General features: G+C 37.8%; 9 protein-coding genes and 5 pseudogenes across 24 annotated transcripts; 7 read left to right on the top strand and 7 right to left on the bottom strand.

Annotated features, from left to right (window-relative positions):
• Nucleotides 1–60,505: 60,505 nt before the first annotated feature.
• On the bottom strand, nt 60,506–62,408 carry LOC104656912 (annotated as a pseudogene).
• A 158,327-nt stretch (nt 62,409–220,735) lies between these two features.
• DTWD1 (DTW domain containing 1) lies at nt 220,736–382,508 on the bottom strand. 4 transcript variants are annotated; one of them, XM_030931655.1, is made up of 7 exons: nt 382,456–382,508; nt 330,243–330,418; nt 255,644–255,839; nt 240,867–241,185; nt 234,124–234,267; nt 231,339–231,597; nt 220,739–222,566 (listed from the first exon to the last, which is right to left on the bottom strand). In XM_030931655.1, the coding sequence occupies exons 4-7, from the start codon at nt 241,128–241,130 to the stop codon at nt 222,319–222,321; spliced, it is 915 nt and encodes a 304-aa protein (XP_030787515.1). In that variant the 5' UTR covers nt 241,131–241,185; nt 255,644–255,839; nt 330,243–330,418; nt 382,456–382,508; the 3' UTR covers nt 220,739–222,318. The 4 variants fall into 4 exon arrangements, with proteins under 4 accessions (XP_010354920.1, XP_030787515.1, XP_010354918.1 ...); XM_010356616.2 differs by lacking the exons at nt 255,644–255,839; nt 330,243–330,418; nt 382,456–382,508 and adding an exon at nt 245,146–245,287; XM_010356617.2 differs by lacking the exons at nt 255,644–255,839; nt 330,243–330,418; nt 382,456–382,508 and adding an exon at nt 245,075–245,191.
• FAM227B (family with sequence similarity 227 member B) lies at nt 245,337–553,025 on the top strand. 4 transcript variants are annotated; one of them, XM_010356628.2, is made up of 16 exons: nt 245,337–245,560; nt 251,025–251,147; nt 254,852–254,905; nt 283,438–283,669; nt 285,274–285,341; nt 294,681–294,716; nt 295,502–295,606; nt 296,904–297,002; nt 303,738–303,839; nt 326,580–326,706; nt 360,573–360,710; nt 503,527–503,624; nt 507,310–507,470; nt 545,999–546,076; nt 549,593–549,662; nt 552,762–552,877. In XM_010356628.2, the coding sequence occupies exons 2-16, from the start codon at nt 251,097–251,099 to the stop codon at nt 552,858–552,860; spliced, it is 1,518 nt and encodes a 505-aa protein (XP_010354930.1). In that variant the 5' UTR covers nt 245,337–245,560; nt 251,025–251,096; the 3' UTR covers nt 552,861–552,877. The 4 variants fall into 4 exon arrangements, with proteins under 4 accessions (XP_010354930.1, XP_030787512.1, XP_030787514.1 ...); XM_030931652.1 differs by lacking the exons at nt 507,310–507,470; nt 545,999–546,076 and having other exon boundaries at nt 552,762–553,025; XM_030931653.1 differs by lacking the exons at nt 245,337–245,560; nt 507,310–507,470; nt 545,999–546,076 and adding an exon at nt 245,953–246,290 and having other exon boundaries at nt 552,762–553,025.
• Nucleotides 384,713–451,258, bottom strand: FGF7 (fibroblast growth factor 7). The gene is made up of 4 exons (XM_010356627.2): nt 450,908–451,258; nt 449,762–450,314; nt 389,761–389,864; nt 384,713–388,670 (listed from the first exon to the last, which is right to left on the bottom strand). Exons 2-4 carry the CDS (start codon nt 450,045–450,047, stop codon nt 388,476–388,478), a joined length of 585 nt encoding a protein of 194 aa, XP_010354929.1. The 5' UTR covers nt 450,048–450,314; nt 450,908–451,258; the 3' UTR covers nt 384,713–388,475.
• Nucleotides 506,723–731,141, bottom strand: GALK2 (galactokinase 2). 7 transcript variants are annotated; one of them, XM_030931651.1, is made up of 12 exons: nt 716,766–716,926; nt 680,613–680,701; nt 659,006–659,129; nt 640,437–640,527; nt 637,021–637,167; nt 599,367–599,465; nt 597,721–597,873; nt 587,784–587,994; nt 561,090–561,291; nt 538,557–538,704; nt 508,443–508,563; nt 506,723–507,427 (listed from the first exon to the last, which is right to left on the bottom strand). In XM_030931651.1, the coding sequence occupies exons 2-11, from the start codon at nt 680,680–680,682 to the stop codon at nt 508,444–508,446; spliced, it is 1,365 nt and encodes a 454-aa protein (XP_030787511.1). In that variant the 5' UTR covers nt 680,683–680,701; nt 716,766–716,926; the 3' UTR covers nt 506,723–507,427; nt 508,443. The 7 variants fall into 7 exon arrangements, with proteins under 7 accessions (XP_030787511.1, XP_030787508.1, XP_030787510.1 ...); XM_030931648.1 differs by having other exon boundaries at nt 716,749–716,915; XM_030931650.1 differs by lacking the exons at nt 538,557–538,704; nt 716,766–716,926 and adding an exon at nt 684,144–684,166.
• Nucleotides 508,570–509,828, top strand: LOC115897728 (annotated as a pseudogene).
• Nucleotides 707,633–709,877, top strand: LOC115897433 (annotated as a pseudogene).
• On the bottom strand, nt 730,037–730,590 carry LOC104656915 (annotated as a pseudogene).
• Nucleotides 731,142–731,264: 123 nt separating the features above from the next.
• COPS2 (COP9 signalosome subunit 2) lies at nt 731,265–780,545 on the top strand. 3 transcript variants are annotated; one of them, XM_030931647.1, is made up of 13 exons: nt 731,265–731,395; nt 742,958–743,071; nt 743,730–743,807; nt 748,247–748,372; nt 750,442–750,552; nt 750,674–750,751; nt 753,388–753,562; nt 753,793–753,971; nt 754,094–754,146; nt 756,847–756,944; nt 758,092–758,174; nt 758,894–758,952; nt 780,299–780,545. In XM_030931647.1, exons 1-13 carry the CDS (start codon nt 731,342–731,344, stop codon nt 780,348–780,350), a joined length of 1,260 nt encoding a protein of 419 aa, XP_030787507.1. In that variant the 5' UTR covers nt 731,265–731,341; the 3' UTR covers nt 780,351–780,545. The 3 variants fall into 3 exon arrangements, with proteins under 3 accessions (XP_030787507.1, XP_030787505.1, XP_030787506.1); XM_030931645.1 differs by lacking the exon at nt 780,299–780,545 and adding an exon at nt 759,573–762,386; XM_030931646.1 differs by lacking the exon at nt 780,299–780,545 and adding an exon at nt 759,573–762,386 and having other exon boundaries at nt 731,274–731,395; nt 750,463–750,552.
• Nucleotides 780,546–839,129: 58,584 nt separating this feature from the next.
• SECISBP2L (SECIS binding protein 2 like) lies at nt 839,130–897,513 on the top strand. Of its 2 annotated transcripts, XM_010357802.2 has the most exons (18): nt 839,130–839,417; nt 847,574–847,752; nt 849,689–850,013; nt 852,213–852,348; nt 856,641–856,870; nt 857,150–857,174; nt 857,835–857,950; nt 866,039–866,173; nt 867,944–868,024; nt 868,588–868,755; nt 868,902–869,043; nt 873,211–873,380; nt 874,160–874,292; nt 876,966–877,128; nt 885,220–885,440; nt 886,322–886,476; nt 889,715–889,934; nt 893,363–897,513. In XM_010357802.2, exons 1-18 carry the CDS (start codon nt 839,394–839,396, stop codon nt 894,043–894,045), a joined length of 3,306 nt encoding a protein of 1,101 aa, XP_010356104.1. In that variant the 5' UTR covers nt 839,130–839,393; the 3' UTR covers nt 894,046–897,513. The 2 variants fall into 2 exon arrangements, with proteins under 2 accessions (XP_010356104.1, XP_010356105.1); XM_010357803.2 differs by lacking the exon at nt 866,039–866,173.
• A 15,446-nt stretch (nt 897,514–912,959) lies between these two features.
• Nucleotides 912,960–914,513, bottom strand: LOC104657954 (annotated as a pseudogene).
• An 8,335-nt stretch (nt 914,514–922,848) lies between these two features.
• Nucleotides 922,849–1,070,358, top strand: SHC4 (SHC adaptor protein 4). The gene is made up of 12 exons (XM_010357805.2): nt 922,849–923,862; nt 962,303–962,373; nt 996,108–996,171; nt 1,009,256–1,009,375; nt 1,020,617–1,020,670; nt 1,024,899–1,024,950; nt 1,035,657–1,035,780; nt 1,037,353–1,037,524; nt 1,042,169–1,042,229; nt 1,049,799–1,049,978; nt 1,060,391–1,060,644; nt 1,069,635–1,070,358. Exons 1-12 carry the CDS (start codon nt 923,278–923,280, stop codon nt 1,069,788–1,069,790), a joined length of 1,893 nt encoding a protein of 630 aa, XP_010356107.2. The 5' UTR covers nt 922,849–923,277; the 3' UTR covers nt 1,069,791–1,070,358.
• Nucleotides 1,013,803–1,015,545, bottom strand: EID1 (EP300 interacting inhibitor of differentiation 1). Its single transcript, XM_010357804.1, has one exon. It carries the CDS (start codon nt 1,015,452–1,015,454, stop codon nt 1,014,888–1,014,890), a length of 567 nt encoding a protein of 188 aa, XP_010356106.1. The 5' UTR covers nt 1,015,455–1,015,545; the 3' UTR covers nt 1,013,803–1,014,887.
• Nucleotides 1,070,359–1,078,642: 8,284 nt separating the features above from the next.
• Nucleotides 1,078,643–1,153,182, top strand: CEP152 (centrosomal protein 152). The gene is made up of 28 exons (XM_030931683.1): nt 1,078,643–1,078,724; nt 1,084,520–1,084,613; nt 1,092,670–1,092,773; nt 1,092,991–1,093,060; nt 1,093,142–1,093,420; nt 1,094,557–1,094,725; nt 1,097,306–1,097,446; nt 1,099,384–1,099,523; nt 1,101,768–1,101,968; nt 1,106,728–1,106,875; nt 1,108,557–1,108,648; nt 1,109,438–1,109,601; nt 1,118,578–1,118,782; nt 1,122,127–1,122,252; nt 1,122,878–1,122,987; nt 1,123,730–1,123,858; nt 1,124,001–1,124,133; nt 1,126,493–1,126,678; nt 1,128,203–1,128,484; nt 1,130,948–1,131,079; nt 1,134,855–1,135,505; nt 1,138,904–1,139,024; nt 1,142,774–1,142,941; nt 1,146,129–1,146,225; nt 1,146,780–1,146,883; nt 1,149,032–1,149,185; nt 1,149,427–1,149,530; nt 1,151,847–1,153,182. The coding sequence occupies exons 2-28, from the start codon at nt 1,084,521–1,084,523 to the stop codon at nt 1,152,866–1,152,868; spliced, it is 5,325 nt and encodes a 1,774-aa protein (XP_030787543.1). The 5' UTR covers nt 1,078,643–1,078,724; nt 1,084,520; the 3' UTR covers nt 1,152,869–1,153,182.
• The last annotated feature ends 251 nt before the right edge of the window (nt 1,153,183–1,153,433 follow it).

The following is a 1,153,433-nucleotide window of genomic DNA, read 5'->3' as shown; positions in this document are numbered from 1 at the left end:
GGTAAATGGCCTGGGACCTTCTCTAAAATAGCATCATATATCAGCCAGAGCTGGGGAGATATCACCGTAAAATGAAGAAGAGGAGGAGTCGAGTAGCTTCTCCACATCCGCACCCTCGGTAGCTCAAAGAGGAACTATGCTTGTCTGAGTATCATTGATGACTGAGATAGGATTGTAAAGCGGGTGATCTGCCTTGTGTAGCTTCCTTCATTCCAGTCCAATCTTACCACTGAACACGCCCTTCCCCATCTAGGTTACTCTTCTAAGTCTGCCTCAGTTACCTGCTGTAACCCCTTTAAAAGTGTTCCAAGTGATTCTCCTGCATTTGCACAGGAGACTATATACATACTTTCAAGTTGATGCAGGAACTTCCTTCAGAATAAGCCTGCAGATGGCATTCAGTCTCTGCTCAGATGTTCCCAATGATGCAATGCTCATGAGCTCAAGGAAGCCATCTCCCTTCGAATAGCCCCACTGGTGAGGAATCTCCTCCTCCTTTTAACCTGAGGTCTGTTTCCCCATCATCACACTGCATTGTTTGCCTCTGCCCTTGCAAATGAGACTGAATACATGTCTCTCATGTGACAGCTCCTCAAATATTTGAAAATAGTTGTTCTGTCCTTTCTTTGAGTTAAATAGCAGCTTCTGTAGTCTTTAGTCTGTAGTCTAGCTAGTGTGAATTGGAATAATTCCTGACCTCAAAAATGTTTTGATCTTCCTTGGGGACCTTGTATAGATCTGGGAAGGGGTACCTTGAGGTCGAAAAAATATGAAAAAATAAAAACTGAGGAAAAGGTGGTGGTGGGAGAATAGTTTCCAAAGAATGGCAAACTGATACCCAAATAGTCAAGGGGATTTCTCTAACACCACTTGTTAGTGTGGGATAGTCCTGAATGTCCTTGGCATAAAAGAATTGATGAGCACAAAATCCAGCAACAAAACAAAACATGTTTTCATAGAAAAAGAAGGACTTGAGCATCATGGGGAGCTAGGAAAGGGGAACATTTGAGAGAAAGTCATGGGACAGATTGAGTTGTAGGAAAAAAGTGAAAGAGCATTTATACTCTGTATAGCTTGACCTCCTAGGAGAAGGAGGGGAAGGAGAAACCAGGGACTGTTAGCAAAGATGCCTTTCTGAGTGCATTTCCCCACCTGGAAAATGGGGATCATGAGATGTTCCTTGAAGGATTGTGAGGATTACTAAGTGGTGGGTATTGTGCTAAGCCTCATAAAAATTAGCTCATTCAATGCAATCTTCACAGCAACCCAGTGAGGTAGACAACATTATTTTCCCCATTTTAAAGTGAAAGAATCAAACCCCAGAGAGGTTAAGTAACTGTCTCAGAGACGTATAATGGAAGAGCTGAGATTCAAACCCCAGGAGTGGCCTGTGTTCTTAACCCAATGCTATCTCTAGTTGACACTTAGGTCATAGATTTCGGTCTTTTTTTTTTTTTTTTTTTTTTTCTTTTTTTAAATTTCAACTTTTATTTTAGATTCTGGGGGTAGATGTGCAGGTGAGTTACATGGGTATACTGCACAATGCTGAGGTTTGGGATATGAATGATCCTGTCACCCAGGAAGTGAGCATAGTACCCAATAGTTAGTTTTTCAACACTTGTTCCCTTCCCCTAGTAATCCTCAGTGTCTATTTTTGGTCATTTTTATGTCCATGAGTACCCAGTGTCTAGCTCCCACATATAAAGGAGAACATGAGGAATTTGATTTTCTGTTCCTGCATTAATTTGCTTAGGATAATGGCCTCCACTTATATCCATGTTGCTGCAAAGGACATGATTTTCTTCTTTTTTATGGCTATGTAGTATTCCATGGTATATATATATACCACATTTTCTTCATCTAATCCACCCTTGATTGGCATGTAGGTTGATTCCATGTCTTTACTATTGTGAATAGTGCTGTGATAAACATACAAGTATCTTTTTTGTAGAATGATTTTATTTTGTGTATATATCCAATAATGGGGTTGCTGAGTTGAAAGATAGTTCTGTTTTAAGCTACTTGAGAAACTTCCAAAGTGCGTCCACAGTGGCTGAACTAATTTACGTTCCCACCAACAGTGTACAAGTCTTCCCTTTTCTCCATAGCCCTGCCAGCATTTGTTGTTTTTTGACTTTTTAGTAATAGCTGTTCTGACTGGTGTATGATGGTATCTCATTGTGGTTTTGATTTGCATTTCTCTTATAATTACTGATGAGAATCTTTTTATGTTTGTTGGTCACTTGTCTGTCTTCTTTTGAGAAGTGTCTGTTCATGTCTTTTGCCTACTTTTTTTTTTTTGGAGACAGAGTCTCGCTCCGTCGCCCAGGCTGGAGTGCAGTGGCCGGATCTCAGCTCACTGCAAGCTCCGCCTCCTGGGTTTACGCCATTCTCCTGCCTCAGTCTCCCAAGTAGCTGGGACTACAGGCACCCGCCACCTTGCCCGGCTAGTTTTTTGTATTTTTTAGTAGAGACAGGGTTTCACCGTGTTAGCCAGGATGGTCTCGATCTCCTGACCTTGTGATCCGCCCATCTTGGCCTCCCAAAGTGCTGGGATTACAGGCTTGAGCCACCACGCCCGGCCTTTTGCCTACTTTTTAATGAAGTTATTTGTTTTTTGCTTGTTCTGTTGGTTAAGCTCCTTATAGATTCTGAATATTAGACCTTTGTCAGGTGCATAGTTGGCAAATATTTTCTCCCATTCTGTAGGCTGTTTACTCTGTTGATAGTTTCTTTTGCTCTGCAGAAGCTCTTTAGTTCAATTAGGTCACACTTGTCAATTTTGGTTTTATTGCAATTGCTTTTGAGGACCTAGTTGTGAATTCTTTCCCAAGGCCAATGTCCAGAATGGTGTTTTCTAGGTTTTCTTCTAGGATTCTTATAGTTTGAGGTTTTACTTTTAAATCCTTAATCAATCTGGAGTTAATTTTTGTTTATGGTGAAAGGTAGGGGTCCAGTTTTATTCTTCTGCATATGGCTAGCCATATAAACAAAAAATTAAATCCACCATAAACAAAAATTAAAAATAAAAATTGACAAGTGGACCTAATTAAACTAGAGAGCTTCTGCACAGCAAAAGCTTCTATCTCAGCACTGTTGATTGATTAGGGGGCCCTTTTCCCATTGCATATTTTTGTTGACTTTGTCAAATATCGTATGGCTACAAGTGTGTAGCTTTATTTCTGGGTTCTCTATTCTCTTCCATTGGTCTATGTGTCTGTTTCTGTAGCAGAACCATGCTGTTTTGATTACTGTAGCTGTATAGTATAAAGTAATATAACATGATACCTCTGGCTTTGTTCATGTTGCTTAGGATTGCTTTGGCTATCTAGGTTGTTCTTTGGTTCCATATGAATTTTAGAATATTTTTTTTCCAGTTCTGTGAAAAATGACATTGGTACCTTGATAGAAATAGTATTGAATCCGTAGATTGCTTTGGGCAGTATGGCCTTTTTAATGAAATTGATTCTTCTAATCCGTGAGCATGGACTGTTTTTCCATTTGTTTGTGTTATCTATGATTTCTCTCAGCAGTATTTGCAGTTTTCCTTGTAGAGATCTTTCACCTCCTTGGTTAGATGTATTCCTAGATATTTTATTTTTGGGGGCTATTGTAAATGGGATTATGTTCTAGATTTGATTCTTAAGGCTTGAACATTTTTGGTGTATAGAAATGCTCCTGATTTTTGTGTGTTGATTTGTATCCTAAAAGTATACTGAAGTTGTTTATCAGTTCCAGGAGCCTTTTAGCTGAGCCTTTAGGATATTCTGTGTATGGAATCATATCAACAGCAAAGAGAGATCATTTTACTTCTTCTTTTCCTATTCGGATGTCTTTTATCTCTTTCTCTTGCATGATTACTCTAACTAAGACTTTTGGATTCATTCTTCATAGTTTCTGGTAGCTTAGTTTTTGGTCACAAATGTGCACACTTCCTATTAAGGCTCTTCCTTTTTATCTGATTCACTTAGACATTCAACACCCTTCACTATTTCTTAGCTGTTTCTTTATTTTCTCAACTTCTAAGCTGTGAGTCAGTTTAAGGCAAAAAGGAATTTTCTTTGAAAGTTACCTTATCTGCTTTTGTTTCCACAGGAGAAAGTCAGAACCTGACTTGAGCTAACACTAGGCAAGTGTCCATTTTCCATGGACCTCTGCTTTGGAGCTTCTTCAGATACATATGCTGGAATCAATCACTGTAAATTCTACTAAGCAAGTTACCTTTTGCCTATAATAATTTTATAAATTATTCAGCATTCATACTATACTATATAAATATAAATATATATTTATACACATAAATATATAATCTGAATGTATTATATATAATATATAACTATAGTATGAATATAGTATATTAATACTATATTTTTGTGTGATCACCAAAGTATTCTTTAGCTGGCCAGCAAGAAGGGGGATGCTTCAGATTTTTGAGTCAGGCATCAGAGGCCTGAAAGTTTGAAACACTTGTTCACCTTTGATTGCTGGCTTCCAGTTTTTGGTGCAGATCACTGGCAAACAAACCTTCCATTTTAGATCTCTCTTGAGATGCTAGATTTTTGTTTTAAATGTGATCATAGGTGGTTTGAATGGATGCACAGTCAGCCAGAAAGTTGATTTGGATCCTGAAGTTCCCTTTACCATATAGAGAATTGCCAAGAACAATATGCCTATACTGCCAAGAAATTCGTCTCACTAACCTGGATATGACAAAATGCTTGCTACAGCATTTCTTCATACTCCTCTGTCCTATTCCTGCTGGCCGCCACTTTTTGAGACGGCGCTGCTGCCTTTGTCTGCTTTACTTCTCCACAATATCAAATCAGAAATACAGAGATGTTTAGCAAGTCACAAAAGGAAGTTCTTTCTTCTATGATTTAATCAGTTCCACTCAATTAAGAATGCCCACCCCCACCCCTGCCAACCCAGAAGCTCTGCATCCTTATAACTAGATGTGTTACAAGTTAAGATGTTAGATTAGAAGCTAAGATGTGCTTGCTAACCTCAGTGATGTGATTGTCGCTATCCCTGCTTTTACAACTCCTTATGCATTCCTCTCCAATCATACTTGTTATGTTTTTACATATTGTATATTTACAAGCCTCTCTGCTCCTCCGGAGAGAGAAGTCCTATAAGAGAGGGTCTGTGTCTTGTCTTTGAATTAGCAATGCATTGCACAGTTCCTGGCAGGTAATTTATTGTCACAGTATTTGTTGAATAAATAAATGGTCATGATTCAGACTTATTGTTGAAATATGAGTTCCATTCCGCAGAAAGCACTGACGTGGTCTTTTTGGCAACATTAGACTTGGAAAACACATCTCCTATTTAACTAAGGAGGCATGAATATTGTGTGCTGACCACATCCTGGAGATAAATTCTATAGTTTCATTGCTTTAATTATTCTTCTGGGTCAATATCTGGCATGGAGTAAAACCCACAGTAGCGACTGAGCCCCTAAAAATACCTCATCAACTAAACCTCATGCATGGAAGATCTATTTTAAATGCAGTGCAGTCTTTTGTGCTTTAGACAGTTTCCTCTCTAATAAGGCATTGTTCCTTGGACTTCACTTTTTATATTTACGTTTTCCTCAGCCTTGGTAGTCTTTACTTGTTTATATTTTGTCATTACTTGTTTTATCTTTTCATGTTGCAAGCTACTTTGAATCCTTTATGAAATGAGATGGGATATGACTAAAGGGACATTGCTGTGTCATAGACAGATAACTGGGATTGAGATTGGAGATTTTGTGGATTTAAATTGGAAACTTTTGGGGGAGAAGGAGAAAGGAAGTTGACATTCTCTCTTCCACCAATCCATCCTTTGGTCGTGGGCAGGTCACTTCTTTCACTTTTGCTGTTTGCTTCTGTTAGTTGATATAGATAGTTGAGAATCATTCCTTCAAAAATGGTGACTGAAAGGTTGGATTTTTGTTTGTTTGTTTTTTTCTAGAATATAACTTAGTCATGGCACTAAAAAGAACCAACAGTTATGTCTTCTCAGCAGTTATTTTCAGCCCCCAAAGAATTGCTACGGTTTCGTTCTTCAAGTCCTTAGGTTCTGGCCGTGTCATGGGGACATTCTTGCTACTTCTTGGCAAATCAATTAATGAAGCAACAGGCTGCATATCTGGCATCAGTGGAAAATACAAAAGCAGCATCAAACACAGGCTTTCTCTTGGGGGACTTTACGTTAGCATGGAACAGACCCCGGCACGTGGCATATGAGGGCAGTGACATGGCCCTGCACTTGGAATAGAACACCTGGGTTTCTGGCCAGGCTATGGAATCTTCAGCATTTTATCTAATTTTTCTAGACTTAATTCCCTCACAAATAGAATTGATAGTGGGGTTGTAGTAAGAATTAAGTGAATGAACAGCAAAGAAGTTAATAGTTTTCAAAATAATATGTCAGGAGTACATGCTATAATAAAGAAGTATTATTTGTACTTGATACAAAATGACATGTTGAAAAGAACTCTAGAGACATGCAAACCTGAATTCATGTCTTTACCAGCTGTCTGGTTAGGGGCAAGGCACTTGACATCTCTGAGTTTCAGTTTCCTAATCTGTATAATGGGTATATTAATACCAGCATCATAGAGCTCCTGGGAGCATTGGTGGTGCTGTGTAGAAAACGTAAAGTGTGGCTGGCACACGGTATGCACTGAACAAGTAGAAGCTTTCATTTCACTATTACTGTAGTGTAACATGAAAATAATATGTAAATTGGTGCTAAATTGTTTGCCTATGGCCTGTGGGTAGTGTACGAGTTTAGAGAAGAGGCATGCCAGCTGTTTTTGGAGTCTTGTTAAAAAGGCCCATAGAAGAGGTGTGATTTGAGATAGGCCTGGAAGGTAAGTAAGCTTTCCTCGATGGAACAAAGAGTAGAGTTTACCCAAATTAGTCCTCTGGCCATAGACAGCATAGTTCAGTCAGGATCACACATTCTTCTTGGACCTTCTATGGCACCTAGCTTGGAAGTTATTTATGTATTCGTTTGCCTCCTGATGAGATCCTAGAAACATATCATTTTCATTTTCATCTTTATATTCCTATTTTATTTCTTTTTTTTTTTTTTTTTTTTTTTTTTTTTTTTTTTTTTTTTTTGAGACGGAGTCTCGCTCTGTCGCCCGGGCTGGAGTGCAGTGGCCGGATCTCAGCTCACTGCAAGCTCCGCCTCCCAGGTTTACGCCATTCTCCTGCCTCAGCCTCCGAAGTAGCTGGGACTACAGACGCCCGCCACCTCGCCCGGCTAGTTTTTTTTGTATTTTTAGTATTTTCTTAAGACTTTATCCCTTTTTTTTTTTTTTTTAATGAAGTCTCACACTGTCCCCCGGGCTGGAGTGCAGTGGTGCAATCGGCTCACTGCAACCTGCCTCCCGGGATCAAGTGATTCTTCTGCCTCAGCCTCCTGAGTAGCTGGGATTACAGGTACCCACTACCACGCCCAGCTAATTTTTTGTATTTTTAGTAGAGACAGGGTTTCACTATGTTGGCCAGGCTGGTCTTGAACTTGTGACCTCGTGATCCACCCACCTCGGCCTCCCAAAGTGCTGGGATTACAGGCATGAGCCACCACACCCAGACAAGACATTATCTCTTTAGAGCAGTGCGAAGTTCACAGCAAAATGGAGAGGAAAGTGCCAGTATTTCCCATATATATTCCTAAAAGTAATGGCTCTCAACTCTGTGACTATCAAGTGGAGAGTTCTTAAGAATGTCTAAGCTGGGCCTCACACTAAACCTATGAAATTGAAATCTCAGGGTATGAGGCCCAAGTGTTGGTAATTTTTCAAATATCCCAGAGGTTCACAACATGATTGTAGGTTGAAAACCATTGCCTTATAGCACCAACCACACATGAACAGATTTGTTCAGTTGTTGAGATGGTGTGGTGGGATGAAATGGAGTACTTCAGAAAATACACTGGACTGAAATTAGGAGTTGCAGGTTCTAGCTTCAGCTCTGCCCTGACTGCTGTGTGAACTGGTCAGATTCTTCAGCCTCCCTGGGCTCTGTGTCCTCATCGGCATTATAGGGAGGTTGCAGCCTATGTCTCTTCAAGCCTTGATGGCCTATGATGTAGCTAAGCAGATGTTATCCTACCCTCTTTAGTTTGGGAAGTCAAGTCCAGTGATGGAATGATGTGGGTGCTTTTCTTGCTTTCCTCATAATACACTTGTCTCCTCCCCATGCCAGGCCCACCTAGATGCACATCAGAGGAGCTTAGAGAGGACATTTGAAGACTGTTTTCTTCCTTTACCAAGAAATGCTATGATATTATCAATCTGTGTTTATTTCTCATGAAGGAAATATGCCCCCTTTATTGGAAACACCTTGTGGAAGAAGGCAAGGGCCTCTCTCTACAGTCTGGCAATTGAGAGCAGAGATGCCAGCCTAGCCCCACCTGTTCCCACAGCCAAGGCAGACATGGCCCTAAATGCTTTCCGTATGTAAACCTTTGTGAAGTTTCCTGTGGGCACAGTGCAGATTGGGCCTCAGTTGCTACTTCTGGCCAAAGTAACTCAAACCACATGCCTGGAGAGGAATCAAGGTGAATGTACTTGCACTAGAGGCAAAAAATGTAAGCAAGTAGTACCTTCTCACATTGGTCATGAATGCCTCTCTCATACATCAGGCATTGGCCAGACCTGTAAAGTAACAGCAAATGCCAGTCCTGAAAATCACTGTGGACTTGAAGCAGGCTATCTGATGTTCCTTATAAGCCAGCCGTCCTTTTTCACTCAATAAACAACAGAGGGGACAGAAAATTAGAAGGAAGGTAGCAAATATGTGAGGAATTTCTTTTGGCACCCCAGCTTCTCTGTCTGAGCCTAGAGCCAGGAGGTGGAGCAGACAGAGCTCTTGTGCCTGGTTCTCAAGCTCTTTCTTCATTTCTTCAACCTAGGCTGGGTTGTCCCATATTTGTCAGAGTTTTGAGGAAGGGCCCTTGGCCTGTGAATGTGTGGTGGCAATAGCCATTCTCAGAAAAATGCATCTTGCCAGAAGAAAATCAGCATCCTTAGAATCCTGTAGAAAACAGGCCTCTACGATGCTGCCCTTCTGGTGATTTGTAAACAGTATTTCCTATTAGACCTCAACTGAGTTGAAGCTTAGGTCTGTCCTGCAGACCCTGGCTGAGCAACAGATGAAAGGAGTACTCAGACACAGGTATCCCATGAAGGAGCAGCTAGAGGACTGCCTGGTACTAGGTGGCTGAAGAGTCAGCAGCCCCGATAAGCCAGAACTGCTTGTATTTATTCAGTACTGGTATAATGTCAAAAGCCTGGAGCCAGCACAATCTGTGGGTAATTAACATTGTCATCCCCCCTTGCAGGGAGCAGTCTTGCACATGGATGATCAAAGGTTAGAATCTTGTGATCTAAGGTCAGTCTCTGGATGACATAAGTAAATAAGCTTATCTAAATAGATTTCTTTACACTCTCTTGTTACCTAGTCCTCACCCTTAGCCTCAGGGTAAAAGAAGTAGCTGCCTTCAACTTTATTCTCTCCCAAAGCTTTTGCAAGGCCTTCCGACCTTTCAAGAAGATTTGTGTCTTTCCTTATAGCTTCTCCCACCACCGTGACCGATCTCCTACATCTCCCCTTTTCCTGTATTTTTGCATCAGGTTTTGTTGGTTGAAGAGTACAGATGTGTGCAGCAACAGGTTTGTCAGGTGTAGTGGTCACAACTTGTTTTCCAGCTTTACATCCTATAATTAGTAAATAACATGAGATAAACATGAGCATAATCAGAAATATCCCTTTCCAATCAAGGAGTGACTGCCAGGAGTGGGGGTCTATCCAGGAGAGATGTTCTTGTACATCCTTCCATATGGCTGTTTGTTGGGCATGTAGATCTATGGCGTTTAGGGATTCTTGAATTTTAGTTTTAAGTTACTTTACATCTGCTGTTAAATTATCATGTAAGGGTCCCCAGAGGTCTTGTTTCACTTCATCCCAACTACGTATTGATTGATTCCAAGGTAGAGAGGTGACACAGATATGCTTATGCTCCCAGTCACAGTTCAATTGCTGTTGGAATGCCAGTGCATCTTGTCGTTCCACTATATATTCCAAGGTAGCCTCAAGGGCTTGCAGACATGCAAGAATCTTGTGATCTATACCCTGCTGTAAGAGAAGTTCATTAGTCATATTTCTGGCCAAGTTGTCCACAAAGGTAGCTGTTTGTACTGATTCAGTAATAGATGCAACAGCAACACTAGCAGTGGCTAGGATGACTATGGCTGAGACTATAAAAGCTATAAGTGTACCTATGAATTTTTTGTGTCTGACCTGGGACAGGGCACGTTCTAAGGTGACAAGAGCAGAGGAACCTTGCCAATCGTGTGTCAAATTGACTGGTAGGAATGCCTCAGATTGTCTCCTTAATACCATTACACTAGTAATATTTAAGTTAGATATATTGTAATTAGTGATATATGATGCAAACCAAGCCTGTCCCTGCACTTGGGTCCCAAACTTGGAGTTTTGGGGTATAATGGAAATATTGGTTCCCATAAGGAAAACATATGGATGGGTAGTGCAAATTAGGCACTGATCTGTGTGATTATGAATAAAGGTCATAGTATAATTGTTACTGTAATTATGATATATCCCATGCCATGTGTTAAGGGGGTGCTAAGATGTCTCAGGTGCCATAAAGTGTCTTGGGGTGGCATGGAGTCTACTTGGGGTCTGGGATATCCCATCCCCCCATCAGCCCAAATCATAGAGGAATGGGATGTGCCTATGAAACTGTGATTGATGCCATGATTGATGCAGAAAAATGGCTGTGGGGGCTCCAGGCTAACATGTTATAATTGCCTAACTAGAGGCTACAGGCTTGTCCCCCATGACAGACCTCCCAGCCAAAGTGGAATCCATTACTTTCCCAGCTTTGTTCTTTAGCACAGGGAGGAATGTTGGGGAAAGTGGCATTGGTTGCATTGCCTGGTTTGAGACTACTTGCAACCAAGAATGTTAAGGCATTTCCTTTGCCATAATGTAGCCATAATTGTGTTTGGGCAGGTACACAGTAAGGGTTAGAACTTTTATAACTTACATGCAGTGGGAGGATTGTGGAGTGATATGTAGTGTTACCTGGCACCTTAGTCCAATGTGTGCCATTAATGAGGGACACTACCAGGGGCAACTCAGTCCCTCCCAGCCAAACAATTATGTTATTAGAGGCTGGGAAGGGAGTGTCTGCCTAGGTAACAGGGTAGAAGAAAGATGGATCTGGCCGGGTGCGGTGGCTCAAGCCTGTAATCCCAGCACTTTGGGAGGCCGAGATGGGCGGATCACGAGGTCAGGAGATCGAGACCATCCTGGCTAACAGTGAAACCCCATCTGTACTAAAAAATACAAAAAAACAAGCCGGGCAAGGTGGCGGGTGCCTGTAGTCCCAGCTACTCGGGAGGCTGAGGCAGGAGAATGGCGTGAACCCGGGAGGCGGAGCTTGCAGTGAGCTGAGATCCCGGCCACTGCACTCCAGCCTGGGCGACAGAGCGAGACTCCGTCTCAAAAAAAAAAAAAAAGAAAGACGGATCTAAGAGATGAGCCCAATAGAGTGCAGTGGGTGTGGGTTGCAGGCAGAGTGAGAGAATAAGAAAGGTTATTACCCTATGAGACTTGCAACATACAACAGAAAGCATAGCAAGGAACACATTATCTGGAGTGAATGGTGTCTGTGTCTGGAGCAGGATTTGCTCAGCCTCCCGAGTTGTCTTCTTCAGCATTCCCCAGGTAATGTCTGGGGTCTGTCATCCAAGGAAGCTGCATTGACTGGGGCTGTGGGTCCGGCAGGGTAATTTCCTTCATTTCTGGTACTGGATTGGGTCCTAGTCATGCCATGGTATGTTTTGATGCATCATTTTGGAATCCAAAGAGGGCTTGAGGGGGTGTGAACACAAGCATATCATCTTCCCCATGTTAGCAAATCATTTGGACCACACCATACATTACTATTTACATCTTTCCATAAAACTGCAGGTTTTATGTTTTGAGGGCATTTTGCAAAATGCTTTTCTATGGCTGATTGAAATTTATCATCTACATTAAAAAATTTAAGGGTAAATAAGGCTTTTGCCAATAGTGTTGCAGGGTCCTTACTCATATTCCCCCTTTTCTGTTTTTTGAGCATATTTTTAAGGGTGGAGTGGACACATTCTACTATGGCCTGTCCTAGGGGTTGTAAAGGATGCCTGTGGAATGTTGGATGTTCCACGTGTGACAAAATTGTTGAAATTGTGAGCTGATATAAGCTGGACCGTTATCAGTTTTAATTTTTGTGAGCCACTCCATAAATGCAAAAATTAAGAGAAGATGTTTAATGATATATCAGGCAGACTTTCCAGGAAGAGCATGAGTCCTTATTAAGTGGGAATTGGTATCAACAGATACATGTATATATCTTAGTTTTCCAAATTCAGGGATGTGTGTAATATCTGTTTGCCATAACTGATTAGATTCTAGTCCTCTAGGGTTAACACCTGTTGAAGGAGGGGATGTGACTGTAAGCTGGCAATCTGGGCATTGTAAAATAATTTGTTTAGCTAGTTTTTGGGAAACTTGAAATTGTTTAGATAAATTTCTCCAATTTCGGTCTAAAAATTGATGTGATTGGGTGGCGTGGTCAAGCAATGATGTCATAATCTGCAGGTCTGCTTGATTATTGTCATAAGCCGGTGGCCTGGGCAGTGAGGTGTGGGTCCGAATGTGTTAATAAAAATAGGATGTGTACATTGATCTAGCAATTGCTGAAGTAAAAGAAAATGTGCACACAGGGTGGGTTCAAGAGTGGACTTAATGAGGGCTGTCTCAAGGTTCTGCAATAAATAAATGGAGTAAGCAGAGTCACTAACAATATTGATAGGCTGAGCAGAAAAGGTTTCTAGGGCCAATATTAGGGCTCCAACCTCAGCTCTCTGAGTGCTAGTAAATCCAGATCGAGTGAGGGAGTTATGTGGTTCCCATCAGATAGCCGCTTTTCCATTTTTCCCAGAGCCATCAGTAAAAAGTGTTAAAGCATTAGGTATGGGGGAGTGAACTACTTTTGTAGGTATAACTACAGTAGTACAAGAACTGAAGTAGTTTGTCAGCAGGAAGGGCATCTTCTATATGGCCTGCATAATCAGAGAGTGCTATCTGCAGGTCTAGAGATAAGGGCAAAACTGCTTTGAATTGTTTTTTACTCAAGGGAATTTTTATGACATCAGGGTCATAACCTAGCAATTGATTGCATCATCTGCAGCTTGTATAGATAAGTTTACTAACTAGCTGGATAGAGGGAGATAGTGTTTTAGTCCCAATAGGTGAGCAAAAACCCATTCTAGAAAGGGCAGCCCTGGGGCCATCTGTTCCATTAATCCTGTTGAGGAATGTTTGGTAGGAAAAACAAATAATTGGACTGAATATCGTGGGTCTATGCTATCTAGTTGCCTCTGACAAATAGCTTGCTCTATTTCCTCAATTTCCCTTTGTGCTGCGGGGGTTAAATACCTGGGGGAGTCTAGGGCTGCATTACCTTTTAGGATAGAAATCAGGTTTGTAACTTATCAATAGTTATGTCTAAGGTGGGGCAAAGCCAGTTAATATTACCTAGTCATTTTTGATATTCATTTAAGGTGTGTAAGTTGTTAGGATTTAATTTAACCTTCTGGGGTCTTACTGACCGGGAAGTTAGTATCTATCCAGGATATTTTTAAGGAGAGGACATCTGTACTTTTTCAGTTGCTATGATTAAACCTCTTAATTGTGTATTCTTTTTGACAGAGGCATATAAACTTACAAGTATTGGCTCTGTTGGAGATGCCAGTAACATATCATCCTTAGAATGAATAATCTTGCAATTATGAAATTATTTTCTACTGGGGAACAAAGCCTGATTTACATGATACTGACACATGGTAGGACTGTTCAGCATTCCTTGAGGAAGTAGTTTCCAGTGAAATTGGCAAACTGACCTTTCATTATTGATAGCTGGTATTGTAAACAGAAATTTTTCTCTGTCCTGTTTTGCAAGGGGAATAGTATAAAGACAGTCTTTTAAGTCAATAGTGACTATAGGCTAATCTCAAGGAATCACCATGGGGAAAGGGAGCCCCTGTTGAAGAGGCCCCATAGGTTGCAAATTAGCATTGATAGCACATAAGTCATGCAAAATTCTCCATTTACCAGACTTTTGGGGAATGACAAAAATGGACTAATTCCAAGGGCTGTTTGATGGCTGTATATGGCCAGCTTTTAAATGTTCCTCAACTAATTCATGGACGCTTTGTAATTTCTCTCCCTTTCAAGGTCACTGTTCCACCCAAATTGGATCTTGAGAGAGCCACATCAGGGGTAGGGGAGGAATTACAACAGTGGCCATTATTAAAAAGGGTTCTGCGAGTGACCCCCCATTGGGCTAATAGGTCTTGTCCCCAAAGTTTAACAGGGATGGGCATGATTAGAGGTTGTATAACTGCATTTCTTTCTTCCAAATCGCAACATGTCAGGGGATGTTTGCTCTGCTTGGCTGTGTGCATGTCCCTGATGCTGACAATTTTTTGTTTCTGAGTGACCCAAGGCCAAGTTTCCGGCCAGTTTTGATCACTAATGATCAAAATGTCTGCCCCTGTGTACAATAAGCCAGTAAAATTTTTATTTCCAATTTTTAAGGTAATCATGGGTCTCTGATCAGTGATTAATTGGTTCCAATATACTCCTGTGGCTCCCATGCTTCCAAAACTTCCCTTTCCCCTTTCCTTTCCCTGAGTGTTGGGGACCCAATATGGTAAGAGTAGTAACTGAGCTACCCTTGATCCAGGGGAAGGATATGCAGATCTTTACATTCCATCATAATATCTCACCTTGGTAATCACTATCAATTACCCCAGTGAGCACATTGATTCCTCTACTGGATAGGCTCGACCACCCTAGGACTAATCTCACTGTTCCTTGAGGCAGTGGGCCCCAGATCCCTGTTTCAACCCTTTTAGGATCTTCTCCTTCTTTTAGCACTAATTTGTTGGGTCAGAGTAAGTCCAGGCCTGTGCTCCTAGAGGTGGCTGCTCTGAGAGAGAGGACTGTGGGCTTTCCATCTGACCGAGGAAAGCTGTTGGCATTGCCCCAGTTAGGAGCGGGGTCTGGGGCTGACCCCTTATGAAGTTTCTCACCTAGGGGATTGCTGTTTTTATCAAATTTGTACTTGCATTGATTTGCCCAATGTTTCCCCTTTTTACATTGGGGATATACAGAAGGGGGTTCTTTTCCTGAGTTAACTTGGTCTCTACTATTGGGGCATTCCCGCTTCATATGACCTGGCTCTCTGCTTAGAAAACAATTTGGGTTTTTCTTCCTTTTCTCTTTAGGAGGCTTTAATGCCATAGCCAATATTTTGGCTTTGTGTGTTTCAGTCCCTACCGGTTGACACACTCATATAAATTCCCCAAATGTAGCTGCTTTTCCTCTGATTGCCTGCATTGCCTGTTGGCAATCCACATTAGCGTATTCATAAGCCAGTTGCAACAATAAGATATCAGCGGCCTGGGCATGACTAATTTGTCTTTTAATTGCCAGGGTTAACAGATTGACAAATTCGACAAATGGCTCCTGAGGCCCTTGTCAAACATTGGTAAAAGATCCCTGTTGAACTCCGCTTTTAGGAATTCGGTCCCAAGCCCTAAGAGCAAACAAAAACACTTGGGTATAGGCTTGGGAAGCAAAACTTAATTGTTGTTGTACATTGGCATAGGGATCCCTCCCCTGGAGAATAGCAGCTGTTACGTCTTGCCCAGCCAATTGATTCTGGTTGGCTTGTTCGCACAACTCATCATATTCTGCCTTCCAGAAGAGGTATTGACTGGGCTCTAAAGTTGTTTTAGCTAGCACTGACCAGTCCCATGGGGTCATACGGAAGTTGTCTGTGATGGCTTCAGTTAATCCTTTTGTAAATGGGCTAGTGGCTCCGTTTCCTTTAATGCTTTTTCTTATCTCTTTATAAGCATCAAAAGAAATGGGTTCATATACCTGATTGACTTGTCAATCTCGCATTACCAGGCAGGCCAAGAGCTCCCCTTCTAATGCTGCCTGCCTAAGACAGGTCCCATAGCTGCAGTGTGGGACCTTGTCTTTTTTCCAGTTAATATATTCAAGGAAGGGGCTCAGGAAAAATCTCCGTTTTCTCTTTTGTACCTTTATCTGGTAACAGTGGGGCTGAGGGAGGAGGAGGTGGTGGTAAGGTAAGGGATAGTTCCTCCTCCCTTCCCTTTTTAGGCTCTTCCATGTAGAGTGGGGCCAAATCTGCCCTGACTAAGGCCCATAACATTAAAGATGTTACCGGGACCTGTTGCCCTTGCGCAAAATTGCGTTTAAGATTTCTCCCCGCTTGTTCCCAGACCTTTAGGTCTAGCGTGCCTTCTTCCAGAACCATGGGTTATGGGAAACAACAGTTTGCATTAGGTCCCTTAATTGAGCCTGCGAAACTGAGGCTCTGCTAGCTTTAAGCAGCTATTTCAATACTTTTATACACTGTTTCTGTTGAGCTGATAACTGTTGTCTCATGATGAAACCCTCAAAGTTGGAAATCCTGAGTGGGCACCAATGACTTACTGACTGCACAGTCTCTTCACTTTCATTTTTGAAGGTTCCATTGTGATCTGTTGCAGCATTCCTCACATGGGGCACGAGCTGCTGGGTTTGTCCCACAGACCCTGGCCAAGCAACAGACGGAAGGAGTACTCAGACACAGGTATCCGATGAGAGCAGCTAGGGGACTGCCTGGCACTAGGTGGCCAAAGAGCCAGCAGCCCTGATAAGCCAGAGCTGCTTGCATTTATTCAGTACTGGTATAGTGTCAAAGGCCTGGAACCAACACAATCTGTGAGTAATTAACATTGTTGTCCCCTCTTGCAGGGAGCAGTCTTGTGCACAGATGATCAAAGGTTGGTCTCTGGATGACATAAGTAAATAAACTTATCTAGATAGATTTCCTTACACTCCCTTGTTACCTCGTCCTTGCCCTTAGCCTCAAGGTAAGAGAATTAGCTGCCTTCAGCTTTATTCTCTCCCAAAGCTTTTGCAAGACCTTCCAACTGTTCAAGAATGTTTGCATCTTTCCTTATAGCTTCTCCCACCACCCTGACCGATCTCCTACACAACATGATGCTATGGAGGGAGCTCAGGACCTGGGACAAGAATGAAATCACATTCTTCCTACCCCAGTTAATTGCTTCCTCATTTCACTGCAGTCATTTAACATCAGCAGAACCTCAGCTTCCTCATCTGCAAAATGGGAAGGTGGCAATCACCACAGAGGACTTGTAACAATTTGTTCATATATTTTAATAGGTAAATGAATGGGTTCTCAAGCCAGGCTGTCTGAGTTCAAACCTCCTTCTATCACATTTCAGCTCTGTGGCCCTGGGAAAGTTAATTCTTCTCTCCCTACTTCAGTTTTCATATCTGTAAAATGGTGATAATAACAGGATTCACCTCATGGGGTTGTCATAAGAATTAAATGAAATAATACTTGTAAAGCTCCTGGAATAGTGGCTGGTACAGTGTAAGCACTCAGTAAATGGAAGAGTTAACATTTACTGTGCATTATAGTCCTTAGCACAGTGGCTGGCATACCACACATGTTCAGTGACTGCTAGTTATTATGACTACTAGGACTTCCACTCAGCCGAGGGAAGGAATGTCTGTCCTCACTTTTCATTTCCTTTCTCTCAACGTCTGGTATGAATCAGATGTGAGTCCCCTGAGGTGTCATTCTGTCCCTGGGGGAGGAGAAGGAGAGGATGTGAAGCCAAGTGAACAGATTAGTGACATCAGGCGAGCATCCCAGGCTGCATGGGAGAGCTCAGGCCCAGGATCAACTGACCTTTCCACAGGAAGAGGAGAAACCACAGCAGCCCTCACTTTCCCTGGGTTTTCCCTGATTCATGATAAGTCATGCTTCCTAGGTCCTGCCCTGTGAAGAAAGATGTTTCTTCAGAAGACAAGAGTGTGTGACTAGGGTCCCAGGCTCTGTGCTCAGACAAGATGTTTTGATGAGGTTGCCTGGGCCATGGTGAGGGGTTTTAGCTTTGAAGGGGCCTCCAAGTCCCTGTGGTAATCACTGAAGAGGATAAGTACCTGTCTCAAAGATAAATGTCCTCTTCAGGGGTCAGCAGCAGAGGCGACTAAGTAGTCTCTGGTTGGCTCTTTAGCATAACTGCTATTAATTTCTCTAAAATTAGTCCATGCCTTATTCCTGGAATGCACAAATTACCTGTGCATCAAGGTAATTTCCAGAGAAGGTAATTTCTCTGGAAATTACCTTGATGCACATTCGTTTTTTCCATAAATATTGGAGGGCTCACCATATGCCAGGCATAGTGCTAGGGAATACCCTCAAAGAAGATTTCACAAAATCCTAAATAATAATTAGTATTATATAATGTTTTTTGTGTTAATATAAATGGGTTCAGGGTCCAATGTGGGCATAGAGAATGGGTATATCACGCAAGGCTTTACAGATAAAATAACATTAGGGTTAAGCTGTTGGTTCCCAGAAATAGACTCACCTGAGTTAAAATTCTATCTCTGCTACTTACTCTATATCTTGGAGAAGGTTTCTTAAACTTTCTGAGCTTCTGCTTCTCCATCTGTAAAATAAAGATAATGGTACCTTTTTAAAGGGCTCTGTATGTGGATTGAGTGAGATAATACATATAGAATGGTGTACCAGGAACACAATTAACAAATAAATGGTGGCTATTTTTATTGGTGAAAATATGTACATGCCTCAAAATTCCATGTGGACAGTTTCCCAATATTGTGGCATATTTGGAATTTAATATTCAAGTTTTCATTCCATGGATGGTTGTGTTTGAGCCTACAATCCTGCAGAGAGAGCTGCTGAAGACTGTCATGGTTGCTTAAGATCTATTGAAATTCTGAGTATTAAAGACTGAGTTCAAGAGGGGGATGTCTGCATAGGTAGGGCCAAATAGAATCAAAGAGTAGAGAGCTTTCCCTGGGGGGCTCACAAACTGCCTCTTCTGCTCATACCTCCTAGCCTTACAGGAAGTCTTGTGAGGGCATTTGCACTGGCTGGCTGCATTCTAAAGTTAGGGGGAAGAGGAGAGAGAAACAGAGCTCTAAGTCACCTTGAGTTCACAAGCTATTCAATTCCTTCTGTGAAAACCTCTATCACCCCAGTAGATGAAGGCATCCTGTATAATAAATGACCCTTCCCCAAATTGTTCAAAATATGTCTATTATGAGCATCAATTTGCGCTGGGCACAGAAGTCATATGTGCTTGCCATTCTCTATCATTTCCACATAACATGAGCAAAATGACTGCAGCATCCCAAAGAGAACAGTAACTTTGAGCTATTCAGTACAGAGTTCTATAGAAGTAGCCTTGGTTCCTTCTACCCTTTCTGTCTTCCATCAGTTTCATGGGTCTTTGTTTCCATTTCTTTTTTTTTTTTTTTTAATTATACTTTAAGTTCTAGGGTACATGTGCACAACGTGCAGGTTTGTTACATATGTATACATGTGCCATGTTGGTGTGCTGCACCCATTAACTCGTCATTTTCATTAGGTATATCTCCTAATGCTATCCCTCTGCCCTCCACCCTCCCCACAATAGGCCCTGGTCTGTTATGTTCCCCTTCCTGTGTCCAAGTGATCTCATTGTTCAATTCCCACCTATGAGTGAGAACATGTGGTGTTTGGTTTTCTGTTCTTGTGATAGTTTGCTGAGAATGATGGTTTCCAGCTGCATCCATGTCCCTACAAAGGACACGAACTCATCCTTTTTTATGACTGCATAGTATTCCATGGTGTATATGTGCCACATTTTCTTAATCCAGTCTGTCACTGATGGACATTTGGGTTGATTCCAAGTCTTTGCTATTGTGAATAGTGCCGCAATAAACATATGTGTGCATATGTCTTTATAGCAGCATGATTTGTAATCCTTTGGGTATTTATCCAGTAATGGGATGGCTGGGTCAAATGGTATTTCTAGTCCTAGATCCTTGAGGGATCGCCACACTGTTTTCCACAATGGTTGAACTATTTTACAGTTTCACCAACAGTGTAAAAGTGTTCCTATTTCTCCACATCTTCTCCAGCACCTGTTGTTTCTTGACTTTTTAATGATTGCCATTCTAATTGGTGTGAGATGGTATCTCATTGTGGTTTTGATTTGTATTTCTCTGATGGAGAGTGATGATGAGCATTTTCTCATGTGTCTGTTGGCTGTATGAATGTCTTCTTTTGAGAAGTGTCTGTTCATATACTTTGCCCACTTTTTGATGGGGTTGTTTGTTTTTTTCTTGTAAATTTGTTTGAGTTCTTTGTAGGTTCTCGATATTAGCCCTTTGTCAGATGGGTAGATTGCAAAAATTTTCTCCCATTCTGTAGGTTGCCTGTTCACTCTGATGTCAATTTTGGCTTTTGTTGCTGTTGCTTTTGGTGTTTTAGACATGAAGTCCTTGCCCATTCCTGTGTCCTGAATGGTATTACCTAGGTTTTCTTCTAGGGTTTTCATGGTTTTAGGTCTAACATTTAAGTCTCTAATCCATCTAGAATTAATTTTTGTATAAGGAGTAAGGAAAGGATCCCGTTTCAGCTTTCTACTTATGGCTAGCCAATTTTCCCAGCACCATTTATTAAATAGGGAATCCTTTCCCCATTTCTTGTTTCTCTCAGGTTTGTCAAAGATCAGATGGCTGTAGATGTGTGGTATTATTTCTGAGGACTCTGTTCAGTTCCATTGGTCTATATCTCTGTTTTGGTACCAGTACCATGCTGTTTTGGTTACTGTAGCCTTGTAATATAGTTTGAAGTCAGATAGTGTGATGCCTCCAGCTTTGTTCTTTTGGCTTAGGACTCTCTTGGCAATGGGGGTCTTTTTTGGTTCCATGTGAACTTTAAAGCAGTTTTTTCCAATTCTGTGAAGAAAGTCATTGATAGCTTAATGGGGATGGCAATGAATCTATAAATTACCTTGGGAAGTATGGCCATTTTCACAATATTGATTCTTCCTATCCATGAGCATGGTATGTTCTTCCATTTGTTTGTGTCCTCTTTGATTTCACTGAGCAGTGGTTTGTAGTTCTCCTTCAAGAGGTCCTTTACATCCCTTGTAAGTTGGATTCCTGGGTATTTTATTCTCTTTGGAGCTATTGTGAATGGGAGTTCATTCATGATTTGGCTCTCTGTTTGTTACTGGTGTATAAGAATGCTTGTAATTTTTGCACATTGATTTTGTATCCTGAGACTTTGCTGAAGTTGCTTATCAGCTTAAGGAGATTTTGGGCTGAGACAATGGGGTTTTCTACATATACAATCATGTTATCTGCAAACAGGGACAATTTGACTTCTTCTTTTCTTAACTGAATACCCTTTATTTCTTTCTCTTGCCTGTTTGCCCTAGCCAGAACTTCCAACACTATGTTGAATAGGAGTGGTGAGAGAGGGCATCCCTGTCTTGTGCCACTTTTCAAAGGGAATGCTTCCAGTTTTTGCCCATTCAGTATGATATTAGCTGTGGGTTTGTCATAAATAGCTCTTATTATTTTGAGATACGTTCCATCAATACCGAATTTATTGAGAGTTTTTAGCATCAAGTGCTGTTGAATTTTGTCAAAGGCCTTTTCTGCATCTATTGAGATAATCATGTGGTTTTTGTCTTTGGTTCTGTTTATATGCTGGATTATGTTTATTGATTTGCATATGTTGAACCAGCCTTGCATCCCAGGGATGAAGCCCACTTGATCATGGTGGATAAGCTTTTTGATGTGCTGCTGGATTCAGTTTGCCAGTATTTTATTGAGGATTTTTGCATCAATGTTCATCAGGGATATTGGTCTAAAATTCTCTTTTTTTGTTGTGTCTCTGCCAGGCTTTGGTATCAGGATGATGTTGGCCTCATAAAATGAGTTAGGGAGGATTCCCTCTTTTTCTATTGATTGTAATAGTTTCAGAAGGAATGGTACCAGCTCCTCCTTGTACCTCTAGTAGAACTCGACTGTGAATCCATCTGGTCCTGGACTTTTTTTGGTTGATTGGCTATTAATTATTGCCTCAATTTCAGAGCCTGCTATTGGTCTATTCAGGGATTCAACTTCTTCTGGTTTAGTCTTGGGAGAGTGTAAGGGTCCAGGTAATTATCCATTTCTTCTAGTTTTTCTAGTTTATTTGTGTAGAGGTGTTTATAGTATTCTCTGAAGGTAGTTTGTATTTCTGTGGGGTGGGTGGTGATATCCCCTTTATCATTTTTTATTGCGTCTATTTGATTCTTCTCTCTTTTCTTCTTTATTAGTCTTGCTAGTGGTCTATCAATTTTGTTGATCTTTTCAAAACACCAGCTCCTGGATTCATTGATTTTTTAGAGGGTTTTTTGTGTCTCTATTTCCTTCAGTTCTGCTCTGATCTTAGTTATTTCTTGCCTTCTGCTAGCTTTTGAATGTGTTTGCTCTTGCTTCTCTAGTTTTTTTAAATTGTGATGTTAAGGTGTCAATTTTAGATCTTTCCAGCTTTCTCTTGTGGGCATTTAGTGCTGTAAATTTCCCTGTGCACATGGCTTTAAATGTGTCCCAGAGATTCTGGTATGTTGTATCTTTGTTCTCATTGGTTTCAAAGAACATCTTTATTTCTGCCTTCATTTCATTATGTACACAGTAGTCATTCAGGAGCAGGTTGTTCAGTTTTCATGTAGTTGAGCAGTTTTGATTAAGTTTCTTAGCCCTGAGTTCTAGTTTGATTGCACTGTGGTCTGAGAGACAGTTTGTTATAATTTCTGTTCTTTTACATTTGCTGAGGAGTGCTTTACTTCCAAATGTGTAGTCAAATTTGGAATAAGTGCAATATGGTGCTGAGAAGAATGTATGTTCTGTTGATTTGTGATGGAGAGTTCTGTAGATGTCTATTAGGTCTGCTTGGTGCAGAGTTGAGTTCAATTCCTGGATATTGTTGTTAACTTTCTGTCTTGTTGATCTGTCTAATGTTGACAATGGAGTGTTAAAGTCTCCCATTATTATTGTATGGGAGTCTAAGTCTCTTTGTAAGTCTCTAAGGACTTGCTTTATGAAACTGGGTGCTCCTGTATTGGCTGCATACATATTTAGGATAGTTAGCTCTTCCTGAGGGATTGATCCCTTTATCATTATGTAATGGCCTTCTTTGTCTCTTTTCATCTTTGACGGTTTAAAGTCTGTTTTATCACAGACAAGGATTGCAAACCCTGCCTTTTTTTTGTTGTTTTCCATTTGCTTGGTAGATCTTCCTCCATCCCTTTATTTTGAGCCTATGTGGGTCTCTGCATGTGAGATGGGTCTCTTGAATACAGCAAACTGATGGATCTTGACTCTTTATCCAATTTGCCAGTCTGTGTCTTTTAATTGGAGCATTTAGCCCATTTACATTTAAGGTTAATATTGTTACGTGTGAACTTGATCCTGTCATTATGATATTAGCTGGTTATTTTGCTCATTAGTTGATGCAGTTTCTTCCTACCATCGATGGTCTTTACATTTTGGCATGTTTTGCAATGGCTGGTACCTGTTGTTCCTATCCACATTTAGTGCTTCCTTCAGGATCTCTTGTAGGGCAGGTCTGGTGGTGACAAAATCTCTCAGCATTTGCCTGTCTGTAAAGGATTTTATTTCTCCTTCACTTATGAAACTTAGTTTGGCTGGATATGAAATTCTGGGTTGAAAATTCTTTTCTTTAAGAATGTTGAATATTTGTCCCCACTCTCTTCTGGCTTGTAGAGTTTCTGCTGAGAGGTCTGCTGTTAGTCTGATGGGCTTCCCTTTGTGGGTAACCCGACCTTTCTCTCTGGCTGCCCTTAAGATTTTTTCCTTCATTTCAACTTTGGTGAATCTGACAATTATGTGTCTTGGAGTTGCTCTTCTCGAGGAGTTTCTTTGTGGCGTCCTCTGTATTTCCTGAATTTGAATGTTGGCCTGCCTTACTAGGTTGGGGAAGCTCTTCTGGATGATATGCTGCAGCGTGTTTTCCAACTTGCTTCCATTTTCCCCGTCACTTTCAGGCACGCCAATCAGACGTAGATTTGGTCTTTTCACATAATCCCATATTTCTTGGAGGCCTTGTTCATTTCTTTTTACTCTTTCTTCTCTACACTTCTCTTCTCTCTTCATTTCATTCATTTGATCTTCAGTCACTGATACTCTTTCTTCCAGTTGATCGAGTTGGTTACTGAAGCTTGTGCATTTGTCACGTAGTTCTCATGTCATGGTTTTCATCTCTATCAGTTCATTTATGGTCTTCTCTGCAATCATTATTCTAGTTATCCATTCTTCCATTCTTTTTTCAAGGTTCCTAGTTTCTTTGCACTAGGTACATAGTTCCTCCTTTACCTCTGAGAAGTTTGATCGACTGAAGCCTTCTTTTCTCAACTCGTCAAAGTCATTCTCCATCCAGCTTTGCTCTGTTGCTGGCGATGAGCTGCGTTCCTTTGGACGGGGAGATGCGCTCTGATTTTTTGAATTTCCAGCTTTTCTGCCCTGCTTTTTCCCATCTTTGTGGTTTTATCTGCCTCTGGTCGTTGATGATGGTGACGTACTGATCCAGGGTTTTGGTGTGGGTGTCCTTTCTGTTTGTTAGTTTTCCTTCTAACAGTCAGGACCCTCAGCTGCAGGTCTGTTGGAATTTGCTTGAGGTCCACTCCAGACCCTGTTTGCCTGGGTCTCCACAGCAGATGCTGCAGAAGATAGAATATTGCTGAACAGTGAGTGTTGCTATCTGATTCTTGCTCTGGAAGCTTCGTCTCAGAGGTGTACCCACCTGTGTGAGGTGTGAGGTGTCGGTCTGCACCTAGTGGGGGATGTCTCCCAGTTAGGCTACTCGGGGTCAGGGACCCAGTTGAACAGGCAGTCTGTCCATTCTCAGATCTCAACCTCTGTGCTGGGAGAACCACTGCTGTCTTCAAAACTGTTAGACAGGACCTTTACATCTGCAGAGGTTTCTGCTGCTTTTTGTTTAGCTATGCCCTGACCCCAGAGGTGGAGTCTACAGAGGCAGGCAAGCCTCCTTGAGCTGTGGTGGGCTCCACCCACTTCGAACTTCCTGGTGGCTTTGTTTACCTACTTAAGCCTCAGCAATGGCAGGCGCCCCTCCTCCAGCCTCGCTGCCACCTTGCAGTTAGATCTCAGACTGCTGTGTGAGCAATGAGGGAGGCTCCTTGGGTGTGGGACCCTCTGGGCCAGGTGTGGGATATAATCTCCTGGTGTGTCATTTGCTAAGACATTTGGTAAAGCACAGTATTAGGGTGGGAGTTACTCAATTTTCCAGGTGTTGTGTGTCTCAGTTTTTCTTGGCTAGGAAAAGGAATTCCCTTCCCCCTTGCACTTCCCAGGTGAGGCAATGCCTCACCCTGCTTCAGCTCTCGCTGGTCGGGCTGCACCCTCTGACCAGCACCAACTGTCTGACATGCCCCAGTGAGATGAACCTGGTACCTTAGTTGAAAATGCAGAAATCACCCATCTTCTGTGTCGCTCACGCTGGGAGCTGGAGGCTGGAGCTGTTCCTATTCGGCCATCTTGGGCGCCCCTCCTCCATTTCTATTTTTTGAGATCTCTTTCTCTCTTCTCATGATCCAGACTGTGCCACAAGACATCTTTGAGAGGCCTGAGACTGGCAAACCCAGGAGAGGCTTGAAAATGGCTTGGATGAAGCCAAGACCAAGTGGGATATACCCCTTACTCAGCTCCTTTTTCCCCCTAGGGTTATTTAAATTGGAGTTCTCTTATGGCATTTAGTTTATGACTTTGTGTGCAGCCATGTTGTGATCCAGAGACTTAAGTTTTTTCCAAGGTTAGTCCCCTACTAGAATGCACACCCTTTGTGGTCAGAGTTGAGTCTTTTCATATTTTCATTGTCACGATTTCTTTTAATGGTGTCATTAAAAGAAGTTTCAAAAAGCAACTTCCTAACAGGGAGCCAATGAATATTTGAGACCTGAGTGGCTGAAGTGCTACAAAGAGGATATAGTTGGAGTAGAGAAATTTCTGGATAGTCTTGAATTTTCATTATTCAAAGTTGGCCTAGAATAAGATAGGCTCATGTCTAGCCCTCACCCACCTATCCACTCATCTCACATCATATGTCCCTAGCCCTTTATCATCAAGACTCACTGGCTCTCTTTTAGAGCTGCAAACATTCCATGTTGCACATGATGGTCCCTCTGTTTTGGGTGGTTCCATCCTCATCAACCGCCCAGCTCACTTTTACCAAATTAACTCCCTTTATGCACCTTTGAGAGCTTACTTCAGTTACCACTTTCTCAGGGAGTCTCCTCTAATCTTCTTCACATGATAAAATTCCTTTGTTTCTAGTATTCTTATAGCATGTTTAGCTCCCGTTCAGGAAACTTAACACATTTGCTTGTGTAATTCACTGGTATCACTATCAGCCTCCCTCTAGATGAAAAACTCCATAAAGGCAGGGCTTGTGTCTATTTTTATTCACCACTGCATCCTTTGTGCCTACTATATAATAGGTACTCAGTAAATATTTTGAATGAATAATTTCAAATTAATGTTGACATTTAAATACATTCACCATAATTTACTGAGCATCTACTATGGGGAAAATGTGTGAGGCTTATTGAGAACAAGAAGAAAGGAAAAATACTATGAGTCATAAAGGTGCCAATAACATAAATGAGGTTGTGGGGTGAGAATTGCAGAGTAGACTAAGGGGCAGGCCAAGAGAATATGGAAATTGATTGATGTCATAAAGCAATGCACACAGGATAGAACTGGCCTCACTAATGAGGGTGAAGGAATGCATGTGGGGCTGATAAGATGAATTGATCTGTTGCAGTGTCAAATTTGCTGCATAGTTTAGTAAGAGTCCATTAATTATGTATTGATGTATAACAAATTACTTTCAAACATAGTTTCTTAAAATAGTTATTACCTTATAATTTCAGTGAGCATGGCTTCATTTGGTTCTTTGCTCTGGGTCTCTCACAAAGTTGAGTGCAATTTACTGAATACTTATGCCTCACCAAAATTCATATGTTGAAATTCTACCAAGGTAATGGTATTTGGAGATGGAGACTTTGGGAGGTGATTAGGCAATGAGTGCAAAGCCCTCATGAATGGGATTTGTGCCCTTACAAGAGATAACCTAGAGAACTAGCAGTGCCTTTCACCATGTAAGGACACAGCAAGAAGGCTCTGTCTATGAACCAGAAAGCAGGTCCTTATCAGACACTGAATCTGCCATCACCTTGCTCTTGAACTTCTCAGCCTCTAGAACTACGAGAAATAAATTTCTGTTGTTTGCAGGCTACCCAATTTATGATATTTGTTAGAGTAGTCTGAATGGACTAAGCTGCTGGGCTTATAGTCTCATCTGAAGACTTGAATGGAGAATTATCTATTTCTAAGATCACATGGTTGGCTGGATTTAGTTCTCATGAGCTTTGGATGCGGGCTTTCGTTGCCTACTGGCTGATGGCCAGATGCTTCTTTCAGTTCCTTGCTGTGTGGGCCTCTTCATAGGGTAGTTCACAACATGGTAGCTGACTTCAACAGAATGAGCAAGTGATAGGGCAAAGGAGAGTGCAAGTGAGGGAGAGAGAGCAAGACAGAAGTCACAGCTTTTTTTTAACCTTAATCTTGGAAATGACATCCTGTCATTTTTTGCCATATTCTGTTAATTAGAAGTAACTCACTAGATCCAAACCACCCTCAAGGTTAGGAGATTATACAGAAGACAGAGATCACTGGGGGTAATTTAAGATGCTGCCCACCTCAGTCTATGATTGCTATTGCCAGTTACAATTGGAAAGAAGAGCAACATTTGTATATTTCAAGGGTTATGAATTGTGTTATTTTTAAGTAGCAGGCATAAGGGACAAGGTAAACTGAGAGAGTATGACTCACACTCTTATATATTGTGGAAAGAAAACTGCTGTGATAAAACACTACTTTCTGCTTGAATCTTGGCTTAGGAAGTCTCTCCCAGACAGGAGAGTAAATCATGATAAAGATGGAAATTTAGAAAAGAAAGGCAGGATTTTACATATAACTCATGTTCTGAGACCAGGGATAAGATGTTAGAACAAAGTTAAAAAGTTCCTTGTTCCCAGCCCTCACAAGATTCCTCCCACACTCCAACACTCACCAACTCCTTGACCCTTTTCCAGCCTCACCCAGAAGTCAAGAACTGTGTCACGTTAATGTTCATTTGGGTATTTGTTGTTTCACAAAGACAGCAAGACATACCTCCTTTTATTATGCTGTGCTTCAATGCACTTCTCAGATAATGGGTTTTTTTTCTTCACAAATTAAAGATTTGTGATAATCCTGTGTTGAGCAAGTCTATTGGAGCCATTTTTCCAACAGCATGGGCTCATTTTGTGTCTATGTATCACATTTTTATAATTATTGTAAGATTTCAAGCTTTTTCATTACTATTATATCTGTTATGGTGAATGTTATTGCTCATTGATAATGCACCTAGTCATCAAGGGCTCTTATGGGGACGAACAAGACAATGAATGTTGTTTTCATGCCTGCTAACACAACGTGCACTCCTCAGCCCACGGATCAAGAAGCAATTTTGACTTTCAAGTCTTCTTATTTAAGAGATACATTTCAAAGTTATAGCTGCCACAGATAGTGATTCTTCTGATGGAGCTGAGCAAAGTAAATTTAAAACCTTCTGGGAAGGATTCAACATTCTCAGTGATATTAAGAACATTCATGATTCATGGGAGGAGGTCAAAATACTAATGTTAACAGGAGTTTGGAAGAAGTGGATTCCAACACTCATGATGAGTTTAAGTGGTTCAAGATTTCAGTGGAGGAAGTAATTACTGATGTAGTAGAAATAGCAAAAGAACTAGTGGAGCCTGAAGATGTGACTGAATTGCTGCAATCTCACCATAAAACTTGAACAGGGGAAGAGCTGCTTCTTATAAATGAGCAAAGAAAGTGGTTTCTTGAGATGGGATCTGTTCCTGGTTAAGAGGCTGTGAACATAGTTGATATAGCAACAAAAGATTTAGAATATTCCATAAACTTAGTTGATAAAGCAATTGCAGAATTTGAGAGGATTGCCTCCAATTTGGAAAGACGTTCTACTGTGGGTAAAATGTTATCCAACAGCATTTCATGCTACAGATAAATCTTTCTGAAAGGAAGAGTCAATCAATATGGCAAACTTAATTGCTGTTTTATTTTAAGAAATGGACATGGATGAAGCTGGAAACCATCATTCTCAGCAAACTATCACAAAGACAGAAAACCAAAGACAGCATATTCTCACTCACAGCTGGGGACTGAACAATGAGAACACTTGGACACAGGGCGGGGAACATCACACACTGGGGCCTGTCCAGGGGTGGGGGACTGGGGGAGGGATAGCATTAGGAGAAATACCTAATGTAAAAGGACGAGTTGATGGGTGCAGCAACCCAACATGGCACATGTATACCTAGGTACATGTGTACCTGCACGTTGCACACATGTACCGTAGAACTTAAAGTATAATAATAATAATAAAAAAAGAAATTGCCACAGCCACCCCAACCTTCAGCGACCACCACCCTGATCCATCGGCAGCCATCAACATCAAGGTAAGACTCTGTATCAGCAAAAAAGATGACAGCTCTCTGAAGGGTCAGATAATTGTTAGCATTTTTAAGCAACAAAGTATTTTAAAATTAAAGTATGTGTATTTTTTAGACACACGACTATTGCACATTTAATAGACTACAATATAGTGTAAATGTAACTTATATAAGCACTGGGAAACCAAAAAGTTCATGTGATTTTACTTTGTTGAGAAATTTACTTTATTGTGGTGGTTTGAAACTGAACCTGCAATATTTCTGAGGTATATCTGTATTCCTATTATCATCAAGGACAGTCTTAGTCCATTTGATCTGCCATAACAAAATACCACAAATTGGATAGCTTGTAAACAACAGAAATTTATTTCTCAGTTTGGAAGCTTGGAAGTTCAAGATCAAGACATTGGCAGAATTGGTGTCTGGTGATGGCCCACGCTGGTTCATAGAGCCTTCTCACTGTGTTCTTACATGGTGGAAGGGACTAGCTAGCTCTTGGGGGTCTTTTTTATGAGGGGGACCACTAATCCCATTCATGAGGGTTTTGCCCACCATGCTGCCCACCCCGTGACCACCCAAAGGTCCCACCTCACCACCTTAACATAATCTCCTTGGGAGTTAGGATTTCAACATACAAGTTTTGGGGGCACACAAACTCTCTGCTAAACATGTGATTAGGAACACAATATCGTGGCTGAGACTAAATAGAACCACCTCAAAAAGACATCAGAAAACTCTTGGAAGAAAGCACTGTTGATTTGGTGGTGATTTTTTTCTACCTTGATTTCTTCTTGCTGTGGAAAGGAATTGTGTGTATAAATCTTTCTCCTCTAGCAGTGTTGTGGCTTCCCAGGGTTATCAGAGCTTAATCTGATTCAGATGAAATTGTATGCACTGCAGCTGTAAATGAACATCAAAGAAGGAATTCACAATGATTATAGGAAAATTGGGTTTCCTCCATTTGTCTGCCAACTAATACATTGGCCTTATCCAAAGGACATGGATTCCACTCTGGAAGATGAGCCTGGGGATGAGAGACTGCACTCTGGCTTCCGTGATGAGTCAGTAGCCTGCAGGTTTTGAGAAGTGAACTAAGACCAAATTTATGGTTCATGTCACAAACTGTGGAGGCTCAGCCAGATCAAAGAAAAATCAACAGTCTGGAAGACCATGCCTCCTAGTTTTATAGCTTGAAGGAATTCAATTTTTTTTTTTTTTAAACAAGGAATTGGAACAATTCATATCCAGAATTCTGGTCCTCACCACAGAGTGGGGCTTGTATGTCTCTCTCAGTATAGAACATACCAAACACCTGGATTTTTTAGAAGCCCTGGCTTTATCTAGATAGATCCTTACCCTTCGTTCTTCTTACCACAGTCCCTGAGACTCTTAAGGACAAGAGTGTAGTATGGCGGGGAGCGGCTAGGAGCTTTAGCTCTACACCTATTTACTCTGCAATCCTAGGCAAATGATTTATCCGCTTTGATTTAAGTAATTCCTCATTCTGGAAAATGGGAAAAATAATATCTACCTGCTCACCTCACAGAATTACTATAAAGATTAAATGTCAATGTTATAGGTAAAAACTACTTCATAAATTATAGTATGTAAGCAATACTTCCCCTCATCCCCATAGTCATCTTCACTTCTCTGGTTTCTTATTCATTCACTTATTTGTCCAACCATTTATTTATATTATCTCACTTGCTCTGCTATTCCTCTAACTGGCATTTAAAAAAGCATTTTACTACTTCCTTCTCTCACATTCATATTTGCTTTTGTGTTTTCACTTTTCCTTATGTATTTTCTTTATTAATTAACTCTTCGTTGTCTTTATCACTCAACCTCTCCCATCGTCTGTTCTGATGTCTTGCTTAATTCCTGCCCTCAATTTCCTTACTCTGTCCTGTGTCCATCTCACTCCTTCCCAATGCCATAGACCATCCCAAGTTGGCCAGAGGCTGATTCTTGTACTAGGAAGCATCACTGAAGAGCCCTGTCCCAATGTCATGATGATGAATTGTGAATCCGTTTCCTTGTCTGAGAAATGAGTGTACTCATTAACGGATTATGATGCTATGACTTTATACCCACTTTTTGCTGATGAAAAGACCTACCTTAACTATATTTGCTGAAAATGTGAGTTTAGTAAGTAATCATAGATAAATAATTATGGAACATTTATAATATGTAAACACAATTTAATGCACTTAATTATGTAAATCCTGCACAGTAGGTATTATTTGAAGTTTAAGTACAATAAATAAACTTCCCAAGATTATGCAGCCAGAATTAAAAGCCAGGTGCTTCAGATTCTAAAGTTGGCTCTGTGCACTACATTCTGTCTATATTCTTACCTCTAAAATTGTTATTTTTGTGATGGACAAGTAATCATATGACAGGTGTGGGAACAGCGGCTACACAGATGAATCAATGACCCTGAGACAACTTGGGTTGCAAGGATTCTATAGGTGAAGAGGACTGATCTGTTTTTAGGAAGGTAAATGGACAACAGAGGATAAGCCCAAACTGGGATTTGTGTATCTTTCCCTGGGACTAAGGTCGTTAGATTCATAAAAATACAAGTTATCCAGTTAAATTTGAATTAGAGATAAAACAACAAATAATAGTTAATACGAGTATAATCTATACAATATTTGGGATATAATCTATTAAAAAATTATTCAATACTTATTTGAAACTCAACTTTTAACTAGGCAGTCTGTGTTTAATCTGGCAACACTACATAGTTCTCCAAAGCATTTTGCCTTTTCTGCTATTGCAGTGCTTGTTGTTCTTGGCACTATTGCTAGTTTTTGGCATATTTCCAAAGCCCTTAAAAATCACATAGTAAGACTTAGGCTTTCTAACTATGACTTAAAAAACTTGATGCAATATAACAAAATATTGATAAATTTGACTACATAAAAGTAAAAGCCTTTTAAGTGGCAAAAAAAAAAAAAAAAACACCATAAACCAAGTCAAAAGACAAATGACAAACTGGGAGAAAATACTGTAAAACATATCACAGATGATAGATCTAGTTCATAAAGAACTTTTAAAAATTGAGGAAAAACAGAAAATACTATAGTAAAAAGGGCAAAATATATAGATGGTTCATAAGAGAAATTAAAAAATGGCTCTTACACATTTAAGAAAATGTTTAATTTCACTTATAATAAGTAAAATGCAAATTAAAACTACACTGACATTTTTACCTATCAGATTGGCAAATATTTAAAAGCTCGACAATTCACTGTTGGCAAGGCTGCCTGGAAATAGGCTGTCTCATACATTGCTGGTGGAATATAAAATGGCATATGTTCCTATGGAGGAGAATTTCAAAACACATACTAAAATTACATTGTGCATTCACCCTTCAACATAATGATGCTAATTCTAGGAATTTACTCTGAATACTTACTTCCAGCAATACAAAAAAAAAAAAAAAATATGCATAAGGTTATTCCATGCAGCACTGCTTATAATTGCAAAGTATAGGAGATACTTAAATATCTAAGCATAGGGTCCTAGTTAAAAGCTCCATTCACACAATGGAGTAATACACAACTATAAAAAAGAATGAGGAGATCTCTGTTAACTGGATAAGGAGTAATTTCCAGGAGATAACATTAAGTGAATAAAGCAAAGAGCATATAGTATGTTACTTTTTGTGTGCTAAAGCAGGAAAAATATTTTTTACTTAGGAAAGCATGTGAATATTCTACATATTCAACAATTAAAATTAAATCGATAGGAAAAGGAAGGAGGAAAAACATAAAAGCAGAAAGAAAAGAATAAACCTAATCATATTTCAGTAAATATGGTAACCATAGTGAAGGAAAATGAAGGAAGGAGGGAGGGAGGGGGAAAGAATAAATCAATCTAAGTAACTTACAAACATAATTTTTGACAATATACCCTCAATTTTGGCCAAGGTTGGGCATGAGGGGTGAGGGGAGAAGGATAGCAAACAAATCCTGAACTCTTAGTACTTTTTTTTCAGTTATAGAAATATGGGCAAAGCACTTCTGAAACTATTTTAGATAAATTATAGCTTTGAGTAAGTGAGTAAATGATGTGGAAGGGAGTCAAAGTTCTCTCTGTGGAAGAAGGAACATACAAATACAGCGTGTGAAATCCCACTACTGGGATTCATACCCATTATACAAAAAAGATACTTGCACACACGTTTGTAGTAGCACAATTCACAATTGCAAAAATGTGGAACCAACCCAAATGCCAATCAATCAACGAGTGAATAAAGAAACTGTGGTATATATATATGTGATGGAATACTACTCAGCCATAAAAAAGAATGAATTAATGGCATTCACAGCAACCTGGCTGAGATTGGAGACTATTAAGTGAAGTAACTCAGGAATGGAAAACCAAACATTGTATGTTTCATTCATAAAATGGAGCTAAGCTATGAGCATACAAAGGCATAAGAATGACACAGTGGACTTTGGGGACTCAGGGGGAAAGAGTGAGAAGTGGGTGAGGGATAAAAGACTATAAACTAGTTGCAGTGTATCCTGCTCGAATGATGGGTGCACTGAAATCTCACAAATCACCACTAAAGAACTTACTCGTGTAACCAAACACCAACTGTGCCCCAATAACCTATGGGAATAAAAATTTTTTTAAAGAAAGAAATTCTCAATTATTATTGATGGTAGTCACACTGTTGTGCTATCAAATACTAAACAACAACAACAAAACCACACACACACACACAAAACATACATAGCATGAGAGAAGGCAAGAAAGAACCCCATGGGCATGCACTGGAATTGTAGGTATCAGTATGAACTGATGATTTCTAAATTATGTAAATGCATGTGATGTACACATGTAATCAAACATGTATATGTATATTTGTGTTTGCATTCATGTTCAATGTATGTTTGTATATATATGTATATGTATAGGTATACATGTATGTATTTCCTAGGCCTGTTGTAAGGGTCAAGAATCAAAGACACTCCAGTAGCAATGATCCCACCTAAAACCTAAATTTTGGTCTCTAATACCATTCTCCACTAAAAGGAATCAAGGGTCTTTGATATGGCTGATTCCAGGGATGAGATAGGGTAGGTAAAAGATAAACCTGAAACATCTTGTTATGCTGGAAAGTAAGAAAGCACTTTTAAAAAACGATAGAGTCATGTCACAATTACCAAAGTGCTAGCTGGAAAGGGTTCTCATTGGCCAAATCTGGGACAATTTGAGGGCCAAAATTCTTAAATACAGTGATAAACTATAAACAATTGAAAAAATAACAAATCATGAGTCCATACTGATAATAAAAAGATAAATAAATGAATGAATGAGGGAGGATGGAGGGCTTTTACATACAGTATAATGCTGATAGCCAACTTGTAAACACTGAGGAATAATGGAAGTTGAAAAATTATTATTTGGCAACTATTACAGTAAAGATTGCATCAGGCAAGAATCATCAATAATTGCTAAATCTGAAAGTTCTGATGAAGAGAAAAATATCCACATTGTCTTACAGTATCTTCTGTGAAGAAGGAAAAATAGTAATTCCATCATGGAGAAATTGAACAATAACTTGACAGGGTAACCAAAATTCATTGAAGTAGATGGACATGGTGTTCCTCCACATTATGTCCTGAGGAGAACACACCATCATCTATGCAGTATTCGGGCTGAGAATACAGGACCTGAATCTAGTCATAAACATGCATCAGAAAACCCAGAATAAGAAACATTCTATTAGCAAAAAGGAGAGAGAGTGTATTAGCACACCAACATGGCACAAATATACATATGTAACAAACCTGCACGTTATGCACATGTACCCTAGAACTTAAAGTATAATAAAAAAATAAAATAAAATAAAATAAAAATAAAAATAAAAAAAACACAAAGAAAGGCTGTGGAAATATTTTAGGTTTAAGGAGATTACAGAGACACACCAATAAATGCAATACCTGTCCCTAAACTGGATCCTATACTAGAGGGGAAAATGCCATAAGGACATTAATGAGTCACCTGAGAAAATGGAAATACAAATGATAGATTAGATAAAATATTGTATCAAATTTAAATTCATTGGTACTGATGACTATACTGTGATTATGGACTATATATACACTATATATACTTGAGAAATACACACTGAAGTATTTAAAGCTCCATGATTTATGAAGCTTACCGTAAAAGTTAAGAAAAATATTATATAGATAGAACAAGCGATAAAGCAAATGGGATAAAATGTTAACTGCAGGTGACCTTGGGTCAAAGGCATATGGGTATTTGTTGTACTGTTTCATAATTGCAACATTTCCATAAATTTGCAAGTATTTTCAATTACCAGGTGATCAAAGTTAACATTGCCGGTAAGGGAAAGATGAACATCATGCCTCCAGAGCTGATATCTTGAGGATACATCACCCATCCAGTATCGCAGCTAAGAATACATAACCTGAGTCTAATCTCAAGGAAACACAAAATACACTCCAAATGAGGAATGTTCTACTTTAAAAAGAAAGTTATTTTTTGTTTAGCACAGTGATATTTGCATTTTACATGGAGAGCTTCAGTGGCTGCATGGAGGAATGGGAGAAGTTTCACCCAGAAAAGATCAGCTTTGTAACTACTTTGACAGCACATGAGAGAAATTATCAGGAACACATTAGACAGGAATGTAGGTGTGAAAATTAATCTTCAGATTTAGGAGGAGTTTCAAAGGTACAGCCAGCTCAGCTCGAACACCGATTCAATTAGGTGGCAAAGGATGGGGAAAAGTCAAAATAAGCACAAGGTGATTAGTTTGGCTTATTGTAGATAGATAGTGAGGCCACTTATTGAGATAAAGAATCTTTTAAAACAATAGTTTCAACTTTTATTTTAGATTCAGGGGGGTAGATGTATGAGTTTGTTACCTGGGTATGTTGTGTGATGCTGAGGTTTGGGGTACAACTGAATCCTGTCACCCAGATACTGAGCACAGTTCCCAATAGTAAGTTGTTCTACACTTGCCCCTCTTCCTACCTCCCCACTCTAGTAGTCCCCAGAGTCTACTGTTGCCATCTTTATGTCCATGAATACCCACTGTTTGGCCCCCACTTATAAGTGAGAACATGCAGTCTTTGGTTTTGTGGTCCTCTGTTAATTCTCTTAGGATAATGGCCTTTTTGCTGTATCTATGTTGCTGCAAAGGACATGATTTTGTTCTTTTTAATGGCTTCATAGTATTCCATGGTGTCTGTGTACTATATTTTCTTTATCCAATCTACCATTGAGGGGCATGTAGATTAATTCCATGTCTTTGCTATTGTGAATAGTGCTGTGATAAACATACAACTGCATGTGTCTATATATACCCAGTAATGGGGTTGCTGAATTGAATGATAGTTCTGTTTTAAGTTCTTTAAGGAATCTCTAAATTGCTTTCCACAGTGGCTGAACTAATTTACATTCCCACCAACCATGTATAAGTGTTCTCTTTTTTCCACAGCCTTGCCAGCATTTGTTCTTTTCTGACTTCAATAATAGCCATTCTGACTGGTGTGAAATGGTATCTCATTATGGTTTTGATTTGCCTTTCTCTTATAATTACTGATGTTGAGAATTTTTTCATGTTTATTGGCCACTCGTCTGTCTCTTTTGAGAAGTGTCTGTTCATGTCTTTTGTCTACTTTTTTTTTGTTTTGTTTTTTGTTTTTTTTTTTTTTTTTTTGAGGCAGAGTCTCGCTCTGTCGCCCAGACTGGAGTGCAGTGGCGCAATCTCGGCTCACTGCAAGCTCCGCCTCCTGGGTTCACGCCATTCTCCTGCCTCAGCCTCCCGAGTAGCTGGGACTACAGGCGCCCGCCACCTCGCCCGGCTAGTTTTTTTTTTTTTTTGTATTTTTAGTAGAGACGGGGTTTCACCGTGTTAGCCAGGATGGTCTCGATCTCCTGACCTCGTGATCCGCCCATCTCGGCCTCCCAAAGTGCTGGGATTACAGGCTTGAGCCACCGTGCCCGGCCTTTTTGTCTACTTTTTAATGGAGTTGTTTGATTTTTGCTTATTCAATTCTGATTTTAGCTATTTTTTTTTTTTTCTGCTGGCTTTGGGTTTAGTTTGTTCTTGTTTTCTAGTTCCTTGAGATAGAGAATTTTGAAGAGTAGAGCTAAAGAAAGAAAACTTTCACTCTTACTATCTGGGGTCAAAAATACTGACCAAAATAAATGTGTTCCTCACACTATTTCAACCATGATTTGTAGGCATTGAATACTTACTAGGTCCCAAGCATTGTGACAAACTATATACTGACATTATCTCTGTGATTCTCATCATGACACATTTTATAGATGAGAAAAACACTGCTCAGAGTTGTTGGAAAATTTTACCAGTTTCATACAGCTAGTAAATGGAGGAGGCATTATTTGAACCACAAATTATGCTTTTCCCACTATGTCATTCCACCTTCCAAAAGAAAAGTATAATTCCTGAATAAAAGCACCCCACAGATGTTTTTTGTTTTCCTTGCTCCACTTTCTTCCTAAGGGATATAGAAAAGGGCTGGAGATGATATTGGATTTCCATAGTCAAGATGATAAAATTAAATCTATGATCTAATCATGATTTTAATTGGTTCTTTTGGGTTTACAAACCATGGTCCACCAACTGCTTACAGTCTCAAGGTGGAATTTCTAACTTTCCCCAGAAAGTGGTAATCATGCAACAGAGAGATCCCTGAAGCCAGAAGACTGTATTCCATCCCTGACTCTGGAGTTTACTAGCTGTAAAATGGCATCTCACAGGACTATTTTAGGATTAAATGAGATAGTGTACATGTAAGCACGTATAGATGTAGGTGTAAGTATTATTTCACCTGTGTCTCTATGCTCCTCAACTCTCCTCTGCCAAATAAATCCCTTGGCTTATTAAAAACAAAACAAACTTTAAAAACCAGGTCTATGAAAAAAAGACCAGTGAGATCCATTGACTCCCACTCCTTCCTCCATCGCCATGTCCAGAGTATTCCTTTCTCATTAGGAGTACCTGAACTGCAATTGGATCAATGATTCTAAAGTAGCACAAAGAATAAGTGTGGTAGAGACTTGGTAGTCATTTTCTGTAAGGCCTACAATGCCAAACCTAGTATGTTTAGTTTGCTTCAAGGACACAGTCTTCATCTTGGTCCTGTCACTAACCACCTCATTGACCTAAGTCATCCCTCTCCCCTCCTTGACCTCAGATTCATCAAAATGAGTGGTAGGTGCTGAAATTCCTAAGTCAATGTTCATCACAGTCTTGTTTTTAAGTCGCCCATAGCTGAATCAACTGGGCTGCTTCTTAAAAGGTGCAGATTGCCCAGATCCCACTCATAGCTCCCAAATTAAAAACCCTTGGGCAAAGAACCTGGGAATCTGCATTTTAACTCTCTTCCCCCAAGTAATTCTAATGCACACAAATTTGAGAAACACTAACCTAAATTCCCTTTCAGATAAAAAATTCTATGGTGTAGGCCAGTGCTTTTTAAACTTCAATGAATTCCTTGGAAATGTCGTTAAAATGTAGTTTCTGATTCAGTTGGCTTGCAATGGGGTTTGATAATCTGCATTACTACTAAGCTCCTAGGTGCTGCTGCTGCTTTATGTGATACTACATGGTCACACAGTAGGTTGACTTACTTTTGGGATGAAAATAATCTAGGCAATGGCTCAAGGATCCATACACATGGATAAGGGAGAAGGGCATACACATGGATAGTGACCCAAAATATTTGCTTGGCTTGAGTGAAGACTTAGCTGATTGATTACCTTTGAGTGATTTAGACCATTATTATAGAGAAGACACATCTTCAGAGATAGCAGACTTCATGAAGTCCCCCAGTCTGCCACTTCCTAGCCCTGTGATCTGCAGGGTGTGAGTTAAACTTTTAGAGCCTTCAGTTCTGAATTGACAAAACAGAGACAATAAAATATCCACCTCATAGAGTTGCTGTGAGCATTAAACGTAATCTCATACATAAAATTCCCAGCCCAGTGCAACAATATCAGTCCCCCTAGCTTTTCTGGGGACCCTTCCAAAGCTACTACTTAATTCCCTGAGGAGGACTACTTATTGGGACCTATCCCTCTCCCACAGACATCACCACCTGGAGGGCAACAGACTCTCCACCATAAAAAAATAAAACTCTTGATTTTCCCAGGCTACAGAGTGATTTACCACACAGTTGCTCTCCCAGACTTGGAAGGCTGGCAGCAACCCTGCCAGAGACAGATGGGAGAGCTGGAGTCCAGTCGCTTGTCAACGATGTTCACTGAACACATTTATAAGACTTTTCACACACTTTTCTGGCATCCTCCTGGATTAACCATACACCAAAGGCAACCACATGCCAGGAAGGAAAACTGCATGCACACATGCTGGCCGGGGCCCCCCAGTGCAGCTTCATTTTTCTTTCCTGTTTGCTTTCATTACTCATTTATATGTGGTTGTGGTCAACATACCATCCGAATTTTCATGCCAAGTTCTTTTAGTTTTTTTGTTTTTGTTTTTTTTGACAGTCATTACTGTCTTTCCTTGCCCCCTAAATAGTTCGCTAAATAAGAAATGAGTTGCAATAGTATGAACTTAATGTGAAGAATTTTCAACTCTTTTCATAGTCATTTGTAAAGGTTGTCTACAAATATTTGGTTAGCAATTTTAGTGTGCTCAGCACCATCCCAGGTGCTTGAGGGATATATAATCAAATTATTTGTTAAGTCATTTGGTCAAGTTATAGGAAGCAAACAATGAAAGTGGTTTTCTTTTTCCTCTAGGACAGCTTCCTTTATGCAGCTCTGGCTGCATATTGTCATCACCTTAGGGAGCTTTCAAAGCATACTGATGCCTGCACCTAAACCCCAGAAATTCGGAGTTAATTGATCTGGGATGCAGCTTGGAGACTGAAAGTTTTAAAAGCAACCAAGATTGAGGAACATTGCCTTAGAAATTAATAATGTCTACACATAATTTTTGCATATTGACTTAATTTTTAATCACTATTTATTTTCAAGACTACCCATTACAAAACTTTTTCACAGAAACGATCTATTTTAGCCTCAAAAACAACCCCATGAAGCAGTTAGTCAGAGTTTGTATGTTTGTGTGTTAGCCTCAATTTGTATACAGAAAAGTGAATCTCTCAGAGGTTAAGTAACTTGCTCTGCAACAGACTGCTGGTAAAGGCAGAAATAATCTTTGAACTCATGGATCCTGGTTCCACTCTTTCTTCCACTACTTTGTAACTGCCTGCGTCAATTCAGTCTATCATTGAAAAACCATTCATTGGACCATAATACATCCTACTCTAGATTGTGTGAACTTTAAAAAAATTCTCTGATTTCTGTATTGGCAGATTTAAGTAATATTCATAAGAAAAGAAGGGCAGTGATAATGAGAAGATGGGTCCCTCCTGGTTTGGTGACACTTGACAAATACAGTGTTATGTGTCAACAGACATTCAGTGCATGATGATACTTAATAAAGAAGTTGATGTATCCTGGCCAAAGGCTGGATACTCAAAACTCATCTCTAAGAGCCATAAATCATCTCAGAAAACAGACCACATCCTTCTGTGATGACAGACATTCTGAGTTCTCTGAAAGGCTGAACAGATCCTTGCTTGAAGACAGAATCCTCTGTTGATTCTCATAAACAGAGAGATTAGATAGAAGGATGACATATTTCTCAAGCTGGTGTGATAGTACACTGATGTGACGCCTCTATCCCTGAGGTATTTTTCATGTGACAGGAAAAATACAAATATTTTTTTAAAAAATTACATTAACTCTTGAGGATATGAAGTTACCATATTATCTACAACTTCTTTCATATATTTTTTATTTTTTATTATTATACTTTAAGTTCTAGGGTACATGTGCATAACATGCAGGTTTCTTACATATGTATACTTGTGCCATGTTGGTGTGCTGCACCCATCAACTCGTCAGCACCCATCAACTCGTCATTTACATCAGGTATTAACCTCACTAGGATGGAATGGGGAAAGATTGGCTGATAAGATGGATTCTCAGCAATCTCTTTGAACCTTATGAAGGAGCCTAGAGTTCAGGTGTCATGGGTCTGACTCAAGGCTGATGCCACAGCAAATGGGAAGGTGATGGTCAAAGGGTTCCTACTGATCCATAAGTGACCATGGGACAGTACATTAATTAGCATAGTGTTGCTCATGGGGTTGGTCCAGTTAGGCTTCCACAATCATTTGTACTGCATAAAGACACCATCCAATCAAACTGCTGATCATTCTGAAAACGCTTGTTTGAATGAATTCCAACATAGAGTTTGCAATCATTCTCATATTGTAGCATTTTTATATGTGTGGGCACCATCATAAATGAAGAAGAGAGTGTGCATATTAACTTCACAAATGGGATTATAAGAATTACTAATATCATCCTGAAAGCCCAAGAGTTTTGAACTTGAAAAAAAAAAAAAAAAAGACCCTAAAGGGTATCCCTTAACCAGTCCTACCAAAATTATCCATTAATGGTATCCTTAAATGCAATTGAAATATTATTTATCTTTACAGTTTCTCAGTCTCAGAAACTCTGGAGATGGGTCTTCAAGTACAGAGTTTTCAAATCTTTTGAAATGATGACCTTTAGGCAGGAAGGACCAGCTAGATAATTTATGAGACCCAATGCAACATGAAGGCAAAGGGCCCTTTGTTTAAAAAGGCTATTAAAAATTCCAGTATGGTGACAACAGAGCATTAAATCAAGCTCATGGCCCTGTGTGACTGCATAGATTGCACACTCATGAAGCTAGACAGCCCTGTTCTCAGGGCAGGAAGACCCCAATAGTGCTATCTATTCCAGCTACCCATCTGTTGAGTCATTGGAAGCAACTGACACTTTGTTGTTTGCTGCCAATTGTTATGTAGGCAGATGGCCCCAGCTGTCAATGGGAGATTTGCAGGGATAGCAACAGAAGGAAAATATGATGAAGAGTGAGGCAAGTATGTCTGTCAGAAGTAACAGTGGAAAGACAAAGTTTTTGTACAGCTGTCAAGGAACTCAGAAAAAGAACAGTTGGCTATAGATGATCCACCTGGATGCCAACAGTGTCCAAGGGAGAGAGTACTTTGGGTATTCTCATACCTAGATGAGATTATGTGGCAGTGTATCATGAGATGTTTCTCATGTATCTCTATCAATCAATCAATCTATCTGGATCTGCAAAAATCTATTAATTTTTTGTATTTCTAGCTTTCCACCCTACCCCTAATCTAATGGTTGGCTCTGTACACATTATCTCAAGGGAGAGACCTGCCAGCATAAAAAGGAAGAAAGTATCCTAATAGTCATCTTGGATTTAGGTACACAAGCCTAGGTCAAAGAGATAAGAGTGAATTTGGGGCATAGAACTTGTCCTGACCAAAACTATAAAATTAGAAATTTCCCCTGTCTAGAAGAACAATTTTCCTGGTCTTGGAAGGGAGAGTAAGAAGGCCAATGTGTCTCTAAGCAAGAGGATGTATACCCCACATCCCAGACAGAGCCATCTGGGAGGTAGTCCTAGCCCTACAGAGAGAATAGCTGTATAGGCACCTAGGCAGGTAGAATAATAGGCACCCTTGGCCCTAGGTGGGAACCGGGAGCACAGAAGCGGCAGGCAGCAAACTGGAAAGGGATAGAGGATATCCCATTGGCAAATTAGATAGCCTGGTAACGGAGGATCAAAGACCACATGATATGCAATGTGCTCTCCCCACCCCCACTCTGACATGCATAGCTTTGCATAGGATGGAGGAGAGGGAAGCAAGAAAATGACTGAAGCTATATTTCCTAATAGACTGGCAGGAAAAATATTAGAAATAAAACTTAAATCACAGTGAATAATTTTTCTTGTATACCTGTTTGTGCACTGGGATTCATCCTAACTATTCTGTGATGATATTTTAGATAGAATATTCATTCTAACTATTCTGCTATGATATTTTCTAAGCTCTTCCAATTCCCATTGGTCTTAACTCAGCATTCACTGAGCAACTTAAGAAAGAAAATACTTAATTAAAAAAAAAGCCTTTTAGGTTCACAGCGAAATTAAGAGGAGGAGGAGGAGGAGGAGGAAGGAGAAGAAAAGAAGAAGGAGAAAAAGAAGAAGGAGGAGGGGGAGGAGAGGGAGGAGGAGGAGGAGAAGCAATAGCAGCAGCAGCTATATTAGTATAATGTAATAGTGAAGACTGTAAAGGCTATGGAATCAGATTGCCCAGGCTGATCAGAATCTGGCTTTGCCATTTATACAATGATTTTTAGCAAGTTCAAAAAAATGTCATAGTATTGGTATGAAGAATAAAGATATTAACAAATGTAAAACATTTTGATTAGTGGTAAGTATATATAAAGTGCTTTGTAAATATTAGCTACCATTTCTAGTTTTATTGTTCTTATTTAAAGTATTCATTTCTAGCCTATGTTCGATTGTATGAATATCTTCTCATGTTGCACATAATAATTTATTCTCATTTTAATCTAACTGCATTATGTCATACATATTTTATGTTTTTATGATCATTTTTAAATGTATAATTTAACTCACTAAATATTTCAGCACTTAACCACTTAACTCAAAACTGATAATGCTATATGACAGAGATACTGAAATGATAATAAATTGGAAACATTGGCAAAGGTGACAAATAGTTAAAACACGGAAAAGAAATATGTATGGCCAAAGGAGAGGCTTACTCTAACAAGAGGTTGGTAAATGCAAATTAAAGTAATAGTTACTATTTTTACCTAGCAGATTGGAAACATTAAAGTTTGATAATATCCACTTTAGATGAGCGCCTCGGACATTGGGTACTCCCCTCTTCTGCTGGCAAAACGTAAGCTGGTGCAGCCATTTAACTATTAACATTTAAACTCATAGACCAGACCCTCTATATCCAACCATTTCACTCTTCTTTACATGCCCTCAAGTAACAGTTGTTAAAGCGTGTCAGGAGAGAGAAGCAAGAAGCAAGAGTGTTCATCTAAACAACGTCTGTCATTATGCAAATTGAAAGCTACATCAATACCTACCAATACTTGGAATGGTTAAATAAGCTGTGATATATTCATCCTTAAATTAAAAACAGTGAGATATATCTATCAGTACTGACATGAAAATCTTCCAAGGCACATTGCTAAGTTAAAAAAAAAAACAAATTGCAGAAAAACAAGTACAGCCAAGATAGCATTTTTGTAACATACAGTAAACAAAATAGATAGCTCTATAGATATGTGTATGTAAGTGTACTTATATGTATATGTAAATGTATCTGTGGGTGTTTGTACAAGTGTCTTGAAAAATGTCTCAGAGTGTACACTGAACTGTTAACAGTGGCAATTTTTAGATGGAAAACTAAAATTGGTTAAGGAGAGTTTTAGCTTTTTATTGCATTAATTTTTTTATAATGACAACTTTTAAAAGTGTTCCTTGTATAATTAAGGTTGAACTTTAAAAAATTAAAAGACGAATAAGACAAGGTTCCTGAATTCCAAAGTTAATATTCTATATGGTGGATATATAACAATTTACTTAGCCATTGACCTATATTTGACAGTTCTAGTTGTTTCCATTTTTTAATAATATAGATATTTATACCCTGAAGTTTCTTTTTCTTCTGTTGATTTATTTTTCTAGGATAAATTCCAAGAGTAGGATTACTGGATAAAATGGTACAAACATCTTTCTGGCTCTTGTTATATTTTTCCACACTGCTTTCCAAAAATGTTGTGCTTTTCCTTCCCTATCATTACTACAAAGTTTTTGTTTTTGTTTTTTAAATACTGAGCTCTCCTACTACCTGGCACCAACCTGCTTTCTATTGCCATCTCCTGGTTCTCAGGAATGTGTACTTTTCACTTCAGTTTTCACCCTGTTTTAGAACTGGAATCTCCTAGAGGACGTTCACTTCATAGTCTTTCTCTTATGCCCAGTGTATGTATATCCCTGGAAGATAGATACGATTAACATTCCCATTTTTACAGAGGAAAGCACTGAGGCTCACAGAGGTCAAGTAACTTGCCCAGGGTGCTATAGCGAAGGAATAGCAGAGCCTATACTTTTGATTATGTCTATACTCTCTCCATATCTGGTATGGTTCTCCATCAATTTGGTATGAACAGAGTTGATGTGAACCCAAAAACCTCTTGATTACTTACAGAGTCTCTCTCTGTCATGGCTTTCCTACCCCACCTGGTAGCTTGGTACGAGCCCATGTCTGTGTCCTTACTGCCTTTCTGCCTGTGCTCCTCTTCTTGGCCTAGTTCTCAGCTGTCAAGCTTGTTTCACATACTCAGACTTCTTCCCTATCTGCTTCATCTACCTTAGCCAAGATGTTAGACCAGTAATCTTTAATCCTGTATATATGCTAGAATCACTGGGGAGCTTAAAACAAAGGAACCAAACACACTGGAGCCTGGATTTCATTCCCAGAAATGTGAATTTAACTGATATGGGATATAGTGTGTATGAGATTACTTCTGGGATTTTTTTCGAAGTTCTGTAGAACTTTGGGATGCGAATCTCTACCTTAGATGCTATTCTTATCTTCCTCCTGGGTTTAGTGAGCAACATGCCTTTGTTTGTTTTTGTTTGTTTGTTTGTTTTGTTAGTCATAGCTGCCCTGCCTCCCTTGGCTGCCACCTCCACTTGCAGTGGTTTACTTATCTGCCCTGCTATCATTCTGCCTCATCTGTTCAATTCTGTTCTGTTCTGTTCCTCTGTGTCCTCTTTTAGCAAAAGCACATTGCTGATCTTACCTTCAAATTTTTGTCCTTGCTATTGCGGCTGCTTGTAATCACTCCTTTTTTCTCTATTGGAATCTTGTTGAACCAAAGTTTTGCTTTCTCCATGCAACTCTCTCTCATCACTACCCACACAGCTGGCTGCTTCTTCTAAACATCTGTTTGAATTCCCACCTGCATCATTCTAGTGGCTTTTCATTTAGCAATGAAAGGCGGTATGTGATTTTCATGTGTGGACAGGAAGATGGGATCTTAACAGTGGTTAAGAGCACAGGATTCAGAGTTGGGAAGATTGATGTTTCAAATTCCAAGCTGCCACTACTTACCTACTCTAAGCCTCAGTTTTCTCATTTATAAATTAAAGATAAAGTGTTACATATTTCATAGAGCTGATCTGAAGCATGGAGAGCATTCAACACAGTACCTGCTACATGGTAAAATTTGATACATGTGAACTACTGGAAACAGGATATATATGGTAATGAGACTGATTTCTTTTCATTAAAGTGGTAGGAATTAAGAATTTATGCATCCAAATTTCCCCTTATCATTTGCCCCATAAATATTGGGCAGAGAAATGGAAGATACCCACTTATTGTGATGATGTTGTATGGCCCAGATCTTTTCCAGAAATCCTCTTTTGGAATTGCCTACAGAGCCAGTTTATGTGTCAGAAAGAAAAAGGGCCCTATTATTACTCTACTCCCTATTTGTTTTTACCAAAAAAGGTAATACTCAGTTTCATTGCACACTGTATTCATCAGTTTTGGTGCCAAATGACCTTTGGCTCCTTTTTTTCCCTTTTAAGTTCAATCTACCCCAGGAGGATAAAGATGCCACTACTAAAAAAAGTGTAATGGATTCTTAAGGGAATTTCAGAACAGAAGTTCCCAAAAAGTTCTACCCAGGAGACTGCAAATGCCTTGAGAATGGGGACCTTATCTACAAGCAGGGGTTCTTAACCTGGAGTTAACTGGACTTTTGCCTTACAAGTTTTCTGGTTTAGAGGGTCTGTAGCTTTCTTAATATTTTCAAAGGGATAAAAAAATGGCAAAAAGAGGGTAAGAACACTGCTTTAAAATATTTTATCAGTGCCAAGGCTCCTAGGAGAGGGCTATTTTGTTAACAATAAATTTAAACGTTTAAGGAATAAAAATATATTATCTTTCAAATATTACAATAACAATATTCATCTATTATTATAGCACACATTGTTATTTTAACAGTGGGGGATGAATTTGAATAAAACAATAAACATTCCCTCAGCTACTCCCTGACTTCACTTGTGCATGTGTTCAAGAAACAGCAGGCCTCTCTCTATGTTAGACCTAATACCATAAAAACCCTAGAAGAAAATCTAGGTAGTACCATTCAGGACATAGGCATGGGCAAGGACTTCATGTCTAAAACACCAAAAGCAACGGCAGCAAAAGCCAAAATTGACAAATGGGATCTAATTAAACTAAAGAGCTTCTGCACAGCAAAAGAAACTACCATCAGAGTGAACAGGCAACCTACAGAATGGGAGAAAATTTTTGCAATCTACTCATCTGACAAAGGGCTAATATCCAGAATCTACAAAGAACTCAAACAAATATACAAGAAAAAACAAACAACCCCATGAAAAAGTGGGCAAAGGATATGAACAGACATTTCTCAAAAGAAGACATTCATGCAGCCAACAGACACATGAAAAAATGCTCATCATCACTGGCCATCAGAGAAATGCAAATCAAAACCACAATGAGATACCATCTCACACCAGTTAGAATGGCAATCATTAAAAAATCAGGAAACAACAGTTGTTGGAGAGGATGTGGAGAAATAGGAACACTTTTACACTGTTGGTGGGATTGTAAACTAGTTCAACCATTATGGAAAACAGTATGGCAATTCCTCAAGGATCTAGAACTAGATGTACCATATGACCCAGCAATCCCACTACTGGGTATATACCCAAAGGATTATAAATTATTCTACTACAAAGACACATGCACACGTATGTTTATTGCGGCACTATTCACAATAGCAAAGACTTGGAATCAACCCAAATGTCCATGTGTGACAGACTGGATTAAGAAAATGTGGCACATATACACCATGGAATACTATGCAGCCATAAAAAAGGATGAGTTTGCGTCCTTTGTAGGGACATGGATGCAGCTGGAAACCATCATTCTTAGCAAACTATCACAAGAAGAGAAAACCAAACACCGCATGTTCTCACTCATAGGTGGGAACTGAACAATGAGATCACTTGGACTCGGGAAGGGGAACATCACACACTGGGGCCTATCATGGGGAGGGGGGAGGGGGGAGGGGGGAGGGATTGCATTGGGGAGTTATACATGATATAAATGATGAATTGATGGGTGCTGACGAGTTGATGGGTGCAGCACACCAACATGGCACAAATATACATATGTAACAAACCTGCACGTTATGCACATGTACCCTAGAACTCAAAGTATAATAAAAAAATTAAAAAAAAAAAAAAGAAACAGCAGGCAAGATTCTAGTGTGTGGAGTGTGACTTTGGAACTTTTTAGAAGTATTTTATAAAACAGAGAGAGTCTAAAGGAAAACCCAGCTATCATGTTTCAAAAACAACAATATCAGAATATGAAAACTGGGAGGAGGATTATTTTACCATTGTGCTTTTTTGTCCAGTGGTGTGCTGGTAAACCAGCTCTCTGAGAGTGGGGGGAAAAGCAAGCCCTGATTTGTAATGTTTGCCAATTTCTATGGTGTAAATACTCCCACCACGGCCAATTTCAAGCTACCAGTATGAGATCACTGAATAGTATTGGGAAGAGACGCACAGCATTTGTTCTCTAAGCCAGTACAAGCTGTCTCTAGTACACCACTGCTTGTAACCCCTATAACCTAGATGCCCAGGAGAAGAGTTTCAAGGGGAGGTTCATTTTATGGCAGTGTATTTTGTAAGAAGCATAATTTAAGAGCAAAAAAGGAATTGGAAAGGAATTCTGTTGGAGGGTATTGAAGGAGATTGAAACACATAGTTTAAAACACATTTCCCAAACATTCTGATAATATTCATCCTCCTCCACCCAACCCACTAAGGTTTTCTCTCCCATTTCTTCTTCCTCCTCTAATTATCCCAGTGTTTTTTGTTTGTTTGTTGTATTAGATTGACTAAATCTCCTAGTAGGAAAGAGTCCTATTTATGATCTGACTGCAGGCTTGGTGGGGAGAGATGGGCTACCCTTTGATGGACAGGGAAGGGGGAACTGAGGTCTGGGAACAGGAAGATATTACTAATTTTTATTCTATCACATTATTTGCCCACATTCAAATAAAAAAATCTAAGGAGGAAAAAGTATACAAGTGAAACTACCTTCTCTTGAAGTTTGTGGCTTGTGAGTCAACAAATCTTTATCAACAGTATCCTTTAAAGAAGAAAAAGCTGTGTAAATATAAATCAAATCTTTTAATTTTTTTTCCATTTACATGTGGGCATTTCCTAACCTGTATCTACATTTATAAACCAATTTGACTGATGAGCTTTGGGTTAGTAAGTTAAAAGCCAAGCCAATTGTTTGTCTACCCCAGCTGATTTTTATATTTGCTATCTGGTCAAACTTGCAAAGTTACCATGAGCAAGTCATTTGGCCCTTCTGAACTTGAGTTACATCACTTGACATTGGGATTGAACTGAATGGTCTTTAAATTGCTTTCTAGACTTTAGAGCTTGTGGTACTTATATTGCACTTAATAACAAGCTTCACAGTTTTTCTTTTATGAAATAGACTAATAATCTCTACTTTTAAAATGTCATAAACCTGCTAGTTTGAATAAGTGGATTTATATCTAACTTGACAAGTTAACCAGAACTCTTCTGCCAATAGGAAGAAGAATTTGTTCTTGAGACTCCAGTTTTCTCTGCTGACATCCTCTCTAGACTTTGAGGTTCACCAAACTAATCTGGAGGGAGAAACCCTCCTAAAGTTGGAAGGAATACTAACGATAGATCAAGGATCCTCCTCTAATGGTCATCAGCAATTCCAACTCTGTCCCTAGATCATTCTGGATCTTCAGGATTCATATATTTTTTAATACACTTGATCTTCTATGTATTTCCTTCTCTTTCTATTTCCTGTTCCTTCACACCCATCTCAGGACTTCTGGCAGAGGGAAAAGATACAGTGAGTGGGCAATAAGCATGTCTTTCTATCCTCTCTGGTGTTATATCACTTGGTTCTTATCTATCAAATACCTGATGATTCACTTTGTTTAGAAGACTCCAGAAAGATAATTATGGCACTCACAATAGCTAATATTTATTGAAAGATTATATTTGCTAAGGACTTTACAGACATCTCATTTAGTTTCTAACAACATTAATTCTAGCCCCATTCTACACACAGGGAAACTAAAGCTAAAAATGGTTAACCCAAGGTGAGAATGAGTGCGAGAAGCAAGACATGATGTGCAGTCCCAGAACTGCCTGGCCTAATTTCTGTGCTCTTGTGCTCCTAACCACTGACTCTTCTGTGGTTGTATCTGAAGCTGCTAAAACAAAGCTTGGAGTGAAAAGCAGAAGGCCAAGTAAAAGCTTTAAGATGGGGAGGATTAGATGGAAATTTGATTTCATGTTTTTCAAGCTAAAGACAGGACTTGGGCTGCTCAGGTGAACACACACACAGCTCTCAGCATATGCTCCCTTTACTTGACTCTCTATCCCACCCCCAGACTATCTGATATAGGAAGCTACAGGCTCAGCCCTGAGCTCAGGTCATTCTGATTATCAAACCTAAGATGTGAAGTTAGTGGTGGGGGTCAGGACTCTCAGCTCTATTATTTTAGTTTCCTGCCCCTGTATCACTCATTCAGGTGCATGAAAACTCACCTTTTAATTAAACACTGGTGGAAGTCATCACAAAACTAGGCTGGGCATGATGGCTCATGCCTGTAATCCCAGCACTTTGGGAGGCCAAGGTGGGCAGATCACTTGAGGCCAGCAGTTCGAGACCAGCCTGGCCAACATGGTGAAACCCAGTCTCTACCAGAAATACAAAAATTAGCTGGGCATGATGGTGTGCACCTGTAGTTTCTGCTAGTGAGGAGGCTGAGGCATGGAAATCACTTGAACCTGAGAGGTGGAGGTTGCAGTGAGCAGAGATCATGCCACTGCACTCCAACCTGGGCAATAGAGTGAGACTGTCTCAAAAAAATCATAACAAAACTAGTCATATAGTGCCTTCTCTACTGAGCTGAAAGACTAATAAGATGATTGCTTTATGTTCATTACCAATGACTTTGGAAACTTAGCCCTAAGAAAATAAAGAAGACATGAGACATCACAGAAAGTTTCCAGCTATTTTGGGGCTGCAAAAGCATTTATCTTAAATTCAGCCTCCCTGCATTTTTAGTCTTCCATTTGGAGACTGAAGGTCTTTTGCTTCATGGAGGAAGGCTAACAACTGTTCACTGGCATGACTTAACTCTCTACATTGAAGGTGATGAAGTGACAGGGAGAAGCAAAAGGGATTAATTTTTTTCAGTTGATAAAACATGATGGCACACATAAATATGAAAGAAGAACTCAAGAAGAAAGAAAATATGCTGATATGGTTTGGCTGCATTCCCACTCATCTTGAATTATAACTCTCATAATTCCCATGTGTTGTGGGAGGAACCTGCTGGGAGGTGATTGAATTATGGGAGCAGATCTTTCCTCATCTGTTCTTCTGATGGTGAATGAGTCTCATGAGATCTGAATGGTTTTAAAACAGGAGTTTCCCTGCACAAGCTCTCTCTTCTCTTGTCTGCTGCCATGTGAGATGCGCCTTTCACCTTTTGCCATGATTGTGAGACCTCCCCAGCCATGTGGAACTGTAAGTCCAGTAAACCTCTTTCTTTGGTAAATTGCCCAGTCTCAGGTATGTCTTTATTAACAGTGTGAAAATGGACTAATATAGTAAATTGGTACCAGTAGAGTGGGGTGCTGCTGAAAAGATATCCAAAAATGTGGAAGCGACTTTGGAACTGGGTAACAGGCAGAGGTTGGAACAGTTTGGAGGGCTCAGAAGAAGACAGGAAAATGTGGGAAAGTTTGGAATTGCCCAGAGACTTGTTGAATGGCTTTGACCAAAATGCTGATAATGATATGGACAATGAAATCCAGGCTGAAGTGGTCTCAGATGGAGATGAGGAACTTGTTGGGAACTGGAGCAATGGTGACTCTTGTGTTTTAGCAAAGAGACTAGCAGCATTTTGCCCCTACCCTAGAGATTTGTGGAACTTTGAACTTGAGAGAGATAACTTAGGGTATCTGGTGGAAGAAATTTCTAAGCAGCAAAGCATCCAAGAAATGACTTGGGTGCTGTTAAAGGCATTCAGTTTTGTAAGAGAAACAGAGAATAAAAGTTTGGAAATTTTGCAGCCTGACAACGCAATAGAAAAGAAAATCCCATTTTCTGAGGAGAAAATCAAGATGGCTGCAAAAATTTACATAAATAACAAAGAGCCAAATGTTAATCCCCATGACAATGAGGAAAATGTCACCGGGTGATGTCAGAGGTCTTCACAGCAGCCCCTCCCATCACAGGCCTGGAGACCTAGGAGGAAAAAGTGGTTTTGTGGGTCAGGCCCATGGCCTTGTTGCTTTGTGCAGTCTTGGGACTTGGTGCCTTGCATCCCAGCTGCTCCAGCCATGGCTGAAAGGGGCCAACATAGAGCTTGGGCCATAGCTTCAGAGGGTGGAAGCCTCAAGCCTTGGTAGCTTGGTGTTGAGATGTGGTGTTGAGCCTGCAGGTGCACAGAAGTCAAGAATTGAGGTTTGGGAACCTCTGCTTAGATTTCAGAGGATATATGAAAATGCCTAGATGGCCAGGCAGAAATTTGCTGCAGGGGTGGGACCCTCATGGAGAACCTCTGCTAGGGCAGTGCAGAAGGGGAATGTGGGGTCAAAACCCCTACACAGAGTCTCTACTGGGGCACCACCTAGTGGAGCTGTGAGAAGAGGACCCCAGACCCCAGAATGGTAGATCCACTGACCGCTTGCACCATGCACCTGGAAAATCACAGACACTCAATGCCAGCCCATTAAAGTAGCAGGAAGGGGGCTATACCCTGCAAAGCCATGGGGGTGGAGTTACTCCAAGACCCTGGGAACCCACCTCTTGCATCAGCATGAGACATGGAGTTAAGAGATCATTTTGGAACTTTCAGATTTTACTGCCCTGCTGGATTTCGGACTTGCATAGGGGCTGTAGCCCCTTGTTTTGACCAATTTATCCCATTTGGAACAGCTGTATTTACCCAATGCCTGTACCTACATTGTATCTAGGAAGTAACTACCTTGCTTTTGATTTTACAGGCTCATAGGTGGAAGACTTGCCTAGTCTCAGATGAGACTTTGCACTGTGGACATTTGAGTTAATGCTGAAATGAGTTAAGATTTTTGGGGACTGATGGGAAGGCATGATTGGTTTTGAAATGTGAGGACATGAGATTTGGGAGGGGCCAGTGGTGGAATGGTATGGTTTGGCTGTGTCCCCACCCAAATTTCATCTTGAATTGTAACTCCCACAATTCCCACATGTCATGATAGGAATTGGGTGAAAGGTGGTTGAATTACTGGGGTGGGTCTTTCCTGTACTGTTCTTGTGATAGCAAATGAGTCTCACAGGATCTGATGGTTTTACAAACGGAGTTTCCTTGCACAAGCTCTCTTTTCTCTTGTCTGCTGCCATGTGAGATGTGCTTTTCACCTTCTGCCATGATTGTGAGGCCTTCCTAGCCACGTGGAACTGTTAAGTCCAATAAACTTCTTCCTTTTGTAAATTGCCCAGTCTTGGGTATGTGTTTATCAGCAGCATGAAAACAGAAAAATACAGATGCCTTTAAAAACTGTTTTGATGAATTGTCCATTTGATAGAGAGACTCAAAGACAAGAAAGTTTGGTGTTTCTTTAATCATATTTTGATTTTTAATGGAGTATTGGGTAAGAAAGGGTCCAGGGGTGAGTGGAGACCAGGGATATATGTGGGCTTTGTGAGATCTGGATCTTGTACAATTTAGGGGAGGAATTTCAACAAAAATAATATAAATACAAATTTAGAAATAGAGCCTTGGAACAAGCTCATGCAAGTGAAAAATCTTGAGATGATGCTTTATTCACTTTGTTTAAAAATCCTTGTATGGTTGAGATAAATTTTCTCCATTCAGCTGGGAACACTGACACACCATGCTGAGATATTCTGAACAAATAGACTACTGAAGGGTCAGGGAGAGAAATGGAAAGAGGAGGATACAAAGAGGTCAATAAAATGCCGAGGAATTACAGGGAGTTTACCAGGTGGTGTTGTGCAATATTCAGAGAGAAGGTCATATGTGTACACAATTTTTACACATCAGGGCTGTCTTTAAGAAAACACAGAGGTGCCCAGGGCTACATGGACTATCTGTGTGGTTTTCTTGCCCAGAATTTGACAGGAGAGATAAGGATCAACAGCTTCACAGCTGAAGTTACCGTTTGTTCTCTCTTCTGGTTTCTACTAATTTTGTTTTGTTTAATATGCATCTTCAGCATGGGCAACTCAAACAACCAGCACAGTTCATTTGCTATCCACCTCCTTTCTTCTTTTTTTCCCTAACAATATGGATTGATTTTTTTGCTGTCAAAAAAATAAGTTGTCTCAACACAGGAATCAAAATACATAAGACATGTAAAACATTTTAAACTTTGAAAACATTTTAATTATCATCAGATTTTTACAACTATTTTTAGACATCTCAGAATGTAGGGTTAAACTAAACTGATGATGTCTCTTTTAAATTCTGGGGCAATAGAGAAAAAGAAGGCCTGAGATAGTGCCAATTCTCCAGACTGACCAGGGCTGTGGAGAATTCTGATTTTACGGAGTGCAGATGATTTGGATGGTCTTGTTACTAGTCATAAGAATCTTAAACCATTCAGCAGCTGACAGACTGCATTTACATTGGAAAAGAAAAGTTGTCAGAAGCTTTTATGGTGACCACACAATCCAGGAACAAATTTCTCAGTATAGAAAATATGATATCTTTACAGGAAGAATTAATGAAACTCACAAAGGAGTACCTAAACAACAAATATCTAAGCTTTAAAATATTTTACCAGAAAATGAACAACAAAATACACTGCAGATCGAATACAGATGGGCAAGAGAGGAGATTCTTTTTTTTTTTTTTTTTTTTTTTCCCTGAGACGGAGTCTTGCTCTGCCACCCAGGCTGGAGTGCAGTGGCCGGTTCTTAGCTCACTGCTCAGCTCACTCCGCCTCCTGGGTTTACGCCATTCTCCTGCCTCAGCCTCCCGAGTAGCTGGGACTACAGGCGCCCGCCTCATCGCCCGGCTAGTTTTTTTTTTTTTTGTATTTTTTAGTAGAGACGGGGTTTCACCGTATTAGCCAGGATGGTCTCGATCTCCTGACCTCGTGATCTGCCCGTCTCGGCCTCCCAAAGTGCTGGGATTATAGGCTTGAGCCACCGCGCCCGGCCGAGAGGAGATTTTAAAAGCACATTGGCAGGGGTGTTTGGGAGACATGGTAATAGGTTCTCTCTTTCCTAAAGGGAAGCCAGTGGAGGGTGAGAGGGCCAATTTCTCTGAATACTGGCACTCAGCTCCTCATAATAATCAATAAAAGGAATGTTGGATGCCTAATATCTGGCTCCTGTGAGATTGTCCAATGTGCCTTAGGCCAAGATACTCATGCAGCAGGAAAGGAATATAAGAGGGGCGGGAATGCCTTTTGTCATCTCTGCCCTAATGCTGGGGAGAAGCAGTGTCTCCCAGCACACCTTCCAGTAAGCCCTCTTTCCATGTAGCCCAAACAGAGGTGAGTCCAACCAGGGCAAGGACATTTTCCAACATCATAGACACAGGTTGGACAATTTCAGCAGAAGAGGATTGAGCAGCATCCATAATTTTAGTTCACAAGGAGATTCAGTGACTCTGTATGTAGTGATTTGTACTTTTTGATGCTAAAATAGGAAGTAGCTTGCTTCCTTTCTTCTTTCTGTCTTCTGTTTACTTATTTATTTTTTGGATTCCAGGAAAATTGCTCAATTTATTCACACTGGAGTCATGATTTTATAGAGTTAAGAGGCTTTTTTTTCATCATCATAGAGTAAAAGTTACTTTTCTTTTTCTTTTGGTATACAGTTCTATGAATCTTAACATGTAGATTTGTGTTACCATGACCATAATCAGGATACAGATCAGTTTCATCTCCCCCAAAACTCCCTTACATTATCTCTTTATAGCCTCCAATTCTCTGCTCTTCCAGTTTTATATAGGCAGACAGTTTGTCCCAAATTAGAGGAGGTAGTCTGTTTGTCCATTCATTCATTCCTTCTTTATGGACAGTCTTATGGGCATATGGTAGTATTTTTCAAAACATCATAAGACAAAATTCCTGTCATTAAGGAAGGTATGGCCTAGTTCAAGGCTAAGATATCTCCACGGTAGCAATAAATTATCAAATGGCAAGTGAATGATACTGACAATAGAGGAGATCACAAAAGGCTTAGAAAGGCCAGGAAAGGCTTAAAAGGAGAAAAGAAACTTGACTTATAGTCTGAATGGATGGAAGGAGTTTTGAATGGCATGTAGAAGGTAGGAAAAGCCTTTTGGTTAAAGCAAGGACATACAGGCATGTATGTATATGAACTTGGGAAAACCCATGGAGGAAGGGAAGTGGGACTTTCTTTGAGTGGTAAAGGAGACTAAGTGCAAAAATGGTCTTTACCATACTCTGTCCTTTCCCATATCCATACCCATTTCAACATGACTACAGCTCCTCTCATGAACAGATGGAATCTGTTCCCTTACTCCTCGAATCTGGGTTTGCCTACTAATTGCACCGACTGACAGAATGAGACAGAAGTAATGAACTGCCAGTCTTGAGCCTAGACTTGAGAGTCTTTGAACCCTTTTTCACCATATGGAAAGCTGCCAGGTGAACAAGTCCAGCTAACATGTTGGAGGATAAGAGACCATATGGCAGAGAGCCACATGGTTGTTCTAGCCAATTCCATCCAAGAGCACCGAAGAACCAGCAATCTCCAAACATGTGAGAGAACTCTGCCTACAACAGCAGAGATGCCTCACTGACCCACAACTGATATCAGATAGATGAGTGAGCCCTAAGGAAATGAAAAGTATCCAGCCGACCCATCAACTTGTGAGCAATAATAGATGCTCATTGCTTTATGCCACTAAATTTTGAGGGAAGTTTGTTACCTAGTAATAGCTAACTGATACAAGTGTCTAAGACACTAGGGATCTCTATCTTATAAGTAATGAAAGAATTATTAGTAGGTATTGTGACCCAACAAAGAAGGTACATTAGGAAGTTTCCTATCGACATTACAGTAGTGGAGATTAGTGATAATTTTAGTCTATCTAAAGTTCATTTTTATTTTTATAAAAACAATAAATGCATAGTTTAAAAGGTTAAGTAGTACTATGAGGCTTATCAAGGAAAAATGTAGTCCCAAGCTATACCCTTACTCATGTCCCAGTACTGTTTCTTAGCTTTCTCTTCTTAAATCTATCTTCATATTTGTAACTACTATGTCTATACTCATCTTTATATTTACCTATTTTAGATATAATGTCTTGCCTTCATGTTATTGCAGATGAGAATTTTTCTGTTCTCCCTACTTCTCTTCCATACCTTTATTACAATTTATCCATGTAATAATTGATATTATCAATTTAATAGCACTATGCTTGTTAAATAAATATTTTACATTTGTATTATAATGTCTATGTAAACGTTCCTCACTGTTAGGCAGGTAGAGTACTAAAATAGTTTCTTTTTATACAAATTTTGTTTTTCTTTATTATTACTTCATTCTTTTATCTGCTTAGCTTACTATGTACCAGTGTAAAATAGATGCACAATTTTCTCCAAATATAATGATAGATATGAAAAAAAAACACTTCATTTTCATTCCATTTTTCACATAGCCAGATGCATCAGTTTGTTTGTTTGTTTACGCAGGTCTCCATCCAGAAGTTCTTTTGTTCTAATCTTGACTGGTTTTCTTTAAAAAAAAAAAAAAAAAAACAAAAACAAAAGATAAATGTGTCACATAAGCGCCATAACAGTGAAATCTGCTTATATTTGAAAAAAAAAAATAAGTGAAGCTTTGTTTGGACATTATTTCCTTGCAAGAGCAATACATGTCCTTAGTAAACAACTACCATATTTACAAGTTAATTTCTTTGATACTTAGGCAGGATTGAAAGCCAGGAGAAATCATGAAAGAGTGAGCTTTGAAATAATCTTTACAGCTAAGCTGATAACAGTGAAGGTGGCCAGACAATTCCTGAAGCAGACTTGTTTATTTTGTAGAGTATTTGACTATGTCTGGGTAGCTAGCTTGCTTGTATAAAGACCAGGGACAAGTCCAATCCCTATTTTGGCCTGTTAAAGCTTTTCCCAGAAGAACAAATATCTGCTCCATAGTCATTCTAATCCTAACCCCAACTAGCCTCAGAAAAGAAATTAGGCAAGAGGACTGAGGTTATCATGAAGTTACTCTTACTACTACGAAACTAATATAAAGTGCATGTCCATAGATAGCGAGGCAGCAGTCTCATTTTCACATATGGGCAGCACAATTAAAATGTGAATTTCAAATAACCCAACATGACTCACTTTCAACAAAAGATAAAAATCCCTTAATCTTCAACTGGTCTTTAAATTTGAGATGTTAGGTCTGTGTTAGAGATAGTAACGAAATATTATGAAGTGTGCACTGGTACCTTAAATGCCAAATCTCAAAAACAACACAAATTCGAGACTTTCCTATTAACACACACATGTGTACCAACTGCATTTCATATGATAAAAGTGGTTTTATAGTCTATTTCCTCCATCTTTTCATTTTTGAGAAGCACACTTGTAAAAACACCAATTTAACTTGTGCTAAGTGGTAGGGGTTTGTTTTTCTTAAACCAAAACTCTGCCAAACTTGTCGATCTTCTGCTTCATCTACTCAGGTAGAATACCAGATCAAGCTGCTGCTGTGGCTGCTCTCACCATATGAAACCAGTTTGTGTCTGCATTATTACTGTCTTTAGGATAACTTTAAATTCTTCAGAGCAGTTTTCTTTACTCCTCCCATTTTTCACTTCCTGCCTAAATCCAAGTTAAATTATACAGTTTCCACTGGTCTTCAACGCAGTTTGATTCTGCACTGTCCTTTCCTTTGCATGTCACAGTAGTTGTTCACATATATTAAATATTATAGATATGTTCTGCTCTTGACATCTATACACTTACAAAAGCAGCTCTGTACTTTGTTTGGTGTGTTTGTTACTATGGTAGCTCACAAAAAGCAGTTTTCTCAGTTCTAAGCATGGTACTTTACAATTTTTAATGCATTCGTACAACAGTACATTGGAAAAGTACTGAGCCTTTACAAAATAGCTTTACATTTTTAAACAAATGAATGTGATTTTTTTTTCACTTACACAAGCATAGGCTTTTTAATATTTCCACAAGATAAATATCTCAAACTATAAGCTCACTCTACAGTGTACCACAGTGATGGACTTAGGAGACAGTTATACACTTAGAAGATACACTAAGTGTTATTTACACTGACATGTCCAGTATCACCAACTCTGAAAGGTAAACAAACAATATTCAGAATGTGGCTTCATTTGTGTCAGCTAATAACTGGGAATGGTATAGCTTTAATCACTTAAGAAACACATACTGTAACTTAGTCTAAACTTAATTTCCTTCGCCCCTCTCTGTTACGGCATGGGAAAATTTAAAGATCAACATGAAATGGAGCCATTGCTGAGGCAGATCTTTTAAGATAACAAAGGAAAAATTGACAAGTGTATATGATAAATTATCAGTAACAGTGATGCTACCAGTTTAACTGTTAGAGAAATCAGATTTTTATGTCATAAAATGTGGCTTTTAAAATATTTCCTTTTATTCTGGAACAAAAACTGGAGAAAGGACGATGATTCCTTCAGAAAGCAATGACTCAATTCAGGTTGTTACTTTACATTTAAGTACCACTCAAAAAGTGGACATAAAAGCAAGTGATTCCTGTTTGCCCATCACTATATCAGCTACATAGCTGAGAGTTCAGATCTTAATTACACAACACTTCCTCTGTTACCAGAAGCTAAGACTGCTCTGCGACAATAGGACAGGTAGAATTCTCAGATAACCAGCGATTGATGCAGTGGACATGGTACTCATGGGAACAAAGTAGTTTATGAAGTTTGTTGCCTTCTCTATATTCTGTAATGCAAACACTACAGGTTTTTAATGCATCACTTTCACCAAAACTTGTCATTGCCACATTGTCAATCTGTTCTTTGATGAGTCCTCTAGGTTGGTCATCATCATCCTCATTTAAGAGGAAAAACTGAGCCAGGCTAAGGAAGTGCAAAGCGCCACTTTTATCAAATATGACTGAGGTCCTATGTCAACCCTCCCTCCTGGCACCTGATGAGCCTGATGATGAGCTTCCTTCATTACTGCCTTCAAATAAATCTGAGCTAGTTTCTGAACTTTCACCACCAGAACTGGAACTAGGGCAAACTAGAACTTGAACTGGAACTTAAGCTGGAATTCGAACTGGAACCAGAACTACTACCACCACCAGAATCCCTCTTCCACTCCGTGATTCTGCCCTTTCCATATTTTGATTTGGGACTGAGCCAGTAGGCTCTGAGTCGCTATCACTGTACATAAAATAGCTTAACCAAAACCTGTTATTATCTGCCTTAACATGGTCTGAATTACAACAGATGTAGTCTCACTTAGACCAGTATTTAAGATTCTACGAAAGGGAATTCTGATGGTACTGACATAGGTCCTCACACCTCCCTGCTCAGAACGTGAAAATGTACACCTAAAATCTCCTCGTTCACTTTCGTAGGTGACAGTATCATTTGGCATCTGAGACCTAGACCAAGTTTCATTGACTATGCTATCTCTCTGCTGATATTCTCCAGGACGAACTCTTCTTACTTGAAGATCAAGGACTATGGTTGGTTTGTATCCTGATCCTGTAGATTCACCATTGGCAGCTGTGTCTGAAGAACCTGCTCCTTGAGAGGCATTTCTTGTTCCAGAAGCTGCAAAAATACCTCTACTTAGCAACTCAGGCCCAGATATTTGCTCTCTCAATGTCACATGGGGCCGGGTTCTAGAACTTCCCTCCATCTCATTTACCAAAGGATGTTCAAAAATCTGAGATGAGATATGATGATGAGATCTTCGTGGAATTTCACTCATTGGATGCAGAGGTGACCTCCTTCTCTCAGCTCGTGCTCTGGTTCTCCGATGGTCTAGGCTCCTGCTTCCTGTCCTCCTCTGACCTCTGGTAAGTGGAACTTCTGTTACTGCTTCAGTTGAATTTCGTTCTGATCTAGATGGCCTTGCAGATGTTGATTCAGGTCGTGGGTTTTCCACTTGCCTTTGGCTGTTGTTTTCCACATTTTCTCCACTAGAATGTCTTGCAGATGGCTCATTTTCATTCTCTGAATTTTGGCTCCCATTATTACTGTTAACATTTATCTCTAAACTGAATCTGAAATCACCACTGTTTGGATTAGTCCGGCTCACTGCTCTCCAAGATTGGTTTCCTCTTTGTCCACTTCTTGTTGTATTTCCAGTTTGTCTGACAGAGTTAAGCCAGTCTATTGCAGAGTCACCATTAGATACATCATCTGAAGAGTCTCCTCCTCTATTTTCGCCTGAGTTTTGCTGTGGTGGGCTTTCTTTAATTTGCTGTAGTCTTCTCAGCAACTCTTCCTCAGTACTTTCACCTGGGGTGCCTAGCAAACTGTTCTCTCTCCTAAGCCTATAATCCTCTTCACTCAGGTTATTTACAAATTGATAGAAAGCTTCTTCCCGATCCAGTCGGTCCATCTGAATTCTGTGCTGTGCTGCAGACTGATCACCACTTCCTTTGTCGTTAGAATCTGAGTTTTCCATATTGATTAACAAGTGGAAAATTACTAGGTTTTAGGATCAGCATCCAACTCTGTTGGTTCGGCTGCTGCCGCCGAGGCTGCTCCGCAGCCGCCTGGCCACAGCTCTCAAGCGGCCTCCAATGGGCTGATTGAGACCCTCCTCTAAGCCCAGCGCCTGCCAGACGTTGCTCTGGCAGCCATTATCTTCCCCATTGTTACCAAGCAGCCACAGGAAAACTCTTGACTGGTTTTCTTTAGGCATTTCCCATAAATAGGCATTTTCTATGTCTCTGAGTATTTTCTCTAGGATTTCCTATGCTGGGGCCATTCTCACATCTTCCTCTCTCTTGGTATAACCCCTTATTGTGATGAAGAATATCCTCCAGTATTACGTGGCTAAAATACGTTTATTCTATAGTATCTACTTCAAGCTTAATAGCATAGTCATGAATAGAAGATAACCTTCCCTCAGAATTTCTAATGCATTGCTTCATTGTTTTCTGGCTTTTAAAGTTTCGTGCCTTTCTTATTCACAATCTTTGGCTGTTGCCTGTTTCGGTTGTTGCTATTGTCCATTTGTTTTATTTTTGAAATGTAAGCATTGAAAATTTCACTATGCTCCTTCATGGATTGTTTTACCCATTTTCATTCGAAATTGTAGGTAACACAATAGACTCTTTCATTCTGAAAATTTGTGTCTATGGATTAAAAATAAAAATTTGACCTGGTGTAGTGGCTCACATCTGTAATCCCGGCACTTCAAGAGGCTGAGGCAGGAGGATCGCTTGAGCCCAGGAGTTCAAGACCAGCCTGGGCAACATAATGAGACTCTGTCTCTATGAAAAATAAAAAGAAACATAGCTGGGTATGAGCTGGGAACTTGGAGGCTGAGACAGGAACATCACTTGAGCCCAGAAGTTCGAGGCTGCAGTGAGTTGTGACTGTACCACTGCACTCTAGCTTGGGTGACAGAATGAGGCCATGTGTCTAAAAAAATAAAATAAAATATAAAAATTCTACATTGTCATTTTCTCTTTCTGAAATTCCTATTAGTCTTATGTTGGACCTCCCAGGTGATTCTTTAATTTTTTAAAAACTTTTTCTTTTCTCTTTACTATCTCAGCTTTTAAAAATCCTGCTTTCTGGAAAATATTCTCAACTTCACATTCCAATACTTTATTGTTTTTTTTCTTTTTGCTCAAACTTTATTTTTCCTAAAAATTCTTTTACATACCCTGATTTATCCTTGTTTTCTTTTTTTATTTAACAAGTGATTTTTTGTTCTTTAGCCACAGTTCTCCCACATTTTTGCATTATCACATTTTTTTCATATTTTTAAACATTAGACACATAATTTGTTTGAAATTAAAAAGTAAAGCACATTCTTTTTGCTAAATAATATCACATATTTAACTTAAAGATTATTAACTTTTTGAATATCAAAAACTGAAGCTGCTGGGAATCACATTAATTTGTAGGTCCCAAAATAGCCCTGAGGTCTGAATAGGAAAATATCTTTTATAATCTGTAACAAAACTCTTACCTCAACATTAAACACTATAAAATTTACACAATTGTATCTGTACTCAGTATCTTTACAATATCCAGAAACCTACTGGAGTTTTAGAAATAACAATGCAAATACGTTTACATTCAGAAAAGAGAGCTTATACTAAGAGAATATAAGTTGAAACCAGGCACCCTGTGAAGGAATCTGTTCACTCCTTAGGCAGTCACAAAGTCATCTTTGTTAAAAGCACAGGTCCTTGGATATCCTCAAATGCCAGGCAGAACAAAGATAATTCCAGTACATTGGTTTTTACTGTTCATCTGAGTGGAGTATAATTTTCAAATTATTCCATGGATATAATATCTTCACTTCTCTCTCTCTGAAGATATTAATTATACTTTCTTTACTCTGCATCTATTTTTTCAAGTTTTTTCCTTGTTTTGATTTTGATCTTTATTTTTCATGTTGAGGCTCATCTCATGACTTTTGATTGTCCATTCATATTTCAGAATGAGATCTAGAAAGCCGGTTACATATTCTTTGTGTCTGTGCAGGGCTTGTTAACTTGTGGGCCTTATAGTAGGGTAATCAGAAAGTGACTAACTTTTTGTTCAGGAACCCTAAAACATTGGTATCTGCAGGACTTTTCTCTGGGATTTCCAGTGTTTTCAGGGAGGAATCCTTAAATCTGCTGCAAAAAGCAGATACAATTGTCTAGAGTGTTCTGGGAGCAGAGTAGAGGAAAGTGCTACAGAGTTCCATTTATTGAATAGTCAGACTTTTGCTTAATTACTCATTTTACATTCTAACACTGCCCTTGTTGTCTCAGTACCCAGAACACCCCTACTCAATTTCTGTAGAGAATAAGTCTTCATTTTCTGCAGTTTAGAAGAGAGAGAATCAGTCATTTGACTGCACATAATAATTATTTTATTTTATTTTAGAGATGGGGGGTCTCACTATGTTGCCTCGGCTGGACTTCAACTCATGGGCTCAAGCAATCCTCCTGCCTCAGCCTCCACATAATCATTATTTTAAGTAAGTATGCAACCATAATATTAATAAGTATATGAATAGCTATCTTTGGCCTAGGGATCCTGTTTTCAACCTGTGTCATCAATAGCCCAGTTTAATTATTATGTCATGTTGTTGAAACAAAGATTAATTTCCAAAATGGAAATTTGGTGAGTAAGAGTTTAAACTGAAAGTTTTGAGGCTTGACAAGTAGATGATTCACGTCAGAGATACCTCACACATTTTGCCATTACACATATCAGTCTCTTCAAATTTCCTCCTGTACAGACAGCTCTCTCATCTCTATTCTTTTTCTCAATTTACAGTTCCTTTCCAAAGCCTATTGTATGAGCACTTCAGATCCAAGTCTTAACCCCAGCTTGCAGACCACACTCACTAGCCAAGCAACAGGATTTTACTTGAGATGCAGAGCAAAAAACAAACAAACAAACAAAAACAAAAAACAGAATGGAATAACTTTTTCCCTAGCAAAAATAATTCAACTATTATTAAAAGTCATACTGATGAAACCTATCAGAAAATTGAGAATCACAGTAACGTACTTAATCACAGTGATATTGTGCCTGATTTGTGATTTTATTTTCAGAAAACAAGAGAAGTTTAGTGTGAAGCCAGTGTGTGGTGATGGCTATGGTTATCTTCTATGTACTCATCAGCACATGCATGTGAGAAAACTACCTAAGGCTAGGAATGTAACCACCAAAAGAATTAAAGGAAAGAATACTCAGTGCTGCTCATGCAGGTATAGGACTAGTTCCTGGTTCCATAAACCAGATTAGTAGTGGGGAATAATTAGTCCTATGATATGCACAGCTCTGGTCCCACCTTGTGAATCATAAAAGCAAGATCCAAAAGGATTAAATAGTTTCCAAGTAACTTAAATGCATCCTAGAATAAAACTCAATCATTATAGGAATACAAAAATATCCAGAATTCAAGAAAGAAAATTTCTCCATGTCTAGAATACAATAAAAAACTACTAGGCATGAAAAGAAGCAGAAAACTATAACCTTTGATGAGGAGAAAAAAAATCAATTTCAACAATCAAGAACTGACAAAAATATTAAAATTAAAAGACAAGGTCATAAAAACAGTTTTTATAACTGCATGTCATATATTCAAAAAGTGAAGTAAAGATATGAAAGATATAAAAAGACTCAAAATTTCCAGAAATAAAAAGTACAATATCTGAGATAAAAAGTACACTGAATGGAATTCACTACAGATTGGAAATTTGAAAGGAAAAAGTAATGGACTCAAAGACAGTTTAATAGAAACTATCCAAAATAAAACACTAAAATAAAACATAAAATAAAATGAACAGAGAATAACTGAGCTGTGGGATAATTCAAATGGTCTAATGTATTTGCAATGGGAGTAGTTTCATAAAGGGGGGCAAAATATTTGCAGAAATAATGACCAAAATTTTCCAAATTTGATAAAACTAAAATCTATGGACCTAAGAAGCTAAATTAACCCCGAGTACATAAACATGAAGAAAACAATGCCAAGGAGCATCATAATCAAATTGCTCAAAACAACTGATAAAGGTAAAATCTTAAAAACAGCCACAGAAAAAGTAGAGGGATAATTATAAAGAATGACAGCAGATTTCTCATGAGAAACAATGCAGGTAAGAAGACAATAGAACAATATCACAAAGTAAAAAGTACTAAAGAGAAAGAAAAAAAAAAAAAACTCTGTAAATGTAAAAGTAGAACTCTGTATACCCAGCAACAATATCTGAAAATTAAAAGTAAAATAAAGATTATTGCAAACATACAAAAGCTGAAAGAATTAATCATTAGCAGACCCACACTATGGTAAGTATTCGAAGAATTACTTCAGTCAGACGGAAAATGCTACCTGATGGAAATATGAATCTATACAAAGGCATGAAAAGCACAGGAAAAGATACTACATGAGTAAATAATAATCTTCTTATTTAAATATTTTAAAAATATACTTGACAGTTTAAATAAAAACATTGACAATGTAGTATGGTATTAATAACATATATAAAAGTAAAATATGGGCAACAATAGGATAAAGGCCAGGAAGGGCAAAATGGAATATATTGCTGCAAAGTCCTTATACTATACATCTATACCTAAAGTGGTTTAATATCATTTGGAGATAGACTGTGATAGCTTAAAGATATATACTATAAACCCTAAAGCAACCAGTAAAAAAACAAGAAAATAAGCATGCCAACAAAGGAGATAAATGGAATAACAAAAAAAGATTTTATAATGAAGAAAAAGAAAAAAGGTGAAAGAATGATGGAGCAAATAGAAAACAAATGGCAAGATAATAGTTGTAAACTTAACCATATTGATAATCATAAAAAATGTAAATTGTCTAAACACCATAAAAGGCAGAGATTGTCAGAGTGGTTACAAAGGAAGACCCAACTCTATGCTGCCTACAAGAATGCCCTCTAAATATAAAGGCACAAAAAGGTTAAAAGTAAAAAAATGTAAAAATATACACCATTCTAACATGAGTCAAAAGACAGCTAGGATGGCCATATTAATATCAGATTAAGTAGACTGCAAAGCAAAAAATGTAACCAGGATAAATAAGGTCATTTCATAAAAATAAAGAGGTTAATTCCTCAAAGCAATCCTAAAAGTTTATATATATATATATATATATCCCTTTAAAACCCAAAGCAAAAACAGAACTGTAAAAATAAGTAGACAAATCCCCAATTAATGTAGGAGACTTTAGTACTTTTCTCTCAATAATTGATAGGACAAGTAGATAGAAGAATATCTATAAAGATATAGAACACTTAAATAGTATCATCAATCAACTCAACCTAATTGACATTTATAGAACAATCCACTTAAAAGTCTCAAAATGTGTATTCTTTTTAAGTGCACATAAAACATTTATCAAGATAAATCATATGACAGACCATATTTAGATCATAAAACAAGTCTCAATAGATTTACAAGGATTCAAGCCATTTGAAGTATGTTCTCTGACAACCATATAATTAAATTATAAATCAATAACAATGATTTCTGAAAAATCCCCAAATATTGAGAAATTATTAAACAAATTTGATTAGCTTAATACTCTTCTAAGTAGTCCAAGGGTTAAAGAATAAATCAAAAGGGCACTAAGAAAGTATTTTGAATAAAATTAAAATACAAATTCAATATATCAAATTTGATGCTACTAAAATGTGCTACAAAAAAGTAATTATGGAGACATTTATAGCACTAAACACATATATCAGAAAAGAAGAATAATTTTATCAAAGATCTGTTTCCACATTAAGAAACTAAAAAAAGAAGAGCAAATCTCACCTAAAGTAAATAGAAAAAGAATTAAATAGAAAGAAAATATAGTAAGCAGAAGAAATGAAATAATAGAATAGAAAGGTAAATAGAAAAAAGAAAATAGTAAACACTGGTTCTTTGAGAAGATCAAAAAATTATAAAACATGTAGCCAAACTAATCAGGAAAATAAAAGAGATAATATATACAAATTATCAATACCAAGAACAATAGAGGTGACATCACTGCAGATTCTATAGGGATTAAGAATATAGATGAATCTAAAATTAATTATGCTTAGTGAAAGATGCCAGACAAAAGAAAGAATATACATTTTCATTCCCACTGCATAAAATTCTAGAAAATGCAAACTTAACTGATAGAAAGCAGTTTGGCTACTGCCTGGGGATTAAAAAAAGAGAAACAAGGAAAGATGGGAAGGAGAAATTTCAAAAGGGCTCAAGGAAAATTTGGAGTAATAGATGTGTGCATCATCTCAATTGTGGTGATGATTTTACAGGTGTAAACAAACTGTACACTTAAATATATACACTCAATTGTATGTCAATCTTATCTCACTAAAACTGTTAAATAGGTGGGTCACTACAGATTAATATCTGTTTCTCAAAAAGTCTCAACAAATTACCAGTTAAACCTAACAGTATATTAAAGGAGTTGTACACCATGACCAAGTGGGATTTGACCCAGTTGCTCAAGACTGGTTCAACATTTGAACATAAATTAATGTAATTCATTATATCAACAGGCTGAAAAAGAAAAATCACATGATCATATTATTAGAAAAGGAAAAACATTTGACAAAATCCAATACCCATTTGTGATAAAAAAAAAAAAAAAAAAAAAAACCCTCCATAAACTAGGAACAGAGGGGGACTTCCTTAATGTGATAAAGAATATCTGCAAAAGCATTTATAGTTAACATCATATTTAATGGTGAAAAACTAGTAGCTTTCTCACTAAGATCAGAAACAAGGTAAGGATGTTTCCTGTCACCACTCCTTTACAACACAGTACTGGAAGTCTTAACTAATAAAATAAGATTGAAAAGAAAAAGGAAATAAGAAATATACAGACTGGGAAGGAAGAAATAAAACTTTGTTTGCAGATGACATGATCCTCTGTGTAGAAAACCTGAAAACATAAACAACAAAAATCCAGGAAGTAATCAAGGTTGCAGGATATAAAGTTAATATACAAAAGTTCATTGTTTTCCTGTGTACCAGCAATAAACAAGTGGAATTCAAAATTAAAAATACACTATTTACAATAGTACCCACAAAATGCAATATGCGAGTATGAATTTAACAAAATATGTACAAGATCTACATGAGGAAAAGCACAAAATTCTCATGAACAAAATTTTTAAAAATTACATAAATGAAGAGGCTGTCCATCTTCATGGATAGGAAGACAATATTGTTAAGATGTCAGTTCTTCCCAACTTTATCTACAGATTAAATGCAATGACAAAATCCCAGCAAGTTACTTTTTTAGATATCAACAAATTAAATTTAAAATTTATATGGAAAGGCAAAAAGTCCCAGAATAGCCAACACAATGTTGAAAGAGAAGAACAAAGTTGGAGGACGGACACTACCCACCTTCAATACTTACTACACTAATCAAGGCAGTGTGATATTGATAAAAGACTAAACAAATAGATCAATAGAACTAAATAGAAAGCCTAGAGATATAGTCAGCTAGCCTAGAGATAAAACCTAGAGATAAAGCCACATATAGTCAACTGATCTTTGACAAAGCACAAAAGGCAAACAATGAAGTAAAGATAGTCATTCAACAAATGGGTTTGAAACAACTGGACATCCACATGCAAAAAATTTTATCTAGACACAGATCTTACACCCTTCATAAAATTTAACTCAAAATGAATCATAGATCTAATGTAAAACACAAAACTAAAAAAGTCCTGGAAGATAACATAGGAGAAAACCTAGATGACCTTGGATATGGTGATGACTTTTATATACAACACTAAAGTCATGATCCATAAAAGAAATAATTGATAAGCTGGGCTTCATTAAAATTTAAAACTTCTGCTTTGCAAAAGATAATGTCAAAAGAATAAAAATGCAAGCCACATATTTGCAAAAGACACATCTGATAAAGGATTGTTATTCAAAATATACAAGGAACTCTTAAAACTAAACAATAATAAAAAAAAAAAACCAATTAAATGGGCCAAAGCCCTTAATGAACATCTCACTGAAGAAGATATACAGATGGGAAATAAGCATATAAAAAGATGCCCACAGGGAAATGCAAATTCAAACCAAAACAAGATACCACTATACACTTATTAGAATCACTAAAATCTGGAACCCTGACAACACCAAATGTCGGTGAGGATGTGGAACAACAAGAACTCTCACTTACTGCTAATGGGAATGCCACTTTGGAAGACAGTTTGACAGTTTCTTACAAAACTAAACATACTCTTATCATATGATCCAGCAATTGCATTCCTTGACACCCACTCAAAGGAGTTGAAAACTTGATATCCACACAAAATTCTGCATAGATGTTTATAGCAGCTTTATTGATAATTGTTAAAACTTGGAAGCAACTAAGATATCTTTCAGCAGCTGAGTGGATAACTAAACTGGTACAACCAGACAAGGGAATATTATTCAGTGATAAAAAGAAATAAGCTATCAAACCTTCATTCCTCCATGAACAAACATGGAGATCTTAAACACATATTATTAAGCGAAAGAAGGCAATCTGAAAAAGCCACATACTGTAAAATTTTAACTGTGATATTCTGGAAAAAGCAAAATTAAAAAGACAATAAAAGATCACTAGTTCCCAGGGGTTTGGGGTGGGGGATACAGAGATGAATAGGCAGAGCAGAGAGGATGTTTAAGGTAGTGAAAATACTCTGTATTATACTATAGTGGTAGATACTTGCTATTATACATTTGTCCAACCCCATAGAATGTACAACACTTAGAGCTGACTGTAATAAACTATGGACTTCCAGTGATTATGATGTGCTAAAGGAGGTTCCTCAATTGTAACAAATGTACCACTTTGTTGGGGAGATGTTGGTAATGGGGGAAACTATGCATGTGTAGGGGCATGTCCTGCTAGCAGTGGCTCTAGCAGAGATTTTGATTTAGTAAGTCTAAAGTGGAATTCAGGGATCTGTATATAAACCATAATTAGAAACAAATGCATTGGGCAAAATTAGCATGCAAGCAAGTGTTTTACACTTGACTCCAACAGAGCCCTCCATCGTCAGGCTGCTGTCCTCTCTTCCTCTCATGCCACGTTAACTCCTCTCTCACTTGCCTAATTTCCACCTAAGCAAATAATGGTGATATTGTAGAACCCATTTATCCCAAATTCCATCTCTTCTTTTATGATTAACCATTTCTTCCTACTTCATTTCTTCTCATCTCTCTTCAACCACTGTAGCCTTTCCAATCCCTGAGTCAAAATAACTTGAAGATCCCAGGCTAATACATAATACTCTTCTCTTGGCTCCAGGTTAAGGATACAGAAGGAAACCCCTTCACTACATAGAATGAAAAGGGTTTCAAAATAAAGATTTATTTACAGCAAATGAGCTATTCTGGATTGCACAAGTCACTGTATCAGGTTCTCTTACATGCCAACAGTTTTTCTTTACTTACTCACTGTGTTTGACTCTGTCTATGGACAACTAGTGCTATCCTATTTTGGTTTTAAGAAAAATTATTAAGGCTAAGAACAAAGTTGTTTTATTTTTTGTCATCCAAGTTTCTGAGGAGATGTTTTAGATAAGCAATTCACCACTGTCTTTGATCTCAAACTATCAGCTTCAAAGTATAACATTTAAAAATAATTTTATGTGGTTTCTATTATTTTGCCTGTCTTGCATGCACTGAGGCTTATTTTAAGATGTCTTTTCTGGTTTTTAGCATTTTTGTAAGATGGTTAAGTTAGATGTTTGTCCTTTGTGATAAAACTCAATTCCTTTATATAAATATCCCAGACTTTATTGATTATTGTTATCAGACAGAGGTAACATGAATGCACAACTCTTCTATGCATGACATTTAATGAAAGTTTAGTTAGCCTGGCGCGGTAGCTCACGCCTGTAATCCCAGCACTTTGGGAGGCCGAGGTGGGTGGATCACAAGGTCAGGAGTTCAAAACCAGCCTGGCCAACATGGTGAAACCCTGTCTCTACTAAAAATACAAAAATCAGCTGGGCGTGGTGGCGGGTGCCTGTAATCCCAGTTACTTGGGAGGCTGAGGCAGGAGAATCACTTGAAACTGGAAGGCGGAGGTTGCAGTGAGCCAAGATTGCACCACTGCACTCCAGTCTAGGCGAAAGAGCTAAACTCAGTCTCAGAAAAATAAAAAAAGTTCAGTTAATGCTCATTCCCAATCCTTCCGGAAGGGCATGGGCTTTTGTTTTTCCTCTCTCCTTTGTAACCGCGCTTAAAGAAAACATGTTATACTTTGTGTATCTAATATATTCGGCTGGATGGGAGCTGGTTAGCGCTATTTCTTTTGCATGATGGTGGGTAAGCCTTTCTGTTCTTTTTGACCAAATACAAGAAATAAATCTGTGTTATAGACAATATGTTGCAGAAGGGACATAAATATACCTGAAAGGTTTAATCAAGGGTACTTTTCTTGTTTTGTTTTCCCTGGTTTACGATGTAAGTAGTAGTATAATATAGTGAGTATAGCCGAGAAGCAGCAAGATCACTAACTGTCTAAAATTAGAGAGGTTGTTTTCTAAATTCTGCTCTTCCACCTATGTGATCTTGGGCAACATTCTTCATTCTTGTGTTAATTCATTCATAAATCCTACAAATATGTCTCGAATATTTTCTCTATGTCAGATACTGTGGAAATCGCTGACAATGGATGAGTAACACAGCCCTTGTTCTTATAAAGTGTGGCAGCCATGACAGTGTACCTCAGAGATCTCCAACTACAGGAGCAGAATTGATTGAGGGCCTCAGATTCTGTGCTCTGAAATCCAGTGTAACATTTGCACCAGGCTATTCTTTCCATGGGCTGCTCCCCAAGAGTGACTGACTACAGTAGGGATGCTAAGGCATATTCATTCCTGGGTGACACAGCCAGAAAACTCGGTGATGGTCTTGTTGAGCATTCTTTAGACTGCACAGCAGTGTAGTTCACTTCAACCTAATTTTCCTCTCCTCTGTCCTTCACTCAGGATCCAGCTTCCAGTATGTTTTCAGGGCTCTCTCAAACTTATGCTCCCTCCCCATTTTCTCTCTCAGGCATTTCACCCGATAAAAATCCTGGCACGTTTAATCCCATTTTAGTGTTTGCTTCTTAGAGAACCTAAGACTAACATATGGAGTACATTCTAGTGGAGGAGAGAAAACATAAACAAGTAAATAATAAGGTAATTTCAGAAGTGATAATTAGTTAAGGTAAAAAAAAAAAGTAGTATAGTGGAATAGAGCGATGGCCATGGGTGGTGAGTGGGGATAAGGCATATTGTTCTTAGCTTGAATGGGCAGGGAAGATTTCTCTGAGAAGGTGACATTCTAGTTGAAAGCTGAATGATGAGATTTAAAGATGCTGGGAAAGAGCAGTCTGTGCAATGTGAAGGGCTGGAGCCCAGCAGAAGCTGCCTGTTTGAAGAATGTGAAGACAGGGATTTTAATAACAACCCGCCAGAAGACTATGGCAGCAGGTGAGGTCAGAAAGACAGATAAAGGCCTGGTCATGGAAAGGAGTCTATATTTTATTCTAAGTGCAATGAGAAACTATTAGAGAGTGTAAGCAGAAGTGTAACATAATTTGATTTACATTTTTGAAAGATGACGTTGGCTTCTGAGAGATGATGGACTGGGAGGGGGCAAGAGTGGAAAATGGTAGAGCAGTTAGAATATAGGTATCTAGGAGAGAGATGGCATAGGCTTGGGCTATGGTAGTGATGATGCTGGTGAGAAAAATTAATGATGGATTCAAGATATGCTTCGTGTGTGTGTGTGTGTGTGTGTGTGTGTGTGTGTGTCTGTGAGATAGTGTCTCTCTCTGTTGCCCCGGATAGAGTGCAGTGGCATGATCTCGGCTCACTGTAACCTCTGCCTCCCAGGTTCAAGCAATTCTCCTGCCTCACCCACCTGAGTAACTGGGACTACAGTCGTGCACCACCATGCCCAGCAAATTTTTGTAGTTTTAGTAGAGATGGGTAGTACTCCTAATGGTATGAGTCATTGAATGTACAGATGTGGAGAAGCAGGAAAGATAATTAAATGTTGATTTGACATGTTCTCTGCCCTGCTCCTGAGAAATCTGTGAACTCGGAAGATCAGAAAAGGAATATGATAACTTAAGTATGAGGAGAAGGTATGACAGAGGTCTAAAAGAGCCCTTATAAAAGAATGTTCAGTAACATAATGGAATACTGAGAATAACTGAAGTTTCTCACAGCCTCATAATGCCACAAAGTTCAACGCTATGGTTTTACCTTCCTGGGCTGCCTATTCTTCCCTCACTGATAGGATGACATCAATAATCTCAAAGGTCAGCCGTGCAATATCCCATACCTCTAATCCTAACACTTTGGGAAGCTAATCTTAAGCTCAGAAGTTTGAGACCAGCCTGGGCAACATGGCAAAACCCTGTCTCTACAAAAACTGCAAAAATTAGCCAGTTGTGGTGGCATGTGCCTATAGTCCCAGGTAGTCATAAGGCTGAGGTGGGAGGATCACTTAAGCCCAGGAGGCAGAGGTTGCAGTGAGCCCAGATCATGCCAATGCACCCCAGCCTAGACAGCAGAGTGAGACCCTGTCCAAAAAAAAAAAAAAAAAAAAAAAAAGAAAGAAAGGAAAGAAAAATCCCAAAGGCCCCATACAGCTCTACTATTCCATGACTTTATAATCACCACCCCATCCCAACATTATACTGGTAAGAAACTGAGGCCATATCTTGAGCTTATCGTAGAACTGAAATACAGCACAGATCTACTCTCTTCTACCCAGTACTCTTTTCACAATAAGAGGAGCTAATATTTATTGAATGTGCTGAGAATTTTACATATCATCATATCATATTTAATCCTTACTATAACCTACTATAAGGTAGGTATAATTATTATTTCCATTTTACAAATGATAAAATTAAGGCACAGAAAATTAAGCAGTTTATCAGATCTTCCTTCAAAGCATATCTTGAGGCCAGGTGCAGTGACTCACACCTGTAATTCCAGCACTTTGAGAGGTCAAGGTGGGTGGATCACTTGAGGTCAGGAGTTTGAGACCAGCCTGGCCAACGTGATGAAACCTGTCTCTACTACAAATACAAAAATTAGCTGGGCTGGTGGCACACACCTGTATTTCCAGCTACTCAGGAGGCTGAGGCAGGAGAATTGCTTGAACCTGGGAGGCGGAGGTTGCAGTGAGCTGAGATTGCGCCATTGCGCTCCTGTCTGGGCAACAGAGCAAGATTCTGTCTCTAAATAAATAAATAAATAAATAAATAAATAAATAAATAAATTACTCTTCAAAAGAACATGGTAGAATCCAGAGACTCTGCAATGTATAATTTATAATGTCCAGTTGTCGTCAAAGATCACCAGACACACAAAGACAAAAACAAATAATCTAGAGAAAAAAGGCATTCAATAGAAACTGACCCTGAGGAGGATCCAGGTAATGGAAATTCCAGACAAGGACTTTAAAACAGCCATAATAAATATGCCCAAAGACTCAAAGAGAAATATACACACAATGATTGAAAAGAAGGGGAGAATTTCAGCAGAATTTAAGTCCTATAATTCTTACCTGCTTTGGCCTTGATATCTCTTCTAAGCCAAGCATTGGGTTCTAATTTACTCTCACTCAGTATTATGGAGCCATAATCAATACTGAGAAGCACCACATATTCCAGTTTAAGTAGGTATAATTGCAACCGGGAAGAGTGTGCATGGTAGTACTGGTGGTGTGGTGGTATTAATGATGTTGGTGTAGTGGTGATAGACAGAACTGAAATTCTAACCAAATATCAAAATGCAGGAGGAAAGTATTCTAGATTTTTGTTTTAATTAAATGAAATTATACATCTGTGGTATTTCCCATGAACTTTGTCATTTGATCATGGCTGAAATTATGTTTCTTCCAATGTTTCTTGAGGAAGAGATGGATTTCCCCAACTAGTAATATCTAAGAGTAAGAAAACTTACATCTAGATTCTGATACTTACCAAATTTGGAGAAGTTAATATCCCAGGAAACCCCAATTTTTTTCTTCTTTAAAGCAAGAGGAAGATGGGGTAAAATAATCTTATTGTAGCTGTAACATTACATCATTTAATGAATCCTAGACTTGGATTGAGTCTTATTCAATCCCTTTATCTTGGTAATAATAACACCTGTTCAGCTTACTACACAAAGCAGCTATGAAGAACAAATAAGATGATAATAACAACAATAACAATTGGTTACATTTATTGAGGGATTACTATTTTACAGGATGGATCTAAATGTTTTCTTTACATGTATTAGCTCATCTAATACAACGAGATGGGTACATTTTTTATTATTCCAACTCCACATAAAAGTAAACAGAGGTTGTTTTGCCTAGTTCTCTCAATTAATAAGAAGTAGAAGTGGGATTTCATCCTGGCAGTCTGTAGTAAAGATGTTTGGAATCAAACTCTCTTGACCCCTACTGTAGATAATGTAAATTAATACAATCACTAATTTACTAATGGATAACAATTTAGATAACAGTTTTACCAAATTGATATCACTAATGGTTAACAATGTGGTAACAGTTGTACAACTAGATGCTCACTCCTATGAACCTGGCACTCCACTCACAGTCATCAAAAGAAATTCTTGTTTATGCACAGCAGAAGACAAGACAGAAAACTCCAACAAAACATTATTTGCAACAGGGAAAAATCTAACTTTGCATTATTATGTGAATGGTCCATCAATAACTGAATGGGTACATCTGTTATGGTAAATTATATATATGTATTTATTTATTCTAAATATATATAATTATATATAAATATATGATAGATATTATAGTATATGTATTTAACAAGTGAATGTATATCAATATGAATAGAACTAGAATTATACTATCCAATATGGTAGCCACTAGCCACATAAAGCTATTCAGCACTTGAAATGTGGCTAAGGCCATACATTAAAATAATATTTTCAGCCGCAAGATGGCTGAATAGGAACAGCTCCAGTCTCCAACTCCCAGCGCGAGCGACACAGAAGACTGGTGATTTCTGCATTTTCAACTGAGGTACTGGGGTCATCTCACTGGGGAGTGCCAGACAATCGGTGCTGGTCAGCTGCTGCAGCCCGACCAGCGAGAGCTGAAGCAGGGTGAGGCATTGCCTCACCTGGGAAGCGCAAGGGGGAAGGGAATCCCTTTTCCTAGCCAGGGGAACTGAGACACACAACTCCTGGAAAATCAGGTAACTCCCACCCCAATACTGCGCTTTAAGCAAACGGGCACACCAGGAGATTATACCCACACCTGGCCGGGAGGGTCCCACTGCCACAGAGCCTCCCTCATTGCTAGCACAGCAGTCTGCGATCTAACCGCAAGGCAGCAGCGAGGCTGGGGGAGGGGCGCCCACCATTGCTGAGGCTTAAGTAGGTAAACAAAGCCTCTGGGAAGCTCAAACTGGGTGGAGCTCACAGCAGCTCAAGGAAACCTGCCTCTCTCTGTAGACTCCACCTCTGGGGACAGGGCACAGCTAAACAACAACAGGGGAAGCAGGAGAGGCCTGTGCAGACGCGAACGACTCTGTCTCCTGACAGCTTTGAAGAGAGCAGTGGATCTCCCAACACGGAGGTTGAGATCTGAGAAGGGACAGACTGCCTGCTCAAGTGGATCCCTGACCCCTGAGTAGCCTAACTGGGAGACATCCCCCACTAGGGGCAGTCTGACACCCCACACCTCACAGGGTGGAGTACACCCCTGAGAGGAAGCTTCCAAAGTAAGAATCAGACAGGTACACTCGCTGTTCAGCAATATTCTATCTTCGGCAACCTCTGCTGCTAATACCCAGGCAAGCAGGGTCTGGAGTGGACCTCAAGCAATCTCCAACAGACCTGCAGCTGAGGGTTCTGACTATTAGAAGGAAAACTATCAAACAGGAAGAACACCTATACCAAAACCCCATCAGTACATCACCATCATCAAAGACCAGAGGCAGATAAAACCACAAAGATGGGGAAGAAGCAGGGCAGAAAAGCTGGAAACTAAAAAAATAACAGTGCATCTCCCCCTGCAAAGGAGCGCAGCTCATTGCCAGCAACGGATCAAAGCTGGTCAGAGAATGACTTTGACGAGATGTGAGAAGAAGGCTTCAGTCCATCAAACTTCTCAGAGCTAAAGGAGGAATTACGTACCCAGCGCAAAGAAACTAAAAATCTTGAAAAAAGTGGAAGAATTGATAGCTAGAATAATTAATGCAGAGAAGGTCATAAATGAAATGACAGAGATGAAAACCATGACACGAGAAATACGTGACAAATGCACAAGCTTCAGTAACCGACTCGATCAACCGGAAGAAAGAGTATCAGCGATTGAGGATCAAATGAATGAAATGAAGCGAGAAGAGAAACCAAAAGAAAAAAGAAGAAAAAGAAATGAACAAAGCCTGCAAGAAGTATGGGATTATGTAAAAAGACCAAATCTACGTCTGATTGGGGTGCCTGAAAGTGAGGGGGAAAATGGAACCAAGTTGGAAAACACTCTTCAGGATATCATCCAGGAGAACTTCCCCAACCTAGTAGGGCAGGCCAACATTCAAATTCAGGAAATACAGAGAACACCACAAAGATACTCCTCGAGAAGAGCAACTCCAAGACACATAATTGCCAGATTCACCAAAGTTGAAATGAAGGAAAAAATGTTAAGGGCAGCCAGAGAGAAAGGTCGGGTTACCCACAAAGGGAAGCCCATCAGACTAACAGCAGACCTCTCCGCAGAAACTCTACAAGCCAGAAGAGAATGGGGGCCAATATTCAACATTCTTAAAGAAAAGAATTTTAAACCCAGAATTTCATATCCAGCCAAACTAAGTTTCATAAGTGAAGGAGAAATAAAATCCTTTACAGATAAGCAAATGCTTAGAGATTTTGTCACCACCAGGCCTGCCTTACAAGAGACCCTGAAGGAAGCCCTAAACATGGAAAGGAACAACTGGTACCAGGCATTGCAAAAACATGCCAAAATGTAAAGACCATCGAGGCTAGGAAGAAACTGCATCGACTAACGAGCAAAATAACCAGTTAATATTATAATGGCAGGATCAAGTTCACACATAACAATATTAACCTTAAGTGTTAATGGAGTAAATGCTCTAATTAAAAGACACAGACTGGCAAACTGGATAAAGAGTCAAGACCCATCAGTCTGCTGTATTCAGGAGACCCATCTCACATGCAGAGACATACATAGGCTCAAAATAAAGGGATGGAGGAAGATCGACCAAGCAAATGGAGAACAAAAAAAAGCAGGGGTTGCAATCCTAGTCTCTGATAAAATAGACTTTAAACCATCAAAGATCAAAAGAGACAAAGAAGGCCATTACATAATGGTAAAGGGATCAATTCAACAGGCAGAGCTAACTATCCTAAATATATATGCACCCAATACAGGAGCACCCAGATTCATAAAGCAAGTCCTTAGAGACTTACAAAGAGACTTAGACTCCCATACAATAATAATGGGAGACTTCAACACTCCACTGTCAACATTAGACAGATCAACGAGACAGAAAGTTAAGAAGGATATCCAGGAATTGAACTCATCTCTGCACCAAGCGGACCTAACAGACATCTATAGAACTCTCCACCCCAGATCAACAGAATATACATTCTTCTCAGCACCACATCGCACTTATTCCAAAATTGACCACATAATTGGAAGTAAAGCACTCCTCAGCAAATGTAAAAGAACAAATTATAACAAACTGTCTCTCAGACCACAGTGCAATCAAACTAGAACTCAGGACTAAGAAACTCAATCAAGACCTCTCAACTACATGGAAACTGAACAACCTGCTCCTGAATGACTACTGGGTACATAACGAAATGAAGGCAGAAATAAAGATGTTCTTTGAAACCAATGAGAACAAAGATACAACATACCAGAATCTCTGGGACACATTTAAAGCAGTGTGTAGAGGGAAATTTATAGCACTAAATGCCCACAAGAGAAAGCAGGAAAGATCTAAAATTGACACTCTAACATCACAATTAAAAGAACTGGAGAAGCAAGAGCAAACACGTTCAAAAGCTAGCAGAAGGCAAGAAATAACTAAGATCAGAGCAGAACTGAAGGAGATAGAGACACAAAAAACCCTCCAAAAAATCAATGAATCCAGGAGTTGGTTTTTTGAAAAGATCAACAAAATTGATAGACCACTAGCAAGACTAATAAAGAAGAAAAGAGAGAGGAATCAAATAGACGCAATAAAAAATGATAAAGGGGATATCACCACTGACCCCACAGAAATACAAACTACCATCAGAGAATACTATAAACACCTCTATGCAAATCAACTAGAAAATCTAGAAGAAATGGATAATTTCCTGGACACTTACACTCTTCCAAGACTAAACGAGGAAGAAGTTGAATCCCTCAATAGACCAATAGCAGGCTCTGAAATTGAGGCAATAATTAATAGCCTACCAACCAAAAAAAGTCCAGGACCAGATGGATTCACAGCTGAATTCTACCAGAGGTACAAGGAGGAGCTGGTACCATTCCTTCTGAAACTATTCCAATCAATTGAAAAAGAGGGAATCCTCCCTAACTCATTTTATGAGGCCAACATCATCCTGATACCAAAGCCTGGCAGAGACACAACAAAAAAAGAAAATTTTAGACCAATATCCCTGATGAACATTGATGCAAAAATCCTCAATAAAATACTGGCAAACCGGATTCAGCAGCACATCAAAAAGCTTATCCACCATGATCAAGTGGGCTTCATCCCTGGGATGCAAGTCTGGTTCAACATATGCAAATCAATAAACGTAATCCAGCATATAAACAGAACCAAAGACAAGAACCACATGATTATCTCAATAGATGCAGAAAAGGCTTTTGACAAAATTCAACAGCCCTTCATGCTAAAAACGCTCAATAAATTCGGTATTGATGGAACGTACCTCAAAATAATAAGAGCTATTTATGACAAACCCACAGCCAATATCATACTGAATGGGCAAAAACTGGAAAAATTCCCTTTGAAAACTGGCACAAGACAGGGATGACCTCTCTCACCACTCCTATTCAACATAGTGTTGGAAGTTCTGGCTAGGGCAATCAGGCAAGAGAAATAAATAAAGGGTATTCAGTTAGGAAAAGAAGAAGTCAAATTGTCCCTGTTTGCAGATGACATGATTGTATATTTAGAAAACTCCATTGTCTCAGCCCAAAATCTCCTTAAGCTGATAAGCAACTTCAGCAAAGTCTCAGGATACAAAATTAATATGCAAAAATCACAAGCATTCTTATACACCAGTAACAGACAAACAGAGAGCCAAATCATGAATGAACTTCCATTCACAATTGCTTCAAAGAGAATAAAATACCTAGGAATCCAACTTACAAGGGATGTCAAGGACCTCTTCAAGGAGAACTACAAACCACTGCTCAGTGAAATCAAAGAGGACACAAACAAATGGAAGAACATACCATGCTCATGGATAGGAAGAATCAATATCGTGAAAATGGCCATACTGCCCAAGGTTATTTATAGATTCAATGCCATCCCCATCAAGCTACCAATGAGTTTCTTCACAGAATTGGAAAAAACGGCTTTAAAGTTCATATGGAACCAAAAAAGAGCCCGCATTGCCAAGACAATCCTATGTCATAAGAACAAAGCTGGAGGCATCATGCTACCTGACTTCAAACTATACTACAAGGCTACAGTAACCAAAACAGCATGGTACTGGTACCAAAACAGAGATATAGACCAGTGGAACAGAACAGAGTCCTCAGAAATAATACCACACATCTACAGCCATCTGATCTTTGACAAACCTGAGAGAAACAAGAAATGGGGAAAGGATTCCCTATTTAATAAATGGTGCTGGGAAAATTGGCTGGCCATAAGTAGAAAGCTGAAACTGGATCCTTTCCTTACTCCTTATACGAAAATTAATTCAAGATGGATTAGAGACTTAAATGTTAGAGCTAAAACCATAAAAACCCTAGAAGAAAACCTAGGTAGTACCATTCAGGACATAGGCATGGGCAAGGACTTCATGTCTAAAACACCAAAAGCAATGGCAGCAAAAGCCAAAATTGACAAATGGGATCTAATTAAACTAAAGAGCTTCTGCACAGCAAAAGAAACTACCATCAGAGTGAACAGGCAACCTACAGAATGGGAGAAAATTTTTGCAATCTACTCATCTGACAAAGGGCTAATATCCAGAATCTACAAAGAACTCAAATTTACAAGAAAAAAACAACCCCATCAAAAAGTGGGCAAAGGATATGAACAGACATTTCTCAAAAGAAGACATTCAGACAGCCAACAGACACATGAAAAAATGCTCATCATCACTGGCCATCAGAGAGATGCAAATCAAAACCACAATGAGATACCATCTCACACCAGTTAGAATGGCAATCATTAAAAAGTCAGGAAACAACAGGTGCTGGGGAGGATGTGGAGAAATAGGAACACTTTTACACTGTTGGTGGGATTGTAAACTAGTTCAACCATTATGGAAAACAGCATGGCGATTCCTCAAGGATCTAGAACTAGATGTACCATATGACCCAGCCATCCCACTACTGGGTATATACCCAAAGGATTTTAAATCATGCTGCTATAAAGACACATGCACACGTATGTTTATTGCGGCACTATTCACAATAGCAAAGACTTGGAATCAACCCAAATGTCCATCTGTGACAGACTGGATTAAGAAAATGTGGCACATATACACCATGGAATATTATGCAGCCATAAAAAAGGATGAGTTTGCGTCCTTTGTAGGGACATGGATGCAGCTGGAAACCATCATTCTTAGCAAACTATCACAAGAACAGAAAACCAAACACCGCATGTTCTCACTCATAGGTGTGAACTGAACAATGACATCACTTGGACTCGGGAAGGGGAACATCACACATCGGGGCCTATCATGGGGAGGGGGGAGGGGGGAGGGATTGCAATGGGAGTTATACCTGATATAAATGACGAATTGATGGGTGCTGACGAGTTGATGGGTGCAGCACACCAACATGGCACAAGTATACATATGTAACAAACCTGCACGTTATGCACATGTACCCTAGAACTTAAAGTATAATAATAATAAATAAATAAATAAATAAATAAATAAATAATATTTTCAATATATTTGGTTACATAAAATATACAATAAATTTGATTTTACCTCCTTCTTTTTACTTTTTATGATGCAGCCACTAAACAATTTAAAATTACATGTATAGCTCATATTATATTTTTATCAGATCACACTGATCTATAAAACATAATTTGAGTGAAAATAAGCAAGCTTAAAATGATACAGCACGAAAGAATCTGTAAACACTTCAAGGCATGCAAAGCATGTTTATGAAGACACACACATGCAATTCAAATACAAAAATGCGGACTGAAATGGTACCCTTCAAATTTATAATAATAGCTTCTCATAAAGAAAGAGATAAGGGGTTGGAACTTGAAGTAACAAAATAAACTTGATTTCATTTATAGTATTATGTTTTATACATTTAAAGCAAAATATCTGGAGCAAAATGACTAAATAGTAATGTGTGATCATCCTTGAGAGTGGGTTCTTGGTAGATTTTGGTATTTTATTTGAAAATTTCAAAAATGAAACAGAGCAAAAAAGTTTAAATTAGACTAATAACTTTACACACACACACACACACACACACACACATAGCCACAGAGAGAGTGAGAAAGAAAGAGAGCGAGCGAGCAGGAGAGAGAGAGAGAGAAAGAGAGAGAGATTTATAATCTCCCAGTCATTAGGCACCATCATCGACCAGAGAATTCAGCAAAGACCACCTTGGAGATATGCAGGTAAGTATGAGGAACTGAGTAGAGAGGCTAAGGTACATGCACTGTCATAAGACAATTATGTGTGTGAATATTTGTAAAAATAATGACTTTTTGTGACTATATAAGTAATTTGTGCCCATTATAGAGTCTTAGAATTTTTGAAAAATATAAAGCAAAAAATAATTTTCTATAAGCCCATCACTACGAGAAAGTCACTGGATGTTTTGGGTTATTTTCTTTCAGTCTCTGAGTCTTTGTATTTTTCCTTTTGCTAATATCTGACAGATATTTTGAAAGAAACCTCTGAATGAAATATAATTGTTTTGTCTTTGGTGAAAAGAAGCTTTGCCTTGGGGCTCCAGATTGGGCTTATGATATGTCTTTTTTTAAAAATTAAAACAAAAATAAAGTCAATAGCTGATATTTACTAAAAGATGTATCATGCCAGGAGGCTGAGGCAGGAGAATGGCGTGAACCTGGGAGGCGGAGCTTGCAGTGAGCCGAGATCCGGCCACTGCACTCCAGCCTGGTCGACAGAGCGAGACTCCGTCTCAAAAAAATAAATAAATAAATAAAATAAAAAGATGTACCGTGCATGCCAGGCATGTTACATGCATCATGTAATTTAAACGAATAGTAAGAACTGTTGTAAATTCCCATTTTACAAAGAGAAAAATGAAGCATAGAGAGGTTTAGTAAGTTGCTGAGGAGTTAGGAAGAGGTAAGACTGTTAATCAAACTCAAAGAATTTGATAAATACAGAGCCAATATCCAACCAAGTCTCCATGGAAGACTCCCTAAGAGTGACTCTTTGGATTTATGTTAACTTTGGATATGTGTGTGTGCACACATGCATATGTGTGTAGGTGTGTGTGCGTGTGCGCGTGTGTGTGTGTTGGCTCATATATCAGAGGCTCATATACCTCCATTACTCTGACCTCAGAATAAAAGGTATACCTGGCCCCTTCTAGGTAAATTGAAAGCTTGGATGGGACTAGTCCCAAGGCTAATGTGAATGTGCAATGGGGCTTAGGCTGTAAAAATACCGTATCTTCTTATCTTTGAGGGGAGGCAGTCGATTCATCTACTCAGACATGCCTTGTGTTTTTATAGATTCAGAGATTCTCTCTGCAGCCATTGTCTAACCTACCCAAGCTTCAACAGGTTGCAATTGGAACAAAGAACCCCCAAGTCCCAGAGTCATCAGTGTCTGAGTACATGTACTTCTTTCTGTATCTGAGCACATGAACAGGTTTGGGTAAGCCAGGTGAACTTTGTTAATACAAATATAATTTTATCTTACATTCACCATTTGCTGAGCCCCCATTATGTATTTTTCACTAGACTAAGTACTTTATATATTTTACAATGCATTATTTCCTATGAGGAAGGTTGTATTGAGATTCCCATTTCAGTGATAATAAAACTGAGGCAGAAAGAGGTTCAGGAACTTGCTTGGGTCAGAGATGGAGATAAGAATGATGGAGTTGCACACGCTTTCAAACTGAGGACTACAAAGTACATCATCCATACTTTTTCTCTCTCCTTTAGCACTCCCCAACATTTAAAGGCTTTCTTATTTTCCTTTGCTAACTCATGTAATGCGACAATATTTAGGGCCAGTGGAGGAAATATATTTGATATAGAATCCACCAGATAATGATACAACCAATCAGATGACTCTTATCTTTTGTAAGGACATTGTTTCCTTCAGTTTCTCCCACCAGTCATGCCAAATTTGGATTGGATCTCTTTTGCCAACTCCTGGTTCCACCCAGTTGGTGTTCAGGAATGGTTTATGACCTGAAGAAGCAAAGCTTTAGCTGGCTTGTTCTGGCACTGCATGTTGCAGTCCTAGGAGGAAACTTAGATGGTTACCAGTTTATAAAAACAAGGAAATCAAAACCATGTTTAATAGCAAAGAGGACTGCCAGTGATTGGAGCCAGCCATTAACCTTTCAAAATACAATGGGAGATGGGTGTGGGGCAAGGAATGGGTCAGGGGAAGGATGAATCAGAGTGTGAAGGCAGCTTAAGCCAAAGGATTGTCCAACAAATAGACTCTAGACACTTAATAAACTCTAGTAACTCCGTAACAGACAGAGAGGAAGATATCTTTGAGTTAATTTTTCTTTAATTCCTGTTCATTGGAAGCTGAGGTACAGTCATCATTGGTGGCCTTGACAATTGAAATGACATGCTAATTAGGACAGACCAAAGTGGATGTGGAAGTGAATGCGCCTGTTGCTGGGGGGACCCACTCACTCCCTTGGCCTTAAACCAGCACTTCACTGTAATACCCTCCCCATTGTATTGTTAGTATGGCTTTCAAGCAATGTCTTTGGGTTTTTTTCACTATTCCAGGTTCTACTAAAGGCCTGGATCTGCATAATATCGCAGACACATGATGAGTAGGAGTTAGCAAGAGAATAATGTTGTCTATGATGAGATTGTAGAACACAGTCCTTAAGAAAAGGGAGCTAGTGAATTAATGGCAGGGGCGGGAGGGAGGGATAACCTTCTAAGCACATTTCTGAGTCCTTGATTATTGATGCAGGGATAAAATGTGCACATAAGAAAGAGAGTAAAGTAACAATGGAAGGGAATAAGTTCATAATTTTTCCACTCTTAAGTTCTTTAAGCTAGATTAAGAAATGGGTTTTAAGTGTGGTTAAAATTTTTTGCTTTACCTTGATGTGTCTGTGATAGTTCTCTCTTTCACCAAGGGATGGGTATTGCAGAGAGAAGAATCATGTACTTTCTGGGAAATGATGCCAATGCACCATTTTTTCTTAAATTAAAAGAAAAAATTATAACAAGGCAAGAAAAAATTATTTTACAGTAGTGCCTTTGAAATTCCTCTGCATGTATTTTGTCAGGCTCTAAGGGCAACACTTGTCTGGGGAAGACGGCCCTGTCCTTGTACTCCATGTGTAGGCCTAAAATTAGTCTCCATAGTCACCCAAATATCACAAAATGCTGTTCTTGTTATTCCCACCCTTCACAAATGGGCCGTGTAACAGTGAAACTAAGTAGTCAATCTGAGACAGCTTTACCAGTCATGATGCTGACCTCCTTCTTGACAGGATCTGTTGGAACTTGCTGTTATTCTTTTTTATACAGACAGAAAAGTGGCACTGTACCTGTATCTCAGGCAAATTATTGTCATTGGCCAGGCTTCTATGACTATAAAACAAAACAACTAATGACCCAAAAGGAGTATAAATTCTCAAAAAATAGGACTATTGGCCAAATCCAGAACTGACTGTAGAGTACTAGCAGTTCCTCTCAGTGACAACATGAATCTTCCAGAGATTTGGTGGTGATTAGCTTAATGGGGAACATGTGTTTCTGGGCTGCTGGGGCACCCCTGGATTTACATTTCTAAAGAATTCATAGAGTCATTTTATATATCAGAGTAAATGGCACTGGGGATAAGAAGAATGGTGAGTTTTTGTAGCAGTCTAAGGCTGGGCTTTACTCAAAATGTTTTCTTATGGGGGAATGTAGTCTGCACTATTAAAACAACCAGACTTTCCACTCATGGTTTGCTGTTCAGTGCTGAAGTTTCATGGCCATTCCTTCTGCCTTTGTGTTTGGCATTGTCATTCCTCCTGAACATCTCTGTAAGCAAACACAGGTTTCAATGACTTTGTCTCTCTGCTTTTATTAGTAAGATTATACATTTGCAATTCAGAGGATTTAAGTGTTTACTTATTGTCTTAAAAATCAAGAGAGGAGGAGTAACGTCAACAAGGTGGTGGAGTAGGAATTCGTAGTTCTTGTTCTTCCACAGAAACACCAATTCAATGATACATGGACCAAAATACCTTCATAAGAATGTTGCAATCTAGTTAAGACATTTCAGTACCTAAGACAAGCACAAAGAATAGCCACATTGAAATAGGTTAATAGGGCAATTTCACTTCACCTACCCCCTTTCCCATGGAGAGAAAGTCCTGGCTCACAACTTCTTTCTTGAAGTAGGGGATACCTGGGGGATTTTCTGTCTCCCCTCATTCAAAGTGCTAATGAAACAGGCATAGTTTGAATGCCTGGAAGCAGCTATGAGACACATGAAGAAACAGGGAAATATGGTCCAAAGAAGGAAACAAAATACATACATAACTGATAGTAAAGAAACTGAGGCACATGAATTACCCAAAAATAATTAAAAATAACTGTTATAAAAATGCTTTATGAGCTAAAAAAAAAAAAATACATGAACAAAATAAGAATATCAATAGAGTTGGAAATATAAAAAAAGAACAAACCAAACAGAAACTGTGAACATGAAGAATACAATAACTGAACAGAAAAATTCACTGGAGGGATCAATAGTAGACTTGATCAAGCAAAATACTCAGTAAGCTTAAAGAGAAGTCATTTGAAATTATGCAGTCAGAAATCAAACTTTTTTTTAAAACTGGAAAAGAGTAAAGAAAGCCTAAGGGACTTATGAGATATCATCAAGCAGATCAATATACACATTTATACATTACAGGAATTTCAGAGGAGGGAAAAAAATGAGAAGAAAGTTTATTTAAATAAATAATGGCTGAAAACTTCCCAAATGGGAAGAAAATGGATGTTCAGATTCAGAATCATTTTATTAAGAAAATTGGTCAATTGATTGAGAGGATATAACAGTTGAAAATATATATGCACCCATCATTTGAGCATCTGGATATATAAAGCAAATATTAAGAGAAATAAAAGGAGAAATAGATAGCGATACAGTAATAGTAGAGCACATCAATACCCCACTTTTGACAATGAGTAGACCATCCAGACCAAACATCAATAAAGAAATAGTGAACTTGAACAATACCTGAACAATATGACATAACAGACATAAGCAGAATATTTCATGTAACAATAGCAAAAAACATATTTTTCTCAAATGCACATGGAACATTGTCTGGGATAGATCATATGTTAGGCCACAAAACAAGTACTAACAAATTTTAAGAGATTGTAATCATGTCAAGTATCTTTTCAAACCACAGTAGTTTAAAACTAAAAGTCAATAACAAAATAATTGGAAAATTCATAAATATGTGAAAATTAACTAACAGGCTCCTGAAATTAGAAAAGAAAATCTTGGGACAAGTGGAAATGGAAGCATAACATACCAATATTTTGGGTTGCAGCAAAAGCAAATCTAACAAGGCAGTCTGTAGTGATAAATGCCTACATTAAGAAAAAAGAAAGACAATGTAACTTTATACCTCAAGGAACTACAAAAAGAGTGAACTAAGTTTAAATTTAGTAGAAGAACATAATAAATACCAGAGCATAAATAAATAAGACAGATTAGAAAAATTAAAACTAAAACAATACAACTAAAGGCTGATTTTTGGTTTTTTGAAAGATAAACAAAATTGACAAGTCTTTAGCTAGACCAACTAAGAAAAAAGATGAAAGACTGAAATAAATAAAATCAGAAATGAAATAGGGCCCATTACAACTGATGCTACAGAAACTAAAGGATTATAAGAGAGTACTAAGAACAATTATATTGCCAACAAATTGTATAACCAACAGAAATGAATAAATTCCTAGGAATTTATTCACCTACCTTATTACCTTACCAAGACAGGATTATGAATAAATAGAAAATACGAACAGACCTATAACTAGCAAAAAGATTAAATCCATAATCAAAGAACCTCACAACAACAACAACAAAAGCCCAAGACCAGATGGTTTCACTGGTGATTTACTGCAAATATTTAAAGAAGAATTGCAGTTTTTCTCAAATTTCTTCCAAAAAATTTAAGGGGAAAGAATACTTCCAAACTAATTTTGAGGCCAGAATTATCCTGATGACAAATAAAAGAAAACTAAAGGCCAATATTCTTGATGAATATAGATGCAAATATCTTCAACAAAATACAAGAAAACTAAATTCAATAGCACATTAAAAGTATCATACACTATGTCAATTGGGATTTATTTGTGGAATTCAACGATGGTTCAGCAAATGAAAATCAATCTGTAATATACCATGTTAACAGAATGAAATATAAAAACCACATGACCATCTCAATAGATGTGTAAAAGGCACTTGACAAAATTAAACACTCATTAATGATTTAAAACCCACTTAAGTAACTATCTGTAGAATGAAATTATATTGACCTCATAAAGTTTATATATGAAAAACTCATTGTTAGCTTCATATTCCATGCTGAAAAATGGAGAACTTTTCCTCTAAGATCAGGAATAAGACAAGGATACTTACCCTCACCACTTCTAATCACCATAGTATTGGAAGTACTAGCTAGAGCAATTAGGCAATAAGAAGGAATAAAATGCACCCAAGTTGGAAGCGAAGTAAAATTGTCTCTGTTCACAAATGACATGATCTTATATGTAGAAAATCATAAGGATTTCACAAAAACAAAAAGCAAAAACAAGAATAAAATTGTTAGAACTAATAGCAAATTTATGAATAACAGGATGCAAAAATCAACATGCAAAGATCAGTTGTATTTTTATATACCAACAATGAACAATCAAAGGGAAATTCAGAAAACAATCCCATTTAAAATAGCATCAATAAGAACAAAATATTTAGGAAAAATCTTAACCAAGGAGACAAAAGGCTTATACATTGAAAATTGCAAAACATTTCTGAAATAAATTAGAGAAGATACAAATAAATGGAAGACATCTAGTGCTCATGGATTTGACAAAAATAAAATAAATAAAATAAATGCAAAGATATCCTACGCTCTTGGATTGGAAAGATTAATATTATTAAAATGCCCATACTATCCAAAGTAATCTAAAGATTCAATACAATCTGTATCAAAATCCTGGTGGCATTTTTCACAGAAATACAAAAAACATAAAGACATATGCATTTGTATGTTTATTGTAGCACTTCACAATAGCAAAGACATGGAAGCAATCTAAATGCCCATCAACAGTAGACTGGACAAAGAAAATGTGGTACATATACACCATGGAATTCCACATAGCCATAAAAAAGGACAAGATCATGTCCTTTGTTGAAACATGGATGAAACCAAAGGCCATTATTTTCAGCAAACTAATGAAGGATCAGGAAACCAACTACTACATGTTCTCACTTAAAAGTGGGACCTAAATAATGAGAACACATGGACAGAAAGAAGGGAACAACAGATGCTGTGGCCTGTTTGAGACTAGAGGTGGGAAGTGGGAAAGGTTTGCGGAAAAAAAACCTATCAGTTACTATGCTTAGGCCCCGGGTGACAAAATAATCTGTACAGAAAACACCCGAGTTATGAGTTTACCTATATAACCAACTTGCACATGTACCCATGACCCTAAAATAAAAGGTAAAAAATTTTTTTAAATACAAAAACAATTCTAAAGTTTATAGAACCACAAGCATTCCAAATAGCCAAAACAACCTTGAGAAAGAAGAACAAAGATGGAAGCCCCACACTTCCTAATTTCAAAATATATTGCAAACCTGCAGTAATCAAAATGATACAATACTGTCTTTAGTGACAGACCAGTTATAGATCAGAATATGGTGATCAGAAATAACACATATATGGCTTTATAAGTCATGGTTCTCCAGAAAAATAGTACCAGACAGATATTTATTATGAGGGATGGGCTCACTTGATTTATGGGGGCTGAGAAATTCCATAATCTGCTATCTGCAAGCTGAGGTCCATGAAAGCCAGTGGTATAGTGCCAGTTCAAACTCAAAGGGCTGAGAACCAGGAGAGCCACTGTTATAATTTCTAGCCCAAGTCCTAAGGCTCAAGAACCAGCAGTGCTGGCATCCCAGGGCAGGAGAAGATGGATGTTCCAGCTCAAATAGCGAATTTGCCCTTCCTTCATCTTTCTGTTCTATTCAGGAACTCAAAGGATTAGATGATACCCATGTTGGAAGGGTGATTTTTACTTAGTTTCCTAAGGTAAGTGCCAATCTATCCTGGGAATACACACACACACACACACACACACACACACACACACACACACACACACTCAGAAACTATGTTTTACCAGTTTTGTGGGCATCCCTTAACCCAGTCAAGTTGACACATTAAAAGTAACCATCACAATGGTCAAAGAATCTTCAATAATGGTGTTAAGATTACAAAATGGGGAAAGGATAGTCTCTTCAACAAACGACATTGAGAAAACTAGATATCCCCGTGCAAAAGAATGAAATTGAACACAGACCTTATGCCATATACAAAAATCAACTGAAAATGAATGAAAGAATTAAATGCAAGACCAGAAATAATAAAACTCCTAGAAGAACTTACAGGAGAAAATCCTCATAACATTGGTCTTGGCAATAATTTCTTGGATTTGACATCAAAAGCCCAGGGAACAAAAGCAAAAGTAGACAACTGAAACTACATCAAACTAAAAACCTTCTACACAGAAAAGGAAACCATCCGGAGAGTGAAAAGACAACCTACAAAATGAAAGAAAATATTTGAAAGCCATATATTTGATGAGAGGTTAATATATAAGAAACTCCTATAGCTCAAAAGTTTAACAACAGTAACTTGATTTTAAAATGAGCAAAGGACTTGAATAGACGTTTCTCAAAAGAAAACATACAAAAAATCAACAGGTATATAAAAAGATGCTCAACATCATTAATCAGGGAAATGCAAATAAAAACCACAATGAGGTATCACCTGACACCTATTAGGATTTTCTTTAAAAAAAAAAAAACAAAAAAGAAAACCAGAAAATAGCAAGTATTGTGAATATGTGGACAAATTGGAACCCTTGTGGACCACTGATGACAAAGTAAAATTGTTAATTGTCTATGTAAAACAGTATGGGGTTCCTCCCAAAATGAAAAATAGTACAGCAATATGATCCAGCAATTCCACTTCTGGATGTTTATCTAAAAGAAATCAGGATCTGGAAGAGCTGGTTGTACTCTCATACTCATTACAGCATTATTTGCAACAGCCAAGAGTTGAAAACAATGTAAAAACACATCAATGGATAAATGCACAAAGAAAATTTGATTGTGGTGCATATATATACATATATATATACACACACACATACACACACACACACACACACAATGGATGTGCTTATCCAGCCATCAAAAAGAAATTCTGTCATTTGTTACAACACAGATGAACCTGGGGGACATTGTGCTGAAGGGGAGAGGACAAATACTGCATGATTTTATTTACATGAGGTATCTAAAGTAGTCAAATTGATAAGTAAAGAACATTGAATGGTGTTTCCTTGGGGCTAGAGGAAAGGGTGAAATAAGGAGCTGCTGTTCGATGGGACTAGAGTTCTGGTCATGCAAAATGGATATAGAAATATTTCAAAGTATTGGCCGGGCACAGTGGCTCACGCCTGTAATCCCAGCACTTTGGGAGATCGAGGCGGGCGGATCACAAGGTCAGGAGATCGAGACCATCCTGGCTAACTCGGTGAAACTCCATCTCTACTAAAAATACAAAAAACTAGCCGGGTGTGGTGGCGGGCACCTGTTGTCCCAGCTACTCGGGAGGCTGAGGCAGGAGAATGGCATGAACCCGGGAGGCGGAGCTTGCCGTGAGCCGAGATCATGCCAGTGCACTCCAGCCTGGGCAACAGAGCGAGACTCCATCTCAAAAAAAAAAAAAAAAAAAAAAAAAAAGAAATATTTCATAGTATTTAAACCTTCCTTTTGAATTTTCCAAAATGATTTTTTTCTTTATCTCTAAATTGTGACACACAAAAATATACTTTGTATCTAGTAATACTACATACTAAATAATTTTTAATTATTGCATTTCTCCCTCTATTAGTTTGTTTTTAATTTTTAAAACTTTCCTTTTGTTGTATACCCCTATTATTGCAACAGGCATCTTTGACTTATTACAATTTAATGTCAATTAATAATTTTACAAACTTTCCATATCATGCAAAGACCTTGTAATACTTTAACTTCATTTAACTCTCTACTCGTTGTGATTCGGCTATTATGTATTTCAATTCTACATATACTTTAAAAGCAACAGACATTTGTATTGCTTTTAAATAATATTTATTTCTGTTTTCCACTATAGTCACTCTTTCTTTTGTTTTTGTTCCTTCTTGCCTTATTACATTTGTGTCTAGAATCATTTTTCTTCTGCCAAAACAATCCCCTTTTGTATTCCTTTAATGTAAATCTGATAGTGGTAAATTATCAGGAGTTTGTTTTTGTCTTTGAAAAGTATATATTTTGTCTGCGTTTTTCACTGATATTTTAATTGAGTATAGAATTCTCAATTAACACTTATCTTTCACTATTTCAAAGATGTGATTCCATTTTTTAATGACTTCTGTTGGTTCTATTGAAAAGATGGCTGTCATTACTGCTTATTTGAAGGTAATGTGTGTTTTTCCTTGCTGCTTTAACAGTGTTTCTTGTCTTCCTTGGTTTTCAGCAGTTTTACTATGATATGCCTGTGTTTGGCTTTCTTTGAGTTTATTTGATTTGAATCTATGACTCAATGTGTGGGTTTTTTTCGGGCAGTTTTGGAAAATTCTCAGGTAGTAGCTCTTCAAAATTGCTTCTTTTTCAATCTCACCTCGAATTACATTTATGTTAGACTTTTAAATGGGTTCTCATATGTCTCTTATGATTTCTTTAAAAAATATTCTTTGTGTTTTTTCCCTCTCTGGACTGTATTCTGGACACTTTCTACTGACCTATCTTCCAGTTCACTAATCCTCTCTTCTATTGGGCCCAATATTGTTAAGTCCATTCTTTACATTCTTTTTTTTTTTTTTTTTTTTTTTGAGACGGAGTCTCACTCTGTCACCCAAGCTGGAGTGCACTGGCCAGATCTCAGCTCACTGCAAGCTCCGCCTCCCGGGTTCACGCCATTCTCCTGCCTCAGCCTCCCCGAGTAGCTGGGACTACAGGGGCCCGCCACCACGCCCGGCTAGTTTTTTGTATTTTTTAGTAGAGACGGGGTTTCACCGTGTTAGCCAGGATGGTCTCGATCTCCTGACCTTGTGATCCGCCCGCCTCGGCCTCCCAAAGTGCTGGGATTACAGGCTTGAGCCACCGCGCCCGGCTCTTTACATTCTTAATTCAAATTTTTTCTAAAATTTCCCTTGGATTCTTTTTCACATATTCTATTTTAGAAAATTCCCCATATTTTTATGCACTTGTCAAACATATTAATTATAATGATTTTAAGGTCTATATTTGATAATACCCATGTCTAAACCACCTGTTGGTCTGTTTCTATTATCTATCTCTTCTCTTATTGTTCAGTCACTTGGGCTTTTGCTGTGTTGTGTTGTTTTTGTTTGTTTTATGCTATGCTGAATAAAGTTTAATTGAATGTTGGACCTAATATCTGAAATGTTATAAGGGTTCTCTGAATAATATCATTATCTTAAATAAGATGATTTAATTTTCTTCTGGCAGGCAGTTAACATATGCACAGATCACCTTGATCTAGTCAAGGTTGGTGTAATTTGATCTGCTCTTATTATTATGTTACAGTCCTTTTAGAGATCTCTATTAAAAACCGAGGTGATCCATCTACCTTTTCTACTTGAAGGGTCTTGAACTCCAACTTTTATATCCCTACCTAGCACCATGGATTACCAAAATATCTGCTCAGCATTTTAGCCTGTTGGTAGCTGCTTTTTGCTTTGATTCTTGGTTTCTTATCTTGCAAATGCACAGTGTAGGAGTTAAAAACACATCAAAACAAAAATTGCCTGCAGAAAATCAGCCACACTTTTATTTGGTTCATCTTTTATCCAGGAACTTGGCCCCTCAGTCAAGTTCTGTAGCTTTTGTCTTTCCATGTCAGTGAGGCTACTACAAGCACGAGGCCCCCATTTTCTTCATTATTTCCCTGCCCCATGATTTGATTTGAAAATGCCCTGTGGTGGGGAAAAACAGTGGCAAATATGGGACCCTCTCAAGCATGCCCCTGCTCTCTGGGATCTTGGCCCCTCAAATTCTGGTTGCCCTGCTTGCCCTCTTATCTGTACAGACTACTGTCTTACGATATTTTGCCTGACTTTTATAATTGTTCTCAATTATTCTATGATAGTCAGAAGTGGAAATGCATATTCTGCCTGGAAGTACTGATTTAGAATTTTAGGATTTTGTTTAGAGAAAATGTCAAATTATTTCTATACAAAACCTGGCCCTGATGTCTGGTTTCAACTTTCCCTGAATGGCAACATAAACAAATTCTAGAATTATTCTTTATCTAAAGCTCTAAATAGACTCTTTCTTTTATCTTTTCATCTTTGAAGCTTTGAGAAGGGTTTTTGTACTAACTGTATCTGAGAAATATATACTTAATCCTTTGAATTACAACCCTATAGTTTCTTTAAAGGTGCTTATGATTCCATCCTTCTATATATAAATAATATATTAATAAGTGTATTACTTATTAATATAAGTGTATTATATTATTATAAGTGTATTATTAAATAGTAATATAAATAAATAAGTGTATTGCTGCCACTCTTCCCTTAATCCTTACTCCTTTTCTAGCTTGAGACAACTGAAAAACAATTAGTCCCATATTTGGCACAAAATTGACACAAAATAAATGTTGATGAATGGCTGAATAAATGAATAAGCATATGAAATTTCTTCATTCTGTAAAAATTGGTTGAGAAAGTTTTTTGATTCTTCACTTTTATTGCTATTCCACCCCTTATTTTAATGAAAATTTAACTAAAGTTTATAATAACTTGAGGCTACTTCTGAGGGTCAAAATTTTGTGAGATACAAGGGACTGAACTTTACAGATTTTAATTCATACAAAGGTATGTCAATAAGTTCATCCATTTGTTCTGAATCATTTATTTGCTTGTCATGTAGGTGGTCACCCAGAAATGATTTAACAAAAATCTTGGCTGCATGTACTTGACTAATCTTGACTGGTATAAACAGTTCTTGCCATGTGATTGCTATTTGGAGATACATCTGGTGAGACATAGCTAGACTGATTGTTCATTGCCTTGTCTCATTTTTAAAAGGGTTTCTCTTAGAGTAAACTTAGAGGTGGGAAGCCACTATGTTATGTACTGAATTTCTGTCAGGGCCTGCTCTGTCTGATTTCTCAGTCTTTGAACTTTTTTTTTTCTGATGCTTTCAATGTCCTCCTTTTTTCTTGTCTAGTGAACTATATGCTACAGTGCTCAAAATGGTCCCCTTTGTAAAGTTTTACCTAATATCTCAACAACATCACATGCTTTCTCTTCTGGCTTCTCTTTGTTTTCTGATATTCTCCTATAGTGCTTGTCATGGCAGTGAATTATTTGTGTCTTTCTTCCTTACCAGAATCTCACAAGGGCACAAGCATAACCTCACTCTTCTCACGATCTTCAGTGCCCAATATAGCAACCAACAGTTGTTAGATCCTCAGCACATTTTTTCACATATAAAATTCAAACATCAAAATTCACCGATTTAAAATGTACAATTCAGTGGTTTTAGTTTATTAATAAAGTTGTGCAACAATTACCACTACATAATCCCCTGATAGTTTCATTGCCCTAAACAGAAACCCCATACCTACTGTCAGACTCTCCTCATTTTCCACCCTCCTTAGTCCCTGGAAACCATTAATCTGTTTTCCATATTTATGGGCTTACCTATTCTGGAAATTTCAAATAAACAAAATCACACAATATGTGGCTTTTTGTGTCTGACTTCTTTTACTTAGCATAAAAATTTCAAGGCTCTTCCATGTTGTAGCATAAATGAGTATTCTATTGCTTTTCATGGGTGAATAATATTCCATTCTACAGATATACCATATTTTGTTTATTCAAACAGATGCTGATGAGCACTTTGACTGTTTCCACTTTTTGGCTATCAGTAATAATACTGCTATGAACATTTGTATACAAGTTTTTGCATGAATATATGTTCTCAGTTCCCTTGGATTATATGTGTAGAAGTGGAATTTCTTGTAACTCTGTATTTAACTTTTTGTGAAACTGGCAAACTGTTTTTCAAGGGTTCTGCATCATTTTATACTACTACCTGCAGTCTATGAGGGTTCCAGTTTCTCAGAATCCTTGCCAACACTTGTTCTTGTCTGTTTTATTGATGATAGCCATCTATGTGGATATGAGTGGAATCTCATTATGGTTTTGATTTGCATTTCTCTAATGAGTAATGATATTGCTCACCTTTTCATATGATTATTAGTTGCCCATTTTTAAATTGGTTAATTTTTCCTTTTATTATTGAGTGTGAAAGTTCTTGATATACTGTGGATACTAGACTCTTATCAGATATGTTATTTTTTCAATATGTTCTCCATTATGTGGGTTGTCTCTTCACTTTCTTGATGGTTTGATGCACATAAGTTTTTAATTTTGATGAAATTGAATTTATCTATTTTTTCTTTTGTTTTCTTGTGTTTTTGATGTCATACTTGAGAAATCCTTGCCTAATCCAAGGTCATGAAGATTTACACCTATATTTTCTTCCAAGAATTGTATAATTTTAGCTTTTACACTTTGGTCTTTGATTAATTTTGAGTTAATTTCTGTATATGATGTGTGATAAGAGTATAACTTCATGTTTTATATGTGGCTATGAAGATGTCTCTGCACTATTTATTGAAGACTATTCTCTCCCCTAATGAATTGTCTTGACATCCCTTTCCAAAATCAATTAATCATAAATATATGGATTCATTTTGGACTTTCAATTTCATTATATTGATTTATGTGTCTATTCTAATGACAGTTCCACACAATCTTGTTTACTACAGTTTTGCAGAAAGTTTTGAAATTTCATTTCCTGCTTTTACAGAACCTCAAGTTTAGCCAGATGTGAGTGCATTGGACCTTTACAGGTCTTTCTTGAGTATGTGCACAGCCCTGGTCATGCTCACTGTCCTACATATGCACATGGCTTTCTACAGTTCCAGGAATGTGTCAGAGCTTTTCAAAGCCCCCTATGGATATCTCATTCTCCAGATTTTCCTTTCAAGCTGGTGGTTAGCCTGTTATTTGTCCCAAATGCTATACACCACCCCAGTCAGCCATGCTTGCCTGTAATTGTTTTTGACAAATGTCCTCAGAAAATATAGTTTTCATTGGATAAGCTCTGTGTTGGATCTGTGCCAGGTCAGACACCCTTGAAGTAGGGCTTCCATGGAATCACCAGACAGGACAAATAATGACGCTTATCTGGGAAGATGGCTTTATAGAAACTCCAGTCCCATTCTGTTTCCTCCAGTGGCTGCTGGACTTCTGGCTTTCACCATACTTATAGGCTGTTGGTTTTTAAGGTCACCACAGAGCTGAAGTATTGGGGGCTGGGAATAGTGTAAGTTAAATCACAAGGCTCACTTTTCTTATTGGGATTTGTCCATTTTTCTTGAATAAATTATCCTCAGGTTGCTGTAAGCTTTTGATTCATTTTTTGGAATTCTAAAAATGTTGATTCTGACAATATTTTTTTTGCTGCTGTTCTCATTGCTTTTAGGAAAGAGAGGATTTTTGGAAGTGCTACTTCACCATGTTTCCTTTCATCCTCAGTACATGTTTTTGAAGGAGCAAATTAATAAATGAATTAATTGGAACTATGTATGGTCACTGAAGTGCCCTCATACTCCCCAGTTAAGTCAGGATATTCATTTTTTGAGTTGATTTATCTGCTACAACCTGCAAACTCTGAGTTAACAGTCCTAGAATGGACTGTTATAGCAGGAAGTGAAATGAGATGAAAATTGCTCTCAGTATTGAGGTGCTGCATATTGGCTGTCTAGACTTTTTGCCCAAGTATGGATGGCACCACCTATTGTGTTCTTTGTAGTGTAATTACTTCCTGTCTTCCTACCAGCTTTCAATTATCGTCTTTGGTCTTGTGTTTGGAATCATATACTTTGGTTCTTATTTTTTTGCTTAATTTTAGCAACAGTATTGCCTTGAATTTAGAGGCTCTGAACCCCTTTGTTTGTTAATTATTTTACTTTTTGTACTCACTGAGTTTTTCTGATGCAAATATCTTAATCAATTTCGAGGTTGAAATCACCTTGTTAAAGTCTTTCTGATCCTTGGGTACATTTATCTCTTCTTTGGCTTGACCACTACCCTGTATTTTTGCCCTGGATATGAAGCTGAGCTTCACACCTTATTCTTAGTGATCTGTTCACCAGTGCACTCTGCAATGATAGCCCCTTAGCAAGATATAAAATCTCTAAATTTTATATCTTTAATTAGATGTGATTTTATATCTTAAATAGATCAAATTAAGTCCTTTCAGTTAATCCATAAAAGATTATGTGACTAACCCTTTGGAGATATGCTATCTCTTCCTAGCCACACTGGATGAGTACATTTTAAGATGATGCTTATAAAGCAAGTATTTGTATATCATACTATATTTGCCCACTAAAATATATTCTAATTCTGGAGATACGTTCCCATAGAGAAAGAAAAGATATGCATATATTTAAAAATCATAAAAGAATTCCACTTGAAGATCCTTGAAAATACTTTCTGTCCTTGCTTTTTTTGTGTGTGTTAACTAAGACTATGTACTTTCTTCTTTTTTCTCCAACCTTCTCTTAGCTTCACTGTCCAACCAAAAAAAGTATTCAATTTAGTTAAATAAAACTGTTTATTTGAAAGTTTTTCTTTTAATTGAATAATTACTTTGCTTTTCAATAGCTATTAAAGCATGAATAAACATAGTCTATGACATTTAATTCACCTATGCAATCAAATGCCTAATGGAAAACTATCTGCATCATCTTCATGGTCACATTAAGAATTCACATAGATTATCTACTTGTTTCTTTATCACATATTTAATTCTTACCTTACATTCCCTTCATTTTTTTCTTTACGGGATTTGATATTGAAAAAGCTAGATAGGCAATATTATTTTCAGTTTTTAACTCCATTATGAATTTTAGGTGAAAGGGTTGATAGCTATATAGAAATGCCTTATCAAATTTGACTCAAACATTCATTACTGAGTGTCTAATAGTTAAAAACACTGCTACCTTTTTCTAAGGAATCTATTCTTGCTTTTGTTTTAAAAGTCATTACCTGAATTCACTTCAATTTAGTACAGATTATTAATTGTTCTGGAAATTGTTTATAAATACTGCAAAAATGGCTTTAAAAGAGATACTGTGACCCCAGTTCTGTTTCTCTAAGGATTTATTTTGATTTCAGCCAAAAAGATAAGACTACAAGACCTAGACAAAATCTAATAAGAAATTATTGCCTTTATATATTACATTTGTATAAAGTCCAAACTATGTTAAATAAATGCAGTGTACAGGAGATTGCCCTGTAGTGAAGATTCCCCATGCTGTGCATAAATGAGTGATTCCTTCTTTTTTTAAATCCTTTGTAATCAGCCTCAGTAACTTTAGAGATAAATAACCCATGCTTTCCAGATGTCGATACTGGGGCATAGAGAAATTGGGACCAGTCTCATTCTTTACAAGATAAATTCAGCAGGAAAAATGGAAAAGATGAGACAAACATCTTGCCTATATATCTTCCCCGAAGTTCTCACACAAATTCAACTTAAGATTTGCTACAGTTCATACAATTGGTAGGAATTCAAGTTTTAGTTTTCCTCCAAACAAATAAACTTGATGCCATGGGTGGTGGGCAGAAAAGTGACTTTTGGAATATTAGTGCATTTTATCCATTGTGGTTCTTATTTGTTGAGTATTGTTGGCCAAATTAAATAAATGTTAAGTCTCTCTCAGGTCTCTAGTGGTTATAAAAAGGATTTAAAAGCCCAAGGTGCTACCAAAGGTATTGAAACCTGTTTAGTTTGGACAATTCTAATTGCAATAAGAACATGAAAACTCTTCCAGCAAAGTCATTCTCTAAGGCTCTCAAAATGAATTGGAACATGATGTACAGATATCAGAAATTACATCTCTTGCTTTTTATATGTTTTATAAAGGCAGACCTATATACTGGGTAGTACCTCCTTGACATCTGAGATTTGTATTTGCATTTTTCCAGGATATGAAGAAAATATGCCAGCAATTGGCCTTCAATTTTTGTGAAGATGTACACACCAGCAATAATACCTACCATATTTGAGACATACTATCTAAAGAACATAAACAAATCATAATAGCTTCTTCCTTGGGTCAGATAGTTTATCAAAAAAAAATTATGAGTTTGTAATGTAATGTGACCAGTACTCCCAGAAGTTTTCAAATAATGCCAGCAAAAGTCTATAGAATTTAATTGTGTAAACAAAATAAGATAGTCATTAGGGGAAATGTACTTATACAGATTATTAAATCTATATACCTCTGTCTTTTTTTATTGGAAATGAACTCAACAAGGAGAAGTAAATATGGTTATATGTTGGCTATGTATTTTAAGAGAGCATTGGTGTTTCACCTTTGACCTTCACCTAGAGCCACAGGTTGATAAAAAGCAAGATTATTTGATTACGATCTTATGGCTTTAATTAGAATCCTATCAAATATGTGATATAAATCTCTTTTCAGCCATGTTTGCAACATATAGAAGTACAGAGTAAGGCATGATGTCCATTTGATTGTCTTGGCTTACATAGCTCATACAACTCACTTTGATATTTATAGAAACTAAAAATAGCAATTATTCTTTCTACATTTTAATGGCTTATTGAGACATTAAATGGTTCATACCCTAGACATAAAATAGAGGCTTCTTCTAATGTAGAAACTACTCTTCAGACCAAGTACTAAATATCTGGTATATGTCTAACTTGCCTATAATCTCAGGAATCCAACTAATCATGTATCTCCTCCAAAGCTGTTTTCATGTAATTAAGAGTTTGTTATTGCTATAGAAGACAACCTGTTTTACACAGGACCAAATTTGTTGCTTCAATTTTTTATGATAGCACTGATTATCACAAGACTGTGGTACCCTACTTGTACTGAGCCCTGCTGAATGTAGAACCCAGCTATTTTATAATTCTGTCTCATACAAATACAAACCCAGGCCTGGACTTGCTTTCCCTCTATGAATGAAAAGTGTTAAGGGGAGCTGGAGACAAACCCATCTCACTTTCTCCATTGGAGAGTCAGGATTAAATTTTACTGTGAGTCACAAGCAGGGACAGGCTCCACTCAGGGGATGAGTGACAGCTCTGTGCTTGCTGGCCTGGGACCATTAGATTGTCCAGTTACCAAAGCCTTCATCTGCTGAGTGCTGGATGTGCAAGGATCCTACTGCTGCTCCTCTCCTGGCCCTCCTACATATATCTACAGGGCTCCATGAAACATCCACCTAACCCATCATCATTCATAAATAGTCACAGTTTGAATCCATTCAAATTTGGAAATGATTCTAGAGTCATTTGGACAAGGAACTCATTAAATGAAAATCATCTACGCTGGTTCATATTGCACCAATTATAGTCTGATACAAGCTACATGCTAATATGGTTTCAGGTTTGAATCACTTCAGACAATGAACAGATTCAACTCATTTAAAATATAAAATATCACCAAAGTATTTGGGGAATAACAAGAGGTATCCTTTACCAATCTTCTCCTTGATCCTACTCCCATGCCTATCTCTCACAGGCTTTCAACACACGACTATGTTATCTCAAGGACACTCTGAAGCTGGTTTTTTTGGCCAATCTGACCTATCCCCCTGAATACCAGCCCCACCCAACCACTGACAAGGCATAAAGAACCCCCATTAGTTACTGGCTTTCACAAGCATCTCTTACTGGAAGGCACCAGATTTCAATTGGTCTTTCCTTGGATGTTGTTTGTGCATTTTCAGAGGCTGAAAGAATTCCAAGGCTTAAAGGACTCGAGACGTGAAGAAAAGTCATGGTCTCAGCCAGTGGAAACTAAGCCACTCCAAAAAGCTCTGCTCTTCCCCAAGGTATATGCTTGGGAGAGGAATTGTCTCATTTATCCCACATTTGGAAGGCCTTTTTCATTTTAATCTGCTTTTTCTGCTGTATTCCATTCTTGACTTAGAAGACCAATAAGGCAGACCAAGTTAGCCCTCCAAGTGAAAATTGTTTGTAAGGATAAGCCCTTCTGATCACTGACCCTGTGATAAAATTGTGAGGAAGATGAAAGGTGCTTAAGCGCAGTGGTCCTCAACCTTGTTTGGCACATTGGCTCACTGAACTGTAGGTAGTATCCTTGGAAGAGGTTCTAGCATTGCCTTTTTATTGTTGGCAAGGACAGCTTTCTTTAAGACCTATTCACACTGAAGAGAATGCTTACTCCCTATCTGTTTGCAGCACCGACTCTCACCTTCCAAACAGACAAGATGGGCTCCATTCACATCCAGAAAAGCCAGAACTAGCTCTCTACAGCAACACGGAAAGTGCAGAGACAGCTGTGCTACTGCTTCTAGTTTGTTCCAGACAGCACTGGGAGAGAACTCTGTCTGCTAAGGCTGCTTCATGGTTCCCTGACCAGTGGCTGTGGCATACCGAGCTGGGATGATGCCACTGCTGGGATGGTATCCCAAAGGACAGACTTATCTTTCTTGCTTTGCTAGCTGTCCCTGACTGCACTCCAACTTCATAGTTTAGGATCTCACTGGTTTGTGCAAGTTTCAAGTCTCCATTATGCCAGCACAAAAAGGTTATGCACCCAAGCTTTTTTTTTTTTTTTCCTTGGTCACTATGTAAGGAGCTGGTTGCGGGGGGACCCAATAATTTATTCAAATGAAAGGAAAATGATGTGTTCCTTGAAATCCTGAAAACAGAGTGTATTTCTATTATTAGCCATGCTAAATCCTTTCTTGCTTTTTGTAACATAATAGGGGGAAAAAAAACCAGTTGCATAGTCTTAGAAAGTGAAAGGCAAAGCAGAGACCCTGGTTGAGGTATCTCTGATCTTAGGTGCTTCCAGAGATACTTGTCTTTTAAATCAGGAATAAGAAGAAGTCCAGTCCTGTTCTCTCTTGACTTGCCCTTTCAGCTAAGTCTTCCAAGGTACTCAGTGCTAGTTGAGATACTGTTCTCCCAGGAACTGGAGAGAGTCCAGGGCTGAGCTCACCATGACTACAGGAAGTTCAACTCATGCTAATGACTTGTGGTGCTTGTCAATCTGAAATAGATGCAAGTCAGACTCAAGAAGCCAAGGATTCAATATTCCTTCCACTGTCCTCTGGAGTCATCTTCTTTCTGCTTTGCAGTTTCACTTGATGGTTTCCAGACAGAGATAGCACATAGAACCTGAAGTCTTCAGCTAGACTTTAAGGTGAGACTGAGTTGGAAAATGTTGACTTAAATCTGGTATTCTCATCCCCCTGCACATTGTCCCTTCATATCTCTCAATCTCTATTTGCATTCATTTTGCTTTCAGGTTATGGTGATTTCTTCTAAGAAAAGTCATCTTCAGGCTTCAAAGCTCCTAGGACTGACCACAGCTTGTTGCTTTATGTCTAAGGCTCCTGAACCTGGCTGGGCATCAGAAATGTTTTATAATTCCTAGGACTCACTTTGTACTAGTATAGCAGAATCTTTGTGGTGGACCAGGTATCAGGGTTGCTTTCAGTGTCCTAGGAGATTATGACATGATACTCCTAGTGCAATCCCACTAGACTGGTCATGACACAATTCATCTTTCTTGTTTGTGACTGAGAATTGGGTCTCCTGGCTTCTAATCCTTGATTGGCTTCTAAATTTGCTGCATGACCTTGCCCTAAGTCACTGGATTCTCATGGGCTTCAAGTTTTTATCTGTAAGGAGGTGGAAGTGGGTGGGTGTTGGGCAGAAACCACATCGCTGTTTATCAAATCCAATTCCCCAATATATTCACTTTTGGAAATTTTGTATAATTTGGATGTAGTGGTCCAGATTCGTTTCACTTCATTGCATCCTCCTCCAGCCTCTATCATCCCACAGATCCTTTCTGAGGTTTTACACATTCTGAAGCTAGGTTGACAGAAGGAGATAGATGCCTTTTAGCATAATAATATATGGAAACCTTTCTTGCAGACATTAATTTTGATAGTGTAAAAGGTCTACTAGCCTTTTAAATAATCGCCCTGATGCTAGAGAGTGAATGCTTCTTCAGAGCTTCTTATCTGTCTCCCCTCCTCTCGCAGTATCCAGAGCTCTCCCAGCTCAACCAGACAGAGATAAATGATTGAATTTGGATAGGAAGTAAAGGGAGGGTTGGCAAACATATAAACTGAAGGGTCTTGGGAGAGGGGACATGAAAGAAGAGTGCCCAAAGAAAAGAGATTTCTTTGCTGATCACAAGGGGGATGGCTATGTGGGGGAGTAAGGGGTTGGGGTGGGGGGACACCAGAATTAAGCCCCTGTATCTATTATTGAAGAAGATCAGAGTAGCGATATCCAGAATAGAGTGAGAAAAACCATTGCAGACTCTCCATGGCTCTCTGTTGTTTCACGTGTTAGAATGTCCCACTCAAATTCAAAGAGCTTTTTGTATAATCTTCTGGATACTATGTAAGTGTGGTAAGATCTTAAGGTTTTTTGATGATGGAGTGTACAATCCACCTATAAGCGCTAGGGTACACATGTGGTCACTCTTGGAGGGTCTGATTTAATAGATCTGGAGTGGTGCCCAGACATGCATATTTTAAAATATCTATAGGTGATTTGATACACAGCTAATGATCAGATTTACTTTATTAAGTTAATTTTTATGTTTTATTTTAACTTGTCCAATTTCTTACCGCTCTCTCTCCCACCACTCAAGTTCTCCCCTGCCTTTGTGGGAAAAGGCACCCTTTACCCAAGTCTGAATCCTCCTTGCCTCAGGGCACATGGTTTGACAAGCAGAGCACAGGCTAGAATTAATTTCCTAATTGTTCTGTTGCTTGGGTGCTTTGTGGATGGCACAGCTTGCACCCTGTAACCAAAGAAGGAAAAAGAATATGGGCTTTGGAGACAGCAGATCTGTGTTTCAGTCTCAACTCCACTTTCTAGCTGTCTCTACTTGGGTAAATTACTTAATCCATTTGAACCTCAATTTGATTGTATGTCAAAGAGGGATAAAGATGCTTACTCAAATGACCAAACCCAATGGCACTAATCAATCTACCAAAACAATTATCAGGCCTCATTTGACCTATGTGCAGCATTTGCCATGTTTGATCATTTCCGTCTTCTTGAGCCACTGCCTCTGGTTATCTTCTGGGACATTATTTTAGATTTATTTTTCCTTGCCCCTGTGGCTATATTTTACCAGCCACTTTTGCTGAATTCTTTGTGCCTTCTCAATTTCTAATCATTGGAGCACCCAAGACTCAGTCAGCAGACCTTCTGTCACCTGTTTACAATGATTTCCTAGGGAACCTCATCCAATCCTATAACTTGATTTATTTGTTTGTTTCAGGTGAAGTAAATTTTATTGGTACAGTTTTGAAACAAACAAAAGCAATTTAATATATAAAGTAATAATGACCAGACTGGGAATGGTGGCTCAGGCTTGTAATCCCAGCTCTTTGGGAGGCTGAGGCAGGAGGACTGCTTGAAGACAGGAGTTTGAGACCAGCCTGGCCAAAACAGTGAGACCCCTTTCTAATTAAATAAAAACATACATGTTATCAGAGGGACTGGTATTTCTGGAGCCTCATTAAGTTTTCAGGATAAAAGACTTTAAGGTAAAACTAAAATAATAATAACCCATCCAGTTCTATAACTTTAAATACCATTTTTATGCTGATGACCTTCAAATGTGTATCTCTAGCCCTAAACTTTCCCTGAATTCTAACTCATATTGAATTGCCTACTCAATAACTCTACTTGCATATATAATAGGCATTTCAAACTTACTATATCCAAAGCAATCTCCTCATTTTCCTCCCCAAATTTGTCCTTTCAACAATCCTCCCTACCTAAATGAGTAACATCTCCATTTGTCTCATTTCTTATGACTAAACCCTCATTATCTCATGACTAAACCCTCATTACCTTACTTCACACTTCCAATCGATTAGGAAATCTATTGGTTCTACCTTAAACTATATCCAAATGTGGCCTCCACTGTTACTCTGTTCCAATCCTCTGTCTCTCTGAGCTATTGCAATAAAGGAGTAACTGGTCCCCTCAATACATCTCGCTCCATCATAGTCTGTATTCCACATGCTATCCAAAGAGGTCACTTCTCTGATCAAAATCCTCGCATGCCTTTGCCTCTCACAGAGAATTAAATCACAAGGTCTTTCCAAAGCCTTCCCATGAGGGTTTATATGACATGCTTCTCCTTTACTCTCCCTCTAATTCTCATAAATCATTCAGCATCTTGATCACTAATTTACAGACACAGCGGTCTCCATGTTGGGCCTCAAACATTCACACGAACTTCTGCCTCAGAGCCTTTGTACTGCCTAGCCCTCTTCCAGGAATTCTCTCCTTCCACATATCTACCGTTCACCATGTTACTCTGTTTACTTTTTTTTGTTCAAAAAACTACCTTATCACAAAGTGCCTCCTTGTTCCTTTATCTAAAATAGAACCTACCCAACTTCCATAACTCTTTATTTTCTTACCCACTTTTATTTTTCTTCATAAAATATATTACCACATGACATAATGATATACCTATTTGTTATATTTTGTTTGTTGTCTGTCTTCTCTCACTTGAAATTAAGCATGTAAGAGTAGCTGTATCCTTAACATATAGAACAGTGGCTGACAGGTAGTATAGGGCTAATATTTATTAAATAAATAGACACAGGAATAGATATGAGTGATACAATAAACGAAATAATGCATGTGAAGGGTTTGGTATATGGCTGACACTTATTAGATATTTAGTAACTGGTCATTTCCTGTCCACTTCTAGCTTTCCTCTCTCCTTTCTCAAGGACTCTGTTGAACTCCTACTACAAGCAACTCAGTCTGCTGGATGATGGCGATACAAAGTGTCTCAGCTACAAGGAGCTCATATGCTAGTAGGTGAAATAGAGATATAAAGAACTAACCACCAAACAATGTGGTTAAGAGCTCCAAAAGAGACAGCATACTATGAGAACACAGACATGATGACAGAGGAGTCAACTCTGTCCTCATAAGTTCAATTGTTTTAAATTTTAGCTCCCACAAATAAGTGAGAACATGTGAAGTTTGTCATTCTATTCCTGGCTTGTTTCACGTAAAGTAATGACCTCCAGTTCCATTCATATTTTTGCAAATGACTGGCTCTCATTCTTTTTTATGGCCAAATAGTACTCCATTTCATGTATATACCACATTTTCTTTATCCATTCATTTGTTGATGACGTAGGTTGCTTTCAAATCTTAGCTATTGTAAACAATACTGCAGCAAACATGGGAGTGCAGATATCTCTTAGATATATTGATTTCATTTCTTTTGGGTATATGCCCAGCAGTGAGATTGCTGGATCATATGGTAGCTCATTTTTAGTTTTTTTGAAGAATCTCCAAACAGTTCTCCATAGTGGTCGTACTAATGAACATCTCCACCAACAGTATACGAGGGTTCCCCTTTCTCCATCTCCTTGCCAGCATTTCTTATCGCCTGTACTGGGGTGAGATGATACGTCATTGTAGCTTTGATTTGCATTTATCTGATGATCAATGATGTTGGACACCTATTCATATGCCTGTTTGCCATTTGTATATCTTCTTTTGAGAAATGTCTATTCAGATCTTTTGCCCATTTAAAAATTGGATTAGACCAAACTTCACATGTTCTCACTTATTACAGGCATGGAGGCTCAATAACATGAATGGAACTGGAGGTCATTCTTTAAGTGAAACAAGCCAGGCATAGAACGACAAACTTCACATGTTCTCACTTATTACAGGCATGGTGGCTCACGCCTGTAATCTCAGCCCTTTGGGAGGCTGAGACAGGTGGGTCACTGGAGGTCAGGAGTTCAAAACCAGCCTGGCCAACATGGTGAAACCCCGTCTCTACTAAAAATACAAAAATTAGCTGGGTGTGATGGCAGGTGCCTGTAATCCCAGCTACTTGGGAGGCTGAGGCAGAATAACTGCTTGAACCCGGGAGGTGGAGGTTGCAGTGAACGGAGATCATGTCACTGCACTCCAATCTGGATGACAAGAGCAAGACTGTCTCAAAAAAAAAAAAAAAAGGATTATTAGATTTTTTTTATACAGTCATTTGAGCTTTTTATACATTCTGGTTATTAATCCTTTGTGAGATGGGTAGTTTGCAAATATTTTCTCCCATTCTGTGGGTTGTTGCCTCACTTTCTTGACAGTTTTCTTTGTTGGTAAAAAGCTTTTTAATTTTATGTGATCCCATTTGTCCATGTTTGCTTTGGTTACCTGTGCTTGTGAGGTATTACTGAAGACATCTTTGCCCAATACAATATCCTGGAAAGTTTCCCCAATTTTTTCTTGTAGTAGTTTCATGGTTTGAGGTCTTAGATTTAAATCTTTAATCCATTTTCATTTGATTTTTGTATGTGGTGAGAGATAGAAGTCTAGTTTCATTCTTCTGCATATGGATATCCAGTTTTCCCTGCACCATTTGTTGTAGACGGTCCTTTTTTCAATGTATGTTCTTGTCACCTTTGTCAAAAATTAGTTCACTGCAGATGTCCATACTTATTTCTGCATTCTCTATTCTGTTCAAATGGTCTAGGTATCTGTTTTTATGTCAGTACCATACTGTTTTGGTTACTACGGATCTGTAGTATAATCTGAAGTCAGGTAATGTGATTCCTCCATTTTTTTCCTTTTTGCTTAGGATAGCCTTGGTTATTCTGGGTCTTTTGTGGTTTCATATAAATTTTAGGATTTTTTTTCTATTTGTGTAAAAAAGTTATTGGTATTTTGATATGGATTTCATTAAATCTGTAGATTGCTTTGGGTAGAGTTGACATTTTAACAATATTGATTCTTCCAATCTATGACCGTGGAATACCATTACATATTTTGTGTCCTCTTCAATTTCTTCGATCAGTGTTTTATAATTTTCATTGTAGGGATCTTTCGCTTCTTGGGTTAATTCCTAGGTATTTAATTTTATTTGTAGCTATGGTAAAGGAGATTCCTTTCTTGATTTCTTTTTCAGATTGTTTCCTGTTGGCTTATAAGAAATGCTACTGATTTTAGTATGTGATTTTGTGTCCTGCAACTTTACTGAATTTGTTTATCAGTTCTGATAGTTTTTTTTTTTGTGGCATCTTTAGGTTTTCCCAAATATAAGATCATGTCATCTGCAATAAGGATAATTTGACTTACTTCTTTCCAATTTAGATGCCGTTTATTTCTTTCTCTTGCCTAATTGCTCTAGCTAGGACTTCCAGTACTATGTTGAGTAACATTTATAAAATTGGGCATCCTTGTCATAGTCCAGATCTTAGAGGAAAGACATTTGGTTTTTCCCCATTCAGTATGATACTAGCTATGGGTCTATCATATATAGCTTTTATTATGTTCAGATATATTCCTTCTAGACCCAGACTTTAAATTTTTTTTTTTTTTGGTCACAAAGGGATGTTAAATTCTATCAAATTATTTTTCAGCATCAATTGAAATAGTCATATGGTTTCTGTCCTTCATTCTGTTGATACGATGTATTGCAGTGATTCATTTACATATGTTAAACAATGCTTGCATCCTTGGGATAAATCCCCCTTGGTCATGATGAATGATCTTTTCAATGTGTTGTTGAATTTGGTTTGCTGGCATTTTGTTGAGGATTTTTACGTCAGTGTTCATCAGGGATATTGACCTGCAGTTTTCTTTTTTGATGTGTCTTTGTCTGTTTTTGGCCTCATAGAATGAGTTTGGAAGTAGTCCCTCCTCCTCTATTTTTTGGAATAGCTTGAGTAGGATTGGTAGTTCTTCTTTCAGTGTTTGGTAGAATTCAGCTGTGAAGTCATCGAGTTCCAGGCTTGTCTTTGCTAGAAGACTATTTATTACAGTTTCATTATTGTTACTTGTTATTGGACTGTTCAGGATTTGGATTTCTTCATGGTTCACTGTTGGTAGGTTGTATATGTCTAGGAATTTATCCATTTCTTCTGGATTCTCCAATTCACTGGCATATAATTGCTCACAGAAGCAGTAATGATCCTTTGAATTCCTGTGGTATCAATTATAAAGTCTTCTTTTTCACCTCTGATTTTATTTAATCATGCCTTCTCTCTTTTTTTTTCTTAGTCAATTTTGTTTACATTTTCAAAAAACTCACTTTTTGTTTCATTAATCTTTTGTATTGTCTTCTTCATTTCAATTTCATTCATTTCTGCTATCATTTTTATTATTTATTTTATTCTACTAATTTGGGGTTTGGTTTGCTCTTGCTTTTTTAATTCCTTAAAAAGCACCATTAGATTGTTTATTTGAATTTTTTTCTTCTTTTTGATGTATATGGCTATAAACTTTCCTCTTAGTATTGCTTTTCCTGTATCCCATAGGTTTTGGTATGTTGTGTTTCTATTGTCATTTGTTTCAAGAAATTTTTCAGTTTCCTTTTAAATTTCTTCATTGACCCACTGGTCACTTAGGAGCACATTGTTTAATTTCCAGATGCATGTATAGTTTTCAAAATTCCCCTTGTTAATAATTTTAGTTTTATTCTATTGTGGTCAGAGAAATGCTTGATATTTCAATTTTTTGAATGTTTTAAGACTTGTTTTATGACCTAACATATGTTCCATCCTTAAGAATGATCCCTGTGCTGAGGAAAAGAATGTATACTCTGTAACTTTGGATGAAATGCTCTGTAAATGTCTATTAGGACCATTTGTTCCATAGTGCAGATTAATTCTGGTAACATTCAATGTTATTATTGATAATTAAGGACTCACTCCTGCCATTTTAAAATTTGTTTTCTGGTTATTATATGGTCTTCTCTTCATTTCTTTCCTTCCTTCCTATTTTTTAGTGAAGGTGATTTTCTCTGCTCGTATGATTTAATTTCTTGGTATATTTTATTTTGTTCTTTTTTGTGTGTGTGTCTATCTGTTGTATGATTTTTGGTTTGAGTTTACCATGACACAAGCCCCTCTGTGGCCACCACCACCGGGACTGAATTAGGTTAGACCTAAAGCCAAGATAGCACTGGGGCTCATTCAAGGCCCACTGTAACTACTACTTGACTACTGCCTATGTTGGCTCAAGGCTCTAGTGCTCTACAATCAGCAGGTGGTGAAGCCAGCTAGGCTTATGACCTTCTTTTTATGGCAGCAAGCTTCCCCAGGCTCTGAGTGGATCCACTGATGCCATCTGGGAGCCAGGGACTGGAGTCATAAACCATAGAAAACTACCTGGTATTCTATTAAAGTTCAGCTGGGCTGGCACTTAAACCATGAGATACAGCCCTTTCCACTCTTCCCTCCCCTTTCCACAGGCAGAGGAGCCTCACCCTTTGGCCATCACCACAGGCCCATAGGGATCATTGCCAGGCTACAGTCAATTTTCACTCGTGGCCCAAGTGCATCTTGTGGTGAAGTCTGCCAGGCCTGGGAATCACCCTTCTGGACAGTGGACTTCCCTCTGGCCCAGGACAGATCCAGAAATGCCAACTGAGTCAGCATTTGGGATCAGTAACTCTAAGAGCCTGCTTGGTGCTCTACTTCCCTGTGGCTGAGCTGGAACCTAAGGTGCAAGTCAAAGTCCCCTTTCACTTTTCCCTTTTCCTTTCTCAGGCAAAAACAGTTTCTCACTGTAGCCACCACAGCTGGGAATGTGCTGGGTCTCACCTGAAGCCAGCATGTCTCCGTCTCACCCAAGGCCCACAGTGCAGTACCTGAGTATCACTGCTAGATATTCAAGGACCAAGGCCCCTTTAGTCAGCAGGTGTTGGGTACTTCCTGGACTGGGTCTATCCCTGAAAGGCAGTGGGTTCTATTCTAGTCCTGTTTATGTCTAGAAATGTCATCCAGAAGCTAGAGCCTGCAATGGGGGTCTCATGACTCTGACTTACTCTTCTGTGGCTGAGCTGGTATGCAAGATGCAAGACAAAGTCCTGTTTACTCTTCCCCTTCCTCTCCTCAAGCAGAAGGAAGAGATCTCTTTTACAGCTATAAGCTACACTGCCTGGGGATGGGGGAGAAGTGGCACAAGAACACCCTTAGCTGTCCCAGCTGGTGTCTCAGTAGGTCACATATCCCCCACATCCACTGGCTCTGAGCCCAGTTCAGCATTAGGATACACCTAGGAGTTGCAATTCTTGTGGCCTAGACTGCCTTGCAAGGTATTTAGTGCCCCAGAGCACTTTTCCCCACAGTGGTGATGTTTGCTGGAACTCAAGTTCTGTCCAATGGGATGGACAATTCCCCTCTGACTAGGCCTGGACTAAATACTCTTTCTATAGGTGGGTGTCCACTGAGTTCAGCCCGGATTTGCTTTCCACTATGACAGGGCATAACTGAGTTCAATGCAAAGTCTCCCAATTGCTACACCCTCTCTCTCCCAAGAACACAGATTTTCTCTCTGTGCCAGATGGCCACGGTTGGGGCATGAGAGAAGGGTGGCATCAGCAATTCAAGACTGTCTTTCTTATTCTCTTCAATGGCTCTTTCAGTGATATGAAGACTGCTCTACTAATTTTTGGTTCGTATGAGGGTGCTTTTTTGTGTAGATAGGTAATTTGGTGTTCCAGGTGGGAGGGGAGAGTGAATGGTATAATCTTTTATTCAGCCATTTACTCCATCCCTCTCCTGCCTTCTGTATCTCAGGATGTTTGCTTTTTGTATTTTTTAAATTCTATATTATTTTTGATACATAATAGTTGTATATATTTGTGGGTTACTGTGTGATGTTTCAAATCATGTATACACTGTGTAATGATAAACTCATGGTATTTACCATATCCATCATCTCAAACATTTGACATTTTCTTTTATCAAGTACATTGGAAACCCTCTTCTTCAGTTATTTTGAAATATATGATATTAACTATAACCACCTTACTGTGCAACATAACACCATAACTTATTCCTCCTAACTAACTGTAATTTTCTATCCATTTACCAACTTCTCCATTGGCCCTTCCTCCTACCTTCCCCAGCTTCTGGTAACCACTATTGTACTCTGTACTTCTGTGAGATCACCTTTTGTTTGGTTTTACAAATAGCTGAGATCATGCAGTATTTGCATTTCTGTGCTGGGCTTATGTCACTTAACATAATGTCCTTTAGGTGCATCCATGTTACTTCAAATAACAAGATTTCATTCTGTTTTATGATTGAATAGTATTCCACTTTGTTTACATACCACATTTTCTTTTTTAAAATAATTTAAACTTTTATTTTAGGTTCAGGCGGTATACATGCAGGTTTGTTACATGAGTATACTGCATGATGTGGAGGTTTGGGATACAAATAATCCCATCACCCAGGTAGGGAGCATACTACCCAACAGTTAGTTTTTCAACCTTTGTCCCCTTTCCCCATTTCCATCTCTTGTAGTCCCCAGTGTCTATTGTTGCCATCTCTATGTGCATCAGTACCCAATCTTCAGCTCCCACTTACAAGTGAGAACATGCAACATTTGGTTGTCTGTTACTGAATTAATACATTTAGGATAATGACCTCCAGCTGCATCCATGTTGCTGCAAAGACAGTGATTTCATTTTTTATGGCTCCATGCATATATTTACTACATTTTCTTTATTCAATCCACCAGTGATGGGCACCTAGGTTGATTCCATATCTTTACTATTGTGAATAGTGCTGTGATAAACATAGAAATGCATATACCTTTGTGGCAGGACAACTTATTTTATATTGGACATATACCCAGTAATGGGATTGCTAGGTTAAATGGTAACTGTTTTAAGTTCTTTGAGACATCTCAAAACTGCTTTATACAGTGGCCAAGCTAATTTACATTCTCACCAACAGTGTATAAGCATTCCCTTTTCTTTGAAGCCTCACCATCATCTGTTGTTTTTTGACATTTTTTTGTAATAGCCATTCTAACTGGTGTGAGATGGTATCTCATTGTGGTTTTGATTTGCATTTCTCTGATAATTACTGATGTAAAGCATTTTTTCATGTTATTGGCTGTTTGTATTCTATTGAGAAGTGTCTGTTAAGGTCTTTTGTGCACTTTTTAATGGGGTTATTTGTATTTTACTTGTTCAATTGTTTGAGTTCCTTATGGATTCTGGATATTAGACCTTTGTCAGATGCACAGAGACTATTTTCTATCATTTTGTAGGTTGTCTGTTTACTCTTTTGATAGCTTTCTTTCCTGTACAGAACCTCTTCAGTTTAATTAGATCCCACTTTTCAATTTTTGTTTTTGTTGTAATTGCTTTTATGAACTTAGTCATAAATTCTTTCCCAAGGCTGATGTCCAGAGTGGTGTTTCCTAGGTTTTCTTCCAGGATTCTTATAGTTTAAGGTCTTACATTTAAATCTTTAATCCATCTTGAGCTAATTTTGTATATGGTGGAAGATAAGAGTCCAGTTTCATTCTTCCGCAATGGCCAGCCAGCTGTCTCAGCACCATCCTTTACCCATTGCTTATTTGTGTCAATCTTGTTAAAGATCACATGGCTATAGGTATCTGGCTTTACCTCTGGGTTCTCTATTCTGTTTCATTGGTCTATATGTCTGTTTTTGTTCCAGGATCATACTGTTTGGGTTACTGTAACCTTACAGTGGTTTAAAGTCAGGTTATGTGATACCTCTAGCTTTGTTCATTTTCTTACTATTGCTTTGGCTATTCAGGCTCCCTTTTTGTTCCATATGAATTTTAGAATAGTTTTTTTCCACTTCTGTGATAAATAAGGTTGGTAGTTTGATTGGAATAGCATTGAATCTGCACATTGCTTTGGGAGGTTTGGCCATCTTAATGATATTGACTCTTCCAATCCATGAGCAGGAAATGTTCCTCCATTTGTTATGCCATCTCCGATTTCTATCAGCAGTGTTTGTAGTTTTCTTTGTAGAGATATTTCATCTCCTTGGTTAGGTTTGTTCTTAGGGTTTTTTTGTGTGTGGCTATTGCCAGTGGGGTTGCATTCTTGGTTTGGCACTCAGCTTGAAATTTGTTGGTGTATAGAAATGCTACTGATTTTTGTATATGATTTTGTATCCTGAAAATTTGTTGATGTTGTTTATTAGAGCTAGGAGCTCTGGGGTACAAACTATGGGGTTTTCTAGGCATATAATCATATTGTCTGCAAACAGAGATAGTTTGCCTTCCTCTCTCTCTATTTGCATGTTTTTTATTTCTTTCTCTTAACTAATTGCTCTGGCTAAAACTTCTACTACTATGTTGACTAAGAATGGTGATAGTGGGCATTCTTGTCTTATTCTGGTTCCCAATGGGAATGTTTCCAGCTTTTGTTTATGCATTATGATATTGGCTGTGTTTGTCACAGATCTCTCTTGTTAATTTGAGGTATGTTCCTTTGATGCTTAATTTGGTGAAGGCTTTTAATATGAACGAATGTTGAATTTTATTGAATGCTTTTTCTGCATCTACTGAGATGATCATGTGGTTTTTTTTTTATTTTGATTAATATCATTTATTTTTTTTATTTTTTTTATTTTATTTATTTATTTTTTTTTTTTTTTTACTTTTTTTTTTTATTTTTATTATACTTTAAGTTCTAGGGTACATGTGCATAACGTGCAGGTTTGTTACATATGTATACTTATGCCATGTTGGTGTGCTGCACCCATCAACTCGTCAGCACCCATCAATTCATCATTTATATCATGTATAACTCCCCAATGCAATCCCTCCCTCCTCCCCCCTCCCCCCTCCCCATGATAGGCCCCAGTGCGTGATGTTCCCCTTCCCGAGTCCAAGTGATCTCATTGTTCAGTTCCCACCTATGAGTGAGAACATGTGGTGTTTGGTTTTCTCTTCTTGTGATAGTTTGCTAAGAATGATGGTTTCCAGCTGCATCCATGTCCCTACAAAGGACGCAAACTCATCCTTTTTTATGGCTGCATAGTATTCCATGGTGTATATGTGCCACATTTTCTTAATCCAGTCTGTCACAGATGGACATTTGGGTTGATTCCAAGTCTTTGCTATTGTGAATAGTGCCGCAATAAACATACGTGTACATGTGTCTTTGTAGTAGAATAATTTATAATCCTTTGGGTATATACCCAGTAGTGGGATGGCTGGGTCATATGGTACATCTAGTTCTAGATCCTTGAGGAATTGCCATACTGTTTTCCATAATGGTTGAACTAGTTTACAATCCCACCAACAGTGTAAAAGTGTTCCTATTTCTCCACATCCTCTCCAACACCTGTTGTTTCCTGACTTCTTAATGATTGCCATTCTAACTGGTGTGAGATGGTATCTCATTGTGGTTTTGATTTGCATTTCTCTGATGGCGAGTGATGATGAGCATTTTTTCATGTGTCTGTTGGCTGTATGAATATCTTCTTTTGAGAAATGTCTGTTCATATCCTTTGCCCACTTTTTGATGGGGTTGTTTGTTTTTTTCTTGTATATTTGTTTGAGTTCTTTGTAGATTCTGGATATTAGCCCTTTGTCAGATGAGTAGGTTGCAAAAATTTTCTCCCATTCTGTAGGTTGCCTGTTCACTCTGATGGTAGTTTCTTTTGCTGTGCAAAAGCTCTTTAGTTTAATTAGATCCCATTTGTCAATTTTTGCTTTTGCTGCCGTTGCTTTTGGTGTTTTAGACATGAAGTCCTTGCCCATGCCTATGTCCTGAATGGTACTACCTAGATTTTCTTCTAGGGTTTTTATGGTATTAGGTCTAACATTTAAGTCTCTAATCCATCTTGAATTAATCTTCGTATAAGGGGTAAGGAAAGGATCCAGTTTCAGCTTTCTACTTATGGCTAGCCAATTTTCCCAGCACCATTTATTAAATAGGGAGTCCTTTCCCCATTTCCTGTTTCTCTCAGGTTTGTCAAAGATCAGATGGCTGTAGATGTGCGGTATTATTTCTGAGGACTCTGTTCTGTTCCATTGGTCTACATCTCTGTTTTGGTACCAGTACCATGCTGTTTTGGTTACTGTAGCCTTGTAGTATAGTTTGAAGTCAGGTAGCGTGACGCCTCCAGCTTTGTCCTTTTGACTTAGGATTGTCTTGGCAATGCGGGCTCTTTTTTGGTTCCATATGAACTTTAAAGCAGTTTTTTCCAATTCTGTGAAGAAACTCATTGGTAGCTTGATGGGGATGGCATTGAATCTATAAATAACCTTGGGGAGTATGGCCATTTTCACGATATTGATTCTTCCTATCCATGAGCATGGTATGTTCTTCCATTTGTTTGTGTTCTCTTTTATTTCACTGAGCAGTGGTTTGTAGTTCTCCTTGAAGAGGTCCTTTACATCCCTTGTAAGTTGGATTCCTAGGTATTTTATTCTCTTTGAAGCAATTGTGAATGGAAGTTCATTCCTGATTTGGCTCTCTGCTTGTCTGTTACTGGTGTATAAGAATGCTTGTGATTTTTGCACATTAATTTTGTATCCTGAGACTTTGCTGAAGTTGCTTATCAGCTTAAGGAGATTTTGGGCTGAGACGATGGGGTTTTCTAAATATACAATCATGTCATCTGCAAACAGGGACAATTTGACTTCTTCTTTTCCTAACTGGATACCCTTGATTTCTTTCTCTTGCCTGATTGCCCTAGCCAGAACTTCCAACACTATGTTGAATAGGAGTGGTGAGAGAGGGCATCCCTGTCTTGTGCCAGTTTTCAAAGGGAATTTTTCCAGTTTTTGCCCATTCAGTATGATATTAGCTGTGGGTTTGTCATAAATAGCTCTTATTATTTTGAGGTACGTTCCATCAATACCGAATTTATTGAGCGTTTTTAGCATGAAGGGCTGTTGAATTTTGTCAAAAGCCTTTTCTGCATCTATTGAGACAATCATGTGGTTCTTGTCCTTGGTTCTGTTTATATGCTGGATTACGTTTATTGATTTGCGAATGTTGAACCAGCCTTGCATCCCAGGGATGAAGCCCACTTGATCATGGTGGATAAGCTTTTTGATGTGCTGCTGAATCCGGTTTGCCAGTATTTTATTGAGAATTTTTGCATCAATGTTCATCAGGGATATTGGTCTAAAATTCTCTTTTTTTGTTGTGTCTCTGCCAGGCTTTGGTATCAGGATGATGTTGGCCTCATAAAATGAGTTAGGGAGGATTCCCTCTTTTTCTATGGATTGGAATAGTTTCAGAAGGAATGGTACCAGCTCCTCCTTGTACCTCTGGTAGAATTCAGCTGTGAATCCATCTGGTCCTGGACTTTTTTTGGTGGGTAGGCTATTAATTGTTGCCTCAATTTCAGAGCCTGCTATTGGTCTATTCAGGGATTCAACTTCTTCCTGGTTTAGCCTTGGGAGAGTGTAAGTGTCCAGGAAATTATCCATTTCTTCTAGATTTTCTAGTTGATTTGCGTAGAGGCGTTTATAGTATTCTCTGATGGTAGTTTGTATTTCTGTGGGGTCAGTGGTGATATCCTCTTTATCATTTTTTATTGCATCTATTTGATTCCTCTCACTTTTCTTCTTTATTAGCCTTGCTAGCGGTCTGTCAATTTTGTTGATCTTTTCAAAAAACCAACTCCTGGATTCATTGATTTTTTGGAGGGTTTTTTGTGTCTCTATCTCCTTCAGTTCTGCTCTGATCTTAGTTATTTCTTGCCTTCTGCTAGCTTTTGAATGTGTTTGCTCTTGCCTCTCTAGTTCTTTTAATTGTGATGTTAGAGTGTCAATTTTAGATCTTTCCTGCTTTCTCTTGTGGGCATTTAGTGCTATAAATTTCCCTCTACACACTGCTTTAAATGTGTCCCAGAGATTCTGGTATGTTGTATCTTTGTTCTCATTGGTTTCAAAGAACATCTTTATTTCCGCTTTCATTTCGTTATGTACCCAGTAGTCATTCAGGAGCAGGTTGTTCAGTTTCCATGTAGTTGAGCGGTTTTGATTGAGTTTCTTAGTCCTGAGTTCTAGTTTGATTGCACTGTGGTCTGAGAGACAGTTTGTTATAATTTCTGTTCTTTTACATTTGCTGAGGAGTGCTTTACTTCCAATTATGTGGTCAATTTTGGAATAAGTGCGATGTGGTGCTGAGAAGAATGTATATTCTGTTGATTTGGGGTGGAGAGTTCTATAGATGTCTGTTAGGTCCGCTTGGTGCAGAGATGAGTTCAATTCCTGGATATCCTTCTTAACTTTCTGTCTCGTTGATCTGTCTAATGTTGACAGCGGAGTGTTGAAGTCTCCCATTATTACTGTATGGGAGTCTAAGTCTCTTTGTAAGTCTCTAAGGACTTGCTTTATGAATCTGGGTGCTCCTGTATTGGGTGCATATATATTTAGGAGAGTTAGCTCTTCCTGTTGAATTGATCCCTTTACCATTATGTAATGGCCTTCTTTGTCTCTTTTGATCTTTGATGGTTTAAAGTCTGTTTTATCAGAGACAAGGATTGCAACCCCTGCTTTTTTTTGTTCTCCATTTGCTTGGTAGATCTTCCTCCATCCCTTTATTTTGAGCCTATGTATGTCTCTGCATGTGAGATGGGTCTCCTGAATACAGCAGACTGATGGGTCTTGACTCTTTATCCAGTTTGCCAGTCTGTGTCTTTTAATTGGAGCATTTAGTCCATTACCATTTAAGGTTAATATTGTTATGTGTGAACTTGATCCTGCCATTATGATATTAACTGGTTATTTTGCTCGTTAGTTGATGCAGTTTCTTCCTAGCCTCGATGGTCTTTACATTTTGGCATGTTTTTGCGATGGCTGGTACCGGTTGTTCCTTTCCATGTTTAGGGCTTCCTTCAGGGTCTCTTGTAAGGCAGGCCTGGTGGTGACAAAATCTCTAAGCATTTGCTTATCTGTAAAGGATTTTATTTCTCCTTCACTTATGAAACTTAGTTTGGCTGGATATGAAATTCTGGGTTTAAAATTCTTTTCTTTAAGAACATTGAATATTGGCGCCCACTCTCTTCTGGCTTGTAGAGTTTCTGCCGAGAGATCTGCTATTAGTCTGATGGGCTTCCCTTTGTGGGTAACCCGACCTTTCTCTCTGGCTGCCCTTAAGATTTTTTCCTTCATTTCAACTTTGGTGAATCTGGCAATTATGTGTCTTGGAGTTGCTCTTCTGGAGGAGTATCTTTGTGGCGTTCTCTGTATTTCCTGAATTTGAATGTTGGCCTGCCCTACTAGGTTGGGGAAGTTCTCCTGGATGATATCCTGAAGAGTGTTTTCCAACTTGGTTCCATTTTCCCCCTCACTTTCAGGCACCCCAATCAGACGTAGATTTGGTCTTTTTACGTAATCCCATACTTCTTGCAGGCTTTGCTCATTTCTTTTTCTTCTTTTTTCTTTTGGTTTCTCTTCTCGCTTCATTTCATTCATTTGATCCTCAATCGCTGATACTCTTTCTTCCAGTTGATCGAGTCGGTTACTGAAGCTTGTGCATTTGTCACGTATTTCTCGTGTCATGGTTTTCATCTCTGTCATTTCGTTTATGATCTTCTCTGCATTAATTAGTCTAGCTGTCAATTCTTCCACTCTTTTTTCAAGATTTTTAGTTTCTTTGCGCTGGGTACGTAATACCTCCTTTAGCTCTGATAAGTTTGATGGACTGCAGCCTTCTTCTCTCCTCTCGTCCAAGTCATTCTCTGACCAGCTTTGATCCGTTGCTGGTGATGGGCTGCGCTCCTTTGCAGGGGGAGATGCACTCTTATTTTTTGAATTTCCAGCTTTTCTGCCCTGCTTCTTCCCCATCTTTGTAGTTTTATCTGTCTCTGTTCTTTGATGGTGGTGACGTACTGATGGGGTTTTGGTATAGGTGTCCTTCCTGTTTGATAGTTTTCCTTCTGACAGTCAGAAGGACTGTCTGTTGGTCTGTTGGAGATTGCTTGAGCTCCACTCCAGACCCTGTTTGCCTGGGTATCAGCAGCAGAGGTTGCCGAAGATAGAATATTGCTGAACAGCGAGTGTACCTGTCTGATTCTTCCTTTGGAAGTTTCCTCTCAGGGGTGTACTCCACCCTGTGAGGTGTGGGGTGTCAGACTGCCCCTAGTGGGGGATTTCTCCCAGCTAGGCTACTCAGGGGTCAGGGACACACCTGAGCAGGCAGTCTGTCCGTTCTCAGATCTCAACCTCCGCGTTGGGAGATCCACGGCTCTCCCCAAAGCTGTCAGACAGAGTCGTTCGCGTCTGCACTGGCTCCCGCTACTTCCCCTGTTGGTCTTCAGCTGTGCGCTGTCCCCAGAGGTGGAGACTACAGAGACAGGCAGGCTTCCTTGAGCTGCTGTGAGCTCCACCCAGTTCGAGCTTCCCAGCGGCTTTGTTTACCTACTTAAGCCTCAGCAATGGCGGGCGCCCCTCCCCCAGCCTCGCTGCTGCCTTGCGGATAGATCGCGGCAGACTGCTGTGTTAGCAGTGAGGGAGGCTTCGTGGGCGTGGGATCCTCCCGGCCAGGTGTGGGATATGTTCTCCTGGTGTGCCTGTATGCTTACAGCGCAGTATTGGGGTGGGAGTTACCCGATTTTCCAGGTGTTGTGTGTCTCAGTTCCCCTGACTAGGAAAACGGATCCCCTTCCCCCTTGCGCTTCCAGGTGAGGCGATGCCTCGCCCTGCTTCAGCACTCGCTGGTCAGGCTGCAGCAGCTGACCAGCACCGATTGTCCGGCACTCCCTAGTGAGATGACCCCAGTACCTCAGTTGAAAATGCAGAAATCACCGGTCTTCTGTGTCGCTCGCGCTGGATGTTGGAGACTGATCATGTGGTTTTTATTTTTAGTTCTGTCCATGTGGTGACTCACATTTGTTGATCTGCATATGTTGAACCAACCTTACATCTCAGGGTTAAAGCCTGCTGATCATGGTGGATTAGCACTTTGATGTGCTGCTCGATTTGGTTTGCTATTATTTTGTTGAGGATTTTGTGTCGGTATTTATCAAAGATACTTGCCTGTAGTTTTCTTTGTTCATTGTGTTTTGCCAGGGTTTAGTATCAGGATGATGCTGGCCTCGTGGAATGTGTTAGGGAGGAGTCCCTCCTTCTCCATTTTTTGGACTAGTTTCAGTAGGAATGGTACCAGCTATTCTTTATATATGTCTGGTAGAATCTGGCTGTGAATCTCTCTGGTCCTGGGCTTTTTCTGGTTAGTAAGCTTTTTATTACTGATTCAGTTTCGGAATTCATTATTAGTCATTCAGGAATTCGATTTCTTCCTGGTTCAATCTTGAGAGGTTGTATGTTTCCAAGAATGTATCTATTTCTTCTGGTTTTTCTAGTTTTTGTGCACAGAGGTGTTCATAGCAGTCTCCGAGGGTCCGTCCTTTCTTTCTTTCTCTTTCTTTCTTTCTTTCTTTCTTTCTTTCTTTCTTTCTTTCTTTCTTTCTTTCTTTCTTTCTTTCTTTCTTTCTTTCTCTCTCTCTCTCTCTTTCTTTCTTATTTCTCTCTCTCTCTCTCTTTCTTTTCCTTCCTTCCTTCCTTCCTTCCTTCCTTCCTTCCTTCCTTCCTTCCTTCCTTCCTTCCTTCCTTCCTTCCTTCTTTCTTTCTTTCTTTCTTTCTTTCTTTCTTTCTTTCTTTCTTTCTTTCTTTCTTTCCTTTTTATTTCAGTGAGGTCTATGGTAATGTCCCAATTTGTCATTTCTACTTGTTTATTTGGATCTTCTCTTTTTTTTTCTTTATTAGTCTAGCTAGTAGTCTATCAATCTTATTACATTCTTTCAAAGAACCAACCTGTATATTTGCTGATCTTTTGTATGGTTTTTCATGTCTCAATTTCCTCCAGTTTAGCTCTGATTTTGGTTATTTCTTCTCTTCTGCTAGCTTTGGGGTTGGTTTGCTGTTGTTTCTGTACTTCCTCTAGGTGTGATGTTAGGTTGTTAATTTGAGATCTTTCTAACTTTTTGATGCAGGCATTAGCGCTATAAACTTCCATCCAAAACTGCTTTAACTGTGTCCCAGAGATTTTGGTATGTTGTATCTTTGTTGCCATCAGCTTCAAATAAATTCTCAACTTCTGCCTTAATTTTATTATTTACCCAAAAGTCATTCAGGAGCAGGTGGTTTAATTTCCATGCAATAGTATGGTTTTGAGCAATGTTCTTAGTATTGATTTCTATTTTTATTTTGCTGTGGTCTGAGAATGTGTTTTGTATAATTTTGGTTTATTCAAATGCGTTGAGGGTTCTTTTATGAATGGTTGCGTGGTCAATTTTAGAGTATGTGAGATGTGCAGCTGAGAAGAATGTACATTCTGTTAGTGTAGGGTGGAGATTTCTGTAGATATCTGTTAGGACCATTTAGTCCAATGTCAAATTCATGTTCTGAATATCTTTGTTAGTTTTCTGCTGCAGTGGTCTGTTTAATACTGTCAGTGAGGATGTTGTAGTCTCCCACTATTATTTTGTGGTTATCTAAGTCTCTTCAGAGGTCTAATAACTTGCTTTATGAATCTGGGTGCTCCTGTATAGGGTACAGGTAAATTTAGGACTATAAGGTCTAACGGAACTCAACCTATTACCATTATGTAATGCCCTTTATTGTCTCTTTTGATTGTTGTTGGTTTAAAGTCTGCTTTGACTGAAATGAGATTAGCAACCCCTGCTTTTTGCTGTTTTCCACTTGCTTGGTACATTTTTTCTCCATTATTTTCCTTTGAGCTTACACATGTCATTGCATGTGAGATGGTTCTCTTGTGGATAGCATACAGTTGGGTGTTGCTTCTTTATTCATCTTGCCACTCTGGCCCTTTTAATTTGGGGCATTTAACTCTCTTATATTCAAGGTTAATATTGATATGTGCAGGTTTGATCCTGTCATCATGTTTCTTGCTGGTTACTATGTAGACTTGATCATGTGATTGTTTTATAGTGTGAATAGTCTATGTAGGTAAGTGTGTTATTGTGGTGACCCCAATAATGGTCTTTCCTGTCCATATTGAGCATTCCTTTAAGGATCTCTTTTAAGGTAGATGTAGTGGTAATGAATTTCCTTAGCATTTGCTTATCTGAAAAAGATCTTATTTCTTCTTCCCTTATGAAGCTTCATTTGGCTGGATATAAAATTCTCTGTTGGGATTTCTTTTCTCTAAGAATGCTGGATATAGGCCCTCAATTTCTCCTGGATTGTAAGGTTTCTACTGCAGTGTCTGCTGTAAGCTTAATGGGCTTATACCCCTTATAGGTGATATGCCCCTTCTTTCTAGCTGCCTTTATCATTTTTTCTTTCATTTCAGCCTCGGAAAATTTGGTAACTATGTGCCTTGGTTGTGGTTGTCTTGTATAGTATGTCACAGACATTCTCTGCGTTTACTTGATTTGAATGTCGGACTCTTTAGCTTGGTTGAAGAAATTTTCATGGATGATATTCTCAAATGTGTTTTTCCATGTTGCTTGCTTTCTCTCCCTCTCTTTCAGGGACACCAATGAGTCATAGATTTGGTCTCTTTACATTATCACATATTTCTTGGAGATTTTGTTCATTCTTCTTTATTGTTATTTATTATTGCTGTGTTATTTTGCAGAACTGGTCTTTGACTTCTGAGATTTTTTTCATTAGCTTGGTCAATTCTACTATTAACACTTTCAATTGTATTATGAAATTCTTGAAGCAAGTTTTCAGCTCTGTCACTTTAGTTTGGTTCTTTCTTAAAATGACCATTTTGTCTTTTATCTCCTGTATCATTTTATTGTATTCTTTAGATTCCTTGGATTGAGTTTAAACTTTCTTCTCCATGTCAATGATCTTCATTCTATCCATAATCTGTATTTTATTTCTGCCATTTCAGCCTGGTTAAGATGCATTGACAGGGAGCTAGTGCAGTCGTTTGGAGGTAAAAAGTCACTCTAGCTTTTTGAGTTGCCAGAATTCTTGTGTGGGTTCTTTCTCATCTGTGTTGGCTGATGTTCCTTCAATCTTTGAAGCTGCTGTTTTTTGGAAAGCTATTTTTGCTTTTATCTTCTTTGATGCCCTTTGAGGGTTGATTGTGGTGTGAGGTGGGGTGAGTTCACAGGCTTCAATTCTAGTTTGCTCCTGGGTCTTGAAGGAGCCCCTCCGATTACTGTTTCTGTGCCCACATTACTTTTATGCATGGGGTTCTGGTCCATGGGACTCCCTCAAACAGGGGCTGAAGGTGGCAGACAGGCCATATCTTTGCCAGGTCTGCCCTAATCTGTTGTCTGTGTGCTGTCCACAGTAACATATGGTTGCACTTGCTTGCAGACTTCGGGCAGGAGCAGGACTGCTGGGTAGAAGTTCTAGCCAGTGTGGCCTGTCTGGATTTGAGAAGCAGGGGTTGGTGGAGTTTCCCATCCTGTCTTCCAGGTGTTCCCTGGGCAACAAGAGGCTATGCCCCTCAGCAAATTTAGGCAGAAGGAGGACTGCTGGTTTGGAAGTTCTAACAAGTATTGTTCACCTGCTTGTGACAGTTGGGGGTGGGTGGAGTCACCCACTCTGCCATCTGGGTATTTCTCAGAACAACAGGAGACTGTACCCACTGGCTGAGTTCACAAAGAAGCAGGAACACTGGGCTAGAAGCTCTAGCTGCCATTTTTTGCCTGGTGACCAGCAATGAGGGTGAGTGGGTAATGTGGTTTGGCTCTGTGTTGCCACCCAAATCTCACCTCAAATTGTAATCTGCATAATCCCCATGTGTCAAGTGTGGGACAAGGTGGTGGCTCTCATGCTGTTCTCATGATAGTGAGTGAGTCTCATGAGATCTGATGGTTTTATAAGTGTCTGGCATTTCTCCTGCTTGCACTCACTCCTTCCTGCCACCCTGTAAAGAAGGCACCCACTTCTCCCTTGCCTTCCACAACGACTGTAAGTTTCCTGAGGCCTCCCCAGCAATGTGGAAATGTGAGTCAATTAAACCTCTTTCCTTTATAAATTACCTAGCCTCAGGTATTTCTTCATAGCAGGGTGCGAATGTACTAATACAGTAAATTGATACCAAAGTAGTAGGGTGCTGATATAAAGATACCTGAAAATGTGGAAATGACTTTGGAACTGAGTAACAGACAGAGGTTATACCCTGCAAAGCCATAGGGGCAGAGCTGCCCAAGGCCATGGGAACACCCCTCTTACATCAGAATGATCTGGATTTGAAACATGGAGTCAAAGGAAATCATTTTGGAACTTTAAGGTTTAATGACTGCCCTGTTAGGTTTTGGACTTGCATGGGGCCTGTAGTCCCTTGGTTTTGGCCAGTTTCTCCCATTTGAACAGCTGTATTTACCCAGTACCTGTACCCTCATTGTATCTACAAAGTAACTAACTTGCTTTTGATTTTACAGGCTCATAGGCTGAAGGGACTTGCCTTGTCTCAGATGAGACTTTGGACTGTGGACTTTTTATTAATGCTGAAATGGTTAAGACTTTGGGGGACTTTGGGGAAGGCATGATGGGTTTTGAAATGTGAAAAGACATGAGAGTTAAGAGAGTCCAGGACAGAATGATATGGTTTGGCTCTGTGTCCCCAACCAAATCTCACCTTGAATTGTAATCCCCATTAAGGGAGGAAACCACCCCTCATATTGTCTTATGCCCAATTTCTGCCTCCAAAGAAAGAAGAAGTAAAAACTAAAAGGCAGAAATGAAATCCACAGGCAGACAGCTTGGCACCGCGCCCTGGGTCTGGTAGTTAAAGATCAACCCCTGATCTAATTGGTTATGTTATCTGAATATTCCAGACATTGTATGGAAAAGCACTGTGAAAATCCCTGTCCTGTTCTGTTTGGTTCTGATTACCGCTGCATGCAGCCCCCAGTCATGTACCCCCTGCTTGCTCAATCGATCATGAGCCTCTAACGCAGACCCCTTTAGAGTTGTGAGCCCTTAAAAGGGACAGGAATTGCTCACTCGGGGAGCTCAGCTCTTGAGACAGGAGGCTTGCCAATGCTCCCAGCTGAATAAACCCCTTCCTTCTTTAACTCGGTGTCTGAGGAGTTTTGTCTGCGGCTCATCCTGCTACACCATAATCCCCACATGTCAAGGGTGGGACCAGGTGGAGGTAATTGGATCATGGGGTGGTTTCCCCGATGCTGTTCCTGTGACAGTGAATGAGTCTCATGAGATCTGATGGTTTTATAAGTGTCTGGCATTTCCTCTGCTTGTACTCATTTCATCCTGCCACCCTGTAAAGTAGGTGCCTGCTTCTCCTTTGCCTTCTGCCATGATTGTAAATTTCCTGAGGCCTCCCCAGCAATGCAAAACTGTGAGCCAATTAAACCTCTTTCCTTCATACATTACTCAGTCTTGGGTATTTCTTCACACCACTGTGGGAACAGACTAATACAGTGGGGTTACCTGCCCTGCTGGGTATTTCCCAGGACAACAGTAGGCTGCTCCTGCTGGCTGAGTTCAGGCAGAAGTGGGACTGCTGGGCTGGAAGCTTAAGTAGGAGTTGCCTGCCTGACTACCAATGTGTGGTTGGGGCAGTGAGGTAGCCTGCCCTGCAATCTAGATGCTTACTGGGAAAACAGGAGGCTGTACACATAAGCTGAGGCCCCAGAGAAGCAAGACTGCTGGGCTGGAAACTCTAGCAGGCATTGCCTGCCTGGCTACCAGTGGTGGGAATGGGTTGAAACACTTGCCCTTCCATCTGGATGCTTCCTAGGACAACAAGAGGTTGCACCCTCTGGCTGAGTTCACACAGAAGCAGGACCACTGGGCCAGAAGCTCTAGCACATGTTGCCTGCCTGGCTACCAGTGGTGGGTGAGGGTGGGTGAGGGTGGGATCACCCACCCTGCTATCTAGGTGTTTCCTGGGACAAGAGGCTGCACCTTCTGGCTGAGTTTACACAGAAGTGGGACTGCTGGGCCACAACATGGTACTGAGCACCACCTGGTGAGGGGTTGTGGAGCAATCTTACTGCTCCCAGGCACTGCAACTGTGGCCTCTACTGGGGCTATGGTATCTGTGCTGGTCTACTCCAGGGCCCAAGGCTTGTAGAGGTCCCCTTGGATTCAAGAGTTGCCCTTGGAAAATGTCTGGGAGGCTCTCTGCCTCAATCTAGAAGTGTGGTGAAGGTATACAGTGAGGCCAGGGGCATTTTCCTGTTCCCGGTGTGCATAGGTTCCTGTGGAGAGTGCAAATTCCTCAACTGGGCTCTCACTCACCCTCCCTTTTGCTTTTGGAGATGTTCTCCTGGCTCCATGCTGGGCCAAAACAGGCCAGTGCCAGCTTTGGTCCTCTCTGTTCTGTGTCCTTCTGCTGCCTTGATGGATCCTGATATGGTTTCTCAAATGATTGGCATATAGGGTCAATGACTACTAGCCCTTTTGTTTTCTCTCCGCGAGAACCGTACACATGAGCTGCTTCTAGTCTGCTATCTTGACCTCCCCTCCCCAAATAATTTTTAAAATGAGCTGTTAAATTCAGCTTGCTAGTATTTTGTTGATTTTTACATCTATGTTCATCAGGGCCATTAGCCTATAGTTTTCTCTTTTTTTGTTGTAGAGCCTTATAGAATCAATTTGGAAGAGTTCCCTCTTTAATTTTGGGGAGTTTTAGAATGATTGTTATTAGTTCTTTAAATGTTTGTTAGAATTCATCAGTGACTCCTTCCAGTCCTAGGCTTTTCTTTTTTGGGAGACATTTTATTATTGATTTAATCTCACTATTCAGTATTGGTCTGTTCAGATTTTCTATTTCTTATAACTCAATTTGTAAGACTGTATGTGTCCAGGAATTTAACCATTTTTTCTAGTTTTTTTGATTCATTGGCCTATAGTTATTTATAATAGTCTGTTATTTTAAATATTTCTGTGGTATCAGTTGTAATGTCTCCTTTTTCATCTCTGATTTTATGTATTTAAATTTTGTCTGTTTTTGCTTAGTCTGGCTTAAAGATTTGTCAATTTTGTTTATATTTTAGAAAAACCAACCCTTGTTTGGCTGATCTTTGCATTTTTTATGTCTATATTTGTATTTCTGTTCTGATCTTCATTATTTCTTTGTTTCTACTTTTTTTTTTTTAATTTTGAAACATAGTTTTGCTCTGTCACACAGGCTGGAGTGCAGTGTGGCAATAATAGCCTCAAACTCCTGGGTTCAAGTGATCCTCCTACCTCAGTCTCCTGAGTAGCTAAGACTATAGGTGCATACCCCCACACCTGTTTAATTTTTTTTGTTTTTTTGTAGAGACACAGTCTCACCTTTTGCCTAAGCTGGTTTGAAACTTCTGGCTTCGAGTGATCCTTCTGCCTTGGCCTTTTACAGCACTGGAATTACAGGCATAAAGCATTGTGCCTGGCCTGTTCATGTTTATCTAATTTCTTGAGGTGCAATATTAGGTTATGTACTTAGGATCTTTCTAATTTTTTAATGTAAGTTTTTCTTGCTATAAACTTCACTTTTAGAATTGCTTTTTCTGTATCTCATTGATTTTGGTATGTTTGCATTCCCATTTTCATTTATCTCAAGAATATTTAAAATTTACTTTAAAATTACTTTATTTATTGACCCATTTGTTATTGAGGAGCATGTTGTTTAATTTCTATGTCTTTGTATAGTTTCCAGAGTTCCTCCCGTTATTGTTTTCTAGTTTTATTTCATTGTGGTAAAAAAAATACTTGATATAATTTCAATTTTAAAAAATTTGTTGAGACTTGTTTTGTGAGCTAAAATATGATCTATCCTGGAGAAAGTTACATGTGCTGATGAAAAGGATGTGTATACTGCAGCTGTTGGGTGGAAATGTTCTGCAAATCTCTGTTAGATTCATTTGATCTAGAGTGCATTTTATATCTCATGTTTCTTTGATGGATCTGTCCGGATGATCTGTCCATTGCTGAAAGTGGAATTCGAAGTACCCTACAATTCTTGTGTTGCAGTCTATCACTCCCTTTAGATAGAATATTATTTGATTTATATATTTAGGTGCTCTGGTGTTGAGTGCATATGTATTTACAATTATTATACCCTCTTGCTGAAATGACACCTTTATCATTATATAATGACCATCTTTGATTCTTTTTACAGTTTTTTACTTAATGCCTATATTTATCTGACATAGGTATAGCTAATCCTGCTTTTTTAAATTTCCATTTACATGGGAAATCATTTTCCATCTTTTTATTTTCAGTCTATGTATGTCCTTACAGATAGAATGAATGTCTTGATGTCTTCTTTGCAGCACATAGTAGGATCTTATTTTTTAATTGAATAACTTAATAAAAAATATTCAAAGTTATTTTTCATAGGTAAGAATTTATTCCCACCATTCTGCTAATTGCTTTCTGGTTATTTTGTAGATCTCTTGTTGATTTTTTTCCTCTCTTGTTTACCTTTGTGGCTTGGTGGTTTTCTGTAATGATAAGTTTTGATTCCCTTTCCTTTCTAATTTGTGTCTCTGTTCTATTTTTTTTCTTTGTTGGTACCTTGGGGATTTAAAAAAAAAACCTTATAGTTATGAAAGACTATTTTAAGGTGATAACTTTACATTGGCTGCATACAAATATTCTAGACTTTTACACTCCCCCCTGCAATTTGTAGTTTTCTGCCTTTATGTGTATCTTTTTATATTGTATATTTCTTAACAACTTATTGTTGAATTGTTTTTGTTCCCATTAATAGTGTTTTCCTTTTAAAGAACTCAGCCCACCTGAGAAGAGAACAGTAAGATGGGAGCACAGAAATGTAGGCAAAAATTCAAAGATAAGATTTATTCCTGGACAATTTGACCTGGAGACAGCCTGCAGATGACAGCCTTACTTCCCCTGTTTTCTTGGCTCCCTGAAGCTTATCTGCCCACTTACAAATCCCTCCCCCTGCAACTCATTCCCAGTCTGTACTTCAGTTAATGCTAACTTGTAGACCCAGTTCCTAAACCCTGAATCATTCTGAGGGCTTCAGTAACAAGTCATCATTAATTTATTAAATCAACATTGAACATTGGCCTTGCCATTAAAGAGCTCACAATTTCTTGGAAGAGACATTAAGAAAATAGAATAATTACTTTGAAACTATGTATTTTGTCCTACTAGAGAATTATTTTCAAAGGGCTGATGGAACTAAGAGAAAATATCCAACAATAATTAGTGGGCACTGTGAAATTAGAGGAGCCTGGCTTCAAATACAGATTCTGATGTTCTCTAGTGGTGAGTCCTTTTCTTCCCCCTTCAACTTTTAAGTTCCAGGGTACATGTGCAGAATGTGCAGGTTTGTTACATAGGTAAAAGTGTGCCATGGTGGTTGCAGTAGTCCATTTTCATGCTGTTGACAAAGACATACCCAAGACTGGGTAATTTATAAAGAAAAAGAAGTTTCATGGACTCACAGTTTCATGTGGCTGGGGAGGCCTCACAATCATGGCAGAAGGCGATTAGCGCGTCTTACGTGGTGGCAGATGAGAGAATGAGAGCCAAGCGAAAGGGGAAACCTCTTATAAAACCACCAGATCTCATGAGACTTATTCACTACCATGAGAACAGTATCGGGGAAACCACCACCATGATTCAATTAACTCCCACGGGGTCCCTCCCACAACATGTGGGAATTATGAGAGCTACAATTCAAGATGAGATTTGGGTGAGGACACAGCCAAACCTAAAGTGGTTTTCTGCACAGATCAACCCATCACCTAGGTATGAACTCCAGCATCCATTAGCTATTTTTTTCTGTTGCTCTTCCCCCACACCCCCACAGGCCCCAGTGTGTGTATTTCCACACTATGTGTCCATGTGTTCTCATTGTTCAGCTCCCACTTATAAGTGAGAGCATGTGGTGTTTGGTTTTCTGTTCCTGTGTGAGTTTGCTGAGGATAACAGCTGCCACCTCCATCTATGTCCCTATAAAGGACATGATCTCGTTCCTTTTATGGCTGTATAGTATTCCATGGTGTCTGTGTACCACATTATCTGTATCTACTCTATCACTGATGAGCATTTGGGTTGATTCCATGTCTTTGCTATTGTAAAAAGTGCTGCAATTAACATACAAACATTTAAAATTTTAGCTTTCATACTAAAGGTTTGAAAAACTATACACCACTTAAATTATAGTAAGGGAGTATTCCGAATTTTATTATGAGTTTACCTCTACCAATGAGTTATACTTTTATACAATTTCATGGTAGTAATTAATGTCCTTTCACCTCTGGTTGAGTCACTCCCTGAAGCATTTCTTATAAGGCTGGTCTAGTGCTGAAGTTCCTCAGGTTTTGCTTCTCTGGAAAATACTTTATTTTTTCTTCATTTCTGAAGCATAGATTTGCTGGGTATAGTATTCTTGGCTAAAAGCTTTACCCCCAAACCCCCCACCCCCGTTTCAGCACTTTGAATATCTGAACCCAATCTCTCCTGGCTTGAAAAGTTTCTGCTGAGAAATATGTGACTTGACACTTTTCTGTTGCTGCTTTTAGAATTATCTCTTTGTCTTTGATTTTTGACAGTCTGATTGCCATGTTACTTAGAGAGGACCTCTTTCGTTTCAATCTAGTTGAGGTTCCTGAGCTTCATGGATCTGGATGTGTGTATCTCTATCAAGTCTTGGGAAGTTTTCAGCTATGATTTTGTTAAATAAGTTTTCTGTGCCCTTTTAACCTCTTCTCCATGTGTAATTACCATTATGTGAATTTTTTTTTTATTAATGGTATCTCATAGGCCTTGTAGGTTTTCCTTGCTCTTTTTCATTCATTTTTTTTTTCTTTTCCCCTGGCTGGGTTATTTCAAAAGACCTGTCTTCAAGTTTAGATTTTTTTTTTCTTCTGCTTCATCTAATCTGCTATTGAAGTTCTCAACTGTATTTTTTAATTTGTCTTTGATGTGTTCGGTCCCAAGATTTCTGTTTTTTTGATGATATCTATCTCTTGAATTTTTCATTCAGATCATGAATTGTTTTCCTAATTTCATTGAGTTTTTTATCTATATTCTCTTGTATCTCATTAAGTTTCTTAAGGTAATTATTTTGAATAATTTTCTAGGCAATCTGTAAATTTCTGTGTCTTTGGGGTCAATTACTGGAGAGTTATTGTGTTTCTTTCACAGTGTCATGTATCTTTGCTTTTTCATATTTCTTGTGTACCTGCATTGACATCTGTGCATTTGGTGAAATAATCACCTCTTCCAATTTCACAGAATAGCTATTGTAGAGAAAGATATTTTGCTTGAAACTAGATGTAACTTAGTTTCAGTTGGCTAGGGTGTGTAGGCTTTGGTTCCGGCTGGGTTCAGTAGTATAGTCTCTGTGCTGTTTCTTCAGCTACAGTCAATGTCAGCAATGCCTATGAATACTTCAGTGGCTGAGGCTCCAGGAGTTTGTGCAACTGCTCTGCGGAGTTGGGTGCATCCTCCTCACTAGGGTCAGGGGTACCAGGCTGGTCCACATGTTATGGGTGCATGGGGGATGTTCTGCGAGGGTTGGCTGCAAGCTCTCAGCTGCAGGCAGGGTCACTGAGCCGCTCCATGCACTGTAGGTACATAGGGGCTGCTTTACCATGGTTGGATGTGGCTTCTCTGCTGGGGGAAGGGGATGCTGAGCTGTTTTGTGCACCATCAGTGCCTGTTCCTTGGGAGGCAGGGTGCCATGTGGGCTCAAGCACTGGAGTTATGGGTGTTTTATTGGGCCTAGGTTACAAGTAGCCAAGGTTGGGGTGCTGCAGCCACTGGGAAGAAGAAGATGGAGTGCTTCTTAGGCAGTCTATTCCCAGGGTGTAGGGATGTATAGCTACTCCGTTGTGGAGTGGTACACTACCTTGTGTTGGTGCAATGTAGTGGTGGCAGAACTTCAGAGATGAGCAGACACAGTGGCTACTAGCCCCCAGAGCAGGACACACTTTAGTAGTCCTTGAGACTCTAGTCTCAAGATGGTGCTGTATAGTAGCAGCTTAGGTTGTGGTGAGGGAAGGGGCACAACATGTGCTCCTTCTTTGGAGTCATGCAGCTATGTGAACTCCAGGAAGCTCCCTAGACTGGTCTTAGGTACCAGGAGGACTCCAGAGTTCTCCAACAAAAAGATTAGGTGTCCATAGTTTTAGCGGGGGCTGCTGGGGACCTCCTGCTTACCTTTTCTCTGCAGAGAGAATCCCTCCTGTTCCAAGCTGATCCTGACTGGGGAGATAGGGTGGTAAAGTCAGGGCATTTCATTTTCATTTTTATGTGGCCATCCTGAGTCTCTATGCTCCACAGGTCCTCTGCCTCTCCTCTGTTGTACTTGATTGCCCACCTTCAGATACTCTAATTGAAATGTAGTTGTTTATTTGTTGTTGTGTTCCTTTGTGTGTGTGTGTGTGTGTGTGTGTGTGTGTGCAGGGGCGGAGGGGAGTGTTAGGTTAGTCAGTCATCTTGCTTACACTGATTTTGTCTTAATTGGCCATATCTAACTGCCATTTATTGAGAACTTATCCTACTATGCATCGTGCTAGGTTTGTCATATACGTTATTACATCGGTTTTCATAGCAATCATATAGTAGGTGACATTGTTAATTTTTTTTGTTATAAATGAGAAAAACTATCACTTTAGTAGATTTTAAGTACCTAATTTGTTAAAACTTAATAAAACAAAGAGGCAGTGTTAGGTTTTAGAATTCGGTTTTTTTGATACCAATGCCTATGTTCTTTCAGATCTGTTACATATCTGAAATGAGACCTAACCAAGTGTCCAAGTCCATTTGTCTATTTCTGCTTCCCCTAAGGTATCTATGTAGCAGGGTATGGCATTCTTGGCCTTGTACATATTATGCAGAATTGTTTACTCACTGGAAATTTCATCTCCCATTGTAATTTTATATCCATATTTATACACTTCTCTAGCCAAGTTATACCACATGTACTCATGTACTATTTTTCTGCTTTTGCTGTCATATAAGCAGGATCATATGAATCACTCTCATGTATTCAATTATAACACTGCTAGATAGGAAAAAAAAAACCACCAATGGTAAAGTTAGCCTAGTCAATATGATTAGTCTTTGTAAAACTATAAACAAAATCAGGAAGGACATTTTTTCAAGCATTTTGCTGACAGCTCTTATATAATCCAATAATCATTAAAAAATTAAACATTTTCTTAATCTACATATATCCTTTCTTAGAGGAAGAAAATGTTAAAACCCTATTAACCACCATGAATTTTCTTTCGAATAGGTCCTTCTTCTGTGGTGAAGCTCAGCTATGCCCTCTATTCATCAGGACTTGTGTGTGTGTGTGTGTGTGTGTGTGTGTGTGTGTGTGTGTGTGTGTTTAACTTTAGAGATGTGGTGGTGACTTATCTCCTGCCTCTAAAGACACTATTGGTCAATAGATTTGTTGATAGTGTCCACAAGAAAGCAATTAGATATACTGTCCTTCATTGAAGGAATATACCAAATAGATGGAGACTTTATTAATTAAATGGAAGGACTAAGCCTTTTTCATAGTGGTGACTATGCCACGATCACTCTCCTCCTCAAGAACATCATTCTACACAGAGTTGACATCAAATGATGGATTCGTGGCCATCTCCAGTAATCCTAATGAAAACCACATGAAATCCTAGATTCATCATGGATAAATTGCTACACTCTAAATAGTCCAGTGCTACATAGGATCAGATCAATTTGGCTACAAATGAACTTCCTCCTCCCTTTCCTCTTTCTATTTTCTTCCTAATGATAGTAAGAATAACAATTTTTATTGAGTCCTTACTACAAACCAAACATTATGCTAAGCTCCTAATACATATCAAATCATTTAATTCTCAAAAAAATCCTGTAACGTAGCTATTACTGTGCCCCTTTTCTAAATCATAATTATGTTATCATTTTTATAAAACATACACACTATAAAATTCTCTTCTTCCTTTGCCTGCCCTCACTTCCTAATATCCATCACTTAGGAAGTGAGAGAGAGAAAAAGTTTCAAGGTCAGTGTGATTTCGTCCTCTGCTGTGCCTCACTGCTATTTTGTGCCAAGCAGGGTCTCTAAGGCAATGTCATCCACTTCTGGGGCTGTTGCATGCATGTGGATGTAATTTCTCTAATCCAAAGAATGTTGGACAGTCCCTTTGGAACTTTGATGTTCACTTTAATGGAAATCTATGTCCTGCTGGAAGTCAAAAGTGAAGACATCATATGTCAATTCCTTTCCTCAGAGCGATTTGAGTTGCAAGTTGAACTAGCCACTTTTTTTCATAAAATAATGACTGACACACTGAGTCAGTTTGGGTGTTCAGGCTTGCGTTTTTGATAGCATCTTTGAAAAATGAATGAAATGAGCCTGCCACATAAAAATAAAATATGACTGACAATATTTGTTGACAGCAATCAAATTTAAGCTTTCAAGAGAAAACTAGAACTTTTGAAATCTTACATTCACCACTGTGACTTGACGCCCTCTCAACATGGAAATACTTATCTGATAATGTTGGTGTTGATTTTAACAAGTCTGATTAGTTTTTCATATGGCCTAATAAATTGTGTCAATACTTATAAGATTTATATAACTCAATAAACCAATATTTTCCAAATAAACAATCAGGCATACTACAAAATCATGCATGGGTTAAAATTTTCCTTCAAAGTGCAGAGGAAGTGATGGATTTTAAGGTAACAGAGTATTACCTTTAATAAACTAGCACTTATTGATCAAAAAATATATAGAGTTATCTGAAAAGCTTTTAAAATAATTTACCTGTTACAACCCAAACTGTTTGAGGCCAGATTTTCTTCAAATACTTTAATCAAGACAATATATAACAACAGATGGAAAATAGGCTGAAATTCCAGCTGTCTTCTATTAAGCCAGACATAAAAGAGATTTGCGAAAATATAACACAACACAACACTTCTCATTATCTTTTCTTGTTTTGGAAAATACAGCTATCTTTATTAAAATGTTTTTATGTTAACATGACATGGGGTTATTTTTAAATAAATTAATAAATTATTATTAAAAATATTTTTGTTTTTAATTTCTACTACAGTAAGCAGTATAGCTATAACTTATACTAGCAAAAGATCTTTGGAGTCCTCAATAATTTGTAAGAGTATAAACAAATCCTTAGAACAATAAATTTGAAAATCTCTGTGCTATGAGTGCAATATAGTAAAGTAAGTGGTACAGGGATGCAAAAGTAGAAGAAACAGTATGGGTTGGAATTGGCTTTGTTCCAGGGTGGGATGTAGACCACAGACCGCTAAGATTTAGATGAAAGAACCAGAGAAGGAACAGTATGAGAAAAGGCATAATAGTAAGAACAGTCATGGTAGATTTGGAGTTCTCTGAGCCAATCAGTAGTGAATCAAGCAGTGAAGCAGTGAGAGTGTCTCTCATGCTTGAAATCTCTTCTTCCACTTCACCTCTCTGACCTTTCTTCCATTATCATATTTTCTCTCCCTCCTCGCACTCTCTTTCTATCTCCATGTCTAGAAAAGGCTCTGTGCTTTTGAGAACATGTGATTATATTGGGTCCACCTGGGTAATAGGCCCTAATCTTCCCAACTCAAGGTCATTTACCTTAATCACATCAACAAAGGCCCTTTTCCATGTAGGGTATCATAGTCACAGCTTCTGGGTATTAGAACATGGACATCTTTTAAGGTCCATTATTCTGTTTACCACACCACGGGACAGTTTTTAGCAAGAAAGTGGCATAATAACAGTGGTATTGAGAAAACATTCTCCAATAATTACCCAGTATGAACTGATCTGGCGCCAAGCTTAGAGCAGAGCTCTGCCTCTGTGGAAAACAGCTTCCATGTGTTTTTAGTACAATGCAGATGATGCATCCAGAAGGACATCTGCTGATATTCTGGCAGGCTTATCACTTTCTCATTGCCATCCTGCCCACATTTGTCATTCAGGTCACCAAGGGGACAAACATTCATAGCTTCTGGAAGCAGCTTCTTCGCTTCATTTCCTATCTCTAAAATGTTACATGAATAGAAAGGGTGCAGACTTGCCATAGTAGATCCTAGAAACTAACATTTCAGCATGGTAAGAAAGTTTCCCCTCTCAGGCACTGAGATTCCAAGGGTGACCTTTCACATGGAACGTTTCATTAAATAGTATGGTTGGGTTACCAAATATTGAAGTGAGAGGCCACATTTAAATAACAATTTGTTGGGTTACCACCAGTACTCTGGAGAACAATAAGCTTAAGTGATTTTAAGTATTAATTTATCAGGATGGCTAAATTATAAAAGAATGCTTGAATTCAATTTTTTTAAAAACCCAAAAGATGGATGTAGCTCAAATATTTTCCAACATAAGCTTCCTTTTGAAAGTAATTTAAATGTTGGTCGGCCCTCCCATCACATTTATGTGTGATGTGTTTGGTAATTAAGTAAGGAGGACAGAAAGGGAATCCCTGTGGTATAAATTCCAGGAACAACTATAGATTCATCCAAAGGTCACTTATAAATCAGAACAAACCCAAATTCATAAGCTAGCCTCAAACAGAATCAACTATCTTATAAAAATGAGACAAAATGACAAAAGCAATTATTTTCACCGCCCTAAACACATTTATAAAAAACAGGATGCTGTTTTTTCAGTCAGGCAAATAACTTACCCAGGGCATTCTTAACTATTGATGAATATTACAGCAGATGAATGACCTTCAGCATTTGCAACTTGCATTTTGCAAAGCATGTCATCTGTTCAATTCTCTTGGGTGTGTGTCGCTCACTAGTTTTGCCTACGCATGTTTTCTCAGGAAAAAAAAATGTTATAAAGTCAGAACCATTCTTAAACAGAACAGACAGCATTTTCCCTAACACCTTCTCACTTTTATTTTGCAAGATTTTCTGTATTCCCTTTTGGACCCAAGGTATTATCCAGCTAATTATAGACAGATGTAACCTAATGGACTGTTTCGTGAGAATGCTAGGTTCTCTTTCAGCAACATTGTAGCCTACACACCCACAACCCATCATGGTATTTTAGTTCGAAATTTGAGCAGGTTTAGTGATTAAGATGTGAAGTGGATAATGACATCTGAAAATTGGAAGACCAGAGAAAAGTGCTAAATTTGGGAGCTCCTGGGCATCTAACTGGGAGAATGCATGTACTATGGCTCCAGAAAATAGGTGTAAGGAGAGTAGAGAGTTTTTAGGGGAAATTTAAACACATGAAAGGAAAATTACATCTACTTCACAAGTTTGCCTTTGCTTCTCGTCCGTCATTTGTGTGGGCTTTTTAGTCTCCAGTAATTGCACTGAGGAGACAGTCAGGGTCAGCCATGTGTCTAAATAATTTCTGCCCTACTGTAAGAATCATGAGTACTTGGGCAATTTCCTTTGAACTCCCAGTTTTGTTTGAGAGTTCAAGAGGGAGAAACAATGAGCCTAGAGAGCTGTCAGCTTGTGTCATGTCACATCCATATAAGGCAAGGGAAATCTTAAAATCCTTGGAATGCCCAACCTTGGAAATTCAGAAGTGTTAGAGTACTGCCTTGCTGACTCTAGACAGACTCCCCTTCCCAGGGTTAATCAGTTCCTAAAGACAGTGAAGAAACTGCCCAGGAGCACACTGGCAACCAAACGAATCAATTCAAATGCAAACCAACCAATCAAGAGCCCACACCCCAAGCACTTCCTTTATTATTAGAGCTCTCATATTCTGAGCCTCTATCCACTTGCTCTAAGCACCCCAAGGCCAGGTACCAAACAACCAGGGACAGCACTTATGCCCCAGAATCTGCTGAAATTATTCAAACTAGCTAACCCTAATTCTGTTTCCACGACATCACTTATTCCTTCCCACAGAAACAAAAATAATAATGTTATTTCCTGCAGTTCTCCCCTCTCCCTCTGTCTCCTAACTGGCCCTGGTGCTTCCCCATGTGTGCTTGTGGCATGCCCCCTTCTCTTGGGATCTGTGAATATAACTGTCTTTCCAATGGAAGTCATCTCCTTATCTGTTGGCCTTACCATAACTAATAATAATAAAACCTGTATTAAACAATATGAAATAAAACCTATCTGGCTCCCTGAAGTAGATGATCTCTAGAGTCTCTTCTAGCTCTAATACTCTTTTATGCTTTTACTTTAAATAGGAAAGCATTTTACCATCTTTACAATAGACATTTCAGTTATAATAAGGTCTTGAGCTTCTGAAGTTGCTCAGTTTTTTAATGCCAAGAGTTTTGTGAATCAGGACTTACATAAAGAGAAATTACACAGAAAGTCTTATGTAAGAGTCATTGCTTAATCGGAAGCAAGGGAAAATGTTAGTTCTGTTTTGGGAAACCTTTCATTTTCCTCTATTACAGCTGAAGGGTAAAAATCATTCTAGTATGCTTTTTCTAGACTCCTGTTAGCTTTTCTACTTTCCTTTGCTTTTCTTTCTTCTTTTCTTTTGGATACAAAGTAGTGTAAGGTTCCCTCCTAATGGTGTGATTGTATGAGTTTGGGATGCATGTTGGGAGAATCAGGAAAATATTGGGATAAAATTGTCCCTTTAAAAGGCACAAGGAGCATAAGGCAAAACACAAGAACTATATTCCAGTATATAAAGAATTAGATTAGTAATGGGAACATTACTGAATGAATGAACTAAATTCTCATCTAGCATAAACAGGGATTCCCTGTATAGTCTTAATCCATCACCTCACCTTTCTTTGCCTTTACTTTCTGTTAAAAAAACAATTATTCCAAATCGTCCACAAATATAATTCGTAGGACTGTTATGAGGAATCATTTGATTTTCAAAATAAATCTGAAAATTGCTTTCAGTTACTAAGATAAATTACAGAGGAGGATTATGTTTGAGACAAAATTATGTCTTGTGTAAGGGAATAAACAAGGAAGTGCATTTCGGTGAGTGAATGAACATTTTGGTTCACGTTTTGTGATAAAAGGGTACCATAATTATTTGAAATCAAGAAAACAATTTATGGTATTTTTTCCAAAAAATTTTGTGTGAATTTAAAAATTTTTGTTATTATGTTTGTTTCTGAAAATGCACCCATTCATTTAACCTCTGGGAAGTCAGACAAAACAGATGTATAGCTCTCTGAAATGGGCAGGACTCAAACTGAAGTACAGTTGGCTGGATATTTAAGAGCACAGTGAGGAAAAGTCTCACCTTTCTACTTTACCTGAAGTTGTCAAATGAAACTTTTAGAGAAACAAATATTTTAGAGAAACAAAATGCCTCTGGCTCACATTCTGTTTGCTTTTGAGTGTTGCTTAAAATATATTTTTTCAAATGAAAAAAGGAAAGATGAAATAAACAGACTAAAAGTCAAGGAATTAATTTTGTGCAGAAGGAAAATAAAACTGTGGAATCTCTGGGTTCAAAAGTTTGAAAAAAAAATCAACTTATTTAATGCTTTCTAATTTGAAGATGAAAGAATGGTTGGACTGAGTCGTTCCTTCAGAAAGAGCTGTTTCTCTGTGCCTCAAAGACATTTGAAAGATCACAAAACCTTCCTCCTGAACAATTTCTAAGGTCAGAGAAACTGCCGTTTTCTGCTTACTTCAGATCTCTCTGTCATTCCAAATTTAATATTCTCCCCACAAAAATACTAGCTTCCTATATACAGAGACAAAAATATTCACAGAACTTTTCAGAGTTACGAATTTGGCTGGCTTTGTCTTGCTTTAAAGTGAACCCAATACTGAAAATCTTGAAGACCTTTCCCTCAAATAATAAATACAGTGAGTAGTTCTCTCCCTTGCCTCCAGAGCTAAACTGATATCATCTGTAGGGTTAGGAATTGTGGGACACGAATGAACAGGTAAAAATAAAAATATTGGGTATACCATTAACTCTTCCATTTTGAAAATAAGGTAGCTGAGGCTCAGAGATAGAGATGCACACTGGAACTTATACTGAGACCACTGCTAAAAGTCATGTGGATCAGGCCTCAGACACAGGCCTCACCCAAGGCCTTATCCTTCTTCTTGCTACAGTGATCAGGGAACTGTGAAGTAGTCTCGCTCTGTCGCCCAGGCTGGAGTGCAGTGGCGCGATCTCAGCTCACTCCAAGCTCCGCCTCCCGGGTTCACGCCATTCTCCTGCCTCAGCCTCCCGAGTAGCTGGGACTACAGGTGCCGCCACCACGCCCAGCTAATTTTTTGTATTTTTAGTAGAGATGGGGTTTCACCGTGTTAGCCAGGGTGGTCTCGATCTCCTGACCTCGTGATCTGCCCGCCTGGCCCTCCCAAAGTGCTGGGATTACAGGCGTGAGCCACCGCGCCCGGCCTGCACTGGTCTTGAGTGACTGAGTCTGACAGAGTTAGGGGGTCCCTATGGACACCCCCTTACATCCACACCTCTGCCCTGTAGATTCTAAACCGCCAGAGGATTCTGGGTACAGGCCTTTGAGCAAGCTATGAAGCTGGTAACTGAAAATGCAAGGTGAGCAGTCAGGGCCTGGAATTCTCAAGGGCAAAACCAAATAATACGGTCTTTTCCTCCCCCATCTCCTATCCTTCATTTTTCTTTCCTTTTAAAAATGTTTTATTATGAGCAATACTCAATAGCAAACAAAATATGAATCAGAGGCATCTTCTTTCTCTTGAGAATTTAGAAGGTATCACTGGCATCTTCAGGTATGGGAGAAAAGTGAACCTTACCCTCACTGAGTTCCTATATGTCCAGCCAATTGTACTTCAGCTTGAATAATGGTCCATTGTGGAAGACCCTGTGTATATATTCATTTTACCTAACTGCCCAGGGATTTTGTGTGTGGATCTATTTTCAGAACCAAAATGAATTCTCTACAGCAATGTTCAAATTTTATTCTGAATGAAAATCACCAGGAAAACTCGTTAAAATGTAGACTGCTGAGCCCCATCCCTACCTTCTAATTCAGTAGATCTAGGATGAAACAAACGCTAACAAGTTCGCAAGTGATACTTACGGCTAGTCCCAGGGTTCAGGGCTATAAGCAATGGCTGCTTAGGACCCAGTCATAGATATGATGCTAATCGCCTTACAGTGCTACCACACACTCTGATAAGCCCTCTCTTTTCCCTCACTCAGCAAAAGGCTATATCCCATGTAAGGGGGAGATGGTGAAAATGATGCATTTCATCTTCTTTAGGAATCTTGCTGGTTTTATTCCAACCTCTTTTATGTTTATTTTACACCTCTTTTTAGGCTCATTTATTTTACCCCTCACACATACATGACCACAAAATTCTATAGGTTCTGTATCCTAAATATCTGCAGAGGCTCTTCCTCTCCAGTCCCCTTCTCACCTCTTGATTCAGGTAACAATTATCTCTCACTCACAATTCTGCAAGAGCTTTCTATATTTGATATTCTTTTCTTACCATCCTTCAACTCATTTTCATTCCACCATCACAGAAAGTTTCCTGAAACAGAAATGTGATCCTAAAACTGTGCTGCTCAGAATTTCTCCAGTGTACCCCCTTGGCCTTCAGCAGAGAGGAAGGAAGGTGAGGTCTCAGAGACATTAATTTTCACTTTCAGTCATCCTCTTCCTTCCTCCAATCACACCAATACTCATAGCATTCTAGACCAACTTTGGCAGAAGGAGGAAGAAGTTAAATTGGACAACTTCCTCTACTGAAAACTGCTACTTTTCATTTCAGTTTAATAGCATTTATAGGTATCTGCTATTTGCAATGCTTTGTGCTTTTTCAACAATCCTCACAAAAATCAGGTGCTTTTACAGGGGGAAGGAATGAGACACAGCGTGAAGGAGCTACCTAAGGTTATACCAAGCTAGTTAGATAAATGTGCCTGTACAGGTTGCTTGCCATTAAACATCACAAGAGTCGGTTCATTTTTCAAATGTATGATTTAGGCAGTAGAGGTTAAGAATAGAAGCCCTAACTTCAGACACTCTTGATTGGAAACCTGATTCTGCCATGAGGTAACCATGAGTAAGTTACTTATCCTTCTAATAATCCCGTTGTGATAATAGCAACCTAAAATAACCCCTGCAACCTCTGACTCCATGTATTCATGCCTTTGTGAAACAATCTCCTCTTGAGTATGAGCAGGACCTGTGACTTGCTAATAGGATGTGACCAAGGTGATGGGATATCACTCCCATGATTATACTGTGTTATGAGTGAAGGGATTTTGCAAGTGAAATTAAGTTAAAGTTCTAATCTGCAGAACCTCAGAACCTCTGTAGAACCTCTGTTCTAATCTCCCCTAATCAAGTAGTCCTTTTAAAGGGGGCTTATTCCTTTCCTAAGCTTAGAGATTCCAGATAGCAGACTCCCTCTTCTGCCACCCCTAAAGAAGTAAGCCATTATTAATTTTACAGATGTACAGAAATAAATTTTGCCAGAATCCACATGGACTTGCAAGAGGACCCCAAGTCTCAGATAACACTGCAGCCTCTTGCACATAGTCTTGTGAGATCCTAAGCAGAGGAGTCAGGTAAGTTTTGCCCAGACTCCTGATCCATGGAAACTGTGAAATAATAAATGCATGTTGTTTTAAGCTGCTAAGTTTGCATTATTTATTTATTTATTATTACACTTTAAGTTCTAGGACACATATGCAGAATGTGCAGGTTTGTTACATAGGTATACATGTGCCATGGTGGTTTGCTGCACCCATTAACCCGTCATCTATATTAGGTATTTCTCCTAATGCTATCCCTCCCATTGCCCCCACCCCTCAACAGACCCCAGTGTGTGATGTTCCCCTCCCAGTGTCCATGTGTTCTCATTGTTCAACTCCCACTTATGAGTGAGAACATGCGGTGTTTGGTTTTCTGTTCCTGTGTGAACTAATTTACACTCCCACAGTGTGAAAGCATTCCTATTTCTCCAAATCCTCTCCAGCATCTGTTGTTTCCTGACTTTTTTAATGATCGCCATTCTAACTGGCGTGAGATGGTACCTCACTGTGGTTTTGATTTGCATGTCTCTAATGCCCAGTGATGATGACCAGTGATGATGACTAGGCATGGGCAAAGACTTCATGTCTAAAACATCCAAAGCAATTGCAACAAAAGCCAAAATTGACAAATGGGATCAAATTAATTTAAAGAGCTTCTGCACAGCAAAGGAAACTATCAGAGTGAACAGGCAACCTACAGAATGGGAAAACATTTTTGCAATCTATCCATCTGACAAAGGGCTAATATCCAGATTCTACAAGGAGCTTAAACAAATTTACAAGAAAAAAACAAACAACCCCATCAAAAAGTGGGTGAAGGATATGAACAGACACTTTTCAAAAGAAGATATTTATGCGGCCAACAAACATATGAAAAAAAGCATTCGTTTTTTAATGCAGCAATGGTTAACTAACACATCCCTTCTTCCTGTATTTCACCACTAACAATCCTCCTCACACCTGCCAAAAAAGGGAAGGTGGTAGAGGGAAGGTAGGGACGAAACAGCACATGTGTACTGGGCCGAGCTGGTTTGGGAGCAATCACATCTTTACTTATCCCCAACCCTGGACAGTCAGAATGGCTTCAGTAGTGCTGCTCTGAGGAACCAGATAAAATACCCTAGAGGAGTGTGGCCTACCAGAGGGCAGAGGAGTGATGGGATTAGACAAAAAGACACTCTTCTTCTTCCACTTTCCTCAGAGTTCTGCTTATTTCTGGAACTCAAGGAGGTGAGAGCTTTGTCAAGCAAAGAGGGTGGAGCTGGCTGTGCTTCTCAAGTTGTAGTCAGCCAGGAGCAGTCAGCTGTGACCATTCAAGCACTAAAGCACCTGAGTACCTAGGAGGTGTAAATCCCTAGGCTGTGGCTCTGTGGGGTTGGGGTTTGTGTACAGACAGGTGTGACATGCTCTGCTCTTTAAGGCCTGTAAAAACTGGTGGGTAGAATAATATTAACATATGGAGAAAGTTAAGTAATAAAGATGGCCACATCAAATGATTGGCACAGGTGGTAATGCATGGAGTGGAGAAACAGAGCTAGGTTTGATGACACAATACCCATAGTCATAGTTTGATTCTGCCACTAACTGCCTTGGGACTTAAGTCTGTCTCAACACATCTTTGGACTTGGGTTTCCAAGACTGTAATATAAAGAGCTTGTATATTTGCTGGTTTGTAATTTATTCAGAAATAGACTGCCATTCTCAAGTGAAATGAAGAAAACAGATGAAAAGCAGAGCTGTTCTGGCTAAAGCAAGGGAACTAGCATAAACACAACTGCAGGGGATGAGCCCTAAAGTCCCTTCTGACTTTAACATCTTCTGATGATGTGGTGGTTCTCCAGCGGAGACTGCCTGGGATATGAACTGGGAGGATGCATGCAGGTTCAAGCACCCTGTAACTATCATAAGGTCCTGCAAGTGTGGTAGTACTGATGAGAAGAGGAGCCAATACAAGAGCATACACCCTCTACTCCTGCAGGACTTCCAATGTATGCATCGAGAACAGACACAGCCATCTTGCTTTTAGCCATTCTTCTATTAGACTGGCAGCAGTCAATATCAGTCAGAACTTTCTGTAGTGCTCCAAAAATTGCTCTACTCTAAGTCCCAGTTAGAAAGGCTAAGCTATGTAAGTTCCATTCTCCTTACGTGAACTGTACCAGGGAAGTCAGTTTTACTGCTTCAAGGAGACCCTGCATTTCAACTGTGTGTGGCATCAAATAGAAACTCCCACCCCACCCATGCTATTTTCTATTCACAAATTATACACCCCACAATCTCTACCAACCCTCACAACCAGCATAAACACAAACAATAGAAAAAAGCCTTTCCCCAGATCTTGTAGTTTGGGCCCTGGCCAGTTCCTTGAAGAAGAGCTTTTGTACTTGTGCATCAATAGCTGTCTCATATAGCTTCTGGTATTGTGTAGAGAAGACTAATAAATGAACAGGATATTCATTTTTCATCCAGTGCATTTATTGAACACCTACCATATGTCTAGTACTGTCCCAGCCACTGTGGATACAGCAGTGAACTACATAGACATCCCCTAACACTGGAGGAATGAGTGCATCTATTCTTCAGGGGAAATAAGGGTAGCATACTGCAGAATTCATTATGCTTATAGATGTTCTGGCTGACTCAATGGCAACCAGCCATCATTGAGACTCACTTGTCATCGGGATTTCTCTGCAGCTGATACCACAGCTATAAGGAGAAAATCATCTTGCTATTTTCCATGGGGAAATTTGGCTCAGTAAGATAAATGTATTTTAATTTTTTTTCTGAGATTGTTTAACAGTATACTAAAGTAAGTATTTTCAAGGTGTTCTCTGTTAGGCCTCCTGGCAAATAGTTTCTGTGAGGGTGAAATAGACAAATTGCAAAAGATATGTGTCCTTGGTCACTTGTGTACTATCCAGGCTCTCACAACTGGCCATGCCCCTGGCATCCTGCTTTGCTGGATAGATTTCAGAGAAGGGTCATCTGAAGGCCATGAAACCCGGTTTCTGGCTCTGAGGGTAGATTAGGGTAAGGCTCAAAGAAAGGGCTTCAGATTCCATGCACAGAAGCTTATGTTTCTATGAGGTTGTTTTATGACTGTGCAAATCCAGAATCCTGTCATTGGACAGAGTGGTCAAATACAGGATCAGTATCAGAGGATAGAGGATGATGGGGTACACAGTCCTATTTTAGACAGGGAAGTTCAGAAAGGCCTCCATGAGAAGGTGATATTTGCATTCAAACTAGAATAAAGTAAGGGAATGAATTATAGACTTCTGGAAGTAGAAAATTCCAGAGAAAAAGAAGAAACTGTACAAACATACCGAGGGTGGTGAATGTTCAAGTTATAGGAAGAAGATAAGTGCAACTGGACACAGTGAACAAAGGAAAGGTCAAAGGGCTAGATCCTGTGGGCCAGGTAAGCAGACTGAGGGAAGGACTTGGGATTGTTGTGTGTGTGTGTGCATGTGTGTGTGTGTGTGTGTGTGTGAGAAAAAGAGAGAGAGACAGACAGAGAGACAGAGAAAGGGAGAGATGGGGAATTTTTAGAGAGTTGTAAGCAAGGGGTGATATAATCTAACATTGTGTGTTAAAAGGCTCACTCTGACCAAGGCTAGCCCCCATGGACCCAGCTTCCAAGCCCACTACAGTGCCAGGCCAGTCATCATGGTCTCAGGTTCCAGGTCCACCCCAACATCAGGTTGGCTCCTGTAGCCCTAGGCTCTAGACTAGTCCCTGAAGATCTAGCTTCTAGGCCCACCTCAGCACTAGGACAGCTCTTATGACCACAGGCTCCAGGTCCCCCTAGTACCAGTCTGGCCCACTGTGGACACCAGCATCAGTCCCACCCAAGTGAACTCAGGCTCTGGGTTTCCTCCAGAGACAGTCTACCCCCTGAAGACCCAGGCTTTAGGCCAGCCCTCACAGTTCAAGGATCCAGGATGTCACCTGTGAACCTAGCCTCCAGGCCTGCCCCATCACCAGGCTGACCTCACAGACAGCTTCCAGGCTGGCCCCTAGGGTCCTAAGCTCTATGGATCCAGGTACCAGGCCAGTCCCTGTGGACCCAGGTATTGGGATCACCTACCCACTAACCCAGGCACTATGCTAGTTGACCTGGAGACTTTCACAGCAAGCCTGCCTGCATACCCTGCTGGCTACTCTGCTCAGTCTCTGGACAAGCTGACTGGTAAAGGACTTTCACTGGAGATGTCAGTCTATAAAGACTGGAAAAGATGCCCACTTGTTCAAATGCAGACACTACTACAAATCCACAAGGATCACAAATAATCAGGGAAATATGACACCACCAAAGGAACAAAATAAAGTACCAATAACTGACCCTCAGAAATGGAGACCTATAAACTTCCTGACAAAGACTTCAAAATAATTATCTTAAAGAAGTTTAGTAAGCTACAAGAGAACATAGACAACTAAACGGTATCAGAAAAACAATACATAAACACAATGACAAGTTCAATAAAGAGAAACAAAACCAAACAAAAACCAAATAGAAATTTGGAGCTGAAGAACACAATGACTGTACTGAAAAATTCCATAGAAACCTTCAGCAGCAGACTTCATCAGACAGAAGAATCAAGGCACACAAAGATGTGTTTAAAAATTAGCCAGGCAGAAGAATAAAAAGATAAAAAGTGAAGAAAGCCTATGGAACTTGGGACACCATCAAACAAATGAATATATGCCTTTTTTGCATTACCAAAAGGAAAAGAGAAAGAGAAAGAAGCAGAAAGCTTATGTGAAGAAACAATGACAGAAGCATTTTCAAATCTAGAAAAGGAAATGAACATCTGTATCCAAGAAGCTCAATGAATCCCAATAGATTAAACATAATGAGATCTTGATTGAAACACATTGTTATAAAATTCTTTTAAAAAAAGAATTTTGAAAGCAGTAAGAGAAAAGCAACTCATCGCTTACAACAGAACCACTACAAAACTATAGGCAGATATCTCAGAAGAAAACTTGCATGCCAGGAGACAGTAGGATAATCAAGTGCTGAAAGAAAATATCTTGGCAACCAACAATACTATACTCAGCAAAACTGTCCTTCAGAAATGAAGTAGCGATAGAGACTGTCCAAGACAAACAGAAAATGAGGGAAGTTATCACCACTAGATCTGCCTTACAAGAAATGCTTTGTAAATCCTTCAAGTTGTAATGAAAAATGCTAACAACATGTAACAGTATAAAACTCACTGGAAAGTTGAGAGATAGTCAAATTCACAATACTCTAATACTGTAACAATTGTGTGAAAATCACTTTTAACTCTAGCATAAAGTTAAAAGACAAAATTATTTAAAATAACTATAGCTACAATAATGTGTCAAGGAATACACAATATAGAAAGATGTAATTTGTAATATTAGTAATATGTAAGGGAAGGAGAACTTAAAATACAGTTTTTGTATGTTGAGTTGCTTACAATCTAAAATAGTCTGTTATAACTATAAGATAATTTATGTAAGTCTCATTATAATCACAAAGAAAAAAATCCTGTAGCAGATACCCAAAAGGAAATGATAAAGAAGTCAAAGCACACCACTGCCACAAAAAAAAAAAAAAAAAAAAAAAAAATCCAATCACAAAAGAGGAGAGGAAGAGAGGAATAAAGAAAAGAGCCCAACTAGCCAAGGCAATCCTAAGCAAAAATAACAAAGCTGGAGGCATCATGTTATCTGATTTCAAACTATACTACAGGGCTGCAGTCACCAAAACAGCATGGTACTAGTATAAAAACAGGCACATAGATTAATGGAACATAAGAGAATGCCCAGAAATAAGGCTGCACACCTACAACCACCTGATCTTTGACAAAGTTGACAAAAACAAGCAATGGGAAAAGACTCACTATTCAATAAATGGTGCTGAGATAACCGGCTAGCCATATGCAGAAGAAGCTGGACCCCTTCCTTACACCATACACAAAAATCAACTCAAGATGAATTAAAGACTTAAATGTAAATCCCCAAACTATAAAAGCTCTGGAAGACAACTTCAGCAATACTATCCTGGACATAGGAACAGGCAAAGATTTCATGACAAAGACACCAAAAGCAATCACAACAAAGCAAAAATTGACACGTGGAATCTTATTAAACTTAAGAGCTTCTGCGCAGCAAAAGAAACTGTGAACACAGTAAACAGACAACCTACAGAATGAAAGAAAATATTTGCAAACTATGCATCTAATATTCAGATCTATAAGGTCTAATATCAACATCTATAAGGAACTTAAATGAATTTACAAGAGAAAATAACCAATCCCATTAAAGGGGGCAGAGGAAATGAACAGATACTTTTCAAAAGAAGGCATACATGTGGCCAAGAAGCATATGGAAAAAAAAGCTCAATATCAGTGATTATTAGAGCAATGCAAATCAAAACCACAGTGAGATATCGTCTCACACCAGTCAGAATGACTATTATTAAAAAGTCAAAAATAACAGATGCTAGTGAGGTTGCAGAGAAAAGGGAGCTCTTATACACTGCTGTTGGGAGTGTAAATTAGTTCAACCGTTGTGGAAAGCAGTATGATGATTACTCAATGAGCTAAAAGCAGAACTACCATTCAACCCAGCAATCCCATTACTGGATGTATGCCCAGAGTAATATAAACCATTCTACCATAAAGACACATGCATGTGAATATTCACTGTAGCACTATCCACAATAGCAAAGACATGGAATCAACCTAAATGCCTATTAATGACAGACTGGATAAAGAAATTTTGGTACACAGACACCATGGAATACTATGCAGCCATGAAAAAATGAGATTATGTCTTTTGTGGGAACATGGATGGAGTTAGAGGCTATTATCCTCAGCAAACTAACACAGGAATAGAAAACCAAATACCACATGTTCTCACTTACAAATGGGAGCTAAAAGATGAGAATTTATGAACACAAAGAAGAAAACAACAGACAATAGGGTCTAATTGAGGGTGAAGGGTGGGAGAAGGGAGAGGAGCAGAAAAGATAACTATTGGGTACTGTGCTTAATTCTTGGGTGATGAAATAATATGTACAACAAATTCTTGTGACATGAGCTTACCTGTGTAACCAACCTTCACACGTACTCCCAAACCTAAAACAAAAGTTAAAGAAAGAACTACAAAAGAGTCAGAAAACATCTTTTAAAATTACAATAGTAAATACTTGCATATCAATAATTAGTTTAAATGTAAACTGATTAAATTCTCTGATCAAAAGGTAGAGTGGCTGAATGGATTATAAAACCAACATCCAACTATATACTTTCTACAAGAGACTCACTTTAGCATTAAGGACATAGATAGTATGAAAGTGAAGATATGGAAAAAGATATTCCATGCAAATGATATCTAAAAGATAGCAGGGGTAGCTATATTTAAATCAGAAAAGATAGACTTTAAGGAAAACACTGTCATAAGACAAGAAAGTTATTATACAATTTAAAAATGTCAGTTCATCAAGAGAATATGATGGTTATAAGTATATATGCACCCAACATTTTAGCATCGGAAGATATAAAGCAAATATTAACAAAGCTAAGTGGAGACATAAACAGCAATACAATCATGGTAGGGTATATCAATACCCTGCTTCACAAAGGATAGATCATCCAGACAGAAAATTAATAAAGAAATGGTAGACTTGAACAATACTATAGATCCAATGGATCTAACAGACATATATAGAACATTTCATCCAACAGCAAAATAATACACTTTCTTCTGAAGTGCACATGTAACATTTTCTAGGATAGATCATATGTTAGGTCACCAAACAAGTATTAACAAATATAAGAAGATTGAGATCATATCAAGTATCTTTTCCAACTATAATAGTATGAAACTAGAAGTCAATAACAAGAGTAAAATTGGAAAATTCATAAACATGTGAAAATTAACCAACATGCTCCTGAAATCAAAAGAGAAAGAAAAACATCTTGAGACAAATGAAAATGGAAACAAAACATACCAAAATTATGGGTATAGCAAAAACAAATTTAAAAAGGAATTTTATAGTGATAAATGCCTACATTAAGAAAAAAGAAAGAGCTCAAATAAACAATCTAAGTTTATCTCTCAAGGAACTAGAAAAAGAAGAACAACTTAGCAGAAGAAAGGAAATAGTAAAGATTAGAGCAGAATTAAGTGAAAGAGAGCCTAGAAAAAAAATCAATGAAACTAAAAATTGGTTTTTGAAAAAGATCAGCAAAATTGATAAATCTTAGGCAGATCATCCAGAAAAAAAAGAGAGAAAAGACCCAACTAAATAAAATTATGAATGAAAGAGAAGACAGTATGATACCACAGAAATACAACAATCACAAGAGAATACTATGAACATGCCAACATATTGGATAACTTTGAAGAAATAGATAAATTCCTAGAAACATACAACCTACCAAGACTGAATCATGAAGAAATCGAGAATCTGAGCAGACTAATAATGAGTAAGGAAATTGAATCAGTGATTAAAAGCCTCCCAATAAAGAAAAGCCCAGGATCTGATGGCTTCTCTCTTGAGCTCCACCAAACATTTAAAGAGGAATTACTGTCTGTTTTTCTCAAACGATTCTAAAAATTTGAAGAGGAGGCAATGCTTCCAAACTCACTTTATGAGTCCAGCATTACCTCAATATCAAAGCCAGACAAGGACACTTTAAGATAAGCCAGGCACAGAAAGATAAATATTACATGATCTCACTGAAATGTGGAATCTAAAAGAATCAAACTCATGGAAGCATCGAGTAGAATGGTGGTAGCCAGCAGCTGGTGGTGGGTGGGGGAAGTGGGGAAGAGAAATGAAAAGATGTTGGTCAAATGGCACAAATTTCAGTTATGCAGCATGAATAATTTCTAGATATCTGGTCTACAACATAGTAACTATAGTTAATAATACTGTATTGCATTACTTGACATTTGCTAAGATAGTAAATCTTGAATGTTCTCATCACAAAAAAGGTAACTATGCAAGTCAATTGATATGTTAATTAGCTTGATAGTAGTAATGATTTTACAATATATTTGTATACCAAAACATGACATTGTATATCTTATGTATATCCAACTTTTGCCAATTATATCTTAATAAACTGGGAAAAATAAAACAAAAGGCTGACTCTGGCTACTCTGCAGAGAACAGGCAGTAGGAGGGAAGGGTAAGCAGAGCATGAGGAGGAGGCCATTGTGATAATAAGGACATGAGAATAAGACTAGAGTATCTTTGGAGGTGATTGAATTTATTGGATCCTGGATAAAGTTTGGAAGTAGAATTTGCTAATGATTTAGCTATAGTTGTGTGAGAGAGGGGAAGGAAGGATGACTCCAAATTTGGCCAAGTTGGCAGGGTGGCCCGTTGCCTTCCTAGCACCATTTCTGTGCAGTCACTCCCCAACCCCCACCCCCACTCCTACTTTGTTTTATTACCCTCTTCTAATCCTGAGGACTCTCACATTTAATTACCAAAGTACTATCTCAGTGTGACCTTTCTGTACTACCCCAGCCTTCCCGCTTCAGTGGTTCCTCATATTCTACTTCTAAATGTATTTTTACATTCCAAACTTTTTAATACTGTGTTCTAGCCTACAAATTCCGTGCATAGTAACTGACTAGCGATTTTGCAAAAGAAAATGAGGACAAAGTTACTAATTTGAAAGTGTCATACGCTCCAACAACCACCACCCCATACATTTTCATTTTTAATGTATCACCTCTGCCTTATCCCATAATCATGAGCCTTGTAGGAATTTTAGGCAATTTGAGAGTCAATAGTGATAAATCTGGGGAATGGGGACCTTTTTTAGCTGGAGCTACTTCATTTATTTTATTTTTATATCAACCTGATTGGTAAGTATTATTATTAGAGAGAGGAACTGAGTTTATGTGGACTTGTCATGGCTTGTTACTTACTAGTTTGAGGATATGGCTAGTAAGTAACAGAGAACTGGTATCCACCCAAACCTGCCTGACTCCAGGGTTCACACTCCTCCCTTCACTCTGGTGGAGCAGAAGGGTGTGCAATTAATTTCTGGGCTATAAAGACACCAAGAATGAGCTTGCTCCCTAGGTTTGGCAATTTTCTGTTATTTCTAAGCTGAAGCCCGGCAGGAGAGAACTCAAATTATTAATTACATTTGTTTCCAGTGTTCAAGACAGTTTCATGAGTGATATTCACTTCAGAGCTATATTCTGCCAGTTTATTACAACACCAAACTGCTTGCTTCAGAGTGTAGGAGCTCTACATGTCCTTTGGGTACAAGATCTGGGGCAGTTTCAGTCAATGGAAGTAAAATAAGGTTAGAAGTTGAAGTGAGGGTTGTTTCTCCCCCACCAACCCCTTCACTAGATTTACCATCTCCTGGCAAGAGTTTGGGGTTGACTTACATCTGTCTCATCACTTGTAATGTGACTGTATCACATTGAACTATCTGAATCCCTTTACCTTTCACTTCTGTCTACAGGTTCAGGGAAAGAGTGGGGTATTTATGAGCCCATCAATTTAATAGACCATGTCAATTTCTCCATCTCAGTTTGTAAAGCATACCCATGTGGATTTGAAAACTGCCTTTCAGACATGAACTTTATTTTTCATAATGAGGAACAGAGACATTATTGGGGAAGTGAAATGGGGAGAGAGGAAGGAAATAGTAATAAATCTTACCAAGGCAACTTCCAACCCTGGATTATGTCATTCAATTAGGATATGCTTATGTAGGTAAAGATACTAGTCAGTATTTGCTTCCTTGCCTTAGAAAATCCTTCGTGTCACATTGGCTCACACTGGTAGTCCATTTATCTCTTAGAAAAAGCACAGAAGCAGAAATCTGTATTTTTATTAGGTATTTAAAAGATTATCTTAAGTTTCATAAAAGTAACTTTTAGATTTATGTCTGCTACTGCTACTGTTAAACTTCAGCAAGCAAATAGCCATACATGACTAGTAGTTATAGTTTGATGAGAGGCTACTAGCATTTCAAATCAATGGATTAAAAAGGTAGTAAGTAATACATTTTTTGAAAAATGTATAGTATTTTTAAAGCAATAAAAAGTTATATTTGTTTCCCTAGCCTATTAAAAAATCACACATAGGCATTTAATGATCTTGGCTATTAAAATAGAACAATGGCATATCAAAAGGGAATTAGGGTGTAGTCAACTATGCCATGAATAGTTACCATGTATAACAATAATAACAGATGTGCTAGGGACTTTACATATGTTATATGTTACATATGTTATATTTAAATATATGAATAAGTTCAATACCCTTAGAAAAAATTAAGATCTTCTGATTTCATTACATGATGAACAGTTAATTTTTAAATTTTATTTTGCGTAATTTAAAAATTAGTTTGCAATTCTAAGCATAGTTAAAGCTTATGGTGGGCACACTGTCCTGAAACTTAGAATTGTTATCCTTCTTTCATTTAGTTAATGAGTATTTACTGAGCGACTACTTTGTAATAAAGTCTGAGATGAATCAAAGAGAAATTTAATTCTAATAAAATAATAAACAAATGCGATTCATATAAAAACTTTTCATGGAAAAAAGTTTTTTTCATGGAACTTTTATAAGTTTACTTAAAATTCTGATGAAAAAGCAAAAGGCCAAAAACTTCCAGGATTATTTTGCAAAAAGAGAACAAAGTAAGACATTTCTATCTACGAGATACCAGACTTATAATACAGACAGTTTGTATTATTACAGGGAAAAATAAGTAGTCCAATGGATCACAACAGGAAAACCAGAAACAGACTTAGATGTGTGTGTATATATATATATGTGTATATATATATGGAACATATGTGAAAGCAAAGACAGTATACAGGTCAGCAAGGAAAAAACAGGCTATTCAATACATGGTACTAGGGCAATTATTTATCTATATGAAAATAATCCAATAAAATTCCTATTTCACACCCTCCACAAAAACCAATTTCAGGTGAATTAAAGGCCTAAACATGAAAAGAAAATCTGTAAAATATGTAGAAAATAGTTAATATAGGACACTGTCTTTGTATTGTTAGAATTTTTTAAGCAATACAATAGTAAAATTCATTAAATATATTCATCAATTGCTTACAATAAAATCTGGCTAAATTAGAAATTTTCTGAATGAAAAGACACCATAAACAGATGGAAACTACAAGCCTCAAACTGGGACTAACAGGCATGTGGAACACAGAAAGAACTCCTGTCAATCAATAAGAAAGCAATCCAATTGAAAATGGATGAAGGAAGAGGAAATCCAAATAGCAGTAAACTCTTGAAACGATATTGAACTTCAACAATGGCAGATTAAACAAAGGTGACACATTATATCATGACTATCAGAATGATGAATGCTTAAACCTGACAATATGAAATGTTAGCAAGGATACAATGAGAACGTTCATGTATTGCAGGTGGGCATTATACAGACTGCAGAGCAATGCAGCAATACCTAATAAAGTTGAATATGCATGTGCCCTGTGGCCTAGCAATTCCATGAGAAATTCTGTCACATTTGCACAAGAAAACATGTGTAAGAGTATTCTTTACAGCATTACTTATAGGAGCAGCAGATTGGAAACAATTCAAAAGTACATCAACAAGAAAACAGATAAATTATGAAATACACTACAGGAGTGAAAATGGACTAGAATGGTATCTTTCAATATGAGTAATTTTCATGAATATAACATTAGATTTTAAATGCAAGTTTGATAAAGACATATAGATTATACTTATGTTTTAAATGTATATAAATTTTGAGAGCATGTAAGAATATTATATGTTGTTATGGATTTATGCATATACATATAAAAGCATACAAAATTAAATGAAATATTATACCTAAAATTTATGATAATTATTACCTCTGGGTGGTGGGGAGCACCTTAGGTCAGGCCCCAAAACAGAGCCTAATATAGGGATAAATATTGGGAGATGTGATCTGAAGGCAGCAAGAGTGAAGGAAAGGCAAAATGAGACAGGAAAGGATAAGGAAGAGAAGCACAGCAATGTGTTAACTGCACAGGCAGCACAAAGAACTATCCTCAGAACAGTCCATTAGAGAAAGGAAGGGAGAGGAAATGATTGTTTTGTATTCTTCCAGTCTTTTTGCTCTCATCGGTCATAATTTACTGTCAGGAAACTAATTTTCCCATGCTTCTAGGTTCTCTCACCTGGCCTTTGCACAACTGCCATGGAAGGCATCTCCAGTGCTTTGTAGCATGATGCTTCATTCAAATCTGGAAGTAGTAAGAAGATCCAGAGATTTCTAGTGCTTGCCTGCTGGAACTCAGGCAGTGAAACCTCTGCCCTGAGTATACTGCAGTGGCACTGGCAGCTCACATGGAAAGGCCAAGGGTCCAGGAGACGTGTGAGGGAGAGAGAATCTGAAAGGTTATGTATGAAATACTCAATATAAAGGGAGATGTGACTGGGAGGTATAAGAGGATTCAGCTGCACTAATAATGTTTTATTGCTTAAGCTGAGTACTAGGTTCATAGCTGTTTGTTCTATTTATACCTTTCAGATAGAGAAGATAGATAAAAATATAGAAACAGGTATACAATCATGTGTCACATCACAATGGGAATACATTCTGAGAAATGCATCATTAGGCAATTTTGTTGTTGTTTGAACATCATAGAGCACACTTAACACAAGCCTGCTGTCCTCTCCTATGATAACAATGCCTTCTTCTGGAATACCTCCCAAAGGACGAGTCTGAGGCTGTTTTACAGTTGACTTTTTTCTTTTCTAAATAGAAGGCACATACTCTAAAATAATGATATTTATAGTATAATAATAAAAAAAAAAAAACACTGACACAAACCTAGATGCTATAATTTACTACATGCCCAAGCTATATGATACAGCCTGTTGCTCCTAGGCTACAAATGTGTATAGCAGGTTACTGTACTACATGCTGTAGGTGATTATAACACAGTGGTAAGTATTTGTGTATCTAAACAGAGAAAAGGCACAGTAAAAATATAGTATATAGGATAAAAAATGGTATACCTCCATAGGGCACTTAACATGAATGGAGCTTGCAGGACTGGAAGTTGTTCTGGGTGAGTCAGTGAGTAAGTGGTGAGTGAATGTGAAGGCCTGTGACTGTACACTATTGTAGTTTTTATATACATTGTACACTTAGGCCACATTACATTTATAAAAAATATGTTTCTTCAACAGTAAATTAACTTTAGCTTACTGTAACTTTTTCACTTTATAAATTTTTTAATTTTTAAAACTTTTTGAATCTTCTAATGACACAACTTTGAACACAAAAATGTACAACTCTACTAAAATATATTTTCTTTGTATCTGTATTCTATAACTTTTTTCTGTTTTTAAGATTTTCTTTACTTTATGAACTTTTTTTTGTTAAAAATGAAGACAAACACACATTAGCCTAGGCCTACACAGGGTCAGGATCATCAATATCACTATCTTATACCTCCACATCTTGTCCCAGTGGAATGTCTTCAGGGGCAATGCATGATGCTGTCCTCTCCTATGACAACAACGCCTTCTTCTGGAATACCTCCTGAAGGACTAGTCTAAGGCTGTTTTACAGTTAACTTTTTTCTTTTCTAAATAGAAGGCAAATAATAATATTTATAGTATAGTGAATAATAAATCAGTAACAGTTGTTTCTTATTATCAAGTATTATGTACTGTACAAAACTGTATGTGCTAGACTTTTATACAAATGGCAGTGCAATAGGTTTGTTCACACCAACATCACCACAAACATGTAAGTAATGCATTGTGCAATGACTTATAATGGCTACACCACCACTCAGTGATAGGAATTTTCCAGCTCATTGTAATCCTATGGGACAACCATCATATATACCATCAGTCATTGACTGAAATGTTAAATACATGACTGTGTATTACACATTAAACAACACCTCTAAAGATGTTTTGATCCAGTTCAAAGGGCTTTAAGGATGTTTAATGTATTAAATTGAGCTGCATTTTGAAACTCATAGGAACTAGTTTTTTTTCCTACTCTTATGTTGGAAGTTGTGCTTAGTTTTATTTTTTTTCTTTTTACTCTTATGTTGGGAAGCACAGAACTTGTGAGGAAGTATTGATCAATTACAAAAAAAAAAACATTTTATTTTCATGTTTGAGTGATGACTAAGTTAATTTGTACTATTCCTATAATGGAGGTTTCATAGAAGAGGTGGAGCCTTTCATAAAAACAAACTAAGCATGGGGATGTAGAAAACTAGCTCAGGGAACAAGGAATAATTATTTGACCAGATCATGTGAAGGAAGAAATGGGATATATAGTTGGAAAGATACAATGAAGCTAGAATGCAGAGGAACTTGAAATGCCTAGTAGTCTATATTTCACTGGCAAAAGATAAATTGAAAATTCTAAACTATATTTTCCAGCCTGTCAGAAGTTTGATATAGTCATACGTCTGAATTTTGACCAACAGGACATGTAAAAATGGTTCTTGCAGGCCTGGACCATGAAACCTCCCTTGCCTGCTGAACAGATAAAGAAAATCTGGTGGAGCTCTCTGAGGCCCCAAAAGATGGCAGAATCACTCTGGAAGAAGCCTTGGTCCCTAGTTGACTATGTGAAGCAGAAACCCCACCATATCCTCTCTGTGTATCCCCAGTCGTTGGTGATGTAACCAAATAATAAATCTTTGTTGTGTTAAAACACTGAAAATAACTCTGTTTGTTATAGCATTTAACCTATTCTGACTAATATACTACATAATTGCATTTATATGCCTATTTCTTACTGCTAAATAGTGAGCTTTTGTGGGGGCAAAAACATATAGTTCTTAATTCACATTGCCTAGCACAAAGATGATCAATAAGTATTTATTTAATTAATACATACTCAACTAAGGCAGGAGAAAGGACTAATATATTTTATAATGTTCTCCTTGTACCCACCTTTTCTCCTAAAGTGATTGCTGAAACAAACATGCAAAGAAAAACTAGTTCAACCATTATGGAAAACAGTATGGCAATTCCTCAAGGATCTAGAACTAGATGTACCATATGACCCAGCCATCCCACTACTGGGTATATACCCAAAGGATTATAAATTATTCTACTACAAAGACACATGCACACGTATGTTTATTGCGGCACTATTCACAATAGCAAAGACTTGGAATCAACCCAAATGTCCATCTGTGACAGACTGGATTAAGAAAATGTGGCACATATACACCATGGAATACTATGCAGCCATAAAAAAGGATGAGTTTGTGTCCTTTGTAGGGACATGGATGCAGCTGGAAACCATCATTCTTAGCAAACTATCACAAGAAGAGAAAACCAAACACCGCATGTTCTCACTCATAGGTGGGAACTGAACAATGAGATCACTTGGACTCGGGAAGGGGAACATCACACACCGGGGACTATCATGGGGAGGGGGGAGGGGGGAGGGATTGCATTGGGGAGTTATACATGATATAAATGATGAATTGATGGGTGCTGACGAGTTGATGGGTGCAGCACACCAACATGGCACAAATATACATATGTAACAAACCTGCACGTTATGCACATGTACCCTAGAACTTAAAGTATAATAAAAAAAATTAAAAAAAAAAAGAAATCTAAAATAAATAAATAAATAAATAAATAAACTTGTTATAAATATAAAAAAAAACACTTAAAATAACTCTGTTTGTTATAGCATTTAACCTATTCTGACTAATATACTACATAATTGCATTTACATGCCTATCTCTTACTGCTAAATAGTGAGCTTTTGTGGGGGGCAAAAACATATAGTTCTTAATTCACATTGACTGGCACAAAGATGATCAATAAGTATTTATTGAATTAATACATACTCAACTAAGGCAGGAGAAAGGACTAATATATTTTATAATGTTCTCCTTGTACCCACCTTTTCTCCTAAAGTGATTGCTGAAACAAACATGCAAAGAAAAAAACATTCTTAAACATCAAAATCAAAATAGCAAGCCAATCAGATCTCACCATTTCTCAAATATTCTATCTGACATTTGTTGCAGTAGAAAATAAAGATTGGTTCTGAAGTTTCCAAAAGGCACAATCATATATCCTTCAAAGCAGTAAGGGAAAGAATGCTTTCCATCCATCATTCTCATCATGAAAAGAGCAAAATTCTCTACATTCTATAAGTCTAAAGTAATTTCTACCCCTAAGTTGTTACCTGTAACAAGGAAACCTGAAGTCAATTTTGCAAGGCTGTTTACTAGAAAGTCATTCTGATGCATTTACTTGGGGCAGCTATTTGTCATAGCTGAGTCAAAATGCATTAAAGTGACTTGAAATGTGCAAGTTTCCCCCCTTTTTTATTACCAAGAAATATCTGCAACACATTAACCCCACACAATCTTAGGAGACTTTTGTTTTAAGGATATTGGCATATGTTTTTTGAGTGCTGAGAGAATCATTAAATATATAATTAAGAATTCCCCATGGAGACTGATGCTAAATTAGTAGATCAAATTACTACTACTCAAATGTCCCCCCTTTCCCAAATTCCATATATACATATATATGTTTGTGTGTTTGTGTGTGTATGTGTGTGTGGAAACATATTAGGAACTCCAAAATTTTCAAATTAAAAAAACAGCTATCATTATTAAGCAGAAATTCTATGTATTCATTTAAAGTAAATGAGTATGGCCATTATAACTTTAAAAGAGAAATCATGACAGTCGGAGCATTCATTCATGTAAATTTCTAGAGAATGGTCGGATGCTTATGTTAAGAATGATTGATGGCCTTCTGTGAAATGAGCGAGCTTGGTAAATACAGACCTCTGGGTTATCTGTAGTTTGTCTTTCAGATTGTGTCTAGGTGTCTCCTTATTCTTACTCTTCCGTGATCCTCAGCTCATGCCTTGCTCAGCCCTATGCCAACAGCAATAAGGTGAAGATGATTATATCACACGTCTTAATACTAAAAACAGTTGATGAGGCTGGAGGATCACTTGAGACGAGGAGTTAAAGTCCAGCCTGTGCAACATAGTGAGACCTCATCTTTAAAAATAAAAAAAATTAAAATTAAAAAGTTGAAATTGTAATATGGTGTGTTTGGGAGTTGTGTGAAAAAGTCCATACATAAAATTGACTGCCTTAAAAAGCAACCTCAGAGTGCCTTTATCCCCCACATCCTTATTCTGCCTAACTCTCACCATCCTGTCAACCTCTATTTTGCCTCAATGCTTCATGCCAAGGCAACTTCTGGTACTCAGTTTGGTAATTTGGGTTCCTAGTTGTTGAACACCTTCTATCTCTGCATATGAATACAAGCACACACATCTTTTAAATATTCTCCCATATACATTATTCATGTTGTGAACTTTGTTCATGATTTTTTTTCTGGGGCAAAAACCAACCCCTGCTTCAATTATAATGAAAGTTTCAAGTTAAATTTCTCAGGGAAAATAACAGGAAAATATTTTGAATTGAAGTGCTAAGAGGAAACTTAATGGCAAAGTACATCTCCAGTTCTGTTAAATGACAAGTTTAAACTCATGCTAAAGTCTTCAAAGTATTAAAATAGCCATACAATTTTAAATGTTTCTAGTAATTCAAGACTAAGACATGGATTTGTAACACTTTTTCTACGTCAGTGAGTTATGCAAATGTATGTGGTTTCCAAGATGCTGGGTTATGGATGTCACAAGAAAAAAAGTCAACAGTCCTAATCACAAAAAGGTAATGAGAGCAAGGAAAGAAGGTCTGTAATTAGAAACTTGAATTAGATGCTAGTGCAAGATGTAGTGTGTTGAATTTAAAATGCCTATAGAATCAAATCTGACTTTTTAAAGAAATAGTTTTATCAGAGAAAGTCCTAATAATGCCATTACTGTTTTTATCAAGAGGAAAGTAATAAACATCACAGAAGAGAAGCAGCAGTGTTTTTTTTTTCAGAGCCATTTCATGTCTGTTCACACAGTGCTTACACACAAGAATGAAGCACATTATGGTTCAGAAGAAATGAAACGGCAAACAAAATACTATCATGACACATTCCATCTCAGAAGGCTTAATGCTCTGTTGTTTTTATGAAGATTATTCTGTTCTGAATATCCCCATTCAGAAATGTCCCCAAGAAAATACCATAGCCTTGAACAAAATAGAGGAACAACTGCAGTCCTAAAATAGCAGGGCAGGAGACAGTGGAAAGTAGAAAAGACCTCTCAGTGTGTTCCTTGATGAGATATGAAGACTGATGATGGATTGCTTTTACTATTTTTTCCCATGGTTTATTTTTATAATCATTTGATGAGAAATAGCATTTTAAAAGAAAAACACTGCTGTAATGTTGATAATGCATTGTTCTGAAAGAGAGGGAGGCCCCCTGAAAAATTTAACAGGGTAGTCATTCAGCTCTTTCAATTCTCAACAATCTCTCTGTGTGACTCCATGTATACCAACGCTTTCACACCATACAATAGCTCAAATTGTTAACTTCATAAATCCAGAATAGAGTTCGCTCTTGTTCTACAAACCCATACATCTATATATCCCTTCCTATCTGATATTTACTCCTGAACATCCTTCAGGAACTTCAAATCCACTGAACATATCTTCATCATCTTCACTGTAATTTGTGGTCCTTTTGAGAAGCGTTGTCATTACTGCTGCATTTGGAAACAGCTCATCCTTGACCTTCCCCTTAAAGATTCAAAATCTCCTTGCACTAAGAGACATAAATTACCAATGATACTTTTAGTCTGTGTTTCTCACAGTGGGTTTTGTTCTTGCAGCAAATAATAGTATCTTCTATAATGACTATAGATATTAATGAAAAAAATGTTACCAACTCTTCCAATCTTGTTGGCAAAAATTCTACCAGCCTGTTAGGACTATCTTCTTTTAGAAGCAGCATTTCTTTTGTGAATAGGTAGGTAGAGAATGGTTAGATAGGTGGATAAAGGGACAGAGAGCTATACACATCAATGATTTATAACATAAAGGAGTAAATGGAGGAATGAGTCACTGATTCTCAGTGGGGTGAAAAGTGACCCAGAATGAAATGAGTGAATCTCTCTTTTGAGGGTTTTTTTCTTGATCTGCTGTAAATATGGCTCGAGTTTGAGAGATCAATCCTACTTTCAAATATATTGCTCCATTTTGACACTACTTGCATTAATTTTGGTATTTGGGAAATATGGTCACCAAACTTATGGTGAAAATGATAAATGTTTGCATCTCACATGTTTTCATTTGGGTCTTTCAAAATATTATGTAAGAGAAAATGCATTAAATGTTCAGCTGTAAGTATACTTCTATTTTTTTAACTTTTGACTTTACTTTGGTCATTTCTCAGTCCTCATCTTTCTTGATCTAACCGCAGCTTTCAATAAAATTGACCACTTCCTTTCTTGAATATTTTCTTTACTTGGCCTTTGTGTACCACTCTCTCTTAGTGTTCGCTTTACATCACTGGCTGTTCTCTCTCATCTCGTTTGGTGGCTCCTCCAAATATACTTGACCTCTAGACCTTGTCCCACCTCAGGGGGCAATCTTTGAACATTTTTATATATCTATAATTTCCTGTGGTCTCATGGCTTTTAAAAACTATCCTATCTTTTTTTTTTTTTTAAATTATACTTTAAGTTCTAGGGTACATGTGCATAACGTGCAGGTTTGTTACATATGTATACTTGTGCCATGTTGGTGTGTTGCACCCATCAACTTGTCAGCACCCATCAATTCATCATTTATATGAGGTATAACTCCCAATGCAATCCCTCTGCCCTCCACCCTCCCCACAATAGGCCCTGGTCTGTGATGTTCCCCTTCCCGAGTCCAAGTGATGTCACTGTTCAGTTCCCACCTATGAGTGAGAACATGCGGTGTTCGGTTTTCTGTTCTTGTGATAGTTTGCTAAGAATGATGGTTTCCAGCTGCATCCATGTCCCTACAAAGGACGCAAACTCATCCTTTTTTATGGCTGCAGAGTATTCCATGGTGTATATGTGCCACATTTTCTTAATCCAGTCTGTCACAGATGGACATTTGGGTTGATTCCAAGTCTTTGCTATTGTGAATAGTGCCGCAATAAACATACGTGTGCATGTATCATTCTTAAAGTACTATCCTATCTTTTAAAAGCATCTGCCACTGATGCTCAAAGCCTGGACCTGTCACCTGAAGTCCTTTCTGTCTATTCAAAAATCTCCACAAACATTTTTAATATTAATTTAAAGTCAACATGTTTAAAACAGAACTCCAAAGTTTTCCCCTCAACTCTAATTCTCCTGCCTTCAGCTTCATCTCTACTAACAGCAATTCATCTATCCAGTTGCTTGGGCCAAAACCCCTGTACTTTCCTTTGATTACTCTCTTTTTCTCACACCCCTGCACCAATCTTTCAGGAAATCTTGTTGGCTCCACCTTAAAAATACATCCATAATACTACTAATTATAATCATCTCTTTCTGTTCCAATTTTCTTACCCACATCCACTGCTATGACTTTTGTCGAGATATCATCTCTCAGGCTGGGCACAGTGGCTCATGCCTGTAATCCTAACTTTGGCAGGCTGAGGTGGGTGGATCACCTGAGGTCAGGAGTTTGAGACCAGCCTGGCCAACATGGTAAAACCCCATCTCTACTAAAAACTAAAAATCAAAAATTAGCCGGGCATAGTGGCATGTGCCTGTGGTTCCAGCTACTTGGGAAGGTGAGACAGGAGAATTGCTTGAACCTGGGAGGTGGAGGCTGCAGTGAGCTGAGATTGTACCACTGCACTCCAGCCTGGGTGACAGAGCAAGACTCTGTCTCAAAAAAAAAAAAAAAAAAAAAAAAAAAAAAAGATATTATCTCTTACCTTGATTATTGCAATAACTTTGTCTTTTTTTTTCTCCCTTTCTTTTCGACTTCCCTATAGTCTATTCTCAATAGCCAGAGTGAGCCTTTTAAAACTTGAGTCAGGTCATGTCCTCCTTTGCTCAAAATCTCCAAAGGTTTCCTATCTTTTTCAGAGTAAAGCCTATAAAGCCTTAAATGACTTGGCCCCCCAATAGCTCTTGTCCTCTCTTCTGTCACTCTTTTCTTTATTCATTGTGCTCTAGTCTTACTGGCTTTTTTGCTTTTCTTTGAATTCCTAGCACTCTGCCATCTCGGGGCCTTTGCACTGGCTGTTCCCTTGATTAGAATAATTTTTCTTTAATATTTCCAAGTTTCACCCCTTATTTTATTCAATTATATGCTCAATTGTCACTTTATTAGAGATAATTTCTCTGACCACATTAACATAAAGTAGCAACTTTCTGTCTCCCTAATCCTGGTTCATTTTCCTCCAATGCATGTTAAAACTACCTCACATGCTATATTTTTTGTTAGAAGGGAATGCCTATCCTGTGTTAGTGGGTATGGAGAGAATCTCCCAGGATATTATGACAGTCAGGAGGTAGCAGACTAAAAGAAGTAAGAAGGACTGGGCAGAGACACTGAGGAAAGAGACTGTGGTTTGTAAAAAAGAGCTTTCTTTCTGTAGGCAGGGCTGATGTTGCTGGGCAATCAGCTCTCATGGCTTCCATATTGTCCTAATGATCCTGGGAGATATTAGTGGAAAGACAGAGAGATTGCAGGCATACATTATTTGTACATGAGATACCGGAGGTGGAAATGTCACCATTGTTAGCATCAGTTTCCTCCAGTCTTTGCCATATTGAAGTATATCAATGCTCCAACCACAAGGTTTCCCATAATACAGCAGGTATCCCAATTATCTTGGTCAGTTCCCTGATAAGGATGACTCTTCACATGGTCATATTTCTTATTCCTTTCTTTTAAGGCAATGGTATCAATAGACAATGGTGAGTTGTTAATGCCATAAGACATCATTCCAAGAGCTGGTGCCAGGCCCACCACAGCTCACCTCCAAATCCCTGGCTTCCCTAAAACTACATGTCTGTACATGTCTGGTTCTAGGGTTATAAAAGCAACACTCTGGCAAAGACCACCCTGAAAATTTGCACCCAGACTGCAAGTTCAGGGATTTGAGAAATCACAGAAATAGCTTTTTCTTTCCATTTTTAAAAGTGGAAAAATAGATGGCATTTTTAAGGATAAAGAGATTTCTGATTGATTCCTTAATCAGAAATCAGAAATTAAGTGACTAAGCCCTACTAACTGCCACCCAGGCCAATATTAACTGTCAAAATCCCCAGACAGGATCACAAAGTAAGAGAAGTAAGTGTGTTTTGTGTATCCCTCCCTTCTGGGAGCCCTCTTTCCCTGCCCTTCCATTTCCAACCAAAGGACAGTCATCTTGTGGTCTATTCATTTCACTTGTCATTCTCCTCCCTAGTCAAAAGCTTCTTTCAGAAAATAATCTGATATAAATCATTTATTCCTCAAATATAAGGCTACTTGTTTTGTTTTGTCTCTGTGAAATACGTTTCAGCTCTGCAGCAGGGTGAAGGTCGCTGTGAGCTGTCAGGAAGATTGAAGTAAAAAATTAGGAGAAACTTATTCAGGCACTGGGGAAATCAAAACCCACCAGACGAAACTTTGTCAGTGAAACAAAACCAGGTCAGGGATTGTGCTGGAGTCAGAGCAAGAGGTAGTAATTTGAGGAAATGGCATATACAAAAATTATTCTAAGATCAAATAATGAATCCAGTCCCAATGTGGGTAAAGGGTTCAACGTATTATGTTTTTTAGTAAGGCTTAAGAAATAGGGCATACATGCAGTTGGTCTGGATAAATTCCCAGCTTTGTCAGGATAGGGAATGGGCAAGTGGGGAGCGTTGTTGGGGATGATTCTCTTTGGGAAAGTAAAGACTCTTGGGGGCATAGCTGCACTTTCATTGTTCTTGAAGAGAGAGCTAACATTTACTAAGCACTTTTTTGGTGATAGGCACTGTGCTAAGAGCTTTGCTTGCATTATCTTATTGAATTATTGCAACAATGTTATAATGCAAGTACTGTGTTTATCTCCATCACTTGTTAAAGCTCTCAGAGTAATAAATGTTGAATTCAGGCTGTGAATGCAGCTCTGGCTGTTTCTAGAGACAACACCCACTTGGAACAGCCATATGGCCTCCATGTGGTAGAATGTTGGACTAACACAGCCTGCATTTGATATACAGCAACACTCCCCGTGTCTAAGTGAATGGAATGGGACCTCCTCAAAACTTTCCCTCATATAATGCTGTTTCCCTGAGATTTCCAAAGATCCTTATGATTGTCTGGGTTCAATGATGATAATGTACGTGTTTTCACATCTCAAAATTTAATGAATTAGCAATGGCCTGCAGGATCTGGTCTCTGAATTAGTAGCTTGAGATGGATCTCATATTCTTCTTGATCCAATCCAGATGTGCCTGATGGAGGTAGCCTTAAATAGGTATTATGATAAAGAAAATTCTTACAAAGGTGTGAGTGGTGAAAATTATATTTTAAATTTTATCACACCTGGCAACATGTCAGGCTGATCCAATTCTTCACTAGGATTTCTGATTCTCCCATAACCGCGGGCCAGGGGACACACTGCCCAAATCCTCGAAGGGAGTTCTCCTAATAATTGGAATATGCTGCCTAACTCCATTTCTAATTCCCTAAACTCTATTCTGGAATACATAGATATTGAATCAATACTTGCTTTGTGTCTGTCATTACAGGGACTCATGTACTATCACACCATTTGCTGGCATTCATTCATTCTACACAGAATCACTAAGCATCTACTCTGGGCCATACTTTGAGATTCGACAGTGAACAGGACAGGCATCGTCCTTTGGGAAGTTTATAGGTCAAAAGTAGGAACCACATTTTAGTGTAATCAGATATTATCCATGAAAGAGTCCCACACCACTTCCCAACAAGCTTCACTTTCGAGATCTATTTTTCAATCTTAATAAAAATGCTATAGAGTTTTTGACTCAAGTTGAAACCGTTCTTGGGTCTCACTTAGGTGAAGACAGTTCTTGAAAGACTTGAGCTTCCTGACCATAATATATTCCACTTCAAATATGGAGTAAATTTATTCCTGCTTCTGTATATTCTTGCTATGTATACAATTTGCCCTTCCTAGAAAACTTTTTCTTTCTACTTTGTTTATCTAATTCTTGCCTTCCTTCAAATCCCAGCTCAGGTTCCCATATTCTTTGAAACTTTCTCCGGCACAAGAGAGTTCTTTGCCTCAAAATTCCCAGGACATTCATTCTCTTGTTGTCATGACTCCTTGGATTATTTGTTTCTTCTCATATCTACCCTCCAGGAGTTTTTGACTTTTTCATCTTTGCATCCTGTTGTTTAGAAAAGTGCCTAGCACATCATGGCTACCTTGAAAATGTTTCTTAATGATAACACATATTTCTCTATTAATTTGACAATTATCAGGCCTAAAGAATAAACTTTTCACAGGTAAACACTTTGTGACAATTAGTTTTTGGTCACAGAAATTTACCCTTAGACTTAGGGCCTGCATTTTTCTTTTAGGTATCTGCATGGATCACAAGGCAAACTTTCTTTGTAAGTAGTCCCAAACATGGTGGCGTACTATGGAAAGCAAGCAGAGAGCCAGAAAGAAGGCTCGTGGTTTCCAAGGCTGCTATAGTAGCTGATACTTTTAGGGAAGGAGCACCATGTTTGGCACCATTAATTATATAGGTACTATAAATAACATAGAATGAGAAATTGGGTGAAAATCCCAAACAGACTACTAGGAATTAGGAAAACAAGATAAGACAATGGATTCAAATACTGAGAAATGTCAAAACATAACAAAGAACAGGGTGATTCATTTGATTAATGTCCAGGGAAGTTGTTAAGTGTCCAGATCACAGTCTAGGCAGTGAGGGAATCTGGAAACAAATCAAGCAATCTCAACTTTAAGGGTCAGGAACTCCAGGCAATTCAGGGCAATAACTCTACAGGGCACCTAGAGTAAATGTCCTCCTATATTTGTCTCTCTAGCCCAGCACTGTCTAATAGAAACACAATACGAGTCACTTATATCAGTTTTAATTTACTATGGTCACATTAAAAAGTCAAAATTAGGCCGGGCGCTATGGCTCTTGCCTGTAATCCTAGCACTTTGGGAGGCTGAGGCAGGAAGATCACTTGAGGTCAGGAGTTCAAGACCAGCCTGGCAAAACCTCATCTCTACAAAAAATACAAAAATTAGCTGGACATGATGGCACTTGCCTGTAATCCCATCTACTCAGGAAGCTAAGGCACGAGAGTCACCTGAACCCAGGTGGCAGAAGTTGCAGTGAGTTGAGATTGCGCCACTGCACTCCAGCCTGGGCAACAGAGCAAGACTCTGTCTCAAAAAAAAAAAAAAAGAAAAGAAAAAAGTCAAAATTAAAAAGTGAAATTAATTAAACTACTATATTTTAACCCAATAAATTCAACATATCACTTATCTGTATATTCAATACAAAAGTCATATTGAATATAATTGATGTATAAATGAGCTAGTTTATATTCTTCTTTTCATGGTAAGTCTTCAACATTGGTGTGCATTTTACATCAAGAATACAACTCAGTTCAGGCTAGCCACATTTCAAGTGCTGACAGCCAGGTATGGCTGGTTGCTACCATACTGGGCAGCATAGTTCTAGCTTACTGGTGAGAGCTGTTTCCTACTACAGGTAATCTTTGGGTTGCTTCACCATCATCCCTTGTTTTGCTTTTTATATACTAAATCACTTGTGTAACCAATTCTCCAAGTAAAAACTTCACTGTTGTAAATACTTGAGGCAGTTTCTGTTTGTTTGTTCATTTTTTTGATCAGAATGTGGCAAAACAAAAGTATTAACCAAAGAAAGAATACATACAGAAGGAATATCAGAGGGTCTGCCCTAGGAGATAGAAAAGGAAGGTCACAAAAGCAAACTTCAGCAGCAAACACCAAAGCACTGTTAGAAGGGAGCAATTGTTGGCAATCAGACTTTTACAATTACAAGAATAACATTACTGGTTGTGCTGAAAAAGGGGTCTTAAACTCTATTAGTAAACAAACACTTGACATTCAACTCTTCCTCCTTTTATTCCCTTGCTCCATTGCTGTAATTCTATGCACACTATGCAATCCTCATTACAATCTGGCTTCTCATGCAGGTCTGTCTACCATATAAAAAAGCATTAGCTATACAGATTTAAAAAATCAGGTCTCTTTGGGACTTTATCCAACCTTTGCATAAAGGTGTCTCCACTCTTTAGCATCTTGCTGCACATGGCAGATCCTGGCAGAAGTTTCCCATATTGCTTTCAGTCAGAGACCTGATCGGGTAGGCCTTAACTCTGTTTTTGGGCCTCCATCAGCTCTCCCTCTGTGAAAGAACTGAATTCTATTCACCGTTGCATGATTATAGAATGCTGGAAGGACTTCTTGTCAACTGGTCCAAACTCATAATTTTTACAAATAGGGAAAGCGAGACCCATGGGGATTAAAAAATTGCCCAAGGTCATGCAGCAAGTTAGCAGATTATCTCCAGATTATGACCCATGTTTTCTGCCTCTTGGAAAAGTGCTCTTTATACTGTGTCATATATTAGATTATTACCTTAGATTACCCAATATTGATTTTGTGGTTACAAATAAATTTTAGTAAGTAGGCAAAGTTACAAATACAGAATCCATGAAAGAAGATTGTGTGTGTGTGTGTGCATGCACGCGCATGTGCGTGTATGTGTGTGTGTATAATGTGACATTCAGCCTCTGTGCCAAGCACTTTATGTGTATTACCCTATTTAATCCTTGGAGTAACTCCATGAGGTAGGTACTAGTTTTATGACAGTGTGCAAATTGAGATTGAGTAACTTTCCCCAGATTTGAAAAGAGTAGAGCCAAAACTTCTGTCTTGGGGTCCCTGAATCCAAAGCCTATGTTCTTAGCTATTATGCTGAATTGCCTCCCTAAATATGGTGCATCCCATGAGCTTTTCTTGACTTCAAAATTGCTTCCCTTTCTGGGTAGAGGTCAAGGGATGGTCTGTATTTCCAAAGCATCACTTTTTTGAGAGTATAATCTAGAGCTGACTTATACTGTCAATCATAGCAGTCTCTCTTTTCACTTAACCTGTATGGCATAAAACATTGACTACCCATGAAATGAATTGGCAAGATATTCAGCCCAGATATTTAGGTCTGAATTCTTTAATAGGAAGGGTGATCAATGCTATAAGGAATTCTTCTCAATTTAAGGTATGGGCTCCAAAGTTCAAATCCATGAAGTGTTTGGAGTTGTGGAATTGGACTTCCCACCCTCATTGAACCACAAATATCAATTTTAACATGATAGAGAATGTTTTAGGAATTCTGTTTCAAGAATATCAAAAATACATAATTATAAAAGCTATCACTTATTAAAATATTATTTAATGATTGAATGAGAACACAATTGACAAGGTACTCACTGCTAATATGTAAATGGTATTGGAAAAGCAATGAATGTTTTCAAAGCTTCAAATATTTTGTTCCTTTCTCTCTACCAAGTGGATCTACAGCTTAGTCCTTGAACAACTTCCAAAATCATCTGCTATTGGCTTATTGATAGTGGTTTTTAATAGATTCCGCAACAAGCACTAGTTTCATGACTGAATGCAAAGCTTATAAAACTAAGCAATTGGAATAGTTGTCTGCAGCAGCTCAGCGTTGTTTCTTTGCTGATTGTTCTGTATTCATCAAATATATTACACGTCAGTTCCAACTGCATGTAAATGGACCATAATAGAATTTAGGAGTATGACATGAAACAATGGCTGACCTCATCCCTCTCCTACTTTCTCAAAAGGGTGTGGTGTCCACTATTTATTGCGTAGAGGGATTTGCCAAGAACAATGGCTACTCAGGCCGGTAGCATTTATTACGGCTACATCTTGAATTGATTAAAAACTCTTTCTCCATGCAATGACTATTTTTACCTCAAGCCAAAGGATGAGTTTTAATAAGGGATTTGATGGAATCATCAGAGAAACAATGATATGGAAAGTGAGAATGAAATGATAGTTGTGCTTATCTTGTCAGTTACAACATGAATACTGAATAGAATTATTCAGGTTTGACTGAACCAAATAGCCAATTTATGACTTAAAGATGGAGATGTCACTTTTTTATCCATTGGAATTTAATATTCAAGAAAAATCTGAATAAATTAATTGACAATAAAAATTGGGAGATTCATTTATTAAGACTGGGCACTCTATGCTTTATTTTCAGTTTGTGGTTGACACAAAATAAGAAATGTTCCATTTAGGTACAACTATCAATATTCTGGGACAATTTAAGAAAGTATCAACAGATTAAAAAAGTACTGGTTTTGTGGAGTTGGGGAGGAGAAAGAGTATGTTGGCTCTTTTGAAACAGTGTATTCATTCCAGGGAATGGGTAACTGTTGGAGCTGAAATAAATTCCAAAGAAAGAAAAACATCCCAGCTTAATCGACTGAGGAATAGGTATGCTTCAATAATACTAACATGCAGGAAAAGAGATACTTTGGTTACAGATTTCCTAACTACTCAGAATGGTTCCTAACCAGTGACTGGAAGACATATGAATTTAGATGCCAACGAATGGGTGAATGATCAAAACACTGGGAAAAAAAAAAAAAAAACTTGAAGAAGCCATATTAAAAATTGTATGTTTTCACCTGTAAAAGAAAACTAGAAATTTTCCAATTCCTCGTGAATATCTTTCATAAAGAACAGTCTTTCTTGAAAAGCCTAATTATCTAAGGGACTTTGTAAGGAAGGCAGGAAGATTTTGTCCAAAGACCAGTGGGTTAGGGAAAATATGAAGTTGCAATTGATTACTGAATACCAGAGAGCTGGAGTTGCAACAGAGGGACAGGGGACTTTTTAATGAAACATTAAAAATTTAGCTTATACAGTACTCAATGAATGTCCTATGTTTCTAAGTATACATGATCACTTCATACATATGCACTAGTGTTACAGTTATGGCTTTTTGCTTAGCAATGTCACACGGTAGGATTGATAGGTTACTTATGAATTATCCATCCTAATTCTCTCCTTGAAAATAGAGGGACATGCCATTTTGAGTCCTTGGAAAGGAATGCCTTTAACCAAGGAATAACAAATCTAGTTTTAAAAATATTTGGCACCCTTATTTCTATTTTTAAAAATTTTAAATTGATACATAATACTTGTATGTTTTTATGGGGCACGTGTGAATTTTGATAAATGCATTGAATGTGTAATGATCAAGTCAGAGTATTTAGGATATCCATCACCTTGAGCATTTATCATTTATTTGTGTTGGGAACACTTTAAATCCTCTCTTCTAGTTATTGTGAAATATGCAATACGTTGTTGTTAACTATAGTTACCTTACTGTGCGATCAAACATTAGAACTTATTTCTTCTACATGACTGCATGGTTGTACCCATTAACCTACCTCTCTTTATTCCCCTCACCCCACAGGCACCCTTCCAAGCCTATGGTATGTATCATTCTACTCTCCAGCCCCATGAGATCCACTTTTTAAGCTCCCATATGAGTGAGAACACGTGATATTTGTTTCTGTGTCTGGCTTATTATACTTAACATAATGACTTCCAGTTCCATCCATGTTGCTGCAAATGACAGGATTTAATTCATTATTATGGCTGAATAGTATTCTCTTATGTATATTATATATACCACATTTTTCTTTATTCATTCATCTGTTGATGGACATTAAATTTGATTCCATATATTTGGAATTGTGAACAGTGATATAATAAACATGTTGTGCAGGTATGTCTTTGATATATTGATTTTCTTTCTCTTGGATAAATATCCAGTAGTGGGGATTGCTGGATCACATGGCAGTTCCATGGTTAGTTTTTTGAGTAATTGCTATACTATTTTTCCTAATGCTTGAACTAATTTGCATTCCACTAAAAGCATAGAGAAGTTCTCTTTTCTTCATCTCCTTACCAACATCTGTTATTTTTTGTCTTTTTAATAACAGCCATTCTAACTGCAGTAAAATGGTAACTCATTGTGGTTTTGATTTGCATTACCCTGATGGTTAGTGATGTTGAGCATTTTGTCATATACCTGTTGGCCATTTATGTGTCTTCTTTTGAGAAATGTCTATTCATGTTCTTTGCCCACTTTTTAATGGGATTATTTGTTTTTTGCTGTTGAGTTGTTTGTGTACCTTGTAGATTCTGGATATTAGTCCCTTGTTGGATAGTTTGCAAATATTTTCTCTCATTTTACAGATTATCTGTTCACTCTGTTCGTTGCTTTCTTTGCTGTTCAGAGCTTTTCAATTTAATATAGTCCCATTTGTCTATTTTGTTGTTGTTGTTGCTTGTGCTTCTGCAGTCTTGTCCATAAAATCTTTGCCTAGATCAATGTCCTGGAGTGTTTCCCTTATGTTTTCTTCTAGCAGTTTTATGGCTTCAGGTTTATACATTTAAGTCTTTAATCCATTTTGAGTTTTTTTTTTTAATGGTGGGAGACAGGGAATTAGTTTCATTCTTCTGAATACAGACATTTTATTTTCCCAGAACCATTTAATGAAGAAGGCGTCCTGTCCCCATTGTATGTTCTTGGTACCTTTGTAAAAAAATCAGTTGACTGTACATATGTGGAGTTATTTCTGAGTTATCTATTCTGTTCCATTTTAATACTTTCACTGCTCTTTCATAATAGTGAGAGCATTCCTTTGAGGAGCTTTAGGCTTGAATTAACTCTTTATAACTAATATTGTTATAATTATTATATTCAATAGAAACTTCTCTATGACTCTATGTAGAATCAAGTGAAGTACATGCCAGGTACAGTGTAAGAATAAGCATTGGCAAGCTACAGTTCAAATATTTCATAAAAATAAGTGTTAAGGTCTTTATCTGCTACTCAGAAGGGAAAATACTATTTCTAAACAAACTATTAGTTGATCATTAGTTAAATCTTATTTAACCAGCTCATTTTAACCTCATAAAGAGTTTTGATTATAAATTTCTGCATGTGTTAACCATACATTTCTGAAACACATAATGGTACATTCTTACTCTTTAGAGAGACAAAGGTAAATTTTTTGTGCTTTATTTATGTTTTATCTCCAATTACATGACATGCCCTGAATTGGGTACTGGGGTTATGATGGAAACTCTAGCCTGGTAGAGGAGACAAGGACAGACAGATATTTATAATACAACGTGCTGACAGATGATGTGCTAAGTGCTATGAGAGCACAGAGAAGGGAATATCTGACTGTGCCTATGTTAGATAAGGAGAATGGTCCAGTGGATCAATGAATGCTTGAACTTGGTATTGGAAATTGAATAGGTTGGGCAGCTTCAAATAGGAACCATTTGGAAGTCTGTTATACAAAGAGTCCAGGTGATTGGTAAGGATCTGAGGATGACACATAATTGAATTTATTTCATGAGAATTCCATAGTGCTAATGTGTCAAGCCATGATCTAAGCACTTTATAAATATTAACTCATCCTGTATAGCTTATAACATCACTATGAGGGTTAGTAGTATTATAATCATCCTCACTTTATGGATGAGGAGACCAAGTAACAAACACTAAGACTTTTGCTTAAGTTAACAAAGCTCATGAATGATGAGGCTAAAATTTGAACCTAGGCAGTTTGGCTCTAGCCTCCTTCCTCTTAACCACTAGACCACACTGCCTTTTTGTAACTATGACTTGGGTAAATAGGTGAATAGCATTCCATTTATGGAGACTGGGACCATAGAAGGAGCAACAGATGTCTTTCAGACATATGTGGAGCTAATGAGTTCAGTTTTAGGTATGTTGAGTTTCAGATCCTTCTGCTCATTATTTTGCCTAGACCTGTATCACAACAGATAATTGTTGACTGTAGCTGATTATTTCTAGAGCTCTAGAAAGTGGGCTAAGTGTCAGTGCTGGTCTAAAGCTTCTGGGGAACCTGGCAGTGTAAGCTGAAAGCAGAGGCACACCACAGGAGGCAGGACATGTGTATTCATAGTCCTTCTGCCTACTACCCAAATTCCCTTAAGTCAGACCCCAATATGGGGCAAATCACTGAGACCTGTACTACCCTGAGTTTTTTACATAAGTTCGGAAATCTGCAGTTCTTTTCTCCTTTTTGTCTCTCAAATCCACTGCAAAGGTAAAAGACCTTTTACATTTTATTGAGCATGTTTTGAACAACGGTCATAATCCAGAGGTTACTGAGTTAGGATCATTGTGACAAAAATGTCAAATAAGTAAGCATCTAGAAGATTTCACTTTAATTCATTAAGAGAAAGCAATGAAAGTGATATCTACTTAAGAGGACTAAACTCAGCCAAACTTCTGCCCAAACCCTCAGATTCAACTTTCATTGCTGTCAGCTGGAATTATTCAGAAATATTTAAAAGAGGCAACTCAGTCTATGATGTATCATTTTGCAAGTGCCTTTTATCTATTGCTTATTGTTAGTTTTATTTTTTCTCACTTGCCAGGGTTTGGAATAGGGTAAAAGATAAAACAAATTTTTGAAGCAGGTTTCAAAACTTTGGTGGTTGTTGAATTCCATTCCTTAATATTCTTGTCTTGGGAGAGGAAAGAAATAAAACAATTTCTCAACAAATAGGTAAAGGAAGTCTTGACATTTTGTCCTGTCATGAAACTAGGGGATGGGACAGGGAAAGGCAAATTGTTTTATATTCGAAGAAGTGTTGTTTGATGTGCAATGGTTCCTCTGGGAATGTCTCTGAATTCATTCTCTGACTCTTTATATGGGCATACAGTTTTCTAAGTTTCCATGATATAACACTCATTCAATAGTTTTCCCATTGTCCTAGAGCATAGTGAATTCTTCCTTAATTTCTCCCAGAAGTTCACAAGTCAGGAAGTCAGAAAACCACAGCAGACAAACACTTCTAAGTGTCTGGCAGAGTTTGTAGATTATATTAGGGGCATCTCTCTCCAAGTACGAGCTGTACCCATACAGAATGATAAGCATGTGAAACTACTCAAAACAGTGCTTCTAATACCAACACATGGGTTTGTATTAAGATACTATATTACTATACTTGGAGAGAGTTAGTGACTTTTTCTCTTAGGGACTCAGGATTTATATATCAGACTGCACATAAGTCATCTTTACTAGGTTGTCATAGATACTTCAACCTCAACATACCTAATATCTTCTCTTCAAGACAAATTCTTCCTTGTGGAGTTTCTACTTTAGTTAGTGGCATCATCACGTACCTAAACTAGGAAGCCAAGAGGACCTTCCAACTCCTACATTTCCCTGATTCTCCATACCGATCAACCAGGCTTGGCTTTAGGTATGATCTTCTAAACATCTCTCAAATACAATCTCTCTTCTCTATCACCATTGCCACAACCATTGCCTTATTTCAGGCCCATATTACCTATCCTCTGGGCAATTGCAATTACCTTAAAAGTAGTCTCAACCACTTCTAGTCTCTTTACCCATCCTACCTATTTTTCCTTCACTAAGCCATAAAAGCGAAATTTCTAAGTCACAATCTTATAATTCCCTTTCTTAACCCCAACTCCCAGTGGCATCTAAATTCTTACATATGAAAGTTCAAGCTCCTCAGTATGGCGCCTAAGGCCCTTTATGATCTAGCCCTTTGAAACTGTGCTCTAGTTTTTCTTTATCCTCCAATAGTGAGGTGTCCTGAACCTTCCAAGGTGTTTCATGCCTCTGTCCCTATTCAGACTGAGTCAGTGCCTTCGTAGTTACTATTTGAGTAACACCCAAAGCATCTATAAAGACCCCATGCAGCACATCCTAAATAGCTGTATGGGGTCTTTATGGATGCTTTGGGTGTTATTCAGGGAATTATCCAGGAGTGCCTCTTATCTAGGTTCCATACCTGTCATGTTATATCTATATTTTCCTTCTCTGCCAAGTTCCTTTGGTTCTCAGTAGAGTTCCATGACCTACTTAGTTTTTTACCTAGTTTCTCTTTAAAGCTTTCCTCTTGTTTTCTCACATCTGGTTCCAAGCAGGCAAGCCCTCAGGCAAGTGATACTCCATCCCTACATCCTATACCAAGTTCCTCATGTTAGATCCCAAAAAGAGTCCATCTTGGTGGTGGAATGAGTTTCTGCCTTTGTACAACAACGCCGTCTCCACCCTCTATTAATTACAGATGCCCTTCATTGTCCTTCAAAACCCAGATCAAGCCAGGCATGGTGGGTCATGCCTGTAATTGCAACACTTTGAGAGGCCAAGCTGGGAGACTGCTTGGGCCCAGGAGTTCAAGACCAGCTTGGGCAACACAGTGAGACCTTATCTCTACAAAAATTAAAATAAAAATAAATTATCTAGGCATAGTGGCATATGCCTGTAGTTCCAGCTACTTGGGAGGCTGAGATGGGAGGATCACTTGAGTCTGGGAGGTCAAGGCTACAGTGACCTGTGATCACACCACTGAACTCCAAGAAAGGGCTAGATCCTATCTCAAACAAACAAACAAACAAACATCAGCTCAAATGTCGCCAACTCTGAGAAGCTGTTCTTGTCTGGATTAAGATAGTCATTCCCATTTATCTGCAGCTGTATTCCTTGTACACATTTGTATTTCATTTATTCCTCTTTATTGGGTGATCTTGGGCGATACTTTTAAGTTTGCTGTACCTGGTCTGTAAAAATAGGATAAACCCTCACCATTGCTATCATATTGTAGATAGTGTGTACTAAGAGCTGGTGGAAAAAAAATGCTTCTAACTAGGAATAGAAAACCATGTACACTCCATGGCTATTTTAGAGATCAGAAATAGCATTTCTATAATTGTAAGTTTCAGTTATCCATGTGTAAATAATTGTGGCCCTGAAAAATTGTGGCCCATTGGCATAAATGGGTCCTCAATTTCACAAAATGACTTACCGAACTTAAATAAAATTAGACAAAGAATGTTACTATTTGTCGATACAGATTATCTTTATGTATCACAAGCAGTAAATGAAGTATTTATTCACACACTGGTCTCCTAAAACGAACTTATGAGTTGCCCTCGTTTGGTGAAGTGGTCTCTCATCTCTCCTCCCATGGTAAACTGAAGAGCTTATATTCATGATTTATAGATAGCATGCCTTTGCACAACTACATCCTCATATAAGGTCCTCCTATGTAATTCAAATATCAGGGAATCACATGAGGACAGCCCTAAGAATAATTCTATTCTCTAAATGAAACAGATTCAAACATAAGTTTTCAACCCTTATTAGATCATTCAGCATCTATTGAATGGTCACCAATGACAATCTCCTCATCTTTTTCTCAGTCTTTGTTCTTCTTGCCCTCTTTACACTATTTGTCATTCTTGAAACCCACTTTATTATTTAAAATATTTTCCTCTTGGCTTCTACAATTCTCAGTTCTTTGTTTCAAATCATGCATCTTCTGTTTTTTCATTTCTTCTGCCTATAACTGTGGGTGCTTTACTTGCTTTATATCTTGAACTTCTCCTTTTCCTTCTCTCTATCCTCTCCTCTACACTTGTAAGGGTGGATGACACCAAATCAGTATCTTCAGTCATGAATATCCCAAGACCCAGTTTGGAATTTCTTTCTCTCTGCTGGATATTTCCACAAAGATATACCAACATCATTACTTTAAAGTCAATACTCTGTATCCAAAGCCAATAATTGCAACCGTCTCAAGAATAGATTCTCCTACCTCTGCTAGTGATGCCCCATGTTTCAGTCATAAAGATATTTGATTAATGAACAAAAGTTAAAGAAACATTGGAAGTACATTTTTTCCCTCTGGTCACATAGAAGGCGGACAGGATTAGAAGATGTATTTTTCATAACTTTTACTTTACTTTTTGAAATTTCTATCAGCAACAGGGTTAAGCTTATGTAGAAGAATATTCAACCTAATAAATAGTTATAAAAACATGTTTAAAGAAAACATGTCTTGGCTTTTTCCTCTTTAAGGGGAAAATGAAAATTAGGAGAAATAAGGCACAAAGTTTTGTGCTCTTAGGTTTAGAATAGTATGTTTACACATTCCTTTTCTTTCTCTCTTTTGCTGTCAATTTATTTATCAGTTAGGAATTCTTGGTTTACTAGGTCTCATTCTTAAGGAATAGCCTTTTGGGTTCCAAGATCTTTAACTAATGCCAATTTATAGATCAAGGTTTTCTAATACAAAGATCTCAAAGTTTCAGTTTTACAAAAATTTAAAATAATAATTTCCCTCGAATCCATACTTGCTAAAACAGTCAAACTCTCTCATCATTTTCTGAATGATGCCTAACAACATCCTACAAAGCTACTGTAAGAAGAGAAACTCCTTTGTTGCCCCTGCTGGTAGAGGTGAGTGTTCAGTTCTGCTGCTGCTACTTAGGCCCATGAATATCAGATGTGTAAATAAAACTCACAATTGGCTGAACCTTCTCATCCCATTGTTTAAACCTCACCCATGAGATGATTCAGATTGTGTTTACTCAACTGCAAACTATTTTCTGATCTCAACATAGAAAATTAGTCAAGCCAGTTGTTGGGGTTACAAGAAGATAGGAAGCTCAGAGAAAGTCTACAGAAAGGAGGTTTAAACAAGCAAGTTCTTTCCAGAATCTCAAAGTTCCACGAAATAAGGCTTTAAATTATGCAAATTAATAGTTTTAGCACTACAAATGTACATGGTCTTAAAATGTTAGCAAAGATGCCAGGGTAACTGTAGAAGGTGATTATAGGTCTGATACAGAAAACTTTATTTTTCCTCCTTTAAAAAAAAAAGTTTTTCCTCCTGTTTTTCTCCTAACAATAAAAACAAAGGGGTCAAAAACATGCCAAAGAATGATGAATTGAAGTAGACAATGCCATTTAGGGATCATTTAAATGTTTGTGTGGTCTTTCTGTTTTAATAATATTCAGATGCTCAACAATTTTCTTTTTCTTTCCTTGTAATTTTAAAAATACAGCAGTAAAAGATGTAAGAAGCCATTGGGAAATCTGTCTGATGGTCAGAACTTAAGCCATCTACATTTGTTTTCTTCTTCTCTCTACTCCCCCTCCCTTTGTTTTGGTCTCAGGATTCTTTCAACATTTGCATAAAACAAATATTTTACAGTTCAGAGAAATTTTTAGTATAGTTTTCCTGTGCAAATTGCCAGAAAGTCTTGTCTGAGCAAACTGCTCAAACAAAAGTAGCACTATAGAGTGCTCCAGAATGTCAGTTACTATGAGACAAGGTCATCTATATTAAGTCTGTGGTTTCTAATTCCACCTGAAATGGAGTTTGGGGTTGTTTGTTGATTTATTTGTTTTTGCGATTCTGGATCTATATTTTATTTTTAGCCACGAAGGAATTCAGGGTTGGAAATTTTCTTGTTTCTATCCAAATAACACGTGTGGCTATTTTTCTAAGAACCACTGATGCCGGATCAACTGAAGCAAGTCCATCAGTAGTCAATCTCCATTTCAAGTATCAACATAGCTTCTGATAAAGATTATCTGTACATTACTAAACTTCTGCTTCTTATTAAAACTAGGAGTACCACTGAATTACAGATTCAAAAAGCTCCATGGGAGTTTATTTCTTCCATTAACTGTTTGGACACAAGATTAGTCACAGAAGTTTGAGTCACTAGATTATTTGATTTGAATACCTAATGCTATTTATTCATTTTGATTATTTTGTGGATCACCCCACTATGTCTTCATCAGGCATTTGAAACTCCTTAAAGCCTCAGGTATTTGGGTTTTCTAAAGTAAAAATAGCTAAAAGAGGCAATGTGTAGAATCTACTATTTTAAAAAGGAAAATGTTAAAGTTAAGCAAATGTATGTGCTACTGCTCCCAACTTACTCTTACTAAAGCCATCAGGCCAACTCAGAGACAGGAAGCATGCAAAGCCTGACACATAGCAGTTTTCAGTACCCATCCGCCAAGTGAGTAGAGGTTGGAATCTCAAATCCTAGAAACGAGGCTCATTTTTCTCCTCCTTAGCTTTTTGAAGTTTAAGAGTTGAAGCAGCCCTGAAAAGTACTGCTTAAGCAAGATAAAGCTATCAGAATTGAACTTTTGATTTCTTCTGGGAAACTATACCTAGTTCATCTGAAGTGTTGTGTGAACTGCAGAAAGCTTCCACTGCTTGAAACTTCTCCCATACTGTTGTGCCTTACTACTTAGAAGTGCCCGTGCCCTCTTCAGCTGTGACTCTTCTGACCTCAGGACCTCACTGAACAAGGCATGTGGGGACCCTTGCAGGAGCCCTGGTAATGGTGAAATGATCCTATTGTTACACTATTTATGGAGCAACAACGTTGTACAGAGAATGACCTGCTTGGCCTCCAGTGCTGAGAATGCTGCTGATGCCACTGTGTAATGGCATCATTTTAGGTGTCCTCAAGGACAGAACTTCCCCTTTGGATAATGGAAATTAGAACGAAGAACTTCACAGGGGAATAAATATTAATGACTGATGTGACTTTCTTTAAGGAAGAAGAAAATATGCCAGTGTTTATTCCCTCCCGCATCATTTCTATAATTTGCTTTTTTACTGTGAATTTAGAGGAAATGTGTGATGCTGGTATTTTGTCTTCCTTGTTTGTTTGATGCTGGGGATTTTATGTGTTGTACACTTTACCCCTCACATTGTGTAATTTGCCTCAAACCTGCAGTGAAAGTCCTTTATTGGCATCTTAGAAAAAAAAAAAAGAAACGTGCTCTATCCAGATAAATATCAGTTGATGAAACTGACTTAACAAACCATGTCCAGAACCAAACAATATTTGTTAAATCCTTCAAATTTTTTATTCTAATATAATTAGTTTGAGAACAAAATACCATACTAAACTGTTTATCCCATGCAATATTTAGGATACACTTAAATACTTAAAAAATGTTATTTATCTGAAATTCAAATTTAACAAGGCAGCCTGTATTTTATCTGGCAATCTTAGCAAGTGGCAAGCAGAACATGTTGCAAGTGGCAAAGAGGGGACTGTGTCAGGGGTGACTGCTGAAAATCAGCCCATGTACCATCTTCAATACTCAAATCTTGGTGACTGATTTCCTATCCATATTGAGATAGATGTATAAGACCTATTATTTATCAGTGTATAGACAATCTCATTTCTACAAATGTAAAGAACAACAAAAATACAAGCACCACTCTGAAAAAAAAGTGAATCATTTTGTCTCAGGAGAAATAGTTGAAATTATGGTACCTTTCCCTCTGAACATATACGAGACAACTCTTTTAAAAACATGTTAATTTTTATAAAGTGTTTGTTTTACATATTTTGAGAAATCAAATAGCAGTAGAGTAATACAGGGGATTACTCTACTGTAGAAATAGTTGAAATTATGGTGCCTTTCCCTCTGAACATATACGGGACAACTCTTTAAAAAACATGTTAATTTTTATTGAAGTGTTTGTTTTACATATTTTGAGAAATCAAATAGCAGTAGAGTAATACAGGGGATTACCTTACCGTCCCTACTCTGCCTACAGTAATACAGGGGATTACCACCTCTACTCAGAGTAGGGACACTGTCCCTACTCTGCCCTCCCCTACTGTGGAGCCCCACTTCCCAGAGGCAACCCACTTTTAATTTGTTTTGTTTTTCCTGGAGTTTACTTCCATATTTCTAGGTTGCATGCATAAAATGTTATTACTATTTTGGACAATATCTGTTGATTTTTATCTACAAAAATTAGGATCTAGCTCCTTACACAGACCAATGCCTTCCCCCAGCATACACACATTCTAAACTCCTTCTCTGAACTCCTACCCAATCTCTTAATATAACAATCTTTGATTGAATAAAAAGGAACATCATTATTAAGATATAAATATGGTTTATAGCAGAATCACGTAGTATATATTATCTTCCATGTACAACTTATGTTTTCCCTGGAGTTAATAACACCAGGGAAAACAAAGCTTATTCTTCTAACTCTAATTCACCCCTAAATTCTTCTAAAGAATTCTAAAACTCTTTCCAATATGTCAAAGTCAACAGAAAAGTTAGAAGCTCCATTTATCTTTTCATTAAGAGTAGCCTTTCTGAAGGCCTCTGTCCTCTTATTTTGATCTGGACTAGCTACTCTGCAGTCCTGCTACACAGACATTGTTCTATGATTTTTGTTCAATGTTCTCTTTTGGATTTCCCTAATGTTTCCTGTATTGACTTATCAATATCCTAGATCCTCTGTATTCCTCTTTCTTTAATTAATTCCTTATATTGGTGAAGCATATTTTTTAGAATTTTGGGAGGAAGGATGCATGGGTGGTGAACATAGACTCCTGAGTATCATGGAATCACATCATTCATCCAAAAAATCTGCACTGATCATAAGATGTTTAGAGTTGGAAGAAATTTTTTAAACTACCTGTCATTTCACCAATGAGGAAATCAAGACTGATATAGGTGACACATTTATGAAACATATATAAGACTATTCAGAAAAATAATTTAACAAATTCTTTTTAACTTTGAGAGGAAGCTTGTGACACCCTAAGCTACCAGGTTAAGCATGGGCAGAGGTGAGAAAGAAAGAGGTAAGCGTAATTATATCCCTATTAAAGCAATTCTTCCTAACCACTACTAGTACAGGGCACTGGCTTATTAATAATGATCCTGAGATAAATGTATTTACTACATATTGCTGTAACTCACTGACCTCCATTGATTAATAACTAAAGATAGCTTAAGACTTCTGGTGGTTCCAGCAAGCCCTTTCAATCTCTTTGAAATCACTTAGAAAAGATATAAAATAAAAATTAAAAATAAAAATATTGTATTTTGAGGATTCACATGGCAAGGTTAAAGGGATCTCAAAGTTTCTCTCCTTTAAGCAATAAAATACCTTCTTTTTTAACCTCTGACCTCCCTTTTCTAAGTACAGCTTTGATATCCTAGAGCTTCTCCCAACATAAGAAACTTTTCAGGAAAATTGGGGACCAGTCATTTCTTTTTTTTTTTTTTGAGATGGAGTCTCGCTCTGTCGCCCAGGCTAGAGTGCAGTGGCCCCGGATCTCAGCTCACTGCAAGCTCCTCCTCCCAGGTTTACGCCATTCTCCCGCCTCAGCCTCCCGAGTAGCTGGGACTACAGGTGCCTGCCACCTTGCCCGGCTAGATTTTTGTATTTTTTTTAGTAGAGACGGGGTTTCACCATGTTAGTGTTAGCCAGGATGGTCTTGATCTCCTGACCTCGTGATCTGCCCGTCTCGGCCTCCCAAAGTGCTAAGATTACAGGCTTGAGCCACCGTGCCCGGCCAAGACCAGTCATTTCTAAGGATCACTCCATCTTTATGAAGGAAAGTCCTGACATTCACAGCAACAAAAATGGTCTCTATGACAGGTAGGGAGCATAGAATGGGAATATTGTTTCGGTTGAGTCTAATGAAAATAATGTTGGGCAGTCTCCAACTCCCAGCGCGAGCGACACAGAAGACCGGTGATTTCTGCATTTTCAACTGAGGTACTGGGGTCATCTCACTAGGGAGTGCCGGACAATCGGTGCTGGTCAGCTGCTGCAGCCTGACCAGCGAGAGCTGAAGCAGGGCGAGGCATCGCCTCACCTGGAAGCGCAAGGGGGAAGGGGATCCGTTTTCCTAGCCAGGGGAACTGAGACACACAACACCTGGAAAATCGGGTAACTCCCACCCCAATACTGCGCTGTAAGCATACAGGCATTCCAGGAGAATATATCCCACACCTGGCCGGGAGGGTCCCACGCCCACGAAGCCTCCCTCACTGCTAACACAGCAGTCTGCCGCGATCTATCGGCAAGGCAGCAGCGAGGCTGGGGGAGGGGCGCCCGCCATTGCTGAGGCTTAAGTAGGTAAACAAAGCCGCTGGGAAGCTCGAACTGGGTGGAGCTCACAGCAGCTCAAGGAAGCCTGCCTGTCTCTGTAGTCTCCACCTCTGGGGACAGCGCACAGCTGAAGACCAACAGGGGAAGTAGCGGGAGCCGGTGCAGACGCGAACGACTCTGTCTGACAGCTTTGGGGAGAGCCGCGGATCTCCCAACGCGGAGGTTGAGATCTGAGAACGGACAGACTGCCTGCTCAGGTGTGTCCCTGACCCCTGAGTAGCCTAGCTGGGAGAAATCCCCCACTAGGGGCAGTCTGACACCCCACACCTCCCAGGGTGGAGTACACCCCTGAGAGGAAACTTCCAAAGGAAGAATCAGACAGGTACACTCGCTGTTCAGCAATATTCTATCTTCGGCAACCTCTGCTGCTGATACCCAGGCAAACAGGGTCTGGAGTGGACCTCAAGCAATCTCCAACAGACCAACAGAGAGTCCTTCTGACTGTCAGAAGGAAAACTATCAAACAGGAAGGACACCTATACCAAAACCCCATCAGTTCGTCACCACCATCAAAGACCAGAGACAGATAAAACCACAAAGATGGGGAAGAAGCAGGGCAGAAAAGCTGGAAATTCAAAAAATAAGAGCGCATCTCCCCCTGCAAAGGAGCGCAGCCCATCACCAGCAACGGATCAAAGCTGGTCAGAGAATGACTTGGACGAGAGGAGAGAAGAAGGCTTCAGTCCATCAAACTTATCAGAGCTAAAGGAGGAATTACATACCCAGCGCAAAGAAACTAAAAATCTTGAAAAAAGAGTGGAAGAATTGACAGCTAGACTCATTAATGCAGAGAAGATCATAAACGAAATGACAGAGATGAAAACCATGACACGAGAAATACGTGACAAATGCACAAGCTTCAGTAACCGACTCGATCAACTGGAAGAAAGAGTATCAGCGATTGAAGATCAAATGAATGAAATGAAGCGAGAAGAGAAACCAAAAGAAAAAAGAAGAAAAAGAAATGAGCAAAGCCTGCAAGAAGTATGGGATTACGTAAAAAGACCAAATCTACGTCTGATTGGGGTGCCTGAAAGTGAGGGGGAAAATGGAACCAAGTTGGAAAACACTCTTCAGGATATCATCCAGGAGAACTTCCCCAACCTAGTAGGGCAGGCCAACATTCAAATTCAGGAAATACAGAGAACGCCACAAAGATACTCCTCCAGAAGAGCAACTCCAAGACACATAATTGCCAGATTCACCAAAGTTGAAATGAAGGAAAAAATCTTAAGGGCAGCCAGAGAGAAAGGTCGGGTCACCCACTAAGGGAAGCCCATCAGACTAACAGCAGATCTCTCGGCAGAAACTCTACAAGCCAGAAGAGAGTGGGGGCCAATATTCAACGTTCTTAAAGAAAAGAATTTTCAACCCAGAATTTCATATCCAGCCAAACTAAGTTTCATAAGTGAAGGAGAAATAAAATCCTTTACAGATAAGCAAATGCTTAGAGATTTTGTCACCACCAGGCCTGCCTTACAACAGACCCTGAAGGAAGCCCTAAACATGGAAAGGAACAACCGGTACCAGCCATCGCAAAAACATGGCAAAATGTAAAGACCATCGAGGCTAGGAAGAAACTGCATCAACTAACGAGCAAAATAACCAGTTAATATCATAATGGCAGGATCAAGTTCACACATAACAATATTAACCTTAAATGTTAATGGACTAAATGCTCCAATTAAAAGACACAGACTGGCAAACTGGATAAAGAGTCAAGACCCATCAGTCTGCTGTATTCAGGAGACCCATCTCACATGCAGAGACATACATAGGCTCAAAATAAAGGGATGGAGGAAGATCTACCAAGCAAATGGAGAACAAAAAAAAGCAGGGGTTGCAATCCTAGTCTCTGATAAAACAGACTTTAAACCATCAAAGATCAAAAGAGACAAAGAAGGCCATTACATAATGGTAAAGGGATCAATTCAACAGGAAGAGCTAACTCTCCTAAATATATATGCACCCAATAAAGGAGCACCCAGATTCATAAAGCAAGTCCTTAGAGACTTACAAAGAGACTTAGACTCCCATACAATAATAATGGGAGACTTCAACACTCCGCTGTCAACATTAGACAGATCAACGAGACAGAAAGTTAACAAGGATATCCAGGAATTGAACTCATCTCTGCACCAAGCGGACCTAATAGACATCTATAGAACTCTCCACCCCAAATCAACAGAATATACATTCTTCTCAGCACCACATCGCACTTATTCCAAAATTGACCACATAATTGGAAGTAAAGTACTCCTCAGCAAATGTAAAAGAACAGAAATTATAACAAACTGTCTCTCAGACCACAGTGCAATCAAACTAGAACTCAGGACTAAGAAACTCAATCAAAACCGCTCAACTACATGGAAACTGAACAACCTGCTCCTGAATGACTACTGGGTACATAACGAAATGAAAGCGGAAATAAAGATGTTCTTTGAAACCAATGAGAACAAAGATACAACATACCAGAATCTCTGGGACACATTTAAAGCAGTGTGTAGAGGGAAATTTATAGCACTAAATGCCCACAAGAGAAAACAGGAAAGATCTAAAATTGACACTCTAACATCACAATTAAAAGAACTAGAGAGGCAAGAGCAATCACATTCAAAAGCTAGCAGAAGGCAAGAAATAACTAAGATCAGAGCAGAACTGAAGGAGATAGAAACACAAAAAACCCTCCAAAAAATCAATGAATCCAGGAGTTGGTTTTTTGAAAAGATCAACAAAATTGACAGACCGCTAGCAAGGCTAATAAAGAAAAAAAGAGAGAGGAATCAAATCGATGCAATAAAAAATGATAAAGGGGATATCACCACTGACCCCACAGAAATACAAACTACCATCAGAGAATACTATAAACGCCTCTACGCAAATCAACTAGAAAATCTAGAAGAAATGGATAATTTCCTGGACACTTACACTCTCCCAAGGCTAAACCAGGAAGAAGTTGAATCCCTGAATAGACCAATAGCAGGCTCTGAAATTGAGGCAACAATTAATAGCCTACCCACCAAAAAAAGTCCAGGACCAGATGGATTCACAGCTGAATTCTACCAGAGGTACAAGGAGGAGCTGGTACCATTCCTTCTGAAACTATTCCAATCAATAGAAAAAGAGGGAATCCTCCCTAACTCATTTTATGAGACCAACATCATCCTGATACCAAAGCCTGGCAGAGACACAACAAAAAAAGAGAATTTTAGACCAATATCCCTGATGAACATTGATGCAAAAATCCTCAATAAAATACTGGCAAACCGGATTCAGCAGCACATCAAAAAGCTTATCCACCATGATCAAGTGGGCTTCATCCCTGGGATGCAAGGCTGGTTCAACATTCGCAAATCAATAAACGTAATCCAGCATATAAACAGAACCAAAGACAAGAACCACATGATCATCTCAATAGATGCAGAAAAGGCTTTTGACAAAATTCAACAGCCCTTCATGCTAAAAACGCTCAATAAATTCGGTATTGATGGAACGTACCTCAAAATAATAAGAGCTATTTATGACAAACCCACAGCTAATATCATACTGAATGGGCAAAAACTGGAAAAATTCCCTTTGAAAACTGGCACAAGACAGGGATGCCCTCTCTCACCACTCCTATTCAACATAGTGTTGGAAGTTCTGGCTAGGGCAATCAGGCAAGAGAAAGAAATCAAGGGTATCCAGTTAGGAAAAGAAGAAGTCAAATTGTCCCTGTTTGCAGATGACATGATTGTATATTTAGAAAACCCCATCGTCTCAGCCCAAAATCTCCTTAAGCTGATAAGCAACTTCAGCAAAGTCTCAGGATACAAAATTAATGTGCAAAAATCACAAGCATTCTTATACACCAGCAACAGACAAGCAGAGAGCCAAATCAGGAATGAACTTCCATTCACAATTGCTTCAAAGAGAATAAAATACCTAGGAATCCAGCTTACAAGGGATGTAAAGGACCTCTTCAAGGAGAACTACAAACCACTGCTCAGTGAAATAAAAGAGGACACAAACAAATGGAAGAACATACCATGCTCATGGATAGGAAGAATCAATATCGTGAAAATGGCCATACTGCCCAAGGTTATTTATAGATTCAATGCCATCCCCATCAAGCTACCAATGAGTTTCTTCACAGAATTGGAAAAAACTGCTTTAAAGTTCATATGGAACCAAAAAAGAGCCCGCATTGCCAAGACAATCCTAAGTCAAAAGGACAAAGCTGGAGGCGTCACGCTACCTGACTTCAAACTATACTACAAGGCTACAGTAACCAAAACAGCATGGTACTGGTACCAAAACAGAGATATAGACCAATGGAACAGAACAGAGTCCTCAGAAATAATACCGCACATCTACAGCCATCTGATCTTTGACAAACTTGAGAGAAACAAGAAATGGGGAAAGGATTCCCTATTTAATAAATGGTGCTGGGAAAATTGGCTAGCCATAAGTAGAAAGCTGAAACTGGATCCTTTCCTTACCCCTTATACGAAGATTAATTCAAGATGGATTAGAGACTTAAATGTTAGACCTAATACCATAAAAACCCTAGAAGAAAATCTAGGTAGTACCATTCAGGACATAGGCATGGGCAAGGACTTCATGTCTAAAACACCAAAAGCAACGGCAGCAAAAGCCAAAATTGACAAATGGGATCTAATTAAACTTAAGAGCTTTTGCACAGCAAAAGAAACTACCATCAGAGTGAACAGGCAACCTACAGAATGGGAGAAAATTTTTGCAACCTACTCATCTGACAAAGGGCTAATATCCAGAATCTACAAAGAACTCAAACAAATATACGAGAAAAAAACAAACAACCCCATCAAAAAGTGGGGAAAGGATATGAACAGACATTTCTCAAAAGAAGATATTCATACAGCCAACAGACACATGAAAAAATGCTCATCATCACTGGCCATCAGAGAAATGCAAATCAAAACCACAATGAGATACCATCTCACACCAGTTAGAATGGCAATCATTAAGAAGTCAGGAAACAACAGGTGTTGGAGAGGATGTGGAGAAATAGGAACACTTTTACACTGTTGGTGGGATTGTAAACTGGTTCAACCATTATGGAAAACAGTATGGCAATTCCTCAAGGATCTAGAACTAGATGTACCATATGACCCAGCCATCCCACTACTGGGTATATACCCAAAGGATTATAAATTAGTCTACTACAAAGACACATGTACACGTATGTTTATTGCGGCACTATTCACAATAGCAAAGACTTGGAATCAACCCAAATGTCCATCTGTGACAGACTGGATTAAGAAAATGTGGCACATATACACCATGGAATACTATGCAGCCATAAAAAAGGATGAGTTTGCGTCCTTTGTAGGGACATGGATGCAGCTGGAAACCATCATTCTTAGCAAACTATCACAAGAACAGAAAACCAAACACCGCATGTTCTCACTCATAGGTGGGAACTGAACAATGAGATCACTTGGACTCGGGAAGGGAACATCACACACTGGGGTCTATCATGGGGAGGGGGGAGGGGGGAGGAGGGAGGGATTGCATTGGGGAGTTATACATGATATAAATGATGAATTGATGGGTGCTGACGAGTTGATGGGTGCAGCACACCAACATGGCATAAGTATACATATGTAACAAACCTGCACGTTATGCACATGTACCCTAGAACTTAAAGTATAATAAAAAAAAAAAAAAAAAAAAAAAAAGAAAATAATGTTGGACAGGCAAATGCCTTTGTAATTACACCACAGACTGGGCCTGGGTATGAAAGTAGAGGTTTTACCTTAAGGTAACAAAAGACCTTTCACTATTAAGCAATAACATCAAATTTAAATATTAAAGAATTTTCAAAATTGTGTAATACAACAGTCACAATTGATTCAGAGGACTATGAGATGGTTTGCACCTAGTTAATTAAAATGGAACCACTTTAGCAGTGTTAATTTTGGCCTGTGCTGTTATGAAATCTTTTTCCATCAATTCTTGAAGTGTTTCTGCCTCCATAGAATTTTCCCCACTTTTGAAATCATGTGTCAAATCATTTGTAATCTGTTAAAAGCTATTGGTGACCTTTCTTTAAGCTTAAAAAGAAATAATTCCATCTGTTGATTTCATCACCAGGGAATTCTGGAAAAAGAGAAATCTCAGAAGTAAAAAGAGAAGAAAGGCATTTTTACCTCTTGACCTTTGAAACTGTAATGCCATTTAATTGAATCTGATTTTTTTGTTAACAGCTATTTCATTGTAACATTTCTGGGAATTATATTAAGTCAAATGTTCATAGACAAGCAGGTGTTTTCTCTCATGTTTGTGTGTGTTCATACTTTCCCTTTTTCTCTCTGAGTAATTCACTCTTACAATGTTCTCCTCATTTTTTACCTTGTGAATCTTCTTTAGTGAGAAGTTCCTTGTTTAACAAATATTTGTTGACTAAGTGGTAAACAGTTGAAGATCACTGTTTTCCCCCTAGTAAACGCTATTTGTAGCTTTATTAGTAGTCATTTGAGCCACAAGACAAATAATGCTTATTTGTGAGATCCCCATATAAATATGGCCTTTGCATTTGCACTTTATTTTAAAATCTACAAAGTAAAAATTAGTCTGTCTGTATTTTTTTAAAAACTAAGAAAAATGCCTTTTAATCTTTATATCTTTATATGCCTTTTTATCTTTATTTTAACCATTTCTTGGTATCTTTATTTCTTTGTGCAGACTAAAAGGAAAGGTGAGAGAAATGTCTTATGGCATTTAACATTCTAGGATTTTTTTCTCAGTTGCCTTCGACAGTCTACTAGTAAATATTTTAAACTCCCTGTAAGATTTCAAGTCCTTTTCCCCCTGTGAAGAAGCATTGACAATTATAGACCAATTAGTGAGTAAATAGACCAGCTATGCTTACTAGAGGTAGAATGAGGTAGAGTGGGGCTGGGGAAGAGAAGCACCATACTGTGAAGCTTCTCAGAAACATTAAGCTCCCCCTGGTTCCATCAGATAATTCAACCATGTACAAGAGCTAGCTAGAGACCTTCAACAGTAACCCAACCAACCTTTCTTAATAAGGTTAGATGCCCATTTTCAGAAGTTAGCTCCTAGCAGGCACTTACCCTATGCAGTTTTGGTCCTAAGGGGCATCTGCCTACAGCCTACATTCCTGTCCTAGGTTGTCTTTTTAGTATGACTGACACTGCCTCATGTCATACTCAGTCTCAGCCTAGCCTCCACTTCTTGTCTTGTTCTTTACCGGGATTCACATTCTCTGTCTGGATACGGAGAAACCTTGCTGGCTTTAGAGCATCACCCCCAGGGGTTGAGAGGAATGGCCAAAGAAGTTTAGGAAGGTCTACACTTTTCCATTAGTTCTGAGCACAGTCATATTTAGCTCACATTTTCGGATAAAATTTACATATAATGTAATACACAAATGTCACGTAAACAGTTAAATGTTTTGACAGTGTATGCCTGTGTAACCAGCTCCTCCAATGAAGATATAAAACAAAAGTACCCTTATGCCCCTTGGTAATCAACCCTGACCTCTACTTTCTGAGGCAACCACGGTTTAAATTTTTCCTATATTTTTGCCTGTTCGTGACCTCCTTAGAATAAAATCACATGGTATGTCAAAAAGAAACAACAAAAACCATCAAAATGGTAAGCTGGGTGTGGTTTTTTTGAACCACAGAGATTGAATGAAACCAATCTTCAGGGTCACTGACGACTTAGTAGCCACAGTAAATCCTGTTCATTATCTTAGGGGAAGTGTTGCAAGATTCCAGAAATGAAATGCTTCCCTGGAACATATTTCTTCTAATTAATTGGGGTACTACAGGATTATCCAAGTGCAAATTTTTCTATAGGTTTTCTTTTAAATACTAAGCCTCTCTTAGGGTTTGTATGTCTCAAGAAGTTCAAGTAGAATCCCTTTATTTTTTCATAAATCATTCCTTAAGAATTCAACCTCTAACGTAAATGGGTATAGCAGTGAGTAGCCAGTAAAGTCCCCCAAACATTTATTTTATCCCCATTATCAATAGTTCAGTGATTATCAGTGTCCACAATAACTTTCTCACTTACCTCCATTTTTATTTCCATGGCCTCAACTGAGGAATTAAAAGTAAATATGTATATTTTGGGAGATTGTTGATGCATTGTTTGTGGAATCTTCTTGTGGACTAAATTGTTTTAGCTGTTGTGTCATCCTGAAAAATAAATTACATGTGTTTACAGTCTGGCAGTTTTACAAAGCTGAGTGCTGGACATACTATTGTTTCATTTTGTTTGATTTTAGTCTGAGCTTCTAATATCAGAATATTCTGTCACAGATATAAAACATGCTCTCACTGACTATATGCTATTTTATATCTCCATTCCGGCATTTTTGATACTATAGGATACATTTTTTTTTCTTCCCTTTTGGATGGTACTCAGGCATTTCAGCTTGGTGTAGGTAAATCCAGATGAGGCTCCCTGCAGAAAATATCTTTGTAATCACCTATCGTGTTCTGGGCTGGGATCAAGGAGGTATGAAGCCATTAGGAAAGAAAAGTTAAGAATAACAAAATTCTCTTCCTTTTAAAAGAAAGCACTTCTGAAACTAAAGTTTAGTTAAAGTCACAGAGGATCAATATCAGAGAAGAAAAGGTGAAGTTATTCAACTAACCAAGGTAGGTGGGCACCACCTTGGAAAGACTGTAGTCTTGAAAGATGAGCCAAGTGAAAGTGCCACCTCCACGAAGCCCTCTGAGCCAAACTCTGCATCTGAAGTCTGTGTGTTCTCAATTATCTGCTCAAGGTCTGTGGGCTCCAGTTCTATGTATAGATGCTGGAAATGTGTTCATGAGAAAGATGCTGACCTAGAACCAACTGGAATATCTACTTATAACACCTTCCTCAAACAAATGCCTTATCCCTCTGGCCCTAGAGACAAACAGTTCACGCCTCTCAGTGTGCTGGCAATGTCATGTCCTACAATTACAAGAGTTTTAATGTCAAAATGCAGCAAAAGGGTGGAGGAAGGGAAATGGTCAGTTGTACTACTCACCACTACTCTCAGGTCCAGTCTGTAGGAATATCTACAGGAAGGGCTGCTCAGGATTTTTAGGCACATGGTGATAATAAAAAGCTGACCAACGACTTTTAGTTGGCTTTATTACTGTTTTCAAATTCCCTACAGAAAATACACCCTCTAATTGCCTGTACCCATAGCAGACTGCTCCCACAGATCCTCACACCCTATAGCCTCCCTTTGGGAAGCCACAGCTGGACTCTCATAGTGGGGGTACCCCAGAAAATTCCACCATCCTCTTTCACCAAAAATTCCTCTCACAGACCTGCTAATTTTGTCTGCTACTTGAGGAAAGCTGAGAAATATAATGGTTTTCTCCCTGCAGGAGAACACAGGAGAGGGATGGATATTGTTTCCTTGGTAGGAGGTTAGGTAGGATTAGTCAGGAAAAAGAGTGTAAGCATGAAGGCTTTGATCAAGGTCAATAAAGTCCAAATGCTATGTCAATAATCATAGTATTTTCTTGATTTAATGTCAAAAAGAGGGAACTGGACACAGTGATTGTTGACTTGGATGCATTGCACTGACTTATATAAAGTAGAAATTCTACATCAGGAACCAGCAGATCTGGGTCCTAATCCTAGCATCACCACCGACTTTATTAGTTTAAACAGATTATTAATAATTACATGCCTCAAGCTTGCGGGGAAAGAGGAACACTTATACACTGTTGGTGGGAGTACAAATTACTTCAGCCATTGTGGAAGACAGTGTGGCAATTCCTCAAAGACCTAAAGCAGAACTACCATTTGACCCAGCAATCCTATTACTGGGTGTATACCCAAAGGAATATAAATCATTCTACCATAAAGACACATGCATATATATGCTCATTGCAGCACCATTTACAATAGCAACCTAAATGCCCATCAATGATAGATTGGATAAAGAAAATATGGTATGTATACAGCATGGAATATTACACAGCCATAAAAAAGAATGAGATCATGTCCTTTGCAGGGACATGGAAGGAGCTGGGGAGGCTATTATCCTTCACAAACTAATGTAGGAACAGAAAACCAAATACTGTCTGTTCTCACTTACAAGTGGGAGCTAAATGATGAGAACACATAGACACATAAGGGGAACAACATACACTGGAGCCTATCAGTGGGGGAGGGTAGGAGGAGGGAAAGGATCAGAAAAAATAACTAATTGGATCTAGGCTTAATACCTGGGTGATGAAATAATCTGTACAACACACCCCCATAGCCTATGTTAACACATAGGTAAACACAAGTTTACCTATGTAACAAACCTGCACTTGTACCCCTGAACTTAAAATAAAAGTTAAACTACGTGCCTCAGTCTCCTCTTTTTAAAAGTTAGGTTGATTATATCTGCTCTGTCTTTCCCAAAGGGTTGTTCAGTAACAACATGAAGATGACTGAAGAAGAACTGGGCAGTGGGCAACAAGAGCTGGAAAGAACCTTTCAAGCCTTTCTACTCACCGAGAAACAGGCCTCTTCAGCTGGTTTCTGGGCCTCCTGTTCCCAAAGTAAACAAATGACCTCTCACTAAAAGGTACATTCCACATACCTGTATTGACTTTATAGTCTAGACATAGACTTACTGGTCTTTATAGTCTGTGAAGACTATAAACTGATATCTAGCTGAAGACATAAACTCATATTTTGAACCAAACAAGGCTGATACTCTCATTATCATAATCATTATAATTATTATTTTATTGAATATATTATTTTTGTATGTATGAGTCATACATATAGAAAAGTGTATAAATAATAAGGTTATAGCTCAATTTTTTTTCACAACTTGAACACATACATGTAACCAGCACCCAGATCAAGAAAGAGAGCATAAGCAGCACCCCAGAAACCCCCCTTGTGCCTCCTTCCAATCCTTCCACTTAAAGGTTACCACTATCCTGACTTCCACAGCCATAATTAGTTTTCCTAGTAGTCCTTTAACAGGATAAATATGCTACATCCATGGAAACGCTAATAGCTCTTAAAGATCAGACACTCATTTTTTGTCAAATGTGCTTCCCGATGAGTTAATAAAGAATGGGGGTAAAGTGGGTAGAGTACAGGGGCAGACACAGAAGAAAGGACTGGAAATTATCTTCTCCATAATTTGCTGGTTAAGACTAGTGTGTCATTTCCAGCAGGCATATGATTTTACACTTGGAAAAGGAAAGGCTTCATTACATTGGAACTATTATGTTTCTTTTGCCTCAGATAAATTGCAAAATAAAATTTATAGAAATTTTTAAAGCATTTTCTGTGGCTTAACTCGATATTTGTCCACACTTGGTGAGAGTTTGAGACATACAATATAATATTGTCATCTTGGATTTTATTTTGAGGCCCTTTACCATGATATTCCCAACAGTACAGAATCCAAGTGCCAGATCTTGGCAAGATTACCAATATATTTCCTGGGTAGTGATGGGGTTCTGGGAACAGAAGGCAGGGGCAGGGAAGGGCAGGGTCTATGCACCAACTGCCTTTGGGCAGAAAACCTTTCCTTTCCCCCATATCAAACCCTCAACTGCATTCCATCATCTGCTGGGCTGGCCACAGCTGTGGCTGTTTCCAAAATAAAGATGGAATCTAGCCACATTTGGATTTAGTATTTAGTCTAGAATTGCTGTTCCTTTGGATATTATTTTCAGAAGTACAACATTGCACAGGGGCTTAGTTTTTCTAACTAGCTCATGAAAAAAAATTACAAATCCTCTTCTCCCCTAAATATAAAAGATTGATGTAAAAGTATTCTGTTTATTACATTTTCCTTTGGGGTATCCTTATTCAAATGAAAAAAAGAGATGATTGCTTGATCTAGCTTGATCTGCCTAAAAATCTTTTATCTCCCCTAGCGCAGATACATTATATGCCATAATAGTGACAACACAGCAGTGTATTTGACATAAGAATCTACAAAGTGAAAGACTGTTTGGTGACTTCTTGTTATATAAGCTGTTTGATTTAGATCAAACAATATTCTCTAAGATCCTACACTGTACCAGGCACAGTGTTAGATATATATGACAGAATGACAAAAAGACATTGACCCAGCCCACAAGGAGTTCACAGACCAGTGAGAAAACAAAGCAAACCCATAATAACCATATAACAATTGCTTATTATAATGAAAATACTATATACAATGTTTTGTGGGAGAACAAGTTATTAACTCTCACTGAATGCATGATCAGGGAAGAGATCACAGAGCAGGTGTTGCAGAATAATTGCCCAGCACAGAAGAGAATCACACGTGGCAGGCAGAAGGAATAAAAACCACAGAGGCATAGATGAATGACATAGCCTAGTGTTCTTCAGAAACTCAAAAGAAATCAAAATTGTCTAAACAAAACGTTAAGGGTGGCAGCTGGTGAGGCTAAAGCAGAAGTTTGGAATCAGATCATGGAGAGACTTCATTCCCTAAAATGTTTTAAGCAAAGGACCAATACGGTTACATTTGCAGTTTAAGGACTGACACTGGCATAGGAGCAGAAGCTCAATTAAAGGAGGGTAGTAAAGAAGGCAAGAGGATGGATTTAAAAACAATGTTGTTTTCAGGTTTAAAATATACCAAGTCTTTAGTCTCATGCACACTCATTCTCACCCTCACCGGTTCTCTTGCTCACCTCTCTCTCTTCTATTTTAATTACCACCTTTCTTCCATACTTCTCTAACCCTTTCTTATATTTTATGTAATACTATAGAAATTTTAGGACAAATCCTTAAAAATATCCTGCATCATCCCATAGCAAATATGCCCAAGCTCCAAAACCAACTTACGAAAAAGTAAGAGATTAATATGACCCATAGAAATATTATTGCATTTTCCATTATTATTAAGTATTTTGGAGAAGGCACCTGTTAAAGAATAGATGTGTCTGGTAGCCTCTTTGCTGGCTCTGATTAAATAATGGCAGAATTGGTAGCAGAGCCAAATATGGTTTCACTGCCATATTAAACAGCAAAGAAAGTTTTTCATTACTAGTGACCTGCTGGTGATGCCTAACCTTCCTTGGAGAACTTACTTGGCCTTAGCCCTTGACCAATCAACCCTGACCTGTCACTAGTGTCCTCATAAGTTGTGACATAGAAGATTCTTTTGCACACTTCTGCATGGGTTAGCAAGCTTTGTGGCCTGCTGCATTATGGAAGGCATGGGTTTACAGGAGAAAGGATAAGGTCATCTATGATGATGGATCCATTTCGGAGCATACATATAAGCCACGGTGTGACAAGGTGAAAAAGACTTTGAGGAGAACAAGAAGACTGCCAAAGGATCCCCAGATGGGCAGCTCTAGACGAATCTGGAAGGAGAAATTATTTGCACTTCCAACATGGAATGTCATCCTTAGGGAGTATATATGAAATTCAGGAGAGAGGGACATGAAAAATTTGAAAAAAATTAAAATGACTATTTAAAACTTTTAAGTAAAAAATGTTTCATTTACTTGTAAAATTTAAATGTAACAGAAGGAGAGTGTGGGATACTGATATTTGTGAACAGAGAATGGGGGTGTTTTTTTTTTTCCTTTTTCTTAAGACTAGAAAATACTTCTCTAATCTACCCCTCTAACTCATATGGAATAGAAGGAAGCAGGGAGGAGTGTGAGTGAAAAGTGAAGAAAAGCTCAAATTTGATACCTAATGCAGTGGTTTAAGATATTTCTTTCGCCATTATGCCTCAGTCTTTCCCTCTATAGTAAAAGGGAAGTAGCCCTTTGACTCCAAAGTTATTAACTTTTAAAAGAGATTGAAGGACATGCCTTTGAAAATTGGGCATACTAGAAAACATATTTAAAGCCTGTTTCCAATGAGAAATGAAACAAAATATTTAATGTCTGTTTGCAAAGAACAAGAAAACTTGTACATTTCCTAAGTATGTTTTGACTTTTCCTCTTTAAGCAAAAAATAGAATTTTCTTGCAGCATAAAAGTAAATTTAGGATCAAGAATTATGTTTGCTACATAATACCTAGCAGATTTTAGACCTTTTAGGAGCTTTTCATGTTTCGTTGTGGCGTAATGGAAAGAATATCAACTGTAGAGCCAGAAAAATCTGAGTTCAAAATCCAATTTAAACTTCTACTGCTGGCCAAGAGTAATCCCACTTAAACCTATCTTTCCCATTGATTCTAGAACACTTGACTAACCCTATCAACCAACCTGACCTAACTGATACTTAAAGCAGACTCCAAACATTTTTTTTAATTGAAAATGGATATTCATGAATGCAGATAATATCCTGGACTGTAACACAAATCCTAAAAAATTAAAAATAATTTAAATCATACAAAGTATATTCTCTAATCAAATAGGTATTAAATTAGGAATCAATAACAAAAATTCTGGAAAATCTCCAAATACTTGGAAGTTAAATGGCACACTTCTAAATAACCCAAGGGTCAAAGGGGAAGTTTCAAATGAAATTGGAAATTATTTTGAACTGATTGAAAATGAAGATACAACATGTCAAAATTTGTGGGATGCAGCTACAGCTATGTCCTTCTCAGCAGTGCTTAGAAGGAAGTTTATAGTATTAAATGTTTATATTAAAAAAGCAGAAAAAGCTCAAATCAATAATCTAAGTTTCAATCTTAAAACAGTAGGAAAAAAAGCTAATTAAACCCAAATCAAGCAAAAAAGGAAAGGACAAATAGCATAAATCAATAAAATTGATAAAAAGTAAAGGAAACAAAAGAGAACAAAAAGCTTGTTCTTTGAAATGATCAATAAAATTGATAAATCTCTACTTAGATTTATCAAGAAAATAGAAAACTATAGACCTTATAGGCATTAAATGTAGAAGGGAATCCTACAATCACTGCTTATAGATTCCACAGGTTAGATGAACTGAACCAATTCTTGAAAGAGACAAACTGCTAAACTCACTCAAGAAAAAAGTTAACCTAAATGTTTCTATATCTGTTTTAAAAATGAATTTTAAGTATAAAGCTTCCAAAAATAAAAAAGTCCAGGCTGTGATGGTTTCCCTGACTAATTCTACCAAAGATTTAGGAAAGAAAGAGTAAAAATCTATAAATACAAAAATTGCAAGTCTTCAAGAAAAAAGGAGATAACACTACCCATCTCATTTTAGGAGGGTAGCATTACCCTGATACTACAACTACAGAAACACAGCACAAGAAAACTATGGCCCGATATACCTCACAAACAGAAATGCAAAAATTCTCAATAAAGTATTAGCAAATCAAATGCAAAAACATAAAAATGATAATAAATAACCAAGCAAAGTCTATCCCAGGAATGCAAGATTGGTCCCAAATTAGAAAATACAATTAGAGAAATGTATTTTACCATATAAACATACTAAAGAAGAAAAACGACATATATGCAGGAAAAAAATGATAAAGTTCAAATTCCATTCATTGTATATTTTTCAACAGCCTAATCTTAGCAAACTAGGAACATAAAGGAACTTTCTTAATCCCATAATGGGTAGCATGTGCACACATGCACATGAACATGCACACACAACTTAAACCTAGCATACTTAATGGTGAAGGTTTAAACTCCCTTCCTCCAAGATTGAGAACAAGGAAAGGATGTCTGTTCTTATACATCTATCCAATATTCAAGTCCCTGCCAATTCAATTGGTCAAGAAAAAGAAACAAAAAGCATACTTACTGAAAAGGAAGAAATAAAACGTTGTCTACTCAGGGATGATGTGATTGTCTATATAGAAAATCCCAAGGAATCTAGTGAAATGTTCACAGAACTAATAAGTGAGTTCAGCAAATTCACAGGATACAAGGTCACTACATAAAATAAATCACATTTTATAAAGAGATGGTCCCCAGCTTCCAATAGTTTGACTTGTAATTTTTCTGCTTTACAATATTGCAAAAGTGATGTGCATTCAGTAGGAACTGTACTTTGAACTTTGAGTTTTTATCTTTTTCCAGGCTAGATATGCTACAAGATGCTCACTCATGATGCTACACAGTGGCAGCAAGCTGCAGCTCCCAGTTAGCCAGGAGATCAGAGGGGTAAACATCTGATACTCTACAGTGTATTGTGTTGCCAGATGATTTTGTCCAACTACAGGCTAATGCAAGTGTTCTGAGCACATTTAAGGTAGGCTACTAAGCTATGATGTTTGGTAGGTTATGTGTATTATGTGCACTTTCGACTTAAAATTCTTTCAATTTACAGTGCATTCATCAGGAAGTAACTATAGTTAAGTGGAGGAGCATATGTACTAGCAATGAATATTTGAAAATAAAAAAGTTTTAAAAATAGTCACAAGCATGGTAGATATATCTGACATGTAGTGGATACTCAGTAAATATTTACTGAATGAGTAATGCAATTGGACTTTCAACTGTATTCTATTTTTGTTTTTCAATACATTTACATTTCAAGATATGTTCTAGGTATTATTAACATGGTCTGATATCCTTGACAGTATAACAATTGTTCATGGACAATAGCACTGTAGAATAAGCTATATAGCTAGAAGCAGCCAAACAGGCTTAAAACATTATATTGAATAATCTACCTTAATTTTTATTGAATTCCCTTTACCTGTGGTATTGAAATCGGTATTGTATCCTTCTTGTAAGATAAACTTCTACAAAAACGTTAGCCTCATGTACCTCTGTCATATGTTATATGCTGTGTACACTTGGGTTAATTAACATTTATCATTAAAAATTAAAAATTATATTATATCTGCATAATCTTAGTGGCCTTAATTACACTGAACTTATTCACCTTTCAGTGCAAATGAAGACGGACAAATCTCAAGACCAATATTTCTGAAAATGGCAGTCTCCAAATTAGTAACAAGGTCCCCCCAAATTAGTATTATACACCTATTTCCAACCCTAATTTTAGAGTGAAAATCACAGACAGGTGGTAACTAGTCAGACAAGAGGTGTCTAGTCAGACAAGATACCTCTTTGGTGAAGTCAATACATACTGGTTATTTGTGATTAATTTTAGTTTGTTGCATTATTATATTCATAAACTGTAGTTTTTTAAATAGTTGGAGCACATGTTCTGTATTAGTGGGCGAAGTGGGAAAGTTTCTTTGAGACACCAAAAGGGAAACACAGCCTTCATTTTAAAGCATTCAGTAATAAAACTATTTTTATCTAACTATTCAAACAGACAAATGGGATCTAAATATATAAATTTGTTGTCTTTGCTTGCTTTTCTCATTTCTTTCTCCCATCCCCTCCCCTCCCCTCCCTTCCCCTCCCCTTCTCTCTTCTCTTCTCCTCTCCTCTCCTCTCCTCTCCTCTCCTCTCCTCTCCTCTCCTCTCCTCTCCTCTCCTCTCCTCTCCTCTCCTCTCCTCTCCTCTTCTCTTCTCTCCTCTCCTCTCCTCTTCTTCTCTTCTCTTCTTTCTTTTCGTTTTAGACAGAGTCTCGCTCTGTTGCCCAGGCTGGAGTATAGTGGTGCCATCTTGGCTCACTGAAACCTCCACCTCCCAAGTTCAAGTGATTCTCATGCCGAGTAGCTGGGATTACAGGCATGCATCACCACGCCTAGCTAAATTTTTGTAATTTTAGTAGAGAGTTTCTCTATGTTGGCCAGGCTGGTCTCGAACTCCAGGCCTCAAGTGATCTGCCCACTTCGGCCTCCCACAGTGCTGGAATTACAGGTGTGAACCACTGTGCCTAACCCTAAATATATAAATTTTTTAAAAATAAGCTAAGACCTTTAAAAAACTTCTAAATTATAACTGGCTCATCTATTGACATACAAAGAACCATTACTTTATTTATTAAAATTGTAGTCAAAGCAAAAATATTTATAACTACCAAAATACTCATTTGGCCAATGACCTATAATCAGAAGACTGATAGAAGTACAAAAGGCTTATCGAAAAAATAAAAGATTGATTGCATTATGTTCCTAGATCGAAATAAAATGGAGTTTGTCATTATTCTAGCATGGATTGGAAAATTAGACTACAAACAAGGATGCAGCAGAAGCATTTCTAAGATGGAAGTTTAAATCAACAAACACATCAACAAGAAGCTAGATCTGAAATAAACAACCTAAAGTTACACCTCAAGTACTAGAGAAATAAGAACAAAGCCCAAAGTTAGCAGAAAGCGGGAAATAATAAAAATCAGAGCAGAAATAAATGAAATATAGATTATAAAAAAAGGATGACCAATGAAACCAAAAGTTGGTTTTTATAAAGATAAACAAAATAGACAAATCTTTAGCTCGACTAAGAACAAAAGAGAGAAGACTCAAATAAAAAAATCAGAAACGAAAGAAGAGACATTACAACTGATTCTACAGAAACAAAATATCATACAAGATTACCATGAACAATTATATGCCAATGATTTGAATTATCTACAAGAAATGGATAAATTCCTGGACACATACAACCTTCCAAGACTGAATCATGAAGAAACAGAAAATCCGAACAGACCAGTAACACATTAGGAGATTGAGTCAATAATAAACAAGTCACCCATCAAGGAAAAGCCTGAATTCTACCAAATATTAAATGAATAACTAATACCAGTCCTTCTCAAACGCTTCAAAAATTTGAAGAAGAGTGAATACTTCCAAAGCCAGACAAGAGCAGTACAAGAAAAAAGAAACTACAGGCTGATATCCCTGATGAACACAGATGCAAAAATCCTCAATGAAATACTAGCAAACCAAATTCAGCTAAAAGGGTCATTCACCATGACCAAGTGGGGTTTATCCCAGGGATACAAGAATCATTCAACAAACGCAAATCTATAAATGTGATACACCACATTAGCAGAATGAAAGACAAAAAACATGATCATCTCAACAGATGCAGAAAATGCATTTGACAAAATTCAACATCCTTTCATGACAAAACTCTCAACAAATTAAGGTATAGAAGAAGTGAACCTCAATACAATAAAGGCCATATGCAACAAACTGTCAGCATATAACAGAATTAATGACTAGATAATGAAAAAAATTAGTCAACTACCTGGTTTCTTGATATGGTGCTTATGTGTTATTCAGCTTAACTATTGTCAATAGCTGCTTCAAGTGATGTTAGTTGGGGTTGCTCTTCAAGTGATGTTAGTTAGGTGATGGCTGAGTTCACCTGTTGGGTAAGCTGAATGAGCAAGTTCATGAAGGCTTCTCTTACCTGGCTGGGGCCTTGGTGTTGACTGGGGTACTTCAGTTATTCCCCTTCTTTCCTTGGTGTTAATGACTGGAGTACTTCAATTATTCCTTTTCTTTTCTATGTGGCCTTTCTTTCCTTGTAGTGTTTCCAGGGACTTGCCACATGGTCCTTCTCTCCAGCAGGATAGCCTAGATTTCTGAAGATGCCATCTTCCAGCTTTAAATATCTCTGTGCATTGATTTTATCTTAATTTACTTTTGGAATAGCTTCTTAATTCCCATTGTTCAAATAAACTGAGGTGCCTAAGCTTAAATTTGGAAAACATTTTTAACTTTCAAAAATAGTTTCCAAAAATAACAAAGACTTCTATTTTTTAAATTCAAACAACATGTTTTCAGGGAAATGTGTCTTGGAAGAAAAAAAGAAATTATTTTCCCTAAGATTACAAAACATTAGGCCACTTGGTTCAGCCAGTGTATTTGCTTCCTCTCTCCTTCCTTCCTTCCCTCCCTCCTTTCCCACCCTTCCTTCATCCATTCTTTCCTCCTTTCCTCCATTTCTCACTCCCTCCCTCCCTTCTTTCATTCCCTTTTATCTCTCTCCCTGCTTCCTTCCTTCTTGCCTTCTCCCTCCCTTCCATTTCCCTCCCTTCCTTCCTCTCTCCCTCCCTTCTTTTTTTCTTCCCTTCTTCCTTTCCTTCCTCACTTCCTTCCTTCTTCCCTTCCCTCTGGACAAAGTGCATGAAAATCAGAATGTATTGTGCATTGAAGACTTAAAAATTTATCTAGAGTTGCCTAAAACATTTGTGAAATATTTGCTTGAGAAACTGGAAGGGAAAAAAATGTTACAATAGCAAATATTTAATAATACAAAAAGAGACAGAAATATACATCACTGTGACTGTGAAAAAATCCTCTATAATAAATGATAAGACTAGGTAATCTCAGAATATAATCAATCCAGATTTCCTTTAATTTTAGTTTTAGAATCCATTTTACTTAGACCTAAGAATCCTTGAAGGCAACAAAATAATTTATTTTTCAGAATCAAATCAAAAGTAAAAACTTCAAAATATATGATCAATTAAAAAATAACAATCAACAATTAGAAAAATTGATTCAATAATTTAGATTCTATTTGCAGCATTGCCAAATATGTATGTTTGTTTTTAAAAGTTGACATTGATAATACAATTATAAACATTAAGGTCTTAGTGTTCAAGGTTAAATAAATATTCTTTTACAAATATTTGAATTTTTATTTAATTTACAGCAGAGAACCAGGTGCAATCAATACTTTCACATAGGACAAACACAAAGTATTTCTTGAGCTAATAATTAGCCTTCACTTTTAAAAGCAAAACCAGAATTTTTATTCATCTTTCTTTCTGCTTCAGATATTAAAAGCTGCTCATTAAATATTCATTGACGCTTGTTATAATTGTACTGTATTTCACTAAATAAATGTTTATAATACATTTAACCACAAAATAGATATCACCTCTAAGTTTAACTTATATTCATACTAAAATGTAATATTAATTTTTCAAAGATTTTTATGATAGGCCTAGAGAGGAAAGTAAAATATGTAGACAGCATATCTTACTATAGTGCATATCTAGAATACCCTTTGAAGTATTCTCTACTGTTTTCTATTCCCAGCTTCAGCCAGCAAAGTATTTTAAGCATCATAAATGATCTCAGGGAAAAGATGAGAAAAGCCGAACATGCCAACAGTAAAATATGGTCCCAGAGTGATAATAAAATCAAAGGCTGTAAGATCTTTGTGAAGACTTTAGAATGACTTCAAGCAATACCTCATCGGCCCTGTAGGCTAGATAATCTCATGGAAATTTTCTATAGCACCCTGATCTTAGCCAAAGGTAGAAAGGGAATGTCTCAATATTTATAGAAGTGGCTTTTTTTTCTAATGGGGTGGACTAATCTGATATAAAGGCTCACAGAGTTTTAAAGAAAATTGCATTGATGAAGAAGATATCACCAGCACGGATTAAAAGAAACATAGCAGTATGAAAAAAAATAGAGGTACATAGGCCCCCGATTTTCTACAGGTCTTTTCTTCATGTCTTTTTTTCTTACCCCTTCTTCTACAAACAAAAAGACTGTTGTATCAGTTATCAATTGCTATGTAATAAACCACCCTAAAACTTAATTACCTAAATCAATGATTTTAAAATTTCTCATTTCTGTGTACTGGCTGGTGGTTCTTCAGCTCCAAATGGTGTTACCTGGGGTCACTTATGTGGTTGCATGCAGACAGTGGCTAAGTTGAGTTAGAAGGTTCAAGATCTCTCTAACTTGTCTGGGGCCTTGGTGCTTTCTATGCAATGAAGTTCATATGTTAAAGCCCTAAACCTCAATGTGCTAGATTTGGAGGTGAGAACTTTGGAAAGTAATTTGGTTCCAAGAAGTCATGAGGTTGAAGACCCTTCATGATTGGATTGGTGCCCTTATAAGGGGACAAAGATACCAGAGTGCTCTCTCTCTCCATCATGTGAGGATATAGCAGGAAGATGGCTGTCTGCAAACCAAGAAGGGAGCACCCACTAAACACCCAACCATGCTGACACCCTGATCTTGGATTTCCAGATTTTCAGTCTCCAGAAATGTAAGATATAAATTTGTTGTTTAAGTCACTCAATCTATGATATTTCTGTTATAGTAGCTCCAATTGACTAAGGCAGTGCTATTGACTGGGGCGTCTCAGTTCCTCCCTAGGTGGCCTTTCTCTCCACTCTTACTACACTGTATTTTCAGGTTCCACAATCTCATTTTTTTTAAAGAAAAAAAAAGTCACTCAATCTATGATATTCCTGTTATAGTAGCCCAAAGTGACTAAGGCAGTGCTATTGACTGGGGCATCTCTGTTCTTCCCTAGGTGGCCTTTCCATGTGGTGTCTCTAGGGACTCACTGTGTCCCTAGAGATATGGATATCTCTAGAAGGATATCCTGGGATTCTAACATGAAGGCTCAGGAGAGTGAAAGTGAAAACTGTCAGACCTTCCTTTTACCACATTTTATTGGTCAAAGTGAGTTAGAAGGCCAATACAGATTAAAAGGCAAAGGAAATGGACTCTACCCTCTGAAGACAGGAGTCCAAGGAAGGGAAGGAATTGTTTGAGGGACATCTGAAAATGATCACAGTCTGCCCCCTGACCACAGTTTTTGTCTCACTAACATGCAGAAATATACTCACTCTGTACCCTAAGAGTCTCATTCCATTATGGCATAAGTTTAAGTTCAGAATCTTATCATCTAAACCATGTCCAGATATAACAAACTTCCTCAGTTACTGTTTCTCAAGTGAAGATGCTTGAGAGTAGCTTGTCCCAGGTAAGGTTTTCTAGGATAGGAATATCACACAGAGACTATCATTCAAAAAAGGAGACAAGGAAACAGGAAGCATACAACTAAAATTGTTTTCAGGGCTCCCCTACACCAAAGGAAGAGGCTACTCCTTGATTGTGGTTCAGTTCATCCCTCTGGTAGTGGTTTCCTAATCCATTGCTCTCCTTGCTTCTTGGCTCCTCCCTCTGGGGTTTTGGCTCCATGTTCCATTCTTTTTTCCTTTTCTATAAAAAAATGACAAGTACTCGGTTGGAAAATTTCCTCTAAATTCGGCTTTCAAATTGAACAGTTCCTTCTTTAGTTCACTCAGTAAATGTCTTCCTGTACACTATGAGAAGCAGCTATAATAAGTTAATCAGTATTTTCAACATTCACCTGGAAATCTCCTTAAGACATCTACAAGCAATTAAGTTTCATTTTCTACTCCATATTAAGACAGGCAAAATTATTGCCAAGCATTCTGTCAATGCATAACTCAATCTTCCATTTCCTTCAATAATTCAATAATTTATTTACTGCCTTGCCCATCCTCCAGTAAGAGTTTGTTCACTATTCTTCAAAACTTAGCTGGTAGCTTCTTGTCACATGTATTATAGTGTGCTTAAGCAACACAATTTATTCTTACAAAGTTCTATAGAAGTCCAACACAAAAATCTCACTGATCTAAAATCAAGATGTTAGCTGAACAGCATTCCTTTCTGGACACTCTGGAGAGAATCTGTTTCTTTGCTTTTTCCAGCTTCCAGAAGCTGCTTGGGGCTTGTGGTTCCTATCACTCTTCTGTAAAGCCATCAATAGCAGGTTGAGTCCTTCTCATTTCACATCATTCTGACGTCCTCTTATGTATCCGTCTTCCACTTTTAAGGTCTCATGCTTATATTGAGCCTACCTAGATAATTCAGGATAATCTCTACATTTCAAAGTGCTTAACTTAATGACAGAGGCAAAGTCCTTTTTACCATGTAAGGTTTAATCTTTTCTTATGGTAACACCCCACTCCTGATACCAATTTCTGTTATCTATTGCTGAATAACAAACTACTCCAAAATATCATATGCTGAAAAAAACTGATTTGCGATTTCTCAAAATCCTCTGTTTAAACTTTTTGATTTTTTGCTTCCCATGTGCATTAAGGTAACTTTGGCAGCTACATTCAGCTGGACTTCAGTCACCAGACATGGGAAGGGTATGACCTCAAGCACAGTGTCCTTCTGCAGTTGAAGCAGACTCTGAAGGAGCTGACAGTTGGAAGCTGCTGACCTCATTCCTTGCAACTCTTGCAACTGGGAGGTCAGTCCTTTCTTGAAAGTGAATCAGGCAGTGTATCTCTTTGCTTATTACAATCCACCCTTTGTTCCACATAGATCTATGTCTCCCTGTATGTTTAGGGAGCAGTTCCTAAAGGAGTCAAGAGACATCTTTTCCTGACGCCTCAGAAATTTAGAAGATAGAGAATAGTGGGACAAATCACAGTGCTTGCTGCTGCAGTGGGGCTTGGGAATCCAATAGAAGATGGAAGTAAACAGACCAAACTACAGTGCCTGCTGCTTCAGTCAGGTTCAGGAATGCCATCAATAATTGTCACATCCCCTCAACCTCCACTATCAATTCTAGATTTCCCTCAGCCTCTGCTACCACCTCTGCTGCTCCTGGTGGTTTAGCTGGTATAACTCAGACCCACATTCCTTGAGAGGCCTGAGTTCCAGGCCATCATGCCCTTTTAAGGATGGGTTGCCACACCTACACATTACAGTCTTAAATTGGTAGGTTTATCACTTGGGCACCACACTTATTACTTCTGCCCAGATTGTGTAACCAGGATTCCAATCTCCTCTTGATCAGGGTCAACTGATCTGGACTCCTTTTATTGGCTGCTGCTCCCTGGACACAAGGAACCCAAAATGTCCAGGTAGCTGCTGCAGCTTATGTTTTTCAGTGAGATTTTTGATATGTCTCCCGGCAAAAGTGTGTCCCCTTGTGGGCCCAAGACCTCCCACTGCAGAGTTCAGAGTTACGAAGAGATGCAAAGTACCATATGGGTCATTAAAAGTGATGGCAATGAGGGGAGGCACCTCTTTTTCCACCCTCTTTGCATCTACTCCTTGGAATAAATGGGTTCCAGGACCCATCTATTCTTCATATTGGGGCACAGGCTATATAAGGATAATTGATCCAATATATATTCTGTATCTTGGAGTATGGCATCCTATCCTTGTAGAATATTGCCTGTGAACTGGTGTTCAGCTGTACCTTCAGCAGGTTATTCCAATGTTCTATCAAGCTGACAGATTCCAAGTGATGAAAAAAGTGATATTAGTAGTGGATCCTGTGGATATGGGTCCATTCCTGCACTTGCTTTTCCATAAAATAGGTTTCCCGATCTCATATGATATAATGTGAGATCCCATGCTGGTGAATATAATACTAAGTAAACTCAAATGGTGATATTTACTGAGGCTCTGGAAACAGGAAAAGCAAACTCCTATCTGGAAATTGCGTCTATTTCTATGACAAGGAAATGCTGGTCCTTCCAGGATGGAAGGGGCCCAATGTAACCAACTTGATCTTGAAGAATGGTGTTATATCAGGGGTGCAGTATTGTCTCTGTCGCTCTCACGTTGGACATTCAACAGCAGCAGCAGCTAAGGCAGCCTCGGTAAGTTGAATCTCAAGCTACTGAACTTATGCTTAGTCTTCATCCCTTCCACAGTGGATACTCCGTTCATGTGCCCACTGTGCTAGCACTGGGTGGTGAATAACTGAAGCAGGATGGACGATGTCAACTGGGCAATGTGTTTAGTTTGCTTTATTGTTTGGTGACTCTTCAGTACTGAATGCTCTCCGGTGAGCAATGCACGCAATACAGAGACCTTTACAGTTCATGTACATATCTGACACAAGTATGTCTATTCACATGCCTCTACTCTGGACTTTCTGTGCTTGATCTTCCAGTATTTATTCTTAAGGACAAATACCAGCTTGGCTACTTGGACTATTAAATTCTAGATGAGCTTTATATGCAACCAAAGAAGCCCTCTTTCTATAGAGCATTAGTGGCACTTGGCCATTCAATTCTGTTGTTCTTAAATCTACTATTTCCTTCATAAGTCTCAAATACCTGATATACTGCACTTGCTGGCACATTCTCTTCCATGGGTAAATCTTCTCATTTTACCTCTAATAAAACTTACCACCTTGAGCCATGGGCTTTTTTTGTTCCATGTGCCACATGTGATGGGATCCTCACTGCAGCTCAGATCACTCCTGCTAACTATTACCACAGGTTGAATCCTCTAAAGAGAAATGTTCAGATGGAGTTTGGGGTGTAAGACACCAGTCAGGTGAAGGGGAGGAAGCAGGATTGGGCAGAAGAAGAAATTAAGTTGTAACAGAAGGAGCTCTGGGGAAGGTTTTGCCTGACAGTGTAATAAATGAGGCTGAAGTAGCAAGGCCTTACATCTCCACTGAGCGCAGCCCTGAGATCTAAGGTGAGGGTAACCTCAGGTGAAGCTTTTTCTATAGCTGTTGCAGATGAAGTGCTGATACTGGTGGATTTCTGTCCTCCACACTCCCTGCAGCTAATTAGCAAGTGCTTTCTAGAATGGGGAATCTAGGCAGCACATTTTCACATCTACCACAATGTCTAACCTATCTGCAAATACTGGCTCTACCTTCAAAATATATGTAGGATCTTGTCATTCTGTACCACTCGCCCATGATCACAACCCTTGTCCAGGCAAATATCATCTCTCAAATGGACTACTGAAATAGCATTCTAATTGATCTTCCTATTTTACTTCTCTCCTGCAGTCTATTTTTCATATAGAAGCCAAATAATCCTTTAAAAATATAAGTCACATCTTGTCACTCCTCTGCTTAAATTCTCTGATGGCTTCCTATCTCATCACTCAGAGTAAAACCTTAACATCTCACCGTGGCTCCACACCACTATTACTCCCTATGATCTCATCTTCTATCATTTTTTCCCTCCCACACACTGTTACAAACTGCTGTTCTTGTTATTCCTCAAACATGCCAAGTATACTGCTGCCTCAGTACCTTTGTGTGTATATATATATATATATATATACATACACATACTGTTCCCTATAATTAAAACATTATTCACTTAATTATTTGCATGGCTCACTCTCTCTCCATTTAGGTCTTTGCTCAATTTTACCTTATCACAGGGTTTCCCATCTGACCATGCTATTTAAATTGGCACCCTATTTCCTGCACCAGTCACTTCAGTTCCTTACTCTGCTTTACTTTCTTCTCAGCACTTACTAACTTGGCATGCTAGAGCCATCACCTAGACAATTTGACACATAGTATGCACCCCAAATTTTTTAGAATGGATGAATGAATGAATCCTGAAACCCTGAAACTTCCCTTTGCTGACTTTTTTTTTTTTTTGAGACTGAGTCTCGCTCTGTTGCCCAGACTGGAATGCAATGGCACCGTCTCGGCTCATTGCAACCTCTGTCTCCCAAGTTCTAAGCGATTCTCCTGCTTCAGCCTCCTGAGTAGCTGGGATTACAGGCACATGCCATCACGCCCAGCTAATTTTTGTATTTTTAGTAGAGACAGAGTTTCACCATGTTGGCCAGGCTGGTCTCATACTCCTGACCTCAGGCGATCCACCTGCCTTGGCCTCCTAAAGTGCTGGGATTACAGGTGTGAACCATCGCACCTGGCCTGCTGATTTCTGCTTAATGCTCTCTTTTTTGGTTTTTGGTTTCCTTCTCCATTTTACTGGAAAACATTCTTCAGTATTCTCCTAAGCATCTTTAGCTCAAGAATATATGGGAGGTAATACTTTTGAGACCTTGTATGTCTTTATACTATATTCATACTTGATTGATTATACAACTAAAAATATAATCCAAATAGAAAATTATTTTCACTTAAAGTTCTAAAGGCATCACCCCATGTCTTCTAGTTTCCAATGCTGTTTTTAAGAAGTCCTTTAATATCCTGATTATTGGTCGATGTACGACCTATTTCTTCTGTTTGAAATCTTTTAGTATTTTCTACCTATAGTGTTTTGAAATTCCTTGACGATAAGCCTTAATGTACATCTTTTTTTTACTCTAATGACTAAATGTCAATTTTAGAAATCTCAAATGTTTTTTTCATGCCTTTCCCATTCTCTCTGTTACACCTATTATTCAAATGAGGGACCTCTTAGATTGGCCCTTAATCTTATTTTTTTTCCTCCTATTTTCTTTGACTTTCTGAGAGATCTCTTCAAGTGAAAATAAACTTCAAGCTAGGGTCAGAAATGACCTTTCGAAAGAAAGCCAAAATAAGGCCTTGTTGTTGGACTAGCTAGTTAGTTTACACTAGTAATAGTGGCAGAATTGCTGAATAAAGAGTGAGGTCATAGTAAATTAATCAGCTAAGTGCTGGTATAAACATTACAGCACAAGTCAGTGAATTTTCTCCATCAAACAAAATATTCTATAATATATAATGAGATAAATATGATTCACTATAACATATAAAATAAGATTATAATTGCCAGTGCCTCAAGGGAATACAAAAAATGTCATAATTAAAAATAATTCAGGCTGGGCGTGGTGTCTCAGGCCTGTTAATCCCAGCATTTTGGGAAGCCAACCAGGATCACTTGAGGTCAGGAGTTCGAGACGAGCCTGGCCAACATGGCGAAACCCCATCTTCACTAAAAATACAAAAACTAGCTGGGTGTGGTGGCACAAGCCTGTGATCCCAGCTACTCGGGGGGCTGAGGCATGAGAATTGCTTGAACCTGGGAGGTGGAGGTTGCAGTGAGCCTAGATCACACCACTGCACTCCAGCCTGGGAGACAAGAGCGAGACTCTGTCTCAAAAATAAATAAATAATAATTTGGGGAGAAGCCCTTTGGCTCATCTCTGCAATCCAGATAGAAACTCAATTTCATGATGATGATATGCAGTGTATATAGAGCTTAATATATAGTGTATGAATAGAGTTTCATTCCATCTACCTAATACTCATTATTTTTTGTAAACTTATGTAGTTGGTATACAAATAATCTCCAACCTTCTCCTTTACAACCAAGGGTAATAGCTATTACAAGCTCTACTGCCTTTCTCCTTAAGGTTTTTAATTAAATACAATGTAATATGTAGCCTATGGTTGCAATTACAACTTTTAACTAAGATTGGCCTTAGGTATTTGGAATTCAGAATTTTCTATTCTTATGCTATATTTTATCTTCAACTCTTATATTTAAATTTTATTTCAGCAATCACTTTTTAAATTTCTGAGATCTTTTTGCTTGTTCTTATTCACACTCTCCTATTCTTGTTTTGTGAATACAATATACTCTCTCTTATTTTGAAGATAGTTTTTTTTTGTTGCCATTATTCTCTTTTTATCTATATCCTTTGGATGTTCTCCCCTCCTTTTCCCCTTTTTTATTTGAAGCATTTCAGCAAGTGTCTAGTGATGCTTGGCTCTTATGTATGGGTGGTGATTTTTGGCTGGTGGCCTTCAATGTACGGTCAGTGTTTATGGCTAAAGTTTTCACTAGGGTCTTTCAATTGGCTTTACAAACCAACTAAACATAACAGTTTAGAGGGAAAAGAAAAAAAAGCAAGAGACAGAGACAGTATTTGGAGATAAAAAGTTGCTATAATTAATGCTTCCAGTAACATGGAAGACAAAAAATGTACCTAATGCATTCATGGTATTTGGTGATATTTTGAGGCTCTTAAGTACCTTATCTATTGTACTTAATAATAATCAACTTATTCTTTCAAAATAAGAAATGTTAAGAAACAGACAAGCTCAAAATTAAGGCAATGGGTATGCAAATGGAACTGAAATGAAATACATAACCTAGGATATGCAGAACTGGAAAATAAAATGGTTTCTCATCAAATAAAATGTGATCATTAAAAACAGCCTAGTACAAAGACCAAATCAAGGGGACTGCCATTAACATGGCCTCAAAGAAAAGAATAAATAAAAAGCGTGGCCATTTACTCCTTTATAAGACTTCTGAAGGGATTTAGGGGGACCTTCAGGATGAACCAAAGGGCTCCTAGAAAGATTAGAGAATGAGACGCTTGATATGCTTAAGATATACATGTTTCTACAAATGAAGTCATGAGTACTTTGAGAATCTCCAGCTGACCTAGTTAGTCACTGCTTCTCTAACTCTCTCCTGCTGCGGCCTTCCAGACCTTTATTACCCCAGTAATTCTCACTTTGGGGTGGGTAAACCTTAATTTATTTACTAAACTTCTTTATTCATGTAATACTTGTAATGATGCTGCTTTTCTAACTAAATCCAGACTAAAACATCTGACTTCCCTAGAAAAGAGACCCTAAAGGAAATATATCCACTACTTTATTAAAGGTACAATCCAGGCTGGTAAGAGCGAGGAAGAAAGGAAGTGAGGATAGCAATAATGGGAGGCAAATGCAAATTGACAAATTACTGTGTAGCACTTGCTGCTGTTTCATGAAAAGCCATGAAGAGACGCTGCCAATCATGTGGCAAGTACACTTGCTGGGCCACACAGTACACTTCTGGACAGGCAAGATGAAAAACAGTATCTCTATACAGTCCATCAGAAGAAGAGCAATTTACCCAGCAGCTTTTTCTAGTCCATTGATCCAAGTTTTTCAGACAGTTAACTTCACGAACCCACCAGACCGCATCACCTAGCCCTTTTAACAGTCACTGTGGCATGGGGTTTTTAAAGTCCAGAAGTGTTGGTATAGGTCAGGAATTCTGAACATATGGCTAACCAATGTCAAGCAGAGGAATCATACAAGCCTGCTGGTAATCTGTTACTATGTGAGGTAGTAGCTAAGGCAAAGCAAGTGGTCAAGAGCACAAGAAACACGAGACTGAGAATCTTCTAAGGTACTTGAAGATGATGATCTGATAATGCATCCAAAGATGAGATATCTACAGCCACAATAATGCCACAAGAAATAGCTATAAAACATTGGTGGCATAATAGACATTCTTTGCTCACATATTTGGAATCAGGTAGGTGTCAGTCAGATGACTCTGCTAATCTTGGCTGGAATCATCCATATATCTTGGGTTTGGATGGCCATCAGCCAATCTAGACAGGATTCAGTGAGGGTGAGTAGGGCAACCTGGCTCTGCTCCATGGATGTCTCATCCTCCAGCAGGCTAACTCAGCCATGCATATTCTTATGTCAACAGCAGAAGCACAAGTGTAAGTAAAAATGCACTAAATCTCTGGATGCAGATGACCCAGAATCACAGTGGGGGGAGTACTTCAAAGGAACCTGAAAAATGACCATGAATACAGGGAAGAGTAAAGAATTAGGGCCATTGTTACATCTATCACACCAAAAAAAAAAAAAAAAAAAAAAAAAAAAAAACAAGACAAGTATAGCCAATTCATTGTTCTAACAGGTATTACTAACTTCTTTTGAAAAGAATGTAAGATTTTATCTGGCCTTAGCTGTAAATTAGCCTCTTATGAAGTACGTGGGTCATCTTTCTTATGCCAGCTGAGAGATGGAGGCAAATGAGTGATAGAATTGTTCTCCGTCTCTCGCTTTTTTTCTTTTCCCTCTGAACTGTTATGTTTAGTTGGTTTGTAAAGCCAGTTAAATGCAATAGATTTTGGCTCAGGGAAGTCCAAATTTAGCCTAGAGAAATCCAACTTTGGCCCTGCTTAAATCAATTCAAGCCTTCCTCTATGCCCAGGGCCAAGTTCTAAACACGAAAAAAAATCTATTTTAATTCCATTCTTGTAAAATAACTGCTAAAATAAGCAAGCCAGTTAGTTTATTTGGCTAAGACTACAAGACTAATAATGTTCAAACCTTATATAATCCACATTCCTCTTTATGAATAGCATAATATAATGGTGCCCTTACTGAACCAAACCAAATCAGAAGTTCCAGATTCTAGAACAGGCTCTGCTACTAACTAGGTGTATGATCTATCAACAATTTACTTACCTCTTTAATTCTCAGTTGCCCCATGTACATTAGTAGGAATTGATCTTAATTACAATATTCCAGATGTCCTATTTCCATGGGATGTTAATAGGTGCTACATATTCAAGTAAGTTTAAGATATATCAGCTTAAATAAAGTTCAAAATGTTTATTTCAGGACTTTTCAGAACCTTTAATATGTTTTGCCTTCTGAATCTCTGGGAGGGAAACAAAGTAATGTACAGCAAACTAATTTCACCAAGAACTCTTTCCCCCATAACACATGATGTGTGCCACTGTATAGACTTCAGGAAATGTGCTATTATTTCACCCAAACAAGTGAATTTATCAGAGTCCCCAAAAGAAATAGAAGACTGTAACAAAACAACTTCAGTATTACAAATGTATTAGCAGGGTTTAGGGAAAGCAACAAGTGGTAGTGAACTACCCTGGGGCTAGTAATAACTGTAAGCTATTACCAGCCCTAAGTGAAAAGGGGTAAAGGAGGGAGCAGGAACTAAACCTAGTGAGGTAACTGGGATAACTGCTTGGGAACAGAGGGGATAGGATTCCTGATAGGGTACTATTTAGCAGAGGAACACAGCCAACTGATGATGACATGGCAGGAATGGAGCCAGGGAAATAAATAACATCATTTCATTTTCCTCTCAACTTCTAATCTCCCACTGGTGCTTCCCATTTGTTGAACCCAACCAAAAGCAAGAGAGCAAGGGAATCTACCTCACAGAGTAGGGAGCAGAATAGAAAAGAGCAGACAAAAGCTATTCAGTACAGTAGGGCTCTATTCAAAAACAGCTAGGTCTAGGTAAATAAATGATGTCATCAGGACTCAGTCTTTCTCTCTCCACTCTGCTTTCGTTTGCTGACTTCAATCTAAATCAGGCTCTTTTCATCTAGTAGCAGAGATGGCCACTAGCAGCTGGGCTTCAACTATTCTTAGTTCATAATTCCAAATAAAATAGAAAGAGTAAACATATATATATAATATATATAAACATATACATATACATATATAATTATATATATATAACACTTACTATATTTCAGGTACTGCTGAAAGTCACTTAGATATTAACTCAGTTAATTCCCAGTTAATCCTATAAGGTAGTTGCTCAGTATCGCCTGCTTTGTACAAATGGAAGAAAATGACATGGCTGATAAGCAGAAAGGCTGAGATTTAGATTCAGGTAGTCTAGCTCCAGAATCTCTGCTTTTAACAACCTTAGGGCTTAAAGAAACAGCCCTAGACACTGGAACTCTAATTCTAGTTCTGCCTATGTTTGCTACTAACCTCAAGAAAAATCACTTATGACCTATTTTTCAGCCAGTAGATTGTAACCCCATTTACTTCTAAAGGTGGTCATGAGTACAGGTGAAAAGATATAAAGATTTTGAAATAAATAGCTAATTAGATCTAATTGAATATATCTAATCACAGAGACATAACACACTATATTAAAATGTAGTAATGAAACTGCGGTTTCACTGAGCAAATAACTTCTGAAGTAAGTTTTTCTATCAACAGTATCTCTGAAAAATTCCCCTAGATACAATTTCCTTCCCTTTAAGAAATATGAAGTAATATATATAAAACTGGAATTTTTTCAAATGGTCTTACAGGCATTATATATGATTATTTCTTAAGAAAAAAACAAAGCACAAATATAAGTTTATTAATGTTAGCAAAATAAAAAGACATAAGTGGCTTGTTAAAAACTAATGTGTAAGTTTTGCTGTTTCCTTATCTCCAGAGCATTTGGCATTCTTTATCAACTGGTACATAAAAGAATAGAAAAATAAAAGATTGTCATATTGCCCTCTGTATTTCTCTTTTAATATATCAGTATGGTAGTCTACCAGAAAGTAGTAAATGGCTTCAATTGTAGAAAGGAAAGTATCTGGCTTTCCTTTTTGATGGCGCCAAAAGCAAGTTTTTCTTGTTTTCAACTCAACTTGTAACAACCCTGTCAAAAAAAAAAAAAAGAAAGAAAGAAAGAAAAATATATAAATATGTCTTCTTAACCACAGGCTTGGTATAATAATAATAATTTCTCTTAATTATTCTAAGGATTTTTTTTTTTTAAGACTATAGTTAACTTCCTTTAATCCCAGTTTGAAACAAGACATTTTCTTAAACACCTTAAGGTATATACAGAAGCAACATAAAACAAATAATAAAATCTTACACATGACAGTTATACTGAGTCTTAGACCAATGAATTAAAAGTAGTTAACATTTAAGATATTCATGTCTTCCAATCTTCTATGTATCAGCATCTTCAAAAATCTGAATCCCTGATAGGACTACATTCACTAATTTTCAGAAGGGTTTCATTTCCTTGACAAACTGACTTTTTTGTTTGTTTAGAGATGAAGTCTCGCTCTGTCACCCAGGCTAGACTGCAGCAGCGTGTTCATAGCTCACAGTTACCTCAAACTCTGGACTCAGTGATCCTCCCGTCTCAGCCTCCCAAGTAGCTGGGACTACATGTGCACACCACCATATCCAGCTAAGATTTTTTATTTTTATTTTTTTTAGAGATAGTGTCTTGCTATGTTGCCCAGACTGGTCTCAAAATCCTGGGCTCAAGTGATCCTCCTGCCTTGCCCTCTCAAAGTGCTGGGATTATAGGTATGAGCTACAGTGCCCAGCCTAAACTAATTTTTTGTTTGTTTGTTTGAGACGGAGTCTTGCTCTGTCACGCAGGCAGGAGTGCAGTGGCATGATGTTGGCTCACTGCAAGCTTTGCCTCTTGCGTTCACACGCCATTCTCCTGCCTCAGCCTCCCAAGTAGCTGGGACTACAGGGGACCGCCACCATGCCGAGCTAATTTTTTGTATTTTTAGTAGAGATGGGTTTTCACTGTGTTAGCCAGGATGGTCTTGATCTCTTGACCTCATGATCCACCCGCCTCGGCCTCCCCAAGTGCTGGGATTACAGCCTAAACTGACTTTTAAAATATCATTCTGAAATTCACTGAGAGATAGGCAGCTTAATGTTCCTTAATAGTGGTAAAAGTTTACTTCTTGATTATCACTTTCAGGCTATATTCACGAACAGAGTATCCTAAAGCTATGGTTTCTTTTGTTTGTTTGTTTGTTTGAGCTCTGTCACATGTATGCTGTAGAGCTCAATAACAGAGTCAGGTAGAATGTCTTGTTCTTGTACATTTAAAGAGGGAATAATTAATGCAATAACAGAATAGAACTCTCATCTGTTATAACTCAGCTGTCATCATACAAACCCAGAATGCTTTTAGCTCCTTAGGCCAGTAATTGGACTCATACTATATTTATTTTCTTGTTTTTGCAAATTTTATTTGAAAGTGAGAAATAAAAGAGAGAAGGTGGCATCAAAATTGGCCCAATGACCAACTGGAACTTTTAAGTCATTAATGATTTCCCACTGTCACATCCCACTTTTACTCAATGTAAAATGTAGCACAGACAAGAAATAATAAAAGAAACACAAAAATATTCAGAGATATGGAGATCAAATGACTGATAAGAGTTCGAGGAAGAGAGAACAAAGAGAATGGAAGAGAGGGAGTGGTTAAAGAGATAATGCCAATGACTTTTCCAGAAATTATTTTAAACTATAAAAAGCCACAGATACATGAAACATCATGTGTCTCAAGCAAGATAAACACAAACAAATCAGTGCCTAGATCTATTACATATTTATGTAACTGCAAAACACCAAAGATAAAGAGAAGATTTTAAAAGAAGTCATGGAGAAGGGACAGATCATATACAATGAAAAGGTAATTAGAATGACCAAAGACTTCCCATTGGCAACAACAGAATATTGAAGACACTAGAATAGTATCTTCCAAGTCTCAAACAAACAAACAAACAAACAAAAAACAGACTGGCAACCTAAAATTGTGAACCCTGCAGAACAACATATCAAGAAAAAAGAGACAAACATTAATAGACAAATGAAAACTGAACATACGGCAACAAGAGACCAAATTAAAGGAATTCCTAAAGGATGTATTTGATAAAACACTGAGTAAAGAAAATGGTAAACATCTGTGCAAATCCAGATAAATGTTGCCTGTATAAAACAAAAACAGTAATAGTAACTAATTTGTAGACCGACAATAAAGGACAGAACAAAAATAATGATATTAACAATAACATTGTGAACCAGGAGGAGTCTGAATGAAGCTTCAGCATATGAAGTCCATACAATGTAAAAAAGGAGAGGTTAAACATTGTTTGGCTTTGAACTTTTTAAGTGATATGGGCAATTCTCTAAAATAGCTGAAATAGGAATAAAAATGCCATAAGAAAAAACCTCATTCAATCAAAAAAAGAAACAAAAATTATAAAAAAGCACAAATAGAAATAAAAAGATGGTAGAAAGTAGATCCAATTACTTCGATACTCACAGCAATTGTAAATAAACTAAACTTACTATTTAAAAGACATAGATTATCAGATTGAAACATGAGAAGGATGACCTCTACAATTAAATAATTGGGCTTCAATTAAATACTGCATTAGAGGTCTTCTTTAACATAGTAATAAAGAACGATAAATTAATTAGATGGATAAGAACTGGAAAGAAATGCAATTGGTACTACTTACACAGAAAATACAATAAAATCTCAGGCAAATCATTAGCCATATAGTATCTTGCAGAAGAGAAGGATTCAAACAAGACACAAACATATTGATAAATTCCACACTAAGAGTTTTTTTCTCAAAACAAAGAAATTAAAAAGATGAACCACAAATTGCAATAAGATATTTTACAACATTATCTATATTCTAGAATATATAAAGAATTTCTACAAATCAATTAAAACACTAGAGAAATGGGCATAGATATTTCACAGAATAGGACATGTATATGGCCAAATAAACAATGTAATTCTCAATCCAATTAGTAATTAGAGAACAGTAAATGAAGATGACAATGAGACACCATTTTAAAATACCAGATTGGCAAAAATCAGACATTTGATAATACCAAGGTAGGAGAGATTATGGATCAATGGAGAGCTTATACATTAATAACAGAAATATTCCTTTGTATGTCCACTTTGAAAAACAATTTGGCATTATCTGGTAAAGGTGAATATTCTCATACTCAACAACTCAGCAATGTGACTCCTAGCTATGTTTCCTAGAGGAGCTTGTATATGCACAAGAATGTGTGTAGTAGCATTATTTGTAATAGCAAAAACTAGAAATAACCAAAGTGTTTCATTAGCAGGAAACCAGATAAACTGTAGTATATTCACAGATATTATTCAGCAGTGAAATCGAATAAACTACAGCTACAGTGATATGACAATATAAACCCTAGAAACAAAATGTGACTTTAGAAAGCAAACCGCAAGAAAACAACACACAGGTTAAAATAAAGCAAAACTAAATTATATATAGTTTATGAAAACAGATACATATAACACCATAATCTAAAAAAGCATAATTCAGGAAAATAACTGTCAGGGGAGAAGGGGAATGGCACAAGGGAGAATATGGGTAAATGGAAGTTAGAAATACTGGTGCTTGCCTTCTTAATTATTCATTATATCATTATGCTTTATAACTTAACGTTACATATATATGTGTGAGTGTGTGTGTATATATTTCATATGTATCACAATTTATTTAAAAATATAAAACAGTTAAAAACAAACAAACAAAACCTCTTTGCTTATTTAGTGAAGGAACCGGAGCTTAAAGTCATGTTCCAGCCCAATTCTTTCCATTAGACTTAAAATACAATCTAATCATGTCAATGACAAGCTTAAAATTTTTTAATGATGCCACAGCACTATGGATAAAAGAACAAATGCCCAGGCATGCTGAATAAAATAAGATATTTATAATTTGAATTTCTCCAGTCTCTTTTACCATTCTCATATATGTATACATTCTAGACCACATTAAATATTTCAGTTTCTTGAATGCAAAATATTTTTATACCCTAGTATTTCTAACAATCAGTAACTTTATAATAAAATTATAGTAAAAATCATAAACATTTTTTCTTGAGGGATTTTGCTCTGTTGCCCAGGCTGGAGTTCAGTGGCATGATCATAGCTCACCGCATCCTTGAACTCCTGGGCTCAAGCAATCCTCCTGCCTCAGTCTCCCAAGTACTTGAGACTACAGGTGCACACTACCACACCTTGCTAATTACTTTATTTTTTGTTGAGATGTAGGCCTTGCTATGTTGCCTAGGCTAGTCTAGAACTCCTGTGTTCAAATGATACTTCCACCTTCATCTCCCAAAGTGCTGGGATGACAGGAATGAGCCACTACATCTGGCTCAAAACTAGTAAAATATTTTAGCAGTAGAAACTTAAAGTAGATAATTACAAATGGCTTTTCCTTCCAAAAGTGCTGCCTCAGTTTCTTCAATTGCAAAGTGAGGATGACATCCTTTACCTCATATATTCAATGTGAGGATTGAATAAATTAGTATAGGACACAGCACTCACTGACACAAGGAGTGTAGTTTAGGCAATGCTTACAATGCGAACAAAGTTATCACTTTAAAAGTTGTATCAATACAGTCAAACTGAAGGGAAAGAGCTGGCTAATTTTATAACAAATTTCAGTATAATGCTGTTTAAATATAATCTGGACTCCCACCCAACAAAAAGAAACGATGTCTCCCCCTACATTCTGCCAAGGCTTCCTATGACAAATCTTCAAGAATGTTATATCATTCTTCACTTGCAGGTTTAGGTTTACCTTTTGTGATTAAATTAGGCACTCTACCTTCAAATGTTTTGACATTGGTAGAACACACAGAGCTACTTTTCTGTAAAAATTTGGCAAAACAGTATGGTTTTACATTGTTAAGGGGATTCCTAACCTCAGCATTCATAATAAGATAATGGAAACATAATTTCCGATACACCTGAGGGTTTAATTGAGGTTTAGACTTAGTTTGTTCAGATTAATCCCATGAAATGACAAAAAGTTTTAAAGCCTAAAGCCAACAATTTATAAAAACCATGGATTGTTTCTTATGGAAGTAACTTGGTTTATTCAGAAATTAGTATTTCACATATACAGAGGTTATAAATATGTGTAGAGCCCTAATTGTTTCCTGTGGTGCAATGAGGAGCCACAAAGGATAGGGGTTGAAGTAGGTCACGCAGAAAATTTGCCTCTAGAAATCTGTTCCTTTCATGATTTTAAAGAGATTAAGAAGCCCCTTCAAAAATTTTTGATCTAGCACAGAACTGAAATATATGATACTTTCCATGTGAATTTGGAAGGAATAACAAAAATCTTTTGTACAAATCTGATTTTAGGCAAGCCAAATGCGGACACTCTGAAAAGAGATTTCGAATAATACCACAATAATTCCTTTTATAGTTTTGTCAAGGGTTCTTACGTATGTATTTTCATTTGATCTTTTCAATTACCATATAAGGTAACTATAAAGAAAAATGGCTCAGAAAAATCTTCGAACTGGCAAATAAACTGCTGCTGTAAACATCCACAGGAATGTGGCAGGCAGCTTTCCCTTTCTCTTTTTTAAAGAGCACAGCCTTAGGGCTTAGGCATTTGTCTTTCTATCAAACATCGGCAACAAAATTTCTTAAAGATCCTATGCTCCCTAGTACCTGCCCTTTACTCTCTCCCACACACATAAGACACAAAGCACACACAATTAGACTTTCAAAGCAACTTTACTAACGTATATGAAGATCTCAGATGCATAAACTACATAAATTAAGCTCGTTAAATCTAGTGTTGTCACTCGCTTCAGCTTGGAATTAATGAACACCAGTCAGACTCCAAAAGTGTCAAAATGTTCTTTTCCAGATAATGCACATTTTTAACAATAGCCTGAGAGAAGCTCTCCCAGTTTGAAACAAACTGTTTTAGCAACTGCCTAATATAAACTGAATAGCTTTCTTGCCTTCTAATCACACATGGACAAATAAAGTAACTTTTAAATCACTATTATTAGGAATGAAGTTTTTCACTCTAAAAGAAATAAAAATCCCTATAATGTTAAATATGAATTGGAACTATCTGTGTGAACTCATGACACATAACTGTGCATTTTTCCTGGTTCTATCCAATGAAGCAATGACATCCCAAAAGTAATGAATTTACCAGATCTTAGTTTCTAATACTATTTCCTATTAAAAGAAACTATAGCTTCTTAGAAAAACAACTGATTATAGGTCTGAGGCAGAAAGAAATACAAGTGAACTTGTCTGTTGTACCAAAAAGACAAATGAGGCCATGCCATGAAGTACTTGAAGGGTTTCCACTGGCAAAATTTGAGAGAACTACAACATCAAAAAGATTATTATCAAACAGATTAGCATGAATATGCTATAATAAATTATAGTATATTGAATTAAAAAGAAAATCCATAAGATCATAGTGATCTCAAAAAGGGGTGGAAAGAGAGAGAAATAAAGAACAGGGGAAAAAGGAAAAGGTTTTCTTTACATAAGAATATTGGCTAACTAATGTAGGAAGAAACCATGTAATTAAAATTTCACCATTTTTCAATTCTCAATGTAATTATTCGATTTATGCAGGGATCATCAATGAATACTAAAATCACTGGTGAAAAGTTTTTGGGAAACAGTCCATAGTCTGAAAACATCACCCCATAGATTACTACTACTTACAAAGAGAAAAAATAAACCTTTATAATGGAGAGATTGGGCAATCACCACTTTAATCAAGTAATGAAAGTTATCACAAATAATAGAACAATTTGCATTATGTGCATCCTAATTTGATGCAAAATAAAGTATGAATTCATCTATGAATTGGTTAACCATACAATTTATCAGCTAAAAGGTTCATTTCTGAGAGTGAAATTACATGTTATTAATAATTATACCCAAACGATAGATATAAACTAGACAGACAACGCTGGATTTATCCTTACCTGTAAGTATCCTAGCCAACATATTTAGACTGAAACTAATCACAATGAAACAGACAATTGACCTGTCCTCTTCACAAAGGTCTAAGTCATGAAAAACAAAAACAGGACTACTCTAGATTAAAAGAGACTAAAGATACGTAATAACCAAATAAACTGTGATGAGTTTAAATGCTATATGGGGGGAAGGTACAAAAGGTACTTCTGGGTCAACTAGGGAAATTTGAATATGGACAGTATATTAGATGATATTATGCAATTTTCATTAATTTTCTTAGGAGTGATAGTGGTACTGTATTTATTATACAGGAGAACATCCTTTTTCTTTTTTTAACACAAGTGTCATAGCAACTTTATTTGAAATAGTAGAAAATGGGAAACAACCAGTGTAAATGTCCATCAACAGATAAATAGATAATACTAATCGTAGCATATCCATACAACGAAATACTACTTGGCAATAAATGTATGACCTATTGATACATGCTACAACAAAAATGAGTGTCAAGTTATTTATTTTGTGTGAGAAAGCCAAACCAAAAAAAGGAAAAGAGTACATACTATATGATTCAATTTATATAATATTCCAGAAAATGCATCTAATCTATAACGATTAGATACAGATCATTGATTAGAGATGGGGTTGGAGAGTGTGGAAGTGTGCTGTGGGGAAAGCTGGATGAGAAAGATCACAAAAGGTCAGGCAGAAACTTTGGCAGGGGGTGGATAGGTTCATTTTCTAACTTGTAATGATGGTCTCACAGCTGTACACATATGAGAAAACTTTAATACTGCTGAAACATATGTAGTTTATTATATGTTAATTATTCCTCAATAAAGTTATTTTTAAAAACTGTAAGGCAGGCTGGGCATGGGGGCTCACGCCTGCAATCCCAGCACTTTGGGAAGCTGGGGCCGGTGGATCACCCAAGGTCAGGAGTTTGAGACCAGCCTAGTCAACATGGTGAAACCGTCTCTATGAAAATAAAAAAAAGTTTGCCAGGAGTGGTGGTGTGTGCCTGTAATCCCAGCTACTAGCGAGGCTGAGGGAGGAGAATCGCCTGATCCCAGGAGGCAGAGGTTGCAGCGAGCCAAGATTGTGTCACTGCCAGCCTAGGCAACAGAGCAAGACTCCCTCTCAGAAAACAACAACAACAAACTTATAAGGCAAAAAACAAAAAACAAAAGAGAAGATCTAACTTCTTAGTAAATGTGTTCACCATTAGGGTGTTTATAAAAGAGATGTCATTCTTTATTAATATAGGAGAATATTCTTATTCTTAGAAAATGTACACTTAGGCTGGACATGGTAGCTCATGCCTGTAATCCCAGCACTTTGGGAGGCCGTGGCAGGAGGATCACCTGAGGTCAGTAGTTTGAGACAAGCCTGGCCAACATGGCGAATCCCTGTCTCTACTAAAAACACAAAATTTAGCCAGGTGTGGTGGTGGGCACCTGTAATCCCAGCTACTTGGGAGGCTGAGGTGGGAGGATCACTTGAACCCAGGAGGAGGAGGGTTGCAGTGAGCCAAGATTGCACCATTGCACTCCAGCCTGGGCAACAGACTGGGACTGTGTCAAACAAAAAAAGGAAAATGTATACTTAATATTTAAGGGTAAAGTGTTACAAAGCCTGAAACTTAATTGATCAATCAAAAATATATATAATATATAAATACACACTCACATATATAATAAAAAGAAATAGAGAAATAAAGTAAATGCGGCAAAATGTATAGGTATTCAATGCAACTCTTCTTTCAAATTATCTATAAGTTTGAAGCTTTTTCAAAATAAGTCTGAGGGAGGAACAGTCCAAAATAACATTTTTTTTTTTTACCTTGAAGTCGCTCATCAGTGAATATTTTGTTTGTTTGGTTCCAGGTACTATCTATAAATATAATTTTTTTCAGTGGTGTGCCTTTGCACTTGCTGTCATTCAAATCACAGAACTGTTGTTCTTCAGTTCTTTTGCGTTTAAAAGGTGGCTTGTCAGGGTCATCATTTTTGCCTCTAACATTATTTTGAATCCTTTTTTGCAGATGAAAAGAAATATCTTTTATTGAGATAGACTGAGGTCCAGGAAAAATGAGTGCAACCTAAAACAAAGAAAATTGGGTTAGCAGTGTGCTACTATGGTCTTCAAAATATATAAATTTTGATTGACTTAAAATTTTCAGAAAGACATGTTGCATATCTGAGAAACAAGCATTAGGTTGGTTCTATTGTATATGGTTCTTTAACATGTATGGTAAAGTTTTTGGCTCTCCCCTAGTAATTTATAATCATAATATACTAATTAAAACTATTATTTCAAAATAAGTTATTCACTGACTGATAGATGTCAAGTTAATCATACTTGAAATAAAAAGATTAAATTATATAATTTTTCATAAGATAAAAAGCAAAGTACATGATACTTTGTAAAAGAACCACTGAAAACTGTTCAATGATTAAATGCCATTTGCATCTATATCATAAGCCAAAGATAAAACAAATGAAACAGTGAATGCTGGTGAGGACATGGTGGTTTGAGGGCAGGATTAAATAGCATAACTCTTCATGGAAGCAATTTGACAATTTAAATCAAGAGTCTTAAAATTATTCATACCCTTTGGTTCAACCATTTCATTATGGGAACGTAATAAAATAAACCTAAACACAGACACTTACAATATCTAAGTTTATTTATTTATTTATTTATTTATTTATTTATTTATTTATTTATTTTTGAGACGGAGTCTAGCTCTGTCGCCCGGGCTGGAGTGCAGTGCCGGATCTCAGCTCACTGCAAGCTCCACCTCCCGAGTTTACGCCATTCTCCTGCCTCAGCCTCCCGAGTAGCTGGGACTACAGGCGCCCGCCACCTCGCCTGGCTAGTTTTTTGTATTTTTTAGTAGAGACGGGGTTTCACCTTGTTAGCCAGGATGGTCTCGATCTCCTGACCTCGTGATCCGCCCGTGTCGGCCTCCCAAAGTGCTGGGATTACAGGCTTGAGCCACCGTGCCCGGCCAATATCGAAGTATATTTATTACAGTGAAAAATTAAAATGAAAAAATCTAACTTTCCAGGAAAAATTACCTAAGATAACTCTTTTCTTTCAGCACATTTTTACTGAGATTTATATTGTTAGAGCTTCCAATTTCTGAACAACTCCTGGCACAAAGCAGGCACCAAGTAAATATTTGTTAAATGAATAAATGTTGGAGAATCAAGGGAATTTTATCCCCATATGTTTCTTTATTTCCCAAATTTTCTTCAATGAGCATACAAATTTTTAAAATAAAAAGATAAAAACAAAATCATAATAAAATAAAATTAGGAACAAAAAATCTTGGTCGGGCACAGTGCCTGTAATCCCAGCACTTTGGGAGGCCAAGGTGAGAGGATCACTTGAGCCCTAGCAGTTTGAGCCCAGCCTGGGCAACATAGTGAGACTTGTCTCTACAAAGAATAAAAACATTAGCTGGGAGTAGTGGTGCAATGCCCATGGCCTCAGCTACTCGGGAGCCTGAGGTATGGGGATTGCTTGGGCCCAGAAGTTTAAAGCTACAGCAAGCTGGGATCATGCCACTGCATTCCAACCTGGGCAACAGAGCAAAACTCTGTTAAAAAGCAAAAACCTTGAATTTTATAAATTTCAAAGTTGTCAAAGTTTTTAAATATTCATAATACATGTCTATATTTCTCCCTATATCCAGTCAGCAAAGTCCAGGGCTTCTGAATTTTCTTAGATTATAAACATATCACATCTCCTTACAGAACATAGCACTACATTCTATTTAATCAACTTAAATGGAGTCTAGCTGACCAGAGAAGGAAACATTTTCCTAGATCCAAAACTCAAATATTATTTACAAACATAATTTTTTATATAAACTCAACCAAAAAAAGATATATAAACAGAAAAGTAAAAATGTACCAAGTTCTCCCTGGAACAAATAAATGCACTAATTTCTAATTTTGTTTCTATATTAGCCACACCAACACATGGCTTCCAAGAGACCAAAAGGCTTTTACATGCCTCTTTCAGTACCGAAGGCGTAATTTTTTGAGACACATTGTAAAATTATTTTTCTCCAAGAAGACCCATAATATCTCACCAATGTGACAATTGCAACTGGGTGAAAACCAATTAAGAATCTAAAAATGAGCAAGGAAGGCCTCTGAGCAGCTGAAAGAAATGTTATAAAGGCTATGCACTAAAGCTCTTAATTTAGGAGGATTCCTGAATATCCTAACTCAGTCTTTCTTCTTTTAGAGAAATTCCAACAATATTTGTAATCTGGTTTCCCAGTTTGCATCAAATTAGATCATCTATATGTAGCACAAACAGAAGAAGAGAAAAAGTAAAAGCAGGCATAATAATATTGGCAAGGAGTAAAAACCTGAAGAAATAAGGCAGAAGAGCTATAAAATGCAGACTCAAAAACGCATAGCAGTCTAGAATCATCTGATCTTTGAAGATATCAATGAAATAAACTGTATATTGTCTAATACTACCTAAGCATAATTCTTTATTAAGAAAAATATTAAATTATGTTTGAGTAAGATCAGAAAGGCAATGGAGGTTAAAATTCATTTGTATATCCAATGTGAAGAGTTATAAAAACTAAGTTGCCTACTTCATGGTCCTTTTCTTCATATTCTGGAATACAAGGATACGTGTAAATGTTTACAAATTCAGGTGCTAAGAGTTTTGCATGTATAGCAGTACTTTTGCCATCTGTTTCATTTGGATGTTTAATGATGTCAATCTTCAATGGAAGCTAAAGGTAAAAAAAAAAAAGGACAAATAAAAAAATATAAACATTCTAATTTTTATGTTAATAAAAAGGGTCTTTAAAGCTAAATAGGAAGCTTACAATAAATTCCTATAAATACACATATGGTTTAAAAGATATGCCAGAATATTAATAATGGTGATCGTTACAAAACCAACCCAAATTTCTTCCTTGGCATTGTTAATCATGTATTAGGACAACTATTTTCAACTCATTTAACAGAATCTTCTCTTAAAGCAAAGCTCCAATGTCATTTTCATTTAAGTTATATTAACTCCAATTCTTTGCATTTCACTATATGTGCCAAGGACATTTTTATAAATCCTATAAACTCTAGGTTTGCCTATTTTATGCTATTTTATTTTATTTTTATTTATTTATCTTGAGATGGACTCTCACTCTGCTGCCCAGGCTAGAGTGCAGTGGTGTGATCTCGGCTCACTACAACCTCCGTCTCCTGGGTTAAGCAATTCTGCCTCAGCCTCCCAAGTAGCTGGCATTACAGGCACCTGCCACCATGCCCAGCTAATTGTTGTATTTTTTTAGTAGAGATAGGTTTTCACCATGTTGGCCAGGTTGGTCTTGAACTCCTGACCGCAAGTGATCCGCCTGTCTCAGCCTCCCAAGTGTTCAGATTAGGAATGAGCCACCATACCTGGCCTCTTATGCTATTTTAAAAGGAAATGTAAGTTTGGGCAAAAAGTTTCAGATATAAACTTCAAGTTGAAATTCTGTTCCTTATACATACTTTCAAGTCAAAACTGTTATCCTTTGCAGGAAACATCGTGATTTTCGGCATCACATTTTCAACAGCACAAATTAAATAATTATCAATTAAAAAACAGTAACAATAGGTCTAAGAGGTGTAATCTTTATATCACAAAACTGTCTTCAAAATCATGTTGCCTAAATAGTCCCCATTCTTTCTGGCACCAAGAAGGACTGGTTTCGTGAAAGACAATTTTTCCACAGACCAGGGTTAGGGGAGAGGGTTTGGGGATGATTCGAGCGCATTACACTTATTGTGTACTTTATTTCTATTATTATTACATGATAATATATAATGAAATAACTATACAACTCACCGTAATGTAGAATCAGTGGGAGCCTGAGCTTGTTTTCCTGCAACTTGATGGTTCCATCTGGGGGTAATGGGAGACAGTGACAGATCTTCAGGCATTAGATTCTCATAAGGAGCGTGCAATCTAGGTCCTTTGTATGCACAGTTCACAACAAGGTTCATGCTCCTATGAGAATCTAACACTGCCACTGATCTGACAGGAGGCAGAGCTCAGGTGGTAATGTGAGTGATGGGGAGTGACTGTAAATACAGACAGAGACTTCGCTTGCTCTCCAGCAGCTCACCTCTTCGTGTGTGGCCTGGTTCCTTAGGACCGGTACTGGTCTGTGGTCTGGGGATTGGGGATTGGGGACCCCTGTTGCCTAAGTATTTCCCTTAAAGTTTCACTATTTGTTATAGATGTTGTCTGTAACATGTCTCTATGTAAAAATAATATTCTCTTGGATTTCTTAAATTATATTTTTCTTATTTCACTTTGGCTTTTTGGTTTAGCTCTCTTTGTAATGCTTATACAAGTACTGCATTCAGCCATGACTATGAAAAAAATGCTAGGTCATATCTCCCTTACTATATATAAGAAACCCTCTGGAGATGTGTTCTTGACTTCAGCTTTTAAATGACTTTTTGTTTTATTTAGTAGTTCCCACCATCTTCAAGTTCCCATCCCATACTAAATAAGTAGGATTCTAGGAATTTACCCTGGGCACACTATTTTACCCTGGAGGACAAAACTATTTTTCTTATGTCTTAAACTGTACATATTTAAAGTGTACAATCTAATAAGTTTTAACATATGTTAAAACCTTGAATCCATTGCTACAGTCAAAATAATGATTTGCCACTATCAAGTCTTCTCATGCTCTTCCTTCTCCTCTCACCATTGACCACTGCCCTCCTCAGGCAATCAGTAATCCACTGCCACCATAGTTTGTACTTTCTAGAATTTTATATAAATAAAATCATACAATGTACACTCTTCATTTGACTTTAGCTAAGAATAAGTTATTTTGAGGTTCTTCCATGTTGTGTGTGTGTCATTAGTTCCAAAACTATTTTTGAATGGAGCAGCTACTAAATAATTCCAATTTCAAATTTTCTTCTTCCTGGACAATTATGTTGGGGACAGAACAGTATAAATAACACACCCTAGGAGGACCTTGGCCTACAAATAAATTCCCCAAATAGTTTTCAATTAGGGTTTCAAACACTGTGTCTCCTACCCTCCCCGCTTAGGCCTAGCAATCATTTATAAGTTAGGCCCAATGATCATTTATAAGTTAGGTCCAATTGCTTCTAATCATCAAACCAACTTCTAATTACGGAAAATTTACCATTTAAGTAGGCAGTTCACAAATGATTTTACATAAGTCTATTTCTGGCTGAACACTACATCAGAATTTCCTCATGACGCTCGGTCTCAGCTGACACTACTCTCCCTCTCCCTAAGGTCTCTGAGCACCATGTCAGTATTATCTTAATCCAGGGAAGGTAGGAAATAAGAAAAGAAAAAAAAGCAGATCATGATAAGAAAAGAAAAAGAAAGCAGATCATAAAAGTGACCTTCTTATATGACTGATGAGTAAAGTTGAAAATTCCAAAAGTTATCAATATTTCTGACCAGCTAGCTATCTTGGAGGGTATCATTTATATCAAGAACACAGGAGTGTTATTGACAAATTTTATAAATCATGTGCCTAGCCTATTTTTTAATTATATGATAAAATAAAAAGCTTTAGGAACTAAAGTCTGCAAGCATAATATAATTATGCAAAACCTGTACACAATCCAGGTATTGTTAGTTCTCCATGAGCATGAGATCTCTCGCATCATAAAATCAAAGCACAGAAACAGATCAAATCATGGAAATCCATATTTGTGTTCTAGTTCACACATGTTAAAAGAAGATTATTTCTTAAATAATGACAAGAGTACAGAGTAACAATAATAGTGTTGACCACACAGGAACAGAAAACCAAACCAAACAACGCATGTTCTCACTCATAAGTGGGAGTTGAACAATGAGAACACATGGACACAGGCAGGGGAACATCACACACTGGAGCCTGTCTGGGGGTGGGGGGCTAGGGGAGGGATAGTATTAGGAGAAATACCTAATGTAGATGATGGGTGCAGCAAACCACCATGGCACGTGCATATCTATATAACAAACCTGCAAGTTCTGCACATATATCTGAGAACTTAAAGCATAAAAATAAAAAAAAAAGAAAGAAAGAAAGAAAATTTTTGCTTTTTTACAAGCCACAAAAACATTGCTCTGAGGCTTCGTATGAACATTAAAGCTTAACTGTGTTTAAAAAAAAAATAGTGTTGACCAGAGGGCAGTCTTAGTAGAGGCATTCTGTTTTCAAACAAGTAAAGAATACCAATCAGCTCTCTAACACCTATGTTTTATAAAAGAGACTTACCACAAATCTTTCCACCCAAGTTTATCAAAATGCTACTGACAAGGAGACCTCAGCATTTTCCCATGGGATTATCAACTTTCCCCAAGAGAGCCTTTTAAATTCTAGGCTCTAAATTCCTATGGCCTAGTGAAGTGTAACCATTGTAACATTGTACCATAGTGCAGTACTCATATGCTTGTGATGATCCTGATGTAAACAAACCTACTGCACTGCCAGTCATAAAAAAGCATGCTATACAATAATGCTTAATAATGATAATATAAATCTGTTACTGGTTTATGTATTTACTATACTACACTTAATTTTTTTAGTTTTAGAGTTACTCATCCTAATTAGAAAAAAGAAATGTTAACTGTAAAACAGCCTCAGGCAGGTCCTTAAGGAGGTATTCCAGAAGAAGGCATTGCTATCACAGGAGATGACAGCTCCATACATTGCCCCTGAAGAGTTTCCAGTGGGACAAATGTGGAGGTGGAAGAAGACAGTGATATTGATGATCTTGACACTGTGTAAGCCTAGGGTAATGTGTTTGTGTCTTAGTTTTCAACAAAAAAGTTTAAAAAGTAAAAATAAGTAATAAAAATAGGAAAAAGGTTATAGAATAAGAATGTAAAGAAATAAAATATTTTTGTTCAGCTGTACAATGTGTTTGTGTTTAAAGTTAAGTGTTATCACAAGTTTTTAAAAAAGTTTATAAAGTAAAAAAGTCACAGTAAGCTTATTATTGAAGAAAAATATTTTTCATAAATGTAGTGTACCCTAAATATACAGTGTTTATAAAAACTACAATAGTGTACAGTAACATCACAGGCCTTCACACTCACTCACAACTCACCATTGACTCACCAAGAACAACTTCCAGTCCTGCAAACTCCATTCATGCTAAGCGCCCATAAAGGATTACTATTTTTATACTGTACTTCTACTGTACTTTTCTATGCTTATATTTTAGATACAGTAATACCATTGTGTGTACAACTACATACAGTATGCAGTACAGTAACATGCTGTACAGATTTTGTAGGCTAGGAGCAATAGGTATAGCCCAGGTGTATAGTAGGCTATACTATGAAGGTTGTGTAAGTACATTCTAAGATGTTCGCACAACAGTGAATTTGCCTAACGACTCATTTCTGAGGACACATTTCTCAGGATGTATCCCTGTCATTAGGAGACATATGACTATATTTATGAATGCATTCCCTAGACTAAAATTGGGAGGGAATTACTCATTGTATTGTCATCCTCCCTTTCCAAGTAGGCTATCTAAAAGCAAATGCTGAATGATTTGTTAAAATAAAAATAAAAATTAGAAAGAACATTTTGCAGAGTTGTTATTACCATTAATGTATATTAAAGTATCAACTTTCATACAAGGCCATTAAAATATAAACACTTTAGAAAACTCTGCACAGTCCAGACCATCTAGAGATGATCAAACACTAACGTCTCGAGTCATTTCTATTAAATGGTGTATATTAGACCAATGATTTGGAAAATACCCTCTATTATTAAATATCTATGAAAATATCAGCCCTGTAACTACATTACTGATTTTTATTATTATAATATACAATCCATTTTTAAATATAATACACCTTAGGATAAAACGTTTAATGGAATCCCTTCTTTATGTGGCTATGAGAGAAATGTAAGATATAATAGTTCTACATATACTTCAAAAATCATACTTCAAAATGTAACATTCCTGTAAGATAATGGGAAACTTGAAAATAATTATTACCCTCAAGTTCTTGCTTTTTCTGAGCAAACTGTGAAGCTTAAATTCCACACTTACTTATTCTTGGCCAGTAAACTTTCCATTAGCCTATATATGTGATTTTAGACGCGGAGGAGACCATGGACTGGCTAAGATGATATAGGTTAAATTGGAATTCAAATAAAATATGAGTGTCAAAGTACTTTTCTTACTTCAAATTTAAATGAAATTTAAAATCATCAAAACAAATATTTTAAAATATAGCTACAACTCATTTTTTTTTACTGGAAAGTTCTAATGAGTCCATGTGTAGAGTTTAGTCTCTCTAAAGTGTTAATAAACAGTAGTCAAATTTTATACATTAATTGATTTATTCCTAAAGTTTGGGATTCTGTTAGACAAGTTAACATATATATAATAAATTCTTCTTTGATTATGTAGACATGATGTTCTACAGACCTTTTACCTATACAAAAGTAGTCTTGGTAAACACCAAAAAGTACAAAGGTAAGCAATCAATTCAAATGACCTTTTAAATCAGGCTTAAAATCACTCTAAAATCACACAGCCCAGGGAGTTGGTCTTAGTTTTCAAATTTTACTTTATTTTCATTTTGGTCAATGAAATCTACTCCATCCCCATGTATAGGATAAGTAACAAAATCCTAGGTAAAAATCAACTCTAATTCTACTAGAATAGTGTTTTCTCAAGGAGCAGTCCAAAGACATGAGTTTTTGGAGCTCCTTCAGGGTGTCTATAAACTTATTTTTTAGTATTCATACGTTTATATCACACATTTTTTCCTATGCCGTAAATAAATTAAAATCATTAATGAAAAATTAATGGGTCTCATTAAAAACACCATTTCAGACCCAGAGACAAGAAAAACAAAGAGGTTTAGTAGTCTGCAGGACTAAATTTTCCATAAATACACTTCGTTTTCATAATGTTAACAATTATAAATTCCTCTTCAGAAGATTTACTTGTGTGATGTTGTTTTTTGTTCAGAAGCCCAAGCTCCTTGTACTCTCGTTTCCAGCCTGCAAACAACCCTTCCACTCTTGTTGTGCCCTGACATACCCAAACATGTCCAGACATGCCTTATACTATAACAGACAGACCACTCCTAACCCCTCCTTTTACAAATCGTGCATTTACCCTATTTGGAAAAGTTTAAGTCTTAGCCAACTGGAATCAGTTTAGATTGTGCAGTCCAACTCTAGCCAATAAGGGACAGGGAGAGGAACTTAATAAATACTAACATTATTTATTAAGTTTATCAATTAGAGTAGGTATACATGAGATGTTTTTTAAAAATCTATTTTCATACTTTCAAACAATTAAATTTCTTACTAACCTTCACAAGTGGAATCTGTTCAATAGGTACATTTTCAACTGGAACATAACATGTATAGCAGTAGAACATTCTGGAACCACCACATTTGAGACATTTTGATCTCCCACTTTGCTGAGCTTTTTGAAGAACTTCTTGAGATGCTAAACATAAGTTTTGAAGGGGATCTTCTGAAGCTATGGAAGTAGTTTGTGACTGTTTTGTTTCCACAAATTTTGAATTATTTTCTTCACTTCGTTTCAGAAATATAGGTGAATTGAGAGACATTCTTCATTCAAACCAAAGTTTAACAGCTATTTCTAAAACACACATCATAGGTGCACTATAAAAAAAAAAAAAAGTGTCAAGAGAAGGCAAAATAAAAACAGAAAACATTTTACTCAGTCTACAAAGAAAATTACTCAACTTAAGTCACAATTGTGTGCTGTTTTAGTACTTACTAAACATGTTTTAAACCACCAAATTGACATACTTTAAAACGTAAGATTAAAAGCAATAAACTCAAAGGTATTTCAAATATAAAGTTCAGGTACTGAGAATCCATTTTTCAAGAACCCTTTTTTGTTCCAGAGATGGCAATTTTGTTTTCTAGATATTAGGAATGCAATGGTTTCATGTTAGTATCAAACAGGAATGTATTTAACCTGTTGGCTCTGACTTTGAACTGACATTAATGAAAAATAGAAGATTCTAGTGGAATCGGCAAAATTTAGTTGGTTATGTTCTGAAAGATACAGCCCTCTCCAACTTAAAACACACACTACGTGTGTGTGTGTGTACAAGTGTACATATACATATACAACTAAATATCCAATAAAAAATAAGAGGCATCTACTACTCATTATAATTTATAAAATAGCCCATAAGGTAAAATATATTATCTTATAAATCTTAAAAATTTACAGAGTAACATTAATGTTCACTTACTCTAAGAATTTATGCTTTTTAAAAACATACATCATTCTGATTCTTTAGAACTAGAGAAAAACGGTAAAATAACTTTCCCACTCAATATTTTCTTCAAAGAAGGGTGATGGCTGACAAAATTGTTATCTGCATACCATGTAAGGAAGATATCTTTCAAGGGAGAAACAACACTGGTACCCTATTGATTTGATATGCATTCCACAGCTATAAAATAATATTCTTATTATAAAGCCTTCTGGCATTGTGGTTTAACTACGAAGCTCCAGACACTTTAAGTGGAAACAGTGACAACAGGAATGCTGTGACTCGAGCAGGACACGTTTTGTGGTCTCCCATATAGAAAGTGAACAAAAAGTCCAGAGAAACATAAAATACAACATAATTTGCTGAGAAGAAGTTAGTGGCACTAATTTAATTACTCATCAAATGAATTTTTTTTTTTTTTAATTGTAAATCCCAGTGAGCTTGAGACCCAAATAAGGAGATGCAAAGACGTCGGTTATAGTAGAAAAAGGTACTAGCCAAATGTACCCAAGGGGAAAACCAAAATACAGTAAATATTTTTGCTGTGTACTGATTAGGTACAGGTTTACATTTTGGGTAAGAAAGCAGTATTTAAGAACAATGGTCCAAAACTTTCTTCCTAACACACAAATAGAAAATCTTACCTATTTCTGTCTCTCCAAATCACCTGCCTAAAAATGGCTTTGATCTTTGTGACCATGCCCTAAATGACTAAAAGTGCAGGATATTAAGATGCCCTCTTTTCTTGAACCTCAGATTCTTTTAGGAATCACATGAAAATCGTAAACCTCATCCCTAGATGAATATATGGACACAATATTTTGCACACAATTTCAGGAGGTTTGGAGCTCTCCTAGAGTCCATCTACGACCCAGGTAAAGAAGTTCCAAGCTTGGGAAGGGCCGGGCTTGGTGGCTCATGCCTTTAATACTAGCATTTGGGAGGTTAAGGTGGGAGGATTACTTGAGCACAGGAGTTTGAGAACAGTCTGGACAACAAAGTGAGATCCCATCTCTAAAACAGAGAAAAAAAAAGTTTGGGAAGAGATCCTAATAGTCCCCAGAAATGAGAGTTGCAAATGCTCTGTTGGCATCTCTTTGCTGCACATAAGAAGCTAAGTTTCACCCAAACTCTCTTTGGGTTTGTCCTGGTGTTGCCTGAGTTCTTACAGAGAAACATTTTGAGGCTTTAATAGTCCTGAGTTATTCAGATGATGTGATTCATCCTAAAAAATGAAATTTGATTGGACTAGCTTAACCTGACTTCATTTTCCTGGGTATTCCAGTAGCTATTTAGTGGGACTGCATGTGCCACTCAAAGGACCAGGCATAGTGGGATTGAAAAATGCAATCCCTGTGGATGTCATGAAAATTACTGTGGTTGCCTGACATTTAACAGAAAACTACTGGTGAGTTTTTGGAGTTATCCTAGGACCCTCGACATGCATTCCTCCTAGAGATACCTCAGAAATATCACTTTGCAGTTCACAGACCTGCTATCCACATAACTAAATGGATATTAGTGAAACCTTATATAAATAACCTTCCTCTACAAAAAATCAACCACCACAAATACCTATAAGACAATAAAAGATAAATGTTTATGGCTCCACCTCCTAGTTCACCTACATACTCTCACTTACGGCTGAGGTGGCCATGCAGAAGAGGCCAGCAATCGTAAATCATGGGCAGCTTCCTACATGATCAGGGTATCTGTCCTAACCTAGCCAACAACCTGTCTCGACTGTGAGTAAATCATTTGTTGCAAATGGGGTTATTTAAAATCTTTAAAACATACTTGTTAACATCAAATATGTGCAAGGAAATACAATTTGAGTCATGGGGGCTAGAAAGACTTAGAAAACATAAAGACTATTCCTAAGGAACTAACAATTTTAACATCTTGATGGTGCATTCATCATTCTGGAACTTAAGGCTAAAAATACATTAATTTTTTATTCCTCCTTCTACTCAATTTCCACCCCAAATTAATTATACTCACCAAGTTGCATCAATTCTACCTTGTACGTAATCCTCTATCTTCACCCTCAAAGTCAGGACTCTAATTCAGTTCCTTATTAACTCATAGATGGGTCACAGCAATGTCTTAAATCTCTTTATCTTTGAGTACTTATTATTGGTTCCACATATTTGACATGGAAAAATGCATTTATTGTGGAGGTACTTTAGCGAATCTATCCCCTCTACCATTCAACTCTGTAAGAGCAGACTCCTTCCCCGATCTTACCTATCTCACCTATTCCTGATTCTTATGCAACAGGAGGCACTCAACAAACACTAGTTAACTAAATCAAAACCATTCTGCAAAACACATCCAGGAAGCATCTCACTACTGAAGTATCTGACAAACTATCTATATGGGCCATCTGCAGCCTAGCACAAGTGGCAGGCTGGCATTTTTTTTTCCCCCAAAATAATAACAGAAAAAGTTTCTACCTCTTCCATTATTGTAAGCTGACTCACCTCCCAATGGAACATTATATAGACTCCCTGTCCTATATTGTGGACCAATTCAGTATTAGAAAAAAAACAATTTTTCTTTAGAGTATTTTTAAGAACCTGGTCACATAGGACCTACAGGTCCAACATTCATTTTTCACAATCCAAGCTAGTACCCTTTTTTATACAGGATCAATGGCCCCTCCCACACCACCCGCCATATGGTAGCAGACTGTCTTGCATTCGTTTTCATGGTGCATTGGGTTAGTCCTTAAACGCTGCGATCTAAAGTATTGATTTTACCATCCAACTTTGTGGACCTGGCGACCGAAAAATGTTAACATACTTCCTTATTTGTCCTACATTCCCAATAAATAATTTAGACGTAAGAAAAGGCTCTTTTGCTTATTATGTAACCACAACCTCAATATTTTAACTACACTGCATGGCATCGCTAATTCTACGTCTGTACTACGCTTCCCCTTCCGTAATAACCAAACCCCCACAAACCATTCCAAATACTAAAAAAAAAATAATAATAATAAACTATGGGGTTCCTAGGGAACTGACTTTGCCAGAACATATTTTTCGTTGGGGCGGAATGCACCGAAAATCATTGGTAGGAAAAACAATTTTTTTTTTTTTTTGAGGAAAAATTTGGAAACCTTTTCCCCAAAGGGCCCGCAAGATCCTAAAAAAAGCAAGAGACCGCGCAGGGACCGAGGATCCCCCTCACAGGCGACACCCAGCGCGACCTCCGCTAGGGTCCTGACAAAGAATGTCCACTTCCCGCGGCCGCACCTCTGGGGCCAGACCACTGGTCTCCAGAGAGGCGCGGAGACCTCCACCAGGGATCAGAGTGGTACTCAGACCTGCACACCCGCGAGTCCTCGAACAGCTCCACGCGTCTCCAGCTCCCCACGAGCCCGAGCCACGCACCGGGCCGTGATAGCGCACGGACCAGACGGAGCGCTTTCCCGGCGACACCAGAGGGAGGAGCCAGGCAGTTACTAGAGTCGTTGCTAGGGCCGGGGCCGCGCACAACGCAGACCGCGCGGCCTAAGCAACGGGCTGGGACGACAGCGGGGCGGGGTTAGACTGGAAGTTCCGCCTCAGCCTCTCAGCGACGGTGTCGCACTTCTGAGAGGCTCTGGCGTGGGGCAGGGCCGCGTTCGTCTGGGACCCGCCTCAAGCCTCGCAGCCTTTCACCCGGTTTCCTCCCGATGCTTGCTGGGACAGCATAATTGGGAAGCGGTTCTCGAAGCATACTCTCAAGGCGTAGTTGCAGTGAGTTGTGAAGAAATGTTGATCCCAGAGAAAAGTTTGCATTTTGCCCACCTCAAAGATATTTTAGTTATGAGAACTTGGTTATATTACTCTTTCGTGGCTATATCAATATCATTATTTCGTGCGCTGTATGGTAATGAAAGCTATTAGAAAAATCATTTGTATCTTTATGATTTAGTTTGCATAAAAACACGCATATAGCGTGAAGACTATTTTGTGTGTTTTTCCAGTTTGAAGTATAATATGTGGATGAATTATTAGAACATTTGTCCGTGCCCCTCCCCAAAGAATGCCCAAACTGAAGTGCACTCTAACAACTAAGATTTTAAAACACAATGGTCAAATGCTGAGCAATGTTTTATTGAGTACTCTGAATTTATCGAGTGGTAGATAAAGGACATTACAATGCCCTAGAAGTACTCACGATATCAAGTAAAGCATGTTAAATTTAAGTACAGAAAATGCAATATTCTCACTACTGAGATAAAAAATGCAGCTGAATAAATTACAGGAATTTCAAGAAAGCTGAGAATGGAGTGGTCAATAAAGGCTTCTTTTTCGGACTTGGGTAAGGCCTTGAAGAATGATTTAGGTTTAGGATAGTGTTTTCAACTGGAAAGGGGATTGTGTGGGACCCCATTAGTGGAGGTCTTGACCCATTTGTAAGCAAGGAAATCTCTTTTACACTTAAAAAAAATTGAAACAATATCGATTGGAAATATCAGCGCATGTAAGTAAATTTAGTGTTACTTAGTAAAGTACTACTGTATGGAGCTTTTAATTATATATATGCATGTGTGTGTGCACTACGGCTTGTTTGTAAAATGTATTTTTTAGTGTATTTCAAACTCTAAAAAGTTTGAAAGCCAGTGATTTAGGGAGAAAGGTGAACTTTCTGGGTAGGGAAAGTAGAATAGCGAAGTCTATAAGCCAGGAATAAGTAATTCACACCCATTTTCCTTTTTAGCTTAACTCTTTAAGTTTTATCAAAATAGTTAAATTGCACAGATTAAAAAGTAAATGATACTATTTGTTAGATTGAGCATTGGGTTGCTATTGTATGTAATAAATTACTCCAAAATATGGTGGCTTAAAACAACCATTTTGTTATGTTCACAGGTGATGTTGTCAGTAGGGCACAGTCATCAGCTTTTCTTTGGTAACTCAGAAAGACTAGAGTAGGCATGCTAGCAGAGCTTCTGTAACTATATGGCCGGGGCTTCCTCACAGTATGGCAGCAAGGTAGTCAGACTTCTTAGCTTAAACTCAGAGCTCCAAAGGGAGTGTTGCAATGAACAAGGCAAAAATTGCCTGACCTTTTCTGACCTTGCCTCAAAAAGTAACACGGTGCTACTTCCCTCACTTTCTTTTGCTTACAAGTGTGGCAAAGTCCTGTTCCATTTTAGGAAAGGAGACATAGATCCCTCTTCTCAAAGGATTGGCAAATAATTCTTGTCGATGTTTTAAAATCAGCATAGTGAATTTACTTCTGTAACAGAAAACCCCAAAATATCAACAGTTTAATACATGTTTTTTATTTTATTTTTTCTCACAAAAGATCCATTTTGGCTATTTCTAGTCGGATGAAATGTTAAATTCAAGGCCAAATGTTTTTATTTTTAATGGTTCTGCTGCCTTCTAGGACTAGCTTATCTGACAAGAAAGAAAGTATGGTGAATCACCCAAGGTCAACCCTAAAAATGACATATATCAATTTGGCCACATTCTATTGGCCAGAATTTAGTCCCAAGGCCCCCACTTTAACTGCAGGGGATCCTGGGAAATGTAGAGAAACACACACATCTTGGTGAGCACTAACAGTCTGCCACATTCTGAGGTTAAAGAAAACCCTGTAGTCCCCAACCCTTCTACTCTATTCTCAATTCTGCTCACCAAAGGAAAATTCAAGTCTTTTAAATATTTCGTCTGTTACCCCTATGTCTAAATATACTTACATTGTAATTTCTTGGTTTTCCAATTTCAGACATTACCCATTGACTTTCTCCTATGGAAGGCAGTGATATAGGTCTTTTATAACAGCACCACCTCCAAGTGTGTGAACATTCCCTCTCTACCTCATACACTCTTCTTGTCCCTTTACCTGTCAATATAGTGATATCATAGGCTTTGGCTAAATCAACATTTAGTGTTATCACTACTGCCTAGGTAAATGTCATTCAACCCCAAGGCACATAGTATACTAAGATCACATTCACTTTTAATACAGCCTTTTACTTTCCTTTTTCTTAATAACTGCCATTTTTAACGTATTATTAATCTGTCCTCAAACACTTTGGCAAACTGCTAAAGCATCACAGTGAAATACATCAGTTAATCCAGTAGATTTTTTTTTTCCTTACAGATACAGCGTTACAACCTTTAGTTTATTCAGGATTGCTGGTTTCTGCAATGTAATACTGTTCTCCTGTGTGTTAGATCACTTGTTTCCTTTTTTTTTGTTTAATCCCTTTTTAAAAATGAACTACATTCTCTAATGCCTTTCTGAAAAAAGGTAAATAGGAGTGTAGTAGACAGAATAATAGCCCCCAAAGATGTCTATATCCTAATCTTAAGAACCTATTGATATTTTATCTTATATGGCAAAAGGAACTGCATATATGATTAAGGAGATGGGGAAAATTACCCTGGATTGTCTGGATGGCTGTACATAATCAAAGAGTCCTTATAAGAGGGAGACAAGATGTCAAGAGAGGGGAGAAGATTCTACACTGCTGGCTTTGAAGATAGAGGGAGGAGTTCTGAGCAAAGGATAGCAGGTGACTGCTAGAAGCCCCCTTTCTCACAAAAAGATCTTCTGGGAGAAAAAACATTATGTGTATTAAACCATCGATATTTTGCATTTTTTTGTTATGCAAGTAAATTTACTATGCTGGGCGACAAGAGTGAAACTCCGTCACATACACACACACAAAACATGAAAAGAGCATAGGCCTGCAGACCTATTTCAGATTCCTGACCTCTAGACCTGTGAAATAATAAACTGTGATTTTTTAAGGCACTTTGTTGACTGTTTGTTATAGCAGCAATAAGAAACTAATATGAGGATAATTTTTTTTTTAGTATCTTGCAAATCTGAAAAATGCCACACACTTAATTGATGCTCTGTCTATATTTAAATTTACAGATTGAAAGTCATTTTCCTGGCATAATCCTCTAACTTATTGTTCTTTTATCCTCTGATTCTTGCTTACTTTAACATGTTTGTTCTAGTTTCTAGAAGATTTCTTCAGCTGTTTTTCACTAGACTGTTGTTGGATAATTTATATCATTATATTTGTACTTTGCGTTTTCTCTTATTCTGTATTCATTTATAACATGAAGTTTTGGTTTCAGGGATGCATTATCTTATTATAGCTCTGTAAGAATCTTAAAGACTTTTTTGAAGTTTCCTTCTGTTCCCCACATTGTCTGTACATGCCTAGATTTTATTTTTAGCCATTTGTTTGGATTTCTATTTTCTTGTTTTTATGTTTTTTATTTCACAATTATTCTGTAAATATCTAATAATCTTTAACTTTCTATCCATTTTGAAATACAGGGATTAAAATGGTGATAGAAAGCCTCATGGTGTCTGAACAGGAATTGTCAAGCCTTCAGCTTCATAGTAGAGCAGGGTTTATCATTGGAAGTTTCTCAAACATTTAAAGAAGGAAAGGGACAATAAAGATAAGAATAAATCAATGAAATTAAAAACAAATGTGCACTAAAGAAAAGCAACAAGGCCAAAACTAGTTCTTTGCAAAGAGTAATAAAATTGATAAGCCTTTAGATAGACTGACCAAGATAAAGAAAAGTACAAATTTCAGAAATGAAAAATGAAACATCACCACAGACACTACAGATTGTAAAGATAGTAAGAGGATATTAAGAATAAATATATCAAAATACCTGACATTTTAATTTTTCTTGAAAGATAATTTGCCAAAATTAAGAAGCAATAGAATAGCTGAATGATCCTATATTAATTTTGATAGCTTATGTCTGTATTAGTCTACCTAGGATGCTATAATACAGTACCACAGAGTGGATGACTTAAACAACTGTAGTTTATTTTCCTCACAGTTTTAAAGGCCAAAAGTCCAAGACCAAGGTGCTATCAGTGTTAGTTTCTAGTGAGGCCTCTCTTCATGGCTCGTAGACCACTGCCTTCTCACCACGTCCTTACAAAGCGTCTTCTCTTATATAGACAGAGCATCAGTTAAGTGTGTGACATTTTTCACATCTGCAAAATACTAAAAAAAAAATGCACTCTCATATTTTTATTGCTGCTATAACAGCAAACAAGCAAAGTGACTTAAAACAACATAAAGTTTATTATTTCACAGTTCTAGATATTTTCACAGATAAAGTATTCGTGTATATATGGAGAGAGAGCATGAGCAAGCAAGCTCTCTGGTGTCTGTTCTTATAATGACACCAATCATATTAGAGCCCCACTCTTTTAGCCTCTTTTAACCTTAATTGTCTCCTCAAAGACTCCATCTCCAAATAAAGTCACATATTGTTATAAGTGTTAGGGCTTCAACATATGAATTTGGGGTGGGGGCATGATTAGGTCCATTACAGTATCCTTAATTTAAAACTCCCCCATAATTTCAGGTTCGGGTTCAGGGAACATAACTAGCAGTGTCCACCAAACATTTAAGGAAGAAAAGAAGGAATAGTACTGATCTTTCAGATTTTTAAATTCTTTCAGATAATAGAAAAAACAGAGGCATTTACCAACTCTTTTTTTTGAGACCATAATAGCCTTAATTCCAAATCTTCACATTATAAGATAGAAAAATTCAGACCAATCTTTCTTATAAACAGTATAATAGCTTGTATTATTAGCCTTCCCTTGTCCATTTCTTGTTATATGCATGCCCTTTTTCATATGACATAGTAGAACCTCCAGCTTCATGAGCAGAATATATTTTCCAGCCCCTCGTCCCCTGCTGCTTTCTTGGTGCATTAGTCCATTCTCACATTGCTATAAAGAACTACCAGAGACTGGGTAATTTTAAAGAAAAGAAGTTTAATTGACGCACAGTCCCACTGGCTGTACAGGAAGCATGGCTGGTGAGGCCTCAGGAAACTTACAATCATGGCAGAAGGTGAAGGGGAAGCAGACGCGTCCTACATGGCTGGAGCAGGAGGAAAAGGGTGAAGGGGGAGGTGCTACACACTTTTAAACAACCAGATCTCGTGAGAAGTCTATCACAAAACAGCACTAGGGGGATGTTGCAAAATCTTTAGAAACCACCCCCACGATCCAGTCACCTCCCACCAGGCCCCACCTCCAACACTGGGGATTCCAACAGTTCAACGTGAGATTTGAGTGGAGATACAGAGTTAAACTATATGACTTGGTAAAAGTCAAAAGTGAGGTTTGGAGGTGAGGGGAAAGGGATTGTTTGGCTGAGTCATTTATTTTTGCATTTGGGTGTCTTTCATACCCCAGTTTGGTCGCCCAACTCACTTTGATGCCTAAGACCCAGCTGATTTCTCTTCATTTCTGCAAAGTTACTGTACCATGGCAGGCCAACGAACATGTCAAAGGAAGAGCAGCAGAGCTGGCCCCAAGGTAAGGAAGCTTCCACAGCTTTATGTTCACTTACAAAGTTTATATTTCTCTTGGAGTTTTAGGTAATCAGGGCTCCCAGGTAGAGCTGGCTTTGTTAGTGAAACACCAAGGGTTTGGTCTAGGTCTTGATGCTTGCTGCACAGATAGCCAATCACTGAGATGAGTATTGCCAAGGAAGAAAGCTTTAATAGGGTGCTGAAGCCGAGGAGATGGGAAATCAGTCTCAAATCCATCTCCCTGACTAACTAAACTTAGAGTTTTTTAGAGCAGGGAAGAAATGTAACCATGTGTGGGAAAACAGAAATTAGGGAGTGGTGGTAAGGAGGAGGAGTTGGTTAACAGGAAACAGGTGGTCAGTTAGGCAATCATGATGGGTGATGGTAAGGAGTCTAGAGGCTAATTGTCAAGATACAGTGATGTGGTATGTTTTAGTTCCTTGACACTATCTGGGAGGCTTGATGGTTAGTTTTCTGGGAAAGGAACTCAGATAAGACCAATGTAACTTTCTGAAATTTTAAGACTAGGAGGATTAATTTCTATATTTATTTAAAGAAACCATAAACATTAGTTCTATGGAACAATTATGCTTGTTTTCAGCTTCATGGGTTTACAATTTCTGCAGTTGCACAGGGCCTTATGCTGAGAAGTACCATGCATTTGGTCTAATGCTCTGATGTTATTATCTTCAAACTCTTAATAATTTTGAACAAGGAACTCTGAATGTTTACAGGTTATTTAACTGGTCCTGCCTCCTGGCATTCACCACTTTTCACTAACCCCATAGAAAAGTATGATTTTTTTTTTGTCCAAGTTTGTCTTACTCTTATCATGGAAGTATAGGTGTTTTATATCCTTCTACATCCTACCAAAAGTAGAAATCTGTTTAATTTATACTTTACCTTATTTTAATTTTACCCCAAGAGAAACATGGAATTTTTGAAATTAGTTAGAACTTCACTATGCAAGTTTGACTTTCTTAATCCACTTTTCTAATTCCCTTTAATTAAATGTGCATATTACTTGTGCTTTGTACTTGGAGTGGTTTGACAGCCATTACAAGAAAAAAAGTCAATACTTAAATTGTTTTCATTAAGTTTAATTCTGTACATTTTAAATGTATTTCAAATTCCTTTTAGCCAAACTGCTGTACCCACTATCCCTGAAGATATTATATCATGAGTATTTTTCTGTCTGAAAGCCTTTTGTGCATACCATCTCTCATATCTCTCACTCTTTTCAATCTGACTAGCTCTAGAGTTCCCTGTTTCCCATAACATTTTCTTCACATCTCTATGCATCTTTGCTTCTGTCTAAACGCTTGTTTTCCTTTTTTAAATTTTTATTTTTAATTTTTTTTTTATTTTTTATTTTTTTTTTTGAGACGGAGTCTTGCTCTGCCGCCCAGGCTGGAGTGCAGTGGCCGGGTCTCAGCTCACTGCAAGCTCCGCCTCCCGGGTTCACGCCATTCTCCTGTCTCAGCCTCCTGAGTAGCTGGGACTACAGGCGCCCGCCTCGTCGCCCGGCTAGTTTTTTGTATTTTTTAGTAGAGACGGGGTTTCACCGTATTAGCCAGGATGGTCTCGATCTCCTGACCTCATGATCCGCCCGTCTCGGCCTCCCAAAGTGCTGGGATTACAGGCTTGAGCCACCGCGCCCGGCTTTTATTTTTAATTTTTAAGGGTATATTGTAAGTATATATATATTTATGGCATATATGAGATAACTTTTGGTACATGCAGTATATAATAATTATATCAGAGTAAGTGGGGTATCCATCATTTCAAACATTTATCATTTATTTGTGTTGTAGACTTTCCAATTATACTCTTTTATTTATTTCAACAGGTACAGTAAATTATTGTTGACTATAGTTAGCCAGTTGTTCTATCAAATATTAGATCATATTCATTCTCTCTAGCTGTTTTTATTTGTCTGTTTTTTAGAGAGAGTCTCGCTCTGTCACCCAGGCTGGAGTATAGTGGCACAATCTTGGCTCACTGCAACCTCCGCCTCTGGGGTTCAAGTGATTCTCCCACCTCAGCCTCTCGAGTAGCTAGGACACCTGGCTACTTTTTTTGCATTTTTAGTAGAGACGGGGGTTTTACCACGTTGGCCAGGCTGGTCTCTCGCATTGTTGACCTCAAGCAATCCACCTGCCTTGGCCTTCCAAAGTGCTGGGATTATAGACGTGAGCCACCATGCCTGGACACTCTGTTTTGTTTTGTTTTGTTTTACTTTTTTTTTCTTTTTTATGGAGATGGGCTCTTGCTGTGTTGCCCAAGCTGGTCTCAAACTCCTGGGCTCAAGCAATCCTCCTGTCTTGGCTTCCCAAAGTGTGCTGGTATTAGAGGCATGAGCTACTGTGCTTGACCCTATATTTTTGTACCCATTGACCATACCCACTTTCCCCTCACTTCCCATTCCCTTCCCGGCTTCTGGCAACTATCATTCTACCTCTATCTCCATGAGTTCAATTGTTTAATTTTTTAACCCTCACTGAATACTCATTTTCTATAATGGTTGTCACATACACTGTTTATCTTCTTCGTGTATTATCAGTTATATATTTTCTTATACTCATCATACATTTAGATGAATGAAATATCCCCCAACTCAAATATGTAATTATTTTTTAGAAATTTTTTTCTAAAACATGGACTTGTGATTCTGTAATCTTGACCGCTTTATATATTGATATGAAATATGTGTTTTAATAAATAAAAATGTAATACAATCTTTTCAGTGATCTCACCATGGATATTAGGGCATTAGACTTCTGAATTCTTCTTATTTTTGCCTTCTCACTGGATTTTCATTCTCTAGAAGTATTTTTATTATTTTTCAAGTACCTATACATTTCTGACATTCATCTACTCATTTATGCTTTCATTTATGCACACTGCAAGTACTTATTATGCATTGACTATGAACCAGCCAGTGTGTGAAACTGTGATTGCACCATAGTTTCTGTCCTCATAGAGATAATCTGCTGTATTTTACCATGGAGAAAACTTTGGGGGATAAGAAAGGCTTGATGGACAAAGTGACTTTTAATTTGTTATTTGAAGTAAGAGTTAAATAGGCCAAGAAAGAATTGGAAGAAGAGGGTTTGGGAAAGGGAGACTTCTAGGCAGAAGAAAGAATGTAGGCAAAGTCTCTAAGGCACAAAGGAGAAAGTTGTGGTCTGGATTAAAATTAGTTTGTCTAATGTTGAATACATTTGAAATCACAAAGAAACTACTAAAAATGTGATTTTTTTCTATTAGACTGGAACATCCAAACATTTAAATTTATTTTAACTATGTAAGTAGTTAACCTTTTAAAATACTTTCTCAGCAAGAACATATTATATTTTTGGCTCTGGATTTATTATAGAGACTATCCATGATAGCCCAAAATATCTTGGAACTCTTTTAGGAATCTGAAATGAGGACCTTAAGCAAGATTCATGTGGAGTTTTTCTCTAGGGCTAGTGTATAAGAGGGAAGCCTATTATAAAATTTGGTTTGGAGGCTAAGAATTTAAACATTTATATGTGTCCCTTTTCAAAGTGGAGGGATGGTACAAAGTGAACATTTTATGATATCTTCCTGCTCTAAAAATGAGAACTTAGAGTATTTTTTCATTTGAGTAAATTCTTTGTAAATATTATGAATAGTCTAGTGAGTTTATGCCAATGAACAATATTGATATTACTTTATTAGAAAATGCAAGAACCTCCAAGGAGCATTGAAGAATTCTTGAAGTTTCAAAATTGGGTGAGTAGAGCATCTTATTTTCTGTGCCAATACATCATTTTAAAATATCAGTTATGGAGATGTAGAAGGCTTAGAACAAACTTTAAGACTAGAAATTTCTGAAATATGTTTCAGTGTGGAAAGTGTGTATATAAATACTTATGTCCTTTGAGTAGGCTCTATGTTGTAGTCTTTCCCTCTTGTCAACATTCTATTCTCTTTTTCACATTAAAAAAATTCTAGCCCTGGATTAAGAAAATGTGGCACATATACACCATGGAATACTATGCAGCCATAAAAAAGGATGAGTTTGCGTCCTTTGTAGGGACATGGATGCAGCTGGAAACCATCATTCTTAGCAAACTATCACAAGAACAGAAAACCAAACACCGCATGTTCTCACTCATAGGTGGGAACTGAACAATGAGATCACTTGGACTCGGGAAGGGGAACATCACACACTGGGGCCTATCATGGGGAGCGGGGAGGGGGGAGGGATTGCATTGGGGAGTTATACATGATATAAATGATGAATTGATGGGTGCTGACGAGTTGATGGGTGCAGCACACCAACATGGCACAAGTATACATATGTAACAAACCTGCACGTTATGCACATGTACCCTAGAACTTAAAGTATAATAATAAAAAAAAAAGATTCTAGCCCTATACAGACATTTCTATATACTTTTGTTAATGTAAGATTTTTGTCTTACGTATTTACACCTTAAAGAATATCCAACAATTATGCTTACTTACCTCATGTATTTATGCACCACACCTGAGACAGGTAATTTGTAGAGGTGTTACATCAATATTCCCTGATTATTGAATCAGAGTGAAAAATTCAAAATGTGTTTTCCTGTTGAAAGTTCAGTTTCCATTGTTATGTTTAATTATTGACTTCGCGTGGAGTTTTTGGACTTGCTATAAGTCTTCCCTTGGATCCATGCACCTGCAAGTGTGAAGGTCATATTTGTTTTGCATTGAGGAATGTCAAGTAAGGGTCAGAATAAACATGTCAGTATAGAAAACAGAGAAAAGGTGGCTTTTTAATGAGGTATGTTTGTATTTTGAGTGGATTGAAATATAAATAATCTACATTTATTTATGCTTAAATATAAATAGTGCTTGCTGTGATTAAACTGCTAACAATGTAGTTTCAGAAATATCTACTTTTAAATATATATTTTCTGTTTTTATATTTGTTTAGATAAGTTTTTTATTTGTTTGTTTGTTTGTTTTGTTTTACTTTCAATGTTTTGGGAAAGGATTGCGCTTGGATGAAAACATTCCTAGTTACAAAAGTTTACTTCAGTCACATGGTGTAGCTAAGTATGTTGAAATACTTTTAGGACAAACTTTTTGTAACTATTTTTGATTTAAATAATGATGCAAATGTGCTGCAGCCTAATGACAATGTTTCAGGACTTTTTAATGTTTTAAGTTTTAAGTTAAAATTAAGCTAAATTCAGCAAATAATGGAGACTGTATTATTATACATGTTTGAGGACCTATGATTTTAAATACAATATTCTAATTATTTGAAGTAGTAAATATGTAATCCCTGTGTTTAAATTGAGAATGATACCAATCAAATCAAGATAATAGGTTTATGCCAGCTCTTCACTAAATATAGGATAAAACCAAATCAAACCATGTATTATTAATAGTATGTCAGTAGTATCATCTTTGTATGCAAAGGACATATTTATATTTGTATTCAAAGGCTATATTTATAGCCTTCAATTTTTATCAGATAGCATTTGATAAAAAAACATATCCATTTGTATCATTTTGTCATTTATAGGTTTATCTGTAAATCTTTTCTTATTGTCTGAATTTCACAACCAAATACTCATATTCTGTAGTTATTTTTTATGGTTTGAGTATGTTTATACATTGCCAAACTATTGGATATTTGAAAATATTCAGGAATAAAATGACTAGATGTTTAATTTTTTGTTTGCTATACAAAGTCTTTGTCTAATAGACGATGGTAAAAAAGTAATGACTGCTGGCCGGGCGCGGTGGCTCACGCCTGTAATCCCACCACTTTGGGAGGCCGAGGCGGGGTGGATCACGAGGTCAGGAGATAAAGACCATCCTGGCTAACATGGTGAAACCCCGTCTCTACTAAAAAACACAAAAAAATTAGCCGGGCGTGGTGGTGGGCGCCTGTAGTCCCAGCTACTCCGGAGGCTGAGGCGGGAGAATGACGTGAACCTGGGAGGCGGAGCTTCCTGTGAGCCGAGATTGCGCTGCTGCACTCCAGCCTGGGTGACAGAGCAAGACTCAGTCTCAAAAAAAAAAAAAAAAAAAAAAAAAAAAAAGTAGTGACTGCCATGAATTCATTTAAGAAATATTTTTTCTTTTTTAAAAGAAACAAAACAAACAAAACAAAACAAAAAAGGAAAAGACCAAACAAACAAACAAAAAAACAAAAAAATTAAAAAAAAAGAAATATTTTTGAACACCTGCTATGTGCCAGGCACATAGATGCTTAAGATACATCAGTGAATAAAAACAAGGAAAGATGCCTGCCCTCGTGGAGCTGTTATTCTTTTAGAATTGAAGCATATTATTAATCCAAGCTCTGCTATTAACTAGCATTATAACAGTACTTGCAACCTACATGTTAGCTACTGGTTTCTCTCGTCTTCTACTTAATCTTTTATCATATCATCTAAAGTCTTCTCTTTTTTTGCCAGTTCCTACCATTTCTATCTTTTTTGGTAATTTTAATATTTTATATCATCTACTCTCTTTCACCTCTTCCTATCTCCTGTTATACTTCCGTGTATCTTTTTATCTTCAATTGTTTTTATCCTCTCATTTCTCTGTTGATCATTTCCCACATTCCCTTCACTCCATCACAATTCTGTTCCTAGTTTTATTTTTATAAAAATATTTTTATATTTTATTTTTATAACTTCTTCTTTTTCCACTATTGTTGTATCAGTGTCAGCTCTCTTGCTTATTCTATTCATTCACTCGTTTAGTTATTTCTGTTCACTACCCACTATTTGCCCAATATTTTTCTGAACACTGGAGTTACAGCAATGAACAAAGACAAAAATTTCTACTCTTATGGAATCTATATTATCTTCCTCCTTTTTGTCTCATTTCTTTTTACTATCACACTTAAAAAGAACTCTTTTTGGTTCTTCAAGTACTAAAATGTTGATTCCAATTTCTTCCATATTTATTTATTATACTTTTTATTTTTCATGTTATTTATTTCTGACTACCTTTTTTCTGTGTCCATGCAACTTTTATCTGGTAGAACTTTAATTCATCTTCTCTTAGTTCATCAGTGTTAATTTTTGTTAACAGGGCTGTTAGATTTGTAATCTATATCTGGAGAGTACTCAGATCCATGCTATGATTTTTCTTAGAGGATCAAAATTATTTTATGATAGAGAAAATAATTATTTCAATCCTGTTCTCTTTATTGAGGGAATAGCCTGATTTATTTGCTTATTTGTTTATTCATTTATTTATTCATTAATCCATTTAAATCCTTAAAGCTTAATATAAGGGAAGAAGAGCTAAATAATAGTCACTTTTCCTACTAATTCTAGTCATGCTTCTTATTTCTTACCTTTTGTTTGATACTTCAGCATTGTCTCTTGGGCTTTGGGACATGGGTGAAGACTTAACTATATATTCAATAAAAAAAATTCGTCTCTAAACTCCACGAGAGCCCTTTTGTCTGTCTACTCTCCCTTCTCCATCTCTAGTTTTGTATTAGCGTATAATAATTTGTGCTTCTGCCACTGCCATAGTTAATTGCAGTAATTAAAATAAACATAACAAATACATAGCCAGTTCTTGCTTCACTGACCCTGTTTTAAATAAGATAAATGTTCTTCTTACTTATCACTAAGGACCACAGTGCTATAATGTAGAATTTAACTCCATAGGGAACAATAACTTCTAGTCCAATTCTTTTGTTCCTTTGGGATTTGAATACATTTATTTACTTTTAATTAATATAATCACCATAGACTCTGGATGTTCATACTCTAGTAGTAGTGTTGATTTCCTTTCTGGCAGTATGAGCTGCCTGACATCTCATCTGCCTGTTAGCTGCTAGTTGACTCAGTTTGCCTTTTTAGGTCTGGCCACAAAATTTATTTTTAAGATAACACTCTATTCAAGATATATCTTACTGAAGGCAAAATATAAAGGAATAAGGAAGGAAAGTAATAGAGAAATGAAATGGGGAAAATATATTATGATCTGCTATAAGATATGATCTACTCCAATATAATAATCTGGTATCCATTTAATAATACAGCCACAAAGAATTCATTAAAAGAATTTAAAAATCACCTTCTTTGTATTAATGGCTTCAGGATACCTGTCAATCCCTTGATTACGTTGGTAATGTAAAGAAGACAGGGTCTCATCAGCCTTGTAGAATTTCTGGAAACTTTATTCAGCTCATAATATTTCAATATCTTGGGAAAAAGGATTGTGATATCTCAAGCCTGACATAAAGAATACATATTCATAAAGATTTGTACATATTATAACATCTTTTCAAGTTCCTTTTAGCCTCTTCCTACTCCCTCAACTCCCCTAACAACAGCAACACATGACTCATAAGGACTATGTTTTCAAAGTGTCTGCCATTCTAAATTGACAGTGTTTGTCTTCATGGATTTTACCCTGTGACCTTTTCTTATTCTTCAAAGTCTTTTACATTTTTGACACAGTTTTCCAGATTTCAATGTTGGAAAACTTTCCCAAGTGGCTATGCGTCTTATTTAAGATACACATTTGCAGGATTTGAAAGAGGGCACTTTGTATTTATATAACACTCTTTTTTTCAAAATGACAGAGGGACCTTTTTGGAAAAGTTTTCCAGTGTTAAACACTGGGTATTATTTTCATATCTTACTGTTAGCACAGTTAATAAATGAACACGTGTATGATGAGTTTAGGATTGCTTTTAAAGGAAGAGAAAAGGAGATGGCACAGTCCTAGGTGGGTTTGAAATTTCTGATCTGCAGACTTCAGATTTCTTCCTCTTAAGCTAAGTCTCCGGTGTATTTTACCCAAACTCCATTGCAGAGTTTCATCCTACGAAAGTCTCCCACCATTCCAAAACGTATTCTCTTATTTATAAGCTTTTAATTATGTTGACTAACTTTCTTTGTTTTGCTATTATTTGATTATATTAAAAGATCTTATACTTAGATTTGCAAATATTAATGTTGTGGTTCCACTTCCCTTCTTCTCTTCATTTCCCTTGTTTCTCTTTGATTCCATCTCCTTCCTTTCCTAAACAATTTAGTATTAAAGCCATTTGGCGGCCAAAACAAGGCAGACTTCCACATTGAGAAAGAAGGGTTTGCTGTGGTGGTCCTGAGCAAGATTTCTGAGTCCAATAATGGTTAGGAGGATGTCCATGTGACACCACAGGTATCAGAATCCAAGGGAATGATGATGATATTCATACATAAAGGGAGAAGAGGAAGGTAGCCTTCACTCTGATGTGGGAGGTCAGAGATCAAGTAGGGGTAAGGAGGATGTCCTCGCAGAATTGGCAACCTAACATGGAGTATTAGAGCCCAAGTAGTATGAAAAGGGTATCCACATAGGGAAGAGTCTGGGAGCAAATATGAGAGATTGGTTACATAAAAGGATTGATCAAATGAGTAAATATATTAAAGATAATGGCAGCTAGGTTTTTAATTGTTAGGGATGGCAATTATAATATGGAAAGAGAGAAAAGTAGAATGGTTAGAATTGGAATCAGAGGCATCAGTGTGAACTCATGGCTTTGAATATATAAAAGTAAAAAAAAAAAAAAAAAAAAAAAAGACTGAGGAGGAATTACTCCAGGAAGATGGCAAAATAGCCTTTATCCCTTTGCAGAAATATCAATTTGAACAACTATCCTTGCAAGAAAAAGACCTTTACAAGGGCTAAGGAATCCAGGTGAGATATTACTAGCCTTCACTATATGGGAGTCCTAGACTTAGCACAGAAATAAGAAAAGATACCTTGAAGAGGTTAGGAAGGACATTTTCAAGTTACCAAGCAAGGGCAAAACAGTGTAGAGAGAGATACCTTTCATGTGGGAAAGGGAAAGGAGAGTGAACTGAGCACATAACTTTGCCATGGATCCCAGCAAGAGGACTGTGCAAGCCCACCCTCCACAGCCCCACGCTCCAGGCCAGCACCTGTAGACTCAGTCTCCAGGCCCACTCCAGTGGCAGGATAGCTCCCACAGCCCCAGGCTATCCTTCTCAGACTCAAACTCCAGCTCCCTCCCCACACCATGCCAGCCCCTTGGATTTTTGACTTTAGGCTAGCACATGAGGCCCCAGGCTCCAGGCCCACTCTAGCACCAGGCTGCTGCAGGCTCCAGGCCATTTCCAGGGGTGGCAGTCTCCTGGGCACTCAGACTTCAGGTCCACTCTGGTGTACTCAGGACCAGGTCTGCACTGGTAGACCCCAGCACCAGGCCAGCCCATGGACCCAGGCTCCAGGACTGCTCCTGAGACCTAGGCTCAAGGCCAAACCCCACAAGTCCAGGAACCAGGACATCCCCCAAAACAGACTCCAGGCCCACCCCAGCAGCAGGCCAGCCCCCACTTCGGTGTCAGGTTGGTCCCTGTGGACCCAGGCTTCAGTCCTGCCTCCACAGATTAAGTGTACAGACTCCACCCATTGGACTGCTGTGCCATGTCAACACCCCTTGAGCCTAGGACTCAGGACCACTCCAGTGGACCCAAGAGGTAATACCACCTAAGGGAACCCAGAGGCTCAACCCCATAAACCAAAGTACAAGGCTAGCCACTGTGGGCTCAGGTATCAGGCCTGCCCACATACTGAACCAGATACCAAGTTAGCTTACTTGACAATTCCAGCAGGAGATCCATGGACCCCACCAGCTGGCCTGCCTACATTTTCTGTGTGGGCTGACAGGTGAAGGGCTTTTGTGCTGAAGCCAGCCTGTAAAGACCAGAAGAAGCGCCTGTTCTTCAAATGTGCAGACATCAAAACAAGGCCACAGAGGTCACAAATAGTCAGGGAAACATAGTATCACCAAAGTAACAAAATGAAGCATCAGTTGCCTAAAAAAATAGAGATCTACAAACTGCCTGATGAAGACTTAAAAATGTCATCTTCAAGAAGCTTAGTAAACAAGAGAACACAGACAAAGAAAATCAAGAAAAGAATAAAGGAACAAAAGTAGAGGTTTAAAAAAGAGATAAAAATCATGAAAAAGATCCATACGCAGAAATTCTGGGAGCTGAAGAACATAATGATTAAACCAAACTAATCCATAGAAACCTTTAACAGCAGATGTGATCAAGCAGAATAAAGAATAGGGGTACTCAAAAACAGATCATTTGAAATTGCTGTCAGAGGAACAAAAATATAGAGTGAAAAATAGTGAATAAAGCCTATAAGACATGGGACATTGTCAAGTGAAACATACATACATAACAGGAATTCCAGAAGGAGAAGAGAAAGGGGTAGAAAACTTATTTAAAGAAAGAATGATAGAAATATTCCTAAATTGAGAGAGCAAAATAAACAGCAGGATCCGTGAAGCCCAAAAATCTCCAGATAGATTAAGACAAAGAAGAAATCTTCCCCAAGATAACACTATAATGAAATTCTCAAAAGTCAAAGATGAGGTAATTTTGAAAGCAGCAAGAAGAAAGTTATTTATTATATACAGATAAAAGATTTTAAGCAGATTTATCAGCAGATACCTTGAAATCCAGGAGTGAGTGGGATGATACGAAGTGCTGAAAAAAAAAAACAAAGAATTTGATAACCTGGCAATGTTCTCCTTCAAAAATGGAAGTCAAGATAACAACTTTCACACACATGGAAAAAATGTTGGGAGTTTATCACCACTAGATGTGACTTGCATTAGATGCTAAAGGGAGTTCTTCAAGTTCAAGTGAAGAACACAAACGATATAAAAACATTAAACTATAAAACTCACTATAAATGTAAGAATATAGTCAAAATCAGAATACTGTAATAGTGTGTTGGTAGTATGTAAATTACTTTTAGCTCTATTATAAGAGTTAAAAGGCAAAAATATAAAAAATAACTATACATCAAACTGAATTCAGCAAAACATTAAAAGTATCATTCGTCATGGCCAAGTGGGATTTATTCCAGGGATACAGGGATGGTTCAGCATACACAAATCAGTCAGCGTGATATGTCATATCAACAGAATGAAGGACAAAACCCTTATGATTTCCGTTGATGCTGAAAAACCGTTTGATAAAATCCAACATTCCTTCAAGATAAAAATCCTCAAAAAACTGGATAGAGAAGGAATACACTTTAACATAATAAAAGCTATATATGACAGACCCACAGCTAGTAACATACTGAATGGAGAAAAGCTGAATCCCTTTCCTCTAAGGTCAGGAACACAACAAGGATGCCCATTTTTGCCACTGTTATTCTAACTTTCACCACTATTATTCAACCATAGTACTTGAAGTCCTATGTAGAGCAATCAAACAAAAGAAAGAAATAGATGGCATCTAAATTGCAAAGGAAGAAGTCAAATTATCCTTGTTTGCAGATGGTATGATCTTATATTTGGAAAAACCTAAAGACTTCATCAAAAAACCCTCTAGAACTGGTAAACATATTCAGTAAGCCTTCAGGATACAAAACAACATACAAAAATCAGCATTTCTACATACCAAGAGAGAAAAATCTGAAAAAGAAAGTAAAAGGTAATCCCATATATAGTAGCTAAAAATAAGTGAAATACCTAGGAATTAAATTAACCAAAGAAGTGAAAGATCTCTACAATGAAAACTATCAAACACTAATGAAAGAAATTTAAAAGGACACCAAAACATGGAAAGATAGTCCATGTTTATGGATTGGAATAATCAATATTGTTAAAATGTCCAAACTGCCCAAAGCAATTTACAGATGTAATGCAATCCCTATCAAAATACCAATGACATTCTTCACACAAATAGAAAAAAAAATCCTAAAATTTATATGAAATGGCAAAAGACCCAGAATAGCCAAAGCTATTCTAAGCAAAAAGAGTAAAACCAGAGGAATCACATTACCTGACTTCAAATTATACTACAAGCTGTATTAACCAAAACAGCATGGTACTGGCATAAAAACATATATACACCAATGGAACAAAATAAGAGAACCCAGAAACAAATCCACACATCTGCAGTGAACTCATTTTCAACAAAGGTGCTAAGTATGTACATTGAATAAAGGACAGTTTCTTCAATACATGGTGCTGGGAAAACTGGATATCCATATGCAGAAGAATGAAACTAGACCCCTATCTTCTTGCCATATACAAAAATCAAATCAAAATGGATTAAAGACTTAAATTTAGGATCTCAAACTATGAAACTACCACAAGAAAACATTGAGAAAACTCTCTAGCACATTGGTCTGGGCAAAGATTTCTTGAGCAATATGCCACAAATACAGGCAACCAAAGCAAACATGGACAAATGGGATCACATCAAGCTAAAAAGCTTCTGACCAGCAAAGGAGACTACCAGTAAAGTGAAGAGACAGCCCATAGAATGGGAGAAAATATTTGCAAATTACTCATCTGATAAGGGATGATTAATAACCAGAATATATAAGGAGCTTAAGCAACTCTATAGGAAGACTAATAATCTGATTAACAAATGAGCGATATATTTGAATAGACATTTCTCAAAAGGAGACGTACAAACGGCAAACAGTCATATGAAAAGTTGCTCAACATCATTGATCATCAGAGAAATGCAAATCAAAACTATAATGACATATTGTCTCACCCCAGTTAAAATGGCTTATATCCAAAAGACAGGCAATAACAAATGCTGGTGAGGATGTGGAAAAAGAGAACCCTCGTACACTGTTGGTGGGGATGTAAGTTAGTACAAGCACTATGGTGAACAATCTGAAGGTTCCTTAAAAATCTAAAGATAGAGCTACCATAGCCTAACAGTCCCACTGCTGAGTATATACCCCAGAGGAAAAAAAAAATCAGTATGTCATAGAGGTATCTGCACTCCCGGGTTTGTTGCAGCACTGTTCACAATAGCTAAGATTAGGAAGCAATCTTAAGTGTCCATGAGCTGATGAATGTATAAAGAGAATGTGATACCTTTACACATGGAGTACTGTTCAGCCATTAAAAAGTATAAGATCCTGTTATCCACACAGCATAGATGGAACTGAGAATTATTATGTTGAGTGAAATACGCCAGGCACAGAAAGACAAACATTGCATTTCTCACTTATTTGTGGGTTCTAAAAATCAAAACAATTGAACTCATGGAAATAGAGAGTAGGAGGAGGGTTACCAGAAACTGGGAAAAGGAGTTGGAGGATTGGGAGGAGATGGGTATGGTTAATAGGTATAAAAATATTAGTTAGAAAAAATGAATAAGACCTAGTATTAATAGCACAATAAGGTGAGTATAGTCAATAATGATTTAATTGTACATTTAAAATAACTAAAAGAGTATAATTGGATTATTTGTGACACATAGGATAAATGCTTGAGGGGATGGATACCCCATTTTTCATGATGTGATTATTATGCATTGCATGCCTGTATCAAAACCTCTCATATACACCAGAAATATATGTACCTACTATGCACCCACAAAAGTTAAAATTAAAAATAATTATTACAATAATTTCATAATGGATATACAATATATAAAAAATGTAAATAGTGAAATAAAATGTAAATAGTGAAATTGTCTTTCTGTGCCTGGCTTCACTCAATGTAACAATTTTCAATTCCATCTATGTTGCATAAAATGTGAGGGTGAGAGTTAAAGTGTAGAGTTTTTGTATGTGGTACATGTTAAGTTGTTATCATCCCAAAATATAATGTAATAACTGTAAGATGTTTTATGTACGCCTTATATAACCACAAGGAAAAACCTTGTGTACATACACAAGCGATAAAGAGAAAGGAATCAAAGTGTACCATTATTTAAAAAATCATCAAATCACAAAGGAAGAGAGGAATAGAGGAAGAAGAGAATGAAGTTACTATTAGGTTGGAGCAAAAGTAATTGTGGTTTTTTGTCAATAACCTGTAAATAAGTGAGAAATGCAATGTTTGTCTTTCTGTGCCTGGCTTATTTCACTCAGCATTACTTTTGCGGCAAAAACCACAATTACTTTTGCTGCAACCTAATACAAAACAATCAGAAAACAGTGAACAAAGTGGCGGTATTAAATTCTTTTTTTTTTTTTTTGAGACAGAGTCTTGCTCTGTCACCCAGGCTGGAGTGCAGTGGCACAATCTCTGCTCACTGCAACCTCCGCCTCCTGGATTCAAGAGATTCTCCTGTCTCAGCCTCCTGTGTAGCTGGGATTACAGGCACACACCACCACACTTGGCTAGTTTTTGGTATTTTTAGTAGAGATGGGGTTTCACCATGTTGGCCAAGCTCGTCTTGAACTCCTGACCTCATGATCCACCTGCCTCAGCCTCCCAAAGTGCTGGGATTACAAGTGTGAGCCACCACACCCGAACTGGCAGTAGTAAATTATTCCTTGTCAATAATTGCTTTAAATGTAAATGAGTTAAAGTCTTCAATCAACAGATGAAAGTGGCTAGATGGATTTTTTTTTTTTTTTTTTTGAGATGGAGTCTTGCTCTGTCACCCAGGCTGGAGTGCAGTGGTGTGATCTCAGCTCACTGCAGCCTCTCCCTCCCGGGTTCAAGTGATTCTCCCTGCCTCAGCCTCCTGAGTAGCTGGAACTACAGGCACACACCACCACACCTGGGTAATTTTTGTATTTTTAGTAGAGATGGGGTTTCACCATATTGGTCAGGCTGGTCTCGAACTCCTAACCTCAGGTGACCCACCCACCTTGGCCTCCCAAAGTGCTGAGATTACAGGCATGAGCCACCATGCCTGGCCGGATTAAAAAAACAAACAAACAAGAAGCAGCTATATGCTGCATACAAAAGACTCACTTTAGCTTTAAGGACACACATGGACTGAAGGTGAAGAGATGAGAAAAGGAAATTTATGCAATGGCAATAAAAGAGAACTAGGATAGCTCTACTTCTATCAGATTAAGTAAACTTTAAGTCAAAATCTTTTAAGAGAGACAAAGAGGGTATTCATATAATAATAAAGGGGTCAATTTGCAAATAGTGTCTAACAATTGTAAATATATATGTACCCAGTGTCAGAACACCTAAATATATGAAGCAAATATTAACAAAATTGAAGGGAGAAATAGCAATACATTAACAGTAGGAGACTATAAGGCCGTATTTTCAAAAATAGATAGATCATCTGGAGAGAAAATTAATAGGGATCTGGAGGACTTGAACAACTCTCTAGACAAAATGGTCCTAACAGACGTGTACAGATCATTCTATCCAAAAGCAACAGAATGCACATTTTTCTCAAGTGCACAAAGAAAACTCTCCAGGATGGATTATATGTTGGGCCACAAACAAGACTTAACGAATTTTATAAGATTCAAGTCTTATCAAGTATCTCTTCTGACCACAATAATATTAAACTAGAAATCAGTAATAGAAGGAGAACTGGAAATTGAACCAAATGCTCTTGAATAGTCAGTGGGTCAAGGAGGACATCAAAAGGGAAATCAAATTATCTTGAAACACATGAAAATGGAAATAATGTACCAAAATTTATGGAATACAACAAAGGATTTCTAAGAGGGAATTTTATAGCAATGAATGCCTACATTAAGAAAAAAATCTCAAATAAACAATCTAACTTATATCTCAAGTAACTAGAACAAGCAGAACTAACTAAGCCCAAAGTCAGTAGAAGGAAGGAAATAACAAAGATCAGAGCAGAAATAAATGGAGAGGCTGGAAAAACAATAGAGATGATCAACAAAACTGGCGTTTTTTTGCAAATCTCTAGCTAAACTAAGGGAAAAAAACTGGAAGATTCAAATAAATAAACTGTCAAATCTCTAGCTAAACTAAGGGGGAAAAAAAGGAAGATTCAAATAAATAGAATCAGAAATGAAAGAGGAGACATTGAAATTGATACCATAGAAATATAAATAATTATAATAGGCTACCATGAGAAATTATATACAAATAAATTGAATAACCTAGAATAAATGAATAAATTCCTTGAAATATACAACCTACCATGTCTAGATCATGAAAAAATAGAAAATTTGAACAGACCAATAGTAAGTAAAGAGATTGAATCAGTAATTGAAAACCTCCCAATAAACGAAAGCCCAGGATGCTTTAACTTTACTGGTGAATCCTACCGAACATTGAAAGAAGAATTAATATCAGTCTTTCTCAGGCTCTTCTGAAAAATAGAAGAGGAAAGAATACTTTCAAATTCATTTTATGAGGCTAGGGTTACCCTGATACTACAAGGACACTACAAGAGAAGGAAACTGTGGACCGTTTCTCTTATGATGAATAGTAATGGCAAAATCCTCAACAAAAACAAGTGAACCCAATTCAACAGTACATTTAAAGGATCATATACCATGATCAAGTAGGACTTATTCATGGGTTGCAAGGATGATTCAACATATACAAATCAATAAATGTGATAAACCACATTAGCAGAATAAAGAATAAAATCATCATCTCAACAGATGAAGAAAAAGCACGTAACAAAATTTAGTATTGCTTCATGATTTTTTTTTTTTTTTTTTTTTTTGAGACAGAGTCTGGCTCTGTCTCCCAGGCTGGAGTGCAGTGGCCAGATCTCAGCTCACTGCAAGCTCCGCCTCCCAGGTTTACGCCATTCTCCTGCCTCCGCCTCCCAAGTAGCTGGGACTACAGGCGCCCGCCTCGTCGCCCAGCTAGTTTTTTGTATTCTTTAGTAGAGACGGGGTTTCACCGTGTTAGCCAGGATGGTCTCGATCTCCTGACCTCGTGATCCGCCCGTCTCGGCCTCCCAAAGTGCTGGGATTACAGGCTTGAGCCACCGTGCCCAGCCGCTTCATGATTTTAAAAACTCTCAGCAAATTAGGTACAGAAGGAATGTACTTTGAGATTATAAGGACCATATATGAAAGCCCACATCTAACATCATAAGCAATAGTGAAAAATGGAAAGGTTTTCCCCTAAGAACAGAAACAGCACAAGGATTCCCACTCAGCACTCCTATTCATTCTAGTATTGAAAGTTCTACTAGAGCAGTTAGAAAAAAAGAAACAAACCATCCAAATAGGAAAGGAAGAAGTGAAATTGTCTCTGCAGATAACATAATCTTGTGTATACAAAACTCTAAAGACTCCAAAAACTGTTAGAGATATTGAATGAATTCAGTAAATTTGCACAATATAGAATCAACATTCAAAAATGAGTAATATTTCTAGGTACTAGCAATGAACTATTTAAAAAAGAAATCAAGAAAACAATCTCTTTTACAATAACGTGAAAAACGGATAAATTTAAAGGAGTATTGGCATGTAGCTTTTTTTTTGTTATGTCTTTTCCTAGTTTTGGTATTAAGGTGATACTGGCTTCATAGAATGATTTAGAGAGGATTCCTTCCTTCTCTGTCTTTTGGAATACTTTCAGTAGGATTGGTACCAATTCTTTGAATGTCTAATATAATTCAGCTGTGAATCCATCTTGTCCTGGACTTTTTTTTTGTTGGTAATTATTTATTGCCATTTCAATATTGCTGCTCATTATTTGTCTGTTCAGAGTTTCTGTGTTTTCCTGGTGTAATCTATGAGTGTTGTATATTTCCAGGTATTTATCCATCTCCTCTAGGTTTTCTAGTTTGTGTGTGAAAAGGTGTTCACAGTAGCCTTGAACAAACTTGTGTATCTCTGTGTTATCAGTTGTAATATCTCCCCTTTCTTTCCTAGTTGGGCTTATTTGGATCTTCTCTCTTCTTTTCTTGCTTAATCTCGCTAATGGTCTGTCAATTTTGTTAATCTTTTCAAAGAAAAGAACCAGCTTTTTGTTTCATTTATCTTTGTCTTGTTTTTGTTGTTTCAATTTCATTTAGTTCTGCTGTGTTCTTATTTATTTTCTTCAGCTGGGTTTGGGTTTGGTTTGGTTCCTGTTTCTCTAGTTCCTTGAGGTGTCACCTTAGATTGTCTTCTTTTGCTCTTTCAGGCTTTTTGATGTAGGTATTTAATGCTGTGAACATTCCTCTTAGCACTGGTTTTGCTGTACCTCAGAGGTTTTGATAGGTTGTATCAGTATTATTGTTCAGTTCAATTTTTAAATTTCCATCTTGATTTCATTGTTGATCCACCGACCATTCAGGAGCAGGTTATTTTATTTCCAGGTATTTGCGTGGTTTTGAGGGTTCCTTTTGGAGTTGATTTCCAGTTTTATTCCATTGTGGTCTGAAAGAGTACTTCATATAACTTTGATTTTCTTGAATTTATTGAGACTTGTTTTGTGGCCTGTCATACGGTCTATCTTGGAGAACGTTCCATGAGGTGATAAATAGAATGTATATTCTGCATTTGTTGGCCAGTATGTTCTGTAAATATGTGTTAAGTCCATTTGTTGTACGGTATAGTTTAAGTCCATCATTTCTTTGTTGACTTTCTGTCTTGATGACTTGTTTGGTGCTTTCAGTGGAGTACTGAAGTCCCCCACTATTATTGTGTTCCCATCTATCTCATTTCTTGGGTCTAGTAGTAATTGTTTTATAAATTTGGGAGCTCCAGTGTTAGGTGCATATATATTTAGGATTGTGATATATTCCTGTTGGACTAGTCCTTTCATCATTATGTAATGTCCCTCTTTGTCTTAAAGTTGTTGCTTTAAAGTTTATTTTGTCTGATATAAGAATAGCTACTCCTGCACTTTTGGTGTCAATTTGCATGGAATATCATTTTCCACCCCTTTACCTTAAGTTTATGTGAGTCTTTATGTGTTAGGTGAGTCTCTTGAAGATAACAGATACCGGGTTGATGAATTCTTATCCATTCTGCCATTCTGTATCTTCTAAGTTGGAGCATTTATGCCATTTACATCCAATGTATTGAGATGTGAGGTACTATTCTATTCATCATGCCAGTTATTACTTGAATACCATGGTTTTTTTTTTTTTCATTGTGTTATTGTTTTATAGGCCCTGTGAGATTTATGCCTTGTGCTTGTTGTATTTTGTTTTGTTTTCAAGATTGGTTTCAAGATTTAGAACTTCTTTTAGCAGTTCTTTTAGTGCTGGCTTGGTAGTGGCAAATTCTCTCATCTTTTGTTTGTCTAAAGAAGACTTTATCTTGTCTTCATTTATGAATCTTAGTTTTGCTGGATACAAAATTCTTGACTGATAATAATTTTGTTTAAGGAGGCTAAAGATAGGACCCCAGTCTCTTCTGGCTTATGATGTTTCTACTGAAAAATCTGTTGTTAATCTGATAGGTTTTCCTCTATAGGTTACCTGATGCTTTTGCCTCACAGCTCTTAAAATTCTTTACTTCGTTTTGACTTTAGATGACCTAATGACTGTGTGCCTAGGTGATGATTATATTGCAGTGATTTTCCTGGATGTCCATTGAGCTTCCTGTGTTTGCATGTCTAGATTTCTAGCAAGGCAGGGAAGTCTTTCTTGATTATTCCCTCAAATAAGTTTTTGAAACCTTTAGATTTCTTTCTAAGGAATACCAGTTTATTTTGGTTTCGTCATGTAACATAATCTCAAACTCCTTGGAGGCTTTGTTCATTTTTTAAAAAATTATTTTTCCTTTGTCTTTGTTGGACTGGGTCAATTCAAAAGCCTCTTGACTTTGAGCTCTGAAGTTCTTTCTTCTACTTGTTTAATTCTATTGTTGAAACTTTTCAGTGTGTTTTGTGTTTCTCTAAGTGTGTCTTTCATTCCAGAATTTGTGATTTTTATTTATGATATATATTTCTCTGGAGTTTTTTTGGTCCATATTCTGTATTTATTTTTAATTCCTTCATGTTTGTTTTTGCCTTTCTCTGGTGCTTCCTTGAGTACAAAATTCAGCATCCCTCTATGATTAAAACCCTCAGCAAAATCGACACAGAAGGGACATACATTAAGGTAATAAAAGCTATGTCAAACCCACAGGCAACATTATACTGAACAGGGAAATGTTTAAAACATTCCTTCTGAGAACTTGAACAAGACAAATATGCCCACTTTCACCACTTCTATTCAACACAGTACTGAAGTCCTAGCTAGAACAATCAGGTAAGAGAAAGAAATAAAGGGCATCCAAATAGGTAAAGAGTACGTCAAGCTGTCACTGTTCACTGTTGATATGATTATATACCTAGAAGATGATAAAGACTCACTTGAAAAGCTCCTAGATCTGATAAATGAATTCTGTAAAGTCTCAGGATACAATATGAATGTTTACAAATAGTAGCACTGCTATATGCAAATAACAACCAAGCTAAGAATCAAATCAGGAACTCCATCTCTTTTATAATTAATTGAATTAAATTAATAAAATATAAAATAAAATTAAAAATACTTAGGAGTATGTCTAACCAAGGAGATGAAAGACCTCTACAAGATAAACTACAAAACACTACTGAAAGAAATCATAGATGACGCAAACAAATGGAAACACATCTCATGCTCATGGATGGGTAGAATCAATATCGTGAAAATGACCATACTGCCAAAAGCAATCTACAAATTTCAGTGCAATTCCCGTCAAAATAACAACCATTCTTCACAGAAGTAGAAAAAACAATCCTAAAATTTATGTGTAACCAAAAAAATGCCTTCATGCCCAAAGCAAGACTAAGCAAAAAGAACAAATCTGGAGGCATTATAATACCCAACTTCAAACTATAGTATAAGACTGTAGTCACCAAAACAACATGGTACTGGTGTAAAAATAGGCACATAGACCAATGGACAGAACAGAGAACCTTTTAATAAAGTCAAATATTGACAGCCAACTGATCTTCAACAAAGCCAACAAAAACATAAAGCGAGGAAGGAAACCCTGTTCAACAAATGTTGCTGGGATAATTGGCAAGCCACATGTAGAAGAATGAAACTGGATCCTCATGACTCACGATATACAATAACCAAATCAAGATGGATCAAAGACTTAAATCTAAGACCTGAAACCATAAAGATCTGAAGATAATATTGGAAAAACCCTTCTAGACATTGGCAGAGGCAAAGACTTCATGACCAAGAACCCAAAAACAAATGCAACAAAGACAAAGATAAATAGATGGAACTTAATTAAACTGAAAAGCTTCTCCCTAGCAAAATAAATAATCAGCAGAGTAAACAGACAACCCATAGAGTGGGAGAAAAGTCTTGTAAGCTGTGCATTGGACAAAGGGCTAGTATCCTGAATCTACAAGGATCTCAAATCAGCAAGAAAAAAAAAATAATTCCATCAAAAAGTGTGCTAAGGATATGAGTAGACAATTCTCAAAAGACGATATGCAAATGGCCAAGAAACCTATGAAAAGATGCTCAGCATCACAAATTATCAGGAAAATAGCAATCAAAACCACAATGCAATACCACCTTACTCCTGCAAGAATTGCTATAATTAAAAAATCTAAAAATTATATATATATATTTATTTATTTATTTTTGTGGATGTGGTGGAAAGGGAACACTTTTACTCCGCTGGTGTGAATGTAAACTAGTACAATCACTATGGAAAACAATATGGAGATTCCTTAAAGAACTAAAAGTAGATCTACCATTTGATCCAGTAATCCCACTATTAGATATGTACCCAGAGGAAAAGAAGTCATTATATAAAAAAGACACTTGCGCTCGCATGTTTATAGCTGCACAATTTGCATTTGCAAAAACATGGAACCAGCCCAAATGCCCAATCAACAAGTTGATAAAGAAAATGTGGTGTACATATTCCATAGAATACTACTCAGTCATAAAAAGGAACCAAATAATGGCATTTGAAGCAACCTGGATGGAGTTGGAGCCATATTGTAAGTGAAGTAACGTAAGAATGGAAAATCAAACATTGTATGTTCTCACAAGTGGCAGCTAAGCTATGAGGACACAAAAACATCAGAATAATACAGTGGACTTTGGGGACTTGGGGGAAGGATTCAGGGGGTGAGGTACAAAAGACTACACATTGGGTACAGTGTAGACTGCTCAGGTGATAGGTGTACCAAAATCTCAGAAATACCACTGAAGAACCTATTCATGTGACAAAAACCACCTGTTCCCCCAAAACTATTGAAATAAAAAATAACAAAAATAAAAAACAAAATGCGGATTCTGACAGCAAAAAAATTTTTTTAAATAAGGAGGTAAATGATCTATACACTGAAAACTATAAAATATTGATGAAAGAAGTTGAAGATGATAGCAGCTCCAAAATGGCCAAATAGGAACACCTCCAGTCTGCAACTCCCAGCATGATTGATGCAGAAGACAGGTGATTTCTGCATTTCCAACTGAGGTACCAGGTTCCACTCATTGGGACTGGTTGGACAGAGGGTGCAGCCCACAGAGGGTTAGCCAAAGCAGGGTGTCATCTCACCCAGGAAGTGCGAGGGGTTGGGGAATTTCCCTTTCCTAGTCAAGGGAAGCTGTGACAGACTGTACCTGGAAAATCGGTACACTCCTGCCCAAGTACCGCACCTTTCCCATGGTGTTAGCAACTGGCAGACCAGGAGACTCTCTCCCGTGCCTGGCTCAGTGGGTCCCACGCCCACAGAACTTTGTTCACTGCTGGTGCAGCAGTCTGAGATCGATCTGCAGGGCCGAAGTCTGGCAGGGGGAGGGGCATCCACCATTGCTGAGGCTTGAGTAGGTAAACAAAGTGGGTGGGAAGCTCGAACTGGGTGGAGCCTACTGCAGCTCAGCAAGGCCTACTGCCTCTATAGACTCCACCTCTGTGGACAAGGCATAGCTGAATAAAAGGCAGCAGACAACGTCTGCAGACTTAAACGTCCCTATCTGACAGCTCTGAAGAGAGCAGTGGTTCTCCCAGCATGGCATTCGATCTCTGAGAATGAACAGACTGCCTTCTCAAGTGGATCCCTGACCGCCATGTAGCCTAACTGGGAGACACTTCCCAGTAGGGGCCAACAGACACCTCATACAGGCAGGTGCAGCTCTGGGATGAAGCTTCCAGAGTAAGGATCGGGCAACAATATTTGCTCTTCTTTAATATTTGCTGTTCTGCAGCCTCTCCTGGTGATACCCAGGCAAACAGGGTCTGGAGTGGACCACCAGCAAACTCCAACAGACCTAAACCTGAGGGACCTGAATGTTAGAATAAAAACTGACAAACAGAAAGGAATAGCATCAACATCAACAAAAAGGACATCCATACCAAAACCTCTTCTGTAGGTCACCAACATCAAAGACCAAAGTTAAGTAAAACCACAATGGGGAGAAACCAGAGCAGAAAACCTGAAAATTCTAAAAACCAGAGTGCCTTTTCTCTCCAAAGGATCACAGCCCCTCACCAGCAATGGAACAAAGCTGGATGAAGAATGACTTTGATGAGTTGACAGAAGTAGGCTTTAGAAGATCGGTAGTAACAAACTTCTCTGAGCTAAAGAAACATATTCTAACCCATCTCAAGGAAGCTAAAAACCTTGAAAAAAGATGAATAGCTAACTATAATAAACAGTGTAGAGAAGGCCTTAAATGACCTGATGGAGCGAAAAAAATTGGCACAAGAACTTCATGACACATGCGCAAGCTTCAATAGCCAATTCGATCAAGTGGAAGAAAGGATATCAGTGATTGAAGATCAAATTAATGAAATAAAGAGAAGACAAGATCAGAGAAAAAAGAGTAAAAAGAAATGAACAAAACCTTCAAGAAATATGGGACTATGTGAAGAGACCAAATCTGCGTTTGATTGGTGTACCTGAAGGTGACAGGGAGAATGGAACCAAGTTGGAAAACATTCTTCAGCATATTACCCAGGAGAACTTCCCCAACCTAGCAAAGCAGACCAACATTCAAATTCAGCAAATAAAGAGAACACCACAAAGATACTCCTCGAGAAGAGCAACCCCAAGAAACGTAATCATCAGATTCACCAAGGTTGAAATGAAGGAAAAATTGTTAAGAGCAGCCAGTAAGAAAGGTTGGGTTACCCACAAAGAAAAACCCATCAGACTAACAGTGGATCTCTCATCAGAAACCCTACAAGCCAGAAGAGAGAGGGGGCCAATATTCAATATTCTTAAAGAAAAGAATTTTCAACCCAGAATTTCATATCCAGCCAAACTAAGCTTCATAAGTGAGGGAGAAATAAAATCCTTTACAGACAAGTAAATGCTGAGATATTTTGTCACTCCCAGGCCTGCCTTACAAGAGCTCCTGAAGGAAGCACTAAACATGGAAAGGAACAAACAGTACCAGCCACTGCAAAAGCATGCCAAATTGTAAAGACCATCGATGCTATGAAGAAACTGCATCAATTAATGAGCAAAATAACCAGCTAACATCATAATGACAGTATCAAATTCACACATAATGTTAACCTTAAATGTAAATGCGCTAAATGCCCCAATTAAAAGACACAGACTGGTAAATTGGGTAAAGAGTCAAGACCCATCAGTGTGCTATATTCAGGAGACCCATCTCATGTGCAGAGACACATGTAGCCTCAAAATAAAGGGATGGAGGAAGATCTACCAAGCAAATGGAAAGCAAAAAAAAATCAGGGGTTGTAATTCTAGTCTCTGATAAAACAGATTTTAAACCATCAAAGATCAAAAGACACAAAGAAGGCCATTACATAATGGCAAAGGGATCAATTCAACAAGAGGAGCTAACTATCCTAAATATATATATGCACCCAATACAGGAGCACCCAGATTCATAAAGCAAGTCCTTAGAGACCTACAAGGAGACTTAGACTCCCACACAATAATAATAGGAGACTTTAACATCTCACTGTCAATATTAGACACATCAACAAGAGAGAAGGTTAAAAAGGATATCCAGGACTTGAACTCATCTCTACACCAAGCAGACCTAATAGACATCTACGGAACTCTTCACCTCAAATCAACAAAATACACATTCTTCTCAGTACCACGTCGCATTGATTCTAAAATTGACCACATAATTGGAAGTAAAGCACTCCGCAGCAAATGTAAAAGAATAGAAATCACAACAAACTCTCAGACCACAGTGCAATCAAATTAGAACTCAGGATTAAGAAACTCACTCAAAACCACACGACTACATGGAAACTGAACAACCTACTCCCGAATAACTACTGGGTAAGTGACGAAATAAAGGCAGAAAAAAAGATGTTCTTTGAAACCAATGAGAAAGACACAATGTACCAGAATCTCTGGAACACATTTAAAGCAGTGCGTAGAGGGAAATTTATAGCACTAAATGCCCACAAGAGAGAGCAGGAAAGATATAAAATCAACAGCCTAACATCACGATTAAAAGAACTAGAGAAGCAAGAACAAACAAATTCAAAAGCTAGCAGGAGGCAAGAAATAACTAAGATCAGAGCAGAAATGAAGGAGACAGAGACACAAAACACCCTTCAAAAAAATCAATGAATCCAGGAGCTGGTTCTTTGAAAAGATAAACAAAATTGATAGACTGCTAGCAAGACTAATAAAGAAGTAAAGAGAGAAGAATCAAATAGACACAATAAAAAATGATAAAGGGGATAACACCATCAATCCCACAGAAATGAAAAATGCCATGAGAGAATGCTGTAAACACCTCTATGCAAATAAACTAGAAAATCCAGAAGAAATGGATACATTCCCGGACACATACACCCTCCCAAGACTAAACCAGGAAGAAGTTGAATGTCTGAACAGACCAATAACAGGCTCTGAAATTGAGGCAATAATTAATAGCCTACCAACCAAAAAAAGTCCAGGACCAGAGGGATTCACAGCCGAATTCACCAGAGGTACAAAAAGGAACTGGTACCATTCCTTCTGAAACTATTCCAATCAATAGAAAAAGAGGGAATCCTCCCTAACTCATTTTATGAGACCAGCATCATCCTGATACCAAAGCCTGGCAGACACACACACACAAAAAGAGAATTTTAGGCCAATATCCCTGATGAACATCAATGCAAAAATCCTCAATAAAATACTGGCAGACTGAATCCAGCAGTACATCAAAAAGCGTATCCACCACAATCAAGTTGGCTTCATCCCTAGGATGCAAGGCTGGTTAATAAATGTAATCCATCACGTAAGCAGAACCAATGACAAAAACCACATGATTATCTCAACAGATGCAGAAAAGGCCTTCGACAAATTTCAACAGCCCTTCATGCTAAAAACTCTCAACAAACTAGGTATTGATGGGACGTATCTCAAAATAATAAGAGCTATTTATGACAAACCCACAACCAGTATCATACTGAACGGGCAAAAACTGGAAGCATTCCCTTTGAAAACCGGCAGAAGACAAGGATGCCCTCTCTCACCACTCCTATTCAACATAGTGTTGAAAGTTCTGGCCAGGGCAATCAGGCAAGAGAAAGAAATAAAGGGTGTTCAAATAGGAAGAGAGGAAGTCAAATTGTCTCTGTTTGCAGATGACATGATTGTATATTTAGACAACCCCATTGTCTCAGCACCAAATCGCCTTAAGCTGATAAGCAACTTCAGCAAAGTCTCATGATACAAAATCAATGTGCAGAAATCACAAGCATTCCTACACACCAATAACAGACAAACAGAGAATCAAATCATGGGTGAACTCTCATTCACAATTGCTACAAAGAGAATAAAATACCTAGGAATCCAACTTACAAGGGATGTGAAGGAACTCTTCAAGGAGAACCACAAACCACTGCTCAATGCAATAAAAGAGGATGCAAACAAATGGAAGCATATTCCATGTTCATTGATAGGAAGAGTCAATATTGTGAAATGGCCATACTGCCCAAGGTAATTTATAGATTCACTGCCTTCCCCATCAAGCTACCACTGATTTTCTTCAAAGAATTGGAAAAAAACTACCTTAAAGTTCATGTGGAACCAAAAAAAAGCCCACATAGCCAAGACAATCCTAAGCAAAAAGAACAAAGCTGGAGGCATCCCTCTCCCTGACTTCAAACTATACTGCAAGGCTACAGTAACCAAAACAGCATGGTACTGGTACCAAAACAGATATATAGACCAATGAAACCGAACAGAGGCCTCAGAAATAACACCACCCACCTACAACCATCTGATCTTTGACAAACCCAACAAAAACAAGAAATGGGGAAAGGATTTCTTATTCAATAAGTGGTGCTGGGAAAACTGGCTAGCTATGTGTAGAAAGCTGAAATGGGATCCCTTCCTTACACTTTATACAAAAATTAACTTAATTTTTATTAAAGACTTAAATGTAAGGCCTAAAATCATAAAAACCCTAGAAGAAAACCTAGGCAATACCATTCAGGACATAGGCATGGGCAAAGACTTAATGGCTAAAACACCAAAAGCAATGGCAACAAAAGCCAAAATAGACAAATAGGATCTACTTTAAAACTAAAAAGCTTCTGCACAGCAAAAGAAACTATCATTACAGTGAACAGGCAACCTACAGATGGAAGAAAATTTTTACAATCTACCCATCTGACAAAGGGCTAATATCCAGAATCTACAAATAACTTAAACAAATTTACAAGAAAAAAACAACCCCATCAAAAAGTGGGCAAAGGATATGAGCAGGCACTTCTCAAAAGAAGACATTTATGCAGGCAACAGACAGGTGAAAAAATGCTCATCATCACTGGTCGTCAGAGAAATGCAAATCAAAACCACAATGAGATACCATCTCATTCCTGTTAGAATGGCAATCATTAAAAAGTCAGAAAACAACAGATGCTGGAGAGTATGTGGAGAAATAGGAACACTTTTACACTGTTGGTGGGAGTGTAAATTAGTTCAACCATTGTGGAAGACAGGGTGGTGATTCCTCAGTGGTCTAGAACTAGAAATACCATTTGACCCAGCCATCCCATTACTGGGTATATACCCAAAGGATTATAAATCATGCTACTGTAAAGACACATGCACACGTGTGTTTATTGCAGCACTATTCCCAATAGCAAAGACTTGGAAGCAACCCAAATGTCCATCAATGATAGATTGGATTAAGAAAATGTGGCACGTATATACCATGAAATACTGTGCAGCCATAAAAAAGGATGAGTTCATGTCCTTTGCAGGGACATGGGTGAAGCTGGAAACCATTATTCTCAGCAAACTATCACAAGGACAGAAAACCAGGCACCACATGTTCTCACTCATAGGTGGGAATTAAACAATGAGAAAACTTGGACACAGGGCAGGGAACATCACACACTGGGGCCTATCAGTGGGTAGGAGCCTGGGGGAGGGATAGCATTATGAGAAATAACTAAGGTAAATGACTAGTTGATGGGTGCAGCAAACCAACATAGCACATGTACACCTATGTTACAAACCTGCACATTATGCATGTGTACCCTATAACTTTAAAGTATTAAAAAAAAGAAATTGAAGATAAGACAAGTAAATGGAAAAGTATCTTGTGTTTATGGATTAGATGAATTAATGTTGTTAAAATGTCTACTACCCAATGTGACCTACATATTTAGTGCAATTTTTATCAAAATTTTAATGGCCTTTTTCACAAACATAGAAAAAAATTCTAAAATTTGTGTGGAACCCAAAGATTTGTAATTGCCAAATCAATCTTGAATAAAAAGGAACAAAGCTGGTACTTGGGAGGCTGAGGCAGAAGAATGGCATGAACCTGGGAGATGGGGCTTGCGGTGAACTGAGATTGCTCTGCTGTACTCCAGTCTGGGCGACAGAGCAACACTTCGTCTCACAAAACAAAACAAAAAAAAAAAGAAAAGAAAAGAAAAGAAAAAAAAGAACAAAGCTGGGGATATCACTACCTGACTTTTTTTTTTTAATTCTGTCACCCAGGCTGGGGTGTAGTGGTGTGATCATGGTTCACTGCAGCCTCAAATTCCTGGATTCAAACAATCCTCCCACCTCATCCTCCCTAGTAGCTGGGACTACAGGCATGTGCCACCATGCCTGGCCAAGTTTTGTATATTTTAGAGACAGGGTTTCTCTGTGTTGCCCAGGCTGGTCTTGAATTCCTGTACTCAAGTGATTTACCCACCTCAGCCTCCCAAAGTGCTGAAATTACAGACACGAGCCACCTCACTCGACCCTCACTTATAAAATATACTACAAAGTTATAGTAATCAAGGCAACATGGTAATGACATAAAAACAGACATGTATAATAATAAAACTGAATACAGAACTCAGAAATAAGTCCACACATTTGCAGTCAATTGATTTTTTACAGCAGTGTCAAGAATGCACAATGGAGACATGATAGTCTCTTCAGTAAATTTTGTTGGGACAACTGAGTATCCACACGCAGAAGAATCAGATTGAACCTTTATCTCACATAATATACAAAAATCAGTGCAACATGGATTAAAGATTTAAATGTAAAACCAAAACTGTACAACTACTGGAAGATAACATAGGGGAAAAACTCCATAACATTGGTCTGTACAGTGAATTTTTGGATGTGAAACCAAAAGCACAGGCAAAAATAAATAAATGGGATAATATCAAACTAAAAATTTCTGCCCAGCAAGGGAAACAATCAAGAGTGAAAGAGACAACCTGTAAAATGGGTGAAAATATTTGAAAACCATAGATCTAATAAGGACTTAATGCCCAAAATATGTAATGGGACTCAACTCTGTAGCAACAAAACTAATAACCTGATTTGAAAATGGGCAAAGGACTGGAATAGACATTTCTTAAAAGAAGACATCAAAACAGCCAACAGCAATGTGAAAAGATGATCAACATCATTAGTTATCTGGAAAATGCAAATTAAAAGCACAGTGAGACATCACCTCGCCTGTTAGAATGGCTGTTATGAAAAAAACAAAAATAACTAGATTTGACAAAAATGTAGAGAATGGAACATTTGAAAACTGCTGATGGGAATGTAAATTAATACAGCCGTTATGAAAAACCATAAGGATATTCCTCAAAAAATTATAATAGAGCTACCACGTGATCTAGCAATCTCATTTCTAAGGTAACATTCAAAGGGGATGATATGAATATGTCAAAGAGATGTCTGCACCCTGATGGTCATTACAGCATTATTCACAATATCCCAGATACGGAATCAACCTAAGTGCTTTTCAACATAAGAATGGAAAAAGAAAATGTGTTGTATGTGTGGCTATATATACGTAAAACACATTTTCTTTGTGGTTGTGTGTGTGTGTATACATGCACACATATTATACACACAGTAGAATATTAGAATATTATTCAGCCTTAAGAAAGAGGCTGGGCACAGTGGCTTATGCCTCTAATCCCAGCACTTTGGAGGCCGAGGTGAGTGGATCATGAGGTCCGGAGTTTGAGACCAGCCTGGCCAACATAGCGAAACCGCATCTCTTTTAAAAAAATATAAAAATTAGTTGGGCATGGTGGTGCATGCCTGTAATCCCAGCTACTTGGGAGGCTGAGACAGGAGAATCGCTTGAACCTGGGAGGTGGAGGTTGTGGTGAGCCGAGATCATGCCGCTGCACTGCAACTTGGGCAACAGAACAAGACTCCGTCAGGAAGGAAGGGAGGGAGTCTGTCTCTATTTTTGACAATGTGGATGAGCTTGGAGGACAGGATGCTTTGTAAAAAATAAGCCAGGCACCAAAAGGAAACTGTGGCATGATCTCACTTATAAGTGGAATGTATAAAAATGGAACTCATAGGAGCAGAAAGTAGAATGGAGTCTTACTGGGGCTTGTGAAAGAAAAGGAGAAATGGATTAAAGGGTGCAAAGTTTCAGACAGAATAGATAAATTCTGGGAATCAATTGGTCAGCATCATGATCATAATTAGTAATAGTGTATTGTGTACTTGAAAATTGCTAAAAGAGTGGATCTTAAATGTTCTCAACGCACACGTTAACTGTGCGAGGTGATGGATATGTTAATTACCTTTTTGGCAATCATTGCACAGTGTATACATCTATCGAAGCTTCACATTGTGCACTATAAATATTTAAAATTTTATGCTTTAATAAAAATAGAAAAAAATGAAAATAAATTAAAATGATCTCTTCTAATCTTCCCCCTTCGCATCCCCACAGATACTATGGAACAGGTGTAGACTGAAAGGGACCAAAGAGACATGAAGTCAAAACCTAACATTTTTATTCTGAACTAGATTCTTTTGCTATAAAGGGCATAATTGGTTCCACTGAAACTTGAATAGAGTCTTTGTATTAAATATAAATAATGTATCAGTGCCAATTTCCTGATTTTAATGGTTGCATTTATTATGTAGGAGAATGTTTTTGGTTTTCGGAACTGTACATTGAAGTTTTAAAGGATGATGGGCTATCATATACGCAAATTATTCTGAAATGATTCAGGAAAATAGTTTTAGTAAAGCACTTGTAACTTTTATGATGTTTGTGATTGTTTCAAATTTTTAAAAAGTAATTTAAAAACAATTCTGTGGAATAAAATCTCAATTATGGCTCATTGGTTTTGAACTCTATTATTTAAATTCATTAAAAATGACTTAAGCTGTATTCTCTCTTTCACATTTTTTGCAGGATTATTGGCCAAGGGAAATCCATTTTAGAGATGATGATGAATGGTCATGCACTCTGAAAAAAATAAAAGAAGATAGTTCATTTGTTTCAATTTATACACACCTATGGGAAAATGTTCCTCGAATATTTGAAGCACTTTTGATCATGGAATCAAAATTAAAGGAATATTCACTTATTTTGCAAAACCACACCTCTAAAATATTTAAGTGGAAAAGCATGATTTCTGAGACAAGTGAGCCTTATTTATTTTTATCTTTTATAGAAATGGAGTCTCACTATGTTTCCCAGGCTGGTCTCCGAATCTTGGCCTAAAGTGATCCTCCTAAGTCACCCTCCAAAAGTGTTGGAATTACAAGCATAAGCCAGTGCACCTGGCCAGTCCTTATTTTTTGTATTAGTAAAGTAATGGTTGGTCAGCTGTCTGTGTGTGTATGTTTGTGTGTAATCTCATAAATAATGAAATTCTAAGGTATAAAATAAATTTTAAAAATATTTTATTTTAAAACCTCTTCATTTCAAAATGGTTCAACACAGATTTTTTTAGTTGAACATAAATGTGTGGTTTCAAAGGAAGTATTACTAAAAGCCTTAAAACAGTTGTTAAACTGTTAAGCTTTTGTTAAATTGGAGTAGAGGTACAGAGTATTAAAAAAACAGGAGAGCAAGATTGCATCAACTAATATTCTTACTGGAAACAAACATATCAGCAAGGGTCAGGATAGAACAGAAATATCTAAAACTGAAAGTAAAAGGAGTGATAGTTAGCCTATATGGGCTCGCAGGCTAGTTTGTAGGAGTCGCTGGTATTCACTATGGAATAACTGAATGAATGACAAAGCATACAGCAAGTAATGATAATTTTTACTTTTCGATATTTGTACATTTTTCTTATCTAATTGTATGAACATTTCCAGAATAGTTTTAAATACTTATTCTTGTCTTATTCTTGATTTAATGGGCAAATTTGTCATATAGATGTCTTGAAAATGATATCAATTGTACTTATAAGGTATTTTTAGATATCAAATTAGATTCATTATGTTATTTTGGTATTTAATATTCTTTTTTGGACTTAGATTTATGTAATTCTGAAGATGTGTTTAAATACACTTCAAAATTAACTTTTTAAATTTTCGTATTTAAATTGTACATTTTAAAAATTTTATATTTTTTAACGTATAAAAGTTATATATAGCTTCTGTGTATGTATATATAAATACACACACATGTATATATCTTGTATACACACATACACACAGACACCCGTGTGTGCATATAAATTCATCTCATAATGAAATAAAATATCCACAAGTAAAGTATGAACATATCCTTTTATATCTTCCTCCTGTTTTTTAAAAAAGGTAATGTTTTATATACATATTGTCCTCAATATGTAGATATCAGAACTTGGATTCAAGTCTATCTAGGTTATCTGACTTCAGAGCCCCCCATATTGTCTCACTGGGCCATGCTCTACAGTACTACACTTTATTGAAATTAAGGTGACCATGAAACAACCAAGTGTAAGTGGCTGAGCTATTTGAAAAATGTGGACTTTTTAGGAGAGAGGGATTGACGTAAAACTTTAGACATAGGAGTAAGTGCCACAGACATGTTAGTTGGAACATGATATTTCAGAAAAAGGAAACAAGATATACTTTATATAATAGTTCCAATTATTAATTCAACTAATAGTGTGTATTAACATATGCTTATCAAAATTGCTAGTTGATTTCATTGAATAATTTTGTATATAATTTATTTAAAGAATTTAAAATTTTATTTTTAGAGGAGGTACATATATATAATATACTGTGAATTCTTATTTTCTTAAAGGTTCTTATAGAAAATTGAAAAGATATGGGGAATTTCTAAAGAAGTACCATAAGAAAAAAAAGATAATGGTATAGTATCTATGTTTTTATCATCTTTGAAAATTGGATTTTCACAGAAAATATAAACACTACATTTCCACAGATGAGCACTGATAACATTTTTGTAAATGTCCTTTTAGTCTACTGTTACCAATCTATCATCTATCTCTATATTTTAAAGATAGCTGTGCTTACCTTCTTTTCATACTCAGTATTATTGAGTATTGGCATCTCCACATAACTACAAGTTATTTGAAGACTTATTTCAAGGTATACTGTTCCATTTTTTGGTTATTTAATAATTTATAACATACTTAGTAGTGCAGGTCCCCTATCAGCCGTCTTCTTTTAGAAAATTAATTCTTTTTGATGACCTTTAGATTACTTTGCCAATTTTAAAAATCTTCGAGATTTTGATAAAAATGGCAAGTCTTTTGAATTACTTTCAGATACTTAGTCTTTTTAAAAATATGTTCTAAAATTATATAATGTTAGAGCTAGAAAAACTGTGTGTCACCATTGGTCTAGCCATCTCATATAATGCTTTATTTTTAAAATTTTAACTTTTATTTTCAGTTCAGGGGTACATGTGCAGGTTTGTTATATAAATAAACTTGTGACATGTGAGTTTGTTGTACAGATTATTTTGTCACCCAGGTGTTAAACTTAGTGTCCATTAGTTATTTTTCCTGATTTTCTGCCTCCTCCTGCCATCCACCCTTCGATAGGCCCCAGTGTCTGTTGTTCCCCTCTATGAGTTCATGTGTTCTCATAATTTAGCTCCCACTTATAAGTGAGAGCATGCAGTATTTGTTTTTCTGTTCCTGCATTAGTTTGCTAAGGATAATGGCCTCCAGCTGGATCCATATACCTGCAAAGGACATGATCTTCTTGTTTCTTACGGCTGCATAGTATTCCATGGTGTCTATATACCACATTTTCTTTATGCTGTCAACCACTGATAGACATTTGGGTTGATTCCATGCTTTTGCTATTGTGAATAGTGCTGCAGTGAATATATATTTGCATGTGTCTTTATGGTAGAATGATATATATTCCTTTTGAGTTCTTTTAGAAATCATCAAACTGCTTCCCACAGTGGCTGAACTAATTTATATTCCCACGAGCTGTGTATTATAAGCATTCCCTTTTCTCTACAACCTCGTCAGCTTCTGTTATTTTTTGACTTTTTAATAATAGTTATTCTGACGGGTGCGAGATGGTATCTCATTGTGGTTTTGACTTGCACTTCTCTAATGATCAGTGATGTCGAGCTTTTTTCATGTTTGTTCGCTGCATATATGTTTTCTTTTGAAAGTTGTTAGTTCATGCCTTTTGCCCACTTTTTAATGGGGTTATGTGCTTTTTTCTTGTTAAGTTCCATATGAGTTTTGGATATTAGATCTTTGTAAGATGCGTAGTTTGAAAATATTTTCTCCCATTCTGTAGGTTGGTTGTTTACTCTGTTGGTAATTTATTTTGCTATGCAGAAGCTTTTTAGTTCAATTGGATCCTATTTGCCAATTTTTGCTTTTGTTGCAATTGCATTTGGATTTGTCATGAAATCTTTGCCCTTACCTATGTCCAGAATGGTATGACCTAGGTTGTCTTCCAGGGTTTTCATAGTTTTGGGTTTTACATTTTGATCTTTAATGTATCTTGAGTTAACTTTTGTATAAGGTGCAAGGAAAGGGTTCCGTTTCAATCTTCTGCATATGTCTAGCCAGTTATGCCAGCACTATTTATTGAATAGAGAGTCCTTTTCCCATTGCTGGTTTTTGTCGGCTTTGTCAAAGATCAGATAGTTGTAGATATGTGGCCTTATTTATGGGTTCTTTATTCTGTTCCATTGGTCTATGTGTCTGTTTTTGTACCAGTTCCATGCTGTTTGGGTGGCTGTAGCCCAGTAGTTTATAATAGTTTGAAGTTAAGTAGCATGAACAGCTTTGTTGTTTTTGCTTAGGATTGTCTTGGGTATTTGAGCTCTTTTTTTGGTTCCATATGAATTTAAAAATAGCCTTTTCTAGTTCTGTGATGAATGTGATTGGTAGTTTAATAGGAATGGCATTGAATCTACAAATTGCTTTCGGCAGTGTGGTCATTTTAACGATACTGATTCTTCCTGTTTGCGAGCATGGAATGTTTTTCCATTTGTTTGTGTCATCTCTGATTTCTTTGAGAAGTGTTTTGTAGTTCTTGTAGAGATCTTTCACCTCCCTGGTAAGCAGTATTCCTAGATATTTTTGTGTGTCTGTGGCAATCGTGAATGGGATTGTGTTTCTGATTTGGCTCTTGGCTTGACTGTTGTTGTTATATAGGAGTACTAGTGATTTTTATACATTAATTTTGTATCCTGGGACTTCACTGAAGTTGTTTATCAGCTTAAGGAGGCTTTGAGACTATGGGGTTTTCTAGGTATAGGATCATGTCATCTGAAAACAGGGTGGTATGACTTCCTTTCTATTTCTATTTGGACTTCTAAAAGGAAGTCTATTGGACTTCCTTTCTTTCTTTCTTTCTTTCTTTCTGTTGCCTGATAGCTCTGACTAGGGCTTCCAATGCCATGTTCAATAGAAGTGGTGAGAGAGGGCATCCTTGTCTTGTGCCGGTTTTCAAGGGGAATGCTTCCAGCTTTTGCCCATTTATTATGACATTGGCTGTAAGTTTGTCATAGATGGCTATTATTATTTTGAGGTATGTACCTTCAATATGTAGTTTAATGAGAGTTTTTCACATGAAAGGGTGTTGAATTTTATTGAAAGCCTTTTCTGCATCTATTGAGGTAATCATGTAGTTTTTTATTTTAGTTTTATTTACGTAATGAATCACATTTATTGATTTGCATATGTTGATCCAACTTTGCATCCCAAGGATAAAGCCTACTTGATTGTGGTGGATAGGCTTTTTGATGTACTGCTGGATTCAATTTGCCAGTATTTTGCTGACGATTTTCACATCAATGTTCATCAAGAATATTGGCCTGTAGTTCTCTTTTTTTGTTGTATCTCTGCCCGGTTTTAGTAATAGGATGATGCTGGCCTCATAGAATGAGTTAGGGAAGAGTCCTTCTTCCTTAATTTTTTGGAATAGTTTCAGCAGGTATGGTATCAGCTCTTCTTTGTGTATCTGGTAGAATTCAGTTGTGAATCTTTCTGGTCCTGGGCTTTAATAGGTTGATAGGCTATTTATTACTGATTCAATTTCAGATCTCATTATTGGTCTGTTCAAGGATTCAGTTTCTTTTTGGCTCAGTCTTGGGAGGGTTATCAGTTTCTTCCAGATTTTCTAGTTTATGTGCACGGAGGCGTTTATAGTAGTCTCTGATGGTTGTATTTCTGTGGGGTCAGTGGTGATATCCCCCTTATCATTTCTTTTTTATTTTTTTGCAAAATGAAAGCAAGTTTATTTTAAAATTAAGGGATGAAAAAATGACTACTCCATAGGCAGAGCAGCCCAAAGGACTGCTGGTTGCCCATTTTTATGGTTATTTTTGATGATATGCTAAACAAGGGGTGGATTATTCAAGCCTCCCCTTTTTAGACCAAAAAGGGTAACTTCCTGACATTGCCATGTCATTTGTAAACTGTGATGGCACTGGTGGGAGCGTAGCAGTGAGGATGACTTGAGGTTGGTCACTCTCATCGCCATTTTGGTTTTGGTGGGTTTTGGCTGCCTCCTTTACTGCACCCTGTTTTATCAGCAAGGTCTTTATGATCTGTAAACTTTTGTTCTGACCTCCTATTCCCTTATCATTTCTGATTGTGTTTATTTGATTCTTCTCTCTTTTCCTCTTTATTAGTCTAGCTAGCAGTCTATTTTGTTAATTAAAAACAAACAAACAAACAAAAAACAGCAGTTGTCCTGGATTCGTTGATCTTTTTAATGTTTTTTTGTGCCTCAGTCTCCTTCAGTTCAGCTCTGATTTTGGTTATTTTTTGTCTTCTACTAGCTTTGGGGTTGGTTTTCTTTTGGTTCCCTGGTTCTTTTAGTTGTGATGTTAGGTTGTTAACTTCAGATCTTTTTTGACTTTTCGATGTCAACATTTAGTGATATAAATTTCCCTCTTAACACTGCCTTAGCTGTGTCCCAGAGATTCTGGTATGTTATATCTTTGTTCTCATTAGTTTCAAAGGACTTCTTGATTTCTGCCTTAATTCCATTTTTTTTTCCTAAAAGTCCTTCAGTAGCAGGTTATTCAATTTCCATGTAATTGTATGGTTTTGAGTGAATTTCTTAGTCTTGATTTCTAATTTGATTGCTATATAGTCCAAGAGACTGTCATGAATTCAGTTCTTTTGCATTTGCTGAGGAGTGTTCTACTTCCAATTATGTGATCGATTTTAGAGTATTTCCCATGTGGGCAATGAGAATGTGTATTCTATTATTTTGGAGTGGTGAGTTCTGTAGATGTCTACCAGGTCCATTTGACCCAGTGCTGGGTTTAGGTCCTAAATACCTTTGTTAATTTTCTGCCTCAGTGGTCTGTCCTAATACTGTCAGTGGGCTGTTAAAAGTCTTCCAGTATTACTGTATGGGAGTCTAAGTCTCTTTGAAGGTCTCTGAGAGCTTGCTTTATGAATCTGGTTGCTCCTGTTTTGGGTGCATACATATTTAGGATAGTTAGGTCTTCTTGTTGAATTGAGACTTTTAGGGTTATGTAATTCCCTTGTCTTTTTTGATTTTTTTGGTTTGAAGTCTGTTTTGTCTGAAATTAGGATTGCAAGTCCTGCTTTTTTCTGTTTCAGTTTCTTGGTAAATTTTTCTCCATTTCTTTACTTTGAGCCTATGTGTGTCATTGCATGCAAGATGGGTCTCTTGAAGATAGCATACTAATGCATCTTGGTTCTTTATCCAGCTTTCCACTCTGTGCCTTTTAATGGGGGCATTTAGCCCCCATTTACATTCAAGGTTAGTATTGATATGTGTTGATTTGATCCTGTCATCATGATGTTAGCTGGTTATTATGCAGATTTGTTTATGTGTTTGCTTTATAGTGTCACTGGTGTATGTACTGCAAGCAGGTGCAGCCAGGCTGGGGCCCTGGGAGAGGCCAGCAGACCATGGGGTGCCCAAGATGGATTGGCCCCATCTTTTGGGCAAGGTGACCTTGTATAGTTCAGGTCTGACAGTTCCTCTAGGGCTGTCGTCTTGTTGTTAGTTGGTTATTATGCAGACTTGATTGTTTGGGTGCTTTTTAGTGTCATTGGTGTATGTACTTAAATAATGTTTTTCTGGTGGCTAGTAACAGTCTTTGATTTCCGTATTTAGCACTCCCTGAAGGACCTCTTGCAAGGCAGGTGTGTTGGTAACGAATTCCTTTAACATTTGCTTATCTGAAAAAGATCTTATTTCTCCTTCACTTATGAAGCTTAGTTTGGCTAGATAGGAAATTCTCAGTTGGAATTTCTTTTCTTTAAGAATACTGAATACAGCTGGGTACAGTGGCTCAGCCTGTAATCCAGCACTTTGGGAGGCCGAGGCAGGTGGATCACGTGAGGTCAAGAATTTGAGACCATCCTGACCAACATGGTGAAACCCCATTTCTACTAAAAATACAAAATTAGCTAGGTGCGGTGGTGCATAATCCCAGCTACTTGGGAGGCTGAGGTAGGAGAATCACTTGAATCCAAGAGGGGGAGGTTGCAGTGAGCCAAGATTGTGCCACTGCACTCCAGCCTGGGCAACAAGAGCAAAACTCTGTCTCAAAAAAAAAAAAAAAAAGAATACGAATATAGGCCCCCAATCTCTTCTGGCTTGTAGGATTTTTGCTGAAAAGTCTGCTGTTAGCCTGGTGAGATTCCCTTTGTAGGTTTACCTGCCCTTCTTTCTAGCTGCATTTAATATTTTTTCTTTCGTGTCAGCCTTGGAGAATCTGATAACTATGTGTCTTGTGGATGGTCATCTTGTATAGTATCTCACAAGGGTTCTCTCTGTGTTTCCTGAATTTAAATGTTGGCCTCTCTGACGAGGTTTGGGAAATTATCATGGATGATGTCCTGAAATATGTTTTACAAGTTCCTTTTCTCTCCCTCTTTTTCAGGAACACTAGTGAGTATAGATTTGATCTCTTCACATAATCTCTTATTTCTCAGAGGTTTTGTTCATTATTTTTTATTTATTTTTGTGTGACTGAGTTATTTCTGAGAAGCAATCTTTGAGGTCTGAGATTCATTCCTCAGCTTGGTCTATTCTGCTGTTAATACTTGTGATTGTATTATTAAATACTTGTAGTGTGTTTTTCAGCTCTGTCAGTTCAGTTTGGTTCTTTCTTAAAATTATCGTTTCAACCTTCAGCTCCTGTATTGTTTTATTGCAATCCTTAGATTCTTTGGAGTCGGTTTCAGTTTCTCCTGAATTTTCATGATCTTTATTTCTAGCCGTGTTCTGAATTCTTTGCCTGTTATTTCAACCATTTCAACCTGGTTAAGCACCATTAGTGGAACTAGTGCAGACATTTGGAGGAAAAAGACACTTTGGCTTTTTGAATTGCCAGAGTTCTTGTGCTGATTCTTTCTCATCTGTGTGGGCTGATGTTCCTTTAACTGTGGTGTAGTTTGAGTGTAGTCAGTTGACTTTGTTTCTGGATATTTTCCGAGGGCTGAGACTTTGTCTTGGGTGTTTTTTTGTAGCTGAATTATTGTCGTTAGTGTTATCGGGAAATGTATTTGCACAATATTTTTAGTGTTGAAGTTTGGGATGTGATTCAGTAGATGGTGCTTAAACATACTGGTTAGTAGCTAGGCACTTGCTCAGCCAAATGGTTCTTCTGTATTTCCTCACATTTACAAGGCATGCTCCTTTCAAAGAAGTTTTAAAATTCTGACTACTTAATTTTATCAAATGACTTTTCAAAATCTATTGAAATGGCCTTTAGGTAAATTGTACTAACAAAAGTTTTAATAGTTATTCTTTTTGTTAAATATAAAAGTTTTATTGGATTTATCAATCAGAATTTTAACATGTATTTATATTTTTGTGGTCTCATTTTTCAGGTTATATGACCAAAAACTATGGTTTTTGTTACTGCAACTCTGTTGCTTGAAAACTTCCACTGTTTTTTTTTCCTCCTGCAGAATAAACCTTGGAGATTAACCTTAACATTTAATTAAATCTGACTTCATCTTTTTTATTGATACATAATCATTGTACCCATTTACAGGGTACATGTGATATTTTGATGCATGCATGCAATGTGTAATGATCAAATCAGGTTATTTAAAATAGCTATCGTTTTTGTGTCAGGAATATTTCAAATCTTCTTTTATAGCTATTTTGAAATGTATAAGACATTGTTGCTAACTATAGTTGCCCTACTATGCTATCAAACAGTAGAACTTAACTATTCTAAATAACTATATGTTTTTACACATTAACCAACCTCTCTTAATCCCCTCCACTCCCCCAACACCCTTCTCACAGCCTCTGGTAACCACCATTCTACTCTATACCTCCACAAGATAAACTTTTTAGTGCCCACAAATGAGTAAGAACACATAATACTTGTCTTTCTGTGCCTGTCTTATTTCACTTAACAGACAACCTCCAGTTTTATCCATATTGCTGCAAATGACAGAATTTCATTCATTTAATGGCTACATAATATTCCATTGTGTATATATGCCACATTTTATCTATTTATCCTTTGATGGAAACTTAGGTTGGTTCTATACCTTAGCTGTAGTGAATAGTGTTCCAGTAAACCTGAGAGTGCAGGTATCCCTTTGATTTCCTCTCTTTTGGAGAGACACTGAGTAGCGGGATTGCTGGACTAATTGTATGATAGTTCTATTTTTAGTTTTTTGAGAAACCTCTGTGCTGTTTTCCATGATAGCTGTACTAATTTACATTCCCACCAACAGTATTATAAGAATTCTCTTTTCTCTTCATCCTTACTAGCATTTGTTGTTTTTTGGTAATAGCCATTCCAACTTGGATAAGATGATATTTCATTGTGGTTTGACTTGCATTTCTCTGATGATTTGTGATGTTGAACGTTTTTCATAGGCCATTTGTATGTCTTCTTTTGAGAAATGTATATTCAGATCCTTTACCCACTTTTTGATGGTATTATTTGTTGTTTATTTTTGCTGTTGAGTTGTTCTAGTTCCTTGAATACTAATATATTCTGGATATTAGTCTCTTATTAAATAAATGGTTTGCAAATATTTTCTCCCATTACACAGGTTGTCTCATCACTCTAATTGTCCTTTGTTGTACAGAAGCCTCCTATTTTAATATAGTCCCATTTCTGACCCCATCTTTATTGATCTATAACTTTCAAGCACATAGCCTTCTTTCCAATCATATTTGATCTCATTTTTCCTAAAAAGTCTCTCTTTCTTATTCTTGTGTACACTTTAAAAAATGAGAATAATATGATCCTCTTTCTGGAAGCATTACATCATTCTTTCCAATTTGTTTTGTATGTCATATGTCATCTCCTTTCTAAAATATGTGTATGTGTAATATGTGTGTATGTGTGGTATTGTGTGTGTTAAACTTACTTGTAAGCTTAGTTATTATTGGAGTGAGTAAGAATGTGGAAATTAACCTGCTATCTATCTATGTCTGTCTATAGTATATATATCTTATATATGTTTTATATATATGTAAACATGACTAGATGATCAAAACCTAATCTATGTGTATAAAGCAGTGTAGTAGACATTAAAATTTGCCACCCAGATTCCCTCTCAAAGAAGGATCTGTGCTCTACGGGCTAAGAGTGCTGTTAAGGGACACCCTTCAACTGTCAGTCCCTTCATTGGTTTCCTGACCTCCAGAGAACTTCCTCTTCTGAGGAAGCTTCTTTCCAGGAACCATCCAGTGACTGCTCAAGTTGGAGCAGAAAGGCTTGGCTATTTCAGTCCAATGAAAGACAACTATGATCGGTACTTTCAGCTCTAGAACTCTTCTTCGAGCCAGTTGTGGCTATTAGGCCTCCATCATAGCTAATTTCTCCATCTGCCCAATCCTGCCTCTTCCCTTGACTGCCAAAGGCATTGATTCCAAAGGCATTCGCAATAAACATTCTGAACACTAAACTTCCCCAGAGAGTCTATTTCCCAGGAACCTAACTGTAATAAGTAGTTTGTTTATTACAGCCCTTATCTCTATTTGTTTTGTTTGTGTATGTATCTGATTCCATTTTTGAACCATAACTAGTTTGAGGGCAAGGGTCATCTTTGAATTTCTGGTATTAAACACAGCAATAGTATTTTAGGCCTCTGTAGAATATATATATATATATATACATACACACACATGTATCTATATTTATCTATGCATACTAGTTAACTAAACAAATTTACTAAATGTAAAATTTCTTTAATTTAGAGTTTTAAAGATTTTATTTAAAATGTTTTCCAGCTTTCAGATGAAATGGAGACAGAGAAGAATATAGAGGTACTTAAAATTTCTGTTCTGCCAGATTGTATATCAAGTATATTATGTAGGACTAAAACAATGTTTACAACAATATAAATATAGCTCTAAATATAGAGAGAGGTACCAGAGGAGAGGGTTGGAAACAGGTATAGAAGCTTTCTCTTTCTGCCTAGTCTTTATTTACTTGTGTGTAGTCTAGCTAAAATTCTTGATCACTTGAGTTTATGTCAAAATTAGTTCTGAAATATGATTTTGTTTTTATTTTAGGTATGGCATATGAATGTACCAGGGTTTTTAATTTCAGAGAAGCGGAACATATGAAGGTTTTTCTTTTTTTTTGCAGGGGGTGTGGGGAATGGAGCCTCACTCTGTGGTCCAGGCTGGAGTGCAGTGGCACAATGTTGGCTCACTGCAACCTCTGCCTTCCAGGTTCAAGTGATTCTCCTGCCTCAACCTCCCAAGTAGCTGTGATTACAGGTGCATGCCACCATGCACAGCTAATTTTTGTATTTTTAATAGAGATGGAGTTTCACCATGTTGTCCAGGCTGGTCCTGAACTCCTGACCTCAAGTGATCCACCCACTTCGGCCTCCCAGTGTGCTGGGATTACAGGCGTGAGCCACTGTACCTGGCCGAAGGTGTTTCTTAGATGGGATATATAATTTTTAGTTAATTTAGTAAAAAGAAGTAAAATAATTATGTTAATGAATCATAGTTAAATGTTGGTCTTCTGTAGTTATACGAGTCTACTATATTGAGAAGAATGAAATATTTACTCTCCTGTTATATTTTCCTCTTTCTAGGGTTGCAGCTTCACAGGATTCAAAGCAAATGAACTTACTAAGCTACCCAGACATTTGGATGCCGAGCGAATTTATCTTTTTATTTTAAAAGCCCATAATTTTGATGTATGTAAATATTTCTTTTTATCATAGGATAAATTTTGACAGTATGATTTAATGAATCAGACCTATATTTAAAGCTATGAGAAATTAGGTGTTTAGCAAGATTTGATCCTTTGGGCATTAAATTTGGCAGGAAAGACAAGTGATGTTTCTAACCCACTGATTACCAGAAAAGAGTGTTTTAAACTCTGTGTTACTGCTTTGGGACCCTGAGGTTGCTAGTGTACACTGGCTTGGCATGTAACCGTAACAGGTGTGTTTTCCTTCTTGTCTGTTCCTGCTCTGTCAGCTCAGGATGTTTTAGCCTGATCATTTTTGATCCTGAAATAAGTTGTGAGTGCCCTTCTTCACAACCCTTCTGGGTGTTTCTTTTGAGTCTCCAAGTGTCTGTGGGAATTTTTGGGTAGTATCCCTATAGGGTAACCAAACGATGAAAAACTGCAGGTGTTGGGAGGTCATTAGATCAATAACCAGTGAATACCAGGGCTAAAATGAGGATAAGATGGTTACCTGGTAAAACTGCTCATTTTGCCCTTCGTGACTAAATTATCCATGATTAAATGGATACATTGCCATTTAATCCAATTTTGATTAATTGTTTGCTTAGAAAGAACACTAGACAGGCTTAGGATAGGGGCTTATTGGAATAGAAGTCCATGATTGTTTATATTTGTCCTCAGTGGAAAAGGTGCAAATAATGGCATGAATCTTACATGTTTGCTGTTCTTGGTTGTCCTTTCGATATCTACTAGCCAAATATGGTTATTGAGCATGTGAAATGTGGCTAGTATGACTGAGGAGCCGAATTTTTTATTGTATTTCTTTTAACTACTTTATATATAAATCTAAAAACTAAATTTCATTTAGTTATTAAAATGCTTTTAATTATGCTTGGAACAAAATTACAAACATGTATTCTATGAAGTCTAAATATTAATCTAGTACTTCTGATGAAAATGTAGCGTTCAAGTTAAGATATGCTATCAAAAATATATACCATATTTCAAATGCCTAGTACTAAAAATGGAATGCAAAATATTTTAATAATTTTTATAAAAATTATGTGTTGAAATATTTTAAATATATTTGGTTAAATAAAATGTCACTAAAATTAATTTCGCTCTTTTTTAATGTGGCTACAAGAAAATTTAACATTATGTATGTGGCTCATGTTAAATTTCTGTTGGACAGTGCTGATCTGTAAGCATTGAAAGCATACTCTTTATAAAGCCTATTTACATTAACATGTTTTGTAATATATTTTAATCTCCATGCATCTCTTTTTTGTTTTTTTCCATAGGGAAGAGTTTTTAAAATCTGGAAGACTCATTTTCTCTCAGAAGCCTCCATTGCTCTTTTGCATGACTCCTTTTGGTGGTGGTTCCTCCATAAATTCAGGGTATAGTGATTTTTAAAAATTTCTTTTTAAGTTGATTTTTTGGCTTAATTAATTTTTTAGTAGAGATTAGTCTAGTACAAAAATGCTTTTCTGGATGCAACTACAGAGATGAGTTTTTGAGCATTCCACACATTAGAAATCCTATTTGAAGTCTGGAGTTCTTTCAGAGGAGTTAAAATTTTAATATAGATTTCAAAAGATTCTGGATCTTTGAAATTAGACTTCATATATTATATATATCATAATATATATCACATATAATTAGAGTCTAAGTCAGATTTTTAATCAGAAGATGCAGAATTAGAAAGGTGAGAATTCTGATTAGGATTGGACAGATAAAGAAGATGTATTAGTCTGTTTTCACACTCTTATAAAGAACCACCTAAGACTGGGCAATTTTTGAAGGAAAGAGATTTAATTGACTCACATTTCCACATGGCTGTGGAGGCCTCATGAAACTTACAATCCTGGTGGAAGGCAAAAGGGAAGCAGGCACCTTCTTCACGGGGAGGCAGGAAAGAGAGAAAGGGAAGGGAAAGTGCCACACTTTTTAAACCACAGATCTCGTGAAAACTCACTGACTATTACGAGAACATCATGGGGGCAACCATTCCTATGATCCAGTCACCTCCCATCAGGTCCCTCCCTCAACATGTGGGGATTATCATTCAAGATGAGATTTGGTTGGGGAGACAGAGCCAAACCATATCAGATGTGGTATCTGGGAATCAATAAGAGAAGAAATAAGCAGCACATGAAACTGTGTTTTACTAGAAGAATTTCAGTAATAATATTATAATACCCTTAATGTTCTAAAAAATAGCTCTTGGGACCTTGACTACAAAAAAGACAAGTACCTGGAAAGTGCATCATTCCCCTCCAAACAACAACAAAATAAAGACATTTAACTTACAAAGTCAGTTTTTTTTAACCCATCATATAAATTAGATTTCAAAGCAAAGAATGTTACCAGGGATAAAGAAAGTAATTTTATAATGCTGAAGTGGTCAACTCATCAACCTGACTTAACAATTCCAAATATTTATGCACCTAATAAAAATGCTTCAAAACACATTTAATAAAAACTTGTAATACTTTAAAAAAAATACACAAATCAATACGTATAGAGACTTCAGTCCCTTCTTTGAATAGTTGGTAGAATATACAGAAAATTAGTAAGGATACAGAATGATATAGAAGGCTTAAACAACACTCTCAAGCAACTTGACGTAATTGACATTTATTAAACATCTCCTGTATTCATTGGTTTTGTGCTACAATAAGAGAATATAACAGAATGGTGATTTATAGTGAACAGAATGAATTGACTCACAGTAGGCTAGGAAGTCCAAGATAGAGGGGCCAGCATGTGGTGAGGGCCTTTTTGCTGCATCATCCCTTGGCAGCAGGTAGAAGATGAGAGAGGGAACAAGCAAGAGGGCCCCTCCTATGATAACAAACCCCCTTCTGTGATAATGGCATAATCTGTTCATGAGGGTAATGTCCCCAAGACCCAAACACCTCCCATTAGGCCTCATCTCCCAACACCACTGCATTGGGGATCAAGTTTTCAATACATGAACTTTGGGGGACACATTCAAATCATAGCATCTCCCAATAACAGCAGAATACACATTTTTTTCAAGTCCACATTAAACATTTAATTTAAGATTAACTATATTCTGAGCTAGGAAAATATCCTAATAAGTTTATAAGAATTCAAGTCAAACACAGTATTTTCAGATCAACATGGAATTATATTATAAAATAATAACAGATATCTAAAAAATCCCCAAATATTTGGAAATGAACACAATTCTCAGTAACCATGGATCAAATCAGGAATCAATAAGGAAATCAGAAATTCTTTTGAACTAAATGAAAATGAAAACACAGATTAAAATGTGTGAGATATAACTAAAGCAGTATTTAGAGAGAAAATCATAGAATTAAAATGCCTACATTAGAAAAAAGAGGAAGTTCTCCAAAGAAAGGAAGTTTAGCTTCTACCTTAAGAAAGTGGAAAAAGAAAAAAAAAACAAACCTATGGAAAGCAGAAGAAAATAAAATAATAAAGACCAGAGAGAAAATTAATAACATTAAAAAGAGAAAACAAAGAAACTCAAATAACCAAAAGTTGGTTATTCCAGAATTCTAAAAATGAGGTAGGACAAGAGCAAACTGAAGCCTCTGTTTCACTGAGAGTGACCATAGAAGAAACAAAACCCAAATACAGCTCATTACTTAATTGAGTCAAGCTCCTAAAGGCTTAGCAAAAGAAGAGGAATGCCTATTCCCAAGCATAAATATTATGTACCTCAGTTTCTACAGGCCTATGAAAGATGCCCGGCTCTCAAACAGAAGGTATAAGACATATAAAGAAGGAAAGGAATTGTGGGGTTGTTTGGTATGAAAATGATCAGCTTAATGAGAAAATGTCACATTGTTTTTCCAGGTGAATATACAATTTTATACTCCTGTTAATATATTGAGTTCCCATTGTTCCTGAACAACCAGTGGGTCAAAGAAGAAATCAAAAAGGAAGTCAGAAAATATCTTGAGACAAATGAAAACAAAAACACAACATACCAAAACTTACGAGATGTAGCACAAGCAATGCAAAGAGGGAAATTTATAGCTGTAAATTCTTACATTAAAAAATAAGAAACCCATAGCAATTAGGCCAGAGAAAGAAATAAAAGTATCCTAATAGAAAAGGAAGAAGTGAAATATCTGTTGGTAACAACATCTTATATACAGAAAATCCTAAAAATTCCCGCAAAAAACTGTCTGATATATTATATGAATTAAGTTGCAGGATACAAAATCAGCATTCAAAAATTAGTAGTATTTCTGCACAGTTACAATGAATTATACAAAAAAGAAATCAAGAAAACAATTCTGTTTACAATAGTAATAACAAAAAGTAAAATAGTTAGATTTAAACTTAACCAGGGAGGTGAGAAATCTGTATACTAGAAATATAAAACACTGATGAAAGAAATTGAAGAGGACACAAATAAATGGAAAGATATCCTGTGTTTATAGATGGAAATAATTAGTTTAATTAAAATGTCTTTACTACCCAAAGCAACCTACAGAATCAATGCAATCACTAACAAAATTCCAGTGGTGTTTTCACAGAGATAGAAAAAAACAGTCCTACATTTTTTATGGTACTACAGAAAATCCTGAATAGTCTGAGCAATCTTGAGCAAAAAGAACAAAGCTTGAAGTATCAGACTACCTAACTTCAAAAATATACTATAATGCTGTAGTATTGTAGTAAAAACAAACAAACAAACAAACAAACAAAAAACAGAGAATTGGCATAAAAACAGACACATATACCAATAGAACAGAGAGCCCCCAAATAAATCTACACATTTACAATTAATTGGTTTTCAACAAAGGTGCCAAGAACACATGACGGAGAATGGCCAGTCTTCAGTAACTGTTGTTGGGATAACTGAGTATCCACATGCAGAAGAAGGAAATTGAGCCCTTATTTCACATCATTTACAAAAATCAAGTCAGCATGAATTAAAGACTTAAATATAAGATCTGAAACTGTAAAACTACTAGAAGAAAACAGGAAAAGCTCCATGACATTGGTTTGTACAATGATTTTTTGAATATGAAGCCAAACATACAGGCAACAAAAGCAAAAAATAGACAAATGGAATTGCATAAAACTAAAAAGCTTCAGCACAGCAAAGCAAACAGTCAATAGACTGAGGAGAGAAAATGTAGAATGGGAGAAAACATTTGAAAACCATACATCTGATAAGGGGTTAATGTCTGAAATATATAAGCAATTTAAACAACTTAATAGCAGGAAAGCAACCTGATTTTAAAAGGAACAAAGTAAATTAGTAAATAGTACAGTCATTTTAGAAAATAGTATGAAGTTTCCACAAAAAAACTGAAAATAGAATCACCGTAAGATCCAGCAATCTCATTTCTGTTTATATCCAAAGAAGTTAAAATTCCTGTGTTGAAAAGATTTGCACTTTCATGTTCATTTTACCATTAATCACGATAACCAAGACATGAAAGCAACCTGAATGTCCATCAATGGATGAATGGATACAAAAGATTTGGTATATAAATATATATATACTATATATATTTGGTATATATAATATATAACATATATGTATTAAAATATATAATATAGTTATCCATCACAAATATATTTCACAAATATATATATATTATATATATAGTTTATATGGTTTATAGTTTATATGGATTACTATATGACCTTTAAAAACAAGGATATTCTGTAATTTACAACAACATAGATGAAACTGGAGGATATTTTGCTAACTGAAATAAGCCAGGTACAGAAAGACAAATACTGTATGATCTCACATGTGGAATCTAAAAAAGTCAATTTCATAGAAACAAAGAGCAGAAAGGTAGTTACCAGAGGCCGAGGGTGGGAGAAATGGGGAAAGGTGCAATTATCAAATGTTACAAAGTTTCAGTTACACCAGAGAAATAAGTTTTAATGATCTGTTATAGTGCATGGTGACCACAGTAAATAATGTTTCAAATTTGATAAAATAATTTGATAAAATTTTTAAAATGGGCAAAGGCTCTAATCAAATGCTTCTCAAAGGAAGACATAAAAATAGCTATGTGAACAGTATGTGAAAAAATGCTCAACATCACTCATCATTAGGGAAATACAAACCAAAACCACAATGAGATGTCATCTCACACACCTATTTGATGTATGAGATGTTATCTCACATGGCTATTATCAAAAAGATGCAAGATAACAAGTTTTGGTGAGGATATGGAGAAAAAGAAACACTTGTATACAGTTGGAAATGTGAATTACTACAGCTAATATGGAAAACAGTATGGATTTCTCAAAAACTAAAAATGGAACTACCACATGCTCCAGTAATCCCACTTCTGGGTATACATCCAAAGGAATTGAAATCAATATGTCAAATAGATATCTCTCTGTCCACGTTCATTGCAGCACAATAGCTAAGACAGGAGATCAACCTAAGTGTCCATCATGGAAATCAGCCTAATTGTCTGTCAATGAATGAATGGATAATGTGGTGTAAATGCACAATAGAATATTCTTGGGCCTTAGAAAAGGAAATCCTAACATTTGTGACAGCCTGAATGAACCTGGAGGACATATTACCAAGTGGAATAAGCCAGGCTTATAAAGACAAACATCACATGATCTCACTTATATGTGGAATCTGAAAAAGTTGAACTCACAGAAGTAGAGAGCAGAGCAGTAACAGAGGCTGAGCTGAAGGCTGGGAATGGGCACATGTTCAAAGGGTAAAGAGTTTCAGTGAGACAGGAGGAATAACTTTGAGACCCGTTGCACAACGTGGTCACTACAGTTAATAGTACTATATTATATACTTCAAAATTGCTAAGAAAGTAAATTTTAAATGTCTCACCTCAACAAATTGTAAGTAACTGAGATAATGGATACATTAAGTAGCTTGATTTAATCATTTCACATTGTATTCATACATCAAAATGATACATTGTACCCTATACGTACAATTATGATTTATAAATTAAAAATAATAAAACATTAAAAATCAAAGAAGAAAGATCTGAAATCAACCACACCATCTCACATATTAAGTAACCGGAAACAGAACAAATTAAATCCTAAGTTAACAGAAGGAAGGAAATAATAAATATTGCAGCAGAGATAAATGAAGTAAAGAACAGAAAAACAGAAAAAAATTAACAAAACTAGGAGTTCTGTCTCTGAGAAGAACAAAATGGACAAACCTTTAGCTGGAATGACTATTAAAAAATAGGGAAGACTAATTACTAAAATTATAAATGAAAGTGGGGACAATATTTTCAGTTTAATGGAGTTAAAAGGGATTATAAGTGCTGTGAACGAATATATGCCAACAAATTGGAATAATGTAGTTGAAGTGGACAAATTCTTTGAAACATACAATTTAACAAGATGGAATCACAAAGAAATAGACAATCTAAACAGATTGTAACTATTAAGGAGATTGAATCAGTAATCAAAAACCTCCCATCAAAGAAAAGCCCTGTACCAGATGGCATCACTGGGGAATTCTACCAACATTTAAAGAATAGACACCAGTCCTTCTGAAACTCTTTCAAAAAGTTGAAGAGGAAACACTTTCTAACTCAACCTGTGAGTTAGAAGGTGTTACTCTGATACTAAAGCCCAAAAAAGACACTACAATAAAAAGAACAGAAACTACCAATATCTTTTATGATGAATTTTGACCCAAAAATCCTCAACAAAATACCAGCAAATCAAAAGCAACAGCATATTAAAAGGATTATACACCATAACCAATGGGATTTATTCCTGGAATGCAAGGATAATTAACTCATCAAATGTTTGCATGCTTTTTGTTGTCAGGTACTGTGCTAAGGCCTTGAAATACAAAGTTGCAAAAATATGATCCCTGTTCTTATTTAATCTTACTATACTCTTTTAAGATAAGTATATATTACCTACATTTGACAGATGAGAAACCTGGGACTTAATTAACTTGCCCAGGGTAATGCAGCTAATGCAAAACAGCCAGTGTTAAAATTTGGGTCTGCATTATGCCAAAACCCATGCTGATTCTCCTATACCAATTGATCTGCTCATAAAAATAAATAAAATTGCTGTCATCATGTAAACAAATTCCAGTTTTAAATTGTAATATTGACTTTAATTTCACACATTTTTTTAAGCCTGACAGAGAAAACCAAGATTGCTTATTCGATAGAATTTCAGAAAGTTATGTGAAGCTTTTCATGAGCATACCTCTAAGTCGAAAGGATGCATTCTTTCAGGTAAACATTGAAATTAACAGTTATGCTAATTATTTTTAAAGTGAATGAAATAGAAAAAATAGTTATTTTATTTAAAACTGTATGAGAATATATTTTGTTACTTTTGAAAGCAAAGTTGTCTGGTGTAGAGTATTAGTAATATTTTAAAAGTTATGTTCTTATTAACCCCTCAAAATATTGTATTCCCTGGCATCAAGGTCTTATTTGATCTCCTTAGTGACTACAGGTACTTTGTTTGCATGTTAATAATTTTAAAACTATTGACTCATTCTATGTATGTTCCTGTCTTTTTTCTGTTTACCTACAAAATTATTTATGACTTTTACTTTATAATGAATCTTGATCCATTTAGGAGGACTTTGCAAGTTTATTTTATGCCCAAGGACTAAGCACCTGTTACACTAAAGTACAGTGCATAAAATTATGAATCAAATGCTTGCCGAGCTTTTCTGTTATTGTACTAACTGATGGATAGGATTGACTCAAATAAGTAATGTCCCTGGGTAGTGTGAAATGAAGATGGTAGGAATCTCACTGAGTATTTTTAAGTTTACTTCTTAGCATTTCAAAACACAAGCCATATTCAGATACGTTGTTACATTAGCAGTTTATAAATCAGAAATCATAGTAAATACTTTGGAGTTTGTAAATGTTTTCATGAGAAAGCCATACCCAAAATAAAAAGGTAAGTGTCTTTCATGATGAAAATATAAACAAGCCTAAATTCACAAATTTGCCAAATATTTATATTTAATCTTGACCTATCTTACTCACAAACACATTTTTAAAGTATGATAGAAAGAAACTACCATTAGTAGACTGGAAATAAGGAGACTTGGCTTCATGTCCAGAATTTGCTACTGATTACCTGGGTGATTTCAGCAAGCCACTCAGTCTCTCAGGTTGACAGCTGGGTTGTGTATCAAATGAAGAGGTTGATTAGATCTTGATTCTTTTAAGACAGTGATTCTTAAATTGTTATCAAACAGTGATGTTCTGACAGGTTTTTACTTACTTGCAGCAAAAAGTTAATGATTAGGCATGTTGCAATTAAATTGTCTAAACATCACAAAAACACCTGTTTCTGCTACCCATATTCTTTCAGTTAGTCTATTCTTCTATGGTTTTTATATTTTAACTATTTACTGAGAGTGCCTAGTCCACCTACATGATTTTATTAAATCAAGCATGCTTTAATACAGGGTCCTTAAGAAAGGGATAAGAGGCTTTTAAATATGGACAAAGAATAAAATGGTGGTAACATTGTGTATCCCCCATTCTTTAGTTTCTGTTTCTGCTTTTATGATCCAAATATTCTTGCTTGTGATGGATATGTCTTTTGATAGATCTTATACTTACAACCTCTCTCAAACCATGATTTGACTTTTTCTGGGTTCTGATTTTCAGTAACTTTTTCTAAGAAGAAATTAGAAGTTGTTTGATTAAGTCACGAAGCCTCATTTGAGAACGGAAAAGATGTACTTAATGATTAGACTCCTTGACTTGCACTGTCTTCCTTTAAAACTCCCTGTCCATGCATTTATATGTGAGAGCCACCTCCCTTCAGGATCTCATCTCTTATGGACCATAATTTCAATTATTTTTAACTAATTCAAATAAGTGAGGGTTTTGCTACTATCAATGCATCTGATTTATATTTCCTAAGGAAGATAAATGTATTAATATTTAAGAAAGAAAACAAAAACTATCTTCTGGTCCACTATTTAGCACAAATTAATCTGAACCTAAATATATTTTGTATGGCTTTTACTTTCCTTTCTTCCATTGTCACACAATGATATTCTCTTAGAAATTTTCCAAATAGTTTGACACTTAATCTCCATCTCCTGAAGGCAGGATATTCATAGAAAGTGTTTAGAAGTTCCCTTTATTCACCTTATTCAGCATTTTAATTTTAACCATTGGTATAATTTGTGTATCACAAATAGAATATGCGATCATTTCTGGTAGAAAAAAATGCTCATGACTCATTTAATAAAATTAAATATGTCAACATATTATAGAGTTTTTCCTTTCTCCCTTCACTTCCCGAGAAAAATGATGGAGATCTTACAAGAATACTGTCACTTACCAGCAAATTTGAGCACTAATAGATTAAGTGACTGTATTAGTCTCCTACTAATGTTGTAAAAATTATATATTTAGTGGCTTAAAGTAATAGAAATTAATTTTCTTGGCTATGGAGGCCAGAAGCCCCAAATGAGTCTTACAGGGCTAAAATCAAGGCATCAGCAGGACCAATGTCTTTAAGAGGGCCCAGAGGAGAATCTATTCCTTGCCTCTTCTGTCTTCTGGTGGTTGCCAGTATTCCTTAGCTTATGGTTGTATCACTCCAATCTCTGCTTCTGTTTTTGAATTGCGTTCTCATTTTCTATAGTCAAATTTCCCTCAGCTGCTCTCTTACAAGGACACTTGTGATTACATTTAGAGCCCATGGGATAATCTCCTTTTTTTAAGTGGGGATTAAGTTAAGATCTTTAATCTTAACCCCCACTGAAGATCTTTACCACATTTGCAATATACTTTTGCCTTATAAGGTTAACATTTACAGGTTCCAGGGATTAGAACATGTATATATTTTGCACCAATATTCAGTCTGTCACAATGACTTGTAAGAGACCTTCTAATTCTAAAATTTTACAAAGTGATGACCTTAATGTGTGATTATAAATACTTATCTGAATGCAGAGTATGCAAGTAGTTGGATCAATTTGTCTTTAAAAATATTGTGTTTTTCTATGTTGAGTCACTCCCTGAGAGGAATTTAATAGTTTAGGGATTTGAAAGCTAACAGGACACTGGTAGTCCCTTTTATTTGTTGGTTTCTGATTTTTTTTTTCTTTTTTTTTTTTTTTTTGAGATGGAGTCTCACTCTGTCACCCAGGCTGGAGTTCAGTGGTGCAATCTCAGCTCACTGAAACTTCTGCCTCAGCCTCCCGAGTAGCTGGAACTACAGGTGCCCACTACCACCCCCAGCTAATTTTTGTATTTTTAGTAGAGACGGGGTTTCACCATATGGGCCACACTGTTCTCGAACTCCTGACCTCGTGATCCACCTGCCTCAGCCTCCCAAAGTGCTGGGATTACAGGTGTGAACTACTGCACCCATGGCCTCTGATTATGGTTTTAATATTGAAATAATACTGATTGCACTATGTAAACTCATGCAAACAACCTCCAGTTACTTTAAAATATACTTTTTATTGTTATGGCTCATACGCATCATTTACAAAAATTACTTTTAGGTTCAGGGAGTGCACATGCAGTTCATTACATGGGTATATTGTATGAAAGATCCTGTCATTCAGGTAGTAAGCATAGCATAGTGAGTTTTTCACCCCTAACTCCCCACATCTCCCTCCCCTATCTAGTAGTCCCCAGTGTCTGTTGTTCTCATCTTTATGTCCATATGTATTCAATGTTTAGCTCCCACTTAGAGAACATGTGGTATTTGGTTTTCTGTTTCTGTGTTAATTAGCTTAGATTAATGGAGCTGCAACTATGTTGCTGCAAAGGACATGATTTTGTTCCCTTTTATAGCTATATGGTATTCAATGTTGTTTATGTACCACATTTTCTTCATCCAGTCCACCACTGATGGATAGTTAGGGTGATTCCATGTCTTTGCTATTGTGCATAGTGCCAGGATGAACATACAAGTGCATGTGTCTTTTTGATAGAATGACTTATTTTCCTTTGAGTAAACATGCCGTTATGGGATTCCTGGGTCTAATAGTAGTTCTGTTTTTTAAGTTATTTGAGAAATCTCTAAATTGTTTTCCACAGTGGCTGAACGAATAAACATTTACACCAACAGTGCATGAGCATTCCTTTTTCTCTGCAGCCTTGCCAGCATCCATTGTTTTTAAATCTTTAATAATGCATGCTCAGACTGATGTCAGGTAGTATATCACTGTGGTTTTGATTTGCATTTCTCTAATGATTGGTGATGTTAAGCATTTTTTCATATGTTTGTTTGCTGTGTGTATGTCTTCCTTTGAGAATTGGCTGTTTCCTTTATCCACTTTTTAATGGGATTATTTCTTCTTTGTTGAATTGCTTAAGTTCCTTTATAGATTTTGGATATTGAGCCTTTGTTGGATAATTAGTTTGTGAATATTTTCTCCTATTCTCTAGGTTGCCTGTTTATGCTGTTGATAGTTTCCTACGTTGTGCAGAAGCTTTTAAGTTTAATTAGATCCTGCTTGTCAATTTCTGTTTTTGTTGTAGTTGCTTTTGCAGACTTAGTCATGTCTGCCAAGGCCAATGTCCAGAAAGGTACTTCCTAGGTTTTCTTCTAGGATTTTTATAGTATTACATCTTATATTTGTCTTTAATCCGTCTTGAGTCAATCTTTGTATATGGTGATAGGTAGGAGTCCAGTTTTATTCTTCAGCATATGGCTAGCCAGTTACCCCAGCACCATTTATTGACTAAAGAGTCCTTTCCTGATTGCTTGTTTTGTCTGCTTGTTGAAGATCAGATGTTTATAAGTGTGCAGCTTTATTTCTGGCTTCTCTGTCCTGTTCTGTTTGAATATGTGTCTGCTGTTGAACCAGTACCATGCTATTTTGGTTACTGTAACCTTACAATATAGTCAGAACTCAGGTAATGTGATGTCTCTGAATTTATTCTTTTTGCTTGGGATTGCTTTGGCTGTTTGGGCTCTTTTGTGGTTTAGTATGAATTATAGAATAGATTTTTCTACTTCTGTGAAAAATAGCATTAGTAGTTTGATAGGAATAGCATTAAATTTGTGGATTGCTTTGGGCAGTATGGCCATTTTTAACAATGTTGATTCTTCCATTCCACAAGTATGGAATGTTTTTCCATTTGTTCGTGTCATCTGTGATTTCTTTGAGCAGTGTTTTGTAGTTTTCCTTGTAGAGGTCTTTCACCTCCCTGGTTAGCTGCATTCCTGGGTATTTTATTTTTGGCTTTTGTAAATACAATTGCATTCTTGATTTGGCTTTCAACTTTAACATTATGGGTGTATAGAAATGCTACTGAGTTTTGTACATTGGTTTTGTATTCTGAAACTACTGGAGTTGTTGATCAGTCTTAGGGACCTTTTGGCAGAGTCTTTAGGATGTTCTAGGTATGCAATTATATCATTAGTGAAGAGAGATAATTTGACTTCTTTTACTATTTGTATACCTTTTATTTCTTTTTCTTGCCTGATTGCTCTGGCTAGGACTTTCAGTACTAGTTAATTAGGAATGGCAAGAGTGGGCATCCTTGCTATTTTTCAGTTCTTGTGGGGAATGCTCCCAGCCTTTGCCCTTTTAGTATCATATTGGCTATGGATTTGTCATGTATGGCTCTTATTATTTTGAGGTATGTTCCTTCAGTGCCTACTTTTGTGAGGATTTTTATCATGAAGCAATGTTGAGTTTTATCAGATGCTTTTTCTGTATCTGTTAAGATGATCATTTTTTTAAAAAAAATTCTATTTATGTGGTGAACCACATTTGTTGATTTGTGTACACTGAGCCAATGTTGCATCACAGGAATAAAGCTTATTTGATCATGGTGAATTCACATTTTGATATACTGCTGTATTTGTTGGCTAGAATTTTGTTGAGAATTTTTGCCTCTGTGTTCGTCAGGGATATTGGCCTATAGTTTTTTTTTTTTTCCTTTTGTCTTTTCCAGATTTTGGTATCAGAGTTTTTGAATTGAACTCTTTATCATTATGTAGGGCCTTCTTTGTCCTTTTTTACTGTTATCAGTTAAATGTCTGTTTTATCTTATAAGAATAGCTACTCTTGCTCTTTTTTTGTTTTCCCTTTGCATGGTAGATCTTTCTCCAACCCTGATGCTGGTTTGGTAGAATATGTGAGGAGAAGCCCTACTAAGATTCCTCAGTTTCTTTGAATAGTTTAAGTAGGATTGGTGCCAGCTCTTCTTTGTTCAACTGGTAGATTGTACTATGAGTCTATCTGGTCCAGGGTTCCTTTTGGTACATAGGTTTATTATTATTATTATTATTATTATTACTGATTCAACTTCAGAATTTGATATTGGTCTGTTCAGGGTTTCAGTTTCTTCCTGGTTCAGTCATGGGAAGTTTTATATTTCTAGGAATTTATGATTTATTCTAGATTTTCTAATTTGTGTGTGTAGAGTTCATAATAGTCTCTGAGAATCTATTGTATTTTTGTGGGATTGTTTGTAATATCTCCTTTGTCATTTCTGACCATGTTTATTTGTATCTTCTCTCTTTTTCTCTTTATTAATCTAGACAGTAGTCTATTGACATTGTTTATCCTCTCAAAGAATCAGCTTTTGACTTGGATGATCTTTTGTCTGGATTTCTGGGTCTCAACTTCATTAAGACCTGCTCTGATTTTAGTTACTTCTTGTCTTCTACTAGCTTTGGGGTTGTATTGTTCTAATTTTTCTGGTTCCTTTAGGTGTAATGTTATACTGTTAATTTGAGATCCTTGTAACTTCTCTATGTAGGTGTTTAGTGCCATAAACTTTGCTCTTAACATTGCTTTGGCTGCCTTACCAGAAATTTGGGCATGTTGTATCTCTGTTTTCATTCATTCCAAATATTTTATTTCTGCCTAACTTAGTTGTTTACCCAAAAATCATTTAGGAGCAAGTTGTGTAATTTTCATGTAATTTTGTGGTTTTGAAAGATCTTCTTGATATTGATTTGTGTTTTTATTCCACTGTGGTATTATTTAACTTTTTTTGAATTTATTGAGACCTGCTTTATGGCTGAGCATGTGGTTGATCTTAGAGTAGGTTCTATGTGAAGATGAGAATAATGCACATTTGTAGTTGATAGGTGGAGTGCTCTGTAGATATTTATTAGGTCCAACTGATCAAGTGTTGAATTTAGTTCAGAACTTCTGTGTCAGTTTTTTGCCTTGATGATCTGTCTAATGCTGTCAGTGGGGTGTTGAAGTTTCCCACTAATATTGTGTGGCTAAGTCTTTTCATAGGTCCATAAGTACTTGTTTTATGAATCTGGGTGCTTCAATATTGGATGTGTATATATTTAGGAAAGTTAAGGCTTCTTGTTGAATTGAACCCTTTATCATTATGTAGGGCCTTCTTTGTCCTTTTTTACTGTTATCAGTTAAATGTCTGTTTTATCTTATAAGAATAGCTACTCTTGCTCTTTTTTTGTTTTCCCTTTGCATGGTAGATCTTTCTCCAACCCTGAGGCTGTGGGTATCATTATATGTGAGTTGGGTCTCTTGAGGAAAGTAGATAGATGGGTCTTTTAAGTCAACTTGCCACTCTGTTCCTTTTAAGTGGGGCATTAAGACTGTATACATTTAAAGTAAGTATTGATATGTGAGATTTTGATTCTATTGTGAAGTTCTTAGCTTATTGTTTTGTATCTTCTATTATGTAGTTGCTTTATTGAGTATGTGGGTTATATACTTAAGTTTAATTTTGTGTTAGTAGGCGTCATTTTTTTGTTTCTACATTTAGAACTATCTTAATGATATCTTATAAGGCTGGTATAGTGGTACTGAATTACCTTAGTGATTGCTTGTCTGAAAAATATTCTGTTCCTCCTTTACTTATGAAGCTTAGTTTAGTGGGATATGAAATTCTTGGTGGGAATTCATTTTCTTTGACAGTGCTGAAAATAGACCTCTAATCTATTCTGGCTTGAAAGGTTTCTGCTGAGAAGTCTGCTGTAAGCCTGATGGGATTCCCTTCATACATAATCTGACCATTTTCTCTAGGTGACTGTAAGATATTTTTATTAGCATTGGCCTTAGACACTCTGGTGACTGTATGCCTTCATGATATTCATTTTGTATGGTATCTGGCGGGTGTTCTCTTGATTTCTTAAATCTGAATGTCTATATCTCTAGCAAAATTAGGAAATTTTTCTTGAATTATTTTTTCAAATATGTTTTCCAGGTTGTGAACTTGTTCTCCTTCTCTTTCAGGAATACCAGTAATTCATACGTTTGGTTGCTTTACATAATCCCATTTTTGATACTTTGTTCATTTTTTAAATTATTTTTTCTTTATTTTTGTCTGACTGGGTTAGTTCAAAATACTGGTCTTCAAGCTCTGAAAGTTTTTCTTCTGCTTCGTCTAGACTGTTGATAAAGCTTTCAGTAGTATTTTGAAATTTCTTCAGTGAGATTTTTATTTCCAGTGCTCTAATTGATTTCTTTTCATGATGTTTAGCTCTTCCTTCATTTCCTGGATTGCTTTAGAAGTTTCTTTGTGTTGATTTTTAATCTTTTCTTGAATCTCATTGAGCTTCCTTGCAATCCATGCTTTAAATTCTTACTTGTCATTTCTGAGTTTCTTTTTTGGTCAGGAACCATTGCAGAGGAACTAGAGTGATCCTTTGGTGGTGTTGCAACATTCAGATATTTTTGGTGTCAGAATTTTTTTTTGGAGACAGTCTTGGAGTCTCATTCTGTCACCCAGGCTGGAATGCAGTGGCACAATCTCAGCTCACTGCAACCTCCACCTTTCAGGTTCAAGTGATTCTCCTGCCTCAGCCTCCTGAGTATCAGGGATTACAGGCATGTGCCACCATGCCCTGCCAATTTTTGTATTTTTAGTAGAGACGGGGTTTCACCATGTTGGTCAGGCTAGTCTCGAACTCCTGACCTTGTGATCTGCCCACCTCAGCCTCCCAAAGTGCAGGGATTACAGGCGTGAGCCACCGCACCCGGCCCATGGTGTCAGAATTCTTATGCTAGTTCCTGCTCATCTGGAGAGGAGTGGGTGGGTCTTTTGGCTTTGCCTCTATTGCCTTACGGTGTTTTGGCTTTGCTTCTATTTCTTTATGCACTTCTGTGGGCTGGTTTTATATTGAGCTGTGCAGTTTGACCTACAAGTTGGTTAATAATGCTTTCAGGTGAGAGCCAGTTGCAACATAAGCAGGTAGGTATGTACCTGATCTTTGTTTATTGAGGTGCTCTCTGTTGTTTCAAGTGAAGGACTGGACATTGGAGTACCTGGTGCTGTAAGCTAAGCTTTCCGTTCTGTGGGGTTGGAGAGACACAGCTGCATCAAGCTGGAGCCCCTTGCTTTCCCACAGATACACAAATAGCAAGCACAGGCACCTGCCCTGATGAGGGTTAATGGGAGGAGTTCCTTATGAAGTGCACTAAAGACTTTGCAGGGAGTTGAGATGGCTGCACCAGCTTCTTGTCCTACATAGGCAGGAACTTGATCTGTTTTCCTATTACACAACTGTTCCAGGGCTCATGACTCCTAGTTTAGATTCATATTCTAATCTATCTCTGGACTACAGTGAGGTTGAGAGCCACAATAAATACCTGCTTTGTGGCTATCTGTGGGAGTTGTTTCAGGGCATAATTTAATCTCTGAACCTGTTCAGACAGTTTTATGGCTTACCTATTTGCCAGTGTAACAGTACTGCTGCTGCTTGTAAATGGTGGGTGGGTGGGGGGCAGTCTTCACCTTTGGGCCCACATGAGTGAGTTTTTGTTCTGGTGGTGGTGGCTGGTTAGGTCAACCTGACTTCAGGCCCTGGGGAAGTGGTCCAGTGCCTGTAGAGTTGGAACAGGGTAGATAGGGTATAGGTAGGTAGTTCCCAGGCTCCTAGATGGCTTGCAGAACAGTGGGTATGAGTCCTGAAAGGGCTGTGCCAGAATCAGGGGAACCCAAAGTTCAAATGTTGGTTGTGGTGAAGAGTGGCGGGTTGGTCCCTGGATCACTGGCCAAACTCTTAGGTGGCGGCAGGTAGAATGCTTAGATGATGGAAACCAGGGGCAGGCAGAACACTTAGGTGGGGGGGAACCAAAAGGAATATCACAAACTTGTGGGAGTTGGGTTTTCAGAATGGCTCTGGACTGCAGATGAAATGTTCAAGTAGGGTAAGGTTGGCTGTGCAGTGGGCCTTTCACTGAGGAGGGGAAGATCCCTCAGCTGGGGCAGTGGAGACTGGCAGCTGTGGGGCACATGGCACACTTGTACTTCACTCTTACCCAAGCAGTGCTGGACTTCACTGTCAGAACAATGCAAAGGTGCCAAGCCTTGTTTGTTACCTTTTGGAGTTTTGTCACAGAGAAATGCAGACCTGTGATGGACAACAGGTGTTTAGGTGGATCCAGGGCTGCTGCACTGGGAACCCAAGTTGACAAGCCCTGCCTTGCAAGGAGCAGTGTGGGTAGGGGTCACACGGTCTTCAGTCTTGGTACTTCCTGGAGAAATGCAGTTGTGACCACCCACAGTATTCAGGCAAAGTTGGGGCTGCCACATTAGGAGCCCAAGTCAGCAAGCCCTGCCTGGTGAGGAGCAGTGGGGATAGGTGGTCACATAGTCTGTAGCCTGTGTACTTCCTGGAGAAGCTCAGAGCCGTGACCACCCAGGTTCAGGTAGGGGTGGGACCACTCTGCTGGAACCCCATGCTGGCAAGCATTGCCTACTGAGGAGCAGTGGGGCAGTCTGGCTGCTTCTTTGCACCATGACTGTAGCCTCTGTTGGGGCTACAGCAGATGGCACTGCACTACTCAGGGATTCAAGGCCTGTAGGGCTCCAGGTGGGCTTGAATGGTTCTTCTGCAAAGACTCTAGGTGGCTCTTTGTCTCAATCTGGAGGCTCCTGGGGGTCAGGAATATCTCTCATGTCTGGGATTGCAAAGGTCTATCACAGAAGTATAGATCCCCTCAGGACTCTCACTCACTCACCTTTCCCTGCATTAGGGAGCTTCCCCCAACTCTACATCAGTTCTGGGTGGGCAGCTCCCTGGCTTCAATCCTCTTTGTACTTTGTTGGTCCTGTTGCTTCCTTGGTGAGTCTTCATGGGATCTCGTTGACAATCCACTTGAGGTACTAGTATTTACTCACCAGTTTGTTTGATCTCCATGAGAGCAGCGTATACTAGCTGCTTCCCATCTGCCATCTTAAACTCCTTTATACATGACTTTCTAAAAGAGGATAGCAACAGCAAAGTTAAGTGAAATGAATAATTATGAAGCCTTAATTGTTAGTTTTATTCTCTATCTGAATTAAGTTTTTTTCACAAAACATTGTCAGATTGACTGGATTTTTAACTCTTACTTGTTTATGGCCCTCTATTAAAGGTACAAAGAAGTAATAAAATGGCCAAAAGCAAGTTATAAGAAAAAAAGACATGTGTATTTCATAAAGTAAATAATAATTTCTAAGGTGGCTGACTAGATGCAATCAGGAGGAATATCTGCTACCAAGGGACTGGGATATTGGGAAGACTGGTGCACTCTGAGCATGTCATCAGAGGGAAGGCATTGAGAGTGGCTGTAGAGAGAACACACATGCTGGGCTGGAGGGAGAGGAATATGGGAACTCTGCATGGGGCTGTCATGCATGGGGACTTCTTCCTGGCCCCAGTGACTCCTGGGGAAGAGGTGAAGTGAGCAGGCAAGGGGCAACCCACTCTCACCAGGGACCTCTGGAATCCTGGCAACAAAGGACCAGTGACCCCTATGGACACTTGAGCTAGCAGGGAGAGCTGGTTGGATATATGGTGGGGCAGAACTCTAGCCTGTGCAGAGGCCAGAGGGATTAGTGGGGGAATGTCTGTGATGGAGCACAACAGGAGTGCCCATACCTGAAGGCTTACCATGCTGCCCTAGGATACTTTCATTTTAGGGGAACTGTCAGACCTGAACAGAGCAGGATATCCTTGCCTGGGAGATGGGCCAGTCTGACCTGAGTGACCCCGTCTACCAGCCTCTCCTTTGGTCCAGCCTGTCCATGGTTGCTTGCGGTATGTCATTGGATGACCAAATGGGCTGCCTCCTGGGGGCCTACATTAAAGCTCTTGCAGTGACAAACAGTGCCTGACCATCAAGAGTTCCAGCAGAATGGCCCCTGTCTGTTGAAGTGCTTTCGCTGGCACCACACATCAGAGTGTTGTGGCCTGTGGCCCAAGAACACTTTGGCCCACCAGCACAGCAGGTTTCTAACCTCAAGGGGCCAGGGAACAAAGCTGGGGCAGGATACCAGCTCTCCAGAGTTGGAGCATCCTGCCCAGGAGTGCTGGGCTGAGCTGTACAGCTTTCTAATTTCTTTCAGAAACAAAGTCAATAAACTGAACCCACCTTATACCACAATTAAACCCGTGACAAAATCAAATAAAAGAAAAAAAAAATCCAAAGAAAGCAACTTTAAAGATTGAAGAAACATCAGCTCACAAAGATGAGAAGGAGTAAGTGCAAGAACTCTGGGATCTCAAAAAGATAGACTGCTTACCTCCAAATAACTATACTAGTTCCCCAGCAATGGTTCTCAGTCAGGATGAAATGGTTCCTGGGTCACTTGCCAAACTCAATGAGCCAGTCAAATCTGCGTATATCAATAATAACCTAATTCTAGATATAGAATTTAGAATACAGATTAAAAAGAATTCATTGAAACTCAATCCAAGGATTCTAAGGAATGCAATAAAATTATACAGGTGGTAAAAGACAAAATGGCCATTTTAAAAAAGAAGAAGCACTGATACAGCTGAAAAACTCACTTCAAGAATTTCAGAATATAGTTGCAAGTATTAACACAGAATAGACCAAGCTGAGGAAAGACTCTTCACAGCTCAAAGACTGATTCTCCAAAATCAACCAGTCGGACAAATATAGAGAAAAAACAATAAATATGAATGAACAAAACCTTCTAGAAATACGGGATTATGTAAAGATACCAAATCTATGACTCATTGACATCCCTGAAAAAGGGAGAGAAAGCAAGCAGCATGGAAAACATTTCAGAATATTGTTTATGAAAAATTACCCAACTTCGCTAGAGAGGCCAACATTCAAATTCAGGAAATGTGAAGAACTACAAAATACTATACAAGAAGACCATCTCCAAGACACATAGTCATCAGATTCTCCAAGGTTGACATGAAAGAAAAACATTAATGGCAGCTAGAGAGAAGAGGCAATCACCTACAAAGGAAACCTCACCAATTTACCAGCAGACCTTCCAGCAAGAGCCCTACAACCCAGAAGAGATTGGCGGCCTATATTCAGCATTCTTAAAAGAATTTCCAAACAAGAATTAATATCCAGCAAAACTAAACTTCGTAAGTGAAGGAGAAATAAGATCCTTTTCAGATAAGCAAATGTTAAGGGAATTCACTACCAACAAATCGGCTTTATAAGAGGTCCTGAAGAGAGTGCTAAATATGGAAAGGAAAGATTTTTATTGACCACTAAACGAACGACATTATAAAGCAATCACATAAAGAAGTCTGCATATAACCAGCTAAAAACACAATGACTGGATTAAATCTGCATATATCAATAATAATCTTGAATGTAAATGGGCTAAATGCCTCAATTAAAAGGGACAGAGTGGCAAGTTGAATAAAGAATACCCAACTGCATGCTGTCTTCAAGAGACCAATCTCACATACAATGATACCCATAGGCTCAAAGTAAAGGAATGTAGAAAAATCTCTTAGCAAATGGGAAAAAAGCAGAAGTTGCTATTCTACTTGAAGATAAAACAGGCAGAGGCAGAGCACAATGGCAGAATAGAAGCCTCACTGATTGTCCCCCCACAAGGACACCAAGTTAACAACTGTCTACCCAGAAAAAAACACCTTCATAAAAAACAAAAATCAGGCAAGTACTTATAGTGCCTGGTTTATAGCTTAATATCACTGAAAGAGGCACTGAAGAGATAGGAAAAGCAGTCCGAAATCACCAACACCACCCCTCCCCAACCCCCAGCAGTGGCAGTGTAGTGCAGAGAGCATTTCTGGGTGCTGGGGAAAGGAGAACACAACATTGTGAGGCAGTTAATCAGTGCTGTCCTGTTAGAGCAGAAAGAAAACCAAACCAAACTCAGCTGATACCGGCCCACAGAGGGAGCATTTAAACCAGCCCTAGACAGAGGGGAATTGTGGATCCCAGTGGTCAGAACTTGAGAACCTGTAAACCTTGCCACAGAGGGCTACACATTCTGTGTCTCCAAGTAAATCTGAAAGTCTGGGCCATAAGGACTGCGACTCTTAAGCAAGACCTATTACTAAACTAGGTCCAGAGACAATGGACTGGAGTGTGCAAGCAACATGTTGACACATCAGTAGGGGCAGCCAAGGGAGTACTGGCATCACCTCTCTCATAACCCCAGGCTGCACAGCTTGCAGCTCCAAAAGAGACTCCTTCCTTCTGCTAGAGGAAAGGAGAGGGAAGAGTGGGGAGGACTTTGACTTGCATCTTGGATACCAGCTCAGCTCCAGCAGGATAGGGCATCAGACAGAGATGTGAGGCCCTTATTCCAGGCCCTAGCTTCCAGATGACATTTCTAGACACACCATGGGCAAAAATGGAACACACTGCCTTGAAGGAAAGGGCCCAGTCCTGGCAGCATTATCACCTGCTAACTGAAGAGCCCTTGAGCCCTGAATAACTAGCAGCAATACCCAAGTACTACAGTGAGGGCCCTGGGTGATACTCTGAGACTTGCTGGCTTCAGGTTGCAACATGGCCACAGGCAGGAAGAGCACCAGGTGGGCTCTTGGGGTCCCTGATTCCAGGACTTGACTCTTGGGCAGCATTTCTCAACCTGCCCTGGGCCAGAGAGGAGCCCACTTCCCTGAAGGTTGTGTCCCAGGCCAGGCGGCATTCAGTAAGAGCTGATTTAAGAGCCTGTGGCCCTTAAGGAAAGATTGGCTGATAGTCTGGCAATATTACTCATGGCATGGTGTGGCAGTGGCTACAGGGTGAGATGACTGTGCCTTTTGAAAGGGGAGGGAAGAGTGGGAAGGACTGCATCTTGTGGTTTGAGTGCCAGCACTAAGGTTTTTTTCTGTAGTCTCTGGCTCCCAGGCAGCACACCTGGACCTACCAGGGGCCTGGGGAACCTCGCCACCCTGAAGGGAAGGACATAGGCCTGGCTGGCTTAGCCACTTGCTGATTGTAGAGCCCCAGGGCCTTGAGCAAACATATACAGTAGTCAGGGAGTGATTGCTGCAGGCCTTCAGTGAGACCCAGCACTGTTCTGGCTTCAGGTCTTACCCAATGCAGTCATAATGGTGATAGCCACAGGAGTGTTTATGTCACTCCACCTACATCTTTAGGTATCAGAACAGAAAGAGAGATTCTGTATGTTTGGGAGAAAGTAAGAGAGGAGAACAAAAGCCTCTGCCTGGTAATTCAGAGAATTGCCTCCACAAGTCTGCAAGAACCACAGTGTTACTGGGCTTGGGGTGTCCCTTAAAGTAGATACAGCTTATATCACAACACCCAAGTTATTTCAAGTATCTGGAAAGCCTTCCCAAGTAGGACAGCTACAAATAAGCGCAGACAGTGAATATTATAATGAATACCTAACTCTTTAATGCCCAGACACGAAAGAACATCAACTGGCATCAACACATCCATGAAAAGACTTCAGCAATTAACTAAATGAGGCACCAGGGACCAGTCTTGGAAAAACAGAGATATGTGACCTTTCAGACGAGATTTAAAAATAGCTGCATTGAAGAAACTCAGATCAATTCAGAGTAACACAGAGAAGGAATCAGAATTATATCAGATAAATTTAACAAAGAAATAGAAATAAAAAGAAGCAGAAATTCTGGAGCTGAAAATGCAATGGGCACACTGCAGAATGCATCAGAGTTCTTAAATAGCAGAATGGATCAAGCAGAAAAAAGAATTAGCTTGAAGATAGGCTATTTGAAAACACACGAAGGAATCAAAAGAAAAAAGAATAAAAAACAATGAAACATGCCTATAGGATCTGGAAAATAGCCTCAAAAGGGCAAATCTGGGTTATTGGCTTTAAAAAGGAGGTAGAGAGATGGGGTAGAAAGATCATTGAAAGAGATAATAGACAATTTCCTAAACCTAAAGAAAAATATCAGTATCCAAGTACAAGGAGGTTATAGAACACTAAGCAGGTTTAACCTGAAAATTACTTAAGATGTTTAATAATCAGACTCCCAAAGGTCAAGGATAAAGAAAGGATCCTGAGAGTAGCAATATAAAAGAAACAAACAACATACAATAATGCTCCAATACATCTGGCAGCAGGCTTTTCAGTGGAGACCTTACTGGCCAGAAGAGAATGGAATGATATATTTAAAGTGCTGAAGGAACAAAAACATTTACCCTAAAGTAGTATATCTGGTAAAAATATCCTTCAAACATAAAGGAGAGATAAAGATATTCCCACACAAAAGCTGAGGATTTCATTAATACCAGACCTATCCTACAAGAAATGCTAAAGAGAGGACTCAAATCAAAAAGAAAAAACATTAATAAGCAATAAATAATCACTTACATTTACAAAACTCACTGGTAGTAGTACACAGAAAAAACACAGAATATTAAAACACTGCAGCTGTTGTATAAACTACCCTTATCCTAAGTAGAAAGACTAAATAAAGGAGGAACCATTAAAAAATTATAATTTCAACAACTTTTTAAGACATAATAAAGTAAGATATAAATAGAAACAACAAAAAGTTAAAAAGTGGGGGGCCAAATTTAAAACGTTGAGTTTTTATTAGTTTGTCTATGGAAATAGTGTTATGTTGTTACCAGGTTAAAATATGGGTCTTAAAATAGTATTTGCAAGCCTCATGGTAACCTCAAACCAAAAAACACACAGTACATACACAAAAAATACAAAGCAAGAAACTAAAGCATGTCACCAGAGAAAAATCATGTTCACTATAGGAAGACAGGAGCAAAGAAAGAAGGAAGAGAAGATCACAGAACAACAAGAAAACAAATAACAAAATCACAGAAGTAAGCCCTTATCAATAATAATATTGAGTGTAAGTGGACTAAACTCTAATTAAAAGACTGGCTGAATGGATGAAAAAACAAGACTCATTGTTCTATTGCTGACAAAAAACACACTTCACCTATAAAGATACACGTAGACTGAAAATAAAGGTATGAAGAAAGATACTCTATGCCAATGGAAACCAAAAAGGAGGAGTTGCTATACTTAGACAAAATAGACTTAAATACAGAAACTGTAAGAAGAAACAAAGAAGGTTATTATATAATAATAAAGGGGTCAATTCAGCAAGAGGATATAACAATGTAAAAATATATGTGAAAATGAATAACGAAAAGAAATTTGGAAAGCAAACACGTGGAAATTAAACAATATGCTCCTAATGACGAGTGGGTCAATGAAGAAATTAAGAAAGAATTTGAAAAATCTCTTTAAACAAATGATTATGGAAACACAACATGCCAAAATCTATGGAATAGAGTGAAAGCAGTATTAAAAGGCATATTTATAGCTGTAAGTGCCTACATCAATAAAGAACAACTTAAAAGAAACAGTCTCACCATGTGTCTTAAATAATTAGAAAAGCAAGAGCAAACCAAACCCAAATTAGTAGAAGAAAAAATTGAAATGGAAACAACTGACAAGAAAGATCAATAAAACAAGTTTGTTTTCTGAAAAGTTAGAAAAAGTTGACAAACCATTAGTCAGACTAAGTAAAAAAGACAAGACACAAATAAAATCAGAAATGAAAAAGGAGACATTGCAACTGATACTGCAGAAAGTCAAGGGATTATTAGTTGCTACCATGAGCAACTGTATGCCAATAAATTAGAAAATCTAGAAGAAATTGACAGATTTCTAAATATTACCACCTCCCAAGATTGAACCTGGAACAAATTCAAATTCTGAACAAAGTAATGAGATCAAAGCCATATTAAAAAGTATCCCAGTAAGGAAAAGCCCAGGACTTGCTGGCTTCACTGCTGAATTCTATCAAACATTCCAAGAAGAACTAATATGAATTCTACTCAAACTATTTCAAAGAAAAAGAGGAGGAGGGAATACTCCCAAGCTCATTCTACAAGGCAGTATTATTTGGATACCAAAACTAGACAAAGGCACATCAAGAAAAGAAAACCACAGATCAGTATCAGTGATGGATATTGATGCAGAAATCCTCAACGAGATACTGCAAACCAAATTCAACAATACATTAGAAGGATCATTCATCAATACCAACTGGCATTTATTCCTAAAGTGGAAGGATGGTTCAACATATGCAAATCAATCGGTGTGATACATCATATTAACAGAATGAAGGATAAAAACCATATGATCATTTCAATTGATGCTGAAAAAAAGTGCTTGATAAAATTCCATATCCCTTCATGATAAAAATTATCAAAAAATTGGTGATATAAGGAATATACCTCAGCATAATAAAAACCATATATGACAGACTCAGAGCTAGTATCATGTTGAATGGGGAAAAACTGAAAGTTTTTCCTCTAAGATCTGGAACATGACAAGGATATGCACTGTCACCAGTTGTTCAACGTAGTACTGGAATTCCATGTGAAGAAAATGTATATACTGAAGTTGTTGGTAGACCATTCTGTAAATATCTGTTAAGTCCATTTGTTCTAGGGCATAATTTGTGTGCATTATTTCTTTGTTGACTTTCCATCTTGATGACCTGTTTGGTGTTGTCAGTGGAGTATTGAAGTCCTCCGCTATTATTGTGTTGCTATCTATCTAATTTCTTGTGCCTAGTAACAATTGTTTTACAAATTTGTGAGTTCCCATGTTAAATGCATATAAATTTATGGTTGTGACATTTTCCTGTTGGACTGATTGCTTTATCATTATATAAATGTCCCTCTTTGTCTTTTTAAACTGCTGTTGCTTTAAAGTTTATTTTGTCTGATATAAGGGTATCTACTCCTGCTCCCTTCTGGTGAGATCATATGGTAGGCCACAAAACAAGTCTCAATAAATTTAAGAAAATCAAAATTGTATGAAGTACTCTTTCAGACCACAGTAGAATAAAATTAGAAATTACTCCAAAAGGAACCCTCAAAATGATACCAATACATGGAAGTTAAATAATCTGCTCCTGAATGATCTTTGAACAATGAAATCAAGATAAAAATTGTAAAATTCTTTGAACTGAATAATAATACTGACATGACCTATCTAAACCTCTGGGACACAGCAAAAGCAGTGCTAAGAGGAAGGTTCATAGCATTACATGTCTATATCGAAAAGCCTAAAAAAGCACAAAGAGACAATCTAAGGTCACATCTCAAGGAACTAGAGGAACAAGAACGAACCAATCCCAAACCCAGCTGAAGAAAATCAACAACAAAGATCAGAGCAGAACTAAATGAAATTGAAACCAAAAAATATAAAAGATATAAAATATAAAAAATATATAAAAAAAAACAAAAAATATAAAATCAACAAAACAAAAAGTTGATTGTTTGAAAAGATTAACAAATTTGACCATTAGCACGATTAAGCAAGAAGATAGAAGATCCAAGTAAGCTCAATTAGAAACAAAATGGGAGATATTACAACCGATACCACAGAAATACAAAAGATCTTTTAAGGCTACTGTGAACACCTTTATGCTCACAAATTACAAAATCTAAAGGAGATGGATAAATTCCAGGAAATATACAACTCTCCTAGATTATATCAGGAAGAAATAGAAACTCTGAATGGAGCAATAACAAGTAATGAGATTGAAACAGTAATTTAAAAATTGCCAAAAAATTATTTCAGGATCAGATGGATTCACAGCTGAATTCCATCAGACATTTAAAGAAGAATTGATACCAATTTTACTGAAACTATTCCAAAAGATAGTGAAAGGGGGATTCCTCCATGATTCATTCTATGAAACCAGTATCACCGTAATACCAAAACCAGGAAAGAACATAACAAAAAAAGAAAACTGCAGACCAATATTCTTGATGAACATAGATGCAAAAATCCTAAACAAAATACTAGCTAACCGATTCCAACAGTATATCAAAAATATATAATTTTATAAAAATAAAATAATATATAATATCAAAAATATAAATATATAATAAAAATATAAAAATATAATAACCTACTTAACATGATCAAGTAGGTTTCATAACAGGGATGCAGGGATGGTTTAACATACCCAAGTCAATAAATGTGATACGTCACAAAAACAAAATTAAAAACCATATGATTATCTCAATAGATGCAGAAAAAGTATTTGACAAAATCCAGCATCACTTTATGATTAAAACCCTCAGCAAAATTGGCATAGAGGAGACATATCTCAGGGTAATAAAGTCACCTATGACACATACACAGCCAACATTATACTGAATGGGGAGAAGTTGAAAGCATTCCCTCTGAGAACTGGAACAAGACAAGGATGCCCACTTTCACCACTTCTATTTAACATACTGGAAGTTCTAGCCAGAGCAATCAAACAAGAGAATGAAATAAAGGGCATCCAAATGAGCAAAAAGGAAGTCAAACTGTCACTCTTTTCTGATGATATGATTGTATACTAGAAAACCCTAAAGACTCATCCAAGAAGCTCCTATATCTGACAAATTAATTCACTAAAGTTTCAGGATACAAAATCAATATACACAAATAAGTAGCACTGCTATATACCAACAACAACCAAGCTGAGAATCAAATGAAGAACTCAGTCCCTTTTACAACAGCTGCAAATATAAAATAAATAAATACATAAATAACTTGGGAATATACCTTACCAAGGAGATGAAAGACCCCTACAAGGAAAACTATAAAACACTGCTGAAACAAATCATAGATGAGACAAACAAACAAAAACATATCCCATGCTCACAGATGGGTAGAACCAATTTGTGAAAATGATCATACTGCCAAAAGCAACCTACAAATTCAATGCAATTCCCATAAAAATAACATCGTCTTTCTTCACAGAACTAGAAAAAATCCTAAAATTCATATGGAACCAAAAAGCCCACACAGCCAAAGTAAGACTAAGCAAAAAGAATAAATTTGGAAGCATCATATTACCCAACTTCAAATTATACTACAAGGCTATGTTACCAAAACACCATGGTACTAGTTTAAAAATAGGTATGTAGACAAATGGAACAGCATATTAAACACTTAAATAAAGCCAAATACTTGGAGCCAACTGATCTTTGACAAAGCAAACAAAAACGTAAGGTGGGGAAAGGACACCCTATTTAACAAATGGTTCTGGGATAATTGGTAAGCCACATGTAGAAGAATAAAGCTGGATACTTGTCTCTTAACTTATACAAAAGTCAACTCAAGATGACTCAAAGACTTAAATCTAAGACCTGAAACCATAAAAACTCTAGACGATAACATTGGAAAAACTCTTCTAGACATTGGCTTAGGCAAAGAGTTCATGACCAAGAAACCAAAAGCAAATTCAACAAAAACAATTAGGTGAGACTTAATTAAACTAAAAAGCTTCTGCACAACAAAAGAAATAATCAGCAAAGTAAACAGACTCCTGAGTGGGTGCAAATGTTTGCAGACTATGCATCCGACAAAGGACTAATATCCAGAATCTACAAGAAACTCAAATGAATCAGCAAGAAAAAACAAATAATTCCATTAAGAAGTGGACAGTGGACATGAGTAGACATTTCTTAAAAGAAGATATACACATGGCCAACAAACATATGAAAAAAACGCTCTACATCACTGATTATCAGGGAAATACAAATCAAAACCATAATATGATACCATTTTACTCCTGCAAGAATTGCCATAATTAAAAAATCCAAAAAAATATATGTTGGCATGGGTGTGGTGAAAAGGGAACACTTTTACACTGCTGGTGGTAATGTAAACTAATAAAACAACTATGGAAAACAGTATGGGATTCCTTAAAGAACTAAAAGTAGAACTACTGTTTGATCCAGCAATCCCACTACTGGGTATCTACCTAGAGAAAAAGAAGACATTATATGAAAAAGTCACTTGCACACGCATATTTATAGCAGCACAATTTGCAATCGCAAATATATGAAACCAGCCTAAATGCCTATCAACCAACAAATGGATAAAGAAAATGTGGTGTGTATATATATATGAATACTACTCAGCCATTAAAAGGAATGAAATAATGGCATTCACAGCAACCTGGATTGAGCTGGGGACAATTATTGTAAGTGGAGTAACTCAAGAATGGAAATCCAAACATCACATGGTCTCACTTATACGCGGGAGCTAAGCTATAAGAATGCAGAGGCATGCATATAATGGACTTTGGGGACTCAGGGGGAAGGATGGGGGGGATGGGAATGGGAGGGACACGAGGGATAAAAGCCTACAAATTGGGTACAGTGTGCATTGCTCAGGTGATGAGTGCATCAAAATCTCAGAAATCACCACTGAAGAACTTTTCCATGCAATCAGACACCACCTGTTCCCCAAAAACTATTGAAATCAAAATAAATTTTTAAAACAACAACAACAATCCAACCCAATAATTTCATCTTCTTCTCCCTCCACTGGCTGTGACTCAGACTTACTTTCTCAATAAATTGTACTAGTGTTTATAAAAAGAAATAATCTGTTCACAAAGCCTCCTTAACGTGCAATTTGCCTATATAAGAAACCTGCACATGTACCCTTGAAGATAAAATAAAAGTTAAAAATATTAAATAAATACGTAACTAGTTTTAAAAACTAAAATTAAAAATCATAAGGAAACCAAAGAAATTTAATTTCCAGGTGGTTGGAGGGAGTGGAGAGGGTGGCATTGCTCCTTACTGAAACATATTCCAGTTCAAATTTGGCTTTCAGGCATAGTGATGTACATTAATTTATATAAATGTGATTTTAGAATTTAAAAAATGGCGAATTTTTATTTGGTTAATAAATTGTAAGGCAAATTTAAAAATAATAATTTCTTTCGCAGCTGACATATATTAAAATTTAAAAATATAAAATTAATCTGATATGATTTTATTTTGGTAGATATATCCTGATTGTTTGGCACAAGCCATATATGCAACATTCCATGAAGCATTTCCAGAATCTAGTTACCTCTTTAATGATGAATTTAAAGAAGATCTAGGGAATACCATTTTTCTTTGGTGTTCAGGTATGAATTTATCATTTAAATATTGATCACTGTTTTGGTTTCTAAAATTTTGGGGTTGCAGTATTTTATTTATTCCATCCAAAAATATTGGTGGTTCTTTTTCTCACAAAGCATGCCATGGCAATACCCATGTGTTAAAATAAATGTTATTTACTTTCTTCTGAAAATTTCATTTTACCATAATTAATTACTTATTAAATTTAGAAGCCAATATCTTATAAGCAATGGAATTGTTATGGAAATATTATGGAAAATTATTATGGAAATGTCACAGAAATAAAGTCATACCATGTATGTACTATATTTGGACCATACATGTTTTAAACTGCTTTTAGAATACTACTTATATTTAATTAGCAAATAATATTATTTAGGAAAAATCTAGAAATAATTTAATTTCTCAGAGAACATTAATCAAGGAAAACCTGTTTTTTAATCACTGTGTAGGTGAAAATGGTAGGATTGAAAAGCTAAAGGAAAGTAAAACTCAATCCTAGAACATTTATCAAGAGATGTAAGTACTAGGGTTTAAAACTAAGGTTGAGAAAGAGTTGAAAGAGTTAAACCATTGAAAGAGTTAAGTTTCATGTTCCTGGACTGACCTCCTGGCGTTTTTTAATAAGGTCATTATTACTAACCACCAGAAGCTATTAACTGTTTTCACATAGTTCTTGTAAATATGTCTATCTAAATGTTACCTGATTTTTTTTTTTTTTTTTTTTTTTTTTTTTTTTTTTTTTTTTTTTTTTTGAGATGGAGTCTCGCTCTGTCACCCAGGCTGGAGTGCAGTGGCCGGACCTCAGCTCACTGCAAGCTCCGCCTCCCGGGTTCACGCCATTCTCCTACCTCAGCCTCCCGAGTAGCTGGGACTACAGGCGCCCGCCACCTCGCCCGCTAATTTTTTTTTTTTATTTTTTAGTAGAGACGGGGTTTCACCGGGTTAGCCAGGATGGTCTCGATCTCCTGACCTCGTGATCCGCCCGTCTCGGCCTCCCAAAAACTGCTTAATGTCAGTTTTTACTAACCAAATCACTTTTATAAGAAAATGTTTTATACCTTATGGAGGGAGGCTTTGAGAGGTAAAGACTTGAAAATAACCCTGAGAAACCACCTATGGATATACACACAGGTAAGAATCTCCTACTAGTTATATAAAAAATCAAATTAATTCAAACATAAGAAACAAAAACGAAATGACCGCAGCATTCATACAAAGATACAATAAGAAAAGAACATGATGAAGGGTAGAATAATGTTCTACAGACCTGTTATGAACTGAATTGTATCTTCCCCAAAATTCATATGTTGAAGTAAATTCCTAATCTCTACTACACCTCACAATGTGACTGTATTTGGAGGTGTGATCTTTAAAGAGGTAATTAAGGTTAAATGGCATGACATGGGTGGGCTCTAATCCAATATGATTGGTGTCCTTATAAGAAGTGGGAGAGATAAATGATATGAGCAACATGGTGGATTAGGTTATATCAGCTTTTATCTCTCTCACACACACACACAAAATAGTTAGACTGCTACCCATGAACAAAAATAGTCCTAGAAGGGCTTAAATGTCATGTTTAAAACCTACAGCAATACAGTACAGCAAAACCCAATAATTGCACAGAAAGGATTTCTGGGGAGATTGACATATGTGAGACGTCTGTATACACCTAGGAACAAAGAAAGGTGGAGAATATCAGAATCAGTCATGAGGCAGGTACCACTCTGGTCTCCAGTGGCCTGCTCTGCAAAGGATCCTAGCAGCCTTTTCTACTAAGGACTTCAACAGTTCCTGAGGCAGCCACACACTCCCTGCAGCTTTCACATCAGATGTCCCCTTAGTGTTCATCCTTTTTGTCTTGAGGACACTGCTGGCTCTTGCCACTGAGATGGTTAACCAACAGCCATTGCTGTTTTGACCTCCTGGAGAGAGAGAGAGAGACACTGCTGTGCTCCAACCTCAGTAAGAAGCCACTGTTGTGCTATCCAGGGCTACTCGCATCCAAAACCATGCATGCCACAGACTCCAGAGCCACACACACCATTTGCATACCCACATTCTAGGCCTCAGCTTTGTTGCAGGAGCATGCATGTTCGTGTTTCATATTCCAAAGTCATTTCCACAGCAAGCTAGCCTGCACCTGGGACCATGGAACCACTTTCACTCCACACATGTCTGCACTTTAAACTCTAGCTCTACAGCTGCTCTATAAACACCTCATATGGACACCAGAGCCACTGCTGCAGCAGCTGCATCAGCATTGTGGACTCGAGAGCAACAGTGAATTTGCACATGTCCATGCTCTGGACCCCAGATCCCAGGGCAAACACCTGCACCCATGACACTGGACCCACTGCAACACCACCTCAGATTCCTGAGCTCTGCATGAATTTATTCTCTAGACCTCATTTTCTCGTTTCTCCAAAAGTTCACATGCCTCACACACCATTATTAATGCTGCTACAAAGGAACCTGCACCACAGGCACCAATGTCCCTGCTGCCCCAGACCCTGGAGCCACTGACTCTTCATGTGTATTCATACTCCTGGCACCATGGCCACTTTGTGGGCACCAGACATCAGACACTGATGCCACCATCACCACCACGAGGATGCCCACAAACTGAACCTGGCATTTTTAGGAATATCTGTGGGCATGAATTCCACTATGGGAGAAAAAGAGATTAGTAGGATCCCAGCAGCCTTTCTAACTGAAGACCCTAACAACCCTCACAGCCATCGCAGACACCGCTAGCCTTGGTGACTGAGGATGCTGCAATTTTCACTGATGCTGACTTCATCTGACAGAGCTGCATGGGAAATGTAAGCTGTTGCATGCTCACCAAGCCAGAAACACGACACCTCACCTAGCCAATGCCTTCACATCCACCCATAGTTGAAGCTCTTTCCCCACCAAAACCAACATGTAAATTCTGGAAGAGGTGACTACATCAAATGTGCAGACATTAATGCAAGGCAAAAAGAAACAAGGAAAACAAAGAAACATGATACCAACAGAATGCAATAATTTTCTAGTAACCCAAAATAAATGGATACTCAATAATTTCCTGATAAAGAATTCAAAATAGTTGCTTTAAGGAAACTAAGTGAACTAAAAGAGAATACAGATAGACAACTAAACAATAGAAAAAGATACTTGAATAAAATGAGATCAATAAAGAAATAGGAATTTAAAAAACCAGAACTCTGGAACTTAAGAATACAGTGAATGAAATAAAAAATGCAATAGACAGTGTCAACAGCAGACTTGATCAAGCAGAAGAAGGAATCTGTGAACTCTAAGACAGGTCAGTTGAAAGTATCCAGTCAGAGGAGCAAAAGGAAAAAAGAATGAAGAAAGGCTGCAGGGTTTATAGGAAACCATTGAAAGAGTTAAATTTTACATTGCAACCTTTTCAGATGAAGAGAGAGAAAGGGGCAGGACCTGAAGCCTTGACCCACTGGAGCATTTGCGCCCCCTGTTACCCAAAGTGAAGTAGCACCCAACCCCTTGGGGACCCAAAGTCTCAGCCTACCAGAGCATCCTCTTTCTCCAGTGCCAAAGCTGAGGCAATGCTCCACCTTCCAGGGACCCTAAGCTTAGGTCCCCCAGAGCAGTTGTGCCTTCTGAGGCCAAACTGATGAAGTGCTCCATGTTCCACGGAATCAGAAGCTTGGCTGAGCTGTTCTTGTCATCTTCATGTTGAGTAGGCTGAGGAAAAGGAGGAAAAAGTGGGATTGGTCTTGGCAGTGGTAGAGGCAGATGAAAATCCATATGTAAGTGAACCCAAGTACTTCAATTTATATTCTTCAAGTGGCAACTGCATGATTAGACTCTCTCCTGACTTGCAAAGTTTTTGTTGAAAAGTCCACTGAAAGCCACCACTTTCCCTTGTATGTGAGGAACTTTCTTTCCCTTATTGCTTTCAAAATTTTCTGTCCCTGATTCTTTTATTAACAGTACAATTTTATTGACTAGTACCTTCATGTTGTACATTAGATCTTTAGACTAGATCATCCTATGTATCTGCTCCTTCATAACCTCTAACCTATATCTTCCCATTCATGCTCTACTCCACCCACCTTGCCTGGTCCCAGTAATCAATGTTTTATTGTTCATTTCTGTATCTTTGATTTTTCTTATTTTCCAAATATCAGTGAGATCATGAAATATTTTTATTTCTGTGTCTGGCTTATTTCACTGGATTATTCCTTCCAGGTTCTACATTGTGGGGCAAATGGCAGGATCTCCTTTTTTAAAATATTAGCTAAATAATATTCTGTTTTACATAAACACCAAAATATTTTTATCCATTCATTAATCAGTAAGCACTTAGGCTGTTTCTATACCTTGGCTATTGTGAAGAATACTGCAATGAACATGGGAGTGCAGATACCCTTGTGATGTGGTGATTTCATTTCCTTTGGGTAATATACCCAAAAGTGAGATTGCTGGGTCACATGGTAGTTCTGTTTTAAATTTCTTTAGGAACTCTCATACTGTTTTCCTCAATAGCTGCATCAGTCTACATTCTTACCAATAGTGTATAAGGGTTCCCATTTATGCACACGCTTAGCAAATTTGTTTGTCTCTTGACTTTTTTTTTTTTTTTTGAGACAGAGTCTCACTCTGTCGCCCAGGCTGGAGTGCAGTGGCAGGTTCTTGATTCACTGCAAGCTCCGCCTCCCTGGTTTATGCCATTCTCCTGCCTTAGCCTCCTGAGTAGCTGGGACTACAGGCGCCTGCCACTACACCCGGCTAGGTTTTTTTTTTTTTTTTTTTTTTTTTTTGTATTTTTTTAGTAGAGACGGGGTTTCACCGTGTTAGCCAGGATGGTCTCGATCTCCTGACCTCGTCATCTGCCCGTCTCAGCCTCCTAAAGTGCTGGGATTACAGGCTTCGGCCACCGCGCCCAGCCTCTTGACTTTTTAATAGCCATTCTATGTGAGGTGATATTCATAGTGGTTTTAATTTGCATTTCCCTAAAAATTAATGATGTTGAGCACCTTTTCAAATACCTGCATGTCTTTTCATATATTTCTATGTCTTCTTTGAAGGAATATCTATTCAAGTCACTGGCTTGTTAATTGGATTGTTTTCTACTTTGAGTTGTATGAATTCTTTATAAATTGTAGATACTACAGTTAGTAGATGGTAGTAGTTATATTATCTGTCAATATATTTTCCTAATTCATAGGTTGCTATTTCATTTCATTGATTATTTTCTTTGATGTGCAGAAGACATTTAGTTAGATATTGTCCCATTTGTTTATTTTTGCTGTTGTAGCCCAGGCTATTGGTATGATATCCAAATATTCATCACATATGTCAGTGTCAAGAAGCTATTGCTCTATGTTCTCATTTAGAAGTTTTATAGCTTTATGTCTTACATTTAGGTAGCCTATCCATTTTTTGTGGAGTTTTTGAGTGGCATAAAATAAGGGTCCATTTCATCCTTTTGCATGTGGAAATTCAGTTTTCCCAGCACCATTTATTGAAGAAACTGTCTTTTCCTCATTGTATTCTTTTGGTGCCCTTGTCAAAAATTAGTTCACCACATTGTTTGTCATTTATTTTTGGGCACTGTATTCTGTACCACTGATCTCTGTGTCAGTGTTCGTGCCAATACCATAGTTTTTTAAAATTATTATTTCTATAGCTTTTTAATACAATTTTAAATCAAGAGGTTTATTGCCTACAACTTTTTTTTTCTCATAATTGCTTTGCTCTCTCAGGATATTTTGTGGCTCTATACAAATTTTAGAATTGTTTATTCTATTTCTGTGAAGAATGTCATTAAGATTTTGTTAGAGATTGTGTTGACATTGTATATAGGTTTGGGTAGTATGGACATGTTAACCATATTGATTTTTCTGATACATAGCATGGGATATCTTTATTGTTGTCTTCTTCAATTTCTTTCTTCAGTGTCTTACAATATTCAGTCTGCAGATTTTTCACCTCCGTAGTTAAATTTATTCTTAAATAGTTATTCTTGACACTCTTATTAAATGGAATTTTAAAATATCTTTTTTGGATAGTTTGTTGTTAATATATAGAAATGCAATTGATTCTTGTATATTGATTTAGTATTCTGTAACTTTGCAGAAATCAGTCAGTTCTAACTTTTTTGTGAACACTTTAGGATTTTCTGCAGATACAATCATGTAATCTGTAAATACAGACAATTTTATGTGTTCCTTTCCTATTTTCATGTTTTTTCTTTTTCTGTTTCTTTTTTTGTCTGATAGTCCTTGCTAGTACTTCCAGCACTGTGTTAAAGAGAAATGCCAAGAGAGAGTATCCTTGTCTTGTACTGGATCTTAGTGGAAAAATGTTCTGGTTTTTCCAATTGATTATAATGTTAGCCATGGGTTTTTCATAAATGGCCTTCATTACATTTAGGAACTTTATTTCTACATCTAAACTGGTGAGAGTTTTTATCCAAAAAAAGAATATTGAACTTTATCAAATGGTTTTTTTTTGCATCAATTAATATGATCATGAGGCTATCATAATTGATTCTATTGGTATGACGTGTCACATTGATTGAATTGCATTTATTAAACCAGCCTTGCGTGCTAGGGATAAAGCCCACTTAATGATGATGTATAATCTTTTTCATGTGTTTTTAAATTTGGTTTGCTAATACCTTATTAAGGATTTTTACATCATTGTTCATCAGAGAAATTGACCTGTCGTTTTCTTGTGATATCTCTGTCTGGTTTCAGTACCAAGGTGACGCTGACCTCACTAAGTGTGTTTGGGAGTATTCTCTCTAGTTTTATTTCCAGAGTTTAAAGAGTATTGATACTAATTCTTCTTTATATGTTTGTTTAGTAGAATTCACCCATAAAGCCATCTGGTGTTGGGCTCTTCATTGTTAGCAGGTTTTTGATTACCTCTTCAATGTCTTTATTTGTTATTGGTATGTTCCAGCTTCCTCTTTCTTCCTGATTAATATTAATAGGTTGCAATTTTCTAGGTATTTGACCATTCCATTTAGGTTTTTTCAATTTGCTGGCATATGATTATTTATAATAGTCTCATAATTCTTTTTATTTCAGAGGTATCTATAGTAATGTCTCCACTTTCCTTTTTGTTTTATTTGAATATTCTCTTTTTTTAGTCTCGCTAAAGGTTTGTCCATTTTATTTCCTCAAAAAATGAACTCTTAGTTTTATTGATTTTTTTAGATGATTTTTCTATTCTCTATTTGCTTTGTTTCTGTTCTGATTTTGGTATTTCCTTCCTTCTGCTAACTTTGATTTTAATTTGCTCTTGTTATTTTAGTTCCTTAAGGAATAATGTTAGGTTATTTATTTGGGATTTTTTTTTCATATAGGCATTTGCAGCTGTACATTTCCAACTCAGAACTCCATTTGCTGCATCCCACAGGTTTTACTATGTCATGTTTCCATTTTCCTTTGTTCCAAGGTTTTCTTTAACTTCCCTTTTGATTTCTTCTTTGACCCATTGGCCAAGATTACATTGATTTCCAGATATTTTTTAATTTTCCCACATTCCTCATTATTAACTTGTAGTTTCCAGCCATTGTGATTGAAAACAATACTAGATATGATTTCAAACTTCTTAAATTTATTAAAATTTATTTGTGGCCTAACATATGGTCTATCCTAGAGAATGTCCCATTTGCATAAGACAGAAATGTATAATCTACTGCTGTTGGATGGAATGGTCTGTATATGTCTGTTATCACAGTGCAATCCAGTAATTTCATGATTAATCTTCTGTCTTCTTAATTTATCCAATGTTGAAAGCAGAGTATTAAAATCTCTTGTTATTATTGTATTGCTATGGATTTCTCATCTCATGTGAAATAATCTTTGGTTTATTTAGGCATTCTGATGTTGGGTGCATATATACTTTTAATTGTTACATCCTCTTGATAAATTGATCCCTTTATCATTAAAAAATAATGTTATTTGTCCCTTGTGACAGTTTTTGGCTTAAAGTCTACTTTGTTTTGCTATGGTATGAGTGTTCTTGCCAAACTCATGTGGAACCTTATTTCTCAGCATGGTAATATTGAGAGGTGAAAGTTTAAGTAGAGTTTATTAGGAGGTGTCTGAATCATTTGGGCTCTACCTGCAGAGGTGACTTGCTGTTGGTCTTAAGGTAGTGAGTTCTTGCTCCCATGAACCTGAAATGGTTCTTCCTGTGAGTGTGTTATGATATCAAAATAGACTGTTGTAATTATAATAGGATTTATGTAAGTCACATGGTAACTACAAAGTAAAAACCTACAGTAGACACGCAAAAGACAGACAGAAAAGAATCAAATTATACAGCCAGACAAAATAATAAAATCACAAAGGAAGATAGCAAGAAAGTAATAAATGAGCAAAGGATCTACAAAATAACCAGAAAATGAAAAACAAAATGGTAGGAGTAAGTCTTTATATGTCAATTACATTGAATTTAAATGGATTACAATCTCCAGTCAAAAGATGGAGGGGCTGAATGGATTAAAAAACAATACCCAACTATATGCTGCCTACAAGAGACTTATTTCAGCTTTGAGGATGCGCTTAGACAGAAAGTTACAAGAGGAAAACAGATAATCCATGCAAATGGTAATAAAAGAGAGTGAGAAAAGCTCTGCTTCTATCAGATAAAATGGACATTAAAACAAAAAAAAAGAGACAAAGAGGTTATTCATATAATAATAAAGTGGTCAATTCTTAAAGAGGATATAACAATTGTAAATATATACACACTAGATATTGGAGCACCTAAATATATAAAGCAAATATTAACAGAACTGAAGGAAGAAGTAGACTACAATGCAATAATAATAGGAGACTGTAAGACCCTATTTTCAAATAATTGATAGATCATCTACACGAAAAACTAATAGGGAAGCAAAGGACTTGACAACACTCTAGACAAAATGGACCTAACAGACATATACAGAACATTCCATCCAAAGCAGCAGAATGCACATTTTTCTCATGTGCACACAAAACATTTTCCAGTATAGATCATATTGTGGGCCACAAAACAAGTCTTTACCACTTTAAGGAGACTGAAATCACATCAAGCATCTCTTCTGACCACAATGGCATGAAATTAGAAATCAGTAATAGGAAGAGAACTGGAAAATTTATAAATATATGGAAACTGAATACCCATTGGGTCAAGTCAAAAGGAAAATCAAAATATCTTGAGGCAAAAATGAAAATGGAAGCAATATATCAAAACTTACGGAATACAACAAAAGCAATTTGAGGATACACCATTGATGGAGCAGTGGGGGGGTCACATACAAATGTGCACCACAAACTGTTTTAAACATAAAACATTTAGGGAGTTTTATTCACATGAGCCTTTCTTAAGCAATTACAAGTGACCATATACTAGCCAAATAAAATATGAAAAAGATTATATGGTTTGTACATACAAAGATTTGTAAAGATAAATAAATATTTTGGTGAATGAGCATAAATTGTTTTTTCTTCTTATTTAACTTTGCAGTTAGAGCTGTGTGACTCTATGATCTTAGAAAAATCATATCTTTTTTTGATCTGTTTACTTTGTAAAGTTGTTCTGGCTAAACAATAAAATGGTTTTTTGAGAATTCTAGTATTTTTAATATTGTTGAATATTAATTACTATTATAATTGGAAAAATTCTGTAAATGCTTTTTTTTTAAGAAGATATGGGATACTTGATGCTTTTTGCATTATTCTGGAACAATTTTCATTCCTGTTTTCTCCAGACTATTTGTCTAATTTTCCACCAAAGAAGCAAAGATTTTATTTGCAATTTTTACTTGACAAAAATATTCCTGCATTAATTTTGCTTTTATTGTCATTACTTTCTCTCAGCCTTTTTAAATGATTGTTTTCTGTTCTTTTTTAACTTACAGAGATGAAAGTTTTGTACATTATTTTCATATTTATTGCTTAGTATAAAAGATTCAAGTCTATGAGTTTACCCCTCAGTAAACCTTTATTTATATCTCATGATGTTTAACTACAATTTTTTCACCACAGGCTTTCTTCACTATATGACTCTAATCCCTAAAAATGTGTCAAATAGCAAATTTTCAAATAGTTGCAACTAACATTTCATAATTTAATTGAGAGGAATATCAATGTGCTCCCAAGCCATTCAAAAACCCCACCCTGCTTCCCTTAATATCTGTTATCATTTATCTATTATATATAGATAATCCCTTAAATATCTATATAATATTATATATATTATATATAGATATTCCCTTAAATATCTATATAATAACCCACCAAGAATTTCTTCATAAGTCATTTAATAGACAAAGTAACTACCTGTTTATCCAGTAACAAACTTATTAATGGATATGTTTTTTGGCAATATTCAACAACAATGTACAATAATGGCCACAAATTATATTTCCCTTCTTAAGGCAATGAATAAGTCCTAAAATGTAAATGAACAATGAAATATATAGTAAACATATTGAGTATATTATCTAAATTGTGCCAGGGTTGCACATTCTCTAGGGCATTTGGCAGAGAGAAACATTGGGACTCTTGGAGGACTAAACCCACAGTCTAAAGACGGGCAAGATGATGGGAGTAATGAACAATGCTTTTAAACAGCAAAAGCATGAGACATGATCCTTTCTGGAAAATAGCTGATGTACAAGTGCAGCATTGGCTATATCTTCTCACCTAGGCTCCCAAGAAATCTAAACATTTTCACAATGAATGAGATATTTTGTGTTTTTATATTCAGAAATGGAATTTTGATTTTAAATATTTGCAAGTTGTTATAAAGAATTCAAATCTTGAAGAGTTCTGATAGTGAGAGATATCATATTTCCCTACACTTTAAACATTTTATTACTGATTTTTAAATTTTTGTATGATTATTTTTTAACATTATTTTACTGAAATCTAATATACATCCAGTACATTACACAAATCTGTAGGGTGCGCCTTGATACATAGTATATAGCAAATATAAACATACACAATACATAATATATATACACAGACATATATACATGAAATCAACATACACATCAAGGTACAGAACATTTCCAGCATGTAGTTGCAATTTTGTTTGTATTTTTACCTAAGAATCTTTCAAAATAGTGCTTTTAGTGGCAAATAATTTCATGTTTATAATTTAATTATTAGTTTACACTTATTAATATTATCTTAAACACTGTGGCCTGTGTATTATCGTTGTATTTTAGAATGTATTGAGTTGTTCTTGTCATGTAATAATGCATAGTAAAACATTATAAATGGAATCTAATGACTGGAAAACAAAAGAATATTCTCTGTTGGAAATAGAATTCTATATATTATATTTGTGATTCTATAGAATGCTGTACACTTGTGCTTCTGTAGGGTTTTCTTTATATTTACATTTCTTTATATTTATAGTAGTTTTAATGTGTGTTGCACTTTTAATTAATACAAATATATTTTCTTCTATTAAAACTCAAATGAGTTTACAAATAAGAAAAATATTCTCTTTTTTGTCTAACATATATCTTTACTTGAACAGTTTAGATACATTTCTTACTCTTCTTTTTACAATAAATATGCTTTTGGTATTTTAGCTACTAATAATTTAACATTGGAGCAATTTTATAGATACATACAATTCAATTTTTTCTAGCCTTTCATTTTAGTTCTATTACAACAGAGGCAAACAAATTGATTTCACTTTTACCCAATGGTATCTCAAAAAAAGTTAACTTTTTTTTCTTGCAGAAAGAAGCTCTTAGTCACTTGCCATAATTATTTTGATATCTTCAGATTAATTCTACTGGTCATAACCTTATAAAACTTCCTGAAACAAGATCAGTTTTTGTTTACTTTAGTTAGAACTACCTTTCTGCTATTTAAGTAGTATAGATCATTTATATTAGTGTTCTTGCTAGGCAGTTTGTATGTGGACTGATTTTATTGATGCTTTGAAGTATGCTTTGAAGACCCATAGGAGTGGCCTAAAGTAAACATTCCAAACTGAATTTACCGCAGGATTTCAAAACCATTCTGTGTAAATCTCCTAGATAATTGATATTGCCTCATCTCCATCTGTTACATATATTATTTTCTAAATACATAATAGAAATCAATTAAAAGCATAATAATTGCAAAAAAGTATTAAAATTGTATTTGTAGATAATATGATATATCCATGGAAAACTCTAGACAGTCAATAGTAAAATTAATTTGAACAAAAGGGTTTCATAAGATAGCCACATATAAAAACTTAAGGGTGAATGATTAAACAAACTATGGTGCTTCTGTGCCATGAAAAACTACTCAGCAATGAAAAGGGAATGGATTATGGATATATGAAATAACTTGGATAAGTCTCTAAAGAATTATGCTGAGTGAATAAAGTCAATGCCAAAAGTTCACATACTACTTGATTTCATTTATATAACAATCTTCAAATTACAGAAATTGGGAAAAGATTAGTACTAGCCAAGATTTAGAGATGAGAGAAGAAACTGGGAAGGAAAAAGAGTAAGTGTGGATATAAGCAAGCAATTTGAGAGATACTTGTGATGGATCTGTTCTGTATCTTGATTCTATCAATGTCTGTATTCTAGTGTGATATTGCACTATAGTTTTACAAGGTGTTACCATTGTGGGAAACTGAGTAAAAAGGACGGAGTATTTCCTTGTATTATTTCTTGCAACTGTATGTACATCTACAATTATCTCAAACAAGTTTAATTTAAAAAATCAAACCTGCATTTTCTTTTGTGTGTATGTTGTCTTTATGATTATTTTAGATTATTTTTGATGCAGGTACATGTGCAGGTTTGTCACAGATATATTGTGTAATGGTGATATTTGGGCTTCTAGTAAACCCATCACCCAAATAGTAAACACTGTACCCAATAGTTCATTTTTCAACTCTGACCCTCCTCTCAACCTCCCCTCTTTTAGAGTCCCCAGTGTCATTTTTTATCTTTATATCCATGTGTACCCATTGTTTGGTTCCCACTTACAAATGAGAATATATGGTATTTGGTTTACAGTTTCTGAGTTATTTCACATAGAATAATGACATCCAGCTCCATCTATATTGCTGCAAAAACATGATTGTATTCCCTTTTATGGCTGCATAGTATTCCATGGTGTATATATTCCATATTTTCTTTATCTGATCATCCATTGATAGACACTTAGGTTTATTCCAAGACTTTGCTATTGTGAATAGTGTTGTGATAAACATGAGTGCAGGTGTCTTTTTTGTATAGTGATTTGCTTTCCTTTAGGTTTATACCCAGTAGTAGGACTGCTGGGCTCAATGGTAGTTTTATTTTTAATTCTTTGAGAAATCTCCATGCCTTTTCCCATAGGGGTTACTGTATTATACATTCCCATCAATGGTGTGTGTTACCTTTTCTCCACATCCTTACCAATATCTGTTATTTTTTGATTTTTTGATAATAGCCATTCGGATTGGTTTGAGATGGTATCTCATTGTGGTTTTAATGTGCTCCTCTGATAATCAGTGATGTTAAGCATTTTTCCTTATGTTTGTTGGTTGCTTTTATGTTTTCTTTTGAGAAATGTCTGTTCATGTCCTTTGTCCACTTTCTAATGGAGTGTTTTTCTCTTGTTGAGTTGTTTGTAGATTGTGAAAATTAGTCCTTTGTCAGAGGCGCAATTTGCAAATACTTTTACTCATTCTGTAGATTGTCTGTTTACTCTGTTTATTATTTCTTTTGCTGTGCAGAAGGTTTTTAGTTTACATCTCATGGGTCTGTTTTGTTTTCATTGCCTTTGCCTTTGAAGTCTTAGTCATGAATTCTTTGCCCAGGACAATGTCAAGAAGAGTTCTTCCTAGTTTTTTTTTTTTTTTTTCCTGGAATTATTTTGTAGTTTCAGTTCTTATATTTTAGTCTTTCATCTATCTTAGGTTAATTCTTGCATATGATGAGAGACAGGGGTCCAGTTTCATTTGCTGCATGTGGCTATCCAGTTTTCCCAGAACCATTTATTGAATAGGTGTTCTTTCTCTATTGCTTATTTTCGTTGACTTAGTCAAAGATCAATTGGTTGTAGATATGTGGGTTTATTTATAGGTTCTCTATTTTGTTTCATTGATCTATGTTTCTATTGTACCAGCACTATGTTATTTGGGTTACTGTAGCTTTGTAGTTTAACTTGAAGTCATGTGATGTGATGTGATACCTCCAACTTTGTTGTTTTTGCTAAATTGCTTTGGCTTTACAGGCATTTTTTCATTCCACATTAATTTTAGGATTGCTTTTTCTAATCCTGTCAAAAAAAGACATTAGTAATTTGATAGGAATTGCACTGAATCAGTAGATTGCTTTGGGCATCATGGTTATTTTAATGATATTGATTCTTACAACCCATGAACATGTGATTTTTTAAATTCATTTGTGTCTTCTGTGATTTGTTTCATCAGTGTTACGTATTTCTCTTTGTAGGGATCTTCCACTTTCTTAGTTAAGTGTATTCCTGGGTATTTAATTTTTGTGTATATGTCTGTTGTAAATGGGACTGAGTTTTGATTTGGTTTTAGCTTGAACATTATCAGTGTATAGAAATGCTACTGATTTCTGTACATTGTTTTATTTCCTGAAACATTACTGAAATCATTTATTGAATCTATGAGTCTTTTGGAGGAATATTTAAGGTTTTCTAGGTAAAAGATCATGTCATAGCAAATAAATAATTTGACTTTTTTTCCAGTTTGGGTGTCTTCTATTATTTCTCTCTTGCCTGAGTTTTCTGGACAAACTTCCAGTACAGTGCTGAATAGGAGTGGTGAGAGCATGCATCCTTGTCTTATTTTGGTTCTCATGAGGAATGTTTCCAGCTTTTTCCCATTTAGTATGATGTTGGCTGTGTGTTTGATGGTTCTTACTATTTTGAGGCATGGTTCCTTGGATGACTGAAGGGATGTTGGATTTTGCTGAATGCTTATTCTGCATATATTGAGAAGATTGAGTGGTTTTTGTTTTTAATTCTGTTGTTATAGCATATCACAGTATTGATTTTCATATTTTGAGCCGTGCTTACATCACTGGAATAAAACCCACTTGACGGTGATGCATTATCTTTTTGGATGTGCTATTGGAATCAGTTTGCTGGTTGTTTTTTTGAAAATTTTTACATCCATGTTCATCAGAGATATTGGACTGTAGTTTTCTTTTTTACAGTGTCCTTACCTGATTTTGGTACTGGGTGATACTAGTTTTGTAGAATCGGTTTGATGAGATTCCCTCCTCCTTGATGTTTTGGAATAGTTTCAGTAAGATTGAAACTAGCTGTTAGAACATCTGGTGACATTTGGCTATGAATTTGTCTGGTCCTAGGCTTTTTTTTTTTTATTATTTTATTCAATTTTATTACTCCTTCTTGATCTGTTCAGAATTTTTATTTCTTCCTGGTTCGATCATGATAAGTTGTATATTCCCCAAAATTTGTCCATTTATCCTAGGCTTTCTAGTTTGTACACATAGAGATGTTCAAAATAATCTCTGATGATCCTTTGTATTTCTCTGATATCAGTGGTAAGTCAGTTTTATCATTTCTGACTGTGCTTATTTGAATCTTCTCTCTTTTTTGCTTGATAAATCTACCTAGTGGTCTATCAATCTTGTTTCTCCTTCCAAATAACCAACTTCTCATTTCATTAATACTTTGTATCACTTTCTTATTCTCAATTACATTTACTTCTGTTCTGATCTTTGTGATTTATTTTCTTCTTGTAGCTTTGGGTTTAGTTTCTTCTTGTTTTTTTAGTTCCTTGAGGTACAATGTTAGGTTGTTAATTTGAGATCTTGATATTTTTGATGTTGGCATTTAACACTGTAAACATTACTCTCAGCACAGATTTTACCATATCTTAGATGTTTTGGTATATTGTGTGTGTGCTTCATTGATTTCAAAATTTTTCTATTGCTTTCCAAATTTCATATTTTACCGAAAAGTCCTTTAGGAGCAAGTTGTTTCATTTCCCTGTAACTTTGAGAGTTCATCTTGTGATTGATTTTTAATTTTATTCCACTGTGGTCTGATAAGATACTTCATACAATTTCAGATTTTAAAATTTATTGAGACTTACTTTATTGTTAAGCATCTGGTTAGTTTTGGAAAATGTTCCATATGCTGATGAGAAAAATATATCTTTTACAATTGTTGGGTAGAATCTTCTTTAAATGTCTATTAGGTTCATTTGGTCTAGAGTCAAGTTTAAGTCCAGAGTTCCTTTCTTGATTTTCTACCTTGGTGGTATCTAGGCCTGTCAGTGGGGTGTCGAAGTCCTCCACTATTATTGTATTGCTGTCCATCTCTTTTCTAAGGTTTAGTGTTCTTTGTTTTATGAATCTTTGTGCTCCAGGGTTGGCTTCATATATATGTAAGATTGTTAAATCTTGTTGAATTGAACCCTTTAATATTATATAATGTCCTTCTTTGTCTCTTTTTACCATTGTTGTTTTAAAGTCTGCTTTATTTGATTTAAGAGTAACTACTCCTGTTCATTTTTGTATTCTGTTATGTGTGTGTGTGTGTATGTATGTGTATGTGTGTGTATATATATATATATATATATATATATATATATATATATATTTCTCTACCCTTTAACTTTGAGTCTCTAGGTATCTGTACACATTTGATGGGTCTGTCATAGGCAGGTCCTGTAGAACTGGTCTAATGGTGACAAATTACCTTAGTGTTTCATTTCTCCTTCATTTAGGAAGCTCAATTTGGCAGCATATAAAATGATTGGCTGGTTTATTAGTCTGTTTTCATGCTGCTAATAAAGACATATTCGAGATTGGGTAATTCATACAGGAAAAAGTTTTAATGGACTTACAGTTCCACATGGCTTTGGAGGCCTCACAATCATGGCAGAAGGCAAGGAGGAACAAGTCATGTCTTACATGGATGGCAGCAGGCAAAGAGAGAGCTTTGCAGGGAAACTCCCATTTTTAAAACCATCAGATCTCATGAGACTTATTCACTATCCCAAGAACAGCAGAGAAAAACCTGCCCGCATGATTCAGTTACCTCCCACTGGGTCCTTCCCACGCCATGTGGAAATTCAAGATGAGATTTGGGTGGGGACACAGCCAAACCGTATCATTTTACCCCGATTCCCTCCCAAATCTCATGTCCTCACATTTCAAAACCAATAATGCCTTCCCAACAGTCCCTCAAAGTCTTAACTCATTTCAGCATTAACTAAAAGTCCACAATCCAAAGTCTCATCCAAGACAAGGCAAGTCCCTTCTGCCTGTGAGCCTGTGAAATCAAAAGCAAGTTAGTTACTTCCTAGATACAATGGAAGTACAGGCATTGGGTAAATACAGCCATTCCAAATGGGAGAAATTGGTCAAAACAGAGGGGCTACGGGCCCCATGCAAGTCTGAAATCCAGTGGCGGAGTCAAATCTTAAAGCTCCAAACTGATGTCCTTTGACTCCGTGTCTCACATCCAGGTCACACTGATGCAAGAGGTAGACTTCCATGGCCTTGGGCAGCTCCACACCTGTGGCTTTGCAGGGTATATCCCTCCTCCAGGCTGCTTTCACCAGCTGATGTTGAGTGTCTGTGGCTTTTCCAGGTGCACAGTGAAGGCTGTCAGTGGATCTACCATTCCAGAGACTGGAGGACAGTGGCCCTCTTCTCACAGTTCCACTAGGCAGTGCCCCAGTAGGGACTCTGTGGGGGCTCTAACCCCACATTTTCCTTCTGCACTGCCCTAGCAGAGGTTCCCCATGAAGGCCCCTCCCATACAGCAAACTTCTGCCTGGGCATCCAGGCATTTCCATACATCCTATGAAATCTAGGCAGAGGTTCCCAAACCTCAATTCTTGACTTCTGTGCACCTGCAGGCTCAACACTACATGGAGGCTGCCAAGGCTTGGGACTTCTACCCCCTGAACAAACCACCTGAGCCCCTTTATGCTATGACTGGAGTGGCTGGAACACAGGGAATCAAGTCCCTAGGCTGCACAGAGCAGAGAGTACTGGGCCCAGCTGACAAAACCATCTTTCCCTTCTAGGCCTCCAAGCCTGTGATAGGAGGGGCTGCCATGAAGACCTCTGACGTGCCCTGGAGACATTTTCCCCATTGTCTTGGGGATTAACATTTAGCTCTCCGTTACTTATGCAAATTTTGTGACTGCCTTGAATTTCTCTTTAGAAAATGGGATTTTCATTTGTATTTCATCATCAGGCTGCAAATTTTTTGATCTTTTGTGCTCTATTTCCCTTTGAAACTGAATGCTTTTAACAGCATCCAAGTCACATCTTGAATGCTTTGCTGCGTAGAAATTTCTTCTGCCAAATAACCTAATTCATGTCTCTCAAGTTCAAAGTTCCACAGATCTCTAGGGCAGGGCCAAAATGCCACCAGTCCCTTTGCTAAAATATAACAAGAGTCACCTTTCCTCCAGTTCCCAACAAGTTCCTCATCTCCATCTGAGACCACTTCAGACTGGATTTCATTTTCCATATCACTATCAGCATGAAAATGCTGATAGTGAAAACCATTCAACAAATTTCTAGGAAGTTCCAAACTTCCTCACATCTTCCTGTCTTCTGGGCCCTCCAAATTGTTCCAACCTCTGCCTGTTGCCCAATTCCAAAGTCTCCTCCACATTTTTTGTTATTTTTTTTAGCAGTGCCCCACTATACTGGTACAATTTACTGAATTAGTTTGTTTTTGTGCTGCTAATAAAGATATATGCGAGATTGGGTAATTTATACAGGAAAAAGATTTAATGGACTTAGAGTTCTACATTGCTGGGGAGACCTCACAATCATGGTGGAAGGCAGGGAGGAGCAAGTCATGTCTTACATGGATGGTAGCAGGCAAAGAGAGAGCTTATTCAGGAAAACTCCCATTTTTAAAACTATCAGATCTTGTGAGACTTATTCAGCATCCCAAGAACAGCAGGGAAAAACCTGCCCTGATGATTCAGTTACTTCCCACTGCAACCCTCCCACAACATGTGGGCATTGAAGATGAGATTTGGATGGGCCAAGCCAAACCATATCATCTGGCTTTTTGTTTTCTTTAAGAAGTGTCTGTGTTTAAAGACACTTCTTTAAACACTGTAAGTGTCTTGAAGACACTTCTTTAAGAAGACTAACCCTAGGCCCACTCTTCTAGCTTCTCTTCTGGCTTCAAGGTTTCTGCTTAGAAGTCTGCTGTTAGTCTGATGAGATTTTCTTTATAGTTGATTTGCTGCTTCTCTACATCTGCTCTTAAGATTTTTTCTTTCACATTGAAGAGAGTGAAAGAGAGTCTGAGTACTGTATGGAGGGTAGAGATGGAGAGTCTGATTACTGTTTGCTTTAGTGAAGATTGTTTTGTATAGTATCTCCCAGGTGTCCTTGAATTTCTTGTATTTGGATGTGTTCATCTGTAGCAAGATCAGGGAAATTTTCCTGAATTATTCCCTCAAATATGTTTTCAAATTGCTTTTTCTTCTTCTCCCTCAGAAATGTTTATGTCATAGGTTTGGTTGCTTTACATAATCCCGTATCTCTTAAAGACTTCAATAATTTTAGAAAATTATTTCTTTTTTATTTTTTGTATGATTGGGTTAATTTGAAAGACTAGTTTTTAAGCTCTGAAATTTTTTTCTTCTACTTGGTCTAGTCTATTGTTAAAGCTTTAAACTGTATTTTGAAATGGTTTCAGAGAGTTTATTTTTAGAAGTTCTGTTGGTTCCTTAAAATATATCTATTTCATCTTTCATATGCTGAATTTTTTATCTGTGTTGTTTTTCAACTTTGTCTTGGATCTTATTGAGCTTCCATACAATCCATATTTTGAATTCTTTATGTGTCATTTTAGAGTTTTCATTTGGTTCATATACATTACTAGAGAAATTAGTGTGATTCCTTTGGGGATGTCAAAACGCTCTTGTCTTATTTGCTTCCAGAGTTTTTGCACAGAATCCTTCTCAACTGAAGAAGCTATCACTTCTTATTTTTAAATTTGCTCTCATTTAGATGGTACTTTTAAGTTTTTTATTCTTTTCTCCTTTGTGAGTCTGACTGTAGTGTATGTTGTGTATGATCATTTTGATTTGTTCCTGGGTGATCTCCAGGGACTAAGACACTGTTATGGGTTCCTTGCTTATAGATAGTTTTTGGACATGATTTTCTCAAATGACTCTTGTTGTAGCTGTGTATTGGGTGTGTGAGCTGACTCACTGTCTTCTGTGGGGCTGAGAGTGTGGACGTCTTAGGAAGCTTATCTCCTGCCCTAGCATGGTGTGCTTCAGCAGGTTATTTGGTGGTGCAGTTCAGTCCTAAGTACAGTAGGTGGTGCTTAAGAGTGGAAGCCAGATCACCCTCCAGTATCTTGATAATGAGTGGAAATGCGGCCGTGATAGGGGTGGTGGAGGGAGTTCATGGTTGAATGTGCTGAGGTCTGGGGTGGAGAAATTGGGTGGGGGCTGCACCATCTCCTCATCTTTGGCAGGTAGAAATATAATTTGCTTTCCTATCAGGCCCCTGTCATAGGGCTTGCAAGCTTCAGTTAAAATAGATTCTGTTCTTTATCTCAAGACCACAGTGTGACTAGGTCCACAGAAAATGCCCGTCTGGTAGCTCCCAAAATGGCTTGGGGAGGAACCTCTCTCCTCAGCTCCGAACAGCTCTGCAACTGGTCTGCACTCTGTTGCAGGAAGGGGAGATGAGCCCTCCCTTTGTGCACTTTCAGGGAGGTGTAACTGACACAAATAGCATAGGAAGGGCTGTCTCCAAGTTCCTTTGCTTTAGTTCCCAGTGGGGAAATCCTTGGCTATATCCATAGCTGTAGACAAGGGGAGTAAGAGATGAACCCCTCTCCATGTCCATTCTCAGCCACTGGTGCTGTCCTTTTGCTAGGCGGAACAACATTGCCCCTTTCAGAGATCACCACACACCCATGTTTCCTTTGTTTCAAATGGCACTTTAATGGGCTGTACTCCCCCTTTTCCTTGGGGTAGCCCATGCTGAGGGCTAGGTCTCCAGGAATCCCGCAGCTCCCTAGGGTCTTGCTGGTCCCCTGTGATTGCCAAAGTCAGAGTGTGTTCCAGAGCATGTTTCCAGGTGATCTGGTGATGCAACAACACAGGGCTAAGATTCCCTGGGTGAGAGAGTGTCCCACAACAAGTGTACAAGCAATATGGCACCCACCACCTCAATTCAGGTTTGAGGGGAGTGTGAACACACATGCACAATCTGGCCGCCCTGTGCTCCACCCCCAGGAAGTTCCCATGTCACCTCCAACAGCATTGCTTGGGCTCACAAGGGAAGAGGGACTCTGACAATTCAGTGCTCAGCAGTCTGTCTTGGGGTGAGGGGAGAAAAGTAATATTTCCACCTATCTTTTCAGTGGGACTTCAAGTTCTCCAGGCATCAATCTTCACCAGACTCTTGCTGTCTTCCTTTTCCTGCAGCCCAGCTTCTTCCTGGGGGTTTGATACAGTTTGGCTGTGTCCCCACCCAAATCTCATCTTGAATTGTAGCTCCCACATGTCATGGAAGGGACTTGGTGGGAGGTAATTGAATCATGGGGATGAGTTTTTCCCATGCTGTTCTCATGATAGTAAATAAGTCTCTCAAGATCTGATGGTTTAAAAAAGGGCAAATCCCCTTGCCCATGCTGTCTCTTGCCAGCCACCATGTAAGATGTGCCTTTGCTCCTCCTTTGCCTTCCACCATGATTATGAGGTCTCCCCAGCTGTGTAAAACTATGAATTTATTAAACCTTTTTCTTTATAATTTACCCAGTCTCAGGTATTTCTTCACAGCAGTATGACAACAGACTAATACAGTAAATTGGCACCAGGAGAGCAGGGTACTACTATTAAGATACCCAAAAATGTGGAAGCGACTTTGGAACTGGATAACAGGCAGAGAGGTTAGAACAGTTTGGAGGGCTCAGAAGAAAACATAAACATATGGAAAAGTTTGGAACTTCCTAGAGACTTGGAGGGCTCAGAAGACAGGAAGATGTGGGAAAGTTTGGAATTCCCAGAGATTTGTTGAATGGCTTTGACTATCAGCATTTTGATGCTGATAGTGATATGGACAATAAAGTCCAGAATGAGGTGGTCTCAGACGGAGATGAGGAATTTATTGGGAACTGGAGCAAAAGTGTTTCTTGCTATGCTTTAGCAAAGAGACTGATGGTATTTTCCCCCTACCTTAGATACCTGTGGAACTTTTAACTTGAGAGAGATGATTTAGAGTATCTGGCAGAAGAAATTTCTAAGCAGCAAAGCATTCAAGATGTGACTTGGGTGCTCTTAAAAACATTCGGCTTTATGTAGTCACAAATATATGGCTTGGAATTGGAACTTATGTTCAGAAAATTTGCAGCTCAATAATGCAACAGAAAAAAAAAAAACCCATTTTCTGAGGAGAAATTGAAGCCAGCTGCAGGAATTGCATAAATAATGAGGAGCCAAGTGTTAATTGCCAAGACAATGGGGAAAACATCTCCAGGGCGTGTCAGAGGTCTTCATAGCACCCCTCTCATCACAAGCTGGGAGGCCTAGGAAGAAAAAGTGGTTTCGTGGACTGGGTCCAGTGCCTTGCTGCTTTGTGCAGTCTTGGAACTTGGTGCCCTGTGTCCCAGCCATGGCTAAAAGGGGGCCAACATGCAATGTACAGCTTAGGTTGTTGCTTCAGAGGGTGCAATCCTTGGTGGCTTACACACGGTGTTGGGCCTGCGGGTGCACAGAAGTTAAGCATTGGGGTTTGGTACCCTCTGCCTAGATTTTAGAGGATGTATGGAAATGCCTGGATATCCAGGCAGAGGTGTGCTGCAGGGGTGGAACCCTCATGGAGAACCTCTGCAAGGGCAGTGTGAAAGGGAAATGTGCGGTGAGAGTCCCCACACAGAGTCCCCACTGGGGTACTGCCTAGTGGAGCTGTGAGAAGAGGGTCACTGTCCTCCAGACCCCAGAATGGTAGCTCCACTGACAGCTTGCCCCATGTGCCTATAAAAGCCACAGACACTCAATGCCAGCCCATGAAAGCAGCCAAGAGGGAAGCTGTACCCTGCAAAGCCACAGGGGTGGAGCTGCCCAAGGCCATGGGAGCCCATCTCTTGCACCAGCATGACCTAGATGTGAGACATGGAGCCGTAGGAGATCATTTTGAAGCTTTAAGATTTGACGGTTCTGCTGGATTTCAGAGTTGCATGGGGCCTGTAGCCCCTTCATTTTGCCCAATTTCTCCCATTTGGAACAGATGTATTTACCCAATATCTGTACCCCCATTTTATCTAGGAAGTAATTAACTTGCTTGTGATATTACAGGCTCATAGTCAGAAGGGACTTGCTTTGTCTCAGATGAGATTTTGGACTGTAGACTTTTGAATTAATGGCAGAATGAGTTGAGACTTGGGGGAACTGTTGCAAGGGCATGATTGTATTTTGAAATGTCAGGACATGAGTTTTGGGAGGGGCCAGGTGTGGAATGATATGGTTTGGCTGTGTCCCCACCCAAATCTCATCTTGAATTGTAGCCCATAATCCCCATGTGTCGTGGGAGGGACCTGGTGGAAAATAATTGAATCATGGGGGTGGTTTTTTTCCGTGCTGTTCTCATGATAGTGAATAAGTCTCCCGAGATCTGAAGGTTTTATAAAGGGCCGTTCCCCTAAACATGATAATTCTTGCCTGCTGCCATGTAAGACCTACTTTTGCTCCTCCTTTGCCTTCTGCCATGATTGTGAGGCCTCCCAGCCATGTGAAACTGTGAGTCCATTAAACCTCTTTTTTCTTTATAAATTACCCAATCTTGGGTATTTTCTTCATAGCCGTATCAAATGAACTAATACAGTGTTCTCCAGCAGTTTTGAGCATAATTCCCTTAGCTTTTCACTCAGGTCATGATCATCAACCTGTAACTTTAATTTTTCTGAGGAATACTGGCATTCAACATCCATAGGCAGCCATCCTAAAAACCTATGAAAACACAAACCTATATTTTTTGAGATAAAAGATAACCATGCTGGTGAGAGTGTAAGTTAATACAATAATTTTGGACAATTGCCAATATCTACTAAAGCCAAGCATATGCATACTTTTGGCACAGAATATGTGACTCCCAGGTACATGCCCTACAGAAATGTGCACATTTCTGTACACTAAAAAAATTGCAAAATGTTCCTATCAGGCCTATCTATAATCATCAAGACAGAAACTTTAAAAATGTCCATCAGTAATATGAAGTTTACATAAATTGCAGAATATTCATACAATGAAATATCAGAAATAAGAGTGAACAAATTATATCTATATACAACAATATGGATAAGTCACACAAACTTAGTTAAACAAAAAGAAAGAGCCAGACACAAGTGAGTAGATGCTGTATGAGTCTATTTGTATGAAGGTCAACATCTATAAAACTAATGTATTGTGTTAGTAGTGAGACTAATAGTTACCCTTGGAATGGGTAGTAACTAGAACAGAGGACTCTTAGGTGTGCTGGTTATGTGAGCACTATATTTTAAATTTGTAAAAAATTAATTGAACTATACATTTATGATTTGTTCATTTTTGAATATTTATATGAATTAATGAAAAGTTAAATTGAAAACAAAGGCAATAGTAGCTGCAGTAAAGCCTCTATGATTTATTTAATCATTAATGTGTTTGTATAGATTTCTCTTACACTGCTTTCTCTAACAGTTTATATCCATCAAGAATCACATGTTTTCTGTGTCTAATTCTCATAAATGATTTTCTCAACTTATATTTGTGACTCTAATAGATTTTTATCTTCATTTGTGACTATTTTGCACTGGCAAAAGCATTTGTTGAAAGAATTTTGTAAAACATATTTTTCTTATTTCTTTGTTGCCGAAATGTTTGTATTATAGATCTAAAATACTATATTCAGTGTTCTCTTTAATGTATCATATAGTCTTCTTCAGGATGAAGTAATCATTATCTTAGACTCTTTACAGTATACTGAGTTCCATTAATTTCATTAACAACTGGCTTTAGTTTTTGTTCATTTTTTCACAACTAAAATTTTCGTTGCCTAAGTGACTTATACACAATAAGAAAAAAAAAAGGATCATGAGAGGCTGTATTAGTTTTCTATTTCTGCTGTAACAAGTTGCCATTTAGTGATTTATAACAACACAAATGTACATCTTACAGTTATGGAAGTTAGAAGTCCAACTGGAGTAAAATCAAGATATTGACAGAGATGTGTTCCTTTAGAGGCTTTAGGGGAGAATCTGTTTCTTTGTAGCTTCTAAAAACTCCCTGTATTTGCCTCATAGCCCTTTTCCATTTTCGAAGCCGTAAGTGTCTGATCTCATATCACATCACTTTGACACTGACTGCCTTGCCTCTGTCTTCCATATTTAAGGATTCTTGTGAATTCATTGAGCCTGCCTGAACAAGATAATCACCCTATTTTATGGTCAGCCAATTAGCAAACTTAATTCTGTCTTCTCCCTTAAGTCCCCTTCACCATATAACAAGACATATTCATATTTTTGGGGGATTAGAACATGGGTGACTTTGAAGGCTACCTCTGCCCACCACAGAGACACCTTAAGGTTTTGTATAACTGGCTAGACTATGTCACAAGCTTTATGACTGAATTCCACATCCTAGCCTTACAAAAAGCAAGATTAAAACCTGTGCCGTTACTTATGGCTTCTGCCTAGGATTTAGAAATCTAAAAATATATTGCTCCCTCACTTCTACCAAAAAACACTGAACTATCTGCAATTTCAAAACCTTTCCTGAACCCATCAGATTGTAGGCACCAATCCAAAATCTATTTTAAAAAAGTAGCCTCCAAGCAGAGAGGGGATGCAAGCCTTGTTTACCTGGAGGAGATGCAGTACTTTGCCATAAAATCAAGTAAGAACAATTTAGCAGAAATTTTTAGTGAATTGCTAGAAGCTGAGCATAGGTTAGTGTGCGGATAAAAGAGAAATTGCCCTACATTTATGTTTTTACAGCATGGACCTCATAAGAAAGCTTAGGAATAGTGTGACAATCCCGAGAATGTCTGGGAGAATGGAAGAGCAGTCACTGAAGAAAAGGGATACAGCCCCTACTCTATGTAAAAAATAACAATAAAAAATTTTTTTAAGTCGTGGCATGGGGACAGCAAACCCTGTTGTCCTTAAAGAACTGGTGAAGACCTGATTTACCTACAAGAAAGAAGCAGAGAAAAAAACCCTTTACTTGTGAGGCCAGGACTACATACTAGGTCCAAAATATTAGAGGTGTGCTACAGCTGGGACAAGTCTGGATCATTGAGAAGACCCCATTCCAAGACACAGGAACGTAGCCCATCACTGAGCTGATTCAGGGCAACGGAGGATATCCCACTGCCACCCATCTAACAAACATCAACTAACAAATATCAGCAGTTTATTTCTGAGAGAGGGGAAAGTAGTGTACAAAAATACTGTTTTTGAGAAGAAGGCACAAAGAGAGGATCTAAAGTTGATAGACAAACAGACAAACACAACAAAACACTTCTGGAAAAATAGTTCTCATTCTAAGAGGAATTTGAAGCATATGCAGTACTAAAAGTAATAATAGCAACAAGAAAACATAAACACAGTTCATTCTAGACTAGATTTGGTCAATTTCTCACACTAAATTTGAGCAAAAGAAGAAGCCCATTTTGAGGCATGAAAACTACTTACCTCATCTTTACTACACTACCTAGTATATTTGGTCTTCAACAAAAATTATAAGGTATGCAAAAAAGCCATAGAAAAAGAAAACACTGTCAAGCAAAAAAGCTATCAACAGAATCAGTTTCAGGTAAGGCTCAGATATTGGAATATCAGACAGGAAATTTGAAATAACGATAATTAATATGTGAAAGGTTTTAGTGGAAAAGGTACGTAACATTCATGATTGGATGTGTAATTTCAGCGGAGACATTGAAAACTCTAAGAAAGGATCAAATGAAAACCACATGAACAGAGATGAAGAATGTCACTGACAAACTTATCAAATAAACTTTTCACACCCAAGGAAAGTAACTTGAACATAGATCAGAGAAATTACCCAAACTGAAACACAAAGAGAAAAAAGAGCGAAAAACACAAAACAGAGCATTCAAGGGCTGTAAGACAACCTCAAACTGTCAGGCATATATGTAATTGGAATCCCTAAAGGAGAAAAGAGAGAATATATTATAAAGGAAATATTTGAGAAGGTAATGGCTGAGATCTTCCTAAATGGAAAAGAGTAGTCTTTTCAAAACATTGTCCTAGAGCTCCTGGATATCCATAAGTTGAAAAATAAACTTTGATTCAATTCTTCTAACCTATGAAAAAATGAACTGAAATGGATTGTAACCCTAAGTGTAAAACTTAAAACTATAAAACTTTTAGAAGAAAGCATGAAAGAAATTTTTGTGACATTAGGTTAGGCACAATTTCTTAGCTAAGACACCAAAAGCATAATGCATAAAATAAAAATCTTGACAAACTGGATTTAATGAAAATTAAGAACTTCTGTTACTCAGAAGACACTAGTAATAGAAATGAAAAGAAAATTCACAGCCTGGAAGAAAACACTGGCATGTCATATTTATAATAAAAGATTTTTATCGAGACATATGAAGAACTCAAAATTCACTGAAAAGAAATCAAACATCTCAATTTAAAAATGGGTGAAATATTTAAATGGAACAGGAAGAGAGGAAGTCATATTATGTCTGTTTGCAGATGACATGACCCTATATTTAGAAAACACCATCATCTCAGCCCCAAAACTCCTTAAGCTGATAAGTAACTTCAGCAAAGTCTTAGAACACAAAATCAATGTACAAACGTCACAAGCATTCCTGTACGCTAACAATAGACAAGCAAAGAGCCAAATCATGAATAAGCTCCCATTCACAATTGCTACAAAGAGAGTAAAATACTTAGGAATACAGCTAACAAGGGACATGAAAGACCTCTTCAAGGAGAACTACAAACCACTGCTCAAGGAAATAAGAGAGGACACAAACAAATGGGAAAACATTCCATCCTCATGGATAGGAAGAAACAATATCATGAAAATGGCCATACTGCCCAAAGTAATTTGTAAATTCAATTCTATTTCCATCAAACTACCATTGACATTCTTCACAGAATTAGCAAAAACTACTTTAAAATTCAGATGGAACCAAAAAAAGAGCCCACATAACCAAGACCATCCTAAGCAAAAAGAACAAAGCTGGAGGCATCACACTACATGACTTCAAACTATCCTACAAGGTTACAGTAACTAAAACAGCAAGGTACTGATACCAAAAGAGACATACAGACCAATGGAACAGAATAGAAACCTCAGAAATAAGACCACACATCTACAACTATTTGATCTTTGGCAAACCTGACAAAAACAAGCAATGGGGAAAGGATTACCTATTTAATAAGGTGCTAGGGAAACTGGCTAGCCATATGCAGAAAACTAAAACTGGACCCCTTCCTTATACCTTATATAAAAATTAACTCAAGATGGATTAAAGACTTAAATGTAAAACCAAAAAACCATGAAAAACCCTAGAAGAAAACCTAGGTAATACCATACAGGACACAGGCATGGGTGAAGATTTAATGATGAAATTGCCAAAAGCAATTGCAACAAAAGCTGAAATTGACAAATGGGATCTAATTAAACTAAAGAACTTCTGCACAGCAAGAGATCATCGGAGCAAACAGGCAACCTACAGAATGGGAGAAAAGTTTTGCAAGCTACCCATCTGACAAAGGTTTAATATCCAGAATATACAAGGAACTTAAACAAATTTACAAGAAAAAACAACCCCATCAAAAAGTGGGCAAATATATATGAACAGACACTTCTCAAAAGAAGATATTTATGTGGCCAACAAATAATCAAAAAAAGCTCAATATCACTGATCATTAGAGAAATGCAAATCAAAGCCACAGTAAGATACCATCTCACACCAGTCAGAATGGTGGTTATTAAAAAGTCAAGAAACAACAGATGTTGGTGAGGCTGTGGAGAAGTAGGTACACTTTAACCTTGTTGGTGGGAATGTAAATTAATTCAACCACCGTGGAAGACAGCGTGGCAATTCCTCAAGGATCTGGAACCAGAAATACCATTTGATCCAGCAATTCCATTGCTAGGTATATACCCAAAGGAATATAAATCATTATATTATAAAGATACATGCACATGTATGTTTATTGTAGCACTATTCACAGTATCAAAGACGTGAAACCAGCCCAAATTCCCATCAATGATAGACTGGATAAAGAAAATGTGTTACCTATACACAGTGGAATACTATGCAGCCACAAAAAAGAATCAGATCATGTCCTCCGCGGGGACATGGATGAAGCTAGAAGCCATCATCCTCAACAAACTAACACAGGAACAGAAAACCAAACACCTCATGTTCTCACTCCTAAGTGGGAGTTGAACAATGAGAACACATGAACACAGGGATGAGAAACACACACACCAGGGCCTGTTGAGGGAGTAAGGGGTGAGGTGAGAGAGGGGAGAGCATCAGGACAAATTGCTAATGCATGCAGGGCTTAAAACCTAGGTGACAGGTTCATAGGTGCAGCAAACGACCATGGCACATGGATACCTATGTAACAAACCTGTACATTCTGCACATGTATCCCAGAATGTAAAGTTAAATAAATAATTTTAAAAATAAATATTTGAATAGGCACCTCATCAAAGAATTTGTATGAACCTAAGAACATCATCTCAATTATTGGAATAGCCATAATAATTCTGGAAGATTGTGGGTAATGATAAGACAAAAAATAGTTCAGAAAGAAATGTAGAACTCTTAGTAATTAATAGAAGAAGCAAGCCAAAAAATGAAACCTAGGACAGGTATAAACGATTTAAATAACATGATTAACAAGCATGAAGTAATGTATACACGTCAAACACTACAATTGAAAAATATACATTACTTTCAAACACAAATTATTTATAAAAATTATTTTTACATTCAGTCAAAAATCAAATACTTCCAGCTTTCAAGAGATTTAAATCATATGGAGTTGTTCATTGAATGCAATGCAGTACATTAGAAACTATGACCCAAAAATAGGAAATGTCTTTATGTAAGTTGAAAATTAAAAATATGTGTGTAACTATGTAACAAACACGCACGTTCTGCACATGTACCCCAGAACTGAAAGTATAATAATAATAAAAAGAAATATGTGCCTAATAACATGCTCATCTATCTCAGCCTCCACCCAGTTCTGTTCCCTTGCTGGAGAGGCATTGCGATCAATGGGTATATACCCAAAGAAATATAAATCATTCTGTTATAAAGACATGTACGTGTATGTTCATTACAGTACTATTCACAATAGCAAAGACATAGAATCAACCCAAATGCCCATCAATGATAGGCCAGATAAAGAATATGCGGTACATATACATCATGGAATACTATGCAACCACAAAAAGGAATGAGATCATGTCCTTTGCAAGGATATGGATGGACCTGGAAGATATTTTCCTCAGCAAACTAACCCAGGAACAGAAAACCAAACACTGCGTGTTCTCACTTATAAGTGGGAGCTGAACAATGAGAACACACGGACATATGCAGGGGAACAACACACACTAGGGCCTTTGGGGGATGCAGAGGGAGGGAGAGCATCAGGAAGAATAGCTAATGGATGCTGGGCTTAGTACCTAGGTGACGGGGATCTGTGCAGCAAATCACCATAGTACATGTTTACCTATGTAACAAACCTGCACATCCACACATGTTCCCTGGAACTTAAAAGTTAATGAAAAAATAAAATAAGAAATATGTGCCTACTAACTCAATCTTCAAAGAAGAAATCATAATGGAAATTAGAGAAATGGAAACTAGTTTTGAACAAGTTGACAAGAATAAATACTATGTCTCAAAATATATAAGATGACAGCTAAGGTTCTTGGAAGGTAATTTATGGGCTTTAATGTGTATTTTCAAAAAAGTATAAAGACTGAAGACCAGTGATCTATTTAAGCATCCATCTCAAATGGGAAGAAACTAACCCTTTAGAAGCCTTTTTGTTTTTGACATCTCAATTCTCTATATTATATTCAAATAGAGAAAACAGAGAGAAAGCAAAGTAAGAAATAATCAAATAATTATTTCAAGAAGTTTTCCATGCTTGGAAATCTTGAGTTTCCAGTTTGAAAGAGATTATCTAGTGCTTAGGACAATGGATAAAAATTGCTGTATGCCACAGTAAATTGTTGTGAGTCCTCAGAACCCAGAGAACAAAAAGAAAATGCTGAAAAAAACTTTCAGAGAACAGAAGGATTAAGAAACAGAATTGTATCGTCCCTCTTATCAGCAACTTTGAAAGAAGGAAGAGAATGGAACAATGTCTTGCAAATTCTAAGGGAGAACTATTTATAACCTAGGACCCTAGACCCAACCAATTTGTCAGGTAAGTGTAAGGATGAACTAAAGACATTGTTAACTTATATACATCTTTTCTCATCAAGTTATTGGAGAAAAAAACCACCAAAATAAGGCACAAATTAATGAAGAGGTTAAGATGAGAGTCAAGGAATGGAGGCTTAAACACATGGGACATGTAAATTGAATCCCCAAAATAATGGTGAAGGGAGCTCCCTAGATGATAACTGCACAAGCCTAATGAAAAAATTTGTTCAGATTTGAGCACATTGTCAGGCTTTGGGAGACATGTCTCCAAGAATATTAAACTGAAAGAATCTCTGATGCATCTGAATATATTCAAAAGCAATTTAGACAATAATGGGGGGGAGTAGTTTGGAGTTAATTACAAGTACATAGAACATAAGAAAACAAAAACATCCAACAATTATTAACTTCAGATAAAGAAATTTTCTTAAGAAAATAAGTATAGCAGATTCATTTTTAAACTCTCAATTCTCCACATTATTCTGTATATTCAAAAAGAACTAGTTTAGCTGTCAACAATATTTTATGTAATTATAATAATATAAATGCTGATATTCACACAATGAAAATTATAACATTTGATATTATGTAAAGAATAGGAAGTTAGTTTGTATGTGGTGATAATGAGATAGGATAGTGAAAGATCGTTAAATCTTTTATCTTCCCTAGTTGGACGTCAATAGATAATGCCTAAAATTAACACATCAAAATCTAACAATACAGCCCTTTTTTTGTCTGCTGTGGTTATGGGTCCCAAATAAAGATAGTTGATTCTGGAAAGCAAGATGCAGTCTTGGGGATATGTGAGGAACAATGAGACTTTGGAAATTAAACAAATAGTTTGACATATAGTTTCACTCTTTAAATTATATGTCTGTATAAATTTTATAAAATGAAAAATGAAAATTAGAATATATGTAAGTTACCAAATAATTGCAAAGACATTTTAGGTTTTTAGCTCCCTTATTTTATATGCCATTTGTTTCTAAATCCTGTAGGATAACGATTTCCTAGGAAATACTTGAATAGATCCTACTAGAGTTTAGTTTTTAAAAATTGGCAATGTGAAAATATAAATTTCAAGTGTTGAGGCTCTATATTAATGTCATTCTTTGGAGCAATTCATGTTTTGTGACCAGTATGAATTAAAACTTGTAAATAATGTTGGAATGTAGTCAGATATCAACCAGTGGCTAATTTGCAAGAACAGCAACAAAAAAAGTAACAGTAAAAGTAACTTATATTAAGTGCTTACTGTGGATCAGGCACTATGCTAAATAATTTCACATCTGCCTTGATGGCAGACAGGGACTAGATTTAAATGAATTTTGTGCCCCTTGTGTCCAGCAGATAGTTTGGTACATAGTACGCCCTCTCTCTCTTTATATATCAGGACCAAGTAGGGTTTATTCAATACTGGACAGTATTAACCATGTATTTTATTTTCTATATTCTGATACTTGGACATCTGGGACCTTGTTGACCCTAGAAGGACCGCACTTCTTTGGGTTAGTTAATTCCTAGAGGCAACTTGCCCATGAGCATGTTTTTTAAATGCTTTTTGATTTTTAAACCAACCAGTTCAGAGGTCACACACAACCATTTCCTTTATTTGGCTCTTACTTTATTTGGCTCTGGGACTAGGTACCAGACTAGGCATAGCTCCTATGCATTTAAGCCTGCTGAAATTATTAAAACTAGTCAACCATAGGCCTTCTTGCCTTGCCTCTTCCTTCCTAAGGAAAGCACAATAAAGACTCTTACCCACAGGTATCCCCTCTTTCTCTGTCTCCTGACTGGCCCCAGGGCTTGCCCATGCGGCCCCCTGTGGCATGACATCCCCCTACTCTTGAGAACTGTGAGTAATAAACCATCTTTACAAACTCAATCTGCTGATCTGTTGGCCTTGCTATACTTCAATTTTTCTCTTAATGCACAATATTTTAAAACATAGGCAATCTATCTAGAAGCACTCAAGTGAATCAAACTGAAGTCTTCTGCTAAATAAGTGATAACTGTATCTAAAAACATTTAGAAAATTATAATTTGATGGCCCAGTCTAGTGAATAATCCTCATTGAACACTCACCACTGAGAAAATATTGGCTACATTTATGAGCATGGTAGTTTATAGTCATAGTTATTAACATAATAATAATAATAATAATATTAGTTCATATTTGTGTAGTGCTTTCCCATTTATCATACTTTAACATATATTTAAAAATAATTTATATTATTATTTGTATTGCTGAGGATACAGATGTTTAGAGTGGTTAAATGACTTATCTAATCCTACACAGCTTAAAAGGAACAAAAAAGGAACTTTTTTGTTGTGAGGATGAAATGTATAATTATCATAAAAATGCTTTGACAAAGTAAAAGGTATTTTCAAAATCCGAATTTATTTGGCTAAATATGTATTTTATATTAACAGGTTTAAAACCTCAAAAAGGCTTTTGGACCCACTGGAAACTGAAAGAACTCTCCACAACCACCATTCATGGTAGCAAAAAAGCACATGCAAAATCAGTAAAGGAAAGAATTGCAGACAGTCAAGAACGTATAACAACTAGTAAGTAAAGTTTTTGTATACTGCAAAATGGAATAGGTAGCAAAAATCAATTAAGTTATTTATTAGGCAGAATTTTCTAATGATTTACTTATTTATTTTTAAATGTTATTTTAATAACATTTGATTTATAGATGTTATAGTGGTACACACTTAAGTCCTTTTTCCATTTGCCTGTTATAAAATAATGATTTTTTAAAATTTTTATCCTTTTTGTCTTTATGTATACTACAGATATTCTCACTTTTACTTGTATTGCTATTAATCATGTGTTGTCTCAATAGATAAATTTACATTTTTTATTTTGTTCATTTAAATTATGTTTTCTTTAGGGTTTCAGTTTTGTGGTGTATTTGTCAAGACTTAACTAAGATTATAAAAGTACCTACATTTTTTCTAGTATTTTAAAATTTCCACATTTAATTTAACTTTGTTATAAGCAGCATAGTTGTATTCCAATATGATGGGGTTTTTTTTTTTTTTTTCCAAATGATCCGTTTATTAAATAGTCCACTTATAGCCTACTTGAAATACCAGTTCATTTACATTTTAATATTCTTTTCTGTTCCTTTGAGCCACATGCCAAATTCTTGTGCCAGGACCAAAGTCCTCAGTTACTCTACATTAATAAGCTTTATAAGGCGAGTTTATTTCCCTCCTGTTTATGCTATTTCTTTAATACCAAACATAAGTCTAATGCTCAGGTTTCATGTCTGACCAGTTAAATTAGAATCTAGGCTGAATAATGTTTAAAACTCCTCAGTGCCTCAGATGATTTCATGTGCAGGCAATGTTAACAAACCACTAATGCAGAGGGAAATAGCTTTCTAACCTATACCTTGATATAGGCCAAGGAAGAGGAGGAATTAACCTACCCAGCCTACTCTTTGGGAAGTTATTCTTTAGTTAATCTCTGATTCTGGAATTATTTAATTAGTTAATTATTCTTCTTCAGATCTGAGAATTTTGTATTTAGAGCATCACTGTTTTAACTGTGGTTTTCTGTATTCTTATCCCAGTATATATCATCCAATATGATTTCTATCTTTTATTAGTTACAAGAAATTTTCTTGTTTGCTGTCATCCTCAGTGGTTTAACAAAACTTTGTACGTATTTGTTATGGGGGGTGGGGGGCTCATTTCTAGGGATTTCTAATAGAAAGAGGAATAGTCTGCTACCTTGAGCCAATTTTGTTTATCTGTTTTTGCTTCTCACCCTCACATGTGACTAACTAAATTAAGAGATTTTTTGTGAACTTTCCATTTTCTTTTTAATTTTAAGTAACAGAAAAGTGATAAGAATAGCATAAAGAACTCCATATATCCTTTACCTACCCATTATTTATATTTTCCTTGTTCTTTAAATCATTTTCTTTCTTCTTTTTTCACGTAAGCAATTAAAGATTAAATTTCCCTAAGCACTGCTTTAAGTGTGTTGTATTTAGATATGTTGTATTTTATCCCTTAATTTAAAATGTTCTAATATTTACTATAATTCCTACTTTGAGCCATCAGTAGGTCAAAGTAGGGTTATTTAGAAAAGTATTGTTTAATTTCCAAATGTTTGGGACTTTTCTAGGTATCTTAAAATTACTGATTTCTAATTTAAAAAACTATGGTCTGAGGACATACTCTGTATGATCTTTTGCAATGTATTGAGACTTGTTTTATGGTCCAGAATGTGGTCTATCTTGGTGAACATTCCATGTATACTTGAGAAGAATGTATATCTGCAGTTAAAAAAAAATCTCAGATCAAGGTGGCTAATAGTATTATTCAGATCTTCTGTATCGAGTCAGCTAACTGTAGCCTGTGGATTAAATCTGGTGTGTAGCATGTTTTTATACATTCTATGAACTTAGAATGGTTTCTACATTTTTAAGGGTTGTAAAAAAACAAAAACATAAAACAAAATAAAGAATACGCGACAGACTACATTGGTCTGAAAATCCTACAATACTGACTTGCCTTTTATAGAAAAATTTTGCTCACCCTAATTTTATGTCTTTATTGATATTTTATTTAGTTCTGTTAATTACTGGAGAGGATATTAAAATACAATTTTAGGATTATCTATTTCTCCCTTTAATGTTACTGATTTTTGCAGTATCCATTTTTAAATTGTTGAGCAAATATACTTTTATTAAGTTTTTCCTTTAATATAAAATGTTCCCTTGTAACTATGATAATTCTCCTTTTTTTGAGTTCTATTTTGTCCGATCTTAATATAGACACTTCAGATTTCCTATGCTTATGGTTCACATGGTATTTTTTCTCATCATTTTACATATAACTAGTTCATGTTCTTATAAAGCATACTTTTTGTAAACAACCTGTAGTTGAGTCTTGTTTTTTTTATTCAGGATGACAATCTCTTCACTTTAATTGGGAGTGTTACTTCATTTACGTTTAAAGTAATTACTGATATGGTTAATCTTATTTCTACTAGTTTCTATTTGTTTAGAGATTTATCCCATCTGTTCTTTGTTTTTCAGTTATACTTTCCTGTCTTCTTTTGGTTAATTGAATATTTTTGTCATTCTATTTTAATTCCTCTATTGGCTGTTTACCTATACCACTTTTGTATTTTTTGAGGCCGCTTTAATGCTTACAAAATGCATTCTTAAATTATCAAAATACTATCTAAAGTTAATATTGTCCTACTTCACTTAAAATGTAGGACCTTGGAGCAGTATAGTTACATATACACCCCCTTGGCTTTTGTGCTATTGTCAAATATATCTACATAAATAATAGCCTCATGTTATATAGTGTCATGACTTTTGTTTCAAATAATTACATGTTTTTTCAGCTTTTTTGAGATCTAATTGGTGTACAATAAACTGCATATATTTAAAGTGTAAAATTTGATGAGTTTTGACATATGCATAAGTTTTTAAAACCATTACAATTCGAACTAAAAAACATATCTATCTCTCTCAAAAGTTCGTCATGCTTTTTTTGTAATTCCTTCTTGCCACCAATTCCCAGGCAATCATTTACGTGATTTTTGTCACTATAGGTTAGATTGCAATTTTCTAGAATTTTACATAAATGAAATTATATAGAGTGCATGCTATTTTTCAACTAACATTTTTTATTCCACATAATTATTCTGAGATTCATTGATGTTGTTAGATGTATTAATAATCTGTTCCTTTGTGTTGTTGAATAGTAGTCCTCCATAGTAGGACTATAATATGATTTGTTCATTCATCTCTTGGTGGGTATTTGTATTGTTTTCAGTATTTAGCTATTATAAATATAGCTGCTATGAACATTTATATACAAGTATTTGTTTGGATATAGAATTTTATTTCTCTTTGATAAACATCTAGTAGTAGGATGGCAGAGCAGCATGGTTATGTAGTATATGAGGTCATTCTTGCATTACTATAAATAAATATCTGAACCTGGGTAATTTAGGAAAAAAGAGGTTTAATTGGCTAATGGTTCTGCAGGCTTTACAGAGAGCATGGTGTTGGTATTTGCTCAGCTTCTAGGAAGGCCTCAGGAAGCTTGCAATCATGGCAGGAGGCAAAGGGGGAGCAGGCACATCACATGGTGAAAGAAGAAGCAAGTGACAGAAAGTGGAAGGGAGGTGCCACACCCTTTTAAACAACCAAATTTTATGTTAACCCAGAGTGAGAGCTTACTTATCACCAAGGGATGGCCCAAGTCATTAATGAGGGCTCTGCCTTCATGATCCAACCACTTCCCCCCAGGCCCCACCTCCAACACTGGAAGATTACATTTCAACATGAGATTTGGACAGGGACAAATATCCAAACTATATCATTTCACCCCTGACCCCTCCCAAATCTTCTTCTTCTCACATTGCAAAATACAATCATGCTTTCCCAACAGTACCCAAAAATCTTAACTCATTCCAGCATTAACTCAAAAGTCCAAAGTCTCATCTAAAACAAGGCAAGTCTCTTCAGCCTATGAGCCTGTAAGGTCAAAAACAAGTTACTTACTTCCAAAATACAATGGGAGTATAGGCATTGGGTTAACATTGCCACTCCAAAAGGGAGAAATCAGCCAAAAGAAAAGAACTGAAGGCCCAATGCAAGTTCAAACCTGGCAGAGCAGTCACTAAATCTTAAAGCTCCAAAATAACCTCCTTTGACTTTATGTCCCACATCTAGGGTACACTGATGCAAAGGATGGGCACCAAACGCCTTGGGTAGCTTCACTCCTGTGGCTTTGTGGGGTTCTGCCCCCACAGCTGCTCTCACGGGTTATTGAATGCCTGTGGCTTTTTCAGGTTCAGGGTGCAGACTGCCAGTAGATCTACCATTCTCGGGTCTGGAGGGCAGTGGTCCCTTCTCACAGCTCGACTAGGCAGTGCCCCAGTGGGTACTCTGTGTGGGGGCTCTTACCCTACATTTTCCCTCTTTACTACCCTAATAAAGGTTATCTATGAGGGCTCTGCCCCTGCAGCAGGCGTCTGCTTGGGCAGCCTGGCTTTTTCATACATCCTCAAATCTAAGCAGAGGCTGCAAAACATTCTTTACTCTTGCATTCTGTGCACCTACAGGCTTAACACCATGAGGAAGCTGCCAAATTTTATAGCTTGCATTCTCCAAAGTGGCAGCTCAAGCTGTACCTGGGCCTTTTAAAGCCCCGGCTAGAACTGAAGCAGCTGGGATGCAGAGAGCAGTGGCCCAAGACTGTGCAGGGCAGCAGGTCCCTGGGCCTGACCCATAAAATCTTTTAGTCTTCCTAGGCCTCAGGGCCTGTAACTAGAGGGCCTGTGTCTTAGATTTCTGGAATGCCTTCAAGGTCTTTTTCCCATTGTCTTGGCTATTAGCACTTGGCTCCCTTTTTGTTATGCAAATTTCACTAGCAAGCGATTGCTATAAAGCCTACTTGAATTATTCTCCCAAAAAAGCCTTATCTTTCTCTGTTACATGGCTAGGCTGCCAATTTTCTAAACTTTCATATTATGCTTCCTGTTCAAATATAAGTTCCACATTGATCATTTCTTTGCTACTGCATCTGAGTGTCAGCTTTTACAAGCAGCCAGGGTTACATCTTGAATACTGTTGCCTAGAAATGTCTTCCACCAGGTACCTTAAATTATCACTCTGAAGTTCAAGCTTTCACAGATCCCTAGGGTAGGGAAACAATGCAGCCAAGTTCTTTGATAAGGCACAACACAGGTGACCTTTGCGCCAGTTCCCAATAAGTTTCCATCTGAGACCTCATCAGCCTGGGCTTCACTGTCAGCATTTTGACCACAACCATTTAACTAGTTTCCAAGAAGTTCTGAACTTTCCCTCATCTTCCTGTCCTCTTCTGTGCCTCTGTCCCTTATGCAGTTCCAAATCTGCTTCTGCATTTTCAGGTATCTTTACAGCAATGCCCTACTCCTGGTACCTACGTTCTGTATTAGTTCATTCTTGTATTGCTATAAAAGAATACCTGTGACTAGGTAATTTACAACAAAAAGAGGTTTAATTGGCTCATGGTTCTAGAAGCTTTACAGGAAGCATGGCGGTGGCATCTATTCAGCTTCTAGAGAGGCCTCAGGAAGCTTACAATCATGGCAGAAGGTGAAGGGAGAGCAGGCGTGTCACATGGCAAAAGCAGGATCAAGCAAGAGGGGGGCAGAGGTGCCACACAATTTTAAACAACCAGACCTCACCTGAACTCAGAGCAAGAACTCACTTATCACCAAGGGAATGGCCCAAGCCATTCTTGAGGGATCTGCCCCCATGATCCAGCCACCTCCTACCAGGCCCCACATCCAACATTGGGGATTACATTTCAACATGAGATTTGATTGGGGGTAGATATCCAAACTATATCACGTATGTATAACATTTTAAGAAATTGTCAATATCTTATCCAAAATTTTACATTTCTAGCACTATACAAGTTATAGTTACTCTACTTCCTTACTAACAATTGGTATGGTCTTTTTAATTTTAGCTATTCTTGTGAGTTATATACTGGTATTTAGTTAGGTTTTATTTTAATTTCTCTAATGACCAATCATGATGAGCTTCTTTTCATGTCTTATTTGCTAACCATGTATCTTAAAGCTCCAAAATAACCTCCTTTGACTTTATGTCCCACATCTAGGGCACACTGGTGCAAAGGATGGGCATCAAAGGCCTTGAGCAGTTTCACCCCTGTGGCTTTCTGGGGTTCTGCCCCCACAGCTGCTCTCACAGGTTATTGAGTGCCTGCTGAAGTGTCGGTTCAAATATCTTGGCCATTTTTTTTTTTTTTTTTATACTTTAAGTTCTAGGGTACATGTGCATAACGTGCAGGTTTGTTACATATGTATGCTTATGCCATGTTGGTGTGCTGTACCCATCAACTCGTCAGCACCCATCAATTCATCATTTATATCATGTATAACTCCCCAGTGCAATCCCTCCCTCCTCCCCCCTCCCCATGATAAGCCCCAGTGTGTGATGTTCCCCTTCCCGAGTCCAAGTGATCTCATTGTTCAGTTCCCACCTATGAGTGAGAACATGCGGTGTTTGGTTTTATCTTCTTGTGATAGTTTGCTAAGAATGATGGTTTCCAGCTGCATCCATGTCCCTACAAAGGACTTGGAAACTCATCCTTTTTTATGGCTGCATAGTATTCCATGGTGTATGTGTGCCACATTTTCTTAATCCAGTCTGTCACAGATGGACATTTGGGTTGATTCCAAGTCTTTGCTATTGTGAATAGTGCCGCAATAAACATACGTGTGCATGTGTCTTTGTAGTAGAATAATTTATAATCCTTTGGGTATATACCCAGTAGTGGGATGGCTGGGTCATATGGTACATCTAGTTCTAGATCCTTGAGGAATTGCCATACTGTTTTCCATAATGGTTGAACTAGTTTACAATCCCACCAACAGTGTAAAAGTGTTCCTATTTCTCCACATCCTCTCCAACACCTGTTGTTTCCTGACTTCTTAATGACTGCCATTCTAACTGGTGTGAGATGGTATCTCATTGTGGTTTTGATTTGCATTTCTCTGATGGCGAGTGATGATGAGCATTTTTTCATGTGTCTGTTGGCTGTATGAATGTCTTCTTTTGAGAAATGTCTGTTCATATCCTTTGCCCACTTTTTGATGGGGTTGTTTGTTTTTTTCTTGTATATTTGTTTGAGTTCTTTGTAGATTCTGGATATTAGCCCTTCGTCAGATGAGTAGGTTGCAAAAATTTTCTCCCATTCTGTAGGTTGCCTGTTCACTCTGATGGTAGTTTCTTTTGCTGTGCAAAAGCTCTTGAGTTTAATTAGATCCCATTTGTCAATCTTTGCTTTTGCTGCCGTTGCTTTTGGTGTTTTAGACATGAAGTCCTTGCCCATGCCTATGTCCTGAATGGTACTACCTAGATTTTCTTCTAGGGTTTTTATGGTATTAGGTCTAACATTTAAGTCTCTAATCCATCTTGAATTAATCTTCGTATAAGGGGTAAGGAAAAGATCCAGTTTCAGCTTTCTACTTATGGCTAGCCAATTTTCCCAGCACCATTTATTAAATAGGGAGTCCTTTCCCCATTTCTTGTTTCTCTCAGGTTTGTCAAAGATCAGATGGCTGTAGATGTGTGGTATTATTTTTGAGGACTCTGTTCTGTTCCATTGGTCTATATCTCTGTTTTGGTACCAGTACCATGCTGTTTTGGTTACTGTAGCCTTGTAGTATAGTTTGAAGTCAGGTAGCGTGATGCCTACAGCTTTGTCCTTTTGACTTAGGATTGACTTGGCAATGCGGGCTCTTTTTTGGTTCCATATGAACTTTAAAGCAGTTTTTTCCAATTCTGTGAAGAAACTCATTGGTAGCTTGATGGGGATGGCATTGAATCTATAAATAACCTTGGGCAGTATGGCCATTTTCACGATATTGATTCTTCCTATCCATGAGCATGGTATGTTCTTCCATTTGTTTGTGTCCTCTTTGATTTCACTGAGCAGTGGTTTGTAGTTCTCCTTGAAGAGGTCCTTTACATCCCTTGAAAGCTGGATTCCTAGGTATTTTATTCTCTTTGAAGCAATTGTGAATGGAAGTTCCTTCCTGATTTGGCTCTCTGCTTGTCTGTTACTGGTGTATAAGAATGCTTGTGATTTTTGCACATGAATTTTGTATCCTGAGACTTTGCTGAAGTTGCTTATCAGCTTAAGGAGATTTTGGGCTGAGACGATGGGGTTTTCTAAATATACAATCATGTCATCTGCAAACAGGGACAATTTGACTTCTTCTTTTCCTAACTGAATACCCTTGATTTCTTTCTCTTGCCTGATTGCCCTAGCCAGAACTTCCAACACTATGTTGAATAGGAGTGGTGAGAGAGGGCATCCCTGTCTTGTGCCAGTTTTCAAAGGGAATTTTTCCAGTTTTTGCCCATTCAGAATGATATTAGCTGTGGGTTTGTCATAAATAGCTCTTATTATTTTGAGGTACGTTCCATCAATACCGAATTTATTGAGCGTTTTTAGCATGAAGGGCTGTTGAATTTTGTCAAAAGCCTTTTCTGCATCTATTGAGATAATCATGTGTTTCTTGTCTTTGGTTCTGTTTATATGCTGGATTACGTTTATTGATTTGCGAATGTTGAACCAGCCTTGCATCCCAGGGATGAAGCCCACTTGATCATGGTGGATAAGCTTTTTGATGTGCTGCTGAATCCGGTTTGCCAGTATTTTATTGAGAATTTTTGCATCGATGTTCATCAGGGATATTGATCTAAAATTTTCTTTTTTTGTTGTGTCTCTGCCAGGCTTTGGTATCAGGATGATGTTGGCCTCATAAAATGAGTTAGGGAGGATTCCCTCTTTTTCTATTCATTGGAATAGTTTCAGAAGGAATGGTACCAGCTCCTCCTTGTACCTCTGGTAGAATTCAGCTGTGAATCCATCTGGTCCTGGACTTTTTTTGGTGGGTAGGCTATTAATTGTTGCCTCAATTTCAGAGCCTGCTATTGGTCTATTCAGGGATTCAACTTCTTCCTGGTTTAGTCTTGGGAGAGTGTATGTGTCCAGGAAATTATCCATTTCTTCTGGATTTTCTAGTTGATTTGCGTAGAGGCGTTTATAGTATTCTCTGATGGTAGTTTGTATTTCTGTGGGGTCCGTGGTGATATCCCCTTTATCATTTTTTATTGCGTCTATTTGATTCCTCTCTCTTTTCTTCTTTATTAGTCTTGCTAGCGGTCTGTCAATTTTGTTGATCTTTTCAAAAAACCAACTCCTGGATTCATTGATTTTTTGGAGGGTTTTTTGTGTCTCTATCTCCTTCAGTTCTGCTCTGATCTTAGTTATTTCTTGCCTTCTGCTAGCTTTTGAATGTGTTTGCTCTTGCCTCTCTAGTTCTTTTAATTGTGATGTTAGAGTGTCAATATTAGATCTTTCCTGCTTTCTCTTGTGGGCATTTAGTGCTATAAATTTCCCTCTACACACTGCTTTAAATGTGTCCCAGAGATTCTGGTATGTTGTATCTTTGTTCTCATTGGTTTCAAAGAACATCTTTATTTATGCTTTCATTTCGTTATGTACCCAGTAGTCATTCAGGAGCAGGTTGTTCAGTTTCCATGTAGTTGAGCGGTTTTGATGGAGTTTCTTAGTCCTGAGTACTAGTTTGATTGCACTGTGGTCTGAGAGACAGTTTGTTATAATTTCTGTTCTTGTACATTTGCTGAGGAGTGCTTTACTTCCAATTATGTGGTCAATTTTGGAATAAGTGCGATGTGGTGCTGAGAAGAATGTATATTCTGTTGATTTGGGGTGGAGGGTCTATTAGGTCTGCTTGGTGCAGAGATGAGTTCAATTCCTGGATATCCTTGTTAACTTTCTGTCTCGTTGATCTGTCTAATGTTGACAGTGGAGTGTTGAAGTCTCCCATTATTATTGTATGGGAGTCTAAGTCTCTTTGTAAGTCTCTAAGCACTTGCTTTATGAATCTGGGTGCTCCTGTATTGGGTGCATATATATTTAGGATAGTTAGCTCTTCCTGTTGAATTGATCCCTTTACCATTATGTAATGGCCTTCTTTGTCTCTTTTGATCTTTGATGGTTTAAAGTCTGTTTTATCAGAGACTAGTATTGCAACCCCTGCTTTTTTTTGTTCTCCATTTGCTTGGTAGATCTTCCTCCATCCCTTTATTTTGAGCCTATGTATGTCTCTGCATGTGAGATGGGTCTCCTGAATAGAGCAGACTGATGGGTCTTGACTCTTTATCCAGTTTGCCAGTCTGTGTCTTTTAATTGGAGCATTTAGTCCATTTACATTTAAGGTTAATATTGTTATGTGTGAACTTGATCCTGTCATTATGATATTAACTGGTTATTTTGCTCGTTAGTTGATGCAGTTTCTTCCTAGCCTCGATGGTCTTTACATTTTGGCATGTTTTTGCAATGGCTGGTACCGGTTGTTCCTTTCCATGTTTAGGGCTTCCTTCAGGGTCTCTTGTAAGGCAGGCCTGGTAGTGACAAAATCTCTAAGCATTTGCTTATCTGTAAAGGATTTTATTTCTCCTTCACTTATGAAACTTAGTTTGGCTGGATATGAAATTCTGGGTTTAAAATTCTTTTCTTTAAGAACGTTGAATATTGGCCCCCACTCTCTTCTGGCTTGTAGAGTTTCTGCCGAGAGATCTGCTGTTAGTCTGATGGGCTTCCCTTTGTGGGTAACCCGACCTTTCTCTCTGGCTGCCCTTAAGATTTTTTCCTTCATTTCAACTTTGGTGAATCTGGCAATTATGTGTCTTGGAGTTGCTCTTCTCGAGGAGTATCTTTGTGGCGTTCTCTGTATTTCCTGAATTTGAATGTTGGCCTGCCCTACTAGGTTGGGGAAGTTCTCCTGGATGATATCCTGAAGAGTGTTTTCCAACTTGGTTCCATTTTCCCCTTCACTTTCAGGCACCCCAATCAGACGTAGATTTGGTCTTTTTACATAGTCCCATACTTCTTGCAGGCTTTGTTCATTTCTTTTTCTTCTTTTTTATTTTGGTTTCTCTTCTCGCTTCATTTCATTCATTTGATCCTCAATCGCTGATACTCTTTCTTCCTGTTGATCGAGTCGGTTACTGAAGCTTGTGCATTTGTCGCGTATTTCTCGTGTCATGGTTTTCATCTCTGTCATTTCGTTTATGATCTTCTCTGCATTAATTAGTCTAGCTGTCAGTTCTTCCACTCTTTTTTCAAGATTTTTAGTTTCTTTGCGCTGGGTACGTAATTCCTCCTTTAGCTCTGAGAAGTTTGATGGACTGAAGCCTTCTTCTCTCATCTCGTCAAAGTCATTCTCTGACCAGCTTTGATCCGTTGCTGGCGATGGGCTGCGCTCCTTTGCAGGGGGAGATGCACTCTTATTTTTTGAATTTCCAGCTTTTCTGCCCTGCTTCTTCCCCATCTTTGTGGTTTTATCTGTCTCTGGTCTTTGATGAGGGTGACGTACTGATGGGGTTTTGGTATAGGTGTCCTTCCTGTTTGATAGTTTTCCTTCTGACAGTCAGAAGGACTGTCTGTTGGTCTGTTGGAGATTGCTTGAGCTCCACTCCAGACCCTGTTTGCCTGGGTATCAGCAGCAGAGGTTGCCGAAGATAGAATATTGCTGAACAGCGAGTGTACCTGTCTGATTCTTCCTTTGGAAGTTTCCTCTCAGGGGTGTACTCCACCCTGTGAGGTGTGGGGTGTCAGACTGCCCCTAGTGGGGGATGTCTCCCAGCTAGGCTACTCAGGGGTCAGGGACCCACCTGAGCAGGCAGTCTGTCCGTTCTCAGATCTCAGCCTCCGCGTTGGGAGATCCACGGCTCTCCCCAAAGCTGTCAGACAGAGTTGTTCGTGTCTGCACCGGCCCCCGCTGCTTCCCCTGTTGGTCTTCAGCTGTGCGCTGTCCCCAGAGGTGGAGACTACAGAGACAGGCAGGCTTCCTTGAGCTGCTGTGAGCTCCACCCAGTTCGAGCTTCCCAGCAGCTTTGTTTACCTACTTAAGCCTCAGCAATGGCGGGTGCCCCTCCCCCAGCCTTGCGGCTGCCCTGCAGATAGATCGCCACAGACTGCTGTGTTAGCAGTGAGGGAGGCTCCGTGGGCGTGGGACCCTCCCAGCCAGGTGTGGGATACGCTCTCCTGGTGTGCCTGTTTGCTTAAAGCGCAGTATTGGGGTGGGAGTTACCCGATTTCCAGGTGTTGTGTGTCTCAGTTCCCCTGGCTAGGAAAACGGATTCTCTTCCCCCTTGCGCTTCCAGGTGAGGCGATGCCTCGCCCTGCTTCAGCTCTCGCTGGTCGGGCTGCAGCAGCTGACCAGCACCGATTGTCCGGCCACTCCCTAGTGAGATGACCCTAGTACCTCAGTTGAAAATGCAGAAATCACCGGTCTTCTGTGTCGCTCGCACTGGGAGTTGGAGACTGGAGCTGTTCCTATTCGGCCATCTTGCTCCGCCCCCCATCTTGGCCATTTTTATTTGAGTTGTTTGTCTTCTTATTGAGTTATAAGAGTTCTTTATATATTTTATGCTTATTTATTTAGTTAGTTCGTTTTTTGTTTGTTTGTTTGTTTTTTAGTTTTTTTTTTTAGTTAGTTCGTTTTTAAAGACAGGATCTTGCTCTGTCGCCCAGGCTGGAGTACAGTGGCATGATCATAACTCACTGCAGCCTAGAAAGAAGTTATTCATATGTTTAGAAACAGTTCCTTTTTCAGATATATATTTTGCAAATATTTTTTCCCAGTATGTGGCTTGCCCTTTCATTTCTTAATAACATCTTTTAAAGAGCAAAAGTTTATAATCAGAAGAAACCCATTTATCAATTTTTTAATGTAGTTTGTGCTTTTTGCATTCTATTTAATAGTATTTGTTAACCAAATTTCACTAAGATTATATTTTATATTTTCTTCTAGAAATTTTATAGTATATAGCTTTATAGTTTACAGTTGTAGCTCTTACTTTTAGGTCTCTAATTCATTTTGAGTAATTTTTCTTAATTATATGTATAAACATTAAGAATCACTTCTTTGCATATTGCTTCAGCACCATTTGTTGAAAAGATTTTACTCTCCTCATCGAATTATCTTGGAAATCAATTGACCATACATATTGGTTTATGTCTGTTCTCTGTATTCTGTTCCATTGATGCCAATAACCAGCTTTAAAACTATAGTTTAATAATATATCTTGAAGTCAGGTACTATAAGTCCTCCAGCTTTGTGCTTCTTTTACACAATTATTTTGATTATTCTAGATTCTTTTCATTTCAATATAAATTTGAAAAACTGCTAGTCAGTTTCTAAAATATATACTCGGTCATCTTTATTTTAAATACATTGTATTGATCAAGTTGGGGAGAATTGGTATCTTAACAAAGTGAGTTTTTCAGTTCACAAATATAGAATATGCCTATATTTATATAATACTTCTTTAATTTTTCTCAGCAGTGTTTTCCAGTTTTTACTGTACAGACACATCTTTTTCCAATTATACATGGCATTTTAAACTTTGATTATTGATGCTACTCTATAGAAAAAAACTTTTTATTTTGCATTTTTATTGGGTGCATGTATATTTAGAATAGTTAAGTATTTTTGTTATATTGAATGCTTTATCATTGTGTAATGCCCTTCTTTGTCCTTTTTGATTATTGTTGTTTTAGAGTCTGTTTTGTCTGATATAAGAATAGTAACCCTTGCTCTTTTTGTTTTCCATTTGGCTGACAGATCCTTTTCCATCCTTTTATTTTGAGTCTATGGGTGTCATTTCATGTGAGATGGATCTCTTGAAGATAGCAAAGTATTGGATCTTGATTCTTTTTTCAACTTGGCACTCTATGCCTTTTAAATGGAAAGCTTTAAAGTGTATTATATATTTTATTTTTCTCTAAATATTTGAAATATACTTTTTATATCTGATGCTAAAACATGACAAGATTTTTTTGTTTCTGGATGAGATGGTCTAAGCTGTGGGAGCAAGGGCCAGGTTGTAGTGGCTGTTTCTTTTAATTTATTGCTGAAATTTTAATTTAATAATTCATGTTCAACCTGGGAAAATCTTCAGTTTGAAATATGTACTTGATAAAGTGTGTTAACTTAATGGAGCTAAGGCTCTATTAACTGCCTTACTCTCATAAATGAGTAATCTTTTTATGTGACAGGTGACTTTTATTATCATCTTCATTTTATAAGTGATGAAACCAAAATATAAGTTAAGTAACTTTCCCAAAGCCACATAACTGATCAGTGCTAGAATATGAATTGAAATTCAAGAAATTTTGGCCATAGAGCTGAACTCATAACCACTTCACATACTGCCTATCAGCCATTTGAGTTTACAGGCTTGTAATTATATTAAGGTTTAAAATTATCATCATAGAATAAGTGTCGTAACTTATGAGAGTTACCATAGCCTTAATCCTTCATTTATGGCAAATGTGAATGAGTTTTTATGTCTTTTCCTGGATTAAATTTTAATAGGTGAGGGTGAATGAAGAAAGATGCTAGTAGAAAGGCCAGAAAGGCTAATAGGAGGCCACACAGCTTCCATCGAGAATTACATGTCTACCACACACCACTGCTTCTGATGGTGGAATTAAAAGAGAAGTTGTTGTACCATTTCAGAAAGATAAAGATCACTAAAGAGGTATTTTTTCTATAATCTTCTGCTTAGATTGTGACTACTAGGAAATCTACTTAAGAAAGAAGTTTGTTCAAATTCTTTTTTGAACTTTGAGCATCTCATATTTCTCCAGAGCTTTAATCTACTTTTAAAACTATCATCTGTGTTTTTATATCAGTTAGTGGTCAGTGAATACCTCCCCCCCAACTCATTGATTTTGTCTTTGATGGCAGAGCAGGGTATGGATTGACAGTGACAAATTAAAACATTCCTATCCTATAGGAAATCATTGCAAAGGGACTTGGCTCATGGTATCTGAGAGCTTCCCTATCCTGCTTGTTGCTTTACAGTTTCTGTGTTCCTTACCCCCAGTCTGGATACAGTCTTCATTGTGGATAATTCCTTGAACATAAGATTCAGATCATGTATTTACTGGTGCCATAAGTATGTTTTTCTTTGGAGGCATTTCTATACTATAGTCCCTAATGTTTCATCTGCTGTAATGTATTCAACTTGCACATAAAGAACTTGAATGTCTTTGAGCAGGTCATACAACCCCTCTGAGCTTTATTTTTACAACTGAAAAATGAGGTGAGTAGAATATTTCTATATTCCCCTTTTCTAACATTTTGTTCTTTAATGACTTCTATCCATAGGTGCTGAATAATCTTCCAAAGTGATTGCTGACCGTTCAGGTGTAATTAGTAATAGAGACTGGTGGTTTAGGATTCATGATTTGAGAACTCCTCCTTCTCTATAGCTGTGTGTGTGTGTGTGTGTGTGTGTGTGTGTGTGTGTGTGTGAGACTCTGTGTATACTAAAACCTTATTCTGTGTGCTGGAGGAAGGCTAAGGCAGATAAAGAGCGGAACTGGGGTAAAACATAAGTATATGTACACATGAATGCATATATGTATATATGACTTAAAAGAAATATTCTGTGCTCCATATATACTGCTGTCTTAGAATTGCTTCTTCTAATCCAAAGCATATTTAAAACATGATTTCTTTTTTTCAACATTTGAGATGCTTATTGTAATGTGAAGTTAACTTTTTTCCAGAATTTTAACAAAGAGGACTTTCTGTTTTGTTTTAATGAAATAAACACGCTGTGGATAGTTAAAATTTGCCTTCCAAACAAAATGTCATGATATCTCCCTTTTTAGGACTGGAATGTAAGCAGTTATAGAATTTCAGTATCTGGAATGACTCATAATTTATAAGCCAGCTCTTCTTAAACAGTGTATTGTTACGTTATTTACAAGACTAAAGTTTTAATGTTAATTTCTTTATTGTGGTACAATGCCATTTAAGCTTTTGAACTCAAATAAAGATCATTTTTAAAAACTGTTTTTATACCTCTCCCCCAGTTGCTAAATCCAATTTTTTCTCTTTGTCTGGATTTTAAGGTTAAAACACTAACAAATCTCATTATTTTTGTAAACTGTAGCTTAAACCACAAGCAGTAAGAAAAATCCTTATATTCAACTAACATGTACTTTTATATACCTAGTACACATTACTGTACTTGACACTGTAGGGAGATAAAAAATAAAAAGAAACACAATAGTTACTCATACACAAGTACTAGGTGATATTTAGCAAATGACATGTTACAGAAATATTTAAAGTAATAGCCAGATGGTTTAGGATTCCTTATATTATAAAGAGCTACTTGGATTTTATTTTATTTTTCGAGACAGATTCTCACTCTGTCACCCAGGCTGAAGTGTAGTGGTGGGATCTTGTCTCACTGCAACCTCTTCCTCTTGGGTTCAAGCAACTCTTCTGCCTCAGTCTCCCAAGTAGCTGGGACTACAGGCATGCACCACCATATTCAGCTAATTTTTATATTTTTAGTAAAAACAGGGATTCTCCATGTGGGTCAGACTGGTCTCAAACTCCTAACCTCAAGTGATCTGCCCACGTTTGCCTCCCAGAGTGCTGGGATTACAGCATGAGCCACCGTGCCCGGCCCGGATTTTAGTTTGCACCTCTAATTTTGCTACTTCTTCACTATTAGCAATGCTCAGGGATAATAAAAAAGAAACCATTAAAAGTAGGATATCAAATAGGACTTTGAGAACTAAGCCAGTAAAATTTCCACATTATGCTTTTCATTATATATCATTAAAAGAAAACCAAGAAATTTGCACAGCTAAGGAGTGAGGAAACCCCAGAAATATGCTATTAAGATGGTCAGACATACAAACTCCCATTGTGGTAGCAATTTAATAGGTTGTATTGTTGTTAGTTGTATTTTATATTATGTAGAGAAAGACTATATGAACAGAAGCAGAGTGAATAATATAAAGCATAGAGTAGCCCAGAGAACCAGAAATTTGGTAGAAATTTAACAGAACTATTCAGATCATTATGAGTTAGATTTCATCATAATTTGGAGAATATGTATATTTCAAACGCATTTTGTCTCCTTTTGCTTTGATGCCATGCTCACCAAGCAATTTCAAGTTATTTAACTTCCAAGATAATTTTCCATGTCTACCATAAGATCACCTGCAAATACCTTCCCCAGATATATTGGTCTGTTGGTTGGTAGCAGTAGTCAGAGGGGCTGGGTTTAATTTTAAAACAGCAGGTTTCCATTATATTATGAAATGAATTATTAGCATATTATACTAAATGACATGAAAATCCTGTGTTATGAAGAAGTGAATGCTAAGAGTTTGAATACCTGAGAGATTTAGTTATCAGTTTGCACAAAACAAGGTGATATATTTCTATTCATTTGCAACAATCACATTTGTATCATGCTTAGGTATTAGAATGACTCTTTACAGTGAGATGTGCCTGTCATTCTGTCACTGAATTGAAATTCGTTTGTCCATTAGTTTAATAAATATTTGCTGAGTGCGATGAACATTTACTGAGTCCTTTCATTTCTTGAGTATTAAATATATTTACTGAGTGCTTAACAGATACTCTTAAAGGAGCTTTGGATACATAAGGGAACAAAACAGACAATATCCTTTTCCTTATGGAACTTATGGCTAGTGAGGAGAGACAAGACAGTAACCAACAAATATGATTAAATAAGTTATATAGAATGTGTAGTAGGCATACATATACCTACCACACACCTCTCGACAGTGGTATGAATACTGTGTGAGGGGAAAAAAAAAGAGCCTCCAACTGAGAGGATTGCAGGGGAAGCAGTATCCTAAGAGGGCAGCTAAGTTTTCATTAGAGTAAATCAGCGCAATGTATAAATCTAGCAAAATGTTAGGAGAAGTTTTCACTAATAAAGTCCATCTTGTAACATGGACTTCCAGGACAATACTGGACCTTGTTAAACACAGAATGAAGTCAACGACAAAGTTTGCAACAAAGATGAGACTGAAATTGCAGTTCTTGACAATACACATTTCTCTATTCAATTGAATTTTTTGAATTTATTGCTGAGTCTATGTTTAGGGTGTGTGTGTGTGTGTGTGTGTGTGTCTCCCACTAAGGCAATAGAGATGATACTGGTTTGGCAGTTGTTTAATATATACATATTTATATATAAGACTCAAGCATTAAAATTGCTATTAGGGTCAAAGCACAATGGTAACTTATACATGTGCTCTACAATTGACATGCTAAAGACTTAGGAAGTTTTTTTCTTGACAGTCTGTCAGCTATCACTTATGGTTCTTAGTGGTTCCAAAGGCTCATTTGTTCCAAATCTGATCTTCATAAAATTGGTTATATATCTATAGGTATGTAGTTGTTTTAAATTTTGAGGCATGGATTTTATTATCACTATTACAGTGCCTGACACTGTACTATTGACCACACACATACACACACACACACACACATATATATATATATATATATACATGTACATACGTACCCAGACCCCTTTATATATTTGTGTAACTGAAATAGATGTGGACATATATTTATATAAGTATATGTGTATTTGTGTTGCTTAAGTAGATAAGTGTAGATGCATGGATAGACAGACATATAGGTATGCCTATCCATCCTCTATTGAGATAGAGATAAAAATTCTCTAAATGCTAGATCAATGGCATAGATTGTCATGCAGTGAGAATTTACAGAAGAGAAAAATCATTGTAAGGCAGGACCAAGTCTGGTAATAATTCATTAAAAAGGAGAATCTTGATTTTGTTCTTGATGGCAGAGCAGGGTATTGGTTGATAGTGAGAAGTTGAGACATTCTGGAGGATAAAGACAATATAGACAAATCCCAGAGACAGGACGAAGTATGGTGTGTATACAAAATGACATGAACAATGGTCTAAGCAGACTATGAAGTTTGTGAACAGTGAGGAGATTGGACCGGATGGATGGAACCAATTTGTTGATGGTTTTGATTTCCAGTTTAAAGAATTTTACCCAAATTTAGTGAGCCCTAGAGAGACCATGTGGGTTCTACAATTAGTAATTGACATAGTTTAAATGACGTTTTAGGAATATTAGGTAACTAAACAGGAATTGAGACAATGAGGACCTGAAACAGAAAAACAAATAGGATGCTATTGCTAAACTTTAGGTACAACTTAATGAGGTCATGAAAGTAGTGAGGAAGAGATGAGACAGGGACATTAGGTAAGAAGAGTTGAGCAATCCTGGTGATTACTGGGTAAAGGAACAGATTCAAGAAGAAGATTCAGGACACAGTCACCACTAAAATATGGTAACAATGACTACATTGTTATGAAATTATGGAGTTTCAGTGAGTTTAGTTAAGTGAATGAGATGAGCAATGTGGGTACCAGGTTTGATCATTCATGAGAAGACCATGCTATTTATTACATCAATGCGGCACCAACATCCACTCTTCCAGCTCCATAAAAACTGAATGTGGAGAAGATAATTTTTTAAACTACAGTTGCCATTGTTATTCTGATAATAAAGATCATATATATTAATGTAGAAAATTTGAATAATGAAGTATTTAGAAGACAATAAAATATCACCTGTGATTTAACCTTAATAACATTAAAGCATGGTAAATATTTCTCTTCTGAAAGAGAATAAAAATCCAAATATTATTTTTGAAACAGTGAATGGAGCTAATTAGGAAGATTTATTAGCAAAACAGTAACATTTTTCTTTTTTCATTATAGAGCAATATCATACAAGTTAGACAAATGAGTAGCTAGTTGAGTGACATGTACAATAAATGAGAAACATGAAAAATTAACAATTAACGTTGTTAACTGTAGAAACTTAGAGTTGAATTGAGATAAGCACTGTCACCTAGCAAAACAATGACAGAGAGGAATAAAGAACAGGGAGAAAAGCTGAAAAATGTTACACAATTGTTACATGATTCATTCTAAGAAGGCCTATGAGCATGAATTGCTGAACACACTTAAGCTTTCAAGGATAAGAGATGAAGTACTTCAAAAGCAAAAAGTTTTGATCTCTTGCTTTTCCTAATGGATGCTATTTAAACTGTATACAGGACTAGCATCACTATCAATGCTGTCAAATATTTTGTGCTCTGAAACCTGTGACTGACAGAATTTTATAAAAATATAGATGTGTTTTTACCTCACATAGTGATTGCTGCATTTGTTAAATAGCATATTTTTAAAAACAGATTCTAAAGGAACTCGCCAATATATAACACAGACCTTTGTATAGCAATAGATAAGATTATGTAGGCATGATGACAAGACTGGAAAGATCTTTGTATATAAAATTTATTATATATTTTATCAATAGATTATTAATATGGATCAATTAGTAAGCAAGTATTAATAGTATTAAGTACTTTTTGAGGTTCTATTTCCCTACTAGATTCCATGTGGAATTTTAAAAAGGCAATAGTTATTTTTACTTTTTTCACACTCAACATATATTTATCATACAGTGCCTGATACAAACATGGTAGAATTGTCAATATATGCTTGTTTAACTGAAGTAGATGAAGACACATATACATAAACATTGCATATATATGTGTGTATGTGTGTGTGTGTGTGTGCAATCAATTACTATATTAGAGTGCAATAGGATTCAGAGAAGGAAAAAATTGTTATAAGGCAGGGGCAAGTTTGGGAATAGCTCATTAAACTTGAGCCTTGTCTTTAAGAGCAGAGCAGGGTATGGATTGATTGAAAGTAGGACGTAGAGATATTCTAAGCAGTGGGGACAGTATACACAAAACTCAAAGGCAGAATCAATTTACAACTTGTGTAAATCATGATAAATACAATGAACTAAAGAAACTATGAGGTTTATATTGAACAATGAGAAGATTGGACAGTCACATTACAGCCAATTGTTTGACAGCTTTGGGTGCTAGTTTAAGAGATTTAAACTAAACCCAATAGGCAAAAAAGAGCCAATATGGGTCTTCAGTTGGCAACTGAAATAGTCAAAGCAGTATTATAGGAAGATTAAAGAATTAGGCAGCATATGAGACGGGAAGGAATTTGAAACAAGAAAGATTAAGGAACTATTGCTAAATTCTAGGCATGAAGTAATAAAGCTGTAGAAGGATGAAGAAAGAGATGAATCTGAATAGATGTTGAGAAAGAAGTTAGCTGAGTGTTGGTGATTTACCATATTCACAGAGTCAAAGGGAAGAAGAGACAAGAATAAGAGCTGACTAAATTTTGAGTATAAAAATAAGAATATTTACTCCCGGCACTGCTGATTAAAATGTACTCTGGAAAAAACTTTCAGAAAATCGGTTTTTCAATTTTATTTCCTGTAATCGTCCTAAGAAAATCAGAAATACAAAAAAGCATATATAAATTGTTCATGTTTATCTTAGAAAAAAAATTGAAGTAACCAAAAACAATCAACAATAGGAGATATATAATAAAGAAGTAATAGTAAAGTAGAAGCCCTCTCATCTAGCCTAGTTGTATCTATTAATTGGTTGATTAATGGAAAATTTTCAGTCAAGTGAAGAATTATTAAGGTGATATGTACATGCCCTAAATATATTTACTTCAAACATAGAAAGGTACATTCATTTGTCATTTTTCGATGTAGAGCTATGCCCTTTCCTCTGAATATGATTCTAATAATGATTATACCCATTCAATATTGTCTATAGTATCCAGTATTTCTTTAAAATGAACTGAGAATTCAGGGATATCTGCCAAACAACTTAAGTGCATAATTTCTCTAGATTTTTATTACTTTTTCTTGTTGTTTTGCCCACCTAATTCAGCAACAAAGTTTTTAATTACTCACCTTCTTCCATTGCCACTCCTTAGCCACTGTAAGGACAGGCTCCTATTCTGAAGAATATGGAAAACAATTGCAGTTTTAAACAGGATGCATGATCTGAAATATATTTTAACAGAATCACTCTGACTGTTCTGTTTGAGAGTGGTGGGGGAGGGAGAACTTTTGTGCACTTTGTATTCCATAATCATTCTGATGCAAAAACAATTGTAGCTCTCTTTCTAGTGTGTGCATTTCCTGTGAGCCCCAATTGTGAATAGCAGAAAATACAGAGGCATCTAGGAAAACCTAGGGGCGGGAGGGACTGGAAGGGAATAAGGCCTTTCAAAGTGTTTAAAGAAGAGACAAAGATGAAGAAGCAGGCATAGTTTCGGAAGAGGTTTTTTTGTTTTTTGTTGTTGTTTGCATTTACCTAATTAGTTCTCAACTGCAGAGGCACATTAGAATCTTCTGGGGGAATTTTAAAAATACCACTGCATGGGCCGCCTCTCATATACACTGATGTAACTGGCCTGCGTTGGGGCCTAACTCTCTCTCTCTTTATCTCTCTCTCTGTCTCTCTCTCTCTCTCTCTCTCTCTCTCTCTCTCTCTCTCTGTGTGTGTGTGTGTGTGTGTGTGTGTGTGTATATCCCCTGTTCTCTATATATGTAATCCAAGTTTATGACTTGGATTAGATGGCCTGTAAAATGGCTTCCAGTGATCCCTGCCTTCTGGTATGTATGCCCTTGTATAATACTGTCCTCATGAGTGTAGGCAGAGGCAATATATATATATTATATATAGAACAGAGGATACCAGTGTGCACCTACCATTGAAATCAATTGTTTTCAAGTCTTTTTAGGTCTTGTTCTCAGATGGTCTTGGGTAAATTGTGGCTTATTGCCTTCATTGTGTAGAACAAAACACTATGGCCCAAAGGAATTCCAGCTGGCATCTGTGATCTTATTCTCTTGAGGCAGGTCAGCTAAAGGGAGGATTATCTTCATGTTGAGTCTGATGGCAGGGTAATTTGCTTCATGTGGAGGCAAAGGGATATTGTTAGTTTTTCCGCTACATTGGGAGTTCTAAGTAGGCACATCTCAAGCCAATAGGAAGTCCAGACTGTGGTTCAAACCTTTTCTTAATTATCCTGTGTAGGAATGGACTATGCAGTATCCCTCAAGGAAGAATCAAGAATGTTTCCACAGAGAATATACATATTTCATCTCTTTCTCTGCTGAATGGATCTCCACTGAAAGCCATGAATTACGCTTATTTGACCCTGTAGAATCCCAGCTTATGGCAGTGACATTAAAAACATCTAGTTTATGACTTGGATTAGGCAGCCTGTAAAATGGTTTCCAGTGAGCCCCACCTTCTGGTATGTATGCCCTTGTATAATACCCTCCTCATGAGTGTAGGCAGAGGTAACATCACTTTTGAAACTAGGTTATATGTATTAAAAAAAAAAAAAACCTGTGGCTTCCATTTTGGGTACTTTATCTCACACTCTCTGATTTCTTGCTCTGTGGGAAACAGACTGTAATGTTGTAAGCAGTGCTGTGGAGAGGTCCACGTGGTAAGGAAGTGATAGGTCCTGACAACAGCCAGTGAGGATCTAAGGTGGATCCCTTTCTGAGTTGAATATTGAGGTAGATGACTACAGCCCTGGTCGGCACCTTGATTGCAGCCTCATGAGGAATTCTGACTAAAAACACTGTGCTGAACCATGCCCAGGTTCCTGAGCCACATAAACTATGAGAAAACAAATATTTATTTCAAGCCATTAAGTTAATTTGTTACACAGCAATAGATAACTAACACGTGGAAGGATTCATCAAGAGAAGAGTTTTTCATAAGTGAAATGTTATTCTCATCTCACATTTCAATTATTAGAATATAAATGAAAGAAAATACATTTGGGTAGGCTCTCATAAATTCAATGATAAGGATTTGGAAAGTGCAACCACATGATAACCAGAAAGTAAAAGGAAAATATAAGAGGCATTTTCCCAGACGAGAGTAAATATCTGGTTCCCTGAGAAGTATAGTTTGAGAATGGAGAAATCAGGTGTTACTGGAAAGAGGCTAGGACTGTATTATTTCTTGCTTCCTGTTAAGTCTTTTCAACTCAAGAGAAAGTAAATTTTCTCAACAAACCATTCAAAATTAAAGGATAGGTGGGTGTATATGTGTCCCTGAAGGAACAAGTGACCTTCACTGAAAGCAGCAGCTTGGTTAAATAAATACTGTACAGAAGTGGAATAAAGCTGACAACAATGCTGAAGTAGTTACACATGAAGTTTTAATGAGCTATTTCATATTAAGATACATATTGAGAATTCAAACCAGAGAGACAAGTTAGTAGATATTTTCCCAACTCTGTTTTAGGGTGATCATAGGAATGATACCCACAGGTTAGTCCTAGTGGCCTGCCTCCGTTTTGATATATCAGTGATGTATTCTGATTGGCCAGCAATCACCCATACTGACTGTTAAATATTTTTGTTATTGCTCCTATGCATGATGAATTTGAATTCTGGTTTCCTTTAGCTTTGTGTTATTTATGTGTAAAGTTGGATTATTGGAGGCAAAGAATCTCTTGTGTCTCATTCACACTCAAGTAAATGGCAGTGGGGTAGGGATGTAAATGCAACTGCATGATAAGCCCTGTAAGTCATTCTGATGTATCAATTTTGCTTACTGGTGTTTAATTGCAGACATTGTCATATTAACACAACCACAAATATATTATGGAGTAAGATGCAAAAATCACACTTAGGAGAAAAGAAATGTTCTGCCTGTGGTGGGCCCCCTTTGCATTATTCTCTAACCTCTTATTTTATACCTCTACTATTAGAGATATTTCAGTAGAAAATCGTGAGGGGCACTGTTTTAGAGTTTTTGTTGTTATAGGGTTGCTTTTACTACAGCTAGGTCCCCTCGTACATCTTTATGTTGTTTGGCAGTCTAGAGAACCAGAAGAGCAAACTCTATGAGATAGAAACCCTAAGAATTTACCTCCAGCACCCCTTCTCTTGTCATTAAATTGAATATGTAGCCAGCTCACAGGCTGACAATTTATACTATGGCTTTTATATTTTTATATTATAATTTATATTATGGCTTATGTCAAAATGTTTTGTTCACTGCTTTGAAAGTATCTTTTGTTTACTTTTGTTATCATTTTGTATTTTGATTTTTTCCTTTTTAATTGTTAGAAACTCATATATTTAATTTTCTCTTTCAAAGAACACTTTAGAAAGTCTTACTCTGCTTATATGTATATTTTGCACAAAGCTTTCCATTCGTAAACAAAAGACGGATAGGAATCAGAATTGAAAACTACATAATTTCTTTTCTCCTTTTGAGTCAGATCATCACAGTATAGATTAGTAATTCTGTATGAAGTGCATTGCCAAGACATAGTTATGTTTGTGTACAAATGTATACGTTTGTGTACAAATGTATATCTCAATAGAAATAAAAAAACAAAAATCCCAGAAGACCACTAGCTAATAATACTAATAGTCTAAGGGTAGAAAGCATGTGCTAATTGATCTAGACTCTTGTGACAGTTGTATATCTATCCAGCTGCATGACTTTAGGTGTATCAAAATCTCAATTTCCTAGACTACAAATGAGTAAGAGGGATGGAGACCTCTTACAGTTTTAAGATTCTAGAATTCTAAGTGTGTGTAACTAGAGCAAATTTTATTTTGTAAAATTTGCATAATAAATTTAAAAATAGGAGAAAAACAAATAATTAAAGTACAGGTTTCTAGAAGTCTTTTTTAGGTGACTTACACTACCAGGAATGGATTTACCACTAAATATTGGTTTTGCCTAATTCAGCATTGCTGTGTAATTTAATGGAAGTATAACTCCATAGACAAAGAGCATTTGGTCCTAACATAGCTTGTATTTTATATGTATATACACTATTTCTATTTAAATTTCTGTATAGTCATGTTTTACCCTTTTAAAAAATGAAGATTAGTTTTATTATGTATTTTCTTTTGTCTATAAACATTCAGTGAATTCACACTGAAAACTGATTATGGACAGATAGTCTGCTAGGCACTAAGGAAACACATGTGAAAAACAAAGTCCTCCTCTGCCCTCAGTATGCTTGCAAGACTGCATACAGTTACTGAAGCCTGACCTCAAAACCTAGCTAGCAAAGTCCTTGAATCAGGTGATAGTTCAGAATACCATTCATGCTCTCTCCCAAGAGTATATCTGAGGAAGGGCAGTTTTTCTAATTTCCTACATCCTAGTCATGTAGATGAACCACAGGAAAATCAAATGAATCTTTTGTTTTTGTTGACCTAGTCTTTTCTTATGACTCTCATCTATAAATGTATTACCAAATACTGTTTATGTAAAGGGACTTGAATGACAAATATTTTGAAATTAAAACCACAATGGTTAGCATACCTTTTAAGTTAGATAAATGTTGACCTCCCATTGGTGAACATATAAAGTGCTATCAAGATCTACCAATGAAAGACTTTTGAAGTGGAAATTCATCTTTGTAATAATCCTGTCATCTGTAGGCTGACCTCAAGCCTTCATGACATTCAGGGCCCCTTATTCCTAACTGTATCTTCTATTTTGGGCATTGTGCTCTTGCCATCTAACAGGAAAACAACTTTCAGTGCTGCCACCTTTTGAACAGCAGAGATTTCTAGAGATTAGAAAATGACTAAATTTAAATACACATAGTTTTAAAATATGATACTTTTCTACTCATGCATTCAAATATATTCTAACTTTAAAATCCTGTAACTACTTATATTTGTAATGATTTTACTTATATGATCCAATTAGTTGGCAAGAATATGTGGCAAAAGATTTTTTACACATTTGTATTGTTCCGTGTGAGACATCTATTGTAAGCATTGCTTCAGGCTTTCATTTTTGTCTGCCTTCCAGGATTTGCTGGCCCAAGTGCTGTGTGCTAGACTTAGTGTCAGTCACAAAGGGGAGGGAAACTTGCAGTTGAGCCAGATAGTTTTGTTATTCCTTTAAAATTAAAAGCATATGAAACAGATACAGCTTATTAAGATTTTTTTTATAAATAACATAAACTTAAATAACAAAACAATAAAGTTCAAAAACAACTTAAAATAGAGTTTAATGCTGTAACCATAGGAAAAAAAGCATGATTATTTGTGGGAAGAACATTATTAAAAGCCATATTCCCAAATATGAATTATACAAAGATAGATTATGTTACTTGAAAAAAACTTAAAGATTTCTCAATTTTACTTTGAGGAATTATAAAATGTTATTTTGTGGCAAGTGAGATGAAGTACAGTATTATCATCAATCACTGTTGCTGTTTTATATACAAGATTTTTGGAAACATTCTTTTAGCAATACCCTTTCCACTTGAGCAGCATTAGAAATTTAGTTCTTGTTAATAGGTATAAGCATGTTCTAATCCTGTACTTTTGTTAAATTATCTATTTTACTGACTTTCATATATATTTTTTGAGAATATTCTTTTTTTCTGATTAGAGTTTAAGTAGATTATAATTTTTCACTAGAAAGCATTTAAAATGCTGCTAATTTTCCATAGTTAGGTGGCTTGATTATCTGACAAATCCTGCCAGCAGCCTGTAGGTCTGATATACCTTATATAACATCATCTGCATTATTATTATTATAGCAGCCATTTTATAAGCAGATAGGAATATTTAAATAATCATTATCAGATAATCAAATCTAACATACTCTTAAGGGTAAATTAATTTAAGAAAAAAATTACTATTACTAACACCATGATTGTACAACCAGTTTTACAATTTTTTACAACCTTTAGTTACTAAATCTGATTTTTGTGTATACTTTTCAAATCTTTCTTTAATGCAGTGTCTTAAACATAAATGCACAAGTCCAGCTTGATCAGTTTTTCAGTAGTTTTCCAGCCTTTCTTGATTACTAAAAAATAAAAGGAAAGAAAATTTTGAGAAGAAAGAAAACAGTCCACTTAAAGAAATCTCCCTGCTGGAACTGGTTCTTTATATACCATATACAATTAAGTTATTGCCATAGGAAGAAAGTGGGCTGTTTTTTGTTCTTTCTTCGTTTTTTTTCCTCTTACAGGAATCCCCTTTTGATTTAAGGCAACAAACATTTCCCCTCCATTGTGTGTCCATTTAGCTGATGCATATGTGTTGTAATGGTTTTCCAGAATTAGTTCTTTGAAGTTACAATCTTCATTGCATTCTTTCTGTTAAAACAAACAAACAAACAAACAAACAAACATTATCCAAATGATTTTTAGAGAGGCTCAATTAAACGAAGAGTAAGGTAATATTTGGGAGAATTGAAACATACATGACTTTTTTTAACCCTCAGATTGAGCAGGCCAAATGTAGTTTATTAGCTATACTTATGTAGTATATTTGCATAAAAAGATATCTTAAATTTAAAATAAAAACACCATGTACTACACAGTTAGTTATGAAATATGTGTAGCTTTTTGGCAGTTCATGTCAATTATTCTTTAAAATTAGGACCTAGTTCCTCCTAAGTAACAGGTCTCATTACTATTTCCACATCACTCATTCTTTAACCATTGGAAATTTGGTGTAATTAGCAGAACCTCTGCCTCCCTCAGGTGAGAGACTTGTTTCACAACTTTTCTTTATTTACTTCTACATTGTCTTCAATGGTAATGGAAGATAAAAGGTTAATTTGTTTGTTCATCCATGCAATCATTTGTTCATTCAATTAAACCTGTATCATTATGTAATTAGCCTGTCCCAGGCATTATGCTGAGCTGTGGGAATATAAAGGAAAACCAATTATATTTTATTATAGTGGGATGAACTGTTACATATTTTGCATTGTAGTGAAGTAGGAACAATGTGAATAATTACAGTTCAAAGCCCATGATTGTGAGATTGATGTTGATAAATGAACTAAACATTTCAAGATTTTTTTCCCAAGAATTTTCATGTCAGCAATGTGCAAATTGGGTGACCTTTAACAAAAAGAGCTTTAATACTGGCAAATGGAATTTTGGATTTTAAATATCTAAAATGCACATGGAATTTTAGAGCTGGAAGGATGCTTAGAGGTCAGTTCATTCAACTCATTTTACAGATGAAGAAACCAAAATATAAAGAACAAGCCATTTGTCCAAAGTCACACAGAAAACATTTTTTTCTTAATGTTTGAGTAAAAAGTATTTTAATAAAATCATTATATTAATACAGTTGGAGATAAATTAATTCCATTTTTACTTTTCAGAAAGGTGAGATATTTTGACAAAAATTAGTTTTAAAAATTAACCCTAAGCTATCAATTATCAATACCTTTGCATAGAGTTTTCCTTCCTTGTTCATTGCAAGATAGAATTCACTTTCCACCCCTTTGATTGCCACAATTCCGACTGCCACTGTCCTGATTTCCATGATATCTGCAAGGAATCACAGAAAGACATGTCAAGTATTCATTCAGCTTTGCAGATGATCCAAGAATGGCCATTTGTTCTTATTTCTGTTTTAATTGGAAGTTTTTAAAATTTTTAATGTGATTATTTACTCAGCCCAAGACCCCTGACCCACAGCAGATACAAACACCAAAATAGTCATTATATAAGGGAAGTACAAACTGATGGGTTTTTTATTTTGTAGAAAATGTGTCTGTATCAAATAAATAGTCACATATTTGAGTTCAGCTTTTTATTCTCTAGAATTAAATTTCTAATTTACTATAATAATAGCTAATGTTTATTGAACTCATACCACATACCAAGGATTATTACATTGCTCTTATGTATTAACGCATTTACTCGTAACCACAGACTGAGGCAGGTAGTCTTGTTATCCCAGTTTTACAGATCAGGAAACTGAAGCACAGAGAAACTAAGAAATTTGCCCAAATTCTTATACTTGATAAGTAGCAGAACTGGAATTTGAACCCAGATATTCTGGCTCTTAATCATTATATAATTACTTTTCTATTTGAATAAACTTTATCTTAAAAAATTTTTGCCAACAGAATAGCTCTTGAATATACGAAAGTGAAGAAAATTCTAATTAAAGTAATTGTAAATGATGGTAAATAGAGCCTACTGCCTTAAAAAAAGATTGTTTTAAACTGATAGTATTTTCATACATGAAAAGACCATTTAAAACAAAATTATAAATCCTGTTTCTATAATACTTCATAACTTTATACCATTGTAATTAACTTTTAAATCTTTGTTGAAATTGTATTTACGAAACGTGTTTACACAAGAATGATAACTTACTATTTTCCTTTATTATATATATCTTCCTTACATCTTGTGTTTTAATGACACACTAAATAAAGTAAAATCTCAAGAAATTTATTAAAATGATGTAAGAATTAAAATTTTAGTGTACTTTTATGCAATTTGCTATTAATTATATTTTCTACATGAAGGTACAGCCCTGAGTCATTCTCTTACCTATGTCTAACACAGTGCAAAGAAAAGTCAAAGTGTCAATTATCTGTGTGATTGGGCCTTCAAAAGCTACTTTCTAAAATATTGACTTAGAGAAAAAACTAATTGTATTGCCCCATACCTTCAATTCATTCTCTTATTTATTTTTTGACTTCATTTTTGCTATCTGAATAATAAAATTTCTATTCATGTCATTGGGATTTAATGTAGCCTAGCTAATATTTGTCATTTGCTTCACATATATGTTGCATATAGAAGCCCTTTTCCCAATATACTGTACTTAACACTAGTCAGAGCTTGTCCAGTTGAGAGTTTCACAGCTGTTCATCTAGAAATTGGGTTTTATTAAGAAAATGCAAATGAATGGATATTAATCTTTTTATGTATTTATTAAGCATTATCACAATGCATAGAACCCTACTGTGGTTTTAGGATACAAATTAAGAAAAACAGCCCTGGTTCTGAACACCAGAAGTTAAAACCTAATAGAAACAGCAAACATGTCCATATATATTGTTTTAATTAAGATATATATATATCTTACATTAATTAAGATATATATGATTATATATATTAATTAAGATATATATATCTTACTTTTCTCACATCACTCATTCTTTAATCACTGAAAATTTGGTGTAATTAGCAGAACTTCTGCCTCCCTCAGGTGAGAGACTTGTTTAACAACTCTTCTTTATTTACTTCTACATTGTCTTCATATATTTATATCTTAAGATATATATATATATAATTATATACATCTTAATTAAGATATATATAATCTTAATTAAAAGAAAGCATTTTGAAGAACACAGGCTTGAATAGGCTAGAGGAAAATTTAGTAATTGCTTACAAGCACATGAAGGATTATGATGTTGATGCATTCATGTAACATTCAACAGATCTTCACCAAGAGCCAATTCTGTGCCAGGCTCAATTCACAGACAAGCCTTGCCCTTTTAGAGCACTCTGTTTGGTAACTATAACTTCACTTCATTAAAGGAAGCACAAAGGGAAATAACATGCAGAAGAATACTATTAGGTTAAATTTGTACTAATACAATGAAAAATACTGAAGAAATTCATTGATTCAACATATTTGCGTCCAAAATGGAATAAATGTATCAATTAGGTTGGTGCAAAACTAATTGTGGCTTTTGCCATTACTTTTATGACAAAAACTGTAATTACCTTTGCATCAACCTAATATTTAAAAGACATATGGAATAGTTGGTTTCTAAAGATCTTAGCATTGTAAAATATCATTAAGAAGTAAATATTTTCTTTTCCTTCAAGTCTCTTTACTCCTGCTATTCCTCCCTTTATTTAATATATTTTCTTTTAGATAAAAAGAGAATGCTGATGCACAAGCTTGGAATGTCTTTCATGATCAGTTATTAGGGACTGGAATCTGTAACGTTTGCTGGCTTTTCTTTGACAGAACAATTGTAAAACATAAATGTGGACTGATAGAGTTATTGTTGATTATGATAGGCAGACATCTTCCCTTTTAGGTCCAGTCATGACAATAAGTTCATATTGCCCTACTCCCAAAATGTTTTCTTCTATCCCCTGCCTGTCTATTGCCCACTGTTTCTTTACTGCACTTTACAAGAGATGATGGCTGGGTGTGGTAGCTCACACCTGTAATCCTAGCACTTTGGGAGGCCGAGTCAAGCGGATCACTTGAGGTCAGGAGTTCAATACTACCCTGACCAACATGGTGAAACCCTGTTTGTACTAAAAATACAAAAAATTATCCAGGTGTGGTGGTGGGTGCCTGTAATCTCAGCTACTCAGGAGGCTGAAGAAGGAGAATGGCTTGAACCCGGAAAGTGGAGGCTGCAGTGAGCCAAGACAGTGCCACTGCCCTCTAGCCTAGGCGACAGAGTGAGACTCCATCTCACAAAAAAAAAAAAAAAAAAAAAAAAAATTAGTTGGGCATGGTGGTGCATTCCTGTAATTCTAGCTACTTGAGAGGCTGAGGCAGGAGAATGACTTGAACCCGGGAAGCAGAGGTTGCAATGAGCCGAGGTCACACCACTGCACTCCAGTCTGGGTGGAGTGAGGCTCTGTCTCAAAAAATAAATAAATAAATAAAAATAAGGTGATGAACATTTTTAATCTTATCCCTCCACATATTAGGGTTAAGGATACCAAAAATTCTTTGAAAAGATTCTACCTTTAGCTGAGATTAGAATAGACATATATTCTTAATTGCTTGACATATTTGAAAAATACCATTAATACTGGGAAATCAATGTATCTAAAAGACAATTCTTGGGGAGAGCATTAAGCAGTGTTGTCAGAATCAATACCTTGTCAACCCTGATTTTCTAGTCCATTTTGTTCCATGTCCTATGACCCTCTTTTATTCAAGAAAAGCTCAAGAATAAAGAAATTAACATTTTCACTCTTTTGTTCAGTTGCAGCGTGGGGAGTGATGTTCCTTTCAGTATGCACAAATATTTATAGAAGTATTTACTATGGGCCAGATGCAGTGGCTCACGCCTGTAATCCTAACACTTTGGAAGGCCAAGGCGGGCAGATCACCTGAGGTCAGGAGTTCAAGACCAGTCTGGCAAACATGGTGAAATCCCGTCTCTACTAAAAATACAAAAATTAGCCAGGCATGATGGTGGGTGTCTGTAATCCCAGTTACTTGGGAGGCTGAGGCAGGAGAATCACTTGAACCTTGAGTTGGAGGTTGCAATGGGCTGAGATTTCACCATTGCACTCCAGCCTGGACGACAAGAGCTAGACTCCATCTCAAAAAAAAAAAAAAAAAAAAGGAAGTATTAACTATGAAATCCTGCCCTCCAAATCAGAAGCCACGAAGTTGCTCAGAATACATATTAGAAAAATATGTTAATATGCAGATATTAAGTTAGCTACGAATATAAGTTAATTATACTTGGTCTGTTTGCCAGCAGTGTATCTGTTGCCTCACATAAAACAAATAGAAGAGGCTATCTTTCTTTGTGGATTTCCATTTGTGCTTAAGAGAAGTTTGTTCACATAAGTAGCACTCAGTAAATTTATTCCCAAAGATTTAAAGCATATTACATAGATCCATCAAATTGTGGACATGATGTCCATGGTAGCATAATGGTACAGTTCAAAAATATAAATAAAAGAGAGGGAGAGAATCAGCTCATGCAATATAACATGAAAAACCAGGCAATGTGTCAAACTCTGACCGTTTAGCCTCGTCAGCAATATTGTCAACAATAACATAAATTTATTATTTAGGATGTCACCCTTACACACTAGAGACTATGCCCTAAATGACTTCCCTGTTTTTTATCCTCTGGTTCAATAATTCATGAATTTATCTAAACCTTTTTGTCTGTTTGTTATTTAAACCTATATCACACTTGGAATGAAAAGTGAGGAATTTTGATCTAAATTGCAATTATTTTTCAAAAAAATTCTCTAAAATCTTTCAGAATTTTAGGTGTCCCTCTAATCTTGTATTTCAGAAATTGATACTAATTCTTTTTTTAATTACCAATAGGTTTGTGATTTTAAAGTGCTTTAACTTTTCTGTTTGAAAAATTACTTTTTAGTGTCTCACCACATGGAATCCATGCCCACCAATCTCAGCATCATGAATATTTCTTTTTCCTGAAACCTTTAAAGCTTTATATTTAAAGTTTTGAGGGGGTATATATTAATATGGCTGTGCTAGCATGATAACTAAATATTATTTTCAAGTTGGGAAAAAAAGTGGAGGCAGCGGTTTGATGGTTAGCCAATCAGAACATTTAATCTTGTCCTTGATCAAATATACCCTCTTGGGCATGTTAAAACTAAGAACTAGTATCAACAAAGAAGAAAACATTTAAATTTAAGTAAATTTTATGGTTTTCTGTCAAGCCTGGATTGTTGAGTGGGAAATCTTAACCATTATAAATTTATATTATGTTTAAGGCTATAGATTCCATTCATTTTACATCATTAAAACACACCAACATACACATATATGCAAAAAATACATGAATATATCAAACATATACAAAAAACACTGAAAACACAACAATAAGAAAAAAAAACCTAGTTAAAAAGTGGGCAAAATCTGGACACCTCACTAAAGATACACAAAGGGCAAATAAGCATATGAAAAGATGCTCAATATCATAGATCATTAAGGAATCGCAACATGGATGCAGCTGGAGGCCATTATCCTAAGCAAATTAACACAGGAACAGAAAACTAAATACTACATGTTTTCACTTATAAGTGGCAGCTAAACACTAGGTACTTGAGGACATAAAGATGGCAACAACTGACACTGGGGACTACTGGTGGGGAGTAGATGAGGGAAGTGTTGAAAAACCATTAGGTACTATGCTCAGTACCTGGGTGATGGGAGCAGTCATACCTCAAACCTCAGTATCACACAGTATACCCAGGTAACAGTCCTGTACATGTACCCCCTGAATCTAAAATAAAAGTTGAAATTATTTAAAAAGGAATTGCAAATTGAAACAACAATGAGATACCTCTATACAACTAAACTCCAAAAAACTGAGAATGCTGTATGCTGGCAAGGATGCAAAGCAACCAAAACTCTTCCATTACTAGTGGGAATGCAAAATGGTGCAGTCACATGGTAAAACAGTTTGGCAGTTTCTTAAAAACTAAACATACTCTTACTATGTAATCCAGCAGTCATGCCCCCAGGTGTTTGCCCAATTGAATTGAAAACTTATGTCCACACAAAAACCTGAACATGACTATTTATAGCAGCTTTATCCATACCATCAAAAACTAGACACAACATATCCAATAGGTAAATGGATAAACAAACTATGGTACATGTATACATTGGAATATTATTTAGCAATAAAAAGATATTGAGCTGTGAAACCACTAAAAGACAAGGGTAACCTTAAGTACATATTGCTAAGTGAAAGAAACCAGTCTGAAAAAGCCACATGCTGTATGAGTCCAGCCATATGACATTCTGGCAAAGGCAAATGACATTCTGCAAGGGCCTTGAGGAGAGCAGAAAAAGGATGAAAAGCTGAATCACAGGGGATTTTTAAATCAGTGAAACTCTTCTGCATAATACTGTAATAGTGGATACATAATATACATTTGTCAGAACTCATACAACTATACAGAGCAAAGCCTGGACCTTAGTATAAACTAACAGTATAAATACATATTGGCTCATCTATTCTAACAAATGTGCCACGTTAATGCAAGATGTTTATAATGGAGGAACTGTGGGGGGAAATGGAGATTGTTTATGGGAACTCTATTATCTGCTTTTTTTTTTTTTTTTTTTTTTTTTTTGAGACGGAGTCTGGCTCTGTTGCCCAGGCTGGAGTGCGGTGGTGAGATCTCGTCTCACTGCAAGCTCCGCCTCCCAGGTTCACCCCATTCTCCTGCCTCAGCCTCCGGAGGAGCTGGGACTACAGGCGCCCGCCACCACACCCGGCTAATTTTTTGTATTTTTAGTAGAGACGGGGTTTCACTGGGTTAGTCAGGATGGTCTCGATCTCCTGACCTTGTGATTCGCCCGCCTCGGCCTCCCAAAGTGCTGGGATTATAGGCGTGAGCCGCCATGCCCAGCCTATGTGCTCAATTTTTTTTTTTTTTTTTTTGTAAATCTAAAAGTGTTCTAAAATACAAAGTCTACTAATTTTTAAATGCAGCTGTCTTTAATGATATAATATTGAGTGTAGAGAAACTATTTGTGCTGACATTTTGCATTATTTATTCGTGTCCCGAATATATAGAACATACGGGATTTGTTATTAATTACTATTAAAAATGTCTTTGGTAATAGATTAAGATCTGCTTACCCAATGGATAACTTATTTTTGTGAAATACAGACAGTAAGGAGGAGTAAGGTCATAATAAAAACACACTTTGGAAATTGTAGGATACAAATACTCGACATACAGACCACTGTTTCACTTGTTAAGTGTACAGTATCTCTCAGGTGTTTGGGAATGGAAAATAAGAGCCAGTAATATTTTAGAAACTTGATCTGATTACTTTAATTATGATATCACATCTGGATATTAATAAATATATACAAAAATTCAGTTAGTATTTTCTCTTTCCACAGAAAAAAATAAAACCTAGCAGTATATGCCAATTGCAAAAAAAAAAAAAAAAAAAAAACAGGAAAGTAAATAGGAATTCAAAAGAAAGAAGTGGTCAAGGGAGGATTTGAGGAACAGAGCTTGAATTAGATCTTGATGGATGAATAGAACTGACATAGGTAGAAAAGATGGAAACATGCTAATTGAGAGATGAAAGTACTATGTGCAAGGCCACGGAAGCAGAGATTCAAAAGTCATGTTCAGAAGATTGAAATTAGAGCTTATATGTCTGGAATAGGAAGTGTAACAAAATAGTGAGAGGGTGGAAAAAGAGTTAGGTCCAAATTGTCAAAGGTCTTGAACCTCCTAGGTTCAAGGAATTCTTGTTCCTCAGCCTTCCGAGTAGCTGTAATTACAGGCATGCGCTACCACGGCCACCTAATTTTTGTATTTTTAGTAGAGACCCGGTTTCGCCATGTTGGCCAGGCTGGTCTCAAACTCCTGACCTCAAGTGATCCACCTGTCTCAGCCTCCCAAAGCGTTGGGACTACAGGTATGAGCCACCGTGCCTATCTCTAGCTGTAAATTTTCTGCAAATTGTGTACATTCTTGGGAATTGTTACAAAGTAAAAAAAATCAAATTGTTTTTAGATGTCATGAAAAAATTAATAAATGTAATAATAAAATTAGTGTAATATTTTATTTGTTAAATGTCTGCTAATCTGTATATTTTATTTTCAAATTTTACTGTCATTATCTTAATATTAAAGTTTAAATACATTTGCAAGCCTTTGAAATTTCCACAGGCTCCCAGCTCTGTGCCTGTGGGTCAAATGAATAAAATGTCCCTGTCCTTAACTCTGAAATCTTTTCAAAGGACTACCCTGGTTCCTTTTCACTAGCACCAACTTTTTTAAACATGTAGCTAGAATCTGCTCATTTTGCTTCAATTTAGCTTTTGCATCCTAACTTCTAATCTCTTTATTGGCATTCTCTCTTCAAGCTCATGAATAAACATAATTGCCAAATCCAAGAGTGCTTTCAATAATGCTTTCTTTTATGCACTATTTGGCTCGGTTGACATTCCTTATTCTATTCCTAATTCTCATATTTCATTAATCGTGCCCTACCGGAGTGCAGGGTGAAAAGTTAATCAAACTGATCAATTTTTGTGTAGCCAATTCTATATAGATCTTTTGTGATAATTTATTATATTGTATCTATGCTTAAAAGTATGTTTTCCATACCATTGTCTGAAATATAGTTTATTCTAACTTTTATAGTGTGAATTTTAAATATAAATTCAAATTATTTTAAATTCATCTGGAATTAATTCTGGGGTATGGTGTGAGATGATACTCTAAACCAGCAGTCAGGGGCCAGGGACCAGGGGGAGATTCAGGATGAAACCGTTCCACTTCAAATCGTCAAGCATTAGTGAGATTTTCATAAGGAGTACACAACCTAGATCCCTGGCATATGCAGTTCACAGTAGGGTTCACGCTCCTATGTAATTCTAATGCCACAGCTAATCTGACAGGAGGTGGAATGCTTGCTCACCCGCCACTCACTTCCTGCTCTGTGGCCTAGTTCCTAACAGACCACAGACGAGTACAGGTCTGCAGCCCAGGGGTTGGGGGCTCCTGCCCTAAACTGATATTTTATTCCTTCAAATAGCAATCTAGTTTTTTTCAACATAATTTATTAAACATTCTATTCCTTTTTTTACTGATGCTTCTCTTTTACCTTTTATTGACTGTTTTGTCCCATTGATTTACCTGCCTGTCAGCAATATAATCTCATTAATTTATTGTAGGTTACCAGTTTTCAGGTGGTTCCTTACATTTGCAAGTAGCTCTGATTGTGTTACCAATTATACGTGAATATATCCTCTGAAGCTATGCAGAATAAATCATACCATTTCCACATAACAGCCCTTGAAAGAGGTGAAGACAATAATCATGCTTCCCATCATCCATAGTTTCTTTGGCCCTTTCTCATATGGCATGAATTCCAGACTCTTTACCAGCTATATTATTTACTTGAAATAAGTGTCTCAGCAAGAACTGGACTGATATAGAAAGCCTAAGACAGAATATTGTTCATTATTTTCCTTGATGTAGACCATAAACGTATTTTACAGTAACACAATCTCACCATCTCCTTAAAAATATTTTTAATTCTGTCATTATTTTAGAATTTGAATACAATTAAAAGTATGCCTATCAAAAGTAAGTTTTGTTTTAGGTTAGTGTATTTTTCAAGGTTATATTATAAAGTTTGATTAAATATATTTTATATATAAAGGCAAATGTCAACTGTTCCCCTTCAACAAATGATGAATGTTCTTCATTTTCTTTAAATTAATTACATTTTTAAAAACCTCATGATTTTTGAAAGCATAAATTTCAAAATGACCTCATATAGCATGTGTAGAATTAAAAGTGAGTTAAATAAATATATGTTGAAATACAAATGTTATAGCATCAAAGATGACAAAATCTAGTTTTGGGATCTAATCATTAAAATTCTTTCTATGCTTTAAAAAAATTAGCTCACTTATTTTTAAAATTTCTTTGGTTTCTAAATGTTGAAATAAGAGAAATAATTTTATTCTTCTATTTGCAAATAGTGCAAATAGTGCTCCATAAATAAAACATTGCAGGTGTAGAGAGTCGTTATACCCCTCCAAAACGTGAGACCAACTCCAATATGATTGTCAGAATATTTTCTGTAGCATACAAAGATATTTAACAAGTGTTTATTATTTATTTCCAGACCCATTCTTGGCACTAGGACTGTACTGATCTGAAGAAAATTATCTAAAAGTTAACCGTAAATTGTCAAATTATCTAAAAGTTAACCGTAAAACGTCAGTTTAAAAAATAAAATAAAAAGCGAATTTTTGAGTTATTTTATGCTTCTAATAACTTATATTTAACTCAGTGTTCTTTATGCTTTCTCTTGTTAACCAATGGTTTGTTAAGGTTATAAATTTAGCAACATATGACAACGAATGAACTTATTTATATAACTGAACATCATCATGACTTCATTAAATGATGAAAGAATGAGTTAACTGAATTGTGAGTAAATCTATCTCATATTTCTAAATTCCAGGCATTCATATTTGATATCTTTGTGGAGGCACTCAAACCATTCTTTTCTAAATTGAAAAAAAATACAACATTATTTTTAAAAAATTTATCAGTTAAAAAAGATTACAGTATGCCTTTAGTTAAATTAATCGCCCAAGTACCTTTGGAAACATTTGAGTGGTCCACATACAATTGCTTAAGAAATGGTGAGTTTTAGTTCAGCCACTTGAATTCTGTTTATAATTTGGCATAGAATAAATCACAAATAACTGATACATGAATATATTAAAATTTATGGTACCCAAAAATTAGCAACTCCATTCTCTTATTTGTCATTGGCAAATTTGGGAAATGTCTTCATCTATAATGTCATGTAACTTTTCCATCTACTATTTATCATTGCATCTGTGCTTTTATTCTACCCATTTGAGGTTCCACGTTTTGATTCTGGCCCTTTTCTTATAAGGCATAATAAGCTTTCTATTCTCTTCTTGTCATATCTTTGCCCCATAAGTCTTCAGGCTTATGACAGTATAATGTCATTCATTATGATGTTCAATCATGTGTAGGCATTTTTCTCCCCAACTTTCTGAGTAAAGATTCTTGATTGTTCCCAACTTTTATTCTCTCCATTTTCCATGGCAATAGAATTTTTAGCTGACTGCATAAAATAAACTTTCCATTTTCCAGTCTTTTTTGCAGCTTAATGTGGCCATGTGACCAAGTTTTAGCTGATGTGATTTAACTGCAATGTCCTATGGCAACTTCCAAAAATCTTCCATAAAAGATAGCCAGCAGAAGCCCTTTGTGCTCACTTTTAATCCCTTTATTCCATATGCCTGCTGGAATTTGGATTCTACCTTGGGTTATGAGAACAAAGAGATTGTGGAACAGTGAGCTAAATGGACCTGGAAACTTCCAGATGTTTTTGTGGAGCAGAGTTGTCACTCCTCCAGACGTTTATTGCATGGAGAAATAAACAATTTTTTAAGCCAAACTGAATCTTAACTAATGCACCCCAATTTCATTTTACTTCAAATGCATTCTTCAAAAAATGTACATAAAACTCCAGGAGCCTATTTTTTCAGTTATTCTAAGCCAGCAGCCAGAAAGACAAGTCTTATTTTCAACACTGTTGTTAATGGCCAGGTGTTTACTTTCACAGCTTTTTTTTTTTTTTTTTTTTTTTCACTTCTTAAGTCATGAGATAAAACTAGAAGAAAAAATGAAAACAACACCTGTGTTGTCATGTCTTTCATTTTCCTATCCAGAACTTCACTGTCACGAGGGATTCCAAGTTTCTTCTGGTGCTATCATTTATTCCTACATGTGTCAGCATTTAGTTAGCTTGATAAATCTTTTCTGGCTGCCCTTTACATCTTGATACACATGTCAGGAAGACCACAGCTCCCCCCTCAGCAAACTGTCAAACCTGTGTTCAGCTGCTTCCTAGCCAAGAAATTATCTAATGTCAGCTAGCTTTTCTGGATACTCATTATTGTTACATAAAGCATGAGATGCTGTTGCCACTCTCAAAAAGACCAGGTTCACCATTCTTGATTAGAAAATCATAACTTTTCATTTTTAAATAAAACAAGTTATTGATTACTTATGTTCAGTACTCTACATATCTGTCATCTTTCTTCTGTATATAAATGCATTACATTTGCCACATTCTTTTTTTTTTTTTTTTTTTTTTTTTTTTTTTGAGATAGTCTCATTCTGTAGCCCAGGCTACAGTGCAGTGGTGCCATCTAGGCGCACTACAACCTCCACCTCCCAGGTTCAAGCAATTCTCCTCCCTAAGCCTCCCGAGTAGCTGGAATTACAGGTGTGTGCCACCACACCAGCTAATTTTTGTATTTTTAGTGGAGAAGGGGTTTTGCCATGTTAGCCAGGCTGGTCTCGAACTCCTGACCTCAGGTGATCCACCCACCTCGGCCTCCCAAAGTGCTGGGATTACAGGCACGAGTCACTGTACCCAGCCTTACATGTGCCATATTCTTAACGATGGTTTGGATTCCCTAGCCTCTTTAGATTTTTTCTTCTTGGCTTCCTTTCTGAATTAGTTTTTCTACTCCCTCTAAAAGTACTTACCTTTTCTAATAAGCTGTAGCATAGAAAAGAGTATCAACAAGACTTTTCACTTTCACATCTAGTCAAGAAAAACAGTTTACATTATACATGATTGGTGACCATCTCAGACACAAGATGTGGAACAGACACAACAAATATGTTCCAAGTGGGCTGCAGTAGTTCCCTTGGTGTCCTTACATCCTGGAATTTCTCCCAGCAAGCTGTTCGAGTTCCTGGAAGTATTTCTTTTCATTCTTTCTAGATGACACCCTTGTCACTGCATTTCTACTTTGTTGATCTTCTAGGAAGTGATACATAATACTGGAATGTACCACCTTAATGTCAAACTTCAGCAAACATGATAGATCACAAATACTCATTTATACTTAACAGCAGTGATCCAAATTATTTCTATCACATTTACACATTCCTCTTGCTATGCCCATTTTTTCAACTTCCAGGCCCAATGAATGTTGAGGCTAAAGCAAAAGACATTAGAGAAGTCAAGTATCATTTCAAACCCAGGTCATTTTGAGAATTAAGGTATGAGAAAGGTCAAGGGGATGCTATTTTTACTAGGTGGGAGTGATAATGTGTTGGAGTTTTTATGAAGATATTAAATTTGAAGTCATAATGGTTTTGTATATACTGGTCCTAAATTTGGCATAAGAAAATCACTTTGTGATCTAGATCCACAGCGAAATTGTAGCTGTACTAGATATGTAGGATCAACAGAATTGCTTATTGGTAATAAAAAAGAAATTTGCTCAGCACCAAAATATTTCATATCTGACTTTTTAAAATATAGTGATAATGTTAGTGTTTTAATTTTAAAAATATTTAATATGTACTCAGTGTTCCCAATGTTTCCAATGTTAAAGAATTGTCAGGTGTCACTTAAGGTATCCTCAGTGTTCAAGAATTATCAGGTGTCACTTAAGGTATCCTCACATGTGGTTTTTCTACCCCTGCCTCCCTCTTTAATTTACAATCTACAGTAACATTTTAGAATTCCACCATTTTCCATGCTCTGATCATAACACTGTGCTCTGCAAAAGATGGAGCAACATTGGAATGTCCCATTTTGATTATGGTTGTATGCAGGGCTTAAATTTTACCAGAGAATTAAGAAATATATTAAAGCATAGCTACCATTTCTATTTAATGCTATCCTCTAATGAAAAGATGGAATCATTAAACTCTTAATTGTACTGTGAAGGTGAGAATTCTTCGGTTTGAAGTGGATTTTCATTTTCTCAGTTCTATTTATCACCATTTCTCTTTTTGAGTTTGCTTATCATTACGACTTCTTACCGTCATAAAAAATTGAAAGATAATGACAATATATTTCAGCCAGTCGCTTCTCAATCACATTATTGCTATTATCAATCACTTTTAAAAGCATAGCTTAGTTGTAACCAGTATCTTGATAATGAAGATTATTTCATTCTCTGCCAACTACTAATTAGTTGTTGCAAATGAAATCCTTGGCTACTTTTTGTCTGCCTCATAGTAAAATCAAGGAATTTAAGTAAATACTTTATTGAATTACTTCAATTCAATACTTTATTGAAGTGACACCTAATAATTTAATCCATAAGCCACTGTTTTGGTCTTGACTAAGAAATAAATTTTTCTTGTTCTGACTCTAAGAAAGGGAGTAAAAATTGTGCTATGAAAAGCCAAGCGATTCGTTGGTCTGAGATTTTAGAATGAAGTAAAGATAGTGCTTATTAGTCACATATAATTTATTAAAATTAAATATAAAATATTTTTATGATTAATTGTAATGCTCCATATCCTTCAAATAGAAATAGAATTTAATTTAATTTAATTTAATTTTAAGAGTATCCCTGGAGTAAACAGCAGTTTTCTGTATAGACAATATTCAGTGAGATAGGTTGTGTAATTATCTCTAATTAAGAAGTGTTTCTCTAAAAGAAAATACGTTTGAAAGCAGAGTAATATAAGTTTTATATCAACTGTTACAGACAAATGTCTTAGAAAATAAATGACTCAAGTACCATTTTACAGTAATTTCATTCAGTCTTACGTTTATTTTACAGATGTTTTATGAGTCATTTATTTTCTTGTAAACAACTTGTATAAGTTACCTCCATCATGAACCAAGTCAAAATCATGTAAGATATATACATATACATAAAACATGTAGCTGTATTTTTTAAGGTGTCAACCTGAAACATAAGCAAATGACCTTCAGTAATGTATGCATGTTATTCAGAATTGACTTTTTCAAAAGTGACAGTGAAATAGAAAAAGCCCAAATTATGAGCACTTAAGTTGAAATAAACTTGTTCCATCACTTAAGCAGAGTGACTGCTTAGCATGGAAGACAAACTGCTTTTGTTGGTGTTAGTGTTGGGGTAGGACCATTAATTGGATATGCTGTGTACGTGTTGGCTTTGCTGCCTGGAGGGAATGATTCCGTGTTTGAGTTAGGAAAGAATTGAGTTCACTTTCTCCACATTTCTTTATTGACTTTCACTTTGAAGGGACAACACAAAGGACTCTGTGGAGGTAGTGACCTCTAGCAGGCTGGATACAGAACCTGCTTCCAGGTTCTTCTCTTTTCCCATGAACCCTGGAGTCCACTATTGTACGAAAACACAATGATACATATGGTTGATAAAACTAATCTTGTCGTTGGATCACCTTACCCTAAGAAAGCATGCCCTGTAGCTGTTAAATAACAGATTTAAGTCAGAACCTTGGAATACACTGAAAGAAGTTAGAAAACTAATCGAAGCCTGCAAGAAAGAAACACAAGTAGATAAATGATTACTGAAATTATATAGAAAGTATAATTCCCCTCAAACCAGCATGAAATTGAAAACAGTTCCACATGATTGTGTAATTGCTGGTATCAAGTATCACTGAAATGTCCTGCAACAAGAGAACTGATTCCACATCATCCTCATTATTAGGGAATAAATCAAATATACTTCTTATTAATCCTGTATCTATTTTATAATGATAGCAAAAACCATTTAAATGGCATGTCTGGTTAACTAAAAATAATCATGTCATTCATTCAGGGATTTATAAAGAAAAACATTAGAAAATCTTTAGAAAGCACATCAGCATGTGGTACAATTATAGCAATATTTTCTTTTGAAAGAATTTAAGTTGCAGCAGCTTGTTTCAGCAGGGTTAGAACTATATCAGAATTTGAAGCAAACTATTTGGTTGTGCAATACACCATGTGAAATTTATCCAGTAGCAAATTACTGAAGAATGTCATGGGAACATCATTGAACTGTATTGCACAGACTTACATTTCCATACCAATGTACTGATCATTTTCCTTATCATTTATGGCCTCTCAGGAATGCAAGGGACCCACCTTTCTCCTTTGAGCCGGAGAAGATATATTCCCTGAATCAGACAGGAGGAAATAATCTTTGTTTACTCTCTAATCGCTAAAGATTCTAAACTTTTATCCAGAAAGAATTATTTCTCTGATATTGTAGACTGTTTACATCTGCTAAATACAACACTTCACTATGTTTTTTCAAAAATGGCTCCAGAATTATCAGAATAGGTGTGGATATTATAGTCCCAGAACATGTGAGGAAGTATCAGATTTTTATGTGAAATGGAAACAGTTGAAGCAATCTCTTCCCACCATCTAGAAAATCTCTTCCATTTTCTCGATTTTCCTAAAGTCTAAAATATCTTCAACAGGAAACCAGATTTTCATTACATAGGATGAGAGATAAGTTTCAAAATACAAATGTACCCGGGAGGAGTGAACACCTATGCATACATTTATACTGTGTATAAGTGACTATACCTTCTCTTAGAGCAGAATTTGATTGGGCTAGAAGGAAGTGATCACAAGGGCACTAAGAGTGAAACTGAAGGGGGAAAATGGTCAGAAAAAGAAGTTATAGAAACTTTCATTAACACTTTGTTCATAGCTACCTCTAGGAGTCACAAAGCATGTTATGCTACACTTTATCTAATTCAGAGACACCAGCTTAGATGATAAACTACACATCCACTTTCTCCCTTTATTTTAAATACTTACATGCTGCATGAAATTTACTATTCAGTAGGTATATAATGTAATCTTTCTTCCCTCCCTCTTTAACTTGTGTTTAAATGTTCTGCTACCCAGGCATAAGATAATTCTAAATATTTTAGTTTCAAATCATGCTGATCATCAGCATGGAAAAATTAAAGCATGATTTAAAGTCATTTTGGTCATTGGCTTTCTTAGGACTTTTAAAGCGTATGTTCTTTGCTAGCAGTCTAAACAAGGAATTCTTATGTGGAGTAGTTAATATTTTTTCACAGAAATGAAAGTGAAAGGAAAAAGAGGCAGAAATAAAAACATCTGAGTTTACTTAAGAAGATAATTAAAAGATTTTAAAAAGATTAAAGACCCCCAAGCTCTTAGCAGGAACAATTATGTTTCCTCTCTATATTACCAATGTATATCCAGCAGTTCTCTTCTGTTTCCATTGCCATCACATTAGTCCAGGCCTTCATTTTCTTGTGCCTCACCTGTTATTATAGTTTCTTAACTAGACCTTTGCCTCCAGCCCTTCTGACTTTAACCCTTTATGTATTCATAAGATATATGTTATAAAGATTACTCTTCTGCTCCAAAAGTTTCAGTGGTGTACTCTATTAAAAGCAAACCAAAACCTCTTTTATTTACAACTTAGAAGATCCTTTGACTTCAAATACATTTTTTCATTGTCTTCCTCTCCCATGCAAAATGTTGGAGTCTTTACCTGCTCTGCCTACCAGTTCCTAGAATTACACAGAATTCTCTACTCAAATATTTCCCAAATATTGCCTCATAGACTGATTGCATGGAATCACAAGATGAACTCTAAAAGATTGTCAGGTTTCCAGTTCCCATTCCTCAGAAAGTCTGATCCAATAGGTCTGAGGTAAAGCTTGATAATTAGTATTTTAACAGCTTCCACCTACCTGAGTAACCAAATTGAAATTCCAGTTTCTCCATAGTGATTAGTAGTTTTTAATCTGTTGTCATCTATTTTACTTTAAGAACATACTATTGTACTATTAATTAGCTCTGTTTTACTGTAAGAACATACTACTGTACTATTAATTAGCACCCACCTCTATTGTTCTCTTTTTATTTATAAATTTTGCCTATTTTTAAATCTAGGTTGTAAACTATTTGAAGAGACTATCTTATGTTTCTGCTAACCCCCAGTATTGGTACAGGGATTTGTATTTGACACACCCTCAATAAATGCTGAAATAGATAGAGATACAAAAACACCATATTAAGTAATGTGTCAAATTATAAGTTGGCATATGAACGTTATTATTCCAAGATTAAAGAATTAACAAGTTTTCTAATCATACTGAATATCTGAAAAACTAAGGTTAGATTGAAAAACAAAATATTTGCTAAATTTCCTTCTAATTTTCATTACATTTTTTAGTTTAATTAAATAAGCACAAAATTCCATGGTTAATTTAAATAATACTTTATCTCAGATTGTATTTTATGATGCCAACTCAAAAAGGTTGAGAGAATCCCAAATATCTCTAGTTTTCCAATCAATTATAGGTCTCTCTTTTTTTATTTTGGCTAAATCTCTCTTGAATCTATTTATATTTTCAGCAAGCAACACTCATATTATGGGTAACAACTTACATATGTTTTCTATGTACTGTGTAAGATAGCATATCTATTTATCTATCTTGCTCCTAACACATTAACACTTTAAGAAGTAGGCCAGGCGTGGCGCCTCATGCCTGTAATCCCAGCACTTTGGGAGGCCAAGGTGGGCAGATCACTTGAGCTCAGGAGTTTGAGCAGCCTGGTCAACATGAGGAAACCTGTCTCTACCAAAAAAAAAAAAAAAAAAAGCCAGACATGGTGGCAGGTGCCTGTAATCCCACCTATTTGGGAGGCTGAGGCAGGAGAATTGCTTTAATCCAGGAGGCAGAGGTTGCAATGAGTTGAGATCGTGTCACTGCACTCCAGCCTGGCAACAATGTGAGACTCCATCTCAAAAAATAAAAATAAAACTAAGAAGTACATTCTAGTTCTAATATTTCATGAATTATCCAAGCCTCTGTTCTTATCTATATTATGATTTTATATACATTGAATACAGTCCATTGTAGTTTCTTAACCAGACCTTTATAACATTATAGTTTCTTAACTAGAAACTAGTTAAGGTGTTTATTATCACCTTAATAAACATTTATTATTCTAGATGATAGCCAAAATGATTTTTAGGTATGTCATGTATGTCTTACATTACTCATTCATTCATTCTAATTGCAGGATGCTTCCATTGTACTGTATAGTTTTTATTAATGCTAAGCAAGGAGAATGGCGTCTGTCTTCCAGATGTAGATAGACCACACTGTTTACACAGAGATATTATATGTTCTGTTTTGCGTCTTACATTCTTCCTGATAGTGTCCATTATTTTATTGGTCATTTGGGACCAGTGCACACTAAGATAACATTTTTATGGGAACATCCAAAATGATTTATTGGTGTCATTTTTGCAAGGAAATCAGTATTCAGTGACTTTTATCTTGTAAATACAATTTAAATTGTATTACAACATTTAATACATTAAAAGTCATCTGCCAGTTTTTTGCCTGCCTATATATAAATGTTCTGTCTTCCAACATTTTATCATCATTATCTTAGTTCATGAATTTAGAGATGTTAGCCTAACCTACAAACTTGGAATTTTCACTACACATACATACTTTTAGATCATTTATAAAAAGTCAACTAAGTTGGATCATTTTAGAGGAATCTCACTGTTGACACATTTTTATTTAAAATATTAATTCAAACTAATTCCTTTTCTGTTTATCTTTTAAGAACCAGTGATTTTCAACATGATAGACTAGGGATGGGAGCAGAAATTGTTGGGCAAAACATATCCTTCGGAAAAAAAGTGTCAGAATCACTGCTTTTTTAATCTCCACATGTTCTGTGGAGATTCTGATTACCTACCCTCCCTACAGCCTCATTTGGAAAATCCATCCCCTGCCTAACCCATCTTTCATGAGGCTTATCACAGTAGTTAGCCAATGAAACTAATAGAATTATTGTCCATACAACAGGTGTTTGGGGATGGAAAAAAAAAATCACAACTTATTCAAAGCCAGGTTTTAAAGTGTCTCACCTCCACCAATGAAAAAAGTCAGTTTCATCCTAGTATAATAATAGTAACTCTAAAACAAACAAACAAGCAAACAAACAAAAACGTTGTTTGTTGAGCCACATCAAATCAGTTTGAAGTAGTCTAAAAAATGATATGTGCTTATGAGAACATTAGCAAATATTTACAATTTTCCCCTTACAGAAACTGCCTTGCCTTTCCTCAGAATCTATTCCATAAACATTATAAGTACTTTGTAGCAGCATAATAGTGAAACAGAGAAAATCAGACAGAAGGAACCGTATGAGAAAGGCACAGAAGCATAAATCACTGTGGCATTTGGGGGTTAACTTGGTGTGCTTGCAACTTATACACAGTGAACTTCCAGGAAAAGAAATAAGAAATATAGGCAGGGCTAGACCATTAAGAACTTATGCAGCTAGTTGAGTTTGGATTTTTTTTTTTTTTTTTTTTTTTTTTTTTTTTTTGAGACGGAATCTCACTGTGTCACCCAGGCTGGAGTGCAGAGGCACGATCTCGGCTCACTGCAACCTCTGTCTGCTGGGTTCCAGTGATTCTCCTGTGGCCTCCCAAGTAGCTGGGATTACAGGTGCCCACCACCACACCTGGGTAATTTTTGTATTTTTAGTAGAGGCAGGGTTTCACTATGTTGGCCAGGCTTGTCTTGAACCCCTGACTTCAGGTGATCCACTTACCTCTGCCTCCCAAAGTGCGAGATTACAGCTGTGAGCTACCGTGCCTGGCCGAATTTGAATTTTTATTCTGTAGGGGATGATAAGCCACTGAAAAGTTTAGAAAAATACTTCTAGCAGCAGTATGGGAGATAATTGGCAAGAGGCAAGACCAGTGAAGAAATTGTGGTACTGATCTAAGCAGGAGCTGTTGGAGGCCTACTCCAGGGCATTAATCATCGGGATTGGGAGAGAGTGAACTTGTTACCTCAAACAGGTTATATTTCCATAAATGGTTCATATAGATCCTGAATCTATTTTGAGTGATTTAAGACACAACCTCTTTAAAGACCTCAAAGTATTGTTGATATTTAGAGAATCCAATAATGCTATACTTATCACGACACAGTTCCATTATGCCAAAATTGAATGTATAAAGTGCCTAAGTTAGGACCCAGAGAATAAAATGTATTTATTTATTTTGAATGTAATATCATTTATAATTTATCAATAATCTTTCAGAATACAGTCATCCTTTCTATACATGCCAAAGTCTTCACTAATCTAAGCTGCTTTCATAATTTGATATATCATATCTTATCTTTCAAAGCTGTATTGTAACTTAATTGGAAGTAAAATGAATGAGAGAAAGAGGAGAGAAGAGCAGTCATAGAATCTGTGAGCAACAGTAAGTTAGCTTTCCTCTTCTTGGTAAGCGTCACTGTAGCCTACCTACTCTTACCTCCCTACTCTATGCTTTCCAGTTCTGTGCCAAGGAAAGTGGATCATGCACAATGAATCAAAGAGATACAAAGTTAAAATAGAATCAGTAGAGACTTTTTAACAAATTATATTAGAAATTATATTTGCCCATGCTGGAAAAGAAAATTATGAGACTGGACTAAAAATATTGCTGGACTAAGGCTGGCTCTCTAGTGAGTACAAGGGGAAAAAGGTTTGTGATTAAGAAATATCATCTGAAACATCTATTTTTAGTAAATATATGTTAGGAGCTTACTATTTATCTTGCAAAATGCATGTTTAGAAATTATTTTCTGCAAGATATTTTAAATAATGAGAACATTTTCAGTGCACTCATATATGATTAAAGTACAAAAAAGCAATAGTCAATCTTTTTTTCATCCCAGATCCTCCTAAGTCATCCCAGATCCTCATACATTTCTCCTTTCCCCGTGCTCTCATACTACCTTTAAATACAATTTTTTTGGCCGGGTGCAGTGGCTCATACCTGTAATCCCAGCACTTTGGGAGGCTGAGGCGGGTGGATCACCTGAGGTCGGGAGTTCAGGACTAGCCTGACCGACATGGAAAAACTCTGTCTCGACCAAAAAAATACAAAATGAGCTGGGCATGGTGGTGCATGACTGTAATCCCAGCTACTTGGGAGGCTGAGGCAGGAGAATCGCTTGAACCCAGGGGGCAGAGGTTGCAGTGAGCCGAGATCGCGCCATTGCACTCCAGCCTGGGCAACAAGAGCGAAACTCCGTCTCAAAAAAATTATATATATATATATATATTTTTTTTTTAGACGGAGTCTCACTCTGTCACCCAGGCTGGAGTACAGTGGCACAATCTCAGCTCATGCAGCCGCCACCTCCTGGGTTCAAGCAATTTCTGACTAATTTTTGTATTTTTAGTAGAGATGGGGTTTTGCCATGTTGGCCAGGCTGATCTCGAACTCCTTACCTCAAGTGATCTGCCTGCCTCGCCTCCCAAAGTGCTAGGATTACAGAGCCACTGCCCCTGGGCAATAATCAATCTTAAAGCTACGTGTATTAGGTAAATCAGGATACCCTAGTAACCATATGTAGATAGTGAGCTCCCAGTTGTTTAATTTGAAATTAAATCAATACCATAATTAGCATAAGAAAATTCAACTTGAATTTCACATGGTATCTCTTTGAGTTTTAATGGAGTATAAAAATTTTTCCTCAAAAAAAAATCAGGATTGCTGTTATTCTTTTTGATGCTTTGAGAATGTACATATTGTACCTGCACTATTTGAATACATAGTGTACAACTTATTCTAACCATTATCTGCAGGGATTAACTTCATATGCCTAAATTAAACAGAAGTACGTTTAATTTATTCAGAGATAAACAGGACATCTAGCAGTAAGTAGGAGAAGTATAGAGCATGAAATATGCAGTTTCTCAGATTAGCTAAAGTCTGCATTGAAAAATAGACGTGATGTCACATAAGCCACTCCTCTTTTCATAGCTTTGATAATGGCCAAGGAATGTGTATTTAATGTTTTTCAAATCTACATAAAATGAATCAAAGTTATTGACTGTATACCTACTCAGTATCTAACATTGTACATGGATTTGTTCAGGGAACACAAAAAATAAATTGTTAGCTCTCTATCTTTGAGGAACTTTTGAGATAATGAGACCTGCAATTAGCCCAAATGACAAGGAAGACTATGAGTGCAAAAGTAGTAAGGAAAAGATCTGTGTCACTAGTGCAGTCAAGGAGGACTTCGACAGATGGGAAGAAGAAGCCCATCAGGATGGAAGAGATATTTGAGTCGGGGGGAAACAGACTAGAAGGAAATAGACTAAGAAAAATGGCAGAGGTGGAATGAAGGGTAGTATTTTCAGGGAAAGGCTGGCCCCACAAGATGAATATCACTCATTCTTTATGGTCTACATGGATGCCAGCTATCAACACTGAACTTTGACATAGTGAAATTTGGCTTGGACAGTATTCCCTTAAGAAAGAAAAATTAAAAACAAACCAAACGCATTCTGAAAAAGACAAAACAAAGCACAATCAAACAAACAAACAACGCTCTTCTTTGATATGTGCCTCAAACACAAAGCTTTTCCCTCTAATATGTCTCTGCTACGGACAGAAAATCATATTGCCAAAACAAAGAAGCTGCACAGTTTTTACAAGTGCCACAGGGGTTTTAGATTGTTTAATTATTATATACATGACTGGTATCAAGAGTCCTATTTTTTTCAGACTATAATGGATACACTATGTGTGGGTTAAAATATTTGTTCTATGACTTGGCTGTTGCTAGAACATTTTTGGGAATGGCCAGTACTCCCACCTCGAATATTTGGTAATGATCGCCTGAACTGTGAAGAAATGTCAAAATATAAATAGTAAAAACGTAGTCCTTCAAAAGGAATCCTGGTATCACAGATTTAGAATTTGAGCTAATTTGAGCACATGCATTCAGACTTTGCAGTGGAATCAGAGATCATATATGGACATCCACTACACAACTAAAACACTTGAATTATACGTCATTCCACTAAAATCAAACTTCACCTTCCATAAGTATGACTATATGTTTGTCTTAACATATTGTTATCTGTGGGTGGATCAGTATTTATGTACTATGTAAGTAACTGTGCAGCTTACCTACTTCTAGGGGCACTGAGGTTTTTGGACTTTTTTTTTCTAAGGCTTCAGAAGTAACTTTAGCAGGTACTAGGAAAAATGATTTCACTTTTCTTCCTCTCTTGTGGCTTGCCTCTTCCATGATACCTGATGCTCTGGCTTGACATTCCTTGCATGGGTTGTCACAGTGCTAACAAAAACATAAAGTGTGTTGTTGGTAGAGACAAACTAGGCAGTGGTGAGGTGTGGTGTCAAGGGAAGAAAGCTATGGAAATTTCATCTACAGGCAGTGTGTGGGTGGATAAATATTTAAGAACAGGCTCTCCAGAAGAAAAAAGTCTCTAATGTGTGCCATTTGCCCATTTACATTGTGTAAATACCTCCACCATGGCCAATTTTATGCCCATGTCAAGATACCAACATGGTGTTGGGAAGAGATGAATGTGGAGTTGGAAAGAGATGCACTCAGGAGCCAGGATGAGCCATCTCCAGCACACCACCAGCTACAAATCTCAAGCACAGTTTATGTCATGAACTATAGCCTGGTTTTGGCCCCTGAAAATGTGTAAAACCATTTTTGAAAGCATAAAATAATAGTGTAGAGCACTATATAAATACTAGTTGTAATTATTCCTCAAACTCTATGAATTTACATAAAAGCAATATTTGTAAAATGTAGAGGAGATAAAACAAGAGGACTTTAAGATATATTAATTAAGATAAAGATAGAGGATGGGGAAAGAAAAGCACTTAACACAATGTTGAAATGCAGGTTCATTTAAAAAATCTCTTTTCACTCTTCTTTCTCAAAAAAAATAAAAGAAAGAAAACGGCACTGCAAGAACGTGCAACACATGGACTAGGAGGTTCAGAAAATTCGTGGAATGAATTTATTACAGGTGTTCTGATTCTAAGAGAATTTTTGAATTTGTTGCAGGCATCACGTGGTGTGCTGGTCCCCTAGAAAGCACCTAATGCAGAGAACCTATTGGGAGCCTACTCCTCCGTGTTTGAAAGTAGCCAAATGTGCAAATCTCTCCTCCTCTGGCCAGGACAGCTGACATCTGCACACCAACTACAATGTGGTGTGAGAAATATACACACACACTCTTTCTCCTGGACAAATATTCAAAGCATTTTGAAACTTTCTGGGAAACTCAGAAGATATTCAGTAATGTTTGTATATGTATCACCAGAGAAGGAAGATATATTAGTTGAGTATTAGCAATATGACTGTAGCTTTTGTGTCTATTTTAATAGAAATTAAGGACAATCAAATGAATTGCCTTATTGTTCTGGATAGCAGATCAATATTTTTATAGGCAGTGGTAATTTTTATCAACTAGTCTCATAAAAAATAATTATTACTAAAGAGAGTAGTAGATGTTGGTCAGTCTAGAAAAAATAGACAAAATACTGGTGCAGGGGGAAAATACTTTGAATTCATCTGCAAGACGTATTTTTTGTTTATAAATTGAATTTATAGAATAAATTTCTAAAAGACAAGATTTTAGGAACTTCAAAAATATCCACAACTATAACTAATCCTATTGCTTTTATGAAACATTATTATGAAGTTGATTTTGAGTTTTGCTTTCTGATGTATTAGATTTTCATTTGTATGAAAGTCAGAAAATATGGGAACATAAACTTCCCTCTGATTTCTATAAAGACAAGAGCTTGGCAATGGTAAAAAGCAATTTTTAGTCATTCTGCTCTTAAAAGAGTTTCTTCTAGTGAGTATTATCTTAAAATGCACAAAGTGTGTTGAATCTTAAATTGGTAAAGAGGGAACAGGAAAACCTTGGATGAAAAATAATCCAAATAAAACCAAAACCTTTAAATGAGAATTAATTAGAAACACAAGTTAACTGTGCTGGAAGTGCATGTTTATGAGTTTAAGTGACCTTTAAAGATGACTCAAAGCCAAGTAATAGCTTATTTGTGGATTATGACTATTTAAACGTACTATTTGGCAGGTGGGGGAGGGGCGTTCTTTTTCTCCACAGTATATTAATTCAGTATAAATGAATTAGTATACATTGGAAATCTATTGTCAGTGGGACCTGAGGACCACTTCGAAAATCCTGCTCCAAGATCATACTCAAATCAACAGTTTATGTTGGTAATTATAAATACCTTCAGTTACCCATCTTATCAAACTGAAGCCCTGCCTCAGCACCTTTCACTAAGTTTTCAGAGAATTTTTTTATGTTCTATCTCATTTGATCTCCCCAACAACAATCTTGCTATAAAGTGAATATTGTGCTTTTTGGGAAAAAAAATCATCAATCAAGAAAGTGATGCCTAACGAAAGATAAATAACATCAGTAAAGGCTTAATTGTTCTAACATTAATTAAATGTTTAGCTTGTGCTAAAATTAGCACAAAAATGATTAGATTCATTTAATTGTAAGTTTTTTATACCATTATGAACACTTTCCAAAAGTATACCATTTAACTGATGACTATAAAAACTCCTGTTCTCTAACATAATGCATTAACCAATTCTCTTAATTTTAAATATACTAAATAAAGCCTCAAGACTTGCCATCTATTTTCTAAATACTGAATTAATAGGCATTGGAAATCTATTGTCATTGGGACCTGGGACCACTTCATAGATTCTGCTCTAAGATCATACTCGTTTTATGGACTCATTTTTCAAGTCTGTACTCAAGTTTTCTCTCCTCTTGAGAAATGGAAGTAGAAAAATTTCTGTTCTCTAAGGAATTTGATAATACATTCACTCATAAAAAGTTATAGATTTTTAAGAAAAAGTGACTGAAGTATTTATATTTTACTGAAAAGTTCAGTCCTCTTTATTTTCCTGTTTTAGTTAATGGCATCATAATTTTCCAAACCATTCAGCTTTGAAATTTGAATGCTTTTAAAAAGAATTCTCCCTCATAACCAACATCTAATTATCATTTTGTATGGATTCCACCTATAGGGTAGTTTACACACTGATTTGATTTTTTTCCCATTTCTATTACCAACACCATTGCTACCGCATTTGGAATACTATAGTATTAAACGAACTCTTTCTCTCTTGGCCTACTTTCTCCCCATTCCAATCAATCCAATACACTGCTTCCTGCTTTCCCAAAGAAAAAACACTGTTAAAAGTTTTAATAGTTCTCTACTGTTCATGAAATGAAACCCAAACATCTTGCTGTAAATTGTGGAGTCTTCCTATTTTGGCAGGCATAGTGGTGTAGTAGTAAAAATGATACTGTCCTTGAGCCATGGCTTTAAATCTAGATTCATCCACTCACTAGCTCTGTGATTTTGAGCAAAGTGACTAACTTTTTCAATTCTGAGTTCCCTTCTCTATAATATGAAGGTATCTTTTTAAAAATTAAATTGAATTGAATTGTAATGCACTTAACACAGTAAAAACAGTTGCCTTTTTCTGGTCTTATTTTTCATCAACAAACTTGGACTGCCACTGGTTCTCACAACTTTGCATCTTTTGTTTATTTGTGACTTCCCATAACCTGTCAATACCCTGTTCATCTTTCAAAGCGAGGCTCAAGTTCCTTCCCTGATCCTTTCCCCTTTTTTCCTTTTCAGAAATTCACAAAATATAGTATCTCTCACTCTTTTTAGAAAAAACACTTATCCTGCCTCATTTTGTAGTTACTTATGTTACTTATCTGTCCTTCTCAAACATTTATTCCTTGAGGAGAAAAGTCAAAGAAAAAAAAAGTAATTCCTAGTCTTACTTTTATATATATCCAGTTGAATGCTTGCCTATAGTAGAGATGCTGAATTTATTGAATAAATGGAAATATAATGGTTGGGAAATTTTACTTCAAGTATGTTACCCACATAGCATTACATTTTACATTAACCTTTCTTAACCCTGTCAAGAAATTTTAATTGGCAGAAATGACTTGTCATATAAAACACTGTCCAGCTGCTTTCCATTTCCATTATTTCTTTTAGCTTCTAAATAGAACTCTGCACTTTGTACTTCTTTCACAAAGCATTCTATTATGATCACCAAACACATTTTGGGAACTGGGGTAATAATTCAAGTCTCAGAGGGAAATAGGGTAAAAAATGAAATTCTAAAGAATTAATTCTGAAATATAGCATATCTAGAAAAAGAACTGAAAAAATCTCAATCAAATATGTTTAACAAAATTATAATACAGAGTCTAGACTTACTTTTAACATTTTAGGATGTCTTACAAGTTAGTAAAAGGCAGAAGTGACATCAATATGTGGTCACATTACAGCATGTACCAGCATATTGAGCCAGTTCTTAGTTACTTATGTTAATAGAAAGCTCTTCTAGAGTTTTTCTGATACTCCCCTAAACAATAGTTCCCATTCTGTAGTAATTTCCAACAAATTTTGAGCACTCGAGTGAAAAATTAAAAGGAGTGTATTTCTGGGTACAAAAAGAAAAAGAAGAATAAAACCATGGTTCAGTAATACCCAACAGTGATAAGATAAGCTACTTGAGACACACTGAAAAATTTCTTCTACTGACTGTACCCAAAGTGGAGAACATTTTATTTTCTCCATTTTAAGCAAGAAAATAGCATACATAGATGTTTAAAACATCAAAACCACTTATTTGTTTTAAATGCTGCCATTTAAAAATATGTCTGTTTAGAAATATAGGACATTAGATTAAAAATTGTTAAAAATATTTCTTAAAAGACTTTGGTCTAAATCCAAAAACTTTTTTATAACTGATGATGGACTTACCCAGAAATTCAGTAAAGAATATTTGTCTTATATTTTTCAGAGTAGTGCTGTTGAGCACCCATATGGTATCATGCCCATTATTTTTAACATTGCCTTACTGCAATTTTTTTACTTAAGGAAACACACAATTTGTTTGAAAAATGCTGGGGTTTTATGCATTTTTTTGCACACACTATTTATCATGAAATAGATACTCTTAAAAATGAAAGCTGTGTATAATACAGGTTGACCTTGATTTTCATGCCAAATATAAGCACTATACATTAGGGATACCATGGCCACTTTGTTAACACTGTGTATTCATCACCCAGCAGAATGCCTGACACATAGTTGAACAGGAATATCACCAGACTTGAGGTGCCTGTCACATTGCATGCATACAAATCACCTGAGACGCCAATGAACAACAGAGATTTTGACTCAATAGATGAGGGTTGAATCTTAGGGAATATGCTTTAAAACAAGTAAAATAGGTGATCCTAATACAGGTGATTCCCCAACTACACTTTAAATCATACTGCTGTATAGGGGCAAGGTACCTGTTTTCCATTGCACCTCACTAAAATCCCTGGAATTGGCTATTGGAACAGGGTGAGACTGAAGGCCTGCAGAGAGTGCTTTAAGAATTTATTACGGCCGGGTGCGGTGGCTCACACCTGTAATCCCAGCACTTTGGGAAGCCGAGGCCCGCAGATCACGAGGTCAGGAGATCGAGACCATCCTGGCTAACACAGTGAAACCCTGTCTCTACTAAAAATACAAAAATTTAGCCGGGCATGGTGGCACGTGCCTAATAATCCCAGCTACTCGGGAGGCTGAGGCAGGAGAATCACTTGAACTCGGGAGGCAGAGGTTGCAGTGAGCCGAGATTGCTCCACTGCACTCCAGCCTAGGTGACAGAGCGAGACTTCGTCTCAAAAACAATAAAATAATATAAAAAAATAAAATAAAGAGTATAATTATTGGGAATATCTAGATGTTGGAGACCTCTTCTAGTCTTAAAGTACAGATAAGTTGAGTGGAAACAATGTTTTCTCATTAGTAGGGAGTTCCACAGCAGAACTGAATTTACTTGAGGATATGCTAATAGCTAAATACTTTCTATAAACAGAGCAGGCACTCAATAAATATTGGCTCTTATTATTACCAGGACTTTTACCTAGGATGGTATTAGTGTTTCTTCCTTTACTTTATAAATGATGTGTTTCTGGAATTAAACTGGAAAGGGGGAAAAGAGAAGAAAATGCATAAGAGAGACCCAACAAGTGCACTGCCCTCTATGAACTTCTGGAAATCCATGGTACATTTCAGAGATTCCAATGCAGTTTATTTAGTCTGTATTTCTGAGGATAAAATGCTAACTATATAATCTTCAATATGTCATTCACTTTGTATTTCTTTTATAAAAGTATGCCCCATCTATGTTATACATTAACTAGAGGTGAAGCAGAGTTTCAAATCTACACCTGTCTGACACATCTTTTCTATCACACTACTTTGCCTCCCTAGCCATATAAACTTCCTAGGAGATGTGAGGATTCAGTTTAAGAGAATATTAAAAAATTGTATCACATTTCAAGTGATAGAATAGTAGGACTTGGTGACTAAAAATAGGAGCTAGAAGAGATGGAGGAATGCAAGGCTTTCATTTTGGTCAAATGAGTAAGTGATGGCAGAACTCTTATATAAAGTGTATAAGATAAGAGCAGGTTTGAGGGGGAAGATCATGAGTTCAATTGGGAACGTGCTGAAATTGAATTTCCTGGAGGTCATCAAGAGAGCTGTCTAGTGACCATTAGATATATGTAACAAGAGCTCGAGAAAAGGAAAAGACATGAAATTTCAGAATTCAGATTAAACAGCATCTGGGTCATAATTGAAGTCATGAGTCTAGATACAATTACCTCGGAATGTATGAGTAGAAAAATATGGTTGTTATGAGCAGAGTAACACATGGTCCCTGACGGTCACGTGGTCTACACTGCACTGTCCTGCATAAGAGCCACGTGCCACATGTGGCTACTGAACCCTTGCAATGTGAATAGTTGGAATTGAGGTGTGCTGTAAAGAAAAAACATGCATTGGATTTTGAAGACCCTGTACAAAAAGGAAGAATGTGAAATATCTCATCAATATTTTTATACTGGGCCAGACACGGTAGCGCATGCCTGTAATTTCAGCACTTTGGGAGGTGGAGGTGGGCAAATGGCTTGAACTCAGGCATATGAGACCAACCTGAGTAACATGGTGAAATTCCACCTTAAAATAAAAAATAATAATAATAATGAAAATATGTATATATTTTATACTGATTATGTGTTGAAATGATTTATTACATTAAATAGAACATATTCAAATTTTTTAAAAAGAAAAATACAGTTGTTATTACAGAGAATATAAAAAGGGAACCAAATATGCTACTACCACTTTTCGTTGACCTCAATGCAATATTTTAGGATGATTAAGATTATTTATGAAAACCACATTTCCACAGTGGTAAGAGAAAGGAGAAAAGTGATTATTATATTAGCAGTACAATTTTTAACTAGAGTAATTTGTGAATTTTGGCCCTGTGGAAGGAAAACCTTTTAAAGTGATAAAAATTTAAAGTGATAAAGTCCTGACTTTGAATTATTTAAAATATTTAAAGAAATTTAGTTTTATCATCTTTTTGTTTTTACCATAGTAAGCAAGGCATATAACAGCTAACATTTACTGAGTGCTTATATTATCCTGTGCCCTGTGCTGTGATTCACATATACAGTATTCATTATTTTAATAATCTTGTAAGCACATAAATTAGATACTATCTCAGTCACCCAATAAAGAAACCAAGATTCAGAGAGATTAAGTCATTTGCCCAGAAATGATAGGATTTCTGTCAAATCTCAGATTTGAACCCAAACTAAGGTCTTTTTATTATATTTCCTAAAGACTGCATCCAAAAGAGCTTTCTTTAAGGTAGTTGCTTAAGTTAAAAAAAAAATAATAACTTGTAACTGCATTAAAAAATCTGCATAGATATTTTTATGAAGAACCAGAAAATAACATCCAGTTTCTCTGGCAGCTTTTTACTTACTAATTTGTTTACCAAACATTTTTTCCCACAGCAAGTATAGAAATATATATCAACAAGGGTTCATTTTAATTTTCATAAATTTGAAATAGTAAGGTAACTAGCGTTTAAAATTCTGGCTGGGGCCGGGTGTGGTGGCTCACACCTGTAATCCCAGAACAATGGGAAGCCAAGGCAGGCAGATCACTTTGAGGTTAGGAGTTCAAGACCATCCTGGCCAACATGGTGAAACCCCAGTCCAGTAATATTTGTACTAAAAATACAAAACTTAGCTGGGCATGGTGGCGTGCACCTGTAGTGCCAGATACTCGGGAGGCTGAGGCAGGAGAATTGCTTCAACCTAGAAGGCGTAGGCTGCAGTGAGCCAAGACCGTGCCACTGCACATCAGCCTGGGCAACAAAGCAAGACTCTGTCTCAAAAAAAAAAAAAAAAAAAAAAAAATCTGCTTGGTATTAAATCAAATTTTGAATCTATGTCAAGTAGTGATGTAGAATATCATATTGAGAGAAAGTTTCTCAAATAGCATTTTTTCACTAGTTATTAAACACAGTCTCTCAAATTCTGAGAGCATCCTGGATCCCGGAGTTACTGGAAGAACCACATGCAAAATAATTCCTAGGAGATTACAAAGTGGGTCTTAGTTTTTTTCTCCTAGGCAAAAGATTTACTTGACCTCTCTTGATTGCTATATAAGTATTACTTTTAAAACTTACTTAATAAATGATTCCAAATAAAACTTAGGAGTATTAATCCCCAATAAAGCCTTCAAATTTAGAAGACATGTTTCATGATTTGAGACATGTATAAAAATTAGAGTTAAGTTTGGCTTGTGCTGTGTTTCACTTCATGTTTACTGAAATTATCAAGGTCGATGAATGTGTAGTCAATATATTTAAAGTTGAATTGAAGAGGAATTGTAACAAGCTTTAGAAAAAAATATAAAGACTAAAATTTTAGTAATGTTGAGATTTCAAAATTTAATCTCATTTTTGATATTATAATCTGTATATACATATAGATTTCAGCAAACATATATACATGTTTCTCAGCAATGCATAGACTTCTCTGTAATTTTGAATGTTGCTTAAAAATATATACTATTCATTGCAACACTTTACAGAAGAAAAAATACTTTATCATTGTGATACTAATTTTGTGTCTAATAAAACTTTTTTAGTTTTTATAATTTCTTCTTTCACAAAACCTTAGCCTCTATGATACATAAATATATGTAGTTGTCAAGTTTTCTGTAGAAATTGGCAAGTTCTAATTGGTTAAAATTTTAAATGACAGTATTATGTATTTTGTATGTAAGTATCCATATTCTTAGTTAATATTTGGAAACAAATACATATAAACCCTAAAGAAAATTGGTTTTTGATATACTTTTTCTAGGTCATGGGATTTCTATCCGACTTAAAATTTTGATTGAATTAAACTGTCATTAAAAAAAAAAAAAAAAAACCAAACTGTTTTTAGACATATATTTCCCCACTCACACACATGCAGATGGCACTGACCAGGGAAATATATTTTCGGGGGAAGGAGCATTCGAATGAGTTGATTAGCTGTAGCTATGCTAACTACATCTCTAGTTTAGTTTTTTTCCCAAATAGGTTCAGCCTACATGTGGAAAAGAATAACTGGGCAGCTTCAGACAAAAACCGTAAGCTATCCAATTGCCTGTAACAGATTTTACAGTAAAACAGATGAGGTTTATTTTTAAATGAACTATCATAACAAACTCAGTGTTATTAATTTTGTTAAATTTTATTTAAAGATCAAGAACGTAATTGAAAACCTATGATGTGGGAATCAAGAGGCATAAGGAAGTTTTTGTTCTCTAAAATGTCTTTCTTATTCAGACTCTTGCCGGCCGCAGCCCTTGAATTGTACCATTGGAAACTAATTGCTCTGCATTAAGCATCATATTTTCAGGGGCACATAACTAAAGAGTAAATATTTCTGAGAAAGTTTACACATTGAACTATTTACCATTAATAATGTCAGTTTATAAAATGGCTCTCTAACGGTGTGGTTGGCTAAGAGGAGGGGCTTAAAAGTGGCATTCAGGATAGTTTTGAAGGGTCAGTGTAAGGGAAAAATATTATCTGTAGCAACATAATCAGTGACATAGGCCCAGAGAAATGAACTCTAGACAGTCAGGAACACAATAAAAGTTCCAAGATTTGGAAGAAAGAGATAACCTGTATTGACAGGAAACTGCTAAAAGATGATGAGGAGGGCAGTGAACACACACTTCATCAGTTGTTCAATTGTCAGTTATTCTTCTGTCAGATGAGTCTTGACAAAGAAACTAAATTCACTCTTCTGCCATTCTAATTCCATTATTGCGAATTTCTTTATAGTGAATTTCCCTGTAAGAAGGGATGTTTATTCTATAACTCTGTTTTTAATTTGTTTCTTCTCAGTCTTACGGATTTATACAACTTTGGCACATGCATTGCTGATCCATTCCTTATGGGCTCATGCAACCACATTTGTATGAATGGCAGTGTCACGGTCTAGTTTGTGATTGAGCATGACATTTTCTTTGCATATGTCTGTGGAGTGTTCCCTCTATACATTTCTAAAAACCTGTTTTCCAACTCAGAAATTATAACATTAGAATTCACAGGATGACAATATCTCTAAAGTTAAGTAATCTTTATGGATATCTGATCTCATTTACATGTATCCTTATTTATAATTGCCTGTGATACTGGGATGAAGCTAACAAAATTTAAGAAAGAGAAAAGCAAGGCACTATAAATACTAAAAGCAATTGCACAAGTACAGAAACAAAGGAGACCTAACTTGGCAGCAATTCATCTGAAAGGGAGCTGGACAAACTTAAGATGAGCCGACAGTATGGCATATTTGCCTTAAACTATATTAATGGGAAGGCAAGCTTGGCTGCCTTAATAGAAGTGTAAGGTTGCCAAGGAGGCAGTAATCTTGCTGATTCTGGCCCCACCCTGTGCAATTTGGAGCACTGCATTCTGGATATCCTATTTTAGGTGGTATTCTTAAGAGGACGGGTGGGTGGTGAAAATCTGAGAAATCATGTTTAAGTGTAATGGTTGAGTGAATTTACATTACTTAGCCTAGAAAAGATAAGATTAAATAGAAATATAACTGTCTTTATATACTAAAATCACTGTCCTATAGGGGACAATTTGTAGATATAGAAGTAAAAACCATTTACCGATTTATGGTCTTATTTTAGATTGATTTCATGATTGTTTTATTCCATATAGAAATAACTAGCAATAAATACTAGGAGCCCAATAAGAACCTATGCAGATGGAAATTAGGCACCAAGAAAAACTTAGACTTAGTAATGTAGTCTGAGATAGTTCTAGAGTGAGCACTTCTCTACAGACTGAAGCTATCATTCAAGTCTCTGTTCGAATTCCTATCTGTTAGCCAGACCAGCATTTGAAATAGCCAAAAATTACTTATCAACGGGATGAGTGCAGACAGAAAAGAATGTTATTTCTCCTGTGAAAGTGTTTTTTTAGTGGCATATCCATATTATTCTTATGCAAAAATAGAGTATGAGGAAAGGGGCTTAAACTGAAGCAGGAGTAATTTCCCTAAATATGAGAAAGTATCCAGTGTTAGGGTAATATACTATTGGAATCGACTGCTAAAGAAAATTGTAGAGGGTTCTTTCTTGGAGAGCTTCAAGAAAAGTTTTCCCAGTTATCTGTCTTGGATTGCTTAGACTACTGGGTATTTGAGGGAGCCTTCCTTATCTTATCAGAGTGTGACTGAGAGGAAATTGACAGCCACATGTATTAAAAGCAACACAGTTTATTACGTATATATATATATACACACACACACATATGTGGATGTTCATCAAAAAATAGTATATGCCCATCAAAGAATATTTGGAAATCACTGAAAAAATTTAAAAAAAAAAACCAGAAATATCACTATTGTAATGTAGTATATTTATTTTTAATCATTTTTCTGTGAATTTTGATTAACTTATGTTAGGAGTTTTTTCAAACAATAAATATACTCTTTTAAAATTGCTTTTTAAATTTAAGCACAAGGAACTTACCCAATCACTTTAATGAACAATTAATATGCACTTCAGTTCTCTATTGTGGTTAGTTAAAGCAAAGAAATGGAGAAAAGGAATTAAAAGAGTTAGATGGAAAGAAAGGAGAGAAGGAAAGAGAAAAAATAAGGAAAAGAAAAGAGGCAGAAAAGGTAACAGGAAAGGAGACAAAGTTGGAGGGAGATATAGAAAAAAAGAGAAGAGCTGGGGGGACAGCAATAGTGAACTGTGAGGGAGAAGGTTGAAAAGAAAGTTCTAGTAATTTATGATAGAGATCCTGAGATAACCTTCATTCATCTGGCCCTCAAATATGTTAGTGGTGAATAGGAGCATAATATGTTGCCTCATATTTCTGTCTTTTGAAGTTCTGATAAGTTTGTTAATTACTGATTATAAATCTGTATATGCTCTTGGACATTAAAATAATTTCGAACTCTCAAATCAATAAGATATCTGGAGCAGCTTTTGAATGGCAAAGTTCTTTTCTGGTTGCCGAAGTAAAAGCTGGGTCTTTAAAGGACAAGAGCCTGAGGATTCTACCTCTACGTTATGTTAATCTGCATTAAAAACAAAAGGCAAACCAATTGTTTATTCAATTCATTCTCATTCTGTGAATCTCGGATTTTATGTTTTCTCCATCATGTTGGTGACCAGTTAGTTGAATTAGTTTGGAGCAAGCAGTAATGAGGACAAAGTCATTCCACATAAAAATTTCCGTAAGCATTAACAATTATCCATGAATAGATTGCATGTTTTACCCAAATCATCTTAAAAAATGAAGGAGATGGTTTTGAAATCTACCAATTTGCATAAATTTACCAGAAAATTCACTCCAAGCAAATACACCACTGATGGTGAACATTTATTTTAAACCTGACAAACAATACATCAATACATATGCTACCAAGACTTAGTAATTAAATCACATTAAGATTGAGAAGCTCTTATTCTAGCATGATTTCTATACTAGCTGCCATATTGTTCACTTTGACTCTTTTAATGCACATCTGGGTATCTAGAAACATATGTTCCAAATCTGACTCTATCACTAACTAGCTCTGTAATCTTTGCTTGCTTCTTAACCTCACAGAAGCTCAAAATGTATTTACATCTAAGTAAAGTTCAAAGTGATAAGAGAGTATTTTGACAGCCATGTTACAGAGTTTCTTAGCTAATATTCTCAAGCTCTTACAAGTGTCAAAAGAAGTAACAATACAGTGCAAGATTATTTACAATGGGCCTGGTGGATTATATAATAACACTTTGTCCACCTAAATTATTAATACAGGGATCACTTTTTGAAAGCCTTACATCAGTGTGGGAAACCACAGGCTTGCATGTTTACCTTTAACATGATTTTATTTAGTGTTTAGGGTAACATCAGTAGAATCACAGTTCATTTATTCAGGGTGAATTCCCGCACCCCCAAATTCCAGTGAGTGTTCTGGTTATACCTGTCAAAATCTCTAGAAACTTCAGAACTTCCAGAGTATCTCTCTGCCTTTTATCTCTCCTGCTTTCTGGATATATCTGTATATTGCTTTTCCTTCTCTTTAGTAAGCACTCCTTCCTCACTTCTCTCCGTTTGTATCTTTCTCCATTTACTTCCTAACATCCTTCCCTTAATTCTGTCTCTCCCATTTATCCTTGTTTTGTGCTATCTTCTCTTTTTATAATACAAAGTTAAAATACATTTTGAAGCATTTTATCTGTTCACTAGCTCTGTGTTACCACTTTCTTTGCACCATATTCTCTGGCTAGACAGGACAGAAATCCCCATTCCTCACTGTTGTCCTAATGCATCTGCACCTTTTTTTCACATTTTGTTCTCTTCTTTGAAAAAGCTCTTTACCCTCTATGAAATCCTCCTACCAATCCTTCCTTCAAGCAAATGCACCTTTACCAGGATATTTTTCTTTCCCAGTTCTTCCATTCTATCCCCTTTACCTCCTTAGGTGCACCCAGAAATATTCTCTTTCAGTCTCCTTATCACTCCTTTGTTCCTATGAAACTTACTAGCAGCTATCATAACTTACCAAATTATTTCCTATAAAAGTACATTAAGGATAAAAGTCACATTGTTTACTTTGTATCCATTATTACACAATGTCACTTGTACATGGAAGGTACTCCATGAGTGCTGAATTGAACTGCACTAATTTAAATCTTAATAAACTAGATCTAATTGCCCTTTGAGTCCATGTAACATTCAGTTAAGATTTTCTAAGATGAGTGGTTCTTAACTTAAAAAGAAAAAAGTGTTCCCATATTTATCAATGAGTGAAGTCTTCCTCAGTGAAATTGTTGTCAACCTACTCCCAATTATAATACACTAATTTCTTAATCTTTACTTAAAAGGTAATGAATCATTTAATAAAATATTGTTATTTAGAAATACACCATAGTTTTAATGTACAAGAAAACTAACATTGTAAACATGTTTATTCCAGTAAGGAAAAAAATCATGAATTTATATAAAATTATAATGTAGATGGGGAAGTCTGATATTTGGGCATTTTTAACATGAAAGTATTAATAATAGTATAGATGTTTGTCTAGTAAACTGTCTAATTTCAAATGATCATATTAAATTTTAGTTTGAAATTATCTGATAATTGGAATCTGGTGATAAGAGAGTTTCAAATACACTCTCTTTTACTATTATTTCTTGGCTAACATGAACAGGACTTTAAACAGATACTTGCAGTTTTTAAAAACTGGACAGCTATTATCATCTGAACTTGATGGATCATATAATTTTCTATATTTTGTTTTATTCTTTCAATTGATGTAATAATTGTACATATTTATGGTGTACACAGTGATGTTTTCATATGTACAGTGTATAGTGATCAGAGCAAGGTAATTAGTATGTCCATGATCTAGACATTTATCTGAACCAACCTAGTAGAAAATTAACAAAATATAAAACAGCTTAAGCAAAAGGCCCATTTGTTTTGGATAAAAATGTTCTAAAGGAAAAACAATAGAAAACTTACATTTCAAGTGGGAAAAATGTCTAGAGAGGAAAATTTAGCATGATAAAAATAAGTTTGCCACAGGAACAGAAAACCAAATGCTGCATGTTTTCACTTATAAGGATGAATTCAGGATGAATTCCCACACCCCCAAATTCCCGTGAGTGTTCTGGTTATACCTGTCAAAATCTCTAGAAACTTCAGAACTTCTAGAATATCTCTCTGCCTTTTATCTCTCCTGCTTTCTTGATATATCTGTGTATTGCTTTTCCTTCTCGTTAGTGAGCACCTCTTCCTCACTTCTCCCCCTGCTTGTATCTTTCACCATTTACTTCCTAACATCCTTCCTTTAATTCTGTCTCTCCCATTTATCCTTGTTTTGTGCTATCTTCTCTCTTTATAATATGAAGTTAAAATATGAGAGCTAAACATTGAGTAGTCATGGACATAAAAATGGCAACAATACAAACTGAGAACTACTAGCAGGAGGTAGAGATGTAGGCAAGGGTTGAAAACTTAACTATTGGGTACTATGCTCAGAACCTGGGTAGTGGGATCATTCATACCCCAAACCTTAGCATCACACAATATACCCAAGTAACAAACCTACACATGTACTCCCTGAATCTAAAATAAAAGTTGAAAAAACACCAGCCTTTTTAAATTATAAAATTTTAGTCTGGAAAGAAAAGGATTACAGAGGATATGTCTGAAGTTTATATAATAATTATGACTTTAACCAGAATGAATATGAATTCATGTATGAATATATGAATATGAATATGAATGAATATGAATACATGAATATTCGTTCTAAAGTATCTTATTTAAATTTACACACAAAGCTTTTAATTACCAGTATTCTGAGATGTGATAAACAAAAACAAAAAAAGAGAGGCCAAACTTTATGCATTAGGTTGTAAATTTATCTTTTTTAATTCAAAGTATATCACAAAAACATCGATTCAAGATGGCTTAAATTGATTCTTGAATGACAGATTCATGCAGAATATTTAAAAAGCTGGAGATATTTGCGATTTATTTCTAGCCTTTAAGATAGACCACAGAAGATATTCACAAAGGGTCCTTGGTCTACAGTCAGCAACAGAATATTAGGCTAAGAAGATTCCTGATCCAACTTAAATCTGCTTCATTAGGCTTCATTAGATATCAGGTTATTTGAGCTTGACATAAACCTTATGTTCTCTCACACACATAGCATTTTAACTGAATGTAATTAGACCCACGTACTACAATCTATTGATGTTTTGAAGCAGATAATTTCAATGGTATTTCTTTGTCTACTTACTTTTTATCCTAAAAATTTTTTTAAAACAAACATGTGATCATCTATATTCTTTATTTTTTACTTTTTCATACTATAAAACAGAATCTGTCACTCTTTAAACGAACTTTGGTTTCCTGCATTTTCAAATCTTTTTGTAGCAGCATGTTTTACTGAAATGTTAAAATGTTAAAAAGAATAAACACTGGGCTAAATAGCTGGATTGTGGCCTTACATTCTCTGTTTTTTCATTGTCTTGAGAGCAATCATAAATTCTGATGAGGGAGAAGGGATACTATAATGAAAAATTAAACAGTACATATGGTTCTCATTAATGAGTTTTCTGCTATCCCAGCAATGCCACTGCCTACCCCAACACTGCTTCCAACACTGCCCTAAGGTCCTTATAAGAAAGGTGACCTTGCATCCTTGTTTGCCCAGCACAATCTCAGTTTATACCTGCTATCCTGATGTGTTTATTTACAGCACAATCTTTTATTCTCAAAAGTGTTCCAGTTTGGATGATAGATTATATGTAGAAGCATGATGTAAATGTTTAACAACTGACTCTCAGGGGAAAAAATGTGTACATATATATGCACACATAGCTCATTACAAATTCTACTGATATAAAGGAAGCATAGCACACAAGCATATAAATAATAAAATACAATACTCACAAAATGCTTTCACTATTTCCGTTTTTCTCTGAAGCCAAACCATGGTTGTAAAAGAGGAACAAGTATAGTTCTGACAATAATATTTGTTGATATTTTCATCTATGTTAGTAAGTAAGAAGAAGGTAAATCAATGAAGATGTATATTGGTACTTCACTCACTTTTCGATGATATGAGTGACTTCTTTGCTGAATTAGATCATAGTTTTTAGAGATACTAGAAAACTATTTTCTCATTTTTGTTCTATTCACAATGAAACAGTTATAGACTCAAGACCTTAATCTACATTATTAACATTTTTGTTAATATGTGGATTTTGTATCATTTGCTTAAATGTAGAACATCAACGAAACAGTGAATCAAGCCCTGATTTGTAGCAGTGGCCAATTTATGTGGTATAGGTGCTCTTATCATAGTTGGGTCCAAGCTACCAACAAAACATCACTAAACAGAGTTGGGAAGAAATATACAGTCGCATACCATTATCTAGTATTTCCATCATATAAATACATTAGAAATTACCTCAAAAACATATATAATAGTAAAGAAATTCAGTAGTAAAGAGTTTGAGTATTTATTACTTTTGTTTTAATGTTATTTATTTCATTCTAAGTTTATGTAATTAAATGTTTAATAATGGCTGTATTTAACAAGTTTACAAAATTTTTGAAAATTTAACAATTGGCTCTCATGGATTGGTACAAGTGGCTTCAGCAGACCACCAAATATGGTCACCCTACTTATAACTAATCCCATATGTTCAAACATTCATTGGCTACATATTTTCGAACACTTAATATGTGCCAGGAATTGTGCTAGTTTTGTGAGATGCAATACAACAGAGTTCGAGATAGAAACTATTTCTGCCTTCACACAATTTCCAACAGTCTTTGACTTTCCCACTTCCAATCTCTTTTTCCTAATCAACCTAATCATTAGTGGTGTGAGTAGCACATATTTGGTGGATTGTAGTGACTTAGTAGAGATAAAGGTGTTGTGTGGAAGCCCAAACAGGGATTTAAAAAGAAGAAAAGCCAATGGTTGGGTATTTGAACTGTCTATTGTAAATAGTAACAAATTAGAACTGAGCTTTTTCTGTCAAATGTTTAAATAACCATGGTAGTAGATTTCCTTTACCTGCAGCTTTATAATGGCAGGCAACAATAAAAGACACTGCATTCATGTAATTAGTAACTACTCTATGCAAAGCACTAGCCTAATGCTGAGATGGGAGGTGAGGGATAAGGAAAGGGGAGAGAGTAACAAGGGAATTGGAAAAGAGTTGATATAGTAGATGGAAAGACCTATAATACTTCCAACTCCTGGTTCTAAAGTCTAGGAGAATACAATAATCTAAGGAGAAAATCGTAACAGTAATGCCTTATATTTGTATACTGTTTTACAGTTCTCATATTTACTCTCACGAGGTACTCAGTAGTGCTCAGGGGTAGACTGAAATGGCCAAGGGGAGCTTCATGGAGAGTTGAGACTTAATCTGGGCCCTGAAGAATGAGTAGATACTGAGAAGAAAAATTCTAATCAATATTGTCATGCAGAGTGAAAAAGTATGGATGTTTATAGTCTAGGAAAAAGAGTGAATAGATTGGCTGGCTAGAATAGAATCTTTCCATTAGCAAACAGTAGAAAATAAGGTAAAAGAAAAAAACGAGCCAATTGATAGAGTTTCTTAATGATAAGCTGAGAGAAGCCTTACAATAAATACCTTTATTCACTCAAGTTTTTATTGCTTCTTAATTCAGTTACTTGAATACATTATTTCCTAATGTGCTGGACACTATAATGGATCTTTTGATAAAAAGATGAAAAAGAAAAGTTCCCTGCCCTCAAAGAGCTCTAACCAGACAGACATATGCAAATAATTATAATACTTGAGCACTACACAAAATGATAAAAATAAATGCATAAGTACAATGAGAAGGTTGCTCCCTTCTCCTACTGACCACTGAGAAACATTGTATGCGATTAGACACGTGACTGATAGGAATTCAATGAGATAATACATTTTCTTTAAAAACTTTACACAATACTGCTATTAAGAATAGGAATTATGAAGAATGTCTAATAAAAGAAAGAATAAGAATTATGAATAAAATAAAATAGTATTATAATCATTATCATTGTTTTTGAGAGACTGAACATATGAAATGATGTGGAGCCCCTGAGAAGTACTGCTGTGGTGAATGAGAAGAAAATTATACCATGTCATGAAATGCCCTCTCCTTTTCTCTCTGTATATGGAAATCCTAACTAATCTTTATGTCCTACTTTGTCTGTAATGCTTTCTGGTCTACTTCAATCCTCTGGAGCTCCTGTTGGAACTATGGCCAATACCATATGATTTAGCATTTAATGTCTCTCTAATTTTATTTTTATTTTACTTCATCTTGTGTTGATATTAGTTTTATTTCTAAAATTGGATTCTTAGAGGCTGGATCCAAGACATATGTTATGCTTCCTAATCGTTGTATCCCCTAATGAACCTATAACACTGCAGACTTAAATTGATGCTAAATAAGTATGAATTGAGTGTTTAATTTGAAAATCTAAGTCATGGGCACCTAGGCAACATTGGCAGTATTGATTGGTGAGGCCTCTGACCTCCTTCTTCTGCAGTCTCTTCCACTTCTGTATTCTATTCCCCTTTTAAGGTGATTTCATGTTCTCTGTGTTCTACCCAATCAAAACCCAAATTCAGGAAATTATCTTATTTACTCATTCATTTTAAAGGTGTAAGCTATTCATAAGTATTTAAACATTATGTTTTGGGGGTAATTTACACTTTGAAAGATAAAACATTAAGCCAAAAAGAATGAATCTCTATTTGTGGAATATCTGATATCAGTTAAGTAGGCAAGTTGAGTTTTCTTGTTACAGTTTTTTGAATCTAAACCAACTTATAACCAGTATCATCTTGATAGAAAACTTAAAATGTTAAAAATATTAGAATGTTTAATAATACTTCAGTAATCAACTTCAGAATTTTATATAACAAAACAACTCAATGGGTGGAAAGAGCATTGGCTTTTCATTTTTTTAGAGCCCTGAGTTCAGATCCTGATTCTTCTGTTTACTGGCACCAAACCACTCTCTGACTGTCAAACTGAGCCTCATTTTCCTCATTTATGAAATGGAATTAGATGACAGAAATCATGTAAAGCACCAAGCACTGTGCCTGACAAATAGTTAATACCCAATAAAAAGAAGTTTTTATTCCCCCATCTATTTATTTTTTAAATATTAATATATTAATTTGGTTAATTTTATTTTACCTATATGACTGTACAACAATATGTCCATTTTAGATAATTTTATGTAAATAGTAGGACATTAAGTAGTGTTAATTTCAGTTTCAATTAAGTATTTGGTTTTATATTATAGATGGCCAACTATAATCAATTTGCTGATCTCTTTTTCCTATATATAAACATTGGTTTTTCACATTATAAATACTTTGGAGCAATATTCTACCCCTCTATGATGACTCTTTCACTTATAAGAAATATATCCACTTTTTGACATTTGGTGGGGGAACAAAAGGGGAAATGATCCAAATTGCAAGAGTGTATAAACAGAAGGAAATCAGCTAAGCTACTGGTGTTACAAACCACAGTAAGAATGCGTATTGCTTACACAGTGGGTTTAACTTAAAGTATGCTGAACTAAAAACTAGAAGACTTCAATTCCAGTCCAAACCACCACTGCCACTAATTCATGATGTCATTTTGGAAAGTTATCTTCTTGTGACTCATTTCCCTTATCAAATAAAATAAACATGATAGACTAGATCAGTGCTTCTTAAACTTTTATTGGAAACACAGATACTTTTGAGAATGTGATAAACGTTTTGAATCCTGTCCCCAATATTTGTGCGTATTTTTTTCCTTTCCAGTTTCCCTGAGGGCTATCGGCAATCTTCATGTCAAAATCTCTGGACTCTATGATCTCATGGCTTCCTTCCAGACCTATAACTCCAGAATGGAGTTGTCTTTGTTTCATACAACCATTAGTGTGATTTTAAGCAAGCAAATAATCCAGTTTCTTCCTCAATGCTACGAAGTAGGGTATTAACACATGGTATAAAGTTTCTTCCCTGTGTCTGCAGTAAGAGAAGAGAACCACATGCCTCCTCAGGAGACCCTAACCCAAATTAGCAGTTCCAATAAGGAAAGCTATCTACTCCTCAGGCCTGTTGAGAAACAAGTTTATTCCACAGACTTATTGCTCTGTTTCTCTTCTATTGTTGATTTAACTTAATTTTATGTGTACTTAGTATTTCAACTTGACTAAAAGTTCTTGAGATGCAAAAACCATGCATGGTAGTTAGTCCCTGGTTTGACCCCAATGATCCCTAACACTTAGTATTCACTATTCACTAGTTCCTTCCCTCAACGTTTACCTTCCCTCAACGTTTTACCAACTAGGGTTGGTCTGTGTGACCAATAAAATAAGGCAGAAATGATGGTATGTCACACTGCAATTTCCATCTTAAAGATTCTATCTCTCTTTGCCTCCCTTTCTCTCTTTCTCCCTCTCCCTCTCTCTCTCCTACCCCTCGCATTGCTCAGTCTGAAGGAGGCCAGTTGCCATATTATAAGGACACTCAGGAAGCCTGTGGAGAGTCCCACATAGCAAAGAGGAAGTTTCCAGCCAACAGCCTCATAGAAACAGAGGCCTGCCAACAACAGCTTTATATAGATCCTTTACCCCAGTCAAGTCTTGAGAAGACTTCAGCCCTAGCTGACAGTTTGATTGCAACCTCATAAGAGTCCCTGAGACCAACCCACTCAGCTAGGCTACTCCCAATTTCCTGACCTTCTGAAACTGCAAAATAATAAATACTGTTTTAAGCTGATAAATTTTAGGTAACTTGTTATGCAACAATAGATAACTAATTTTCTCTCTCTTTCTCTCTTTTTTCTCTCTCTCTTCTCTTTCTCTCCTTCTCTCACCTCACCACCCACTCTCTGTCTTTCTGTCTCAGTTGCTTAGCACTATTGGTAACATTTAACAACTGAAATCTATTCCAGAAATCTGACTTACCTCTTTTCAATTTTTATTTATAAAACAAAAACAAAAACTGAGGCTCAGGATAGTCAAATATTTGCCCAAGGTCATTCAGTTAATTACTAGAAGAAAAAGGATTAACACCCAGGTTCCATAATATATGATACAGTATTATTTCCTTGTCCTCATGCTCCCTCTCACTTTCTTGTCAACTCAATCTACTCCTATGCTATACATAATGTGTATTAGTATTTATACAAAATAACATTATTGGTGTGATAAACTAAGACTGATAAACCATTGGTGAATTTTTCAAGCCTACTTTTCTCCCTTTTCTCTTCTGCAATTAACAATCTGGTCCATTTATAAATCCCTATATCAAAGACCGAATGGATATTCATTATTATGAGTTAATTTCATTACTTTGTGGGTAGTTCTGGTAAAAGGATTTGGTAAGAAAGGTTAAATTTTTTAACAAAGTAATATTTGAGTTATTAATTGATATTAACTATCCAGGTCATTTTTGTGAATAATGTAAATGACTGTTTTTGATTAGTTACTGCTTCTACTATTCTTCAATGGCTCCTTATAGCCTATGGGTAAAGTTCATATTCCCTAAAACAACTTTTCAAGATATGAGACTTCCCTGCAGTCCTATCTCTTCCTACTTCCTGAAACACTAATTCCCATACAAACCTACTGACACACAACTCAGCTTTTTCTTCGTGTACTATTTTCCAAAAAGGGATACCCTTTCTTCTGACTCCCTTCCCCATTTTCTACCCTCTTCTCTAGCCTGATTCACTCCCACTGGCTCTTTGAGATGTGGTTAAAATATGTTTTTTGAGAGTCTTGCCTTTTCTTTCCCAGGTTCTGTTAGCTGGCCTCCACTAGAGTCCTCTAACTCCCTGAACCCATCTTTATCACAGTACTTACTATATTCTACTGAAATTGACTCTTTGGTATTGGTATCCACACGTAGGCTGAGTTTTTCAATAGTGGGTCCTTGCACTGTGTATCTATGCATGCACAGCACATAATATGTAATATATGCTCAGTAAATATTGCAATAAATAGTATTCTAATTGCTGGAAAGAGCCACTGCAACTTTCAGAATACAAACCCTCTAAGATATTCTTAAGACACTGAAAGAACCTGAAGTTAATCAAGTCACAAATAATGCATGTCTAGTTTTCAGAAAAATACTGAGAAACAGAGATATGATTTACCCAGAAGCGTACCCCCCAAAAAATCCTTAAAATAGAATTCCAGATATCCTATCTTTGCATTAATTCATCATTCTTATTCCCTTTCTTTTGCCTCTTAATTTTTGTGGAGCACAGTCCTAAAATGATTAAAAATAAACTAAGGACATGGACAAAAGAAAGAACCTATTTGCCAGTAAACTGTTTCTTTTTCACTATCCTTCAGATACGCTTGTTAAAACAAACTCACTGCTGTTTCTTTTATTTGTTTTTGTGTTGCTTTGTATTTGGATTTAGTGGCTTTAGGGAAGGAAATTAGGCATTCCTAAATATGACTAAGTTATCTGAAATTAAACTGTATATATACAATTTCATGTAGCGTCTGGATAATTATTGTGCATTCTATAATAATTTTCCAGACACTAAAGAACAGAAGTATAAATAGTTTTAATAAATGTCAGAAATGTGTTTAAAATACAACCAAGTAAAATTTTGTAGGATCTTTAGCAATGTGTAAGCAAAATAAACTGAAGGTCACTACACCTTCTCAGGGGAAGACGGATGGATATGTTTTGTACAAGGAAAGTTGGAGTAAGTTTTTATTTAATAAGACAAAGATAATGCCAAGTATTCATTAGGTCATATTACAGAGAAGAAAATTTCAGTTGTTTATATTTCCTCAGATGCAAATTATCCCACTGCTTGATACAAATTAATATGCGATATTTTAATAGTACCAGTGACAGTATAGTGATACATACGGTGATACTAAAACTATGCTTTGGAGTTAAACCTACTTGGATTCACATCCCAACTTTGACAGTTACTAGCTATGTAACCTAGAGCAAGTTACTTAACTCTGTGAGCCAAAGTTCCCCCATCTGCAAATGAGCATAAGTCTGGCCACCTAATAAGAGCCCTGGAGGCCGGGTGCAGTGGCTCACGCCTGTAATCCCAGCACTTTGGGAGGCCGAGGCAGGCAGATCACAAGGTCAGAAGATCGAGACCATCCTGGCCAACACGGTGAAACCCCGTCTCTACTAAAAATACAAAAAATTAGCCTGGTGTGGCAGCGTGCACCTATAGTACCAGCTACTCGGGAGACTGAGGCAGGAGAATGGCGTGAACCTGGAAGGCGGAGTTGGCAGTGAGCCAAGATCGCGCCACTGCACCCCAGCCTGGGCAACAGAGCGAGACTCGGTCTCAAAAATAAATAAATAAATAAATAGCCCTGTGAATATTAAATTAAATAATGTATATAAAGTATTCAACACGGTGCCAGGCACATAGAAACCACTCACACATTTAATTTTTGTTGTAGTAGTCATTTTTGTTATCTTAATATTAATGGCCCATGTTTTCACTGAGGGAAAAAAGTGTTACTTAAAAATGTCTCATTTTTCCTCTTCAGAGTCTCTCAGTAACCAGCTTGTGTTGATTATAAGAAAGCTGGAAGGTTTAAAGCAGGATTCTGTATATGAACTTCTTGCTCCTTAATATACAATGATGTCAGTCACACAGTAGAATCATCAGACCTACTGTGCAATCTTTGTAAGTTAACTGACTACTCAAATATTTTCAGAAAACAATCAACATTGCATGCAAAGGTTTTCGATAGGATCATTTGAAACGCTGGCTAATTCTGAACACCTGTCTTCCTTCATTAAAAAGAACATCTAAATAGGAAATAAAACAGGCCCATGTGTAATTTCAAAACAGTTAGAACTTATATACCAGCAAACTTATCAAGCTGGACAATTTCCTGAGGGTCTTTTTTTCTTCCGTGAAATGAAGTAACAGTATAATTGCAAGCTTACGGTATGGAGATATTTTGAGAATTAATCAGAATGGAATAAAGTACTCTGTACCAATTTCAGTGTTGACATATGTATTTTTAAATAATTAACATTATTTTAATTATATACTTATATTTATTCACTCAATAAAAATGTTCCCAGTTGTACATTGTAAGATTTTGCATATACTAAATTAAAAGATTTATGACAACAGTAACAAATTTACTTCTGTACAATGCAGTAATTTTAGTAGTAATATTAATTTGAATACCTAATAAAGTACTAAATAGTACTTCAAAACATCATAAATTTTAAATTACAACTTAGCAACTATGATATAGATTTATGCTCATCTTCTTTGGGGTATCTATTATTATTCAATATCTGGCCATCTTCCAGCTAGTTAAGAGAAAATTTGAAGACCAAATTTGGCCAGAATCTTTTCAAAGCTGAAAGCACTTCTGTGTGCCTGTTAAACATCCAACATTATTTTATAACACATTATTTATACAAGAAAGGAGGTGAGCCTAATTTTTCAAAAACAAAGACTTATCAGTAGTTTTATGAAAGTAGCATACTTCATGAATTAGAGGGCATAAAACTATGCACAGCTGCTTGACTAATCAGTGTCTTGATTACGTAGTTGAAACAGGTGATCCAGTGCTCATGGTAGTAAAAGTATGTCTTAAAGAATGTGGTAGATAACCTTCATAATTTTGTCCTTACGCGCCAAACATATGACTCAAAATTATTATTTTTCTCACGTTTTAGAAACTGTTAGGGAAAAAAACTCCATAAAAATAACTTCAATTTTACAGTGATTATTTGTCAACAACTGACATAGGCAAGTTACACTTGTGATCAAAGATTAAAAAGGCATTAAAAAGTGAAAAATATGCAGTTATTCAGAAAAAAATATATTATTCTAATTGAATTATGCCTTCAAAATTTCTCTTTAAAGGAAAAACATTATATGAACGTTGAGAAATTGGCTACCTCTTTTTTTATTAATTCAACCAATAATCTTTGATATTTCCCCTTGCCAGATTGAGCATACACAGTCAACAAATTCACAGTCTATGTTTTTAGAGAATTTAAGTTGCTGGTAGTTATGTTTTTAATAAACAGAGCAATCATTCAAAGCATACAAATTAATAAATAGTAAATGTTCCTATAGTTTTAATAGAAAAAAAAGAGTTTTACCTTGGTGAGTTTAACCTTGGTGAGTTTAACATTGATACTTGGAAAGATGTTAAATCACTTTTCATTTCCCAGTCTGGCAGTGCTGTTACTACCAAACATCTCCAAAAAGCATCTCCTCTGAGGATAATACATCTGTCCTCTATCTTTTGTCTTATTCATCCTTCAGGCCATTTCCTCTCCGAAAAGATTTCCAGGCCCTGCTCCTTGTGTTGGGTTACACAGCCCACGATGTGCTCTAAACTTACCCACTCTGACTTGGAGTTCTCCCTTGACTCCCAACTGTGAATTCTGTAAAAGCATGGACTGTGTATTTGTTTACTATTGTATTCTTAGTCTAGCAAGAGGAGGTACAAATAACTTGGTTGAATTAATTTTTAAAAATAAAAAAGGCCGGGCGCGGTGGCTCAAGCCTGTAATCTTAGCACTTTGGGAGGCCGAGACGGGCGGATCACGAGGTCAGGAGATAGAGACCATCCTGGCGAACACGGTGAAACCCCATCTCTACTAAAAAATACAAAAAAAACTAGCCGGGCGAGGTGGCGGGCGCCTGTAGTCCCAGCTACTCGGGAGGCTGAGGCAGGAGAATGGCGTGAACCCGGGAGGCGGAGCTTGCAGTGAGCTGAGATCCGGCCACTGCACTCCAGCCTGGGCGACAGAGCGAGACTCTGTCTCAAAAAATAAATAAATAAAAATAAATAAATAAATAAGTCACTGGCCTTTAAAATTTTGCATATCTTCATTATTCATGCAAACAAAGGAGGAAACTATGTAGCACCTACAAGTGACCTTCCTATGAGAGCTGCCTCGATATGAACCAGACAAACTAGGTCTCTGGTCAGAAGTACAGTTAGAGACCCCGTAAGATACCAAAAGACTCCTGAAGATCAGGCTACTGGCACTAAAACAAATTGAGAGTGGATTCACCAACTTTCTCGACTTCTTCCCAGTTCTCTCTTCCTATACATATGCCCTCTCCTCCCTTCAGTGCAGATCACCAACTCCAGGATCCATATTAGTAGGCAGACCCCCTTCCCCAAAATTATCAGTCCACTGCTTGTTTTCTAGTATAGATCATTTAATTATTAAAGACTTTGTTTCTTTTTGTCTCTAATGCAGATATTCCTTAAACCAGTGTCAACTATGAATTACTATTTTTTTTTCTAGTTATAGTTTTTGGTATGCATGGATTAGCTGGCATTCAGGTGGGAACAAGAATGGGTGTCATGGAGACCACAGCTCCTCTAGAATTGGTCTTCACTATGCCCTGCCAATCAACCTTCCAGTGTCACCAGTGATAACTGTGTCTGCTTATATAGTTGGACTCTACAATAAACCACATTTTCCACTAGTTCCTTGAAATCACCTAGAAAGACATCAAATCAAATTGGTCCTGGAGGCCAATTTTTTTTAATGATAGAGAATGAGAGGGAAGTGAGGTGTATTTCTCTTTTATTTCAGCAAGGCTTTTAATTCTTGCCCACATTAAATTTTCATGATAATTTAGTAATCTATTTCTTATTTACAACTAATTTTAAATGTGTAATAAATTAAACGATAAATACATTGCGTGATTACCAGTCTTTCTCCCCTTTTTCACCCTTGCACCTCTTACATTGGGCTAAGTGCTGCTGCTTCTACCACTGGAAGATTAAAAAAAATAAAAAGTAAGATATGGTACTTATTTTCCCAGAACTGACATTCTAGTGACAGTGCCAAATGCAAACAGAAAGAACTATAAGACAAGGCAGTGCTATGCACAGGTAGAAAAGCAATTGGAGCACAGGAAGAGAATAAGACCATCACTGGCTCTGTATTTAAAATCTCAAATAATTGATTTCTTCAAAGAATATGGAGATTAATTCATTAAATTTGTAGTGCTTTCATCAGGTTATGTTAAATTTCTAAATAATTTTTAGCCAGTAAATGAAACTTATTTCTTTATTGAAATAATTGAAATAGCAACAACTTTTGCTCCAACTACTTTTTTGAAAAGTAAAAGTTTATTGTTTTAGGTACATACAGTAAGAATTTTCCAATCATATTAGGATCCTAAAGCATTTTAAGGTTATGGCATAGGAAATGTTTTTGGTCAGTTTATTGGTGGCCCAAATAATAGCTGTTGGGCATGATTTCTTGTTACAGGAGGGTGGTCCTATAAATCTGCTCAGAACTCAGAAAGAATGTTAAATTAGGCTTAAATCCCACTGCAAATCCCTGGATTTCTGTCCGGTATTCATGCACAAAACACTACTCTAGTAGTCTGAAATCATATGTAATCTTCTGACTTCAGCATACGTGCTTAGTTGGTCATTATTAAAATGTTTGTTCAGGTCAATTGTATAGTTTTTTTTTTTAATTTGATTCAAACAATTTAGTGGCGACTTCATTTAGTTCTCAACAACGCTGAAGATAGATCCTTAGACAATAGCTCTCAAGTTGAAATTTAATAAAATTTAAATATCCTACCCAAACTAGGGACCGAGAATGGAGGTGAGGGAGAGGAGGAGTGTTATGTTGTCAAATAAGTTTAAGAAATCATGTATACTCTTTTACTAGAGTTTTTAAAATTCATATTAGTATAGTATAGACTCGGAGAAATTCTGCTGAAAAAAAAATTGTTCAATTTTATTTAACCTAGTATTTCCCAGCGGGTTAGTTAGAGAAGCCGTGCTGCAGCAAACAGCCTTAATATGTCAGGGGGCACTAGTGTTATAACGAAACACAGTTTGGAAATATTACCTTAAGAAAATTCTGCAAGCTGAGTTCATTCTAAATTTGGTCTCAAACCATTTTCTTAGCATTACTTACAGTTACATCTAAAATTCAAATAGCCAGACAAAATGGGAAATATCACAATAGAATATAATAAATATGGTATTTGAGGATGTTGAAACTTGTCTTATTTCTCTTATATTACATCAATCTTAAAAATAAATTAAGTTTCAGAATAATTCTGAATAATTAATAAGTAAAGATTATTACAGTTTTGGGCACAAAATCAACTAAGAGATTCAAACCTATTTGGGTTATACCTATAGTAATCTATTATCATTTCAACCCCTCTGTATTATTATCTGAAATTATTATTTCAATTTCTAGTTAAATCCAACCCCCAGCATTTTAGCGGTTTTGTTTTTTCCCTCTACTCTCTTGTCATTCTATTGTCCTCATTCTTTAAGTGCATCAAGAAAGTTAGTGGAGCTATATTTTATGAGAAACTTTGCTTCATTTTAAGTTTACAGAAGATTTAAAATCCATAAATTTTTATATAAATTCTTTTTCCTTTTCTCTTTTGCTCTTTTTCCTCCTGTTCACAAAGATGTTTTCTTCCTCTTTATTTTTAGATGGACACTAGCTAATGACTCTATCAAGTACTCATGACCACTCCAGTAGAAGAGATTACTTTCTTCTGGAGGGAAGTTAACTAAGCAACTGGGAGAATCTCTAGAGCCAATTATCCTCAGTATATATCAAATTTTTTTCATCTGAGAATGATGTTGCCTGCCTAAGGACAATGTTTTACCTGGGCAAGGATACTGAATAATTCTCCTCTGTCACTCCCCATCTTAATCATTTTGTCTGTGTGTATTACTACACACACCCATTCATACACATAGTTAAGGAAACTTTAATGACATTTTTGTTAGTGAATTTGACACAACTTCTCTACTAAAGATATGTCCAGATATAATCTCAAGTGTAGACATAAAACTTGGTCCAAAAGCAGTTAAACATTCAGTAACTCTTTAACATACTTTTCCAAATCATTTGAAAGGCAGAGAATTTTCATTTACAACCTATTTGAGGGGTAAAAATGTTAGATATTGTTTAGTAAAGGAGTTTACATTGAAGTCTATTTCACTGAACAAGAATCATTTTTCTCCATATTACTTAAATATACATAATTTTATTGTATGTGATATATATAAAATTTAAAAATGGAAAAGTATTGTATTCAAATAGTGATGTTAGAGAAGTTATTGTGCTACCAAAAATTGTCTGATACAAAGGAAGAAAGCTATTATCCTTAGAAAACAAACAAACAAAAAAAGCTTTGCCTTAATGTTGTGCATCATTCCAGTCTTAAAAAGGGAACAATCCTCTAGCTTTACATCCTTTCTCTGATCTGGATAGACCCTTGCTATGGTTTGAATGTCCCCTCCAAAACTCATGTTGAAATTTAAGTGTCATTGTGATGGTATTAAGAGATGGAACCATTAAGAGGTGATTAGGCCATGAAGGCATCAACCTCCTGAATAGATTAATGTCATTTTCTCAGAAGTGGGTTATCAAGAGAATGGGTTGTTACAAAAAATTATTTCAGCCCTGTCTGTCTCATACTCTCTTACTCTCATACGTTCTTGCCCTTCTACCTTCCACCATGGAATGACACAGCAAGCAGGCCCTTGCCAGATGCCATTACCTTGATATTGGACTTCCAAGCCTCCAGAACTGTGAATAATAAGTTTCTTTTCTTTATAAATTATCCAGTCTGCAGTATTCTCTTATATCAACACAAAGCAGACTAAGCCAACCCTCTAGAATTGTAGTTCCCTCCCCCTGGGTTTCCTAGGCTGGAGGTTGTCTCCTTAAATCTCTGCCTTTGAACTTGGTGGTGTGGCCATGTTCGTGAGATCCTAATCTGGGGGCATCTGAGTTCATAGTCATAAGGTGGCTCATTTAAGTGCAGAATAAGCAGACATTGAGGCCTGTACTCCAAGCACCCTGCTGCAACACTACTTTAAAGTGTCAGAAGAGATGCAGACCTGCCTGTCATTGTGAGACTATGGCACAGAACCTATTCTTCCCTGCAGCTAACTCATTCACCAAAGCAGTCTTCTTAACATAGTAGCTACAGAGCTGTCATCACGTGCATTTCCAGGCCAGTTCACCAAATGCTGGAGCCACTAAGATTTGTCAGAGAGGTCAAATGAGCCCAGAAGAACCCTCTCGGTGCATAATTCAGAGATTTATGTCTAATCAAGCCTATTTCAAAATCATCTAGGGTTCAAGTTAACTTTGAATCGCTCTACAGGGTCTGAAACATTCCCAAGACACCTGAGATGGTCCAGGCTGAATTAGAATTCTTGGTCTCCATAAGCAGTGGTGTGCAACCTTAGCTGCACTTTAGAATCATTGGAGAACTTTGACAAATACTAATGCGTGGTCCTTCCCGTCTTTGTGAGATTCTGACTTAATTCCCCAGTAATCTAATGTGATCCCCTTAGCCCAGTGGTTCTCATCCTTGGCAGCATGTCAGAATTATCTGGGGAGCTTTTAAAATTCCTAATGCCCAGACTGTACCTCAGATCAATTTAATGACAATTTTTTTGTGGGTGGAACCTGGCATCAGTATTTTTTTAAAGTTCCCCAGCTGATTGTAATATTTAGACAAGGTTGAGAAATAGAAAAATCTAGAAAAGGCAACCCTTTCAATATATCTAAGAGCTGACTTCTTCCATTCTCTGTAATTCACTTGGGCCTCTGAATGCTCTAAAACTGTAGGCTAAAGAGTTATTGTACAGCTGAGTCATAAGGGTCAGTCTAGATGAGGATTTACAAAAGAGACAAGAGATGTTAAGAGATGCACTCGTGGCAATGAATGAACTTATTAGCACTTCGTAAGTGCCAGGCACATGTGATAGCCAAAAACAAAAGATGATAAAATTAAAAACTAATCAAAGAATAGCTAATATTTCCAAATCTGCTCCCCAGCAATTTATCCATTCTCCATCATTTAAAGCCCTAACAAGTTACTTAAGGGAATACAGGTCACCAGTTCTACAAGATTCTACCTTGTCTATAATTGCTAGGATTTTGGTTTGACTACATAGATATGTTACTTATTATCTATTTTTTTAAGGGAGGGATTGTCCTTGCATTGCTATTTTTGATTCTGATAATGTGAATTATTGTTCTGTTAGATAACTTGCTAAGAACTGTTTCAAATATGAGCAAATTTACCATCTCCATATTCAGAGGCGATATGTGTATTTCCTAGCTTCTAACAGACATTATTGTTAAGTAGGAGCCTATCCAAAGAATTGTTGACCAATGAGTCGCTGAAGGTTTTGTAGCCAAAGTCAAATTCAGCAACGCTGTGTTTATTTGCCTTTTGCCAATTGTTAGGCCATATCCCATCACAGTCTAACAGTCCAAAAGAGAATATTGCCAAATCATTGGCCAGTTTTCAGAATGGCTAACCCTTTTCTTGCTATGGAACTAACAATGCTTCATTATAACCAAGTGAGGCAATTTATGACTTCTTAAAAGGAGAAGATGATATTGACTATTATTGGGAAGAGCACAACTTTTTAGTAATTGGATACCAAAAGCAAGAAAATTATCCTAAGGGATTGGATTCTGTCTTCCACATCTGTCTCTCAAGGCGGTCACTGAGTGAGTGCCCAGTGCACTGCTGCTGTCTCTCACTTGGCACCTCAATACTCAGCTTAAACAGCAGTGTTATTTCTGTCAGGTGCAGAATGATAGCCTCTGTCTGCTGTTGGACTGCCTAGTGCAGCAGTTATCTAAATTCACCCTCTGATCTTGTCCCCACGGGGAGAGCTCTGACAACAAAAGTGGAAGTATTGACCATTGATTTCGCCCTTTAATGATGTTCTCAGTGCTCTTCTTCCGCAGAGAAAATGAACATTTACTTCATTTTGAATGTGTATTTTGGAGGGACATTTTGTGCTTTTAGTATTCTTATTATTAGTTAAGGTTAGGTACCAGTTTCATCACCTGGAACCTACTGTTAGGCTAAATGTGAAACCACCAGAGAGACAAGTAAAGGGGAGAGACTTTTTGCCTCCTGGGTAACAGTAGAACGCAATCCTTATGACCAGTTCTCTCGTAACAGCTTCTGTCCCCTCAAGAGTCAGAAATGTGGTCCAGTATCTCTTGGATTCTCATGAATTCCCCCATCTTCGTAGTTCTTATTTGTATGTCTACTAATGTAAGTCTTATTTCTGTTGGGTTCCTTGGTGCACTCTTTCTGTAATATATTCATTCAAATCTAAACTTAAAGTATTTCACAAAACAACACAGTAATTAAGGTAAGACTAAAGTAAGTGACAACCTCACAATCCAGGATACTTAAGTAATTTTTTAAAATTCCCTAAAGCTATGAGACATGAGCAGTCACATCCACTTGCCCACCACTCCCTTTCCTTTATCCGTGCCCTCCATCCATCTACCCCAGCCCAAAACATTCTGGAAGCAGAATTACATATCTAGATATTTTACTTCTCCTGCTAGCTCCAATTCATATTTACTAGTATCTTAAAAACCACATTCCTGTGTGGAAGCTGTGCTTCTGCTGGTGAGGTGAGTAGTCCTCTGAAGCCTATTGACATTCTCAGGTCAATTCTCTTTCATTCAAAAAAAAAGTCATAAGAAAAGATTGGGAACTTTCTGATGGTAACCAAAAGAACAATATATTTTGCATAGCTGGCATATTACTTTTCATGTAAAACTTTATCTTCCAAGACACTAAAATCTATACCAACTTAAAGGACCTCCAAAGAAAGGTGACTGACAACCTGTTGAAAAAATTTAAGGCATCAAAACATTGAAAATGAAATTCTGAGTTGGATTCTGATCTTTACCACTTTCTGAATCCTGCTGCATTTCATTCTAGTAGACAATCCAATTACCTTTTACTCTCATTTTAATGAAAATAGGAAGGATACATTCTTTCTTTCATTTATTTGTTCATTCATTCAATTAATGATTGAGGAATGTAAACAATCTTCAAATGTCATAATTTCAAATTTCCATTCTTGTTATCTTAAACAAATTCTCGAGCATTTTTTTAACCTGTATTTCCTAATATAGCAGCTTCAACTTCACATGTGTCAATTAGCACATTTATGTATGGACATTCACTCTTAAAATTATTATAGTAAGGCTACCCTTCAAATAATAGGAAATGGCTATCAGAATTTTCTTCCAACATGTTACTCTCCATATATTCTTCATTGTACCATTTCCTTCTGTACCTAAGGACTTCCTATAGGAAAAAAAAGGGGGGGGCTTTATCCTCTTTTTAACTTTGGAGAAATCTTACTGACTCCTTCTCCAATAAGATAGCCACATAACCTGACAACAGTTTTAGGGTTTACTTAAAGGATTCTGATGAAAGTTTTCTTTTCCAGGATAATTAATGGTATATACTGTGTATACAGCCTATTAAAAAGTTTATAGAAGTAAAAATTATTTACACGATGTTTATCTTGTCTTTTTAGGACCCTGGTATTGTGACATTCTAATTTATAACAATATAGGGCGACTGCCATTTTTTTCTTTTGTATTATAGAATTGGTGTTAGAGGAGACGGTTTACAAAATTGGCTTTAGGCTTACTCAAAGTTAGCACTAAATTGTGTTTCAAACTATAAAATAATTTTAGCGTTTTATGTATGTGTACTACCTGAGTTTCATCGTTTCAAGAAATTTTAACACAACAAAATAAAATTTACTTATGTGAATGTATTCCAATTGAAGATACTGTTGATCCTAATAGTATTATGCATACTATTCATTTTCACTGGATTTTACATTTACTTTTTTACTTTTTCATTACTTGGTAAAAGGATTCAAAAGGAGTAGTCAGCATATAGAATTCCACAGTTAAGGTTTGGTAACCTTATTACTATAATTTGAAATTAGTTTTAACAGCTCATCCTATCACTTCCATCTCATTCATTGTATGAGATAATTATGCAGTGGGTATGTAGGTTTCTTTATATTTATGAAATATACTCTGTGGTTTAAAATAGAATAGACTATAAGAACTGGAAAGTATCTTGGAAATCATCTGTCCCTATCCCACATTTTATAGATGAAAAATCGAGGGTCAGAAAAACTAAGAAATTGTCCCCTCATCATTCACAGACAGGGAGTTGACCCACGTGTCATAATTTTCACCTGGGCTCTGTCCTCTCCACCAGGTTTTATCATCCATGATAAATCTGAGTAACTTTTACATTAATTAATTATAAGCCAAATTCTGTTGCTTATGTAGAAGTAGATATCAAAAAAATTTTCTCCAAGTAGTCATTTCCTTAGATAAACTTCAGTATAATCAGAATGGTCTTCTAGGACTAACATGATACCTTTGTTAATCTCGGTAATAATAAATAATAATAATAAAACCATAACTGTCCAGTCATTAAAATGGCCTTAACATTCTGTATCAATTATGGTTAAAAAGAAGGTCCTCTCATTTTCATATTGGAAACATAATTCTCTGAAATTCCCATTTATTGGTTGATTAGTTCAGAACCCTAAAAGTCATTCAGTAAACAGGCAACAAAAGTTTGAGTAATTGCTGCAAGCCTGGCTCTGTGATTTGCACATGTTTACACCAGTCTCCCCATGCATTCTTTTTCAAACGACTTTAACACAATTAATATGAAATTATATATTAATAACAATGTTGCCTGAGTGCTAGTAATGTAAACAAAATTTATTTTTACTAAATATTTTAAATCCTTAATGTATATGTTGAGGTGTGTATCTTATTCCATTACATTTAATACTATTGAAGTTCGTTATTAATCATAATCATTTAATGCAAAACACGACCCTGATATTTTAACATAAGAAGAATAACTGATTCTTGGGAAAAATATAAGGCTGTAAATTGAAAAACATGGAATTACCATCTCTTCCAGCTCACTTTTTTCCCCTCACATTTATGTTTTTCTTAAGGTAGCATAGAACTTTTATGACATAAAAGATTTAGTTAAGGAAAATGTTAGGAGAGATCTGTTTTTCTGCATAAGTTGATAATTAACCTAATACAAGCTCATTATGACTCAAATGAATAAGGATACCACAGATTCCCTTCTATTTTTATCATTATACAAAGGAATAGATGCATTATGCAAAGGAATGCGTATCTTAGCACAGATTAAATATTTTAATTTACATCATGAAAATATTATTTCAAAGAAAATCAAATTAATAAAAATAAATTCCCTACTCTTTAAACTAGTGATAAGTAGCTTTTAGTGATAATTTATGAAATTCTAAATTAGATATCTTAATGAGTTTTGCTAGACAATATTAAGTCACATTTTGGTGTGAATAATATTATTTACATTTTGCTTAACTTATGAGCGTTTTCAGGACAAGGAGTATATATTTTCAAATGGGCTTGGATTATCAGGTCCAACTATAATATAAGTAGATTTGCCCTGTTCCAAGAGATATTTTTAGGGGCATAATTCAACATAGTTCAATTTAGAGAAATTAGGTGTCATTTTATTTAATTTTTTTTCCAAGCAGCAAAAGGAAGCTGAGAAAACACATCACCAATTGATCCATTAACAGATTGCTAAGGTTCATAAGCAGTACTTAAAATAAAATTACTTACTGTAATTATTCTTCATCTCTTGGGTCCCTTTTACTTTGCCTCTTTTATCAATCCTCAGATACCACTGTGTTCGACAGAAGAGTCTTCTCACTCTTATATCCCCTCCTTCCATGTAATCATAACTTCTTGTGTGTCGCTCAGGGCTGGAACAGTTCACATTTGTAGCCATTTGCTCTGGAGTCATGTCATTGCAAGCTAAAGATATAGTACCCACTAGACAGATAATGTGAAAGCATGATCTGTAGAGCAAAGTTGGCAGGATGCATGTCAGTATCCATTTGTGCATTATAGTGTAGTGCTCCGGGTGTTCATGAATAACATAATGAAAATTGAATCTTGAGTTGATTGTTACTCCTAGGTCATTGACCTCTTCCTATCTGTAAATTGTAGATTGATTTAAGAAAGAGTAGTTGCTCTTTCCAAATTGTTAGCCTAATCCTTTTAGTTCCTGATAACAACACAGGATTCCTCTTTAAATAACTCTGTTGATAAATCCTCATAAAAACAGTTCGTAGTAAGTTCAGTTGCTGTGACGCTGCTTGCTATTTGACTTCTGTTTGCAATGAGAGATTAAGAATAGGGAGGGGAAGAGAGAGGAAGATAAAAATTGTATGTATAAATTTTAGTGGGTAGGTAGTAGCATAATATACAGTATTGGTTATTCTCTGAAGATACATTTAAAACAGCCTTCATGGAGGATGTCAAAATCTTTACCACTTTATGTGTACATTTATAAAATTTATGCCTGAGTAGAGACAAAACAGAATATGACTGTACCATTCATTCCAATTGCTGTTTTGTGAGAACCATACTGCACTCAGAACTATTTATTTAAATTAAGTTTTTACATTTACCACTAACAAAGTATAAGTGCTTTCTCCCTAGGCTTCTTTATTATATGCTTTTACATTTGTGGTTAATCAATTATTTTCTCCTGAACTGCCCAGGTTTTTTAAGTTAAATGTCAGGATTGCTCTGGAGAACTTCAACCTTATCTTTATGTTCTACAGCATAATTACTATAGATAGTTACATGGCTCAAAAATCTTGTAACTTTACTTTCCTGCTCAGTACTAAAATCAGAGAAAGAGATAAACTTTTAGAAAACATTCAGCATTGTTTTTAAAGACAAATAACAGTAACTTACTTGTTTTGTTGATAACAGCTGGATGTATAAGAATTCCATGTCTGTTGTCTGCCTTGTGCAACTTGAGCCTTTCTACTGTAGCTACAAACTATTTCTCAGCTGAAAAATTCTCCAGCAGAATCATAATTGTTTCCATAAATCAACGGGCAGGAGGATTTTCTCTCTGTGTGTGAGCGCGTGTGTGCTTGTGTGTGTGTGTGTGTGTGAGCCTTTTATTCAGGGCTTTTCGATAAATACCTTTGCTGACCTCATTGGAAGCAATTAAAACTTAGCCAGTGAGCTGTTAGTTGAATACAACAGCGAGAATAAAAGGAGGCTTGTATAGTATTCAATGGTCATGAGAGGGAGCTATGAACATGTTTTATGCTTAAATCTACAAGTGGGTACCTACTTTGTAGAAACAGATCTCTGGTTCTGAAGCAGTTAGAAGGGGAAAGGGAATTTTTTAAACCTTCTTTGCAATATAGAAGTTGTATTATACTTGGAAAATTATTCATTTGAACATATATATAGGGTTTTTTAATACTTAGAAAATCTTTTCCATAGCTTTATGATACATGCATTTCTTCAATTACTTCTTTGTGCTCAGAATGTTAGAACAATGTATTAACTAACATGAGTGCCTTAAAGCACTGTGTAGATAAGGTGAATATTATCACATCATACAGAGACAATTCATTGAATATGAATTTAAGTACAATTTTTATGTATTGTATTCCTAGGCTGAAAATGAGAAGATCTAGATTCTTATTTGAGTTGGACCACTAATGACCGATATGACTTTGGGCAAGTTACCTGCTGTTCCAGAGTGTCAGCTGCTACATTTGTAAAATTGGTGTATTGGTCTAATGACTTTATGGTGCTTTACAATTCCATGATCTGTGACTTATGCTCACTATTAATATAAGGAACAGGGCACCTACTTTTAAAAGCTGTTATTCTTAAAAATTAAAAAGGAGGAAATGGTTTCGCATTGATTATCAGTGTTTGAATTTTGCCTCAGTAAGAATATTGTAACAATAAATGTTAATTTAGAGATGGAATTATAAGACGTATTGCTAAGGTAAATAAGAGTAAGCTATTTTCCTTTCCAGCATGAGTTCTCTCCTTTACTTCCTGTTCTGGTATACATGAAGTAGTGCTCAAGTGTTGTATTAGATTCTTGGTGTAGAATAATTATGTTGTCTATTTAAATCAGTGTTAAGAAATATATTAAAATTATCTTTTTCATGTTATATACACCTCAAAACACACACACACACACACACACACACACACACACACTCTTCTCTACTTGAAATGCACTACTTTACCGCCAGGTGGTGCATGTAGACCAAATAGGAAAATTAAATCTACTCAACTGGATTATAGTTTATGTGATTTCTCTTTGTATCTGTCCCTTTAGGGAACAGAATCAAGAGCACAGAATAGTTCAGATGTACCCAGTTACTCTTTATATGCCAAATGTTGAATGTTCCACATTTATTAAAGCAGAGGAGGACAGACTCTGATAATTGCATCTGTTGAAAGCTAGAAAGCTGAAAACATCCCATCATGTATTCTCTAAAAGGAGGAAGAGAAGGAGGAAAGAAAATATAATGTTACTGTGTTCTGAATCACACTCCACTAGTTTGGGAGGTAGCAATAATGAGCAGGCTCAGAATTCCTGGGACTTAGATATTGCTTCTAAAGAAATAAAAGTCATCATTAGTAAGTTTACAATGTAAAGATACTCAAGAGCTACTAAATCCATTTGTTCCATACTGACCCCATGGATTTTAAACCAAGAAATCAGTAAGTTAGAAGTCAACATTTGCTAACTAAGTGCTAAATACTTAAAAGAAATGGATAGTTTGTTAGCAAAGAGTGCTTAGTTCCTCCTTAATATCTGCTATATAGGATTGACTGTAAAATGGGAAACAAAAGGATAAAATTGTGATCTATGCGCTTAAAGTGCATTAGATGCTGTTACACTCTGTAATTTGGAAATATGATCCCAGTAATATTAATGAACAGATTAATCTCAACAAGGGAACTATATCAATGGTTTAAATTCTTTGATTATCATTTTTCTTATTGGAGAATTATTAATTCAGGATGGGCCCACAATTCATTAGGACCACAGCTATAATGGAGAACCAAATTTAGATTTCACTGTGCCCTTATTGTGCTTATGCTTCTAAAGGAATTCTCTAGGAACTAAGAATAACTTTGGGTAACTGTAGATGGGGTAACCCTCTGGATATTTTAAGTTATACATTGGCAACCATTTGTTGCTCTTGTTTTAACAGACCTATAGTGATAGACTAAGCACAGAAATACTTTGAACCATTGTCTTTCTTTTGTTATTTGTAGATTGAATTTCCTTTTTTAACACACCATTGCTGGCTTGAAAGAATTAACTGGCCTGGCACGGTGGCTCATGCCTGTAATCCCAGCATTTTGGGAGGCCAAGGCAGAAGGATCACTTGAGGTCAGGAGTTTGAGACCAGCCTGACCAACATTGCAAAATCCCATCTCTACTAAAAATACAAAAATTAGTTGCGCACCTGTAATCCCAGCTCCTCTGGGGGCTGAGGTGGGAGAATCACTTTAGTCTGGGAGGTAGAGGTTGCAGTGAGGCGAGATCATACCACTGCACTCCAGCCTGGGCAACAGAGTGAGACTTCATCTCAATAAATAATAATAATAATTAACTTCATTTTAAATTGGAAATACCTACATCTCATGAGTTTTAAATTTTTAAAACAAAAGATTATTGCATCTGTTCCTAAATATTGGCTTTTTAAAATGTGCTTTGGAGTAAAGGCTAACACTGGTAATTCTTCAAAAGGAAACAATGCCTAATACTTGGATAGTTGATTTGGGGATGGAATGTATTAAACCAATAGAAAGAATCTATTTCAAAAAGTATCGCAAAAGCAGGCAGTTGTTGAAGTAATAATTAGCCACCTAACTTTTCTTAAGTAACCTCCATTATATTCTTTATCCATGTAAAAGTAAATGAAAGAAAATAACTTGTTTTCATTAATTTTATGTTTTGATAGTTAATTTTAAAACTTTGCCTCATTCATAATCATGTATAATATAATCAGTAGAAGGGAACATAATTAAATATTTTCATTACTTTGCATTCTTACATCTTATTTTGTTCCATATCCTCTCAGTTTTCTTTCTTCCCCAAAATATAGATAATTCTTTTTATTAGTTTCTTGTGTATCTTCTCAGAGTTTCCTTATGCTTTTACAGGCAAACTGGATACATATGTTTGTGTGGACATACATATGATTTTTACTTGTTTACTTTTTTACTTTTCCCCTTTTTATACGAAAGGTAGCACTCCATATGCATTGTTCTGTATGTTTTTTTTTTTTTTACTTAATAAAAATAGAAAAATCTTCCTACCTCATTATTTAGGAAGCTTCTCACATTTTTGTTGTTGTTATAGCTACAGGGTATTCTGTTGAATGGGTATACCGCAATGTATTTGAGCAGCCTCCTATTGAGGAACATTTAATTTTTTTCAGTAGTTTTCTATTACCAAAAAAATGCTGCAATGAATAAAGACATAAAATATGTCATTTTATACTATGAAAATAAATCTATAGAATCAATTTCCAGAAGTAGACTGCCTGGGACAAAAGGTATTAAAAACAAGTTATTACCAACTTATCCTCCACACAGGTTGTACTAGTTTTATAATCCCACCAGCAGTACATAAGAGTGCCCATTTATTTCAAAAAATTTGTTGTCAAAACATTTGGAGTTTTGTTAATCTGACAAGTGAAAATGCCATTAAATTGTAGTTATCCTTTGCATTTCTCTTCTTATGAGACAAGGTAACCATCATGGACAAGTGCTACAAAGAAAAGATACATAGTGCCATGAGTATCTATAATAAGTGGCAATATGTAAGCTTTCCCTGAAAAAAATTCCACTAATGCTGCAACTTTGCAGCATGAATGGGAATTAACCAGGTGAAGAGGTACTGTACAAAAAAAAAAAAAAAAACCCTGTCCTTTTCACAGTGAAACACAGGTTTAGGTTTAGTCCTAGTAGAGAGAATGAGAAGGGACTGTGGTGCATGAAGAGGTTGGAGAGGCAGACAGGATCTCCGTGTGCTTTATTAAGACATATGATCTGTATTCCAAGAGCAGTAGGAAGCCATTATAGTATGGTAAGCAGAAGAGTGACATGATCAGAATTGTACTCTGCCTCTGTTGTGGTCAAAACTTAATTCCAGTTTTGTTGTGGTCAAAACTTAATTGGCAGAATGGGCTTATGAAATATTAAGTTGTGTTCATTTATCCCATTTTTTCTGTTCTTCGTATTTTCAAAAAGATATTGGAAAGGAAAGGTTGAGGGGAAAAAGTCATAAATGCTTCCTGACTAGGTTAAAACATGAATCCTTTTCCAAACGTCATGCCAAGTGCACTGAAAATAAAGGAAGCACTAGAGTGCATTTGAGAAGCAGCCCAGGGAAACTATCATAGAGTCCCATGGACCTAGGAGCATAGATAAAAGTTTATGGTGCCCATATTTGGGGAGCCACGCTTGTATATATATCTGTACCACAGCACCACAGCACATAGCAGAGGCAGCAATACTCCAGAGAATCAGAGCTGCCTCATGTGTCTGAATAAATAGGTCCATAAGGACCCCTCATAAATATTTCCCATATTTTAAAATAATTCTGGAAGTAGCCGGGAGTTCAGACCTGTAGAAATTATGTGAACAGAGTGAGTGAATACCCCAGAAGAGGAATCAGGGTAGACAAATGACTCAGCCAGATACCCTAGCTTTGGCCATGCATAAAACTCTTGAAATCTATCCCATCTTGAAACAGAAGAGGGAAACCCAAGAATAACCGAGGTTAAGTTTTTTACCAAACTGGAAGAGCAGAATTCTCGAAATTATGGCTAAGTTTATTTATATTTATAGATATAAATTTATATGTTATTCTTTGCATATCTGAAATTGTGGTCCAACACATATTTCTTTTTCTTTTTTTTTTTTTTTTATCTTTTAGGTTCAGGGGTACATGTGCAGATTTGTTATACAGTTAAACTCATGTCACAAGGGTTCGGTGTACAGATTATCACCGAAGCACTAAGCATAGTACCTGATAGTTATATTTTCTGATCCTCTCCCTCTTCCCTCCCTCTACCCTCAAGCAGACCCCAATATCTGTTGTTCCTCTATTTCTGTTCATTTGTTCTCACTATTTAGCTGTATTTATAAGTGAGAGAATATAGTATTTGATTTGCTGTTCCTGTGTTAGTTTGCTAAGAATAATGGCTTCCAGCTCCATCCATGTTCCTGCAAAGGACATGATCCTGTCCTCTTTATTGGCTGCAAAGTATTCTGTAGTCTATATGTACCACATTGTCTTTATCCAGTCTACCATTGAGGGCATTTAGATTGATTCCCTGTCTTTGCTATTGTGAATAGTGCTGCAGTGAACACACACGTGCATGTGTCTTTATGGTAAAATGATTTATATTCCTTTGGGTACACACCCAGTAATAGGATCCTAAATGGTAATTGTGTTTTTAGTTCTTTGAGGAATTGCCACACTTCTTTCCATAATGGTTGAGCTAATTTACACTCCTATCAGCAGTGTATAAGTGTTCCCTTTTCTCTGCAAGCTTGCCAGCATTTATTTTTTGACTTTTTAATAATAGCCATTCTGACTGATCTGAGATAGGATCTCAGTGTTTTTTATTTGCATTTCTCTAATGATTAGTGATATTGAGCATTTTTCATATGTTTTTTAGACACATGTATGTCTTTCAAAATTGTTCATGTCCTTTGCCCACTTTTTAATGGGGCTGTTTGATTTTGCTTGTAAATTTGTTTAAGCTACTTATAGATGCTGGATGTTAAATCTTTGTCAGATGCATTGTTTGCAAAAATTTTCTCCTATTCTGTAGGTTGTCTGTTTACTTTGTTGATAATTTCCTTTGCTATGCAGGAGCTCTTTAGCTTAATTAGATCTCATTTGTCAATTTTTGCTTTTGTTGCAATTGCTTTTGGCATGTTTGTCATGAAATGTTTGCTAGTTCCTATGTCCAGAATGGTATTTACTAGGTTACCTTCCAGGGTTTTTATAGTTTTAAGTTTTACATTTAAGTCTTTAATCCATCTTTAGTTTATTTTTGTATGTGGTGTAAGGAAGAGGTCCAGCTTCAATCTGCTGCATATGGCTAGCCAGTTATCCCAGCACCATTTATTGAACAGGCAGTTATTTCTTCATTGCTTGTTTTGTGAGATTTCTCAAAGATCAGATAGTTGTGGGTATGCAGCCTTATTTCTAGGCTCATTCTGATACATTGGTCTATGTATCTCTTTCTGTACCAGTACCATACTGTTTTAGTACTGTAGCCTTATATTATAGTTTGAAGTCAGGTAGCATGATGCCTCCAGCTTTGTTATTATTTTTTTAAGAGAGTCACTCAGGCTGGAGTGCAGTGGCATAATCACGGCTTACTGCAGCCTCGACTTCCTGGGCTCAGGTGATCCTTCTGCCTCCTGAGTAGCCAGGACTATAGGCATGCATCACCATACCAGGCTATTTTTTTGTATTTTTTATAAAGACAGGATTTTTCCATATTGCCCAGGCTGGTCTCAAACTCCTAGCCTCAAGCAATCTGCCTACCTGGGACTCCCAACATGCTGGGATTGCAGGTGTGAGCAACTGCACCCAACCAGGTATGTTCTTTTGGCCTAGGATTGCCTTGGATCTTCAGGCTCTTTCATGGTTCCATATGAATTTTAAGCTATTTTTCTTTAGTTATGTGAAGAATGTCTTTGGTAGTTTGATAGGAATAGCATTGAATCTATAAATTGCTTTGAGCAGTAAGGCCATTTTAATGATCTTGATTCTTCGTATCCATGAACATGGAATGTTTTTCCATGCATCTGTGTCATCTCTGATTTCTTTGAGCAATGTTTTATAATTTTCATTTTGGAGATCTTTCACCTCCCTGCTTAGTTGTATTCCTAGGAAGGTATTTGTGTGTGTGTGTGTGTGTGTGTGTGTGTGTGTGTGTGTGCGTGTGTGTGTGGCAATTGTGAATGGGATTGCGTTCCTGATTTGGCTTTCAGCTTGACTGTTGGTGTATAGGAATGCTAGTGATTTTTGTACATTGATTTTGTATCCCGAAACTTTGCTAAACTTATTTATCAGTTCAAAGAGCTTTTGGACAGAGACTATGGGGTTTTCTATGTAGAAAATCATATCATCTGCAAACAGGGATAGTTTGACTTCCTCTCTTCCTATTTGGATGCCTTTTATTTCTTTTTCTTGCCTGATAGTTCTGACCGGGACTTCAGGTACGATGTTGAATAGAAGTGGTGAGAGAGGGCATCTTTGTCCAAGATATATTTCTACTACATTCTCAGTGCTGTCCTTACACTATGAATTTATCTTCCTCTTTTCTTCTGTCCACCCCATTCCATAAATCAGCTTGAACCCTGGGTCATGCCATATAACCAATCTTACTTATTTCCTTGATTCATCCATCTAACAAATATTTATCAAATAGATACTTGGTGCCAGATGTTGTCCTGGCCTTTTGGAGATACAATGGTGAATATTCTGGAAGTGACCTCTGCCCTAACAGAGCATGCATTCCAGTGAGAGAACAAACATAAACAAGTAGATTGGTGGGGGGTGTGAGGTGGGGGGTGGATCTTGGTGTGTTCCAAGAACTGAAAGAAGGCTAATATGAATGAAAAGTGGAAAAAGTAGTGAGCGATGAATGAACCTGAAGAGGTAGGCAGGGACCAGATCATAATGAACTTTGTAGGTCATGGTAATAGGAGTTTGGGTTTATTCTAAGTATTAATATAAAAGGAGGCTGTAGTATGGACATGTCAACCCAAACCTGATGGGCCTGGTCAAAGACAGTAGTTTAAACTCTGGCATAAAATCCCAAAAGTAATTGAGCAAGCCTGAGGTCCCTGTAAATCCTCAATTATGTAAACTTGTGCTTACCCTTGGCATAATGCTCTAACGTTTTAAAACTAACTGTATATAAGATACAAAGTATGAGTCACATGCTCAAAATTGTGGTGTGCCTGTGACTCAAATTTATAAATATCTCAGTTTACGAAAGTTACTTGACTCTTGTATCTCTGAGTCTATAAAAATTTGTGCTTTAATTTTATATTTATAAGAAGATATCTCAGTTTATGAAAGTTACTTGACTCTTGTATCTCTGAGTCTATAAAAATTTATGCTTTAATTTTATATTTATAAGAAGTTATCTGAAATGCTAATCTAAATTTAAAGTTCTTAAAATTATATTATGAATTTACTGAATTGTGATACAACTTTAGACCTGGAGCAAAATCTCTAGTTGGAGCTACTAGTTTGGGTTTGTTTTTCTTTTTTTTTTTTTCCACTTTTACATTTCTATATAATGAAAGCATATTATATAATTCATTCTTGATTGTCTTGATTTCCCTTAAGTTACTGCTTAACTTTAGGAAATAATCAATTTCCTTGAGTCAATGCTTTACATTGGTGCCTAGTTTTGACAGCTTTATGCCATTCTAAATGTTGAAAAATGTTCTAACAGAGAGAGTTTTGCTTCATCCCCAGAAGAACATCATGACAAACAAAAGACCCTGTGCAATTGAGGTTATTACATTGTTAGCTCTAAATTGTCATTATTTGGTTCTACATGAATTGTCTGTGTAGCAAGGCAGCAAAATGAGGGGTAAATCTAGCAATAGTAATTTTTCTTTTAAAAATGTTTCATGTTAGTAGCAATGTAGCAAAATGTGTTAGTAGCAAAACTGGCTTAAGTTTTAATTCATTAACTTTCAAAGCATGTTCAAAAGTGAGAAAAACAGGCAGAGTAAAAGTAATTATGATAGTAAAGAAGAAAAAGAAAGTCATGGAGTCCACCACCTTAATTATAGAGCTACATCCATGAAAAGCCAAGTATTCAGTAAAAATTTGTGTTTGTGTAAAACTGGTGGCTATCACAATAACTTACGCACGAGAAAGGAGGTTTATACTTCTGCTTAAGCTCCTCTTCAAGCTAAACGTTCTTTCTATCCTCAGCTATAACTTATAGTTTTCCTTCCATAGTTTTAAGTATTAATTCAAACATAGTGAGTCCTCCTTATTCCTCTAATTAATTCCAAAAAATGTCAATTCTACCACAACTTATTCTACACCTGTTTCTTCCTATCAGTTATCACTTTCACATCCTAGATCAAGTTATTGTTATAGTTCACATTAATTCTACTCCTAATCCACCTCTTTGTATCTTCTCTCCCCAATCTCCAATCCATTTTAAATGTTGTTATGTTTCTAAAACATAATTGCAACCATGTTATTTCTCTGCCCCAAAGTCATCAGTGACATCCCCATTTTTCCTAAATAAAACTCTACTCTTCTTTTTCCAGTATGCAGACTACTGTTTCCAATGTCCTCTGTGATCCTCAACATCCCCCAAACACTAGGCTTTCTCACTTGGTTTGGGGTGTAGGGAGATTCCCCCCTCCCTCCTCCCCGCAACACTTCTCCTTTTGGTAGAGAAGTGGACTAACAGAGAAGAAATTCCCCTCACAAATTCTCTCCCTCTCTACCTTCTCTCCCTCACTATCTCCCCATCTCTCTCTCTCTCTCTCTCTCTCTCTCTCTCTCTCTCTCTCTCTCTCTCTCTCTTTCTCATATATATATTCAGTTTGCATGAGGAACCCAAGAGTCATGTAACCAATTATCAGACATTTCCTTTGAAATTTTACATATTGAGTTTGTGATGCAATAAAGTCCTTGGTCCTATTTAACTGATAACTCAGCTAATTATTTTAAATCAACACTTACTCTGTATTCAGATAGTGTGCATTATGACATACTGTTCAATAAGATAAGCAAGGTCCCTGACTTAGAGCCTAAATTATTGGAGGAGGGGGCAGATAATAGACATTAAAAATAACTTTGATGGCTATTTCAGGAGGAAATAAATAGGTTACTATGATGTCAAATAACACAGAAAGGAGAAGGATGTTTCAAATCTCATTACAAAATGTCTTTCTGTAGAATTGTCATTTAAGCTGAGATCTGATAAATAAAAAGAAATCCAAAGTGGAGGTAGAGCATTCTAGATAGAGGTAACAAGAGCAAAAGTTATGAGGTGAAAATGAGCTTGTTGTGTTCTAGAAACCAAAATGTAGTATAACTGGAGCATACTGAACAAAGGGAAAGTTGGGCAATACAAGACCAATGTACCTAAGACCTTGATACCAACATTAAAGACTTTTGATCCTAAGCATAATAAGTTATAATTAGCAAGTATAATGGGTATAATCATCCTGAAAATTTTTTGGAGAATGGGAGATGGCAAAAGTTGAAGTAATGAGACTGGTTAGGAGGCCATGATTGAAATACAGGTCAGAGATGATATCTTAGACTAATTATGGTAGGGGAGACGGAAAGGAGTAGGTAGATGTATGTTGGAGACTGTATTAGTCTGTTCTCATGCTGCTGATAAATTCATACCAGCGACTGGGCAATTTACACAAGAAAGAGGTTTAATCGACGTACAGTTCCACATGGCTGGGGAGGCCTCATGATCATGGTAGAAGGCAAGGAGGAGCATGGCAGGTCTTACACAGATGGTAGCAGGTAAAGAGAGAGAATGAGAGAGAATCAAAAGTGGAAACCCCTTACAAAACCACCAGATCTCATAAGACTTATTCACTACCATGAGAACAGTATGGGGGAAACTGCTTCCATGATTCAGTTACCTCCTTCCAGGTCCCTCCCACAACATGTGGGAATTATGGGAGTACAATTCAAGATGAGATTTGGGTGAGGACACAGAGCCAAACCATATCAGGGACAAAGCCTGATTCAATGTAAGAGACAAAGAGGAATCAAGGTTAAATTCCAGATGTCCAATATTTGTAACTAGATAAATGGTGATGTCATTTGCTGAGCTAAGGGAGACTGGGAGAAGACCATGATTAGAGGGGAAAATCAGACAACTGGAAAGTTTGGCTGAGAGAAATGCTGTCACCCAAGGGCCAATTCATTCTGGATCAGAGAGATCTGGACCTTTTACTCCTTTGAACCAAGAAGCATCTTGAAATTCAATTTCCACACAAGTGTGGAAGTAGAAACAATATCTCTTTTTAAGGATATCTGGTGCAAAAGGAAAGTTTTTATTAACTATGCATTTTAATGAAAATAATAAGGGCCATCCTCCCTCATTTTTCTAATTAAGGATGTCTCTGACAACCAGCATATCATAGGCCCCAGTAGTATAATACATGAAAAACATCAGAAGTCAAACTATATTATGGGACTTTATTGTGAAAACCTAAAATTGATTTATTCTTTGATTTCAGCTGTAAATGGGTTTCAAAGTTGCCAAAATATAAGTTAATGTACTTAGTATTCAAATCAATTCTTGTGACATGGAGAAAAAAATTGTAAGAATAACAGTGTTGATATTTTGAAAAAAGTTTAATCCTGAGTACCCTCTCTGGTTATTTTACCTGAAAGAAAATTGCTTTCATATTCCTGAAAGCTATGCTTCTTTACATAGAAGGATGTTAGCAGAGAAACATAGTAGCAGAGTTGCTCATATCAGATTATAACACCACCCTGAATTGCTCAACAAAAGAATATATTAAAACTAAAATCTTGTCTAATGCCAAGAAAAAATGGCTAATTTGGCAAAAATTATATTAGTCATTTTATAGTGCCCAGAAGAACAATAAAATAAGACTGATTTTTTTCTAATATAATTTTTTTGGCTACACATGATTATAGCTTTGATTTCTTAGCCTAAGTAGTTTGGAAGTTGGAAACATTGTAGCATGAGCTTAGAAAGCTGCTGAATAAGTAGAAATACAAAATTATAGCATGTTTTAGAAGAAATATTGCTTCTTAATGCCAAGTACTGTATGTGTAATAAATCAAACTGTCACCTGGTTTAATTGAATCAATAAAATAATATGGAAATAGCTTATTAGCTTATCTGCAAATGAGGTTGTAAAAGTACTGAAAGATTTTTGAAAATTGCTTTTTCTCTAAAATATTTAAAATTCTCCATAACAATTGATATATCCTATTATTTTTGCACAATTTTGGAAATGTCTGCAAAGCAAAAAAGACAAGTTTGAATTCAAAACCCAATTTGAATGGTAACAAATTCTGAATTAAGAGATTTCAAATATAAGAACTTTTGCCATATTTTAAATTATGCTAAAAATACATGGTTTATTAGGATAATATTTATTATTTTTGCCTTGAATAAATAAAATTAAAGGGGATAATTCTAGTTCTTAGTAAAACTAAAGGATTAAGTAAAAGTCTGCTTCAAAAATGGTAATGAAATTTTTTATATGTATTCATCCTTTACCTTGATTGCCTTCCTTATGCCTTCCATTCCATTTTATGCCACTCAGCATGTTGACATATTGTGACAGTAAATATACTTTATTTCCAGTGTCATTGAATATAAAACCAGAATGCAAACTCAGAAGTATCAAAAATATCATTGTTCATTTTATTTCTCAAAAAGGTGGACAAGAAAGAATGAAATATATAAAATTTTTGGATTATTTTAGCATACCTAGAATATATTTCGATTTTAAAGGGGACTTTTTTTCTTTCAACAATGTTCCTCATCTCGTTAGTACTTAATTTATCCCTTTTAGAATGAGAAATCATCTTTTTTTCTGTTTTTTACTTCCTTGGTTTACAGATAAAATTATATTGTGCTATTACCTTGGTAATACCAAATATTTACAAAGATTTGGGAATTTTTTACGGGGTTCTATTTTCAATTCTGCAACTGTTTTTTTATCCTATCCATCCTCCTTCCCTTTGTCTGCATTTTTATTTTCCACTTTGTTATATTTTTTTCCTAGCTCCCTCTCTCATTTGCTTACTTTCACTCCCTCTCTCCCCACATCCCCCATACACAGATACACACACACACACACACACACACACACATACTCTCAAATGCTTTTTCTGTCATACCCATGCTTCAGGTTTCTAGAAAACTCCTTAGATCATTCTTATATTAATTTTCTACTTGTTTATCATTTTTTCAACCTAGTCTTAAAAAACACATCTGGTTTCCATTCTAATATGTATTCCTCTGAGAGTAGCATCATGTTATACAAGTCAAAGAATTCTCAAATAATAACACATAATGATGCATCTTCTGGTAATTTAAACTTTTATCTAGTAACTTTAAAAGAGCTATTCATGTAGTCTAACTTGGCAGCCTTTTTTTTAAGATAAAAGTTTATGGAGGTGAGGTGTATTTGGAAACCTACTTTTTCAAAATGAGAAATTTTTGAAACTAAACATGGAAAATGATGCGCTATTTTCAGTAGCAATTCATTTCTGAGAGTTCACAATTGAAATGACACATGCAACTTATGTGCTATGGAAATGAGGTGATAGTGAAGCCTGTGTACTGAAAAAGGAAGACAAAAACATTATAACTACTAAGAAAAGCAAGTAGATGTTAGTGAGAAATTATTGAAAACTACTTACAAAATATAAAGCTATGTGCATTATGAGAATATACAGTGTTCAGAGGTAGTATGAAACAACGTGACCTATGGGGAGTTGTCAGGATTCAAATGATTTGCAATCAGACATTCTGCATTTGAATTATTGTTCTTAATAATTGTGTGACATAGGCAAGTTTATTTAACTTCTCTGAGTCCATCACATGTTACAAAAATAATAGAGGACAAATTTCCACTGGAAGAAGCCTAAAGGGCTGGCGAGTGGATGTAAAAAATAAATAGGGTGCTTTAGAAGATCTGAAGTGAGAGTACAGTTCGAAAGAAGATAATTAGATAATTCTAGTGGCAGCATTATAGGTGAGATTGAGCAGAAACTCGCGTGGGAAGGTCAGCCTGAAAAGAAGTGAGAAGAAGGGAACTAGAGGCTGAATGATCCTAATAAACAGTAAAAGCAGAGATGAATACAGTAGAAAACAGAGACTAATCTTCTGGCATACATCTCTATTTTATATATTAAAGGCTTACATAGCATTTACTGTGTGCCAGGCAATTTTCTAAGCATTTTATAAAATTAAATAATGCAGTCATATTAAGTTGGCATTATTTTTATCCTCATTTTGCAAGTGATGAAACTAGTCATAGGTATAGTTTGCCAGAACAGGGAAAGAAGTGGAATAAAATTTGAGGTGACTTCAGTTCTCCAGCAAACATTGCTAGAAAGTTAAAGGACAGATAGTTCTGTCCAGGAAGAAAATAGTAATAACACTAATAATTACAACAGCAGCATTTATTGAGCCTTTATTAAGTGCCAGTCACTGTTTTAAGTTTATATATATATATCTCTTTTGGCACATATATATTCATATATATATATATCTATATATATATCTATATATATATATATAAAGAGAGAGAGAGAAGGAACGGTAATGAAAGAGTATAAGTACTCCTTTATCCTCATTTTCCAGATTAAGAAACAAGGCACAAGAGAGTTTAAGTAACTTTCATAAGTTAATAAAGTTTGAAATAAATTGGAATATTGATACAGATGGGCTAATCTGAAGCCTGAGCCTTTAGTCACTATTACTTGCAACATAGGATTTATTTTCATAAAGGGGGTGGGGAGGGTGTCCCTAACATGCTTCACTTTTTCAAGTATGTGGCATCTTAAAGTGGAATATGCTAGTTGACATGGTCAGCTCACATATAAAGAACCCAAATAAGAAGCCCTCCAATACTGAAGTGAAACTTACTAAGAAAAAAAAAATACTCATCTCCAGAGGACTCTCATGCCAGCCAGCCATAATACTAAACTTAATCTTTAATAATACATATGAACCAAAGATGACAAACATTTGGAGAAAAGAAGAAAGATCAAAGTGAAGGCACCAAGAAAACTGATCCTTCATAAAGACAATCCAAGAAATATAAAATATGTATTTCAAATTCTTACTAGAATTTATATACTCATTCATTTACAAAATATTCACTATACACCTCCTACTACGTTTCAGACTCCAAATTGTGGTAGTAAATGCCATGGTGATATAACCCCACCCCTCCACCTTCAGAAAAAACAACAACAGCAACACCTGTTACTTGCTCCCATGGAGCTTATTTGAAATTATATTGCATTATTTTAAAAGCATAATCTGACAGAAAATGAAGCAGAAAAAAAAAACGGGATTAGGAATCAAGAATATGATAGCAGAACAAATAATTTGGCAGAATGGTTAAGTAATAGACTGAATATGGCTAAAAAGCAAATAAAATATTTTTAATGTCCAGCATTCAAAATTAGAACAAAAAAGAGAGGTAGAAAATAGAGAAATGTTAAAGGATATGGAAGATCAATTTAGATAGTTTGTCTTCACTTCCAAACGAATTCCAGGAAGAAAATATGAAGGAAAAGCAAGAGAGCAATGAACACTTCACAAAACTGAATAAGAACTCAAGTGATCAATTGAAATGGCCCACCAATGGCTAAGCATAATGAGTAAAGAACTATGTCACGGTGAAATCTCTGAACTCAAACAATAAGTAGAAAATATTGAAAGTTTCTAAAAATAAAATTTGCACAAGTTGCTTATAAAGGAACTAGAATCAGATTGGCATCAGATTATATCATTAGGCAGCACTCAATGCTGGAAGAAAGTACAGAATACCTACAAAGATTTGAGCAAAATGATATTAAGCTAAAATATATACCAGTTAAAATATCATTCAGATGCAAGTATAAATAAAAACATTTTCATGCAAATAAGAACTTTAAATGTTTACCAACTTTAGACCCTTCCTGAAATAATTACTGTGGCAAAATAAAAAATGTTTCCAAAAGGAAGTGTGAGATACGAAACAAAAAGGATGAAATACTACTCAACAATAAAAATAAATGATTTACTAGTATGTAGAACATGTGCATGAATCTCAAATGCATTATGCTAAGTGAAAGAAGCCAGACCCAAAAGGCTACATGCTGTATGATTCCATTTTACATTCTAGAAAGGCAAAAACTATAGGTACAGAAACAGATTGCCAGAGGATGTGTAGTGGGGATGAGAGATTGACAACAATGGGGCATGAAAGGATTATTTGGGTGATGGAGCAGTTCTGTATCTTGATTGTGGGGGCAGTTACACAATCATGTGCTTTTGGCAGAACTCACAAAACTAAAGGTGAAAATTACAGCGTATAAATGATACCTCATATATACATACATACATATATGTGTACTAATGAGGGGACAAAACAGCAGAGAGTAAAGAAACTAGTTAAATATATATTTGAATCTCAGTGTTAAAATTTTAAAAACAGGGGAGAGGGCAAGATGGCGGACTAGACAAAGCCAGGTGGAACAGTTGCCACGGAGGGACTGAGGTGACTGATGTACTCCTAACAGATCTTCAGAGGGAAGGCACCAAGTGTGGTCACAGGGAAAACACAGAAGCTGGGCTGAAGTGGGGAAAAAGCCAGGAACCCTGCCCAGGGCTGTGGTGCACCAGGACTTGTTCCTGGTTCCCAACGACTCAAGGAGAATGGGCCAGTTGAACTGGCAAGGAGCAACCGGCTCTCACAACGGGCCTCAGTGCAGGAGGAGACTCCTAAACCACCACAGATACTCGAGTTGACAGGGAGACTGCTTAGAGAAGTGGTAGGGACAGCAAGCCAGCTGATGTGGAGCCCAGAGGGTTTGGCGTGAGAGCATCTGTAGCAGAACACGGCCAGGGACAGCTATCCTCCTAGGCTTGGCTTGCTCCCATAGGAGACTTGAGCCTCAGGAGAACTGTCAGACCTGAACTCTGCAGGTCAGTCTTGCCCATCAGACGGGGCCAGTCCAGCCTGAGCACCTCTTGGTCTGCTGGCTTCTCCTGTGGCCCCAGCCTTGCCACATCTGCTTGCAGGGCATCCTCCGGTGTTCTGCGGGCCTGCCTCATAGCTCCTGCACTGGTGGATCATGCTTGACTGGTGGAGAGCGCCAGTGGGGCAGCCCCCAGGGACAGCCCGGCCACTCTGCCTGCTCCCTCTCCACACGCGTCTTCCCCCAGGCCCACAGCAATCCCCCCAATCATGTTACCGGCACACGTGTGTATGGGTGGGTTTTGCTTTCCTTGCCCTAACAGTGTGTGTGTGTGTGTGTGTGTGTGTGTGTGTGTGTGTGTGTGTGTATGCATCCTGCCCTGCCACTGCTGGGGCAGAAGTGCACTCTGCTCCCCCACAGCACTCCCCACCACTAACCATCATTGCAGTTGGAGCCTTGGCAGGCACTTACCCAGCTAGCCAGCCCCACCCCCGCCAGCACCCCACCTTCCCTCCAAAGCTGCTGCTGTGGGAGTGAAGCTAAGCATGGAGAACAGCAGACCATCCCCTGCCCTGAGTGACTATCCCTGCCTGCAGTGCATAGATCACACACGGTCCTGTGCCCTCCAGCGCCCCAACCCTGTGCCAACACTACCAACAGTGCAACCGCCTGCAGTCACCAGCAGAGACCCCCCCCCCCCACCAACCCATCAGTCCTGGAGCCATATTGCCTCCACCACTGTGATGAATGCCCATATGAAAACAGGAACCCTGGCATCCACTAGCACCCTGCTTCAGCCAATGAGTGTGCACCCCAACACATTGCTATTGCTGCTGCTGCTGCTGCTGCTGCTGCTGCTGCTGCTGCTGCTGCTGCTGCTGCTGCTGCTGGCATGTGTGAACAAAGATGGATCCTGCTGTCACTGCACTATGAAATGCTTTGACCAACACCACCCATCAGAGTGTAGTGACCAGTGGTCTGGGAGCAACTCAGCTGCCCCAGGACAGTGGATTGCTAACCCTGAGGAGCCAGAGAACAAAGTCAGGGCCCAATACAAGTCCCTCAGAGTTAGAGCTCACAGTCCAGGAGTTGGGAACTGAGCGTTGGCCCCCTAGAATCTTCCAGAAACGAAGCCAGTTGGCTAAATCTACCTTATACCACAATCAAACCTTCAAGGTCATCAAATAGGATGAAAGAAATAACCATTCAAAGGTCAGCACTTCAACGACTGAAGGAACATAAGCCCACAAAAATGAGAAAGAACCAGCTCAAGAATCCTGACAACTCAAAAAGCCAGAGTGCCTTCTTTGCTCCACATGATTGCACCACTTCTCCAGCAAGGGTTCTAAACCAGGCTGAGATGGCTGAAATGATAGAAATAGAATTCAGAATATGGATAGAAATGAATATCATTGAGATGCAGGAGTACATTGAAACCCAATTGAAGGAAGCTAAGAATCACAATAAAATGATGTAAAAGCTGACAGACAAAATAGCCACTATAGAAAGAAACATAATCAACCTGATAGAGCTGAAAAACATGCTACAATAATTTTACAATGTGATCACAAGTGTTAATAGCAGAATAGACCACATGGAGGAAAGAATCTCAGACCTTGAATACTGGCTTCTGAAACAAGACAGTCAGAAAAGAATAGAGAAAAAAGAATAAAAAGCAGCAAACAAAATATCTGAGAAATATGGGATTATTTAAAGAAACCAACTCTATGACTCATTGGTGTCCCTGAAAGAGATGGGGTGAGTAAAAGCAACTTGAAAAACATATTTCAGCATATCATTCATAAGAACTTCCTCAGCTTAGCTAAAGAGGTCAACATTCAAATTCAGGAAGGCAGAGAACCCCAGTAAGATATTTCGCACAAGAAGATTATCCCAAGACACATAGCCATCAGATTCTCTAAGGTCGAAATGAAAGAAAAAATGTTAAAGGCAGCTAGAGAGAAAGGTCAGGTCACCTGCACCTACAAGTGGAAGTCCATCAGACTAACAGAGGGCTTCTCAGAAGAAACCCTACAAGCCAGAAGAGACTGGGGGCCAATATTCAACATTATTAAAGAAAGTAAATTCCAACCTAGAATTTCATTTCTCACCAAACTAGCTTCATAAGTGAAGGAGAAATAATGTCCTTTTCAGACAAGCAAATGCTGTGGGAATTAGTTACCTCCAGACCTGCCTTACAAGAGCTCCTGTAGGAAGCACTAAATATGGAAAGGAAAAACCATTGCTAGCCACTACAAAAACACACAGACCAGTGACACTATAAAACAACCACATAAACAAGTGCCCATACGAACCAGCTAACATCATGACAGGATTAAATCCAGACATAACAATACTAACCATGAATGTAAATGGGGTAAATACCCCAATTAAAAGGCACAGAGTGGCATGCTGAGTAAAGAACCAAGACCCATTAGTATACTGTCTTCAAGAGATGCGTCTCACTTGCAGTGACACCCATAGTCTCAAAGTAAAGGGATGGAAAAAAAAAACTACCAAGAAAATGGAAAAGTGAAAAAAATAGGAGTTTCAATCCTAATGTCAGACAAAACAGACTTTAAACCAACAAAGATAAAAAAAGACAAGGACGAGTGTTACGTAATGATAAAGGGTTCAATTCAGTAAGAAGACCTAACTATCCTAAATACATATGCACCCAACACAGGAGCACCCAGATTCATAAAGCAACTTCTTAGAGACCTTCAAAGACACTTAGACTCTCATACAATGACAGTGGGGGACTTTAACACCCCACTGACAGTATTAATACAGATCATTGAGGCAGAAAATTAACAAAGATACTCAAGACCTGAACTTAGCACTGGATCAAATGGACCTGATAGATATCTACAGAATTCTCCACCCAAAACAACAGAATACACATTCTTTTCATTGCCACATGGTATATACTCTAAAATTGATCATACAATTGAACATAGAACATTCCTCAGCAAATGCAGAACTGAAATCATAACAACCAATCTCTTGGACCACAGCACAATAAAATTAGAAATCAAGAATAAGAAATTCATTCAAAATCATACAATTACATGGAAATTGAATAACCTACTCCTGAATAACTTTTGGGTAAATAATGAAATTCAGGAAGAAATTAAGAAGTTCTTTGAAGTTAATGAGAACAAAGATGCAACATACCAGAATCTCTGGGACACAGCTAAGGCAGTGTTAAGAGGGAAATTTATAGGACTAAATGCCCACATAAAAGAGATAAAAAGATCTCAAGTTAACAACCTAACATCACAACTAAAAGAACTAGAGAACCAAGAGAAAACCAACCCCAAAGCTAGCAGAAAACAAGAAATAACCAAAATCAGAGCTAAACTGAAGGAGATTCAGACATGAAAAATCATTCAAAAGATCAACGAATCTAGCAGTTTTTTTTTAATTAGTCAACAAGATAGACTGCTCAAGATAGACTGCTAGCTAGACCAATAAAGAAAAGAGAAGATTCAAACAAACACAATCACAAAAGACAAAGGGGATATTACCCCTACCTCACAGAAATACAAACAACCATCAGAGAATACTATAAACACCTCTGTGCACATAAACTAGAAAATCTAGAAGGAATGGATAAATTCCTGGACACATACACACTCCCAAGACTGCACCAGGAAGAAGTTGAATCTCTGAATAGACGAATAACAAGTTCTGAAACTGAGGCAGTAATAAATAGCCTACCAGCCAATAAAAATGCAGCACCAGATTCATAGCTGAATTCTACCGAAAGGTACAAAGAAGAGCTGGACCGTTTCTACTGAAACTATTCCAAAAAATTGCAGAGGGACCCCTCTCTAGCTCATTCTATGAGGCCAGCATCATCCTGATACCAAAACCTGGCAGAGATACAACTTCAGGCCAATACCCTTGATTAACATAGATGCTAAAATCTTCAACCAAATACTGGCAAACTAAATCCAGCAGCACATCCAAAAGCTTATCCACCATGATCAAGTTGGCTTCATCCCTGGGATGCAAGGTTGGTTCAACATATGTAAATCAGTAAATGTAATTCATCATGTAAACAGAAATAAGACAAAAACCACATGATTATCTCAATAGATGCAGAAAAAGGCCTTCAATAAAATTCAACACGCTTTCAAGTTAAAAACTCTCAATAAACTAGGTATTGAAGGAACATACCTCAAAATAAGAAGAGCCATATATGACAAACCCACAGCCAATATCATACTGAATAGACAAAAGCTGGAAGCATTCCTGTTGAAAATCGGCACAACACAAGGATATCCACTCTCACCACTCCTATTCAACATAGCATTGGAACCTCTGGCCAGGGCAATCAGGCGAGAGAAGTATTCAAATAGGAAGAGAGGAAGTAAAATTATCTTTCTGTTCAGATGACATGATCCTATATCTAGAAAACCCCATTGCCTCAGTCCAGAAGCTTCTTAAGCTGATAAACAACTTCAGCAAAGTCCCAGGATACAAAATCAATCTGCAAAAATTGCTCTTATTCCCATATACATACAATAGGTAAGCAGAGAACCAAATCATGAATTGTGAATGAACTCCCATTCACAATTGCTACAAAAAGAATAAAATACCTAGGAATTACAGCTAACAAGGGAAGTGAAGGACCTTTTCAAGGAGAACTACAAAACACTGCTCAAAGAAATTAGAGGACACAAACAAATGGAAAAACATTCCATGCTCATGGATAGACAGAATCAATATTGTGAAAATGGCCATTCGGCCCAAAGTAATTTATAGATTCAATGACACTGGCATTCTTCACAGAATTAGGAAAAACTTTTACAATTTATGTGGAATCAAAAAGAGGCCAAATAGCCCTTTCTTTGTTTTTGTTTTATCCAAAAACAAAGAACAGCCAATATACACATCATCTCTGTGTCTTTCTATCATGCCCTTTGTTTGTCTTGTAATATTGTATTGTACACCAAGCTTGTGTATAAAAGAACTGTAGAGTCTGAAGATGATGTTATTTGTCACCAGAGGTGGTTCTTCCTTTTCTCATTTAGGATGAGGAACTGAGACTATGATTTAATCAGTGGTTGAGCTGGATCAGAGCTGGAATGCAGTTTTGGTAAGATTAATTCACATTTTGTTCTCCTCTGTTCTTTGGATATGGCATTCATGAGCCTTAAATTAAGAAACTGGAAGTTTCTGAATCCTCAGCCATGAAAATTTAGAGAGATTCAATTCTATCCTTTGTATGTGTTGAGCTTAACTCTTTATTCTTCGATACTACACATCTTCAAAATTTAATATATGTCTTGATGAGAAGACCAACCAGGTATTTGCGAGACTACCTCGTAGTCACTGTAAGAACTGTAAAAGACTTCATAGAGACTTCAAAAGTTTCTGACCCAGCCCTGCCTCAGCCTTTCAAAACACCACATAACTCAGCAAATATCTTGTGGTAAAAATTAGCTGCCATGTATGTGATACTGCTTTAAATTTTTATACCTGCCTGCATAATCGTCCAAAGTTCTGATGGTTCATCCCTCCCATAGTAATGTACTTCTGCCTATGCTAACCCTGATTCTCAGCAGTACTCAGAATCTGTACATGCTTTCAAGGGATGAAAATAACTGAGAGTGACAGCTCACATAGGATTGACTCTTCCCTCCCTAGAATTTTAACCTCTCCCTTGCCCATTGTTTGCAGTGTCCTTAAAATAGCATTTTTGTAGTATCTCTACTTTTTTCTCATTATTGAAGTGGAAACATTGCCTACAAGAACTGCTGTATCCTACTGAGAAGCAAAAGTGATTGTTTAAACTGTCTTTATTCTTCTTACAAAAAAAAAAAACTTAAAACCCCCTAGAAAAGTTGAAAACAAAGCAATAGAAAAAGAAATACCGTGTAACTATTTACCAAAAGAAAGCTAACATAGTAATATTCATGTAGAATAAATTAAAATTTAAGGAAGAAGACATTGGTAAGTATTAATATGTATGTATCAAAAATATTGCATAGAAATATGTACAGCAAAAATGTTCAGACTCTCATGGATTAACCAACAAGTCTGTAACAACAATATAATATTTTAATCCTCCTCCCTTAAATAACAATAGTTAAATCTGACAAATAGTTGTTAAAGAATATTTATTAGGAAAACATTTGTAAGTTTGGTGTGTGTGTGTGTGTGTGTGTGTGTGTGTGTGTGTGTGTGTGTGTGCATATTAGACACTGCATTCAACAGTCAAGACTATACATTCTTTTCAAGTGAAGATACAAATGGAACAATTGCAAACATTTTCCACATACTATCATAAATGAAATCTCAGCAATATATAGACTTTATTACCTTCCTACTGCTCCTCACCCACTGATGTCCTTTCTTCCTTACCTAGATTAAACATGGCTAATCATTATAGTTATTTATTCACACTCACCTTCATCTCTTTTGCAGTTCTTCACCTTTTCAGTTCACTGAAAAAGCCACAAACCTAATTAAAGATAATTCTCCACATCTGAGTTTGTGCAGCTAAATGTATTCAGAAATTATACAACCATGCTAAGTAGTCTCATTTTTAATTCATAATTATATAACTCAAATCGGTCTTAATTCTGTCAGACAATCCTACTGCATTCCCTATTACTTTATTTCTCCCTTTCACCTAGACAACTACTTCCTCCTTTATTTCTCTTCAGCTCTCCAGCACCACCTCCCCATCTTTAATCTCAGATGGTGACTTTGCTTTCTACTTCAATTAGAAATTTAAAGCAATAAGAACCTCCACAAATTCCCACCACCACATCTACCCAATTAGCAGCATTATGTACCATATTCTCTGCTTTCCCTTCTTTGCTCCTACCTAAGGTCAACTTTTCCTAGCATTTCACAAATATAACTTCATTTACTCCTCCAATTATCCTATGAACTGGTGTTGATGGTATCATTTTACAGCTGGGGGGAAGGTTCAAAGTCAAATCATTATAGAAGAACCGTTCTAGCTCTGTGTTCTCTATCGCCTTGTTACTCAGAGGTGATTCCGCAGATCAGTTGCATCACCAATACTTGTGATGTTTTTGGGCCCCAGACCTAATTAATCCAAAAAAGGGATGCATTTTAAAAAGATTCTCAAGTGTTTCTTATGCTCTTTGATATTGAAAGAACACTCCTGTATATCAGTCTGTCCTTCCCCATGCACATTCCACTATAGTATAGTGGCACCAATTATTTAAAACATAAAATTGGTTCTTAGATTATGTTTTACTAGAACTCAATCCTTCTCCAAGGTACTAATTCAAGCCCTCCGTAAATTCTATTAGTTTCTTGCAAACGAAGTTTCTGATGATGTTCCTTCTTTTGGTGTGATTGATTTGATTAAGTTTGGATTCAGTTAGTCTCAGTAGTCAGGGTAGGAGCTTGGTGGTAGCCAGATCAAAGAATTTGGAATTACCAGCCTTGTAAGAGCCAGTCCTTATTGTATTCATTCATTTTAACTGTTAATTTCTCATTCACTGAGAAAGGACTTGGTTTAATTAACAACAGAACAAAATTTTGCAAATTTGATCTTGGTATATGGACTTATTTTAAGGCATATTGTTAGTGGTGAATATTGAGAATCCACCTATGGAAAAAATTTGAGAGCCTATAATTTATTTTTTAAAATAATGGAACTAAAGTTTAGTTTTTGTTCAGTGCAGAAGTCTGACTGACAGTAAACGTTCTGATGGAAATATTTTAGTGAAAGGGTAGGGAACTGACACTACATCATTAAGACTTCTGGCCGGGTGCGGTGGCTCAAGCCTGTAATCCCAGCACTTTGGGAGGCCGAGACGGGCGGATCACGAGGTCAGGAGATCAAGACCATCCTGGCTAACCCGGTGAAACCCCGTCTCTACTAAAAAAAATACAAAAAACTAGCCGGGCGAGGTGGCGGGCGCCTGTAGTCCCAGCTACTCGGGAGGCTGAGGCAGGAGAATGGCGTGAACCCAGGAGGCGGAGCTTGCAGTGAGCTGAGATCCGGCCACTGCACTCCAGCCCGGGTGACAGAGCAAGACTCCGTCTCAAAAAAAAAAAAAAAAAAAAAAAAAAAAAAGACTTCTGCTAGCATTTTTCCCATTAGAGCACAATGGCTCCAAACAAAGAGGAAATAATATGAGTGAACCACAGCACCCTCTATTTACACTAAGAGGAAGACACTGAACTCTCATGAAAGTTTTCTCTCTTTTACATTTGAGCCCTCTCCCCACATTTTGAAAGAAAACTGCATTTCAAATAAAGTATACATACACTGACCTCACCAAAACATAAATTTTGTTATCACTTTGATTGCATTATTTCAAGGTTTTAAATGTTTAAATTAAAAATACTCCACTTTATACTTCTACAGTAACAGGTAACTATGTACTCCTTGGCTCCTCTTTTCTTCATGATTTTCATAGGGGTAGGATTGGTCCATTGCTGTTGCTATTACAAAAAAACTACACTCAGCTAACAAAAAGTTTCAAGCCCTTGGCAAACATTTCAAAATTCTCTCTTCCAATTCAAAATCTTCCAATAGATCTTTCTCCATTACAAATAATCTGTGGGGAAATTAAATCTATGACCATTTGAAATAGTTAGACTCATTAACAACTTATGACTTAAGGGGTAAAGCCACATCACTCACGTCGTTCATTAAGCAACTATAATATTTAAATGAACTTATAATTACCCACCAGTTATTTCAATCATCCTCAAAGATTTGAGTTCAATGCGTTATTTCCTGACAGACACATTTTTAAAAGCTTCTTACACTTGGATAACCACTCCATCTTAATGTCCTTTGCTCTTTGTCTTCTTCACGTTCTTAAAGGACATTCAGGGTGGTCTTTTCATTGTCTTGCCTTGTTACTCAACTTCACTTTTATGTACACTCCACTGCCTGAATTCATTTTCCATGTTTGAACCCCTGAAAATCTAATCAGTTTTTAAGTAAGACCCCACTGACTACCTCGTCGCACAGTCTCTTGCAACCTCATCGCACAGACATCTTTTGCATGTCCTTCCCCATGCACATTCCACTATAGTATAGTAGCACCAATCATTTAAAAAATAAAATAGGTTCTTAGATTATGTTTTACTACAACTCAATCCTTCTCCAAGGTACTAATTCAAGCCCTTCATACATTCTATTAGTTTCTTGCAAATGAAGTTTCTGATGGTGTTCACAGTCTCTTTTGCATCCTAAAAGTTTCATTTCTGATGCAATATATTTGCCCCTTTATCTCATACTAACTTTATAATAGACGTTGAATTTTTCCCCAAGTATGATCTGTAATATGTTTTATCAACTCGTTTGATCATAATTGACTGTTAAAGGCTGTATTCTTTACTTGTCTTGAAACTTGCAGTGTTTTTCACATAGTCTGCTGTTACTAAACTAAATGTGGGTCTGCTTGCCTGGCACAGTAAAGCCAAACACTCACACCAAGGTTTGCAGTAAGAGTAAGGAGGACGTTTATTTACAGGGTGCCAAGCAAGGAGAATTGGGCAGCTAATCCTTAAGAGCTGGCCTCCCCAATGGCCTATAAGCAAGGGCTCTTAAAAGCAGACACTTCTTTTTAGGAAAGCAGAAGTTACAGTCAAAATTGTAAATCAATACTTGGAGGTTATATTAATACATTGGTTTGGCCCACAATGGCAGACTATCTTGAAGTGGGGGTTTACAGGTCATAGGTGGATTCAGAGATTCTTTTGATTTGCAATTGCTTAAGGAAGTCAAGGCTTTGTTTAAAAACTTGGGGTCCTGTAGTCCCAGCTACTCGGGAGGCTGAGGCAGGAGAATGGCATAAACCCGGGAGGCGGAGCTTGCAGTGAGCTGAGATCCGGCCACTGCACTCCAGCCTGGACGACAGAGCGAGACTCCATCTCAAAAAAAAAAAAAAAAAAAAAAAAACTTGGGGTCATCAGAAGGGAAAGTTGAGGTTTGACCTGTGGGCATTACTCTCTCCAGGCCCTTCAGGAAAAAATTTAGAACAAAGAACAACAATCAGATTTCATATTCTCCTTATCTGAAGTCTACGTGACTGCAGTTGGCCTTTTCCATCTGATGGGGGTCTGGGTTTCTGAAAAACAACTTAGGGACATGTGTCATCTTTAGTTTCTATAGGGAACCAAACATCTCGTCCTCCTTGCTTATTAAGTTGCTGATTTACTTCTCAAGGCTAGCTATATGCCTGGAATTTCTCTTGAAGGGACTCAAGACTTTCCCTTATTTCATACTTGGGGTGTTGCAGCAAGCCCCTAAGAGGGGTCTCTGTTCTGTCTTGCTACAAGAGATATTTCTTAAAGAAGTGTGTAAATAAGTGAATAAATGGCAAATAGCTGATTTAGGCTGGGGAAATAATACTGGAGGTTTTTTTCCTGCTTAATAGAGGTAGATTAATTTGATATATTTCCTCATGTCTTAATTCATATAATCTAAAATAAAGGACATAATTTGAATATAAATTAAAGTTTTTAAAAGGCCTCACTTTTACAAATGAAGAAGTTGAGACCCAATTGGAAAGTGAGTTGCTGGAAACTACATATATAGTCCGAAAAATTTAAACTAGAACCAGTCCTGAATCTTCATCCCATGGTCTTCCTAAGGACAATTCTTTCCACTGGAGATACCAGGTTAACAGCAGTGTCTCGGTTGTCAGGCTATTTCAAGGAGGGGATAACTGAAAGGTATGGCAAAGCACACAGGTCAGTTCATATTGGATGTCACATGTTTAAAACGTTTATTATTATTAAAACAATGGGCAATATATTTGTATATATATTTAATTATGTATATGCCCATTTTCTCACATAAGGTTTATTTTACATAGTTGTACATAAATGTGTTGAATACAATAGCATAGAATAATATTTTAAATAAGCAGATAAGGAAAAGAGGATTAAAAAGTGAGATAGAAGGGAAGATAAAAGCCTGAAATGAGGTTAGAATGTGAAATTCTATTGAAAAGTATTTTACTTTTGTTAGACTTGGTCCATGAATTAGATTGACTCTGAGCATTCTATCTGTCAAGGCAGAGGAAATGACAATGCCACTTTGGATAATTGGGAAGTATCCAAAAACAAAACAATGTACACATAAAGTACACCTATTCCCTATACTAAGACAAGATAATATTGTTTTCTTGTGGATCCCTATATCAAACAGGATAGACAGAATTATGCTATAGTAACAAGTATTAGTAAAATCTTAGTGGCTTATGCTGACAAAGGTTTATTTTTCACTCACACTGTGTGTCCATTGCATATAAGATGGGGTCTCTATCTACCACAGCAACTCATACATACAAGCCAGAGGAGACTTCATCTCATTTATAATCAGTGCAGCAGGAGGAAGAGAAATGAGTGGCCTGTATAGTGGTTCTTAAAGCTTCCACTTGGAAAAGACACATTTCATTTGAGCTCAGATTTCTTCATTTCATTTCCCAGAGCAAGCCCCATGTTCATACTTATCTTCAATGAACTTAAAGATAATTTGCAGTCCAACCTTGTGCCTTGGAAGGATAAAAAGGTGAATTTTCTGAATAGCCCAACTGATTATCACACTCTCCATAGAGAAGCACTGCATGAAGTAAAGAGTTATGTTGACATAGAAAATACAGCCATAACTGAGTCTATGACATTGCACTATGTTGACCAAGGGCATAAAGACAAGGCAAAAGCTGGTAAAAATGGTTCTGCCAGTGGCTAGGAAAAATCAGTTCTGATATATAGCTCTTTACTGGTCTACCTTAATTCAGGAGTATATTTCAGCTTTCCTAAAGAAAGGGATAAAAGTTACTCCTAAATACATATTGCGTCTCTCAACAAAGCTTTTATGTGTATGAACTAATAGTGAGTTTGCATTTATATCCCTTAAGAAATAATATTAATAACAATACTTTTTTCTTCTTTTTTAAAAATAGCTTTTGAGGTACAATGGGTTTTTTTTTACATGGATGGATGAATTACATAGTGCTGAATTCTGATATTTTAGTGCACCCATCACCCAAGTAGTGTACATTTTACCTAATGTGTAGTTTTGTATCCCTAGCCCTCTCTCACCCTCCCCGCTCTGAGTCTCTAAAATCTATTATACCACTCTGTATGCCTTTGCGTACTCGTAGCTTAGCTCCCACTTAAAAGTGAGAACATATGGTTTTTGGTTTTCCACTCCTATGTTACTTCACTTAGAATAATGGCCTCCAGCTCCATCTAAGTTGCTGCAAAAGAGGTAATTTCATTCCTTTGAATGGCTGAGTAGTATTCCATGGTGTGTATGTACCACATTTTCTTTATCCACTCATTAGTTGATGGGCACTTAGGTTGGTTCTACATCTTTGCAATTGTGAATTGTGCTGCTGTAAACATACATGGGCAAGTGTCTTTTTCATATAATGACTTATTTCCTTTGGGTAGATACCCCGTAATAGGATTGCTGGATCAAATGGTAGTTCTATTTTTAACTCCTCAAGGGCCCTCCATTGCGGTTTTCCATAGAGGTTGTACTAATTTACATTCCCACCAATAGTGAATAAGTGTTCCCTTTTTCCCACATCCATGCCAACCTCTATTGTTTTTTGACTTTTTATTAATAATAATGGCCATTCTTTCAGAATTCATTGTGATATCTCATTGTGGTTTTAATTTGCATTTCCCTGATGATTACTGATGTTGAGCATTTTTTCATATATTTATTGGCCATTTGTATATTTTCTTTTAAGAAATGTCTATTCATGTCCTTTGCCCACTTTTTGATGGAATTATTTGTGTTTTTTTCTTGGTAATTTGTTTGAGTTCCTTGTACATTCTGGATACTAGTCCTTTTTTGGATGTGAAGTTTGCAAATATTGTTTCTCTGTCGATTATTTCTTTTGTTGTGCAGAGGGTTTTTAGTTTAATTAGGTCTCATTTATTTTTGTTTTTGTTGCATTTGCTTTTCGGATATTTGTTATAAATTCTTTTCCTAGGTTAGTGGCTAGAAGAGTTTTTCCAATGTTGTCTTCTAGAATTTGTACAGTTTCAGGTCCTATATTTAAGTCATTGATTCATCTTGAGTTGATTTTTGTATAAGGTGAGAGATAGGAATCCAGTTTCATTCTTCCACATGTGGCTTGCCAGTTTTCCTAGCACCATTTAATGTAATAAATCATGTCAATTCCCTAACTTATGTTTTTGTGTACTTTGTTGAAGATCAGTTGGCTGTACATATTTGGCTTTATTTCTGGGTTCTCTATTCTGTTCCACTGGTCTAGGTACCCACTTTTATATCAGTATCATGCTGTTTTAGTAACTGCAGGCTTTTAGTATAATTTGAAGTCCAGTAATGTGATGCCTTCAAATTTGTTCTTTTTGCTTAGGATTCCTGTGGCTATTCGGGCTCTTTTTTGGTTCCATATGAATTTTAGGATTGTTCTTTCTAATCTGTGAAAAACAATGTTGGTATTTTGATGGGAATTGTATTAAATCTGTAGATTCCTTTGGGCAGTATGGTCATTTGCACATCTTCCAATCCATGAGCATGAAATGTGTTTTCATTTGTTTCTGTCATCTATAATTACTTTCTGCAGTGTTTTGTAGTCCTCCTTGTAGAGATCTTTTACTTCCATAGTTAAATATATTCCTAGGTATTTTATTTATTTTTTCTTTTTTAGAGCTCTTATAAAAGAGATCACATTCTTGATCTGATTCTCAGCTTGATGCTATACATCAACAATGATATTGTTGTACATTGACTTTGAAACCTGAGACTTTACTGAATTCGTTTATTAAATCTAAGAGTCTTTTGGAGGAGTAGTTAGAATTTTCTAGGTATACAGTCATATCATCTGCAAACAGTGATAGTTGGACTTCCTCTTTTCCAGTTTCAATGTCCTTTATTTATTTCTCTTGCCTGATTGGTCTGGATAGCACTTCCAGAACTATGTTGAATAGGAGTAGTGAAAGTGGGCATCCTTGTCTTATTTCTGTTCTCAGGGGAAATGCTTACAACTTTTCCCCATTCAATAAGATGTTGGCTATGGGTTTGTCATATATGGATTTTATTATTTTGAGATAGGTGCCTTCTATGCCTGGTTCTTATTATAAAGGGATGCTGTATTTTATCAAGTGCTTTTTCTGCATCTATCGAGATAATAATATGGTTTTTTTTTTTAATTCTGTTTATGTGATGTATCACATTTATTGACTTGCGTATGTTAAACCATCCCAGCATCCCTGGGATGAAACTCACTTGACCATGATGAATTACCTTTTTGACATCCTGTGGGATTTGTTTAGCTAATATTTTGGGGGGGGGGGATTTTTGAATCTATGTTCATAAGGAAAATTGATCTGTAGTTTTGTTTTTTGTTGTGTCTTTTCCTGGATTTGGTATCAGGATGATACTAGCTTCATAGAATGATTGGAATCATCTTTTGGAATAGTTTCAGTAGGATTAGTACCAATTCTTTGAATGTCTGGTAGACTTCAGGTGTGAATCCATCTGGTCCTGGTCTTTTATTTTGTTGACAATTTTTAAATTACTGATTCAATCTCACTGCTTCTTATCAGTCTTTTCAAGGTTCCTATTCCTGATTTAACCTAGGAGGATTGTATGTTTCCAGGAATTCATCCATTTCCTCTAGGCTAGTTTGTGCACATAAAGGTATTCATAATAGTCGTGAATGATTGTTTCTGTAATTCTGTGGTGTTGGTTGTAATGTCTCCAGTTTCATTTCTAATTGAGCTTATTTGGATCTTCCTTCTTCTTGGTTAATCTAGCTAATGGTCTATCAATTTTGTTTATTTTTTTCAAAGAACCAGCTTTCTGTTTCATTGATCTTTTGTATTGTTTTGTTTGTTTGAATTTTATTTAGTTCTGCTCTGTGTTATTTCTTTTCTTCTAGCTTCAGGTTTAGTCTGTTCTTGTTTCCCTAGTTCCTTGAGGTGTGACATTAGGTCATCAATTTGTGCTCTTTCAGACTTCTTGATGTAGGTGTTTAGCACTATAAACTTTCCTCTAAGTTCCACTGCTTTTGCTGTATTCCAGAGGTTTTGACAACTTGCGTCATTATCGTCATTCAATTCAAATAACTTGTAAATTCCCATCTTGATTTCATTGTTAACCCAGATATCAGTCAGAAGCAGCTTATTTAATTTCCATGTCTTTGTACAGTTTTGAGGATTCCTTTTGGAGTTGATTTCTAGCGTTATTCCACTGTGGCCTGAGAAGATACTTGATATAATTTTGATTTTTTTAAATTTGTTGAGACTTGTTTTACGGCCTATTATATGGTCTATCTTGGAGAATGTTCCATGTGCTCATGAGAAGAATGTATATTCTGGAAAACTTGGGTAACATTATCTGTAAATATCTTTAAGTTCATTTGTTCTAGCATGTCATTTAAGTCCACTGTTCCTCTGTTGACTTTCTGTCTTGAAGATCTGCTAGTGCTGTGAGTGGCACACTGAAATCTCCCACTATTGTTTTGCTGTCTATCTCGTTTCTTAGGTCTAGTAGTGACTGCTTTATAAATGTAGATGCTTCAGTGTTTGGTGCATATAAATTTAGGATTGTAATCTCTTCTTGTTGAATTGATTCTTTTATCATTATAATAGGGACCATCTTTCTTTATTTAGTATTGTTGCTTTGAAGTCTGTTTTGCCTGATAAAAGAATAGCTACTCTTGCTTGCTTTTGGTTTCCGTTTGCATGGAATACCTTTTTACACACTTTTACCTTGAGTTTATTTGAATCTTCCCATGTTAGGTGAGTCTCTTGAAGTAGATATTTCTATTGTAATTTTTTTTATCCATTCTGCCATTCTGTGTCTTTTAAGTGGAGCATTTAGGTCATTTACAGTCAACATTAATATTGAGATGTAAGGTGCTGTTCTCTTCCTCATGTTGTTACCTAGATAGTTTTTTCTTTTTATTGTGTTATTGTTTTATAGGCCCGGTGAGTTTTAAGCTTTCAAGAGGTTCCATTTTGAGGTATATTGGACTTTTGTTTTAAGGTTTAGAACTCCTTTTATTAATAACAATATTGATTACCATTTATACAACCTTTACAATATGCCAGACACTGTGTTTTTGCATATATATTCTCATTTTATCCACTTACCAAGTTTATAAGGTAATTATTATAATTCCCAAATTATGTTTGAAGAAATGGGCTTAAAGAAATTAATTTGCCTAAAGTCTCTTAGTCAACAAATGGCAGAGCTGGCATTTAAATTTGTGTCCATCTGACTCCAAGGCCTATGTGCTTAACTAATACACTACTCTGCATCAGAAATGCAGCTTAAGGTTACATGAATGTACTTTAAACAATGTACTTTTTCTTTGTTTGTTTGTCTTTAAATAGCATATCAGCAGTTTAAACAATTGGTCAAGAGAGAGTTAGATCCACTCTCCTATTTAGGAGAGGAGAAAACCTGGCCTGATAAGAAACCTTGCCAAACCTGTCTCCAAACCTTCAAACTCTTGAGTGAAATTGTCTTAGGAGACACCTTCAGAGAAGACTTAACTGCTTTTTGAGCACGTTTTACAGGAAGAGCAAGGTCCTGAAATTCTCTGCCATTGGTGGTCCTTTCACTTTGAGTATAACTGATGCTTTTCATGGAAAAAAAACTGGAGCCTGAAAAATAGAATAGTGTGTATAGAATCATACATATAAAATATTGTTCCAATAAATGTCCCAATCAATTAAAAAATCTTGTCAAAGTAACTGTAGAGAAAGTATAAAATACAGCAAGAAAATAAGATAAGGAGAAATATTTAAGGGAATTATTAATACTTTAATACATTTTGTCATTTTAAATCTTGGATGTATAATCTTAACTATTACTAGTCACAGCAGAACGGTTTATAAGGCATTTTTACACCACAGCTTATTTATACTTTGAGTGGTAGAATGAAAACAATGCCAATCTGGTAATAATATGACTGTTTAATTCAGTTGGTAGGAAAGACACACACACAAGAATGTTTTCCAATTCCTTGAAATTCCCAAGTGATCAACAACTAAGAGGATCACTGTGTTCCTGTGGCACTTCCATCTTTTTTTCTACTATAGAGCTATTATGTTGCATTGCAACTACTTAAGAATACATCTGAGACTAGTCCCCACCCCATCCCCACAGACAGTGAGCCCTATCTTCATCTTTGTCTCCTAGGCATTGAGCATAATTAACACTCAGTAGACACTTTTGTAATGAATGCATATGGGTAGAACGAGTGATAATATATAGCACTTTTTGCTACTAGTGCTCAGAGAGTAAAATACCCTTGAGAAATTGAGGAGTTCATACAAGTTTCTTAGTCAAAGATTTTTTGATTAGAACACAAATTCACTTGAACTGTGTAATGGATGTTAAAATGAGGCTGTTTCTGTTCTAGTTTCTTTTGAATTCTTAAAGGCTGATGACATTAGTAGGTGCATCCTAAAGAGAAGTCCTACCTTGCAGGATATTAACCCACCTTGAACCTATAAAACATGGCAAAGAGGAGTGTTGAGGAATCAAGAGAATTCCTTAGGAGGACAGAAGTACCTTTGGAATACTTTTTCCCTCAGTCCCAGTGAGGAACACATTGGGATGTTAAAGAAACCGAGAAACAGAAGCTCGGCCTCCTCATTCAAAGCCAGGTGTCTCCTATATTTGGGGGGAGTATGACAAATGGTAGAGAAAACTATGGCCCATCATTAGCACGTGAGATGATTTATGAGTCTCAACAACCTGGCACATTATCTTTTTCTTTGTTTGTTTGTCTTTAAATAGCATATCAGCAGTTCTTTGATTGCTTTAGTTTCTGGTGAAATTAAACTTAAAAAATTATTTGCCAATTGTATTCCTTTTTTATTACTTACTTCTTATGTCCGTCATCTGTTATCTACTGAGGTTTTTGTTTCATCTGTCATTCTATTAGAAATTTTTTTGCCAGTTTTCCTTTTGTGGTACTGTACTTTTTGCCTAGCAGGACTTTTGAATTTTTACATAATAAAATGTAGGCATACCTCAGAGGTATTGCAGGCTTTGTGTAAGACCATTGCAATAAAGCAAATATTGCAGCAAAGTGAGTCACAGAACTGTTTTCCCAGTGTATATAAAAGTTATGTTTCTACTATATTATAGTCTCTTAAGGGTATAATAGCATTTTGTCTAATAAAAAGTACATACCTTAATTTAAAAATACTTTACTGCTAAAAAATGCTGACACAGAGACAGGAAGTAAACACAGGTGTTGGAAAAATGGCAACAACAGACTTGCTGTACACTGAGTTCCATGAACATTCCATTTGTAAAAAAGCAATATCTGTGAAGTACAATAAAGTGCAGTTAAACAAATTATGCCTGTATATTAATGTTTTACTCTATAATCTTATCTTTTGTAGACTTCTCCACCACCTATACATATATTTTTTCTAGTTTATATTATTGTTCTGCTTTTTTAAATGCAGATTTAATTTTCCAATCCATCAACCATTTATTCTTTGTTAGAGAGCTAAGATTACACAAGAATGGATCACCTCAAAATGATTCTGCATAATAGCACAAAGTAGGAAAAAAAGACAAGAGAAGAAGAAGATTGAAGTGAATGTTAAATGAACCAATTTACATTTCTACCACAATGAGAATTCAAACCTTGCTTCTGAGTTTAATGGCTTTTTAAAATTGTGCTTTTTAAAATTGTACTCAGCATCTGCCTATGATTGTTACTTTTTAAAAGATTTTGAATTTCATTCTCATCATGGTAAAGATATTCTCAAAACCTTTATCAACTACCCATAGAGTGTTTTCTTTACAAGGCCTCCATAAAAAAGAGAGCTCCATCTTACCCTAGTAACAAGAATAGCTAGCTGGGAATCTTCACAGCGATTGTTCTTTTTTATCTCCTAGACACTGTGAGCAGTGTAATGAATAAGATGTCCCTGTTTTTTAAGTTAGCTGTTAAAAACAGTATGCATTTTGAGAATGATTCCTGGCCCATTTTGTTGCCACTTCTGCTTTTCTCTGTCCTTTCATTACACTTTAATTGCATGCTGCGTTTACAGTATTTAGGTACCTTTGTAAGTGGACAAGTCATTTCTACATGAATATGGGGAGAATAAGAAAAAAAGGGAAAGAAATTTCATTTCAATATGTGATGTGGTAGAGATCAAATTTATTTTTCCTAAAGAGTTAACACTTGCCTTATTTCTTTTTATTCAATGATTCATCTTTTCTTAATGATTAGGAATGTCACATTTGCTAAATAGTAAACTCATTAATATTTGCATGAAACTATAAATTATGTTACTCTTCCCTAATGATTGGTATACCTAATTTTATGTCCATACCATATTATTTCAATCATTGTTTTATAGATTTTAATATCTGACAGTATAATTCTTCTATCATGACTTTTTTCACTACTTCCTGCATATTGTACCTATACTAAATTTTTTAATTTGCACTTTAGAATAAGTTTGGCCTGTTCCCCTCCCCACCAAACAATCATGTATAGATTGTTTAGAATTATATTTAATATTTATAAGTTATTTGGAGGAGAACTTATACCTTCATAATATTTATTCTATACATTCAGAAATATCATATGTATCTTTAGTTTATAATGTTCTTCATCTAGGTCCTAAACATTTCTTAAATAATTTCTTCCTACATATTTCATATATTTTAAAATTAGGAATGAAATTTTAAAATATTTTATTGTCTAACTGGTCAACTGCTGACATTTATAACAGCCATAAATTTTTATGTATTTGTAATTTGTGACTAAACTGTCCTATTTAACAATGCTTATTAAAATGATTGTCTTGTATTTGCTTGGAAGACCATAATATTACCTGTAAAAACAAAAAAAATACTGTTGTCTTCCTCATTCTAGTATTTACACTTTCTGTTTATTTTTATTGGCTTACTGAATTGGTTGGGATTTACAGAGCAGTGTTAAATAACAGTTGTGATGGTGGAAATATCTACTAAAATTTCAGCTATCAGCAAATACAAAGTACCTTATAAATATCACTGAAGCAAGTAAAGAGTTAATATTTTAGGTAACAAAAAATACTTTTTACATGAGAAGAAATATAAAGGTAGCTATTACTTCTCATGGATGTCACCAAGGAACCATGTTTCTTATGTCTTCCTGCTTCAGCATCCTTAGCATGTAACTTTTATATTGTCACAGGATAGTTGCTGTATCTCCTGGCATTCCAGCCACACAGGAAAAAGGAGAAAAGACACCAGGCATATAGTAAACCTTTTCTTTATCAGGTTTTGCCTTTTTATTTAGGAAATAAAACCTTCCCCAGGGGTGATATGATTTGGATGTGTGTCCCCTCCATATCTCATGTTGAGATATAATCCCCAGTGTTGGAAATGGGCCTAGAGGGAAGTATTTGGACCAGGAGGCAGGGGCAGATCCCTCATGAATGGCTTACCACCATCCCTTTGGTGATGAGTAAGCTCTTGCTCTGAGTTCACATGAGATCAGTTGTTCGGTTGTTGTAAAATGCATGACACCTCCCCTCCCCCTTGCTCTTGCTTTGTTTCTCACCAGATGACACCTGGGCTCCTCCTTTACCTTTTACCTTGATTGTAAGCTCCCTGAGGCGTGCACCTGAAGCAGATGCTGGCACCATGTTTCTTGTACATCCTGCAGTACCATGATCCAATTAAACATATTTTCTCTATTAGTTATTCAGCCTCCGGTATTTCTTTTTTTTTTTTTTTTTTTTTTTTTGAGGCGGAGTCTCGCTCTGTCGCCCGGACTGGAGTGCAGTGGCCAGATCTCAGCTCACTGCAAGCTCCGCCTCCCGGGTTTACTCCATTCTCCTGCCTCAGCCTCCCGAGTAGCTGGGACTACAGGCGCCCGCCACCTCGCCTGGCTAGTTTTTGTATTTTTAGTAGAGACGGGGTTTCACCGTGTTAGCCAGGATGGTCTCGATCTCCTGACCTCGTGATCCGCCCATGTCGGCCTCCCAAAGTGCTGGGATTACAGGCTTGAGCCACCGCGCCTCCGGTATTTCTTTACAGCAATTCAAGAATGGACTAACACAAGGGGCTTCTGCCTACATTTCATTGGCCACAACTGTGTTACAAGGGGCCAATTAAATCAAATCAAGTCAAATTCAGAGAAGTTAAGTAACTCAAGTGTTTAGCTTGAGTAGAGAAAAGTAAAGACAAAAGGACTTTGAAGTGGATGTTAAATGAGCCAATTTACATAACTACCATAGAAAGAATCCAAACTTTGTCCCTGATTTTAATGGCATGCCTCAAATTATTCTGCATTTAAGTAATATTTTGAATTTTTATTTCAAGATATATATTCTTTAGCATGTTAGAGACATAACCTTCTTTTATGGGTTTGCTTAGTGTTTCATTTGGAATGAATATTACATTTTATTTAATATATATTTTTTTAATCAGTGCAAAACTCCTTCTGCTTGAGAAAAGCAGAGGGAAAGGTAAAGAGGACTTTGTCTTCACCTTAGGTGCCAGGAAAGCAATGGCAGGGCAGAGCACCACGTGGGCTCTTGGGGTCCTTGATTCTAGGATTTGACTCTTGGACAGCATTTCTGGACCTGCCCTTAGACAGAGGGGAGCACGCCGCCATGAAGGGTGAGACCCAAGGCAGGCAGCATTCACCACAAGCTGACTGAAGAGCCTGTGGGCCTTCAGGGAACTTAGATAGTAGTCTGGCAGTACTTCCCATGGCCTTGGGTGTCAGTGGCTATGGGGTGAGACTCCTCTGCCTTTGGAAAGGGGAAGAAAGAGAGATCCTGTGGTTTGAGTGTCAGCTCAGCTGCAATACAGTAGAACACCAGTTAGACTTCTAGGGTTTTTGACACTAGTTCCTGACTCCGGGATGGCACCTCTGGACCCACCCAGGGCCTGGGGTACCTTAACACCCTGAAGGGAAGGAAATAGGCCTGGATGGCTTTGCCACCAGCTGATTGTAAAGCCCTGGGACCTTGAGCAAACATAGGCAGTAGCCAGGGAGTGGTTACAGCCAGCCTTGAGCAAGACCCAGTGCTGTGCTGGCTTCAGGTCTGACCCAGTACAGTCATAGTGGTGGTGGCCACAGTGGTGCATGTGTCACTCCAGCTCCAGCTTCAGGTGCCTTAGAATGGAGAAAGAAACCCTGTTTGTTTGGGAGAAAGTAAGGGGTGAGAAAAGAGTCTCTACCTTGTAATCCAGAGGATTCTGCTGGATTATGTCAAAAATCATCAAAATACAAATAAATAAAATTAGAAATGAAAAAGGAAGCAATAAAACTGATACCACAGAAATTCAAAGGATCATTAGGGGCTACTGTGAGCAAATATATGGCAATACATTGGAAAGTCTAGAATAAATGGACAAATTTCTAGACACATACAGCCTACCAAGATTGAGCCATAAATAAATCCAAAACCTCAACAGATGAATAACAAATATTGAGATCAAAGACCTAACAAAAAGCCTCCTGGTAAAGAAGAGCCCAGGATCTCATGGCTGAATTCTAGCAAACATTTAAAGAAGAACTAACACCTATCCTACTCAAAATCAAAAACCAGAGAAGGAGGGAATACTTCCAAATTTACTCTACAAGGCCAGTATTACCCTGATACCAAAACCAGATAAAGACACATCAAAAAAAAAAAACCAATATCTCTGATTAATATTGATGTGAAAACCCTGAAAAAACCACTAGCAAACAATACATTAGAAATTCAACAATACATTAGAAAGATTATTCATCAGATCCAAGTGGGATTTATTCCAGGGATGCAAGGATGGTTCAACATATGCAAATTGATCAATGTAATACATCATATTAACAAAATGAAAGATAAAAACCATATGATCATTTCAATTGATGCTGAAAAAGCATTTGATAAAGTTTAACATCCCTTCATGATAAAAAAACTCTCAAAAAACTGGGAATAGCAGGAACATACCTCAACATAATAAAAGCCATATGCAACAGACCCACATCTAGTATTATACTGAGTGAGGAAAAACTAAAAGCTCTAAGATCTAGAGCATGACAAGGATGCCCACTTTCACCTCTGTTATTCAACATAGTACTGGAAGTCCTGGCTAGAGCAATCAGACAAGAGAAAGAAATAAAGGGCACCCAAATTGGAAAGGAAGAAGTCAAATGATTGTTATTTTCAGATGAGTTGATCTTATATTTGGAAAAACCTAAAGACTCCACAAGAAAGCTATTAGAACTGATAAACAAATTCAGTAAAGCTTCAGCATACAAAATCAACATACAAAAATCAGTAGCATATCTATATGCCAACAGTGAACAATCTGAATAAGAAATTTTTGGGTGCAGCACACCAACATGGCACAAGTATACATATGTAACAAACCTGCATGTTATGCACATGTACCCTAGAACTTAAAATATAATAAAAAAACAAAAAAATATAAAAAATTTTAAAAGTAACCCATTTACAGTAGCCACACATGAAATTAAATACCTAGGAATTATCAAAGAAGTGAAAGAACTCTATAATGAAAACTATAAAACACTGATGAAATAAAGTGAAGAGGACACCAAAAAAATAGAAATATTGGAAAAATATTCAATGTTCACAGATTGGAATAATCAATATTGTTAACATGTTCATACTAACCAAAGCAATCTACAGATTCAATGTTATCCCTATCAAAATACCAATGACATTCTTTACAGAAATAGAAAAAAAAATCCTAAAAGAATACCAAGAAAAACCAAAGCAAAAAGAGCAAAACTAGAGGAATGACATTACCTGACTTCTAGTTATACTACAGAACTACAGTAACCAAAACAGCATGGTACTGGCATAAAAACAGACACACAGACCAGTGGAACAGAATGTAGAACCCAGAAAAAAACCCATACACCTACAGTGAACTCATTTTTAGCAAAAGTGCCAAGAACATACATTAGGGAAAAGACAGTCTCTTCAAAAGTGATGCTGAGAAAACTAGATCTCCATATTCAGAAGACTGAAACTATACCACTATCTCTTGTCGTATACAAAATGAAATCAAAATGAAATAAAGACTTAAATCTGAGACCTCAAACTACAAAACTACTTCAAGAAAACATCAGGGAAACTCTCCAGGACATTGGTCTGGGCAACAATTTTTTGAGCAATACCCCACAAGCACAGGCAATCAAAGGCAACATTGACAGATGTGATCACATCAAGTTAAAAAGCTTCTGCATAGGAAAAGATACAATCAACAAAGTCAAGAGACAACCCACAGAATGGCAGAAAATATTTGCAAACTACTCATCGGACAAGGGATTAATAACCAGGATATATAAGGAGCTCAAGTAACTCTATGGGAAAAGAATTGAATAATCTAGTCAAAAAATGAGCAAAAGACTTGAATAGACATTTCTCAAAGGCAGACATACAAATGGCAAACAGGTATATGAAAAAGTGCTCAACATTATTGATCATCAGAGAAATGCAAATCAAAACTACAAGATACCATCTCACCCTACTTAAAATGGTTTATATCCAAAAGACAGGCAATAATAGGTAAGGATATGGAGAAAAGGGAACCCTCATACACTGTTTGTGGAAACATAAATTAGTACAGCCACTATGGAGAACAGTTGGGAGGTTCCTCAAAAAACTAAACATTGAGCTACAATATAATTGAGTAATCTTACTGCTGGATATATACTCCCAAAAGAAAGGAAATCAGTATATCAAAGAAATATCTGCACTCCTGTATGGTGCAGCACTGTTTACAATAGCTAAGATTTGAAAGCAACCTAAATGTCCATCAATAGATGAAAGAATAAGAAAATGTGGTATATATACACAATGGAGTACTATTCAGCCATAAAAAGAGTGAGGTCCAGGCATTTGCAACAACATGGAAGAAACTGGAGGTCATTATTTTAAGTGAAATAAGCCAGGCACAGAAAGACAAATCAATGTACAAAAGTCAGTGACATTTCTATATACCAGTAACATTCAAGCTGAGAACCAAATCAAGAATGCAATCTCATTTACAATAGTCACATACAAAAAATAAAATACCTAGGAATACATCTAACCAAAGAGGTGCAAGATCTCTAGAAAGAAAACTACAAAACACTGCGGAAAGAAATCGTATGTTACACAAACAAGTGGAAAAACATCCCATGCTCATGTATTGGAAGAATCGATAATGTTAAAATGGCCATACTTCCCAAAGCAATTTACAGATAAAACACTATTCCTATCAAATTACCAGTGTTATTATTTTTTATATCATATATGTTGTCTTTCATACTATTTGTCTAATGATTCTAGTTTTTCTGTAATCATTTAGCTTTTATTGCAGTTTTAATTATTCTTTCCCACACTGAAGCACAGAATGTGCTGAGCATATCAAATATGTAAACACCCCATGAATGCTATTGCTAATAATTTAGATTTTGCTCATTAAATGAGATCAAAAGAAATAATAGAGAACAGTCCTACTGTGAAGAGTAGCATATGAAACCATGAGGATTGCAGACAAGTTTAAAAGAAAAATGTGGTACATGATAGAAATTATCCGGGAAAAAAAAAGTTGAATATTTGCCTTTCACACAAAGTATTGCAAATTTTCCTGGCCTTCTCTTTTAGGAGACATTTTTAGATATGGAACTGTGGAAACATGGTTTCAACAAGGAACGCATCAATAATAAGTTCACACAATCACTAATACAAAGGAGGAACACATCAATAATAAGTTCAAACAATCACTAATACAAAGATGGTTAAGAATTTTTATGACAGTACCAGTCAAGACTGTCAAGATTTGGTTATAAAATAAAGATATTCTCAATTCCTTCTAATTTTGTTATTCTCAATAAGCAGAGTTTGTACTCCACATACAATTAAATTAGTCTCAATTTTATATCATTCTAAAAGTTCTTGTGTAGATAAATGTACATATCATGGGAAAAGTAATTTATCAGATGGTGTGCTCTAAGATTTGCCTCTGAACCCATTTAGTGGTGGATTTTTAAAACATGTTTTTCGTTCTACAGGAAAGATTTTTAAATGGGTCAATAAGTTTCTTCACCAGCACCTTTGATCAAATCTTAAGCTTAAAAGCTACTCTTTTATAAAACATATGTAATGTTTGGCTCCACAGAGCCTTAGTTCATAAATAGATCAGTTTCTTATTCAGATACTTTTCACTTTGGTTCTTATAAAAAAACAATAGAAATACTTTAAAAACTAATAACTTGTGTCTTGCATCTATAACTTGCCTGAGAAGTGATTTGGTCCTTAGAGATACAAATATAATTCATAGTAAGAAATAATGGGTAAAAGTAACTCCCAAAAATGCCAAAATAAAGCAATAATAAGATGGCACTTTCCTTGGGAACCAAATGTGATATGAATCACTAATTTATTATAACATAAAAATCTTCATGTTCTTGGATATACTAAATTTGGTGCAAAGTTAGTGAAATGTAAGGATGCTAGTGATCTACATATGCATACACTTCATAGTTAACAAAGTATATGGATAAACACTCAGACTGTATCATCTTTTTGTGAAGTTATTTACAATTACGTGTATTATGTTAACATAACATTACTAGGAGAAGCAATTCTAATGTAGAGCATTGTGAAGGTCCTTAATCTTTCAGTCTGCCAATTTGAACCATGAATTTCACACAGAGAGGTGGGAGGATGGATCTGTAAGTAGGTACGTAGAGAGATATAACTCATTTGAGGTTTAATATCTATACAAACCAGTGAGTGGGCCTACAGATGATCAGATTGAAAGGACTTGGAAGTATGCATATAAAGATATGAAACAGGCAGAGAAGTATGATCAGAAAATACACACGATAAGACATTAAGAATATACTCATGAGGCCAGGCACGGTGGCTCACACCTGTAATCCCAGCACTTTGGGAAGCCAAGGTAGGAGGATCATTTGAGGTCACGAATTCAAGAACAGCCTGACCAACATGGTCAACCCAGTTTCTACCAAAAATAGTAAAAATCAGCTGGCCATAGTGGTGAACGCCTGTAATCTCAGTACTCAGGAGGCTGAGGCAGGAGAATCACTTAAACCTGGGAGGCGGAGCCTAGATGGCACCACTGCACTCCGGCCTGGGCAACAGAGCCAGACTAGGTCTCAAAAACTCATGAATATGCAATACTTTATTTGAAATACTCATCATTTTCCTATATTATTGGACAAAATTGCATTAACATTTTATTTTTTATTTGCTCAGATCACATACATTTTGCCTACTGGATACCTATATTTTCTCTTTATTTCTCCTGGCATTTCTTTTCTACCCCTCTCTCCAAGGTACATTCCAACTCTTGAGCTTCTAAAATTATTATTACTGTGCTATTTTGGTGCATTCTATAGTTCTTCTTATTTATGAGGGTTATTGGATTCCTGCCTAGACTTTGTTAGAACAACTAAAAATCTCGGAAATTCTGACCGTTTACAGGATTTAAAAGTCGACTGTAAAATTATATCACGCTTAGGTCTCCGGTATTCTCTTTGTAAAATGACTCAGAAAGATCTGATCTTGAAGTATTCTAGCCTCAAAAATTCTTGCTTTGATACCAACTATCTATAAAGTAGAACTTTTATCTGGTGTAGTTGGTTAATGGAAAAAACAGTTACCCAAATCAGGAATCATGGAAAATGATACTTGTGTCTCTTACCATTTTAACTTAAAACAAGTTAAATATTGCATCATTTGTCTGTCTTTTAATGCAGGTATAAGGCCTTTTCTTGAATTATCTTGCATTTCAATACTAGATTAACAGTCTCTTTCTGAGAGTAGTTCTGATTTTAATTACATATATTGTAAAGTATATCTATCAGCAATACTTTTTCTGTTTCTATAGTCAATTATTGTATTAATATTTGTGGCCTACACTTGACCTTTCTTTAATTTTTCTAAGATATGTGAGTTATTTGCATTTCAGAAAGACTATTAGAATAAAAACTGCAAAAGTGGATAGCAATAACCATACTTACTTACATGTCTCCCTTTTAGAGGGGTAACACCTCAAAAATAAACAGGGGATAATTATGAAAATAAAACTTTCCCAGTGCAAGTGGAGGAAGACTGGAACATTTTTTCACGAGTGAAATTTCTGGAGACTTAGTTAGAACAGTGAAGACATATTTTATCATAGTTTTATCAGATAGAATCATTTTGGGATTTGCAGGTAATATTCCCAAGCTTTCAGAGATGCTGAGAACAGAAGAGGCACTAAAACTATAATTAAGGGGAATATTAACATTTTTCCCTAAAACTAATCAATGGGTTAGAGGAAAAAAAGCTAATAAATACAGGCATTTTAATGTTATTGATTAGTCATATCTAGATGAGTTTCTTTGTAATTTTTGACTCTTTTTGTGCTTAAATTGCTTTGCTTTACTATTTTGCCATTGCCATTACTCTCAGCTTAGATATTTTACCTCATATTAATGTATACTACTATCTGTTAAACAGCAATTCCACAATTAAGCTCAGGTGATCTGAAAAGTAAACTTTTTATTGTGTGTACAGTGAACATGAAAAAGAGGTTCTTTTATTTTTAATTATACTGGTTCATAGAAGACTAGAAATTAAGTAATATCATATATATTAAGTATTATATATACTTAGGAATTTTCAAAACTGAGCAAGTTTTGAAGAAAAAAATATGGTTTATTACTTTTCTTGCCCATTCTAATTCTAAATCTAATATTTTTTCTACTCAAAATGTTTAAATGTAAGTTCCTTGCTAACCAATTTTTTTAATCCCTGGTGGACATAAATGCTTACCTACCTTTCATATTTCAAGCTAATGCCTAATATTTCCTAATGTCTAATGTCAAAAATCAACCAAGTAACTTTCTTTAACTCTTTTTTTTTTTTATTATTATACTTTAAGTTCTAGGGTACATGTGCATAACGTGCAGGTTTGTTACATATGTATATTTGTGCCATATTGGTGTGCTGCACCCATCAACTCATCAGCACTCATCAATTCATCATTTATATCATGTATAACTCCCCAATGCAATCCCTCCCGCCTCCCCCTCCCCCCTCCCCATGATAGGCCCCAGTGTGTGATGTTCCCCTTCCCGAGTCCAAGTGATCTCATTGTTCAGTTCCCACCTATGTGTGAGAACATGCGGTGTTTGGTTTTCTGTTCTTGTGATAGTTTGCTAAGAATGATGGTTTCCAGCTGCATCCATGTCCCTACAAAGGACGCAAACTCATCCTTTTTTATGGCTGCATAGTATTCCATGGTGTATATGTGCCACATTTTCTTAATCCAGTCTGTCACAGATGGACATTTGGGTTGGTTCCAAGTCTTTGCTATTGTGAATAGTGCTGCAATAAACATACGTGTGCATGTGTCTTTGTAGTAGAATAATTTATAATCCTTTGGGTATATACCCAGTAGTGGGATTGCTGGGTCATATGGTACATCTAGTTCTAGATCCTTGAGGAATTGCCATACTGTTTTCCATAATGGTTGAACTAGTTTACAATCCCACCAACAGTGTAAAAGTGTTCCTATTTCTCCACATCCTCTCCAACAACTGTTGTTTCCTGATTTTTTAATGATTGCCATTCTAACTGGTGTGAGATGGTATCTCATTGTGGTTTTGATTTGCATTTCTCTGATGGCGAGTGATGATGAGCATTTTTTCATGTGTCTGTTGGCTGTCTGAATGTCTTCTTTTGAGAAATGTCTGTTCATATCCTTTGCCCACTTTTTGATGGGGTTGTTTGTTTTTTTCTTGTATATTTGTTTGAGTTCTTTGTAGATTCTGGATATTAGCCCTTTGTCAGATGAGTAGATTGCAAAAATTTTCTCCCATTCTGTAGGTTGCCTGTTCACTCTGATGGTAGTTTCTTTTGCTGTGCAGAAGCTCTTTAGTTTAATTAGATCCCATTTGTCAATTTTTGCTTTTGCTGCCGTTGCTTTTGGTGTTTTAGACATGAAGTCCTTGCCCATGCCTATGTCCTGAATGGTACTACCTAGATTTTCTTCTAGGGTTTTTATGGTATTAGGTCTAACATTTAAGTCTCTAATCCATCTTGAATTAATCTTTGTATAAGGAGTAAGGAAAGGATCCAGTTTCAGCTTTCTACTTATGGCTAGCCAATTTTCCCAGCACCATTTATTAAATAGGGAATCCTTTCCCCATTTCTTGTTTCTCTCAGGTTTGTCAAAGATCAGATGGCTGTAGATGTGTGGTATTATTTCTGAGGACTCTGTTCTGTTCCATTGGTCTATAGCTCTGTTTTGGTACCAGTACCATGCTGTTTTGGTTACTGTAGCCTTGTAGTATAGTTTGAAGTCAGGTAGCGTGACGCCTCCAGCTTTGTCCTTTTGACTTAGGATTGTCTTGGCAATACGGGCTCTTTCTTGGTTCCATATGAACTTTAAAGCAGTTTTTTCCAATTCTGTGAAGAAACTTATTGGTAGCTTGATGGGGATGGCATTGAATCTATAAATAACCTTGGGCAGTATGGCCATTTTCACGATATTGATTCTTCCTATCCATGAGCATGGTATGTTCTTCCATTTGTTTGTGTCCTCTTTGATTTCACTGAGCAGTGGTTTGTAGTTCTCCTTGAAGAGGTCCCTTACATCCCTTGTAAGTTGGATTCCTAGGTATTTTATTCTCTTTGAAGCAATTGTGAATGGAAGTTCATTCCTGATTTGGCTCTCTGCTTGTCTGTTACTGGTGCATAAGAATGCTTGTGATTTTTGCACATTAATTTTGTATCCTGAGACTTTGCTGAAGTTGCGTATCAGCTTAAGGAGATTTTGGGCTGAGATGATGGGGTTTTCTAAATATACAATCATGTCATCTGCAAACAGGGACAATTTGACTTCTTCTTTTCCTAACTGGATACCCTTGATTTCTTTCTCTTGCCTGATTGCCCTAGCCAGAACTTCCAACACTATGTTGAATAGGAGTGGTGAGAGAGGGCATCTCTGTCTTGTACTAGTTTTCAAAGGGAATTTTTCCAGTTTTTGCCCATTCAGTATGATATTAGCTGTGGGTTTGTCATAAATAGCTCTTATTATTTTGAGGTACGTTCCATCAATACCGAATTTATTGAGCGTTTTTAGCATGAAGGGCTGTTGAATTTTGTCGAAAGCCTTTTCTGCATCTATTGAGATAATCATGTGGTTCTTGACTTTGGTTCTGTTTATATGCTGGATTATGTTTATTGATTTGCGAATGTTGAACCAGCCTTGCATCCCAGGGATGAAGCCCACTTGATCATGGTGGATAAGCTTTTTGATGTGCTGCTGAATCCAGTGTGCCAGTATTTTATTGAGGATTTTTGCACCGATGTTCATCAGGGATATTGGTCTAAAATTCTCTTTTTTTGTTGTGTCTCTGCCAGGCTTTGGTATCAGGATGATGTTGGCCTCATAAAATGAGTTAGGGAGGATTCCCTCTTTTTCTATTGATTGGAATAGTTTCAGAAGGAATGGTGCCAGCTCCTCCTTGTACCTCTGGTAGAATTCAGCTGTGAATCCATCTGGTCCTGGACTTTTTTTGGTGGGTAGGCTATTAATTGTTGCCTCAATTTCAGAGCCTGCTATTGGTCTATTCAGGGATTCAACTTCTTCCTGGTTTAGTCTTGGGAGAGTGTAAGTGTCCAGGAAATTATCCATTTCTTCTAGATTTTCTAGTTGATTTGCGTAGAGGTGTTTATAGTATTCTCTGATGGTAGTTTGTATTTCTGTGGGGTGGGTGGTGATATCCCCTTTATCATTTTTTATTGCATCTATTTGATTCCTCTCTCTTTTCTTCTTTATTAGTCTTGCTAGCGGTCTGCCAATTTTGTTGATCTTTTCGAAAAACCAACTCCTGGATTCATTGATTTTTTGGAGGGTTTTTTGTGTCTCTATCTCCTTCAGTTCTGCTCTGATCTTAGTTATTTCTTGCCTTCTGCTAGCTTTTGAATGTGTTTGCTCTTGCCTCTCTAGTTCTTTTAATTGTGATGTTAGAGTGTCAATTTTAGATCTTTCCTGCTTTCTCTTGTGGGCATTTAGTGCTATAAATTTCCCTCTACGCACTGCTTTAAATGTGTCCCAGAGATTCTGGTATGTTGTATCTTTGTTCTCATTGGTTTCAAAGAACATCTTTATTTCTGCCTTCATTTCATTATGTACCCAGTAGTCATTCAGGAGCAGGTTGTTCAGTTTCCATGTAGTTGAGTGGTTTTGATTGAGTTTCTTAGTCCTGAGTTCTAGTTTGATTGCACTGTGGTCTGAGAGACAGTTTGTTATAATTTCTGTTCTTTTACATTTGCTGAGGAGTGCTTTACTTCCAATTATGTGGTCAATTTTGGAATAAGTGCGATGTGGTGCTGAGAAGAATGTATATTCTGTTCATTTGGGGTGGAGAGTTCTATAGATGTCTATTAGGTCCGCTTGGTGCAGAGATGAGTTCAATTCCTGGATATCCTTGTTAACTTTCGGTCTCATTGATCTGTCTAATGTTGACAGTGGAGTGTTGAAGTCTCCCATTATTATTGTATGGGAGCCTAAGTCTCTTTGTAAGTCTCTAAGGACTTGCTTTATGAATCTGGGTGCTCCTGTATTGGGTGCATATATATTTAGGATAGTTAGCTCTTCCTGTTGAATTGATCCCTTTACCATTATGTAATGGCCTTCTTTGTCTCTTTTGATCTTTGATGGTTTAAAGTCTGTTTTATCAGAGACTAGGATTGCAACGCCTGCTTTTTTTTGTTCTCCAATTGCTTGGTAGATCTTCCTCCATCCCTTTATTTTGAGCCTATGTATGTCTCTGCATGTGAGATGGGTCTCCTGAATACAGCAGACTGATGGGTCTTGACTCTTTATCCAGTTTGCCAGTCTGTGTCTTTTAATTGGAGCATTTAGTCCATTTACATATAAGGTTAATATTGTTATGTGTGAACTTGATCCTCATTATGATATTAACTGGTTATTTTGCTCGTTAGTTGATGCAGTTTCTTCCTAGCCTCGATGGTCTTTACATTTTGGCATGTTTTTGCAATGGCTGGTACCGGTTGTTCCTTTCCATGTTTAGGGCTTCCTTCAGGGTCTCTTGTAAGGCAGGCCTGGTGGTGACAAAATCTCTAAGCATTTGCTTATCTGTAAAGGATTTTATTTCTCCTTCACTTATGAAACTTAGTTTGGCTGGATATGAAATTCTGGGTTGAAAATTCTTTTCTTTAAGAATGTTGAATATTGGCCCCCACTCTCTTCTGGCTCGTAGAGTTTCTGCCGAGAGATCTGCTGTTAGTCTGATGGGCTTCCCTTAGTGGGTAACCCGACCTTTCTCTCTGGCTGCCCTTCAGATTTTTTCCTTCATTTCAACTTTGGTGAATCTGGCAATTATGTGTCTTGGAGTTGCTCTTCTCAAGGAGTATCTTTGTGGCGTTCTCTGTATTTCCTGAATTTGAATGTTGGCCTGCCCTACTAGGTTGGGGAAGTTCTCCTGGATGATATCCTAAAGTGTGTTTTCCAACTTGGATCCATTTTCCCCCTCACTTTCAGGCACCCCAATCAGACGTAGATTTGGTCTTTTTACGTAATCCCATACTTCTTGCAGGCTTTGTTCATTTCTTTTTCTTCTTTTTTATTTTGGTTTCTCTTCTCGCTTCATTTCATTCATTTGATCCTCAATCGCTGATACTCTTTCTTCCAGTTGATCGAGTCGGTTACTGAAGCTTGTGCATTTGTCACGTATTTCTCATGTCATGGTTTTCATCTCTGTCATTTCGTTTATGACCTTCTCTGCATTAATTAGTCTAGCTGTCAATTCTTCCACTCTTTTTTCAAGATTTTTAGTTTCTTTGCGCTGGGTACGTAATTCCTCCTTTAGCTCTGAGAAGTTTGATGGACTGAAGCCTTCTTCTCTCATCTCGTCAAAGTCATTCTCTGACCAGCTTCGATCCGTTGCTGGTGATGGGCTGCGCTCCTTTGCAGGGGGAGATGCGCTCTTATTTTTTGAATTTCCAGCTTTTCCGCCCTGCTTTTTCCCCATCTTTGTGGTTTTATCTGTCTCTGGTCTTTGATGATGGTGACGTACTGATGGGGTTTTGGTATAGGTGTCCTTCCTGTTTGATAGTTTTCCTTCTGACAGTCAGGACCCTCAGCTGTAGGTCTGTTGGAGATTGCTTGAGGTCCACTCCAGACCCTGTTTGCCTGGGTATCAGCAGCAGAGGTTGCGGAAGATAGAATATTGCTGAACAGCGAGTGTACCTGTCTGATTCTTACTTTGGAAGCTTCCTCTCAGGGGTGTACTCCACCCTGTGAGGTGTGGGGTGTCAGACTGCCCCTGGTGGGGGATGTCTCCCAGCTAGGCTACTCAGGGGTCAGGGACCCACCTGAGCAGGCAGTCTGTCCGTTCTCAGATCTCAACCTCCGCGTTGGGAGATCCACCGCTCTCCCCAAAGCTGTCAGACAGAGTCGTTCGTGTCTGCACAGGCCCCCGCCGCTTCCCCTGTTGGTCTTCAGCTGTGCGCTGTCCCCAGAGGTGGAGTCTACAGAGACAGGCAGGCTTCCTTGAGCTGCTGTGAGCTCCACCCAGTTTGAGCTTCCCAGAGGTTTTGTTTACCTACTTAAGCCTCAGCAATGGCGGGCGCCCCTCCCCCAGCCTCGCTGCTGCCTTGCGGTTAGATCGCCGCAGACTGCTGTGTTAACAATGAGGGAGGCTCTGTGGGCATGGGACCCTCCCGGACAGGTGAGGGATATATTCTTCTGGTGTGCCCGTTTGCTTAAAGCGCGGTATTGGGGTGGGAGTTAGCCGATTTTCCAGGTGTTGTGTGTCTCAGTTCCCCTGGCTAGGAAAAGGGATTCCCTTCCCCCTTGCACTTCCCAGGTGAGGCGATGCCTCGCCCTGCTTCAGCTCTCGCTGGTCAGGCTGCAGCAGCTGACCAGCACCGATTGTCCGGCACTCCCTAGTGAGATGACCTCAGTACCTCAGTTGAAAATGCAGAAATCACCGGTCTTCTGTGTCGCTCGTGCTGGGAGTTGGAGACTGGAGCTGTTCCTATTTGGCCATCTTGCTCCGCCCCCCTCTTTAACTCTTAAGAGGTTTGTCATCAACGTTATAATCACTAGATCTGATTAGTCTACCCAGTAACTGATAATCAGTGCAGAGTCTAGAACAAACCTCTCAGATCACCTTTTTTCTCTGACGTTAAGATACACTTAATACCTAGCTTGTGCTTTTAGGCTGATTGACATGCCTGATTAAATCACATGGCTCTCTTTTCCTTTAAGAAGTGGCACGATTCCCTCTGTACCCTCATGCGTATTCATGCAGGTTGAAAGGAAAGGTCACCAAGTCTCTTCTTATCTGGGTGTATTGTCAGAATATAGAAAAACAGGACTCTGACAGGCAGAGGCCCAAGTTGCTTATTGCATCTAATTAGAGGGTCATCACTCTGGACTTAGAAGCAAAAGACCTAGATTTGTGTCCTCTCCTTCTACTACTTAGTAAATAGTAGCTTAAACAAGTCATAGAACTTGTACTTTAGTCTTCTCAACTGTAAATTATGGAAAATGTTTCTTAGCTCACTGAATGGTTTGCGAGAATGACATAATGTAAATAAATGAATTTTATAAACTCTAAAGCCCTATTGAGTAAAAATACGAAATGTAATATTTATTTCCTTTTTGGGACAAGTTATAACAATGTCTTTACACTCTTTATCCATGTTTGCCCTTCTCCGCATTTAGGGTGCATCGTTAAAAGGCAAAAGAGGTATCATGCTTTTTCTGTGAAGGAAAAAAATACCAGAATTTTAAAAAGTATTTTATTTTCTGTTTTAGCTATCGACTTCAATATTATCAAGATTCTAAACAACCCAAGAGCATATGCGTTGCCCATATCCAAGGAAGAATCAGGATTATCAAGACTAGCAAAAAAGGTTTGGAGTATAATAATTATGAAAAAATTTCTTATTTATTTAATTTGCAATTTGTGCTGTACACAGGCAATGCTGGTTATTACATTCTTAACATATATTTTAGAAAAGAATTTAATGGTCAAAAGAGATTTGTTTGAAGGTTTAATCTTAATATTAAAAAGTTTTATTTTCTTCTGAAAATATCCCCATCTCTAATGAAAAATATCATAATATTTATCTTTTTTCCTCACAACATGTCTTGTCACTGTTTCTCCTTTGGTTGACATACAGAGGCTCCATCTGGTGTTTGCACATGAATATGATCTCAATAAGCAGCAAAGTTGCAGGGAAAACTTCAAAGGAGTATCAACAATAGTTGACCTGTCCTTACTTCTTAAGCCATGGTCCTAGAATAATTGACCACATGTAGATACTGTTACTCTTGAGTCTTGAATGCTTAGTTTCTCAACATTCTTGAAGGTGCCTTGCAAGTAGAGATTTCATGGACTCACCACCATGTGTTGCCTTAGCCAAAATTTGATGAGATCATTGACCTGAAATTCTGAATTTGATATCTTAATCTGTTAGACAATTAAGTTTTAAGTTGGTCATAGTTTTTATTGCTAAAATGTTGTCTACATCATCTTATCAAGTCTGATAAGATAATTTATTTAAAATTAAAAATTATGCCTATATAAAAACCACTTTCTGAAAGTCAGTATTTATGTTTTTCCCAGTATTTAATAACCCAAGCTTAATAAAATATCTTCCTACTGTATTCTGACCTTCACAGTGAGGCTAAGGATGGTTTTCAGGCACTTCAGATACTAACTGGTGACGTATAGAAGTCAATTTTGAATCAATAACAATGTCACACCATTTCCTTTGGGGAAATATTGCCAGTTTAGAAATCAGAGATAAGTAATAGAAATTATATATCTGATCTTCAGCAAACACCAAAAATGGTCTCTCGAACTTTGTTTAGTAATTAACACATGGGTTTGCAACAGATTAAACAACCTTTTTCAGAGGATGCTGTTAACAGATAGACATTGGAAATACATCTTTAGTAGTAACAGCACATTGCTGCATTTTTTGCCCTGTCCCATTGTACTAATCAGCTTGGACTGCCATAACAAAATACCATGGACTGGGTAGCTTAAACAACAGAAATTCATTTCTCATAGTTCTGGAGGATGGGAAATCCAAGATCAAGGAGCCAGCCAATTTGGTTTTCTGGTGAAGCCTCTCTTTCTGTCTTGCAGACGGCCTCTTCCTTGTTGTGTCCTCATATGGCAGAGAGAATGAGCTCTGTCTCTTCTTCTTATAAGGACTCCAATCCCATCATTGACAACCTCATCTAAACCTAATTATGAAGAGCTCTGAAATAATACTGCTTGAGCAATGGCCAAACTATTTATAAGTATTTCTTCTGGAAGGAAAAGACTCTGAAGGCCACAATAACTGTTTTCAAATATGTAGAGAGCTACTGTAGGAAAGCAGAATTAGAGTTTTTCTGTGTGGCTCCAAAAAAAGTATAACTTTTGCCAATAAATAAGCGAAAGACACGGGGATATAGATTTCAGCTCAATATGAAAAATTTTCCAGACACCAAAGTTGTCCAAATGCTAAACAGGTGCCTGTGGGTTTCCAGTCCCTGAAAGTAACATTGGGTATGAGCATTGGCAGAACACATATTCAAGCCCAAAAATCAGTGTTTAGCATTCTATTCATTGTAGCAATTATCCTTCAATAAATTAACCGAGAAATTAGGCACCTAAATCACCCCTTGGACTTTCTATTTCATCCTTTATGATCATTCTTAAGTTTATGGAGTTGCTTGATTCTTTGATTTTAGGGCTAGGTTGACTTGACAATAAAAGTCTTGCTTCATGGAATCTTAAAGTGCTCTGACAAATTTCTGCTATTATCTTTCGTGGGATGAATGGAAACATTAGGATTTCTGTTCATTGGTTTGGCTATTTGGAGTGTCTCTAGCAAGAGGTTTTTGGTCAACTTGCAGCATTCTGCTTTAAAAAACAGAAAACCAGGCCAGGTCCGGTGGCTCACGCCTGTAATCCCAGCACTTCAGGAGGCCCAGGCAGGTGGATTGTGAGGTCAGGAGATGGAGACCATCCTGGCTAACACGGTGAAAACCCATATCTACTAAAAATACAAAAAAAATTAGCCAGGTGTGGTGGCGGGCATCTGTAGTACTAGCTACTCGGGAGGCTGAGGCAGAAGAATGGCATGAACCCGGGAGGCAGAGCTTGCAGTTAGCCAAGATCGCGCCACTGCACTCCAGCCTGGGTGCCTGGGTGACAGAGCAAGACTCCATCGGAAAAAAAAAAAAAAAAAAAAAAAAAAAAAAAAAAAACCACCAGATTTGCATTTAATACCTATTTGCCTCTTACCTGGCTGAACTACTCTTAAAAACCATGAATTTTTATAGAGGAAAAAAGGCTGCAAACTGATTTTCTTAATAACTGATAACTGCAGAAAAATAACAGAAATGTCTATTTCTAGAATTTTAGTAAGATGGAATGTTTATCTTATAGTACCCAAGAAAGAAACAGGAAGGGGATTGCAAAACATCTATCTAGACAGGCAAACTTTTTAAAAATCTAAACTGAGCTTGGGCTAGTTTTGCATACATTTTGAAAATCGAGCTATATATAACCCATTGTGAATTATGGGAGCTTAAAATGAAGGAGTGATTTACATCAGAGAAAACATGTCTGATACTGACATTAACTTTTTCCTGGCAAAGAATTGCTATTGATTATGATAGTCCCATTATTTGAAATGATTCTGTAGCTGCTAGGAATTCTGAAACATATTTTTTGCAAAAACCTATAGAATAAAAAAGTGACCATAAGCAAAAGAAATTCAAGAGAACTGTATGTATCAATAAAAGCAAATGAAAACAAAATTTTATTTCCCCACAGGAAGTGTAATCAATAAAAAAATCTCATAATGGTATTACAAAGATTGAGGAAAACTTAAAATATTAGTAGTTGCCATACTGACATTTCTCCCATAAGAAGGGAATAATAGAATCTTGGAGTAATTATATTTATGGTTGTTGTATTCTTGACATAGGATTTTTGGTCAACAGGTTTTTTTTTTTTTTTTTCCCATCAGCACCTTGATGCTATCCTACTGCCTTCTGGTCTGTTTTGTTATGATAAGAAGTTAGTTATTAATCTTATTAAAGTTCACCTATATATGAGTTGCTTTCTCTTGCTGCTTTTGAGATTTTTCTCCTTGTCTTTATTTTTTAAAACTTTGTCTAGGATGTGCTAGGTGTAAATTTATTCTACTTAGAGATTGCTGAACTTCTTGGATGGGTTTTTCATAAATTTTGAAAATTCAGACCATCATTTCTTCAGATATTTTTCCTATGCCTTTTCCTGACTTTGTTCATTTTCTTCATTTTGTTTTTTTTTTTCTGTTCTTAAGACTGAATAATGTCTATTGCCTATATACAAGCCTGATAAATCAAAAGGGTAGAAGAGCCTTACTGCACATACTTATAGACTCTTACTTTGGTAAATTCCTCTAATTAAGAAGATGCTTTCTGGAATTTCCTTTATTTTAATATATCAAATTGTAACTTTATGCTAAATATGAAGTTATATTTTATTCACACTTTTTTAGAAATATAAAAGTAATCATCATCGTGATTCTTTTCTTCCTCTTACAGTCGCACTATAGTAGTACTGGTCCAGAGTTTAATCGTGTTCTCTTCAATTTTGGAGGTCAGAGTCCATTGATTTTATATTATCTTAAGATGCATGAGCTGGCTGGTATTTCCAAAGCACCTAAGAAAACCGAGATTAAACTCACTAAGATATTCCAGGAACCATATCCTTTTTAAAGCTTTGCTTTAATATGATTTGTTTCAAAAATAATATTCAAAACGTTTCACTGAATGTCTCAACTGAGAAAAAAAATTGAATGCATGTTTTATCAATGCTTCTCTTTAGTATTAATATTTACTTATGCTTAAAACTTTTGGCTAAACTATCTTCTTTTTTAGATCTAATGCTATGATTTTGCATGTAAGGAAAATAAAACAAACATTAACCTAAAGAACTTTTAAAACTGGTATACTTGGTTCTTTGATAAAAGGCTATATTTGCAACTTTACTGTTCAGTGACTGGTTTCAAACATTTTTCAGAATTATGAGGCATGGGCTTCTAGCCTTCTCCAGAGAGAGTTTTAGGCATGTTTTAGCTGTGGAATTCTTTGCTCCAATGAAAATTGATCAGAACAATTTTTACACATAAAAAAAATTTATTTTTATGTGTAAAATAAAAAATAAGTAAAAATCGGAGCTCTTTGGTTGAAGCAGGGGTAGGGCCCAGAGTTCTGTTTTTTACAGTCCTGTCTATCTTCAGTATAACTTTTCTTGGCCCAGTCCTCATTAAGGACTCAGGTGAACCCCAAAGGAATTAGAACACTAGCCACTAAATTGGAGTGTGGGCTGCAGTGGCCGCCCCTGCAGCAGCGGCGATCCCAACCTAGCCCGTCTGCCCGCGCCTGTCCGGTCCGGTCCAGTCCGGCCACGGAGGCAGCGCAGTGGCGGGGCTCCGAGCCTATCCCGCCTAGTGAGCCGCGCCGCGCCACCCCACCCGGCACCCACCAGTCCGATGGGGCCGCAGCTGCGGCTGTCCCCTGCCGAGGCCGCCCTGCTCTGGGGCTTCCTGCTCCCCCTGCTAGCCGCTCAGGAAGCAATCTTGCATGCGTCTGGAAATGGCACATCCAAGGACTACTGCATGCTTTATAACCCGCATTGGTCAGCTCTTCCAAATACCCTAGAAAATGCAACTTACATTAGGTTGATGAATCTGACTTCCACACCACTATGCAATCTTTCTGATGTTCCTCTTGTTGGCGTAAATTAGAACAAAGCAGTTGTGGTGCAATGGGGAAGCTGACATTTTCTTGAAAACACTGGAATTGAACAGAAAAGAGGTGCTGAAGCAATGTTAGTTGTCAATAACAGTATCCTATTTCCTACCTCAGGTAACAGATCTGAATTTCCTGATGTGAAAATACTGATTGCATTTATAAGCCACAAAGACTTTAAAGATATGAAGCAGACTCTAGGAAATAACATTACTGTGAAAAATGTATTCTCCATCGTGGCCTAACTTTGATTATACTATGGTGGTTATTTTTGTAATTGTTGTGTTCACTGGGGCATTAGGTGGGTACTGGAGTGGACTAGTTGAATTGGAAACTTGAAAGCAGTGACAACTGAAGATAGAGAAATGAGGGAAAAAAAGGAAGAATATCTAACTTTTATCCTCTTACAGTTCTAATATTTGTGGTCATCTGCTGTGTTATGATGGTCTTTATTTCTTCTACAAATGGTTAGTTTATGTTATGATAGCAATTTTCTGCATAGCATCAGCAATGAGTCTGTACAACTCTCTTGCAGCACTAATTCATAAGACACCATATGGACAATGCACGATTGTGTGTCGTGGCAAAAGCATGGACATGAGACTTATTTTTCTCTCTGGACTATGAATAGCAATAGTTATTGTTTGGGCTGTGTTTCGAAATGAAGACAGGTGGGCTTGGATTTTACAAGATATCTTGGGGATTGCTTTCTGTCTGAATTTAATTAAAACACTGAAGTTGCCCAGCTTCAAGTCATGTGTGATACTTCTAGGCCTTCTCCTCCTCTATGATGTATTTTTTGTTTTCATAACACCATTCATCACAAAGAGTGGTGAGAGTAGCATGGTTGAACTTGCAGCTGGACTTTTTGGAAATACTGAAACATTGCCAGTAGTCATCAGAGTACCAAAGTTGATCTGTTTCTCAGTAATGAGTGTGTGCATCATGCCTGTTTCAATATTGGGTTTTGGAGACAGTAGAGGCCTGTTGATTGCCTACTGTAGAAGAGTTGATGTTCACACTGGTTCTTCTTATATAGACTATGTTTCCTCTATGGCAGCCTATGCTATTGGCATGATACTTACATTTGTTGTTCTGGTGCTGATGAAAAGGGGCAACCTGCTCTCCTCTATTTAGTACCTTGCACACTTATTACTGCCTCAGTTGTTGCCTGGAAACGTAAGGAAATGAAAAAGTTCTGGAAAGGTAACAGCTATCTGATGATGGACCATCTGGATTATGCAACAAATGATGTCTGGTGAACAGATTGTCCTGTGATAATATTACGTGGAACTGCTATAATGTGTTATTGATTTTCTGCAAATAGACTTTGACTTTTTAAATTGATTTTTGAATTGACAATCTGAAAGTCTTCAATGATATGTTTGCAAATATATATTTTTATGAGCTGGTACTGACAGTTACATCATGTTAAAGTTGTGCCTTCAAATTAAATAAAAGGATATGGTATGTGTAGTTTCCAAGATGTTTTACATACAGTATATTTTGCTAAAAAGAAAAACAAATAAACAAACAAACAAAAAAAAAACAAAAAAAACATGCTTTGACCCACCCCTATACTTTTTTACTGAAATGTTTCTTCCACCTGTAATGGTAGATAAAAGCATTACTATCAAAGTGAGTTTCTGAATGGGTTTTACTGTAAAGAATTATGCAAACTTTATCTGCTTTATAGAAATAACTGTTTAAGACCACGCAAGAAGGCGGTTCAACAGTGAAAATTTGGACCTTATATCACTGCAGAGGTTAGAAATGTATAGTTTTGGAATAAATATAAGTGCATATTTTTGTAGTATGTTTTTTTAAAACTCCTTTCATAAACTTGAGAACTGAAATTACTTCAGACTGCATGTGTATTATATTAAGAACATTTTTTCAGGTGTAGAGAAACATAATATATAGAACTAGTCACTAAAAGGAGACAGAAACTGAAATCTAGTGGTCTGCTGGCTGTTTTTTTGAAAATGTAGCTTAAATTTCAGTACTAACATTCAGTTTCACTTTGGTATTTCTGATCTTTGAAATTTGGTTCTGTTGATGTTAAGCTTTGATTTTTTAAAAATTATTTTTCTTAAGAAATTATGTATTAATACATATGACTTATTGTTGAATACAACATTCCTAACATTATCCCACATTCCCCCACCTCACCCTTTATCTTTTTTTGCTTCCTGATTCCCACCCCTTGCCCCATAGGTAGTGGCTGTGGCTGTTAATCTTGGTGGAGGATGTACGAAGTGTGGTTCAGAGAAAAGAATTGGCAACAACAGCAAGAGACTTGGTGTTAGTCTCGGTTTAATTACAATACAAGGAAGAGCTGAGTAATTTGCCACAGCTCAAGACACTTGTATCTCAGCCTTCTCATCTGCAAAATTAAGTAGGTTAGACCAGCTAATCACTCTGGTACCTTCCAACTTGAAAAATTTTTTCTCTTTATTCTTTGGTAAATTTCAGATGTGGCTTGAACATTCTCCTGGGAGTCAGAGGTCAAATTATCTTTCCATTTTCTTTTATTTTATCTAAGAAATTCCCAAATGACGAGTGATAACAAAGGCAGCAGGATTTTTCATTTCTCTGTAAATAATGTATAAAATATGTGAATGATCTATATCTTTCATCTAAAGCCAGTTCAACTTATTAAAAAAATAAACTTAATCCTTTTAAAATGGATCAGACCTTTGATATTTGAACTAAATTTTGTATTAGAGACTTTTTTTAATACTTTTTCTTTTTTTATTATTATTATACTTTAAGTTCTAGGGTACATGTGCACAACGTGCAGGTTTGTTACATATGTATACATGTGCCATGTTGGTGTGCTGCACTCATTAACTCGTCATTTACATTAGGTACATCTCCTAATGCTATCCCTCCCTTCTATCCCTTCCCACAATAGGACCCGGTGTGTGATGTTCCCCTTCCTGTGTCTAAGTGATCTCATTTTTTTCTTGTAAATTTGATTGAGTTCTTTGTAGGTTCTGGATATTAGCCCTTTGTCAGATTAGTAGATTGCAAAAATTTTCTCCCATTCTGGAGGTTGCCTGTTCACTCTGATGGTAGTTTCTTTTGCTGTGCAGAAGCTCTTTAGTTTAATTAGATCCCATTTGTCAATTTTGGCTTTTGTTGCCGTTGCTTTTGGTGTTTTAGACATGAAGTCCTTGCCCATGCTTATGTCCTGAATGGTATTACCTAGATTTTCTTCTAGGGTTTTTATGGTTTTAGGTCTAACATTTAAGTCTCTAATCTATCTTGAATTAATTTTCGTATAAGGAGTAAGGAAAGGATCCAGTATCAGCTTTCTACTTATTGTATTAGAGACTTTTAAACAATTGTTCGCTTTTGCTGAATAAATTGCAAACAGAGAAGCTCCACTGACCATCAGTCCCTCTGCTTAATGCGGTCAGGGGTCCTTTCGTTTATGGCAAATGACTTATCTGACGTTAATTTTGACTTAATTTTGACTTATCTGACTTAATTTTGCCTTCATTGTATCAAGTTTGGTTTTTTTCCAAGAAATCTGATTTATTTGGCAGACTCTGAGAGAGAGAACACATTAAGTGCCATTTTAAAACTCTAACTATATTTTCATTTATAATATTAATAAGGTATTTGCCAAAATACAGTTTTTTTTATCTGCAGCCTCATCCCAGCTTTATGATATTTAAAAGCCTCAATCACATTTTATAAAGAATGTTAAATAAAATGATTGGGTTTTTTTTTTTTTACTACATTGAAATAAGATAATTTGTCAAAATATTTGGTTTCATATGACTGGAGTAGTAATTAATATTTTAACTTCATTATTTAGATTTTGTTCCTCAATAGCATAGTTATGGTACATCCAGAAATCTGAAGTCTGAGTTATTTGATACAAATTCTACCTTATCCAACCATTAGTTATTACGGAGGTAAAATCTTGTTCTAATTTGCTATTAAAATCTTATTGGTTAAATAGAAATAAGAAAAAGTGTAATTACTCAAGTTTCTTTATCCTCAATGTCAACTTTATCTTGTAATTAAATGTATAGCAACCAAGCTGACAATAGTGATTAAAAAATTAAAGTACAGAAATATTTTATTTGGGGAGTCAAAATGAACAAAGGATAGGGGAGATGAAAATTTGATTTAAAAAGCTGTCATCTCTTCCTCTCTTACTCTCTTACCACCAGTAACTTTAAGGGCAAGAGAAGCTGTTTTTTCCCCCTTCACATGTCTTTAAAATAATGATACACTGTATTTATTAATTTTCAATGCAAAAAAATGTTCTTAGTTAGAAAGTCCCTATGAACAGTTTTGTGGCTTATCAACAGAAATCACAATCTCAAATTGTAATGTAGATTACTTTTACCTTGGTTTAGTTTAACAAAAATAAATGTGAGGTTTGCTCGGAAAAGCCTTGATAGTCTAATACATTATATACATTTTCCTCTAGCTTGTAAATGTTTTTTAGATTAGCAATTCCTTGTTATTAGAGTCTGCAATTTATTTCTCTTTTAAAGAAAGAGAATTTTAACTCATCTGCTATTGTCATTCGTATATTTTACTTACATGTCCAAAGAGATTTTAGTGAATTGATACATTTACAGTAAATACAAATGAGCTTTCCAGTTTTCCTTGCTCTTTCAATTTATGCTTTAGTATAAGCAAAAATTATTATTTTTACGTTTTTAAAAATTTTCGTGGGTACATAGTAGGTGTATATATTTATGGGGTACATGAGATGTTTTGATACAGGCATGCAATGTCAAATAAGCACATCGTGGAGAATGGGATATCCATTCCCTCAAGCATTTATCCTTAGAGTTACAGACATATTTTACGTTTGACTAAAAAATATTTGAACTAATTTATTTAAGCTTGAGCTCTAAAATTTCAGCCTGATCTTAACCAATGAAATTTCAAAAACAAAAACTGTACTTCAGTTTATAATTGAATTGAATTCAGTGTAGACCATTAAAAAGAAATATATTTATAATATATATTGTATAATATATAGTATATATAACGTATTTTATATATTTATGTTATATATAATTATATAATATATAATATATAAACATTAATATATTATATTACATTATATATTATTATATATCATAATATATAATATATATTACATTATTTATTATATATTATGTATTATATAATATACTATATACTTTATATATTATATATTACATTGCTTTGCATCTATATATTATATAATATATATTGTTTTAGTTCTATATATATTATATATATATATTATATATAAATAACTTTATACATTTCCTGGAAGAAAGGTACCCTATAAATTCAAAAGATCTGAATCAAATTACTCAACTTTTTGGAATTTGATCCTCTACTGTAATACTCATATATGAGATTACTGAATTTTCAGAGTAAAAAAATTATTAACAGGGTAATATATAGGCCATATTATAGTGAAGATCATAAGTATAAATTTCCTTGTTTAATGTTTCAAAAGTTAGGACAGCCTTTGTATATAAATATGTTCATTGGAAGAAAAGTTATTTTTAAAACTAAATTTTTATATTAGTCCTCCATTACTGGCAATTAAGGAGCAACCAAAAAAATGTAGAATATTTAATGTCATCATGTGGTTCTTTGATTAGGCATAAAAAGTATTGCAAACAGCTTTTCTGTTCCTTTGGAATATGAATCTTTTTAATATCTAAAGTTAATCTGCAACATTTTCTAGTAGGACAAGTCAATATATTAAGTAATTTTTGCCTGTTTTATACCTTCTGTTGTATTTTGTTCAAATGAAAACAGTTTTGAAAACACATGATTGAATTTTTACTTCTCAGATCATTGGCTTGGGTGTGGAATTTCTTAACACTTTGATATGTAAGTTAGTGTAAATTAATACTTTTATAACAATATTAGGCTTTATATTTTTATGGAATATGTTTTAAAATTTGAAATTTTTGAAGTGTTAATTCAGTAGTACTTTAAACTATCATTATGTGCCAATACTGACATGAAAAAAAACTATGTATAAATTTACTATAGTATTCAACAAATTCTATTTTAAAATAAAAAATGGAGTGTACATAGCTCTGGGTATAAAAAACTTAAAATTCTTATTTATATGTTTATATCTTCAAAAATGAAACACAAGTTGTATCTTACAAATATTTAGTAAGCAGTTTCCCTCACTCAGCTGATATTTTATGCTGCACTCTCCTATGTTGAGCAATAACGATGACATCTTTTACTTGTGTTGTTTTCTGACTATCATAATATAGTGCTGTTTTCTTTGGGTAGTTAAGCAGATTTATGGATTATATCATCTAGTTCTAACCAAACTAACACTCACTAATGAGCCAATAGCTTTAAAAGACTCCTGAAAAGAAACAGTGTCTTGATGATAATATTTAATAATACAAGAATACATTTTTAAAAACAAGAAAATGGCAGAATAATATTTCTTCTACTCCCTGAAGGAGATCTTTTTCAGCCATGCTATGAGATAAAATCAATGATGACCTAATCAGTTCTGCCAAGATGTAGGTCAAAAAAATAAAAATAAAAATATTCAGAAAGAGTTTTTGAAATATGTGTATACATTATTATTATAAGCAATGAATCTAATCCTATGTGTATTTTTTATTTTTCAATGTTCAGTGATAGTATAATGCTGGTTTAATTACCAAAGCATTTAAAAACAAACTGTCCAGAACATCAATACAAATCTCTATGATTTCAGGACAAAAGGGTTTGAGGTACTATTAATAAGTGAAATAAGTTGAATTTTGCTTTTAAAATATTTTTCTCGTCTCACTCTTTTCTATTTATAGATTGCTTATCTTTTATAATGTACATAATATATTAATACAGATTGATGTGAATATAATTTATAAATTTAAATTTATACCTACATGGGAGTATACTCACATATCTTTAACTCATAGGATACATGATCAAGAGGGTGTAGAGATCACTGTTCTAGCTAATTCTCAGGACCCTTCCCAGGACATTTCTCCCATATTTCAGTCAAGACAACTTCCTGAGCTTCACTGACCACAAGCACGTGGAAATACCATGGACAGCCCTGGAACACAAGGAGAGAGGCAAACTACAGGGTTAAATCAGACTACAGGGCAGGTTCTCAGATTTGTGACTTGAGTAGTGATGGAAGAATTCTCATCAAGGTTGAATTATGTCCAAAGCAAAATTTTTTAAATCTTTGGAAATGAAAGTTGAAAGGTATCTAAAACCTTTCACAATAGATTACTTTTATTTTTAACTACTTTTTATTGTGATTAGGCTTTGATTGTGTTTGATTTTTGATGGGCATGAATTTGTCCAACAGCTATACAAGGATTCATCCACCAGTTAACTGAGAATGTGGGAAGAGTGTGAGTATGTGTGGGGCGGGGAAGGGAGAAGTGGAGACCTAAAGTAAGTAACTTAGCGGAGGATTTGATCCCATTCAAATTTGAAAGAAATCACCCTTTAGAAAGTAAAGCGTCTTTCTGAGCTTATAAAGTATAATGGCCACTGATAAGTATGTTTCTAGACTTAATGAGCAACATGATAATAATAATGATGCCTCACTTACATCATCACTAGGAGTTTTTCAAAAAATGAATCAGATTCCCCCTATATATTATTGTTGGAAATGACAAGAGTCCTGTGACAAATGGGCAGAGCAGGCACCCATCACAGTCACTCTACAGATAAAAAAACCAGAGCACAGAGGTTAGGTGGCTTGCTCAGGTGATTCATGCAGCAGTGCCATTTAATTCCTGACCCATGGGTGCTTTCCTGACATCACGATCCAGGCTAGAATTCTCCCTGAGCGTGATATCAGTGCCTGCTGGCGGAGCCAAAAAATATTTTATCCAAGATACTGATAAGCTATTTCCAAAATTTGTGTAGATTTCCTATAATTACATGTGGAGATTTTGATCATTGAATTTATCTCTATCTCACTCAAATTTTACATTGATGCTATTCAGCATATATAACATTCTTATTAGTTTTCTCTGAACTCACTGCAATTGTATGGTTTTCCTGAAGTGGAGACTCCAGACAACATGTTACAGCAAGTGTACCTACACAGAGTGAGAAAATGAGAGAAAGCAGAGATGTAGATGCAGAAAACTCATAACAAAAAAATATAGAATAATCCATCATATTTGAGGTAGGCGGACTCTAAGATGGTACTCAATCAATGATCCCCACCTTCTGATATTCATGCATTTATGTAATTCCTTCCATTTGAGTGAGAGTTGAATCTATGACTTGCTTCTAACAAAGAGATTATAATAAACATAGTGGGAAGTCTCTTCTGAGATTCGGTTACAAAAAGACTGATATCACTACTGCTTACTCTTCCTTGCTCACTCTCTGAGAGCTCTCTGGGAGAAGCCAGCAGCCATGTTGTGAGCTGAAGGAAGCCCACATGGTAAGGAAGTAAGGATGGCCTTCAGTCAACAGCCAGTGAGAGACTGAGGCCCTTAGTCTAACAATGCATGACAAAAAACATCTTGCCAGTAACTGTGTGAGTGAACTTGGAAGCAGATCTTCCCTCAGTTGAGCCTTGAGATGACTGCATCCCCTGCCCACAACTTGATTGCAACCTGCAAGAGACCCTGAGCCAGAAGCATCCAGCAAAGCCAGGCCCAGATTCCTGGTCTATGAAAGTAATAATAATTGTTTGCTGTTGAAAACTGCTAAATGTGGGGGTAATTTGTTATACATGAATAGAAAACTAATACATTGTATGAACAAACTCTGACTTAGATAACTGTCATTAAGATTTCTATAGCCTCAATTACTTAATCACATTCTAGCGTAACCATTTGTCTGCTTGTTTTTCTCACCCCATAGAAAACAAAGACTAATTTGTATCCCTGACACCTGAGAAAAGTATCTAGTACACAATAAGTATTAAATAAATGTATGATGTATAGGGTTGCATGACTTTATGTAAAGATAAGATCAAATTTTGTATTTTTCAATGAAACATGACACATAGCTAAAATGAAGAAAACTAGAGGACAGAGATAGAGATAATCTTTGAAGTTATTATTATCAAACTGATGTTTAAAAAAAAATCAAATAATTGCGTACCAGACACTGTTCTAAGTACATTTACTAATCCATTTAATTCTCATTTAAACTTCTGAGATAGACACTATTTTTGTCTCTATTTTACTGATAAGGAAACTAAGCACAGAAATTTGGGTAATTTGCCTGAAAATACTAGAATAAATGACAGCACTTGGAATCTCTCATTGGCAGACTAGTTTCAGATCTGATGCACTAACAACCTCTGGTACTTAATTGTTTACCATAGAGCAGAGGTCCCCAACCCCTGATACTGGTTCGTGGCCTGTTAGGAACCAGGCTGCACAGCAGGAAGTGAGTGGCAGGTGAGCAAGCGAAGCTTCACCTGTATTTACAGTCACCCTCCATTGCTTGCATTACCTCCTGAGCTCTGCCTCTTGTCAGAGCATTGGCAGTGTCTGATTTTCATAGGAGCACAAACCCTACTGTGAACTGCACATGCAAGGGATCTAGGGTTGCATACTCCTTTTGAGAATCTAATGCTGGATGATCTATCACTGTCTCCCGTCACTCCCGGATATGACCATCTAGTGCAGGAAAACAAGCTCAGGGCTCTCACTGATTCTACATTATGATGATGTGTATAATAGTTTCATTATATATTACAATGTAATAATAGAAATAAAGTGCACAATAAATGTAATGTGCTTGAATCATTCTGAAACCATCCCCCTCACACCTGGTACCCTGAAAAATTGTCTTCCATGAAACTGGTCCCTGGTGCCCAAAAGGTTGGGGGCCGCTACCATAAGGGACTTTAGCTCCAGAAAATAAAGGCATATTATCGGCTTTTAAAGATAATCACAAGTATGGCTTGGGGGAAGGGTGATAAGAGTCAGAGAAGTCAACAGAAGACAAAAAGGAAGGGATGCTAGAATAGTCCCTCATATGTAAGGATACACAGTTAGTTGAAATTTCTACCATTGTTGCTGTGTTAAATCACTTTAGCACTTTTCCCTCCAGACCTTTAAGGTTACATTACCAGGCAAATTCTATTTTAGAATCTTTCTATTTTAACAAGATATTTTTAAACTTACTTAAACAAACTCAAACACAAAACAATATCATATTTGATCATAACAAAGTCTTTAAATTAGAATCTGTGGAACAGACATATTTAAAAATAAATTTAACCAATCCCAAATCTAGCAGAAGATAAGAAATAACCAAAACCAGAGCCGAACTGAAGGAAATTGAGATGTGAGAAATAATACCAAAGATCATGAGTCTAGGATTTTGTTTTTTGAAAGAATAATACAGATAGACTGCTAGCTAGACTAATAAAGAAAAAAAAGTAGATCCAAATAAACATAATCAGAAATGACAAAGAAGACATTACTACCAACCCCACAGAAATATCAAACAACCTCAAAGACTACTACAAACATCTCTATGCACACAAGCTAGAAACCTACAAGAAATGGATAAATTCCTGGAAGATACAACCTACTAAGATTGAACTAGGAATAAACTGAATCCCTGAACAGACCAATAACAAGTTCTGAAATTGTATCAGTAATAAAAAGCCTACCAACCAGAAAAAGCCCAGGACCAGATGGATTCACAGCTGAATTCCACCAGATGTATAAAGAAGAGCTGGTACCATTCCTACTGAAACTATTCCAAAACATTTAGGAGGAGGGACTCTTTCCTAACTCATTCTGAGGCCAGCATCATCCTAATATCAAAACCTGGCACAGACACAATAAAAAAAGAAAACATCTGGCCAATATGCTTGATGGACATAGATGCAAAAATTCTCAACAAAACACTAGCAAACTGAATCCAGCAGCATGTCAAAAAGCGAATCCACCATGACAAAGTAGGCTTTATCTCTTGGACACAAGGTTCATGCAACATGTGGAAATCAATAAATGTAATTCATCACATGAAACAAAATTTAAAACAAGCCCAAAAGATTATCTCAGTACATGCAAAAAAAGCTTTTGATACAATTCAACATCCCTTCATGATAAAAACCCTCATCAAACTAGACATTGAAGGAACCTACTTCAAAATAATAAGAGCCATCTATGACAAACCCACAGCAAACAGCATACTGAATGGACAAAAGCTGGAAGCATTCACCTTGAAAACCAGAACAAGACAAGGATACCCACTCTCAACACTCCTATTGAACGTAGTATTGGAAGTCCTGGTCAGAGCAATCAGACAAGAGAAAGAAGTAAAAGGCATTCAAATAAGAGAGGAAGTGAAACTATCCCTGTTTATAGACAATATGATCCTACATGTAGAAAAACAATAGTCTCTGCCCAAAAGCTCCTTAAGCTGATAAACAACTTCAGCAAAGTTTCAGGATACAAAATCAATGTACAAAAATCAATAGCATTCCCACATACCAACAACATCCAAGCTGAGAATCAAATCAAGTCTGCATTCCCAATGACAATAGCCACAAAAAGAACAAAATACCTAGGAATACATCTAACCATGTAAGCAAAAGATCTCTACAATAATAATTACAAAACACTGCTCAAAGAAATCAGAGATGCCACAAACAAATGGAAAAAAATTCAATGACTGTGAATAGGAAGAATCAATACCATTTAAATGGCCATACTGCCCAAAGCAATTTACAGATTCAGTGCTATTCCTATCAAACTACCAATGACATTCTTCACATAATTAGGAAAAACTATATTAAAATTTATGTTGAACCAAAAAAAAGAGCTTGAATAGCCAAGACAATCTTAAGCAAAAAGGACAAAGCTGGAGGAATCATGTTACCCAAATTCAAACTCCACTACAAGGCTACAGTAACCAAAACAGCATGGCACTGATATGAAAGCAGACACAAAGACTTATGGAACAGAAGAGAGAGCTCAGAAATAATGCTGCACCCTACAACCATCTAACCTTTGACAAAGTTGACAAAACAAGTAATGGGGAAAGGACTCCCTATTCAATAAATGATGCTGAGAAACTGGCTAGTCATATGCAGAAGATTGAAACTGGACCCCTTCCATACACCACATACAGAAATCAACTTAAGATGGATTAAAGACTTAAATGTAAAACCTAAACCTATAAAAAACTCTGGAAGATAACCTAGGACATTCTGAACATGGGAAATGGCAAAGATTTCACGATAAAGATGCCAAAAGCAACTGCAAGAAAAACAAAAATTGACAGATGAAATCTAATTAAAGACCTTCTGCACAGCAAAAGGTTTACTCTGTAAACAGACAACCTACAGAATGGGTAGAAATATTTGCAAACTATGCATGTGACAAAGATCCAGTGTCCAGAATCTGTAAGTGTATTAGTCTGTTCTCATGCTGCTATAAAGAACTACCTGAAACTGGGTAATTTATGAAGAAAAGAGGTTTAACTGACTCACAGTTCTGCAGGTTTGACAGGAAGCATGACTGGGGAGCCTCAGGAAACTTACAATCATTGCAGAAGGTGAAGGGGAAGCAAGAATCTTCTTCACATGGTGGTAGGAGAGTGAAGGGGGAAGTGCTATACACTTTTAAACCAGCGTATCTCATGAGAACTTTCACTATCATGAGAACAGCAGGAGGGAAATCCACCCCCATGATCCAATCACCTCCCACCAGAACCCTCCCCCAACACATGGGGATTACGATTCAACATGAGATTTGGGTGGGGACACAGAACCAAACTATGTCAATAAGGAACTTAAATCAACAAGCACAAAACAAACAACCTTATTAAGAAGTGGGCAAAAGACATGAATGAACACATTTCAAAAGAAGACATACACGTAACCCACAAGCATATGAAAACATGCTCAACATCACTAATAATTAGAGAAATGCAAATCAAAGCCACGATGAGGTACCATCTCAGACCAGTTAGAATGGTTACTAAGGAAAAGTCAAAAAACAACAGATCCTGGAGAGGTTGTAGAGAAAAGGAATGCTTATACACTGCTGGTGGGAATGTAAATTAGTTCAACCATTGTGGAAAGCAGTTTGGCAATTTCTCAAAGAACTCAAAACAGAATTACCATTCAACTCAGCAATACTGTTATGGAGTACATACCCAAAGGAATATAAATCATTCTACCAGGAAGATACATTCACGCATATGCTCCTTGCAACACTGTTCACAATAGCAAAGACAAGGAATCAACCTAGATGCCCATCAACAGGACTAGGTAAAGAAAACGCAGTACATATACACCAAGGAATACTGTGCAGCTATAAACTAACAAGATCATGTCCTTTGCAGCAATATGGATGGAGCTGGAGGCTATTAACCTAAGTGAACTAATGCAGGAATAGAAAACCAAAACCACATGTTCTCACTAATAAGTGGGAGCTAAACATTGAGTACATGTGGACACAAAGAAGGGAACAACAGACACCAGGACCTACGTGAGGGTGGAGGAAAGGAGGAGGGTGAGGATCAAAAAACTGCCTACTGAGTATTATGCTTCTTACCTCAGTGGTGAAATAATCTATACACCAAATCCTTGTAACATCAATTTACCTAGGTAACAAACCTGCACATGTACCCCTGAACCTAAAATAAAAGTTAAAAAAATAATTTTACATCATAGGCAATATTTTTTATTTTAAGTTTTTAAATTAATTTTTTAATTAACAAATTACAATTGTATATATTTGTAGGGTAAAAAGTGATGTTATGATATATGTATACATTGTGGAATGACTGAATCAAGCTAATTAACATATTCATCACCTTAAATACTTATCATTTATCCCTCCTAACTAAAATTTTGTCCTCTTTAACCAAAACCTCCACATTCTGCAACCCCACAGGTAATATTTCTATTGATAAGGAGTGATTTGCCTAAATCACAGGAGGGAGGATGACATTATTGTCAATGTATAAGGATTCACATGTAAACACTGAGTAGATTGGAGGTATGTATGGAGAGGACTGGAGGGAGTCAATGAAATTTCACATCACAGGACTGCTTATGTCTTCTGACATGATTTTAAATGTATATTTATAAAGTAATAAAGTTGATTACTAGTTAATGTACACGAATTCATTAGCAGAACATTTAAATATAATTTTTGAATGATCTTTTGAGTTTTATTAAAAACTCGATCACTTAATATTTGAATTATGAGTAAAACAGAAGAAAAACTTTGATGTCTAGCTAGGATTTAGAGCTGAATGCATGGTGTATCTTTAAACTGCTGAATATTGGATAAAATATATTTAGAGCTCCTAATTCTCCCTTCATATTTTGTCTATATTTTTATAAGCCACCTCAAGCCCTTTAGGTGTTGAGACTAAGCTAACCAAAGAATACCCAAAATTTTAATAATTTTTTAAACATGCGAAATCAAAATTATTTTAAAAATTGAAAACTCAGAGCCAAAATGTTGGTGTAGTCTGCATGGGTCTTGTTAAAAAGAAAAGTGTATAAGCCATATCTGTATTTCTAACATGAGTTTTAAACATTCACATTTTGTTGCAGTTTAGAAAAATCTGAACTCAATGTAGTGTCATAATGAGTACATTGTTACTATAAACACATGCTTCCACTATCACACATGCATACACAGACTTTTTAAACATGTAAATAGTGTCCAGGAATGACTTGTTTAAACTCAACAATTGAAAATAATGTGGGATATATCAGCACTTATCCTAGCATAAAAATAAAAGCTATGCAAAGAAATAATCTGTTGTGAATTATCTGTGATGTGGGAGAAGAAAATTGTCAACAGTGAAAAAAAGAACTCTGAGACTCCAGAAGTGTCACCAGCTTTGTATTCTTTTTACCAGTATTTACATAATGATTTCCAATAATCTTCATCACATGAACACACATATTTTTCCCATTAACCAATATGTGAATAACAACTTGTAAGTTATTATCAAAGTGACTATCAATTGTATTTTTCATTTCAAGTCAATGACTACTTACTTAATTAATATATGGTAAGAACCTGGTAATGCAATCACATTTTTAAAAGGATAAATTAGCTGAAATACAAATATCTGAAAAAACCATCAAATCCAGAACCCTCCCATCTAGTTATTTTTCCAATATATACAAGGTAAAATATCTTTTTTCCCTCAGTCCTTCTAAAATACTCTGGGTGAAGTGAATAGGAAAGCCTATACTGCAAGAAAGTTTGTTCCATTATTTATGAGATTTTACAAAAGAAAAAACCCTTATTTTCCATTTTCCTTCAACTTCAAAAATTGGGTGTCAATGTCATAAAATTATCCGTTAATGAGATTTTTCAGATAATAGAAAGCACATGTTAACTTGATGAAAAATGAGATCTTTAAAAAATACATTTTTGTTCAAAACATACAGGCCTAAAAATCCTGTGGCAACACAGAGATAAAAGACTTTCTCTGCCAAAATATGATGGAGAATTGATACTTCCTCTCATTGTCTGAAAAGAGGAAAAATGGAGACACAGTGTGATCCCAAACAGAAAGGAAGAAGGAAGATGAGGATCAGAGAGGAAACATAAAACCTCTGAGGACTCTTCAGCAGTATAGGAAAAAAATTTACTCTAATTTGAGCCCAAATTTGAGCCTCGTCTCCATTCATATTAAGCAGATGAATTGGACTAAATAAATGTCAAGTCCCTATGATTTTGTTGGAGGAATTTGACTTTCCACACTATCAGTGGCTGAATTGGCAACTATTTCCATTTTTCCCTGAAATGATGACGTTCTCATTTCGTCAACTCACCATAGAACCAAGTTCTTCTGAAGCTGCACTAAGAAAAAGAATGCTTAGATACTGTTTTTGCCATTGTCTGCTGTTGACTCCCCTAAAAGACTACCAGAATAACTTGTTGACCAAGCAAAGCTAAGTTGAATACACTGATTGCAGTAAGACAGAACACCAATATAACAGAGCTTTAGGAATGTCTCAAAACCGAGAAATTCCAGGAGGATATTTATGGGGTTTTAAGACCTGAGGTAGGTGATTTTGAGGCAGGCTTTGCAAGATAGGGAATGGCACTTGGGATTTGGTAGAGGTTATGATATTATAATTTTGGATTGGAGGGACCAGTGGAGCAAAGGTCTTCAAGTGAACTGTGATGAGGAAGCTATTTTAGTTTGTTCACAGTCTTATCTTCAGGGAAAAGGATGTTCTGGAGCAAGCAACTAAGTTATTTTTGCTTACTCTCAATATTATTAAACATAGCGACAAAAAATTATGCATAACACAGGAACAGGAAAATAAATAAGGTAGATGCTCTGAAGCCTAGATAAAGAAAAATAAAAGACATTCTTCAGCTGCTGGGGTGGGACAATACTGAAGGCAGAAGACCCTTGGCTACCAGTAGCCTACAAGGATTTCCTCAGCTGATAATAGTGGACTTACTTAAGGTGAGTCCTATGGCAGATTATATTTTTCAAGAGGCCATAACAATATTGCCCTTCCCAAATGCTCCTATTACATGTGACCTCACCAATTCTTCCATCAAGAGATAGCACCAATGTCCACTGCCCTTGAATTTGGACAGTCTTTTGTCATTTCCTCAACCATTAGAGTGTGACTTCGTAACTTCGAGACAAGGTGATAAATGGCTTGACAGCTTCTGCCTGTTTCACTCTTGCCTTTGGGATGCTTAGTCTTGGAACTAGCTGCTGTATTAGTAAGAAGTTCAGACCATATGGAGAGTCCATGTTCCGGTTAGCAATCACAGCTGAGGATGGGCCACAGCAAGTATCAACCCCAGACACATAAATGAGGAAATCTTTGAGATGACTCCAGTCCCAGCCAACAATTGACCTCAACTACATGATAGACTCCATCTTAGAATAGCCTAGCTGAGCCCAGTCAACACCTGGAACTACAGAGGTAATAATATAAATCAGAGTTGTTTTATACCCCTAAGTTTGAGGTTGTTTGTTATATAGCAGTAGACAACTAGACCATATTCCCTTCCCAAGCTAGCCCACATCCACTGATTAAGGTGAAGTATAAAGATATGGCCCATTGGCCCCAATTCAGAACAATTCTGAAGAGTCATCTGAGCTTCAGACCCACTATAGGGTCAGCTGAGACATCCATTGGAACTGTTATCACAGTTCAACTTTTCTGTCTGCCCGATGTTACTTTATTCCCTTGAAACCACAGGTGTTGATTCCAAGAGCACTCAAATAACCGTCCTACACACTGATCTCTGTCTCTAGGTCCGCTTTCCGGAAAACCCAACTTGGGACAGTATGTGTGTTAGTTTCAGTTCTCACCATTACAGAGGAAACAATCCATTGATTGCTCACTACTTTTCTTCTAGATCTCCAATAGTCGATTAGATGGAAGCAGATTTTTAAAAACTATATGGGAATTATATGTTTTAGAAAAAAATCAACATTATCCTATGGTAAGATCTCATTTGCTGTCATGACTTAGAGTTGCATGCTCTAGAGTTTGGACGGAATTGGCCATATCTTCTTTCCATATCTTCCGGGAAAGACTTTAACATGATCTAAAAGGAGTGGCTAAGTACTGAATTAAACTAACAATTCCATAGCTAGTAGTCATTTTTGCATTGTGTGGAAGACATTTAAAACTCTATTTTATTTGTATAGAACCAGTGTATAATCACACACTGTACCTATGCTGTTCTTATTTCTGTACTACATGAATTCAAATAATTGCAAACAAGGCTAACAAAAATAAATGATCTACACAATGGATAATTTCTGTGGGAGAGAATGAGAAAAATTCATTGATGATAGAGATCAAACCACAGCATATGGTTGAGTAGGTTATGCACTGGCCAGTGTGGTTCCTCTAATAACTGTGTAGCATGTATGTGCTTAGCGGTACATGGTGGCCTTAATAACATGCTTTTAAGGGGGAATGTGATGCACACGGAGAAACCTGTTCCATGCAGTGGATTAGGATGAGCCATCAGCAGTCTCTCCTTTGTACTTATTCACTCTCATTTATCCCTACTGTTGGCCCAGCTCACTTTGTCTTTGGCTTGCATATCTCAGAGAACACTGTTAGGAAAGGAAAAGTCATACTCACCCTGGAGCAAATAAGAGAGAAGCTTCCTGAGTGTTAGGGATTATAAAAGGCAAATGGTGCAGGAAGACCCACCAAAGTAAAAAATTAGATTATGGAAAAAGACAAATCACAGTTAGGGGTTCTGAATCTGTTGTTTTAAGAGATGAATGATTTGTTCTTACTTTTAAGCTCAGTTTTGTGGAGCTAGCCCATAAAAGACAGTTTAAACTACTTGCTTTCCCCCACTATTCTTACAACCTTGGTAGCATCTCCAAGTAAAAACTTAACAGTGTTTAATAGATCGAGAATTAGTATGTGATACAGTCAATGATACTTTTACAACATTACCCAAAATGCAATATATATTATTTAGAGGAAAATTCAAAGAGATATAAGTATGTGCACACAGGTATTTATGATGTTTGTCATCATTCTAGACCTGCACTGTCCAGTATGGTAGCCACTAGCCATGTGTGGTTATTTAAATTAATTAAATTAAGTATAAGTGCTCATTAACCATATGTGACTATTGGACAATGCAAACGTCAAACATTTCCATCGTCACAGAAAGTACTATGAACAACACTGCCTTGAATAAGAAGAAAAGTTTAATTTACTCTATAGAACTTGATATGCCACCTAGGGATATCAGACAGCCAACACACACAGAACTGTATTTTACTTTGTCACGTGCAGCCTTCTAATTTTAGAAGTTTAGGGGCTTAAGAGTTTACATATTACCTTATTCATCCATCCAACAAAGTTACCAACTAAGTTACTTTCCCATCTAAATTCTTAAATTCTCCCTCTCATTTTGTTTTGGTTAGATTTTTTTTCTCCTTTCATTCTAGTTTTGGGTTATTCTGTGTTTTGTTTTGTTTATCATTTTTGCTTACAGAAAAATACTTTCAGCAACATGCAGCATTTTGATCCATACACATGGTTTCAACCCATAGAAAAAAGCTAGTCACTCTCTGTATAAGCCCAGAGGTCACTAGAGGTCAATGACTATTAGTAACTTACCTCTGTCTAAAAAGTCTGTGATTGCCTTTTTACAGTTAGAATATTTCTGATCACTGAATCTCTGCTTAATTCCCTTTGATGCTACCATATATCAAATACCTAAAATAACCTAATAACTCCTCTACTTGGCCCCCAGGGATTCCATAAAGGAACCAATTTCAGATTTTTAAAAATGCATTTAAAACTTAAGTAATAGAGTATAAACATAAAAATATTGGGAAGGCATAGTAAAATAAAGGATATACCAAGTATTTAAATTTTGCTCTCAGAAAAGAGAAAGACATTTTATTTTATTTTTAGATGGCTTACACTTGAAGCTATTCTAAACTTTGATGAGTAAATTGCTAGTTTATTCCTTTTATAAACTCTGCCAGTTAAGAGGGGAGGTTGAGTTTTAAAATGAAAATGAAAATAATAATTTTATAAGAACTTGATGAACAAAGGGGTTTTGTTTCACATGAATGAGTATGAGTATTGTAAGTATTGTCAGCCACCTTGAGCCAGAGACAATTTTAAAAATGCAATATCTGGCTATTTTTTCTTACCAAGTCAGTTTAAGTTCTAGTTAGGGATTTTCTTTTAATAAAATACACAAGATACAGACTACAAATCACCAACTTGTTATTAACACTAACTAGTGAATTAAATCAAAGACTTAAGTTGCTTTAGGTAATCAGGTTCCAGGGAGTAAGTTATATCATTTTTTAAAGCACAATTTGGGCTTTAGATTATAAACATGAGTCAACAGAAAAATAAGGGGGGAAATATGAATTCTCATTCTGGAGAGTTAGTAATAGCTTGGTTTGTTCAATTTAAGAGAAATGTGGTAAAGCCACATTTGTATCAAATAAGAGAAGAAAACTTCATTTTCAAATAGTTTAAGTGATTATCAAAGGCTGGGGTAAAAACCCTCTTGCTATAAATATTGTTGGTCAATAACATCAGGTGGAAAAGCCAAACCTTTTGAATGCTTGGAATTTAGGACTCAAAAGCAATACCTCAAGTAAATATTGATCAGATGATAATTTTGTGTTCTCCCAACCTACTCTCTTAGGAGGTGGACAGGCAAAGGAGAAAGTAAACAAAACCTACTCTATTACCATGCATTCGCCCCACAAAAATCACTTCTAACCTCTGTGAGGTGCTCTAAAATTTCAGAAAGTAGAAACCTATATTCTAGTTTAGAGCTAAAGTCCTGTTTATTGAAGGAAAAATGAAATTGGCTCCTTTTTATGGTTGCCTCACATGTATCTGTTTTCTGTTTTTTTAGTGATATATCAAATTTCAAAGTGGGAGTTCCAGAAATTCTATCTTTATATGAAGGACTTGGATATTCAATTAAGTTTCAAGCAGAGAGCTAGGGAACTTGTCTTGAACATGTATTTTGTAAAGCAAACCCAAAGTTTGTATATTTATTTGGAATAGCTTTGTGGAGGGTAGAGGGGTGAATGAAGCAACCCTTGGAGCTGTCTCTGTTAAAGGACATAAATTATAAAAATGCTGGAATTTCTATAAATCAACAACTTGTTTATCCAGCCTTATCAGGGAGTGAACTGTGGCCCATAATTAAATTTTCCAGATAACTAAAGCTGATCATTTGAAGTACTAAAACCTTTTATGTTAACCTTTTTTTTTTTTTTTTTTTTTTTTTTGAGACAGAGTTTCGCTCTTATCACCCAGGCTGGAGTACAATGGCGCAATCTCAGCTCACTGCAGCCTCTGCCTCCCAGGTTCAAGTGATTCTCCTGCCTCAGCCTCCCAAGTAGCTGGCACTACAGGCATTTGCCACCGTGCCCAGCTAATTTCTATATTTTTAGTAGAGACAGAGTTTCACCATGTTGGCCAGGCTGGTCTTGAACTCCTGACCTCAGGTGATCCACCCACCTCAGCCTCCCAAAGTGTTGGGATTACCGGCGTGAGCAACCATCCCTAGCCAATGTTATCCATTTTAATGGAAGTTTTCATTGAAGGTTATCAATACTTCTCTGACTTCTTAAACAATATAGCAAAAACTAATTAACTTTATGATAATAACTAGGCTTCTCAGGATGAAATCTATAACTCAGTTGTACCTAGATACTAATAAGAATACTTGTTCAGTAGAAAAAGAACAGTAAACATTTGCTGTTTGTTTTACCAAATACCTGTTACATACCAGCACTGGTACTAGTACAAGGGTGCTAAGCAATCCAATAGCAAAGACAGGAAGTAGGGTCATCAGTAATCTGTCCTATGCATAGAATGCTATAGTAGAATGGAAAAGCACCTTCATCCACTTTTAAACAACCCTGCACTAAAAGCACAGATCACTAAGCTATTACAGTCTTTATTCCTAAATTTTATAGTTCTTCTGTCTCCTATTTCAACACTGTTGTCACTTCTCATTATTACTAATTTCTTAATGGCAAAACACCATATCTCTACTTATTTTTGTGTCTCGATGCCTAATAAAATCCTGGCAATTTTGTTGAATTATTTTACTTGAATAAGTGTTAATGTTTTCAATTGCCCTGTTCCCTCAATTTCCTGAGTATATTACAAAACTGCTGCTAATGATGTATTAAATAGTGAAACTTACTAGAATTGCAATCCTATTTTACATATAATTCTAGGCCATTTAGAATCTGGGTAAGAGTCCAACAATGTTATTTCCTATAGAATAAGTCACATGGACTTATAAACTTAAAAAAAATTCTTTTTGATACATGGATGTTGGGTAAACTACAAATCTAACATTAAAATATTTTACGTATAGGCAAAGGTAAACATTAAACAGAATATAACTGCTTTAAGATCACATTAGGCCACATGCTAATAAGCTTATTTCAGTAATTTAGTTTTTAGTATTAAAAACTAAGTGAATTTTAGTGTATAAAGTAGGGGATTCTGGCCACAGCTTGCTGCCTAGCTTCCTTTTACTTGTTATACAATTAGCATTATGTACATAATGGGCATTTCACCTTAAGCCTGAGATGCTCAGAAACAACTCTGAGAATACTCCAAAGACTATCTCTAGGGCATACAAGGTAGACAGCAGAGCCTCCTGAAGCTTCATTCTGTTATCACTGAGGTCCAGGTCTGTTCAGCCCATGCACAGTGAATCAATCACTGTGACATGGGTTTTGCAAAAGAGAAAAGATTTACTGGCAAAGCTGCCAACCAAGGAGGCAGGAGAACAGCTCTCACATCCACTTCCCCTAAAATAAGGCTTAGGGATATTTCTGGGTTAGGGAAATGGGGTGGCCTAAGGTGTAGGGAAAGGTGATTGGCAATGGGGAAAATGAAGTAACAGGTTCATTCTGTGCAAGCATAGTCAGGATTCATAGCATTTTGTAGGATATATGTATAGAAAATCGAGTTAGCACAACCTGAGGGTAGAATTTTTGGCCCTCCAAGGTCAAAAGGCCACTGGTTGCGCACTTGCACAGGCCCAGCTCAAGGGTTGGTGGTCTCAACTAGTTTGAATTGGACAGGAGCTGGCCCAAGTTTCTGAAAAGCAACAGAAGTGTTGTTTTAGTGAACTATGAATGTTATCTATCAAGTAGCCAGTAAAGGTTAAGTTTTGCATTCAGCAGCATGGCTTTCAGCAGCATGGCTTTCAGCTTTATGGAAAAAGGAAAAGAAAAATAAAATAACAAAAAGCAAGTGACCAAAAGCAAGCAGGGTAGGCAGACCTGATCAAATTAACCTCTTGGTTTCAATTCTAGGACAATACTTTTGGCAAATAAGTATGAAATTTGCCCCTGGGCCATTCTTTTCCTGAGTCTCTCACAGGCACTCAGTCTCTCAAAGGCAACGTACTTCACTTCTAGAAGCTTCCATTTCTTCATTTCTAACATAATTAAATTTGATCCTACAATTTCTAAGACCCCTTGGTTTCTCCAATAATCTGTGATTATAAAGGGAGATGAAAAACCCCAGAGTCTTGAGTTGAGAAGGTCTTAGTTAGTTACATCCCAAGCACTGTTGTGAAGTCCCAGAAAAGGACTATGTTATTTGTACCCAAATAAATCTTCCATTCAGTGGCTAACCATGTAGTAGTGCATGGGAATATAGAGTATGAGGCCAATTCAGGTGGTGGAATTGAAAAACATATTGCCACATTCATCCCCAAGGAGTAGAATATAACCATTATTCATAATTTATAGGGTCTAAGTATTCTGTTTTTTTCTAATTGGGAAAAAAATTATGGTTTTAAGTGTCTAAAAAGAATAAAAGTTAAGATATTCATCAACACACATCAACAGATATCAACTGAAAACCATCACCACTGAGTTGTACAAGAAAATGCTAAGATTTCCGTGAACACCAACATCATATAGTCCAGAACTTCATTATACAGCACAAATGTACACCCATGACCAAATTTTACAATTAGAATGAGTTTATAAGGAACATATGTCTACCCAGTTCATTTCAATAAAGTCATATGTTCAAAATTAACACTTTAAAAGAAATAAAATGGTCAGGCGCGGTGGCTCACGCCTGTAATCCCAGTACTTTGGGAGGCCGAGGCGGGCGGATCACGAGGTCAGGAGATTAAGACCATCCTGACTAACACAGTGAAAGCCCATCTCTACGAAAAATACAAAAAATTAGCCGGGCGTGGTGGCAGGCGCCTGTAGTCCCAGTTACTTGGGAGGCTGAGGCAGGAGAATGGTGTGAACCCGGGAGGCGGAGCTTGCAGTGAGCGGAGATCGCGCCACTGCACTCCAGCCTGGGCTACAGAGTGAGACTGTCTCAAAAAAAAAAAAAAAGAAAACATAATTCTTGGTTTCAATACCAATAGTATATAATAAATGTACAAGTCAAAGAAAATCCAAAATTTGTTCAAAGTGACAACTATATCACCTCCCTCACAAATAATCATGGAAGCGATACTCAAGAGAACACAGTAACTTTGTAGAAAAATAAAATCTTTGAAGTTCTAACAGGCACCTGAGGAAGAAATTAAATAGTAGCAGGTAATAGCTACATGCAAATAAGTTTAAGCAGCTCAACACCATTTATACTTTAGAAGAAGAGTATCATTGGTTGTATTAATCATTCTACAAGAAGAATGATATTCAATTTTCTGCAACTTTTACTCAGAAAAGATTTTAGACGTTCAATCACTTGATGTAGCAGGAGGGAGTAAGGCGGGCATTGAAAGTAACTTGATACCTTCAAGTTTCAGTCATTTCAGGAAGATTGCTGAACCTTTTATTTGAAGGCTGCCAGACTCCTTCACAGTCTGTGACAGCCAAAGTGAGGAAAAACAATAAAGATGGAAACCTGGCACGACTGAGACTGCAGACTTCTTGTTTATGTAATGAATAGGACCACCACCTCTATTTTCAATCATGTGTATCACTCCAAGTCCTAGCTAAGCAAGACCAGGGCTATCTTTCCTTCGAATTCAGAGGGATTTCAGATAAAAGATTTACAGTCTTCCTTTGCTAGGCCCTTGTGGGGAAAGTGTCATATTGGAACACACAATTGGGGATGAGAGGAGAAATTGGTGATTTCACATAAAGAAACACAACAAAGTTTGTACTATGCTATATTATCAGGGAAATAGAGCACCTTAGGTATGTACACTCACTGCAACCTTTTGCAAACATTAAAATAATTATTATAAAACTTGAATGCATAAAGAAATCATGATAGTATGTTGGGTAAAGAAAGCAACCATACCGTTATAACAATATTGTAAAATATGTATTTGTATGTAACAGATGGAAAGACACAGAAAAATGAAAATAATTTTTATTTTTTGGAGAATGGGATTATGGTAATTTTCTTTTGATTACATTAATGCTTCTATAATATTCTTTGTACAATCATATTTTTAAGTCATGCTAAAACATTCAATATGAGATTTCATAAGGTTTAGTTCTTCCCTGCTTCAATTATTTAAAATGAGGCTTCCACTACTTTCCTTTTAGATTTGAGAACTAGTGTGTTAATATTGAATGTTTATTAAATGATAAAAAATATTACTATGCAGAATGAAATCTCAAAGCCAAAATTTGAAAGTAACCTGGATTCAGCCTAAGGATGTTTTATTTTTAAATAATACCATGCAGAATTGATTCATATCAGGAAAACTGTAGTTCATATGGACACCTATTCCAGCAATGTCATTTAGGAAATTCCTGAATACAGGGTAATTTGTGTAGTGTGATCAGATCTCATGGATATCATGTGATACCTGAAGACAATGCTATCTTTCAGACTGTAGGTTGCCAGAACAATAAGTTGAAAGCAGGAAATTCCAGTGGATAAACTGGCCATTCAGTTAGTTACCATTTGAATATACATACATCACTATTACATTTCTCTTCTGGAGTAAAGTGAGTTGCCCTCAGGAACACAGTGGAAACAAATCTTATCCCAAAATGAGGCCTTAACTGGGTAGAAACTTCCTAGGATGGCCTCTGCCAGGCAACAAATAAAATTGTATTGGGTAGAGCTATTTTCATGTAAGTGAAAATACAGTCACTCTTCCATCTTGCTCAACAGCCTTAACCACAGGCACTGGAGTGTGTTGAAAGTCAACACAAAGAAACTCCTAAATCAATTCAGGAAATGAAGTAAGAGATACACATCTTAGGAAATCAGTCAGAGCTTCTGGAATTGAAAAACTCAATTAAAATTTTCAAAACACAGTTGAAAGTTTTATCAATCGACTGTGCCAAGCAGAAGAAAAAATTTCAGAGCTTAAAGACCAGTCTTTTAAAATAACCAAATCTGACACAAAATTTAAAAAAAAAAAAAAACAAGAATTAAGAAAAATGAACAAAATCTTTGAGAAATACAGGATTATGTAAAGTGACCAAACCTATAAATTACTGGCATTCCTGAGACAGGAGAAAAAGTATACAACACAGAAAACATATTTGAAGGAATAATTCAAAAAGTGTCCCTAGTCTTGTTATCTTGTTAGAGATGTAGACAACCAGATTCAAGAAATCCAGAGAACACCTGCGAGATACTATACAAAATGAACATCACGAAAGCACATACTCACCAGACTTTCCAAGATCAGTGCTAAAGAAAAAATCTTAAAAATCTTAAAAGCAGATAGAGAAAAAAGCCAGATCTTGTAAAAAGGGAACACCTTCAAACCATAGCAGACTTCTCAGCAGAAACTTATAAGCCAGGAGAGATTGGGGGCCTATTTTCAGAATTCTTAAAGAAAAGAAATTCCAACCAAGAATTTCATATTCCACCAAACTAAGCTTCATAAGCAAAGGAGAAATAAAATCTTTTCTAGACAAGCAAGCACTAAGGGAATCCATTGCCACTAGACCCGTCTCATAAGAGATCTTTAAGGGAATTCTAAAAGAGAAAACAAAAGAAGGATACCTTCTACCACAGAAACACCCTTGAATATATAGACCACAGATACTATAAACCAGTGACACAGTAGAAACTACAAAGCAACCAGCTAACAACTTCACGATAGCACCAAAGCCTCACATATTAATTATTACCTTGAATACAAATAGTCTAAATGCTCCGTTGAAAAGGCACAGAGTTGCAAGGTGGATAAAAGAACAAGATCAGTCCATCTGCTGTCTTCAAGAGACCCTTTTTACATGTAACAACACCCACCCGTAGGCTCACATTAAAGGATTGGAGAGAGTTCTGTCACACAAAAGGAAAACAAAAAAGAGCAGGAGTCACTATTCTTATACCAGATAAAACAGACTTTAAACCAACAACAGTCAAAAAAAGACAAAGGGGCCGGGTGCGGTGGCTCAAGCCTGTAATCCCAGCACTCTGGGAGGCCGAGACGGGCGGATCACGAGGTCAGGAGATCGAGACCATCCTGGCTAACACGGTGAAACCCCGTCTCTACTAAAAATACAAAAAAACTAGCTGGGCGAGGTGGCGGGCGCCTGTAGTCCCAGCTACTCGGGAGGCTGAGGCAGGAGAATGGCATACACCCGGGAGGCGGAGCTTGCAGTGAGCTGAGATCCGGCCACTGCACTCTAGCCCAGGCGACAGAGCAAGACTCTGTCTCAAAAAAAAAAAAAAAAAAAAAAAAAAAGACAAAGGGTATTACATAATGATAGAGGGTTCAATTCAACAAGGAGACTTAACTATCCTAAATATAAATGCACACAACATTGGAGCACCCAGATTCATAAAACAACTACTTTTAGACATACCAAAAGAAATAGCCACACAATAATGGGGCGGGGGAACTTCAACACCCTACTGACAATCTAAGGCAGATCATCCAGGCAGAACCCAACAAAAAAACTCAGGACATGATTCAGGCACTTAACCAATAGGACATAAGAGATACCTACAAAATACTTCACCCATCCACCACAGAATATACATTGCTATCATCTGCACACAGAACATACTCTAATATCAACCACAAGCTCGGCCATAAAGCAAGTTTTGATAAATTCAAAAAAACCAAACTCTTACCAACCATATTCTTGAAATAGAAATAGGTGTCAATACCAAAAAGATTTCCCAAGACCACACAATTGAATGAAAATCAAACAAATTGTCCCTGCATGACTTTGGGGTAAGCAATGAAATTAAGGCAGAAAGGAAAAAAATATTTAAAAGAAATGAAAACAGAACCACAACATACCAAAATTTTGGGGATGCAGCAAAAACCACATTAAGACAAAAGTTTATAGCATTAATGCTTACCTCAAAAAGTTAGAAAGATCTCAGCCAGACACAGGGGCTCAAACATGTAATCCCAGTACTTTGGGAGGTTGAGGTGAGCAAATCACTTGAGCTCAAGAGTTTGAAACCCGCCTGGGCAACATGATGAAATTCCATCTCTACTGAAAACACAAAAAATAGCCAGGCATGGTGGCACACACCTGTAATCACAGCTACATCTAACCCAGGAGGTGCAAGATCTCTACAAGGAAAACTACAAAACACTGTGGAAAGAAATCATAGGTGACACAAACAAATGGAAAAACATCCTATGCTCATGGGGTGGAAGAATCAATACTGTTAAACTTGCCATACTACCCAAAGCAATTTACAGATTCCATGCTATTTCTATCCAATTACCAATGTAATTTTTCACAGAATTAGAAAAAACTATTCTAAAATTCACATAAAACCAAAAAAGCCCAAATAGAAAAAAAAAAAAAAAAAAATCCTAAGCAAAAAGAACAAAGCTGGAGACATCACATTACTCAACTTCAAACTATACAATAAGGCTACAGTAACCCAAACAGCATGATACTGGTACAAGAACAGACACAAAGACTGATGGAACAGAATAGAGAACTCAGAAATAAAGTCACACACCTACAATGTGATCTCCAAAAAAGTCAACAAAAATAAGCAATGGGGAAAGGACTCCCTACTCAATAAATGGTACTGGGATAGCTGGCCACCCATCTGCCAAAGATTGGAACTGGATCCTTTCCTTTCATCATATACAAAAATTAACTCAAAATGGATTAAATATTTAAATGTAAGACTTCATACTATAAGAATCCCAGAAGAAAACCTAGAAAACACCATTCTGTACATTGGCATAGAGAAATAATCTGTGACTAAGTCCTCAAAGGCAAATGCAACAAAAACAAAAATTGACAAGTGGGACCTAATTAAAGAGCTTCTGCACAGTAAGATAAAACATCAACATAGTCAATAAACAATCTACAGAATGGGAGAAAATATTCACAAACTATGCATCCAACAAAGGTCTTATATCCAGAATCTAAAAGGAACCTAAAGAACTGAACAAACAAATAATAAATAGCCCCATTAAAAAGTGGGCAAGGATTTTGCTGGCAAGATGGCCAAATAGGAACAGCCCAGTCTGCAGCTTTCAGCGAGATTGACCCAGAAGGCAGGTGATTTCTGTATTTCCAACTGAGGTACCTGGTTCATCTCATTGGCACTGGTTGGACAGTAAGTGCAGCCCAAGGAGAGCGAGGCAAAGCAGGGTGGGGCATTGCCCCACCCAAGAAGCGCAAGGGGTTCGGGGAACTCCCTCTCCCACCCAAGGGAAGCCATTAGGGACTGTACCGTGTACTCCAGCCCAGATACTGCGCTTTTCTCATGGTCTTTGCAACCTGCAAACCAGGAGATTCCCTCCGGTGCCTACACTACCAGGGCCCTGGGTTTCCAGCACAAAACTGGGCGGCTGTTTGGACAGACACCAAGCTAGCCACAGGAGTTTTCTTTCATACCCCAGTGGCACCTCGAACACCAGTGAGACAGAACCATTCACTCCCCTGGAAAGGGGGCTGAAGCCACAGAGGTCCCGCCCCCACGGAGCCCAGCAAGTTAAGATCCACTGGCTTGAAATTCTTGTACCAGCACAGCAGTCTGGGACCCTCAAGCTTGGTGCCGGGAGGGGCGTCCACCATTGCTGAGGCTTGAGTAGGCAGTTTTACCCTCACAGTGTAAACAAAGCCTCTGGGAAGTTCGAACTGGGTGGAGCCCACTGCAGCTCAGCAAGGCTGCCGCTGCCTCTAGATTCCTTCCTCTATGGGCAGGGCATTTCTGAAAAAAAGGCACCAGCCTCAGTCAGGGACTTACAGATAAAACCCTCACCTACCTGGGACAGAGCACCTGGGGGAAGGGGCGGTTGTGGGCACAGCTTCAGCAGACCTCAATGTCCATACCTGGTAGCTCTGAAGAGAGCAGGGGATCTCCCAGCACAGCATTAGAGCTCTGATAAGGGACAGCCTGCCTCCCTCAAGTGGGTCCCTGACCCCTGTGCATCCTGACTTGAGAAGCACCTCCCAGTAGGGGCCAACAGACACCTCCTACAGATGTGTCTTCCTTTTCTCAGCACCACATTCTTCCTTCTTCTCAGCACCACATTGCACTTATTCTAAAATTAACCCCATATTGGAAGTAAAACACTCCTCAGCAAATGCAAAAGAATGGTAATCATAACAAACAGTCTCTCTGACCACAGTGCAATCAAATCAGAACTCAGGATTAAGAAACTCACCAGAGCTGGCTGGCATCTGGCAGGTGCCCCTCTGGGACAAAGCTTCCAGAGGAAGGAACAGGCAGCAATCTTTACTGTTGTGCAGCCTCTGCCAGTGATACCCAGGCAAACAGAGTCTGGGGCGGACCTCCAGCAAACTCCAGCATACCTGCAGGAGAGGGACCTAATTGTTAGAAGGAAAACTAACAAACAGAAAGGAATAATATCAACATCAACACAAAGGATGTCCACTCAGAGACCCCATCCAAAGGTCACCAACTTCAAAGGCCAAAGGTAGATAAATTCATGAAGATGAGGAGAAACCAGTGCAAAAAGACTGAAAATTCCAAAAACCAGAACACCTCTTCTCTGGCAAAGAACCACAGCTCCTTGCCAGCAAGGGAACAAAACTGGACGGAGAATAAGTTTGATAAACTGACAGAAGTGGGCTTCAGAAGGTGGGTAATAACAAACTCCTATGAGCTAAAGGAGTATGTTCTGATCCAATGCAAGCAAGCTAAGAACCTTGAAAAAAGGTTAGATGAATTGCTAACTAGAATAACCAGTTTAGAGAAGAACATAAATGACCTGACGGAGCTGAAAAACACACCAAGAGAACTTCGTGAAACATACACAAGTATCAATAGCCGAATCGATCAAGTGGAAGAAAGGATATCAGAAACTGAAGGTCAACTCAATGAAATAAAGCAAGAAGACAAGATTAGAGAAAAAAGAGTGAAAAGAAACGAACAAAGCCTCCAACAAATATGTGACTATGTGAAAAGACCAAACATTTGATTGGTGTACCTGAAAGTGAATGGAACGAAGTTGGAAAACACTCTTCAGGATATTATCCAGGAGAATATCCCCAACCTAGCAAGGCAGCCCAACATTCAAATTCAGGAAATACAGAGAATGCCACAAAGATATTCCTTGAGAATAGCAACCACAAGACACATAATTCTCAGATCACCAAGGTTGAAATGAAGGAAAAGATGTTAAGGTCAGCCAGAGAGAAAGGTCAGGTTACTCACAAAGGGAAACCCACCAGACTAACGGTGAATCTCTCGGCAGGAACCTTGCTAGCCAGAAGAGATTGGCGGCCAATATTCAACATTTTTAAAGAAAAGAATTTTCAAACCAGAATTTCATATCCAGCCAAACTAAGCTTCATAAGTGAAGGAGAAATAAAATCCTTTACAGACAAGGAAATGCCGAGAGATTTTGTCACCATCAGGCCTGCCCCACAAGAGCTCCTGAAGGAAGCACTAAACGTGGAAAGGAATAACCGGTACCAGCCACTGCAGAAACATGCCAAATTGTAAAGACCATCAATGCTATGAAGAAACTACATCAATTAGTGGGCAAAACAACCAGATAGAATCATAATGGCAGGATCAAATTCACACATAACAATATTAACCTTAAATGTAAATGGACTAAATACCCCAATTAAAAGACACAAAATACTGTCAAATTGGATAAAGAGTCAAGACCCATCAGTGTGCTATATTTAGGAGACCCATCTCATGTGCAAAGACACACATAGGCTCAAAATAAAGGGATGGAGGAATATTTACCAAGCAAATGGAAAGTAAAAAAAAAAAAAAGCAGAGGTTGCAATCCTAGTCTCTCATAAAACAGACTTTAAACCAACAAAGATCAAGAGAGACAAAGAAGGGCATTACTTAATAGTAAAGGGATCAGTGCATCAAGATGAGCTAACTATCCTAAATACATATGCACCCAATACAGGAGGACCCAGATTCATAAAGCAAGTCCTTAGAGACCTACAAAAAGACTTAGACTCCCTCAAAATAATAGTGGGAGACTTTAACACCCCACTGTCAATATTAGATCAACAAGTCAAAAAATTAACAAGGATATCCAGGACTTGAACTCAGCTCTGGACCAAGCAGACCTAATAGACATCTACAGAACCCTCCACCCCAAATCAACAGAATATACATTCTTCCTTCTTCTCAGCACCACATCGCACTTATTCTAAAATTGACCACATAATTGGAAGTAAAACACTCCTCATCAAATGCAAAAGAATGGTAATCATAACAAACAGTCTCTCAGACCACAGTGCAATCAAATCAGAACTCAGGATTAAGAAACTCACTCAAAACTGCACAACTACATGGAAACTGCTCAACTACATGGAAACAGGAACAACCTGCTCCTGAATGACTACTGGGTAAATAACGAAATGAAGGCAGCAATAAAGATGTTCTTTGAAACCAATAAGAACAAAGACACAATGTACCAGAATCTCTGGGACAGATTTAAAGCAGTGTGTAGAGGGAAATGTATAGCACTAAATGCCCACAAGAGAAAGCAGGAAAGATCTAAAATCAACACCCTAACATCACAATTGAAAGAACTAGAGAAGCAAGAGCAAACAACTTCAAAAGCTAGCAGAAGGCAAGAAATAACTAAGATCAGAGCAGAACTGAAAAAGAGATACGAAACCCCTTCAAAAAATCCATGATTCTAGGAGCTGGTTTTTTGAAAAGATCAATAAAATAGATAGACCACTAGCCAGACTAAAAGAAAAAAAAGAGAAGAATCAAATAGATGCAATAAAAAATGGTAAAGGGGATATCACCACTGATCCCACAGAAATACAAGCTACCGTCAGAGAATACTATAAACATCTCTACACAAATCAACTAGAAAATCTAGAAGAAATGGATAAATTATTGGACACATACACCCTCTCAAGACTAAACCAGGAAGAAGTTGAATCCCTAAATAGAGCAATAACAAGTTCTGAAGTTAAGGTAGCAATTAATAGCCTACCAGCCAAAAAAGTCCAGGACCAGATGGATTCACAGCTGAATTCTACCAGAAGTACAAAGAGGAGCTGGTACCATTTCTCCTGAAACTATTCTAAGCAATAAAAAAAGAGGGAATCCTCCCTAACTCATTTTATGAGGCCAGCATCATCCTGATACCAAAACGTGGCAGTGACACAACAAAAAAAGAAAATTTCAGGCCATTATCCCTGATGAACATCGATGCAAAAATCCTCAATAAAATACTGGCAAACAGAATCCAGCAGCACATCAAAAAGCTTATCCACCACGATCAAGTCGGCTTCATTCTTGGGATGCAAACCTGGTTCAACATATGCCAATCAATAAACATAATCCATCACATAAACAGAACCAGCGACAAAAACCACATGATTATCTCAATAGATGCAGAAAAGGCCTTTGACAAAATTCAACAGCCCTTCATGCTAAAAACTCTCAATAAACTAGGCATTGATGGAACATATCTCAAAATAATAAGAGCTATTTATGACAAACTCACAGCTAATATCATACTGAATGGGCAAAAATTGGAAGCATTCCCTTGGAAAACCAGCACAAGATAAGGCTGCCCTCTCTCACCACTCCTATTCAACATAGTATTGGAAGTTCTGTCCAGGGCAACCAGGCAAGAGAAGCAAATAAAGCGTATTCAATTAGGAAATGAAGAAATCAAATTGTCTCTGTTTGCAGATGACATGACTGTATATTTAGAAAACACCATCATCTCAGCCCAAAATCTCCTCAAATTAATAAGCAACTTCAGCAAAGTCTCAGGATACAAAATCAATGTGCAAAAATTACAAGCATTTCTATACACCAATAACAGACAAACAGAGAGCCAAATCATGAGTGAACTCCCATTCACAATTGCTACAAAGGGAATAAAATACCTAAGAATCCAACTTACAAGGGATGTGAAGGACCTCTTCAAGGAGAACTACAAACCATTGCTCAATGAAATAAAAGATGACACAAACAAATGGAAAAACTTTCCATGCTTATGGATAGGAAGAATCAATATCATGAAAATGTCCATACTGCCCAAAGTAACTTATAGATTCAGTGCTATCCCCATCAAGCTACCATTAACTTTCTTCACATAATTGGAATAAAAGGACTTTAAATTTCATATGGAACCTAAAAAGAGCCCACATAGCCAAGACAATCCTAAGCAAAAAGAACAAATCTGGAGGCATCACACTACCTGACTTCAAACTATACTACAAGGCACAGTAACCAAAATAGCATGGCATTGGTACCAAAACAGATATATAGACCAATGGAACAGAACAGAGGCCTAAGAAATAATGCCACACATCTACGACCATCTGATCTTTGACAAATGTGATAAAACAAGCAATGGAGAAAGGAGTCCCTATTTAATAAATGGTGTTGAGAAAACTGGCTAGCTATATGCAGAAAGCTGAAACTGGATCCCTTCCTTACACCTTATATAAAAATTAACTCAAGATGGATTAAAGACTTAAATGTAAGACCTAAAACCATAGGCAATACCATTCAGGACATAGGCATGGAAGGCTTCATGACTAAAACACCAACAGCAATGGCAATGAAAGCCAAAATTGATAAATGGGATCTGATTAAACTAAAGAGCTTTTGCACAGCAAAAGAAACTGTCAGCAGAGTGAACAGGCAACCTACAGAATGGGAGATTTTTGCAATCTATCCATCCGACAAAGGGCTAATATCCAGAATCCATAAGGAACTTAAACAAATTTACAAGAAGAAAACAGCCCCATGAAAAAGTGGGCAAAAGATAACAACAGATACTTCTCAAAAGAAGACATTTATGCAGCCAACAAACATATGAAAAAAAGCTCATCATCACTGGTCATTAGAGAAATGCAAATCAAAACTACAATGAGATACCATCTCACGCCAGTTAGAATAGTGATCATCAAAAAGTCAGGAAACAACAGATGCTGGAGAGGATGTGGAGAAATAGGAACACTTTTACACTGTTGGTGGTAGTGTAAATTAGTTCGACCATTATGGAAGACAATGTGGCGATTCCTCAAGGATCTAGAACTAGAAATGCCATTTGACCCAGCAATCCCATTACTGGGTCTATACCCAAAGGATTCTAAATCATTCTACTGTAAAGACACATGCACACATATGTTTATTGCAGCACTGTTCACAATAGCAAAGACTTGGAACCAACTCAAATGCCCATCAATGATTGACTGGATAAAGAAAATGTGGCACATATATGCCATGGAATACTATGCAGCCATAAAAAGATGAGTTCATGTTCTTTGCAGGGACATGGATGAAGCTGGAAACCATCATTCTCAGCAAACTAACACAAGAACAGAAAAACCAAACACCACATGTTCTCACTCATAAGTGGGAGGTGAACAATGAGAACACATGGACACAGGGAGGGGAACATCACACACCAGGGCCTCTCGGGGGAGTGGGGCTATGGGAGAGATAGCATTAGGAGAAATACCTAATGTAGATGATGGGTTGATGGGTGCAGCAAACTACCATGACACGTGTATACCTATGTAGCAAACCTACATGTTCTGCACATGTATCCCAGAACTTAAAGTATAATACTAAAAAAAAAAAAAAGAAAAGTGGGCAAATGATATGAACAGGCACTTTTCAAACAAAGACATGCAAGTGTCCAACAAACATATGCAAATATGCTTAGCATCACTCATTGCCAGAGAAATGCAAATGAAAACCACAATGAGATATCATCTTACTCCAGTCAGGATGACTATTATTCAAAAGTCAAAAAACAACAGATGCTGATGGGCTGCAGAGAAAAGGAATGCTTATACATTGTTGGTGGGAACGTAAATTAGTTCAGGCACTGTCAAAAGTAGTTGGAGATTTCTCAAAGAACTTAAAACAGAACTACCATTCAACCCAGCAGTCCCATTACTGAGTATATACTCAAAAGAAAAATAAATTATTCTACCAAAAAGACACGTACTCATATATTCATTGCAGCACTATTCACAATAGCAAAGACATGGAATCAACGTAGATCCCCACCAATGGCAGACTGGATAAAGGAAATGTAATACATATACACCATGGAATTCTACATGTTCATAAATAAAGGAAGAACTCATTTCCTTTGCAGCAACATGAATGCAGATGGAGGCCATTATCCTAAGTAAATAACACAGGAGCAGAAAACCAAATACCACATGTTCTCACTATAAGTGGGAGCTAAATATTGGGTACTCATGGACATAAAGGTGTCAACAGTAGACACTGCATACTATAAGAGAAGGGAAGGGAGGGGAGCAAGTGTTGAAAAACTATCGTGTTCTCTGTGCACTACCTGGGTGACAGGATCATTCGTACCCCAAACCTCAACATCATGAAATATACCCATGCACCAAACCTGCACATGTACCTCCTGAATCTAAAATAAAAGTTGAAACTATTTTTTAAAAAGTACTTACCAAGCGAAAAATAAATTATTCAAATAAATGAATAAAATACTTAGTGAAAAATACATAAAATGAGCATCAGCAACAGCCTTGAAACAGAAAATAAAGTTTTTTTAAAAATGGGCAAACTACATTCAGAGAAAGAGGTAATACTGAAGTTTCACAATGCGAGCAGGGCTGTAAGAGGACAGTTCATCCCCTATATCTTAGTGATGGCAGAAGTTTAAGAGCTCCTAGTGTTAACACCGAGGCTAAGGTCCTCATTTAACACAAGCGAAGGAGCTTGTCTCCTTGCTAATATTGGCCAATACTGGTCAATTGCCACTTTAAAAGGGAAGTGGCTGCTTTGCCAGATCAGGCATGGGTTAAGGCCAAGGTTAGGACATATCCACAGGCTGTACCAGAAACAGACAGGACAGAGGAAACCAGCTTCTTTAGTAGCATACTTGGACATTCTGATTACCACCTTTCTTCTGGGCAGAGAGCAGAAACCAGGCTAAGGCAGCCACACATGCTGCCAGTTACCCCCAAAGCCTCTTAGAAGTAAAGAGTCTTTAAGGTTCTCAGTATATGTGAAAATGAAAGCTGGGTGTTGTGGCTCATGCCTATAATCCAAATATTTTGGGAGGCCAAGGCAGGAGAATTGCTTGAGCCCAGGAGTTTGAAGTGAAAGACCAGTCTGGGCAAGAGAGCAGATCCTGTCTACAAGTACTTAGGAAGCTGAGGCAGGAGGATTCCTTTGAGCCCAGGAGTTTGAGGCCACAGTAAACTATGATCATGCTACCACACTCCAGCCTGGGTGACAAAGCAAGACCTGTCTCAAAAATAAATAAATAAGAAAAAAATGAATTTTGGTACATTTTTAATATTTTGGTGATTTTTAGTATTTACATTTAACAAGTTGCTGCTTTTAAAACAAAGACACACAAAAGGTAAGGTAATTACAGGATTTATGAAACTATTAAATCATAGTGCCCTATGGTTGCTATGGTTGAGATAATGGGAGAAGTTTAAAGTGGTGTTGCCTTCTTTCAGTCCTCTGGGTGTAACTCCAGACATAATATTCGTGATTATACTTGAGACTCTTCATTACTGAAAAGTGAAGGTCACACAGTCCCCTTGGTCCCTCTGTGAAGGGTACTATTTACTTCCCAAATGTTCCTAATTGAAAATCATTCCTTAATAATAAGCCTAGCACACTACCTGCTCCAACATACCGTGATGTTATAAAGGAGGCAAAAAGACAATTTGCAAGGAACCAAAAGGATTTTAGGATGTAAGTTGATGCTATACTATTGTTAAATATAATACTTTTTTAGAGCTGGAAACAGAAATAATCTAAACTAAGTTCCTTATGTTAATCATGAGAGTCATGTCTGAGCATCTTACAGACTCAGAGATTCTTTTCAGGTAAGTGTCAAGGGTGTATGTTGTGACCATGGAACCATGGCAAGTGAGAGGGACAGAAGAAAGGAAAGCTTTGCTTGGTGTGACTGGAGGGGTGCACCCCAACAGAAAGAGGCAAGAGCTCCAGGGAATGGAGATTGGCGTATCATCCATTTACAAAGATAATCCCTGGAAGACTAGCAGAAAAGTTCCCTGCAGTAGAAGGAATTCCCTGGAGCTGGGGTGGCAGCCGGGCTAGTGTCAAGCAAGGAAATCAAGACAGCAAAGTCCTTCCTGAAATGTTTTCTTGGGGGAACGTTTTCAGTTATTTGTACTTAATTGAAATAATTGCTTGTGGTCAGTCATGGTAATCTTAGGTGCTAGGAAGCTAGGAATGGGTTAATGAGAGAATATCCATCAATTTTTACAAGAACAAATTGGCAGGGTCCAGTTCTGTCCATGCTATCAAGGTTACTGCCTTGAGATGTCATTGCCTTTAGGGGGAGAAAAGATGATCCTCCCTTTTGGGTGCCTACTGCTGTCCAAGGAGCACCTCCAAGAGAGGTAAATGGAGGACCACCAGTTATGTCCTATCCAGTGGGCAGATCTAAAAGCCTGCACCCCCATTTTCCAAGGGTCCCCATTCCCCTCGCTCCCGCCCACCCACCCACAGACGCATGTGTACATCCACACACACATACCCCTTAGACTTCCTGCACTTCGTGGGAAAAACAGGGATGGACACCTTTCTAGAGGGCCCCCGTGGTAGCAGAAGGTAGAGTCCAGCTGTCCTCAGGCGTGGTGGGTGATACCGTCGGCACATGTTTGTAAGAGGGAATGTGCTGAGGGATTCTTTACACTAAATAGTGCATAGGGAGGGAATGAATTGGTTTGTCGAGGGCTTTTATTAACACATGTATATCAGTAAATTGATTTATTCTTTTCCAATTAGTAATGCCTGCATTATTTTAAAATTTAACTTCAAATTTTGACTTTATAGGGAAAAACTCAGAATTAATGAAGAAATAAAACTTCTAAAATGGCAGCAGGAAAGAATTGACAAGGAGCTTGATAGGTTTGTCTCTTATTCAACTTGGTAGTGCTTAAGATCATCTTTAATTGAAAAGATGTTACGTAAAACCACAAAACTGCAAAAAAAGTTTTCTAGTTTCTTTAATCACAAAATAATCTACTCTGATAATTTAATTAATCGCTAAACATTATCATCATCTACTTTTTCCTCTCCAGCCATAGGACTTAAGCTCAAGTCCTTTTCAAAATAAACCAATAAACGTGCCCCATCCTATGAAAGTTGTAAACTGGAAAAACAACCGATTTAGCTGGTCTCTCTTGGGCTAGTTTTTTATTTCCCTTCTTCCCCTATGCATATAAACATTTTTCCTCAATGAAGGGACTCATTTATTTATTTTATAAATTAAACCATAAGAAGAAAAACTATAAAGTATTGAGATTAACCTACTTCTTAAAACACACCCACAAGCACGTGCAGAATAAGAAGTATCAGACAAGTCCAGCCTTCAAACAAGCCCCCTAGGGAGACTCTAACTTTGTGCCAGTCACACTTCATACTTCTAAATACTATTAGAACTTACAAACTAGTTTTCCAGTCACATGAGAAAATTAAACCCACTACTTTAGGATCTTATCTCACTTTTCACCAAAAACTTTTTATCACCCAGTTTTCTGCTTCACAACACCTGTTATAAGGTTCCATTCCAGGTGACTCTTACAAGTTTCCAAAGATCAACCCACACAGGACAAGAGTTTTCACCACTGAGAATATGTGGAAGAATGTAGGACAATTTTCAGAGTAACTCACAAGAAGTATTCAAATATGTTTAATGCAATGGCACATTGTTGAAAAATATGTATTTGGATATATAAATCCCACGTGCTTGTTAAAGTTATAGGCACAGTGTATGAGCTTCCATTTGTAATCTTGAAAAGAGATATTCACGAGAGGAAAGGCAATCAGAAAGAGGGAGGATTAGTAATGTTATAAAACTTCATGAATATACTAAAACCACTGAACTGTACATACACTTTAATGGGTCAATTTTATGGTATGTAACATATATCTCAATAAAACTTATTTTTTTTAAGAGGGGAGATTGTAAACTAGAAGAGTGACTTGGAAGAGGGAGTGATTTTAACTTAGTGAAATGAGACAGATTCTAAGGATACTGTGCAGTTCAAGGAGATTCTAAGAAGGTGTTACTAAGAATCGACACCGTAAGAGCCAGATTTGAGACAAGCATGGAAGGAAAAATGTGAGGCCTAAAGAGCAATCAGTGAGGAGGAAACCCAGCTTGGGAAGACAAAATAAGCAGAGAGAGAATGAGTGAGGGGGCATGTGCCAGTCACAGAGCACAAATGCAAGAGAACCTCCGACTAAGTAATCCCACGCTGCCTTCAGGGGTGCCCTGGTCTAAACGCTGAAGACACCTCGGATAGGCCTGGCAAGGAGTTAAATAGCTCATCTAAACTGGCTGCTTCAGCAACGTGTATTTGGGATTTGCAGAAAATTTTACTTCCTGCCAACTTCATGGAAAAATAGTTGTTAAGTATTTCACTTGAAAATTGCCAGTGAAATTAATAGTCTTATGTATCCTTTATTCCATTTCTCTTTCTCTCATCTGTGTTACTTTTACTAATGTTTCTCCTTGTCTCAAGTTTCTATCCTTCCTTGCCTAGCTACCATTGCTTCTCCCCTCATTCTTAGATCTCTGGAAAGGTTCCTGCTGCTTCCTGAATTCAACCATTCAAGTCCTTCATAAATATTTCTTGAATGAATACTTGGTGATAGATAACGATGAGATTCCTGGATCCCTGCTCACAATGAGCTTACAGTCTAGTAAGCCCTCTCACCCACTGGCCTTTTCCATCTCCCTTTCTTCCCTGTATCTCACCCTTGCCAGTCTCTTTTACTCTTCTCTCCCCACTGTCACTCCTTAAAAGTCTGGGCTAGAGCCTCATAAGTGGAATCAGTTAAAGCAATACTATGTGAACCATCTAACTGAAGAGGATGTGCCACTGCTGGGGTGAGAACCACACAGTGGGTGGAATTGAAGGCTTCAGTCACAATGCTTGGGTTCAGACTGTCTCCTTGCTAGGTGTATGACTGCTGTGTGTGTGTGTGTGTGTGTGTGCGTGCACGCACATGCAGCGGGGGTGGGTGTCTGAACCTATCTAACCCTGTTTTCTCATTTATAAAATAGGACAATAGTAGTACCTACTTCAGAAGTTTTAAGGGTAATTGAATTAATATATATAAAGTGCTTGGCAAATGCCCAGTATATTAAATTCTTAGTAAATGTTGCTTATTAGATGGTGTCAGTATAAGGACAATTAGTTTGGTTACTGATTTTCTTTATTCCATTATTAGACTCCAAGCAAAGGCTACCAAGAAACCTCACGAAGTGAAACAGGACTTTGAGAAGTTCCTACATGAACTGGTATGTTTTCTTTCTGAAAATAATTGAGAATTCTCTCTCTAGCTTCTATTTTTTATATAGACTGGACAATATTTCATAAGAATGTATGGTGGCACATCCAAATTACAGTGGCAGAAGAGGATACATTCTTGTCATTTAATCATCCACATGCACATGTAAGAAAATCTCTGTTTTACATATTTAGTGACAACTCACGTTCACGTTCCCCATTTCCAGCTTCTGACCAGGAACAGTTTATGTAACTGAAAAGCTCCAAATGCAGTTAGAATTACAAACTAATAATCACTGATGTTTGAAGCTGTATTTTGTTTTTCATTAATAATTCAACAAAATCATATTGGGTACCAACAGCTGTGTTATATGGGTGGAACCTGCCCTCAATTAATGGAAACCCAAGGCAGAATATGATAAGGTTCTAAATAGGACTCAAGTATGAGAAAGAAAGGAAAGAAAGGAGCCTGTTCCATCTTTCTGATTTTCCTTATCATCTTCTCTTTCGCTTCTCTTTACCTACGGGCAGTCTTGTTAAGTCTGAAGGGCCTCTTCCCTCCCAACAGACAAGAACACGTAGAGACTAGTGTACAATATGTCTGAAAGTTGGACAATTGGAGGTCAGGAATAGAAGAGAGCCTTTTATTTTCAGCATGTCAAGGCTTCCACTCAAAAATCTAGAGCAATCCCATTGGCTGCTAGTATAATGTCAAAAATGGGTCAAATCAAATTCCTACATGGGGCAGAAAAGTGAGAAAGTAGTGAAACACCTGGGTGTTGTATAATATACAAATAGGACAGTATAATAAGCAAACAGGACTATTCTTTTTATTTTTTTGTTGTTGAAACAGGGTCTCACTCTGTCACCTGTCACCCAGGCTGGAGTGCAGTGCTGCAGCCTTGAGGTCCTCAGCTCAAGTGATCCTCCTGTCTCAGCCTCCCGAGTAGCTGGGACAGCAGGCACATGCCACCACTCCCAGCTAAAGACTATTTTTTACATCCACACACGAAAATATTCATTCTCCCCCCCCCCCCCCCGCTTTTTTTTTTTTGGTCTATCTTCCCTACTATTGATAGAGACATGGGCACAGAGCAATACCTAATTAGAATAGGAAAACAACAGTGCAAGTGTGCTGATAAAGGGCAAGTGACCCCAGCTGGTAAATGGTAAATGATTTGAGTGTCAGGGAAATTATTATTCAAGCAGTTGTGGAAACTGTAGCACACTGGAAAGCCGTGCCTTATCTAACAAGACAGCTACTATCTCAGCCCTAGTTCATTGATGCCCTGCAGAAATGTAGGACAAGTAGTATCAGATATTCCGCCACTCAGTAATCCAGATTCTGAGTAATCCAGAATATCTGATACTGCTTGTACAATCTCCTGATTTGGAGCCCAAGTTTTTATCATTCTTTGGGTCAAACTATATACATCTGCAGACCAGATGTGGCCCGTGGGCTGCTGGGCTATAACCCCTGATCTAAATGTTGCCTGGATTTGACTCTTCAAAAGCTAACTCCAGCCAGTGAAGTCAATCTTATTCTTCACTACATACCAAAGCAAACCCTTCACTCTCACTGAGCCTCCTACATGCACCATGTCGGTCTGTACCCATAGGCTTTGCTCATCTGCAGTGTGCACTCCACAGCTTTTAAACTCTACTCATCCTTTAGGGCCATCCTCAAATTCCATTTACTGCATGATCTTTCTTCTAATGGCCCCGGCCCTATCCCTTCCAGGTAAGTTTAGCATCTCTCATAATGTCTAGAATACCACATAGTGATGGTAAGACTGAAACATAGTTCTTTTTTTCAAGAGAGAAATCAAAACACATATAGAATAGATCCCTCGCTTAGATGACCATGTGTGTCCCCCAAAGAAGAGTGCACATTGGAAATTTTTACTCACCTTTTGTGAAGAAGAAATCACCTAGTGAAAATTTTAAATGGAACAGCAAAGCAATGACAGGCGCCTTTTTTATTTTGTTACACTGATCCAAGTATCTTTAAAGAATTATATACCAACCACAAATCCTTTGTGGAAAATGGCACAGTATTAAAAAATAAAGGATTATAAATTTAAATAAATTCAGGTTTTGGATTTTTGGGTTTATAGAACTCAAAATTCTTTTAACAAATTTGACTCAAGCTTTCTCAAGCATTTACCTTTCTGCTAAGAATGAAAATGCATCAGAAGTTTATTTTAAAATAGAATATCAGCTTTCCTAGTATTCTATGTATGACTGTTATCCTTTAAGAAATAAAACCAGCTTTGCGCAGGCCTCCCTTAAACTGAAATTCTAGAGGGTGATGCCCAATCTGTGAGTTAAACATTATGAGCTAATGAAATCACAGAATCATAAGTAATTGTGATATTTCTGGATAATTCATGCCATAAAACCATTGCTATCTCAGTTACCTGAGTATTTCAGCAAAATACTTTTTGGTCCAAATCATTACGTAACTCAGAAAGTGCTTCCTATAGTCCATCCACGAGAGAAAGCCAGTCATTTGCCATCACTAGCCAAACATTTCTGCCCACTCTTGATATACATACAGAGGTACCCATCAATACCATTACAAATCCCAGAATTCATTAAGTCTTTTCATAGTCACTTTCACCCACATACCTGCATACCTGCTTTATACTGGGGTGCGTATATACAAACAAGCTTTGCTAGATAAACAAAAAAGGGATATAAGGAATGTGTGGGATTTCTTGGAAGTGCCTCTTGAATTAGAGAGGTATTTGAGAAAAAGTAGTAGAAAAAGAGTGATAAGAAGGTAAGTTCTATGAACAAACTGAATTATCTGAATTATCATCTAGATAATTCTTTATTTCAATGTGAATAGAAGAGACTTAAAGTGTTTTTTATCTAAGTTTTTCTGTTAAGTAATGGTGATAGCTCAGGGCCAAAAGAATTGAAAGTGGTTATTTAAATGATATCACATGGTTTAAAAATATTCAAATGAGTCTGAATTTTCTTCCCATATCCTCCTTTTGTCAGAAAAAAAAAATCCTTACTCTCTTGATAAATGGAGAAATCTCACATTCCATTATACAATGTCCAAGAAAATCTGTGAAACTTTAATCATGTATTTTTTATAGCGTTCTGAAGCTGAAATTGAGAGAGAATGTGTGGCATCACTGTCGTCGTCATCATCATCATCAACAGAGAACTACAACTTTGAGGAAGAAGAGTACTAAGAGAAACCGGAAATGAACTCTATTCAAGAATAATGCATACAATTCAATGGTATCAGTTTAATTGTAACAATATATTTAATTCAAGTGTAATCAGTTTAAGAGTGTGTTTTACCATTCATCTTTAAAATCTTCAAATGAATAAATCTCAGTAAATTATTCTTAAAAGATCTGTCCAAGCATGATCTTGACTCTTAATAGTAAAACCATATTTTAAGATGGAAAAATAATCATTGTGAAGCATAGAGAGCTTTCAATCATTTCTTTGAAAATATATCTTGATATAATAGCAACCATTCATCATAATACAAAACAGAAAGAAGATTAATTTACTGTGGCATAGAAAGTCCTGCCAATTCCTAAGTGTCCTAAATAGTTTCTCTGAGATTTTTTACATTTTTTCAGGCCTCAAGGAAAACCAAAGCCCCGCCTCCAGGTTTGGTAGCAAACAAACTCTGCTTCTCTGGTGCTAAGCTTCCATCACTCCTCTGGTAATAAGCTTTGTGCACATTTGCTAGGAAGCTGGGCAGCTTGTCCGCAGGTACTATTGATACTGTGCAGCCTCCCCATCCTGCTCCAGTAAGTCGTGACCCTTGAGCCCCAAACTTCCTAAAACAATGAGAAAAAAAAAAATTAGAACCTATAAATGAAAATGCAAGTGATTTGCTTGATGTTTGTAGAACACATAGCCTAAGTTCTAAGAAGAAAATACATGAGGGGTTTTTAGGTGTCATCAAACGTTTTAGGACATTAAGACATTTATACTGTTTCAGAGAGTGATTTGGAATTTTTTCATTGTATCTAAATCTAGTCCCTGGTTTTGACTCCAAGTAGTAAGTCAACAGTACTCCTCCCATTTCATGACTGGCAATAACCCACTGTAATATTGATTCCATAAAGCAGCCACTTGAAGAGTTGTATAGCAAGCTTACAGGTAAATCAGGAAGGAGGTGTTAAAATAAAACAGGCAATGGTAAAAGAAATGTAGGCAACCCTGAATCAGAAAGTCACTCCAAATGAGGGCAAATCAAAATTTAAAATGTACAGTCTTATACAAGTTTTCCCCAGTGGCTATTTCAGCTGCATTCTTAAGTCCGGGCTATTTCACAAAGAAGAATCAGTCCCCTAGAACAGATAGCCTAGTTCACTGAATAAACTTATCAACAAAAAGCTTGTTGTTGAACTCCAGGTTGGGTGGGTGATTGGTTGACTCTCTAATGGAAAATTAAGCAAACCTTTCCACAAAGAGGATGGCAGTCCCTAGAGTTCCACACCACCTTCCCTGTGCCTTCTAGAGCTGGTCTGATTACTGGACTCAGAATTTGACATCAGATGAGATGTATCTGATTGGGATGGCAACAACTATATAAAGGACCACACAGCAAGAGTTAATTTTAGTTACTGTAAACCAGGCACAGTTTCAAACGTAAGATTTTAACCAAAGTGAAAGGCCCTATCACAATGTACACAGATCACTTAGCTTTAAAAGATGCAGTTTATCCTGACAAGAAAGTTAACATGTACTTATAATTAATTCTTCTTAATAAAATCCACTCCAAATTATTAGTGGATTAAAGGCTCTCTGATTAATTTAGTACAATTTTGTCTCTTTTTTTCAATCTAAATGAGATACTTTACTTCCTGGACGTATCAATAGAATACTACCTCTACCCTAGAACATCAGAATTACTGCATGTCAGTAATTGATTTTACCATCAATGATTCTTCTCAGTTGATTTCTTTTTATCACCTGCTTTATTATATATATTAAAATATGCTTTTCAAATGAAAATACGTATTTAAGAAAGAAAAAAATGCTTACAAACAAATAAATATCACTGATCTCCTCCTATCCCTTAAACATTCAGCTTATGGCCCAGTAGCTGAACTAAGCCTGAAATCCCATCATCCAGGCTAAAAAATTTCTCTGACCTTGGGATCCTTGGATTATTCTAAATTCCTAGGTTGGCAAAGAGCCTGTTTGCAGTTTGTTGGATTTAAAAAAATGGTTGCCATATGCAGTCACATCAGACTCTTACTGTGGAAAACTGAGGTGTCACTCAAGTGTCTCTGGAAGACCCTAAAATATGGGCATTAAAGCCAGCCATGACATGGTCTAAAGAAGAACACTGTGCCTTCTTATTTGATTTTCTAAGATGCAAAATATGCCATTTTGCTGCATTCAAGTTATCAAGTCTTTAAGGGTCTTCAGTCCAACTTCTAAAAGGCATATTTTATTATACTTTCTCATTTGAACAATTTTTGGAAGTTGTGGTTTTTCAAAATTGAACCCAAAGCAAACTGAGAGTATTGTTTTTAATCTGGCTGTAAAACCTATAGGAATTGGGCCCGAGGTCTATTTTCCTGAGACTTTTACCAGTTTCCAGGGAGCAGAAGCTGGAAGTCTTTGTAGGTCAAGATATTCACTACTGAGTCTCCAGAGCTGCTCTGTCACCACCCTGCCTGCTACAGATGAAAATGGACTCAACTGCATCCATCACATGGTCTGAAATCACTAGGGCTCAAATTTCCCAAATCAAGAATGGTAAGTGCTATTATAAATAGCCTTCTGCCCCCGAGTCAGTGGCATATCTGATCACAAGTCAGGGCTGCCCCAGCAGCTGGTCAGCAGCCTGCCAAGCTATATACACTTACAAAGGCAGAAAGGTCTGTCTGCAGTGTTCCCTGCTGGTACTTAATAGGCCCTTTGGCATATGCCATAGAAATTCTAAGACCAAAAGTTAGGAGACCACTATACACTTTAAATAAAGAAAGAAAAGTAAGTGAACCAAGGGTGTTTAGTGAACTTTTCATGTTTGCGCCTTTTTCTGGAAGAACAAGAAAACATGAAAGATTTATCTTCCGAGCTATTGCATATCAGAGAGGCAATACAAGAATTACAGAACCCAAAACCCTAAAATCTCTCAGATCCCACTTTGATCACTGTGATGACTGGATTGGGAATAATGTGGAAGGGTTTGTTAAAGCAACAAAGGCAGCCTCTGCTTTATAAAGCATGATTGGGAATAATGTGGAAGGGTTTATTAAAGCAACAGAGGCAGCCTCTGCTTTATAAAGCATGATGGCAAAGGCTAGGGCAGACGAGGGATGGAGATTATGAGGAATGTTCTCTTTGATCCTTGTGTATTCACAGAATTAACTGTCCAGGCACCCAAAATAGCCAAAGTCAAATTTCCTACTTTTAAGTGAACTAATTCGACCATAAAGTGCTAAGTTGCAAGATACAGAGCAATGGAGAGGGTGGGGAGGAGATCCAGAGAGACCCAACTGCACTACACACTTGAGAAAGACGGAAGGTAAGAAATTATGCCTCGTATTTAAATTCTGTGTCATTTCTTTCTAAATAAGTAAATACATATGATACAAATTGATATGAAATAAATTATTTCAGGAAATCTTGAATTTAGGAACAGGTCACATCTATCTCTCTGAACCTAGCCCAGCACAATTCTAGGAATTTAATAGGTTCTAATAAATGGCTGCTGGACTACAATATTTCCCTTAAAATATTAAAAAAATTATATGTAATATAAGCAGTCAGCAGTGTATTTTTTACTTGGGAAGACTTCTAGCTTCTGTTCTCTGGGAAATGGCAAGAATCACAGGTAAGGGACCTTCTAGCAGTTTCTATGATTTTTACAGCCAGGCTAGACACTGTACCTTCAAATTGCTTTAGAGTCAAGAAACCACAGCCTTCAGTGTTCAAATGAGAAAGGATAAGAAAATATGCCCGCAAGTCTACTTCAGAAATGTAAGCTACTTAAAGGCTATTGAAGAGCAGTGGGTTTGGGTCCTGCAAATGGCATATATATTCATAAGTCAAAGAGGCCCAAAGAGAAGTGAAGCCCTAAGGGGAGTTGAAATGGCTGGTTCCCTCTTTTTTTTTTTTTTTTTTTTTTTTTTTTTTGACAGGGTATGCAGATTAGCACTTAAGGTCATGGAGAAAGAGCATGCAACAATGGATTTGCACTTCATTCTTCCCCACTATGACCTTGTCAAAGAATGGGTGCGAGAGGCTGAGCAGCCTTACCATGGAATCCGTTGCAGAAAGACTTCTGAGGAAGACAAAGTAAATTAACTTTTGTAATCATAGTTGATCCACTAAAATTTGTCATTCATCTCCCTTAATAGCTTGGGCAATAATGCAGCAATTAATCTTCTCTAATTTCAACAAGTGTCAAAATGAAAATAAAAGACATTAACTATTTTGTCTTAAGTAAAACCAGGGAACCAATAGTGAATGAGCTGTCTCACATATAACTGACTTGGTTTCAAAACTGTTTTGTGTTCTCCAGTAAATTCTACTTAAAATTTAGTCATTTCTTTCTGTTAACATTTTGTTTGGTTACAAAAGATATTTTATAATTCAGCAAACATTATCTTTTTCCTTCATTATTATACTTTGTTTCATATAATTTAAGTTCTAACATTAATTTAATTTTTTAAAAAGCCCCACTCTTTAAGTATAGTTTCCTTCCTCCTCCCTGCTCCTTTCTTTACATTCTAAACTGATTTTCTCTTGAAGAGCAGGAAAAGGTTCAACCAAAAAAGAGAGCTAGCAATGGTGCTCTTTCCCAACTCCCCTTCTTCCCACTTGGGTCACAAAGTTGTTCTATACATTGTCCTATATGCTAACTAGGAGATGCCTTTTTAATTCAGTCTAGCTCAGATCACTCTAAGATTTTCTGCTTGTGTATAGCACCTTAGGTATTCTAGGTATTCAAGTCCTTAATCCACTCATTCAATTAGTTGTCTTTTCATACAAATAGTTTCCAAGAAACCCTTCGGAAACACTAAAGGAATTTTGAAGTGCCATAAATGAACCAGGGAGGGTGATGTAAAGATTATTTTTGGCAGTGCTCCTCCTTGAACCCATTTCAGCTTCCCTACTCTTCCCTCATTTGGGGAAGATAAGCAACCTGCTCAGGCTGCACAGTCTTAGTCATACCTTCCCTACTGATGTTAACATTTTTAATGGTGGCTGGGAATTGTGGGGGTGGTGGTGGTTTTTAAATAAGGCAGTACTTTGCCAGAGGTTGTGTCTGTGGCACCAGTGGCTCACACCAGGCCTTGCCAGGACCCTTTCCAGTATGTCCAACACCTTTTCTGCCTGACCCAGTGAGACAGTCGCACGGTTTCAGAAAGAACTAGGGCTTATGAGTAGCTCCACTGTTCATTTATTTGAACTTTTCCCCATGTTACTACCTGCTACTCTTCCACCGTCTGTCTTCCCCATCCTTTTTAACCATCCTTTATCCAACCTTTATCTTACTCCTACTAATTTCTGCATTCTTCTGGACCCCTCCTTCTTCCCTCATTGCTTCTCAGACATCTTTACAAGAGAAAGTCACAGCTTTTGAAAGTGGACAGTAGACTGCAATTTCCCATGGTACACAGATACCCATGTGAAAATATGTATTGACTGAAGGAGGGAATGACATCAATGTCTGCATCAGCTTAACTCCCCTGGGGCTATCCTCCTCTGAGGTTGCTCTGCCACTTAGGACCTTTCAGTAAATTGCAACCAACTGAAACATTTGAAGAATATTATCTGCTGGTCACAGTGACAGAAAAGAAAAAATTAATTATCTAAGAAGCTTTAAGGACCAGACAACTATTCTGGCCAATATCTTCAACAAGCCAGAAGATAATCTTTCAATATGGAAAAGTTGAACCCTTTATGGTTATGGAATAAGTAGAAAATAACTTTGATACTTAGCAGTTGTCCAAACAAAACAATCATGAAAAAGTGATGGAGCTCCTAAGTTTTTCACAGAGCTGAATTTTTCTCAGAAAATTAATACAGCAAATGAAAATGAAACACTTTAGCTGCCATTAAGAAAGGATTTTCCAAAAACAAATAAAATGAAAAGATAAATAAGAGGTACTCTTCCAAACCCCCGTAAGACATAGCCATAAACTTTTCCACTAGAGCCATATTTTTTAAATGTATAGATCTATAGACTGCTAGAACAGAAAAAGCCAATGAAGATCACAAAGTGAAGCAACAGTTCCAACTCACAGAGCACAGAATAAAAAGAGAGCCAGAATCCAACCTTCCTAACTTCCAGCCCACTTTTCATCCTACTCTACACATTACGTTCCTGCTCAACACGACTTTGCTTAATGTTCAAAGGCTGAAGACTATGACAACAAAGGCCTCCATCATAAAGCTTCAAAGCTAGGAGATGAAAATAGGTTACAAACACACACATACACACACATATATATGACCGACATTTGAGTGTAATCACATCTCAGTATAACCCAAGGGGAGAGGCAGGTGTGGCAAAATCACTGGATTGGGAGCCAGGCTTTCCAATGAACTCATTATGTGAAACTTACTCAAATTATTTAATCTCTTAGTGCCTTCTTGGATCTCTAAGACCCCTTCCTGATCTAATATTTGATGGTACTCTAAGATAACTCTAACCCACAATGGTGAAGAGTGCTTTTCAAAAATGTGGCTTTTAGAGGCACAAGGAAAGTTTCTCAGGGCAAAAACCCACCAGTCGTCTTGATTTCTTTCTTTTACCCACACAGCAAAAAAGTCTTCCTTCCAGGCATATTTGGCATAGAATTGCCTAGCATTTCCATTGCCCCCTTTCTCTTCTCAAAGCTAGAAGCCTTCCAATGGCCTACACAGCCTATGTGGTATGGCTGCCCACTTCCTCCCTTACTTCATCTACTACCTCTCCTTCCTTCCTGGCCCTCTGCCATGCTGAGCTTGCTCAGCCTCACACCTGACAGCCAAGTATCCACCTCAGGGCCTGTGCACTTGCTGTTCTCATTTATTCACCTCTTTCAGGTCTCTGCTCAAATATCTCTTCCTCAGAGTGACCTTCTTCAACCACTCCATAGAAAGAGTACCCACCTAACCCTGTAGTCTCGACTCCTTCTCACTTTTTTCCATAGCACTTATCACTACCATTCAAATTATTTTTAATGGTCATTTCTCTCTTTCGCCACAAGAATGTAAGCTCCATGAGAACAAGTACAGGTTGACCACTTTAGGAAGAGAAAGTTCATTTGAGAATTCCCGGAAGCTGGCAAATGCCCTTCCACAGTTTTTCAGGTGGGATTCAAACCATCCCACTTCCTTCCAGGCAAAGACAGTTCTTCCTGATCTCTGCACAAATAATTCCACTTCCTCTTATTTCCAGAACTGAACAATATTTGTCCCTTCCATATAGTAGGCCCTTGATATTTTCAGAAAAGAGTACTTAAAATGAAACAAGCTGGGGAAGGCTTTTGGCCATCAGTGAGCAAGCATGTCGGCAGAGTGATCTTCATCAATGCTGTGTTCAAGTGTTTTGACAAGTTGGGTTACCCAGGCCATTTGTGATCACTGGAGTTACTTGGTTTAAACTTCTCAGGCTGGGAGTGTGGCAATGACTGAGGCAAGCCACAAGTGCCAAGTGGTTAATTACATTTCTGTTACTAATTGTAGTGTGGCCTTGTGTTCTCACAGTGAAGTAACATCTAGCGTTTGAGAGCTCTCCCAGTTTCAGTTCTCCCCAGGTCACTGAGCTCCTTCCTGGGTAAGACGACTAACTCTATTATCCCCATTCTTTCACAATTTTAGGGAAGCTGTGTTTAGGCTTTGTGAAAGAGTTGTCCTCTTTACATTTCTGCCTCAATTAACCATGTATCACCTGGGCTTTCTTCAGCCCTTATTTCCTCAAAATGCCTAAACTAAACCTGGAAAGCAGGAAATGCTGGCTTTCTGGGTGATTCCTTCAGCAGTCTCCCCACACACTCCCATCAAGCTTGAGATCCTCTGTCAGTTTTCTCCCTTCTTCTGAGTAGAACTACTAAACTTAACTAGGACACTGGACAGGAGTTTCTGGCAGAGCAGCAGTATAATAAAACATATCATGAGAAAGTTAACAGGGCCCAGCTCTGAGCAAAGTTACCATCCTGAAAGGCCTAATCATCCAAAGATGGAAAGGTCTTTCCCATGATGTAAAGAGCTGACTCCAAACTGACTCCAAACCCAGAGCCCCATAAAATCATGGAGCCAGGTATCAAATCTTTCATCCTACAGGCATTTAGAAGGGAACAAGTTTAGCTCTATATCATCGGAGACCCCTCATATAGGAAGTGGGGAACAATCTTCATTCCCACAGATTACGAAATGTTGCATCTTTTTCCATTTATTTAAACAATATTATTTGATGGCATCCCTTGGCCCCCACCAGGCTGCCTCACCGACAGATGTCCACCAGCTGGTCCAGCTCAGGGCAGCTGCATTCATACATGTCCTGGCAGCTCATGTGGCTCTGGTTCATCAGCTCTCCCAGCAGCTGGACCATGTTTTCAGGTGCTTCTTCACATATCTTCTTAAACTGGAGCACTCGCGCAGCCTCGCTGTACACATGCTTTGCCCGCTGATAGAGTTTGAAGATGAGCACTGACGAAGGAAGGAGATGGGGAGGGAGGTTGGGAATAGTTACTGGACAACCAAGTATAAAGAAAAATACACTTTTGAAGACTTTCATTTCTGTTTTCATTATCAATATCTTAAACTGTAATAGGTCTCTCTTTCACTGAAAGGATTCTTTCCATTGAAATGTGTCTATTTGCAAGTCAGTTTTACTTTTTTCTTGATACTGAATAAAATCTTGTAACGATATTTCCTTCACTTCACTCAACACACATGTGCATACACTTATGTGCAATCTAATCCATCCCAAATGAAGAGAGACGTAACATGTATTGAGTACACCCTACATGCCAGACACTTTGAAAGTACTACTTTGTGTAGGCCGGGTGCAGTAGCTCACATCTGTAAACCCAGCACTTTGGGAGGCCGAGGCGGGTGGATCACCTGCGGTCGGGAGTTCAAGACCAGCCTGACCAACACGGTGAAAACCCGTCTCTACTAAAAATACAAAAATTACCTGGGCATGGTGGTGGGTGCCTGTAATCTCAGCTATTTGGGAGGCTGAGGCAGGAGAATTGCTTGAACCTGGGAGGCAGAGGTTGCAGTAAGCTGAGATCACGCCATTGCACTCCAACCTGGGTGACAGAGCAAGACTCCATCTCGAAAAAAAAAGTACTACCTTGTATAGTTCTCATCACAGCACTGAGGGATGTACAGTATGATCCCTGTTAACAGAGAGGAGGAGGCTCAATAGAGTGAACTGACATGCTTAAGGTCACACATGCAGAACGTGGCGGAAGCTAAACAGATCAGGGATGCCTGACCCTAGAGCCATGTTCTTTCCACTCTGCCCCAGTAGAAAGGACCCCTGGAAATTCTTAACAGTGGCAATTTTTTAATAAAAATAATATATATCCCAGATAAACACAATTATTTATATGGGACATATAATATATATATACCTATATATATGTGTGTATGTGTGTATATATATACACTGCAGCATTATTTATCATAGAAGAAAGAACTCAAGTATCTAGTAACAGAGGACTTTAAAAAATGATGCTATATTCATTTTTTGAAATATTACTGCTATCAAGACTCAGATTCTAAGGCAATTTGATATATAGGAAATTATTCATTATTAAGTGAAAAAACAACCTGCAAAACTATATGTACAACTGCTACTAATTTTCCATACACACATACATTATTTATGTACATTTTAATTTTAAAAACTGATAGGAAAGCACCAAAATGTTAATAGTAGTTATCTCTGTGGTCCATTATGGGTACTTTTTCCAGATTACCCACAATGACTCTGTAATTTCAGCTACAGAAATATGGCCCTATTGCAATGGCTATGTCTATAATGCTTACACATTCCTGTGAATAACAACTTAGACTTCCTTACCATTTTCACCCATATTGAACAGTGGCTTAGCTAGTGTGGTGAGTCTGGGAAAATTTTGGAATATTTATGAAAATTCACAGGCCTAGGGGAAAGAGACAGGGCTGAAAATCAAGAAGTTTATAACTTATTTATTTTTTTAATTTTACTTTAAATTCTGGGATACATGTGCAGAACATGCAGGTTTGTTACATAGATATACGCATGCCATGATGGTTTGCTGCACCCGTCAACTCATCATCTCTATTAGGTATTTCTCCTAATGCTATCCCTCCCTTACCTCCCAACCACTGACAGGCCCCAGTGTGTGATGTTCCCTTCCCTGTGTCCATGTGTCCATTGTTCAACTCCCACTTATGAGTGAGAACATGTGGTGTTTGGTTTTCTGTTCCTGTGATAGTTTGCTGAGAATGATAGTTTCCAGCTTCATCCACATCCCTGTAAAGGACATGAACTCATCCTTTTTTATGGCTGCATAGTATTCCATGGTGTATATGTGCCATATTTTCTTTATCCAATCTATCATTAATGGACATATGGATTGGTTCCAAGTCTTTGCTATTGTGAATAGTGCCGCAATAAACATATGTGTGCATGTGTCTTTATAGTAGAATGATGTATAGTCCTTTGGGTATATACCCAGTAATGGGATGGCTGGGTCAAATGGTATTTCTAGTTCAAGATCCTTGAGGAGTTGCCACACTGTCTTCCACAATGGTTGAACTAATTTACACTCCCAACAACAGTGTAAAAGTGTTCCTATTTCTCCACATCCTCTCGAGCATCTGTTGCTTCCTGACTTTTTAATAATTGCCATTCTAACTGGTGTGAGATGGTATCTCATTGTGGTTTTGATTTGCATTTCTTTAATGACCAGTGATGATGAGCTTTTTTTTCACATGTTTGTTGGCCACCTAAATATCTTCTTTTGAGAAGTGTCTGTTCACATCAAAAAGTCTGTAATTTCTTAACAGCTCTGTGACAACTAGCTATACACAAATTGCTACCTTTTTATTTCCTCACCTCTAAAATGAGGTTGAGAGTCACTTCTCAGGATCCTTCCAGCCCTAACATTTTATAATTCTATGAAGGGCTTCTTCCAAGAGTCCTTCAACATTCCGCCCATATTTGTTTTACTTTATAAAGAAGATGCTGTTACTGGTAGCTTTTGTTTACATCCCCAGTTCTACTCTCTGCCCTTTTCCATCCTACTATCAGCCCCAAAGGCTGACCTGTATAGACTACACCAGTGAGTCCCCTGCCATCTAGATTTGAGAGCAGGAAAAGATCAGCAACAGATGGGAGGGAAAAGCGTGAGGAGGATTTATCCCCCCGCTCCTCCCTTGCAGAGCCATTTAGAGCTGGCACCGTCCCTCTACTGAAGGACATTGAACATCCTTCAAAATCTCCTTTTCTACATGACTCTCTCCTCCTGGGTCTGCCTCTAGGTTCCTCTCCCCTAAACTATGATTGCTTTTACGGAAGCACTTTTACATTTCTACTAATGAACCAATAAATCTTATTAAAGTTTCAGGTTTCATTTTTTCCCCTCTACAGCACTGTCTTTATAACTCTTATTTTCTTAGACAACCACTATATCATTATCACACCTAACAAAATTACCAGTGGTTCCTTAATATTGCCTCATATTAAGTCCATATTTAAATTTTCCCAATTGTCCACCAGTTCAAATTTCAATTGGTTTACACCAAGATCCAAACAAATTCCACACATTATATTCAGTTGTTATGTCTAATAAGTCTCTTTTAGTCAATCAAGAATTTAGTAGTTTACTGATTTTTGATACTCTGGATTTGCAATATCCTATCCAAGCATATTTTAGGGCCATATCCTATAATGAAACTCAATACAGTCCATTAGGGAGAGTACATTTTGGTTTTCCTTTAGGATTACATACTTCTTTAGGATTAAATATTTTCTTTTAGGATTAAATATTTTAAAATAGAAACTATCCAGAGAGATGTTTTCTATTAAACCCAGGACTGGTGCTTTGATTTTGACAAAAAACATTCACAAGATACCCACCAGACTACCGGAACTTCACAATCCTGGCACCTTCCTGAATCTATTCTCTTCTTGCAGAGGAAGTGTTTCACAGCAGGACTTCTGAATACCTTAGTGTCTAACGAGGACTCTTGCTGGGCATTCTGAAGGTGCATGAGAGATTGCCATGGCTTGCAATCTCCTGAATGGTAGTAACTCAGACAACAAGGGAAAGGGCAGAAAGGGCATCTGTTTTCAATTGTGAAATAAAAATCCTGCCAAAAGCCACAACAGATTTGGAGACCACCCTTTGGGTGGGAAAGCAGTTCTGTGTTGGCTGAATGTCACAAATGCTCTCTGGATTCAGGCTTCTGGCTTGTTATGTACTGGCAATTCATCAGGTCTCTGTTACACAGATATCAAAAAATGCAAGAAAATCTGAAGCTTTATCCATAACCGCTTTCTTCCTTGTCCAGCTAACATGATAGCCGGATGTTCCAGCTGTCTATGAGCTCTTGTAATCATTGGGAGCAATTATTACATTAAAGGATGAAGGAAGCTGTTTCTTACTATGTTCATTCTATGCATGATTACTTTCAAGGCAGTTCAATTGAAGAATATAACACTAGATGATACTTTCCTCCAATATTATTAATAGCCTATCCTATTCATGAGAAATCCAAAGCTTCAAAGTGGGATGCACTGCATAGTCTTCAGAACACTGATTTTCTCCAATGTGAATCTTACATAATCACTGAATCTAGTCATGAAATCACGGCACAAATTCTGAAATCTAAATGTTCATGGCCATATATACTTAAACTGCAAAATACATATTTCATTTTGTTGCTAGTAATGTTGACTTGTATAATAAATTCTATTGGCTAAATTCCTTCTGACTGGCCTCCTAGCTGTGCTTCCAGCACACCACGTGGCTCCTGCGATAGGTCTGTGGCAGTAGCTGTTTTGTTGTCCTGAAATGCTCTTCCCCATGATCTCCACATGGCTGGTTCCTTCTTGTGGTTCAAGACTCAGATGTCACAGCTTTAAAAAGACTCAACTCCAATCTAGAGTAGCCCCATTTTCTCCATTCTGTTTTATGCTCCCAACACCTATCACCATCCAATATTTTCCTGTGTGTTTATTTGTTCATTGGTTTGTGGTTGTCTCCCACCAATGTCTAATTTCTTCACAACTATCTCTAGCAGCTAAAATAGGATCTGGCACTTAGTAGGGGTTCAATAAATGTTTACTGAATGAATGATTCCGACCCTTCTCCTTGTAACAAAACCGCACTGAAGCTAGGCTAAATAAACAGTAGTGACACAAGTACAATACAGAATATAAAGGAGACATACTATTTTGACAATTTATACCCACTGGCATCCTCACCACAAAGTGGGGAAAGTTTGCTAAAATAAAGTTTGGAGACAATTAGTAAACTTCAGTGCCCATAGTATACCCTAATACTCATTATCACAGATGGCTGAGAATTGTTTATGTTGTATTTTGCTTTATAGATGTGAGAGAAAAAGAGATTTCTAAAACAAAATGTGTTTCAAATAAAAGAGAAAGAATACAAAAATAGATAATCGTAAACAGTTAAAATTAGTTTTTTTTTTTTTTTAGGCAATCTTTGTAACAAAGAGTTGCCTATTAACATTTTCCTTTAAAAGATGGTTACATAGTTTATGATCAGAACCCATCTCTAACCAAGGAATCTAAATCAGGGCACACATAATTAGTTATTTTGTTGGATCTCTGGTGGGAAAGGGTGAGGGAAAGCCTTTGACAGGTGAGGCACACTGAGCACCATTTTAAGCTCTGAGGACAGCAGGTCAACAGTAGACAGAGGACATGTCTATTTCATCTCTGAAAGAGTCCCACTGATTTAAATTTAACCTCTGCATGCAAGAGCTAGTGGCCTCTTCTTTATTACCTCATCGTCTGCTAAGAGCAATGCCAAAAGCACTGAGTCATCTGAAAGAGCTTCACTGATTTAATTTTAAGTTCTCCATGCAAGAGCTGGTGGCCTCTTCTTTATTATGTCATCTTCTGCTAAAAGTGATGCCATAAGCACTGAGTATGATAGTCATCTAGCAACAGTGAACCAACAGTTCTTATTGAGCACCTACTATGCACCCAATACCATGCTCCAAATGATGGGAAAGCCACAGGAAGTAGAACCTCTGCATTAAGGGGACTTATAACTTATTCAGATAAGACAAACCACGACGCCAATAGACAGTGAGCAATTGCAGCAGACATCTGAATGCTGGAAATGCTGAAGGTGCACTAAGAAGACAGGGCTTGCTGGGGAAGGACCAGCAGTGGGAGATGTCACAGGAGAGGGGTCTGAGCCACACAGCGTCCCTGCTGTGAAGAGAAAATGGCCCAAGGCCCAAGGTGGGAACAGGCAGAGTGTGTTCATGGACCTGAAGAGAGCAAGCTGACTAGAATCTGGCTCTCTAGAAAGCCATCCTCACATCTGAGGTTTTAACATCCTCGGCTACATCCACTATACAAAGATTACAAACTAACAACCCATGCGCCACAGCCAGCCACGGTGATGCCTTCCTGATTCAAACGTCTTTATGCTGGAAGATTTACCTAAGAATCTGGATTTCTACTTTGAAAAATCGGAAGGTCTGAGAGTGCTGGATCTGCATTACTGTCTAGCAACTGTTGACTGGAGCTGAGGAGTACCTACCCCTTTGAGACAGGGTACATACACTTTATTCCACACAGTTCTCACCATTCCCAACTATGTGACCCTTAGCCTGCCTCACTAGTTTATATGCCAGGCTGGTCCTTGCAGGTATGTGCTTGTGGTCCCTGTTCTATAAAACTTTCTATAATAGGACTTCTCAGCAGAAGAGTGGGCATGTATCTTCCCTGAGTGGGTCATCATGCCATAACGAGCCACTGTTACTGTTACTATCAAATATCACCTCCCATAGTTGCACTGATAAACAATGTATTGAATTATAATCTGTCTTCCTGTAACCTCTACTCTTTGGTCTTGGTTCTGTTCCCCAGACATATGTAAACACAAGGTAACCCTTCCAATATCTGAAGATAGCTCTCATGCACCGTGCCTTTTACACATTGTGGAGGGTCCACTATGTACCTGCTTAGGGACCAATAATGAATAAGTGTATGAAACAGGGTTCTCCAGTGGGACAGAACGAACAGGATATATAGGTATATAAAAGAAGGAGAACTGGCTGATATAATCACAAGGAGAAGTCTCCTGATAGGCTATCTCCAAGCTGGAGAGGGAGAGAGGACAGTAGTATGACTCAGTCCAAGTCTGAGAACCTCAAAACCAGAGAAGCCAACAGTGCAGCCCTCAGTCTGAAGCCAAAGGCCCTAGGACCCCAGAAGGCTGCTGGTGTAAGTCCCAGAATCCAAGGCTGAAGAACCTAGAATCTGATGTCTAAGGGCGGGAGGAGAGGAAGCAAGCATCTGACACAGGAAGAGAAAGGGAGCAAGAGGACTCAGCAAAACCCATCTTCTTCCACCTGCTTTGTTCTACCCATACTGGCAGCCAGTTGGATGGTGCCCACTCACATCACAATAAGATAAGCTCTTTACTTTCCACAAGTAATAGTCTACTAGAAAGAAATCATTAAATGAGATCAATAAAGGGCGAGATATGCTAAAGCAGCATCTCACAGCTAAAATAGAGGCACACAGTCAAGAGGGTGTCTGGATCTAGATGCATATGAGAGTAGAGCTTGAGATAAAGACTTGGATGCAGAGAGCAGAAATCTAGGAAGCAGGGGTGAAAGAGGAAGAAAAGTGATTCAGGAAAGAAAGCAAGCCAAAAAAGGGGCTTAGTGAGCAGATTAACTATGTGGACAGCTCCCGGCCTCATCTCTCAGGGATCTCTCTGAAGAGTCATGTTGAATGTGCCTACCATTGGCCCACAGGCAATGGGAAGGCTGGGGCATTGACCCACTCACATTCTCATTGTTTGAGTGTTTCCCCCAAGAAGGGTTAACTTCTCCACAAAGATATGCCTGGGTAACACGTCTGCCTTCAGTGACTGTGGAGAATGCACAAAGGCTACAAAGAAGAGGCACTCATACAAGCTGCTAGCTTAACATGGGCTGCCAGCAATGCCGAAATCAGGTAGGCCAAGGTGTTCAGCAAACCAATGGAACGGTGGGATAAGAACCAAAGAAAAGGGTTGGGCAGAAAGAACATCAAGAGCAAAGACGTAGAGACTATAAATCATTAGGTGCTTTTAGAGAACACAGAGTACTTTGACTACTGGAGCATGAAAAGAGGATAAAGAAATAGAAGCAGCAGAGAATGTAACAGGAGAGAAAATCAAAGCAATGGGCTGAGGCCAGATAATGAGAACTTTGAATGTCATGCTAAGATGTTTAAATTGTATCCTGCAGATAAGTGGTTCTTGGCCCTTTAAGGATTTTAGAACCTTTTGAGAATTAAATAAAACAATGTACCCTCTCCCCCATGTGAATGAACAAAGAACCAAAATACTGCATATAACACAACAAACACACAGATTCCATAAAGCTATTGTTGAATCCAGGTTAAAAATTTCAGTTAGATTGAGAAAAGGATATGTTTGTCAATAAATGGTGCTAAGAAAACTGGATATTTATATGCAGAAGAAGACAAATAGACTCCTATCTCTCACCATATAAAAAAATCAAGATGAATTAAAGACTTAAATGTAAAAACCAAAACTATAAAACTACTAGAACAGAGGGGAAATGCGTCAGGACACTGGTATAGGCAAAGATCTTATGGGTAAGACGACAAAAGTCACCAGTGACAACAACAAAAATAAACAAATAGGACAACATGAAACTAAAAAGATTCTACACAGCAAAGGAAACCTATCAACAGAGTGAAGAGACGACCTGCAGAATGGGAGAGAATACCTGCAAACTACTCCTTTAACAAGGAACTAACATCCAGAATATACAAAGAACTCAAACAACTCAACAACAACAAAAATGCAGTTAAAAAATAGGCAAAGGGTCTGAATAGAGATTTCTCAAAAGAAGACATATAAATGGCTGACAGGTATATGAAAAAATGCTTAACATCACTAATCATCAGGGAAATGCAAATCAAAACCACCATGAGATATCGTCTCACCCAGTTAGAATGGCTACTATCAAAAAAGACAAAAAAATAACAAGTGCTGGTGAGGATGCAGAGAAGAGGGAACTCTTCTACACTGTTGGTGGGAATGTAAATTAGTACAGCCATTATGGAAAACAGTATAGAGGTTTCCGAAAAAACTAAAAATAGAACTACATGATTCATCAATCTCACTACTGGGTATTTATCCAAAAGAAAGAAAATCAGTATATCAAAGGGTATCTGTGCCCCATGTTTATTTCAGCACTATTCACAATAGCCAAGATATAGGATCAACCTAAATGTTCACCAACAGATGAATGAATAAAGAAAATGTGGCATGTACACACAATAGAATACTATTGAACAATAAAAAAAGAATGAAATCCTGTCATTAGCAGAAATATGGATAAACCTAGAAGGCATTATGTTATGTGAGATAAATCAGGCAGAGAGATTTAAAAAACCACATGATCTCACCCATCTGCAGGAGCTAAAAATAACTAAGCTCATGGAAGTAGAGAATAGAATTATAGTTATTAGAGGCTAGGAAGGGTAGTGGGGGAAGGCAGGTAGAAGAGAATGGTTACAAAATTGTAGCTAGATAGGAGGAATAAGTTATAGTGTCCTATAGCACTGTAGAGTGACTACAGTTAACAATAATTTATTATACATGTTCAAAAACACTAGAAGAGGCCGGGCATGGTGGCTCATGCCTGTAATCCCAGCACTTTGGGTGGATCACCTGAGGTCGGGAGTTTGAGACCAGCCTGACCAACATGGAGAAACCCGTCTCTACTAAAAATACAAAATTAGCCAGGGAGTGGTGGCGCATGCCTATAATCTCAGCTACTCAGGAGGCTGAGGCATAAGAATTGCTTGAACCCAGGAGGCAGAGGTTACGGTGAGCCAAGATCATGCCACTGCACTCCAGCCTGGGCAACAAGAACGAAACTCCATCTCAAAAACAAAAACGAAAACAAAAAACAAGCAACTAGAAAAGAGGATTCTGAATGTTCCCAACACAAAGCCATGCTAAATGTTTGAGGTGATGTATAGCCTAATTATCTTGATTTGATCATTACACATTTGTATACCTGTATTGAAATATCACTCTGTACCCTATAAATATGTACAATTATCATGTTAACTAAAAATTAAAGAAAAAATTCACTAAATAGTAAAAAATAAAATAATTCCAGTTAGAAATAAGAAATCATTATGTTTTTAGTAATTATATCAGTCAGGATTCTTGTTTGTGAACAACAGAAACCTACACCAACTACCTCAAGCAAAAAAGAAACTTATTTTGAAGATACTAAGAAGCTCACAAAATCTTTTAGGATTAGATATTTCCATTCTCTATTAGAACGTGAAACCAGGTGGGAAGAGGTTAGAAGCTAAGGGAAGCAGCCAGTGAAGAACTGCCAACATCATTCCACAAGAGCAGTCTGGATGTGACATTGGAATTTAGACACTTTATCAACTGACGTATGCCTGTTAGACTCAAAGCTCCAGCCATAAACACGTGCCCGGACACCAGAAGCAGCCTAGTACCCTTGTCCACATGCAAGTGTCAAGTGACTCAAAAGAGACAAATCTGACCCTTCAACTTCTACCATAGAAGGCAAGACCCTCCCCATCACCAACATACACATAGCAGATTTCCCTGAGATGGAAAAGGGCCCAGATGCTAGGTAGCCAAAACTGGCAGCTGCTACCTGCCCCCTGCAGCAGTGAAATACCACAACTATTTGAGTCTTCTCTCCAGAGCAACCTTCCAAGTTCCAACATGATTGAATTTCCAGTCTCCTTCACCTGTTTATTCTTCCAAATACACGTTAGTCTGTGTATGCCCTTCTTGAAGGGTGGTTCCCAGGCCTGAATGCAGTTCTGGACGTCAGTCTGATGACTGCAAGGGAGAGCTGGACCATCATCTCCCTCATTCTTTATGCAGTAACTTTCTCCACGTAGCCTCATATCACCAAACTGCATAAAGGTTTGTAAATACAGAAGAATGCAGAGCATTTGTTTTCAGCTATCAAGCTAAAAAGTAGTAAGTATTTTAAGAATATTTTATTACCTTAAATGAAGACTATCTTGGGATAATTAATCATAAAGAATAAATATGCTGGTCTGAGATAATTGGAAATCTTTATCATGTAAGTATATAATTAATCTTTCTGAGACTTTCATACCCCAGAATATTTTCCCACTGAGTGAGGGGCGAAAAGTAGTTGTGGCTGTAGCTGGCTGTGCACAATCATATAACTACACATTACTGGTCAATTTCTCTAACAAATAGAAAGCTCCACTAGGCTAAACCAAGAGTTGGTCTCCAAGAAGAGCAATCCAGAGGTGGATGAGGAAAACCACTTCAGAACCCAGAACAGAGTCCTGTTTTCCTTTGCAGCAAAGTTACAATAAGGACTCTGTGCTCTGAGGCAAAGACTCTTTGGAGCATTTAAGCAATATAATTGAAAAACACTTGAATAATCCTCATTGAAGTTGGAATGTGGTTTCAAATTTATTTTCCTAGTAATACTATTTTTTAAAAATGTTAAACTTCTGAAATGGTCAAACCCACATAAAATAAACTGCTGTTTTCACCCATGTTAGTATCCCATTCCCATGCAGCAAAGACTAAATTAAATTAGCATTTTACATTTAAAGGGAAAATATCTTTACCTGATTTTAAAAGCAAACCCACTGGTGAAAAAAAAAAAAATGCACTTTCAACATAAAACACACTAATCCATGGAAAAGTACATTCCAAAAAGCATTTGTGAATATTTGAAAATCAACAGCATAAAACTGTGTTATGGAGAGTAACAGTGCTCCTCGTGTTTATGACCTCCCTTTCTCAGATTTCCAAAGTAGTAAGCGCCTTCAAGGTCTGTTCCGTAGTACATGTTACTCCTCTGATCAAACCCTTTGCCTCACTCCACTGTAGTCACCTTCACCTGCATTTTACACGCTGGCATATGCTAAGCTCCTGTAAATAAGTCCAGAGTCATTCACGTTACAAGACAGAGCCCATCACTCTCTTCTTTCCATTCTACCCTCTACCTTTGTAGTATGGATTCTTACCATCCCATGTCTGTACCATTGCACTACCTTCTAACTGGTATCCTTCTCCCCTCTAATCAACCTGCTCATACATACCATGACAAACTTCCCGAAGTGCCATTTTGATTGTGGCATTTGTGAATATTTCATTGCATCAAAATCTAGCATATTTTTCCATTGCCCAACAAATTAAAGCCCCCACATTTCAATTCATCAAGACACATCAACAGTCCCCCAAATGGTATGGTTGTGACACTATCCTCTCCCTGTTGACTTGAGATGCCTGCCCTGCACCATCATTGCCTGTCCACTGGCAGCAAGCAGAGTCCCAGAATGAAGACACTGCATCAGCCTCCTACCCAGTCTGATTCTGCAATCCCCACATCTCTTTCAGTATCAGCCTGGATGCCACCTCTTTTACAAAACTCTCAAAAAACATAAGTCAGAGGCATCCATACCTCCCACCTCGGCACACTTTAATTACTTTGTGGTCCTTTCTAATTATAGTTACCATATATTGCTTTAGAAGGGCAGGGACTGTGCCCTCTTCATATCTTTATAGCCCCTTTGGAACCTAATAGAGTGTCTTGAATATGGCAGGTTCTCAATACACATCATTTTGCTCTCATCCTATTAGCAAGGGAAGAATCTGAAGCTGCTCCCTGGATGAGCCATATTTTTGTGTCTCATTCTCTTGAGGGAATTACTTTCCCATTAATTTTCCAGAACTTTCCTAAAACTGTATTCTTGGAAAACATGAAAAGAGGAAACAATTTCAAGCCATTTGAAAAGGAGCTTAGAGAGTTAAGAGGGAATCTTGGTCAATGCAGAGCTGCAAGAAGGACTATGAGAAACAGTGGTCATGCTTGCCTAGAGCTGGCCTGGCCTGGTATTTTTACATGAAAGGGAATAAGATCTTGTCCTAGATTTCTTCTATTAATTGAATTACAGGAAAAATATATAAGGGAATAAAAAGGGATGAAAGAGAGGCAAAAGAAAAATTAGTGCCTACCTGTGAAATAAGTAGCATATTTCTATTAGGACACTTTAGTTATTGTTTTAATGTTGTCTTCCCACAATATTAAGTAAGAATAAGGATTATGCTGGCCTTGCTGATTCTAATACACAGTACCTAGCACAGTGCTTAAATAGTTGGTTCTCAGTCAAACATTTGCTGATAAAGGAATAAAAATCTACCTCTATTTACTTATGTTATTTATTTCATATGATGAAAAAGCAGGAGGTGACCAGATTACATCAACAGTTTGTTATCTGGCATGTGAAATGACCCTACTAGATTACATAGGCTGTTGTCCGGAATTTGCTTTTGGAAGGCAGGCGCTGGAGCAGAACAGGAAGAGCCATCTAGGGACTGAAAGTGAGGGAGCTCTGAATCATGTGCCAAATGTGGCCCTTCTCTGAATTTCCTCAAGGCAAGTATTGAAGGACAATACACCTGCACTATACCTGAACTTTCCAAAATGCTGTGCAGCATTAAGAAGATAAAAATCTTTCACTTTCACAAACATCTAGAGATGTCCCTATTCTCAAGGTGTTTATGCTACAACTGGCAATACCCTGAAAGAATAAATCAAGATGCTGCTATTTCACAGCACTCCATGATTGCAAATGTGCTTATGCAGTTCTCCGGAAGCCAGTTGGGAAGTGAATGCACACAGGTGTGTTTGTTTGTAGTTTCTCTGCATTTGTGTTTATGTGCTTTTCCATAAGCAACCTTCCCCCCTTTATCAGATTCTTTTTCCTGTTTTCTTTATTCATATGATTCTTTCCATTGTGATCTTCATCCTCTCTGTCCCCCTTCACTTTTTAGGCTAAAATAAGATAAATGAAGCATATATCTTGCTATTTCTTGTGTTAATTAAGTAGACTTTTATATTGCTTCTTCTTGGAATATTTTATAACTTCTCATTAAAAGACTAAATTATATTGCTTTCCGATGTAGGTGGTCTCTGGTCTTTTTTTACTGTTCCATCAGCGGGCCTTGACAGAATAAGGGTTTCCCAGTATTAGAGAAGTCCTAATGGACAAAGGGTGTTAATCTTTGCGGTCTCTCCCATTCTAATCCTTTCTAAAGACAAAACAAGAAACCATCTTCCTCAAACATTTTCTAAAAAACTATGGAGCATCTCTACCCTGAATATAGAGTGGTGGCCTGTCATATTTTCATCTGAAACCTGCAGCATGAATGATGATCAAGTCAGATCTCATATAGTTAAACTGTTAGTGTCTATACACATATAATAGGTCATTATTTTTGTTGTCATTACTATTGATATTTGGCAATAACCTGCTAAAAGCCACTAGATCCATTCACAGTTATTCACCTCAGCTGATTCTCATGGAAACAAATGGCACAGTAGGTAGAAAGTAGCATACAATTTCTAATTTAGAAACTATTAGGAAACTTTCTTCCACCTGAAGCTAAGTACTTTGAAAGAGGACTACAGAAATTGAACAACTAATAAACAGAAGGAGACGTTTTCTTGAATGACTGGCTCCTGAAGAGAACATGAATTCTGCAAGACAGGGAAGAAAGTGACAAGCCATCATTACCAAGTAAGCTTTCACCAGATCACGTGCAGATAAAATGCCAGTATAAGAGAAATGTGCAACATAAAAAGAGATCACAGTATGTTTGTCTAATTCTTAAATGAAAATAACTTGAAATTTGATCAAGAGCAATATTCATTGTCCCAGATGTTTGGAAAAAATGTCAACTTCATATTTGTATATGAGAAAGTAAATTGGTTCTCATTGGTTCACCAAGATTTGATGGGATGAGACTCATAGCCACTCAACCTGGGAAAGCACAGTTGTCGTCAGGCTGCTTCCAAATATTCCAGCTCTCCTCACACATATTAAGACTGTACTTCCTCACCCTCACTGAAGTTCATCACATCCATCTGACTTGCTTTGGCCAATCGAATGAGCATCGGGGTGATGCTCATCGTTAAGAGCCAGAGAGCAATTAACAACATTACTTTCCTCCTGCCACAATGATTGTGGACAAACGTGTTGAGATGGAGCCCTCTGAGCCTAGCTCCATAAGTGTCTTAGATGAATGAATTCTGTCGCTGACTTATGTCAGATATACAGAGTGAGTAAGAAATACACTTTTGTTTGGTCAAGCCACTGAGACTTTGAAATTATTTGTTACTAAAGCACAATCAGTTTGAACTTACCAATACAGGAGAATCACTTTGACCAAAATAAATGAATTTCACCATAAGAAAAGCTGCTTTGTATACAAAGAGAACATTTACTTATGCGGAAACCTACAAAATGTAAAAATGAAAGCATAAGTAGCAAAAAAGGAAAATAGGATGGCAAGATGTTGGCCTCTTAGGTAGATGATGACTATGGAAGATGCTTTCCTATAGATGTTTCCAAACCAGCAGAGGAGTGACAGAGGAGACAATGAGATGTCCTTATATCTGCAGAAGCCTCATTCTACTCAAAACATAGTATCTAATATCGTCACAGCTGATCCTTTGATAATTTCACTCCTGAAAGACAGAGATACATCCATGATAAATTTAAGCAAAGGGCATACTGGGTAACATTTCCTTAGACTTAAATACATATATTTACAAGTTTAGAAATTATACATTTTCCTTTCCTTTTCTTCCCTTGCTTCCCCTTGGGGCAGCCACAAATGAGAAGACCAGCAAGACCTACAGCCAAAGAAGCAGCTGGGGCTGAGGAGGTGTATAGGAAATACAGGGTCAGAAACAAAGAGGCCCGCAAGGCTGGACCAAGGTGGTGGTCAGAGCTGAGGAGACCAAGGGGGTCAGTGATGCCAAGGCCAAGGAGGCAGCTGTGGTGAAGAAGATAGTTAGCAGGGTCAGGAAACCAGGTACATACAGGGAGAATGAGCAAATAAGTAAATATACTAAGAATGATGAGATACATGTGTTTTTCATGCTTCAAAGGTCTACATAGGAGCAACTGGTGCCACGGCAGTTCAGTTACATTGTTACTTTTCTGCTGGCCTCAGAAGCCAGAACCATGCCACCATTAGCCTTGTGGGACAAGAGGCACACTGTGAGTACTGACCTACCTACCAGTGGCTGAGAAGCTGACCAACACACAACACAAATCACTGGTGTGATTCCAACACTTATCCTAGGCTCTTCCTACAGAAGTTGAAAGTTTTATGATGCCGTGCCTTTAAATATCCTACTTAATAAGGTATGTTCACATTCATTTTTAGTTTTGAAGGGGGAAGGTGAACCAATGAATAGGGACATATCATGCACACATCTGAAAGAGGAAGTGGAATTCCCCGGTTATCTACGATATCAGGTAAGGCCATTTTTTTTTTTGCGAGGAAACAAGGTAGGAACCTTTACTCCTGGCATGAACCTGTCCTCCATAGCCAGACAACTGAGAAGTCAACAGAAGCTGATGGGCAAAAAGAAGTGACCAGGCAGAGAGAGAAACAAAAAAGGACTAATGAAAGCAAATTTTCTGCAAACTTGACTTCCAAAACAACTTAAAGCATAATATCTTTTGTGTGGAAGAAAAATCATTATCATTTAATTTATTCTTTTTTACTTTATTTTACAACAGTCTATTATTTCATCTTATAAAAACGGAAACAACAGACAAAACCAAAGCACCCATTTTATTGGCTTTCTCATTAGAAGTCCATCTCACAGATTTTAAGGATTTCTGTTCAACCAACATCTGTAAACTCTAGAAGGGTCTATAATTTCCTTTGGAGTTTCATCTCCCTTTATGGAAAACTTTTCTTCCAAAACATTTACAAGAAGAACAATGGAATCTGTTGAGATCACAGAGTTTTTACTGCTTGACAGCTTATAAGCCACATTTAAATCAATTTTCTTCAAAATTGAAAACCCTTAATGGACATTTAAATTACTAAACAACTGACCCATTTTACATTGTAAAGCACCTTTATACTTTTTATTAGATAAAAACAAACTACTCTTCTTAGACTTAACCAAGATAATCTATGAGAACTGCATTTTTATTAAATGTGAAAATTCCATAGCACTTCTCATGGCTCTTCTAGAACACAACAGCTTATGCATATTATGGCCAAGTTGAGTTGTTCCTTAAATAAAGCAGGCTTCTAGATGCCACAGTCTTATCTCTTGTAAGGCCAAAACACTAGAATGGGAAATAGCCATAAAAGAAACTCTTTGGACATAAAGCTACCTATCTTTATCACTACTGCTTAGTTTCAAGAAAAAATTAGAGCCAAGCAAAGTCAAAATTAGATATCACCTCCCGTAATTGGTGCAGGATTGCTAAGGGCAGCTTGTAAGTGTGCCAGAATTTAAAAAGTGATGGCAGAAAAAGTATTGGATTAAGTTAGAAGACTAGGATTTGGGATCTGGCTCCAGCTCATACCACCCATGTGGTCCTGACAAATCACTAAATTCTCTCACCTCAGTCTCTTCATGCTGATAACCCTGTGCCCCAGGGTTGGTGTGAGATTCAAATTAGATGGTATGTGTAAAGGGTCATGTGGGAACTATAAAAGGTATAACAAGTTGTTTTGTTCTTTTTTTCTTTAAAATTGACTCTAAGTGTCTTCCTAAAGAGCAATCTATGTCAGGGCTTTGTTCTTTATTAAAAACCATGATTATCACCCATGACTCTGGAGATCATACAAGACAAACAAATGAGTCAGGAACTGACCAGCACTTTGTCAGCATGTGGTCACAGGCAAAGTTGGTAACAGAAGTAATGAAATTTGGGTCTACCCCAGCACAGTGTGGCTAAGCAGCTGGGCCACCCCAACCCAGAGCAGTTTGGACACTCCCAAAAGAAATGCTCCCAACAAATTCCTTTTTTTTAAAAGCTAGAATCTAAACCACCTGACCCATTCTCTCTACTTTACTGCCTATTTACTTCCTCACAAATTCTTCTGTCCTCCAATGTGTGTTCCTGAGTTATATGCGTGATACACATGCCTATCTCTCCTCACCCTGGCCACAGCTTCACATTTTCCTCTTGGGTCACACCATGGGAAACATCCCTCCCAATTACGTCTGGCCCCTGAGGCTCCAAGACTCCAGACCACTCTACCATACCCTTAGACAATTCCTACCTGTGGGTAAGGCCTGGCAAATAATCCTGAAACTATTCCTAGACAATTTCTAAACAACATCTAAAGCATTGAAGGATTTTGCTTTGTGTGTGTTTAATTTGAATGGCCACTGAGCATTTCTATATCTAATTATTAGAAATTTGGAAACAGAAAATAAGAACTGCACATGGGCCTTTGGAAGTCTGGCTGGTTTAACAGAAGCTTCAAGCCACAGCTTGATTTGAACATCTCTCCCTACACTGTCACCTCAAGGTCAACATCCTTAAAAAAAAGAAATTCCAACCAAGAGTTTCATATCCAGACAAACTAAGTTTTGTAAGTGAAGAGGAAATAAAATCCTTTTAAGACCAGCAAAGGCTAAGGGAATTCATGACCATCAGAGCTGCCTTACAAAAGATCCTTAAGGAAGTGTTAAACATGGAAACAAAAAACTGGTACCTTCCACCACAAAACACACTTAAGTACACAGCCCACCAACACTATTGTATTAGTCCATTCTCATGCTGCCAATAAGGACATACCAGAGACTGAGCAATTTATAAAGGAAAGAGGTTTAATTGACATAGTTCTGCATGACTGGGGAAGCCTCAGGAACTTACAATCATGGCGGAATGAGAAGCAAAATGTCCTTCTTCACATGGTGGCAGCAAGGAGAAGTGCCAAGTGAATGGTGGAAAAGCCCCTTATAAAACCATCAGTTCTCAAGAGAACTCACTCACAATCATGAAAACAGCAGCATGAGGATAACTGGCCCCATGATTCAATTACCTCCCAGGATCTCTCCCATGACATGTTGTGATTATGGGAACTACAATTCAAGATAAGGTTTGGGTGGGGACATAGCCAAATGATATCAACTATAAAGCAATTATATAATCAATTCTACAAAAAAACCAGCTAACAAAGCAATGACAAGATCAGACCCTCACATGTCAATATTAGCTTGGAATTTAAACAGGCTAAATGCCCCACTTAAAAGACACAGAGTGATGAGTTGGATAAAGAAGCAAGAACCAATTGCGTGCTGTCTTCAAGAGACTCATCTCACATGCAATGACACCTGTAGGCTCAAACTAAAGGGATGGAGAAAGATCTGTCAAGCAAAGAGAAGACAAAACAGCAGGGGTTGCTATTCTTATTTCAGACAAAACAGACTTTAAGCTAACAATGATCAAAAAGGTCAAAAATGGGCATTACATAATGATAAAGGGTTCAATTCAGCAAGATGACTTAACTGTCCTAAATATATATTCACCCAACATTAGAGCACCCAGGTTTACAAAACCAAGTTCTTAGAGACCCACAAAGAGACTTAGATAACCAAACAATAATAGTGGGAGACATTAACACCCTACTCAGATCATCCAGGCAGAAAACTAACAAAGATATTAGGGACTTAAACTCAGCACTTGACCAAATGGACCTAACAGATATCTACAGAATACTCCACCCAACAACAGAATATACATTCTTCTCATCTGCACATGGCATGTATTATAAGACTGACCACATGCCCAGCCATAAAGTAATTCTCAACAAATAAAAAAGAAAACATAACAATCATGCTCTCAGACTATATCACAATACATAAATAAATAAATAATCAAAGAAGAATGCAATACCAAGAAGATTTCTCAAAACCATACGATTCCATGAAAACTAAACAACTTGCTCCTGAATAACTTTTAGGTAAAGAAGGATATTAAGGCAATGAAATTAATTCTGTAAAACTAATGAAAACAAAAATATATCAGAATTTGTAAGACACAGCTAATGTAGTGTTAAGAGAAAAGTTTATAGCACTAAACACCTACATCAAAACATTAAAAAGATCTCAAATTAATAACCAAACATCACACCTAAAGGAACTAGGAAAGCAATAGCAAACCAACCACAAAGCTAGCAGAAGAAAGTAAACAACCAAAATCAGAGCTGAACCAAATGAAATTGAGACATAAAAATCCACACAAAAGATCAACAAAACCAAAACTAGTTCTTTGAATGAATAAGTAAGATTGACAGACTGCTGCCTAGATTAATAAAGAAAAAAGGGAGAAGATCCAAATAAACATAATCAGAAACGACAAAGGTGATATTGCCACTGACCTCAGAGAAATACAAAAAACCCTCAGACACTATAGCAGACACCTCTGTGCACTCAAACTAGAAAACCTAAAAGAAATGGATAAACTCCTGGAACTCTAAAACCTCCCAAGACTGAACCAGGAAGAAACTGAATTCCTGAACAGACAAATAAAAAGTTCTAAAATTGAATCCGCAATAAAAAACATACCAACCAGAAAAACCCCTGGAGCAGATGGATTCACAGTCAAATTCTACCAAACATATAAAGAAGACTTGTTACCAATCCTACTGGAATTATTTCCAAAAATTGAAGAGGAGGGACACCTGCCTAACTCATTCTATGAGGCCAGCATGATTCTGATACCAAAACCTGGCAAAGACACAACAAAAAAAGAAAACTTCAGGTCAATATCCCTGATGAATATAGATGCAAAACTACTCAGCAAAAACTAGGAAACTGAATCCAGCAGCGCATCACAAAGCAAGTCCACCACAATCAAGCAGCCTTCATTCCTTGGATGCAAGGTTAGTTCAACATAGGCGAATCAATAAGTGTGATCTGCCACATAAACAGAATTAAAAACAAAAACCATATGATCATCTCAATAAAAATAAAAAGACTTTCAATAAAATTCAAGAACTTTTTATGTTAAAAACTACCAACAAACTGGGCATCAAAAGAACATACCTCAAAATAATGAGAGCCATCTATAACAAACCCACAGTCAACATCATACTGAACAGGCAAAAGCTAGAGACATTCCCCTGAGAACCAGAACAAAAAAGGATGCTCATTCTTACCTATTCAACATAGTATTGGAGGTCCTAGCCACAGCAATCAGGCAAGAGAAAGAAAGAAAAGGCATCCAAGTAGGAAAATAGGAAGTCAAACTCCCTCTCTACACTGACAATATGATACTATAGCTAGAAAACCCCATAGTCTCTGCCCAAAGGCTTGTGGAACTGACAAATAACTTCAGTAAAGTTTCAGAATACAAAATCCATGTACAAAAATCAGCAGTATTTTTATACACCAGTAATGTCCAAGCTAAGAGCCAAATCAAGAACACAATACCATTCACAATAGCCACAAAAAGAATGAAATACTTAGGAATATAGCTAACCAAGGAAGTGAAAGATCTCTCCAAGAAGAATTACAAAACATGGCTGAAAGAAATCAGAGACAACACAAACAAACAGGAAAACACTCCATGATCATGGGTTGGAAGAATCAATATTATCAAAATGGCCACACTGCCCAAAGCAATTTACAGATTCAATGCTTTTCCTATCAAACTACCAATGTCATTTCTCACAGAATTAGAAAAAAAATTCAAAAACTCAAATCAAAAACGGGCCCAAATAGCCAAAGCAATCCTAAGGAGAAAGAATAGAGTCATTACACCACTCAACTTTAAACTATACTACCAGGCTACAGTAACCCAAACAGCATGAAACAACAGATATATAGACTGATGTCTAGTAAAACAACAGACACATAGACTGATGCAACAGAATAGAAAACTCAGAAATAAATCCATACACCTACAGCCATCTGATCTTTGACAAAGTCAACAAAAATAAGCAATGGAGAAATGACTCCCTGTTCAATAAATGGTACTGAGATAACTGGCTATTCATACACAGATAATGGAAACTGGACCCCTTCCTTTTACCATATACAAAAATCAACTCAAGATAGATTAAAAACTTAAATGTAAGACTTAAAACTATAAAAATCCTAGAAAAAAAAAAAGCCAGTATATTCAGTTCTGAACATAGACCTTGACAAAGATTTCATGATGAAATCTCCAAAAGCAACTGCAACAAAAACAAAAATTGACAAGTGGGACCTAAACTAAAGAGCTTCTGTACAGCAAAAGAAACTGTCAACAGAGTAAACAGACAACCTATAGAATAGGATAAAATTTTTGCAAACTATGCATCTTACAAATGTCTAATATCCAGAATCTATAAAAATTATAAACAAATCAACAAGCAAGAAACAAATAACTTCATTAAAAAATGGGCAAAGGACATGGACAGATACTTCTCAAAAGAAGACATACACATGGCCAACAAGCATATAAAAAAAAGTTCAACATCACTAATCATTACAGAAATGCAAATTAAAACCATAATGAGATATCATCTCACACCAGTCAGAATGGCTATTACTAAAGTCATAAAATAACAGATGTTGCCAAGTTTGCCAAGAAAAGGGAATGCTTATACACTGCTGGTGAGAATGTAAATTAATTCAGCCATTGTGGAAAACAGTTTGGAGATTTCTCACAGAACTTAAAACATTCCATTCCATTAAAACTTACCATTCAACTCAGCAATCCCATTACTGGGTATATACCCAGATGAATATAAATCATTCTACCAAAAAGACACATGTGGTCGGGTGTGGTGGCTCACGCCTGTAATCCCAACACTTTGGGAGGCCAAGGCGGGCGAATCACGAGGTCAGGAGTTTGAGACCAGCCTGGCCAACATGGTGAAACCCTATCTCTACTAAAAATACAAAAAATTAGCTGGGCGTCATGGCGGGTGCCTGTAATCCTGGCTACTCAGGAGGCTGAGGCAGGAGAATCTCTTGAACCAGGGAGGCAGAGGCTGCAGTGAGCCAAGATCACACCACTGCATACCAGTCCAGGCAACAGAGTGAGACTCTTGTCAAAAAAAAAAAAAAAAAAAAAAAAAAAAAAAAAAAAAAACACACACACACACACACACAAGCACTTATATATTCACTGCAGCACTATTCACAATAGCAAAGACATGGAATCAAACTAGATACCCAATGGTTGACTGGATAAAGACAATCTGGTGCAAATACACTGTGGAATACTATGCTGCCATAAAAAGGAGTGAAATAATGTCCTATGTAGCAACATGGATGCAGCTGGAGGACATTATCCTAAAGAAATTAATGCAGGAACAGAAAAAATACCATATGTTCTTAATTGTAAGTGGGAGGTAAACACTGAGTACATATGGTGACAAAGAGAGGAAAAATACACACCAGAGCCTAACTGAGGATGGTGAGTGGGAGGAGAGTGAGAGTCAAAAAACTACTCTTTGGATACTATGTTCACTACCTGGGTGACAAAATCATGTGTACACCAAACCCCAGAAACATGCAATTTATACATGTAAGAAACCTACATGTGTATGCCCTGAACCTAAAATTAAGTTCAAAAAGAAAAAAAAGTTCTGGAAAAAAAGAAGATGAAGCATGCCTCATTTTCATAAAAACTGTGAAGTCACTATTCTTCAGGGGGAAGAGCTTATGAATATATACATAGAAAGAGAGGCAGAGAGACAGAAATACATGTTGTATGATAAGCAAATTGCTCTTTGTATTTTCCAAAGCATTCTGGGAAATTTACTTATTCAAAAAAATTCTAAAAGAAGGGAAGGAAATACAGGCAGATGTAGAAAGAAAGGAAGATGGATACAGAGAAAGATAATAGGTTGTGGATTAAGAAGTATAAGCAAAAGATAAGAATTACATTAAGCTTTTAAGACAGGTAAAAACTGCATTTCAGAAAAGGGAGAAAATTCATTTATAAAAGCACAGTGGTGTTTAGGATTAAAAGCCCAGAGGGAAGACGAAGCTTCCAATTAGTAAGTGGAATGGCCCAACCAAGGTAACACTGTCCACACGGGCACATATGGGCTCCAAAGGGACACAGGACAGAACGTAGTTAAGACAGGATTAGAAGAGTTCAGGCAATTAGGTAATGGTAAGCCTCTGAAGGCTTCTGAACTAAGTGACACCATGAAATGACTCTTAAGATCATTTGACAGTCAACATTTTCAATGTCTATTAAGACTTTCTCACCTTTTCAACAATAACTCCCAAATCTAATTACTATATCATTTGGATCTTTACCTGTTTTACATCTCTATTTAGATATCTTGCTATCACACCAGACAAATTCAATGATAGATAGATCTGTCTATCTATCTATCTATAGAGAGAGAGAAACGAGCTTGTCATCTTACTGCCAAAATCACTTCGACACTATAATTTCCTAACATTCCCAGTTATCCATACCTTGGACCTATTTACCTTATATTTCTTTTCTTCTTCCCTTCCTTCCTTCCTTCTTCCTCTCCCTCCTTCCCTTCCTTCTTCCCCTTCTTCTTTCCTTCACTCCTAGATACCAGCAATTGCCAAATGCAACTGAATTCCATTTTACAGTCTTGAGAATCTACCAGTTGAGCAATCTACCCTACTTCAGGCTCTTCTCATTCAGTATAGAGTATAGAGCAATAGTTCCCTAATTGGCATCCTTTTAGGCAGTCTTTTTGTCCTCCAACTCATACTGCACACAATACCTCTTGGTGCATGTTCTCCAATACTCCACTCCTTGTGCTACTTTGTCTTCATTCAAGCTCTACTCTCTGCCTGGAATGGCTGGTCATCTCTCTAAGTCTAGGACATTCATAACTTTCTCTAAGGATGCAGCTCAAAATGGAACCACCATCTACAGGACCTGAGCCACTTTTCCGTCCATACTTTTAGGGTTCTTGATAAATACCTTTATTATAGCAGGTATTATTTATTGTGATTGTTGTATGGCACTCTCCCCCAATTAGACACTAAGTCACTATAAAGTAGAGACTGTGTCCTGCTTATCTTTGCATCCCAACATCTAGCACAATTTCCAGTCCACAGAAGTCAATACATATTTGTTAAAGAAATCACTATCTTAGATCAAAGGAGAAAGGCTATTCCCCTGAACCTCTCCCTATCCAATACCTTACCCAACTTCTTCATTCAATAAATAGATTACCTCCCACATTACCTATACAACACACACACACACAATTATTTAATAAGCCCTTTGGTGATCTGGGTCTGTCTACAACCTTGGCCTGATACCATATCATTCTCTACTGTGTACATTGTTTTCAAGAAACACTCAACTATCTGTAGTTCTCTGGACATATAATGTTCTCTCACTTCTTTCTGCCTCTGTATCTACTGTTTGGTCAGACTGGAATTCTTTCTGACTGTTTGCCTACCTAGGAAATACCTATTTATTATTTAATTTTTGGCTAGTTGCTGACTCCTTAGTTAAGCTGACTGGCTTGCTTATTTATTTACTTATTTATTTATTTGAGACAGTGTCTCACCCTGGAGTGCAGTGGCACAATGTCAGCTCACTGCAACCTCTGTTTCCTGGATTCAAAAAATTCTCATGCCTCAGTCACCTGAGTAGCTGGGATTACAGGTGCTTGCCACCATGCCTGGCTTATTTTTGTGTTTCTGGTAGAGACAGGGTTTTACTACGTTGGCCAGGCTGGTCTCAAACTCCTGGCCTCAAGTGATCCACCCACCTCGGCCTCCCAAAGTGCTGGAATTACAGGCGTGAGCCCCTGCACCCAGCCTTAAGCTGGCTTTGTGTTCTTTGTTTTCTGGTCTCCCTAGACCCAAAGACAACTCCATCACCACTCTATTAGTACCTCCACTACCAAGCATTATTCTTAGCACATTATACAGATTATTCTTATAAGAGAAGCATCCCTGTTATGCCTATTTTCATGGCAAAACTGACGTAAACTTTAGTCTACTGCCTTTCTGGAATGAGAGCCAGGAAACATTTTCTGCAAAGAACCAGATATTAAATATTTTAGGTTTTGTGGACTATTCAATCTCTATCGCAACTACTCAACTCTTACAGCGCAAAGGCAGCCACAGCTAATACATGGCCATGTTCTAGTAAAAGTTTATTTCATAAAAACAGATGGCAGGCCTGATTTGGCCAGTAGGCCATAGTTTGCTTATACTGGTTCTAAAGACTCAATCAAGCTTCATCAAATTAAATTGGATCGACAGTGTTAGAAGCTAAAACCCAATCCCTGCTTCCAAATGATTCCCTTATCTCATCCCAAAGTTTTCAGTACATGAAACCTTTAAGAAATTACTTTGTAGGTAAATCCACAGTAGCAACTCAACAATCAGTTATAGAACTGAACTGAATGAGACAGAAATGGGGCCCTGAGGCTGATGTTTGTGTTAATCTCCTACTTATCCCCCATAACCCTCCGCTAAGGGCAACTGGATCTTAACTAGATGTCCTTGCCCCCAGTACTGATTTCTCACCATTCGATAACCTTTAGTCTAAGAGGAACAGCCAGTCCAAGACTCCATCCTGTGCCTGCAACATTTACCTGGCCTTCATCTCAGTTTCTGATGTTACTGGTATAAAAATAAAGTTAACTGAAAGCAGACCACAAATAGAAATAAGCTTCCACACTAAAGTGGGCCACAAGTTTCAACCTAAGAAGTGAACACTTCATAGTGTTCTGAGCATTGTTTCACAGAGTTAGAGCAGTACTCTAACCTAGTCCATTTTTTATACAAGTAGCATAATGACCAGAAAAAAATGGATAAGGGAAAAAAAAAGATAAAAAAGAGAAGCTTACTGAATTATAAGCCCCTGGAAGACAGGAATCATGTCTCATTCACTCTTACCTACCCAGCATAGTGATGAATGAATGAATGAATGAATGAATGAATGAATGAATGAATGAAAATGAATGAATGAATGAATACATTTATGAAGCTAAGATTCTAAATAACTAAGCTTGCTGAAACACAGTTTCCAAATTCCCTCAAGTATGCTCTAAAACCAGTGGAGAAGTTGAAACCTTCCAGCTGTGAGGGAATAACCTGTATCTTACTTTCTGCAGCCAACTCACCACCTTGAGTGTTTGGACTCAGGATTTGGGTTCGGAGTTCCTCCAGGCTAATTCCCAGACACCTACAGATCTCCTCGGGGTTATAGGGTTCAGGATGAAGGGCATCTTCTGTGACCAACAACATTTCTTCTAGACTAATCCCTAGTTTAGCCTGCACCTCCTCCAGCCGCAGTACGTTGTCCCATTGCAAGTTTTTGTATTTAGCCAGGAGCTGCAAATTCAAACCGAGATAATGGTCAATTTTTATTTCAGAATTTGATATGTACTATTTTAATTAGCCAGATTCAACTTCAAGCTGTTTTTTGTTGTTGTTGTTGTTTTCCACTCAACCTCTCTAAATTTCCCACCATTACTTGGAAATGCATACTGGCTTCAGATGCCTGGAATTAAACATGTTTGTATGACACTCACTGACTAGTTAAGTATTTGTCCTGAAACACACACACACACATGCACATACACTCAACTAATCCCTCACTGATTTTTTTTTTTTTTTTTTTTTTTTGGCCTGTCACCACTTTCCCTCGGGGCTATTTCTTTGAATAATTTTACTCTTTTATCCCTATTCAGTTCATGCCTACTGCATTCCTCCCTAGGAAGTCAAGAGAAAACTACTTACATCTCATGTGACCTGGGTCCTGAAAGGATACTGTACGTCCAGTTAGGGTACTTCCTGTTTACTATATGTCTCTTTGAAAATGGCATTATATGGGTATTTGGGGTAAAGTCATAAATTTGAAATGAAAACCTCCTTGGTGACCTTATGTGAAGCACTTCATTAGGTCACTGGTGGTAGTAGAGTTGTATATTCCTCTACCCTCAAGAAAAAGAGTTTGGCTTCTAACTGCATCCTGAGGCATCTCCTCAATCTGATGGTGAAGGTTAAGTACAAACCAAATCTGTAACCACCCATGGGAACCCCAATCCAGAATATATTTCTGTCATTCTCCCCAAACAATATCAGAGTAGGTGGCGATCAAAACAGGGAAGATTTCTCTCATCCTGAAGTCTACAATATTCATGGCCTGGGTGTGAGGACAGAGGGGCAGTTTAAACAGCAAAAAGAAACAAGAGAAGGGGAAATCAGTCTTCAAGAAAATGTGCATCTGATTTACTCTTCCATTATGTTGATGATTTTCTTTCTTTTTGACAGGAAGCGGGGTTTACCAAAAGACTATTGTACTCTGGTTACAGCCACTGACTTCTGAAGAATGTTAATAACAGAAGTTCTTATATTAATTTAATCCTCTTTTTAAAACCCTGGCTTGTATATTTGAAATGAGTTAATGATTTTAAGGCCAAACTGGGAAACAAAACAACAGAACTATGATTTTCGGTTCAATTATTTCATGGAACGTGGTGTCATTAAAAAAAAAAAAAAAAAAAAAAATGAGCTAAGACTTCTTCCGACCTGTTTGCTTAGCACATTTAGTTCCTTAGCAGTACTGGGTTGATAGCTCCACAGACTGACCAATTCATTCATTCATTCATTCATTCATTCATTCATTTCATTCACTCATTCATGTTCTATATTCCAATGTATTCCAAAAATAATTTGAGAAAACTTAAAAAGATATACATAATACAAAAGAATAAATATATATTCATTTTAAAAGAGCTGAAGTCAATGATCTCCTACAATGATGCTTTCTGGCAACACATCCACAATCCAACTGAGATAAGCAATGAAGCTAACAAAAATAATAGTGCAATATAGTCTAAAATATGCCCCATATTTCTTATAATCTTCAATAATCCCGTGAGACAGCTATTACTACTCTATTTAGAAAATAATAGTAGGCCGGGTGCGGTGGCTCAAGCCTGTAATCCCAGCACTTTGGGTAGCCAAGGCAAGTGGATCACTTGAGGTCAGGAGTTCAAGACCAGCCTGGCCAACATGGTGAAACCCCATCTCTACTAATAATACAAAAATTAGCTGAGCGTGGTGGTGCATGCCTGTAATCCCAGCTACTCGGAAGGCTGAGGTAGAAGAAACACTTGAACCCAGGAAGCGGAGGTTGCAGTGAGCTGAGATCATGCCATTGCACTCCATCCTGGGCAACAAGAGCGAAACTCCGTCTCCAAAAACAATAATAATAATAAGTGACTTGTCCAAAGTCACTTAACAAGGCCAGGTGTTGTGGCCTCATTAATCCCAGCTTTGGAAGGCTGAGGTGGACAGATCACTTGAGGTCATGAGTTCAAGGCAAGCCTGACCAACATGGCGAAACCTCGTCTCTACTAAAAATACAAAAATTAGCTGGGCATGGTGGCATGTGCCTGTCATCCCAGCTACTCAAAAGAGGCTGAGGAATGAAAATCGTTTGAACCCAGGAGGCAGAGTTGCAGTGAGTGGAGATGGGGTCACTATGCTCCAGCCTGGGTGATGAAGTGAGACTCTGTCTCAAAAAAACAAAGTAACTCAACTAGTTAATAACAGAGTTGGAAACTGAATCCAGGTCTTATAACTCTTTCTTGCTTCCCCTAGGCCACATTCTCAATGAGGTTATGGATGATGACTATATCATGTTACCCATATGAGTTCAAATCACTGATCAAGTCTTAGAAACGCATTTCAAAACACAAACCTAGATCTGTGCTAGACGTGAACATTCCAGTAATTTAAAAACACTTTGATAAATGGGTTCCTTCCAAACAAAAAAAGAAAAACATCAGAGAACTGCCCCCAAGAGATGACAGTGGGCTCTTTCTAAGAAGTTTTTGATCTCCAAGTTCCCATTCCCATTCTCTCTGGAACCAGTCACATTGTCCCAGGCACTTGATCCAAGAAAACTGGGCCAGTGATGTGTGGGGAGAAAGTCTGCAAGAGATGGCTGCAGCCCACAAGATTCAGTTTTCAAAGGCAGCCTCCCGATGTGCTTTTCTGCAGATTGAGGCACTAACATACAGTTCACATTCACTCCAGCAATATCCCACTTTACTGTGACATGAGTTGTCCAGTGAGCCCTCAGCTGAGAATCCACACAACCAATTTGGTGTGTATTTCAATTAAGGATGAAATCTACCATATGCCCCCAATGACAGCTGCACAGTCCATGAGCTATTGAATTATACTACATTGAGGGAGTCAAACAGAAAAGCCTCTTAAGCTCTTTGAAATTTGGCTTGGAAAACAGAAAGATGACTTGCAGATGAAGGAAATGGGTGGATAAGATCAACGTTGCTCAAAGACAGAGCTTCATGAAGGCACTTGTGGCCCAGGTGACTGACCTCCTTCACATTGGTGAAGCAGGGCTATGAGTCAGGGCTATGGGTTATTTTGCCACAACTTTCTCACTCAGTAGTAGGGTGGGGAAATAAGAGAAGGCAGTTCTTTGTCCACATTCACCATTTTCTTTTCACCATGGCAAACATTAAGTATTCATATCAGATACCACTTCTGAGAGGTTCCTGAGCTCTGTTCCATGATCTGTGGACAAGAAAGCAGGCAACAAGTGCTTTGTCCACAGTCATGGAAAGAGGCACTGATAAATAGTGCTAAAACTCTGTTTTAGGTTGGTTTCTCTCAGATGCAGACCCTGTGACAAAAATTTGAGGGTAAGAATTTGAGGGGAAGGTGATCCTAAGAAACATTAATAGAGGAATGGAAAGTGAGACAGGAAGAGAAGTCAATATGAGGTATACTGATGTTGGCAGGTGAGTGTGGGCCTGCTGAGCTTCAAATCACAGGTCTTCTGGAACCTGTATGTGTTAAGCTCAGTCCTGTCCTACCATGGGCAAGAAAGCCAAAGTATTTACCCAATAACTCCCAGTTATCACTGATTGAGGCGGTTCTCAAGGATATTAACTCCTTAGCACTTTCAGGTTGTCCCAGACACAAACAAAAATACTAAGCCCTCTGCTCTTGGTCTGAGACTCCCTGGGTCTTCTGGTAAGAGGGTATGGTAGAGAAAGTGTTAAGATATTCATTAAGAACTCTCATCATCTCCTACTTTTTGGTCAACTTCTAGTCCATCCTACCTTCTCAAAACCTATCAATGGCGGCACTATGCTTTTCACCAACCATTGTGTCTTGAAGCTGCAGCCCTTATTGACTCAAAGCTTTTTCTTCATTTCTTTCATTCATGTGCATCTGCTCCCAATGAGTGTTTACTGAGTGCCTATTACTTTCCAGGCCCCAGGCAGACAGCAGTGAGTAAGGCATACATGGCTCCTGACCACGTGCAGCTCACAGTCCACCAGAAAAGACAGAGGTTAAATTAAAACTACATTTAACATAAAGAACTTAATCTAATTGTGATAAACTGCTATAACAGAAAAATACATGACATGGTAAGGGCACATAAAAGAGTGTTTAACCTAACTGAGGCCAGAAGGCAGTCAAGGAAAACTTCCTCAAAGTAATGAAGTATATGCCAGAAGGAAAACAAAAATCGAATCATAGAGAACCTGTACCCAACCCTTACTAGGTCTAGTCAGAGTTTCTCTCATATCTCTCCCTTTTTATCCCATCCTCACTGATACTCTAGTACCTACTTCTCTTCAACCAAGGCAAAAGCTCCTGCTACCATATTAATATTTCTAAAATACGTATAACAACCACTGCTTTCAAAGCCAAGCCTGGGTAAGCCTGAACATAGCACTGAAGGTCCTGCCACAGTCTGGTTCCACTAAACACATTACCCCTATTCCCCAGTATGTATGTCCTCTGCCATGCAGCTTGGACTCACCATTGCCTGAATACTCCATGATAGAGTCTTGGCAGAGTATGCACTATTGAATCAACTGGCTGAGTGAAATTGGCTACGTTCTTGAGTATTTAATTTTTCTCTGCTCAAATTCAAGGAAATGCCAAAACCATGAGAATCTTATGCCAACTTCTCCTCACATTCTATCACCAGACAAAGAATAAGTTTCATACTGACTACTAAGTGACAGGAACTAAAAACTTGTGACTGATGGACCCTGACCAGACAGGCCTTGTAAAGAATCACTGTAAATTTTCCTTGAAGTGTCAGAGGATCATATGAAACTCTCTCCTTCACTGCTTCTCATGTTGTCACAAGGAGCTCAGGGTATGCAAAAAGCAACAGTATAATTTCTCTTCCCTACTTGACTTCCCATAATACTTACTGTGCACATCACACATTTTATTATTCAATATGACTAAGGGATACTGTATAAGGAAAGCACTTCTGGAAACATTTAAGCCCCAAATATGTGTAAACGATGAAAAATTTTGTACCTACTAAAGATCCCTGGCTACTTTATCATAAAAATGTGCTTTATTAAAATATCATTTATACAAGTAGTAATTATAAATCTCTATTGAGTTTGCTTTGAAAAAAGTTTAATTTTAGTCAAATGCTCTACAAGGCTCTGACTTTTTATGAATTTGCATCAATTAGCTTTTGAAAGCTGGTAGACAGAGAGAAAGAGACAGAGATAGAGACAGAGAAGCAAGGTGAGACAGAAGTTGAGAACAGAAGAAATTGCTAGCATTAAGGCAAAACAAAGAAAAATGGTCTTTATTGGTTTAGTGTACTTCTCTGTGTTAACTTGATAAAAAAAAAAAAAAGAAAGAAAGAAAAGTACTCTTTTTCCAAAAAAGATCTGAGAAAAATAGGAAGAAAGGAAAAATAAATGTTATTCATTACAACTTTGCCATGTGGAGCCCTAGCTGATCAGTCTCATTTTCAAAACTATCTTGACCTGGCCATTCTTCAACTGACACTTCATTATTATTGCTGGAAAACAGAAAGCTTGCTCAGACTGAGATAAGCTTTTTTAAAAAATATTTTTACATGAGAGTTTATTTCTTTATTTAATGAGACCATCTTCAAACAAAAATTATATTCATTCACATGTTGCCAAAAATGGAAGAATAGAACCATATTGCAAAGAAAATATGCTTAGAATTCCAGTCTATATTCCTAAGCAAAAGCATATTCCTAATATCAATATCTCTGAGTAAAGTGCACATTAGCAGTTTTATCTTCATTTCCCTTTTGTATGAAACCTGGGATTTTAGTGATTTGCAGCAACATGATTTAGAAACATTTTCCATCTTGATAAAGTCTTTCATTTTTCTTTCTTCCACATTGTAAAAGAGAAAAATTCATAGTATTTAAAACAATGTGTTTATCTACGTCAATTGGGAGGAGTGTGTAGCAAAAAGCCAAATTCAGATGCCAATTTTGCTGACCAAAGTACCTCTAAAATGCATATGGGGTTATGCAGTTAAACTGAGAAAACATCCTCAAGAACAGGAGGTTCTGCAGTGGATTAAGATCTTCAGCTACTACTGCTTCCAAAGGAGATGCCCTTTTTCTAGTTAACTCTCAAAAAACATTCCCCCATCCCAATAACTTTTACAACAGAGACTCAGCACCACAATTTCATCCATCATTTTCTTCTTGTATCTTTGGGAGAGTAGTCACAACATGAACTGATTTTACATGTCTAATACTTATTTCAGCTCACCTATGGATCTGGTAGAGGATATCTAATTTCGTGATAAAACTTTGAAAACAATGTTGTGTATGTTTGAGGTCTCCTTAGGAAGGCAACACTTACTCATCAACCTCAAGATGAAAGGTCAACAAGACTAAGCCCTCAAACAAATAAGACACTAATTTCTTCCATCTTCTGAAAAAGGAAGTGTGTCGTAAAAGAAAAAGAAGTTCATTGAACCTTTGATATTAAAAAGTTTACAGCACTGTTTCTCTACACATATGCGCTGATCAAATACTATGAAGAGTTCAACATTAAAGCACTTCTATTACATTATTTTTAGACATTATCTTAATAAGTAAATTTAAAAAATAAAACATTTAAATCATAATTTTTCAAAAAATGTATACCCTCCAAATATTCCAGAAACAAAAAGCTTTATTTTCCTGGCTCAGTATATCTCTAATTTCCTGAATTTCCCAACCTCAGAGGATAGAAGTAAGAGGAGAAGTGCTAAGTCAGTAACAAGGGAAAACTACACTTTACACACCTCCACAGGATCTAGTCCAGTGCTGAGCATATAATAGGTACTTGTAAAAAACTGCGAAATTGTGCAAAATAAAGTACAGAGCAGGTGATGCAGGGAGTAGTCATTCATCTGTTCAACAAATGTTTATCCTGCGTCTCTTCAGCTTAAGCACCACATCAAGCATTAGGGATATAAGAGTTAACAAGACAAATACCACCTCAGCTCTCAGGTAAAACTGAATCTGAAAGAAGAGACAGACATTGAATAAATGATTGTGATAAGTGCCATAACTGAAAAATAAAGTGCTTCGAAATATAAAGGGGGCTCTAACTTAGTCCAGGATTAAGCAAGTCAGGGAAGGCTTCCTTGAGGGACATTTAGACTAAGACTTCAAAGAGGGCTGAAGGAAGAATGTCCTGGGCAGGTGCAAAGTCTCTGAAATAAGAGTGAGTCTCATGGCTGGAGTGTAAGGAAAGCAGGTGATGCTAAGAGATGAAGAGGATGAGGTGCACAGGTCTCAGATATGGTGGCTCTCCAGGTGGTGATATGGACTTTTTACTTTACTCCAACGAAATAGGAAGCTTTTGAAAGGTGTGAAGCAGGGGAATTTAAATTGCTCAGATTTAAATTTCTAAACTGTCATGCTGTTATTTAAAGAATGATTGGGAAAGAGATGAGCATGAATTTAAGGAACAGTGAGAAGGCTAATGTGATAGTCAATAACTGATGATGAGACCCATGGAAAAATATACGGTATGGGAAAGATTGAGTTCAATTTCAACATGCTCAGTTTGAGAGGTCTATGATTCATTCAAGTAAAGATGGTCAATAAGGCATTGGATATAGAGGTTTGGAGCTCAGCCAAGAAAGCCTTAGTTGAAGATGTTTATTAGGAAGTCATCATCATAGAGATGGAAGTTGAAGCTGAGGGCATGAGACCAACAGAAGAAAGACCACTAGAAAGAAGAAGACCAAGGCCAAGGCCTTGAAGAACACCAAATTTAAACATCTGTGGGAGGAGGAGTGAATTCCTGCCATCTCTTCATCCCTGCCCAGGGCGGGTCAGTGGGGGGAATGGCTAAAACCCAAAAGAAATAGCAACAAAAATATAAGGGGGAAAAAATGGAAGTGAAGTATACTGGAAACCAAAGGAAGAGAATGTTTCAAAAGGGAAAGACTGGTTAACTCTGTTGAAAGGTAAGAAATAACAATGAGAAATAAGATGAAGACTGAAAAGGGTCCACTGGATTTACCAATGAAAAAATCTTTGGTGGCCTAAGAAAGAGCAAATTCAATATTATGGAGAAGGCAGAAGTGAGATTTTAGTAAATTAAGGAATAAGAGGGAGGTAGAGGAGTAAAGATAACACATATAAAGCAATTTTTGAGAAGTTTAGCTGTGAAGAGAATGAAAAAGTAGAAATAGAAATAGTAGATGGAGAGAATTGTGAGGCTTAGGGTAGACTTTTCTAACACAAAATACTAGAATAGGTAGAGTCTGATAGAAAGGATTTAGTAGAGAAATAGAGGTGAGCAACAGGTTAAAGACGGAGTGAGTTCCCTGCAGCCACACACGGAAGGGCTGGCTTTGACAGGAGATGCAGATATAGAGAGACATGCAGATATGATGGCAGGAAGCCAAAGTCTATGTGACCACATCTATTTCCAACATGAAATATGGGAGAAGATCACTTTTGGAAGTTAGGCTGAATCAAGTAATGGGTGTTTGAGAGAAGTAAAGAAGTTCTGAAATTGGCCGGGCGCGGTGGCTCAAGCCTGTAATCCCAGCACTTTGGGAGGCCGAGACGGGCGGATCACGAGGTCAGGAGATCGAGACCATCCTGGCTAACATGGTGAAACCCCGTCTCTACTAAAAATACAAAAAACTAGCCGGGCGAGGTGGCGGGCGCCTGTAGTCCCAGCTACTCGGGAGGCTGAGGCAGGAGAATGGCGTAAACCCGGGAGGCGGAGCTTGCAGTGAGCTGAGATCTGGCCACTGCACTCCAGTCCGGGCGACAGAGCGAGACTCCGCCTCAAAAAAAAAAAAAAAAAAAAAAAAAAAGAAGTTCTGAAATTATTACTACTGAGAAAATAGATTTCAGGCTGTATTTAGGACCTGGTAAAGGTTGGTAAGTCTTAGGTGATATCTATCAGTATCCATCAGGAGATCAAAGCAAGAGTGGAAGAAAACACAGTGGAGCTCCTGACCCAGAATCCACTTCCTAGCCTCCAGCCTCAGTCCTCTCTCCAACTTTCTAGTCATATTATGAGCTATTCTGGATTATTTATAACATTCAATTCCTGTGTCACTTTTTGGATCACTGGATTACTTACTATGTGATCACATATTAACCATTTCCTGTTTCATAATCCCTCAACTTGAACTCAACTCTACTGTCCACTCTCTCTAGTCCCATGTCCTATGCCCCTTTGTATATCTTCATGCTGCTAGAACTATAATAGCTACCCAATGAAAACTACCTAAATAGATTTAAGGTTTAACTGTGGGGGTTTTCTAAAGAGAGACTTCCAAGACTCCCTGCTGGTTTGTGTTAAATCTTCTTCCTGGGTACTGGGTGTGGGGGGACTGCACCAATCCTGTATTTTTGGAGTGACGAATGATAACCCAATACAAAAACTGCATCTTAGAGGACCAGAAGGGGTGAGGCTGCCATCACTTTTGTTGAGGAAACAAGACCAGCTGTGGTCATTCCTATCAATTGTCTTTCTCCACCCATAGACCTAACCCATAACTCTGCTTCACATATATAAGCTGCCCTTTTCTTCCCAGTGCCACCCTAGAAGACTCAACTGGTTCATCTGTCTTCTGAGTTAGAAATCAGATTTCTCTGTACCCAAAGACCTTCAGTTGGAATGTTGCTGCAGTCAGAATGTTGACCGAAAATTTGGGGAAAGAGATAAAGTAATAGAGAACAATGAAAATAAAGACAAGAAAAACCTTACTTCAAGTTTCGCTAGCTTGCCAAGTTCATACCTTTGCAGCCAGCCGACACTCCATCACCCTGATATTGAAATGAGAAGTTGCTGCCTTATTCATCTCCACACAACTGTTGGCAATCACAAACACTGCTCCACTTGGGAGTTTTACATCAGTTGCCCTCAGAGGACTAAATTCTATCAACTTGGCCTGTTAGAAGAAAAATGAAAGGAGAAATATAATTTATTAGAATGCAGAAAATGTTCAAGTGTTTATGTATTTATTTATCTTAACAAAGCATTTTCTCAAAAATGCATTCATTCATTCAAATATTACTTATTGACCTCCAGGTGCTGTACTAGGCACTGGAAATACAACAGTGAACAAGAAAGACACTGTCACTCCTCTCATAGAGCCTATAGTCAAGTGGGAAAGACAGTCTAGTAGACAGACAAATACATTTCCAAGTTGTGTTACAATGGTAGCAAAGCACAGATGCTATATGGACACATAGCTGAAGCATCCGATCAGATATAGCCTAGTGTAGGCTCCACCCAGTTGAAAAAGAGAAATCTAAACTGAGTCCTAAAAGATGAGCAAAAGTAGGGCAGACAGAGGGTTTCTTTCCTCAAAAAGCATGTCAAGAAGAGGGAAGAACTTAGGCAAGTCCTGGAGCAAAAAACAACATGGGATGTTAATGGAGCTACGGGCATGGAAATTTGGTTTGGGGCTTACAGTTTGAGGGGTGAGAAGTGGTAAGAGGTTAGGATAGAGGGGTAAAGCAGGGGTCAGATGGTCAAGTGTTTTGTAAGCCCAAAGAACTTGGACTGTGTTCAGATTTTATAGCTAACTTACATTAATATCAGGACTCTGGCCCTCATGTCTGCCTGTTGAGTCTCATCCAAAACACCCAAAGTATTTTCTTAGTATTAAAACAAATTTCCTCATGCCTCATGTCTTTGGCTTAGGGGAATCAATAACAAATATTCTTAATAAGAAGGAATCCAGGTGTTCTTGGAAAATAGCCAAGCCTGTAGGAATCTGATGAAAAACTAAGAAAATGTTTTAAAGAAATGTTTGCTCTATTTTGGAAATGAGCAGCTTATGGGCAACAACTCAAACCTCTGCTCTGCCTAAAGGAATTGATAGCCAAGGGGAAGTGGGATCCAGCTAAGGAATTCATTCCTGGCTTACTGTCAACATTCTTTTTCCCACCACTGAAGCCCCAAAAATGTTGACAAAGAAAAATGATACCAAAGGGTAAATTATAAAAAGAGGGACTATGAATATATGTGGTAAGAGAACTATGATTTGGGTTTAAAACCAACATGAGATTATAAAAATGCCATGAGATGAAGTGATTTAGGACAGGAGCGGGAAATGAGGTTCTAATAAATAGGGAATTGAAAAAGCTTATCTTAACAATGAAGAAAAATAGAAGAAGGGAAAAAGCTAGACACATGAGAAAAAGAGACCTGAGGTATCATTCTGGAAGTGTAAAAGAAAGGCAATCAACATGAAATAGAGTAGGTTAACTGGTGGCAGCCTTGAGTTACAAGCAGCTGGGAAATAATATCCTACAATAGAGCCTAATATAGGAGGCTGTCCATAACCAAGCATCCTGAGGCTCTCAGGGCCTTCCTCTCCATGTAAATTTTCCCACTAGGAATTTCCAAATGGTTCCTATTTGGAATGCTACCTACAGTTCCTTCTTCTGCAAGAAATGATATAGATTGGTCCATGCCTCCTCCTTCAGTACCAATGTAACGCTCACTCTTGGCACAGATTTCTGCAAGTTCCACCTGGAAAGGTAAAAACTGATTTGTACTGTGAGTAGTCATAACTCATTTCTCATTCATTTCTTACTACAGGCATGACAAATAGGTTTGAATTTCAGTGCCAACTCTGATCAACTAATAGTAGCCTGCCTGGAGCACTGCATTAAAAAGGGCTCCAGACTATAGGAAAACATACCAAAATCAATTAACAATGTCTGCTATGGGTATGAAATAAGATATTGACTGTGCACGCTACGTTGTTGTCATCCCTAAAAGTCGCCACAGAGCAAGCAGTTTCTACCATCTTTCTATTTACTCTATCCTTCCCTAGACTGATATCACTGAAAATCTCATACAGGCAATCATTCATTTTTGCCTCAGCTTCCTTTGTCTCCCAACAGTGAACTATTCCACAGCCTACCCATAACCAAAGTGGGGACACTAAACTGTATTTTCCTGCCCAAAATTAATGAAGTCTCTCTGGCATTTCCATTAAATGTAAGAATCAGAACTGGTGTCATCTCATCAGACTCATCTTCCTCCAACCAAGATGAAGAGACCCAATAGATGCACACAGTTCTAATCCAAACTGAAAATCTTGAAATATGTTTAATAATCTTTCACGGTTTCCTATTGATTAAGAAATAAATCTAAACCCCTCAACCAGGCATTTCGAAGGCTTCCAAAATCTGGAACATTATGCACATGAAATTGTATCATTTACCATTCTTATCCAGTTAGATTTGTCTCTTTGACCATTTCACACATGTTATGCAACTTGGTATTACTTCCTGTCTTCTCTCCTGTATAAATTGTACTTTTGTTCAATATCCAGTTTATTGGCTAGGTACTATAGATAAATCCCTGGGCTGACCACTCAAATCTTTCTTCATGGCCGGGCACTGTGGCTTACACCTGTAATCCCAGCACTTTGGGAGGCCAAGGTTGGTGGATCACGAGGTCAAGAGATCAAGACCATCCTGGCCAACATGGTGAAACTCTGTCTCTATGAAAAATATAAAAATTAGGTGGGTGTGGTGGTGCACACCTATAGTCCCAGCTACTCAGGAGGCTGAAGCAGGAGAATCGCTTGAACCTGGGCGGCGGAGGTTGCAGTGAGCTGAGATTGCACCACTGCACTCCAACCTGGTGACAGAGTGAGACCCCTTCTAAAAAAACAAAACAATCTTTCTTCATTATGGAGTCTTCTTCAAATATTATTCCCATCATGGTGTCCCCTTTTTCTAAACTCCTAAAGCATTTATAGTTAGTATCATCTAATACACTACTATTCATTCATTCATCTATTCAGTTTTTCTTTCTTGTAAGACTTTACTCAGGCCCTTATTTCTGTTTTACTATATGATGTTTCTAGAATAATTATTCTGAAACACTGATATAATCATCTCTTGCCTGCTTGGTTGTCAACACCTTAATGCTCATAGTCCTCAGCATGGTACACAAGGTCTCTAATGACTTAACCCTAGTGCACTTCTCCAGCCTGCTCTCCCACCACTCCTCCTGTAAACCCTAAGTTCCAGCCATGAGGGATACTAAACAAATGCTGTTCTTTACCACCCCAGGCTCTTTCACATCCCATTGTCTTTATGATATGATTTTCTATTCTCTTCACTCAATACCTCCCTACCCAGCATTCCCAACTAGTCAACAATTCAAGCAGCACCTTGCTGTGGAACCTGCACCACCACCCAAATGCACACATACCACATAACCCCTCCTCAGCACTCCCTGTTAATAACTCTATTATCATGTATTGACTACGCTTTAAGTGTGGATCTACCTGTCTTTTTATCTACATGTCTGTGAGAGTCCATGCAGGATCTAGATCAGAGCCCACTTAATATGAGCTGAATCACAGTGTTATTATTGTTCCTTGTTTCACGTTTCTATCACATCTGTTTGTTGTGAGAGATGAATAAAGTACGGTGTTTCTTTTGTGTCCCTTACTTCACATAATGCCAAACACATAGTAAATATTAATAAACACCTGCTGCTTTCAATTTCTGAGAATAGTTGCCCAAACACCATCTGACAGATTCTGCAAGTGTCACATTCCTTGTTGGTCATGTGGATTCACTAACATTACCTTTGACTTGTGACTTGAGGTAAACTTAGGATTTTGATGCAATAGGCATTGTTCACGGCCTGCTGACACACAGAGCCAGTGTCCATAATATGTACATTAAAAATAAATTAGGAACCAAAAGATCAAAACACTTGGATTTAAAATGTAGAGAAACAACATACCCAGATGAAGCAGTACATTCATCATTACGTAAGAGATGATGGAACCTGGGTGCCCATCTAACTGTGACCCTGGGCCAGTGTCAAAAGTCCCCTCCCCTCAACAGCAATAACAGCCACATTTACTGAGTGACAGTATGTGGTAAGTATACTCAGTACCTTGCAATATTTCTTTTGTAAGCATTATCTCCTTCAAACCTCCAAACAATGTTCTGCTTATCCCCATTATAGAGTTGAAAAAAATGGAGTTTAGAGATATATAACCAGAAGTGGAAGAGCCAGGATTTGAACCTCATCTGTCTGACTCCAAAGCCGTATTCGTTTCTCACTGGACTTCAACTACTCCCTGCAAAATGGAGATGATGCAATCTATTTTTCACTCCCTCAAAGGGATATGAAAAGACAAATGAGATTCACCAAAATTTAAGTATCTTCCCTCTTAAGAGGAAAAAAACAGAACATTGAGAAGTTTGACAAGTTTATGCTTAGTAATTATTTTTTCCATTTATTCATATTCTATTAACAATGCTAATGGTTTTAGTAGTTAAGGTTTATTGAGCACTTATGTGCTAGGTAGTGTTCTAATTGCTTTGCCTGAATTATTTATTTCTCACACAACCCTATTGATATGGTTTGGCTGTGCCCCCACCCAAAAGTTCATCTTGAATTGTAATCCCCATAATCCCCACGTGTCAAGGGCAGGACCAGGTGGAGGTAATTGGATCACAGGGTTGGTTTCCCCCATGCTGTTCTCATGAGAGTGAGTGAGTCTCAGGAGATCTGATGATTTTATAAGTGTCTGGCATTTCCCCTGCTTGCACTCACTCCGCCCTGCTGCCCTGTGAAGAAAGCACCTGCTTCTCTTTTGCCTTCTGCCATGATCATAAATTTCCTGAGGCCGCCCCAGCAATGTGGAACTGTCAGTCAATTGTATCTCTTTCCTTTATAAATTACTCAGTCAAGTATTTCTTCATAGCAGTGTGATAATGGACTGATACAGCTATAAACTAGGTCTCTGCGGTTTACAGATTAGGAAACTGAGTGGGTTTATTAGTTGAGACTAGGCTAGTAATTATTAAAGATATGATTCAAACTCAAATTATCTGACTTCAGCACCCATAATCTTAACCACCACCATATATTACCTCCTATCTGTAATAAGGAGAAAAATACCCACCTCCCTAGCCATAGTATTATTGTAATGATCCAAGAAACTAAAGTTTAAAACTTCAAATAAAAGCACCTCATAGTGCTCTAAAGTACTACACAGTTGTTGTTATCTTTACGTGATGAATAAGGAATCATCTGATTTACACAAGAAAGCAGCTAAGTCCCAAGCCAAAAGTAAAGACAAATTATAATTACTACAGAATATAAGACCATTTTTTAAGTGTTCAGGGAGATAGAATTTAAAGAATCTGAATGCCCCTAAAACATTCTGCTCTCTATCCCTTCCTTCAAAATCCTAATGACTGAGAATCATTATGGAAGACAATTTGACTGCATGGGAAACTTTTCCCAAGTGTGTAATCAATAGGCTTGTATCTATTCAGACTTCTGCCCTCTGGACAGTTAGGAGAAACCTGACATTATTTACAGATCTTTTAAAGCTACTGAAGATAGTTAATGAAGCTACTTTAGTCCTTTGTGTGGTTCTCTTGAAGCAGCCTGGGAAGGAAACAAAAGGCCTGTGGGCTTCCTAAATGAAACAGTTTGTCCATCTGCACACCACCGGAACTCCAGGTAAGGGGAGAAATGAAATAACAGGGTTCAATTTAATAGAGAATCTAATTAAATCTAACTGATTAGAACTGAGAAGGGCTAAATATTTATGAATGTTATGCTTCGCTAAACCTGGATATCCACAAAAATAACAATAATAAGGATACAAAAAGACTCAAGATATTAATACAGTGACCTGTTTTTGTTTAGCAGTTTTACTAATGGGACTGTTAAAAGTTGAATTACACTGGAAGGAATGTTTCTCTGAGTTAGGTAACCATGCCTAAGGGAAGCCTAACTATTCAGAACACAAGGCTCTAACCAAGACAACATTACACTGTTATAGTCGGCTGCCATAAGTGTAAGTCAAGAGAAAGGAAAGAAATAAACAGACCCATTCATTCATTCAACAATCATTTAAATAGTGACCTAACAGATAAGTGAATAAGCCAGTGTCTGCCCTCAAGGAGCACACAATATTGATAGTGTCTTTAGGTGAACAAGTCTTCCAAAAGAAAATGTAAATCTAGAGTGCCAGACAGCTTCTGGTTGCCTCTCCAGATCTGTCCACTTGTGTTCATCCTGCTATCCCAGAAGGCTGCCCAGGATGAACTACAGTCATGTGCTGCACAAAAACATTTTGGAGTGGTCTCCTAAGAGTAAAATGGAGCTGAACAATTCCTATCACCTAGTGACACCATAGCTCAGAGCAGTTGTAACATCACATTACATCTGTGGTGATGTTGACGTAAACAAACCTACTGCACTGCCAGTCATATAAAAGTGTAGTACATATGATTATGCACAGTACATAACACTTGATAATGGTAATAAATGGCTATGCTACTGATGCACATATTTATTATACTTTTTATCATTATGATAGAGCATACTCCTACTTATTAAAAAAAAAAGTTAACTGTAAAACAGTCTCAAGACAGGTTTTTGGGAGGTATGCCAGAAGAAGGCACTGTTATCACAGGAGATGACAGCTCCACGCATGTTATTGCCCCTGAAGACCTTCCAGTAGGAAAGATGTGGAGGTGGAATACAGTGATATTGATGATCCTGACTCTGTTTTAGTTTTTAACAAAAAAATTAAAAGTTTAAAAAGTTAAAAAAATTAAAATTTTTAAAAATAGAAAAGAGTTCATAGAATAAGGATATAAAGAAACATTTTGTACAGTTATACAATGTGTTTATGTTTTAAGCTAAGTGTTATTACAAGAGTCAAAACTTTTTTTTTTAAGTTTATAAAGTAAGAAAGTTACAGCAAGCTAAGGTTAGTTTATTACTGAAGGAAAACATTTTTGTATAAATTTAGTGTAGCCTACGTGTACAGTGTTGGTAAAGTCTACAGTAGTGTACAGTCATGTCCTGGGCCTTCACATTCACTCACCACTCACAGACTCACCCAGAGCAACTGCCAGTCCTGCAAGCTCCATTCATGATAAATGCCCAATATAACTGTACCATTTTTTCTTTTAAACCATATTTTTACCTTTTTTATGTTTAGATACACAAATATTTACCATTTTGTTACAACTGCCTATAGTATTCAGTACAGTAATATGCTTCACTAGTTCTATAGCCTAGAAGCAATAAGCTGTACCATATAGACTAGGTGTGTAGTAGGCTACACCATCTAGGTTTGTGTTAGTACACTCTGTGATGTTGACACAATGACTAAATCACCTAACAGTGCATTTCTCAGTCCATAACTCCATTGTTAAGCAACGCATAATTGTGCATCAACAGGCTCCAGTGCTCTCTGCTTCCCATTAGGTTCTTCTAACAGAGGACTCTGGCAGGAAGTGGGGAAGGGAGGGCGAGTGAAGTCAGGTCTCAAGTGTACCTTCAGGCCCAAGGGCAGTAACAGCACAGCTACAACTAGTCCTGGGTGTCCCCTAAACCCACATCTTTGTAAACAGTCCCAGTGAAATAAACTGTCCTTTCGTATTGAGTGTGCCATCTGTTTTCTGTTACAGCCCTGACTGTTTCATCTACACAAGGTAAAAACATTAATGGCTCCCCTGACTTTACCTCAAATATTTTCTCTATTTTCTCTCCCTATAATCCTTCTCCACCCTAACTTTCAAAATTTCTGAGTTCTTACCTGGGGCTATTTTCAAATTCTTCCCCAAGCTGGCAAACATATTAGGTAGAGCCCAGCCAGGACAGAGAAATTCTCCATGAAATGGCACTAAGATAACTCTAAAGAGACTGAAGCAGACTTGCTTTGTTTTGAAACATGGCTGATGACCAAGCTCTAACTTATGGACACTTTGTAAGGAAAAGAAAAAAGAAAAAGAAAAAAGCCTGTTCTAGTATATTTTTTTCAAGAAGGAGGCTATTATTTCTTCTTCACATTTCTAACTCAAAGAGATGTAACACAAAGGAATTAGTAACTTTTCCATTTTTTACTTCAAGAAAAGTTGCCTGAGGACAAAGACAGCCAATTCCCAAAACGGGCATAGCAGATGCAAATGACCCTGATGGTTCAGGCTGAAAAGTTCCTGTAAATAATACAGGAAAGAAAGGAAGGAGTTTAAATATCAAAACAAGCAGAAACTAGAAAAAAACAACAGTGAGGAGGTTTCTCCAAAGTTAATCTAAGAAATCTGCAAAAATGTAGAAACACCACAGAGTTTGCGTTAAGCACTCATGCTTTTTCACACACAGCTAGGACTGGATATTCGTATGTTCCTATAAAAGCTCAATGGGCTCAGAAAGTGTGTATCACAAAAGAACAAAAGTACACTCTCCTATCTGTGTACAGTGGAGAGAACATGATCTAATGAACCTGGAGAAAGCTAGTAGTTGGGACATGTGGCTCTAAAAATATCTCAGGTGCTCAGTGAGGGCAGAAATGCAGTCTTCCAGTGGCTCCCTCCAGACTCGTCAACAAGAGAAAGACAAAGACCAATTCCTTAACCTAACTGACCTGCAATCTAAGTCACAGAGGGACCCAGATTCTAAGAAGGGGCCTTCAACAATGAGGCTGGAGCAAAGTATTTTATTCAAACACTGTGGGATCCTAGGCCCACGGGAATCCTGGGGAAATGTCTATGATAGGTTTCTTCTAGACCTCAATCATCACGGCCTGTACTGGATGAGGAGGAATCTTATTAGTACCTAACAATGTACAAACTTGGATGTTTCTCCAGATGATGATTCTGGATATGCAAATGTGTGTGGTAAAACTGTTAAAATATTAACATGAATCTAAAAGGTAATAATGAGATGCAAAGGGACAAAAGAGTACAGTATACTCTGCTACTCCAAGTGCGGCCTTCACACACAGCATTGGTGTCACCAGGAACAGGCTAAACGTGTACAATCTCATGCTCCATCCCAGACCTACTGAATCAGAATCTGCTGCTTAACAAGATCCCCAGGTGATCTGCATGCACATTAAATCTGAAACAGCTCTTTAAATGACTTCCTACATGACAAGACTTTCTTGATAAATTAAACAAATTGGGAAATAATATTAATAAAAAAGTGAAGAAAGCTGACAAATACCAAATGTCTTCTAAGGCTAGACACTGTGCAGGGTATTTTGTACATCTTATTTAATTTACAAAACAACCCAGAAAAATAATTATAAGGTTTTATAGAATTGTAACTTCTCTATTTCATAGAGAAGGAAATTGAGACTCAAAAAGGTCAATAAATTGACCTAAGATTCAAAGCCAGAAAGGCCTGGCTCCAAAGTCCACCAAGCTACCTTGTCATTCTCCTTCACGAAACAGAGGCTGTGCCCAAAATTGGGCCCTGGTGAGCCAACGGAGCACAATTTATGCATATCAGGACTGAAACTCCTTTTCATTAGAATAAACAATGAAGTTGACTGTAAGTTATAGGAAGCAGACATTTCCGATTCATCACAATGTTCCTCCATTTTCTCTTCAAGTTAAAAAACGTGTACCTTGCTGGATGGTTTGAGGCTTGGAGGGCTTTGCCATTATCCATCTCCAAACACAATTCCCAAATACTTGCCTCCCAAAGACCCCAATGTTCTTCATTGTTTCACAACCCAGAGTGATCTCAATATAAGGCTAATATCTTGGTATGATTTCTATAGCCCGATAATAGTAATGCCAGCTAACACAATGCCTCAGACACTGTTCTAAGCACTTTTTGTGTTCTATCTAGTTTCAAATCTGTGAGGGAGGGAGTTTCAAATCCATTTTATAATGAAGAAACTGAAGCATACAGAGGTTGAGTAAACTGCCCAAGATCATTCAGCTAGTAAATGGCAAAGCCAGAATTTGAGCTCAGAGTCTTGGTTCTATGCTTTTAAGCATAATACTATACTTTATCTCTCAGGGAAAGGTTTCGGGAGTAGACCAGGAACCCAAAATTCAGAAGCCCCCAAAGCCTTCCCTCCATACTTATCTCCCTCTAGCACAATTGACTGAATCCCTTTCACTGTTTAAATTCTTAAAAAACACAGGGTGGGAGTTGGAGGGAATAGTCAGCAAACACATACCAAAGTAACTACTACTGGGAAGAGGAGAAGAGGGGAGGAAAAAAACTGCCTAAAAAAACAGTTGTTGGGGAAAGCCACCAGGAGGCAGCAGCCTGGCCAGCCTGAAGGAATCAGACAATAACAGGGCCCGAGTCACTGCTACTAAATACCAACGGGGCCTCCAATGCCTGTGGTAAAGGCTGATGTCGCTCCTTTGGCTGGCAGAATACTTACTTTGGCTCTGACCTTCTAAAAATGCTAAATAATGATAACAATGGATAGGCGGCAGGCTTACGATCTCTGTGGTTTGGCAAGCATGTCCTGGAATTGCACGTTCCTTCCCATGGAGGAAGGGTTCCTCATACTGTGTTGTGAGCAGAACAGTCCTGTCCCACCCTTGAGGTCCTAACTACAGGACTTCTAGTGGCAAACCAATCTGCACTGTCCTAGAGAAAGAAAGAAGAGGGGGCATTCGATGACTAGTTATTTCTTTCCCTAGCATAATAATAACTATGAGAATACTTGCTAATTTTCCTAATATGGATCTGATCATACAGATATAGACACAAACCAAAGAGAAAGAAAGAACCTCTATGAATCATCATCTGAATCAACCAAATACGTAACTCAGTGTACATATTTGCCTTGGGGAAAGGGTTTTATGTATACAGTAGTTAATTCGCAAACACTTTGACATGTAGTGGGAAGCATCTTTAGGGTCAGGAAATGATGAGGGTGTTCCAAGAGTTGCTACATGAAATAAATTGATTTCACTGCATTGTGCTCAAATGTTATGCTCAGAGCATCTACTGAAGGTCATTGTAAGAAACAGTCATGTGAACACCACTTTTGCATTTGTTTTCAGACATTGCAGAGGTGATTTTCATTATATTTTATGTGCTCTAAAGAATCCATGTGGGAAATGCACTTCAGAATTTAGCACCCCCAGGGAAAATACTGCCTCTTCTGAAGAACTGGAATGATTCCTCTATTCTGATCATGAGACCTCTATAACTTAATATTGCCCTTTTTACCTTGGCCTCCAGGAATCTCAGTAAGATTAAACAAAACAACTACTTTAAGTAATTAACAGTTGATATGTTTTTATTCTTCTTTCTTTTGTCCTAGTTTTCTACTTCTAATTTATTAACCTCATTGAATATTTTGGGTTGTATAATTCCTAGACACTTTAAACATAAAGAAAGTAGGCACTTGGTACAAGTAGAATAAAAAATTGAGACATAGCAGACGGGAGAAATAGTTATATTAAGGTAGCAATGATAAACAAGAGTACACTCTAAGAAGGGGGAGTAAGAATGGTGAGGAGGTCCAGTAGCCATATTCCATGAGGAATAGTTGAAACAACACTGGACGTGTGGCTTACAGAAAGAGTAAGAGGACCCACAAGCAGTTCCTTCAAACTTCAAAGGATTCTAATATCAAAAGGAGACAATTGGGGATACATGGGTAGAAAGGGTAGAGTTTGATTCAATAGAAGGAAAATCTTTCCAATGACTAGAGTGGTCCAAGAATGAGAAGGGCTAATTTGTGAAGCAGTGAGATCACTATGGTAACAGAGGCTAGAAAATGATTTCCTATTAATATCTCAAGTTGGGAGGTGACTGGAATAAAAATGCACATAGGGAGAGGGCCCCTGAGTTCTGGGGTTCAGAGACAGCAGTCTCTTAACTTCAATTCCTAGGGAAACTACACTTCCTTGTCCTCCTCCAAATTTTAAAAATTTATAAATATTCTGTTCTACAAAAGATGAAAATGAATGTAGAAATGCTGAAACAAAAGGGTTAAATTCCTTGCTCTTTGCAAAACAGGAGAGGGAAGTAAAAGGAAAACTTCATGAAACAGTAGAGAATTTCCATTTTGTCCTGTCTTCCAACATGTGGATTCTTGGGCACAACTCTACTCAAAACGATGTTTGTGAGGCCTATGCTAAGTTGAGGCTACCACAAGAGTTCACCTTCACCCTCCATGCAATCTACCAGGACCCTGACCTTGCACTGCACAATATACCATATGGAAGAACACCTTAGGGACAGATTCATTTGATGTCTTGTATAGCACTTTTTAAATATATATTTGCGGGTCTAAGCTACAGGCCGTGGGAGAACCAAAAGAAGTGCTGACAACCAATAATGTTCATGAACAATCTAATTACAAATCACAGCCCAAGTACAGTCTAATCCATAAGGCAAAAAACTGACCTAGAAAACTTATCCTTTGAAAAGTAAATGATTGTAATCTCTTTCTCTAGATTTTCATTCCTTGAGTACCTAGGTATAGTTACTCCTGACACTCCCCCAAATTATAAATGTTATAAATACTATGCTTAACAAAAGACTTAAAAATAGAAACAATATTGCAGATGATGTTGTATAATCACTATCTTGGATGTAAATATAAAAATGTCATTTAGTTTAGCACACTATTGGTAGAAGGGCTCAACAGAGAGGGAAGTAATTTCTAATGGAACAAAAACTAACATAGACCAGGAGATGTACCCAATTGGTAAGGTAATTTGCTAGAAAATAAATCCACTTTATACACTGCCAATCCATGGAACAAAAGACGCTAACATTGTCTAAAGAGAGACAGCAGAAGAAGGGGAGAAAAAGATCATTTCAAGATATACCAGTAAGGATAGAACCCTGGCTGGCTGCTTTGCAAGGTGGATAATGGGCTCATTGCCAATGGACCAAACAGCAGCCCGCAACATCAGCCACTGTCCTTACACCACCTGTGCCTCAGACTGCAGCTCTGCTCACTTTCTCTCTTCACTTCATGATTCTTTCTATCCACGTATTTCAGAGGATATATTACTTATTTCTATAGCTGAAGTTTTAGCTCTGCAAAGCACTCTAGAACACTCTGCATTTTACATTGACATATGACATAGTGACTTTAAAAAATGAGTAATATTTGGCTTGCACCTGCAACTCAGCTTCTACGTCTCAACTGACACCACAAAGCCTTTCCCAAAACCTCCCTTCCCCATTTAAATTGGGTTCTCCCTGTTCTCTCTCATAATCTGTTTCCTTCATAACATTTATCACAATCTGTGTATAGATATTTGAGTATGTTTGTTTAATATTAGTCTTCCTCCATTAGTCTAAGCTCCATGAGGGGAGGAGGCATTCTGTTCACCTTGTATCTCTAATGCCTAAACTATGTGTTGATAAATGAATGCTGACTAAATGAATGAACAAATGAGTATACAATGTCAACTCCCCATTTCCTTGCTAACCCACCATATTCAGAGACAAAAATCTTCCCCTAATAAATGAATATGCACCAAATTAAAACCCTGGAACTATGCAGTCATTATATGACATTGGCACATCTTGGAGAGTGAAATATCACTTTCTTCTCTACATTTAGAGTTTTACAATAGAAAAATCTCATTCTTCTTTATATGTTTATGTGCTGAGATACAGAACAAAAAAATCCAGAAAATTCATTATAGTCAATATTTTCCAACTTCCTTCTTTGATAAAAATATGAAAGAGGTAATTTTACTTCTTTCCATTTTTCTGATTTATTCAAGAAAAATGTGCCAATAACTATCAAAACATCTATAATATGAACAACATGAAAAGGAGGAAATAAAGAACTAGAAAATTCCACTAAAATAGAAATAACATGTTATCACAGAAATGGCATTATGTGTAGAAGAAAAAGGGTTTAAGTGATGAAACCATCCAAGACATTCCCAAACAGGTTTCCCAGTCTGTTACTAGAAACACTGCTGCCACTATTGAAGGGATTCCCCATTGGACTGAGACTCTGGAGACAGAAGACCTTGACAAAGATTCTTTGCTTCACCAAACTTTAGTCATGCTCCTGAACCAGCTACTAGCCCTATCTGTTCACCCTGCTAAATCAGGTTAGTGAGAACACCCCACCCTCAATATCCGATCACCCTTGATATCTGATCAGGTTCCTCATCTTCCACCATCCCCCAGGTAATGACTGATCAGCTTGGCCTGCATTAAGCAAGAATCCTTTTAGGTCAGGTTAGCTGGAATCCTCATTACTCCTGCTGTTTAATTTCTCATTCACTGGCTCCCACCCTGCTCCTTGGCTATAGCTTCCCACTTGGTCATGCTGTATTCAGAGTTGAGCCCAACTTCTCTCTCCCATTGCAAAATCTCGTCACAATGGTCCTTAAGAAAGCCTGCTTTGCCATGCTTTAACAAGCATCATTGAATATTTTTTCTTTAACACCCTTTACCCCTTTACTTTGCTCAAGTTCCTCCCTTCCATACTGGTTTTTAGTTCATCATCTGTTGTTCCTCCAAGGTCCCAGCCACTACTCTCAATCCCCTGAAATTAATACAATAGTTATAAAACTCACCGTAATGGACCCATGTGAGATGTCTAGCCACCCTCTTCCCATCTCCACACTTTTCTGGGGACACTGAACTCTTTTTTCTCTTTCTTAGCACTCTACCTACAACTATTAATGCCACAAGGTTATAACAATATAACTCATAATTGCCAGATTCACACACTGTAATCCCCCCAATCTCCCATCCACCCAACAAAATGCTTTATCACAGTTCATAGATCCAGGAGTGGGTACCTGACTGAAGACACTAACCAGATTCCCTTCTAGAGTTCCTTCCTCAGAAAAATTTTCCCAATAGGGAAAGAGTCAGTTTTAAGTGATCTATGTCTATCTCATATGATCATAGAAGCTGTCAGCAGCCATATTTTCTAAAATGGAGACCTGAGAAGTAGATGAAGCTGGTCTGAAGATTAAGAAGAATGAAACAGACAAGCAAAACAGAGAGCAAGACAAGTGAGAGAGGCAGTCTTAGCAACACGTAGGTTTCTGGTTTCTGTGCATTCCTGAAACCCAGCTCCATTATATTAGACTGCAAAATGACCACAAATTCTTCCCTTCTCTGTTTCCGTTCCCTTGCAATGTGACTTTGTAGCTCCTCCCATCAAAAGATGAGATCTGTTTCTCCACTCAGATGGAGATCTGTGATAAAACTTGCTTTGCTCAATTTTGATAGATGCATATGAGACATAAACAGAAACTTGAAAAGCACTTGTACATTGGAGTTTGCCCTCTACCTGTTCCTGGAAGCTGGAGATCTCCATTTAGATAAGCCTGGACTAGCCTGGAGGATGACAGACATGTGGCCCAAGTCCTCCTATCATGTCGGCTGACAGCCAGCCAATCCAGAAGCACAACTGTCAACCTGACCAGCAGCTGAGATCAGATGTCTTAATGAGTCCAGTCAAAATAGATAGAATTATTGTCAAGTTGAACCCAGTCCAAGTGGTGGTTGTCTTAAGCCACTATATTTTGAAAAAATTTGTTACACAGCAAAAGCTAACTGACATACCCTCCTTTGCATTTTAGGACACCTACTTAAAGCAAACATTCCTTTTTAATGAAGTTGGCTTGAGTGGGCTATTTTTCCTTGCTAGCAAGAATCTTAAAAACTTACATGTGATTTTGGAATATTTTATCTTCACAGAAGCCCAAAGAATATTCAAACATTCAAACAATGTTAAACACTTTGTTCCATTCAGTTAAAAAAAATGGAACTACTCACTTTATCTTCCCTGAGGTCTATGATGGTCTTCTCTATGGCTTATCAATTTTTAGTATATATATATGTGCTTCCAAATAAATGTGCTTCTGGGGATATAGTGACAGGAGAAAACAGACTGGAATTCTAAACTTTCTACTTGCTCTTTCACTACAACTAAATTCAAGAAGCAACTCCTCTGGGGAACTTTTCCTGGCCTCCTGGGATCTGAGTTTCATACTTTAATTCTCTGCTCTATTACATCACGTGCGTGTATAGCACAGCAGTTAAAGCATGTAAGTTTCCTCCTCTGCAAAATGCAAATTATAATAATTACCTACTTCATTGTGTCACTGTTAAGATTTTAAAAGCCTAGCATACATATAGTTAGTGCATCAATATCCCACCACTTCAGGATCTTTATATCTACCATTCCTACAGTCTGGAATGCTCTTATCCTAAAATCTCTGCTCAAATGTTACCTCATCAGACAGACCTTCCCTCACTTCCTTAAAATATACTAATACCCCCTGCCACTCTCCATCTCAAACCCTGCTTTTTCTTCAAGGCTTTTACCACTTTAGGTTATCTTTTCACTTATTTATTTTCTATCACCCTTCTTTCCCCACTTAAATGTAAGCTCCATGAGAGCAGACACTGCATTTTAGTAATTGCTCTACCCCAGTGCCAAGAACAGTGCCTGACACAAAATAGATATGTTATTAAAAATTGTTAATTGAATCAACATATGAGCTAAATGTAGTCTCTTTGAGTTGTAATATTTGTAGATACAAAGATTTTATTTTCCTCACAATACTTAAGGTGACCGTGAGTCCAATATTTGGTTGTATAAGATTATGGATAATTTTCTTTAATTTCTAATTAAATAAAATTTTATTTTATTAATTATAATTATAATTAAAATTAAATAAAATAACCCCTAATCTTATACAATAGAATATACTGCATTTACAGCTAAAAAAATTTTAAGGAACATATAATCATTTCTAATGAGATCAGGAAAAACCTAGGGTTATTAAGAAATCTAGTTTCACCCATTTAAGATGTTCTGCTGTGTTTCCCACTTCTACCCATGGCTTTGGGAACATCCAGCTCATGAACCAGCCCTCAGTGCTAAAACTCACACTTGAAAACTGTATTCTCACTGCCATTGGATTCAGTCAATATTTATAATTTTTAACTATGACACTGTAATTAGAAGATATTTAATTGATCTTAAATTTCTGATAAACAAAAACTCTAACTTTACTAGTAACAATAGCTATGTAATGCCTATTCTTTACATTAAAGAACACAATTAGGGATAAAAGGGAATTTTCCACATGCATCAAGAGATATTCATGCCTTTAGAAACATTTCCATTTTGGCTAGCCAATTATGTATTATAGAAGTGCATCCCATTTTCTTGCCTCTGTTGTTCCTTTACTACCTCCCTGTGTAATAACTCCTTCACGTGAGAATGTAAGAGACAGGTGAAAAAATTCAGCAAGTTCAAGTGTGATATCCAAGAGGAACAGTCTTTACTAGTACTGTTACTATGACAGCTTTACTAATTCACATGCTTAAATTTATGGGATTTATTTATGTATATAACAGACAAAGCCTATTAGCAACTAGGGGGAACCCAGCACCTAGCACAAATGCCTAAAACTAAGAATGACAGTCATCAGCTAGTGTTGGTAGAGACACCAACAAATTACAATAGACATCAGCCATAAGAGAGGCAGGAGAGAGACCAGTGGATCAACCCTGCCTGGAGCATAATAACTCCTCAGTAAATGTGGATAAATGAATAAATCCTCTGGATTAAACAAAATTGTAAAATTGATAGAATCTCAAGTTAAAACTCAAATAATTATTTATGTCATCACCAGGAAATTATCATGTTGCAAATTATATTACATTTTTTAAATTAATTCAGTTAGGCACCATACTGCCTGATCTAAATCAGTTGTGATTTGAGTCTATGGGGATCCAAACATTTAAAAAATAAATAGTCTCTATGCTTGAAAACCCCATGATGGTCTAGAGGGAAACATCTTTGCAATACAAAGTGAGAAGTGCTATAGTGAAGTTAAAAGTTAACAGGATATTGACATCTTACAGGCCAAGGAGCTTTAATCAAGGGGGCAACAGGGGATAATTTATTTAAACAATTACATCTGGCTAAAGCTTGCAAACTGACATGGATGGTACTGAGTAAGCAAATATACGTGAATGGATCAGTACTAGCAATACAACTATCTGTCTGCCTCCTATAGATGAGGAAAGGACTACACTGTTTATCTTTTCTTTCTTCTATTGTGCTAACTACATGACTAGAGAAACCTGAAAAAATCAAATAACAATCAAATGATGGTTCCATCACCACCACCCATCCAGAAAGAAAGAAAAGGCTAAAACACATAAGAAAGCATGCACATGAAAGGCAGCTATCTGCCCATGTCAGGGCTCTCTTAAGTCCACCTGTTCCCTGCAGAAGCTCTGGCTTATACCAATTTATGTAGATGGGCTACAGTATCATTTTTACAGTTATATATACTACTGATCAGCCTCTTTTAATCTAACACAGAGCTCCAGAGAATTAAGCCTGTGTAGCATAAACCCCTTAAAAGATTACAATAATTACAGACACAAAGACATGTAAATATTTGTTAGTCAAACCAAATTTGCGTTGCCTGGTATTTTCTTTGGAGCCTGCCCATGTCATTATACTGAAATGTGATATATACAAACCCTAAGTGACTGCAAGTGAAATAATGTAACCCTATATACACAGTGGCAGTTTAAAATTACATCTGCTTTGGTTATTTTTATGTTAGACATTTCAAACAGTTTATCCCAAGTTATTCCTAGTTTATTCCAAGTTATTCCTAAACAAAACAACGAAGAACGTGAACAGACTTAAATAGCAGTGCAATAATGAAGAACTGAAATTCGTTGACAAAGTTGAGAATTTGTGATTTTTAAGTCATCGGTATTTTTCACTCATTGGATAAATATGCATTATTATATTTATTAAAATGTAATAGAAGACTATGCTATAGTCTCTATCATCACTTTTAATACACTTTTATAAGAACTTTTATTAACAAAAACTCTGCCTTTATAAAAGGAAATTCATATGACATACCTAAACTATGGCATTATTTTGATAGGCAGCAGATCTTTACCTATCTCTGTGTATTAAATAATGTTAAGTACAATTGGAGAAACAGAAACCATGTGATGCAATTCACCAGGAAGGACATCCATCACCTATATAGTATTCTCGGGGGGAAAAAACCTTAGTCTCAATCTAATAATAAGGCAACAGTCTGACAAATCCAAATTCAGGAAATGTGAACAAAAACATTTGGCCTAGACTCTTCAAAATTGTCAGTGTCATAAAAGACAAAAAAATGTTGGGGACCTGTTCTAAAATAAACTAAAAAAAATGAAAAAAAAAAAAAACTAAATGCAAAGATGATATTAATTAAATCCAATTATTGGTAAAACCGAGTATTATTGTAAGTAGTATTTAATTCCTTTCTCTTTAATTTTTCTGATCCAGAATGTATTCAATTGTCTTGAATAAGTAAATTCTCAATCTGAAAAATTTAAAAGAAAGAAAAAGAACAAGAAAAAGAAGTTCTAAGACATTACTATTGAGACAATTGGAAAATTTGAATATGAACTGCATATTAGATAATAATATTAAATCAATGTTAAATGTTCCAATGAGATAGTGTGGCATGTTAAAGAATGCCTTGCTCTGAGGGGATGAATATTGATGTACTCAAGGTGATGTCTGCAATTAGTTCCCAAATGGCTCAGAAAAAAAAGTAGAGAGAAAGATAAAGCAAATGTGGCAAAATATTTCCACAGATCTATGTTAAAGACATACATGTTGATTGCCTATTCTTGCCTCTTCTATACTTTTGAAATTTTCTCATAATTAAAAGTTGGAAAAAAAATTTTAAGTGGTACATTAACAATACATCTAATCATGTGTGAGAGAGAGACGTAACATTGCTGTCAATAGGTAACAATATTATCCCAAATAATTGAAGAAAATCAATGGAAACTTCTAAATATAAAAGCATCCTGCATTAACACATAGGTTTCTGTGAACTATCCCTAAAAAAATCTACATGTTTTAAATTTTTCCAATAAATTTCTTCCTTTATCACCAAATTTAAACCACAGTGACATTATTTGAAGAATTATTTATAAAACCTGATGAGAATTAAAACATTTTGTCATGAAAATAAACATAAATACAAATTAAATTATAAAAATAAAAAGGAGTACTTTCATTACAATGAAAAGGTCTTGACAGCATAAAGAGTCCTGATTGCTTAGATTTTTGCTTATATTTTACAAAGCAATAACACAATTTTATCAGAAGAAGAAATAATCAGATAATCTCTGAATATCTTTGTAACCATAGGACCCATCACCAATTTTACTTTCCCTGTAACTTACTTAAAATATAAGAGATTTATGGTCTTTGATGGTCATAAATAAATTCCACAGGGTCTTGCTTCCCTTTAATTTAAATAAACACAGTCAAAATTAACAACTGGTTAACAGCCCAGAATGTTTTCTTATGTGAGATATTACCCAAGATCTTTGAAACAATTGTATTTCATTTGCATGCTTAAAAGAATTAAATCGGCATATTGGTCAAAGAGTAATCTGAGTGGCACTCATTAAAATCTATCATTTGAGGGCTAGGCCTGGTGGCTCACGCCTGTAATCCCAGCACTTTGGGAGGCCAAGGTGGGTGGATCACCTGAGGTAAGAACTTCGAGAGCAGCCTGACCAACATGGTGAAACCCCATCTCCACTAAAACTACAAAAATTAGTCAGGCATCGTGTGCATGCCTGTAATCCCAGCTACTCGAGTGGCTGAGGCAGGAGAATCGCTTGAACCCAGGAAATGGAGGTTACAGTGAGGCGAGACTACGCCATTGCACTCCAGCCTGGGCGACAAGAGCGAAATTCCGTCTCAAAAAAAAAAAAAAATCTATCATTTCAAAGTGATACCAAAAAAGGCCAATCTCCTCCTATGCTGTCCTTAGTAAGTCCAGACTGGTATTGACACAAAGCAGGGCACCTGGGTGTAAACAGCACAACCTGGGTTCCTAAAGTATGAATTGTATAAACTTTTCCTGTCCTTTCCCAAAGCGAAACAAAAGGGGATCCTACTCCTGCTTCCACTATTGCTCCAAGAAGTTATAATGTTCCATGGGAAATAGCTTAATTACAGATAAAGACTTTCCCAAGGTAAATTATTTTACCATGTCTGATTGCCAATCTGACTGTGTGAATAGTCTACACATGTGAAAGGAAACATTGGCAAATGCCAATTTTACCATTTGTACACCTGGACAACAAATCCTTTCTGCTATGAAGGATTTATTCTTTAAAAGATTTATTTTTAAGAAAATTAACAAGAAAAACAATAGGAACTCCGGCTTTTATGTTAACCCTTTTTAGTCATTTATAGTGGGGTCCCTTGCCATATAACAGTGAAATTACAATACAGAAAAATGACGAAGTCCTGAGAGAAGGGTAAAAAGCATAAATTTTACACACTGGACTATAGAATAAGATTTGATCATAAAAAGTAACTCAAGGCAACTGGCAGTATTTATATGCCTAACTGTAACAAGTGTCAAAGAGGCGGAACTTTCTCAGGCCAGCTCCAGAAGAGTAGCTTCACAATCCAGTATTTTATAACAGCAAGTCAGATCTTTCAAATACTAAGTAATAATTTGATTGGCATACACAATAGGCATAATTTCTTCTCTAATTGTGTTTCTTTCCCTGGATGTTAATGCTATAATCTAATAATGACCATGTTTGATTCCCCAGGCTGGGAAAGGGAAATGATACTTTTGTCCCCAGTGTTCAGCTCCAAGTGGAACTCCCAGGAAAACTGGAAAGGAAACATGACAAAGCAAAGTTTGGAAATCCACTAGAAGATCCTTACCCAAAGAAGGCTGCCCTTGAGGTTGCCATTCCCATTGACTCTACTTTTACTAACCTCAGATACCCCACACAAAGAAGGGAGAAGCCCACCACCACCAGGGCCTTGGAGGACTCCACTGTACCATGGCTGCGTACCAACAAGATGGCACTGGGTCAGGAGAATCGAGAAGACTACATCCAAGGAGCATTACCAGTCCCCTTAAGAGGAAAACTTTGAAAACCGGCCAGGTGGACATTATCAGTGAAGAAAATTTCAAAATAACTAATAGTTAAATGTTTAATATTCACTTAAATGTCATTTCCTACATTCTCATGTTATTAGCTATGCACAATACTCAGTTTTACCAATAATTGGTTACTGTTTTCATTGGTGATATTTTCTCTTCAAACTTTTCTTACTTTCTTTGTGCTTATAACTTGAAGTAGCCTTTCCTGAAGTCATTCTCCATCATTACTAGGCTTCCTTTTCCTTACATAAACTAACTCTATGTGAAAGTATCTTGCCTATTTACTTTTCTCTTATATATGTCTCCCCCATTCAAAACATAAGCTCTTTGTCTACTTTCCCACTCCACCTTAATTCTAGAACAGTGCCTGCTCCAATAAACATTGTTTAATAAAGAAATGAAATGTAAAGTTCTTTTTACTATGCTAATCCATTTGCAGTTCATGGTACCCTGGATTTCAGGGTTAGAAGGAAAACAAAAAAGCATCAGGTGAAACTAGTTTAATCATTTTCAGTGACCAAGAATTCCTTACCTGCAGAGAAAAATCTACCTTTCAACAGCTGAAATGAGATTATAAATTGTTTTTTTGTTGTTGTTGTTGAGACGGAGTCTTGCTCTGTCGCCCAGGCTGGAATGCAGTGGCGCAATCTTGGCTCACTGAAAAGCTGAGATTGAAAGCAAGTTCCGCCTCCCAGGTTCATGCCATTCAAAATGCGAATTATAAATTGTTAATACTATTATTATCATCATCATTATTATAATGTGATGATAATAATAATGATCATTACAACTTATTATAAGTTAGGCCCTGTACTTTATGCACATTAATCCTTGTAACATTACTGAGTAAACATTATTCCAATTTTACAGACAAAGAAACAGGTTTAGAGAGCTTAAGAAATGTGATCAAGTTCACACAACCCTTGAGGAACTAAGTCAGGAGTCTAAGGTCTGGTGGACTCCAGAGGCCATGCTTTTCCCACCATAACATCCCGTGGATTGCTGAACTAAAATAATCTCCTTTTAATTCCATGTTTCAGTCTTTACGATGAGGCCAAGTTGCTTTCCTGTCTCCTGATCCCTTACCAATTCTACTAGTTTTAAAATCAAGAAGTTATATCCATTCATCTAAATTCTAAATCTCCAATAGTACTTCTAAAGCATTTGATATATTAGTAACCAAGGAAAAATTAAATTGTAAAATATTTCTTTTTCTTGGTCATTCATTTGAGGAATATATAGATAAAATATTATTACATTATTTGTATATGCCTAGATTATTCTATACTGTAGTAAATAATGTAGGCACTGGCTTCACTAAAATCTTCCATAAACATATTATTTTCCTAGTCTCACTCCTTAGCATTATAACCTAGAATTTGAACCCCAATCTCATTTTCAAAATCATCAAAGGCCTTAGAATGACTGAATTGAAAGTCACAATATGCTTGCTAAAATGCTTCCCAACCTGAAAAAGTATTAATACATATAGATTATTCAATGTGCTTCTAAGAGAGTGAACTTCTAAAAATTTAATAGGAAAAAGTCCTCGAATGGGAAAATAAAAATTACATCTATAAAGACTAACCCTAAAACTGGAATTTGAAAAAGAGGCAAATTTGATAAATGGTACTTTCTTATGAGTTATTACTAGATTTTTCAAAGATAATCAGTTGAATACAATCATTTCATAGTATGGATATTTGCAAATTAGGTTAATAGCATAATTGCAAGAAATATGAAGTACAGCTTCAAAATGTTTCACAATGATTTATAGTATTTGCAGCTTTCATTAGAGCCACTGGAGACTAGGTTTCATTCTCAGTCCTCACCCCCACTTTTTTGTTCTTTTTCTTTACCTTTTTTTACTTATTCATTTATTTTCATTAAAACTAAGAGCATACCTCAGAAGTAAAAATACACATCGTCAATTCAAGTGTTTGCCCCAGTATCTCCATCTAGTGGGCATTGAGATTATAAGGTTTATTTTATCCAATAAATTCCTGATTGTTAAGTTTATTAAGCAAAATAAATATGAGCAAGATAAAAAGAAAGGCAGCAGGTATCTTTCTAGGGATGAAACTCTTAATGGGCAATACTAGGAGAGTCATGTTACATTATCACATTATAACAAGTACCTAATCCAGAGTGTTCCAGTTTTGTCAAAATGTGGATATAGCTGTCCAGTTTTTTTTTGCTTTGTTTCCAATTACAATTTTCTTGTCATTAGGATCAAGAATCTTGAAAAATCCATTAGAAAATTTAGATATAAACATAACTTTAATTGTTTTCCAACTCTTCAAAAAATTATAGTCTTAAGAATTTCTTCATCTCTTAGAGCACAGAATCTTAATGCTAAAAGGGACCTCAAAGATTTAGTAGTCTAAATTTTCTTATCTTACTAATGAGGAAACTGAGATCCAGAAACAGTAACAGATTTCCCCTGATTATAAACCTGGAGAGTAACAAAGCCAGAATTCAAACCAAATCTATTTTTAAGTCCCACCTTTCATAGTAAAAATCAATGCATCCTACTAGGAAAAGATACTGCTTTCTTTGGAGAGAAGTATTCATTTTATGATTTTCTTTAATTCATCCAAATATAGTACTAACACTAGGGGAAAATGGCTGTTTTATAGATGAAGGTAGTTCGCTAATTCAATCCAAACCAATTACTTGCCTCCTTTATGTCAGGCATTGTAAAGATGCTCATAAGAAAGTGATACAATCATCTCTCTTTAGGGAGAAAAGTTTTAAGGTTATTTACAATTTGCCAGACTAACTGCACTTCTTTTATTCTTAACGAATTTATATGTCCTTCAAGATTGAAAATTCATCCCTATTGTCAATACCAGTGGCTGCCCCAAGATCCAGAAGGGCTGAATGAAGCCTATCCACCCAGTGACTGTGCCCCTCGACAATTCTGTGTAGTTGTTATGTTGTTGTTGATGATGATGATGATGATGATGCTTGGTGTTTTAAGGTCCAAAGATGAAATGGGGACAACGTTGTTATAAAAGTGAAATCTTCCATATCTCTTTGATATAACATAAAGTCTAGAGTCCTAAGTAAACACTCCTATAACTAGGCTTCAGGGAGTCTCTGAGAGGCAGGGCTGTGGTTTAAGAAGTTGGCAGTTGTACCTCACTTAACAGAGTTAAACGGCCTACCATACGGATGATGGTACAGTTCTTTGAAACTTTCCAAGTGCTAAACAGATGCTAATTTACATTATTCATGATTCAAAAGTGTATCTCTTACTGCACAAATGCTATTGGAAAACATATTCCTGCTGGCTGCTCTGTCTATGGAGTAGTGATTCTTTCATTCCTTTCTTAATAAACTTGCTTTCACTATAAAAAAAAGAAAAGAAAAGAAAAAATATTCCTGCTTACAATACAAATCAGTCACAGTTTTGGTTCCTCTGAGTAAGCTTCTAAAGATAAAAGGTCACACATGTAGTAGACAAGAGAGCCCTGGGATCCATTTAGTGGAGAAGGTGGCTTACTCCTGAGAGATCCCAAATAAAATCCCTGAGTCTATAAGGCTCCCTGTGTCCAAGTACTTCAAAATGAAATGAGAGATTGTGGTGTATTTTCAACTCAAGGAAGATAAAATTGAATGCACATACAATGATCCTATGCTATATGTGATTAAATATGACTAAAGCGACTTTTGCTTCACAATTGTTAGTTAAAAAGAATTCAAACAGAAAATGAGTTTGAGTAGGGATAAATACTTGCAGCATATAATAGATGAATGGTTAGCATATAAAGAGTTCTTATAAAGTAATAAGATGATTGATAAATACTCCAGGAGAAAATGAGTTGAGTTGATATACAGCCAAATCAAAAAAAGCAAGTGACCAATAAAAGACATGGAAAAGATTAAACATCTAAACTATCTAATTAAACTATCTAATAATTACAGAAATGGCCATGACAACATCTTTCAGATTAGGAAAGATTAGAAAGATTGATAGAACTTTAGTAGTGGGGAAATAAATCCTCTCATGCAATGTTGTTGCATTGCTGGTAAAATCTTTCCAGATTGGGCAGTGTATTTCAAAAGTTAAAATTATCATCTTTTAACCCAATAACTTTATGTTCTGGGATTTATGCTAAGAAAAAAAAGTGAACAAGTATGAAAATCATTGCCCACAAGAATTTCATCAGAGCCTTCTTTATAATAGTGGAAACCTGAAAACCACCTACATTTCCATCATACAGGTCTAGTTAAATAAATTATAGCATATCCTTATAAAGAAATATTATTAAGTATTAAAACTGATGTTATACAAAACCCTGGAAATAACTGAAGTGTCCAGTAATCGGGCCAATTTTAGAACATTGCCATCACACCAAAATCTATAATTGGGCATTATAGTATGACCATATATTAGAAAACAAGGCAGCCATAAAAGAGAATTCAGTATATGTAGATGTGCTGACATGGAATGATTCCCATATTTATGGTTTTAAGTGAAAAAGCAAAGCAAAGGGGAAAATTGTGTGTGTGTGTGTGTGTGTGTGTGTGTGTGTGTCTGTGTGTATTTTTTTTTTTTTTTGAGACGAAGTCTTACTCTGTCGCCCTAACTGGAGTGCAATGGCGTGATCTTGGCTCACTGCAACCTCTGCTTCACGGGTTCAAGCGATTCTCCTGCTTCAGCCTCCTGATAGCTGGGATTACAGGCACCCGCCACCACACCCGCTAATTTTTGAGCTTTATTTTTATGCTTTATATGCTTTTCTCTATGTCCTAAACTTCCTAAACATAAAAAATAGCAAGACTTTCTTCAACCCTAGGATCAACCACTGTTGAAGATTTTTAATGAATCCTTCCAGAAATACTCTATCCAATGTACTATATACCTATGTATCCCCTTTTTGTAAAACACCCAGCAAATTTATATATATATATATATATGCCAGGTGTGGTGCCTCATGCCTGTAATCCCAGCACTTTGGGAGGCAGAGGCGGGTGGATCACTTGAGGTCAGGAGTTTGAGACCAGCCTGGCCAATATGGTGAAACTCTGTCTCTACTAAAAATACAAAAAATTAGCTGGGTATGATGGTGAGCATGTTAAATCTTATCAAATTATTTCCTTTATATATCAAGATGACACGTTTTATTGTTAATATGGTCAATAACACTGATTGATTTTTAAATGATAAACCAACCTTAAATTCTTAGAATAAACTCATCTTGGCCACTATGTATTAGCCTATCATACTACCAGATTAAATTTGTGAACACTTTGTTCAGAATTTTTTGCATCCAATGTCATGAGAGAGATTGACCTGTAATTCTCTTTTCTTGTAATGTCCTTGTCAGATTTGGTATCAAGGTATCACATTTGGTTTGGCAGCAAGGTTTTACTGGCCTCATAATACAAGTTTGGAAGTGTTCTTTGTTTTCATATTCTTTGGAAGAATTTGTATATGCTACTTTTACATGACTTTTCCATTTTTATGTTAATCTAATCTCCCTACTGAAATTATAAACGTCTAAGGCCCAAAGACTATACCTAGGTTTTCCTATATCCTGAGAATTCAACCCTTTGCTTTGGATATAGTAGGATTTCAAAAAAAAAAATCATTATTACCTTGACAAAGTATAAAATCTGTCGATTTATTTTAAAAATCCAATTCACATTAATTATATACATGAAAATTTATAATTTACTTCCCTCTCTTTTAGGACATCAGAAGGATCACAGAGTGTTAGGGTTGGACCTCATCTCCAGGGTGTTCCCTATGTCTGTGATAGTAGCAGCATGGCTGAGTAGAAAAGTATCTATTTTGGATCAAAAATATGTGAGCTGGAATCCAGACAACTCCACTTACATGTGATTTGTCTTTGGTGACATTATATAAATTCTCTGGGCCTCATGTTTTCCTCTACAAAATTGAAATAGTAGTAAAACTTATTTACAAGACTGCCACAAAGTTAGAGGTGATGTGCATAAAACATCTGGGTGCTTAATAGTAATTTTTTTAAAAAGACATCTTTTACTCTCACGAAAATTCTAACATAAAACTTTAAAGTCATATTTTGCAGTAATAACCTCCAAATCTTTGTGTCTCCAATACCTCAGTGCCTGCTTTAACCAGTCTCATTTATCAACCTTTTCTCTTTGAATCACTTTCTTCTCCACACAATATGATTTGGCTCCTTACTCTTCCCATGACCACTGTTAGAAATGCTTGTTTTCCAGTGCCACAAAGAAATAACACTTGAACATAAATTTAATTTCCTCAGCAAGGCCATTTTTACTTTCTGCAGAAAGGGTACACTCGCCAGCAGTTTTGCCACAAGAGTACACCGAACAAAGGAGACAGAGTCATTCATAACCTGACGCGTCCACCCTACTGCTATATCCAGTTTCCACTGGCTAGAACGGGACCTCACATTCTGTATTTGTCCTGATTGGCTAGCAACTGACAACTTTTTAAAAGAGGCACAGGCAGACAAGAACAAAGGAAGGAGGAAATAACTTGTGGAATGCTGAGAAAGGTAAAAACACCTCCAAAATAAGGAAGAGGAACAGGCTATGACCTAATGCCCGCTTGGACCAGTATAAGCATGCCAGGGCAAATATTTAGGCTAAATTGTGGGAGTACAGAACATAAAGTACATTGATTTCTTCATTAGAGCTAGCAGATATTTAAGAATGTTAGCACAGCTCTTTGAATAAATTTTGCTTCTAAGAGAAGTTACTATTTATTCCTAATTAGACGGGGAGGAGAGTCTCTTGGAAGAGGAACCTCTACTTTACTTTTTACACCACCAATACACTCAACAAGACTTCATACAATTACAAAAACTTCCCTGACTACTAATTTCTTTTCCTACCTTGCATCTTTTCTTGCTAAACTCTTTCCCTGAACTTCATCAAAATCTCCTATCAGGAAGATCAGAGAACTGCAGGTATTAAGCCAGTTTAACAGAGTCATCCTTGTGAAGTTAAAGGAAGAACTATTCTCACCCTCATTTTAGAAACAGAAACTGAGGCAAGGGGAAGTTATCACAAGTTACAAAGCGAATTGGCCAAAGAAGGGACAAAGTTAAGTCAGCCTTTTATTGTCTGCCTTACTCTACCAAATATTAGTCTGGGAGTCAGCATGGGTAACTCTTGACCAAGATGGTTACCATCACCTCTGTGAAACAGAAATGCATGAAAATAAATGAGAAACATTTCTGAATTTGGTAGGGGGGTTATCTATCCTTGTATTTTCATCTTTAAGTTATTTTCAATGCACACAACTGATGTAGTAGGTAAAGGCTATGCACATATGTGTAGTACTTAACATCACTTGCACTGTTCCAGTTAATTCTTTAAATACTGTATCATACTTAACTTACTGTGGGGTGCAAGTCAAAATCTGGAGGCCTTGAAACACAGTCACTGAGTAATAATGATTTAAGGATCACAACAAAAGTTCAAAACACAGCCAGGCATACATATCAATTTGTAGCAACAGTGGTTTCATTTGAAACCACTTGCAAACAGTGACCCATACTCCTCAAATCTGCTGTTCCCTAATTATTCTTGTTTGCCTTCGTTTATGCTAAAGGTAAACATGTATTTAGCCCAGAAAAGGAAACGGAAAAATAACCAGAAGTGACCCAAACAATGTCTGCAAAGCAGGGATTGTAATCTGCAATCAAATAGCTTAGTCACATCACCCAAGTGAATCCAAACTACTCAAAATCATTAAATAAATGATTCAGTCTCCAATCCTACTCCTAAAAAAGAATACAACCAGAGGATCTCCTTTAATTGACAAAACTACGTGAATGGTTTTGTATTGACATTATTAACTAAAAACTTAAAACACATTTAAACACAGGCCACCCAGAGCTAACACTATAGCTTCCTGCGCACGTGGCTTCAGTCCATGTTCAACACTTAATTAAGAGATTCTTTTCAAAGATTGTATTCTGGATTTACCATCTTTTCAGAGGCCATACTGCTGCAGTTCATTAGCACTCAACATCTGGCTGGAATGTTTTAAACTACTATTTTCCTTAACCATTATATGGATGAGGTTTCGTTATTCTAAGCAAACTGAAACAATGTCCTTGTGTGGACTTCTAAGCATAATAATTAGTGACAGTGCAAATTGGTTTCTGATTTTTCTTATACCATGTAGCAAACTATTAAAACATTCAAATCATAGTTTATATAATTGTGAGATCCTTTTCATTTCCTTTTCATTTATAACATAGACATGTCTTTATTTTTCAGGCACAAGGTCTTATTCTGAAGGCCAAGAAGTATTTCACTGAAATGCAGCTATATGTGAAGAAAAATACAGTCTTGTACTTTCTCAAGGAAACAGCACTTATAAACTCAGAAAAGTGAAAATGTGGACATATTTGGCACAGAACTTGGAACATTCCACTTACTCTGTTTATGAACCTTAGAGGGCTCCAGTACAGTATGGATTTCAAACTTCAAAAACACTCCCCTGAAAAGAGTATCAACCCATGTCTATATAACTAATTTGCCCCTGAAATGAAATTAAGTAAATCTGTTCAGGGACTTAAGCAACGGGAAAGCATCCCTGTAGTCAAAAAGTTTTTAAACTGAATTTCATGAGGCTGCATAAGAATTTTTAGGCCTTGGCTGACACATATTTATAAGTCTGGCTCAGAGAACTGTTAAAATACACTTACGGGTTCACTCTGCCTGAAATGCCCTTGGGCTCCTCCCAGTGCTTTCTTTCCCAGCCTTTCCTTCCTTTAACATTTTCTTAGAACTCACCAATTACTTGAAATTGTCCCTGTTTAACTTCCCCAAGGAGCCATTATTTCAACCTCTTTATTCATTTACATATAAAATACCTTACACTTTGTATGAGATAGATGGTCAGTTAATAAATCTTCTGTTACTATTCCACTATATGCATTTAAGTTCCATAAGGGCATTGACCATTTGTCTTCCTTCCTTCTTTTCTTTTTTCTCTTTTCTTTCTTATTGTTTCCCCTCTTGCCACTGTCAGGGGTATGGTATAGTACTCCCAGGTAAAAGAACTTAATCCTTGTAAATCACATCTTGCCATCCCCAGCTCACAGCCCTCCAAAGGTTTTCCATTACACTTAGAATGAAAGCCAAAGAAGACGCTACACACCCTTGACCAACTCTCTCAACTCACCTTCCACCTCTCCCTGCTTCTCTCTCACCACACCCCAACCACAGGGACCTCTTATTCCTGAGACATGACAAACTCACTTTCACCTTAGGGCTTTTGCACTTGCTGTTCCCTCTGACACTCTTTCTCAGCTGCTCACTCCCTAAGGTCTCTGTTCAAATGTCCTCTTCTTGGAGAGAACTTCTCCTAACTCCCTAGATACAATGTAAGATTTCCCTTAACTATGGCCTAGCTGATATTATATATTTATTTGTATAGCTCTTCATTATCTATCTCATACCATCACTCCCGCCACCAGTATGGAAACTCCATGAAAGCAGGGGCACTTCACTGGTTTTATTCACAGTTGTATTTCCAGTGCCTAGAACAATGCATGGCATATAGTAGGTATTCAACAAACGCCACTGAATCACTGCTTTCAAGTGGTAGAATAGGAAGTTTATACTGTCTTCTCTTGAAAGCACTCCTCACAAATCCAGTATTATACATGTTATTCTGGGCTTCCCAATACAGGATTCTTGATGCCATCTGAGAGATTCCCCAGCTTCCTCAGTGAACTATAACTCAAAGGAAGGTTTTATGTCCAACTCGTATTCTGGGTAACTCAGAATCATGTAAATTGTGTTTCTGACAAAATGCCAGAGATACCCATGTACAAGAATTCTCCCTTACCCCACTATTCCCAGCTGGCCATTTCAGTCTTCATCAACCAAGATAATATGGGTTTTCTTTTCCTTCCTTAGACTTCAGTATGGGGCATGCAGCTCAACCCTATACTTCTCTACTGTACCTCCCAGATTCTCCAAAGTGGATCTTCTGGATATCACTTGCTCAGTCTACAACTTCATGAATTCAAAATCTACTCCCAACCCCACACCAGAAGGAGGAATTTGTGGATAGATGCTAGTCTAACATACCTTACTACCCAAGACTAGCTTTTAGAGTTGCAACCTGTTTCCCAAGTAGGCCAGCTATTTCTGTTCTAACATTCCTAAGAGGTACTTGGTCCTTTCTTCTTGGCCTCCAAGGACAACTCCAAGAACAGACAGAAACTGGACAGTAGAGCAACCCAAATCCCATTCTTACAAAATACAGGCATACCTTATAGAACACCTCAGTAACTAATGTTTTCTTGGTGAAAGACCTTGATTTTTGATACCCAAACTTCATAGAATGTTCATATCTCTCAAAACAACACTTTCCGAAAGGTGTTGATGTAGGAAAAAATACATATTTACACCCTAAAACCTAAACACAATATTGTTAACAAAATAGTATGCAGAGTACTGAAATACCAGGTGTCAATACAGAAGACATACAGGTATTACTATATAAAGTAACTGCTTGTTAACAACCATATTAATTGTTTAACATTCAAGAAAATTGGTTTAAGCATTTTTCATGCTACTTCTGTGTGACTTATATAAAGAAAGTTTTACTGTATTTTTGTAACATTGTAGGAAATTAGAGGTTTTGAGTTGAGGAATAATGCATTATACTTTTTCCTATTTAAAAAAAAAATAGGCCCCTGCTCAATAATTTTGTGCAGAACATCTGATTTGTTGGAACGGACTACAGCCACTAAATGGAAGATGCCTGTATTTTCTTGGATTCTTCCACCCAAAACCCATCAACAGGCCTCACCCTAAACCGTTGATTTGGTCACATTCCAACAGCTCATCTGTTCTCAATCTCTAGCCTTGACTCATTGAATCCCTTCTCATCTCTTCATCTTCCAGGTTCCCCCAGGTGTGCTCATACAGGTCATCTAACTTTTCATTCTATTTGCATTCTTATTTTTCATTCTATTCACTTCTTCTCTCTATCCTTTATTTTACTTTCTAAAAGATTAAATAGAGGTAAAAGGCTTATAACAACAACAAAAGCAGCCCTAGCTCACTCTGTCATCCCTATCCCCAATGCAATGTGTACAGTGGCAAATACTTTGGACTCTTTGCTCTTGCTTCCAATTCCAAATAACAATGGTAAATGTTATTGCCTGTTGTTTCATTTTAAACATTATTTATTGCTTTCCTATTATGGTAAGTGAGGATTTTAGCTCTCTTATGTCCACCTTTCCTTTACCCTCCTCCATCTTTCTCAATAAAGTTATGCCCAAAATTTTGTTTAAATTCATATTCGGTCGGTTAATTACTGAGATTATTGTTCACTTATGAGCCAAATACTGAAAAATGATTGATTTCATTTCTGTTACAAACTTTTTTGTTTTTCCTATATTTAATAATTGCCTCATTTCCTCATTTGCTTAGATTTGTTTATCTAGCTGAGCTTTGTCATATCCTACAACAGCTCTGTGAAATTACTCTGAATCTGTTTTCCACATGATTGAACATATCAGATTTATCAGGTTTTTTGGCTTTTTTAACTGATAAGATTTATAAGTTCCATTTTTCTCTCTCCTCATTTTAATCTGCACTGCTTTCTAAGCTGCTGGATATTATGGGTGTTATGTTGGAATTTCCCTTATGTTCTATAAATACCAATGTTCAATAAATACCCAACTCCTCTCTCCTGTATTGGATTTCTCATTTCCTAGTTCCCATGCGATCTTCTTTCTTGGTTTACTCCCTAGTTTTAGTGGATTACATCCTCTAGACTTTTACACTTTACATGTTGAAAATGTTTTACTATATCCTCACATTTGATTAATTCATTTAAACAGATATCCTAAACTAAAATGTATTAATAGAGACATTTATCAACTGCCTTTATCTTCCAATACTGTTTCTGAGAAATTCGTTTACATTCCTGATCCTTTGATTATGATCCCTTTCCCATCTTTTCTCTTGCTCTGTCAACTACCTTTTAGTGTCTTTTCTATAAATACTCAAGTTTCAGAATTTCCAGATGATATTCTTTGGTTTGGCCTTTCACATTTATTACACCAAACACCCAGTGAGCCCTTCCAATCAGAATTCACATTTTCACTTTGGAAAAAATAATCTTCTGGACAGACACAGTGGCTCACACCTATAATCCCAGAGCTCTGAGAGGCCAATGAGGGAGGATCACTTGAGGTCAAGAGTTTGAGACCAGCCTGGGCAACATAGGCCCCATATCTATTTTTTATAATTATAATAATTTTCTAATAACTGTTTTTTCTGTTTTTCCTTGCTAGTTGGATATGGATTTCTGGAATTGATCCATAAATTTTCCTGCTTTTCTCTCTTATTGTCCAGCTCTTTTATTCCCTACTATATCAGAGAGTTCTTCCAGTCTGTTCTCTTTTTTTGAGAAAAGGTCTCACTGTGTTGCCCAGGCTGGTCTTGAACTCCTGGGCTCAAGTAATCCTCCTGCCTCAGCCTCCCAAAGTGCTGAGATTGCAGGCACGAGCCACCATGCCCAGCAATTGCAATCTTTTTGCTAAATTTTGTCTTGCTGTCACATTTTTAATATGCAAAAACTCTATCTTATTGTTTGCTCCTTTTTAAAAAAAGTAACACTCTTATTTTTTAAGGACTTAACATTTTCTTTTATCTCTCTGAGGACATCATGTCTTTGAAGCATTCTTCTGCTCTCAGCATTATCTCTGTTTCCTCTGGGTTCCTGTTTTCTGTTTTTTTGTTTGTTTGGTTCATTTTGGAGGTTTTCTTCCAAAATCTTACTATCCGTTGATGCCCTATCATATTTAAGAGTGAGTCACTAAAAAGCTTATTAGAAGCTTTATAAATGGGCTTCTAACAGGGTCATAGAGGAGCTGGAGAAGGGGGTCACCAAATGTCCGTATCTATATGAACCATCTCTGGGATGGTTCAGTTTCCTTTGAGAAGGATCCTCCAACATTCCTGCTGGAGTGTAGGGTGGTGAGGTTGCCAGTGTGCCAGTAATAACTAGAAGAATGAAGCTAAGGATTTCACTCTTCAGATGCAGAAGTCCTCTAATCTCCCGATTTTCAAGTCTTTCTCATCCTGCCTTTCTCAGTGCTCAGTGCCCCCAAGTACAAATGATCTCTGGTGGTTTCTCTAGAGACTCCTGCAACAGTAGGGGAAAATGGTCCCAGGTGAAGAGAGGCCTTTTAGGGTCTAAATAGTCCTCATAAAGGCTTTCAGATAAATCCTCACCCATCATATTACCCTGCTTTCTTCCTAAGGCTTGCCAGAGAGCTGTGGGATGAGTCAGCTGCCTTTCCATCTACAACTCCCTCCACAGGCACTTGGCTCTGACCTTTCTCCATTCTGCTAAGTCATGTACCATTCCTCTATCCACTTTCCATCTCTGTATTTTGTGGTTTATGGTCATTTATGTCTTCTTGGTTTACCGAAGATAAAGGCTGTGCTTCCGTTTCTTATTTTCCCTGTTGTTTGGAAATTATTTTTGAGAAAAGAAGATTAATAAGATTAATTTAGGGACACAGAAAAGGAGTAGATAAGTCTTATTCTGACATCTTGAAATCAGAAGTCTCTAGATTTTCCTTTTTCATAGATCTTTTACCACATCATACTCTCTTGTACCAGCAACATTCTGATTCATAATTTCTGGCTTCCAGATTCTCTGGGTGATTAGTCATACTGTTTTCTGGTTTCAGATATGCAACATTTAGTGTATTAATGAATTAACAAGTTCTACATCTACTTATCATATCCCATCTGCAGTAATTGTTGTCTGCAACTGAATGGGGTTTACTGAGTATAAAATAATAGGAAAGGCTTTAGTCACCAATCTGTTGTGGGACTTAGTGTCCTTATCAAATAGGCTGGTTATTTTCAGTTGTCCCTCTGTCCCTCTATTCTCACACTTCCCCTACCCCAAGAGGCTGACCTCTATAGACAATTCCCCTCAACTATTCCCACTCATTGCCATTTTCACCTGTGTCATTCTTTCTCTGCCTTGCTGCATTTCTGGCAACATTACACTATATTCGCCGCTCCTAAAGTATAACGGCTTCCAGCTTCACAAGAGAACCCTTCCTAGTTAGTTCCCTTGACCTTACCCACACCTCTGTAAAAGTCTCTTTATTAAACTCTCTTGAGTTATACCTAACATGTCATTTGTTTCCTGTGGTACCACTAATACATCAGTAAAAGGAGCATTTTGAACTAGCTCATCTCTAAAGTCCCTTGAGTTCTTAGATTCTATGATTTTTACAAGAGTAAAATCACATGGCATTCAAATTAAAGACTCTGAACAAATTACAGACTTCCTTTCATTCAAGATTCTATCTCACTCCAGAAAAAAATAATTCTCCAAATAATTATGCTCAGTGCTTAGAAAATATAAATATTGTTAGTACAACTTAGACTAGCTGCGAAAGCCAGAATATACATATTGTTCCCTTTTTGCTTAGGCACTGCAATAAGACAGTTCTGATAAAAAATGTATTTGCTATTTCTGACTTTGAAAACAGACAATCAGAATTAATTCCAAGGGTTCAAGTGTTTCTCTTTATCTTCTTTCCTTCCTGTTTCTTAGATATGTATATTATCAAAACACCAGAAAAAGAGAAAAACTAAGTTTCACCAATCCTCCCATTAAAAGTGAAATGAATTCCTTGACTTCACACCCTCCTCCAAATACTAAATTATCTTTTTCCATGCATCGCCAGACTTTTTGTATCCACTGAACTTTACCACTTTCTTACCCCTTATAGACCCTTCAACTCATTTCCATCTAAAACTGCTCTTGCCAAAGTTTTGTACAACTTCTTTGTTGTGATATTCAATGGATACTTCTCAGAACTTGTGGTAACCTCTCAGAAGCATATGACAACACTACCACTCCTTTCATGAAACATTATCTTCTTTGTCTTTGCTGTTGCCTCACCTTTCTGGTTTCTCTCATACTTACTGGACTACTCCTCAATCCCTTCAGTGGACATCTCTTCCTCTGCCCATTCCTCAAATGTTCATGTTTCTTGGGGCTCTGTTGTAGTTTTCCTTATCTTTCCACCTATATTCCACCACCAGGTATCTTGATCCACTCCTATGGCTTCAAAAATGATGATAAACTAATGATTCTCAAATGCACCATCTCAAGTCCAGATCTCGTCCTGACTTTCATATTTTTTTCATAACTAAATACTAAATAACTCCATCAGTATGCCCACCGATTCCTTGCACTCAACATTTCAGCTTCCGCTCAAACCTGTTTTTCCCCCATATCTCTTATTCCAATGAACCATACCAAGCCAGACACCGATAAAATCTTTGAGTCTTTGCTCTTCCCCATTCCCATGCCCAATCAATGATCAAGTCCTACTGATTCTGAGATCTTAAATCCATCTAATTCTAACCATTCTCATTGCTACTTCTCTAGACCAAATCATCTCCCTACTGCTAAAACCCTGAAATACAGACTTTGTAATATAGCCAGGGAGATCTTTCTAAAATACAAATATGAACACCTTACCCTCTTCCTAAAACCCTGCAATGGTTTCCCACTGCTATGAAGATGATGCCTAAACTCCTTAACAAAGTTTACAAGGCCCAGCATCTGATCTCCTGCTCTGTTATCCAAATTGCTGTATGCTTCAGCCATACTGAGACATTTTTTAGTTACTCCAACAAGCCATGATTGCTTTTACTCTGGACATTTCCACATGATGTTCTCTCCACCCAATACATGCTTATCTGATGTTATCAGTGTTATGCCATCAATATCCACAATTCATTTAATCTTTGGTGTCTCCATTTAGATGTCCTATGCTCTCTAAACCTGGGTTATATCTGCTCCCATAGAAAACTACTTATCCACTTACTATATTCTATTGCAGTTGCCTATTTACTTGTCTCTTTTCCCTTTTAGATTATAAGCACAATGAAAGTTGAGACTATACCTATTATACCTCCAATGGCTTGAACATTATCTGGCACAAAATAGGCACTAAATAAATAATGGTTGAATGATGAACAAACAAATGAGTAAATAAACAAATCAGATAAAAAGTTGTACCAGGGGAAACACATTTTACATATGGACTTCCTGTCCCTTGCTTCTTCTCTTCTCAAAAAATAATAATAATATGTAAGCCCCCTTTCCCTCCCAACCAGCCATTGCTTACTAAGGGCTAATTAATGTATACTTACACAGGACAGCTAAAAAGAAGGATTCTGTCTGAACCTTTGCTTTCTCCTTCATTTCTGCCTTTCCTCCTATATATAAAATTTTCAAACTGAAAGTTAAAACATGCTTAAAAGAGACTAAGCATGTGGCTGCCTTTCTCTTGATCTGCCCAAACCATCTGTAAACCTGGTAGTGTATGTACATGGGGTAAAAAGAACCTATGATAACATTTTATTTGAACCAGAATGCTAAAGCATTAATTAAAGCTAAGCACACCTGCTCTAAACTGCAGAGTCAGAGATTTATGTGAACTTATAAACTTGAGGCTTTCTGACCTCTTGTACAATTTATATTTCCTTTAAATAAGCATTTCCTCCTTGTAATGCAATATTTTAAAGTTTATTTCTGTGACTAATCTGCTGGCATATTCAGTTCCTTTATTACCTAGTCTTTACCCTTGTAACCCACTACTTGTCAAATTTTAAATTAAAGGTTTTGGGTGAAAATAAGCAGACTCAACCATGAGGGGAAGAATTTCTTGCCCTAAATTTAACTTGTTAATGAGCTGATCTAAAACGATATCCATACATTCAAATTCCATATTTAATACAAAGTATTGTTTTTTTTTTATTTTTTTGAGACAGAGTCTCGCTCTGTTGCCCAGGCTGGAGTGCAGTGGCGCAATCTCGGCTCACTGCAAGCTCTACCTCCCAGGTTCACGCCATTCTCCTGCCTCAGCCTCCCGAGTAGCTGGGACTACAGGCACCCGCCACCACGCTCGGCTAATTTTTTTGTATATTTAGTAGAGACAGGGTTTCACCGTGTTAGCCAGGATGGTCTCGATCTCGTGACCTCGTGATCCGCCCGCCTCGGACTCCCAAAGTGCTGGGATTACAGGCGTGAGTCACCACACCAGGCCAATACAAAGTATTTTTATATAGTTATTCACAGATCTATTCATGCACTGTTTGGAGGGTATAAGCTACTTTATAGTGATTTATCACTTGTTAAGTTACAATGCTCGCCCACATGTGCAGTCGTTTTAAAGAAGACAGTTTTTCAGTCAAGGAAGGCATTCTGATTTGAGATTTGGACGCTAATGATTTTAGAAGGAGAGGGTTCTACGAGGTTTCCTATCAAACATAGTTACCTTGGATAGATTCCTTCCTAGCACTGTGAGCGTCACCAAGCCAGCACAACAGACCAAAGCACTGGAGCTGGAGAGGCCAGAACTTGGTGGGATATTTCCATCTACCAGGCAGTTCATTCCAGTCAGGTTACTAAGACCAAAGTGTTCCTAAGAATATAAGGAAAAACAGCAACAGTAATTCAGTATTGAATTCAAGGAGTAGTGAAAGCTTCCTTCATTCCCCAGAGAACAAAAGTCTATCAATAGACTTATAATAGTTATAGAAACTACTTGCGCAATTCAATCATGACATTTTGTTTAACGACTCTTGGCCACAGGGTAATTCCTTTAAATGCCTTTAATTTTCTTGCCTTGAATGTTCTTTTTCTTGAATATTAATTGATTTGAATATGGAAAAAATATAAAATTGCCTTGAATGTTCTTTTTCTTGAGTATTAATTGATTTGAACAAATATGGAAAAAATATAAAACAATTATAATTCAACTTGTCAAGTAGCAAGACAAGAAGTATACAATTATCTACGAGGTAATTTAAATCTCCGTGCAGCACATCTCCAGCATTCTGTTATTACAAAAGTCCAACCCCCAAGCAGTGACTTGTTTCTAAAGAGTGCCTTACTTTAGAAGATTCTCTGAAAAAAAAAGAGTTCCAAACTTTCTCAGTTCTGTTTCACTTATGAAAAAACCTAGGCACTAAGAGATGAAGAAATTTTCCCAAGATGACCCACACGGAGACAAGAGTAGGGCCCAGGTCTCTGATTCCTGTTTGAAAACTTCTCCATTGCAGTTAGAAACCTGAGCCAGCAAACTGTCATTGTGATTTAATATGCCAGCTAGATGAGAAAATCCAGATTTTTACTACAGTTTATAGATACAGTTTAGCCATATGGTAGCTTTAAAGATAGTGAAATTAGAATTCAGCCACAAATGAGAATACAGACCCTAAACAAGTCAAGAAAACTCTATTTCTACAAATAGGAAAGCCCAAAGAAATAATCAGATTCTGATTTAAATATGGAAAGCTCTAGTATACTTACACGAATTTCTAACACTAGGACACTTTGGAATGATATCATATCATAACCTTTGTGGTTTAAGTTTACAAATAAATTCAAGTCTATCTCCTTCTCAAGAAAAAGTACCATAGTCTTTGCAAATTACTCAAATGACTGAAGATTAACATATGAAATACTATTACTTAATTAAGCATTTCATCTACATATTATACAAGGGAGAATTTCAATAAGCTAGCTAGAATAACTAAAATTACAACAAAATTCTGCAAATAAAAGACTTTTTTCCTTAATGTTTCATCTGTCTGTCCTAGCTAGCAAAACTCTCGCACCACACTAAGAAGAAATTTAGCTGGGTGTACTTCTCTTTCTGATTTCAAGTCATCTAAAAATTTCCTTCCAGAAATACAAATTATAAACTGAAACTGTACTGTTGCCAATGCCGTTTCATACAGAATATCAGACAGTTTGTTTAAAAAAAAACAAAAAACAAAAAACTTGAAGAATCCAATATATTTAACTATAAACTGATCAAACATGGGTGTCTTGAGTGGGAATCATACTTAAGAACTTATCAGCCAGGTGTGGTGGCTCACGCCTGTAATCCCAGCACTTTGGGAGGTCAAGGCGGGTGGGTCATGAAATCAGGAGTTCAAGACCAGCCTGGCCAATATGGTGAAACCCCATCTCTACTAAAAATACAAAAATCAGCTGGGCACGGTGGCAGGCGCCTGTAATCCCAGCTACTCAGGAGGCTGAGGCAGGAGAATTGCTTGAACCCAGGGGCAGAGGTTGCAGTGAGCTAGGATCGTGCCACTGCACTCCAGCCTGGGCCACGGAGCAAGACTCTATCTCAAAACAAAAAAACAAAAAAACAAAAAAAAACAGAACTTATCATGCAATGTTTACATGAAAACGTATAACAAATTCAAAATGCAAATGGGTATATGCCACATTCTGTAATGGCTCTATCCCAAAAGGATAACATGATCAATTTAATATAAACGAATTATCCTCTGAAACTTTCTAGTATTTGAATCTGAAAGTTTCTGAACAGGCTAGCATTTAAATTACCTTTCTGCCAAAAGCTTATTGGATAAGTTTGCTTTTGCACATAAGTTGTCAAACCAAACAGGAAGGCTTTAAAACCTGAAATGCTCAAAAATAACACAAAGCAACATGCATTATTTAGGCCACTTTACCCATATGCTGCAAAAAGGCATGTTGTTACAAGGAAGATTAAAATTGCATTTGCCAGGCAAATGCTTCCAAATACTGTAATTCCCACTAATGTATATGATAAGCCAGATGATTTGAAGATTTAAAACCTGCCAATAACTTTTCCTGTAAGTTATTACCATGTGTCTGAGAGGAAGGAAAACACAAAAGAAAGAAAGAAATGAATTCATTAACTTTAAGAACAAAAACCACCACTGTTACAGTATAGGACTACACGTTAGAAATAAATGTGATGTATTTCTGTAACGGATGTGCCACTAAGTCTTAGCTGCTCATTACAAAGTTTCAGATAGGACTGCCAGGCAGTAAGGAACACAAGCTCTCTAAAACACCAGTCAGTTTGTTTGTTTACTTTTAGCTCACAAAGGCAAAATTTACTGCTTATTGTCCTACCTATGATTCTATACAAGTCACTATATCTAAAATAATTATTGCAATATAAAAGTGGCTCTAAAAACAGCAAATATCAATTTTCTTTTGGTCCTTGATACTTTTTCAACTACGAGAGAGAGTGAAAACATTTTATTTTCTTGTTCTTGTTCTAATGTAACATTAGACATTTTCAAAGTAATTATTCAATGTTTCTAGGAAAATACTTATACTAATACATTTCATTATGTCTTTTTTTAATCCCATCTGAAGTAGCAATAACAATACTAGCTACCATTTATTAAATGGCTACCATCAAGCCTTATGTAATTCTTTTAACAACTCTTTGTCAGGATAGCAATGACATCATTTTACGGATAAATCTGAGACTTAAGAGGTTAAATTACCACAGCTGGGAAGAGCCCAGATTCAAACCTGGGCTGATTCTAAATCCTATTACAGTATACCCCTATATATCCCAAGTATAAATGTAAATAATAGTACTAAAACATATTCTCAAAGGTATGTTTAAACAAAGATTTTAAAACCAGACAGATGTTTGTCAGATGCACCTATTTATGAAAAGCCAGCTATATGAAAACCACTACTGCCCCCTGTGAACACTACCCGAAAAACAGTCATATCTTCCCCACTCTGAAACACAAACTAGCAAAATAGAACAGAAGCATTGGTTAGTACTGTAAGGAGATGAAAAAGATGTAGCAAATAAAATAAATCTGACAGAATACACATGATAATCTCAACTGGTAGTAAGTGTCTTATAAACTAATTTACCTGAATTCCTTTAAGTCCACATAAGAAATAGTTGTGCCACAAAGCCTTGGTTTTATCAATCTGAATGTTATTAGCACTAGTACTGAAGTCCCTGCGAAGACAAAAGACACCATTAATTTAAAATCTGTAGGCCTTGAGCTGCAAAATCAATGGCTGACTGCTGCCATCTTGTGCCAACACAGTGATACTGACTCTCCTTTCCCATTTATGTTCAAACTGTGTCTACAGCAAAACATCTCCAGCTGCTAAGAGTTAAGAGAGGAAGTTGTAGTGGCCTTAATGACTAACCTACCTCCAACTGACCCTTTTTATTTCCTGAAACAGAGAGGAAACAATATATTTTAGAGTAATCTACAACTATTTTCTCTTTCATGTTGGTCCTTGTTAAACTGGTGTAAACCACATGAATGCTTATCCTCTGGGCCTGCTGTTTGGCACACCCTCAAACTGAAACAGGAGTACTCAAAGCCACCTCTGCCACCCATCCAATTTTACCATCTGCACAATTTAAGAAAAAAACAAACAAACAAAATGATGATTCTGATGCATAATCAATTTAACAAAATAAGATTCCATGAGTCTATACTAATGTAAATTAACAAATGAATAAAAAGCTAAATGAAGAGAAAGGAAAAACTCTCTATTATGGTAAAATGCCAACTGATATAGAAGAAATGATGTGACTAGAAAAGTCACTACACGGTAAACTTTATGATAATTTGTTTCAAGAAACAATTATCAATGGATGCTAAACTTAAGACAGCAAAAATGTGATGAGAAGTAAGATATTTACAGTATTTCCCCACCAGACACTTATGAACTACAATGGAAAAACATAGTATCTGGGCTGGGTGTTAACGGCTCACACCTCTAATCTCAGCACTTTGGGAGGCCGAGCCAGGCGGATCATGAGGTCAGGAGTTTGAGATAAGCCTGGCCAATATGGTGGAATCCATCTCTACTAAAAATACAAAAATTAGCCATGTGTGGTGGCACGTGCCTGTAGTCCCAGTTACTTGGGAGACTGAGGCAGAAGAATTGCTTGAACCCGGGAGGTGAAGGTTGTAGTGAGCTGAGATCATGCCACTGCACTCCAGCCTGGGTGACAGAGCGAGATTCCATCTCAAAAAAAAAAAAAAGTATCTGATATGGTTTGGCTCTGTCCCCACTCAAGTCACATCTTGAATTGTAGCTCCCATAATTCTCACATGTTGTGGGAGGGACCCAAGGGTAGGTAACTGAATCATGGGGGTGGGTCTTTCTTGTGCTTTTGTCATGATAGTGAATAAGTCTCATGAGATCTGATGGTTTTACAAACAGGAGTTCCCCTGCACATGCTCTCTTTGCCTGCTGCCATGTAAGATGTGACTTTGCTCTTCATTTGTCTTCTGCCATGATTGTGAGGCTTCCCCCGCCATATGGAACTGTGAGTCAATGAAACCTCTTTCCTTCATAAATTACCCAGTCTTGGGTTTGTCTTTATTAACAGCATGAAAATGGACTAATATAGTATCTTTATGGTAGAAAGATCTGACAGATGGCACCTTAATCAAATGATCAAAATTAACACCACCAGTAAAGGGATGTTTTGTGCCTCCTTGATACAATGTACTAAGCATACATCCATGGAATGTGGGATTTCCTTATGCAAGTCTTGTGACTTCTTTGTAAGTCAAAAAAATACTTCAAAATGAAAAATAGGTAGATAAATAAATAGGCTCCTATAATCAGTCAAAGAACAATGTGTGTGAAATGGGAGAATCAATTAAAGAGGAGGAAATGAGGTAAAATTCCCCATATTGACTGAGTGCTCTAATATAATTAACTAAATATCTACTATATGCCAGTCATTGTAATAACACCTTCCATGGATTATTTTAACTCAACAACATGGATACATTATCTCTTTCAAAATATATTAAGTGACTAACCACTTAAGCATACAAAGCATGCATGGGAATATAAAGGTAAAAGGCAGAAGGCTTGCCTTTTAAAAGTTCACTATCTAGCCAAGATGATATGAACATAAATAACTACCAGACAGTAATGGCATGTGATAATAATATGGGGTGGGATATGTGGCTGAGAGAGTATTATCTCTAAAAGTCCGCATTTGATAGAGAGAGGATGTCTTCCTGGAGGATCAGAGAGGATTAGTTGCTTTCCAAAAATGCAGTCTGACATCAGCTCATCACAATTTTACTCTACTGTCACTCACAGAAGTTAAAATATGTTGCTCACAGTCAATAAGAGGTCACAGATTTTGAAAGCAGATAAAGTTATGTTAGCATATCTGACAGGTTCTGTTCCTAGTTAAGAGGACATCTTGAAAGTCACTAAGAAAAGAAAACCAGAAAGAGATTCTGACGGTGAAATATGAACAGAGGGGGTAGGCAGACATGAGGAGAAAAAGAGGAAAGTTCAAATATGTAGGAAGCTACATGAGCCACATTCCAGAAAGAACTATGATATAATTTGGATTTGCATCCCTGCCCAAATCTCATGCCAAGTTGTAATCCCCAGTGTTGGAGGTGGGACCTGGTGGGAGGTGATTGGATCATGGGGGTGGATTTCCCCCTTTGGTATTGTTTTCATGATAGAGCTCCCACTAGATCTGGTTGTTTAAAAAGTGTGTGGCACTTCCCACCTCTCTCTCTTCCTCCTGGCTCTGGCCATGTAGACATGCCTGCTTTCCCTTTGCCTTGCACCATGCTTGTAAGTTTCCTGAAGCCTCCCTAGCCATGCTTCCTGTACAGCCTGTAGAACTGTGAGCCAATTAAACCTCTTTTCTTTATAAATTGCCCAGTCTCAGGTATTTCTTTATAGCAGTGCAAGAATGAACTAATATGGAAAATTGGTAACAAGGAAAGGGGCATTGGTACAAAGATACCTGAAAATGTGAATTTGGGTGTGGAACTGGGTAACAGGTAGAGGTTGGACCAATTTGGAGGGCTCAGAAAAAGACAGGAAGATGAGGAAAATTTGTAGAGACTTCCTAGAGACTTGTTGAATGGTTGTTTCCAAAATGCTGATAGTGATATGGACAATGAACTCCCAGCTAAGGTCTCAGATGAAAATGAGGAACTTCTTGGGAACTAATGTAAAGGTCATTTTGTTATGCATTAGCAAAGAGCCTGGAGGCATTGTGCCTCTGCTCTAGGGATATGTAGAACTTTGAACCTGAGAATGATGATTTAGGATATCTGGCAGAAGAAATTTCTAAGCAGCAAAGCATTCAAGATACAGCCTGCTGCTTCTAACAACCTATGTTCATATGCATGAGCAAAGAAATGACCTGAAACTGAAACTTATATTTAAAGGGGAAGCAAAGTGTATGAGCTTGAAAAATTTGAAGCCTGGCCATGTGGTAGAAAAGAAAGGCCTTTTTGGAGGAGTTCAAGCCAGCTACAGAAATTTGCATAAGTAAAGAACAGTCAAATGCTGATAGCCAAGACAAAGGGGAAAAGACCTCCAAGGCATTTCAGAAACCTTTGCAGCAGCTCCTTCCATCCCAGCCATGGAGGTCTAAGAAGGAAGAATGGTTTCATGAACAGGGACCAGGGTCCCACTGCCCTGCACAGCCTCAAGACACTGCTCCCCACATCCTGGCCTCTCCCCCTCCAGGGGTGGCTAAAAGGACTCCAGATACAGCTCAGGCTGCTGCTTCAGGGGGTGCAAGCCATAAAACTTGGTGCTTCCATGAGGTGTTAAGCCTGCCAATGTTCAGAGTGCAAGAGTTAAGACTTGGGGAGCCTCTGCCTAGATTTCAGAGAATGTGTAGAAAAGCCTAAATGTCCAGGCAGAAGCCTGCTGCAGGAGCAGAGCCCTCATGGAGAATCTCTATCTCTACTAGGGCAGCGTGGAAGGGAAATCTGGGGTTGGATCCCCCACACAGACTCCCCACTGGGGCACTACCCAGTGGAGCTGTGAGAAGAGGGCCATCGTCTTCGAGACTGCAGAATGGTAGATCAACCCAGCAGCTTGCACCATGCACATGTAAAAGTTACATGTGCTTGAACACCAGCCCATGAAAGCAGCCTCAGGGACTCTACTTTGCAAAGCCTCAGGGGTGGAGCTTCCAAAGGCCTTAGGAGCCCACCCCTTGCCCCAGTGTGCCCTGGAAGTGAGACATGGGGTCAAAGGAGATTATTTGGAGCTTTAAGATGTAATGACTCCCTTGTTGGGTTTCGAACTTACATGGGGCCTATAGCCCGTTTCTTTTGGCTAATTTCTCCCTTTTGGAAAAGAAGTATTTACCCAGTGCTTGCACCCTCATTGTATGTTGGAAGTAATAACTAACCCATTTTTTATTTTACAGGCTTATAGGCAGAAGGGACTTGCCTTGTCTCAGATAAGACTTTGGACTGTGGACTTGTGAGTTAATGCTGGAATGAGTTAAGACTGTGAGGACTGTTGAGAAGGGATGACTGAATTTTGGAATGTGAGGACACAAGACTTGGGAGGGGCCAGGGACAGAATAAAATGGTTTGGATTTGTGTCCCTGCCCAAATCTCATGTCAAATTATAATCCCCAGTTTTGGAAGTGGGGCCTGGTAGAAAATGATTGGATCACAGAGGTGGATTTCCCCCTTTGGTACTCTTCTCATGATACAGTTCTCACTTGACTTGGTTGTGTAAAAAGTGTGTAGCTGCCCCCAGCCCTCTTCCTCCTGATCCACTCATGTAAGACATGCCTGCTTCTTTGCCTTCCACCATGTTTGTAAGTTGCTTGAGGCCTCCCCAGCCGTGCTTCCTGTACATCCTACAGAGAATCATGGGCCAATTATACCTCTTTTATTTATAAAATTACCCAATCTCAGGTATTTCTTTATAGCAGTGTGAGAATGGACTAATACAAATTGAAAAGTGCTAGCTCCCACAGAATTAGAAGTATAGCTTAAGTCTGTCAGAAAACAAAACAAAACAAAACAAAAACTGCGTGTTGATTAGTTAATGATCTTTGCTCTTTCCCACATCCCTGTCTCACCTCTCTGCCTAGCCTTTTCCTGAGGTTCAAAACCAGACACTCACTTTCCCACCAATTCTCTACCCTGCATTACATTATCCATTTGCTTTCTCTATCCCCACTTCCATGTTGTAGAATTCTGAGAAAAGAATCCTGAAAATGAGCAGACATGCCCCATTATTACATTAATACTTTCCATTTACATATTTTTTTCATTTACTTGTTCTTCAAAGAAACATCTGCCCAGTGTCTACCCTGTGTGTGTCTGGACCTGGGGTAGGTAGACCATTGCAAGACACCTGTGTGTGTCTGGATCTGGGGTAGACCATTTATAATAAGAGTAGCATCAAAAAAAATATGAAGTTGGAGGCACAGAGGAATGTCTATAGGCATCCGGTACTTGCCTTCTCCACAAAGAAGAATCAAAATAACAAGTTGACAATGATAGTTAGAAAAGATCATGTAAGAGAGAACACTGAATTCAACAAGAAGTGACAGGAAACACCTAAGGCAAGGAAGGAGAGGAAATCAGGGTAGCCCGCTCAGCCAGAATCAGCTGGGAGCCTAGAGAGGCTCTCCAATGTGGGTAAAGGGCAAGAGAAACACCCCAAGTGGTCCACATTACTATTAAGGACTCCTGCAATCCTAGCCATAGGACAGCCCCTCAATCCTTGAGGTCCATGCGACTGACAGAGAAACTGCTTGGAGATCACATGATGGCATTGCTCCAAAGAGGAAATTCATGCTGGGTTCCACACACCCCCAAGTCCTAAACAATCTGCACGTCACTATACTGAGATCCCAGACTCTATTAGACTGCATCCTGCCATGGGGACCAACAGCTCCTATCTCCACATCCCTGCAACCTCTCTGATATCCCCTACCCACAGACAACACGAGTGCTAACTCCTGTTGTCAGAGCCAAAATGCAAGCCACTGGCAGTAACTACAATACTCCCAGCAGTGGGGCTGCTGTGCATTTTCACGAGCCCTAAATACAGACTCCCTTACTCAAAGCAACTGCCATTGCACTGCTGGGGCCAAACCACGAGCCACTGGCAGACCCCTGGTATTCGCAGCAGCAGAGCCACCATGCACTTTCATGTGCCCCAAGGAAAGGCTACCCCACCTGCAGCCACCACCTGGATGCTCCCCAGCCAGTTGTCTATGACTGCTGCCAGTGAAAGCAACCCCACTCTCCCCAGCAGCTGGGCCACAGCACAGCCACTGCCACTACCACCTGAGCATTCCACTAGGTGGCTTGGTTCACTCTGCTCCTGCCTACCACTTGCATACACCACCAGAAGGCCTGAGGATAGGCTCGCCCTGCCAGACTCCATGCCTATGTCTAAGCATACCATCCAGGGTACTAAGAATGGCTATGTCCAATCTACCACCACTGGCACCTGAACACTCTCCCAGAGACCTAAAGATGAGCCCACCCAACCTACTACTACTACCACAGCTAGCTTCCACCTGCATGCAACACCTGTGGCACTGAGGACCAACTCACCCAGCCTAACATAGCCACCAACAACAATGCAGAATGCTTGGGAGCCAGAGGGTTGTTCTACCACTGCTACTGCCATCACACGGGTGACACTAACTACCCAGGGGTCCAAGGACCCAGCCACTCACCCAGCTCACTGCCACAACTGCCAGGATCCACAGTCTCCAACAACAACCATGTCCTAAGTCACTGAGGAAATCAGAGACCACTGATACTGTTTATGGCCAAAGGAATTATACAGAGACTACAATACTACAAGTGCCAAGAATCAATGCCAACATGCCAACCCAACCAATACCATAGGTACATCTTTGAGAAGAAGTCATTCTCTATAAAAGCAAATTCAAAAACTTGGAAGAAGCAAAATCATTCACCAGCAACAGATTCCAATGACAAAGAAATTTATTAAATTCCAGAAATAGAATTCAAAGTAATGACATTTTAAAAGCTCAGTGAAGCCAGGTGTAGTGGTTCATACCTGTAATCCCAGCACTTTGGGAGGCTGAAGCAGGCAGATCACTTAAGGTCAGGAGTTTGAGACCAGCCCAGCCAACATGGTGAAACACTATCTCTACTAAAAATACAAAAATTAGCCAGGTGTGGTGGTGAGTGCCTGTAATCCCAGCTACTCGGGAGGCTGAGGCATGAGAATCACTTGAACCCAGGATGCAGAGGCTGTAGTGAAGCAACATCATGCCACTGCACTCCAACTTGGGCAACAGATTGAGACTCCATCTCAAAAAAAAAAAAAATCAGTGAAAGACAGGAGAACACAGATACAAAGAAATCGGAAAAAAAATCCAGAATATGAAAAAGAAATTTAACAAATGGATATCATAAACAAAAATCTTGGAACAGAACAATTCACTGAATGAAATAAAACATACATTGGAAAGCTTCAACAATAAACTAATCGAGCAGAAGAAAGAATTTTAGTATCTGAAGATAACTCTTTTGAAATAACACAGTCAGACAAATATAAGGAAAAAAGGATAAGACAGAATGAAAAAACCTTATGTAACTTATGAAGCATCATAAAGCAACCAAATGTTTGAATTTTTGGTGTCCCAGAAAGAGGAGAAAACCAAAAGGATAGAAAACCTACTTAACAAAATAATAGCTGAAAACTTCCCCAGTCCAGTAACAGATTTACATATTCTGATACAGGAAGCTCAGAGATCCCCAAACAAATACGACTTTAAAAGGTCTTCTCCGTGGCACATTATAGTAAAGTGGTCAAAAGTCAAAGACAACAAGATAATTCTTAAAACAGCAAAAGAAAAGCATCTAGACACTTATAAAGGAGCCCTACCAAAACAACAGTGGATTTCTCAGCAGAAACCATACAGGCCCTGAGAAAATAGGATGATATATTCAAAGTGTAGATAGATAAAGACTGGCAGCCAAGGATACTATACTCAACAAAATCATCCTTCATAAATGAAGAACTGAAGTCTTTCCCAGAAAAACAAAAGCTGAACGCATTTATCATGAGTGGGCTGAACCTACAAGCAATGCTTAAGGGAGCACTATACCTGGAAGCAAAGGGATAATATATACACCAACAGGAAAACACATAAAAGTATAAAGCCCACTGGTAGAGCAAACTCATGAATAAGGAAGAGAAAGGACTCAAATGTTACCACTACAGACCACCACCAAACCACAATAAACAAGAGAGAAATTTAAAAAAACAAAAAAAAGATATATAAAACAACCAGAAGTCAATCAGCAAAATGACAGGAATAAGCCCTCCCATATCAATAATAACACTGAATGTAAACAGATTAAATTTTCCAATTAAAAGATATAAACAAGGATAACTGATTTTAAAACATGACCCTATCTATAATAAGCCCCCTACAAAAATAAAACCTCATTTCATCTGAAAAAAACACATATATATTGAAAGTAAGGGAATGAAAACAATATATTCCATGCAAACAGAAACCAAAAGCAAGCAGGAATAGCCATGCTTGTACCAGATAAAATAGACCTTAAGTCAAAAACAGTAAAAACAGACAAAGGGGTATTATATAACGACAAAGCTATCAAATTAGCAAAGGATATGACAACTCTAGACACATATGCACTCAACAACAGAGCACCCAGATATGTAAAGCAAATATTATTACAACTAAAGGGAGAGAGAGATCACAATACAATAATACTTGGGGACTTCAGCAGCCCACTCTCACCATTACAGAGATCATCACAACAGAAAATTTAAAAAGAAACACTGGATTTAGACTGCACTACTGACCAAATAGACCTAACAGAAATTTACAAAACATTTCATCCAGCAGCTACAGAATATACATTCTTCTTACCAGCAGATGAAACATTCTCCAGGATAGACCCTATGTTAGGACACATAACAAGCCTCAACAAATTTTTTAAAATGGAAATCATGTCAAATATCTTCTTAGATACAACAGAATAAAACTAGACAGTATGTATCAAATATATTCTTAGAACCAATGGATTAAAATTAGATAGTAATAAAAAGAAAATTTGTGATACTGTATAAATACAAGGAAATTTAACAGCATGATTCTGAATGACCACTGGCTCAAGGAAAAAATTAACACATAAATCAAAAAATTTATTCAAATAAATGAGAACTGAAACACAACGTACCAAAATCTATGGAATATATTAAAAACAATGCTAACAGAGAAAATCATAGCAATGAGTGCCTACATCTAAAAAGAAAGAATTCAAATAAGCAACCTAATGATGCATCTCAGGGAATTAGAAAAGCAATAAAAATCTAAACTCAAAAATAGTAGAAGGAAAGAAATAATGAAGATCAGAGTAGAACTAAATAAAGTAGCTACTAAAAAAAACACAAAGGTAGTTAAAGTTTTTGGAGGGATAGCAGACAAGGTGGCTGACTAGACACAGCCAGGAAGCACCACTCCCACTGCGAGACTAAATATTAAGTAAACTAATGCACTTTGAGCAAATCTTAGAAAGAAAACACCAAGAGTAGATAAAGAAGCAACACAGACACTGAGGCTGAAAAGAGAAGAAGCTGGGAACCTTGTGTGGGGTTGCTAAATGCTAGGGCTCATTCTCAGCCCTGAAAGCCTCCTAAGAGAGGGGTTAGTGAAGGGATGGTGGGCCAACCCACTCTTGCTGCAGATCTCCAATCCTAAGTACAAGAGATCCTATGACCCCCATAAACATTCAAACTGGCAAGGGGATCTGCCTGCAGAGTAGGCAGAAAAAGTACTCCAGCCTATATGGAATGAGGTTTGGCACACATGGCAGCTGCAGCAGAATACAACCATAGGTGCCATCCCCCAAGGCTCCCCTTCTTCTCTGAGTAACTCTAACCCCAGTTGACTACTGGGTCAAGAGAACAAGGCTGACTTTCCAGTGGGAACAGGGCATGTCTGTTCTGTAGGCACTCCTGTCCACCAGCCCATTCCAAGGCCTCTGTGCAGCTGCTCTAACACGAGCATGTGTACAGTACAGCCTCCACTGCCCAGTACGGGTGCTTTACCAAAAGGCCAGCCTGAGTACTTTCTCAGAGGTCTGGAAGCACTTGGAATCCCCCAGCACAGCTGGTGCTGTGCCAAAGTGAGCCAAAAGATGGAGCTGTGGGCTAGTCCCAATGGCTCAGGGCCTAAGAATCATGAGCCAAGATCTGTAGCCAGTGCTAGAGCAGGGAAGGAGTCCACACGCTCAGAAGACAGAGAGGAGTGAGACACACAGGCTTGTCAGCCAGCACCAGAGAAGGGCATCTCTCCCTCTACAGCAGCAGTCCCCAACCTTTTTAGCATAGGGACCGGTTTTGTAGAAGGCAATTTTTCCATGGATAGTGTATGGTGGGGAGGAGGGGATGGTTTCAGGTTGAAACTGTTCTACCTCAGATCATCAGGCATTGGATTATCATAAGGAGCATGCAACCTAGATCCCTCCCACATGCAGTCCACAATAGGGTTCATGCTTCTATGAGTCTAATGCCGCTGCTGATCTGACGGGAGACAGAGCTCAGGTGGTAGTAATGCTCCCTCGCCCACTACTCACCTCCTGCTGTGTGGCCCAGTTCTGAACAGGCCAGGGAGCAGTAACAGGGACTGGGGAACCCTGCTCTACAGGACCAGTCCAAGAATAGTGTGGCCTATCTGCAGGTCACAGCCTCTGCCTGAGGGAGCCCTGCAGCCCAGAAGACCTAATAAAGAAAAGACAGGATCAGTGCCAGCGATCAGAGGGAGCTTCCTCAAAGCTCAGGAACAGACCTGTTGAGAGGGTCATCTGGCTCCCCCTACCCCATTACAGAGGACTACTGCAAATGCACTAAAATACAAAAAAAGCTGTGCAGCTTATTAAGAGCCTATCTGCTGGCCACCACTCTTAAGCACCATTTACTGGATCACAGCCCAAATTATAACACCAAAAATAATCTGCCAATATACATCACTTGTGAAACCGGGGGCAAGAATCCAGCCACAAATAAAGATCCTGTACAAAGCCTTGGCCCTCTGAAAGCAACCAGAAATGAAGCCAATTGACTATCCTCAATTTAAACCACAGCTAAAAGAACACCAGTTCTCTCAGAGGAGAATCAGTGAAAAAACTAAAGGAAAAGGAAAAAAGTTGGAGTTATCACATTACCCAACTTCAAATTACACTACACGGCTATAGTAACCAAAACAGCGTAATATTGGTACAAAAACAGATACATAGACATAGACTTATAGAACAGAATAGAAAACCCAGAAATAAAGCTGAACACCTACATCCATCTGATCTTCCACAAAGTCAACAAAAATAAGCAATGAAGGAAGGGCTTCCTATTCAATAAACGGTGCTGGTATAACTGGTTAGCCATATGCAGTAGAATGAAACTGGACCCCTATCTTTCAGCATACACAAAAATTTATTCCAGATGCATGAACGATTTAAATATAAGACCTCAAGTTGTACGAATCCTAGAAGAAAACCTAGGAAATGGTTAGAATATGGCAAAGATTTTATGGCTAACTCTCCAAAAGCAACTGTGACAAAAACAAAAATTGACAAGTGAGACCTAATTAAAGAGCTTCTGCGCAGCGAAAGAAACTATCAACAGAGTAAACAGATAATTCACAAAATGAGAGAAAATATTCACAAACTATGCATCCGACAAAGGTCTAATATCCAGAATCTGTAAAAAAAAATGTAAACAAATCAACAAGCAAAGAACAAATAATCCCATTTAAAAATGGGCAAAGTATATGAACAAACACTTCTCAAAGGAAGACATACAAATGTAAATCAAAACCACAATGAGATACCATCTCACTCCAGTCAGAATGGCTATTATGTAAATGTCAACAAGAAACAGATGCTGGCAAGGCTGTGTAGAAAAAGGAATGCTTATACACTGTTGGTGGGAGTGTAAATTAGTTCAGCCACTGTGGAAAGCATTTTGGAGTTTCCTCAATGAACTTAAAACAGAACTATCATTTAACCCAGCAATCCCATTACTGGGTATATACCCACAGGAAAATAAATTATTCTTAAAAAAAAAAAAGACACATGGATTCATATGTTCCTTGAAGTACTATTTACCATAGTAAAGACATGGAATCAACCCAGGTGCCCATCAATGGTGGGTTGGATAAAGAAACGGTGGTATACATACACCAGGGAATACTATGCAGCCATAAAAAGAATGAAATCATATCTTTTGTAGCGACATGGATGCAGCTGGAGGCTATTATCCTAAGCAAATTAACACAGGAACAGAAAATCAAGTACTGCTACATGTTCTCACTTATAAGTGGGCGCTAAATATGAATACACAGGGACATAAAGATGGGAATAATAGACACTGAGGACTAGAATGCGATGGCGAGGGCAGTAGGGAGGAAGGAAGTGTGGGCTGAAAAACTGCCTATTGGCTGCTATGCTAACTACCTGGGTGATGGGATCAACTGTACCCCAAACATCACCATTACAAAATATACCCAAGTAACAAACCTGCACATGTAACCCCTGAATCTGAAATAAAAGTTGAAATTATTTTATTGAAAAAATACAAAGAATCAAGAAAATGGAAAGTTGATTATTTGAAAAGAAGAAAAAAATTAATGAACTGCTAGCCAGATTAATCATGAAAACAAGTGAGAAGACCCAAATAAACAAAATCAGAATCCAAAAAGGAACATTACAACTGATACTATGGAAATACAAAAGCTTATCAGACACTGTTATGAATAACTGTACATACACAAACAAACCAGAAAACCTAAAGGAAATTGATAAATTCCTAAACACACAACATACCAAGATTAAATCAGGAAGAAACAAAAAACATAAACAGACTAGTGACAAGTACCAAGATTGAAATAGTAAAATGAAAAGGCTTCCAACAAAGAAAAGCCCAAGACTGGACAGCTTCACTGAAAAATTCTACCAAACTTACAAAGCACAAACACCAATCCTCTTCAAACAATTCCAATAAATTGAAGAGAAGGGAATTAACCTAGTCCCAAAAGGCAAGCATCACTCTGATACTAAAATCAGACAAAGGTGTAACAAAAACCAAAACTGCAGACCAAGATCCCTATTTAAATATATGTAAAAATCTTCAACAAAATTGCAGCAAACTGAATCCAACAGAACATCAAAAATATAAAACACCATGATCAAGTGGGATTTATCCAGGGATGCAAGGATTGTTCAAGAAACACAAATCACTAAATGTGACACAACACATCAGTACAATAAAGGACAAAAACCATACAATCATCTCAATAGACATAGAGAAAGCATGTAATAAAATTCAATATCCTTTCACGATAAAAACTCTCAATTATCAGGCATAAAATAAATATACCACAACACAATAAAGGTCTCATATGACAAACCCACAGCTAACATCATATCAAATAAAGAAAAGTTGACGCCTTTCCTGTAAAACCTGGAACCCAGCAAAGATGCCCAAAATCACCACTCCTAGTCAACATAATACTGGAAATCTTAGCCAGAGTAAGCAGGCAAGAATAAAAATAGAAGGATCCAAGTTGAAAAGGAGGAAGTTACATTGTTCCGTTTCATAGGTGACATGATTTTATATCCAGAAAAAGCTGAAGACTCTAAAAAAAAAACCTCTTACATCTGATAAACAAATTCAGTAAAGTTGCAGTATAAAAAACCAATATACAAAAATTTGCAGCATTTCAATATGCCAATAATGAACTAGCTGAGAAAAAAATTAAGCCAGAAATCCTGTTTACAATAGCTCCAAAAAAAAAAAAAAAAAAAAAAAAAAAAACCTAAGAATAAGTTTAACCAAGGAAATGAAAGATCTCTAAGGAAAACTAGAAAACACTGATGAATGAAATTGAAGAGGACACAAATGAAGACATCCCATGTTCATGGACTGAAAATATTAATATTGTTAAAATGAACATACTGCCAAAGCAATCTGCAAATTGAATGCAATCCTTATGAAAATACTCCTTTTTCACAAAAATAGAAAAAAGAATCCTAAAATATGTATAAAACCAAACAAAAAGAGCCCAAATAGCCAAAGCACTCCTGGGCAAAAAGAACAAAGCAAGAGGCATCATACTATCTGACCTCAAAATATATTACAAGGCTATAAAAACCAAAACAGCAAGGTATTAGCATCAAAACAGACACAAATACTAATGGGATAGAAGAGAGAACCCAGAAAAACATCCATGTATGTACAGCAAACTCATTTTCTCTTTTTTTTTTTTTTTTTTTTTTCTGAGACAGAGTTTTTTGCTCTTGTTGCCCAGGCTAGAGTGCAGTGGCATGATCTCGGCTCACTGCAACCTCCGCCTCCTGGGTTCAAGCAATTCTCCTGCTTCAGCCTCCTGAGTAGTTGGGATTATAGGCGTGCACCACCACACCCAGCTAATTTTTTGTATTTTTAATAGAGACAGGGTTTCATCATGTTGGCCAGACTGGTCTCGAACTCCTGACCTCAGGTGATCTGCCTACCTTGGCCTCCCAAAGTGCAGGGATTACAGGCATGAGTCACCATGCCTGGACAGCAAACTCATTTTCAACAAAGGTATCAAGAAAATACATTCAGGAAAGAAAACCCTCTTGAATAAATGGCGCTGGGAAAACTCAATGCCCATACACAGAAGAATGAATTGAACCCCTATTTCTCACCATATACAAAATTCAATCCAAGATAGGTTAAAGACTTAAACATAACACCTACAACTATAAAACTACTAGAAAGAAATATAGGGGAAACACTTCAGGATATAGCCAAAGATTTTATGGCTAAGTTCTCAAAAGTACAGAAAACAAAACAAAAATAAATAAATAAAACTATTTTAAACTAAAAAGCTTCTGCCCACATAGGAAGCAATCAAGAGAGTGGGGAGACAACCTGTTGAATGGGAGAAAATATTTGCAAACTATTCATCCAACAAGGAACTAATATCCAGAATACACAAGGAACTCAAAACACTCGATAGTAAAAACTAATAATAATCCCACTTAAAGGTGGACAAATGACATGAAGAGACATTTTTCCAAAGACATCCATACAAACGGCAGATGGGTATATGAAAAACTGCTTACCATCACTAATCATCAGCAAAATGGAAATCCAAACCACAATGAGACATCATCTTACCCAAGTTAGAATGGCTATTACTAATAAGACAAAAGATAACAGATGCTGATAAGGACACAGAAAAAAGGCAACACTTATACACTGTTGGTGGGAATGTAAATTAGTGCAGCCATTACAGAAAACAGTAGGGAGATTTCTCAGAGCACTAAAAACACAACTACCATATGATCCAGCAACCGTAATACTGCATATTTATCCAAAGGAAAAGAAATCAGTGTATCAGGAGGATACCTGCACTCCATGTTTATTCCAGCACCATTCACAATAGCAAAGATAGGGAATCAACCTAAGTGCCCACCAACAGACGAATAAATAAAGAAAATGTATATATACACAATGGAATACTATTCAGCCATAAAAAAATAAAATAAAATCATGGCATTTGGAGCAATGTGGATGGAATAAGCCAGGTACAGAAAAAAACAAACATCAGATATTCTCACTCATATGTGGGAACTTAAAAAATTGATCTCATGAAGGAACAGGGTAGAATGATAGATAGTAGAGGTGAGGAAGGGTCAGTGAATGGGGGATAAAAAGAAGTTGGCAAATAGATAAAAACATAAGGTTAGATAGAAGGAATAAGTTCTAATGGTCTATAGCAGAGTAGGGTGACTGTAGTTAACAACCATGTATTGTATATTTCAAAATAGCTAGAAGAGAGGACCTGTAATGTCCCAATACAGAAATGACAGAGCAAGACTCTATCTCAAAAAATAAAAAAGGAAAAAGGCTTATATCTATAAGAAACTCAAAAATAGGAAAATGATTTGAAAAGACCCTTCAACAAAGAATACATCTAGGTAGCAAATAAGTAGATGAAAAGATGTTCAACATCATTAGTCAGAGAAATTTAAAAACTTGAAATATACTACTACACATTTAGGAGAATAGCTAAAATTTTAAAACATGCTGGTAACACCACTGGTGAGAATGTAAAATTATACAACTTTGGCAAGCAGAAAATTTCTTTTTTTTTTTCTGAGACAGAGTCTCACTCTGTCACCCTGGCTGGAGTGCAGTGGCGCAATCTTGGCTCACTGCAACCTCCACCTCCCAGGTTCAAGCAATTCTCCTTCCTCAGCCTCCTGAGTAGCTGGGATTACAGGTGCATGCCACCAAATCCAACTAAGCTTTTTGTATTTTTAGTGGAGACAGCCTTTCACCATGCTGCCAAGGGTGGTCTAGAACTCGCAGGCTCAAGCAATCCACCCACCTCAGCCTCCCAAAATGCTGGGATTACAGGCGTGAACCACTGTGCCCAGCCAGAAAATGTCTTTAAAAGGCTATATTAGTTCGTTTTCATGCTGTTGATAAAGACATACCTGAGACTGAGCAATTTACAAAAGCAAGAACTTTAATGGACTTACAGTTCCACATGGCTGCGGGAGCCTCACAATCATGGCAGAAGGCAAGGAGGAGCAAGTCACGTCCTATATGGATGATGGCAGGCAAAAAGAGAGCTTGTGCAGGGAACCTTCCATTTTTAAAACCATCAGATCTCATGAGACTTATTCATTATCACAAGAACAGCATGGGAAAGACCCGCCCCCATGATTCAATTACCTTCCATCACGTTCCTCCCAGGACACGTGGGAATTGTGGGAGTTAAAATTCAAGATGAGATTTGGGTGGGGACACCACCAAACCATATCAAAGGCAAACCGGGATGGATGCAGTGGCTCAAACCTGTAATCCCAGCACTTTGGGAGGCTGACGCAGATGGATCACTTGAGGTCAGTAGTTCAAGACCAGCCTGGTCAACATGGTGAAATCCCGTCTCCACCAAAAAATACAAAAATTAGCCAGGTGTGATGGTATCTGCCTGTAGTCCCAGCTACTCAGGAGACTGAAGCGGGAGAATCTCTTGAACCCAGGAGGCAAAGGTTGAGTTGAGCCGAGATCACCCCACTACACTCCAGGCTGAGCAACAGGGTAAGACCCTGTCTCAATAAATAAATAAATGGCAAACCAGACACTCCAATCTTAGGTATTTACCCAACAGAAATGAAACATGTCCACACATACATTTGTACATAAATATTTGTAGCAGTATTATTCATACAGGCAAAAACTGGGAATGATCTAAATGTCCATTATCGGCAAATAGATAAACAAATTAAGATATACCTACACAATGAATGCTAAAACAAATGGACAATTCTAGGAGGCATACTACATGCTTCCTAGGGGTCCTAGCAGATTCAAGTCTCCTGCCTCTAGCAGGGACTATATATCTTGATAATTCACCTCTAATTGCCCGACTCATTCTTCATGATCTTTCCTACTGCTCCTGGGACCATTTCTCAAATATACTACCTGCATCCAGGTCTATCTCAGGATCTACTTTTGTGAAAAACGAAACTGAAACCACACATTCATTATTGTAGGAATGATTAAGTAAATTTTACTAAATCAAGATGACAAAATATTATGCACCGGTTTTTCAATATTCGTAAACAATGACACGAAAATATGTTTGAGATAATGTGAGCTTTTCAAGGGTCCAAAATGCACACAAGATATATTATCAGACATGTGAAATGAAAAGGAAAAAAGATCTCCTACAATAAGTTCTTTATAAAAGTAAAATCTTCTACATCTTGCACAAGCTGGTATAGAGTCTTATCAAAAATATTTTCTGAATAAATGAATGTTATTGCAGATAAACTAACCAATGAACAAGCCAAACATATAATATGCCAAACATAAGCCAAAATCTTTTTCTGTATTATCAAGTCAAATCCGTTATAATACATTAAAAGCAAGTAGAGTTTATCCCAGAAATGCAAAAAGGGCTCAACATTAAAAACTTCATCAGACTAATTCACCATATTTTTAAAAAACTGATCTTCAATACTAAATAGACATTTAATTAAATTCAATACCCATTAGTAAACTTTTTTAATCTTAGCAAACTAAGATTTTTTTTAAAGACTTTGTTAACTTGATAAAGCATATGTACTAGAAACTTACCTTTATTAGGCATCGGACTCTGTTTTATATGCTAGGGCATTGAAGAAGAGAGGCAACAGTGCCTGAAGTCAGAGAGTTTACAGTCTACTGGGTGACACAGGTAAATAAACAGATAATAATAATACAGCATAGTAAGATGCTATGATGAGATACTTAGAAGCTGCCATAGTAACATAGGAAAACATCAGACCTACTTTGCTGGAGATAATTAGATCAATAGATGATAAGTACCTATCGCACAAGGACAGAGTTATTTATCTTTGTATTACCTGGTATCTAAGACTATGGTAAGTCTTTGGTAAATATTCCTTAAATTAATTGACAAATGAACAAAACGAACAAACAATAAATAATGGTCTTAGAATTTTTTTAATGTCAGGTACAAAATATCAACAAATTAAATGACTTGTTATAAATCTGATGTCTCCTAAAGAGTCCATTTGGGTACAAACAGAACCATACATACACACAAATTAGCAATTTTAAATACTCACGGATACAAGGGATTTGTATTGGCCAGTTGGAGAGTATATGTTTTCACAGGTTCTACAGCTATTAGCACATCTTGTTCTATAGCCATAGGAAGAACAGAATATCCACAGTAATCTATATGCTCTCCTAGAAAAAAGAGAAAGCTTTTTTAATCATTGCTAATATATAAAACAAAAGCATCTCAAGAAAGTTTACATATGGGAAAAAACTGACCATAAGCCAGGTTTTAACAGTAAATAAAAATAAAGGAAAGCAGAGCAAGATGGCCAAACAGAACCCTTCCATGATCTTACACCAAACTGAACAACTATCTATGCAATAAACACCTTCATAAGAACCCAGAAAATTCAGGTGAGTACCTGAAAATCACAGTACCTGGTTTTCACATAACATCAGGGATAGAGGAATTGAAGAGCACAGGAAAGACAGTCTTGCATTGCCTACAGGATCCCTCCCAGAGAGAAAAACTGTTTGGGGGAGGGAGGGTGAAGTGAGTGTGGGTCTTTGCACTGGAACTCAGTGCTGCCATGTTACAGCAAAACACAAAACAGAGAATTCTGCTAGCATCCAAGGAGCGGCATTTAGATCAGCCCTGGGCAAGACAGAATTCTCAGTCTCAGCAGGAAGAACCTGAGTCCCAACTGACCTCACCTCTGGCTAACTAAAGTGGCCTCATGCCCAGAATAAGCTTAATTGGCTGTCAGGCCACAAGTACTGCAGTCCTCGGGCAAGCCCTGGTACTGTGCTGGATTTCGAGGCAGTAGACTTGGGATGTGTGACCAAGTGTGACACCAGCTGTGGCAGCCAGGGGAGTGGCTGGATCACACTGCACCCAACTCCAGGAAGTACAGCTTGGGGAGAGACTCCTTTAGCTTAAGGAAGGAAGTGGGAAGAGTACAGAAGACTGTCTTGCAATTTGGGTACCAGCTCAGCCAAAGTAAAGCACCAAGGAGATTCCTGAAGCTGTCAATTCCAGGACTTAGTTCCTGAAGGGGATTTCTACACCCAACCTCATTCAAAGGGAATCCACTGCCCTGAAGAGAAGGACCCAGTCTTGGCAGGATTCACTTGATCACTAAAGAGCCCTTGGGCCTTGAATAAACATCAGCAGTAACCAGGCAAGATCCAGTATTGTACAGGCTTCAGGTGTGACCCAGCACAGTGCCAGCTGTGGAAGCCACAGAAGTGCTCTAGGCAGCCCAATACAGATACTCTTTCTGATTGGAAGGAGTAAAGGGAAGACATCAAGAGGACTTTGCCTGACAACCCAGGGAATTCTCCTTTACCTTACCCAAACTCGTCAAGGCAGCACCTCTAGATGTCAGCAAGAACTGCAGTATTCCTGGGCTTAGAGCACCTCCTTTATGCCCGTAAGGACCACATTCTTAGAGAACAACACTCAACCCCATTTGAATACATGAAAAGTCTTCTCAAGAATGAAGGGTACAAACAAGCCCAGACTACACAGACAAATTATTACCTAATTTGTTAATGCCCATAAGTGATGAATGTCCACAAGCATCAAGAGTATCCAGGAAAACATGACCTCATTAAATGAACTACAGAAGACACCAGTGACCAATCCCAGAAAGATGAAGATATATGTCCTTTCAGACAGAGAATTCAAAAGAGCTGTCCTGAGGAAGCTCAACAAACTTAAAAGATAACACAGGGAAGAAATTCATTATTTTACTGGAGAAATTTAACAAAGAGATTAAAACAGCTTTTGAAATTTCAAACAGAAGTTCTGCAGCTGAAAAATTCAACTGACAAACTCAAAAATGTCTCAGTCTCTCAACAGCAGAATCAATCAAGAAAAAGAAACAATTAGTGAACCTGAAGACAGGCTATATAAAAATAGACAGTCAGAGGAGAGAAAAGAAAAACAATTTAAAAAGAATGAAGCTTCTCTACAAGATCTAGAAAATAGCCTCAAAGGGGCAAATCTAAGAGTTAATGGCTTTAAAGAGGATGTAGAGATAGAGAGGTAGGGTAGGAAGTTCATTCAGTGAAATACTGATAGAAAACTTTCCAAACCTAGGAAAAGATATGAATATTAAGGTATTAGAAGATCACACAACACCAAAATGATTCAACCCAAATAAGACTAAATTAATATATTAATCAAACTGTCAAAGGTCAAGGATAAATAAAGTATCCTAAAAGCAGAAAAAGAAAAGAAGCAAAGAACATATAAAAAACATACAAAGCAAAGAACATATATAAAGAACATATAAAGAACAATATGTCTGGCAGGAGACAACTCAGCAGGGAACTTAGAGGCCAAGAGAGAGGCAGATGACATAGTCAAAGTGTTTAAGAAAAACAACTTTTGAACTAGAATATTATTTCCAATAAAACTATCCTTCAAACATGAAAGAGAAATACTCTCCCAGACAAACACAGCTGAGGGGTTTCATCAACACCAAACCTGTCTTGCAAAAAATGCTACAGAGAGTTCTTCAATCTGAAAGAAAAGCACATTAATGTAAAAAATATATATCACATGGTGGTATAGAACTCAGTGGTAGTGGTAAATGAACAGATTAATTACATAATACTCTAACACTGTAACTACTAGTGTTAAAACACTCATATCTTAGTAGGAAGATTAAAAGACAAACCTATCAAAAATAGTAACTGAAACAGCTTTCTGAGCATAAAAAGATATAAATAGAAACAATCAAAAGTGACAAAGCAGCCGGGCATGGTGGCTCAAGCCTGTAATCCCAGCACTTAGGGAGGCCAAGGGAGGCAGATCACAAGGTCAGGAGATCGAGACTATCCTGGCTAACATAGTGAAACTCCATCTCTACTAAAAGTACAAAAAAAAAACAAAAACAAAAAAAGCCGGGCGTGGTGGCAGGTGCCTGTAGTCCCAGCTACTTGGAAGGCTGAGGAAGGAGAATCACTTGAACCTGGGAGGCAGGAGCTTGCAGTGAGCCGAGATCACGCCACTGTACTCCAGCCTGGGTGACAGAGTGAGACTCCGTCTCAAAAAAAAAAAAAAAAAAAGAAGTGACAAAGTGAAGAAATGGGGTGAAGGTGTAGTTTTGGTTTTTTTGTTTGTTTTCTTTTTGCTTATTTTTTTATTTTCATTGTAGTCAGAGTTAAGCTGTCATCTGCTTGAAATAATTGGTTATAAGATGTTATTTGCAAGCCTCACAGTAACCACAAAACAAAACCTATATCGCATACAAAAAAAGTTGGTTTTTTGGGGTTTTTTTTTGTTTGTTTTTGAGGCAGAGTCTCGCTCTGTCGCCCAGGCTGGAGTGCAGTCGCGCAATCTCGGCTCACTGCAAGCTCCGCCTTCCAGGTTCACACCATTCTCTGGCCTCAGCCTCCCGAGTAGGTGGGACTACAGGAGCCCACCACCTCACCTGGCTAAATTTTTTTTGTATTTTTTAGTACAGATGGGGTTTCACCGTGTTAGCCAGGACGGTCTCAATCTCCTGACCTCGTGATCCGCCCGCCTCCGCCTTCCAAAGCGCTGGGATTACAGGCATGGGGCAATGCGCCTGGCCCAAAAAAAGTTTTAAATCATAAATTAAAACTTGTCAGAAAAAGTCACTTTCACACAAAGGAAGACGAGAAGAAAGGAAGAAAGAGAGAACCAACAAAACAACCAGAAAATAAATAACAAAATGGCACTAGTAAGCCTGTACCTTATAACTATAACATTGAATATAAATGGACTAAATTCCCAATAAAAGACAAAGTGGATGCATGGATTAAAAAAACAAAAACAATACGCTAACCTCATCTATAAAGATACACAGACCAAAAAAAAAAAAAAGAAAGAAAAGAAAAAGATTCCGGAACACACACCAGGGCCAATTGTGGGGTGGAGGAGAAGGGGAGGGAGAGCATTAGGACACATAGCTAACACACGTGGGGCTTAAAACCTAGATGATGCGTTGACAGGTGCAGCAAGCCACCATGGCACACGTATACCTATGTATCAAACCCACACATTCTGCACTTACATCCCAGAACATAAAGTAAAATTTTTTAAAAAAGAAAAAGATAATCCAGGCAAATGAAAACCAAATGAGAACAAGAGCAGTACGCACAAATAAACAGGATTCAAGACAAAAACTATAAAAAGAGACAAAGGTCATTATATAATGTCAAAGGAGTCAATTCAGCAACAGGATATAACAATTGTAAATATATATGCACCCAGTGCTGGAGCACTCAGCTATACAAAACAAATATTATTAAAACTAAAAAAAGGATAGATGCCTATACAATAATAACTGGGGACTTCAAAACCTCACTTTCAGCCCTGGGGTATTCATCCAGGAGAAAATCAACAAAGAAACATCAGACTTAATCTGCACTATAGAACAAATGGATATTTATAAAACATTTCATTCAACAGCCCCAGAATACACATTCTTCTCATCAGTGCCCGGCATATTCTCCAGGATAGATCATAAGTTAGACCACAAAACAAGTCTCAAAAAGTTCAAAAAAATTAAAATAACATCAAGTATCTTCTCTGATCATAATGAAATAAAACTAGAAATCAATATGAAGAAAAACTTTGGAAACTAAGCAAACACATGGAAAGTAAAAATATGCTCCTGAATGACCAGTTTGCCAATGAAAAAATTAAGAGATTTTTAAATTTCATGAAACATGTGGGAGTGAAAACACAATAGACCAAAATCTCCATGACACAGAAAGAGCAGTACAAAAAAGGACATTTAAAACAATACCTATATCAAAAAGGTAGAAATATGTCAAATAAGCAACCTAAAGATGCATCTTAACAAATAAGAAAGACAAAAGCAAATGAAATGCACAATTGGTAGAGGAAAAGAAATAACTCAGATCAGAGCAAAAATAAGTAAAATTGAAATTTAAAAATACAAAAAAAAAAATCAATGAAATTAAAAACTGGTGTTTTGCAAACATAAACTAAATCAAAAAACCTTTAGCCACACTAAGAAAAAAAGAGTCCGGGCACAGAGGCTCACACCTGTAATCTCAGCACTTTGGGAGGCCAAGGTGGGTGGATCACAAGGCCAGGTGTTCCGAGACCAGCCTGGCCAACGTGGTGAAACCCCATCTGTACTAAAAATACAAAAATCAGCTGGGCATGGTGGCAGGCACTTGTAATCCCAGCTACTCAAGAGGCTGAGGCAGGACAATCACTTGAACCCAGGAGGCAGAGGTTGCAGTGAGTTGAGACAGCGCCACTGGACTCCAGCCTAGGCAAGACCAAGAGAGTGAGACTCCGTCGCAGACAAAAAAGAAAAAGAAAAAAATAAAGAAGATTCAAATAGAGAATTTTAAAAGATATTATAACTGATAGCAGAGACTGAAGGCATCATTAGAGACTATTATGAGCAACTATATACCAACAAATTAGAAAACCAAGAAGAAAGGTATCAATGCCTAGACCCATATGATATGGCTTGGATCTGTGTCCCCACCCAAATCTCATGTTGAAATGTAATACCAAATGCTGGAAGTGAAGCCTGGTGGGTATCGATTGAATCATGGAGGTGGTTTCTAATGGCTTAACACAATCTCCTGAGTGTGGTTCTCATGATAGAGTTCTCACAAGATCTGACAGTTTAAAAGAGTATAACACTTTCCCTCCCTCTCGTCCTCTTGCTCCAGCCATGTAAGGTGTGCCTCCTTCCCCTTTGCCTTCCACTACGCTTGTAAGTTTCCTGAGGCTCTCCCAGCCATGCTTCCTGTACAGCCTGCAAAATTGTGAGCCAATTAAACCTCTTTTCTTTATAAATTATCCAGTCTCAGATACTTCTTTATAGCAGTGCAAGAGCAGACCAACACAGAAAATTGGTATCAGAAGTAGGGCATTGCTATAAAGATAACTGAAAATGTGAAAGCACCTTTGAAACTAGGTAAAGTGGCAGAGGTTGGAACAGTTCGGAGGGCTGAGAAAAAAACACAGGAAGATGAGGAAAAGTTTGGAACTTCCAAGAAACTGGTTGAATGGTTGTGTCCAAAATGCTGATAATAATATGAACAATGAAGTCCCAGCTAAAGAGGTCTCAGATGAAAATATAAAACTTATTGATAACTAGAGTAAAGGTCACTTTTGTTATGCTTTAGCAAAGAGTCTGGAGGCACTGTGCCCCTGCTCTAGAGACCTGTGGAACTTTGAACTTGAGAGTGATGATTTAGGTTATCTGGTGAAAAAAATTTCTAAGCAGCAAAGCATTCAAGATGTAGTACGGCTGCTTCTAACAACCTATGCTCTTATTCTTGAGCAAAGAAATGACCTGAAACTGGAATTTATATTCAAAAGGGAAGCAGAGTGAACAAGTTTGAAATACTTGAAGCCCAGCCATGTGGTAGAAATGAAAAGGCCTTTTTTTTTTTTTTTTTTTTTTTACTGTAGCCAACTTTGGGAAACCCCATCTCTAGTAAGAATACAAAAATTGGCCAGGCATGGTGGCACGTGCCTGTAATCCCAGCTACTCAGGAGGCTGAGGCACAAGAATCACTTGAGTCCAGGAGGTGCAGGTTGCAGTGAGCCAAGATTGTGCCACTACGCTCCAGCCTGGGCAACAGGGCAAGATTCCATCTCAAAAGTTAAAAATAAAATAAAATAGGCCAGGCACGGTGGTTCACACCTGTAATCCTAACTCTCTGGGAGGCCGAGGCGGGTGAATCACCTGAGGTCAGGAGTTCACAACCAGTCTGGCCAACATGGTGAAACCCCATCTTTAGTAAAAATACAAAAAATTAGCCAAGCATGGTGGCGGGTGCCTGTAATCCCAGCTACTTGGGAGGCTGAGGCAGGAGAATCACTTGAATCCGGGAGGCAGATATTGCATGTAAGCTGAGATCACACCATTGCACTCCAGCTTGGGCAATAAGAGCAAAACTCTGTCTCAAAAAAATAATAATAAAAATAAAATAAAATAAACGCTCAGCCACTTAAAAAAAAAGTAGAAATTTTGCATATAAACAACCTAATGGTACACCTCTAGCAAAAAAATCCAAATCCAAAATTAGTAGAAGGAAAGAAATAATAAAGATCAGAGCAGAAGTAAATTTGAGACAAAAATTAATGAAATGAAAAGGTAAACATAATAGCAAATCTTTAGCTAGACTGAGAAAAAGAGAACACACAAATAAATAAAATAAAACAAACAAACAAAACAGAAAAGGAGACATTACAAGTGACACCACAAAATACAAAGGATCATTAAAGTCTATTGTGAACAACTATTATGCCAACAAATTGAAAAACCTAAAAGACAAGCATAAGTTCCTGGACACAAAACCTATGAAGATTCAACCAGGTAGAAATAGAAAACGTGAACACACCAATAACAAGTAACAAGATTGAAGCAATAATAAAAAGTCTCCCAACAAAGAAATGCTCAGGACCAGAGGGCTTCACCCATGAATTCTACCAAATCTTTAAAGAAGAACTAACACCACTTCTTTTCAGACTTGCAAAAAAATTGACAGGCAGGGAATTCTTTGAAACTATTCTATGAGGCCAGCATTACTCTGATACCAAAACTGAACAAGGACACAACAGAAAAAGGAAACTACAGGACAATATCTCAGTTGAACATACAATCAAAAATCCTCAATAAAATGTTGGCAAAATGAACCCAAGACCCCATAAAAAGATTATATAACATGATCAAGTGGGATTAATCCTAGAGATGCAAGGAAGGGGTTCAACATACACAAATCCAAAAATACGATATATCACATCAACAGAATGAAGGAAAAAAAACATATAATCTTTACAATCAATTCAGTAAAAGCATTTGATAAAATTCAACATGACTTTATGATAAAAACCTTTAACATATTAGGTACAGAAGGAACGCGTCTCAATATACAATAAAGGCCATATATGACAAACTCATAGCTAACATCATACCAAATGAGGAAAAATGGAAAGCTTTTTGTATAAGCACTAGAACAAGACAAGCATACCCAATTTCACCACTCGTATTCAAAATAGTACTGGAAGTCTGAGCCAGAGCAACTAGCAAGAGAAAAATATAAAGAGCATCCAAATTGGAAAGGAGAAAGTCAGATGGTCTCTATTTGTACACAACATGATCTAACGTAGAAAAACCTAAAGACCACAAAAAGCTTTTACAGCTGATAAATTCAGTAAAGTCACAAGATACAAAATCAGTATAAAAAATAGCTAGTGTTTCATTGAATGTAAATGGCCCAAATGCTCCATTTAAAAGACAGAGAACCGCAAAAAGGATAAGGACTAACTAACCAACTGTCTGCTGCCTTCAGGAGACTCATCTAACACATAAGAACTCACATAAACTTAAAGTAAAGGGGTGGAAAAGGGCATTTCATGCAAATGGACACCAAAGTGAGAAGGGGTATCTCGTCTTATATCAGACAAAACAAACTTTAAAGCAACAGCAGTTAAAAGAGACAAAGAGGGACATTATACAATGGTAAAAAGGCTTTGTGTAACAGGAATATATCACAATCCTAAAGATATATGCACCTAACACTAGAGCTCCCAAATTTATAAAACAATTACCAACAGACCTAAGAAATGAGATAGACAGCAACATAATAACAGTGGGGGACTTCAGTACTCCACTGACAGCACTAGACAGGTCATCAAGACAGAAAGTCAACACGGAATCAATGGATTTAAACTATGCCTTGGAATAAATGGACTTAACACATATATACAGAACATTTCATCCAACAACTACAGAAAACACATCCTATTCAACAGGGCATGGAACTGTCTCCAAGATAGACCATGTGATAGGCCACAAAAGAAGCCTCAATAAATTTAAGAAAATTGAAATTATATCAAGCACTCTCTCAGACTACAATGAAATAAAACTGGAAATCAACTACAAAAGGAACCTTCAAAACCATGCAAACACATGGAAATTAAATAACCTGCTCCTGAATGAGCATTGGGTCAAAAACAAGATCAAGATGGAAATCTAAAAATTCTTTGAATGGAATGACAATAATGACACAACCTATCAAAACCTCTGGGATATAGCTAGGACAGTGCTAAGAGGAAAGTTCATAGCCCTAAACACCTACGTCAAAAAATCTGAAAGAGCACAGATAATCTAAGGTCACACCTCCACAAACTAAAGAAACAAGACCAAACCAAACCCAAACTCAGCAGAAGAAAGGAAATAACCAAGATCAGAGCAGAACTAAATGAAATTGAAACAAACAAAAATACAAAAGGTAAATGAAACAAAAAGGTGGTTCTTTGAAAAGATAAAATTGGGCCGGGGTGGTGGCTCATGCCTGTAATCCCAGCACTTTGGGAGTCTGAGGCGGGTGGATCACCTGAGGTCGGGAGTTCAAGACCAGCCTGACCAACATGGAGAAACCCCGTCTCTAGTAAACGTACAAAAATTAGCTGGGCATGGTGGTGGGCGCCTGTAATCCTAGCTACTCAGGAGGCTGAGGCAGGAGAAGCTTGAACCAGGTGGCAGACACTGCAGTGAGCTGAGATCGCACCACTGCACTCCAGCCTGGATGACAAGAGTGAGACTCCATCTCAAAAAACAAAGCAAAATAAAAGGTAAAATTGATAGACCATTAGCAAGATTAACCCAAGAAAAGAAGAGAGAAAATCCAAATAACCCCGCTAAAAAACAAAAGAGGAGATATTACAGTTGACACCACTGAAATACAAAAGATCATTCAAGGCTACTATGAACATCTTTATGCAAATAAACTAGAAAACCTAGAAGAGATGGATAAATTCCTGGAAAAATACAACCCTCCTAGCTTAAATCAGGAAGAATTAGATACCCTGAACAGACCAATAACAAGCAGTGAGATTGAAATGGTAATTTAAAAAATACCAACAAAAAAAAAAATACAGGACCAGACAGATTCACAGCAGAACTCCATCAGACATTCAAAGAAGAATGGGAACCAATCCTGTTGACACTATTCCACAAGATAGAGAAAGAATGAATCTTTCCTAATTCATTCTATGAAGCCAGCATCACCCTAATATCAAAACCAGGGAAGACATAACCAAGAAAGAGAACTACAGATCGATATCCTTCATGAACATAGACGCTAAAATCCTTAAGGAAATCCTACCTAACCAAATCTAACAACGTATCAAAAAGTTAATCTACCATGATCAAGTGGGTTTCATATCAGGGATGCAGGGATGGTTTAACATATGCAAGTCTGTACATGTGATACACCACATAAACAGAATTAAAAACAAAAATCACATGATCATCTCAACAGATGCAGAAAAAGCATTCAACAAAATCTAGCAAGCTTTACGATTAAAACTCTCAGCAAAATTGGCACAAAAGGGACATACCTTAATGTGATAAAAGCCATCTATGACAGATCCATAGCCAACATAATACTGAATGAGGAAAAGTTGAAAGCATTCCCTCTGAGAACTGCAACAAGACTAAGATGCCTACTCTCACCACCCCTTTTCAACATGGTACTGGAAGTCCTAGCCAGAGCAATCAGACAAGAAAAAGAAAAATAGGGCATCCAAATTACTAAAGAGGAAGTCAAACTGTCACTGCTGACGATATGATCATTTACTTTGAAAACCCTATAGACTCCTTCAGAAAGCTCCTAGAACTGATAAAAGAATTCAGCAAAGTTTCCAGATACAAGATTACAATTCCAGATACAAGATTAAGATTCCAGAAACAAGCTATACAAATATAGCTCTTCTGTATACCAACAGCAAACAAACAGAGAATCAAATCAAGAATTCAACCCCTTTTGGGTAGGCACAGTGGCTCACGCCTGTAATCCCAGCACTTTGGGAGGCGGAGGGGGCCAGATCATGAGGTCAGGAAACAAGACCATCCTGGCTAACATGGTGAAATCCCGTCTCTACTAAAAATACAAAAAAATTAGCTGGGCGTGGTGGCAGGCGCCTGTAGTCCCAGCTACTTGGGAAGCTGAGGCAGGAGAATGGCATGAACCCGAGAGGTGGAGCTTGCAGTGAGCCGAGATCAGGCCACTGCACTCCAGCCTGGGTGACAGAGCGAGACTCCATCTCAAAAAAAAATAAATAAATAAATAACAGAAAGAAAGAATTCAATCTCTTTTATAATAGTTGCAAAGGGGGCGGTTCCAAGATGGCCAAATAGGAACACCTCCAGCCTCCAGCTCCCAGCATGAGCGACACAGAAGACGGGTGATTTCTGCATTTCCAACTGAGGTACCAGGTTCATCTCACTGGGGCGTGTTGGACAGTGGGTGCAGCATAGTGGGTACAGCCCACTGAGTGAGAGCCAAAGCTGGGCAAGACATCGCCTCACCTGAGAAGTGCAAGGGGTAAGGGAATTCCCTTTCCCAGCCAAGGGAAACCATGACACACAACACCTGGAAAACCGGGTCACTGCCACCATAATACTGCGCTTTACCAAGGATCTTAGCAAATGGCACACCAGGAGATTATATCCCGTGCCTGGCTTGGAGGGTCCCACGCACACAGGGCCTCCTTCATTGCTAGCACAGCAGTCCGAGATCTAATTGCAAGGCAGGAGCAAGGCTGGGGGAGGGGCATCTACCATTGCTGTGGTGTGGGTAGGTAAACAAAGCAGTCAAGAAGCTCGAACTGGGTGGAACCCAACACAGCTCAAGGAGGCCTGCTTGCCTCTGTAGACTCCACCTCTGGGGACAGGGCATAGCCAAACAAAAGGTAGCAGAAACCTCTGCAGATTTAAATGTCCCTGTCTGACAGCTTTGAAGAGAGTAGTGATTCTCCCAGCACAGAGTTTGAGATCTGAGAATGGAAAGACAGCCAGCTCAAGTGGGTCTCTGACCCCCGAGTAGCCTAACTAGGGGACACCCCCCAGTAGGGGCAGACTGACACCTCACACCTCGCACGGCCGGTAACCCTGTCAGACAAAGCTTCCAGAGGAACGATCAGGCAGCAACATTTGCTGTTCAGCAATATTCACTCTTCTGCAGCCTCTGCTGCTGATACCCAGGCAAACAGGCCCTGGGGTAGACCTCGAGCAAACTCCAACAGACCTGCAGCTGAGGGTCCTGACTGTTAGAAGGAAAACTAACAAACAGAAAGGACATCCACACCAAAACCACATCTGTACATCACCATCATCAAAGACCAAAGGTAGACAAAACCACAAAGATGGAGAAAAAGCAGTGCAGAAGAGCTGAAAATTCTAAAAATCAGAGCACCTCTCCCCACCAAAGGAATGCAGCTCCTCGCCAGCAATGGAACAAAGTTGGATGGAGAATGACTTTGACGAGTTGAGAGAAGAAGACTTCAGACGATCAAACTTCTTCAAGCTAAAGGAGGAAGTCTGAACCATCACAAAGAAGCTAAAAAACCTTGAAAAAAGATTATACAAATGGCTAACTAGAATAACCAATGTAGAGAAGTCTTTAAAGACCCGATAGAGCTGAAAACCATGACAAGAGAACGACATGACAAATGCACAAGCGTCGGTAACCAACTCGATCAACTGGAAGAAAGGGTATCAGTGATTGAAGATCAAATGACTTAAATGAAATGAGAAGTTTAGAAAAAAAGAGTAAAAAGAAATGAACAAAGCCTCTAAGAAATACAGGACTATGTGAAAAGACCAAATCTACGTCTGATTGGTGTACCTGAAAGTGATGGGGAGAATGGAACCAAGTCGGAAAACACTCTGCAGGATATTATCCAGGAGAACTTACCCAACCTAGCAAGGCAGGCCAACATTCAAATTCAGGAAATACAGAGAACACCACAAAGATACTCCTCAAGAAGAGCAACTCCAAGACACATTATTGTCAGATTCACCAAAGTTGAAAAGAAGGGAAAAATGTTAAGGGCAGCCGGAGAGAAAGGTCAGGTAACCCACAAAGGGAAGCCCATCAGACTAACAGCGGGTCTCTCGGCAGAAACTCTACAAGCCAGAAGAGAGTGGGGGCCAATATTCAACATTCTTAAAGAAAAGAATTTTCAACCCAGAATTTCATATCCAGCCAACCTAAGTTTCATAAGTGAAGGAGAAATAAAATCCTTTACAGACAAGCAAATGCTGAGAGATTTTATCACCAGCAGGCTTGCCCTACAAGAGCTCCTGAAGGAAGCACTACACATGGAAAGGAACAACCGGTACCAGCCACTGAAAAAACATGCTAAAATGTAAAGACCATCCATGCTAGGAAGAAACTGCATCAACTAACGAGCAAAATAACCAGCTATCATCATAATGACAAGATCAAGTTCACACATAACAACATTAACCTTAAATATAAATGGGCTAAATGTTCCAACTAAAAGACACAGACTGGCAAATTGGATAAAGAGTCAAGACCCATCAGTTTGCTGTATTCAGGAGACCCATCTCATGTGCAGAGACACACATAGGCTCAAAATAAAGGGATGGAGGAAGATCTACCAAGCAAATGGAAAACAAAAAAAGGCAGGGGTTGCAATCCTAGTCTCTGATAAACCAGACTTTAAACCAACAAAGATCAAAAGAGACAAAGAAGGCCATTACATAATGGTAAAAGGATCAATTCAACAAGAAGAGCTAACTCTCCTAAATATATATGCACCCAATACAGGAGCACCCAGATTCATAAAGCAAGTCCTTAGAGACTTACAAAGAGACTTAGACTTCCACACAATAATAATGGGAGACTTTAACACCCCACTGTCAACATTAGACAGATCAATGAGACAGAAAGTTAACAAGGATATCAGGAATTGAACTCATCTCTGCACCAAACCAACCTAATAGACATCTACAGAACTCTCCACCCCAAATCAACACAATTTACATTCCTCTCAGCACCACAACACACTTATTCCAAAATTGACCACATAGTTGAAAGTAAAGCACTCTTCAGTAAATGTAAAAGAACAGAAATTATAACAAACTGTCTCTCAGATCACAGTGCAATCAAACTAGAACTCAGGATTAAGAAACTCAATCAAAACCGCTTAACTACATGGAAACTGAACAACCTGCTCCTGAATGACTGCAGGGTACATAAGGAAATGAAAGCAGAAATAAAGATGTTCTTTGAAACCAATGAGAACAAAGATACAACATACCAGAATTTCTGGGACACATTTAAAGCAGTGTGTAGAGGAAAATTTATAGCACTAAATGCCCCAAGAGAAAGCAGGAAAGGTCTAAAATTGAAACCCTAACATCACAATTAAAAGAACTAGAGAAGCGAGAGCAAACATGTTCAAAAGCTAGCAGAAGACAAGAAATAACTGAGAGCAGAACTGAAGGAGATAGAGACACAAAAAACCCTTTAAAAAAATCAATGAATCTAGGAGCTGGTTTTTCAAAAAGATCAATAAAATTGATAGACTGCCAGCAAGACTAAAAAGAAGAAAAGAGAGAAGAATCAAATAGACACAATAAAAAATGATAAAGGGGATTATCACCACTGATCTCACAGAAATACACACTACCACCAGAGAATTCTATAAACACCTCTATGCAAATAAACTAGAAAACCTAGAAGAAATGGATAAATTCCTGGACACATACACTCTCCCAAGACTAAAGCAGGAAAAAGTTGAATCCCTGAAGAGGCCAATAACAGGATCTGAAATTGAGGCGATAATTAACAGCCTACCAACTAAAAAAAGTCCAGGACCAGATGGATTCACAGTAGAATTCTACCAGAGGTACAAGGAGGAGCTGGTACCATTCCCTCTGAAACTATTGCAATCAATAGAAAAAGAGGGCATCCTCCCTAACTCATTTTATGAGGCCAACACCATCCTGATACCAAAGCCCGGCAGAGACACAACAAAGAAAGAGAATTTTAGACCAATATCCCTGATGAACATCGATGCAAAAATCCTCAATAAAATACTGGCAAACCGAATCCAGCAGCACATCAAAAAGCTTATCCACCATGATCAAGTGGGCTTCATCTCTGGGATGCAAGGCGGGTTCAATATATGCAAATCAATAAACATAATCCAGCATATAAACAAAACCAAAGACAAAATCCACATGAATATCTCAATAGATGCAGAAAAGGCCTTTGACAAAATTCAACAGCCCTTCGTGCTAAAAACGCTCAATAAATTCAGTATTGATAGAACGTATCTCAAAATAATAACAGCTATTTATGATAAATCCACAGCCAATATCATACTGAATGGGCAAAAACTGGAAGCATTCCCTTTGAAAACTGGCACAAGACAAGGATGCCTTCTCTCACCACTCCTATTCAACATAGTGTTGGAAGCTCTGGCTAGGGCAATCAGGCAAGGAGAAAGAAATAAAGCGTATTCAATTAGGAAAAGAGGAAGTCAAATTGTCCCTGTTTGCAGATGACATGATTGTATATGTAGAAAACCCCATCGTCTCAGCCCAAAATCTCCTTAAGCTGATAAGTAACTTCAGCAAAGTCTCAGGATACAGTATCAATGTGCAAAAATCACAAGCACTCCTATACACCAATAACAGACCAACAGAGAGCCAAATTATGAGTGAACTCCCATTCACAATTGCCTCAAAGAGAATAAAATACCTAGGAATCCAACTTACAAGGGATGTGAAGGACTTCTTCAAGGAGAACTACAAACCTCTGCTCAATGAAATAAAAGAGGACACAAACGAATGGAAGAACATTCCATGCTCATGGATAAGAAGAATCAATATCATGAAAATGGCCATACTGCCCAAGGTAATCTATAGATTCAATGGCATCCCCATTAAGCTACCAATGACTTTCTTCACAGAATTCGAAAAAACTGCTTTAAAGTTCATATGGAACCAAAAAAGAGCCCGCATTGCCAAGACAATCCTAAGCCAAAAGAACAAAGCTGGAGGCATCACGCTACCTGACTTCAAACTATACTACAAGGCTACAGTAACCAAACCAGCATGGTACTGGTACCAAAAGAGAGATATAGACCAATGGAACAGAACAGAGCTCTCAGAAATAATACCACACAGCTACAACCATCTGATCTTTGACAAACATGACAAAAACAAGAAATGGGGAAAGGATTCCCTATTTTATAAATGGTGCTGGGAAATCTGGCTAGCTCATCATCACTGGTCATTAGAGAAATGCAAATCAAAACCACAATCAGATACCATCTCACACAAGTTAGAATGGTGATCGTTAAAAAGTCAAGAAACAACAGATGCTGGACAGGATGTGGAGAAATAGGAACACTTTCACACTGTTAGTGGGACCATAAACTAGTCCAACCATCATGGAAGACAGTGTGGCGATTCCTCAAGGATTTTGAACTAGAAATACCATTTGACCCAGCCATCCCATTACTGGGTATATACCCAAAGGATTATAAAACATGCTGCTATAAAGACACATGCACATGTATGTTTATTGCGGCACTATTCACAATAGCAAAGACTTAGAACCAATCCAAATGTCCATCAATGACAGACTGGATTAAGAAAATGTGGCACATATACACCATGGAATACTGTGCAGACATAAAAAAGGATGAGTTCGTATCCTTTGTAGGGACATGGATGCAGCTGGAAACCATCATTCTCAGCAAACTATCCCAAGAACAGAAAACCAAACACCGCATGTTCTCACTCACAGATGGGAACTGAACAATGAGAACATGTGTACACAGGAAGGGGAACATCACACACCAGGGCTTGTCATGGGGTTGGGGGAGCAGGGAGGGATAGCATTAGGAGATATACCGAATGTAAATGACGAGTTAATGGGTGCAGCACACCAACATGGCACATGTATACATATGTAACAAACCTGCATGTTGTGCACATGTACCAGAGATCTTAAATTACAATTTAAAAAATTAATTAATTTAAAAAAAAAGAAACTGGTATATATACAATGGAATACTATACAGCCATAAAAAGGAATCAGTTAACAGTATTTGCAGTGACCTGGATGAGATTGGAGACTATTATTCTAAGTTAAATAACTCAGAAATGGAAAACCAAATATCGCATGTTCTCACTGATATGTGGGGGCTAAACTATGAGGATGCAAAGACATAAGAATTAGGAAATGAACATTGGCGACTTGCAGGGAAGAGTGGGAGGGGGGCACAAGATAGAAGACTACAAATGTGGTGCAGTGTATGCTGCTTGGGTGATGGGTACACCAAAATCTCACAAATCACTACGAAAGAACTTACTCATGTAACCAAATGCCACCTGTACCCCAATAACTAAGGGAAAAATAAAATTTAAATAATAATAAATAAAAGTACTTTGAAAAATTTTTTTTAAATCACTAGTGTTTCTAAACACCAATAACAGACTACCTGAAAAAGAAATGAAGCAAGCAATCCCATTTGAAATAGCTATAAAAAAATGAATATCTAGGAATAAATTTAACCAAGGCAATAAAAGACCTATACAATGAAAACAATAAAACACGGATGAAAGAAATTGAAGAGGATACAAAAAAAATGGAAAGACATCCCACATTCTTGGACTGGAAGAATTAATATTGTTAAAACGACCGTACTACTACAGATTCAATGCAATTCCTAGTATGATACCAATGACATTCTTCACAGAAATAGAAAAGAAATTCTAAAATTTGTATGGAACCACAAAAGACCCCAAATAACCAAAGCAATACTGAGAAAAAAAGAACAAGAAGAAGAAAAAAGCTGGAGGCATTACACTATCTGACTTCAAATACACTACAAAGCTACAGTAATACTATGGTTTTGGCGTAAAAACAGACATACAGACCAATAGAACAGAATGGAGAACCCAGAGCTAAATCCACGTATTTACAGCCAACTTATTTTATTTTATTTTATTTTATTTTATTTTATTTTATTTATTTATTTATTTTTGAGACAGGATCCTGCTGGAGTGCAGCAGTTTGATCTCGGCTCACTGCAGCCTCCACCTCCCAGGTTTAAGAGATTCTCATGCCTCAGGCCCCTGCGTAGCTGGGATTACAGGTATGTGCCACCACACCCAGATAATTTTTATAGTTTTAGTAGAGACAAGGTTTCATCATGTTGGCCAGGCTGCTCTCAAACTTCTGACCTCAAGTGATCCACCTGCCTTGGCTTCCTAAAGTGCTGGGATTACAAGCATGAGCCACCATGCCTGGCCAAGGCCAACTGATTTTCAACAAAATTACCTTCATTCATTGGGAAAAGGACAATCTGTTTAATAAATGGTGATGGAAAAACTAGATATACATATGCAAAAGAATAAAAATAGGCCCCAATATCTCACCATTTACAGAAATCAATTTTAAATGGATTAAAGACTTAAAACATCATAACTGAAACTATGAAACTACTACAAGAAAACATAAAGGAAACACTTTAAGACATTGGTCTAGGCAAAGATTTTATGAATAAGACTATAAAAGCCAGACAAAGAAACAAAAATAGACAAATGAAATTATATCAAACTAAAAAGGTTCTGCATAGTAAAGGAAACCTCCCAATAGAGTGAAGAGACAACCTGTTGAAATGGATAAAATATTTGTCCAACAAGGAATTAATCTCCAGAATATATAAAAAACTTGACAGCAGTAAAACAAATATTCCAATTTAAAAATTGGCAAATGGTCTGGGTGTGGTAGCTCACGCCTGTAATCCCAGCACTTTGGGAGGCCAAAATGGGCAGATCATCTGAGGTCAGGAGTTCATCCTGGCCAACACAGTGAAACCCCGTCTCTACTAACACTACAAAAATTAGCTGGGCATGGTGGCACGTGCCTGTAGTCCCAGCTACTCAGGAGGCTGAGGCAGGAGAATTCCTTGAACCCAGGAGGTGGAGATTGCAGTGAGCCCAGATCGTGCCACTGCACTCCAGCCTGGGCAACAGAGACTCTGTCTCAAAATAAATAAATTAATTAAACAAATAAATAAAATAAAATAAAAATTGGCAAATGATCTAAATAGACATTTCTCAAAAAAAGACATAAAAATGACTTACAATCATAGAAAAATGCTCAGCATCACTAATAACCAGGAAAATGCAAATCAAAACCACCAGGAGATATTATCTCACTTCAGTTAGGATGACTATTATCAAAAAGACAAAAAATAATAAGTGCTAGAGAGAATGCAGAGAAATGAGAACTCTTCTACACTATTGGTGGGAAAGTATAGTATAGTATAGCCATATGGAAAACAGTATGAAGGCTCCTCAAGAAACTAAAAATAGAACCACCATATGATCCAGCAATACTATTACTAGGTATATATCCAAAGAAAAGGACATCAGTATGTCAAAGAGATATGTGGCTCTCTTGTTTATTGCACCACTGTTCACAATAGTCAAGATACGGAATCAACATAAATGTCCATTAACAGATGAATCGATTTTTAAAATGTGGTGAATGTATGCAATGGAATACTATTCAGCCACCTAAAAGAGTGAAATCCTGTTATTCACAGCAACACGGATGAGCTTAGAGGACGTTATGTTAAGTGAAATAAGTCAGGCACAGAAAGACACATACCTCATGTTCTCACTCATATATGGAAGCTAAAAGAGTTGATCTCATAAAAATAGAAGGTAAAATAGTGGTTACTAGAAGCTGGGAAGGATAACATATAGGGAGGACAGGAAGGGCAGGTAGGGAGAGGTCAGTTAGCAGACACAAGAGGCCAGGTGTGGAGGCTCACGCCTGTAATCTCAGCAATTTGGGAGGCCAAGACAGGTGGATCGCTTGAGGTCAGGAGTTCAAGACCAGTATGGCCAACATGATAAGCTCCCGTCTCTACTAAAAATACAAAAATTAATAAGGTGTGGTGGTGCACACCTATATTCCAGCTACTTGGGAGGCTGAGGCAGGAGAACCACTTGAACCCGGGAGGCAGAGGTTGCAGTGAGCCGAGATGGAGCCACTGTACTGCAGCCTGGGTGACAGAGCAAAACTCTACCTCAAAAAAAAAAAAAAAAAGTTAAAAAAATCATAAATTGAGCCATCATTAAGTCAGGGACCTTCACAAGTCTGTAGTTGTAAGCTCAGTACCTTTTTGTGGAAAATGAGCAACTTATTAAATCTTATGAAAGGGAGTACATCCTCTATTCTACTATATCTAGTTTCCATCCTTGAAAACAAATAAACCAAAAAAGTAATACTCATTGACAATAATAAAATGATAAAATGAACCTAAGGTATCCTTTTATGAAATTACCTGCTATAATAGTAAACACAAAAACAAAACCTGGAAATAGCTTTAGCTACCATGAGAGAAAGTTGTTAAATAAATTACATTAATTTAGTAAGCTATCATGAAGTCATTAAAATAACTACAAGCACTACACGGAACCACAGTGCTGTGGTTTGAATGTCTCCTCCAAAACTCACACTGAAATTTAATTGCCACTGTGACAATATTAAGAGGTGGGACCTTCAAGAGGTGAGTAGATCATGAGAGCTCTCCCCTTAGTATCTCCCCTTAGATAATGCCACTAACTCTGGAACAGGTTAGTGACCTCAGGAGTGGGCTCAGCGCACATCCTTTCTATATCTTTTTTTTTTTTTTTTTGAGACGGAGTCTCGCTCTGCCTTTCTATATCTTGCATGATCTCATGCCCTCCTACCCTTCCACCATACAATAACTCAATAAGAAGGCCAGGCACGGTAGCTCATGCCTGTAATCCCAGCACTTTGTGAGGCCGAGGCGGGTAGATCACTTGAGGTCGGGAATTCGAGACCAGCCTGACCAACATGGAGAAACCCCATCTCTACTAAAAATACAAAAAATTAGCCAGGCATGGTGGCACATGCCTGTAATCCTAGCTACTCGGGAGGCTGAGGCAGGAGAATCACTTGAACCCGGGAGGCGGACATTGCGGTGAGCTGAGATTGCACCATTGCACACCAGCCTGGGCAATAAGAGCAAAACTCCGTCTCAGAAAAAATAAAAAGAGAAGAGAATAACGCAATAAGAAGGCCCTCACCAGATGCCAGTACCATGATCTTGAACTTCTCTGCCTCCAGAATCATGAGCCAAATAAACTTCCATTGTTGATAAATTACCCTATCTGTGGAATTCTGTTATGACAGCAGAAAATGGAAATAGATACATAGAAATATTTATGATATATTAAGTGAAGAAAAGATAAAAATGGTATGTAGTCTAAGTACAACTATGTCAATTATTATATACATGGACATTGATAAAATGATAGTAAACAAAATGTTGACAGGCTGTGTTATTTACCACTAAAAGGTAGTAAAATTCAAAGTACTTCACAGGATAAATAAAGGAAAAGATAAATTCATCTAGAAGACCTGCAAAATCTGGACCACACTTTTAGTAGCAAGGAATTGTAAGGTTTCCCTGTGCCTCTCTAACCCAGTGAGTAAATATAAAACCATCAAAACTACTTACCACAGTCTAAAATTTTAACCTGTGGCCTAGAAAAATATTTTCATTTTTTATGAAAACAATATTAACAACTTGGTTTCAACAAATTTATACATTTAAAAAATGAATGAACAATACTAATAACATGGATAGGGAAAGATAAAAGTAAAGTGTGTTCCTTATGCAAAGACACATCTTACTATTAGTAGAGATATGTGAAATATTCTATTTTGGGAAAAATTAAGAAAAATATGTTTTTAAAAATTTAGATCTTACCAAAGGATGAAGAAAAAACTTAAGAGAAGGAACTTTTGAAATACCTATTATGTTGACTCTTCCTGGTGCTCGAACATAAAACTTGGGAATAGATCCAAACTTGGAGTTAAACATCTCCTTTAGCTTCAGTAACCTGAAAATAAAAGTACAATATTTCAGATTATCATATAACAGAAAATCCATAACATACACAGACACACACACACTCCATATGCCTGCCACCATTCATTATTCCTTAAAAGAATAAAAGCAAAATTTCCTAGTGACATACTTCCTTGAAAATCCCAAATGAACAATATTGTAATCTCTAAATGGCACAAAAGTATACCTAAGTACACTGAAGAATTTAAAAGTTAAGATTGATATACCCAACAGAAAAAACTACTTCCTTCCCTTTTGAAGAATCTAGTTTCTGTATACTTTTTTGGTGACATTCAGGGCAGAATCTCTTATATTAAAAGGTGCACCATGCAGTAGTTTATTTAGTTTCCTAAGGCTGTCATAACAGAGAACTATAAACTGGATGGCTTAACACAACAGAGATTTATAATCACAATTCTGCAGCCAGAAGTCTAAAGTCAGAGGTCAGTAGTACCTCTGAAAGCTATAGAGGAGAATCCTTTCTTCCCTGCCTCTTTCTATCTTCTGGTAGCAGCCGTCAATCCTTGGTATTCCTTGGCTTTCAGCTTCATCACTCTTATCTCTCCTGTGTCACCACATGGCATTCTCTCTGTTTTTCCTTCTTGTAAGGACACCAGTCATATTGGATTAAAGTCCATCCACTCTAATTGAGTATGACCTCATCTTAATTGATTACATTTGCGAAGATGCTAGTCCAAATAAGGTCACATTCTGCAGTTTCAAGTAGATACGAATTTGGGGGGTTATACTGTCTAACTCAGAACATGTAGTCAAATAAAATCTAGACTGGACATCAGGAAACCACAGTTCTAATTCTAATGAGATCTCTAATTCAATGTCGAAGTTTGGCAAATCATTTTCTCCTGGCCTCTCTTCTCTAAAATATGAGAATTTGAACTAGATATTCCTCATAGGTCCCTTCCAGACCCAAAATTCTTGTAATATATTTAATAACTTGATAGCTCTCAAATTATCTCAAGTCAATTCTGTGAATAGCCCTTATTATTTGTAGTCCCACATCATATTGTATCTGTGTACTAACACCAGGATGATAAACATTTATTAAAGCCTAAATATTCAGGATATTAATTAATTAAGGAACAGACACCCGCACCCAAAAAACTCAAGAAAATTTAATATAATAATATAAAAATATGTGGAATATTGTTGGAAGTTATTCAAGCTCATCTCTTGGGAATTGAATAGTCATCAGAAACTGTTTATACCAGTTTCTTTGGCTCTCTTCCTGCCTCATTCTCTTATTGCTCCAAAGACACCATTATAATTTCTCTCTGCTCAGTACTCTTTGCATTCCACCTGCCTCTGTGAACCTCTTAGTTTCTGCTCCTCCATACCTTCAGTTTTCATGACACTGTGGCCTTGACTCTACAAGACTTAACAGCTCCAGTGTCCTATACTAACTGATTACATTTCTGTGTCCCTTCGTTCAAATTCTCGAAAGATATAATCAGCTTGGCAGAGTTTAGGTCCTGTATTCATACAGGTCTAGATATCTGTGGCCAAAGAGTGAGGTCATTTAGTACAAATAAGGTCACTTGTTTTAGTTACAAATATGATCACTTGTGCTTACTCCTTCAGCAGAGGCTGTGGAAGAGAACAAAAGATCTCAGCAGGAAGACAATAACAGAATCTCTAACATATGACTCAAAATACATTTACTGGACTACCTGGTAGACATGGCTGCCTAAATCTGAGTTTCTCTATATATCCTCAAAAAACAAAACAAGAACAAACAAAAGTATACAAAAACTCTGTCTTCAGTATAACTAGAAGACAAAAATGCCAAACTTCAAGTTACCTATAATAGGGGGAAAAAAGAAGAGAGAAAAGAAGACCACATTGAACTACTGGAAACAAAAATTGAGCAAAAAAGCCAGGCACCCTGGGTGTTCCTGTAGTTTCAGCTACTCTGGAGGCAAAGGCAGAAGGATCGCTTGAGCCTAGAAGTTCTGGGCTGCAGTGCGCTACGCCGTCCAGGTGTCTGCACTAAGTTGGGCTTCAATATGGTGACCTGTGGGGGCCAAGGGATTACCAGGTTGCCTAAGGAGGAGTAAACCAACCTAGGAGGGAAATGGAGCAGGTCAAAACTGCCGCACTGATCAATGGCAAGATCCTGTCTGCGAGTAGCCACTGCACTCTAACCTGGGCAACATGAGACCCTGTCTTTGAAAAAAAGAAAAAAAAGAAAGAAAGAATGAAATGGAGGGAGGGAGGGAAGGAGAGAGAGGGGGAGGGAGGGAAAATTGAGTAAAATAAAGAGAAAAGAAGGGAGCCACCAAAACTAAGATTAATCTAAAACCACTACCAGAAAGAAAAAGTCCACCTATTAAAAAACAGGAGGTGTGGGAAAGAAAAAGAGGAAAGTAGAATAAGCTCATTGATTACTAAATAGGCAAGAGGTAAAAGTTAAAAGATACAAAAAAAAAAAAAAAAAACTGACAAAGCAATGATTTTTTTAAATTATAGTACAGACATATACAAGGATATTATTAAAGAAACAAAAGCATAGAAAGAACAGGTCCTGTGCAGTCAGGTAGACCTGGGCTTAAAACTCTCCTCTACACATGATGAAATTCATTAATCTAATTCACCTTTAAACTGGATAGACATATGTATCCCATAGATTTGTTGGGAAGATTAATAAGGTCATTTGGAACAGTGTCCAGTCCAGCACTGGCATGAAGCATGTGTTTAATAAATGGTCGTTATGATTATATCTTAGTTCCTGGGTTCAGTATCATTTCCACTCTGTAGCAGGTGAATAAGAATATATCATAAGCAATGAGAGATGGTAGATGTGTTTGTGTCAGGATAGGAAGCAATGTTAGTGCACTGGGTAATTTTAATGATGCTATTGATAAATCTTGGTGCTCTCTGCCCAGCTTCTTCTATTTTATAGAGAAGTTTGTTGAAGCAACTGAGGTTATTTGTCTGGATTTGAGATAGAATGACATAAAATTGGTGCTTTTCAACAACCACCACTGGAAAAAAATTAAAAACTGACAAAGCAGATAGTAGAAGTTAAATAAGAAAATAGTCCCCTGTTTTCTAAGGGTGTTTTAAAAATGTAAGTACAAAGGTAACCAATAAAACAAAAATATAAATCTTCCTAAATACCATAGAAATTTTAAAAATAAAGGAGAAAAGAAAAATATCTGGTAGATAGGAAAAACATAAAATGTACCATAGCATACAATTACAGGTTGAGCATCCCTAATTCAAAATTTCAAACTCCAAATCATTCCAAACTTTGAAGCTTTTTAAGCACAGCCATGATGTCATAAGTGGAAAATTCCACACCTAAGTATTTAACGCAAACTGTTTCATGAATAAAATTATTTTAAATATTGTATAAAACTACTTTCATGCTATATGAATAAGATGTATATGAAACAAATAAATTTCATGCTTACATTTGGGTGCTATCTCCAAGATATCTCATTATATATATGTAAATATTCCAAAATCCAATAAATCTGAAATCTGAAAAACTTCTAGTCTCAAGCATTTTGGACAAGGGATACTCAACCTGTATAAAATAATACGACAACTGAAATCAAACATATTAATCACATTAATAAATGTGAATGAGCCTCAACTATTAAAACAAAAAGATTTGCAATTTTGCTCCTAAAACAGGACTGAATGTATTATGCTGTATACTAGACACATAACTAAAACAAGGTGATTCTGAAAGACTAAATATCAAGAAATGGCCAAAGGTATTATAGGCAAATGAAAACAATAAGAAAACAAGTAGTAATCATGATCAAAATTGTAGGATTTAAGGTTACGCACTAAATGTACATAGAAGGATACCTTTCTTTAGAGAGAGAGAGATAGGGTCTCACTCTGTTGCCCAGGCTAAAGTGCAATGGGCAGTGGCATGATCATGGCTCACTGCAGCCTAGAACTCCTGGGCTCAGGCAATCCTGCAGTCCCAGCCTCAGCAGAACTACAGAGGCATGCTGCCATGCCTAGGTAAAATATTTTTTAATTTTTTGTAGAGGCATAATCTCACTATGTTGCCTAGGATGGTCTCAAACTTCTGGCTTCCAGGGATCCTCCTGTCTCAGCCTATGAGAAGGATATTTCTTAATGCTGAGAGCCACAAATCAAAATGAAGATACGGCAGTTAAGAAATATCCCAAATGAAACAGTAATCACTTGTATAAGGCAAAACTACAAGGCAATTTAAGGAAACACAGGTAGAAATACATTAGCAATAAGAGATTATAAGACACCTTAGTACATCAAGGAGGCCAAATCACATAGAAAAGACTCAATAAACTTGATAAAGTAAATTTTATGGATATATACACATATCAAACATTGTACCCTCATAATAGGCAATACAACTTCTCAAGAGTACATGGAACATTCACAAATACTGATCATATATTTGGTTACAATGAAACATTAGTAAATTCCATAAAGTAGAATTAATACAAACAACACTCAATGCAATAGAACTAGAAATTATTAACAAGAAAAATGACAAAATGTCCTCCTACCTGCAAATTTCTTAAGTGTCTTTTAAACAACTCTTGGGTGAAAGGGGAAATAAAGTGAAAGAATCTAAAAATAATAATAACATTAAAAGCTCTACTCATTAAAAATATATGGGATACATTTAAAGCAGTCAGAAAACTCCATAGTTCTAAACACTTTAGCAGTAAAAATGAAAAAATGATAATAAATTCTCATCTCCATAGGCTAGAAAATAAACAAAAAGAATGACACAAAAAAGATAAGAACAGAAAGTAATGATATGGGGAGTAGAAAACAGCAGACCTAAGTTAATAAATTCAAAGCCTGGGTTTTTAGGAAAAAAGTTAACAAAATAAGCCATTAGCTAATGAATTAATATGGGGGATAAAGCACAAATGTACAAAATAAAAAAGTAACAAAGGGAAAACACTACTAAACAGAAGACATTTTTTAAAAATAAGAAATGACTCTGCAGACCTCTATCCAAATATATCAGAAACTATAATAATCTGATTCCATTTTTTGTTTGACTGCTACCAGCTTTTAGACCTTAACTCTCCCTCTTTCCCCTTTCTACCTCACATTAAACTAATGGATAAAAATAAAGCCCCCGCTTTTGCCATGGGCCAAACCACATGTAGAAATCCTCTCGCTGGCTCCACCCTATAACCATCATAAAAACCCCAAGTCAGTCTCCTTTCCCTGCTCTCTCAAACCAGTTTTGGACCAGCTTAGGCAACCTGCCATGCTCCCCCAGAAAGCCTTATAATGTCAGTAATAAACTTCTAGAAAACCACAGAGAATTAATGATAAAAAGCAAATTTAATAATAAAAGAATTCACTAAGGTAACAGGGTTTAAGATTAATATACAGTAATCAGTAGACTTCATATGCAAAAACAAAAACCAGTTAGAGACTAGAATGGTAAAGAAAATATCATTAATGTTAGCACCAAAAAACACTAAACGCTTAGAAACAAACTTAATAAAAGTGCAAAACCTATTTGAGAAAAGTTTTAAAACATTCTTGAAAGACAAATAAATGGGCTGGGCACTGTGGCTCACGCCTGTAATCCCAGCACTTTGGGAGGCCGAGGCGGGCAGATCACAGGTCAAGAGTTCCAGACCAGCTTTGCCAACATAGTGAAACCCAGTCTCTACTAAAAATACAAAAAGTTAGCCAGGCATGGTGGCACGTGCTTGTAATCCCAGCTACTCCTGAGGCTGAGGCAGAAGAATCGCTTGAACCTGGGAGGCGGAGGTTGCAGTGAGCGGAGATCGTGCCACTGCACTCCAGCCTCCAGCACAGGCGACAGTGCAAGACTCCGTCTCAAAAAAAAGAAAAAAGAAATGAAAAGACATCCCTGTTTTGAATAAGATGATACAACATCATAAAGATGTAGTTCTCCCAAAGTTAATTTACAAATTCAACTAAATCTCCCGAAAAATACCAATAAACTTTTCTTATGGAGATAGACAAGTTAGTAAAAAAGATCGTATGACAAACAAATATGCAGCCAGGCATGGTGGCTCATGCCTGAAATCCCAGCATTTTGGGAGGCCAAGGCAGGCAGATCACCTGAGGGCAGGAGTTTAAGACCAGCCTGACCAACAGGGAGAAACCCCATATCTAGTGAAAATACAAAATGAGCTGGGCATGGTGGCACAGGCTTGTAATCCTAGCTACTCGGGAGGCTGAGGCAGGAAAATCGCTTAAACCTGGAAAGCAGAGGTTGCAGTGAGCCAAGATTGTGCCATTGCACTCCAGCCTGGGGAATAACAGTGAAATTCCATCTTAAAAAAAGAAAAAGAAAAGAAAAACAAATATGTAACAATAGTGGGCAGAACACTAAAAAAAGAAAAAACAAACAAAAAAAAAGCTTTGAGAGAGGAGTAACCCTACCAAACATTAAAACATACTAAAAGACCTCCATAATGAAAACAGTGAGATATCAGCACATAAATAGACTAGCAGACTTCAGTGGAATATCATGTCTATAAACAGATTCAAATAAAAATTTAATATATGATGATGGTGGCATCTCAAATCATGACATAAAGGTATTTTTTTTTTCTTTTTTTGAGACGTAGTCTCGCTTTGTCACCTAGGCTGCAGTGCAGTGACAGATCTCAACTCACTCCAACCGCCGCCTCCCTGGTTCAAGCGATTCTTCTGCCTCAGCCTCCCAAGTAGCTGTGACTACAGGCGTGTGCCACCACACCCGGATAATTTTTGTATTTTTAGTAGAGACGGGGGTTTCACCATATTGGCCAGGCTGGTCTCGAACTCCTGACCTCGTGATCTCCCCACCTCGGACTCCCAAAGTGCTGGGATTACAGGCATGAGCCACTGCACCTGGCCCACAAAGGTAAATTTTCAATAGAGTGCTAGTACATCACACCTGTAATCCCAGCACATTCAGAGGCCGAGGTGGGCAGATAACGAATTCAACAGATTGAGAGATTGAGACCATCCTGGCTAACACGGTGAAACCCCGTCTCTACTAAAAATACAAAAAATCAGCCGGGTGCCTGTAATCCCAGCTACGTGGGAGGCTAAGGCAGAAGACTCGCTTGAACCCAGGAGGCACAGGTTGCTGTGAGCTGAGACTACGCCACTGCACTCCAGCCTGGACAAGAAAGCGAGACTCCATCTCAAAAAATAAAAATAAAAATAAAAATAGAGTGCTAGTAAAATTGGTTAGACTTCTGGGAAAAGGTAAAATTAGATCCATATCTTAATCATACACAATAATACTCTCCAAATGGATCAGGAGTCTAAATGTAAAAAAGAAACTACAGAAAACAAGAAGAAAACACAAGTGAATTTCAATATAACTCAGGCTTAAGGGAAAGGTTTTCTAACCATGACTCAAAACACAGAGGCAAATTTTTTAAATTTGATAGAGTTGACTATACAAAAATTTTTTTAAAACTTTTATGGCAAAAACACTACAGAATTTAAAAAATAACTAATAGAAAATAACATATATTGTAGATAAAGAGCTAATATCCCTTACATTTGAGAAAAAAAAAAAAAAGCCTCTTAAAAACCATGTGAAAAAAGACCAAAACCTTGATAGAAAACTGTGTAGAAGGTATAAACAGGTCAGGCATGGTGGCTCACACTTGTAATCCCAGTATTTGGGACGCCAACGCGGGTGGATTGCCAGAGGTCAGGAGTTCGAGACGAGCCTGGCTAACATGGTGAAACCCCATCTCTACTAAAAATATAAAAATTAGCCAGGAGTGGTAGTCCATGCCTGTAGTCCCAGCTACTTGGGAGGCTGAAGCAGGAGAATCGCTTGAATCCAGGAGGCAGAGGTTGCAGTGAGCCAAGATTGAACCACTGCACTCCAGCCTGGGCAACAGAGAGAGATTCCATCAAAGAAAAAAAAAAAAAAAAAGATATAAACAGAAAACTCATAGCAAAAGACAGTTTCATAATGACCCTAGGCCAGGCACAGTGGCCCACACCTGTAATCCCAGTATTTTGGGATGCCAAGGCAGAAAGATTGCTTGAGGCCAGGAGTTGGAGACTAGTTTAGGCCACATAGGGTGACCTGTCTCTAAAAAAACAAAAAAGAAGGCCCTTAAACATATGAAAAGATGTTGTTCAGCCTTAAGTTTTAGTTAGAAATACAAATTAAAACTACACTGAGATACTATCAGATGGTGAAAATTAAAAAGCAACAATGTATTCTGATGTTGAGGTTCTGAGTAAACAGGCACTCTTCTATTATACACTGTTGTGGCAATACAAATTTGGTACAACACTTTCAGAGGGGAACTGGGCATTGTCTAACAAAAATACATACGTGTTGATTTTTACCTAGCAATTCACTGTCTAAGAATTTGCCCTGAAGATACACCTCCAACAATATAACATATATATATAAAATATTCATTGCAGAATAGTTTATAATCGCAAAATACTAGAAACAATCTAAACACTCTTACATAGGAGAATGTTTGAATAAATTCTGACTTGTTTCCAAAATGAAGTGCAATGAAACTATTAAAAAGAAAATCATTTCTAGAAATGTTGATCTAGCGATTTCCAGAAATATTACGTTAAAAGAAAAAAGCAAAGTGCTTTATCTGCTGAGATGGCCTAGGATAATTACTATCATATTAGCAATGAGCATCTCTAGTGCCCAGATCTTTATTTCAAAATAAATTACAGTTCCTTAAAGAAATGGCTGATTCCAGAACTGGGTAAGAGACAATACAATATAAACCTGAAACATCTTGCTGTGCCAGAAAGTAAGGAAGTGCTCAATGATAGTGGCATTTCGCAATGACACAGAAGTCCACCTGAAGAGGTTCCCACTGCCCAAATCTGAACATGAAACAACTGAGCATCAAAATAAATACAATAATAATGGAAACATTAGAATCCACAGAATAAAATAAAAACCTGAGTGCATAGTGATAGAAAAGGAAGAAAAGGAAAAGCATTTCCTTACAGTATAATGCCAATTAATAAATGAAAACGTATGGAAAAAAAAAAAACAGAAAATCACCACTTAGAAATCACTGTAGTAATAAGCAATTCAGGCAAGAATCAACAATGGATGCTAAAATCAGTAAATGCAAATTTGGTCAGAAACAGGATACCAACATATTCTCAAAGTCTTTCACCAAAAGGATACTTATAAATTACAGAAGAGAAAACAGAAACTATACTGGAAAAACCAGCAGGCACCTCCTTAAGTGATTAAGATTAACAGAATTGGTAATGGGACATATACATCATACGCCTTTTGATATGGTGTACTAAAGAAACAAAATCAATTTCTTTGTATTCCTCCTAAAAATGCATAAACTGAATCTAATCATGAAGAAATATTAGACAAGCTACATTAAGGGAGAAATTTCTTTAAAGCATGCTAAATGAAAATTACAGGAGGCCATTGTTTTAGACTAAGCTGTTGCACTAGACCCAACAGACCAAACCAAAATGTAGTACTGGAACTAAAGTTCCACATCAGCAAACCAAAAGTAAGTTGTTATCTGACTTTCCAAGATATCAGGAGAGAGAGAGAGGGAGATAATAGCCACATTTCCCAAACAGACCAGTCTTAGTCAGCATAATAATAAAATTCCCTCTGCCTTTAACAACAAAAAGTAACCTAAGTAGCCTGATGTTGACCAACCAGTTATTTTTGTATTGTTTTTTTCCCTATTCTTGCCTTAATAGGAAATTAACTTTAAAATGACCAATCCATTTTTTGTTCTTTGTTTCTGCTTTCTTCAGTTCTTTGTCTATAAAACCAATCTCCTCTGTTCAGTCCATTGGAACACTTATTCTATCTTACAGAATGGAGTGCTGCCCAATTCTAGAATTCCAAATAACACCAAGTAAGGTATTTAAACTGTTAAAATAAAAACTTCAGTCTAGTTAAATTTAAAGGGGTTTAACTGAGCAATGAACAATTCATGAATTAGACAGCCCCCAGAATCACAGTAGATTCAGAGAGACTCCAGGGATGCCTCATGGTCAGAATTTTATAGACCAAAAAAAGGGAATTTATAGACAAAAAAAGGGAAGTGACATACAGAAATCAGAAGTGAGGTACAGAAACAACTGGATTCCTTACAGTTCCATGTTTGCCTTACTCAAACACAGTTTGAACACTCAGCAATGTATGACTGGTTGAAGTAAGGCTGGTGGGACTGGCCAAGACTCAACTATTGTTACAGGAGCATACTCTTAAGTTAGGTTTTCAATCTTGTCTACCTATTAAGTTAGGTTGCAGTTCATCCACAAGGACACAAATACAGAAGCAGAGAGGCTTTCTCAGGCCATATTTAATTTGCTTTAACAAAACTAAAATTGTTGTGATTTTGTCTTTCGACAAGTATCCATCATGACATAAAAAATGAACATATGTTAAAGATTTTATTTATCTCAGTAACTAATAACAGAACTGGTAAGATGCTATAACCAATCAGAAAAAAGAATCCAAAGTCTCACCCCTATACAGTAAAATAAGGAATGGCCAATATGCATTTAGAAATATATACAAAAGGAACAAAATGCAGCAGAAACTCTGCAGACTTAAATGTCCTTGTCTGACAGCTTTGAAGACAGTAGTGGTTCTACCAGCATGGAGTTTCAGATCTGAGAACGGACAGACTGCCTCCTCAAGTGGGTTCCTGACCCAGGGTAGCCTAACTGGGAGGCACCGCCCAGTAGGGGCAGACTGACACCTCACACGGCCAGGTCCCATCTAAGACGAAGCTTCCAGAGAAACGATCAGGCAGCACCATTTGCTTTTCAGCAATGTTCGCTGTTCTGCAGCCTCCGTTGCCAATACCCAGGCAAACAGGGTCTGGAGTGGACCTCCAGCAAACTCCAAGAGACCTGCAGCTGAGGGTCCTGACCGTTAGAAGGAAAACTAACAAACAGAAAGGACATCCACAACAAAACGCCATCTGTACATCACCATCATCAAAGACCAAAGGTAGATAAAACCACAAAGATGGGGGAAAAAACAGAGCAGAAAAGCTGAAAATTCTAAAAATCAGAGCGCCTCCCTGCCTCGGAAGAAATGCAGCTCCTCGCCAGCAATGGAACAAAGCTGGATGGAGAATGACTTTGACGAGTTGAGAGATGAAGGTTTCAGACGATCAAACTTCTCTGAGCTAAAGGAGGAAGTTAGAACCCATTGCAAAGAAGCTAAAAGCCTTGAAAAAAGATTAGACAAATGGCTAACGAGAATGACAGGTGTAGAGAAGTCCAGAAACGACCTGATGGAGCTGAAAACCATGGCCCGAGAACTATGCGAAGAATGCACAAGCTTCAGTGGCCAATTTGATCAACTGGAAGAAAGGATATCAGTGACTGAAGATGAAATGAAGCAAGAAGAGAAGTTTAGAGAAAAAAGAGTAAAAAGAAACAAAGAAAGCCTCCAAGAAATATGGGACTATGTGAAAAGACCAAATCTACGTCTGATTGGTGTACCTGAAAGTGATGGGGAGAATGAAACCAAGCTGGAAAACAGTCCACAGGATATTATCCAGGAGAACTTGCCCAACCTAGCAAGGCAGGCCAACATTCAAATTCAGGAAATACAGAGAACACCACAACTGAAACTCCTCAAGAAGAGCAACTCCAAGACACATAATTGTCAGATTCACCAAAGTTGAAATGAAGAAAATATGTTAAGGGCAGCCAGAGAGAAAGGGCGGGTTACCCACAAAGGGAAGCCCATCTGACTAACAGCAGATCTCTCCGCAGAAACTCTACAAGCCAGAAGAGAGTGGGGGCCAATATTCAACATTCTTAAAGAAAAGAATTTTCAACCCAGAATTTCATATCCAGCCAACCTAAGTTTCATAAGTGAAGGAGAAATAAAATCCTTTACAGACAAGCAAATGCTGAGAGATTTTGTCACCACCAGGCCTGCCCTACAAGAGCTCTGGGAGGAAGCACAAAACATGGAAAGGAACAACAGGTACCAGCCACTGAAAAAACATGCCAAAATGTAAAGACCATCAATGCTAGGAAGAAACTGCATCAACTAACGAGCAAAATAACCAGCTAACATCATAATGACAGGATCAAATTCGCACATAACAATATTAACCTTAATTGTAACTGGGCTAAATGCCCCAATTAAAAGACACAGACTGGCAAATTGGATAAAGAGTCAAGCCCCATCAGTTTGCTGTACTCAGGAGACCCATCTCACATGCAGAGATACACATAGGCTCAAAATAAAGGGATGGAGGAAGATCTACCAAGCAAATGGAAAACAAAAAAAGGCAGGGGTTGCAATGCTAGTCTCTGATAAAACAGACTTTAAACCAACAAAGATCAAAAGAAACAAAGAAGGCCATTACATAATGGCAAAGGGATGGACCATTCAACAAGAAGAGCTAACTATCCTAAATACATATGCACCCAATACAGAGGCACCCAGATTCATAAAGCAAGTCCTTAGAGATCTACAAAGAGACTTAGACTCCCACACAATAATAATAGGAGGCTTTAACACCCCACTGTCAACATTAGACAGATCAATGAGACAGAAAGTTAACAAGGATATTTAGGAATTGAACTCAACTATGCACCACGCCAACCTAATAAACATCTACAGAACTCTCCACCCCAAATCAACACAATTTACATTCCTCTCAGCACCACATCGCACTTATTCCAAAATTGACCACACAGTTGGAAGTAAAGCACTCCTCAGCAAATGTAAAAGAACAGAAATTATAACAAACTGTCTCTCAGATCACAGTGCAATCAAACTAGAACTCAGGATTCTGAAACTCACTCAAAACCACACAACTACATGGAAACTGAACAACCTGCTCCTGAATGACTACTGGGTACATAATAAAATGAAGGCAGAAATAAAGATGCTCTTTGAAACCAATGAGAACAAAGACACAACATACCAGAATCTCTGGGACACATTTAAAGCAGTGTGTAGAGGGAAATTTATAGCACTAAATGCCCACAAGAGAAAGCAGGAAAGATCTAAAATTGACACCCTAACATCACATTTAAAAGAACTAGAGAAGCAAGAGCAAACAAATTCAAAAGCTAGCAGAAGGCAAGAAATAACTAAGATCAGAGCAGAACCGAAGGAGATAGACACAAAAAACCCTTCAAAAAAAATCAATGAATCTAGGAGCTGGTTTTTCAAAAAGATCAACAAAATTGATAGACTGCTAGCAAGACTAATAAAGAAGAAAAGGGACAAGAATCAAATGGATGCAATAAAACATGATAAAGGGGATATCACCACCGATCCCACAAAAATTCAAACTACCATCAGAGAATATTATAAACACCTATATGCAAATAAACTAGAAAATCTAGAAGAAATGGATAAATTCCTGGACACATACACTCTCCCAAGACTAAACCAGGAAGAAGTTGAATCCCTGAATAGACCAATAACAGGATCTGAAATTGAGGCAATAATTAAAAGCCTACCAACCAAAAAAAATCCAGGACTAGACGGATTCACAGCCGAATTCTACCGGAGGTACAAAGAGGAGCTAGTACCATTACTTCTGAAACTTTTCCATTGAATGGAAAAAGAGGGAATCCTCCCTAACTCATTTTATGAGGCCAGCATCATCCTGATACCAAAGCCTGGCAGCGACACAAGAAAAAAAGAGAATTTTAGACCAATATCCCTGATGAACATTGATGCAAAAATCCTCAATAAAATATGGGCAAACGGAATCCAGTAGCACATCAAAAAGCTTATCCACCACAATCAAGTGGGCTTCATCCCTGGGATGCAAGGCTGGTTCAGCATAGGCAAATCAATAAACGTAATCCAGCATATAAACAAAACCAAAGACAAAAACCACATGATTATCTCAATAGATGCAGAAAAGGCCTTCCACATGATTATCTCAATAGATGCAGAAAAGGCCTTCCACAAAATTCAACAGCCCTTCATGCTAAAAACTCTCAATAAATTTGGTATTGCTAGGACATATCTCAAAAAAATAACAGCTATTTATGATAAATCCACAGCCAATATCATACTGAATGGGCAAAAACTGGAAGCATTCCCTTTGAAAACTGGCACAAGACAAGGATGCCCTCTCTCACCACTCCTATTCAACATAGTGTTGGAAGTTCTGGCCAGGGCAATCAGGCAGGAGAAAGAAATAAAGCGTATTCAAATAGGAAGAGAGGAAGTCAAATTGTCCCTGTTTGCAGATGACATGATTGTATATGTAGAAAACCCCATCATCTCAGCCCAAAATCTCCTTAAGCTGATAAGCAACTTCAGCAAAGTCTCAGGATACAAAATCAATGTGCAAAAATCACAAGCATTCTTATACACCAATAATAGACAGCTAAATCATGAGTGAACTCCCATTCACAATTGCTTCAAAGAGAGTAAAATACCTAGGAATCTAACTTACAAGGGATGTGAAGGACCTCTTCGAGGAGAACTACAAACCACTGCTCAAAGAAATAAAAGAGGACACACACAAATGGAAGAACATTCCTTACTAATGGATAGGAAGAATCAATATCGTGAAAATGGCCATACTGTCCAAGGTAATTTATAGATTCAGTGCCATCTGCATCAAGCTTCCAATGACTTTCTTCACAGAATTGGAAAAAACTACCTTAAAGTTCATATGGAACCAAAAAAGAGCCCGCATTGCCAAGACAATCCTAAGCAAGAACAAAGCTGGAGACATCACACTACTTGACTTCAAACTATACTACAAGGCTACAGTAACCAAAACAGCATGGTACTGGTACCAAAACAGAGATATAGACCAATGGAACAGAACAGAGCCCTCAGAAATAATACCACACATCTACAACCATCTGATCTTTGACAAACCTGAGAAAAACAAGAAATGGGGAAAGGATTATCTATTTAATAAATGGTGCTGGGAAAACTGGCTAGCCATATGTAGAAAGCTGAAACTGGATCCCTTCCTTACACCTTATACAAAGATTAATTCAAGATGGATTAAAGACCTAAATGTTAGACCTAAAACCATCAAAACCCTAGAAGAAAACCTAGGCAATACCATTCAGGACATAGGCATGGGCAAGAACGTCATGTCTAAAACACCAAAAGCAATAGCAACAAAAGCCAAAATTGACAAATGGGATCTAATTAAACTAAAGAGCTCCTGCACAGCAAAGGAAACTACCATCAGAGTGAACAGGCAACCTACAGAATGGGAGAAAATTTTTGCAATCTACTCATCTGACAAAGGGCTAATATCCAGAACCCACTAAGAACTCAAACAAATTTGCAAGAAAAAAGAAAAAGAAAAAAAAAAAAAACAGAAAAAAAAAAACAAATTTGCAAGAAAAAAACAACCCCATCAAAAAGTGGGCAAAGGATATGAACAGAACTTCTCAAAAGAAGACATTTATGCAGCCAACAGACACATGAAAAAATGCTCATCATCACTGGCCATCAGAGAAATGTAAATCAAAACCACAATGAGATACCATCTCACACAAGTTAGAATGGCGATCATTAAAAAGTCAGGAAACAACAGGTGCTAGAGAGGATGTGGAGAAATAGGAACGCTTTTACACTGTTGGTGGGATTGTAAACTAGTTCAACCACTGTAGAAGACAGTGTGGCGATTCCTCAAGGATCTAGAATTAAAAATACCATTTGACCCAGCCATCGCATTACTGGGTATATACCCAAAGGATGATAAATCATGCTGCTATAAAGACACATGCACATGTATGTTTATTGCAGCACTATTCACAATAGCAAAGACTTGGAACCAACCCAAATGTCGATCAATGATAGACTGGATTAAGAAAATGTGGCACATATACACCATGGAATACTGTGCAGACATAAAAAAGGATGAGTTCATGTCCTTTGTAGGGACATGGATGCAGCTGGAAACCATCATTTTCAGCAAACTATTGCAAGCACAAAAAACCAAACACCACATGTTATCACTCATAGGTGGGAATTGAACAATGAGAACACATGGACACAGGAAGGGGAACATCACATACCAGGGCCTGCTGTGGGATTGGGGGAAGGGGGAGGGATAGCACTAGGAGATATACCTAATGTAAATGACCAGTTAATGGGTGCAGCACACCTAACATGGCACATGTATACATATGTAACAAACCTGCAGCATTGTGAACATGTACCCTAAAACTTAAAGTATAATTTTAAAAAAACATGCATTTAAAATATCAGTGATAATCACATTTCCCTCTTTCATAAAATAACAAATGTGATATTAGGGGGAAAAAAAAACAGAAATGTATACAAAAAAACTGGAAAACATTAATAGCCAGGGGGCAATCAATTGCATTCCACCAGACAGGATTTGCAATTTCTATGGAAAATAATACATAATTTGCATTGCTAACAGTTTTATATGACCTACAGAGTTGTGAAATACCATGAATCCATGAATACAATGAAAGTCTCAGAACTCACATAGAAATCAGATAACTTGAAAAGTATACTAGACAACTTCTAGTTTTCCTTTGAAGATACCTGATAATCTTTTGGTCCATTTCAAAGTTTTTCACAATTTTCCCTAAAACTCAAACTGAGGAATATTCTGTAAAACAGCTGCTCATAAAACACATAGAAAGGCTGAGGAAGTGTTCCACAATAAAAAAGATTAGGCCGGGCACGGTGGCTCATGCCTGTAATCCCAGCACTTTGGGAGGCTGAGGCGGGTGGATCACGAGGTCAGGAAATCAAGACCATCCTGGCTAACGCAGTGAAACCCCGTCTCTACGAAAACTACAAAAAAAATTAGCCGGACGTGGTGGCAAGCGCCTGTAGTCCCAGCTCCTTGGGAGGCTGAGGCAGGAGAATGGCGTGAACCCAGGAGGCGGAGCTTGCAGTGAGCCAAGATTGCGCCACTGCACTCCAGCCTGGGCGACAGAGCAAGACTCCATCTCAAAACAAACAAACAAACAAACAAAAAACATTAAAGAGGCAACAAGTAAGTATAGTATACATCCTAGATTGGGTCTTAGAACAGGAGAAAATATAGCAGTCCACCCTTATTTGTGGTTTTGTTTTCTGTGACTTCAGTTATCTGCTGTCAACCATGGTTTGAAAATATTAAATGGAAAAATACAGAAATAAACAATTCCTAAGTTTTAAATTCCACACCATTCTGAGTAGCATGATAAAATCTCACCTGTCCCATTCTGTCCTGTCCAGGACATGAGTCTTCCCTTTGTACAGGATATCCACACTATATACGCTACGCACCCACTAGTCACTTGGTAGTCATCTCATTATCAGCTTGACGTCTGTATTGTCTCTATATTGCAGTGCTTGTGTTCAAGTAACCATAATTTTACTTAATAATGACTCCAAAGCCTATGAGTAGTGTTGATGGTATACTGTTAAAATTGTTCTGTTTTATTTTTAGTTATCATTGTTAATCTCTTGCTATGCCTAATTTATAAATTAAACTTTATCATAGGTATTTATATATAGGAAAAAAGCAAATAGTATATACAGGATTCAGTACTATCTGTGGTTTCAGGAATCCACTGAGGGGTCTTGGAATGTATCCACCCATGTATGCTGTATTTTGCTATAAAGGACATTAGTAGGATAACTGCTAACACATCATATCTGTCAATTAGATAACACTGTTCTATCAATGTTAATTTCCTAATTTTAATCATTATGCTCTGATTATATAAAAGAATATCCTTGTTTTTAGGAAATATGCATTCAAGTATTTAAGGTTAAAAGAACATGTTAAATAAAATTTATGGAAGACCATTATTTTGGGCTGAGTTCCTCCACTAGGCCAAAATGGAGTCATTCATGCTAAAGTTCTCCATCACCAAACCAAAACTAAGTTGTTTATCTGATCTATAAAAAAGCAGGAGATACATGGTAGCCAAATTCCTAAACAGGCCAGTTTTAGCCAGCATGGTAAGGAAGTCCCCTCTGTTTTAACCCTTACAAGAAAAGGAACCTGAAGTAACCTGATATTATTAACCAATCTGCTTTTTATTATTGCTGTTTCACTTGTTCTTCTTCAAGCTATTTTGTAAAACCCAACTGTTCTGCCATGCCTAGCATAGCACCTCTCTATTTTTAGATGCTGCCCAATTCATGAATTGAAAATAATAATAAAAGCTAATTAGAGTATTTAAATTAGTTGAGATTTTGTCTTCTAACAGGCATGAGGTCCTCAACTTAATCTCAAACTGTTCAGGAAAAATATTATAAGGGGATAGGAGCAAGATAGCCAAGTAGAACCCTCTAGGGATCATCTTCCTGCAGAAATAACAAGCTGAACAACTATCTACCACAGAAGAAAGCACTTTCATGAGAACCCAAAATCAGGTGAATAATCACAATATCTGGCTTTAAAATCATGTCAAGGAATTTGACACTGAAGACGGTCGGAAAGATAGTCTTGAATCATTGACACCACCCCTCTCTTATCCTCCAGCAATGGTGGTGGCCATGTAGCATGGAGAGAGAATCTGTGCACATGGAGGAGTACAGTGATTATGGGGCTTTGCTTTGAAATTCAGTGCTGTCCTGTATCAGTAGAAAATAACACAGTGCAGAAATCAGCCAGTGCCCCTGGAAGGAGCATTTAGACCAGCCTTAGCTAGAGGGAAATTGACCATCCCAGCCGCCTGAAAGTAAGTTCTGGCTAGCCCAACCACCATGGGCTAAAGCACAACAGGTTCCTAAACAAATCTGAAAGTCACTCTAAGTCTTTGTAAGGCACTGAAAACCCTGACAACATTTCTACACATCCTGGGCCAGGGGGAATCTACTACCTTGAAGAGAAGGAACTAGTCCTGGGAGAATTCATTGCCTGCTGACTACAGAGCTATCAGACCTTGAAAGAACATCAGTGGTTGCCAGGTAGTATTTGTCATAGGACTTGGATGACCCTGTGCATTCCCAATGTGATGGCCATGGGAAGAGATTTGTTCTACTTGAGGAAAGAAGGAAGATTAAAGGGAACTTTCTCCTGAAGCATGGGTACCAGTCTGGTTACTGTGATATAGACCACCCAAGGACTCCTGGGGTCCCCAATCTAGGACCCTGGATGGCATTTTTGGACCTGTGCTGGACCAGAGAGGAGCTCACTACCCTGAAGGGAGCATCCCAGGCCCAGCAGCATGCACTACAAGCTGACAAAAGAGTTCTTGGGTAAACAGTGGTAGCCAGTCAGTAAACATCAGCAATAACCAGGCATTACTCACTACAGACAAGGGGGAGGTGGCCACAGGGAAATACTTCTGCTTGAGGAAAGAGGAGGGAAGAGTAGCAAGGACTTTGTCTTGCAGCTTGGGTGCCAGCTCAGCCACAGTGGAATAGAGCACCAAGTAGATTCCTAAGGTTCCTTACTCTATGCCCTGACTCCTAGACAGCATTTCTGGACCAATCCTGGGCTGAGCGGGAGTTCATCACCCTAAAGAGAAGGCCACAAGTCTGGCTGGATTTGCCACCTGCTTGGGCCTTGAGGGAGCATCAGTGGTAACCCTGACATGGTTTCTGCAGGCCTCAGGCAAGACCCAGTGCTGTGTGAACTCTGGGTCTGACCCAGTGTAGACCCAGTGACAGTGGCCACAGGGTACTTGTGTTTCCCATCCCCCAACTCCAAGAAACTCAGCATGGAGAAAGAAAATCTGTTTGGGAGAAAATTATGGTAAAGAATAACAGACTCTGCCTGGTAATCCAGGGAATTCTCCCAGATCTTACCCAACACCACCAAGGCAGTACCTCTACAAGAAGGCAAGAGACACAGTGTTACTGGGTGTGGGGCACCCCCTAATAAAGATATAGCTGCAGTGACCAAAGACTTAGATCATAACACTCAATTCCCTTCAAATACCTAGAAAGCCTGCCCAAAAAGGTACAAATAAATCCAGACTGCAAAGACTACCATAAATACTTGAGTCTTCAATGTCCAGACATCAGTGAACATCCACAAGCATCAAGACCATCGAGGAAAATATGACATCACCAAATGAACTAAATGAGGCACCAGTGGCTATTCCCAGAGTGACAGAGATAAGTGACCTTTCACACAGAGAATTCAAAATAGCTGTTTTGAAGAAGCTCAACAAAATTCAGGGTAACAGACCAGGTGCAGTGGCTCACACCGGTAATCCCAGCACTTTGGGAGGCCAAGGTAGACAGATCATGAGGTCAAGAGATCAAGACCATTCTGGCCAACATGGTGAAACCCTGTCTCTACTAAAAATACAAAAATTAGCTGGGTGTGGTAGTGCACACCTGTAGTCTCAGCTACTCGGGAGGCTGAGGCAGGACAATTGCTTGAACCCAGGAAGCAGAGGTTGCAGTGAGCTGAGATTGTACCACTGCACTCCAGCCTGGCGACAGAGTGAGACACTGTCTCAAAAAAAAAAAATCAGGATAATACAGAGAAAATATTCAGAATCCTATCAGATACTTTTAACAAAGAGATCAAAATAATTTAAAGGAATCAAACAAATTCTAGAGTGAAACACTCAATTGAAATACTGAAGAATGCATCAGAGTCACTCAATAGCAGAATTGATCAAGTAGAAGAAAGAATTGGTGAGCTTGAAGGCAGGGTATTTGAAAATACACAGTGAGAGGACACAAAAGAAAAAAGAATAAAAAAGAATATAACATGCCAACAAGTTACAGAAAATAGCCTCTAAAGGGCAAGTCTAAGATTTATCGGCCTGAAAAACATAGACAGTGAGAGAGACTGGGGTAGGACGTTTATTCAAAGGGATAATAAAAGAGAACTTTATAAACCTAGAGAAATATATCAATATTCAAGTACAAGAAGGTTATGGAATACCAAGCAGATTTAACCCAAATAAGACTACCTCCAGACATTTAATAATCAAACTCCCAAAGGTCAAGGATAAAGAAAGATCCTAAAAGCAGGAAGAGAAGAGAAACCAGTAACACGTAAAGGAGCTCCATTACATCTGTCAGCACACTTCTCAGTGGAGACCGTACAGGCTAGGAGAGAATGGCAAGACATACTTAAAGTGCTGAAAGAAAAAAAATGTTTATCCTAGAATAGTATATCCAGCAAAAATATACTTCAAACATGAAAAAGAAACAAAGACTTTCTGAGACAGACAAAAACTGCTGTCACTGACAGCAGACACATCCTACAAGAAATGCTAAAGAAACTTCAAACTGAGAGAAAAGGATGTTAATAAGCAATAAGAAATCATCTGAAGAAATGCAAATCAAAACCAAAACCACAATGAGATACCCGTCTCACACTAGTCAGAATGGCTATTACCAAAATGTGTCAAAAACTAACAGATGTTGATGAGGCTGCAACGAAAAGGGGACATTTATAATCTGCTGATGGAAATATAAATTAGAAAGTGTCTGGAGTTTCTTCAAAGAACTTAAAACAGACCTATCATTTGGCCCAGCAATCCCATTACTGGGTATACATCCAAAGGAAAATAAATCATTCTACCAAAAAGACAAATGTACTCATGTGTTCACTGCTGTGCTATTCACAGTAAGAAAGACATGGAATCAAACCCAGGTGCCTATCAATGGTAGACTGGATAAAAAAAAATGTAGCACATAAACACCCTGTAATACTACATAGCCATAAAAAAGAGTAATACCGAATTCTCTGTAGTAAAATGGATGCAGTGGGAAGTCATTATCCTAAGCAAATAAACACACGAACAGAAAACAAAATATCGCATGTTCTTACTTATAAGTAAGAGCTAAACATTGAGTACACATGGACATAAACATGGAAACAAAAGACACTCCAGACTACTAGAGGGAGGAGAGGAGGAACAGGGTACGGGTTGAAAAAGTATCAGGTACTATGCTTATTACCTGAATGACAGGATACAGGCCCCAAACCCCAGCATCACACAATATTCTCATATAACAAATGTGCACATGTACTCACATATCAACAGTAAAAGTTAATTTTTTTCAAAAAAGAAATCATCTGACGATAGAAAATTCACTGGTAATAAGAAAGACACAAACGACACAAACACAGAAGAGTGTAACACTGTGACTGTGGTGTGTATACTACTCATATCTTGAGTAGAAAGACTAAAACATAAACCCATCCAAAATAATAACTACAATAAATTCGCAAGACATAGACAACAAGATACGAATAAAAACAACAAAAAGTTAAAAAAGAAGGTAGATGAATTTGAAGTGTTTTTTTTGTTGCCTCTTTTCTTGCTTGTTTCTTTGTGTAATCGGTGTTAATATCAGTTTAAAAAAATGGGTGATAAGATGTTATTTGCAAGCCTTATGGTAACCTCAAATAAAAAACACAAAACAGATACACAAAAAATAAAAACCTAGAAATTAAAAACCAGAGAAAATCACCTTCACAAAAAGCAAGACAGGAAAGAAGGAAGAGAAGACTACAAAACAACAAGAACACAACAATAAAATGGCAGAAAAGTCCTTACTTATCAACCATAACATTGAACGTAAATGGACTCAGCTCTCCAGTCAAAGGACATAGAATGGCTGAATGGATTAAAAACAAAACAAAATCCAATGATCTGTTGCCTACAAGAAACATACTTCACCTCTAAAGACACACACAGACTGAAAAAGAAAAGGGATGAAAAAAGATATTCCGTGCCAATGGAAACCAAAAAAGAGCAGAAGTAGCTATACTTATATCATACAAAATAGATTTCAAAATAAAAACCATAAGAAGAGGAAAAGAAGGTCATTATATAATGATAAAGGGGTCAATTCAGCAAGAAGTAACAGTTGTAAATATATATGCACCTTATACTGGAGCATCCAAATATATAAAACAAATATTATCAGAGCTAAAAAGAGAGGCCCCAAAACAATAATAGCTGGAGACTTCAACACTCCACTTTCAGCATTGGACAGATCATCCAGAGAGAAAATCAACAAAGAAACATGAGATTTAATCTGCACTATATCAAATAGACCTAATAGTTATTTACAGAACATTTCACCCAGCGGCGACAGAATACACATTCCTCTCCTGGGCACATGGTTGAGTCTCAAAAACAGACCATATCTTAGGCCACAAAACTAGTCTTTTTTTTTTTTTTTTTTTTTTTTTGAGACACAGTTTCACTCTTGTTACCCAGGCTGGAGTGCAATGGTGTGATCTTGGCTCACCGCAACCTCTGCCTCCCGGGTTCAAGCCATTCTCCTGCCTCAGCCTCCCAAGCAGCTTGGATTACAGGCATGCGCCACCACACCCAGCTAATTTTGTATTTTTAGTAAAGTCAGGGTTTCTCCATGTTGGTCAGGTTGGTCTCAAACTCCCGACCTCAAGTGATCTGCCCGCCTTGGCCTCCCAAAGTGCTGGGATTACTGGCATGAGCCACTACACCCAGCCAAAACTAGCCTTTAAAAATTCAAAAAAATGAAATCATATCATGTATCTTTTCTGACAACAATGGAATAAAACTAGAAATCAATAGGAGGAACTTTAGAAACTATACAAACACAATTAAACAATATGTTCCTGAATGACCAGTAGGTCAATGAAGAAGTTAAGAAGAAAATTTAAAAATTTCTTGAAACAAATAAAAATGGAAACACAACACAGAAAAACCTTTGGGTTACAGTGATGGAATGCTAAGAGGAAAGTTTATAGAAATAAATGCTCACATCAAAAAAGTAGAAAAACACCGAATAAATGACCTAATGATGCATCTTAACATAGAAAAACAAGAGAAAGCCAAATCTGAAATTAGTAGAAGAAATAATAAAGATGAGAGCAGAAATAAATGAAATTAAAGCAAAAAATACAAAAGATAAACAAAAGGAGAAGTTGGTATTTTGAAAAGATAGACAAGAAAACACTGGGGAAACGTCCAGGACATTGGTTTGAGCAAAGATTTTTTGTCTAATGCCCTAAAAGTAAAGGCTACCAAAGCAAAAGTGGACAAATCAGATCACATCAAGTTAAAAAGCTTCTGTACAGCAAAGGAAAAAATCAATGCAGTGAAGACACAACCTACAGAATGAGAAAAAATATTTGCAAACTATCTGACAGGGATTAATTACCAGAAAACATAATGAGCTTAAACAATGTAATAGGAAAAAATGTAATAATTCAATTCAAAAATGGGCAAAAGATCTGAATAAACATTTTCCAAAAGACATAAAAATGGCAACCAGGCATATGAAAAAGTGATTAACATCACTGATCATCAGAGAAATGCAAATTAAAACTGCAGTAAGATATCATCTCACTGCATTAAAAAAATGACTTTTATCCAAAAAACAGGTAATAACAAATGCTGATAAGGATGTGGAGAAAAGAGAACCCTCATACACTGTTGGTGGAAATGTGAATTAGTACAACCACTATCGAGAACAGTTGAGAGGTTCTTCAAAAAACTAAAAATAGAACTACCTTGTGATCCAGCAATCCCACTGCTAGGTATCTATCCAAAAGGAAATCGGTGTATCAAAAAGATACCCACACTCTATGTTTATTGTAGCACCATTTACAATAGCCAAGATTTGGAGACAACCTAAGTGTCCAGCAACAAATAAATGGATAAAGAAATGTATATACACACAATGGAGTGCTACTCAGCCATAAAAAAGAATGAGATCCTGTCATTTGCAACAACATGGATGGATCTGGGGGACATTATGTTAAGTGAAACAAGTCATGCACAGAAATACAAACTTCATACATTATCACTCACCTGCAGGAGCTAAAAATTAAAACAACTGAACTCATGGAGAAAGAGAGTAGAATGATGGCTACCAGAGGTTGCGAAGGGTAGCAGAGGTGAGGGAGTGGGGATGGTTAATAGATAAAAAAATATAGTTAGATAGAATGAATAAGATCTAGTATTTGATAGCATAACAGTTATTACAGTCAACAAAAATTTATTTTACATTTTACAATAACTAAAAGATAACTGGAATGTTTATAACACAAAGAAATTATAAATGTTGGAGGTGATGAATACCCTATTTACCCTGATGGGATTATTATACATTGTATGCCTGTATCAAAATATCTCATGTACCCCATAAATATATACATCTATATTATATGCCCATAAAAATTAAAAAAATTAAAACAGAGAATGATAAAGTAAATGTTGTAAAATGTTAAGTTTGGGGAATTTGGGAGAGGAATATACAGTAATTTTTCAACTATTATTTGACTTTTCTATAAATCTAAAAGTATTTCAAAATAAAAAACTTTTTTTTTTAATACAAAAATTAGCCAGGCCTGGTGGTGGGCGCCTATAATCCCAGCTACTCAGGAGGCTGAGGCACAAGAATCGCTTGAACCCAGGAGGTGGAGGCTGCAGTGAGCCGAGAACGTGCCACGGCACCACTGCACTCCAGCCTGGGCAACAGATTAAGACTCTGTTTAAAAAAAAAAAAAGTCTTTTTTAAAAAAAAGAAACATTTACTGATGCTTTACTAAGTACTCTTTGAAAGGAGATGAGTAAGAATCCTTGGCCTTAAGAAATTTAAAAGTTGGCTAGGTGCGGTGGCTCATGTACTTAATCCCAGCACTTTGGGAGGGCAAGGCAGATTACTTGAGCTCAGGAATTCCAGACCAGCCTGGGCAACATGGCAAAACCCCATCTCTACAAAAAATACAAAATATTAGCTGGGCACCATGGCACATGCATGCCTGTAGTCCTAGCTACTCGGGAGGCTGAGGTAGGAGAATCACCTGAGGCCAGGAAGTCAAGGCTGCAGTGAGCCATAATTGTGCCACTGCACTTCAATCTGGGCAACAGAGTGAGACTCTGTCTCAAAAGAAAGAAGAGGAGATGAAGAGGAAGAGGAAGAGGAAGGGTCTAGCAAAAGAGGAAAATAGGTAAGCCAAAAGTCACAATACAGGGGAACAATACAGAGTGACAAGTTGGCCAAACATAGTCCTTTGGGAGCACAAAGAAACATCATTTAGTCCCTGCTATGAGAGAATATGAGTGGCAAGATAAATCAAAAAGAGGGAAGGTACGTTAAAGGATTCCCAAAGATGTAATGTTTGAAATAAATTTTAAAGGATGATGTCAGACAGGTGGGGTAGGGTGAAGCATTCTAGGAAATTGGCATGAAAAGGCCCAAGCATACTGCATTCGGAAAACTACAAACAGGGTTCTAAGAACATCAGAAGAGAACAGGAGGGGAGGAGGTTGGAGGGTATCAAGCCTCAGATCTTAAAGGGCCTTATTATGCCATATTGAGAAACCTGGCTTTCAATATACAGGCAATGGATGTGAACAGACATTTTAAAATGAAGTAAATCATCAATTTTGCATTTGAAAAAGCTCACTGGGTAGTGTGTGGAATTTGGATTGTAGAAATAAAGAGATCTAATAGCAGTTCATCATAATATATCTAGAGAGAAATGCTGAAAATACTTTAAAGCTATAGGTAGAGAAGGGTGAAATTAAGGTGATATTTAAAATGTCAAATCCAAAGGAATTGGTACAATTAAATGTGGGAAAGAGAGCGATTAAGTATAACTCCCACTTTTCCGGTTTAGGTAATCCTGCTAGCCTTAATAGGGGTTAATGTTTCTGCCTGTGAAAATCATATACAGATGAAATTCAAGTTCTCCTGAACTTGAATCCTTATTAATTTGTTTTTATAAGGACTACAAACACAAATAACAAGAAGTGCTAACAGCAGAGTTAGAATAAGTCTCCTAAAATGTGTCTTAATGAAATTATTTTGAATTATAAAACTTTGTCATTTCCCTAGACTTCCTTGGGAAGGCAGTCCGTTCATGGCTTGTAACTGCTTCATCACCAAGAGGCTTACTATACAACATTACTACCTTTGAAATTCAAATGCATGGAGGCAAACAAGGAAAGCATTTTTCTCTAAGAACAGAAAGAACTGAAGTGAACAGTGTTTTTCTAAACTTCATACCTAATCCTCTAATAATGAATGGTGGGCTGTAATTGGGGTAAGTAGCTGTATTTCACCTCTAGGTGAGCTACCAACAAGACCTTGTGTCTTAATGCAGTCACTGAAAGTATGCCCCCCCAAAAATACAATGAGCATTTCAATATGAAAACAAGAGCTCCTACAAAGATCATATTGTTAAAAGGGGAATTGGGCAAAGTACTGCAGCACGAATTGCTGACTCTGGTGCTCTGCATGCTCTTTTGACTTAAAATCTTAAAAAAAAAAAAAAAAAAAAAAGAAAGAAAAAGAAACAAAGAAAAAAGAATAGCAGTATTAGTAACAGAACTTGAGAAACAAAGCTATGACTGTCATGAATGAAATGGACTTTACTAAAAGGACTAATTCTCTCAGACCATGTGGCAAACTGCAGAAATGAATGAATTAAAATTTCAGGAGCTATGACATGTATTTTCAGTCTTCCATTGTGACCTTGGGCAAGTCCCCCATCCTGTCTGTGCTTGTTTTCTCTTCAATATCACGATATCGAGGCATGGCATTATAGAAAATGCTAATTTTTAATACTAATTTAAGAACAATTGGTTATAACATTAATTATGTTAATTTGTATGAGTTGCTCTACGCCTCAAATTTCCTCACCTACAAACTGAGGCTAATACTAGAACTCACTGCAAAGGTTTGTTTGAGGGTTTTATAAGTATAAAATAATTATAGTTATTACTATTATTACTGTTATATTTGAGAATTTAATATATGTTATAGGTGGAATTTCAAAGTATGGTAATTATCATTGGGAAAGGAGGGTGAATTTGAATCTCTGTTTTGTTCTTTCATCACAATAAATTTCTCCAAGATCAAAAATTAAACAAAAATAAAACTATAATTATATTAGAGATCTTAGAAAACAAGGTTATGATGGTGAAAATAAAAATAGTAGGTTGAATAGAAGAATGAAAAGGGTTGAAGAGCAAATTAATGAGCAAGAAGTTGAAGGAAAGTGGAAATTAAGGCCACAGCTATAGCTATTTTGAAAATAATGAGAGGTCTACGTATCAAAACCCATGAGACACAACCATAATGGCACTCAGAAAATGTTCTAGCCTTCTATTCATATAATAAAATAAATCATGGGGGAGAAAGGCGCTTTCCTTTCTGTCTGGCAAGAGCCATCAGGTAAGCCAAGAGAGCTGCATACAAGTACATCCAGGAGCTATGGAAGAAGCAACAGTCTGATATCATGCACTATCTTCTGAGAGTCCCTGCTAGCAGTACTGACAGCTCTCTGCTCTACCACAGGGCTCCACATCCCACCCAGCCCAAAACAGTGCACTGACTGGGCTACAAGGTCAAGCAAGGTTACGTTATATATAGGATTCCTGTGCACCATGGTGGCCGAAAATGCCCAGTTCCTAAGGGCGCAGCTTATAGCAAGCGTGTCCATTGTGGTGTTAACCAGCTAAAGTATGCTCGAAGTCCATTGAAGAGGAGAAAGCTGGACTCCACTGTGGGATTGTAAGAGTACTAAATTCATATATATATACACACATACACACACACACACACACACACACATATACATATATACATGTACATATATATTTTTATTTATACATATATACAGACATATTTATACATTTTATTTCTCTCTCTCTCTTTCTCTCTCTCTCTCTCTATATATATATATATATATATTTCTTTTCTATTTTTTTTTGAGACAGAGTCTTGCTCTGTCACCCAGGCTGGAGTGCAGTGGCACAATTTCCACTCACTGCAACCTCCGCCTCCTGGGTTCAACCAATTCTCATGCCTCAGCCTCCAGAGTAGCTGGGATTATAGGCGTGCGCCACCACACCTAGCTAATTGTTACATGTTTAGTAGAAACAAGGTTTCACCATGTTGGCCAGGCTGGTCTTGAACTCCTGGCCTCAAGTGATCCACCCACCTTGGCCTCCCAAAGTGATGGGATTACAGGCATAAGCCACCATGCCCGACTGAGAGTCCTGAGTTCTTACTTTGGTGAAGATTCAACACACAAAATGTTTGAGGTTATCCCCATTCATCCATTCCATAAAGCTGTCAGAAAAAATCCTGACACCCAGTGGATAACCAAACCAGTCCACAAGCAAAGTGTGATGCATGGGCTGACACCTGCAGGCCAAAAGATCCGTGGCCTTGGTAGGGTCATAAGTTCCACCACACTCCTGGTGATTCTCACCGTGCATCTTGGAAAAGGCGCAATACTCTCCAACTCCACTGTTGCTACTAATGTAAGTAATGTTTGTAAAATTGATACCTAAAAAACAATTTAGGACAGTCATGTCTGCTTACAAGTGTTATTTGTCTGTTAAAACTAGTCTGTAGATTGTTTCATGAATTCTTTGTCAAATTATGAAAGTTAAAGTGCAATAATGTTTGAAAACTCTATAAGTGATGATGTATCTTGTTTCTAATAAGATAAACGTTTTTGTCTTTATCTAATTAGGGGGTTATATGGCAGTGTTTAAAACATACTGTGTGGTATAATAGGTTTAAAATAAATTATTTAAAAACAAAAAGAAAAGAAATAATGAAAATAAATAAAGTATGCATATAACACAGGAACCTAGCAAAAAGAAATTAAAGAAATTAGAAGAAACAAATTAACAGATAAAAGCAAAATTTAATGAACTAGGGGAAAATAGCAGATTGGATTAAAAATTACAAGGTGTTTCTTCAATTAAAAAAACAATAATATAGAAAAAAACTTTGAGTGTCATTAAACATAACCAATACTAGAAATAACAGACAAACATAAATTTTAAAAGGATTTAAAAATTTTTAAATCCAGAAGGCTGATTTGTCTAGAAAAAATACAAATTTCTAAAATTGACACAAGAGGTTAAAAATAAAGAAATAGAAAAGTTGTCAGAAACAAAGCCCAAAAAGTGTTATAAAGTTAGTTGGATCTTCAAGGAAAAAAAATGGTCTTTTCTTTTTATAAATAATTCTAAATAATAGAAGCTGTGGAAAGTTTCCCATCTTATTTTAGGAGGCTAGTCTAACCCAGATGCTTAAACTTGACAAGAATGGCCCTCAAAAGCAAACTACAGGCTAATCTCACTTGTGAAAATAGATAGAAAAACTCTAAATAAAATGTTGATAAATGTAATGCAGTAATTACCTAAAATAACCTATGTGACCAAGCAGAGTTCATTCCAGGAATGTGAAGGTAATCAGCACCAGAAATCTGTTGATTAAATACACTATGCTAACAGAATAAAAAGAGGAAAATTCTATGACTTCACGATCCTCTCAAAAAACCCAAAGAAGAAACAAATGTATTTTCATAACTATTCCCTATTTTTTAAAATAAAATAAAATTATTTTTAAACCTCTGTCATGCATTGATCTAAAGACAAAAAAAGTGAGGCAAACTTAACACAGAGTTTATTTGGGCCAAGTTTGAAGACTGCAACCCAGGAGCACAGATTCAAGTTAACATGAATATACCCTCTGATTAGCAGTAGTTACTAGTGGTTTTTAAAGGAAAAAAATGGGGTGGTTCCTAATTTGTTTACCAAGAATTTACATTAAAATAGCATAACCTATTGATCGGCTGTACATTGTTCTTTGCATCACAGATTACAGGAACATAAAGATAACAGGGGAAGCAGCTAGTTAGGAAGAAAAGGCCTTTAAATGACTGCCCCCTGGCACATGGGTGCAAGGAGGGCGAGGGATGCGACTAAAGTGCCATATTCATGTCTCTCTGGGCCTGATAAATTTTTGCACATCTCACATAGCTCAGATGGCTCAGAGCTATTGTTCTTTTCTCACCTACTAGAAAAGGGCATGTCCTTAATTTAATAAACGATGTTCAGAAACAGCAAACATCTTATTTGATGGCAAAATATTAGAAGCATTTCCATTTGTGATCTGAGAAACTAAAGTAGATGCCCCTTTATCAAGTAAGGGGGACCCTAAAGTTAAGGTAACAAAAGTTACAGGTTGAGGCATGACAACTTCTTAAATTCTCATGGCTACAAGTAAAACGACACTCTGGCTAAATCCCCTAGCAATATTGGACACCTCCTAAGTCTGACTCATGATCCAGACCACTACAACTCTGATCAGACAGAGGACCAGCCTTACAAACATTCTTTTCTGATAAACAACTGCAGACCTTAAGCCAGTTTCAGCCAGCCTATAGAGGCTGTGCACTAGTTGTCTTTGTGTCCTATAGTTCACCTTTTGATGTAAAGAGCCAAATTCCATCTCATTTTAACGGTAAAACCTGCCACAAAGTGAACATGGGATGTATGTTACATATATGTTTACCCACTGCCTATGTGCTTGGCTCCCCTCATAAATATGTATGGCTTTTCCCCAAAACCTGCCAAATATGTATGATTCTATTTTATAAGACAGACTCTGTGGAGCCTAAAACCCAAACTTCCTCTTCCCTACTCGAAGTTACAGCACCTTCAGTCCACACTGGAGACTCTCTCTTCCTGGTCTACAAACTGATATTGCCAATAAAGCTCTCCTTTCTACTACCTCGCGCCACCGTGGTGGTCATTTGGATGACACATTAAAACAAGGGTGAAGACAAAATGCTATCATCATTATTATTCAACATATGACTCTGCATAAATTATAAAATGTCTACACAACAAAAGGTGTCATAAAGTTAAACTAGAAACTCTATTAATAATATATATAGAATAAATGATTTCTATTGAAAATACATATACATACAAAAATACATGCATATAAAAAGAGTTTCTAAAAATAACAAGAAATAGGCCAAGTGCCATGGCTCACACCTGTAATCCCAGCACTTTGGGAGGCCAAGGCAGGCAGATCACCAGGTCAGGAGCTCGAGACCAGCCTGGCCAACATAGTAAAACCCCATCTCTACTAAAAATATAAAAATTAGCCAGGCGTGGTGGCACACACCTATATCCCAGCTACTTGGGAGGCTAAGGCAGGAGAATTGCTTGAACCCAGGAAGCAATGGTTGTGGTGAGCCGAGATCATGCCACTGCACTCCAGCTGGAGCAACAGAGCGAGACTCTATCTTAAAAACAAAAGAAACAACCAAACAAAAAAAAAACAAGAAATAGACAATCCAATAACATCTTTTTTGCAGGGCCATTTGACAATAGCTATCAAAATTTTTAATGTTTATTACCTTTGGCTCTGCTTCCATTTTTATGAACAAGCTTTAAAAAATTCAGACAAATGCTCAGAGAATATATATACACATATATATTTCATGTGTGTATGTATATATATGTATATGTATATATACATACACACAGACTCTGTGGGGCCTAAAACCCAAACTTCCTCTTCCCTACTCAAAGTTAGAGCACCTTCAGTCCACACTGGAGGCTCTCTGTGTGCATACATATATACACACACAAGGATGTTTATTGCAGCATTGTTTACAAGAGAGAAAAACTAGAAATCTAAGTGTACTAAATGTTGAGTGGTTAAATAAATAATAGTATTCATACTACAAAATACTCTCAGCCCTTAAAAACAGTGAAATAGTCCAGGGCACAGTGGCTCAATCTGTAATCCCAGGGAGGCCAAGGTGGGTGGATCACTTGAGGTCAGGAGTTCAAGACCAGCCTGGCCAATATGGTGAAATCCTGTCTCTACTAAAAATACAAAAATTAGCCAGGCATGGTGGCACATGCCTGTGATCCCAACTACTTGGAAGGCTGAGACAGGAGAATCTCTTGAACCCAAGAGGTGGAGGTTGCAGTGAGCCAAGATCACGCCACTGCACTCCAGCAGACAGAGCGAGACTCTGTCTCAAAAAATAAAATAAAATAAATAAAAATAATGAAATATATCTGTATGAACTGATATACCAGGATATCTGAGAAAGATTAAATGAAAAAAGTAAGCAAAAAACAGCAAATATCATATAATTATTGGACTTAAGTGAATATATCATTTTTATAAAATATAGTAACAATGATATAAGGACACAATGATATTATAAGGATACAAACCAAATGGATAACTTCTAAGAAGGGAAGTAGAAATTGGCAGTCTAGGGTAGAAATCAGAAACAATCAGGAAAGAAACAGGGATTTTCAGGCTTTACTGAATATACTTTTAATTAATCCAAATTTTTAATATTAAGAATGTATTCAGTGTCACCCTGCTAGCTCAACTGGTAGAATAGAGACCAAAGAATGTGTTCATACAGCAGCAAGCATTATTCATAACAGCCAAAAGGTGGAGGCAACCCAAATGTCCATCAATTGTTGAATATATAAACAAAATGAGTATCCATAAACTAGAATATTATTTGATGATAAAAAGGAATGATGTACTGATACATGTTAAATGACGTACTGATACATGAATCTTCAGAACATTATGCCACATGGAAGAAGCCAGTCACCAAAAAAACAAACATTTTCTATGATTCCATTCATTTGAAATGTCCAAAGTGACTAAATCTATAAATCAGAAAAGAGATTAGTAGTTGTTTAAGGCCAGGTGAGGGGAAAGGGAATGGAGTTCTGGGGTGTGATAATACAAGAGATGGCGGGGTTCTTTCTGAGAAGAAAACATTCTAAATTTGATTATGGTGATGGTTGCACAGCTCTATGAATATACTAAACTCATTTAATTGCAAACTTTAAATGAATTAGTTATGTGATACGTGAATGTCAATAAAACTGCTACAAAAATAACAATAATCCAACAAGTTTAGAAACTTAATCCAAAAGAGAAAGTAAAGAGATATAGCTTGCTAAGAATGCAAAGAAAGCCAGAACAGAGAAATTTAGAGTATTACAGTACAGGTACCACACAAGAGTGGGACACAGAAAGAAAATATTAGAACTTCAATTTCTATTTGATTTTTACATAAAAATAATAAAAAGGAAATTAAGTTTTACTAAAATGTATAATACGGTTGACCAGTGCCTTTACTCAAAGGATCACATGCCTTGTGAGGTTGAAGAAGCATCCTGAAAAAGAACAAGAGTTCCACAAGGAGGCAGGCTGACCATTTATTCATTTTTTTTTCCTTCTCAGCATATTGCAATATTTGACCGGTTAGGTGAATTTATAGATTATACTATTTAGATTTAACAAAATACATCCCTCCTAAAATGAGTAAGTGGCTGCAAAAGATTCCTGCAAACAAAACATTGCATGAAGCTAATAATTGCATTTTGTGCACAAATGAACAACAGGAAAATGGCAGAGCTTACCTATTATGATCTCTTCTGTGGATAATACAGAGAAATATTAACAATATTTATATTTGTTGCATGAATTAATAATATGAAAGTCATGAAAAGCAAGAAGGAACACTAAGGAAATTCAGTAAGCAATTCTTCACTTTGAGTACATGTACCAATATTGTTACACCATCCTCCCCCAAACAGAGTAAATATAGATACAAATGTTGATCTTTAGTATTAAAATCACATAAAATGGAAACACATTAGGAATTTACACATGAATATGTTTTATGTAAAAGACTAAACTACAGGCTGGGCATCGTGGCTCATGCCTGTAATCCCAGCACTTTGGGAGGCCAAGACGGGCGGATCACCTGAGGTCAGGAGTTCAAGACCAGCCTGGCCAACATGGCAAAACCCCGTCTCTACCAAAAACAGAAAAAATAGCCAGGCGTGGTAGCGGCACCTGTAATCCCAGCTACTCGGGAGACTGAGGCAGGAGAATGGCTTGAACCTAGGAGGCGGAGGTTGCAGTGAGCAGAGATCGCGCCACTGTACTCCAGCCTGGGCAACAGAGCAAGACTCTGTCTCAAAAAAAAGAAAAAAAAAAGCAACAACAAAAAAAAACTACAAGGGATCAGGTTATTTTCATGTAGCAAATTTCTCATTAATCTTATTGGAAGCATGCCTTTAACACTGCGTTTTAATTCATTCAAATATATAAGGGCAACAGTGCTACACAAGAACCTCTAGAGTATATTAAAACATTCAAAGACATTGGGAAGTAGTCCAAAGCTGTGCTGGACTCTATAATAAGAAATTATGTTTCTTTCTGATAACTAAAGACACCCTGTTTGCTGGTTTAAGGATCAAAGAACATTTTCAAGTTGTAGTAAAATATATTATCATCAATTGACACATGGTGGTAATAAACGAAGTAGGAAGAGCTTAAGGACTTGATGTCAAAGAAAAAAGTTAACATAAAAAAGGCTAAAAACAGCAAAAGCAGACGCCAGGCGCGATGGCTCATGCCCGTAATCCCCAAACTTTGAGAGACCGGGGCGGGCGGATCACCTGAAGTCGGGAGCTCGAGACCAGCCTGACCAACATAGAGAAACCCTGTCTCTACTGAAAATACAAAAGTAGCCGGGTGTGCTGGTGCATGCCTGTAATCCCAGCTACTCGGGAGGCTGAGGCAGTTGAATCAGTCGAATCCGGGAGGCGGAGGTTGCGGTGAGCCAAGATAGCGCCATTGCACTCCAGCCTGTGCAACAAGAGCGAAACTCCGTCTCAAAACAAAAACAAAAAACAAAAACAGCAAAGGCAGAGTCAGAAAAGTTCTTGGCTAAAGTAGCAGGTGAGAAACTTCATTTTATGAGACTTCAGCCTCATTAGTCAGAATAAAGTATTTCTACAAAGTACCTGTAACTGAAAAGATCCTCCCCGAGACATCACTAAACGATTACTCTGTAGCTAGGGACTGCCATCAAATTAATTCCCTAAGTGGCAGTTCAGAGATTCTCGTGTTTTTTTGTTTGTTTTTTGTTTTTTAAAGAGGATGCAGAGACCAAGAGGGTTTTGGTGTTTGTTTTCAATGAATATTTAGAAAGAAGACTTTTAAAAAGCAGTATCAACTGGCATGTAACAGTGTGGATTTGGGCATTTCTGCTGAAGCCCAGTAGAAAGAACGCACTAATTACAGCAAGAAAAGGAAAACAAGAATCAGCATGGATGAAGCAAAAAACATACAACCCCTGGTAGTATGTGCATTGTGATCTTTTTTGCAAGCCCAGCCACGTGTCCTTATAGAATCCCAAGGGTTCTACCTGCTCCCCGGGACCAAAAGCAGCGCCCCAAGGGAGCAGCCAAATGCTGTGGACCGGAACTACACCTAGCCAACCCAGGAGATCCCAAAGCCCGGCGTCTCCTCTCCCCAACCTGGGATGTTCTGCCACCTGGACCCGACGCATAGCAGGGCTCTCTGCAGCCATATTTCGCTAGATCCTTCTTTCTTCTGTAGTTCCAAGTGGTTAAGCAAAGCTCCCAGAGCAATCACGAGACTTCTGTGACATGAGCCGTTTTCTTCCGGGAGATAACGAGCCCCCGCCCTGCGGAAATCCTGCAGCTTCGCAGAGGTGGTTGCTTCCAATCGCCCCGCCTCTGGCTCCTCCTCCCTGGATTCAGCCAGGGTTTCCTCCAAGCAGCAGTCAGGTACAGCCTCCGTTCCGCTCTTAGCTCCGAGGGAGGGACTAGGACCTCGCAGGAGCCCCTACGCCGAGCACGTGCGAAGCTGCCTAGTGAGGTTTTCTTTTTGCGCCATGTGGATGTCTGAGAACAGTGTCATAACCTGGCGCCCTGCATACACCTAGTTTCTGATCTGTCTTGGGCTGTGTTTTTTTGTTTTGTTTTGTTTGTAAGTTATGTTTTGGTCTTTATTTTGGTCTTTATTGTCCAGCAGCTACTCCCCAAACAACACTAAAATGTTTAGCTATTGCTTCTTTTGCGGATTATTTCCAAATCAAGCAACGAAAAATTGATGTATCACTTGATTTAAATAGATTTGCATTTATAGTTAGAGGCATTCGTAGGCCTTCCTAGAACACAGTTCTGAAAAGACGGAAACACATGCCTTTTAATGTGCAAGACCCCTTAGCATCCAGTTAAACCTCTTCATTTTTCACTTACCTAGAGAAATCCTAGATGCCCTATTTTAAAAAGTGCACTATCCCTAGTATATCATTTACTTTTCCTTCCTTCATAGTTCTCCTATTTGCTTACGTATTTATTGTGTGTCTCACCACCTCCATCATCACTACCACTAGAAAGCAACTGGAGGCAGGCAGGCAGATTAGTTGTTAATGAATAGATAAGATAAAGTGAATGAACGATGAAGGATGAAGTGATGTCCCTTAGGTCACAGTGATCATTGGGAGCAAAATTGGAATTAAAATTCAGATCTATTAACTCTCAATCTAGTGCACTTTGCACCACAGAAATGTTGAGATCAAACCCAAGTGAAGGCCGCTAGCAATACACCTATCCAAAGTTTCCTGATTAAGGAAGTTTGGGCCAACATGCCCAACATACTACTGGTAGTAGCATAACTCAGAGAGATTCTGTAAGTTGTATACATCAGTAAGCTGCTGCTCCAGAATTTCTGTATGTATATGCATACTTTGTCTCCATGTGTCCTTCCCTCTTCTGTATACGGAAGGACACATGGAGACCAAGTATGAAGGAACAATAAAGTGTAGCCAAAGAGTGGCAGCCCCTTGGCACCCCTTTGGGTTATTACTGTAAATGGTACTTCAAAGAAACAAAGTTACTCTGGTCTCAGGGCAGCTTTCTCACTACTATTTCAGTCCCTCTTTATCATTTTCAAATGAATGAATTGTATCTTCTTGTTTCTGAGCCCCAATAAATCCCAGTTTGATGTTCATTTTGGTTTAATTTTGAGTAACAGGAGTCATCACTGTCACTTGTAAATAGTTTCAAGAGGGAGGTAACCTAAATTTTAAAAAATGTAAGATGTTTAAGAACATCAGTAAATACAGAAAAGAACAGAATCTTTTTTTTTTTTTTTTTTTTTTGAGATGGAGTTTCACTCTTTGTTGCCCAGGCTGGACTGCAGTGGCACGATCTCTGCTCACTGCAACCTCCAACCTCCACCTCCCAGGTTCAAACGATTCTCCTGTCTCAGCCTCCTGAGTAGCTAGGATTACAGACACCCACCACCACACCCGGCTGATTTTTGTATTTTTAGTAAAGATGGGGTTTCACCATGTTGGCCAGGCTGGTCTCAAACTCCTGACCTCAGATGATCCGCCCACCTCGGCCTTCCAAAATCTGGGATTAAAGGCGTAAGCCACTGCGCCCGGCCCAGAATCATTTTTATTCAGATATTTCTAATGTAATATTTTGCATTAGTTGAAAAATAATAAATTTTAAAGTTTTGAAATTTTTTAATAGTCCAAAATAAACTCATTTTATACAGGGTTAAAAAAATGACTGTAGGAACTGTTTCATAAAAGAATACTTCCTATTGAATGTGTATTTGATGACTGAACATTAACTTTGCTAAATGAAACCAGATGGCAAATCATTAGTTTGGATCTTGGATACATTGCTATTGCAGTCTCAACAAAACTGATGCAGACTAGAAAGCACCTTACAGAGCAACTAGTAAAACATCCTTTTTTGAAATGATTGGTCCAAAATACAACAAGATAACAGAGCTAGAATTAAAACTTAGGTCTCTAGACTCCTAGCCTAAAGGCCATACCACTTCTGAATGTGTGACCTTTGTTAAGACCCCAGTAAACTGTGCTTAAATTATTGAAATTATTAGAATCCTTGTCAAAAATTAAAATGTGTACCTTATAATTTTCATAAAGTATTGTTATTAAAATAACCTGTCCAAACTACTAGATAACCCCAAATAGACACCAAAAACAAAACTAACATTACTTTCTTATACTACCTTCCTAATGCTAGGCATCTTGCTAAGTAAGCACTTTGCATATATTATTTTCTCTTTAAACCTTTCCGACAATCCTTATGGGATAGAAAAATATTATTTCCTTTTCAATTTCAAGAAGATATTCCTTTAGTTCTTATTAGACATATCTAATAGTGAAAACATTTAAACATTTGGCTGGGCGCAGGGCTCACCCCTGTAATCCCAGCACTTTGGGAGGCCGAGGCGGGCAGATCACCTGAGGTCAGGAGTTTGAGACCAGCCTGGTCAACATGGTGAAACCCCATCTCTACTAAAAATACAAAAATATAGCCAGGTATGGTGGCGGGCACCTGTAATCCCAGCAATTCGGGAGGCTGAGGCTGGAGAATCGCTTGAACCTGGGAGAGGGAGGTTGAGTAAGCCGAGATCACGCCATTGCACTCCAGCCTGGGCAACTAAGAGCGAAACTCCGTCTCAAAAAAAAAAAAAAAAAAAGAAAAGAAAATATTTAAACATTTATATCTTACAGTACTTTTATTTTCACAAATCCTGAATCTCTTGGTTCTTTGCTTTTTGCAAGTAGGCACAGTTACAATAGGTTTAGAATCTGAATTATAAACTAATAAATGGTATATTATAATGGAGTCTTAAACAGATACCTAATTAATAAACTTGAAATTGTTTATCCTCAAAGGATATTAGTCTCCATTCAGATAAAATATTATAGCAAACTAAACAAAAACAAAACAAACACTAAAATGACATAAAACAAAAACTTGATCCAAAATATGAGTCAAAGCATGGGTGTTAAGAGTCTTACAGACCTGGCTAATGCCTATTGATGTTTCTCAGCTTAGAAATCACTTCCTTCAGGAAGTTTTCTATGTTCCCTGGGCCTATCTCTATCCAAAACTAAGTGTCTAAGACCATAGAGGGATTGACCATTTATCTGGAATAATGTTATTTCTGTGGTTTAATCTGTTTGTGCAATTCCTGGAAAATATTTCCTATTTTGACTTATAATAAAAACTATTGTTCACAATTGGGAGACTACTTCAGTGACCTATTTTGGATATTTTCTCATCATAGTAAATAATACGTAATACTTCTTTATGTCTTCTTTATAATGATGCTACATTCCATTCCTTCTTCTTCTTCTTTTTTTTTTTTTTTTTGAGACCAAGTCTTGCTCTTTTCGCCTAGGCTGGAGTGCAATGGCGCGATCTCGCTCACTGCAACCTCCGCCTTCCGGGTTCAAGTGATTCTCCTGCCTCAGCCTCCCGACTAGCTGGGATTACAGGCGCCTGCCACCACGCCCAGCTAATTTTTGTATTTTTAGTGGAGGTGGGGTTTCACCATGTTGACCAGGCTGGTCCCAAACTCCTGACCTGAGGCCATCCATCCGCCTCGGCCTCCCAAAGTGCTGGGATTACAGGCGTGAGCTACCGCACCTGGCTCCTTATTCTTATGTATATAGAATAGATACTGCTCTCTAGTGTATACAATCATTAAATGGCAAAAAATAAACTCATGAATCAGAGAAATCTGTATTTATGTAGTTATGGAGGAAATAAAAGTTGTGCAAAAATGCTTTAACTGAACATAGATTGTTTTGCAGAGTGAAAAACAAGGCAAAACAAAATGAAGCCTCTAAGCACCTTCTGCTTGCCCAGTCATACAAAGCATCACATCAGTCCTCTAATTACTTGTGTTTTCTGCCTAGTCTAAATTTTGCTACTCAAAGTGTGGTCCTCAGAACAGCAGCATCAGCATCACTTGAAAGTTTTTAGAAACACATTATCTTGGGCCCAGACCTACTGAATCAGAATCTACAATGCAGGTCAAACATGTCATTTTAAATTTTCTAGAAGCCACTTTCAAAACAGTAAAAAGAAATGTTGAATTTAATATTTTATCTAATATACCAAAATATCATTTTAAATATAATATTTTAAATTATTCAGAAATTTTACTTTTTTATAATAAGTCTCCAAATTCCAGCATATCTCAATTACAGCATATCTGAATTCTGATGAGAAACAAGTGGCTGCTATATTAGACAGCACAGAGCTAGATTATAAGCTCCCTCAAGGCAAAAACTGTTTTACTCTGATTTTACAGACTCAGGCTCAGTGTTGAGCAGGCACTCAAGGAATGTTTAATGAAAGAATCAATTAATGAAACTGGATTTGTGTGGTTCAGCTACTTTGCGACCCTAGGTAAGTTTGAAATTCTTCTTCTCTAAAGGGAGATAAAAACAACTACTTCATAGGGTTATTATGAAGATTTTAAAAACCATCCCAACATTCTCTCCAGTTATTCTCTATCACCTAAATCGGGTGTGCTGTCTTTAAGGCTATCTGAAATTACATTATATATTGATTTTTATACATATTATCTGTCACCTCCACTAGAATTCATATTCTATGTTTCATCCATTATTCTATCATTAATTCATTCATTCATTCAACAAAAGTTTCCCTGTGCTACTATGTTCTAAGCACAATTCCAGGCACTGGGGACACAACAATAAACATAAACAAAAAGCTCCTGCTTTATGGCAAATTAAAATTAGTTAAGCAAATAAATGAATATGTTACAAAAATTGATGCAAACTCTGCATCTAGTATGTATTCCATGATTAAAATGAAATTGAATAAAAAAAAATTTAGATTCTGAAATTAGAAGTTTACATTTCAAGCTTACAGTGTACATTAGCCTGACCAAGTTGCCCCAATTTAAAACTATATTTTGTCTTTTCCTTTTTATTTCTTTTTTTTTTTTTTTTTTTTTTTTTTTTTTGAGATGGAGTTTTGCTCTTGTCACTCAGGCTGAGTGCAATGGTACAATCTCGGCTCACTGCAACCTCTGCCTGCCGGGTTCAAGCGATTCTCCTGCCTCAGCCTCTGGAGCATCTGGGATTACAGGCATGCACCACCACGCCCGGCTAATTTTTGTATGATTAGTAGAGATGGGGTTATAACACGTTGGCCAGGCTGATCTCGAACTCCTGATCTCAGGTGATCCACCTGCCTCGGCCTCCCAAAGTGCTGGGATTACAGGCGTGAGCCACCACACCCAGCCTTCTTTTTTATTTCTTAACCCAGAAACTAAATATAGTACCAAGAATCTTCAAATTAGACAATTCTTTCCTCACCTTATCATAACCATCCAATGTTGCCCACCTCAATGCGGAGCTGATTATGATTATTAACTTAAGCAATTTTTTCTTTTTTTTTTTTTTTTTGGAATACGTTTGCTAAGGCTCTCCAGTGACTGACATAACTGCATCTATTGGTTGTCAATTGGCTTCAGCTCAAAATAATACTTAGACCAAAGTAGCATACTTTGGGGTGGCATATTCTGAACCCCTTCAATGCTTAATCATACTCTATCAGCATATTCCTCCTATGTTAACTATAGAGATGAAAGATATAATTGCAGTCTGGAGCATTCTGAAGGCTTAGTGTAAGTAGTTGTTGGTTCCCTTAATCCTGCCTCTATCTCTATAAATAGTCCCTTCATTAAACACTTTTCTGTTAACTTCCCTGAGTATGCCATGAGTTTTCTTTCCAGACCTTTATTAATACAAAAGGAGTCCTCTTTTTCTGCTCTTCTAACACAGTGTTCAGTTTCCCCAAATTAATACAGCAAAAAAAATTTAAAAGATAATTGGTCTGAAAGGATGCCAAATCATAAACCCGTTTGGTATGACTCAGCCAAGGCCAGTGAAGAGTCATGAATGCTAAAGTGCACTTAAACACATCACATTTTCACTGAGAATCTTCTATAAGCAAGGCATATGCTGCGTTTCAGAGGATTCAGAAGTAAGAAAGATAGTTGTGTCCTCAAGGAGTTTTCTGTTTAATAATGAATGAATGGAAATAATTGTAATACAAGATAGCATACAATTATGAAAAATATATTTTTAAAGGATCAAATTATGCTGGCAATTAAACTGTCATTGGATTTTTGACAAAGATGCCAAGACAACTCAATAGAAAAAACATATCTTTTCAACAAATGATGCTGGAACAATTTGATATCCATATGCAAAATAATGAACCTCCACATTCATTCACACTATATATGAAAATTAAATTTGAAATGGATCATAGACCTAAATGTAAGAGGTAAAACTATATAAAGCTTCCAGAAAAAAAAGTAAGTGAAAATCTCAGTGCCCTTGAGTATGACAAAGATAAATACAACACAAAAAGCATAAAAAACTCTTACAACTCAACAGTTGTAAGATAAACAACCCAATTTTAAAAATAGGCAAAATATATTTAAAAAAGATTTCACCAAAGAAGATATGTGGATGACAAATAAGCACACAAAAAATGTTCAACATTAGTCATTAAGTAAATGCAAATTAAAACTACAATAGTATACTGCTACATTCCTGCTAGAGTAGCTAAAGTTAAAAAGATTGACCACACTAAATGTTGGCAGGGATGTGGTAGAGCAACCAGAACTCTTATGCACTGCTGTTGGATATGCAAAATGGTAAAATCACTTAGGAAAACAGTTTGAGCGTTTCTTAAAAAGTTAAAATATATACCTACCATATGACCCAATCATTTCACTACAAGATATTTACCTGTATTCACATCTATTTCTGCATAACAATATTACTACAAATGTAGTAGTATAAATAAATATACATTTATTGTCTCACAATTTTCTGTCCTCTGTTTTAGGGTCTCACAAAGGCTTATCTGAGGCTCAACTGGGGAAGGATTCACTTTCAAGAGCACATGGCTGTTAGCAGCATTCAGTTGCTTGTGGGTTGTCAAACTAAAACCACTTTTTTTTTTTTTCTGGCTGGCTACTAGCCAGATGCCACCATCAGCTCCCTGTTGTGTCGTCCTTCCCAACATGGGCACTTGCCTTCCTCAAAGCCAGCAAAGGAGATCATCTTTCCTATCAGGATTGACTTAACAATCTTGTATAATGTAACCATGTACATATAATCATGTTTATCACCTTTGCTGTATCTTACTTAAAAGCAAGTCACAGATCCCACTCACACCCAAAAGGCAAATAATTATTCAAGGAAATAGAATGGGTTAGCCACCATAGAGTCTGTCTACCATAAATTACCCAAGAGAAACAAAACATATGTCCACACAAAAACTTGTACACAAATGTTCTTAGCAGGTTCATTTATACTAGCCACAAACTGAAAAAAACATATCAATAGATAAGTGGGTAAGATGAATTGTAATATATCCATGTAATGAATATTCAGCAATAAAAAGAAACAACCAACTGATACATGCAACAACCTGGACAAATCTCAAATCTCAACATAATTATACTATGTGTGAAAGAAATCAGGAAAATGAGAGTACATATTGCATGATTCCATTTATATAAAATTCATGAAAATGTAAACTAATCTATAGTGACAAAAAGTAGATCAGCAGTTACCTGGGAAAAGTTAAGGGGGAGGAGAGAAATTTCTGCAAGGAATCTATGAGGAAACTTTTGCAGTGATAATATGTTCATTATCTTGTGTCATGATAGTTTCACAGGTGTATACATATGTCAAAGTTCATTAAATTCTATACTGTAAGGCTGGGAGTGGTGGCTCATGCCTGTAGTCCCAGCACTTTGGGAGGCCAAGGTGGGTGGATCACCTGAGGTCAGGAATTCAAGACCAGCCTGGCCAACATGGCTAAACCTCGTCACTACTAAAAACACAAAAACTACCTGGGCATGGTGGTGGGCGCCTGTAATCCCAGCCACTAGGGAGGCTGAGGCAGGAGAATCGCTTGAACCCAGGAGGCAGAGGTTGTAGTAAGCCGAGCTCGTGCCACTGCACTCTAGCCTGGGCAACAGAGCAAGACTCCATCTCAAAAAATAAAATAAAATAAATAAGTAAGTTGTATATGTTAAGTATGTGTAGCTTAATTTGCCTTATTGAGGTAAATCAAGCTACTGAATAATACCTCAATAATGCCAGTTTATGAAAATATGTTTTAAAAACATAGGATCCACTTTCAACAAGGGCACCATGTCACACAAATGCACTCTGTTGAAATTACAATTTTCTATTATTCACCATTGAATAAAATTAATGTCAAGAAAAAAATAAAAGAGACTATCTTAACTGTATAAAGTATTCAGGATAGGCTATGTGAATGAGGTCACATTTACATGGATTTTTAAGGACAGAAAAAGATTTTGATGTGTGATACAAAAAGATTAATCTATTAACATGTTTATTTATCCAACAAGCACTTATTAGCACCTGTGTACTCAAGCAGCATGTTCTGCACAATGAAGACCTTTTCAACTGCTGTTACTAAATTTCCAGACTGGACTTAAAAAATTTGGTCATGGCCAAGGAAATTCTATTCAAAATTTAGCTGCCATTCACCCAGTCTTCCTACTTACCACCTTATTTGCATACTTATTTTCCCATTGTAGGAATAAGGCATTACATTTAAAAGCAGCAAATTATGTAATATATTTACATGTAAATCAATATGCAGTTACATGTATGTGATCAGTATTCATTTGTTAAGCATATTATCCATTTTGCAACTGCTATCTTGTGTACAAAGTAAAACTATGAAACTTTGATTACTCTGAGCAAATAAACCTCTTAACTACCTCGGGATCCTATTTTCTCTTTTGAACAATTACAAGTAGAATAACCATGTGATTTATTGTCCAACTTCTGAAAGTGATGGGTGCTCTTAACTATTTTTTTTTCTGAGATGGAGTCTTGCTCTGTCACCAGGCTGGAGTGCAATGTCACAATCTCAGCTCACTGCAACCTCCGCCTCCCTGGTTCAAGCGATTCTCCTGCCTCAGCCTCAGGTAGCTAGGACTACAGGCGCGCGCCACCAAGCCCACCTAATTTTTGTATTTTTAGTAGAGACGTTTCATCATGTTGGCCAGGCTGGTCTCAATCTCTTGACCTCGTGATCCACCCACCTCAGCCTCCCAAAGTGCTAGGATTGCAGGTGTGAGCCACCACACCCGGCCTGGGTGTTATTACTATTATGATGGGTCAACAGTACTAAACCAGATCTGTCCCAGGAAAACAGGATGTACAGTCTCCCCAAGTTTAGGGAGTTTTATTTTGTTGTAAAGTTACAAGTATAGGTTTCTGAGCTCCACTCAGAACTACTGAATCAGAATCTCTACTGTGGGATTTGGGAAGCCTTAGACTGTAAAGTGATATCATTAAAGGCTCTTCCAATTCTAGGTTCTACACTTAATATGGTAATTTTGAATATAAACTGGATTTTGAATGATAGGGAATTATTATTAATCTTTTTTTTTTTCTTTTTTGAGAAAAACTCACTCTGTCGCCCAGGCTGGAGTGTAGTGGCACAATCTTGGCTCACTGCAACTTCCGCCTCCCAGGTGCAAGCGATTCTCCTGCCTAAGGCTCCTGAGTATCTGGGATTACAGGCATGCGCCACCATGCCTGGATAATTTTTGTATTTTTAGTAGAGACGGGATTTCTCCATGTTGGCCAGGCTGGTCTCAAACTCCTAACCTCAGGTGATCTACCTGCCTCAGCCTCCCAAAGTGCTGGGATTATAGGCACAAGCCACCATGCCTGGCAAATATTATTAATCTTATATGTAACAATGATGTGATTATATAGGAGAATGTTCTTATTTTTAGGAAATACACATAGCTGCATTTAGGGGTGATGTGTCATGATATCTGAATCCTCCTTTCAACTGATACAGGGAACACACACATACATACAATCATGGCTGATAGTGGGTATATACACGTCCACTGTACTATTATTATTACAATTTTACGTATGCTTGAAATTTATCATAATAAAACATTGAGAAGAAAAGATTGTTAGGGAAAAATATTTGTATTTATAGGTGAGAACACATTATTGTTGCAAATACAACTTAAAAGAACTATGATCAAAAAGATCTCAATTCAAGTAATTACTAAAAAAGAATCAAGCCTGTAATTTCTCTTCTTGGAACTTGGAATTCTTTCTTTCGGTTTGTTTGTTTATTTTATTTATTTATTTATTTATTTATTTATTTATTTATTTATTTATTTTTGAGACAGAGTCTTGCTCCGTTGCCCAGGCTGGAGTGCAATGGTGCAATCTCGGCTCACTGCAACCTCCACCTCCCTGGTTCAAGAGATTCTCCTGCCTCAGCCTCCTGAGTAGCTGGGATTACAGGTGCCCGCCACCATGCCTGGCTAATTTTATTTGTATTTTTCATAGAGACAGGGTTTTACCACGTTGGCCAGGTTGGTCTCGAACTCCTGACCTCAGGTGGTCCATCCACCTCGGCCTCCCAAAGTGCCGGGATTACAGGTGTGAGCCACTGCGCCAGCCAGAATTATTTTTTAAAGAATAAAATTTCAAAGATATTCACTGCAGAATTGCTTAAAATAGTGTTATTTCTGCAATACTCTGAATGTATAATAATGGCATGAATTATGGTGCACTGGTACATTCAACGAGGGATTATTACACAGCCACTAAAATAATTAGTATTAGGCATATATTTTAAGACTGGGCAATGTGGTTCACACCTGTAATACCAGTACTTTGGAAGGTTGAGGTGGGAGGATTGCAAGACCAGCCTGGGCAATATAGTGAGACCCCTGTCTCTACAAAAAAAAATTTTAAATTTGTCAGGAATGGTGGCATGTACCTGAAGTCCCAGCCACTGAGGAGGCTAAGATGGGAAGATCACTTAAACCAAGGAGTTCAAGGCTGCAGTAAGCTATGATGGTGCCACCGCACTCCAGTCTGGGTGACAGAGCAAGATCTTGTCTCTAAATATAAACAACCAACCAAACATCGACCTATGCTGCTATATAGATGCAAAAAGAATCCAAATCTATATCTATGCTTAACTACATAACATTTGTGGATTCATGTGGACAGAACTGGAAGTTTACATGGAAATGCTACCTATTTGAAAAGCGGTTTTTCCCCTTTATTTCATTTTTTCTTTATTTTGAATTCTGCCAATGATTTTGTGTAATAGTAATGTATTTTTTTAATGGTATGGGAAGAAATCCTTTATCATGTGACACCATATAACAGCTGCCTAACCACACAATGTAGAAATGAATAAAGATGGCTCAGAAATAGAGTGTACTAGTATTAGTGACTCAACTAGTGACCATTATGACAAATGGAATAAAGTTTTGACTGATTTACAGGAGTTTTAAAATGCATTTTATATTGAGTAGTTATTTGTTTTTTTAAAACAATTATTGTATTGAACTAAAAATAAACTAGGTAGTTTGTTCACATAACAAATCTATATTCAAAGACATGCTTACAAATTTTCCACTTAGTCCATTTTTCTGTTATCAGCATTACTACAAATGCCTCATTCTGTCATCATGTTGAATTCTTTAGCATCTTCTATATCATTTCCAGGGGCATCTCTGGGAAGTAGTGGTGCCTATCTTCCCTCAGAAGCAAACTGATAACCCCAATGTACCCATAATTCACACTTACTCCCTTCTCTGAGGTGTGCTGCTTTTTGGCACATCAGAAAGAACACACTACTAGGATTTGAAAAACTAAGTTCTGGGCCTGGTTAGGTCATAAACTACAGAAACCTTAGGTCATATATCTTCCCCAGGCGTTTGTTTCTCCACTACAAAAAAAAATCATATTTCCTTGGTCTTTTGTAGTCCTTTACTATTTCATTTATCTTCATGATAACTCTTAAATTTAAGTAAGGCAGCATTATGCTCATTTTATAGAAGAAATTCAATCTCAAAAAGGATATAGTCGCCCAAAGATCCCACAAGTAGTAATGTATCAGGCAGAGCTAAACTCACACACTCTTACTCAAGATCCTAGTACTGGTACATGCCGTACTAGTAAGTTTGCTAAAATGGATGAAGCAGCAATTTCTCAGGTCCCTTCCAATGATCCTGTTCTCTGCTTCTACTTGCTATTTTTTCTCTCTTCTCTCAACCAGTATTAACATCCGAAACTATGTATAAAATCCCCAAATTTCATTTACCATGGTTTTTTTATTTAATTATTCTTTAAATTTTTCTAGTTTCATGTTAAATCCAGAGAAATTACTTTTTCAAAAGTTTCCACTATTGCCTCCCTCTCTGAAGGCCATGGGACTTACCTATTTGTCAAAGCAGAAATTCCCAACATTTTGTAAACACCACTAATTACTTTTTATAACTGCAAAGGCAATTATTCCATACTTAAAACCAATTCAAAATAAAATAAATCCTCAATACTTCTTATTCCCTGGGGTAGTAATTTTAGTTAGATTCTATTGATTCGTTATTTTCTCCTCTGTGCCTTTATTTGGGAAATACTATTAGTCTACCTTACTATTGAGTCTCTTTCCCTAACAAGAAAATGTCAGTCTTAAGAGTCAGGAAAGCTTTTACTTTCACTATCACATATGAAGAATGAACTAAACACCTAACTTGGAAAGGAAAACTTAAATGAGAGATTCAGGACACTTCCCAAGGGGTCTTATGACCAATTTAAAAGTTGGTACGATGTGTCTAAAATAACAAATTAACTCTTTTACTTAAAATAAAGGTACAGATGTGTTGATAGTCATGGTAACATGTACATATGAAACATGCCTAAACCAAATTAAAAGAAAACAAAATACAGTCCATGGCAATCTTGAAAATTCAGGGAGCTCAATAAATATTAAGAGTATGCTCTCACAATGAGAGCATTAAATACTTGGTAATTAACGTAATTTAATATGCAAAAATGAGAAAATATACAGGATGAGGGATGAGGAGTACACATAGGAAATTTTTGTAATTTTCTTCATTTTGATTGTATTGCTTTCTGGTCTTCAGGAGGGAAGATTTTGACTTCAAAAATAACAAAATATTTAAGAAGGGAATTCACTTCTTTCTGTTCTAAATGATATTCTTGCACTCTTTTCTCAGCAGTTCATGTTTCTGGATAGAGTTTATGATTACTGAAAAGTGTCAATGTTTCTACAATGGAAATTTTGCCTTTGGGAATACTCTTAATATTTATCATATCAAAGTGATGGCCTTTTGGCAATCTGAATTCCTTTGGCTCCTGACGTGTTTCAGTAGTTTTCACCTGCACGGAAGACAGAGGATCTTTGGAATCAACATAAACATATTTTAGAAATGACAGCAGCTTGTCATCTTTACGAGCAATCTCTCCCTTAATTTCTGGATAGAAACTAATCCGCTCTGACAGGAGGCTGTAGGTATAGGGGTGCCTGGGAGCCGGAGAGGGCTTCTTGTTGCCGATTTCCCGTTCCGCTCGGTTCTCTTGAAATTCCTATCCCGCGAGTCACCGCAGCTCCCATCTCCTCATAACATGGTGCCCTCGGTTTCACAGTAACGTATTTTTTTTAAAAAACCAGTCTTTGTTACCTTAATTTGGTCCCAAGGGTTGTAAAGGTAAGTTTATAATTCGTTGAACAACTAAGTAAGATTTAAGGCAACTCAACTGATAGCTGCATACCTAATTTGGGATATCCATAGAATTGTTTTGTCAACTACAAATATAACAAGCATTAAGTGTAAACTGTGTTGCTGAAAAGTACTCCAAATATCTTAGGAACACCCACCGCAATGTGTGGGCTAAATGCACACATACAATGATAGCAGAAATAATACCTGTCATATAGAACGGGCATGCCAGCCTTTTCTCCGCGAAAGGCTTCTGGTCCTAAGCTGTCCCTTACTTTCACCGGAATGACATGCTTCCGGAGTCCCAAGCAAGGGAGGAGACTGCTCCCTTACCCAGGAGGCTGGAAACTGCTCGCTACGAGAGCAGTTTCTGACGCCCTTTGGCTGAGACCCGCAGCACCTGACGATGTCCCAGTTGCTAGGTTTAGTTGCTAAGGCACCAACCGCTTCGGAGGAAAAGGGGGGCGGTGCAGTCTCTTTTGGAGACGTAGCGAATCATCTAGAGGTCGAGATAATTGGTTCCGGCAGGAAACAGCTCCTCTAAGAGGGACGGGAAGGCGGAAAGAAGCTGAGACTGACGCCTCTGAGCCGCGGAGGATTGTGGGAGGAGGTTGTCTCCAATTTCTCCTCCCCCTCCCGGCCAAGATGTCTGACATGGAGGATGATTTCATGTGCGATGATGAGGAGGACTACGACCTGGTGAGGCGCAGGGAATGGAATTCTGGGGGTGGAGATGTGTCTAGTTTTCGGGGTCCGGTCTGGACCGGCCGTGGCCTCTGCCCGTAGAGCATGTGCCGTTTCCAGCCTGTCTCAGTGCAGTGACAGGACTGGTTTACCTCCTCCCCGTTCCCGCACCGGGCCCGGGCCCTGCTTCTCCAGCATGGGGGAAGGGAGGTCAAAGCAGGCAGCGAAGGGGGTCCCGGGCCTTGCGCTCCGAGTCTGAGCGCCTCTTCGGTTTACACGGATGCCCCTGGCCCCAGGCGTTCGGTTCTCTGTGCCTCATGCCTCCCAACGGCGCGAGCCGCCCCGGTGACCATGCTGCGGTGTAGGCCCTGGCTTTGCCCTTTCGGGCCCAGCGTTCGGGCCCCCACTTCTTCACACTTGAACTGAGCGTTCACATGTGCGAAATGCTAGGAGAAGTCTGAAAACTGGGGGGTCCTTACTGCTCCCAGGCCTGACCGCGAAACGCAACTTGTGAGTCGCCTGGAGACGTAGCTTAAATAGTCTTGTCCAGGGCCAGTTTTGGTCCGAGGTAAGTGTGTAGTAGAGGGTTCAGAGCAAGGATAACTGAAAAAAAGGTAGTTGAACTACTTTTTCAGTTCTTTATAAAGAAAAGCTGGCGAGGAGGTTTTGCATGTTGTGTTTTTGGGGGACGGGTGTAAGGTAATTGAACCCATAGCTTTTCCCTTAGAAATTTTCCAGTATACAAACTTTAAAACAGCAACAGCATAGAAATAAACGAATTTATCTGACTGAATGGAGATTTTTAAAGATTCAGAGCTTCATTTATTAATGGATTTACAAGTTTGAATAACGTTTGCTATTCAAAAACATCGTGTGGAAACTCTGAAAATTATCTTGACCCAGAATTAACGTCAACTTTGCTTTGTTTCTTTATTTTGGGGGTATTTCATATGGTTCTTTTATGGTGATGCTGCATTATCATAAAGTTACAAAATAGATGTTTTGGGACGTCTGATTCATTTTAAGTGCCAGAGATTGTCAAAATATTAATACATTGTTTTGAATTAGTCTATAACTTCGTGTGTATTTTCAGTTTTTTGCATTTTAAAATAAGGCACACTTTGCAAAAGGGAGAACGGAAATTCTCGCTATTATCTGAAAGTCATAGTAGAGATTTTTATAATTTTTAAAGTTAAATGTGGTTTCGCTAATAGTTATGGTTTCTACCTTACATTTTAGTTTGTGCAAGCCAGTTGTAGGCAGTGACTTCTGTTCATTAATATGTATCTGTCCATTTCTAGTTACTACCTGTTTATTCATGTTACAGGTGTTTTGTTATTGTTATCAAAATGTTTCTTTTAAATGTGCTTGTATTTTTTTAATTGATTCATAGTATTTTGTACATAGTTATGGGGGGTTTTGTTACATGCACAGGATATGTAATGATCAAGTCGGTATTTAGGATATCCATCACCTTGTGTTTTTATCATTTCTGTGTCTGGGGAATATTTAAAGTCATCTCTTCTAGATATTTTGAAATATGAAATACGTTTTAACCATAGTCACCCTCCCCCGCTATCAAACATTAGAACTTATTCCTTCTATCTAACTGTTGGTTTGTACACATTAACCAACTTCTCTTACTTCCCCACTCCTCTTTCCCCCCACACCCTTCCTATCATTCTACTCTCTACCACCATGAAATCAACTTCTTTTGCTTCCACATCTGAGTGAGAACATGTGATAATTGTCTTTCTGCGCCTGGCTTATTTCACTTAACCTAAATCTCCAGATCCACGTTCCTGCAAATTGACAGAATTTCATTCTTTTTTATAGCCAAATAATATTCCTTTATGTATATATACCGCATTTTCTTCATCCATTTATCCATTACTACTTAGATTGATTCCCTGTCTTTGCTGTTATGAGTAATGCTGCAATGAACATGGAATCCCTTTAATAGACCTATTTTCTTTCCTTTGGATAAACCCAGGGGTGGATTGCGGGATCTTATGGTAGTTCTACTTCTAGTTCTTGAGAAATCTCCATAATGGCTATACTAATTTACATCTCCATCAACAGTGTAGAAGAGTTCTGTTTTCTCCACTTTCTTGCCAGCATTCTATTATTTTTGGTCTTTCTGATGAATAACCATTCTAATTGTGGTTTTGATTTGCATTTCTTTGATAGTAGTGATATTGAGCTTTTTTTTTTTATGTATATGTCGGCCATTTGTGTGTCTTCTTTATTTATTTACACATGTGTATATTTTTAGAGATGGGATTTTGCTGTGTTACCCAGGCTGGGCCCAAACTCCTGGGCCCAACCAATCATCCCGCCTCAGCCTCTTAAGTAGCTGAGACTACTGGCACTTGCCACCGTGCCCAGCTGTATGTCATCTCTTGAGAAATTGCATTTGTATTATTAGTTTGTGTTTGTAGATGTTTCTGCTTATCTCCTTCCTAAACAATAGTCCGTCGGATACATAACTTATTAGCGCTGTGATTAAATTGATCATCTTTGAGAATGTAATGTAATAGCAGTGAGAATCTTTTTGTCTTGTGAAGTACTTGATTAACTTTTGCAAGATTTTTTATTAAACATAGAATGTTTTAACTTGGCCATGTTTTCCCAGCCTTTTAGGGCCTACACTACATGAGCAGTATAATGAAGTTGAATATATAATTGCTTTAACTTTTTTTTTTTGAAACGGAGTCTCACTGTGTTGCCCAGGCTAAAGAACAGTGGCACAATCTCAGCTCACTGCAACCTCTGCCTCCCAGGTTCGAGCAATTTTGCCTCAGCCTCCTTAGTAGCTGAGATTACAGGCGCCTGCCACCATACCTGGCTAATTTTTTGTGTTTTTTTTTAGAGGCGGGGTTTTACCGTGTTGGTCAGGCTGGTCTCGAATTCCTGACCTCAAGTGATCTGCCCCCCCCCCCTCGGCCTTCCAAAGTGCTGGGATTACAGGTGTTAGTCACCACAACCAGCTGTGTCTTAACTTTTTTATTTCTTAAAGTAAGATTTTGCACTACTACATAATGAAATGAAATGTTGGAGTTTTCTGTTGGATTTTTTGTTTTTCTTCCCCTAGCATTCTATTAAATAACTCTTCCCGTCTGTCTCTCATCAGGTGTCTAGTTGTAAAATTATTTATGATTAATTTACTAACAGTTAAAACTTTTGGTGGCATAAAATTTATTTAGTAATTTGTTTTTCATTTCCTTAACTCATATATTTTTTAAAAAAAAAGATTAATGAAGGAGGTTACCATTTCATGCTTACCTTTTGCCAAAAGAGTTTTTCTTTTTTTAAAATACTTATTTTGTCTGGGATTTTTTTTTTCTGTTTATTAGTATTTTAAAAAATCTGCAGAATTGACTTGCTTTCTCAAGATTTATTTTTATAAAAAATTATTTTTTTTGGAAAATTGATTATCACCTCGTTTTAGTTAAAGTGTTAACTGAGAGCCATGAGTATTGCTGACCACAGTGATACTCAGCATATCTTTATTGGTCGTCCATTGATACATTTTAACACCCTAAATCACTTTGTTCTTCCCCAATCTGGTAGAAATAGGTAGTTAGGATACCACCTGAAAAATTAACTCTGTTTCTAAAACTGTACTGTTTTTACCCAAGGAAGTAAATAATGATTTCTGCCCAAGAAGGATCTAAAATAAAACAAATTTTTTTTTTTTTTTTTAAGAAAGAAGAAATGAATGTGAAAGAAATGAATGTAAAAGAAATTCAACATACATGTATGGTCATGTATGTTCTAAGATCTGTTTGATTTTTAGAGGCAGAAGCAGGCATTTCTAAACATAGTAATCTGTGGTAGGCGATGGTGCTAATAAATTACATTTAATGCAATGCTAATTTTACAGGTTTATAGATTATTTGCTGATCCATGATACTAAATAATAACCATAGTGCCATTCATTAAGTAGGTAAGGCCATTGATAAGCTAACTGTTTTAATTCCACAGTCCAATCATTCTACCATGAAACTTCTAATAATCTTTTTAGAAAGGATTTAAGACAAATTGACTTTATACCAAAAATTATTCTTCAGTAAGTCCTGTTATGTGTAGGGCATTATATATTTGAATATATATAAATTTTTTTTTGAGGTGGAGTTGTGCTCTGTCGCCCAGGCTGGAGTGCAGTGGTGTGATCTCGGCTCACTGCAACCTCTGCCTCCCGGGTTCAAGCGATTCTCTTGCCTCAGCCTCCTGAATAGCTGGAACCACAGGTGCCCGCCACCATGCCCAGCTAATTTTTATATTTTAGTAGAGACAGGGTTTCACCATGTTGGCCAGTCTGGTCTCGAACTCCTGACCTCAGGTGATCGACATTCCTTGCCCTCCCAAAGTGCTGAGATTACAGGCGTGAGCCACCATGCCCGGCCTGTATTTGGATATAATTATTTAAATGTATTACAAGGAAAACGTTGTCTAAAAGTTAGAATAATTCCACTTGGTTAAATATATGACCAACTGTGAGCCTCATTATATTCCCCTAGTCAAGCTCATAGTTGGGATTAGGGAATAAATGTTTCCTAGTATTGTTTTTCTTGTCTTAATATATAGCAGTTTTATTTATTTTTTTAACTTTTAGGTTCAAGGGTACATGTGCTGGTTAGTTATATAGGTAAGCTCTTATTACAAGAGTTTATTATGCAGATTATTTCATCACCCAGGTACTAAGCCAAGTACCCAATAGTTATGTTTTCTGCTCCTCTCCCTCCTCCCACCCTTCACCCTCAAGTAGGCCCTGATGTCTGTTCCCTTCTTTGTGTTAATGAATTCTCATCATTTAGTTCCCACTTGTAACAGAGAACATGCAGTATTTGGTTTTCTGTTCCTGCATTAGTTTGCTAGGAGTAATGGCCTCCAGCTCCACCCATGTTCCCGTTATTTTTTATGGTATAGCAGTTTTAATGCTCTGCATTTTTACTTCTTTTTCTTTTTTGTGTGTGTGTAGTGGGGAGGAAAATGAATCTTAGCTACAGGATCTCTTACAGACTCTCGTGTTTGTCACCCTTTCAATAAGATCAGTAGAAAGATGATGGTCAATTGCCAGTGCTATGTACATAGTGAACATGTATCCAGTATAAATGTTAAGTTCCAGAAATGTCAAAGACAGTATAATCCATATTATCCCAATTTTGTTAGGTGGGAAAAATATAGAAAAATGTCTGGAAATAAATTATCAATGGTTTTAATTTTTTTTTTTTTTTTTTTGGAGACAGAGTCTTACTCTGTTGCCCAGGCTGGATGGAGTGCAGTAGTGCAATTCTCTGCCTCAGCCTCCCAAATGGCTGGGATTACAGGCACAAGCCAGTACGCCTGGCTAATTTTTGTATTTTTAGTAGAGACATGTTTCACCTTTCTGGCCAGGTTGGTCTCGAACTCCCGACCTCAGATGATTCACCCACCTCAGCCTCCCAAAGTGTTGGGATTACAGGTGTGAGGCATCGCGCCCATCCAGTTTTAATTTTTTTAAATTTGTTTTTGTCTGGCAGACTTTTCACAGGGAACCTATATTGCTTTTATTGCTGGGGGTGGGCAGGTTGCAGGGTGTAAATGATGAGCAAAAATGTTACTTTAGAGGCCAGAGAGTGACTCTGTCACTCTTTTTAAAATAGATAATACGTGCACATGGTTCAAAACCAGAAAATGTAAAAATATGTGCATCAAAGTTTTTTCCTCCATTCTGTTCTTCATCTGGTTCCCATTCTCAGTAGATAACCAAATATAGATTCTTATTCATCCTCTCTTTTTTTATTTTTTTAACGTTGATATAGCATATTATAAATCTTGCTCTGTGCTTTTTAATTTATCTGAGAGATTATTCTGTATTAAGTATGCAAGGAGCTGACTTTTTTTTATGGCTGCATTGATTGTATGGATGTACCATCCTTTATTTAAACAGTTCTGTATTGATAAGAATTTGGCCTGTTTTCAATATTTTGAAAAAACAATGTGCAGCTTATTTTTAAAAAATAAGCTAGCCAGATTTTTTCATTTTTGTAGATGTAGTTGAAAATTAAGAATCAGGTTTGATAAATAAGTTGAGCCATTAAATTGTATGCTGCTGTTTCAGGATACAAACACACGACTCTGGTGAAGTTGGTTTTCTTGAGGATTTCAGAAGCATTACTTGTTGTAATACATGTCAGTATCATTGGAATAATTTTACTGCACCTTAAAGCTACTACTTCAAAGAAAAATATTGATTTGGAACTTAAATTGGCAACTTTTCAAAAAGGCCTGTTGTATTACCTCGTTAGTGTACCTTGTATAATGAAATTGGAGAGGTTCCAACAAGGATAGCTAAAACAATGGGAGACAACTTTTACATGCTAAGAATAAAATAAAGTTATATACATTTAAGTAATAAACGATTATTTAATAAGCATACATAAATTTAATAAAAAATGACAACTTAAATCTGTAAACTACAACTATCCAACAAAGTGAATTTGTACTTGTACATTATATCCCGAAATGAACATATGGACCTTAGTGGGAATTAGAAACTTCCTACAGGGTTCAACCCCCAAATTTGACACAAGAGGAACTAAAGCATAGAGAATGAGTGATTACCTAAATTTACAGGACAAATTTGTGGGAGAGTCAGAACTAGAGCCCAGGTTTTATAGTAGCTCTTTTAGGATGCTAAAACACAAATGTGACTTTATGGTAGCTCTACCTGGGAAATATAATTTGAACACTGAAAATTTAGAACAACTTTTTTTTTCTTTTTTTTGTTTGAAACAGTTTCGCTCTTGTTGCCCACGCTGGAGTGCAGTGTCACTATCTTGGCTCACCACAACCTCTGCCTCCCGATTCTCCTGCCTCAGCCTCCTGAGTAGCTGAGATTACAGGCATGCGCCCCCATGCCCGGCTAATTTTTTTTGTATTTTTAGTAGAGACAGGGTTTCTCCATGTTGGTCAGGCTGGTCTTGAACCCCGGACCTCAGGTGATCCACCCCCGCTTAGCCTCCCAAAGTGCTGGGATTACAGGTGTTAGCCATCGTGCCCAGCAGACAGTTTTTTGTTTTGTTTTGTTTTTTTAATTCTAACTTCATAGTTAACAAATCAGCACCCATTAATTTGTGTGAATTTTTTTAAATAGATAACTTTATCAGTAGCTAAACCATAAATGGCTACCTAGGATTCGAATCATATCTGGTTTTTAAGGATAATGAAACACTGCCCACACCTCTTAGTGTGCCCAGCATCTTGTCAGCTGTTAGACAAGGCTCAGAAAGCATTCTTAATGGTGACTGTTGTTTTCCTAAAGTACATTTCTTAGGACTTCTATTGGCAATAGATACAAGAGTAAGTAAATGAACTATGGAACTGATCCTGTTCAGCAGTAGCTACATACCTGATATAGTCAAAATTGACCCTGGCTGCTGTATGTTGTGTTATTTTGAAATGTTTACCCACCTTTTATTTTAATTAACCAAACACTAAGCGTTTTGTAATATCCCAGGCTCTCAGAATACACAGATGAATAAGAAAGTTCCTGCTTCTGAGAAGTTCACAATTTGGCCTATTTTAACATACAGAGCTCTATGGTAGAGAGATGCATGTCATATGGAAGCATGACTAAGAAAAAAAATTTAGTTTGCTAAGAAGAGTGATGCTAAGATGAGTTAATGAACACATTTCCCAGAAGTATTAGGGCAGGGAAGTATCTTAGGAGAAAAGCAGAAAGATTATTAGGAGGGAAAGTGGTTTAGAATTCTAGCAAAAAGAGCAGTTTATGCCAAAGCAGAGATTTAAAATTGTGTGACATGTTTGAGAAAGAGTAGATTTTGGTTGTGTGGATGGATCACAAATTGCTTGGGGGAATTATCAGGACATGAGTAGGTTGAAACTATTATTGAATTTTAGATTTTTTTTTATTTTTAATCCCTTTTCCAACTGTTCTTGTAAAACAAGTGCTTGTTTATTTTTCATGTATTAAACTCTTCATTTGTTTTTAAAGCATTCTTTATATACTAATTAAAATTTCACTTTCTCTTCTGTTAAAAAACATTTAAACTTTTACAAATTATTATCTCTTTTTCATTTGACGTAACTATTTCAGTTTAGCAATACTTACTCAGTACTTCTAGATTTCCTATTCTGAGTGATGGCATCATGTGTTACCAAGCCTTTGATAGTAATTATGGATCACTTTATTTTCCTTTATCTTGTGCCCATATGGGCACTTTTATTTTACCTCCCTAACATTGTTTTACATCTTCTGTGTTTATTCCATCATTTATTGTGTCCCCTGCCTTTTCTCCTCATTCTACTTCTTGGGATCAGGCCTTCACAGCTCCTGGACAGACTTTTAAGATTATCCAATGGACTACCTCATTGCTACCAGAGTACTCTTCCAGAAACACAAATCTGGTTATTTCCTTGTAAAATCTTTTAGAGGCTCTTTATTGGATCTAATCTCCTTGCAAGATTTCTGTTGTCCTCTTCCTCTGTTCAATACCAGTTCATCTTTCATCAACCCCTTACATAACATCCTGTGCTTCAGCCCAAACTATTCATACTATTTCAAGCTTCCTTGCATTTGCACATTAATTGCTTTATTTCAGCTGCCCTTTCTCATTGCTGGCGATTCCTATTCATACTTTTATACCTGACTCGGGTATCTTTTTCCTTCCTCTAACTCAGAAGTAGTTGATTACTCCTTTTTGAGATGCCAGTGGACTTAGTATGTGTGTCTATTATTTATTATAATACAGTTTTGTTTGCATATCTCTTCCTTAATAGACCATGAGTACCTTGAGGGGAAGAGTTGAATTGCAATTATGCAAAAACATTATACATGCCATTTCTTAATCCATATGATATGAAAAACCAAAGGAATATAGTCACAAAATGTAGAGGGCTAAATCAAATCTTGTCTCAGTCATTGTTTTGTTTTGTTTTTTTGTTTTTTGTTTTTTTGGAGTTGTAACATCTAAAGTTTAGAAATCTCTATCTGAAATCTATCAGGTCCCAGAAGTTACAGGTAACTAGTCTTATTATAAGTATTCCATGATTGAATGACAAGACACTGTGTGAGATATGACAGGAAATGTCAAGGATCCTGTTTTTAACAGTGTTATAATTGGTTCAGTAATTTCTAGAAAATTGAAGTTAATCTCTTCCCTTTCTAAAATACTGTTGTTTCTCATTTGCTAGGAAGCTCCAAAACGCTAGTCCTACTGTTGTCATGTATACCTTTCAGCTTCTACTTTCCTCTTCTCAAAACCTGACCTAATTGTTTTTTCTAATTTGTTTTGAGCCAAGAAACCAAAAATAAATGGACTCTGAATTTTTACTTTATGATCAATGTAAATCAGAAATACTTTTCATTTTACTTCCAGGTTCAAGGCTGCATTCTGAAGGTTTGGGTTGCAAAAAAAAATAATTCTCTGGTTCAGCGAGCTATTCCTCTATCTTATTCAACAGTGTTAAGTGAAGTTTTTATTTTAGTTATTGTATGATAAATCATATATGGTAAATCCATTTGTATTTGTTCCAACTTAATAAAACAATTAGAAAAGAGCTGATTTCCAAAGGCATAGAGTAGGTTTTATAGCTGTGATTCTTTACTCCAAGTCTTCCCTAAAGAATACCCTTAGGCTGAGATCTGAAATGATATGCAGTAGTTAACCAGATGAAGAGAGGTAGAGGTAGAGGTGGAAAGAGACAGGAATAACACATAAAAGTGAGAGAATTTGGCACTTGTTGAGTTAAGGCCATTGAATTAAGGCCAGGATGGCTGCAGCAAAGTGAATGAGGGAGAACTTGATAGGATATAAGGCTGGACACCGGAGTCAAGTTTTGATGATTTCGCTGTGGATTTTAAGAGGAATGGGACCCATTTTTGAGGAGAGGAATAAGATAATTTACATTTTGTGAGAATTATTTCACCTGCTTAGCCATGAGGATATTAGAACTTAAAAAGGAGAATGAGAACGCTGTTAAAGTTTGTGGAGAGATGAAAGTAGTTGGGTAGGGTAGGATGGTAGCAAGCAGGGGGTTTGGGAGTGGATAGATTTGAGGTTTATTTTGAAGGTAGAGTCAATAAGGATTTTTATGTTCCAACAAATAGTTACCTTCCATTGTTTATGTTGTTACTACATGTACTATTCTCTTTATCCTCTCTCATTTCATCTAGCGGGCAAACTTCCATTTATCTTTCAAAACCCAGTTTTGAAGCCATCACTGTCACAGCATCATTCTGTATATGGTTGGCTTGTTCATTCTTTACTAATTTCTCTTTTTTTTAGCTTGATCAGTTTCTTTGTTGTCAAGCCTAGATTACAAGGGTTAAGAAGTAAATGAGTAATTATGAAACTTACTTACTACCTAGTTTCATCAAGTGATTTTCATATGTTAAACACAACGGAATTCCAGGTCTTAAATCTGTAAGGCTGACAGACTCATGTCTTCACACGAGGAAGGAATTATCCTCCAGAGGGCGCACATTACAAAGCCACTCTTGATTACTGAAAAATTCATCTTGTGTTAATGTATTTTTGAGCTTTCGAATAACTTATACACAGCATACCTTTCTTCTCTACTATGCTTTTATGAGACTGTAACATAATTTTTCATAAATATCTCATAAAGAAATTTGTTACTTGTATTTGGATTTAGAAATAACTGTAAAACTATTCTTGTCTTTTTGTGTTTGTTTCCAGGTACTATTCTTAATTTGATATAAACTTGCCCTTTGTAATGACTTATAGCTGAGAAGGAAATAATCTTTATCTTATGACCATAAGATAATTATTTCCATTACACCAATCCATGTGTATTTTGTAATCCTCGTTATTAGACTGAATGTCCTGGAACTGTGTAAAACTCTTGTTTACACTACAAAATAGTTGTTTTATTCCAGTTTTCCCTTCTGCCTTGTTTTTTTCCACTAAGAATAGAACTCATGTAATGGAAAGTCTCATGAAATTATATAAATCCATTTTGTTTTATTTATTTTGATTTGTTATAAAGCCGATTAACGTTAGTATAAACAGCTGTTGTATAGTGCACATAAAGCAAATATTCTTATTAACATAATTATATTTAGTGCTAGATGGCTTTGCCATGTGTAGATTACCATCCTAGCTAGTTTTAAACCATGTTACAATAATGAAATTTAGACTTGGGGAATAGAAAAAAATTATAGAACCAAAGATTAATAATTAGAACACATCTGCATTAGGTTTCCCTCAGATTTCATGACCAACGAAAGCTTAACCACTACAGAATTGGGGTCATTAACCAATATTAGGTCTTTGCATTCTTCTTTTATGTTGATTCTATAGAAATTTTAACTTTCATCTGGAAGAAAGAAATGATTATATTCTGCTATACACCCTCCTCCTTTCTTCAACCCCTGGTTTTATATAACAGTTGAATATCAGTTGGCATTTTATGTATGTATTCAAGGTTGTTTTGTTTTGTAAAAATACGTGGTTTTTCTGTCTTAACAGCATTCACGTTTTACATTGCTATGTGTGGAGTTTTGTTTTTTTTTTTTCTTTTAATATTTCTTTCTTTCCAACACAGGAATACTCTGAAGATAGTAACTCCGAGCCAAATGTGGATTTGGAAAATCAGTACTATAATTCCAAAGCATTAAAAGAAGATGACCCAAAAGCAGCATTAAGCAGTTTTCAAAAGGTTTATATTCTTTTCCATTTGATTCTATGTGTTAATTTTTTTTAATGATATGCTAGAACAAATAAGTCCCAGGTGATTTTATCTCAGAAATGTGTTTTGAATACTTAATTATCCTATCAGTTAGCGTTAGGCAGCACAAGCAAATGTTTCAAAAGGGTTATCCTGATGTTTTTTGCAATCAAGCTGTCTGTGGAGCAGGGCCATTGTCCTGAAAAGCTAGGATGGTTCTGGCAGAAGAACCACCAACATGATGGTCAATAGGTATTATCACTGCAGTCTTGTTTCTTTTAGGGGTAAATCACACAGTTGTGGTTTCGTTATTATAAATAGCTTGATTTCTTGACTTACTGTTACACTTACGGATTATTTTTACCATAGGTTGGTTATTCGGGGGAAAAATATTTCAGGAACTGTATAGTAATCAAGAAGTAGCTCTTAATTTTCCTGATGAAGGAACTTTAAGCTTGCTTATCCTTATGTAAGCATCTTACAACTTGTTTTTTTTAGAGACTTAAAAATGACATTGAGAAATGGTGGTATCCTTGGGGAAATGTTTTTTATGTATATAGTATAAAATTAATTCAATACTTACACATTGGACATCCTTAGAAAATAATGTTAATATTAAGATAAACTAAAAATGTCTTCCTCTTTTTAGGTTTTGGAACTTGAAGGTGAAAAAGGAGAATGGGGATTTAAAGCACTGAAACAAATGATTAAGATTAACTTCAAGTTGGTAAGATTTGTTTTGAGGGGAATTAAACTAATGAAATAAATTTTTTAGGTAAAAACCTCATTACGACGAAGTACTATTATATCTACTTTTCTCGAGTACTACTTTGGATGTGTTTTTATATTTAGTCTGCTTTGCAGTTAGAGCTATAGTAAATACTAAGTAAAAAAAAAAAAAAAAAAAAGATTCCTCATAGGATACAGAAGTTTTCTATTTAAGAAAACTTACTCTTTTAGATGCATTTACAGTATTGGGCTGCTTTTTTTCCCCCCGTTCTGTCACCCAGACTGAAGTGCAGTGGTGCGATCTTGGTTCACTGCAACCTCTGCCTCCTGAGTTCAAGCGATTCTCCTGCCTTAGCCTCCTGAGTAGCTGGGACTACAGGCGTGTGCCACCATTCTCAGCTGGTTTTTTGTATTTTTAGTAGAGACGGGGTTTCACCATGTTAAGCAGGATGGTCTCGATCTCCTGACCTCGTGATCTGTCTGCCTCGGCCTCCCAAAGTGCTGGGATTACAGGCGTGAGCCACCATTATTAATAGATTGACTTTTCCACAAAGGATTAGTGTTTACTTTGGAGTTTTAAAATTCTCCTGTTTATTATAAAGGGTTTCTCTTCCATTGACTAGGGCCAAAACATTAGCATTATGCTTATCTCTTCTCATTGTCTCTTACCCCACAAATAATCCATTGGCAAATCCACATGGCTTTATATCCAGTATGACTGCTACTTACCGTTTCTACCTCTACTACTCTGGTCCAAGGCACCATGATTTCTTACCTGGATTATTGCGATAGCCTCTTAACTGTTCTCCTTACTTTCATCATTACCCTGCTACAGTTCTCCACAAGTAGCAGAGTGATCCTTTTAAAATGTAAATCAGATTATGCCATTCTTTTGCTCCATATCTTCTAGTGGTCCCCATCTCCCTCAGTAAAATCCAGAATTCTTACCATGACCTACAAGTCCCTATGTAAGCTCATCCTTTGCTGCTGTTTTATTTGCTCCATCACTGGCCTTCTTGCTGTTCCTGAAGTCATCCCAAGCACAATCCTGTGTGAAGATTTGCACCTGCTGTTTCTTCTACCTCAGAAGCTCTTCTCTGTTGTAACCATACAGGTTTTTTCTTCATTTGATTCAGGTCTCTGCTCAAATGGCACTGCTTATCAGGATGGCCTTCCCATGACCACCCGATATAAAATAACATTCTTCCCATCATCACTTAAACTTCTTCTTTGCTGTTTTTCTTCTTTGCATATGTCACCATGTGATCTATTATTTTTTGCCCCTCTTCACACCACCCCTCACCCCAAGTAAGTTGTAAGCTCCATGAGAGCAGAACTTTGTTTTGTTTGTTGTTATATTCTTAGAACCTATAATGGTTATAAGATGATAGGACTGGGTACAAACATGAATCTTAGATCACTAAAGGAGAAGAAGAACTTTTAAGAGAAAGATAAAGTTGAAGCTCAGATTAGCAGGGAGTGAAGCAGTTGGAAGGTTCAGAAACTATGGCAAATAGAAGAATAGCTGATATGTTGCCACTTCCCTTTTCCCCTATTTTTGTATTTCCCATATGATTTGTTTCCTCCTCCTCCCCATTAGCTTCTCTATCCCATCTGACTAGTACTTGTATCCAAGTAACTTCTACTAATCTTGTACCTCCTCTTTTTGAGGTACTCTCACTCTGGTATCGTTTATCTCACCTTTAATAGGAGGGGCACTCCATGGCATCTCCTACGGAAGCTGTTCACAAAATGTTTTTGTTCATTTTTTCCCCAAAATATATCAGAATCATTCAAAACACATTAAATGTTATTAAGTATATTGTATATTGCATTTAAATCTAGTTAAAGAATGAAAATTATCTGCATTATATTTACCCTTTCTACTCCTACTGCTCTGACACTCTCAAAACATTTCTATGTTGCCCAGAGCCCCTGTGCTTTCTTTCCATTTTTTGTTTGCAAGAATATTAAACACAAACATTTACTGTATTCAGATTAATAACTTAGAAGGCTGTGGAAGAAGCACCAAGCGTTTCAAGGAACAGAAATTTGTGATTAAACAATCTGTGACATTGGGGACTGAATGTTTAACTCGTAGGTTCTGTGATTTGAGATAATACCAAGACTCCCTATAGAAATTCGCTATTTTGACTTACTAGCAGTGGTTTCATTTTGAATCCATTTGAACACTGTGTTACCCTTAAGACTTGGTTTTGCCATTTTACCTTGAGCAGAGTGGGAAGGAAGGGAGAGGGTTTTTTGCATTTTATGTTATTTTGTCCACCTTACCTACCTTTTGTTTGCTATAGCAGCATCTGTGAATAAGTTACGATTCACAAAAGTGATTTCAACTTCTGTACCTGCCCCTCTCGTTTTCTGATTGGACTCAGAGTAGGACCTATGTTGTGTGTAGTGATTTTAGATAGTAAAAAGTTGGAAGAGTTCACTATCAACTGCTCTGGGACCAATTTACCTACTCTTCCTTCAGTCTTTAATTATAATGTAATTGTTTTTTGAATGAGCTATAAATTATTATAAGGAGATAAATTCAAAACTGCAACTTTTTTTTTTTTTGAGATGAAGTCTTACTCTGTTGCTCAGGCTGGAGTGCAGTGGTGCAATCTTGGTTCACTGTATCACTGTATCACTGCAACCTCTGCCTCCCAGGCTCAAGCTGTCCTCCTGCCTCAGCCTCCAAGTAACTGGGACTGCAGGCACATGCCACCACACCTGACTAATTTTTGTGTTTTTTGTAAAGACGGGGTTTCACCATGTTACTCAGGCTGGTCTCAAACTCCTGGACTTAAGCGATGCTCGTAGCCTCTCAAAGTGCTGGGATTACAGGAGTGAGCCACCAAGCCCAACCAAAAACTGTAACTTTTTGCAAAACTCCTATTTCAGTGGCAAGGTACAACTTCAAAGTTAGGATAGTCGTATTTCTCTGATTTCCCTTTTGCTACAAGATATGTACTGTAATGTGGATTTAGCAGCTCATTGACAGGATGTTACCTATCATTTAACCCCACATGAAACTTGGAAACAAAAATGGTTATAAATCTATATGTATTTCCATAGTTCTATCCTTTTTTTGTCTCATCCACCTCTACTGTTTTCTTTATTGTAATTCAGTTCTTGCTTAGAAGGTTTCGGGGATTGTTCTCAGGTTTTCTTGTTCTTCATGCTGTGCCTCCGGGCAGAATATGTTGTCGTAAGCAAGATAATTATAACATTATTAGTTTATTCCTCACCCTAATAAATACATATGTTTAATTAGTCAAGGAAAGAAGCATTTGTATCTGCCAGTGCTTCATGTCTTTGATTAAAAAAATAGAATAGAACTCAGGAAAAAAAGATTAATAGCAGTTGCAAATTGTGAGGATTGTGGATGCAGGTTATAAGGTTAGACACATAAATTGACTTAGAGGATATACTTAGGAATGGTACACCTCTCCCAGAATAAGTCTCAGTACACCTTTATTTTTTAGACCATTCTTGTTTCCTGGAACAACCTCAATAGTACAAATACAAGGAATAACAACATTAACTATATCTACTATTGAGTAGAACCTTAGATGGGGAGACTTTTCTTGACATGAAATTAGTATTGATGCTTGAAAAGATTGTTTAATTTCACATTTTCATATATAGCCAGCCAGTTATAGGGAGAAAAGAAACAAGTAACTCTTATTGCAGAGCTTCCTGAGGAAGGGATAAAATTACAGGGGAGAATATAGCTAATAACCTGCATAGCAGGTACCCAAGGCATTTGAAAACTTGGATTTTGGTCGAGTGCGGTGGCTCACACCTGTAATCCCAGCACTTTGGGAGGCCGAGGTGGGCAGATCACCTGAGATTGGGAGTTCAAGACCAGCCTGACCAATATGGAGAAACCCTGTCCCTACTAAAAAACAAATAATAATAATACAAAATTAGCCGAGGGTGGTGGCACATGCCTGTAATCCCAGCTACTCGGGAGGCTGAGGCAGGAGAATCGCTTGAACCTGGAAGGCAGAGGTTGCGGCGAGCCAAGATCGTGCCATTGCACTCCAGCCTGGACAACGAAAGTGAAACTCCGTCTCAAAAAAAAAAGAAAAAACTTGGATTTTATTTGTGTGTTTTGGCTTATGAATATTTTAGTAGGTTTTATGATTTAAATATGTTGTGCAATGACAACTTCTGAAATTTGGAAAGTTTAGCAGTTGTACTTGTTTTATAAGCTAACTTTATACATTTGGTTTGAGTAATCTAATCATTTCAAATTTAGGATAATGTTTATAATGTTCCTGTCATACATAGTTTCTCTTTTACAAAACTATATTAGGAACTATATGAACTACATTTCATTATGTAGTAGTATATTCTATAACCTTAATCATGTGTACATATTTTAGTACCTAAATTTGCATCTGATAATTCATTTTTCTTTTCTCACAGACAAACTTTCCAGAAATGATGAATAGATATAAACAGCTATTGACCTATATTCGGAGTGCAGTCACAAGAAATTATTCTGAAAAATCCATTAATTCTATTCTTGATTATATCTCTACTTCTAAACAGGTTAGACTCAATTTTCCCCTCTTGGCACTATCATTGTGTTTATTATTTATAGTAAGGGCTTTGTTCTTTACAAATGAAAAGATCTAGAGCTTTTATTTAAGTAGTTATGCTAGTTATTAGTGTGCTTTAAAAATGATAAGTACTATTTTCCTGGTTATATTACTGATTATATAATAGTAAAAGGTAATAACTCCAGCTTGATCTCTTTAAATAATTGCTTCAGATACTAAAATTTGTAAACAACTTTTCAGCCTTTTGTTAGACTCCTATACAGTTGCTACCACGGGTCCTTCTAGTAAACTCCATTAGCACTTCAGCTAGCCATTCCGAGGTGTTGAATACACTGAATTACAGGTTATTTGTATGGATTTGGTTATATTAAAATCTTTGAGAAGTGCCTGTGCTCTTATCAGTTAGTGTTTGGCATTACTCAACAGGTGCTCAGTAAATGCTTCTGCAAAGGATGGGTGGATAATGAAAGAAGAGCTACTGATGAAAGAAACTAAAGAAGGTATTGGGAGTGATAGTGCTTTCATTATGAGTCTAGATTTTGGTTGTTAAGAAAACCAATGATTATTTTATAAATTTTTTTGCAAGATAATTTTTAATTGGGTCATTTGGTCTTATCCTTGTAAGCAGTGTAGTCCTCAGTTTTAGTTTTTCATCCTCGTACTCTGTGATATTTGGGTACAAGATATAGTCTCTATATCATTTAGTATTTCTTAGAATATTTGATATTTTTTGTACTTACAATCAAAGAATGTTCAGATCAAAATCAGCCTCATTTAATGTCTTTTCTACTAGATGTCATTTTTTTCAGGCACTTTCTACTCTTTATATTTAAATTTTATGTAATGCAAATAGAGGAAGGTAAACTTACATATTTTGTTAGAATATTAACACTTAACGACACTAATTCTAGAGTTAAGTTATATATCGTGGAGCTTTCCTAAAGTGGGGAAATGTTTTCCAACTCTTAAAAACGAGTGTCATCAAAACATATTTGAGACACTGTTTATAAATATTATGCCAGTAATTGGAGCAAGGGGAGGGAATCCAGTGATTTTGAAATTTCAGGACTGCATGCTCTGTGTGCTGTTATATGTAAGGTTTTTGTCTTTTGAAAGTAACAACAGATACTGGGTGGGCGGTACTCTGTTCTATTCAATATGCCATCAGTAGTCATGCATAAATAGATGGTGTTTTCTGAAAATGTGAAATTTTCCTGCTCTTACAGTCCTCTTCTTGATCCAGTTAAGCAGAGAATTAGATATTCAAACAAAGGCAAAGCCAGAAGTAGGGGGAAGAGGGTGGGCAGGGGAACTTAACAAGATGTAAAACAAATAATGATTTCCATGAAAAAATGCCACACAGATTGGTGAATTGGTGGTGATTAGACATAGTTAAAATTATACTAGACTTTTCTTTCCACCCACCTCCATGGTTTACCAGTGACTTAAAAACTGTGCAGTTGAGTTACTTAGTCACATTTATAGAAGAATTTTGAGGGAAGGAGCTTATTTCTTTCTTCACCAGCATGCTTAGTGTTTGCCACGTTGTAGGCTCCAGATAAGGGTTGAGTGAATAAGATATACACTCTTAGTAACAATACAACTAGTTCTATGTGCATTTCATTTACTGCTGTTAATGTGAAATGTGTGGCTGATCTGAGTGGAGTGGTATTTACAACTAATTGAGCACAACCAGTTACAGATTACTTTGTTCCTTCTCCACTCCTACTGCTTCACTTGACTAGCTTTTTAAAAAGTAAAATAAAATACAGAATGAATTATTAGTTTGGGAAGGACAAACGTATACTATTACAGCATGAGAACTTACCGCAGTATGTTTTTATGGGGAAATATTTTCTGGGTTTTATAAAACAACCGATCATGGCACTTGTAAATTTGGTCTGTATTTTGCTTCAGTTTGTTAATTTTTTGGACTGTAGAAGACATTCAGTAAGATACAGATAGTGTATCTTATGTGTATTAAAGTTCAAAGATGCACTTTTAGTTTGTTCAAATTAACTTTATTAACAGGTACAAATTTGCTGTTTACAATTATAGAATTCTGATTTTTTATGTCAGATGGATTTACTGCAGGAATTCTATGAAACAACACTGGAAGCTTTGAAAGATGCTAAGAATGATAGACTGTGGTTTAAGACAAACACAAAGGTAACAATTATAATTACTTACACTTTTCTTTTGAAAAGTGGGTGGGTGTTTTTAATAAAGTCTCCTGAAGATACACATCTTCTGTTGAAATCTTGATTTTAATAAGTTTGCTTTCTTGCAGCTTGGAAAATTATATTTAGAACGAGAGGAATATGGAAAGCTTCAAAAAATTTTACGCCAGTTACATCAGTCCTGCCAGGTAGCTTTCCCTTATTTTTTTCTGAATATTTCTTCATAATAAAAGTATAATCAATAATTATATTCAAAATATTGTTTAGGGATGTTTTTGTTTAAGCATTATCCCAAAAATAAAATTTAGAAAATACGTTATAAAATTACCTTTTTTTTTTTTTTCTTTTTTTTTTGAGAGAGGGTCTGGCTCTGTCACCCAGGCTGGAGAGTGCAGTGGCGCAATCTTGGCTCACTGCAACCTCTGCCTCCTGGGCTGAAGCAGTCTTCCCACCTCAGCCTCCTAAGTAGCTGGGACTATAAGCGCACACCACCATGCCCAGCTAATTTTTTGTATTTTTTTGGAGAGGTGGAGTTTTGCTGTGTTGCCCAGGCTGGTCTTGAACTCCTGAGCTCAGGCAATCCACCCACCTCGGCCACCCAAAGTGCTGGGATTACAAGCGTGAGCCACCATGCCTGGCCCCTCAATCTTTATTCTTTGTGTAATGAGGTACTAAGTATCAATAAACAAACAGGCCTGTTGTAATACTTAACTATTATATTGATATTTAGTTATATACCCTATGAAAACAGAGCTGGGATATTATAAGCATGTGTAATAAAGATATTTTTTATTCCGATTTATATGAATCCTAGCAGCATTGTCCAACAGAACTTTAAGTCATACTGGGAATGTTCTATATCTGTTGTCCAATATGGTACCACCAGCTATGTGTAGCTATCAAGCATTTGAAGTATGGCTAGTGTGACAGAGGTACTGAGTTCTTTATTTTCTGTTATTAATTACTTTATATTTGAAAAGCCATATGGTCAGGACAGAATGGCTCTATAACTTTTTAACCAGACTTTCATTTTATATTCCCTTTTTTGTCTTAACCAAATACATCATTTAATACTAGTTTAAATTTAAATATTTTTAAACTCTTCCAGTGCCATGTACTATTTTTTTCCAACCCCTCCCACCCCCGCCACCATGTAGTATTATTTAAATGATATATGTGTCATTTCTGTGAATGGGAGAAATGATCAAGAGACTGTTGTAAATGAATCACCTGCAGATACTCAATAGTTTTGTAAAGCAGATTAGTCACTTAGGAATTATTTCTTGTCTACACATTGTTAGGATGCTTTAGTCTGATTCATAACCAACTGGAGGTTCAGTTCCCTGTGAAATGGAAATGTTGGAGCAACCATCTCTGAATGATGGAGGGTCTTTCAGTATGTATATAAAGAATTTGAGAAAACCCTTTGAAGAAGTTTTGCTTTAAGAACGTAAGCATTAAAAATGCTATCAGGATGGTAAATAGCATTATATTACTTAGTACTTTGGTGGAAGTATGTTCAGGGAAAGATGAGGGATACTCTAGATGTATAAATTGTTTTGTATATTGTATGTTTTACTCTGGTTGTGATTCATTAGTGAATAATTAAACAGAATTTTAAGTTTGAAGACCCAATAAACAATAAATTTTGGCTTAGTGTATGTCAGTGTGAGATATTTATGAATATCTTACTGCTGATCATATTGCTATTTATCATGGCCCACATTTCGTGGGCTGTTGGTCAACTTTAAAGGCATGCTCAAATGTCATCACCTTTTTGTGATTCATGTGACGTCCTCCAGGAAAGTTAGTCCCTATTTCATTCTCCTAGGCACTTGATTTATGCTTCACCTAGTCATTGTCATTTATATTGTAATTTATCTACTGTGACAGATTAATCTTCTGCTAGAGTGTGAACTTTTTGAGACCAAGAACCTTGGGGTTTTTAACTTTTATTTCCCCATGATAGACCCAGCACCTGGCATGTGGAAGGGACTTAGGAAGGGCTTTTTACTTGAATAAGTGGTTCTAAAGCAGTTGTGAGGATTTGGGGAAGACAATAATAAATCTCCTAGATAAAAACATAAACATTAAAACATTTCATACATAGAGCAGTCCCCCCAACCCTTATCCACAGTTTGCGTTCCTCAATTTCAGTTTCGTGTGGTCAACTTATTTCCTGTGGTCTGAAAATAAGATATTTTGAGAAAGAGAGAGAGAGATCACATTCACATAACCTTTATTACAGTGTATTATGTGTTCTATTTTATGATCAGTTATTGTTAATGTCTTACTGTACTTGATTTATAAATTAAACTTAATCATAGGTATGTATGTACAGTAAGTTTTCACTTAACATTGTTAATAGGTTCTTAGAGACTGTGATTTAATGTTCTTTTTGTTCAACACCACATTGATGAGGGGAAAAAATGATTTCATTGTACATTGTTTTGCTTAAGGTCATGGTTTCCAAGAACCTATTGACAGCGTTGAATGAGGACTTACTATATAGGAAAAAACATAGTACTATACATAGTTTCAGACATCCACTGGAGGTCTTAGAATATATTCGCTATGGATAAGGAAGGACTACTGTACAAAAAACCTTTGGCTACTTTTTCCTTATAACTAAAAAGTGGAAAGGATGTGTTAGTTTCTTTTTGGCCATTACAAGTGGTATTCTTAGTACTGTAGCTTCCAATTAAAATTTGTATTGCCTTTTCACATGGAAATAGTATTATAAACGTAAGATTTCCAGGCTAATGCAAATAAGAATTACTGTCTGAATTCTATCTTGTCTAAAGTTAAGTATTTGCTTTCCTAGACTGATGATGGAGAAGATGATCTGAAAAAAGGTACACAGTTATTAGAAATATATGCTTTGGAAATTCAAATGTACACAGCACAGAAAAATAACAAAAAACTTAAAGCACTCTATGAACAGTCACTTCACATCAAGTCTGCCATCCCTCATCCACTGATTATGGGAGTTATCAGAGGCAAGTTTGGTTTGGAAAGGGTGGGCAGTGGCATGGGGAGATATCAAAGTGTTTAATTAAGCTCTTGCTTTTTAGAACTTCAGTGTATACCTCGGGGCCAGTACTCTTCAAGGTACAGAATTTAAAAACTGAGAGGCACTGAAATAGTTTTCATTTGGCCTTTATGAGGTGGTCAATCTTGTTATTACAGAATGAAAATGTTCTATTTTCTCGTGTCTTATTCTTCACAGAATGTGGTGGTAAAATGCACTTGAGAGAAGGTGAATTTGAAAAGGCACACACTGATTTTTTTGAAGCCTTCAAGAATTATGATGAATCGGGAAGTCCAAGACGAACCACTTGCTTAAAATATTTGGTCTTAGCAAATATGCTTATGAAATCGGGAATAAATCCATTTGACTCACAGGAGGTACGTGTGTTTTAATTGTTAATTTCTCTTATCAGCTATCTGGAAATGAATGTTATTTCTTTTTTTAAAATGTTATTTCTTTGTACATATATTTAGTTAATTTTTTTCTTTACTGTGTTTAGGCCAAGCCGTACAAAAATGATCCAGAAATTTTAGCAATGACGAATTTAGTAAGGTAAGATTTTATATTTCAGTTAAGATAAATTTCCTTAAAGCAGTTCATAAAGGAGCGAGAGAGAAAACTTTTCAGAACTCAGTTGATATTCAACATTTGCCCTTTTGTATTTTCTTAGAAAAGTTTGTAGAATTTTTATTTTCTGAAGTTACTTATATGGTGTTTTTTGTAGCCATAAGATTTTATAAAGTATCCAGTACTTAGTTTTCCTATTATCTGTGTGTGTGTCTGTCTGTCTGCGCACACACACATGCACCTGCGTCTTTCAGTGGAAAATTGATTGTGGATGTCTTAAAACGTTATTTCACAATGGTACTGCCTATACCTCTCTTAATCCAAAATGAAATTATGAACTAGTCCAAGATGAGTCAAGAATTTTCAGTAAGACAAGACGGCATAAGCATATTTCTTTACTCATATATTTTCTCAATGATAAGATGGAAGTATTTTTAAAAATGTTTACAATGGATAATTTTCTGAGGTGGAGTGTGGGGTGGCAGAAGGGTCGTACTGGTAAGAAACCCAAGATTTATTGAATGATTCGTAATGATGGTTAACCACTGAAGAACCTACCATAGTCAATTAATATTCAACAAAATTATGGAAGATAAGACCAAACAAAAAACCTAGAAGAAATGGCCCATTTTTGCAGAAGGAATTAGTAAAAGAAACTTTCTTCCTGGCATAGAATAAATGGAACCCAGGGTTTTTGTGGGTTTTATTCATTAAAAAGTATAAGAAATTTACCAAGTTTCTTCAGATCTTTTATTTTAAGTTGTACAGCTGAGTTTTACCACAGCTGGAAAAACGTAGTTAGGGACATAAAGCAGGGCTTTTTTTTTTTTTTTTTCCAGATATATGTAAATAATTTAGGTGACCAGACATTCTATTTATAGTACTTTTTCATTGAACAGAAAATGCTATTAGACTGCAAATTATGGGTCACCTACATATAAATTGTATGTACTTGGAGAAAATAACTTATTTCATGATATTAAAGTTCCTGTGTAAAATGTCCTCATTTAACTTTTAAACCTTAATTTTGGCTGCAAAAAAAATAAAATAAAAGGGTTTTTTTTAGAGGGACTAAGAACAGTTGGGAATTAAAAACCTTAAGTTACCACATTAAATCAGTTTCTTTATTGTTTATTTTAATTTGGTTGTTGAATTAGGTTACTTTTAATTATGATGCTTTTAATAAAGATGAAGAAAACTTCATCTTTATTTCAGGTAGTTTATTTCATTCACATTTGGTCACATTAAGAACCAAAGTTGTTTATAATGTTAAATTGCTGAGCAGCAATTTAGAAAGAAATATGGAGGAAAAGCTTTGCCCTAGACATTGATATTTTATATAAATTAAATTGGCTAAGTACATTAAAATTGGTTAAAGGACTGATTTATCAGAACTTTATCTGACTTACATCAGAATATATAATGATATTTATATATTTATTATATCCAACTACTCCAGTGAAGCCACTGTATTGGAACTCAAAACTTATTTTAATGGTAAATTTTGACCCACATGATGTGACCCATGGTGTCCCACAATTTTGTATAAGATGTTTTTTTTTTAAACCCCGCTTAAGAAATGGAAGAATGTCTTACAGTTAAAATATGTATGTATACAAATATAAAATAAATGTTTATGCAAGTGTTTTCAATTCTTGAATATGTCCTCCTATATAGTACATTACAGCAGTGTATTTGGGGTAGGTAAGAAAGTAATGCTTCCTAATTTTATCTTCCTAGTCAGTTGCCAGGAGACTAGAGGAAAATAATTCCTGTTGAAGCACTTGAATCAGCTGCCCCTAACATGAAGTTACATTGGGACCCAGCAGATGGAAGCACTAGCAGAGGGCGTGCAGAATAGCTGATGATACATATAAAGCAGACAGTGGTGCCATATCCAGAAGGTTGGATTCTTCCTTCTCAGCACCTTTAGCAATCCCCATAGAGCTTTACAGAATTATTTCAAGAGGAGATACTAGATACCTCAGAGAATTATGACTATAAATCAGCCTTTGGCCTTCTGCAGCAGGGGATTCCATCACTCTTGACTTTGTGTGTACACCTAATTGGCACTAATTATCTGCCACTGATGTCTCTGCTTTATAGCTCAGTGGGATTTTAAGGTTAGAGAGACTTGAGAAATGTTCCTTTTGAAAATTTTGACAGTTGCTGGTAGCTTTCTAGAATATAAAAGTTAGGAAGCTGCATTTTCTGAATAACCTACACAGAGGATATACTCTCTTATTTGAAAGACACAGCTACACCCATTCATGTAGTAGTGTACATGAAACCCGGTTCCTTTCATTATGAACAATTAGGAATTAAATGCACAATTTCATTTGGAAACATCGAACATTAAATAGTCGTTAAATGTTTTATTGCTAACTTTTAACAAAAATAAGATATTGAAGTGATTTTAATTAACTATGTATAAATATAATATATAACCCCAAAAGAAGATTTATTTAATCTTTCTTTTAAAAAACCGAAAGCATGAAAAGGAAATTTATATTTTTTTGGCAGAAGGATATATGTGCTTGTTTAACTCTGACTTCCATGACAGAAAGTATAATATTATTTAGATTTTTGCATATGAAAATTGAGAAACAGGCTCTTTGAATTATCTGATTTAATACATAACTTCTTCATGTTTGACATAATTTACACTTTTTGTTTTTCTATTAGTGCCTATCAGAATAATGACATCACTGAATTTGAAAAGATTCTGAAAACAAATCACAGCAACATCATGGATGATCCTTTCATAAGAGAACACATCGAAGGTATGTTCTTTCTGCCAACTGGATTCTATTACTTTCTTTGCCACTGTCAAACAAATGCTTCTTAATGAAGCTGCATGGCATTAAGCTGTTTTTCTTCTGTCTCTTGCAAAGTATAGATATGTTTCTAAATGCTGTCATTGGATGGGATATTCCTTAAAATTATGAAGCTGTTTAAAGAAATTAGCCAATTTCGTATTAGTATAGTCAAGTTTGTTATATAATGTCCATTTTGTTTAAGGTAACTGTCCCTTTTTAAAAAAATCTAATATAGATGCTGTTGCATGTTTATTATTGATGCTTAGGTTCAAAGTTAATTTTTAGGGTTTATTTTTGACAAATAACAAAAGTTTTGAAAATATCCTGCTGTAGATAATGCTCAGATGTATGTACTGTGAAAGATAAGGTAACATTGTGAAGGTTTCATACCAGTAAGTGAATGAGGTTTTTAGCAAGTTACATTGAATTACCAAAGACTACAATCATCTCTTTGTTCTTGAACCTCTTTTATAGCTCCAATTTTCCCACCTATTATGGAGCTATTTGAAGGTTTTTAAATGACCATTTGGAACTAGATTTCAGATGCATCAGAAGTAATGTTCTCTTGTTCCCCATCTTCCTTTCTCTTTTAATCAACAGACATTTGAAAAGTTCTTACATGAACCTAGAATGATACTGCAGTTTATAGATATAGAAAAATGTAGAATCTTTGTACATGAATTTCAACCTGATTTTTAAAAATTTTAAGACAAAACTGGAGGAAATTGTAAACGCATTATATGAAATATAGTACTCTAGGTTTTGAGAGAGTCTAAAACAAGGAACTTGGCTGGCTGATATAAATCAGAGCTTCTTAAAGTATGTTAACTGTTGAGGACATGATAAGTAGTGTAATATTGAGAAGGCAAGACAGTATTTTAGTAGAGTGTCAACATCAACAAAATCAAGGAGGTGGGAACAAGAAGTTATGGGATAGGCAGCAACTGATCATACTGTGCATCCATTGACCCAGGTATTTTAAAATCTAAACACTTTATATCCTTGCCAGTCAGGAAAATGTATTTTGAGAAGATAATTAGGAGTACATAATGATTCATAAAGATATCATACAAACTTAAATAAAATGTTACTTTAATTTTTTGTCTTTCAGAGCTTTTGCGAAACATCAGAACACAAGTGCTTATAAAATTAATTAAGCCTTACACAAGAATACATATTCCTTTTATTTCTAAGGTACTTACATTCATGGATTTTAATGGTGTTTATAATTTATAGTTATAAATGCAGTATACCAGTCTTCCATTTAAGAGTCACTCTAACTTGATAACATTTTATTATAATAATACATTTTTTAAGTTAAACATAAGGGCTTTACTTTTAATTTTTTATTTATTTTTATTTATTTTTTAAGAGACAGGGTCTTGCTGTATAGCCCAGGCTGGAGTACAATGTCTATTCACAGACACAGTGTGGCACACTATATAGTCTTGAACTCCTGACCTCAGGCAAGCCTCCTACCTCAGCCTCCTGAGTAGCTGGGACTGGGCTTTACTTTTAATGTGACTTTTTCTGTTTTCTTGGCATAAATTGAGTTAACAGCAAAGAGCCTTAACATTGTAACAAAGAAATTAGGAATCACGAAATTTCTTTTTAAACATACTTTCACCCTCAGAGAAAATTTGTAGGGGAGAGTAGTAGCTAAAATATATAATTGATGAAGGGTTAACTTCAACTACAATAAAATTTTTGTAGGAATATACTTCAGAAGTTAAAATTTTAAGTCTTTATCAGACCTGTGTTCTCAGAGATATTTTGAAGTGATAATGTATTATGTTTAAAAATATTCACTAATTTTCCCTTAAGTGATAGAAATGAATTAAAATTAGAATGATTATGTAAAATTATGAAGTCTTAAAAATGTGAATTAGTATATAACAAGTCTTTTGTCTTAGGAGTTAAACATAGATGTAGCTGATGTGGAGAGCTTGCTGGTGCAGTGCATATTGGATAAGTAAGTACTTTACTATTTTTTATCACAAAATATTTGGTACCATAAGTTTTGAATAATAGTGACAAAGGTAGCAATTGGATTATTGATTATTCATAAAAAGCACCCTCGTGTTATGGTTTTCTATTAGAAGAGACATATATGTATGTGTGATGGTTTTTGATGAATGGGCATATTAAACACATCTCATAAAAAGTTCTAAATGATTTTTCAGAAGGATTTGTTATTATATACAGCCAAAGAATTATTTAATGAATAGTATTTGTGTATGTTTTTAAGTATAGGGTATGTGGTACATAACATTTTTGAAATTACATCTTTCTTAAAAACAGTACAGTGCTTAAAACTTCACAGGTGATTTTTGCCTTTGATTAATTGGATAAATCTATGCCTCATGGTTCTTTCAGTGAAACTGATGAAAAGTATCTGAAATCTGGTTTCTATCTGGAGTTTGAATAACACAGTGAAGTTAAAACTAACACTGAACTCATTTAATGTAGGCATCTGCTTTTTTTTTTTTTTTTTTTTTTGCATTTGTTGATACTGTACTTTATGAAACATTAGTCCAGAAACTGTGCTTGATGAAAGTCTTTTGTAGACACATCTTATTTATTTATTTCTAGCACTATTCATGGCCGAATTGATCAAGTCAACCAACTCCTTGAACTGGATCATCAGAAGAGGGGTGGTGCACGATATACTGCACTAGATAAATGGACCAACCAACTAAATTCTCTCAACCAGGCTGTAGTCAGTAAACTGGCTTAACAGAGAACAAGCTTTTACAGACGTCCTTAAGGCAACAGTGCAGAGATGTAATCCTTAAAAGAACTGGGAATGGCAAAACTACTGTCGGTTGATGTGTCCTGAAAATTATTGGAGTTATGGCAGAAGTGCTTTTTTGATCAACTGGTTTGTGTTTTGCTGCTGCATTTATCCCAAGAAAAACAGCTTTAATCTCCAGAAGAAAACCAAAATACCATGGGATTTATGCTGTATTGACATCTTGCCCTAAACATACAACATCATAGTAATTTGTCATGGGCAACATGACCAGAGAGAAGATTTTTGTCATGATTTTAAATACACTGACACGCTACTGTTGGTTAAATTTAAACATGTTTTACCTGCAGAAATTCTCTCACAAATAACCTGCAATAACTTGAAATGCATACCCTTTTGAACACTTCCTTTTCTCATGTATAAATTAAAATGTTTGCTGCATTTTGCAAAATGTCAATTCTCTAAAAATGTGTCCGTATATTTCTGTACCTGCAGTGTAGTAAAGGTTTAGACGAAACCCCGTAATTATAGTGGCATACTGTCACTTAGGTTTCAAGCAGCAAAATAAACAGTGCAGCTCAGAAATTGTAGTTTGGTTCTTGATGTGTTTTTATTACATTTGGAGTTGTTGTTTTGTTTTTTAGTACCTTCGAAATTTCAAATTATTTTATCTTCAGTTAATGATTTTAAAAAGCCTGGGGGCAAATAAGCTGGTTATTTGCTTTCAAGTTTTTAAAAGTAGTCTTTATTGATGCAGTAAGGAGAACTACTTTCTAACAAAACACTTGCATAGTTATGACAGTGATGCTTTAAAGGAATAAAATTCTTTTTTTTTTAAAGAGTGATATTCCTTTTCAAAAGAATACTGACTCTCAGAATGTTCACTTTAAACAAATATGCCAGAACATAGACAGCTAAATGAATGTTACTCTGAATAGTGATCATGCTGGAAGGTTATTTCCTAATGCCAGCAATCTACCATTGCCCAAAACCTGTTGGGTTTACTCTTTTAGAATTGCATTCAAAGTTAATTTGTCACAGACACTATTAACTTTATGATTATATGTTGTTTTAAAAAATACAGTATTAGGAAGCTTGATTATTTTTAGTTACCATTATTTGGCACCAAGTGAAAGTTTCCAAAACTTCCACCTAACTTTGAGGTAATGCAGAAAGTATACAACTGGCTTTGAAAGCAATCCCAAAAGAGTTTTAAAGGTTTTTTGAGCAGTGCAGTATACTTAGGAGAATGAACTGTGGCCTTCCAAGGTAACAAACTACCTTAAAGGAACTCAGCTCATTTGAATGTATTGAGTTTTGGATGTATTTGTTTCATTTTTTAAAAAGTTCACATTATTTTATAGTGTCTAAAGGAAGAACTAAGATTAACATAATTTCTTTGGTTTTTCTATTGCTTGTTATTATGTAAAAACTGGGTGGCAGTTCAGAAGGAAGATTGTTGTAACAGAAGAGTGACAACCAAGAATTTTTTGATCATTAAATCAGATTTTATAAACAGTGGAAGGAGCATGGACTTAAAACAAGGCATGCTTATTCGGTTTTGTCAAAATTTTACGAAAATATGTGATATATATTTATACTAAAACTATATAATCCTTAGATTTAGAAAAGCAATCAGTTAATGTCTTTAGCAGACTAAAGCAGTATTAAACACAGGTACAAGTTGGAAATTGTAGAAAACGGAAAGAAAACAAAAGACAAAATGTCTATGGTAGGGAATAAAAGAGTTTAAGATATTATAAAATTATGTGTATTTTCTTCTCTTTTACATAAATCATTTGTGAAAAGTGTGCTAAACTTTTTTTACAAGAGTGATATTAATTAGGATTTATTTTTCAATATAATTTGGAGACCCTTTGTTATCCAAATAAAAATGATGAGTTTCTGTGCCTGTATTCAAATATGTATGCATGTGATAACCCTTGAAAGCTAAAGCGCTTCTTAACTTTGAGTTGATGGAATTAGAATTCAAAGGATTTGAATGAAATGATTTAACCTTTATCCTCCAATTCTTGCAGTGCCCAGTTCTCCTGTGCTATCTTTGCTTTGTACAATAGTGCATCTTCCACTTTCTAGAGAGAAAGCATGCACTTGTTTTTCTGTGGAAAACTGGGCTAAATATATAACAGTATCCAAAGTTATACCATAATAATTTATTGTAATTGTGTATTACGTAGCTTTGTTTACCCAGATATAGGTGCGTTCTTTTTTTTCTGTTAGTCATCTGTGACTTCTGTTCTGGAATACAGGTTTTTAAATATATCTTAACAGTCTGACTAACTTAAAATAATTTATTCTTCCCTTAAAACATTTTTCTGTGTTTTTGTGCATCAAATATTGTAGAGTTGAAATCTTAGAGATTGCTTATCAAAATATAAATTTAGGGGAAGTTAAAAATCGATTGGCAAATTTGTAGCATTTATTCACTGATTAAATCTTTTCCACTTTTGTGAAAACCGTACCAGTGGTTCACATCATATTGTAATGTGTTCATCTCATTTTTCTTTTTATCCCTCAACCTAGCTAAAAGTTACTGCAAAGAAGTCTTTGGCTGCCACAAGTAGATGCTATCTACTACAAGAGCTGGATTTCCATTGCTCATTCTTGCTCTTACATTAAAGTTGTTGATTAAATACTTTTTCTCCACATCTTAATGTAACATAACTGATTTCTTTTTAAAGATGAGTATATATATACAGGCTGATACATCTTTCAAGAAAACTGAGAACCTAATATTTAAGTGAGGCCTGTTTTAAATGGGCTATGCTGTGGGTGGTACTGTTTGTTACCTTATGTAAGACTTAGGTTTGTCTTAAACTGAAAAACTCTTATTCTTAATATTTAAAATATCCATGATGGTAGAAATTTTGTGAGAAATTTTCTTTTTTAATCAGTTTGTAATTCTTCAGTAAACACAGGTATGTATACTTCTGTGGTGTCAGTGTCAGTCTAAATCTATGGGTGAAGCAGTTAGTCCATAAGACAAAAAATTATTTGCCTAGTGGATTCTCTTTACCTCTTTTTAAGAAGCTCAGAGATCTGTAATCATTAATTTACTAAGGATTTTTTGAAATATTATTTTAGTCACTTTTAAACCTGAAAATTTCTCTTTGGATTTACATTGTTGAAGTGAGGCTTGAGCATACAAAAGAAGTAAAACTGGGAGTTTCATTCTTCGTATGGGATTTATGACTAAATATTTCTACCATTTTAAGGAAGATAAACATTTTGAACTGAAATATATAACAAAAAATAAAAAGGAATTTGACATTTAACTATTGTTTTCAAAGTGTTTAAGAACACTATCCAGAACAAGAGGTGGAGTATCAGGTTTCAGAATACAAAAGGCATTTGGTCTTCATTCATGTGACCAAAATTAAAATTTTCCTCCTTTTTTCTTTTTCTGGAGGATTTCTTTTTGTTTTCATTGTTTTAGGTTCCCCCCCCCCAAATCAGCATCCTGTTTATATTTGTTTGATATGGTTTTTTTGTTTTTGTTTTTGCTTTCTTTGGAAATAGTTTTGCTCTTGTCACCCAGGCTGGAGTGCAATGGTGCAATCTCAGCTCACTGCCACCTCCACCTTCTGGGTTCAAGTGATTCTCCTGCCGCAGCCTCCAGAGTAGCTGGGATTACAGGCGCCTGTCACCACGCCCAGCTAATTTTTGTATTATTAGTAGAGATGGGATTTCACCATGTTGGCCAGGCTGGTCTCGGACTCCTGACCCAGGTGATCCACCACCCTGGCCTCCCATAGTGCTGGGATTACAGGCATGAGCCACTGCACTTGGCCTGGTACATTTTTAAGTAGGAGTTTGGCAGAAATTTTGTAACGAAGACAAATTGGAGGTTCTTTTTAACTCGAGATTATTAAATTTATAGTAACTTCTTGGGCCATTAAAACTTGATTTTAAATGCCATTTGGAGGATTTGTGTTATATTAAGCACCACAAATTTAAACTGTCAGTAGTGATTCTACATGTTTCTCAAAACACTAAAATTAGCGTCACTTACTTGCTTTTGAATTTTAAGGAGATTTATCTTAGGTAATGTGTCAGAAGAAACCAGTGTGTGGTTCTCTAAAATTTTACTTTTTTAGTGTCACGTATAATAATATCTAAATTACCTGTAGTAGTTAAAAAATATTATGGCATCAAAGGTATATGCCAAGTCTAACTTAAAACCCTGTGACATGAAAAAAGAAAAAATTATTTCTTAAATACTTACTATTTGGGGGCAACTTTGTTCTGTGTTGGCAAAATATAAGCTTTGCTCAGAATTTCCACATGAATAGCTGGCCAAAACTTTTTTGTGTGCATATGTATACATATGTAATAAGTGAAACATACTGTGGGAGTACAGAATTCATCACCAGTTTATCACAGTAATTTTCCAGTTTTCCATTTTACTTAATATCACTTATTTCTGACAACGGGCAAATGTCATATGCCATGAAAAGAATTTACCATTGTACCAGTAACTTGCATGTTATGACTAGGTTTCATGTGGAAGACTGTCCAAATTTACATAATCTAGAGTAATTTTTTAATTCTGAAGTAAGGACATTTTAAAATTAATTGCTAAAGGTTGTTTTATTGGACATCCATTTTATGGGAGTTTAGAGAGTAGAAAAAGTAATCTCGAGCGTCATCCCATGAAGTTGTCAAAGTTCTGGCATGCTTATTAGCAACATACTAATGCCAAGTGTTGAGTATCTAATTTCTGTTAAAAATGTTTGCCTATCCCCTACTGTTTACTACAGTAATAAATTTTTGCGCATCTATTTTAAATAACACTGAAGAAAATTATATTTCAAGAAATGGAGCAATGACATGGAAAATAGAAAACTGTTTGGTTTTGCAATGTGTTACATAATTGGTTGCATTAACAATTTTCTCCCTTTTGTTCATCATAAGCTAATGTAAAAGGTAACAATTTCCTTGAGCTAACACTGGTTGGGAAGGAAGTAGTAGGTGATTAGGAATGTAACAGGATGTCTGCCTAAAATGGTCAGTTCCACCAATTAATACTTGAGAACTGATTATATGTGCAGGATGTGTCATAAGATGCTATAAGGCTTAAATACTCAAGGATTTTTTTACTTACCTGGAAGTGCACATTCCCTTATTGTTAATAAAAAGTACTTCATCTACTTCTTAAGTATTTACTGTGTTACATTAGTTACAATGCCCAAGATCAGCACAGTAACTTTAAACTACAATATATATGCTTGATCAAGTACTTCAAAAATGTATACTTCTCTAAAATAGCTGTTGAATGTTTTAAGAATATTTCTCTAAAGTACTGAAAATCTTGTTCGTTTGGTTTGAAAGGGATTTAGTATTTTCCATGTTTAAGATTACCTTTTTATTAGGCTTTGAAGCATTCATGAAGGAGCTGGTCTCTCCTGAGCTGTTTAATTATCTGACCTGGAACAATTCATGTTGCAAACAAATGTCTCTTAGGAATTATTCCTTCAGTATAAAATTAAATACTTTAAAGCAGGAAATTAAGCCAAGGAAAGACATGGAGTAAGAAATGTTCTCTCCCAAGCTTTGTAAGCCTTGTTATGGTGCTTTAAAATGAACTATTTAAGGACTGCAACATCTAAGAAACCACTTGTGAATTTATTATATATCCAAAAATAGTGTTCTCAGATGTAACGTTCACCTGGTGGAATGGACCACCCTAATCTCAAAGTACAGTGATAATACAATCAAACAGCTTTTGAAAGTCTAAAAGAACTTTCAGACTAATAGCCGTATAACCCTGTCTAAAACTAATATCACTGCAAATTGTCATTGCAAATCCTTTGGCCTTCCAAGTTGTGGGAGTAGAAGAGGAGTAAAACAGATTAGCTACTTCTGTTTCAGCTGCATTTCATACAGCAGTGGTAGGTGTTATTATGTTGATAGTATTAGCCCAGCAAGAAACTACATAAGCAATATACATCTGACATTTGAGTTATTATTTTGTGATACTTGATAGTTTTATATTCCCAACTCTCAATTTTTAGAGTAATGAATGGAATTTTTTTCTTTCTTTCCAGAAACTTATTTTAAGCTTCAGATTATGAACCCTTGTAGTTTAGTGGTCTTCACCTGAAGAGTTACCTAACTCAAAAAATAAGTTTTGTGGCCAGGCAAGGTGGCTCACACTTCTGTAATCGCAGCATTTTGGGAGACCAAGGCGGGCAGATCGCTTGAGCCCAGGAGTTTGAAACCAGCAACATGGCGAAACCCCATCTCTACAAAAAAAATAGAAAAATTAGCCAGCCTGATGGTATGGGTTGCAGTCCCAGCTTATCCAGAGCTATTGTGGGAGGATCACCTGAGCCCACAGAGGTTGAGACTGCAGTGAGCCATGATCATGCCACTACAGTCCAGCCTGGGCGACAGTGAGACCTTGTCTCAAAAAATTCAGGGACTAAGTATAGATAATAAACTAATGTACTTTTTTGGGTAAGATAGGGTTGGTTGGTAAAACTTAGTCACTGTCATTATTACTGTCTTTACTACCAACAGGTAGGTAAGAAAGGAATTCAAACATGCTAGAAAACTGAAAGGGTTATATGCTTTCTCTAACCGCTTAATCTGTTGAGACAGGTATTTATTGTGCCTACCATGTGCTAGGGACCATTATAAAGTTGAAGAGTACCATATGGAATAAATTATGCTTGTGCTCAAAGAGCTTAGCTGTATGGGAAGAGGCAGATACACAGTTAATTTTAGAGAAAAATTCTATCAAGTTTATTTCACACTTGAACGAGGAAAGCTGGACGTGCAGATCTAGAGGAAGAGCAGTTCAGGCAGAGGTTAAGTGCATCTTCATAGGGATGGGTATCAGATTCAAATGAGGTAGGGTATGATGTTAAGACTTTAGAAGTGGGTGGGGACCAGATTATGTGTAGTCTTAGAGATTTTACTCTAAACACACTGGGAAGACTGGAAATTTAAAAGATGATACTTGCTATTATGTGGAAAAATTACTGTATGGGGCAGGAGTGTGGGCCAGAAGACAGTAGGAGCCCGTTGCAGAAGTCTGGATGAAAGATGATGGCGATTTTTGGACTAGGACGGGACAAGTGGGTACGATTAGGATGAGGCCAACAAGGATTTGCTTATGAGTTGAAATTGGGAGTTATGAAGGAGAGAAACATCCAGGATGGCTCTCGGATTCTTACTGAGTAACTGGTAGGCAGTGGTATCATTAAATGAAATGAGAAGACTAGGAACGTTTTTTTTGGTAAAAGAAACAGTGGACTAGGAGCTTGGAAATAAATGAGAGTGATATCACAGAAACGGGCATTTCAAACAGGAAGTATTAACTGAATGCTGCTGAGAGGTTAAATAGGGCAGAGAAGGGCCCTAGGATTTAGCAAGATGCAAGTCTTTGGTAATGTTAATAAGCATTTTCAGTGGAATGATGGAGATATTCCAGCTCTTCTATTGAACTATCAGTAATTTCATTTAAATAATCATCCTTAATTTCTCATTATAAATTAAAGGTTTTTTTTTTTTTTTTTTTTTTTTTTTTTTTTTTTTTTTTGAGACAGAGTTTTGCTATTGTTGCCCAGGCTGGAGTGCAGTGGAATGATCTTGGCTCACTGCAACCTCTGCCTCCCGGGTTCAAACGATTCTCCTGCCTCAGCCTCCCGAGTAGCTGAGACTACAGATGTGCACCACCACGCCCAGCTAATTTTTGTATTTTTAGTAGAGACGGAGTTTCTCCATGTTGGCTAGGATGATCTCGATCTCCTGACCTCGTGATCTGCCTGCCTCTGCCTCCCAAAGTGCTGGGATTATAGGCGTGAGCCACTGCACTTGGCCTAAAGGTTTTTTTTAAAAGTCCTTTATTTAGTGGTTGTGGAGATAGTAAGAACACTAGAGATTTTTAAGGGTACAATAGAGTATTGTTAACTACAGGCACATTATGCAGCAGACCTCTAGAACTTTTTCATCTTGCATAACTGACTTTATACTGATTGATTAGCAACTCCCCATTTCCCCAACCCCCAGCCCCTGGCAACCATTTTATTCTTTGCTTCAGTGAGTTTGACTATTTTAGATACCTCGCATAAATGATCATGCAGTATTTGTCCTTACCTGAAAGTTGTTTCTTTTTTCCATCTTCTGAATGTTAAGTAGAATAACTTAGGAAATTTTGAAATAAAGCCAACTGTATGTAACTCCAGACATTAATAACAAACAGCTTTCTATAAAACGTCTTTTCCTATAAAATATTTTAAAACCAGTGTGTTTACTGTCTAACACTGTGTGTGTGTGTATTTATATTTTTTTTTATTATTTTTCAGATGGAGTGTCGCTCTTGTTGCCTAGGCTGGAGTACAGTGGTGCAATCTGGGCTCACTGCAGCCTCCACCTCCTGGGTTCAAGCGATTCTCCTGCCTCAGCCTCCCAAGTGGCTGGGATTACAGGTGCGTGCCACCACACCCAGCTAATCCTTTAATTTTTAGTAAAGACGGGGTTTCACCATGTTGGCCAGGCTTGTCTTGAACTCCTAGCCTCAGGTGATCTGCCTGCCTCAGCCTCCCAGAGTGCTGGGATTACAGGAGTGAGCCACTGTGCCTGGCCTAACACTGTGTATTTATAAGCGTTTAACTTTAAAGTTTTTCTTTGACGCCTATTAACTATAAAATGGTTGAAATCCATGGCTTTACCTAACATTTGTATATCCCCACAGAAGCTGTCAATTTTTCCTCATTGATGAAGAATGAGTTTTCTATATGTAAACAAAGCCCTTTTGGTTTATCAATTTTCATGATATCTCAGAATATCATTATAGCTAGATGTTAATATAAAAATCATGAATTATAGAAAAGTTTGGATTTGTCTAGAAGAAATGAACCAGTTCAAATATAAATAATATTGAAAGATTGTATTTTGAGTAATCTCAAATTCACAGTAGAATAACAATACATCTGAAATTACCATGTTTTATTAGGTTGGTGCAAAAGTAATTGCAGGTTTTGCCATTGAAGGTAATGGAAAAAACTGCAGTTACTTTTGCACCAGCCTAATATCTGAAAGTACATACTTGGCTTTACATATTTGAACACTCATGAAGCAAGAATAACTGAATTTACAGGCAATCATATCTGAGAAGTAATGGCTATTTTTCCTCAATAGAAAATCAGGAAACAGTTGAGTGAGATTGTGCTTCTGTGGAAAAAAATAATGAATTCTAGGAATTAGGTTGCTATCTTTTTTTTTTTTTTTTTTTTTTTTTGAAAAAGAGTCTCAGTCTGTCACCCAGGTTGGAGTGCAGTGATGCAATCTCGGCTCACTGCAACCTCCGCCTCCTGGATTCAAGCAATTTTCCTGTCTCAGCCTCCCAAATAGCTAGTATTATAGGCATCCGCCATCACACCTGGCTAATTTTTGAATTTTTAGTAGACAGGGTTTCACCATGTGGTCAGGCTGGTCTCAAACTCCTGACCTCAGGTGATCCACCTGCCTCGGCCTCCCAAAGTGCTGGGATTACAGTCGTGAGCCACCATGCCCAAGGTTGTTATCTTAATAGATGCCACTTTCAGCTTCCCGGGAAAGAGGAGTGTGGTAGAGTAGAAAGACCTGGGAAATAGGCGACCTGCATTATATAGTTGACTAAGAATTGAGATCCTGCAACTTAATCTCTCTGGGGTTCATTTTTTTTACTTGAGTGATTCTTTTTCATCTCAGGTATATAGAGCAGAAAATCATAATCTTTGCCACATGGCATACTGGCATGTCTTTTCGGTTTACTTTCCATGTATTTAGTTATATGTATATTTTGAAAAAATAATATATATATGCCTATTTTTAACTTTTTTTTTTTTTTTTTGAGACAGAGTCTTGCTCTGTCACGCAGGCTGGAGTGCAATGGCGCAATCTTGGCTCACTGCAACCTCCACCTCCCGGGTTCAAGTGATTCTTCTGCCTCAGCCTCCTGAGTAGCTGGGATTACAGGTATTGGCTACCATGCCTGGCTAATTTTTGCATTTTTAGTAGAGACGGGATTTCGCCATGTTGGCCAGGCTGATCTCAAACTCCTGACCTCAGGTGATCCACCTGCCTCGGCCTCCCAAAGTGCTGGGATTACAGGCGTGAACCACCACCCCCAGCCTTTAATTTTTATAAATGACAAATTTTATTGATAAATAATACTTGTACATATTTATGAGGCATATGTAATTTTTTTTACATAGGTTGTGTAGTGATCAACTCTTGGCTATTTAGGGTATCCTTCACCTTGAGAATTTATCATTCCTATGTGCTGGGAATGTTTCCAGTCCTATCTTCTAGCTATTTTAAAATATACAATACATAGTCACACTACTCCACTATGGAACATTAGAATTTATTCCTTCTGTGTATTTATACCCATTAACCAACCTTTCTTCAACCACCCCACATAAACACCCTTCCCAGCCTCTGGTATCTATCATTCGAATCTCTATCTCCATTACATCAAATTTTTTTAGCCCTCACATGTGAGTAAGAACATGTGATATTTGTCTTTCTGTGCCTGGCTTATTTCACTTAACATAATGACCTCTGGTTCCATCCATGTTGTGGCAAATTGACAAGGATATCATTATTTTCTATGGCTGAATAGTATTCGTGTGTGTACACACCACATTTTCTTTCTTTATTCGTTGGTCTGTTGATGAACACAGGTTCTTTTCATATATTTGCTGTTGTGAATCATTCTATAATAAACACAGGGTGCAAGTATCCCTTCAATATACTGATTTTTTTCCTTTTGATAATTATTCAGTAGTGGGATTGCTGGATCATATGATAGTTCTCTTTTTAGTTCTTTGAGAAATCACCATACTGTTTTCCATAATGACTGTACTAACTCACATTCCTATCAACAGTATGTAAGAGTTCCTTTTTCTCTGTCCTTCCCAGCATGTGTTATTTTTGTCTTTTTGATAATAACCATTTTAACTGGTGTAAGATGATATGTCATTGTGGTTTTGATTTCCATGTCTTTAATGTTTAGTGATGTTGTACATTATTTCATGTACCTGTTGGCCATTTGAATGACTTTTGAGAAATGTCTGTTCATAAATCCTTTGACTACTTTTTAATGGTTTTTTTTTTTTTTTTCTGATTAGTTGAGTTCCTTGTATATTCTGGATATTAGTCCCTTGTTAGATGAGTAGTTTGCATATATTTTCTCCCATTCAACAAGTTGTCTTTTCACTGTGTTGATTGTTTCCTTGTCGTGCAGAAGCTCCTTAATTTAATATAATCCCATTTGTTGGCCGGGCGTGGTGGCTCAAGCCTGTAATCCCAGCACTTTGGGAGGCCGAGACGGGCGGATCACGAGATCAGGAGATCGAGACCATCCTGGCTAACACGGTGAAACCCCGTCTCTACTAAAAAAAATACAAAAAACTAGCCGGGTGAGGTGTCGGGCGCCTGTAGTCCCAGCTACTCGAGAGGCTGAGGCAGGAGAATGGCATAAACCTGGGAGGCGGAGCTTGCAGTGAGCTGAGATCCAGCCACTGCACTTCAGCCTGGGTGACAGAGCGAGACTCCGTCTCAAAAAATATATATATATATATATTCCCATTTGTGTATTTTTGTTTTTGTTGCCTGTGCTTTCAAAGACTTAACCATAAAATCTTTGCCTATGCCAATGTCCTGAAGCATTTCCCCTATGTTTTCTTCTAGTACTTTTATAATTGTATGTGGTATGTTTTAAGTCTTTAATCCACGTTGAATAGATATTTGTGTATGGTGAGAGATAGAGGTCCAGTGTCATTCTTCTGCGTATGGATATCCAGTTTTCCCAGCACCACTTATTTAACAGGGTATTCTTTCCCCAACATGTGGATTTATTTCTGGGTTCCCTATTTTGTTTCATTGGTCTTTGTGTCTATTTTTTACCAATGCTGTGCTGCTTTGGTTGCTATAGTCTTGTAATATTTTTGAGGTCAGGTAGTATAATGCCTCTAGCTTTGGTGGTTTTTGGTTTTGCTCAGGATGCTTTGGCTATTTGAGCTCTTTTTGGTTTCAAGTGAATGTTAGGATTGTTTTTTCTATTTCTGTGAAAATGACAGTGGCATTTTGATAAGGACCGCATTGAATCTGTAGGTGCTTTGTGTAGTATGGTCATTTTAATGGTATTCTTTAATCCGTAAGAATGGATGTCTTTCAATAAGTTATATCCATTTCTTTCATCAGTGTTTTGTAGTTTTCCTTGAAAAGGTCTTTCTCCTACTTGGTTAAATTTATCCCTATGTATTTTATTTGATTTTTGTGCCTATTGTAAATAGGATTGCTTGGTTGATTTCTTTTTCAAAATATCTTTTGAATGTGCTGCTGGGTTTGGTTTGCTAGTATTTTCTTGAGGATTTTTGTGTCTGTGTTTATCAGGGATATTGGCCTATAGTTTTCTTGTTTTGTTGTATCCTCTTCTGGTTGTAATATCAGGATGATGCTGGCCTCATAGAATGAGTTAAAAAGAATACCTTCCTCAGTCAGACATGGTGGCTCCCACCTATATTCCCAACACTTTGGGAGGCCGAGGTGGGTGGATCACCTGAGGTTAGGAGTTTGAGACCAACCTGGCCAACATGGTGAAACCCCATCTCTGTTAAAAATTCAAATTAGCTGGGTGAGGCAGCATGCGCCAGTAATCCTAGCCACATGGGAGTCTGAGGCAGGAGGATTGCTTGAACCCAGGAGGCAGAGGCTGCAGTGAGCTGAGATGTATATACACACACACACACACACACACACACACACATATATGATGATGATGCCGTTGCACTCCAGCTGGGGCAACAGAGTGAGATTTGGTCTCAAAAAAAAAAAGAATACCCTCCTCAATTTTTTGAAATAATTTGAAAAAAAAATGGTGTTCTTTTTTTTGTAAATTTGGTAGAATTCAGCAATGAAGCCATTCAGTCATGGACTTTTTTGTTGTTGGGAGACTTTTTATTACTGATTTATTACTCATTATCAGTCTATTCAGGTTTTCTATTTTTTCCTGATTCAATCTTGGTAGATTGTGTATGTACAGGAATTTATCCATTTCCTCTGTATTTCCCAGTTTGTTCGTGATAATCTCTGACAATCTTTTGTGTTTTTGTGGGTATCAGTTGTAATGTCTTCATTTTCTTTTCTAATATTATTTGTGTCTTCTGTCTTCCTTTTTTTTTTTCTTGGTTAGACTAGCTAGTAGTGTATTGATTTTGTTTATCTTTTAAAAAAGTAAACTTTTTGTTTTATTGATTCTTTGTATTTTTTATGGTCTATTTTGTTTAGTTCTCTAATCTTTATTTCTCTCCTATTAACTTTTGGGTTTACTTGTTCTTGCTCTTATAGTTCTTAGAGGTACATCATTGGATTGTTTATTGAAATCTTTCTTCTTTGATGTACGCATTTATTGCTACAAAATTTCCTCTTAGCAGTGCTTTTGCTATATCCCATAGGTTTTGGTATGTTGCGTTCGATATTTATTTTAAGAGCTTTTTAAAATTTTCTCCTTAGTTTCTTTCTTGACCCAGTGGTCATTGAGGAGCATGTTGTTTAATTTTTATGTATTTGTGGAATTTTTAAAGTTCCTTTTGTTATTGATATCTGGTTTTATTTCATTGTGGTCTGAGAAAATACTTGATATGATTTCTGTTTTTCAAAAATTGTTAAGACTTGCTTTGTGTCCTAGCATATAGTCTATCCTGAAGAATGTTCCATGTGCTGATGAGAAGAATGTGTATTCTGGAGCTGTTGGATGAAATGTTCTGTATATGTCTGTTATGTCCATTTGGTCTATAGTGCACTTTAAATCCATGTTTCTTTGTTAATTTTCTGTCTATATGAGCTGGTTAATGCTGAGAGTGATGTGTTGATGTCCTCAACTATTATTGTATTGGAGTCTATCTCATCTCTCCTTTTAGAGCTAATAATATTTGCCTTATATATGTGAGTGCTTAGGTGTTGGGTATATATATGTTTAAAATTACCCTATCCTATTGTGAATTGATCCCTTTGTCATTACATAATGACCTTCTTTGTCTCTTTTTACTATTTTTGACTTAAAGTCTTTTTTATCTAATATAAATAAAGCTACTCCTGCTTGCTTTTTTAACCCATTTGCATGGGTGGATATTTTTTCATCCTTTGACTTTTAGACTATATGTGCTTTTATAGATAGATTAGTTTTTTGTAGGCAGCATATAATTAGGTCATGGTTTTTAAAAAAAAAAACTATTCAGCCGTCTATATCTTTTAAGTGCAACATTTAATCTGTTCAAATTCAATGTTATTAATATGTAAGAACTTATTCTTGTCATTTTATTAATTGATTTCTGGTCATTTTATATATCCTTGTACCTTTCTTCTTATTTCTTGTTTGTCATTGTGGTTTGGTAGTTTTCTTTATTGGTAACTTTTGAGTCCTTGCTGTTCCTTATTTGTGTGTTTACTTTGATTTTATATACTTATGTGTTTCATGATGGTAGATAATATCCTTTCACTTCTAAATGTAGGACCCTTCAGAGCACATCTTGTAGGACCAGTCTAGTGGTGATGGATTCCCTCAGCTTTTGCTTGTCTGGGTAAGACTTTATTTTTCCTTCATTTATGAAGGATAACTTTGCTGGGTATAGTATCCTTGGCTGATGGTTTTTTTTTCTTCCAGCACTTATATATCATCCAATTTTCTCCCGGCCTGTAAGGTTTCTGCTGAGAATCTACTGTTAGTCGATGGAGGTTCCCTTATAAGTGACCAGATGCTTTCTCTTGCTGCTTTTAGAATTATCTCATTGTTTTAAACTTTGACAGTTTGACTATAATGTATGGAGGTTTTTTGAATTGTATCTGCTTGGGGATCTCTCAGCTCTCTGAATCTGTATGTGTAAATCTCTTTCTAGATGGGAAGTTTTTAGCTATTATCTTGTGAAATAGGTTTTGCATCCCTTTGGTTAACTCTTCACCTTCTGGGACACTGAAATTTTGAATGTTTGGTTGCTTTATGGAGTCCCATGTGTCATGTATGCTTTGTTCGTTCTTTTTTATTTCTTAAAAAAAAATTGACTGGGTTATTTCAAAAGACTTGTCTTCAAGTTCTGAAATTCTTCTGCTTGTTCTAGTCTATTGTGGAAGCTTTATATTGTATTTTTTTATTTCATTCATTGAATTCTTCAATAATTTTTGTTTAGTTCTCTTTTATGATACCTATCTCTTGGCTAAATTTCTCATTCATATCCTGAATTGTTTTTCTTATTCTTTATATTGTTTATCTGTGTTCCCCTGTATCTCACTGATACTTTTAATATCATTTTGAATTCTTTTTCTGGGATTTCATAAATTTCTTTTTCATTGGAATCTGTTGTTAGGGAATTACTGTGTTCCTTTGCAGGTGTCATATCTCTTTGCTTTTTTGTGTTTCTGTGTCCTTACATTGATATCTGTGTAATAGTCACTTCTTCCTCTTAGAGGAGGACTTTTTCCTGATGATGTATCTATAATGTTTGTTGGGTAGGACACTTTGGCTTTGATTATGAGTGTGTGCAGCAGTGTAGTTTCTGTATGATTTATTTGGCTATAAATAGCATCTCTGGTGTATGTAGGTGATTTTCTCAGTGGCTTAGAGTGTGGTTGTTAGTGGGGGTCTTGGTGAAATTTTACTGGGAACAGAGACACCAGGTAGACTGCTCCTCTGGCCCCAGTGGTGGCCATGGAAGACTGGACATTCCTGTCCGTGGGCCCCAGGACAGCATACACTGGCACTTGTGTTAGCTGCTTCAGGTGGGCCACTTCTTGGGCCTTCCAGTACCTTGCTTGGGTGCCAGCAGTGGCATTGGTGGCCTGGTGTGTGGGCAGGTTGTTGAGCTCCTGGGCAGTGGGTGGTATGTGAACAAGGCAGTGGTAGTGACAGAACAACTCCCTGGCTCCCAAGTGGTTCACACTGGTGTTGGAGGTGGCTGCAACAGGTACTCAGGCCCTCAGGTGATGCATTCAGGTGGGTGCCAGCTGTGGTGGTGGCAGGTTGGGTGGTCCCATCCTTAGGACCCTGGGAGGAGTGCTCAGGTGTCAATGATGATGGATGAGGCAGGGTGATCCCAGGCCCCAGATGACATTCTCAGACACTGACCAGAGGGTGGAGCTGGGCTGGGCAGGCCTGTCCTCAGGTCCCTCAGTGGGTACTGGCTATTGTTGGCAGAGGCAGAGTGATCCCCAGGCCCCCAATGGAATGCTCAGGTGAGGGTCACAGCAACTGTGGGGATGGCAGGGTTGCTTTCAGTGGTAGCAGCAGAAGGCAGGTGGCTGGATAGCACATGATTTGGCCTCAGGGTATGGCTGTGGCTAGGATAGCCTGTCCTCATGGCACTCATAAATATGCCACAGCCCTGCTTCTGGGGACAACAGGATTATTGCCAATGGCTCCCACTTCAGCCCTGGCAGCAGTAGCCAGCAGTGGCAGTGGCTGTAGGCAGGGCATGTCAGTGGGACTCCAGGAATGTGGAGATGCAGAGACTGTTGGGCCCCATGGCAGAATGCAGCTACTGGAGACTGGGCTCTCAGTATCCAGCCATGTTGTAGCTACAACACATAGGGATGCATGGGACCTAGCATGAGTTTCCTCTTTGGAGCAAGGGTGTTGTATGGTATGGTCTCCAGGCAGTTCCCTATGTTAGTCTCAGGGCCTGTGAAGGTAAGGGACTCTCCTTTGTCTAGGACTGTGGGAGTCCTCCGTAGGAATATGTGGACCACGGGCAGTCTCTCACTTACCCTTTCTCCACATTGAGCAGCCTCTTTAGGCTACCAGCCAATCCTAGCTCTGCCTTGATTCCCTCTCCTTCTTTGCCTTAGTTGTTTCCTGTCACTTCTATGTTGAATTCTAGTTTTCTTTCTTAGACGATCCATTCAAAGTATGATTATCTGCTTGCTATTTTTGGTTCTTTGTGGAGGAGACAAGTATCAAATGCCTCTACTCAGTCCTCTTGAACCTGTCCCTCTGACACTCTGCCTTTTTAAACTATGCTTTTATCCATGTTATTTTTAAATCTAGTTTATTACTTCTGACTGTTGTTTTGTCACTTATATCTCATATACATGCCACAATTTACCTATTTATCCTGTGATAGACATCTGTGAAGGTTCCTTCTAAATCCTAACTACATAAATAATTCTGTGATGAACACTTTATCCATATCTCCTTATGTACATGTGCAAAAATTATTCTAGTGTGTGTATCTGGAAATACTGGGTTTAGGGCATAGTACTTAATTTCACCAAGTACTGCCAGATAACTCGTCAAAATGGCTGTACTGTTTATGTTCCCACCAGTCGTGCATGAGTCCAGTTTTCTTTTATCCTTGACAGCCCTTGATAATATCTAACTTAACTTAGGTATCTTATTGTTATTTTTAATGCGCCTTTTTATTACTCTTGAGCTTGTACATCTCTTCATACATTTATTAGCCATTTAGTTGTCCCTTTCTATGGACTATCTACTCTTCACAATCTGTTATTGGTTTTTTTTTACTGATCTATGTCAGGTCATTTGTGCATTCTAGATATTAAACTCTTGTCTGTCTTATTTTAGATTTGCAACTATTCTCCAAAGCGTTGTCTCTTATGTCCTTATTGAACATAAAACTTTCATTCTAATGATAAGTCTATTCTTTTTCCTCCTCATCACCCATACTTTTTAAGAACTCATTTAAGAAATCTTTTCCAACACAGAAGTGTCCTTTTATAGTTTCCCTTTTATATTTAGATCTTTATTTGGAGTTTATTATGGTGTATGATTTGAGGTAAGCATCAAACTTTTAATTTCTTTATAATGAAGCACATTTTCTCAATTTCATCTACTAAATTATTATTCCCCACTGATTCGTGATACTACCTTTTTTAACTACCATTTCTACAAAGGCAAGGGGTATATTTCTAGGTTCTCTAGTCTAGTTCTATTTGTTTCCTCACCAGTGCCACATTGTGTTTTTATTACTGAGCTGAGTGATGTCTTCATGATAGGAGAATCTCTCCACCCAATTTTCTGCTCATTTTGAAAATTATTTTAGTATTCACGTGTCTTTAATTTTCTGTATCAATTTTGCCATCAGTTTGTCAAGTTTCTTTAAGGTACTGTGGAGTTTTAATTGGAATTACATTAAATTCAGAGATAGATTTGTTTCCTTTTATGTGACTTGAGAATTTTTAGGTTTTTTCACTATAAAGATTTTGAGCATTCTTTCTTGTATTAATTTCAAAATCTTTATAGCTTATGGTCTGTTATTTTCTAAAATATTTTCTAGTTGGTTATTATTGAAATAGAAGAATGATACTGATATTTGCATACTGATTTTTATGTTTACCAACCTTGCTGAACCTTATTTGTCAATAGTTGGTCTTTGATTCACGTGTGTGTGTGTGTGTGTGTGTGTGTGTGTGTGTGTGTGTGTGTTTGAGACGGAGTGTTGCTCTGTCACCCAGGCTGGAGTGCAGTGGTGTGATCTTGGCTCACTGCACCCTCCGCCTCCCGGGTTCAAGTTATTCTCCTGCCTCAGCCTCCCAGGTAGCTTGTATTACAGGCACATGCCACCACGCCCTGCTAATTTTTTGTATTTTTAATAGAGATGGGGTTTTACCGTGTTAGCCAGGATGGTCTCGATCTCCTAACCTCGTGATACTCCCACCTCAGCCTCCCAATCACTTGTGTTTTTAATGTGGATAATCATATCAAAAATACACACACACACATTTATTTATTTATAAGCATCTCAAGTTTCTCCAGTAGGTGTGAAGTTCGTTAGCAGTTTTGAGGAGTTAGCATTCATTAAATTATGAAAATTCTCTTCTGTTTTTGTCTTCTAAAAGCTCTTTAAAAATCAAAAATAGATTTATGAAAATAGGTTTTATGAGCTATATTAAATATTTCTCGACCTAGTAAGATGAGCATGTGTGTTCACATAGTGAATTATGTGATGTTAAATCATCCCAACATTCTGGGAGAAACTCGGACTGATGATTATATCTTCCTTTTCAATACAATTTTGCATTTAATAGCCAATATTTTATTTAGAGGTTTGCCACCTATGGTTTTAAGTGAAATTGGGCTATAATTTTGTCTTCTTGGGCCATCTTTAATTGGTTTAGTTATCAAGGTTATTTTACATCATGAACTGAATAGGCAGCTTTCACTCTATTTCTGTTTATTACAACAATATATACAATATGATACATTATTATATTTACATATAATATGTAGCATGTTATACACATATGTATAATATGTTCTTGAAGGAACTCACTTGTAATGCTGTTTGGACTGAGACATTTTAAAGATAGTAAGGTTTTTAAATTAATCTTGCAATTTCTTTAATGATTATTCATCCTTTCAAAAGCTTGTGCTATTTTGGCATTTTATTTGTTTTCAGAAATATACCTGATTTATATCAGCCTTCAAATTTATTAGGATGTAGTTTGTGATATTCTTTTTATTTTTAATATCCATTATATTTATGATTATTCCCCTTTTTTGTTCTGTATTTGTTTATTATGTCTATCTAATTAGTCTTTCTAAATTTCCAGTTTGGAGATCATCTTTATTATGTTTTTTGTTCTCTTATTGATTTTTGCCTTGATCTGTATGACTACCTTTATTCTCATTTCTTTAAATATATATTCTATGGCTCCTTTTCTAGTTTCTTGAATTGAATCATTTAAAAATTAAATTATAGTAAATTTGCTCAAAACTATATGAAAATTCTCTTTGATATTTTCCTTATTTAGATCTGCTGATAATAAATTCCTCTCATATTTGTTGGTCTGAAAATATCTTTATTTCCTCTTCATTTTTGAAGGATATTTTCACTGGGTATGTAAATCTGAGTGTGCTGTTATTTCCTTCCAGTGCATCAAAGATATTTTACTCTCTTATGGTTTTTATTGTTTCTTTTGAGAAGTCAGCTGTCAATCTAATTGTTTTGCCTTTGAAAATTAGCTATCTTTTTAACTTTAGCTGCTTTGAAGATGTTCTCTTTGTCTTTGGTTTTCCACAATTTTACTGTGATGTACCTAGATGTGGACTTTTAAAAATGCATCCTCTTGGCATCCTTTGGGTCTCTTGAATCTACAGATTGATATTTCTCACCAGTTATAGCAGAATATCAGATATTGTCTCCTTGGGTATTGCTTCCGCCATATTTTCTCTCTTTTTTTTTTTTCTGAAACCCCATATAAGCATATATTAGACCTTTTCATTGTATCCTATGTCTCTAACCTTGATTTTGATTTTCTTCCTTTTTTTTTTTTTTTTTTTTTGCCTTTATATGCTTTATTTTGGATTTTCGTTTGCCTTTTTTTTCCAGGTTTTATATTGTCACTTAGCTGTGTGTAATCCATTAGTAAGCCCATTGTAGTGAGTTGAATAATGTCACCCAAAATTCATGTATACTAAGACGTCAGAATGTGACCTCATTTGGAAGCAGGGTCTTTGCAGATGTAATTAAATATCTTAAGATGAAAGCATCCTGGATTTAGGATGGGCTCTAAATTCAATGATTGATTTCTTTATAAGAGAAAGGAGAGGAAAATTTGGACGCAGACACACAGAGAAGAGGTCAAAATGAAGACAGAAGCAGAGATTGGAGTTTTGCTGCCGTAAGCCAAGAAACCAAGAGCCAAGAAACACCAGAAGGTAGGAGAAAGGCAAGCAAGAATTTCCATTTTAAAGCCTTCAAACAAAATGTAACCCTGCCAGCACCTTGATTTCAGACTTCTGGCTCCAGAACTGTGAGAGAATAAATGTCTGTTGTTTTAAGCTACCAGGTTTGTGGTAGTTTGTTCTAGCAGTCCTAGGAAACAAATATCCCTATCTATAAAGTTATTTTCCAACATTTACAGGAAATTCCTGTGAGCCAGTTTGTCAGTCAGTCATACATACCTTTGTTTTGTGTGTGTTTCTGTTTAAAAACAACTTATCTAATGTGTATTATTGATTCATTAAGGTTGACCTCATGGCCAACAGCACTATAACTCATGCCTGAGCATAGCTTACCTAACACACGTATTTTCTCCCTAAGATACAGCCTTCCTACACTTAGGAACACTAGACAGCACTTTAGCACTGTGTTTTCAGGGCCATTAAACAGCTAAGTCACCAACACAAAGCCCAGAAATGCAAAAACTGCGGCACTAAATAGATCACAAGAAGAACAGTTGCGTGTATTCTGAGAGCTGAAACTAGAAGACAAAGCATCAGTCCCAGCTTGGAATGTGCACTTTGGGTTACTCAAATTTTTCATTAGTCTGTGCAAATGTATGTTTATGAATGACTGTGAAAGCACCAGAAATATTGATTTTCTGGTTACGAATACATTTTAATGAGTAGGTGAATTTGCAAATATGAAATCTGCAAACAATGAGAGTCAAGTGTACAACTAATCCAGGTATGCATTAAACTTCTACCTGGGAACTGAAAATCAGATTTTATATAATGTCAAATATGAAACTATGGTACTATATGGAGTTTGAATACCATTGATTGCAGAAAATGATCTAACATTTTCAACAAATTGACATTTCATGGTTTCTCACAGCTAGCTGCCTAAAGCCCCCACTTTAATGTGTCTTCTACATTGTACTATCTGTTTTTTTGTTTTGTTTTGTTGTTTTTTGTCTTTTGTTTTTTGTTTTGAGATGGAATTTCACTCTTGTTGCCTAGGCTGGAGTGCAATGGCATGATCTCAGCTCACCGCAACCTCCGCCTCCTGGATTCAAGTGATTCTCCTCTCTAAGCCTCCCGAATAGCTGGGATTACAGGCACGCACCACCTTGCCTGGCTAATTTTGTTTTTTTTTTTTTTTTTTTTTTTTTTTAGTAGAGATGGGGTTTCTCCATGTTGGTCAGGCTGGTCTAGAACTCCCAACCTCAGGTGATCCACCTGCCTCGGCTTCCCATGGTCCTGGGATTACAGGCGTGAGCCCCCGTGCCCGGCCTATATTGTGCTATCTTAACCCAAGTAAAAGGACACCTCCCTTCTTTCCTTACTTGTTTCTCACCTTTCCCTGGTAGGCTATACCCTTGCCCTACACACTTTTCTTTAACAGAGTCCCGGCTCTCTCTCCTTGTCTCCAGTGACACAGGTTTGGGGTCTGCCGTCACCACCACCATTGTAACTTATTTGCTTATAATGCAGCAAAAAAAAAGGGGGTTGAAGGCTGAGCAGATAGCTTGGCTTAGATGAAATCTGGAACATTTGTTATAATAGTCAAAAGCTAAAACTAATCCAAACAATTCAATAATCTTAACATTAGTCTTCTCTCTTGTTTTTTCTCCAGGTACTTGTTAATAATGTGTATTTTATACTTGTGCCAGGGACAGAATCCAGCCAGTTTCCTCTTTCCTGTGACTTTGAATCAATATATTTAAGGGTTTGGGTTTTTTACTTCTTCTTATTATTTTTTTTTTTTTCTTTGAGACAGGTCTCACTCTGTTGCCCAGGCTGGAGTGCAGTGGCATGATCATGGCTCATGGCTCACTGTGACCTCAGCCTCCCAGCCTCAAGAAATCCTCCCAACTCAGTTTCCTGAGTAGCTGAAACTATAGGTGCACACCACCACACCTGGCTAGTGTTTGTGTTTTTTTGTTGTTGTTGTTGTTGTTGTTTAAGAGATGGGATCTCACTGTGTTGCCCAAGCTGGTCTCGAACTCCTAGCCTCAAGCAATCCTCCCACCTCGGCCTTTCAAAGTGCTGAGATTATATGCCTGGGCCACCGTGCCCATTGCAAGGGTTTGGTTTTTTATAGTGCTTCTATCTGGGAAATCAGGTATAGAGGAATAGATTATAAGATGGTTTTGAAAAACACAGAGAAACCCAGATGAGACCTACAGATTCACAGTGACAGAAGACATATTTTTGCAACTTCCTTTTGAATCTCCTCTGCAGAGTCCTGTCCTCATTTAGCCCAGACCATAAGAAAGGATATAACACACTGTCATGTTAGTTGAAAGCAGGAAATTTATATTGGCCAGTGATTTCTTTCTGTAAGCTTGAACAAAGTAAAGCCTCATGCTCCATAAACTCTTCTCATGCTACCCATATATATAGGTTCACTCACTGTCCATAGAGCAGTTAAAAATGATCATTCTTTGGGCAGAGAAGCTATAAATTTTGGATTGTTTTGTTTTGTAGAGCAAAATATTTACTGAAGACCCCTGCAGGGGTTACAACAATCTCCATAATTTAGAGAGGACTCTGTCAATGAAATGGCATTTTGTCTTATCTTCACCAAGACTCCTATTTTTGGAAGGTTTTTCCTTAATTTTTAGAAAGCTTTTCTTAGTTTGAAGCTTTTGGGAGGGCTCTTAGTGACTTCATTCTCTGGTTTAGGTCACTTATGGCTATACCCCCATATCAACAGACTTCTTATCAAGATATTTTAATTTTTCACTAGTTAAATGTCCATTTTGTATAAGAGTGCATGACATTTAATTATGAGCAAGTTATTTGGCTTTTTTATCATAATATCCAAGAGTCAGAGTGAGGGCGCAGGACAAAAAGCAAAGTGCTTTGAAATGTGCTTTCAGTCAATATAGGGGTGGGGGTTCCATGACTACTATGATACAGCTACAGTCCTAGTGTCATTATTCTGACTCAGTGAAGGAAAGGTGCTGAGCAGAATTGGGTGTAGCAGCATAGATACATCCAGATACTAAATGTGACTAGAACCTCTGAGTCAAAAGTTTCTTCTGGATTGAGCTCCATGGGTTCCCTCATTTTAGTGAAAATGCTGTAGCTCAAACCCCCACATTTATGGAATAACCCTTGGAATACTTGGAGGTAATTCTTCATGAGATTACCCATGAAGAGATCCTGGTTCTCTACATGAATTAGCCTGTAGGTTTCATAATGTGGTGTTTTGTTTTGTTTTGTTTTGTTTTGTTTTGTTTTGTTTTGTTTTTGAGATGGAGTTTCACACTGTCGCCTAGGCTGGAGTGCAGTGGCATGATCTCAGCTCACTGCAACCTCCGCCTCCCAGGTTCAAGCGATTCTCCTACCTCAGCCTCCCGAGTAGCTGCGATTACAGGCATATGCCACCACGCCCGGTTAATGTAGTATTTTTGGTAGAGATGGGGTTTCTCCATGTTGATCCGACTGGTCTCGAACTCCTGACCTCAGGTGATCCTCCCGTCTCAGCCTCCCAAAGTGCTGGGATTACAGGCGTGAGCCACTGAGCCCAGCGTGTCATAATGTTTTAATAGTTATGTGCACATACATATATTTATTTTTTATCTGTTATGTTTGTCTTTTATCTTGAAAGACAATCTCAGATGACATTTCTTATGCCTTCTCCTTAAATTACTTCTACAGTTTTGAGGCCTACTATTAATCTGGCAGTGTAATTTTTTTTTCTGTATGCATTTTCATATGGCTTAGAAAATTATTCTGCAAATAATACATGTTCATTGGGTAAAAAACAAAAACAAAAGAGAAAAAAACTCAAGGTACACAGGATATATCATGAAAAGCAAAAGAATCAGGCCGAGTGCAGTGGCTCACGCCTGTAATCCCAGCACTTTGGGAGGCTGAGGTGAGTGGATCACCTGAGGTCAGGAGTTTGAGACCAACCTGACCAACATGGAGAAACCCCGTCTCTGCTAAAAATACAAAATTAGTCGGGTGTGTATGCCTGTAATCCCAGCTACTCAGGAGGCTGAGGCAGGAGAATCACTTGAACCCGGGAGGCAGAGGTTGCAGTGAGCCAAGATCGCGCCATTGAACTCCAGCCTGGGCAACAACAGTGAAACTCTGTCTCAAAAAAAAAAAAAAAGAAAAGAAAAGCAAAAGAATCTTGACCTTAGATATAATCATTATCAGTAGATTTTTTTCTGTCCTTCCAGAAACTCTATGCATATAAAAACATATAATTTTGGCATAAGTGGGGTCCAACTAAATGTTCTGCCACTTGCTTTGTATCTAATATGTCTATTTTAAATAGATATAAAGAAGGCACAGCAAGACAGGGCCCATCATACAGTATGACATTTCACAACATTGTATTCTTTTATTCTTGACTACAACATAGTGTGCCTTTAAAGTGACCTTTGTTTTAGTATGTATGGCAGGAACGCAAGAGTTTTACAATAAACAATATCTTACAATAATGACTCATTATTTGGAGGAAAAAAACCTAGCAAATATCTTGGGAAAATGTCATCATGCATCTGGTGGTCAGCAAACTTGGAGTGAGATTCCTGTCTAGTTCTGTGGCATTCCATATTCAGTCTCACAAAGAATGAGATTGTGAGAAAACTCATTTTACCAGTGGGATGTTTCACAAAAATTTTTTTGACCAAGATACTCCCACCATTCTCAAGACCTATAATCTAGTTAGATTTGTAAACAGAAAGCTTAATGCTTATTATTTTTAGCACTGCACATGTTTCCACTTTGGGCTTTTAGAAAAACAACTTCCATCAGTTAATTTTCATGCCTACTGTGTGCCAAGCTATGATGAATGCTTTTGATATGATATGTCATTTAATCTTCACTGCAACCTATGAGGCAAATACTGTTCTTTTCTGATTTCCTTTCTGTTAACAAAACAAAGGCACACAAAGGTTAAATAATGTGTTCAAGACCACATCACTAAGTGGAGAAGCTGAGCTTGAGACCAAGATCTGTGTAACTCCAAGGCTGTATGCTAACCTCTGTGCTACCTAGCTTCTCCTGTGCAGTATTTTGTCCCTTCTCTTCCCACCTGTTGCCCTTGCACCCTACTCAGCACATCTGCAGTGTTAGCTGAAACAGCATATTGCCTTTACCTTCTATTTGTTTCTTTTGAATCTCCCTTTTAGAAAACCCTGTCCTCATTCAGCTCAGACCACCCTAGTACAAGAAGCATCCGCAGACACTAGCTATGAACCTGAAAGTGGGGAGTTCACATCGGCCAGGTAGTCTCTTTCTGAAACTGGAACAAAGATAACCATCAAATGAATACCAACTCTGTATGCCACGTATGCCCGTTTACAAAACACTGGCTTTTAATATGACCTACATCCACAAAATAGTGGAAAATGAGTGTAACTCGGTAGCAGAATATGTTACAGAGAAACTCACCTTACCTGGTCATGACTCTTCTCCTGGGCTTAAGAAATTTGAATCTCAATTCTCTCAACTGTCATACTCCCGATTCTCCTTCCTATCTACCCAGTCTTTTCTCTCACAAACTAATGTTGTGTTTTCTTTTTCTTCTGTGTTTGCATCCTTGAAATACTGTTTCATAGATGCTCATAGGCATGTGCAAGTGGGGAAGGGTGAGTGAAAGTACATATAGTGGAGTGTCTTGGTGTGTATGTGTATGGATGAGCAAATGGCATATTTCTGTGCCCAATTCACTCTCTGATATATGCTCTGGTATATGTTCAAGAAATGTGATAAATAAGTGCTAATAAAGACACAAAATTCCTTTCCTATAACAGAAATGTGGTAGTAGAGCTAGGGAATTTCTCTAAGGCTGTCTTTCTCCCTCACTAGCTAACCTGTACCCTAGTCAAGGCTTGCAATCTCTCTTGTCTTGATCCTTACATACAGCTTCCAGATTAGTCCCCTAAACTTTTCTCTTTCAATTCATCCTAGTAGCCAATATCAGATTTGTCTCCCCAAAATTCTCTAATTGATAACCTACATATTATGAGCTGAATTATGTTGCTCCCCCTACCCCCTCTCCCAAATTCATACGTTGAAGCCCTAACCCTTAATGGGAATGTATTTGGAGATAGGGCCTCTAAGAAGATAATTAAGGTTAAATGAGGTAATAAGAGTGGGTTCCCAATCCAATATTGGTGCCCTTGTAAGAAAAGAAAGACAGACCAGAGCTTTCTCTCTTTATGCCATCCCAGGAAAGGCCATGTGAAGACACAGTGAGAAGCAATTATCTATAAGCCAAGAAGAGAGCCTTCACCAGGGACTAAATTAGTTGGCACCTTGATATGGAACTTCTAGCCTCCAGGACTGTGAAAAAATAAGTTTCTGTTGTTTAAAGCATCCAGATTATGTTATTTTCTTGTGGCAACCCTACCAGACTAGTATACTAGGGTAACTCCCTATTTTTCTGACTCTAGACTCCTTTATACCCCCTACCAAATCCAATCCTACCATAGTTACGTATCATCATCAACTTGGCATTCTCTGCAGTCAAGTATGGCTCTTCAGTGTTTCCTGAATACTAGCTTTTGTTCGTGGTGGCTCCTGCTTCAAAATAGGACCATGCCAACAGATTATTTCAACAGCCTCCCAGTTGGTCTCTGTGCCTCTCCCCTTCAGTTTATCTTCAGTCTACTCCTAGCACAGCTGTCAAGTGATTCCATTAAAGCATGGCGAAATATCTTACTCCCCTGTCCAAAACCTCCCATTGCATTCCCATCTCACTCAGAGTAGAAGATCATATTCTTAAAACGGCCCCCAAGACCCTGCCCAAAAAGTTCCCCTATTGTCTTTCATACCCGATCACCTACTACTTACTTTCTTGTTCATTTCACCCCCACCATATTCGTCTTCTTGCAGTTTCTCCAACCTGCCAGGCACATCCCTCCTCAGGCTGTTGCACTTGCTGTTTTCTGTGTCTGGAATACTGTTTCCCCTGGACAGCCACATGACTGCTTCCTTCATTTCTTCAGCCCTTTGCTCATATATATCACCTTCTAAGAGACATGGTCCCTGACCAACCTATTTTAATTTGCACACACACATCCCACTTTCTGCTTTATTTTTCCATGGCCACCATCTGTCATACTATTTATTTTACTTTATTTTTTCTTATTTTCATGTCCTTAGAATGTAAGCTCTCTGAGGGTAGAGATTTTGTCAACTTTATTCATTGCTAGATTTCCAGTGACTAGAGCAATGCCTGACTGTTCAAGAAAAACAAATTAAATGAATCCCAGGGCCTCTGCCTTTCTTTTCCTGTCTGATTTAATTTTTCTGGTTTACTATCCCGAACCTTAGTACTGTCACCTTCAATCTGTTCAGACGTCAGTTGTTCTGTTTAACATGTGCTTGTTTTTTAAATCTTCCCAGCCAAATTGTAACTTTCTTGAGGGCAAAGACGACAGAGGATTTCTTTTCTGCAATCCACAGCTCCTAGCAGAGTGCTGGGCACGTAGTCAACATTCATTAGATTCTTGATGATTAGATTCTATCTACAGTAAACTAGAGTCTTTCAAGGTGAGGCTGCCTATTGGATAACTGTAAAAAATTTCCCAAGGGGCAGACAAGTAGGCTAAAGGTATACTTCCTTCTTGAACACTCAAATTCTTTATGACAGAGATTTTCATAGCCCGGAAAAGCCAAGCCAAAGGGTCTGTTGTTTATTGGAAGCTTAAGGAAATACAAAGGACGCACAAGAATCATCAATAATTTCTCAGGTGATGTTTTAGGCCAATACAAGTATGGTTATATCTTTTGTAATAGTCTGTCTCCTCAGTCACCAGTTAAATCTGCTGAGAAGAGGATGAAAAAGCCGGATCCAGCTGTCTATCTAAATGCCAAGAGGTACACTTTGAGTTCTAGGGTGGAGTTCTAGAAGCTAATATATACTTACAGAAAAGGGTCAGAAAAAAATGTTAATGTAGCCACCTTGGAAAACAGTTTGACAGTTTCTCAAAAAGTTAAACACAAAGTTGCTGTATGACCCAGTGTTTCACACCTGAGTATCTACAAACAAGAGAAATGAAAACATATGTACACACAGAAACTTGTACACAAATGTTCATGACAGTATTCATGATAGCCCCCAAATGGAAACAGCCTAAATGTCCATCAATGGAGGAATGAATACATAAAATGTAGTTTGTTCATATGATAGAATACAGAGCGATAAAAGAAAATAAATTGATACATGCTACCTGGATGAACCTCAAAAACACTATGTTAAGTGAAAGAAGCCAGACACAAATAACCACATGTTGTATGAATCTGTTACATAAAATATTCAGAAAAGTGATGAGACAGAAAGTAGATTAGTGGTTGCTTGGTGCTGTGGCTGAGGGGGAGGAGTATTAACTATAAATGAACATGAGGATTCTTACTGGGGTGAAGAGAATGTTATAAAACTGATTTATGATGATGGCTGTGCCACTTGAGAGAGTTATTAAAAACTATTGATTTGGCCAGGTGCAGTGGCTCACGCCTGTAATCCCAGCACTCTGGGAAGCAAAGGCGGGTGGATCACTTGAGGTCAAAAATTCGAGACCAGCCTGGCTAACATGGTGAAACCCTGTCTCTACTAAAAATATAAAAAAATTAGCCAAAGATGGTGGTGCACACCTGTAATCCCAGCTACTCAGGAGGCTAAGGCCCAAGAATCGCTTGAACCCGGGAGACAAAGGGTGCAGTGAGTTGAGATGACGCCACTACACTCCAGCCTGGGTGACAGCAAGATTCTGTCTCCAAAAGAAAAGAAAAGAAAAGAAAAGAAACATTGATTTGTACACTTGAAATGGATGAATTTTATGATGGAGCCTAACTCTGTTGCCCAGGCTGGAGTGCAATGGAGTGATCATAGCTCCCTGTATCTCCTGGGCTCAAGCAAGCCTCCCGCTTCAGCCTCCCCAGTAGCTATAGGTATGTGCCTGGCTAATTTGAAAAAACTTTTTTTTTCTATAGACAGGGGTCTCGCTATGTTGCCTAGGCTGGTTTCAAACACCTGGGCTCAAGTAGTCCTCCCACCTTGGCCTCCCAAAGCACTGGAATTACAGGTGTGAGTCATAATGCTTAGCCTAAAATTGTTTTTTTTAAGTTAATATTACCTTTTTTCTGCTTGTAAAAGGAATGCATACTCAGAAAGTACAGAAAAGTATAGAAAAGTAAATAATACCTATCCAGAGATTTAAAAATAGCTATTTCTTTCTGGTCTTTTTTTTTAAAAATGTGTGTGTGTTTTACACAGTTGATACCATTCTGTGTGCAATTTTATATCCTGATTTTCTGACTATTATATGATAAGCATTTACCTTCATCAAAGCCTTTTGGTAAATATCAATTGCTGAGCAATATTTCATCATGGGAATATATTATAATTCATTCAACTACCCTCTATTGCTGGACATTTCAATTTTATAAATAACACATGCTGAATATGTTTGTACAAAAAGTCACTAAGGCTAAACTAGATTTTTCAATCTAGTTTATTTCTGGTTCTCAGTCTATCTTACAAGTCTTGAATTTAGAAATATGACCTTGGTAATGGGGGCTTCCTTATCTTCAGTTGGTGAAGTGAGCCCTGCTGAAGTGCAGAGAATCACTCATGATTTCAAAATAGGGCAAGGGTTACAATAGAATGAAACTGGCTGGGCCTGCTTGCTCTGGTGAGAAGGCCATGCCAGTGTCAGGGACTGGGATCTGCAATAGAGGGTGAGGACTCCAGTGCAGCAAGAGGTCAGGAACAAGGCCAAGAGCCCTAGGAAAAGTGGCCAAGGCAATAGAGCAGGCTCCAGGGTGTCAGTGGGTAACCTATAGTCAAGAGTGGGCTGGAGTCTGGAAGCCAAAGGGTCTGAAGCAGAAAGAAGTCATCAGCTCTCCCAACTCCTGGCAGAAACAAAGGTAGATCGAAACACAGCACCAGGAACCAGAAGTGAACCTGGCCCTAGGGCAAAGACTGTTTGCTAAATGCTCTCTCACGTGGTGACCCAAAGGAACTGTGTGCTGGTATATAGAAACTCTAGTTAACCTTCCTACCTATCCAGAGGTAGGACTGGAGTTAGAGGGTGTTAACCCATCAGTCTTGGTGTGAGAAATGTCATTTTAAATAAATAATTGTATAAAGGTAATGAATGGGTACAGATTTCAAATGCCTTGTGAAATAAAAGTAGTCACTTTCTCATCACTCATAGAAATTGACCCTGAAGGTCATAAAATTGACTATGGTGACGGCTGCACAAACTCAGTGACTATACTAGACATCACTGAATTGTGCCCTTTAAATAGGTGAATTGTATTATACGTGAATTATATCTCAATAAAGCTATTTTTAATTTTTAAAAAGAAAGAAAAGAGAAACTGACCATGATGGACTAGTCCTTTAATATCTAGAGGATGGGGCCTATGAACTTCTCCCCATGTTCAAAATCTCTACCCCGTCTGCCTCCCAGTGAACATAAGGTTTCAACAGTGAGAACTGATTCCTCCGTATCATTCTATTGCTTCATCTAACCGTCAAGCTACCCTGAGATACCCAACTCCCAGGGCTAAGAAAGAGAAATGGTGGTTAAGAATACATGCTACTTGTCCCTGAAGGGTTTAGTGCATAGGCATTAAAGGCTGTGGAATGGCCCAGGCCCAGTGGCTCACGCCTGTAATCCCAACACTTTGGGAAGCTGAGGTGGGTGGATCACCTGAGGTCAGGAGTTCAAAACTAGCCTGGCCAACATGGTGAAACCCCGTCTCTACTAAAAATATAAAAATTAGCCAGGCATGGTGACTAACCGGGAGGCTGAGGCACAAGAATCACGTGAACCCAGGAGGCAGAGGTTGCAGTGAGCTGAGATCGCACCATTGCACTCCAGCCTGGGTTACAGAGTGAGACTCCATCTCAAAAAAAAAAAAGTCTGTGGAAAACCAAGTTGTGGAATCCATATATTATACACATAGAAAAAGCCTAAGCAAAGGAAAAATCTTTAGCAGAAATTAAAATGCTAACAGCAGTGTAAGAGAAAAGGGAGAATGATTTTTCTCTAACAATGTTTATTCTAATGTTTCTTTGCCTGTCAAGAGATGCCATTCTGTGGTTTTTAATGATGAATTATTCTGGAGAGGCAACACATTCAACTCGGTTCAGAGAACTTGCTCTGTGAGACGTGCTTTTCTCCTGTGACAAAAGGAATCCAGGGAAATATGAAAACTCAGGGTGCTAGTAAGAGCTAAAAGAAGAGAAAAAAATAGCAGGGGCATAAGGGAGCAAATAAAGTTACCTTCTGTTGATCTTGTTCAGAGTTTTTGTCTGGTTTTTCAATTATATCCCAAAAAAAAGTCAATTTGAGATTATAGCTATGTAGGACAACCTGACTTATCTTCTCACATCTTGGCCTCTTCTACTGGCAAATATTTTCTTTGTGAAAATACCAAATACAGCTGCTACTCTCTCCCTCTTAACTAGAAGTGACCTTAAGGATTATGTAACCTAATCTGCTTATTTTAAAAGTGCTTTTGGCCAGGCACAGTGACTCACACCTGTAATCCCAGCACTTTGGAAGACCAAGGCAGATGGATTGCTTGAGCTCAGGAGTTCAAGACCAGCCTGGCCAACATGGTGAAACCCCATCTCTACAAAAAATACAAAAACTAACTGGTCATGGTGGTGAGTGCCTGTAGTCCCAGCTACTCAGGAGGCTGAGGTGGGAGTATCATTTGAGGCTGAGAGGTTGAGGCTGCAGTGAGCTGAGATCACACCACTGCACTCTAGCCTGGGTGACACAGTGAGACCCTGTCTCAAAAAAAAAAAAAAAAAGGTATATAGTATTGTTTGGAAAAATCCTAAAGCATACTCTTCACAACCTAAAGATAGACGGACTGGGCATGGTGGCTCACACCTGTAATTCTAACACTTTGGGAGGTAGAGACAGGAGGATCACTTGAGGCCAGGCATTTGAGACCAGCCTGGTCAACTAGCAAGGTCTTGTCTCTAGGAAGGAAGGGAAGGGAAGGGGAGGGGAAGGGAGGGGAGGGGAGGGGAAGGGAAGGGAGGGGAGGGGAGGGGAGGGGAGGGGAGGGGAGGGGAGGAGGAAAAGCTAGAGGCTCATGCCTCAGGAGTTCAAGGCTGCAGCAGCCTATGATCACGCTACCGCACTCCAGCCTCGGTGACAGAGCAAGACCATGACTCAAAAAAAAAAATAGTGTGTGTGTGTATATATATATGTGTGTGTGTGTGTGTGTATACATATATCTAAAATATATATAATATATATAAAAGATATATATTTGGAGGTTTTATTTAAAGCCATAATATAGCATATTTCAAATTTGTATCACTGAAAAGTTGAACTTATTTTATTATTTGAAAAACCAAACTAATGTTTATGAAGTTAAAAGAAATCATCTCTAATTCATGAGCTTAATCTGATTATTCTGGAAATATTTTTAGACAGTAAAACATCTGTCACTACTTACATTATCTTATTAGAATTTAAAAAATGTGTTTCAGATACCTAAAAAACAAAACACGTGTGCATATATATGACTTTTATGTGTCATTTAAAAATAAAAGTTAAATACTTCAGATGGGTTCACATGAGAAATGTTTATTTATTTATTTAAGACAGGATTTCACTCTGTCCATCAGGATGGAGTACCGTAGACCAATCATGGCTCACTGCAGCCTTGAACTCCTGGGCTTAAGCCATCCTCCAGTCTCAACCTCCCAAGTAGCTGGGACTACAAGTATGCACTACCAAGTCCAGCTAATTTTTTAAATGTTTTGTAGAAATGGGGGTCTCACTATGTTGATCAGGCTGGTCTCAAACTCCTGGCCTCAAGTGATTCTCTGACCTTGGTCTTCCAAAGTTCTGGGATTACAGCCATGAGCCACCATGCCCAGCTGAGACATTTTTTAAATAGATTAAATCATTTTATCTTCACTATCCTATTTTTTTCATTATTATTTTAAACTGGAAAAGAAAGATGACTCCTACTGTTAAAATTCTTAAATATTTTCTCAGTATATTTCAAAGGCAGGAAGATAAATTTAAAGAGATGTCTAATACATGGAATCTAGAATAAATATTTCAATATTTCCATAAAGTGGACTAGCTGATGAAAGCAATAAAGTAAAATTTAGCAGTAATTGATATAAAATTTTATACTGGGTTCCAGAAAATTTTGCATCTCTTGGAATTTTTAGTGTAGACGAGAGAAGACTTAGCAGGGAGAAAATAGCAGTTTTCAAGTATTTAAAATGTATTCAGAGAAAGAGAAATTGGTCTTGCAAGGTGTTGCTTTAAAAGTTAAAATTAGGAGCCCAGTGGGAAGTAGATATTGGGCCATAATGAGAAATAACTTCTTTTAATTACTACTATAGGCAGAGGAATGGGCTGCTCTGTAAATGGCAACCTTTGCATAAGATATTTTTTTTTTTGGTAGCAGTTGTGTTACTATCTAACTCCCTATGATTTAAGGAAAATAAGCTAACCATTACCCCAGCACCCAACCCTGCTTTTCAAGGCCAGCATGATACCTTGTATATAATAGACCCTCCACAAATATTTTTGAGTAAGTGAACTGATTATGGCCTAATTATTGCTACATATCAATAAAATTATGGAAATATAGCAAATTAAAACCAAAGTATGTAGTTAATCTGATAAAAGACATTTTTAAAAACTAATGAAGGCTGGGAGAGGGGGCTCACACTTGTAACCGCAGCACTTTGGGAGGCCGAGGCAGGCAGATCACTTGAGGTCAGGAGTTTGAGGCCAGCCTAGACAAAAGGGTAAAACCTCGTCTCTGCTAAAAACACAAAAATTAGCCAGGTGTGGTGGCATGCACCTGTTATCCCAGCTACTCAGGAGGCGGAGACAGGAGAATCACTTGAGTCCAGGAGGTGGAAGTTGCAGTGAGCCAAGATCTTGCCACTGTACTCCAGCCTAGGTGATAGAGTGAGACCCCACCTCAAAAAAAAAAAAAAAAAGAAAAGAAAAAGATGAAACATTTATAATCTTTTTAACTTAAGCATTTCTTTTAATGTTGAATTTTTTTTTTTTTTTTTTTTTTTTTTTTTTTTTTTTTTGAGATGGGGTTTCACTCTTGTCACCCAGGCTGAAGTGCAGTGGCACAATATTGTCTCACTGCAACCTCTGCCTCCCAGGTTCAAGTGATTTTCTTGCCTCAGCCTCTCGCCCTCTCGAGTAGCTGAGATTATAGGCTCCCACAACCACACCCGACTAATTTTTTGTATTTTTAGTAGAAATGGGGTTTCACCATATTGGCCAGGCTGGTTTCAAACTCCTGACCTCAGGTGACCTCAGGTGATCCACCTGCCTCAGCCTCCCGAAATTCTGGGATTAGAGGCGTGAGTCACCGCGCCCAGCCAATGTTGAAAATTTTTTGACTTTTATTTATCCACATTACTTTGAACTTAAGGCTGTGTGCAGATTATTAAATAAAAGTCTTACAGCAAATGCCTGCTGGACTGTGAAAGAATCTGTTTTACAACAAAGCCATATTTAGTTTTAGCCCAGCTAAGAAACCAATCAACCCAGAGCATCACATGACACAGTTTAAGATACGCTGTAGCTAGGGATGGTATTTTTACTACTGGAAAAACATAACCATGGACGTCATCTGTTTGAATTTTTTTTTTTTTAAGACAGCATCTCCCTCTATTGCCCAGGCTGGAGTGCAGTGGTACAAACATGGTTCACTGCAACCTTGACCCCCCTGGACTCCACTGATCCTCCCCGCTGAGTCTCCCCTGCAGCTGGGGCCACAGGTATACACCACCAAGCCTGGCTATTTTCTTTTTTTTTTCTAATGTAGAGATGTGATGGGGGGTGTCTCAGTTTGTTGCCCAGGCTGATCTCGAACCCCTGGGCTCAAGTGACCCTCCTGCCTCGACCTCCCAAAGTGTTGAGCTTACAGGTGTGACACCCTGTACTCAGCCCTGTTTGAATTTTTTTTAAAGCAATCCTTTCCTTCCAGACCGTAGAGGAGGGAAAGTAACTCAGGTTCACCAATACATACATACTTAAATAAGTACCGGAACCATTAAGTAAAATAAGAAAAAATAGAAAGTGAAGTTCTAGAATTCTTCCACTCAGAGCATACTCAAAACAAGCAAACAAAATATTCAGTTCTGACTCTTGCTTCTTTTTAACCTATATTCTTGGTTAGACCTTCGACATTTGGTGAAAGGAAGCATTCATTCCTTTTCCTTTAGTTCTTTGTCCCACAGTATTAGGGTCTTCCTGACTTCATCCCCCGTGCCACCTCTTTAAATTAAACATTTGAAGGCATTTGTCCATCCTACTTGAATGTCATTGTTTAAAATTATAAACCGAGGATTTGCAAATTCCTTAAAGTGGAATTTAAGAAAATCTTTAACATTTCATAAGTCATATCCTAGTCAATGTCCTATTTTCAGGACATTGTCTCCTCTTTTTTCCAGAGCAGACAAATTCCCCAGAGTTATGCAGCGTGCCAGACCATCCTCCTTTTTATTTAATTATTTCAAAGGATGAAAAGCTTTTTCATAGCACCCCCACAAAATCTGTTATACCAAGCACCATAAGAAGTCATACATAGCATTGAGCTCAACACAATGCCTGCAATTGTAACTCCCCTCCTCGGCTTCTTGTCTCTCCACTCCTCAGGCCTGTAACTTGTACACGTTATCTCTCCTGAATGCAGGCTTAACACTAACATACCCAGCAACCACACACAGCTTCCTGCACCCACCTCAAAGTGGTGGGCTGTTGTTCCTTCAGCATGAGTATCCAGCTATGGAAGACAGGAGATTACATTTTCTTTGGTTGCATATGAACTGGTTCTGTCGTGAGATGCTAGGCAGGGCCATGCTTGCGTAGAACTGCCAATTATTCCAAGGCCAAAGTGGTCCATTTTGGTAGCTATCTCTCAAAATACAACTGGCTGAAACTTAATGACTGTGTTCAGCAAGAATTTCATTCAGGTACCTACCCAGGGATACCTTTGACAAACAATTTAATCTAAAAGCTTCACCAGCAAATCTATTGCTAATGGTTAGGCTTTCTCTGGGTGTTTATGTAGAGTTTTCTTGTGTGTTCACTTTTGTAACTTGGTAAAACGTGCTTTAAAAATGCTCCTGGCCGGGCGCAGTGGCTCACACCTGTAATCCCAGCACTTTGGGAGGCTGAAGCGGGCAGATTACCTGAGGTCAGGAGTTTGAGACCAGCCTGGCCAACACAGTGAAACCCCGTCTCTACTAAAAATGCAAAACAAAATTAGCTGGGTGTGGTGGCGAGCGCCTGTAATCCCAGCTACTCAGGAGGCTGAGGCAGGAGAATCTCTTGAACCTGGAAGGCAGAGGTTGCAGTGAGTTGAGATTGTGCCATTGCATTCCAGCCTGGACAACAGAGCAAGACTTCGTCTCAAAAAAAAAAAAAAAAAAAAAAAAATGCTCCCCACTAGTGTTATCTCAGCTGTGCTGCCATGGCATAGGACATTTGGCCTTGGATCACTGATGTGTCCCAATGTTGACTGAGGGTCATTCAGTCAACCTATCACGTCCGATCTGTGTGGCTGTGTTTCACCAGTTTGTCTCACAGATCCTGTGAATCAGGTAACTGACTTTGGCCCCTTGATTGTAAGAAAGATCAGACTCACGTTTGTGACTCAGCTCTGGCAAGTATGTGGGACTTTAAGGCACATGTACTAATCTCATGGCTGGCTTTAGTATTTTTTTCACTATATTTCTTTGTTACAACTCTGTCATGGGAATTTTACGTATTTTTGCAAACCACCTAAAATTCTGGTGTAAGTCAATAATTTAATCATTACTATTCTTATTAGTAATCTGATCATTTTAAATCAATTAATTTATCATTCCATACTGAACAGAAAGAGTTCTGATTTAGTGCTGTCACATTGAAGAGCTATTCTTATTAATGGGCGTCTGTTTAAAAGTTATGTAGACTGCGCTGGCGTGGTGGCTCATGACTGCAATCTCAGCACTTTGGGAGGCCGAGGTGGGTGGATCACCTGAGGTCAAGGGTTCAAGACCAGCCTGGCCAACATGGCGAAACTCTGTCTCTATTAAAAATACAAAAATTAGCCGGGTGTGGTAGCTGTGATCCCAGCTACTCAGAAGGCTGACACAGGGGAATTGCTTGAGCCCGGGGGACGGAGTATGCAGTGAGCCGAGACCACGCCACTGCCCTCCAGACTGGGCGACAGAGCAAGACTCCATCTCAAAAAAAAAAAAAAAAAAAAAAGAAGTTGTGTAGACTGCTGCTTTCTGGGATATTTAAAAGTCTATTATCAATTACCTCCTTCTGCTACTCATTTCTTACTTTTTGTTGAAGGAGAATTGAAAAGACAATCAGGAGAGTCCATGTCAAAAGGAAAGAAAAGACTACATTAGTAAAGAAAAAACTATGAACTCAAATTCATTTAAATGTATTCAGAAATATGTCATACATGTTTAAAATTATATACACATTGTTTTACTGAAGTAGGATTCTAGTGTTCTGGATGAATTACTAAAATTCTTACACAAGCTGATAGGAACTAGAGGCTGAGCAGACTTGATATGATATCTAGTAAATAAATTAAAGATTAAATTATCTTATACAGAAGAAAGTAGGTTATGTCCTATATGAAATTTAATCTCAAATTATATTCTCTTTTAATTGTCTAAGTCTTTTACAATATTATTTTGTTGGGTGAATGGCTTAAGAGTTTAGATCTGCTTTTGGTTAGGAAGTGACTGAGATGGTTAGTGGAGAAAGGGGGAAGAGTAACAGGTCATTACTACTTGGTAGTAGAATAAAAGAATGGTGATGAGCTCATTACCATCAGGCATGTTTAAACAGAAAAATCAGCCTTTGTAAGACAATTTGTTAGCAAAATTATCATTGGAAAGAATTTCTTGTAGCCAGTTCAACAGAATAGTATTGTTGAAGACTCTCTAAAACTCTATTCTTTTGTATATAGAAGTGAACCTTTCTTATAATGTTGTGCAAATATACATATTTTTCTATAACATATTAATAATATATAATATATACTTCTAGGTATACAAATATATACTTAGCATTTCCTCACTTCTATTGACAAACGCACAATAAGTTAAATAAAAATGGTGACAGTTTGGTGGAGAATAAAATTTCAAGGTGAATCTCAATCTATTTCCACCATAGCCTACCTTCCTGTGGGTCACGTTGAATGATGAGACCCTGGTGGCTTTGAATTGAAAATGGATTGACTCTCACCAATTGTTTTGAGATGTTTATACAATCTTCAAACTCTTTTGATTAACTGACATCTATCTGGTCTTCACTGGGTAGACGTAGCAGAGCTAAGACTAGAATTTGCCAATCTTGGTAGTTGTTGCTTTCTGTTCTTGATTGATTATCCAGGAGAAAGCAAATCTTGATCTTTCACCTTACTGTTTGTTAACAAACATTATATATTCAGCTTATCTCTAGTTTTCTATACTTTCTCTGGTTTAATTACTTTAGCTTTTCCCCTCATTCCTTGCTTAGAATTAAAAACTTTAAGTTGGTTGTGTAAACTGACATTGCACAATTTCTTCTATTTCACAAAATAAATTCTCTACAATCTTATCTTGTTATCTATTGCAAACTTTGCTAAAGGTAAAATAAACATCTCAAAAAGTGCTTGAGTACAATGCTCGGTTTCCTCATGCATTTTAGTACAGTCTAATTTTATTACAAACTATTTTTCACACAAAATCTCAACTACTATTTCTCGCTCAGGAAACTCCAGTTATTCTTTCACCTGTAGACTCTGCGTTTACTTTTAATAAAAAGGCAGCATTTTGTTGGCTGTAATTAGGTTTGGCTCAACCCATTAGCTTTGCTAACAATAAACTAATTGTCATTGAAACTTGTGTTTTATCTGTCACCCTCTCCCCTCCTCCATTTTCTAGCTTAGTGTAGTGACAGGAACAGGCGCAGCTGACTTGAAATGAATTATTTTGTCTTTCTGAACCTCCGTTTTCTCATTTGCAAATACACCATCTTAGGATTGCTGAGCAAAATTGATCCAATTCCTGCAAAAGAATCAGCACTCAATAAATGTGAATGTCCTTGCCCTCAGAGAAGGATCTTGTAGGAAATTACACCAGCAAAGCAAAGTCACTGGAAAACAGTAAGTCACCTCTTCATCTGAGTTTTACATCCAGGCTTTGACACACAAAAGACGGTAGTGGTGGTAGTGGTTGTTTTTTAACTAGTCAAGTGCAGCAATGAGAAGTGGGGACAGAGTAGAACAAGGAGTTCGAATTGTAGCTGAGTGCAAACAATCGACAGGACTCACTACCTGTTCTACCTTTAGCTCACAATACACATTTTAAAAAATCACTCTCCCAAACCATTTTCAAAAACTTAAAGAAGAAAGCCCACATTGAAGCTTGGGGAAAATTATTTAAATTTGTTCCCTCATTTAGATTAACCTCTGGCTCAATATTGTCATGATGACAAATTCATTCTCAAAGCATTTTGCACTTTTCCTTTGTAATATTTATCACAATTATAACTAAATGCCTTGATCCCTGGTATTATGAGCTCTATCTTGAAGGGAGGAACTGTGTGGCTGTCTTGGCAACTTTTATATCTCCAGTTGACATACAATAGGCGATCTTAATAAACATTTGAAGAGTCAGTGAGTGAGTGAAGTAGTCTGTGTTTCTATTTAAAGCAGTGCTTCTGAAAGGCTGTAGGTGAATCCACTTTAAATCCATTTTTCCCCCCAATGATTTGTGGTAAAATTATCACCAATGCCTTCTCCCCATTTCAGCCTGCTCTTCACTTGACATTATCTCATTAAAAGAATCTGTTTCTTATTGATCTTCCTTCTGCTCTGTAAATAAATGCTTCTGGGAGATAGGCTAAGGGTCAAAAAAGAAATTTAAAGAAATGCTATTGCTGAATTATTTTATTAAGGCAAAATCTTTTCACATATGAAAAGTGTGTCCTTATATTTTTGTGTAATAATGTTAGATTTTCACTTGTTGCAACTTCATTAAAAAATATGCACTTATATCTCCCTGGGACACTCTGTAAGGGTGCTTAAAACATTTTCCTAAAAGAGCAAAAACCATATTTTTTGCCTAAATTTCATTTTAGCCTCTTTCTAATTCTAAGCAAAAAGTACTTGCTACAACTATACCTCACATTTTTTACTCATTATTTAACTAAAAATTTATTGTAAAATCTGTCTTCAAATCCATCGGTAGAAAAGGAGAAAGGATTTAATATTTCAATAAAACTGTGGACTTGGAATGGAAAAAATGTATCATGAGTTTGAATTCTTCAACTGCTTATTTTTCTGGAGGAGGGCTGGAGAGGGTTGCAGATGGGAGGCCTTACTCTAAGAGTTATTGTGATAGGATCTTTTGACAAAAGAGGCTCTTTTTAAATGGTTTTTCAGGCCCTTATGGGTTGGGATAAGGACCTATGGGCTGGAACTTATGCAAACGGAACACTTAAGCTGGGGTTTTTTATATTTCCAAGAAATTTCTGAAGAACATGAGAGTCTTTAGCTTTGCAAAACATAAAATTTCAAAAACAGCCTTCTAAACCTGCATATAAGTAGTTCCCACCTTACCTCATTCTTTAAAACAAGATTTTCAACACATTTAAAAATTACCTTAGAGTCTGTGAAGAATGCACATTCCATAGTTATGGAGCTGAGCTCTGGCATTGCATGTTAACCCACAGGTTATGAGATTCTTACATGATCAATATAAACTATGCTTTGAAAAAGGTTATTTTCAGATAGAAGTGGGCAGCTAGGTTTCAATGACCTCCCCATTTTTCCTGTTTTTCCTTCTCCACTTCCACTCAGTCAGTGCCTCAGACTACTTTCTTAGACATTCTCCTTCCACTTCTCAACAGAGAGGCAGCCTCTCCAGGGAAGGCCCATGATAGAATCTGGTCTCCAACTCATCCTGTCCTCAATCCACACTCCCATCCTGCACTTCCTTTTTCAGCTCACTTGCTTATGACAGTTTCAGAATGGTTTTCTTTTTTTTTTTTTTTTTTTTTTTTTTTTTGAGACGGAGTCTCGCTCTGTCGCCCGGGCTGGAGTGCAGTGGCCGGATCTCAGCTCACTGCAAGCTCCGCCTCCCGGGTTACGCCATTCTCCTGCCTCAGCCTCCCAAGTAGCTGGGACTACAGGCGCCCGCCACCTCGCCCGGCTAGTTTTTTGTATTTTTTAGTAGAGACGGGGTTTCACCATGTTAGCCAGGATGGTCTCGATCTCCTGACCTCGTGATCCGCCCGTCTCGGCCTCCCAAAGTGCTGGGATTACAGGCTTGAGCCACCGCGCCCGGCCCAGAATGGTTTTCTCTCCCACTTTGTTCCTTTGTCCACAGGCTCACTATTAATATTTCCCCAGGCATTTTGTTCTGGACCTCTGTGAACCACAATGACAATCTGAGAATGCATCTAGAATGAGGTAATCATGGAAACCATATCCATGAGGTCCAGAAATGTGAACTAGGGTGTTTAGCTTAGAGGGAATGGATGTCTTATGGAAGTTAACTTAGACTCATTCTGTGCAGTTCTATGAATCCTAACTACAACAACTAAGTAAAAGTTATGCAAAGCAGATTTTGGCTGAAGATCAAAGAAAACTTCCTAATGAAATGGTAGTCTTGCAAAGTTATAAAAATCCAGTCACTGTGAGTGTTCAAATAGAAGATGGAGAATTTCCTGTAAGGGTTTGGGGAAGGAAACATTCTATTAGTGAAGATCAGAATTATTCATTTGTTCTTTACTCTATAAACATTTGTGTAGCACCCACTGTGTGGATGGTGCCCCAAACAAACAGTGGTGATACAAAGTTAAATAAGACTTATTTCAAGGTCTAGCAGAGAATTGGACATTTAAGCAAAATCATTGCAATGTGGTGTGTTGAGTGTAATAGTAGAAGAATGCACACAACTGGCATCAATCACAGGCATGTGTGTGAGCAAGATTAAGATTCCAGCTCTCAGACTGTAAGCTGGAAGTCGGACTTTGTCACACTTTGACACCAAGTGAAGTAGCAATGAACTCCCCTCAACCCCTAAGCTGTGCCCAAGCTGCAGATTTGGGAGCAAAATATATATTGTGGTTGTTTTAAGCACTAAATTGTAAGGTGGTTTGTTTTGAAGCAAGAAATAACTGGAACAAGGATGAAATGAATTAATTTATATAAAGAGCATAGAACAGTTATCTAGCACATGCTAAGTACTCAATAAATATTAACCTACTATGGTTATTGTTTTATTATTACTTATTGTTACAAAAGTGGTATTATTTTAAAAAGCATTAGTATCAAAATCTCTATCAATTTATTCAGCTTTGTCATGCCATGAACTGTCTGCTCATGTTTCATGCCATTTCCACATGCTTTTCCTCTTTCTTTTGCCACTTCTGCATTGCCCATAGCCACTTGGAGTATGTCTACAAAGAGCTAAGTATTTTGCATTTTCTATTTACCTTACCTGGAATATAGCAATACTCTCCTCCCTGGTCAAGTCACTTTCAGATTGTCCCTTCTGATCCATTCTGATCCAGGGTTTGTTGTTGTTGTTGTTGTTGTTGTTGTTGTTGTTGTTGTTGTTGTTTCAATTCAAACCTGACCACATCAGTTGCCTACTTAATATTGTTCAATGGTTTCCCACTGTTCCTAGGATGCAGCCTCCAACCATAATTGTGGCTTCAAACCCTGTGTGGTTGTCCCTCTGCTCACTCTGTCCCCGCTGAGTCTTATCACCTTTACTCACTGTATTCCAACTAGCCTGGTCTGCCTGCATCTCCTCTCCTTTCTGCCTTGGGGTCCTGGAACATACTGTTCCCTCTGGGCCCTAGGCTCTTTGAAGAGCCTTTTTATTGAGTTAACTCCTCCTTGGCCTTCAGGCATCACCTTAAATTTTACTTTCTATGGAAGATCCTGAGCTCCATAGCACTTCATCAAATGTATATAAATAATAATAATTAGTAGTAGTATTGTATTATTTGTTTAATGTCTGCCTCTACAAAGGCAAGGATGATTTCTCCACAGACACATTCCCACCACCCTAGCACATAAGAGGCAAATGAGTGCCAAATTGACTCATTTCAGTGAGTTGTGCTTAGGTTCCTAATGTTTATACATCTATTAGATATATAAAATATGTATACAGTCGTGGACCACTTAATAGTGAGGATATGTTCTGAGAAATGCATTGTTAGGTAATTTTTTTTACTGTACAAACAGCATGGTGTGTACTTACACAAACCTAAATGGTGTAGCCTACTATGCTCCGGGGCTATACCCTGTAGCCTATTGCTCTTAGGCTACAAACCCATACAACATGTTACTGTTCTGAATACTGCAGGCAATTGTAACACAGTGTTAAGTATTTGTATGTCTAAACATAGGAAAGTACAGTAAAAATATGGTATAAAAGATAAAAAATGATATACCTGTATAGGACACTTATTATGATTGGATCTAGGAGGGTGAGTCAGTGAGTGAGTGGTAAGTAAATGAGAAGCCCTAGGAAATTATTGTACACAACTATAGATTTTACAAACTACCGTACGCTTAGGCTACATTAAATTTACGCAAAATTTGTTCTTTCTTCAGTAATAAATTAACCTCAGCTCAATGTGAATTTTTTTTACTTTATATACAAACTAAACTTTTTTCAACTTTTTGACTCTTTTGTAATAACACTTATCTTAAAACACAAACATTGTACGGCTGCACAAAAATATTTTCTTTCTTTATATCTTTATTCTGTAGGCTTTTTTCTACTTTTACATTTTTTAATTTTTTTAACTTCTTAAGTTTTTTCATTACAGACAAAGACACAAACATACACATTAGCCTAGGCCTACACAGGGTCAGAATTCTCAACATCACCATCTTCCACTTTCACGTCTTGTCCCACTGGATGGTCTTCAAGGACAGATGACGCATGAAGCTGTCATCTCCTGTGATAGCAATGCTTTATGGAATATCTCCTGGAGGACCTGCCTAAGGCTGTTTTACACTTATGTTTTGTTGTTGTTGTTGTTGTTGTTGTTGTTTTGTAAGTAGAAGTAAAGCTTTTCCAAACAAAAAAATCAATGCAAGTGGTTTTATGGAAGTTAGAAAAAAGAAAAAAAAAAAACATTTTTTAAAACCAGAAACTGTGCTAAATGCTCCATGTATTTTATTGCATTTTGTCCTCACAATAATCTCGGCAGAAAAGCACTTTTAACTTAGGCACAGAGAAGTCACTAAGCTCATAAGGAGCAAGTTGGCATTTGACCCCAGTGACTCTAGGTCTGTGCTGTGAGAGTAACCTTCAGAATCTGTGGTAATTCAGGCGAAGATAACAGTGGTCCCTCCTGAGTCAAGGGCAGAAGGGTTGAGAACAGTGGACAGATTTGAAGACTCTTAAGGAAATAGGAATGAAAGGACTTAGTGATTGGCTAAAAGAAGTGAGAAAGAAGAAAGAAAAAGAAAGAGAGAGCCAGAGGAAGGAAGGGAGGGAGGGAGGGAGGGAGGAAGGAAGGAAGGAGGGAGGAAGGGAGGGAGGGAGGGAGGGAAGGGGGAGGGATGGAGGGAGGGAAGGGGGAGGGAGGGAGGGAAGGGGGAGGGAGGGAGGGAGGGAAGGAAGTAAGGAAGGAAGGAAGGGAGGGAGGGAGAGAGTATCAGTCAGGACGCTTTGCAATGCAAGGAACAGAAGCTCAAGACCAGCCTGGACAACCGAGCAAGACCCTGTCTCTACAAAAAAATTTAAAAAGCAAATTAGCCTGGCGTGGGGGAGAGGGCCTATGGTTTCAGCTACACGGGTGGCTGAGGCAGGAGGATCGCTTGAGCTCAGGAGTTTGAGGCTGCAGTGAGCTATGATCGTGTTAAAGCACTCCAGCCTGGGTGACAGAGGGAGACTCTGTCTCTAAAAACAAAACAAAAATGATATAAACCAGAGGCAAAGCTGTTGGAAGGGAAGGTTTGGGGGATTCCGAGGTGTCTTTAAGGACAATTCTCAGCATACTGGCGGTGCTGTGCCCCTTATAGCCTCGGAATATCTGTTTCACTTTCTGGTGTCATAAGCAGACTTTCTGCTCGTAAGAGTATAAGCAGAACTCTCCCAAAACTTCCTCCACACGGTGCAGCAACCTGCGCCATTAGGCACCTTACACGCATGCGTGTGACCACCCTAGCGCATCTCCTCCTGCAACTGGCCTCCCTCGGTGTCTAGGGATAAGCACGCCAGCGTTAGGGCCTGCTGTCGGTCGGGGAAAGGACTGGAAGAGGCCCTCTGAGCCCCTGGCAGGGGTCGGGGCGATGAGCCTAAGGAGTTCTGCGTCCTGGGTACGCGGAGAGTGGTATGGATGGGGGCCACAAGCTCGGCATGGGAATGTCCCCTTGGTTCTAAGACACCACCCTTTACAGGGAAGGACGCTATTAGAGGAGTGCCAGGGAGTCCTTCTGCTGCATCCCCTCGTGGCTTCTCAGAACCTCCCTCTCCACCCCTCACTCCCAGCGGAGTTTTCTTCAAGTATCCGCAGCCAGGTGCAGCCACATGCCCTGGCCACAGATGCAAAGGGTTCTGGGAAAGCAAATGTCACCTTTTCCGTTTCTGCAGTGTAAGAGACAGTGAAAAGTAGAGGATGGAATATGAGATGGTTGTTGGGAAGGCAGCCAACTAGGACTGCCACAAAAAGTCAAGAGTAACACCCAGAAGTTTCTTTAAAAGTTAACACAAAATCAATGTGACCTGGACATTCTGCTCCTGCAAATTTAACCAAGAGAAATGAAATCATTTGTACACACCAAGGCTTGTACATGAAATAATAGTTTTATTTGCAATAGTCAAAAGCTAGAAATGACCCAAATGGCCATCAACAAGCAAGTGAATAAACATATTATGATATATCCATATAATGGTATGCTACATGCTAATAAAAAGGAATGAACTATTAATACACACATCAACATGGATGAATCTCAAAATAATTATGCCTAGTGAAAGAAACCAGACAAAAAAGTACATGCTGCATGACTCCATTTATATGAAATTCTGAAAACTGCAAATTAATCTATACTGACAGAAAAGCAGTAAATATGTGTGGTTTATTGTGGTCTATAACTTATACCTCAGTAAAGCTGTTTAGAACAAAACAAAGCAAAATTTTGCCAGGGTTTCTGTTATTTGGGCAACTGGTTATTCACTGAAAGGACTACAGGTTGGGAGGAAGACGATGAGCTGTGTTTGGACATACAGTGCTGAGTTTGAATAGAACCATACAATCAATATCCAAATATAGAAGTCAGTAAGTTTTGAATACTAGAGTCTCTTTAAGGAGAAGTATTTGAGCTAGAGCTGCTATTTTACACCTGAAATATGCAGATGAAATTTTATGACAGCAACCATTAAGGTTGAATGGTGAGGACAGAGCCAGACTCCAGTAGATTGAGGCAGAAGCAAAGAAATATAAAAGAAAAATAGGTAACTCTTTGGATACGTTTGGCTGTTCTGGATGAAAGAAAAATCAAGCAATCGCTGGAGGAAGTGTCTGAGCTGAGGGGATGGGATGTTTATGTGATTTTTAATATGGAAGATAATTGAGTTATATTTAAAGTCTGAGTGTAAATCTCCAGATGAGAGGTAGACATTGATACAGGATAGAAAGAGATAACTGATGTCACTAAGTGCATCAAAATGTAAGAAAGATTGAGATCCGGAGTGTTCTTCTACTGTAACCAAAAGGAACAAGAGACATGTACCCAGGAGTTGGCGACAGGTGTGACAGCCATGCTGTGCTCATTGGGAGAGTACCTGCTGCTGACTTGAAGGTTTTTTTTTTTTTTTTAAGAATGATACAATCATTATTCTATTCCTTATAAATAAATATATGTATGTATTCAATTTGTATTCATTATGAGCCCCCATGTACTGGAAAATGTTTTCACTTTCCCAGCCTCAGCAATTATCAACTGATGGCCTATCTTATTTGATCTATACCCCAATTCTTCAACTCCCCTATCCAGATGATTTTGAAGCAAATCCTAGACTCTTTTAAAACAGACATGTAATTACTATGCCATTATTCAAACTAAATAAAAATTAACTAATTCCTTAGTATCTTCTATTATTGGGTTGTTGTAGAACCAGATTATTGACCCTGCCTACTAAAAGGTCATAGGTAGGGTCTTTTGGAAGAAAGAAACGAACAAAGGTTTGTGCTGAAATGCATACCCAGCTCCTTACTGCACTACTGTCATGAGTGTCTTCCCAGTTGAGACCTGGGCACAAAGTAGAGCCACAGTTATAGCCCTGGGTAGTCAAAAAGCTCCAGTCCTAGAGCATGAAGTGTGGCAAATCCAGACATAGGAGCTGAAGCCTCACCAGCATTTGATTAAGCCATTTATTCATTTAATATTTTCTAAGTGCCTATCCTGTGTCAGGCACCATTGAAGACACTGGGCATAGAGAAGTAAGCACATTGGACACAGTTTCTGGCCTCATGGCTATTCCAGTCTACTGCAGTGGGCTCCCTTTACCCTTTATGGAGAATCCATCCCTCCCTCCCTTCTTTAGTTCACCTAACATTGTTCTCTCTTCCAATTTGTATTTATTGTTAAAACAATATTCTACCATTGGAGGATTTAAGAAAAAAAATTATCAAAAAATAGCTAGATCTTTTCATAATTGTTTTTATTTTTCCACATACACTTCTAGTGTTTGTTCATGTATTAAAATTGGAAGTTGGCTGTAATCTCAACACTTTGGGAGGCCGAGGTGGGCGGATCACTTGAGATCAGGAGTTTGAGACCAGCCTCGTTAAAATTAGCTGGGTGTGGTGGCAGGAGCCTTTAGTCCCAGCTACTTGGGAGGCTGAGGTGGGAGAATCACTTGAACCTGGGAGGCAGAGGTTGCAGTGAGCCAAGAACACACCACTGCACTCCCACCTGGGTGACAGAGCGAGACTCCATCTCAAAACAAACAAACAAACAAACAAAAACAAACATTGGAAGCAACCTAAATGTCCATGAGTATGGAATCATTAAATTCATACAACCACTAAAAACGAAGTAGATCTCTATATATGTGCCTATTACAAATACATAAACTCAAAGTTTGCCCAAGTCAGGGGTTCTCAAGCTTTAGCATGCATCAGAATTACCTGGAGGGCTTGTGGATGGGCTTCGCAATTGGTAGGTCTATGGTGGGACCTGAGACCTTGAAATTCTACCAAGTTCCCAGGGGATGCCAATGCTGTTGGTTGGGGGACTATAAGAACCACTGCCTGATCATTTAATCTTGCTAAAGCAAGGACAAGTTGTAAAGTCTCTACAGGTACTTTGTGCTGTTCAAGTGTAGTGTTCCAAAGCAAATGGCTATTTATTTATGAGGCCATTTTGGTAAGTACAAAAGTTGGTCAGTAGCAGAGTTTGAGGTAGAAGCAAAAGGTACTGAGCTCTGCATAATAATAGAGTGGGAGGACATTTGAGTTCTGGGGAAAATTAGGGAAAAAAACAGAAATGGGGAAGAAAAATGACTAGAGATAAGTGGACAAAAGGACTTTGGAACATACTGAAATATTCCATTTTAAATTATTTGCTTTCCTTTTCTGCAATAGAAACCATTCAATTGTCTCCAAGTATTTTGATATTGCTTAGTCAATAGTATTTTGGGAAATGGAGATCAGAAGTGTCCAACATGCAGTGATGTGGTGCAGAAAAGGAGAAACACATACAGAAGGTGAGACCAAGAGCAACGATCAATAATTCAGCAAAAACAAGATGTCAGAAGAAATGACTAGCAGAAATGAAAGCCCCAAGAGTCCCTGAGGAAGAAGAGAGATGAGAGATGGTGCTCAGAGCCATTTGTACTTGCTATTATGAAAATGGGTGTGCCCATAATGCTGGAGGACTTGTAATATTATCAGCTGATATCCAGTTAGGGACTGATATTGAGCATAGATGACAAGGTCAAGTATGACAACACTTGTATGTTGCAAACAATGGGAGTAAAGTCATGGTTGGAGCAAAGAGTTGAGACAGAATGTAATTAAGAGACCATGTTTACTCTTAGAATAGAATCCTCCCCAGAGCCTGTGATGAGTTTAAGCTGTTAGAGTTTAGTCAGATAGAATAACTCCCACTATACCAGCAAGGATTTCCTGGTCAGTAACTGTAGTTCCACTCAACAGGAAACATTATCTTTAGGAACAATCTGTACCTTAATGCCACATGGCATTGGTGTCCAAACAGAAACCAGCAATATAAGGAGAAACACCTATGGTAACAGTGCTTTCTTTTTCTGATAATAAATTAGCACAGTCTCTGAAGCCAACAACTGTTTCACATTCTAAAAAATATTGCTTTGTGATGCATAAAATTTGCTTTTCCACTAGCACTGCAATAACTTGTTATTTTGTGGAAGGCAGATAGAGTACAGATGCTCTTTCACTTAAAGTAGGGTTACATCCTAATCTATCCATCATGAGTAGAGAATATTCTAAGTCAAAAATGCATTTCACATACCTGACCTCCCGATCATCATCGTTTAGCCCAGCCTGCCTTAAATGTGCTCAGAACACTTATATTAGCCTACAGTTGAGCATAATCATCTAACACAAAGCCTACTTTATAATAAAGTGTTGAATATCCCATATAAGAGTATAAAACTGATTATCGCTAGCCCAGGAAAAGATTAAAATTCAAAATTCAAAGGATGATTTCTGCTGAACCCCTATTGCTTTTGCGCTATCATAAAATCGAAAAATCTTAAGTTGAACCATCATGTGTTGGGACCATCTATATGAGGACTGTTCCTACAATGTGTCCCATGGGGCTGGATAGCTTCATATGTGCTCCCGCAGCACCCTGTGCGTCATTCAGTCGCAGCACCTATGATATCACATTTTTAATATTATCACTATACTTTAAGTTCTCAGTTACATGTGCAAAACGTGCAGTTCTGTTGCATAGGTATACACATGCCATGGTGGTTTGCTGCACCCATCAACCCATCACCTACATTAGGTATTTCTCCTAATGTTATCCCTCCCCTAGCCTCCCACCTGCCACAGGCCCTGGTGTGTGATGTTCCCCTCCCTCTATCCATGTGTTCTCATTGTTCAACTCCCACTTATGAGTGAGAACATGTGGTGTTTGGTTTTCTGCTCTTGTGACAGTTTGCTGAGAATGATGGTTTCCAGCTTCATCCATGTCCCTATAAAGGACATGAACTCATCCTTTTTTATGGCTGCATAGTATTCCATGATGTGTATGTGCCACATTTTCTTAATTCAGTCTATCACTGATGGACATTTGGGTTGGTTCCAAGTCTTTCTTATTGTGAATAGTGCTGCATTAAACATACGTGTGCATGTGTCTTTATCATAGAATGATTTATAATCCTTTGGGAATATGCCCAGTAATGGGATTGCTGGGTCAAATGGTATTTCTAGTTCTAGATCCTTGAGGAATTGACACACTGACTTCCACAATGGTTGAACTAATTTACACTCCCACCAACAGTATAAAAGTTTTCCTATTTTTTGACAACCTTTCCAGCATCTGTTGTTTCCTGACTTTTTAATGGCATGAGATGGTATCTCATTGTGGTTTTTATTTGCATTTCTCTAATGACCAGTGATGATGAGCATTTTTTCATATGTCTGTTGGCTACATAAATGTCTTCTTTTGAGAAGTATCTGTACATATGCTTTGCCAATTTTTTAATGGGGTTGTTTGCTTTTTTTCTTGTACATTTGTTTAAGTTCCTTGTAGATTCTGGATGTTAGCCCTTTGTCAGATGAATAGATTGCAAAAATTTTCTCCCATTCTGTAGGTTGCCTGTTCACTCTACTCATAGTTTCTTTTGCTGTGCAGAAGTTCTTTAGTTTAATTAGATCCCATTTGTCTATTTTGGCTTTTGTTGCCATTGCTTTTAGTGTTTTAGACATGAAGTGTTTGCCCTTGCCTGTGTCCTGAATGGTATTCCCCGGGTTTTCTTCTAGGATTTTTTTTTTTTTTTAAGACGGAGTCTCACTCTGTCACCCAGGCTGGAGTGCAGTGGTGCAGTCTCTGCTCAATGCAAGCTCTGCCTCCTGGGTTCACACTATTCTCCCGCCTCAGCCTCCCAAGTAGCTGGGACTACAGGCAACCACCACCATGCCCAGCTAATTTTTTTGTATTTTTAATAGAGATGGGGTGTCACCATGTTAGCCAGGATGGTCTCGATCTCCTGACCTTGTGATCAGTCCATCTTGGCCTCCCAAAGTGCTGGGATTACAGGTGTGAGCCACCATGTCTGGCCTTCTTCTAGGATTTTCATGGTCCTAGGTCTTACGTTTAAGTCTTTGATCCATCTTGAGTTGATTTTTGTATAAGGCGTAAGGAAGGGGTTCAGTTTCAGTTTTCTGCATACGGCTAGCCTGCAAACAGAGACAATTTGACTTCCTCTCTTCTTGAATACCCTTTATTTCCTTCTCTTGCCTGATTTCCCAACACCATTTATTAAATAGGAAATCTTCTCCCCATTGCTTGTGTGTGTCAGATTTGTCAAAGATCAGATGGTGGTAGATGTGTGGTATTATTTCTGCAGCCTCCGTCCTGTTCCATTGGCCTATATATCTGTTTTGGTACCAGTACCATGCTGTTTTGGTTACTATAGCCTTGTAGTAAAGTGTGAAGTCAAGTAGTGTGATGCCTCCAGCTTTGTTCTTCTTGCCCAGGATGTCTTGGCTATGCGGGCTCTTTTTTGGTTTCATATGAAGTGTAAAGTAGTTTTTTCCAATTCTGTGAAGAAAGTCAGTGGTAGCTTGATAGGGATGCCATTGAATCTATAAATTACTTTGGGTAGTAAGGCCATTTTCATGATACTGATTCTTCCTATCCGTGAGTATGGAATGTTTTTCCATTTGTTTGTGTCCTCTCTTATTTCCTTGAGCAGTGGTTTGTAGTTCTCCTTGAAGAGGTACTTCACATCCCTTGTAAGTTGGATTCCTAGGTATTTTATTTTCTTTGTAGCAGTTGTGAATGGGAGTTCACTCATGATTTGGCTCTCTGTTTGTCTATTATTGGTGTGTAGGAATGCTTGTGATTTTTGCACACTGATTTTGTATCCTGAGACTTTGCTGAAGTTGCTTATCAGCTTAAGGAGATTTGGGACTGAGACAATAGGGTTTTCTAAATATACAATCATGTCATCTGCAAACAGAGACAATTTGAATTCCTCTCTTCCTATTTGAATACCTTTTATTTCTTTCTCTTGCCTGATTGCCCTGGCCAGAACTTTCAATACTATGTTGAATAGGAGTGGTGAGAGAGAGGGCATCCTTGTCTTGTGCTGGTTTTCAAAGGGAATGCCTCCAGTTTTTGCCCATTCAGTATGATATTGGCTGTGGGCTTGTCATAAATAGCTCTTATTATGTTGAGACACATTCTATCGATACCCAGTTTATTGAGAGTTTTTAGTATGAAAGGCTGTTGAATTTTGTCAAAGGCCTTTTCTGCATCTATTGAGATAATCATGTAGTTTTTGTTGTTTTTTCTGTATATATGATGGATTACGCATATTGATTTGCATATGTTGAACCAGGCTTGCATCCCAGGGATGAAGCCAACTTGATCTTGGTGGATAAACTTTTTGATGTACTGTTGGATTCGGTTTGCCAGTATTTTATTGGGGATTTTTGCATCAATGTTCATCAGGAATATTGACCTGAAATTTTCTTTTTCTGTTGTTGTTGTTTTGTCTCTGCCAGGTTTTGGTATCAGGATGATGCTGGCCTCGTAAGATGAGTTAGGGAGGATTCCCTCTTCTTCTGTGATTGAAATAGTTTCAGAAGGAATAGTACCAGCTCCTCTTTGTACCTCTGGTAGAATTCGGCTGTGAATCCATCTTGTCCTGGACTTGTTTTTGTTGGTAGGCTATTAATTATTGCCTGAATTTCAAAACCCATTATTGGTCTATTCAGAGATTCAACTTCTTCCTGGTTTAGTCTTGGGAGGGTGTATGTGTCCAGAAATTTATCCATTTCTTCTACATTTTCTAGTTTATTTGCATAGAGGTGTTTATATGGTAGTTTGTATTTCTGTGGGATCAGTGGTGATATCCCCTTTATCACTTTTTATTGCTTCTATTTAATTCTTCTCTCTTTTCTTCTTTGTTATTCTTGCTAGTGGTCTATCTATTTTGTTGATCTTTTCAAAAAGCCAGCGCCTGGATTCATTGATTTTTTTGAAGGGTTTTTGTGTCTCTTTCTCCTTCAGTTCTGCTCTGATCTTAGTTTTATCTTGTCTTCTGCTAGCTTTTGAATTTGTTTGCTCTTGCTTCTCTAGTTCTTTTAATTGTGATGTTAGGGTGTTGATTTTAGATCTCTCCTGCTTTCTCTTGTGGGTATTTAGTGCTATAAATTTCCCTCTACACACTGCTTTAAATGTGTCATAGAGATTCTGGTACGTTGTGTGTTTGTTCTCATTGGTTTCAAAGAACATCTTTATTTGTGCCTTCATTTTGTTATGTACCCAGTAGTCATTCAGGAACAGGTTTTTCAGTTTCCATGTAGTTGTGCAGTTTTGCGTGAATTTCTTAATGCTGAGTTCTAATTTGATTGCATTGTGGTCTGAGAGACAGTTTGTTGTGATTTCTGTTCTTTTACATTTGCTGAGGAGTGCTTTACTTCCAATTATGTGATCAGTATCAGAATGAGTGCAATGTAGTGCTGAGAAGAATTTATATTCTGTTGATTTTGGATAGAAAGTTCTTTAGATGTCTATAAGGTCCACCTGGACCAGAGCTGAGTTCAAGTCCTGAATATCTTTGTTAATTTTCTATCTTGCTGATCTGCCTAATATTGACAGTGGGGTGTTAAAGTCTCCCATTATTATTGTGTGGGAGTCTAAGTCTTTTTGTAGATCTCAAAGGACTTGATTTATGAATCTGGGTGCTCCTGTATTGGGTGCATATATATTTAGGATAGTTAGCTCTTCTTGTTGCATTGATTCCTTTACCATTATGTAATGGCCTTCTTTGTCTCTTTTGATCTTTGCTGTTTTAAAGTCTGTTTTATCAGACACCAGGATTGCAATCTCTGCTTTTTTTTTTGCCTTCCATTTGCTTGGTAGATCTTCCTCCATCCCTTTATTTTGAGCCTATGTGTGTCTTTGCACGTGAGATGGGTCTCCTGAATACAGCACACTGATGGGTCTTGATTCTTTATCCAGTTTGACAGTCTGTGTCTTTTAACTGCATCATTTTGCCCATTTACATTTTAGGTTAATATTGTTATGTGTGAATCTGATGCTGTCATTATGATGATAGCTGGCTATTTTGCCCATTAATTGATGCAGTTTCTTCATAGTATTGATGGTCTTTACAATTTGGCATGTTTTTGCGGTGGCTGGTACCAGTTCTTCCTATCCATGTTTAGTGCTTCCTTCAGGAGCTCTTATCAGGCAGGCCTGGTGGAGACAAAATCTCTCAGCATTTGCTTGTCTGTAAAGGATTTTATTTCTCCTTCACTTATGAAGCTTAGTTTGGCTGGATATAAAATTCTGGGTTGAAAATTCTTTTCTTTAAGAATGTTCAATATTGGCCCCCACTCTCTTCTGGCCTGTAGAGAGATCCACTGTTAGTCTGCAGAGAGATCCAGTGTTAGTCTGATGGGCTTCCCTTCATGGGTAACCCAACCTTTCTCTCTGGCTGCCCTTAACATTTTTTTCCTTCATTTCAACCTTGGTGAGTCTGATGGTTATGTGTCTTGGGGTTGCTCTTCTTGAGGAGTATCTTTGTGGTGTTCTCTATATTTCCTGAATTTGAATGTTGGCCTGTCCTGCTAGGTAGGGGAAGTTCTTCTGGATAATAACCTGAAGAGTGTTTTCTAACTTGGTTCCTTTCTCCCCATCACTTTCAGGTACACCAATCAAATGTAGATTTGGTCTTTGTACATAGTCCCATATTTCTTGGAGGCTTTGATTGTTTGTTTTCACTGTTTTTTTCTCTAATCTTGTCTTCCTACTTTATTTCATTAATTTGATCTTCAATCACTGATACCCTTTCTTCCACTTGATCAAATCGGCTATTGAAGCTTATGTGTGCTTCATGAAGTTCTTATACTGTGGCTTTCAGCTCCATCAGGTCATTTAAGCTCTTCTCCACATTGGTTATTCTAGTTAGTCATTCGTCTAACCTTTTTTCATGATTTTTAGCTTCCTTGCAATGGGTTAGAACATGCTCCTTTAGCTCAGAGAAGTTTATTATTACCGACCTTCTGAAGCCTACCTCTATCAACTCATCAAACTCATTCTCCATCCAGTTTTGTTCCCTTGCTGGCGAGGAGCTGTGTGCCTTTGGAGAAGAAGACACATTCTGGTTTTTGGAATTTTCAGCCTTTCTGCTTTGGTTTCTCCCCATCTTTGTGGTTTTATCTAACTTTGGTTTTTGATGTTGGTGACCTACAAATGGGATTTTGGTGTGGATGTGCTTATTGTTGATGTTGATGCTATTCCTTTCTGTTTGTTAGTTTTCCTTCTAACAGACAGGCCCCTCAGCTGCAGGTCTGCTGGAGTTTGCTGGAGGTCCACTCCAGACTCTGTTTGCCTGGGTATCACCAACAGAGGCTGCAGAACAGCAAATAATGCTGCCTGATCCTTCCTCTGGAAGCTTTGTCCCAGAGGGGCACCTGCCTGTATGAAGTGTCTGTCCACCCCTACTGGGAAATGTCTCCCAGTCAGGTTACATGGGGGTAAGGGACTCACTTGAGGAGGCCGTCTGTCTGTTATTGGAGCTCAAACATCATGCTGGGAGAACCACTGCTCTCCTCAGAGCTGTCAGGCAGGGATGTTTAAGTGGATAAACTGTCTGCTGCCTTTTGTTCAGATATGCCCTCCTCCCAAGGATGGAGTCTAGAGAGGCAGTAGGCCTTACTGAGCTGCAGTGGGCTCTGCCCAGTTTGAACTTCCCTGCCACTTTGTTTACACTGTGAGCACAGAGCCGCCTACTCAAGCCTCAGCAATGGCGGACACCCCTTCCCCCACCAAGCTCCCATGTCTCAGGTTGATTTCAGACTGCTGCACTAGCAGTGAGCAAGGCTCCATGGGCATGGGACCTGCCATGCCAGGCACAGGAGGGGATCTCCTGGTCTGGCGGTTGCAAAGACCATGGGAAAAGTGCAGTATTTGGGGAGGAGTGTACCGCCTCTCCAGATACAGTCACTTATGGCTTCCCTTGGCTAGGAAAGGGAAATCCCCCAACCCCTTGTGCTTCCCGGGTGAGGTGATGCCCCGCCCTGCTTCAGCTCACCCTCCGTGGGCTGCACCCGCTATCCAGCCAGTTCCAATGAGATGAACCAGGTACGTCAGCTGGAAATGATGCAGAAATCACCTGTCTTCTACACTGATCTCATTGGGAGCTATAGCCTGGAGGTGCTCCTATTCAGCCATCTTGGAAGTGACCTCCCTATATATTGCATTTTAATGTCTGATCATTTGTCTTTTTCCTCCAGTGGACTGTAGGCAGCTTGAAGTTGGGGACTGTGTCTTTCATTAGGCACTAGAACATTATACAACCTCATAAGAGGAACTTTTTAAAATAAGTGCATCAAGGGTTGTATGTGTCTTACAGTAGCCAAAGAAAACAATATTATGCCTCAAAATCCTTCTCTATAAAATGACAGGGTTGAACTGCATGATTGCCAAGATCTATAGATCTAAAGGGCATCTTTTGTCTCAGATACTTGATATATTCAAATAATTTAGAACTTCCTGAAGTTTTCCCAAGAATCTATCCACTGTTGATTCAAGTACTTTATTAACAGAGGACAGAATCTGAGGTCCTGGAGATCAGAGTCTCCATTAGAAGCACTGGAAAATTCCAAGCCTATCAGAGATGAAGGGATGGAGATTCTTTTGGGAGTCTGTAGCTTCATCTTCAATAATAAGTCGCTCTACATGAAAGAAGCCAGAAGCAAAACGTTGCATATGGTATTATTCCATTTACATGAAATATCCAGAATAGGTAAATCTGTGGAGACAGAAAGCAGTTTGGTGGTTGCCAGTGGCTGGGGGGAGAGAGGAATGGAGAGTGACTGCTTAAAGGATAGGGGGTCTTCCTCAGGGGTGATGAAAATGGTCAGGAACTAGATAGTGATGATGGTTGCAAAACATTGTGAATGTGCTAAATGCCACTGAATCGTACACTTCCTTCCTCTGGAAGCTTTGTCCTTCCTCTGGACAGGGATGGTTAATTCTATTAGCCAGGCACAGTGGTGAATACCTGTAGTCCCAGCTACTTGGGAGGCTGAGGCAGGAGGATCACTTGAGCCCAGGAAGTTGAGGCTGCAATGAACCATGACTGCACCACCATGTTCCAGCCTGGATGACAGAGCAAGACCCTGTCTCAAAAAAGAAAAGTTAATATTATGTTATGTGAATTTCACCTCAATAAAAAAAAATCACTGACAACCTTGAACTGGGTCAAGATTTATAAGAAACTTTAATCTCTAAAATTACAAATAGTATAGTGTTAACTGACTGCAGAAACTTGATGATGGGTCTACTTAAGTATCTTATTTGTATTGGATCTATAGTTCCAACAGTCTGTTTTCCAATGGGCTTTAAATTAATAATGTTCATCATCGTCATAATAATAGCTAACAGTTATTGTGTTTACTATATTCTAGATACTCTACTAATCTTTCTGAGGGTATTAACTCATTTAATTCTCAGAACAACATTATAAGGTTGGTACTATTATCATTCTAATTTTACAGTAACCCAAGTTTACCCACCAGAGCAATAAGGGGCAGGCTGAATTCAAAACTCTAATCTCACTGATTTAAAGCCTATGCCTTTGTTAATAATGCCAAGGACACAAATGACACAGTTCATGGTAGTACATGGAACTGATGTAAAGAAACCTTGTTTGATATGATAAGCAAGCTTTTTACATATTTTTGTAATTGCAGAAATATACCTGTCCAGTTTCCAAGTGAAAGAGTGCAACGATGAGGTCTTGCTGGTGAACAACAACCTTGGTCGAGGAGATGCCAAATAGACTTGACCCAGTTAAATGAGACAAAGTCAGAGTCAGAGTGAGCCTTATAAGCTTTCAATGTCTGGAGAAATACCATGAGAAATCTACTGACACCTTCTTCAATCAGACTTTCTCATGGTACAGATGCTGTGTACCCAGGTCTCTATGTTCCTTCTCAGAGCGTGTTACCTCTAGAAAGGATAGATGGTACTGTCTTCACAAAGGAGTCCTTGCAAGATCAGCTATGTGAGCATTATAATGTTAAAGGAGTTTTGGCTAATTTGGCCCTCTTGCTAGTCTTCAAATTCATCAAGCTCATTTCCACCTCAGGGCCATCACATCTGCTGTAATTCTGGCAAAACATCTCATGAAAAAGTATTGTGAGCAAAGCCTGTATTGATTATTGAAACATCATGCTATGCTTCATTTATTCGCTTATCCTGTTATATACTCTAAAGTATCCTAAGGCATATATCCTCAATTTTTCTGAGTATGATGCAACTCTTGGATCTCAGTGCCCTGTCAACAATCCAGTTCATCATGTCAGGTGATGTGACCCCATGGCATAAGTCCTGGGCTTCCATCCATCAGCATTTCAATAGTATGCTCTTTCAAGGTGGCCTTTCCTCATTCAGAATCAACACTCCATATCTTTAAATCTGTGACTCACCACATCCTCTGAAAAAGGTTAGGATGTTTGAAACTGATCTGCAGATATTATGGAACAGGCGTTCCTTGTGTTCAGCTGCCTCTGTTGTCCAGAGTTTCTGCCTAGGTTAGGGACAATATTTAAGGAGCACATAGTCTCACTAGTTCAGGCTCTTCTTTTTGTTGTTGTTGTTGTTGTTGTTGTTGTTGGGACAGAGTCTTACTCTGCTACACAGTCGGGAGTGCAATGGCATGAACACAGCTCACTGCAGCCTCAACCTCCTGGGCTCCAGTGATCCTCCCACCTCAGCCTCCCAAGTAGCTGGGACTACAGGTGCTCATCACCATGCCTGGCTACGTTTTTTGCTATTTTTTGTAGAGATGAGGTTTCACCACATTGCCCTGGCCGGTCTCAAAACTCCTGAGCTCAAGCCATCCACCTGCCTCAGCCTCCAACAGTGCTAGGATTATGGATGTAAGCCACCATGCCTGTCAAGGAGCCCTTCTTAAATGTCAGATTTTAATTGCTCAAGAGGCAGTATCAGAGTAGGATTGTGAACCCCATAAACCAGGTGATCCCTTGACATCTCATCTAAGAGTCCCTCACCTATAGAATTGAAACAGAGAACAGGGCTCTGCCAGATAGAGAGTGCAGTGCCCTTGCCAGGGGCTGAATTTATTTTGTGTTTTAGTTAGTACACAGCACCTCTCAACGAGCTTCAGAACTGCTTTACAACTGCCTACTTGGCATCTCCACTTCGATGTCTTAGGCCATCTCAAACTTAATATGTTCAACACTGAGCATTGGATTTACTACCTTCCTCCCAGACTTTTCCAATCTCAGTAAATGGCTCCATCATTCACCCATTGCTCAGGCTAAAAACCTAGGGGTGATTTTGAATCTTCTCTTTCCCTCACACCCAAAACATCGTCATGTTTTTCTAATTGCAGAAATATACCTGTCTAGTTTTCAAGTGAATGAGTGCAATGACGGGGTCTTGCTGTTGAACAGCAACCTTGGTGGAGGAGATGCCACACAGACTTGACCCAGTTAAAGGAGACAAAGTCAGAGGGAGCCTCTTGTCTCTATTTACAAAATATATCCCATTCCTGACAGTTCCTACCCTCTCTTACTTTGGCTACACTAACAGCCTTCATGCTTCTCTCCCTGCTCTCTTATGTCTACTATTTAATCAGAGGCCAGAGTAATCTTTATAAAACATAAAGCAGATTATGTCATTCTCCTGCCCAAATCCTCCATTGATTTCTCATCACATTTACAAGACATTCACAACTATGAAATAGAGCCTACCAAGCTCTGCATACCTTTATGACCTCGCAAGTACTGCTTTTTTCCTGAGTCTTTTCTAACTTGATTGGCCCTCTTGCTAGTCTTCAAATTCATCAAGCTCATTTCCACCTCAGGGCCATCACATCTGCTGTTCTTTCCACCCAGAACATTACTCTTCCACAGATGTTTTCGTGGCTCACTACCTTACTTTGTCCAGGGCTCTGTTTAAATGTTACTTTTTCAGGAAGGCCATCCCTGTCCACCTTATCTAAAGTAGCCTTCCCTACATTTTCTATCCCTTTACCATGTTTTATTTTTATTCATAGCATATATAACTTCTGACATATTTAAGTATGTGTCCAATGAATGAATGACTTCCTAATAGTGCTAGAAAGTGAATTTTCACCACCTAATGTTGTGCCACTTTATATATAAAGGCATTGCATCTTCTCCCTCTGAATATATTCCCTCAAAACATACTGTCCTCCGGCAGTAAAGCGATTATCTCAATGCTCTTGAAACTGAGTCCAAACTAATCACACCAATATACAATTTCAAGAACACAAAAGTGCCCAAACACCAGCAAAGATCTCAGAAGAAATCAGAGTAACAGCACTGAATCACAGATTCCCATTGCACATAAACATCTTTCCCCTACAGCAGTGGGATTGCAAAAAGTTACATGTGATAAAGATCAAAGGCTGTCACAGGGACCTGGGTGGAGTAGGCAAGGATTTCAGGACTGAGTTATACCATTGAAAGTGTTAGGATGTCATCAAATTCTGACCTAGGACCTGACTGCAATGAGAATAAGGGTGCTGAATGCTTCGGACTTGCTTGATTTCACTCAGTCCATTTCCTAGTACAACAACATAGTAATGAGCCACATGCCACAGCCAGGGCTAGCAGCTCTTTCAGTGCTGCCTGCTTCTGAGTAGAGCATTTACAGGGTGAGAAAATAGAGAAGAAAAAAGTAAGTGATTGACAGATGGAAAAAGGAAAGAGAGTGGCAGAATGGGGAAGGAAGAGCAGGAGAGAAAGAAGGAGAAACTTGATGGGCCAGGACAGAGCAGCAGAGAAGGGTCAGCATGTGAGCAATTCTGTCAGAACACCTCCCTGGTGCTGGCGCTGCAGTCAGGCTTTGGTAACGGCTATGTTGAGAAACAAGAGCTTCACATACAGGGCTCTGCCCTATGTGCCTTCTCTTTTGTTTCTTCTCCCTTGTCGCTCTTATTTCTCCTCTCCTTTCTTTATTTCCTCTGCATATTCCTCGTCTCTGTGCTTTCCTGACAAACACCCTGTCTTACCATCATTTGCAATGGACACATTTATTGCCTGCAAAGGAGACACTAGATTTTTCTTGGGCCCTGGGAAAATACATGAACAGACATAGGGACATCCATACCTGTGGAGCGGCTTTGCTGAAGCAGCAGCTGCTCTTCTCTAATCCCAGCTGATTGGGACATCCAAAATCATTTCCTCATACTGTAATCAGGTTGCGAACTTGTCACAAGGACCTTTCTCCTGGAGGCTTAGTTCCCTTTTCTGTCCCAGACGAATCACATTGATGCGGAAGGGGAGCGGGGAAGTGCTGGGAAGGGAAGGGCGGGTCCCTGGCTAGGGCTCTGCCCACCTGCCGATGCTCACGAACCTTGGTGAGGACAGGCACTCCTGCCTTCGTGCCCAAATTTTGCATTTCCCGAGACCTCCCTGGCCCACCATGCCCCCATCCTGTGCCTATAATCTGTGTGACCTGGAAGTTCTCAGGCTTGTGCATGGAGTGTCTGCCCATTCTCTAGAAATGGGGTAGCAAGAAGTCACTGCCCCCTGCTCTGGAGCCTGTAAAAATGAGGTGGGAAGCTTGGGAAGAGCTCTAAAATAGTCAAGGGGAATGTGAAAGATGAGGCCCAGGACAACACCATAGCAGACCGCTGGGCGCCGAGAGGAACACATCGGTCAAAGAAGATACAAGCAGCTGGACTGCGAGAGGACGTGGAGGGGAGCATGCTGGTGGAAGAGCACATGACAGACGGCAGGAGGGCAGGCTGTGGACTGGAGGAAGGAGGAGGAGTTTGGCTGGGGCAGTCCTAGGAGAGCCGGGGCTGCCCAGTGGCCCAAATCCAGGGGAAAACCATCTCCCTTCTGGCTCCCACATTTGCTGAGAGCTACTTCTACCCAATAAAACCTTGCACTAATTCTCCAAGCCCACACGTGATCCAATTCTTCCGGTACACCAAAGCAAGAACCCTGGGATACAGAAAGCCCTCTGTTCTTGCCATAAGGCAGGGGTCTTATTGAGCTGACTAACACAAGCTGCCTATGGACAGCTAAACTAAAAGAGCACATGGTAACACATGCCCACTGGGGCTTCGGCTGTAAACATTCACCCCTAGACACTGCCCTGGGGTGTCTGCATGCTCCCCTAGAGGTTTGAGCAGGGGGGCACTGAAGAAGCGGGCCACAGCCCCATCGCATGCCCTACAAGGGAGACAAGGGAACTTTTCCCATTTCACCTTCACTAGGTTCGTGGTTATTTTCTACGCCAGGGCATTTCTGGCTGGCATGAGGAGCAAATAGTACAACTCAGGGCACATGTGATGAGATGAACCATTTAGTAGGCCTTGCCCAGGATCTAACAGCCTGTGAGTTCCAAGCTAAAGTATGAAATGTCTCCTGTATTAGTCTCACCAACAGGAAGGAGTTGTTTCCTTATGTACAAGTTCTTTTGCTTGCTGTATTCAAATTCCAGCTCTGCCACTTCTATCTCTACAGGAATTTTGTGTAAGCTAATTACCATATATACATGGTAATTATACCAGGTATATAACTTATAAGTCTCAGTTTCTCCTGGAGAAAAAAAGGACAGTAGCTTTTTTAACCTCATGGGTGCTTGTGAAGGTTGAATGAAATGTTTTCTGTAAAGGGCTCAGCACTGTTTCTGGAACAATCAGTGTAAGCTATTATTCCTACTTGGTAAGAGGTCGTTGTGAACAGCCTCTTATCATTCATTGTTCTCGATGGCCAGGGGCTGTAGTTCCTATGATTTCTTTTAGAGTCCTTGACCAGTTCAAAGACTATGAATTATAACTTGTTAGAGTTTGGCACAGCTGGATATCTGGAGACCCCATGGTCAGCTGGTGAGTGAATGGCCTTCCTGTTACAAGTCAATGTGAGGAAGCAGGGCAGGTCAGCCAGAAGCAACAAGACCAGGATTGCAACAGTTGTCTTCCTTGAGAGCTCTGCCAACTCTGATTAAGGATGGACTGGAGAAGAGGCTGGGGTTTTATAAGTAAGTATAGTTTCTGGTTGACTTTGGTATTGATGGGTCTTTTAAGATTACAGCTCCACAGGATAGTATTGGTGCCCTTCTCTGTATCTCCAAAACAATTTTAGGGTTTTATATTATTATAAACAATTTCTTATTTCCCTCAATATTTATCTTATACTACCTTCTACCCCCAGGACCCAGATAACACAGGGCCTAGATAGTTTGGCAAGGGAGGATTTAGTTGATATAACTGTCAACATGAAGATTCTAGCTATCCTTTAAATGGATGGAAACGATATTCTCGGGGGTATACCCTGTTGTGTTTTGGAGTCAGTGCTGGATCTCTGGAGATCCCACATCATGCATCAAGCCAAGTGATACATACCGTCAGGTTAGTTCTGGGCCTCATCTCTCACGTTCCCCTTGACTATTTTAGGCTCTTCCTAAGCTTCCACACCTCATTTATACAGGCCCCAGAGAAGGAGGCAGTGATTTCTTCCTCCCCATTTCTAGAGAATGGGCAGACACTCCATTGCACAATAGGCCTGAGAACCTCCAGGTCACATAGATTAAAAATCATGCCACACGCACATAGATGAACAGAAACTAAGAAATATTTTTCTTATGTTAGAAAGTTAAGTTGGTGGATTTTCTTTCTTTTTATTGTGCTGTTATTGCTCTGATGTTATTTATGCAAAAACATTTAAAACTCATTCTTTAGGGAAAAAAACCAAATTCTGTCATCTATAATGCATGCTTCCTGTCATAGTATTCTTTGAAGCAGAAATGTTTTCAGAGATGGTATCTCTGCTAGTTTTAGTTATTTAACGCTTGTTATTTTCCCTCTGAAACTGGCAATATCTTGCTTATCATTGGAAGCCTTAAGGAAACTTGATGACACATCACGGTTAACAAGAATTACACATTCACAGGTTGAGATTTATACATTTTGATTCTAAGAATCAGGGCCTGCTGATGAAGAAAGCGCCTACTGGTTTAGAAAGGACATTCCAGAAAGAATGTTAGGTTTGGGGAGCTGTGGATATGAGTCACTGACATGAAAAATCTAGATAGCTTGTTTGCAAAGGTTTCTAAAGACAGAGTAAAAATACATTGAGTTTTTTTTTTTTTTTTAATATTAAAAATAGAGACAGGGTTTCACCATGTTGGCCAGGGTGGTCTAGAACTCCTGGCCTCAAGTGATTTGCCAGCCTAGTCCACCCAAAGTGCTGGGATTACAGACATGAGCCACCATGCCTGGCCAGAAAACATTGAGTTTTGAAGGAGATTTTTCAATTTCAGATTGTACAGTACTTCTAAATGATTTATAGTTTTCACTATCATAAGACAGCATCCTCTAGAGAAAGACTGAGATTTGGAATAGTTCATGAAAATAATCTGATAGGCCAGGCACAGTGGCTCATGCCTATAATCCCAGCACTTTGAGGGGCCGAGGCTGGCGGATCACTTGAGCTCAGGACTTTGAGACTGCCTGGGCAACATTACAAAACCTGTCTTTACCAAAATACAAAATTTAGCCCAGTGTGGTGGCATGAGCCTGTAGTTACAGTTACTGGGAAGCAGAGGCAGGAGAATCACTCGGGCCTAGGAGGTTGCAGTGAGCCAATCTTGGCTCACAGTCTCGAGCTAAGATTGTGCCACTGCACTCCAGCCTAGGTGACAGAATGAGACTCTGTCTCAAAAATAAAAAAGAAAACAGTCTCAAGGACATCATAATAAATCTGGGAAGTTATTTCCTGTTTTTAGCTGGAAAGGTCTGAAGACCTCACTGCCTTAAAAATGAATGTCATGTCCAATTTTTGTCTGGTTCTCCAAGTCCATTTATGCATTTATTCCTTGTTTTTCAACTCGCTGTTACCTAAACTAGATTGTTCACAAGACAGCTAATTATGTAGTTGATCTTACCATCCAAAAATCATTTCTTGATGTTATCATCTTCTGTTTTCATTTTACTTACATGCATCTAATATTCTCAAAGGAGCTAGGGAGTTTTCCATTTAAACCCACCATTTAATTACCTGTCTTCCTTTTTCTGGTAAATATGTCTGACTCAGCTCTAAAGGCAAGCTCATTTGTTCATTCAAAAAACACTGGTGAGTAATTTCTCAAGTAGTGTACACTCTTAGAAAGGAAATAATTACATAAATAATTATACACAGTGCACTAATTTCAGGCAGGATATGGCACAACAAGCTAGAGGAATTTTGAGGAGGATCTGTTTCATCCAGGAAATGGAGGAAATGATTTTCAATATAAAAAGGACACACTAATTAGAAAAAAAAATGTATGAACAAAGTCAGGGAGATGGGAAAGCACGGAATACATTTGGGATAGGCAGTGACCCATCAGTGAAGTTTGTAGATTAAGGTGAATGCTCAGAACTTCCATTTGGAATAGCAATAATAAATGTGTTCTGAGGGCTTGCTATGTGCTAGGCAGTGTTCCAAGCACTGGAAGCACCAAGCACTGGGCAAAACAAACAAACAAAATCCCTGCCTTCCTGGAGCTTATATTTGAGATGAAAATGACAGTCAATAAACAAAAAGACAAATATACAACATTTTAGATGATGATAAGTGCTATGGAAAGGAGAGGGAGTGTGTGTATTTGCATGCTTTTTTTTTTTTTTCTTTTTAAAAAATTTCAATAGCTTTGGGGGTACAAGTGGTTTTTGGTTACATAGATGAATTATAGAGTGATGGAGCCTGAGATTTTAGTGCACACATCACCCAAGTGGTGTACATTATACCCAATATGTAGTTTTTTAAATCCCTCATCCCCTCTTCCACCTTCCTCCTTCTGAGTCTCCATCGTCCATTATATCACTCTGTATTGCATGCTGCTTTAAAGAAGGTGGTCAGGAAAGGCCTCACTCCAAGGTCACATTTAAGAAAAGGCCTAAAGTAAGGGCTTGAGCCATGTGGGTTAACTGGGGGAAGAGAGTTCCTGCCAGTGGAAGCAGCAAGGCCAAGGGATCTCAAGATGAGAGTGTGGTTAGAATGACAAGGGGACAGCAAGGAGTGAGCAAGTGAACAGCAAGTGAGTGAGGAATAGGAATTAAGGTCAGAGGCATGGTAGGGGCTTGATCACAGGGACTTCAATGGCCACTCTAAGGACTTGGGCTTTTACTCTGAGATAGGAAGCTCCATTGGAGCTCCTTGGAAGAGAAGAGTGACATGATCTGACTTAAAATGTTATGGCTGACTATGGCTGATTGGGAGATTATCTGCTCCAGAGATTCTGACTTAATCGGTCTAAGAGGGGACTGAGCATTCTAGCTTTAAAAGTGCCACAGATTGAGAACCACTTCTCTAGGGCTTGCAATGTGTTCACACATTCGTTTCCTCAACTTGAACCCCTGAACAACCCCGTGCATTGTGCAGATGAGGAAACTGAGGCCCAGGGAAGCATAACTGACTTTTGAGGGCACATGGCCTGAAATGGGTATAGATAAAATTTAAACCCACATTATCAAGTCTTAGTCTAGTAGTGCCCTTTCCATCATAACACTTATACTATCAATGGAATCTTTTTTCTTATCAGTTTGCCACTAGTTTATAGGAATTTTGGTGGATTCATCTTATATGCTGAAAACATAAAGATACTATCTCTAGTAATTTTGATTCATACTATCTTTACTCAGGTTTGATTCCATGGTCTGTTCTGTCACCCTAACCACCCTCTTGCCATAAGATCATGTTACTCTCCTGCAAATAATGAGAGATATATACTCCAGTTCAGCTGTGTCCTGGCCTCGGTATTTGGCCAAAGTTTGCTTTTTAGTTTCACCTTCAGCTTTGGCGTTTGGAAGGTCATATTGTCAAATTTCTATTTCACCTTCTGGCAAGTCTAAACTTGGTATGGCCTCCCCATCAAGTGATCTCACTGGGTAACCATTATATCTAATCAGCATAACTATGTAAATTATAAGAACAAAGTATGTTAGTCAGAGTTAGTGTTAATATATGAATATGCACTTTCAAATATGGGTAAGCATTTTGGATGTATTTCCTCATGTTGGAATTCTATTAATGGTTTAATATAAACTTCAGTAATAATGGTAATTGTGAAAATTATTAATTTTATGCAAAAATGTAGAACTTTCAAGTAGTTAGATAAGAAAATAATTGAAAATTAATACGATTATACAAAAGATGGGCTACATAAATTTAGAAAGAAAATTACATCCTTTTGAACCACCAATATACATACAATTTAATTAATAATGAAAGGCATGCAGAAATAAACACATACTAGAAATTAAAATTCTAAATGAGAATAACAATCTTAGGTGTGCATCTGAAAATATCCACAAAGCATCTTCTTCAAGCACAGCACAAACTTCAGTTTCTAGTGGGCTTCAATGAAATGGAATCATGTCCATTGGCCAAATCTTCAAGTCCAGCAGTGGAAGAGAGGATAAAACTTAGTTTCTATTAGAAAGGAATGGAAGCTTAATAACAGACGATGACATCACTATCAGAAGTATTCTATACTAGCAGAGCTAGCCAAAAATAATCTTGTTCCTCATCTGACTTTGGTTAATAGTGGACTTTAATATTTAAAATTGCAATGTGCAGTATCATGACTGTAGGAACCTTAGTAATGCTAAGAAATTGTTCCTGCATTATTTCAAGCTTCTGAAGTTTGACTACTGCCAAATAAGAAATGATGTTTAACCTTCTTCATGTTATATTTTTAAGGATATGTTATTAATGTATGTTCTGAAATTGTATGAAGCTCCTAAAATTCTGATGTGTCTTGGTATATGTTATCAGTCATAGTTACAGTTAGTATGTTTAATAATTGTAGGTCACAGAAATAACCAAATTTCCTTGTGGATCGTGTCTTTAACCATGACCATTTTAAGTCTTGCTTCCAGTTAATTGCTTAATTCTGGTGTATTTTCCAAAAGCTATTTATAAGCAAGTAAAATCCTAGAGTATTGCACCTTCAAGGAGGCTCGTGGAAAGGATAGAAAGGACCCTGAGAAGCATTCTTGAATACAGGGTTCTGATAACTTTAGGATCATATCATTTGGATTGGGTAAGAATTCCTAGAACCCTCATGAAGAGACTGACTGATTCATAAAACTGCTAACCCAAGCAGGACAAGAACTGATTGAATATCAAGAAAAAATGTTGCCAAATGTTATGCAAAATGAGCCAGTACTGAAATTCTTAAGAAATTCTACTTAAATGAACTCCATGGCCCGAGGCAAATTACCTATAACAGATTTAACAAACAGTGCTGTGCAACAAAATTGCTATTTAAGAATGATAAAAATCCAATGTTAAGTGTGAACTCATGAAGAGCCTGGATGGCTGCCTGGCCCTTCCTGAGTCCTTATAGCTTCCATTATTAAGAGCTGTATATCCTATAACTCATTAGGAAAGAGATAAAATGATTCAAATTATATGTGTGTGTGTGTGTGTGTATGTGTGTGTGTGTGTGTGTGTGTGTGTATGGTGACTATTTTAAATTGCTAAAATGGCTTATGATCAATGTTTAGTTTGTCAAATTCGTAATTAAGGGAAAATATCAAAATTTCAGGTACATTTCTGCTACATGATGAGCCATTTGAACATTTATGGGGGCATTTCCTTCAATTGCCATTTTCTACACACGTTTTCTGATCACATAGAAGCTTTCCCATGCAAAAAGGCCAATGCTGTAATAGTAGCTAAAAGGTTATTTTAAAATGTGTTTCCCTCATGGGGAATTCTGAAGAAATCTCCAGTGATGGAGGTACTTGTTTCACTGGACAGGTTGTAGAACAGTTATATAAGGTATTATAACATTAGGCAAAGCTAAATGAATCGACTGGATTGCCTTGGTCCAAAGGATTGAAGATTGAGGGCAATCAGATCCACTTCCAGAGGAAAACATAAGTTGAGCCCTTTTGAAACAGTCACTGGAAGGCCTATCCTCCTAATAGTAGAACATTATATCTCTTCGACTCCTATACTCTCATATGACTAATTGTTGCAAGGCTTTAATGTATTATGCCAAAGTGTATTTTAGTCAGGCAAAGGAAATTGTAATGACCCATTGACTCAGGATAATTAAACCATTGATGATACAGAACTGAGATATTGGGAGAAATATCTCCCAATAGAAAGACTGCCCTTGCCACCCACACTGCAGCCACCCACACTGAAGAGAAAGACTGCCCTTGCCACCCACACTGCAGCCACCCACACTGAAGAGAAAGACTGCCCTTGCCACCCACACTGCAGCCACCCACACTGAAGAGAAAGACTGCCCTTGCCACCCACACTGCAGCAAAACTTTGGGACCGCAAACCTTGAATCCATAGCCTCATAACTCTAAACAGTCCTTCCAGATTCTTAGGACTGCATACCAGGAGTCCCCCTAACAGGTACTGGTCCATGGCCTGTTAGGAACCAGGCTATACAGCAGGAGGTGAGCAGTGGGCAAGCAAGTGAAGCTTCATCTGTATTTATAGCTGCTCTCCATCTCTGGCATTACCGCTTGAGCTCCACCTCCTGTCAGATCAGCAGCAGCATTAGATTCTCACAGGAGTGTGAACCCTATTGTGAACTGTGCACACGAGGGATCTAGGTTGCATGCTCCTTACGAGAATCTAATGCCTGATGATCTGTTACTGTCTCCCATCACCCCCAGATGGGACTGTCTAGTTCAATGGTCCCCAACCTTTTGGGCATCAGGGACTGGTTTCATGGAAGACAAGTTTTCCATGAACGGGGGAGGAGAGGAGGGGGTGGATGGTTTTGAGATGAAACTGTTCCACCTGGGATCAACAGGCATTAGATTCTCATAAGGAGCAACAACCTAGATCCTTCTCATAGGCAATAAGGTTCACTTTCCTAGGAGAATCTAGTGCGGTTACTGATCTGACAGGAGGTAGGGCTTAGGCAGTAATGCTTGCTTGTCTGCTGCTCACCTCCTGCTGTGCAGCCCGGTTCCTAACAGGCCACAGACTGGTACCAGTCCACAGCCTGGGGTTGGGGACCCCTGGTTTAGTTGCAGGAAAACAAGCTCAAGGCTCCCACTGATTCTATGTTATGGTGAGTTGTATAATTATTTCATTATCTATTATGATGCAAGAATAACAGAAACAAAGTACACAATAAATGTGATGCGCTTGAATCATCCCAATACCATCCCCCAACCCCGGGTTCATGGAAAAATCGTCTTCCACAAAACCAGTCCCTGGTGCCAAAAAGGTTGGAGACTGCTACTGTATACCTATTGGAGACCTTAAGGTAAAGCTAACTGGGAATTTTCTCCCCAGAAGCACACAGAATCCTAGACATGAAGAACTTTCTCAAGATCATGGATCAAGGCCCTGCCATCACGTGACGCTTACATCTTCTTGCTTATGCCTCTACGAACAATAGAACTGGAAAAGATGCTTTGGGTATACCCATAGGGTATACTTTTATGTGTGGAGGATTTTATGGCTAACTTTACACAGGGGAAACCTTATGCTTTAATGCAGTAGTCCCCAACCTTTTCGGCACCAGGGACTGGTTTCGTGGAAGACAATTTTTCCACAGACTGGACGTGTTGGGTGGTAGGGGTGTTGGTTTTGGAATGAAACTGTTCCACTCCAGATTACTGGGCATTCAGTTCTCATAAGGAGTGTGCAACCTAGATCCTTCACATGGACAGTTCACAGTGCAGTTCTCATTCCTATAAGAATCCAATGCTGCCACTGACCTGATAGGAGGCGGAGCTCAGGTGATAATGCTTGCTCACCCACTACTCACTTCCTGCTGTGTGACCCAGTTTCTAACAGGTCCTTAGCTGGTACAAGTTCATGGTACAGCGGTTGGGAACCCCTGCCTTAAGAAATGGAAGATGAGGGGCCAATGTGTGCTAGGGATTTTTTTTTTTTTTTTGAGACGGGGTCTCACTCTGTCATCCAGGCTGTAGTGGAGTGGTGCAATCATAGCTCACTGCAGCCTTGACCTCCCAGGCTCAAACAATCCTCCCACCTCAGCCTCCTGAGTAGTTGGGACTATAGGCACGCATAAGTACACCTGGGTATTTTTTAAAATATTTTTCATTTATTTGTTTTTTTGTAGAATTGAGATCTCACTATGTTGCCCAGGTTGATCTTGAACTACTTGGCTCAAGCAATCCTCATGCCTTGGCCTCCCAAAGTGCTGGGATTACAAGCATGAGCCACTGTGGCCAGCTGGACTAGGAATTTTAACGGTACCTTTGTTGCTCTGCCACCAGTTAAAAACAGAACCTTGGTCCACTCTTCTTAACATATATCATAGGTTAAAGAGAACATTGCCAGGAGGACTTCACCTTTCTGGATGGGCGTCATTGTTAGGCCTTCTTTTCTGTGGCATGGGGTAAATATAAATCAGACAATGATTAGAAATGTGTGCTTTGTAATAGACTTTATAGAAGATTTTACTGCAAAGGCTATGGTTGCACAACAAAATTTTAAAATTCTCTTCCTAAAGTTGTGCTAGATGACTGAATTATTCTAGATTATTTTCGACTGAACAGGGAAGGATCTGTGCGGTTACTGACACTTCTTGTTGTATGAATACATCAGGTTTTATAAAGACTCACTTGCAGGGGATTAACAAATGGGCTGGTTGGTTAAAACAAGATTCTTTATCAGGCTTCTTCTTAGATCTATTTGATTTTAGTTGGCTTAGTTCATGAGGACCCTGGCTAGGGAGCATACTCCCAACTCTTGGTATCATCTTTCTGATAATTGTAAGAGTAGTATCCCTGGTGCACTGTATTTTCTCCAAAATTTTAAATGCTTGCATATAGCCATCTGTAGAAAGTCAAATGATCTCCCTTTTATTGGAATGACAAAAACTCAAAGAAATGAGTGGTCATGAAGACACTGTAACCTATGAATGACGTGCTGTGACTAGAAATCCAAAATGATGGCAACTGGGAGTGCTACACCCTAAATCTTGGTTACACTCACTTAGGTAAGAACTTGAGCAAAAGGGTGGAATTATTATTCAAAATTATAGGAAGCCATTGATCTAGACAGAGCTCCTGCAGTAGGCCCCAACTACAAACCAAACCAACATGGAGTCACTCATGCTAAATGCTGCATAATCAAAGTGAAACGTTATGGAAGCAGATCGATCCCAAAACAGATCAGTGTTTTTGTTTTTTTTTTTCTCCTGAAAACAGGAGATTCTAATAAGGAAGTCCTCTCTAATCTAATCCTTGACATTAATGCCTAAAGTTTTGGTCACCCTCTATACTGAGATGGTGACCAAAAGGGTGAATTTTAAGTTAAAGCTGCCTCCTTACACATATAGTGAACTGTCACCTAACAGGATGTGTAAACAGACTGTAACTTACTCTTGTACTAATCATGCAGTTTCAGCCAATCATAGGTGGCCAACTGTTCAAACCATATTCAAATAAGACAAGTACCAAGCTGTAACCAGTCAAGCTGTTTCTGTACCCCACTTCCATTTTCTGTACCTCACTTTCTATAAATATGATTGGATCATGTGTCAGCTCCAGAGTCTCCCTGAGCCTATTCTGGTTCTGGAGACCTGCTCAATTGGCAAATCATTTTTTGCTTAATTAAATTCTTAAATTTAACTTGTCTAAAGTTTCTCTTTGAACACTACTAAACCTTTTAATAATAAAATTGTAATAATCCAATTTTTCAATAGTCATTTAGATGTGTTTTTATATTCCAGAAGTATTAATTTTAACGTTTCACCTATTCACATTCAGACAAAATGTGAATTCAGTGCACTTCTTTAAAATTCTCCAAGTGGCTTTTTGACTTAAAGTTAAATCCAAATTCTTTACCATAGCTTGCAAATTAGTACAAAATCTGGCCTGGTCTAGACTTCCATTCTATCTATTGTCCATACTACTCTCTCCCTCCTGCCATTCACTATTTACACTGGTCTCTCCTTTCTGTTTCCACAATTTAAGAGTTTCCCCTCCTGGGGCCTTTGCTTGTCTTTCCCCCGTCTTTTTGTATTTCTCTAATCTCATGTCAGATATCACCTCTTCAGTGGTCAACCATCTAATGTAGTCCATTTCTTCCTCCTAGGGACTTTGTGCCCTGCATCCCAGCCGCTCCAGCTGTGGCTAAAAGGGACCAAGGTACAACTTGAGCTGTGGCTTCAGAGGGTGTGAGCCCCAAGATTTGGCAGCTTCCATGCGGTATTGAGCCTGTGGGTGCACAGGTGTCAGAAATTGAGGTTTGGGAACCTCCGCCTAGATTTCAGAGGTTGTATGGCAATGCCTGCATGTCCAGGCAGAAGTTTGCTGCAGGGGGCGGGGCTGCTCATGGAGAACCTCTGCTAGGGCAGTGTGGAAGGGAAATGTGGGGTGGGCACCCCCACACAGAGTCCCCACTGGGGTACTGCCTAGTGGAGCTATGAGAAGAGTGCCACCATCCTCCAGACCCCCAAATGGTAGATCCACTGACAGCTTGCACTCTGCACCCGGAAAAGTGGCAGACACAACACCAGCCCATGAAAGCAGCTGGAAGGAAGGCTATACCCCGCAAAGCCACAAGGGAAGAGCTGTCCAAGACCATGGGAACCCACCTCTTCCATCAGCATGACCTAGATGTGAGACATAGAGTCAAAGGAGATAATTTTGGAGCTCTAAGATTTGACTGCCCTGCTGGATTTCAGACTTGCATGGGGCCTGTAGCCCCTTTGTTTTGGCCAATTTCTCTCATTTGGAATGGGTATATTTACCCAATGCCTGTACCCCCATTGTGTCTAGGGAGTAACTAACTTGCTTTTCATTTTACAGGATCACAGGCAGAAGGGACTTGCCTTGTCTCAAAAGAGACTTTGGACTGTGGACTTTTGAGTTAATGCTGAAATGAGTTAAGACTTTGGGGGACTGTTGGGAAGGCATGATTGGTTTTGAAATGTGAGGACATGAGATTTGGGAGAGGCTGGGGCAGAATGATATGGTTTGGCTGTGTTCCCACCCAAATCTTATCTTGAATTGTAGCTCCCATAATTCCCTCGTGTTGTGGGAGGGACCCAGTGGGAGATAAATTCAATTATGGGGCAGTTTCCCTCATACCGTTCTCATGGTAGTGAATAAGTCTCATGAGATCTGATAGTTTTATAAAGGGAAACATCTTTCACTTGGATCTCATTCTGTTCTCTTATCTGCCACCATGTGAGATGTGCCTTTCACCTTCCACCGTGATTATGAGGCCTCTGCAGCCAGGTGGAACTGCAAGTCCATTAAACCTCTTCCTTTTGTAAATTGCCCAGTCTTGGGTATGTCTTTATCAGCAGCATGAAAACAGACTAAGACAATGACTCAGGAAGGGTACTGTTTTGTATACCTTATACATACCCACACCTCCCATGGGCAAAAGGAGATGCTTCCGCTTACCTTAAGCTATGTGAGAGAAGCTTTCTGGGAAACACTTGGAGAACTTGATACATGTTGCCTGGATCATGGTAGAATGCAAGGATCTGAGAGAAACAGTGGGAACAAGCTGCATTTTTGCCTACTGTGTCTATATGAATTTTTCCTAGGGCAAAGTGTACTGAAGTCTGCAATCTACTTTGACATGCACCAAAAATAAGAAGAATTAATAGCTGGATGAAGGCGGGGAGGGATGGATAGTTATATGATAAATCAAGGGTAGCAAAATGATCCCAGAGATTGATGGGATCCCAGGAATTCTGCCTGAAGCCATTTTAAAAGGGAATCCAGCAAATAAGGCTGCCTTGCTGTTCCCCAAAGTGATCAAGTTGAGATTTAAACCCTCAGAAGTCCAAGGGCTGAGGGCTAGGGTCATAAGTGATTGCTCTGAGATGACTTTGCTGCATGTAAACATGCAGGAAAGTAGTAATTAAACATCTGAGAAGCTCTGCCATCCTCCCCCTCAGAGTCCAAACCTGGAGAAATCTAAAAGCCTAATCAGAGAGTGTTTAAGGTAGAGGAGGTGGAGACATAAAACGTAGAAAACAAAACTGAAGTGGACCAAGCCACGTCCTTCACCGCAGGCTTCCAGCCTGAAGCAGGACTGAGCTGGGGAAAAGGAGAAGTTTTGACGTTGAATAAAGTTTGTGTGACCTTCATGAGATTTCATCCAAGGCAGAAAAATAGTCTTCAGGTAATTTGAAGGTACAGGACAATAAATAATAATTCTACTTGCACCTTAGTGAATCCTGCTCCTTCAATAAAATGCACATGCCTAACAAAACCCTAACCCTGGATGAAAGAATCCTGACTTAATATAATATTACAGTTCATTTATTCAATAAACATTTATTGAGCACCTGCTGCATGCTAGGCTTTGGTATAGGTAGTAAGAATAACAACAATGTCTAAGACAAGCATTTGATATAAGTAGAAAAGTTTTAAATGTCACTGGAGGTAATGGTGACACTCTATGTTTTGATAGAGATTTGAATTACATAGGTGTATGCATTTGTTAAAGCTAGAATTCAATATTTGGTTATATTTTTTCTTTTGAGATAAAATGTACATATAATGACATGTACCTATCTTAACTATATGTTTGCTGAATTTTGATGAGTGCCTAGTCATCACAACTCCACTTCTCTTTATTGTCAGCAGGTAACCTTACCTCCTGCATCACCGAGAAAACAGAAGCCATTAGGCATTCCCTCAACTTTCGGCACCAAACTTATAAATGTATATAATCTGTAGCCATATCAATCTTTTCTTCCTTTCCTCTGTTACAGTAGATAACATGCCCCTACTCCCATCAAAGGCCTATTTCTTCCCCCTGGTATTTGTATTCTATCCCCTCCAAGCTTCTCAGAGGCCTTCATCTATTGGATTATCGCTCACATTCTGAACCCTCATCTCAAGGGATGAGCTTGTGTGAGTACTAAAGGCTGAATTTTCTCTTTCCTCAGAATGCTAACATTTGCCCTTTCCTCTTCTTGAAACAATTTTCCTACTTCTTCTCCTTTACTAATCATAACTCCTACTCACTCTTCAGGTCTTTCTGTGGATGCTATTTATTCAAATACGCCTTCCCTGACCTTCCATCCCTTACCATGGTAGCACCTATTGTACTTCCTTTTTCATGACACTCATCTCACTTATAATGACTTGTCCTATGCATGTCTTGCCCACAAGACAAACATGGTCTCAGCCCTCAAGGTGTCTCATAAACTGCTGTATCTCTAGTATTTAGCATAGTACCTCACACATTAAATATTTATTGGTGAATAAAATAATTTGCATTCATTTATATCATCTGTAAAATGTAGTATTTTTAAAATGCCTTCCTTTTTTCACAGATTTTAATTTTTTATCTACTAGCTATTGCCATCTTTTAAAAGATTACGTTAAATGAGAAGGGCATTGTGACATTTCTGTTCCTATAATTCTTATGATTTTGTTCTTATAATTTTAATGAATGTCTTGTACATAGAAGATTCTCAATGAAAACGATTTTACAGTCATAAAAAATCCGACAATGTGGAAAGATCCTTGGGAATCCTATGTTTAAATTTCCTCAGATCATTCCTCAGAAGAAGGAAGAAAAGCAAAAGTACTATACTATTTTTATGAGTGCATTGCTATTATCTTTTTACTCAGATGCGGGGATATTATGGCTATAGACCACCAGTAGGAAGACAATCTGAAAATTCAGAGTTATTTTATCTTTCAATTGTGAAGGAGAATGGTCATCTGTTAGTTTACATAACTACTCCTTATAAATAACTTAATTTTTCTGAGCAACCAACCCTAAATTCATTCAGCATTCATTGAATCCCAACTAGGTATGTGATAGGCACTAGTGACCTAACATTAATTGCACATATATGTACAAATGTTACGTACATTTGCAATTCAAATACACATGCATTTATATTAAATTTGAGGAGGTAGAAAAGTTACTAAAATTAAATAAATATATTTAAATCTAAATATAAATGTGTAAATATGAATGTTTCTCCTTTCAAACTGTTTCTATTGCCAGCCTTGATGTAAGTCTTGCTGACACAATATAGCTCCTTTCAGCAGGCCAATATATAATACAGGTTGAATGTCCCTTATCTAACATACTTGAAACCATAAGTGTTTCAGATTTGGGATTTCGGAGGACTTACACTATACTTACTGATTGAGCATCTCTAATCTGGAAGTCCAAAATCTAAAATGTTTCAATGAACATTACTCTTAAATGTCATGTCTGTGGTCAGAAAGTTTCTAATTTTGGAATATTTGGGATTCAGGAGGGATTGGGATTTCATAGTTTCCAATTAGAGATACCCAACCTGTGTCAACATAAGTACAGCAAGGGGCCTTCACATAACAAGCCTCATATTGGAATCTAATAACCAGACTAATAACCTAGACTAATTAGTCTTTACCGATGTCTCCTGAAGCATGACAAAGCAAATTTCTTAAAATCTCTTTCCCATTCCTAGCTGTGGATCTCCACACCAGTGCCCCAAACAGCAGCCACCTGAACTCTCTTCCTTCACTGAAGTGTAATTTAGCTTATATAGTTGTCCCTAAGTATCCCAGGGGGATATTGGCTCCAGGATCCCTGCTGATACCAAAATCCATGCGTGCTAAAGATCCTTATATAAAATGGTGTAGTATTTGCATATAATCCATGCACGTCCTCCTATATACTTTAAATCATCTCTAGATTACTTATAATACAATGTAAATGCTGTATAAGCAGTTGTTAAACTGTATTACTTGTATTTTATTGTTGTACTTGTTATTTCTTTTTTCCCCAAAATATTTCTCTCCGCGGTTGGCTGAATCTTCACGGAGGGTGTGGGTGTTGGAGGGTGTGTCTGAGGAGATGCCCAGAAGGTACTTGCCATGCTAACGGTAGTGCCCAGTTTCAAGACAGTGTCTGCCCTTATGGAGCTAAGGATCTGAAGATAAAATAATTACCTGTTGGGTGGTGTTATACAGATCCTGCATAAAATTAGGAGTTCTGAGATGGGCGAGGTCAGCCTGGATGTGAGCCTAGAGGTGGGCATGAACCTGGACAACGAATTAACTAATCAATAAATATTTGTGGGGAGCCCTTTCTTCCAGTCATTCTGTGTATGCGTTTTACATATGCATTTTTCTAGGGCAAGACTCCATTATTTTCAGAATATTCTCATTCCTTTATAGTCATGACTCCCTTTATTTGCGTAACATAAGGAAGGAGCAGATGTACGGTGGGCAGATGAAAGCTTTTCCAACATCTCTTAAGAGGTGGTTTCAGATCCTGAAGAGGTCTTTGAGGGCCCGTGTGACCTGGGTCCCAGGTGGTCTTCTGACACTTCTCGTTTAACAGTCGCAGGGGTGGCGTGTGGTTCGGGGCACCTGCTCCTGGGCGCCTCCACCTGGCTTCAGCCTCTAGGCCAGGCCGGGTTCCTGCTACCCTTGCTGAGGCCATTTGCTGTCACTCCGCCCACTGCCCCTCTCTGCCTCCTCCCTACTCCTTTCCCTTCCGTGCGCCTCCATTTCTAACTACGCCTCCCGCCCATTCGGGCCCTCCTCGGCTTCCGTCCCAGATGATCCCTCCCCGAAGCTGCCACCGCCTCCTCCATCTCCTGGAGCTGGAGCCGCCTCCTCTGCCAGTGGCGTAGCCGAATCGGTGTCGCGGCCAGCTAGATAGGGGCGGAGGTCCGGAACCCAGTCTGGACCCGAGCGGGGGGCCATGGAGAAAGCGGCCCAAGGCGCTGTTTACACCGACTAGCGCGGGCCCGTTGCGGCTGCAGGCACCATGGACCGAGCTCCCGCAGAGCAGGTACGCGGGTTTGGGCTGGGCCCGCCGAGCCGGGGGTTGGGGTCGCCGCTTCCTTCCAGGCTAGGCCCAGGTCTTCGAACGTGGGGACCGAGGGCCGGTCCTGCGGTCGCAGACCCTCTCACCTGGGAGTCTGGCAGCTCCCGGCTCTCCTTCATTGTTCCAGCTGCTGCCTGGGGCTTGGGGGCTTTTCCAACCCTGATTACTTCCCAGATGGAGGGCTCGCTGTTGCCGCTTCTCCCCAGCTTGGTGCAGGGGTCAGAAGGCTCCAAGTTGTCCCTGCTCTCCTGAGAGGAGGGCTTATAACTTCCAGCAGTCTCCCCACTTCCCCCATTCCCTTCAGCTCTGGAATGTGTTTTCAAGGTGGAAAGGCGTTTGAAGGCTTCTCACCCAGAAAGACTGTAAGAGAATGTGTGGTAACTACAGATGAAGGGAAGTCACGGGCCTTTTAGATCTATGTTCAGTGGAGCGAAGCATTGTTTTTGCAGTGGTTTTACGGAGGTGTTTCTTTTAAGAAACGATACTACGATTTACCCCTTGTCCTTTTATCCAGTTATTTTGCAAAGAATTGTAATTAGTGTTTTTTTTTAAAGCTAGTTTCTATTTTAAGGGTGTAAAGCATAAGCTTATTTTCGAACCCGTTTTCATATTCGCAAAGTAGTCCCATTAGTGTTCTGTTTTGTTTTTAATTGCATCAAATTCCTGATTATCCATGCTAGTAGGTGCTAGTAGGCAGGGATAATAACAGTGTTAAAAGTAATCGAAAACAATAGTTTTCCCCCAGTATTTTCCACTCTTAAGATATCTGCGAAACGACTTAATTTGAAGCCCAAGTTTATTCCCTCTATTCCCTTCTTCGAAGGCCTTGCCCATTGATGACTAGATGACGGAAGAAGAGAGGCTAGTAATTTCTGTCTATTAATTTTACAGATGGATAACGAGCACCTGAATTAATGAGATAAGATTTCCCAAATTCCTGTATGTGTCTATATGTAGTTGAAGCCGTTTTTATTTTGAAATCGGACTCTTAGCTGGCAAAGCACAGCTTCCTAGTTGTGTATACTTGTTTTTACACAAGACTTGTTTTTTTTTTTAAAAAAAAAGCTTTATGTGAATATAACTCTGAAGACACAAATGAATTTTATAAAACAATACATGGAATTACCAAAGAGAAATTGATATGGAGCCTCTTGGCAAATACGCCTAGGCGTTTATGTGACCCAGAAGTATTCTGTATACAGCCTGTATCTAGTTTGATTTAAAAACATTTTTGAAGGTATCTATCAAAAATACCTGAGATTTCAAAGCCTGACAAATGAATACGAATTTTCCTTGAATCATTTCCTTATACGTGTGTTACTAATGAAAGGGTTCAACATTTTGTTCCTTCACTAGGATGCCAGGACTAAAACCAGTAATGCTACCTTATGTATACTTAGAGTTCCTTTCATCCTAGAGGAAATATAATTAACTATTTAGATGGTAATTTTTAGCATAGCTGTTTGTGATTATCCTAGCAGCAAGTGCTGTGAGCAAATGATTTAAACTAGAGAGCCTTTTCCTCTTTCATCCCACATCTTTCCAAAGCCTATGACCTATTAAAACCTTGTAGAAATTTAATAACTAGGAAAAAAACATGGAAGAAGGTTTTCTGTTGACTTTTTTTTCTTCCAATACCTCTTCCCTCTTCCCCAACCTAACCCTAAATGAAAGAATAATTTGAAAATCCTCCACTCCCCTATACACTCAGAAAATAGATATAGAAAAGTAATGTTTTCACCTCGTTTATGCGATAGGAAGTTAATTCAGGGGTCCATGAATGACCTGGAAGGAGTATGCTTCATTATATGTCTTTTTCTAGGGCAAGAATCCATTATTTTCATCATATTCTCAAAGGACGGCTAAGAACCATTAACTTAGTAGTAGATTGGGAACTGAGATTTCTCAATTTTGTGGAATTCTTGATTATACCATAGAGTCATGTAATGGCTTTTCCAGGATATTTGGATTATACTTTTGTATTTCTACTATTGAAGTGAATTTAGGTAGATAAAGGTCATTGAAAAGTATGATAATATGTGCCGATTTCCATTTTTCCTCACAGAATTTTTTTTCCCTTTTGACCACTGTTGACATACCCAGAATTTCCCTAAATGCCTACAGCATTAAAACTTACTCATTATAGTATTGTAGTAGTTAGCAATTCATAGAAGTTTGATTTTTAAAAAGTAGTACTTAATATAGACTTTCTGTATTTTATCTTAACCTAATTAAATCCTTGCGTACTTTACAAGTGTAACTAAAAAAGAAAATAAACTTTCTTTTTGCTTGAAGTCATTCATGTTCTTGTTCTTGTGAATTACCTTTTTTAAATATATAAAATCTTTTTATAGAAAAGGTGAATTGTATGTGTGCTGATCAAGATTGTAAAAAGTAAATTACCGGGAATACAGTGCTAGATGGATGATCTTAATTGCAATGATGATTATTTGAAAGAATGCTATAACTAGAAGAAAATCTCAGGAGTATCCTCTTTCGGCACTTTTTATAGGGTGTTCTCTGTATTTAATCAAAATAGCTAGCTTAATTTTAACTGCCAGAGTTAAATGTTCTAAGAAGATGTGTTGCTTGGTATATAATGCATTTTTTCCCCTTAAAAAAAAAAAAAAAAACTTGCATTATGAGATGTGAAGAATAAATCATGGAGTTTGTTTTGTTTATAAAGGCTTACTGTTTCTATTTTTAGGAAATTTATTGAGATTTTAAAAAATAAACAATGGGCTTAGAAGTGACAGGACACTTGAGGTTAACAGTCTGTTTTCTGTTATCACAAATAATTTAAATGTTGGCTTAATTTTTAGTACATTAGCATTAGATAGTTCTTTTAAAAGAATTCATAAAATTACTGGTTATTAATGTCTTTAATTTTTGGAAAAACTAATGAATACATATGATTTCATGCAACATGCTTTTTACCAATAAGGATACAAAATTGTCTAGCTTTTCATTGTTTCCTTTAAATAATTTGTAAACTTTAAATAATGTCAGTACTGCAAATGAAATATATTCTAAATAAGTTATTTTAAAATGTTCGTTATTCAGTAATACATATAGTTGGCCCTTACGTAAAGATAGAAGTAAATGACCTGTCTTATCAGATTAAGAAAATAATATGTTCATAATAAAAGGAAAGTATTAATATATACATTCAGAGAAAATACCATTTGGAAATTTAGAAAAACATTTTCTGTTTTTTCTTTTTGAGACAGTCTCACTCTGTCACCCAGGCTGGAGTGCAGTGGCACTGTCTCAGCTCACTACAACCTCGCCTCCCTGGTTCAAGCAATTCTCCTGCTTCAGCCTCCCAGAGCTGGGATTACAGGTGTGCACCACCACACCCAGCTAATTTTTGTATTTTTAGTAGAGATGGGGTTTCACCATGTTGGCCAACCTGGTCTCGAACTTCTAACCTCAGGTGATCCACCTGCCTCAGCCTCCCAAAGTGGTGGGATTACAGGCGTGAGCCACTGCACCTGGCCAAAAAGACATTTTCAAGCTCTTAGGTCAAAAAGGAATAAAAAATAGAATGACAGGTTATTAAAAATATGTTAATAATAAAATACCACATATGAAAAACCTATGGGGCCCAGCATGGTGGTATACACCTGTAGTCCCAACTGCTAAAGAGGCTAAGGCAGGAGCATCACTTGACCCTAGCTAGGTGTTCTGGACTGTAGTGTGCTATGCGAGTCAGGTGTCTGCACTAAGTTCAGCATCAATAATGATGACCTCCCTGGAGTGGGGAAACTCCAGGTTGCCTAAGGAAGGGTGAACTGGCCCAGGCCAGAAATGAAGCATGTAGAAACTCTGGTGCTGATCAGTAGTGAGATCACACCTGTGAATTGCCACCGTACTCCAGCCTGGACAACATAGTGTGACCCCATCTCTAAAACAAACAAAAAACCTATGGAATGTGGCTGAAGCTATACTCTGAGGCAAATGCATAGTCATAAATGCCTTCGTTGTTAAACAGTTTACAAGGAGAATGAAAATTAAGCCTCCAAGGCAAGAAGTTAGAGGGGAAACTCCATCAAATCGAAAGAGAAAATAATAAGTTAAAAACAAAGTAATAGATAATTCAGAAACTAATATTAAATCTGGAAAGGTGTTTTTTTTTAAAAGTAACCATCAGATTTTAAAAAACATTAGATTTGGTGTGTTTTCTAAAAAGGAAAATATGGGTTGCAAAACATTCTGCCCAGTATGGGCAGAATCTAAGTTAAATTCTTTGATTTTTCTTCCTCATTATTGTCTGGAGCCTATACAACTTACACATATAAGTCATGTGTTTTGTTTTGGCATTTTAATCAAAAAACAGCACAGTGAGTAGTTATCTCTTAAACATTAATCATTTTTCGCTTCAGAGAATATTTATTTTATCTTTTGCCATGAGATATAAAATATCTTAAAGTTTGAGATATCCTATTTTTACTTTAACATAGAAAGAATATGGAGGGTTTCCATGGTCATATTTTTTCTGTGGGTGTGTGGTACATACTCTGGAGTTTCACTGTGGGAGAGTGTCTCGTTATGTTCCAACTTCAGTTTTGATTTTAAGTGGGTGTCAGTTTTTTATTGCTTAATCTGGGAAAATTATTTGCATTCATCTGGAGGCTCCATCTCTGAGGAATTTAGTGTACATTCTCTGCCGACGTGTGCTTTGTGGTAATGTTTGCCCATTTTCCCTAACCCAGTCCAGCACAGCACTCTTTCCGGAATGTATGCTGAATGCACATTTGTCGAATTATATAGGCTCTCCATGATCTGAATACATTTGTCTAATAAACTCTTTTAAATAATATTTTTGTTTCATACTCTAACAGAGTCTTAAACTCTCTAGATTATTTACATCAAAGGCATTTTGTTTGTAGACATTTACCTTAATATACACAAAATAAAAAATGAACATGAAACTGCTTAAATATTTTTACAAAGATTCTGGGACTATGATTTTTTTCATTAATTGGGAAAATTCTGAAATAAGTTCTGAAAGATGATAGTTTTACTATATAGATAGTCGTGCTTTTTGTGAAGCAAATACTACAAGAATGATTATACTTTGTTAAGTGTAGTTTACGTTTATTCCATATTTATTTCCTTTATGAAGACAACTCCCTGCTATGAACGTTCTTATTCCTAAAAAATAGATCTTGGCGAAAGTAGAGAGACAAAACAGAAATTCAAACTGAGGAATAACGTTCTATAATGTATCCAGTCTAGTTTTTTCATACATTTTGTTGTTCACTATGCAAGGCATTTTTCTTTGATTTCTATACTAATATAATTAAAATACTGCCAGAATTTGTTATTTATTTAACATGTTATTTATATGGGCTTTATTATGTGGACTTTTAAGAATAGTTTGGGGTCTTAACACTCCTTTTCAGTCCTGAGAACAGCAGATGCTGCATGTTGATGTATATTACTGAAGGCCCCAAAGTCACAATAAACAGCTTTTGAGACCATACAGAGTTGTAGCTATAGGAGAAAGTTTGCCAGTCTGTTCCTACTAGTGACATCTTCTGTTTGTGCAGCTGTTGACTATAGCAGCTTCTCTCTCTCTCTTTTTTTTTTGTGCTAAAAACAAAGGATCATTTTAGTGTTTGTGAGTTTTATTGTTGAGCTCTGATATCTAGAATTGCACTTAGAATATAAGCCAATACAAACTTTAGTATTTAAAGGCACATAGTGTATATATGTACAGACATTAGCTTTGAATTATACAGAATACCTTTTAAACAGTAGGTTGCCTAAGTTTATAAAACTTTTTATAAAGTATAAATGAAGTGGGGTGTAAAAATTTTTTGCAACTTTCGACCTGAGCAAGAATTTGAATTTATTGCTACCAAAGTAATTTATGAGGAGAGGTCATAATTATGACCTCTCATAATTATGAGAGGTCAGGAAAAGTATTATTAATAGTATTTATTTATAATTATATTAGTGTGGTTAAGACTGATAATTGGTGTACCCATATACCTTGCTGAAAAAAAACCCTGAAAGTCTACTAGCTCAGATTTATAAAACTGCTCAGTGAGTTCTCATATGTCGTAAAGGACTTTTTCGTTTTTAAAAGAAATCCTGGCCAGGCTCATGCCTATAATCCCAGCACTTTGGGAGGCCGAGGTGGGAGGATCACTTGAGCCCAGGAGTTCAAGACCAGCCTGGGAAACATGGCAAAATCCCATCTCTACATTAAAAAGTTTGCTGGGTGTGGTAATGTGCACCTGTAGTCCTAACTATTTGGGAGGCTGAGGCAGGAGGATCACTTGAGTCCAGGAGATTGAGGCTGCAATGAGCCATGATCATACCACTGCATCCTACCCCCACCCCCACCCCGTGGCAGAGCGAGACCCTTAAAAAAAATCCTAAAAATTATATTTTTAGTGCAGTTAAAACGTGATTTCAGTTTCTTTTCTTCGGCATATATGTGTGAATTGTATAAAGCAAGCTTCCATTATCTTTATATTATTGCTGTAAGTCGGCTTTTCTTTTTCCTAATTGGGGAAATATTTATTGTTTTGATATATTGTGTCCTATATAAGTAAGTTTGGGTTCTAATGAATATCACAGAGTGAAAATTACTAGCTTGTATCATTAGAGTTTGAAGATATTTTTGCCTCTTATGTTAATCTTTAAGAAATCAACTTCAATTCACTAATATTTATATTATTATTATAGCATATCTACTTCTGATTTGGTTAATTGTACAAATGTAAACCTCAAATCAGGTAGGGAGGAAGGAGACTGAACTAACACTGCTGTACAGTTCAGATTTTACCATCCCCACCCCATCCCTTTTAACAAGCATTTACGAGTATTTACAGTGAACTTTTTAGAGAACTTAATTTTTCTGAAACAAATGAGCATATCTCATCTTCACATTTTTTACTTGGATTCCTTACTAACTGCTTTTGTGAGAAACATGAAATTTATTCTTACAACTATGCTTTGATGGGAGCTTCTAATAACTATCACCCTAGTGGGTTTGTTGGGGAAGAGTTCTGGCTAGGGCCGTGGCTTTTAAGGTAATTTTTTAGAGTAATTAAAAACATTAACTTGCATTTCACTTACTGGTTTCATTAAAACATGTTCATATCATTTGATATTATATGATTTTTTACAGAATGTACTTAAGGATTTCAAAAAATAATTTAAAATGTTAAATTTGTTGTTAACTATAACATATAGAAACTGCATAAAACCAATGTGCAGCTTGATGAATTGTTACAGGACAAACACCTTGTAAATTTTATCCTGGTTAGGATATAAAACTTTGCCAGGCACCCTGGAAGCTCTCCAGATGCCTCTTAATCACAACTGTCTTTGCTGAAAATAATTCCTATCTTGACTTTTATGGATTTTATTTACTTTTCTTTATAGTTTTGTCGCCCATGTGTGCATCCCTAAATACTACAGGGTTTGTTTTTTTTTTTTTTATGTCTTTTAAAGCTCTATAGATTTCTTATAAGAAAAGATACAAAGTAAACTAAAATGGATTACATGTCTTGGATTACTTTAGTTTACTCAGATGTGTACTGGGAAACTGAAGTACTCCTATTTTCCCCAGTGTAACTGTGCAGATTTTTTCTTCTTAATGTTAAGTATTTTTTCATCTTAGACATTTTCTTTTCTTTTAATGATACCGATCTAATTTCCAGAAATGGACAGAAATAGTCAACTTTTAAGACTATTGAAACAAATACAGAGTATTAATTATCCTTCATAATTTTGTTCAATTTTTCCCCCAAGAAAATGAGTTTAAAACACATTGTCTGAAGAGCTACATCTCTTACTACCAACTTTATTTTTAGACCCTGATGTATGACTTCTGTGTTTTCTTGATTGTTTTAACAGCTTTAATTATATTGAAATGTAACATTTGATTTATTTTCCTTATTTGGTGGCTTTGTCTAAATAACTTGATTATTATTCAGTTATTTTAAAATTGACATTGCTCTTCCTTTTGGATGTTTTCTGAATGCTGAGAAGAGACCTAATTACTGTTTATAAGGACTGACTCTGCTGTTGTTAAATTGTGAATTTGTAGGAAGTTGCATGCTCGTTTGTTATTAATGTATTCTACTTTCTCTTTGAAGAATGTCAAGCTGTCAGCTGAGGTAGAGCCGTTTATTCCCCAGAAGAAGAGTCCTGATACATTTATGATCCCGATGGCTCTCCCAAATGATAACGGAAGTGTTTCTGGTGTAGAACCAACTCCAATTCCCAGCTACCTGATTACCTGTTACCCATTTGTGCAGGAAAACCAGTCTAATAGGTAATTTGTTTATTTTTATTTTCTTTTTTGTGGGGGTGGCTATAAAAGCTGGCAAAGTGCACTTAATATTTTTCTTTTGTAACTTTTAGATTTTAATCATTTCTCTATTAAGAGAAATGATATTGAAATTTGGAAATTGTTAATATGGATTAGTTTCTTATTTTTTCTAAGAGAAAATTGAATTCTTAGGCTGTGTCTCCTTCAGTAAGTCATTGAAATTTATTTGAAGTAAGTCAGCTCAAAGGGAGAAATAAAATATTCAGAGGTGAACAAAAACTTTTTTTTTTTTTTTTTTTTTTTTTTTTTTTTTTTGGAGATTAAACATCTAATCTCATAGCTGCCAAGACAGTCTCTGGTGTAAAAGAAAATACCAAGCAATAGTCCTTAACTTTGAAGCTGTCATGGTTAGTATATATTAATATTTCTAGACTCAGATTTTAGTTTAAATTTATGTCTGTGCTATAGTTACAGGATGATTTAGCAAAATTGCCCGCAATTAGGTCATGTGTAACCTAGTGGTTAGGATGTTACTTATGATAGTCATGGTAGCCATTCTAACCCTGCTTACACTGTCTGAGTGATGAGCACTTCATTGGTAGAGTTTATTTTATTGCTGTATAAAAGTACTTTCAGCCTTTTTCAAGTTATGTCACATAGAAAATTTTGTTTGTCTAGGACTATGCATGGATGAGACAGCTGGTGACTGGCTATAGGCTCTGTCATTCCTGAGGGCTGAGGCAATCAATATTTCTACCCCATCTCTAAACCATTGTTGCACACTAGTGTGCCAGTGCACATTCTTTGAGAAATTGTGGATGTATGGTGTATAAGGCCATTCAACTACTCAGATATTAAGTGTTCAAGTTAATATTCTGAGACTCTTAATAAAGAGTGTTGAGGGTTAGACAAATAGTAGGAACTAAGGAATCATTTTCAATTGAAGTTAGTATTATATTAAATATCTTTGCCTATATTGGATAATGTGCAAACTGATTCATGAAACTAAATTTAATAATACTATATTTCTATTTGAAAAAATGGCCACGTATACAGTATGATAAACTTAATTGATTTTCTTGGTTTACCAAATAATCTTTGTGAGTTCATGAGTAAACCAGCCAACAGATTATTTAAAAAATACTTTTAGGAATATGGCCGTGAACATTTTACTGTTTTGCTTTGTCATGGGAGTAATGAGGAAAAGCTCTATGCTTCAGCTCCCTACTCCCTAGGACCCCGTATTGATTTGGTGAGGGGCTGCTGGGATAGGAAGAATTTTGCTAGTGTTTTATATGAATTGCACTAGAAGAAGCTCCACCGCTGAAGATGTCCGTGAACAGATTTGCCTCTTCTCTTCTTCCCCTTGGACCCAGAGCCTGCTTCTATTGCCAGGAGGGCAGCCAGGAAAAGAGCTGGACTTGGCCAAGTGATTAGGGGAGTATGAGAAGAGGAGGAGTAGGCTCTGGGATTGAGCTGAAGAATGAGAGGTGGAGGAATTAAATCACCCTATGTAACGGTCACCTTACACAATGGTCACTTTACTCTGTTCTTTACAGAAGGCTGTCACAGTTGCTTACCTTGAATGGGAACTTTGGACTGCCATTGTTGGTAGATCCAGTAGCTAGGTGTTTTACTTTTAGGCAGAAATATCTTGAGGGAGTTGAAGACAGAGTTACAAACAATACTGGTACGTGGAATACTGTAAAACCATCAGGTTGGGTTTGTTTATACTGTTGTTTACATTGTTACTACATGTACATAATGATCTCTATAGCAAAAAAATATATAAGATGATGATAGTTTTGTCTCCTTTCCCAAAATTATCACAAAACCACTGTTCTGTACTGTTTTGTCTTTTATTAGTATAAGAGATTTTGCTTTAGTGGTTTTTTTAGACTTGTCAATAGATTTATTCTTCTTTGATTTGGTTTTACAGACAGTTTCCTTTATATAACAATGATATACGATGGCAACAACCCAATCCAAACCCTACTGGACCATACTTTGCCTACCCCATTATATCTGCTCAGCCACCTGTTTCTACAGAGTATACATATTATCAGCTGATGCCAGCACCATGTGCCCAGGTTATGGGTTTCTATCATCCTTTTCCTACACCTTACTCCAACACCTTTCAAGCTGCAAATACTGTAAATGCTATCACCACAGAATGCACTGAGCGTCCAAGTCAGCTTGGACAGGTCTTCCCATTGTCCAGTCATCGAAACAGAAACAGTAACAGAGGATCAGTGGTCCCAAAAGTAAGTGTCTGGTCTTGATTGGCTTTTAAATTTGATATTACTTAATTAGTGTGAGTAAGTTGCTACTTGGGTTGATTGACTGTTAATGCTGAATTTGCTGTAAAACATATTGTTCCTATTGTGAAATGGTAAAGGATATGTAATTCTTAAAATAATTTTCTTTGTGTTGTTTATTCCTCATTCTTAATCGTGATGTGATTTATAATCATTTTCATGTTCCCTTTAGAGAGTTTTACATAACATAAGGCAGAAATATTTACAAATTAATTTAGTGATAAAAGTTGCATGGTGACACCAACCTTCATAAGTGATTAGTGTGGATCTTGTGCTAGTTGTGTTGAATGGCTAATTCACTTCAAGATATTTCAATTGGCCAGGTGCAGTGGCGCACACCTATAATCCCAGCACTTTGGGAGGCCAAGGCAGGCTAGTCGCTTGAGCCCAGGAGTTTGAGACCAGTCTGGGCAACATGGTGAAACCCCATCTCTAACAAAAATACAGAAATTATCTGGGCATGTTAGTACATGCCTGTAGCTCCAGCTATTTGGGAGGCTGAGGTGGGAAGATCACTGGAGCCCAGGAGGTCAAGACTGCAGTGAGCTGAGATAGCACCACTGCACTCCAGCCTAGGTGACAGTGATACCCTGTCTCAAAAAAAAAAAAAAAAACCCAAAAGTTAGCAGGAGACATTATGGAAAAGAACATTTGTGATTCATTAGATCCCTTCAACTTTATTGTTCCTAATCTGTGAATTTTTAGTAGGAATAGCAGTTTATTATTTAAGAGATGCTTTTCTTTTATATGAACAAGAGTCTCCTAGGACTGAAGAAAATGACAGATAAATATGTGAAACCAGTTATTTAGTACCAGCCTTTTGACTAAGTAAAAAAAAAAAAAAGAAAAGAAAAGAAAAAGAAATGAAGGCTTTGAATCACAAGAGAATTAAGATTTAATTTTAGTTAACTTTTTAACTTAAAAGGCTATTTTACAGTTGAAGCTGTATTGTCAAAGCTAATGGGAAGAAGGAACATGTTTCTAAGTTAGCACTTTTTAGCTGATGGAAGAGGTACATCTTAGACATATCTTACGAGTACATCATCAAGGAGTTGATACTTTCCCTAGATTCCATTAGCCCAGTTTCTTCAGTGAAGTCTTTGCTGCCTCCTCGTATAATTTCTAAAAATTGAAATACAAGCAGCAGAGATTGCTTTAAAAAGCTTTTCGTTTTTGTTCATGGAAACATTCTTGGTCAAGGAATATCCTTTCGGGAACTCAGAATGAAAAAAAAAAGTGTTGGAAATAAGATAGTAGTATATAATTTCCAGATGTTGAAGGAACATGATTTCTCAGAATACATTCCCAGCACGTCAACTTAGAAAGTTCAAGAAATTAAATTCAGAGTTCTATTGTGTAAGTTGCTATTAAGTGATGAATACTTATATTTTTAAAAGTAAAGGAAGAGATCAGTTTTTTAATACTGATTGATTGATTGACAGGGTCTCGTTCTGTCAGCCATGCCGGAGTACAGTGGAGCCATCATTTCTTACTGTAATCTCAAACTCCTGGGCTCAAGTGATCCTTCTACCTCAGCTTCCTGGGTAGCTGAGACTACTGATGTCTTTTTTTTTTTTTTTTTTTTTTTTTGGTAGCGATCGGGGGTCTCTATGTTGCCCAGGCTTGTCCCAAACTTCTGACCTCAAGTGATCTTCCAGCCTAGGAGCCCAGGAGTTTGGGATAATGGGTGTGAACTACTGTGCCCTGACAGAATCAGCTTTTTTATATTTTCTTTTTGAATTCTGAAGCAGAAATCATTTTTCGTGTCATTGCTTTTCTGAAACTAAAATTTACTTTGGAATAAGTTACTACCTTTTTAAAGAAATTTACAACCCCTTTTATGACATTATTATACCCCTGCTATTCATTACTTTTTGACTGAGAAAATAAAAAATACAAGTAGTAGTTAAAAATGAATTCATTAATCATACTTATGTTGTTATTTGAAAAAGTGTATAAATGTGTGTATAATACATTGTTTAGCCTATTATGCTTTGCTGCAGATATTTCATGAAACCCTAATACTATTGCCCCATGGAAGCCAAGAATTTAGAACATATACTTAGCTGTATTTTGTAATAGATGTGTATTTTATAATGTTTAGTACATTGAATAGTTGTGTGTTTTTTGTTTTTTTTAAATCAGCAACAACTTTTACAACAGCACATAAAAAGCAAAAGGCCGCTGGTGAAAAATGTAGCTACTCAGAAAGAAACAAATGCAGCAGGTCCCGATAGTCGATCAAAAATTGTGCTTCTGGTAGATGCTTCACAGCAAACTGGTAAGGCAAGGGTTCTTACATGTGCATCACTGATTTTGATCTTTTTTCATTCACCACTTTATAACTGTGGTCTGTACCACTTGTCTGAATTGTAGACTTCCATCCTTTCATTTGCCCTGCCACGTTGTGAGATTCTCTGGGAAGGGTAAAGCAATCTATGTTCTTAATGTTCTTTCAGTTTGCTTGCTGGCCTTGTGTGCAATTTTGGGCGGGTTTAAGGTGTCCTTTTCCTTTTGTAGTAATGGAGCAGTTCAGAAACCAGAGATGGAATTTTGCAGACACTATAGAAATTTGAGGAACTCATTTTGATTGAAATTAAAATTGTACATGTTTTTATAACTAGATTAAAACCCATTATAAAACATCCTGATATCCTATACATCTTCATAGAAAGAACTTAGCAAATTTTCTATGCCATATTTTAGCATAGATCTGAACCAAACCTATGTATGTCATGTATATCCTGTTAAACAAGTATAAATTTTGAACTAGTCAAATATCATTTTGTCAAAAATTTTTAGAGGACTGTACAGGCATTAAATAAAAAAGCTTTCACCTGGTAATAGACAAGAATTAATATTCTTACAATGTGCTATTTTGCAGTTTATATTATGAAATTTCACTTTGTATCCTTGATCTCAGTTTATTATCTGTAGAGGAGATGTTTATCTCCTCTCATCCATAGTCAGTGACACTAGTAAACAGTCTTTGTTCATGATCCAAGACCAAGATTCATTCAAAGGCATAATTAGCTTTTCTATCTCTGTACAGCCTCCATTCAAATGAGGTCTGAGTTGAAATGAATAAGATGGCTTATATTTTTTTCACTTAGGTTATACCTTTTCTTTTGGAGATCTGTTTATCTTTTTACGGTTGCTTAGATCTATTAGGAGCAGAGAAGGGATCTGAAAATCAGTTTAAAAAGTCTTGCTGATAGTACAGTTATTGTGTGGTTAAAGCATAAAGGCATGCATCTTTGAGATTAGCAGACTGACAAATACTTGGAGTGGCTGTGGAAAAGAATCACAATGTAATATATTACAAAGTTTTCTGGTTTGGTTGTCTTTAGTCATAGTGACCCATTTCTATGTGCTTTTAACTCTGGGAAGACTTTAAAATGTCCTTACTTCTTTATGTTGCTTGTTATTTTAACCACAAAGATACTCTGAGGCATAGGAATTAGAAAATGAAAAGATAAAGGTGAATTTGGATAGAATATTACATATTGTACATACTATTAGTATTTTTAGTTTTAGTTTTCAAATTCAAGGATTGTAATTCTATCAGTATTTTTATTCTTCAGTTAAGTTTGTAATTTCTGAGGATTAATTGGTATCAAGCAGAGATCAAATTAAATATTATAGTTTATTAGGAATGTCTTTCCATTTGTAACAGATTTTTACATTTGAACACAAGCTCATTATTTAATAAGAGTTTATAATAAGATGGCTGGATCTAATATAATATATAAAAGTTAATTGCATTTCAGTTTGCCACCCACAAAATTTTAAAAAAAGATGTCATTAACAATAACACTGAAAAAGAGAGTTTCTGGAAATCTTAGAGAAGACGTATGGGATGTGTAGGCAGAAAATAGTAAGACTAGGCTGGGTGTGGTGGCTCACACCTGTAATCCCAGCATTTTGGAAGGCCGAGGCAGACAAATCACTTGAAGCCAGGAGTTCAAGACCACCCTGGCCAATATGGTGAAACCCCTTCTCTACTAAAAAATACAAAAATCAGCTCTGTGTGGTGGCAGGTGCCTGTAGTCCAGCTACTTGGGAGGCTGAGGTAGGAGAATCACTTGAACCTGGGAGGCGGAGGTTGCAGTGAGCTGAGATTGCATCACTGCATTCCAGCCTGGCAACCAAGCAAGACTCTGTCTTGAAAGAAAAATAGAAAAGAAAGTGATAAGTCTTTATTATGGGACATTAAGAAAAACCTAAATATCATGTTCAAAGTAATTTTGGGGAAACTTGATAAACTAATTCTAAAATAAAGGAACAGTGGTCTCAGAAGACCCAAGACATCCCTCGAAAAGAACTTTTCCTGTAGATATGGAAACTTATAAAGCCATCTTAATTCCTATAGGTTTATTTTGTCGATGCAGTATACAAAAGTCAAACAGAACAGACAGCCTAGAAACAGACCCCACATGTGTGTGAAAACACGTATATGGAAGATGACAGAGATAGCATTGCCGATTTGTGCCCCATGCAAATCTATTTCAGATTGATTAAGGACTTAGGGAAGCCCAATGGTAGAAGAAAATATAGGCAGATAATTCTATGACTGCAGGGAGGGAACTGTTTCTAAAATTAAGAATTTCTGTTTATTAAAAGTAAGTGAAAGAATAGGCCCCAACTTGGAAAAGACTTTTACCATGTATATAACTGACAAAGGATTAGCATGAGATGTATAAAGAATTAACATGAATCAATAAGAGAATGATCCCACCCTGTCCTTGGGGCCCGTGGAACACTGTGCTCGTAGGCTAAACAATTTTGCAGGAATATAGGAATTTTTCTTTAGACCCAGTCATCTCATTTCTTTGAATGTATCCAAATGGAGCCTCCCCCTAGAAAGGGAGGGGGCTATTTGATTAAAGGTGCATATTGCCTCAGTGCAGCAAAAGTACTGAAGCTTTCATAGTGTCCACTAGTAGCAGGTAACAAGTCCTGCTTGGACACTACTCTAAGTACAGGACACCTGCTCAGTGGAATAATATGGAGTCATCTTATAATTACGAAGACTTGTCATCACATGACATCATATTAAGGAGAGCACAACTCAAAATTAAATCAGTGTTGTATAAAAATTATGAATGGGCAGAAATGTGGAAAAAGGAAAACTTGTAATTTGTTCAAAGAAAGTCTTGTTTTTTGTTTTTTGTTTTTTTTTTTTTGGAATGTCTTGCTGCAATTGTAATTTGTGAAATAAGAAATACAACTCAGAAAAATGGCAGAAGTCAGATAATTCAAAAGTAGTATTAATAAAAATTTCACAGAAGGGAAAACACTTGTGGCTAAAAGCAAAAAAGAAAAAATAAAGATCAGCCTCATTATTAAGCAGGAACGTACTAATTAAAATCTACAATGAGCCACCATTTTATACCCAACAGATTAGGTACAGTCTGGATGATAATGTAAAGTATTTAATGAATATATGGATCATTGGGTGAATATACTGTTGTTGGAGTGTAACTGTCTATTAAGTACCTTTGAAAATGATTAGGCATCAAGTAAAGTTGGATATGTGCATCCCCTAAGTTCTGGCAGTATTTACCGTAGAGAAGCTTACATATGCATGTATGCACATTCGTGTGTCTGTGTATCAGTGTCAACAGTAATAGTGTTCTTAGTAGCAAAACTCTGAAACAACTCAGGTGTCTCATCAGTGGTACAAAGGATAAGTACACTGAGGTATATTCATGTAAAGGCATTCTGGATTCCAGTGGCATTAATGAATTATAACACATGCACCACAGTCTCAAAGCCAGTGTTGAGGCGTGGCAGGGGTGAGAAGTCACGTGGGCAAAGTAGTATTTTAAAATAAAGTTGAAAACTGGAAAATTATATGATTTAGGTTTAAGAAATACAGAAATCCATGGTAAATCTATAAAGAAAAGTGAAGGAATGATATGCACAGAATTCAGAATAGATGGTAAGCTCTGGGGTAAGAAAATGGTATAGTAGTGGAGGGGAACACACAGCAACCTTCAAAAGATTGATGACGTTCTCTTTCCTAAATGGTTGATGGTGATTTTAGTATTTTAGTGATATATTTTATTCTGTCTTCATAATAAAAACATACAGGCTGGGTGAGGTAGCTCATGCCTGTAATCCCAGCATTTTGGGAGGTCATGTCGGGTGGATCGCTTGAGCTTAGGAGTTTGAGACCAGCCTGGGCAACATGGCGAAACCCTGCGAAACCCTGTCTCTACAAAAAATAATCCCGGTGTGGTGGTGGTGCATGCCTGTAGTCCCAGCTACTTGGGAGGCTGAGATCGAAGGATTGCTTGAGCCTGGGAGGCAGAGGTTGCAGTGAGCCAAAATTGTGCCACTGCCCTTCAGCCTGGGAAACAGACTGAGACCCTGCCTCAAGAAAAACAAAAAACATTAACCAACTTACCAGGAACATCTTACCTTTTAATGAACTTTTCAAAAAGTTGTCACCTATTTCTTCATTTATGAAGTTTGGTATCTGTATTCTTACAATCTTAATGATGATTTAATGAGAATTTATCAATTTGCTCATCACAAAGAATTGTCACACTTTCCTTGCCTTTGTAGATTTCCCATCAGATATCGCTAACAAGTCTCTCTCAGAGACCACTGCCACAATGCTCTGGAAGTCCAAGGGCAGGAGAAGAAGAGCATCCCACCCCACTGCTGAATCTTCTAGTGAGCAGGGGGCTAGTGAAGCTGACATTGACAGTGACAGTGGTTACTGCAGTCCCAAACACAGCAACAACCAGCCTGCAGCAGGGGCTTTGAGAAATCCTGATTCTGGGACCATGAATGTATGTGGCATCGTCTTGATTTCTTTATTGGTCATTGATATCAGTATTATTATTTTGCATCCTCTGCTAAAGCTTAAGTATCAGTTTTCATTAACAATTACTATAGTAATAGGATAGTTACAAATGTATTTTGTATTTTATCAATAAAAATATTCATTTTTGAATAAGTATGATAATATTGTGATATGCATGCTTCACACTAAATTATAAAACATTTAGCAAAGTACATAATGTTGGTTCTCAAGTAGAGTATAATTGTCTTTTTGTTTCTTTTTTTAGCATGTGGAATCATCTATGTGTGCAGGTACTTATTTTCTGCATTGTGTTTTTGCTATACTTTCTACTTTGTCCATTATCAGAGTTTTCCTTTTAAGCATGAGGCTTGCTGATACTGCAAACAAAACTTAGAAATCTTGCAGAGATTCAAGGTAATTTGGAAGTACAGTTTTGCTGATCAGCTTGAGAAAATGCCAGCTGGAGATATTCTGTAAGAGGACACTTGTATTACTAAGAACTGTAGTACTACTTAAAAGTTTATAGGGCCAGGTGAGGTGGCTCATGCCTGTAATCACAGCACTTTGGGAGGCCGAGGCGGGTGGATCACCTGAGGTCAGGAGTTTGAGACCAGTCTGGCCAACATGATGAAACCCCGTCTCTACTAAAAATACAAAAAAATTAGCTGGACGTGGTGGTGAGCGGCTGTAATCCCAGCTACTTGGGAGGCTAAGGCTGGAGAATTGCTTGAACCCAGGAGGCAGAGGTTGCAGTGAGCTAAGATCTTGCCACTGCACTCCAGCCTGGTAAAGAAGAGCGAAACTCCGTCTCAGGAAAAAAAAAAAAGGTTTATAGAAAAATATTCAGTATTGCATTTCTAGTGACTGAATTTCAGTATATAAAGTCAGGTCAATTTAGGTTTTCCTGTCTTTTATAAGTAAATTATAATTTAAAATTTTATTTGTTATAGGTGGTGTAAATTGGTCCAATGTAACTTGCCAGGCAACTCAGAAAAAACCTTGGATGGAAAAAAATCAGACATTTTCTAGAGGTGGAAGGCAAACTGAACAAAGAAATAATTCACAGGTAATTCGAATTGGGGTGGAGAAAATTAATTAGGTATGAGATGAGGCATTTTAGATTTGTTAGTTACAATGGTGTAGTGGATATGCACATTGAGTGATTTGAAAGTGAACTATCATGTGTAACTTTAAAACGGCTTAGCTAATAAACTTAAATAATGAAACAAAATGGCAAAGTATTGAGTGGGTGTATATGGTACCATTTTTCTACATTTCTGTATATTGAAATATTTTATAGTGTTAAAAAAGGATGCCCTTTAATCCTGTTTCATTTGCCATGTCTTTTTCCCACATAAATATTCAAAAGCATTTTGTGCTTTAAATATTGATTCTTTGATCTTAGGGATTGTAGCCTTGTCCACATGTCTTTACCTGACTGTAAATGCCCTTTTGTGCTAATGGCAGTGCCATAGTGATGGCTTGCCATGAGGTAGTCAGGGCAGTTTCCTGAGGCCCAGAGGAACAAGGTGTAACTGCAGTACAGTAGAGGGGGCTGTGCACTGCCATGAACTACAAATAACTGTATCTTCCTGCTTTGGTTGGCTGTAAAATCGGGGAGTTGTTTAATGGTCATTATTTTTCCTGTTCATTTTTTTAGATGGCCTTCTTGGATTCCTTAACTCTATTAAGGAATTAAAACTATCATATGACTATATGGATATGTTCATCTGTGAATAAACTTAAATAGGAGCAAGTTACTAATGGGTTAAATATGCCAACTATTTGCCTGTTCCTTTGCCTTCCTGGAATGGAATACAGGTTGAGCATCCAAGAAAAAGTTTCAGATTTTAGAGTATTTGGATTTAGGATTGGGATCCCTAATCCAAATCTAAAATCTGAAACTTTTTTCTTTTTAGTTGATACATAATAACTGTACATAGTTATAAAGTATAATGGGATATATTGATATATGTATACAATGTGTAATGATCAAATCAGGGTGATTAACATATCCATCATCTCAAACATAGATCGTTTCTTTGGGGAACATTCAGAATCCTGTCCCCTATTTGAAAATATACAATAAATTATTGTTAACTGTAGTCACCCTACCAGTGCTATAGAACACTAGAATTTATTCCCTTTTTGTAGCTGTAATTTTGCATTCATTGACCAACCTCTCCCTATCCCTCTCCCTCAACCCTTCCTAGCCTCTGGTAAGCACTATTCTACGCTCTACTTCTGTAAGATCAACTTTTTTAGCTTCTACATGTGAGTGACGACGTGTGTTCTTTCTTTCTGTGCATTGCTTATTTCACTAAACATATTGTCCTCTAGGCTCATCCATGTTGCTGTGAATGACAGGATTTTGTTCTTTTTATGGCTGAACAGTATTCCATTCTGTATATATACCACATTTTCTTCATCCATTCATCTGCTGGTGGACACTTAAGTTGATTTCATATCTTGGCTAATGTGAATAATGCTGCAATAAACGAGAGGCAGATATCTCTTTAACATACTGATGGCCTTTTCTTTGGCTCTATTAGTGGGATTGCTGGATCATGTGGTAGTTCTTTTTTTAGTTTTTGAGGAAACTTTATACTATTTTCTGTAGTGGTCATACTAATTTACATTCCCAAGATCAGTGTGTATACGAGTTTCATTTTCTCTGCATCCTCACCAGCATACCAGCATTTTTTTCGAGAATAGAATAGGCATTCTGAGATGAGAAAATACCTCATTATGGTTTTGATACACATTTCCCTGATGATTAGTGATGCTGAGCATTTTTTCATGTATGCCTTCCTTTGAGAAATGACTCTTCAGATCATTTGCCCACTTTTTAATTGAAAATATGAAACTTTTTTAGTGCCATGACACCACAACTAGAAAATTCTATGCATAAGTACTTAACACAACTTTGTGTAATGCACACAGTTATTTAAAATACTGTATGAAATTATCTTCAGGCTGTGTGGTATGAGGTGTATATGAAACACAAGTGAATTTCGTGTTTAGTCTTGGATCCCATCCCCAAGATACCTCAGTATGTATATGCAAATATTCTAGAATCTGAAAAAATCTGAAATTCAAAACACTTCTGGTCCCAAGCATTTCAGATAAGGAATAATTCAACCTGTACTTCATATGTACCTTAACATTAATTAGGCTGTCAAAAAAACAAAATTCACTCTTCCCTGTGGTTATTGCAAAAATAAATCATTTGTGGCAAGCTGGCGAGGCAGTCTTAACTTTATTTGATTAAAAACAAAAGAGCTAAAAGAGGAATCATTTATACAGATTAGATAAACAAATTCAACATAATATTTACATATGGGCTGAAATTTTCTGCTGAGACTGTAATTCCTAGTCCTATCTGTGTTTACAGTTTCAGTACTGTTGGTTTTGGTATCAGTAGCTCACTAGAGAGGAAATAATACTGAGATGAAAAACATTTTATCTCTTTCTCAAAATTGATGAAGAATGTTAAAAGAACAAAAAAGAAAACTTTGCAAATATATATGGCACCAAAGAACTGGAGCCAGATGGTTGGCAATGTATTTGCTTTCTACTTCTGATGCTTTGTTATCCTTGTACTTTACTTAAGTGTATTTGTTTGATTTTTGAGATGCAGAATCTTTTTAAGTCAAAATGTTTTCCCTGTTTGCAATTTCTGATTGTTTTTAGACTCTAGACATCTTTTAGAAATCAAATAAATATTGACCTGTATGTTCTGCTACTTTTTGTAATATAATATTTCAGGGCATTTTTATCTGAGATTTATTTTGTTCCATGGTAAAACAAAATGGAGTGGATTTTCAAAGCAGTTAACCAGTTGTCTTGACATTCTTTCCCTGGTTTTTGTTTCCATTTTAGTGATTTGCTGATTTCTTTTTTTCTTTTATTGTTTTCTTTTTTTTTTTTTTTTTTTTTTTGCGACAGAGTCTCGCTCTTGTTGCCCAGGCTGGAATGCAGTAGCACGATCTTAGCTCACTGCAACCTCCGCCTCCCGGGTTCAAGTGATTCTTCTGCCTCAGCCTCCTTAGTAGCTGGGATTACAGGTGCCCACCACCACGTCTGGGTAATTTTTGTATTTTTAGTAGAAACGGGGTTTCACCATGTTGCCCAGACTGGTCTCAAACTCCTGACCTCGTGATCCACCCACCTCGGCCTCCCAAAGTGTTGGGATTACAGGGGTGAGCCACCGCGACCGGCCTACTGATTTCTTATATGCTGTTTTGGGGCTATTTGTTTTGTTCAGTTTATGAGATTTTTGCACTTGTACCATGCTGTTTAATTACAGGAGTTTTAAACATCCTTACCAGTGTTTTAACATTGGGTAACATAGATCATTTCTTTAGTCTGGTATAAGTCTAATTTTAAATGATGGAAAGAATCCAAAAACTTGAAATCTTTTAAAACGGCTTTATTTTATAGAATAGGTTGAAAAGTAAAAGATATTTTAAAAAAAAGATTATATACAATGTAAAAGTCTCATTTCACCCCTGCTTCTCCTTGACTTCTCCTCTCCCCCATACCTCTCCCACTTTGAGTATATTCTTGTAGTCTTCCAGAGTTTTTTCACTTCATTATAAGTAAATAGATGTATATATCTTATTTTTGTTCTTTCTTTACATAAAAGAGCATATCTACTGTGTTCTCTGCTTTGCTCACTTAACAGTGTATCTTGGAGACATTTTCATAATTTCGATATTACCACGTAAAGGGCTTCCACACTTTTTCCTTTTAGACAACTCGTAATATTGTGTGGATATACCCTTGTTGATTTCTGTGGTCTTATCAATGGATACTTGAGTTGTTTGCAAACTGTTGCTGTTGTAAACATGCTGCTGTGTCATTTAAAAATGTGTATGTATAGAATCAATTTCTAGATAAGGGACTGCTGAGTCAAAAGATACATTCATCTGTTGTTTTGGTAAATATCACCAGATTGTATTAGTCTGCATCCTCAACAACAATGTGGAAAGTGCCTAGTTTCATACGGCTTCAGATACAGTGTGTCTTCAGGATTTGGGGTGTATGCCAGTTAGATAAAAGTTATGTCTTAATGTAGTTGATCATTCTTCCATGTGTTTAAGGAGCATTTGTATTTACTTCTTTTCCTGTGAACTTACCTGGTCCTATACTTCGCTCATTTTTTGAATCTTGATCTATTGCTTTCTTTTTTGAGGTACATTTTAAAATCAGTTTGATCAAGTTTTTATCAAGTTCCTGAAGTTACTTGGAGTCTTTAATATGTAACGCAAGTTGCAAATATTTTGCTAGGTTTTCCTTTTTATTTTTTACTTTGCTCATTATTATCATGATTATTGCCATGCACAGTTTATTTTTAAAATAACATTAAGGCCGGCTGCTGTGGCTCATGCCTGTAATCCCAGCACTTTGGGAGTCCGAGGTGGGTGGATCACCTGAGGTTGGGAGTTCGAGACCAGCCTGACCAACATGGAGAAACCTCATCTCTACTAAAAATACAAAATTAGCTGGGCGTGGTGGCACATGCCTATAATCCCAGCTACCAGGGAGGCTGAGGCAGGAGAACTGCTTGAACCTGGGAGGCGGAGGTTGCGGTGAGCCGAGATCGTGCCATTGCACTCCAGCCTGGACAACAAGAGTGAAACTCTGTCTCAAAAAAAAAAAAAAATTAAGAAGTTTATATTTATAAATTGACTCTATTGGTCCTTTTTTTTGATGGCTTCTAAAGTGTTTTAAATCATAGTTGGAAAAGCTTTGCCCCTACCCCAAGGCTGTAAAGGAATTTGCTTGTTTCTTCCTCTAGTGTATTCATGGCCTTGTTTCTTTACATTTAAATCTTTATTACATTTGGAGTTTTTCTTGGTATATGATGTGAGACATTATCCTTTGTATTTTCGAAGTGACTTTAAAATCTTCCAGCACCATTTGTTGAAAAGTTTGTCTCTTCTTCACTGACTTTAATTACCTGTATCACTTAATAAGTTCCCAAATATATTGGAATCCATTTCTGGACTTTCTATTCTGTTCCATTGGTGTTTAAATTAATCTATAAACTTAGAGAGAATCAGCTACCTTTTATGATGTGTCATCTTTCTATGCAAAAACAGTATGTCTTCCTATTTTTGAATCTTTTTTTTTTTTGAAACAAAGTCTTTGTTGCCTAGGCTGGAGTACAGTGGCACAATCTCAGCTCACTGCAATCTCCACCTCCTGGGTTCAAGTGATTCTCCTGCCTCAACCTCCCGAGTAGCTGAGATTACAGGTGCCTGCTACTATGCGTGGCTAATTTTTGTATTTCAGTAGAGACCAGGTTTCACCATGTTGGCCAGACTGGCCTTGAACTTCTGACCTCAAGCGATCCACCCGCGTTGGCCTCCCAAAGTGCTGGGATTACAGGCGTGAGCCACTGCACCTGGCTTACATCATTTTTTTGTGTTCTTTAGAAAAGTGGTGTAAGGCAGGCATGGTGACATGCACCCATAGTCCTATCTACTTGGGAGGCTGAGGTGGGAGGAACGCTTGAGCCCAGGAGTTTGAGGTTACAGTGAGCTATGATGGCGCCACTGCACTGCAGTCTGGGCAGCAGAGTCAATCAGTCAATCAATAAATGGAAGTGTTGTAAAGTTTTCCTTAAATAAGTTTGTACATAGTGGCAATTTCTAATATTTTTTCCTTTTTATTATTGCAGATGGGGTATGAAAACTTTAAAATTTTTAAATTAATTTTGCACTACTCATTTAGGAATCTTTATATATATTCAGAGCTGTAGCTTCTGCTTTGTTTTGTTCAGTATACCCGCTTTCTATCAACAAAACTCTTTTTTAGAAGAGCTGACAAAAAGTGTTTAGATGTCATGAGGTTATTGATTCATTAATGAGTTTATTGGAATACTTGCACATTTGGCTCACGTGAACTTTGTTGGGACCATTAGTTTGGGGGTTTTAATTTAATCGTGGTGCTTTATGTCTCGAAGTGTAAGAATCAGATTGCATTTGTTTTTAAAGGAAATAGTTTTACTATTTGTAACACCATTAATGCATATATACTAATTCTGGTTTACAACAGCAAGCGTGAGAATTCAGGTGGTTCCAGGTCTTTGTGTGCATCTGTTTGATTTCATAATCCAAGGCCTGTGTACCAGCACCTTCTCTCCAGGTCTGCTTCCACTTTGCAATTGTTAGAATTTTGGAGTAGCTGTTACTGAAGATCATACTTTTCATATCTTTTAAGTGTCCTGGTTAAGAGAGGCATTTACTGTTAGTTGCATTTGGTACTTAAGAGAGGTAACTTGAAATGTCTTAAGAGTCTTAGAATGCTTAACGCTTTTTTTCTTGCCCATATGACAATTGAACATTTTGCAGATTTGTTAATGGGATTTCTTGGTCTGTTTTGGCTGCTATAAAATAATGCTGTAGACTCAGTGACTTATAAACAACAGAAGTTTATTTCTCTCAGTTCTGGAGGGTGGGAAGTCCAAGGCACTGGCAAATTTGATGTGTGGTAAGGGCCTGCTTCCTGGTTCCTAGGTGACTGTCTTCTAGCTTTGTCCTTATGTGGTGCAAGGGGTGAAGGAGGTCTCTGGGGTTCCTTATATGAGGTCACTAATCCCATTTATGATGGCTCTGCCCTCATAACCTAATCACCTCCCAAAGGCCGCACTTTCAAATACCATCTCATGGGCAGAGGGAGTGTTAGGATTTTAATACATCAATTTTGGGGCATAGAAACATTTTAGTTCATAACATACAATAATAATACTAATTTATGTGATTGAATGAAAAGCTTATTCTCTTAAATCTTGGAAACAAGATTTTTATTAAATAATTTTCCTAATTGTTTTATCTATTTTATAAAAAAACTGCAAGTGTGAGAAGACTTATAGTAGTTACATTAAAGAGTAGCTGGGCACGATGACTCATGCATGTAATCCCAGCACTTTGGGAGGCGAGGCAGGAGGATCCCTTGAGCCCAGGAATTCTAGACCAGCCTGGACAATATAGGCAGACCCTGCTTCTACAGAAAATAAAAAAATTAGCTGGGTGTGGTGGTGCACACCTGTGGTCCTAGGTATTTGGGAGGCTGAGGTGAAAGAATCACTTGTGCCCAGGAGGTTGAGGCTGCAGTGAGCCTTGTTGGCACTACTGCACTCCTGCCTGGGTGATAGAGTAAGATCCTAACTCAAAAAGTAATGTAAAAGGCCAGGCATGTGACTCATGCCTTAATCTCAGTACTTTGAGAGGCCAAGGTGGGAAGATTGCTTGAAGTCAGCAGTTCAAGACCAGCCTGGGAACATAGCGAGACCCCTGTCTCTACAAAACTACAGATAAAACAATTAGCTAGGTATAGTGGCATGTGTTTGTAGTCCCAGCTGCTTGGGAGGCTGAGGCAAGAGAATCACTTGAGCCTAGGTGTTCAGGCTATAGTGAGCTATGATCAAGCCATTGCACTCCAGCCTGGGCAACAGAGCAAGATCACGTCTCTAAAAAATAATAATAATAAGTAATATGCAGTTCCCCCCCAGTGGTAACATCTTGCAAAACTAAAGTGCAATATCACACCCAGATATTGGCCTTGATACAGTCAAGACACAGAACAGATTCATCATCACAAGGACCCTCCTGTTGGCTTTCATAGCCACACCAACTGCTCTTTATGCCGTAGAGTCCACCGATCTGTTCTCCCTTTCTAATTCTGCTGTTTCAATAATTTTGTATGCCTTTGTACAGTCTTTGGGATTGGCCTTTTTCACTTCCATGGTTCTCTGGTTGTTGAGTTTATCAATACTGTAGTTTATTCCCTTTTGTGGTTGATACAGACTTCTATACTATGATCTGGATACGCCACAGTTAGTTTAACTATTCACCCACTGTAGAACATCTGGTTTGTTTCCTGTTTTCACTTTTGTGAATAAAGCTGCTAATAAATATTCATGTCGAGAGGAAAAAAGTAATGTGCATTAATCGTCTCATTTTTCTATTTTTCTTATAAGTACCTTATTTGTCAGAAACTTGATCTTTAAAATAAGTGATGCACTTTGTGAAAATTTATTGAGTTGTACACTTGTGCGTACTTTTCTGCCAGTATGTTATGTACTTGAGTGAAACATTTATTTAAAAATAATTAGATTTTTTTTTCCCCTCTGGGGTTTACTTAGGTTGGATTCAGATGCCGAGGACACAGTACTTCCTCAGAAAGAAGACAGAATTTGCAAAAGAGACCAGATAATAAGCATTTAAGCTCTAGTCAATCCCATAGAAGCGATCCTAATTCTGAGTCTTTATATTTTGAGGTATTTTTTTCAAACTCTATTTGTAAGCTGTTATAGGAAATGTTCCCGTTAAGAAATTAATTTGTTACATTGTCAACATTATGAATACTTTTTATGTCTTAACATGTGATTCTAGTATTAAATTATAAATTACTCAGAAGTATTAACTCATTTTTGTCTTGGTTATATATATTTAATCTAACAATTTTACTGATGTTTATTTTTATAAATTTTTGTCCTGTGTGTTCATCATTTTGAGGTAATGTGTAGAGGTAGAACTTGATTTCATGTGGACTTTATTTGGTATGGAGCTTTTTCACTGAATTTTTGTTGTTACTCAACTCATTTGAAAGGCTTTTCAGATTTGAGTAGTTCAATGTGGTTAAGTTGTGCTGTCAGCCAGGAGAGTTTTAGAGGAGGAGGAAAGATGTTTTACTTCCTCTGATAGACAGTTCATATCCTAATTGCATTGTTACTCATCTAACAGATTCTTATTGGTGGTCTATATATGTGCAGTAAGGTGCTCTGAATGATACATAAAGGTGGATAGACCTGCTATCTTTGGGAACGTTGCTGTGTAGTAGGAGAACGTAGGCATATACACACCTAATACTTAGTTGAGTGTGGTTAGAGTTGAGCGCAGAGACAGGTCACTTTGGGTTTGTGGCAGGGTAGGTAACATTTGAAATGAATTTAAAGAACAAGTAGAATTTGTATGTGTCAAGATGTTTTTCACCACATACCTCTGGAAACTCATTTGAGTAGCTCATTTTGGTTGGATCATAAATTCTATTAAATGAGTTAATAGATGGAGATTAAACTGGAAAACTTACTTGAGGTCAGAGGATAGAAATCAATAATATGCCGGATGTGATGGCTAATGCCTGTAATCCCAGCACTTTGGGAGGCCGAGGGTGGGGCGGATCACTTGAGGTCAGGAGTTTGAGACCTGGCCAACGTGGTGAAACCCCATCTCTACTAAAAATACAAAAAGTTAACTGGATATGGTGGCGGGTGCCTGTAATTCCAGCTACTTGGGAGGCTGAGGCGGGAGAATCACTTGAATCCAGGAGGCAGAGGTTGCAATGAGCTGAGATTGTGCCATTGCTCTCCAGCCTAGGCAACAATAGCAAAACTCCATCTCAAAAAAAAAAAAAAAAAAACAATAATATGTTAGATAAGTTTAGTAATTGAGCCAAAAGACTTGAGAGTATCTCAATTATTCTCTCAAGAATAGTTTCAATATATCCAGATCTGGCAATTGTAGTACATGTATTCAACTGTACTCTTGGTTCCATACTTATATTTAAAGATACTAGATATAATTTTCAGGATAAAGGAAGATATTAAGAACTTATTTTCAATGGAAATTTTTTTTAACCTTATTGACAATCATGTGGAGTCATGCAGAACAAGGAATATATTAATAAAGTTTACATGAAGCTGTCTATTAAACACTTTGTCAAATTATCTGAATGTGATAAAATCCAGTTTGAATTTCTTTTCAATTACCCACCCATCTGAAGGTAGAACTATTAATAAAAATGAAACAGTAGGTGCAGAAATCCAAAAAATGGAGATGTGTGGATACGCCCCCATCCTTGAATAATTAAATTGTTGATGTTTTAGCATGTGAGAAATGACATTTCCTCTTTAAGACCGACTTTGAATAATTCAGTAGTAGAATACAAGAAATAACTTCCTCATTTTTCAGTACTTCTAAGCATTAGAAAAAGTTTTTTTTAGGAGTTTGCCTTGAACCCTTTTTACTTAAAATGTGAAATATTTCAGGATGAAGATGGGTTTCAAGAACTAAATGAGAATGGAAATGCTAAGGATGAGAATATTCAACAAAAACTTTCTTCTAAAGTAGTAAGTGACTCTTTAAAAAGAAAAGCAAAATATAACATCTTTTGAACAATGGCTATGTTGAAGGGAAATATTAAAGATAAATGTAAAGGCACATGGAGCAGCAGAGTGTGCAGGAGATGGTGTTTAGTACCTATCTTTAATATTTCTTTCCAGCATAGCCTGCACAAAGATAATTCCCTATGAAATCCACAGCTCTGTCACTAAAGTACCATTAATTAAATGATATCATCATGCAACATACAGTCTGTACTGAAATTTTCCCAATTATTTCAAAATTTTACTTTGGAGATATTTTGTTTTATTTCATTCAAGGATCCAGGCAACCATCACCCTCTACATTAAGCTGTTTTTTCCCTTTATTATCTCCCAGTCTGAAATGGTCCCACTGTCCAATCCTGTTCTTTATGACATTGAATTCTTTCTTTTTTTTTTTTTTAATGACATTGAATTCTTTGAAGAGTCTAGTCCAGTTACACTGCAGAACATCCCACATTCTGGATCCTTTTTCCTTATGATTGACTTTTATGGGGTCACTAACAAATTTTTTTTTCTGGTTATCATAGTTGGATGATTTACCTGAAAACTCACCAATCAATATAGTTCAGACTCCAATTCCCATTACCACCTCAGTTCCGAAACGCGCAAAAAGTCAGAAGAAGAAAGCTTTAGCAGCAGCCCTTGCCACGGCTCAAGAATATTCAGAAATAAGTATGGAGCAAAAAAAATTACAGGTACATATTCCTTTTTATGAACAAATGTGATAGTTTACTTGCTAGGTTTGATGGAATAGATAGAAGGAGTGATAAATATAGTCATCTTAAAATGCCACACTTTGATACTGTAACAAAAAAATTAATTTTTTATATTTATTTTGTAGGAAGCTTTATCAAAAGCAGCTGGAAAAAAGAATAAAACACCTGTGCAGCTAGATTTGGGGGACATGTTAGCTGCTCTGGAAAAACAACAGCAAGCAATGAAAGCACGGCAAATTACTAACACCAGACCTCTGTCATACACAGGTGATGTCATTAGTCTGAGCAATTTGCTGTTTGTCTCTGGTAATATATGTTAGATGTTAATTGAAATTTTAAAAGTTTTATATATGTATGTATGTGTGTGTCTATATATATATATGTATGTGTGTTTGTGTGTGTGTATTTTAAGTAAGTCAGCTTAAACCACAAGCCTTGAAATTCTCCATGCTCCTTTTCTTTCCACACCTAGTCCTTTAACATATCCTGTCTGTCCTGCCTGCAAAACATATCCATACTCTAACTACTGACCACATTTCCTGCCACCACAGTAGCCCCCATTATTGTATAATACTATACTGAGTAGCCTCCTTACTACTACCTGTTTTTCCCTCCCCCCAACCTCTAGTCTGTGTTAAAAGAAGTGACCTTTTTAAAATGTAAGCTGGATTATATCACTTTACTGCTCAGAATCCTCTAATAGTGTTTCATTTCACTTGGCATGAAGCCAGGCTCCTAACTAAAGCCATATTTTAGCTGACCCTGTTACCTTTTTGCCTTCGTCACCATTTTCTCCTAACACACACACTCTAGCCATGTGAACAGTCCTCAGACACACCCAGCCTGATCCTAGCTCAGTATCTGTGGGCTTGCTATTCCGTTTACCTCGGACGCTCTTTCCCCAGGTATCAGCATAGTTTGCTTCCCTCAGGTTCTTTAGATCTCTGCATAAATGTCAGTTGGTATGCATTTTGACTCACCCAAATTTTTTTCTTTTTCAAAATTGAAATTAAAAAATCACAAGTAATCTGGCTTTCTTACATTATCCAGTTTAAAACTCACTTGCAAACAAGGGTTTTTATCAGATTGTGTGTGTGTATATGAGAAAATGATCTGGCTTTCTACTGAAACAGTAATTTCTATTTTAACAAACCTTGTCAGATTTAGAGCTCAGCTTTTCCATGTTCCCTCATTTCTTTTCATTGTCTTTTTAGAGGGTGAGGAATAGAACAAAGGAACAGGAAAGGTACCAATGTACAGTACCAGCACCGATGCTGAGAGGCAAAATTGAATTTTGTGTTTCTTCTGATCCTATGTGAAGGGACTATTATTAGAAAGATAAATTACAATGTATAATTTTAACCTGTGTGCAAAATGTTTAAACCTATCTAGTTACCAGTCCACTATCAACCTTTGCTTTGAGTAACTATTATTACAAATAGTACTGAATGTATATAAAGCTTTAGACTTGCATGTTGAGCTGGGGAGAGTGGCAGTAATCTCTCACTTAAGAATAAAAGTAGGGAATAAAACTGAGTTGGCAGTGTTCTGGTGGGGTATGGCCTAGTAGCTAAAAGCTGGGGTTCTGGAATCCAGTTGCCTTTGTTTGAATCCTGTTCTTCCATGTGTTTCATTGGCAAGTTACTTAACCTTCCTGTGCTTCAGTTTCCTCACATTAATAGAGAATACCTACTTCAGGATTGTCTTGAGAATTAGATGAGATGATATATGTAAAGTACTTAGAGTATCCGGGTTGTAATCACTCAATAAATGTTTAATATTATTATGGAGATGAGATTGTTAACCTGTGATACGTCAGATGGCTTATTACAACTTCGATTTATTTAGTAACTGTTAATGTATTTGTTTATATATGTACATATATACAGTATATATACCGTATATATTATGTACATATATACAGTGTGTACCGTATATATTATATACATATGTGGTATATAATGTATATGTTATATATGCAGTATACTGTATATGTTATATATGGCATATATGCTATATAATACACTATACATGTATGTTATAATATACATATATACAGTATATACTGCTAAATATATGTTTATATATACATATACTGTTAATATACATATTAGCAGTTGCTAAATGTTAATATAATTATACAATTATTAGAAATTATATAACTATATTGTTTTATATATATCTTTTTTAATATATGTATACCCATATATACACATGTTCAAGAAAAGGATGAGACTGATCATGATGAAGAAGGATTATAGGGAAATGATGGATCTGGAAACAGGTCAATGATGGCTCCAAACTCTCCGTCTTGGATGACTGTGGTGGTGATAAGGGCTGCGATGTTACTACACAAGATAGGGATTATAGAATAATTTTGTTGGGAAGAGCAGATGCTGCCTGTTGTGTTTTAAATGCTAGCACGGGAGATTCTGGTGGTTCCTATTTAGCATATAGTTATGAATGTATAGTTTAGGTTACAAGTCAGTGAGTTTCAAATACAGATGATTGTTGAAGCTGTGGAAATCAGATTGTTGGGGGAAAGAAAAATTAGGAAAAAGATGTTCACAGACAAAGCCTTGTGGAATGCTCATATTTAGAGGATGAGACGAAGAAGAATAAGAAACATAGATTTGAGAAAGAATAAGAAAAATAAAGGAGCGTAATGTTACAGAAGGCAAGGATAGAATTTTGAGGAAAAGGATATAGTCCTTGTACCAAATGCTGAAGAAAACTAGAGTAGAGTGAAGAGTCAGAGAATTATACTTGGCAATTGTAAGATTATGTGTGACCTTGACAATAAGTTTCAAGAGAATGGGTTGGGCAGAGGTCAAATTGTAATGATTTGAAAATGATAATGAGAGAAAAACTGTTTAGAAGTTTAATAGGGAAGGAAAGGGGAATGATGGCACCTTAGCTTGACGGGAAGTCAGTCAAGGGAAGGGTTTAGTTGGTTTGCCTTTTTAAAAAACCCTTTCTTAGCTTTAGATAGAAGATTTTAGCATCTTATTAGGGGATCAAGAAAAAAGTCAAGGGTCGGGGAGGAACTTGAAAGATGCAAGGGTATAGGAATAGAGTTAGATCCTAGAGAAACTGAGATAGGATATTAAGAATAGAGACAGGGGCCGGGCGCGGTGGCTCAAGCCTGTAATCCCAGCACTTTGGGAGGCCGAGACGGGCGGATCATGAGGTCAGGAGATCGAGACCATCCTGGCTAATACGGTGAAACCCCATCTCTACTAAAAAATACAAAAAACTAGCCGGGCGACGAGGCGGGCGCCGGTAGTCCCAGCTACTCGGGAGGCTGAGACAGGAGAATGGCGTGAACCCGGGAGGCGGAGCTTGCAGTGAGCTGAGAGCCGGCCACTGCACTCCAGCCTGGGTGGCAGAGCAAGACTCCGTCTCAAAAAAAAAAAAAAAAAAAAAAAAAAAAAAAAAAAGAATAGAGACAGTCAGTGAGCCTTGAACACGAGTAAGGATGCCTGCCACCTCCTTTCAGGTGGTTTGTAAGTTTATATTGGATAGCATCTTCTCAGGGATGGGGCAGGAAAGCTCTGCTAGAGTGAGAGGATTGAGGCTGGGGATTTAGGAATAGTAAAGGATTGGAAGAAGCCAGTGTAAACTGAGGGTATCAGCCAGACATAAAAGAATTACTGAGGCCAGGTGCAGTGGCTCACGCCTGTAATCCCAGCCCTTTGGGAGGCCGGTGCGGGTGGATCACAAGGTCAAGAGATTGAGACCATCCCGGCCAACATGGTGAAACCCTGTCTCTACTAAAAATACGAAAATTAGCTGGGCGTGGTGGTATGTTCCTGTAGTCGCAGCTGCTCGAGAGGCTGAGGCAGGAGAATTGCTTGAACCCAGGAGGCAGAGGTGTCAGTGAGCCAAGATCGTGCCACTGCACTCCAGCCTGGGCGACAGAGTGAGACTCTGTTTCAAAAAATTAAAAAAATAAATAAAAATAATTACTGAATGGGACTGAGTACAGCTGAGTGGGTAAAATCATCATTCTTTACTGACCAACTGAAATAAGGAGAGAAGTGGTAGATAAGGTATCTTACATAAGAACAAATAACAGATTCAGTAGGAATAAAAACGAGTGCAGCATTGTGAAGTTTCAAAGGTAGAATGGTCCTGACTCAAGATCAGTTGCAAGGAATTGCCATGTTTGAGGGTTGTATGTAGAGCAGAACTAATTATTTATCCCTATAATGGACCTCTAAATTGGTTAATTGCATTGGCTTGGTCTCTAAAGGATAGGTAAAAGCTGTATCTGAGGGACACTGCCTAGCCATGTGTAGTGCTCCTACTGTTAATGATGTCGTTTTTTTCCATGGGAGGAGGATGTTCTTGTTTTTGTAGTTATCCTTGGAAATTTTGAAAGTATGTGGGATTGGCCCTAATGGTGAAACTAATGTTCCTCTTTGTTTTTAGTGGTTACTGCAGCTTCTTTTCACACTAAAGACTCCGCTAATAGAAAACCTTTAACCAAAAGTCAGCCCTGTTTGACATCCTTTAATTCTGTGGACATTGCTTCTTCTAAAGCAAAAAAGGGAAAAGAGAAGGAAATAGCAAAACTAAAACGACCCACAGCACTTAAAAAGGTAAACCAAAATCTGGTGGGATATTTATTTTATAAGATGAATAAGGATTTTAATCTGTTTTGTAAAAGTAGGTTGTGGTGTCTTAGCTAACAGATTGTTGTGAGAAGTATTCATACACATGAATCTTGACGATAATGTGTTAATTAGAAGCTCAGGATATCATCAGTATCATGACTGTCTTTCTGTGTAGAACAGGACCCTGGAAAATGAATTATTTGTGTAAGGTTAAAAAAAAGTTAAATATTTAGTATCCCAAAACATTAGACTCTAGGAATCAGAAGCCCTGGATTTCAGTACTAACTTCAGTGCTATATATCATTTTAGGCAACCATTTTACTCTCATCTTTCTCGTCTATAAATTGGGGATCGTATTTTATTTAACTCACTATTGTTAAGAGGTTCAAAATGAGATAATTTGGTTCCAGATAATTGAAAACTGTAGAATGTCAATCAAGTGTAACTGTATGACCTGGGTTCTAAACTTTTTAATTTACTCTTTTTTTTTTTTTTGGAAACTAGTTTGTCACCCAGTATTTAAAGAATCAGATGGGTATGGTTTGATAGCTGTATATTCTATAATATAATTGCTTTTCTTTATTTTGTATGCAGTACTTCCTTCAACTTACAGTGTCTGAAATTACATTTGCCTTTTTGCCAGTTAGCCAAACTTCTCATGTTCATGTTTAAATGAACTACTATACCTGTGTTATAATGTATATTGTCATCATTTGTACATAGTTGAAGAGTAATCAGTAATTAAAGACTGGTATAAATTTTAGGTTATTTTAAAAGAAAGAGAGGAAAAGAAGGGGCGCTTAACTGTGGACCATAATCTTTTGGGATCTGAGGAACCAACAGAAATGCACTTAGATTTTATTGATGATTTGCCACAGGAGATTGTTTCCCAGGAAGGTAAGGAGGTCCCCCTTTCTCCTCTTCTCATGGAATGGTCTGAAATATTTTAATAGATACGTAAGCTATCACTAGTTATGCTCCTGATTGGAAGATGTGCTCCATATTTTACATAAATCTCTCTATTTTTTACAGTGGTTTCTTTTAAAGATGCTTTTGTAGGGAGATGGTTAAAGAGAAGGGGACAGGTGTTATATAGTAGGCCTATGACATTTTTGAAGCTTAAATCCTGAATTTGTAGTGAACCCTCAAAATTAAGATCTCACGAATGCATGAGATCTCTGGAATTGTCACAAGTATTTTCATTTTGTTTTCTTTTACGTCCAGAACACTGTTGGCTATCTTTCTTTGTGGGGCTATTTTTCATCGAGTCATTTTTGTTGACTTTCTTGCTTTTGTGGAATTAATACATATGCCACAATGAGTGCAATTGCAAAGCAGAGTCTAGTTGGTCAGTAAGATTCAGTGTCGTACATTAAGTAGCAACACATGATTCCAATTGGTAACTTAGCAAAACTACAGATTTCTTCTAGTATTTATACCACCACAGAAGAAAGATTTTTCTGCTAGTATATCTTTTTTTTTTTTTTTTTTTTTTTTTTTTTGAGGCGGAGTCTCGCTCTGTCGCCCGGACTGGAGTGCAGTGGCCAGATCTCAGCTCACTGCAAGCTCCGCCTCCCGGGTTTACGCCATTCTCCTGCCTCAGCCTCCCGAGTAGCTGGGACTACAGGCGCCCGCCACCTCGCCCGGCTAGTTTTTGTATTTTTAGTAGAGACGGGGTTTCACCGTGTTAGCCAGGATGGTCTCGATCTCCTGACCTCGTGATCCGCCCGTCTCGGCCTCCCAAAGTGCTGGGATTACAGGCTTGAGCCACCGCGCCCGGCCTGCTAGTATATCTTTATTGCCCAAGTTTTTGCAACGTATTTAAATCTGCTTTACATGTAGATTAAGCAACAATGTTTCATTGTTTTTAGAAAAATGAGTTGATTTCTAAGGATTGTTCACCAGGGATGTTTGTTTAGGGTTCGCTTTTATTCTCAGTTTAGTGATTCCCCTTGTTTTTAGGTGTAATCATCCATCCATTCATTCAGCAAATGTTTACTGAATGCTTACCCCATGTATTTTAGTAACTAGAGTAGCAAGAGGACATTGGGGAATGTAATAAAGATATATAGTAGACAGGTCCTGCTGTTGAAGAGCTTACAGCCTAGTAGGAAGGTAAGAAGATACACATGGGCTGGGCGCAGTGGCTGACGCCTATAATCCTAACACTTTGGGAAGCCAAGATGGGCAGATCTCTTGAGCTCAGGAGTTTGAGACTAGCCTGGGCAACAAGGCGAAACCCTGTCTCTACAAAAAAAAATAAAAGAATTAGCTGGGCATGTTGGCTTATGCTTACAGTCCAAGCTACATGGGGCACTGAAGTGGGAGGACTGGTTGAGCCCAGGAGGTCGAGACTGCAATGAGTGGAGATCATGCCACTGCACTCCAGCCTGGATGACAAAGTGAGACCCTGTATCAAAAAAAAAAAAAGAAAGAAAAAAAACACCATGTGTAACTTTGCTAATTAATGGACTAGATATACAAATACGAGCTAATTTCCTGAGTTCGACTGTTTAGGAAAGAAGCAATAACTAAACGAAGGAGATGGTAGAGTCAAGAAATGGCATTTAATAATGTAGCTTCTTGAACACAGAAGCAAAGACCAAATAAGAGAGAAACCGGGGTGGTGCCTGGAGAATCAGGAGTGGTGTGGAGAGGGTAAGGTAGAATTTGTCATTGCCAGCAATAATGGGAAGTTTTAGATTGTTTAAAAAAAAAAAAAAGATTTCTTAGAAACAGATGGAAAACTAGAAATGAAGATGTGAGTAATGTGATCTGGAAAGAGGTATAGATAGATTTGTGTGTGTGTGTGTGTGTGTGTGTGATAGAATCTCTGTTGTTGCCCAGGCTGGAGTGCAGTGGCGCGATCTCGGCTCACTGCAACCTCCACCTCCCGGGTTCAAGCTATTCTTCTGCCTTAGCCTCCCGAGTAGCTGGGACTATAGGCATGTGTCACCATGCCCAGCTAATTTATTTGTATTTTTAGTAGAGATGGGGTTTCACCATGTTGGCCAGACTGGTCTTGATCCCTGGACCTCAAGTAATCTTCTGCCTTGGCTTCCCAGAGTGCTGAGATTACAGTCATGAGCCACCAGGCCTGGCCTAAGAGGTGCAGATTTTTGCTCTGTAATGTAAATTCTCTAGGAATACATGTTTTAGATAATGTATATTCTTCCTCATCCCTGTGGAGACTTCTGGGCTATGCTTAACTTTTGAAAGAGAGAGGGAATTTTTTTTTTAAAGAGATGGAAGTCTCAGTGTTTCTCAGGCTGACCTCAAACTTCCAGATTCAAGTGATTTTCTCACCTCACCCTCCCGAGTAGCTGGAACCACAGGCATGCACCACCTCACCTGGCTAAGAGTATACTTCAACAGACAATAGGAGAATTTAGTTTTTTTAGTGTATGGAACATGTTTGTTTGTGATATGAAAAGTGCCCACTTTATTAGCTTATGGAAAATTTGGAAATGATCCAAAAGACAACGGCCATTCTAAATTACATTGATCAACGTAGAACTTTTCAGCATTTGAAGTTTCTAAATTTTTTCCCTTCACTCCACGTCTCCACAGATACTGGACTGAGCATGCCCAGTGATACTTCACTCTCTCCAGCAAGTCAGAACTCTCCATACTGTATGACACCTGTGTCACAAGGCTCTCCAGCTAGTTCTGGAATAGGCAGTCCAATGGCATCTTCAACAATAACCAAAATCCACAGCAAAAGATTTAGAGAGTAAGTTTTATACTCATTATTGAGGTTGAGTAGTTTAAGGATTTTGATTGTAGTTGTGAATTTAGTATTGTCATTGTTACTCAGTGAGTCGAGCAGACAAAACACCAGAGATCTTTAACTCCTTTCGAATTTTGTTTAACAGCTGAGTTTATTTATTTAAAGCATTGCCTTCTGGCTGCTGTTAGTATTCACGTGAGAGTGATTTGACAGTGAGTATATTCTCTTTATATCAGATAGTATTTCTATTCTACAAATCTAGACTCTTAACATCTCCTATATTAAATGTTGTACTATCAGTTTTCCTCCTACAAATGCTTTTGCTTTCTTGTTTATGTGATTGTCCCTTCAAAAGATCGCTCTAACCAATTAATAATAGGTTTCTAAGACCCTGTTATATGAAATGAACCTATTACATAAAACTATTTGTGCAAGTATTTCTAAGTTCTTAAATTGAGATAACTGGGGGATCACAGCATATGATACCCCATCTGTGGATAGCTTTAATAGTTGTTGCCTTGAGGGATTTTAAGATTTTAACATTTATGTTGATGAATTGATTTTACCTTTAGAAATGACATATGAAAGAATCCCAGGGTGAAAGTATAATCTGAGTCCAAATTACTTTGGTTTATTCTATTCCGTTTCCTTATACCATTGTTTTTGAGCAAATACTTCTTGCCTAGCTTTGGAAAGCTAATTAAATGTCAAATCACAGATGTGGAGCAAATGAAACACTTGGGGGATAAAATGTTATGTATGAAATGAACAGCTTGAAGGAAAAAAGGAAAAAAAGAATGAAGAAAATTGCATTCTGGGATGTTCTAGTCTGATTGCATTCTTGAATTTGGCATACTTTGACAGTTAAATGTTCCTCAGTCTCTCCATTTATATACATTCTTCTGAAGTAGTGTCGTACTTATTTAACTATTTTTCACAGAAATACAAAAAATTCCACTGCAAATTTTTTTGCAGTAAAGAAGAACAGGCACAGATTTTCCCACTATATAATATAATTTAAAAGTAGAAATTTGCTTGCCTTGGTTATTCATAGGTAAGAAACACCGATTCTCCCTATTAAGTACCTGCTTATGGTAGACATGAGGGACGATTACTAGAAAAGATGGAAAGAGCATACAGGAGAAGTATATACTTAGATGACTTTTTTATCCCAGAAATTAGGTACTGTAGTGGCCTCACACTTCTGACTTTCTGTTTCTCACATTATAGTCATATATAATCTCACAGAGAGCTCTATTCATTTGCTTTGTCTGATGTAGAGGCATGTGATTTTTACCTCATGACCTCTTTGGTTTTGGCTTCAGTTTAATTATTGAGTTCATCCTCCATAGCCATAAATTTTCAGAGCTCTAGGGACCCTTGAGGCCATTTTACCTAGCTCCTTATTTTTATGACTGAGAAAGCCAATGCCCGGAAATCTATCCAAGCCCAGAGGAGGAATTGTTGGTAATAGGACATTCAGTTAGAAATCGTGTATCTTTCCTACTAGGAGCATCTTTAGGAACTCTTTACCAAAATCGTTATATTTGTTTTTATCTAATAGCAGCTGTCATTTGGTTTATATCCTTAGGAATTTAATAATTAGTAATTCTGATAGTCCTTAGGTTAACTTACCCTTTACATAAAACCTATCTGAATCGAACTTGGCAAAGCCGCTGTAGCCAGACTGCCTCTCTAGATTCCTCCTCTCTGGGCAGGGCATCTCTGAAAGAAAGGCAGCAGCCCCAGTCACGGGCTTACAGATAAAACTCCCATCTGCCTGGATCAGAGCATCTGGGGGAAGGGGCAGCTGTGGACGCAGCTTCAGCAGACTTAAATGTTCCTGCCTGCTGGCTCTGAAAGGAGCAGCGGATCTCCCAGCATAGCACTTGAGCTCTGCTAAGGGACAGACTGCCTCCTCAAGTGGGTCCCTGACCCCTGAGCCTCCGAACGGGAGACACCTCCCAGCAGGGGTTGACAGAAACCTCATACAGGAGAGCTTCGGCTGGCATCTGGTGGGTGCCTTTCTGGGACGAAGCTTCCAGAGGAAGGAACAGGCAGCAATCTTTGCTGTTCTGTAGCCTCTGCTGGTGAGACCCAGGCAAAAAGGGTCTGGAGTGGAACTCCAGCAAACTCCAGCAGACCTGCCGCAGAGGGGCCTGTTAGAAGGAAAACTAACAAACAGAAAGGAATAGCATCAACATCAATAAAAAGGACGTCCACACAAAAACCCCACTGAAGGTCACCAACATCAAAGACCAAAGGTAGATAAATCCACGAAGATGAGGAAAAACCAGCGCAAAAAGGCTGAAAATTCCAAAAACCAGAACGCCTCTTCTCCTCCAAAGGATCACAACTCCTCTCCAGCAAGGGAACAAAACTGGACGAAGAATGAGTTTGACAAATTGACAGAAGTAGGCTTCAGAAGGTGGGTAATAACAAACTCCTCCGAGCTAAAGGTGTATGTTCTACTTCAATGCAAGGAAGCTAAGAACCTTGAAAAAAGGTTAGAGGAATTGCTAACTAGAATAACCAGTTTAGAGAACATAATAAATTGCCTGATGGAGCTGAAAAACAGCACGAGAACTTCGTGAAGCATACACAAGTATCAATAGCTGTATCAATCGAGCGGAAGAAAGGGTATCAGTGATTGAAGATGAAATTAATGAAATAAATTTTAAAGACAAGATTAGAGAAAAAAGAATGAAAAGGAACGAACAAAGCCTCCAAGAAATATGAAATATGTGAAAAGGCCAAACCTACATTAGATTGGTGTACCTGAAAGTGACGAGGAGAATGGAGCCAAGTTGGAAAACACTCTTCAGGATATTATCCAGAACTTTCCCAACCTAGCATGACAGGCCAACATTCAAATTCAGGAAATACAGAGAACACCACAAAGATACTCCTCGAGAAGAATAAACCCAAGACACAAAGCATCAGATTCACCAAGGTTGAAATGAAGAAAAAAATGTTAAGAGCAGCCAGAGAGAAAGGTTGGGTTACCCACAAAGGGAAGCCCAGCAGACTAACAGCAGATATCTCTGCAGAAACCCTACAAGCCTGAGTGGGACCAATATTCAACATTCTTAAAATAAAAGAATTTTCAACCCAGAATTTCAAATTCAGCCAAACTAAGCTTCATAAACAAAGGAGAAATAAAATCCTATGCAGACAAGTAAATGCTGAGAGATTTTGTCACCATCAGGCCTCCCTTACAAGAGCTCCTGAAGGAAGCACTAAATATGGAAAGGAAAAACCAGTACCAGCCACTGTAAAAACATACCAAATTGTAAAGACCATCAGCACTATGAAGAAACTGCTTCAACTAAGGGGCAAAATAACCAGCTAGCATCATAATGACAGGATCAGATTCACACATAACAATATTAACTGTAAATGTAAATGGGCTAAATGCCCCAATTAAAAGACACAGACTGTCAAATTGGATAAAGAGTCAAGAGCCATTGGTGTCCTGTATTCAGGAGACCCATCTCACATGCAAAGACACACATAGGCTCAAAATAAAAGGATGGAGGAATATTTACCAAGCAAATGGAAAGCAAAAAAAAAAAAAAAAAAAAAAAAAAATGCAGAGGTTGCAATCCTCCTCTCTGATAAAACAGACTTTAAACCAACAAGATCAAAAGAGACAAAGAAGGGCATTACATAATGGTAAAGGGATCAGTGCATCAAGATGAGCTAACTATCCCAAATATATATGTACCCAATACAAGAGCACCCATAAAGCAAGTCCTTAGAGACCTACAAAGAGACTTAGACTCCCACACAACAATAGTGGGAGACTTTTTTTTGAGATGGAGTCTTGCTCTGTCACCCAGGCTGGAGTGCAGTGGCGTGATCTCGGCTCATTGCAACCTCCGTCTCCCAAGTTCAAGCGATTCTCCTGCCTCAGCCTCCTGAATAGCTGGGACTACGGGCCCGTGCCACCACGCCTGGCTAATTTTTGTATTTTTAGTAGAGACAGGGTTTCGCCATGTTGGCCAGGCTGGTCTTAGTGTTCTGACCTCAGGTGATCCACCCACCTTGGTCTCCCAAAGTGCTGGGATTACAGGCGTGAGCCACTGCACCCAGCCAGTAGTGGGAGACTTTAATACCCCACTGTCAATATTAGACAGATCAACAAGACAGAAAATTAATAAGGATATTTAAGACTTGAACTCAGCTCTGGACCGAGCGGACCTATTAGACATCTACGTAACTCTCCACCCCAAATCACAGAATATACATTCTTCTCAGCACTACATCGCACTTATTCTAAAATTGACCACATAATTGGAATGTAAAACCCTCCTCAGCAAATGCAAAAGAATGGAAATCATAAAAAACAGTCTCTTAAAACAAGTGCAGTCAAATTAGAACTCAGGATTAAGAAACTCACTCAAAACTGCACAACTACATGGAAACTGAACAACCTGTTCCTGAATGACTACTGGGTAAATAACGAAATTAAGGCAGAGATAAATAAGTTCTTTGAAACCAATGAGAACAAAGACAAAATATACTAGAATCTCTGGGACACAGCTAAAGCAGTGTTTAGAGGGAAATTTATAGCACTAAATCCCCACAGGAGAAAGTGGGAAAGATCTAAAATCAACACCCTGACATCACAATTAAAAGAACTAGATTGTTTGCAAGAGCAAACAAATTGAAAACGTAGCAGAAGACAAGAAATAACTGAGATCAGAGCAGAACTGAAGGAGACAGAGACACAAAAAAAACCCTTCAAACAATCAATGAATCTAGGAGCTGTTTTTTTGAAAAGATTAACAAAAGAGACCGCTAGCCAGACTAATAGAAAAGAGAGAAGAATCAAATAGGCACAATAAAAAATGATAAAGGGGATATCACCACTGATCCCGTAGAAATACCAACTACCATCAGAGAGTACTATAAACACCTCTATGCAAATAAACTAGAAAATCTAGAAGAAATGGATAAATTCCTGGACACATACACCCTCCGAAGACTAAACCAGGAAGAAGTCGAATCCCTGAATAGAGCAATAACAAGTTCTGAAGTTGAGGCAGTAATTAATAGCCTACCAACCAAAAACCCAGAACCGGATAGATTCACAGCTGAATTCTACCAGAGTTACAAAGAGGAGCTGGTACTATTCCTTCTGAAACTATTCCAAACAATAGAAAAAGAGGGACTCCTCCCTAACTCATTTTATGAGGCCTGCATCATCCTAATACCAAGGCCTGGCAGAGACACAACAAAAAAAGAAAATTTCAGGCCAATATCCCTGATGAACATCGATGCGAAAATCCTCAATAAAATACTGGCAAAACAAATCCAGCAGCACATCAAAAAGCTTATCCACCACGATCAAGTCGGCTTCATCCCTTCCATGCAAGGCTGGTCCACCATATGCAAATCAATAAACATAATCCATCACATAAACAGATCCAATGATAAAACTCGCATGATTATCTCAATAGATGCAGAAAAGGCCCTTGATAAAATTCAACAGCCCTTCATGCTAAAAACTCTCAAAAAACTAGATATTGATGGAATGTATCTCAAAATAATAAGAGCTATTTGTGACAAACCCACAGCCAATATCATACTGAATGGGCTAAAGCTGGGAAGCATTACCTTTGAAAACCAACACAAGACAAGGATGCCCTCTCTCTCATCACTCCTATTCAACATAGTATTGGAAGTTCTGACCAGGGCAATCAGGCAAGAGAAAGAAAGAAAGCGTATTCAAATAGGAAGAGAGGAAGTCAAATTGTCTCTGTTTGCAGATGACATGATTGTATATTTAGAAAACCCCATCGTCTTAGCCCCAAATCTCCTTAAGCTGATAAGCGACTTCAGCAAAGTCTCAGGGTACAAAATCAGAGTGCAAAAATCACAGTCATTCATACACACCAATAATAGACACATGGAGAGCCAAATCGTGAGTGAACTCCCATTCACAATTGCTACAAAGAGAATAAAATACCTAGGAATACAAATTATAAGGGATGTGAAGTACCTCTTCAAGAAGAACTACAAACCACTGCTCAAGGAAGTAAGAGAGGACACAAACAAATGGAAAAACATTCCATACTCACGGATAAGAAGAATCAGTATTGTGAAAATGGCCATACTGCCCAAAGTAATTTATAGATTCAGTGCTACCCCCATCAAGCTACCATAGACTTTCTTCACAGAATTAGAAAAAACTACTTTAAACTTCATATGGAACCAAAAAAGAGCCCATATAGCCAAGACAATCCTAAGCAAAAAGAACAAAGCTGGAGACATCACGCCACCTGACTTCAAACTTTACTACAAGGCTGCAGTAACCAAAACAGCATGGTACTGGTACCAAAACAGATACATAGACAAATGGAACAGAACAGAGGCCTCAGAAATAACTCCACACATCTATCACCATCTGATCTTTGACAAACCTGACAAAAACAAGCAATGGGGAAAGGACTCCCTATTTAATAAATGGTGTTGGGAAAACTGGCTAGCCATATGCAGAAAACTGAAACGGGGCCCCTTCCTTACACCTTATACAAAAATTAAGATGGATTAATGGCTTAAACATAAAACCTAAAACCGTAAAAACCCTGGAAGGAAACCTAGGCAATAACATTCAGGACATAGGCATGGGCAAAGACGGCATGACTAAAACACCAAAAATAATGGCAACAAAAGCCAAAATTGACAAATGAGATCTCGTTAAACTGAAGAGCTTCTGCACAGCAAAAGAAACTGTCATCAGAGTGAACAGGCAACCTACAGAATGGGAGAAAATTTTTGCAATCTATCCATCTGACAAAGGGCTAATATTAGAATCTACAAAGAACTTAAACAAATTTACAAGAAAAAACCCCATCAAAAAGTGGGCAAAGGATACGAACAGACACTGCTCAAAAGAAGACATTTATGCGGCCAAGAAACATGAAAAACTCATCATCACTGGTCATTAGAGAAATACAAGTCAAAACCATGATGAGATACCATCTCATGCCAGTTAGAATGGCAATCATTAAAAAGTCAGGAAACAACAGACACTAGAGAGGATGCAGAGAAATAGGAATGCTTTTACACTGTTGGTGTGAGTGTAAATTAGTTCAGCCATTGTGGAAGACAGTGTGTCGATTCCTCAAGGATCTAGAATCAGAAATACCATTTGACCCAGCAATCGCATTACTGGGTATATACCCAAAGGATTCTAAATCATTCTACTATAAAGACACATGCACACACATGTTTATTGCAGCACTATTCACAATAGCAAAGACTTGGAACCAACCCAAATGCCCATCAATGATAGACTGGATAAAGAAAAGGTGGCACATACACACCATGGAATACTATACAGCCATAAAAAAGGATGAGTTCATGTTCTTTGCAGGGACATGGATGAAGCTGGAAACCATGATTCTCAGCAAACTAACACAGGAACAGAAAACCAAACACCGCATGTTTTCACTCATAAGTGGGAGTTGAACAATTAGAACACATGGACACGGGGAGGGGAACATCACACACCAGGGCCTGTCGGGGTGGGGGGTGGAGAGGGGGAGAGGGATAGCATTAGCAGAAATACCTAATGTAGATGACGGGTTGATGGATGCAGCAAACCACCATGACACGTGTATACCTATGTAACAAACCTGCATATTCTGCACGTGTATCCCAGAACTTAAAGGATAATTTAAAAAAAAAAAAAAAAAAAAAAAGAATACAACGTGGAAGACAACAAATATATTTGTTGATTTATCAGATATTTTTGAGTGCTTAGTATGTGCCTTTTTCTAGGTGATGGGGATAAAGTGATGAATAAAACCAATGTCATAATAAAAGCAAGCATTTATTGAATACTTAAAAAAATTTTGGAATCAAATCTGCCTATTTGAAATGCAGAAACAAGGAATATCTGTATCACCCTTCTGTTTTTGTAATTGACTGAAGGATTTAAGAAGTTTTAAACACTTCTTTGAAAGTCTTTTCATGAAAACTTCTTACCGGATATATTTTCTCTTAGAGATATTTCCTTAATGTAGTTTTATAACTATAGGGGAAAAATTAGGATGGAGTTACCCATTTTGGTTTTCTTCACAGGTATTGTAATCAGGTTCTTTGTAAAGAGATTGATGAATGTGTGACTCTTCTTCTCCAAGAGCTTGTCAGTTTCCAGGAACGCATCTACCAAAAAGATCCTGTAAGAGCAAAAGCAAGGAGACGACTCGTTATGGGTCTAAGAGAAGTTACCAAACATATGAAGTTAAACAAGATCAAGTGTGTTATAATTTCTCCAAACTGTGAAAAAATCCAGTCAAAAGGTATGCGCTTTTTGCTTTTGAAGTGTTTTGATAGTATAGCTGTAGGATATTCAGTGAATATAAAGTGGAAGCCATATGTCTTTCTCATCAGAGTTTAGGTATAAAACAGAATATTGGAGCATGAGAAAAGAAAATGCAGTCTTTCAGTACCTGAAATTAAGTAGTAGAATTGAGACTGGATTGTAAATAAAATCCTCATGTATGAACACCAGTGGAAGATTTCAGTTTAGGCCCACCAACTATCCCTTCTGTTGTGATCAGATGGAGGTCTAGCCAGAATGCATTTCTTCTGCAAATATATTCTGCTTTTAAAATTTTATGATTTGTCTCTCAGCAGCAGTTTCATTTAGAGGCACTTATGCAAACCAGCACACAAGTACTTTGAACTACATCATGCATCCTTATTTGTCCTTTTTGATGGGCAACTTTAGGTGACCATAGTAGACAAAGCAGGTAGAAGTAGTAGGCATATGCATGGTGAGGAATATCAGTGAGACCAGTAATGTGTAATCAATCTCATTGCATTGTGAGAGATCTTTTCTTGAACTGAAAGATTTGTGAGTCAGCCATTAACAATTTTAATTAATTTCTTTATAATAAATATTTGCTGAATTGCAGTTTGATTGCTGCTATGCTAATCCCTATGGAGAAAGAAAAACACTGGATTTGAGGGAATTCGGAATTTAATAGGGGAGAAAGAAAATACATATATGCTTCCATATGTAGTATAAAATCAAATAGGATAATGTGTGTAACAGCATTAAGTGCTGCAAGTGTTCATAGAATTCTTTGCTGCGATGTTTTATGCTTTAGCTGTCGGGTGTGCAATTAGCTCCATGTAGGCAACAACTAAAAGCCTCTGTATGTGTTGATTTTCTCAGGTGGTCTAGATGAGGCTCTCTATAATGTTATAGCCATGGCACGGGAACAAGAAATTCCTTTTGTGTTTGCCCTTGGAAGGAAAGCTCTAGGACGCTGTGTGAACAAGCTGGTTCCTGTTAGCGTAGTGGGAATCTTCAACTACTTTGGTGCTGAGGTAAGAATTTAGAAGACACACACTCTTGCTCTCCAGCACATCCCCCAGATAACACATTTTTCAATTGACATATGCCAGTGTTATGTTTAAGCATTTGAAGGAGTGAGTTGACAACCCTCAAAGAATGAGTGGAAATTTTTTGAGTATTACATTTCCTTTTTTAGTGGTGGAAAAGATTTATGTAGATGAATCCTAAAGCATTTTCAAAAGGTTTTAGTTTCTATTTCTGCCAAAGTGGTTTTTTTCTTCCGGGCTCAACTGCATAGTACTTGGTAATTTATTTTACTGCTGGTTAAAGATATCTGATATTATGTAATGTAATTTCTTCAGTCTCTCGATGGGTATATTTTGTGCTACTAGGAATCAGGAGACAAAAGAATCCTTTAATTGGAAGGGATTTTCCTTTAGAAAATGAAATTTCTAAACCAATTGTCACAATAGTTGTACCCATGATACTATCAGCCATCATCTCTCTGGCAATCTGCTAATATTGATCTTTATCTGTAGGAGCTGATAATATAATGGTTATTAATTTAGCATAATGCTCATCAACTGTAGTGTTTAAGACTGTTTTTTTACGAAGGTGATTCTAAAGTACTTTGTGATGTCATTGACAGACTATTTTTGCCAACCACACTATTTTTGTGTGTCTATCCAGTCACCATGTTTGCATATCCTACATTCCCCTGTCCATTCTGTTTCTTTCCCACCGCCCGTGAAATTCTCTACCCACCTGCTCTATGAGCATATAAATAATATTTGTGCTCTCACAATAGCCCATGCTTTTGTCACGTTTAGCATAACACACTGCCTTGCTATAGGTTATGTATGTTTCTTTCCCTTTAACTGTCAATTCCTTGGTGACAGCCCCCTTCCTTTGTCTTTATATTCCTGACACCTTTCACATTACTTGAGTATAAGCAGGCAATAAATGTTTGTTGAATGAAATTGCGAGATAGATGTATATCTACCGCTATGCTAGACTATATGTGAGAATGTCTTGCCTGTTAGCCCAGTCACTTGGGAGGCTGAGGTGGAAGGAGCGCTTGACCCCAGGAGTTCCAGACTAGCTTGGTATATTATCAAGTACGTCTATTCACAGTGAATGGTAGTGCACCTGTTACTTTTACCATCTGATACAACTAATCTTTGAATTAAGCTTCCAATCTTTACCCTCACATTCAAGGCTTTTATTCCTTGATCTTAGCATCTCTCTTCAGTTTTTCTTCTCTTTCCTTATATTCTTTTATTCCTAACAATTTATTTCTTTCTTTTCTGTTGTAAAACCAATGTTAAACTCACATATCTATTTGCATATTTTCTTTTTACTGTTTTCACTTCAATGCATGGTTTATTAAACACTGCAAATATTTGTCAAGCCTGTTACATGTAACCACATAGGGGCTGTTTTTTGTTTTTAAAAGAATCTGTCTTCCTTTTTAAAAATAATAAATCCTGAATATATTTTTTTACACTACCAGTAGGTAACACCCACCACTCTTCAAAATTAATACAATTAGCAGCATCCTATATTATACCTGCTATTTTAAACAATTTAAAGTGCAGCTGGATAAAGGATGCTACTTATATTTTTCCTTCTTGAGATGAATTTTCAGAGACGTATTATTCTACAGCAATGTAGCACCTTTTGCCATGCTTTCATCTCAAGGTTTATACTTACTATAAAATTAAACAGATTCTCAAAAATGTCCAGGTTATGTTTAATTCTTTGAAATTATTTACTTAATGTTGTATGTTGCATTGTGATACTAAATTGGACATTTAACAGGAGTGGGATGCTGTAGAATCATGGCATAACTAAAAGTCATATAGATTGGCTTTCTGGTGGCTGTGGAAACTTAAATCTTTGGACATCATTAGGTATCATAGTTATTGAAGTACAACTTTAATGCTATATGAATTTTGCCATCTTAGTATTATTATTAATTTTTTTGAGGCGGAGTTTCACTCTTATTGCCCAGGCTGGAGTGCAATGGCATGATCTTGGCTCACCGCAACCTCCGCCCCCTGGGTTCAAGTGATTCCCCTGCCTCAGCCTCCCAAGTAGCTGGGATTACAGGCATGCACCACCATGCCTGGCTAATTTTGTAGTTTTAGTAGAGATAGGGTTTCTCTTTGTTGGTCAGGGCTGGTCTCGAACTCCTGTCTTCAGGTGATCCACCCACCTCGGCCTCCCAAAGTGCTGGGATTACAGGTATGAGCCACTGTGCCCAGCAGAATTTTGCCATCTCATTAAATGTGAATATGCTCAGTGTACCTACCACTTCATGGAAATTATTTATTTTGTTCCTATTTTTGTTTCAGCAATGAAAGAACTTCTGTTTTTTTTAGCTCCATATTCTCCTTCCAGGCTCTATATTCTAATTTGCATTTGGCCCAGTAGTCATGCTTTTCTATCTTGTGTTATCTTTTCATCATCTTCAAGGTCCTAGGTATCCATATTATCACCAACTTACTTTTGTCATCTAGTTCTTCCAAAAAATAAACAATACAGGAAAATTTAATTCCTATAGAGACTGCCATCTTCTTCTACATTCCTGAACATCACTCAGAATACACTCATTCCCTTATATTGTAACCCAGATAAGATTCTTTACTGCTCCCCTAACAAGCCTTATACTTTTCTTATGTCTGTAGCTTTATTAATGATTTTGCATATTTGGCTTTGAAGGCCCTGATTTCACCCCTCAAAATTGTACCGTTTTCCAGGCCAATGCTGATGTCATCTTCCCTTCATGACTTCCTCAGTGATGCCCAGCAGTTTAGAGTTGATGTCGCATCTAAAAGCCGTAACACTTTACACCTCTCAAGGCATTTAAGGTATTATGCCTTGGATTATAGGTGTCTCTTACCATCGTTTTCCAGCCACATAGAAGGTTCCTTGAGAGTAGAGTTGATGTTCAGTCATCTTTGTACCCTCTGTAGTGGCAGACACTAAAGGAAGAGTGCACTTGCTGAATGTTGTAAGAACTTTTAATATATCACATTTAGTGGCTAGTGTTGGAATCAAGAAATTTCCTCAGACTTGTGAGAATTAAACAGTAAATGTAAGTTATAGAGTGATTTCATAAGGTTCTGTGGTTTGCATACCGTTTGGATTTTATCCCCATTGAAAGTATGTATGACCCTGAAACAAACAGTAGAGATATTTATTATCCATAATAGGAATAAAGAGTGTAACAATAAATGGATTAATCAAAATACTCTTTCTTTTCAGAGCCTGTTTAATAAGTTAGTAGAACTCACTGAGGAAGCCAGGAAAGCATATAAAGATATGGTTGCAGCAATGGAACAGGAGCAGGCTGAGGAAGCCTTGAAGAATGTGAAGAAGGTGCCACACCACATGGGACATTCTCGGAACCCCTCTGCAGCAAGTGCCATTTCTTTCTGCAGTGTCATTTCTGAACCCATCTCTGAAGTAAATGAAAAGGAATATGGTAAGTTGTTGAATACTATTTTAAATGACCTAAACTTTGAGATGATTTCAGTGACTTTCTCTTCTGCCTTTTATTTCTATCTTTATTCTTGATTAGTCAATTGTTGCTCGAAATTTGGTTTAAAACATTGGATTAAACATGTTCATTAAAAATCAGGAGAATATTTGGGACTGAGACTTCTTATGAGACACTGGAATTTAATCATAGTTCCAAATTTTTAAAAAAGCCTCAGGGGCTTTAAAAAGCAAAACACACCATACTTGTGACCTGTCACTAAGTAAACACTAGGAAGTTTTATTCCAATACTTTATGCTCAGGTACTAAAATTTTATATTTCCTAAGGGTTGGTCTGAAGGTAGTGAGTTATCTAATTTGTTCACAGTCAGTTATAGATTGATCTCCTTGTTCTGCTCTTTCCTTGCTTCTCACTACTGCACTAAGCTTAAAAAGAAAAAAATTTAAAAAAAAATTTTAATGTTGTATTTACTAAGTAAACTACAGACCTGAATGTTATTCACTCTAAGCTTGTAAAACCTAGACATGATATTTGCCTTAAGTAAAGTCAGATTGTAATCAAAAAGAGATACAGACTAAAAAATAGTACTTAATGTTTAACATTTGTTTATTGAAGTCTACATCTCAGTAGTTTCTTTGCCTTATATTCTATAATACTTTGAGCTCTTTAATTCTCTTTCTTGGTTTAGTTTATGATTTGTGTTCCCTATGTAACTTTCTTTCTTCTTCTTTTCTTAAAATTTAAATAGTATAGCCACCTTCTTTCATCTGACTCTTTGTTCGTTCTTTTTTTCTTTTCTCTGGGAGGTTATCAAATAGCTTGTTGCCACCTAAAATTTAACATGTAAAAAAAGTGAGTCCTCATTTTCTTCCCGCAGTCCCCTTCCTGGCCTCCCTGTCTGTGATTGTAGTTAGATGTTTGGAATGCTTTCAATAAAGCTTCAGAGCAGAGGCAATTTACAAGTTGTTGTGGGCCCTTAGGAAACTATTGGCCAGGGACAGGTGATACCGGTTTAGAGGCAGCCATGTTTCTTTTGCAGGAGTGATACTGTTTGAAAATTAAGAAGATAAAGGGAGACTGCTAACATTGTAAATGAGCGCGATCCTCTCTATAGAGTGAAATGCCACATCTCAAAGGCAAGCCATAAGAGAAACCTATAAAGCTGTGGGTTTGGACAGATGACAGAGTAACCAATAATATTCATACGGGCACAAATAAACACAGGTAGTATAAAAAGAAAGCCTCAGAGATGGAGGTGATGTTTTCAAAAAGCACCAGATTCAGAGTGTTCAAAGATTGAAGCTTGGTTTTTCTATATTCTGCCTAAAGGTTTTAGGTGTAATCAGTTAATCTCGGGGTCTTGGATTTCTCTTTAGAAAAAAAACTGTTGAAAGGAAATGTTAATGTGCATCTAAAATTTTTAAACATTTTATGACTTTCAGAGTTTTTTTTTTTATATATGATTAAATATATGTGGGAACATTTTCACTTACTAGACTTTTTTTTTTGTTTGGTTGGTTTTTTGTTTTTTGTTTTTTTCCAGCACTTACTATATGCCAGTCATAGGGACACAGAGATGAGCTGGAGTGGAAGTGAGGAGGGATGAGGAAGGTGAAACAGCAAACACAAAACGAGAGCTTTTGACTGTATATGTAAAAAGTGCTGTGGGACTTCAGGTTAGCGATTGCCTGTCTCAGGAGTCAGGAAAAACTTCATGAAGGAACTAACATTTAAGAGTAGTGTAAGATGAATAGGAGTCTGAAGGGGAAAGGAGGAAAACACATCTACAACTTTAGGGAACAGTGAGAATTTAGATGATACTGAGCAGGGAGCGTGTGGCCCATGGTTCAGGGTCAGAATGAAATAGGACCAGAGTGATAGATAAGGGCCAGATCATGGAGGGCTTTGCTGTGCCACGCCAAGGATTTTGGATTCTATCCTAGGGTGATAAAAAGCCAGTTAGACAGTGATATAATCAATTCACAAAACCGGTTAGGAAGATACTACAAATGAACAGCAAGAAAAAGAAGGCCTGAGCTAAGGCAGTAGTAAACAGATTTAGTAGTTTTTGAGCTACCAGTGTCATGGTATAGTGGTGAATTCAGTGGACTAAAGGGATATAATATTAATAGGAGAGAAAAGTAGAACCAAGGGTTACTATAAGGTTTCTTCTGCTTTGAGATCGTGTCAATGATAATGTCATTAGCTGAGAATGAGCATATAGGAGGGAGCGTTTTTTGTTTGTTTCTGTGTTTGTTTTTTCATGAGGTAGAAATGAGAGTGGAAAGGACTCATTCTGTGCTAAAGAAGCTTCAGGAAAGAAATTTTTTCCCAGACAATGTATCCTGACTTGAAGTGCCCAAAATACGTTCTGTATCAATATATCGTCCATAGATGGTAACCATAGTGAACATATTAATGTGAATAGGTTTGCTACAACTGATACCTATAAACTGCAAATAGTAGCTGTAATGTCAATATGATAGAATTTTTATTTTTTTAAAAAATTGAAAAAATAGAAGGGTGAGAGATCTTTACTGATTCTTTATGTTTTTTTGCCTTCAACTGATTTCCTATCATAAGAAATAATTTAGTTTGTCACCACTCTAGTATATAATACTTTTTTTGTCTTCCAAAATCACTTTGTAAGCCAAGCTATATATATATGTTATAAAACAACCTTTCACAGATGTTAGAAACGCATAGATGGATTCTTTGCTTATAATTGGAAACACATGTCCCATTACAGGCCAAAAGATAATTTAAATAACTTGCTGAGTGAGCATGGTACAAACACATGAAATCAGAACTATTGTTGCTGGACATCTTGGCTCTTCTATCTCTTGGATTGTGGTTCCTTGAGCCCAGTACACCTCTAGGCCACAAAAAAGTTAGGCAGTTCATTGATTTTCATGAATGTATGGATTTTATTTATGAATGCCAGTGAGCTCCTATTGGTATAAGATCTCTTGCATTCTGAAGCATTAATATACTTATTTTTACCTCCCTGTTTCTTTATCTTGAATGTACATTTTTGGGAATTATTTTCCCTTTATAACATTTAAATTAGGTTGGGCACAGTGGCTCACCTGTAATCCCAGCATTTGGGGAGCCCAAGATAGGAGGATAGCTTGAGCCCAGGAGGTCAAGGCTGCAGTGAGCCAAAATCATGCTGCTGCATTCCAGCCTAAAAGACAGAGCAAGACCCCATCTGAAATACACACACACACACGCACACACTTTCTCTCTCTCAAACTAGTACTAAACAAACTAAATTTGTAGTTTTTCCAGTTTCTAAGCCAACAAATTTATATATTTTCTTGTTCTTTCTTATTTGGGGGTTTTTAAAGAGTTGCATGATTTTGAAACAGTATTCCAGAACGTTTTTAAAAAATCTGCTTGATATTTGTAGAAACAAATTGGAGAAACATGGTGGAAACTTCAGATGGACTGGAAACATCAGAAAATGAGAAAGAGATATCCTGTAAGCACAGCACTTCTGAAAAACCCAGTAAACTCCCATTTGACACACCCCCTATTGGTAAGCAGCCATCATTAGCGGCTACAGGCAGTACTACCTCAGCTACAAGTGCTGGGAAATCCACAGCAAGTGATAAAGAGGAAGTGAAGCCAGATGACCTGGAATGGGCCTCACAGCAGAGTACAGAGACTGGCTCTTTGGATGGCAGTTGCCGAGACCTTTTGAATTCCTCCATCACCAGCACCACCAGCACTCTTGTACCTGGCATGCTTGAAGAAGAAGATGATGAAGATGAGGAGGAGGAGGAAGATTATACTCATGAACCCATATCTGTAGAAGTGCAGCTCAATAGTCGAATTGAGTCTTGGGTCTCAGAGACCCAGAGAACTATGGAAACCCTTCAGCTTGGAAAAACCCTTAATGGTTCTGAGGAAGACAATGTAGAGCAAAGTGGAGAAGAGGAAGCAGAGACGCCCGAGGTGCTGGAGCCAGGGATGGATAGTGAGGCATGGACTGCTGACCAGCAGGCCAGTCCTGGGCAGCAGAAGTCCAGCAACTGCAGCTCGCTCAACAAAGAGCACTCTGATTCTAATTACACAACCCAAACTACATAACTCAGGAAATGTTGGCTCTCTATCTCCAGCTGTGGAAGGGTTGCAGCCATTACCATTTATGCTTCATCTCAACATTTTGCACTGTCCAGTATTTAATATACGTATTTAATTCCCAACAAATATTTTTGTAGCTTTTACTTGTTTTGTTATGATCTGTAGCTTAGCTTTTGATTAGCATCCAAGTGTCTTTCTTTCTAAGAACTGTGTGGAAAATTCAGATCTGTTTCAGCTTATTTTGTAATCAAAAATAATGATAAAAAGAAGACCAGATCTTAAAGAAAATAAATTTCGAATGCTTACTTAAAGTTATTTTGAAAATTAAAGAACAAGGTTCTCAGGATAGAAGCAGTTATCAGTGTTTGCTTCAGGACTCCACCTCTTGTACTCTAATTTGACCAAAAAGTTGTTTGGGCTTCTTTAAAAAAGAACTGGGGGTGGAGTCAGAAAACTAAATGAAAGGCTGAGGGTAACTAAGTCCACCAGTGTTGTATGTTAAAAAATCGATGCAACTTTTATGTGGTCCACAAATGTTTAGTCAGAAGTCACTGATTATTGTAATTAATTAATGTTGGGATGGGCTAAAACAGAGTCTTCAAAACTTTGGCTAGCAGTGGAGCCACCATCTTAGATTATAGCTAGCTAGCCTCATTTGTGGAAAGTGATAGATGCTGTCTATAATAGTGAACAGTCACCCATGATAGGACCTCCAGGTTCTCTCATATTTGCTTCTTACTTACCTCAGGAATGCTCTTGTACATAGACTTATTTACAAAAAGTTAGGCACATTTTGACAGGTGAATAACTGTAACCGATTGTATGACTGCTGCACTTACATGTAAACTCTTCAGAAACAAAGTCTTATACTGGTGTGTTCTCTTGCATGCTTCTGGTTCAGGACTCTTGATTTGAGATATGGATTTGATTGAGTATCCAAACTTGTCCTGAGTGCAAAACCGTTTCACCTTTTAAAAAGTTACCTATTTTGCACCTAGCCTTGAGCACCTTCCACATAGCAATGACCGTAGTTACTGTCAGGAGGTCAGGGAAAGGAACTTTGCACAACTTGTGACATGTATCCTGATAATCAAGGCTTAGATGAGGAAGTTTTAGAAGATAAGAGAAAGTTGTTCTAATTGTGCTGAAACTATTAGATGATTTAGAGTATACAGATATGTAGGTTTTAATTCTCTATTCACTATTATTTATCTCTGCCCTTCTCTAGGAGTTTGTATACCTGCTTAGGAGACAATAAATGAGCTAAATGTTTTATTTGCTAGTCAGTCACCACCTGGACTTTAGTGACTTTACAAGTTTATGTAATGGTGGAAGAATGACAAACTGTATTTTTTTTGTCTTCCATCCAACTCCCCACCACTCCCAACTGTCCCCCCACCGCCCCCCCCCCCCACACACACACGTGTGTGTGTGTATGCCAGTTTTCCACTTACAAGCTTCCATAAGCAGGCACAAAACTGAGAAGGAAGGGGTATTTTCCCTGCCCTGATTATCTGGGGCAGGGCTTTGCCTCACAGAGGCAGGAGAGAAGAATTGGGCAGATTCTTTACTGAACTTATTGGGACTACTGTGCTAGTTTTGATGTTTTATAATGCTGGCATTTAATTACTGGAGAGATTGGATTCTTGGTTGGTGATTTAGTATTTGTGAATTGTGAAAGTTTAGGAGCATTGCTGTGTAGAAACTGTTAGTCAATCAACTTTATTATTGTGCTAAAAGGGGACATTATTATACTGTCCTGTCTAAACTGTTCTCCAGTATAGACTTCCTAGGCACTAAATAGCCAATACTTAAAGGAACACAGCAGGTAAGGAATGAAGCCTCTGAAATAGTACTCATGGATTTATACGTGGCAGATCTTACTGTCTCTACGCATTTGGAAGTGTTCATTGATTTAAAGAAATGATAGAGGTTTTGAACTACTGACAGTCTTAAAAGTGAATTTCAAAACTTTCATACTTTTTATGGTGTAAATTTCCTTTGCTCGATGTCAGTGATTCAGATAACTCTTGACCTTGAGATGATGGCTTTTCACAGGTTTCTTATATTTTATATCTCTTCTGAACATGAATTGTCATTTTAGATTTTTGACATTTGTATCAAAAGAGAAGTTGAGGAAATCTTCAGAACACTGGTAACTTTTAATTTTGCTATAGACTTCAGAAGTGTTTATTTATATGTTCGGTAAATGCTCTCACATATGCAGTACCTCTTCTGCCAGCAAATCCAAGGGACCATAGCCTTTTCATGAGACAGGTCACCTCTAGAGGACAACCCAAGAATTATTAAAGGAAATGTTACCATTTTGAGAGCATGCTTAAATAAATATTAATAATGTCTTTGTAACTTGTTTCCTTTGAATTTTGGAATATTGAATTACAGACTTTGGAGGAGTTGTGAAAATCAGGAAAGTTTTTATGTATTTTTTGAAGTGGGCGTGCTTGGCTCTTTGAAGACCTATAAAGAGATCCAGTGGAAAGAGTAAGGGTTCATCATCACAAGAAATAAAAAACATAGTGATTCTTTTTCTTAATGTGTAGAGGTGGTTTTACTGGCAATAATTAATAGATTTCTATTTCCGTATATAAGTATATTAACTAAAATATGAATTACACTTCCAAAGTTAGATTTCTGCTTCAGTAGGTTTGTTCGCTGTGAAGATTACTTCTCAAAAGACAAATGTTCATATTAGCTTAATTTTTGGTTTAAATATGTTTGTAAATGATGTAATATATTTCTTTTGACTAAACATGGAAAAGTAATGTGTGTTATACATTGGGAAGTTTTTACTGGCTTTGACTGGAGGTTGTTTTTGCAGAGATGGTATTTTATATGATTCCAGTATTTCAAAAAGAATTAGTCAAAAGGAATTCACATAGTTTAAATACTGAGAAATTAATATCCAAATATGTACTTGTCTGATTTCTAAATAAGCTGGGGGAGGAGGGAGGGGTGGGAATTGAAATGTGCAAATGAGTAGTGAATGCTACATTCATTTTCAACTCTTTAACATACAACTGTTCAATCTTAACACATTGTTACTTTAATATATGTATAAAGAAGTATTACTGTTTGTAAAGCTGCTGTTTGCTTAAAAAACACCCTTGTTGTGTATTTTCTGTATGTTGGGCCAACAGGTTAGAACATTAACCCATTTAAAAATGTTTATCTTTTTTTGATTTAAAAAAATTCTGTGAAATAATTTATTTACAGACATCTTCCTCCTCCCTCATCCCTTCCAACCTTTACATACATCACAGAATCAACCAAACTGTTTGCCTAATCTGAAATCTGAATCCTAATGAGAAAAATTTAAACTTTGTTGGCACATCACACCTTGAAAGTATTTGTATTATTTTATAATTTAATTTCTAAATATACCACATGTTTATAATTTAATGTCTTAACTGTAATGCTCTAATAAAAAAGTAGCAAAATTAGTGTGAGTTATAACATGAAGGGATTTTCATCTTTTGCTCTATGAAGGATAATTGTTATATCACATTTGGGGGGTAATAACAGCTTTTTTGCACTATGTAAATACTAGTGGGGATTCTTCTGTACTAATAAAATAATTATTGAAATGAAATCTGTCCTTTCAGAAGATACTTAAAGAGTTCATGACTTTCCCCACATGTGGAAGACAGAAGAAAGAGTCCAGCTCAAGTATTGATTGGTGGTCACATGGGGTTGCCAGAAAAGGCTTTAAAATCGGCACGAAGGAGTTAAGAATAAAAATCTCCATCTGGGGTGGTTGGTGTGATCTGTGGCATGGGCCCAGGCATTTAGCCAGAAACCATCCTGGTGTTAGGAGAAGGCTTCTGTAGATTCCTTCACCTTTTTGTATTAGTTCCCCTGTGCTGGGCACTGTCTTTTCCCAGTATTAACTCATTTAATCCTTACAACAATCCTGTGAAGTAGATTCTGGTTACTGTTTCTCAGTTTTCAGATGATGGAAGAGTCATGGAGATGTTAACCCAATCGCATGCGAAAGCCCATGCCCCAGTCACTGTACTTTGTTATGTCTTGGCACAAAGTGCATAGGGTGTGCAAAGCAAACATGCTTCCTTCACCTTCATGTGTCTTCAGGAATGTGGAGCCAGGAGGACTGAAAATGGTTTTGGGGACTGAAGTTATTGGGCCTTACCTCATCGCTCTTTCCCTAAGTAGCCCCAGACCTTGTCACTGTGTCACAGTGAAATGTAGGGAATCTGAGAGTACATTAATCTTCCAGAAAATAGTAATGATACTAATTTTCATAAATGAATTTTTTGGTGATCACAAAGAAAAGGAGGATGCCTCATCAGTTGTTACCAGATACTTCCTTTTTAACCAGTACATGTACCACTCCCTAATTTTTTCCCGATAGTGATCAGTTTTTCTCCTAACTGACCAGAAGAGGGTGTGCGTCACACCTGAAAACAGTCAAAAGTTACATGTAACATTAATACTTTCTTTAAAGCAGGAAAAGGCGAAGGAGAAGTAACCTGAACTATGGGCCTTGCCATTAAAGGTGCTTAGTTGAGTCTAAGCTCAGAACTGGGAACCGTGCCTATGCGTGTCATTTCATTTTAGAAAGAACGTTTAGACATGGTGAATAGGTCACGTGAAATTTCTAGATTAGCAATTCAGTCAGTACTTTTGGCTTAATTTGGGTTCTTCTGATGTTATTGTCATGAAATATTACACTTGGCTTATGTATTAGGCATCAGTGGCAGCCTTGTGGTTGCAGAGCCAAATATGGTTTGGGAAATGGGAGGTGTTTCAGTTCTGGACCCAGTCTCAACCTCTGTATTTCTCCCTTCCCACTCTTTCCATTTTGACACTTTGAGTAATTATTTGGCAACCATGTGGCAAGCAAGGTGACGCTTACTCTTGCAGAAATGGGTTGGATAATTGTGCGACTATAAACTGGCTGTACCTGTATCTAAGGTTTCAGTTGAAAGCAGAGGATCGGAGCAAATAAGATAATGAGCTGCGTGAAATTTGGAGCTTCTGGCTGAGCATGATGTTCTTCGTGTAATTGCTGAGGAAGCAACCAAAGAATGGAATTGTGATCTGGTGAGCTATGGTTTTGGAGGCTGGCGTAATAGGTTTCTGTGGAAGGAATGAGTGCTTCATCTAGCCATGGCTTTGAATTACCCAGAGGGAGCAGATGATAGCCACGGCATTCCTGTGGTAGGCCTCTGATTGGAGGCAGTGTCAGTTGCATCCTCATCTACCAGGAGATGAGTGATGTGAGTAAGGCGGTTCCTACTTCCTTGTGCAGATTTCTCCAGGTAATTGTTTTCACCCTTCACTTCTCAGTCTTCTCTCTGTTTAACTGAGTTAGAGAATTTCATTCCCTTGTAAACCCTCAGCTTGAGAATGGAGTAATGAATTGAAATTAAAGCAGTTAATGTTTGTTAGCTCTGGATAAAAAGAGAGAAAACTTTTAAAATATTGGCTTCTCAATCACAGAAATATTAGAGGTCATCATCCCTCTCATTGTTCCTTTTCCTTGCTTCCCCCTCCTTAAAGCCAATATTGTAAGGAAAATGGTGAACTTCTAACAAATCCTGTAACATCTGTAATTAGAAAGGTAAGAAATTACTGTGTTCCTATTTTACAAATACTCAAACACCATGATGACCAAGAAAGATAAAACTGTTTTCTTAATGTTCTCTTTTCCTAATAAAGTGTGCCAATTAAATGATGTAATCTTTTAGATAAGGTGATCAGCAAACTATTGCCTTATAGCCTGTGGGCCAACTCTGCCCAGCAGCCTCTTTTTGTCAATAAAGTTTTGTTAGAACACAGCCACACATTATTTACATATTGTCCATGGTTGCTTCAGTGCTACAATGCAGAGGTGAGAGATCATATGGCCTGCAAAGCCTGAGATATTTATTCTCTGGCCCTTTACAGAAACGGTTTGCCAACCTCTAAAACTGAGATGATGTCCAACATTTTACACTCATGTGATTCCCACCCCCAGTTCTTTTATCTCTAGAGATGATACATTTATTGTGGTTTTACACATTAAAAAACATACCAAGCTCTGCCCAGTGGTAGAAGACATGCAGATGCATAGGAGGAGCACCACCAGAAGCAAGCCTGGATGCTTTGACAGTACTGGGGTTTGGGAAGGCCTGAATTCTTGTTTCTCTATTCTCTAATATTGGGCAAGCCCCTGGAATCTCTGGTTCTTGATTTCCTCTTCTATCAGGGGATGTACTGGGTGAATCATAACTTGGCTCTTTAGATAAATGGTGAGGCCATTTTTTGGTCAAGGGTGGTCATGAGTTGGATGTGAGCTGGGCACTTTCCTAAGGCCACCATAGCCAAAGACTGCCAGCACCCTCAAGGTGGCCTGGAAGGGTCCTGTCCCCAGAATGGGTCATGACAATTAAGCTGATCACCTTAGTTCTTACCGCTCCAACCCCTGCTAAAATTTGAACTGGAGGCCAGAGAAAGCAGAGTGGCCCAGGTGCACGGTATGCAGGTATGCATAAAGTAGAGAGGCTATGAAAGTAACAAAGCAAGACTGACCACTTTGCATTTTTTTAGCCCATGCTGTGCTTTAATCAACACGACTTTTCCTTAATTGTGTAGAGCTTTTTATGTACTTAAAATATTTTATAAGAATAACCAAAAGGAATGGGCCAACTAAAACGCAACTATTTTCTATCCCATAACTGACTTCTCAGACTTTGCACTGACTTCAATACATTGACAAACAACAAAAAAATTAGTAGTGGAAATGGAACTGGAAGCCAGATTTAAACCCCTATCTTGATTGATTTAGCAAATAACGACTATTTGTTAAATAGCCAAGAGCTACAAATTTTATCTTCTTCCCACGAATGAAAAGCTCTTCATCTTTTCCCTGGCCTAACCCTCCCCCACGTAGTGAGAAATATGGGTTCCATCTATGACTCTCCCATCTGCTCTTTAGCTAGAGCAAAGTGCTTTAATCTTCATAGAAAGTTCTAAGATTGTGTTAGCAACCCACTTATTTGGTTTCCTTAGCAACCAGAACACAGTATTTAAAGTAATGACATTCCTTGCTCGGAATAGAAATTGAGTAAGCTGATCATGGTGCTCCTGGTCTGCTCAGGGCTGCTTCACCTCTTCAAACACTATTTTTCACCTGCCAATTCATGGTAGCAAACCTATAAATGGTAGCAAAGGGGCAACTATCTGGAATACAACATAGTGAAAACTCTGGACCTGTATCCACAGCCAACTTCACCCTGGCCAGCTGCAGTGGCCCCTGCAGTGGCCCAGTCTGTGGAAATACTGACAAAACAAACTGTCTCTTTTAATTCCAGAATTTAAAAAATGTTTCCATGTCCTTGTAACTTTTGCAGCACTTTAGGTTAGTTGCCACCAGCTTCCAAGAAATCCGAACACGAATCAAGATGATGAAGCTGCTCAGGCATTTAGAAAAAAAGCATAAAGAAAGAAAAAAGAACTTTGAAAGGAAATCAGTACTAAAGTACTGTCAACTAGGCATCTGCTGTTTTGTCTGGTTAGTACATCCATTCTTCGGGGAACAACACTTTATGCCTCACACACCCACCAGCGATATAATCTCTTAATTGCAACAGGAGCAGGCAATGAAATGACCCTGAAACCATTGATTAGTCTGGAAATCCTGAAACAGTTGATCTATGCTGGGCCAATGGGCTTTTTCTTTGGGAATTTTGGACTTGGGACTGAGAGAGCTTGGCTCAAATGGTTTGGGGTGCCTGGCTTTAAAGAGAGGAATCTCTGAAGTCATTTTTGGCCAAGAAAAAGCAAAATCTGGGTTAGGCAGTGTTGAACAGGTTTCCTTACTGTCAGACATTCTACAGCCTCCAATATCCTAATGTATTTTGACTCTCCATGAAGGAAAGATTTATTATATATCAGGCTGCATTTCATCAACATGTTGGACCATGGCACACAGAGTTCTCCAAATTTAGTCACAGAGCACTTTTTCTGTGCAAGAACTATGAACATCCTGGGGAACTAGTTTTTCATGTAATGTGCAACAAAATCTATGTTGCATGAACTCTGAAGGTCCAGGAGGATGAGACACATAAGGAATGCTGGACTGCTGTAATTCAACCATGGGCGATTTCGCCGCAGGGGACATTTGGCAATGTCTGGAAATAGTTTTGATTGTCACAACTGAAGAAGGGGCTACTGTCATCTAACAGGTCAAGACCAGAGATACTGCTAAGCACCTTACAGTACACAAGAGAGCGACCCCACCCCACAAGACAGAACTATCTGGCCTGAAATGTCAACAGTGCAGAGGTTGAAAGGCCCTGCACTAACTCAACCCTGGTAGACTGCATTAGTCCCATATAGGTTCAGGGCCCCAAGCAGGTGGGCATGTGTTCATATGATGCGTCATCAAATGCTGTTTCTGGCACATGTTTCTGGCACATGTTTATACATTCTCTAATGTTCCAGAGCTGGCTTAGCCAGAGACATCCAGGTCTTCCTGATACAATAGGCCTTATTTTAAAAAAGTTTTTTTCAACCGCCTGGGGAAGAGAATGAAGAGAGTTTGACCTGGAGCTTCTGATGACGTGCCAGTACCTCCTCCCATGTCTCCCACTTGTTTCCTCCCATCATGTGGGCAGGCGTGTGAGGAGCAAAAGGGCAAGGAGGCACCTCTGGCAAGGGCTGCTCAGTGAACACTCCAAGAAAAGCACAGCTCAAGTGTGAACAGGAGGCCAAAGGAATTCACTGGTCTGGCCCCATCACACAACTGAATCAAGCAAAGGTGGCAGGGACTGAGTTTTCTAAGACACTGTGACATGGAGTCCAGCTACCTGCCCTGCTGAGTAGCATCCCTGAAGCAGACACAAGAATGCCTCTGCAGGATACTCCAGCCACCTCTCAGGGAATGGCTGCCCTGGAACCAAGTTCCTCAGGAGAATCACTGGACAGGGGCTTGGAAATGCCTGAGCAGCTCCCGTAATTCTGGAGAGAATGGAACACAAAGCCCCTGTCTACAAAGAAGAAGCTCCCTTCTTAAGGTCCCTCTACTGTTCAAAGACATACGGAGACTTACTAAGCCACAAACTGAGGACCCTCTATTATATTTTAATCAAATCAGTGTTGGTTGATGCTGATTCTGGGCCAGGGTTGAGTTAGGTGCCCTGGCAGAGTTGGCAGACACACAGGCTGCCCCATCTCACACATGGCTGTGTAGTGAGAGTTCCTAAATTGCTTGAAACATAGAACGTTATTCCAGAGTAGCCATATTAAAGTGCTCATTATATTCCCAAGCTAAGTCCTAGAAACCCTTAACCATAACTCATGTTGGAGCTGAAACGATAGGGAAAACCCACAGTTATAGGAAACTATGCTGCTACAAATGCGTTTCAGCTTCATACATTGACACTGTTGTTGAATTCCCCTTGTTTCTAGGAGAAAAGTGTATAATTCAGGAAAATAAGTACACATTTCCAATTACCTGGCCCCTCCTACTCACACATATACATACACAGACACAGACACACACACACACACACACACACACACACACGGTCTTTCTGTTACCCAAACTCTAGTAGGGCAGTGTGAGAATCAAGGACCAAGGTTTCCCAGTACAAAGGCAGGTCAGGAGCACTTTCCCCTGCTCGGGTGTTGATGTCTCAGAACAGACACTCTCACGGCTATGGCCTCTGGATACAATGACAGGGATAAGAAAACACAGCACACTCCCCAAGTCTGTCAAATAGAGACACAGGGCTGGCGGCATATTTCCCCAACACAGAGTTCCCAGGTTAGAGGATCTTTAATATGGAGGAAATCGTAAAGATGATTCGGTCCAAGCCCCTCATTTACAGATGGGGAAACTGAGGCCCAGGGAAGTGAAAGAATCTGGCCAAGGCCACTTAGCTTTGTGGAGGCATATTAGGGCTGGGATTCCAGATCCACCAATCCCCAGGCTGTGCTCTTGTCCCTCCATCCTGAGACTCAGAAACTAGAATTCCCCTCGGGCTCCTTCCAATGCCCAGTTCTACTTTTGCAAAACACATTCTCTAAGAGAAGCTTTGTTTCTGGCTAATATAGCTGTGCTTGCTGAGTTGAGGTCATAGAACTCTTGAGGCAGATATTGCTAAGCTTTGCCACCCCATGATACCGCAGGTGCTGCGGTTTCTCTGCACCTAGAATCTTCCTTTTCCCAAGCAGAAATCAGCAATTGGCAGCACCACCAACCACCAGCACGTGTCTCCCATCCTCACCATGTTTATCTCCACTTGTTGGAAAGGAGCTGCCCCCACTCTGGCCATCTTCTGACCAGAATGTTCTTAAATCTCAAGAAGAGAGAGACTGCTCTTTGTAGGTGTATGATGGTGATGGAAGAGGAAATACAAACACTTTGTCAAAAGATGTAACACTGGTTCTCCACGGCCCTCTGTCTGCAGATGTCTGAAAAGCCTCCAAACCTCTTTTCTAACCTGGAAATACCCAATATCTTGCTCAAAGCCATGCCGCTCTTTACGAGGTCCTCAGGCTGCCAGAGTGGGTGGATCAAGGAGTTGACCATAATGATCCAACTATGGTATAATAATGTATTCCATGTGCAAGGCTGTTCACACCTTGAAAAATGCTTTTGTGTAAATGATCTTAGGTGGCCCTGTGAGGGAGGTAAGGGAAGTGATCCTTATACCCATTTTATGGATAAAGAAACTAAAAATAAATCTGATTATTCTTCAAATGTATCCAGTGGCAGAGGCAAGATCAGAACCCGAGTCTCTTGGATCCAGTATCTTTTCCAACAAACACAGAGCGGTCTTTTGAAAATTTTTTATTGTTCTTGAATAGACAATATCTACACATGGTTCATAATTCCAAAGATACCAAAACATGCACAATGAAAAGCAAGTCCCTTTCCTCTTCTCCACTTCGTTCCGCAAAGGCAGCTCCCTAGAGTTGCAACCTTCCAGAGCCCATCTATGCACATCCCAACAATAGATATGTGTATGGAAATACATCTGTATGTGTGTATATGTGCATGTGTATAAACACAAATGAGAGACAGCTTTTATTCTCTTAAACATATGTATTTTCCACTTCAGCCCATGTGGAGCTACATTCCAAAGGGATCAATAATGCTTATTTGGGTGGAAGGTGGGCAGTGGATCTTACAGTTAAGTGCACAGGCACTCTGCAGTCAGACAGATCTAGGATAGACTTAGCACTGATCATGTACATGTGACAAAACCTCTCTGGGCTTTAGTTTTCTCATCTGACAAATGGACATAACGATCGCTAATACATAAGTGAGACAGTGTCTGTGACATGTTTAGCACATAGCGTGTCCAATAAATGGTAGCTACTTAACTATATGCCTACGATGTGCCAGATACTCTCCTGGGTACTGGAGAAAAGAGGTGTCGGCTCTTAAAATGCTTACAACTGAAGATTGGAGAAGGAGATCTAAACAAACAAGTTTACTTTATTTATTTTTATATTTATGTTATACTAAATATTTTATATTTTATATATATTATGGCAGAACGGTTGGGAAGTCGTTCACAAAGAGGGTAAGAGCATACATAGACTCTTACCTGCAGGTAAGACATTCTTGGGGTCCAGTCTAATCTTGAATGAGTTATTCAACTTGCTGTGAGCATCAGCTTCCTTGTCTGTAAAATAGGAATAATAATATAGAGTTGTGAGGATCAAGTGAAAGAATGCACAGCACTTAAAACAGTGCCTGGTACGTGATAGACATTCAATAAAGGGTGATTTTCAGAATTGTATAGAAGAAGTGCCACTGTAGAAACATGTACAAGGCACCAAGGTGGCACATGGAGAGGGCAAGCTTTGCAATGACATGAGAATGGCCATGTACCAGGCCCTGTAGTTGATGTTTCACACGCATCCTCTCGCTGAATGCTCAAACTCCCTCTGCGAACTGTGTTACCCCCTTTTCACAGAAGAGAAAATCAAGGCTCAGAGAACTTCTTCCAAGGCATAGGCAGAAATGGCAATTCCCTTCTCATTCTCCTTTTATCACCTGGCTCCCCAGAGAAGAGCCACTAAAACCAAGACGTCAAGGACCTGAGGCACTTCATAGGTGACATTCACTCACTTGCTCACATATCTTCAGATGGGTGCTGAGCCCTGTTGTGCTCGAGCCTCTTGCTACACCCCGTGCCAGAGCAGAGACGGCAACTCTGGTCCTCGAGGAGCTTCTATCCCCGTGGCTGGACAGACCTCAAAGTCTCACTACACATCTGATCATTCATTCACAGCCATGATAGACAGAAGGGGAGTGCCTGGCTTCAGATCTGATCTGGTTCAAGAAGATGTGAGGTTCCATCTCCATCTGCTCTTGCCTTCCCAACGTCTCTGTTGATGAGGGAGATTGGAGGGTAGAGAGGAAGAGACAACGAGCAGAGGTAGAAGTCTTTGGGCCTATTATTGCATGGAGGGGAAGAAAGTCTCTTTTCAACCCAGAGATCACAGGGCAGTCCTCTTGGGGGCCTCCCATTGCCACAGCTGTGAGGAGCGCTGACCTTGGCCAGGCAACGCCTCTCACACCTACAGCCAAGGAGGGTGTGGAACTGACAAGATGCTGAGTGTGTAGCTTCTACTGCTGTCATGGGTGGCATTGTTGAAGATATTCTTTACATCTAATTTACATGGCAGCTTCTAGTCTACCCAGCACTTTTGACATCCACCATTTCATTTGTTGTACATAATATTTATATACAATATTTATGTACAATTGGGGTGGGTGGGCCAGGAGAGATTGGGAATTACTTCTCACTACTGCTACTCCTCACTGTAGCTCAATTTTCTACCTTCTGAGGTAAACTAGGCAGGTATTATCAGTCCCATTTTACAGATAAGGAAACTGAGGCCGTGAGCATTTAAGTGACTGGCCCGAGGTCACAGAGGTGATTTGCTTCCGAACCAGGGATTTGGTCAGAAGGGTCCTCACGTTGACATGCAGTGATGCCACATGTTGGCCCCTTGTCAGACTCTGCCCAAGTTTCACCCTGTGACAAAGAGCCTCTTAGCTCTCTACATTCTTTACCAGGTAGAACTAGGCTGTGTCCTGAGGAAATAAGGTCCTCATGGCAGGTGTGGACTTCTCTCCTTCCCTATGTTCTAGTAACACTCCCCCATACCCACTTTGGCTCCTGTTATGGACTGAATTGTGTCCCCTGCCTCCGTTCATATGTTTAAGCTCCCACCTCCAATGTAACTGCATTTGGAAATAGTCCCAAGGAGATAATTAAGATTAAATGAGGTCATAAGGATGGGGCCCTAATATGACAGGACCAGTGTCCTTATAAGAGAGGGAGGCACCAGAATTATCTCTCTCTAAGCATGCTCAGAAGAAAGGTCATATGAGGACCCAGCCAGAAGGCGCATCTGCAAGCCAGGAAGAGAGGCCTCACCAGGAACCAACCCTGGCACCTTGATCTTGGACTCCAGCCTCCAGCACAGTGAGAAAATGAATTTCTGTGGTTAAAGCCACCCAGTCTGTGTCACTTTGTCATGGTAGTCTGAGCAGACGAATAGAGGTACTACGTCCTAAATCTCCACCCTTCACCTTCACCTAAAGGCATTGAGCACAGGTATTTTACCCAAGACTTTCTCTCTGGGGTTCTCCTCAATTAACTGCTTAAATTAATCTCTCTTGCAGTGTTTATTTTCACAAAAACTTTCAAGAGAGATTTCCAAAGAAATAGCTTGTGACCCTGAGAAACAGGTTTGGTTTCATCAGTGAACAGCATGAATTATGAAACTAGTCATGTTCCCGTTTGACATATTTGCTTGGCAGCTCAGAATTAAATTGACAGCCTAAACTTTTAGAAAGTTTACTTGCCCTTCTGTGAAACACTTTAAATACTATCACCACTGCTTTCATCTTAAGTTCCTTCTTGTTTTTTCCCATCAGTTGCTTCTTACGTTCATTTATTTCATAAGTTAATGGATGAATAATACATTCTTGTTGTAAATAATGAAAAGAACTCAGAAGTATACAGAACAAAACTTGAAAGTATTCATTTATTACATCATAGTACTCTCCATATTTGTGTAAGCAGCCTCAAATCCATTTGGAACAATATTAGGAATAATCAAAAATTTTAAAACAAATAAAAGATACCTTTATCTGAAAAACAAATAAATAGGTACCTTTGTTTGAAAGCTTACTACCATGCTAGGAATGTTCACATATGCTTTCTCTTTTGATTGTCACAGCAACTCTATAAGGCAGATTTCATATGCCCGTTTCACCAACTAACGCAATTGAATGAGGTTAAGTTAGTTGTCCAAAGTCATAGTAAGTGGTAAAGTCAGAACAAAACTCAGATCAAGAGTTCAAAGTTTGTGTGTTCAATAGCAAAGTCATGGAATCAACCTAAATGCCCATCAATGGTGGACTGGATAGAGAAAGTGTGGTACACATACACCATGAAATACTACACAGCCATAAAAAAGAACAAGATCATGTCCTTTGCAGCAACATGGACGAAGCTAAAGGCCATAAATTCTAAAAGAACCAACGCAGGAACAGAAAACCAAATACTGCATGTTCTCACTTATAAGTGGGAGCTAAACATTGAGTACACATGGCCATAAAGAAAGAAACAAAAGACACCAGGGCCTGTGTGAGGGTGGAGGGGGGAAGGGGAAGATAATTAAAAAAAAACAACAAACTATCTATTGGGTACTATGCTTATTACCAGGGTGATGAAATAATCAGTACACCAAACCCCATGACAAGCAATTTCCCTATATAACAAACCTGCACATGTACTCCTGAACCTAAAAGAAAAGTTGGAAAAGAAAAAGTTTGTGTGTTTGTTTGAGTTAGTTGTTTGTTGTTGTTGTTGTTGTTGTTTTAACTATCTTGACCCTCTATAACAAAGAGTAGGATTAGGAAATTGATGTACAACTGGGTTGTGTGGACGTGCGTGTGTTGCGGGGCAGGTGTTGTGAATTGCTTTTCATCACAGCTACTCCTCTGTCTGATGCAAGCCATTGGAATTATTTAGGCAATTCAGCCAAGAGCCAGGTTTTGTTTTCCCTTAAGTGGCAACAGAGACCTGACTCCAGCCAGCCGATCTTGTGTCAACTCCAGGAGAAAACTTGGCCAAGGCCAAGTGTAAGGACCGTAGTCTAAGTCACCTTCCAGCACTGGTCAGTGGGCTGCTGCTATCTGCTAGAATACAGGGCGGCCTCTCTCTCTGGGAAAGAGGCAGTAGCCGAGTCTGGACAGCAGATAGTTGGTGGGAAGAAACTTGCCCACCTCCCACCCGCTACTTCTCCCCAACCAGGGCAAGTTCGCATTGCTATACCACACGTGTGCACAGGCGCCTTCCGGACCGCTGGCTCCAGTAATTTGTACTGGCGTACCCCTCCTCGTAGGTCCTGGCCAGACGACACAACTTTCGACAAAACACTGACCGCTGTCCCAGCTAGCAGGCAAGCCTATTTCTATTTTCATCTGAATTCCCAGCATCTTGGGAAAAGAACTTGGCCCTTCCTATCAAACAGACCCATGACGAGGGAGGAGAGCCTGCAGGCTCCTTCTTTAGCCTTCTTTGACTTGGACTCCGAAGACAAAGGTGAACTTGAGTGCTGCGGAGACACAGCTTCCCTTTATGCTCCCACCAGGCCCCCGGGCCGCCTAGTAACCAGCACTGAGGCCCTATTGTCCCGACGGAGCACCCAGGGCCTGACTGCCCACACTGTGAAAGCGCAGTTCCAGCCCCCTCTCCTCTCCCCCTGAGTCGCTGTGCCTGGAGAAGGGCTTTGGAGTTTCACGGAATGCACACTGGCCCTTTTCTTCTCGGGGCGCCCGCAGCTTTGATGCTGCGCGCCTGGCAGCCGGGTGCACCGCTGGTCTTTTTCAGGGAGACCATGCGAAAGCGCGGACCAGAAGCTCTTCCCGCGGCCAGCCGAGGCTTCTCTAGAGGAGCACAGCCCAGGGCGGCCGCGGAGCCGGCGGCCTGCAGCTCCCTCCGCCGCACCGAGGGGGCGCTGCGCCTACCCGCGGGGAGCCCACGCAGCAGGAGCTCATCCGGGAAACTCATCCCTGGCCCGCCTTTCAGACGGAAAACAGGCAGCCGCGAGCCCGGCAATGGTACCTCTGGGAGCCGATTCTGAGATAATTAGATTGGGATCTGTGAGAGGATATGTCAAAAAAAACTTCTTCAGCCAAATATTTCTATGAAAACTTGCAATCATGCTAAAAAGTTGGAAGAATGTTACAATAGATACCTATATACCCGCTATCTGGCGTCTGCAATTAGCATTTTGTATGGAAGGATTTAGCAACAGTGGCTATCACTGTCCTATTGTATGTGTGTGTAAGAATCTAAATCCCCCCTCTCCGGTTTGTTGAATTATGCCACATTTGCACAATGGTACTATATAGCCGTTTTAAAGTAACATGTATATTCAGTGATATGGAGACTTTTTTAAGTTAAAAAAAAGCAGGTAGAAAACCGTATGCACAATATGATGTTATTTTTGTCTGAAAAAGCAATTATTTACAGGGGAAAAAGCAGCCTGAGGTGTTTTTTGTTGCTAAAATGTGAATAAGGATAGTGGCTAAATTAGGATATGGATGAATTTAGTTTTCATATCTGACTTATGAAGTACTTCTATGCAAAATGAAAAAGAGAAATTTAAAACATGTGGTCAACTCAAGAAGCTGACCAGACTCCCTGGGATTATTTCAGCACTATTTATCACGATAGAAGTCCTAGGCTCTCCCAGCCCACATACAAACACTACTGTGTCGCCCCTTTTGGCCATTTCCAGCTCCACCAGCCCCACACAGGTTCCCAAATTTGCACTAGATCCTCACTTCTCTTATCCCTGCTTTCCTGCAGCAAACCGCATTCCTCCCTCTCATCACTTACTCTTAAGCCAGAGAGGTTCCTTAGTCTCTATAAAGACAGAATCCTACCATGCTATTCACTTTTCCCACTAAAAGCAAAAGTCTTGTAAGATAAATTTCCTCTTCTTAAAAAGAAGTCTGGGGCTTAACCCAGAGGCAGACCCTGACGTGTCTCTCTGTGAGAGGCCTGTCCCAGTTAGACTCCTAGGAAAAAGCATTTTTTTTTTTTTTTTTTTTTTTTTTGGTGTGGGTTCTTCAGGAATCTTTAGGACCAGCTGGATGATATTTTCATCACTACACAAGCACTGGCACTTTGGGAGACTACAGTAATAATAGCTCACTTTGTACATGTATTTTCAGTTCACAAAGTAAATCCACAGACTCCCTTACAGTGATTCCCAAAGCATATCCAAAATCATTGGAGATAGACATAGGGTTGCTAACTTATGTTTTGCCACATAGAGCCATTTGAATACTACCTAGTATACTACCTAGTATCCTAGATACTACCTGGTATACTACTAGTATCCTAGATACTATCTAGTATCCATGTTTGCCATTACTGCATAACAAAAGACATTTTACCACACACAGAAAATAGGAAGGACAATCTCCAAACTTTTTTTAAAAAGCAGTATTTAAATACAACTTCACTACAAGGTCCTCCTTTTCCCCCATGTATTTTACAATTATTACTATTTCTATATAAACTGGAGAAAACTTTTTTTTTTTTTTTTTTTTTTTTGAGGTGCAGTCTCGCTCTGTCGCCCAGGCTGGAGTGCAGTGGCCAGATCTCAGCTCACTGCAAGCTCCGCCTCCCAGGTTTACGCCATTCTCCTGCCTCAGCCTCTAGAGTAGCTGGGACTACAGGCGCCCGCCACCACGCCCAGCTAGTTTTTTGTATTTTTTTTTAGTAGAGACGGGGTTTCACCGTGTTAGCCAGGATGGTCTCGATCTCCTGACCTTGTGATCCGCCCATCTCGGCCTCCCAAAGTGCTGGGATTACAGGCTTGAGCCACCGCAGCCCGGCCTGGAGAAAACTTTTTTACAGACAATCAGTGGTTTGGGAACAGTGCTCCACTGTTTTTGATACTTAGAGTTACCCACTTGCAGGTGAGGAAGCCAAGGTTTACAGACCATCGGCTGATGGAATGGTTAGAATCAAATTCAAGTCTGTCTGCTCCCAGTGGCTTTTTCTTATTCCAGATTGCTTCTGTCTAACCATGTTGCCAGTGTGATTCTACCAAGAGAAAACCTAACTAAAAAGCAGATGAAAGTCTTGGCTATGCTTGGATCACCAGACTACACCCAGTGGGTCAAATTTTATTTTTGATTGAAAAATTACTGAGCTCATCAGATGGAATTAGCCTTTCAGGAAAGTTCCTCTCTAATTTCATTATTTACTTTATCAACAAAGCCATTCATATAGGTGGTTTCTAGGGGAGAATTATATATTAAAATTCTAATGTATCTACTTGTATGTATCTATCCATATACATCTATTGACTGGTGCCTGAAATTCCTTCATTTTGGTCTCCTTTAGTGATAGGTTTTTAAAAATCACTAAAAATTTAAGAATAACGCAAAAAGGTAGACAGCATGTCCTTTCAATATAATACTGAAGCATTGTTTAACAAGCTCAGTCAATATATTTTTTTTAACTTTTATATTCTGGGGTACATGTGCAGGCTTGTTATAAGGGTATATTGCATGATGCTAAGGTTTGGGGTACTAATGATCCCATCACCTAGGTACTGAGCATAGTACCCCATAGGTTTTTTTTTGTTGTTTTGTTTTTGTTTTTGTTTTTGGCAGAGCTAACTGAGGTTTTATTTTGGGGGGGAAAATGGAATTGTAACTGGAGGCATGGGCAAGGCAGGTCCCCCAGGCAGTAAACTTCCCCACGGGTGGGCTGAGGGCCAGGGCTGAACCTTAGGTGGGCCTCCTGTTCCCTGTGCTCCCCTGCATAACGGCCTCCCTCCCAGGCTCTGAGGCAGCGGCAGGAGGGGTAGGCTGGGCGGGGCTGCCTGGCCATTCACTTGGGCAGGACATCAGAGGACTCGGACACCAGCTTCCCATGGCGGGTCTTGATCGTCTTCACAACCACGGCCCTGAGGGAGCTGGTGCGGCTGAAAGAGCTGGAGGCCCGGCCAGAGCCAAAGCTGGAGCCCCAGGCCTTAGCTGAGGTCAAGGCTTGTGACGCACCAGTAGCGGAGCTCAGCGCACCTGCATAGCCACGGGTGGTCATCCTGTGGATACTCATATTCTGCATCCCAAACTCCATCCGGCTCTCCTTGCGCTCCAGCAACTTCCTGTAGGTGGCGATCTCGATGTCCAGGACCAGCTGGCAGTTCATCAGCTCCTGGTACTCAGGCAGCTGCCGCGCCATGTGCCCTGTCCTGCTTGGCCCACTGCTGGGCGGCCTCCAGCTCGGACAGCTTGGCGTTGGCGTCCTTAACCGCCAGCTCCCCGCGCTGCTCAGTATCTGCCATGACGGACTCCAGGGAAGCCCTCTGCTCTGGCCTTTGAGGCAGGCCCTGAATCTCAGCCTGGAGCCGGCTGATGTTTCGATTCATCTCAAAGATCTTCGTCTTTGTGCGACGCCGGTCATCCCAGTGCTTCCCAGCCAGTGTCTGCAGCTCCTCATACTTGATCTGGTACATAATCTCAGCCTCGGCCCGGCTGCAGTTGGCGATCTCCTCGTACTGCGCCTTGACCTCCGTGATGTTGCTGTCCATGTCCAGGGAGCCGCTGTTGTCCATGGACAGCACCACAGATGTGTCCAAGATCTGGGACTGTAGCTCTGGGATCTCATCTTCATACAGCTGCCTGAGGAAGCTGATCTCGTCAGTCGGCCCTTCCAGATGAAACTCCAGCTCTACCTTGTTCATGTAAGCTTCATCCATAGCCTTCTTGACCAGGACAAATTCATTCTCCATCTCTGTACTCTTATTGATCTCATCCTCGTACTTTTCCTTGAAGTCCTCCAGAGCCCCTGCATGTTGCCAAGTTCCGCCTCCAGTTTCAGCTTCTCCTGGCCCAGGGTCTCCAGCTGCTGCAGAAAGTTGTTGATGTAGCTTTCGAACATGTTGTCCGAGAACATGTTGCTCCAAACCGTCTTCTGCTGCTGCAGGAGGCTCCACTTGGTCTCTGGCATCTTGTTCTGCTGAACCAGGAACAGTATCTTGTCAACGAAGGAGGCAAACATGTTGAGGGTCTTGATCTGCTGTTTCTCCTGGGTGTCCGTGGCTTGCATGTTGGGGTCCAATTCCAGGTTAAGGGGGCTCAGCAGGTTCTGGTTGACTGTGATGGCTGTGATGCCTCCCATACGCTGGCCCCTCATAGCCTCCACACAGACCCATGCTGGTGCCCAGGACATCTCGGAAGCTGCTGCTGCTCACTCGGGAGAAGCTCAACAAGCTTAGTCAATAATTTTTTTTTAACTTTTATATTCAGGGGATACATGTGCAGGGTTGTTATAAGGGTATATTGCATGATGCTAAGGTTTGGGGTGCTAATGATCCCATTAGGAGGCCTGGGGCCCAGAAGTGGACACCTTGTAGGACTTCTGGGTCACCCTGATGGACATGGTGGAGGCAGGAGTGGAGGCAGGCAGGCTGAACCAGGCAGAGATTCGAGAAGGAACGGAGAAGCTACTTCTAGGTCCCACAGTTAGTTTTTCAACCCTTGCCTCACTCCTGGCATCTCCCCCAATAGTCTCCAGTATCTATCTTTGCCATATTTATGTCCGTGAGCACCCAATATTTAGCTACCACTTATAAGTGAGAACATGCAGTATTTGGTTTTCTGTTCCTGTGTCAATTCACTTAGGAAAATGACCTCCAACTTCATCCATGTCAACGCAAAGGACACGATTTTGTCTTTTTTGATGGCAGCGTAATATCCCATGGTATATTTGTATGACATTTTCTTTATCTAATCCACCATTGATGGGCACCTAGGTAGATGTAATGTCTTTGCTATGGTGAATGAAGTGCTGCAATGAAGATATGAGTGCATGTGTCTTTTTGGTGGAATGTTTTATTTTCTTTTGGATACCTACCCAGTAATGAGATTGCTGGATCTAATGGTAGTTCTGTTTAAAGTTCTTTGAGAAATCTCCAAACTGCTTTCCACAGTGGTTGAACTAATTTACATTCCCACCAACAGCGTGTAAGCATTCCCTTTTCTCTGCAGTCTTGCCAATATCTATTGTTTTTTGACTTTTTAATAATAGCCATTCTGACTGGTATGAGTGGTATCTCATTGTGGTTTTGATTTGCATTTCTCTGATGATTAGTGATATTGAGTATCCTTTCATGTTTTTTGGCTGCTTGTATGTTTTCCTTTGAGCAATGTCTGTTAATGTTTTTGCTCACTTTTTAATAGAGTTGTATGGATTTTTTTGCTTGTTCAATTGCTTAAGTTATAGATTCTGCATATTAGACTTTTGTCAGATGCATAGTTTACAAATATTTTCTCCCATTCTGTAAGTTGTCTGTTTACTCTGTTGATAGTTTCTTTTGCTGTGCAGAAGCTCTTTAATTATGTCCCTCTTGTCCATCTTTCCTTTTGTTGCAATTGTTTTTGAGGGCTCAGTTATAAATTCTTTCCCAAGGTTGACGTCCAGAATGGTGTTTCCTAGGATGCTTATAGTTTGAAGTGTTAAATGTAAATCTTTTGTCTTGAGTTAATTTTTGTATATGGTGAAAGGTAGGGGTCTAGTTTCTTTCTTCTGAATATAGCTGACCAGCTATCCCAGCATCGTTTATTGAACAGGCAGTCCTTTCCCCATTGCTTGTTTTTGTCAACTTTGTTAAAAATTAGATGGCTGTAGGCGTGTGGCTTTATTTCTGGGTTCTCTGTTCTGTTCCACTGATCTATGTGTGTATTTTTGTACCTATACCATGCTGTTTTGGTTACTGTAGTCTTATAGTATAGTTTGAAGTTGGGTAGCTTTGTTCTTTTTGCTTAGGGTTGCTTTGGCTATTTGGCTTCCTTTTTATTTCATATGAATTTTAGAATAGTTTTTTCTAATTCTGGGAAAAATGATGGTGGTACTTTGATAGGAATAGCATTGAATCTATAGATTGTATTGGGCAGTTTGGCTATTACAATGATATTGATTCTTAATTTAGCCTTTTCTGGTCATGCTCCTCAAAATTTTTCCAACCACTGCCTATTGCCCAATTTTGAAATCACTTCACATTTTATATTTGTTATAGCAGTACTTCCCTTGTGGTGCCAAATCTGTATTAGTTTTCAACTGCTTCCATAACAAATTATCACCAATTTAGCTTAAACAACACACATTTATTATCTTGTTACTGTAAGGATTGGGGTAGATGTTTGACACAGGTCTCTCCAATCACCTGCTTAAATCAAAGTACTGGCAGGGCTACATTTCTTTCTGGAGACTTTAGAGAAGAATCTGGTTTCTTGCTTATTCAGACTTTCAGCAGAATTAAATTCTTTACAGCTCTATGTCTGAGATCCCTGTTTCTTTGTTGGCTGTCAGCTGAGGACCCTGTCTTCATGGCCCCTTCCATGGCTCATGACCCCTTCTTCCATCTCCAAAGTCAGTAACAGTAGGGTGAGTCCTTCTCATGCTTCAAATTTTTCCTCCGTTTTTTTATGTCTCAAATCTCCTAGCTCCTACCACAATGAGAAAATGTTCTCTGCATTGAAAGACTTGTGTATTTAGATTGGGCCCACGCAGATAATTCCCCCATCTCAAGGTCTGTAATCTTAATCACATCTGCAAAGTTTCTTTCATCATGTTCCTGGGATTAGGGTGTGGACATCTTTGGGAGTGTTTAGTCTGTTTACCGTACTGTCAACATCCAGAGTTGAACCCAGGTTGATCTGACTGCTTTTGAACTTTTCCCACCTGACTCCATAGTCTCCTCTCATAACTGTGCTTCTGTCTCATGCCTGGAGGCCCTGCTCTTCTTATGATCCTGTTCTTGCCATTGTATTTTTGTCAGGTAGCAATGTGTTGGGCCATAAGTAATAACTAACAGCTAACAGCTCCTTGAGTTGCTTGAACTATTGAGGTTCATTTTTCTCACATAACAAATCTAGAGGTGATTGCTGGTCTTGGTTCAGGGATTCAGTGATGTCAAAGCATTGGCTTCATAATTTGGTTGGTCTTTCCCTCATGGTTGCAGTATGGCTACCACAACTCCAGTTATCATATCCACATTCAAGACAAGAAGACATGGGGTGAAGAGAGTGGGCTCCAGTTTTGTGTGCCCCTTTAATTAGGAAGCAGATGTTTTCCCAGAAGTTCCCATCGTATTTTCACTTGCATCTCACAGATCAGAACTGTATCAAATGCCCCTATTCCTTGCAGTTGCAAGGAAGCCTTTTCCTGGTGGAGGTGGGCAAAGGAAAAGAAAGTTGGAAAAGGATTGGATTAGCCAATTCATAGCGTCAGAGTTTCAACCTATCAGGACTCTATCTTTGCCTTTTTCTCTTGCCAGACACAGTTAGAGTGGAGATCCTGCTCCTAAATCAGACACCTGATGATTATACTTGGACTGCATTAACACCCACTCACTCCTTATAAAATATTCCTGGCCCCAATTAACTACTTGGCCTGACATCTGACATGGCCTGGATGCACTTTATTTTGCTTCTTGCTGCTGGCCCGTGGAAGCACCTGACCACCTTTCACAGGCAAGGCTTAGAGACTCCATCAGTCCCCTGGCTATGCAGAGGTAAGCTTCTATTCTAACAGTGCCTGTTTTCACTTGGGTCATTTATAAGCATCGTGCGTGTGTGTGTGTGTGTGTGTGCGCGCGCGCGCGCACATGTATGAAAAAGGGGGAAATTGGACCACATTGGCCAAGAACATTTTAATCCTATGCTAGGTTTAAAATTAATAAAGCAGAAGGTCTTCTAAAAATATTACCATGGCAGATAATATCTATTTTTATCTTCTTCCCCCCAGTAACAGAACTGTGATTTTTTGTGCAGCAACTATGCACCCAGACAAAAGACTTTTTCATTCTCAGATGAGGAAGACTTTATCTTCTTTTATAGCTAGGTACAGCATGTGATTAAGTTCTGGCTAATGTAATATAAATTAAAACATTGTGTGGGGTATCTAGAATGTTTCTTTAAAGAGAGAGAGCATATTATTCTTTGTCCTTTCATCTGTTTTGCTGCCTGGAGTGCAGATGAAATATCTGGAGCTCCATCAGCCATTTTGGGCTATGAGGAGAAGGACTATACTTCAGGGATAGCCAAGAGCTAACACTGCCCCTGGATTTCCCACCTCCAGAGTAATAAACTTTCTATTTAATCCATTGTAATTTTTAATTTTTATTTTATTTTCAACTGAACCTGACCCTAAGTAATTCATCTACTTTTCATCTGCATGCTGTCTAACTCTTTACATAGCCTTTCCAGGTACATTATTTTCTTTTCAACAGATAGGAAAATATCTATTTTCCTGTACATTTTTTTAGCTGGTTCGAGTTCTAGGAGTCTGAGATCAACAGCAACCATCAGAAAACTGTCGATCTATAGGGCTGGAGACTGTGAAAAAACAGAAAACACTGGGTTCAGGAAACAAAAGGTGATTATTTCCAGAGTCAATGACAATTTTGGGGGATATGATCCTGCCTCAATTTTTGGGAGGCTAGGCCCTTACCCTTGGAGATACAACTCTTCTTCACCATCTCATTTCCCCATCCTGAAAATGATATTTTGGTCTCTACCAAGAACTTTATATAAATATTTTTGGATTTTTTTTCCCAAAATAGAGCTTCAGCAATGTTTTCATTCCCAACTGATAGGCTGTTAGACTCATTGTGGGTATTGCTCAGTGAAAATCCTTCACTAGTAGGTCTGCTGTATGATAGAAATTGTAGTGAAGGGACAGAGTAAGACTCCTTGTGCTATAGCACTCAGATACCCCCTGCTCCACTTTGTTCCAAAGTAGCAATCGGCCTACAGCCCCCCAGAGTTATTATGTTTCTGCCTTGTTCTCTCTCCTTTTCCCCATATCCTCTAGCACAACCTTCCTCTACTCCAAATTCCACGGTGGATTATCTTCAAAAGCTGGGCTGGCATTTTTGCCAGGTTCTCTTCTCTCCTCCTCCTGGACCTGGCTAATTCTAGCACGGCCCAGCCTGACCCAGGTCTTCCTTGAAACTGCCTGTTCTACTCAAGAAGCTCAGCCAGCACAGGATGTCTCTTAAGAAGCTGACATGTTGTTTCCTAGCAGGTGCCCTTGGAGGGGGGATGTCTCAAAGTAAAGGAGGCATACCACTGGGGTCTAAGCAGAACTCTGTTTTCCAAGGGCAAAGATGAGGCATTCATGGTTCTCAGATGATTTAATGACAGTAATGGTTTTTCTTATCTATTATTCATGTTTTTACTTGTGAGGTATTTAGGGTGAATTTTATAGGTATGCTATCCAAGGAGGAGAAAGGCGCAAGAACTAACATTTATTGAGCATACAGTAGGAGTTAGGTTCATATACACTGGATCATATCACAGTGGTTAAGGGCATGGTTTAGAGTGAGTCAGTGCTTGGTTCTACACCACAACTACCACTCCCTGGTTATGTGACTTGAGCAAGTCAGTAAATGACAGATAGCACCTGCTGTATAGACTTGCTGGGGGGCTTAAATGTGAAGCACTTAGTTCAGGACCTGCTTTGGAGTTAGTGCTCAGCAGATATTATTGATTATTATTGTGCACATTTTACATATACAAAACCTGAGTCTCAGAGAGGTTAAGTAACTTACTCAAAATCCCACAGCTGGTTCTGTAATTCCCAGATAAATGTTCATCCAATTACATTTTGCTGCTGAGTGCATACTGCTTGTAGGTAGTGGCCCAGTTATCAAGGTTTCCTGAGACATCTAGTCTAGTATTATCTTCTGATAAATGATCTTTGGGCTAAATACACTTTCCCTGGGGATTTTGGAGGGGTAGATACAGGAAAACCATAGATAGGAAAATATTCTGCCAGCCCTGATCTCATTGATCTGTGAGGGCCAGCTCAGAGGTAGGCTTCCCAACAACCCTAGAACCTCCCCAAATCCCCAGGTCTTCTTCCTGCCCGGTCATTTCTCAGAGCTTTAGGAAGTAGTAAGATGCCCTGTAGCCATCATAGGCCTGGAAACTAGACTTGAGCTCTCTGGTCCCCTGGGAGGCGGCAGAGTACAGTGGCTGCCAGCACAGGCTTTGCAGTCAGGCCCAGAGGGATCCCAGGATCATTGTTCAACAGCTGGAGCACCTTGAACAAGTCACTGCCCTTTCTGTCAGCCTCATTTTCATATCTGAAAGGCAGTGAGGAACATAATCCCAGCCTCCACAATTTGTTATAATAATTGAAACAGAATGTAGGTAAACTGTCAGGTGTTCCACAGATAGTAGCTCTTATTAATATTGTTTTAATCATTACTAATTGAAGAGGATGTTCTAATGCCTTGAAAAAAGCAAACCATCTGCCTTGCTCACCCATCTACCTAGAATGAAAAGCAATTCAATCGGTGAGCCTTCTCTTGGGCTGTTAGGACTGAGAGAATGGTCCAGCTGGGCAGGCTCAGCCTAGAGGCTATCCCCCACTTCCCAGTTGGGGATCTGATCTCTTTCATCCTCATAAAACGCTGTGGCAGAGCTACCTAGGAGAGCCAAGGTCTCCAGGCTTTCAGAAGAGAAGGAGCCCACAATGGCCACGACTGCTTTCTTACCTTACCTAGTCCCACGTCGCAACCCCCAACCCTCCCAGGACTCAGGCTTTCTGAGGAATGTAGACTGGTCTGAGCTCCTGGAGTCTGGCCAGCATGGTGCCTACCTAGATGAGCTGGCTCCCCTGGACACCCCATCCTGCAGTCATGAGACCTCTGTGAGGATTCCTATCAGCCAGGCAGGTCCCTGTCCTTTCCAGCCTTCTCCAGGCCCAGCTGATTTAAAAAACTGTTTTCTTTGGACAATGTTAGCTTTCTTGGCTTTTCCCACTTTGTACTAATTTTTCTTTTTAGTTGCCTAGAATGATGTAAACTCTGCAGTGTGAGGGGTAAGAGTATGATCTTAGGGGGAGGCAGCTCTGGTTCCAATGGCCATTTTCTCATACTGCCCACATGTACTTAGTGAGATAGGCACTGTGTGGAGCATTGGGCCAAGACTTTACAGGGATGAGGATTATTCATAAGCCCTCACAACACCCCCATTAGATGGCTGCTGCCGACCTATGAGGACATTCAACCATGGAGAGGTAAAGTAACTTTCTAAAGGAAGCATATGATGAGGTCATCACAGCATAGCAGAAGCAAGGCAGGGACCCAGGGGAAGGCAAGAAAAATGAGAGGAAGAAAACAGATGAGGAATGAGAGGTAAATAATCTTGCCCAGAGCCTATCTCCTCAGCCCTAGGGATGTGGGGTCCAACTGGTTTAGCTACTTCCCTCAGTTGTGCCAGGAGGAGACGTAGGGGAGGGACAAGGAGGTCAGCAAGGGTTGAAGGGAAGATTTATGAAGATGCAGAAAGGCCTTTCCAGCTAGAGAAACGTCTGAACAGCCTTGGCAGACGGGATGCAGATAGGTGTGTTATCTCCCTGGGGAGCAGGGGGCTTGGGAGGACGATGCCGCTTTCACTGGTCACTCTCAACCATTTAATTCAGAGCCTGTGTTTGGATCCCAAGGGAGCTCAGGCTCCCAAAGTCATCAATATACATGAGCCTAATGCAGCGTTAGGGTCAATAAGATAATGAAGGTGGCACTCTTGATTCCTTTGGTTGCCAGTTTGTCTTAATTTTTTAATTAACGAACAATTTCAGATGACAAAACCTTGAGCCACGGAGTAGTGCAATCTTTTCTGAGAGTTCTTCATCTCTTCCTATGTGTGATTTCCCCCCTACCCTGACACCCCACACCCCCGGTGTTTCAGCAGTTTCCTCTTCTCCATTCCTGAAGAACCTGCATTTTCTTTTCCCAGCTCTGGTTTTGGCTTCCTGTGTGCTAAGCCTTTGCAGTTGTCATCATGTCTTCAGGATGCATTTGATAGGTACAGGAAGTTGCACCAGACGGAAGATGGAACCAACAATCAATAAAAAAAGAAATATGTTTCTAAGAAAAATGCATCATGGCTTCCCACAGGAGTTGTGAACCATATGTCCTAATATCCCTGGAACAATGGGTCTAATTTTTAGCTCTTCTGCTCTGCCCTCCCAGCCATCTCAACAAGAAAGAAAACAGATCTTTTAACCTGCTGCTCCCCAGCTAATGATCTGTAGTAAAGATTGCCTTTCCTTTTAACTCATTCATCAGATACCACAAAATAAAATATGTCCCTCCTCTCCCGCTAGCTTTATTTCTCTCGGCTACTAGTTTAGTGTATTTATGGTCTATGAGTCATCAAGCTGCCTCCTGATTGGATAAAAACCAAGCACCTCTGAGACCGTCAGTCAATTACAGCTATTCTCAGCTTCATTCACAGATTTATTAGCTTGCACACACACAGAGAAATTCATTCGGCAAAGTTCATTCATAAAAATTTCAACACGCTGCGTATCATCCTGCACATCTCAGCTTTCGGCTGCAAATGGGCTTCTGAAAAAAGCTCGGAGAGGAGTCCAGGAGGGAGGGAAGCTCTGAGCGAGGGTAGGCAGGCTGGGAGGGGATCTGAGGAACACGGACCCATTACAAGTCAGTGAAACAATGCGGAGCAGCGCCCGTCAGTAGTACTCCTGGCTGGTGGCCCAGAACGATGCAAGACAAGATCTTCCAAGAGAGGGCAGCCTTCGGAATCAACGAACCCAGGCAGAAGGGCCTTTGGCTCATAGATATAATTTTTTTTTTTCTTTTTGAATGAACAATCACTGGAACAAATAAAGGGTTAATAGGCCAGTCATTTGCCCCGCCCTGTGGGAGCCGAAGGGAGCAGGTTCGAAAGTTCCTGTGTGCAGAACAGAAAGCTGGGGTAAGGGTGGGAGAAATACTAAATATTTCTACTAGGCTCCTGCAAGGCTAGTGATGCGGTGGGCCCCCCTGGCCGGCACTCGCCCGGGTTCTGTGCCTAAGAGTTGGCCGTGAGCGACCACCGCCGCCGGGAGCCTGGGTCTAGGCTCTCCCGACAAGGATTCCAAGGCGAGAACACTGGTGCCTCTGCCTGGGCCAGGGAGGGACTGAAATCAGAGCAGGGGAGGCGTTTCCCCGCTGGGCTGTCACCCTTAAGGGGCCGGGAGCCGAGGTGGGCGAGCTCGAGAGCAGAGTTGGAGAGGTGGCTGCTGCGAGTTGCACCCGGCGTTGAGGCATTTTGATGTCTGCACCGTTTATCTACCAGACGACGAGGCGATTTATGCAACAGTATCCTGTTTCAGCACTGCCAAGGCTATGCGAGAACGCAGCCAGGACAGCCTGGCAGGACTCGTGCTGTATGTAGGACTCTTCGGGCACCCCGGGATGCTGCACAGGGCCAAGTACAGCCGCTTTCGGAACGAGTCGATCACGTCCTTGGAAGAAGGTAGCTCCGGAGGCTCGGTCGGGAACAAGGGCTCACCACAGCCTCCCCACCCCGCCCTGGCACCTCACCTGCCGGCTGAAGATGCCGCCTTGCCGTCGCAGGAGAGCCCCACCCCACTGTGCACCTTGATCCCCCGCATGGCGAGCATGAAGCTGGCCAACCCGGCCACTTTGCTGAGTCTGAAAAACTTTTGCCTGGGTACCAAAGAGGTGCCTCGGCTGAAGCTCCAGGAAAGCCGGGACCCAGGTTCCAGCAGTCCCTCTTCCCCAGAAACCAGTCTAAGTAGGTCTGGGACTGCACCTCCACCGCAGCCGGACCTGGTGGGCCACAGGGCAACCACCCTAACCCCTGATTCGTGCCCGCTTCCTGGCCCTGGGGAGCCACCCCTTAGGAGCAGGCAGGACAGGCACTTTCTACAGCACCTGTTGGGGATGGGCATGAACTACTGTGTGAGGGTAAGTCCATTTTCCTCTCTGCACTCTTTCTAAGAACTTCTGTGGAAGGGGGCATCTTCTCTGCTTTCTGCAAGGGGTCTAACGTTACCTGCCTGGGTTCTGTGTTTGGACAGGACATGATTCAACTGGACCAAGGGGGAGGGGAGCTGGGTTTACAAATGTCCCTACAACTATCTGACTTGTACTGGAGTCAGGCAGCCTTTGGTTCAAGGACATGAACTGGTGCTAACTTGTAGGACATGAACTTGTGGGTACTTGGCAGGTGTAGAGGCAAGTTCTGATAGAGGCAGCTGATGGCACCACTTTGTCCCCACTGGACCTAGTATTCTGGCCAAAAAGAGTCAAGGACTTCAAATCTGATCAGTGATTGAGACTTGATAGGTTATACTGGCCATTGTATTTTGGATGAATACAGTAAAGATTTCTGTGCTATAGAAACACATGGTATTTAAGGGGCTTGAATTATTCTTTAAAAATTTATTTCAGCATTTAGCAAACACTTCCCAAAACATGTCCGAGTCTCTAACCTTGTGCTAGGAGCTAGTCTTAGCTCTCCATTGCACATTTATTGCCTTTACTGCCTACGCTGCAGCAAGTAGGCCTTGTCCATGAGCTATGGGCAAAATCAAGTTCCTTGCTGGCCTTGCGTCTGTCCTTGCTCAATCAAGATTTGGGCAAATGAAGATTTGGCCTGTGCCCTTTTAGAGCTCAAATTTCAATGAGGGAGATCAATGAATACATGCAAAATACTAAGATAATAATACTTAGCAATAGATAGCTAATATGAGAATGCTGAGGGAATTCAGAAAAAAGGAACGATTATGTGATCTGGGATTCATTCACATGGGGAACCCTCAGGAGAAGGTGAATCTTCAAAGAAATGTCAAATCCGGGTTGGCAGAAAGGAGGAAATTCCTGGTAGGCCAAGAATAGGAGCAAAGTCACTGTGGTGGCTGCAGGGGAGCATCACACAGGCTGGGCCTTATGGAAAAGGAAGGGGAATGCTGGAGAATAGTGGGGGACTGAGGGAGGGGCTGGCTTGTAGTACTCAAACAAGTACGAATTGAATAAAGACAAATTGAGATCACAAGTAGCTTGAGAGACCGAAGTTGACCGAAGCTCTTAAATGCCAAATGAGGAGATTGTAAATACTCTGACTGGTAAATGAGAATCCTCCTAGGTTTGTAGGGCATGACTTGCTGAAAGTAATTTTTAAAAGACCAGTCAGTTGATTTATTTGACATGGATTGAAGCAGGGAAAAATTAGAGACTTGGAGGGCAGTAAGAAAGATACTCTGAGAGTTTAGGTATGAGGGAGTGAGAACACTGATTAAGGTGGAGAGGAGAGAAAGGAGGTGAATGGTAAGCCATTCTGTGAGAGAAGAATGAGAGAAACCTCAACAACCCTGGGAGATTAAGCAGATTATTTCAGATCATAATATAAATAATAGAATAGCGAACATTTATTGAGCAGTGGGTAGATTGGTTTGTTACCATTGTTGTTTATTGGGGTCATGAAGATTATTGATGGAGGGTTGTAAAGGGTGAAGAAAAGCCTTTCAAATTGAAGTCTCGGAATGACGTCAGTGATGCCAATGACTGAAGCAGAGTAAATTAGGAAGTGGACTCGTTTTAAGTTTGTTTTTGACATATTAAATTTAATGTAATGATCTCTAAATAATGCTAATATGTAGGTAGACAGTCATATAAGACTAGCCCTCAGGTGAGATGTCTGATCTGAAGGTATACAGAGCTAGCCCAATAACTGTGTTACAAACGGATAATTAGGATCTCAAGGAAGGCCAAATAGTAAACACTGGAAGGGTTACAGAGAGAGCAGGCTTGGGCAGTCCTGGCAAATGGGTAACTAAAACCTCTAAAGCAAATAAATGTATGAGACATGCAGCTCTTGCCCTCCCCCACAGTGACATGGCACATAATGGAAATACTTTAATGTTTCTACTCGAAGTTCATGGGCATATTCTCATTTGTCAAGATTAGGTGTGTGCCAGGCCCTCATGGGAAAACAAGTGACTCTCCAAACCTGGGCCCTCTGCACCTGCCTTACTGTCACCTACACATCCTCTAGCCTCTGCCTCAGCTTTCCTTTCCTCTTGTACCTCCTGCAACCTCTCCATACCCACACACCTGTACAATTTTAAATGTGAAAAGAGTTGCTGTGTGATCTCCAGTTTCCCTAGGGAATGGCTTCTCTGGCATTTTAGATTTTTAACGTGGCCACCATCTGTCTTCTCATGGCAATAATCACTGACCCCAGAAAAAGTGCCGACCCCGTGACCCAAATGAACCTCACAAGATTGCCAATATCTGTGACATCCAATACAAGCTAATGACATCTCTTATGAAGTCAAAATACGTGAAAGAACTTACTTTATTAAGTTTTATAGAATCCTAACTTTGAAAGATGGAAGAGACTCAGAAGTTATCAAGGTCAATTCCTTTATGGTGAAACCAAACTCCAGAGAAGGGGTTTTTCAAAGGCCACACAGGTGAGTTAAAGCAGAGTGAGATCTAGAGCCCAAATCTCCTGTGTGCCATTCTTACCTGTCTTCACCACAAGTTTCCATGCTGGTTGTTGTTCTGTTACTCAGAATTCTTTTGAGATGTGAACCAATTTTGAAAAATGAAATTTGGTAAAAATATCATACCAAATGAACCAAACTTGTGAGCTCTGTATTCCCATCTGTAGGAAAAAGCACGTTAAAACATTTAAACCTTGCTTGGTAATAATGGATTCAGAGGCGAGAACTGAGAGAAAGATGATCTTAATGGCTAGTTGACGCACGGCTGGTGGATTTAGGGGCAAATTTTACAGGAAAAAGGCCACTTCATATTCTACCTTCTTATCCATATCATGTGACTGCTCCTCTCCCTGCCCCAACTTATTTGCTAATCCATTCATCCATTTATTCAACAAATAATACAAATATGTAAATTGCATTATGAATCAATTATGCAGCAGTAACTGTTCTAGGCACTGGGCATCTATGAACAAAACGAATCACTTCTAAGCATCAGTAAACAAAAGAGACTAGGTCTGAATCATTGTGATATATTTTAGTGAGTGGAGATAGGTTCAATTGCATAAATGAAAAAAATATACCATTTCAGATGGTAATAAGTGCTATGGAGAGCAATAAAGTGGGGTAAGTGAAAAAGGCAGTAACTTGGGTGGGAATGGAAGTTGTTCCTTTTGGGTAAAAAGTGGAATTGTTATAGCTACTCTTTATTTTGTTTTCTTGCATCTTTTCTCTTTACAATAGGGACTATATTTTCCATCTGCACTAAGCTAGAGTTGACTTTGGGTTAAACATTCTTTTTTTAAAAATGGCTCATTTGGTCTTATGATGGAGAATCAATTATACAGCTGAAAACACTTTATGAATCCTGAGCACCTGTTTTGAGTAACTTTAATGTAAACTCAGACTTTGGACCCCCCGAAGGTCTCTCAGGGAAGGGGGCCTAACCATTCTTTGAAAGATATTGAGCCAGGAATAGGACAGTGAGATCCCAGTCTGGGCAAAGTAGTGAGGTGGGCAAAGCCCATTAAACGGTGTGAAATATGACTTCATTCTCCCCATAAGACTAAGTCTGCTTTCTTTAGAGGCCTTTCCAAGTCCATTCATCCATCAGCAGACATTCATTTAAAGGTCTCCCAGGTGCCCAACATAGTGGGGAATGTGGAAAGTCTACACCATGACAGTGTTCTCCTCTTTAAAATGAGGGAATTGGCTTGAAAGCCCTCGCAGCACCAGTGTTTAATGAATGAAGGGCTCCTTTCTCACACGGGAGGTGTTTAAAATGTCAGTTTCCTTTCCACCTCTGAACTTGGCTCGAAGACGTAATAAAGCAGAGGCAAAGAAACCAACCCCGACAAGCTGTGGCAGGTAACCGCAGTGGCCCTCACCACAACCCCCTGAGGAAGGCTGTGTTCTCCAGGTGAGGCCACTGAGAGCCCAGGTGTTTGTGATCCACAGGCTACTTCACAACTAGTAAGTAGCAGACTGAGGATTCCTATCCAGGTGTGTCTCATTCCAATGTTCCTCCTCTTCCCAACCTCTCACTTGACTCCAAGCAAGACGGGCAATCTCTGAAGTATGGGAATGGAGTAACATAGATGAAAGGCCACACTGTGCAGGACAGCCTCATCATAGCACCAGCCCGTGGAACTTGCCTTGTCATATCCATGTGAGTGATTTCAGTCTCTTCACTTCAGCCCAGCGCAGCCAACTGTTTCCTAGATCGTATTAGTTTCCTAGGGCTCCTGTAACAAGTACCACAAACCGGGTGGCTTACTACCATAGAAATCAATTCTCTCACAGTTCTTGAGGTTAGATGTCTGAAATCAAGATATCAGCCAAGTCACTCTGTCTCTAAAAGCTGTAGGGGGGGATTCTTAGAGCTCTTCCTTGTCTCTTCTAGCTTTTGGTAATTGCCAGCAATTTTTGGTGCTCCTTGGCTTGTAGGTGCATCACTCCAGTCTCTGCCTCTGTCTTCACATGCATTCTCTCTGGGTGTCCATGGCCAAATTTCCCTCTTTTTTATAAGAGCATCAGTCATTGGATTAGGACTCACTCTCATCTAGTATAATCTCATCTTCACTTGATGACATTTGCAAAGACCCTCTTTCCAAAGAAGGTCACACTCTCAGGTTCTGAGGGTTAAGACTTGGACATATCTTTTTTGGTGGACAAAATTCAACCCAAAACAGTCCCCAAGAGCATTTATTGCGATGTGTTTGCTCACATAGGCCTTCTTGGGTATCAAGCTCATCAGCTTTATGTGCAAATAGAAATTTGTGTTGAAAGATTTTCTTTACTTCCTTTGTAAATCCCACAGTATACTCTTACCATCCATCTTCTCCTGTCTAAGGTATCTTATCACTGAGCCAGTAAACTAGTATTATCAATCATCTATTGTCTAGACTAGATGTAGTCCACAGTACCAAATGTTATGTCTACCTCAAGTAGCTTTTCCATAGGAGAGTACAGGTCTAGGAATTTGAAGACTTGTATTAAAGTAAGGCCTCTGACACTAAGTTGTGTGACTTTGGGTGAGTCACTTCACCTCTGTGGGCCTCATTTTCTCATATTTAAAAGAAGTTTCTGCCAGGTACGGTGGCTCACACCTGTAACCCCAGCACTTAGGGAGGCCAAGGCATGCAGATCACTTGAGGTCAGGAGTTCGAGACCAGCCTGGCCAACATGGTGAAACCCCATCTCTACTACAAATACACAAATTAGCCGAGCATGTTTACATGTACCTGCACTCCCAGATACTTGGGAGGCTGAGGTGGGAAGTTTGCTTGAACCTGGGAAGTGGAGGTTGTAGTGAGCTGAGACTGTGCCACTACACTCCAGCTTGGGCAAGAGAGCGAGACTCTGTCTCAAAGAAAAAAAAAAAGAAAAGAAGGAGAAGGAGAAGAAGTAGTTTGAACAAATGCTGCTTAAAATCCTGAGACTCCAGGTCTTTTTTCCTACCTGTTTGAACCCCCTTACTATTAGGATCTCTTTTGGTTAGAAAGAGTTACCTTGAGGAAATAATGTTTATCTGCTTTGTGTTACCAGAGAAGAGAAAGAATGTCCTTCAGGGATGCATTCAATTCTATTTTAGCACCCTCTTGCTAACACTGAGCTGGCTTCACCAGTAAGGCAGAAAGGAGGGCGTTATACTGACATGGGTGGAGGCAGTGAGTTTTAGAGAGATGGAGGGTGGTAGAACAGCATCCAAGAGCATTCCAGGGAGGGCTGAAGCGTGGGCTAGCTTGGGGGCAGGCCAGGGTTGGAAGAGGTGAGTGATAGTGGATGGGATTGTGGGAACATGGCATTCATTCCTCACGTGTCTGGCCAGTTAGGTCTGACTGGACTTGGTGTCCAACAGGAGGACTACAGAAGCGACAGAAATTAAGCCTTCTCTATTTTCTCTGGACAAAAGAGCCAAGAAAAAAAGGCCTTGCCGCACACATAGCCTGGTAACTCTAACCTTGAAAGAGGGAGATTTGTAACTCCAGGAGACTCCTGGAAAGACAGTCCCATGGTTTATACAATGAAGTCAGACCTGGGTCACTCAGGTACCCACAGTGAAGGGAAATCGCTTTCTGCCTCTGTAAATTTCCTTCTTTTCTAAGTTATTGGTGGTTGAGAGGGAGGTAGTGCGGATGGAAGGAAACAATTCCAGCTAAAACTGATGACTTGGCTTTGAGGGTATTATATTTTCCTTCCTATTTCTTTCTTGGAGTAGATGTGGAAGTAGATTCTGCTAGAACTTAGAGAAAGCCTGGCAGGTTTGACTCATTCCCCTGTTCTCTCTAGACCTTCACATATCCCTTGATTGGTCCAGTCCTTTCATGCCCTTCTAGTCTAGAGCCTTAACTGCAAGAAAGAGTCTTAGAGATCAGTGAGTCCACACACTTCATTTTGCAGCTGAGGAAACTAAGGCTCAGACATGTGAAGTGACTTGCCCCCAGCCACACATCTACCAGTGGCGGAGCCCAGACAAGAGCTCCTGGTTCTGTGTACAGCACTGTGTTTTCTACCTCCATCTTGCTTCATCTTCCCCCACTCTCTGAACTGAATGTGCTACACCAAATGCCTCTGCATGATTAAAATGCTGGGTGTGCTTTATAGAAAGATAATTACAAACACTTCTTTCTAATAGGAAAATTGTCTTAAAATAGCAGTGAGAAGAAAAGAGGGAGCATAGAAGAGTGGCAATGAGCCCAAAGAGAACTGACTTGGCCAGTTTCAACCTTTTGATTAAGGAGGTCCCTGTGGATGGCTGTGGGTTCATGTTGGGCCAGGACTTGTTACCACATGTATGGACTGGCTCCCATTTCATTCATTTGCTACAACTCTAATGACCTTAGGGTCATTTCCCCAATATGGCTTCCTCTCATTTCCACGTTCATATTACTCTGAAGCCAATACAGTGTTATCATATGGAAGGACCGAACCAAGCCTGGATCCCAATATGACAGTTCCATCACCAGGAGGGTGATCTAAATGATGCATACAGGCTGCCCCCCCACCCCGCCCCACCCAGCTTCACTCACTTACATCATCCATCTGCATCTGAAGGTGGCTAGGTTTGCACACCCACCAGTGGCATTGGAATGTGAAGACATTTCTAGCCCCTTTATCTTTCATTTTCCACTCAGAATATGTGGGAAAGAAGCTGAGAACATCTTCTTCCTGGGTAAACATACTGGGACGTCTTTCTTTTATGCAAAGGGACAAAGAGTACTGGGGGCTGTGTGAGACCCAAGAGAGGGATCCTACCTTCTCAACTCAGGGAGCTTTTTCTCATTTAACAATGTTACAAAGACTTTTTAAGTGTAGTAGAACTCTAGGATTAGTACAGACTGTTCCTATTTCATGAAGAGATTGCAGGTGAAGAGTTAATTTGTACATCAGTTCTTTGAGATATGAAATTTCCCAGAGAAATGTAACTAAAACTTGATAAGCCTTCTCATAGTTAGGGAGAGGATAAAGTAACAAATTGTATGTAAAAAGCTTAGCACAGAGCCTGTTTCATAGTAGGTCCCAAGTAGAAGGAGGAGAATGGATTTTCAATAGCCTAGGGGTGCCTCTGGGCCAAAAACTCAGGATAGACTAAACTTGGTTTTGGCATTTCCCCGCATTCCTTTGGCATACTTTCTCCTGGCCAGCAGCGCCACCCTGGCAGAACTTTCTTCCCTAAGTCTTGCCATGCTCTGCTCACCAGGGAGGGCCTGCCTGCCTTTTCTAAAGCTGCCTAATGTTTATCCGCTAGTCCCCTGCTCCTCCAGTGCAGCACAGCGAAAAGCATCTGCATTTTGGAAAGATGTTTATTTACTTCACTGACTCTTTATTGTAGTATTTCCCAAAGTTTGCTGAGGACAACCTGTATCAGTTAAAAATGCTTGTTAAAAATGCAGATTCCCAGTCCCCATCTTAGATTTATTGGACCAGAATGTCTGAGGCTGGGGCCCAGAAACCTGCATTTTTGGCAAACTCCTTATGTGATTCTGTGGCAGAGAAGATTTGGGAACCTCTGCTGAGTCCAGTCAGAGCAATGGTTCTCAACTGGGAATTATTTTGCCACGCAGGGGACATTTGGTAATGTCTGGAGACGTTTTTGATTGTCATAACTGGGAGGGGAGGTGAGTGCTACTGGCCTTTAGTGGCTGGAGGGCAGGATGCAGCTAAACAGCCTGCAAGGCCCAGGGCAGCTCCCACAACACAGAATTGTGAGGCCCAAAGCATCAGAAGTGCTGAGGCTGAGAAACCTTGAGCCAGTGGGATGAACTGTATGAACCAGGGATGTAGATTAGGAGGCAATATTAAATGGAAAAATAAACAACTGTTCAGTGATTCCTGTAAATCTAATCTAAACCACTTCTAAATGTTCTCTTTTTCTTCTTTCCCCTCTTTAAAATCTACAGATTCTCTAAAAATTGTAGTTCACGCCACTTTCCACCCAAACAGTACTCCTGTGGCTTCCATATCAGGATCTCAGGTCATGGGATGAACGTGGACCACATGAGCCATATGTTGCTATGAGCAACTCATATATCAAGGATGTCCACATTAGGACAGATTCTACCTTAACCCAGGGGCACTCGGGCTAAATGGCATTGACAGGCTAGCTTAGTTTCTTTTTCTGTGGAGGGGGACGGAAATATGAGATTTTATTAGCATTTGTTTGGAAATATAGGAACACAACATCACATTCTCATTAACATAATAGCTATGATTTGTTGAGCTCTGTGTATGTTGCAGGAAGCTTGCATCAATTACCTCACAGTGACCCTGTGGAGTGGGTAGATGGAGAGGAAACTGACACCAAGAGAGGTCCATTATCTGGTCTTGATGCTTGTAAGTAGCAAGCATCAGTATTGAAATGGGAGTCTGACATGTCAACTCCATTGTTGTAGTTTGCTTTACACAGTGTTTTTGTTGTTGCTGTTGTTTTGTTTTTTTAACTTTTATTTTAAGTTCAGGGGTACATGTTACATAGGTAAACTTGCATCATGGGGGTTTGTTGTACAGATTATTTCATCACACAGGTATTAAACCTGGTAGCCATTAATTATTTTTCCTAACCTTCTCCCTCCTCTCATCCTCCACCCTCTGATAGGCCCCAGAGTGTGTTGTTCCCCTCTGTATGTCCACGTGTTCTCATCATTTAGCTCCCACTTGTAAGTGAGAACATGCAGTATTTGGTTTTCTGTTCCTGCATTAGTTTGCTAAGGATAATGGCCTCCAGTTCCATCCATGTCACTGCAAAGGACATAATCTCATTCTTTTTTATGGCTGCATAGTATTCCACGGCATATATGTACCACATTTTCTTTATCCAGTCTATCACTGATGGTCATTTAGGTTGATTCCATGTCTTTGCTATTGTGAACAGTGCTGCAGTGAACATACACGTGCCTGTGTATTTATAATAAAATGATTTATATTCTTTTGGGTATATACCTAGTAATGAGATTGCTGGGTCGAATGGTATTTCTGTCTTTAGATCTTTGAGAAATCGCCACACTGTCTTCCACAGTGGTTGAACTAATTTACACTCCCACCAACAGTGTATAAGCATTCCCTTTTCTCCACAATCTCACCAGCATCTGTTATTTTTTGACATTTTAATAACCATTCTGATTGGTGTGAGATGGCATCTGGTTTTGATTTGCATTGCTCTAATGATCAGTGATGTTGAGCCTCTTTCATATGATAGTTGGCCACATGGATGTCTTCTTTTGAGAAGTGTCTGTTCATTTATGTCCTGTCCCCACTTTTTAATGGGTTTGTTTTTTTCTTGTAAATTTGTTTAAGTTCCTTATAGATGGTGAGTACTAGACCTTTGTTGGATGCACAGTTTGCAAAACTTTTCCCCCTTTCTGTAGGTTGTCTGTTTACTCTGTTGATAGTTTCTTTTGCTGTGCAGATAGCTTTGTATCTAAATCATGGTATCCTACTGTTATCAGTACCTTCATTTCCACAGCGAAATGCATTAAGATTTTTAACAACTAATTTACAAGTAAATTTTAAGAGCAGAGCCTGTCTTGGGGTTGAAAACTTCCTCTAGTTAGAGGGGTTGACATTCCAGAAGGCAGGAGATTTGAAAAACCCTTGTGCTTTAAGGACAACCCCAGAAATTGGATTTTTACTCTCAATATCATCAGAGAATAATTTATTATATAGATGAATCATTTATTGGGAAGTGGTGAAATGCATAATTCAAACTTAATTTTTTTTAACCTAATGCCAATCCTGGCTCCTTGAAATGCCATTGTCCCTCCCACGTCCCTCTCAGCTTGGTTCCTTTAACCCTGGACTCAGAACTCATCTGATACATTAGACTACAAAGTTCTGTTTCGTGGTGAGTTAACTCTCCAAGGTCACAGGGCTCATCGGCAGCAGAGCAAAGACTAAATTTCACATCTCCTTACTCCCAAGCCAGTGCTCTTTCCACTACATTATGTGAATGAGACATAATTCTTGCATAAGTAGGTGTAGTAGGAAAGTAAAGCAAGGATGTCCACACAAATTACTGTAATAAATGTTAGGTTATAATAAATGAAACCAACGTGATACCAATGAAGGATTATGGGAGTTCAGAGAAGAAAGGGCGCATCTTCCACTTGAGATGATTAGAGAAAGTTTCATGGAGGAAGAGGTATCTTACCTGAGTTTTAAGAAATGGGTAGCGTTTCCATAGGCTGAGATGGAGAGAGAACACCCTAGGCAAAGTGAAGGCATGGAGGTGGGAAAGTGGAGGATGTATTTGGGGAGCAGTGAGTGGTTTGACTTGGTTGAAGAGTGCAAGAGGCATATGTAGGAAATCAGAGGGAAAATAAGATGGACTGATACAACAAGGTTGTATAGTACCTGAAAAGCTGGGTTTTCAACATAAAGCCATTGGATATTTTTTTTAAGGGGGGAATGACAAACGCAGAGATATGCTTTAGGAAGTTTACATGGGCTGCAATGCTCAGAGAGGATGCAAGAGGAGGGGCCTGGAGAAAGGCAACCAGAAGAAAAACAGAGTGGTAACAAAGGCAGTGGCACTAGGAAGAGAGGGGAAAGATGGGACACCTAAAGGAGGAAGAAGCTACCAGCTTCTCACCCATTCAGAAATGGGTCACAGGCAGGAAAGTGAGGGGGCAGGACGGATGGGGCTGGGGATGAATCCCATTGTGCACATGCTGTGTTCAAGGTGAACCCAAAGCATCCAGGTGGAAATCTCCAGCAAAAAATAGAATAGTTAGGATTGGGGAGAAATTATTTTTGTTGTTGTTGTCATCAAGGCCTGTGGAATTACAAGGCTGCCACAAGGAGAGGGTAGGGCAGGATTTAGGATTTAGGTGTTCTATGGAAAGGGAGGAAGGGAATGGGCAGTATGAGGAGCAGGATGGAGAGAAGACAGGTCACCTAAGTAGAGGGTGGAGAGAGTTTCCAGGAGAGAGATTGGTCAAAACCATGTCAAAACCCATGGAGGGTTCAAGGAAGATGAGAACTGAGAAAGAACCACAGGGCTTGGTCTTTTGTTTTCCTACTCCTATCCTCCTCCAGGATATTAATGCCAACCATCACAACCCAAGCACACCATTGGAAATCCCACACCTCTACTGTCACCTCTGCCCACTCAGTGACTAGTGCCTCCCTGTTGTCAGAAGTCTGGGGGCCATTTGAGACCACTCACCCTGTCTTGCCGCACGCAGCCTCCTTTTATCATGAACTGTCAATTCCACCTTTAGGACATTCCTCACACACTCCCATTTTCCTCCATCCCCACTGCAGTTTCTAAGGTGGGGGCTCTAGTATGCAGCATTTTAAAACTTATTTGATCAGTTTCTTACGGAGCTAATATTCTGTGAAACAGATTGGGAAACTCTGCTGTTGTAGCTTTCATTTGAAACTAGGAGATCAATAATCATAATACAAAGTAGAAAATGATATATGCCTATAGAAAACAGTCAGATACATCAGTGTGATGAAGTAGATATGTCTTCTCTCTGGTAGAGATGTCTTCTAGCTGAGTAGTCAAGGAAAGCTTCCTAGGGAGATGGCCTCTGGGATGGTCCCTAGTGATCGGTTAGAAATTTAACCATAGGGAATATATACATATAATTTTATATATTATCTAAAATACGTATGAAATTTAATATATAAATTATATATATAACATAAATAAATATAATTATATAATATAAAGTAAATATATAATATAAATATATTTAAAAAGTACAATTATATAATAGAAAATAATATACATACAATTATATAATATAAAATAAACATCTTATATAATTATATATCTAATATATTATATATAAATTATGTTTAATATATTTATCATATGTTAATAAATATATTGCATTTATTATATTCATTATAGTTATATTATTATTTATTATTAATATTTCAATATTAATATCTGAATATTATTAATATGTTATGTTACATATTTATATTTAACCTATTTTATATTTTATATATTAAGAATTATATATAATATAAATATGCATATTAATATGTTATATAAATTATATGTATAATTATAATTTATATACATTATAAAATTATATATAATATAGAATAATTATATATCATATACTAATTATGATATAAATTTTATATTATATAATTCATATTTATAATTATAAAATTATATTACTTTATGTATATATAATTTTTTTTAAGTATTCTAAGTGAGGGAACATAGATAAGGAACTATAGGCTATCCACAAGGGAGGTCACCAATTTTAGTTGAGCCAGAGTAAAGGCTGCTTGGCAAAGAATGGTGGATAATAATGCTGAGATTTGAGCCAGATTATAACAAGTCTTAAGTATCAGCCTAAGAGGTGTAGGTGTCTGAGCAGAGGCATGAGGATTTGCACTGGCGAACTGAAGTGCCTGGAGGTGGAGAAGCTCATTAAGAGGAGATTACAGCAATAGTCAAGACGGGAAGTGTGTGTATCAGGGTCTTGATAGAGGCAATGACATAAGAGATAGCGATATAATGGAAGAATAATTTGATGAAGAGGGTAAGGGGAGATGGTAGAATTCAGTCCAGCCTGCCTAAAACTTGGAGGTGTGTGGCCTAGGATGGGATGGGAGAGATGCCAGTGGAAGACACAGGACTACAGGACAAGTCGTGTTGAGAGGCAACAGGTGAGGCTCCATTCCCAACATGTTGAGTTCGAGGTGGCAGAGTTATCTAGATGAGAGGGAGGTGACCAGCAGGCAGGCAGAGTTAGGGAGAACATCTGGGCTGGTGCACTTTTTTGGTCAAGCCAAGCAGTTGGGGACACTTATCTAACAACCCTCCTGTTAAGGCAAAGAGATTTTAGGTGGTGAATGGAGTGTTTCTTAATATCATATAGTAGAAGACGTCTTCTCTGATACTATTGAGACTTGTCATTGTAGAAAGAAAATAAAAATGTTACATATATACTTTTGACCCTTAAATTAAATGTACATAAATGTGCGTTTGTGTTGTAGGGTCAAGGCTCTTTCTCTGAATTTTATAGATACAATGATTCATATCCCTTTTCATCCTTCTTGCATAAATTCTGCCCTTAGTGCCTAATCCACATTCCTCCTTTCAGTTTCTTTAAAGTGGGATGAGCTCTTAGAGACATCTTCAAAGCAATCTGAAACTACAGAAGCAGTTTCATTTTTTAAATATGTCTTTTAAAATAGTCTTATCTACTTTTAATTTAATACTATTTTTAAAAGCAACTTGCTTTCCTACGTTTTGCCAAAGCTGTTGACTTATTTTCATAGAATGGCTACCTTATCCAAATCCACACTCATATGTTATCAGTGCGTGTGTGTGTGTGTGTTTCTTTTTTGAGACAAGTTCTTGCTCTGTCACCCAGGCTGGGATACAGTGGTACAGTCACGGCTCCCTGTAGCCTCAACCTCTTGGGCTCAAGCCATCCTCCCACCTAAGCCTCCCAAGTAGCTGGAACTCCAGGCACACACCATGAGGCTTGGCTAATTTCTAAAATTTTTGTAGAGACTGGGGCTTGCTATGTTGCCTAGGCTGGTCTCAAACTCCAGGGCTCAAGTGATTCTCCTATGTCGGCCTCCCAAAGTGTTGCGATTACAGGCATGAGCCACAGTGCCCAACCCAGTGTGTTGAATATCTACTTCAATTATGTGATTTCAATAGCAATTACAATTGCAATATACAGGTGCCATATACAGCAATTATAATTGCACAAACACAGCAGAATTCTTGGTAGGCCCACAATTCAAATAGTCACAGCAAAAAGTATAGACATACTGGTAGACTGCTGGCTTCATGAAGCAAGTTGTCAACTGGAAATCAGTCAGCAGAGTTTTATGGTATTGAATTTTGTGTTAACAATTCAGCAACATGATTTGTTGATATGTCTCATGATGCGTTTCCTATTTTTGTCATCACATATACATGCTATGTTGTATAGCTTTAATCAATGAGCCCATTTTACATTCAATTGCCTTTCTGCTAAACTTGACAACAACATCTTGTCCTTGAAGAGCAAAGAGCATTTAACAAATGCTGTTGTGCTTACTACTTACTCTCACAACGGTTTCTGTTCAGGGAAAATGATATATAAAGAGTGTCCCAGGGCAACCTAGAAATAAAAAACATAGCTAGGAATATAACAGATATCTTGGCTACCCATGCAGAATAATATCCAAGACCCTGTGTATTCATGAGATGAAACTGAATCAGCAACTACAAGGGTATCTCTGGGGATAGAGGTTTAAATTTAGAAACTCATCTATGGCCTTTCCCTTTATAAAGAAAGCCAAAACATGTGGGTTTTGAGTTTCTCCCACTGTTGTCAATGTTTTTATCAGCCGAAGACTAATTGAAGATGCCTTGATTTTTGTTTTTCTTGATAACAACCTCAATCTTCTGGAGGGCCCTTTGCATCTCCATAGCATACTGTAAACATTAAACAAATTACAATAAAAGGTGTTACAAAAGTAGGTGTAATTTTTTTCAATAGCTTTTGTTTGTCATTTGGAAAAAAATACATATCTTTCTCGGGTGTGATGATGTTAACTATTAGAAATACACTGTCAAAAACCAAGATACTTGACCCACAAAGTGGATATATTTTAGATCTTATTTACCCAATGCTTCTAGGGACTCAAAGGCCTCCAGGATCCTGGTGAATGAGATTGTTCTCTCACTTGTATTTCTTAAATAGAGGAGTCAGGAGAAGAAAAAAGAATAACAAACAGTAACTTTTTGAGGGCTAATTGCACTATTAACAGCTTGTTTTGTATTCTTTCAGACTTTTTTCCTAAGTGCATATTTGTATATACACACAAATATAATTGTTGACACAGATGAAAATTATACTGTGCATGCTTGTCTGCAATGTGTGTTTTTTTTTTCTCTCTCTCTCTCTTGTGGATCAGGGCACCCTTGAATGTCAGTACCTGTTGATTCATCAGTGGCAGGAGAGTGTCTTGGGGGAAGGGGTCACACTTCTAGCCATTCCTCTATTGAAAGACAAGACCCAGAGGTGCTGGAGGACCCTGGCCAGAGGCTGGTCTGTTTTCATGCTGATTTTCTTTTGGCTTCTGAAATGATGTTAAAGATACTCATTTTGGCCAAATGAAGACATACTTAGAAATAGTTTTTGATTTGAAAAAATATGTATCTTGGAAATACTGACAGTTGGAAATAAAAGACTAAAAATGTTCAGAGTAGCTCTAACTGAAGCCTCACCGCTAAACGCCCCTAGCATAAGCATTCTATATAGCTCATAGGAGCTCACCAGCCTATCTATATAATGCTGGACTCTCAGGACCTACGTTATGTCAGGTGTCTCTTCTCAACCCTTTCAAATGCAGAGGTGAGTTTAAAAAATGTTAATCCATCTGAAATAGATATCTGCTGTTCACTTAAAAACAAAGAAACTCTTATTCAACACTAAATCTTGAATTTTTTTTATATTTTGTGACAAGCAGCAATAATTTACAAAGTTCTGTGAAATAAAGGCAAACACCATATCACTGTGCCTAGTCCAGTGATACGAATGTTCTAGGGAGAGAATGTTCCAAATGCATTGCCCAGAGAGCAAAAAGATGATAAGCAGGGAGTGGGGAACAGTCATCCAGTGAAAATCTCAACATGAAAGAAGTGAAAGAGATTCTGGCCTGGGATGTGTGATAAATCTCCAAATTTCTCTTCAGAAAAAATAAGAATCCGATTTTACAACTAGGCTATCACTTAAGAAAAGAAGGAGGAAGAGGAGGGGAAGAGGAAAGGGGGAGGAGAAAGAGGAGGGAGAAGGAAGAGGAAGGATGAGAAAGGACGTGGGCATTGCTGTGGGAGGCCCCTGGGCCCTGGCAAGCAGTGAGTATTGATTCTGGAGGCCTCCAGGAAGCGTAATGTGCACAGTCATGGGGAATATATTTATTTATGATTTATACCCTGCTGACTTCCAAAAAGGTTTGAGGTGGCTCACCTGCTAGTGAGTTAATGCTTCCTACACACACTGAGCAACTCTAAGCAAGTGAAAGAGCAGAAACTCTGTGAGTCATCACCCAACTGTTTAAGTGATAAGAGGGAGAAGGGAGCTATTTCTTCTGAATAAGATGCCCACAGACATTGTCAACACTCACCAGTAAGAATCTTGACACAGTAAAGCTCATTTAGTTGACATCACCAGGCAATCATTGACTTTTTCAGATAATTGAAGTTTCTCCCTTTAGATGTCAGTCTTCTAAAAACGTAGTATTTTACATAGAAACCTCTTCATAATGAAGATTATATGCTTCTTTCTCTTCGTAGACAGATGATACTGTTTGAAAAAAAATTTGGGAGGTAAATGTCAGGTTTTTTTCTAGATCTATGGTTTATTTTTGTAACAGTTTTATTCCACATACTGTAAAATTCACTCTTTAAGTGTACAATTCAATTGTTTTTCATATAGTCACAAAATTCTGCAACCATCACCACTGTCTAGTTTTAAAACATTTTTAACACTCCAAAAAGAAACCCTGGAACCATTAGCTGTCACTCTCTTTTCTTCCCTTCCAACCCCTGGCAGAGACTAATCTACTTCCTGTCTCTGTGGATTTGTCTCTTCTGGCTATTTCTTATAAATGGAATCGTACAATATGTGGTCTTTTGTGTGTGATTCCTGCCATTGAGCACAGTGTTTTCAAGATTCATCAAGTTGTAGCATGTGTCAGTTCTTCCTTTCTTTTTATTCCAGAATAATAGTCCATTGTATGGCGATACCACATTTTGTTATCCATTCACCAGTTACTGGACCTTCGAGTTGCTTCTGCTTTTGGGCTATTACGAATAGTGCTATAATGAACATTCAGGGGTAAGTTTTTGTGCAGACATGCTTTTTTTTTTTTTTTTTTTTTTTTGAGCGGGAGTCTCACTCTGTCTCCCAGGCTAGAGTGCAGTGGCACCATCTTGACTCACTGCAACCTCTGCCTCCCATTTTCAAGTGATTCTCCTGCCTCAGCCTCCCTAGTAGCTGGGACTACAGGCGCATACCGCCACACCAGGCTAATTTTTTGTATTTTTAGTGGAGACAGGGCTTCACTGTGTTAGCCAGGATGGTCTTGATCTCCTCATCTCGTGATCCACCCGCCTCGGCCTTCCAAAGTGCTGGGATTACAGGCATGAGCCACCGCGCCCAGTGTGCAGACATGTGTTTTTAACTTTCTTGGGTGTACACCCAGAAGTGGATACTGATTGGAATTCAATCTCCTTTTTTTTACTGATGGAAATGGAGCCTTCATTCTAACAGTCATGGAATGCAATGGTTGGTTGCCCCTGAAGTCTGGGTTCCCAAATGGTTGAGCTTTCTGAACTCATCTGTCTATATTTTTATACTTTTTCAGATTTCTTTTGTTCAGTCAGCTATCACTTTTTGCTTTTCAGAGTGAGACTGTCTCTGGGAGGACCCAACATTTCAATTTGGGCTCTTGAGCTCTGGAGAGGGCAACCTGTTACCACTGTTATTGAAACCAAGGGTAAATGGGCTCTGAATGAAAGACTGGGTTGCTCTCCTAAGAGAAAAACATAAGCATAAACATTAGTGTTGACTTAGTAGTATTTTTAGATGTTTTTGGGTGCTTATTTTTGTATTCTTAGCAATGCTTAGGACATTTGAAGTTGTTAGGTGTAATACTTTCAGTAAGATGTTATTGTATAAAGACTCTACTTTCAGATAATGGGGATTAAAACGTTACTTTTGCTGACATGCAGGAAAGTCTATTTAAGAGCTGCTGAACTGATTCTAGTAAGAAACCTTTTCACAGAGCTCTTTTTTGGTAGGAAGGGGGCTGCAGAGGAACCCCGGCTTCTCAGCTGCCATCTGAAAGCACAGTTTGAAAGATCCCCCTTATCACTTCAGATTAGATGACTACAAAACTCAAATAACTGGAGTTTAAACAAGATAGACGTTTCCCTTTTTGTTCATTTAGGTAGGTTGGCCAGGGCTTCGGTCATCAATAACCCAGGATTCTTCCAGCTTTCTGTTTGGCCATCCTTAACACATGGCTTCCATCTTTGGGCTCATTCAAGATTGCAACAGGCCGCTGGAGCACCCAGCATCATACCCATTTTCCAAGCAGCAGGAAGAAGGAATGGCAAATACGAATGGTGTACCTCCTGGCTGCGTCAGCCCCCTTTCAAATAGTTTTCCTTGAAATCCTACCCAATAACATCCTCTCACATCTCCTTGGGCTCCTGGCTTCCAGGGAAGCTGAGAAATGACAGTTTTTAAGCTAGGTACATTGGGGATCTGTTAGTAAGGAAGAAAGAGTCAAAGGAAAAGGAACAAAAGATGTAGGTGGGACACCCAGAGTCTCTGCCCTGGCCGCCTAGGCTCTCATGCTTTAAGATGGATGCAACAGAGGTGGACACCACATGGTGTTGCACACAGAGCTGGGCAGAGCTTTGCAACAGTCTATCCCTTTACCATTTGAAAGTTTGTAGGCTTAGATTGTTGAAAAATAAATAGGCCTTTTTCTAAAGAAGACATAAAAATGGCCAACAGCTATGTAAAAAGGTGCTCAACATTACTGATCATCGGGGAAATGCAAATCAAAACTATATGGGATATCATCTCACACCTGTTAAGAGGGCTATTATCAAAAAGACAAGAGACAATAAATGAAGGTGTGGAGAAGAGGGAACTTTTGTGCACTCTTGGTGGGAATGTAAATTGGCACAATCATTATGAAAACAATACGGAGGTTCTTCAAAAAATTCAAAGTAGAACTGTCATATGACCCAGCAATCCTATTGCTGGGTATATACCCAAAGGAAATGAAATCAGCATTTTGTAGTGCTATCTGCACCCCCATGTTCATTGTAGCATTATTCACAGTAGTCAAGATATGGAAAAAACCAAAGTGTCCACTGATAGATGGATGGATAAAGAAATTGTGGTATATATACAATGAAATATTATTTAGCCTTAAAAAAGAAGGTAATGTTGTCATTTGTGACAACACGGATGAACCTAGAGAACATTATTCTAAGTGAAATAAGCCAGATGTAGAAAGAAAACTACTGTACGATTTCCCTTACATGTGGAATCTTGTAAAGTTAGAATATATAGAGGCAGAGAGTAGAACAGAGGTTACAAGGCCAGGGAGCGGGAGAAAATGGTGAGTTATAGGTCAAAGGTCCCAAACTTGCAGTTATGTAGGATGAATAGGTCTAGAGATCTAATGTGCAGCATGAGGACTATTGTTAGTAACGTTGGATTGCAGGTGAAAATTTTGCTAAGGGAGTAGATGTTGGGTGTTTTTACCCACATACATAAAGATTCTTGAGAGGATTGTTTTTGGTAATGGTTGAATTGTCTATCTCAGTTCTTCGGTGAGACTTTCTAGAGGATATGGGGTTTCAGAAGAATGTTAAAGGAAGTGATGCTATCAGCAGTCCCTCTTTAGGTATTGTGGGAATGGCTGGCTTAGAGCCAGCATGGTATCACCTACACTTGGTTTCCATTGGTATACTCATGAATGCCATTGGTCAGGGGAATTCAGGGCAATGGTTGAAGGTTTGGTGTGTAGTCTGTATGGGCAAGAAAAGAAGCTGCCTAACTTCTATGAAAATCTCAAGCCTGAACTAGACTTCTTATTAGCTCTAACCAACTGACCTCTCCCTTCTCCTAGACTCTTACTTCAGCATTCCTAAATTTTTGATTACTTACATCAATCTATGTATCCTTCTAGAAAGTCATTACTTAATGTAATAACAAATGATAATAATTGATTATCATGACAACTTCAAGCAATGTAAAAAATAATTGGATAATAATAACCAATAATTAATAATAATTCACTCATGCTAGCAGACTTTAAAGGAAAATAGAGATCTCCCCGTGCCCTTTCTTTCTCCTTAGCTAAAAATGCTGAATTTTTTTAAAAAGAATGCAAGCTATAAAATAAGTAACTTGAATCTAGGATCCTATTTACATTGTATCCTGAAGGTGTTGGTTGTTTATGTTATAAGGGCGTTATTTGAGTTTGATTCAAAAATCTATGTTTGATTTTAATGGGAACCTGATGTTTGTGATCAAATAGCTTAGCAAATTTCTATGCTTGCTTAGAGCTTTGTGCTGCTGGGTGATCTTGTTCAAGTCACTTAAATGCTTTGAAAATAAAGGGTTTGGGACAAATAGTGTTGTCCATCACAAAGTTTTTTATGAATCTAGGGGTTTTGTTTTTTAAAAAAATACTGACTAACAGATCACCTCATTCTAACTCTGATCGTGATGACCCTGTGATGGAATCCTGAAGCAATCCCACAGTTACTGAAGTCACAGGATCCTGCTTCTGTTCATCCTCATAGCATTGCCATTTACATAAAATCAGGCTCAATCCTGATTATTTACAAGAATATGAATCAAATACTGCATGTTCTCATTTATAAATGAGAATGAAATAATATGTACACATGGGCATAGAGTTGAAATTGATAGTCATTGGAGACTCAGAAGGGTGGAAGGGTATGAAGGAAGGATGAAAAATTACTCAATGAATACCATGTGAACTATTTGAGTGATAGTTACACTAAATGCCCAGACTTCACCACTACCCAGTATATCCATGAAACAAACTGCACTTGTACCCCTTAAATTAACACCAAAAGAAGATTCTCCAAAAGGTATCCAGACATGTGAAAAGGGCAACTGTATCTTCAACTTTCAAAGTTACTTAATTTGAACGCTTGAGAGAATCTGATTCATACTTAAAATAATTTATTTGAATCAGGTCTTTCACATTTCATGGGTAGTCTTCACTCTTGCCTCCCCAGGGACTGTGATCTCACCATCATTTCTCTTCTCTCCTGTTACTGTCAATCTTTCTATCAACAAATATGCTCAAATCTGTTCCGCCCTTAAAATAACACCCTCCCCTAAGCTTATCTTTCCCCTATTGTTAAAATACCAATTTCTCAAAACAAAAACAAAAGCACTGTGCTCACTGGTTCACTGCCTCATCTCCATATCAAATTTTAAATCTCTTGCTACCTGGCTTCTACTTTGACTACTCCACTGACATTCTTCCACAAAAGCCAACAGTTGCCAAACTCCTATGAACATTTTCCAGTTCCTTAGCCTATTGACCTTCTCCACTGCCCCGAATTCAGTCAACAACTTCTTCCTCCATGGAGCTCTGTGTACCGTTGACTGCTGCTATCTCATACCCTTCTGATTCTCTTTGTACATCTCTGACTTTTGTTTTGTGACTTTAGTAGACTGTTCTCTGCCTTCCGTTTAAATGCTGAGTGACATCAGATAAACCATTTAATTTTTTATCCACAAAAAGTAGAGGAGTTGGAATAGATCATCTCTAAGGTAGCTTCAAGCCCTGGTGTGCTTTTAGTCATATTATCAGGAGTCAGAATTCACTGCTCGAGGTACAGACAACTCTTGTGTTTCATGTAAAAAGAAGTATAATGAGAAATGATTACCATTTGAGCTGATTAACATTTCTGCAAAGCCATATTGTTGACTGCCACTTTTTCAAAGAAGTCATAAAAGCTGAAAACTAGTACAGCATAATTCAGCAGTTTATCACCATGTGGGAGAATGACTAATGTGAGTCATGGTTTCAGTATAACGAACATTGACCATTCATGTAGGACCTCAGGCTGTGACATAGAGAGAGAGTGACGTCAATGAGGTCCTTTGCCCACATGGTCTCCAGACATGACCACACATTGGACATGCAAAGTCCTAGAGCACTGGGAAGATTGATGCTGCTACTAGGGACATCATCATACTGATGCTGCTACTAGGGACATCAACTTTGACCAGACATGGCAACTGATGACAAAAATTTTGGCCTTTGACACTGCTGAGTCAAGAGGAAAATGGAATAGAAGAAAGAGTTTGATTGAGCTGCTGTTTGTCTACCTTGTGGCAGTACTTGCAGATGCTCTTATTTGTGAATACACAGAGTTCCTCCAATAAATATTTAATTAAATAGAAACTCGAGGTCCTGGGTACTCAAAGCTGAGTTAGATTTGTGTGATTTTAGGGGGTGGGATATAATTATTTAATTTTTTTGAGGAGCTTATAATTGAGAATGAAGGTCACAATACCCTAAAAATGTTCAATAGTAAGTGGATTATGTGTTGGCAGGAGAGACCATAAACACAGTGTCACTATTAGGTTATATCATATTCTCAACTTAACTAGACAAGAATACCAAATATAATTGCTAGGTCATTCACTAAGCCATCCTGCAAGGGCGTTGCCTTGGCTACAGCAGTAACCATAACCAACTTGATGGTGGACATGTTGGGCCTCTGAGAAAATCGACAGGGCCCTGTGCCATTTTCTTAGCAGACACCTAGAGCACCCTTGTTAGCATCTGTGTCTGGGCCCATCCCTCTGCTGCCCCATGATGGGGTACACAGGGCTGCTGCGTCTTGGCATCTCTGCCTAGGAGCCTTGGAATACCAGATGGGCTTCCAATGGCAGGCCTAGTCATTAGATTAGCTTTGTCTGCACAGCTATGATTCTGGCTTTTTGCCTAACCTTTCAGAGCAAAGGACATTCAGCAAGACTCTCCTGGGAAGCAGATTAACTTCTGTGAGTCACTGCTCTTCCATCTCATTTATGATTCATGACCTGGGCTGTATTTTTAGCTTTTATTTATTTGGGTCTGAGAAGTGGGCTGGGTGGAAGTGTAGTTGGGAAACTCATGAAAGAATAAGAAGAAATTGGCATCACATCTAAGCGATGGTGGCCTGAAACTTGGTTGGACGTCCTCAGATATTCAACATAGTGTATTGAGAGCCTACTATGTGTCACATATTGTGCTGGACTCCAAGAACAAAAGGGAAAATGAGAACCAGCTTCTGCCCTCCAAGAGCTCATTGATTTGTGTGGGCAGATGGTTAATTGGATGATTAACGTAATGTTGCCCCTGCTGATATCTCAGCCATATCCCTGGACATTAGTCAAATTGAAGTATTTGGTATTTTTGGAGCACCCCTTATTTTTGGCCTTACCTCTTGCACATGCTGTGCCCATTGTCTGGAAATTCTTCCCCCACCACCTCTCATTGCCTGTCCTTCATAACTCACCCCAGCATCCTTCCTCTGACCCTCCTTCCCTGATTCCCTGAGGCTGGTCTGGAGCTTCTCTGACACACTCCCATAGCCCCTTGCATCCCAGTGCTCATCACATTCCTATAAAGCGCTGTTGATTAAGATGCCTTCACAGTAATTGAGGCTTGTTTATCAGCTCCCCAAACTAAGGCAGGTAGAAACTGAAGACAATCAGGAACAGCAGTATAGTCATCCCACTATAATGATGAACATATGCTGAGACGTTTGTATGTGCCAGTCACTGTGCTTAGCACCACATACGCATTACCTGATTGGATCCTCACAATAACCCTATGAAACACATAAACTATTATTCTTGCTTTATGGATGAGGAAACTGAGGCTTTGAGAATTAAAGTTATTTGTCCAAGGTTTCACAGCCAGTATGTGCAAAGCTGAGATTCAAACCCAGGCATTTCTGACTGTCTAAGCCCATACTCCTAGACTCTAAGCCATATTCCTTCTCCCCTTTCATGGTTATTGTATCAGTCAGGATAGGGCAGGTCATTCTATGTTAACAAATAATTCCAACATCTCAGTGGCTTAGACAAAAAGGTTTACTTCTTGCTTATGCCATGGTCCGTAGCACATTGGCTGGGGGCATCCGCTCTATGTCATTCTCACTCAGCAACCAAGGCTGAAGGTGGCTCTCTATCTGTGCCTCCCCAGTTGCAAGAGAAAGGAGATGTAACAAATCACTCCCGCAGTGATACCATTGGCCGAATCAGGTGCTGTACCCAACTTCAAAGGGGCAGGAGAAGTGCAATGCTACTGTGTACTGGGAAAGTGAAGAATTGGAAATATTTGTGCCATGGCACCAATGACTCCCACAATATAAAAGAAAGGAGTGAGGGAAATAGAGACATGAAAATAATAGAGGATAAAGTGTTCAGAGGAATAAGGGCCTTCCAGGGAATAGGAGAAAGCTTGCCTTTTGAAACCATAAGTCTCCAGTTAAACGGCTGCTGGGATCAATTATTCAGTTGTTCTTCCTGTAAGTTGCATTGTTAAGCCTTCCTCTCTTCTGAATGGATTAATACTTTGACACAACCTGGGATTTCGCTGGATCTATCAGGAGAGAGTAGTCAATTGCTATTACAAAAGCATCTTAATTTGAATAGGGTCAACTTTTGCAAGCCAGTATTCCAACTCATTTTCATTATGGAGAACCAGTCCCACCAGGTTAAAGACTTTCTCCAACAACACAAAGTAGCATTCCTGGTTTCCTAGGATTAGGCCTACGTGGTGATAAAGATCTTAAAAATTTCTTAGGAGGCTTGGCTACAATGCCAACACTTGCTCCTCCCCACAAAAGACTTGGGTTAAAGCTATTGGTTGCAACTTTTAGATCTCAATAGCAACATTAAAATTGAATATGAAATACAAGCCCTCAAAGAATTTCTGCAAATAATATATTAGGAATATATATATTTCTGCAAAGAATATTTTGGTCAAGGAGAATTCACCTTTGCACAAAGCAGTTCCTGTTTTCAGAGAACACAGAATGGCTGACACAGTATAAAACTGAGCACAACACTTACTGTCTTAGGTATTGGATGCAGCAATATTTTGTCAAGTCACTATAAGTTATTAGATAATGTAAAACATTTGCTACATACAGGGGGTATCTGGCCTTACCACTCCTCTTCTCTTCATGATATGGATAGGTAGATCTCTATGTATATCATTTATATCTATCTATCTATCTATCTATCTATCTATCTATCTATCTATCTATCTATCTATCAATGTGTGTGTGTGATGGAGTACTATCTTCCATATATAATACATGCAGGGCATGAGTATCCCCTAGATGGTAAACTTCTTTAGGTGAGAGAGATGACATGGAACAGCAGCTTTAAACATCAAAAGATCTGGGTTCTTCTCCATTAATCAGCCCTGTGGCTCTTGAGCACAGCATTGAACCTCTGAGAATCAGTTCTTCCACCTGTAAAAAGGCATCAGGGCCAGGTTTGGTGGCTCAGATCTGTAATCCCAGGTTTTGGGGAGACCAAGGTGAGAGGATCACTTGAAGCGAGGAGTTTGAGATCACCTGGGCAACATAATGAGACCCCATCTTACAAAAATAAAAAAGAAGATCACCTACCTATTCAGGTCTCATCACAGTTTCATTATGAGGATCAAATGATATAATACCCCTGAGACTAAACAGAATATACATCTCTGTTTGTGCAAAGGCACACGATCAATCACACAGCACAACTTTTCTGGCCATGCCCAGCAGCAGAGCGAGCCACTTGTGGCTCCCAACACATTGGTGCAAAGTTATTCCTAGGAGAAGTCATAGCTCTCAAATGCTATCAGTATAGTTTTTGCCACAGGGATGACCTCCAGCTGGGTGACTTTGTCTGTGCTCAAGTCTGTAGGCAGAGATGAAACCTCTCTTAGTTTAAAGAAATTCCCCTGTGTAAGGAATTTTCAATGGGAGTAGGACTTTTGGAATGAGACAGCGCATAGCTGCCTCATGGGATGCAGATGGTTGTCATACTTTCCTTGCCCACAGATGACCAATACTTTTTTCAGAGAAATTGAAAGATATATTTGGACAATTGTAGGCAGCTCATTTCCCAGTGTATTAGTCTGTTCTGACATTGTTATAAAGAATTACCCAAGACTGGGTCATTTATAAAGAAAGGGGGTTTAATTGACTCACAATTCTGCAGGCTGTACAGGAGCCATGACTGGGGAGGTCTCAGGAAACTTACAATCATGGCAGAAGGCAAAAGGGAAGCAGCCACAATCTTGGTTCAGCTTACTTTAGGGGGACTGGGAATAGAATCTTGGGGATGGAGACAATGGGACTCTCTCCATCTGCTGGGGTGGAGTCCGCTTAGCAGGGAAAGACATCGAAGGAGAGGGATTGGGCCAAGTGAAAGGCCTTGCTCACTTCACAACCCTGCCTTTTGACTTGGGCAGGAACCTGGAGAAGGGAGATCTTCCTTTTGTAAGAGCAAACAGAACTCCCAACTTACTGTTAGAAGGTTCCATCATTGTAATGACTAATGACTTACAGGGTTGAAATTTCCTGGTTGCTGAGTCTGCAATGGGAATGACTGAACAAATCCACGTTTTCAGGCTTTTAAACCTGGAGCAGAAGAAGGAGCTTTCAACAAAAATAGATGTTTGTATTTTAAAAATACATATTCAATTCAATCAATCAAAATATATTTGGAGGGTCTACTATGTTCTAGGTGTTGGGGATAAAACACTCCCTGTTCTCTGCTACTGATCTTCTAATTGGGGAGACAGATAGCAAGCCAAAAAAAAAAACATAATAATTTCAGCAGTAAGTGCTCTGTAGAAAAGCAAATATAAGGCCGGGCGCGGTGGCTCAAGCCTGTAATCCCAGCACTTTGGGAGGCCGAGACGGGCGGATCACGAGGTCAGGAGATCGAGACCATCCTGGCTAACATGGTGAAACCTCGTCTCTACTAAAAAATACAAAAAACTAGCCGGGCGAGGTGGCGGGCGCCTGTAGTCCCAGCTACTCGGGAGGCTGAGGCGGGAGAATGGCGTAAACCCGGGAGGCGGAGCTTGCAGTGAGCTGAGATCCGGCCACTGCACTCCAGCCTGGGCGACAGAGCGAGACTCCGTCTCAAAAAAAATAAAAAAATAAAAAAAAAAAAAAAAAAAAAAAAAAAAAAAAAAAAAAAAAGAAAAGCAAATATAAGAGAATAGTGGAGAAGGGGAAAGTGTTAGCAGCTCTATGCTCCTTGATGCTATAGATTATAATATATATATATTATTATGTAATGGTATTATTACAGCATTCAAAGGTGTTACAAGATTTTTCCTAAGAAAAGTCAGTCTTTGCCAAGACCACTTGCACCTATTCCTTAAAGATGTGTTCCAAGCAGCCCATCTGTCTGTCCATCTCACTGAGCTCTCTCTAAACTTGCTTCTCTATTTCAGGTCAGGAGATCCCCTAACCCCACTGCTTCAAAACCCTGCCCAGGTTTTCATTTGATTGGTGTTACACTAAAAGGGGAAGAATTTTCCATTCCCTTCTTACATGATCCACATTCCAACTCAAACCCGGCACAAGGAGGGCTTTGGCCAGCTTAACTTCAGGATTATTTTAATTGACAATATACCCCTTTAAGAAGGAACACATTACAGATGGTCCAGTTAGGATGCAGGTTATTTTGAGACTTCCTGAACATCATTTCTTGGCTAGTTCATTCAAATAAATCATTTAATTGCACTGTAAGAGGTGCTGGGCATAATGATGACTAAGACTCACTCCCTGCCCTTGAGAAGCCCATAGTCCAGCAGGAGGCATAGACATTGGAACAGATAAATTGCAGCACCACTGGGTGACTGCAACCTAGGGGTGTGACCGAGATGCTCTGGGAGCCCAAAGGAAGAGCAATGCACTCTACCTCAAGGCTGGAGAATATTTCAAACAATTGTAGTAACTGCTGATGCCTCATTCATTTATCCATTATTCATCCATTCATACATATTTCCTGAATAGTTTATATCAAGGATCACACACTGCCTGCAGATATTGCTTGTTTGGATTCTTTCTGTTGTTGTTGCTTCTTGGTAATTGCTTTATTGAGATGTAATTCACATACCATATAATTTACCCATTTAAAGTATACAATTCAATTTTTTTTAGTATATTCACAGAGTTATGCAACTATCACCAATTATAGAACATTTTTATCAACCCCCAAAGAAACCCTGTACCCGTTAGAGGTCACACTCTATTCCCTGAAAACCACATAGCCCTACTTTCTAGCTCTACAAATTTGTCTATTCTGGACATTTCACATAAATAAAATAAAATCAGTCTTTTATGATTATACTTTTTCACTTAGAATTAATATTTTCAAAGTTCATTCATGCTGTAGCATGTATCAATACTTCATTGCTTTTTATTGCCAAATACTATTCCATTGTATGATATACCACCTTTTATTTGTCCATTCATCAGCTGATGGACATTTGGGTTATTTCTACTTTTTGGCTATTACGAATAATTCTGCTATAAACATTTAAGTGCAAGTTTTTGTGTGGACATACGCTTTCCATTTTATTGGGTATATTTCTAGGAGTGGAATTGCTGGGTCATACGGGTAATTCTATGTTTAACTGTTTGAGGAATTGCCAAGCTGTTTCCCCTAGTGGCATTACCATTTTACATTCCCACCAGCAATGTATGATGGTTCCAATTTCTCCACATCTTCACCAACATTTATTTTCAGTTTGCTGGATTGTATTTTAAATTACAGCCATTCCAGAGGGTGTGAAGTTGTACCTCACTGTGGCTTTGATTTGCGCTTCCCAGTGGTAAATTATATTGAACATCTTTTCATGTGCCTATTGTCTATTTGTATATATTTCTTGGAGAAATGTCTGTTCAGATCTTTTGCCCATTTTAAAATTGAGTTATTTGTCTTTTTATCATTGGGCTGTAAGAGTTTTTTAAAATATATTTTAGATGCAAGTTTCTTAGCAGATATATCATTTGCAAATATTTTCTCCCATTCTCTGAGTGGGTTTTTCACTTTCTTCTTAGTGTCATTGGAAGCACAAAATAATTTAATTTTTCTGAAGTCCAACCTATACATTTCTTTCCTTTGGTTGTTGGTGCTTTTGGTGTCATATCTAAGAAACCATTGCCTATTCTGAGGTCCTGTGATTATGCCTGTTTTCTTTAAAGAGTTTTACAGTTTTAGCTCTTATGTTTAGGTCTTGTGACCATTCTGAGTTTATGTTTTGCTTATCGTATGAGATAGAGGTCCAACTTTTATATACAATTGCTCTGGTACCTTTTGGTGAAAACAATGTCATTTTTCCATTGAATTGTTTTGTCACCTTTATCAAAATTCAATTGACAGTAAATGCAGGGGTTTACTTTTGGACTCAGTTCTATTTTACTAATCTGTATGTCTATCATTATGCTAGTACCACATTATCCTGATTGTGTAGCTGAGCATTAAGTTTTGAAATTGAGACACGTGGGTTCTCTAACTTTGTTCTTTTTCAAGATTGTGCAGATTGTTTGGAAATTACACATGAAATTTTAGGAAATTACACATGAATTTGAAGTTACACATGAATTTTAGGATCAGTTTGTTAGTTTCTACAAAGAAGCCATCTGAGATTTTGATAGGGATTGTGTTGAAGTTTTAGATCAGCTTTTGGGAGTATTACTATCTTAACATTATTAAGTCTTCTGATCCATGAACATGGAATGTTTCTTCCATTTATTTCACTTTTCTTAAATTTCCTTCAGCAATGTTTTTCAGTTTTCAAAGTGTAAGTTTATCCTATCAAATTTATTCAGAAGTATTTTATTCTTTTTGATCACATATTGCAAATGAAATTATTTTCTTAATTTCCTTTTGGATTGTTCATTGTGACTTGCTGGAATTAAAAATTAGGAAAACTTACAAATAAAGTCTGATTTCTGACCTCTTTTGAAAAATCATAGGGTCTGGTTTCCCAAATGGTAACGAGGGACTGGAATGATTGGTTTGGGCCTTGTTCTCTTTGTAGGCCATATGGTTCCAACTTTGTCCTAATCTAGCTACTTTCTTATATCTAGTTTACTTTACTCATTAATATCTTTATTATTAAGCACTGAGTTTTTGGCCTTTATGATTGTTCTTTTGGGAAATCTAAGTTAGAAGAGATTTAATATGAAAGAGCAGTTAATATTCTCTAAATCCTTAATGTGATTGTTTTTATATACATATCCCATTCTTTCTTAAAAGTTACCTCAAGCCATATCTTACTTTCTCATCTCAAGAATATTGTTGATCCAGGCTTTACATAGAGGATATAAAGAAGAAACAGACACCGTTTCTGCTATAAAAGAGATACAGACACATTGACGAAGAAGTAGTTCCATATTAGCAATGTAAGTTTTATTAAAGGTCTGCTAGAAGTTCATACAGATTATAGAAGAGGGCCCAAAGAAGGTCAAGGCTGCAGGTAGAGATGGGGACGAAGAGGAGACATATCATAAAAGAAGCGACTTTTGCATTTCCTTGTGAATGATTAGTAGGTGTTAATCAGATGGACATGGATAAGAAGGACATTTCAAGAGGAAGGAGTAAAGGAAGGGGTTGTTCTGAATTTTGAAGCATGGTGAGTTCAGGCAAATGACTAGAGTGTAAAATGAGAGGGCAAAAGCGGGGAGGAAAAGGATAAAGAGTTCAGCAGGAACCAAATCATGAGAGGCCCTGTACCTCATTCTAAGAAAGCTGGCTTGAAGACTGGTGTTTTCTCCAAAGTGTGATTCCTGGACAACCTGTAATAGAAGGACCTGAGTGCTTATTAAAATGCAGTTTCACAGTCTTACTGAAGAAGAATCTCTCAGGGCCTGGGAATTTTATTTTTAAAATCTGATTTGTAAGTTTCCCTGGTGATTCTGAAGTTCTCTAAAGTTTAGGAAGCTCTGCTTTGAGGATGGGAGTCTTGGGAGTGTTTTAAGTGAGAATGATTGGGGGATAGGATGGAATGATAACATGCCATATATGTGTTTTAGTAACGTGCTGGCTGCACTGGGAAAGAGATTCAAAAAGTGGGACATCAGAAACCCTATCTTAGGGAGGGCCATGTTCTAAAGTCAGCAGTAGAATAAAACTCAGAATAAAGAATACACTGGATCATCCTTGAAATCTCCAGCACCCGCGCATCTGGACAATCAGTTGTCAGAATCAATGTCTTGTGTTTCTGTTTGCATTTATGGAGAGATACTCTTCCTCTGGGGCAGAGTATGTCTCCAAAAATGCAGACAGAAACACAAGACATTTATTGTTGCAAACAGAAACACAAGACGTTATTTAACTCTCCATAAATTCAGATACTCTTTCTCTGGGGCAGTTAGTTACCCTACTCTCTGGCAAGTAGGGTTGCAAGACTGAGGAGATGAACAAAGGGACTAATCTCTCACTTTCTGCCTGCCAAGTGGATGCAATTGAATTCATATGCTTTGCCCATGAATATGATGTGAGACCCCAGTATTACAATTGAGAGACAGAATGTGCCTAAACTTGGATAGTAAATGTTGGAGGTAGTGTGCAGGGTTCAGGGAAGAAGACAGGAAAGTTATGACGATGATAGGGAGATTGAAAGGACTGGGCTTGCCTCTTGATTGGTTGATGGATTTGAAAAAAAAGTAAGAGTTGACTTTTCTGGTTTATGTAATTAGGTGGATAGTGATACTATTGTTTTAGATCAGAAATGTAAGTAGAGGAATAATTTGAATGCACCGAATTTGAGATGCAATTAGAATATTCATATGCTGATACACATTTGAAGTTGGGAGAAAACCTGGGCTAAAAATGTGTGTGGCATGAGCATGAGGTAGTAATTGAAAGCAAACAAGTGTACGTGCTAGAGACTGATTTTATTAGGCTAGAGTAGAACCTAGGAATCAGAATTTTAATACTTCCCAAGTGATTCCAATATGCAATCAGGGTTGAGAACCACTGGGATAGGGAGAGAAGAGAAGGAACCATTGTTTTTAAAAAAATAAGAAACTAGCAAAGGAGACTGAGAAGGAATAGTCAGAGAAGAAAGATGAGGAATTGGAGAAAATGTTCTCAGGAAAGCTAAAGAAGAAAGGTTCAGAGGAAAATGAAGGGGTTGAGTAGAGGTCAACAGCGGTAGGTGACCCCGATAGGTGAGTAGGAAAACAAAAACCGTTCACTAAAGAAACTTTGAGGAAGCAGTTGGTTTGCTCAGGCAATTTCACTAGAGTGTTGAGGCCGGAAACTTTACTATTGTGAGTTGAGGCATGAGTGAAAGGAAGGAAGTAGAGACAATATTTCAAGGTTATGAAGGGAATGTCCCTGTTTCTTACTCTCCCATTTTTTTAAAGAATGTGAAAGACTAAAAATTATTTAAAGGTGGCAGAAATATCCTGCTGTGTTTTCCTGCCATTTTGGTGGCCTCTACCATTGTTGAACATTTATTGCATGAAGATCAGACCCTCCTTATATCATAGTTGATTATATACTGTTCTTCAGTGTTTGTTTTAAATTCATTAACTATTTATTTTTATTTAGAGACAAGGTCTCGCTCTGTCCCCCAGGCTGGAGTGCAATGGCACGATCATAGCTGACTGCAGCCTCAAACTCCTGGGCTCAAGTGATCCTCCTGCCTCAGCCTTCCAAGTAGCTGAAGTAATTTTCTTCCTTGTCTTAGCACTCTTATTATAAACTTATCAAGTGCAGGGCCTGTGCCTTAAACTTCTCTTGAACAATATTCTCCCATACTCCTAGCTAAGAGGCAGGTATATTCTGAGAAAGGGAATAAACCACATATAAAAAGGGATTTCACCCTACTTAATAAAACTGTGGTTCTTTTTGGTAAAGTCGTGAGCTTTGCTTATTTTATTTTTCAAATCTAAACTAATACTACATACTTATTTAAAAAATAAGTATGTTTATACTTATTTGTATAAGTAGTACAAAAGTATAAAGTAAAAAGTAAAAATCTGCCTCTCTCACATTTCCAAAGGCAACCACTGTTAGTTTCCTATTATCCTGCAGACCTTCTTTCTAAGAGTATAAGAATATGTATCTTGGCCGGGCGCGGTGGCTCAAGCCTGTAATCCCAGCACTTTGGGAGGCCGAGACGGGCGGATCACGAGGGCAGGAGATCGAGACCATCCTGGCGAACACGGTGAAACCCCGTCTCTACTAAAAAATACAAAAAACTAGCCGGGCGAGATGGCGGGCGCCTGTAGTCCCAGCTACTCGGAGGCTGAGGCAGGAGAATGGCGTAAACCCGGGAGGCGGAGCTTGCAGTGAGCTGAGATCCGGCCACTGCACTCCAGCCTGGGCGACAGAGTGAGACTCCGTCTCAAAAAAAAAAAAAAAAAAAAAAAAAAAAGAATATGTATCTTTTTTTTTCTTTAGGTAATGTGCTTGCCATCATCATTCTGTAAGAGAGTTAGGATGAGACTTCCCATAAGTAACTATCATTCCTTTTCTCTGAAAACCCCAGTAATTTCTTCTCCGGAGAGCAAAGCCCAAGATACACATGGCCATTAATAGGCTGTTCACCTCTCCTTGGGAGCAAGTGGTTGAAGCTCAGACAGTACAAAAATATTATGACTGCCTTGGGGCATAAAGGGAGGAAGCCAGCTGGGAGTTAGGTAAACCCATGCCAGGGGCTGAATGGGCAGGCTGTCTGAGCACCGCTGCTTTCCCACCGTTCCTGTATGGCTCCAAATAAAGGTCTTCAGTGTCCTCTCCTCACCACAGGGTGGGGAATTAGGGAGTGTCCTCTGTCTCACCTCCCAAAGCAGTTTGGATTCACATCTGCTGTTACCATTGTGGTCCCCCGTCTCAACACTGTGTCACCGTGTTCCTGGGTAGACCAAAGGGAGAGTAGTGGCAACCAGCAGGATAACTCCTCTTTTTCAATTTTTCTGTTATACAGGGTCCTAGCAATGGACTGCAGACTCTAGAATAAACCCTAATTCAGTACCAGTGAATAAATGAAACTGAGCCAGGCACTTTGCTTTAATAGGCTTCAATTTCCTCATCTCTTAAATAAAGTTAGCAACAATGACTAACCTCATAAAAAGGAAAGATAAGTCATCTCTTTTCATGGTTGTCCTATCTGAAAGGGGCCAGGTTTCTTAAGAACACAGACCATGTCTTATGCAGATCCGCATTTAATACATGAATGAGAAGTATTGTCATCTCCAGTTTATAGCTAACAAACTAAACTTCTCCTCCCTCGGGCCTTGATATTCAGCCACTACCTGCTTATGCAGTCATCAAACACCCAAAGAAAGAAGTGGACAGAGTATTTTTATGCACCGCCCCCTCCCTGCTTCCTCACAGCAGTGGTTTTTAAATGAAATGGATTGTGTGAGTCAATGGGAAGACCCACTCCATTGTTGTCTTTGGGGTAATTGTGGCAAAAATGAGTTGTTGTTTTCTTGACACATGCCCACAGTGGAAGGGGACTTGTCCTCATTGTCAGTCATCTCAGGCCATGACTCATGTTTTTCCAGAAACTTCCGTTGTATCATACTGAGGCTTGCTGAAGTCACCTGTGCCATAGCTGACAGACAAGTGTATGGATCAAAACAGAGATTCACACGAAGGGAAGGGGATCCCAAAGCAATGCTTGGGCTTGCTTAAGGTCATTATAGCCATGAAGTGTGATTAAGAACGAAACCTTGGAGGGGTTCCTCTCACCCCCAAGACACTAAAAATTCCTCTCCCCATTGATAGCCAAAATGAATGGCAACTTACCTAATAACTGGGCTGAGAATAGCCTTCACTTTGACACTGTCCTCACGTGGGTCTCAAACTTGATCAGCCTTGAGTGTCCTTGTTCCAGTTGTTTCTTTTTGTCCCTTTGTCCCCCTCCTGTTCAGACGTGCAACCTACTCTCCTTTCCTTTTAAAGTTCCCACTGTCAACTCTATCATCCAGGGCTGTTCCCACCCACGGCTTATAGCCCGCCTGAGAAGTAGGGCACATTCTTGCCAGCTTCCCACTTCACTACAAAACCTCCTCGGTCTAGGTTGTGTGTTACCACTCCAAAATGAAGAACAACAAAAATAACAAATATGAAGTACATTGCTGAGAAATCTAGAAACCTTGCAAAGACATTGTTCTGGCCTGTAGCACCTGAGGCTGAGTCCTTGGTGCTCCTGTACTCCTGGGTGGAGAGACCAGCCAAGCCTTTACCTCCCTCAGTCCCTCGGCTCTCCCCAGCCCCCGCTCATTGTAAGGGTACAATATAATTGAACAAAAGATGCGTCATTCATTCTTTCAGCATGTGTTTATTGAGTGCCCACCAGATCCTAGGCACTGTTGGAGGGAATACGGCAGTGATTGTGATCTTTACTCTTACGGTGGTTATAGCCAAGGGAATAAAAAGAGGTCCTAGACAAGCAAATTAACAAGTAAACCAATAATCAATCAATGATGAATAGGGGCTGAGATGAAGGGTGGCAAGAGGGGGCCTCTGAGGTGTGCCATTTGAAATGAAAACTGAAAGATGAGAAGGGATCTGTCCTGCAGAACAGTGTAGGAGAGCCAGGCGGAAGGAATGTCAAATGCAGGGAAGAGCTGGGTGTATTTGAGGAGTAGAAAGGAGGCCAATGTGGCAGCAAAGTGTGCAAGGGGACAGTGACACTGATGAAGCTGAAGGGATGAGATGGGGCCAGGAACCCCAGGGTCTAGGGGTTTATAGTAACGAGCTTGTTTTGATCATAGATGCCAGGAGTTTCACATGGTGGAGGAACATGATCTGATCATTCTGTTTTGAAGAAACACTGTGGAAGAGTGTGAAAAATGTAGGTGCTTGGTCACTTTTTCAAAGAGTTTGCACTGATAGGCCAGTTGGTATCACCTTGTCTTCAGTCGGTGATTTACAGCTAAAGGGAAAGGCGATACCCACCTCCTCACCAACAGGGCCTCCTGGAGGTATTGGAGGGGATCCAGGCCTGCTCACCACCCTGTGTGGGGAGTCCACTCTTTCCAGGGCCAGCAGTGCAGGAAATAGGGGAGCAAGACCTAGGCTCTGGGGCGGAAGACAGCATTGGAAGGCACCAAAAGCCAGAGCAGTCAGTGAAGACATATGGACAATCTTTTCACACCACCGGGACGTGAAGCTTGGATGCTTGGAATCTCCTTTCTTGACAGTTCTGAGACGGGCTTTCTAACCTACTTCCTATATCTAGCTTTCTTCTCCTAATAACCCTTATGGTTGAAGAGAAATCTCTAGACACCACTTCCTTAAGGTACCCAAGGCTTGGGAAGTTAAGAGTGATGGGGACAAAGTAAAATATCTAAAATATTTCTTGTATCAGTAGTAGAGATTCCAAGAGGAGTGTAACTGAGTGTGACTAACAGGAGTCTGGATGAGACTGGCAGGGTGATTGTCCCGGCCAGCATGCTCTTCCCAGCACCAGGCTCCAGGCAGCACTTGGTGCATCGAGAAGTTCCATCTGCACAATCTGCTCAGAAATACTATTATACAGCAGGACGTGGTGGCTCACGCCTGTATCCCAGCACTTTGGGAGGCCGAGGTGGGCAGATCGCTTGAGGTCAGGAGTTCAAGACCAGCCTGGCCAACATGGTGAAACCCCGTCTCTACTAAAAATACAAAAATTAGCCAGGTGCAGTGGTATATGCCTGTAATCCCAGCTACTCAAAAGACTGAGGCAGGAGAATTGCTTGAATTTGGAAAGCAGAGGTTGCAGTGAGCAAAGATCGTGCCACTGCATTCCAGCCTGGGTGACAGAGTGAGACTCCATCTCAACAAAAAGAAAGAAAAAGAAAAAGAAATACTATTATACAAGAAGTGTCTAGGCAGGTACCCCCTCCCCACCAGCTCCTGACATCTTTTGACAGTGCTTTTGCCATTCACAAGCATAGAGAGGCTGGAAAGCCTCCAAAGGAAAGCTAAACAGGAAGCATATCATTTCCAAGGAGCCAACAGATCACTTTCAATCGGAACTCTTAGCTCTAGTAACATTTCTAAGGCAATTCTCAAATAAGCACTCTCCCTCATCAACCAAGCTCTGCTGGGAGGATTGACTCTCACAGCCTCACCTGGCAAAGCTACACAGAAGACTACTAAGTCCACATCCCTAGGCTGAATCCTCTCAGGACTCCAGAATCCAATTTTCAGTTGCCAGCCTGTTATTTCCTGGATACCCTACCAGTGCCTTAAGTCAATGGCTCCCAGACCAATTCATCATCTTCTCTTCTCCTGGCTTTCCTGTTTCTGTTGATGGCATCACTGTTCCCTCTGCTACTCTGGCTGGAAACGTCTGAGTGAGTCATCCTTGACTCATCCTTCTCTCTTATTCTCCGTATCAAATCAACTGCCGAGTTCTGTAGTATCTGTTTCCATGATGTCACTTGAATCTGTCCCCTCTTTCCTATTGACACCATCCCTCTTCAGTGTGGGCTGTCATTACTTCCCTCGCCACAGGATCATCCTAACTTATTCCCTCACCATTAACCCACCTTCATACTGCCGCTGACTTAAGCCTCCTCCAACACAGATCTAATCGCATCATGCTGTTGCCAGCAGCCTGCCATGGATCCTCACTGCTGCCACACTAAATATAAACCATCTTTCAGCTTTATAAGTCACAATTCCTTTTGCAATACATGGTGTTCAAGCTAACCATACTCATCACTGATGCAGCATATGACTTTTGTCCTTTCAGGAACCCCCTTAATATTTAAATCAGCTGAAAAGGATGATAAGATCTTATATTACTAAGTTTGGCATTCTATGCATTTATATGCTTGTTCTATCCACTTAGAAGATTTGACATTCCTGTATTCTTTATCTCACTTTTATTTTTGCTTCCTCTACTATTTGGGCCTTTCTATGTACCAAGCGTTGTTCTAAAAGCTTTATTTACATGTAGGAAATAATTTCACTCTTCTAACCATTCCTATTGTATCCTCACTTTACCAATGACAAAACTGTGAGGATCAGAAGTTAACTTGCTGAGATTCCATAACTAAGAAGTAGCAGAGCCAGGATGCAAAGTCACATGATCTGGCCCCAGAGCTCATGTTCTTAACCACTGAACCCATATTGGTCTTTGTTACTTGTGTTATCTATATTATGGTTCGGATTTAACTGGTGTTTTATAATTGAATTGAAGCTTTAGGCATGTGTCCATTAATAGTCAGAAATATCAATGGTAGGCGAAGGGTGCAAATGTAACTTGATAGCAGAAGCTGATTTTAGGTGCTTCCCCGAAAGTCACTGTGAAGCTAAGAGACAGCTTCTTGGAATTTTTGTCCTACTTCTTTTTTTTTCTTCTTATTCTAGTACATGGGCTGTATTGAAGTGCTGCAATCAATGAGGTCACTGGATTTTGGAATGAGAACCCAAGTTACAAGGTAAGAAGCCAAAAATGGGAGGGGCTTTGAGGAGTATGGTTTAAAGTCACAATAATTTCTCCCACGGGAATTTCATGCAAACCTTCCAAGTCATTATACACTTTTATTCATCTGACTGGAGCGTAGAAGCTTCGTCCAGTGACCTTCAATGAGTGGCTTGATCTCATTGTGTGAAAGATTTCTCAACTGTGTGGCAATGCCTCTGTGTTTCATGTGAGGACGATTAAGCTGATACAGTTTACAGAAATAGCTGGTTTCCCAGGTACCAAAAGTATTTAAAATTATGCCTGGCAGGAAGCCTTTACAGAATCAGACCTGTCAAGGAGGTAGCAGAAAATCAGACCAAGTAAGACTTTCAACATGAGAAAGCCTAAGCTTTCCCCAAGCTCTTCCTGACATGGGAACCTGCTTATTCCTTGTCTGGGTCTCCCTCCTCTATGTACAGTGAGCCAAATGGAACAGTGGAACCAGGGAACCTTTACCCAGGGTGACCCCAGGGAACTTAGGGGAAGAAATCAGAATCCTTGTTGTGTGGAGCTCAAGTCAGAAGCAGAAATATATGGCATGGTTCATTAAAGCTAAGCCCAAAGCAAGGATGGAAAGAAGGAGTGAGTGCAGACTGGCAGGTGGAAAAAATGTGAGGTGAGGGAGATGAGTGAGAGGACTGGGTCGATATGAGTGGTTCAGAATGAAGACTTGGGCTTTCATTGGATGTGGTGCCAAAGGTGTGTCTCAGGGGCATGCCACATTAGATCCGTGCTTGCAGGCCTCCTGTTCTGAAGGTGAATGTTGTCATGTAGAAAAATAACTCTCCCTAATGCTCATCCCGTGAAATTCTAGGCCTAGAAAAAGAAGTGTCCTGTGGTCCAAAAATTTGGGGAAAGGAGCCACATCACTCTTTAGGAGACTACAGTATACAATAGTATATTGAAGACTCTGAGCCTGGTGCAGTGGCTCACGCTTGTAATCCCTGCAACTCAGGAGGCTGAGGTTGGAGGATTGCTTGAGACCAGGAGTTCAAGACCAGCTGGGGCAACATAGTGAGACTCCATCTCTAGAAAAGTAAAAAGAACATAGCCAGGCATGTTAGCATATGCCAGTAGCCCCAGCTACTCAGGAGGCTGAGGCTGGAGGATCACTTGAGCCCAGGAGTTCAAGGCTTCAGTCAGATATGATTGTGTCACTAACTCCTGTGTGGGTGACAGCAAGACCCTGACTCTTGGAAAAAAAAAAAAAAAAAAAAAAAAAAAGACTGAAAAGTCCTATGCAACTGTAGTTGAAAAAAACTCTACCCCTCAAAATTTTCTTTTTCTTCTCTCTTTTTTTTTTTTTGAAATGGAGTCTTGCTCTGTCTCCCAGGCTAGAGTACAGTGATGCAATATCAGCTCACTGCAACCTCCGCCTCCTAGGTTCAAGCAATTCTCCTGTAGTGCCCGAGTAGCCAGGACCACAGGCCCATGCCACCACACCCAGCTAATTTTGTATTTTTAGTAGAGATGGGGTTTTACTATGTTGGCCAGGCTGGTCTTGAACTCCTAACCTCAGATGATCCACCTGCCTTGGACTCCCAAAGTTCTGGGATTAAGGCGTGAGGAACCGCTCATGGCCTTACCTCAAGATTTTCTGAATGTATTGGGCCTAGGATCCTTTTCTCACATAAAAGAAATGTATATCCAAGGGTTCCATGAAATGTGCCTTAGGAAATGCTGATTTGGACTCTACGCCTTATGATGCATTCAAATCTGCCTTTCCAAACCTCTCTCAACCTATCCTTGGTATTTCCTCTGGAGTCAAACATATTATATAATCCTGTTTTTAGTACTCTTGGTACCTACATCAGTCACTGGCACATGGCAGGGGCTCGGTGGATATTTATTGAATAAATTCATGGTTCCACCTGACTACACTGTCCAGTATTTGCAAACAGCTACATTTCTTCTCCCCTTTAAATCTTCTCTTACACATTCTCAGTACCTTCAATTACTCTTCAAATGACATGGTATCTAGACTACTTTCCAAACTGTTAGCCTGTTGGTGGATGTATTTCAGGGTTTACTCCATTTTGATGATTCTTAATCTTGAGACAATTTTTCTTCCAATCCTGAGCAGGCTACAGATGAGAGAAAGAGGGCTGATACCCCAGGTGGGCACAGGACAAAGGAATTCTCACTGTCCTAACCTGAGAGCTATGGTCTGAATATGTCCCCTCAACATTTATATATTGAAACTTAATTCCCAGTGTGAAAGTATTAAGAGGCAGGGCCTTTAGGAGGAGATTAATTCATTGGCCAGAGCCCTCATGAGTGGGATTAGTTATCTTATAAAAGAGGTGCAAGGGAGCTGTTTGCACCTTCTACCATGTGAGGATGCAGCAAGAAGCACCCATCTAAGAAGCATTGTGAGCCTTCATCAGGCACCAGATCTACTGGTGCCTTGCTCTTGGACTTCTCAGCCTCAAGAAGTGTAAGAAATACATTTCTATTATGTATACATTACCCAGTCTGGGGTATTTTGTTTTAGCAGCAGGAATGGACTAAGACACTGAGGATGACTAATTTTCTGTTCATTCACCATTCATTCATTGATTCTTTCTTTTCACTCGAATGTTTATGGAGTACCCAAAAAGTGCCTGAAACTCTTTAAGCATTAAGGATCAAGCAGTGAATAAGACAAAGCCTCTACCCTCATGGAATTTGCATTGTTGCTGGGGAAACAGACTATAGGCAAGGAAACAGATAAATAAGCAATATACTTTCAGGTAGGAAGAAGTGCTTATTTACTGCAACAATAAAGCAGGAAATGAGGATAGAGATTTAGGTGGCGGGTTTTTAAATTTTATTTTATTTTCTAGTTATAAAATGTTGCATGTTTACTTAGATGATTTGGAAAGTACAGAAAAGTATGAAAGAGAAAATTACTCAGAATCTTTCCTAAAGAGTGTGTTTATTAACATCCTGTGTTTGAAATCCCTTTCCAGTATTTTTTTTCTATACATGAGCTTACAAAGAATTTTACACAAAATCTGAACAATATTATATACTAAGTCTCCCATATGGAGCAATTTCTTGTTGCTAAAGATTCTAAAGCATGTTTTACCATGGTAAAATATGTATAACAAGATTTACAATTTTAATCGTTTATAAGTGTATAGTTCAGTGGCATTAAGCACATTCACATTGTTGTGCAACTATCGTCACCATCCATCTGCAGAACTTTTTCATCTTCCCAAAGATGAAAAACTGTACACGTTAAACTCTGTACCCATTAAACAATAACTTCTGGCTGGGCACGGTGGCTCACGCCTGCAATCCCAGCACTTTGGGAGGCAGAGGCAGATGGATCACTTGAGGTCAAGAGTTTGAGGCCACCTGACCAACATGGTGAAATCCCGTCTCTACTAAAAAAAATACAAAGATAGCCAGGCCTCGTGGCACACACCTGTAATCTCAATTACTTGGGAGGCTGAGGCAAGAGAATTGCTTGAACCCGGGAGGCAGAGGTTGCAGTGAACCAAGATCACGCCATTGCACTCCAGAATGGGCAACAAGAACAAAAATCCATCTCAAAACAAAACAAAACAAAACAAAACCCTGATAACTTCCCACTTCCTCTTCCTCCCCAGCTCCTGGCAACCACTGTTCAACTTTTTCTGTCTGTGAATTTGACTGGTCTAGGTACCTTATAAAAGTGGAAACATACAGTATTTGTCTTTTTCTGTCTGGCTTATTTCCTTTAGCACAATGTATTCAAGATTAATTCATGTTGTAGCATGTGTCAGAATTTCATTCCTTTTTAAGGCTCAATACTACTCTATTGTATGTCTGTACTACATTTTGTCTATTCATCCATCAGTCAATAGACATATGGGTTGTTTTTCTAAAATTTTAATGACTGCATAACATTCTCTCCTCCTCCTCCTCCTTCTCCTCCTTCTCCTCATTCTTCCTCTTCTTCTTTTTCTTCTTCTTCCTCTTCTTTCTGTATAGAGACAGGGTCTCAATATGTTGGCCAGGCTGATCTTGAACTTCTGGGCTCAGGGGATCCTCCCACCTCAGCCTTCCAAAGTGCTGGGATTACGGGCATGATCCACCGTGCCTGGCCTCTTCTACTTTTCATCATTATAAGTAATGCTGTGATTAACATTATCTTGATTATATTTCCAAAGGACAAATTCTAGAATTAGGATCACTAGGTCAAGCAATATAAATGTTTTAAAGGTTTTTGATATGTATTGCTGGATGGTTCTGCAGACGATTTGTACTAATTGATACCCCCTTTTCCCAGGCATTTATCTATTTTTATCTACTTAAAAAAATCTCTGTAAACTTCTAAGTCTATATTTCCCTATTATTTCATAAATAGTAAAAGGTGAACTTTTTTTTCCCCTCTGCTATGAGGATTCAGTTTATGTCTAATGTACACAGCCAGGTGAAGATGTCTGGTATGGTATCTGGATATTGTTTCTTGTAGATGTGTCTATACATGATTCAGGCATGGCTGATTGTGTTCTGAGCAGTTATGGAAGCTCGAGGGTGGTGGTCTTTAATTTTTAGATTTGGTGGTCAGGAAGTCCTATCTAAGGAGAGGACATTTGAGCTAGGGCCTGAATAAAGTAAGGGATCCAGCCATGAAAGTGTCTGACAGAAGAGAGCTGAAGGTGGAGGGAAGATGGCCGTGGACATCATGGGTCCATGGTGGCAACATTCAGGCAGGGAGTTTGATAAAAATGTGAGAGAGGTCTGGCATGGTGGCTCACACCTATAGTCCCAGCACTTTGGGAGGCCAAAGTGAGAGAATCACTTGAGTCTTGGAATTTGAGATCAGCATGAGCAACATAGTGAAATGCCATCTCTACCAAAAATAAAGAATAGTAGCGCAAGCCTGTAGTCCCAGATATGCGATAGGCCAAGGTGGGAGGATCACCTGAGCCTGGAAGGTCAAAGTTGCAGTGAATTGTGACCACACCACTGCACTCCAGCCTGGGCAACAGAGCAAGACTCCATCTCTTAAAAAAAAAAAGAAAAAATTTAGAATAAATTTTTAAAAGAGTGTGAGAGGGTGTGTATCTTCTCCCAATAGTGGATGCAAAAACATTCAGCGGTCACCAACTCAGGAGGGGGAAAGGCTGACTGGAGGGGAGGATCAAGTTTTAAAACGTCCTATGGTGTCAAGTGGTCCTACTTGAAGTCTGGAGATTCCAGCCACCAGTAGACTGGGGACCTTATCCACGGTGGGCCTTAAAAGCAGTGAGGCTGATTTCCAAGTGCCAGGGCCAAACATCAGTCCCTTGCTTCAGAATCCTGTCCCCGTCCTAGCTTCCTGAACTATTTCCCTGGGGCTTGTTGAATTTGAAATGCTGTGACTTGTGGCTACTTGAGTGTAGAGCAGACCTGGCACTCCCTGACCCAGTAGGGAGAAGGAAAAACCCTGTCTAAGAAGGGTAAATTTAACAAAAAGAGAGAAGGGCTGGGCGTGGTGGCTCACGCCTGTAATCCCAACACTTTAGGAGGCTGAGGCGGGAGGATCACAAGGTCAGGAGATTGAGACCATTCTGGCTAACGCAGTGAAACCCCGTCTCTACTAAAAATACAAAAAATTAGCCGGGCGTGGTGGCAGGTGCCTGTAGTTCCAGCTACTCAGGAGGCTGAGGCAGGAGTGAACCCAGGAGGCGGAGCTTGCAGTGAGCCGAGATCCGAGATCGCACCACTGCACTCCAGCCTGGGCGACAGAGCAAGACTCTGTCTCAAAAAATAAAAAGAGAGAGAAGATATAAAATAGATTATCTCTCACTTTAAAGAATTAGCAAAAATCAAAATTTGTTGAACAGAAAAAATATATTGTGAAATTCACCTCTGACTTCCTTAAATGGTGCATTCCTTGGTGTTTCAAATAACGTTTGGTATGGAAATAAATTACTTTCACATTTTTTCTCTGGAGCTCGCATATTGCTGAAAGAGAGGGTGATCTTTGAAACTCTTCTTTGAAACTCTAGGTCTTGAACTAAATAGGACTATGAGCTAAATGAAAAGACTTTATGAATGTAAAAAATTTAAATAAAAAAGTAGAAACGATTCAACAGTAATATTTAATGATAACATCTAAGACAAATGATAACAAAACAACCTGAACGGTGGTTGAACATCAAAAATACATTGCAGTTGAAAGAAGAAAGGAGAATGACAAAAAAGGAAAAATCAGAAGGAAGAGAAGTATTTGGGAAGTTGGGTGGGAAATAGAGGTTGTTGAGACAGTGGTCCATATGGCCTTGAGAAACACATATTATTGAATGAGCCAGTTTAAAGTCAAGGTGAGAGGATGTCCTACAGATACTGCACTCAAATAAAATATTCCCATCCAGTTAACATATGGGAGATTTGGGTGGGAGGGAGATGGACGGGATCTTCTGTTGTGTTTTTTCAAAAATATTTTCCATGGACCGAGTTAGGATTTCACAAGAAAAAACTGTATTTTGTGTGATCACAGCTATCTGTAGACATTGCCATATCACCAAACATAGAATAATTCAGGTGTGAATGCTGACAAACTGGTGTGAGTAATTACCATCACAGATACAAACAATTGGAGGCTGATGTCTCACTCACTGTAAATATCTCACCTTCTCTAGATTCCAAATATCGGGGAGACAGCGACATGAAATTCCTGGTAATAAAGGAAGAGCCGTGATTAAGAGTGAGCCTTTGAAACAAAGGAGAAAGATAGAGCAGAATTCTTGTCTTTATGAGGAACCTTTCTGCCAACCATTTGAGGGCTGAATCCACAGACTTAGAACACAGAAAGTACTCAAATAAGAGCAGAGGAAAATAAAAAGACAAGAGGCCATTGACTTCCTTAGCCATTCTCCGGATCTCACTCCTTTCAAAGCTCTCATCTTGCTTCCCTACCTTGACTCCAGATTTAGTCCCTGGGGGAGCCACTTGAGCGGCTTTTACTGTTGTTCCTCCACTAATTCTCACCCAGGCATTCATCCCCTTGACTGATTCTGGACCAGATCTCAATTTTTAATAATAGAATATTCATGCAAAAGGGCAAAGGAGGAGGTTTTTACTGATAGTAAAGAGAAACAAGATCATTAGGAAAACAAAGGTTCCTAGCCACGGTTGTCTTTAAAATGTCTGGAACTGTGTCAAAAGGAAACAAGAGAAGAGAGAAAGTGAAGATCATGCTAAGAATGACATTGCTACTTAATCTCTCCTATAAAAATGTTCTCCTTCACGCCTGTAATCCCAGCACTTTGGGAGGCCGAGGCGGGTGGATCACAAGGTCAGGAGATGGAGACCACGGTGAAACCCCGTCTCTACTAAAAATACAAAAAAAAAAAAAAAAAAAAAAAAAAAAAATTAGCCGGGCGAGGTGGCGGGCGCCTGTAGTCCCAGCTACTCAGGAGGCTGAGGCAGGAGAATGGCGTGAACCCAGGAGGCGGAGCTTGCAGTGAGCCGAAATCGTGCCACTGCACTCCAGCCTGGGCGACAGAGGGAGAATCCGTCTCAAAAAAAAAAAAAAAAAAAAAAAAAAAGTTCTCCTTGTGTTTTTAAAAACACAGTTAAAGAAAATAAAATGACAACAACAACAACAACAACAACAACAAAAACTCCTGACCTAAATCAGGAATCTCACACACACACACACACACACACACACACACAAGAAATCAGGTCACTAAAACCTAAAGCTCAGCTTCCTTCCCTCGAGTAAGCATCCACATCAAGCAAAGAAGAAAAAAAGTCTTCCTTCTCCTCTAAGGATGGCTACCTCTTTGTGTCTAGGTGGGAACCTGCCTCAAACGCTGAAGGAGGAATAGACACATCAGGGTAAACCCAGTAAGTGGAGCTGGTGAGAAAGGGCTTGCCTTTCAACCCTGAAGAACAGAATACATTTTGATCCCCAAGGAAATTGCAAAGGGAACATTTAGTTCACCATCAGAGTACATAATTCACCCCGAGAGGCGGCGCACACCATTGGCAGGAGGGACCTCCAGATCACTGTCTTACTACACTGTACTCTTCTGGCATTTAGTGCCTTACACGTGTAACTTGTATTCAGTAATAAAGTCAGCCAGGCTCCCAGCACAGGATCTGCCCAGGCCAGGCTTACGGGGCAACTAAGAAGCAGTGGCTTGGAGTGGGTTTTCCTCCTTTGTGTGATTGCCACCTGGGGGTCGGTGAAGGAAAATGGGGAACTGTTAAAGAATGGGTGGCAAGTGCTCCCTTTTGAGGTCTTGGCTGCGGATTCATTTTCTCTAGCTGATCTCGACCTGTGCCTGGTGGTGTATCTGTCCCATTCCATTCTGTGAAGGAAGAAACCCTGAGTGGTGTTTTTGTTTGTTTGTTTGTTTGTTTTTACTGATACTATAGACAGCAAGGAGGCACTCTGGGTGATTTGCTACTAGCTAAAGCAACAAGGAAACAGAGATCATCATTCAGAAGATATTGTAATTGGACTAATTTCCTGTGTATAATGTTATTGCTCCTGAGCAGTGATTCTGCAAATTTCATTCACTATGTTGAAAATTTTGATTACTGGGCTTCAACAGGACATTAAAGGCAGTGACAAATGCCTTTAATGACAAATGCATACTTATGGGTGTGTGTGTGTGTATGTGTGTGCGCGCGCGTGTGTATGTGAGCAACCATCAGCTGCAAAGCAGATTCAAGATGCAGCTGAACAATTACATAAAGTCTTGTACATGTGGTTTCAAGAAATGTGAACTCTAGAAGGAAAAGCATTCTGGAGAGGTCAAGTATCTGTATATTAGGTAGCTAAATTAAGATATGTTTGTTTGGAAACAGGCTGGCATTTGTCTAAATTTTCTGAGGATTGTGGGAACAGGATTAGTTACCGCAATGCATGGATAAGTGAGAGTATCCATGTTGACTTGTTGCAGTTTGGAGTAGGATTGCAGCCACATGTCATGTGAAATAAAGACAACCAGAGAGGGGGATAAAAGGCCAAGTGATTAATTTAGCAGGCAAAGGAACACTCGCCAGTGAAGAAATTTACTGAGAAGAGTGTTAAGGAGAAAAAATTCAGGAGTTTTAAACTTCTAATTTATAGTGATTACAATCATTGAAAACAAGCACTGTAGCTAAGGCAGAATGTCCACGGCTGGTTAAAACAGGTTATGTTGTTCATTGGTCAGGAAAGGGTGTTAAGACCCCCACAATGGTCTGCTGTCCCAGGGTCAAGGTTCATGGCCTTTATCAGCTGATTAGAACAATAAACCATGCAATAAAACATAACATCCAAAGTTGGTCTCCCCTCAGCGAGCACTGGTGTCAGTGGAGGCAGGATTTCCTTTCACACATGTGCAGATGTCAGGAAACCTTTGCTGGAAGTCTGATGTTGTGTATGTGAGTGTATGCACAGTGACCACCTCTTCTAGTTTCAGGTTTCACTGCTCTCCAGTTTTTCCCAATCTAAGATCTCACTTTTCAGATACCTGAGATAATTGAAATGGCCAACTAAATACCTTTTAGAAGACTTCAAAGAACTAGTCATTAAAAAAAATAATTTCCAATCAATTGGGAATGGTTCTGATAGCATGACAAAGTCAAATGCGGACAGAGAGGGTATGAAAGTCAACTGTACCTTTTTGCTCTGTCATTAGCCCAATGTCATTCACATAGCAGGCACATAGTTACTATTTGTTTGAATAAACAGGTGTAAAGTCAAGAAACATAGCTGCTAAGGCAACCCGCGGAATGGGAAAAAATATTTGAAAATCACATATCTGATAAGGGATTAATATCCATAATATGTAAAGAACTCCTATTACTCAACAAAAAATAAAGAACCCTATTGGGCAGAGGACTTGAACAGATGTTTCTCTGAAGAAGGTATACAATCATATGCATAATTCCTCTTATATGGGGTACCTACAGTACTCAAATCCAAAGCAGGAAGTAGAACGGTAGCTGTCAGGCAGTAGGGGAAGGAGAGAATGGGGGAGTTACTGTTTAATGCTTATAGAGTTTCAGTTGGGGAAGATAGAAAAAGTTCTGTTCTGGAGATGGATGGCGGTGATAGTTGCACACGTGAATCTGTTTAATGCCACTGAGCTGTATGCTTAAAAATTATTAAAATGGTAAATTTTGTATTGTGTATATTTATTATATATATTTAAAAGTGTAGTTACTAGGTGAGTTATATTTCTGGAGTACTGAAGTATTCAATATTGTATACATTTTATTTTTTAAAAAGGGTGCAAAGCAAATAAGAAAAGGATAATTGAGGCTTCGGGGCTTAAGTTTCCAGCAGGTCACACAGCAAAGAGAATTTGGTAAGGAGTGTGTAGTGGCCTCTTGTAATTTCTTGACAGGGAATCCCAACCAAAAGCCACACTGGCAGAGAGGAGCTGCGGCAGAACAAGACAATGAAAGAGTAGCTAATAATAGCTAATGTTTGTTAGCACTGCACAGAGCTTCTGCACACGCAAAATCACCCTGAAAGGAGTGATTTCCCCTTTTACAGAAGGGAAAGTTGAGGCTTAGAGAGGTAAGTGGCCATTCTAAGACCACACAGCTGTTTTGCGGGGACTCACACCTGTGTACTCACACTCCAAATCCCTACCACACTTAATGTTTCCTAGTGAGATTGCTTTGGATTGAAACTAAGAAACGGTTCATGTGGGCTGTGAATGAGCTAATGTGGGAGACAATCAAGCGAAAGGCTCAAGTCTTTAGAAAGCACACCATCACGCCGGGCACGGGGGCTCACGCCTGTAATCCCAACACTTTGGGAGGCCATGGGAGACGGTTCCCTTGAGCCCAGGAGTGCGAGACCAGCCTAGGCAACATGGTGAAACCCTGTCTCTACCAAAAATGCAAGAATTGGAAACCAGCAATCTTGAGAGGACCCATAGACCCTCTGAAGGAAGCAGATTGCTCCTGCAGGACCCAGGAGAACCCCCAAAATTGTGAGTGCCCCAGATGCGGAAATGGGAAAGGGAGACCATCCTCTCCTGAACAAACACACCCACTGGAGAAGCTGAAGATCTGTTTGCAGGAGAAGTTTCCAACTTTACCTGGAGCTGAATCAATTTGGAGAGCTGAGCGAAATACAGGGGTAGAGGAAGCAGCAGAAAGGCCCTGGGAGCTGGCTGGACTCCCTAGCAGGCCATTCCTGCCCGGAACCACAGGGATCCATCGGGAGGGTGACCAGAGGAGCAGAGGGTAAAACTCTACAGGGAGAAGGAATTCTCTAGTTGAACTTTGTGACAATTTGAATGGGGTGAGAAGCCACCTGGCCAGAACCTGGGGGAGGGCACAAATCTGGTGTGCAGACTCCACATGTGGAGAAAGAATCAAGCCCTTTTCTTTTGCAGCTGGGAGGCAGGTAGCCTGGAGCTGGGGCAGGTTTTCAAGCCCCTATCGCTCTCCATCTAGAAATGGACTGGGGGCTACTGGGGAGAGCACGGTGGGAATTAAACAGGACCTTCGGTTTGCATGGGAGCTAGGTGAGGCCTGTGACTGCCAGCTTTCCCTGACTTCCCTGACAACCAGCATGACTCAGCAGAGGCAGCGGTAATCCTTCTAGGTACACAGCTCCAGTGACCTAGGAACCTCACCCCCATCCCCCACAGCAGCCACAGCAAGACCTGCCTAAGGAGAGTCAGAGCTCAGACATGCCTAGCCCCACCCTCACCTGATGGTCCTGCCCTGCCACTCTGGTAGCAGAAGATAAAGGGCATATAATCTTGGGAGTTCTAGGCCCCCACACACTGAGGACTCCTCTCCATACTACTATAGCTGATACTCTCTGGAAAGTGCCACCTCCTGGCAGGAGGCCAACCAGCCCCAAAATAGAGCATCAAACCACCAAAGCTAAGGACCCCTATGGAGTCCATTGCACCTGTCCCTGCCCCCAGTCCTCCAGTGGAACAGACACTGGTATCCATGGCTGAGAGACCCATAGACAGTTCACATCACAGGACTCTGTGCAGACGACTTCCAGAACCAGCCTGCAGCCAGGTAGACTCACTGGGTGGCTAGACCAAGAAGAGAGACAACAATCACTGCAGTTCAGCTCACAGGAAGCCACATCCACAGGAAAAGGGGGAGAGAACTACATCAAGGGAACACCCCGTGGGACAAAAGAATCTGAACAACAGCCTTCGGCCCTAGACCTTCCCTCTGACGGAGCCTACCCAAATAAGAAAGAACCAGAAAACCAACCCTGGTAATATGACAAAACAAGGCTCTTCAACATCCCCCAAAAATCACACTAGTTCACCAGCAATAGATCCAAACCAAGAAGAAATCCATGATTTACCTGAAAAAGAATTCAGGATGTTAGTTATTAAGCTAATCAGGGAGGGACCAGAGAAGGGTGAAGCCCAATACAAGGAAATCCAGAAAATGATACAAGAAGTAAAGAGAGAAATATTCAAGGACGTAGATAGCTTTAAAAAAAAAAAAAAAAAAAAAAAGGAACAATAAAAATTTCAGGAAACTGTGGACATACTTTTAGAAATGTGAAATGCTCTGGAAAGTCTCAACAATAGAATTGAACAAGTAGAATAAAGAAATTCAGAGCTCAAAGACAAGGTCTTCTAATGAACCCAATCCAACCAAGACACAGAAAAAAGAATAAGGAAATATGAACAAAGCCTCCAAGAAGTCTGGGATTATGTTAAATGACCAAACCTAAGAATAATTGGTGTTCCAGAGGAAGAAGAGCATTCCCAAAGCTTGGAAGACGTATTTGGGGGAATAATCAAGGAAAACTTCCCTGGTCTTGCTAGAGACCTAGACATCCAAATACAAGAAGCACAAAGAACACCTGGGAAATTCATCACAAAAAGATCTTTGCCTAGGCACATAGTCAAAGATGAAGGAAAGAATCTTAAGAACTGTGAGACAGAAGCACCAGGTAACCTGTAAAGGAAAACCTATTAGATCAACAGCAGATTTCTCAGCAGAAACCCTACAAGCTAGGAGGGATTGGGGCCCTATCTTCAGCCTCCTCAGACAAAACAATTATCAGCCAATAATTTTGTATCCAGTGAAACTAAGCGTCATGAATGAAGGAAAGATACAGTCTTTTTCAGACAAACAAATGCTGAGAGTAGTCACCACTACTGCTAAAAAGAGCTCTAAATCTTGAAACAAATCCTAGAAACACATCAAAACAGAACTTCTCTAAAGCATAAATCACACAGGACCTATAAAACAAAAATACAAGTTAAAAAGCAAAAACAAAAAAAAACCCTAAGTACACAGGCAACAAAGAGCCCGATGAATGCTCTTCAATCTAAACCTCACACTTCAATACTAACAGTGAATGTAAATGGCCTAAATGCTCCACTTAAAAGACACACAACTGCAGAATGGATAAGAACTCACCAACCAAGTATCTGCTGCCTTTAGGGGACTCACCTAACACATAAGGACTCACATAATGTAACGGGCTGGAAAAAGGCATTTCATGCAAATGGATGCCAAAAGCAAGCAGGGGTAGCTATTCTTAAATCAGACAAAATAAACCTTAAAGCAACAGCAGTTAGAAGAGACAACAAGGGACATTATATAATGGTAAAGGCCTTGTCCAACAGGAAAATATCACAATCCTAAACATATATGAACCTAACACTGGAGCTCCCAAATTTATAAAACAATTACTAATAGTCCTAAGAAATGAGATAGATGGCAACACAATAATAGTGGGGGACTTCAATACTCCACTGACAGCACTAGACATGTCATCAAGACAGAAAGTCAACAAAGAAACAATGGATTTAAACTATACCTTGGAACAAGTGGACTTAACAGATACATACAGAACATTTCATGCAGCAACTGCAGAATACACATTCTATTCAACAGCACATGGAACTTTCTCCAAGATAGACCATGTGATAGACCATAAGACAAGCCTCAAAAAACTTAAGAAAATTGAAATTATATCAAGCACTCTCTCAGACCATAGTGGAATAAAACTGGAAATCAACTCCAAAAGGAACCTTCAAAACCACGTAAACACATGGAAATTAAATAACCTGTTCCTGAATAAGCATTTGGGTCAAAAACAAACTCAAGATGGAAATTTAAAAATTCTTTGAACTGAACAACAATAATGACACAACCTATCAAAACCTCTGGGATACAGCTAAGGCAGTGCTAAGAGGAAAGTTCATAGCCCTAAATGTCTACATCAAAAAGACTGAAAGAGCACAAACAGACAGTCTAAAGTCACACCTCAAGGAACTAGAGAAATAAGAACAAACCAAACCCAAACCCAGCAGAAGAAAGGAAATAACCAAGATCGGAGCAGAACTAAATGAAATTGAAACAAAGAAACAAACAAACAAACAAACAAATACAAAAGATAAATGAAACAAAAAGCTGGTTCTTTGAAAAGATAAATAAAATTGATAGACCATTAGCAAGATTAACCAAGAAAAGAAGAGAGAAAATCCAAATAACCTCACTAACAAACAAAACAGGAGATATTACAGCTGACACCACTGAAATACAAAAGATCATTCAAGGCTACTATGAGCACCTTTTCACACATAAACTAGAAAACCTAGAAGAGATGGATACATTCCTGGAAAAATACAACCCTCCTAGCTTAAATCAGGAAGAATTAGATACCCTGAACAGACCAATAACAGACAAAATGGTAACTTAAAAATTACCAACCTCCAGGACCCGCTGGATTCACAGCAGAATTCTACCAGACATTCGAAGAATTGGTACCAATCCTTTTGACATTATTCCACAAGATAGAGAAAGAAGCATACCTTCTTAATTCATTCTGTGAGGCCAGCATCACTCTAATACCAAAACCAGAAAAGGACATAACCAAAAAAGAAAACTACAGACCAATATCCTTGATGAACACAGATGCTAAACTCCTTAACAAAATACTAGCTAACCGAATCCAACAACATATCAAAAAAGATAATCCACCATGATCAAGTGGATTTCATACCAGGGATGCAGGATGGTTTAACATACACAAGTCAACAAATGTGATACACCACATAAATAAAATTAAAAACAAAATTCACACGATCATTTCAACAGATGCAGAAAAGACATTCGTCAAAATCCAGCAACACTTTATCATTACAACTCTCAGCAAAATCGGCATGCGAAGGACACACCTTCATGTAATAAAAGCCATCTATGACAAAACCACAGCCAACATAATACTGAACAGGGAAACGTTGAAAACATTCCCTCTGAGAACTGGAACAAGACAAAGATGCCCACTGTCATCATTCCTCTTCAACATAGTAGTGGAAATCCTAGCCAGAGCAATCAGACAAGAGAAAGAAATAAACAGCATCCAAATCAGTAAAGAGGAAGTCAAACTGTCACTGCTTGCTGACGATATGAGATATGATCTTTTACCTTGAAAACCTTAAAGACTCCTCCAGAAAACTCCTAGAACTGATTAAAGAATCCAGCAAAGTTTCTGGATACAAGATTAATGTACACAGATCGGTAGCTCTTCCATACATCAACAACAAATAAGCAGAAAATCCTAGGAATATACCTAACAAAGCAGTCAAAAGACCTCTACAAGGAAAACTACAAAACAATGCTGAAAGAAATCATAGATGACACAAACAAATGGAAACACATCCCATGTACATGGATGGGCAGAAACAGTATTGTGAAAATGACCATACTGCCAAAAGCAATCTACAAATTCAATGCAGTTCCCATCAAAATACCACCATCATTCTTCACAGAATTAGAAAAAACAATTCTAAAATTCCTATGGAACAAAGAAAGAGCTCACATAGCAAAAGCAAGACTAAACGAAAAGAACAAATCTGGAGGCATCACATTACCTGATTTCAAACTATACTATAGTGCCATAGTCACCAAAACAGTGTGGTACTGGTACAAAAATAGGCACATAGACCAATGGAACAGAATAAACCCAGAAATAAACCCAAATACTTACAGCCAACTGATCTTCAACAAAGCAAACAAAAATATAAAGTGGGGAAAGGACACCCTTTTCAACAAATGGTGCTAGGATAATTGGCTAGCCACATGTAGGAGAATGAAACTGGATCCTCATCACTCACCTTATACAAAAATCAACTCAAAATGGATTAAGGATTTAAACCTAAGACCTGAAACTATAAAAAATTCTAGATAACACTGGAAAAACTCTTTTAGACATTGGCTTAGGCAAGGATTTCATGACCAAGAACCCAAAAGCAAATGCAATAAGAAAAAAGATAAATAGCTAGGACCTAATTAAACTAAAGAGCTTTTGCATGGCAAAAGAAACAATCAGCAGAGTAAACAGACAACCCACAGAGTGGGAGAAAATCTTCACAATCTATACATCTGACAAAAGACTAACATCCAGAATCTACAACAAACTCAAACAAATCAGTAAGAAAAACAAACAATCCCATCAAAAAGTGGGCTAAGGACTTGAATAGACACTTCTCAAAAAAGGATGTACAAATGGCCAACGAACATATGAAAAAATGCTCAACATCACTAATGATCAGGGAAATGCAAACCAAAACCACAATGCGGTACCACCTCACTCCTGCAAGAATGGCCATCATAAAAAAATCAAAAAACAAATGTTGGCGTGGATGTGGTGAACAGGGAACACGTCTACACTGCTGGTGGGAATGTAAACTAGTACAGCCACTATGGTAAACAGTGTGGAGATTCCTTAAAGAACTAAAAGTAGAACTACCATTTGATCCAGCAATCCCACTGCTGGGTATTTGCTGGTGGTGTTAGAATGGCCACTTACCTCTCTGAGCCTCAACTTTCCCTTCTATCTACCCAGAGGAAAAGAAGTCATTATTTGAAGAAGATACTTGCACACACGTTTATAGCAGCATAACTGCAAAATCATGGAACTAACCCAAATGCCCATCAATCAACAAGTGGATAAAGAAACTGTGAGATATATACACATACACACACACATATATCTCCATCTCATATATATATATATGAGATGGAATACTACACAGTCATAAAAAGGAATGAATTAACAGCATTTACAGTGACCTGGATGAGACTGGAGACCATTATTCTAAGTGAAGTAACTCAGGAATGGAAAACCAAACATCGTATGTTCTCACTAATATGTGGGAGCTAAGCTATGAGGACACAAAGGCATAAGAATGATGCAATGGACTTTGGGAACTTGGGGAGAAGAGTGGGGGAAGACGAGGGATAAAAGACTACAAATCTGGTGCAGTGTATACTGCTCAGGTGATGGGTGCACCAAAATCTCACAAATCACCACTGAAGACCTTACTAATGTAACCAAATACCACCTGTATCCCAATAACTTATGGGAAAAAAAACATAGACTTAGAAAAAATACAAAAATTAGCTGGGCATGATGGTGCACGCCTGTAATCTCAGCTACTGGGAAGGCTGAGGGGAGAATCGCTTGAACCCAAGAGGCAGTGGTTGCAGTGAGCTGAGCTAGCGCCACTGCACTCCAGCCTGGGAGACAGAGCACAACTCTGTCTCAAAAAAAAAAAAAAAAGAAAAGGAAAAAAAGAAAGAAAGAAATCACACATCACCATGACCATTATCATTGATTGGTAAGGTCAATCCTCTGGGCCACATCTAATTCTTAATTTTTTTTTGCATTTCCTTTCTGATTATGAAAAGTAAATCTGGCTTATTGTAGAAATGGGTAAGTAGAATAAACTTTTTAAAAAGGCAAATCACTGGAGACAACTCATAGTAACAGTTTGATGTATGGTTTTTCTAATTGCATGTTTAAAAACTAAAGTGAGATCCTATGGTGCATATTAATTTGTAACATGTTTTTGTCACTTGTTGGGCACATTTTCTAGGTCATTGAGTGTGAGCAGTAATTGCTTTGATTTGAGCCTTAAGGTAGAGGGAATAATTTTCGGTTCATCTGCTTGCCCTAGGCATATTTACTTCTTGGTTTTAAGTAACAGAAAATGATTGCCTAGCTTAAGCAAAAAGGGGAATTCCTTCAAAGGATATTGGGGCACCTCGTGGAACCTGAGGAGCAGTAAACAAACTAATAAAGGACCGGGGCCAGGTCTTCTGAGGCCTTGGCAGCAGGAGTGCTGGTATGCCCCCATCTCTGGTTCTCTCCATTCCAAATACTAATTCCCAGTAAATATGGCAATTGAGGCTTAACCCAGGACCAGACATCTTTAACAGCACTGTATTGTGGCAATATGGTAATTCCATGATAACCTTGTATTGAGAAGGCGAGTGGGTAGGAAAAAGGGGATGAGATGGGGGAGTAGGAGAGGGGAAGAGTAGGGGGAAATGGGGGAAGGACAAGGACAAGAAAAATCAGGTGGAAAAAGAAACTTGTAAAATGAAGGTAGTAGATACAGTAAAAAATAGATTTCCCCCTCAAAAGGAAAAGAAGACATTAGATCAATTTTTTTGGACTATTTAAATTATCCCAATATGCTCTACTAAAATCTAATATTTGCAGAATTGTTAATCAAATGTTTGATGTTATTATAGCAGTGAGTTAATTGTAGGACATAGTTCAATTGAGCTATATTTTTATGTGGTGGGTAAACATTTCTAAACTTTGAGACTCCATGTATAGGTACTGTATATATTTAGGTCCCTTTTATAGGACTTAGGGCATTGTTTTAGTGTTTTCGATATTTATAGGGGTATATAAAATAGTCATAGTTTTCGTTCCATGACAAGCTGTTGGCAGTTTCTATATTTCATTTGCTGAGGAGTCCTTGGTCAGGAATGAAACTCCCAAATATAACATCTTTTCCATGGAAAATATGATCTACATTATGAAGTGGTTTCTAAAAATATGTTGTGGCTAAAAGCAGGGCCTGCTAATTTATCCATATAAATCTATAGAAACATACAGATGTGCAGATATTATTACACAAACACAGCTCCTCAATCAGGCAATATATACACATTCACTAGCCTAAGAAAGAATAGTTATATATCTGTCCATGTTGAAATATAGATGGTAATGGATGGCTTCAAGTGTTTGAAGAGAAACAAATTAATTCAGAGATTAAAACCCATGAATGTTAAAGCCTAGGCATGTGTATTTTTAGCCCTGATTGCTGAATGAAATAGCTCTCTCCAGTGATTTCTTCCCAGGCCTTCTTTACCATGCAGAGTCAGATGAAAATACATTCTAGTATCTCTTGTTTGGTGGCTCCTTTTTGCTTTCCTTAAGCCTGGATTTCTAATTTTGATTTTGATGGATACAGTGGCCAGCCTCTAGTCTTAATCATTTTACAATGCAAGTAAGAATAGGCCTTTTGAACCATTGTTCCGCGAAGCACAGAAGCTGCATTTGAAAGGCAGCCTCCTGAGAAAGCTCAGTGTGCCCTGGAGGGTGTCTGGCCTGGAAGGGATTGTGTTCCCTAAGGTCTTTTTTCAGTGCAACAACCACAAGGTCTCCATCATCCATCATTTTTGGGCTTGAAGGTTTTCCTCAGAAACCCAGTCCCTGGAGCTGGAAGGATTCAGAGCCATAGTTTCTAGGACATAGTTGGGTTGATAATTATTTGTTGAATAACGGAGAGGTTTCTAAGCGTCTCAGGCCTGGATCACAGATCTTGAGATGACCCCCGGAGATCCTGAAGTTTCCATGGTCACTGCTGGTTAGAGAAAAGCAGAAAAGACCTAGAGAATCTAAAACATAGGATTTGACATGCTGAACCCGGCCAGATTCCAAAACAAGGAGCTCTTGGACAATTAGGTCAGGTCCCCGGTTCAACAGGAGAGTGTTGGGTTTATGGGTGCCATCCGTGTGTGTGTGTGTGTGTGCGCTCGCGTGCGAGTGTGTGTCGTGTTTACAGACAGGATCTCATGCTGTAACCCAGGCTAGAGTGCAGTGGCATGATCAAAGCTCCTTGCAGTCTCAGACTCCTGGGCTCAAGTGATCCTCCTGCCTCAGCCTCCCAAGTGGCTAGGACCACAGTCATACACCACCACATCTGGCTAATTTTTTTTTTTTTTTTTTTTTTGTGGAGATGAGGTCTTGCTATATTGCCCAGGCTGGTCTCAAACTCCAGGCCTCAAGCAATCCTCCCACCTCAGCCTCCCAAAGTGCTGGGATTACAGGTGTGAGCCACTGTGCCCAGCCAGGTATATTTTTGAACAAAGAAATAAAAATAAATTCTGTGAAGATACTCATTTGGATCAGACAGCCTTGGGGTCCACAAGTTGATTCAGATGAAGGGAAGGATTTTTCAATCCCATGGAACTGGATGAGCCTTAACCTCTTTCTAGTTGAAGAGATCAAACATGGTTTCAACTATTAGCGCGCTGTTGAAATAGCAGTTTATTATTAATCTATAGTGACTCTTATCAACTTTGTCATCACAAAATTTAACATTTTGAGCCAAAATGTTATTACTATTACAAAATAGATATTACTATTAACCCTGTTTTGTCCATAAGAATATTGAGACTTAGAGAAATGAAAAAATTTACCAAGGTCATCTAGCAAGTCAGTAGGTAGTGGAACTGGAAATCAGATCTGCCCTGCCTCTTTTGCACTATGGGTCAACTAAAGTGGAATAATTTTAAGGAACAAATCTTGGGGAAGTGCTGAAAGCCAGAAGGGACAGAATAAGGAAATGTTTAATCCTGGGTTTAAGATGCCAGATTCCTTGTTTGTGAGTTCTTTCTGGAAGGGCTTCATAAAGATACTCATAAATCTGTAGGAAAAGATACTTTAATGTCCTTTTGTGATTTCTAAGGAGAAAAAAAATGTGTGAGATAGTAGTTCTCAAACTTTAGGATGCGAAGGCTTGTTAAAACAGAGAATGTTAGCTGGGTGTGGTGGCATGCACCTGTAGTCCCAGCTACTTGGGAGGCTGAGGTGGGAGGATCACTTGAGCTCAGGAGTTTGAGGTTGTAGTGTGTCATGATCACACACTTGTGAATAGCCACTGCACTCCAGCCTGGGCAACACAGTGAGCTCTTGTCTCTGAAACAAACAAACAAACAAACACACACACACACACACACATAATATTGGACCCCAGCCCCAGAGTTTTTGATTCAATAATTTGCCTGTCTAATGAGTTCCAGGCGATGCTAATGCTGCTGGTCTGGGGACTGCACTTTGAGGCCCACATGTGCAAGGGAATCCAGTGATTTCAAAATGAGGTCTCCGTGTAATCTGGACCAGAGATTACAAGGAGGCTCCTTATTTGTGAGCAGGTGGTTCCCCAGACAATCTCCCAAAGCATCTGCAAGTTTTAATTGTTGTTTTGTTTTTGCTTTTAAGAAAGGAAAATGGGAATATCAGGGAATGTGAGAGCAGTGAGTTTCAACTACGCTACATCCTAAATAGCTAGAAAAAAATAATGATATAATTCCTTTTGGGAAGAGTGAGTTAGATGGGAGGCACCCAAAACTCATCAAAAACTAATCTCACCGGGTGCGGTGGCTCAAATTTCAGTGTCCATAAATCCTGTAATCCCAGCACTTTGGGAGGCCGAGGTGGGCAGATCACGAGGTCAGGAGATCGAGACCATTCTGGCTAACATGGTGAAACCCCGTCTCTACTAAAAAATACAAAAAAAAAAAAACTAGCCGGGCGAGGTGGCGGGCACCTGTAGTCCCAGCTACTTGGGAGGCTGAGGCAGGAGAATGGTGTAAACCCGGGAGGCGGAGCTTGCAGTGAGCCGAGATTGCGCCACTACACTCTAGCCTGGGTGACAGAGTGAGACTCTGTCTCAAAAAAAAAAAAAAAAAAACTAAACTAATCTCATCCAGAGAAAGTCTTTTCATTGATAAAAGGAGAGCTTTGTGCCAAAGTAAATGCAGGACAATTGGTGCATCTCTCTACCTGCCAGGCAGATTTGTTCCATTTCCTGCTGGTATTCTCAGTAAGGAAGCTGAGAAATGCCTAATAGAGTAAGTGCACAGCTCTGGTCCCTTTAATTGTATGTGATTGAGTTGTAGTTTCTGAGAGCTGCACTTACTTTAGGACATGTGTACTGTAGTGTATGTTTGCACAATTAAAAAGTGGGTGTTTTTGATCCAGATCATATGTGTCTCTTATGAGAAATTCTCTGAAAATGATTTTTTTCACTGTTGTCTGTGACAAAACAGATTCTTGAAAGACATCATCTAGTTAAGTGTATGCAAGTGTAAGGGGCCTAACTTACACTTGCAGCTTGTTAGCAGGTCTCAGGCTGGATATTGAAACAGGTTCTGAGATGGAGAGTTGAATGCAAAAGACTTACTGAGAGGGCTGTTGAAATCAACCGTAAAGGGAATGAGGGAAGCAGGGCCTGGCAGAGGGAGAGGCTGAAAAGCAATGAAGTCACAGCAGGCTCCGTGGGCAGTTCTGGAGCTAGGATGGCCCTTCAGAGTTGTCCCATATTGAGGGACGGGTACCAGGACCTGGAACCCCATATTGACCAATCAGGTCGTTGGATGCCTGTTGCCACTGGGGAGGGGACATAACATGGGCAAGGCAACTTCCCCTAGAGAGCACAATTTCTGCGAAAGGAACTCAGCTAGGATCCATGAGAAGTGAGCACTCCAGCAACTGGGGGAATAAATACCTCTGTCCTGAAGGGGGATTTGATTTCTATAGGGAGACAAGGGTTACACTTTGTTTTGATGACATAGAGCTACCTAACATTCATATATTGAATACATTGTTTATTTCCAAGGCAGCCTACTAGGTTCCATGCAATAGCCGAAGAAAGCCAGACATGCATTCTGCCTTTATAGAAACTTATACTATCCATTACTATACACATGATAGACATAATTTGACCTACTATGTAACATATTAACTATAGCATTCCAGTTATAATACAGAGCATACTTTGTTGGGTACTAGGTGTTGTACAAATTAGGTTAGACCCAGTTCTTTTTTTTTTTTTTTTTTTTTTTTTTGAGACATGGTCTCACTTCCTTGCTCAGGCTGGAGTGCAGTGACATAATCTCAGTTAATTGCAGCCTTGACCTCCCGGGCTCAAGCAATCCTCCCACCTCAGCCTCCCCAAGTAGCTGGGACTACAGGTGCAAGCAAACACAGCTGGCTAACTTGTATTTTTTGTAGAGACAGGGTTTTGCCGTGTTGCACAGGCTGCTCTCGAACTCCTGAGCTCAGGCGATCCACCTGCCTCGGCCTCCCAAAGTGCTGGGATTACAGGCATGAGCCACTGCACCCGGCCTAGACCCAGTTCTTAAAGTAGATAGCCATTATAAGGATAAAGCAATAATAATGGCTAGCATTTACTGAGGTATTGTCCAAAACACTATTATTATTCTTACCTTTTATATTTAAGGAATTGAGACATAGAGAGCTTTAAAAACTTCTTCAACAATGAGATCACTTGGACTCGGGAAGGGGAACATCACACACTGGGGCCTATCATGGGGAGGGGGGAGGGGGGAGGGATTGCATTGGGAGTTATACCTGATATAAATGACGAATTGATGGGTGCTGACGAGTTGATGGGTGCAGCACACCAACATGGCACAAGTATACATATGTAACAAACCTGCACGTTATGCACATGTACCCTAGAACTTAAAGTATAATAAAAAAATAAAAAAAAAAAAAAAAAAAAAAAACTTGTTCAAGGTGACAGAGATTGTAAGAGACAGCTAGATTTTGAACTCTGGCTGTCTAACTGCAGAGTCTACTTAACTAGCTTTTCCTCACTCTCTATTATCGTAAGAAAGTAGAGTTATAGATAAATTAAAGCCATCAAATTTTAACAACTTCTTGTAGCAAGAAACCGAACAAGACAAAGTTCAAAATATGTATAAACAATCCTTGCAAAAGATTGCACTCTAATAAGCTTTGCACCATGCACTAGCTAATAGCTGACCACGACCCCAAAGCCTCTCACATTTGTTTCTGGTTTGCTTTAGAGCAAGAATCAGAGAACAAGAGCCTGCAGGCCAAATCCCATCGACTACCTGATTTTGATTTTGCCACCTTGTCAGCCAAGAATGGTTTTGACATTTTTTAAATGGTTGGAAAAAACACCCCAAAAGAATATTCTGTGACACATGAACATCATATGGAATTCAAATTTCAGTGTCCGTAAGTGTTACTGGCACACAAGCACACCCATTTGTTTATGTATTTCCTATGGCTGTTTTTCTAGCTACAACAGCAGAATTGAGTAACTGTAACAGAAACTGTGTAACCTGCACAGCCTAAAATATTTCCTACCTGGCCCTTTTCAGAAAATGTTTGCCAACTGCTGCTAGAGTGATTCTCAACCTTAGCCTTGTTGGAAGCATTTGGAAGAGATCTTAAAACTTCTGATCCCCAAGCCCTGTCCTGTACCAATTAAGTCAGAATCTCTGGAGCTGAGACCCAGTCTTCAGTACTTCGTAACATTCTTGGTGGTATAGTCCAATGTGCAGCCAAGGCTGAGAACCACTGCCTACAGTGTTGAATGCATTTGAGGGGCAAATGGATTAGACGTTGCTGCCTCCAGGATGTCCTTGCTGCCTCCAGATAAGAGAGAGAATGCCGACCACTCTCTCACTGCTTGTGTGTGCAAGGGGTGATGTAAGCAAAGATGTTCAGGACCTCCATGTGCCCTCTGGTAAAAGCCCTTCTTCTTCTTCTTCTTTTTTTTTTTTTTTTTTTTTTGAGACAGGATCTCACTCTGTTGCCCAGGCAGGAGTTCAGTGGCACTATCTCAGCTTACTGCAACCTCTGCCTCCCAAGTTCAAGTGATTCTCCTGCCTCAGCCTCCCGAGTAGTTATGACTACAGGCGCCCACCACCACTCCCAGCTACTTTTGTATTTTTAGTAGAGATGGGGTTTCACCACATTGGCCAGGCTGGTCTTGAACTCCTGACCTCAGGTCATCTGCCCACCTTGGCCTTCCAAAGTGCTGGGATTACAGACGTGAGACACCACGCCCAGCCATAAAGCCCTTCTTCTTGAGGAGATGAGGATGGAGGAGGCAGAGAGGAGAAGAGAGGATTATATCAAATATGTATCCCAGAATATAGAGTGACTACATTGAAAACAAAATTCCCCAGAATGGAATATCATCAAACGTATAGGCAGTGTAACCTTCCCTATTCTAACCTCTAGGAATAGGTGACCTAATTCCTTAACACCCTCTAACGCAATCATCTGGTCTAAGCTATAGAGCACAGCACCAGTTACTCTGTGCAGTGAGTCTGAGGAGAAGGTTTAATCAGCTGTGTGGTTCATGAACTCTGTATCGGAATCCCTTGGAAGGTTTGTGAAACTGTAGATTCCTAGGCCTCACCCCAGAATCAAAACCTCTAGGAATGGTCCTAGAAATCTGTATTTTAACCGGCACCCAGGTGATTCTTAAGAACTTTACAGTTTGATCACCACTTACCTAAATGGTGTACTCTCTGTGGATGTGCAGGCTGAAGTTGTCCTACTATTATTTGTCGAGGTGGATTAACTGGTTAGGCCAGTTGTTCCTTCCTTCCAGAGGTGCACACACATTTAAAAAAATGGAATTCCCAATAAAATTTATAACATATATGCCAAATAGCCTTTAAAAGAACCAGAGTTATTAAAAAAAAAAAAAAAAACAGTGGTAGAAGTAATGTATTCATTACACCAATTGCTGTCTTGCTCAATGGTATAGACACCTGTATGACAAACTGTTTTACTATTTATTTATTTATTTATTTATTTAGATGGAGTGTTGCTCTGTCACCCAAGCTGGAGAGCAGTGGCACAATCTCAGCTCACTGCAACCTCTACCTCCTGGTTCCAGCAATTCTCCTGCCTCAGCCTCCCTAGTAGCTAGGATTACAGGCATGCACCACCATGCCTGGCTAATTTTTGTATTTTTACTAGAGACGGGGTTTCATGATGTTGGCCAGGCTGGTCTTGAACTCTTGACCTCAAGTGATCCGCCTACCTTGGCCTCCCAAAGTGCAAAGATTACAGGTGTGAGCCACCACACCTGGCCAAACTGTTTTAAATGTCTTTAAAATTCCAATTACTCTCTGAAGAATTTTTGGAAGTAGATATACATCGTTTAGAGTGAGCTTGAGTGAATAAAGTGGGTGACTAAGTAAGATCTGTTTTTGTTTTTGTTTTGTTTGTTTGTTTGTTTTTAATGAGCTTTGGCTCGTAAGTGACCACATTATGCATCAGTGCACTCTTTAACTCCAAAAGACACACCTTCATAATATTTTGAATATTTTGTCAAAAACAGAGTTGTTTTAAAGAAGCCCAGTTTATCCTAAAGTAAAGGAGAACAATCTTTTGAATTTACAAATTCCCATGTATTTTATATGACACCAACTCTATTTCTTATTGTCATTTCCTTAACCGCTTCTAAAGCCTATAAGCCATCAGCTTGTGGATGTAGGTGTTTGAATTTTGAGATACATGATTGTATTACAGGAAATCACTTTGGGGACAGTAGAACACCAGCACTAGTGAGGTCCTGAACATCTTTGCTTACATCACCCCTTGCACACACAAGCAGTGAGAGAGTGGTCGGCATTCTCTCTCTTATCTGGAGGCAGCAAGGACATCCTGGAGGCAGCAACGTCTAATCCATTTGCCCCTCAAATGCATTCAACACAAAGAGGCAAAGATTTAAAAAAAAGATGGTGCTGGTTTCCCTAGAACAATCAGAATAGCATAATACCACATGGATATGCAGTCTGAATTACTCAAAGTCTCTTCATTCATAACAAGAAGGCAATCTGAGACATTCAGGGCGCAACATGTCCCTTAGACTTTGGTAACTGATTTCCTTAAGGACTTACGTTGGAGATGCAAAGAAAAAGAAAGTCCTTTGGGAAATGGCAGGTGAATTTGTTTTAGCTGAGTATCATTGACTTTTTATTTTGGAAAGGCTCTTGCTGTGATTAAAATTTTATTCTCATTCCTATTTGCAGGGACAAAACTGGAACTATTCCTTCACTGCATATGTGACTATAGATGTGTGTGTGTGTGTGTCTGTGTGTATGTGTCAAAAGGTGGGGGATGTGGGGATCATTGCCTTTAATCATTCCAGCTGGGCCCCTTTGCCTGGTTTCATGTTGCACATTTTCTGGCTTTCCTATTGACTGAAGAACTGCATCCTGACATTCACCAGAAAAAATCTGCCCCACAGCCTCTCCTCCCATTAAATGCTCCCCTTTGTCTTGGATTGTGATATTGCCTTCCAAAATTAAAAAAAAATTTAAAAAGTGTGTGTGTGCACGTGTCTGTGTGTGTGTGTGTGTTAGGCGACATTGCTTCCAGAGGAGCTTAACTATTTGAGGGTTAAAGACACAGAAGAATTCTAACTTCAGTGTCGTAGTGGCCAGGAGTTGGTGAAGAAAGGTGGCTTTGTTTGGATGATTAGTTTGGACTCTGTTAAGACAGACAAAATATCTTTTTTTGGTCTTATGGCGTAGGCAGGGTTTTATATGCTTAAAAGCAAATCTTCAACGGCATTCTCATTCTCTTACATCAGCCCACTTCTCCCCTTCTCTCTCATGTGGCGAAACAATAAACAAAGTGGCCACTGTTGGTGCTCTGGGGCGTTTCTCTTTCTTTCTAATACAGGCTCCCAAGATGGAAATCTTTAGCCATTGAAAGCCCAAAAATTCTGCTCCTCTAAGAGCAGACACTCGCTGAATGTTTGCTAGCTGGAGAAAGTCTCACCGCCACTCAGCTCCAAAAAGGTTCTGCAGGAATTTTGGGGCTACAAGAATGGCGGGGCCCCCTCCCCGGTCCCAGGAGAAATCGCGCTCAGCTCTGTTGTCTTTTTCTTTTTCCTCAGCATTTGTAAAGTTGGCCCAAGGGTGTGGCTGAGACTCCAGAAAAGCACTGAAAGTACTATTTGTTCTTGAAAATGTTACAGTTAATGTCTTGGTCGCAGTAGTAGGGGAAGAAAAGATCTTTGTGAACAAAAGCAACAGAATGCAGGCATCTATCTGCCTTTCCTCGCTGGGATTTCAGATTTGTTAACGCTGCTATCAGCAAGGCAAGTGGAATTTGAGAGGTTAATTTAAAGCAGTAATTCTTAACCCGGGATCTGTGATTTCTAAGAGGTCCACAGAATGTTGTGGGGAGCTTTGGGGTGAGGAGTGGACCTTCTTAAACGGAATAGAAAAGTTTGTACAGGCCGGGCGCGGTGGCTCATGTCTGGAATCCCAGCACTTTGAAAGGCCAGGTGGGCAGATCACCTGAGGTCAGGAGTTTGAGACCAGCCTGGCCAATGTGGTGAAACCCCATCTCCACTAAAAATACAAAAATTAGAGGGGCGTGGTGGCGGGCGCCTGTAATTCCAGCTACTTGGGAGGCTGAGGCAGGAGAATTGCTTGAACCCTGGAGGCGGAGGTTGCAGTGAGCCGAGATCGCGCCATTGCACTCCAGCCTAGGCAACGAGAGCGAGACTCCACCTCAAAAAAAAAAAAAAAAGAAAGAAAGAAAGAAAAGTTTGCACAAATAGGCCTTTTATTGGAGAGAGGCATGACTCATCTTAGAGTCTCCAATTCAAACAATTAATAAGTACTATTTTTTTGAGACAGGGTCTTGCTCTGTCACCCAGACTGTAGTGCAGTGATGTGATCCTAGCTCACTGCAGCCTTGAACTCCTAAGTTCAAGCAATCCTCCTGCACTGGGCTCCTGGGTAGCTGTGGCCACAGGTGTGCACTGCTATGCCTGGCAATTTAAAAATATATATTTTTGTGGAGACAAGGTCTCACTGTGTTGTACAGTTTGTCTCAAAGTCCTGGCCTTGAGGGATCCTCCTGCCTCGGCCTCCCTGCGTGGTGGGACTACAGGCAGGAGCCACTGTGCCTGGCTGATAATTACCTTTTAAAGCAAGTTCATAAGCACAAGTTTTCCCCTTTTTTTCTTTTGAGCAGAGTTTTGTACATCAAGAGATTTTGGGGGCTCTGTAAAGCCTCACATGCCTCAAATATACAGTTCTCAGTGAGCGTGTGAGTACTCGTGTATGTTGCCCATGTGGGCAGAGCCTGGCTCCAGATGCTCGTTTCTTCCAGGAGGTGGCAGCCAGTGCATAGACAGCAGAGGGCTGGGGAAGGGCAGGGGCATCCGAGTAAGTCTTTTCTAGAGTCCACCCCTACCACTTTGTCCTTTTGCCTGGGTAGTTTACCCCAGCCACGCTGGTGTTAGCGATTGGCCAAAGAGCCTCCCCTCACTGTGTTAGGGGAGTGAGCAAGGGAAGGACAGTCAATATACTACTTCCCCTAGCCTCTAGAGCCTATGACTCCCTCCTTTTCATCCATCTGGCAATGTGGTTCCTTCCCAGTGCTTGTGGGTTTTGAAGTCAGAAGCGGATTTGCATTCTGTCTCTCCCACTGTCAATTGCCTTATTTGTACACAGTTATTTAAATTCTTTGAACTTTAGTATCCTCATTGGTAAAATGAAGGTAAAGTCCATACCTTGGAATGATACTGTTATGACTCAATGAAATGATGTACATAAGGTGTTCACTTCTGAGCCTGACCATAGAGAGTGCTCAGTAAATAGAGGCTGGCCAGGAGCTATGGCTCACACCTCTAATCCCAGAACCTTGGTAGGCTGAGGTGGGAGTCTCACTTGAGCCCAGGAGTTCAAGACCAACCCAGGCAACATAGGGAGACCCTGTCTCTACACAAAATAAAAAAGGAAAAGAAAAAATTAGCCAATTATGGTGGTGCTTACCAGTTGTAGTGGTCCCAGCTACATGAGGTGGGAGGATTGCTTGAGGCCAAGGAGGTTGAGGCTGCAGTGAGCTATGATCGCACCCACTGCACTCCAACCTGGGCAACAGAGTGAGACCCCATCTCTACAAAAACAAAAAATTAAACAAATAAATATAAATGGGGGCTGTTCTTTCACTGAAACTTGGGCTCCCTGCTACTGCAAGGTGTACAATTCTAAAAGGCTTTACTAAATGCGCTCAAAATTTTTTATCTTTATGAAACTTTTGGGAATAGAAACAGGTAGCTCTACTAAAAAAAAAACTGAAAAAGGAAATATGGATTTAGTGGCTGCAAAGATGGAGGGGTTAAAAGCTAAGCTGGAATGGGAGCAGAGAGAGAAATAAAGAACACCTGCTAGTATCCATAACATGAACATTGTCCCATCTCTCTATGGGTGTCAGCTCTCCATTGGGACATTTTTGATGTGCCTTCACATCTCAACACCTTTGCCTCACACTAGCAAAACTCCTGCTGAAGGAACTTACTGTGCATTATTTTCAATATTTTAAAGGATTACTTATCCAGTCAAGTGCACAATGAAAGTAAAACATAACATTGTTTACCTTGTTTATATCTAAACACCAGTAGAATCAGAAATGAAATAGCAAATCACACACACAAAAAACACCTAAAACCAAGCCATAGTTCATAAGCTTTTTCTACATTACTGTTTACACAGGATTAATTCGATATAGCTGCTACCAATGTGTATATACTGTTGCAAGTTCTACTTTTTCACACTAATTTCTATAGACTTCTTCATATTTCTATAGTCCAAGTGGCAATATCCATTTTGATATGTTTTATCTATATCACAAGACTTTGGGTTGGTTTCTTATGTGAAGTGTTTCTTTTACTTATATACTCAATGCTATCCCAATACAGGCTTCTCCCCACCTTGTCAAAGGCTGTAATAAATTATTTAAACAAATTGTTTTTAGAGACAGGGTCTCGCTCTGTCACCCAGGCGGGAGTGCAGTGGCACTGCAGCCTTGAACTCCTGGGCTCAAGCAAGCCTCCCAAGTAGCTGGGACTACAAGTGTGTGCCACCATGCCCCGCCCATGCTCTGAGAAATGTTGACATTTGTCAACTTTTACCAAATTACTCTCTAGAAAGATTGTATTAATACTAACCGAGGCCCCTGGCAATGGATAAATATGCCTAAAGCAGAATATTTCCCATTTTTTCCAACACTGGGTTTTGTATTTTTTTCCCTAATTTAATGAGTGAAGTATCTTGTTGTTTTAATTTTCAATTTTAAAATTATAATGAATGTGAATATTTTCCCATCTTAAAAAACCAAGTGATTTCTCTCTCCTTTTGTGTGAATTATTGGATCCATGGGTCAAGAAACTGTGGCCCATGGGCCAAATCTGGCCAGCCGCCAGTTTCTATAAAGTTTTATTGGAACACAGGCATGCTCACTTGTCTACATATTGTCTAAGGCTGCTTTTTGCACTATAGTAGCAGAATTGAGTACTTGCAAAAGAGCAAAGTCTGAAATATTTACTGTCTGGCACTTCATAGAAACAGTATTTAGACTCTTATCTCTTAGTTCATGTTCACTCTTGTTCTACCATATGTTATGCTCCAGCAATATCAAAGTACCTGTAATTCCCCTCATATCATGATACTTTGTGTTTTGGTGTCTTCACCTATGTTCTTCTGTCTGTCTAGAAATTCTAATCCCCTCCCTTCCAGGAAGGTTCATCCTTTTAAAACCTCCTTGAGAGGTATTCATGCTGTAAAGTATTCCCTTCAACTTAAATTCACTGCATTACTTTTTGTTAGAAGATACTGATAATTGGTGTGAGAATCAAAAAAACAAATGTGTGAGAAAACAGTTTGTGAAATTACGAGTCGCTATATAAAAGTAACAACTTCTAATAAAAAGTTACTATAGTTGTCATATAATTATTGTTATATTATTATTGTTGTTATTATATTTGGCAGCATCAATATTCACCTTTGTTTTTACTTTAAGTTCACATCATTTATAGTCAACTTATTTATTTATTTATTTATTTATTTACTGAGACCAGAGTTTCGCTCTTTTTGCCCAGGCTGGAGTGCAATGGCGCGATCTCGGCTTGCTGCAACCTCCACCTCTCAGATTCAACCGATTCTCCTGCCTCAGCCTCCCAAGTAGCTGGGATTACAGGTGCCTGCCACCACGCCTGGCTAATTTTTTGTATTTTTAGACCAAAATATCCAAATCACTCTCATGGAGTAAAGGATCTGCCCTATCTTATAATACCTCTTTATTAAATACTGTCAATATAGTGGGGTGCCTGGACTAGCTATTTTGGCAATATCAGTGCCAATTTGGATTAATTATGAATCTTATCAATTATTGAGTAATCATTAAGATGACTCAAAACATCAATCAACCAACCAAGCCAGAGAGCCCGACTCTCTGTGTTATCCTTCTATTTGATTCCAGAGAACAAAGGATAGAATCCTAGAGAAACAAGAAATATGAAATCCTGAGAATATATGCTAACCAAAGATCCATTCTATCCTTTAATTGCAGATAATTATGCAAAAATCTAACAAGATAATACCTTGAAGAAGAGTTTCATTTATATAGAAAAAATGATCTGAGCTAAAACATACATTTATAAGTGCAAAATAATGCCTAGAATCTTTGGGAATTCTAATTATCTTTCAAAAGTATTTTTTAGAAGAACATTGCTCTGCACTACAACCTATCATAGCTGTAAAATGGGTCTGCATGGCCAGGCACAGTGGCTCACACCTGTAATCCCAGCACTTCGGGAGGCTGAGGCGGGCAGATCACAAGGTCAGGAGATCGAGACTATCCTGGCTAACATGGTGAAATCCCGTCTCTACTAAAAATACAAAAAAATTAGCCGGGCGTGGTGGTGGGCACCTGTAGTCCCAGCTACTCGGGAGGCTGAGGCAGGAGAATAGTGTGAACCTGGGGGGCGGAGCTTGCGGTGAGCCGAGCTTGTGCCTGGGCAACAGAGCGAGATTCTGTCTCAAAACAAAAACAAAACAAAACAAAAATGGGTCTGCATTCCTCTCTCTGACGTCTCCCCACTTCCTTTGGAAATCTAAACTGTAGAAAATACTATTGTGAAATATAATATATATAAAAACTATAATACAATGTTGCATGTGTATGTGTGCTGGGGTGTGTGTGTGAGAGAATATAGTTTATTAATTTAAACAATGATCTCTGGGGAATCCGGAAGAGATTTTCATTTGCCTTGTGAAAAGTTTAATATATGTGATCAAAGCCACAAGGCTAAGGTTCAAATTACACAGAGTGAAAGCTTGGGCAGTTATGAATGCTCAGAGTCCCAGAGACAAAAGCTTTTAGTTTTAACTGCATTTCTGGAAAGGAGGGCGCCAGTTCCTTCACCACTTCCATTAAGGAGCAACTACTTATTTTAGCGGTGCCTTTCTCTCAGGAAGTACAATATATAGGAAGGGCAGAAAAGTAAGCAAAGGAGGAAATTTGATATTGATTTCTTTTCTTCTGTGAAATTACATGAAAGCTCAATGGCTTGTAGCAGCAACCTAGTCAATAAAGCTCCATTTGAGACCACCTTGAAGTTCAGCGTTCTCCCGATCCTTTGAAATTTCCTCTAGTGTCAGGTTATTTTTGTATTTAATTGTCTTTAGTTCTGAGATACTATGAAGCTTTTTATTCATAACATTACAGAGATGATTTTGCTAGAGGTAACACTGCAAAGTATTTCCAGATGACAATGCCCTGCCCCTCCTTTTTGGTTAAAAATCAGCAACACAAAAACCAAAATCTGAAAATCCAAGGAAAAACAGAGATGAATAAAGCAAATAGTAGAGCTCCTTGTTGTAAAGCAATTGCTCAGTATTAGGGTGCTGCTAGGTTTTCCTGCGGAAGGAGTAAGTACAGCATTTCCTCCTGTGGGGCTGGGAGAATATCATGTGTGTTGGACTCACTATTATGTATGTGTACTTTTTGGTCGTGATAATTTCTAACATTTCTTAAGCCCTTACTGTGTAGAGGTAGTATGCTAAGTCTTTATTTGTATGGTTTCTGTTCTTTAGGGAAGCAATAAGTCGCCTGTGTGAAGCTGTCCCCGGGGCAAATGGAGCCATTAAAAAGCGAAAGGTAAATGTTGCTGTGGTTTTCTTGCTTATGTGTCCCTCATTATGGCAAAGAGAGTATGAAAATCACTGTTAGTTCATCCCACCCTATGACCCAAAGTCCAGCCTAGCCTTTATTAGGTGGCATGATGTCAGAGCTGCACTCAAAGCTACCCTTGTCCCTCAAATCTTTCCGAGCTGCCTGACGCTGTCTGATGTGGCGATGCCTCCAGCTGCAGAGGGGAGAAAGCCCCTGGGCTTTATGTCAGAAATGTAGGGTGCCGGACTTGGCTCTTACTGACCAGGGAGCATGGGATCTCATCTTGCTGAGACTCTGTTCTTATTTTCTGTGGAGTGTGGAGTTAGGGAGTTGAACTGAATGACCAGTTTAGTACCTTCTAGTTTCCACATATTATAATGTATGTATTCTGCATTACAACATTTTAGACTTTTTAGGCTTTCTGGCCTGTTTTCTAGTATAAATATGGATAGTGGTAAAGGTGAGCTAATAATGCATAGGTAGAGTAGCTTTCCCCGTGGAAAGAAAGCAAAAGTTTTGATGTTAGACAGACTCGGATTGAAGTCCTGCCTCAGCCACCTACAAACGGTGTACTCTTGGACCAGTCACTTAACCTCTTGGACCCTTGGTTTACTAATTTGTAAAATGGGAGAAAATAGCACTTACTTTATAGGGTTATGTAAGAAATAAATGAAGTGATGTGTACCTACTACCTACCACAGCGTCTGGCATCTATTACACTTTCTGTGTTAATGGTAGCTAGTGTTATTGCTATTAAGCTATAAGCCCTAGAATGTTTTGTTGGTTTGAAAAGTCCAAAGGGCCAATGCAAAAGCTCTTAAGATAACTATATAAATCATACAGAATTGCAGACTGTTTAAGTGTAGGGTTTTTTTTTGTTTTGTTTTGCTTTTTGTTTTTTTGTTTCTTGTTTTTGAGACGGAGTCTCGCTCTGTCACCCAGGCTGGAGTGCAGTGGCGCAATCTTGGCTCACTGCAAGCTCTGCCTCCCAGGTTCACGCCATTCTTCTGCCTCAGCCTCCTGAGTAGCTGGGACTACAGGCGCCTGCCACCAAGCCTGGCTAATTTTTCTGTATTTTTAGTAGAGACGGGGTTTCACCACGTTAGCCAGGATGGTCTCAATCTGCTGACCTCGTGATCTGCCCACCTCGGCCTCCCAAAGTGCTGGGACTACAGGCGTGAGCCACCGCACCTGGCCGAGAAGGGATTTTTAAGAGATCTTCTGGTCTAACATTTTCATTTTGCCAGCTACTAAACTGAGTCTGAGACAAGAGATGGTATTTGTCTGAGTCACTAGGGTGATTAAGGTCAGAGTCAGTTGCAGAAGCCAAGTCTTCAGATTCTCAGCTTTGGATTCTATTTCTATACCATTCTGCCCCGTTTTTGGTTATCATTCTTCATTATATTACATAGGGCTGAACCAGTGTCACCCAGAGTGACTCAGAGAACCCACATGGTATGAAACATTCTGACAAATGGCTCTTAAATTCTATTAAGGACTCCCTGTGACTAGTTTCTTTCATAGAATCCATGATTCCAAAGTAATCTCTAACCTCTTCCTGCTTCTCATAATTTCTGATTAGGATACTTCAACTGGATGATTCCAACTAACAGGCAAGATTTTCTCATCTAAGGAGCAGGTATTCCCCATCCCAAAATAAAACAAAGCAAACCTGGCTATCATCTATCCGGAAAGTACACTTGCAGAGAAAATCAGAAAAGCAGCTGGTTTCCTTCAATAGCTAGCATGTATTGAGTACTTCATGTGTGCCAGGGACTCTTTCCAGCACTTTATCCTTTTTTCTTTTCTTTTCTCTCCACTTTATTGTGGTAAAATAGCCATAACATAAAATTTACCATCTTAACCTTTTCTTTTTTTTTTTTTTTGAGACAGTTTCACTCTGTCACCCAGGCTGGAGTCCAGCGGCTCACTGCAACCTCTGCTTCCCAGGGGTTCAAACAATTCTCAATGCCTCAGCCTCCCGAGTAGCTGGGATTGCAATCATGTGCCACCATGGCTGGCTGATTTTTGTATTTTTAGTAGAGATGAGGTTTTGCCATGTTGGCCAGGCTGGTCTCTAACTCCCTGGCGTCAAGTGATCTACCCACCTCAGCCTCCCAAAGTGCTGGGATTATAGGCATGAGCCACCACTCCCAGCCTTCATCTTAACCCTTTTTAAGTGTACAGTTCAGTGGTATTAAGTACATTCATATTTTTGTGCAGCCATCACCATCATCCATCTTTAGAACTCTTTTCATCTTGCAAAACTGAAACTCTACACATTAAACAATAACTCCCCAGTCCCCTATCTCCCCAGCCCCTGGCAACCACAATTCTACTTTCTGTCTCTATGATTTTGAGTACTCTAGATACTTCATATGAATGGAATCATACAGTATTGGTCCTTTTATGACTAGCTTAATTCACTTAGCATAATGTCCTCAAGGTTCATCTATGTCATAGCAGATGTCAGAATTTACTTCCTTTTTACAGCTGAATAATTTTGCGTTGTATGTATATACCATATTTTGCTTACCCATTCTTCAGTAGATGGACACTAGGTTGCTCCCACAGCTTAGCTATTATGAATAATGCTGCTATGAATGTGAGTTACAAAATCTTTTAGAGACCTTCCTTTCAATTATTTTGGGTATATACCCAGAAGTAGAATTGCTGGATCATGTGGTTATTCTATTTTTTCATTGTTTGAGGAACTACCATACTGTTTTCTACAGCAGCTGTACCATTTTACACTCCCACCAATAATGCACAAGGGTTCTAATTTCTCCGTATTCTCACCAAGCCTATTCACATTTTCAGTTTCTTTATGATTTCGTCTTGATAGGTATTCTAGCAATTTGTCCATTGTACCTAGGTTCTCCAACTTGTTGGCATACAATTGTTCACAGTAGTCTCTTATAATCCTTTTCATTTCTGTAGAATTGGTAGTAATGTCTTCACTTTCATTTCTGATTTTAGTAATTTGAGTCTTTTCTCTTTTTTGCCTTAATTCATCCAGTTAAAGGTTTGTCAGTTTTACCGATCTTTTGGAAGAACCAACTTTTGGTTTAATTAATTTTATCTATTTTTCTATTCTCTATTTTATCTCTCTTCTAATCCTTAGGATTTCCTTGCTTCTGTTAGCTTTGGGTTTTGTTTTTTTCTAGTTCCTTAAGTTACAATGTTAGGTTTTTGACTTGAGATCTTTCTGCTTTTTTAATAAAAGTGTTTATATCTATGATTTTTCCTCCTAGCACTCACTGTTTTCACTGCATCCCATAAGTTTTGGTATGCTGTGGTTTTTATACTTTGTTAATCATCACAAAAAACCTAGCCACAAGTGTTATTGTTTGTCCCCATTTTACAGATGAGGAAACTGAGGCCCCGAGAGGTTAAGTAACTTGCTTAGTGACCCAGTCAGTGTGTGGAGATGCTAGGTCAAGCCCAGGTAGTCTGGTCCAGCATCTACACACTTAATCACGATGTTATCTGCTTCTTTGCCAAGCATCTGCCCTGTGGGGAGGGAGCCAAAAAACGATGTAGGGCCAGTTGAATATAGTCAGATCTTTGTTTGATTCCTTAGGTCTGTTAGATACTGCATCATTAGCAGTTTGGAGTGCTAATGGATAAATGATTTATCTATTTATGTGATCTCCCATGAGTTTTGAAGTCTAAAAAGTTAATGAATAACCGAAAGAACTGGGGATTCCTGAGAGATTATGCCATATAGAGTAAGAAGAGCTAGGCTGCTATGTCAGTACCAATAAATTGACCCAGATACAGTCAATTAATGTTTCCCTATCTTAATGCTTTTCTCTTTGTAAAATATGGATAAGCACCTCTGCCAGGTCTGCCTCCACTCTTTTGTAAAAGTTGGTCAGTATCCCATCCTCAGCCTCCCCTTTCTGTTCCTTTCTCCTCTCATTCCCATAATGACCTCTCCCAAGGCCAGGGTCTACAGTTTCTCCCCTATCTCTTTCTTGAAGAAGAAATCCTGTAGCAAAATTGCCAAAATTCATTTTGAAAGTAGTAATTATAATCACTACAGTTTGTTAGCACTTCACTGTATACTATGCATTTCCATATACTTTATTATTAATACTAAATTTGATTCTCCTAAGACCTCCCATGGCTAGAGGCGGAAGAATGGAAGTGATAGCATTACTCCTGTTTTGTAAACAAAGACATTGAGGGGGTTCCAGAGTTGTCTAAGGTCCCTTGACAAGTTAGGATCACACCTGGGACTTGAATTCCAGTTGCCTCACTGCCCATCCTGTGTGCTTTCCACTCCTTTCTCTTCCATGGGTCTTTTAACTGTTAGGACGTTTCTAATAATGGCATGAAAGACTTTGTCTCCCATATAATAAATACATTTTGGGCATATCCCACGAGATTAAGGTTATGGTGAGAACAAAATTAAGATGACTTATATAAAAGTTCTTTACAGATAACAAAATGCTTTTCAACTATGAGATAGTGTTATAATTTAATTTGTATTTCATAATTTTATATATATATATATATATATATTTTTTTTTTTTTTATTTTTATTTATTTTTTTTTTTGAGCAACAGAGTCTTGCTCTATTGCCCAGGCTGGAGTGTAGTGGCACGATCTCGGCTCACTGTGACCTCCGCCTCCAAGGTTCAAGTGATTCTCCTACCTCAGCCTCCTGAGTAGCTGGGATTACAGGCACGTGCCACCACGCCTGGCTTATTTTTGTGTTTTTAGTAGAGATGGGTTTCACCATGTTGGTCAGGAACTCCTGACTTCGTGAACTGCTCACCTCGGCCTCCCAAAGTGCTGGGATTACAGGCGTGAGCCACTGCACCAGCCTCTTAATAATATTTTTTAAACTAGCATGGAAAAGAAACTCTAGAGAAGCAAATGAACAACTTGCTGTTGATAAAATCACTGTAGGAAACACAAAATCCCTGATTGAGTGGCTCGCTTTGCCCAGAGCCGTGTAAGAAGCAAAGAAGGTAAACCAAGAGTCAGCTTTATGATGTGGTGATAGCTGTGAGGTTTAGGGCTCTTTCCTCACATTGTTTGCACTACATTTTAGAATGAGCTTGGAATTAAAAACAAAACTGTACATTAAATTTCAACAGTGTGGCCGGGCGCGGTGGCTCAAGCCTGTAACCCCAGCACTTTGGGAGTCCGAGACGGGCGGATCACGAGGTCAGGAGATCGAGACTATCCTGGCTAACCCGGTGAAACCCCGTCTCTACTAAAAAATACGAAAAAAAAAAAACTAGCCGGGCGAGGTGGCAGGTGCCTGTAGTCCCAGCTACTCGGGAGGCTAAGGCAGGAGAATGGCGTAAACCCGGGAGGCGGATTTGCAGTGAGCTGAGATCCGGCCACTGCACTCCAGCCTGGGCGACAGAGCGGGACTCCGTCTCAAAAAAAAAAAAAAAAATTTTCAACAGTGTGTGTTTAACGGTTTGGTATGGCTCCAGAATGAATCAAATGAGAGCAAAACTAGGAAAGAAACAAATTGTGTTTTCATTGATTGCCTCAAAGTATTGATTCATATGCTGAGGAATCACTGATTTCCATCAGCTGGTCCAGCTGAGGATTTCAGGACTTTCCAGCAGAGGATTTCAGGACTTAATCCAAGCATCCATCAAAGCATTTAAATCTCTCAAATTATTTCTTAGAATTTTTAATGTTGGAAAGGTCAAAAATAAGTAATAATAATAGAGGAGGCATGGCAAGATGGCCAAATAGGAACAGCTACAGTCTCCAACTCCCAGCACGAGCGACACAGAACACCGGTGATTTCTGCGTTTTCAACTGAGTTACTGGGGTCATCTCACTAGGGAGTGCCGGACAATCGGTGATGGTCAGCTGCTGCAGCCCGACCAGCGAGAGCTGAAGCAGGGCGAGGCATCGCCTCACCTGGGAAGCGCAAGGGGGAAGGGAGTCCCTTTTCCTAGCCAGGGGAACTGAGACACACAACACCCGGAAAACCAGGTGACTCCTACCCCAATACTGTGCTTTGAGCAAACGGGCACACCAGGAGATTGTATCCCACACCTGGCCGGGAGGGTCCCACCGCCATGGAGCCTCCCTCATTGCTAGCACAGCAGTCTGCAATCTAACCGCAAGGCAGCAGTGAGGCTGGGGGAGGGGCGCCCGCCATTGCTGAGGCTTAAGTAGGTAAACAAAGCCGCTGGGAAGCTCAAACTGGGTGGAGCTCACAGCAGATCAAGGAAACCTGCCTGTCTCTGTAGACTCCACCTCTGGGGACAGGGCACAGCTAAACAACAACAACAAAAAAAGCAGCAGGAACCTTTGCAGACGCAAACGACTCTGTCTGATAGCTTTGAAGAGAGCAGTGGATCTCCCCACATGGAGGTTGAGATCTGAGAAGGGAAAGAGACTGCCTGCTCAAGTGGGTCCCTGACCCCTGAGTAGCCTAACTGGGAGACATCCCCCACTAGGGGCAGACTGACACCCCACACCTCACAGGGTGGAGTACACCCCTGAGAGGAAGCTTCCAAAGTAAGAATCAGACAGGTACACTCGCTGTTCAGCAATATTCTATCTTCTGCAACCTCTGCTGCTGATACCCAGGCAAACAGGGTCTGGAGTGGACCTCAAGCAATCTCCAACAGACCTGCAGCTGAGGGTCCTGACTGTTAGAAGGAAAACTATCAAACAGGAAGGACACCTATACCAAAACCCCATCAGTACATCACCATCATCAAAGACCAGAGGCAGATAAAACCACAAAGATGGGGAAAAAGCAGGGCAGAAAAGCTGGAAATTCAAAAAATAAGAGCGCATCTCCCCCTGCAAAGGAGTGCAGCTCATCGCCAGCAACGGATCAAAGCTGGTCAGAGAATGACTTTGACGAGATGAGAGAAGAAGGCTTCAGTCCATCAAACTTCTCAGAGCTAAAGGAGGAATTACGTACCCAGTGCAAAGAAACTAAAAATCTCGAAAAAAATGTGGAAGAATTGACAGCTAGAATAATTAATGCAGAGAAGGTCGTAAACGAAATGACAGAGATGAAAACCATGACACGAGAAATACGTGACAAATGTATAAGCTTCAGTAACTGACTCGATCAACTGGAAGAAAGAGTATCAGCGATTGAGGATCAAATGAATGAAATGAAGCGAGAAGAGAAACCAAAAGAAAAAAGAAGAAAAAGAAATGAACAAAGCCTGCAAGAAGTATGGGATTATGTAAAAAGACCAAATCTACGTCTGATTGGGGTGCCTGAAAGTGAGGGGGAAAATGGAACCAAGCTGGAAAACACTCTTCAGGATATCATCCAGGAGAACTTCCCCAACCTAGTAGGGCAGGCCAACATTCAAATTCAGGAAATACAGAGAACGCCACAAAGATACTCCTCCAGAAGAGCAACTCCAAGACACATAATTGCCAGATTCACCAAAGTTGAAATGAAGGAAAAAATCTGAAGGGCAGCCAGAGAGAAAGGTCGGGTTACCCACAAAGGGAAGCCCATCAGACTAACAGCAGATCTCTCGGCAGAAATTCTACAAGCCAGAAGAGAGTGGGGGCCAATATTCAACATTCTTAAAGAAAAGAATTTTCAACCCAGAATTTCATATCTAGCCAAACTAAGTTTCATAAGTGAAGGAGAAATAAAATCCTTTACAGATAAGCAAATGCTTAGAGATTTTGTCACCACCAGGCCTGCCTTACAAGAGACCCTGAAGGAAGCCCTAAACATGGAAAGGAACAACCGGTACCAGCCATTGCAAAAACATGCCAAAATGTAAAGACCATCGAGGCTAGGAAGAAACTGCATCAAATAACGAGCAAAATAACCAGTTAATATCATAATGGCAGGATCAAGTTCACACATAACAATATTAACCTTAAATGTAAATGGACTAAATGCTCCAATTAAAAGACATAGACTGGCAAACTGGATAAAGAGTCAAGACCCATCAGTCTCCTGTATTCAGGAGACCCATCTCACATGCAGAGACATACATAGGCTCAAAATAAAGGGATGGAGGAAGATCTACCATGCAAATGGAGAACAAAAAAAAGCAGGGGTTGCAATCCTAGTCTCTGATAAAACAGACTTCAAACCATCAAAGATCAAGAGACAAAGAAGGCCATTAAATAATGGTAAAGGGATCAATTCAACAGGAAGCGCTAACTATCCTAAATATATATGCACCCAATACAGGAGCACCCAGATTCATAAAGCAAGTCCTTAGAAAATTACAAAGAGACTTAGACTCCCATACAATAATAATGGGAGACTTCAACACCCCACTGTCAACATTAGACAGATCAATGAGACAGAAAGTTAACAAGGATATCCAGGAATTGAACTCATCTCTGCACCAAGCGGACCTAATAGACATCTGTAGAACTCTCCACCCCAAATCAATAGAATATACATTCTTCTCAGCACTACATCGCACTTATTCCAAAATTGATCACATAATTGGAAGTAAAGCACTCCTCAGCAAATGTAAAAGAATAGAAATTATAACAAACTGTCTCTCAGACCACAGTGCAATCAAACTAGAACTCAGGACTAAGAAACTCAATCAAAACCGCTCAACTACATGGAAACTGAACAACCTGCTCCTGAATGACTACTGGGTACATAACGAAATGAAGGCAGAAATAAAGATGTTCTTTGAAACCAATGAGAACAAAGATACAACATACCAGAATCTCTGGGACACATTTAAAGCAGTGTGTAGAGGGAAATTTATAGCACTAAATGCCCACAAGAGAAAGCTGGAAAAATCTAAAATGGACACTCTAACATCACAATTAAAAGAACTAGAGAGGCAAGAGCAAACACATTCAAAAGCTAGCAGAAGGCAAGAAATAACTAAGATCAGAGCAGAACTGAAGGAGATAGAGACACAAAAAATCAATGAATCCAGGAGTTGGTTTTTTGAAAAGATCAACAAAATTGACAGACCGCTAGCAAGACTAATAAAGAAGAAAAGAGAGAAGAATCAAATAGATGCAATAAAAAATGATAAAGGGGATATCACCACGGACCCCACAGAAATACAAACTACCATCAGAGAATACTATAAACACCTCTATGCAAATAAACTAGAAAATCTAGAAGAAATGGATAATTTCCTGGACACTTACACTCTTCCAAGACTAAACCAGGAAGAAGTTGAATCCCTCAATAGACCAATAGCAGGCTCTGAAATTGAGGCAATAATTAATAGCCTACCAACCAAAAAAAGTCCAGGACCAGATGGATTCACAGCTGAATTCTACCAGAGGTACAAGGAGGAGCTGGTACCATTCCTTCTGAAACTATTCCAATCAATAGAAAAAGAGGGAATCCTCCCTAACTCATTTTATGAGGCCAACATCATCCTGATACCAAAGCCTGGCAGAGCCACAACAAAAAAAGAGAATTTTAGACCAATATCCCTGATGAACATCGATGCAAAAATCCTCAATAAAATACTGGCAAACCGGATTCAGCAGCACATCAAAAAGCTTATCCATCATGATCAAGTGGGCTTCATCCCTGGGATGCAAGGCTGCTTCAACATTCACAAATCAATAAACGTAATCCAGCATATAAACAGAACCAAAGACAAGAACCACATGATTATCTCAATAGATGCAGAAAAGGCTTTTGACAAAATTCAACAGCCCTTCATGCTAAAAACACTCAATAAATTTGGTATTGATGGAACGTACCTCAAAATAATAAGAGCTATTTATGACAAACCCACAGCCAATATCATACTGAATGGGCAAAAACTGGAAAAATTCCCTTTGAAAACTGGCACAAGACAGGGATGCCCTCTCTCACCACTCCTATTCAACATAGTGTTGGAAGTTCTGGCTAGGGCTATCAGGCAAGAGAAAGAAATCAAGGGTATCCAGTTAGGAAAAGAAGAAGTCAAATTGTCCCTGTTTGCAGATGACATGATTGTATATTTAGAAAACCCCATTGTCTTAGCCCAAAATCTCCTTAAGCTGATAAGAAACTTCAGCAAAGTCTCAGGATACAAAATTAATGTGCAGAAATCACAAGCATTCTTATACACCAGTAACAGACAAGCAGAGAGCCAAATCATGAATGAACTTCCATTCACAATTGCTTCAAAGAGAATAAAATACCTAGGAATCCAACTTACAAGGGATGTAAAGGACCTCTTCAAGGAGAACTACAAACCACTGCTCCGTGAAATAAAAGAGGACACAAACAAATGGAAGAACATACCATGCTCATGGATAGGAAGAATCAATATCGTGAAAATGGCCATACTGCCCAAGGTTATTTATAGATTCAATGCCATCCCCATCAATCTACCAATGAGTTTCTTCACAGAATTGGAAAAAACGGCTTTAAAGTTCATATGGAACCGAAAAAGAGCCCGCATTGCCAAGACAATCCTAAGTCAAAAGGACAAAGCTGGAGGCATCACGCTACCTGACTTCAAACTATACTACAAGGCTACAGTAACCAAAACAGCATGGTACTGGTACCAAAACAGAGATATAGACCAATGGAACAGAACAGAGTCCTCAGAAATAAAACCACACATCTACAGCCATCTGATCTTTGACAAACCTGAGAGAAACAAGAAATGGGGAAAGGATTCCCTATTTAATAAATGGTGCTGGGAAAATTGGCTAGCCATAAGTAGAAAGCTGAAACTGGATCCTTTCCTTACTCCTTATACGAAGATTAATTCAAGATGGATTAGAGACTTAAATGTTAGACCTAAAACCATAAAAACCCTAGAAGAAAACCTAGGTAGTACCATTCAGGACATAGGCATGGGCAAGGACTTCATGTCTAAAACACCAAAAGCAACGGCAACAATAGCCAAAATTGACAAATGGGATCTAATTAAACTAAAGAGCTTCTGCACAGCAAAAGAAACTACCATTAGAGTGAACAGGCAATCTACAGAATGGGAGAAAATTTTTGCAATCTACTCATCTGACAAAGGGCTGATATCCAGAACCTACAAAGAACTCAAACAAATTTACAAGAAAAAAACAAACAACCCCATCAAAAAGTGGGCAAAGGATATGAACAGACGTTTCTCAAAAGAAGACATTCAGACAGCCAACAGACACATGAAAAAATGCTCATCATCACTCGCCATCAGAGAAATGCAAATCAAAACCACAATGAGATACCATCTCACACCAGTTAGAATGGCAATCATTAAAAAGTCAGGAAACAACAGGTGCTGGAGAGGATGTGGAGAAATAGGAACACTTTTACACTGTTGGTGGGATTGTAAACTAGTTCAACCATTATAGAAAAGAGTATGGCAATTTCTCAGGGATCTAGAACTAGATGTACCATATGACCCAGCCATCCCACTACTGGGTATATACCCAAAGGATTATAAATCATGCTGCTATAAAGACACATGCACATGTATGTTTATTGCGGCACTATTCACAATAGCAAAGACTTGGAATCAACCCAAATGTCCATCAGTGACAGACTAGATTAAGAAAATGTGGCACATATACACCATGGAATACTATGCAGCCATAAAAAAGGATGAGTTTGCATCCTTTGTAGGGACATGGATGCAGCTGGATACCATCATTCTTAGCAAACTATCACAAGAACAGAAAACCAAACACCGCATGTTCTCACTCATAGGTGGGAACTGAACAATGAGATCACTTGGACTCGGGAAGGGGAACATCACAAACCGGGGCCTATCATGGGGAGGGGGGAGGGGGGAGGGATTGCATCGGGAGTTATACCTGATATAAATGATGAATTGATGGGTGCTGACAAGTTGATAGGTGCAGCACACCAACATGGCACAAGTATACATATGTAACAAACCTGCACGTTATGCACATGTACCCTAGAACTTAAAGTATAATAATAAAAAATAAAAAAATAAAAAATTTAAAAAATAAGTAATTATAATAATAACAGCTCTCATGTACCCAGCCAAAGACTGTGCTAAATGTTCTCCAGTTATTATTTAATCTTCACAACAGCCCTTATGATGTGGCTACTGTTTTTTCCCCCACTTTTTATATAAAAGGAAATTGAGGCTTAGAAAGGTTATTTGTTCAAGGTCATCAGTTGGTAAGTGGCATTTCTGCCTGAGGAAATCTGCCAGCCCACCCTCTCAACCCCCTGCTGGTACGTCTTTGTGGACATATGACCCCAGTGCTTTTCCTTATAATTCCTGGGTACCCCCTACTCTCATGATTCTTCACCAAACCCCCACACCTCCTCTTCTTGAGAAATGCCTGGTCCAGAATTTTGACTTTTATCAAAACATGTCCCTTTCCAGATCGCACCATTGCACTCCAGCCTGGGCAAAGGAACGAGAATCCGTCTCAAAAAACAAACAAACAAACAAAAACAAAACAAACAAAACAAAATGTCCCTTTCCTCAGGATCTTCTTCGAAATCTCTATTAGTAATTTCTGGTAAATCATCTTTATTAATAAGTTAATGTGGAATGGGCTAACCCCTTCCTAGTAATATTTGTTCATTTTAACAATTCGGACCTTCTGAAAACAATGTAACCTAAAAGAGTGCCCAATGTTAGAATTTCAGGCATCATGATTATCTGAAGGTAACAATTAGACTAGTAGAGAGGACTTTTTAACTCTGGCAAGGGAAAGATGAGGGAGGAACAGGGATGGCTTCGGAGAAGGAAGCAGTTGTGTAATTGGAAAGTTCATCAATGCCTTCTGTGGCGTTAGATTCAGTGGATTGTCAACTTTTTCTTTTTTTAGATTTGCAGTATTGAAAAGGACTCAAGAGTTCAGCTGGTCTAAACTCTCACAGGAATTTGTTTACATTCAAGCAGGAGTCCAATCCCAGCACCTGGGGAGGAGAGAAATTATGAGAAAGTTCTGAGGGCCTAAATTTCACTACTTAATAAAGAATTTGCTGCATTCTAATTTCAAAAAAAGTTTATTTAATAAAAATCATTCCCTTTCATTTGATTTATATAAGGTAAAACAGAAAGGAAGAGTTTGGACTTTGACTCATTTTTAACATTTAAAAAACATTAACATTCATCTGTGACAAAATTCCTAACAGTGTTTTGTTTTTCTTCTTTAATTTTTAAAGCCTCCAGTTAAGTTCCTATCAACAGTTCTTGGCAAAAGTAATCTTCAGTTTTCAGGAATGAATATAAAACTGACCATCTCAACATGCAGTCTCACACTGATGAATCTTGACAACCAACAGGTAAGATCACAAATGTCATTTATAGTTTAACATATCTATTTTTCCAGAGAAGCCTGGGGATAATGAAAAGAATAAAGTTTTACACAGAGTATGCCTACAACTTAATACAGCACAAGGGAAAAATCTGCTGAAGATTTATGCATAACAATCATTAGAACAACAGCATTACTAACCCATCACTGGGGCATGTAACCACCTACATACGTGCCCCTACCTAACTGGCTTTGAATGAAGAACTAAGGTGCAAAGAACATAGAAAATATCATTTAGCAACTCATATCCTTAAATCGATCATTGATGTCTCCACCAACCCTCCCCAAATGGATAGCAATTCTATTATCACAACTGACAGACTGTGTGTTGGGCCAGGGTGCAGATGAGGGACAAAGGGGAAAGGTGATGTTGGGGTTAGTGTTCTAGCAAACTGAAATTTAAGCAGAAAATATTTTCCTCCAATTCTTGTGGTTGAGAAGCTTTCTAAAATGTTATTGTATAAAAGATAATGTTTTCTTCCTTAATAATTTATGATACTGTGGTGTGCCTAAGTTTTCATTGTGAACCTCATTTCTCAAAGAACAGCATTGCTGAAGCAAATGTAGAAGATACGTAGGCATTGGGCTAAATATGTACCTTAACAAGGACATTTTGTTTGGCTTGCTTTTAATTTTTTAAACTAAATTCCTTCTATCAGGTTATGTATGTGTATTAGGATCTGATTTTCCTCTGTCTAATATGTTGTGATCCAAGTTTCTTTACAGTTAAGGTTTTATTGTGTGGAGTGCTGTTGATCAAGGTTTAATGTGTACTTAATAATAATAACATGCTAAAAGCTCTGAGGTTACATATGAGTTGAAATGCTGGCTTTGCCACTTACTGGCAAGTGACTCTACTACTCTGGGCTTCAGTTTTCTTCATCAGTGAAATGAGGATTATGGTACTTACTTATAAGGTTTCTGAGAGGATGGATTTTAAGTGTCTCATAGGTCTGTTTAGAGGATTCAATGAGATAATAGATGTAAATTATATAGCATGTGCCAGTCACATAATACCTATTATTATTTACTCAAATATTCTCAGAGACCTTTTCATATACTCAGTACTTAACAGGAAGAACATATTATAAGATTATAAAATTATCAGTAACATATAAGTACAGGTTTTGAGGGCTATTTTATTTTCTAAATTAAAAAACAGAATAAAATACACTGTTTAGGCAGTAGTATACAACACCTTAGAGGAAAAGTGCTAATATGAAACAGTTACAAGTAAATTCTTGTCTAGTTGGGTCCTGATTGATCTTCCAAGAGTGGTGATGCCATTGGTATAATGAGAGCATAACATTTTGGGCTGCGCTTGGAAGAAACGACACATATGAGTGGTAAAACATTCATTCAGTCATTCTCACATTTCGACTTCAGTACGTATGTAGATGCAAAATTTATTTTTAGTTTTCATTCACATGGATGGTACCACGAAAGCTCAATGCTGTTAGTTATGAGATCTCACTAAGTAGAGCAGCCCTCTGATTATCTCGGAGTTTTGTAAGGGAGGAAGAGTGGGCAAAGCTGAAGCCATCATAATGACAGCCTTTTGGGTAGAATCTAATGATCATTTTTTAAGTTGGCCCTTTCTGTGGGGTTCCTGAAATGAATGAGGAATTTATGAAGAATGGGATTGTGGTGTATGTGGTGGGGCAGAGTTTATTCTCAGCCTCTCTTTCCCCTTCAGTACCCTTCTTTAGGGCAAACTATTACTACCCATCCATAACCTTTCAGGCAAAACAGAGGTGAGGATAACGGGTGATTTTCATTACCAGTAACTGTAGTAATATGATGTGCCTTTTAAAGTAATCCACATCTTTTCTGCACTGGTGCCATGGAACGGTGTTGTATTCAGCCCACTGCTGGAGTGGGGACCAGAGTTAAGATCTCATTTATCTCAGACCTGAGGGCTGATTTTTAATAACTATTTTGAGCTTTTCTGCAGGCCTAGGGGAAATAGCTGGGAGGTAGGAGAGATGTGCCACTGTAGAGGCCTCAACTCAAGAAACTTTATGTCCTGTGAGAAAGGCAACTAAAATGTTTAAGAAATGAAGGCAGCAAAGATTAGAGACCTTGTGGATATAGCACAAGAAAAGGATTAATTAAATCCTTAACGCTACCACTGGAAGTTCTAAAATAAATACAAAGAAATACTAATGCTTTCCCCATACCCACTTAATTTCTAAGATATACTTTCGACTAAAAACAAAGGTTCAAGTTTATGGATGTATTCATAGATGATAGCATTTGTGGAACAGATAGTTCACATTTATCTTTGGTCACTGAGAACATCAAGAATATAACCATTCATTTCCAGAAAATATTTTACAAACCTCCAGAGGCAGAAAATTTTAAACATGCAATGCTTGCAATTTTTAAATATTACCATATATCAGGATGGGAAAATACACTTTCGCAAGGGTAAGTTATAGGTATTTCCTTGTTTCAAAATTCAAGCAACAGACTTTATTGACATACTTTAATATAGTATTTTAGGGCCTCAAGCAAAAATGTCAGAGTCTCAGTAGCTCACACTCCCACTAATTCCTTACTGATTTCTACAACTCTAACAGGTACTGAATTCAGAAGGGTAATAAAGGTAAAACAGGCAAAAACTGAGACAACCTTTCGTCTCCACAAGGAGAGGCAACTTGAGATATTTAGAGGCCAAGTAGGTAACGCAAGCTGTGCAAGCACAAGAAAAAACAATGGTGCAAGTCCAGTGATAAATATCAAGTGCTACCTGGCCTCTATGTTGGGGAGATAACACTGACACTTGGCAAACAGAATACCTTCCTTGTCTAAAGGTGAATCAGATGGTTTTTTTTTGTTTCTTTTTTTGTTTTTTTTGTCTGTTTTTTGGCTACATAGGTCTATAGGTCAAAGACTCCCAGATCTTTTACTTTAAAAAAATAATAATAAAAAGGTAAGAATCTAGATTTTTAGCTGCTATCTCTGTACTGAGATGTTGGTCTCTTAAAATTATAAGCATGAACCAAACAAAATAGATCTGTGGTCTGAAGACAGCCAACATGGGATATCTGATCTAAGTGAACATTTATAATACGGATAAATTTGCAAAACTCTCCCTAATCACACTATGTACTCAAAAGCTTCTTTAAATCCCCTATCTTGCAAAATCAGTTAGAATTTCCCCAGAACTCCTTTCTCTAGTTCCCTTAAATGAAGATACACACCCACCCACACACACACACACACACTCTCACACATCTTCATTTAGTCCTCAAAATTTGTAAGGTACATCCAATTCTCCCTATTTTCAGTTTAGGACCCGAGCCCGAGAGATTAATTCCCCAGTTACTGAGCTAACAAATAGTAGAACCTAAATTTTAACCAAGTAGTCTGGTTTGTCTGTGGTAACTGCACGTAAAGGAAATACAAATGATTTTACACCCCTAAAAGGGGTGTTAAAATGTTAATTTTCTATCCTCAATAAATACAATTAAGTATTTACAATTTTCATTGTCTCTCAGCTTACTGCCTATTTTTAAGACTGAAAAACAACCCAGCCAATTGCAGAGCCCAGGTTTTTCTCCCCAAGATGGGCCTTCAGATGCAACAGGGTGTGTTTCCCACCCCCAACTCTTGTGCCCTACTTAGTTCTAGAGAGAAACAGAATCACAACCTTCTGGTGTGTGGACCTCAGATCTTTTTTTTTCCAAGAGTTTATCTTTCCTAGTCAAGATAAACATCTGGAGGTAAATACAACCAGCCAGTTTATTGTGCACTAGCATACCCCCATCCACACTAATTTACATCACGCATGCAATTAATTACCTATCCACACTCATCTGACCGTAGCTACAGGCTAATTGAGATAGCAGTGGACGTGGTAGGATGAAGAAGTCTAAGCACCAACACTTTACTTCCACCATCTCTCCCTCCCAACCCAGCTAGTGTCTGAACAATTCTGATCATCCTTGTCACAATCCTACCTTTTACAGATCTCTCTCCCCAAAAGACAGGATGACCATAAAATAAATAAGGCTCTGAATTGTCCTGTTGCATTGGATATTCGTTCTTTACGGCTATAATGGAGCAGCAGCATCTGGAACCTTTTTACTGATCATGATAAAACCTGCTGATATACTCATTTTGCTGAACATAGCCTTCTGATGTAATCATTACTCTCCTAGAACCTCAGCATCGTAGTAAGGTAACCATGGCAACATACTCATTGATAGGGCAGGTTTTCCTAGACCAGCAAATTCTTGTAGGGCAAAAACGTAATTTACAAAGTTTAATTTCCAGAAATTAATTTGTGAATTAGATAGCTGAAGCTGGATTATTTTCCCTTAATACTGGTTAACACATACAATAAAAAGTAGTATAAAGTATGTATGCAATATTATTAGCCAAACAAAATACACAGAACAAGAAATTTTATTATCTCCAATGCTGGTGCATAACAAATAACAAGCTTAATTAGAGGAGGAGACAGAGGGAAACTTCAGATACCAAGGTAATTTCTGGGTAGGTTTAAAACCTTTAAAAGTTGATAGAATAACTGTTCATAAAGTCTTTTTAGATATAGGGCTTTTTACTTGACAACTTTTTATTAACAGTTCTTACAATATGAAGTTCAACTAAAGTATTTCACCTGTCAAGTTAAAACAGCAAGCAAAACAAAATTTCTCTAGTATGTAACAGCGTGAGCAATGGTTTCTTTGTACATTCACACACATTTAGTGTCTAGATTTCAAAGTTTTTAATTAAAGATGTCTTAATTTTTGACTTTTAAAAATGGTTATGATAATGAATTTTCTTGATTTATAGATCACAGTGGCTTTATAAATGATCAAGATACATGTACAAACAAAATTTCAGACGCTCTTGGAAACACATCTTAAGATACAGAGCACACGTGATACATCTTTGAGTTTACTTATCCTTTTGGAATAATGAAGAATACTCCATTTATCTTACACTGAAAATTTAGCCTTTGATAACTATGGCTTGACTAGATCACAATATAGAATATCCCAAGTTTTCTTAAACTTTCAGTCCAAATAACTCAAAAGATATGTGTCCTAGTTGGATACATTTTTTCTCATTATATAATTAATATCAGTGGGCTCTTGTATTGGCAGTTTGTCTTGGTCATGACTTATTCTTGCAAAACCATCTTTACAGCAAACAAATATGAAAGATATTTTCCCCAATGCAAGGAAAATAATCTGGATCAGTAACAAAGTCAAAGCCATAGGTGTTTTAGGACATTCTTGATAAGAGATTTCAACGGTCTTAAAATCTTTTTTTCTTTTTCTTTAATGATTCTCCTCCTTTTTCACAACTGTGCAGTCACTGTCCTATTGTCTTCTATTCTGAAAAACAAATTTTTTTGAAGGTCAAGTTTTTCAATGGCACAAAACTATTTGGAATGAACCCAAAAGATAGCGGAAAGTTGGGTCCCTCCTCAAGTAGTTTCCTCCTCTTTTAACAGCATGTAACTACTCTCTATCAATAATCTCATCACAGCCGAGTTCTTCGGTCAGACGATTGACAACCATCAGTGAAAAAAGCTCTTCGATAAAAGCTAACTGATCAAACGGGGTCTTCTCATAATGCATCTGAAACCCGCCATCCAGGGCTGCTTCTCTTGTTCTCAGAAACATCTTGTCGGCTTCTTCAAGAGCGGCTGATACTCTGTAGCCGGCACCACTAAGCTGCTCCTCTTCGGGATAGTCGTAGTCGTCCTCCCAGTCATCAAATTCCTCGCCCTCGTCCTCGCTCTCGAAGTCTGCGCCCGCCACCTGGCCTGGCTGCTCCCCAGCGTTGGGCCCGTTAGCAAGGCTCCGTTTCCCCTCTGGCGCCGCCATTGGCTGGGCCGCCTCCTCCTCCATTGGGCCTTCCTCCTCGAGCAGTGGCGGGGCCCCGTTGCGGGAGGGACGCAGGGATAGCTCCCGGCTCCCGCTGCCTACCTCCATCTGCGGTAGGTCACCTTCGCCAGGCATCACATCCATTTGCAGGTCACTGCTCTCTTCATATAGCTCGGACAACTCGGCCATTTCCGACATTATGCAAACCGCTCAACCTCTCGGAAAAAGCTTCCAGCAAGATAGACGCTGCGCGGCCGTTCGTTTGTGCGCGTGCGCAGAGGCTGCGCGCTTGCGTAACCCCGCGCGCAGGCGTGGTCCTCAGGTACCGCCTCCTGCTTGGCGCACCACTGTGGTTGGAGTAGCTCAATGTTTTTCCCGGGGTGTGGGCGTCGCTTTTTGAGCTACGTTTCCATGGATTCGAACTTCGTATCTAGGGACCCTGTAGGCAAGAGCGTAACAGTTTCTGTGTTACTTAACCCTGCTGCTGCTTGTGATGCAGCAAACTGGAAAATAACTTTACATGGCCTTCGTAACATTAGTGTTCCTCCCCTCCCTTCTTCCTCCTCCCCAGGGCAATTTATCTATGTGCTGATGACTTCTAAATGCACGTTTCCAAACCAGACAACATCCATAACCACAGATCAGCATATTAAGAACTATTCCATTCTGTCCTTTTAGTGTTGTCATTTAAAAAGTTAAATTCACAAACAATATATATATTGTACTTTTTTGTTTGTTTGTTATAGCGAAGAAATACTTAGTCCCATTTCTTTTCTCCGGGTAGGTATCTTTCCACTATTACCAATGCGGCGTGTATTCTTTAAATTCTTTTTATTTGCATTTACATGTATCATTATGTATTCATAGCAAAACACTATTTTGTGTGTTTTTTAAAAACATGTTTTACCTGTCTTCAACTTAAAAGCCTCAGCTTTTAAGTTGTATATACTTCTATGAATTATATGACTGTGTATACTTAAGGACTCAAGCACATTTCATTTATTCCGCACTTTATTTCTATTATTATAACATTGTAGTTATGTAGAATTATACAACTCACCATAATGTAGCATCAGTGGGAGCCCTGAGCTTGTTTACCTGCAACTAGATGGTCCCATCTGGGGGTGATGAGAGACAGTGACACCCTAGGTGTGTTCCTTATGTCCAGTGGATTCTGTAATCTCATTTTGGTTGCTGTTACTGTGGAAAATCCTGCCTCACAAAGATAGGATGTTGAAAATGAAAGGAGGCTTTTCAGTACTTTTGTGGCAATCTCAGGATATTCCGCCTTGACTTTAATCGAGAACATACGGAGATTTGAAGTTGTCTCAAACATACTTTTAAGGCCACCATCATTTGCAATATCAAGGGACAAAGTGGATTCACCTGGCTTATTCACAAATGGGTCACAGATCCATTCTGTCTTTTGTGGATGGGAAGTGTGATGGTTAATACTGTGTGTCAACTTGATTGGATTGAAGGATACAATTATTTATCCTTGGTGTGTCTATGAGGGTGTTGCCAAAGGAGATTAACATTTGAGTCAGTGGACTGGGAAAGGCAGACCCACTCTTAATCTGGGTGGGCACAATCTAATCAGCTGCCAGCTTGGCTAGAATATAAGCAGGCAGAAAAATGTGAAAAGAGAGTGGCCTAGCCTCCCAGCCTAAATCTTTCTCCCGTGCTGGATGCTTCCTGCCCTCGAACATCGGACTCCAACTTCTTCAGTTTTAGAACTCGGACTGGCTCTCCTCACTCCTCAGCCTGCAGACGGCCTATTGTGGGACCTTGTGATAGTGAGTTAATACTTAATGAACTCCCCTTTACATATATATATGTGTATATATATGTGTGTGTATATGTGTATATATATATTCCATTAGTTCTGTCCTTCTAGAGAACCCTGACTAATACGGGAAGTAATGCTCAAAATCTTTGGAAAGCTGAGATAGGTGATCATGCACCAGCTGGGAGAAAGAAGACCCTGGCTCAGTCTCTTTCAAAATCTCTGCTAATGTTTGAAATGTCAGAAATCTCAGTGTTCATTTGTCACTCCCATGATTCCAGTGTAACTTTGAAAGCAGCCACTTTGCAAGTAAGCAAGTTTTGTGGTTAGCCACTAAGAATGATGCTCTCAGTGCAGACACATTTGATGAAGTGGTAGCCTTCATTAATTGCTTCTATTCTTTATGTTCACATTGTTTTCTTTTGAAAAACTGCAAAGGCTTAGTATTAATGCAGGGTGCTTGGTCTCCATGTGACAAAGCAGTTTAGAAGTCTTCGTGGGTTTGTTACACAGCCACTTGCTACATATTATACAAAGTGAGCTTGGAGAATGTGAATCACCTATTGTAATGAACTGGTATTTTAAGTAGGATTCTTGGTATTTTCTTTTAAATGCAGCTTTCTTTTTGTTGGCAGCCTTAAAGTCTTCTGCAGTCTCATCGTGGATCTTTCTCCCTTTTCAAAGAAGCTCTCCAGTGAAGTTTGTTTTTTACTCATTTTGGCTGGGGTTAGCTTATGGGCTTACCAAAACTGTGACTGAGAAAGTGCACGGTGCAGGAAAGAGGCATGGATGGAAGTGGTAAATAAGATAATGGGCGGTCCAGGCACAAACTAAAATCATCAGATTCTGACTTAAAGCCTGCCATCAGCTACAGCTGTACAAACTGAAGTACATCAACTCACTTGCCACTATTTAGCCTGCCACCAGATGCAGCTTAAGTGTCACTTGCTAGTTACTGATAGGGTTTTGATATGAGTCTGCAAGCAATTGATTTATTATGGTCTCTGTGCAGTCAAACCTCTCTGCTATTGTTAATCTGTATTTGCAGCCACTCCCCAGCGCTAGCATCACCACCTCAGCTCTACCTCAGATCATCAAGCATTAGATTCTCATAAGGAGCATGCAACACAGATCCCTCATATGCATAGTTCACAAAAGGGTTCATTCTCCTATGAGAATCTAATGTCACCGTTGATCTGACAGGAGGCAGAACTCAGACAGTAATGTGAGCAACAGGAAGCAGCAGTAAATACACATGAAGCTTCTGTCGCTCGCCCACTGCCCACCTCCTGCTGTGCAGCCCGGTTCCTAACAGGCCACCGACTGGTACTGGTCTGTGGCCAGGGGAGTTGGGAGCCTCTGTTCTAGTTCTCCTCACCATGGACACATAATTTCTGGCTGACTGCTGCTTGGTGTCACATTTATCATAGACTAAAAGTTCTTAAATACATGAGTCTATTTTTAGACTTTGAATTCTTGTGAAATTTCTACACTTTTATATCCTGCTGTTTGATCGGGAATATTTTGTCTTTGTTCTTTAAAAAATTGCCTTAACTCTTCTTGCTCATTTATTCTTTCATGTGAATTTAGGGGCATCTTGAATATGATATTATAATATTTCTTATCTGGTAAGGGAATTCTTATGCATTTGTTCTTTTAAAATTTGCTTTAGCTCTCTTGCACATTTATTCTTCCATGTGAATTTTAGAAGCATTTTTATTGGAATTGCATGGAATTTATAAATTAATCTGGGGTAGGATTGACAGCTTTGTCATACCATCTTCTCATCCGTGAAAGTGATATATATCTTTCTATTTGTTCAGGTCTTATTTATACTCTTCAATGAAGTTTTCCAAAAAGCATTACATGATCCTTATTAGTTTTATACTAAAGTACTCTTACAAAGTGTACCTTTCTCCCCCAAATACAGTGTCTAATTGGCTTTTTTTTTTTTTTTTTTTTTTTTTTTTTTTTTTTTTGAGACAGAGTCTCGCTTTGTTGCCCAGGCTGGAGTGCTGTGGTGTGATCTCGGCTCACTGCAAGCTCCACCTCCCAGGTTCACGCCATTCTCCTGCTTCAGCCTCCCAAGTAGCTGGGACTACGGGCGCCCACCACCATGGCCGGCTATTATTTTGTATTTTTAGTAGAGATGGGGTTTCACCACGTTAGCCAGGATGGTCTCGATCTCCTGACCTCATGATCTGCCCGCCTCGGCCTCCCAAAGTACTGGGATTACAGGCGTGAGCCACCGTGCCCGGCCGACTATTGTTGATATATGGGAATGACATTGATCTTTGTATATTGACTTTGTTTTTACTGAAATATAAATGTAGACAAGTACACAAGTCCATAATAATTATCACAAAATGAACAGTTGTATAACCAATACTCAGATCAAGAAACTCCAGCACCCCAGAAAACCGTTTGCCCCTTCTTCCTGTGCTCCAGAAATAACCACTATTCTGATTTCAAATACCATAATTTTGCCTAGTTTTGAACTTCATATAAATTAAGCCATGCAGTATATATTCTTTGTATTAGGCTTCTTTTGCTCAACAAACATGTTGTTGCTATATAGTATGCCACCATTTGAATATTACAATAGTCATCATTGGGATTGTTTCCAATTTAGGGCTGTTATGAACAGGGCAGTTATTATCTTCTTTGAGAATATTTTTTGTTGCACATATTTACACAATTGTGTTGGATATACATGTAGGAATAGAACTGCTTGGTCATCTTTTGTAATCAGCTTTGGTAGATTCTGTCACACAATTCTGAAAACAGGATTAGGTCAATAGGTGCATAGTTGGTGTTTTAATGAACCTTCAAAATGGCATGACAAATATGGCTCTGCCAATAGTCATTACACTGTGGTTTCCAAACAAGCAATCCTAGATTCTCAAATAAAAGACAGTCTTCTTAGCTGATTAATGCAGTTTACTTGGCGATTCTTACTCATATTAGAAGTCTTAATGTTAGTGCCTTACTCAGGATGCATTTAGTAGTGAATGACTGAAATCAAATTCAAACTAACTTTTGCAAAAATAAACAAAAATATAAAAGGACAGGGTGAAATATATTGATTAAAGTGATGGAACAAATGTTACCAGCAGACCTCTTTCCTATTTTTAGTTCTCCGTTCTGATTTTGATCAGAAGAAAAACTTCATATTCCAGCAGACTTTTCTCACATGGCAGCATAATATGGCCCCCGGAAGCTTTGGGCTTACATAGTTTTTAATGGCAGAGAGAGAGGCTTTCTCTCCTATTATTCATTTCAATTCTTCTCAAAAGACATTGATTGGCTCTGCTGTATCCAGAGAGATGGTATTTTCTGATTGGCTAGCCCTAGATGATGTTCCACCTGGGTGGGCAAGGGCAGTGAGATGGGCATCACAAAATCACCAGAATCTCGTGGTTTAAATGAGATTATTATAGAGCGTAGGTGGGGTGGTTTCCAAAGGGATGCTGATCAGGTAAAAACAAAACAAATGTATGTCTATTACTGTTACACTGTATGTAACTAGAAATAATGATTACTTTATATTAGCATACATGTTTATGTTTTTCAGATTATTGCAAATCATCATATGCAGTCTATTTCATTTGCCTCTGGAGGGGATCCTGTAAGTATTGATTCACAAAAGTTCTTTTTATGAGTTAAAATAACTTCTTGATGTTTGGGGCTGGATGATAAAAAAAATAAAATAACTTTTACATAAACCATATTAGCCACTACATGTCTTTTCCTAACATACTATTACAGTCTGTGAATAGCTACATGTACCAGATAATAAAAAATTTACCTTGGGCAAAATATTTCCTATCATTACATTTTAAAATATTTGGATTAGTAGATGAAACTAGTAGTGCTCCATTATGTTATTAGCCATGGAGTTATCATCTAATAAGCTTCTTGTTGATAATGTCTAGGTCATGAAAAGCAAGTATGTCACCCATGTGTTGCTCAATCCTTCCTTAGAATTTCTTCTCAACAGAGTTTCTGGCACACTTTACTAATCAACTGGACTTGGTATATCAACCAAGTCAACTAAGTCTAATCTGGAATGAGCAACCAGGTTTGCAGGAGCTCATGGAGGAAATGCTGAGCTGGGGAGAGAGAACTTGTAGTTCTTCTCTACTAAGGAGAGGTCGTGTGGTACTCATTTCCTGGAAATTGTACAGGATTTCTCCAAGCCTACTTTGCAGAATGGAGTGTCATTCCTTGACTCCCTACTGCACCATTTCTGGACCAGAGCAAAAGGAAAGGGGCTTTGAAGCCAGGGAGCCTGCAACTGAGCAAGAAGCAAATCTGTTTAAACTGAGGGAGTAGAAGAATGCTTTTGCCACTCTGTGACATTATCGGTCTTTTTATTGTACTCTTTCCTCTTCTAACCTTCTATATGTTTTGAGGAAAGGTTAGAAGAGGACAGAGTACAACTTTCATAGTGGTTAAACATCAGTAATGTCAAGAAAACAGGGGGAACATACACAGACCTTGTTCTTAGAATGTATTACCTTCTTTTCTGCAAAGCATTTCTTTTAAAAACATTATATCCTTCAGGAACGACCCAGTAAAATTCAGTTTAGCAATTGATTGTTTTCTATCCACCACATTTAGTTTTCACTTCTAATTGAGGAATAAAATGTAGAGTCATCAATAATAGGACGACAACCTAGAAACCCAAGAAAGATATAGAAGATGCTAAAAACTAAATCTGGCAGCTGATATCATGGTAGTTTTAATTTGTTTTAAATTTTTGCTAAATATTCAATGGGGGAGAAATAATTGTATATCACAAAAGGAAGTAAAGTTCTGAAGTTACTCTGTAATCATTGCTTCATTTACTGGCATCTAAAGTATTTAAGCAGGTTCTTCCACTTGGGTGTTGGTGTAACTTACCTGTGTATAAAATATGTAGCTAAATGCTATTTAAATTAGCCAATTCTTAAAAACACTTCAATAATTACTTGTCTTCACATTGGCTACCAATGACCCAAAGTATTTAAGCATGTCAAACCAAGACATGCTTTTTTTTTTGTAATCTCACTCTTGTCACTCAGGCTGGAGTGCAGTGGCATGATCTTGGCTCACGAAGCACATGGAAGAAAAGCAGCCTTCACAGGATTTCAAACCCTTGTTTTCTAATTAATGGATATTCAGTTTCCCCTTTAGGCGTTACTACTTCCTCATCTTTTAGCCTGGGGTGTAGTTATTTTCAAATAACTATTATATATTAGTTCCATGATGCTGCCATTTTTAAAAGTAAACCAAATGTTAAGAGTTCTACCTTTTCCCCAAGAAATTCCACAGATGCCTAATTGTGAATTCCCACTAGCAAACAAGGGACATACAAGGTGTCAGGTGCTTAGCAGCTGCTATTTGAACCCAAGAGCCTATCTGGCCTCTTTTCCATCCAGCCTTGTAATCTGGCCTCATTAGGAACACCAAGGATCGTGGCTGGCAGAGAGGGTCAACTGAATCCGGGCTGAAAAATACCAGCACTTTCTCATCTTCCTAGCTCAGTCATCCATGAAGGAATTCAAATACTTTTCTTAAGAGATTTAAAGTAGTGTTTATACGTGTAGTATGAAAAATAATTATTGGTGTTTGCCCTAAATTTCTCCAGGGTTGTCATCATGTTAGAATTGGTGTGCAAACAGTCATTTACCCAAGGCATGCCCTGAATGATTTCTATTATTGTTCTCCAGAATCTTAAATTTTTTCATACTCTCTTCACGTGCCTTTAGTTCTTTAAATTGACCAAAGCACCGTTCCTATCAAAGACAAACAGTAAATGATTTGTGGCCACTATGGGGAAAGTTTGTACCTACTGCATTGAGAGCACATGTGTGCTCTCTAAAACTGGTGAGAAAGCCTATTGATTCAAATTTAAAATAGAAATCTGGCAGCAGTGCCATGGCTTAGTTGGTTAAAGCACCTGTCTAGTAAAATAGAAGTCTGGAGCCACCCTAAGCACTGGCATTAGAAATCATCTCTATGAAGTTTTACCATCAGGTCAAGGAGGCAGTGTGATGTACTGCCAGGCTTTGGAGTCAAGTAGACTTGACTTATTTAAATTCCCTAAACTCCAGAGTCCTCATATGTAAACGAAGGATAATCCCTATTGCCTGACAGTGTTGTGGGAATTAAGTGAAATGATGCATGGTTAGTGTTAGCACAGTGCCTGGCACACAGTCACAAGAAGTAACTACTACCACTATTGCTCACACATGCCCATATTTGTTTTAGGATACTAACTGAGATAGTTTACAGCTTTAGGGCGAACTACATACAAGGGTTGGAAGCTGACTTAAAAGTTCCTGTGGTCCAACATAGTAATCTTTCTCCAAGATTTCCTCCAAAATTTCAGAAATAATGTATAGTCTTCTCATCTCTTGGCCTTTGCTCACCCTCATTTTTACTCTCTTTGCAAAAACAGTTAACTTGTTTTCCATCCGTCAGCCCTGAAAACAGTTGTTGGTAATGTCTCTATGGCTATATATACTTTCTCCACTTAAAAAATGCATTGTGAATATGTCAAAAATTAAATACATTTAAACATATTTTCCCCTGCTATTTGTGCTTTACTTTTAGCATTCTGTAAACTCTCCCAAATGTTTACAGCTACAGAATTTTAGAACTATACCAGTGTTGGAGGCTGTTTTGAAGATGAGGAAACTGAGGTCTGGAGAGGTCTCACAGCCTCTTTCCCATAATTGGACCTACCAGACAGCATGACTGGCATCACACCACCTCTTCACTTGAATAAGAGTGGCAAAGTCCCCGGCAATTGTGGTTTTCCTTCTAAATTCATATAAAACAAAGCCCATAGATATGGCGTTATTTATTTAGCGGATATTTAAAACCTTTTTTCTTTTTGCATAAGAGAAATTTACTTAGGTATGTGTTATTATTTTTTTTAATGGCCCAAGATGAGTTATGCTGACCCTGAGATCCGCTTCCTGTGTGATTCACTGTGGGTTATTAAGTGATTGTCCTTGAGGGTATTACAAACATGGGCTTTTATTTCCTGCCAGTTGATTGCATCTTCCCTCTAGAGAGTCATACTTGTGATCTGCAAATGGCATTGTGTGTATTTTTTCCCAAGAACTTAGATAACAAAAAGCATCTTTAATTATTAAAACCTTATCATTCATCAGCTTATTGTTTTCGATAAAGACTGAGATTACCAAGTGGCATTTTGTTTGTTTGTTTTTACAAAGTCAGCAGTGCATGTCTTTTTGAACTTCTTAAGTTTTTCAGGGGTTCTCTTTTTTTAAAAAATGATTTTTCTTTTCTGTATATTGATCACATAAATTCATTGTGTTTTCACTTTATCATCCCTTAAGTTAACTTGCACTGCATACGAGGAAGCTAACAACCACAAAATCCAGCATGTCTCTTTAGTCAACTTACTTTCTGATATATGTGGTATATGTTTGGACAACAGGAAATCATGATGCCCTATCTTAGTTTATGTCACCTTTGTGATTGCATAATCCCTGATACTTCAACTTTCAATCTAGGATAGCATCATAGTCCCTAGCCATTTTTAAAGAATATGTCCTAACATATTCCCTATCTGCTTTCTATTTTATTCTTAATGACAGTCTGCCTCTAAATTTTTAATTTTCTGATTCTTTCCCCAATGGACAGAGAACATGGACTCCATAATTGTTAAACTATATAGTGTATATTTGTTTATGTTTCCTTTTACAATGCTTTTCTTGTCTCTTTAAATAAAAACATTTGTATTTAAGTCCTTGCCTCAGTATCATTTCCGAAATACATGTTTCTTTCAACAGTGCAGTTCATCCATTTTAAATACAGTCATTTTCCCTTTTTTATAGGATACTACAGACTATGTTGCCTACGTAGCTAAAGATCCAGTTAATCAACGAGGTATGGAAAGCAACTTACAGATTTTTTAAAGAGCTGGTATATACCAACTCTAAAAAGTAACCAACAATTATTTTCAATGTACAGAGTGATGAGTATCACCAGGGTGCTATGTTGGATTCTAGAAATATTATGCAAATTTGAGTTGGAAATAAATCACCCTGTTAGCACAGCAAAGTAGAAAAACTATATAGATGAAATTTAAATCATTTTAAAGATCCACAAACCAAAGGCTTAGCTGTTTGTGTACTCAAAGGAGAAGCTATTGTGGTTATGGTAGATGGGGCTGGCTGTCTGTGTACTTGCTGTTCAAGAGCCTGTAGTATCTCTTTGAATGCTTGACTTCACCATTTGGATTTCTGCTTAAATGCCTCTTTTTCAGAGACCTTCTTTGATAGCACCTCCTGTCTCCAGTAGCATATCCTACCTTGCTGCATCACAATACTTATTTCTCTTTTCATTAACACTCCACATTTCTATTATAGGTTAGTGCAAAAGTAATCACAGTTTGCCATTACTTTTAATGGCAAAAACTGCGATTACTTTTGCACCAACCTAATATTTTATTTACTCACATATTGCACTTGTTTGTATGTTTAATGTGTCCTTTCTCCTAGGCTAAAATCTTTATGAGGGCAGGAACCTGTTTCTCTTACTCGCTGTTGTTCCCTAGCACTCATCACGATGCCTAGCATATAGGTGATACTGAAAAACTATTTTATTGAATGACTGAGTGAATGGAAGAGTGATTTGATGGGAATTCTTGTTTCAGGACTTAGCAAGGTCACATGGTTAGTATTGCTTCTCATCCCTAAGGCTGGGACATTCAGACTCCTCTTAGGTAGAAGTGTTAAGTTGGTTCTCCTCCTTAACTAGAACATATTAGTTAGGCCACATCCTCTGCTGTCCCAGGGATGGAGTTTGCCCCCAAACATTTATTAAGTGGACATGGAGTAGGACTTGAAAATTTAGAGAGCTATGAGACACCGAGGTGGAAATACACATGGCATGCTGGGGAGTAAATAAATAGAACCCCCTGGACCTCACAATGTAAAAGTCTAAAAGGCATCTATAGGACAGATACAAGAGAGCTAATAAGTAGGGACTTAATCCCATGGACAGATGGGTGGAGAGTACTGTTTACAAAGTAGAGTTTAGACAGATTGGTTTGGCAGCAGGATGTAGTAGATGGATTTGGGGAGAAACTTAAGGCAGGGATATCCATTTGGAAGCTATTGTGATGGTCAGAAATGAAATTATGAAGCCCAGCTGCTGGCACAGAGCCTGGCACGCAGTAGATCCTCAGCAAATGTTTGCCAAAAGAATGTGGCAGCAAAAAGATGAAAAGGAAGGAACGGAGGATAAACACTATAAAATACTCCACTAAAACTGACCCACTCTAAACTAAATAAGAAGAATGAATCATGGTCAAAGAGTGAGCAAGAGAGACAGGAACTAGTGAATGGGACAGTGGGGATGTAGGAACAGGGTGCAACAAAGGATACCAGAAAAGGGCAACTTCTTCTAATCCTTGCCTGAACTTCCCTAAATAATAACTGCTTGCTATTTCTGGGAAGGCCTCTGAACAACAACACTTTTTGTCTTAACATGGAAATGACAGGGTGAAAGGAAGAAAAAAATGCATCGGGAAATCTAGATGTTTAGTAACTTTGCCATCAGTCTTGGAATATCTCTGGGCATGTCATTGCTCTTAAGTAAATGATGGTGAAGAGTTCAAAGATTAATGTATGTCGTTGCTAAGGGTGATGGCCAAGAAAGATCCACATGCTTGCAAAGCTCTCCCTTTGCTTAAGTGAAACAAGAGAGGCAGATAAAATTATGATGCAGCATATTCACTTTGAAAGCTCCTGTTCTGGTGCCTGACTCATTTGTCAGAGCGAGCTGCTTGAAGACGACCCCTGGGGATCCTGGCATGGGGATTTTGAGAATCCCCATTCGTGAGAACTGTTGAGCGAGGTCCTGGCTGGGAGGTGAAGGATAGAAGCGGTCCAAATCAAGGTTTCAGTTTTTTCTTTCTTTAGCCATCAGCCTGTGTATAGGGAATAAGATTGATGCTGGAGTCAAAAAGACTGGGTTGGAATCATAATTATTTCATCATCTCACTGTATGAAGTTAGGCAGATTGTTTCACAACCTCAAACCTGGATTTCCTTATCTTTTAAGTGGGAATAATAACATCTACATAACACGTGGAAAGCATAGTTTTCTTTCCTCCCTCATTACATCTTTCTTTCCTGTAGGAAAATGGGTGTGTCCAAGAAGATAACTTAGAAACATAGGGTAGCTTTCTTGGTTTTAAAAGTTAATATGTCTCTATCACTTATTCCTCCTTTATTGGTCTCCTCGTCCTCTCTCATATAGGTTGGCTATAAAAATCTCTGTGAGAAGACACTGTGTTCTCAACATACCTCGTGCTTGCACACACTCCTGTAGTACTAAATCTTTTCCCCCAACCTGAGCCCTTGGACTAACAGTACCTGCAAAGAGGTGATGACACAGCTTTTGAATACACAAATAATTATTAATGAATATGGAAGGAAAATCCCACCATGGTATATCATTTAGTAGGAGGGAGAAACATAACCCATAAGATTCGCATAGAGAAAGAGAGATGCCTAGAGAACAGTGCCTGAAACATAGCAGATGCTTGGGATTTGTGGAGGTAAGTGGAAAAAAGACACAGGTGAAAGAGCAGTGTAATGAGAGCTTACAGCCAAGTGTTTGCAGGGTGTGTGAATGTGTGTGTAAAGGCGGGGTTGCAGAGGAAGGAAAGAGTGGAAGTAGGGGTCCCACAGCTGAAAAGTTAGACCAGAGACAGATTGTGGGGGGCTTTGAATACTGGCCAGGAGGTCACTGGAGCCATCAAATATTTTGAGCTTTAAAAAAATTATTATGGGTTCTGCTATTCTGAAATTACTAAATGATCATTTTTCTGGCAGTTGTGTCTTTAAAAGTGGTATTGGAGGCCAGGCACGGTGGCTCACGCCTGTAATCCCAGCACTTTGGGAGGCCGAGGCAGGCGGATCATGAGATCAGGAGATTGAGACCATCCTGGCTAATATGGTGAAATCCCGTCTCTACTAAAAAAAAACCAACAAATTAGCCAGGTGAGGTGGTGGGCGCCTGTAGTCCCAGCTACTCAGGAGGCTGAGGCAGGAGAATGTTGGGAACCCAGGAGGCGGAGCTTGCAATGAGCTGAGATCGCCCCACTGCACTCCAGCCTGGGCGACAGAGAGCGAGACTCCGAGACTCCATCTCAAAAACAAAACAAAACAAAAATGGTATTGGAAAGCAGAAAAGCCATCTGGAATTATAGAGTTCAGTTTAGAGGACATCTCATTAGTCCCGGGCAGTGTGTAATGTTCTAAATGGCACTGGAGGAGGAAAGAACAGTTTGGATCAAATTTGTGAACTAATAGTACTTGATGACTATTTAGATATTTAAATTGATGAAGAAATAGGAATCAGATGTTCCCGAGGATTTAATGAGATATCGTATGCAATGCAAATATCTCAATACCTGGCTTATAGCACCTAAGCAATAAATGGTAGCTATTATTACTATTCTGTGTGATATGGAGTGGTGTTGCCACTGAAGAAATAGGGATTCTTATAAATAGAAAAAACAAACAAATAATCTAGTAAAAAATTAGGCAAAGAAAAATGGCCACCATTTATTTCATGCTCACTATGTGCCAGGCATTTTCAGTACTCCGTCTGCATTATCTCATTTTATCCTCACAGCAGCCCTAGGGAGTATGTAAACATATCATTCCTTTTTTTTTATAGGAGAAAACAGTGGAAGTGAGAAAAATAAGGCAGTTTTCCTAAGTTTACCGGGCCAATAAGTGGATGGACAGATTCCATGTCCTGAGCACACAAAAGAACATGACAAGGCACCAAGAAACATTTGAAAAATAAAAAAGTTTAGCCTCACTAGCAATCAAAGACACACAAATTATAATTAGACACCATATTTCATCTCCAAATTTCAAACATTGAAAAAAGATAAGATGTGGTTTAGAGTAGTAGTTATTCTTGAACACTGCTGATAAAGAGTTTAGATTCAAACATTTTAAACAGCAATTTGATGATTTGCATCAAAAGTCTTAAAAATGTAAATGCCTTTGAACCAGCAGTTTTACTTCTGAGGAAATAATTAGGATATGTACAAAGATTAAGCAATATAGATCATTTTTGTATATTATTGATATCATAAGACAAAATTAATTTAGTATTCATGAGTAGCAAATTAAATGAATTCATAGAATGTACTATGATGCAGCAATTAAAGCCAGTAGTAGAAAAATAAGTAATTATATAGGGAAAATATTCACAATGCTGTTAATACAAAAAACATATTATGAAGATTGTGTGTAGTATAATCTCAGGTGACTTTTCTGGGTAGATACACATTATAAAAAGATGAGAAAGACATATTCCAAAATGTTCCTAGTGGTTATTGAGATAACCACTGGATAGTGAAATTTTCTGTAATTTCTATTTCTTCTTGGGGCCTTTTTGTTTTCTAAAACTTACAGTGAATATTTATTACATTTATAAAAAGAAAAAATATCCTAAACCCTTGAATAAATGTTTTAAAATAGTGAAATCAGAAAGATGATGTTATAAAATTAACTAGCAAGTTTGGTTCATCCAGGATAAAATGGCAGATAAGAGAAGCCCAGAGAGTAGGTCTAGGGCTAGGGGTGGGACTGGGGTTGGGGTTGGCAGGGAGGGGAGGGAGGCAGGGCAGGCCAGCAGGTTCAGAAAAAACTACAACTTCTTAGCAGAACCCAGAAAGAAGAGGGCTAAGGATATCAGGGAATGGGAGAAGCCACAGGAGACAGTAATTTGCCTAAGGAGTTGTCAGGTGAGGGGAGGACATCAAGAAATGAGTATTACCTAACAAAGGGGAAGAGCAAGTTTCTTCTGAAGGAGACATCTCAGATGGTCACACACTGGAAAGGAGTTAAGGGGCATGAGGGTGGGAAGATGCTATTCCGCCCAGCAATTAACAGGCCACTGGTCACTCTGGAAAGCTCAATTTCTGTGGAACTTTAAAGGCAGGAGCCAGACTGCAGGTATGAGGAGAGTATGGTTGATGTTAAGTGGAGATGAGCAGAGGAGACTGGGCTTCATGCTGACAATCCTGAAACTTCCCACTCTTCCGTTTGCTTGATTCGCTTTTAGCATTAGTGCATTTAAATCAGGGCAGTTTCCACTTTTGCCATACTGGCTAGGACCTTTTGGTGAACTCTTCATTGTATCAAAGGCCTTTTCTGTAGAAAAGGTAAGTTCCAGTAAGAATATTTTGAGTTTACTTAGTGATTAATACACTCTGCTTCTGTAATTGCTGTAAATGTCCTCAGGACATCCACATTGTCTTACTCCAAATATGTGGCGGTCCAGGAATGTTTTAATATTTTCTCTGAATGTAGTCTGTGAAGAGGACTGGACTGCCTGGACTACCTGGATATAGGAAGGCCATGCTTCTGGGTCTCTGAAGAAAGTTTTTTTTTTTTTTTTTAAAAAACCCAAAACCAGTAAAACCAACTTAAATTAATCCACTTATTTTTAGTTACGTTTATAGTTATAAAGTATGCGTACGACTGTCCTGGTGGTATTAATTAACTATGAACTGGATACTGGCTTGCCTCTCTGAGGTTGTTTCTTCCTAAAGTGTGGAGGATTCCCTGCTTTGATCCCATAGCACCATCTGGTGGTTGACCTGAAAAGCTGAACTTTTGAATTTCTAGTTTTCTAAGTATAAAAAGGAAAAGGCAAAACCAAAACCAAAACACTGTTTATTAAAAACAAATAGAGCCGGGCGCGGTGGCTCACATCTGTAATCCCAGCACTTTGGGAGGCCGAGGCGGGCGGATCACGAGGTTAAGAGATCGAGACCATCCTGGCTAACATGGTGAAACCCCGTCTGTACTAAAAATACAAAAAATTAGCCAGGCGTGGTGGCCGACACTTGTAGTCCCAGCTACTCGGGAGGCTGAGGCAGGAGAATGGCGTAAACCCAGGGAGGCAGAACTTGCAGTGAGCTGAGATCCGGCCACTGCACTCCAGCCTGGGCGACAAAGAGAGACTCCATCTCAAACACACACACACACACACACACACACACACACACACACACACACACACACATATATAAAACTGGTAAAGAAGGGTCTATTACCCTTTAAGAATAGTTGTAATCCTCTTGTTTGTGACTACCTAATCCTCTTGTTTATGACTACCTAATTCGAAATAAAAAAGACAGACTAATATATATCTCAGGTTCTTTTGAATCTTAGTGTAGTACTTGATACCCAGGCCTGGAAGTGTGAGCCCATCCTGCTACAGGTGGGATGAAAAAAATCCAGACTTTCATCTGATTCCCGATACGGAAAGCCAAGCTCAGGCCTTGGTAACAAAGTTACCACATCACTGAAAAGGCACCCGCTGTTTTGTAACTTGGCTCTTTTTATATACAGACATATATATGTGTGTCTTTCTTCTTTCCCTTTAGCTGAAAATTGGGCAATTCTTGGCCAAGCTTTTGGAATTGGTTCTAATCCTGGGAAATGAGCATATTTATATGTGATTCAAAGCCCACCTCTATCCTGTCCCATGACCAACCTAAAAAAGACCATTTCCATAGAGCAACATAGCATGTCTATGAGTGGCAACAATGGAACTGTGAAAGTACGTGTGCTCCCTGGAGGTAGTGAGACTGGGCAGAACATCTGCATGGGGTCAGTCTGTTTGTCTGCTGTTGCTTCTTGCCTGGAGACAGACAGACACCACTGTTTGTTCTTTTATTTTTGTCCAGTCTTCTCGAGCTGGGTGTGGTGGGGCATGCCTGTAGTCCCAGCTACTTGGGAGGCTGAAGCAAGAGGATCACTTGAGCCCAGGAGTTCAAGTCCAGTCTGAGCAACATAGTGAGACACCTGTCTCTATAATCAATAAAGTAATATGGTAGTAATAGGCTAATCCAAAGAAAAGCAGAAAATTATGTTGATAGCATCAGCCTATGAACAGGACCCAAACCTTAAAGCCTCAGAATCAGAAAAGTTGAGATAAGTAAAAGGTTCTAGAGGTACGCCAGAAGCGGTAGAGGCTGGTTGATGTGTTTGATTGATTCATTCATTTCGTGTACCCACATGCCGCCCTCTTCCTCAGAGAGTTTGAGCTTCTGTGACAGAGGAAGAATAGGATTTCTGTAAAACAAAAAGGGGCTTCAAAGATGACTCAGGGCATTGTCTTGGCACAAAAGAACCTTGCCATAAAGTGACTTGTTCAAGGTCACATAAATAGTGGCATAATTGGAACTTGAACTCAGATCTGAATCTTTTCACGGAGTTCTTTTAAATGTCCTATTCTCTCATCTCCCTTACTGGAAGTACAATTTAGCTTTTCGTATTTATTTATTTATTCGTTTATTTATACTTAAGTATCCTGCTTCTCTCATTGTCTTCCTCATCTTTATCTCTCAACATCTCCTCAATCCTAAGAAAAAATAAATTTGCAAAAATTGTTGTTTCCATTTTGATATGACTTTTTATTTTGACTTTATTTTTATTTATTATTATTATTATTATTTTGAGATGGAGTTTCACTCTTGTCGCCCAGACTGGAGTGCAATGGCGCCATCTCGGCTCACTGCAACCTCTGCCTCCCAGGTTCAAGCGATTTTCCTGTCTCAGCCTCCCAAGTAACTGGAATTACAGGCACCTGCCACCATGCCCAGCCAATTTTTTTTTTTTTTTTGTATTTTTAGTAGAGATGGGGTTTCACCATGTTGGCCAGGCTGGTCTTGAGCTCCTGACCTCAAGTGATCCACCTGCCTCAGCCTCTCAAAGTGCTGGGATTACAGTTGTGAGCCACCACACCTGGCCTTGACTTCATTTTTGATTGGACTGAGAATTTATGAGATTAAAAACAAAAGGATTACCTTTTCTTTAAAAAAAAAAAAAAGTATTTATTTGGTTAGGTTGTTAGCATATTAGTGTTAGGAGGTATTTTACCATTTAAGCCATATTTGATAATTTAAGCCATATTATGTAAACTCTCTTTCTCTCTTTCTTCCTTTCTTTCTTTTTTAGAGACAGGGTCTTGCAATGTTGCTTAGACTGGGGTGCAGTGGCTGTTTACAGGTGTGATCACAGTACACTAGAGCCTGTAACCCCTGGGCTCAAGTGAACCTCTCTCCTCCCTCCTTTAAGCCTCCCAAGTATCTGGGACTAGTGAATTACCTTTTCTTATAATGTAACACAGCTTCTCTTGGCTCAACTGGAGGATACATCTCCAAGGGTACTTTTTAGGTCTCGGGATACGAGGCCTGACTAGCAAAAAGGAGACTATTTCCACAAATGACCAAAGAAATCATTTATATCACCTAGTGGCTATAAGAACATGTCCCACTGCAGGGACCCACTGCAGTTCTCACTTCAAACAACTCAAAGACAATTTCATACAGTAGAACTATTCATATGATTCAGAGAAATCAGTATTTATTCATTCAACAAGTATGTTTAGAGCACTTTCTATCTGTTGGTCACTATGTAAAGCTACTGTGGAGAAAAATATAGGAACAATATAAAATAGCAGTCTAAAGATAGACCAAATATTTTCCTTTGGTGGGAAAGATAAATTTATAGATATTCTTAACTGGGTTTCAAAACTGGAATTAGCTCCTAAGTCTATTTCAGGATCCAATTTGTACTTTAAAGGGACAACTTTGTAAGAATGAAGATTTGACACTTTAGCCTTGTTTGATTTAGTAATGCCACCACACCACCATCACACACACACACACACACACACACACACACCCCTTTCAAAAGTGTTCAGACAAAATTTTTAAATAGAAGTCAAATTAGTTTTGAAATGAGAATATCTGAGACTCCTTGAGATGATTATTAACATAAGGCTAAGAAACACTGTTATAGGTTCTGTTATAACTTACTGTTATCAACTCTACAAATTCTATTAGATGTCAATGAATTGCCTTTTACTTCAAATAAATACGAATTTTTTCCAAGACAATGCAAAGCATAAAATCATGCTTCCAAGTTAGCCTAGTTAAACCAGTCCATAAAGACAGCTGTCTCTCCTCTCCTCAGATACCCCTCTTAGTAATGTGTTCCAGGTTTGTTTTCAAAATGCTGAGACACAAGATACTTTCCCCAGTATTTAATCTGATTCTCCATGTACTCCTTTTTTTTTTTTTTTTTTTTTTTTTTTTTTTTTTTTTTGAGACGGAGTCTCGCTCTGTCACCCAGGCTGGAGTGCAGTGGCCGGATCTCAGCTCACTGCAAGCTCCGCCTCCCGGGTTTACGCCATTCTCCTGCCTCAGCCTCCCGAGTAGCTGGGACTACAGGCGCCCGCCACCTCGCCCGGCTAGCTTTTTGTATTTTTTAGTAGAGACGGGGTTTCACCGTGTTAGCCAGGATGGTCTCGAACTCCTGACCTCGTGATCCACCCGTCTCGGCCTCCCAAAGTGCTGGGATTACAGGCTTGAGCCACCGAGCCCGGCCTCCATGTACTCCTTTAAGAGTATTTAATTCCCTGTTGTTTTATCTGATTCTCAATACACTCCATTGCCTCTCCCCTGCTTTCCTATTCTCAGAGAATAGCTGACAATTTTTACAACACTCTTGTGTATATTAAACTGTTATTGGGCTTTTCTTCATCTCTCAATTCTTCAGGTTATCCCAGTGTTCCTTTGTAAAACTTCGTCATGAGACTTATTGCCTCTGTCTTTAAGCCATCCTTAGGACTCTTTCTAGGTCATCGTTAGGAAACTTCAGTCATTATATCTTCATATTGCAAGGCCATATTCTCACCAAGGCAGGAATGATGTTACATATGGTAGAGAGATTAATTTACAGCACCTAACCACAAGCTCCTCTTTTCAGTGGCAGCAGCAGATTTGCTTACCCATTTATAATAGTCGGATGCCTGCCAGCGCCCCAACTTGTTTATTTTTGTGTGAAAACTAGCGAGTTCCCGGTGACTGTGTTTCAGAAAAAGTATCTAATATAAACTTTTATCTTCTGGTAATGACACCTTCACCTAATGCTGATTTTGATGCTTATTGAAGATAGTTCTTTAGTGGAATTTCAAAGATGTGGATTGCTGTACTTTTCAGTGCTTTGTAGTAGCAATGACAGGAAAAAGGGGTGGCGGCAGGGGAGGGGGTTGGTATTTCAAAGCCCCTATCTTTACCAACAGCTCCTTCCCCACTTTTGGAAGCGATTTGGAAAGTCATATTTTTTCAATCTTCCAAAACATACCATGCAAAGAGGACAAAGATGAAACCTCAAACTTCGCCCTCTGTGTAGATTACTACCCTAAGCATCATTTACGCTGAATTCAAGAGCTAGCAGTTAAACATTAGTCACATTGTTAGTCAAATCAGTGTACTTTTATAAAAATGTGGCCCCCAGATCCCTGCCTTGAGCCCCCAATTTGTAAGTGTTGGATATATTTTGGTGTAAAATTGGAATGTTTCTTCTCTTTGATTCATGTGAAATGTGAAGTATTCTTTATACCGTTTCATGGCTGCAAAGAACTTGTAGTCCTGCTCCCTTTTATTCATATCAGTTAATGGTTTTGAAGTATTTTGATTTTATGTAATCTTCTCTTTCTAAAAATTTATTATAATACTGTTTTTTGTATGTCCTCTTGCAGCCTGTCACATATTGGAATGCCACAATGGAATGGCCCAAGATGTCATAAATACCATAGGACAGGCTTTTGAACTGCGGTTTAAACAGTACTTGAAAAATCCTTCTTTAGATACGTCTTGTGAAAGGTCAGCCAAGAGTTCTATAATAATTTGACAATATGTATATATATATGTGTGCAGTTTTCTGTATGTATTTGTGTGTGTATATAACATTCATGTGGCATTTTAAAATGAACTAATCAAATTAGTAATTTTTTTCTTACAAATAGACACAGTCTCAGTACAAAATAATATTTTCCTTCCATTCACATTTATCCAGTTATATCCTCTTGCTTTAACACAAGATCAAAAGAGTAGATCCCTTCTCACTAAAAGTAAGAAGAGATTATCTCTGTTATTCTAGCACTATAAAGAGCTTTGAATTAATTAATTGAAATCAAGATAATAAACATCAATAAACTTCTTAGATTTGATTCAACCCCAGATCCTTTGCATATCAGTTAAAAACAAAAACAGCAAGAACAAAGAACAAAATAAGAATTAAATGTCTCTTGTAGGAATTCCTGTGAGTTGGTTTGCGACGTAAATAGATAGGCTCCAGCTAAACTGTGGTTGGAGTGGAACATGATGGGACCCAAGAATTTGGTTGTTCTAAGGCACAGAAAGTCTGCAATGAAAGCTGAACCCTTTCAGGCCTGTCAGACTCCACCAAGTGTGGAATGTGGTGATGCCTCTGGCTCGCACAGTTAATGCCGGAGAAACAAAACTCTTAGGTACTTTAAAATGCATTTTCCTCTGCTTTGTCACTTTGTGTATCAACAAATACTCAGTTTGGAGATCTCCTTTTATGATGTAGTCTAGGGTAGCAAAGGAGAGGCGGTTACCAGGAGGCCTTGATGCTGAATTTTTCCCAGGATAGCACTTCTGTCTTAGTGCTATAATTTGATTGGCATGTAATGAACCCAACAAAACTGTGTGAGTTGTCAGTTGAATCAGTTCAATCCAAATAGACTTGATGTATTCTTTTTTTTTTTTTTTCTGTAAGAAACTATTCCTGATTCCAATTTGGAAGAAAATTCTGTTTGTTTGTTTGTTTGTCTTGCCCTGTTTCAATTTTTAAAACAATTCCATGTTTATATAAATCTACCCACTTACCACATATGGTTCTAATATTTCTTTATTAATCGCATATACCCCTCCAGTTCTGTGCAGACAAGATAGCTGGCCATAGCTCTCTTATTTTTTTTTTTTTCATCTTGGATTAATAAACTGGGACAGGCCCTGTACCCAAAGAACAATATTTAAATTTTATGTGGGCAAAACATTTCCAAAATGGAACAATCAAAGTGTGCTGGAGATACTCAAGAATACTTTGTATTTTTATAATCTTATGACAAAAATGTCTTACATTTAGGGAGTTCATATATTGTTATTATCATTGTTTTTATCGCTGGAGGAGACACAGAAGCATCCCTTTGGCACTTTCTATTGGCTTACCCCATTTTGTCTACAGAAAGCTAAACAACTCAACCATCTGACTGCTTCATCCAGATGTTTAACATCACTTAAGCACAGCTATAAACTGAAAACATGAATGCAAAGTTTTTCAGGATGATTTGCTTGGTTCTGATCCCCTTGCATCCCTTACAGTATTTGAATTTTCGCCCAGCCTTTTGAGGATTCTTTTTTCCTTTGCAGTGAGGAGGTGCATATTGATAGCCATGCCGAGGAGAGAGAAGATCATGAATATTACAATGAAATTCCAGGGAAGCAGCCACCAGTAGGTGGTGTTTCTGATATGCGGATCAAAGTTCAAGCCACGGAACAAATGGCTTACTGCCCCATACGGTGTGAAAAGTTGTGCTATTTGGTATGTAATGTTTTATTGTTATTGGACCCAGCAGTGCAATTCTGCCCTTATCACTAGAGCCTTTACTTTGAGGATTTCCAAATACTAGTTTAGAGAAAGTCCTGTCTTCCTCAAATACAGAGCCGGAGAGTGAATAACTGTCAGAGGCTGCACTAGATCATTTTTACTCCTAATCCCCCAATTGTAGCCTCAGCCGATGATCTCATATCTCGCTTCACTGGAATACTGAGGTGATCCAACATGTTATCCTCAGCTTCACCCCTCCACAGCTCTAAGTCTGCCCAGGTTCTCCTTGCTTCTCTTCCTTAGCAACTATCTCCAAAGCTAATCTTTTCCCTGTGCTTCTTATCCAATCCTCTCCTGCCAACTCTGTGTCCTAGTTCTGTCCAGTAACCTCTGTCTCAGTCTTCACTCTTTCTCTATTGGTTGCTTCTGCCTGCAAAAAACTTGAACTCCCTCAACCCAACCTAATAATGTTCCACCTCCTTGTCATCTTCCTTTCACCCACAAACTTCTAGAAAGCATCGTCTCTGTCTTTGTGTTAACATGTGTACTATACTGGAAGATCTGAGCTCGGCTTGACAACTTGATGGAAGTTACTTTTACAATAGTCACCAGTGGTTTAATTGCTAAATCTTTTCTTCAGTATTCTGTGTCTGTTTATAATGTTTGACCCCTCTTCTTTGTTGTTGTTTTTATTTTTATAATTTCAACTTTTGTTTTATTTTATTTCAGTTTTAGTTTCTTTTTCTTTCCACCTTTTAGGCTCAAGGGGTCCATGTGCAGGTTTGTTAACAAGGGTAAATTGTTTGTCATGGGGGTTTGGCATACAGATAATTTTGTCACCCAGCATAATACCTGGTAGGTAGTTTTTAAATCCTCACCCTCCTCCCACCCTTCACCCTCACATAGGCCCCCATGTGTCTATTGTTCCCTTCTTTGAGTCCATGGGTACTAAATTCAATCTTTATTTTAGATTCAGGGAGTATGTGTGCACATTTGTTACATCAGTATATCGCACCATGCTGAGGTTTGAGATACAAATGATCCCATCACCCAGGTAATGAGCATAGTAACAGATAGCTTTTCAGCCTTTGCCCCCCTCTCTCCCTCCACCTTTTAGTGGTCCCCAGTGTCAATTGTTGCCATCTTTATGTCCATTAGCACCCAATATTTAGCTCCTACTTATAAGTGAGAACATGTGGTATTTGGTTTTCTGTTCCTGTGTCAATTCACTTAGGATAATGGCCTCCAGCAGCATCCATGTTGTTGCAAAGGACATGACTTTATTCTTTTTTTGTGGCTGGCTGCATAGTATTCCATGGTGTATATGTACCACATTTTCTTTATCCAATCCACCATTGATGGGCACCTAGATTGATTCCATGTCTTTGCTATTGTGAATAGTGCTGCGATGAACATACGCATGCATGTGTCTTTTTGCTAGAACAATTTATTTTCCTTTGGGTGTATACCCAGTAGTTAGGATTGCTGGGTCAAATGGCAGTGCTGTTTTAAGTTCTTTGAGAACTCTCCAAACTGCTTTTCACAGTGACTGGACTAGTTTACATTCCTACCAACAGTGTATGAGCATTCCCCTTTCTCTGCAGCCTCGCCAGCATCTGTATTTTTGACTTTTTAATGATAGTCATTCTGACTGGTGTGAGATGGTATCTCATTGTGGTTTTGATTTGCACTTTTCTGATGATTAGTGATGTTGAGCATTTTTTCCTATATTTGTTGGCTGCTTGTATGTATTCTTTTGAGAAATGTCTGTTCATGAAATTTGCCCACTTTTTAGTGGGGTTGTTTTTTTGCCTGTTGAATTAAGTTTCTTATAGATTCTACATATTAGACCTATTTGGATGCACAGTGTTTGTGAATATTTTCTCCTATTCTGTAGATTGTCTGTTTACTCTGTTGATAGTTTCTTTTGCTGTGCTTAGAAGCTCTTTAGTTAGGTCCCACTTGTCCATTTTTATTTTTGTTGCAATTGTTTTTGAGGATGTAGTCACAAATTCTTTCTGAAGGCTGATGTCCAGAATAGATTTCCTAAGTTTACTTCTAGGATTCTTACAATTTGAGGTCTTAGATTTATATATTTAATACATCTTGTATATGGTGAAAAGTAAGGGCCCAGTTTCGTTCTTTTGCGTATGGCTAGCCAGCTATCCCAGCACCACTTATTGAATAGGGAGTATTTTCCCCATTGCTTATTTTTCTCAAAGATCAAATGGCTGCAGGTGTGCACCTTTATTTCTGGGTTCTCTATTCTGTTCCATTAGTCTATGTGTGTGGTTTTGTGCCAGTACCATGCTGTTTTGGTTACTGTAGGCTTATAGTGTAGTTTGAAGTCAGATAATGTGATGCCTCTGGCTTTGTTCTTTTTGCTTAGGATTGCTTTGGCTATTTGAGCTCATTTTTTGGTTCCATATGAACCATCATTTTCTGGAGAAAATGATGTTGGTGTTTTATTGGAATAGCACTGAATGTGTAGATGGCTTTGGCTAGTATGGCCATTTTTATTATATTGATTCTTCCAATCCGTAAGCATGGAATGCTTTTTCATTTGTGTCATCTGTGATTTCTTTCAGCAGTGTTTTCTTTTTCTCCTTGTAGAGACTTTTAATCTCCTTAGTTAGATGTATTCCTAGGTGTTTTATTTTATTATATTTTGGTGGCTATTGTAAGTCAAATTGTGTTCTTGATTTGGCTCTCAGTTTGAATGTTATTGGTGTATAGAAATGCTACTGATTTTTGTACATTGTTTTTGTGTCCCAAAACTTTATTGAAGTTTATCAGTTCTGGGAACCTTTTGGCAGAGTCTAGTGTTTTCTAGGTATAGAATCATATAGTCAGTGAAGAAAAATAGATTTATTCTTTTCCTATTTGTATGTTTTTTATCTCTTTCTCTTGCCTGATTGCTATGGCTAAGACTTCCACCTCTTAATTTTTTTATTTTTTATTTTTATTTATTTATTTATTTATTTTTTGAGATAGAGTCTCACTCTGTCACCCAGGCTGGAGTGCAGCGGCGTGATCTCAGCTCACTGCAACCTCCGCCTCCCGGGTTCAAGTGATTCTCCTGCCTCAGCCTCCCAAGGAGCTGGGATTACAGGTGCATGCCACCATGCCCAGCTAATTTTTGTATTTTTAGTAGAGACAGGGTTTCGCCATGTTGGCCAGGCTGGTCTCAAACTCCTGACCTCAGGTAATCTGCCTGCCTCGGCCTCCCAAAATTGCTGAGATTACAAGCGTGAGCCACCACACCTGGCCCCACCTCTTATTTTTTGAGACCTCTTCTGTAAGCTTCCAAAACATTTCCACCTTATCATTCTCTTTCTGCATCTCTAGTCGCTGCTGTCCTTTCATTTTTTCACATTTTCCAACATTTTATTATGAGTATTTTTAAACATATAGACTATTTGAAAGAATTATGCAGTGAACACTCACAAACTCACCATCTCAGTTCTACAATTAACATTTTATTATATTTGCTTTATTACATATATAGCTGATTATCATCCATTGATCCATCTTATTTTTGATATGTTTCAAAGTAAGTCGTACCTTTTTACGTTATCATTTATTTCATCTCCTCCAATAAAAATACAAGCCCTGCCATACCACCACATTAGCACTCTCCCAGGCTCTACCCTTGGCCTTTATCTTGCTTCTGGCAGGCCACCTGTGTACACACTTCCTCTAACTTCTCTGTCTTTGGCTCTTATGTATCTCTGTAGCTGTAATGCCGCATTGCGCTACATTGCTTACCTATATCAAGGTTGAACTCTGCATTTTCTCCCTGACTCCAAACTTGATTCCTCTACTGATTTACTCGTGTTTATTAATGGCACTGACAATCTTTCATTAATCTACAATCTTCTGTTTTTCTCACACTTTGGGCCCCATATCAGTTCAGTCTTCAAGACCTAGGATTCTACCATGAAATTATGTTTTGAGTCTATTCAAACTTTTCCACTTCTACTGCCTCTTTCTAAGTACTGGTCCTCACTTGCCTAGATGATTCTGAAAGACCCTTTCCTGACTCCAATCTCATTCCCTCAAACCCTCCTGCACAGTGCTGCCAAACTAATCTTTCCAAAGACACAGCCCATCTCAAAGGCATCAAGCGGATCCCTCCCCCCAGTATATTGCTGATGAGATTGTATGTACAGGGATGATCGAAGCTCTCTGGATGAGATTTTCAAGGGTGAGACGTGAGCCTGGCACAAACCTGAGTAGAGTAGAGATCCAATCTACCAATTCAAAGTTAGATAGAGGTTGGCTACATGGCCAATGTTTATAACAATGTCCTGAAAATCACTTTCTGGCTGAGACTTGGATTGAGTTCTGGAATGCGACTTCTCAAGCAGAAGCAGTAACCCTCAGGACACAGGACACTGGTAGCCTTTAGAATCCTCCAGCCCAATCAGAACCAACTCTGCAGCTCCAAGGTGATGAACTATGAAGAGTGTACACTGTTCACCCAAAATATCCGTTTACTTTTCTTACTTGTCAAACATTTCCTGTGTCAGAAAGTGAAGTCTGCTATATTTTTCTGGGAGTATTATTAATTTTTTCTTTTAAGTTTATGAATGTGTACTATGTTTGTAAATGTTTCATAATTTGTTGTTCATGCAGCCTGGAAACTCCAAGTGCAGCAGTGTATATGAGAACTGTTTAGAACAAAGCAGGGCAATAGGTAGGTACAATGCCCTTCTCCATCTGCCACCCTCCTTATTCCTTGTAAGTCCTATGGACATGTGTGGCCCTTGCTCTTAAATATTTCATTGAAAAGTCAGGTATCTACCACTAAACACACAATCCTTTGGCTGTAGGCTTCTCAGAGAGGCCCAGAATGTTGCATATGTGTCACTAGGAAGGCTCATGGTTCTCCCTTGCTCTTGTGCGATCTGCCATGCTGATGGTTTTGCTTTATGGAGTCTTTTACTGCCTTGACATCATGAAAGCTCTCTCTGGAAAGGTGCTTTCTCTGCTTGAAACCCAAGGGAGTTCTACTTCAAAGATCAGGAGTAAGCTAATGTGAAAATTGATGCCTGTCAGATCCTTTAGGATTAAGATAAAACCTTTATTCTGGCATGGCACAGGGAACGAAAGGATGTCTGAAATGTGAGAGTCTCAATTAGGAGCTTGTCCACCCCATACTTGCCAGAGTATTAAATGTTTTATTACTGCATGTGATCATTGATGTTGGACAAAACGTTTCCACGGCATCAACTATCAGATTGGAAATATATTTTAATTAAAACAAATTATACTGTGAGTTAGTTATTTTAATTCCTATTAGTTGTTGAGCATATTTATTTCTTCAGGAAGGAAGGTTTTACAGTTTTAGAGGGGGAGATGACTGAACTGTGTAAATAATGCAGTGGAGAATAGAGATGGATAACCATATTTAAGAACTCAAACTAAATTAGCAGGAACTTGCCATCTACAAGACAGTCACTTCCAAGGATACTTTTTTATTTCTTATGGAATTACACCAATGTAATATATTAATTTTATTATTTTTATATCATGAAGGATATATGAAGATTTATTCTTTCTGGTATAGGTATGATTACCACCTTCCTCTATCTTGTAAACAGAGTAGTGAACTAAGGCAGCATTTTATTTTATTTTTATTTATTTATTTTTTTGAGACAGTGTCTCACTCTGTGGCTCAGGCTGGAGTGCAATGGCGCAATCTCGGCTCACTGCAACCTCAGCCTCCCGGGTTCAAGCAATTCTCCTGCCTCAGCCTCCTGAGTAGCTGAGATTACAGGCACCTGCCACCATGCCCAGCTAATTTTTGTATTTTTAGTAGAAATGGGGTTTCGCCATGTTCGTAAGCCTGATTTCAAACTCCTGACTTCAAGTGATCCGCCTCCTTTGGCCTCCCAAAGTGCTGGGATCACAGGCGTGAGCCACCATGCCAGGGCTAAGGCAGTATTTGAAGTTCTCTAAAAGCATGCCTTCTTATGATAGAAATTAAAATTCCATGCCATTCTTTAAAGTTATTTAAAATTCCAAACCAATCTTTAATAATATTACTAAACAAATTAAATTAATGGTAAGTATGACTCTCTTAAAAGTTACCCTCTCTGGCAGCCATAATTCCTTCCTCTCTCCTTTCCCTCATCCTGGAGGTTCTTAACCTAAGGATTTAATAGTCAGGAATGTATCACGCATGCTTTGTGGTATTGCAACCATGTTCTCCCCTGTACTGAAGCTCATTTGGAAATACTTCCATGTCCTATTTTATCTCATGCATATATTCTTAATTTATTCAACTCTTTATTTAATGACTACTTATTGAGGACTTCCCATGGGTCAGGCACTGTGCTAGGTGCTAGAGCTAGAGACACAACTGGCACTCTTGTAGTTTGCAGTTTAGCCAGGAAGACACACCTTAAACAAATGCCTACAAGTATGATGAGTGCTTCAAAGCCCAAGATGCTATGGGAAGAAATAATGGGAAAACCTAACTTAATCTAGGGGGCTGTAGAGGCTCTCTCTAAGGAAGTGACAATCAAACCAAGGCCTGAAGGATGAGTGGGAATTATCCAGGCACAGAGAGGGAGGTAGGAAGCAAGTAGGAAAGGGACATAGGGAGACAGGAAGAGAGAGCAGGGGAAAGAGAGAGAGAGAGAGAGAGAAAAAAATGGACACCAGAACTAAGCATGCCAAGACCAGTTCTCAGATCACTGGGACAGAGAGAGAGCTCAGGAGTAAAGAGAGAAGGATGAGTGTCGAACCTACAGCAGTGTCCTAAGGATCTTCATAATGTTCAGTCCTGCCCAAATACCTCCCTTCCCAGCTTGTTTCCCTCCTCTCCATTAAATAGTCAGCATAGCCACATCCGTCCTGTCCTCAATAACCTAGCTTCTGAAGGGAACTCACTGAATGAAAGTCTAGAAATGGACATTTCTAGAATTATGTTGAATGGGCTAAATCACAATACTACCCCTAGAAAAAAGGGACATGGCTTCCCTTCTTTTTTCCCCCAAGAGTTCTCAACTTGATTAATTAAAAAAAATTATTAAAACACCCATCTCTAAAAACATAAATTTATGAAGGAATTAATGGATATGAAAGTATTTCAACGTTTATTCAAGATTTTTCTTTTTGTAAGTGTAGTCTTGCCATATAATTTATTGTTTCAGATTATCTTAGTTTTTTTCTTCTTTAAACCAACAAACAATATAATCCCTTATTCTTATTTACATATATATTTCCCTAAGCCAGTATAAGAAGATCCAAACACATTAACAAACTTTAATAAAAGTTTGTTTGGAGCCTGGGATATATTTTTATAGAATTAATCCTATCCATGATGGTTGACTCTTAGACAAGTATACTATATTCTACTATTCTGGTTTGCCTATATTGAAGCTTAAATGTATATTTTGTAATGACAGATAAAACAATAGAAAGTTCTATTGCATACTACTTTTCTTAATGGTGGCTCTAAGGTAATGATTGTAACTGGGAACTTCAGAATCTTGAGGAGGTGAGATGGTGTTTGCAGTTAAGAGAAGTCCTCCACCTAGATACTTTGCTCCCCCGTAAATGACTGAATTACAACATCGTTTCCATAAAAAAGCCATTTCTGAGTTCCAGTGAGGAACCAGAATGCTCAGAGGCTATATCTCCAAAACTTAACTAGTAAAACCATGGTGGGATAGAAGGACTCAACCCATGTCCCAGTGGCCATGACATGTAAGGTCTCCCGCCTACTATGGCAGGAGGGAGTTTCCTACTACAGTGTCATTTTATCCCTAGGCACCTATAAATCAGGTAATCCTACCTTGAGACCTGTCTGTGATTACTTGGGCATATGTTTTTTTGTTTGTTTGTTTTTTGTTTTTTTTTTAGACGGAATTCCCCTCTTGTTGCCCGGGCTGAAGTGCACTGGCTCCATCTCAGCTCACTGCAACCTCTGCCTCCCAGGTCCAAGCGATTCTCGTGCCTCAGCCTCCCGAGTAGCTGGGATTACAGGCATGCGCCACCATGCCTGGCTAATTTTGTGTTTTTAGTAGAGATGGGGTGTCTCCATGTTGGTCAGGTTGGTCTCGAACTCCCAACCTCAGGTGATCCGCCCGCCTTGGCTTCCCAAAGTGCTGGGATTACAGGCGTGACCCACTGCGCTTGGCCTACTTGGGCATATGTTTTTAAAGTAATCCAAAATTCTTTACCAATGAGTAATTTAAGAACAGTTGCCAGAATAGCAAATACGTAGTTTTTGTGGCTTTTCCCAGAGATTCATATATAGGCATTTGAGAGATACCTATAGAAATATTTTCAATAACCTCCCAAGACATTCATTTATTCAAATATTGACTTCAAACTTGAATTCCAGTGTATTATAAATACTGCAGTAGCCTCTGGTTGTTGAAAGAGTTAATTCTATGTATCACTAGACATAGAAAAGATTCTTATCCTTCATACTTGTGGAAAAACTCCCTCATGGAAAACAATAATTAGCGAAATAGAATAATGTTTCCCTGACCTTCCAGTTAAAATTGAAATGTTGATATTTTTAATCAAAAAGACATTAAGTTCCCACAAACCCTAAGGGCTTACACTTTGAAATGTTGTTACTTACAGTGTATACACTGTGTATATATTTATTTTCCTCTACAAATCTTCTCTTAGGAAAGTTGGATAGGGTCTTGGAGTAATACTTGGCACAAAGAACTTTTGGAAGGCATACTAGCTGGCACGTGTGTCTAAGCCCTTGTGAACCATACACTTCAGCCTAGAATGATTTTAAATTTGGGTCTGGGGTGGGCTTTTTTTTTTTTTTTTTTTTAATTTAAGGCAACACTGCCAACTTAAATATGATGGCACATATGAAAAAGAAAGGGATGGCAGTTTCTTTCTTTTTTTTCAGCACGCTATTGTGCACTTAAAGGTGGCAGTTTTCAAGAGAGGCTGGACATGAACACTGATGCTTTTGGTGTCATCCTACAGGATGGTAAAATTGATGTGGTTAGCTCAGGCTAACGCTTTGTGAGGGGCAGATGCGTTAGCACCCCATGCTATGGGTTGATCCAGAGTCTTCAAAACGTGGTGGGGTTAAATATGCCAACAAAGGAAGATTGGATAGACATGCAGTTATTTGTCCAGTCAGCTGATAAACATTTTTCTTCTGAGCACGAGCTTCATCCCAAGTACTGAAGGTGCAGAAGATACACAGACTAGATGGATTCTAGTCTTTCCTCAAGGACACGAGGAATTTGCAGTCTCAAGGGGAAGACAGAAGTAAACAGATTCTTGCAGTATGTCATGAAGCGGCACCATGGATTCAGGGGAAGGCGTCCTGAAAAAAGATGGTTTCAGAGCAGAATCTTAAAGGACAAATAAGAATTAGATAAAGAAAAGGAGGGGGAGGATATTGCAGTAAGAGATAAGCATCATGTATGGAGGCCCAGCGTCAATGACTAAGTAATAACTGAGCATCAGTGGGAACTATTTATCTAATACCTGCTATAAGGCAGGCACTATGCGCAGTGTCTCACCAACATTATTTCACTTAGTTCTCACAACAGTATTTTAAGCCAGGCACCCACATTTTACAGATATGAAAGCTGAGTCTTAGAGAGGTTAATTAACTCATCCCAGACCACTCAGATAGTAAGAGATACCACAGGGATTTGAACTCAGGTCCATATGAATTTAAAAGCTGACCTCTAGCCAGGCCCAGTAGCTCACACCTGTAATCGCAATGACTCTGGAGGCTGAGGCGGGAGGATCACTTTAACCTAGGAGTTCGAGGCTGCAGTAAGCTGTGATTGCACCAAATACTGAAGCCTGGGTGACAGGGTGAGATGTTAACTTAAAAAAAAAAAGAAAACTGACTTAGCCACTTTCAAGCACTTTTGATTTTATTTCACTCTCAGTAAATTTTTATGAGCAGGCATTCCTACATAAATGGTTATTTAATAATGTATAAGTTGTATACACATGTGCTAATATATTAATATGCATATATCATAAAACACACAAATATAGGAAAATTTAAAGTTAGAGTAGATGATACATAAACATTTTTTACAAAGACTTGCTAATTACAACAGCTGGATGCTATCATTAGATAATATCTCAAGGTCTAGTATGCAGTTAGAGCATTTATTGAAAAAGAAAATAGATTTAATTCCTGATAATTTGAACATTTGAGGGGCCAAAGCTCTGATCTGATTAGATCATTCTTGTTTATAAGCTCGTAATGCAGCTAAGGAGGAGCTTGTACTAAAAGAATTATCCTTAATCCTTCATTTCTTTGCAGTAATTTTTTAGCCACTTTCCATTTGTAAAAGCAAGTTTAGTTTAAACTAGATAATATAACTTATAAATCCACTTAAGCAAATGGAAACTGTCTTATATGTGGCAAAATGTACAAAACAAATGAGGCACCCTGTCAACTCCTCCCTCTGTAGAAACCTCACTCCTGTTTTAGGATACCCCACATACAGAGCATGGCACATTTCAAGATGACTTGTCACAGCTGACAGACAAGAAGTAAAGGAGAAGCAGGTGGTAAGACTGCAGACTTCTGACTGGGCTTCTCCTGCTTGCTGTATTCTTAGTTTCCATACTATGAGTTACAAGTATCATAGCATTATTCACCCTGATGTGAAATTCAATATGTGGTTGGTCCTTGGACCACACTGAAAAGGTTTAATGACTAAAGCAATAGAAGGACTAATGTTGTCTTTCATTATGGCAAAGGAATGTCACTAGTTCAGGTGCAGCCTCATGATGACCCTGAGCACAGCTGGCTAGCTATATGGGTAGCACATATTCTGTTTAACTAAATAATAGAATAGAACATAAATAATAGAATGAATTACTCATGTGATATGGACTTTGGAGGTTGTATTCATCTGGTTTTATGCTGCTAATAAAGACATACCCAAGACTGGGTAATTTATAAAGGAAAGAGGTTTAATGGACTCACAGTTCCACATGGCTGCAGAGGCCTCATAATCATGGCAGAAGGCAAAGGAGAAGCAAAGGCACATCTTACATGGCAGCATGCAAAAGATCTTGTGCAGGAGAACTCCCATTTGTAAAACCATCAGATCTGAGACTCATTCAGTACGAGGAGAACAGTATAGGTAAAACTGCCCCCATGATTCAGTTATCTCCACCTGACCCTGCCCTTGACACATGAAGATTATTACAATTCAAGGTGAGATTTGGGTGGGGACACAGCCAAACCATATCAGAGGTCTAGTGAAAACTGCTAGGAAAGCAGAGATCTAGTCTGGTCTGGAAGGTCAGGGAAGGCCTTCCTAAAGAAAGTGATGTTTAAGTTAACATCTGAAGAATGATGGTGATGGAGAAAAGGAGGGAAGAACATGTTAATTAGAGGTGACAGCCTTTCAATGTGAGATCATACTGCAGGAAAGCCAGTGTGATCCCAGACAGAGGCTGGGGAGAAGAGAGGAAGAAGGGTAGCTGGGTAGACACAGCAGGGCCTACAGCTTGTTAAAGAGCATGGGAAGCAATTGAAGAGATACATGAAACTTCTGAGAAATATGACCGGATTTGCAGTTTTCAGAAGATTATTTGGGCTACAATGTGTAGAATAGAATGGAAGGGTAGAGGACAGATTAATAGAGGAGGAGGAGATAACCTGAGGCTTGAGTTCTTTTCATTGAATAACAGAATTAAACATCAGCAATTGGTGCAAGGCTGAGGTTGGCAAGAGCAAACTTTGAGCATAGAGAGAAGCCAGACTTCCTACTCTTAAGAATTTTATTGTATTCATTCATTCATTTCTTATTTATAAATTAATTTAGTTCACAGGAAATAAGGATTTAAAATTAATCAGCTTTGAAAAGGAGTTTAATTATAGATATTCAAGTTCAATATGACATGTGTGTTTTCCTGATTCCTGGGCAACCCCTCTGAGCAGTGTTGAGTGTGGGTTTGTGCTGTTTGCTGAGACTATCAGCCCTCTTTCTTCCATGGCCGGTCAGTCCTCTTTGGATCTTCTTGCTTGTCTTGTCTGCTGTTGACACAATTGGTCAGCTGTGGGCTGGGCCCGAGAGGGGAAAGAAGCCCAGTGAGAGGGTGGCTTTCCCCCAGAGACTGGTACTTCTTTTGATTTTCCAGGTCAAACCTAAAAGTTAAATGTTCAATCATTGTATAGGGTGGGTCATGGCCTTTAGGTTTCTATCAATTCTAGACTCAAACATGATTCTATTTACTATTTACAAAGCAAAAAACATAATGTATTGATCACTACTAATCACTACAGGTAATGTCCATCCAAGAGGGGTGCAGTCCCAGCGAGATACCTCATTATTGAAGCACACGTGCCGAGTGGATCTCTTCGATGACCCCTGCTACATTAATACACAGGCTCTTCAAAGTACACTTGGCTCTGCTGGAAATCAAAGCTCAGCCCAACCACTGGGGAGCCCGTGGCACTGCGGAAGTAAGTAGCTACTCACTGTCTGTATTCATTTCTTAGGGCTGTTGTAACAAATTACCACAAACAGAAATTTATTCTTTCACAGTTCTGGAGGCCGGAAGTCCATAATCAAAGTGTCAGCAGAGTTGGTTCCTTCCGGGACCTCTGGAGGAGAATTCATTTTATGCATCTCTCCTAGCTTTTGGTGGCTACTGGCAATTCGTGATGTTCCTTGGCTTGTAGACACATCACTCTAATCTTTGCAACTGTCTTCATATTGACTGCCCCTGTGTCTCTATTTCTTCATCTCCCTCTTCTTCCTGTTACAGGACAACAGTCACTAGATTTAGGAGGAGATGAAATGATTGGATGAGATGAGACTCATCTCATCTCAAGATTGTTAATTTAATTACATCTGTAAAGACCCTTTTGCCAAATTAGGTCATGTTCACAGGTACCAGGGATTAGAATTTGAATTTATCTTCTTTGTGTTTTGTTTTGTTTTTGTTTGTTTGTTTGTTTTTGAGGCAGGGTCTGACTCTGTCACCCAGGCTGGGGTACAATGGCATGATCACAGGTCACTGCAACCTCTGCCTCCTGAGCTCAAGCGATCCTCTCATCTCAGCCTCTGGAGCAGCTGGGACTATAGGCACACAACACCATGCCCAGCTAATTTTTGTATTTTTTGTAAAGACAGGGTATCATCATGTTTGCCCAGGCTGGTCTCAAACTCCTGGGCCCAAGCCATCTGCCTGCCTCAGCCTCTCAAATCATTGGAATTACAGGCACCACCATGCCCAGCCTTGAATTTATCTTTTTGAGGGTTACTGTTTAACTAATTGTACTATCTCGCATTTCAAGGAGGCTGTTTTCTTGGTCTCATTTTCAGGTATTGAGTTATCTTTCTTTACCTCCATCCTTCACCACAGTTAATATTGATTAGAGCTTTGTGGAGTTGTTTAGGGTTTCAAGGTTTGGAAATGTTGATTTTTGAATAATCCTTTCAAATACTTTAAATTTACTTCCAACTTTTGATTTCTGCTGTGTACTTTTGCTGAAAGAAGGGCTGTCAAGGCCAGGAGATAATTTTGAATTTGTTTATTTGCATGAGTTACAGTGGCTACTGTTTCTGTTAGGGATAGCATTAATTTTATTCATTTCAAAACCCCTTAATAAGTCATCTATAAAGCACTAAAATAAGGTGGCTCCTTTCTTCACCCATGTACTGTGGGTAAAACACAATAAGACAAACATCTTTCCTGTCAAATTACTATCAGGGTAAATGCATAAACAGGAACATAAGTAAAAATAAAACAAGCCAAAAGTCTATAATCAATGGAAAAATAAACAAACAAAAATGCTTTTCATAAAATATTGAAGCTTGTTGTGTTCAGAGATTGGCATGCTGTCAAATCTGGTTTGCTCCAATGATGGAGAACCAGTCACTGAGAAGATCCTTTCAATAGTCCGGGAGATTTCTCCAGAACTTCCAAAGACAGCTTTCCAGCTAGTGTGGCTGCAATGCAAGACAAAATTGAAAAGATTTTGTTGAGCCTGGACCTCAGCAGACCGTCTTAACTGTCTAGATGAAGAACCAGGGTCCTCATTGTCAGCCAGGTGACAAGTGGTCCCTCTTTATGCTGACTGTCTAAGATCACTCCTGACACCCTATCCAACCAAGCTGGATTCTCTGGAAGCAGATGCTAAGATGAAGCTTGGCAGGCAGGGTCTGTAACATGATCAATATCAGGAAGCAACGGAGAGGAAGTAGGGTTGGCTGGAGTGGGAGATGGGACTACAACGCAGGCCTGACAAAGCCTCGGCCAACACCAAAAAGCCCATGTGGTCTGTCAGAGTTGTCCTACATTGGCCCCAAATGGCTGACCCTATATAGCCCCATTTATCTCAGTCTTGGGATGTGGGCCACACCAGGAAGGTCAAACCCTGGCAGCTGAGGCAGAGCCAGAAGGGCTGACTGCTGACACCTGGGGCAATGGTGCTTCCTTGAAGGGAGATCTGGGTAGTGCATCTCTGTGGCTACCACAGAAGACATCTTATGTGGCGGGTGATGAGATGTGAAACAAATTTAGATTTTTGCTGTTAAGCTTACTCATCTGTGCAATGGGCAATGTCCTGTGTGGATAGGTAATGTTTGTTACAACTTTTTGGAAAAAAACCCTTTCTGGACCTTAGATTTTATAAGAGTATATTCTTGATACTTTTCATTTCATGGACTTTTCAGAGCCACACATATTATCAGAGAACTTATTTAGTGGGTAGCCCAAATTACGTGATTTGGAATTTTCTCTGATTCACAACTCCAGTTCTTTTTTAATTTAGTCTCCAAAGTTAAAATTATTCATAATCCAAGCAAAGGAACTTTGCCTTTTGTCATAGGTCATTCAATAATATGAAATGGCAAAATTAATACATAACAAAATTCCTGTCGTTCACTGAAAATAAATAAAGTCTGCCTTGTCCAAAATTGTAATGTCAAAATGTATTTTCTCTGACTTTTTTTCCCCACCTTTCTCCCTTTCCCTGCTTTGGTGGCAACATATTTAATAATTTAGGCCTTTGGTACGATCTTACTCTTTATTTCCTATTAGGATTTAATATACCATAGCCCTCTTGGGCTCCTTGCTGCCCTCCTGAGATTTTTTTTTTTTTTTTCAATTTTTTTTTCAATTTTTTTTTTTTTTTATTATACTTTAAGTTCTAGGGTACATGTGCATAACGTGCAGGTTTGTTACATATGTATACTTGTGCCATGTTGGTGTGCTGCACCCATCAACTCATCAGCACCCATCAATTCATCATTTATATCATGTATAACTCCCCAATGCCATCCCTCCCTCCTCCCCCCTCCCCATGATAGGCCCCAGTGTGTGATGTTCCCCTTCCCGAGTCCAAGTGATCTCATTGTTCAGTTCCCACCTATGAGTGAGAACATGCGGTGTTTGGTTTTCTGTTCTTGTGATAGTTTGCTAAGAATGATGGTTTCCAGCTGCATCCATGTCCCTACAAAGGACGCAAACTCATCCTTTTTTATGGCTGCATAGTATTCCATGGTGTATATGTGCCACATTTTCTTAATCCAGTCTGTCACAGATGGACATTTGGGTTGATTCCAAGTCTTTGCTATTGTGAATAGTGCCACAATAAACATACGTGTGCATGTGTCTTTGTAGTAGAATAATTTATAATCCTTTGGGTATATACCCAGTAGTGGGATGGCTGGATCATATGGTACATCTAGTTCTAGATCCTTGAGGAATTGCCATACTGTTTTCCATAATGGTTGAACTAGTTTACAATCCCACCAACAGAGTAAAAGTGTTCCTATTTCTCCACATCCTCTCCAACAACTGTTGTTTCCTGATTTTTTAATGATTGCCATTCTAACTGGTGTGAGATGGTATCTCATTGTGGTTTTGATTTGCATTTCTCTGATGGCGAGTGATGATGAGCATTTTTTCATGTGTCTGTTGGCTGTATGAATGTCTTCTTTTGAGAAATGTCTGTTCATATCCTTTGCCCACTTTTTGATGGGGTTGTTTGTTTTTTTCTTGTATATTTGTTTGAGTTCTTTGTAGAATCTGGATATTAGCCCTTTGTCAGCTGAGTAGATTGCAAAAATTGTCTCCCATTCTGTAGGTTGCCTGTTCACTCTGATGGTAGTTTCTTTTGCTGTGCAGAAGCTCTTTAGTTTAATTAGATCCCATTTGTCAATTTTTGCTTTTGCTGCCGTTGCTTTTGGTGTTTTAGACATGAAGTCCTTGCCCATGCCTATGTCCTGAATGGTACTACCTAGATTTTCTTCTAGGGTTTTTATGGTATTAGGTCTAACATTTAAGTCTCTAATCCATCTTGAATTAATCTTCGTATAAGGAGTAAGGAAAGGATCCAGTTTCAGCTTTCTACTTATGGCTAGCCAATTTTCCCAGCACCATTTATTAAATAGGGAATCCTTTCCCCATTTCTTGTTTCTCTCAGGTTTGTCAAAGATCAGATGGCTGTAGATGTGTGGTATTATTTCTGAGGACTCTGTTCTGTTCCATTGGTCTATAGCTCTGTTTTGGTACCAGTACCATGCTGTTTTGGTTACTGTAGCCTTGTAGTATAGTTTGAAGTCAGGTAGCGTGACGCCTCCAGCTTTGTCCTTTTGACTTAGGATTGTCTTGGCAATGCGGGCTCTTTTTTGGTTCCATATGAACTTTAAAGCCGTTTTTTCCAATTCTGTGAAGAAACTCATTGGTAGTTTGATGGGGATGGCATTGAATCTATAAATAACCTTGGGCAGTATGGCCATTTTCACGATATTGATTCTTCCTATCCATGAGCATGGTATGTTCTTCCATTTGTTTGTGTCCTCTTTGATTTCACTGAGCAGTGGTTTGTAGTTCTCCTTGAAGAGGTCCTTTACATCCCTTGTAAGTTGGATTCCTAGGTATTTTATTCTCTTTGAAGCAGTTGTGAATGGAAGTTCATTCCTGATTTGGCTCTCTGCTTGTCTGTTACTGGTGTATAAGAATGCTTGTGATTTTTGCACATTAATTTTGTATCCTGAGACTTTGCTGAAGTTGCTTATCAGCTTAAGGAGACTTTGGGCTGAGACGATGGGGTTTTCTAAATACACAATCATGTCATCTGCAAACAGGGACAATCCTCCTGAGATTAAATTCAACATTGCTCCCTCCAAAACAAATCCACTCCAAAACCTTAAATTATGTTGATTTAAGAACATTTAATAAAGAGATGGGGTGAGGCTTCATGGCTTACCTGGTTAAAGCGTCTGTCTAGTAATGAAGAGATGGAGTGGGGATAGCTTTATACATACTTTTTAATAAAATGTCTTAACTTCACCTTTAACCTTCCCCCATAATGGATCCTTCTGTTTTCTTCCTTCCTCCCTCAAAAATCCTCTTTAGCTTCTTTAGGCATATTTAGCCTCCTTTAGCCAGAAAAAAAAGCTTTTGATAATTCAGTATAACCAAACCAAACAAAAACACATCCAGAGTTACTAAATATCTCTCAGGCAGGCTCACAGGGCTCCTCAGTTCATCCTGTCACACTACGAACAGGAAAAAGGTTCTGACAAAGTCTTTATTCTCACCAAACATGGCACAAAGATACCATGAGTTCCGGTACTAATTTTTATTTTGATTTATTGTTAGTTTCTGTCTCAGTTGCCATAACAAATACTGCCCGCCCCCGCCCCCACCAAATGCTGTAGTGTAAAAAGGGCTGACATTTATTTATTTTACCTAAAAGCTCAAAGATTGGTGCCACGGGATTGGTAGGGTAGCTTTGTCATTCTCAACATCTGGCTTCCATCTCTGGTCCAAAGTGGCTCATCATCACATTTGCATGCAGCTAGTGGAAAAGGAGAAAAGCAAGAGGAGCACATGTATATTTCTTTAAAGGACATGACCCAGAAGAGGCAGACATCATTTCTTTTTACCTGCCATTGGTGGACCATAGACATGTGGCCACACCTAGCTGCAAGGAAGGCTAGAAAAATTACTCTAGCTGGGTGCCCAGCTAAACTTAGGAGTTCTGTGATGTAATGAAAGGGAGGATAGATACTGGTAGATGACTAACTATCTCTGCCACAGTACACCTATCTGCCACTCAAATATTCGTGAGCTTTTCTTTTCACATAAAACATATTTGCCCTCTCCCCAAGGAAGACATTGCAAGTACTTATACACTTACAGCATCTAAGATTAGATGAAGATCCTTATTATCTGCCAAGTTGTCTGCCACCCTCCATACCCCAAATTAACGGGGGAATAGGAATAAGATAATTGCAGTAGAAACTCACATCCACAAAAGGGAGGAATGCAACAGCATGGGACAGCAGTCACTGGTCCACAGCGATGACCAAATCTGGCCAGGCTGGAGTTCTGAAGACTACCTGAGCTGGAAGTGGAGAAAGCAATTTGCTTGGATCCTGCTTCGGCTTTATGAAAGGACTTTTGGTGTCCACTGTCATCTGTGGACCCAGACTGTGCCATCTGGGTTGTTCCTGCCATTATTCTCCATGTGCACACTTAAAGTAGATATTGGAGAATGTGCCTTTCTTGGGGGCTTTGCCACTTTTACAGCCTATTTCCCACTGTGGTCATGAGAGATTAGAGTTTGCTTCAGGGGCCAGAAGCCATGGACAAGAAGGGATTGTGATTTATTTGGCAATGTAGTTTCCTTGAAAACTTAGCAGCATTCCATTTTATTAGCTTAGAGGCAGTTCTGTATGAAGCTTTCCACAATATTTCCCTATTGTCTTTTTATTGCCCAAAACATCCATAGTGATATCCCTTCTGTCTTTCCTGTTATCGGTAATTTTCTCCTTTTTACTTGATCAGTCCTGTTTTAGGTTTATTAATTTTATTGATCTTTCCAGTGTGCCCAGGTTTGGGTTTAATTTTCTCTGTTGTTTTTTGTTTTCTATTTCATTGATTTCCATTTTATCTTTATTATGTTTTCATTCTACTTGCTTTGGATTAAATTTTTGTTTTTTTATCCAACAACAATTTTTTTAAATATTGGCTTCATCATTTTATTTTCATAATAAAATATTTATTCCCCTTGACCTTTATAGATTATGTGAGGTTGGAAATCTAACTTAATTTTATCTATGTTTGTCAATTTTCCAAACACTATTGATTGAGTGGTCTCCTCTTTTCCCTGATGCTACTTTCTATTATGTCAAGCTCTTCGTATATATGTGAATTTGTTTCTGGGATCTTTATTACGTTTTTTCTATTAGGCCCCTTGCCTTTTCTCAACCAGCATCTTAATTACTATATACTAATTGCTATGCCTTAGTAACGTGTCTAACAGACATTTAATTCTTTCTTTACATTACAAATAATTTTTCTCTGGGTACTATCTGAACCTCTCTCTCATTTATGCTTAACATTTCTTGTTAACATCTTTTTCTACCAAATTTTCAGATACTTTGTGTAAATGAACATATTTTTCCTCTCAATGCAAATACATTTTTATTTTAGAGTTTTCATATACCCAATAATCCATACTAATAAACAGTATAGTCAATTATCATTATTCACAGATTCCATATTCAAGAATTAGCTTACTTGCTAAAATTTAGTTGTAACTCCAAAATCAATACTCATGGTCCTTTTGTGTCATGTGTGGCCATGCACGGAGCAACAAAAATTTTCAGTCACCCAATGTGCACATTCTCAGCTGATGTCAAACAAGACAACGTTCCACTTTCTTGTTTCAGCTCTCAGTTATAATAATCCCCTTGTATACCTCCTTATTTTACTCTCTGTTTTAGAAATTTGTCTCTATAAGCACACGATCTTCACTATTTTAAATTGCTCTATAGTATTGTATGAGTGCATCATGATTTATGTAATCAGTACCTTATTGAAGGACATACCAATTTTTCCAGTGCTTTGCTAAAATAATAATTAATACTACAAAAATTGTTTTACAGGTGCTTTTTAAAAATGGGATTCATCAGTGTGCCATCTTTACAGTTCATATTGGTTTCTTTAAATGTCTCATCCTTTCTTTCTCATTGAGATTACTTTCAATTATTTAATCCAGATTTTGCATGTTAGATTTTTTCTCTTCCTTAAACTGTATTTTCCCTTTTAGAGGTTTTGCCCGTTAGATCCATTTGGATGTGGATAGCCATATCTATACTGTGCTTTCTTTAAGGTCTGATTGTGAACAATATGTCTTTAAGTGCCAATAGGAACTCCAAGATGATATGATTTACTTTCTTCCGTAATTCCTATCACTTTTTTATGGTTTCAATTAAATCTAGATTGGCCTTCCCTATTACTTCCTTAACCTTCACTACTTCTTCTGAGAAAATAAGATTATATCAATTCAACAATTTATTAAACATTATACATAAATTATATATAAATAGCCATATTTAGATTATAAGTATTATTGTCAATGTCAACTTATGCATTAGAAAAGGAGCAAGATAATGGATAATGTACCACAGTGTTAAGAGCAGTTTTATTTAGTGATGAGACCATAGGTAATTAATTTTATTTGTTTTTCTCTTTGCTAGATTTTAAAAAGCTAGTATGTGTAACTTTTAAAATTAAACAAAATAAACAAATTGTCATCTATTCTGGCAGGATCAGGTTTTCTGCAAATGTTTGGATGATTGAAATCTCCCAGTGGAGTACCTTGTCCTTCTGCTAATTTGGGAAACTGTTAGGAAAACATTGTCCATTTCCTCTGGTTGGCCCATGATCCGCTGCCTCTTTTCAAGATGATATAATGTCTGTTTTTCTATTGTTTTGTCTTTGTCCAAAAGCTGTTCACCATAATCTCAGAATAAACCAAAAGCCATCACGCATTAAGATGTGTATACCCACACACAATGCGTGCATGCATTCCTCCCACACTCACACGCTTTTTCACTCACACAAACACACACATAGCGACTCATTAGAAGTTATCCATTGTGCCTGAAAGCAGGCAGCACTAAGGCCAGTTACAAGTATTATTCATCAAATCTGCATACATTTTGTCAGGCTATTTCTGGCAACAATAGAAAGATTTGATTTTAGAAGAGAATGTTTCCAGCCATTAGATTTAGATTAATGATACTTTTTAAAAGATCTGTTTGTGAATACTGCATTATAACTGTGTGCAGAAAGAAGCCCTCAAGTAGGGACAAAACTGTAACTTATTAATAGAATTGAATTACGACTACAGGACACTGGTTGCCTACACCAGTGACTTCATGGGATGATCATGTGTAAATTGTAGTCATACAAACTCATAGTCAAGAGAATTTCTCATCTGCAAGACCCTTACCTAAGGACACATAAACACTTCTTTGAGTTTATAAAGGTAAAGACTGGTTTCTATTTAAAAGACCCTTTGTGTTTTAAAAAACCAAAAACAAAAACAAAGTGTAGTTTCTATGGTTATTTTCCTGGTAAATTTGCCTTATTAAACACACAAGTTTCAGACATAAGAACCTGGTTTCAGACATAAGGATTTTATGTTATTACTTTTGGAGATGCTGAAGGCTAACCCAAATAGGATAGCCTAGGTACCTGCTAGGGATCTTTGTGCATACTACTGAAGTAGAGTGGCTAGATTCTACTAAAAGAAAGATTTTCACATCCAAGGCAAGGGCCTTAGAGTTTAGTAATTAAGAATCTAGGCTTTGGAGTCAGATGACCTTGTTTCGAATTTCAGATCTACAACTATTAGCAGTGTAAATTTAAGTCCCTGAACCTTCCTTTTTGTTTGTTTGAGGCACGGTCTCACTGTCCCCCAGGATGGAGTGCAGTGGTGCGATCTTGGCTCATTGCAACCTCTGCCTCCCTGGTTCAAGCGATTCTCTTGCCTCGTGGCATGTGCCATGTGCCTCGTGGCATGTGCCACTATGCCTGGCTTTTTTTTTTTTTTTTTTTTTTTGTATTTTTTGTAGAGACCAGGTTTCACCATGTTTCCCAGGCTGGTCGCTAACTCCTGAGCTCAGGTAATCCACCTACCTCGGCCTCCCAAAGTGCTGGGATAACAGGCATGAGCCATCCTGTCTGGCCACCCTTTCTAAAGATTCATTTCCTTGCCTGTCTAATTTTGAGAGTTAAACAACATAATGTATGTAAAGCATTTAGCAGTTTCTATCATACTTGATAAATGAGAACTATGCAGTAACTATTACCACTATTATGAGTGTAGATAGTACTATAAACTGCTAATTGGAGGTCCCTTCCCATCCCCGGTGCTCTCAACTCTGGACAACACTTAGTAGGCAGCGCCTTGGGGAGCTGCCTTGGGCTATTCCTCCCTGATGATTTGTCTTCTTTTACCTCATCAGCTCTTTTTGTCCAGGCAGGTGAATGACACAAACAACAAAGTGGTCCTGCAGTAGGAATGCTGTGAGGTTTAGCAAAGTTTTGAAGTTTTGGGTCAGAAGAATGACTAGATACACATTAATAATTTGGTTTTAAAAAGGGGGGACAAGAGCTAAATGCTAAAAAGTGGAGATGGCCTAAAGTTATTATAGCTATTTTCAAAGCGTTTGGAAACATTGTAGCAATTATTTGTAATCCAAGTACAGCATAAGCCTTTTTCTCTTTAACATGCAACCCCTGGGACATAAAGAGCCTCTCTCTGCAGTTATAAAAGCAGTTCTCGTGGGTCTGTTCCATTTCCCATCTGAAAGAAAAACTCCTGCACCTGGGCGAGGGTTCCCTGGTAACAGAAGCCAAAGGCAATGTTTGGATCTACCATTAAATTATAGCCTGTTGGGAGTTCTGAAAACAAAAATCTCATTTCTTCCCAAGCAGTATTATTTAACCAATGCCTGGCACACAGTAGGACCTCAGGTTACATTTGCTGAGTGAATAAATGAATGAATGGATGGATGAAGAAGTAACTCGATGATGTCTCTCTTTGTGTTCTGACTTCAGAAGCACCAGAAACTGTTCAGCCAGGTGCCACGGCCCAGCCTGCCAGCTCACATTCTTTGCCACACATTAAGCAGCAGCTGTGGAGTGAAGAATGCTATCATGGCAAGCTGAGCAGGAAGGCGGCAGAGAGCCTCTTGGTAAAGGATGGGGACTTTTTGGTTCGAGAGAGTGCAACATCCCCTGGCCAATATGTGCTGAGTGGACTACAGGGAGGCCAAGCAAAACATCTTCTTCTGGTGGATCCTGAAGGCAAGGTATCATTGACTTCTCGTTAGAGGTTTCACAGGATGTTGTTCTATTAAGCATAACCTGAATCATTTCCAAAACCTGGTATTGAATAGTGCTCAAGGCTAAGTGTTTGCTTTTTCTGGAACCTTCTAGTTGGAGCAGGACATGCTAACTAGAGGGTAGTAGAGGAGTTAGAGTAGGAGGCCACCCTGGAGTATCAAGCAGAGGACAGACTCTTTCTGCCCTTTTCAGTTCAATTCAATTAGTTAAATGAATACCTGCTATATCGAAGTAAAGGAATTTGCAACTGACTGTTGTTCAGTATCACATACATAGTCCTTGCTCTCAGAGTGCTGATAATTTCATAAAAGAAACAAATAATTATAATGTAAAGCTGAATGAGATAAGAATGGTTCAACCAAAGCATTATGGTGTTTCTCAGAACAGAGAGGTCATTCTGGTTGACGCAAACTGAGAAGGCTCCTTATAGGGTCCATCATGTAAAGCAAACCTTGAAAGAAGGCAAGATTTCAAAAGAGGGACATTTGGAGTATAGGGAAGGAACCATAGGTGCAGACAGAGTCGTAGAATGGTATTAAGCCAAGAGAAGATGAACGACAGTAGCAAAGGATGCCTGTAGACAGAAAATTATCCTGGGAAACGCACGTTAGAGCCATCAATATGGGGCAGAAATGCCTAATTTGCCAAGCAGTGGGGAGGCATTGGCAGTTTTGAGACAAATGATGCAATCAAAGCCCATGTGAGTGGTGACATCAGCAAGATGGCAGAATAGGAAGTCCCAGCCCTCATTCCCCCAACAGAAACAAAGAATTAACAAACCTGTATCGACCAAAATACCTTTATGAGAGCCACAGAATTCACTTCAAAAGTTGTAGTACCTCAGGTGAGCATAGAGCTGAAAACAGTCATGTTGAAACAGGTAAGTAGAACAATTTCACTTTATCTGCATCAACTCCTTCCCCAAATCAGCATAGCTCAGTGTCAGGAAGGAATTCCATGTCTCATGACCTCTCCCTTGGGGCAATGGGGGAAAGAGAAGAGTAGAGCTTGCATGCCATGTTCTGGCTTTTCAGTGGGTTGCCTGAGGGACTGCTTTCTGTCTCACTTCACATGGAGTGCTCATGGTACTGCCATATTTTGGATGCCAGGAGCCACTGAGAACAAAGAAGAGCACAGGGTAGCTTGCTGCAGCTGGCACTCCTCACTAGAAATAGCAGAAAGTACACAACTTGAAGGTTCTCCTTCAGAAGGGAGGGAGGGGAGTGAAGTATGTCCAGAATTCCAGCTTTTTGGAGGGATGCCTGATGAACCAGTTATCTGTCCTGCCGCTTGGGGCCCTGAAAGGAAGCTGGCATACCTTGGATGCCTGTGACCACGGAGAACAGAGAGAGTGGGGTGGCTTGCTGCTATAGAACCAGAGAACTTGCAGTGCCACAGACATCAGAAGGAGCAAGAGATTACAAGTTCCTGAAAAACTGGCAAACTTCTGTAATTGAAAAATTGAACACACAGGCCCAGAAAAGTCACATCCTCCCACAGAAGATTTTAGAGACCCCCCAGAATCTCTATTTGGGCTGGTTGGTGTGATTCTTCCCTTGTATGAAGCCAGTTTGTAAGGAAAAAGAGAGGTGGCTGTTTTTCAAATGCATAGATCCCAACACAGAGTTATGAAACTCAAAAATAATCAGGGAAACATGGCCCAAACAAACAAACAAACAAACAAAATAAATCTCTAGAAACAGATCCTAAAGAAACAGAGGCATATGAATTAACTGACAAAGAATTCAAAATAAGTGTGGTAAAGATGCTGTATGAGCTCAATAATACCATCCATGAACAAAGTCAGAATATCAACAGAGGGAAAGAAAATACAAAAAAGAGGCAGACAGAAATTTTGGACCTGAAGAATGCAATAACTGAACTGAAAAACTCACTAGAGGGGTTCAACAGCAGGCTTGATTAAGCAGAAGAAAAAAAATAGCAAACTCAAAGAGAAGTCGTTTGAAATTCTTCAGAAAAAGGAACAACAACAACAACAGCAAAATTTTAAAAAGTGAAGAAAGCCTAAGGGATTTATGATACACCATCAAGCAGATCAATTTATGCGTTATTGGATTTCAAAAAGGAGAAGAGAGTGAAGGAGAAGAAGGAGAGAGGGAAAGGGGACAGAAAGCTTATTTAAAGAAATAATGTCTGAAATCTTCCCAAGTAAGGGACAAAAATGAACATCAGATTCAAGAAGACCAATGGACTCCAACTATGAGGAACCCAAAGACATTCACATCATGACACATTACAATCAAATTGTCAAAACCAGAGAATTTTGAAAGCAGCAAGAGACTCATTATGTACCAGAGAGCCTCCATAAGACTATCAGCACATTTATCCTAACCCCTGTAAGACTATCAGTGGGTTCAATATATTCAAAATGCTAAAAGAAAAAAGACTGCCAACCAAGACTACTCTATCTGGCAAAACTATCCTTTCTTTTTTTTTTTTTTTTCTTCTTTTGAGACCAGTTTCACTCTTGTCACCCAGGCTGGAGTGCAATGGCGCCATCTTGGTTCACTGCAACCTCTGCCTCCCAGGTTCAAGCGATTCTCCTGCCTCAGCCTCCCAAGTAGCTGGGATTACAGGTGCCCGCCACCACACCTGGCTAATTTTTTGTATTTTGAGTAGAGATGGGGTTTTGCCATGTTGGCCAGGCTGGTCTTGAACTCCAGGTCTCAGGTTATCCACCTGCCTTGGCCTCCCAAAGTGCTGGGATTATAGGCATGAGCCACCATGTCTGGCCAAAACCATCCTTTAAAAATAAAGGAGAAATATAGACTTTCTGAGATAAACAAAAGATGAGGAGTTTGTTACTACTAGATCTGCCTTACAAGAAATGCTAAAGTCCTTAAAGTTGAAACAAAAGGATACTAAACAGTAACATGAAAGTATATGAAAGTACAAAGCTTGCTGGTAAAGGTAAATATATAGAAAAATACAGAATACTGTAATATTGTAATGGCAGTGTGTAAATAACTTAATTCTGGTTATAGAAGTTAAAAGACAAAAGTATGAAAAATAAGTTGTGTATCATTTAACAGTGGGGAAGTGTTATGAGAAATACATAGCTAGATGGTTTTTTCATTGTGCAAACATTTTTGAATATATGTACACAAACCTAGATAGTATAGCCTACTAACACATAGGCTATATGGTATAGCCTATTGCTTGTAGGTTGCAAACCTGTACAGCATGTTAGTGTACTGAATACTGTAGACAATTGTAACACAATGGTAAATATTTGTGTATGTAAACATAGAAAAGGTGCAGTGAAATAGGATATAAAAGATTTGAAATGTCACACCTATATAGAACATTTACTGTGAATGAAGCTTGCAGGACTGGAAATTGCTCCAGGTGAGCCAGCGAGTGAGTGGTGAGCGAATGTAAAGACCTAGGACATTACTGCACACTATTGCACACTTTATAAATACTATACACTTAGGCTACACTAAATTTATTTTTTAAAATTTTCTTTCTTCAGTAATAAATTAACTTGAGTTTACTGTAATTTTTTTACTTTGTAAACATGTAAACACTTAAATTATTTTAATCTTTTGACTTTTTTGTAATAACACTTAGCTTAAAATATGGGTTATACAGCTGTACAAAAATATTTTTTCTTTATATCCTTATCTATGGTTTTTCCTATTTTAAATTTATTTATATTTTTTACTTTTAAACTTTTTTGTTGTTGTTAAAAATATAGACAGAAACACAGACATTAGGCTAGCACTAGACAGGGGCAGGATCATCAATATCACTGTCTTCTATCTCCACATATTATTCCACAATCTTCAAGGGGCAATAACTTGCATAGAGTTGTCATCTCCTATGATAACAATGCCTTATTCTAGAATGTCTCCTAAAGGACCTGCCTGAGTCTCTTGAGAAAGTGTCACTATTTTCAGAAATATGACCATGGCAGTTTGCTTGCTTTGTTTCTTTTTTCATCATAGATTTGCTCGTATGCAGATAATGCAACATGAGCATTCTTTTCTATTAATGAAAACCTTTTGGTGTTGGGGGTCCATGTTTTTAGTCTTTTCAAGAAGCTTGTTAAGGTCTGAAAAAGCTTCTGCTAAACTCTTTATTGTTAATTTTTGAGGGGATTCTTCTTCTTTTTCTTTGCCTGCACTTTCCTTTCCTTTTGCCTCCTCTTCAGCTATGCCTTCCTGTTTCATTTCCAGTAACTCATTAGTCAATTCTTTAGGACAATTGCCATTAGGCAACAGGAATTTTTCAGCTTCATTATAATCTTATGGGATCACCATTGTATATGCAGTCTGTTGTTAACCAAAATGTTATTATGCAGCAATAACCATATAACTATAAAATATGTTAATGAATATGCAAACTTTAAAACGTAATTGGTGACATCAATAACATAAAATTGTGTGTGGAGAAATAACAGTGTAGAGTATTTGTATGTGATTGAAGTTAAGTTGTTATCAGTTTAAAATAGATTGTTGTAGCTACATTTTATGTGAGCCCCATGGTAACCACAAAGAAAATACTTCTAGAAGATACACAAAACAAAATGATAAAGGAATTAAAGCCTATTCACTATGAAAAATCAATGAAACACAAAGGAAGACAGCAAGAAAGGAAAAACAGGACCAAAAAAAGCTTTAATTCAGAAAACAATTAATAGAATGGTAATAATTCTTCTCTAGTATTAACTACTTTAAATGTAAATATATTAAATTCCCTAATCAAAAAGCATAGAGTGGCTGAATTGATTTAAAAAAAACAAGATCCAACTACATGCTATCTATAAGAAACTCACTTTATTTTATTTTATTTATTTATTTGTTTTGAGATGGAGTCTCACTCTTTTGCCGAGGCTGGAGTGCAGTGGCACAATCTCAACTCACTACAACCTCCGCCTCCTGGGTTCAAGTGATTCTCCTGCCTCAGCCTCCTGAGTAGCTGGGACCAGAGGGGTTTGCCACCATGCCCAGCTAATTTATGTATTTTTAATGGAGACGAGGTTTCACCATGTCTGCCAGTCTGGTCTCAAATTCCTGACCTCGGGTGACCCACCTGCTTCGGCCTCCCAAAGTGTTGGGATTATAGGCGTGAGCCACCATGCCTGGCAAGGACTCACCTTTGATTTAAGGACACACGTAGGTTGAAAGTGAAAGTTTAGAAAAAGATATTTCATGAAAATGATAACCAAAAGAGGGCAGGAGTGGTCATACTTATATCAAACAAAATAAACTTTAAGTCAAAATGTCAAAAGAGACCAAGAAGGACATGATATAATGTTAAAAGGATCAATTCTTCAGGAAGATATATTGATTATAAATATATATGCACATCAGTGTACCCAAATATATGAAGCAAACATTGACAGAACTAAAGGGGGAAATAGGTAGCAAAATAATAATAGTAGGGGGATTAAACGCCCCACTTTCCATAATGGATAGAACACCAGACAGATCAATGAGGAAAAAAAGAACTTGAACAACACTATAGATCTAACGTACATATACAGAACATTCCATCCAACAGCAACAGAATACATATTCTTCTCAAGTACACACAAAACATTCTCCAGAGTAGATCATGTTAGATAACAAGACAAGTCTTGACAAATTTAAGAGGCTGACATCATGCCAAATATCAGTGGAATGAAACTAGAGGCAGAAGGAAAAGTGGTATTTCCACGGCAATAAAAGGGACACTGGAGAAGTGGCATTACATTAAACTAAAAAGCTTCTGCACAGCAAAGAAAACAGTCAGCTTAGTGAAAAGGCAACCTACAGAATGAGAGAAACTATTTGCAAACAATGTATCTGATAAGGAGTTAATATCCAAAATATGTAAGGAACGCCTACAACTCGATAGCAAAAAAAAAAAAAGCGACCAATTAAAACATAGGCAAAGGACTTGAATGAATGAGATTTCTCCAAAAAGACCAAAAAATGACCAACAGGTATATGAAAAGATGCTCAACATCATTAATCATCAGGAAAATGCAAATCAAAACCACAGTGAGATAATACCTCACACTTGTTAAGATGGCCATTATTTTAAAAACAGAGGAAGAAGATAACAGGTGTTTGCAAGGATTTGAAGAATTGGAGCCCCCGTGCACTATTGGTGGGTGTGTAAAATTGTACAGCCTCTATGGAACACAGTTTGGAGGTTTCTCAAAAAATTAAAAATAGAACTACCGTATGATCTAGCAACCTCACTTCTGGGTAATTATCCAAAATAACCGAAAGCAGGATCTTGAAAAGATATTTGCACTCCCATGTTTATTGCAGCATTATTCACAATAGTCAAGAGGTGAAAACAAAGATCCACCACAGGACTAATGGATAAAGAAAATATAGTACATCCATACAGTGGAACACCATAGAACAACCATAGGAAAGAAGGAAATCCTGTCCTATGCTATAATGTTCTCAAGGAAATGGGTAGTTGCTGTTTGATGGGTAAAAGTTTCAGTCATGCATGCAAGATGAAAAAGTTCCAGAGATCTGCTGTATAACATTGTACTTAATAGTTAACAAGACTGTACTGTACACTTAAAAATCTGTTAAGTGTACAGTCTTGTTAACTGTTATATAACATATATATCCGCCAGTCACGGTGGCTCACGCCTGTAATCCCAGCACTTTGGGAGGCCGAGGCGGGAGGATCACGAGGTCTGGAGATTGAGACCATCCTGGCTAACACGGTGAAACCCCGTCTCTACTAAAAATACAAAAAAAGTAGCCGGGCGAGGTGGCGGGCGCCTGCAGTCCCAGCTACTCGGGAGGCTGAGGCAGGAGAATGGCATAAACCGGAGAGGCGGAGCTTACGGTGAGCCAAGATGGTGCCACTGCACTCCAGCCTCCTTGGCGACAGAGAAAGACTCGTCTCAAAAATAAATAAATAAGTAAGTAAACAAATAAATAAATAAAATGAATCCTTGACTAATTGAATTATATTATAAATACATATATATATCTGTTAAATACATATATAACAGATCTCATGTTATATGTTTCTTACCACAAGGAAAAAATCTTGTGTGGGTGAGGTTACAAACACAAGTGTTTGCAGGGCTAGGCCAGTACGGTAAGTGAATAAAGCTGGGCAGGGGATAGAGCGAGCATAAGGTACAGTGGGCTGTGTAAAAAAAGGCACATATCCTGTGTAAGGGGGCAGTCACCACTCAGCTCCAATCAATTGCTGTCATGCAGAGCAGAGGCCCAGTGGGACCAGATTTTATTTTTTTCAAATAAGTCATAAAACAAGAGTTTTATAGGAACTCTCCCTATTTTTAATTCAAAATAGTTCAAACTCTCTGTGCATAACCCCCCTCCCCCATCCTAGTCCCTAGCAGACTGAAGCATATGGGGCATTTGGTCAGAGTGGCCTGTTTACAATCTCTGTACTTGAAAGATTAATTTGACACTTGTATACAGGATTGATTAAAGAGAACGGGAAAGACCAGGGACAGAGAAAGTAATTAGAGGCTTCTAGGTAAAAAGTAATGAAAGCCTGAGGCAAAATGGAGGCAGAAGAAATACAAAGAAGAAGGCAGAGTAACTTCGCATTAAGAACATAGAATGGCAGGATTGGTCAGCTCATCTGGTATGGGATGGGAATGAGATGAAAACCTCTCTGAGGTTTGGAGCCATTTGAGAGCAAATTGGTGCCATTGTGTCCTTTCCTGTAAATCCTTGAATGTGTATTTCCTAAGAACAGAGATATTCTCTTCCACAGTCATAGTACAAAGATCAAAATCAGGAAACTTAACATTTATACAATACTGTTATCTAAGTCAGAGTCCATATTCAAATTGTGTTAATTATTCCAGTAATTATGCATGATTTTAATATGACAAAAACCAACATCTAGACAGAAAGAACTCCAGGAATCCTTTGTAGGAGAACTAGCAGAAATACATAACAAGGTGCTGCCTTGTTGCATGCCTTCCCTTTCCTGGATGGTTACTAGCCACCCTCCAAACAGGAGCACATCTATAACCAGGCCACCAAACTGGTGGAGCCACAATGGATAGTAATGTACATCTTCTGTCTATGCACAGGGTACTAGGAAGGGAATTCCATAGAAGGCATGCCATAAGAAAATTGAATTTCTTTGGCATGCAGACAGTAAGTTCCATGCAACAAATATCTGTGAATCAGCTACTATGAAGTCTGTGGGAAGGAGACATGAATGCCTGTTAGAAAGGTCTGAGGAGGCTTCTTGGAGAAGACAGCAATGCTGAGCCTCCAAAGAGAGGCAGGAGGTAGGACTTCTCCAGAAAGGCCTGCTTCCGACAGAGACAAGGTGATATGGAAGCACTGTGGTTAACAAAGATAATTAAAATCCTGGGATTCATGCTTGTATGCAAACCAGTTAAATAGTCATAGAGATAGTAACATAGAATATACCAAGCAATAATACTGCAAAGAGGCTGATTGCAAATTTGAATTGGGTGACAAGTGCCTACCATTTTCCTAACCTATTGGAAAGGTTGCTTTACAATGGTAATGAGGAATGAGGAAATCGTTGACTAGGGAATACAGAGTCAACTATTTAAAAGCACCTTTTCTCCTAGCCCTTTGGGAGGCCAAGGTGGGCATTTGAGCTCAGGAGTTCGAGACTGACCTGGGCAACATGGTGAAACGCCACCTCTACTAAAATACAAAAAAATTAGCCAGGCATGGTGGCCCGTGCCTGTAGTCCCAGTTACTCGGGCTGAGGCACTAGAATTGCTTGAACTCAGGAGGCGGAGGTTGCAGTGAGTCGAGATCGTGCCACTACACTCCAGCCTGGGCGACAGAGTGAGATTGTCTCCAAAAGAAAAAAAAGAGGACCTTTTCTTCAGCAAAGTATCTACTTTAGGGATATATCTGGCATTTCCCCCCTGATTGTTTATATCTTTCAGGAGAACTACTATAATTTAACCTAAATATATTTGTACTTCTTTTTCAAGGTGAGGACCAAGGATCATGTATTTGATAACGTCGGCCACCTTATCAGGTACCATATGGATAACAGTTTGCCAATCATCTCTTCTGGAAGTGAAGTAAGCCTTAAACAACCAGTGAGAAAAGATAATAATCCAGCACTTTTGCATTCCAACAAATGACAGTATTGAAGCACCATCACACTGATATTTCAAGAAACCCCATTTTGTGTTAGGACACAAAGATAATTGAAACTTTGTTTGTAGATAAAATAGAGCACAAACCGTGAAGTGCATCTTTCCGAGACCATCATGGATCAGGTCCTCTATCAAATGAAGAACTAACAAAAATTGATCTTCAGTAATGAAAATCAGAAAAGAGGAAGAGGGTTGGTCATTTTAAAAGAAATTATATGTATGCACGGATGTCACTTTTTAAGGCCATATTGCATTGATAACAAGCTAAAAGCACAACTAAAATTTCACATGCTAACGACAACTTGAATGAACTGCTGGGGCAGTGGTATGTGCCTTTCAACTTGATAATTTGGGGACATTTTCATATTGGGAGATTAATTCTAAGTATCTTCATGTTCTATGACTACAGAACCATTTGCCAAAAAAAAAAAAAAAAAAAAGCTTTTCTTGCTACAAAAAATAAGCATTTTTTCTTGAGCCTTATTGACTTTATTACATTGTCTGTTTAGTAGCGTTTTTCACTGCAATGTTAAAATAAATATGACATTGAATTTGAACTGTGTGGATGTCAGTGGAATCAAATCAAAAGCCACTCACGTGGCTGTCTGTTTCATTGGACTGTCCCATTTGCTGGTTAAAAGGATTGGGCCCGGCCGGGCGCGGTGGCTCAAGCCTGTAATCCCAGCACTTTGGGAGGCCGAGACGGGCGGATCACGAGGTCAGGAGATCAAGACCATCCTGGCTAACATGGTGAAACCCCGTCTCTACTAAAAAAATACAAAAAACCAGCCGGGCGACCTGGCGGGCGCCTGTAGTCCCAGCTACTCGGGAGGCTGAGGCAGGAGAATGGCGTGAACCTGGGAGGCGGAGCTTGCAGTGAGCTGAGATCCGGCCACTGCACTCCAGCCTGGGCGACAGAGCGAGACTCCGTCTCAAAAAAAAAAAAAAAAAAAAAAAAAGGATTGGGCCCCAAATTCTCTGGCCTAGCATTTCTCAGTGTTTGCTATTCAGACTGTTCAGATACAGCATGTGACAAACTGAAGAGGCCAAATCTATCAGTCATTTCTGATTTCATTATATTCTCCCCCTCTTCCTGCTATAACAAAACAAAACAAAACAAAAAACAAAAAAACAAAAAAAAACCTCATGGGTGCTTGGATTTAAAAGATGGCAAACAAAACCAGTATTCTTCATATTTACTATTCAAATTGGTTTCATTCTTAGTAAAAGTACAGAATTTATTTGAAATTATAGGAAAATTTCTTCTTGATTGGCTGACACTGAATCATAGTTCCTCACCTACATATATCCTTAGCACCTGGTATACATATGATCAGACAAAATGCAGAAAGAAAAAAAACATATTGAATGAAGCACTTGGAAAGATTTGCCACATGTAGACCAACTGGTAAACTAACAGAGTGATTAAGCATGGTGTACAGAAAAGCATGACGCTGAGGCTTATCAGTGTTACCTTCAGCAAGTTGCTGAATCTGTTTGGATTCCAGTTTCCTTGGCAATAAAATGAGCTAAATGGGGTAGGTGAATTTGGAGGACTACTTCAGTCCTAACTTAGTACAAGTCTCTAAAAAGCAAGTTTTTCATTTGTTTGAAGTCGTTATTGATAACCAGTCTGTACAGTTAAGGTAAAAAATTAAGCTTTTCTTCTATAGTCTGTGTCCATACTCACAGAATGAATGGCACACCTGAGATCAACATTCACAAAGTTGAGATTCCAAACCATTTGGTCTAAAATATTGAAACTTGGGAATAATATAGGGAATGATGATAAAAGTGGATTTGGTTTGAGTAGCAGAAAACTACTTCTGTCCTTTTCTTGCCTTTGCAAGAAAAATGTTTTTGTTTTTGTTTTTTTTGGTGTGTTTTTTGTTTTTTTTTTTTTAAATCTTGAGTTATCTGGATATTGCCTTAACTCCATTTCATTTTGGCTATGTAGATACAACTTAGTCTTTGTGATTGTGATATATTTGCTAAGTTTTAAATAGAACTTCTTTTGGATAGAAATCATTAGAAACCAAGCATACTGAACTCTAATATTTTACTGTAAAGGCTTATGATTTTTATTTCTACTGCCATTAACTTTTTAGATGGATTTGTTTCCTCTTATACAACTAGAATTAATGTACTTTTCATCAATTTTCCATATACTTTAGGTCTTGATCATTTGTCCTTAAAAAGGGGATCAGCATGGGTATAGACATTAGAAATGTATGGGTAGTCTAACCACTTTTATCCAAGACAGAGCAGGGCTGTAGTCTCAGTGTAGCTGAGCAGAGTATTAACTTGGTAGCAAGAGTTCCTGATACAAATAGATGCAATGACTGTAAATGGTGTCAGCAGTACACATGGATAATCAGTATTTGACTGTAATAGTATAGTAGTTAAATACGGCACTTAAAAATACCACAGACACAGTTAAAACAAAAGGAAACAATAAAAGGAATGTCTGCATGCTATTTTATTTAATCTCACATTCTTTATCTGTCTTAAAGTGGAAATCCATTTGCCTACAAATACCTGTAAATGACTTTAAAAAATAAATGATTATTGCTTTGTGACAATTGACAGAATATGTCTGATGTTTGGGATTTGGAAACTGTCATTTGTAAAATGTATCAGGGAAACACATTGGCTCAATCAAACCGGTTAATTCAAGGTGAATTTAATAAAGGGACTGTTTACAAAGGTGTGGACAGAGTTTAGGGAAATCAGGAGGGAGAATGCAGTGCCCTGGGGCTAATTAAGGGAAACAGGGAAAGAACAGCTAACCGAATCTGGAGAGGGAGCTGTGTGCAAGGGCTGCCTTTTAGGAGCTGTGGCCTGTAGTGGAGGAATGCAATCAGCCCTGCTGACTCAACTAAGAGGCAGTGAGGGGCATTAATAACCCAACATTTGTCTGTTCTCCCTATCTATCTCCTGCTGGGATTCTCCACTGGCCCAAGCAACTTGAAGACAGAGAGCAAGGGAGCTCCTTGATGCAGTTCTGGAGGTCAGCCTCCTGGGAACAGAGGGGATGGAAAAGCCTAGAGGGGGAGATCTGGAAGGGCAAATAAATGGAGTACATCCAGCACAGAGGACTTTGAAGAGAGTCAAGCTCCTAAAAGCATTAGAGAGACTTTGGGTTAGTCAGGAAGGCAAAGCTAATTTGCAGAGAAATAAGTACAGATTTTCAGGTAACCATAAATGAATTACAGCAAAAATGTCAACTTGTTATTATTATTAAAACTCAAGCTATATTTTGAAGCATTGGTTATTTCGCTCAAGAACAACTTCAAATGCATTTCAATCTTACAGAGATCCTTTTAATCCCACCTTCAGATTTCTTGCAATTCCTTCTACTAATTTTGCCATTTTATTACTTGTAATTACATATGGAAAAGTAATGAACCTGACCCTGTTACCTTTTATGATTGGAATTATAGACTGACAAAAATTATAATATGAAATCACTGTGTCAAACATATGTGAAATATGCCATCTGCATCTGTGGAAAATATTTAAATATCGACATATTAGTGTTCCAGATGAATTGTCTATAGTTTGCCATAGTCTTACTAATGGGACAAATGGTTTTAGCCTGTGAATGAAAGAGAATTTATCACGACAGACTCTGAAAACATCAAAAGAATAACAGGGGAATGCCACACACAGTTCTACACATAGAAATTTGACAACAACTTAGATGAAACAGACCAGTTCCTCAAAAAGTACAAACTACCGCAATTTAGCCAATATGAAGTTGATCATTTGAATAACTTTATAACGATTATGAAAACTGAATTCACAATTACCTCCCCAAAAGAAATTCCAGGTTCAGATGTTTCACTGGAGAATTCTATCATTTGAAGAAATAACATTAATACTGTACAATTGCTTCCAGAAAATTGAAGTGAAGGGAATACTTCTCAATTCATATTTTGAAGGTAAAATTACTCTGACATCAAAACCAGACAAAAACAGCACAAAAAAAGAAAACTACTGATGAAATCTCTATGAGTATTGATCAAAAATCATTCACAAAATATTATCAAGGATTATTCCCCAATATATAAAAAGAATTATGCACCATAATATGACTAATTAAGGTTAATTCCAGGAATACAAGGCTAGTTTAATGTTTGAAAATCAATCACTGTAATCCTATATTAAGAAGCTAAAGAAGAAAAACCACATGATATCAATTGGTGCCGAAAATGCATTTGATACAATTCAACATCCATTTATGATAAAAATTCTTAGTAAACTAAAAATAAAGACCATCTACAGAGGCCATGCTTGGTGGCTCACACCCATTACCCCAACACTTTGGGAGGCCAAGGCAGGCAGTCGCTTGAGCTCAGGAGTTTGAGAACAGCCTGGGCAGCATGGCAAAACCCCATCTCTACAGAAAATTTTAAAAATATTAGCTGGGTGTGTTGGTATGCATCTGTAGTCCCAGCTACTCAGGAGGAGGAGGTGGAAGGATCACTTGAGCCTGGGAGGCCAAGAATGCAGTGAGCCATAGCTGTGCCCTGGCAACTCCAGCCTGGACAATAAAGTGAGACCTTGTCTTAAAAAAATATCTACAAAGAAACTACAGCTAACTAACATTATACTTAAAATCGTGGCCTGAGTCATTTCCCTCTAAAATCAAGAGCAAGGCAATGATATCTATTATCACTATTCTTGTCAATATAGTACTGGAAGTTCTAGCCAGTGCAATAAGACAGGAAAAGGACATAAAAGGTATACAGATCAGAAAAGAAGAAATAAAACTGTCCCTATTTGCAGATAACATGATCGTTTATGTGCAAAATTCCAAGGATCTACAAAAACCCTCAAAATCCCCAAATTCAAAAAATGACCAAAAAATCCCTCCTAGAACTAAGTGTAGCAAAGCTTAGAGGATACAAGATAAACATACAAAATTAAATTGCATTTCTATATATTAACAATGAACATATAGACACAAAATTTATTTTTATTTTTTTTTTGAGATGGAGTCTCACTGTGTCGCCCAGGCTGGAGTGCAGTGGCTGGATCTCAGCTCACTGCAAGCTCCGCCTCCGGGGTTTACGCCATTCTCCTGCCTCAGCCTCCCAAGTAGCTGGGACTACAGGCGCCCGCCACCTCGCCCGGTTAGTTTTTTTGTATTTTTTTAGTAGAGACGGGGTTTCACCGTGTTAGCCAGGATGGTCTCGATCTCCTGACCTCGTGATCCGCCCATCTCGGCCTCCCAAAGTGCTGGGATTACAGGCTTGAGCCACCGCGCCCCGCCTACAAAATTTAAAATGTAATACTATTTACAGCTGCTAAAAAGGATATGCATGTAAACCTAACAAAATATGTACAAGATGCACACTGCAAATGACAGAATGCTGATGAAGGAAATCAAAGAAGATCTAATAAATGGAGAGCATACTGTGTTCATGCATGTACAAACTTCAACATAAGAAAGATGTCAACTTTCCCCAAATTGATACACAAACTTCATGCAATTCCTGCCAAATTTTCAGCAAGATTTTTGTAGATATAGACAAGATTATTCTAAAATGTATGTGGAAAGGCAGAGGAAATAGAATAGCTAAAACAATTTTGAAAAAGAACAAGGTGGGAGGAGTCATCTGATTTTAAGACATTATATCATTTTAAAGACTGTCTTGATGTTGGTGGAAGAATAGATACATAGGTTAATGGAACAAGATGGAGAACCCAGAAACAGACCACTCAAATATGTCCAACTGATTTTTGACAAAGTTGCAAAGCAACTCAATAGATAAAGGCTAGCCATTTCAACAAACGGTGCTTGTGATGGTTAATACTGAGTGTCAACATGATTGGATTGAAGGATGAAAACTACCTCAGACCCCGGTGTGTACTCTAGTCCAATAAGTACATAGAAACACAATGGAAAATAATGTTTTTACATTTAAAAGTTGTTTCACACAATCTCTCTCTCTCTCTCTCTCTCTCTCTTTTTTTTTTTTTTGGCCACAATCCTGAGAAGTGGGTATTATCATCCCAATTTTCAGGTAAGGACTTTGAGGCTTTTGAGTGTTGAATTGTTATGGACAACGCTAGTAGGTAGGAGAGCTGGGACTTGAACTCAGATCTTCTTACTCCAAGTTCTGTGTTCCTTTGAGGATAGTATTCCTTGATGATAGCACTTTGAATAGCACTCCTGTGGTGGCATTGCTTTGACCTGATAGCTTTGACACCAAAAAGGAGGAAAAAGGAGAAATGATGGTTTAGCTTTACCTTTATAGATGCTTGTTAGTGGGAGGGACCCCATCTCATCAATGCGACATTTTCCCTTGAAATGTCTCACCCAGCTCATAGGTGTGCCCATTTAAAACATGCAAGGCAAACATTGAGCCAACATTTCACAAATAACCTTTTGCCCAGCATTTGAGATCTTTCTTCCCCCACATTTGCCTTTGTTATCCCAGAATGCCTCTGTCTGCTTGTGTTTCTTCGGATGTGCACACCATTACCTGACCTCTGTAGAATGCCTTTCCTATTCTCCCAGGCTTAAAGCTCTGCTATGGGCTACCTCCTTCCTGCCTTCTTCTCCAGACTTACCTCTAAATATAAGATTCCTGCACTTTTGCTGGTCGGGCCTTCAAATTTCACTCATGCCAATCAACTGGACTGTTGAGCTCTCTCCTCCTCTTCTTCCTTGAACCTGCCTTGATAGATTCATCCTTAGGTGTTCACTTTCCCTAGAATTGTTGCCTATTCTTATTACACTTAGTAAACATTTTTTGTTATTATTTATCTTTCTATGTAAGGACCTTGTAACTCAGAGTGTTGGTACCTTGAGCATAGGGGTCCTACCCTGCACCTAGGCTGGGACTTAAGCAGGATAGGTGGTCAAAGAAAATTTAGTCGAATGTATCCATAACTCCACTAAAAACCATTTTTAGAGGCATGTCAAGATGGGAGGTTGATTTATTCTTTATTTTCCCTCTTTGTCACATATATACTAGGCTCACTAAAATATTTTGTATGTAGTGATGAGCTCTGGGTTTGGAGATAAAGGACCTGGTTTCAAATTCTGTCTGCCTTGTATTAGCTGTGTAGCCTTGGACAAGTCACTTAATTTATTTTTATGTAAGTTTCTTCAACTGGAAAATGGGGTAGGAATACCTAGGCCCCCCACAGTGTTGTAGTGAACACCGAATAAGATAATTCTCGTGAAATAATTTACCAATCTGTAAAGCACTGTGTAAAGGATTATAAACACTGCCTCCTCATGTGTTTCCCCTGACACCTTTTATGCTTGCATCCTTCTAAGAAGCAGTTGTTTGTGCATGGGGACCACCTGGCATTCTTGCTGCAGCACTCCATTATAACCCTCAGCACAGAAGGCAACATACAGTTTGCCAATCGACTTCAGTGGGATGTGAAAAGTGAAAAGTGCATTTGATTCTCACTAAGATGCCTTGGTTCAGATTCAACAAATGCCATTTACTTGAATGCCTTTTATTTGCTTTTTCTGCCCGCCCCCCTGCCAAAATCTTCATCTATTTGTTCATTTATTCATTTACTCATTTAATGTAATTGTTTTGAGTGCCTACCAGGGTCATGAAACATGTTAGATACCCAAGAAGTAAAGTGAGTACTTCAAGATATTCACATTGTACTGAGTGTAACAGACACACAAAAACTTATAGGAGATATAAGAACTATAATAAGATATATAGGATACACTGTGTACAGAGGTGGGAAAGATCATTTCTGCGAAGTGAGGGAGTGTGTATCATGAAAGTCTTCAAAGGAGGTGATAGTCTATCTCGAAAACTAAGTAGGAGGAGAAGTAAGGTAGAGGCAATGCAGGTGAAAGAAACAGCTTTCACAGCAGGTGAAACAAAAAAAGCACTCTGGGAACCATTGTTGGCTCAGCCTGTGATTTCATTCATTCTATTACAGTGGATTAAATTACCTGTTATTTGCCAAACCCTATACCAGTTTATGGAGGTACAGGGGTCAGTGTAGGCATGGGGGTTGATGGTGAAGTAGCAAAGGAAAACTAGCCACATTATGAAGAGCCTCGAACAGTCATTGTACTCCACGCCAGTACACATGGGAAAGAGTTGAAAGGATATGTGAACCTGCTGCCACCAATTCCTTTATTATTCACTGGAACTGTTTCAGCCAGAGAAGACAGACACAGTACTGGGCTTTACTGAGGACTGGGTGGCGCTGTCTTTAGGGGCAGGTTAATAATATACACCTAAGCGACAAGAACACTTACACCCGAGGAAATTAGAATAGTGAACAGACACGTGGACAAATGTGCCATCTTATCAGTTTAAAGAAGCAAAAATGTAAACAAAGCGGCACCCAGTAAGATAGAAGACAAAGCAAAACATCTAAGGCTGTTAGGTAATAGGGAAGCAGGTGCCTTAGAAAACAAGAAGGGCAAATGTAAAAAACCTTTAAGGCAAGAGTTCGGTGGGGAATCTGCGGGATTCTGTGTGCTGAAGCGCAGGAGGCACGAGTCACCTCTGCAGTCTCCGCTACCAAAGGGGCAAGGGGTCCCGGTAAGACCGGTGCACCCTGGCGGAAGGTAGCGGGCAAAGCGCTTTGGCGTCTCTAGGCAACCGATCAGCCCGCCCACTCCGGAGTAACTTCCTCGTAATTGGCTCACGAATTCACCAATGGACGCACAGGGGGAGCTTCCCGCCACCTCTGGCGCCCGCTTTCAAACAGCCGTACTTTGCAACTGCAGGCGGACTTCTCAACCAAGCTTGAGGAAGGCGGAGACTTCTGCCTCCTCGCTCTGCCCCGGGCCGGCACGGCTCCGCCCACCGGGCGAGCTTCTAGTCGGCGATTGAAGGAGGCAACTGCTCCTTAAGGGCCTCCGCCCCGAGGGTTCGGCTGTGACTAGGAAGGAGCTAGTGGACTAGAATCAGGGTAAGGGGGTTTGCTAGAAGTTGGTCTTCCGCCAGGGCTGGAGTTTCCTCGCGATAACAGCCTCCGTGGCCTCTGGTGAGTTCTGATTCACGGGTGGGCTTGGACCTGGGGTTAGAGGAGTTGCGGGGTCCTCGAGATCCTGGCTGAGGGTTCCCCGGGGGCTGACCTGCCCTCTCCCCAAATCCCGCGGTGGTGGACTGCCCGCATGTTGCGGGCTCAGCTTTCACCTTTAACGTGTCATTTAGACCTCTTCATTCCTCCAATATCCTATTTAGAAGCGACATATGGGAAGCCTGCCTCGTTTCCAAACTGCTGGGGTCGCCCCGAGACCCTACTCTGCGGACCCCGCCTTGGTCACCCTGGCGTTACTCCTGGCTCACAGTAGGTGCTCTGTGCACGTGTGTTGACCGAGTACAAGTGACGCTGGCACCCAAAGCCAGCAGTCCCGGGTTATGGGTCCCGTGTGGCTTTGGTCATGTTTGTAGTGCCGTAGCTGACGCCAAACAGGTCCTCAAGGTCATTCGCTTAGCCTGTGGATGCCTATTGTGTATTAGCATTACTCGCTCCGCTCTCTGAGCAACTTAAATCAGTTCGTCCAAAGTGCTGTCATTAGCACCGATCACAAGATGTCGTGATCATTTGTTTATATGTCTATTTTCTTTCCCTCCATCACGTCCTGTTAAACTTTGTAATCTTGAACAGGGCTTGGTAAATTGTCGAATGAATGAATAGGGTGCCTCCACCAGGTGTTGCAAGTCTAAACTGAGCTGTGTGCTCTGGCTATTTCCATTCTAGAAGGCGAGTTATGTCAGCAAGTAAGTAGAATTTCCCAACTCCCAGTGCAATTCTTAGAAATCCCTTTTGTGGGGGTTTATAACCCTTTCTATATCGTAGTCATGAACTCGAGTCTGATTTAAGCCTGTTATCACCATATACCTTCATAGTGTGTGACAATGAACATGCACTCCCCAGACAGGTGAATGCGCTCAACTAAAGAGAAGCTGAAGTAGAAGCCATAAGAAAAGCGTAAGACATACAGTCTGAAAGTGCAAAGGAGTGGCTTATTCTATGGGGGAACAGGCTTGGAAGGGCATCTTGAAGGAGGGTGGCATTTTTGTTCCATAGGAGGTTGCATTATTTGAAGTGACATTTCTCATAGGCTGCACACTCACCTTTTCTCAGATATGCGGAATCCTCTTTATTCCCGTAACCTCTTCGGTAGCTGTCAGACTCCTATTCATCAGTAATAATGTCATAATGGTAATAAAACTAGAATGTATTGATTGGTACATAGTGCTGATTACTTTACATGTATTATCTTGTGAATCCTCAGAATCAATCTTTGAAGTAGGTATTGTTTCTACCCCCATTTCATTAACGAAGAGGCAGAAACTGTTTGCTCAAGACTGCACTGCTGATAAATAAAAGAGCCAGAATTGAACTCAGGTTGTCTGAATGAGTGCCCTCATTCTTAGAGCCAGTTATAGCCATATTGTGTCCTTTAAGATTTATTTTTAATCTAAAAGCTCTTTTTTTTCTGTAAAAATTCTCTAAACTATCCTTTCTTCTTAGGAAAAGTTAATTTGTGCTTTGTACTTTCATCTACTACGGAATTTATTACAATATGTTATTGTAACTGTTTATATCAGTGGCTCTAAGAGAGGATGAGCAGAGACAGTAAGCTCCTCATGGCTGGTACCATGTTTTAGATGCATCTAGAATATGATCTGGAACACAGTGGGTATTCAATAAAATTTTGTTGAAATAATTCCTATAAGGTAACATGCCTGTATCATATTCAGTCAACAAATATTTGTTATGTGCCTACCTTGTGCAAGCGGGTAGATACATTTTAATTCTGCCTTCAGGGTGCTTATAGTTTATTAGATGAGGTGAAAACAATACTACCTTTGCTTTGTAATCTTTTGTCTAAATAAACACTGATTGGTTTTGTTGCAAGGAGGGCAGAGAAAATCAGGGACAACGAAAGAATTGCTGGGTCAGAGCATCCATCTGAGTGTAACAACAGGACATACTTTTTGTAGTCTTGTTAAGGGTTCAGAAAAAGTTATCTAGGAAGAAAGTCTACCAGACTGCTACTGAAAAAGAAAACCAAAACATACTGTACACTTATTCTGCATCTTGATTTTTTAAGTGGTCAGCCTTGAGTCAACAGATACAGAAAATTTTCATTATTTTTACTAGTGGTATAGTATGACAAATTTAAAAATAATTTTACTAGTGCAAATGTTCATTTTCCATATATTAATTTTGATAGTTTTCAAGATGGTTTAGCAGTTCATATTTTCACCAGCAACTCATGAGCCATACAAAATACAAAATAGTCACCACTGAGTGATAAGTTTTTTTTTTTTCTTTTTTCAATCTAGTGGTTGTTGAAAATGGCATATTGTTGTTTAAATGACACTTTTTTGAAACATCATGAGCTTAAGCATCTTTTCAAACTAATTGATTTACACTTTTTAAAATAAATTGTCATGTCAGTCGCCCAATTTGATATTGGATTGTTTGTCTTTTTAAGGATTTTATATTGGGACTTTGTCAGGTTATTTGCAAATATTTTTCTGATTCTTATTTTTCTGGACTTTGTTAGTGATGTATTTTTTCTTTTTTTTCTTTTTCTTTTCTTTTCTTTTTTTGGGGACAGAATCTTGCTCTGTTGCCCAGGCTGGGGTGCGGTGGTGCGATCTCGGCTCACTGCAAGCTCCACTTCCTGGGTTCTCCTGCCTCAGCCTCCCGAGTAGCTGGGACTACAGGCGCCCACCACCACTCCCGGCTAATTTTTTTGTATTTTTAGTAGAGACAGGGTTTCATTATGTTAGCCAGGATGGTCTCAATCTCCTTACCTCGTGATCCTCCCGCCTCGGCCTCCCAAAGTGCTGGGATTACAGGCTTGAGCCACAGCGCCTGGCTGTATTTTTTCATACATAATATTTGACTTGTTAGTGATGTCTTTTGCCTTAAACAAAGTTTTGTTTTTTGTGGTTAGGTTTCCATCACATTTTTCTTTATGACTTTTGGGTTTACTATCTTGCTATTTTTTTTAAGCTGCCTCTTTTGTTGTTCTGAATATTATACTAAAGTTTCTGGTAGCAGTGATAATGAGTAGTGATTAATAAGTTAAAGTATTAGCTTTTATTTTAAGTCTCATTTAAAATATGTATTACCTTTTTAGTATATATATTTTTAACCATGTAAGTTGATCAGATTTCCCTTTATATCCGAAATCATTTCTTTAAGTCTTTCATAGTTTATAGTTCTCATAAGGAAAACTTATACCTTCTTTTCTTCAGTGGGGGAGATTTTGGTAATGCCATGTTTTGGATTTAAAATAACATTATATGCTTTGATATTTGACATTCTCTTTACTTTAAAAACAATAACATAAGTATTCTTTATCTGAGAAAAAGCTCTGTATTTAAAATATTAGTAGCTACATTTTTAGCAATAGGCTCTTATAAATCTTAATGTTCTTTTTCAATAATCAACATCAATTGATGGCAGGTTAATAAAGGATTGGAACAAACCTCCTTTCTCTAACTTAAGGAGAAATTAACCCAAATTCCATATTTTGTCTTGTATTTATATTTAAATGAAAGAGAGGTAGAAGACACAGAATTCAGAAGCAGAAAGGATTTTTTCTGCTTGGAGGATTCAGGAATGTCTTTAAGGTCCAGTTTAATTTCATCTCTTTTAAGGAGATGGGATTTAATTGGGCTGGTATTTTCATTATTCATATATAGTGTTCTCTATGCTATTAAGTCCATTTGCAGTAGTAGAAAAAAAATCTAGAGGCTTGTGATTGTTTTTCCCTCACCATTTCATATTATAGGCTCTTTACCATACTCATATCTTCATCTTATGTTGATATACAAAAGGCATCTTATAGATGGACTTAGATTTATTTTCCTCAATATGCATGTCTCTTCCCCCTTTAGCCCTGGCATAAGGGTAGAAAGGAGTAGGTGTAGTCTGAGAAGCAGAGGCTGGAGGGTTTTAAGTTGATGTAAAGAGTCTGAGTTGAGCCTGTAATCCCAGCACTTTGGGAGGCCGAGACGGGCGGATCACGAGGTCAGGAGATCGAGACCATCCTGGCTAACACGGTGAAACCCCGTCTCTACTAAAAAATACAAAAAACTAGCCGGGCGAGGTGGCGGGCACCTGTAGTCCCAGCCACTCGGGAGGCTGAGGCAGGAGAATGGCGTAAACCCGGGAGGCGGAGCTTGCAGTGAGCTGAGATCCGGCCACTGCACTCCAGCCTGGGCGACAGAGCGAGACTCCATCTCAAAAAAAAAAAAAAAAAAAAAAAAAAGTCTGAGTTGATATGAGTTGAAAGGGACGGGTTGGGTGTAAGGACCAGAGAGGAAGGGATTAGAAGGTCGACTGCAAATTAGAGGTTGGCCAAGAAACATAACTCAGTCTTTGAAAAACAAAAACTTGACATAGGGGGATTTTCACCACTGAAATTCATATGTGTGTTAATCTTTAATACCATATTCATCTAGTCTAGCTTGCACATTTTCTTTTCACACTTTAATATCTACAACATAGACTGCATCCTAAAATTAATGTTATGTCATAATTTGATTGCCTACATATTGTTCCTACTGCTACAAATGGAACTGCATCATAGAATCAAAGACATCTTAGATCTGATGAAGTGGGATATTGTCTACTCCAGAGCTATTGGCTTCCACAAAAGTTTGTGATATAGTTCTTACCTCTTAAGACGAGGGAGCTAAGTTCTTTATGGTAAAATGCATTTGGATTGCTGGGTCTCTATGCTTCTGATTTTACTTCCAATTTAATGACATTTTAGAGCTTGAAAGATGTAGTGAATGAGTTGTGGCTCAGGCTCACATCCAAGTGCGTTTCATTGGCATGAACGACAGTGGACTGAATGGAGGGCAGTGTTAGGCCAGGTAATTGATGACACCTGCCTACTTTTTTTTTGTTGGGATTGTTCAGAGCTTTGAAGTTCTGAGGGGTTTATGTGTAGTGTCAGGATCCCTAAGTATAATTTAAATCAGCAGCAGCTTTTTTGACTGTAAGTAGTTGAAAACCCATTTCCTGCTGCTGCTTCTGCCGCAGCAGTGACTGCTCCCCAGGGAACTCTTGCTGTTGCTTTTGGAATTGGAAGTCCACAGTGGTGGAGCTTCACAGCCTTCACTTCTGTTTTTCCTGAGTGTATTGCCAGAACCTGATTTTATCAAGCTTAAGAGGAGGACGTTTAAGACTTATATTTTGTCGCGCGCTCTATGGCATTTACTGAATTGTAAATGGTTTCTGGGTAGCAGTCACTCATGATTTAGGGGCCCTCTTCTTGTAAAGCATGATATTTGGATTTCTGATATTAAAAAAAAAAATGAAGCAATTAGGGTACTGCCTGTGCCATGTTTAATATATCACATTTGAAATTTTGTTTGAGCTTAAGATTTTTACATTTGGCACATTTCTAGTTTATTACTATTGTCATCTTATTTTTTATGTGGGCAAAAAAATCTTACTGTTTTAACTTATACTTTTCAGACCACTAGAAAGGTCTATTCATAGTTTTATTACCGATTTGCATTTTTTCTTTTCCATGAATTGCTGTCATATAGCTATTTTCTATGAATCGCAATTATTTGTATTGGCCATAATGGAGTTATACATATTTTCTCCCAGTCTGTTTCTGTCTTTTCACTTTGTGTATGTATGGCATCTCTTATGTAGTTTGTTCTGGGGAGATTTTATGGAATATTCAGAAACCAAACATCTTTCCCTTCCCACAGGATGACCATGTCATTAGACTTTGGCAGTGTGGCACTACCAGCGCAAAATGAAGATGAGGAATATGACAAAGAGGACTACGAAAGAGAGAGAGAGGTAAGTTGTTAAAAAAAAAAAAAAAAAAAAGAGACCCTAAACCCAGTCTTTAACAAGTTTTATTTCTTGATCAAAATTATATCATCTTGTGTCATTTTGAAGGGATTTGGATTTTTTTTTTTTTTAACAACCCTGACCTCTGCTTGCTATTTAGACTGAAAAGGTGGATAAGTGGAATGCTTTTGTTTTTGAGACAAGAATAAAACACAACGTGAATAATGCCATCAGATAAATGGTTAAATTTTTCTTTTCATTTAGGAGGTAATGGTTGACTTTGGAAGTGGCAGGTTAGTTTCTAGGTGCTTGTAACATTGCTATGAACAAGTCTGACAAGGCTCTTTGCTTTGGGTAGTTTACATCCTAGTGGGATGGCAGACAATAAGCAAGTAAACAAGTGAGTAAAGTAATTTGAGTGAGTGATAATATATCATTGATAAATGACAGGAAAACAAACTGGAGTGTTATGAAAGCAATTGGTAGTGGATTGCTGTAGATGGGGTGGTGAGGGAAGGTTTGTGGGAGGAGGCAATATTTGAGCTGAGACTTGACTTATGACAAGGAACCAGCCATGCCGAAGCCTGATGAAGAGCAGTCTAGGCCAAAACACCAATGAGTGTAAGCTGGGAAGTTGGGAAGAGACCCCGTGTATCTGTGGAGCAGCCAGAAGCCCATGGTATTGGGTACATATAAGCCAGTGTTGGGTGGTGGATGTGGGTGTCAGATCATGGAAAGCCGTGATAAGGTGTTTGTATTTTATTCTTAGAGCAATGGGAAGCCAGTGGAGGATTTTAAGCAGGGAAAAGTGATATCATATTTTTGAAGATCTTTCAGAAGGCTGCATGGTGAATAGATTATAGAAGGAAAGGAATAAAAGGGAGAGACCATGTTATTTATATATAAAGTGTTTAGCAGAATACGTGGCACATAGCAAGTGTTCAGTAAATGGTGGCAATAGTAATAGCAGCAGTAGTAGTGTTACTGGTGAAAGTCAAGTTAGTTGTTTTGGTTGTTTTTAGTGTAATTCAAATTTTTTTTTTTTTTTTTTTTTTTGAGACGGGGTCTCACTCTGTCGCCCAGGCTGGAGTGCAGTGGCCAGATCTCAGCTCACTGCAAGCTCCGCCTCCCGGGTTTACGCCATTCTCCTGCCTCAGCCTTCCGAGTGGCTGGGACTACAGGTGCCTGCCACCTCGCCCGGCTAGTTTTTTGTATTTTTTAGTAGAGACGGGGTTTCACCGTATTAGCCAGGATGGTCTCGATCTCCTGACCTTGTGATCCTCCCGTCTCGGCCTCCCAAAGTGTTGGGATTACAGGCTTGAGCCACCGCGCCCGGCCTCAAATTTCTTGATTATCTATGATAAAAGACTTCTTTTGTCCTGACACTATTTTTTATATGATCCATTTTCTAACATGTAAAGAAATCTTTTTTTAGTAGTTATTGGGGACCATTAGTATTAATAGGAAGCAAGGAATAGGGTCAGTTGACTGTTGTTCATGTGACTGGTGGTAGAATTATGGCAGGGATAGAAAACTGGCAACTTGCTGGATTTGGTTCATAGACAGGTATTGTCTTTTAAAAAATTGAATCTGTATTTGAAGATTTGAAAATTTTATGCAGCACTGCAGATTCTCTGGCTTATCTAAAAAACATCCAAAGCTGTGGCCACACCTGGCCTGTATTTACACATGGCAGCAGGCGGGCTGGAGCTGAGCAGTGGCTCTCCTTCCCCAGCTGGCCACGGTCCCCACTTCTCACACAGACATGGGCTTATGCACTCAGACCTGCCTGCTTCACTCTGGTAAATTCTCTGCCAGGTCCCTGAGGGCATTTGAGTTTATGACCCTGAGAGGGTTTCTGGATTTTGGCAGGGCCCCTCACAACAATTGTTGTGGCAAGGATGGGAATGAGGATTTTCTGTTACTTTGAACCTGCAGCATGAGGTTTTCATGACTGGGCTTGGATAGTTGGCTGGGGTTTAGCCACTGGGATTCTTGAGAGGGTCAGTTTAAGTAATCACTACTGTAAAGAAGAAAAAATATTTTGACAGGTGATTTTTCATTGAGAAATATATTAGAGAGATAGGTAGAGTGTTAGAGCTTACTGCCAGTGTATTGTGTGGTTAAAACTTTAGAGGGGATACTAGTCAAGGAGGCAATGAATTCTAGATAATATGGAAAATAGCTATTTGGGATCACTTCTTTGATAGATTGTATGCTGGGATAGGGAATTTCAGGGGAAAAGTTGTTCTGAAAGATCAAGTATCTAAGAATGAGTATTTCCAGCAGAGTGGAAGGATATATAGCTAAATTGACTCTAACATGATTATGGTTAAATTTGTAAAAAGCTTCATGCTAATAAAAATATTTTTACTTTAAAAAATAATTGCTGCAAGGAAAAAAGTGAGATTAGAGGCTAGAGAGGTTCAGCTTTTAGTAACAAACTTCAGAATTGTTCACAAATCTTCAGCTGTATGTATACTTTGTCACTACAAGTTAAAGTAATAAATTGGGTGGTCAAACCCAAGCTTGCATGTGTATCTAGAGGGCTTTTTAACTGTCTCAGTCTTCCTGACCCAGCAATAGCCGAATGGTTCACAGCCTTAAGAGATTAAAGAAAAAAAGCTGTTTTTTCCTGTCTACCTGGTTGGTAGCTTTGGGACTGCGGCTTTGGGATTGTGGCTAGGTTATAACTGTTAGCAGTGGGCTAATGCATATTGCTTTCTCTACTTAGTGAATCACTTTGTGTTCAATTCGCTGATGTGGGAGAAATGCCTTTATCCCTGATGATGTGCTATAAGGCTTACCAGGCATACCGCATCTGACTCATAGTCTACCCTGCTAAGGGTTTGTGAGAGCCTCTCTTGGTACATGGTTGGATAGTCCTGATTTTCACTGTCTGGGATGAAAGGCCAGTTGCTAATACAGCATGTTTTTCCAAGCTGTGTTTAATTTTGTTGCTTTGGTGCCAGTTGGGATTTTGTCCACATGTGCCCATGTCCCAATGAACACACCATTCCAACCTTCATGCCATCCTAATGAGCAGCTTTACAATTATGATTTAGCCTTTTCCATTTCTAGTCTCTCCACTGTTAGCATTGAAGATCAAATGGAGAAAGTGCCTTTAACATTCAGAAAAAGGAAAGGATTTAGTAAATACGTTATTCAATATTTAGAGGATATTTAGACTGGAGGGTCTCAAGCCAGAGACCATCACGAATAGACCCATATTTTGCAAATAAACAAAAAACAAGCAAACAAAAAACAAGAATTTTGTAAAAAAATTCCTATAATCTATTTCTAAAGTGCTACAACTCTTAATGGTACATTAGTAAAAGTTGGCCCACTGTGGCTCAAGGCATAAATGCATGGTAGAGAGGTACATAAACCACAGCTTCTCACAGTGTTTCAACTGAAACTCCATCTCTTAAAAATAGTTGACAGAGCAGATTAGGGTGCAGATCAGCGAGGGTGATGACATCATAGAGATATGTATCATGTCGGTTAATATCCATTAATTGTCACACATTACTTACGTTTCTCCCAACTTACTCGAGGACATTACTTTCGGATGGTACTCTTGAGAGCTGCTGATAATACTTGTCGTTCTTGCTAAGGAGGAGATCTCATCCAAAGCAAACTTTTCTTCGTAAAGCTGTCCCAGAAAATAATTCAGAAGCTCTTGTATTAACTCATTCATAATGTAACAATGTGACTTTGCAAAAATACTCTTCACTTAAAGTCACTATACTTGTGATTGCACAGTCAGATATTGCAGAGATACAGTTTTGTTTTGTTTTGTTTTGTTTTTTTGAGATGGAGTCTCGCTCTGTTGCCCGTGCTGGAGTGCAATCGCGCAATCTCGGCTGGTGCTCCCTCCCGGGTTTGAGCGATTCTCCTGCTCCTGCCTCCCAAGTAGCTGGGATTGCCTGGCTAAATTTTTTTGTACTTTTAGTAGAGACGGGGTTTTGCCATGTTGGCCAGGCTGGTCTTGAACTCCTGACCTCAGGTGATCCAACTGCCTTGGCCTCCCAAAGTGCTGGGATTACGGGTGTGAGCCACTGTGCCCAGCCCCAGATAAAGGTCTTTTTGTAATAAGAATGCTTGTTATAAGCCTCTTAGTTGTTGGTAAAGCCACAGCTTAAGGAAGATTGCCATTTTGGACTCTCACAGTCAGCTGGAGTAGACATGTACTTTCTGCAGTGTCACCAGAAGTAGTTCTGTGATTGTTGTTGGTTCTAGATAGTAAAATCATCTGTTTATGTGTGTATATTCTGGAGCTGGTGATTTGGGGCAGAAATACTTGGTAATCTATGATATCAAGATAGTATTTGCTGATGACGGGTCATTTAGTGATGACATCTTTGAAAATGATCTTGAGTAGAAAGGTAGATGGTTTAAGTAGCAGGTGGCAGATAGAAGCTTGCACCTGGCAATACTGACTTGGTTTCTATATCGGTACTTCTCTAATAGAATAATAAAGCTCCGTTGAGCTTGGCATCACGTATTTTAGAGGCAAGGTTTCCATTGTGTAGCCTTTCTTCCACTTTTTTTTTTTTTTTTTTTGAGACGGAATCTCGCTCTGTTGCCCAGGCTGGAGTGCGGTGGCGCCATCTCGGCTCACTGCCAAGCTCCGCCTCCTGGATTCACGCCATTCTCCTGCCTCAGCCTCCCGAGTAGCTGGGACTACAGGCGCCCGCCACCACACCCGGCTAATTTTTTGTATTTTTAGTAGAGACGGGGTTTCACCGTATTAGCCAGGATGGTCTCGATCTCCTTACCACCCTTCTTCCACTTTTTAACTGCCTTGTTTGATGTAATTACGGAAACATTTTGATATTTTGTTTCCACTAGAGGGAGTTGTAAAGCTAGTATTTGTTTACATTTAGCGTGTATCCATGAAAGCATTATTTAATAATTCATAGTTGAAAATATCAGAATCTTTTAAGAAGTGTACTAAGAAGTCACCTGTTCAAAGGGAATATGACCGTTAGGTATTCCATTTGCTACCCTTTCTCTTGGGAGAAGATTATTGTATGGTTTGTAATTTGAGGCCTCTTGCCTTCATGAATATTGAGGATTATAGGCTCTGAAGATAATCTGTTTAGTTAATTTAAGTTGAAAATCCTAACAGAAGCTTTACATGTTCTCTGTTTTACATTTGCCCCTGAATGTAGGCTTTTGTATGTTCTACATGTGTTATTGCAAAGTGTTTTGTTAAGAAAGTTCTTTGAGTAAAATGCTCTTTTTTTTTTCTTTTTAAGAAAGAAATATGTGAAGTAGAAAGGGAGAGGAGTTTATAGAAAGATTCTGAATTTATTTCAACTGAAGCCTTAGAGTGGTAAATTATCTTTTTTATAGGGAAGGTATCTGTTAAATTTTTAACTCAGTTAATGCACAGTAATATCCTGTTTTGCTTGCAGCCAAAAAGCAGTCTGATGAATTTTAAATTAATGACTAGTACTAAATCTTATCATTTATAAGGATTGTTATTTCTGTTCTTGAATCTGTATTTGGAAGTTTGATAAATCTTTAATGAGGAAAATTTATAGTTTCTAAATTTCTCTATTTGGTAACAGGTAACTTGCATAACTAGATAGGGCAATTTTGTGTTTTATTGCACAGGGTTCAGTGACCAAAAAGCAATTTGACAGTGTATATGAGGAGGGCACACTTTGATCCTGGGAAATGGAAACACTGGAGGATGGATTTTATTCCTAAATGGTCTTATTTAGGAGGACGTCATTTAGCTTTTCTCGGCCCTGAAACTTATAGAAGCCAGGGAATATGACCCGGCTATGCCAAAGAACTTGATGGATAAATTTTTTGAAGATGAATTTTAAAATGTTAGCATATATGTAAAATATCTTGCAAGACTCTAAATACTATAGGGATGATTTTGCTAGTTGATGTTTATGTGTGGATCCAGAGGCATTTTGATTAGCTGATTGCTTATACTCAAATTAATTTTTCTCTGTGGATGCCAGTTTTGTGGTGTCACAAAGCTACAATAACTGCTGAATTATTATGTAGTTTTTTGTTTTTGTGTGGGGGGAAAAAAAAGGCACCCCTGGATTTTAAGGCTATGTACTTGAACCTCACTGAAGGTTTAGAAGAAAATATTCTTTCTGTTCAGAAGTCTTTACTTAATATAGGTATAAAAGATTTGTTTTATTTTTCCTTTTGTAACATGTGGGGGTAGTCTTTTGCCTTAAAGCAGTGATGCATGATTATAGACAACAAGTGGTACTACTTTTAAAAGACCTCATAGATGCGATTTTTTTCTCTAGTGCATTTGTGTCTTTGTAGAATTGCTTTGCTACCTTTCATTTGAGGCATGTCATATACAAATATGTTGATGTGTCCTGTTTTGTTTTTCATATTGTGTCTTTTGTATTTCTTGTTTTTTATATCTCTCAGTCAACTTTGATATGGCTAATTCTCAAAATGATTTTTCAAGTACCTTGCATGTGGAGGTGAGCAATACATGAGGGTCTTGCGTGTTCATGTTAGCATTAAACAGATTTAAAGATGAAGATAACTTTTCATGGAAGAAAGTATCTTTCTCTTGTTGCATCTTTAAAAAAAAATGGATTGAGAAAACCTTTTTAAAAAAACCCATCCAGTGAATATGAGAAATAAATATAGATGAAGAAGTATTCCCACGCACCTCCAACATACTCTATTCCGATTTCCAAATTTTATTTCACCAAAGCTCAGTTAAGAATTTGGGGCATTCCTTTCAGACCTTCCATAAAATATATTTATTCAGCTTTTACTATACATATTTTGTTTAAGAAAGTTTTTTTTTTTTTTTTTTTTTGTAATTCTTAACATTATACTCAGATATGTTTTATGGCCACATTTCATTTCTTTTGTATTAATGACAGGTAAAGTGGAAAAAAAATAACCTGCTATAGACCAGGGAGCATCACATTTTTTTTTTCCTGAAAGGTTTTACAGAGTATTTAAGGTCTTTAAAATCCACTTGCATAATGTTATGGGTTTGATTTATGTACTTTGGAGGGATGTAATCAAGTTGTTAATTAAACTGGTGCTTAGTTTCTTAAAGAGAAGTAGTTAGAAACAGTTTCCCAAAAAAGTATTTAGTAACATAATATTTGATCTTCTAATTGTTGCTTAATTTAAGATATATATATTGGGATTTTTAGGGTAGTATTATTATATTGGGTTTTGAAGAAAGACAATTGCAGATAGTTATTGAAATCCTAAAAGTTATGGCATTATGTCTTACAGAATAGCTGATTTATTCATCTTTTTATCATACTTGAAATTTGAATGAATTAACTTTGTCTATCTAGTTTATATAATAAGCAGAATGCTAAAACTGATTTTTTTCTAGAAAAAATAATAGAGATAAATCAAATATTTAATATCAGATGTAGTGTTATGCTTTTGCATGTGCTATCTATAGAAAACAGTCTTCCAACTCTTCTTTTACTCAGATGTTGTATGAGAGCAGAGTATTGTGTATCTTTTCATCTTTGGAATTAGATCTCTACTAATTAGTGACGCCCCCAGGTTTCCACAGGTTTCTACATTATCAGAGCATTTAAGGGTTTCTAGGCCACCTGCTGCTGCTGCTGTTCTCATCACCTGGCCAGAGTGCATCTGGCTACCCACATTCCCTGTGGGATGTCTAATTGACAATTCCCCAAGGTCTGATTACTGGCAAAACAGCATTCTGAGACTTAGTCAGCCTGCCCTGTGATAACATAATACACTGATTGTACCATTATTGTGACTTGCTGTGTTTCCACAAAAAAGTTTTTTAATTCTACTGTATGTGTATTTAAATCTTAGACCTTTGTTTAAAAAAAAAAAAAAAAAAGCCTTCTGATATAAATCCTAAAATTATGCATTCCCCTTTACCCAAGTGCAATGATGAATATAATTTGTGTGGTACTTAAGAAGTTAATTAAAGGAGGGAATTACGAACTTCTTTGACCTCTACAGTAAAAACCCACTTGTTCCAAGGCAGCTTTGGCTTGGTGTCTTGTGTTTAAGTTGGTATGATATTGATGCAGCCCTTTTGACTCAGTTGCAGCGGTTACTCACAGACCTTCCCCATGACATGCTGGATGACGACCTCTCCTCTCCCGAGCCCCAGTATTCGGACTGCAGCGAGGATGGCACAGACAGAGAGTAAGCACCTGAAGGCACTTTCACGTGTATATCGCAATTCTATAAGTCTTTTTCTTTTGATGAAGATGAATAATTACATGATTATAAAATTATAAATTGATTCTTAAAATTTTGGGTGAAGGTTGGAGGGAAAAATGTTAAAATCTTGGGGTTCTTTGTGTTATCTGTGTACAAATAAATGATAGGCTTTACATCGAAAGTATTCCTTTTTCTCAAGACCACATCATCCTGAGCAATTGGAGATGAGCTGGAATGAGCAAATGCTGCCCAAATCTCAAAGTGTAAATGTAAGTATCTGGTGTGATGGTGACGTTGATGAGGGTGGGAATGGATTTTCGTGCTTTTGTTTTACTCTTGTTATCTAATAGGACTATAATGACATTCAGAGTTTATATGCTGGAGAAAAATGTGGCAATGTCTGGGAAGAAAACAGAAGTAAAACTGAAGACCGACATCCTGTGTACCATCCTGAAGAAGGTGGAGATGAAGGTGGAAGTGGTTATAGTCCTCCAAGTAAATGTGAACAGACTGATTTATATCACCTTCCTGAAAACTTTAGGCCATATACCAATGGTCAGAAGCAGGAATTTAATAACCAACCAACCAATGTAATTAAATTTTCAGATCCTCAATGGAACCATTTTCAGGTATTGTAAAACCTTGACTTTGAAGAACTTGTGTGTGTGTGCACACACATTTGCGTGATGTTTGTATGTGTTCAGGAAATGTATGTGAGTGCAATGGTAAGATGATTTAACCACACAAAGTTCTGAGAGGGCACTTATGCAGGTTTATGGTGAATTAGTCATGGTATTTTCTGTTTACAGTCTAATACAATCATGATCTTAAGTCAGAAGTTTAAAATAGAGGCTCTTTGGACACAGTTGATTAAACATTAAAAGTTAATTCTGCCAAAGAATAACTATCCTCGTTTACTGCTGCTTCGACCACTGCACTGTGCTTTAGTGAGAAGCTATGTTCAGGTCTCTTATTGTAGTTTTTAAAGCAGTAATTCTGGGTAGGTGACATTTAATTTCCTCAATTTTCTTGCTTACCACTCATAACAAATTTTAGGTTAAACACGTCAAAGCTGGTATCTGTTTTGTATGGTGATATAACAGTAGACAGGATGAATGTGAAGGAAAAAACGAAAACCCTTGTTTTTCCTGTGGGAGAGTTTAATGAAGTAAGACCTCAGGATATAGTTAGTTGCTTCTTAGAATTTCTCGATGACAGCAAATACCTCAACAGCTAGTCTGTGTCACACAATGACAGGATGGATTTTTTAGGGCTGTTAAGCGGTTATTTTCTCTTAATTCTATCTCTGTAGAATGTTATTCATCCCGTAAGAGTTACCGAATATTTATTAGTTATGAGGCACTGTATTCCATGTTCATGTTATTGAATATGTGCATTTTTATGTTCCCAAGATGTTGGCATAATCTAAATCATTTGTAATAAAATATTTGTATATAGTCTTATTAGAATTCTTGGGTTTTATTTATAAAATTGCCTTCATTGTGTGCTCAAAAGTAGAATTTAGTTGTCTATAAATTATGTATTGCAGACTTTCAATTAATATTGTTAAATAACAATAAGTGCTACTTTTGAGCAGATATATGTGTGTGTGTGTGTGTGTGTGTGTGTGTGTGTGTGTGTGTATAAAACTTTGTAACTGTACCAAAAGTAAGTTCTGTAACATAAAATTTAGGTGTCTAATTCAGATAATTTTGGAAGAAAAGGCCAAATCTTAATTGTCAGTTTCATTTGTTGTCTATAATAGCAATTTGGTTCATCACAGGGTCCCAGTTGTCAAGGTTTGGAACCGTATAATAAAGTGACATATAAACCTTATCAGTCTTCTGCCCAGAATAATGGCTCACCAGCCCAGGCGATAACAGGAAGTGACACATTTGAAGGCCTGCAACAACAATTTTTAGGAGCTAATGAGAGTAGGTATCAAGTTTATATTTATTTTTTAATACCACATAATTGGGGAAATTTGAACACACAGTGAATATATGAGCACATTCAAGAGATTATTATTTTTTGAGTATGACAATAGAATTGTGCTTGATATTTCAAAGAGCCCTTATTTTTAGAGATATATACTAAAGAGTATTTATGAATAAACTGACATGAAGTCTAGGATTTACTTTAAAATAATATACTGTTGAGGGGTAATGTTGGGTGGGAATATAGATGGAGCTGAATTGGCCATGAGTTCATAATTGTTGAATCTGAGAAATAGGTTTGCCTAGATTCATCATATTATTCTCTTTACTTTCTTATATATTTGAAATTTTCCATTAGGAAAAGTTAAAAGACATTTTCTCAAGTTTATATTTCAGTCATTCTAGTTTAAGTCTTTTCTCCTCATTTGTATAGTAGTTAGTATCCTCACCTATCATACAGGAGACCAGGGCTCATTTGAAATTTAAAAAAAATTTAAAAAGACTTTTTATGAACTTTATATATATTTTTTTGACTGAAGCCTAATTTGGAAAATGAAACATAGTTTTTAGTCTCAGATTTTTGACTATATAGAAGTATAATTTAATATATCAGCACTATCATCAACTTTTTTGTTTCGATTTTAGTTTTTAGTGTAATAATTAGTCAACTCTGATACAAATTACTTTATAGTTCAGAATTACTTAGATACCAGATTCAGTCATGTGACATTTGCCAAATTTTTTTTGTATAGTATGTATATAAATATGAGAATGAAAAAAGTGCTTATAGCTGCTACAGAATTTTGAGATGCAATGCTAGTATCAAAAAACAAAAATCCCAAAATATAAACCCATATAGTGACTGTCCTGAATTACTCTTGTCATACTCTCTGGCATACTAAATAGCTTCTAATTATTGTGCATATTGAAGAGCCAGTGTAATTCTAGAGTGTGACAGCAAGTGTTTTTGTTTTATTTTTTTGTTTCCCTTTAATTAGTAGGGGAAAAGTCATACTGGATATTCCGGCTTGCCTGAGCTATACCAAAGAGAAAACTGGACTTTTGGGTTGTGACTTCATAGTGTTGCTTCCATCTTACACTGGGACAGCAGGGTAGTTACAGGGGGAGGCCCAGAATTCATTTTGCCCTAACGGAGTCAACAGCAAATATGAGGATGGCCTCTCTTTGTTCTTCCGTTTTTTGTGGAATGAGGAAGTGGACCGTGTATATGACATAACTGGTTTTAGGTTGAGTAAATGAACCTCACAGCAGTGGCCTGACATCTCCTTAGTGTTTACTCTTTCAGTTCCCTTGAAAAGTTGCATTTGTATCTCCTGGTCTTTCTGCATATAAAAACCTTTCCTCGTGTTTCTTAACAGTCTGCACTTCTTCAAGTTGAGTTAGTTACACATTTGTCTAAATTTGACATTTGGAAGTTAATTAAATAATGGTAGTGCCAATTTAGTGATTATAGTTTCTTAGCAACAGTAGTTAAAAAAAAAAACAAGTTCGGAGAGAGATGGGGCTAGCTCTACTATAAGATCTATGAAGTGTTTGACTTGTATAAACTTTTCAGTCTTTAATTTTCTTTATTTAACCAGATCTCTTTTTAAAAAGAGGACGGAATTATTTAGTTAGCAAGTGGTTAAAACTCAGTAAATGCATTTATTTCTGATTGTAAGCTTACAGAAACATTGTTCTAGCAGGAAGTGAAGAATATTTATCATTATGTAGTTGAAGCATACCTACCAATCCTTTTTTTCCTTTTTTTTCTCTGACTCTTTTTAAAGTGGTCCCCAAATGACTAGTTGTTTCTAAAACAAGACTTCAAAATCTGTTTGTTTTTTTTTAATTTTGGATTTGAGGAGTACATTTGCAGGTTTGTTACATGAGTGTATTAAATAATGCTGGGGTTTGGCTTCTAGTGAACCCATTACCCAAATAGTGAACACACTACCCAATGGATAGTTTTCCAACCCTTCTCCCCCCGCCCCAAATTCTTGATTAATCTATTCACTAGCTAATTAATTCAGTTATGTGCCAGCATCAATATAAATATTATGTTTTCCCCACTCCTACCTAAAATAAAATATTTTGAGGCTATCTAGAAATTTTCTTTAAGAATGATTTTATAGAAGCTGATGTACTTGTTTTTAATTTTCTGAGAGCATATTACTTTATTTCATTGCAGTTGTTATATACTGATTTTTAATTGGCTAAAATGGTAACCCTGGTGATTCAGGGTTATAACTTAAACCCGTGACTTTCAAACTTTTCTAGCAGTGACCCACTGTAAGAACCATATTTTTTTATTGTGATATGGTCTACAACATATATCTATATGAACAGGTATATATAAATGAAACAAGTTTCACAAAATAAGACTGATTCTTACTACATGATACAATCTGATACATTCTATTTTATCGCTCTTTTTTTAATCCTAGTCACAATTCACTGAATTGATTTCATGATGCTCTGAAAAGTTGTAGTCACAGTTTGAAAAACACTGCTTTAAATGACTATAAATTTATATTTTGGTATGTTTTTATCTAATAAATTGTCTTTAATTCCCAGACTCTGCAGAAAATATGCAGATTATTCAACTTCAGGTTCTTAACAAAGCAAAAGAGAGACAACTGGAGAACTTGGTTGAAAAGTTAAATGAAAGTGAACGCCAAATTCGATATCTGAATCACCAGCTTGTAATAATAAAAGGTAAGATGCTGAACGCTGTCATTTATGGGGTATACTGAGCTAGATATCTTGTTTCCAGTAACCTCATATTAACTACGAAGCTTAGAGAATAAAAGCACTTGGTCAGAGGGCTCATAGTGAGTGAGGCATAACAAAATAAAACCCAGGATTTCTGAGTGTTGGCCTTGGATTACTTCTCTTTGGAACACACTGTTTTGGAGGTCAGGTGTGGCTTATGCCCATAATCCCAGCACTTTGGGAGGGGCCACGGTGGGCAGATCACTTGAGATCAAGAGTTCAAAACCAGCCTGGCCAATGTGGTGAAACCCTGTCTCTACTAAAAATGTAAAAATTAGCCAGGTGGTGGCAGACATCTATAATCCCAGCTACTTGGGAGGCTGAGGCAGGAGAAGGAGAATCGCCTGAACCCGCAGGTGGAGGTTGCAGTGAGCGGAGAAAGCGCCACTGCACTTCAGCCTGGGTGACAGAGTGAGACTCTGTCTCAAAAAAAAAAAGACACACTATTTTGGAGTCCTCATTTTTTCCCTTTTCTCACTTAGGCTTTTAGAATTGTTGAACATTATTTAACTGTACTGATGGCATTCTGTCCTAAAAAGTTGTTGATTCCTTATGTCATTACTCTGGATGAAGTATTCCAACTTTCAAAGTGATTTGTGTTTAGTTTGCACTGCAACGTTTTCTGAGGCTACAAATTAGCGTAAATGTTTTAATCCAAATAAGAGTTAGTGATTGTGAAGTGCCATGTCTGGGATAAACACAAAAATACAGACTCAAATTATAATTGTTTACTTCTTATGCTTTCCCTAGTTTTGGTCCACATTGAACTTTCATTTGTAGAATAATTTTGTGATTGAACTCTAGCTCATTCAAATTTAATTGATGGTGAAAATGTCTCTTTCTGTAATGCTCGTAACATTTATTTTGAGAGAAGAACTTGTGAGCTGTTATAGCAAAGTACGTGGGAAGAATTTAACATTAGGTGAATTAAAGAGTTCACTGCAAGTGGGCTGGGCGTGGTGACTCACGCCTGTAATCCCAGCACTTTGGGAGGCCTAGGTGGGCACATCACGAGGTCAGGAGATCGAGATCATCCTGGCTAACGTGGTGAAACCCAGTCTCTACTAAAAATACAAAAAAATTAGCCGGCCGTGGTGGCGGGCGCCTGTAGTCCCAGCTACTCGGGAGGCTGAGGCAGGAGAATGGCGTGAACCCGGGAGGTGGCGCTTGCAGTGAGTCGAGATCAGGCAACTGCACTCAAGCCTGGGCGACAGAACGAGACTCCGTTAAAAAAAAAAAAAGAGTTCATTGCAAGTATGTGTAGGATAATTAGTCCTCAGATAACTTCTTTGATTAGCAGGGGTTTGTCCCCAAAAGGGATGCAATAATATTTTTAAAGGAAGTAGTTCTGCTTCTCTAAAAAAATTTTTTTGGTGTCAGGATTTTTTTTTTTTAAATTTTTAATTTTAAATAATTTCTTTATTTGGGACTGGGTGAGGTGGTTCACGCCTGTAATCCCAGCACTTTGGGAGGGTGAGGTGGGTGGATCACTTGAGGTTAGGAGTTCAAGACGAGCCTAGCCAACATAGTGAAACCCCATCTCTACTAAAAATACAAAAATTATCTGGGAGTGGTGGCAGGTGCCTGTAATCCCAGCTACTCGGAAGGCTGAGGTTGTAGTGAGCCACGATCGTGCCACTGCACTCCAGCGTGGGTGACGGAGCGAAGCCCTGTCTCAAAATAAATAAATAAATAAATAAATAAATAAATAAATAAATAAATAATTTGGTTTTCTCTAAATCAACTAAAGTTCATTTTTCTGGATTAAATTTAATTCAACAACATTTATATATGATACAGATGTGATATCTGATAGGGCTTGTGACATTGGGGGTCCCTCTACAGTAACATTATTTATATAAACATGTTTAATACCATAGATGAAAAGGATGGTTTGACTCTCAGCCTTCGAGAATCACAGAAACTCTTTCAGAATGGAAAAGAAAGAGAGATACAGCTTGAAGCTCAAATAAAAGCACTGGAGACTCAAATACAAGCATTAAAAGTCAATGAAGAACAGGTACATATTTTAACTTATGTATGGTAAAAAAGTTAAAAGTTTAGTTATTTAACAAAACTTTTTGTAGGGTAAGACTAAATTTAGAAGAACTTTGAAGTTATTGACAAAGCATTAGAACTTAAATTTCCTGACGGAAATAGTTTCCTTCAGAATTGGTATCCCAAGAAGCTTTTTTAAAATTTTTATTTTTATTCTTCCTGCTGCTTCTTCATTTGGAGAACTGTTCTTTAGACTTGAGTTTAAAGTGGTGACACATTCAGCTTGTTTGATTAATGAGATAGCCATTTGATTTTTGGAAATAGTCATAAGTCATTGGTAGCTAAGCCTGGTGGTGGTTGATTCATTTTTTGGCAGAAGGCAGGGTTAAAAATGAAAGTGACGGCCGGGCGCGGTGGCTCACACCCAGCACTTTGGGAAGCCGAGGTGGGCGGATCACCTGAGGTCAGGAGTTCGAGACCAGCCTGGCCAACATGGTGAAACCCCGTCTCTACTAAAAATACAAAAATTAGCCGGGCGTGGTGGCAGGTGCCTGTAATCCCAGCTACTCGGGAGGCTGACACAGGAGAATCACTTGAACCTGGGAGGCAGAGGTTGCATGCAGTGAGCTGAGATTGCTCCATTGCACTCCAGCCTGGGGGATGAGAGTGAGACTTCCTCTCAAAAAAAAAAAAAAAAAGAAAATGACTATGAAATAATGAGCTTGGTTTTGCCTGAGACTTGTAGCTAAGTCTGAGGATGGTTTAATGAAAGAGTTTAAACAGTGTTGTCTCATGTCTGGCTCCTCCTCATCCTTCAGGTCTTAGCTAAAAACAGTCACCTTTTCAGAGGACGTCTTATTCACTTTATATGTAAGGTACCCCATAGCTGCATCCTCCAACTCACCTTCGTTGCGCCATATTCTATTACTCTATAACTATCTGAAATGATCTCATTTGTTTACTTGTTATTTATTGTCTCTTCCCACTAGAAAGTAGTAAGAGCTTAGACCTTTTCTGTGTGGTCATTATGTCCTTAGTGCTTAGAACCCTGCCTGGCACAAATTATCTATGTCATTCAGTGGATGGATCTCTTAGCAATGAAAGCAGTATGCAATATATAGGCAATCTCTGGAATAGAATGAAGAATAATTCTCTTTTGAAATTTTAATTTTTGTATGTAATATAGATTATTTTTAACTTTTTGGAAACCAATGGTTACTAGATTAAAAAGTTAAGTTGCTTTTATGTAGTGAAAGGTTATAATTTTGTAATCTTTTTATGTAAGCAGCAGAATCACCAAGTGTATTAGTTTCCTATTGCTGCTGTAACATGACCACAAATTCAGTGGTTTAAAACAACACAAATTTATCTCACAGTTGTGGAGGTCAGAAGTCTGACATGGATGTCACTCGGCTAAAATCAGGGTGTCGGCAAGGTTGCATTGCTTTCCGGAGGCTTTAGGGGAGAATCCATTTTCTTGCTATTTCCAACTTTTAGAGGCCACCTGTGTTCCTTAGCTTGTGGCCCATTTCCATCTTCGAAGCCAGCAATGAATGGCTGGTTAATAAGTCTTTCTGGTTCTGACTTTTCTGCCTTAGTTTTCCTCATTTATGGACCCTGTGGTCACATTGGGCCCACTTGGATAATCCAGGCTACTCACCTTATTTTAAGGCAGTCTAATTAGCAATATTAATTCCATGTACAATCTTAGTTTTCCCTTGCCATGTAATATAACTTATTCACAGGTTTTGGGGATTAGGACATGGGCATTTCGGGGGTCTATGATTTGGCCTACAATACCAACTGTGCAGTTAGAGCTTTGAAAACTTTGTTTTTAAAAAGTGACCATTGGCAAGTTTCATCAGTCTTTCAAGGAACAGTTGTCATTTCTCTATGACCTAACAATTGGGTTACCCCACACTTTGGTCATAGAGCAATGCAAACAGCACTGGGGCCATCACAGCAGCGCAGATTCCGTGCCTGATAGCCACATTCACCATGCTGCGCAAAATCCTCTTTCACTCCCCTCAGGTAACTACCAAATGTATTTTCTCAGGGAACATTGTTTCCAACAACTATGGGCCTGGAGGTTCCCAGCTAGGAACGTTTTAATAGGCTTGAGCCATGATGAGTGGAGACCCCTTCTCTACTCTCATTAAAACATGCTTGAGTTTTAGTGTATAGTAAAAGTAAAAGTTTATTGACAGCACAGAGCTAAAATACTCTGTGTATATTTTAAATATGGATATCCTGTGTGTATTACTAGATGATCAAGAAGTCCAGAACAACTGAAATGGCTCTGGAAAGCTTGAAGCAGCAGCTGGTGGACCTTCATCATTCTGAATCACTTCAACGAGCTAGAGAACAGCATGAGAGCATTGTTATGGGCCTCACAAAGAAGTACGAAGAGCAAGTATTGTCCTTACAAAAGAATTTGGATGCCACAGTCACCGCACTTAAAGAACAGGTTGGGATGATTTCAAATCAGCAACTGTTATCAACAAGTAAAGCTGGTTAAATTTTGTAATTGATATTTTATGGTTCATCATATAGAAATCTTGAATGTTTGTAGTAAATGTTAGATTGTGTGGGACGTGAGTGAAACTTAAAAGCCAGTGATATTGGCTGGACACAGTGGCTCATGCCTGTAACCCCAGCACTTTGGGAGGCCAAGGCGGACGGATCACCTGAGGTCAGGAGTTCAAGACCACCCTGACCAACATGGTGAAACCCTGTCTCTACTAAAAATACAAAAAAAAGAATTAGCCAGGTGCAGTGGTGCACGCTTATAATCCCAGCTACTTGGGAGGCTGAGGCAGGAGAATCGCTTGAACCTGGGAAGTGGAGGTTGCAGTGAGCTGAGATTGCACCACTGCACTCCACCCTGGGCGACAGAGTGAGACTCCATCTGACCAAAAAAAAAAAAAAGCCAGTGATATTTTAATCTGAGAATACATCCTAAAAATATACTTTTGGAAACCCTACTTCTTCTTATATGATTATTAGTACTTTCTCAACTTTCACATTACTTGTCCTTTATTTGTAGAGTATTTGTGCATATTGTTTATATGGTCCTAGAATAAATCCAGACCAAAACAAATGAGTCTGCCAGCGGCTGGCTGGAAACTGAGAGGTTACCTTGGAAGCTTAATCGGTAGAAAGCCTTACTTGAGTCTCCCAGCATTTGGTAATTCACCTGTCAATACAGTCTGTCGAGAAATGATTCTTGGGAGAAAAGTAAATTTTGAAGACAGTATAATTTATAAAATAAAGAAGACAGCCTGATGAGATTAATCAGATTTGAATCTTAAAGAGATGTGTATCTTGAGCATATTGCATAGTGAATTTTTATTATTTTCACTCAAGGGGGAATAAAATATTGAAAGCTAAATGTGAGTCAGGTGGTGAGTTTGCTTGTGCTCCATAACTCTAGGTAATCACTTGAGTGAATAACATTTCAGAATGCATTTTTCTTAACATAATTTCAAAATTGATTTGAGGGTATGGAAAATTTCACCACACTTAAAATTCATGCTGATTTGGGTTATTTCTGACCTGTATAGCTGCCTCTAATTTTTCCATGCTTTTAGGTAGAATTATATAGGAGTGCGTTACTGGCAATAATTGTTTGTGTATCATTTTATTTTATTTTTACATGTATTTACATGAGTTTTTATTATATCTATTTCATTATGTATTTATTTTATATAGAAAAAAACATTGTGAATTTGATCAATGTGGAGGATATATAGGAGTAGGGAAAGATGAAGGCCAGTTATGGTGGCTCATGGCCGTAATCCCAGCACTTTGGGAGGCTGAGGCAGCTGGATCACTTGAGCCCATGAGTTCGAGACTAACCTGGGCAAAATAATGAAACCTTGTCTCTACAAAAAAAAAAAAATAAACAATTAGCTGGGCATGGTGGCATGCGCCTGTAGTCCCAGCTACTTGGGAGGCTGAGGTGGGAGGATTGCTTGAGCTCAGGAGGTCGAGGCTGCAATGAGCTGTGAGTGAGACTCTGTTTCCAGAAAAAAAAAAAAAAAAAGCCTATCCCAAATTATTGAAAAGTCTGCTTTATAGAATATTTAAACAAATAAAATTTGAGATGTCACTTCATGAATTTTTATTTTATTTATTTTATTTTAAAGTTAATTTTGGCCAAACACAGGGTAACACTGAAGTTAGTTGGACTTGGACAGTAGCCCTTCTTGGATGACTAGAGAAGAGTGGATCCTGGTGGCTTTTCCTTATTGGGTTCAGGGTCTCCATTCTCTGTTGACTTCAACACGGTTTCATTAGGGATGGATTGGAAGGAATTTATCATGTTTTCTACTCCTGTGCCCACTGCATTCTCTGTTGTCCACTGCTCCCCCCCTTCAATAGAAGAACTCTACACTAAAGTGAGAACAAATTCTTGATTCTGTGCTGGGTGGGCTTCAGACTCCTCAACCCATAAATTGAAGGTGTTAAAGTATTTTCCCACTGTTATGTTCTTTTACTTTGTTTTTTGTTTTGTTTTGTTTTTTAACAGAGCATGGCACTGATGTTAGGCTCTGCATATAATTGCATAGCTGCTTTGCAAAGTGGTGATTCCAAAGTGCCTAACAGAAGCCCAGACCTCAGCATCATGCCACATACCCATGTATAACACACCTGTACACATACCCCTGAATCTAAAAATTAAAAAAAAAGTCTGTAACTAGTATATTTTGAGAAATTTATGGATCGTAAAATTAAGAGTTTTTCTTAAGACACCAGCTTTTCTGGGTAGAAAAGATTGTATGCACTCACAATATATTATAATAGTTCTCTTTTTTTTGACTGATTTTCCCTTGAATTTTTTTAGTGAGACAGAAAAGATGAAAGAAATGGCTTCTTGGAGCTCACAGTGTTCCTCCAGTGTCATAATTCTCTCCCAGTAAATTGTCTCCTGGGCTCTCTCCATCAAACTGACTTTTACCTCCTGCCATTCATAGAAGTGTCATGTTAAGATCTCTGATTATCTCCTTGTTGATATATTACTTTTTTCCTTCTGTCTCCTTGAAATCTTCAGCTTTTGGTGAAGTCATGGACTTCGGTTTCTATGTCATAACCTTCTACCTTTTCTTTAATGTTATATTTAAAGGCTCCACTTTGCACACTTTCTGTTGGCTTAGAGACTCCCACAGACTTCTCTGTGTGTAGTCCAGTCCTCATTTTCCTGTGCACTAGAACCCTGTCCAGTTCTTTTCCCTCCCACAGATTCAGCTGTCATCTCTATCATCTCTCTTTCTTTCTTTTTTTTTTTTTTTTGTGAGATGGAGTCTTGCTCTGTTGCCCAGGCTGGAGTTCAGCCGTCATCTCTTTATCATTACACTTGTCTCAGTCTTGAAAAATGTCTGCCCATATCAATCTTGAACTACTCAAGCTAATCATGGCCAGTGTTGAACTACTCGTCCTTTTTTGATTTTTGGTATTAAAACTTTAAAGTTTTATGAGTATGATCTGTTTTCCTGAACTTGTCAACAGGATACACCATAGTTTAATTGGTTGTAACATATAATCAAATTATTGGCAGAATCTGCCTTTTCTTTACAATTTTTTTTATACCTACCTTTTGTTTAACTTTGTTTGGTAGTTCCCAGTCCCTCGTTAACACTATTGTGACCTCCTCAGAATATAAATATTAGCTGTCTCCCCACCCCTTCTTGCTGTCATTACTGTCATGCTGTCATTAATATGAGCTCATTCATTGTGTTTGCCACGTTACTTTGGCGCTTTAGAACCAGGTTTCTCAAGCTGGCCTGGAATTAGCAGCAGTGTGCCAGGAGGTTTGCAGTGCTGAATAAACATGGACTAGTTTCCAGAAGCTTCATTTTGCTCAAAAATTTAGTAGAAAAAATTTAAAGCAAACACAGCTTCATTATGAAATAGAATACAAAATTCACATGAATTTTTAAGCTAAAATGGGAGACTTCGGAGTCTCTTTGCTTCAAGGTACTTCTGTGTTACTACTCTTATGGAATGTACCTTGTGTTAGTATCCTTAAGGTATTATTGGGCTTTAGGTTATACTATGGATCAGGCAGCAAAAGCCTAAGGCCTTTTCTCTACTTCAAAGCCCTTTCTCAGTATTCTTCCTATTTCTTATTTTCTTTAGGTTTTCTCGGGTAATTTCAATTAATTAACTTAATTCACTCCTCTGCCTCTCACATGCTCTGCTGTTTGCCTGGAATTCAGCCTTTGTAGTCATTTTTGAAAGACAGGTGATAATTTCGACAGTGTATTTGTTCTACCTGGACTCGGGGATCTCGTGGTTCATTACACCCACATTTTCTTTTGGAAGAAACTTGAGTATATTGCATACACACTCTGTATTTTACGTAATCCCATATAGTTACACACATACACATACACATTTACCCTATTTTTCTTTGTCATTTATTTTTCAAGTGTTTATTACAGCACTTGATATGTCTAAGGCACTGCAGAAGCACCTTCAAGGGGGCTATTAAGAGAAGTAAGACATCTAAAAGGAGAAAGATAAGAGAGAAATAGATCAAGTTTAACAGAATTTCAGAGGAGGGAAAGATTATTTATGGCTGCTTCTTAATGGAATGAACTTTTGGCTACTTAGAATACAGTGAGTTTTCATGTGTTTATCAGTATCCTTACTGTTTTGGGATACAAATTGCATGATTCAAAGTAGTCTACCTAAATATATATACATACACTTAATACTGACAATATAAAATAGGTATAGGAATGTAATACATTTTCTTTGGCTTGAATAAAATCTAATTTCTGAATAACATTGTCTTGTGAATATAGAGTCGAAGGAGACTTTAGCATAATTACAAAAGAAGCATCATTATTATTAGCATAATTACAAAAGAAGCGTCATTATTATTAGCATAATTACAAAAGAAGCATCATTATTATTAGCATAATTACAAAAGAAGCATCATTATTATTAGCATAATTACAAAAGAAGCATCATTATTATTAGCATAATTACAAAAGAAGCATCATTATTATTAGCATAATTACAAAAGAAGAAACAGACTGAAGAGCTGAAGCTTCACCCAAGCTCTTCACTCCTAGTTCTGTGCACTTTACCTTGTAAAAGAGGTGATGCTCCCATGTGATGATCTTGTGTTTGACATCGAATCTAATTATGTATGATAATTTTTAGTTTTTATTAAACCTCTTTATGAAAATGACTTCCTGAACTTTTTTTCTATTTAGGAAGACATTTGCTCTCGTTTGAAAGATCATGTGAAACAACTGGAAAGGAATCAAGAAGCAATCAAGTTAGAAAAGACTGAGATCATTAACAGGTTGACGAGAAGTCTAGAGGAGAGTCAAAAGCAGTGTGCCCACTTGTTGCAGTCCGGTAGGTGTCTGGTAGGGCCACTGTCTCCCCAGAAGGCTGGTTCAATATGCAGAAAGAATATAGTAGGATCCATGAATTGTAAAAATCCAGAAGGGATAGAAATCACAATCAGCAATAAATTTCTTAAAAAAAAAAAGAAAAGAAAAGAAAAAATATAAATATATATATAAAGGTTTAGTTTGTTTTTATTAAATAATTTGGAAGCTGGACACCAATATAAAGTACCAAATAAAAATAACCATCATTCTACTGAGATAATTATTGTTAGTGTTTGAATGTATTTCCTTCAAATGAAATGAATGTACACACATAGACAATGCCCTGCTTCTTTATGTAACGCATTTCTGAAAGCATACTAAAGCTGAACATGCAAAAATTGAATAACAAAATACGTTATAAGGTAATTTCTATTCCTGAAAACTAAAAACGATTGTAAAATCCCATTATATTTTGCTTTTTTAGGCCCAATATTTGATCATATAGTTCTATCCTTTGTATAACTTCTTTCATATTTCTCCCCTCATGATGGAATAGTGACTTACCTCATCAGTTGAGGCCAGAGAGTTATATTTTTGTCATGCTTCAGATTTCTAATATGGTCTTTATGGTATTAAGTTTGAGACATATGCTTCCTATCATTTTAGTTTCGGCAGTTGTTTCATTTCTTATTAATTTTTATAAAATGATATTAGAGCAAAGAACAATAAAATCACGTTTGTACAAACACTGCTATATAGACAAAACTTTCCTGTTTGCTGGTAAGTAGCTCACATTGTGAAAGCAGGTCAACAGTTATTCATTAACTGATATATGAAAGTCACACTTTGGCATATGAAAGGTAATTTAGACTGTTGGTACAATATGTGAAAGGGTGAGTTATTCAAAAGCTGAAAGTACTAAAGTCAAAGACTGCCTAAATATATGTGTATATATGTCTTGGTAGGGGGCAAAATTTGGATTATGGTTTATTAAGGGCCCCTCCCTGTTTAGTTTTATAGCCTTTGTTTTCATTTGGCATTCCTTGGTGAGCCTTTTTCCTGGCTGTTAAATGCTTTGAAAATATTATTTTTTTAATGCCATCATTGCTTCACTTAAGCATTTCCCAGATGGTCATCTTCTTTTGAAACCTAATAATGTCCCTTTTAAATTGGGAACAGTCCACCCACCACCTTGCCCAGTACATTTAAAATATGAGGTTTCTAAAGTTTCAGAATTATAACCCTAATATACTTCATTTACATATGGAGGTGGGGATGCTGGATAGAAAAGCATTTACAAAGAAGTTAAAGGCAGCACAATGTAGTTTTCTTATTGCAGGGTAGAAATGGGTTCCAAAGAATTTTTTCTTTGGCTTTCCATGAGTTGGAGTGTTATCCTCCTATTAAAGGACTTCTGGAATGTTAAGGTCTGTAGATAAGGCTGATTTGATTCATAAAAAGGTCATAGTAGCCCATGCCTTTAACTGCCCAAGGTCATATAGGATGCCATACTAAATCTGGGAAATGTCTGGTCCAGACCTATGCCTTCTGGGTCCCATGGGCTCTATGTATTCTAAAGAGACAGTAGTAATAAAGCAGAACTTTACTTTCTGTAGCCTCAGTGGATTCAAGTCTTCTGTAGATTGTAAGTACTTTGTCCCCTTACATTTTTTCAGTGTATCCTACGGTTCTTTCCTTTGCAGGGTCAGTACAAGAGGTGGCTCAGCTACAATTCCAGCTGCAGCAAGTACAGAAGGCACATACTATGAGTGAAAACATGAACAAGGCTTTGCAAGTGAGTGTTGCCACTTGGAAGAGACTCTATGGGTATCTGAATTAGGCAGTAGTTACATCAACTTTTTGAATCTTGGGTTTCTTTGTATAATAGAGGTGGTTGGACCACCTTCAAACCAGCCCATGGGTGTTGTTCACCATCTCCTTCACACAGTTGGCAAGTCAAACCTAAGTCTGTCTAATTGCAGAGCCAAGGCCCTGCACTTCCTGCCAGTCTCCCTGCCACCTCCTTCAAGTGGCATGTCCTTTCATCTTTGGGTGTATCCCAGAGATCAGTTCATCTGTGGGGGTGAGGAATGTTGAATTTTGCTGCAATTCTGTCATATTCTCCTCCAGTGCTACTTAATTTTCCACTGGAGGGGGAGGAAAATATGGGAGAAGAGTTCCATTATTACCTCCACCGAAAGAGGTATTTTGCCTTTTCACCACTGGCAGGCTATAGTACAACACGTTCTTGGCAAACCAGCGTACTTTGTCCTGTACTTTAGTAAGCCAGAAAGTGCCACCATCAGCATTTCAGTCCAAGGAACACACCATTTTCCACGGAGGATAAAATCTAAGAGACAGAGGTGTGAGAGGAAATCATTATGTTTGTTTTCTCATTCATTTAGGTTTTACTTGAAAACCTGACATATGCTGGCCTTTATAAAGTATAATGTATACTAATAATATATTTGAAGAAGTTTTTTTGCCTTCTGTTGATCATTAAAACAAATTTTGAAACACAGAATGACTGATTTCTTCATATAGGAAAATAACGAAAATTATTTTTAATAATTTTGTGTTGTAGGAAGAATTAAAAGAACTAAAAGATGAAATTTCTCTCTATGAATCTGCTGCAAAACTAGGAATACATCCAAGTGACTCAGAAGGAGAATTAAATATAGAACTCACTGAATCATATGTGGATTTGGGTATTAAAAAGGTCAACTGGAAAAAATCCAAAGTTAACAGGTATGGAAAGAATATTTTAGTTTATTGTAGAAGAACCAACATTAATAATACTGATGATGCATGCTATCTCTTTTAAGGTGAAAGCGTATTATTTTCATATGTTAACACTGTATATTGAATGCAGATACCTTGCATTTATCAGTGATATATGAAAAATATACATTAATTTTTCCTAGGAACCTTACTATAACTTTACTTTTAAAGTGGAGATTGTTTCTTTTATACTACTGCTTAATACAGATATTTTAGCAATCTCATAGAAGGAAGTATTTTATCACTCCTGCCAGAGACTAACTGGGGAGGGAGTAGTGGTGGTGGTAGAAGGAGAATTAAGCACTGAAAGGACTCTAGAAGCACTTGCTGCATGGAAGGTGCTATTCAAGGCTCTCGGAACAGAGTACAAAAGATAAGATAGGAACTGTCCTTCCCACAGGGAGCTTACGTGTTTTCTGGTCAGGGAGAAAGAAACATTCTTGGAAACAACTAAGTGCTATGCATTCAATGTTATGTTTGATGTATAAAGGTGGGATTTACACATTTCCTGTACTGGTTTTGGATAGGGAAGAGAGATACGGTGTTTGGAGGAGATTGTAGTTAGGTTAAGGAAAGATTTTTGGTTGCGTTTAGCTCTTACGGCCACCCTTTTGTTTATAGTTTAAGACGGAGTTTGCCATCATTATTGAATTATAGTTTCCTGAGAGTGTTTAATACATATTGTATTTCAGGTATTACACAACTAAATACAAATATATAAATGTCCTGAGAAGTTTGCAATACGGTAGGTTTTAGAAATTACATATTTTGAGACTGTGATTCCATTTTAAGAACAGTAAGACGAGATTCAGTAAGTTGAAATATAAAGTGATCAGGTGATACTGTGAAAGAAGATATTATTTCAGTTTATTGTAAGGCTCCATTTATCTAGAGGTCTGTCTTCAGGGACTGTCATCCCTACAAATCACAGCGCTTAGTATCACAGCGCCAGAAGGAAGCAAAGAAGAAAATATCACAACTGGGCCGGGCGCGGTGGCTCACGCCTATAATCCCAGCACTTTGGGAGGCCGAGGCGGACAGATCACGAGGTCAGGAGATCGAGACCATCCTGGCTAGCACAGTGAAACCCTGTCTCTACTAAAAATACAAAAAATTAGCCAGGCGTGGCGACGGGCGCCTGTAGTCCCAGCTACTTGGGAGACTGAGACAGGAGAATGGCGTGAATCTGGGAGGCGGAGCTTGCAGTGAGCTGAGATCGCGTCGCGCCACTGCACTCCAGCCTGGGAGACAGAGTGAGACTCAGTCTCAAAAAAAAATATATATATATATCAGAACTGGATTATATGATGTGTTTAGTAGGAGCCACCTTCAAGTTCTTATCCCAGGACCATATTGACTTAGATTTATTTGTACCCCGTGAATTGTCTGATTTCCTAACTTACTGCAGAGGGCTAGGGCAAGGGTTGGGAAAGACAATATCAGTCCTTTGGCCAGCAGCTCAACCTCAGCAGGGAGAAAACTATGGAAACCCAACAGGCTGGAGTTGATGAGTATCACAGCAAATAGCTCTACACATTTATATATGTTTGATCCACATCAGAATGTCCACAGTTATGATCCCAAGTTGTCAAAGAAAGACTTCCACTTTGGTCAGTAAATTAAAGCAATAAACAAAGTGCATTATATCTTTTTTGGACAGATTTATATAAAATGTTAATATAGTCACCTGGAAAATTCAGTTGATAAATGATGGCTGTTACTATTGTTACTCAGTAGATGGTTGATTAAAACAGCACTGATCAGATTTTATATTAAGTCACATGAATTTTATATTAATTCAACACATACTTTGTAAAACATTCTTGATCCTCAACCTTGTGAAAAATATCAAATCCAATATTATTATGTGAGAGTTGGAAAAACCAGAGTGAACTCCTTTGCTCAGTAAGGCCGACAGTAGCAGAACCAGTACTTGAACCCAAACTCCTGTGAAAGGTTCAGTTATCTGTCTGTTCATATTTACACGTCAGTTAAACCTTTTTGCCTTAAACTCCTTTCTTCATGTCTTTTATTTTTGAGGATTAAAGATGTAGTTCATGCCAAAAAATATTTTTCTCCAATTTGTGATTACTTTTAGTTTCTGCTATAATTTGTCTGGGAATTGAATAAATAATACATTATGTATATTTATCTTTTCAAATAGTTACTTATTCATGATGTCTATTAAAATATATTCTGCCACCTTTACACTTTCTATATTACTTAGTGCTCATAGCCAAAATCCTGTACTCATCTTTTTTTTTTTCTTTTTTTTTTGAGACGGAGTTTCGCTCTTGTTGCCCAGGCTGGAGTGCAATAGCATGATCTTGGCTCACCACAACCTCCACCTCTCGGGTTCAAGCAATTCTCTTGCCTCAGCCTCCTGAGTAGCTGGGAATACAGGTGTGTGCCATCATGCCCAGCTAATTTTGTATTTTTAGTAGAGACGAGGTTTCTCCATGTTGGTCAGGCTAGTCTTGAACTCCCGACCTCAGGTGATCCTCCCACCTCGGCCTCCCAAAGTGCTGGGATTACAGGCTTCAGCCACTGTGCCCGGCCTCCTGTACTCACCTTAAAGCACATTCCTATAGATAATAAACCCGAGATACCACATCATTATTATAGTAAAAGGAATGATGGACGCATTCAGTGGGAAAGTGAAGAATAAAACACAGCATGATTAGTCACTGAGGCTCGGCAAAAAGACATCCAGTGAAGCACAAGATAAGCGAAGAAACGTTTTGCTTGTAGTCATCCCACCCGCTAGCAGTTTAATAGGTGATATTTTAGCTTCGTGGAAAACTAAAAGCAATTATACTCAGATCAAATTGAAAGGAGATAAAGGAGAGAAGATATTTGTCCCTTTCCCCGGTCTACTGTGATTCCTAGAATAAGAGGAAGCAATAATTTTCCTGTGTTGGGAATTTTAGTTGACTTGGGCTGCTTTCAAATCACTGACCCAAATATTGGTGGCTACAAGCTTTTATTACCAACTACGTCCTCCCTGAAGCTACTGCCTAGTAAATTTTAAGGGTTTAGCCTCAATGTTCTATTTTACATTCATGGAATTTGAGTAGCTAAATCTGCATGCAGCTTGCAGACAGCTTCCTCTCTCCCTTATTATAGTTGGCTGCTAAGCTCAAATAATAAACATTTAACAAGTGGAATGCCTTTTCCCTTTGGTCTTCTCAGCAGGCTTCATAAGGGACTACAGTTTATTTGGATTTAGGAGAACTGACTTCCATAGGGCTCAGTAGTGAGCCTTTTTCAGGATTGGTCACCACCACTGATTTTTTTCCCCTTTGAGGAAAGAAGAGAAAATTATTTTAGCAAGCACTTTCTCTCTCTCTCTGACTTGGCTCCCTCTAGGAGTACAGGATGTGCTATTTCAGTGGTCGGCATTCAGTAAGAAAAGAAATTGGGGATGCATAATTTGTTAACCGAGCAAAATAATAATTCTGCTTAAGGTTAGTTCACCAGGCCGGGCGCGGTGGCTCAAGCCTGTAATCCCAGCACTTTGGGAGGCCGAGACGGGCGGATCACGAGGTCAGGAGATCAAGACCAAGACCATCCTGGCTAACACGGTGAAACCCCGTCTCTACTAAAAATACAAAAAACTAGCCGGGCGAGGTGGCGGGCGCCTGTAGTCCCAGCTACTCGGGAGGCTGAGGCAGGAGAATGGCGTAAACCCGGGAGGCGGAGCTTGCAGTGAGCTGAGATCTGGCCACTGCACTTCCAGCCTGGGCGACAGAGCAAGACTCCGTCTCAAAAAAAAAAAAAAAAAAAAAGGTTAGTTCACCATGTCTTATAGCACAGGAAGTTATATTGTAAAATATTTTATATTTCTTATAATTTATATTTTCTACTGCAAGGGAAATAGAAGTGGTTTAAATGAGATCTATATACAGACAGACTACTTACACTATATATATATATTACATATACAAAAGTTGCATAATGTATTGCAAAAGCTCCTTTTATAACATTAAAAAGCCTACCTAATAGTTTATTCATTTTCTCTCTCTCTCAACACACACAGACACACACACACACACAGTATTCTAAGATTTTATGTGGAATCATCCAAAACTGAAGAACAGTAAACATTTTAACTCAGGTACTATTATTTTTGTTTCTAATAAAGGCTTTTAAAAATATTTTTGGAACAGTTTTAATTTACAGAAAAATTTATGCAGAGTTCCTATATATGATATGCTGTACCCATTTTTCCCTACTAATACCTTACGTTAGTATGACACATTTGTTAGAATTAATGAGCCAATATTGGTATATTATTATTAATTAACATCCAGGGTTTATTTACATGCCCTTAGTTTTTATTTAACATACTTTTTCTGTTCTGGGATCCCATCCAGGCTACCCCATTACATTTAGGGGTCATTTTTCCTTAGATTTCTCTTGACTTTACTTGTTTTTGATGACCTTGACAGTCTTGAGGGATACTACTCGAGTATTTTGTAGGAAGGCTCTCTATTGGAATATGACATTTTTCTTATGATTATGTTTTTCTCATGGGTTTTGTGGAGGAAGACCACTGAGACTTTCATCACATTATCTTAAGGGCAGATACTGTCAGCTGTTTATTTCTATTCAAAAGTAATTTAATTCTCCATTATGAAAAAATTAGAAAATACAGACTAAAAAAGAAGAAAATTTGATTTTCTAATCAAAATTTCTAATCACCAATAATCTCACCTACATCCCATGAAGAAACTGCTATAATATTTCAGTATAAAATTTGCACATCATCTGTTTTGTTTGTTTCTAAAAGATAAAATAGTCCCAGCTACTCGGGAGGCTGAGGCAGGAGAATGGTGTAAACCCGGGAGGCGGAGCTTGCAGTGAGCTGAGATATGGCCACTGCACTCCAGCTTGGGCGTCAGAGTGAGACTCCGTCTCCAAAAAAAAAAAAAAAAAAATTGATAATATTTCTTTATAATGTCATTTTACTAGTATATTCTGAAATCTTTGAATGTCAGTGAATATTTTTATATCTTTTAGTGAATATATAGATGAATGAATCAGTTTAGTTACTAAAACACTGTTTAAAAGTTTTATTATAAATAATGCAGTATCATTGTTATAAGCATCTTTGTAGTCAAGTCTTTATTCACATCTTTATTTCCTAAAGAAGTAGAATAATTTTCTTGCTAAAGGGTGTGCACTTATTTGAGTTTTTTGATGCATATTACTAAACAGCCCTAAAGTTTACATTATTACCCATGTCCTGAGGCTGTCCCTATTTTTTGGTAACCTAGCCAGTAATGACAGTTATCACTTTTCCTTTTTATAATTTTTATATAGTTAGATTTGTAACTGTTTTCATTTATATTTTCTTGATATTTAAAAATAAAGTATTTCTCTAATACTTTCTATAGTTTTATTCTTCTTTTTAAATCTTTCAAATTGTGAAATATACACATAAAGAACATGGAACATAAATATACAGTTTAATCAATTATTTGAAAGTGAATATTCGTGGGACCACCACCCGGGTCAAGAAGTAAAATTGCCACGAACTGCCCGTATTCTTTCCTATTGTAACCTTGAGGCTAACTACCGTCTTTTCTATTAGGGCAATCATTTTCTGTTTTTTTCCCTTAACTTTTTCATGCCCAGTTATTCACACCTAAGCACTACAGATTTTTAGATTTGCCTTCATATAAAGGAAACTCATACATTAGGTGTGTGGGTTTTCTTTCTTTCTTTTTCTTTTTTTTTTTTTTTTACTGTTTTATTGAGATATTATTTTACATACCATAAAAGCCACCCACTGAAAGAATACAACTCAGTGGTTTTCAGTATATTCACAGAACTGTGCAGTCATCACCACACCTAATTTTAGAGCATTTCAACATCCCCCCAAAGAAACTCCATGCCTATTACCAGTCATTCCCATTACCTGCCTCCACAGCTCCAGACAACTAATCTACTTCCTGTCTCTCTGGATTTGGCTGCTCTGTGCATTTCATATAAACAGAATCGTATAATATTATCTTCTATGAATTTTCTTTACTATTTCTTCTCAAGCATGTCCGCTGCTTGACAGTCTGTTTCCTTTTATGAAAATATCCTTATATTTGTTTATTATACAATTCCTGACCAATTGTTCTTCTATTTCAGCACATTAAAGCTACATTGGTCCACTCTCTCTGGAGTCAATGGTTTCTGTGAAGAAATTCATTGTTATTTGAATTCTCGTTTCGTCAGTAATATATAGTTTTTTCGCTTGTTGCTTTAAGAATTTTTTTCTTCATATTTAGTTTTTGGTACTTTGATTATGATATGTTTAGGTGTATTCTTCTTTTAGTTTATCTCATTTTGGGTTCTCTGAGCTTCTTGAATATGTAAATTTATTACATCTTTTACCAAATTTGTGAAAATATCAGCCATTAATTTCCTTAAATACCTTTTCTGTCCCTGTGTCTTTGTTCTCTCCTTTTGGGTCTCCAGTTACATGTATGTTAGATTTTTTTGGTATTATACTACAGTTTCTTGAGGCTCTGTTCATTTTCTTCTATAGTTTTTCCTTTTTATTTTGGATAATTGCTACTGGACTATTTTCATGTTCTCTCCTTTTTTTCTTGTCATGTATACTCTATTGAGCCTATCTAGTGAAAGTTTTGTGTTTTTTTTTTAACTTTTGTTTACTTAATAACATTTCTATTTTGTTCTTGTATCACTTTTCTTTCTCTGTTAAGAATTCCTATTTTTTCATTCACTTCAGGTATCTTTTTCTTTACTTCATAAAGCAGAGATGTAATAGCTACTTTAAACTTTTAAAACTCTTTTAGTGATAGTTTCAGCATTTGGATCATTTGCTGATTGTCTTTTAAGAAGTGGCCACATTTTTCTGGTTAGTTGCATGTCAAGTAATTTTAGATTGTATACTAGACAATGTGAATTTGTATGGGTATTTTAAATCTCAGTTCGGTTCTCCAAGCCTTTGCCACATTGCTTTGAATCCAACCTGTGTATGCATCCCTCGGGGGTTAGTCATTGTGAGACTTGAATGTGTGGTTTAAATTTCAGTTAAGTTTTTAAAATCTTTGATATGCTGGTTTGAGAGTTGTTCTGTACATGCATAGTTCAGGGCTTAGACTGAGGCTTGTACAAATTTATACACAGAATTCAGGATTCCTTTCTCTGGTCCTCTTCTCTTTGGGAGTCTTCCTACACTCTCTTATCACTGGGTTTCAGCAATCTGCTGTGATGTATACTGGTTTTCTTTGTGTTTCTTCTGCTTGAGATTCACCAAACTTCTGGGTTTTGTGGGGTTTTCGTTTTCATCAAATTAGGAAAAATTTGGCCATTACTTTTCAAATATGTTTTCCATCCCGCTCCTCTTCTGGGACTTCAGTTACACATGTTGGAAAATGTAATATGTTCTGTGTATTTCTGTTTTAGTCTTTTTTCTCTTTGTTTTTAATTTTATAGTATTATTGCTATATCTATATGTTCACTGATCTTTTCTTCTGCAGTTTTAAATATGCTATTAATCCCATCCAGTATATTTTACATTTCAGATATTACAATTTTTTCTATAAGTTTAATTTGGGTCTTTCTATATCTTCGTTTCCTCCACAAGTTCATATCTTCCTTAACCTTCTAGAACATATGAAATATATTAATTCTATTGTCTGTGTCATTGACGGGTTAGTTTCTATTGATTGGTTTTTCTCCTGGTATAGTTCATATTTTTTTCCTACTTCTTTGTATGCCTGATAAATTTTGATTGAATGCTAGACATTTTGAATTTTGTTTTGGATGCCAGATATTACTATATTTTTAAAAATACTGTTGTGCTTTTTCTGTGGCACACAAGTTACTTGGAATCAGTTTGATCCTTTCGAGGCTTTCTTTATAGACTTTAATAGATCAGGTTTAGAAAAGGCTTTAATCTAGGGCTAATTTAGCCCCACTACTAAGGTATTATTTGATACCCTTTAAATTAGTAAGTCTTTGCATTATGGCTCATTGAAACACAACATATTCCCAGCCTTATTCATTTCCTGTGTTTTTTTTCCCCTACCCACACATATACACACATATCTCCAGAGCTCTTTTTCTGTGCAGCTGCTTTTTCCCCAGTATTTCTCCCCTTCATATTCTAGCCACTCTGGCCTCCCCAAACTCTGAATTCTTTCTTTGAAACTCAGTGAGATTACAGGGCTCTGTTTGGGTTTCATCTCCCTGCGCTATGGCCTGGACACTCTCCAGGCAGAAAGCTCGGGTAATCTTAGAGCTCACCTTGTTTGTTTTCCTTTTCTCAGGAATCACTGGCCTCTGCTGCCTGTTGTCTAGTGATTGAAAACTATTATTTTATTTGCTTTATTTGGTTTGCTAGTTTTTTAAGGAGGATGATAAAGTTAGTCTTGTTAATTCATTACGGCAAGGAAGCAGATAATCTTCCAATCTTTAAATTTATTGAAACTAAAATTGGGTTTAAATTAGCATGATTTTATTTTTGTGTTTTTCAGATATTCACCCAGACTTGTGTTTTAGTGAGTTGAAAAAAATAACAGAAATTGTTGGTTAGGATGGCTAGTGTTTAGTATTCTTTTCTTCCTTAATATTTATGTTGTTTCTGTTAGAGTCATAAAGGGCATGTATATACAGTGTGCAATTTTCCAATAACACAAATGTAAATTATGTCAAAGTTCACATTTCTAAGCTACTTACAGTGAGCAGCAGGACTAATCTTGAGAAGGCTCTTCCTGTGAATAAACGTATTTCTGTATATAGAGACATGGCAAAGGTGATAATCCTTGTGTATGACAACATTTAAAATTGTTTTGAAATACTAGTATGTATTTGTGTAGGTGACAAAACATGTTCACCACTGTGGTCAGTGCTTTTGAGGAATAACCATATCTGATTTATTACTTGATTTAATCTTAAAAATCACAATTTCTCCGTTAGCACTGTACAACAAGAAGACCCAAATGAAGAGCTTTCAAAAGATGAGTTCATTCTGAAGTTAAAGGCAGAAGTACAGCGTTTGCTGGGTAGCAACTCAATGAAGCGTCGTCTGGTGTCTCAGTTACAAAATGACCTCAAAGACTGTCATAAGAAAATTGAAGATCTCCACCAAGTGAAGAAGGATGAAAAAAGCATTGAGGTTGAGGTCTGTAAAGCCAATCGAGTTAAAAAAACTTTTTTTTTTGAGATAGGGCCTCACTCTCCCAGACTGGAGGGCAGTGGTGGAAACATGGCTCCCTGTAGCTTCAACCTCCCAGGCTAAAGCGATGCTCCCACCTCAGCCTCCTGAGTAGCTGGGACCACAGGCACATGCCACTGTGTCTGGCTAATTTTTATATTTTTTGTAGAGACAGGTCCCCACAATGTTGCCCAGACTGATCTCAAACTCCTGGGCTCAAGCAATCCTCTCACCTCAACCTCTCAAGGTTTTGGATTACAGGTATGAACCACCACATCCAGCCCTTTTACACTTTTTAAAATTAATAAACCTTTGGCTTTCAGGGGTTTATTTGACATTTTTCTAAGTAAAGTTTAAAGAAGGAAATACCATTTTTAAAGGGATGCTGAGAGTCCCCGACTTATGATGTTTGACTTACAATTTTTAGACTTTACAGTGGTGGAAAAGTTATATGCATTCAGTAGAACCATGCTTTGAGTACCTGTAAAACAATTCTGTTTTTCACTTTCAGTACAGTGTTCAGTAAATTTCATGAGATATTCAACAGTTTATTATAAAAGAAGCTTTGTGTTAGATGACTTCGCCCAACTGTAGGCTATTGTAAGTGTTCTGAGGGCATTTAAGGTAGGACAGACTAAGCTATGATTTTAATAGCTTAGATGCATTAAATGCATTTTTGACTTAATGATATTTTCAACTTACAATGGGCTTATTAGGCGATAAACCCATTGTAAGTTGAAAAGCATCTGTATGTTTTTTCTGGTTACTCTTAGCACATAGTAAATGAGATAACAATTAGGTAAAATTCCTTTACCATAAATACAAGGAAGTATTCTCTGTATCAAGGAATCTGCATTTCTTTAAGATTGGCTTTTACCAACAGTGCTCTAAAATCTAGTTAAAATAAATCCTCCATAGAAATCCTTTAGTATTTTCTATGAGGTTTTCCTGGCCCATGTTCTTATAACAAAAGTCATTCTATATGAAGACATTAATTATATAGTGATGGTGGTACAGATATTACATAGTGGTAGTGGTACAGATGGGAAAGGCACAACATCTGGTTATGTCAGTCATTGAAATCCACCTCTGTATTCTTCAGTTAGGAAAATGAAGCTGGAGCACTTTGTGACACTTTTGAGTTTACAGAGCCAATTTCAGACAAATTGAAACTAAACACATGACTAATAAGTAAGTCAAAGATATTTCTGCAAGATCATGCTATCACAGAGATCTTCAGGGCTGCTCTCCTTTATAGATCCTTTTTTTACCCTTCCATATTTCACAAATCATCAGCCATCTATACTCCCGATAGAAAATAATATATAAAACCCCTAATAACTAAGAGAAGGAAAAGAAGAGGGAAAAGGAATGTGGGTTGTGTACTCCTTTTCCTCCTGGGTGGAGATAATTGTTTACTTCCTTCTTTAGTACTGTTTTATCTCCTGTTCTTTTAAACTAGGAGTTGTGTTCATTAAAACAGTTCTGCTAAAGTATGTATAATGTTCTGTGCTAATTGTGGAATTTTAATTGTGGCTAATTTATGTTTTGGAAATAACAGTGTTTTTGCTATCAAAATCTTTTCCAGCCTGATTCCTTCTTCTGAGTAACTGTATTTGATGACTAAAACATAGGTTTTAATATTAACAACAAATGAGAAAGTCTCCCCGCCGCCTTGCCCCCTGCACATTTAACATCTCTAAATCAAGCTGTTTTCATTGTTGCCCTACATTTCTTTAAAAGGATGGGGATGAAAGCTTGTTTCTCAATTTGTATTAAGACGTTAGAGTTTATTAGTTTAAGCATTTTGGTGGGAGTGCTCTAAGATTTAGGATACTAGAAACCTGATTTTGAGTCTGAACCTTAGCTCAGGTATCTTGGTGCTTTCTTTGTTCTGTATTAAAGTTGCTAATGGCATTTGCTATACAGATACACTTTATCATGTGTAGCAGTTGATAGTGGTCATGCATTGTGCTGTTTTTTAGCCTTTCCATTTCCCACTGTAGTCTGGTTGATCAATAGATCGAAGGAAAAACTCTCTCATCTTTGAGTATTCTTTTTGTCCAGCTACTCTATTGCCATAGTGAATTCTTGGTAGTCTCCATCTAAACTCTGATTTTTCTCAGAGTTACTTCAGCCCTTGGCTCAAGTGATCTGCCCACCTCCACCTCCCAAAGTGCTCCGATTACAGGGATGAGCCACTATGTTGTGGCAAAGAGCTCAGAGTCCAGGGACACAACAAGTGAAATGGAGTAGATATATTTTTAAAATCTTTGTAACCCCCATCAATGCATAAAAAGAAAGGTAAGGAAAACACTCACTAAGAGGAAAATATGCAAAATTATATAAACAGATAAATCTGGGAAGATGGAAAAACAAATGAACAGTGAAGGTATATAAGAGGTTCCACTTTTGTGATGACACAAGAAATACAAATGAAAGCAATTGTTAGATATTCTTTTCCCATCAAAGATAATTATTTAAAGATAATCACTGCCACTGGAGGCAAAGAGAGATGGGCAGACCCATGTCTACCTGACAGTATATGTTTGTATGGCATTTCTGGAAAGAAATTTGCCAAAGTCTATCATAAGTCTTAAAAATTGTATTTATTGAATAAAATGTATGTCCATGAGTGAATGATGACATAAATGAACACATACAGAGATAGGATAAATGCTTGATCTTAGTAGGAGAACATATGATGAGAAACAGGATATTTGCATTCTCTCAAAGTATCCCATAAGATACTTATCATTTATTATAAAACAAAAAATAATAAGTTTACAATGGAGACGATAGATCCCACCTTCAATTGATTATTACCAGTGGTGAGACATAGTGATATGTGTCTCCTGCAAAGAGCACATACCAGTTCTTGACATGCTTGCCAAAGATGCATCACCTGATCTTAGTAAACCTAAAAACTCCAAATTGAGGAACATCCTACAAAATAATGGGTTAGTATTCTTAGAAAACGTCATGGATTTGAAAGACTGAAGAGCTGTCCTAGATTGGAGGACACTAATTAAACTTGACAACTGAATGCCACTCAGAATCATGGATTTGATCCTGGACCAGAAAGCAGATATTTGGGGCAAATTGGAAACATTTGTATAAGGTCTGTGGCTTACCTGATAGTTAATTTACTAGTTTTGATCATTGTGCTGTAGTTATATTGGGGGAAGATGAGTAAAAGCTATATGGAGATTATTTGTACTGTTTGCAATTTTTTTAAAGTATGGAATTATTTCAAAGTGAAACTTAGAATTTTTTAAAACTTGAAAAACTTTTGACTTTTTAACATTCAGACTAAAACAGATACTTCAGAAAAACCAAAGAATCAATTGTGGCTTGAGTCTTCTACTTCTGATATTGTCAGAGATGATATTCTGCTGCTTAAAAATGAAATTCAAGTTTTACAACAACAAAATCAGGTGATTAAAAATATTTTTTATATTTTATAAGAATTTTTATTTCCTCATTAAATACAGAAGATGTAATAGAGTTTTTGCAAATAGGGAGGCAATGTGAGTTAGTAGACAAGTGTATTAGTAGGTGATTCTGAGTTCCAGTTATTTCCCTTTACTAGTGAACTATTGGTTAGTAGTTTCATTGGAAGGTAAGTTGGTGTAGTTCCAGTTCTCTTTCTCTATGGTAGCATGGCTGACAGAGGTATTCTTTCCACCTTAGCCAGCTCTTGACCCAGAAGTAAAACTTTGCTTATTTAGATGGTTGCTGAAGATTATTGAGCTCTGAGACTTATTTTAAGGCATTAGCTAGCCAATACTTCTCTGGTTAAATATTTTCATTTTATGTATTTCAAAGTAAATACAAAATTTAAACATTTAGTCCTGTCAGAAAGCTACCTGTCTAATAAATGAATCTATGTTCTTATCAAAGATTGAAGAGACTTTTTCTTTTGCAGAATTGTAAAAATAATGTCAAATATTGTTATAGGGGAGAGAGAAAGCACAGAAAATATTTTAAAATGAGATAAAACTAATCAGTGAAAATGATGTTTATTTTCTCTAAGTACTAAGTATATTCTTTTGTGTCTAGGAACTTAAAGAAACTGAAGAAAAACTGAGAAATGCAAATCAAGACTTATGTAATCAAATGAGACAAATGGTACAAGATTTTGACCATGATAAGCGAGAAGCTGTGGATAGGTAAGGTCTATATAGATGCCTGACGACTGTCTCCTGGGTACCTTTCCTCTCTAACTCCCTGCCCTTCCCTGTGACAAAAAGATTCAAAATGATTGAGTGAATTCTACCCTGTTGAGATCTTGGATTGGCAGAGATGAGTCCCTGGCTTCTCAAATTAGAATTTGGAACACATTTTCCATAGAAACAGTGTTATGTAGTGGGTTGGGTTCTATAGTATCATTGAAACCGTAGTTCACTGAAATATTATAGCTTAATTTTTTTTTAAAGACTCGTCTGGGAAACTATTCTTTATAAAGAAAAAAGTCTGTGAGAGGGAATATGTCTTCCAAATACCAAATCATAAACTTGGAAACAGACTTCTGGAACATAACTTACTTGTGAGTTGGGGACTGCTAGTATTTATGTTTAATATAAATTTTGGAACCACACCCTCAATTACTGTCATTAATTTTTTATAAACAATTCCTCAACGTAGATTACTCTCTTTATTTGAAGGACTGGGGCATTCTCACATCCAAGTTTCTAATTGTTCTCTAGAAACATTTGAAGAAAGAAAATTTTGAAGATTCTCATAAGATTGTTGGTTATTAATTAATAATTACCACTTTCGGTTGGGGAAAAGTAATCTGACCTCAATTATAATTTGCATTAGAGGAAGGGGTGAGGAGGAAAGAGGGAAGCCAATTCATTTTGGTGTTTGTAGTGAGACTGGGCATTGCATTTGATTCCGCTCTGTTTCCAGGTGTGAGAGGACTTATCAGCAGCACCATGAAGCCATGAAAACTCAAATACGTGAAAGCCTATTAGCAAAGCATGCTTTGGAGAAGCAGCAGCTCTTTGAGGCTTATGAGAGAACCCATTTGCAACTGAGGTGAGAATAAAGAGTTGAGCTGCCTTTTAAGCTGTAGAGACTACCTTCCCCTATTCCATAATTTAGAAGAAAATTGTTTGTTACGCAGCTCCTGTATTTTTTTGTGGTGAAATCATTTAGTTGCTGGTTTTGTGTATCTAAGGTCTGAGTTGGATAAGGTGAATAAGGAGATGACTGCTGTGCAGGAATGTTACCTAGAAGTGTGCAGAGAGAAGGATAATCTAGAATTGACTCTCAGGCAGACCACTGAAAAGGAGCAACAGACTCAGGAGAAGGTACAGTACAAGTTTATGTTGTACCGACATCCTTTCACTTTTCAAGCCTCAGTATCATCATTTAAACGAATGCATTTGTTCTAGAGAAGTGAATGGCGAAGGTATTCATAGGTTCTCTTTACTTTTGGCTGTATCACACTCATATAGCTCACAAATAAAGTGCAGTAAATACTGAAATGATTATTAAAACCTTAGTGTACAATGGCATATAGATAGGAGAAAGTGATTTTTTTTTTCTTGCAGATTTATTCTAAAGGGAAAAAAAAAAAAAAAAAAGATCAGTGTCACTTTAAATCTGAAAATCACAGATCCTCGTTTTCAGTGTTGACTGCTCCGGAAACCCTATGTAGTCCTGTGAGCGCTGCACAGAGCATTCCTTCAGAGCCCTTTTTCTTGGATCCATTTCTTTCTCACTACCTCATTGTCATTTTATTCTTCTGGGGAGAAGAGTAGGAATTTGAATGTTGGTCTCATGATAGGGAGAGTGATGATACGGAGGATATGGACAGCAAGGTCAGCATCTTCGTATGACCTCCTTCAGGGAAGCTGGAGGGGCTAGAGTAGATTCTCCAACTCTGCCTGATTCTTCTGAGTCACCCTTGGTGAGTGTCCAGGAGTAAAATCACATGTAAACAGTCACACCTCCTCTTTTCTTCCCTGTCCTGGCCCAGAGCCTTAACAGGCCTGACTGCCCTTCACACTTTGGACCAGCGACAAACCACAGTTTGAAAGCTATCTGCCTGAAGATTAGAAAATATTTTTAAATGCTTAAATAAATGTTCTATACAGAGCTTTTTGCATGAGTTATGTTAAAACAAGCTATTACTACCACACACTTAAAAACAATAGTAAAGAGCAGGTGAGAAATTCAGTTCATTCAATATCTTGATTATTGTTGAATAGATTAATATGGTGGAAAACGTGCCATGTATACATATCATCTTGTGGAAAAAGAACTTCTGAAGGGAGCTGTTTTAGGTAGAGATGGCAGTATAAAAGTGAGAAAGGATCTTATATTACCTTGAAATTGAGGACTTAGCTTTCAGTAATGTTTTAAAAATTAAAATAGGGAAATCACTAGTGTGATTCTTTTATATGTACAAAAATTGGCAAGAACATAAGAAGAATTTTCTCAAAGAAGTCATTTCAGGAATATTTTCTGATACGTTTAATAGAATCAATTTGACTATAAAATTTGATCTCATATTATGGGTCAGTTACAATTAATATCTGCTACTGACTGATATTTTGGCTCATGAGTGTTTGTACCCAAGTCCAAGAATAAAAGTTAAACTGCTATTTTGTCCTTCAAAAAAACCAAACTTAGAGGTTAAATGTTGCACATGTATCCCAAAACTTAAAGTATAATTAAAAAAAACTTTAAATTGTTATACAGTAAAATTGACTTCGTCCCACCACTGGGTGTATAGTTCTATAAACCTTTAGCAAGTTTATAGGTTTATCAGGATACAGAACAGTTTTATCACCCTAAAACGCTCCCTTTTGCTGTCCTTTTGTGGTTACACTACTCCCCCAAGCCCACCCCTCACTTAAAGGGCCAGTGTACTTAAAACATTAGAAGTTTAATTTCTTCCCTCTCTGAAAATTCGTTAGTTTTTTACTATAGAATTATATAAGCCCTTAGTAGTATAAGCCAGTCAGAACTAAATATCTTTATATTTAGGATACTATCTAATCTTCTCACATTCTTCAGAGGTAGGCAAAAATACACCTTTTTTTTTTCTTTTTTCTTTTTTTAAAGGAAATGTTTCACATACACGATGGGAGAATCTTATTAAACTCTAGAACAAGAGAGGACACTTTTGGGGTAGCTCTTCTTTGCAGGACATAAGGCATTTTACTGCAGCTTAGCTTTAGGTAGAGGACTTAACCTGGATACAGAATATATGAGTCAGGTAACAATAAGAGTTAAAGGGTGTTTTTTTATGTTTCACGCACTGTTTTCCGAAACACTTGCTGAGTCAGGTTGCAGGTTAAATAGGAGCTCAATTCCAAGTTTTAAAGCTTTTATTAGCACACAGAACTTTCCTCACATATTAGCCTGGCTCATTGAGAGAAAGGGGGAAAAAGTCATGTACACAGAATCCTTCAATTTGGGGAGTAATCAGTGAAGCCTATGAATTTGCAGACAAGGCAAAGATGGTCAACCTTCCCATTCATGATGCCATTTCTATACACATTAAGGCTTATTTATACAATTGTAATATGAGTTAGGTAGGTGCATTTTAGAAGTTAGAGGGATTTTTTTGCTATCCAAGCCATGCACAACAAGTTCATATGTTTTAACTTGGAGACTGTTCGTGTTGTAGAGAGATATTTATTTGAATTTTGTTTAAAGAGACAGCTATTGGAGGAAAGAGAAGAATATGTAAGCAAACTGCAGGTGGAACTTGAAAAAAAGTACCAAGATACACTTATGATGGAAAAGAGCAAGTGGCTGAAAGATCAAGAAACTGATATTAAACAGCAAGTTGGAAATGAAGTGATCTTAGCCAAAGCACATTGGGATAAGGAACAGAAAGAGGTGTGGATTAAAATTTCTTTCTGGTCACCACATTTTTAAAATGTAGTACTAACTTCAGAAGACAATTCTTCCTGAACAGATACATAAGTTTTATTTGCCAGGCACTTACATAGTCACCCATTTTACCTTTCAGAATTGAGCTATTAGCAGTTACCACACCAGTTTTATTTTTAGGAATTTAGCCACCTCTTGACTTTTCGACGCAACTCAGGATATAACAAGTGTTATGGGCACTTCTTTGATTCCTCAAAATGAAACCATGATCTGATTTCATATTGTGGAATGATTATAACTCTAGACTAATATTTATAACAAACAAATAAATAAGCCATATCATGGATTAGAAACAAAGAAGTAATGGGCAGTCTCAGAAGCACGTAATTTGTTGCCTCTATTACTTAAATAGCAAATGAGATTAGGAAATGCTAATAGTTCCCTAGAAAGTTAGGGAACAAAGTATGATCCTAAAAGCTTATTTAGAAATGAAAACAAAAAAAAATTCTCAAGCTTATTTAAACTAGATTTTTTTTGTCGTTGTTTTTTGAGGCGGAGCCTTGCTCTGTCTCCAGGCTAGAGTGCAGTGGTGTGATCTAGGCTCACTGCAACCTCCGCCTCCCGGGTTCAAGTGATTCTCCTGCCTCAGCATCCTAAGTAGCTGGGATTACAGGCAAGCGCCACCACGCCTAGCTAATTTTTATATTTTTAGTAGAGATGGGGTTTCACCATGTTGGCCAGGCTGGTCTTGAACTCCTGACCTCAGGTGATCCGCCCGCCACTCCCTCCCAAAATGCTGGGATTACAGGCATGAGCCACTGCGCCTGGCCTCAACTAGATTCTTCTGTCTACAAAATGGCTATTAATTGCTGGTAGCCAGGAAAACAGTTGGAGATACCCAGGTGGTGAACAGAAAAAGGGAAAACCAAATTGTGCTGTTTCATAGTTTAAGACTGTTTTTAGCTCCACTTTGCTGTACTGTTAAAGTGGAAAAATCATTAAGATGTTCTTCCAATAATACTGCCTCTCTTTTGAATGTAGTCTACTTAGTAAAATTTAACATTATAACAAACAAGATTCTAACGTGTTCAAGTGAGTAAAACTATTTTTTAGATTGTTCAGGTTTTGGTTCGTTAATTAGATTTACTCAGTCCTTTGTGGAGAGCATGGTGTTGATGGCAAAACACATTAACTGTAATTTTTTTTTTTTTTTAAATCTTGCTGTCTTTGTAGTGGCAATATGAAAGATTCCAGAAGGTTGCATATTGAGAGCAAGATCTCCTGACTTTACACAACATACTTAAATCTTTCATGTGATTTTTGTCATATAGTTAAGTTCAAAGAGTAACTTTCAAGTTTTACTTGAGAGTGTATTTTAATTGACTAAATTTCTAAACCTTTTGTAATTACTACAACAATATCTAGATGATTTTCAAACACAGCTGTGGTTGCTTTTCTGGCTAGCCTTTAATTCTAGTTTTTACTTATTTGAAAATTTTTCTTCTCCTATGATTTTTCTTCTGAAAACAGATCAAAGAAAAACTCATTCAACAGCTTGAAAAGGAGTGGCAGTCTAAGCTGGATCAAACTATAAAGGCAATGAAAAAGAAGACCTCAGATCGTGGCAGCCAAACTGACCAAGTAACCACCAGTGATGTTATTTCCGAGAAAGAGATGGCAATCATGATAGAAGAGCAGAAGTGCATAATCCAGCAACACTTAGAACAAGAGAAGGACATAGCCATCAAGGGGGCTATGAAGAAACTCGAAATTGAATTGGAACTCAAGCATTGTGAAAATATCACCAAACAGGTAAAAGGCAGGTTTAGTCTAGTAAATTTTTTGGAACTTCCTGTCACTTAATGAAAGCACATAAAATGCTATCATTGAACTTGTTCATAACTTTATTTTTATTTTTTATTTTTATTTTTATTTTTTTTGAGACGGAGTCTCGCTCTGTCACCCAGGCTGGAGTGCAGTGGCCGGATCTCAGCTCACTGCAAGCTCCGCCTCCCGGGTCTACGCCATTCTCCTGCCTCAGCCTCCCGAGTAGCTGGGACTACAGGCGCCCGCCACCTCGCCCGGCTAGTTTTTTGTATTTTTTAGTAGAGACGGGGTTTCACCGTGTTAGCCAGGATGGTCTCGATCTTCTGACCTCGTGATCCGCCCGTCTCGGCCTCCCAAAGTGCTGGGATTACAGGCTTGAGCCACCGCGCCCGGCCGAACTTGTTCATAACTTTATACTTTTAAGACTGTGCATTTCTAGGATAGAAAACCTGTCATGTTCCTAAATTTTTCTTCATACTATTTCTGTTATAAAGCCGTCACCCCTCGGTTTTTCTTTATATTCTTTCAGTTTACAAAGTATTTGCTCCTTTGAGATTAGTCCGAGCATTAAGATGCCTGAGGTTAAAGAGGGTGCTTTTACATCTGAATGAAGCACAGTTTAATTATGTATCTTTCATATCTAATTTTATGGAAAATATTCCACTAAGGTGGTTATAGATAAGTAAACCTAAGCACATAAGATATTTAACAACATTTGTATTGAGACTTGATGCAGTTGGATCTGCAGGCCTGCCCTTAAATGGAACTTTGTCTATCATTCCCATCAGCTGCCCCAAAGTGGTGCCAATAACCTTTCCTTTGTAGCACTCACAAAACTAGCTTGTAATTGACACAGTTACTTGATTTGAAAGAAATGCCATACTGAGAAAAGTACAGCTTATTATAACAGAATAAAGATGAGTTACCTGTTATCTCTCTCTTACCTATTATAGTGATTCTCAAAATTTTTGGTCCCAGGACTCCTTCACAATTTTAAAAATTGGGGACTTTAAAGAGCTTCTGTTTGTGTAGGTTATATTTACACTTTTGGAAAATAAACCTGAGAAATTTTTAAAAAACAAGGATACCCAAGCACACATTCCACTGGCTGTCAGAACAATGACATGATCACAGCATGCAGCTTTTGGAGAACTGTGCTATTTATGCATGAGAGAACGGCAATAAAACAGATAGTGTCTTAATATTATTTTGGAAAAAGTTTTGACCTCACAGACTACCTGGCTGGGTTTCTAGCCTCAAGAGTTCCCTGGATTTTGATACATCTATTATGTATTTATCATTTTAATTTTATTACTTATTATAAACTCTTAAACAAGATAGCACTCAATGTAAAGTTTTTGAAAATACACTCTGCTTTTGATAAATACTTGAAATTCTGCTTATTTGTTACATTGTTCTACATGGTTTTACAGGGCAGCCTTAAAGTCTGGATATATAGGCAAATATATGTAATGGTACCAAGGATATCTTCAGTTAGTTTACCGAAATGTTTATTGAAGGGGGTTTCAAAAGAGTTAAGAAAAGGTTCCACAGACAAAAAGTTGAGTTTAAAGGTGCTGCTTTGGTATTTATGAAATTATTAATCTTAAAGCAAATAGTGTAATATAGCAGAAAGGAAATGTTTCATAATAACTTTTTAAGTAGATAAATTTCGACAAGAGCTTTGTCTTTTTCCCATTTCTTAACTCCTTAGAGTTTGTACATAGAGTTTACACATAGACATATTTAGCACTTTAATAAGAAATACAGTCTCTTATATCAACCCTGCTTTTGTGTGTATGTACATATATATACATATATCTGCATATCTATGTGTATTTTAAAATAAAGGAATATGGTAAAAATTATTTAACATAATCTTCTGGTGGCAGATTTGCAACCAGATCACCCTCATAATTAATCAAGTCTTAATTTTTTGCCTTCAGAGGTATCACCCTCATTCTTTAGTATAAACTCATTCTCGACAGTAGGAAATTTCGCAGGTATAGGGCTCTAAACTGTATCAGTGTACATGTGCATGCACATGTGTAGAGCATGAGGAGTGAGGAAGGTGGTGGGTGTAGTGATTAGACAGCAGTTGGCACCCAGCAGCCCTCCAGCAGGTCTTCTCCTTTTTCCCAGGATAAATAGGAGTTGTTGGAAATGGTAATTGGTACTTCGTCTGATACTTTCTAAGGTAGTACTGGTCATCAAACATTCACAGATTCCCACTTCTTGTGTGGCATTTGTGTGGGATGCTATGGGAGGTTTACAACACAAGGATTAGAGTCCACATGTTTGGGATAGGTAGGGTACTTGAAGTCAGTTTAACTTCATTATGTAATGATATACAGTATAAAATACTGAAATCATAATTGCTGTTTGAAAATGGGGTCTTTTTGAAATTTTAGACTCCACTTTACCTCTTTCTTTTGCAATGTCCTACAGGTAGAAATAGCTGTGGAAAATGCTCGTCAGCGATGGCTGGGAGAACTACCTGAGCTTGCAGAGTATCAAGCACTTGTAAGGGCAGAACAGAAAAAGTGGGAAGAACAACATGAGGTCTCTGTGAACAAAAGGGTAAGAGCTCTTCTGCAAAGAAACTTCAGGAGGCCATCTTGCCTGACCCCTTCTGTTATCTCAGTCCCTGGAATTTGTACCCACTCATAGAATTGTTGAAGGATTAAACATGTTGATACATGTTAAGGAGTAGCTCAAAGCCTAGCAAGTGTTCTTGTCATCATTAAGTTGTTCTTACAGAAAGAATGTATCTACCTATGAGGATAACTTAGCAACTATTTAATAACTCCCATTCTATCTTGCCCTATCTTTAGATGAAATTGAGAATAGGTGTATATTTGTTTATTATTAGCTATACAATATCCTTTCACATGCTTAAAGATTGTTTTCTCTGTTGTGTCAGTAGTCTTATAACATTCTTGTTGGTAAATAGCCAGTTCTCCTTTCCAGAAATGTCATGTTTCTTGACCAGAAGATAAAGATACTATAACTATGTGTACTCTTGCAACTTAATTAGCAATTTAAACAAATTCTAATCAAAATGCCAACAAACTGAATGTATTTGAAGTTGACAAAATAATTCTATAAAATGTTTTTGGAAAAACAAAAGGACCAGAAATTTTTTTAATGTTCTGGAAAAATTATAGTCCAGCCCTAACACGTAATGGAATATATTGGAAAGCAACAACTCAGACTGTATTGAGTCACAAAAATAGAATTCATTTTAATTCAGTGCAATACAGATTTCAGAGGTAGACCCTACTATAAATAAAAGCTTGATAAATTGTTTTAAAACAAGGGAATGAGGAATTATTTCATCATAGTCTTATGATAGCCAGGTAGCACTTTGGAAAAATTAAGTTTACCCAACATGTATCACAATAAACTCTAGGTTAATGAAGGAGTTAAACATTTTTAAATAAAAGTGTAGAAAAATTAAAAGAAAATTGAAGATTTCAGATCTGTACCATAATAACAGCTCAATTTCGAGGCAACATATCCAATAGCAAAGATAAAGTAATAGGTTGAAATATGTTTTCTTTTTGTAGTAAAGAAGTAAAATTAAGGGGATAATAAAGATAAGGAAAGTGGATCAAACATGAGAAATTATTCTCTATACTTTTTAGTATGTCTGAAATATTTTAAAAGGAAATTTAAGAGGGAGAGAGAGACGAAACAATATGATTGTGAGGATATGTGTCTTAGAGCTCAGAAGTCAAGTAGAATAGTAAAGTTAAGTAAAATATAGAAAATAAAACAGGCCAAGAGATCTTTTCATAAGAACATAGAAGGCTGTACGTTTGTGAATGCAGACATACAGAAATGAGAGAAAATGTTTTTGTTGCCTCCCAAACTTCAGCAGGCCTGAGAATCACTTGCAGGGTTTGTTAAAGCAGAGCTACCTGGGCTTTCCTCCTAGAGATAATGATATAGTAGGTCTGGAGGGTGTCCTGGAAATTTGCCTTTTTTTTTTTTTTTTTTTTTTTGAGATCGAGTCTTACTGTGTTTCCCAGGCTGGAGTGCAGTGGCGCAATGTCAGCTCACTGCAACCTCCACCTCCTGGGTTCAAGCGATTCTCCTGCCTCTGCCTCCCAAGTAGCTGGGATTACAGGTGCCTGCTACCTCTCCCAGCTAGTTTTTGTATTTTTAGTAGAGATAAGGTTTCACCATGTTGGCCAGGCTGCTCTTGAACTCCTGATCTCAGATGATCTTGCCCACCTCGGCCTCCCAACGTGCTGGGATTACAGGTGGGAGTCACCTGCACCTGGCTGGAATTTGCATTTCTAACAGGCTCCCAGCTGGTCTTTGGACTACACTTGGCTGTAAGTAGCACTAGTCCAGATAATTATATCAGTCACGAAAAATAATGTCAACATGTTATGCATCCTTCCTTCAAACCAAAAGAGGTCCAGTAAGGGCCAGTTCCATAGCATTGGCTATAGAATTGTTTTAAGATTAGACACTAGCCGGGCGACGAGGCGGGCGCCTGTAGTCCCAGCTACTTGGGAGGCGGAGGCAGGAGAATGGCCTAAACCCGGGAGGCGGAGCTTGCAGTGAGCTGAGATCCGGCCACCGCACTCCAGCCTGGGCGACACAGCCAGACTCCGTCTCAAAAAAAAAAAAAAAAAAAAAAAAAAAGATTAGAGTGATTAGTTGAGATCTGTGACAGTGTGAAGCCAGTTTCTAGAATTCAGAAGTAGTGAAGTTGGTTCAGTGGTTCCCGAACTTTGCTGCACATTGGAATAACTTGAGGATCTTTAAAAAATACTGTTGCCTGGCCCCTACCCTTAAACTTTGTTTTCTATGGGCCCTGGCCTGGGCATCAGAAGTCTTAAAAGCTCCTCAGGTGATTCTAATGTGCAGCAAAGTTTGGGAACCACTGAGTTGACGAATGCTGTCAAATTCTCTTTGTAAAACTTCACATGAGAAAATGCACATTTTGGTAAGGTTGGGCAGGTCATACAAATTCCGTGGAATCCATCACCTCTGTCCGAGTCACCTGAGAATGACTTCCAGGCATCCATTGCAACATGACCTGTTTTCTCTAAAAACACTATTTAAACATGTTTCACATCACTACCGAATTATTCTGCTGGTAGCAAAGGAATTTTGCAGTGAATTCTTTTGTAAAGCTCACCTTAGATACTGGGTGCCTTTAGCAGAAAATTTATTTAGTAGATACTCTATCCCATCATCCCAGCCATATATATATAGTATTGATTAATGGTAACCACCATTGTCTAGGCCAAACCTTTGGAGATGCCCAATTCTGTCTTTTGACGCTATTGTGTCCTTGTGCCTTCTTAGAATTCAGTTAGAAATTCAGTCAGGAATATTAAAAGTGAAAGGGACTCAAGGCCATTATCTACTCCATTATATGGGTGAAGATGTGAGTGCTGAAGAGATTAAGTGACTTTTCCAAGGCCATGCATTCAAAAATAATAACTACTTAACATTTATTGAGTCCTTATCATCTGCCAGGCTCTGGGCTAAGTACTTTAAATGGATTATGTCCTTATGTCATTTAATCCTAAAGGATGCTATCAAATTGGCATTGTAATTATCCCCATTTTATAGATGAGGAAATTGAGACTCAAAGAAGTTGAGGAATGGGCCTTTAGTTCCACAGCTGGTAAGTTAATTCCAGCAGATTCTGTTCTGTTAAGCACTTGTGCTAGGCTTCCTCTGCAAGTTGGTGTCAGGATTGGAGCTTAGGTTTTTTGATTTCCCTATTACTTTTTGGTTATGTACTATCTGTTGTTTTCTACGATCCACTAGTTCTATTATTCTGTCATACAAACAAATTAGACTAATGAAAAATGACTTTTTCTGTTTGGTATTGTCCTTTAATGAACTGTTCTAGCCACTAAAACTGCATTAAAATACAGTTACACTTATCAGCAAGTAATTATACAGGTGTGTGCTATATTCCTAAGTAATAGTAAAAAGTCCTTATGAGTCCGTTTTTGCTTTAGGTAAAAGATACTTAATTTGTTGGGGGCACAGATAAAATTTGAGATTGTATCTGTATTAAAAAAAACTAATAGGAAATTTTTTCTCACATTAGTTTTGGCTAGTTATATAATTATATGTGTGAGTGTTTATGTGTCTATACATACACATAAGCACATATTTATGTATATATTTTGACCAGTTTAAGTATAGTGTAAGTATTACTGTTTCTAGAATCATGTCTTATCTGAAATCACATTTCCTTTTAATTTTGATTTTAAATTTCTTAGCTTCAGAGGTTAAACCAAATAGTTTCTTTAATTTTTTTGCAAAGGAGGGGAATCGTAAAGACTTTTTAAATACATGTTGTTATGTTCTTTAGATATCATTTGCTGTTTCTGAAGCTAAAGAGAAATGGAGGAGTGAGCTTGAAAATATGAAGAAAAATATACTTCCTGGAACGGAATTGGAAGAGAAGATTCATTCTCTTCAGAGGGAACTCGAGTTAAAGAACGAAGAAGTCCCTGTGGTCATCAGGGCTGAGTTAGCTAAGGCTCGGAGTGAGTGGAACAAAGAAAAGCAAGAAGAAATCTGCAGAATCCAAGAACAAAATGAGCAAGATTACCGGCAATTTTTAGATGATCACCGAAATAAAATTAATGAGGTGCTTGCGGCAGCTAAAGAAGACTTTATGAAGCAAAAAACTGAACTGCTTCTTCAGAAGGAGACAGAATTACAAACATGTCTAGACCAGAGTCGTAGAGAATGGACTATGCAGGAAGCCAAGCGGATCCAACTGGAAATCTATCAGTATGAGGAAGACATCCTGACTGTACTTGGGGTTCTTTTAAGGGATACCCAAAAGGAGCACATCAGTGATTCTGAGGACAAGCAGCTTTTGGAAATCATGTCGACTTGTTCTTCAAAATGGATGTCTGTGCAATATTTTGAAAAACTAAAGGGCTGCATACAGAAAGCATTTCAAGATACACTTCCTCTGCTTGTAGAAAACGCTGACCCACAATGGGAAAAGGTATGTTCCTGAGAGCGAGAGGAGGTATTGAACACCAAGAATAATTATAGAAGTTGTATGTAGTGTTTTTTTCCTTTTTTCGTTTTAAAGTTTAGAAGATGTAAGTCTTACGTTTTTGTCAGTGGTTTATAAAACTCCGTAGCGAATCCAAAGGTTTGCATGTTTTGTTGCCAAAAAACTTTACTACTTCATAGTGTCACAAATACAAGAAAGCTTTTAGCTTCTAAATGTCTTTTTCCTAAAGAATATTTAGGACAAATACCTAATGCGTACAGGGCTTAAAACCTAGATAACAGGTTGATAGGTGCAGCAAACCACCATGGCACATGTATACCTATGTAATAAACCTGCACTTTCAGTACATGTATTCCAAAACTTAAAATAAAGAATATATGCTATTCTTTCTAAGGGCATGACATTTCAGAAACTGAGTAATTTTTATTCAAAATTCTGTTTTCTGGGCCTATTTCATGAAATATGCATCATAAGAGTTTCTTAAAAGCTTGTGAAGAGTTTGGAAGCCTATTTATTGCCCTCAATAAATTTATGTCTCATTTAGGCAAAAAATACCAACCAAGTACAAAGAGTATTGATATAGAAACAAGCAAATAAATATGGCTCACTCGCATAAAACTCTGAAGCCCAGTTTCTGGATGTACTATATATGTGCATATAGAATTAATTATATTCTTTTAGTTCTAGAAGTACTCTCTGAGACCAGCTTTTAATTTGTATGAAAGATTCAGTAAAACCAAAGTCTTGCTACCTTATGATCAAAGCAATTAGGTATGCATGAAAGATCCAGAATGATATTCTGAGCATGGTGATTAGCCAATTTCAACATTTGGAATTAGAGGCAGGAAAAAAATGCCAGTAGTATAAGGTTTGTCTGATAGAGTTGAAACTTAAGAGTTAAGTTCCATCAAGATATTGTGATTAAAGAGTTTCAAGGCCAGGATTGAGCATTTGATATTAATACCTACTTGAGAGAGTTATAAACTAGAAAAAATAATCTTGAGTTTCAGTTCCATATTCGATGATAACTAGGTTATTATATTGGGCAATCACATAGTTGCTCACCGGAAAAATAAAATACAAATCCCTGGCCTAATTCCTTGGGTTTGGGTAGGATATGCATGGCTCAGCTTAGCCTTTCTGGGTCCTGCATTTGAAACAGTATAAAATTTTAGAGCCAGAAGGGACCTGAAAGATCAGCTCACTCCATCCTACTTCACCCCAGTTGGTATTTTTATACTTGACCTCACAGAGGTGTTGCTACTGAGTAGTTGCCTTCAATGTAAAAATGACTGGGCAAGATCACTTCCCACGAATACTGCTTAACACTTAATTGAGATTTTTTTTGGAGAAAATAATTAAAATAAGAACTTGGAGATAACATAATTAAAATAAAATTATAGCAGATTTGGAGATGAGAAATGATGGGGAAACCATGTTTACATGCTTTCGTTTGCTTTCCTGAATAGGCAGTCTCTGTTACAAAAATCAAGAAACTATGACACCTTTCTCCTACCATTAATAGAGACGTATAAAATCAACCCTGGAGTCTTTTTACAGGGCTTATAATTGTGCAAGCAGTGTAAGATCATCTGTGTGATTTAATGAGGCTCGTAAGTCTATTGAGACAGAATCACATAATCTGGCTAAGAATTTAGATGTTTACAGCTTTTGTTGGGTGGGTCAGTTTCCATTCCTGAGAAAAGGATGGCTTTGAAATGCCTAATCTGGAATTTGTCATAGAAGTAATACTTGACCTTCTGCCGTTTTCGAGCTATCTTCACTCAGGACCTTGAGATAAAGCTGTGATTATAAAGCAGTGATTTTAAATTTGTTACATAGGTGCTGTAAATGTGAGGAACTGTAATTTATAATTTATTAAATCTCTAGTTTTAAAAATTGTGCATGGAAATTAAAACAAAAATGGTTTATTAATATATAAAAACAAGTCCTCATTAAAATAACTGAGACTGTCAAAAGTTTTTTTAATGGAGAGGACGCAATGAATGAAAAATACAACTTTCAAGAAAATGGATGCCTTATCAAAATATATTAATACAGTAGTTCATAACAGATAAAGCAAATATCAAATGGAACAAAATTTTCAAGCAAACTTAAGCATGTGTGTTGTCTCTTTTACCATCAAAGTCAAGTTAAAACTAAGACAAACAGGTTGCTGCTTTTCTCCCTTTTCTGTCATCTTGACTTTTCTTCCCCACCTTTGAGTAAATACTGGAAGCACTGACTGCATTTTGGTTCAGCTTTTCTTATTCCTTTTGGCGTCAAACCCATAGCTTCTTGACTGCCTCTTCTTTATAATTGCTAACCTCTGCTTCTGTTGGACATTGTAAGTAGATTTTCTGACAGTCAATTAAATGGTTTCTCATAATCAAAATCAAGGCTTCTAGAATCAGGCATATATAATATGTTTTAAATAATCAACAAGACTACTTTCTCAGTACCACCTATTCTGTTCCTTTCTGATTTAGTAGTCATCTTAAATCTGAAAACATTGCCATAAAAATCCATTGATTTGGCTGAGCGTGGCGGCTCATGCATGTAATCCCAGTACTTTGGGAGGCTGAGGTGGGCAGATCACGAGGGCTGAGGCAGGAGAATCACTTGAACCGGGAGGTGGAGGTTGCAGTAAGCCAAAATTGCACCAATGCCCTTCAGCCTGGGCAACAGCTGTCTCAAAACAAAAACCAAAAATGAAAAATCCATTGATTTAATAGCTGTATTGCCGTGACAAGGACTGGAACATAAAAAGCATTCAGTAAATATTAGTGAAGAAATGGTCTTGTGCAAGACGTTTAATTTAGCTAAACCTCGGTTTCTGTCCTTAACTTTGGCATTCAACTGGCCTTCCTTACAAAATTACTGTGTATGTTAAAGTATTTAGAAGCATATGAAGTACTATATAAATTTAAAATAAATTTTTGCTGTTATTTTCAATTCATGGGAGGCAGAGGGTTAGCATTATACTTGTCAATTAACTTGTTCCTTGCTGTAGTAAAAATGTTCTAGATTTTCAAGAACAATTCTGATTTTATATTGTCTTTCATGTGGTTTAATCACATAAACCATTAAAAAAAATCTCAAATTTACATATATAATGTGCAAACCATATCTTCTGTCTGTCTCATGGCCGCCCACCAGTCGCCTGTCAGACTGCTCTAATTTGGAAAGTTTCATAGGAGGCTAGTTCCTAGCACAGTGACAATACTCATGTAACACCCTAAGAAAAATATTGGCAATAGATAGTTCAGGCAAGATTTTTTTCAGGAAGTGTTTTTTCTTTGTATTTTTAACATTAGCATTTTAAATATAAAATTGTATAAAGATTTTTACTAAGCATTAACTTTGAAGAAAATTTATTTCAGAGAAATATGGCCGAGCTCTCTAAGGATTCTGCCAGCCGGAGCACTGGCCAAGGAGTCCCTGGACCTGCTGCTGGACACCATGCTCAGCCCTTGGCCTTACAAGAAACAGAAGCAGAAGCTGGTAATTGGATTTTGTTCCCACCAGTCTTTGTAGCATCCATAGTCACCCTTCTGAAGGGTTGCTTTGAAGATAAAAGGAGATCATAGATGTGAACAAATGTGTAATACTCCTCTGACTTAATGTCTCCTCTTCCTAGATTTCATTTTGTGTGTAGAGAATAAGGTTGATTTAGGCCCTCTTCTTCTATTGATGGTTTTCCCTCCATTCACAAGTGATTTGTGTTATAAGGAGAATCATGAGAGTTTTAACAGAGCAGTCATGTTTTTATTCCCAGAAATCAAGGATTTGACATAAGAGAATTGCCAAGTAATAGAGACTTTTTCATTCAAATTCCTGAAACTAATTTCAATCACTTTTTAATGGAAATCTTTCTGAAATGTGTTAGATGATTTTTAATTGATTTGTGAGTTTTTCTGAGGGCATGGGCAGTGTTTTTAATCTCTTCCTTTCCAACATATGGCAGAGTGATGAATTAATAGTTTAACTTTTCGTTAATGACTTAGACTCTTCATCATGACAAAAGAATTATTGTACTGTACTAAGCCCCTTGTATTCAGAGCTTACTGAGGAGTATAGAACTTATATTCCCTATTCATGGAGATTTCTGAGCTAGAGATTTGCAAATCCTTTATTAGCTCCCATCCCTTTTAGCCTATTGACCCTTTGCAGCCTGCTCCTTTCCTCCCCACACAAACGCACAGCAGCCTCTCTCTGCTGCTTATTTGCTGTTTCCATTATAACCTGGAAAAGAACTAATAATTGCCAGCACCAATCATACCTGCTAAGTAAATAACCTCAGTTTCCACACATTTCTAATTCAGTAGGCAGTGTTACCAGAATCTTAGAGAATCTCTGTCTGTACCATCTCTGCCTTTCTCATTGTTCACAAACCCTTTTCCCCTACTTCTAGGTATTAGGTGCCTGAGAATATCTTATTGCCAATTCAGTGGATAATATTACCTTAATTTGTATTTTGCATTGTACTTTTTATTTTACTTCCTGTTTGGAATAGCCTGAGAATTCTATTTTCATCTGTGAAGTGGGTAGAAACAAGTTTTGGATGTTATTTAGCTTTAGGAAGTCCTATAAATATAAAAGGAATTAGTTTTGGCCAAAGACAAATCAGACTATAAAAATATTTTTCTTTAGTCTTTTTTCCCTTAAAAACAAACACTTTAACAAATTCATTAGAAAGGATTAGATAATACAAAACATGTATTAAGTGATAAAGTCCTTTAAAATCCTACCACCGGAGAGTACCACTATTTACTGTTTGGTTATATTCTCCTAATATCTCATTATTATTTAAAGTACTTAAAACATTAATTATGAAATTAATTATGAAAATTTTAATGAAAAATTATGAAAAAATTAATTATGAAATACTTAGTTCACTCAAAGATGCACATGTATGCATCTGTAAGTTATGAAACCTAGCAACCAGGAGCCCATTATTCAGCTTAGGGCACAGAACCTCACCAATGCTGTTGACCACAGTTCTATCCCTGCAACTTCTCCCCAGTCTGAGCTAACAAATATCCTGATGTTCAAAAATTATTCTCTTTTTTAATGTTTTAATTATGTGTATGTGCCCTCAAAAAGTTGTTGCCTTTTTCTGTTTTAACATTATAAAAATGGTTTAATACTCATTATATTCTTTGTAACTTGCTCTTTTCCTGTTTAACAGCATGCTACTAAGATTTGTCTGTTGGTGCAATAGCTCTAATTCATTCATTTTCATTGCTACATAGTATTTCAATGTATGAACATACTATAACTGATTTATCTGTTCTGTCGTCAATGGTATTTGTGAGTTCCGATTTGACACCAGTATCCTAGATGAAAAATATAAATGCTATTTATTGTACCATTGTGATGCTTCGTTAATCCTTTAATGCTCATTAACATAAATGGCACCACTTAAAACTAAAATGTCAGGAGAGAGCTAAGAATAATTTTGCTGGATCGATGACTTTACAGGAGCATTTTATATATTGGCCTCTGAGCCTGTGCCGACTTGTATTCCTGCTGTATTCTATCACTTACATTAATAGTCTACTTTTTAATCATTTTTGCATAGTTTAATTTTATAAATTTTATATATTACTAATGACAATGACTATTATTTATTGCGTACTTGCTGTGTGCCAGCTACTGTGCCAAACGGTTCATTTTTTAAACTTGGAAATAATTTCAAACTTATAGAAAAATAGCAAAAATAAAAATAGTTGCGAAGAACATTCACATTCCCTTTAAGGAGATACACCTATTGTTAACATTTTACTTCATTCTGTGCTCTTATGTATATATGTGTATGTGAATATTTCTTTTTTTTATGAAACATTTGAGGATAAGTTATATACATTGCGACCTTTTATGTCTAAATACTTCAGACTGTGTTTTCCAGGAATAGGAATATTTTCTTGTATAACCTTAATACAGTAAATTTAACATTAAAGTATTGTATTAATCCACTGTTTGTGTTCTAATTTTGTCAATTGACCCAATAATGTCTTCTAGCATTTTGTTTTTTCTCCTCCAGTACAGAGATTTGTTTAGGGTCAGCTGTTACATTTAGTTGTCATGTATCTTTAGCCTCCTTTAATCTAGAACATTTCCACAGCCTCTCTTTGTCTTTCATGACATTGACATTTTTTAGAAATATTCTCTGCTTCCACCTCCACTTTTTTTAACAGAACTTTTCTCATTTGGGGTTTGTCTGGTGTTTCTTCATGCTTGATTCAGGTTGTGTTTTCTCGGCTGGAGCACTGCAAGGGGTGATATGTTGTCACATCTAAAAATGTGTGGTGTCCCTATGTCTTTTATTGGTGAGGTTACTTTTCATTACTTGGTGAAAATGTTGTCTAATTTCTTCACTATATAATTACTGTTTTTTTTTTTCACCCTTGCAACTGATAAGCAATCTGTGGGAGACACTTTTAAGATCATGCAAATATCTTCCCCTCATAAAAACCTTCTCTTATATTTGGCAACCAATGATGATTCTTGCTTGATCCAGTCTTTACTATGGTGGTTGTGAAATTATAATTCTTCCAACTTCCTCCCTCTATTTATCCCAGTTGGCACTAAGCATGTTGAATCAAGAATCCTTTCCTCTCATTTGCCTGTGTATTTATTATCTCTCTGTCCATCGATCCATCTACCTACCTACTTACCAACCCACCTACCTACCTACCATTCATAAAATTATTGGTATGACTCATAAATTCCTATTCTTAATACTTTATAATTCATTACTATATTTAATTAGTGCTCAGATTGTCCCAGATTCAGCTAGTGGAGCTCCTTCAAACTGGCTCCTATGTCCTTGCGACATGCCTGTATTTTTGAGTACTTTCTTCCTTTCTGGCATAGGAAGATATTTCAGTCTTATTTTGTATATACCCTCTCTTAGTACTGGAGTCAGCCATTTCTTGAAGATCCTTGACTCCCTTTAGTAGGGAATGGTATGACGATCCAGAGCAATAGATTTCATGACTATTTTTAAAGTAGATGGTTGTATCCAGTGGTACCTTAGACAAGTTGAGTAATATGTTCCAAGTCACACAGCCAGTAAGCAGTAGAAACAGTATGTAAGCCCATGTCTCTATATCTTAAGCATCACACTCTTTCAGTCATGCTGTAGCCTTTAGTCATGAGTCATCTGCTTTTCTTTCCGTCTTTTCTTTTTTATTGGTAGTTCTTAGTCTAAACTGATATAAAAGTTTTCTGTCATTTAATTTTTGCAGATAAGAAAAAGATCCTTGAAATTAAGGATTTATGCTGTGGACACTGCTTCCAAGAACTTGAAAAGGCAAAGCAGGAATGTCAAGATCTGAAAGGAAAACTGGAGAAATGTTGTAGGCATCTTCAGCATTTAGAAAGGAAGCACAAAGCTGTAGTGGAAAAAATTGGAGGTCAGCATTTAAAGTAGCACTGCTACCAATATAAATCTCTTTGATCCTTGTTGAAATGTTCAAATGTGACATTTTAGTTAATGTGTGCACTGATCCTCTTTTGGGATTAATGTAAACTAATTTGGATCTCATTTTTACTAATCAAATTATTATTACAAAACTCAAAAGAGGAAGATTTCAGCTCTGATTAATAGGTCACATTCCTTTCTCCCTTTCTTGATTGAACAGATGTTGAGGGCCCAGTATGCATCAAGCAGGCTTCTAAGCACTGGAGATGCAGCAGTGAATAAATCATACAAAATTCCAGTTCTGGTGGAGATGTGTTCCCTTCCTTCAAGAAGCTTTTGGTTAAGTGAGGAGATCTAAAAACAGATTAACAAATAATTAAACATTGAATGCTGTTGGCAGTGAGTACTTAAGAAGAAGGATTGTTAGTTCTACCTCGTATTAAAGTTAAGAAAGGTTTGACTAAGCCTTGAAAAACAGGTGTTTGCCAAGGAGAACAGCGTTTGAGATAGAGGGAAAAGGCATAAACAAGGGCATGAGGGTCTGGACTGGCCTCCGTCTAGTCCATTCATCATAATGCCGTGAGGGCATTTGGAAAGGGATATCTTCTACCATTTCTCATTGCCCTCCAAAGAAGGGAAGTTTGGGGGCTTAGATCGCTGCTCCTTCTTACCTTTCACTGTTGCTTATAGCCTATACGCTATACTCTTTACATTTGAAATGCTTCCAATTCCTGAGCTGGTTCTATTTCTTTTACTGCTGGACCTTCGTTGCATATGATGTTTGTATTCTGTCCTGTACTTTTTCCCACCATTCTTTGTAGTCTTACTCTCTTCCTTTAGGATTCAACTCAGAAGATGCTTTATCTGCAAAGCCCTCCTTGATTTTCCCTCATCAGGGTGAAGTGGGCTGCTTGTATGCGGCCCTGTAGCATTGGCTCTTCCTCTATTATCACTATTGTCATTCTGTATTTTAATTGTTTGGTCACTTGTCGGATACCTTCTCCACATTCTCCAAGAATTTTCTGAGGAGAAGGAATATGCCATATCTTGTTCATCCTAATAGCCCTGGTGCCCACCCCATACCAGATAATAAATGTTTACATGGACAAAAAAGAAAATGCCAGGGTCCTAAATAATGGTGTCCATTCAGAAAAGACCAGCTTAATAAGTTTATTTGTACATCCACTTCTTCCTCTTGCCTGGACCCTGGCAATAATCCCCTGACTCTTTATGCTTCTAGTCTTAGCCCCTCTAATCCATTCTGCATAGGGTAGCTGAAGCAACCTTTTTAAAAAGTGAATTGAAACATGACACTCCTGTTTAAAGCTCTTCAGTGGCTTGCCATGGCCTTCAGTATAAAACCAAAACCACTTAGTTTAACAGGGTTTAAAAAGATCTTGATCCAGCGCCTGCCAGCCCCTCCAGCCTTGTCTTTCCCTAGCTGTCTTAATTTCTCTCAGTAGAGCCATAGCATGGATTTCATTGTTTTCTCCCTTCGCCAAAACATCCTGATCTCATTTGGCCGGCTAACCCCTACTCATCTTTTCCCCAATACATTATTCCTCAGGGAGACTTTCCTAACCACTGCAGACCTGTTTAGTCCTCCTGTTACACACTCCCCATAGTTCCTATGCTTTTTATAACATTCACCATCCTTGTAATTATTTGCTGTCTGTACTTCCCTTTGGAAAGTAGACTTTATAGCAATAAGGATCAAGTCCTGTTCCAGCACTTAGCACAACAGCTGCATCATAGCACAACTTGGGAAATATTGCTGACTAAGAGAAGCCACCTGTAACTACCGCCGACTGCTTATTACTAAGGCACTTATTACTCTTATTACTTATTATTAAGATATAATAATTACTTGAAGGCCGGAAAGGGTTTTAAGAATTTGAGATTAAAAATTTAACAACTGCAATTCCTTTTGTGATTACTTAGCTCTTCAGTAGAGGCCAGGAGAGTAAATCAGTTATTTGTCCTACTGTAGATATATCTACAACATAGATATGTTAAAATATGATGAAAACCAAGACAATTTGTTTTACATAATACAGCAACAAGGGCAGTTGGATATGATTATTATTTATAAATAATATTTAGCACCATACTTTTCTACACAGTGCTTTTTGAAGCTGATATCTTTTAAAACTCATAGACTTGCAAATGAAAGAAAGTTGATATATCACTCAAAACAACGAGTTGATACAAAGGGTCAGGGCCAGAATTTAAGCCAATAGTTTGAAATTTTTTCTTAATATAACTTTAGTAGGTTATTATATCTTTGCTATTGAGATCTCTTCTTTGTTTCTTAAATTCCATTTTCCCACTCTCTTGGTAGTGTTTATTGAAAAATAGATGGAGTGGGAGTGAGTTGTTTAAAGCAAAAAGTTATATCCATCACCAGGGGGAATAGAGTAATTTTGTTCCTCAACTTACAGTGTGTTGAGAGGGTGGCATCATAGGAAACACAAGATGCCATGTTCACATTTATGTTGGTATTTCCAGGCCTTGTGTAGGTGTTGTGCATTTGTTGTTTTATTTCGATTATAATCTGTAAGTTAACATGTGAAGAAAGGTTCAGAAAGGTTACTTTTTCCTGGGCTTATCCACCTTGTAAACAGCAGATTTAGAATGTAAACTGATGTCTCTGACACTGAAATTCATGCGTTTTCCTTCATATCACATGGATTCTGTCAGTCTCCTCATCCCCTTTTTAAAAGTACAAAGAATTGAAAATCTTACATTATTTCTGAAAAATACACCTACTTTAGGTTAATTTTCTTTTTGTTTTATATTGAGGTGCATGTTCAATGTTCGTTTATATGAACATAAACTGTCTACCAGGATCCACAGGGAATATGGAATTAGAAAACCTAGTAGGTTTCTACAGAGCTTCAGCACAGTTGGAAAACAAAACACAGGCATCTGAAACAGTTGAAACCCAATTCCAGGACAGTGTGTAACCCAAAGCAAGAAGAAGATGGGATACAGATTTTAAGTGCTGAGAAAACAGAGCAAGGGAATGGTCTGACTAGGGTTTCTAAGGGAACAAACATTAGAGAAGAGCGACTGGAAATTACACAGTCTCCTCTATAAACCTTTGTAGTGGGAACTTAAGGGAAAAGAAGGCTAAAAAAATTTTAACTGTCTAATATACTATAAACTTTCTATTATAGAAGAGAATAATAAAGTTGTTGAAGAATTAATAGAAGAAAACAATGACATGAAGAATAAATTGGAAGAACTGCGAACGCTTTGTAAAACACCACCAAGGTATGCTTTTACTATTTTAAACTGCTATTTTAAAGAAATCTAAGTACAGGTATCTTTAAATTTTTTTAAGTATCAATTTTTTTTTGGTTATACAGCAGAAAGTATAAAAAAGAAGAAAATCCCCCAAAACTTTATTTCCTGAAGATACCCTCTAGTGACCTCTTGTTTTATATCATTTAAGCCTCTTTCTACACATACTCCACGTGCACAATGTGTTTTTAAAATTGAGACTCTAGTAAAAGGTATTTTGTAGCTTTTTATTAATATTACTAGATAAGCATTTCTCTGTGTTATTAGATATTCTTCTACATATGTTTTTCAATACCTGCATACATTTTCATGTGGATTTACCATTATTTATTGAAGCAACCATAACATTTATGTCATTTCCATTTTTCCCCTATTTTAAATAACTGTATAGTGGACATTCTTTTATGCTAGTTTTTTAGCACTTCTCAGTTAATTTTATTAGAGTATATGGATACATACATATTTTTCAAATGAAATTTTTCACTTAGCATTTCTGTTTTTGTAATCTTTGGTTTGTTTTTTAGGTCATTGTCAGCAGGGGCCATTGAAAACACTTGCCTGCCGTGCAGTCGGGGAGCCTTGGAAGAACTTCGTGGGCAGTACATTAAAGCTGTAAAAAAAATTAAACGTAAGTCCCTAAGAGATTCCCAAGATTTTAAGGATGGCTTGGGCCTTTTTTATTGTCGCTGTTAAAGTAAACTCAGAGTTTACCAGCAGTAGGACTTTTAGGGAATTTTCCAAATTACCTTTTTCTTCAATCTGAGAACAGATTATTGACACCTTTTCAAAATTATGTAGTCATTGATCATTTTGCCCAAATAATGTCTTTTGGAAGTAACATGAGAATAGTCTTATGTTTATATTGTTGATTGTCTTGTTTCTTTTTGGATACTAGTATTAAACTGAAAATTTAATAATCTTACAACTTAAGTAATTTGTAGTAAAGAAAATGTCACATGGGTTTTAAATGAGCAATTAACTATTACTTCCTACCATAAACTTTTTTTTTTTTTTTTTTTTTTTTTTTTTTTTTTTTTTTTTGGAGACAGAATCTCACTGTGTCACCCAGGCTTGAATGCACTGGTGCAATCTTGGCTCACTGCAACCTCCGCCTCCTGGGTTCAAGTGGTTCTCTGGCCTCAGCCTCCTGAGTAGCTGGGATTACAGACGTGTGTCACCACGCCCAGCTAATTTTTATATTTTTAGTAGAGACAAGGTTTCACCACATTGGCCAGGCTGGACTTGAACTCCTGACTTCAGGTGATCCACCCGCCTTGGCCTGCCAAAGTGCTGGAATTATGGGTGTGAGCCACTGCACCCGGCCTCCTACCATAAACTTTTAAGGACTTGGAAGTGGATCTAGTTAGCAATTGTTCTGTTGTTTCTGGTTATTGTTTCTCGTAGCTATAAATTTATCAAATCCTTGTCAGTACCAGGTTGTGCCAGCATATCCTGTAGAGCATTCTCCTGATGTGTGTTTTCCCTGTTTTGAATGCGTCTTGGTTTTTAATTACAAAATTGCATAGAATGGATATATGTCCCAAAACAATAAGTAGTGTTTATATAGGAAAAATGTATATTAGCCTCTAAAATTACATTTCTTTTTAACAAAAAGAGCAGGAAAAGTCTGAAGTTTCGTATATAATCGGTAGATTCAGAATCACGTGTAAATGTTCTGCAAAGCTCATTCGGTATTAATAAGGGAATTTGCTTCTCTGTTGTTACTGGTGCTAACAAAGGGCATATTGCTACAAGCAAAGCAACTTTTTGTTAATAATGTATTAATTGGGCAGTGGAATTTTAAGCATGTTTTCATCCTAACATGATAACCTGTATATTATGTTTTAGTTATTTTTTAGAAAGTTGTTTGGAGGTTTTGTGTTGACATGTACTCCATTTCATTTTCCATTTCAAATAATGAAAAATAGTCTCCCAGTTAGTATTTTTGCATAGAACCGCTAATTTTCAGATGCTTACTGACATTCAGAGGGAGATTTCTGTGTGAATTGGTATCCTTACTATAACAGAGATGGTGAAATTCTAGATGTGGGATGTAGTCTTGGATTTATTAAAAAAAAAAAAAAAAGTTAGCCTTAGCTAATAGTGAGTTAAAAAAAAAAAACAAAACTTGAAAGCTGTGGGCTATGTTTATGTGTAAATTTCAGAGGCCAACTGTAAGTCCCATCACCCTCCTTGTAGTCTCATTTTGTACATCTCTCTTATGAATTGTAATATTGTATTTAGTTAGATGCTCAAAAAGTGCTGCTGCAAGAATTTTCAATAAATAAGGGAACTTAAATTTTCAGAGCACGAGAGAAGAATGAGTCTCTCCAGCTCATATTGCCTCCTTTTCTTCTGTCTTTGTGTTTGCTTTTTCCTTTCTTTCTGCTTAATCTTTTCTCTATATTTTATATTTCTCTTTTCCTAACTGGACATAATGTACAATTGAAATGCTAAGTTTCTGTGCCTCATATTTACAGTATTTTCTTCACTAAGTGTTTTAGAATATGACAAAATTTAGCTGGGGAATATGTCATGTTTCCTTACTGCATGTAGCTGTTATCGTTCCAAAAGAACTTATAGAGTCCTTCTCATTTGAGTCTACCAAAATGATGATCTAAAATATTCCATTTTAATGACTGTGTAAAGTATAATATTTAAACTATACTTATAATCACTTCATCTACCAGAAAATTGATCTGAAGTCTGCCCCTCCTGTTTCTGAAAAAGTGCTAATAAACATACATTCTGTGGGCATTTTCTCACTGCCCTATAGGTGACATGCTTCGTTATATTCAGGAGAGTAAGGAACGAGCTGCAGAAATGGTAAAAGCAGAGGTATTGCGAGAACGTCAAGAAACCGCCCGAAAGATGCGCAAATATTATTTGATTTGCCTCCAACAGATTTTGCAGGATGATGGAAAAGAAGGGTGAGTTCAGTTTAAACAATGTGTCCTGAGATTACCAGGACAACATGTTGTAATTTTTAAAGCAGTTTCCTTAACCACTAAATGAACTATTTCTATATGATTAGCCATAGGGGTTAAGAGAGGTTTATGGCTGTGCTACCCGAAATGTTGACAGAGCCAATAGGAAAACAGAAACCATGGGGCTAAGGCAACTCATTTTTTCCTTTAAACTATATTTTTAATGTTCTGGAATTCCCCACAGGGCTGAGAAAAAGATTATGAATGCTGCTAGCAAACTTGCTACAATGGCAAAATTGCTGGAAACACCTATTTCTAGTAAGTCCGAGAGCAAAACTACACAGTCAGGTATGTCAAAGTGAGTCACCAAATGGTTTTTCTATCTCTTCTTTTTTAGCTACTTAATATTTTCAGTATGAAAAAGGCAGGGAAGGTAAGGAGTGAGAGTTTATTTATGAAGTTGTGTATGTTTTAGTTAAACTGGAAGTTTACACAGAAAGAGTGCACAGTTTCCGATTCAAGTAGGCAAACTGAGCAGGCCCATCAGCTTTCTATTGCTGCTTCCATCCCTCAAAATGATAGAAGAGAGTTTCAACAGCAAATAAAGAATGAGAAAAATAAGAAATTATAAGTAGATTTTTAAAAGTTGCAATGGGCCAGTCATGATGGCTCATACCTGTAATCGCAGCACTTTGGGAGGCTGAGGTGGGAGGATCCCTTGATCCCAGGAATTTGAGGTTGCAGTGAGCTATGATTGTGCCACTGTACTCCAGCCTGGGTGACAGAGTGAGGCCGTTTAAAAAAAAAAAAAAAAAAAAACCTTGTAGTGGATAGACCAGAAGCTAAAGAAATCCCTGAGAGAAAGAAGACAGTATAGAATGGAAGATGGAAACCTCAGTTCAAAACCACCAGGAGATGACAACTGCAAGTATGAGCAATATCAAAACTGTTCCACATATGAGGGTGATATGTTCCAGGAGAAATAGAGGGCCTAGGGGATATGAATGGGGTAATTAGTTGGTGTTCTAAACCAACAGCAACCAGGTAGGGTTAATCCTCTCTTTATTTCTTCTTCTCCCCTCCCTTCCCCAACCTCAATATTGAGCTGGGCAACAACAACAGGAACAAAGAATCTGGGAGCAGGGCAGTGCTCCAGGTGGCTAGCCATATCAAGCCGGAAATGGGAGCCCACGTGCCTTGGGAGGCTGAGATGGGAGGATCACTTGAGCCTGGGAGATCAAGGCTGCAGTGAGCTGTGATTGCACCACTGCACTCCAGCCTGGGAAACAGAGCAGACCCTGTCTTAAAAAAAAAAAAAAAAAAAGTCAGAGTAACCAACAAAGACATAGAACATATAACTTTAAAACTGGTAAAGGAAAAACTTGGAAAAAACCATTTTCAATCTAACAAAATCAGGAAAGAGGAAAAAACCTAGAAAGCATGAGTAAGTAGGACATAATAGTAGTTTGAAACATCAACAATCACACTAAATATAAATAGGTTAAACTCAGTTATTAAAAGACCACAACTTTCAAATAGGGTTTTTAAAAATACAGAAATCTGCTATTTTTACAAGAAGAACATCTAAAATTAAAAATCAGGGGATGGAGAATGATATACCAAGCAAATGCAGTGTTGATATTAGATAAATTATAGAGGCAAATGAAAGATTAGATAAATTAGAGTTAGCATTAAAAGGGACAAAGGTGATAGTTCATAGTGATAATGGAATAGTCTCCCAAGAAACTATAATTTTTTTCTTTCTGTAGATAACACAGCTTTATATAAAGCAAGAGCTGATAGAAATACATGAAAAAAACTGGTAAATTCCCAATCACACTGGGAGATTTTTTAACATATCAGTGGGGAAATGGGGTTTTTGAACCTCTGGAAAACTTGAAGCTGAGATTGTTCAGGGGTCCGTGAGTCTGATGTTGGTAAACATTTCTCATGTACAAGCCAAAGATTATTTGTATAAATTTTGGAATGGTGATGTGAACCCTAGGTATGAAAAGGCAGTAGCATATAACAAGAAAATAATTTTCTAGATCTGGGGCAGCAGTGTGGACATAATACCCCCAGTAGAGAAGCAAATCCTTTTCATGGACTCTAGGGACCAGGGCTTGCTACTCTGAGATACAATGCCTCTAATTTCATGCTATGTGGCTGCTTGGTCTTTGATCAGATTTAGTGTCTTAGGTAATTAAATCAGAAAGTCTATTTAGCTATTCTAGAAGTGTATGTGTAGGTATTGGGTGGGTGGGGTTCTTTGAGCAAACTTGTCAGAAACTCCATTCTTGATATCAGAATCAGGGCAGGATTGAAAACATTGTGGCTAGATCTTGAAATGCTATAGCATCTATTGCAGAAAATGATAGGTCAGGGGGATAGCAATAATAATAATATGTCAGATTTTAGTAACAAAATTACCAAGCTTTATCTAGTGGATATATGTAAAAGAATATTTTCTCATGTCCAGCATTGATGTATTTTCTTTAAGAATGATTACAGATTATAAGCATTCTTTGGGAATACAATATAAAAACATACATTTTTTTCTTATTTTTAATTTTTTTTTTTATTTTTTGGTTCAAGGATGAATCTTCCCTTTAAATATTAATTTTCTCTTAATTTCGTGTTTCCTTGCACTGCCCCTAACTTCAGAGATGCTGATTGGAGTTGAAAAATCACAAAGAAATGATGTGAATCAGAAAATACCATGTTGTATTGAAAGCAAATCAAATAGTGTAAACACCATCACCAGAAGTGTGTGTGAACAAGCTCCCAAGAGGAGGGCAGCTTGTAACTTACAAAGACTGTTAGAGAACTCAGAGCATCGGAGCATAAAGCATGTGGGATCCAAAGAGACACATTTGGAATTCCAGTTTGGGGATGGTAGTTGCAAGCACCTACACAGTTTGCCAAGGAATGTTTCTCCTGAGTTTGTTCCTTGCGAAGGTGAAGGAGGCTTTGGTTTGCACAAGAAGAAAGACCTACTCAGTGATAATGGTTCTGAATCACTTCCACATTCAGCTGCGTACCCCTTTCTTGGAACCTTAGGAAATAAACCCTCACCTAGATGTACCCCTAGTCCTTCTGAATCAGGATGCATGCATATAACCTTTCGCAATTCTAATGAAAGACTTGGTTTAAAAGTATATAAATGCAATCCACTCATGGAAAGTGAAAATGCTGCATCCAAGAAAAGTCAAGGTTTGGATGTTCAGGAACCTCCAGTAAAAGATGGAGGGGAGCTTAGTGACTGCTTGGGCTGGCCTTCCAGCAGTGCAACCTTATCCTTTGACAGTCGTGAAGCATCATTTGTACATGGTAGGCCACAAGGAACTTTGGAAATACCAAATGAATCTGTTAATTCCAAACAGTTTTTACCATCCGGTTATCTTTCAGACACGGAGAAGAGTAATATGATTTGTCAAACAATGAAATGTCAGCATGATCAAACTCCATACCTGTCAGAAGAAACCATGTATTTGGAGCCAGGAAAGATCAGTGTGACTCGTGGACACCCATCTCATCATAAGGCTGATGGATTAAAGTCAGATTTAAAAAAACTGAGCAGTACATTACCATCTTCAGTGTGTCCGCAGCCTTCAAGAAAATTAATTGTTCCACTATCTAGCCAACAAGATAGTGGCTTTGATAGCCCATTTGTTAATCTAGACTAATTATGGTACAGTATTTAAGAAGAATCATTAATATATTAAGAAAAATGGAAGGGAAGACCTCATACGGAAAAAAGTTGTGAGCCCTGCCTCTTTTGAGATGTTTTAATAACATCTGTTATATGAGTAAAGCATTCTCCTAAAATTACTTGAGATATTTATATTGCCTTAATATTCCAAAGGCCTGATGGTGTATGTATAATCTGCTTTTGTGTGGTGCTTACTTTTGGTTGCTAAACCATCTATTTTTATACTTATAAATCGACTCACTCTGCAGTGTTAACTTATTTAAATAAACTTGCATATGGTCTATAGAATTGTTATGAATTATTTTGTAGTTCAGAATACAGAAATGTCATATTGGCATCATGTTTGAAATTCACCCAGAAAAAAACCCACAAATTTGGATTATTTGTATGTATTTGTCAGATTTGGTTTTTGAAATTAGTCATGTTTAATGAGACTATAAACTTAATCTATATAGACTTTTCCTAGAAATATCTACTCAAAATTTTGATCTTTGTTTTCAGTTAGAGAAAAGATTTTTTCCAGGGTTTACTACAAAATA

Source organism: Rhinopithecus roxellana, chromosome 5 (genome assembly GCF_007565055.1).
Source record: "Rhinopithecus roxellana isolate Shanxi Qingling chromosome 5, ASM756505v1, whole genome shotgun sequence".
Classification (NCBI taxonomy): domain Eukaryota; kingdom Metazoa; phylum Chordata; class Mammalia; order Primates; family Cercopithecidae; genus Rhinopithecus; species Rhinopithecus roxellana.
The sequence above is the reverse complement of the archived record's forward strand: the minus strand, read 5'-3'. Positions and strand labels throughout refer to the sequence as shown.

Excerpts from the sequence above, each read along its gene's own strand:
- COPS2 (XM_030931645.1), top strand. The coding sequence starts at position 731,342 with ATGTCTGACATGGAGGATGATTTCATGTGCGATGATGAGGAGGACTAC. Across the intron at positions 750,553-750,673 it reads GGTTTAAGACAAACACAAAG|CTTGGAAAATTATATTTAGA; the intron begins GTAACAATTATA and ends GCTTTCTTGCAG. Across the intron at positions 753,972-754,093 it reads ATCCATTTGACTCACAGGAG|GCCAAGCCGTACAAAAATGA; the intron begins GTACGTGTGTTT and ends TACTGTGTTTAG.
- EID1 (XM_010357804.1), bottom strand. The coding sequence starts at position 1,015,454 with ATGTCGGAAATGGCCGAGTTGTCCGAGCTATATGAAGAGAGCAGTGAC.
- CEP152 (XM_030931683.1), top strand. The coding sequence starts at position 1,084,521 with ATGACCATGTCATTAGACTTTGGCAGTGTGGCACTACCAGCGCAAAAT. Across the intron at positions 1,097,447-1,099,383 it reads CCAGCTTGTAATAATAAAAG|ATGAAAAGGATGGTTTGACT; the intron begins GTAAGATGCTGA and ends TTAATACCATAG. Across the intron at positions 1,124,134-1,126,492 it reads AGCAACAGACTCAGGAGAAG|AGACAGCTATTGGAGGAAAG; the intron begins GTACAGTACAAG and ends TTTTGTTTAAAG.
- FGF7 (XM_010356627.2), bottom strand. The coding sequence starts at position 450,047 with ATGCACAAATGGATACTGACATGCATCCTGCCAACTTTGCTCTACAGA. Across the intron at positions 389,865-449,761 it reads AGAGATGAAGAATAATTACA|ATATCATGGAAATCAGGACA; the intron begins GTAAGTAATTTT and ends GATTCCTTGCAG. Across the intron at positions 388,671-389,760 it reads AAGGAAAACTCTATGCAAAG|AAAGAATGCAATGAAGATTG; the intron begins GTATTGATAATT and ends TTGTTTTAACAG.
- FAM227B (XM_010356628.2), top strand. The coding sequence starts at position 251,097 with ATGGCAGGCCAACGAACATGTCAAAGGAAGAGCAGCAGAGCTGGCCCC. Across the intron at positions 251,148-254,851 it reads GCAGCAGAGCTGGCCCCAAG|AAAATGCAAGAACCTCCAAG; the intron begins GTAAGGAAGCTT and ends TTACTTTATTAG. Across the intron at positions 254,906-283,437 it reads TCTTGAAGTTTCAAAATTGG|GATTATTGGCCAAGGGAAAT; the intron begins GTGAGTAGAGCA and ends CATTTTTTGCAG.
- SHC4 (XM_010357805.2), top strand. The coding sequence starts at position 923,278 with ATGCGAGAACGCAGCCAGGACAGCCTGGCAGGACTCGTGCTGTATGTA. Across the intron at positions 923,863-962,302 it reads GCATGAACTACTGTGTGAGG|TACATGGGCTGTATTGAAGT; the intron begins GTAAGTCCATTT and ends TTCTTATTCTAG. Across the intron at positions 1,060,645-1,069,634 it reads TGGTGGATCCTGAAGGCAAG|GTGAGGACCAAGGATCATGT; the intron begins GTATCATTGACT and ends TTCTTTTTCAAG.
- SECISBP2L (XM_010357802.2), top strand. The coding sequence starts at position 839,394 with ATGGACCGAGCTCCCGCAGAGCAG. Across the intron at positions 873,381-874,159 it reads GACCCACAGCACTTAAAAAG|GTTATTTTAAAAGAAAGAGA; the intron begins GTAAACCAAAAT and ends TATAAATTTTAG. Across the intron at positions 886,477-889,714 it reads TCAACTACTTTGGTGCTGAG|AGCCTGTTTAATAAGTTAGT; the intron begins GTAAGAATTTAG and ends CTTTCTTTTCAG.
- DTWD1 (XM_030931655.1), bottom strand. The coding sequence starts at position 241,130 with ATGTCTCTCAATTCACCTATATTTCTGAAACGAAGTGAAGAAAATAAT. Across the intron at positions 231,598-234,123 it reads ATGAAGAAAAGGACCATGAA|GTTGCACTCATTTTTCCTGG; the intron begins GTAGGCAACTTA and ends TCTTTGTTTTAG. Across the intron at positions 222,567-231,338 it reads CACTGATGAGCGACTTCAAG|GGTTGTTACAAGTTGAGTTG; the intron begins GTAAAAAAAAAA and ends TTTTTTTGACAG.
- GALK2 (XM_030931648.1), bottom strand. The coding sequence starts at position 716,801 with ATGGCTGCAGAGAGCCCTGCTATGCGTCGGGTCCAGGTGGCAGAACAT. Across the intron at positions 597,874-599,366 it reads TTCTTGCAGAAGAAGGAACT|GCCAAGTTGATAGAATTTAG; the intron begins GTAGGTAGCATT and ends TTCTTCTAACAG. Across the intron at positions 508,564-538,556 it reads CCAGATGCCAGCCAGCTCTG|TGTTTTCAAGAAAATGTCAG; the intron begins GTGAGTTTCTTA and ends GTTCAATTCCAG.